The 1,153,433-nt window shown below is 44.6% G+C and overlaps 7 protein-coding genes, 6 non-coding genes and 3 pseudogenes across 18 annotated transcripts; 10 read left to right on the plus strand and 6 right to left on the minus strand.

Annotated features, from left to right (window-relative positions):
• Window positions 1-16,539: 16,539 nt before the first annotated feature.
• On the minus strand, window positions 16,540-506,689 carry Camk1d (calcium/calmodulin dependent protein kinase ID). Of its 3 annotated transcripts, none has more exons than XM_004662370.2 (11): window positions 506,574-506,689; window positions 324,202-324,333; window positions 196,183-196,257; window positions 93,252-93,390; window positions 86,764-86,890; window positions 64,206-64,281; window positions 37,295-37,407; window positions 35,016-35,094; window positions 24,538-24,625; window positions 22,997-23,114; window positions 16,540-20,219 (listed from the first exon to the last, which is right to left on the minus strand). In XM_004662370.2, exons 1-11 carry the CDS (start codon window positions 506,663-506,665, stop codon window positions 20,101-20,103), a joined length of 1,158 nt encoding a protein of 385 aa, XP_004662427.1. In that variant the 5' UTR covers window positions 506,666-506,689; the 3' UTR covers window positions 16,540-20,100. The 3 variants fall into 3 exon arrangements, with proteins under 3 accessions (XP_004662427.1, XP_044990621.1, XP_012805088.1); XM_045134686.1 differs by having other exon boundaries at window positions 22,993-23,114; XM_012949634.2 differs by having other exon boundaries at window positions 20,127-20,219; window positions 23,040-23,114.
• On the plus strand, window positions 428,988-429,095 carry LOC123455169. Its single transcript, XR_006633727.1, has one exon. It is a non-coding gene; the product is annotated as a U6 spliceosomal RNA (small nuclear RNA).
• Window positions 506,690-637,517: 130,828 nt separating the features above from the next.
• Cdc123 (cell division cycle 123) lies at window positions 637,518-705,604 on the minus strand. The gene is made up of 13 exons (XM_004662371.2): window positions 705,455-705,604; window positions 698,194-698,265; window positions 692,514-692,571; window positions 691,155-691,187; window positions 686,783-686,878; window positions 673,057-673,163; window positions 658,668-658,716; window positions 654,259-654,334; window positions 652,327-652,449; window positions 650,441-650,469; window positions 641,567-641,695; window positions 638,924-639,061; window positions 637,518-637,786 (listed from the first exon to the last, which is right to left on the minus strand). The coding sequence occupies exons 1-13, from the start codon at window positions 705,526-705,528 to the stop codon at window positions 637,760-637,762; spliced, it is 1,011 nt and encodes a 336-aa protein (XP_004662428.1). The 5' UTR covers window positions 705,529-705,604; the 3' UTR covers window positions 637,518-637,759.
• A 268-nt stretch (window positions 705,605-705,872) lies between these two features.
• Nudt5 (nudix hydrolase 5) lies at window positions 705,873-729,823 on the plus strand. Of its 2 annotated transcripts, XM_004662372.2 has the most exons (10): window positions 705,873-706,024; window positions 713,595-713,702; window positions 715,585-715,652; window positions 719,777-719,826; window positions 723,017-723,124; window positions 724,829-724,924; window positions 726,712-726,813; window positions 728,146-728,154; window positions 728,282-728,335; window positions 729,584-729,823. In XM_004662372.2, exons 2-10 carry the CDS (start codon window positions 713,640-713,642, stop codon window positions 729,691-729,693), a joined length of 660 nt encoding a protein of 219 aa, XP_004662429.1. In that variant the 5' UTR covers window positions 705,873-706,024; window positions 713,595-713,639; the 3' UTR covers window positions 729,694-729,823. The 2 variants fall into 2 exon arrangements, with proteins under 2 accessions (XP_004662429.1, XP_044991014.1); XM_045135079.1 differs by lacking the exon at window positions 713,595-713,702 and having other exon boundaries at window positions 705,921-706,024.
• LOC123455205 lies at window positions 728,757-728,885 on the minus strand. Its single transcript, XR_006633752.1, has one exon. It is a non-coding gene; the product is annotated as a small nucleolar RNA SNORA19 (small nucleolar RNA).
• Window positions 729,824-733,541: 3,718 nt separating the features above from the next.
• Window positions 733,542-789,812, minus strand: Sec61a2 (SEC61 translocon subunit alpha 2). 2 transcript variants are annotated; one of them, XM_045135381.1, is made up of 12 exons: window positions 789,726-789,812; window positions 785,572-785,639; window positions 784,343-784,408; window positions 756,725-756,803; window positions 753,516-753,647; window positions 753,269-753,378; window positions 746,629-746,782; window positions 745,494-745,654; window positions 744,984-745,181; window positions 742,253-742,444; window positions 741,314-741,390; window positions 733,542-734,672 (listed from the first exon to the last, which is right to left on the minus strand). In XM_045135381.1, exons 1-12 carry the CDS (start codon window positions 789,730-789,732, stop codon window positions 734,486-734,488), a joined length of 1,431 nt encoding a protein of 476 aa, XP_044991316.1. In that variant the 5' UTR covers window positions 789,733-789,812; the 3' UTR covers window positions 733,542-734,485. The 2 variants fall into 2 exon arrangements, with proteins under 2 accessions (XP_044991316.1, XP_044991317.1); XM_045135382.1 differs by having other exon boundaries at window positions 734,555-734,672; window positions 741,283-741,390.
• LOC123455220 lies at window positions 748,750-748,793 on the plus strand (annotated as a pseudogene).
• Window positions 789,813-799,176: 9,364 nt separating the features above from the next.
• On the minus strand, window positions 799,177-849,541 carry Dhtkd1 (dehydrogenase E1 and transketolase domain containing 1). Its single transcript, XM_004662338.2, has 17 exons — window positions 849,354-849,541; window positions 841,913-842,068; window positions 840,052-840,263; window positions 838,779-838,973; window positions 825,901-826,170; window positions 824,787-824,958; window positions 822,705-822,903; window positions 820,148-820,460; window positions 818,065-818,149; window positions 816,210-816,349; window positions 810,273-810,423; window positions 808,426-808,532; window positions 806,691-806,855; window positions 803,286-803,368; window positions 802,679-802,848; window positions 800,287-800,372; window positions 799,177-799,480 (listed from the first exon to the last, which is right to left on the minus strand). Exons 1-17 carry the CDS (start codon window positions 849,508-849,510, stop codon window positions 799,376-799,378), a joined length of 2,766 nt encoding a protein of 921 aa, XP_004662395.2. The 5' UTR covers window positions 849,511-849,541; the 3' UTR covers window positions 799,177-799,375.
• Window positions 826,805-826,894, plus strand: LOC123455224 (annotated as a pseudogene).
• Window positions 843,827-843,932, plus strand: LOC123455167. Its single transcript, XR_006633725.1, has one exon. It is a non-coding gene; the product is annotated as a U6 spliceosomal RNA (small nuclear RNA).
• Window positions 849,542-866,945: 17,404 nt separating the features above from the next.
• On the plus strand, window positions 866,946-1,005,470 carry Upf2 (UPF2 regulator of nonsense mediated mRNA decay). Of its 2 annotated transcripts, none has more exons than XM_004662373.3 (22): window positions 866,946-867,032; window positions 874,958-875,334; window positions 879,471-880,250; window positions 889,976-890,136; window positions 895,261-895,458; window positions 916,073-916,222; window positions 919,390-919,493; window positions 924,105-924,190; window positions 938,393-938,501; window positions 951,879-951,992; window positions 962,696-962,812; window positions 964,958-965,143; window positions 970,982-971,185; window positions 972,569-972,844; window positions 975,616-975,799; window positions 983,310-983,446; window positions 988,491-988,592; window positions 988,852-988,950; window positions 994,757-994,924; window positions 1,001,734-1,001,875; window positions 1,002,621-1,002,741; window positions 1,004,229-1,005,470. In XM_004662373.3, exons 2-22 carry the CDS (start codon window positions 874,976-874,978, stop codon window positions 1,004,236-1,004,238), a joined length of 3,807 nt encoding a protein of 1,268 aa, XP_004662430.1. In that variant the 5' UTR covers window positions 866,946-867,032; window positions 874,958-874,975; the 3' UTR covers window positions 1,004,239-1,005,470. The 2 variants fall into 2 exon arrangements, with proteins under 2 accessions (XP_004662430.1, XP_044990900.1); XM_045134965.1 differs by lacking the exon at window positions 866,946-867,032 and adding an exon at window positions 867,703-867,723.
• LOC123455195 lies at window positions 967,757-967,891 on the plus strand. The gene has a single exon (XR_006633744.1). It is a non-coding gene; the product is annotated as a small nucleolar RNA SNORA70 (small nucleolar RNA).
• On the plus strand, window positions 994,254-994,443 carry LOC123455236. The gene has a single exon (XR_006633778.1). It is a non-coding gene; the product is annotated as a U2 spliceosomal RNA (small nuclear RNA).
• Window positions 1,005,471-1,012,972: 7,502 nt separating the features above from the next.
• On the plus strand, window positions 1,012,973-1,015,395 carry LOC101614794 (annotated as a pseudogene).
• A 57,972-nt stretch (window positions 1,015,396-1,073,367) lies between these two features.
• On the minus strand, window positions 1,073,368-1,115,891 carry Proser2 (proline and serine rich 2). The gene is given in 5 exon segments (XM_045135174.1): window positions 1,073,368-1,073,728; window positions 1,073,730-1,074,291; window positions 1,076,068-1,076,338; window positions 1,092,834-1,093,053; window positions 1,115,790-1,115,891. Coding segments are annotated over 4 exon segments (1,332 nt in total). The 5' UTR covers window positions 1,092,972-1,093,053; window positions 1,115,790-1,115,891.
• Window positions 1,115,892-1,149,276: 33,385 nt separating this feature from the next.
• Window positions 1,149,277-1,149,383, plus strand: LOC123455155. The gene has a single exon (XR_006633714.1). It is a non-coding gene; the product is annotated as a U6 spliceosomal RNA (small nuclear RNA).
• The last annotated feature ends 4,050 nt before the right edge of the window (window positions 1,149,384-1,153,433 follow it).

The following is a 1,153,433-nucleotide window of genomic DNA, read 5'->3' on the forward strand; positions in this document are numbered from 1 at the left end:
CCCCAACTCCCCGAGAAGAAGGATGACGTGCACTTACCTGGCAGGTGTCCATGCTCAGCTTTGACCAAACTTAACGCCTGCAGGTTCTATGGTCCAAGATCTTGGGCTGTTTGCAGCTTTACAGGTGCAGTGGTGACCATGGATGATCACTAAATGGTACAGGGTGGAATCTCTCAGACAAGGTGGCAGGGGGGGAGGCCTCGTCACCCTGAGAAAGAGCCATGTTCCCCAACCCAGCCGGCATCCCTTGTGGTCCCTGGTTCTTACCTTGTCCATGCAAAATAATCTTGGGCTGGATCCGGCCCAGCCCTCCACAGCTGCCTCTCCTGCTAGAGCCATGGAGGAAATGTGCCTTCCATGAAGAGCTATCGTGTCAAGAGCCCACGCAGAGCTGGTTTACCCCACTTGTGCTTTTAGCCCTCACTTGAGCCAGTCTGGGGCAGGGAGAGTGGGGATCCCCTTCCACAGATTGCCTTGGATCTACTGGAGTTTCCTCATGCCAGCAGCAGCTCTGGGGGGCATGGCTCCTCCTCAATTTACTTATATCTGTCCTTCAGAAGGCAAGGGAACTTCAACCCCAAGACCCCATCCCATTGGGCAGAAAATAACAGTGAGGCGGTGTTGTTTGGCTGAGACACCAATCTTTTGCTAATTAGTTACAACTTACAGCACCTGTGTCTTGCTTATCACTCACAAATGCTGGCCTCTACCAGATTCCACACCTGTTGGCTATAGTGAGCAGACTACCCTAGGCTCTAGAAAGATTGGCATTCCCGGGGCAGATGAGCACTTGCCAGGGAACATCACCCTGGTTGTATCATCTTAGACTGGCATCATCTGTGGCTCCTGAGACCTTGCTAGAAACGCAGACCCTCAGGATCCACTTGAGGCCGATTGAATTCATCTGCATTTTAACAAGATGCCCAGTCAATGGTTGCATCTGCAGCTCTGTTTTGCTTTTTCCCTACTAGGTAGGTCACCAGCATCAACCAGCATGCAAACTAGAGGGAGAAAAGGGCTTACAACCCCATGAGGCCTGTTTCACCTAAAGCGCTTTGGGTAGTATCTTACTTACCACCATCAAATAGGTTTATGTTTTCAAGACCATCTCTTTTTTACAATTTATTTTTGTTCATTTTTTATTTATTTGAGAGTGACAGACACAGAGAGAAGGGCAGATAGAGAGAGAGAATGGGCATGCCAAGGCCTCCAGCTGCTGCAAACAAACTCCAGACACGTGCGCCCCCTTGTGCATCTGGCTAACATGGGTCCTGGGGAATCGAGCCTCGAACTGGGGTCCTTAGGCTTCACAGGCAAGCACTTAACCACTAAGCCATCTCTCCAGCCCAAGACCATCTCTCAAGACTCATTCTTAAATACTTGCCCTGTCACCAGGGGAGTGTCTTCAAGGGTCTTGGTTATGTTACAGGGCTGCAGGCCAGTGATAAGGGTCTCCTAATTCCTAGGTATTTTAGTTTTGTTGTAGAGTGGCAAATGTCTCATACATGTATTATTACTACTCAGTTATTACAAGGTCATAGATGAAAATTATTACAAAGATTTTGGGGGAGTGCACTTTCACTATGAGGCCCAGGGTGACCTCAAACTCTTGACCTTCTGCTTCAGCTTCCCGAGGGCTGGGATTACAGGTGTGTCCTTATCACACCAAGCACGGGTGCCACTTTGATAAATGCAAAATGACTTGAAAAGGTTTTGCACTGTGTGGGCTGACATGCTAAGCTCCTTGGAGTGCCTTAGCCATCCATCTGTAGCTTCTATCTCCTTGAGCTTTCAAAACTTTAAGTCTTTTATTAAGCATTTAAAAAGTAAGCATTAGTCTTAACGTTCACCTATCCAGGGAAATAGGATCTTGTGGGGGCCTGTTTGTATGCAGGATTACAGTGATATGTTCATGTAACGTGACTTAGAGGGTTGTAAAGATCCTTGGTAGGAAGGACAGGAAAAGGAGACAGGAATGGAGGAGCCACCTGGAGAGTCCCCACTTTCAGTCTCACAAGTTTCCAACTTGCATTAGGTCACATTCCTAGTTGTAAGCATTCACATCAGCTTGCTTCTTCCACTTAGGTCTGCATAATTCTTTTTAAAAAAACTTAATTACTTTATTTATTTGAGAGCGCTAGGGAGAAAGAGGCAGAGAGAGAGGATGGAAGTGCCAGGGCCTCCAGCCACTGCAAACAAACTCCAGACACGTGCGCTACCTTGTGCATCTGGCTTATATGGGTCCTGGGAATCAAACTGAGGTTCTTTGGCATTGTAGTACCTTAACCACTAAGCCATCTCTCCAATCCCAAGATCTGCATATTTTTGCTTCATAACTTTTTCAGCTAAAACAAGAGTAGAGATAAACTAAACTTGGACTGAGGTTTCCAAATTGTTGTATAACAAACTTTTAAATCAAGATAAAAAAAAACAAAACTGAATCCACAAAGATAAAAACTGTATACTGAGGGAAAGTTTATCTTGCTCTTGTCTTTTTAATTCTTCCTTTGTGAATGTTTTATAGGCTTATCAGCACAATGCTACACATCTATAATTTGCAAATATATAAATATTCATATGCTGGGCACATGTTCAAAAATATTTTCACCATTAGGATGCTTGGTCAAAATTGTTTCGAGATCATTGAAGTATATTAAAGATTTCTTGCTGTCTTTTGTCAACAAATGAATCAGAAAAGTTGTCTTAGTGTCATTATAAAACCAGTGTCCTGCTACCAACATTCTCTGAGCTTGAGTCATCCTTGTTAATGTTCACATTTGCGCTTGTTAATTTAACACCAGACATGGAAAGAAACAGCAGGAAATATGCATTTCAGGACGACTTAAACAATTTCACCTCCTGTTCATCCCAGCTCCTGGCTGGAAACCAAATTTGAAAAAATAAAATAAAATAAAAATAAAAACCTGAAACATGCAAGTTCAATCTGTGAATTTTTTCCACATTACTCAGGATGCAAACAGAGAACACCTGACTTGACAATGCCTTTTCTCAGACAAAGATCAATACCCACGAGGGGGCTGGAACTCAGTGCCATTTACCAAGACATGAGCTGTGTCTGAATGCTTGATGTTAAAAAAGCTGAAAGGTACCTGAAGATCTGTGCGTGTGTGTGTGTGTGTGTGTGTGTGTGTGTGTGTGTGTGTGTGTATACACGTGCACATGCACACATGTGTATTGCTCCTTGTGTACTGTCCACTTTGTTTTGAAACAGTCTCCCACTGGCCTGGAGCTCACTAGTTAGGTGAGATTGGCTGGCCAATGGGCTCAGGAATCTTGCCTGTCTTTGCCTGTTTGTGTAACGGTCCACGGCCACATTTCTGGACATGCCTCAAGCTCAAAGGCACCCTCAGTGGTTGAGGTAGAGGAGGGTACCCTAAGAAATATGGAGATTTGCCTAATGATGAGACAGGACTAGAGAGTGTCTGGTGTCTGGAAATCCCAGACAATGTTGGACTAGAAATCTCCAGGGCATGCTGGCTTGTGATTTCTGTGTGGGGCCCATTAGCAAGCAGTCATGGAATCACTGGGCTGGGAATGGTTTCTTCCTACAGTGACGCCTCTGCAGAGTACGGAGCTTGCTTGATGCATTCTCAAGCTGAGATCTTTGCCCTGTATGTACGGTGGGCTTGAAACTATAGCTTTTCTAACTTTTCCCACAACTCCAGAAAATACTGAAGATCTGAAAGATCTTGAAATGCAAGCGGGTAGGGCAGAATGGAAACTCAGGGACGACAAGTGTGTGCAAGTACATTTCTCCTGCTGTGTCCTCAATACTGGGAGCAAGGCTTGGTCTAAACCAAGTGCCCGGCAAATTGAGGAGGGCAGAGTCTCACCTGGGAAGGCAGAGGGGACAAGTGGAGAGAAGTCAGACTCCAGCCTATTCATTTTGGGCTCGTGGAGGGCCAGGGGGTGAGTTAGAAGTCCAACCACGAGAGGAAGTGAGGAAAGACAAGAAACTCAGGTGTGTTAAGGGCAGGCTCACCTCTACTCAGTCCAGCTGCTCATTTTGCCCTGAACTGGTCCCCAGTGTGACCTTTTCCCATGCTGCCTCTCTGTATGTATTTCATTTAATTATGACAAAGATCAGTGATTTCCCATCTCCATGTGGAGGTCAGAACCCACATGATTTTATTTTTGTACTTTTATTTATTTATTTGAGAGAGAGAGATGTAGATAGAAAGAGAGAATGGGTGCACCAGGGCCTCTAGCCACTGCACATGAACGACAGACATATGTGCCCCCTTATGCATCTGGCTTACGTGGGTCCTAGGGAATCGAACCTGGGTCCTTAGGCATCACAGGCAAATGCCTTAACTGCTAAACCATTTGCCCAGCCCTTCTATATGATCTTTAGAAGGGAACATGTAGATGCCACTTGTTGCAGATGGATTGGAGCCATGTGGCTGAAGTTTGATTTTCTTCTCTAAAGAGTTAAAATCTCGGGCTGAAGAGATGACTTAGCAGTTAAGCACTTGCCTGTGAAGCCTAAGGACCCTGGTTTGAGGCTCAATTCCCCAGGACCCACATTAGCCAGATGCACAAGGGGGCACAGGCATCTGGAGTTCGTGTGCAGTGGCTGGAGGCCCTGGCACACCCATTCTCTCTCTTTGTTTGCCTCTTTCTCTCTCTGTCTGTTGCTCTCAAATAAATAAATAAATGAACAAAAAATTTTAAAAAAGTGTTAAAATAGGGCTGGAGAGATGGCTTAGTGGTTAAGCGCTTGCCTGTGAAGCCTAAGACCCAGGTTCGAGGCTCGATTCCCTAGAACCCACTTTAGCCAGATGCACAAGGGGGCGCACGCGTCTGGAGTTCGTTTGCAGTGGCTGGAAGCCCTGGTGTGCCCATTCTCTCTCTCTCTCTCGCTCTCTCTCTCTCAAATAAATAAATAAAAATAAACAAAAAAAAGTGTTAAAATCTCATCAGGAAGCTTGAAATGACCTCAGGAGAGTTTGCTAAAGCTTTGGAATCTGTGCCGCATTCTTACAGCACATACAAAACTTGAAGACACGGTGTATGTCTTTGAGAACGCCCAGGCACTCCTCAGCGTCAAGTGGCTTGGTTTCTGGGCTGACTTGACCTCACGGCCCACACTCAAACCGTGAACTCACACTTCCAACTCACACGCTCTGTGCTGGCTCACCTTAATTGTCAGATTGATTGGGTTGAGAGGGGCCAGTTGCTAGAGGATCAATATAGCTAACTTCCAGTGCATCTGGGAGAGCTTTATCTGAGAAGGTTAACGGAGAACTGACCTGTGTGCCACCCCGTAAGCTGAGAATAAAATAAAGGATGGAATACAAGGGGAAATGGCATTCGCCATGGGATCTTCCCTTGCACACTCTCCCAACCATGACGAACTGCAACCTCTGAGGCCACGAGAAAATAAACTCTTTCTCCCCTTAAGTTGTCTCCCAGGGTCACAGCCATGAAACTCTGATGAACCCATCTTCTCTCTGGTCAGCAAAGGTGTTACATGGCCAACAGAGAATTAATGGGAATGAGAGAAGTGAGAGAGAAAAAAACCCAGAAATGGTGAAATCAGAGAAGTTGAAGGGAAGATGGAAAAAGAAAAGGGCACAAATGAGGAGAGATGGAGAATGGGTACAATTGAAAAAGATCGACTGCTGCTGGTAGTTGCCATGGCAAGACGAGGGCTTGTGTTCTAGCATCAGATAGATTTGAACCTGGGACCTACCATGCTGAAGTCCGCTAGGGTTGTTTTAGCAGGTACCACAGACATTTTGGGCTACATGAGTACCTAGGCACTTAATTGTCAGCTTGTGATGCTGAGATCTCCTTCTGACGTCTGTGAGAGAGATTTATGTCGCGCTTTTCCCCAGCTGCTGGTGATTTTCTGGCAGTCTCTGTCATTCCTTGCCTTGCTTTAAATTGTGTCCCCCACTATGCATGTTTGTGCGTCCAATTCCTCCTCCTTTAAATAAGGAAACCAGTTACATTGCACCAGGACACACTTGAATGACCCTATTTCCCAATAAGGCAATGTTTGGAGAAATTAAGGGTCTTATAACACACGGTGGGGGGGTGTCTCAATGGAGCCCACAACAGCTCCTTGTTGCCGGTGTGTCTTGTACAAGTCACAACCCTTTGTGCCTCAGTTTCCTCAGCTATAAAATTGGGAAGGACTGCCCAGCATGATGGTGCATGTTTTTAATCCCAGCACTTGGGAGGCAAAGGTAGGAGGATTGCCGTGAGTTCAAGGCCAGCCTGAGACTACATAGTGAATTCTAGGTCAGTCTGGGCTAGAGCAAGACCCTACCTCAAAACAAACAAACAAATACCCCCCTCCAAATAATTGGGAAAGACCTATACAATAGGCTTGCTATTTTCTATGAAGGTTGAAGGAGTTATGTGGAGGATATTTAAGACAGAGGTTGGGAGATGGCTCAGTTAAGCACTTGCCGTACAACCCTGTGGACCTGAGTTTGGATCCACAAAACCTACATAAAATCTGGGTGCAATCTCAGTGCTGGGGAGACAGAATCAAGACGATTCCAAGGGCATGCTACCTACTTAGCTTAGCCAAACTGATAGGCTGGCAGTTCAGTGAGAGACTGTCTTGAAAACAATAAGGAGGGGGGCAGTTGAAGACATCTGACATTGTCCTCTGGTCTCCACATGCGTGTGCGCACACGCATGCACACACACGCATACACAATTAAAAAAGAAAAGCAGTGGATGGCATCCAGAGCGGTGCTTATTGAATCAGTCACTCTCCTCCAAGACAGCTATGTGCAGTGGTTCGAGCATGGATGGCGGAAGCACCTGTGACTGGCGGCCACCCGGGCTGCAATGGCTTCTTCAGTGGCCAGGTATGGCCCTCGCCTGCTTTTATTTGAGAGCAACAGAGAGAGAGAGAGAAAGAGAGAGAATGGGCGCGCCAGGGCCTCCAGCCACTGCACACGAACTCCAGATGCGTGTGCTCCCTTGTGCATCTGGCTAATGTGGGTCCTGGGGAATTGAGCTTTGAACCAGGGTCCTTAGGCATCACAGGCAAGTGCTTAACTACTAAGCCATCTCTCCAGCCCCTCCCCAGGTTTTTGAGCGGAATGTCTCTTTGTCTTTTGCCTCTTACTTGTTTCAAATTTGGGGATTTTACTGATGAGAGCCAATATGTTCCAGAAGGCATGGGAGAAAAGGGTTGATTCGTTCAGACAAGATAGTCCTTGGTGCGGGCTGAAGCAAGGCCCTGGGGGTTGGGCTAGAATAAATTCTAACTCCCAGAGGAAGGCCAGCTATCTCTTAGAGTCCAGATTTGCAAAATTGGATTGTGTGGTATTTGGGGACAGCTAAGGGACTGTCTCTCAGCTCAGGGTGGCACATAGCTAGCGGCCATGTTCCCAGCTTGGCTGCATTCGAAAATCCCCAGGGATCCTGCTTTGAGTGGCATAGAGTTTGGAATCTCCTAAGTGCTCCAAAGGTGACTTGGACATATGGTCAGAGGAGAACCATCAGAAGAGACTCTGGAGTCTGCTGCTACTCTTGGGGTCCCGAGGCCCCGCAGCAGTACCGCCCAGGACCGTGTTGGACACGCAGACGCGCCGAAGCTCTGGAAGCACCAGAGCTGCTCAGCTGTGGCCCGTGTGTTTGCCGCTTGCCAGGGGAGGAATGTGAGTCTAAGCACAGCCAGGGAGGCGGCTCCCCTCTGCCACGGTTCAAGTCCTCCCCGCGGCCTGGCCCTTGTGGGCCTTTGTTCTCCTTGGCCACGGGGCACCAGGTGATCAGCACCTTGAGCCAGGTCAGTGCAAAAGTCAACTGTCACCTCGTGAGCAGGTGGGGGAACAGCTGGCCCTCATGAGAGCAGCCACCACCAGTGCATTCGTCTGCAGACTGAGACTCAGTATCTGAAGTGTGCTTAACTCACTTCATGTGCTGATATAAAAAGCTTGACTCAGCAAGGGACAGAAAGGTCTAGCTAGATTCCATGCATGCAACAAAGTGAATATAGTGCTGGGACTGACGGTCCGTAATCCCAGCAATGTGAGTGGCTGGGGCAGAAAAGCGCCAAGTTCAAGGCCAGCCTGGGCAACTTAGTGAGACCCTGTCTCAAAATAATATAAAAACAGTGTTGGGCGGAGGAGGAAAGGGATGGGTAGAAGGAAAGGGTTATGATCATGGTACATTTGGAGGTTGTCAATAAAAGTTTCTTTTTAAAAAAATAGAGAAAGAATAAAACAGGGTTGGGGATATAACTCAGGAGGAGAGCACTTGCTTAGTATGAATAAGATCCTACAGCCAATCGCTAGTACTTCAGATAAAGAAATTTTAAAAAAGGCAAGTAAATGCTGAAGCAAGAGAAAGGTTGTGGGAAGGGACTAAGAAACCAAGCAGGGTCTGGAGAGATGGCTTAGTGGTTAAGACAGTTGCCTGGGAAATCTAAGGACCCAGGTTCGATTCCCCAGTACCTGCATAAGCCAGATGCACATGGTGGCACATGTGTCTGGTGTTCATTTGTAGTGACTAGAGACTCTGGCATGCCCATTCTCTCTCTGTGTGTCAAATAAATAAATAAAATAAAATATAAAAAAGTATTTAAAAAGAAACTAAGTGGTGGAAAAAGAAAAAAGTGCTGACCTGTAGATTAAGAACTGCCTTTGTCCGTCTTCCAAGGTTCCTCTGGGAAGAGTCCAGACTGCTGGTGCAGACATATTAGGAAGGTAAATGAAGCTATGCTCAGAGCAGCTCCCCAGGGGGCTTGAGACTGCGGTGGTGGTGGGGTGGGGGAGAACACAAGGGTCGGTTACTTGAAAATGAATCAGTAGCTTTGAGGATGAATCAGTAGCTTTTTGCCTGGAGGATGAAGGCAGATGCCAGAGCAACCTGCAGGTCAGGGATGAACTCCGTGTACACAGAACTTTCCAGAATTATTCACCAGACCAAGAAACAAGACTTTAAAAAAAGCACAAAAATGGGCTGGAGAGATGGCGGTTAAGCGTTTGCCTGTGAAGCCTAAGGACCCCCGTTCAAGTCTCGATCCCCAGGAACCACGTTAGCCAGATGCACAAGGGGGCGCACGCGTCTGGAGTTCCTTTGCAGTGGCTGGAGGCCCTGGCGCGCCCATTCTCTCTCTCTCTATCTGCCTCTTTCTCTCTCTGTCACTCTCAAATCAATTTAAAAAAATAAAAGGCACAAAAATAAAACCCAGCAGTGTGAGCATTATTGTCGGCACCTCTGATTCTACACTAGGTCCAGTTTCCATGAAGCCTTCCCGAGAAACAGCTGAACCACAAAACACGAGAGCTGGGTGTACAGGAAGCCACGCTCTGTCTGTGGGTCCTCATTACTCGATACATGTGAGGCCGGGCTGAGCAATGGCAGAAGGTAAATTTCTGTTGGTGATGTATGAGCTTCATCATGGTGATCCTTCAAGACATTCACTGACGTGATCATGTCATCTGTCCCTCAATAATTTTCAGTGGCTCCGTTTTCCTACCAAATAAATCACATATGCCACAGTTTGGAAAATCATGAGAGGCGGGATGGTGGAATGACATGTGATATCAGTGGAAGCTGGGCAGGAAACGCCTCGTATAGAAATGGTTGATCTTGGGTGACTCCCCAAGCTGTTCTGAACTCACGTGGAGCCTTGCAGAGAGACTCATGTGACAGAGGCATGATGCCAAACAAAACGTGCTCAGCACAGCCCGCGGTCAGTAGAGCTGTTCTGGTTCATGACCATACCAAGCCTCCTCGGTTGGCCCACGTTTGGACCTACTGCCTGACAAAATGGACTTTTCTGCCTGTAAGATACATCCCCAGCTTCTGCGCTCTTGCTGTCACTAAATCCTTCCTGCCCCGAGGATGAGTTCCAGGGCATCTTCCCTCACGCGGAGTTAGAGGTAAGAGTCATGTCAGACGCGCTCAGGTTTTCTCACTGCGAAGGACGGCCCCTGAATGTATGCTCCGCACACCTGGACGGGAGCTTGCGACCTGACTGATCCAAATGGCACCGAGGGGGAACCTGAAAGAGGAGATGGATCAGAGAGGACCGCAATTTCTTCAGGCTTCCCAGTTGTCAAGGGACAAGATGAGTCTCCTTGGGTTTCCTGCCAGCAAAGCAAGCCAAGGATGCCCGGCTCTTTTGCCAACATTGTGAGCCCTAACGAGATCTGTAAAGTGCTTTTCTGTGTACCAACCCTGAGGTGATAGCCTTGTGACCGCTAATGTGCTCTGCACCTCTCACAGTCTGCACCAGAGGTCAGGTGAACACACTGGAGTCTGGGCTGGATTTTGAGCTCCTGCCTGGAGCTTTCTCTGCATTGCAAACCTGATCAAAGTTCCTGTTGGTCCACCGCTCAGTCACGACATCATGCTCCAATGCCTGCTGGGCCTACGCCAAGGTGAATGGCTGGACATGCAATGTGTAGTCTATAAATCAGTTTTAACTGCATCCTTCAGCTGGAAGACCTTGCATAGTATACACTTTATTTTATTTTATTTATTTATTTATTTTTGAGGTAGCGTCTCACTCTAGTCCAGGTTGACCTGGAATTCACTATGGAGTCTCAGGGTGGCCTTGAGCTCACAGTGATCCTCCTACCTCTGCCTCCTGAGTGCTGGGATTAAAGGCATGCGCCACCACGCCTGGTGTCTCTCTCTCTGTCTCTCTGTCTCTCTCTCTCTCTCTCTCTCTCTCACACACACACACACATTTTTAATTGTTTTTTCAAGGTAAGATCTCACGTTAGCCCAGGCTGACCTGGAATTTACTATGTAGTCTCAGGGTGGCCTCGAATTCACGGTGATCCTCCTACCTCTGCCTCCCAAGTGCTGGGATTAAAGGCATGTGCCACCATGCCCAGTCACACACACACACAAGTGGAGGCCAGAGAATAAACCTGGGTGTAGTTCCTTAGGAGCACTTTCCAACTTACCACCTTTTCTTTCTTTCTTTTTTTTTTTTTTTGATAGGGTCTTTCACTGGCCTCAGGTTTGCCAATTAAGATAGATTGGATGGCCATCAGCTCCACAGATCTTTCTGTCTGCCTCCCTGGTGCTGGCATTAAAAGTGTGTGTCACCACACCTGGCTTTTAACATGTGGGGCGTGGGGATTGAACTCAAGTCCCATTGCCTACTGGGCAAGCATTTTGCTGACTAAGCTATCTCTCCAGCCCCTCCTAGATCTTTCTGGAATTGGAGGGCAGACCAAATATACACTGACCATCACAGTCTATGGTTCAACTTGCATGGGGATTGAAGACATTCTGGTTTTGGGATCTTTTTCTGTGAGACAGTACTCATGTTACAGCCACAGTCCTTAAGGGCTACAGAGAGCCAGGCGGATCTGGATGGGCACCATTTGTACACGCGTCTTCCCATCAGGCCTGGCCTGACACTGTCAGGTCAGAGGCTCCTATAACTACATGCGGAGGCAATTGTGTGCAGCTGTCACTTATTTTCAAAATCAGCTCCTGAGCATGTTCTGGTCAACAAAAGATTCATAAGAGAATTTGTAAGCTGGGCGTGGTGGCGCACGCCTTTAATCCCTGCACTCAGGAGGCAGAGGTAGCAGGATCGCTGAGAGTTTGAGGCCACCCTGAGACTTTGTAGTGAATTTCAGGTTAGCCTGAGCTAGAGCGTGATTCTACCTCGAAAAATTAAACCAAAAAAAAAAGAGAATTTGTGATATTCATTTATGAAATTCATCTTAAAAAAACAGGAAACTTATGGGCTGGAGAGATGGCTTAGTGGTTAAGCACTTGCCTGTGAAGCCTAAGGACCCCGAATCAAGGCTTGATTCCCCAGGACCCACGTTAGCCAGATGCACAAGGAGGCGCACACATCTGGAGTTCATTTGCAGTGACTAGAGGCCCTGGCATGCCCCTTCTCTCTCTCTCTTTCTCTCTCTCTCTGCCTTTCTCTCTCTGTCACTGTAAAAATAAGTAAATAGGAAACTTAGTATGAATTTCAGTATGCGCTGAGCCTTCTAGGGGTCATGGGAGCTTGGATCGTATAGTTAGAGGTGCTAGCCTGCTGTTTCCAGTGACTGGAGCCAAGCAAAAAAGTTTAACCCTGAACATTTCAAATTCAAGGGCTTAATATCAGCTTTTACAAGGGTCAATTGTTTATTACCTTCCCTTGGACTAGATTTTCAGTTACAGTTGGTGGCCAGGCTTTATATTTAAACATCCTTTAAAAAACAATCAAGGGGCTGAAGAGATGGTTTAGTAGTTAAGACACTTACCTGTGAAGCCTAAGGACCAGGTTCAATTCCCCAGTACTCACATCAGCTGGATGCACAAGGTGCCACATGCATCTGGAGTTCCTTTGTAGTAACTAGATGCCCTGGTGTGCCCATTCTCTATCTGCCTGTCCCTCTCAAGTAAATAAATAAAAATAAAATATTTAAAAAGCTGTCAGCCAACCAAAATCCTTTTGTCCCATAAAATTTCTTTAATGATATTACCTATTCACTCATTTAAAGATCCCTTTGTACTGGTCTAGCTCCTCATTAGGACCAGGGCTAAGAGAAGCAAGAATAAATTTTAAAATGCCTAAGCATCAGACAGTGTGCCCTATACTTCTTTGTGGAATCATAGCTTTAGATAAATATAGGCCTATGCCATTTTCATGTAGCACCAGCTGTGTTGGGCAGTTGCAATTCTACATTTCTTCAGCACACACTCATTTTTTTCTCCCTTCAAAGCTGCTTAACTATTTGAATTGGAAGAACTGTCTGATAGTCACACCTGATTGCTTTATATCTGATGTGCTATGGAACATTAACCTTTCTCTCTCAACCCCTTTCCACAAAAAGAGGAGATAATCCTGCCTCTACGTAATAAAAGGGGCAGCAGCTTGCCTTCTGATTGGCCCAGAATCTTCCATTAGGCACTGAAAACCACAGGCTGAGCTGATGATATGGAAGAATAAGGGTGTGGATGGCTCACTAGAGCTGCCAAGCCACCCTCTATTTAAAGGGATTTCTTGGGACTCAGTGTTGACTTTTCTGCCGAAAACCTCATGAATACCTAATTAGCATTATCTTAGCTTCTGGGCTTGCCTCCAGCCACCTCCTGTGGCTGCAGCGATGGCAGCAAGGGAAAGAAAGGAGCAGCTTTGATCCAGCGGGCAACACAGCCCTCACCTCACCCTCTGCGCCGCTTCCTTCCATTGCTTGTTGAGTAGGTGACTGAAATAGTTAGGGGGACCCCAGGGGTTTTCAGGGTCTCAATCCAGACTCCTTTCTTTAGATCCAAGCTTCAGGACTGGGAAGATAACTTCATTGGTGAGGTGCTTGCCTTTCAAGCAGAAAGAGTGAGTGTGATTTCCAGGGCTCATAGAAATGCCACGAGGGGAGGGCACACCTGTAATTCCATTCTGAGGAGGTGCAAGGAGACAGGCAGGTCCCTGGAGCTTGCTGTCCAACCAGTTTGGCTTAATTGGTGAGCTATAGGTCAATGAGACAGAGACCCTGTCTCAAAAAGAGGTGGATGGGGGCGGGGAAGAGATGGTTTAACGGTTAAGCGCTTGCCTGCGAAGTCTAAGGACACCGATTCGAGGCTCGATTCCCCAGGACCCACGTTAGCCAGATGCATCTGGAGTTTGTTTGCAGTGGCTGAAGGCCCTGGCGCGCCCATTCTCTCTTGCTCTCTCTCTCCCCTTCCTTCTCTCTGTGTCTGTCACTCTCAAATAAGTAAAAATAAACAACATAAAAAAGAAGTGGGTGGTGTACCTGAGGATAAGACCTGAGAATGTCCTCTGCATGCACACTTGTGCATACACTCGTGTGTGCACACACAAATGTGCACCCCACACATAGGAACATGAATACATATGTGTCCCCACACGATACCACACACAGATAAATAACTGGATATGTATGTAGTCAGTGGTAGAGTGCTTTCCTAACATGCACAGAGCCGTATGTTCACCCCTAACACTGCCTCCCCCTCATCCCAAATTCAGAACCTCAAAACAGCAGAGGAGAAAAGACGGGAATGTTGAGAAACTATGCTTATTCGTTGTGAATGAAGCAGACCACATGCATTTGTAGGTGATTAATTCTCTTTATTGGAGGAAAACAAGAAGTCATCAATCTCATTACCATTATGATAGAAATCTTGATATGTGTACATGATTGTCAAGGCAGAGAATCATTTGCTACATAGACCCATGAACAATTTTGCAGTGCCGCAAACCTATGTGGGTTAAACTTCTTGCGGAGTTTATTACATGCACGGAATAAATGCGTAGCTTCCCTTCTTTTGGACAAGCATGTTTTTAATGGGAAAAAAAATGGAACCAGTGACCAGCCTGGCAGTAGTGGGCGGGGTCCTGTCTGAGCTCAGTGCCGAGAGCTGTGTGAAGAACGTGTTCATTGTTAGGGGGACCCGAAAGAAGATCCGTTACATTGACTAGGGGTAGCCACAAAAGCCAATTTAGAAATTACTCAATGTCGATTCTGGGCAGAAAGTACTTTCAATGTCTTCTCACCTGAACGTGGGACTAAGATAAATATTCTTTAAGCGTGGTGCCTGGTCATCCAGCCAAAGATGCCTCTTACTGCCACACAGCATCACATGCACCCCGCAGTGGCCACGCATCCCAGAAGGAAACCAGCAGCCTTCTGTCTGCGGGACAAATATCTAAGATGGTGCCCTCATTCCTCCTTTATTAACTTTATTGACTCTGCCCCAAAGCCTTGTCCTTCAAAGTGCAGGGTACCCAGGAGAGGCTGGGAATCCCAGTCTGTCTAAACTTAAGAGTTTCCTTCCAGAAGCAATTTAACTTGTGTTTGGAGCTTCTGAGTCCCGAGTGATATCTCTATGACTAAAGCCTCACACACCCCTCTCATTTTCTTTTTTCCTGCCCATAAGAAAATAAAATCACCTGTAATTAACGTAATATGGCAAATCATCAGAGGACACAAGAATCATATGACAAGTTTCCCCAGAGACAAAAAGGTTAAAAACAGGGATGGCGAATGCAGAAGCGGCCTTAGTACAAGAAGTGAATGCAACAGTTTGTCCCTTTGGTGTAGAAAGATAGAGACATCGAGAAGCCATTCCACGGTTTGCTTTTGTCCACGAGATCAGACTGGGCGGCCACATGCTGGACGTTTGGTTTCCAAATGCACAGCTCTAGGGTTTGCAGAAGCCAAGTCCCCGAGGCCAAAAGCTGAGTGCGCCTGCTGGAGGTGTCAGGGGAGTCCAGAAAGGCCTGAGTCCCTGCTGACCGCGGAGGCTTTGGCTGCTAAGTGGACCAGGAGGCGGGCCAGGCCAGCGTGCGGGGTGGACGTCACAGCGGGGCTGGGCTCCTATGTGCACATGGACCAGGACGTTCTGAGACCACCAGGAAGGGACCTAGTGAAAGGGCTTTTATCATCTGCTTTGTTCTCTCTTCCTTACAACTAACTTTCTGCACATGAATTTTCTTGGAGTCAGCAGGAAATAAGTCCTTCTTTCAAAAAACTTTTTTTTTTTTTTAACCTCAACATTTTCAATTCCAAAAAAGAAGTGACAAGATGGAATACCTTTTCCAAAGGTCAAGTTCACTTGCAGCCCTGCCTAGGACCAGATATCCCCCATCAAAGAATGGTAGATTACATATAGAAATATACATTTGTTTTGGAAACAAACTGAACAGTGTTTGGTCTGGAATGTGTTTGAGGAAAAGGCAAACTTTGCAGGGTGTGAGGAGACGGGGTGGGGAAATAGTGCTGATTCTGTGGGACATGCAAGGGGGTGCACCAGCTGGATTAGAGGACCCGCATATCACTTGCCAGGAGTGATTACACAAACCTGGGAAGCCAGATTTCTGGTGCTGGAAGGTGGGAGGAGCTGCCCCTTGCTGCCCAGGAACCCTAGCCCTGCGCTTGCACGATCTCAGAAAGCAGCAGCCCTGGGCCCTGAGCAGTGGCTCCAGTGTGACTGCCCCCGTGTGGAGAACCAGCTCTGGCCACGACTGGGGGTGGGCCACCATGCCCTCCAGAGCTCCAAAATACTGGGTCCATCTCCACAGGGATATAGTCTTTTCCTTGTGTTCAAACTTGCTCATAAAACATCAAACCTCAGTGGTGTGATCATGCTCCTGGCATTCCGCGAGAGGTCAGCCCTTTGTTACAAGGGACCAGCTGGTTCTTTTCCTTACGTGTTCCGGGATCTCCTCCTGGGCTCTAAAGGAGTCCCTTCTCTCTTCCACAAGACGTCCAGCCCAATCTGGACATCAAAATGCACAAATCAACAACACAAGTAGGTAAACTGAGTCTGGAGCCTCCTTAGCCAAGATTTTCCAAGAGATAGACCTTTGTCGGCTCAGTCACTGGAACCTTTTTTTTTCTTTTGGTCCCAGACCAGTTTTCCATGTTCCTTAAGTACTATACTCAGAGCTTTCTGGAAAGTGGGGCTTTCAAAGTCACAACTGTCTTGTGATAGGAAGGTGCTTTGTTCCTAAGGTGGCATTTTAGAAATGGCCAGAATCAAGATCAAGGTCAAGAAGACAAAGCCATGCCCTTTCTTGGGCATGTTTGCTGCATAGTTCATTTTTTTTTTTTTTTCAACAAAAAGAGTTCTATAGGGGAAATTATGTTACCTAGGTATTCCCTATGGACTCACAGGCAGTAGGAGGTGATAAAAAAAAACCAGCCATGACTGCTATAAAGGCCGTGTGGAGTCCTGGGAATGCTCCCTCTATAGCTGGCAGCTTCCTTTATGGCATGCCTTGCCCCCCAATGCCAACTGTCTTTGCCCACCTCCAAAACTCAAGAATGACAAGTCGCTGGCCTGTCGGTTGAGTGTAGGTGCCCATTTGCTATTGTTTCCAGGCGAATTCTAGTGCTTTTACTGTTGCATGATGGGTCAATGTCCGGAGGACAGGGAGGGACAGAGTGTGGCAGCAGAGAGGACTCGGGGACACGTGCAGACTTTCATATCCAAGTGAGGAATTAAGCATTGACTTATTTATTGATTTATTTGAGAGAGAAAGGGGGGGGGGAGAGAGAGAGAGAGAATGGATGTGCCAGGGCCTCCAGCCACTGAAACTGACCACCATATGCATGTGCCACCTTGTGCATATGGCTTACGTGGGTCCTGGGGAATTAACCTGGGTCCCTAGGCCTCGCAGGCAAGTGCCTTCACTGCTAAGCCATCTTTCCAGCCCCAGTACCCATTCTCTCTGAGAACCTGCAGAGACCGAATGAGGTGACGAAGGCTTGGTGTTAGGAAAGCAGCTTGAGATAGAGCTTGCGTGTCTACCCTTGGCCTCTGCCCAGCACACTGCATGCGGATATGAAATTCTCAGCTAGTTTCCAGGGGCATTTGACATCAGTGAGGGGCCTAGGGCTTTGCCAACCCCATTTTCTGGGGCTTGAGAAAGGTCTATTCTGTGTTCTCTTCCTGGTTTTATAATGAAAGTGTAGATAACAGCTGCTGAAAGAGAAACTTTTTCCACCCCGAGAGTTCTCTCAGAATGGAAGACTCTCCCACATTGTACTCCTCCTAAAGAAATATGAATGACCTAAGCTAGTGATGCCGTGATAGTGTGAGCTTCCTGATGCCATGTTCAACAGTCTGTGCCTGGGCTGCCATCATTTGTCATCTCCTCCTGGTAGCTCACTGAGACCTTGCCAAAGCCGAGCCAAGCACGGCTGACTGCAAGGAGGGTGCCCATCCTTTCTGGGGCTCAGCGCACCCGTGCTTTGCTTCAAGTGAACAGTTCTATGTCTTCATATGCAGTTCATGGGCCCATCTGTCAATTTTAAGAAAAATTCTCACCGCCAATACAAATTTTGAATTAAATATTGTTTTCTGGATGCAAATGGCTATGTAAAACATATAGCACATGAGCTTGTCAAACTCAGGTCAGTTATTTATTACCCCTTGCAAGTAACTCTTTTCTTCTTTTTCTCATTCCTTCCTTTCTATTTTGAGATGGGGTCTTGCTATGCAGTCCAGGCTACAGGAAACCCAGGATCCTCCTGTCTCTGCCTCTAAAGTGCTGGAATTACAGGCATGCACCACCATGTGCAAACCTATTTTTTTTCTTGTAGTCCAAAAATTTGAGTATTTCCTTGACACTCAGTGGTAAACATTATCTTATACACGTCTCAAAGATTCTGCTGGGCTTTCTTAAATATTGCTTGTCTATTTATGTCATTGTATTTCTAAAGAGCAGGGATAAATGAGTCTCAACATCAGTAATACTTGCTTACTAACTGGGTCTATATGGCCATTTTAGAGACTTTTCCAGGAGCTTTACAGATTTTGACGTGACAGCTAGAATCGTCACCCTGTGTGTCTGTGTGGCAGGATTCCTGCTGAGCCATGGCCTGTGACCAGTGGGACAGGTAGACCAGCTGCCTGACTTCCTGACATCATAGCTGCTCATACAAATCCTGCCCTGTGCCTTTGGGGAGGCCTGGGCTGTCTTCCTGGCAACACGTGTGTGTGTGTGTGTGTGTGTGTGTGTGTGTGTGTGTGTGTGGCAAAGGTGTGGGAGTTATTAAGATGGTTCGTCTAACAGGCTGCTCTATGACTGGCTGAGCACTGGAGAATGGCATGAGACAAGTCAGGACCTTCACTGGGCCATCAGGGAGGCCTGCCAGCATTGCTCCAGTCAGATGGAGCCTCGGGCTTGGGACAGGCCTGAGGGCTGAACCTGGAGCGACCTGCCTGGCTCTCTGAGCTCTGGCTTGGAGAGTGCCTGCCCTGGGCTGCACATTTCACAAGCTTGCTCCCTCTCTTCTGCGTACCTTGTCCCCAGGTGGGTGGATGACATGGGCTGGTTTACACAGGAGATTCCCCAGACTAGGAAATCCTTCAGTTTCTGACAAACTGAAGCACGTGGTGGCCCTCCTCACCACACGGTTTTGATTTTTAGATCCCTCTGATGAAAGGGAAGGCTTCACAGCCAGCTACACCTTGCTGAGCTCTCTCTGTGGAGGCCAGTGTTCTGCTCACTTACTGGGTCACATCTCCCTCTAGCTCAGACAATAAGCCATTGAAAGCTTTTTCTGTCTCTCTTGGAGAATATTTGTGAGCGAACAGGACAAAAATGTGGAGAAACAACTGGTATACCAGAGGCCATTTGAAGTGTATGATCAGAAAGCATTTAGGAATAAACAGAGAGAGGGGGGAGAAGGAGGAAGGGAGGGAGAGAGAGAGAGAGAGAAAGATGGAGATTAGGTTTAAGAGTGCATAGCTGAGATCAGAGTTTCATCCATCATCCCTCATGAGAACTAAGGGCGGCGTATGAGTTCACTTTCAACAAAACCGTGGCTTGTCTCTTTTGCAAGAGAGGCTCCTAACTCCTGGCATAGTGGGTACCTCATTCCCAGAGCAAGGTTTGTCGGTGCAGAGGAGCCTGGGGACTTGGGGGTGAGGAGGAAGGCAGGTGTCTTCATTTCTGCTATGGGTGGTGTGGGGTTTGCATGGGAAGCTGCCAGGGAAGGTTTTGTGTGAGCCCCCCTGCGGAGCCTCTTGGAGAGAAGCCAGCCAGAGCCGCCCTCCCGAGGACGGGCGGGAAAGCAAGGGAACACAAGTAAAGTGCACTCTTAGCCATGGAGACAGAGTCTTGTTCCACTTATGAGAACTTTTAAAAATGCCTTTAAATTCCCCTTGAAGGAAAAAGGATCTCTTAAAGGTTAGCATAAAACTACTGGAAGAGCAAACAATATAAGTCAGATAACTGAGAGATACAGATCCCAAAGACACTTCTCAAAAAGAAAACAAATCCCTAAAGCACAGTATTTACCAATATTTAAATAATCCAGTTGAAACCTTTTTTTTTTTTTCCATGAAAAAATACACCCTAGATGGCTGCCTACACTGAGAAGAATGGGAACGGTGGAACTGGGGGAGAGGACTCAAGGTCTGTTCAGCTAGAGCGTAGCGAGATTCATATGTACAGCACCAGATCCTAGGAATTCAGCTCCCCTTGAGTCAGTACGTTTGGTGAGAAATGAACACTTCAGAATTGCAGTATAAAATATGGCCATAAAAAACTTCTGTCTTCCAGTCCTTTGCAGGCGTACCATGCAGGATGGGGGCTCTGATGCGGGAGCAGCTCGGGCCTGGGACTCCCCTTCCCGGCTGCCCCCTGGGTCCCACCTCCAGTGCTGGTCACTTGCTTCCAGTGTGCACTGTTGTCACAGTGGTGGGCCTGGGTCTCCGCTCAGCTCCGACTCCTGAGACCCCCGACGAAGAAGAAATGAAACTACAGAGCGTGGAAGGAGCCAGGCCTGCAAGAGAAGAGCAGACACAAGGTTCAGAGCAGACTCACTCTCCCCCAGCCCACCAAGAGGGTCAGATGCACTGGCTGTGGGGTATCAAACTTTTACCCAGTGGTTAGACAGGCCTCTACCCCCAAGCTACACCCTCCAGCTCCACACTCTATCCTTACCCATCTGTGGGGAAAAGCTTTGTAATGTGTTCAAATGCTTTCTTTTCACACCCAACTCTCTTTTCTTTTTAATTTTATTTATTTATTTGTTTATATGAGAGAGATAGAGAGAGAAAGAGAAAGAGAGAATATGGGCATGCCAGGGCCTCTCTGCAAATGAACTCCAAATGAGCGCGCCCCCTGTGCATCTGGCTTATGTGGGTCCTGGAGAATTGAACCGGGATCCTTCGGCTTTGCAGGCAAGTGCCTTAACTGCTAAGCCATTTCTCCAGCCTTCTTCTCCTCATTTCATGATAACTGCTTTATGTTTGGAAAGAACATGGTTTGGTTAAGATGCCGTTTTGATCCTGAACACATGAGATCCCATGCACTGAGCACTCATTATGGACTATACATCAGGTACACGTATGAAAAATGTCCACAAGACGTTTATGAAAGAAGAATAAAGAAAGGATCTGATACCCCTTTCGGTCCCTAGTTAGTATTGTACAGAAGCATTTTGTGACATAGGTCACTTTGAAATGGGGATGTTCACATAGTTCTCTGTGAGGCCACTCACCCCTTGTGTGAGAGAGAGTCCTGCCAGGCAGTGCTAAGACGCACAGGCAGATGTGCCGGCCTATGGTTATGGTGAGAGGACCATGTAGGGCCCTAACTGCCTCAGAGGCTGGATTAACCCACTGATAAATTCAGAGTTGAATGATAGTTGGAAATCAGGGCTAGCTGGAGGAAGCAGGACACTGGGGGATGTGCCAGCCTTTTCTCTCTTTCTCTCTGTTTCCTGGCTGCCATGAGGTGAGCAGCTTTGGTCCCGCACACCCTTCCAGCAGGATGTTCCATTTCACCACAGGCTCACAAGCATGGAGCTGCGTGACTGTAGATGGAAATCCTGAGACTGTGAGCCAAAACAAATCTGACTTCTTGGGCTGGAGAGTTGGCTTAGCGGTTAAGCGCTTGCCTGTGAAGCCTAAGGACCCCGGTTCGAGGCTCGGTTCCCAGGTCCCACGTTAGCCAGATGCACAAGGGGGCGCACGCGTCTGGAGTTCGTTTGCAGAGGCTGGAAGCCCTAGCGTGCCCATTCTCTCTCTCTCCCTCTCTCTGTCCTTCTCTCTGTGTCTGTCGCTCTCATATAAATAAAAAATAAAAATTAAAAAAAAAATCTGACTTCTTTTAAGAGGCTTTTCTTCGGGAGTTGTTATAGCCTTGGAAGGCCCCAGTGTGGAGTGTATCAGCCGCTGTGTGGCTTCAGCAATGAGTAGACCCACCCATTTTGTCTGTGTGGACACGGGAGAGCCATACACTAAGTTATCTACATGAGCTCTGCTGGCAGTGCTGTTTCATGGCTCTTTAAAGAAATGGTGGTGTATTTTCTTTGGTCGGTAGCTAGGGAGGGATCTATGCTGACATGTGCATGAGATCTCCAGGGGTGTACAACTGTGTCAAAGAAATTCATGTAGATGAACTGGGAAATTTTAAGGATCAAATGGTTCCTAATGATATACAAATGACTCTCTTGTTTTTTTTTATACATTTTTTGTTTGTTTTTATTTATTTATTTGAGAGTGACAGAGAGAGAAAGAGGGAGAGAGAGAGAGAATGGGTGCGCCAGGACCTCCAGCCACTGCAAACAAACTCCAGAAGAGTGTGCCCCCTTTGTGCATCTGGCTAATGTGGGTCCTGAGGAATCAAGCCTCGAACTAGGATCCTTAAGCTTCACAAGTAAGTACTTAACCACTAAGCCATCTCTCCAGCCCAATGAGTCTTTTCTTTATGTGGTTCTGAGGTTCAAGGTCAGGGCCTTCTAACTTTGTTTCATATTAGGAAAGAGCTCTACCACTGAGTTACCCCGAGCCTTTGCTTTTTTGAGACAGACTTTTGCTAGCCAGGCTGGCCTTGAACTTGTCATCCTTCACCTTTCAAGTGCTGATATTACAAGTGTGTGTCACCACACTGAGCAACTGAATGGGTCACTGACTGTTTTCTAAGCTAAATAGGGAAAAGCATGATGCTCAGTGGTTAGGGAGATGAGCGTTCATAGAGATGATCAAGGCAATTGCTTTGGACTGGAGAAGAGCCACTGGAATGACTTACTATGAGATCAAGATAAATATAAATACAGGCGTGTAGGAGAGAGAAATAACATTTCAGTGTGCTACCTTCAAGGGTCTCTCTCATATTCTATGCAAACACGAGGGGATGATGAGAAACCACGACTTCTGACTTTCATTGCAAAGCTAATGCACTTCATACAAATAAAGTGAAATTATCATCCTTCTCATCAAAGTACCGACATTAGTTATGAGGATCCTGCCATCCCTTCCTCAGTCCACACAGTGATGTACGAGAGGCAAATAGAGCGGAAGGAGACAGGCCAAGAAGTTCCGGGCCCTGTGCTTTACTATGTGGAACATGAGCCCTAGGGTGCTTATCTACAAATGGGAACACCAAGGACAGAGGGTGGGAATTAAATAAATGTGAAGAAGACCCTAGGGGAGTTGTGAGCATTAATTGGGATAAAGCATTGGAAGTCCTGGCTCTGCACAGGAGAGCTCCCTCCTGCCCCCTCCCCTAATCTCAGGTCCCCACCAAACAAGTCTGGGTTTTCTACATACGCACAGTCTTTTTGGCTGGCCAAACTGAGGCTGCTCGAGACACCTGCGTTTGAACTGTCCAGGCTGCTGCCGAGATGAAGCCGCCGCATATGCCTCACCACGGCTGTGGCATTAAATGCTTGCTGAAAATTGAGAAAGGACAAAATATATATATATATATATCCCAGCCAGTCAGAAGAAGCTCTCATTGCTTTGCGGATTCACCTAGTTACCCTAAACACAGTAAACTTTTTAAAATACTTTTAGGGCACATTAGGAAGAAACCTTATATTGCTGCTTCTTCCAAAAATGTGCAAATTTATTTATATCCCTTCATCATCAAAATGTATTTTGGAGAGGTAAAAAATAGTTTGTTTCCAATATCATAAACCTATGGAACAAATATAAAACAATAGTCTACATAATTTAAGAGAAGTGACTTTTAGAATAAAAGCATATTATGATAATATATCTTAACATGTAATGTTTAAAATTAGCATCTGTTTTCACATGAGTGCTCCCTTTTTGGAGAGGGGCTGTACTGGAGGTTGAACCTTGAGCCGAGCTGGAGGAATGCTCTACCACCGAGCCACACCCCTGGCTTTCTTTCTACTTTTTTTCTAGGAAGACTCCTGAGTCTTGGTAGGTTACCTAAGTGGGACTTGAACTTTACTCTGCAGCACAGGAAGCCTTTCTATTCACAATCCTTCTTACTCAGTTCCCAGAGCAGACAGAATTATAGGCTTGGACCACTAGGGCACACCACCTTTGCACTTGGTATTCTCCCTAAGTAAATGGCATTTCCTCTAATCCTAAGGCAGATGAGTGGAATGAATTGTTTCTGAATTGTCTCACTGTTGGCTCTCAAGGCAGGATAGTTAATTCAATTACCAGTGCTGATTAAACACACTGGTAATCAATGAATAGATGTTTGTGAAATCTCTACGGTTTAAAGCCATCAAACTTTTGCCAAAATATATATATATATTGATGAGTTCAACTTAGCTCATGCATTTTCTTTTCTTCATATCACTTTAATAAAAGATGACTATTTAAAATGCCAGCAAAAGCCAGGTGTGGGGGCACATGCCTTTATCCCAGCACTTAAGAGGCAGAAGTAGGAGGATTGCTGCGAGTTCGAGGCTACTGTGAGACTACATAGTGAATTCGAGGTCAGCCTGAGCTAGAATGAGACCCTACCTCAAAAAACCAAAATAAATCAATAAAATAAAATAATAATAATAATCAGTGCTAGCAAAGTGAAGGGAAAGAAAGGTGTACTCCATTACTTAAGGAATCACAAATGGTCAGTGCCTTTGTTGCATGTAGTCCATGTGCTGTCTTTGGAGCACAGAGGGCCAACATTAATCCCCCACACCCGGTCTTCCTCACGCATCTTAATCACGAGTCAGTTAACATGAGCAAAGTTAGCTGCCTGAGGTTCTGGGGATTTCTGCTCAAACCTTGATGACAGTCCTCTTTAGAAATATGACACGCTCAAATTACACAGTGAATTTCATGAGAGTAGTTAAAAGTTCCTGGTCATTCGACAAACTCATGACTTACTCTCCATTTGCTTTTTGCAAAATTCTTCCGGATCTGGGCGCTGACGGACTCGTGAATGTTTTTGTTGAGGGCTGTGTCCCCGGCGATCCTGAAATGCAGGTGAAGAGACTTCTCAGATAGGTTGCAAATGGCATGGGCAATGGGGGTGGGTGGGCGAACCTGTGGCTTTCCCAGGAATCCCCCCTCCTCCGAGAAACTGAGGCTGATTGAGCGGGTGGCTGGTTGCTGCTCTTCTAGGCTGTTTAAGCCTCCTGGATGCCTTCCTCCTAAGTCCACACATACCACCACTACCACCCCAAAATTCTACCCCATCTTCTGCACGCTGCTCCAAGGTCTGCCAACACCCTCATCATCAGCTATTACCTGCCTCCCCTAGATTTCCTCTTCTCACCCCAATTCCTGCAACAGTAGGGCCCATGATGGCAAGGCAAGCCAAATTCACGTTCTTCCTGCTTCCTCCTTGCACCCAGCACATGACCAGCAGGGTCTCACCTCCAAGCTCTCTCATTTGTTCTGTAACTGGTCTGACCACCACAGTGTCCTTAGAGCCAAGGCCCCTGTGCAGAACCTGATCATATCCTGGCCTTCCCGGGTCCCGCCTGGCTCCGTGAGAACATTCTAGTCCCTGGCCTGTGCTCCACCCCTGTGCTTCCGAGAACGCTCTCAGAAATTTGAAGACTGCGTTCATGGCCATGGGCAGTGCTTTACAGTGCTTGCTTGTGGCCGAGCCCTCTGCCATTAGCAGGGAAGAGCTCAGGTTTGCTCTGATCTCTTCTGAGTTCCCCTCATCCTTCTCTCTTCTCTCTCGTCCTCCCTTCCCTCCCTCCTTTTGAGGTCTTACATCTTCTCACCCATCTTACAAAGTCCAGTCTTGGGAATACCCTAGGAGTCATACACAATACAATCCACTCTTTACTCAACATGCTCTTCTCTTCCGCACCATCCCCTTCCCTAAATCCCATCGCTCTATTTTCCCTCGAGGCCAGGAAATCCATGCTCAGCTTTCTTTCAGTCTTTCCCAGGCTTGGGGGCTGCTATTTTCCTTTCCTGGTTTAAGTACCAAATGATTCGATTCTGGGTGAGTATCTGTTGCCTAAGAAAGAATTCATTGAATCTTGGCAAAGTTCTGAAGCCAGTTCCAGAGTTATGGCTCACCCTTGCTGGCCAGAGGGACCAGACCCTGGAGGAAAGTACTCACTTCTCTGGCCTGGACACAGAAAACGGGTTGGCCACTAGACTGTTGTAGCCAGTGGCTTTGGGAGAATGAAAGGAACAAGCCAGGGCTTATTCCAACAGGGACTCATCCACTCAGAAAGGGAAAGATGGACGAGGGACCAGCCATGGGGTCTGAGCCCGGATGGCCTACATTTCGAATATGGTCTGATGGTCCCGGCTAAGAGCAGCTCTCCCTTAGCCTCAGATATACTTCTCTCGCTTCCCAGGAGGGATGAAACCCAGCCAAGATGCTCAGAGATTAAATGAAGGGCGCCACGTTTCCATTTTCAACAGCTGCCAGTTGCACCCCCTGCCCAGGCCCACAGCAGTGAAACAGAAATAGCATGTCTGAGGGGCGAATGGGAAGTAAGAGGAATGGGCAGGTTAGAGGAAGTGACTTGTTTCCTTCAGCACCCAGGGGAGCGATTCCTCCTACGCCATTTTTTATTTATTTTTATATGTATGTGTGTTCATGTGCAGGTGGGTGCACCTGTGTGCTCAGGTGTGCATGGCCAAGTGTGTGCACGCGTACGGAGGCCAGAGGTCAATGTTGGATGATTTCCTATCACTTCACTTTATTATATGGGGACAGAGTCTCTGCCTGAGCCCATAGCTCACCTGTTTGGCTCTACAAGCTAGCCACCAGGTCCTACGGATCTTCCCAGCGCTGGGATTACGGGGGAGGAGCTGGGACTATGGGCCCTCAGGCTTGTGTGGTAAGCACTTTTTACCCTACATCCTTTTTTTTTTAAAATTTTTTTAAATTTTTTAAAAATTATTTATTTATTTATTTGAGAGCGACAGACACAGAGAGAAAGACAGATAGAGGAGAGAGAGAGAATGGGCGCGTCAGGGCTTCCAGCCTCTGCAAACGAACTCCAGACGCGTGCGCCCCCTTGTGCATCTGGCTAACATGGGACCTGGGGAACCAAGCCTTGAACCAGGATCCTTAGGCTTCACAGGCAAGCGCTTAACCGCTAAGCCATCTCTCCAGCCCCCCCTACATCCTTTTTAAAAAAAAATGTATTTATTTGAGAATCAAAAAGAGGGAGAGACAGAGAATGGGCACACCAGGGTCTCCAGCCACTGCAAAGGAATCCCAGATGCATGTGCCCCCTTGTGCATCTGTCTTACGTGGGTCCTGGGGAATTGAACCAGGATCCTTTGGCTTTGCAGGCAAATGTCTTAACCGCTAAGCCACCTCTCTATTCTACCCTACATCATTTTTAATAGCTACATCCTCAGGGAAGAGGCGAGTTCCACTGTGTCAGGGGCAAGCTCTTTACTGTAAAAAACTGGGCCCAAATGTAGGAAGCTGAATAGTGTTGTAGGCCAGAGCTGGGCTCCAAATCAAACAACCTGGGGGTGGTGGGGGGCAGCTCGGGGGACACTCTGGGACTGGTATGCACCTGCCCATCAGCAGCCTGGCCTCGGACCCTGGGTGCAGGGGCTGCTGCTCGGGCCGGCTTGCTGTGGCTTCGTGCTGGGTTGTAGCGGACCTCACTTCCCACAGTTGCAGGCTGCGCTGCAGCTGGGTCAGAGTCTAGTTGGCAGCAGGTGACCCAGCAGCTCTGTTAAGACAGTCTTGAAGGTGTCTGAAGGACGAGGCCACTTCTTCATTGGACCGGAAGTCCAAGGGTGGCAATGCCGTGTACCGTTTAGGCAGTGATGCGTACGCATACAGAGCATTCTCCCAGCGCTTCGCACCCTGCGGCTCATCACGAGAAGAGTCTAAAGTGCTCTGTTCCTTTCTCGGCAGGTTAGCTGATCAGGGCCTGCGCTTTCTAACGTGAGACCTCCTGCAAGCCGAGCGGGTGAGTGAGCCTACTCCATCTCTCCCCTTGCAGCCGAACGCACTTTCGCTCATCTGCCTCTGGGAACTTCGTGAAGTTGTATCTATTCTGGTGATTTCTCTTGTGACTTTCCTCCAGTTTGGGATCTATCTTCCATCTTACCTTATAATCTTTTCGTATTGGCATTTTCCAAATTAGACTCCATACCAGAGTCTAACCATTCATAAACATCCCTATTTATTTACAGCATGCCCTGGCATTAGGGAAATAACTCCATAGATAATACCATCATTTTATTACTTTTATAATTAGAAAAAGTATTTACAGCATGCACTGGCATTAGGGAAATAACTCCATAGATAATACCATCACTTTATTACTTTTATAACTAATGTGACTTATATGCATATGTATTTGTATGCAAATATATATATATATATATATATATATATATATATATATTGGTTTTTCGAGGTAGGGTCTGACTCTGGTCCAGGCTGACCTGGAATTCACTATGTAGTCTTAGGGTGGCCTTGAACTCATGGCGATCCTCCTACCTCTGCCTCCCGAGTGCTGTGATTAAAGGCATGTGTGTGTGCCACCACGCCTGGCACATGTATTGTTTTTTTTTTAATTTATTTATTTATTTTTATTTGAGAGCGACAGACACAGAGAGAAAGACAGATAGAGGGAGAGAGAGAGAATGGGCGCGCCAGGGCTTCCAGCCTCTGCAAACGAACTCCAGACGCGTGCGCCCCCTTGTGCATCTGGCTAACGTGGGACCGGGGGAACCGAGCCTCAAACCGGGTCCTTAGGCTTCACAGGCAAGCGCTTAACCGCTAAGCCTTCTCTCCAGCCCACATGTATTGTTTTTTAAGAAAAAGGTGCAGCCACCTTGGGTCACAACAACACAACACACCCTCCTTAAAGGGGTACCTCAATCAAAAGGGCTGCTGCTGATCATGGTATGCTAAGAAGTTTCCAGAAGCAACTTCAGTCACTCTGGTGCTTAGTATGATGAACTTTAGCATCCGTCATCAACTCTGGAGTATGGGGACTTAAGGCAGAAGAGGACTTTGTGCACACTCACATGGCCCAGGAAAAGCCCTTGGCTTCTGATATAGAGGGATTTCCTTACGGATCTCTAACCACACACAGACTTACAAAGCTGTGAGGAAGCATTTCTCATTCAGAGCTTCCTGGTTTAGCCACTGTGCTAACAGCGGGGATGGCACATATACAAGCATGTCTTACTCTCTTCCACCAATAGATCAAAATCCATCCTTCTTTGCTGCTGGTATGTGGACATGCTGCAGTCTACCTCTATACTTCTGGTACTGTGGGTATTTTTGTGGGTATATGTGCCTGTGTACGTAAGGCCAGGGGTATAGACCTCAGGTATTGCTCCTCAGAAACACTGTCCACATTTTTGGGTCTCTCACTGGCCTGGAGCTCATCAATTAGGCTGGTCAGCAGGCTCCAGGGATCCATTTGTCTCTGCTTCCCCAGCACTGGAATCCTAGGTGTGCACCGTCATAGCTGGACTTTTTTTTTTTAATTTTTTTTGTTCTTTCCTTATTTATTTATTTGAGAGCGACAGACACAGAGAGAAAGACAGATAGAGGGAGAGAGAGAAAGAATGGGTACGCCAGGGCTTCCAGCCACTGCAAATGAACTCCAGATGCGTGTGCCCCCTTGTGCATCTGGCTAACATGGGACTTGGGGAACTGAGCCTCGAACTGGGGTCCATGGGCTTCACAGGCGAGCGCTTAACCGCTAAGCCATCTCTCCAGCCCATAGCTGGACTTTTTATGAGTTCTGGGGACTGAACTCAGGTGCTTGTGAGGCTGGAGCACCACAGACTGAACTCAGGTGCTTGTGAGGCTGGAGCACCACAGACTGAGCTGCGTCCCCAGCCCAGTTCCGCGGTTTTCTATCCACGTTCTCAAGCTGGACTTGGTGACGCCTAGTGTGAATCTTGGGCAGTCCTGTGCCAGACTCTTGGGCTACTTCCCAATTGCCATGGCCAAACAGAGCTAACATGCCTAGGGTCCTGCAGAGGGAGGGGCTCTTTAGAGTTGATTTTATATGTCAACTTGCTAGGGTATATAGCAGCCAGGTACTGGACCATAGGCTAATCTTGCTGTTGCTATGAATGTATTTTTTAGATGACATTAACATCTCAGTAGTTGATTTTAAGTTAAGCACATCATGAAATAGATTTCATCCAATTAGCTAAAGGCTTTGAGAAAAAGAAGAGAGGCTGTCTTTAGAATATTTTTACTTATTTATTTGCAAGCAGAGAGAGAAAGTAAATGAGAAGACAGTCAGAGAGAACAGGTGCACCAGGGCTTCCCGCCACTGCAAACAAACTCCAGGCAGATGCATCTCGACCCTGTGCACCTGGCTTTACGTGGGTACTGGGGAATCGATCCCAGGGTTGTTTGGCTTTTTAGACAAGCACCTTAACTGCTGAGCCATCTCTCTAGCCCAGGACTGTCTTTAGACTCCAGCTGCTACATCAGCTCTTCTCTGGTCTCTGTGCAGATTTTGAATTTACCTGACTCCAAATTCAGGAGCCAATGCTTTAAAGCCCTTAGCACCAGTGAACCCCTCTAACATCACTTCAGTTTGCTCATCACCGAAGCTGGAGACAAACACTCTGAGCCATTTGACCTAGGATCCAAGAGTCCACTCACAAGTGCTGCCAGCCACTCAGGTGAACAGTCTGAAGGTTCCTTCCCAAGAAGAGAGGGAACTGGAAACACCTGGTGAGTGGTGTTGACTGCTTTGCGGAGCAGCCCTTTCCTGTGTGGAAAGGGGGAGCAGGTGTGTTTCCTGAGGGCTCTCCCAGCCCTGAGGAGCTTGGGGGAAGAGGGAGGGAGGAGCAAGTGTGGGATGGCACGATGCTCTGATGTTAACAATCTGCTTCTGCCAGAGTCTCGTTCCTCCACCTTCTGTGGACTCCCAGCTGAGGGCATGTTCTCCTTTGTCCACTGAGCAATTTCGCCTCATGGAGACGAGGGTGTCATCACAAATGCGGGCAGGTGTGGGGTTCTAGAGGTGTGTGCATGATTATCACATCCTGCTGTCTGACTTCCTAGGACTTTTGAAATATACAGTAAAAAAAAAATTACAGAGAAATAAACCTTCTGATTAGGAGGCATTGGGTGGTCTGGCTCCCAAACTCCAAGGAAAACCTTGGACTCTGTGGTAGTTTGAATAGATGGCCCCCAATATATTCAGTGTTTTATTAGTTTGCCGTTTGCATCTGCAGCCACATGGCTGGAGGGGGTGTCACTGGGCGGATCTTAAGGTGTGGTGGGGGGTTTGGGATTTCAATCTAAACATATGCAATGTGTGCCTAGCTGGAGTTCCTGAAGTGTGCTTTGTGGCTTTTGGCTTTTTGCTTGTGCTTCTCTCTCTCTCTTTGCTTGGTCCTGTGAAAGCAGGTAGCTTCTTCTGCCGTTATGGAACTTCCCTTAGATCTGTAAGCTTCAGTAAATCCCTTCCTCCATAACTGTGCCTGGTCTGGACGTTCATCTACACTTATATCTCCTTACCCCCCCCCCACCAACAGCTCTATTGTTTAGCCAGATGGGGGCTTTCTAACAATTCTGGCGAGGCAGGCCTGTAATCCTAGCCACTCAAGAGAACTGAGGGAGGAAGGCTATCTCAAGGCCTACCTGGGCAACTTAGCAATAACTTGTCTCAAAATGAAAAAAAAAAAAAATTATACAAGGGCTGGACATGCTGGAGAGATGGCTCAGCAGTTAAGAGCTCTTCCTATGCAAGAAGGAGAGCCAGCAGGGTCTAATGCAGAAGAGGTGGTAGAAAGACTGTAAGAGCCAAAGGAAGGGTAGGACTCCTTACAACGTGCTCCTCCAGACATAAAATGGCCTGGATAGCCATGACCTCACAGTGCCTGACACTACCTACACAAGACCATCATCATAGAAGGAAAACATCATGGCATCAAAATAAAAGAGAGACTGATTGAGATGGGGAGGGGATATGATGGAGAATGGAATTTCAAAGGGGAAAGTGAGGGGGAGAGAGGTAATTACCATGGGATATTTTTTTTATAATCATGGAAGTTGTTAATAAAAATTTGAAAAAATTAAATTAAATTAAATTAAAAATTAAAAATATTTAAAAAAAGAAGCAGAGCCAGATGAGGCCTGAAGACTTCTTAAGTTAGACCATTCAGCAGTCCTATGGGGAGCAGAGATCAGAGAAATTCCAGGGCTCATGAGAAAAACAGGGTCAGTAAGAGGCTCCAGCTCAGGTATAAGCAGGTGGAGGAGGGGACCCAACATTGCTCTCTGGCTTGGAACACCTCCCCTTCCTGTGATCCAGCCAGGACGTAGCCTTCTCCAGGACAAAGGCTCCACTGGGCATCAGATCTAGCTGGACCCCACCCTGTCCCACTCCAGGTACCTCAGAAAGGCGCTTGGTTTTCAAAAGAGAGAGAGAGAGAGAGAGAGAGAGAGAGAGAGAGAGAGAGGGAGAGAGAGGGAGAGAAAGAAAGAGACTAGATTTCTATCTGCCTTCTTTTCACTTTCTAGGGAGTTAAGATGGGTTAGTGGGCAAGTAAGAGGAGATCGGGGGTCAATCACACTTCTTCTGGAAATATTTTTCCTTCCTTTTATCTTAGGGACAGGAAAGATGGCTTAGCGATTAAGGCACTTGTCTTTGAAGCCTTAGGACCCAGGTTTGATTCTCCAAAAGCCATGTAAGCCAGATGTACAAGGTGGCGCATGCATCTGGAATTCATTTGCAGTGGCTGAAGGCCCTGTCACACCCATTCTTTCTATCTGCCTCTCTCTCTTTCTCAACATCTCTCAAATAAATAAGTAAAGAAAGAAATAAAAGTAGTAGCTAGAGGCCCTGGTATGCCCATTCTCACTCACTCTCTTTCTCTTCCCTCCCCTGTCTCTAATAAATAAATGAATAAAAATAAATCTTTTGTTTGTTTTTCAAGGTAGGGTCTCACTTTAGCTCAGGCTGACCTGGAATTCTCTATGTAGTCTCAGGGTGGCCTCGAACTCATGGTAATCCTCCTACCTCTGCCTCCCGAGTGTAAAAATAAATCTTTAAAAATATATTTGAATAAAATAATCTTTAAAAAAAAAAAGTTTGACAGCCTCAAAGGCCCACTGTATGTGAAGTAAGTAAATATTTTCTCTGTTATCATCACTTATGTGGACTTATTGTCCAGGGTGTTTTACTAAGAAATATCATGATGACACATGAACAAAACTCTACTTTTCCAAAGAAGAATAAGACTAAACACTGCACACTAGTTCCCAGGGTGTTCTTTGCCCCCCACCCCCATCCCCTTGCTTTCTCTCCTTTTAGTAATAAAGGTCATTCATTATGAAGCCAGACAGCTCTGCCTAGAGCCCAGGCTTTGCCTTTAGCTGGTTGTGAAGTCTTGGCCCGGTTCCTATTTCCTTATGTGTGCAATGAAAGGAAAACCTATCCCGTGGAGTTGTTGTAAGGAAAAAAAGGTGAGGATACTTTAAAGCAATCCTCACGGCTCCTGGGACATAATAGACGCACCGCAAATGGAAGGGCAGGGGCGGGTGACACACGGAAACGCTGTGAAACTGGGTCACGGCACTACTTGTAAGCAGGGTCTCTGTGAGAGGTTGACAGCGTGGGAGACACAGGAAGGCAGGAGATGACAGAATAAGGAGCAGTGGCCTCCAGTGTTCCCAAAAGACACTTTCTCCTGAATTGAAGGTTCTGTCCATGCGTGTGTCTGTCTGTTGGGTATCAGACCCAGGGCCTGACACATGATAGGCAAGTAGTCTATCCCTGAGTCAGACCCCAAAGCTCTATTTTCATTATACTGGATGTTCACAGGCCACGTGCACACTTAAGGCCCATGTTCTGTAGGATTAGTTCCCAGCCTGGCACTACGGGGGAGTGGTGGAAACCTTCAAGGGGTCGGGTCTAATGGGAGGTCTTTAGGTCACTGGGGAATACCCTTGAAGGGAATTGGGGGACACTGATCTCTTTCTCTGTGCTTCTTGGTTACCCATTCTACTATGCCCTGATGTACCGCTCATCACAGGCCCCAAAGAAATAGTAGCAGTGGATGATTGAAACCTTCAGAACAGTGAGCCAAACTGAAATACTCTTTCTTTTCTTTTAAGCTGATTTTCTCAGGTATTTTATTATAGTAACAGAAACGTTAACCACTGTATAGTGTAATTGCTCTTGGCACTTGTTTCAAAATAGATCCTCAAAGGGCTTTAATAAAAAGAGCTAGAGGGTCAGAAGAGGTGGCTCAGCAGCGGCAAAGCACTTGCTTGCAAAGCCTGATGGCCCAGGTGTGAGTCCCCAGTACCCATGTGAAGCAAGATGCACAAAATGGTGCGTGCATCTGGAGCATGTCTGTAATGGCAAGAGGCCCTAACGTGCCCGTTCTCCCCACTTCTTCCCTCTTCTCTCTTGCTCTCTCTCTCTCTCTGTGTCCTTGCAAATAAATAAAATATTTCTAGAAATAACTACCCACTTTCTCTTCTAGGCACTGCATAATCCCCATAACTTCCATTATTTTTATATCAGTTCTTAAATTATATATTATTATTGTTGTTGTTATTAACATTTAATTATAAAGTTGAAGATTAGAAAATTCAAGTATTCAATGGGGCTGAGGTGATAGCTCAGTAGGAAAAGTGCTCTCCTGGAAACATAGGGATCTGAGCTTATTCCCCAGAGCCCATGGAAGAGAACTCCAGGTATTAAGGTACACACTTATAATCCCAGTGATGGGGAGGTGGGAATCTCGAGGGGTTACTGGCCAGACAGTCTAGCTTACTTGGAGTGCCTCAGGCCAGGAAGAGCCCCTGCCACACAAAAGGCATGTGGGGAGCAACCCGGGAGGTTGTCCTCTGTCCTCCACAAGCACGGGTGTGCATACATGTGTGTGCACCCGCGCACTCGCAGAATGCCAAATATAAATCCAAAGTCACAGCTGGTTGTCAACGAACCTGTGTTCTAACTTTGTAGGTGGCAGAGCCACAAGATGGCCCGAAACACACAGCTGATAACGGGCGGAATGCCACACAATGTAACGAGCCCCTCTGGAATTGAGGAAACATTAACTGGAAAGAGCTTCTGGAAAAGGAATATATACATATATCTTCAAGTCACTTAACCACTGAGTAACAAGCCTAAGGATGGACACTCTGATCTTAATACTGTGTTAGGCAATTGCCTTCAGTAAAAATGATACCCAGAAACTTTCTATGAACTAAGAAAGCTATGGCTATCTACTGCACACTTGACTTATGAGTACACTCAGAAGGCTGTGTGCTGAGGGCATGAAATGGTTCAAAGCTTGACTTAGGGGAGGAGGCAAACCCATGGTCAGGATCTTTCACAGAAGCGTGGGGAGCCCCACCTCGGTGGGGGGGAGGGGAGGAGCCGGTACCCTCAGTGGGTGATCTCACTTACCACGGGTGCCGAGCTGCCTGCTCACAGGTGTATCTTTTGTTGGGGTCTTTCTCCATCAGGTTCCGAATAAAGTCCTTGGCTGTTCAAAAAGAGCACACAGGGAAGAATCACTATATGGGTCAAGATGCGGCAAAGGGTCCCTCTGTTTCCTCAGGAACACAGTAGCTATCATTAAATACGAGACCAGCTCTCCCATGACCTATTACACTTCAGACACCAGAGCTACCGAGTCTGGAGAAAAGCTGGAGCCACGCTGGGACCCCAAGACCAACTCAGTGAATGGGGAGGTGGTCCAGGCAGGTGGAGCCCCTGGCTTCCAGCTCTAAGACCCTTATCACTGGGTGCAGAAGGAAGAGGAGATCATCTTCATAACTGCATCGACTCGGCTCGCTGCTGCCTCAGGGCTAGAGACCCCACTGGTTCTTCTAAACCCACCGAGGAGCTGCGAAGCCTGCCAGGTCCTGGATGGGTGTGAAAGATGCCTAGTCTTCAGGAATACAATCTGCATCCCGTTTTCTGCACACGTGTGCAGGTGCACTTGTACTGTGTGTGTGCACACGAGGAGGCCAGAGGAGAGCGCTGAGCGGCCGCCTCTATTGCTTTTATCTGTGCTGGTTTCTGGAGCGAGAGAGTCTCTCGCTGAATCCAGAGCTGTCATTTTCTGTCAGACTGGCTGATCAACGAGCCCCAGGGTTTTTCCTATCTCCCCTGGGCCCCCCCACAGGACTGGGGTTGCTGGCACACGTGGCCCTGCTTGGCTTTTTACTTGGGTGCCGGGGATCAAACTCAGACCTTCCCAGGCCTTCCTGCCTGTGTGGCTCTTGCTCACTGAGCCATCTCTCCGGCCCGTGTTTTCCATGTGATCTGTGACCGCCCATGGACCTGAAGCTGCAAAGCAACAGGATGCACCCTGGGGAGTGAAGAGTTCTTGACAGCCGTGGACAGGACAAGGGCCAGAAGCAGGATACCAAGAACGCAAGGGAAAGGGTTGCAGAAACCAAAGGTGGCACTGGTGTCCGCTTGGAAGCTGCTGCATTGCCAGGTGGGGCGGCCTGAGCTTCTGAGGGGTGGCTCTGACTTCTAAACTCCAAAGTACACCATTCCCCCACGGGGCTTATTTCTGCAGCCTACAGAATGGTATCCTGAGCCCAGGTTCGGGGAGACTGAGGAAGAAAGCACAGCTTTTCCAATTACAAGGAAATGCAGGGGGCTGGCGAGATGGCTTAGTGGTTAAGGCGTTTGCCTGCAAAGCCCAAGGATCCGAGTTCAACTCTCCAGGCTCCACGTAAGCCAGATGCACAAGGGGGTGCATGCATCTAGACTTTGTTTGCAGTGGCTGGAGACCCTGACGTGCCCATTCTTCTTTCTCTCTCTCCCTCTCTTTGCCTCTTTCTCTGTCTCAAGTAAATAAATAAAATATATTTTAAAAAAGAATAAGAGGAACTGCATAACAAAACTCTCTACAAAGAGTCCAACAGAGACGACAATTCATCATTTCCCTTCATCCCTTGACTGCTCTCCCTACTTTTTGGCCTTGGTTTTGCTCACAGGAAATATTTCAGGGTGGAATTATAGCTCCCAAGTGACAGTCAGGGTTAAAGTCTCATCTCTCCCGTGTACTAAGTGCACAAAGTGGGTCAGGCTATTCCACCACCTCGGGCCTCAGTTTCCTCACTGTCACATGAAGATAATAACACCCAACTGCAAGGTTCTCCCGAGGACTGAGTGATCACAGGTCCAGCACTTCTAGCTGGCCACGTGTGGTACCCATGGATTATCACTAATAACATTTCACTCCCAGGATACCTGGACCAGGGAACGGTAGCTGAGGGAGTCTCCAGCTCCACTGGGCTCAGGTTAGATGTCACAAGCCTGTCCTTCGAGTCAGGAACTACTACGTAGCTCATGACACTTCTTTGGGAGCAGTAATAGACTGAATGTTGGTATACTTCATGATTCATTGGAATCTGCACTTTCAAGATAATGGAATTACAGGTGGGGCCAGTGGGAAGTGATAGGTACTTCAGTGGGGCTCTCATGATGGGGGTTCTTATTCAGGAGACCCCAAAGAGTCCGTCCTGCCTTCCGCCATGCGAGAATGCACCAGCCTTCAGAAGGACGAGAAATAAACCTATGACGCTTAAGCAGTACAGACGGTGGTATTTTGTAGCCCCAGGGGATGAAGACAGGAGCCACCCCTGGATCATGCTGAGCTCCCAGTGGTCTTGAGCTTTTAAGGTTAGGTGATTAGTTACAACTGCCACCCATGGGAGACTTACCAGAGTCAGAGATGTCGTCCCAGTAGGGGGAGTCGAATTCATATTCGGCTTTGAGGATCTGTTCAAAGAGCTTGGAGTCGTTTTCATCGTAGAAAGGAGGGTAGCCGCAGAGCCTGGAAGACAGGAGAGTGAGAGCTCAGTGCGTGCAGAGCTGCTGCGGCGGGCCTGCCCCTCGCCTCGAAGGAAGACACGCTGTATGCGCTGCAACAAGGAACCACACAGCGTCTTCCAAGTGCGCCACAGAAATGAAATCGTGACTCCTAAGTGGCCAAAGGGTTAAGTCAGTTCCACAATGATCAGAGGAAATACATCCATTGAAGTCCGTCACAACTCCTTGCATTGTATAAACCCGAATCCTAGAAGTCTACCACACACCTGTTATCGACCTTGTCTGGAACGATGTCCCTCGTAGACTGCTTGATAAGCAGAACGCACAAAATACACACTCAATGAGCATTTCAGGACCCCCCCCCCGCACATCTTATTTAAGAAATTATCATAGAAAGAAATGGAAACTTTACAACCTGAGTACCAAGTTGCCATGAGTCATCCTGAACTGCACGTTATCACTCCACCATGCCCCAAGAGGTATCTGAAAGGCTATAGCTTTGTCCATTGCGCATGACAAATTATCCACAGGAGGTGGCACAACTTATAACATTGTAGACTCACAATACCCTGGCCATGGTTCCATGGAACCATTTCAAAGATGGCACTGACTCTGTGTATGTGTGTGTGTGTGTGTGTGTGTGTGTGTGCATGCGTGTGCATGTGTGCACACGCGTGCATCCACGTGTGCATGTGTGTGTAGATGCATGTGTCCTGTAGACCCATATGTGGAGGCCAGAGGAAGACATTGGGTGTCTTCCTTCTAATGTTCTTCCACCTTATTTCCTTGAGAAGTCTCTTGGTGAACCTATATCGGTTGACAGGGAGACCCAGCAATTCTCCCGTCTCCACCTTCTCAGTGCCATTGTTAAGAGGCACGCGTGGCCGTGTCAGGGTTTTTTTTTTTTTTTTTTCCTTTGGTGCTGGGGATCAAATTCAGGTCCTCTTGTTTGTGTAGCAAGTGCTCGTGGCCACTAAACCACCTTCCCAGCTCCAAAGATGACTTTTGAAAGGTCCAGTTAGGATGTGGGCACAGTATCTGGAGGGACCAGGATCAGCTAACAAACGTGGTAGGAGTAGAAACTTTATTTTTTTAAGTATTTTTAAAAATTATTTATTTGAGAGCAATAGATAGACGCAGAGAGAGAGAGAGAGAGAGAGAGAGAGAGAGAGAGAATGGGCACACCAGGGCCTATAGCCACTGCAAACGAACTCCAGATGCATGTGCCACCTTGTGCATCTGGCTTACGTGGGTTCTGGGGAATCGAGCCTTGAACCAGGGTCCTTAGGCTTCATAATGCAAGCGCTTTACCGCTAAGCCATCTCTCCAGCCCAGTAGAAACTTTTATTAAACACACCAAAGGCAATCCAACCCTTAAAAATGTGGATTCTGGAGCTAGGGCTGCAGTTCAGTGGTTGGTAGAATATATCCCTAATAATCAACCAATCAGATAAGCTAAAACTGATAAAACCCAAAAGAGAAAAATAACTCAAGATTTCAAAACATCGTGGCTTCTGCCTCCATCTCAGCTCTCTGTTTTAATGCTTCCCATACTGCCAGTGGACCACTGATTCATTTTAAGGCCAAAAATTTCCTCATCTGAAAATGCAGACAGCCTTGCTAGAAATTTCCCGATAATTTTTTTTGCCTTGGAGCTATCAGCTCTGTGTCTCCCCTCTCCTAGTTTGTTTACTTGGCTGAAATACTTGGGAAATAGCCCGCAGCCTGCCCAGGGCCCATGTAAAGTCAACAGCAGGCCTGTAAGTGACCCCAGGGTAGGGGGTAGCAGCACTTGGTTCTGCAAGATCAAGGACAAAACTATGGTGCCAGCTGGGCTTCTGGGGCCATAAAGTGGCAGCTACAATGGAAGCCTGACCCCAAGCTGAGTCCTGACTATCCCACATGGCTCAGTGTTGTTCCAAACACAGTCACAGCCCAGAGACCAATTTTTTAAAAATTATTTATTTATTTATTTGAGAGCGATAGACACAGAGAGAAAGACAGGTAGAGGGAGAGAGAGAGAATGGGCGCGCCAGGGCCTCCAGCCATTGCAAATGAACTCCAGACGTGTGCACCCCCTTGTGCATCTGGCTAACGTGGGACCTGGGGAACCGAGCCTTGAACCGGGGTCCTTAGACTTCACAGGCAAGCGCTTAACCGCTAAGCCATCTCTCCAGCCCCCAGAGACCAATTTTACAAGAACAATGAACAGGCACCTTCAGACTGTCGGTCTGTGGGGGTTTAGGTTGTCTGCAACCTGGAGCTTCAACACAGCCATTACCCACCTGTTCGTGCAATAGGGCACACACGCCACTGGGGACAAAGGGAAACCCGTGACCACAGTTGCCAAGGCTGGGCGACATTCTGTGGGCTGAGGAGATCCTAATTCATCTACCCTAAGAGACTGTTTTAGGGGCTGAGTTCTTGGGAAATTTCAGTTTTAAAGATCTGCTGCTTTGAGTGAAATGAACAACAACCAGTACCTTCGAAACCACCAGGCACATACTTCACTGCCCAAGGTCACCCTGGGGCCCCTGCAAGATGGACTGGAAATATTCCCAGTAACGAGGATTTGGGCTACATGACATGTGCATGTTAGGAAGAGCCGGTGGAGCAAATGCTAGTTTGTCTTGGAAAGAGCCCACATCTTAGATATGTGAGAGTCCTGTTTGTTAACAACTGAGTGTGTTTTCCTTTATGGTTTGGCTTTCCTTTCGAGGAAAATATGTTGAAAAAGTCCAAGAAAGATTTTTCTATTGCCAATTTTATTAATGCATGCCCCAATTCTCTTCATCTTGACTTCAGTTTTCTTTCCCTATAGCATACTACATTAGTGCAATGTGCTGAGGATCAAAGGGAAGGAAACGGATCTACCTTGGGGTCTGGGTTAAAATTACAAAAGATTTTAAAATAAAGGTAGCAAAAGAAACAGATTTCATAGGTTGCAAAATTTCCCCACACTTGAAGTTGGATGAAAAACCTCTTGGCCAGCCTATTTCATTAGTAGGTTAGTGTGAAAGAGGTCAAAGAAACAACGATGGCTTTGGGCTGTTTGTTTTCATATACCAAAGGTACCGGTGCCATAGGCTGACTGTTAACACTTGTGATTCCTCAGTTCTAGACGAATATTCCTGAAGCAAATTGAAGACTGCACATCCAACCGATTAATAACATACAAGTTATACATCACTGGGTTTATTTAAAAATAATTGAGCCAGCCGGGTGTGGTGGCGCACGCCTTTAATCCCAGCACTTGGGAGGCAGAGGTAGGAGGATCGCTGTGAGTTCGAGGCCACCCTGACAATACATAGTGAATTCCAGGTCAGCCTGAGCTAGAGTGAGACCCTACCTTGAGAAACCAAAAAAATCAAAATAAAAAAAATAATTGAGCAATTCCCTTTTTTTTTTTTTCCAGGCATTAAGAGCTTATGGCTCAGAGTGACCCTGGAATTTCCCCATGTAGCAATGCACCCTATAAACGCAACCCACCTTCATGGGACTCTGTGGAGACCTTGCAGCCATCTCACAGGAGATCCACTCGTCTCGTGCATAGCTCTAGTTACTGTCTTTCATCATAGCATGTGGATGCCGCGCAGCATTACGTCTAGGGCCTTTCCGAGTGTAGCCTCATGAGGGTTCCTTTGGGGACTAGAACTCCACTAAGAACTGTACTGCAGTACTGCAAATCCCCCATGGGCCACGTACCCCAGACGTCTCCCATGAGCCCTTTCAGAGCCACTCTGCGCTGGGTTCTGGAGGATAATCTGTGTGCTCAAGTGAGCAAAGATAGCTGGCCCTGTTGACCACTGTGATGAGACCCACAGCAGAGATGCTAAAGGAGTGGGGATTCAAGGACGTCGTGTCCACTCCTGGGGACCCTCTAATCTGGCTGGTTCCATTCCTGGAGAGATGGCTGCTTCTCTCCTGGGAACAGATTCTTCCAGCTTCTCTCTTTCCAATCCCGGTAGCCCAGGGTCGGGTGGTCCTCCCTGTTGTCCCTCACAACATCCCTGAGTGCAGAGGCCTTACACCATGCTCTTTTATTTTTTTGTTCTCCTCAGGTAGGGTCTCACTCGAGGTCTCACTCAGACTGACTTGGAATTCACTATGTAGTCTCAGGGTTGCCTTGAACTCACGGCGATCCCTCTACCTCTGTCTCCCGCGTGCTGGGATTAAAGGTGTATGCCATCAAGCCCGGATACCATGTTCAATACTTGTATGTGTGTGTGCGTATGAATGTATGTGGGAACATACATTTATGCATGTATGTGTGTGTGCGCATGCATGTGCATACACATATGGAGGTGAGAAATCGGAATCATGGGTCTTTCTCAGACACTTTCCACATTATTAGTTTTTTACAATATAAAATATATTCATTGTTATGGCATTTAAATAATTTAAAACTAAGCATTTTAAAATTTCTCAATTTGAATTTCTAATCGAGTTAATATCACTGATATAATATACATTTTTACTCTTTGAGGTCCTTAGTAACTTTAAAAATTTTTTTTGTTTATTTATTTATTTATATGAGAGAGATCGAGAGTGAAAGAGGCAGAGATAGAGATAGAGAGAATGGGTGCGCCAGGGCTTCCAGCCACTGCAAATGAACTCCATATGCGTGTGCCCCCTTGTGCATCTGGTTAACGTGGGTCCTGGGGAATTCAGCCTTGAACCGGGGTCCTTAGGCTTCACAGGCAAGTGCTTAACTGCTAAGCCATCTCTCCAGCCCTAGTAACTTTTAAGAAAGCAAAGGAGTCTTACCATCAAAAATGCTTAGAACAGCCAGGTGTGGTGGCACACGCCTTTAATCCCAGCACTCGGGAGGCAGAGGTAGAAGGATCACTGTGAGTTTGAGGCCACCATGAGACTACATAATGAATTCCAGGTCAGCCTGGGCTAGTGAGACCCTACCTTGAAAAAAAAAAAAAAGTTTGGAACCATAGCTGAATATGGTGACTCACTTCTGTAATGCCGGCACTTTGGAGGCAGAGGCAGGAAGATTCCTGCAAGTTTGAGACCAGCATGGTGTATGTGGTGAGTTTTAGGCCAGCCAGTACTACATAGCAAGAATCTGCCTCAAACAAAACAAAAACCAGCCAGATGTGGTGGTGCCCACCTTTAATCCCAGCATCTGGGAGGCAGAAGTAGGAGGATCACTGTGAGGTTCAGGCCACCTGCGGCTACATAGTGAATTCTAGGTCAGCCTGGGCTAGAGAGGATCCTACCTCGAAAAAAAAAAAAGCTGGTATCACATTCAAGTTAATTTTTTTCAGTATTATTCCAAATAGTCTTGTGTTTCTTCAACCTATATTATTTCTTCCTTTAAAAAATAATTTTATTAAGGACTCTAATACACGAACATACTGCAAATTGGTTGTATTCTCATTAGGTTGTCTTTTTTTTTTTTATTTGAGAGTGACAGACACAGAGAGAAAGACAGATAGAGGGAGAGAGAGAGAATGGGCGCGCCAGGGCTTCCAGCCTCTGCAAACGAACTCCAGACGCGTGCGCCCCCTTGTGCATCTGGCTAACGTGGGACCTGGGGAACCGAGCCTCGAACCGGGGTCCTTAGGCTTCACAGGCAAGTGCTTAACCGCTACGCCATCTCTCCAGCCCTAGGTTGTCTTTTATCTTCTCTCCCTCCTCCATTCCACTGAGGTCCCTACTCAGTGAGGACATTGGCAATCACCGTGGGGTCATGAACTATCCCCCAGAGCTAGGATCGCAGGTGGGCAATGTTATGACCAGCATTTTACGTCCTGCTAGGGGTCTGAATGAAGATCCCCATGCCTGCATGCGCCATCTGCCAGCGCCCCCTGCCCATCTTCATTGTCAGGAGAGCAAACTAGCCGTGCCGCAAAGCAAGGACTCAGGCCTGATCCACATGACTCCACACTTCGCTGCCAGTGCGTCCCACCATGGGGAGACGCGCTGGGAAAAACCTTCTGCTTCAGCACTAACTTTGAGGTCGCTTGGTCTGTGCCCAGTCTACCACTTCTTCTGGAACAAGAACCCTGGGATAGACCATCCCCCATCACCTTTCTATATTTATTCTTTTTTAAAAAAATATATTTTATTTTTATTTATTTGACAGAGAAAGAGGGAGATAGATAGATAGATAGATAGATAGATACATACATACATACATACATACATGGATGGATGGATGGATGGATGGATGGATGGATAGATAGATAGATAGAGATAGATAGATAGAATGGGCACATGCCAGGGCCTCCAGCCACTGCAAATGAACTCCAGATGTGTGCATCCCCTTGTGCATCTGGCTAACATGGGTCCTGGAGAATCAAACCTGGGCCCTTTGGCTTTGTAGGCAAGCGCCCTCACCATTAAGCCATCCCTCCAGCCCCCCCCCCCCCCCCACCTTTCTAAGCTCATCTCACTCACTCGGAAACTTGTTCACCAAGATGCTTCAAGCTGGTTGCCTGAACACAGCACACGTCTTGTTTTGGACCAGTGAAGAGCTCTGTTTTGTTCCTTTGCTCAGCCCTTCCACATCCTTGAAGGTGCCTCTCTCAGGCCGATGTTTCACACCATGCTTCCACGGCCACGTCCTGCACCGACCTGAGCTCTGCCTTGACTGTAAGCTCTAGGACAGGCCCATGCCTTACCTTTGCCTCTGGATTACAGTGCCTGGGCCAGAACCTGCCCATAACTCATGCATAAATAGTTAGATGTATGGACATGTTGTAAAACAAAGAGGCCTCCCTGGGAGGGCTCGGAAGGAGAAATCAAAGACCTGGGGGTCAGCAGGGAACTGAATACAGGGAGCTCAAGGTGTCCATCTAATCCGAGCCCTTTCTGTATACTCCCCTTGGAGGAGGAGCAGAAATGGCACGAGTCCACATTATTCAGACATTCCAGAAACCAGTGAGCAGGCCTGCCTCGGAGGGCAAATGGCCTGAGTTTGTGGAGGAAACATGGTGTGGTCTGGGTTCCCAGAATGGCGATCTGCGCATGGACCTGTTCCATAAAGAAGAAGGTGTTCCATGGAGAAGGTTTTTCTTTTTCTTTTTTTTTTTTTAAACATAACTGGATATGAAAATTAGCAATGGTCATCTGTGGCTGGTCCAGTAACGAGAAGTTTTTCTTGGAAACTGGAAGGCCTTAATAGCTAACAGCTCCTGTTGAGAGACCCATGAGCTCGGTGTGGTCATTGCCCTACATTAAGTTATTTATTCATTCACATGCTGGTGGACACTTAAATGATTTCCACCTTTTAGCCATCATGAAGGAATAAGGCAGCTGTGAACATCGGAGTTCTGCACTCATTCAGATCCTGACTATAATTCTTTGGGGGACATGGCTGCTTATATGTGTAGTCTAGGTTTAATACTTTTTAAAAATTTATTACAGTCAGAAAGAGGGAGAGAGAGGCAGACAGAGAGAGAGAGAGAGAAAGTGAGAGTGAGAATGGGCACGCCAGGGCTTCCAGCCACTGCAAATGAACTACAAACACATGCGCCCCCTTGTGCATCTGGCTAATGTGGGTCCTGGGGAATTGAACCTGAGTCTTTTGGCTTTGCAGGCAAGTGCCTTAACCACTAAGCCATCTCTCCAGCCCCAAGGTTTAGTTTTTTTTTTTTTTTTTTTGAGGAGTTTCTGTAGTGTTCCCTTAGTGGCTTTACCCTTACATCCTCATCAACGCTTACTACCTTAGCTCTTCTTCATTTTCTCCAGGCACAGAAATGGCTCAGGAGCATGTGAAAAAAATGATCAGTGTCATTTACAATCAGGGAAATGAAAACAAGAACCACAGTGTAAGCCTGTTGATACTAAGTCAGGGTGGCTATAAGTACAGACTTTCAGAAAGGATTTCCACATGAATTTTATAGTCCTTCAAGATCTCCATTTTCAAAAGTGGACATAACACATTTTACTCAGTGCCTGTTTGAATGTCTCTCTTAAAGCTCTATTGAAATTTAAGAGGTGATTAGGTCATGAGGGGTCTGCCCAGATGAGTTGATTACTGCTGTTACCCGAGTGGGCTCCTGATGCCAGGATAACTTCCACCACCATCCTCCTTGGGCTTGTTCACTGGCCCTTGCTGTCCCTTGTTTCTGCCCTCAACCCTGGAAGGATGCAGCACACAGACCCTCTCTAGACACCAGCACCATGTTCATGGACACCTCATCTTCTAGAACCACGAGCCAAACAAACTCATACTGCCTTTGGTTTACTTAGTCTCTGGCAGAAAATGAACTAATATAGAGCCTCAGGCATACCTAGCATTCATTCACCAAGTATGTACTTGTCACCACTATTCACCAGGTATTGGGTTTCATCTGGCGAGTTGATAAGAGCCACTTCCTGCCTTCAACACTGAGGTGGTGTGGGAGGAGAGGGGTGCAAATGAGGATGGTGACATGGACAGTAACAACCACAGAGCTGTCCCCACAACATAGAAAATAGGCATCAAATTCATGGCGCGTGGGGAGAGAAGAGGCAATAAATGTCTGTGTTTTATCTTGGAGGATGGATGGGGCTTTGCAGAGAAACACAAGGGCACAGGCAGGTGTGGATAACCAGGGGTAAGATCAGAGGCATGGAGGAGCATAGGTTAGCTTAGAACTGAAGAGAAGGTCACCGCTGCAGCGGCTGCCACCACAATTGCTGCTGCATGAGATATGTGTGCTACAAAATGAAAGATGGTGTGAATAATAATAACTCATCCCTCCTTTGTTAGGTCTTTAAAAGGCATACGCTTCTTTTAAAAGAAGGAGAGATAGGTAGACAGATAGATAGATCACTGAGTGGAAGTGCCCTCCTGGGGTTGGAGAAAGCTTTACTCTGAAGCCATAGATTGTTACAGGCTGCCCCCCTACAGTGAATTGTTGGGAAGGGAGGCCCATGAGAACCCCCCCAAACAACCCAGGGCATTGCCAATGCACTTGGTTACCCACCAGAAATAGATGGCGTGTTGGATTGAATGTGAATGGATGTCCTCCGTATCCTAAGACATTTCTGACTAAGGTTAAGCTTTCTGCATAAGTTTCTCGCAGCCTGCTGGAGGAGGTGTCCCTGGAGATGGTGTGTTTGGGGGCAGATCTTGAGTCCAGCCCGAAGATGCGCAGACAGCAGTCTGAACTCTAGTGGTGCGTTTCTGCTGCTTGTGGGCATCTGCCTGGTGCAGCTGTCTCTCTCTGCTTGGGTGTGTGGAAGTAGCTTCTTCCACCACTGACAGAACCTCCCCACCCCCACTGCCGGACCCAAAAGCCTAAAATGAATCCCTTCTTCCCATAAACTGGGTCTGGTCGGATGTGCATCCAGCAACATGAAGCTGAATGCAACAGGTGATAAGACCCTACTGCTGAAGACGCCACTGGACACAGAAATCAATCTGGAGCTGATCTAGAAGCCCCTCCCTGCCAGGTAGCACGCACAGGGCAGGAAAGTTCTAGGAGGACTACTGGGGGAGACAAGCCAGCAGCAGTCATAACAAGTAGTAGATCCTGCAAGATACAAAATCACCCTGCCAGGCAGAATGTGCCCATGGGTGCCATAGTTATGTGGGTAGTCAACCGCTCTCTGCTTGGATATGAGGACCACTCAGTGGGAGAGAATTCATGCTTGTACTGAGAATGCAGTCAAATTCCTGTGTATTGGAAGGTCATACACCCTAGAGGGAAGCTTCCACTGTTCCTTGGCTAAATAGAGCCATTGTGCTCATCAAAATCCTTTTAAGTGGATTAATCTGGTCCAGCCATTGTGGACATCAGTGTGGAGGTTCCTAAAACAGCTAAATATTGATCTACCATATGACCCAGCTATAGCACTCCTAGGCATATATCCTAAGGACTCATCTCATTTCCTTAGAAGTATGTGCTCAACCATGTTTATTGCTGATCAATTTATAATAGTTGGGAAATGGAACCAGCCTAGATGTCCCTCAACTGATGAGTGGATAATGAAGATGTGGCACATTTATACAATGGAGTTCCACTCAGCGGTAAAGAAAAATGAAGTTATGAAATTTGCAGAAAAATGGATGGATCTGGAAAGGATTATACTAAGTGAGGTAACCCAGGCCCAGAAAGCCAAGCACCACATATTCTCCCTCATATGTGGATCCTAGCTACAGATGATTGGGCTTCTGCGTGAGAAGGAAAATACTTAGTAGCAGAGGCCAGTAAGTTAAAAAGGAGATATAAAGGGAAGAGAAAGGAAGGGAGGAGGGTACTTAATAGGTGGGTATTGTATATATGTAAGTAGAATGATTGAGATGAGGAGGTAATATGATGGAGAATGGAATTTCCAAGGGGAAAGTGCGGGGGAGGGGGAAGGGAGGGTATTACCATGGGATATTTTTTATAATCATGGAAATTGTTAATAAAAATTGTGAAAAAAATCCTTTTAAGTGTATATGCCTTTTTAAAAATTTTTTTTGTTCATTTTTTATTTATTTATTTGAAAGCAACAGACATAGAGAGAAAGACAGATAGAGGGAGAGAGAGAGAATGGGCGAGCCAGGGCTTCCAGCCTCTGCAAACGAACTCCAGACGCGTGCGCCCCCTTGTGCATCTGGCTAACGTGGGACCTGGGGAACAGAGCCTTGAACCGGGGTACTTAGGCTTCACAGGCAAGCGCTTAACCGCTAAGCCATCTCTCCAGCCCAGTATATGCCTTTGATGAATGCTGACCTCACTGTTTGTCACAGAACCTCCTGTTTACAGATGGCGGCAAATACTGGGAAGACCCAGGACTCATTAGGAAGACAAGAGAAAGCCTAGTGCTTGGCACGGGATGGGTCATCTCTCTCACACCTGCCAGGGCTCAGGGAACATTGCAGAGGAAGTGGCAGAGTGAGTACGAGTGCTGCTTGCACTGCCAGCCAGAGAAACTTCTCTACAGAGAAGGTAACAGATACTGCGGAGACTCAAAGACTCATCAAGGCAGAAAGAAAGAGGCTGTTGAGAGCGCAACACTAAGGAGATTTCTATCATGCCCACCAGGGCTCGGGGCACACTGCAGAAGAGGGGGCAGAAGGAAAGAGCCCCAGGGTGCATAGGCATACTTTGGGGTGCTGTCCTTGGGACATGAACCGACTTGTACATTCGTGACTCGGTGGGGGTCACCCATTCTCCCATCAGGCTAGCATAGTTCTGAGTCCATCAGCATTTTGACATGGAGGACAGAGAGGACAAAGGGAAGGAGACAATAAAACGGAGAATGGACTACCTTGAAGGAGGAGGGTCTTCCAGGGAGGGTGGTCCAGAGAAAGGGGACAAAAGAGGATAATGACAAGAAATAGGATCAAGGTATCATAGGTTCATATATTGAAGTTCTTCATAAAAAAATGTGTGTGCTGTAAAACTGGACCATGGTAAGCCAGGTGTGGTGGCGCACGCCTTTAATCCCAGGACTTGGGAGGCAGAGGTAGGAGGATCGCCATGAGTTTGAGGCCACCCTGAGACTCCATAGTGAATCCCAGGTCAGCCTGGACTAGAGTGAGGCCCTACTTCGAAAAATCAAAAAAAAAAAAAAAAAAGAGTGTACAATGGTGAGGCCATGGAGAGCTGTGTTCCCCATGCTTAGGTGAGCAGTCCCTCCTGCAGGGGACAGGAATCCCTTGCGAGGTACAGACTGACCATCAATGGGGACAATTAGCTTTCCAGAGGGAAGGGCTGGGGTGGAGGCAAAAAGACAAATCAGCAGCAGTTCTACAGGTCAAGGAGAGTCAAGAGAGCCCTGCAGAAGTGACGGGATCCCAGGACAGACTCCACAGGGTCTTGGAGAAAGCACGGAGCCAGGTGCTGTGCTCAGGGTAGGAAGGTGCTGAAGAGCCGCAACTTGGGCGCGGTGGTCACGGCCGGGAAGGACGCAGGATGCGTGGGACTGGGCAGGCTGTCCAGACAGCCCTTCCACTTGGGCCAGGGAGAGCTGGGCCAAGTGTAAGTGTGCGTGCGTGTGTGTGTGTGTGTATGTACGTGTGTGAGAATCTGAGAAAAGGATACCAGCAGGCAGATGGCAATGGAGGCCTGAAACCAGAAATGGGGTCTGGTCTGGATGCTGGGTTGCTACTAAACCGAGAGAGCGGATCAGCTCGCCCTGTGATTCTGCACATGCAGGAAGAACTGAGTGAGGGACAAAGACCTCCCTCAGCACGGGCAGCCCTGCCAGCAGTGAAGTACACTGAACTCTAAGGGAACACAGGGCCTTCTGCCTGGCTGCCCTTGCTACCCGCTCATGCTTGCACCTCGCCTGGGTCAGCTGTCCTTCGTGGACAACGGAACCAAGTTGCATCAGCCTTTCTGCATGGACTCAACACGAGCAGCTCTCCAGGAAGACTCTAGGCCTTCAGGGCCGGATTGGGACTGCTGAGGCGTCCAGCCTTGTGGCCTGAACAGCTACTGGGTTCTCGACTCTCAAGCCTGTAGACAGCTCTTGTTGGACTGTCCAGCTCTATCATGTAAGCTAATACAATGAATCTTCTTCATAGTGCATCCACATTATATCTGGCTAGCTCTATCATGTAAGCTAATATAATGAATCTTCTTCATAATGCATCCACATTATATCAGTTCTGCTCCTCACAGAGATCCTGACTAATGCAGCCACCATGCCTGGCTCTTCTGTCTCTCATTAGTATTCTATAAGACTTCATGGCTGTTTCTTAATCTATTGCTTTTTGATAAATAGACAAAGCTTCATGGTGGTTTGAATGTAAAATGTCCCTTCTAGACTCATGTTTTTGAATAATTAATCTCACGCAGGCATCACTGTTTGGGAAGCCTCTAGAACCTTTAGGAGATTTACCCGTACTAGAGGAAGTGTGTCACTGGGATTGGGTTTAGTGTATAGTACAGCCCCTCTGGCTGTGATCTAGCTCTACTTCTGGAAGATGTGACAATGTGACTGGCTTCTTGTTCCTGCCCTGTGGACTTCCCCTGGAAACTGTAAGCTGAAAAGAAACCCTTTCCTTCTGCAAACTTCTTCTTTGGGTATTTTGTCCTAGAAACTAGAAAGTAAGCGATACACTTTACATGTGATATTTATGCTTGTATGTGTGTGTGTGTGTGTGTGTACGTGTGTATGCAACAGCACCCATCTACTTCCTGACGGGAAAAGCAGCCTGTGCTGGGGTATGATGTCGTGGTAGAGTACCTGCCTACATACAGGAGATTCCGGGTTCGAACCCAGCATAAGGAAAAAGAAAAAGAACACAAAGAAACCCCAGTGCTACTGAGCGCTACAAAATGGTTATTTACCTTGGCAGGGAAAACTGCACCCCCATTTTCCCAAGTGTAGTAATTTGTTAGTTATTTTTGAAGTGAAACCTCCTAATGGCCATTAGCATCTGTTATAAATGACATCCTCCAAGGCAACTGAAATGAACACTGCAAACCTTCAATCAATAGTCTCCAGGCTCCCATTTATCCAGTGCCAGACGCTTTCCTCCATGATCAGTTTCCCTCTTAGATGGCACTCTCCCACCATGTCGGACCACCTCTCTGACCACATAATTCAGGGGAGGCAGCTCCTACTCCCCGTCTGACTGACTCCTCAAGCCAGAGGCTGGAAGTAAGTTTAAAGAGGCAGTCTATAAATCTGGGGGGGGGGGGTGTCTTCACAGTCATGGAATTTTATGGGGTCCAGAAGTCATCACTCCTCATAGAACACTGGGAGACTCATCTCAGAGAGAGGGTCTCAGGACCGCAGATAATGGTAGAACTGTGCATCTGTGTGGGCCGGTCCACAAAGGCCGCTTCATCCAATTCTATAGATAGTTAAGGCACACTGACACTGAGCAAAGTCTTTCCATTTATAGATGAGGAAAATGCACAAGAGCTTGGATGCTTGCTTCTACTGAGCGAGTAGAGGAGAAAGTTTAACTTTTTGTGTATGTCTTTCCTGAGCCGTATCATATTAACTTTTAGGTATCTGGCCAGGTATGCTACCAGATGTACCACACACGTTGTCTTTCTAAATTTGCCTCTGAAGTCACTATCAGGATTTTGGTACATTATAGATTCAGAAACAGAGCTGGAGACAAGGCCATGTGACCTGCCAAAGATGTGAACAGCTCAGGACTCTGCAGCTACAAAATCAATGCCTCGTGTTCTGTAGCCTGACTTACCATTAGATAGGTCAGGGACTAAGGACAGGAGCTTAGGTGCCGGCCTGTGGGAGACACGGATTAGAGAAGGGTAAGCCCCGGTACCTCTGATGATCCAAATTCAAATATGGTCACATCACATTGCCTGGGCTCAGGGTCATGGTGCCCTGAGGGGACGTCAAGGAGATAAAGCCTCCTCTGACAAGACCTTGTGGAATTTGATGGAATGGGGCAGAGCTCCTGGCAAGCCTCATGGGTGAAGAGGAATAAAGTGATACACTTAGTGAATTGGATGTGAATAAAGTGATACACTTAATGAATTTTCTAAGTACCTGTAAAAAGTACTTCTGAGGACATATGCATGCACAGGTGAGTCAACAGACGGATATAGGTAGGTGGGTGTATGGACAGATGGATATGCAGATAGGTTGATAAATAGATAGAAACTTATTTTAAGTACTTTACATTAAACTATTTGAATTGAGGCTGGAGAGATGGCTTAGTGGTTAAGGCACTTGCCTGCAAAGCCAAAGGACACAGGTTTGATTCCCCAGGACTCACATAAGCCAGATGAGCAAGGTGGCGCATGTGTCTGGAGTTCGTTTGCAGCGGCTGGAGGCTTGATGTGCTCATTTCCTCTCAAATAAATAAATAATAACTATTAAAAAACATTTGAAGCCAGGTGTGGTGGTGCACACCTTTAATCCAAGCACTCAGGAGGCAGAGGTAGGAGGATCACTGTGAGTTTGAGGCCATCCTGAGACTCCATGGCGAATTCCAGGTCAGGAAAACCAAAAACAAAACAAACAAACAAACAAAAAAAAAACCCAAAACATTTGAAGCCAGGTGTGGTGGTGCATGCCTTTAATCCCAGTACTTGGGAGGCAGAAGTAGAAGATTCACCGTGAGTTTGAGGCCACCCTGGGACTAAAGAGTGAATTCCAGGTCAGCCTGAGCTAGAGCGAGACCCTACCTTGAAAAACCAAAACCCAAAAACCAAAACCAAAAGCCATTTGAATGCAATAGGCCACACTGACAACAGTAACCTAGACCTCTCTGTGTTAGTCTAACTGGAATAAAAAGTCTCTAAGGACAACGAAATGATCTCCCGAGAAGTTCATGCTGCTCTGAGGGCTGACACCAACTTTACCATCAACGGGTGTGTGACGTGACACCGTGGCATGAGGGCACGTTCCCCAGGGGCTGTGTGCTGAGGGCTTCGTGTCAGGATGGTGCTACTGGGAAGTAGTGGGTCCTTTGGGGAGTGGGGTCTGCTAGGAAGTCTCTACTTATTGAAGATGAACCCTGAGGGGGATTGTGGGGCTCTATTCCCCTCTTCCTTCTGTTCTCTGGCCATGATGTGAGCAGTTTGCGCCATCATGTGCTCTTGCCATTTGGGCCTTGACCAGAGACCCAAATCAATGAATCGACTTGAGCTGAGGAACTTCCCAAACTGTGAGCCAAAATAAACCTATTCTCTCTATTAGCAAGTTATTACAGGTATATCATTATAGTAATAGAGAAAAACTATGTAACACATACAGTTTTCTAAGCTAGTGTTTAGAGGAAAGAAGGGATTCAAATCTTGGCTCCATCAAGTGTGGGGAAATGATTCAACTTATCTGGGTCTCAGTTCATTTTGTGAATGGAGAAAAATGTCTACCTTATAGAGGTGTTACAATATGCTATATAATAATATATAAATATATGAACACATAGCTAGCTAGGTGGGTGGTTATACAGATAGATAGGTAGATGGATAAACAGACAGGTATATGGACATATGTATGCAAAGATGAGTCAATATATGGATATAGATTGATAGGTATATAGACAGATGGACATGCAGATAGGTTGATAGCTAAACAGATGGACATATGGACAGGTAGGTATAAGGAGAGGTTGGTACATGGACAGGCAGTTGTACAGATGAGAGACACACAAATAGGTTGACAGACGGAGAGATACCAAAGATATAACAGTCACAAAGCAATCATTAAATGCCAGTCACCACTCCTTAATCCCATGTTTCCCAACTATCAATGCCATCAAATCCTTCTTAGGCTCCTTCAACCAAAACTATGTTCACTGAAAGGGCCTGCTCAGCATCAGGAACAATAGTCAGAGGGGAGTCGGGGAATTAGTTCTAAGCTCCCATGGATTTTGATGGGATGGGGCACAAGCTAATCATGACAATGAAGCCATGTTTTTAAATGTCATGCACGGTATCGCAGTTATCCATTAGCATCATCAATCCTGGCTTACACTTCTATGCTGCACAGAAAAGAGGGTAGGAGATGTTGCCTTGGGTTCTTACTTTTGTCCCTTTTGCTATGACTGTGGTGATAGAATGTACTAGACATTTTTGATCCCCCCCTTTTGGTGGTACCAAGGGTCAAACCTATTGTGTGCTACACAAATGTGCAAATGCTTTAGCACTGGGCCACACCTCCAGCCCTAAACCTACCTTAAAACTTTGATCTTCATAACATCCAGCCCAGGGTCTCTCAACACTAACAGCAGCTTAGGCTCCCTGAACTCAAAAGAGTTTATGGGAAGGAAAATATTTGTATAAAATTAGCACACCATATATGCCACATAATGCCAGTGTAGGCCTAATCAGTCTCTGAAAAGCAGGAATAATCAAGTCCGTGCACCCTTCTTTTGGACTTGACGAGACACTCAGGGACTAATGGGAGGCCTGGGCAGAAATTCAGCAAATACTTATTAAATAGAAGTGTGAGATCTGTATTAAAGAATAGAAGTTTCATTTACCTTACATTGAATATTACAGACTTTAGAATAATAAAATCAAAGTTTTAAAAGCCAAGTACTTTTTTGTACTTATTTCCAAGGCCTAGTCAGTAGGCAAACAGATTTGAACATATCTTGCTTTACAGACCAGAAGGACCACTGAGACCTGACTGATAATAAAAACTCAACCCAAGAATTCCCGTCAGCATCTAGTTCAGTATGCGTCTTCCCTGACAAACTTAGGAGAGGCAAGCCAAAGAAGGGATGCCTTCCGTATCCAGTCCACGTGCAGGGGTGACGCTGGCAGTTTCTGGGACGAGAACGCAATGGATACATACATGTCCCTATCATCTCCTAAGGGTTGAATAATGACTTGAAAGCTGAGAATTGACAGCAGATCGGGGGAAGAACTGGAGCAGCCAGGAAAGATCACTAAAGGGGAAAAGGAAGCATGTTTCTGAACAGTTAGTGCACGCCTGGAAGCGGAGGCAGGGGCGTTGGGGAGGACAGGAAGGCTGGGTGTGCAAGCACAACACACTTGGAGCTGCTTCTCCATGTGGGGTGAGCGTTGAGATTTTTGCCTTAGCCACGTGGACACCATCTTGAGGAAGTCTGGGACATCAGCAAAGAGACCCTGAGCCTCCCTGAGGCTGGCTAACACAGCCCACTTGCTGCTCGCTGCGAAACTGAGGCATGATGCGGGCAAAGAGGGTTGCGGTGCGGAGAGCGGCCCGCCGCCAGGAATGCTGAGTCAGGAAACACAGCCCAACTTCTGGCATTGAAAACTAGTTCCCGTGAGAAAGGCGGTTCAGATGCGAGCGCCGGGGGTGGGGGGGGTGGGGGGGGGGTGGGGGGGTGGGGGGGTGCTGACCACCGCGTGGCGGTGATTAACTGAGAGCAGCGAGGGAGGACGCTGTGACCTGGGGAGACGTCCAAACTAGAGCTATGCATCCTGACTGGCGGGGTGGCTTCTTTCCCCCTTCCTTCTTTCTCCCTGCCCTTTTGCAGATGTGTGTGTGTGTGTGTGTGTGTGTAACAGACACTCACGCTTGCAGAGCAAGCACTTTACCCACTGGCCCATCATCCCAGTCCTTTTTCTCCTTTCTACCTTCCTTTTCTTCCTCCCTCTCTGTTTCTTCTTCCCTCCCTCCTATCCTCCTTGCCTTACTTCCAGTTCCGATGGCTGGGCAGCCAGACATCTGTGCGGACTGACAATCCTATTTGGGAGACGCTTGGAGTCCTGCATTCCATGGCCTGTGGCCTTTTGCTGCATGTGTCCCCTATCATTGCCCTTCCTGTATGCTCTCGCGACGCACTCTGTAGACTGGCTACAATGTGGCCCCGAGACAGGAAGCGCGGAGGGGCTCACACATGGAGTTACTGGGGAGGGGGTGTCACCTGTTTCCCTCCACTCAGCTCATCCCTGGCGGCAGCTGGTGGAGCTGGGCTCTCCCTCCCTCCCCATCTCACTTTTGTCACCAGCCCTTGCCGTAGCTCATGTCCCTCTCTTTATAATTTGTGCCTTTTTCCCCCTATATTCTATGCCTTTCTCCGGGTTCTAGACTTTCCTGACAATAAATGTTTCAAAAAACAATAAAGTCCTCTTTTGATTTTTCTGCGTGTTCAGGTGCTAAGGAAACTGAAGATCCTGATAATTCAGATAGTAGGCCTTCCCAGCCAATCTCAAGTTTTAGATATCTATCGTTGGAAGCTGAGTCAATGTTTTCAAACCATGGTTCTATCACTATGTTTCTAGTTAAAAAAAAAGTAAGACCTTTCATCGTGCACAGAGAACCCATCCGTCTATATGGTGATCTTGTAGGTGCACCTCGGGGACAGAACCGCTTTCTCATCCTAGACGGGCTCTTTCCTGTCGGAGTCCTGCCCATCCTCCAACAGCAGGTGTCTGTCGCTTGTCCTGTGAAGCATCCTCAGGCGTTTTTTCCTATCTTACCCCAGCAGCCAGCGCAGTGCTGAATTCCCACCTCCTGGCAGCTGGCAAGACCAGACTGCAATTTACGTGTTTACTGCCCGCTGTTTCCAGCAGACAGCAAGGCCAGGGAGGGCACGGATCCAGCTCTACGCTCCATCATATCGCCTGACATGTAATAGGCTCAATAAATGTTAGTGAAGTGAGTGCCTGTCAATCCCCTGCCCTCCATTCTATAGGCTGAATATCCCCAAACATTCAGCTGCTACATACATGACAGTTTCTAGGAGATGATACCGTGAAAGCGGAAGTAGTAAAAGTTTCGTCCATCTGGCACGAAGCTGTGCCAGTTAGGGGGTGTGTGCACAACTCCTTTCCAGATGCTCCATCATGTGGGCTCCCTACCTCGGAGTCTTTTCAAGGCGCTCTCTCAGATATTGGTGGAGAGCTCTCTTCCTCGAGTCCCGAGCGGGCAGGTGTTTCTGCTGCCATCGAAAGGGCAGGGCTCCTCTACCTCGATGGCACTGTTGCTCCAAGTCCCCCTCAGCGCTGGGCTTGCCTTGCACCCATTTATTTATTTATTTATTTTGAGTCAAGCCCAACAGACTGGCCTTTTTTTTTTTTTTAATGAGAAAGCACGAGAGTGAGAGAGAGAGAGAGAGAGAAGAAACAGGGCGAGAGTGGGACAGAAGTGACGCGTCAGGGCCTCTAGCCGTCGTAGTCAAAGTGCAGACATGTGTGCCACTTTGTGCTCATGCGTGGCCTTGCACACGTGTCACCTTGTGCGCCTGTCTTGCATGGGATCTGGGAGTCAAATATGTGTCCTTAGGCGTTGCATGCAAGTGCTTAACCTCTAAGCCATCTCTCCAGGCCCCTTGCACCCAATTTTGAAGCCAGGTGTTTTGAGGGGATGGGGTTAGGCAAGTTGGACAGACAACTAGCCGGGTCCTTCCCTAAGGCAATGAAGAAAGGGTCACGTGTCCACAAACAGCTGAAATGTAGCCATATAGAGACCAAAGCTTCAGGGACGCTCAGCCCATAGATGACACAGCATTCGCGGGACCTGCTCAGCGGACAGGCCTGGTGGCAAATCCTTGCAAAGCTGCCAAACCAAAATGCCATCACTGAGCTAAGCCAGCAGACCTGGGCACCGTGATAAATCAGAGTTGCGTGAGTGCTAAGCCCGAAAGGAAGATGCCAGGACGACAGGAGGAGAAGGGAGGTAGCTGGTAGTGGGTCTTGAAAGCCAAAGAAAGGGGACAGGGGGCGAGAGTGGTGAGCGCCGGCTGCTCTGGGGAGACAAGAGCAAGAGCTGTGTGCTGCGCAGATGCTGCCCTGGGCTGAGAACGGCTGCTCGGAGTCTCCCAGGTGTTACTCTCTCCACTGCCCTGACTGGAGAGCCAAACAGAAACTTGTCATTTTCATCGGCTTCTCATATAGCCATTCTATGGAGGAGAGACCATGCTTGATAGCCGACATACAAACCCAATGATTTGGTTGGGCACAAGTCTCACTGTGATTTAGTAACGGACACTCGTTTTGAGGAGCGGCCCCCCTGTGTGTCGTTGATATGATTCCAGTTACATGGGTTATAAGTCACTGTAGCTTTTTGTTGGAGCAGAAAGAATAAATAGATGTAATTTAGTTTTCTCCCATTTATTTATTTATTTTTGCATTACTATGGATTGAACTGGGAGCCTCATACAAGCTAGGCAGGTGTGCTACCACTGAGCTGTATCTCTAGCCCCCTTTTTGTTTTGTTGTGTTTTGTTTTTTGAGGTAGGATCTCACTGTAGCCCAGGCTGACCTGGAATTCACTATGGAGTCTCATGGTGGCCTCGAACTCACGGTGATCCTCCTACCTCTACCTCGCAAGTGCTGGGATTAAAGGTGTGCGCCACCACGCCCTTCTCTCTAGCCTCCTTTTTACTTTATTTTTTTTTTAACTTGAAACAAGGTCTTAAGTTGCTGAGGTTGGCTTTGAACTCACTCTGTAGCCCAGGAAAGCTATGAATTTATAATCCTGCCTCAGCCTCCTGAGAGACTAGGATTATAGGCCTGTGCCACCATGTTCAGCCTAATTTAGTCACTATATTTCTAAAGCCAAAGTGTAGATTATGGGCTCAGGGCGGCTTAAATGGGTTGATGTCCCTCGCCTTACAAAGTGCCTGAATGTGACCAGAGGAGCGCTGCCTGCTGGCAGCATCTGGGAGTGTCCTTGCTCATGTCCTTGCTCATGTCCACCCCAAGAACAACTGTGGAAATCTGCCAGGCTTGGGCTGAGACCCAGTGCTTACACCTCATCTCTGCCATGGACATCTAGTCCCTTGTTCCTTCCCAGGCATAGATGTATTCCATAAAGAGCCAGCTGTCAACTGCTCAAGGAGACAGGAACTGCCTTGCAGAGGATCAGCCATGGTCTGAGGAAATGGAATTACAGGTGGATCAGCTATTCCCAGCTCCACTCTGTTGCAGAGATAATTAAGCCTCACACACAGGTGTGTCAACATTTATGTGACCTACTTCTAAAAAGCAAACCATGTAAAGGCCAGGGGGAAATGCAGAGGATTGTTGTAGGTATTTTGTCTATGTTGTCTTCTATGCAGAGAGATCAGGGGTCATGGCCAAGTGCACCCCAGCTTGCCCAGCCCACATGTGCCTCTGACCTACCTGCCTGCCCGCTTCCATTTATGAGTGGGAATCTCCCTCAGTGATCTTTTCCTGTTCTCATTTCAGCAGAAAGTCACTGTTTGTCTGAATCATGTTACATCTTTGAGTGCAATTTAAGAGAAATGATCATCAAATAGTTTCCTGGAAGTGGTGAGACTTGGTACCACAAAACCGAGTTTGGTTCATGGGAGGCATTTATGCATCTTGAGAAGGGAACTGTATGTCCTTGGTGTCAGGTTCAGGAGTGACCTAGACCACGGAGGCCACTCTGAGGCAAAGATGGAAGCTTTTATTCAGGAGAAACACAAGCTTCCAGGACTGACTCTCAAGACGGAAGCAGTTGACTTGGGATTACAGAGAGTGGGCTATATAGAGCTCTTCAGTTGGGGGAAGATGAGGAAGGGAAACAGCTAGGGTGTGAGACCAGAACAGTGCCCAGGTGGGAGATAAGGCAGGAAACCTAGACCTGGGGCATTATTAGGCAAGGAAGGGATAATGGCTGGGCCATTCCCTGAGGAATGTGGATGACCCACTTCCTTATGTCTCTGTTGCCAGCCCACTCTGACTCCATTTTGTCCTGACCTAACACTTGGAGCTTGCACTGCCCTCGCCAGGTGAAGCCCCAAAACTAGGCACCAGTACACTGCGTCTTGTGTCTTTCTCATCTGTTTAAGCTGTGCAAGCAAAGGTGCCTTTTGCAAATCCTAATTCCCAAAGGAAGACTCCTGGAAGGTTCAGGAATTTGTTGAAAACCAATTTAATACCAAGAGTGTTTATAGCAATGCATAGCCTTGACAGGTAAACCAATTTCTCCTGCCACATGATGGATAATAAAGAAATGAGTGCAGAGACCTATAGAGAGCCAATTTAGCAAGCACCCACAAGAGCAAAACAAGGGTTGTTTATATGATGTGCAGACAAGAGGAAACCTGATGATGGAGCCCGTCCCAGCCACTTTTTGCTGCAATCTGATATCTCAGTGTGACAGGCTGATCAATTGAAAATAATAGTGCAATCTTCCAAAACCTGGCAGATGATAACCTCTGTTCCATTCCAGTGGACAGGAAGAACAAGGGGCTTGGTGAGATCTCCCTGGGACAGGCCTGCCTGTTGGTGTATGCCTGCCCTGCAACCCGTTCTTCAGACAGCACATGGAGATGTTAGACCAGGCAGAAGCAGCAAGAATCTAAGATTGAGACCCCCTGAGTGCACTTTATTTGAAAAAAAAAAATCCTATTATATTTTACATGTGTGTACAATGTGTGTGTGTGTTAGAATGTGGGTGTGTCCTGGAGCACATGTGGAGGTCAGAGGACAACCCTGACTGTTGATCCTCATCTTCCGTCTTGTTTGAGACAGTGCAGCAGTTCAACAGCTTGTGGGAAGAGAAGGTCTATAGTCTTGAGAGGAAGTTTTAAGGCATGGCAGAGCAGGCAGGCAGTTCACATAGTCCTGCATCATTAGCAGGGCACGAGCCAGCCCTGAACACCTAGTGGACTAACTCATAGACCTCAAGGCCTGCCCCCAGCGACAAGCCTCCTTTCACAAGGTTCCACCTTCCAAAGGCTCTACCATCTGGGGACTGGTAGAGAGAGCCTTTGGAAGGCTTAATCCCAAACACTTGAGGCTATGGGGGGGAGGCAAAGGCATTTTAACCACCATAGACAGAGGATCTTGTTGTCCACTGCCGTCTATGCCAGGCTAGCCAGCCACAGGCCTCCAGGGGGTCTCTCGTCTCGGGGACTGCAGACATTGGCCACTGCACCCAGCTCTGTGTGGGTTCTGAGCGTCTGAACTCAGGTTGTTATGCTTTACAACAAGTGCACTTAGCCACTGAGCTATCTCTCCAGCCCAAGTCCTGCCTTGTAACATTGGTTCAACCTGCTGCTATTTGGCACGGGTCAACCTATGCGACAGGGTTTTCACAGTGTGCAGTACTATGCCACCCTTTCCCGGTGTCTGCACCCCTCCCCTGCTCCCACACTGACTCTCATCTCACCTACAGAATTCGAGAAATAAAGATTGGTTGCTTGAGTCAGTCGCTCCGTGGTACTCTGCAACCAGCCGGAGCACTGAGACATCATCACTCAGTTTTAAATCGCTTACCCAGTACTTCCAAGAAATACCCATTGATAGCGAACCTCCAGCAACTGTGCCAATACCTTCCCTCAGTGTCCAGAGGTCAGGGAAATAATTATACCTAAAAACTCAAAGTGAGTCCTCAGATAGTCCCGCAGACGGCAACTGTAGTATAAAGTTCAGATACAAAGGGCGAAACAACTAGAAACCGGAAAGCCGGGAAAGGGCTCTTTCTCCTCTAGCTTATCAACGCCAGCCTTGGCAGTTGTCAGGAACGGGAATGGCCTGCCATTTACTTCCTTAAGCCTTTTAAGTCAAGCCAAGTCAGTCAGGACTTCTAAACAGATTTTCACTGAGAAAAAAAATGTATTGATCCAGGGGGAATAAGTGACACAGGACTCATGTTACATGTCTGCTTGCCCAGTAACATCCCTACCTAGGCATGGGTGTGTCAAATTGTGTGTGTGTGTGTGTGTGTGTGTGTGTGTGTGAGAGAGAGAGAGAGAGAGAGAGAGAGAGAGAGAGAGAGAGAACAGCCTGTGTTTTACCTGTTTCCATAAATGGGAGCCCCACGGGCCAAACATATGAAAGTAAAGAAAATTCTGCAGCAATCATAAGCGTCCACTGGGGCTGTCACCTAAATCCACACCGAGGGGCACAGCGCAGCCGCCTAATTGAACGCAATTGGACAGAGGCTGGTTGCTTCTCAGATAATGAAGCAAAACCAAAACAGGAGTGGGGTTCCAGAAGGCTAAACAATGTCACGTACCGCCAGAAATTCCTCCAGTCAATCCTGTATGTGTGGGGGGTGGGGGGTACTCTGTTACTATAGAACACTCTCATCCTTGGGGACGATGAGGAGGCGATGGTGGCCTGACAGTAAAAATTCCCCTCATCGCCTCGAGTGTTCATGATTTAAGTTTCTTCTTTAGTACTCAGCTGGTGGGGCCTTGCTGGAAGTGGTGTGTCTCGGGGGGAAGGCCTTGAGACTTCACAGTCCGGCCCCTCACTTACCAGTGATAGCTCTTGTAGTTTGAATGGATGCCCACCCCCCAGCCGCTGCAATACGTCCAGGAGTTTCTTACAGTTTGTAACTTAGATCTGCAGCCACCTACCCGGCTGGAGGAGGTGTCGCTGGGTGGTCCAGCCCTAAGGTGTGGTGGTGGATTTAGAATTCTGGTCTAAAGCACCTGGGTTCCTGAAGTGTGCTGTGCAGTGTGGCTTTGGGGTTTGGGCTTGTGGCTCTTCTCTCTCTGCCTGGACCTGTCAAAGTGGGCCAGCTTCTTCTGCCATGATGGAACTTCCCCTCCATCTTCAGGAAGTATCTCTTCCTCCATAACTGTGCCTGGTCTGGAAGCTCACCTCAGTGACCGGAGGCTGTGTGTTACAGCTCTCTTGCTGCTTCTGCCCTGCCACGCTTTCTCTGCCATGGTGAAGTTCCCATCAAAACGGGAAGCCAGGGCTGGAGAGATGGCTTAGTGATTAAGGTGTTTGCCTACAAAGCCAAAGGACCCAGGTTCAATTCCCCAGAACCCATGTAAGCCAGATGCACAAGGTGGCACATGCATCTGGAGTTCGTTTGCAGTTGCTAGAGTCCCTGGCATGCCCATTCTCTCTGTCTGTCTCTTTTCTCTCTCTTTCTCTGCTTGCAAATAATAAAAATTTTTAAAAACTCCTGGAAGACAAAATAAACATGTTCTTTCCACAAATTGCTCTGGTAAGGTGTTTTGTCCCAGCAATGAGAAGGTAACTACCACAGAGGGACAATTAATTTCTTAACAATTACAGGAACTAGTTTAGCCTAAATCCACCTTAAAAGCATATCACAAGACACACATTTGAAAGTACAACTGCAAAAATAAACAGTAATTGGAAATAGCTTTAGACTAGAGTTAAGCAAAATAAAACCAAACAGTAAGAGCAAAATGATGATCCTCGAGTAAAACAAGCAAAGGTTCAGTCTAGGAACCATCTCCTGGAATGTGGAAATAAGGCCTCAAAGAGGAAATGAGGACTCCAAAGGCTAAATTTGGATCTTTTTATATTTTTCCTGATCATTATTATTATTATTTTTGTAGATGCCCTAGTATTTTTACATTGGCTTCTATCCCCTAAAAGTCAAGATTTTCAATGTTAACTAGAAATTTGAGAAATCAACATCAAAATGAGATACCAATGCCCAATCACCAGGATGGATATTATGTTTTCTTTTTCTTTTTTTTTTTTTTTTAAGTGTTGGAATAAGAAACTGGAACCCTGTGCAGCTGGGAATATAAAATGGTATAATACTATGCAAACTGTTAGTGGTTGATCAAAGGTTAGACATAGAATCATCATATGACACAGATCATCAATTCCATTTCTACACTTACATATCTCCAAGAATTGAAAAACAGGATTGGAACAAAGATTTGTACCTTGTGGTCATGGCAGCGTTGTTCACAATAGCCAAAAGGCAGAACCAACTGATGGATGAGAGGATAGACAAGAGTGCAGGAAATACAGTGGAATGTTAGCCAAGAAGAAGGACTTTAGCAAAAACAATTTGAGCCAGCAAGCAAGCAAGAGGCACTCCAGGGCCTCAGCCACTGCAACTAAACTCCAGACGCTTGTGCCACCTAGTGGGCATGCGCGACCTTGTGCTTGCTTCATCTTTGTGCATCTGGCTTACATGGGATCTGGAGAGTCAAACATGGATCCTTAGGCCTTGCAGGCAAATGCTGTAACTGCTAAGCCATCTCTCCAGCCTGAAGAAGGACTTTTAAAAAAAATTTTTTTTTTTTGGTTTTTCGAGGTAGTGTCTTATTCTAGCCCAGGTTGACCTGGAATTCACTATGGAGTCTCAGGGTGGCCTCGAACTCACAGCGATCCTCCTACCTCAGCCTCCCGAGTGTTGGGATTAAAGGCGTGCGCCACCACGCCTGGCTAAGAAGGACTTTTTAACACATGTTAAAACATGGATAACTCTGAGGACATTGTGCTATGTGAAATAAGCCAGTCACAAAAAGAGCAAATGCTGTGTGATCCTGTTATGTGAGGTTCCCCAAAACAGTCAAATTCCTAAAGGACAGAAAATGTATGGAAGAAAGGGAATGGTAAGGGACTATTATTTAATAGACGTAGGATTTTTCTCTGTATGGGATGATGAAAAAGTTTGGGAAATGGCGGTGATGATTATTCGATACTGATAATGTACTTGATGCTACTGAAATGGCAAAATCTGTGTTATGCATATTTTGCCACAATAAAATAAGGGGGAGGGACATGGCATGGCAGCGATACTTACAAGATATAGGCAATCACCCCGATTGACCAGCAGTCAACAGCTTTGCTGTATGGTTTCTGGGCAAGGACTTCAGGAGCTGCAGAAAGAGAAAGAAAAGACACAAGCCTGACAACTGGAATGCCTGAGGACGTGTGGTGGAAAAATGGAACACTGCAAAGTTGTTAGGAAGGAAGGCCTGAGGCTGGTGCCTTGGACTGCAGTCAACCCCCTTCCTGCCCAAGGCCGTGGGCCCGCCAGTCCTGCTCATGAAAGACAAGACCCACGGAATTGCCAAGCACTCAGTTTTTGGAATCTCCCCTTTGCACACCCCTCCCCTCTTCCCTGTGCCAATTACAGCTGCTGACTGTTGTGTATCTGCTTCTGCTTTTCACTGAAACTATAAATTAGAGGTACACATAGGGTTCCAGTTTGGAGTTTTTCAGGAGTTATCCTGGCTCCGGTCCACCGGTGTGAATAAATCTCTCCTCCACCCAATTTGGTGTTGGGCTAATTTCTGGAGGTAGATCAGATGCAAACATTTCTGTGACCTTTGCATTTTTTAATTCTTGGTTTCCCCTGTTGTCTATTCAGACCGAACCATCTGTGGGTCTAAAAACCGAGTAGAGGCATATGGAGCTCAGTGGTAGGCCACACACTTAGCAGGCTCAAAGTCCTAGGTTCAAGATCGATTCCAAGCACCAAAGATCTATTAATAGATAATGAATGATCCACGTTATTGGTTAGCTCTTTATTTATTTACTTTTTGAGGCAAGCCCCACAGACTTGCTGTTTTTATGTGAGAGAGCGGGAATGGGAGCAAGAGAGAGAGAACTGGTGTGCCAGGGCCTCCACCCCCTGTAATCAAACAGCAGAAGCATGTGCCATCTAGTGCGCATGTGCAGCCTTGCACACTTGCGTCACCTTGCATCTGGCTTATGTGGGACACGGAGAGTCAAACATGGGTCCTTAGGCTTCACAGGGAAAGTGCCTTAACCTCTAAGCCATCTTTCCAGCCGTTAGTTAGCATTTTGTTTGTTTTTTGAGGTAGGGTCTCACTCTAGCCCAGGCTGACCTGGAATTCACTCTGTAGTCTCAGGGTGGCCTCGAACTCATGGCGCTCCTCCTGCCTCTGCCTCCCAAGTGCGGGGATTAAAGGCGTGTGCCACCGCGTCCACCTTCTGTCAGTTAGCTTTTTATCAGTGGAAAAATGGAATGTGTGTATGTCCAGCCCTAATGGATCCGTCACATAGGTGGCTACCTTATGGTCTTGCCGTGTTCGGCACCGTAGCTCGTTTCACAGAGCCGTGCGCAGGCAGCCCTCCAGCTGCGTGCAGGGCGTGGGACCTCACCTGTACTGACTCAAGGCAACATTTCTGGCTCCCATGGGGGGCCTTGGGAAGTGCCATGGAGACATGAAGGCAAAGCACCCTCCTGTTTCGTGGGGCTTACAGGGCCAAGAGCTGAGAGCCGCCGGCTGGCCTCAGGGTCTGCTTGGAGCCTCTCTTCCTCATTTCTTGAGGTTTGGTGAGCGAGCTGTCAGCACTCTCCCTTGCTTATCTACAGTGATGACGGAAAACTGCTGCTTAATCTCCCTTCATCTCCTAAACCACTCTTCCATCAAGAGTCCTCACCGCCGGAGGTGAGGGCTCACCTTGTCCCTCTCGGCATCACTGGCAGTGACTGGATGAATACTTGTGCGGGATAAATCCATATGAGACAGTGACTCTTACTGACAAGTCAAGTCTCCTTTCCCCCTTCCAAACACGTCTGCTGATGATGTATGTCTTCAGTGTACACAGCCCAGGGCAATTAAAAAAGAGATGGGAAATAAAAAATTAATATTGCTGGGGTTGAAGAGATTGCTCAGTAGATAAACTACTTGCCATGCAAGTGTGGAGACTGGAGTTTGGAGCCTCCGCATTTATGTAAATGCTTGGGGGAGCATGGAAGTCTCTCTGTAATCCCGGCATTTGGGAGGCTGGGGGGCCAGCCCATTTAGGGCCTCCCCAGGGCAAGATGGCTAGTTAGACTAATTGAACTGGTAAGCTCTGGGTTCAAGTGAGAGTGCTGGCCTCCGTGTAAATAAGGTGGACAGGGACAGGGACACTCGACATCAGCCTCTGTCTTCTACTTGCACATGCACCCACACATAGCTATGCTCACATACATACATGCTACATACATACATACACACATAAAATACAGCAATATTGCTGATGAGCCCCTTGCGCATGGAATTGTGTGTTCTGTGGTATTTGGATGTATTAACTCACTATTATCCTGATCTTTCTACGATCATCCTATTATCATGACCTTCATTATTGCCAGATTATAGAAGACACCAAGATACCACCAGGTTGAGTCACTTGTCCAAAGTAATCCGGCCAGAGAGTGGCCTGTAGAGCAACTTCCCTTCCAGAGAACCTAACCCCACGAAGTGCCCACCGTCAGCTAGGCCTTATGGTCATTCATAAAAGCTCAGCTCTAATGTTCCCTTAACAAACAGCATGAGCGAGGCCCGAGAGAGAAGGAAACTGAGCCTCAGCGAAAGCAAGTAATCTGTTTAAATCACACAGCCAGGTGTGGAAGAACTGGGGCTTGAAGTCACATCACACTGACCCTTGTTCTGGCTCTTTCTATTAGATCAGACAGTCTGCTAGGGGGAGAGCTTCTTCTGTCTGGAAGAAAAGTCCAGCGGTGAGGGAGATAGCTCCATGGGAAAGTGTTTGCCACAAGACCAGCGGGATCTGAGTTTTGGGTTCACTCCCCAGCACCCCATATGTAAAAAGGCAGGGCAAGGTGGCGCGCGTGCGCCTGTAATGTAATCCGTGCTGGAGAAGCAGAGACGGAAGAGTCCCGCAGCTCATGGGCAGCCAGCTGACTTGGTGAGCTCCAGGCCAGTGAGAGCCCTTGTCTCAAGAAAAGGGTGGAGCCGGGCGTGGTGGCGCACGCCTTTAATCCCGGCACTCGGGAGGCAGAGGTGGGAGGATTGTGAGTTCGAGGCCACCCTGAGACTCCATAGTGAATTCCAGGTCAGCCTGGGATGTCCTCGGACCTGCACACACATATACATCATGTACACACACACACACACACACACACACACACACACACACGCACACGCACACACACACACACACACAAATAAAAGCCCAGCAAATCCATTAAAGAGATCCTCCATTTCATTCTATTCAATATAAATATCTTGTTGAGCAATAATAGGAAGATTCCTACCAAGCCCTGCTGAACATCTGATGGGGACACTGCGGACTCATCCATGGGTCACCCAAATCTAATATTACACTTCAGTCCTAGATAGTCCAAATATCAGAATATTTTTTAGTAAGAGCAAAGGAAATTCACTTGTACATCCTTTCTTTGCTATGTTTGTCCACAGCCCAGTAGCAAAAGGGGACACAGACGCACGACACGAGGTCACTCACCTACTGCAGTAACCCTCGGGGAGCGGGCAGCCAGCTGCCTTCACGTGCCTTCCCCATTAGCAGCTAAGAGCATGTTTCCCAAGCTCCTCTGCTATGGGAACTGGCAAAGGGGAGTCACTTACCACAGCACATGTCTCTCTGATTAGGGAAACTGTCTGAGCGGTCACACAGGCACAGATGGCGTTTGAAGGGACTGCGTCTCTAGGGTGGTCCTTGAGGCCCGGTGAAAAGTTCATCAGGGGCATGCGGGGCACTAGTTCTCTGCCAACTAATTCTCCCGCAGAGCTGACTCAGATGTAAGAGAGTGCAGAACCCAGCTGGCATGTAGATGTCCTGTCCTGTCCTGTCGCAGAAATCCACAGCGAGAGGGACGGCAATCTGGCCACAGCCGCCCAGTGACCCAGGAGTCACGTGGTACTAAAATACAGAGCGAGCACAAGACACAGCACAAACTCATGTCCCGCAGCAAGGGACAATGGCACAGGGAAGAAGGACAGAGAAAAAAAAAAAAGCTATTGGTACTGATGGCAGCTGCTTCCATCGTCTACAAGCAAAGACTGGGCTGATGTCCTGAGCCAAGATGTATGGCAAGATGTAAGGATAAGAGGTCACAGCCCTTGCAAGGCAGGCATCGCACTGGAGAAGAACTCCCACCATCTGCTCTCTTTCTCTCCACCCCCATGGTTGTCTGACACCTTGGACTGTGGACAGGAGAAGTTTTTTTTTTTTTTTTTTTCAAGGTAGGGTTTCACTCTAGCCCAGGCTGACCTGGAACTCAACTATGTAGTCTCAGGGTGGCCTTGAACTCACAATGATCCTCCTACCTCTGCCTCCCGAGTGCTGGGATTAAAGGCGTGCGCCACCACGCCCGGCTTAGGAGAAGTTTTTAAAAACACCCTTCCCCTCACATTGTAGAAACAGGACGGTGCTAGGGGTAGCCACATTTTGCTATCAGTGGCAAAGCCGCCACCATCCTGGGCAGTTATGCAAGGCACTGCCAAGACATGAAAGGCACATGGCTGACTGACATAACTTAAGATATTCAGATGCTGTGCCTGTGTGTATGTGTGCATGCACATGCGTGTTCATGTTCATGCATGAGGAGGTCAGAGAACAATCCCGGGTCTGGTTCCTCCCGCTGTTCACCTTTTTTTTTTTTTTTTTTTTTTTTTTTTTGGTTTTTCGAGGTAGGGTCTCATTCTGGTCCAGGCTGACCTGGAATTAACTGTGTAGTCTCAAGGTGGCCTTGAACTCACGGCGATCCTCCTACCTCTGCCTCCCGAGTGCTGGGATTAAAGGCGTGTGCCACCACTCCTGGCTGTTCACCTTTTCTTTTGAGAAAGTCTCTCATTGGCCTGCAGGTCATCGGTTAGTCTTGACTGGCTGGCCAGTGAGCCCCAGGGATCCGCTTGCCTCTGGCTCCCCAGCACAGGGATCACAAAGCACTACATGGGTTGATGTTTTCAACATGGGAACTCAGGTCCCATGTTTGCAGGGCTCTTTGCTATGATCACATTATTGAAGCTGTGTACTCACTATAATTACTTTCTATGTTACGAGATTCTGCTTAAATGATAAGTGTATCATATGGAACATAGGGTTGGAGAAGCATTCTGATTTGCAATGGGAACATGCATGTTAGGGGAAAGCTCTGAGTTATTAATGAATTATCAGGAAGATGTGTTTGTGGCAAACTGTTCTTGCTCTTCTTGGGGCTGTGTCTTATTGGGCTATACTGACAACAAAACCCAAGGAATTTTTAGCCAACTGGAAGTGAATCAACCATTTACCTCTGGGAAGGTTCTTAATTGGATTCGGAAGCAAATGCGGGGAGAGAAATATAATGAAATAATCCAGATGAGGTGACCCAGGCCTATAATCTCAGCCCTCAAGAAGAAGTTGAGGGATGACTGCTGTGAATCTGCGGCTAGCTTGGGCTACACAGAGTTCCAGGGCAGGCTGGGCTGCAAAGGGAGAGATCCTGTCTGTAATAGCTCAGGTTGCTGGGATGAAGTTCCAAACCAGGCACAGTTATGACAGGAGGGAAGTTTATTGAGTTTAAAGATCCAGGGGAAGTTCCATAGTGGCAGAAGAAGTTGGATCCTCTTACAGGATTAAGGAGAGGAAAAGGGAGAGCAAGTGAGAGAGAGAAAAAAAGGCCAAAAGCAATCATAAGCAAGCACACTTTAGGAGCCCCAGGCAAAGCTCAGGCACTTTGTATATCTTTAGAGTGAAATTCCAAATTCACCCCTATACACATCTTAGAGCTGGACCTTAGGATCTGCCCAGTGACACCTCCCCCATCCAGGCCACTAGAGATCTAACTTACAACCTTTAATAAAATCCTGAATACATTGGGGGTCATTCATTCAAACTACCACACTGTCCAAGAGGGGTGAAGGAAGGAAGGAAGGGGAAAAAAAGGAGAGAAAAGATAGATAAATGGATTTTGGAATGCCAACAACTATTTATTGGGAAGTACTTGTATAAGGGAAAAGCAAGACTGACCAGTTATCTTCTCATGAGCAAATGGTTTCTGTCAGGAATTTGGGGAATAGAGGAGAGAGAACTTTCTGTCTGGGTTACTTCACTCAGTATCACATTTTCTAGTTCTATTCATTTTCCTGCAAATTTCATAATTTCATGTTTTTTTTACAGCTGAATAAAATTCCCTTGTGTATTCATATTATATTTTTATTATCTATTCATAAACTGATGGACATCTAGGTGGGTTCCATTTCCTAGCTATTATGAATAAGGCAGCTACAAACATAGATGTGAAGTTATCTTTTTAATTTTTATTATTTTAATTTTAAAAATATTTTATTTTTATTTATTTATTTGATAGAGAAAAACAGGGAGAAAGAGAGAGAGAGGGAATGGGTGTGCCAGGGCCTCCAGCCACTGCAAACGAACTCTAGACACGTGCTCCCCCTTGTGCATCTGGCTAACATGGGTCCTGGGGAATCAAACCTGGGTCTTATTGCTTTGCAGACAAATGCCTTAACTGCTAAGCCATCCATCCAGCCCCCTTACTTTTATTTTTATTTTTTAGTGTAGAGAGAGAATTGGGGTGTCAGGGCCTCAGCCACTGCAATTGAACATCAGATGCTTGCGCCACCTAGTGGGCATGTGCCACTTTGTGCTTGCCTCACCTTTGTGTGTCTAGCTTATGTGGGATCTGGAGATTCAAACCGGGGTCCTCAGGCTTTGGTGGCAAGCTCCTTAACCACCAAGCAATCTCTCTAGCCTGCAAGTATCTTTACATGAGGATAACCAGTCCTTTCAGTAAAAGCCTAACAGTGCCATAGCTGGGTCATTCAGTAGGAACCTCCATAGAGACTGAAGCAATTTACACTCCCAACAACAGTGAATCCTCTCTAGTATTTGTCAATCATTTGGTTTTTTTTGTTGTTTGTTTGTTTTTTGTTTTTTGAGGTAGGGTCTCACTGTAGCCCAGGCTGATCTGGAATTCACTATGGAGTCTCAGAATGGCCTCAAATTTACGACAATTCTCCTACCTCTGCCTCCCGAGTGCTGGGATTAAAGGTGTGGGCCACCACGCCCGGCCCATTTGTTTTCTTGATGGATGCCATTCTGACTGAAGTGAGACGAATTCAAGTGAGTTTTAATTTGCATTTCCCTGCTAGGCAAAGACATTGAACATTAAAAAAAAAATTAGCCATTTTAATTTCTTCTGTTGAGGACTTCCTGTTAAGTTCTAGAGCCAACTTTTTGATTGGGCTGTTTATTTTCTTGGTATTAATTTTTTGAGTTCTTTGCTTATTCTAGGTATTAACTTACTGTCATCTAGATACCTGGAAAAGAAGGCTGTCACTTAATTTGAATGGCAGTTTCCTTTGCTGTACAGGAAAAAAAAAAAAAAGATTAATAAAGAAACAAACTGGTCTTAATTCTCTGCATGTCGACATTTGTCACTTAGGCCATTCTTGTTTTTTTGTTTGTTTAATGAACAAAAGCAAACAAGAAAACACCTCTTTCTCAATGGGCTTTCAGAATTGCTTCTTTTAGGGCTGGCAGGCGGTGATATACATGTTGTGATATATGTTATATGTTGTTATATGACTGCTGAGAACCTCCTCCATTTCAGATTCAGATGCTACTAATTCAGCTTTCCGTGCTGTTCCTTCTGGAAAGTTGTCTAGCTAACTGTAGTAAATTAACGTTCATCTCGATGTGATATGAACCATGCATCCCAGAGCAGAACATCCCCCAAGCCATCCAAGTTCACCATGTGGTCCTCTAGATGTTTAAGCGCACCTCACGCTCTTTAGAAAATGGTCTAGGATTTAACACAACTGGATTTATTACTGTGAGACTACCAACGTGCATATGGAAAATTCCACTGTGTGGTAAATATCTTCTATAAGCCATGCTATTTTATATTGATTTAGGACACGTATTCCTGGTAGAGGGCAAGGGTCCAGGGATTTGAGGCAGCAAAAAAGAATTTCAGGAACCTTTCATCTTGCTTTTAAAACAATTTAATTGCTGATTTTCCTTCTTGAAGTGGAGGCAAGAAAAAGGTTTAACCAAGTGGAACTGAAAGCTGAGAGAGCAGCTGCCCTGTGAGGGTGGGCACAGAAATCAATCTTCATGTACTCATAAAGTCGAAAAGGAATTTTTCCCTTTCCGGAACATTCCAAGATGTGCCCAAGAGCAGTTTCTGCAAAGCCCTCATCTTATTCGCAGGTTCATGCTTGAGCCGTCAGACTGATCACCTCAGACAGTGATGGACAGGAGGGAGCCATTGGGAAGATCAAAGCAATGGTCCCGAACCAGGTGGGGGGCTGAGATGCATGCCCTCTTTACACAGCCATTTCATCACTGGCTGCCAAAGTGCCTCCCCCGGGCTGTGCCCTGGCTCTATGGCATGAAGAAGCAGACCCTGGCCCTGCCTCAGAGGAAAAGGTGTTCCCCTCCTCTGTCTGCTCTCCTCGCCTCCCCTCTCCTCCTCTCTCCTCCTCCCTCTCCTTTCTATTCTGCTGGGTGCTCCACTCAGATACAAGCCGCAAAAGCCACTGACTGCCAACCACGGCAGCTACCTTCCCAAGAAGAACCGAAAACAGACAAGATCTCCAAGTGCAGAAGAGGGTGTAGCGATAAACTCAAGCCTACTCTGAATACAGTTCTTAAATTACTCGTAATAAAGCTCTGGTGCACCATGCCTGTAACCCTAGCACTTAGGAGGCAGAGGCAGGAGAATCAGAAGTTCAAGGTCATCCTCATCTACATAACAAGTTCAAGGCCCGACTATACCACCTGAGACCTCATTTCAAATAAAAACAAATCCTTATATGCTTTCTGTTTCTGCAGTAAACAGAATAGATTTATAAACTGAGCTCTGTGTCATTACATCCTAGAGAATGTATTATCTGCTCACACCTCAGTTTCCTGTCCTCCAGGTACCTGTAACTTTGTCCTGAAGTGATACTCTGTGGAAGAGAACTTGGAGTCAATGGAAGAGCTGCCTGTGATTCCTCTTTGTAAGGATTATCATGGGACATGTGAGTCCAGAAAGACCAGAAAGACTTTTGGGTTACAAATGTTTTCGGAGTCCTTCAGGAAGGTGTGAGGAGAAACTACTCCTTTACTGGTAGATGAAGGGAAACAGCCCAAGACTACAGAAGTTTTTCAAAGTGTTAGTGACAATGCATATAGAAGAGGTGGCAAGAAGATGTCGTTTATCTTTTTTTTTAATTTCACTTTATTTTTGAGAGGGGGTCATGTGTCCCAGGGAAGGCCTCCAGCTACTATGAAGGCAAGAATGACATTGAGCTTGTGATCTTCCTGCTTCCGCCTCTTGAGAACTTGGATGACAGGCTTATAGGATGTGCCACCACACCTGACTCATGAGTTCTGAGGGTCAAACCAGGGCTCTGTGCACACTGGGTAAGCACTCTACCCACTGAACCAGTGAAGATTTCTTTTAAACAACAGGAAAGATGGCAGTGGCATGTGCAGAGATGATAAATTAAGACTCTGGGTATCAAGGAAAGAAAATTCAGGCAGACATTTCAGGGGAGAATACAGCCTTGGGAAGGACTTTCTCACAACAAGGTGATATTCTTAGTCAGGTTTTCTGCCTTACAAGAGAATTTTCAACAGCAGGGGTTAACAAAAAGTGGAGGCATGCCCTGTGAAGACCTTAATAAACATTTATTGCTTCATATGTTTAGAATATCAGAATCAAGACTGTGGACAAATGAAATACAGCTGAGCGAGGAATGGAAGTGCATGCCTATAGATTCCACTGAGGTAGAAGGATTAAATTAAATTAAAAGTGAGTTTAGGGGCCAGGTGTGGTGGTGCACGCCCTTAATCCCAGCACTCGGGAGGCAGAGGTAGGAAGATTGCCATCAGTTCAAGGCTACCCTGAGACTACAGAGTGAAATCCAGGTCAGCTTGGACTAGAGTGAGACCCTACCTTGAAAAAAAGAAAAAAAGATTGAGCTTAAGGGCTGGAGAGATGGCTCAGCAGTCAAGGTGCTTGCCTGAGAAGCCTATGGACCTATGTTTGACTCTTCAGATCTTGTTAGCCATACACAAAGATAAGGCACATGCAAGGTCTCACATGCCCACTAGGTGGTGCAAGCGTCTGGAATTCAATTTCAGTGGCTGAGGCCCTAGCATGCCAATTCTCTCCCTCTCTGTCTCTCTCTGTCTGTCTCTCTCCTGAAAAATAAATTGAAAAAAGATTGAACTTAACCTGAGCTATATAGAGAGAGGCCCTGTCTGAAAAGGGAGAAGACATCCAAACATACAACCTTTCCTCCACTAGAAACTCAAACCAAAACTAAAGTAAAAAACACAACAACAACAACAACAACAAAAAACTCAGGATTGTTCCTTGCCTGTTGTCTTCTACGTTCCTGAAGTCTCAGAGGAGGGGAAGATTCTCAGGATGGCTCTGGACTCTAAGTTGGTGTGGATTCCTTGGCTGTTTGTCATCCTCGACTTAGAGCTCTAATTTACTAAAAATATACAGCTAAAGGGCTCCCTCGGCTGTCCCTAGAAGCCTCCTGAATTTGACCACAGGCATGAAAAGTCCCCATGAGAACACTTCCCTGGCTTGTCCTGAGAGCAGAGGCTGAGCTGGGATCACTGCTCAAATGCTACTGAGGCCAGAGTGCGGCTGACGGGTGGAGGAGGCGAAGGAATGGGCGGGAGTGGAAAGTGAGGCTGGGGGTGGAGTAAGAGCTTTAAATACGGGAGCACCTTGGGATTCGGTGGGCTCGAGGAAGTCTGAGTCAGGAATTTTATGAGCAACGTGGCAACATGTAACTGCGCTGCAAAAGCTTACAGGTTTTCCAGGTACCTCCCACCCTTTCCCTTTCTTGTTTGACTGGCACGTATGATGAATGCTAGGTTGGAAAGCTTATCTGCTGTTTTGAAATATGACAAGAACTGATGCTTCAAAATGAATAATGACTGCTATAGCCATTCCAATATTTTGTTTTAGTCATCACAGAGGAAAAAAGAGTAAGCTATAAAATGCTGCTATCCGTGGCACCGGATTAAAAACCGAATTTCACCCCAGTTTCATATGTTGAGAAGTCACCAAGAACTCCCAGAAGGATGCAAACTGCCTTCAAACCACTGCATTGAGAATGATTTAGGGGGTTGGAAAGATAGTTTAGTGGTTAAAATGCTTATCTGCAAGGCCAAAGGACCCAGGATTGATTCCTCAGTATCCATGTAATGCCAGATGCACAAAGTGGCATATGCATCTGGAGTTTGTTTGCAGTGGCTAGAGGCCCTAGTGAGCCCATTCTCTATGTCTCTCTATCTCAAGTAAACAAACATGTATATGAATATCTTTTTTTTTTAATAGAGTGATTTAGGGACTGGGGGAGAAGGTTCAGTAGAAAAAGTCTTGCACCTGTGAGTGCCTGAGCTTAGATGGTGTTTCCAGACAAAAAGGCAGACACCATATCACCAGTGTTCGTAGGGTGTGGGGCATGTTGGCATGTGCCTTTAATCCCAGCACTCAGGAGGCAGAGGGAGAATTACCATGAGTTTGAGGCCAGTCTTGGACTGCAGAGTGAGTTCCAGGTCAGCCTGGACTAGAGGGAGACTCTACCTTGAAAAAACAAAGACGCAGGCAAAATCCCTAGTTACTCGTGTCCTTAATCCCAGCGCACAGATGGGGCAAGGGGACAGAGACAAGAGAACCTGCAGGAATCCCACAGGCCCCCTAGCCTGGAAACAGGATGGTGAATGGGAGACCAGCGTGGAAGGAGAGACCAACACCCAAAAGTTGTTCTCTGACTCCATGCACGCCCCATGACCTGTGTGCTCCGTCTCTCACACATATGCAGACGGTGATTTCGGAAGGGATGATCTAGGTCTAGTGTTAGAGCCCACAGGTAAAGTGCTGGCCCAGTATGTGGGAGACGCTGGATTTAATCACCAGCATATGCCGCCAAGAAAGAGTGATTTAATACGATCATACATGCACCGCAGAGCAGAGCTGGGCTTACTGCGTTTACATTCTACGGTCGGCTTTCTGTCTACGTTCACTCCTTCCAGGGCTCATCAAACAGCCCTCATCAGGCGTCCTGTCCTCCTGCAGCGGGGGTGGGGCTGCATAGGTGGAAATATTTGCAGCAGCCTGTTACTGAGTGGCTGCTGAAAGGAAGAGGAAATTATCATCAGGCCATTTGCCTCTGGCTGCTCTGCATGACAAGTTACCAGCTACCTAACCTCTGGTCTCAACAAGGACTGCCCGAGAAGAGGAGGGAGACACGAGGCTTCCCGTCGGGGGATGAGGAGCTAAAGCGAGACACCAGGCAAGAAGCAAAGCGCAGAGCTCCCTCCTTCCCTCTGGAGGAAAGCAGCGTGCCATGCTCCAGGGTGCAGAGGGAAGGTGACAGTCTTGGGCACAGACGAGCTCTCAGGAGAGATGAATGGCGAGGACCCCGGTGCTGGAGAGGGCAGAAGTGAGTGATGCCCATCGACTGAATCCTACTTCTGCCTGTGTGAGTGAAGATGGAAACAAATGGTTGTCTGTATCCTTGGCAGGTGGATATCACCTCTACAGAAAAATGTAAAAATTAAAAAAAACTGCTGTGGGAGGTGCGGTTTGGAAAACAGCTCTGGGGAAGAGTACTTCCCTATCACCATGAGGCCCTGGGTTTGAGTCCTACTAATGGAAAAAAAAAAAAATCACAGGGGATCCATTGCATAGCATGTTTATGTACGACCAAATGAGAGCTAGTGTAAGAGGGTGGCGGGGTCACCTTGAGGACGGTGGTTGTGATGTTAACCTTGTGCCAATTCGCACTTCTGATTTCCAGAAGCTTCCCCCAATCTCATGTTTTACACCAAGTTCCAAAAATGTGGTGATCCCTGAATAAAGGGCATCCATCTAACTGGGTGAGGGCGGGGAGGGATTTTCTGACCATGCTGACCAACTGTTTTGTAGCTTCGTTTAAAGGAGAGCAAGCCCAGACATGTTTAAACTATTTTCGGCAAGTTAAGACAGAAATAGACTAAAGGCGCCTGCCGCGGCTGGGCCAGCAACGCTGAAGTTAAGTTCTGGAAGGAGGCTGGGATGGCTCCTTCCCCGATCACCGCAGGGACTCAAGATCGGCTATAAGCTAAAGCTTTGCTCATGTATTTCTGCTTATAAACAGAACCATGAGCCCACGTGACAAAGCTCTTTCCCTTTTCAAGCCACACCCAGCTGTTAAACAGCTGCTGTTTGCTATGAATGAAATCCTTCAGTGATCATTACTCAGGACTCAAGGGAAAAAAAAAAAAAAACTTTTGCTTTAATCAAAACTATGATACTATATGTAAAGCTACCACGACCATGACCAGCCTCCTCTCTCTGTCTGCAGTGGCATGGGATTCCTGAACCCTCCCTCCACCCCAGCAGGAAAAGAACAACACCGGACCTCTGCTGAGAGACACTTGGCCACCTGATCCACAGACCAAGTTTGAAGTTAAGTGCCTTTCTGAAACCAGGAGACCTAATTCTGATCACAGAATCTGAGCAACCATACCAATGTGTACACTGCAGCGTTATTGGTAAGATGTCCATGCTCTGTAAACACCCCTCTTAACACATCCTCTTGCAGGAAACCTCCTTCCCCCAAACCCAAAATAAGCAAGACGCTTTCCTTCATCATTGTGCCTTTGCGTGGTATTGCAGATCTCCCAATAAAGCTTTGCTGAAGCTTTTTAATTCTAAAAGGGCGATTGTCTCAGCAGCCTCTTATGGAAACAGCCTGCTCTCCCACGGTTCTTCCTATCAAAATTATCTATCAGAAAGTAGAGGAAGGGGCTCCACGGGAGTGGGAGAGTTACAAAAAAAGAGTAGCAGGAGAATATAATCCCAACACATTACATGCATATATGAAAATGTCATAACTAAACCCACCATACATAATTAATATACTAATAAAAGTCAAGAAAACAAAACAAAAAAATCCACAGGCTTTCCTCTACCAAATATGAGCATATTTGTTACTTCTGGTTTATTATTTTATATTTATTTATTTGAGAGAAAGAGAGAGAAATAGGTAGGGAGAGAGAGAGAGAGAGAATGGGCACAACAGGGCCTCCAGCCACCGCAAACAAACTCCAGATGCATGCATCACCTTGTGCATCTGGCTTTACATGGGGCCTGGGGCATTGAACCTGGGTCCCTTGACTTTACAAGCAAGTGTCTTAACCACTAAACCATCTCTCCAGCCATATTTCTGTTTTTTTTTTTTTTTAACCAGTTATAGGATTGAATGGATGAATTCTGTCACTTACTATGTCTAAGTGACTCAAGAGAGTTATTTGGGTATTTTAATTAATGCAACAGAACAGGCCATGCAATTCATTAAATTTCTGAGCTCTGACTTTTGCCTTATCATGGCGCCAACAAGGGGAATGTAGCACTTGACTGAATTCAATGGATTCTGCATCCAGGCCATTATCACGCTGACAGAGACCATATTCCTTTGAGCAATGCACTTATACCCGATGGGTCCATCATTTCTCCTCAGCGATCAGCAAGCGCCTTGTCTCTAAGACAAAGACCCTACTCCTATCTCCCAGGCACCTCAAGCAGCAGATCGTGGCCTGCGCTGGAAGAAGGCGGCTCTGCCCCTGGCTTGTGGCACCCCTGCGATGTTCCTTCTGCCCGAGCCCACCTTCCTTCCTCCGGGAGTTTCCCCTTGGTCATTCCAGCCACTGACGATCCCTCTCACAGCTGTGTTCTCAAGCTGTTTCCGAAATACACTCGTTATGTCACACACACGCCACCAGGTGCACACCGTGCGTTGCACACCTGCCACGTTGTACTGGTATTGGCGGAACCAGGCCCCTGGGCCCCCTGCAGCAGAAACTCACTAACCAGGACTGGAGTGATGCCCGCAACCTTCCCTCAGTGAAGTGCCGTGTCGACACAGGGCACGGCTTCCTTCAAAGTAAAATCCAGGCAGCTGCTGCACATGAAGTTCAACGTGTTTAGATCCCTAGGATCCTAAACTTTTCTCAGATCCCTGCGAGTCTAAGACCATGTGCCTGGTGGGAGGTGGGGGAGAGGGGCTTTTCATGGTCTACAGAGCCCATTTAAATGAAAATAGTAACTCGGTTCAGCTGAATATGATGATGCCAATGGCGTATGGCTCGCAAAGAGCACACAACGCTTCTCGCTTTAGAAGTCTGGTCTCCAGCTGTAAAGGTGCACACTGGTACTGGGGAAGGCAAGGTTTCCCTTGTTCGCCGTCCACACGATTCTTTCTCAATGTGAAGCTGTGGCAGGCTGGGAGCAGAGCGCTCAGGTGCTGTCACTAGACACAGCGAGGGTGTGCAGTGCCTTCCTCCCATGCAGAGTTCAGGCCTGAGCTACGGCACTGTGGGCCGCACATCCAGTGTTAGTGAATCACGTACGTTCGAAAAGTGTGGCGTCATTAGTACAGCACGCATAAAATGAGATTGCACCCGGATCGGTTGATGAGAATATGGTGACCTAGAAAACTTTAATGAAGCCACACTAGGGCTGGAGAGATGGCTTAGCGGTTAAGCGCTTGCCTGTGAAGCCTAAGGACCCCGGTTCGAGGCTCGGTTCCCCAGGTCCCACATTAGCCAGATGCACAAGGGGGCGCACGTGTCTGGAGTTCGTTTGCAGTGGCTGGAAGCCCTGGCGTGCCCATTTTCTCTCTCTCCCTCGATCTGTCTTTCTCTCTCAAATAAATAAATAAAAAATGAACAACAAAAAAAATTTTTTTTTAAAAGCCACACTAAACTCCTCGACTGCAAACTTTTGCATCCTACTGGGTTTGCAGGCTGCTCGGCTTCAGGGAAAAGCGGTCATACCCTTGCAGGCACCGAGGCCAAAGAAATATTGGAATAACCCTTGGCTTCTCTCTTTCTTTTAAACCCTACCTTTAAGCTCTCGGAGAATCTTGACAATGTTGCCTTTGAAATATATTTGGAAACGGACAGCTTCATACCACTTTCACTGCTCCTGACTGGGTCAAGCTGTGCGAATTCTCGCCAGCCCGTGCCAGCATTCTTTACTGGTCTCCCTTCTCCCCCCCTGGCATTCCCACTGCTACTGGTTCACATCCCAGCATATGTCTCAGCTTCCTGTCAGAAACCAGATCAGCCAGTCCCTGAACTCACAGGTTCTGGTGGCCAACTATCACCCCAAAGAAAAGCTAAAATTGCTGCACCAGGGCTTCTCTCGTCGTTTGCTTTTTGTTTGTTGACATATATGTTTATGTTTGTGTGTGTGCATGTGTACACAGGGGCCAGAGACCAACCTCAGGTGTAATCCTCAGTAATTATCCACCCTTTTAACCACAGGGCTAAAAAATACTTTATTTAGTAAGGGCTTTCAGACTATGCCACGCCCCCCTCACACACATACAGCCTTTACCTACACTGTGGCCAGTGATGCACTCACTACTATCTAATACCAAATGAATTTACTTATTGCTTTGCTTAGAGTCATCTACCTCCTTTGAGTCACAGTCCCCCACTGGCCTGGAGCTTGCCAATTAGGTTACACTGCCTAGCCAGTGAAGTCCAGGGGTCCACCTGTCTCCACATTCCCAGAGCTGGGATTACAGGTACAGGCTGCCACAATTAGCCTTTTTTTACATGAGTGCTGGGGATCGAACCAAGGTCCTCATGCTTGCAAGGGAAGCACTCCATTGACTGAGCTATCTCCCCAGTGCCATCGGGCATTATCTTCTATCCATCTCCCCTTTGATCACGCTTTGCTATTTGTTAATAGGCTTCTGCCTTGGGGCCTCTGTCCTAGAGTGCTTAAGAATGTGGTCCTCCAAGTGACACCGTGGCCAGCTCCTTCTTGTCTACATATTCTTTGCCTTCTCAGCCAGGCATGGCGGCACATGTCTGTCATCACAGCACTCAGGGTGATCCAGAGTTTAAGCTGATGGCTAGGGAGACCCACGAGGTCTCCAAAACAATGTAGGCCAATGCCAAAACACTTGATTACCTGATAGAGTTAGAAGGTAAGAGCCTATTGCTGAAGACACCACAGGCTGTGGTCACAGAAGTTCAGAATACCATGCTGGAACCAAAAGAGAAACCAGCTCCCCCATGGTTAGCCCTCATAGTGCGGGAGAACCCTACGGGAGCTGCTGGAAGACAACCGTCACCAACAGCCAGAATAAGCAGGACACCCACAGATGACCAGATGAACCAGCAGGACAAGAAGCACACACTTGTGCACTAGTGGCTCACAGCCTCTACAGGTCACCAGCTGTCCCCTGATTGGACATGAGGGCCACACAGTGGGAGAGAACTCATATCTGGTCCTGGAAACCAAGTCAGAATCCCAAGGTCAGGAAACTCAGACTTCAGAGAGAAGGTCCTACTACTCTTTGGAGAAGAACAGAGGCCTTGAACACCCAAAAGTCTCTCAAATAACTGTGCATATAGCCTTTAACCCAAGCTGCTCTCACTTCTGGTTGGAGAATCTGTTTTGTTTTATAGAAGATGGAGAAAATGGAGGAGAGTTGACATCCATAAATACAACAAAAAGATAGCAGAATGCCCACCATGAGACATACCACCACTACCACATCCGCCAGAGTCCAGGAGAAATTGCTGAGGAAGAGGTGACATGAATATTGCTCTTACTGCTAGCCTGACAACCAGCTCTAGGGAGATGGTGACAGAGACTGTGATCAATCAAAACCCATCAACACAGAAATCCAGAGACTATACAGAATCCAACACTAAACCAGACTGCCAACAGGCCTGTCATGGCTCAGGGAACATTGTGGAAGAAGGGTTGGAAAGACTGTAAGAGACAAAGAATGGGTGGGAATACCCTGAAAAATGGTCCCCTCACTGTCCCACAGGGACTGATTGAGGCATTCACGACCCCACAGTGAATCCCAAACCCCACTGAGGAGGGCCCCAGGGAACTAGGAGAAGGGGTGAGGGGAGAAAAGAGTGTGCGTGTGTGTGTGTGTGTGTGTGTGTGTGTGTGTGTGTGTGTGTGTATGGCTTAAAAAGAGTTTAAACCCATTTTTTCTCTCCAAAGTAAAAAAATAATTACCCCCTTGCCAGCCTCTTAGTACAGGCTGCCAGACTAAGCCCCTATATACACACATGCGCGGGCACGCACGCGCACACACACATACACACACGTGTGCTGCATCTCTGCCATAGCCACTCCTACACTCTAACACAGAATGAACTGACTCAGTGATCTGCTTCTGATCCTCCCCGTTCAAATGTAAGTAGGAAGCAGGAAGGCGAGGATTTCTGCTTCCGGCTTTCTTCCTACTGATTCTTCATTCTGCTCGAGTTTCTCAAACAGAAGGTAGGCACCAAATAAATAGTTAATGAGTGGATGAGTAATAGGGCACTTCATATACATTTAAGAAGTTTTTGAGGGCTGGAGAGATGGCTTAGCGGTTAAGGTGTTTGCCTGCAAAGTCAAAGGATCCTGGTTCGATCCTCCAGGAGCCATGTAAGCCAGATGCACATGGGGGCACATGTGTCTGGAATTCGTTTGCAGTGGCTGGAAGCCCTGGTGTGCCCATTCTCTTTCTCTCTCTGCCCCTTTCTCTCTCTCAATGAATGAATAAAATATATACACATATATTTTAAAAGTCAGGGTGTGGTGGCGCATACCTTAAAAATAAAAGAAGTAGTTTTTGAGATAGGGTTCACTGCGTAAGCCAGGTTGGTTTCAAACTTGCAATCCTGCCTCACCTTCCGAGTGGCGGGTTGACAGATGTGTGCCCCCACGCTTGGCACCCTGCTTTATTAACTGTACTTAGTCACCTCTGTGCCTTACCACCACGCTGTGAACATTACAAGGTCAGAGGCTGGAGCTGATTCCTATTTATATGTGAACGCCAGATACTGCATGTAGGGCATGGCAATAAGTCAATACGTGTATGCTGAAGGGATAGAGGGAGAGGAAAGAAATTGCTGCTATCTGTGAACTTCATGCTTTTATACAATCCGACCCGTATCTGTGCAGAGATAAGTAAGACACAATCCTTGAGTGAATAAAACTCACGGGGGCAGAGACGAAGATTAATGTCAGCCCTGGTGCAATGTGATAACAAAATGACTGGAGCGCTTGGCTATATCTCCTTTTAGAGCAGCCACTTTGAAACACTGCAGACACATGAGATTCACAGCAGCAAACCAAAACAAACATGCAAGTAGTGGCCGCTTAGAAACGCAGGGAAAGTCATTCCATGGGCTCTGCCCATACGCAGAAGAGCAAGAATCAATCTAGCAAGGGCTTGGCTTGCAGAGGCATAAACTCCCTGCCTGTGGTCCGTCCAGGACAGCTACCGACGCAGCCAAGCCCTGAATCCAAAACTTTTAGCATTAGGATACTTATTTTTGCATATCTTGTAATTCTGTGGCAGGGTTCTCAAGTGTGAATGCTGCAGATGACAACAGCATTTCAACGTCACACAAAATAACACGTGTGCGCTCTTGCAACCTGCAGGACACAGATTAGACACCTGTCAGCATGTGACCCAAGACACCTCTGCTTTGTCTGAGGTGGCCCGGGGAGGCTAACAGCTGAGCCAAAAAGGAGAACAGTGAAACACGTATGTCAATAAGGACACTGCCAGGGCATTTGAGGTCCAGCTCAAAAGCCACCTTCCTGGCCTGCCTCAGTGGAGAAAGGGCTTGCTATGCTGAGTTTGGATCCCCAGAACCCACGTAAGATGCAGGGCATGGTGGCTGGTGCCTGTAATCCCGGAACTGGGGAGGCAGAGACAGGGGATCCTTGGCCCTCACTAGCCAGTCTCGCCCAATCTATAAGCTCTAGGCTCAATGAGAGACCCTATCTCTAAGACTGGAGTGACTGAGGAAGTCCTCTGCCATCCATCTCTGGCCTCTACGTGCATGCATATATACGGACACACACACGGGCACCACGCACATGTGCAGAATCAAAAACAGAACCCGACTGCCTGAAGTTCAGCACTTTCATGATGTGGAGAAAGGGGTCTGGGAACTAGGAAGTTTACTAGAAAAAGCAAAGCCTTTCAGACTAAGGGATGACAATTCGCAACATGGTCTAGCAGGCTTTCTCATTTCCCAGTGATTCTGGGGGGCTGGAAAAGACTCCCCATCCCTAGAGCCCCTCCCCTCATCTTCCAAAGAGCTGAGGATATGCTTGTTTTACTCGTTTTCATCTGTTGCTTGGACAGCATGGGAGAAATTGCACACACACACACGCACACGCACACACACATACTGCATACACTTACATTTCTTTTCTAGCATACTCGTACACTTCCTCACTTCCAGTCACAACCGATATTCCACAGACCCCAGATGGGGGTCCATGTGATCCCTACAACCATCAGGTCACTTTCCTAGGGCAGGAGACAGCTGGCTTCCCCCCTCCTTTCTCTCTCTCTCTCTATCAGGGTCTGCAAGGGCCTCTCACACATTCAGAGCAATTCCTCTGTCTTGAGCATATTCATGACTTAGGAAAATGAGTTCCACCTGCAACAGCCCCCCCCCCCAGCCTCAGTTTCTCCTCATTCCACTTGCCATTGTGTGAATTCTCTCCTCCATATTTTTCTCTTTTCCTTTCTTTTATTTTACTCATCATGACCCCCCCCCCCCCCACACACACCTTTGGTTCTTCCCATCTGTGAGTTACTTTGAAAATGAAACAGTTGTGACAGAACAGTTGTGACATGACATGGAAATCAGAGGACTTAAAGAGCCAGGAAGTGAGTCCAAGGCCACTGGCAATTTCCCATAGTGCTCTTGTGCTTCCACACTGACTTAGCTAGAGACCGCTCTCTGCAGCCTGCCCGAAAATGCTGCCTAGTTAGACCCAAATACTCACAAGAACTGTGCTGGCTGTGAAATTCTCTCCTTCCTGGAGCCAGGCTCCCATCCTGTTCTGACTCTCTCTCTCTTCCCTTCCATCCCCCTTTCTCTCTGCCAGTGTCTCTCTCTCTGTCTGTCTGTCTGTCTGTCTTCCTCTCTTCTCAGGTCTCACTATGTTACCCAAATTGGCCTCAAACTCACTGTCCTCCTGCCTCAGCGTGTCTCACGTGCTGGGATTACAGGAGCGAGCCACCACGCCTGGTACACACATCGTTCTCATGAAGAAAGACCATCAGGGTTTGCATGAGAAGAACTCAGCTTTGGGCTCCATGTCCCAACATAACTTCCCCCTCCCTTTATACACACCAGCTTGCTTTTTGCCTGCTCACTCTCGCTCTCCTTCCCTCCCTCCCTTTAGCTTCTGCACAGGGGATCTCTCGTCCCAGAATGCCCTTCCTTCTCTAACTCCCCGGACCCCGGTCCTCTCGACCCAGACCTAATGGCCTCCTCACTGCTCTCTCATCACATGCCCTATTTTCTCCTCAGAACATCATGACATAAAACAATGCTGTCTGTCTGTTTCTTTGCTTGCAGTCTATTGTTCCCACTACCTTGGAAGTCGATGAAGACAGACAGGGTGGCTATTTCATCCACTGCCTTACTCTCCGTGCCCAGAACAGTAGGCACTTCACGTAAGTAAAAAAATATGATAATTTCAACAAAGGTCTCAAAATATGCACAAATGGTTCCTACTGTGGTCTGAGTAAGAGTTGTTGAAAGGCTCACATGGTAAAGGTGTTGTCCTTAGCCTCTGTGCTTCTGGGAAGTGGCAGGACATTTTGGGGTGGGGCCTCTTGAGAGACCCTCCAGTCTTTGCAGGCATACCCTTGAAAGGATATTAGTGCCACAGCCCCTTGCTTTTCCTCTTTATTTGATGTCCCAGCCATGAGGCAAATGCGTTAGCCACACACTGTCACCACAATGTGCCACTTCGCCACATGTCACAAAGTAACAAGGCCAGCCAGTCATGGACTAACACCTCCTGTGAGGCAAAAATAACCTTTCCATTTTATAAGCTGACTGTCTCAGATGTTTGTTATAGTCATGAACAGCTGACTGAAACAGTTCCAGTGGCCTTTGTCCTCTTCCCAAGAGGACAGAAGATGAATCTTAGTAATGACATGTTCAGAGCTGTCAATGGTTTTCTCTGCATTTTTAATGTTAAGCACAGGGAATCTGCAGTTATGATTTTAGGATAAAGTTTTAATAATCCCTGGCTTTGCCAGCACTGATCAAAGTTAGCCAACTCAAGAGAATGGCTTCATGATGGTCACAGCTACATTCCTCATGCCAATTATTTCTCTGTGGCTACAGCTATCTCAATGTCTTTAATGTTTTATTGTGTCTGCACCTTACTGTAATCTGTGATTCACTGTGAGTCATCCAAAAAAACAGATTTACATGCTAATTCGGGTATTAGAACCTGGGAATTTATCCCAACCTGTTCTCAGACTCTAGTTGGGCTTAAAACCAAATCAAATCAAATCAAACTGGATTTTTGGCCAACTGTTAAAAGGCTTCATGGGGGATCACTTGACTGCTAACTTGCTGTAGTATTCTTAATACTTTTATTTTTCCCTCAAGAGCAATGAAGGTAGCTGTGGCCATGTACAAGAGTCAAATGCTTCACAAGGTGGAAGAGGATGACGGAGGACACATCCCATGCACACAGAGATGAGTATACATTAACATGTACACACACACACACACACACACACACACGTGCACACAGACGTTGTTCTTACCGACATAGCCGGGGGTTCCGCACGCTGTGGACATCACATCTCCTTTGCCTTCCATTTTTGACAATCCAAAGTCACTGATCATTATCTTGGATTCCTCATCCTGACTATAGTACAAGAGATTTTCAGGCTAGAAAAAAAAAAAAAGATAAAAAGCCTTACAGATTATAAATCAATCCTGGTGGCATAGGCCTGTCACCATAGCTACCTGGGAGGCTGAGGCAGGAGGATCATGAACTCAAGACCAGCGTGGTCTACAGAGTAAGACCCTGTATCATTACATAAAAGTAACAAGAGGGTTTGGGACATGGCTGAGTTGAAGGGTGCTTATTAAACATGCAGGAGGACCTGGGTTCAACCCTCAGGACTACAAATAAACTAAATCTAGATCTCTTTAAAACTGATTTAATTATGAGAGACTACCAATTTGGAAAATCTACTCCCAATTAAAAACAGCCTTGAATTTTAGACACAGAAGGTGTCTACATGAATAGATGCAATTAAAGCTGTGCTTATTAGTAAACAGGCCATGGAAGGCCCTATAGAGTGTTGGTCATGACTAGATACTCAGTTGATATTACTCCACTACTAGCATTTTTGTCTATTGAAAAGAATGACCATAGTTTTTATATATTTATTTATTCTCATTTATTTATTTATTAGAGACAGAGAGAGGGTGGGAGGGAAAGAGAGAGTGGGAAAATGGGCATGCCAGGGCCTCAAGCCACTGCAAATGAACTCCAGATGCATGTGCCACCATGTGCATCTGGCTTATGTGGGACCTGGAGAATTGAACGTGGGTCCTTAGTCTTCACAGGCAAGTGCCTTAACTGCTAAGCCATCTCTCCAGCCCAAGGATGACCATATTTTGAGGTAATCTAAGAAGCTGATGCCCCAAGGTCTTGTCAACTTAGTTCTTGGCTAAGGGGAGCGAGATTACCAGGAAACAAAATCACTTTTGCAATTGTTCCTTGTTGATCAGCAACCCTTTGTGTTTCCTTTTCCACAATGCAAGGTTCTCTCTTTGCTTTCAGCAACACTCCATCATATCCAGAAGCTCTGGTGGAGGGGTTGTACTTAGTACCTTGCTGAGTCCACAGGCACCTGCTCACACCCTTCCTTGGGCAGCAGAAGGCCAATTTATGTGAATGAAGCCAGAGTTGGAAGATGCAGCTTGCAGTGTTTTTTTTTAATTTTTTTTATTTTAGAGAGAGAGGGACACAGAGAGAATTGGTGTACCAGGGCCTCAGCTGCTGCAATCAATTCCAGACACTTGCACCACCTACTGGGCATTTGCAACATTGCACTTGCCTCACCTTTGTGCATCTGGCTTACGTGGGATCTGAAGAGTTGAACATGGGTCCTTCAGCTTTGCAGGCAAGCACCTTAACTGCTAAAACATCTCTCCAGCCCTGCAGTGGTTTATTACTGGGCCCTCCAAACAGCACAGGGCAGACCTCAAACAGTGCACACCTAGCAAAGGGCTTTCTTCTCCAGCCCAGTCCTACGTTCCTATCTTTGTGCTTTTCTAGGTTTGTTTTGAGACAGGTACCTAGGAGCTCAGGACTGCTCTACAAGTCATGATCCTCCTGATAGGCCCCCGAGATGTGGGCTTATAGGTGTGCACCTGAATGCCCAGCTCTGTCTTCATGGAGATGGCACTGGTGGCTGGGTATAGAAGAAGGACTTCAGAGGCAATGGGGAACTGTGTGCATGGCATTTCTCATGAAATTGGGAATCTCATTGTCCTAGCAAAGAACGGTGAGAGGGGTGCTTATGGATACCAAGGTGACTCAGCCTCTAGTTCATTCTTGCTGTACTGGGCTGAGACCCTGAACATGGAAGAGGAAACTACGTTTTTATTATTTAGTTATTTATTATTTTCTTTTTGAATAACTTAGGTAGATGATGCTGCCCCTGAGAAAGATGATGTCAGGGACATCACCTCTACTCTTGTTTGGGAATGTCCCCCCAGTGAGAACCACTCTGAAGATTCACTGAGTAAAATAAATATTCTAGGCTCTCTTCCACATAATACTTCCAAAAAAAAAAAAAAAGGAGGAGCGTGAAGATAAGGGCACGGAAGCTTACTGTCCCACACCACTTCCCAGTCAGGCATGACATGTTTGGTTTTGTTGGATGTACAGTGACTATACTTGTTTAGAAAAGTGGTTCTTAGCCTGAATCAGAATCACCCAGGCAAGATATTCAATAGTGGGAGACATTTCCTTGCAAAGACCTGAGATGGGAAAATGTGTGTGTGGGGGGGGTGGGGGGGTCTGATGTAAGATCTCTCCCAGGAAGAAACTGTGAGAATTAGCCATGACTGTCTTTGCCCAAATGTTAGCCAGGGTCTTCTGAGCCCTCTTCAAAAGAAGGCCTTGGGCCAGGCATGGTGGCGCACGCCTTTAATCCCAGCACTCGGGAGGCAGAGGTAGGAGGATCGTTGAGAGCTTGAGGCCACCCTAAGACTACATTAGTGAATTCCAGGTCAGCCTGGGTTACAGCGAAACCCTACCTCAAAACAAAAACAAAAACAAAAACAAAACAAACAAACAACAAAAAAGAAGAAGGCCTTGGCCTCCTGTGTTTCTCCTGCCCCAGCCAGACCTGTAAAGCCCAGTAGCTGAGTCACTTTGAAGAAAAACCCTGGCTCCTCAAATCTGATCAACTTCCTTATCCTCCACTTTTGATGTTAAAGAGAAAAGTCATTCAACACTTGTTAAAAATTACAGATGTGGTATGACAAGGTCAAAGGGAGGTTTATAGCCAAGTATTTGAAAAATTATTATAAGAAAAAAAGTTAACTTGGCAAAACCAACTTGTCAACATTTTTGCTCAGGGCATAAACCAGCTTGACATGATTTAAGTCAGTGGGTTAAAATAAAAATAAACTTAAAAAAAAAATTAAACAAGGGCTGGAGAGATGGCTCAGTTGTTAAGCGCTTGCCTGTGAAGCCTAAGTACCCTGGTTCGAGGCTTGATTCTCCAGGACCCACGTTAGCCAAATGCACAAGGCGGCACATGCTTCTGGGGTTTGTTTGTAGTGGCTGGAGGCCCTGGCGCACCCATTCTCTGTCTCTCTCTGTCACTCTCAAATAAATAAATAAAAATTATTTAAATATTTAAAAAATTTTAAGCAAGGTGTGGAAGTTGGATGGGGATCTAATGGGAAGAGGAGGTCTTAGTGGGAGAGGAAAGGAGAAGAGAGAAGGTAAGTGAGGGGAATCCAATGCCTTGTGTATGTGTACGAATCTACCAAAAAGCTTCATCACAAACAATGGTCCCTACATGACTATCAGGTTTTTCCACCAGGATCATTTGGTAGCGAGTCCCTCTGCCTCCTTTCTCCATCATCTCCATGGTCCTGACACCTTTAAATTCCACAATCTAAATGTTGCAATCACTTGTTCAAAACTCATCACGTGTTGGGGAGGGGGTAGGTCACGGATGACCCTAATAATGGCACCAAACTGCCTGTATTTGCTGAATACAAAACTAATAAAAAAAAAATCATCACATGAAAGTAAAAAATCTGTCTTCCTTTTAGCCAATCCACTTATTTTTTTTTTTTTTTTGAGTTAGGGGCTTGCTCTGGCCCAGGCTGACCTGGAATTCACTATGTAGGTTGGCCTTGAACTGACAGTGATCCTTCTATCTCTGCCCCCTGAGTGCTGGGATTAAAGGCGTGTGCCATCACGTCTGGCTCCAATCCACCTTTTGAAGGGGGAATGCACTCTGCTCCTCCTGGATGTCTTAGCTGCTTACTAGCTATTTTTGTAGGAAGTAAGGTAGCCTAATAACCACGTCTCTGCAGCCACAACACTAACTTGCTAAGAAGCACCTTCCTATTGTGTTCTGCTGGCATGCCATCCTAGGCCAGCTGGCCCAGCCTTCCCAAGCTCTCTGAAGAGCCTTGGGGCCCTTAAAAGTAGCTTATGTGGTCATTTGTGGGTGTCCCCATAAAAGTACATGTTCTGACAGCTGGATCCCCAGCTGGTGGCGATTTGGGAATTGAAGCCTCCTGGAGGTGATGTATTGTTGGGGGTGGACTTACGGGTGTTATAACCAGCTTCCTCTTGCCAGTGTTTGGCACACTCTCCTGTTGCTGTTGTCCATCTGATGTTGGCCAGGAGGTGATGGCCACCCTCTGCTCATGCCATCATTTCCCCCTGCTACCATGGAGCTGTCCCTCGAGTCTATAGGCCAAAAATAAACCCCCTTCCCCCACAAGCTGGTCTTGGTGGGGTGTTTTTTGACAGCAATGCGAACCTGACTACAACAACTGCCAATATCTCTTTACTCCCTCGAATAATGATCACTTCAGAAGTGACTGTTTTTCAGTAATCTGTCACTCTTTTTTTCATAGTTGGCCTTTACTTAGATAATGACAGTGATGGTTGGAAGGGCTCGCTGACCTTCCCCGATCCTATCCTCTAGCAGTCCCTCAGGATGAAGCCCCAGGATGAAGCTTCACCTAAAACTCACCAGAAAGGTGGTCTCTGGCCCCCTGCAGCCCCACAGAATCAGGACCTTGCTGGAAGACCCAGCGAACAGAGATTTCACTGGCCTTCTGCACAGTACTGGTGCAGGTTAATGTTTGTGTCTCTGAAGAAAGGTTTTGAGACGGTCCTAACATGGCCCATGGGAAAGAAAACAATGGAAATGGGAAACTGACAAATGGAGATAAAGGGACACATGGAAATAAGAAGAGAAAACCGGAGTCTTCCATAAATGAATTATTTTTATTTTGTAGTGCTGGAGATGGAATCCAGATTCTCGTACACTCTAGGCGAGTGCTCTACCACTGAGCCACACGCCCAGCCCAGCATTCAATGTCTTTGTGAGAGAGAAAATGTCAACACGTTATTCCTTGACACCCAGGACCAGATAAGGAGCAGGAGCTGAAATTCTGCTCAACACATATCTATAATGGCTTCTTTTGATTGATTTAGATTTCCCACAGTCGGGGCAGCATAGCTTCAGGAAGCCCTTGTGTTTTATGATATACATATGTGTGCATGGGGGGAATACATGTGGGTGGGTGTGGGTGTGTGTCTGTGTATGCACATGTGTGTGCATATATGGAGACCAGGGTTTTATTTTTAATATTTTATTTACTTGAGAGAGAGAGAGAGAGAGAATGGGCACGTCAGGGCCTCTAGCCACTGCAAATGAACTCCAGACGTATGTGCCACTTTGTGCATCTGGCTTTATGTGGGTCCTGGGGAATCAAACCTGGGTCCTATGGCTTTGCAGGCAAGTGCGTTAACTGCTAAGCCCCCCTCCAGCCTCAGAGGCCAGATTTTGACATTGAGTATCTGCCTCAATTACTCTGCACTTTATTGCTGAAATAGGGTCTAATTTGACCCCAGAGCTCATGAATTCAGCTAGTCTCGCTAGCCAGCTGACCCCAGGGCCCCAAATCTTCAACACCCACATGCTAAGATGACAGGCAGGCCGCGACCCACAGTCAGTACTTACATAGGTTTCTGTTCTCATGTTTGTAGGGTAAGCACTTTATTCAGTGAGCCATCTCCCCACCACGTTTTATGTCTTGAGTGGCACTCACTCGTCCTGGGGGACGGCTGTCTGTCTTACTGATGCAGTGGGCTGTGGGGCTGGACCTGGAATTCTGTAGCATGAAGCCAGACAATAGCTGGGGGTCAACGATGTTTGTCACCATTTCTCCAGTTCATACGTGTGACAGCTAAACTCTGTTATCCACCTAGATCTGGGTGGATGGGAGTTGGGGAGAACGGAACACTAAGGTGGCCATGACAAGGCTCAGAGCCTTCTGTACTGATGGGTGAAGGGCTGATATGCCCACACCTCATAAAGAAAAGCTAAGCGCTTGTAATCTCATCATTTGGGAGGGTGAGGTGGGGGGGGGGTGTCTGTAAATTCTGAAATGAAACTGGGCTACAGAGTGAAATCCTGTCCCAAACAAACCAACTGGGAGAAAAGCAGCAGAGGGAAAGAAGGAATGAGGAAGGGAGGGAGGAGGGAAGAGGGAGAAATAGGGAAAGAGGGGGAGGAAGAAAGAAAGGAAGAGGGAGAAAGTGGGAAGGAGGGGGAGGGAGGAAGAGGGAAGGAGGGAAGGAAGGAACCTTTAGAACATCAGATATTGCCCCTTTCTTTCAGGAAGTGTTGGGCTAGAGCGAGGCTGGGGCCTGTACTCTGAAGAGCTGCTCTGGGGATGAAGGGTTTCCACGACCTTTCTGCCCTGAGCACAGTGTTCAAATGTACTTGAAGCAATGCACAAGTACCATGTTGGGGCCTTGTGGTTACATCACACAGTTCTGCCTCCTCATCCTCTCCAAGCCTCCCCTGGGCTCTGGGGCACCAACATTTATTGGAACACAAATGGCCACGGTTCATCCCCTCTCTGTACTCAAGTAGACTTGCCTCTCCCTGAGAATCCACCCTGCCCAGCAGGTGCCTTGTGGGTTTTGGAGCGGCTGGAGGGCGTTGCTAGGCGAAGAGCTTACCTTGAGGTCCCGGTGGACGATGCCCATCCTGTGCAGGTAGTATACAGCATCCAAGACCTGGCGGATGAGAGTGCTGGCGTCCTTCTCTGTGTAGAACCCCTTCTCCACTATCCGATCAAAGAGCTCTCCCCCAGATACACTGTTGAAGAAACAAGCCACACATTAAAAACCTGGAGAACCTGCTGAACTACACAGGGAAACCATGAATAAGACCTTTAAGTAGGATAAAAGACCAGAAATTTATTCCAAAACTGAATTTAAAACATGAATCCTTTAATCCCAGCACTTGGGAGGCAGAGGTAGGAGGATCGCCATGAGTTCAAGGCCACCCTGAGATTACATAGTAAATTCCAGGTCAGGGCTAGAGTGAGACCCTACCTCAAAAAAATTTTTAAAAAAAGTTTAAAAAAAAGAATCCAACTTTAGCCCTGGAGTCGCCAGAAGTGATATCCAGAAACTATTCCTATCATGACAACAGGGGAATCCAGAATGCAGCAGTTCCTCCTGATGCTGGCCTCTGCTCTGCTGTGCCTATAGGAAGTCCAAACGACCTTCCTGGATATCAGCCTCTTCAGACACAGGGAGATGACACTGGACTGGACGTCCTTTTGCATGAGACAGTAGCCCACATGACCGGGCAGTGTTGGAGAACAACACACTACGCTCCCAAAACAATGTTGGGGATCTTGACCGAGTTCAGTCCCTAAGACTTTGAGCACATGAGCACCCCATGAATTTTTGGACCTCATTCATTTAATCTGTAGAATGAGAAGATGAATCCAGCTAGTCATTTTCAACAGTGAGCAGGCCCACGTGCTTAGAGGTTATCTGAATCATAAAGACATCTGTGACTTAGAGAAAAAAGAAAAAGAAAAGGCCTTTGTGGCCAGGCATGGTGACACGTGCCTGTAATCCCAGCCTTTGAAATGCACAAGAAGAGATGGAAGGATTGAGAAACAAGCCCAGCCTGGGTGAGGAAGGGAAGAACAGAGGAAGGGCTGTGCTATGCCACATTGCTTTGATTTGGAAGCAATATTTCATTTCAATTTGCTTTGAGTTTTGGATTGCATTTAACAGGCTGGATGGACTCTTGTTAAATTATTTATTGAAATGGGAACTGAGTTGGTAGTGGCCAAAGTGTGGTAGACTCACTCCATAGTCTCTTTCATCCTGCCATTCCATGATGCTCAGAATCTAATGATTCCATGGACCTAGCAGCCCAGAATAGATGCAAACCAACTACCTGCTTTCAAAATTCTAGAGACTATGCATCTCTAAAACAATGCTCACATAATTATGTCATCATAGAAATAAACTGCTGGGATATATTAACACTACAAAAGACATCTTCAAAAAACCATATGGGGGACTGGATAGCTGGCTTAGTGGTTAAGGTGTTTGCCTGCAAAGCCAAAGAGCCTCAGTTCGAGTCCCCAGGATACACATAAGCCAGATGCAGAAGGTGGTGCATACATCTGGAGTTCATTTGCAATGGCTGGAGGCCCTGGTGCACCCATTCTCATTCTCTCTCTCTCTGCCTTTCTCTCTCAAATAAATAAATAAAAATTAAAATATTAAAAAAAAACACGAAGGGCTAGAGAGATGGCTTAGTGGTTAAGGCACTTGCCTGTGAAACCTAAGGACTCATGTTTGACTCTCCAGGTCCCATGTAAGCCAAACACACAATGATGCACACTCACAAGGTCGCACATGCACACAAGGGGGCACACGCATCTGGAGTTTGACTGCAGTGGCTGGAGGCCCTGGTGTGCAAATTCTCTCTCTCTCACTTTCTCACTCTCGCATACAAAAGGCAGTCTGTTGGGCTTGTCTCAAAAGAAAAAACCAACTCCACATGAAACAGATTTATTAGAAATATTAAAATCATAAGCCAGTTTGTAAAGCAGCTTTTTACAGCTTTAATACAATGAAAGAGGTCCTAAGTGATAACACACATATACACAAAGATATGATTCACTTCCGGCAAGTCATGGCAATTAATGTGCAATAACAGATACCTTCTTTGTAGAAAGCTAATGAAGAAAATAAAGTAATTGCAGCTGCAAATGTGCTGTGCATTAATTTTTTCTCGATTACCTGTAGTTATTCCAAGCAGTACCATGTTTGGATAATGAATGTTTCACTTCCAAAACAAACTATCAATCATGGTCTGGAAGGGAAAGGGAAGGCGCCCAGGAGAAAGAAAAAGCAGCTTGAAGAGTGAAAAGAAATGGAAGTGATAAAGATGCCTCTGTCTTTTGTCAGTCTCGTTTCCGAAGTGGCCCTCACTTCCAGAAATCCCAAGTCCCAAGACATCCTGCCCAGGCCACTTACTCCAAATTCTCTCTAGTGTTTGTGTTTCTAGAAGTTTTGCCCAACGAGTTTCAATGTGGGAGACTCTGCAGCACTGGAGGACATAAAATGAGAGGTGAATTGCTGCATGCGTCACCATGCCCAGCTCATTTGGCATTTCCTGAATGTCCAGTACCCACCAGTATGGAGCTTTGCAATTGGTGTTAATCAAGATAACATTAGCTGGGCTAGAGTGGTAGGTGGTCAGTAAAACACCCGCCATGCAATCCCGAGGACCTAAGTCCAAACCACTGTACCCATATAAAAATGGTGGCCATGGGCTGGAGGGATGGCTTAGCGGTTAGGGTGTTTGCCTGCAAACCCATAGGACCCAGGTTCAACTCCCCAGGACCCACGTAAGCCAGATGCACAAGGGGGTGCACACATCTGGAGTTTGTTTGCAGTGGCTGGAGGCCCTGGCGCCCCCAGTCTCTCCCTTCCTCCCTCCCTCTGTCAAATAAAATTTTTTTTTAAAAAATGGTGGCCATGTTGGCATGTCCCTATGTGCCAGGGAGGTAGAAACAGGAGGCTATCTGGGGTTGGAAGGCCTGGCAGTCTAACCTAATTGGTGAGTTCCAGACCAATGAGAGACACTGTCATACCAAAAAAAGGGTGTTCCTGAGTTCCTGAGGCTGATACCAGAGGTTGTCCTCTGGCCTTCACACCCGCACACACATGCACTCCCAAACACATGCACGTGCAGACACAGACCCACGCACGTGCATAAAGAAAAAGGCACCATTAACAGCAAAGAGGACAAGGACCCCCTGGGTGCCCTGCCTTTCCCGGGCTGCCTGTTCCTACCTCCTCTCGTCTGCGAGGGGACCCCAGGCAAGAATGCGCCTCCTCCTGCCACCCACCTCCCAATCTGAGTCCTCCACAACCAAGCCCCGCCTGCTGCCTCCCTCAGAGCTGCTCTGCTTTGCTTCCCACTTTCACGGGGTCATTTCTTCTGCTGCCACGGACTGTGCACGGTATTGGTGGGTTCTGTGGAGTGGAAATAGCTGCGTTGCCACCACGCAGTGAAGGCGGACGCATCAGCTCTAGTGATGGAGCCCTGACAGCGGCGCACGTCAGTTTGCCTCTTTCGCTTCAAATTGTACCTGTGCTCTGTTTTTCTAAACATTACTTAGAAAGAATTTGGTTTCCTTAGAAACCGAGGCTCTGGAGAAATGTTAGAAATTTGACAGTTTAAAAAAGAAAAAAAGGAACAAGGGTGGGAGAGATGGCTTAGTGGTTAAGGCATTTCCCTGTGAAGCCAAAGGACCCAGGTTCGATTCCCCAAGACCCATGCAAGCCAGATGCACATGGGGGCGCACGCGTATGGAGTTTGTTTACAGAAGCTAAAGGCTCTAGAGCACCCATTCTCTCTCCACCTCTCTCTCTCTCAAATAAATAAATAAAATAATAAATATTTTTAAAAGTAACAATAATAATTTTAGAAAATCTCAAGGGTATTTTAGGCTTGTGTTTTATTTTTTATTTTTTTCTATTTATTTACTTGAGAGCGACAGACACACAGAGAGAAGGACAGATAGAGGGAGAGAGAGAGAATGGGTGCGCCAGGGCTTCCAGCCTCTGCAAATGAACTCCAGACACATGCACCCCCTTGTGCATCTGGCTAACGTGGGACCTGGGGAACCGAGCCTCGAACCAGGGTCCTTAGGCTTCACAGGCAAGCATTTAACCGCTAAGCCATCTCTCCAGCCCTATTTTTTTATTTTTTTTAACATTTTTCTTTCACTACTTTATGATGAATATTTAAAGATGCAACAGCACATAAAACCTAGTAAGTCCTCATAAAGTGATGTTCATCATCATTGTTGAGCTGAAGGGATCAGAATGAGTAGCAAGTCCAGTCAATGTCATAGGTGTTAGGCTTGCATTTTAAAAGACTACTATTAAGAAATGAATGCCTCCCTATGCCCATAAAAGCTCCTATGTTGGAGCCTTAAGCCCCAGAGTGATGGCATTTGGAGAATTGCTAGCTTTAGGAGAGTTTGTGAAGACGGTACCCCCATTATGGAATTAGGGCCCTTATGGGAAGAGGCAAGAGGACTAAGAACATGGCTCCATGGGTAAAACACTTGCTGCTCAAGCCAGAGGACCCAATCTTGATACCCAGACCCCACATAAAAAACCCCAAAGTCATGGAGGGTCCTCTGTAATCCCACACACTGACAGCAAGATGAGAGGCGGAGAGAGACAGCTGGATGTCCCAGAAGCTTGAGCAAAGCCTGCAGAGGGAAGGACAGAGAGAAACCCTGCCTGCAACAAGGGGAGACCCTGGGGACTGACATAAAAGTGCTTCTCCCACTGCGTCCATGGCGTGGGTGGGTGGGTGCCCGGGGGTGCACCCCCCCACACACACACACAGAAGGTGGGGAGCTCTCAGTAGACTCTGGCTCTGCTGACATGCTAACCTCCAATTTCCAACCTGCAGAGCTGAGAGAGGATCAGTTTCCTAGTCCACGGTATTTTGTTACACATGCTGAGCTGATGTAGGTACTACAAACTCTCAAAGCCACCGAGAGCGGGCAGGAGAAGTTCGGTGCCCCAGGCTCAGGGCAGGGGAAAGCACGTACGCTCGTGGCAGGGTACAGGTCCCGCTCTTCAGCTGGCAAAGCAGGCAGCAGAGGGCTCTTGGCTGATGAGCTACCTGACAGGGTGCAATGTGGCGCCAACAGCCTTCAGTGGGAGCCGCACGTGCATTGCCTAAAGCTCCACTGAGAAACAGAATCCTCCCATTAAACATGCACCACAGCAGAAGGAGGTTGGGGATGGAGGTGTGCAGGAGACAGGGGAAAAGAAGTAGAGCTGCAGTAAGAGATGGAGAAATAAAGTGAACCGAAGGCAGCCATCTTCATCTATTTTCTATTGCTAATAACACAAGCCAGGCTAGGAAAATCATAGAGAGAGATTTATCTTTGGCTCACGGTTGTGGCCCAAGGACAAGGGGCTGCATCTGTTATAAGCTTCTCCCTGGCAGAGTTGTGAGGTGGGGTCGGGAGTATTATGGAGAGTCAGGGCGTGCACAAGAGACCTGGCCAAACCGGCTTCTGTAGAGCATCCATTCAAGAGACAATCTACTAGCCATTCATTCAGTTAACATGTGAATGGCTTTATCCATTCATGGTAACAGAGCCCTGATCACCTCTTACAGGCCTCACATGGTTTGCCTTTTAATATACCATAATGAGTATTATATCTCAACATGCCTTCAGCAGCAAATGTGCGAAAATGAGCCAGCATCCAAACATTAAGGAAGCAGAAGACGGAAGAGATGGGTGGAAGTTCTCTACTCTTCGGGACTATGACTTTAAGATCTATGTAGAGCAATCTACATTTATACTGAACTTGGGTTTGCTCTGTCTCTGATCTTTCTCGCCCATTATATTACTGATGCCATTGCATTGTATGACAATGTTAACTATGCTAATGTGAAAAAGTATGTCAAAATCTTAGTAAAAAAAAAACATTTTGATTTATTTGAGAGAAAGAGAGAGATATAAAGATGGGCATGCCAGGACCTCATGCCACTTTGTGCAGCTGGTTTTAAATGGGTACTAGGGAATAGAACCCAGACCATCAGGCTTTGCAAGCAAGCTCCTTTAGCTGCTGGGCCATCTCTCTAGGCCCCCAACTTTTTTTTGTTTTTTGTTTTCTGAGGCAGGGTCTCACTTTACCTCAGGCTGACCTGGAATTCTCTATGTAGTCTCAGGGTGGCCTTGAACTCACAGTGAGCCTCCTACCTCTGTCTCCCAAGTGCTGGGATTAAAAGGCATGTGCCACCATGCCTGGCCTCCCAAACTTTTAACTAATGTAAATTCCTTAAAATTGAATAAGTGATTGTCAAGAAACATCTCATTTCAAAGTTATTGGGCTGAGAGAAGCCTAAGCTCCCATGTGCTATGGAATACTGCGACGCAGTGGATCTTTGTCGGCACACCGTGCACTTTTCATAGCATTGTGCAAACCCTGTTCGTTCCCTGCACTTGAACGTCACTCGATTTTAAAGATTTTATTTTATTTACTTGAAAGAGAGAACGAGGGAAGGAGGGATGGATGGAGGGAGGGAAAAAGGGAAAGAGAGAGGGAGAATGGGTATGCCAGGACCTCCAGCCCCTGCAAACGAACACCAGATACGTGCGCCACCTTGTGCCTCTGGCTTATGTGGGTCCTGGGGACTCAAACCTGGTTCATAGGCTTCGTAGGTAAACACATGAACTGCGAAGCCATCTCTCCAGCCCCTCTACCTGATTTTAAAAGATATTATTGTATGTACTCAGAATTTACTGCTCATTATGACGCAGAATGTTTACGTGTCTTCTGTAGTGGTTTGGAGATAGAATGTCCCAACTGGCTTATCGGTTTGAACACGTGGCTGCAGCTGGCGGTGCTGTTTTGGAATGCTGTAGAACATAGTGGAGGTGGAGTCTTGCTGCAGGCAGTGAGTTACTAGGGATGGACCTCGAGGCCTGGTAGACCAGCCCTCCTGTCTGTTCCTTCTCGGCTGCCTGACTGCGGATCCAAAGTAACCAGCCATCTCACAGTCCCACCCACCATGCCTTGCCCCGTGATGGGCTGCATCCCCTTGAACTGCAATCCGAAATAAACCCGTCCTCCGGCCACTTGCTTCTTGTTAGGAATTTGATCCCAGAAATGAAAAAGTAACTAATTATTCTAACAACGCCAACCAGGCGCTCATTAAAAGGAAGCAGTTGTATCAATGCTAGAAAATGGACTCTGCTAATTATTAATGCAGAATTTACTGTAGGATGATGTGAGTCACAGACGGTGAAATGAGGGGGAGAAGACCAAACCAGCCAGGGCTGCTGGTAAGCCACACACTGGCAGTGATGATGCGGTCATAAAGAGAAGTAGCCTGGCACACAGGACCTGAAATAAACAAAGGCTGTCCTGCAACTGGGTAGGGACGGTGGAGAAGGAGATGCGGTGACAGAACAATAAAGGTCTTCCTATGCTCTGATACAGGCTGGGTATAAAGGTGTGTTTTTTTTGACTTCTGATTTATGTATTTAATTGATTAATTTATTAGAAACAGAGAAAAGGACAGACAGTGAGAGAGAGTGAGAGTGGGCCCGCCAGGGCCCCTAGACGCTGCAAACTCTAGATGCATGCGCCACCATGTGCATCTGGCTTACGTGGGACCTGGAAAATTGAGCCTGGGTCCTTAGGCTTCACAGGCAAGGGCCTTAGCTGCTAAGCCATCTCTCCAGCCCACAAGGTGTGTTTTTTTACATTTAGTACTACATGTAAGGTTCTCTTCAAACATCCAGGTTGTTATCAAGAAATTGCTACCAACAAAGCCATTTTCAAGGGACAAATCCCAGGGCCTAGGAGGCAGCTGGATATGTTTTATAACCCAGCTCAGACACAGGAAGTTTCTTTTCTCCGTCTTTTCCTCATCAAGTTCCAACTTGGCAGCGTCTGTTGGCAGGGCAGAACCCTATCCTCCGAAGCTGGCGTCTGGAATCCTTTCTGCACTGGGCTGTGGTCCTCACGTACTCTACTCCTCAGGAGGTCTTCTGTACCTCCAGGGAGATCAAGGCTTCATTTCATGCCCTCTGCCTTCAATGTTTTCTTCCTTCAACAAATTCTACTTTAATAATTTTCAAAAACATTGTATTCTTAGAATTCCATTTCACAGTCTCTTCCAGTCCCTCAATCTGTTCAGAAATTTCCAAAACACAAACAAACGCCTTTCCACCTAATGGACCAGATAATTTTAACTCATTGTGACCCACTATACTCTGATTCTGACTCTTGCCTTCTTAAATATCTGAATGTAGTGGGGTAGAATCGTGCCCCTCTCAAACTGATATGTTGAAGTCCTAATTCCCTAGCCTACCTTAGAATGTGACTTTATTTGGAGATGATCTGTGAAGAGGCAATAAGGTTAGTTAAGGGGTGCATCCTAATTCAACTGGGACAGCACTTCTATCCAAAGAGGAAGATGGGGCTCAGGGGCACAGTAGAACTTGGGCTATCAGAGGAGGCTTCGGGCTTGAGAGCAGAGGACCAGCATGATACAGCAACACAGAAGAGACCATGTGAGGACATAACCAGAGGCCCCAGGCAAAACTCATCCAGCTCATACTCCAATCTGAGACTTCCAGACTCTTGAACTGTGAGAAAATTTTTGTTGTTGAAGGACTTGGCTTATGGTAAAAAAATAAATAAAAAAAAAAAAGTCATGGTAGTTCTAAGTAAACCAATGCACTGTATAAAATGAACAACAATCCACATTTCTGTGATGTATTCTTGTTTTCTATTTAAGAATTGTATGGCTATGTATGGTGACATCCTGTGATCCCGGCACTCAAGATGCTGAGGCAGGAGAATCATATATTCAAGACACACAGAGCTAACTAGCCAGAGTCTATCTTGAAACAATAATAACAAAATAACTTTTTTCTTCAACATGTAGAATGTATTTATTCACAATACCCTGTGTATAATTTATTCATTATGTGGAATATCTTTGAATCTACACTCTCTATATTTATTTTTCCAAGGTTTATTGGAGGAAAGATTCACTATTATTATTACTTTATTTTCAATGCATGATTTATTTAGTTATCGTATTACTGAACATTTGTCAAGTGAGCTTGATAATATGTCCCTTTTGAGAGGCACGCCAATGAGAAGACTGTCACATACAACCAAATAAAGCAGTAGACATGGTATATTGGAACAGAGGGAGTAGTGAAGGGGCTTTGGAAGATGAGGAAGATGACAAAATGATAGCCCCATAAAAAACATGGGATGGGTGGAAGAAGTGAATAAAAAATAACAGGGCTGGGGAGATGGATTAGCAGTTAGTCACTTGGTTGCGAAGCCAAAGAACCCAGGTTCAATTCCCCAGGACCTATGTAAGCCAGATGCAAAAGGTGGCACATGCATCTGGAGTTCATTTGCAGTGGCTAGAGGCCCTGGCATGCCCATTCTTTCTCTCTCTCTTTCTCTCTCTGTCTCTTTATCTCTCAAATAAATAATAGAATACAAAAAAAAATAAGAGAAATGATTATTGATTAAGTGGAATAAAAGCCCAGTGTAGGAAGGCTGGAGAGATGGGTTAGCAGTTAAGTGCTTCCCTGTGAAGCCTAAGGACCCCGGCTCAAGGCTCAATTCCCCAGGACCCACATAAGCCAGATGCACAAGGTGGCACATGCATCTGGAGTTTGTTTGTAGTGGCTGGAGGCCCTAATACACCCATTCTTCTCCCCTCTCTGTCTGTTGCTGTCTGTCACTCTCAAATATATAAATAAACAAACAATTTTAAAAAAAGCCCAGTGTAGAAATTACCACTAAAAGGTGATCTAGGAAAGGGAGATGAAAGTGTACCAGTAACTTTAGAGTAATACAATCCATGAAATAAGTGTTAAAGGGGTACCTTGTATAGGAACAACACTTGGTGTATTATATTAGTCTGTATTCAAGGTGCAACCAAAAATGTCAATTTTCTGACCAAGACTATTAGGGTAATGACTTATCACATTGTCACACTGTTACCACAGCTGGGTATCACAGAAGGGAGAATCATAGGTGATCTGAAAAATATGTTTAAATGACCTTTTGCTACATAGTACTTAAACTTTAGAAAAAAAATAATTTTTCTCCAAGCATGTGTGATTTTTCTATATGTATGTGCATACACACATATGTGTGTGTGTGTGTGTGTACACACACAAACTTAGGTGTTCTGAATGCTAGTCCCAGCTGATGGAGATTTGGGAATTAACGCCTTCAGGGGGCAGTAGAATCTTGGGGGCAGGCTTAAGGCTATTATAGCCTGTTTCCCTATGCCAGTGTTTGGCACACTCTTCTGTTGCTGTTGTCTACCTTATGTTGGCCAGGGGGTGATGTCTGCCCTCTGCACATGCCATCATTTTCCCTGCCATTGTGGAGCTTCCCCTCAAGCCCATAAACCAAAATAAACCCTTTTCCCCAAAAGCTGCTTTTGGTTGGGTGATTTCTGCCAGCAATGCGAACCTGACTGCAATATGAGTTAAGCATTGTATTGACTGAGCTATCTCTCAATCCCCACATGGTGATTGTTCATCAAGAATACTACTGGTTCTGGGAACTGTACTCTTGGACTGGCGGGATGACTCGCTGGTGAAGCAACTACTGAGCAAATGTGAGTGCCTAAGTTCAGCCAGACACTATGATGAGTACCGGCAATCTCAGCCCACCTGCAGGGAGATGCGAGGAGTAGACAGAAGAATTTTCTAGAAGCTCATGGGCCAGTTAGCCTGGCAAACATCATAGTGAGCAATGAGAGACCCTGCTTCAAACAAGGTGTAAGGTGAGGAGTGACACCTGAATTAATCTTCTGACCTCCACACACATGCTTTGGCACACATGTGTCCAAACTCACAAATGTGTGCACACATATACATAGATAGCATAAACATGACAAAAATAAGAATTCTACTCTTGATTAATGCTTTCCATTAAAACACAATTATCTAAGAGAAAGTACAAAAAATTAAACTATGAAAACAAATTCATTAAGGCGCTCTTCTCTCTGTCTCTTTCTCTATCTATATCATCTATATCTATTATCTATATCTATATCTATATATCTATATATATAATGTGTGTGTAGTGAAATCTTGAAGGAAGAAGTGACTCAGGCAGGAGCTGGGAGGTAGGGCAGGATTATGGGGCAAGAGCTGAAGCAAGAATGACAAAGACCTTTTGGCAAATGCCCCTGGTGGGGATGAAGTCAGATCATGAAGGACTTTGCAAAAGAAGCAGAGGAGGTTAGCTATGCTGTATCAAGTGGCAGGAAATGGCAAGCTGCTTGTGCCTCAAGCTGCCCATTTCTGAAAGGGATACTACTGAGGAGGGCACGATGTGAGGCAGGGTCACCATGGGACAGGACCCTCCAGAGGTATGTTGCCGTCTCCAGTGGCCATTATGTTTTCTCCTTTCAAATCTGCTCAGAAGAGAAACTTGGTTCCTCTAAATCCATGTGACTTCATAGTGGCCCTGGTTTTTTCAGCTCTTCAGGATGCAAGTTGCACTGCTTGGAATTGTCAGTACTCATTGACTGTGTTTTCAGTACCGGTGTGGAACCCAGGACCTCCCATGTGCAGACAGGGATCCATCACTGGCCTCTGTCTCCCCTCAGCTGGACATTTCATCATCACTTTCTTCCATCCCTAGTTTCTGTGAGCACCCCTCCATTCCCGGGGCTCTTCCCCTTGAGGTTAGTCAGAACGAGGGTGCATGTAGATAAGCACAGACTAAAGTAACTTTAATTCTGTCTGGGAAACTTGCTTGTGGAGATGGACAAAGACTTTCTACTTTGCATTACTTAGGAGAAAAGGGTTATGAGATGTGCTAAGAAACTAACAGCCTAACCAACATTTCAAGAGAAAATAAGTTAACCTTGCATAACTCAAAGCATCTGTTCACATTCCAAAATAAGATCATTACAAATCATTTTACTTTGTGCCTTTTATTTATATTGAATCCCTGACACATATGAGTTCTCCAGGAGGAGGAAAAGAGAAAGAAAATAAGCAACTATGTGAACAAATAAATAAATGGGAAAATGCCCAAGGGCAGGAAATGCTGTGCAGTTAGGACATGGCGGTGGGTAGCCTGGTGCAAACCCTTGCGGGAGAGATCCAAGTCATTCCCTACGAACAACAGGGAAGACTCGGTAATTATCATGGACGATGAGTCCAGGCAGGACGAGCCTGGCCTAAGACATCAAGGAAAGATAATGAGTGGTCTGGGGTTATGAGAAGACCCCCAAAGAGGCCAGGTGACAAGCATGGAAGCAATGTTTCTACAAGTTCCTACAAGAGCAGGGCCCAGTGTATGTGGACCATGAACTCTACACTGGCTGAAACATCCCCAGAGGGTTTTCAGCCATGGGCAGATGAAGTGGTTTACACATTTTAAAGACCTCTTGGGCCATGATGTTGGGGACAGGCTGCCTGCCGAGGCAAGAACAGAAGCAGGCAGGTCAGCAGGCGAGCAGGTGGAGGGGCTGGTAGCTCGGGTGGAAGAATGCAGGAGTCCCAGCTCAGATATTTGAGCCTCGCATGCCCCACCTCTGTCCAGTGAGCTGGGACTCCTGCGTTCTTCCATCTAAGTACTCAGGAGGCAGAGGTAGGAGGATCACCGTGAGTTCGAGGCCACCTTGAGACTACATAGTGAATTCCAGGTCAGCCTGGGCTAGAGTGAAATCTTACCTCAAAAAAAAAAAAAAAAAAAAAAGTTGGTATGAGATATGCAGGAAGGACAGAATTCCTTCCAGATTTTTGATTTGAGGAATGGGTAGATCGTCCCATCACTGTTTGAAAAGAGGGCTGTAATGGTTGATATGATGTGTTCACCTGACTGGGTTATGGACTGCCCAGGAGCTTGGCTAAGAGTGATTTCTCAGCATGTCTATACAGGCGTTCTTAGACGTGATTACTACTTGACTTGCTATGCTTAGAAAAGTCTACAACCCTCCCCAACATGGGCGGCCATCCTCTGATCTGTTGACGGCCTGGCGAGAACGAGAGGTGGAGGAAAGAGGAATTCACTCTTTATGCTCTTGCCTGGCTGAGAGCTCCGGTTGAAAATCCAACCTCTCTCTGCCTTTGGACTTTCATTTATCCTGCTGCCCCCCCTGGTTCCCAAGCTTTTGCATAAAGATCGAGTTGCATCACTTGTCCTTCCGTCTTTCTGGGTCTTACACATGGCAGCCTGGGGCCATCTCAGCTTCCTTAGTCACACGAGCCTATTGTAATCAATCAGCCATTAAGGAATCAATCAATCAATCAGTCAATATCTCCTTCTGATTTTGTTTCCCTAGGGAACCCTGAAAACCAAAGCCCCTAGTAAAAGTTGAGGTTTGAAGTAGGAATATCTAGGGCAGCTTGACCAGCAGAAATTCCCGTTGCTGAAAACGTTCTTTGGAGACTCCACTCCGAGGTGATCACTAGTGACACATGGCGATTGCGCCTTTGAAATGTGGCGAGTTAGCTGAAGAGATGATTTTCAAATTGTGTGTTTTTTTAAATTAATTAATTAATTTATTTATTTGAGAGCGACAGACACAGAGAGAAAGACAGATAGAGGGAGAGAGAGAGATTGGGCGCGCCAGGGCTTCCAGCCACTGCAAACGAACTCCAGACGCGTGCGCCCCCTTGTGCATCTGGCTAACGTGGGACCTGGGGAACCGAGCCTCGAACCGGGGTCCTTAGGCTTCACAGGCAAGCGCTTAACCGCTAAGCCATCTCTCCAGCCCTCAAATTGTGTTTAACCTTCATTAGTGAACACGGTACGTTACTGGTAACTACCATATCTGATGACACAGATCTAGAGCCCTGAGTAAGCTATGCGGACTGAGATGCCTAGCGGATGCGGAGACCAGGAAGGCAGCTATTGTGATGAGTCCACTGTTATAAGATAGCTATTGACAATCAGGCCAAGAGCAAAAAGAGTAAGTTTCTGAGGAACAGATCAAAGTAGGAGCTCACAATTAGCAAGACATCGTTAGCGGGGGGTCTCAGGTCTTTACAGCTAAGAGGCATTTGGTTCAGGGAATTTTGCAGAAGAAGGGATGGAGAGATTGTTAGAGCCAGAAGTTGGGACATTTTGCACAAAGACATTTCTCCCATCCCCACAATGCATGACCCACAATCCCCATGGGGTTGACCTGCATCCCCAATGAGGAAGGCCTCTTCGGAAAAGGGGGGAGGGAGGAGGGAAAGGATGGTATCAACATGTGTTTACATACAAAAAAATGTCCATATCTAATTAAAAAAAAAAAGAGGCATTTGAGATCCCAGCACTGAGCGAGGGTTATCTAGGTGACATAGAGGCATGTCCCAGTGGTGAGTTGGACAAGACAGAGCTGCCAGACAGGGAAGAAGGAAGGAGGGAAGGGATGTCATAGAGATTATGAAGAGTGCCTGATCAACGCTGCCCCGTGCTGCAGAGACATAAGATGAGGAAGACAGAGACCATGCACTATGTTTGACAAGGTAAAGGCAGAGCCGTTCCTCCTCTGGGTCTCAGGCCTTTGCCAGGAGTCACTGTCTTATGAATGGCTTCTAAATCACAGCACTGGAGTTTTAAGTATGCAGAGAAAGGTATTCAAGACGGAATTCTCTGAGACTCATTTTGTTTCATCTATAAGGAGATGTGATTTCACCCTTTTTCAGGATTGAGACGATGAAAGGAAGATCTCTGGTGGCTTGCTTACCATGCTTTGGAAATGCTAATTCCCTCCTGCTTTTTTTTTTTTTTTTTTTTAAAATTCCCACCGAAGTAAATGGCTGACAGGGCGTCCTTATGGAGGTTGCTTGGGGATTTGCTGTTAGGGCCTGAGGACAGAAGGTATGCTCTGCCTCTCCAGGCCAGGGAGCCTCTGCTTTTCTTCCTGTTCCTCATAGACGAGCTTTCCAAACATTCAGTGAGGATGGAAATCTGTGCAAAATTCTGCTTTTCTCGTGATTTCACGTCTGAGTTCTGTGACTTCTGCACAGACACATGTCTGTACATTTGGGAGATAAGGACGTGTTGGTGAGGGTCAGGTCATCCACCCAATATGCCATGTTCCCCGGAATGCTGTAGGTTAATGAAGTCTTCATTTACCCCAGATGGCAGGTGACAGGGTAGAAGTCAAGCAGCGTGAGCTTTGTGCCAACAGATGGTCGTGAATGCATTAAATTGTAAGACTGAAAAATAATCAAAACTGTTTAACTATTACATATCAGCCTTTCTGCAATTTGTTCCAGTAGAAGGAGTTACCTAGGCTAGGGGATTGGCTATTTTTCTCGTCTCCATGACCAAGTTCCTGACAGGAAGCAATTTAATGTAGGAATGGTTTGTTTGGGCTTGTGGTTTGGGGACACACAGTCTACCACGGAGGGAAGGCATGGGAGCAGGGGTGGCTGGCTTCCATCTCAACAGACAAGCAGCAGAAAGGAGCATGCTGGTTCCTTACTAACATCCCCCTTCCCCTTTTATTCCATCCTGTACCTCCTCCAAGCCTGTGACATGATGCTATCTGTGTTCAGAGTGGGTATTTCCTCATCATCTAGTCCTCCCTGGAAATACTCTCATAGATATACCTAGAGGTGTGTCTAATCATCTTTGATGTGATTGTTTATATATATATATATATTTTAAATTTTGTTTGTTTATTTATTTGAGAGTGACAGAGAGAGAGAGAGAGAGAGAGAGAGAGAGAGAGAGAGAGAGAGAGAGAGAATGGGCGCGCCAGGGCTTCCAGCCACTGCAAACGAACTCCAGACGCGTGCGCCCCCTTGTGCATCTGGCTAACGTGGGACCTGGGGAATCGAGCCTCGAACCGGGGTCCTTAGGCTTCACAGGCAAGCGCTTAACCGCTAAGCCATCTCTCCAGCCCTGGTTTTATAATTTTATTGCAAGAGAGAGACAGAGAATGAATATACAAATGATAAAGGGAATGGATATGCTGGGACCTCTTGCCACCGCAAATGAACTCCAGGCACATGCGCCCCCTGGCATCTGGTTTTACATGGGTTCTGGGGAATCGAACCCAGGCTGTCCTGCTTTGCAAGCAAGTGTCTTTAACCACTGTACCATCTCTGTACCCCCCAGGTGCTTTTAAATCAGATAAACTGGCAAGGAAGATGAACCATCCCAGAGGCACAATGACCCTTCTGTTAGGCTGTCATGTGACAGTAAACTTGCATTACTTTAGTAGATACCCAAAAGAGATAGGAGATCTCTCTGAAAGAGGTGTAGAGGCAGGACCTGGTTCCAGAGAGTATAAAATCAACATCTTCGAGGTGGGGAACTGCCAGCTGGCTGAGTGCACTTGGCCTAGCTGGGATTCGTGGCTCTGTTCCAAACTGATGGAGAACAATCATGCAAGTCACATATGCTCAGAGATTCAGAATCCAGGGAAAACTGATGGGGCCCCAATTTTATGACAAGTCTAAGAGACGCGTTCTAATTTCATTATCCAGTGTTAACTGGAGTTTACTCTGTGCATTTATATTTGTTCTAGTGTTTGTGGCAATGCGGATCTCTACTGAACATCTCATGCATGTGTGCGATGGCACAGGCATTTACATAAACAAAGGAAGGTTTAACAGGGCCTTGAAAAAAGCAAAGATAACCCCAAATCATCTGTTGTTTTTGCTCAGCCAACTGCTTTGCCTGTGTTTAACTTCCACTTATTTTTATCTGCCCATTGTCACTCACCCCTTAAGACTCCAGCTGGGATGTCACGGCTCCTAAAGAGCCCTTCTTGGCTCCCAGGTCAGAGCGCATTCTGTTTCTGCACCCAGTCTTTTTGCATACCACACACTGCTCATGGGCAGTGACCAGCATGTGCGCCTGGGTAAGGCTTGTCCTGCCCTCACTCTATGCCACACCATGAATGCATGAGGGCAGGATTATGCCTGCCTCACTGGTTCCTGTTTGGTTGCTGAACCTAGCATGGTCTGTCACAAAGAGCGAAACAAACTCTGTATTTATATGAATGAAGATGTACGCTGTACAAAACTGCATAGTGAGTGAGGTCCGGGGCTAGCTGGGCATGGCTTCCTTGTGCCACCCTTCAAAGCTCCAATGCACATGCCAGTGAGGTCAAGAAGGGGGAATTACGTAGCCTCCACCTCTGCCAGACTGGTTGCTGGGTCACTCCGTTTTCAATCTCTGTTTCATTCATTTATTCTCAGTAAATGCCTAAGCTTTCCATTGGTTTGCATATTATGCCTAACTAATATCTTCCCTTTGTCTCCTTCATTTAGAGAAGGCATCTCATTCCCTTCAGAATGTTCTAGAGACCCTGGCCCACCCTCTCTAAATGGCTGTCCCATCTGGCCGGTTCTGGCTTTTTATAGGAAGCCTGAGTAGAAAAAGGCGTTGTATCTTCCCTATGAGATAGGTCACATCTAAAAACATCTGAATAACAGAACCCTTTGGCATACTTTTATAGCCATCAGTTTAAAAAACCATGCCAAAAATCCATTTAGAATGATGTGCTAAAGGGCAAATTAGTGATCAGGGCAGTGGGGGCAGAATGACCCCCAGGCTGTGGCTGGCTGGCTGGCAATGTCCTTGTCCAATCCATCCACATGGAAATGGTGGGACAGCGAAGACAGACAAAAGCAGCCCATGGAACAAAAGCATTCGAGTTTATTGTCACCTCAGTATTTGAGTGTGTGTGTGTGTGTGTGTGTGTGTGTGTGTGTGTGTGTGGAGTGTTTTTAATGTATGGGCACACACATGCCACAACCTATGTATGGAAGTTCGAGGACAACCTCAGGGCGTCAGTCCTTACCTTTCATCTTGTTTCAGGCAGGATCTCTCTTCTTGTTCTCGTCATGGTGAAAGCCAGACTACATGGCATTATCTATGGTGTCAGTAGGGGAAATGCGTGGGCTCTACGATGCAGGGACCTTAGATGCCTTTTAGTTCAATCCCTCATCATGCTGGCAGGGAAGGTGAGTGTGAGCTATGGTGTGGCTTGCCAACAGGCATGTCATTCAGCAGGGGTTATGGCTCCTTGGCACTGCCCCAAGGGGCCACTGAACAAGAGGTCTTCCTATCATTCCAGTTACAGCTACAGAAGGAAAATAGGAACAGCAAAACAATGTGACGAGGGCTGGAGAGATGGCTTAGCGGTTAAGGCGTTTGCCTGCAAAGCCAAAGGATCAGGTTCAATTCCCCAGGACCCATGTAAGCCAGATGCATAAGAGGGCACATGCATCTGGAGATCATTTGCAATGACTGGAGGCCCTGGCATGCCCATTCTCTCTCTCTCTCTCTCTCCCCCTGTCTGTAATAATAAATCCATCAGAGAAATATTTTAAAAAACCAATGTGACGAAAGCAGAGGGATAAAGAGGGGTAGAACGGTAGGTTGGCAAGATCACAGTCTCATGACGGAGGAAGGGTGCTGTCAGGAGTTCTCTGCCTGTGCAGACATTTGCCCCTGAAGACATGGTCCCAGGATGGAGATGTTCAGCATGGAAACACACATTCGTAAGTAACTCTGCCAATCTGACTCCCCATCCCCAACTTCACTGCCAACAAGCTTTTCCAGTTATAGTTGTGCAGGCAGGTGGAGACATTGGGCCAAACAGAGAGTGTATCTCTGAGGACAAAACACTGCAAGGTCAGTTAGTTAGGAACAGTCTTATTAGCAAACAGCCAATGGTACCCGACTCCACAAAGCTACTGTGATTATTTTTTTCCCCATGAATCAATTTTGGTTTTAATTAGTTAATTGACATGTATGAAGTCCAATTTCAATGTCCCTGGATTCATGAATGTTAGGCCAGCACTCTGCCACTGAGCTACACCCAAGCCCAATGCATTTTCTTGACAAAAGTTATTCCTTACTTTCTTGTTCTTGGAAAAACAAAAGTTCATGTACATGAACACTTTAAAAAAAACACAAGAGTGAGGTGGTGCATGTGCCTGGAAGTTCATTTGCAGCAGCTAGAGGCCCTGAAGCACCCATTCTCTCTCCCTTCCTCCCTCTCTCTCTCTCTCTCTCTCTCTCTCTCTCTTAAATAAAATAGATAAAATAAACTATTTTTAAAGTAATAATGTTGAGAGTGACTGAAAACTATACCTGATGCTGACCTCTGGCATGTATGCTCACATGCACAAATGGACATGAACACCCACATACAGCACCCACCCACCCAAGCGAACTTCAGTGGTACCGGAACCATTTATGGTATCTCTGATTCTCTTCATCAGATCCATTCTGTACCCAATGTTTTAATTGAGACTGTGGGGTGGGGAGAGGGAGACAGAGGAAGAGAGAAACAGAATTTTAAAAAAAGTATTTTATTTATATAAGAGATACAGAGAAAGAGAAAGAGAGAGAGAGAGAGAGAGAGAGAGAGAGAGAGAGAGAGAGAATGTGAATGAATGGGTGTACCAGGGCCTCCTGCCCCTGCAAATGAACTCCAGATGCATGTGCCATCTTTTGCATCTGGCTTCATGTGGGTACTGGGGAATCAAACCCAGACTGGTTAATGGCACTGCAAGCAAGTGCCGTTAAACACCAAACCACCTCTCCAGCCCTGAGCAGAATGTTTATTGAAACTATGTAAGAGCTTTGGTTTCTATAGATCTCAAGAGGAAAAACAAACAAAGAAACAAACAAGAATATGGTCTTTCTGTTTATCCAGGAAGCACACAGGCTCTCAGCAATTATGGCCACCAAACATTGTGTATAAAGAACTAAGTGCCTCAAGCACCAAACCTGACATTGGGTTTTACATCTTCTTTGCTTCTAGTGGCTTTCTGAAAATTTGCCTTTCTTCTATGCCACACATGCAAACATGACTAGAATTTAAATTCAAAAGTGAAGCAAATAAATACAAAACCCCAAACAACCACAACAAATAAAACAATAAATGGTGACCTTAAAGACCTGGAAGCGATGGGCTGGAGAGATGGCTTAGCGGTTAAGCGCTTGCCTGTGAAGCCTAAGGACCCCGGTTCGAGGCTCGGTTCCCCAGGTCCCACGTTAGCCAGATGCACAAGGGGGCGCACGCGTCTGGAGTTCGTTTGCAGAGGCTGGAAGCCCTGGCGCGCCCATTCTCTCTCTCTCCCTCTATCTGTCTTTCTCCCTGTGTCTGTCACTCTCAAATAAATAAATAAATAAATAAATAAAAAAGACCTGGAAGCGAGCCGGGTGTGGTGGCGCATGCCTTTAATCCTAGCACTCGGGAGGCAGAGGTAGGAAGATCGCTGTGAGTTCAAGGCCACCCTGAGACTACATAGTGAATTCCAGGTCAGTCTGGACCAGAGTGAGACCCTACCTCAAAAAAAAAAAAAAAAAAAAAGAGTGGAAGCATTGGAAGAGATCTTTGCTCATGGAAGTAGTAGAGATGGACAGTATGCTGGTTAACCTTGACTGTCAACTTGATTGGACTGAGAGGCAGAGGAGATCTCCAATGCATGCTTCTGGGTGACAGGGCATTTCCACAGACTGTGAAGACATCAACAAGTGGAAGATGACCACTCTGAAGAGCAGCATTATTCTTATTAGCAAAAACTGGACATAATCCAAATGACCACCCATGGACCAGTGAGCAAAATGTGGAGCACACACACAGAGTACGTGGAACAAATTCACCCACACAAAGGAATGCAGGGCTCCATGCTACGACCCTAGGGGCAGACTGACAACATAATGCTAATGGAAGAAATTAGACCCACGAGAAGCCACAGACTGTTTGCTTCCACGCTGACAAGATGCACGTCTCTGCACACAGAAGCTGACGCTTCCTCAAGGCTGGAGAAGCAGGAATAAAGACGGACTGAAAACTGCTTTGGAGCTTAACCTTGGGGTGATGCAAATGTTCTGGAATTATTGGTGACAGCTTCCAAACATTGTGTAGAGACACTAAAAACCACCAAATTATACATTTTAAAAAAATGAATTGGGGCTGGAGGGATGGCTTAGTGGTTAAGGCATTTGCCTGCAAAGCCAAAGGACCCAGGTTCTATTCCCCAGGACCCACGTGAGCCAGATGCACAAGGGGATGCACATGTCTGGAGTTTGTTTGCAGTGGCTGGAGGCCCTGGTGCACCCATTCTCTCTCTTTCTCTCTCTCTGTATGCTATATGAATAAATCTCATTTGTTCAAAAAAAAAATCACAGAACAAAAAAAAAACAAAAAAATAAAAGCTAGAGAGCTGGAGAGATGGCTCAGCAGTTAAGGTGCTTGCCTGAAAAGTCTAACAAACAGCCTGGGTTTGATTCCCCAGTGCTCATGTAAAGCTAGATACACAAAGTGGTGAATGTGTCTGGAGTTTGCAGCAGTTAGATGTCCTGTCCATTCCCTCTCTCTTTCTCTCTCTCTCTCTCTTATTGCAAATAAATAAATAAAAATATAAAAAAAGAAAAAAGAAAGGACCTGGGCTGGGAAGATGTCTCAGCAGTTAAGGCACTCACTTGCAAAGTCAGGTGGCCTTGGTAATCCTGAGCAGCCACATAGAGCCAGATGCAAAAAGTGGCACATGAACCTAGTGGTTGTTTACAGTTGAACACACACATAAAGTACATTTTAAAAGTACCTTCTTCTCCTTTTCTAGAGTGATTATTTCCAACAGGATGACAAATATGCCCATTAAAGGCATATTCCTATACAAACCTTAGAGGCAGCCCTTTTTTAGGGCTGGGGGGATGGTTTAATGGATGAAGCACTTGCCAGGCAAGGATGAGGACCTGCGTTTGGATCCCCAGCGTCGATGTGAATGCTAGCGGGCATGGAGGCCCACCAGAAACTCCAGCACTAGGGAGCCCAGGGGTAGACTAGTCACACTGGCAAGCTCCGCGCTCTAGTGAGAGACTCTACTTATTGCTTGCATTCTCCTTGCCGCAACAAAATACCTGACGAAAATTAGCTTAAAGGAGGAAGGGCTTGTTCCGCCGCACAGTTCCAGATTGCAGTCCGCCCCGGTGGGGACGGCGTGGTGGCGGGAGCTTGAGGCAGCTGTTCACAGTCAGTCCACACGAGGAAGCAGAGAGCAGCGAGTGCTGCTGCTCAGCCTAGCCTGCTCTCTCCTTTTGTGCAGGTCAGGACCTCAGCCCACGGGACGAGGCCACCCACATGAGTATCCTAATCAAGATACTCCCTCTGGGCTGCAGAAATGGCTTAGAGGCTAAGTGCTTGCCGGTGAAGCCTAAGGACCCTGGTTCGAGGCTCAATTCACCAGGACCCACGTTAGCCAGAGATGCACAAGGGGGTGCACGCATCTGGAGTTCATTTGTAGTGGCTGGAGGCCCTGGTGCACCCATTCTCTCTCTCTCTCTCTCTCTCTCTCTCTCTGCCTCTTACTCTCTCTGTCTGTTGCTCTGAAATAAATCAATAAAAATAAACAAAAAATTTTTTTAAAAAGATACTCCCTTATCCACCGGCATGTCTAGAGACTAATCTAATCCAGATAATCTCTCACAAGTGATTCTTGGTCCTGCCAGCTGACAATCGATGGAAACTATCACACCCTGTCTCAACTGATAAGGTGAAGAGCATCAAGAAAGACACTGGTCATCAACTTTTGGCCTTCACACATGTGCACACGCCCCCCCCCATGTAACCATATACATGAAAACATGCATACATACATGACACATGACACAATTGTACATACATCTGCCAAAAAGACATAGGTTACTGGTGAAACTGGCATTTAATAAATGCCAAGCTTCTCAGTCCATCTACTCTGCATCTGCTCTTTTTTACTTTATTTTTAAAAATATATTTATTTATTTATTTGACAGAGAAAGACGGAGAGAGAGTGAGACACAGAGACAGAGAAAGACAGAGAGAATGGGCACAGCAGGACCTCCAGCCACTGCAAACAACCTCCAAACACATGCACCCCCTTGTGCATCTGGCTAAAATATGTACTGGAGAATCAAACCTGGGTCCTTTGGCTTTGCAGACAAATACCTTAACCACTAAGCCATCCCTCCAGCCCTCTTTTCTCCTTTCTGTTGACACACAAACATGTGGTTATTCTTTCCCTTTGTTTACCTGTCTGTTGCCTTGTACATACACTTACTTAAATAGCAACCCTGTCTCGAACAGTGGTTCTTATTTAAGGAACGACTTGAAGAATTATAAAGCACACAGCTCTTTATCAGAGGTAGTATTCTTAGACGACCTCCAGGAATAAGCCACTTAACAAAGGGAGTTCAACACACTTTCTTTGGGCTTTTGGTTAGTTACATCTCCCAAGGCCTTCTGTGACCTCAAATAACCACTAAATGGCATTTCACTCACTCATATTATGGCTATAAATAGATCCTTTCAGTTCAGAACTTAATTGTGCTAAAATCTCACTAATATGATTAGCTTCAACTTTTGTAAGACAATTTTTAAAAATGAATATGCTATTAGTGTACTGAGAATGTTCTAAGACTGAATTAGGGTGATGGCTGGGCAACCTGGTAAAGTTACTTAAATCACTGACTGCTGCACTGAAAATGAGTAAACTTCATGGTGTATCATTCGTATACCTTGATCAGATGGTTGAAAAGCAAAAATTGTATGTTGACCTTCAGGTAGTCAAGGTGATGGGAGTGTTGGTGGATAAGTGCTCTTAGCTGGTTTCTCTGAAGGCGTGTGGGTGTGAATGTGAGTGTGTATGAATGCATGGATGTGTGTGAAGAAGGGCATGCATGTGTGTATGTGAAAGTGCATACATGTGTGTATGTGTGTGTTGTGCATGAATGTATGTGTGGGCAGGTGTGTATGTGTATGAATGTGCATGCATGTGTGGATATGTGTGTTGTGCATGAATGTGTGGATGTGTGTGTGGATGTGGATGTGTGAATGTGTATGCATGCGTGGATTTGTGTGTGGGGGAATGTGCATGCATGCGTGGATGTCTGTGTGTGTGAATGTGCATGCATGTGTGGATTTGTGTGTGTGAATGTGCATGCATGTGTGGATTTGTGGGGGGGAATGTGCATGCATGCATGGATGTGTATGTATGGATGTGCATGCATGGATGTGTGTGTGGATGTGCATGCATGTATGGATGTGTGTGTGTGTGGGAATGTGCATGCATTCGTGGATGTGTGTGTGTGGATGAGCATGCATGCATGGATGTGTGTGTGTGGAAATATGCATGCATGTGTGGATGTGTGTGTAGATGTAAATGCATGTGTGGATTTGTGGGGGGATGTGCATGCATGTGTGGATGTGTGTGTAGATGTGCATGCATTTGTGAGTGTGCTTGAATGTGTGTATGCATGTGTTGATGTGTGTGGGTATGCATGCACGTGCGGATGTGCATGCACACATGTGTACATGCCTATGGAGGCTGGAGGTTAATGTTGGGTATCTTTCTCAATTGCTCTCCACTTTATTCTTTGAGAAAGGCTCTCACGGAATCTGGAGCTTATTAATTTAGTTAGACTTGCTAGCTAGCAGGCCCTAAAGAATTCTCCTGTATTTTGCCTCTCCAGTGCTGGTAATACAGGCACACACCATCCCACCCATGTTTTACATGATGCTGAGGATCTGAATTCACATACTCACGCTGGCACTGCACGTACTTTATCCACTGAGCCATTTCCCTAGCCCTGAAGGCATTTCTTGTAGCCTGAGAGCTTGCTTGGCCAAAGCCATGTATCCCTTCCTGCAGTCAACCCACATCCAGGTAATGGGATCATATGCATGTCTACCATTCCTTCCTTGTGCCAAGGCAGGAGAAACTCCTAATGGTATACAAGACTGAGGCCTTTGCTGAGATAGGGCTGCAGCTTAACTCCTCCCTCACTCCTGCCATGCTTGCTGATCCTGGCAGCTCTGCTCAAAAACCACCCATACTCAAACCTCTGATTCACAGGCCGTTGCTGTGGAAACAAACGTAAGACAGAAGTTCATTGTATACATATATTCTAAATGGTGAGCATCTTTGTCTTCGGATATAAGAAAACCAGAAAGTTCTCTAAGCAGCAATGCCACAAACTCTGAAGAAAATGAATGATGTTTCACAATGTCAAATTCATTATTCAAAAGTAGAAAGAAATAGTATGGGGTGGCTCAGGGGAATTCCCCCCCCCCCCCCCCGCCTGCCCTGAACCTAGGAGTCAGGACTCTGACTCAGCGTTGTCGGTACATTCCGGGCTCCACCGCCAGAACAGCAAGAGTTATTTACCCACCTGTTCAAATGGATTTGTTAAAGTGAGAGGTCTCCCAGCTTCAACTGGCTGGCTGTCAGGTTCTACAAGCATATGGTCTCTGCTATTCATAAACAGAAAACCCACACTTGAACTCAGAAAGCATTCATTTTCCATGCTTCACACCACTGCACCCTCCACAAGAAGCCCATCCACTGAGGACTCTCAGTGATTCCATGAGTTGGTCACTGATCTGGAGCATTTCAGAACACAGGCCACATAACCAGTCTGTTATACCCAAAGAGGAATCTAGAAAATCTACTTTCTTTGGGGATTTGCTTAAAAGGAAATCCCCCAACTGGGACCAGGGAGATGGCTTTGTCAGTTAAGCGCTTACTGCACAAGTTCTGTGGCCCCCCATTACTGACATAAGAACAAAAAGCTGAGTATGGTGGCGTATGCTTGAAATTCCAGGGCTGGGAGGCAGACATGAGTGGATCTCCAGGCTTGTGTGTGGCCTACCTGGCTGGTTACAGATCAGTGAGAGACCCTGTCTCAAAGAAAGTAGACAGTACCCAAGGAACAACACCCAAGGTTGTCCTCTGGCCTATAGCACACACACATGCACATACATACATACATATACATACATACACACATAAACACACCCCCACACATACACATATACACACACCACATACACACACATATACACACATGCATATACACTACACACACCACACACACACATATACACACACATGACACACATACATGCATACACACATACCCCACACACATATATACACATACACACAAATACATACACACACACATGCACATACATATATACACATACATACATATATGCACACGCACATATACAAACACCACACACACACACACCCATGTCCAAATCTGCTCAGAAACTTCTGGTTAGTTCACCCTTCCTAACTCCTCGTGGTCCATTAGATGAATGGACTAAAGAGATGCAAATTACCCATTACACAATATCCAAGTCAGTGCCCAGTATTAGGGAGGGCTACATCCAACAAAAAGGTCTCCATCTGAATTCCTGGAATGTGCTCCAGGACTACCTTAGCTCACCACTGTGTTCCTTGCACATCTCCACCTCTGAACTGACCTGGTGACACGTGTCGGTCCTGTCTGCCCTCACAGCTCTATCTCCTGGCCCCTGACCTAGTCTCTCACCATGCACATAAGAACATCATAAAGAAAATATTTACAGCAAGCCATCTGCAGCTCAGAGTTTCTCATCCTCAGATTCAGTGGATCTTGGGTCAAAACTATTCAGAGAAGGACTGCAAGCTGCATCTGCACTGAACATGTACAGATTTGCCCCTTTGTCATTCCCTGAACGATACAGCAGAGCAACTTTATTTTCTTTCTTTTTCTTTTTTGGTTTTCATGGTAGGGTTTCACTCTAGCCCAGGCAGACCCAGAATTCACTATAGAGTCTCAGGGTAGCCTTGAATTCACAGCGATCCTCCTCCCTCTGCCTCCCAAGTGCTGGGATTAAAGGTGTGTGCCACCACGCCCAACCTCAGTGGAGCAACTATTTACATAGCACTAGGTGTCATAAGTCATCTAGAAGGTTTAAAGTAGGCAGGAGGAAAAATACATAAATGTAGGCAAGAGAATGTGCTTATTTGCAACTAGCCATTTTAGATAAGGGCCTTGAACCGATAGATGTTGGCTATCAGCTGAAGGCCCTGAATCCATCCCCTGCTGTTATCCAGGGGTGGTCAAGTATACTTACAACACAAGGTCCTCTCCTACCTAGGACTTTGCTTCAAGGTCAAGCCTCTTTGCATGTCTTTCTGCCACCCCAAAGCAAGAGTTTCAGGGAGAGCTGCTCAAACAGAGGGCAGAGGAGAGGTGCTAGGCACAGGCAAAAAAAAAAAAAAAAAAAAAAAAAAAAAAGGCTGGAGAGATGGCTTAGCGGTTAAGCGCTTGCCTGTGAAGCCTAAGGACCCCGGTTCGAGGCTCGGTTCCCCAGGTCCCATGTTAGCCAGATGCATAAGGGGGAGCATGAGTCTGGAGTTTGTTTGCAGAGGCTGGAAGCCCAGGCGCGCCCATTCTCTCTCTCTCCCTCTATCTGTCTTTCTCTCTGTGTCTGTCGCTCTCAAATAAATAAATAAAACATTAAAAAAAAAAAGCACAGGAAGGAATTGGTAAAACCATACCACAAATACTCGGGGGAATTAGCATGAAAGATTGTTCTGCTAACATCCTGGTCATTGCATCATGTTTTTACAAGTGAGGAAACATTTTCATCGTGAATAATAATACCACCTTTCAGTTCATGACTGTCTCAAATATTTCACTTTTCAAAAACATTTATGCACCTATGAATTTCATTTAGCTCTCACAGGTGAATTCTTCCTGGCCTTGCCTTAAGAATAAGGTCATACAGAGAATAAAACTATTTGGTTAGTAAGGAGCTGAACTGCAGTGAATAATCTGCGAGGTTACTGACAGCTGGAGTACTGTATGGTAGTGTCCTCACAAATAGCAAATGGTCAGGACAGATAGCATGGAGCATACAGAAACCTTTCAGACATGACACAATGGCATCCACAATTAACATTTATTTTATTTTATTTTAGAGAGACAGAGAGAATTGGCGCACCAGGGCCTCAGCCACTGCAATTAACTCCAGATGCTTGCGCTGCCTAGTGGGCATGTGCAACCTTGTGCTTGCCTCACCTTTGTGCGTCTGGCTAACGTGGGATCTAGAGAGTCGAACATGGGTCATTAGGCTTTGCAAGCAAGCACCTTAAGCACTAAGCCATCTCTCCAGGTCCGACAATTAACAGTTTGCCTTGATCTTACTAATATTTTATCCTTAGAAATTAGATTATGCATATACTGTATATCTAATATGTATAATATTAGATAACACATCTATCTAATGTAACAATAATGCATATATTATTTATATATAAGTTTGGAACTTTTCAAGTAATGTTAAATTACAAACGGCTTCAAAGCATCATAAAGACACTTTGTAAGTTTGATGTTTGTATAATATTAAGTGTGACTATGAACAATTATTTTAATAGCATACAACTTGCAGAGACTTTTATTATAAATAAGAACTTGGTGTAAAAAAAGCTACATATTGGATTATGCCTTTAAGTCCCATTCCTAGAAAAATATTTATAATTCAGTGGAAAAGATGGTGAACTCAGAGCCTTAGACCACTCAGCTATCCTAACTGCCTGCAAGTGGACAAAATGTTGAGGCAAGAAAGCACTTTTTTTCTGCCTGCCTAAAAAGGAATGCCTGGCACATCCCATTCTTGCCAACATTAGCTTTATTTTAGTCTTTATTCACTTTATAGGCTATGCATACACTGCTTTAATTTGCACTTAATACTAAATTTTAGCATATTAAATGTGTTAGTCATTGTAATGCATCTCAATGACGCCTTACATACCTTCTTCACTAATTACACCAGCTTAAACGTATCTTATTGGAGGGCTGGAGAGATGGCTTAGCGGTTAAGCGCTTGCCTGTGAAGCCTAAGGACCCCGGTTCGAGGCTCGGTTCCCCAGGTCCCATGTTAGCCAGATGCATAAGGGGGAGCATGAGTCTGGAGTTTGTTTGCAGAGGCTGGAAGCCCAGGCGCGCCCATTCTCTCTCTCTCCCTCTATCTGTCTTTCTCTCTGTGTCTGTCGCTCTCAAATAAATAAATAAAAAATTAAAAAAGAATGTTTAAAAGTATCTTATTGGAACCCTTACACTGTTGAGAAATGTAACACAGTCGGTCCAGTCACGGATAAAGTCAATATATTGGTCCATCTAAAACCTAAAAGTAGAACTCCAATGTAGTCCAGCTCTATGGGTCCAAGGTACATAGCTGAAGAAATCCAGAGCCTCAAGCATCAGCGGCGTCGCATTGCACATCTGTCCCTGCGCTGTGCACCACCGCGAGGCGACGAAGCAGCCCGGATGCCTCCCAACAGACGAGTGGAGAAGGGGAATGCGGCACGCATGCGCACGGGCCCAGCCTCAGAACACGTGGAAGTCACGTCCCCGAAAACATAGGGAACAAGAGAGTAGCGCGTTGTGCAAAATAAGCCACACTCCGAAGGACAACTATCACATTTTTTTTTTCTTCTCATACACAGAATCTAAATTTAAAACAAGACAAAGTACGGAGGAATAATTTTAGAAAAGGACATGAACGTGCAGGGTGGGTGAGGGAAAAAGGGGGATTACAGGAGAGTAAATATGACCAAAGCACATCACATGCATGTTTGAAAATGTCACAACAAAACCCGCTATTGCGTACAATTAACATAATAAAAAATTTTAAATACCTATTTTTTTTTTTTTTTTTAATTTTGAGCCAGGGTCTCACTCTGTAGCCTAAACTGGCCTCAAGCTCATGGTGAGCCTCCTGCCCAGTCTCCGAAGTGCTGGGATTACAGGTGTGAGCCGCCGTGCTTTGCTTTCAAAGTTTCTTATTGACAGAGATTATTGTAAGTTCTTGGTTTGGGAAGGTATTTATCCTGACATTTTTTGTAATTTAAAAAACATTTTTCACAGTTTCATATTTGTATTCTAATTATACTCTCCACATTTTTTCATGTATATATGTGTGTTTATTCTACTGGGTAACTATATTTATCCACACATTTCTTTTACTAGGTCTTTTCCCGAGGAGGGGTCTTTTCTCTTTCAAATGTATCTCTCAAATGACTGTGATTTTTCAACTGTAATTAATTAATTACTCCATAACTTATTTTTTAAAATTATGTAAATGTATGGTGCTAGTGCATTAAGTAATAATTAAGAATTCTTTAACCCATCTAGCATTTATTCTTATGTAACTGGGTTATGAGTTCAATAAACTTCAGGTGGTGAAATTTTCTCTGCATATTTTGGGCGCTAAAGCAGCAAATTCTCAGGGTATTGCATATATATTTGTGCTCATCTTGTAGCTTATGCCTCCCTTGAGTTAACAAAAAAAAAGCTAAATAATCTAGGATCTGTTAATAACTCACCAGTATTGAGAATCTTCACCCACTACATTAAACACACAGTACAAAATGCCACAGCATGGGCATGAAGAGGAAGAGTAATTGTAATGGGATAGCCAAAAGTAAGAGACAAGGCAAGACAAGAGAGACTCCAAGAATGGGGAAAAGGATTTAGCATATAACAGGCTCCAGATTCATCGGAGAAGGAAGGAGGGGTTGGGAACCTAAAGGCTTGGGGGTACTACCACATTGTGAAGCTTTGGCGTCAGGAAAGGCTTTGAAGTGAGACTGTTTCATTGATCACAGTAGCTTCTGTTTTTAGGATGATCGTTCTGGTGCAAAAAGCAGGGCAAGGAAAGAAATGAGAGGCATAGAAACCATCAAGGGTCTGCTGCCCGGGCCAGCAGAAAGACAAGTCAGGACCTCTGAAAGAGGAAGCAACCAGGAGGGGACGAGAGCAAGCTATGGAGGAAGGAGAGCTGTCACAACTGCTCAGTAGTTGATGGCATGTGGGGATGTACAAGAGCTTACGTGGGCAGGTCCAGCCTCGTGCACTTGTGACTATTGGCTCTGCAAACAGAAGTCTATAACCACACTTTGCTGGAGTTGGCTAAGGATCGCTCGCTGTTCTTTTGGGTCGTAAGAGATGACGAATCGACCTTGGAGCAGCCTGTAGCTATGGACAGTCTGTTGCCTGGGTGCAGAAAATAAACCAACACACACACACAGCACAAAGCAAAATCCGAAGAAGAAGAAAGGAGTTGGGCAGACAGCTCAAGGTTTCAGCACTCTCTTGGCATGCATAAAGCCCTGTGTTTGATCTCCAACACCAGAGGAAAAATGGAGAGAAACACTGGCCCATCTGTTCCCAAGACACATGCTCATTCAGCGCAAATACCACGCTGCTCTGGCATGACAGTCGGAACAATGATGGTGCTATTCACTGAAAAAGAAAAGTAAGAGGGGCGCCGAGGAGTTGGCTCACTGGATAAAGCACACACCATGCAAATGTGAGTACCCGAGCGAGTTCGAATCTCCAGAGCCCAAATGAAAAAGATGGACGCTCTAGCTGGAGTCTCATCCCAGAGCATGTACGGCGAGATGGGAAGCAGAAAGGGGAGAACCTCCCAGAATCTTAGAGGCCAACTCGACTGGGGAGACATTGCCTCAAACAAGGTGGAAGGCTGGGAACAAGAGCAGCGCTGCCTGACCCCCACGTGAATGCCAACACACACCTAGCGACAGAAGGAGAAGATGGCTGGGAAGGACAGGATAGAACTGGAATTACCTCCTGTGGCTATGCTTGAGAAGATACATACAGCAGGTACCTACACATCAGCACATGAAGTTGACTTTGTTAATCGTTCTTACACAACATTGGGTTTTGTACCGAAATATTTTTTCAAAAACTGTAAAATTCAAATGTTAATTTAGGAAGTATGAGAACACTCGCAATGATGTAAGTTGCTTTGGTGCTTCTAAAAACGCATTACTTTAAAAAAGAAAATCAATGAACCGACAGTGCTGTCCCCGCTAGAACTTGACAGCCACATGTCAAATTGTCCAGTTAAATTATCCAACAACAGTTAGAGATCGGAGTCTCTTGGGTCATCTTTGCTAGTTCCTGTCCCCGGGACACCCAGGGCCAGGCTGGGCTATAACACAGGAGGGGGGGGGGATACGGGGCACCTGGTCTTTCTTACAGGAAACAAACCGGAGCAGCAGTGGCTCCACAAGTCCTGATGTCTCGTGCCCGAATGGAAATTTCTAGATGGAAAGTAGGCACCACTTGTGACTGGCTGTAGATCTGGCTTCCCTCCATATAAGCTCTGAGCCAGTGCTAAGACTCATCAAGAGGGACCCCCGCATTCACCGGCAGAGCGCCACTGAACTGGGAAATTCTCAAGGTGCCTACCTTGGAATTCCAATCAAAATCAGCTTATCCTTTCCCCCTTGCAGTCTGAGCACGCTGCCAGCTATCTTTCAACCCCACAGCAATGGAAGACCTTGAGGGCGAGGAGGGACATTGATAGGTACAGCTTTTTAACTTATGTCTTAAAGAAAAAGATGTCAACCAAACTGATATATAATTCTTGGGATTGTAACCTGCTGGGCAGCCAGCCTCACATCCCTGCCTATTGCCTGCTGGGTTCATAGCAGGGTATTAGAACTGATGACCAGGACCAGTGGTTCAGAGTGGCCTGGTGCCATCAGATGGCTAGCAATGGTTCCCACGGTTCGTGCTGGGAAGACACTCACTGTCACCGGAAGATTAAAAAGACTGGTTTGCTTTGTGCTCCCTGAATCTGAGTAAGATACTTTCCTTTTTAGGACTCATATCTGAAATGCAGGCATGACTTCACCTCTGTCACAAAATCCCCGGGGACTACAGAAGATGGTACATGAAGAGCAATGAGGCACAGAGCAAGCAGCAGCCATAATTAGTCATTATTCTTCATTTAACATACTTTGTTGTTGATGTTAATTATTATTTGGGGAGGGGTTATTTGGTGTGCCCATTTTCTCTCTATATCTGCCTCTTTCTCTCTCAAATATATAAATAAAATATGTTTTATTTTTAAAAAAACTTAGAGCCGGGCATGGTGGCGCATGCCTTTAATCCCAGCACTTGGGAGGCAGAGGTAGGAGGATTGCCATGAGTTCAAGGCCACCCTGAGATGACAGAGTTAATTCCAGGTCAGCCTGGTCCAGAGTGATACCCTACCTCGAAAAACCAAAAACAAACAAACAAACAAAAAAACAAAAAAAAAAACTTAGGGCTGGAGGGATGGCTTAGTGGTTAAGGCATTGGTCTGCAAAGCCACAGGACCCAAGTTCGATTCCCCAGGACCCACGTTAGCCAGATGCACAAGGAGACACATGTGTCTGGAGTTCGTTTGCAGTGGCTGGAGGCCCTGGCATGCCCATTCTCTCTCTCTCCCCTTCCCTCTTTTTCTGTCAAGTAAATACATAAAAATATAAATATTAAAAAATCCCTTAGATACTTTTGTCTCTGCTTCCTAAGTGCTAGGGTTACAGGTATGAGCTGCCTCATTGAGAAATGTAATGTTATTCTCAGGTACCTCATGCTAAGCAAATGCTTGGATCACATCTCCATTTCACAAGTAAACCTTTTCTGATCCAACAAATGCTCACAGAAAGCATGTTGTATGGTAGGCTAAGAGCGGGAAAGCCTTATTTAAAAGCCCCTATCTCGGCTGGAGAGATGGCTTAGCGGTTAAGCGCTTGCCTGTGAAGCCTAAGGACCCCGGTTCGAGGCTCGGTTCCCCAGGTCCCACGTTAGCCAGATGCACAAGGGGGCGCACGCGTCTGGAGTTCGTTTGCAGTGGCTGGAAGCCCTGGCGCGCCCATTCTCTCTCTCTCCCTCTATCTGTCTTTCTCCCTGTGTCTGTCACTCTCAAATAAATAAATAAATAAATAATGAACAAAAAAAAGAAATTAAAAGAAAAGCCCCTATGCACTCAAAAGGAACTACTTCTTATGCCCAGCTGTGTGTCAGCAGACAAACGGAAGGGAAACGTGGTAAGGGAAATGGAAGGAACGAAACCTAAGACAGGGAACCAGAAAGGTTAGCACAAACCCAGGCCATTGCTGCTCTGTGCTTGGTAGAAGCAGGTCATCACTGGGGCTCTGGAATGTGTCTAGTGTCCAAGCCAAAGAAGTTTGTGTCTATAATCCACATGAAGTGATTGCTCAGGGGACGCTCAGAGATCTAGGGCTGAGCTGACTGCTAAGGATCTGACAGCGGTTATGATTTGACCTTCCCACCTTGGAATGTCTGGCCTTTCAAAGCCCTTTAAGTAAAAATGAGCATACATAAAATGACTGTGTACGTGACAGATAATATGAACGGTACGAGAGTCATAAGAAAATGAGCACCGGGGCTGGAGAGATGTCTGAGTGAGTGACGTGCTCACAGCTTGATCCCCAAACCCGAGTACAGCTGGGCATGTGGGCGTATGCTGGAGTTCCCGCAGGGCAAGGCCCAGTCAGGAAGACCCCTGGGGCTCTCTGCGCAGACAGATTAGCCTCCTTGGCAAGCTCCAGGCCAATGAGAGACCTTGTCTCAAAAAAGCATGGGTGGTATTCCTGAAGAAGGACCCTTGAGACTGTCTTCTGGCCTCCATTTGCACGAACACCTATGTTTACAGGCAGCCACATACATGTGCCCCGTTCCCCATCACATACCAAAGAAAATGAATATCCGATTTCTAATCTTTGGGCAAGGAATCAAGTTCAATCCGTGAACCTTCAAACAATATGAACAAAGCAGAGCTGGAGAGATGGCTTAGTGGTTAAACGCTTGCCTGTGAAACCTAAGGAAACCTAAGGACACAGTTTGAGGCTCACGTGGCACATGCATCTGAAGTTAGTTTGCAGTGGCTGGAGGCCCTGGTGTGCCTATTCTCTCCCTCTCTCTTCCTCTCTCTCTCTCCCTCTTTCTCTGTCTGTCACTCTCAAATAAACAAATAAAAATAAAACAAACAATATAAGCATAATGTCTTAAAGAAATACTAGCATGAATTATCATTAGAGACAAACAAATTGGCTTTGTGTAAAAACATAACACAAATGAAATTTACTGAGCAAAGAGCCATGGCTTGGCATTTTAATTCTGATGTTTCTAGAACATGCACCGGTGTTATAATTCTCTCAGGGCTGTAGACACAGTGGAATGGTTAATCATGATGTCAGTGAGGACTGATGATGTGGACTTGGGATCTGATTATTGCCAAGTCTGGTGGAGACCTAATCAATCAATGATGCAGCTCTCTGCCATGAAGTGTAGCCGCTTCCTGCTGCACCTTTGATCGCCTCCCACTCAGTCAGCAAAGCTTGAAACTGGGACATCATTGCTGATCCCCACCCAACATTTACTTGGGTTTTTAATTCTGTCTACTTCCACTCATAAATATTTCCACCCTCTTGCATCTTCACATTCGCCACCACCAATGAAGGTGGCGCCTTCATCTCTCTCTGTTGTTGGGATGGCTCCAGCTGTGCTCCTTACTGACTGGCAAATCCACCCCCCACACTGTCACAGAGCAAAGGTGTAAATGAATCCTCCTCAGGAAACTGCTGCCACCACATGAGAGAGAAGAGCTGACACTGTGGTCCACCCTGGAGGTGCATGGGCCCACGTGAAGGAATATCCAATCCGCAGCAAGGCACTGGCATCGTGGCTTTAAGTGAGTACTATGTGCAGGATCTATGATTGATTCTCTTTTAAAAAGAGATTTCTTTCTATTTATTTATTTATTAGACACACACAGAAAGAGAGAGAGAGAGGGAGAGATAATGGGCGCACCAGGGCCTCCAGCCACTGCAAACAAACTCCAGACACATGCGCCACCATATGCATCTGGCTTACATGGGACCTGGAGAATCAAACCGGATCCTTAGGCTTCGCAGGAAAGCTCCTTAACCGTTAATCCATTTCTCCAGCCCTATGATTGACTTTTTATACCCATTACCTTCTGTGATTTGATTTTAAGGTCTGTACTACTATGAGCCCCGTTCACAAGGAGAGGAAACTGGGAATACCAGGAGTCAGTGACTTGTTGGATGTAAGGACAGAGCAAAGGTCTGAAATGAGGTCCACCAGGTGTCAGTCCTAAGATCGAGGGCCTGGCCATTGCTGTCTCTCAATGGTATTGTCAACTCTGGACACCAGATCAATGCCTGTGACTATTCAGCAATTATAATTCCAGACTCACTATTCGACTCTCCAGCATATTCCTGCCTTAATACTTAGCAGTTTCAACATACGGGGTGAACTTCAAGACCGTGTCTGCACTTGGATCCTTGAACAGAATTCAGCCCACACTCTCTCACCATTCATTCAGGCTCTTCATCATAGCCCAGGCCTTGTCATCACCAGTAACTAATACCTTCTGTGGTCTTACCATAAGGTCCCCTCCTGTTATTCTTATCACGGGTCTTCCAGCCACCCCTGCTTCTCAGACTCCAGTGGCCCTTTAGGCCCACTGGGATCTGCTCTGTTAAATCTCTTCTCAGCTGTTCCTGTTCACTGGAAGTTTTTCCAGCTGTTCCCCTTCCACTGCAATTCCTATCTTCTACACTTCTTTCTCATATGGAACCCAGCACCTTCTAATAACCTACAACACTCACTGATTATGTGTGTTGGTATTATCTGTCTATAGAGGCAGAGTTTTTCTGTTTTGTTGCCATAGCAGCCCCTGGCACTGAGCGTATATTCAATCAAGAGTCAGTGAATATAAAACTCATAGAGAACTTCCCTGTCCCATGTTCCAAAGCTCCGTTGCTGGAGAAACTATTGTTCCCAACTGTGGTGACAGGAAGGCACAGAGAATGAAGTCAGCCGGAATGTTAACAACTATCATCAACCATCTCAACGAGCAGCAGACACTGTAAGCTTCATGGCTGGCCAGCCAGGCCAAATGTGTCAACCGGTGCAATGGTGGAAGTGTCTGTTATGGGGGAAATCAACTGCTCTGTCATTGGACTGGAGGTCTGCTCCACAGGAGGGAATTCATGCCAGGTACTAAAAGCCTAACCAAAAGTCTATGGCTGGGGAGGTCCTAAGCCCTAGGGGGGAAACTACTACTGTTGTCTGGCTCAGTGGATATAGTATGCTTACCAAACTGCCCTCTAAATACTTATGTCTATGTTCATATATTAACACTACTCTCACTTTTGGTTAGAGAAGCTTCTCTTTTCAGATGGTGGTGGCCACTGAGAAGCGTCAAAATTCAAAGAAGAGACATTGGAGTGGTCAGCACTGAGACATCTCTACCATACCCTCCAAGGTTCAGGGACCATTGTGGAAGAGGTGGCGGAAAGAACGTAAGAGTCAAAGAAAGGGAAGGAGTGTTTTACAACAATGTCTTCCAAATACTAAGTGGCCATTTGTAACCTTACAGTGGCTTATCCCACCTACACAAAACCTGCATAATAGGAAGGGAGAAATGATGACATCAAAACAGAACAGGGCTAGATGGAAAGAGGGGTTTGGTGGAGAGGGGCAAAGGAGAGTGCTGGAAGGGGATTAAGACCATGGTGTATTGGGTATATCTAGGGAGGTTGTCAATAAAAGGTTTAAGAAAAGAATATTAATGAGAGAAACAGCCGGGGTGGGGGTTACCTAGGTAGGAACTTCCGCAGAGTGACATGGTGTCTGAGTCACCTTTACATTAGTGGGATGGACTTCCAGAAAAGGCACAGTTACTTTATGGGAGGAAAGGATTTACTGAAGCTTACAAATACAGGGGAAGTTCCGTCAGGTCAGGACAAAATGCAGTTACAGCAGGAGGGTAAAATGAATCATCCATTCCTCAAGAAATTGTCCAGCCATTATCCCTCCCGGCCTAACAAGGCTCTGGGTCTAGATTTCCTGCCCCCTATCTCTCACCTGGTCACTTCTGGTCTCACCCCATGGCTAATGTACAGAACAGAGATCTACCGCCCCTTCCTCGCCTTCCCTTCCTCTCCTTCCCCAGCTGAAGAGCCCATCAAGCCCACCTCTGTGACCCCGACCTGACTGCTCAGCTCTTGAGGGTCAGTCCTGGCAGCTCATGTCCCTGCCGCCCCCCGAATCAAAACTTCCCTCTGCCTCAGAGTGGTCTCCGTGGTTGTGGTCACTCCTGAACCTGACCCTGGTGCCGGGACTTGGACAGGAAGGCTCCCGGCTGCCCCCTCGGACGGCCACACCTCCTTTCCCCTGAGCGGACCGCCGAGCCGCCCTTCGACCTTCTCTGCCTGGTACAGGCTCCCACACCACCTCCACTCGCCTCACTGTTCTTTTCTCTGTCCTTTCCTACCTCCTCTGGGTACAGAGAGAATTGGTGCGTCAGGGCCTCCAGCCACTACAGCCAAACTCTAGCTGTGTGTGCACCACCTTGTGCATATGCACAGCCTGTGTGACTGTATCACCTTGTGCATCGGGCTTACACGGGATCTGCAGAGTCGAACATGGGTCCTTAGGCTTCGCAGGCAAGTGCCTCAACCGTTAAGCTATCTCTCCAGCCCCAATGTACAGTTCTTAACATGGATAATATCAGGCCACTTAAAACATTGCTCTGAGGCCAACTCAACAATGGTGGCCCCATAATGGCTACTTACTCACAGGCAGGGGCTCTGCTAATGGACTGAAATTACAACCAATTCAACCACTTGTGCAGCATCAGTATCCCTGGCCAGGATCTGGACATGTACTCAGGTGGGTTCCCAAAGCAGCTGGGGTTGTCCTGTGACACATTTCTGAAGCAAAGTCATGCTCACCCTCTGTGCAGGAACGAGTCTGGACTGGAAGCCTAGTAGGATAAAACAGCGTTTTTGCCTCACACGCAGACAGCCACTTGACACATTTTCCAGGTTAAGTGGCTGTGATCCATTTGAAACATTCTGTATTTGAAGAGGCTTCTAGCTCCTGGCTGCCTCCTACAAAGATGTCCCAGCAATGTGACCTCATCCACAATCAGTCAGAACGGCAAGGCTCCCTCCCTGCCTGGGCTTTGGGAGATGTGGGTGAGGCTGGGATATTTTCAGACGAGCACTGTGACAATGGAAGTCTGTGCCCAAAAGACATTCTTGTCTCTGTTGTATGCCACCTGTCCTCTGGCTGTCCCCCTGACAATTCCGGTCACTCTAGAAAACATAATGGGCCGGTGTACACTGCACACAGTCACAGCACACAGGTGGCCCAAATAAAGTGCTCAGATATCCATACGTGGTCAGTGAAAACTTATCCTGAAGCAAGATATTAACAGCCGTCATCGTGTAAGCACAGAGCGGTGACATCACAGAACTTCCTAACTTGCCCTAGCTGCTGGCTCTTGGGTCCCCACGATCCACAGGCCATCATTAGCACTAGCTGCCAGCCTGCTACCCATGTGCAGAGGTGAGTTTAGATGTGGGTCACAGGCATGAACTTCCCGGGGCTGCCAAGCTAGGAGCACAGCGCAGAGGACGCTGGGCTCAAATGCATTCCCACCTAGAATCACACTCACGCGTGGGCAATTTTCAAAATGCGCTCTTCAGCTTCGGGTCCGAAATCCCAGTCACAGCGGGTGAGGTCGTGTGCTCGGGGATCTGGGAGATGTGAATGCCAACCCACTTAGACATGTCCCTCATGTCTCCATGTCTCTGCCTCTCAGCCATCCCTCACAGAGCCGGTGCGAAAACTGGATGAATTACATGAATTGGTTATTAGCAAAGCTTTGCACCACATGAAGGAAGTATAAAAATAATGGTGTCAATGATAACGTGTTCTGGTGCCGACTTCTTTAGAATTCTGTTTGGGGACATTCTCTCTTAATTCTGCTGCAGAACTGGATCTAATTAAAGTTGACACTATGTCAGCCTGCTTTCTGTATGGCTGGAGTATTCCCTTTATAACATTAAAATGTCATCAATTCCGGCTTATAAGCTAAGTAAAAACTCTTGATGAACTATTTATTAGCTAGGGGAAAAAAAACCCCAAATGGTATGTGCATAAGGATGGAATGTTGAAAGGTTCTGCCAGAAGAGTTCCTTCACAATGTGTTTATAATGTGTGGGCAGAGGAGAAAAATTAATGTTTATTTTTTCACCTTGACAATTTCAAATGCTGCCTCTAAATCCATTAGACAGAGAGCAAGATTTAATGAAAAACAAATGAAAAGCATTCATTATGTTAAATATATGCATGTTAAATATATGCTATGTCTGATACCAAAATTTTATTCTGTCATGGCTAATAACTGTGGAACAAAACTAGAAATCCTGCACAGCAAATGCTATTTTGAATATTTGAGAATACCAAAAGCATACAGAGTACATGAAAATTGTTTTGCCCTTCAGGGACTGGGGAGATAGCTCAATAGGTAAAGTGTTTGCCTGGCAGCCATAAAAACCTGAGTTTGACCCTTGGTTCCCATATACTATGCCAGGTTGTGGCGGAATACCCCTGTAACCCCAGCAAGGGAGAGGCACTTGCTGGCTTGCCAGTTTATCCCGTTCAGTAAAGCCCCATCAGTGAGAGATCCTGTCTCCAGAAAGAGGTAGACAGTGTTCCTGAGAATGCCATCCAAGTCCTGAAGCCTCTAAACCCACGTGCACACTCAGGTGCCCACACACAGATGGAAACAGGTACACATATGCACAATAAGCACATACTTTTTGACTTTGAATGCATGTGAATTGAAAGTGGTTGTTTAAAAATAGAAATGGTTAATATCATTCTTGAAACATTTTTGAGTAGTGTGATCAGCTAGGAAAACATACCCAATCTTAGCTTCCTTCCCATTCGCTCTCTCAGGAACAAGCACAGACATACCTGGCATCAGTCTTACCGGCTGGGTTCTAAGATGAGAGATGAATGTTGAGAAAAAAAGGTATTAATCAACTTTTCCAGAGGGTACTTACAACTTTAAGAAAACTGTTAAAAGTTATTTGATTAAAAACTCTTCTGGCTAAATATTCCTTTAAAAATCTTTAAAGAACAAGGGTTGATTCATATATATGTGTGTATGTGTGTAAAATATATACTTTGTATATATTGAGACTAGATGTTACACTTTTCAAAATTGCTACTTATAGCTATATTTTGCTTTGAAGAAAGTCCCCTATTTTTGAGTTTAATGTAATGGAGTTGCCAACGCACCCACACATAGAAACATAACATGGCCTTACATCAGTGACACGTCTTATAACTAGCAATGTGTTTTGCTTCCATTTTCTTATGGAACCTTATAGCAACGTGGCAATGAGCCAGAACAGGGGACTGGAGTCTCATTTCACAGACAGAAGTCAGTTCACACAGCTAAGCAAAGCCTCTTGCTTCTGTTGCAAAGTAAGGGACAAATGGGCCAAGTTATAGATTGTGAAGTCTAAATTGATGAAAAATTGTGATGGAAAGAAATGCCCCTTTATTCCTTCCACAATGACAGAAGCTGGAACACGGTCTACCATGTTCTGTCACCTGCTGTGAGGCTAGTGGGAGACCAGAGATGCAAGGCTGCGCTGGGAAGGCTCAGTTTCAAGGCTGACCAGGCATTTCCTTACAAATCAGTCAGGCAGCAGAGTGCCTAGCACTGGGCTCTTCTAGGATCAGTGCTTCCTCTAATAGCCTTTTCAGTTTTTATAAAAGTGCACGTGCACGCACATTCACTTGTGTGAGGGAAGGGACATGCATGCATGTAGACCAGAGGACAATGCTGGGTGTATCCTCAGGAACATTGATTACCTTTTTTTTTTTCAAAAAAATATTTTTTAATTATTTATTTGAGAGAGAGAAGGAGGCAAAGAGAGAGAAAGAAAGAGAGGGAGAGATTGGGCATGCCATGGCCTCTAGCCACAGAAACGAACTCCAGATATATGCTCCCCCTTGTGCATTTGGCTTACATGGGTCCTGGAAAATAGAACTGGGATCTTTTGCAGGCAAACAATTTATAACCAAGCCATCCCTGCAGCCCTGATTACCTCTTTCTGAGTCCAGGTCTTAGATGGCCTGGAGCTTATCAGTGACTGGCTGGCCAGGGAGCCCCAAGAATCCACCCACCTGCCTCCACCTCAACAGCAGTGGGATTACAAGCATGTGGCACTTATACCCAACATTTTTACATAGATTCTAGGAATTAAACTCATGTCCTCATGCTTGCAAGGCAACGACGTTACCAACTGAGCTATCTCTCCAAGGCCACCCCCTCCCTGCCCAAGGCCTTCTCGATGCAAGGGCTTTACAGTGTTTGGGACAACAGCAATGTATTTGCTTGCGTTCTTTGTAGTGGACTTACAAGGTTTTGCTTTTGCCTAGCAATCATGTTCCATACTTACATCAGAAGATGAGTTATAGCTGAACTAAATGTACAGCAAATGAGAATGTGGTGGAGGCAAAAAATGACTCTAAGTGAAGTGTCTGCCTCCCACAGGGATGCCAGAAAGCCACAAGACTCGGGCCCTGAATACAGGGTCCCTTCTCTGTACACGGATGACACCTTCTTTACATTTTTCCAAGAGAAGGCAACCAAAGACAAAAATCCAGAGACACATTTGAAAGCCTGCTAACGGAGCATATGTAAGAATGTAAGAACGTAATGAAAGAGTACAGAGATGGTAATTTAGAGTCTGTGCTCATGGACACGCAGGCTGATTAGCAGGGAGTTGAGCTATTAGAGAAAGAGACACGTTTTTTTCTGAGCTGCAGTTTGCTGCATGAGTTTAGGTAACTGACATTTGTGGTACTTTGTATTTGTTTGCTTATCTATATGCGCCTATGACCATAGGTGCGTTTGACATGTACGTAGAGGGTCTGTCGTTAACTAGCTGCGTGAGGTTAGCAAGGTTGCCCACTCTCCAATCTACAGATCCTCTCCCTGCTATATAAAGAGAGGCAAAATGCCTTTTCTTTTTAGAGTTAAATTCTACAATTCTCTTGTTTAGATGCTTCAAACACAATATATCTTTGTTATTCCAAATGTAGCCTAACTTACCTGTCTCTTTCTAAATGATCATAAATTATCAATTAAAGTGGGGCTCAGAGAGATGGCTGTGATTAAGACCTAAACACACATAAACCCAAGACATGATGCCCATGGGGCTCTGCTCTCTTCATAAACACATTTAGTTTTTATTCTTACTAATTTATATTTTTAGAAAATTAGTGTATATTCATTGTAAAAAATGATGGGTTTCATTATCATATTTTTACTCATATATAATGTACTTTGTATATACTCCTTTTTTTTTAAATTTTTTATTTATTTGTTTGTTTGAGAGCGACAGACACAGAGAGAAAGACAGATAGAGGGAGAGAGAGAGAATGGGCGCGCCAGGGCTTCCAGCCTCTGCAAACGAACTCCAGACGCATGCGCCCCCTTGTGGCTAACGTGGGACCTGGGGAACCGAGCCTCGAACCGGGGTCCTTAGGCTTCACAGGCAAGCGCTTAACCAGTAAGCCATCTCTCCAGCCCTATACTCCTTTTTTTTTTTTGAGGCAAGCCCAACAGACTGGCCTTTTTTTTTTATGTGAGAGAGTGAGATTGAGAGCAAGAATTGGTGTGCCAGGGCCTCCAGCCACTGCAATTGAACTCCAGACACGTGCGCCCCTTTGAGGACATGTGTGGCCTTGCACACTGGCGTCACCTTGTGCACCTGGCTTACGTGGGACCTGGAGAGTAGAACATGAGTCCTTAGGCATTGCAGGCAAGTGCCTTAACCACTAAGTCATCTCTCCAGCCCAAGAAAATTAGTGTGTATTCATTATACAAAACAATGAGTTGGGTTATTACATTTTCACACATATATAATGTACTTTGCATATACTCCTATTATTTTTTTTCAGATAGGCTTTCTCACTTAAACCCCAGGGACATCCTAGTGTGGTAGCTTGAATATGACAGTATCAGTGTATAGCCCCCTAGACTCAGGTGTTTTATTAAAATTGAGTTTGCAAGTTCAGCCCCTAGCAGGCAGCTTCAGGGTGTGTGGATCTGATTCCAGCCAAAGGTGTCGAGAGCAGTTTGAGCTCTGTGGTTTGTGCTTGCTTGTGGTGCTGGTTGTTTGGTGGTCTCTCTCTGTTTGGATCTCTGAAAGGGGGGCCAGCTTCTCCCGCCATTGAGGGAACGTCCCCTGGATCCGTAAGCTGAAATATACCCCTTCCTCCACAAACTGTGTCTGGTCGTATGTTCATCACAGCAGCGTGCAGCTGACTATGACGCCTCGGGAACCACTTGTCTTGCCTCGCTAGTGTTGGGATTACAGGTGCATGCCAAGATGCCCAGCATTTTATGAGGGATCTGGGGATCTACACTGAGATTATCCCTCATGCTTGTGGGACAAGCACTTTACGCTCTGAGTCATCCCCCAGCCCCTATATTTTAACTTTCATTTTTCATGTTTGTTCCAGATCATCCCCAACAAATTTTATGCACATCAGATCTCTGCCTACCCATATGTCTTAGATCTCTGCCGTACTAGTAGAAAGTCCATTAGGACAAGAAGGATTTTGTTTTGTTTTGTGTTTTGTTTTGTTTTTTTTCAAGTTTAAGGCTCCTGGAGTCCCCCTGGTAGGCCACGAGGAAAGAAGCCAACTTTTGCTAAGCAGCAAAGTACTTAGCTAAGTATCCTTCCTAACTCCATTGCAAAGAATCACTGTCCCCAGGGTACAGGTGAAGACAGGGCCCATTTCCATTACTATTAGAGATGACTGGCCTCTAAGACTCCCTATGTCGCCAAGGATGATCTTGAACCTCTGATCTTCCTGAGTGATAGGATGACATGTGTGTATCACCACACTCAGTTTTAGGTAGAGTTGGAGATCAAACCCGGGACTTCATGCATGCCAAGTCAACACTCTACCAGTTGAGCTGAAACCCTAGCCCTTTTACAAACATGCATGTCTTGCCCAAATGCAGCAAGCCTCTTGAGTTAGTGCCTCCATCTTATCTCATGTATATCCCCAACTGAGTGAGCTAACCAGTTCCAGAAGACAGGTGCCCTATTGTTTGGTTCTCAGAACTCACATGGTTCTTGCCTGTCCTTGGCCTGCAATTAAATTCTCAGGTTGAGAAGTCTAAAAGGTGATTGTGCACAAAGCAGGTCTCAGCAGACCTGCCAAGAACAACCACCTTTAAGGAGCGTTGAAAAGTGGTGGATATGAATCCTTGTTGATTCCTTGGAACCATGAAAAAAACAAAAAACCATTCAGTGCAGCACTTTCCATCTCCAAAAAGGCTTGAAAGACTCCTTGTTTCCATGTCTAACCTCTGTGAAGATAAGCAGGGCTTTGTGCCAGTCAGAGGCTTGGGACAATGGAACTGTGTTTGCTGGAGTTGAGGTTAGAGAATTTGTCAATCCCTTATCTGAGATGTCACCTCTGGGTCTCATGACCCCAAGGCAATGATTGAGTTGAAAGATGAGCAGGAATGCCTTGAAGGGACTTGCTGGAAGGGACTGGTCACAGATGTGTCACGGTTCTTGTCACTCAGTACATGTCTCTGTGCTCAGTATCAGACATCCATCCTGGGTTGTGAATGATGCATGCCTGATGCTCACGCCCTCTGTCATACGTGTGCATGGAGACATAACACCTGGAGAAGCGTGCCCGGCACGACAGCCTGGTCTTGCCTCTTCCACTGATGCCGCAAGAGTTCCTCCCAAGGGGCAGGTTACGTTAATTTACATGTGTCCAAACCACCCTGAGATTCTTGTATCATTAATTAAAGAGGCAAAATCCAGCCTGGACGGAAGGCTCGCTGGGTAAAGCACTTGCTGCACAAGCTGAGGTGCCTGAATCTGGGTCCTCAGAGCCTGTATCAAAGCCACCTGCTGTGGTGGACATCTGGAACCCCAGCAAGCCTCTGGCAAGAAGGGAAACGAACACTAGAAAATCTCATGGAAGCCTGTGGGCCAGCCAGCCTGGTGAACATCGTGGTGAGCGGCGAGACTCCCTTCCCTTAACAAGGTAGACACCCAAAGCTGTCTTCTAACCTCTACATGCATGGCAGGCATGCAGCCTCACACACATAAATTTACACACGTGTGTGTACACACACACAAAGCAAAACCCTCCAACTAGTAACTCTGCACTTCTTTATGTAGCTTGAACCCCAAATACACACTCAAATCATGACTCTTAGAACATCTGTCAAACATCACGAATCACAAGTCACAAAACTCACATTCAGATGGTCAGTAACTTGAGGCATCACGGCTCTGTTGTTCACCATTTCCAGATAACGACAGCTGGCTATTGGAAGCATTTTTCTCCAGGGTCTCTCACTATTAAAGAACAAGCCACAGCCCTACCTGGGAGCCAATCGGAAATGCAAATCCACAGCTCCTTTCCTTGCAAACCTAATGATCCAAATATCTGAGGATGGGCCAAGAATCCAGATGACCCTCATGGGTGATAAAATTTTAGACCTGCAGTTCCTCAGACTCTAAGGCTTGTGGGATACCCTGTCTTTTGACACCGTGATACAATGCTGTCAGTTATGAAACAACCAAACAAAAACTCTTAGTATTTTAGATAAGTTGACAATTTTATATTGAGCTGCGTTCAATAGCTCTCTTTAGTCAGCTGTGTTCCATGGCCAGCAGGTTAGACATAATTAACAGGCACACTTTCCAGAGTGCTGGAATCGAGAGGCTGAGCAAGCAATGGCTAGGGCATGGAACTGGTTAAGAGTCCATCCAGAGGTTTCACTTTGGGGTAACTACAGATGAGACTAACGAGATCACTAAACTAACTGCGGTGGCACCTGCCAGTAATCCCGCTACTTAGGAGACTCAGAAAGAGGTGCAAGATCAGCCTGAATAACTTACCAAGTCCTTATCTTAAAATAAAAGTTAATAACGTGAGGGATGCAGCTCAGTACCCTTGGGTACACGCCTTAATGTTGGAAAGCAAAACAGAGAATGAAACCTGTTGGCTGAAGGAGGAGGAGTAATCTGTGTGGGTGTGTGGGGTGGGGGGGGGGTGAGAGAATGCGGATCAAACCCTCCAAGGGGACGGGGTGCAGGTGCGCTCAGTACAACCGGGGCTTCTTACTCCCTCACACCTGGTTGAGCGGCGTCCAGGTTTCTCCATACAGCTTTCTTTCAACAGGATAATGGGGTGTGCGGTGGGACCTTGGGTACTTTCACAAAACAAGGGACCTCTCAGTCTTTCAGTGAAACTTTTAATTAGAAACTCTGGACAAAGCCCAGAGTGGTCACACCCTCTATTTATTTTTAATGAAATGGCAAAATGAAATCAAAGGACTCTAATCCACTGGACTTTGCTGTACTTTGAAAATGAGAAAGCACCCAAGAGAACTGTGAGAAGGAAGGAAGGAACTTCAGCAATCTTTTTTTTTTTAAGGTAGGGTCTCTCTCTAGCCAAGGGTAGCCTGGAATTCACTAAGTAGTCTCAGGCTGGCCTTGAACTCATAGTAATCCTCCTTCCTCTGCCTCCTGAGTTCTGGGATTAAAGGTGTGTGCCACCACCTCGCCAGGCTGACTTTAGCAAATTACATTAAGTCAGCTGGCTCATGGCATGCTTTCCCTCCCTGCTACCATGAAGCTTCCCCTTGGGACCGCCTCTTGCTCTGGCCGGAAGCTCCCAGTGGCCCGAGGAGGGCACCACAGTCAGTGCCTCGTTGCTGGGACACGCATCCAACCAGAAGCAGCTTATGGGAGAAAAGGGGTTTATTTGAGCTTTAAACATTTCAAAGGAACGCCATGAGTGGCAGCCGAAGTTGGCGCCCATTCGTAAATCCAAACAGACAGACACCAGCAAACACCCAGAGCAGAAAGCATGAACTGCCAGAGCTCAGACTGCTCTCTCCACACCTTAGGGCTGGACTCCAAGATCCTGCCCCGGTGACATGCCCCCTGTAGCAGGGATTTGCCTGCCAGGGCCTCAGGTAGAAAGTTTCATCAAAAATGCCTCGGTATGGGGCCATCCATTCAAATACCACAAGGAGCCTCCTAAGGTCTGTGTATTCAGGAAAAAAAAAAAAATTCAAGAAGGGAGAAGAATCATGAGATGAGTCATGTCAGCTTTAAAGAAACAAATCAAAAGGAAACCAGTGATAAAGATGAGTCACGCTGCACTTGTGAGAACTGAAGATCTTGTATCGTCAAAGAATCCAACCCTGCCTCACCCAGCCCCTCACTTCACTCTAGACCCCTCACTTCAGCTTGAGCTCATGGAGACCCACTCACATCGTGACAGTAGGGTCTCCATCCAAATTCCCTCGTCGTTTTTTTTTTTTTTTTTTAAGGGAAAAGCGATTTCTCTCCTGAGTACACATTTAAAAACCTAAGGGAGCCATCTGGTGGCTTGAGTGTCTACTAATTAAAATCCTTCTCATGGGCACAATTTGCATACTGTGGGCAACCATCCACCAAAGCAAATAACATAAAATAAGGCATTGCTGGGCTGGAGAGATGGGTTAGTGGTTAAGCGCTTGCCTGTGAAGCCTAAGGACCCCGGTTCAGGGCTTGATTCCCCAGGACCCATGTTAGCCGGATGCACGAGCGGGCTCATATGTCTGGAGTTCGTTTGCAGTGGCTGGAGGCCCTGGTGTGCCCATTCTCTCTCTCTTTGTCTCTCTCTCTCTCAAATAAATAAATAAACAAAAAAATTTTAAAAAATATAAGGCATTGTTGAAAAAAAGAAACCTTTATTGAATGTAGCGGGGGGGGGGCATTCACATGTTGCATAGAAAGCAAATACAGGGGATCTGGGGAGATGGGTCAGTCTGTAAAGCATTTGCCACACAAGCACACGATCTGAGTAGCCATGTAACGCCAGATGCAGAAGGAAACAGTGGATCCCTGGGTTTGCCGGCCAGTTGGTCTAGCTGAACCAGTGAGTTCTAGGCTCATGAAAGACACTGTCTCAAGAAATGAGGTACAACTGAGGAAGTCAACTGACACTCACCTCTAGTGAACATGGTATATGTACACGTGTAACCGTATATACCTGAACACACACACAGGCAAAAAATAAATCAAATATCACTATTTAGATGCAGTCAAATCAAAACGAAAGGTAAGTGTCCTTAAGAGTGAAGCTGGTGATATTTCCTCCACCTCTGAGAAGGAAACCAAATGACGTCTATGAGAAAGTTGATTTTTAAACCACTGGTCACATCTAGCAGAAGACCGTTAATTCAATAAATATGAAACTAGAAATCAAGCCAAAACACATGAGCCAAGGGCTTGCTGAAATGATGCCAGTGTTCTTCAGAAAACTGTAACTAATGTGCATGTTTAAGAAAATAATTTAATTGCATCTATGGTGGTTTGAATCAGATGTGCCCCATCAACTCATGTGTTCTGAATGCCTGGTCCCCAGCTGATGGCTATTTGGTAGGCAGAGCCTTGCTGGAGGAGGTGTGTCACTGGGAGTGAACCCTGAGGTTCACTTGCCCGTGTTAGCAACTCGCTCTTGGGCTGTTATTTTCCACCTGCTGTGGCAGAGGTGATGTCCAGCCTCTGCTCATGCCATGCTTCCCCAGACATCATGAAGTCTCCCCTTGAGACTGCAAGCCAAAATAAATCCTCTCCTCCCATCAGCTGCTTTTAGTGGGTTGTTTTGTCCCAGCCACGAGAAGGTAACTATTAGCAGCATCCTTCCGTTCACATCTTCATGCCACACTCTCATCGCTAATGGTTTCAGAATGATATATAATTTCTTCAAATGTTGACTTTTTTTTTTTTTTTTGCTGCAGTAGGTCTTTCAGTTTCCTCATGGAGAAAAAGGAACAAGTATTACTTTCACCAGGAAAGAGGAAATATCACTCTCAACACTACAGATAGTTGCCTCAAGTAAAAGGCAGTTCCTTTGCCAACAATAAGCTTTGTAAATTCTTTATTCCCATTTGCCCAGCACCAACTGTGTTACTGAGCATGATTTTTAAATGAGAGAAACCCAGTTCCTTTCAGGAAAGCTAATTATACCAATTTCACTGGCAACCATGAAGAACAAGAAGTTAAAAGCTTTTCATTATTTCCTTTATAGATCACCATTAAAGTGGGACTTGGCTGTTAAAAAAGTATCAGAAAAAAAAAGTATCAGAAAAGTCAGTATAAATGTTGAAGATCAAAGTGAAGTATATACTGGTTCAGAATTATTTCAAAACTAATTGCGTTCTGTTTTGAATATTGGCCAGTATGTATAAAATGAGAAGTTGCCAGTGAATAGATAAGTCCATTACGTGGCCAGATGCAACTGACTGGGAATGGACAGTGTGCCCGCCCACCCTTCCCTTTGCTCCTGCCCCCCCCCCCCCCCCCGTGCCACTGAATCCCAGGAGCAGAGCTGTGGATGACGGCAGTGGCCTGGACTCCAGTGGCAATGAAGTTACACTATCCTACGTGCATACTGAGCTGAGAACTTCAGAAATTTAGCTTGAAAACCATTCAGGAAAATTGCCAAGCATGTCATCTGCATAATCCCCCATTACAAGTTTAATTAAATCGTCCCATCTCACCCAGCGTGGTGGCGCACGCCTTTAATCCCAGCACTCGGGAGGCAGAGGTAGGAGGACTGCTGTGAGTTCGAGGCCACCCTGAGACTACATAGTGAGCTCCAGGTCAGCCTGGGCTAGAGTGAGAACCTACCTCAGAAAACCAAAAAAAAAAAAAAAAAAGTCCCATCTGACCTTTATGATGGTTTAAATGTGAAATCCGCTCCCCACAGCCACATAGGCTCACGTGCTTGAGTACATGGTCTCAAGCAAGGCATTGTTTTGGGAAGCTGTGGAGCCTTTGGGACATGAGTGCCCGCTGGTGGATATAGGGGTGCAGTCATTTTAGCTGGCCCTGGTCCCTGTGATGTGAGCAGTTTTAGCCACATACTTCTGCTGCCATGTCCTCGTTGCCATGGTGATGGCTTGTAACTTACAAGCCATTGGCCAAAATAAATGCTTTCCCCTTTAAGTTGCTTCTCTCATGTATTATGTCACAGTGGTGAGAACAGTAACTAATACAATACACTCTAAGTACGATCTTCATTTTGTGAGGTGACCCATGGGCGTGGAAAACACGAGTTGGAAATGCCCTTGTGAAGTGACGCGCTTACTGTCATGAACAGGGTGGCCCCTTTCCCGCCGCCCTTCGTCTCTATGCCCAACGCTAAGGCTTTGGTAACAAACTGGATCAAAATAAAACACTCAGATGAACAGTAAGCAGGCCCACTGCCAACTATTCTAGCAAAGTCAAGAAACTTGGCAGATCTCCTGCAATAGTTTTCAACTGGGGGTGATTTTGCCCCCCTCTCCTAGGGACATATGGCAGTGCCTGGAGATATTTTTTATTTCATGACGAGTGGATGCCACTGGCATCTGTGGTAGGAGCCAGGATGATGTTCAACATTCTACAACACATCCGACATCCCTCCAGAGCAAACAAAAATTAACCAAGGGCTGGAGAGATGGCTTAGCGGTTAAGCACTTGCCTGTGAAGCTGAAGGACCCTGGTTCGAGGCTCGGTTCCCCAGGACCCATGTTAGCCAGATGCACAAGGGAGCACACACATTTGGAGTTCGTTTGCAGTGGCTGGAAGCCCTGGTGTGCTCATTCTCCACCCGTCCCCCGTCTGTAGCTCCCAAATAAATAAATAAAAAATATTTAAAAAACAATTAACTGAGCTAACTGTCAAGAGTGCCCAGGTTGAGACCCCCTAGTAGAAAGGACGATGACAAAGACTTCAGAAGGCTGATCGGCAGGGATGCCTGAGGGCAACGCCCCTAACCAGAACTTGGAAATAGGTGGTTTGCACAGTGCCGGAAACAAGACAGTCACAGTCACTCGGTAACTACTGAGTTTCTCTAAGTAAGGAAAATGTCATCTCTCCGGGCTAAGTATAATACAAGCTGATTGAAGGGAAAAACATCCATAACTTTTGTTACATTTGGCTTTCAAAAACATAGCAAGCTATGGTGAATCACACTGCACTGCCATTTGTAGGCCAAAACTGGGTTTTCACACAAACGGCCTGAACTCTGTAGTGTGGCAATGCTGCCTAGTCAAAAGGTAAGTCTGTACAGAATCAGTTTGCTGGGCTGCAAAGGAGGGTTTGCTCAACAGTTTGAATATCGTGGACATTCGCACACTAACATATAAATGATTCAACCGGTGGGAGGTGAGCACACGCAACAGAAGTAACCAGGGACAGGAAACAGTAGTAATGCACTGAACAGCGACAAAGAGTAGAATTCATTACATGACCCAAAAGTGGCCAAGTGGACACCTCCTGCCTCCACGTAGGCCACTCTTTGCATTTAGTTCCTAAAGAGCAAAAAGCAGCTGGGCATGGCAAGGCACACCTGTGATCCCAGGCTGGGCAGGGGGTGCACACCTGGTACCCCTGTGTTGGGCAGGGGGTGCACACCTGGTACCCCTGTGTTGGGCAGGGGGTGCATACCTGGTACCCCTGTGTTGGGCAGGGGGTGCACACCTGGTACCCCTGTGTTGGGCAGGGGGTGCACACCTGGTACCCCTGTGTTGGGCAGGGGGTGCACACCTGGTACCCCTGTGTTGGGCAGGGGGTGCATACCTGGGCTCCCCTGCTGAGCCTGCAGAGGCAGGGTCATCAGGAATACAAGGATGTCCTTCACTATAGTGAGTTGGAGACCAGCCTGAGCTGTCTCATAAAAGAAAAGCCTATAAAATTCTGAAAATGCCACCAAAAATTCTGACTAAAAGACCAGGGATAATTACTGAAACAATACGTTTTTAAACATCTATTTTTGTCTACCTATTAACGGAAGTACAGACGAATTTGAAAACCCTTGAGCCAGAAGCATGGAAGTGTCATTGCTGTTCGTGTTTTGCACAGGGGTGCTGGCTTGGGGCCACACTCTGTATGGAAGTAAGGAGCTGTATGCTAACGAGGGACTGCGCATGCGGGGGCAGTTAGCAAGGGACACAGGGAGAGAGGCCAAGTATCCGCACGGTCAGCAGCACCCCCGAGCAATGTCAGAGACGGTGCAGTTCTGCTCCACTGGCCATGGCCCGCCACAGTGAGCTCTGGACGCGACGGGAATGCCCTGGAGATGGGAATTTCAGACTCCCATATAGCTTGAAGATACCCGTCAGTAGTATGCCCCACCCTGGCTCTTGCTTGGCGCCCACCATCCAAGCACTCTTCCGATTACAGTTTACCGTTTCAAGTATTTTTGGCCTTAAGGGAAACACAACACTACTTAGCAAACATGAACCCACTTGACAGTGATACATTTCATTATGAATAAATAGCATTGGCATTCTGTCTCTGTTGATTAATGGGATTCTGTTCTGAGCAAAAAAAAAAAAACAAAAAACACAGGGTTGGTGTGTTAGCAAACTGGCTGAGGTCTAGATGCTGGGCTGGGGCCCGGTTGCTCCTCCCTTCCCACATCTCCCTCTGCCTTCTTGAACATCTGCAATGGAAGGGGTGACAAACACAGAGTTGTGTGACCACCCTTTCTTACTTCTTTTCTCCCTCCTCAGATGTCTGCAAGCTGTAACCCAAGTCTGCGTGATCTCCGTGCTTTTTGTCTTAACCAACAAGCAGCAGGTATCAACTGTGCCAGCACAGAGCATGCAGGCCTCCCCCCCCAGGCTTGTTGTGAAAAGCCGGTGTGCTGGGGGCACCCCTGGAATTCTGAGGTGCAAAGCTAACCCAACGCCACCATCAACTGACCTCACGGTAAAATGCAATTCATGGAAATCCCAAAGTCAAAATAAGACCTAGGTTGAGCCTAAGGGTTCCCTACAAGCTTCCTGCCATTACTTAACAGAGACATTCACGGAAGGTAGTCCAGTTGAGATCCGAAATGGGCACTGCGTTTCCAAGGGTGGGCAAGGGATCGAGTCCCTACAAAGTTGTGTTTCTCAGACAGCTGCACCACTCCCTCCCGCAGAGTGGTCTCTGGGGCCCGCTTCATGCCCGAGTTCGGACCACGAAGCCTGCAGCTAAGCTTGCATCACTCCCATGCTTCGTTCACTCTGTCACCAGGAGAGAAGGACTGGGCACAGGTGCATGAGCCATCAGGTTCCAGTCTGCTCACCAAATAATGCTGCAGCTCGGTCTTCCCCTTGGTTGTGCATGGAATGTTCAGGTTCCCCTTGCCCCCGGGTTTGTATGTTGGAACCCTCCAATGTGGTGGCGTCAGGGGATGGGGCCTCTGGGATGGGGATGTGGGTGAGATGATGTCGTGAGAGCGGGGCTCACCATGGCACTTATGTCCACAGAAGAAGATACAGCACAGCCGTCTGCGGGCCCTCCGTGTGAGAACCGAACACAATGCAGGATGAGAGCCCGCATTAAGGAGAGACCGGCCAACACCTCCAGCTCGGACTTCTAGGCTCCAGGATGGAGTAAAATAGATGTCTGGGGCTGGAGAGATGGCTTAGCGGTTAAGCGCTTGCCTGTGAAGCCTAAGGACCCCGGTTCGAGGCTCGGTTCCCCAGGTCCCACGTTAGCCAGATGCACAAGGGGGCGCACGCGTCTGGAGTTTGTTTGCAGAGGCTGGAAGCCCTGGCGCGTCCATTCTCTCTCTCTCCCTCTATCTATCTTTCTCTCTGTGTCTGTAGCTCTCAAATAAATAAAAAAAAAATTTAAAAAAAAAATAGATGTCTGTTGTTTCAGCCATAAGTTCTTCCTGTGGTGTTTGGCTACGGCTGCTGAAGTCAACATGTGCACTGTTCCCCTGTGTGTCTCTCCACTGTACCTGTAGAGGCGGGCTCTGTTTGATCAATCTGAGTAGTCTGTCTGAAAGCTTGTCTTCCTCTTAGGCGTAGGGCCTCTAGACTTGAAGGCTTGCAGCTTATCACCTGTGAGCCTGCCAAAATGCTCCCTGCAGAGCAGAGCGATGCTTCCAGAAAATAGCATCTCCTATTGGCTCTGAGGGCTCTAGCTAGGACACCGAGGCTGTTCTAGAACAACACTGAGCTTCTTAGGAAAATTCCAAAAAGCATCCTCTATGTGCCTTGTGTCTGCGTGCTTAACGGATCTCTACTGATGAGATGCAAACCAGCAAGCAAGCCCACCGCTGCCCTTGGTGAGCAGCATAAACAAGGCCGAAGAGGAATACTTTGTACATCAAAAGTTGGGTGAGGGCTGGAGAGATGGCTTAGCGGCTAAGGGCTTGCCTGTGAAGCCTAAGAACCCTGGTTTGAGGCTCAATTCCCCAGGACCCACATAAGCCAGATGCACAAGGGGGAGCATGCATCTGGAGTTCATTTGCAGTGGCTGGAGGCCCTGGTGCACACATTCTCTCTCTATCTGCCTCTTTATCTCTCTCTGTTGCTCTTAAATAAATAAAAACAAACAAGCAAAAAAACTTGGGTAGAACTTGATCTAATGGTAAGACACAAAAAGATTTAATTCTGGGCGTGGTAGCACATGCCTCACAGCACTCTGAAACTACATAGTGAATTCCAGGTCAGCTTGGGCTAGAGTGAGACCCTACCTCGGAAAACCAAAAAAAAAAAAAAAAAAAAAAAAGATTTAAAAGTAAGTCTGCCCAAAGAAGTCATATTTTCAGTAAGGTAAGTATACAAACAAAAATTTGGAGGGCCAGGTGTGGCATTACAGACATTGAATCCCAGCACTCAGGAGGCTGAGGATGGAGGATCACCATGAGTTTGAGGCCAGCCTGGGCTACAGAGTGAGTTCCAAGTTCTCAGCCTGGGCTAAAGCGAGACCCTGCCTCAAAAAAAAAAAAAAAAAAAACTTCAGCAGAACTTGTCTTAGACCAAATTATTTTCACGTCATATGAAAGAAATGTTTGATAGTCCTTTCTTCTAATGGTCCCTTTATTCTAGACTTGCACTAATGTCTCTCCAGGAAAATAGGTGAGCGCTAGCCACAGGGTAGATGTGTGGATCCACAAGAACAGCCCAGGGCAGCGCAAGGCCACCAGCTCAAGGCTACCTCCTTCCCTGCCACACACAAACTGGCAACACAATGGCTTTCACTTCCTCGTGTACCAGCAGAGGATAATTTGCATAGCATTACTTTCTATGAAAGCCTGCTCTCGCAGAACCAATCAGCAGCAAGTACTTGGAGGACAATTCAGTCTCCACACTCAGGAAAACATGAATGAATATACAATGCAAAACTTTCCAATAACTCTGGTAGGTATGGAGGAACAGAAAGAGCCGAGCTCTGGCAAAGAGGTTGTGTTCTCATGTGGATCTGTCTTCAAGGGATGCCTCCAGTCCTTGGCTTTGTAGCCCATAGACACCAGGTGTCTCTTCCCTTTAAATACCCAGCATCAGTGTCTCCTTGAGTTTTTCTCCCTCCTCCCTGTAGGTGGCGCCTCTGCTCCAGTCCGCCAAGACCTCCACCCTGGCCATAGCTGCATCTTGAATTCCTCCCAAGCAAGTCCTTAGAAATCACATCACCTTCTGTGACTACAAGGGAAGTTTCTGTGATTTTCCTTTTAGCTGGAAAGTCTTCCTGGAATCACAGGGTCAGAAGACTTTTATTACACTGAAATTAATAGGAAAAGGTTGAGATGGGGGGCAGCCTTTCGTGATTGGGAGTTCTACCTAAAAGGTCTGGGTGGGAGATGGACTCTGACTTCATGATGAAACAGATAACAGATATCCACAAAAATGCATGGTGTGCAAGAAAATAGCCATTTTTACAACATTAATGGCTGGTGGAAACTCTCTTTATGATTGGTCAAATAGGAAATACAACAGAAATCAGCGTGACACATGGTGGATGTTGGTGTCCACTTGGCGGGTGCACGTCCCTGACGGGGTGCTGTTCATCTGTATGTTAGAGGCATCACGATGAGCTTACATGGTTGTTTGGGAAGAACTGTCCTGGTGTTCCCGAGCTCTTCCTCCAGTTGAGTCCTGGATCCCCAAATACTGTGTTTTCACTTGATAAGGCTGCATCTTGCTTTGAGCTTTGTGAGTAGCACTGCTGGTCACAAATTATTCCACCCACCACCCTACACCCTGTGGCCTGTGTCACTGGTATCCCAAACAGCTGTCCAGAGAGCTAATAACTTTTCATATACAAAATTAAGAACTATCATACTCAATTAAAATATTTGCTTGGCTTGCCTGTGAAGCCTAAGAACACCGGTTCGAGGCTCGGTTCCCCAGGTCCCACGTTAGCCAGATGCACAAGGGGGCGCACGCGTCTGGAGTTCGTTTGCAGAGGCTGGAAGCCCTGGCGCGCCCATTCTCTCTCTCTCCCTCTATCTGTCTTTCTCTCTGTGTCTGTCGCTCTCAAATTTAAAAAAAAAAAATATTTGCTTGCGTTTTTATCTCTTCCACTCATATCTGATCTCTTTGTTTTTAAGTATTTTATTTATTTGAGAGAGAGAGAATGAGAACGGGCACGCCAGGACCTCCTGCCACGGTCAGGGATGCACACATCACATTGTGCATCTGGCTTTACATGAGTCCTGGGAAATCGAACCCGGGCCACCAGGCTTTGCAACCAAGCTCCTTTAACCAGTGAGCCTCAGCCTTGAGCTCTTTATTTGTAATCTTTCAATCCTATTATAGTTCTTAGCATGTAATATGTATTCAATAAACATGTACAGAATGAATGAATTAAAGGGGTACAACCAAATTACCGAATGTTGTCAAGAGATTGTCCGAGATATTCTGGTGGAGGTGAAATGATGTTATTTCTGCATAAACCACTGTAATTCCATTTGGTCTTAGCTATCATATCCATCTACAGAAATGTACTTGAATTCTAAGCAGGTAAACTAAAGAGGAATTCCAATGTTTTTGAATCCATTAGTCACAACTGATAACAGTTACTGAGAAACTGTATAATATAGTCTGTTCCAAGCACTTACGCATAGACACAAGTATACCACATTTAGTCCTGATAACAGTCTGTGAGAAATCTTTTACTTTTTAGATAGGGTCTTGCTCTAGGCCAGGCTGACCTGGAATTCACTCTGTAGTCTCAGGCTGACTTCAGACTCACAGTAAACCTCCTGCCTCAGCCTCCTGAGTGCTGGGATTAAAGATATACATCACCACACTCAGCTCCTGTGAAAAGTCATTTTAAGGAACCGAAACTGAGGCACAGAGAAGTCATGAGAAGTGCTCAGAATCACAGTCAGGTGCACAGTTGGGATGCAAACCTGTGCAGTCTCACCCTATAGCTGTTTCTCTGATCCATGTCACCGTACTCCCCTCAGTGCTTTGTGGGTATCTCTAAGTGCAAGCTTTAAGTAGCACCTCCACAATTATCAGGGATCTGGTGGGAGGTGAGGTGGGACGGTCTTATTCAACCGTGTCAGTAAATGACTGTTGACGCGCTCCAGCCCATATACCACCAACCACAAAGGCAAGTTTTGAGCCCTTCAGCTGAGAATTGCTGTTGCTCTTGGAATTTCAAACACTCCTTAAAGGTCCTGCTAACTAGGATTACCGCTGTTGGTTATATAATGCTAGTATGGAGAGGAAAAATAAACCAAACTCAAAAATATCTCAATGTAGCAAAAGTACATTGGGCATACATACAGATATGTGAGTTTACAATAAGTGCCTTTCTCAGAGAAGTGACTCAAAGACTCCCCCTTCATTCCTCCTCAACTGGAAGGTGGAGCCTCTCCATTAATCCAGAGAGAGGAGAGGGGATTTGGGGTGTGGGGGGAGGTTTTGATGAGCCAGGCTTGCAAATAGCACGCTGTGCTTTAGCTCTCTTGCCACTGGCCAAACCCAGCCATGGGCCGGATCTAGCTGCAGCACTAGCCATGGAATGCAGTCGGGCTCTGTGTAGGACAGAAGGAAACGGGCTTGCTGAATAGTTGACCAGCCTTGGCTGCGCATGCTGCTTTAAGAACCCGCAGAAGATGCCGTCAGTGCAAGGGATGCCCAGCCTCTGGTTCTGCGCACTCGGCATCTTGTTCTTTGGTTAAGGGAGACAGAACTATGTGGGCTGGGAAGAAGCTGCTAAAGTGCTTGCTGTGCAGCAGGCGTGAAGACTTGAGTTTGGATCCCCAGCACCACATGGTAGCCTGGCATGGTGGCATGTTCTTATATTCCTAGGGGCAAGGGGATCCCTGGGGCTTGCTGACCAGCCAATCTAGCTGAATGGCTGAGCTCCAGGTTCAAGGAGACACTATGGCTCAAAAGTAAGAAGAAGAGCAATTGAGGAAGTCAATGTCAACCTCTTATCTCCACTTGCGTGAGCACACACATAAACAGTGTGTGTGACCACACACACATGATCATGCATACACATGGGCACATGTAACACATGTGCGAAAAAAAAAAAAAAAAGAAGAGGCTGGAGAGATGGCTCAGCAGTTGCTTGCTTGCAACACCTGATGGTCCAGGCTTGATTCCCTAGTAGCCACATAAAGCCAGATACACAAAGTGATGCACACATCTGGAGTTCCTTTACAGCAGCAGGAGGCCCTGGCATGCCCAAATTCTCTAACACCCCCCACCCCCGGGCACAAGTAAATAAATAAATAAATAAAGAAGTAAGTGAAAATATTTTAACAAATTAATATAGGCGCAAGCTGATAAGTGAGCATCATTTAAAATGCTCTTCCATTAAGTAATAAGAAGAAATTGTGTGTGTATTCAAAATGATGAATTAACAAGCAGATTCCTGGGAGGCAATGGTGCCTGCTGGTTCTTACCTCATGTATGGTTTGATTTGAGGCGCTTCCCTTAATTTCTCTCTATAGACTATTGGCACTCTCATTGTTTTGGAAGTGCCCTAAGTAGTTTTCTACATAAGTGTGTTAGTTATTTTTGTTATTCTTGTGACTAGTACCTGGAAGAAACAACCCGGGGGAAGGAAGGGAGGTTTCATGGTGGGGGAAGCGTGTGGAGGAGGCTCTTGTTCATTTCTCGGTGGACAGGAAGTAGAGCAGGCGACAGGAAAAAGGTGCTGTCAAGGACCCCTGGTGACCTACTTCCTGCAGCTCTGCTGCACCTCCTAAAGTTTCCAGTATCTCCCAAGATAGCCACACTAGCTTCAGACCAATATCCGTGTGTAAGCCTGTGGGGGACAGTTCATAGTAAAGACATAATGGGAAGCATGACAAACTCATGAACAAGGACAAAAATACAAAATAAGGGGGGGGGGAACAGCCCAAGACCATAAAAGACATAATCATCAACAACTAGTAAATACAGTAACCAGGATTTAAAATAAATGTTAACATCTCATGCACTTTCATTTATTTTCCTTTCAGTTTCCTATCAAAAACAATCTTTCCTATGTAATCCTTCTTGCTAAATATACCTACTATTAGCTACCGAACAATTAAAAAATTCAAGTGACAAAGCTGGACAGAAATAATTTTGAAACTCAGTCAATTATAAATTCTAATGTCTCCCCAAGGCATTAGAGTAAATAGCGATCTTCCTGGCTATTACTCTACAGAGGAAAACTGAATGTCACTGTCCTTCCTGTGGAAGATGCTTGCATATGTGAAAACACACAGTTTCTGTGGTCCTCTCCAGCAATGAGCTTCATTTCATATGCTTCCTGCCATTTCTAAGTTGGCAGACTCATATCTTTGGGCTGGGAGTCTCAATGCTATATATTCTTTTATTCCCCAAAGATTTCAGAACACATTCAGTTTTTCATGTTCCTATTCTCACTCCTGTCCCCAGACTCTATTACACTGTAAATGTCTTCTTTCCTATCTGTGTTTCAACAATGACGAGAGGGTGGGCAAAGCTGGTCCCTTCTGTGGCCAACGGCTCCCTTTTCCAAGGGAGGGATGAGGGGGAAAAAAAAAATCTTCCATCAACCTCCATAGCACTCCCAACATTTTCTCAGCCCAGAATTTTCTCAGCTACAATGTATTCCAGCTTTACAAACCCTTAGCATCTTTTTTTTTTTTTTTTAACTTTCCATTTATATAATTGCGGAGGCTCCAGGCTCCACGTGGGCTTTCCCAGAGCCTCCACAATCAGGTTGTCACCCGCCCCCAGATGGGGTGACTCACCCCAGGGGGGAGGGCCTCACCATGAGGAGAGGTGGCTGAGGCCTGTACCAGGGCTGCCACCTTCTCCCCGGAGATGCACGCGCTCCGTCTCCCCCGCTGCCCGCAGCTCTGGCACATCTGCCCTACACAGCACACAAGGCATCAGGCACTATGGACAACGAGATCCACCTCAGCCTCCATTGTTTCACTAGTACCTTATTCACAGCCAACCGGTACACAGTGTCTGATGATGTGACATGCTCAGGTGTGTAACTTCCGTTTCTTCTTTTGATTCTTAGTGACAGGGGAGCAAGGTAAGGCAGACGCTCACCTACACATGTCGCAGTGATGAACATATATATCTATATACATATGGAGTCTATGGAGAGGGACACACCTCAGCTCTGCGGCTCGAGGGTCGCAGGCTAGTAAAAAGGAAACAATTTCCAACTGTTAACGTTCACTGCCTCGGGTTTCAGGTGATGGCTACAAAATCGCAGAGCGTTTCAGAGCCAATCGAGGCACATAGTTTCTAGTCAATGGCCCTGTTCCATGAAGAGCCATGAAGGAAATGCCTCAGATTTGTCCCAGAAGTGATTAGATGGCCAAGCGCTTCTGTCTGCGAGGAAGCTGCGAGAATGGACAAAAGAGGCCATGTAGGGGCCCTGTCCAGGATGGCTCTCCCAAGATTTTTTGGGGGGGAGTAACATTTTAAACTGGCTATGCGGTAGAAATTGCCCCCATCATCTTTCTGTGGGTGTTCACTTTGCTCCAGGACTTAAGATGGGGAAATAAATTCACTAGAAGTCATGGAAATCATAGCCACTGACCAACAATTTCTTCCTGAACACATCTCTCCTAGAGTCAGCAAGGAACACTTTCTGTCCCGTGGGGACATCAAAACTCAAATCACCTTGTTGTACTTAGTTTCGCATCGTTGGGATAAAGCACCCAACCACAAGCAGCTTGTCGGGGGAAAGGGTTTATTTCGGCTGACAGTCTCAAGGGGAAGCTCCATGGTGGCAGGGGAAAGTATGGCATGGGCAGAGGCTGGACATCCCCTCTGCCACAGCAGGCGGACAGTATCAGCAGGAGAGTGAGCTGAGCGCTGGCAAGGGGGAGTTGGATAGAGCACCCCTAAGCCTGCCCTCCCCCCACCAACACACCTCCTCCAGCAAGGCGCCACCTCCCAAATTACCCTCAGCTGGAAAACAAGCATTTCATACACACACGAGTTTACGGGGTGCATGCGATTCAAACCACCACCCACTTTTACAATATGGAGTTTCAAAGCATTTATATCTATATGTAGGATGTGATTCCCCAAAACAAGATATTTAGGGAGTGCTATGGTTTGATTTTAAAGTAGCCTCAAAGGCCTACGTGCTTAAGACTTAGTTCCTGGCCCTTGGCACTATCTGGGGAGGTACCGGAAAGTTTAAGAGGTGGGGCCTAGCTGGAAGAGGCAGGTTAGTAAGGGTGTGCCCCCTGGGGGTATCTTGTCCCCGGCTTTTCCTGTCTCACATTCTGCTTATGTCTAGCATGAAATGAGACGCCTCTGCCACATGCTTCTGCCACCATGAGGTACTGCCTCGCTCAGCATCACGAAGGCCAGGGGCCATGACGTAAGACTTCTGAAACCATGAGCCAAAACAAAACCACATTTTCTTCTTCTAAGCTGTTTTCCTAGATATTTTGTCACAGCACTAAGAAAAATAACACAGGGAAGTTGAGTTAGTCCTGCTTAAGAAACTACAGCAAGAATGAGAAGAGAGAGAAAAGAAAATAACTTTTAAGGGTGGAATAGAGATTCTAGGCTGTCATTTTATTGTAAGACCAAAGGCCTTCCATGTGACATACAACTAGGGTCATTTAAAACAAACCACAACACATCAAACACTAATATCCTAGGTGAAGGATGTCATACCCCCTGAAGAGCCACTGACTAACCATCTAAAAATGGGGAAAAAAGATACCCAGGTGTAGTGGTTTGAATCAGAGCCTCCGGTCCCCCATAACCTCATGTGTTTTGAATGCCCTGTCCTGGCTGGTGGTGATCTGTGAGGTGGAGTCCTGCTGGAGGAGACGTGTCAGTAGGGGCAGATCTTGGGGTTTATTAGCCCTCAACTTGTCAGTGCTAGTTCAGCCCATCGTCTGGCTAATCTGCTCTACTTCCTGTGGCAAAAATGATGCTCAACCTCTGCTCTACCCTCCTGTCCCTGGCCTCTTGAAGCTTCCCCTCAAAACTGTAGGCCAAGTTGGGCATGGTGGTGGGTGTCTTTAATCCCAGCACTCTGAGGGGTGGAGACAGAGGTAGGGGAATTGCTGTGAGCTCACGGCCAGCCTGAGACTACATAGTGAATTCCAGGTTAGCCTGGGCTAGAGACTCTGCCTCAAAAACAAACAAACAAACAAACAAAAACCCCTGTAAGCCAAAACAAACCCTTTCCTCCTAGCAGCTGCTTTGGGCCAAGTGTTTTAGCCCAGTGATGTGAAGGTAATCATGCATCCACCAAGCTTGGGTGCTGCTGCTGTTTTGGGGAGTTGGTATCTGTAAAGGATTCTAGGAAACTGATGCTCTTAGAGAGGACAGGGCCGTGCAAGTTACTTTTAACTGTAGGCAAAGATAAAGATAACTCTTTTTTTTTTTTAAGTTTTTATTTATTTATTTGAGAGCGACAGACACAGAGAGAAAGACAGATAGAGGGAGAGAGAGAGAATGGGCGCGCCAGGGCTGCCAGCCTCTGCAAACGAACTCCAGACGCGTGCGCCCCCTTGTGCATCTGGCTAACGTGGGACCTGGGGAACCGAGCCTCGAACCGGGGTCCTTAGGCTTCACAGGCAAGCGCTTAACCGCCAAGCCATCTCTCCAGCCCAAAGATAACTCTTTTGTTAAAGTCATCCAAAAGCTATAGAAACAGGTAGCGAAATACTTATTACAGAGCTGAACAAAGCACTGCACCCATGCTAATTAATATAAGCATAGTCTTATTAGCCCCTGCTGAGATCCAACCAGCATCAGAAACTGGGTAGCAAGGAGGAGGTGGCGGTACAGGGAGTGTCACTGCCTTCCCCAGGACTGTCGCCTACTCAGACTGCTCTGTGCTGCTCCTCAGCTCTCTACCCACAGCCACCATCCACAGCCTGGATGCCTCACAGGCAAAGAATACAAGCGTATTCCCTCCAGGAATCGAGAACCTCTGGGCACAGGCTAGGAATGCACCTCCGGTGTGGGCCACTGGCCCCGTGCCATGGGTGGCAGAACCCAAGCTGCAGACACACCACTGCTGGGTGAGCCATTAAGTGCCGGGCTAAGATGACTGTCCTGTTTGTGCAATGCCAACGTTCACTGTGCTGTAGAAATGTAGCCTGACTGTTAGAAGGTTAAGCCAAATACAGTGCACACTTCAGCCGCTGCAATGACAAGACTCCCTCGGTAATTTCTATAGCAAAGCATGGGATTTTTTATGTGGGGCTAGGGGCAAGGGGAGAGAAGATCCATTTACTGAGTATCTTTTTGGGCTCAGATTCCTTGCTAAGCACATTCAATCCTTAGGAATCCTCACATTAAAAAAAAAAAGTCTTGACCTGACTTTACAGCTATGGAAACAGGCTGAAAGAGACTCTAGCCAGTCATGATGTAGCTAGTGAGTGCCTGGATGCTGGGCAGATCTGAAAGTCCCTGTTTTTGCGTTGTGCTAAGCTTCCTCTTCCTCAGGACATTCATCTGTCCATTGAGCCACGTCCCCATCCCTTTCTTTGCCTGTGTACTGTATCTAAATTCTTGTTGGAAAAAGGATATGAGATGTCAAATTGGATTTCAGAATCAAAATCAGAGTTACACAGATTAAATGCTACCCTAGCCAAAACAAATAAAAAACACACAAAAACCTCTTAATATTGACACAAAAGCGCATTATTATATGCTGCTTTCTGATTTACTGAAGTCACAGCAAAAGCTTAATTAGCTAAGCCTCCATTCATTGGTACCCTAGATAAATATAATTTTAAAAATAATGGACCATCTAGCCTGGAGTTCACAACAGTGAATGAGAGACTCTGCCTCAAACAAAAAGAGTGAGACTTGGACTGGAGAGATGGCTTAGCAGGTAAGGCATTTGCCTACAAAGCCTAAGGACCCAGGTTTGATTCCCCAGGGCCCACATAAGCCAGATGCACAAGGTGGCACATGCGTCTGGAGTTCCTAGGCAGTGGGCCAGAGGCCCTGGCATGCCCATTTTCTCTCTCTCTCTATGTCTCTCTCTCTCTTTCTACCTCTCTCAAATAAATATTAAATTAAATATTAAAAAAGAATGTGGAGGGGCTGGAGAGATGGCTTATCAGTTAAGGCATTTGCCTGCAAAGCCAAAGGACCCAGGCTTGATTCCTTAAGACCCACGTAAGCCAGATGCACAAGGTGGTACATGTGTCTGGAGTTCATTTGCAGTGGCTGGAGGCCCTGGTGTGCCCATTCTCTCTCTCCCTCTCTCTGCCTCTCTCAAATAAATAAATAAATAAATTTATTTATATTTTTTAAAAAAAATGTTAAAAGAAAGAATGTGGAAGAACTGAATGCTGAATGGTAGCCTGCCCTTGTTTGCAATGCACTTTGTTTGGCTACTGCAGACAAAAGGAGCTAATTGCGTGGGAAAGGTCAGCCATACTGCCAAAGACCAACCTGTTCACCCTAAGCCAGCATAGAGTATACACACATGTTCATGTAATAAATAATACACAAAACAGTATTTTATTACCTTTTCTTTTTTGTTTTTATTTTGTTGTTCACTTTTTTGGAGTTAGGGTTGCACTCTAGCCCAGGTTGACCTGAAATTTACTACGTAATCTCAGAGTGGCCTTGAACTCACTCACCGCCAACCTCTGCCTCACAAGTGCTGGGATTAAAGGCATGAGCCACCAAGCCCGGCTATTATTGCCCTTTCTATGAACAATACAGCACTATTTTCTGTTTTGCTTTATTTTTTTTTAAGCTGGCCATAATCCATTGAACTCATTTCAGTATTCAGTAGCAGGTCAAGAGTGAGGTATGAGGAAACCTAACCAATGGACTGAAACCCAGTAGTCAAGCAATGCAGAAACGACCTGGTTTAGGTTGTGCCTGGTCCCTACTGGGCAGGAATACTAAGCAGGTTGGGATAGCTACCTACTTGCCTAAACAGTATAATTTTTTTCCAGCAGATTTTACCAGGTTTTACTGCATGTTCCTAAAACAAATATTACTATCAAGACTGCTACTGCAAAAGAATAAAAGATTAGTGCAAGAAAAATAAGTGGCATTCAATTCACATTAGACCATAGGAAAAATACTTCCCACGGGAGATGCAAAGATGATTGATCTCAGCTAAATGGCATGAAATAACAATGCTTACCGTCTGAAAATTCCAATGTGCCACCCCACCACCCACTCACAAAGTTTTGCAGAACCCATTTTACTGCCAGCTGTCATTCTATAAGCTGTCAATCATCTAAATACATGCTTCACTTAAGTTGGAATATGTGATGGATCATTCCAGAAAAAAATAGTCTCCCTTCTTTATGAGCATTAGCAAATATGAGACTCTTAAAAATGTGGTCTCTTGTGGGAGGACTGAGTGTGGCAGACGAAGGTCTCAATGTGCCCACATGTCCATCTGTTTTGCCATTTTCACTCAGCGTCTTATTAAAATAATGACTGTGACCATTACAGTGGACTCATTTATAGTCTAGCTATCATGGGACTGCTGGCTGTGGTTAGTTACACTAAGTATCAAAGGCTGGCAACAACAGGGGTGTTTATGCAAGTATAAATCGCTTGTTTTTTAAAAACCTTGGTCTGGTAAGGACCCAACTTAAGATTATATTTAAAAGGCTGACGAAAGTGAGGAGAATGGATTATGGGCATACCTATAGTAAGAGTTAAGTAATCTCTAATCAGTCAAAAAAAAAAGAAAAAAAAAAAAACCTTGGGCTGGAGAGATGGCTTAGCAGTTAAGGCATTTGCCTGCAAAGCCAAAGAACCCAGGTTTGATTCCCTAGGACCCACTAAGCCAGATGCACAAGGTAGTGCATGCATCTGGAGTTCATGTGGAGTGGGTAGAGGCCCTGGTGTGCCCCTTCTCTCTCTCTCTTTCCCTTTCTGTCTCACTCAAGTAAATAAAAACTTAAAAAAGAAAAATTTATCCCTACACAGCTACACTTGTGTTGTGATGAGTAATCTTGATACTCAATTGTGTGTCTGTCTGTGAAAGTATAAAAACTAACATGTGGGGCTGGCCGTGGGGGCGCATACCTTTAATCCCAGCACTAGGGAGGCAGAAGTAGGAGGATCGCCATGAGTTCAAGGCCACCCTGAGATGACATAGTGAAATCCAGGTCAGCCTGGACCTAGAGTGAGACCCTTTCTCAAATAAATTTAAAAAAACTAACATGTGTACACATATTTACACACATTAAAAACATATATGTTTCTAAAAAGCTGGAAGATTATTCAAAGAAAAACATTGGTTTATATTTGGTTCACCATGAAGAGTGAACCAAGTATCAAATCTTGGATGATTCATCTGTGGAATTTATACCTTTGAATACATCAAAGAATTTAGTTTATGACAGATTTATATTGCTTTATGAACTCCGGTGTGTCTTTCAAAGTATTTGAGTCATATGGAAGGTTGTATGGAGCCAGAACCTCTGCATCATTCCAGGTCGGCACAGTGGAAGGGCCTTTCTTTTCACTGTAGTCAGATGAATTAGTTCTGTTTAATTTTCTAGGAGACAAGGAAATGGCAAGAATTCATTCCCTCAACCAGTAATTCTTTGGCTTCCTTGTCAGCTGCTCTGAGCTCTTCTGGAAGCATCCCAGTGGCAATGCGTAAAACAGCAAAACGTCACGCATCTTCCACCTGACCTGACTGCAGCATTGAGTGTACGGGCGGCGCGCAAGACCCCGCTTTGTATTTAAGCGCAAGACCCCGCTTTGTATTTAAGCTCAAGAGACCAAGTGACTGACTAAAACCGCTTCTTACACAGCTACTCGACACATGCCATTTAAAAAAAAGCCAAATGTTGGGCTGGGGAGAGAGTTCTATGAATAAAGCATTTTCCACGCAAGACTGAGTATCAGAGCTTGGTCTCAACCCAATATAAAAGCTGGATGCTGGAGTGAGAGTCTGTGATGTCAGCGCATCCATGGTGAGATGGGAGATAGAGACGGGAGAAGTTCTCAGCGACTTGAGGGCCTGCCAGCCTCGCCAGCACAGCAGTGAACAACAAGGAAAACCCGAGACTCTGCCTCGGAGGATGGAGAATGGCTTAGCAGTTAGAGCTGGCAACCAGCTCGAGCCGAGCGCGGAACATGGAAGCCGGCCTGATCTGGGCATGGATGGCCGGAGAAGCAGCCCTGGCTTCCAGCCAGGCCCTAGATGATAGCCGTGGCTGGGAATATACCTAATTGTATTTCTTCCCGCCGATTTGGGATTCGTCCACGCCGTGATGAAAGATTTCCTTCCTAGTAGGGCACGTATACAGAAAGATAGAAGTGTCTAAATTTATAACAGGCTCCTCAAGTGAATACTGAGAACTAGAATCAAAGTCATCGCAGATGGGTATAGAGAAAACAACGTGAAGTGGGAAGCACAGGGTGGTTATCACAGGTAGCCACTTAAGAAGCCACCCTCCCTTAAAGAGAATTGAACTGGAGGAAAAGAGGCAATTTAGCTGGCCAAGGAGAGTTGCCGTAGGAATGGGCTCCCTTACTCCCTGACTTCTTGTACTCTAAAGACTGCAGAGGCACTGAGAGCAAGGAATCTACAATAGCTAATTATATTTGGTCATGAAACTCTGTGCACAGAGCCCGGTGTGGTGGCACACGCCTTTAATCCCAGCACTCGGGAGGCGGAGGTAGGATTGCTGTGAGTTCAAGGCCACCCTGAGAATTCCAGGTTAGCCTGGGCTAGATTGAGACCCTACCTCGGGAAAAAAAAAAAAAATCTGTGCACAGGTGTTTTGTTTTGGTGAGTGGTCTGTTTGTAAATTCTTATTTATTTATTTATTTATTTGAGAGTGACAGACACATAGAGAGAAAGAGAATGGGCATGCCAGGGCCTCCAGCCACTGCAAATGAACTCCACATGCATGTGCCCCCTTGTGCATCTGGCTAATGTGGCTCCTAGGGAATAGAACCAGGGTCCTTTGGCTTCACAGGCAAGCGCTTAGCCATTAAACCCTGTTTGTAAATTCTTAACAATGAATGACTAAACAGGCTAAAATGAAAACCCTTGGCCACTAAATAATGTAGTGGTGACTAAAAAAATGAAAATGTTAACCTTTTCTTTTCCTTTTTTTAAAGAGACAGAGAGAAGAGATAGAGACACGGAGAGAGAATTGGCACACCAGGGCCTCAGCCACTGAAATCAAATGCCAGATGCTTAGGCCATCTAGTGGGCATATGCAAACTTGCACTTGCCTCATCTTTGTGTGTCTGGCTAATGTGGGATCTGTAGAGTTGAACATAGGTCCTTAGGCTTAGCAGGCAAGTACCTTAACTGCTAAGCCATCTCTCCAACCCCAAAATTTCAACATACATACATATATATATATATATATTTTTTTTTTTTTTTTTGTTTTTTCGAGGTAAGGTATCACTTTAGCCCAGGCTGACCTGGAACTCAATATGCAGTCTCAGGGTGGCCTCGAATTCAAGGCAATCCTCCTACCTCTGCCTCCCAAGTGCTGGGATTAAAGGCATGTGCCACCACACCCCGCTGATGTCAACTTTTAATATCACCAATTTTTCAATAGCATCTAATTCTGGATGTGTGCATTACATATTTGTCAAGCGATTTAAGACAACTTGAAATATACCATTAATCATTTTGGTGGGTTTCATATTTGCAAATTCACCTATGGGCTAAATGTTTCTTGCAGCTTTCACATCAGTATGTATGGTGATTTCATAATCATTCTGGGACGTGAGGAGAGAAGAGAAAATTTCAGTCACTTGATGGACACATTCCCAGCTGAGGCCCAACAAGGACATGCTATAGCTTATTGATTCTCGTGCTATACGCAGGAAGTTCCACTTCCTGCCCTACACTCCTGCCCTATCTCCCAGCTCCTGCTTCTGAGTCACCACCTCCTTTAAGATACACACACACACACACACACACACACACACACACACACACACAGCCTTAATGGATTTGTTTTTATGGTTTAATTTTTTTTTCAATTTAGAGACAGGTCTTTTGCTTTTTCTTTTTTCTTCTTCTTTTTTTTATACCTTTAGTGATTGTGCTATCATACAGTACTGAAGTGCTATCTAGTGTTTCTATGCTTAGGAAGGCGGTGATGTGCCTTCTAGAAAAAAAAAAACAACGTGAGCATTGCATTTATCCAGGCCTGAGTTACAGTACTGTTAGCTATGAGCTCAATGTTAATGAATTAACAACATATATTATATGAGGCATCTTTAAACAGAGACATACATAAAACAAGCCTATGTATTAACACACAAAATTATTAAAATACGTGACCACAGGTCTGAGGAACTTAAGCCTATACTCACCCTGGGAGCATGGTGACTTCCTATACTAAGGACTCTCCATGGACAAGACCACTTTAAAATTTTCTGAGCAACATCAAAGCACCATCTAGAACTTACACAAATGTTACGTTTCTTTGATCTAGGCAGACAGAAATCCTATCAAGTCTGATGATAGAGTAATATTCATAAAGTCCCTAATTTTAGAAAACTTGTCCCAATCAGTATCGCCATTTCAGTAAATGGCAGGCATTCCAAGGTCACACAAGCCTTCCTGTCAAAGAATCACTTCTTGGCAACTAAACTGAATGAACTCTGTGAGATTTCACAGGCCACTGCAAGCTACAAGAGCCATTTCCTGCGGGAGGCCACTTTCCACTGCCAGGAAGGCCTACTGAACTTTCACACCCGAGTCATGACGTGGACACAGGCCCTGGCTTCTGTTTCACTGCCTCGGCTGTGCCTGGCCAAATTCCAGACCAGAGAAATACACAGCAAAAGGACTCGTGCCCAGGGCTGGCACGTGACCTTGGCATTACAAAATGTCTGCGTTCTCCACCTTTGGCAACAACAGCTGAAGCGCAGCCCAGTGTCCGGCTCCTGTTTTTAGTTTGTTTCTCATTTGTCAACATTGTAGTAAGCTTGAAGGTGAAAACTACAGGAACATCTTCTGCTCTTTCAACAAACCCTGGACAAATTCTACACTGGTTCTGGGTCTGTGTCTTGAACATATGAAAAGTGGAATCATTTGGGGAAATTTTAGACATATACATTGAGCATCCCCAGTGAGAAAAATCTAAAATGCCCCAAAACCTGAAGCTTAAGGGAGAGCTGTTAACATAACTTGGCATACCAAATGAAACATTCCACATCAGGCCTTGTGGGACAAGTTGACATCAAAACATAGGTGCTTCAAAAACAGTGTATTAAATTGCTTTTAGCCAGTTGTATACAGTGTAAATGCAGCAGATGAACTGTGTGTTTAGATGTAGGTTTCATACGATAGATATGCAGATATTTCAAAATCCATGAAAAATGCAATATCAGAAACACTTCCGGTCTCACACTTTTCAGATAAGGTATATTCAAATTGTACTTAACTCAATTTTTTTTATGTTTTATTTTTTGTTTTTTCAAGGTAAGGTTTCACTCTAGCTCAGGCTGACCTGGAATTCACTATGCAGTCTCAGGGTGGCCTCAAACTCACGGTGATCCTCCTACCTCTGCCTCCCCAGTGCTGGGATTAAAGGCGTGCACCACCCTGCCCAGCTAACTCAAATTTGATTCCAGAATTTCTTCTAGATTCTACATAAACCATAAACTATAAACATGCCTTTCTTTGGCCTGTATTTTACACTTCCCCTAAGGCAAGATAGTTTTAAAAATTTATCGGATTTAATACTTTTTCATCCTAAGCTCAATGAAAAATAATACAAATGTGACAGCAAATAAATTGCTTGGCTGTGAACATTCTAATCCCCACTGGAAAGCATTCAGGCAGGTTCAGATCCTAGATTAAACAAGACTGCCAAAGTGGAGAAGTGTTGAACCCTGAACTTACATAAAACTGACACATCTTTAGAAAACATTTTCTTCAAAGGTCCCATTTTCCTATGAAAGCAACAATTTGCTAGGACTATCCAGACAGAGTGGGGTACGGCTGCAATCCTAACACTGAGGAGGCGGAGACCAAGGACTGTGAGTTTAAGGGCAGCCTGAGATGCACGGTGAGAGCCTGCCTGAAACAAACGAACCCAAGAGAATATACTATCGCTGCTTGGCTACTGAGTAGAAAGTCCCAAGTTTCCAAATGTAGTGAGGAACATCACGAATCACAAGTAGAACTTAGGTCGTTAATGACATCGTTCAAAGAACAGTTGCTTGCATTAAGACAATTACTGTAATACATGAAAATGAATATATAACTCAAGTAGATGGATATATCTTAAGGCATTCAAACTCTTAACACAATTTTCAAGCAGCATTTTCCAAGCCTTTTTTGAAACCACAGAATGATTACTGAATAATCTGAAACATACTTAAGCTCGATCTGACTCTTCGATAAGTTCTTTTCCCAAAAATAAAATATTCTTTTATTTTTAAAAATATTTCATTTTTATTTATTGATTTGACAGAGAAAGAGGGAGAGAGAGAGAGAGAGAATGGGCGCACCAGGGCCTCCAGCCACTGCAAACAAACTCCAGACACATATGCCCCCTTGTGCATCTGGCTAATGTGGGTCCTGGGGAATTGAACCAGGGTCCTTTGGCTTTGCAGGCAAATGCCTTAACCGCTAAGCCATCCCACCAGCCCTCTTTTATTTTTTAATTGACTATATGGGTACATGTATATCACAGAACTGGTGAATTTCAGAGAGAAGCATGGCTTCAACTGCAAGTAATCTAGAGTTGGATCGGTAGTGGGAGCGGACAGTGGACCCCGGAGTGCCCTGAGCAGCCCCCACACCACTGCCAGCTTGGTTACCATCATGTCCCAGGAGAAGCTGGACCCTGTCACCCTCATCATGACCACGAGCAGTGAGGCCGAGACACAGCAGCTGCCCTGACACCAAGCCCAGTCTCACTTGGAAGATACCTGCCAGTGGGGAAAAGAAGGTCATTGCAAGGGAGGTCTTGGGGGCAGTACAGAGGTTCACCTGTAAGGAATGAACACGGCTTCATCGACAGGAATGAGGCCAAGGAAGATAAAGCTGCACACCAGACTGCCGTAACGAAGCGTCACCCCAGGATGGACAGAATGTGGAGTCGGACGTGGTTGGAGGGAGGCAGCAGATGTTCCAGGCCCTGGTGGAGTTCTGGTTCAAGGCAATAAATATGCAACAGGCCAGAATCATTAAAGACGTCCAGTCGTGTAGGGGTCCTCCACATAATTACCAGCAGAATTACCAAAGTAGTAACAGTGGGAAAAGAAGGACAGGAGAGCGCTCCTGCAGTCCAGGCCACACAACCCTGCAGGCAAAGGCTCCCAGCTTACCACACGAGGGGGCCTGATGGGCCTCGACCACAGGATCCCACCTTCTGTACGGGCAGAAGTGATGGATGGTGTGGACAGCCAGGGTGCAGGAGAGCAAGGTAGGCCGGTGAGACAGAATATTACGGGGCTTATCGACCACGATTCCACAGGGGTCCTCCTTGCCAAAGATAGCCCAGAGAGGATGGCAATGCAGAGAACAAGGAAAATCAGGGAAATGACACCCAAGATCAGAGGCCACCTCGACGTGGGTACCATCACAGTTTCAGCTGCCGAAGCAGACTTCCAGAGAGCCCTCAACCACAAGATGGGAGAGACAAAAGCAGCTCGTCCCCAGCTGGAAATCCTGTCCGCTCCTGAGACTGAGCAGCACGGGCTGAGTCAAGCCGGCTCGCCATCGTTACCAACTAGCAAGAAGAAACAAATATGAAATTTCCCCAGTGAGAATTGAACACAAGGTTGGAGTGTGAAGATTTTAAATGCTTGCTTTTTTGGCTGTTGACCAGGTAAACTAGAACTATCTGTGCAGCATAGGTTTTTTTTTTTTTTTTTTTTTTTGAATTATAACAATGATTATCTTTACCTAAAGATGTCTCTTTTTGGTAATGACAAATGTATTTTATTTTTAAAAGCCTAGTTTTTTTTTAGCACACCTTTAAAGGTTTTTAAATTGTTTCATATCTTGTCAAGTTGAGATTTTTAAGAGCTTCATTTTTAGTCTGTAATAAAAGCTTACAACTTGATTTTTTTTTCAAAAAAAAAAGTCAACAACTTGCAAGCGCCTGTTATTAAAGAGCTTACATAACAGCAAGAACCAAAGAGTAATCTAAATGTGGTCATGAGTACCAGAAAGGAACCAGTGACAGAGGACATGTATACATATGCATGTCTATTTCCTCACTGTACATCCTAACTGTACAATACCACCCGACACTACACTAAAATCACCATCCCACTCTGGGATTTTATGTTAACTATACTGTGTTAGTAACATTTTGTCACTATGACCAAGCACCTGACAGAACAACACAGGGAGGAAAGATGTCTTTAGACTCATACATATGTAAACATATGGACACACACACACACACACACACACACACACACACGCACACCTCTCACACACACACACATTCAGCGTCATGGTCGCTTAGAGGAGAGCACTTGCTAACCTTGCTCCCAACTCACTGCTAGGACAGTCACAGGCGCCCATCTGGCTCATTCAACAACGTTCAATGTGCATGTGCCGAGAGACTCCTTAGACTTCCTTTTGGGGGAATCACTTGTTTACGTCCTTGCTCGTTTTTCTGTTGAGATAGCTTATAATTTTATCATTGATTTGTAAAACCACTTTGCTTAAATTAAAACTAATGCCTGTTCATTTAAGTGTAGTGCAGTATTTTCCTGTCTCCCATTACTTTTAAAATTTCTTTGCAAGGAGAGAGAGAAAGAATGAACATGAGGGCCCTCTAGATGCATGCACCACTTTGTGCATCTGGATTGACATGGGTACTGGGGAATCGAACCCTGGCCATCAGGCTTTGCAAGCAAGTGTCTTTAACTGCTAAGCCAGCTCTCCCATTACTATTTGAATGGCTTTTGGCCATATAAAGTTTTGTCTTTATTTCCATGAAGTCAAACTTACCAATATCATTTTTGTTTCTGAGCTTATATCATGCTTAGAAGGGTTTTTACATTTTGATTTTAGTATTTTATTATTTTACTCTTTTACAATTATATCTTAGAATTTATTTTAAAGGAGAATGTGACAAGATCTAAGTTTTTCCCTAGTTACTACTTTATTTACTAGACAATCTACCTTTCCCACAGTCATGAGATATTTTCATCAATACAGGCCAAACTGCGTGTGCATATACATAAATGTAACCGGACAGGGTCTTTTCAAAATTTCTCCACTGTTCATTTGTTTGCCTCATTATCACTGCACACTAACAGTAGCAGCCAGTTCTTGCTGAAGGAATGGCTCGCGTTCCTTTATCAGATTATTCACGAGCTAGTTCTGTAGTTGGACTGAACAGCTACATCAAAATCTGGCTGATGTGTGTCATCAGACAGGCACTTTATTAATAAAGGTAAATCAAGTGCCAGAGGAGACTGCTTCAGCCATTTGGTTTAAATGATTTTCCCTTAAAAAAAATCATGAACAAAACAGAAGCATGCCAGGTCTGTATCAGCCTTCTTTAAAATCAAAGGTGACATGACTACACCAGACCGGTTGTGAGGTCCAGAGTGACCCTGACAGCAAAGCCAGAGGAGCATCACGCAGCGGGAGAGGAGTCAGTGTTACTGCTGTCACTGTCGTTGGCAACCTCAACATTTCCATCATGGGACATATAAACACTGACTTATGTAAGCGTCCTCCTTCTCTTTAGTTTAGCCACTTTCACATTCTTCTATTTCGTGTGTCAACCCAATTTCTGGAAGACCGTCTACTTCAGCTCTTTTTCTCTCTCAATCATCCTTTTTTTTAAAAAAAAAATACTTTAAAAACATTTATTTGCAAACACAGAGAGGTTGAGAGGGCACAGGGAAAGAGGAGAGAGAGAGAGAGAGAGAGAGAGAGAGAGAGAGAGAGAGAGAGAGAGAGAGAGAGAATGGATATTCCAGGTCTTTTAGCTACTGAAAACAATATCCAGATGCATGCCATTATGTGGGTGCTGGGGAACTGAACCTGCATCGTTAGGCTTTGCAGGCAAGCACCTTAACCGTTGAGCCATCTCTCTAGCCTTTGATAATTCTTTTAAAGTCAGTCTTTAGTGTCTGTGAGAAAGAAAGGGGAAGTATCTAGATACCCTCTTTGCTGTCTTAAGAATCAGAGGTTGAGGCCTGTGCTAGTGTATCAGGAGAACAGGGATTTGGAGATAAGATAACCATTTAAAAGGAAATGATGGCAAATCCAAAATGGAAATCTTTCTAATGCTGCTTATATGCAACAACAGAGCATGGGGAAAAAAAAAAAGAAAGAAAGAAATGCCACAAATATACAAATAAAAGGGAGGTGGGTGCTGTGTGAATAACCCATAAAGGGCCATGAGGCCCAGGGCCCAGTGCTTTGGGGCGTATGCTCACTCCCACCCCCCATGGTGCCTTTGTCTCAATAGACACACTGTATTTTTTTTAAATTATTTTAAATTCAATTTTTATTTATTCATTTGAGAGAGACAGACAGAGAGAGAAAGAGAAAGAGAATGGGCGTGTCAGGGCCTCCAGCCACTGCAAACGAACTCCAGACGTGTGCACCCCTTTGTGCATCTGGCAAACCATGGATCCTGGGGAATTGAGCCTCGAACCAGGGTCCTTAGGCTTCACAGGCAAGCGCTTAACTGCTAAGCCATCTCTGCAGCCCGACACACTTTATTTCTGTTACATTTCTGTGTCTCTGTGATACAACTGCTTGTCTTGGGACCCAAGAACCTGGAAACTTCACTGGGCAGTGAGTACCCTCCAAACCTGGTACCTTCTTAGATCCCCCTAGGAAACAGTAATATTTACCTCTTTTCAGAAAATACTCAGCGTCAGCAATGGACACTGTGTGACATCTACAGGCCAATGTCAGGTGTCTTCATCAGCTGCTAACCACCTCGTGCTTTTGAGACAAGGTTTCTCACTGACCTCAGAACTCACCGATTTGGCTGGGCAATCCTGTGAGCAAACCCTGGGGGTTCACCTACCTCCACCTCCCCGGGGCTAGGTTTACAACGCGTGCTGTTACACCCAGCATTTGGATGTGGGAATTGAGTATCTGGACTCATGTCTTCTTACCAGTGCAGCAAACGCCTTTCTCGTGGACGCATCTTCCCAGCCCTTTTTTTAGTGCATAAAATTTTCTATAAAATGGTGAACCCCTAAGTCAGAATGGGCCATAAAAAATGAGCTCTCCAGGGGCTGGAGAGATGGCTTAGCAGTTAAGGCACTTGCCTGCAAAACCAAAGGACCCAAGTTCGATCTCCCAGGACCCACATAAGCCAGATGCTCAAGGGGCACACGCACCTGGAGTTCACATGCAGTGGCTGAAGGCCCTGGTGTGCCCATTCTCTCCCTCTCCCTGCCCCAACCAAATAAATAAAATAAGTAAAATAAAATTTGAAAAAAAAAGTGAGCACACTTTGTTTCCTGCTTAGTAATAAACTGAATATAAAGCCAGTGCAGGGCTGGAGAGATGGCTTAGAGTGTTTGTCTGCGAGCCCTAACAACCCAGGTTCGATTCCCCAGTAGCCATGTAAACCAGATGCATAAGGTGGCACATGCGTCTGGAGTTTGTTTGCAGTGGCTAGAGGCCCTGGTGTGCCCATTTTTTTTCTCTCTCTCTCAAATAAATAAACAAATAAATAAAATATTTTATAAAAGTCAGTGCAAATTCTTAATTAGAGCCTCTGTTCCAAGTTATTCTTAGTATCTGCTCTTCTGTGAAAAGAACCACTTTCTACGGGTTTTTAGCTGAGTTCTCTATTCAAATGTACTTTAAACGTGGAGTGAGGTTGAGAGGGTGGCAGACTTATGGAGCAGATGTCAAGTTGCCCGAGGGGAACAGGGCTCCCGAAGACAGCGTTTGTGTGGTGAAGAGCAGTGCCCTCACCAATTAACCCAGAGGAAGCTGTGTGGAAAGGGAAGGAGTGGGAAAGAGAATGCAAGCTGGTTGCTAAGGAAACAAACAGAAGGAGCACACGGTCACCCCAAACGTGACTACAGTGGCTCAGCCACTCTTCTTCAGTTTCATCGGGACTCTGGGAAGCAGGGACCCCAGAGGCAGGAGCGCACGCTCCCTCCCCTAAGCTGACGCCAGCCCCATCAGCCTCCAAACACTGCAAAGAATACAACTCGTTATGGGGACACGGCACGCACAGAAAAGCTGAGCGAGGTTTTTGTTGCTTTTTGTTTGTTTGTTTGGTGTGTTTGGTTTTGGTTTTGGAGGTAGGGTCTCCCTCTAACCCAGGCTGACCTGGAATTCACGATGTCGTCTCAGGGCAGCCTCGAACTCACGCGATCCTCCTACCTCTGCCTCCCGAGCGCTGGGATTAAAGGCGTGCGCCACCATGCCTGGTTTAGCTGTATGAGTTTTGAAACTAAAGGAATTTTGGGTCATTATAAGACCTGGCCCCACTCCCTTCTTTGGAGAGCTAAAGAACATGAGGAGTGTTCTCCACACATCAGTCAAGACAAACTGGTAAAATTAAGGTCCTAAATTCTATTGAGTTATTAAAGATTTGAAAAAAATCCTTCTCTTCCTTTTCATTGAATGCGTATGTATATGTGATGTGTGTGCATGTGTGCGCATGTGTGTTAGGGCATGCTGTGTCTGTGCGTGTGTGTGAGGGCCAGAGGTTGACACAAGGCGTCTTCCTCACCGTCTCTCTTCATGTTATCCCTGATGTGCAGTCTCTCCCTTGAACTCAGAGCTCACCAGTTCAGATAGTCTAGCTAGCCAGCTGGTCTGGGGGATGGCCCATCTTTTCCTACCAAGCACTGGGATTACAGAGAGGCCACCATGCCCACCTGGTACTTACGGGTATGCCAGGGGTCTGGAGTCTGGTGCACGAGCTTTCATGACAACCACTTTATCCACTGAGCCACCTCACAAGCCTCATCCTGCTCTACTTTCTTGATTGTCATTTACACACTGACTATTTGTTAATAAGTAAGGACTGGTCTGTATTTACTCTTATTTCAATAAATTATTTTTATTGTTATTTACTATTATTATTATGTTTAGTATTTTCAAGGTAGGGTCTCACTATAGCCCATGCTGACCTGGAACTCACATTGTAATTCTAGGCTGACCTCGAACTCACAGTGATCCTCCTACCTCTGCCACCCAAGTGCTGGGGTTAAAGGCATGTGCACCACCATGCCCAGCTTTTTAATTTTTTTTTTTTTTTTTTTTTTTTTTACCACTGAAGGCAGAGTTATATTCCCAATCTTATTTTTGTTTGTTTGTTTTTCAAGGTAGGGTCTCGATCTAGCCCAGGCTGACCTGGAATTCACTATGTAATCTCAGAATGGCTTTGAACTCATGGCAATCCTCCTACCTATGCCTCCTGAGTACTGGGATTAAAGGCATGTGCCATCATGCCCGGTTCCCCAGATACTCTTTGTTTGTTGTTATTTATTTGAGAGCGACAGAGAAAGAGGCAGAGAGAGAGAATGGGCGCGCCAGGGCCTCCAGCCACTGCAAACCAACTCCAGATGCATGCACCCCATTGTGCATCTGGCTAACGTGGGTCCTTGGGAATCGAGCCTTGAACCAGGGTCCTCAGGCTTCATAGGCAAATGCTTAACCACTAAGCCATCTCTCCAGTCCATCCCTGGATACTCTTAACACTAGATTCAGACATTCATACCAAGTGGAGCTTGGCCACTGGACACCAGAAAGAAAAAAAACCCTAAGTCACCCATTCACCAGGTGGCCAGGACAGACGTCAGCACAAGAAGGAACTAAATAGCCCCTCGAAGGCCAGTTTGGAAAATGCACATGGCCTAATAATCTTATCTAACCTTGAAAGCAGGAGGAGAATCTGAGCACACTCTGGAAGTAGAGCCTGAACCAAGTTAGCATTGCATTTACCTTTATTCCTACTGTCTTGTCCACTGCTTGTAAGCAGAGAATATCTGTTCTCAACGAATCAGCGATGGGCACTGTGGGTCATTCATCAGTTGTATGCATGGCCACTCCCAAGGCCTGCCAACCATAGAAACTGAAACACTGTTCTTGGGCCTATGAGCAAAGTCCCTGAGATACAGTCATCAGGGAATACAGCATCTTGACTTGTTATAATCATAGAGTTCATTAGTGGAAGAGAAATGCCCCAATATTGCAGCCTTAGGGTCTATTAAGATCAACTTCCTCAACATTTATTTATCTTCAGAATTGACAGAGATGGCCTTATATTCCAGCCAATGGCTCTCTGGCTTGTACTGTGGCAAACAATGCTTCTGGTCTGAGTTTGATGCCAACATTTATGGTTTAGCAGCCCCTGAACTGAAAACACACATATGCTATTGGTTTTATTTAGTAATAGATTTTCATGATAAATGTAGTTAGGATTTAGGAGTCATTCATAACCATCCATCAGCTATTACATAGTGTCACAAAATTAGGAGCTCATAAATTCACAGATTTCACAATCATATTCAATGACATCTTTACTACAAATGTAAAAGCCAGGAAAAGAGGCAGGGGGTGGGATTAGAATGAGAACATGAATATATGAGAGAAAAAAATGTGTGGGAGAGAAAGAGAGAGAGAGAGAGAGAGAGAGAGAGAGAGAGAGAGAGAGAGAGAGAAGAGTGAGAGAGGGAGAGAGAGAGAGAAAAGATTTCTGGCACATGATTTTGGGACACAACACAGTGGGTACTATGTTAAAAGGCACTCACTCCAAACACACTATGCATTTTTTTTTCTGCACATGGAATCAATAAATCCAAGAGAACAGCTCATCTTCAATCAACAAAAATTGCTCAGTGAGATAATTAAAGACCCAAGTCATTAAGGGCTCAGTGCGAAGGCTGATATTAAAGATGAATCTTCTGAAAGTATGCCACACAAAGTCTGCTCCTACTCAGAATATGATATGACCTGTCAGCATCTCTCTCAGCCACATCTTTGCTGAGGAGATTTAGGACCTGATTATGCCAGCAAGATGAATTTTTTAAAGGAAACGTATTTTAAATATTTCTATTTATTCACAAACAGAGAGAGGGAGAGAGAAGAACTGAGTGCACCAGGACTTCTTGCCCCTGTAAGTGCCACATGGTGCATCTGGCTTTACATTGGGTACTGGGGAATCAAACCTGGGTCATCAGGCTTTGAAAGCAAGTGTCTTTAACCACTTAGATATCTTTCCAGCCCAGGATGAATTTTTTTGTCACAGTGATAATTGCTTCTCACTTCTGTACAAATAATCAGTGGTAGACAGACCCAGTTGGAGGAAATCAAAGAATTTTCTAGATCTTGAATATGATTTCTTCAATAATTAATCCATGATGCCTTGAGAATAAGCCCAAGTGGGGCCTCTTTGAATTTCATTTAATATAATTTGAAAGAAATTCAAATAGTGAAAATAAAATAAAAATAATTTCTATGTACTCTAAACACCCAACTATTATGCTAGGATAAAAGCCCTATCAGTGTTCTATCAATTCCTCCACGCATTTCTAGTACATGTAGAATCTATGTGCATTCATGCAACTTTGCTTAAAAATCATAAATAAGAGTGTACCGCACGTGATGTTGAGTGAGGCACTCATTCATCGGCATCTTATCTTTGCAATCACCTCATATCAGCACATACCAAGTAACCTTATTCAGGCAAAATACCTTATGTTGATATAAATGTTGGAACACTATGACACAAATGATGTGATGATAAAAAATTACCTTCCAGATATAAATGTCAAAGAACCTTGGAAACAAACTGTTTCCCACCAGGAATAGATGGTAAGACCCTATTGCTGAAGACTCCACATACTTGGGCTGCAAGGTCACTGAGAAACTCTGTTGGAGCTGAGCTGAAAACCTCCTCCATGTAGACCAGCTGGAAGAAAGCTGGAAAAAGCCATGCTTCGTGCAGTTCAATGGGGGAGAAATCACCAGTGAAGATTCTCAACAGTGGACACTACCACCCTTATATTTGACCAGCTAGGCCAAATGAGCCAACGGGTGCAATAGTGTCATGTCTATTATGGGGGAAACTAACCGCCCTCTAATTTGATTGGAGGCTTGTTCCATGGGAGGGAATATATCCCTGATATAACTACATCAAGGGTAGTCATGAACCCTAGGAGTGTAAAATCTGCTGCTGTCTGGCTAAAAGTATATACTATGCTCATCAAACTGCCCAGTAAGCACTTCTCTTAATGTTCATACCCATATATTAATGCTACTCTCACTTTTGGTTAGAGAAGCTTCTCTTTTCAGATGACAGTGACCTTGGGATGACTCAGAAGGCATCATAGTGCTGAGAAGTGACAGAGGAGTGCTCAGCACTGAAATATTTCAATCACACCTTCCAAGGCTCAGGGTCTATTGCAGAAGAGGTGGTGTGGTGGAAAGAATGCAAGAGCCAAAGGAAGGGTAGGACTCCTTACAACATGCTTCTCCAGACACAAAATGGCCTGGGTATCCATGACCTCACAGTGCCTGACACTACCTACACAAGACCATCATAATAGGAGAAAAGATGATGACATCAAAGTAAGAGAGACTGATTGACAGGGGGAGGGGATATGATGGAGAATGGAGTTTCAAAGGGGAAAGGGTGGGGAGGGAGGGAATTACCATGGGATATTGTTCACAATTATGGAAGTTGTCAATAAAAAGTAAATTAAGGGCTGGAGAGATGGCTTAGCGGTTAAGCGCTTGCCTGTGAAGCCTAAGGACCCTGGTTCGAGGCTTGGTTCCCCAGGTCCCATGTTAGCCAGATGCACAAGGGGGCGCACACGTCTGGAGTTCGTTTGCAGAGGCTGGAAGCCCTGGCGCGCCCATTCTCTCTCTCTCTCCCTCTATCTGTCTTTCTCTCTGTGTCTGTCGCTCTCAAATAAATAAATAAATTTTTTTAAAAAAAGTAAATTAAATAAAAATAAAAAACGGAAACAAATTGTGCTAATGGAACTACTCTGCTCCAATTTGCAATTCATACTTGAAGACTCAGCTTACTGGGACTTCAAATCCAGAAGAACTGTGTCTTGCATGTACATGGAGACTGCATCAGCTTACAAGCCACACTTAGAGGGACAGCTGCACGTGAGAGACAACTGGACAGTTATACTCGAAGGACAGCAGGCGAGGCAGAATCTCTCTGATCCTCCTAATCTCCTGGAGAACTTCTCGCAGAGTCTAAACTTCCTCTTACTGTCCCCTCATCTGTTCTGAAAGCCAGACTCAATCCTTCTGAGAGCTGTGGCTGGTCCTTTACCTCCCATGACTTGGTTTCCACTCAAAAGTGGAAACCAGGGCTGGAGAGATGGCTTAGCGGTTAAGCGCTTGCCTGTGAAGCCTAAGGACCCCGGTTCGAGGCTCGGTTCCCCAGGTCCCACGTTAGCCAGATGCACAAGGGGGCGCACGCGTCTGGAGTTTGTTTGCAGAGGCTGGAAGCCCTGGCGCGCCCATTCTCTCTCTCTCCCTCTATCTGTCTTTCTCTCTGTGTCTGTTGCTCTCAAATAAATAAATAAAAAATTAAAAAAATATATTTAAAAAAAAAGTGGAAACCATCTACTCTCTGCCCAGCCCGGGGGATTGAGAACAAGGAAGATAGTAAGTAAGATAGACAGTAAGTAAGTCATCACGGAAAAGGGCGGGTGTGGCCTTTCTGAATAAAAATATGCATGATTCAGTGGCTGGAGAGCTATTTCTGGAAACAGATGGTGAAGAACTTGGACTCTTGTAAAGGGCCTGGCTCCATGTGCTATCAGTTAAACAAGGTGCCCTTCCCAGGAGGGAGGATATTGGACCAAACTTAATAGGGTTGTGATTACTGCATCCTGGCAGCGATTCCAAAGGCAAGAGGGACAGTCACTCAGCAGTGAGTCTTTGTAAAAGACACTGAAGCTACACTCCTGCCTGGTGTACACAAATAATCCCAGCACATGAAGGTCTCCGTCTGGGACTTTAGTGTTAGTAGTGACTATTGTTTTAATGTTGTTGTTGTTGTTTTTTAAGAGACAAGCTTAATTCCTGCAGGGCCCTGAGAGAAAAATTAAGATAGAGTCTCAAAAGCTGAGTATTTCATTTCTGTCTGGAATACTGTACAGTAACTGCCCTAGACAAACATTTTCCTGCTTTATTCAATAAAACATAATCCAAGTCAGTTATGTTTGCAGAGTTTAGTGAGCTTACACCAAATGATTGAAGAAAAAAAAATAGTTCAACCCTCTAGACCTTCTGAATGTATTCATTTTTTTTTCTTCCCATTATCAAATGAGGATGAACAACATATGTTTTACGTAAGACCTTGAACAATCATACACAGTGTGGCTACAGTCATTTGTTCAATCCATATGATAGTATTTGATTCCTCAAATAAGCAATTACTTAAAATATTTTTAGAAGAGGTCATTATTGGAATGCATTTTAGTATTTAGACACATGAATAAATTATTTTCTAATCATTTAGGGATGTCTTTAACTGGCATCCCACATTAGCCTTTTGGGATTAATGACACAAAATAGCAGGTTTTTCAACCAAAGCACTTCACACGAATCAGCAGGAGGCCTGTTGGTTCGAATGACCTCTCAGGTACTCTTTCTGTAGCAGACAGCTTCAGGTTTGCTGAGATGAACTTCCAGACCAGGCACAGTTATGGAGGAAGGGATTTAGTGAAGCTTACAGATCCAGGGGAAGTTCCATAACGGCAGAAGAAGCTGGCCGGCTTTCACAGAGCCAAGCAGAGAGAGAGAAGCACAAGCCAAAAGCCAAAAGCCACACAGCGCAGCACAGCACACTTCAGGAGCTCCAGCTGGGCACACTTTGCATATCTTTAGATTGTAATCTAAAACACACCGCCACACCTTAAGATCTGCCCAGTGACACCGCCTCCAGCCAGGTGGCTGCACATGCAAACTACAAACCAATAAAAAAATGAATATATTGGGGGTCATCTATTCAAACCACCACGCTTTCTGTCTAGCCCAAGAACTTTTCCCTTTTGTTCCTATCCCATTTGACCCTGTAGAGATGTCGTGATATGATATGTTACCAGTCCTCTGCCAACACATTCTCAGGGAGAATGGCAGCTTCTTAAAGTAACAGATATTAGCAAGTATGCACAGCTGCCCGAGTTCCTGAGAACAGGCCTCTCTGACTTGTCTAAGGCAGTCTAAACTGGCTGCTGGGTTCCATGGTCTGCCCAGTCATGTCTGCACACATTGCTTGCTCAGTAAAACATTCCTTATCGTTTATGTTTGATCTGTCTTATGGCTTGTTTCAAAGACCCTAAGGGTCACATCTGCAGGCAGTGCGACCTCATCATTGTTACGGTACTTGTACATCCATGAGCAGTGCAAATGCCACGTCTAGTTGCCTCCAAATGTCGTCAGTTTCATTTGCTTAGTCACTAGGAGTCTTTGGAGGGAGAGTGGAGAGTAAGTAGACATTTCTACCAATAGATTAGTTCATTTTAGAGTGTTCTCCCTAAGATATATAGCTAAATTCTTAAATTTATTTACTTAATAATCACTTATAATGACCTGTTATCTACCAAGTCTTGTGCTAGGCCTTTATGATACAAAAAAAAAAAAAAATCCTAAAACAATGACATTCTTTTCAGGGAGTTTATAGTTAGCAAAGGCAGTCATTTAAACAGAAAATGAGTAAAAGGGCCATGACAAAGCCATATTGTAGGAACAGCAAACAGAAATTTGACTTACTTCTTAGAGGGAAGGAAAAGGTAGGAGCATCAGAGTAAGGAGTATGGTGCACTGGTACTGTAATCCCAGTACTCAGGAAACTGAGGCAAGGGGACCACTATGAATGAATTCAAGGCCACCTGTGCACCTGCACGTACATGAATATGCATGTACACACAGCCACACATACACCTGCACACTCATGAGCATGCATGATCTCACACACACACTCACTCTCACAGAACATAAGCAGAGACGAGGAGCTGGGAGAGACAGGACAGATGGCTTGACAACCCCAGCTGCAAGGGAGCGTGGGAATTTTCTTACTCTGTGATAAAAATGTAATCACCCAGCTGTGGCAGCAATTAGATCAGTCCTGCCCCATGCAGGCCCTTTAACTCTGCGGACAGACCACACAGATCGGCACTGAGTTGTTCTGGGCTGTCAGAGACTCGTGAGACGCGGAGGTGAGTCCCGAGCCCACGGCCCCTGCCCCCGTCTAGCCCACTTTCCATTTATGGCATTTCCAAATGAGTGTCTCAAACATTGTGAGACTTTCCTGCAGTCTTTCTACAGATGGCTAATTACAGCTCATCGATGCAAACATGAGCAAGTTTACACCCGAGAGCCTCACGGTTCCCATAACACCGTCTCTGAGCACTCCTTTGTGGTCTTGATTCCCATGAAGCACAGAGCAGCAGGACACAAGCTGTGTTAGGTGTGATTATTTCCAAGCCCACTTTGCTTGACTGTTGTCCCTTCCTAATCCCATCATGTAAGCTTTATGAGCCCAGTATTTCTTCTCTGTTGTGTCCTCTGATAGCAATACCCAATATATGGTAGGGGCTCTTCAATACCTTGTGCGTGAATATGAAAGAATACGCAAACGAGGTAATGCATCACTACTGGTATAGATGAAATATGTTACAGAGCTTCAGAAAAGAGAAGCTCTCTATGAGACAGTGCCCGGGATCACAAGGACCTGTAGTTCTAGCGTAGAGAGGGCAGTTATAATGTGTAGTGATGGCTTTCCTTGTGGACGGTGCGACTGTGGGACCTGCAGTTCTAGCTTAAAGAGGGCAATTACAGTGCGTAGTGACGGCTTTCCTGGTGAATGGTGCAGGTCCACAGGGAACATCCAGGGGAGCACACACCTTCAGTCGACCGTGAAGAGATGGCCAGATGGAGGTGTCAAGTACAGAGCAGGCTGGGCAACGGCGGAGAACAGGAAGCAGCCTCTATGGTACCGTAGCAGGCTTGCTCTGGTGTGATGAATCCGTAGAAAGAAGAGGGTTTGCATGGAAGAGGAGCAAATGGGGCGCTGTAGAAATTAGGAAGCTAAGCCGGCATGGTGGCGCACGCCTTTAATCCCAGCACTCAGGAGGCAGAGGTAGGAGGACAGCTGTGAGTTCAAGACCATCCTGACACTATATAGTGAATTCCAGGTCTGCCTGGGCTATGAGACCCTACCTCAAAAACAAAAAAAAAGGAAAGAAAAAAGAAGAAGAAGAAGAAGAAGGAGAAGGAGAAGGAGAAGGAGAAGGAGAAGGAGAAGGAGAAGGAGAAGGAGAAGGAGAAGGAGAAGGAGAAGGAGAAGGAGAAGGAGAAGGAGAAGGAGAAGGAGAAGAAGAAGAAGAAGAAGAAGAAGAAGAAGAAGAAGAAGAAGACGACGACAAAATAAAGTAGGAAGAGAAGGGAGGAAACGTAAGGCAGGAATCTACACACTGTACTTTCATGGCATGAAGACACGGGACAGGCTGTAGCAGGGCCTCTTGCTTGATTAAGTTCTCCAACAGAACTGCAGTTTGGGAGCATCTCAAACTAGAGCATCTAACCTGATATACTTTGAGAAGTATTCCTGCACACACACTCCTTTTATAAGCTCCAACATTTCACCTAGTAGGGAATTAGAAGCAACAAAGCCTCTGGCAATATCTTCTGTCTTCTTTTAAATTTTACAAGTTTAAGCCTGCTGACTTTCAGTTCTTACATGAATCCTTAAATCAAATAAGTATCTGAGGAATTTAAAGTGAGAAATGGATGCAATTGGCACTTTTATTGTAAGCCTAATTCTTGTGTTTTATATACTTTTATAGCTTCCCAAAACTATCGGTGGCCAGATATTACTTTTCAACAATTTTACAACGGTTCATAAAACATATTGGATTTGGGACTAAGGGTGCAGCTCAGTGGTAAGGCATTTGCCTAGGAACAAGGACACGGGTGTGGCCCCCATCACAACATCAATAACATAAAATAAATATATGAGATTTACAGCTTGTGCACATGTGACTGGGAGGTGGCTCAGTGGAAAGAGAACTTGTCACACAAGCATGTGTACTTGACTTCTGAAGCCCAGTGCCCACAATAAAAGCCAGATGCTTTTTTTTTTTTTTTTTTTTTTTTTTTTTTTTTTTACAGCCATGCCTACTGGCAAAAACAGAGACACATAGAGGAGAATCTGCCTAAAGCTCAGGACCTGCTAGTCTGGTTGAAACAATGGTGAACATGAAACCCTACATCAAAGGATACGGAAGGCAAAGACTGGCCTGATATCTGTAAGCTATTCTCTGACCTCAACCCATGCATCATGGGATGGGTATGCCCACATCCACACACACATCATAAGTACACACAACACACAGCCATTCACAACGTTTGCCAAAAACTTTTGCAGAACTTCAAGACCTCACTCAATGTGTCACAAAAGATGTTTGCCTTTTGAATTGGATTCAGATAATGTTTAGGAAAGTTCGAGGAAAATGCCTAAGTAAAAAAAAAAAATGTACTAAAACCTGGGAAAAAATATAAAACCTGATACATGATACAAAAGAAAATATATGTCCAAAAGTGTTAGTTCTCAAGAAAGTAAAAGTTGGCCGGCCTTGGTTTCCCACCAGGAATAGATGGTAAGACCCTATTGCTGAAGACTCCACATACTTGGGCTGCAAGGCCACTGAGAAATCCTGCTGAACTGAGCTGATAACCTCCTCCATGTAGACCAGCTGACAGAAAGCTGGAAGAAGTCTTTCTACATGTAGTTCAATGGGAGAAAGAGATACCACCAGTGAAGATACTCAACAGTGGACACTGCAAGCCTTATAATTGGCCATCCAGGCCAAATGAGCCAACGGGTGCAATAGTGGCACGTCTGTCATGGTGGAAATCAACTGTCCTCCAATTGGACTGGAGGCCCGCTCCATGGGGGGGAACACATCCCTGATACTGAAAACTTAAAACAGGGGTAGTCCGGAGCCCTAGGGGTGTAACATCTGACGATGACTGGAAAAATATATATACTATGCTTATCAAACTGCCCAGTAAGCACTTCTCTTAATATTTATACCCTTATGTTAATGCTACTCTCACTTTGGGTAGAGAATCTTCTCTTTTCAGATGGCAGTGACCTTGGGATGACTCAGAAGGTATCATAGTGCTGGAAAGAAGTGACTGGAATATTGAGTAACATCTCGATCACACCTTCCAAGGCTCAGGGTCTAATGCAGAAGAGGTGGCGGAAAGAATGTAAGAGCCAAAGGAAGGGTAGGACTCCTTACAATGTGCTCCCTCCAGACATAAAATGGCCTGGGTACCCATGACCTCACCATGCCTGACACTACCTACACAAGACTATCATAAGAGGAAGAAAAGATTATGACATCAAAGTAAAAGAGAGACTGATTGAGATGGGGAGGGCTTATGATGGAGAGTGGAGTTTCAAAGGGGAAAGTGTGGGGAGGGAGGGTATCACCATGGGGTATTTTTTATAATCATGGAAATTGTTAATAAAATTTTTTTTTAAAGTTGGCTGGGCGTGGTAGTGCACGCCTTTAATCCCAGCACTCTGGAAGCAGATGTAGGACGATTGCCATGAGTTCGAGGCCACCCTGAGACTACATAGTGAATTCCAGGTCAGCCTGAGCTACTGTAAAACCCTACCTCAAAAAAAAAAGAAAGGAAGAAAGAAAGAAAAGTAAACACTAGCAACAAACATCAGAATTCCAAAACATGTGAAGTAAGCAGTGACTGACAGACATGAAGGGGAAATAGCTCTACAATAATAGGAAACGTCAACAACTCCTTTTCAATAACAGAACTAGTAAACCTAAGAACAAAACAAAAAGCAGGGGCCTGGAGCGGTGACTTTGAAGTTAAGCCATTTGCCTACAAAGCCAAATGACCCAGATTCAACTTCCCAGGTCCCATTTAAGCCAGATGCACAAGGTGGCATGTGCATCTGGAGTTCATTTGCAGTAGCTGAAGACCCTGGTACACCCATTCTTTCTCTCACTCTTTCTCTCAAATCAAAATTTAAAAATTAATTAAAAATAGAGGACCTGAGTAACAGTGTGGACCAGCAGAACCTGACAGACATATTTAGGCACATTCCAACCAGCAACAGAAATAGGATATTTTGCCCATTCTCTCCTTCCTCCTTCTCCTTCTCCCTCCTTGCAAATAAATAAATAAAAATGTTGAAAATTTCAGTAAGATTCCCATCTCAACCCAGCCACGATGCTATCATCAAGAGAACAAATCAAAACAAATACTTGAAAGAACACAGAGAAAGACATCATCACACACTGTTGGCGAAAATGTGAACTAGTTCATCTGCTTGAGAACCAGTCCTCAAAAACAATGAAAAAGGAACATTCTCCAAAGTAGACCATATGTTACACCACAAAACATGGGTGAATAAATTAAAAAAACTGTAATCACATAAAGTATCTATTTGCATCACAATGGAAGGAAAACGGAAAATTCATAAAATGTAGGAAGTAAACAAAATACTCAAACAATCAGTGGGTCAAAGAAGAAATCTTTAGGAGAACTGGAAAACTGCTTGAGATAAATGAAAATGAAAACAACATACCAAAATGTATGGGATAGAGCAAAAAGTAAGTTAAAAAGATGCTTATAGGGGTGGGGATGCAAGTTAGAAGTAGGGTACTTGCCTAGTATGTGTGAAGACTTGGGTTCAACCCCCAGCCCTATAAAATTAAGCAGAAATATAGCTGTCAAGGCTTGCATAGAAAATGACAGCTCTCAGAAAGCATAGCTATGTATTGGCAGTTTCACATAGGTGAGCCCAAGATGCTTTGGTCATGATTACATCATACTATTTCGTTCTAACTTTAAGCCCTTTAGGGCTCAATAGAATTTTTAGTAGAAGGAAAACAACCCAACAACAAAGCCTAATCAACAACTATTTGGGTGACAGGCCAGCAGTAGTAGCCAGAGGTACCGACTGAGTTGGTCTGTCAGTATCTTCAGATATTGTTTCCTAGCAAGGTGTCACACAGCTCCCAAATTCCAGTCAAATGGAACCTTCAAAGGACAAATCCCTCCACTGAGTGAATCCTTCATAGATCAACTCAGTTCTCACAAACTGAGTTCCTCATAGGTTTGGCTTCCCCACAGCCTCAGCCCCACACCATAGGGACTTAGCCTCTCACATTCCCAGCCCCTTACCAGCTGGGCTCTTTCTTTCAGGCTCTCTTTGTACCAGTTCTGCGAGGAACACAGCTTACGCCAGTACATCCATCTGCCCAACACTTAATTACCCTCTGTTTAAGGGAGTCACCTCTCAGAGCACTCGGCATAATCCTCGTAAGAATGGTTTTACATATTTAGTGGCTTATAATGTCTCCTCCACAAAGAACTGCTGAAGAGGGTCAGTTATGTCTAATGTGCCAAAACCTCTTTCCCACCCATCCAATACTGAAAAGAAACCACAGGTCTATCAGATTCTTGATTACCTGTCTGGTGAACTAAGGTAAGCTTTAGGTACGTTATATGTGAATATACTCAAGTGTTATATTCAGAAACACGTTTTCTTTTATTATTGTACTTGGTTATTTACAGAAGGCTTTCTATTGTGAGTTGTAATTTGTATGCTAATTAAAAATGTTTCTGGGAACACTATAAATTATGAATGCAATATCCCCATGAAAGCTAGTAGTGGAGACCCTTCCAACAGAGAACAGTTCAAACAAGTTCATGCACAAGCCGACAGAGTAGCTAAACCATATTTTTTCTTGGAAGCTGCATGCATTTTCATGGCTGGGGCTACTGAGTAATCAATTAATACTCTGTAGAGAGTATGTGTCAAATTCTTAGTTTTATAAGCTCAGCAAGTATCTGGTTGAACATATTTGAATCCTATCGCAGAATAAAAGAAATATTAAAATATATGTATCTCATCTAGAATGAGCACCATGAAGCAAATCACAATATTGGTTAAAACGTGCTCATCCATCAATTCACTCATTAATCGAAAAACTGATCTAAGAAAGAAACATCATAACTGTGAATAGAATGACAATGTTCTTGTAAATTCCTGTGATTTTACCCAGTAAGACTTCTATCCTATGTTTTGAAAATATTTCTTTTATTTAATCATAATTAATAGCTTTCCAGTAAACTGAGGAATTCATATCCCTGCAAGATCCCACCCTACCCCAGAAAACATTACCAGACTGGCCAGTGGCATATACTATGCTTCTCATTGGCTTAAGCAAATGACATAATATCTCTGATCAGCTTCTTCATGCAGAATTTATCACAAATATTAAGTGAGAAAGTACACTGTTAATAATTTCCTCTCTATGTAATGTTAACTGAGAAAATATTTATTAAATGCCTACATACTGTGCAGGCAGTATTATAGCAGACAAGCAGAGCAGAGGCCGACATTCCTCAGATTTGACAAGTTCTATGGAGAGAAATAAAATTGGAGGAGGAAGTAAGGAATTAACATGTCTGTGGCAGGAGCTGGTGGAGGGTGAGATTGTATTACAAAGGAGCTGGGGAAATAGTCTAACAAGGGCTGGAGAGTTGGCTTAGTGGTTAAGCGCTTGCCTGTGAAGCCTAAGGACCCCGGTTCGAGGCTTGGTTCCCCAGGTCCCACGTTAGCCAGATGCACAAGGGGGCGCACGCGTCTGGAGTTCGTTTGCAGCCGCTGGAAGCCCTGGCGCGCCCATTCTCTCTCTTTCTCTCTGCCTCTTTCTCTCTCTCTCTGTCGCTCTCAAATAAATAAAAATAATAATAAAGGCATGTGCCACCCGGCCTGGCCAAAAATTTATTAAAAAAAAAAAAAAGAAATAGTCTAACAAAAAGATAGCATCTAGCAGAAATTCAGGCATTTCCTTCATTCCATGAGAGAATTAAGAGGTCCAAAGGGTAGTAGAGAAGTCAGAGATTAGTAACAGGCTCTAAGCTAGGATAGCTTGAGGAACAGGGATCTAGCTCGTCTGGCTGCGACTGAATGAAAGGATCAGAGAGAAGTGGAATAGAGATGGAGGGCACACCAGGGGCCAGGACAGGTAGAGCCCTGGAGGTCACTGTTAAGACAAAGTCAGTGGACAGCGAGACGGGCAGGCAGCGGGAGCTTTCAACGAGAGTGACAAGGTATGGTTAACAAACCAAGGAAACGGTGAAGAGGGGCAAAGTTGGGGGAAGAAAGGCAGCTTTGCTTCATGACAGTGCCTTGGGCCTAGGTAGTAGTTGTGGAGGTGATGCGAACTGGTTGGATTTCACTAGATGTCATGAAGCTGCTGACCAGTGGGTTTGTCATCGGGTTGCGGTGTTGGGTCTAAATGATAATTCCAGGTTTGGGAGCCAAGTCATTGGAAGGATGTAACTTCCATTTGCTAAGGGGAGACAGACAGCAGGACAAGCAGATTCTGTGGGACATTTGAGCTTATTTTGGGTCTGGTGAGTAAGTGGTGCATATTGCACAGCCAAGTGAACCTGCTGAGCAGACATTTGGCTATTCCGGGCTGAAGAGAGAAGTTCAGGAGCTACCCCCATATGAAATGTTAAGTCTTATTGGAAAGTTAATGAAATTTAATAAAAATGTAATATATTTCTTTGTATGTAAAATACTTCCAACACAGGGCTGGAGAGATGGCTTATCGGTTAGGGGCTTGCCTGTGAAGCCTAAGGACCCCGGTTCAAGGCTCGATTCCCCAGGACCCACATTAGCCAGATGCACAAGGGGGTGCATGCATCTAGATTAAGTTTGCAGTGGCTGGAGGCCCTGGTGCGCCCATTCTCTCTCTCTTTCTTTCTGCCTTTCTCTGTCTGTTGCTCTCAAATAAACAAGTTAAAAATAAAAATACTTCTAATACATTTGTTTGAATTGTATCAGCTTATAGCTTATGGCTATATCGATTTGTTTCAAATTCTATATAAGTACTAAGAAATCAAGGACTTTTAAAACTCTTCAAAACCAAAGCAAACAAATAAAACAAAACTTCTGTCCACTGACCCAGGCAAAAGAAAAATATGTGACCTCAGGGGTCAAAGCTATTAAGCCTTGCCAAACCAAACCAAAAATAACTGGACAAAAGTAACCGAACAGGCTGCGTGGTGGCACACACCTTTAGTCCCAGCACTTGGGATTGCTGTGAGTTCAAGGCCGCTTGACAGTACACAGTGAATTCCAGGCCAGCCTGGACTAGAGTGAGATACTACCTCAAAAAACCAAAAGAAATAAATAAATAATTGAACAGCCCACAAAATCCTCAAACCTACCCAAAGAAGATACAAAAGTACTGTATTCTGACACATCAAGTATATTCTATCATTTTTTATTTTTATTTTCCATGCTTTTCTTGTCCTTCCCTTAAAAAAGTCTAGATAATTAATAGAAGAAATGAATGAACAGAGCTATTAATTTGAATTTCTAAAATACCTAACATAAAATATCTTTAAACATGTATAATTATGACTTTAAAATACACTTAATATTTAAAATTATTAAATTTCAACATGTAGAATTCTTTGGAACTAGCAAGAGTTAGTATAGAAAATGCTAATTCACCATGTTCGAGCTGATTTTATGCCAGAGATGCAGGGGCAAATTGAAAAATGTAATACACCATATAAATGAACTCATAGACAAAAATTATAGGATCATCTCAATAGATGAAAAAAAGGCATTTGACAAAATCCAACATCCTTTTGTGGAAAAAATCTTGAAGGAACATATTTCAACATAACAAAGGCTATATGTGACAAACTTATACAACATTATACTCAATGAAGGAAAACTCAAATAAAATGAACAAAAATAGGGACATTCTACATGCCAAAAACTATAAAATATGGCCAAGATTAATATAGCAACTAAAGAGAGAAATTGATCATGTTTAAAAGGTGAAAGATCAATTTTTAATTTGTCAGTTGTTTATAAGTTATATAGAGAGTCAATGTAATCCCAAACAAGATTTCCCCAAGCAGATTATTAAGAGTTGATTATAAAGTTTATATGAAAATGTGAGCAATCTATTTTAAAAATGCCAAAGCTATTTTATGAAAGAAAGAGGACTTAAACTACCTGATTTCAAGACTTACTAAAAAGCTAAAACAAACAAAAAGACATTGAGATATTAAAAAGGGCAGATATACAGATTATTCGACCAAACCAACAAATATAGAAATTAACTCATATATGGTCAAAGTAATTGAGAAAATAAAAGGTTTTGCAACAAACGTTCTAAATATTGCACATTCATATAGAAAAACTACTGTTATTTAATTCATAGTATACATAAAATAACTAGAAATTGATTTTAAAAGGCCCAGATTGAATGGCTAGAACTCTAACATTTCAACAGGAAAAATTTTTGCAAACTTGGGTTGAACAAAGACCTCATATAGGAGACAAAAAGAATATACCATTCAACTAAACGTAGAGGCTGATGCCTATAATCTCAGAACTTGGGAGGATGAGGCAGAAGGATTGCTATGAGTAAGATGTCAGGTTGGGCTACACTGTGAATTCCTGGCCAGTCTTGGCTACAGAGTAAGAGCCTATCTCAAAAATAAAAAGAAAGGGAGGAAGAGAAGAAGAGAGGAAGGAAGGGAAGAAGGGGAATGGCAGGGAAGGGAGGCAGCTAGAAAGAAGTAACAGAGAAACACAGAGTAAGCCATTCCTTACTCAAAAGATATCTTTAAGAATGAGGTGAAAGTTTCTTAGGTATGACAACAAAGCATAAGGAACAGCATTCAAAAGCATGTAATACCTAAATTTAAAACTTGTGCTATAAATTATATAATCAAAAAAGGTAGCCGGGTGTGGTGGTGCATGCCTTTAATCCCTGCACTCTGGAGGTAGAGGTAGGAGGATTTCTGTGAGTTTGAGGCCATCCTAAGACTCCATAGTGAATTCCAGGTCAGCCTGGGCTAGAGTGAGACCCTACCTCAAAGAAACAACAAAAAAAGGTAAAAAGACTTTGTGTAGAGAATGTATAAAGAAGACTTACAACATAAAAATAGACAAGTTAATCAAAGCATGGTGCTGTAGTTAGATACATGTTTCTGGGACAAATATCCAACCAGACACAGCCTTTGGGAGGAAGAGATTTATTTTAGGCCTCCAAAATCCAGGGGAAACTCTATCAATGGCAAAAGAAGTTGCTTATGTCCATAGATCCAGGTAGACAGAACCAACTTCAACAAGAAGAACTAATACCAGCAAACATGAACCACAAGAGCTGAAACTTCTCTCCACACACCTAATAGGGATGGACAAAAACACACCTTAGGACTGGACTCCATGATCTGCCACCCCAGTGACATAACCACTAAGCCGTGATCTGCCTGTTGCAGACTGAGGTAGGAAGTTCCATTTTCATAAAACACCTGAGTCTACAGGGCCATACACCCAAGCTATCACATCCAAACTACCACACATGGAAAAGGTTTTAGATGATATCTCTCCAAAGACAATATACTAGTAGCTAATAAGCACAATACCTAGATATACAATCTACTCCTTGTTTTTTGAAATCCAAATATATGCCACACAAAGGCATACCCATGATTATTCATAATACTTTTATTCCTAATAGCTCCCAAAATGCCTAGCAATAGAAAAATAAGTAAAATGTGGAATCTCTATAACAGAATACTATTAAGCAAAAAAAGAATGAGCCACCTGGGTATGGTGGTGCACAGCTACAACCCCAGTGTTGAGAGGTAGAAACAGGAAAAACCGAATCCTAGGCCAGCTTGCACTATGTGAGTTTGAGTCTATCATGGGCTACATAGCAGTTAGTCAACCAAGAGATGCCACTTCACCCATAAAATAGCTATCATCAATAACAAATGTTGGTAAATATATTAGGTGCTTTAACCTTGCTATGAGTAAATAGCTCCCAGAAGGAACTTATATTAAGAGAGGCCTGTTTGGGCTCACAGTTTGGCGGTACAGTCCACGATATTGGGTAAGGTAGGTTGGCTGGACTACTTTGGTCCAAGGTGGCAGAGCCTGTGATTTGGCTCGTTCATATCTCAGTGGATCAGAAGAAGAGACGTGGCCAGAAGCAGGACATTGCTATACCTGTCAAGACTCGTCTGTAGTAGCCAGCTAGGCCCTATATCACAAAAGTTCCACACTCTACCAAAACAAAACCACCTACTGGGAACCAAGTGCTCAAATACATGTTAAAGAATGGAATATTTCATACCTCTACCATACCAGGAAGGATATAGAGAAACAGGAATCCTCATATATAGCACATGGGATTGTAAAATGGCATAGTGATTTTAGACAAAAACTCAGCAGTTCATCAAACTTTCCACTTAACTCATCAATTTTATACCTAGCTATATACCCAAAGCAAATCAAAACAAAGCCACACACACAAAAATTCAAACAAATATGCCAGGCATTGTTATTAACAATAGCCAAAAAATACATCTAATTATTTAACAACTGATGTGTGAATAAATAAAATAAATGTGGTATAACCACATAAAAGAGTATTTGGCAATAAAAAGGAATAAAGCATCCACATATGCTACGATGTTAATAAGTCCTGTAAACATTAAGTTTATTAGAAGAAGTTAGACACACATAACAACATATTATATGATTCCATTTCTAAGAAGAATCTAAAATAGATTAATCCACTGAGAACAAAAATAATTGGTTGCCAGTAGTTGGGAAAGAAGAAATTGAAAGTAACTGTTAAATGAGTACAGAGCTTCCTTTACAAAGACAATATGTCCTAAAATTAACTTGTGCAGATGGTTGCATAACCTTATGTCAATAATAAAAACATTTATTCATATGCCTTCAATTGAGTTGGTAAATTATATAGCGTGAGCTACATCTCAACAAAGCTATTTTAAGACATGTTTGAGAAAACAACAAAACAATCTGGGAGAATAAAAAAGATACATACACACACACACACATATATATATATATGCACACATACACAAACATGCATACATATGTAAATAATATAAAAAGAACACTTACAACCCAAAAATATGGTGCTAATCCAATACAGATTGGGAAAAAGTTTAGAAAACATGATTTAACAATAATAGCCAAAAAAAGACAGCCAGCTAAAAACCTAAAGCCCAATCAGGGCATAACAAGCTGGTGACCATCATTACTCATCAGAGAAATGCAAATCAAAACTACAATGAGATAATGCTACACATCCCTTGAAGTGTATAGAAGACTGAAAACTCCAACAATTAACAAGAATGTAAAGCAACAGTAATTTACATGCACTGCTGGCATAAAAGAATAAAAGGGTATAACTGCATTAAAAAAAATCAGTTTCTAGTGTGGGGAGAGAGGGTATTACCATGGGATATTTTTTATAATCATGGAAGTTGTTAATAAAAAAAAAATTGAAAAGAAGAAAAAAGTTTCCTAAAAAGTTAAACACAATACCTAGATACAACCTACTCACTCTACTCCTTGTTTTTTTGAAATCCAAATATGTGCCACACAAAGGCATGCCCATGATTATTCATAACACTTTCATTCCTAATAGCTCCCAAAATGCCTAGCAATAGAAAAATAAGTAAAATGTGGGATCTCTATAACAGAAGACTATTCAGCAAAAAACGAATGAGCCATCTGGTGGTACCCAGCTACAACGCCAGTGCTTGAGAGGTAGAAGCAGGATCCTAGACATGAGTTTGAGTCTATCATGGGCTACACAGCAGGAAAATCTCAAAAACACTGAGGCATGCTACTACGTGGATGGTGGATACATATCTGAAAAAGTATGAGTGAAGTAAGGCAGACACAAAAGGATACTTACTAAATGACTCCATTTCTAGAATATTTTAGAACATTCTAAATCATTTGTGGGTTGCGGGTGAGGGAAGGAAGACTGACAAGAGAATAAGAATATTGCTAGGGAAACATAAATTGTGGGTACTTTTGGTATGTGTAGCATTGGGGTGTGTGTGCATGCGTGCATATGTAATATGCATAGTATTGTGTGTGTTGTGTGTGTGTGTGTGTGTGTGTGTGTGTGTGTGTGGTGTTCATGCTCCACGTGCACAAGTGTGGAGGCCAAAGAAGAAATCTGGGTGTCCTCTGTCGCTCTTCCACGTTGTTTCCTTGAGATGAAGTTTCCCATTAAGCCTGGAACTGCCATGTTTTTCAGTCCGACTAGCCCCAGTGATCTCCTGTCTATACCCGCCCCACCAAGATTGGGGTTACAGGCATGCATGGACATGCCTGGCTTCTGATGAGGGTGCTGGGGATTGAAATGGGGCCCTCCCAGAGCCTCATGATTATGTGGCAAATGCTCCTACCCCTTGCTATCTCCCCAGCCCTGGCATGATGACCATGATGGTGGGCTCACAAGCCTGAATACCACATTCACCCCTGGGCTGCCCAGTTTAAGGAAATGTACCGTATTGTGTGTGATTTATGCGTCAACAAACTTTTACAAGACTAATGAGAACCAAAGAAAAACAAATCAATGCAAGTGGACATTTTGTAACTGGCATCTCCAAAGTTCATGCAAACAATGCTCCTGACTGCTCGATGGCACTTTGTGGTTTTTACGAGGTTCAACACTCACTGCAGCTAGGCCAGAGCTCTGTGGCTAATTTACCTATCAAATCTCATCCAGTGCCTCCCAGAGGTCCGCCCCGGCCTCATTCCTCTCTAACTTACTGCAAAGGCTGCAGGAGTGTGGCCCACATTCATGGGGTTGTCTGTAACTGTGAAAGAGAGATGTTATTGAGATAAAACACATGATGGGCGTGGCATAACTGTGCCAACCACATGATCCCCAAGCTTTGATCTAAGGTTGGGTACCTTCCAGACGCTTCCATGCTCTCGTGACAACTCATCTTTACATACATTTCTGCTGGTAAACATACAACCAAGTTGTTTAGAAAAGCAGAACTGAAATCTACTTGGACTTTATCTTGGTAAAAACTGAAGACCATCTGCAAAGACATCCTGATGAAATGATACAGACGTATACAAACAAACTAGCATGGACTGAGGACCCACTTTCTGTGACAGTTTCCCACACATTCCTCGTACTCACTACTCATTATGTCCTCTAAAGCAAATATTATTATCATCTTCATTTTTCCCATTATGGAAATTGATCTTCAATGAGACCTGGCCATTTGCTCAAATTCACCTAGCTACTGGATGGCAGAGCTGTGATTTACATATTAGAGTACTCAAAGTGACATTCAGTATGCTTACACACACACACACACACACACACACACACACACACACACAACTAAAGCAAGTAACTACATAGAATTTCAGAGTCTACTGTTTGTCCTTTCTGCATGGCCAACCAAAAGCACAGCATTAAACACACTGACATGTTATGGAGTGTACACTTATCATCAAAATGTTAGATTCTTATGAAGCCATCAATATTTGAAAATGACTCACATAAAGAGTAGACATAAGACAAAACAAAGTTACATGAGCTTCCAGAGTATCCCTAAATCTGGGGAGAATGATTGCTTTTTCAGAAAAAAAAAAAACAGAAATACGGAAAATCATAAAACTAATGGCAAAACAAGGAAGTAGAGAAAATTTTCCTTGGACAATGTTTCAGTTAACATTGGACCAAGAAATTAAGAAATTGCTTAAGAGCTGGAGAGGTGGCCCAGATGTTACGTGTGCTTCCTACAAAATCATGAGGGCCTGAGAGCACCTGAGTTTGGATCTACAGAACCCATGTAAACACTTGTAGGTGGCCCACATACTGTAACCCCAGTCCTGGTGGGGGGCAGAGCAGGATAATCATTGGGGCTCCCCAACAGCAAGCTTTGGAATCAATAAAGAGACTTCATCACAAGGGAAAACAGGCAGCAGGTGATGGATGGATAAACTTAATCGTCTCCTCTGTTGCTAAGCAGCCCACAGAGTGCCGCAGGCAGTGTTACAGTTCTGCATTAGCACATACACCCATACATACCACCCAACATACAACACACCAAAAAGCCCTGGCCTGATAGTTCCAGTGAAAAATCAGATGCTTCTAGTTTGGACCTTTTAAATTTATTTATGCAGGCTGGAGAGATGGCTCAGTGGTTAAGCGCTTGCCTGTGAAGCCTAAGGACCCCGGTTCGAGGCTCGGTTCCCCAGGTCCCATGTTAGCCAGATGCACAAGGGGGCGCATGCGTCTGGAGTTCGTTTGCAGAGGCTGGCAGCCCTGGCGCGCCCATTCTCTCTCCCTCTATCTGTCTTTCTCTCTGTGTCTGTCACTCTCAAATAAATAAATAAAAAACCTTAAATAAAAGAAATTTATTTACGCAAAAAAGTCATCACCTACTAAAGTATTTAATGATTAAATAAATGCCCAGTGACACTTACTTGCATTTTATCAAGATCTCCATGTAATAGATCATTTGAACCTTCATAAGGAGCACATGAAAACTTGTCAGACTAACCTAACCATCAATTCTTGTGCCTATCTCTGACAACTCAAAGTCTGAAAATCATGAGTAGCTAATAAAAGTAAGCGTATCTATTTTGATCGTCAACAAAAGTCATCTTCAGTCATAAAACTCAATAACGTGGTGGCCTAGAATTTGTGTATTTGGGTCGTGGATACAGAGAACCCTAGAGAAGTTTCCATGCCATAATTCTACGAAATACTGACCTGGGACGTCCTAGCAACATAACAAGAGTAAAGAATTTTGTGAGTGGGAAAGCTAATTTCATCTTAACTTTAAAATATATATATATATGTTCTAGTCACTGCATTCATGGCCTCACAGAGACTGTGGTCGCCGGCACAAGATCAGTACAATTTGGGGCCCATCAACATTCCATCATCGGTGATGGAAGGAGGGCTTGGGGCCTCCCCTGAGAATACGGGCAGCTAACTGTTGCTGGGAGACATTTTCTGCACTGGTGTGGTCACTGGTGGGATCCATGCGCTCTGGCAAATAACCCCCACCATGGTCATGCAGGCAACTATAACTGAATTACGTGGGCCACACCCCCACACAAGAAAAAACAGACAGCAAAGTGGAAGAAAGACTAGTTGAGAAGAAGGGGTTCAGTGGAAGGAAGATATGTAAGGGGGAAAGAGAAGGTAATGGGAGAGGATTTGATCAAAATACACTCTATATACATGTACATATATATGCGTGTATGTACAAAACTATCAGTAAAAGTCTTAAAAAAAAGGAAAAAGCAGGGCTGGGGAAATGGCTTAGCAGTTAAGATGTTTGTCTGCAAAGCCTAAGGACTCCGGTTCGATCCCCCAGGATCCATGTAAGCCAGATGTACAAGAGGGCGCATGTGTCTGGAGTTCCTTTGCAGTGGCCATAGGCCCTGGCATGCCCATTCTCTCTTTCTCTCTCTCTTAAATAAATAATTTTTTTTAAAAAAAAGGAAAAATAGATTTGTACTGATGATTTAATAAGTATTTAAGTGAATTAAATCATGGACCCTCGCCGGATATGGTGGTGTACGCCTTTAATCCCAGCACTGGGGAGGCAGAGGTAGAAGGATCGCCATGAGTTCCAGGCCACCCTGAGACTTCATAGTGAATTCCAGGGCAGCCTGGGCTAGAGCGAGACCCTACCTCGAAACAAAACAAATCAAGGACCCTCAAAAATTAACATGAGGGCTAGGCTAATATCTTATTGGTTAAGGCACTTGTCCACGAAACCTAAGGATCCAGGTTCAATTCCCAAGTACCCACATAAGCCAGATGCACAAGGGGCACATGTTTGTCTGTGGTGGCTACAGGCCCTGGCATGCCATTCTCTCCTGCTTTCTCTCTCTTAAATAAATAATAACATGTTCAATTCATCTCTATCTGAATATCCAAGTTTCTTCCATTCTTTTGGTTGTTAGTGGACCATAGGGATCTAACAGAGGTGGTATGTCACCATCTGAGTCCAGCGACTTTCTTTCCTCATGTTTGCCATGAATCCCCAGTTCAGTTACAAGTGCATGAGTCCGTCAGAGGCGTGGAGAAGGGAAGGGACAGAGCCCAGAGCTGCCATCTGCTTCCCTCCCCCGACACCCCTGGGAATGAAGACAAGGGTGGGCGTCTCTCCTGGAGACCGAGCAAAGCGTCCTTTCTCAGTGAGCCCACTGACGCAGCTGCAGAAGCAACGTCTGGCTCTGGCTCGTGGAAAGCCATGGGGACGCTCTGCAATAGGCGTGTGGGGCCCCACTGTTAGAATTCAGCCAAGCTTAACCACACACAATACCCACTGAGGTTCACAGATGCCCATGGTCCCTTTAGGGGTCCTTGTTCTCCATTGCCCCACAGATGCCGCCATCCCCAGCCTATGGCATTCATTCATTTGGACACTGGAGTCTACAGCGCGGTTTGGTAGTCATCAAACAAGGTACTTACAGCTGCATGACCAAGTACAGGTGATTGGGGCTTTCATAAATATCTTCCAGGGCAACAATGTTTTCATGCTTTATCCTAAAAGAAAGAAAGCACACACAGACAATGGTAAGGATGGGTACACGTGAACTGTTTTTAAAAGGTCATTATAGAAGGGGAAAAAAAAGTTACAAGATGGAATCGTAGCTTCTTGGTGACAACCTAAACTCCCCACCATCAAACTTTCCCGGGTTCCTTTCCCAGTCTCATTCCCTTAGCCCTATTGTTCTGCCTTCTTACAGCTCCGTGCCCTCAAAGGTACCAACATTGGGCAAGTGTTCTTCACACATACCCCATGAGGCAGATCACTCAAAACCCTCTGAAGCCCAGCGTGGTGGCGCACGCCTTTAATCCCAGCACTTGAGAGGCAGAGGTAGGAGGATCACTGTGAGTTCGATGTCACCCTGAGACTCCACAGTGAATTCCAGGTCAGCCTGGGCTAGAATGAGACCTTACCGCGAAAACAACCAAAACCAAAACCAAACAAAAACCCTCTTAAATTGCGAGGCCCAGCCCCAGTGGCTGAACCCCTGGGAAGAATGTAACTTTTCCTGGCTACAGAGATGGCTCAGCAAAGCCTGACAACCCAGGTGTGATTCCCCACCGCGCATGGAAAGCCACACGCATAAAGTGGCACATGTGTCTGAATTTCATATGCAGTAACAGAAGGCCTTGGCACAACCATTCTCATTCTCTCTCTTCCCTTATCCCCCCCCCACATAATTTTTTTTAAAGCTTAAAATAGGGGCTGGATGGAGGCTTAGAGGTTAAGGTGTTTGCCTGCAAAGCCATAGGACCCAGGTTTGATTCTCTAGGACCCACATTAGCCAGATGCACAGAGTGGCACATGCATCTGGAGTTCGTTTGCAGTGGCTGGACGCCCTGGCATACCCATTCTCTCTCTCTCTGTTAAATAAATAAACAAATAAATAAATAAATAAGCTAAAAATATAAATTTAAAAAGGAAGACTGCAACTGTGTAACTGCTCCTTCTGTGGTCTCAGATCAGGATCAGTCCAGAGGCTAGTTTGAGAGTGAGTTGTGTGTATACCCACCCCTCCTGAGAGCCTATATGTGCCAGGGAAGTTTCATGGCCATATTCATGAGCTGAGAGCAGGCAAAGAAACCCAGCCTGACTACCCCACTGCAGTGTACGTTTATCCCGTTATCAAACGTCAGTTCAGTACTGAGGTGAACTAGACTAATGAATTCAAAGTGTGGTTCTCACCAGGCACCCCTGGTTTCTCCTGGGAGCTTAGAAATTCAGATTCTCAGGCCTCACTTGCACAATGGAGAATGGTATCCCTGAGTGCAGAGCTCAGGAATCTGTGTGTATTTTTTTTTAAACCTTAAGGTCTAGGAACATGGCTCAGTTGATAAAGTGCTGTTGCACAAATGTGATGAACTGAAATCAGATCCCAGAACCCACGTAAATGCCAGGCATGACGGTGCATGCCTGTAATCCCAGCGTTTGACACATTAGAGTAGCTGAATCAGCAAGTTCTGGGTTCAGTAAGAGACGTTGTGTCAATAAACAGTGTAGAAAGTGATTGAGGAAAACACCTGATATTGCCCTCCAGCTTCCACATGCACGTGTGCACTCACAAGCACACACACACACACACACTCTATATGTATCCTGTCTTACACACATGCACACACACACCATATATACACACACACACAAAAGATCCTCAGACAACGTATATGCACACAGTCATGCTGGAGGAAGACGGTATTAGCTCAGTGCTTCTCAAACCTCAGTGTACAAATGAAGCCCCTCTGATGGGGGCATGGGGTGGGGTCTGCACCTCTCAGTGGCTCCCAGCTGCAGACACTGCTGCCTGAGGAGCAGAGTCCCAAGGAAAGCAGCCGAGGAGAAGGGAATGGCCGCATTCCTGCTTCGAGAGCTATCCATGAAGCACTGTCTTAGCTCAGAATGAAAGGATCAACATTTATTCAATGCCTTTGAGGGAAGGATCATTTCATTATTCAATGAGCTAATTCACTCTTACTGCAAGTCTCTCACGAGAAATCATTGCTAAACCATTCAAAATCAAGTGCGGAGCACGCAGATTCTTGTGAGCCCCTTGAAAACAGATGCCACACAATTCTGTTTGCTTCTCTGTTTAATAAATATCTGCTACATGGATGATTTTTGAAGGTCATTTTCACAAAAACAGGAAGAAATCACATTATGGATACACTTGGTGAACACTGAGAAAATCTTCCTGGGAACGGACCAGAGTATTACCTTGATTGTGCATGGAAAGACATTAGCTAAACTTGGCCATACTCAAGTTTGATGTCTACAGCTCTTCCTAGTTAATGCAGTTGTTTCCAAGAGGTGAAATAATTGCACTAAATTCTCATTTAAGCCAGGCATGGTGGTGCACGCCTTTAATCCCAGCACTTGAGGGCAGAGGTAGGAGGATCACTGAGAGTTCAAGGCCACCCTAAGTGTACATAGTGAATTCCAAGTCAGCCTGGGCTAGAGTGAGACCCTAACTCAAAACAACGACAACAAAAACGTCTCATTTACCTGCCTCTCGTGCAGAACATCTACTTAATGGTCAGTGGAGGCTACTGCTAGATGGAGTACTAAGCACATGCTACAAGTGAATTCTAGATAAACAACAAATAAATGCCTTTTAGTATAAATATATTCAAAGTACGGCAATATTGTTTGTTTGAAACTTAAATGTAACTGGGCGCCCTATATTTTTATGTACTGTCTATGATCACTCCAGTTGTAGGAGCCACTAAACTCGGCTTAGAGATCGGCACCTGCAGAGTCCTAACTCCTTTTGGTGGTTAAGCCAAGAAGGCTGCTTCAGTCCTACAGTTTGGTCATTAAGTAGATCACAGCAAGACTCACCTGCGAACAAGGCATCTGTCCAGCCCAGATGGCAGACGCTAATAAAATAAGAGGACATTCGCCTTGTCGGGAGCTTGGGATGGAGAGTCCGCCATGTCTTACAGGAGTGCTGACTAGACATTCATTTCTCTACTCCTCGGAGTGCTGCAGAGAGGAACTGCAGATGACAGGGACAACCAAACTGGAAATGGCTAAAATGACACCCCTTGCTCACTACCCCCTGTCAAATAAACAGCGTATCATGGGTCGGGCAATCGTCATTCACCGAGTTTCTGTGAGTCCTCTGGCAGCATACAGAAAAAATGTAAGGATTTGTCCTCAGAATGCTCCTCTGGATGGAGAACGCTGCAGAGCAATCCAAAAAGCATTGAAGGTAAGAGAAAGCAGAACTCTGCACAGGTCGGAATTGGGGCAAAGGTTTCCAGAAAATGCTAGGGTTGAGCTGGGGTGGGTGATGCTTGAGTAAGCTTGCTTGAGACATTTCAAGTAAATCCTAAAATGGCCTCTTAAGAAAAGTGGTTTAATTAACTTGCAACTATTAGAACATAGCAAAAGAAAACATTCTGACATCGCCCATTTGTTTTCATCCACTTTATTAGACCCTCAGATCCCTGATGGTTATGTTCAAACTAAACTGAACATTTTAAATTTTATTGTGCATAGATTATCTGTACAAAAGGATGTGTTGATACCCATACATTTCTAGGGCTAGGGCAAGCTACATCTTGTATGTATGTATGTATGTATGTATATATGTATGTATGTATATATGTATATATATATATATATATATATATATATATATATATACACACACACACACACACACACACACACACACACACACGCTTGTCACATACTGAAGTTATTCTCATTATCTATTTAACAAATATTCGTTGGCCATCCACCGTGTACTAGGCACAACCCTAGGTGTTATGAATTCAGATTAAGACATGAGAAAGATACCTTGGCCACCACGAGTGCATGTGGGTTGTACCTAAGAACCATTCCCAGAAGTCTGTCTTGTATTCACAGAGTAGCCTCCAAATGATTAAAAGCCACTTCTATGAGCCACAGCCATAACTTTTAAAAATATTTTTATTTTATTTTAATTTATTTTACAAAGAGAGGGAGAGAAAGAGGCAGATAGAAAGACAGAGACAGGGCTGAAGAGATGGCTTAGCAGTTAAGGCAGTTGCCTACAAAGCCAAAGGACTTCAGTTCAATTCCTCAGGACCCACGTAAGCCAGATGCACTAGAGGGTGCGTGCATCTGGAGTTCGTGTGCAATGGCTAGAGGCCCTGACGCACCCATTCTTTCTCTCAAATAAATAAATAAAAATAAAAATATTAAAAAAAAAAGAATTAAGAGAGAGAATGGGCGTGCCAGGGCCTCCGGCCACTGCACACGAACTCCAGACACGTCACCGCCATGTGCATCTGGCTTACGTGGATCCTGGGGAATTGAACCTGAGTCCTTTGGCTTTGCAGGCAAGCACCTTAACCGCTAAGCCACTCCTCCAGCCCCCACAAGTTCTTCTTTTACATTGTCTTGCATTTTTCCTCACCATCAATCCATCTCCTCATAATGCAGCTGATATGTCTCTCATCACTCTGTATCACTTACGTGTCCACACTATGGTATTTAGAAGCAAAGGTTAGATCCAGGTGGGAAAACAGCATCAAAAATGGGGAGTTAGGGGATGGGGAGATGGCTTGGTGGAGAAAGCACTTGTCAGGGTTCAGCACCCCTACAAGTGCTGAGCAGGCATAGCAGTTCATCTGCAATCCCAGCAGTTAGGAACTAGAGACGGGGTCCCAGGGATAAGCTGGCTACCTATATAACCCAAACCAGTGAGGTCTGGGCTCTTGGAAAATATACTGGAGTGCAATCACATAAGACACCCAACTTCTGACCTGCACGCATACATGCAAACACACACAACAAATACAGAGTATTAAAAGAGAGCAGAACTACTAACCAATGTGAGCTGGATATCAGGATTTTCAAACACAATATAACATCGGAATCTTTTTTTTCCTCAGTTGTATAACTGTTGCTACATAATAAGCTCTGTCTTGATCAACACTGTCTTCCCTAGCACCAAGAAAGGTCATGGCCCAGAGTATATTTGTTGAATGAATGAAAGAAGGAAAGACAGAAAGGGAGAGAGAGGGAAAGAATGAAACGGAACTTAAGCCCAGAACCAAATCATCAGGCCATGTTGACTGAGCTTTTCCTGAACAAGATTTCACTTCTTACTCAGGCTTGGTCTTCTGGGCTCCCGGCCCTCAACCTCATCTTCGTGGCTCTTGTTTGTTCTGTGCAGCACTGGGGATTGAGCCCACGGGTTTGAGCATGCTCTCAAGCTCCTTACCACTGAGCCACACTGCCAGCCTCCAGCTTTGTTGAACCCAGTCTCCTTGGGAATGTGGTGCTTCAGATGAGCAATGGTACTCTGAATCTTGAATCACCCCGATATTTCATTTATCATCCCTCCCAACTTAGGGCCATCTGTATATCTGGTATGTGCCCATCCTCTTTGTTTTCTTCTGAAGTTCACAATAAAAATTTTAACTAGAGGCCCCAACCAAGACAAGTGACATTGATCAGCTGGCTTTGGTTGCTCTTTAGTTGCAAATCCCAAAGTACTATCATTCACTCCATCTTTTACCATCGATGCATACAAAGACAATGAGATGCTTAACTGAAATGACATTCTTCTGCTCTGTACATCACACGAGACTATTAAAAAGAGAAATGAGATGTTCGGGAAGATTTGTTCTTAGTAAACCCACATTAGCTCCTAGCAACCACTATAGTCTTTACTAAATGATCACAAACCATCTGCTTAATTTTTTTTTATTCCAGAATTTTACTGTGTATTCAAGTCAAGCTTCTCAGTCTATATATCACATATTCTACCACTTTTATATTTTGGAAATGTGACATTGTCTCTGATATTGTTTTTCCGAACATCTCAACTATAATTCTTTTATGTTAAGTGCAACTGCCTCAGTCCCCCCAGGATATAACAAATCTAAATGTATGATGAATAAATTTTATACCTTCCTTTATAAACCCTTCTCACATAGCAGCTTTACTATACCATTTGTTAAGTGTTAACTAGGTGTCAAGACTACACTAGTATTATTACTTTTGTTTGGTGCTAAGCACTAAACCCAGGGCTTCTAGCATGCATTTTTGTCACTCCTTACACCATCAGCCCCCAGGGACTTTCAAATATATTCTTTCATATTAACAATACTCCTATACTTAAAGTGGGTATTATTTTCCCAAGTTTCAAATGTGGGAGGAGGGAGGCTGGTATCTAAGAGGCTAAATATTTCAATGTGATATAACTCATAGCTGGTATTGTTGAGATTTGATCTAAGAATTTTCAGACAACCAACCAATGTTGAAGTTATTGTACATAACGTCATATTAGCTAAGTTGTGAGACTATCCAAGAGTTCACATGAATTCAGAGTTATTCACATAATATGGTAACATCTAAATCAAGTTAATAATTTCATGCCTAGCAATACAATATCTATTCCTGGGGGTACAAGGACCTGTTGACGTGCCCTCAGCATAGAGGATGCCCTCATGCTAGCTGGGTGGATACACTGTGGCTAGTGACATCCCAGTGGGTCAAAGAAAACCAGAGGGGAGGTACCCAGAAATAGAAGGGACAGTTTAGAGTTCAGAGAGAATGACTGCAAAAAGCCTCCAATCAGCCCACACTGTATCTCATCAAGATGGAGACAAAGTGGACAGAGAAAAAAATGTGGAGATGTCAGTTACATGCCAACGGAAGACTAGGTTCTTTCAACTTGCATCGCTAAGTCCCTATTAAGTCAACATCTAGCCTTTCCAAGGCATGGTCAAGGGACCATGCATCCATGAGAAATGTTCCCTGCCAAGCGGCAAAACCCTCTGAAATGTGCATGATTTAAACTAATGTCACTGAAAGCAACCTTAGATGTTGAAAGGAACCTCATTTAATTTTTAAGCATTCATCTACCAGTCCCCACAGCAAACATGAGCTGATCTGTCTATGTGCAGAGGATAAACGCTTTCAATGCAATCTACATTGAGGTCTCCATAATCCCCAGTAATGGACAGAAGAGATAGAAAAAAGGAAGCCAGCGTAGCAGAGGGAGAAAGCTGGCTGGCATGGGAAAACAGCACATGGGTATTGATGCCCACACACGCGGTAACAAACAGCCAAGCAAGAGACCCCCAGAAAGAACCGGGAGAACATTTTTAAGTTAATTTAAGCAAAAAGAAAAGCCAGCAGTGCCGAATGTACAAGTGGACCCCGTCCCCAAGCCTCCAAGCTGGAGGGAATATCAGAACATAAAGGGCAGACACGCTACTGAACACATATGCTTCCACACAATGATAGCACTACCTTCCCTCCAGGGTAAGTTCTCACAGCTCCAGGACTAGTCATCAGGGAAATGCAGATTAAAACTACATTGAGATTCCATCTCACTCCTGTCAGATTGGCCACCATCATGAAAACAAATGATCATAAATGTTGGCGGGGATGTGGAAAAACAGGAACCCTTCTACACTGCTGGTGGGAATGCAATCTGGTCCAACCATTGTGGAAAACAGTGTGAGGTCCCTAAAACAGTTAAAGATTGATCTACCATATGACCCAGCTATAGCACTCCTAGGCATATATCCAAAGGACTCATCTCATTTCCTTAGAAGTACGTGCTCAACAATGGTTATTGCTGATCAATTTATAATAGCTGGGAAATGGAAGCAGCCTAGATGTCCCTCAACTGATGAGTGGATAATGAAGATGTGGCACATTTATACAATGGAGTTCTACTCAGCGTAAAGAAAAATGAAGTTATGAAATTTGCAGAAAAATGGATGGACCTGGAAAGGATTATACTAAGTGAGGTAACCCAGGCCCAGAAAGCCAAGCGCCACATGTTCTCTCTCATATGTGGATCCTAGCTACAGATGATTGGGCTTCTGCGTGAGAAGGAAAATACTTAGTAGCAGAGGCCAGTAAGTTAAAAAGGAGACATAAAGGGAAGAGAAAGGAAGGGAGGAGGGTACTTAATAGACAAATTTTGTATTCTGTACTAAATGATGAAAGTTGCCAGGCATGGTGATGCACATCTTGAATCCCAGCACTCGGGAGGCAGAGGTAGGAGGATCGCTGTGAGTTCGAGGCCACCCTGAGACTACATAGTGGTCAGCCTGGGCTAGAGTGAATCCCTACCTCGGAAAACCAAAATATTAATTAATTAATTAAATGATGAAAGTAAACCTCCACCACTCCTACACACTTTACCCTTTCTCCTCACCACAGAACACAGAAAGTGGCTTGAGTGACTGGTTCATCAAGTCTCCTGAGGGCCACACTACTCCATTTTCATGATGAAAGGTTACTCAGCATGAATAGTGGATACCACAGACATTAGGGCTTTATTCGCTTGTTAAACCCAAGCTTGCTAGACTGTATTTCTGCCCAACTTTACAAAGAGGTGTTTTTTTTAAATATTGATTAAAATTATTAATATTAGGCTCACCAAAATAGATCAATAATCCTGCACACAAAGGCTCACACAACGAATAGTCAAACCATATAAACAAGTGGGGAGTTAAGTTGGTTCTCAGCCCTAAATATGTTTCAGATTTCCTCACTGATAAACAAGCATTCAAATATTTACCCTCATTATCTATGTAAATGTCAACACATTTATACAAATATCCATATAAAATGTACATATGTATATATGTAAATGTACATATAGATCATTGTCTATACAGAGATCTTGTCAATTGAGAATAAAAGCAAGCCACGCTAGGAATGAACAGAATTAAAAATCCAAAGCTAGGCTGGTGTGATAGCTCAGCAGTTATTGGCCCAAGTTTGATGCCCCAGTACCCATGCACAAAATGGCACATGGAGTCTGTTTGCAGCAGCTGGAGGCCCTGGTGTGCCCATTCCCTCTGTATGTCTCTCTTCTGTCTCTCTTTGCTTGCAAATAAATGAATGAATGCATAAGTAAATAATATTTTTTAAAAATCCAAAGCTTCTGTCACTTCTCTTTGCTGCCAGCAGATGGAGACATAACCAATAGGAGACTAAGGAGGAAAGACTGGTAATCAAGCAACATCTTAAACCTGCAGGTCAGTTTTGCCATTGTATTGTTGGTTTTGAAGGATTAAATACCACATGATTAGATCTCGCTACTAAATGAGCTTTTCTTTAATCCCTTCAAATTAAGTAAACAAAGGCTGGATATGCGGCTCAGTTGTTGGAGTGCCTACCATGCCCAAGGCAGGGGGATTGGAGTCCTAGGACCACATATAACTGAGTATGGTGGCACACATCTGTAATGGCAACGTTGTCACGGTACAAGGCTACCACTGACTCCAGAGCGAGTTTGAGGTAAGCCTGGACTTCATGAGACTGTCTCAAAATAAAAAAAGTAAGTAAATAATCACTCGTGCACACAGACCTCACTGTATAAAGAGCTTCCCAGACGTATTTAATACAACACACGGCATGGAAGGTGAGAAGAAGCCAGTCATCTCTTGCATGTTCGTAGGGAAGCACTATGGGAGGAGACACGAAAATGCTGCAGTATCTCCATCTCACCGCATTTTAGTTACATCAGCGTCCGGGGCCTCAGCTTCCATATCCAAGGTCCTTTCCAATGCTACCAATCAATGACTCTGAAATGGCAACAAGGCCAAGCGCATAGAGGTATATATGAGACCCACAACACCTGCTTCCAAGCCAAGAGTTGGTGTTCTCTGGAACTGTCCTATCCTTCCCACACAGGAGCCTGATTACAAAGTCCGGCTCCCACAGATTGCTCTGCAGCATGGGTCATTCTGCCAGCTAGACATGGAATTTCCTGAGACATGAAGTCATTTAAGCGGGAAAGGCCTGCTTTTCCTTCTCACACCATCAGCCTCCACAATGGCCTGATCCTATAAAGAAATGATGAAGTGAGTTGTTCATGTGTAAAACAGCTCTGGAAGATTCAGTAGGGTCTTAAATGTCTTTAGTCCAAAGAGAAATAAGTTAACAATTAAGTGTGAAAAATACAGCATTTAGCACATGTCGCTCGATAAATGGTTATGAAAGAATGAATGGATGAGTGAATGAATGAATGAGCACTTCATTCTGGCCTTCCTAATGCCTTACAGATTATAGGCAAATACTGATAAACTCACAAAAGGTTGAATTGTTTGAGCATGCCAGTGGGTCTCCAGATTTGGTGAAAGTCAGAATTGCCTGAGAAGTTTTAAAATACACTATCACATGGCAGGGGGTGAGGCTCAATGGTAGAACACCAAAACAAAAGCCCAAAGAAATAAAAAATAACAACCTGCTACTGCTGTGCGTATGGCTTGGGTGTGACCTATGCAGGTGATTTTTAAATTTTTTTTTTTATTTGTTTGAGAGTGACAGACACAGAGAGAAAGACAGATAGCGGGAGAGAGAGAGAATGGGCGCGCCAGGGCTTCCAGCCTCTGCAAACGAACTCCAGACGCGTGCGCCCCCTTGTGCATCTGGCTAACGTGGGACCTGGGGAACCGAGCCTCGAACCGGGGTCCTTAGGCTTCACAGGCAAGCGCTTAACTGCTAAGCCATCTCTCCAGCCCTAAATTTTTTTTAATATTTATTTATTTGAGAGGAAGAGAAACAGAGAGAGAGAGAGAGGGAATGGGCATGCCAGGTCCTCTGGCCATTGCAAACAAACTCCAAACACACGTGCCACATGTGTCTAGCTTAAGTGGGTACAGAGGCATGAAACCTGGGTCCTTAGGCTCCACTATGCCATCTCTCCAGCAAGGGTTTTTGTTTGTTTGCTTTTGTTTTGTTTCATTTTTTTTTTTTAAGCCTTCCAAGTGATCCAAAAGTATGGCATATAGTGAGTTGCTAAATTATTAAAAAGGGAACTTTTAGCTACTTGGGAGTTAGTGATTCCACAGTTTTAATGGCCATTTTAAATTTATCCTGGCTGGATACGTTTCCTTGACAATAGATCCGATATTAATGGTAAGATTCAGGTATCTTGAGGACAAAGGTTCAAGACCATGTGGTCAGGACATCACTCTTCTCAGGAGAGAGCATGACAAATGGACACCTTCTGACCAGTTACCTATAACAGTCGCTTACAATATTTCTCAGTGAAGCTTTGAAACGTTTTTTAGGGGATGTTATTTCCTTCTTTGGGTATTGGCTGCCTTTGGCAAAGACTAATATACCTGCCTTGGACGCTTTTAATATGAGAACAGACAGCTGGAGTCTCAGAGAACATCGAGGTGCTTTTCCTCTCAGAATAGAGAGTAGCCCTCGTAACTTAAGAGTTACTGCTCTCGCTGACCTCAGCACGCGGCCCCAAAAGCAGCGTGTTAGTTCCTCTGCTCATGGCAGAGGTAAAATACCCGACAAGAAGCAAGTGGGTTTATTTCAGCTTACACCTGGGAAGGAGATACATTCTCTCTGGTGGAGAAGGCATGGGAGCAGGAACTGAAGGCACATGTAACTATATACATACATATATATGACAACATGTATCAGCACATGTAACTATATATACATATATACATATACATAACACCATATATAGGCACAGATAACTATACACACACATACATATAAAAACCACTATATATAGGCACATGTAACTATATATACATATACATAACACTATATATAGGTACATGTAACTACAGGCATGAATGTTCAGCTGCAACTTGATCACAACTGCTCTAGGCCCCACCATGAAGACTTGACTTCACAGTGCTTCATCCAGCTCTTCACACACACTGTAAGAGAGGGAAACAATGCATGGGGGCCGGGACGGTCACTACACCTTCTATCTCTGCACACACGTGGGGAGCATGGAGACGATGCACGGGGGCCGGGACGGTCACTACATCTCCTATCTCTGCACACACGTGGGGAGCATGGAGACGATGCACGGGGGCCGGGACGGTCACTACACCTTCTATCTCTGCACACACGTGGGGAGCATGGAGACGATGCATGGAGGCCGGGACGGTCACTACACCTTCTATCTCTGCACACACGTGGGGAGCACGGAGATGATGCATGGGGGCCGGGACGGTCACTACACCTTCTATCTCTGCACACACGTGGGGAGCATGGAGATGATGCACGGGGGCCGGGACGGTCACTACACCTTCTATCTCTGCACACACGTGGGGAGCATGGAGATGATGCATGGGGGCCGGGGCGGTCACTACATCTTCTATCTCTGCACACACGTGGGGAGCATGGAGACGATGCATGGGGGCCGGGACGGTCACTACACCTTCTATCTCTGCACACACGTGGGGAGCATGGAGATGATGCATGGGGGCCGGGACGGTCACTACACCTTCTATCTCTGCACACACGTGGGGAGCATGGAGACGATGCATGGGGGCCGGGACGGTCACTACACCTTCTATCTCTGCACACACGTGGGGAGCATGGAGACGATGCATGGGGGCCGGGACGGTCACTACACCTTCTATCTCTGCACACACGTGGGGAGCATGGAGACGATGCATGGAGGCCGGGGCGGTCACTACACCTTCTATCTCTGCACACACGTGGGGAGCATGGAGATGATGCATGGGGGCCGGGACGGTCACTACACCTTCTATCTCTGCACACACGTGGGGAGCATGGAGACGATGCATGGAGGCCGGGACGGTCACTACATCTTCTATCTCTGCACACACGTGGGGAGCATGGAGATGATGCATGGGGGCCGGGACGGTCACTACACCTTCTATCTCTGCACACACGTGGGGAGCATGGAGATGATGCATGGAGGCCGGGACGGTCACTACACCTTCTATCTCTGCACACACGTGGGGAGCATGGAGACGATGCATGGGGGCCGGGACGGTCACTACACCTTCTATCTCTGCACACACGTGGGGAGCATGGAGACGATGCATGGGGGCCGGGACGGTCACTACACCTTCTATCTCTGCACACACGTGGGGAGCATGGAGACGATGCATGGAGGCCGGGGCGGTCACTACATCTTCTATCTCTGCACACACGTGGGGAGCATGGAGACGATGCATGGGGGCCGGGACGGTCACTACACCTTCTATCTCTGCACACACGTGGGGAGCATGGAGATGATGCATGGAGGCCGGGACGGTCACTACACCTTCTATCTCTGCACACACGTGGGGAGCATGGAGACGATGCATGGGGGCCGGGACGGTCACTACACCTTCTATCTCTGCACACACGTGGGGAGCATGGAGACGATGCATGGGGGCCTTGGACAGTCACTATTGCAGTTAAATGTTTGCCTTGCAAGCATGAGGACCTGAATTGTGTCCCCAGTGCTTGTACAAACATGCCAGGTATGGTGACGTGTTCCTGTACACCGAGCACAGGTGAGGTGCCGAGAGGCAGGTCGCTGGAGCTGGCTGGCCAGCCAGTCTAGGCTGCTTGGCAAGCTCCAGGCCAGCAAAATACTTGTCTCCGAAAAGATGGAAGGCACTCCTGTGGATGACAACTGAGGCTGTCCTCTGATGTTCACACATGCACACAAACAGATATACATGTACACCCCCACACACACGTGGGGCCACACATGCAAACACACCACACTCACATGCAAAAAATGCATGGGAATCTTGGGGAAAAAAATAGCATTTTCTTTTTCTTTCCTACCTCTGATGCCCTGTGTTTTCTCTGTGCTAGTGATACACACACTGACCATCCTTTGACAATCCATAGTGACTCTGCCGCAAGGCCCAGCAGAAGGCAGAGCCTTCAGAGCCCCGCAGACCCAGCGGGGCTGGAGAGGAAGGAGGAGGCCTCGGGGCATCTGTCTCCACTCACGGCAGATAGAAAGCATCTGGGGCACAAACAAACGGGATCCTGGGCATCTCCCTCAAGCAGCGGGAAATGGCAACATTTATTTAGAGCGCAGTTAGCAGATCGTAAAGGAAAAAGGTAGGAAGAAGGACAAACAGAGCAAGAGGGACGTCTGCTTTGAACAGCTGTCTAGTTCCTTTGCAGAGCTAGAGGGACTGAACTCACACTGGAGAAGAGTCCGCTGCGTTCTAAGAAAGGCCCCCTGTGCAGAGAGAATGGTACCGACCTGAGGCGGCTCTTGATTTTCACACTTCCATAATTAATGCGGTCTCTTCAGGCATCAGAGAACCCGGCACATCCCAATGGAAGGAAGAAATCTTTCAAGCAATTACATGTTGGGACTTCATGACAGTGTTTGTGATTAGCTGTATGTTTGTTTTCTATGCAGTATCTGTTTTTCTGATCATTGCCATCAGTGTCTCTAATAAGGGCACGTCTGTATCATTTCTTTTTTGTTTATTTTTATTTATTTATTTGAGAGTGACAGACAGAAAGAAAGAGGCAGAGAGACAGAGAGAGAGAATGGGAATGTCGGGGCCTCCAGCCACTGCAAACGAACTCCAGACGCATGCGTCCCCTTGTGCATCTGGCTAATGTGGGTCCTGGGGAATTGAGCCTCAAACCAGGTTCCTTAGGTTTCACAGGCCAGCGCTTAACCACTAAGCCATCTTTCCATCCCAAGTCTGTATCATTTCTTCTCCTCCTCCTCTTTCTTTCTTTCTTTCTTTTAAATTTATTTATTTATTTATTTGAGAGCGACAGACACAGAGAGAAAGACAGATAGAGGGAGAGAGAGAGAGAATAGGAGCGCCAGGGCCTCCAGCCTCTGCAAATGAACTCCAGATGCGTGCGCCCCCTTGTGCATCTGGCTAACGTGGGACCTGGGGAACCAAGCCTCGAACCAGGGTCCTTAGGCTTCACAGGCAAGCGCTTAACCACTAAGCCATCTCTCCAGCCCTTTTTTTGTTTTTTCGAGGTAGGGTCTCACTCCACCCAGGCTGACCTTGAACTCTCAGAAATCCACCTACTTCTGCCTCCTGAGTGCTGGGATTAAAGATGTGCACTACCACACCCAGCTGTATCATTTCTTGAGAAAGCATGAGCAAGTTTCTTCATAACTGAGATTAGAGTCGTGATTAGAAAGAACACGTTTTGCTTTGGCCATGATTTTTCAAAAGGAGAAGCTCATTATAGTTTCAGTTTTATGGCAGATGAGTGTGTGGAGGCACTTCTGAGTTTACAGGTTTAAAATGTGCTGCTAGTAAAAGATGAAAATATTCCAAAGGATGTCAGCTCTCAAGAAGCAACCGAGGGCAAGCTACAGAGATACTGGCAAAACCCTCAGGACACTAAGGATAGACTATGGTTAATCAACTTGCTGCTACTCACCTAGTGTTCTAGAAATTTCACAGTTTCAAATGGAATTCAGAACACAATTGTGCCATAGGGAGAAACTGCCATATGGAATGTCCCTGACAATGACACCAGGGGAACCAGGCAGGAGGAGCGTGACACTCCTCTCCAGTTCAGCATAGCAGCTGACACATCCAGGTGCTGGTCACAGTCTGCAAGCCAAAGACCAAAGGGCTGGGCCAAGCTGAGGTTACAGACAGGCCACTGGGTACATTTTAGGGGACATTGACTTTTACAGCCAGTTTTGTCTTTTTTCTGTGACTATCAAACTTTCATTAAGTTAATGTTTTCTCCATTGAGGCATTTTATTTCCATGTAGTTTCACAAGTCCAGTCAAACCCAGGATTCGTCCTCCTGCATGTTCTCCTCTTCTTCCTTCTTCAAGATCCAGGATGCCAGCTGCGGTCGTCAGCAAATGAAACTGAACTAGCCAAGGAGAGGAGACGATTGCGCCATTTTCTAGGCCTTTGAGCTGCACATCACATCTGAGGTCGATCACTCCACACTTGTTTAATCTCCCCATGAGGGTCGCAACAATTTTCAGTGATTTCAAATTTGCCAGTGTGGCCATACAACAGTGTGGGGCTGGGAAGATGCTCAGTGGTTAAAGACACTTGCTTGCAAAACCTCCGGACTAGGGTTCATCTCCCAGACTATCCACATGAATCATATGCAGAAAAGTGGTACAATATCTTGCATTCATTTGCAGTGGCAAGAGGCCTTGGAGAGGGCACATCACACAAACACAAAATAAAATTTTAAAAAAATTTCATTTACTTGACAGAGAAAGATGGAGAGGGGAAAAGAGAGAGAGAGAAAAAATGGGCACACCAGGGCCTCCATTGAGCATCTGACTAACACAGGTCTTGGGGAAACGAATCTGGGTCTTTTGGCTTTGCAGGGAAACTCCTTAACAGTTAAGCCATTCCTCCAGCCCAAAATTTTAAAAAATGTTAAATAAAATCTTACAATGACTTTGGAGCACCACTTACTAAAGACCTAACTGACATTCGCCTCTCCATTCAGCATTGTGGATGCTCTTGAAAGCGTCAGCCAGGACGTGCATGCACACTGTTATGTCAGGGAAGAAAGATGCAGAAAGAACGTGATCACTTTTGACAATGCTTTTCTATCTTGCTTCTCCCAAGTCCTCTGATTTTTCAAATATTTTAGAAAATGCAAGCAAATGCAGCCTACAGGAGCCCACGTGCAACATATATATCAAATGTGAACATTGTAGAGACAGCAACTGGTGTTCTCACTGATGGAATTTATAATAGATTGATGTTATTAAGCTGACGTCATAAATTCACATTGATAAAATACGATACTTCTTCCCTATTTATGTGTTAGGATTCCACAAAGTTTTTTTTTTTTTTTTTTAATATTCTGCTACCAGGGCTGGATGGTAGAGAGCTCACCTAGCATTGGCAAGGCTATGGGTTTTAATCCCCAGTATCATGAGCAACAACACAATAAAAAACATTTTGCAACTCAAAAATGAAGACAACAGGGACTGGAGACATGGCTCAGTGGTTAAGGGCTTGCCTGCAAAGCCTAAAGATCCAGGTTCTATTCCCTAGTACCCAAGTAAAGCCAGATGCACAAAGTGACACATGCACCTGGAGTTCATTTATAGTGACTAGAGGCCCTGGCACATCCATTCTATGACTCTGTCTCTCTCTTTGTACCTCCCTCCTTGTAAATAAATAAACTATTTTTTCAAAAATTAAGACAGAGCCGGGCATGGTGGTGCACACCTTCAATCCCAGCGCTCAGGAGGCAGAGGTAGGAGGATCGCAGTGAGTTTGAGGCCACCCTGAGACTACATAGTGAATTCCAGGTCAGCCTGAGCTAGAGCAAGACCCTGCCTTGAAAAGACAACAACAAAAAATAAATAAATAAATAAAATAAAATAAAAATTAAGACAAAACCAGAAAGGTAAGGGGCAGAGAAGTGCAGCTGGCACAGTAAACAATCAAATGTGAAATAGAGCTTTCCTCCTCACTCTCCCTAGTGAAGACTATGATTCGATTTTCAAACACGAAGGCAGGTCTTGCCCTCAATATAATGGTCTCCAAAGAGAGGAAAACGCTGCTTCCTCCTCAGTCCTGATCTCAGAGTTTCTTTGCAATCCACTGGATATGGTAAGAATGGGGAGAAGCCCGCAGTGCCAGGGCAGGGAGAGCAGAGGGAGACGAGGAGATACCTACACACGCAGACACACAGATGCAGACGGGACTTTGCTGGCCCTTGCGGCCCGTCTGAGGTCGCACGCTGCGCGGGAGGCTGGGGCAGCCAGACAGCGCTGCTTACTCCACTGCGGACAGAGGACCCGGCAGAACGATGCACCTGGGGAAAGGACGCCAAGCACACTTGAGGGGTAAAGAAACAGAAGGAGGAGGAGGCTGGACCGATAGCTCAGTGGGTAAAGTGCTCGCTGCCCAAGCCTGAGGACCAGCGTTCAGATCCCCAGCACCCACACAGAAGCTGGGCGCAGTGGCACCTGCCTTTACCTCCGGTGCTGGGGAGGTAGAAACAGGAGGACCCACGGGGCGCACGGACGAGCTAGCCTAGCCAAATCAGTGAACTTTAAGTTCAGTGAAAGACCTTGTCTCAAAAACAAAAATACGGGGCTGGAGAGATGGCTTAGTGGTTAAGCGCTTGCCTGTGAAGCCTAAGGACCCTGGTTAAAGACTCGATTCCCCAGGACCCACGTTAGCCAGATGCACAAGGGGCGCACGCGTCTGGAGTTTGTTTGCAGTGGCTGGAGGCCCTGGCGTGCTCATTCTCTCTCTCTCCCTCCCTCCCTCTCTCTCTCTCTCTCTCTTTCTCTCTGTCTCTCGCTCTCTGTCTCTCGCTGTCTGTCACACTCAAATAATAAATAAAAATAAACAAAAATTTTTTTAAAAAATACAGTGGAGAGTAGCTGAGGAAGACACGTGATGTTGGCCTCTAGCCTCCACGCACACACTCATGAGCACATGTAAACACATATGGGCACACACGCACACATGCCACACACACCCAGTTAAGTGGGACAAAGGGCAAAGGGTGAGGAATCGAGCCTCCACTCAAGACTTCTGCAGGATCTTCTGTCCCAGCCAATGTCGTCTCCCTGCTTTTTCCCCTTCTAAAGGTAGGCTGGGGAACGTTGTAAGAGACTTCATTGTCAAGTTCAGCTTTGGCTTTTATGCTAAAAAGAACTGAGAAGCAATATGTAAGTGTCAAAACTCCAGCTGTAAAAAATAAAAAGTAGGGCTGGAGCAATAGCTTAGCGGTTAAGCGCTTGCCTGTGAAGCCTAAGGACCCCGGTTCAAGGCTTGTATTCCCCAGGACCCACTTAAGCCAGATACACAAGGTGGCATATGTATCTGGAGTTCGTATGCAGTGTCTGGAGGCCAAGATGTGCCCATTTTCTCTCTCTCTGTGTCTGTCACTCTCAAATAAATAAATATAAACAAAAATTTTATTTTAAAAGAAAGTAAAGCTAGGGCATTCTGTGTGCAGGAATATTTAACTGAGCAATGCAAATTAGTTCCCTATAAACTGTGCTTGGCATCCAACCCTCTCTCTCCTACTAAGCCATGTCTTCAAGCATGGACCTTTACATTTACTTTACTTTTCCTTTCCCAGGCAGGCAATTCATTTACACTTTCCTCTTTCATCATGAACAAGTGGTGAATGTCAAGTTGACTACAGTGTAAACATCTGGATTTCCTGGAAGAATGAGGCGGACTCAGGTGCTCCTAACAGGCAGTGGTGGAGAAATGGGAGTGCCACCAAATGCCAAGTTCACAACTCCTTTTCAGCAAGCGCTCCTTCCTCTAAAGGCAAGGACGGGTCGTGAGAGAAAGGCCACTGTTCTCTCCGGCTTTCTCTCGGCGGAACACCCCTACATCTTCAGAGTCAGAGTGCCAGTGGTCGCAAGTCTGCGCTGTCTCCGGAAAGGAACACTACGTAGACAGAGAAGACTTCGCCATCACCACCAACAGACGCCGTGAGCGCAGAAAGGGCCACTCACCGGGAGGAACTTCTAACCACGCAGGGACACTCTCAGCCACCCGAGGTCATCAAGGGCTCCTTCAGGATGTAGCCCCTGGCGTTTCATTAGCTGGCCTTCTCCTCCTTCCAGACTTATTATCCACCTGCTCTCTCACCTCTTCTTCCGACCCACACACATGCAGAGCCTTACCATGACTTAGTGTCAAGGTCAAAGCAATGACTACCTCAGTGTGTATGCAGACTTGGCAAAGCATGACCTTAAGAAACACCTAATAGATACCTCCAGTGAGTTGTTGGCCAGGGAGGTCCCTGATGCCCCCAAAACATTATAGGTCATTGCCGAGGCCCTTGGTTTCCCACCAGGAATAGATGGTAAGACCCTATTGCTGAAGACTCCACATACTTGGGCTGCAAGGCCACTGAGAAATCCTGCTGGAACTGAGGTGATAACCTCCTCCATGTAGACCAGCAGACAGAAGGCTGGAAGAAGCCATTTTACATGTAGTTCAATGGGAGAAAGAGATACCACCAGTGAAGATACTCAACAGTGGACACTACAAGCCTTATAATTGGTCAGCCAGCCCAAATAAGCCAACGGGTGCAATAGTGGCACATCTGTCATGGTGGAAACCAACTACCCTCCAACTGGACTAGATGCCTGCTCCATGGGGGGAAACACATCCCTGATACTGAAAACTTAAAACAGGGGCAGTCATGAGCCCTAGGGGTGTAACATCTGCTGATGTCTGGAAAAATGTATATACTATGCTTATCAAACTGCCCAGTAAGCACTTCTCTTAATATTTATACCCTTATGTTAATGCTACTCTCACTTTGGGTAGAGAATCTTCTCTTTTCAGATGGCAGAGACCTTGTGATAACTCAGAAGGTATCATAGTGCTGGAAAGAAATGAATGGAGTACTGAGTAACATCTCAATCACACCTTCCAAGGCTCAGGGTCTAATGCGGAAAAGGTGGCAAAAAGAATGTAAGAGCCAAAGGAAGGGTAGGACTCCTCACAATGTGCTCCCTCCAGACATAAAATGGCCTGGACATCCATGACCTCATAGTGCCTGGCACTACCTACACAAGACCATCATAAGAGGAGGAAAAGATCATGACATCAAAGTAAAAGAGAGACTGATTGAGATGGGGAGGGGGTATGATGGAGAATGGAATTTCAAAGGGGAAAGTGTCGGGGGGAGGGAGGGTATTACCATGGGATATTTTTTATAATCATGAAAAATGTTAATAAAAATTGAGAAAAAAAGAAACACCCAATATACAAACTGGCTAATCATTGTTTTACATCTCTAGGCATAAAGAAAAATTAATCTTTGGAGTTTAGGCAGAATAACATGACAGTCCTCTAGTGGAGTGGCTGTAAAAGCCACATGAGCACCAAGATTCTCCAGGTCTTAGAGGAAAAATATACTTTACCAAATCTGATTCAGTTCTTCTAATACACCATGGCTAGGCAGACTGAACCTGGAAATCACATACTTTTATTATATTTCAAAAAATTTTTATTTTTTTGTTAGAGAGTGACAGAGAGAAAGAGGCAGAGAGAGAATGGGCATGCCAGGGCTTCTAACCACTGCAAACAAACTCCAGATGTGTGCACCCCCTTGGGCATCTGGGTAACGGGGGTCGTGGGGAAGAGAGCCTTGAACCGAAGACCTTAAGTTTCATAGGCAAGCACTTAACCACTAAGCCGTCTCTCAAGCCCAACATACTTTTAAAGTCTCTGGGAATTTAAATGTTTAGGCACATCAAGGAGCCAATATTCTAGTGGATGCCCTACAAACTCTCATCTGGTCAAGATGACAGCAGGTACTGGCATATAATTAGTTTTTTAAATTTTCTATGAAGAATTTTTTTTTATCTTCTTTCCTTTTGTCTATCTCTTTCTTCCTCCTTTTTCCATTTTTTCATTGTTTTTTAAAAATATTTTATTTTTATTTATTTGAGAGAGAGAGAGGATAGGCACACCAGGGCTTACAACCATTGCAAACAAATTCCAGATGCATGTGCCATCTTGTGCATTTGGGTTACATGGGTCCTGGGGAATCAAACTAAGGTCCTTTGGCTTTGCAGGCAAGTGCTTTAACCACTAAGCAATCTCCCCAACCCTCATTTTTTTTTTTTTTTAATAATGCTTGGACTTAAACCTAGGCCTTTGTGCCTACTAGGCATGTATGTGTGTGTTCTATCTCTGAGATGTAATGCCAGACCCAAGAAATAGCTTCTTAATAGTTATAAGTCAAAGCAGTAAGTTAATAAATAACATGTTCTGCCTACTACCAGGCTTAATTTTTTGTTGTTGTTTTGTTTTTGTTTTTCGTGGTAGGGTCTCGCTCTGGCCCGGGCTGACATGGAATTCACTCTGTAGTATCAGGGTGGCCTTGAACTCACAGTGATCCTCCTACCTCTGCCTCCTGAGTGCTGAGATTAAAGACACCACCACGCCTGGCCAGGCTTAAATTTTTAACTCACAGACTCATCACAAGATCATGGCTTGAGTAGTAGACAGCCAACAACACATTTATTTATTTATTTATTTATTTATTTATTTATTTATTTATTTATCTTAAAACAGGGTCTCACTATGTAGCCCAGGCTGGCCTGGGATTTGCTTCACCTGCCTGAGGCTAGGATCATGGGTGTGAACCACCACACCTGGCTCAGCTGAGGCCTCTTGCTTTACCGCTCTTTCTTTATTTTATTTTATTTCAAAGTAGGGACTCACTCTATCCCAGGCTGACCTGGAATTCAGTGTGTATTCTCAGGGTGGCTTCAAGCTCACGGCAATCCTCCTACCTCTGCCCCCGGAGTGCTGGGATTAAAGGAATGCACTGGCTTCTTCTGGCTCTTTAGAATCTTGGCTTGTACATCAAGCTCTATCCACCCCTGCACACAGCTCAGCTCAGGATTCAATAGCACTCTAATCCCCTAGCAGAGTTGTGACCATGGCCAAATGACATATGCCACCACAGCACTGCCAACTCTCAGGAAGAGCCCAGAAAGAATTCTATGTGGGTCCCAGAAGTTCATGTGAAATCCCTTGAGAGTGATTTCTAGGGTCAAAAAAGAGGATGAGCACTAAGTGGGAAGATATTCTTGTCCTGTGTCCTCAATCCCACAGACATGTCACTCCACAGCAAGCAATGCTCTAAACCAGGGTGCCCCTGTCCCAGTGAACATTCTTCTGGAATCCAGAGCAGCTCTTTCCCCAGTAAAAGCTAGTTCCCTCTTCACGTCTATTTAAAGGTAAGTACATATATACATTCTGCATGTTTCCTCTGAGACTTTGGTGCACAGAACACCTTAAAGGGCACTGCTGTGTGCTGGCAGAGAGGGTGCCAACATACCTCCTGAGGACTTTATCAGTCTTCTCATTTGAGAAGTTCTTTATGTGTCCTGGTTCATTTCTGGTAGACTTGATCGCTCATTGAGACACATCCCACCTAGTAACCTGGGTTAGGGTAGGAGAGCTCGCTCTTTTTGTTTAATATATATTTGTAACTGATTTCAGTCATCCCCTTGGAAAGGAGGCACCCACTGGGGAAGTTCAGCGCCCACAAACCCAGCTGTCAGTGTGACTGCTATCCTGTGAATGCTCTTGGGCCCATACAAGGAATGAGTTTCCTCCCGAGTGTAGGCAGGTAGAATGAAGAGGCTGAACACAGCATGGAGAGCAAGCACGGCTTGCTTTGTGAGGAGAGAAAGAGCAATCTTCACCCCTGGTGGTGTGTTTTATGTTCCTAGGCACCCCTTTGTGTTTGGTTATATTTCCTTCTCTAAGTGCTTAAGACCAAGCAGAGAGCCAAAATTATTTGTGGTTTTTGTGGGAGGGGTTGCTGATGGCTCTCCAACGGAGATTGTGGGGACCTGGGAGCCCCACAGCTTCTCCAGCACTGGAGTTGTCCCTTAGGATGACTCAGGGCCGGGTTGGCCATGTGGCTTTTCCCTCCTTCAGGAGGCCAGGAGGACTGATTGCTCCTCAGTTGTGACTCCCCTGTTTCAGACTGCCCGCCGATTTCCTTTCGTTTCCGGGTCTCCATATCCTCCCTGATCAGGAAGATAGTTGACTTACCAGAGGGCCAGTGTGAAAACACGTTAGAAGTGTCCCATCATCTCCAGTGGCCTTGTGACCTGGGAGCAGGGCCAAAATACTGGCTTTTCCAGCTCCCGTGATTTCAGTTGTCTTTGGTGTTTATATAGGTTATTAATACACTTAGAATAAGAAGTTACGCAAGTGACAAAGGTAGAAACTTACCTTAAGAAAGAATATTTGGAGTATGTTTTATTTACTCATTTTTCTGTGTTAACCTTTAGGCTCTGGTTAGACATATTCGCTCTGCTACATTGGGCACTGGTATTAGCTGGAAGTAGATTCAAGAATCTCACGTTCTGTTACCACTGTGTATCTTGTCCCGCTAGTCCATCCTGAACAAAAGAACTCCCATCTGTAAATAACTGGAGATTGGGATTTTCTAAGGGCTGGTTCTGAAGGTCTGGTCTGGCAGCGTAAGTTTTTTGTTTTTTGTTTTTTTCCCACAAAGGGACTGTAACTTCAATTGCTTATTTATTTATTTATTAGATACAGAGGGAGAGAGAGAAAGAGAATAGGCATAACAGGGCCTCTAGCCACTGCAAACAAACTCCAGATGCATGCACCATGATGTGCATCTGGCTAACGTAGGACCTGGAGACTCAAACCTGGATCCTTAGGCTTCACAGGCAAGCAAATTAACCACTAAGCCATCTCTCAAGCCCAGCGTAAGTTTTTAATATGACCTCTTCACATGAACGTATAAGTTCTTTTTCATCTGGAACATAAGTAGCAGGGTTGAGAGAAGAGCAAACCTTGAGAATTATTTCAGTCCCTCCATCATGAGGGCTTGGTATTTTACCATTCGACTATCTGACATCCACAGGTGTCCCTTTGAGTTAAGAACGTTCCCTATGTCATGGGGAGGGTGTACAGTAAGAGGCCTTCCCAGGGTTAGTTTATGCCCTTCAGCATCCTGTCCATCCCTTAGTTACTGAGTCTAGCTCTTTGCTGAGATATGATACTTGTTGGGGGGGGAAGGGAGTTAGTCCCCTAAGTCAATTTAAGACCCCCACAGCCATACCTTTGCTCTTTGGGTAGGTAGTCCCAAGGCAGGGGCCAGAGTCAGGGCATCCTTCAGTTGTTGAAAGGAGTGGCGTGCCTCAGGTTCCCATCTTAGAGGGGTTGAGAGACACATCTGTGCCTCTTTAAGAAGTTGGTACAGAGGTCTTGCCAGTTCTGTGAAATCTGGCACCCCAATCTGTCAAAAGCCTGTAACTCCCAGGAAGACCCTCGTTGTTTTACAGTCTGAGGGAGGGGGAGGGCTAGAATGGGCTGAAACTTCGAGCTGATAGCGGTTTGCTTGTTTTCAAATGACCCGCAGGACCTACGGAGCCAGTGGAAGCAGCGGTTTGCTGGTGGCTCAGAGAAGCTTTAGTAAGGGGAAACAATAAAAATGTGGCTATTTGTATAAAAATCATTCTCACACTATCTTACTGGGGCCTCCATCCTGTTAACAGTGGGGGGGATTGGGGTCCTCGGGTGCTTTCTGGAACTCCAAGCTCTGAGTTTGTATCTACAAACTAGCCAGCGAGTTGGCAACTCCAGATTCAAGAAAATGGCTCTTACAGTTGCACAAGGGGACGCATGCGTCTGGAGTTCACTTACAGTGACTGGAGGCCCTGGTGCGCCCATTCTCTCTATCTATCTGACTCTTTCTCTCTCTCAGTGTCTGTCGCTCTCAAATAAATAAATAAAAATAAACAAAAATTTTTCAAAAAAGAAAATGGCTTTTAAAATACCACATTTTGGGTTGGAGAGAAGGCTTAGTGGTTAAGTGCTTGCCTGCGAAGCCTAAGGACCCCGGTTCGAGGCTCAATTCCCCAGGACCCACATTAGCCAGATGCGCAAGGGGGTGCATGCGTCTGGAGTTCGTTTGCAGTGGCTGGAGGCCCCGGCGCACCCGTTCTCTCTGTCTCTATCTGCCTCTTTATCTCTCTGTCACTTTCAAATAAATAAATTAATTAATTAATTTTAAGATAATAAAATAAATAAATAATAAAATACCACCTTTTGTTCAGATCTCACAAAGGGAGGAAGCTGGGAGGTGAAGGAAGATAAGGCAGGGAGAAGAGAAGCACCACGAAAAAGCCCTGGAGGCCACGCAGCCCAGAAGTCCAGGTAGCAGAAACTAAGCTTAGGGAAAAATATGAGAAGGGATTTAAAAGAAAAAGCGCACTTCCAAGAAAGATCCAAAGTGAGGACAGTAATAAAAGGAAAAAATGCTTTCCCCATCCAAAGACCCAAAAACCATTGTTGCCAGCTCTGGAGAGAGAGAGGAAAAAGTGGCCCACTCTCTCCGTGGATCCAGGGGGACGTAGGATTTGCACCACCCCACCTGGGCACACCTGCACCAGGTGTCTCAGCCAATCGGCCTGGGCTTAGAGGAGCAATCCACCCATACCTGGGCAGGGTACACTCTTGAGAGAGATCTAAACGGGTGAGATGGGCAAACACTGAATCCCAAGACTGACCCAGGTGGGGCAAGCTGAGATAGGTGCGGTGAGGATGTGACATCCTAAGGCCCCTCCCTTTAAGGGCCACCCTGGTCCTGCCTAATTAATGGAATTGCCTACTCTGGCACTCCCCACAAATCCAATATAATAAACTAAGAGGGAATTTTAAAGTAATGGACCATAGCCTGAAATTCTGCTGGATTTTGTATTTCTTTTCTCGTTCAGTCCCTTTTTCGCATAAACTATTATTGAGCTTAGGGTGTATGGGACATGTGGCTAATCATATTGCATTACAATCTGAAAGTCTTGTAGGGGAGGAAATTGTTACCATTTTATTTTACAAAGGAGGAAGCACAGATTCAAGGGCTAGCAACCTGCCCATGGCCTTGATTACTGTCAAGACATAGCTGCATTCGAACCCATGTGGCTCTTTCCTGAGCATACTCCTTTCTGTTGCATCAACTGCTCTGCAGTGAAGTTATAAATACATTTATCCAGGTTTCTTTAAGCAAATTTTCACAGACAAAGGAGAACTTATGCTATTTCTGAAATCATATAGCAACGTAAGTCATAATAAGAGTTTTTCAATTTCTATTTTACTTCTATTTTATTGTGGTCAGAAAGGGCTTATCGAAGCCACATAAGTTAAACATAGAGAAACTATGAACTGATGCAACAAAATAATATTCTAAATGCTCACTGGCATTTCAGAAAATTAAAATTTCAATGTTCAGCAGGAAGGTCTCTTAAATTTAATTATAAGAGTGTCTTATTTTGAAAATCACCTTCCACCCTAAAACTTGAGCTTTTATCCAGTTTCTATTTAAGAAGAAAGACAGGATTTTTTGAAATATTTCCTCCCCTGGAAATGTACTTTCTGTTTAGCGGAAGACACTAAAGGGATGCCTCTAGGCGGGGTGTTTCAGGTACTTCATACAAGAAAGTAGACACATGCGAAAAGTTCTTCAAATACTCTGAAAAGAATTTTAAGCAAAATAGTTCCATAACGACAATAGAGAAATCAGCTTTAATATTTCCTTAGGAACCTCTACAGCAAAGGCACTACTTGTAAATAAGCTGTGTTTTCAAACTCAGATGATATGGTGGGCTCAAGGGATCATGGGCCATCCAACTCCCTCCCTCTGCATTTTTCACTAGACAGGCTACATCACTGTCACCCAACTTGTACTGTGAACAAGAGATACCTTCCCTCCCGGGAGTAAGATTTGGGTACTGACTCAGGCCTTGAACAAGGAAGCAGTGACCTATGACTTACAGAAGCTATTAGCAGCCATCTTACTTCTACATAAAGGGACTAGCTGGAGACAGAGCTGTGTGAACAGAGAACAAAGAGAAGGGCCAAAGCAACAGTCTTGCTCTCAATGCTGTTTCCTTGAATGAAGCCAGATATAAGCTCCCTGGCCCATCTCTGGGCAAGGAGGCACATCAATCAATGAACCTCGTTTGTTGTTTAAGCCAATTTGAGTTTTGTCTTCTGTTGTCTGCAGGTAACTGCATCCTGATTTAAAGACAATTTAACAAGTGAAACTCATTCTCTTTTGCTGTTCCATAAGTATAAGTAAAAAGTTACATTTCGTACTGAGTTTAAGGAAAAAATGGAAATAATAGCTTCAATCATGGATGCTATTGCTATTAATCCTGACTAAAAATAGTAAGGTAAATGGCTGCTCCTGTCAAACAGAAAGCATGGGAAAATGCTAACTGTGCGTCATATATATCATGAAAATACTCAGCCATTTAAAAAATGTAAAAAGAACAAGGAAAGCAGAGGAGGATATGAACTTCGGAGTGATTCCAAAAGATCTGAGGCATTTGGTAAAGATTAGATGCTAAGAAAAATAGCTTTGCAGAAAAAAAAGTAATGGATTCAAACCATTTATAAGGGTTATCTAACCTTTCAACAATTCCACTTGGATTTCTGCATATTAGAAATCTATTCCTAACACAGGAAATTTCTACATGAGCATTTTGACACCAATTTCCACTCTCCTCGGAGATAAAGAAATGATGCTTTTTGTACAGTTTTATGGGAATATTAATGTGAAACTAATATTAACTGGTAATGACTTATAAAAAAATAATGTAGAAAGTCATTTTATCTGTGGAGTTACACAAGCTATGAATCAGCTTGCACTGCTGGTGAGGAAAATGTATAATTTAGTAAACCTCCATGGATTCCAGGTTCTTGGAGTATGAGAAGTTCTACCACCAAGTATTAAGAAGGGTCTAGAACCTGCATGTCACAAGATCCCTGTGGAAAGGAAGATACAAGCTAAGCAGGGGGTAGGCTAGCCACAAAGACTAGCCAACTTCTAAGAAGGAGAAAAATATGGAGGTGTCCAACACCTAGGTCCAATGGTTTGGGCAGAGAAATATTCATTCTAATGACATATCAAGATGCTGAATAATCTGATTCATATAAGGACAGGGATTGAATTTTGGTATCAAAGGCTTTACTAATTTAGCATAATCCTTAGGATTTACTTCTCTTTCACCTTTTTTTTCTCTCTTTTCTTTCTCTCTTTCTCAGTCTTTCTTTTGTTCCTTCATTCATTCTTCTTGACTCACAATTAGGACTTTTATTTATTTACTCAGGTAGTTATAGAGGGAAGGATAATAGATTAGAAAGCTCCCAATCCAAGAATGCACATTCCCAAGGACTGCAATAAAAAGAATGTAGCATAGCTAAAGAATGAAGAATTTGCCCTTATTTCTACAGAAATAAGGAGAAAAAAGTCAAGAAAAAAAAGTTATAAAACCTACCCTCCCCAAGACTACTTTTTTCCCCCCAAGACTACTTTTAAGTCAACATTTGTGTATTTATTTTACACTGGAAAAAAATAAACTTTTTTTCCCCACTGACTATTCCTCTAAACTCTTGGTAATAACTCTAGAACATTCTGCCAATCAGAACTAGAAAAACTTTAAAATAAACTAAAAAGGGTGGGTGGTAAAATTAAATTACAATCATAAAAACATGATTTAATTTATTGTGTCACTTATTACTGGTAGAATTATTTTTAGATCTAGCTTCTGGCTGTATGTAAATTTAATAAGCAGGCTTTTCATGTCCTTGTCTAAGCTAGTTTCTTTCCATACTGGAAAGGATATGTTCCAAGACAGGCCTGTGGAAACTCTTTAGAAATTTCCTTTCAACTTTATACCAGTTCATGTTCGGCAACCGTTGAGTATGGCTACTTAGCCATCAGAGTGCAGTATGATTTAGTTTCTATCTTTCCCACCTAATCTGCAAGGGTAAACACTAATTCCTTCAAGAATCTCGCTTACTGAACACTTCTTGTGTGTCACGCTCGGCAAGTAGGATAATGAAGGACGTGCTACTCTGGGTTCACGGAATCACAGCCTAATCCACGTACCAGCAAATAAAGAAATAATAATACCATGAAAGAGGGTTAGTTCTCAGAGCCCATGAGATTTCCTCTATGCCAAAATGTTGCTGAAAATCCATTATAATGACATGTCTATTATTTCTCCAGATTTAACCAGCTCATTAGTGTGTTTAGAAAAGTGAACGTTTGCCCCTTTATCCTTTACCACTGTGACTCCAAGTAATCTCGGCTTCTTTCTCTTAAGGCCCCATTACCCATCGTTTCAATATGTTGTAGCGCCTGCCACAGACTGTTGATTTCCTTAGCATTATAGATCCAAATGTTTCGATTATTTAAACCTTTACTTGGTTCTTTTTAAATATTTAAATCTTTTTTTAAAAATTTATTTATTTATTTGAGAGGGACAGAGAGAAAGAAGCAGAGAGAGAGATAGAGAGAGAGAAAGAGAGAGAGAGAGGGAATGGGCATGCCAGGGCCTCCAGCCACTGCAGACGAACTCCAGACACATGTGCCCCTTGTGCATCTGGCTAATGTGGGTCCTGGGGAATTGAACCTCAAACTGGGGTCCTTAGGCTTCACAGGCAAGTACTTAACCACTAAGCGATCTCTCCAGCCCTACTTGGTTCTTTTTAAACCATAAGTGTTTACCAAAACTATACTGTAAATCTGGTAATGGCAGTACATGCCTGGAATCCCAGCATTTAGGAGGCTAACACAGGGAGCATTCAGAGTTCAAGGCCACCCTGGGCTTCATGGAAAGCTGATGTTCTAAGAAATAAGACAGAACCTGGGGAGATGCCTCAGCAGTTAAAGGCACTGGCTTGCAAGTCTGCCGATGTGAGCTCGATCTTCCTCAGTGCCCACATAAAGCCAAGCCAGATGCAAAGTGGCACACTTCAGAAATTGTAGAAACATAGTACACATGTCTGTAAACCCAATATGCCTAAGACAAAGGGAGGTGGAGCCAGGAGGATCCAGAAGCCCATCAGGAGCTAGAGAAACTCTTTCTCAAAAGGATGGAAGGTGAGGAGATTGTCATCTGCGCCGTGCTAAGCAAATGCCTACACACAACATGTCATACACACATGTCCACATACACAAAAAATAATTTAAAAATTAAAAACAAAATAAAATCCTTCAGATAACTTCAGTATAGCCTAAAGGGTATCTGTGATTACCAATAAATTCTTCCTTGTGAAAGAAAGAATATACCACCTACGATGTAAATCTGAGTGTAGCAATTCTCAACATTTTTCATGGTCCAACATAATGAGAAAGTGCTCCTTTTGTAGGAAGGTTGAGGTGGGCCCCTTGCAAGACAGTCAGCTGTAACATGACACGCGGCATAGCTCTTACAGCCACTTTGGTCAGGAACATTCTTTGAGAATGTATAAATGCATGAAATGCTCTTTTCACCATGAAAATGTTAGCCTGATTATAGCTCATGAAAGAAAAATGTTTATCCTCTTATCCGTTTCCCTCAAGGTTTCCACAGAGCAAACAATGTACCGCCCGCTTCTGAAATTTTGTAGCTGTTATTTGATCAATGGCTTACAAATAATAAGATCTCAAAATGAGGTGCAATTCCATTGGGCAACGGATATTGAGTGGTTAATGTGCTGAAAGCTCTGGGCTAGCTCACCAAGGGCCTACCAGTGACACAGATAATGTAGTGTGTGTGTGTGTGTGTGTGTGTGTGTGTGTGTGTGTGTGTGTGTGTACGCACGCACACACACACATGCACACACACACACACACAGGGGTCAGAGGACAACCTTAAGTGTTATCTCAGCAATGTCATCCACCTTTTTGTTGAGCTGGGGTCTCTCATTGCCCTGGAACACCCCAATTAGGTTCAGCTAGCTGGCCAGTGAGCTCCTGGAATCCTCCTGGCTCCTACCTCCCCAAGTGCTCAATGACAAGTGGGCCCTGCCATCATGTGAACGTAGCATTTTTACATGAATTTTTGGGGTGACTCAGTCTTCATGCTTGCAAGGCAAGCACTTGCCCTGCTGAGTCATTTCCCCAGCCCCTACAGCTCTCCTTCTGACAGTGTGTGGGTCTTGAACTTGCTGAACATAATCAAGCTGGGCTTCTGTGACTATAATCTCCTTTCTCGTGCCATCTCCCCTGTGGTACAATGAATAATGTACATGGTGCTCTGTGTTACTGGAAGGGGGAGACAAATCGACGGTGAACATGCTTAGACCTGCAGAGGTGCATTCTCCTGAGTGAAGCAACAGAGGATTTTCCCAGGAGTAGACTGACTCTTCTCAGCAAGGGGAATGTGCTGATTTGTAGAATGAAAATATGGACATCTATTGGTTTCTATCATCCACTACAGAGATTTTGCAAAATTTTTTTCACTGTTAGTAAAGTTGCAGAGTTTGAAGTTCTAGATCACTCCTGCAGGAAGATCCATGAGAGAGTTTTTCTGGACAATTTCAGGTATATAGACATCTTGAAGTGAATTCCAGGAGACACACAAATAGAATTTCCAAATAAAGAACATATACCCACTTGTCATTTGATGGTTAAGTAAAAACTCCTTTTCCAAGAAGAGTATAATGAGAAATACCCAAGGGTTTAAACTAAGTGGTAATTAACACGATGGCATGCAAATCAGTGTAACTAAAGAAATAATAAACAGATGGACCCTAATAAACAAAATGTTATAAAGTAAATAAACATTATCTCTCCCTTAAAACAAGTTTTTTAAGCAAATATTTTATTTATTTATTTATTTGAGAGAGAGAGAGAGAATGGGCATGCCAGGGCCTCCAGCCACTGCAAACAAACTCTGAAAGCATGCGGCCCCTTGTTCATCTGGCTTATGTGGGTCCTGGAGAGTCTAACTGGGATCATTTGGCTTTGCAGGCAAATGCCTTAAGTGCTAAGCCATCTCTCCAGCCCCCTTTAAACAAGTTTTCATATGATTGTGTCCTAGAGAAAATGTAGATGACTGTGCTCCTAAGAGTTCCTCTGAGTAGGGACTCTGGGGAAAACACACATGCACACACACACACCCCTATGAAAATGCACGTATACAAAACATTAAAAAGAGAAAGCCCTCTTTTTCTTAACTTGCAAATATAGAGGAAAAAGATTCTCAAGGTGTGTCCGTGTGTGTGTGTGTGTGTGTGTGTGTAAGTCAGAGGACAACCTTAGGGGTTATCCTCAAGAATGTCATTTACCTTTTTGCGAGACCAGGCCTCCCCTTTGCCTGAAGTTCACCAGTTAGGCTAGACTGGCTGACCAGTGAACCCCATGGATCTGTCCCTGACTTCCCCGTGCTGGGATTATGGGAGCATGACACCATGTCCAGCATCTTTCTGTGGCTCTGTGGATCAAACTCAGGTTCTCATGTTTGTGAGTCTGGTACTTTGCCCACTGAGCTCTCCCCAGCCCCCGGGCTTTCCCTTTCTCACAATCAGTGTCCTCAAAAGACAGTGATGGCCTGCTGAAGTAATTTGTTTATACCTTCAGCAACCAGAAAGTGGACACTTTATGTTTCTAGGAATTGGCCAGGGTTAGGACAAAATCAACCAACAGAGATCTGAGGTCTCTCCCCACATGAAGAAAACATTACAGGCTAGGCAGGGCCACTCTGGATTGCAATGAAGAAGAGAAAGAGTAAGAGAGATACCAGGTGGGTGGACGCCTTTCTACCCTACTACCAGAGGGAGGGTGGCAGGGAGCTCTACCTCCCACTTTCCTTGCACATAAATAGATTAAATGATATGAAGTTCGGGGTAGGCAGGGAAGATGTATGACAAATGTTAGCTGGCTCACTCCCTCCTTCAACAAATGTGTACTGAGCTTGAGGTTAGGAAGACAACCAGGAAAACCCTACAGTTGACTGAGGAGACCCCAGACGACTTCAGGCCACTCCTTGGGTGTGTGAAAGGTTAGGGTGGGTTAAGGGCTCAGGGCAGACGTTGAGATGGGGACAGAGGGTGACCAGGATTAATTCAAGAAAGGTGGGGAAGGGGTGAAGGATGAAGGGGATGGAGTCCTCTGGGCAGAGGGACCAGCCTCTGTAAAAGCTCTCAGGTGGTGGAGGGTGAGCTGGTGCATTGGAAGTTGCAGGTGGCACGGAGTGGTTGGGAAGAGTAGGCTGTTGGATATGGAGACATAAAACCAAAACCAAGGGCTGGGTTATGAAATGCAACTGGGCAAGAAATGTTAACTTTAACCAGATGGCAATGAGGAGGCATTAAAAATATCTGAGGAAGGCTCTGGATCTATACACGAGAAAAACAAAAGCCTCTTAGAGGCATCTTGCCTTTCCCCATTCCCAGCTCTTTTAACTGTACTTCTAAACAATCACAAATTTATGCCCCAGGGGACTAGAAAGGGAAGGGGGACCTCCAGCAGGACCTCCTTGAGTTGCCTCTTACCCCAAGAATCTCCTGATCTCCCTCAGGGTTCCCTCTGACATTCTGCTGCCTCCAGTACATACAGACACAGGTTGGGGCTAAGATGAGGTCAGAGGGCTGGGATGGCCTTCCTCTATGCTAAGATTAGAAGCCAGCCTGAGCCTCTGCAGGGCCTGTCTCCCCCCCCCCCCACCGACTTATTTGCATGTCAAACTAGAGAAAGAAGACATTCCTTTCCCTCTTCTGCCATAAGCTTGGTGTTCCCACCTAAGTGGTATGCTTAAGATAGTAGCGCAGCCTCTCAAAGGCCAAAGGAGATGGGATGTTTTATTGCTAATCTGCCAACACACTCTTTAACAAGGTGCATCATTCAAAAAGATTAGTGATGCATGCATGATTTTATTCAAGTCCCCAAATGAGGACACCTTGACATGCTCAGGTTCTGGAGTGCCAACGCCACAACCTGTCCTTGGGCTTTCTCCAGTATTGGCGCTGCCATAGCTGCCCAGCTAAGATGAGCCTCTGAAGGGAAAGTGCCACATGTCCATGTGTTTGCATGAAAGTCATGGGTGCAGAGCCGAGGAAATAGCTCTGTCAGTAAAGCACTTACCTTGCAAGGATGAAGACCTGAGCGTGATCCCCAGAACCCACAAAAAAAAGCCAAACATGGCAGTAGCACCTATAATCGCAGCACCAGGGAAGTGAAGTCAGGTAGATCCCAAAATATTGTCGTCTAGCTACTCTAGCCTAATTGGTAGGCTCCAGGCCAAGGAGAGATCTTGTCCTAAAGAGGTTTATAGCATGCATGAGAATGACACTCAAGGGCTGGAGGAATGGCTTAACAGTTAAGGAGTTTGCCTGCACATCCAAAGGACCCAGCTTTGATTCTCCAGGGCCCACGTTAGCCAGATGCACAAGGGGGCGCACGTCTCTGGAGTTCGTTTGCAGTGGCTGGAGGCCCTGGAGCGCCCATTCTCATTCTCTCTCTCTCTCTCTCTGTCAAATAAATAAATACAAATTAAAAAAAAAAAAGTATGACACTCACAGTTGCCCTCTGGCCTCCACATGCATGCAATTTACATTCACACACACACGTGCACTCACATGCATAACACACATACACACACACACACACACACACACACACACACACACTCATACAAGACATGGGCGTTTTCTTCAACTGACAAGTATTACAGAAAAGACCCATTTCCTCCTAGACTTGAGAACCGCCAATGGCTTTGTAGAAGGTGAAACAGTTCTAGAAATCTATATAATAGACACATGGTAAGGATCTAGGTTTCCAGGTCATCTTTCAAAACAAAGTGTGGGCCTGGGGCTTGGCTGAGCAGCAGAGCTCTTGCACAGCATACATAAGGCCCTGGTCCATCCTTAGAATCAGAAAAGAAAATTAAACAAAACTTGCAGTTATAGTTTTCTGTTGCTTTTATAAATGCCCATTCCATTCTGGCTCAGTGGCTCCTCAGATTTACTGAGCAAGAAAATTTAAGTTTTAGAGAAAAATATCCAGCATTCTGAGAAAATGTGATGCAATCCTAATCTGTGCTGAAAACAGATATCCAACAGAAGGCAGGGTGTTAGAATTAAAAGTTCTAACTCGCAATCACTGTGGAACAATGGGGAAGGCCCCTGGTTCAGAGAAATCTGGGCTTAAATTCCCACGTCAGCATCTGTGGGCTGTGTAATTTGAAAGAAGTTACTTAGTCCCTCCTGGCTTGTGTTTCCACTGGTTTAGAAAAAAATGATGAAATAAATACATGTATGCAAAGATGCACAGATGGATGCACAGGTTTAAAAGATATGCAGAAAGGTGTAACATAGATATGGATGATGCATCCCTCGGGTAGCTCTGGTGAGCATTCAGCCACCTACCATTTGTCAGAGAGCTGGAGTAGCAGTAGTAAAATGAAAGATACCCTTAGCAAAAGCAGCTAGAAAAACCCCAAGGACCCAGAAAGATGAAAACAGTTTTGTGGATAGGCAGGATGAAGATCACTTGACAATAGGCATGCCACAATGTCACTGACTGAGACATGCAAAATGGGTAATGTCACGTGCTATGTTAAATGTACTTACCACAATTAACCCCCGCATCCCAACAAAACACCCCAAAATTTCAGGGATGATTTGGAAAGTGTTAAATATGTACAATACTCAAGATTTTGTCTTAGGACAGGATGGTTTTCTTTCAAGCCTAGTGAATTACTGCTCATTACTTACTGAAATATACATTTTAAGTAGTGAATTGTTACTAATAACACATTTTATGGGGTATCATTTAAATGTGCAAAATGAAGCACTGGGTTTTATCAGGAGAGGGAGAAAAGAATTTTTATGAGACCAAATTCCTTTAATTCTAAAGTCCATTGCTCCTGTTCTTGACTTAGACTTATACTTAGAAATAAAATTGGTTTTCACCACATTGAAATATGTTGGCCTCATTTTTACTGAGTATTGATATTGCAGAACCAAGGACCAAAGATGTGAAGGGCAGCCAGTCTTTGCCGGGCCTGGGAAGGAGTCAGGGTCCTCCCCCTTTGAAGGGTGTGCTTATCCCGCCACCTGCCCCAAATTACATTCCTTGAGACAGAGATCCTTACACTGAACTACAGGCTAAGTAAGACTCTACTTGAAATCCATCACCAATGACGAAGTCTGAGCAGTTCAACACCAACTCAAACGCCTCGCTGGTTGCTCTTCCCTGGGCACTGGTCTTCCTGGCCTCAGTAGACAGGGACTACTTGCTTCGGCTATGCTGAAGTCCCAAGGTGATGACAGCACTTGGTGATGCTGTTTGCCACACAGATTTCAGGTCATTCATGAGCAGCCATGGAGCTGGCTGCCAGGCCCTTGGGATATGAGCCACGGGCCCCTGTGGTGATGTGAATGGAAAATGCCCTCCACAGACTCCCGTGTTGGATATTCTCAATCCCTACTTGGGGATTTTGTGAAAGTTGTGGAGCCTTGCTGGAGGAAGCGTGTCACCGGTGGGGTTCTGAAGTCTGATGGCCCTGCCCCTCTGTGTTCGCTCTCTATTTCCTCCCTGCCAATGTGACAGTGTGACACCAGCTCCCTGCTCCTGCCATGCTCTCCTCACCAGGACGGGCGCCGCCCTCTGAACCATCAGCGGAGTAAGAGCCTTCTCCTTCCACAAGCTGTTTCTGATTGGCTGTTTTGTCTCAGCATTGAGAAAGTAACTGATGCATCCCTGAACCCTCCTCTCCCATCACCAGCTCACGCTGGACAAACTTCCACACAGGGGCAAAATGCATTTCCTGCAGCCCCTTGATCCCGCCACACAGCCAATTTTCCGTATTGCATTTACATGATCTACCTGGATGGTGGTGCACAGTAAGGGAAAATGTGTCAGGCCCTCAAATGAAGATTCACCCTCTTACCTGACATGCCAATATCCTCAAATTCCATTGGGGACAAATATTTTATACATGCAAAAGCCACTGTGAGGACAGCAAAGGGTCTGTGCCCAGCTCTGAATACTTGTCACTACACCTTCAAATAACAATTTGCCTATACTCTCAGACCAGTTCTCTTACTTTATTTTAGCTTGCTTATTCTTGTTTTGATTTTATGACCATGTTTAATTAAAATAACTAATGATGGGCTGGAGAGATGGCTTAGCGGTTAAGCGCTTGCCTGTGAAGCCTAAGGACCCCGGTTCGAGGCTCGGTTCCCCAGGTCCCACGTTAGCCAGATGCACAAGGGGGCGCACGCGTCTGGAGTTCGTTTGCAGAGGCTGGAAGCCCTGGCGCGCCCATTCTCTCTCTCTCTCCCTCTATCTGTCTTTCTCTCTGTGTCTGTCGCTCTCAAATAAATAAATAAATTAATTAAAAAAAATAACTAATGAGAGCTGGGGACAAGGCTGCGCAAGCATGAGGACTTGAGTCTGGACCCTCAGAACTTACGTAATGCTGGACGCAGTGACAAGGGAGTCGGCCCTGCTACAGGGAGATGGAAGGCGGAGGCACAAGCTTCTCTGGAAGCTTGCAGGCCAGTTAGCCTGGTGAATGCATTTCCAAACAAGAGACCCTTCCTCAAACAAGATGAAAGGAGAAGATCAAGCCCCACAGTTGTCCTATGACCTGCACACACACACACTGAGGCATGTGTGTGCCCACTCGAACACACACATACAGAGACAGTGAGAGAGAAAGAGAGACAGAGAGAGATTGAGATTAAAAGAATCATCCAACACTGAGAAGAAATCCTGAGGATGACAGGACCTGTTTCCTTCTTTCAGGGAATTTTCACTCTGTCTGTGCTGGTTTGATTCAGGTGTTCCCCACCTAAGCTTAGGTGTTCTGAATGTAAGGTTCCCAGCTGATGGAGATTTGGAAACTAATGCCTCCTGTGGGCAGTGTATTGTTGGGGGCTGGCTTATGGGTGTTATAGCCAGTTTCCCCCTTGCCAGTGTTTGGCACATTCTCCTGTTGCTATGGTCTACCTTATGTTGGCCAGGGGGTAATGTCCACCCTCTGCTCATGCCATCATTTCCTCCTGTCATCATGGAGTTCCCTTTTAGTCTGTAAACCAAAATAAACCTTTTTGTTCCCCCCATAAAGGCTGCTCTTGGCCAGGTGATTTCTGCCAGCAATGAGAACCTGACTACAACATTATCTTTCCAAGTTTTATACTTTTCTGGTCCTGTCACTTAATTCATTGTCCTTAGTTGTCCCCTCTGAAGACACCCCTTCCTCTCATCTTCAACACAGCATGTACAAAGTTCTGTCCTGTGTAGGGCAGGAAAGGTTCTGATGATAAGTTCACGAGGGAGATACAGAAGGATAAGATGGAGGGCTCCCAGGAAATCTCACTGGGAAAAATTGGGCTTAAGAGCAAGTCATGGGGCAGTTAGCTCTTCTAGTGACAGAAGTGCTACATGGGCAACTAGAGGAAAATGGCCAACATCTGTCCAAGCAACTTGGGGTCTAAGCTACTCAGCAGCAAACAACCTGAGGTAATGCTCACACAAGTGCAATCCACTCAGTAGAAGGGAACCATAGCTGGAACTCGGAAACTAGTCAGAACCATATACAAAAAATGAGCCAGCTCTCCAATATCAAGCTCCCACTAATCATGGGCTACAAGAGGACCTACACCTATAAAACTCTCTCTAAAATAATAATTGTTATCCCATTTATTTGGTGCTGATTTTACTCTCCATTGGAGAATTTGCTTCTCTTTTTCAGATGGACACAGAACCTGAGGAGAGAATCAGTCCATATCACCTCACCAGGGCCAGCTGAAACCATAGAGGAATTGGGGAAATGAGAAAGAGTACTGCTTTCCTGGTGAACCAGCACAAGGGTGAAGGAGATAGACACAGAGAACACTCGACTCCTACCAAACCAGATACCCAGAAACACTGAGGCTCCCAATACCTCATCACTGAAGTAGACCTAAAACAAACCCAACATGGCTCAGGGAAATTCGCAGAAGAAGGGGAGGAAAGGTTATGTTAGAGTCACATGTTGGGACATTATACACAGAGACATTGCCTCTTCCCCATGACTGATGGCTACCCCTACAATGCACAACCCACATTCCCCAACGAGGAGGGTCCCTTCGGAGAGGGAAGGACAGGGAGGAGGCTAACGATGGTACCAACATGGCTGTTTACACACTGTGTATATAACTAATAAAAAGAAAGAAAGAAAGAAAGAAAGAAAGAAAGAAAGAAAGAAAGAAAGAAAGAGCAAGAAGAGTCATGGGAGAGCTGGGGAAATGGCACAATCAGTAAAGAACTTGCCCTTTCAAGTACGAGGACCTGAGTTTATTCCCAGAACCCATGTAAAAAATGCTAGGTATTGACACTATCTACACAAGAGCATAATAATAGGAGGAAAAGATCATGACATCTAAACAAAAGAGAGGCTGCTTGACAGGGGAAGGGGATATGATGGAGAGTGGAGTTTCAAAGGGGAAAGTGGGGGAATGGAGGGAATTACCATGGGATATTGTTTACAATTATGGAACTTGTCAGTAAAAAAAAAAAGTTAACGCCAGGCATAATGGTGTACGCTTGTAATCCCACAATTGGTAGCCAGAGACAGAAGAATTCCTGAAGATCCCTGGCCAGCCAGTCTCATCTAATTTGTGTGTTCCAAGTCAGAGCAAGAAATTTAAAAAAAAAAAATTTAAACCAAATTTCAAAACAAACATGCATATACACCTATCTACACACACGAGCCAAAAAGAAGTCATGAGAAATATATGAGGGTGGAGGGAAAGAGGGAAAAGGGGGAAATGCAAGTCAGATCTCAAGGTAGAAATGTGTCTACCAGGGAAGAGGTTCTGGGGAGAAGGGGCATTAATGTCTCCAGGCTACAAAGGGTTCCACATTTGGGCTGAGAGCTCAGTGGCTGTTATTTTAAGGGTGGAAAATAACTAAAGAGGTCATTTAATCCAAACTCTACCCAAAAGCAAGATAAAAGGTTGTGTGTGTACGCACACATGTGTGTGGATGTGTGTAGCTCATATGACATAGTCTTGCCTCTGCCCACCCATGATCTATTATGAATGCCATCAGACCTGTCACGATCACCTCTTCATTATCATTCATGACACTGGAAAATGCCAACAGACACCACCAGAGACAATGCATGCAGAGAAGCAACTCCAGGGTCTCAGTGCATGTCCCCTCCTTCTGCGCCCAGAACCTCCAGCTTGTTTTAAAAATTTAATTTAATTTATTTATGTGAGAGCGACAGAGAGAGAAAGAGGCAGAGAGAGAGAGAGAGAGAGAGAATGGGTGCACCAGGGCTTCCAGCCACTGCAAACGAACTCCAGACGCGTGCACCCCTTTGTGCATCTGGCTAACGTGGGTCCTGGGGAATCGAGCCTCGAACCTGGGTTCTTAGGCTTCAAAGGCAAGTGCTTAACCGCTAAGCCATCTCTCCAGCCCCAGAACCTCCAGCTTTGATGATACTGCCAATGAACACTGGCTTGAGCCCACAGAAATGGAACACGTGAGGAGATCAGGAAATCTGTATCAAAAAGCAATAGTGCATGACACGTTTATACATGATATTGTAGAGGTTGGAACAAAAGCAGAGGTAGAGAATATGTCCTTGTCTGTAATTATTGTAATCAAGACATTCCTATACAATAAGCCCTTCATATAACAGCCACACTGAGGCCTGTCACCTCATTCCATGACAGTCTCTGTATGGGAACTATACGGGCAGGTCCAGAGGTAAGGAAAAGCCTTTTGCCTGGTTCTTTTATCTGTTTTCCTTTATGTTGGTATGGAAATGTGTTTATTGTCATCATGGGCTTTCAGCACCTTGGAACAAAATGTTTTCACGACATCAAGTGCAAAGTTTATTACAACCGTTATAGTGTCAGGCAACGCATTAAAGTAAATTAAACACAAGAGTACTATTTTCTCTTTCTTCTTGTTTTGTTTTCAACTAGCAAAAACTGAGCATCTAAGAGAAACACCTTATTTCTCTTAAGTGCAGGTAATTATTTCCATTGGCTCCACAGTTGTACAACTCTTTATATAACACCCTGAGTGTAAGGGATTATGAGACCCGGGAAAACACAGGGCTGACTGCCCTTGCAGTTCCAAGGTCAACTGCACTGAACTTTCCTCTTTTCTTTTCTTTTCTTTTCTTTTCTTTTCTTTTCTTTTCTTTTCTTTTCTTTTCTTTTCTTTTCCTTCCTTTCTTCCTTCCATTTCATCTTCCTCTCTTCTCCTTTCCCTTCTTTCCCTCCCTCCCTCTCTCCTCTCCTCCATCCATCTCTCACTTTCTCGATCATGTTATGTTACCCAGACTGGCCCCTAACCCTCCTGGGCTCACAGAGATCTTATACCGTATGTGAGGTTACAGCTATATTGCCATTGCACTTGGTTTAAGAATGATTTTCTGGGCTGGAGAGATGGCTTAGCGGTTAAGCCCTTGTCTGTGAAGCCTAAAGATCCCGGTTCAAGGCTTGATTCCCCAGGACCCACGTTAGCCAGATGCACAAGGGGGCGCACGCGTCTGGAGTTCGTTCACAGTGGTTGGAAGCCCTGGTGCGCCCATTCTCTCTCTCTATCTGCCTCTTTCTCTCTCTGTCTGTCGCTCTCAAATAAATTTTTTTTAAAAAAAGAATGATTTTCTGACCACGAATTTGGCCTTCACTAAGCTCTATGAAGAAGATGCAAGATAGGAGGCTGGGTAGATAGCTCAGTGGGGAAGGCGCTTGCTACACAAGCCTGGGGGCCCGAGTTTGACCCCAAGCACCCCTGTAAAAAGCTGAGCATGGCTGCCTGCCCGGAGCCCAAGTGCTGCAAGTGAGTGGGAACAGGAGGATTGCTGGGGATCCCTGGCCAGTCCACCTAGCTGAGAAACAGCAAGCTCCAGGCTCAGTTCAGACTGCCTCAGGGAAACAAGACAGAGGAGTGATGGAGGAAACCAGACATCCTCCTCTGGCCTCTGCACCTATGTACGTGAGCCATGCACATCTGTACCTACACAAACATGCATTACACACACTAAATAAATAAATAAAATGCAAGATATATAGCATTCTTTCTAGTAGAAATGGGTGTAGGTTTTTAGATACGCAGCTCTGTTTCTACTCAGGACAGAACAGCATCAATTCACAAAAGGGAACAGAAAAGGGATTCCGAATCACGATGAAAGCAGTCACTGGGACCACATGGGAGCTTTCCACAGCACACAGACGGGGCCACACTGTAGCAGAAACGCCCACTTCAGTTCCTCCAACAGAAGCTGCTGGGGGCTGATGCCTCGACGCAGCCCTTCCTTTCACAGCATGTAGTGGGAACAGTGACATTACGTCCCAAATAATCCATGCACAGTCCCTAAATCAGACATATCAAAGGGCCAGGAAGGTGCCAGGGCTCCGGCACTGTCAGATGTGTGTGGAGAAAAGGTGGCTAAGAATTAAAGCACCTCTTCTAATCTCTGGCAATAAGGCAAGACACAGTGAACAGAAGATCCATTCTGAGAGGCTCTGCGGGGCAGGGCAAAGGCTGGGCTGTGAACAAAGGCTTGTGACTGAACAGAGGCTGCCAATAAGTAGCAAAGTGCAGTAATTAACTGTATGGCCTTCAGCCAGGCTGCCTGGAGCGGAATCCTGAGCCTCCCAACCCTACCCATGGGACCGTGGACACATGTCCTGGACTTACCCTCTCTAGGCCTCAGGTTTCTTTCTTTATGCCTTTTTTTTTTTTTTTTTTGAGGCAAGCCTAACAGACTGCTTTTCTTCTTTTTTTTTAAATGATAGCGAGAGAGAGAGAGAGAGAGAGAGAGAGAGAGAATTGGTACACCAGGGCCTTCAGCCACTGTAATCGAATTCCAGGCATACGCCACTTTGTGCGCATGTGTGACTTTGCGCTTGCATTGCCTTGTGTGCCTGGCTTACGTGGGACCTCGAATATGGGACCTTAGGCTTTGTAGGCAAACTCATTAACCACTAAGCAATCTCTCCAGCCCAGTTTTATCTATTAAATGGGAATGATGATAATAGTAGGATCTGTCCCCTGGGGGCTGTTCTTTAGGCCAAATAAATTTGCATATGTAAAGAACCTAGAACACAGTACTTGTTACCACATTAACAAGTGATTCTGCATGGAGAATTCAAAGGAAAAAGACTGGGTATAGAAAGACCCCACAAGAAACAAGCAGCAGAGACAGCCTGCATCTGAATGGCAACCCATTCTCTCTGTTTCTGTCTCTCACTCTCTCTCTCTCTCAAATAGATAAATATAAAAAATGTATTTTTTTGCCAGCCGTGGTGGTGCACGCCTTTAATCCCAGCACTCAGGAGGCAGAGGTAGAAGAATCGCCGTGAGTTCAAGGCCACCCTGAGACTCCATAGAGAATTCCAGGTCAGCCTGGGCTAGAGTGAGACCCTACCTTGAAAACCCAAAAAATTAAAAAAAAATTGTTTTTAATATTTAAAAAAACTACACAATTCCACAATATGCTATTGCTATGATTTGGATAAGTATCCCCACAAGATCCGCCTGTTAAAGGCCTTAGCAGCCATCCCATGGCACCGCTGGCAGGAGATGGAACCTTTAAGAGGCAGAGCCTACTTGAAAGTCTTCTAGTCATATGGGGTCATGCCCTTGAAGGAGATAGTGCGGCCCTGGTCCCTCCTTTTCCTCTCTGTGCTTCAGAGCGGCTATCAGGTGAGAATCTTGCTCTACTGTTTATTCCCATGATGCACTGCCTTACAATAGGCATGAAGGCAGTAGAATCAAGGGCCACGCACTGAAACCTCCGAAACTGTGAGCCCAAATGGACCTTTCTTTCTTATAAGTTTAGTGTGTCTGCATATATATGTGTGTGGTGTTCATGAGTGTGTGTATTCATTCACAGATGTGTGTGTGTGTGTATAAGCATGTGCATGTGTGCGTGCAGGGGCGCACACACGTGTGTGCATATGGGTGTGGAGGCCAGAGGTTGACGTCAAGAAGCTTCCTCAGTTTTCTACATCTTACTGACTGACACAGGGTCTCTCACAGAACCCAGAGCTCATCACTGTGGCTAGTCTAGCTAGCCAGACAGCCCTAGCGATTCCCTGGCTCTGCCTCCCAAGAGCTAGGATTACAAGCATGCACTGTGGATCAGCATTCAGATCCTCATGTTTGTGCTATGAGTGGTTTACCGGCGCAGGAGTCATGTCCCCAGGTCCCATCTTGGGTATACTGATCTTGGACTGAAAACACAGACTAACACAGTTATAGGCCGTACATATGGTAATAATATAAACAAGCATTAACACTGCTTCACTCGTTCACTTGCAGACACTGTGGTAGGAGCTAGCAACATCGTGGTATTCAAGCAGACGCATGGTCTCGGCTCTCACGAGAGACAGACATCACTCCATGAACCCCACCCAGACACCCATATTGAACTTGGAAGGAGTCCTGAGAGAAAGCTGAAGGGAAATGTGTAACAGGACTCTGGCATGGCGCATGTAATGAACGATCACAAATTGTATCTGTCCCCATTCCAACAACCTAGAATCGAAACAGACAAAATGCCACACACAGCTCTCCAGATTAGCATCCGAGGAGAACTGGAGCTGTCTTTGGCCTCAAGATTAGAAGATCCCGGCCAGTCCATGAACCCAGACTTCTGACCAGTACAGGGGCTCATATCTCCCCATCAGGCCAGGCCAATGAGGTCATCTACTCCACTCTTACCTCCTCTCTCTGAGCATCCATCCCTGGGGGGCTACATTCTTACTGGAGACAGTCACCATGCAGTCCCCAAGATGGAATAACAATGGCAACAGCTTCCCACAGACACGCAGGCTTCCACTGACTGTAGGCGGCCCTCTTTGTAGTGATAGGCTAAAATCAGGCCAGTGAGCAAACAGCAGGTGGAGCGGGCCACAGTGCTTCATAAATACCACTTGAGCACTGTTCCCTTTGGTTCAGACTAGAAACACACTGAGCCTCAAGGGGCCCCCAAACAGAACATCATGTTCCTAAAAGAAAAAAAAAAGCATAAACATTTCTGTCCGCCAGGTGCAAAACTCCATTATCTGCAGTTGATCCTGCAGTGCGCACATGGATGTTGACAGCCCTCTGTGGAGGAAATCATCGCTCTGTCTCAAGGAGTTCTCAGATTTGTCCTTATAAACTCCAAGCAAAGCCATTGTTGCCACATGGAAAACCACACCAGAAGAGTCCCACTGAGGTCCCACGACAGAGTCTGCAACTACACTGCCTTTTTCCACTCGACTTTACAAACAGTCCAGCATCATTTATCAACATGTACTATTAACAAGCAGTCATGTAACAGCCAATACATTGCTTAAAATAAAATAAGCTGCTCAGCCTCCTGGGATCATTTTCTCACTTGGAAAAGAAAGGGTTTCAGTGTTTGGTAGGAGACTAAAGTGAAACAAGGTTTTAGAAAAATTAATCTGGCAATAGCCCTTTAAATTGACCCAGCCCCTGAAAATCAGTCCCACATATGGGGATCTTTCTGCAGAAAGAGAAGCCAGCATAAAAGAACACGTGGAGGAAAATATACATATATATCCATGTATTATATTTAGACGCAACACAAAAACAACAAATTTACAAATGCAACCTGAAATTCCATCAGCAGGGAAATGGTGATTAATTGCAGTATAGTCATATTATGGTATACCATGAAGGTATTTATTGTCTAAAAGAAAGGAAATGGTAATTGATTACAATATAACCATGAAGATATTTATTGTTTAAAATAATAAGTTTAAGGTCTGTGGTAGTGAATGGATAGCCCCCAATATGTTCAGAATTTTATTAAATTAAATTTTATTAATTTTATTAAAGTTTGTAAATGTAGATTAGAATTCCAGTCTACAGATGATATGCAGTGTTTGGTTTTGCCTGGAGTTTTTAAGGTGTGTGTGCTTGTTGTTTGGTGGTGGTTTTCCTCTCTGCCTGTACCTCTGAAAACAGACCAGCTTCTTTTGCCATGATGGAACTTTCCCTGCATCTGTAAACCTCAATAAATCCCTTCTCCCTCCCATAAACTGTGTCTGGTTTGGCAGTTCATCCCAGCAATGTGAGGCTGTCTGCTGCAGAACTGGTACCAAGGAGTGGGACAGAAACCTGCGAGATGAATCTGACTATGTGGATTCTGGGCTTTTGGATCTTGTGCATTAGAGGAATGGGAAAAATGGTGCTTGCAACTGGAAATGCCTTCTGGAGCAGTAAGCCACATTTTATGGACTATTCTGATGAAAATTTGAAAATGCTAAGTACAGAGAGAACTGTATTGAGAGGCTTGGCTTATGAACTTGCTAAGGGGCAGGAAAGACTGCAGAGGACTTTGTTTAAACTGAGCTACTGGCATAAGGGCTAGCTACATTCTGATGTCCAGGCCCAGAGAGTTTGATCAAGGTTAAATTTGTAATGGACTCACGTGCTTCGCTAAAGATATGGGACCAAGAGATTTAAGATTTTAATTTAGAAAAACTCAAGCAAGTTAAATTTACTGGTATAGGGATTGGTAAAATTTTTGGTTACTGAAGCTGCTATTGTCAAACATATAGATGGCCCAACTGCTTTACATTAAAACAATGGAAAGGATGCCTGAGAAAAGGCTATGATAGAAATGCAAATTCTTCTGAAAAGAGTTGACTGTAGAGGGAACCTACTGTTCAAGGTCATGATTTATTTTGTCCCCGAATTAAGAACATGGCTGTGTCCTGCAAATCAATAAAAATCAATGAACGATCACAAATTGTATCTGTCCCCATTGATTTTGGAAGCCTGAAAATGCATGGAGTGGTCATGAAGTGCCCATGGTTCCAGGAGCCGCTGCTGAGATGTGGCCTATAGACAGGACATCATGACCCTCATTTAGAGGCTGGAAAAGCCATGGACTGTGGTTTGCATGGAGACCCGAAGATGTTTTAGATATACTAAGACTGTGCAAGAATTCGACAAGATACAATGTGAGATAGTTATGAATCTATTGGGGGCCAGGGGCAGAATGTGGTAGTTTGGATGTATGGCCCCCAATATACTTGGGATTTTTTTAAGTCTGTAATTTAGATCTGTGGCCATCTGGCTGGAGGAGGTGTCAGTAGGCAGATCCCAGCCCTAAGGTGTGGAGTGGATTTGGAATTCCAGCCTAAAGCTATGCAAAGTGCTTGTGCTTTGCCTGGAGTTTTTAAAGTGTGCTTGCTTGCTTTTTGGTGTGTTTGTTTATTTGTTTGTTTGTTTTCTGCTTGGACCTGTGAAAATAGGCCATCATCTGCCATTATGGAACTTCCCCTGCATCTGTAAGCTTCAATAAATCCCTTCTTCCTCCCATAAACTGTATCTGGTTTGGAGGTCCATCCCAGCAATGTGAGGCTGTCTGCCACAAGGTCTTTCACTAACGTACCAGAAAAGACAAAGAGAGTAGAGGAAATTATTCTTATCAAGACAGCTCAATGAGACTGGGAATGGAAGAGAGGATGAATAACATGGAACTGGTCGGAGATTTAATATCTACGCTCAACAGTGGGACGGTGGAAAGAAATGAAAACAAGGCTGCCTTACATCCTGGAACCTCGAGATGGACAGGAACTGAAGCAGCCAGTATCTCTAAAGGTTGGGCTAAGGTCAGAAGGACTGGATCGGTGTCAGTGTCGGTTTCAACGGTGATCAGTTTGATCCAAGTCTCCTACCGAAGCAAGCCTGACAGAGGCCAGAGGCTGCTCTCTAGAGAGTCTCAACTGGCGGGCTCGGGGACAACTGAGAGAAAATTAAAGCACTTCAAAGGAAACAGGTGACTGAACAAAAGTCATTCTCCAATTCAGTCTCTATTCACACCGCAAAATACACATGAATATTGTTTCCCACATGAATGTTTACGCCCAGCTTCATTCATAACTGTCCAAGCCTGGATGTGGCCAGCATGTTCCTCAAAAGGTGAGTCAATGACACACTGTGGCACATTCAGACAGTGTCATATTATTAAGCACTCAAAATAGCCATCAAGCTAGGAAAAGATAAGGGGAACACAAGTACGTCTCACTGAGTGAAAGAAATCGCCCTGGAAAGACTACTTCCTGTATAATTCCAAGTATATGACGCTGTGGGGAAAAAGCCAGGAGGGGAGGGGCGAAGAGGAGGAAAGGGAGGAACAGATGGGGCACAGGGAATTGCTACCATGAGATACTGGAGTAGTGGGTGCGTGCCACTGGGCATCCGTTCACACCCACAGGATGTAGAGCACAGCACGTGAGCCTCCGTGTAAACTATGGACTTTACCCAATAACAATGTACCAACGCTGGCTCGCTAACTGTCACGAAGCATACAACATGTGAATAACAGAAGAAACCGGGAGTGAGGCTATACGGGAACTCTATATACTTTCCATGCAATTCTTTTGAACATCTAAAACCACTTCTAAAGCTACCTTAATCTAAAGTACACATGGGCCCAGACACAATGAACCATGGTGGCTACCTACCACGTACTAGGATGGTTAACATGACAACACCAAACATTTCTGAGCAATTACAAATCTCTGATGTTATTACTCGAGGGGATGAGAATGGCATAGTCACTCAAGAAAACAGACACACACCTGACATTATCTAGCAATCCTACTCCAAGATACGGACCCCAGAAAAGTGAAACATGTCTTCACAAAGACGTGCACACACATATTCATAGAAGCATTAGCAGGTTCAAACTGGAAACACTTCAGTGAGTGGGAAAACACTCTGTGACACACCCCTACCATGGAATACCAGTGCGCTGTGAAGAATCACCACAGAGCCTTGAGTAAAGCTTGCAATCATGCCGAGTAAAAAGCACAAAATAAGGAGCATGCACACTATGGCTCTACTGATAGTATGTTCTGAAACAGGAATAAAAAAAATCACGTGTGGTGATAAAAATCAGATCAGTTGCCTGGGGCAGACAGTAGTGGGGATCACCTTTTCCATACATATTTCTGCACCATCTGACTTGTTATGATGAGTATATAATAACAGAAGAATTTTCCTATTTAAAAATGAACAAAAAAAATCTATGAGGAACCATAGACAGTGATGGCTGGCAGGGGAAAAGGTATTCAATGGAACGGCCACTGGTAAATTACCCATGTTCCTGTAAATAACCCTTTATCCCTTACCCATGCTCTATAAGCAACCCCAATTAAACTTAATGAGTCTCACACACACACACACACACACACACACACAAAAACAGAGAGACAGAAAGTTTGGAGGACTAATTGAGAAGGGGGAGGGAACTGGTGAGATGACAGAGAATACGTGAGGGCCATGGAGAGTGAATATGATAAAAATATATACATTTATGAAAATATCCTGACAAACCCTATTATTTGCATAATTAATTAATATGTGCTAAAAATTAAAAACAAATAAACATAGCACTTGTTTTCTCATTGCCAGTACAAAACGCCCAACCAGAAGCAGCTTATGGAAGAAGATGGTTTTACTTGGCCTTCAGCTCAGGAGGGCAGGGCTCATGGCGGCAGAGAAGGTGCACAGGTTGAACGGAAAGCCATGCCACCCAGCAGACAGGACGCAGAGGGGCCGTGAGATCATCAAGTGGGCTGGACCACATGTCAAGGGTCGCCCCAGAGACCTCCTTCCTCCAGCAAGGCTCCACCCCCTAACAGTTCCACAGCCATTCTGAACAGTGCTACTTTGCTGGGGGTCAAATGTACAAACACATGAGACTATGGGGAGGCAATTCACATTGGACCTGCCACCTCAATCAGTGTGTTTTAAAAACAAATCTCTCCCCCAGTCCCAAGATTCAACTGCTGTACTGCCAAGTCCCTCAGGGAGGCACACACGCTTTGAAGAATACACATGATCTTCTTTGCTTTGTAACCTGGTGTGGCCAAAGCAGGGGGCCAGGCAGGAAGACCTGTGCTCCAGTTCTAACTCCCCTGTTTCCAGATGTATGAACTTAAAATAGTGAAACCTCTGTGAGCCTCGGCTCTTCAAATGCAAAAGAGGAACAACTGGAAGGAATAATGGTTTTTTTAAAAAAGCAGATATGGTGGTGCATGCCTAATAATCCTAGCACTCAGCAGGCTGAGGCAGGAAAGTCAGGAATTCACATAATCTAGGAACATGAAACCCTGTTCTCAAAAGAAAAAAAAATCATCAAAACAACAAATGTAGAAGAAGCGATCAAACTCAATGATCTCTACAGTTCTAATATTATATAAATGCATGATTTCTGCCTAGATAATCTCGCTACTAAAAGTCAATGTTAAGCCGGGCGTGGTGGTGCACACCTTTAATCCCAGCACTTGGGAGGCAGAGGTAGAAGGATCACCATGAGTTCAAGGCCACCCTGAGACTACATAGTGAATTCCAGGTCAGCTTGGACTAGAGTGAAACCCTATCTTAAAAAAACCAAAAAAAAAAAAAAAAGTCAATGTTTTCATGATTTACTATAATTTGACATTTATCCAAACATGACCACATTTCATCATTGCATACCTTTTAAAACCTCAAGTAAAGATGTCTCTGGATTATATTATAATCTGAGAATATAGCATTGCCCTCTCAGAGTCCCATGACCACAGCTAAGCCAGAGAGGAACGATGAATGATATAAATCCACAGTGAAATATGGGCACAAGGAGAGAAAACCTGGGCTGGAGAGATGGCTTAGTGGTTAAGCGCTTGCCTGTGGAGCCTAAGAATCCTGGTTTGAGGCTCGATTCCCCAGGACCCGCGTTAGCCAGGTGCACAAGGGGGCGCACACGTCTGGACTTCGTTTGCAGTAGCTGGAGGCCCTGGTGCGCCCATCCTCTCTCTCTCTATCTGCCTCTTTCTCTCTGTGTCTGTTGCTCTCAAATAAATAAATAAAAGTAAATGAGAAAAAAATAATAAGAAGAAAAGAAAACTTATCAGTCAGGGAGCCTGGGAGCTTATCATGCATAGGCACAATCTTGAACACTTTACCTGGTATGTTTAATTTTTCACAAAAGGAGTATGAGGAAGACATTTAGGTTTAAATGCATTCAAGATAAACGAGAAGCAACTGTGTCTATCAACTCACTCATCTAAGCAGAATTCAGCTGAGATGGCCTTACTCTGATCATGAAGAGGTTCATGTCTCTCAGTCAGGTGAACTCCTCAGTACACAAGGAAAAAAAACAGATAGACGCAATAGCCAAAATGTGTTCACAGCATGAATGGTCCATTGATAGTCGATAGATAAGGATATTCTGCAACATGTAACAATATAGGTGAACCTGGAGGTCATGAGCTAAGCAAGGTCGTCACCGGAAGAATTACGCTCATGTGCGGAGCTAAAACAGTCAAGTTCACAGAAGCAAGGCATGAATGATAGTTGCCAGGGGCTTGAAGCGGGGAGAAACGAAGAGGTACCAATCACAGGGCATAAAGCGTCAGTCAGTCAGGATGCAGTCGCCGGAGAGCCGCTGGACAACGCGGCGCTGACAGCCAACGCAACACGTACCGAAGACGCGGAATGTGTGAGGACGTGGGACTTCAGGGCTCTCGGTGAGTGGAACAGGACACAAAAGTAAAATAAGTTGCATACACACTGACACGTGCACATGTGTGAATATACTCGTGTGGCGAAGATAACGCACTGAGAATGACTTTTTTTTTCTAGAAAGTTGGATTATGATGATTTGTAGCTGTTTTCTAAGTTGCAGGTTAGAATGGATTTTGAATAACATTTGCCACTTTCTCGTCGTAAGACAGTATTTGGGAAGAAAAAAACAAGGAGCATACGAAACGTGTATCATTCATCACAAGTGACCAGAAATAATTGTCCAAGGGCTCAATGGAATATTCTATCTGCAGCTGTCTCTTCTTTTGTTTTAGTGGGTGGTGTGTTTGAATGTGTGAGCCCGTGTGCACATGCATGTGGAAGACAGAAGACAATCTCAGGTACCACCCTCAGGAATGCCACCCACCTCTTTTTGAGTCAGGATATCTCCTTGGCCCGTAGGTAAATAATTAGGCTAGACTAGCTATTCACTGGGCTCCAGGGATTTCCTGTCTTTGTCTGCCTCCCCAACTCTCGGATTACAGGTGCATGCCTCCCTGCCCGATATTTTAGGTGAATTACTGGGGATCAAACTCAGGTGCTCATGCTTGAAAGGCAAGCGTCTACCCACTGAGCTATCACTTCAGACCCTCCAAAGGTTTTTTTCATGATGTGGTTGCCCAGAGTTTGATCCTGAAAACAACTTATTATTCTATTTAAAAAGATTTTGTGTGCCAGTAAATTTGAAAAGGAAAAATTTAAAGTTAGGGAGGGTACTTTCTCACTTTGATTACACATATGATTTTTCTTTGAGGCCTTCACTATTTCTTAATCCTCTCTGGTCTTTTATTTGAAGGGGACCTTGTGGCTCCTGAGTTTTCCCTTCCTTTGGGCCGTTAGGCTTCCTACATATTATTCCTTCTCAAAGTTCCCCTAGGTCCTGCTACTTAGCCTCTTTTTCCTGCCCATGGCTCATTTTGGCCTTCATGGAGATCCTGAAGGTCTAGGCACTTACTCCACTGATGGTACTTGACCATGTGCTTAGCTCAACACAGGGTTTTGTAATTATTTGAACAGCCATCTTTCTTTGAAGGGTGGAAAGTTTTAGTGCCAAGCCAATGGTTTCTAACATAATAGCTGATGTGGCTGGTGGTGTTTAAAAAAAAAAAAAATCAGCTGGGTGTGGTGGTGCACACCTTTAATCCCAGCACTCAGGAGGCAAAGGTAGCAGGATTGCCGTGAGTTCGAGGCCACCCTGGGGCTACATAGTGAATTCCAGGTCAGCCTGGGCCAGAGTGAGACCCTACCTCAAAAAACCAAAAAGAAATCAAAGAATTTGAGACACGTTGCTCTTCCTGCACAACTGACCCTGGAACATTCTTGGTGGGGTTGTTCATAGTTAACTGAGCTATGGTAGTGTTTGGGAGCCCATGGGCAGAGGAGAAGTTTTCCTAGGAGAGTTTGCTAGCACATACTTCTCAACATGGGTTCAGTCAAAACTTAAAAAGAGGTTAGGCTATAAAATCAGCAAGAAAGGCAAAATTACGTATCAGGAAGCCAAATTTTTCAATGAAATTAAATTGCCCATAAAGTACGGTACACATAATATTTAACTCACTTTTTAGAACCATGTAGATCTAATATCACGACATAGACAGCAGACTCAAAATCAAACCTTGCGGCACTTTAATTACTTAAAGGAGCAGTGCATGCTGTTGGATTTGCTTAATTGAAATGTGCATACAATTTAAACCCATAGCTTAATATTTTGTCAGTGATCTGGGTTCCATTTGCACGTGATACCAACATCTGTTGAACATCTGCTATGTACAATGCTGTATGGCAAGTGCTTATATGTATTAATTCAATTCCTATTACCCAGTGAATTAAGTATGAGCACCATGCTCATTTTATGGATGAGGAAGCTAACATAAACAAAAGTCAAGCTCACAGTGCCATGGCTACAGAGTGAAGAAACCCATATGAGAACTGAGGCAGCCAAGTTCCTCTTAACCACACCCTACATTGCTTGTTTTCAGTTTAAAAATATGGCGATTAAAGTAGGAACGGAGGAGGTGGGGCAGCTATAAGTTAATAGTAATGGTGAATGTGAAAGGGTGAAATCGTATAGGTACTGGTGGGGGGGAAATCTTAAAAATATGATGTGGCTGTTAAAGTAACTGAACTGTAATACTGTGTCCAAAACTATCCAGGGGAGTTTCCCCTGGGCACCTTGTTATAAAGGCCAGTCCACATATTTAAAGCATTAATGGGCTGGAGAGAGAGTTTAGCAGTTAAGGCACTTACTTGCCTACAAAGCCAAAGGCCCCTGGGTTGATTCTCCAGGACCCATGTAAGCCAGATGCTCAAGGTAGCACATGTGTCTGTGGTTCATTTGCAGTGGCTGAAAGCCCTGGCATGCCCATTCTTTCTCTCCCCTTCTCCTTCTCTCAAATAAATAAATAAATAAAAATTAAAGCATTAGTAATTTTTCCTGTTAATACAAAACTGAAAACATTCAAAGGAGACAAGCAGAGGTGTTATAGAAAAGCAGTGTGGGGGAAACTGGAGGAGACAGGAGACCTCAGACTGTGCAATGGAAATCTCACATGTTCTGGATGACTTACACGCACACTCCTCTGTGCCTCTGTGTTTTGTTCTGAGTAAAATCACAATATTCCTTACTTTGAAGGTTCAAAGATGAAGTGGGGTGATACATTAAGTCCTGACCACAATACTTAACCTACAGTAAAATGAAATTATCCATTGTCATTGTCAATCATTATTTCACAGCACTAGTGGGGAAAATTTAGAAAATGAGATCCAAGCAGGAAAACAGACTTCATAAAGCTAAATTTTCCTTTTACGGCAATGACCTCTCTATTGTCCTGCCTGGGATTGGAAAGATGCCTTCCTCTATTGCAAAGACCCCAATGGTCTGGGTCTCTTTCATGAGCTAATGACCCCATGGTATAAGGAGGAGCACAAATCCAAACCAAAATAGAAATAACCAAGGAATAAAATAAGTACAATTTAGCCTTCAGCCTCAATTTAGTTCAGGCAAAGTACCCTTAAATATGACTATGCCTTTAATGGTCTTTCACTTTATTTTATTTTTTTTTTATAAGACAGGGCTGTTTTGGGGTTTTTTTTTGTTTTTTTTTTTTTTTTAATTTAATTTATTAGTTTACTTTTCAGTAAATACAGGCAGTTTGGTACCATTGTTTAGACTCATCTGTGATCTACCCCCTCCCACTGGACCCTCCTTGTTGATGTAAATGGGTCGTGCATTGTGGAGTTAGCCCTCAGTTATTGGTATGATAAATGTCTCTGCAAATCATGACCCAACATGTGACTCTGACATTCTTTCTGCCCCTCTGTTTGGATTTTTTTTTTCTTTTTTAGGTAGGGTCTCACTGACCTGGAACTTACTCTGTAGTCCCAGGCTAGCCTTGAACTCACAGTGATCCTCCTACTTCTGCCTCCAGAGTGCTGGGATTAAAGGTGTGCGCCATCACACCTGGCTCAAGAGTGACTGCTAATAAAGTTTAGTGGCAGGTATCAACAAGAAAAAAAAAAAAAAAACTGCCCCACCACAGCTGTACAGGGAATGTGCTCTAATGGGTTCTGAGATTTCAAAATAGAAAAGGTGTGCAGTTTCCAAAGGCACTTCACAAATTTGTAAGATGAAAACGCAATCACGGCTTTCACTAATACTCCTTAATGGATTTTTATAGTCTCGGGTAATGGGAATGGCTGTAACCCGGCCAGTGCTGGCTGGGTGCCATGAACACCCACTGTCCATTTTAGGCAGTGGCGTGTAACCCTGAGATGTCAAGGAAGACGGCAATTGTGGACATAATCCCCAAGCTTGTGTTGGTTCGTTTGCTTGCTTTAAACTTTCTTGGGGCCTTCAGGCAACTGGAAGGATGGCTATAAAGTGAGTACTTGGCAAAAGCAGGGGTTCATTGTCACCAAGTGTGAGGGAAAAGTAAAAGCTCCGCTTCAGTTTCACGTGTGAGTCCTGCCATGGTGAAGGGACGAGGGGATCCACAACTTCTAGTGAGGCGTGGAGAGAAAGGGGGCAATTCCTCCTTTTGAGCAATCACATTCCCTGAGGATAGCCTTCAGAAATGGATCTTGGGGGCTGGAGGGATGGCTTAGCAGTTGAGTTGTTTGCCTGCAAAGCCAAAGGACCTAGGTTTGATTCTCCAGGACCCATGTAAGCTAGATGCATGAGGGTGTGCATGCGTCTGGAGTCCGTTTGCAGTGGCTGGAGGCCCTAGTGTACCCATTCTCATTCTCTTTCTTTCTCTTTCTCTCTCTCTCTCTTTCCCCCTCTTTCTACGTCAAATAAATTTTTTAAACTTTTAAAAATGAAGCCGGGTTTGGTGGCGCATGTCTTTAATCCCAGCACTCGGGAGGCAGAGGTAGGAGGAGTGCATTGAGTTCGAGGCCACCCTGAGACTACAGAGTGAATACCAGGTCAGCCTGAGCAAGAGTGAGGCCCTACCTCAGAAAATAAGTAAATAAATAAGTGGATCTTAGATAGGTTTGTTTTTATGGTGAAAAACTATCATTTGAATGGACTCAGTTTAAATGTCCCCAGTTTTGCCTAGAACATCCAAACCATCCCAGACAGGAGCCAGCGGATGTGTGTCTTTTTCTGTCCATCACACCTGCCCTGGGGGTTGATCTTGGCCTTTTATCCTTGATAGCCACCAGGATCACAAACATGCCGACTTTTTCCGTTTTCATGGAGAATCAGGTATTGGGAGACTTAGGCTCCCACAAAAGGTAGGAGCCCTAGCTGTCCAGGTGTTTCAGACATCTTAGCTCTGGCCCTTCCTAATACAGGTAAAGCAACATTTGCTCCAAGTAGCAGATCAGCCAGCTCGCGAAGAGAGAAGGGTGCCATGTCCAGGGCCTTGAGGGAAGAGTGCCTTCCTCTCTCTAAACAGACCTCCTTCCTCCACTGGGAAGAGCAGCCAGCTGCCTCCTTCCGTGGGCCTGGTACACCTAGGCCCCCATTAAGCCTGCAGTGTTAAAAGCTCACCTGAGATGCACACAGCTCACCGCAGAGATGCGGACAGCAGCGGCCCTTCTGAAGCTATTCTTGTCCTTCAGTGATTTCTCCCCACTGTCCTTGGAGGTGCCTTGTTGCCTCTTCTTCCAGCCCAGAGTTTCTGAAGTAGAAGTTTCTGACAGGAGCATCCCCTGGAGGCCCAAGGAGGAAGGAACAGGAGCTGGCCAAGGAGGACAGTCTTTTCTTGAAAGAGAAGAGCTTTTAACTTTCACAGCTGCTCCACTGAGCATCTTAGATGACTTCACCTGAGAAACGAAGTGCTCAACGACGCGGAGTAGTGAGACATTCTTACCATTGCATCCTCAGAAAAAAGAAGCTCAAGTGACAAGCAATCCGCAGGGAACTGGGGTGCACAGAGGAGAGGAGTCATTCACGGTCAGGCAGAGATACATTAAACAACAGCCTCTCCAGGCAAGCCTCCTCATCAGGAAGCAAGTATGTGTCTCCAGAATAAACACAGCCTTGCAGTGGCTAGAGTCCAGTCCTCGGAATTGGAATCCGGGGGGGGGGGGGGAGCCGTGTTAGAACTTCAAAGCCAGGAGGAGACATTTGTGACTCTAGGATGGCTTGTTACACCCTTCCAGGGATGGACAGGAGGTGTTGATATCAGTGACCGTTGCATTGCATTGCTGTGACCAAGATACTTTAACAACTTAAGCAAGAGGACATGGGCTGGAGAGATGGCTTAGTGGCTAAGGTGCTTGCCTGAGAAGCCTAGGGACCCAGGTTCGATTCCCCATACCCATGTAAGCCAGATACACAAGGTGGTGCACACATCTGGAATTCATTTTGCAGTGGCTGGAGGCCCTGGCCTGCCCATTCTCTCCCTTTTCCCCTCTATCTCCTTCTTTCTCTCTCTCTGTCTCTCAAATAAATAAATAAATAACATGTAAAAAAAATCTTTTTTAAAAGTCTTGAGTTCAAATTCCACCTACCTAAAGCAGGCATGATAGTTCAGGCCTGTAGTCCAGTGTTGGGGAGGTGGATACAAGATGGGCTTACTGGGAAGCTAGTCTAGCCTTATTAGTGAGTTCTAGGTTCAGTGAAAGAACTTCTTTCAAAAAAAGTGGGTAAAGGGAAGCCAGGTGTGGTGGTGCATGCTTTTAATAGCAGCACTCGGGAGGCAGAGGTAGGAGGATCGCTGTGACTTCAAGGCCACCTGAGATTACCCAGTGAATTCCAGGTCAGCCTGAGCTAGAGTTAAACCCTACCTGGAGAAACCAAAAGAAAAGGGGGAAGAACAGTTGAGGAGGACATTATATGAATCCTGACCACACATATATGCCTGCACACATACCATGTGCATATTTACATACGGACATACATACACAGACATACCATAAATATATACACAGGCAAAAAAATAAAATACCCAAAGGTCAAAAGAACGGTGTTTGGAGAGTTCTGGATGGCTGTACATGTGGATATTCCTGGAGGATGGTGAGACAGGAAAGAGTCTGGAATCTCCTAACCCCTTCTATACTTGTCCTCTGTGCCCCTCACCTACATCCTTTGTAGTATTTTTTAAAATATTGTTAGGACTGGAGAGATGGCTTAGCAGTTAAGGTGCTTCACTGCAAAGTCTAAGGACCCATGTTTGACTCTCTAGATCCCACATAAGCCAGATGCACAAAGGGGAGGCAAGTGCAACCCCACACATGCCCACTAGGTGGCACAAGCATCTGGAGTTCTATTGCAGTGGCTGAGGCTCTGACATGCCAATTCTCTCTCTCTCTAAAATAATTTGAAAAATAAAACACTATTTATTTGCAAGCAGAAAGAGAGAGAAATAAAGAGAATGGGTGCACCAAGGACTGGACTCTAGCTGCTGCAAATGAACTCCAGATTCATGTGTCATTTTGTGCATCCAGCTGTACATGGGTACTGGGGGATTGAACTTGTATCGTCCAGGTTGCTAGGCTTTGCAATCAAGTATCTTAGCTGCTAAGCCATCTCTCCAGTGCCCTTCATGATATGTTTTATGATAAAGCAATAGGCATGCTTCCCTGACTTCTGGGAGTCACTCCAAAAGTTAATTTATTCCAATGAGGTGATTGTGGTTTCTCAAAAAAAAATGCATAGGCAAAATAGCCTGGGGCTTGTAATTGGTACTTAAATATTAGGTGGAGCATCCAGAAGACAGGCCTCAATCTACACGATCTACTCCCGTGGGCACAGTCAGAGCTGAACTAGCTTAAAGGACACTCAGCTGGTATCCACTGCTCGTTCTGCTTGCTTACTTGCTTTTGAGGTTACAGAAGTCATCTATGTTCACTATCACTGTGTGAAAATAGAGGAAATAAGGTATTTTGTTTGTCTTGACACATAGATAGTATATTTTCATTCAAGTAGGTCTCCCGGAGAAACCAGATTGAGATCAAAGTTTGCCTTTTGAGCCCTGAGTCAGAGCGTCCATCCAGCTGGTCAAAAGACGCCAGGCTGAGTCACCTTCCACTGCTGAGATTGCCCCCGCCAAGCACACCTGAATGTTGAACCAGCTGGTCAGGACAACCTCTGCCTTGAATGGGGCAGAGACAGAACCAGCAGCTCTTTCTGCTCCAGTCCTTTCTTCTTATCCCACTGTGCTTAGCATTGGGTTTAAGCTTATGCACAGGGAGATAACAGGTGGATCTGAAGCGCAGGTGACAGGACAGGCATTTGCTGCTGAGGAAGGGAAGAAAGAAACATGGGGTTGAGAGCCTGCTCTGAGGGAGAAGTGGAGACAAGTGTCCACATGGGACAGCAAGTACATCTCGCCATGGTTTACCTCAATGATACAGAAAGCTCATGACCTTGAAACACCAACTGGTCTGCTCACCTCTGCCACTGCCACAAAACCTCTGCTTGACCGCTGTCAGGCTGCTACTGTCCTCCTCCCAAAGGGGGACTTGAGCATCCCACCCCAAAGTGGATTTGGTGATGCTTAGATTTGGTGACTATGTTTGCCAGTTTTCCGTTACTGTAACAAACATCTCAGATAGTCAGCTTGTTAAGAGGAAAGGTTTGAGTTTTGAGGTTTCAGTCCATAACCACTTGGCTCACTGATTTGGGTCTATAGCGAGGCAGAATATCCTGGTGTAGAAAACCTTCACAGCCAGGCTGGAAAATGCAAGAGAAGAAGCAATGTCACCATTCTCTAACAGTAGGCCCAAACCTATCACCAGGCCCTGCCTAATAAAACTTCCATCACCTTTCAATGGTTCGACACCGGGGACTGGACCCTTAACACGAGAGTGTCCCTTTGAGAGAACATTCCAGACCAAAACTACAGCCGTGCCTTCAACACAGGTGCTATCTCCACAAGTAGTTGAGTAGATGCTACCACTCAAGACTTCTTCCGTCCCCTGTCCCCACCCTGAGCACCAGCTGTTAAACTTTCACCAGCGTGCCAAACTGCAATCTCCACGTGACCAAAACGGTCCTTACTAGAGCACGAGTGACCGCCTTGTCACCAGATCAGATGGACGCTGTTATTTTCTTGAGCTCTCCATAGTGTCTGAGGGCTCATCGCTGCCTCCCTCTTGAGCTTGCTTTCATGCCTAGAGTCTAGACCCCCTGATGCCTGGAGGTCTTTTCTGAGCATGTCCCCTCTGGATTGTCTAGGCCTGACACGGCGGTGCTCCCTGTGATGAGCTCCGGCTTCACTGCAACGCCTCCTCAGGTCACAGCCTCCTCTACTACTCGATCCCCTGGAGCACCGGGATTGGATGGTGCCCACTGCTGTCACGCACCTGCCCCTGTACCCGTCACAGATGACAATTCCCCTGCACGGCCCCTCTGCCGGAAGATGAGAACCTGGCAGGCTTGGGCTCAGAATTAGAGCAACAATAAGATGAGCAATAATGACCAACAGCTGGGACTGGCACTTTCAGCTGCCAGGCCAGACCCAAGAGCTTCACACAGTGTTCCACTTCCTCCTGACACCAGCCCCATGACTGCCACCAGGAGACAACTGGCACTCGCTCAAGTCTACACAGCCTGGCATGGCCCTGCAGCATCCTGTGCCTTTGAGCATCCCAGAGACTGGGATTCAGTTGAGGACAAAGAAAGCAAAGGGAGGTGTAAAAGGCAGGCATTCTGCAGCCTCTCTCAGTGTAACTTTTGAATCTGTTAAACAAACTAAATAGTCCCTAAAACCAGTATAATTTTTTTTAAATTTTTTATTTATTTATTTGAGAGCGACAGACACAGAGAGAAAGACAGATAGAGGGAGAGAGAGAGAGAGAATGGGCGCGCCAGGGCTTCCAGCCACCAAGGTAACCCAGCAGGATCTGACTCTGTGTGGAGAATTACTGCACTCACATTTTCTTATTCAATATCACTCTAAGGCAGAAACGCGGATTCGGCCAGTACGTTTCCTGAGAGTGGAGCTTTCTTCCTCTGTCTGGGCAATAATAACTCCTTTCCTATAGTATGCCAGTGTGGAATGTCTAGACTTTGTCATTCTCAGATTTTTAATTAGCATAAACAACCCAATGGGAGAATGTCTCCAACCCAATGAGACAAATAAAATTTCCCCCCATTCTTAAATGTTTTACCTACAAGTTGACTTTGTTGACAAGAGAACCCATTCCACGGAGTTACTACTGAGTCTGGTGCACATCCTTTACTGGAGAAGTCGGAGGCCAGAGTTGTCACTGCTAACATGAGTCACTAACAGAGCTCATGAGTTTCTCACTTTAAACGTCCCATGTTTCCTGGAAGATGAGAAATTCACATGATTGCACACTGATTCCACAAGATGTAATGTTGGCAGAAGACCTAGTGATTTTCTAGGGCTGTCCAAAGAAGTATTTGAGAATTGAAAGAGAGAAGAAAAATCCACCTGGAACATACATTTCACCCCAATACACAGGAGACTGAGGCAGGAAAATGTTAAGTTCAAGACCAGCCACACAGTAGTATGAGGCATGTCTAAACTCAGTTGATCAAAGAACTTATTTTCCTAAAGATCACTGTACCACACATCTCTTGAGAAAGACTAATCCAGTGAAGTATTTTTTATTTTACAGAGTACAGTTGAGGTCTAGACCAATAAAAACCACAAGACTAGGTAGGGATAGAACTGAGACTTGAGCCCAAGTGTCTTGGCTGCTGGGTGAGGGATAGGCCTGTAACCACATGGTTTCTAATGTAAAGTAAGAAAGTGGAGAGCTATGCACTGAAGAGCACGCCTTTGATCCCAACACTCAGGAAGCAGAAGTGAAGGAGGATCACCATGAGTTCAAAGCCACTGGGAACTACATTAGTGAATTCCAGGTCAGCCTGGGCTAAAGCGAGATGTTACCTTGAAAAACAAAACTAAAAGAAGAGGAAGAAGAAAATGGAGAAAAGACTCTGTCTCTGTGTGTGTGTGTGTGTGTGTGTGTGTGTGTGTGTGTGTGTGCACGCGCGCGCATGTGTGTGTGTGAAAGTCCCTCTTAACCAGCGCTGGTACTGGGCCCCATGCGGTAGTGTTTGGCTCGATTTCTCCACTTCATCCCCCTGGCTGGCCACACCTTCTAGCATCTGGTGATTCCAGTCCTCTCAGGAGTCCTCTCTGACCCCAGTGGCTCTTCTCTGTCCTCTCCTTTGTGATTCGTGCAAAAGTTCTACAGTGTAATTCCTGCCCAGTCCTTCAGAAGAACCATTCAAAAGAGGAGACAGTCTCAGAAGTGCGTTGGTGGATGGTGAGGGGGGCAGCGGTATGGGAAAGGAGTCCATCGAGGCAGTTAAGCGAGGGGAGCCGTCAGCGCCCACATTGCCTGTGCGGCCTGAAGTCCCACCTCAGCTCTGAGCTGTCCCTGGATGGACTGTTGGAGGCTACTTTCCTCCCTTCCTCTTCTTCTGGCAGGAAGCTCTTGGAAACAGGAGTTACTGGTAAACCAAAAGTAAACAGCCCAGCCTCTCCCTGGAGCCTGGGAGGCTCTCACTCAGAGGAAAAGGAGCTACGGCAGCTGCTCTGATGGCCCACGGGACTTGGCGGAAGATGCCATGGGATGGACGTGATAAATGCCACCAGGCAGCATTTGGCAGTGAGACAGACTGCAAAGGTGGCTGGTGTCCTGACATTTAGGGGCTCCCTTGAAAGAGAGAGGCAAGAGAAAAGACTTGAAGTAGACGTTTTGCTCATGTTTGTTTGGTAGCTATGCAACTTGGAGTTGAAAGCAAGCAGAGTAGCTCTCTGGGTGAGATGTGGCTGATGCGCTCATTCCCATTTGACCGTGGAGCAGGAAGGCTGTGACTCACCGGGATGCCATCGGGAGGGAGCACAGGTCCTCAAAGCCAGGCCCTGCTTGGTCCTCACAGATGCAGCCGTATCTCTAGGTGTCAGAGAGTCTGGGGCTCCAGAAAGCTGTGGGAGGGTAGGCAAAGCTCATCGTGTGCCCAGTCCTGTCGTGCCTGTTTCCCCTTCACGCGCCTGGCTGAGACTGGCCACCAGAATCGGCAGGTAAGGTTTCGCCTATCATATGTGCAAGGTGGCTATGGGAACCACGGGCCCTTCTAGGGTAAGGCTCAGAGCAGAAGGCAAGTCTTGAACTGTGGCTTCCTGATGCTTGTGACCGTGGGAAAACGTTCCACCTTGTGAAGTTGCTCCGGAACGTGAGCTAAGAGCGTATCACATAGACGCTTCTGTTTCAACCCTACCACTTGTGGACCAATGGTCCCCACATCACGCCAAGCACCTTCCCTCGCTGTGACAGACCAAAGATGTACTTTGGCTCGTGGCTTCAGATGTTTCAGTCTCTGGTCACTTGCCAATGTTGTGGCCTATAGTGAAAAGCAGCATCGGGGTGCATACCAAAGCTGCTCACTTCATGACAGCTAGAAAGCAGAGAGGGACAAGGTGCCATGGTCAAGATATAACTCCCAAGGGCGCGCCTCCCCTGGACTCAAGCCCTTCAAGTAGGTCCTATTTCCTGCTTGCATTATGTCCTGGTAGCCCATCAGTGGACTGATTCGCGGGTGAGAGCAAAGCGCTCATGATCCAGTCACTTCTCAATCCCACCTCTCAACAGTGCTGCCCCTGGGAGGCATTTCAAATCCAAGCTGTGACACGCTGTGCACAGAGCACTGGTCAACATGAGCTCTGTCGCCCAAAGGATTCTGGGTTTGGAGTTCAGTGACAGGCCGTGTGATACACCTCGGAGGCAGAGTTAATGTCACCTAATGGTCAAGGAGAGGGGCGCTTGGATCAGGGCACGTGGTGACTTTTTCCCATAGGACTCTCAGGTGTCTGGCTCCAGTCACTACACAACTGATATTCTCACCAACTGAGACAGGGACACGGCCGGAAAAGCCAGTCTAGGTGGGGGATGAGGAATGTGCAACGTGGACATGCTGAGCTTGAGGTAAAAACAAGAAATGGATTGGGAAACATCAAACAAGCACCCAAAGACTTGTGTGAAGTTTAGAAAGGAGAGCAGCACCCCAGCACCTCACTGATCTGAGCTCAGCTGCCCTCGACTCCCCAATTCCCACACAGAAGTCTAGCGCACACAAGCCTCCAGCTACCTGGAAGGCCAAGTGTCCATCACAGAGCCCAGGATGGTACGGGTACTCCAGAAATGTTTCCTCAGGGTTCCAAAACCATATGGCCATCTATAACCTTTTTAACTCAAACTTCGATAAAGGCATTGCCAGTTTGCTAAGAGCTCAACAGATAAAAGGAGCCTAACAGAAGGGGAAGCTGACCAGTGCCCTCTCCTAAGTCAGACGACTCTGTGCGCCACGAGAACGTCAGTCTCTCTTAACGTAATTCCTTTTTTGGGGGGGGGGCGTAGGATCCCACTCTAGTCCAGCCTGATCTGGAACTTATTCTGAAGTCCCAGGCTGACCTTGAACTCACAGTGATTCCCTTAACCTGTGCCTCCCAAATTGTGGGGTTAAAGATGTGTGCCACGACACCTAGCTTTCTTAACATAATTCTTAACAACCTGGAATCTTCTGTTCATGGGTGGAGAATTGTCTACACCTGTTGAAGTTGAAAGCCAGCAACATAAGTGGTTTGGATTCCCTTATATCTGTAGACGACCTATGAACGTGAGGCACACAGAGCTTATGAGCGGCATGACAAGTCACTGACCTTTCCTGGATCATGTGACTGAACATGACTTTGGACAGACCAAGATCTCAGCACATAAAGCAAGAGTTCTTGAGCTAGGGGATGGCCCAGTAGGCAAAGTGCTCGTTCCACAAGCATGAGAACCTGAGTTTGGATCTCTGAAACTCCTGTAAAGCCAAACACGGTAGCATGCGTGTTAGAAATCCTACTGAGCATACATGACACAGGAGGCTGAGACAGAATCCCCAAACGTCCATATCTTAGTTACCCTGGCATCTGAAGCTGCAGAAAATTTTCTTTAAAAAGACCCAACCTCAAACAAGGTGGAAGAGAGTGTCCTGACTTCCACGTGAGCAGTTGTACTGACACACAAAGATTTTTTTTTAAAGTCATTTAATACAAATTTCCCTTATGGTTATACCATTATTTGACAGTGGATATCAAATTGTTTGCTCCCATTTTAGTTTATTTCCAAATTTTAGGCACCATTTTATTCTTTTTTTCTTTAATCATTCTTTTTTAATGTGTGTGTGCGTATATATATATATCTTCTATAGTTACAGAAAACAAACCACGGTATTTCCCTCCCTTCCCCTCCCATCCCTCACTTTTTCCTTCATAACTCTGATCTCTGTCATATCCCCTCTCTCTCTCTATTAGTATCTCTTTTATTTTGATGTCATCATCTTTTTCTTCTATTATGAGGGTCTTGCTGACACACACACGGATTTAAAAATAAAATAAAGGGGTGGAGAGATGGCTCAGAGGTTAAGGTGTTTGCCTACAAAACCTGGATTTAATTCCCCAGTACCCACGTAGAGCCAGATGCACAAAGTGGCACATGCACCTGGAGTTCATTTGCAATGGCTGGAGGCCCTGGTGCACCTATATTCTCTCTCTCTCTCTCTGCTTGCAAATAAATAAAAAATAAAATAAAAACAGGGAGTAGGGGAAGCAGAGAGACCCACTAGGGGTGGGATTTCAAATCACAAGGTAAGTCTCTGGTCTTGAAAGATTCTAAATTCCCACCTCCTATGAAAGGAGCCCTTGCTTGCCATCAAACCTTTCCCTCAGCAGAAATCACTGGTAGAGGATTCTTCACGTTTTCTCCTGCAAGCTGATGACCCCACCCAGGTGGCGCAATGCAAACCAGGCGAACTGACATGAGGATGCACAGTCAGGAGGATGCAGTAGGCGAGAAGAAAGCCACATTCCACAATGGACGTTCTTTTAACTGAGATTCATCACAGACCAGCCAGGCCACAGGCCATCATGAGAGCTGAAGAACCAAGACACTGTAAGGCCCAGCGGATAAGATACCAGCCAAACTGAAGGAAACCAGGTCACAAAACACAAGCGTGGTCTCATTATTTACAGGGCACGGCAGGCTTTGGGTTGTAAGTTCACACCACAAAAGACTGATAAGGGACTTACAGCTCTCTGAGCAAACATCTTGTCTGGTTAAGTAAATTACAGAGAATTTTTTTTCATTATTGGACTTCTTAATTGCTGCAAAGGGAAAATGGCAACAGGTCATTCGACCAGCATGTGCTAATCAAAGGAGTCTGGAATGCCCTTGGAATGCAAACCCATGTTCACTGATCCTTGTGCACTTGGTTAAAACAAACAACATGAGAGTAGGAAATACAGGATTTGTTCTAGGTTTTGCCTTGTCGTTAAGATGTTGGGTCTATTGCTTCCGTACATTGCTTCCGGTCGCCTCTGAGTGAATGAGGTCATAAAGTCCTCATTCATAAGGGAGCTTGCCCAGCATCCCACTGACTAAGCAGTAGACTCTGGTCAAATCTAGTGAGTGTTTTTTTTTTTTTCCTTTTTTTCCCCTCTAGATTATTTACTTTAATAAACTGCTACCCTTCAATATTCTATTCAAAAGCAAGACCACGTGTCACTGACAAGCTTGTTGCCTAATGCATGCCCTCAAGAAGCTTCTAGTTGAGGCTAGCAGCTTCGCTCTCTACTTCCCCACTGGGCTAAGTGTGACTGCTTTAAGCTCCTGCCACCATACCTTTCCTACCATGGTGGCCTGCAACCTGAGACTATAAAGAAATAAGGCCTTCTTCCCTTAAAAAAAAAATCCTTTAGGGGGATGACTTAGTGGCTAAGGCACTTGCCTGAGAAGCGTAAGAAGAACTCGTTTGAACCTCCAGGTCCCACGTAGCCAGATGCAGTGAGGTAAGTGCACAATGTTGCATGTGTGCCACAAGGGGGCACACGCATCTGGAGTTCATTCACAGTGCCTGAAAGGCCCTGGCACCCCCATTCTCTCTCCCCCCCTTTCTCTCTCTGTCTCTCATTCAAAAATAAAATAATTGGGCTGGAGAGATGGTTAAGCTGTTAAGTGCTTGCTTGTGAAGCCTAAGGACCTCTGTTCGAGGCTCAGTTCCCCAGGACCCACGTTAGCCAGATACACAAGGGGGTGCACACGTCTGGAGTTCGTTTGCAGTGGCTGGAGGCCCTGGCGCTCCCATTCTCTCTCTCTCTCTCTGCCTCTTTCTCTCTCTGTTGCTCCCAAATAAATAAAACGAAAAAATTTGAATAAAAATAAATCCCTTAGTTGAATTCTATCATAGATGAGGGAGGGGTTGTCAAGTTCCAGCTCCTCCCTGAGTAGCTATTGGCAGGTAACGATTTGGTGAGGTGGGCCTGGGGGAGGCATGTTCTTCAGTGGTGCATTACCGGTATGTTGCCTATACTCCAGCAAGTAAATGCCACTCTTGCTCAGGCAAGCAGCCCCAATTTAACTCATTTGGGTCACAAAAAAGGCAGGAAAGTATAAAAAGGACTGGTTGGAAGAAGGGATGATTTTGTGGGAATGGCAAGGGGATGAGAGGGTAAAGGGAGATGAAAATGGTCAGAATATATTATATACATGTATTAAATTGTCAAAATCAAAATAAAATTTAAAAAATAAAATAATAAAAAAGAAGCCTCTTGTTGAAAATAGGTATCTCCACACTTTTGCCATTCTTGTCCTCTTGAAAATTTGAAAATGGAGAAGCCCCAAGGTTTCTCCTTGAGCTCTTGGAAGCTGTGTCAAGGCTTGTGGTTGAAGGCCCGGGACCCAAATGACAAGAGCTCATAAGTGCTCAGGACAGCAAAGGACACCTCTTCCCTGGGGGGAGGAAGGTCGGCGTGGTCGGGACCGTTTCTCTCCTCTCCCCTGATCCCGGTCCTGCTCCTGCCAGTCACCGGGTGATAGGTTTGTCATGAAGGGGACAAAAGGAAGGGTGCCCTGAAGGGTGGTGTTGGCAGAGCAGGAGAGGCAGAAGAGGAAGAGGAGGGGGCAGGAGCAGAAGGAGCAGCAACAGCAACTGGAACATCCAGTAGGAGAAGGTTGGGTCTTTGAAGAAGGAAGATCTTTACCTGCGCCTCATCAATATGGTTTCTCCTTTAGGGTGTGGGGATGTTTGCTCCATGGTGCCAAGCACAGCCCCCCCCCCAGGACAAAGTCTCCCTTTATTCTCACATTACCCACTCTGGGCTCTACCTAACCAATAAGAATCCCCAGGCAATGGCATCGGGCCTCACAGAATGGACTACCAGAGCTCTTCCATCAATCCTTAAAGTCACTCAGAAGCAGAGAGTCATGTCTGTTACCCTGATCATAGTTTTTCATCTCAAGAGATCAGTTACTGGTCCAAGCAATCCAAAATAAGACACTAAGTCATCACTACTGCTCACTAAGCTATTAATGCATGGTTGCTAGACCATGGGGAGCCAGGCAACCTTCCAAACACCTCTCACCTTTGGGAATTTATGGGGAAAGGAAAATTCCCTTTCTTCCATTCTATGGACATCTGAGTGTGTGTGCGTATGTGTGCGCACGCATGTGTGCTTGTGAGCATGTGTGTGTGCAGGTACATGTGAAGATATATGTGTGCATGTGGAAGCCACAGGAGAATCTTGGGTGTCATTCTCAGGAACATTATCCACGTTTTTCTTCTCTGAAACAGGGTCTCTCATTGGCCTAGAGCTCAACAATTAGGCTGGATGCACTGGATAATGGGTGCCAAGGATCTTCCCGTCTCCTTCCCAGTTCTGGGGTTGCAGGTGTGTGCCACCATGCCCAGAGTTTTTACATGGGTCCTGGGGATTGAACTGAGGTCTTTGTGCTTGTTAGGTAGGCATGCACTTTACCAGCTGATCTATCTCCCCTGAACATCATGCCGCATCACCAAATAATAAGGGGGGGGGTGTTTCTGTTGATTCCCAAGTAGCTGTCTTCTCGATGTTTTCCTTGTTCAACTCCCATCTCAAAGGCAGAGATTACATCATATCACACATATTGAGATATTTTGGTCTTTGTAAACCTAATAAAAATAGGTTTGCTATATCCAGGCATTATGCGCAGAACAGATAGCATGTCTTTTGCAAGCCTCTCATTTAAAGATGATTTAACTTCAGTTGAATTTTGTTTCCACCTGGTCTCCATTCTGCAGACTCCAGTAACAATCGTGAGCTCTCCAATATACCCAGATACAATACTCACTTCTCTTCTTCCTTTAGGCTTACTTTCATCCCCATAGTCCAGCAATATTTCAAAAAAAAAAAAATGATTCACTGTGTGGTTAGTCTCTGACACGCATTTTGTCTGACTGGAGCCCATTCTAAAACAGCGCCCAGGAACTTAATCTCTCAGGAGGGCATTCTGAATTGGTAGAAAGTACAGTGATTAAAACCATACCCCATTTTCTTTTGAAGATTAGCTTTCTTCCCGAGGTGTATAAAAACATACTGGATCATAGTAAATACTCAATAAATATTAATCTACTCTAGATATAGCATAAACTGATATGTCTTGAGGGCCTTTTATAGACAAAATATCTGCTTCATGCAGCTTTTATTGCACCAGAGAGCAGCTGTAGGGAATGAAACAAGCCCAGGATGCAGCAGGTTCACATAATAGTAGACTTCTGAGCAGATGCACCACCATGATGCTCTGCCGCCAATGCACATGAATAATGGATGCGCCACGGAATATCCTTAACGGTTTTCATTTTCACAGTGGGGACCCAGGTTCAGCTATTGCCCTTATGTGGCAACATTGAAAATCTAGGCATGAATAAGAATATCACATGTTTGTCCTTCACCAAGGAACTAGGACTACAATGCTTGCAGGAGAAGATACTGGTAACTTAGAAATGCATGTGCTTCACAGCATTGTCCATTTTACTGTCAGTTCTTAAAAGATAGAAGGGGCGCATGTTACCCCCTTGTATCACCTAGCAAAGCAATGTATGGGCCTGGTACCAGCAGAAAGGTTACACATTAAATCGAAACAATGGTCTATATAGTCTAAGGATAGAATACATCTTCCAGAGATCTGGTGTAAACACTAAGCTAGAATTAAACATCCTCCATCTTTGGATAGAGGATGAACAGCCAATGGTCGATTGTGGATATGGTCCTATGGGTGGCACTGGAGACCAGGCAAGTAAATAGGACTAGCCAGGAAATGGAATTGTGGGTTGAAGCTAAAATGTTTTCTCCAGGCTCATGTCTTGATCTCTTGCTCCCCAGTTGGTGGAAGTATTCTGAGAGACTGTGGAACCTTCAGGAGGTGGGACTAGGTCACGAGGGGGTCAGCCTTTGAGTTATTAGATCACTTCTTGGTTCCAGCTGCTCTCTACTTCTTGACACACATTCCACCACTCTCTGCAGCTGCTACGCCTACCCCACTGCAATGGCCAGAAAGCCTCTGCCATCGTGAGCTAAAATGAATCTTTCCTCCCTTCAGTTATCTCTGCCAGACTACACACCACAGGATGTCCTGCCTGATCCATCCTCAGTTAGGGAATACCTGGGGCACAGGAGAGAAAGGAATCAGCTAGCGCGTGGCGCTGGGACATGCTGCTCCATGGAAGATGCCTCCCAGACAACCCCCCACCAAGCTGAGGTTCCTCCTGAAAGATGGATGCTCTTGCCTCCTGTCGGCAAATGCATCTGTGGAAGCATTCTGTTGGCCTGGAGGGACAATGACCTTCAGTTCCCAGAGCCATTAGCCAGAGGCCACGCCGGGTGGACTTCAGTTCCTGGCAGCTCAAACTGAAGTCTCCCCAGCGGGGACACTGCGGCTAGGTTCAGTTCTCAAAGGGGTGACAGACATTCCCACAGCACTTGACATTCAGAAAGTCGAAGAGAGCTGGCCCTTTCGAAACAGAAACAGTGCCCTCGCTGCTTTTCAGTAGTGAAGAAACAGTACGTTCCTCGATGACACTCTGAATTCCTCCAGGGCAAGCTGCGTGTATGTGATGTACTTGGTGTTATATATTATAGGGGCTCAATAAATGTCGACTGAGTTAGACCTCAGAATCCACAAATAACAACTCCAGCTCCACACACTGGGCTTGAGAAGGGAACACTCTGCTCTCATTTTCACTGGTGGGGGAAGTTATTATGATCAACTACAAGAAAAAACATAGAAAATGAAAAATATATATAGGTCTACAAAACCCATGGGCAGGTCAGGCAGCCCATGGGCAGAAAGACATCATTGTCAGCTCATGGGGAGTTGAGCTGCCTTGGGGGGAGTGGGCTCCAGAGGCCCTCTTACTGCAGTGCCAGACCTCACCATGGGATTTTGGCATCAAGGTAAGGATTTTGAACTGCCTCCTAAACTTGAGCACCTCCGATCCACAGGCTTCTGATGGAAGCTGTGCCTAGGTATGTGTAGCTCACACCAGCAGCCTTGGAGGCTTTAAGGAAACATCAACAAAAGGCCAGTAGACTGAGGCTGCTCCACGGGGTTGGGTGCCCATGTAAGCAAAGAGCAGCCCAGGGCACATTAGAAAATGAGGTTTTGGTGTAACCAGTCAGAAACCACCATCAAATCTCTGAAGCCAACCAAGTAATGAAGTAATTTATTTTCTTTCTACTCAATTCATGAGTTATTCCTTTAATGTGCAAAAACTCAAAGTTATTTTATATAAAACTCATCTTTTTAATTTATTTTTATTTATTTATTTGACAGAGAAAGGGGGGAGAGAGAATGGGCGCGCCAGGGTCTCCAACCACTGCAAACTAACTCCAGATGCGTGTGCCCCCCCCCTGTGCATCTGGCTAATGTAGGCCCTGGGGAATCGAACCTGGGTCCTTTGGCTTTGCAGGCAATCACTTTAATCACTAAGCCATCCCTCCAGCCCATAAAACTCATCTTTTAATGGATCAATACAAACCATGTCTGTTTTCTAGAATCTTTCTTTTTAAAAAATTTTTAAATTTTCATTTTTACTTATTTGAGAGAGACAGACAGAGAAAAAAGAGGCAGAGAGAGAGAATGGGTCGCCAGCCACTGTAAATGAACTCCAAATGCATGGGCCACCTTGTGCATCTGGCATACATGGGTACTGGAGAATCGAGCCTTGAACCGGGTGGGTCCTTAGGCTTCACAGGCAAATGCTTAACCACCAAGCCATCTCTCCAACACTAGGGTCTTTCTTTTAAGAACAATAACACCCTTCCTCCCCCAACACACCCTTGACAGTGTCTTTTTTGTGTGATAACAGAGACTGAACCCGGGGCCTTGTCCGTGTGTTAGGCGAGTGTTCCGCCAACATGATACATCGTCAGCCATTTATCTTATTTTGTGCTGTTATTTTCAGACAGGGTCTTGCTGAGTTGACCAGACTAGACTTGGAACTGGCTCTTGTAGACCAGTCAGGTTGTGAAGGTGGAATCCTTCGGCCTCTGGCGTAGCTGAGATGACAGACCTGCAGCATCTTGTTGCCTGCCAGCAGACAGAATCCACAGCTCTACATTCCCATCTCCCCACACTGGGGTTTCATGTGCAGCCTCTTCTGCTGGAAGCTTGGTCCGTTCAGGGCACAAAAGGTAGCGTGGGGCAGAGGCTGTACCCATGGTCATGGCCACGGAGCTGAGGCTAATTCAGGGTCATCATGTAACTCACACAGACCAGTACAAAATAAGAGTGCAGCACGCCATTTCCGACAACTCTGATAAAATATTCCTCGTCCACAATCTCTTCTCGACTTTTTTTTTTTTTTTTTGGTATGCATGTACTAAGTGCAGTTTGTATACAGACGTGTGTGCCCCATGCACATGAGCCAGAGGAGGACGTGAATGTCTGCCCAGGCAACCCCAGTGACCTCCCTGCGTCCAGGCCTTTCAATACTGGGTTAGAGGCTTGTACAGCCATACTGAGCTTTTCACATTAGTTCTAAGTGCTGGAGCTCGAAATCGGGTCCTCATGCTTGGCTGCCCAGAAAGCGCTCTCGCCCAATGAACCACCTCCACAGCCTTCACAACCTCTTAACCTCCATCGTGCTTTGGATATAAAGCACCCCCCCCCCCCCCGCCAAAGGATGTTACATTTGAACACTTGGTCCCTAGCAGGTGAGCCTGTTTTGGAAAGCAGAAGAGCCTTCAGAAGGTAGAGGTTTGCTAAAGGAAGTAGGTCGCGGGGGGGGGGGGAGGCAGCCCAGCTCCTCTTCCCCATCCTTCCCCTGTTTTCCATGTCCTCAAAGTATGAGAAGGTGAGGAAGCCTGTGCCTCCCGTGCCATGGTGGACTGTGCTCCTTCAAACAAGAAGCCAAAAGAAACGCTCTGGCCCATCCTGTCAGGTGTTTGGTCACAGTGACAAGAAATGTAAGTAATGCAAGGTCTCATGGCAACTTCTTGATTTAAGATTTAACATCATGCTTCTCTTACGTGGTAGTGTCACTGGGTAGTAAGCAGGCCAGACTTCACCCTGGGAAGGCTGCAGGGTAGTGCGCGGGACGTCCTCTAGGTGGCCCTGGCTGGACTCCCCAGGGTGGCTGCAGAGATCTGAAGGGGAGCTTATGGAACGAAGGGAAGGGTTTATTCCCCACGCAGTAACGTCTTACTAACTCCTCACAACATGATAATCCCTCGTGTCCCTGACACTTCCTCCACCCTCCTGACCTCAACAAAAGGTGAGGCTCGCTACTGGGCGCTCGGTGCCCAGCTCTCTCCGCCGTGCGCCTCAGCTCCTTAAGCCTTCGCCACCTTGTGCTTGGGTACAAGCCCCAGTTGGTTCTGCTTTCTACAGTCGCACCCTGAGCAGCATGCCCTGCTATTTTCCCACATGCCAGCCACAGAGGTGGGCATGGGTATCACAGGGCTGCCGCACCTCGGCCGGCCTCATCCAGAGACCCAGACACCCAGCAGGACCAGACAGACGAGAACCATGGCTTCATCCTTCTGGAAAGACTGTTTGGTTTCTAAGCCAGGAAAGAATGCATCTGAAAACTTCTTAATCCCTAAGCAGTCAAGTAGCCTGTAACCTGAATTAGCCCTTAACTTCTGGGTCAGGCAAATATTTCCACATCTGACAGAAATGCTCAAGTTCATTGACTCCCTGAAAGTCTGCAGTAGGAACGAAGGAAAGGAAATGCAGAGCCCGTGTCATTGGCTCCCTGGTGGGTGTTCCCACAAGCTGTGGGGCCAACTCAGTGATGGCTGAGTGGGGTCGACAGCCTCGACGGGAGGGCATTCACAAGGCAAGAAAAATATGACTTACATCAGCAATGTCCCAAAATGTCACTTTGAAATTAGTTGCCTATAAAAATAGGGATCACACCTATAGACTAAAGCATGTTTGAGCAAAACGAACGTGTTTGTTAAAAAAGAAATCACTACATTTCAAATGTTTGGGGTAGGTTGCTAGGTGGAGGCTGTTTCATGTGATTTTATTATGATTTTTTTCGTCTCCCGCCAAATCTCATTAATGCCAATTTGACATGGCACAGAGTACCTCCCTGCAATAAGAATGCCATCACATTTAACACGACCTCAGCCTTATAATGATGAGTAGACAGCATCACTCCTATGTTTTAATGAGGGAAGAGGACAATGCAAGTCCCCATCTGGTGCAAAACACAAGGGCAGGAGCCGGGACAATGGCTCAGTGGGTAAAGGCTCTTGCAAAGCCTTCCAGCATAAGTTCAATTCCCAAGCCATCCACATACACAGTATGAAAGAAGTGGCTCAAACATCCAGTGTTCATTTGCATCTGCAATGAGCCTTGCACGTCCTCCCTCCCTCATGCAGGTGCAAATAAGTATATTCATAAACAAGTATACTATATTAACATAAATACATATATTTTTAAATATTTTTTTTCAAGGTAGGGCCTCACTCTAGCTCAGGTTGATCTGCAATTCTCTATGGAGTCTCAGGGTGGCCTCGAACTCATGGCAGTCCTCCTACCTCTGCCTCCCAAGTGCTAGGATTAAAGGCATGCGCCACCACACCCAGCCCAGAAATACATATATTTTTAAAAGTAGGGGCAGACATCCAGCATGTGGCCCAAGCTTCGGTGGAGAGAAAAGTCAAGAAGATATTAGGTTAGAGGCCCAGAGAACATGTGAATAAAAGCCAAATAGAAAGAGTTAGATGTTCATGGAAATGCTCCTAGCCAGAAGACAAAGAAAATGTTTGGCCAGTAAAGGACAGTGGTATATTGTTAAGGTAGGAAAACCAAAACAGACCCGAGTGCCTCATGATTTCATTCATTTTTACGTTACATATTTAAGTGCCAGGGGTGGCAAGTACTGTTTTTTGTTTCCTGCAAATGCAGAAATGGCCACCACAGTATTGGTTCTTGTTCAGTAAGCTTCAGTGCAGAAGAAAGAAGACATTTTCACAGTTCATCATATAATTATACTGCGTAGAAAACAATAAAGTCCTCTAAGACAAAGTGTAGTCAGTATGTTAGTTACTTTCTCTTCACTGCGATGGTATACCCGAAGAAACACCTTATAGGAGAACGGGTTTAGGGAGACACAGCCCATCATTCAGGAGGGCACAGGAGGAGCTCTGGCTGCGGCTGCGGAAGCACGAAGGCGCTGGTTATGTCCTGGAGATAGTCAGGAAGGAAAGATCCAGCTAGCAGCAGAGCTGACCTAGAAACCAGCCCCATACTTACTGCGTCCCTCTGTCTGGCAGCTAGGCCCCATGTCCAAAAGGCCCCGCAGCCTCCCAAACACCACCACTAACTAGGATCAAGCATTCAAACACGTGAGCCTATGGGGAAATTCACATTTCAACCGTAACAATAATGGACCAACAGGCCATGACTTGTTTTTGTAAATAAGATTTTATTGGCACTATATCCACACATTTACTTACTCTCCGTGGCTATGTTTTCATTCTAACATTAGAGTTGAGTAACTGGCTGTATGGTCTGCAGAGACTAAAAGAGATTAGATGATTATTACGGTAGAAATTACTGACCTCTGGACTAAAATAGAAAAGGAGCCCTAACTTAGACTGCAGTTTAGGAGGGCTTCCACGAGAAACTGAAACGTAAGAGGGCTCTGAAAGGTGATGCAGAAAGAAGAGAGATTTTTGTTGTTGTTGTTTGTTTATTTATTTATTTGAGAGCAACAGAGAGAAAGAGGCAGAGGCAGAGAGAGGAGAGAGAGAATGGGTACACCAGGGCCCCTAGCCTAGCCACTGCAAATGAACTCCAGACGCGTGCACCCCTTGTGCATCTGGCTAATGTGGGTCCTGGGGAATTGAGCCTCAAACTGGGGTCCTTAGGCTTCACAGGCAAGTGCTTAGCTGATAAACCATCTCTCCGGCCCAAAAGAGAGATTTCAAACAGAGGGAACTGAATGGGAGCAGGCCAGAAGCAGAAAAAGAGCCTGGCATGTTGAGGGGAAAAGGTCCACATAGCTAAGAGGTGGCAGCAGCCCCCGGATTTCCACCTAATGCTAACAGCTGCATCAAGGTTACTAGCCACATGCATAACGGCAATGTTAATTACCAGGCACATAGGTCCATACCTGCCACCTTAATGTCCCCATGTCCCACAAGAAATGAGGAAAAACAGAAACTGGCAAAGGAAAACCGATTTATTTACAGTTCGGTCAAACATAGGAGGGAAAGAATCCAATTCCATTCTACCATGTCTATGGTGATCTTACAGTTTATAGAAAAAACACAAGACAAGGCCAGGAGGGAAGTAGATTTGGCTGTGATGCACTTTAACCTGACCTTTACTGGGGAAGGTGACTCAGAAAACTGGCCTTGAGGCTGCCTCCACCCTTTCAATCCTGTTAAAAGGGACACTTTGTTCTTTAAGTTGGGGTCTGAGGAGAGTGGGAAGACATTCTGTCTTAAAGAGCTTCCAGGCGGGTGTGGTGGCACATGCCTTTAATCCCACCAATTGGGAGGCAGAAGTAGGAGGATCACCATGAGTTCAAGGCCATCCTGAGATTACATAATGAATTCCAGGTCAGCCTGGGCTACAGTGAGACCCTACCTTGAAAAACCAAAAAAAAAAAAAAAGAGCCTTCAGTTTTTTCAGTTTGGGCTACATGAGACTGGTTTCAACACCCTCACCCCAAGCTCCCCATATAATCGGGCGGATGCAAGAACCCATCAAGAGTCTCACAAAACTGTCCTTTGATAGGTTCTGTTCTTTCCTTGTTGCTGTGACCCAATGCCTGACGACAAGTAAGTTAAGGAAGGAAGGCTCTGCTTCGGTCTACAGTTGGGGCTACAGCCCATCACGGCAGAGAAGAACACAGCCGCCCACCCTGGTCCACAGCGAGGAACGCTACCGCGCAGCGCAGCCTGCTCTCCTTCGAATACATGGCCCAGCTCCTGGATGCCGCTGTCCATGGTCAAGGCACATCTTCCCACCTCGAGATAACCTAATCAAGATAATCCCTCACTGGCTTTCTCAGAGGCTAACCTAATCCAGATCATTCCTCCCAGAGTGCCCAGAGGCTAGTTTCTAGGCCCCGTCAAGTTGAAAATCCCTATTAACCATCACATGTGTATAGTGAAGAAGCCTTTTGTATGTCCTCTTTCGGAGATCAGCTTCATAGTCCTGCACACCCATTAAGAACAGAAGTTTGGGGGCTGGAGGGATGGCTTAGTGGTTAAGGTGTTTGCCTGCAAATCCAAAGGACCCAGGTTCGATTCTACAGGACCCACGTAAGCCAGATGCACAAGGAGGCGCATGTGTCTGGAGTTCGTTTGCAATGGCTGGAGGCCCTGATGCACCCATTCTCTTTGTATGTGTGTATCTCTCTCTCTCTCCCCTTGAAATAAATAAATAAATAATAAAAATAAAGGGGTTTTGCAATTGACAAAAGGTGACAATCTCATAGCTAATGGGACAGGCACAAGTGTCCCTCGGGATGTGGACATCGCCTCTGTCCATCCTTTCAGCATGGAATCACTGTGGTAGCCCCAGGGGTCAGAGCAGGCACGGAGTGATCACTGGGGGTCAGGCAGTGTCCTGAGCACTAGACAAACATTCCTTTATTCCTTGTAGTTTCAGTGTTTGGAAATTAGCATGTACTTAACATACTGTGGAGAACATGTCAATGGTCCTGTTAGAGAAATAGTAAAGGGCAGAGTCCCTATCTTCCCCCAGTCTCCCCCCACCCCGCCCCCCGCATATCCCGCTTAGGCCATGTCAGTTCTCTGAAAAGTTGACACACAAGATGGTCTTGAAAAGATAATGCCACTGCTTTAAATAACACTAATTATTGACTTTCAAGAGAAAAATGTCCACGGCTGGTAAATTCTGAGTCTTATTAGTGATTTTAGATCCAAAATCCATATTGGGGAAACACTAGAAAATAAGAACAAAATGTTTATTCATAGGGCTCAACACTATCGTGTTTCAGATACACTGAGGGGCTTCAAACATTTTCTCAGGTATAGGTACAAGTACTGTATTTGATTTTAGTCAAGCAATTACCCAAGAGGTGATCACACATACATTCTTGTGAAAAAGGAAGCGAAGGGCTGAGGAGATGGCTCCGCAGGTGAAATGCTTGCTGCCCAAGCAAGGGGATCCAAGTGTGGATCTCAGCTCCCCCACAACAGCTGGGTGTGACGGGATATGCCTGTCATCCCCATGCTGAGGCCGTGGAGACAGGAGGATCCCAGGGCTGTCTAGCTAGCTACTTCAGCAGAACTGGTGAGCATTAGGCTCCATTCAAGATGCTATCTCAAAATAAAGTGGAGAGTAATTAAGGAAGATACCCAACATTAACCTCTGGCTTCCACACACACATGCCCACACACATACACAACAGGTACACACTGCATATGTGCACGCACACACATACATACACACACATGGCAAAATGAATTTAAAATATTATATAAAGAAAACAAGGGCTGCAGAGATGGCTTAGTGGTTAAGCACTTGCCTGTGAAGCCTAAGGACCCTGGTTCAAGGCTCGATTCCTCAGGACCCACATTAACCAGATGCACAAGGGGGTGCACACATCTGGAGTTCATCTACAGTGGTTGGAGGCCCTGGCACGCCCATTCTCTCTCTCTCTCTCTGTCGCTCTTAAATAAATAAATAAAAATAAAACAAAAAAATTAAAAAAAAAAGAAAACAAATAGGTCTTTGTTGCAGTCGGGTTCGCATTACTGGTAGAAATCATCCAACCAAGAGCAGCTTGTGGGAAAAAGAGGTTTATTTTGACTTACAGGCTCGGGGGAAGCTCCACGATGGCAGGGGGAAACGATGGCATGCGCAGAGGGTGGACATCATGCCCTGGCCAACATAAGGTGGACCACAGCAATAGGAGAGTGTGCCAAACCCTGGCAAGGAGACACTGGCCATATCACCCATAAGCCCACCCCCAACAATACACTGCCTCCAGGAGGCATTCATTCCCAAATCTCCATCAGCTGGGAACCTAGCATTCAGAACACCTAAGTTTATGGGGGCCCCTGAATCAAACCAGCATAGTCTTAAAGCCCTACTGGCCATATGCAGACCTGGCTGCACGATTGAAACTAGAGGGCACCTAAGGAAATGGAGCTGGACTCCTTCCATGGACTCTTTCCCTGTTGGAAGTGCAAGCGTACCCAGTGAGACAAGCCAGGCTGTGTATTCAGAGCTTGCTCTAAGGGGAGTAACCCACTGTCACTTGCGTTTGGCAGAGACTCAAAGGCATGCAGAGGAGCAGAAGGCTTGAGAATGGAGGAAAGCGGAGGCTCACGAGGGCCCTGAGTGGAGGCTGCTGGCTGGGATCGCGGCAGGAGGGCTTAGGGAAGCAAGAGCTACCCTCGACCAGCTAGCGAAGCACATTTCCTTTGTCTCTTTGGTTCTAAGTTGGAAATAAGGACAAGAATTAGAGCAGCCGCCACTTATTGATCAAGTCCTGGAAACATGGTCCAATTGTGACAGGGGTTATTGTTAGACTTTCTGTGCCAGAGGATGCAGGTTTGAGGCTGGAATTTTACTTTTTTTTTTTTTTAATATTTTTTTTTTAATTTTTTTTTTTTTTATTTATTTGAGAGCGACAGACACAGAGAGAAAGACAGATAGAGGGAGAGAGAGAGAGAATGGGCGCGCCAGGGCTTCCAGCCTCTGCAAACGAACTCCAGACGCGTGCGCCCCCTTGTGCATCTGGCTAACGTGGGACCTGGGGAACCGAGCCTCGAACCAGGGTCCTTAGGCTTCACAGGCAAGCGCTTAACCGCTAAGCCATCTCTCCAGCCCCTGGAATTTTACTTTTTATCTGGTCTGGCGGATGGTAAGGCATCTCCCTCCCACCACTGCTCTGAGCAGTACACAGGCACAACAACTCGTCCAGGTTAATTTTACTGAAAATTGGATGAAGACATTTCAGAAAGTAGACAGAAAACAAAATCTCTCCAATTTCAAATACAATGAAATTATAAAACCAACTTCCCAAGGAAAACCAGTGGCAGAAGTATGGCTACATTTATTTATTTGGTCTCAGGGATTATTTCAGTTTCATTATGTAGGTCTGGATAAGCTGACACCACATAGTGCAAGCTGGCTTCAAATTCTGTGTGTGTGTGTGTGTGTGTGTGTGTGTGTGTGTGTGTACATGCACAAGCACACGTGTTCATGTGTGTAAGTGTGTGCATGCTACATCACACATCATGGAGGTCAGAGGACAATCTCTGTGCTGGTCCTCACCTTCCACCTTGCTGGAGGCACAGCCTCCTTTGGTTGCTCCTTGCTGCATTTGCCTGGCTACCTGAAACATGAGCTTCTGTGATCGTCTCCTGTCCCAGATGTAGGGGGTCACAGACACTTGTCACAGCATCCAGCTTTTTTTTGTGGGTTCTCATGCTTGCATTGGAAACACTTTATTGAGTCAGCTCCCTAACCCTGGCTTTGAACTCTTAAAAAAAAAAAAAAAACTATTTTTATTTATTTATTTGAAAGAGGTGGGGGTGGGGGGAGAATGAGTGTGCCAGGGCTCTAGCCACTGGAAATGAACTCCAGATGCATGTGCCACCTTGTGTATCTGGCTTACGTGGGTCCTGGAGAATTGAGCCAGGGTCCTTTGGCTCTGCAGGCAAATGCCTCAACTGCTACCTGGATTCGAACTCTATTTTTTATGTTTATTTATTTATTTGAAAGTGACAGAGAAAGAGGCAGAGAGAGAGAGAGAATGGGCACGCCAGGGCCTCCAGCCACTGCAAACGAACTCCAGACGCATGTAGCCCTCTTGTGCATCTGGATAACATGGGTCCTGGGGAATCAAGCCTCGAACCAGGCTTCTTAGGCTTCACAGGCAAGCGCTTAATTGCTAAGCCATCTCTCCAGCCCTGGATCTGAACTCTTAATCCTCCTGCCTCAGCCTCCCAGTTACTGATATTATAAGCCAGGTGAATGCCATAATGCCCAGGTAATGGATGAAATTTAAATGTGTCACAGTACAGGTAAGGGATAAAATTTAAATGTACCATTATACATAGCTTAACTGTCAACAGCCCTAGTTCATAAGTAGTTAATCAACATGCCTGTAACATGGATGGTTCATTTGCCACCTGACCCAAGGCAAGCCATTTGATCTCTGAATTACCACTGTTCAACTGCAAAATAAATAAAATGAATTACAATCTCTCAAGAACTTTGATGGTGCTAAAATGCTATGGTTCTATCATTCTAATCACTTGGATGACTCTTTTATTCTGCAGAGAGCAACCGTGTCTGCCCAGCTAGTTTATGTAATTCATTATGAGCTGAACTTGAAAAACAAAGTGAATCACAGCCATGTTTTTTGCTAACGTGCATTCATTCAACAATAATTACAGAACAGTAACTGTGAAGAAAATGCTCCCCTAGGAGCATGGGCCATGCTGGCAATGGCGCCGCGGCGCCACAGGTCTGTGCTCAAAGCGAAGATGTGCGTACCACCAGCCGAAGCAAGAGCTGCAATGTCCTTTGTCTGGGAACAACACAGGGAGTGACATTATGTGTATTCTAACTTGGCTCCCTGGAAGTTCCAAAGAGCAAGCTCGGCTCCACATTGTATTTTTTAAAAATATTTAATTTAATTTAATTAATTTATTGGAGAGATAGAGAGATGCAGAGAGAGAGAGGGAGAGAATGGGCACACCAGGGCCTCCAACCACTGCAAATGAACTCCAGATGCGTGCACCCCCTTGTGCATCTGGCTAACATGGGCACTGGGGAATCAATCAGACCTGGATCCTTAGAGTTTGCAGGCAAGTGCCTTAACTGCTAAGCCATCTCTCCAGCCCTCTACATGGTATTTTTTATAGCTTATTATAATTTGAAAGGAATTGTAGTTTACTTTTAAGTTTGATTTGTTCCTCTCTTTTCTCCTCTGCTCAAGGGCTTGGCACATCACTGTTCTGCAGTCAGGTCTCGACTGCAGTGGGCACTTAAAAGGAGCCTTTATGGCAGACTACTGGCAACTCCACATTATATGAGATGTTCTGCCCAGGGAAGCCCCAGTCTCAGAAATTACTAAATAACTGCAATGAAGGGGGACGTTCCCATGAAGTTGATTTTCTTTATAGTCTCTGTTCCTAGGAAGTGGTAAATGCTGGAACTTGCAATTTCTTGCACACAGCCTCCTAAAGCTACCTTCCTCCTGAAGCCGCCTAGGATAGTGGAAAGATCAGGCTGCCTTATCAAAAGATGCTGGTTTTTTGCTTTTTTTTTAATTTTTTTTTTAAATTTATTTATTTGAGAGCAACAGACACACAGAGAAAGACAGAGAGAGAGAGAGAGAGAATGGGCGCGCCAGGGCTTCCAGCCTCTGCAATCGAACTCCAGACACGTGTGCCCCCTTATGCATCTGGCTAACGTGGGACCTGGGGAACCGAACCTCAAACTGGGGTCCTTAGGCTTCACAGGCAAGCGCTTAACCGCTAAGCCATCTCTCCAGCCCAAAAGATGCTGGTTTTTTAACACAGCATGTCTTTCATTGTCACTGGCAAGGAGGAACTCAGAGGACTGTCACCTGCCCCTTCTTGATCCAGAAACTAGGCTAGGCTGAAACCATTCCAAACTGCTTCAAGATTCTCCAGTGCTTTGGAGGAAGGACTGAGACAAGGTCTTCTGCAACCCAGACTGGCCTCACACGCCTGACCATCCTGTCTCCACCTCCAGAGCGCTGGGGTTATAGGCATGCACCAACATGCCTGGTTGCAATTTTCTTCACTTTACCCATGCAATTCTGGCACGTTTTTGTGTATGTTGCACAGTGTTCCTTATTTTAAAATGACCACTTTAGAGTAACAGGCTCTCAAGTTTAATGCACAGTGAAAGTTACTTCATGCCCTGCAGTCAAGAAGGCATTTGGTGTTTGAAATTCCGGATCGAGGAAGTTCGGCTTTCTTCCTTTATTACTTCCTCTGTGGGGTGAAAAAGACAAAAACAAACAAACCAAAAAAAAAAAAAAAGACTAGTCAGCAGGTGCCCAAGGCAGGGACAGAGACCCACGTGCAGGAAGCAGAAGATATTGGAGAACAATGCTCTCTTGGTTTGTCAACTGCAAGGAGGAAAAAAAAAAAAAAAAACAAAAACAAAAACTGTCCAAATATTGACTCAGTATTTACTAAATCTAATGAAGGACTTAGCGATCCCACCTGGTATTGACTCCATTTGTGGCAATTTCCCGAACAAAGAGCAGGCTTTTTTTTTTTTTTGAGGGTAGGGTTTCTTTTTGTTTCCTACAAATTCCCATGGGTGTGCCCTCCATTTACAGGCTATGACTCTCCACCCTGGGGAGGAAGCTGCTTTCCAACTAGGTACAATTGACAGTCCGCAGATGTGCAGAATATGCCCAGCGAGTGTGCTTAACAAGCGCTGCGATTGCTCGTGGACAAACTAGCTCCGGGATTCTCCCTGCCCAGGCACAGCCACACACATCCAGCAGGGCTATTTGTCTTGCAAACTCTAATGAGATACAGAGATAAAGAGCCACCAGGGCCCCAAAGAGCCCTGCTAATTTCCTTTAGTAATAACTTAATGTTTCCCCGCCACGCAGAATATTTACTTTCCTTTATACTGGTGTGCAACCAGCTCGTTCAACAGCACATGGAAGGGAGGTTCTTGACTCACTGTTCATGAAGCAGGCTCTTAGGAGGTGCCAAAAAGCGCTCACTGGGGCCCACAAGGTTAGCTCCACGGCAGGATGGAAACCTGGTGCCCCTCCCCATTCTGTGTCTATCTCGTTTAATTTGGCTGAAGACACGGAGATAAGTCAGTCCTTAAACTTTCCTCGAGTCACTTTGGATTCCAAGACCAGCAAACCTCCCAAGACGGAATGCCCCTACCTCCCCCCCCCCCATTGTGTCTAGAGAGAAAGGCAGAGAGTGAGGCATTAAGATCATCTTATCAGGGAGGAGGGAGGAATGGACCAGTCACATGAGCCCGAGCAGGCCCAGGAGGCAGAAACAGAGGGTCCCAGAACGAACTGGATAACTATACTAGCCATAAAGGCAAGCCCTGGGCTCTGTGAGAGACCCTGCCTCAGTAAATTGGATGGAGAGAAAGGGAGGGCGACACCTGATGGCACCCTCTGGTCCCCACATACATGTGCAGGCACACCAGGACACATATGTATGCCCACGAACATGCATTTGCACATGCACATCTCACACAAACAAATGCAAAAAATAAACACGATTAGCATGTGAAAAAGAGCCAGTTGGCAGACAGGCTGGGTGTGCCTCCTGCTCAAGACTGACTTGCGAGGGAGCATGCTCAGAAACGGCCGTGACGCTCGATGTACAATCCCTAGTCTTTCATGCAGCATTTGCCATGGAGCATCTAGCCTTCTTTCTCTGCTCTCTGGCTCATTTCTTTGCCCAGAAGAGCTCTCAGCCTTTACTCTTGCACTATCTGTGGGTCCCTGGTCGAATTCCTTGTTCCAGAAAACAAGAAGCTGGATATCACAGCCCGTGCTCACCAGACCCAGCTCAGGCCTGTAACTAGATGAGGACAGTCATCCATGGTGGCGAGGCTGTACCCTGGAGCAGAAACGACCACCTTGTAGGAACAGACGGTCCCAGAGAACAACCTCAGGAACGCTGTGCGCCTCGTGGAGACACCGTCTCCCATGGGCCCAGCGCTCACTGACTGAGCTAGACTAGCTGCCTGGTCAACCAGAGGGATGCTCCCATCTCTGCCTGCCTCGTGGTGGGACTAGAGGGGCATACCACCACCATGCCACCATGCCACCATGCCACGCCTACGCACGTCTGTGTGTGCGCATGCACCGACACACAGATTAAAAACAAAACACAGAGTGAATGGGCTATGAATATTACTTCTGGCCCGGGGTGGAGACATGACATTCTAAACTGCTTAAAACATATACAATTACAAAGACAGGGACTGGTTAAAGTCCAACTATTGTCTCTTCCCTTAAAAGTTAATCTAAATAGGTCTGCCAATCATCTAGACAGGAAAATGTCCCTCAAAAAAGTTGAAACTTCAGAAACAAGGTACATATGAAGACTGTTTTTTTAAAAAAAAAGATGGAACAGGGCTAGAGGGATGGCTTAGTAGTTAAGGTGTTTGCCTGCAAAGCCAAAGGGCCCTGGGTCGCGTCTCCAAGACCCACATTAGCCAGATGCACAAAGGGGTGCACACATCTGGAGTTCATTTACAGTGGCTGGAGGCCCTGGTACACCCATTCTCTCTCTCTCCCCCTCTCTCTGGGGGCAATAAATAAAAATAAAATTTTTTTTAAAGATGGAGCAATGACAGTACTGCAATATGTCTATCACACCTTCCAAGGCTCAGGGTCCATTGCAGAAGAGGTGGTAGAAAGAATGTAAGAGCCAAAGGAAGGGTAGGACTCCTTACAACGTGCTCCTCCAGACACAAAATGGCCTGGATATCCATGACCTCACAGTGCCTGACACTACCTACCCAAGACCATCATAATAGGAGGAAACGATGATGACATCAAAATAAAAGAGACTGATTGAGATGGGGAGGGGATATGATGAAGAATGGAGTTTCAAAGGGGAAAGTGGGGGGAGGGAGGGTACTACCATAGGATATTTTTTATAATCATGGGAGTTGCTAATAAAAAGTTGAAAAATAAAAGAATAAATTAATTAAAAATAAAGATGGAGCAATGAGATATAGTTATAGACTCCAGGAGCCCCACCCTCCATGCAGTTGTTTCTAGATTTTCATTGTTGTTAGACCTTCCCTTCTCGCTGAGTTCTAAGTAGAGGAGCACACCCTTCCCTCTCCCCTCTTTTTAGTCTCTTTTCAGACCCAGACCCAAGTCCTAGACTGCCTGCCCTGACCCCGGGCAGCCTCACCCTCTCTTTTGAAGGCATCTCACCAAGAAGCTGTTCACAGACGTTCACTGGTGACCCTGCCTCCTTCCCAGCCAGCTCCCTCAGAAAGCCTGGCCCTCACTGCCTCTCACCTGCTCCCTCCTTCCTGGCCACCAGCCTGTTCTGTTAGTTTGCCTCTCACAGTTCAATAAAACTGTCTTTGAGCTGGGCATGGTGGCACACTCCTTTAATCCCAGCACTCGGGAGGCAGAGATAGGAGGATCGCCATGAGTTCGAGGCCACCCTGAGACTACACAGTGATTTCCAGGTCAGCCTGAGCTAGAGTGAGACCCTACCTTGAAACCCCCCTCCAAAAAAAAAAAAAACTGTTTCTTTCTGAGTTAATTTTCCAGTTCTTCTATTTATGAGACTAAGCAGCAGCTGCTCCTCTCTCCAGTGTGGTAACAAGGAACAAATCTCTCCTCTGCTTTTGACCACTATTTGTCTTTTTAACTGGTATGTTGAGGTGGACAAGCAGGCTGAGGGAGCCCTGGCTTTTCTCTGAAAACTCCAATTAGATTCCTATGTTCCTGCAAACAGGCACATAAATTTAAATCACAAAGAAAGCCGTTGTTCCAAAGTCCTTGAAAGGTAAGTGTGATGGTTTGGGTCAGTTGTTCCTCTACACTCATGTGTTCTGAACGCTTGATCCCCAGCTGATAGCAATTTGAAAATTGAAGCTATGCTGGAAGAGATGTGTCGCTTTGGGTGGGCTTATGGGTGGTATAGCCAGCTGGCTCTTGCCAGTGTTTGGCACACTCTCCTGCTGCTGTTGTCCACCTGATGTTGGCCAGGAGGTGATGTCCAAGCCCTTGCTCATGCCGTGGTTTCCCCTGCCATCGCGGAGCTGCCCCTCAAGTCTGTAAGCAAAATGAACCCTTTCCTCCCACAGGCTGCGCTGGGCCCAGTGCTGTGTCCCAGCAACAGGATGGTAACTGCCACAGTAGGACTGTGACTGTCCTGCAGCACTTCCCTGAAGCCTGAATTTGATTCCCAGCACAACAAATACAAATATCTTCAAGTCATTAATAAGTGAGAAAACCGAGATGGCGCAGTGGCTGAAGGTGCTCACGGCACTTCGGAGCCCCAGGACTGGCTTAAGCTAGGTGAACAGAGCATGTGCGTCTGGACTCCAAGTGTGCTACGGAAACGGGAGGCGGAGTCAGGAGAATCCTGCAGCTCATGGGCAGCTAGTCTGGCCTCTGTAGCAGTGAAAAGATAAGAAAGAACTGCCTCCAACAAGGTGGGCGGAGAGGAGCAACAACCCAAGGGCATCCTCAGACCTCCACACGTTCACGGTGGTACACACATGTACACACACACAATAACAACAGTAATAGTAAGCAGTAAATCTGGGGAAAGGATGTGGCTCAGTGGAAGAGCATTTGCCTGGTATGAGACAAGCCATGGGTTCAATTCCCAACATTACAAAAATCAGTAGATACTTTCTATAGCACAGGCATTCCCTAATTCTTTCTTTGGTTTTATCAATGACAGGATCATCTATCTAGGGGGTGTGTGTGTGTGTAGAGAGAGAAAGAGAGAGAGAGAGAGAGAGAGCCAGGAGTTAAAGCAAATCCAAATATCTCTTTATTTTATTTATTCGAGAGAGAAAGAGGGAGAGGGAAAGAGAGAGACAGAGACAGAGAATGGGCACAACAGGGCCTTCAGCTGCTGCAAACAAACTCCAGATGCATGGGCTATCCTGTGCATCTGGCTTAAGTGGGTCCTGGAGAATCGAACCTGGGTTCTTTGGCTTCGTAGGCAAATGGCTTAACTGCTAAGCCATCTATCTCTTCAACCCAAATCCAAATATCTCTCTCAAGCATTAAAGAAGATATGAGTGAGTTTATTTTTTTTTGTATCTATACTTATTTATCATCTATTTACTTTTTTTTTTGTTGTTTTTATTATTTGAGAGCGACAGAGAGAGAAAGAAGCCAAGAGACAGAGAGAGAGAATGGGCACGCCAGGGCCTCCAGCTGCTGCAAACAAACTCCAGATGCGTGTGCCCCTTGTGCATCTGGCTTACACGGGTCCTAGGGAATCGAGCCTCGAATCAGGGTCCTTAGGCTTTACAGGCAAGCACTTAACCACCAAGCCATCTCTCCAGCCCCATCTATTTACTTTTTGAATGATGATTTTTTTCTACAATGATACATGATATGAATTATTTTGTGACAAGGAGAAAATGAATTTCACAACATCCTTCCTGAGCCATCCTATTTGCACACACCTCTGGAACTTTCAATTCCCTGATTCTCTCAGCTGTGTTTATTAGTCTGGTCCAAAGACCCAGCTCAGGCTGCACATTAGAGAGCCACTTGGGAAGATTTTCGAATATTCACTCACAAACCTTAGTCCCAGAGATTCAAATTCAGCCGTTGTGGATGGGCGCCAGCAGCAGCGGCATCCAGAGTCAGTCACTGTCGACGGATCAGCTGCCCCTGAACAAACGCCAGCAACTGGGAAGTCAGCGGGTCCTGAGCGCCAAAGCCCCCTGACTTTGATACGGGGTGTTATTAGAGGGGCTCCAAACTGCTGCCTGTGCTTGCTTATTTTGAGAGCTGGAGTGTATTTTAGGAAAGTGACTATGGGCTGGCTACTCCTTAGGCGTCACTTATTAATTTTAGGTTATTTACCATCAGAACCTCTCTCAATGTCGCAGACAACTTGTTTTGCCAGAAAAGAAAAGAAAAATCACAAGAATCAGAGCATGAAGCAGGGTGTGGGGGCACATGTATATAATTTAGTCTTCAGGCTTGAGGCAGGAGGACTATGAACCCAATGGCAGCCTGGTCTGTCTACACTTTGGGACTGTTTCAAAAAAACAAAAAGAAAAAAGAAGAAAGAAAGAAAAAAAGAGCACAGGTCTCAATTTGTGACACAGGAAATCCTGAAGTCCAGAGTGCAGAAAATCAAGACCAGGGATGGAGCCAGCCCAGCTAAGAGGTAGCCCCCCGTAAAGGATGGACTGAGTGCCGATCTCTGCTCATAGCAGCCTTGCTGTGACCCCCGTTCCATACAGTCAAATAAGGAGAACTGACTGCCCCGGAACTTAGTTCAGGTCCATGCCTGTCAGTGATGAGGTGGGGAACGGGGCAGGTGAGGGGCTCAGGTTCTTGTCTTCCTTTACTGAGATTGCCTCTCTTCCACAGTTATACCCTTCCCAGGCTTTAGGACTTGTTTTAGGTCTGTCATGCCTCCAACACCTGCCACGGGAGGTGTGCCCACCTGGACATGGGTCCAACGCTGGCAGTGACACCTGGCTGCTGGGGTGTCCGCAGAGACTCCACCGCAGTGCAGCCGGGATCGTGACTTGCGCTGCAGGAAACAACTGCAGGACGCGCAATCAATCGAAGCCAAGCTGGGACTCATTAAGAAAGGCAGGCATGCAAGGAGAGAGACGCAGAGGGTCGGCATTCAGAGACACTCGGCCGGGCATGGTCTGTGATCTAAGCTCTAGAAGGCTTAAGATTGCTATGAGTCCGAGGGCAGTCGTGGCTACAGGGACATCTGTCCTCAGAAAAAGAAAAGATGGAAGGAGGGGATGGGAGGAGGTGGCAAGGAGTAGGAGAGAAGAGGAGAGAAGAAACACGCTTCAGTCTTACACGCACGCACGTGTGTGTGTGTGTGTGTGTGTGTGTGTAATTCAGCGTCTTTCGAAGTTACATTGCTAAAAGATATACTTCACAACTGGGTTCAAAGATTAAACAAGGTTAAACATAAGTTGTTTTTTTTAAGAGCTAGTTCCATTAATCTCCTTCTGTGAAGATGTTACAAGTTCTACTTGGCCTAAAGGTCTTAGAGGTGTCTATCCATCGTCACTTGGCATTATGACGAGCATGCCTGAAAACAGAAGCTGACTCATGACCAGAAGTGAAAGAGAATAGGAGAAAGAGACGATGGTCTTAATGTTCCTGTCAAGGGCATGACCCCAGTGACCTAAGACCTCCCGTTAGGTCCCTCCTCTTCTACCTGAGGCCAAGGACCAAGCCTTTAACACCTGGGTCTTTGAAGGACATTTATCCCAACCACAGCAGGGGACTTGGGGCTTAAAGATGACTCATGAAGTGCTGGAGGGATGGCTTAGCAATTAAGCATTTGCCTGCAAAGCCAAGGACCCAGGTTTGATTCCCCAGGACCCACATTAGCCACATGCACAAGAGGGCACACATGTCTGGAGTTCGTTTGCAGTGGCCGGAGGCCCTGGTGCACCCATTCTCTCTCTCTCTCTCCCTCTTTCTCTGTCAAATAAATAAGTAAAAACAAAAAAGATATTTAAAAACTAAATAAAAGACTATCAAATATCTTTTAAAAAGAAGTTGACCATGGAAGGGCTAGAGATATTGCCCAGGGGTTAAAAGCACTTGCTTGCAAAGCCTGATAGGCCAGGTTCGAGTCCCCAGCATCCACATAAAGCTAGACGTACAAAGTGGTACATGTTTCTGGAGTTCATTTGCAGTGTCAGGAGGCTCTGGTACACTCCCTCCCCCCCACACACACACTCACTCTCATATACACACTTTTTCTCTTTCTCAAAATAAATAATTTTATTTTACAGTTGACTAGTAGAGATGGCTAAACCCTAGAAATAAGATCACAAATTCCTAAGACTCCATCCCAGAAACACACCTGGTTGCCTCTGCAAGCAAATCTGCTTTTCTGTTCTCCCCTTCCATGAGTTCAGCTAAACTAGTACTAGCTCAGTAAAGGGCCTCAGCTTGAGTGGGCTGAAGGCAATGTTTTTTTTAGCTAAGACAGAAGCACTGTAGGTTTGTGTGAGGCTACTGTTAAAAGAAAACAACAGAATCGATTTTAAGAGGTATTTAAAACACTTTTAAATAATTTTGAAGACTTTTACATATTTGGTGGGAGAATGTCACTGTGCTATCAATTAATCCACAGAGGGCCGTGGAGGAATACTTGAGGCTACAGAACCCTCACGAACACTCACGGGGCTGGGAAATGGCTTGGGTAAAACACTTGCCACATAAACATGAGGACCTGAGTTCAGATCCCCAGCACCCACATAAAAATAAATAAATAAAAATAATAAAATAAAATAAAATAAAAGCCAGGCATGGCAGTGCAAACCTGTAATCCCCGTGCAGGGAGGCAGACGAAGGAGGACTCACAGAGCTCTCTGGCTGGCTGGCTAGTCTAGCCAAATCAGTGAGCTCTGCTTTCAGTACGAGACTGTCAACAAATATGAAGTGACGAGCGCATGAGGGAGACACTCAGCATTGACTTCTGGCCTCCACATGTGCCCGCACACACCTGTGCACCCTGCATGCACACACATGCAAAAGTAAAAAGGAACACCCATGGTCTTAAGTACTGAGAGGCAAATGGCAGGCACCACAAACACAGAGACTTAGGCCCCAGGAGCCAGGGATGGGATATGGATCTTCATGAACGCCGCGGGTGATGCTGAAGCCCCCGCCCCCAAGTTGAGGCGATGATGGGCTTAATCGATAGCTACTTCAAAGAAAGAGTGCCTACACTGTGAAGACGGCCTCAGCAAGGGCTCGCCCGCAACCGACCTCTTTGTAGCGGAAGGCAACTCATCTCGACTGAATTTCCAGCTCCCAGTCTGATGACTACTATGGTCAAGACAAAGTCCAAGGCTGAAAGCATTATTAGTTGTCTTTGCAAGGTGTATTTGATTTCCCTAATTTCAGATAGAAACCCTTTCGGATCCAGGAATCGTAACACACTTTGTATCAGAAGGCAATGTGCTACGTTACAAACAAACAAAAAAAAAAGGCCTAGATTTGAAAGAGACTTGGATTTTTTTAAATTTTATTTATTTATTTATTTATTTATTTGAGAGCGACAGACACAGAGAGAAAGACAGATAGAGGGAGAGAGAGAGAATGGGCGCGCCAGGGCTTCCAGCCTCTGCAAACGAACTCCAGACGCGTGCACCCCCTTGTGCATCTGGCTAACGTGGGACCTGGGGAACCGAGCCTCGAACTGGGGTCCTTAGGCTTCACAGGCAAGCGCTTAACCGCTAAGCCATCTCTCCAGCCCAGACTTGGATTTTTTTATCCCAGTTCTGGCAAGCTGTTGGGCCTGTGAGTGTGAGATGTCTTGTCTGTAAAATGGAGACGTCAGACCTGTCCTGGGCTGCTGCAGCCTGAGCGGGACCCTGGACGGCGTCAGGACCCCGCTCCTCCTTCAAGTTCCTGTGCAGGACAACCTGCCTCCTGGGTGAGGGATGGCTTGATGGCTTTTGGGTTTTTTTTTTTCTTCCTAAAGCATCACATTTTGCTCACCCTTAATAATAACTTCAAATGTACTGCCACATTTCCAAGTAAAACCAAAAGACCTAGGATAAGCCTCTTATAAAGAGCTAACCTTTGTTAATGTTTTAATCTCTTATTATTTAGTCTCTACGGCTCGGGCATTGTTTTAAAATGTGCACTCACTAGATATTAAGCAGAATGTATGATATTCAAATTTAGCTTCCTGCTTTCCCACTGTGCAAAGACAAAAAAAAAAAAAAAATAGCTGTTCTCACAGCAAAGGAATCGTTTGAAGCACATAAAAACTGTTCCTGAACGCTGATAGCCATTCTGCCTCATATCGCCCTGATGATGCTAAATTTGGTTAGTGTAATTACATTTAGCCGGTCATGGAAAGGTTTTTAAAACCTCAAGATAAAACTTCCACCTTAACGAAACAGGCCAAAGTGGAGAATGTGTTAAAAGCATGGGGTGTTCAAACTGCTTGAGTGTTGTTAGAAATGTCAGAAATGATCTAAGGGACTTTCCCTCAGCATCCTCTTTACTGTTTCTAAACACATATCTGAGGGGAAATGGAATAAGCTATTTTCGCAATGGCAAGTATCAAACTATGTATTTGCTAAGTCAATTTTTCTTCCATTACATGCCAAGGAAAACTCAGCACACATAAATTGGGCCTGTCACACTAAAAGAATCATCGAAAAGCAGCTCTTCCAATCCCCTCTCCAGGTGAGGCTAGAAAAATTCAAATTATATGGGATGTCCTAAGTTCTCCAGAAAACACATTTTCCTCTAATAAGAAAATGCTCCTATCCAATTAAAATTTCACATATGATTTGTGTGTCCTAGAGTCCATGTTTGGCTCACAGTCCAGCCAATGGCTGGGGGTGGATTGGGTGTTCATCTTACATGGATTCCTAGTTTTCATTGTAAATTAAGGAGATGTCTCTGTGTTAAGATTCTAATTCTTCAAGAACTTTAGAAACAGCATAGTGCCCCAACCCCAAATGCATAGTGACACATACATGTTAACCAATGTCAGCTGTCAAGTCTCTAGGGTAAAGGAACTCCAGTCACTTCTGGCTCTGTTCCCAGAAGCCAATTTCCAGCCCTTGACCTTTCCTGTGTTCTCCTCTGAAACCCTTTTGAAGCACCCCATTTTTTCTTCCAGCAGGTCCCTCAACAAGTGGAATGTGGCATTCCAGGACCCCGGGTTTTCTCTCTCTAGCAGAGCTGTAATCAGTCCTCTCGGACTTCCACTCCATTTTCCAAGTCCAGAGTGAAGCCTGCCCTGGTTAACATGTCCTGTTTGAACAGTAAGGTTTCTGCATTCAAAATAAACTTTGCACTGATACGTGCCGTAAGGTCTCGGGGGAGCTCTCCTATAGGTCGTTCAGCACTTTCAGAGTCACAGGCTTAGAATGCCGAACATCAGGACCCAGGAGACTAGCTGAGCACACGAGCAGGCGCCACGCTACCACCGAAGCTATAACTGTACAAAGAAAAAAAATGCATATTTCGAGTAGCTTCGACCCCTGTTTGCTCACACCACTGTAGGCCACTTTCCCCCAGTAGCTTATGTAGCCCTTTGCAGCACTCGATGGGCTATGGGGGACTGGCTCTCTTCCAGATTCCAGCCGTGTCTCTCCATGTTCTGCGCCACAGCACATGGTATATTCAGCCACAGGGGCTTACGCTTTACCTCAGGTGGGGAATCTCAAGTACTGTGACAGAAGCCTGTCTTACTTGAGGGACCTCATAGGCCTCCCCAATCAACAGCTCAATGTGGATAGCACCTATCTGTGCTACTGAAGTTACAGATCACAACCAGAAATTTTTAAGATCAGGCTTCATCCCATCCTCTTCTGGGCCCTTCTATTTGGGGGGCTCCCCCTATAACTCCTGTGAGGGTTATATTTTCAAGGACATGGGTTTCTTTTGTTTTGCTTAATTGTGTCTTAATTTTTATTTGCTAGAGAAAGCAAGAGAATGGGCGCGCCAGGGCCTCCTGCAGCCACTGCAAACGAACTCCAGATGCATGTGCCACCTGTGCATCTGGCTTACGTGGGTCCTGAGGGAATCGAACCTGGGTCCGTTGGCTTACAGGCAAGTGCCTTAACCGCTAAGCCATCCTTCCTGCCCAAGGACATAGGTTTCTATGGTACCCATTCATTTTGGGTTTAGTTGTGTGTTTACTTCCTCCTGCCTTCCCCTCCCCCAAAACCTTTCCACCCCTATTGTCTGCGCCTCAAGTTCCTCACAAGCAACCAGTCTGACAAGAAGTGCAATGGTGGCACTCAGCCTGGGTGGGTAACCAATAGCTTTCTGATTGGCCAAGAGATCCACTCAGTGGAAAGGAACCCATATCTGGAACTGGGAACCAGCTCAGAATCCTATGGAGACAGAGATTATGCTCCCCAGTGTTAAGGTCTCACTAGCCTTTGACTAAAAGATGGGCAGCATCCATCAAACTCTCCCTAAGTTAATAACACTTATCCAATTTAACCTATAATGACTTTACTCTCCATTGGAGAATCTGTTTTTCTTTTTCAGAAGGCAGCAAGACCCAAGGAGATAAAGCACCCCTCACATCTCAGTCAAGACCCAGGTGAATCCACAGAGGAAGTGGGGAGATGGGCAAGAGTGCAGCTTCCATGGTGAGCCTGACAATCAGCACCAGGGTGAAGGAGACAGACACTGAAGATACTCAACCCACACCAAAGCAGAGATCCAGAGGATCCTAACAGCTCATCACTGAAGTAGACTTGACTTAAAACTCACCCACCACAGCTCAGGGAATTTTGTAGAAGAGGGAGCAGAAAGATTGTAAGAGTCACAAGTTGAGACGTCATGCCCAGAGGCACTGCCTCCCATTCCTGCCATAACTGACTGCTGCTCCCACAATGCATAACCCACAACCCCATTGGGAAACACCTGCAGCCGCTGAGGAGGGCTCCCTGTGGAATGGAGGTGGGCAGGAGGGAAAAGATGGTACCAACATTTGATGTATCCATACAAAGGATGTTCTTAATAAAAAAAAAAAAAATCCATTATTTTGATCCAACTGAGTTGATAGAGCATAGATGTCCAATTCAGGAACACGTTAGTCTAAGGTACTTATAGATCATGTTGGCAAGAAATAGAGCCTTGAGAACTACTGGTGGTCCGAAGAGATGTGGTGCCCACAGTGATGAAAGAATCTGAAACCACTTGTGTATTAGTTACTTTTCTTGTCACTGTGACAGAATGCCTGACAGAGGCAACTTTTGGGAGGACAGGGTTCCTTTGGCTCACGGTTTCAGGGGATACCAGTCCATCATGGTGGGCAAGGCACAGTGACGGGGTGGCTCTGTCCAGCGCGGCTTGAGTCTGTACATGGCTTCTCACATCTTGGACAATCAGGTGGCAGAGAACAGAATAAAAAGTGGAGTTGGGCTGTAGCCACCAGCTGCAGGCCAGCTATCCAAACACCCGAGCCTGTGATGGACATTCCAATCCAAGCCACAGTGCAGGGAGTGTGGACTCCACCCAAAGGCCCAGTAAGGTTCTACACGGTGAACTTTCCTCCACAGGGGAAACAAGAACATTAAATTTCTGCTGATTTAAAAAAATTGCCCATAACTGTGGGCTAACTCCACTGTGCATGACCCGTATACCTCAACAAGGAGGGGCGAAGGGGAGGGGGTAGGTCACGGATGAGCCTAATAATGGTACCAAACTGACTATATTTACTGAATACAAAACTATTTAATAATAAAGTAAAAAAAAAATTGCCCAGGGGCCTGGAGAGTCTGTGGTTAAGGTGCTTGCTTGCAAAGCCTACGGACCCAGTTCAATTCCCCAGTACCCATGTAAAGCCAGATGCACAAGGTGGCACATGCATCTGGAGTTCATATGCAGTGGCTAGAGGCCTTGGCACACCCATTCATTCATTGATTCATTATCCCTCTCTATTTCTCTCTCTCTCTCTCTCTCTCTCTCTCTCTCTCACACACACACACACATACACACACACATAAATAAATAATAAAGTTCCCAAAAGAAGCACAAAATAAAAGGCTTAATGTAATTCCACCTGAGCAGAGGCTGTGACAGGGAAGCCTGTCACTGAAGTCACTGTTTCATTGTTCACACGCGCGTTAGCATATGGCGTGCATGCAAATGTGTAGGCACATTAATATGCGTGGGTGTGCAGGCTGTAAGTTGGCACTGGGGTCTTAATCAAGCGTATTTTATTGAGACAAGGGCTCTCACTTTAATCCAGAGCTCAGTTATTTGGCTAGTCCAGCCAGGCAGCTTTCGCTGGCGCCTCCTTTCCTCCATCTCATGCACTGGTACTACAGAAAGGATGCCACAGCCACGTGGCATTTCCCTGGGGGGTGAACTCAGCGTTTCATTCCAGCACACGTGCTTTTCTGATTGAGCCATTGGGCGAACCTCACTTTCTGGATCTCTGCCTTGTCTTGTGGGAACACGGGGATAGAGACAGAGAAGGCTCAGACTCTACCTGCAGTGGGCGGGAACAATGGCCAAGGACATGCAGCCCCAGATGCCCTGTGACGGCAGAAAGACCTAATCGAACGGAGGGAAGAGTCTCAATGGTCTAGACAGGCCTTCGGTTTTGAGCCCCAGTGACGACAGTTCTGAAAGATGGCTGTGATCTTTCACAGGTATATGAGAGACAGAGAGAACATACTGAGAGAAGAAAAGTTATTTTTGTCGGCCCTGGTGGAAAGAGAGAAACACATCATCAAAGACCGACAGGAGTCACATGCTGATACCAAGATACGGTGGGCCTCGAGTGCTGCGTGAAATAAGCAGATCATAGTCAACAGACAACGGAGAGCCGCTCTTCAATCGAAACAGCAGCACAATCAAAGAGTGCATGACGCACAACTAGTTGACCTTAGTAATACGCAGCGCATCAAAAGATGCGGTTTCTTGGTTTGGGTCTTAAAGGCCAGTCATTTAAGGCCTAATTGCCAATCTGTGGCGTCACTGGGAAGTGGTAGAAACTTTAGGAAGTGGAACTTAGTGAAAGGAAATTAGGTCACTGGAGACATGCTCCCGAAGGGACTACTGGGACCCTGGACCCTTTTCTCCTCTTTCCACTTCCCAGTTGCCATGAGGTGAACAGGTCTCTCCTACCACGTACTCTTACCATGATGCATCTGCCTCAAGTGACAATGGGCTGAAATCTTTGAAACCAGGAACCAGAATAAATCCCGCCCCCCACCCTCCCCGAAGTAGCCCAGGCCGACCTGGAATTCACTATGGAGTCTCAGGGTGTCCTTGAACTCATGGTGATCCTCCTACCTCTGCCTCCCAAGTGCTGGGATTAACAGGCGTGCACCACCACACCCAGCTGAACCAGTTATTTTTATTTAACTTATTTATTTACTTATTTGACAGAGAAAGGGAGAGAAAGAGAGAGAGAGAGAGAGAGAATGGGCACACCAGGGCCTCCAGCCACTGCAGACGAACTCCAGATGTGTACACCTCCTTGTGTATCTGGCTAATGTGGGTCCTGGGGAATCAAACCAGGGTCCTCTGGCTTTTCAGGAAAATGCCTTAACTGTGAAACCATCTCCCGAGCCCTTCTCAGTTATTTTTGACGTGGCACCAGGAAGTGGGCTAACAGAGGTAGTGAATACAAAGTGTTGCGATGGTCAATTTAGGCAGTGAGAGTTTTGTGAAGAAATTCAAAAGCAGGCGTGATAAGAAAGAGACACACAAGACAAAACCCACATAGGGCTCCACAGCTGCGGATGCAGGCGGTGGAAACAGGAGAGGTCTGTGCCTCAGTCACCATATTATTCCCCACTCACATCATGCTTTCCCACCTCCCACTTTGATATTTGATTATTGTTATTGTTATTGTTATTATTATTATTATTATTATTTTGGTTTTTCAAGGTAGGGTCTCCTGCTAGCTCAGGATGACCTGGAATGCACTATGTAGCCTCATGGTGGCCTCGAACTCGTGGTGATCCTCCTACCTCTGCCTCCTGAGTGCTGGGATTAAAGGCGTGCACTGCCACACCCAGCTGATGTTTTATTTTTGGGAAAATAAGGATGATTTTAAAATTATTTTTATTTTGAGAGAAAGAGGCAGAGACAGAGAGAGAGACAGAATGGGTGCACCAGGGCCTCCAGCCACACATGAACTCCAGACACACGTGCCACCTTATGGCATCTGGCTTACGAGGGTCCTGCAGAATTGAACCTGGGTTCTTTGGCTTTGCAGGCAAGCTTCTTAACCACTAAGCCATCCTTCCAGCCTTTGTTGTTGTTGCTGTTTTGGTTTTCTGAGGAAGGGTCTCACTCTAGCCCAGGCTCACCTAGATAGAATTCACTCTGTATTCTTAGGGTGGCCTCAAATTCACAGCAATCTTCCTCCCTCTGCCTCCCGAGTGCTAGGATTAAAGGTGTACGTCACCATATCCGGCTTCCAGCCCATTTTGAATAGGTTGAATTAGTGACTTCACTTGGGTGACATCCCCCATTACGGGGAATTGGGCCTGGGGGTGTCTCTAAGAAGCTCCTGAACAGAAGACTGGAGGCCGTTTCAAATGGGAAGGGGTAGACTAGCCCACCCACACTGGCAGCTTAGCCACAATAGCTGAAAAGAGAGAGGGAGAAAGCAAATATCGATGGACGTGAGAATGAATGAGAAAATTTCCTATTCTGGAATGGCAATGAACAGACCTTGGGACCTACATCGGGGGTATTTTTTTTTTTTTTTTTTTTTGTATGTGTGTGAGGTAGGGTCTCATTCTAGCCCAGGCTGACCTGGGACTTACTATGTAGTCTCAGGATAGCCTCGAACTCATGGTGATCCTCCTACCTCTTCCTCCTGAGTGCTGGGATTAAAGGCATGCACCACCATGCCCGGCTTGTGGTATGGTTTTAAACACTGAGTTTAGTCAGTGGCGAAGAAGGAAGTCAACATGGTCCACAGCATTTCAGTGCTTTGGGCTCTAAAGTCCCTTGTCCGGACCTGGGAGAATCCAAGCTACAGGTCCTGAGCAGAGGAGAGAGTCAGACCTGGGAGAGGGTCGGTAGACGTCACCATCTATCCCAAGGGCTGCAGATGAGATCACAATGCAAGAATTTGAGTCGGACATGACAGGAGAAGCTGCCAAAAGCAGAAAATACAGGGAGTCGGCCAGGGGTCCCAGGTGTGTATTTGGCTGCTCCTCACGGTAGCTGGTGAGATGGCTTCACTGAACTGAATCAAAGTGGCCTGCACCTTGCTCAACTTCCCCTGCCCCAAGCCAGCGGAGGCTAACAAAGGCCTGCCCAGCGCACTCTGAGAAACTGGCATACGTGTCAGAGTGCCTTGAGCCCTTTCCGCAGCCTCTCCATTCCTTGCCCCTTGGGTTAAGCTGTGAAGAGGACTGTGCCACTGGCAAGAAGGTGGCTTCTTTTCCTCTGTTCACTCCAGCTCCAACATATGGCGTGTCAGCCCACTGACCAGCCAAAATACACACGATTAAGCCAACCACTACCATGCACATGTCTACAAAGTTCTAGAAATACAAGTCCAGGTCTCTAGAACTGGTCTCCGACTTATACCGGCCAGATTCTGCCTTAGAAAAAAAAAAAAAAAACTCTACGGAGCGCTGAGGACCTGGTTCAGAGGACAAAGCACTTGTCGCACAAGTATGAGCACCTGGGCCTGGATGCCCGGACCTACGGAAAAGCGGGAGGTGTGAGTGCATCCATTACCCCAGTGCTTACAGTGACATGGAAGACGGAGACAGGAGAATCCCAAGGGCCACAGGCCAGCTGGCTTAGCGACCTCATGAGTGAACACGAGACCCTGCCTCAAAGTGGATATGAGGACCAACACCCGAGATTGCCCTCTGACCTCCGCAAGCACGCCATGGCACCATGTGCCCACACTCACACGTAGTCGCCCCTACACATAGGGACATGTATTTACAAATTATAATAGACACATTAATATCCTAATATGCTGTATACATTTAAAACTTACGCAACATTAAAGGATCAGAGTAAGAGCCGGGTGTGGTGGTGCACGCCTTTAATTCCAGCACTCATGAGGCAGGGATAGGAGGATCGCTGTGAGTTCAAGGCCCGCCTGAGACTACATCGTGAATTTCAGGTCAGCCTGAGCTAGAGTAAGACCCTACCTCAAAAAAAAAAAAAAAAAAAAAAAAAAGGATCAGAGTAAGAAAGCAAAATAAAATTCATTTCATGGGGCTATGGAACTGGCTCTGTTGGTGAAGGGTACATCATAAAAACTTGGGGACATGAGTGTGGATCCCCAGCAGCCACATAAGAGCCAGGCATGGGCCACATTCCTGTCTTCCCAGCACCAGGGAGGTGGAGACAGGAGAGTCCCTGGGATTTTCCCGAGGAGCTAGTCTACCCAAACTGATTAGTTCCAAATTCAGTGTGATTCCCTGTCTCAAAAATAGAGTGGAGAATGTTTGAGGAAGATACCTGATGTCAACCTATGACCTCTACACACACGCACACACACACACATCTGTGCACGTACACCTGCATACACATTATAAAAAGCACCCAACATTGACCTCTGGCCTCCACATGCATGTGATACACATTTGCGCGCGCACACACACACACACACACACACACACACACACACACATTCATATATAGACATGCACACATGAACACCACACATACACATACAAAAAAATTCAACTTATGCAGCAACATCACAAATAACATTTTTTGTTTCACTAGAAGCCCTTTTTTATTTATTACAGTTCTTTTTTTGTTTATTTTTATTTATTTATTTGAGAGTGACAGAGAGAGAAAGAGGCAGAGAGAGAGAAAGAGAGAGAGAATGGGCACACCAGGGCCTCCAGCCACTACAAATGAACTCCAGATGCATGCGCCCCCTTGTGCATCTGGCTAACGTGAGTCCTGGGGAATCGAGCCTCGAACTGGGGTCCTTAGGCTTCACAGGCAAGCTCTTAACTGCTAAGACATCTCTCCTGCCCTAGAAGCCCTTTTTAATAACAGACTTTGAAGTGGCATAATGAACACGCAAACATGTCATCAGTTTTATCCTTGCGGTGTGACTGACCAAAAGCTGCCAGCAGGAGAGATGTCAGCTCCATCATCATAAGGCATGTGCTTGCATTTTCAGTATTATTTTCCTTTTAGGAATCTTTTTAGTGTGTGTGTGTGTGTGTGTGTGTGTGTGTGTGTTTGGTGAATGACACTTTGGGCAAAACTAGGTACTGCAACCCATAAATCCACTTACCTGGCCGCACAGAAACAACCTGTGTCTTCTCGGTGCTGGCGCCAGGTGAGCAACGGCATCCCCAGCTCTCTTCCCACAGTGACTCACAGGCCTGTGACCTCCTGTCTCACCAACCAACCATGGGTCTCAAATGATATATGCAGTTCCCTATTTCTTTCTCTCTCGTCAGGACCAGATTCCGGGTGGGAGTCTAGCACGTTTCTTGTGCGTCCTCCTGGGCCACTTGTCTGTCTACTTTGGCTGAAGACGGCTCCTGTACAGGAGCATCAGGTTGGAGCTATGGCCTGAGAAGCCCTTCCAAATACAGAGACAAGATGAAGAAATCTCCACAGATGGCCAAGTGGAAAGCAAAGCTGACCGGTGTTGGATTTTTAAAAATGTCCCCGGCTGGGAAAGCAGAAGGCAGAAGAGGGAAGAGGTGCGAGCCCCAAGAAGAACAGCAGGACACATGTACTCAGTGTCACCAAAAGGGGCCTGAGCATTTCAACAAGGCTGTTCGTCAACAGGGTCTGATGTTTCAGAGAAACGAAGAGGACTCTATACTATGAAAAGGCTCTGATGTTTGGCAAATCCAAAATTACCTCACTGTTTGTTTATTTATTTATTTATTTATATTTATTTGAGAGCAACAGACAGAGAGACAAAGAGGCAGATAGATAGATACAGAATGGGTGCGCCAGGGCCTCCAGGCACTGCAAACGAACTCCAGACGCATCTGGAACTCCTTGTGCATCTGGCTAACGTGGGTCCTGGGGAATCGAGCCTCGAACAGGGGTCCTTAGGCTTGACAGGCAAGCGCTTAACCGCTAAGCCATCTCTCCAGACCCCTCACTGTTTATTTTTTTAGACAGCAGTTTCAGAATCATGCGTGGGTGGGCCATGCCTCGTTGTTAAGGGACATGTGGATGGGTTGGTAAGTGAAACTATAGGTGGAGAAACAATTCGGAGAAGTTGGGCAGCCAAAACTGGCAGGAGGCGGGAAACAAGAAAAGGCAGAAGAGGAAAAGTACTTGCCGTGGCAGCATGAGGACCCGAGTTTAGATCCCCAGCACCCATGTAAAATGCTGGACATGGGTGCACATGCCTAGAGTCCCGGTGCTGGGTACGTGCTGACAGGAGAGTCCCTAGGGCTCACTGGATAGCTCGAAAAAATAAGGTGGACAACAGCTGAGGAAGACACCCAACAGTGACCTCTGACCTCGACATGCGTGTGTAAACGTGTACATGTGCCAAATATAAAGACATACATAACCCCACGCACATGCATACCACACGCACACACACGCGCACACACACACACGCATGCAAAAAGAGAGGAGAAAAGAGTGTGAGAGAGAACTAGGAGCACACTGAAGTCATCACCGTCTCGGAACTGCTTGGCAGTGTTCTGCGAGTCAGGATTTTGGAGGGTGAACACCAGCATCACGTACCGCCAACCGGACTGAGCCTTTGCTTCATTTGATCCATCTTGGGCTTGGATTCTTGCCACATGCGTACACTGTTGGCCGTAACATGCTATCATAATACCCGGTCTCCTGTCTATGTGTGTGTCTGATGATAAAGACACTTATTCCCATCGTGCTGCCCTCCCTGCTACACTCATGGTCCCCTACCACCTCAGCCAGCTGGCACTCAGGGAGTCACTAATTCAGACAAATATCAAGGAAACAGGCCCCGTTTTCTAGAGCAGGGCTGTAAGTTTGGGCTCCGGTTGATCTCAGGCCCGGTCTCATCTCGGTCACAACCATGTCGTGGTTTTAACCCTAGCCATCAGGCATCCCACTGGACAGAAAGAAAGATATCCAAGTAAACACAATGCTCCTGCCCTTTTCTTTTCTTTTCTTTTCTTTCTTGTAATGTTTTATGAGAGAGAGAGAGAGAGACTTGGTGTGCCAGGACCTCCAGACAGAGCGATCAAACTCCAGACACATGCGCCACCTTGTGTGAAGGTGTGACCTTGTGCACTTTGCATCAGCTTGTGCATCTGGCTTATGTGAGACCTGGAGAGTTGAACATGGGTCCTTAGGCTTTGCAGGCAACCACCTGAATCGCCAAGCCATCTCTCCAGCCCAACTTTTCTTTTTTCTATCAGAGGTTCCGGAACTGTTTCAATCAATTGGACATGGAAACTCACTCCTCTCATTTCTGACCTGCTAGCTCTTGCAATTTCCACTCACTCCTCTCACTTCTGACCCGCTAGCTCCTGCAATTTCCACTCACTCCTCCTCCTCCTCAATGTCTCAGGCAAGGTCAACAACATTGACTGGAATCACTGTCTTCTGACCAGAACTTTCAGACTCACACCTCAAATCATCAATAGTCTCTATTTTCTTTGTTTTGTTTTAGTTTTTGTCTTCAAGACGGGGTCCCGTTCCTATGTATTCCCGGATGACCTCAAACTCACTATGTAGCTAAGAACAATCTTGAACTTCCACTCCTCCTGTCCCTGTTCCCCAAGTTCTGGGATTACGAGCATGTACCATCACGCCTGGTTCATGCATTGCTGGGAGTTCAGGGCTTTGGGCATGGTGGGCAAACCCTCTACCAATGGAGCTACAGCCCCAGCCCAGCATTGTGTATTTCGACACTTCCTTTATTAGGCACTTTCCCCCTTCTGTGCACCTTACAGAAGCAAGGGAGGAACGATTTCTTTGGCTCATGGCTTCAGGGCACACAGTCCATCACGGTGGGAGAAGTGACCGGCAGGGTGGCTCCCTCTGCGGGGGCAGAAGCGTGGGGTGCCATCAGCTTGTCACATCTTGACCAGCCAAAACTCAGAAAGAGCTCAAGCCAGAACCAGAAGGTGGTAGGGACTTCAAAAGTCTACTTTTAAAGGCTGTATCCCAAAGCTTCCTAAGACTCCAAAAACATCACCACCACTTGGGGACCAAGCGTACAAACACGTAAGCCCGTGGGAGACACTCCACATTCAAACCACAACACCCCTCTGACCCACCCATGCGGTACATCACTCGGGGACCTCCCTGAAACTTCCCTATCTCCCTTCCTCCCCTCCCCATGCAAAAGGCCTCAGTGGTTTCCCCAGCGCCCAGAAAATGAAGGATAAACCACTTAGCTTCGCCTCCAACACCTCCTCCTTCATATCTGAATCTTCTCAAACGCTACAGTCAGAGGCATACCTGTTCCCATACCTGCTCTGATGGCTTCAACCACTGAGCTCCTCCCTTGATGCAACCCAGGCAAAACCTAACCATGCTGCGAGGGCACTCCAGTGTTACCCCAGCCCAGGCCCTCTGACCTCTTACAGGACTGGTCAGCCGCTTTGGCACACAGCTTTGCACTGTGGTGGGACCCTCCTGTGTCTGCTCTCGGTGCCCTGCGGTGAGGGCGAGGCTCGATTCACTTCTGCCAATGTGCGTAAGCTATCAGAAGATATACAAATGAAACCTACCAATCCAGCCCGTGATTGTTCCACGTTTGCCCACGTGGCTCTTTACTCAATAAACCTTTGAAGCCATGAGTAAGCATTTTTTTAAACTTAAAATTCTGGAAAAAAGTATAAACGAGAGAATGAAATCTCAAACTGAATAGTCTCAACCGCAGGGCACAACTCTGGCTGCCGTTCAGGCATCCCACCGTGTGCCTGTGTTTTGTATGTGCACGAGGGGCATGTGTGTGTTGGGGGGAGGCCAGAGGACAAGCGTGGGTGTTGGGCCTCATGCGCCATCCACCTCACTTTTTTTTTTTTACTTTTTCTTTGTTTTTATTTTTATTTATTTATTTGAGAGCAAGAGAGAGAGAGAAAGAAATTGGCAGAGAGATAGAGGAAAGTGGGCACTCCAGGGCCTCCAGCCACTGCCAACGAACTCCAGACGCGTGTGCCCCCTTGTGCATCTGGCTAACGTGGGTCCTGGGGAATCAAGCCTCAAACCAGGGTCCTTAGGCTCCACAGGCAAGCGCTTAACAAGCTTAACTTAAGCTATCTCTGCAGCCCTCCACCCTGTTTGTTTTTTTTAATTAATTAATTTATTTATTTGATAGCAACAGAGAAAGAGGGAAAGAGAGAGAGAGAGGGAGGGAGAAAATGGGCACTCCAGGGCCTCCAGCCACTGCAAACGAACTCCAGATGCGTGCGCCCCCTTGTGCATCTGGCTAACGTGGGTCCTGGGGAATCAAGCCTCGAACCAGGGTCCTTAGGCTTCACAGGCAAGTGCTTAACCGCTAAGCCATCTCTCCAGCCCCTCCTTCACCCTGTTTTTGAGGAAGTGTCTCTCACTGGCCTGGAGCACACCAAGTGAGCTAGACTGGCTGACAAAGGGCGCAGGGATCCACCTCTCTCCCCAGCACTGGGAGTACAGAAGGTACCATCATGTCTGTCTGGTTTTTTTTTCCTTACGAGCAGAGAGAGGGGGATGGAGGGAGAAAAAGAGAGAGAAGATAGAGAGAAAACGAGCGAGAATGAATGAAAGAGTGTGCAAGGGCCTCCTGCCACAGCAAACACACTCCAGATGCATGCGCCCTGGGTTTAACTGGCTTTATGTGGGTATTGGAGAATCAAACCTGGGCCACCAGTCTTTGCCGGCAAGTGGCTGTAACTGCTGAGCTGTCTCCCCAGGACCACGTCTTTTGTCTTCAATGTGGGTTCTGAGGGTCAAGTCTGAGGCCTCATGCTCCTGAGGCAAGTACTTTACAACTGAGATTTCTAGGCAGCGCCTGCCCTCTGCATTCTAAAACTGAGTACTCCGGGTCCCAATCTAAGAATAACCAATAAGAACATAGGAAAGTCTGAGCTAATTGTGGTAGGGATTTTTTTTTTTTTAATGTGGCATTAGGGATGGAATCCAGAGCTCGTCCTAGCTAGGAATGCATTTGACCACTAAGTTTTGCTCCCAGCTCCTCGCCTGGAATTTAATTACTGCATCACATCAAATTTTTTTGTTCATATTTTATGCTATTTTCCATCTTTGGAATGCCTACAAATTTACTACTCTCAAAAACATGTTTGGGGGCTGGAGAGATGGCTTAGCGGTTAAGCGCTTGCCTGTGAAGCCTCAGGACCCCGGTTCGAGGCTCGGTTCCCCAGGTCCCACATTAGCCAGATGCACAAGGGGGCACACGCGTCTGGAGTTCGTTTGCAGTAGCTGGAGGCCCTGGCGTGCCCATTCTCTCTCTCTCCCTCTATCTGTCTTTCTCTCTGTGTCTGTCGCTCTCAAATAAATAAATTAAAAAAAAAAACATGTTTGGTAGGATACCCATGTTTATGTTTCCAAATTTTTGACAATTCTATGCACGCAGAAAATAAAGTTTGGGAGGAATTGTTTTTGTTGGATATAGGGCTTTGCTTTGTAGCCTAGGCTGGCCTTGAGACTCTCAGTCCTCTTTGCCTATGTCCCCTAGTGCTGGGATTATAGGCACGTGCCATCAGTGCCCTGGCAGAAATGAACACGTTTTATTTTTGCAGGGAATAGGGATGCATGTTGTCTTCCTCAATCTTCCCTCCTGTGAAACTGATATAATTCAATTTACCAAGCCCACACCATGCACCTGCTGTGTACTGAGGACTTTGCCAGGCCCAAGAAACATATGTGAACCTCGGGTTGGTCATCCCTCCCCTCAGAGAGCTTCAAACCTGGTGGGGAAGAAAGCCAAGTGGGCAGGCATGTCACTCTCTGGGGTGGGAGGGTGTCACAAGGGAGAGAGGGGAGCGCCACACGCTGCCGGCGCACATGGCAAGGACAGCTGGGCCAGGCTGGGGCTCAGCAGGAGCGGTTGTCCATCGGCACTCCTCCTGGGCAGACAGGAACTAAACCCCTGGAGGATTTGGTTAAACCAGACGTGCATGCCATGGCTCTGGAGCAGCGCCCAGCAGACACTGATGCTGCTGGACAGTGCACCAAATCCCCACACTGACCCAGGAGCAGTGGGGAGCAACAGAATCTCAGGCAGAAGAAAGGGTGAGAAGCCAGCTTGGGGGAGTGGAGGCACCGTGACACTGGTGACCTGCACGGTCCTCATGAATCTCAGAGAGGAAGATGAAGAGGAGGATGAAAAGGAAGACTCGACGTGACCTGAGCAGACACCAACAGCACTGGAAGTGCAATGTAGCCTTCCGTCACGGCGCACCCAGCTGCTATAATTAAATACTATCTGCTGGGAGGTTTATAATGAACAAAAGTATATTTCCCACTGGTCTTGACACTCTGCAGCCCAGGGTCACGGTACCAAAAGAGTCAGCATATATATTAGGCCTGCTTTCTGTTTCCTAGCTGGTCCCTTCTAGCCATGTCCTCACATAACACAAGCAGCTAAGTGGCTCTCCGGGGTCTCTTATGGGATCCTCAGTGCCATTTAGCAGATGGAGGCCTCACGACCTCATCACTTCCCAAGGCCCTACCTCATAACACCACCATCTTGGGGATGAGGATAGCCACGCATGAATATGGGGGTGCAAAGATCAACCCACAGTGCCTTTCTAAGTACATTTGAGAGCTCTCCACTTCCATGTAATTAGAAGACAGATCCAAATTATTCAGAGTTGGAGCTATCAAGCATTTTTAAAGAGAGTTATTTCAGGTACTTTTAGCCTCTTGAACCTCTGGCTTCCCTGGTGGCTGCCACATCTGCTTAGGTGATCAGGTAATTACCGGTACTTACTAATTTCAAGAACTGAAATGCTTCCCTTTCCTAGGTAGGTTTTCTAATACTTTCATAAGTATTTTTCATTCTATCATAAGCTCACCATGCAATTGTAGAGAAAAAAAATGACATTTAGCTTGATTTAAATCCTGAGTAAATATTATCAAGATTCTTAATCATCTCCCCTCCAAGTTCTGACTCAGCTGATCTTGCCTAGCTCCTGCGCTTGGACAAGATCAGGTGCTTTCCAATGGGACTGCTGTAGACAAGATCCTCTACAACCCACACACACGTCTTCATTCCAAAACATACTATGAAAGCTAGATGTGGTGGTGTGTGTCCGTAACCCCAGCATTTAGGAAGGAGACTAAGCAGAAAGATCCTGAAAACCAAACCAGCCTGGAATGCACAGTAAGAATGCTCACATACATACACCCCCCCCAATAAAAAGGGAAAAAGGTATCATGCAAAATAAAAACAGTATCTCAGCAGGGACAGGGGAGCATCCTGCTCCAATACTGAGATTTACGTGTAACAACCTGGGTTCAGGAAGCCCATGAGGCCTCCAAAATGATGCAAGCCACTGCCAAAGCATCTGGTTACCCACCAAAACTAGATTGTCGAAATGCTATTCTTTTTTAAAAAGTGCTATTATAGAGTCACAAGACTTGAGAAATCAAATGGGAATAGAGACGGAGAAATCTCCCTGCTAAGTAGCTGCCACAGTGTTTTAAAGTGCTATAGTGGTTGTGGGGGAAGGGGGCCCATCTTGCAAGGTATAAAATCAACCAGTTATACAAGATGTGCCTATGAGTGCAATCGTGGCACCTAAGTTATAGGGGTGACCAACTACTCTATGACTGGGTATGAGACCTGCTCGGTGGTACAAAATTCATGACTGGCACTGAGAACTGAGGCAAAAGCCTGTGGCTCGAAAGGTGACAGACCCTGGATGGAAGCTTCCACTGTTCCCTGGCGCAATGGAGACATTATGCTCAATTGAGATGTATATGTTTGTGCCTTTTCATTAATGCTTTTCTCACTTTGGGTTAGAGAAGCTTCATTTTACAGATGGCAGAAGATGCCTGGGATGCCCAAGACCCATCAAGAAGATGAGAAGAAAGCTGGGCATGGTGGCGCATGCCTTTACTTCCAGCACTTGGGAGGCAGAGGTAGGAGGATCACCGTGAGTTCGAGGCCACCCTGAGACTCCATAGTGAATTCCAGGTCAGCCTGGGCTACAGTAAGACCCTACCTTGAAAAAATAAATAAATAAAAGATGAGAAGAAGAGAATGCCCAGTACTTAGCGCTGGACAAGGTAACCCAGCAGGACTCAAGAAACACTGCAGAAGTGGTGGGAAGGATTTGAGCGCTGCTCTCATTGATAGTCAGAGTAGCTTCTCTATGAGGAGATTCAAAATCCATCAGACCTAAAAATTAAGAGTCTGGTGAGGACTCAACAGCACATGAGATAGCTGCCATGCCCTCCAAGGCTCCGAGGATATTGGGGAAGAGTGAGTGGAAAGAGTGTAAGAGCTGTAGGGTGGGAAGGAGGACTTGGGGGCATGGTCCTCCCAACATGAACCAACTGGTACATTCATGACCCCTCAGTGGTTGCTGGTACCCCCACAAGACTCACACTATCATAATGATATAACATACTAATATAATATTAATACAATATGTATAATAATAATAAAGACTCACACTAATAACGAGCCCATTAACATTTTGATACAGAGAACAGAGGAAGAGAAAAGGAAGGAGGCAATGAAGGATAGGAAGGACATTCTGGAAAGAGAAGGGTTCTCCGTGGAGTGGGGGCAGGGAAGAGGAGACAAGAGAGGCTGACGGGAAGTGAATGCTGTCAAATTACACTATGTTCATATAGTAAAGGAAGAGGTAGAACAAGTGTGAAGGAAGATGAGAGACTTTGCAGGGTGCACGTGACAACAATGCTGTTTTGCAAGTCAGCATTAAGTCGAAACAATCAGAGGCTTGCTGAGCTCTCTGAAGGCTGCCCGCCTGGTGCTGAATCTCTGCTGAGATCCGAGCCAACTTAGCAATGTGCCCGAGGCTGACAGCCACCTTGAGAACGGACCAACAGGCGCCCCTCCATGCACCTCTTTCTCTGGTAGGAGGAAAACAGGGTCAGGGAAGTTTGAAAGGCTTCACCTACCAGGCATTGAACAAGTGTTAAATTGTTAGGAGCCTTCCTTGGGTCTTGTAGCTCTGGCCTGATAGGCTTCTGTCCCGCCATTTTAGGGGGCATCTCGCCCCAAGAGATGGCTCCAGAAACTCAGCTACAAGTCTGTGAACCAGTGAAGAAGCTCTCATCTGTGAGGCTACATTTCAAAGCTCTCTAGTGGATGCCTAAAGCATAATACTAACCCTGTTCAGACCTCTGATAAAATTCATAAATCAGGCACCATAAGAGATCAACAGCTAACAAACTCTAACAGCTACTATAATATGCCACAATAAATAAAATAAATAAAAGACCAAAGCATGCATAAAAATGCCATGACGAGGGCTGGAGAGGTGGCTTTGCAGTTAAGCGCTTGCTTGTGAAGCCTAAGGATCCTGGTTCAAGGCTCAATTCCCCAGGACCCACATAAGTCAGACACACAAGGTGGTGCATGTATCTGGAGTTTGTTTGCAGTGGCTGAAGGCCCTGGCACACCCATTCTCTCTCTCTCTCTCTCTCTCTCTCTCTCTCTCTCTCTCTCTCTCTCTCCATATATATATATACATATACATATACATATACATATATGTATGTATACACACACATATATATACATATATATATATACTATATATGTGTATATATATATATATATACATATATATATATGTATATGCCTCTTTCTCTGTCTGTTGCTCTCAAATAAATAAACAAAAGGTTTTTTTTAAATTCCATAATGAAACTAATTATCTTGTATATTATTTTAACTTTTTTAAAAGATGGGGAAACATTTAAATGGCACATTGATGTTATCTTCTTCAAAATAATTCTGGTTTATGCAAGCAAAAAACAGAGTTTAATGCTGGAAAGGAAACTCAATGTACACACTAAGGGAACTCTCACATACACAGAAGACAGAGGTCTGAATTATATATTCTGGAAACGCCCATTGCCATCTGCACCTGTGGCTCTGCAGCACTATTGTGAAAATGTTCAGGCAAGTCTTCGGAACTGCTTCCATTCAGAAGTCTGCACCTGCTGACTGGCACTGTGGTCCCTATAGAGAGAACACTACTTCTTCTAGATTACTTCTAGAAAAGGAATATCATCTGTCTGAATGTTATACTGACTGACTATTAGTAATTATGGATGTAATAGTTTAATGATTTTTTTCAAAAACTAATTACCTGCTTGAGCTAAAGCACTTGTGTCTGCATAATGAAACTTTATCACTTAAAATTATTATTTTAGAAAGAAAAGACTACAGGCCAGACTTCTCCAAGAGGTCAGGCCAGAGAGAAGTTTACTCATGAATACTGCTCATGGGTCAAACTTAGCTTTCCAGCCAGTGTCCATCGTTAGCTACAGGGTTTTAAGAAGTCAGGCAGAGGACACATGGCAAACAGGTAATAGGTGCACAGGTAGGGAGGAAGAAAACAGAAGCCACACTGTGCCCCCAAACATGCCAATCAAATTCCTGACCACTTTATTGACATCTCTGAGTAAACACTTAACAAAAGCATGCCGCCCTGAATCCGAGGCCACAGAGGCCAATCCGCCTTGAGAACACCGCGGTGTAGCTCCGTGGCACAAGCCCGGCTTGCCTAAGACCACAGTGGCAAGAAGATCTCTGAAATGGCCCTTTGAACAGTTAAACAGAAAGCTACAAAAAATGCTTGCCTCCCAAGTTTGTGCGTGGTGTGTGTGTGTGTGTGTGTGTGTGTGTGTGTGTGTGTTATGCACACATGTGTGTGCACATGCATGTGTATGTGAATAGCCATGTGTAGGAGACCAGAGGATAACTTCAGGAGTCATTCTCAGCAATGCTGTCTATCTCTCTCTTTTTTTAATATTTTGTTTTTTTTTTATTTATTTATTTGAAAGTGATTAAAGAGAAAGAAGCAGATAGAGAGAGAGAGAATGGGCACGCCAGGGCCTCCAGCCACTGCAAACGAATTCCAGATGCATGCGCCCCCTTGTGCATCTGGATAACGTGGGTCCTGGGGAATCAAGCCTCAAACCAGGATCATTAGGCTTCACAGGCAAGTGCTTAACCGCTAAGCCAGCTCTCCAGCCACGTCCATCTCTTTTTGAGACAGGGCCTCTCCTTGGCCAAAAGTTCACCAATGAGGTTAATGGGGCTGGCTAGACAGCGAGCCCCAGTCTCGCCCTCCCCAGGGCTATGGTTACGGGGATCACAGCAGCGCATCACAACACCCTTTACTTTTACATAGGTCCTTGCGATCAAGCTCCCGTCCTCGTGTTTGTGAGGCAAGCATTTTACTAACTAAAGTACTTCCCTAGCTCTTGTCTCCCAAGTGTTTTGTTTGTTTGTTTATTTCTTGATATTGTGTTTGTGAGACAATGTCATGCTATATAGATCAAGGCTGACCTCGACCTCATTGTATTGATGAAGCTAGCCTTGAATTTGGAAAGATCCTCCTAACTCTGTCTTCCAAGTGTAGGAATTATGGGCATGTGCCAACATTCTGGCTTGCCTCTTAGTTTTTAAGGTAGTATAAGATTTACCTGATAGTGTAATTCAACTCCAAGATTCAATGTTCTGCGTTAACTTTGTATGTCTCTGCCCATTAGGGTGAGCCTCCCAATTGCTAATCGTGTGGCTTTATCCAAAGGTATCAGGCATTCATGGCTGGGGAATCAGACATCAATCCTGGAAATGCAATCTAAACTCAACCCAGAAATACACTTTGTTGTTTGTTGTTGTTGTTTTGGTTACTGATCCATTTACTCAGAATAGCTGAGGCTTGAACAAAAAGTTGTTCCTCCAGGTTACTTTTTATACCTACCTAGAAAAATACAATATTCATATGTGAAAGTTGGTCACGATGGAAAGTTCCTTGACTTCTTGAGCAGGCTAGCTTAATCCCCAGAACCATACAATTATCCTAGATGATTCAGTTGCCACTCGTTCCTTATCCCGCCCTGGCCTGCTCGGTGTGGTCACTCAGCATGACTCAGTGTCCCCCAAAATACTCTGCTATCCCTGAGGGCACATGAGGAGGTAGCTGTTTCTCTGTTTCTAAAACATTCCAGAAAGGCATGGAGAGAGCCAAGGAATCAGCAACAGAAAAGTAGGACTTCACATCCAGTAATATTTTCCTTGCCATATCTCCCAGATGATCCTATAATCTGTGGCTAGCTTCTTCGTACAGAACTTCATAAAACTGATGATAGCAGAAAAAAGACCAGTGGACCCCCCCAGTCCCCCCCACACACACACACACCAGGAATGGTAGGAAGCGTCCTACTGTATAATCTAACACAAGCACTGGGCTGACCTTGGATCTCCTTTCTAGTGAGTAACAGATGACTTGGAGGCGGCCTGATGTAGAAACCAGAGCCGCCCGAGCCACCCACACACCACCACGTCACTCCTAAGGAGGAGAAGCCAGAAAGGAGCACATCTAATTGAAATTGCCAGGGGAACTGCTGAAACCAGATTCAACATCCCACCTTGGAATCCCTCCAAGCTACCAGGGTAAGGTTCTTCAGGCCTTGTCAGAATGCCAAGTGCCTTTTAAAGAGGACAGGGTCATCCTCTTGCATTCTTCCGCACAATGCTCCACAAGAGGTGGTGTGCTTATGTGGAAACGTCTGATTAGGAGGCCAGAAACCACTCATGAGGTTCCCTGTGTCTCTGAGTTTTCTCTGTGCCCTGAGACCAACCACTTCACCTCTCTGGGCCTGATCTTTTATCTGAAATCAGGAGAACTGAACCAAGATCTCTGAGCTCTTTTTCTAGCAGTAATGCTCTGTGCCTCCCATTAAGATGAGGAGTTTTTCCATAGGAGCTTTTCAGTAAGAAAAATAGTAAAAGTGGTGTGTTCACAACTCTGTAACCACGGCGCACATCACCGCAGTGCCCCTTCCACTAGCTGGGGCAGCCCCCTTGTCGCTGATGCCACGTCCCACTGGCTTTGGAACATCCCTGTTCCCCCAAAGGGGCCCTGTGCAGGGCAATACCTGGGTGACAGAACTTCTGGGAAGATACCTTTTGCCTGTCCACACAGTCTAGCTAGATGCCGTCTCTAGAGGAAAAACCACATACACAGGAGGCCTTTGCAGAGCCCATCTTATATACCAGGCACTGCTCTTAGGACATGGCATGCATTTCATCTTAAATATCTACAGTCGGGGCTGGGCCTGTAGTTTAGTAGTAGAGTGCCATCTAGCACAGGTAAGGGCCTGGGTTTGATCCCCAGCACCACAAAAACAAAACAAACAAGACACGATAAAAATACTATGCTGTCTATGAGTGGCACATACTATAATCATCGCACTTCCTCACAAGAGACGCCCAGAGTTCAAGTCCCTTGCCCAAGGGCAGACCACTTCTAAACAGTGTTGTCGGTCATGGGACACAAACTTACACAGGGGGGCTCCCAGAGCTTCCCCAGGATGACATCTTACATCTCTATCAGCTGACAAGCTGTGGTAAGAGATTTATCATCACATCATTCATGAACACCGGCTCCAGGTAGCAGACCTTTTCCCTATAGGGTAATATGGAAACGCATGCTACGCTGAATGGTCACACTGGAAAGAGACAGAGGGTCTGAGATGACTTTATGTTCGGCGAGTGATGTTAAGGCCAAGTTCCTCATTGGTCAAATGTGCACAGTAACATCCATTTCATTGACTTATTGTATAGACTGAATAAAACAGTCCTCAACTAATTTCTAAATCAAAACAAAGGGGGGATATGTGCCCTTAACATCACAGGAGATAGGTTACTTGTTGCTCACCATTTTAACACATTAGGTTGGGACAAGAACTTGTATCCTGACTTGAACATTTTCAGCCCTAAATTAATTACTGAATTTTTATTACTTATGATTTCTTATGACTGAGAATCATAAGACTTCAGTTTCCATTATGTTACTGCAAGATTGTTCTAGAATCCAGGAAGACGGGGGGGGGGGGGGTTCTGACAGGTGAGAGCGGGTCTACAGGGAACGGTGCTCGCTTCTCTCCCAGGTTCCTTTGCTCACAGAATTGAGCACTTGGTACCTCAAATTCTCTTTCCTTAAAATGGATAAAGTAATTTCTGCTCCTCACAGAAACATTATGAGCTTATGAATATAATGACATTGGGAATACTTATTTGCCTTAATACTTAACACTTGAAAATGCTAAAATGTTTTTCTTTGCTTCATATTTACCTTTATGTACAAGCAGAGAAAGAGAGACAGAGAGGGGAAAAAATGAGCACGTCAGGGCCTCTTGCCACTGCAAATGAACTCTAGATGCATGCTCCACTTTGTGCTTCTGGCTTGATATGGGGCCATCAGGCTTTTCAAACAAGATCCTTTAATCACTGAGCCCTAAATTTAAAAAAATTTTTTAAATTTATTTGAGAGACAAGGTGGGGCAGATATAGAGAGAATGGGCATGCCAGGACCTCCAGCCACTGCAAATGAACTCCTGATGCATGCACCACTTTGTGCATCTGGCTTATGTGGGTACTGGGGAATTAAACCCCAGCTTTGCCAGAAAGTGCCTTAACTGCCAAGCCATCTCTCCAGCCCTAAAATGTTTTCTTTATATGCCTTATCTTCCTCAGGTACCCAAGATAGCAGGATTTTTATAGCCTATGGGTACACTGATGAAATGAAGCTTTATTCTTCAATAGAAATATATAAGAAAAATAAAGTTTATTTAAAATGTATGTCACATACATAAAGTATATTTTCATGTGTATCTACGTATATATAGAGAGAGATTTAGCACATCAGTTCTATTTCAACAAAAAACAATAGCCCAGATAGCATCCCATAGCGATCACAATGCATCTGGTTTATTTATTTTTTGCATCTGTTTAATATCCTTGCACGTGTTTATACTATCACCTGTCTGTATTATACAGCCATTACTCTTTTCTAAATATTTACCAAAGAAAAATACAAGTGTCTTAAAATGGTTAATAAATACCATGCAACTATTATTTTAGAAAAAGTTCCTTCAATTGTATAGTTTTCTGTCTCTGACTAAAGCCTCTGATCCTAACTTTGAGCTCTGTGGGAGAGTTTACCACACAGCTTTAAACCGAGGAACAGCTATCTAAACCACCAATGATAAGCCTGGGTTTCAAGAATGCAAAATGAAATAAAATGTATTAATCAGATGATATGTAATCGAAAATAATGAGTCATATGTATACGTCACTAAAATAATTTAACTACCCACACAAATAATGTCAAAGCCTTGTAGAGGACAGAGACATGACCTAAAACTAGACAGGAAGCTGACAGCAAACCATCGATATAAAATTTATTCTGTGTCATATGTTTGTAATCCTCAAGTCCTCAGGACTCTGTGCTTAGCCCTCTGTGTAGGGTGATTCTCTAGTGAAACATATCCTGATATTTTTTTAATTTATTTATTCAAGAGTGACAGGGGGAGGAAGAGGCAGAGAGAGAGACAGAGAGAGAATGGGTGCGCTAGGGCCTCCAGCCACTGCAAAGGAACTCCAGATGCGTGCGCCCCCTTGTGCATCTAGCTAACGTGGGTCCTGGGGAATCAAGCCTCAAACCGGGATCCTTAGGCTTGACAGGCAAGCGCTTAACCGCTAAGCCATCTGTCCAGCCCCTATTCTGACAGTTTTTAAGGAATGTTGGGATGCAAGACAGACATGCACACATACACACATATTTTTCTTGGAATCACTGAAATGACACGTGTAAAAATCACTACTTAAGTAAGCTTACAGAAGAAGGGAGAAAATATTTTCCAAGATATACTACGAGAGGAATTTCACCACTTAGTCCACACAAGAGAGAACTCAGCAGGAAATTAAGCACATGTGGCCAGGAAGCTTGTAGAGGGGAATGGGCACGCCAGCAAGCGGCGATGCTTCACACGGTGTGCTGAGACACACTGCTGCGTCCCCACTTGCCACACCCACCGAGAGACACACGCAGGAGGAAAGGCGGCACGGCAGCCAGGCTCCACTTGAGTTGGCTCTGCTGCTGTAGGAGAATCAGCTCCTGACTCCTCTTCCAGAACGCCGCGTGTTGATCAGCAGACTTGCCATCCACTGAGTCCGTTTGTTGCATCTCAAGTATAAATCTGACTGAGCCCAGGGATACCCGGAGAGCTGGCCAGGCAGTACTTCGGTGTGTCTACGATGGTGTTTCTGGAAGATCACCCTCACTGGGCATCACTCAATCCTTTGACGGCCAACCCAAAACAAAGAAGCAGGCCTGGGGCGTGGGCACCCTTAGTTCTCGGGCCTTCAGCCTCAGCCTGGGACTTAAATCGTGGCTTGCTTGGCTCTGAGATCTTTGGGTGTGGACTGAATTACCCTGTTGGTTTTCTGGAGTCCTAAGCTTCTAGAGAGCAGGTGAAACTTCTCATAATTGGCCTTCATAATCGCATGAGCTAACCCCTCCTAATCTCTCCCTGTAAATGTCTATCCACTTGGTTCCCTGGTGTTGCAGTCTGGTTTGCTTTGTTGGCAGAAATCAGCTAAGAGCAGCTTGTGGGAAAACAAGGTTTATTTTGGCTTACAGGTTCTAGGGGAAGCTCCATGATGGCAGGGGAAAACAATGGCATGAGCAGAGGGTGGACATCACCACCTGGCCAACATCAGGTGGACAATAGCAACAGGACAGTGTGCTAAACATTGGCAAGGGGACACTGGCTATAATACCCATAAGCCCGCCCCCAACAATGGCACTGCCTCCAGGAAGCATTAATTTCCAAATCTCCATCAGCTGGGAATCTAGCATTCAGAATGCCTAAATTTATGGGGGATGCCTGAATCAAACCACCACACCAGGACTACTGTCACCAAAGCCAGAGAAAACTACCCCTGAACTCTGCTCCCCAGTCACCACTCAGGCCTGGCATTCCAGCCTCCTAATCTCACAGGGACCGCCCTCACCTCCTGTCTTGCCTCTGGTTCGCAGCTAGATTTGGGAAATTCAGTCTCAGATAACACACACACCCCAAGTCACAGTCACAAAGACCTTGGTGCCACATAATCTCAGAGGAAAGGACGCCTTTGATGAGGACACCTAAGGGGGCCTGTTGAGAGAGGTGCAAGGGACAGGGAAGCAGGACCAGGGGACAGAGACAGTCATACACTCTTCCCTAAAGAAAGGATCCACGTGCAACATGGGGTAGAAGGTTGAAAACTAGAGAACACAGAGTTGGCTGTTGACAAAAGAATTCAGATCCTTTGAATGAAGACAGAAAGGCTGAGTATTAGACATTTCAACGCTCCTTCACACCGGGCTAACGGAGAAAGAACAGGAGAAAGGAATGGCTAGCTGGTCCACATGGGCCTCACACAGTGCAAAGGAAATGGAAGTCACAGGTAGAAGGACATGCTCGTGAGGTAAGACAACCCACTCTGAGACTCCCTCGACTCTCCCCGTCTTGTGGTAAGGTGCACAGCCAGTTCTATTTTCCTGTCACTTAAGGGGTTCTTCAGGCAATGTCCCTGTCATTGATAGGGTAACAATTTGAGGAAGTGGGTATGGGGTTTCCTGGCCAAGCCTGATGACCGAGCTCAGATCTCCGCACCCATGTAAAGCTGGACCTGCAGCCGAAGCACCTGTGATCTCAGCGTACGGGCGTGAGAAGACATGCGCACAGGAGAGCTCAGAGACTTGCAGACCAGCTAAGCTGCAACAAGAGACCTGCCTGAAAACAAGCTGGGAGGGGAGGACCCGCTCTCAAGGTTATTCTCTGACCTCCACATATGTGCCGTGGCACATGGATGCCCACATTTACACAAATATACACCTCCCCCCCCTCTCTCTCTCTCTCTCACACACACACACACACACACACACACAGGTCATGTGTAAAGCCCTACTATGTTCAAAAAGAAATATGTCTCAAATAAAAACATTTTTGTTGGTTTTGGTTTTTTGGAGGTAGGGTCTCACTCTAGCCCAGGCTGACCTGTGTAGTCTCAAGATGGCCTCGAACTCATGAAGATCCTCATGAGTGCTGGAATTAAAGGCATGGGCCACCATACCCAGCTGGAATTAGTGCTTTCATTATTTTCTGTGGACAGAAGCCCATGAAAAAGGCCACCTAGAAGCACAGAACTGTGTCCTCTTGGCTAAACAGCTGCACTGGCATCAGACCAATTTCCTTTCTTCTCATTACCATGCCCAGGTAGTGTGAAATAAGCAATGACTATCACATCATGGTCAAAACCAAGGCTAAGTTTGTCATTGTGGGTGGTTTGATTCAGGTGTCCCCCATAAACTTGGGTGTTCTGAATGCTCGGTTCCCAGCTGATGGAGATTTGGGAATTAACACCTCCTGGAGGCAGTATGTTGTTGGGGCAGGCTTGTTGGTAATACAGCCAATTTCCCCTTGCCAGTGTTTGGCACAGCCTCCCATTACTGTTGTCCACCTGATGTTGGTGAGGAGGTGATGTCCACCCTCTGCTCATGCCATCATTTTCCCTGCCATCATGGAGCTCCCCCTGGAGCCTGTAAGTCAAAATAAACCCTTTTCTCCCACCAGCTGCTCTGGTCAAGTGTTTCTGGCAGCAATTCGAAGCAGACTGCAACAGTCATCTACCTTTCAGGAGGAAGTTCTGCAGAGCTCTCAACACCAGAAAGAACAGAAGGGAAAATATACTAGACAAGACACAATTCTGCATCGGGGTCTCTGGCATGTCCAGGAAGAACACAGTTCCCTCTTCCTTGGGATTTGACACCTCCACAGAACCTGGCTTTGGCATGACCAGTTTTGGGAAGTGTGAAGATTCCAGCACATCTGTGTTCATTCAGGAGATAGACAGACAAACATATATTGGATATCAAAACTTGTCAAAATTCTGACTTCAGGTTTGGGGAGAGAATTCAGTTGGTAAAGTGCTTGCCACATACTCTGATTCCCAGAAGGCATGTAAAGAGAAAGAAAAAAAAAAAAGACATGTAAAAAGAAAAAGGAAAACAAAGTATGGTGGGGTGTACTTCTAATCCCAGCACTGGGAAGCTGCTGGAGACATGTAGACCCATGGGGCGCACTAGCTAGCCAGTCTAGTCTGTTTGGAAAGTCCCAAGCCACTGACAGACATTGTTTCAAAAAAGAGAAATGGCAACTGAAAAACAACACTAAAGATTGTCCTCCAGTCTACAAATGCACACATATGCACATGCATGCATACCTGCATACCCATCTGCACCTACACACATGATCATGCACACACATATATGCAAAATATCACACACACAAAAAGAAAACAATAACCACCATTGAAGAGCTCACCACATTCCTCATGAATTGCATGAATATTTTTGAAATCAAGGGAACTTTCAACAAGGGTTTTCCAGCACAGCCCAGGGTTCTAAGATCATGAGATATATGCCTGGCTTTCTGCTGGCGACCTTGCAGCATTATTTTCCCAACTTCCTGTCTGCATCCTCCATTGGCAAGCCACCTCCCCAGAGACATGTGAATATCCCCTTTGGTTAATTTCCTGTGTCAACTTGATGGGATTTAGAATCACCATGAAAGCACATTTCTGGTCATGTCTGTGAGGGATTTTTCTAGATTAGATTAGGTGAGGTGGGAGGACCCACTGTCAACTATGGATGGTGCTGTCCCAAGAGCTGGGTTCCTGGGCTATATATAATAAAAAAGATACCAGAGTATTCATGCTCCATCTCACTCTACTTCCGCCCTGCTGATGTGATGATGCCGGCTGTCTGCTCCTGCAATGCTTGCCCTGCCATGGTAGACTTCCCCTTAAAACTACAGGCTGAAAACAGAACCTTCCTTTTTTTAATTTTATTTTTCTTTGCGAGCAGGAGAGAGAGGGGAAGAGAATGGGAGCACCAGGGCCTCCAACCACTGCAAACGAACTCCAGACGTGTGTGCCCCCTTGTGCATCTGGCTAACGTGGGTCCTGGGGAATTGAACTGAGGTCCTTTGACTTAGCAGGCAAATGCCTTAACCACTAAGCCATTTCTCCAGCCTAAAACCTTCCTTTCTGTAAGCTACTTCTGGTCAGGTTTTTGTCTTAACAATAGAGAAAGTAACTGATCAGAAACTCTTTTTTTTTTTTTTAATTAGAGAGAGAGAGAGAAAGAGAGAGAGAGAATGGGCACACCAGGGCCTTCAGCTACTGCAAATGAACTCCAGACACATGTGCCCCCTTGTGCATCTGGCTTACGTGGGACCTGGAGAATTGAACTGGGGTACTTAGGCTTCACAGGCAAACACCTTAACTGCTACGCCATCTCTCCAGCCCCAGAAACTCTTCTAAACAGACCAGCCAGGGCCATGGAATGATGCATTGAAGTCTAAGAAATTCAAGGGTCAGCTTTACCAAAGCCTGGTCATTTGCAGTCACCAGAAAAGTGGTTTTATTCACCCCAGTCCATGAACTTGGACGGATGTGTCTGTTTCTCCACTGCTCACAATGAGCTGGCACTTGACCTTGACAGTGATCTCAGTGGATGAGCAGGGCCAGCCTCCCATCGGAACATAGCCATGGCAGTGGGAGCAAGCCAGTGTTAGCGTGCCTACCCTCTCTGCAGCTACTTCATAGCAAAGCAGCACCTTCTTGGTGCTACACAGTCGCTGCTTAAGTCCTGTTAAGTCTGCACTGTCTGGCCCGGGGGAGCCTAAGCCTCTAGCCAGGCCCCTGGAGGGCTGCCTGCCCATGGCTGGGCCAGCTCACTCTCCCTTCACCTCACCCAGTGCACTTCCTGCCAGTCACCTTGTCACAGGCCACAGTGGCTTCAGTGGCTCCAGACCAGCCTCCTGGGTTTTGGCATCTGCTGTCTTTGGCAACCATGAGCCCCTTCCAGTACAGGTGCTTCGCGTCACACTGTGGTGATATGACCAACCTCTTCATTCGTGTCTTCAGGTGACGAGGGACCGCTGTGGCCGCCTCCGCTCCTCACACCAGCTCCCAAGAGCCACGTCTTTGCTTTTGACCCAGCCAGTGGCTTTAACCTGCTTCGCACTGCTGGGGTGATGGACGCACACCAACTTACTACTCATGTGTGAAATCCAGCTTTTCCAAGGGGAAAGCACCGGGGTTTTCTTCCCAAATAAAGCGCTCACCTACAGGAAACATGGAGTAGTGTGCACTTCTGCGTGTGTCCACATCTGTAGGCATCTGCCCGCACTCTTGGACAAAATAAAGAACGGTTTCACGTTCTGGAAATGAAGGCCAAGGGCAGGGATTGAGAGCAAGGATTCTCCAAGCTGAATTGGTTTTCCATTAGAATCACTGGGTGGGAGTCGCAAAGAGGTGCTTTTGTAATTTTCCAATACTCACCACAGCCTTCAGATGACTCAGTTGGATCAGAATGGACACCAGTGTATTATATTTAAATTTTCTTTCTTTTTTTGGCATGTGTGGGGGATGGGATCTCATGCATATGTTTGCATGTGTATCTGGAGCATAGAGGTCAATATCAGGTGGTGTTTTCTTAATCACTCTCCACCATATTCTTTAAGACAGGGTCTCTCACCAAACTTAGAACTCACTGAGCTGGCTGGACTGGCTAGCCAGCAGGTCCTGGGGAATCTGCTTGTCTCTACCACGTCAGGGCTAAGATTGCACGAGGCTCCACACTTGGCAGTTTACGTGGGTACTGGGAACCTGAACTCAGGTCTGCCTGCTGGGGCGGCGAGCAGTTTCCTAAGTGAGCCACCTCCCCAGCCCAGCAGCATGTTCTTCAAAGCTTCCCCAGTCACCTCAATGTGCAGCCAGAGATGAGAGCCAGTGATTCAGAGAGAGCCCCGGGGCCCATCGGCTGATCCTCACTAATGTTCCAACACACGATGATAATGTGAGTCCAAGCAGCTGCTGCCCAGGACCCCTCCCTGAAGAACACAGGAGCCATGCTGCGTCGAGATAGTCTCTCTTTAGTCAGCCTGAACCTTGGTTCCTCAACTCCTAGGCAAAGTGCTGGCTCTGGATCAGTCTGTTTGGCTCCACCCACCACCCTTTCTTTTCCATCTTTGCTATTCCCCTCATTGCCATGCAGGTTGTCTATGCACTGGCCTTCCTGCTCCTGCCAAAGGGCTTTCTGGGGTGCTTTGAGAGCAGATTTGAGCAGTTGATGCTCTCTAAGTAGATAACACCACAGAAACCATAAAGTTAGGCCAGCCAAGGTGTGTAACATTGATGACGTCATATTCCATGCTGCACGAAACACTCCACCCATGGGATGGTAGCTCACCACTGTGTGTGCAGCACCTCGTGAGGAAGCACGGAGCTGCAGGCTACTGAACACCAAAGCCAGGCCAGCAGCTCTCTCTGCTGCATAGCAACAGCCTACCACGACACTCATCGGGGTTCTCCCCTCCCCCCGCCACCCCGGGCTTGGTTTCATATCTACTTATCAAGTTGAAAATTCATTTTGGAACTATTTTCAGAGCAAGTACAAAGGCATCCACCAGGATATATTAGCTGCATTACTTATACCCAGTGAAATAAACAAATCTCTCACCCTGCAATAAACTCAGCATGTAGGAGGACAAGCAGCCTCTCCCGTGGGCCTGCTGGGATGAAAAACAGCTCGCAAATAGACGAATGATCAGGAGAGATGGATGATCTATCTGGTAAACCATCCAGAACGACTTGTTAAAGTGACCAAAGATGTACTTTAATATTTGTTTCATAACATTTTATTACCTAGCAAAGCCCCTCTCACAGTCACGTTCTAGCCGCTTGAGCGTCTCTAGATTAACTCTACCATGCTCAGGTCAAAAGCAGTCACTTGTTCTGGTTGCTCGTCGACTGCTAGTCTCAGCTAATGAGCTCATTATTCAGCCAGTAGCTCACATCACAAGCTTTAGTGTTGTCCTGAAATCCTATCTCTCCCTCAACATCTCCCTGCCTCTTCCAAATCTTTTTTTTTTTAATTTTTTATTTATTTATTTATTTGAGAGCGACAGACACAGAGAGAAAGACAGGTAGAGGGAGAGAGAGAGAATGGGCGCGCCAGGGCTTCCAGCCTCTGCAAACGAACTCCAGACGCGTGCGCCCCCTTGTGCATCTGGCTAACGTGGGACCTGGGGAACCGAGCCTCGAACTGGGGTCCTTAGGCTTCACAGGCAAGCGCTTAACCGCTAAGCCATCTCTCCAGCCCCTCTTCCAAATCTTTACATCTTACCAACAGCCCATGATCACATCCTCAAATCAGCTTTTTTTTTTCCCTATCCCAGACCTATAGCCCTAACTTGTTGCTTCTTCATTTCTCTACCTGACTCAGCCAACGACTTCCCAAGTATTTCCCCATTATGTATGGAATCTTTCCTCCCTTCTAAGCTCTGCCTCGGTGCATGTCATAAAAAGTCAGCAAGACATTGCTTTTTTCATGAAAACGCAATGACGCCTAGTCTTTACAAGATGAAAGTCAAGGTCCATAGCAGAGGGTTCAGGGTCCTCAACTTGAACTCTTTGCCCCTGTCAGAGCAGCACACCAGCCTGCCTTCCATCTCCTACCTTCTTTTTCCACTTGGCCTCCTCCTCTTTCTCGTCTCTCTATTCTGCCTCTTTTTCTTTTTGGAAGTGTGGAGGATCGAATCCAAGGCCATGGACTTGCTCAGCCAGAACTCTACCACTGAGCTGCACCCTCAGCTTCCATTTCCTCACTTCTCTTTGGTGTGTTCCTTCTCCTGTGAATGTCCTTCTGCCTTTCTATCCTGGCAAAAGCAGCTCTGGATATGGATGCCCCGCCTCATGCAACTGGTTCTCAACCTGTCCCTTGGACCCCTGCACATGCTTACATGAGATCATCTACAACTTTACTACATGTGAACCCTTAGATGGAAGAAATGCATCTTAAACTCTGCATAGTAGGGCTGCTTCCTGATGCATGCTAGAAATTTGATAAATACTCATTAAATGAATAGACACCACCTTGACAGCATTCTGAGATTGGTTCCAAACTTCTTTCAGCTGCTTATGATGCAGACTGAATCTTACTCTGCTCGTAAAGTATTTGCAGAAAACTAAAATACTAATAAATCACCATGTATCCTCTGAGAAATCATTTCTTTGTTCTTTACTCCTGAGAGAAGAGTCATGCTCTGAGGCCTTCCAACAACTAATAGTGAGAAATTATCAAAACAAGTTATTTCAAATCCCCAGATCGCTCCAGTTTTAAATACCCCGTCCCTGGATATGATTACCAGTGAGGCACGGGGCAGAGACACTAATTACACCAGAACATCTGCAGAATAAATCATGACTGGTTTCCAGCACCCATACCCATGCCTGTGCCCTGTGCCCTTGTGGATGGAAACTAACCCTAATGATAGAAACTTGATTTTCTCAGTTATTTTACTTCTAAGTCCCAAGGGGAATCACATAAAAATCAAGGCGCCACCTTCTACTCAGCAGCAGACAACCTCTGGGCCCAAAGTAGAACCATTGGAAAGCCCGGAGCCTGTCCAGAATTCCACCTAAAATGTCAATGTCTGCCACACATCTGTGACTTCATGTCACCAGTGAGAAACTTCTCCTCCGAGCACTGATTTCATATTGGAAAATGGGCCATTTAAATCAATGTTTCATTAACATAGTGTTTTCCTGCTTGATGCTAATGTTCTTAATTTGTTTTCCCAGACGCTCTTTCATAGAATCATTTCCTGCAGTCCTCCTCAGGACAGCTTGAAACTCTTTGGATTTCTCACAGACAATCCAGCAAACCTAGAAACCAACCTAACAACCACACAAATAAGTAAGAACCCACGTACTGAAAAAACTACCGAGACCCATTCGCTCTGCGACGCAGATCACAGAGGCAATGGGCTCTCTCCCTTCAAGTCACATGGAAGCCAGAACCATTTGCCCATCACGACCACCTCAGCTGTGCTGGGTTTAGACAGACGTTGGAAGCAATGCATTGTTCTGTGCCCATCTGTTGGCCCAGGAAGAGAGCAGTGAGACATGATTTGGGCAGGAAGAGAGCAGACTCACGTGTGGCCTTTTGCTGTGTGACTCCAGAGGGCTCTTCCCATGCTGCCTTATGTGTAGTGGGTTTCTTGCTACATGCTGGTTCTAAACCCCCAAGGTTTCAAGGATATTCTGAACACTTTTTCTTAACAGCAACTTGAAAACCACCATAGCACACTGGTCAGATACATGCCAAACATGCAACAGCAAGTTCCATGTAAATGCCTGCCCTTCCAAACCTCGTGAGGTATGGCAGAATGACGTGAGGCTAATGACGTGGGAAGTAGGACTAGGCACAATCCTAAAAGATGACTCTTGGGGTGGATCAGGGATCAGGCAGGTCAGAATGGGTTTGTAGAACGGTGCATGACATTAATTGGCAGCGATGAGATTTCAATGGGTTTCTGTTACACAAGGAGAGGAAAAAACAAAAGTCAAAGATGAGGGGAAGTACTTTACCAGCAAGCTATTCAGAACCTCTATGGGTGCCCCATGCCATGGCGAGGGAAGAGAAGGGGATAGAAACACCACCCAGTGTAGACGGAGCCCTGGTGGGTTCAGGCTGTGCCACCATGAGCTACCTCATGAGACTCGGGACATGGGCCGCAATGACAAAGACCATGATGACAACACTCTAATACTCGTAGCAGTGGTGGTGACCAAAGCTGCTGGATGGCTGTCTTTGTGAAGAACTTCACACACACACACACACACACCGGGCAAATGCCCCGTGTATTCTCAGAGCACCACGCAAGGAGGCAGCGTGTGAGCTCCACTTCCCGGGGGAAAGTCGGTGCTCGGGAATAGGCCTGCTGTTCCTCAGCTGTTCTGAATGACAGGGTCTCAGTTCAAAATAATCTGCCTACAGCTGTGCTCTCTTCAAATACGTATCTCCAATGGCTACTGTAACAATGTTGGGCAATATTAGAGGTATGCAAAAAAGTACGTTCAGGGCTGGAGAGATGGCTTAGCAGTTTAAGCGCTTGCCTGTGAAGCCTGAGGACCCTGGTTCGAGGCTCAGTTCCCCAGGACTCACGTTAGCCAGATGCACAAGGGAGCGCATGCGTCTGGAAGCGTTTGCAGTGGCTGGAGGCCCTGGCGCGCCCATTCTCTCTCTCTGCCTCTTTCTCTGTCTGTTGCTCGCAAATAAATAAATAATTTTTTTTTTTAAAAAGTACATTCAGGTCAGGTGTGTTGGTGCACACCTTTAATTCCCAGAACTCGGGAGGCTAAGGCAGGAGGATTGCCATAGTTCCAGGCCAGCTTGAGAACATGTAGTGAATTCCTGGTCAGCCTGAGCTAGAGTGAGACACTACCTTGACAAATAAACAACAACAACAAAACAGTATTGAAGGCACTGTGAATGCCAATTAAGACTTTCAGAGCAGCTTGCTTTCTTTAGGCCAGTGGCTTCTGGGACCCTGGGAAGCCAGCCTCGCGGGCAGATGGTGGCAGAACACGGCATGACAGGAGGAGGGCGTCGGGCCCCGCACTTACTTTCTCAGGACCGCGATCTCATTCTCTATGCTGCTCTCTTTGCCCTTCAGCGCCTTCTTAGGGATGCACTTCACGGCGAAGAGTTTCCCAGTTGCTTTCTCTTCAGCTAAAACCACTTCAGAAAAGGCCCCGCTGTGAACAAAGGAGCAAAAGAAGGCTTAGAGTCAGGACTTCGGGCTTCATGACAGCCACCAAATTCCAGGAGCATCACAACGAGCGTGCGCAGGACTGCCAGTGTGTGTCCCGCGTGGCTCCTTCCCAAATGTTCTTATGCAAGGCGGGCACAGGGACGAGCGTGCCTATATGCAAGGGGATGGTGAACATGAGCATGGACCATCAGACCACAGGAGACTGGCGTGAGTTGGCAAGCTCGCAGAGCCACCTGTCACTGTGTTCCACATTGTGGTACAGTCCCTTTGGAGGGAACAGAAAACCCTCCAGGAAGAGGTTCCCACTGCAGAGAAAGATGGGGTCTGCTAGCATGCACCTTCCCCCTCATGGCCACACAGGCTGGACAGTCACACATACTAACACTCCCCAATTCCTCAGAGACACGTGCACCCAGGAAGGTCCCAGAGTGCCTTGCAAACACTGAATTAACTCCCACAGATAGGTACGGATGTAATTACTGTGTGAGCTGGTGCAACACGTGGTATTGGCCCTGGGGTTAATTAATTGGTAGGGGTAGGCAAGTTTTCATTAAGCAGCTTATTTCCACTTCAACCCAAATAAACAAACAAGGACCAGGCAGTGGGAAAGAACTGCCTGCTTGCAAATATAAACTTAAGTATTCAACAGTAGAGAAACACACTGAAACAAGAATGTGTGAGGCCAGGGCTGGAGAGAGTGCTTAGCGGTTAAGGTGCTTGCCAGAGAAGCCTGAGGACCTAAGTTCGACTCCCCAGAACCCGTGTAAGCCAGGTACACATAGTGGCACATGAGTCTGGAGTTTCTTTGCAGTGGCTAGGGGTCCTGGCATATTCTCTCTCTCTCTCTCTCTGTCTCTGTCTCTGTCTCTCTCTCTCTCTCTCTCTCTCTCTCTCTCTGTGTGTGTGTGTGTGTGTGTGTGTATGCACTCAGGCTGGAGCAGAACTAACATCTTATGGAGCCAGGCTCCTTCAATGACCCTAGGCTTCACAACTCAGGTCTGAGTGCATAGGATGAAAAAGCACCATGATGCTCTGAGTCTTTCTCTTACTCCAGTCTTTCAGGAAGACCTCTGAATTTCCTCAGAGAAACTAAACAGAGCATCCATTCAAATCTCTCATGTGGGCAGAAACCACAAAGGACCCAAAGAAGTCTCCAACACCAAGTCTCACAGACCATATTCTTTGACCACCAGCAAAGAGATGTCTGAGGATTGGCAGGTCCAAAGGTGACAGGAATTCATGTCTACTTGGTACAATTGAAAATGAGTGTTAGGAGCAGTGTTCCTACTAAACATAAGTTTTCAAGAGAGCTATCCTTTCACCTTCACAGTCTGAATCTAGTTATTCAAACCTGAAGAACCACATGGAACCACATGGAAAATTCCAGAACATGGATCTTCTGTCCGAATCTATAAAGCATTAGAAAGCATAAATCTCTTCTCAAAAGACTCTCTGAAGACTCTAGAACACCCATTAGAGATAAATTTACCTACAAACCTATAACAGTTATCACAGAGTAACGTATGGGATCAGCCCCAGTGATACATTGTCACTGTTAGTGGGGCTAGCCCCAGAAAACCGGTTCAAAACCACCATTGGCACTGAGTGCCAGTGGCCTATGCTTCCACTGTCACTCTAAAGCCAGAAACAGACGAGGCTGATTCGCCTCACAGAGGGTATGAGCTGGAAGAAAATCAGAGCACCAGACGCCTCAGCAACCTTCCTCTAGAAAGTGGTGCAGAGGCTGCGTTCAAGAAGGAAAATTAGCGGCCAAAGCGAGACAGGAGATAATTGGTGATTCGGCACCAGGGACGCTACTCGTTCAGTTTCAGTTGCCACTTGAGGCCCTAATGCTGCTGACATCACAGTGGTTTTTTCCTTACTACGAGAGAGTTGCTAAGTCCATTTTCCAGAGGCCCTGAAGCCCCTTGGCAGCAGCAACCACCTTCTGGGTCAAGAGCTGCGATCAAGCTTCACCCAGCAGGTGCCCCCTGCTGTGAGTGCAACCCCCCCCCCCCCCGCTCTTTTCTTTTTCTTTTTTCTTTTTCTTAGAGGGAAAGAGTTAGACAGAGAGAGAGAGACAGAGAGAGAATGGGCATGCCAGGGTCTCAGCCAGTGCAATAGAACACCAGATGCTTGCGCCACCTAGTGGGCATGTGCAACCTTGCGCTAGCCTCACCTGTTGGCATCTGGCTTACTTGGGATCTGGAGTGTCCAACATGGGTCCTTGAGCTTCGCAGGCAAGCACCTTAACTGCGAATCCATCTCTCCAGCTCCCCCACCCCTGCTCTTTTCTTTCCACTAGGGAATCCACACAGACAGCGGCACACTACGGCCTATGCAGAGGAAGCACTCCATTAAAGGGGATGCTCAGGTGGAAGTGTCAGGCACCCACCAGGGAAAAGCGCCTTTTTGCTCTATGCGGCATCTTCTCCCTGGAAGAAAGGTTGAAACGCAAGGCTGGAGCTTGAATCTGAAGATTGGGAAGGAGAGGAAGAGGGGAAAGTGGTACCAGGGTATCAAGGCTTTCTCTACCGTTGTTCCCAGCTGTGAGCAGGGTGGACTATCCAGGACTCCACAGGGAGCAGGGCCATGGAGCACACGTGGGAAAAGGGCTCCCCAAGATAAGAGGCCAGGCTCAGCAAAGGTGTCTATAGAAAGACACAGGCACACTCAGGGCAGATGAGGAAGCCCCCCAGCAACAGCCCGCGGGGTCAAGTCGCAAAGGCAAAGCCACAGTCCCAATCTCTCAGAATCAAAGTCAGCCCGCATTTCCACTTGTAGGTAGATACTCAAAAGAAGAACAAGAACAAGGCCTTGAAGAGAGGGTTTTTGTTTTGTTCTATTTTTTTTTTTCCATGCTAGTAGTGGCATTAAGTGATAGATTAATGATAAACAAAAATGAGCTTTAAGAATGACTATTATTCACACCTCTAAAGAAAATAACTTGTGGTACAATACTGATGAACTTTAGAGACTTGATGCCAGGTCAAAGAAACCAGTCGCAAACAGACAAGCCCTGTGTGATTCTACTTCTGTGAGGTGAGGTCCCTAAAGTAGTCATAGGGACGGAAAGTAGACCAGTGGGGGGGGGGGGGGCAGGAGGGCGGGGAAAGAGAGTGACAGTTTAATGGGACAGAGTTTGCAGTCAGGGAAGATGAAAGGCCCTGGGGCCAGATGGTATGATGGCTGCAGAACAATATGGATGTAGTTAAGGCCCTTGAATTGTGTACCTCGAGTGGTTAAAGAAATAAAGTTTATGGTGTGCCTGTTTTACCACGATAAGCAAATAAAAATAGAAAGGCTGCCGCCTCCACTCAATGGCATTGCTTGAGATGGAGAGGCAGAGGCAGGTAATAAACCTTCTCACTAGCTTCTTCCCCCCCAGAGAAGAAAGGAATCGTGGGAACAAGTGCAGGGCAGCAGGTGGCGCGTGACACCTGAGAGCTCTGAAGAGCTCTGCCAAATATGAACGGGTCCCGTCCTTACAGCAGCCCCACCTAAGAACAGGTCGGGTGAGAAGTCGCTGTCACCTTATGATAGAGACCAGGGTGTCACGATCAGAGTTCAGTTACAGAGGCAGGAAGATGGCAGGAAACCAACCATGTTTCCCAACCCCTCTGAGGGTTTGCTGTGCTGGGCTGCTACGTACCATGCCTAGACTGTCTGAGACCCTAGAACTGAAGGTTAACAACGGCAGAGGGGAGGTCAGACTTTTTCGGGGAGCTACCCTGGCTCCGAAGCATGGAGATCCACTCTCCTTATCATTTACCCAAACAACATGCATACATTTTATCTTTTTTTTTTAATTATTTATTTATTTATTTGAGAGCGACAGACTCAGAGAGAAAGACAGATAGAGGGAGAGAGAGAGAATGGGTGTGCCAGGGCTTCCAGCCTCTGCAAACGAACTCCAGACGCGTGCGCCCCCTAATGCATCTGGCTAACGTGGGACCTGGGGAACCGAGCCTCGAACCGGGGTCCTTTGGCTTCACAGACAAGCGCTTAACCGCTAAGCCATCTCTCCAGCCCTCTTTTTTTTTTAAAAATGCTTTCCAAAGACAAGACTTTCTGGTGGTACAGAATGTAAGATTCGCATAAAGTGTTATTGTTCCCACAATAAACAAAAATCACTTGGAGACACTTCCCCCGTTCAAGAACGCTAATTAAAAACATCAGAAACAAAGCTCATGAATGGTGTGGCCACTTTCAGTGTAATGATACAACTCAGTATGTGTGTTGAGAGCGGGCTGGTGGCTGGGGCAGGAAGGGCCACAGTAAGGAAAATGACCTCAGAGGCAGTAAGCCTTCAGACAGCCCAAGAAACTAAAATCCAAGGAGCAGAAGCAGGGAGCAAGACTGACAGCGTTTTAAAATACAAGCTCAAAGCAGGCTGCACCACATGGGTTCTAGAACACGAGCTGTGGGAACTGCAATCTCCTGCCAGCCACAGTCACACCTGCGCCTGCAGACAGCCACCGGATGGGCAGGCCCGAGCCCTCCTCAGCTGGAAACTGACTGCTTTCTCCTCCGGCCAGCTCATGAGATAGAGGCCGGGCGCCCTGGGCCCCGGGGATTTTGCAAGACTGCTGAACTCAAGGGCAGCTTCCCACTGCTGGTGCTACAGACAGCAGTGTGACATGTGACGCCGGCAAGCTCCTTCTCGAAGCTCTCTCCTTCCTGGCTTTATGATGTGGTTTTCCTCTTCCACCTTTGGGTCCATTTCTTGTCTCCATCTGCTGCTGCTCCCTCAGACATCAGTGGGCCTCCACGTTTTATCTGCACAGCCTTCCTGCTCCTCAGCCTCTCTCCAGGGAAGTCAACTGACTCCATAATTTCAACTCCCTCCTGCTCTTTAACACACCCACAGGTGGCCCCTAACCTTGGTCCATTTCGTTATTGTTGCTGCTGTGGCTGCTGCAATGGTGTTTTGGCAGGTTTTGGCTATGCATCCCTTCTTGGCCTGCCGCTTGATAAGTAGTCCAGGTGGGGCTCGAACTCATGAAAATCCTCCAGCCTCAGCCTCCAGACTGCTGACATTAGCCACTGCACCTAGCTCTTCTGTCTTATCTTAATATTTTATAGATGTTCACATTTCATCCTCCCGATCCTTCCAAGGACGTCTGCCAGGCCAGGCCCCATATCAGCCTCTCCTAAACTCCACAGTCAAGAGTGACAAACCTCGCATTGTCCTGAAATTTTTCTCTTGGATATGCTCAATCTCATTTCCACCAGTGGCCCAGCTAGAAACTTGTCAACTCCTCTCTCTTCTTCATTTCCTTACCAAGCACAAGACTCAAATACTGTCTCGTCTTCCCTTCCCCTCCCCTGATCTTAGCCAAATGCTCCACACTTCACCTCTGCACTATGATCTATCCCTGAAATCATTTTTCTAAAACATAGATCCGATTGTGTCATACCCTCCTGGGCCCTTGGTGGTTCCATGTCTATAAGATCAGGTTCAAAGGCCTCGGTCAATTACTCAGGCATTCAAAACCCTTCGTAACTTGACTCCGATTTTGTGGGCTTATCTACTACTGCGCCCCAACATCCATCCCACACACCTCTCTTCAGTCTACCCAAGCACACACATCTCTTTTCATAACACTGGCATCTGCTCAAGTTTTGCCCACATCCTTTTCGTTGAATGCCATTTCTTTGTCTTTCTACTTAGGAAAGTTACATTTATTTTTTAAGGGCCCAGACGGCGTGTTTCCACCCTCTTGAGGTCTTTCTACAGCGCCTCTCATTTGGGTAGAATGACACCCTGTTTGGCCGTCCATGGATTCTATCTGCATGGCCCACTTCAAGCTGCCATGGTCCTTTATGGGTCTGCATATATGAAAAGGTGTCCCCCATTCTTTTCTGTCTCCATACCTAGCCATACTTGACACAAATGTGTCCCCAAGGCAGTTTTGATGATCATCGCTGCTTGGGGCTCTCCCCTGATTCTGATCTGGCTTTCCACACTTCTTTTCTATAGCTCCACACAATGATCACCATCCTCTAAAGACCTTCCCCTCGGTGTGGAGGAAAACCATCTGCCTCATCCTTCACCTCCTTCTGGCCCACTCCTCTAAGTTTCTGTGTGAGAGAGATCCCCAAGGTTTCTCCTGAGGCATGAAAATTCCTCAGGTCCTTCCTGACATATCTTACATCCTACACTTACCTGCCTGAATGCTTGAGCTACATCTGAGTAAGCCTGAAATCACCATTGTTCCTGGGGAGACAGGAACAAACATCTATTCACTCCAGATAAAGCCTCAACAATAGGCAAAAGTAAGTATTCCAAAAAAGTGGAGAACCTAAATCCAATGTGGTGGTACATGCCTTTAATCCCAGGATGTCAGAGGCAGAAGTAAGAGGATCGCCGTGAATTCGAGGCCACCCTGAGCTTCCATAGTGAATTCCAGGTCAGATGCCCCCCCCCACACCCGCAAAAAAAAAAAAAGAAAAAAAAGTAGAGAATCTGTCCTCTAAACCCAACAGCCATTACCATCTCACTCAGAGTGGAGTTCCTCAAAGTTCCTCAGAAAAGAAAATGCGGGCCCGGAGGGATGACTTAGTGATTAAGATATTTGCCTGCAAGGCCAAAGGGCCCAGGTTCGATTCCTCAGAACTCACATAAGCCAGATGCACAAGGGGCACAAGATGCATCTGGAGTTCATTTGCAGAGGCTAGAGTCCCTGGCACGCCCATTCTCTCTGCTTCTTTCTCTCTGATAAATAAATAAATGTAAATTTTTTTTAAAGAAAAAGAAAAGAAAAGAAAAGAAAAGAAAAGAAAAGAAAAGAAAAGAAAAGAAAAGAAAAGAAAAGACAAGGGGGTAGGCAGGATCATTAGACTCTTTGGAGTCTCTCAGATTCCAACCACTTACTCCCCTTCTGAGGGCTGCTCCTGGCTACGTGTGTTCCTGCCTCAGCGGCTCGGGTCCGGGGAGGCGCAGCAGCGTGCAGCCGGTGCAAGGTTAAATGAAGCAGGACTCCGTGTAGGCAGCTATAGGGAAATGCACTTTGCAGCGATGCAGCTATTTAGAGCTCACGCACACTCCTCTAAGTAAAGCCCAAGACACTAACTGACTCACCAGGCCAGGCTCAGGTAGAATCTTTACTTGGTCTGTCACTGGTGTGCTGCCTGGGGTAAACAGACATTTGTTCATGTCTCCCCATGAAAAGTTAACGTAATACCATTGGTTTTGACTGGTTAAAAGTATTAAGTTTGTGAATTCATGGCATTTCTCCCCCATAAATCTTGAAATTAGTAAAATTGAGTAGAAAAAAAGAAAAGGTGGATTAGACATTAGGAAATAAACAGTTGTGGGAGAAATAAAAATTCCATTGTTCTGAAAACTTTATTTTTCAAATTGTAATTAAACACTTATTTGAATTAAAAAGAAAGCCATTATTCATTTAAAAAAATTTTTCTATCTAAATTAAGTACCTGTGACAAAATACCAGAAAGGTCAGACAAGAAGTTATTCTTGAGATGCTAAATACTTTCTGCACCTGGAGATAAATTGTACAAATTGCAAAATTTGATTCCTTTTCCTTTTTCTTCCACATTTCAAAGAAAATCCCATCACCACCTCAAGGCAGCCCACTTTGATTATAAACCAGGTACCCAGAAGAGAATATGCTTTTCAGAGCTGGAGACATAGCTCGGCAGGTTGTTGGTGCTTGTTTGAAAAGCCTCATGGCACAGGTTCCATTCCCTGGCACCCACGTGAAGCCAGACGCACCAAGCGGCACATGCGTCTGGGGTTCGTCTGCAGTGGCAGGAAGCCCTGGGCACACCCACGCTGTCTCTCTAATAAATAGCAATAGTTTAGAAAAGACAAAGAACAAAAACTGTAGCTTCTACTCTCCCAACATCTTTACATGTGTCCGTGTGCATGCAGATGTGAGCGAGTATAAGGGCATGAGAAGCAGATAGAGTGGCTGAGGGCTGGAGAGATGGTTTAGCGGTTAAGCGCTTGCCTGTGAAGCCTAAGGACCCCGGTTCGAGGCTCGGTTCCCCAGGTCCCACGTTAGCCAGATGCACAAGGGGGCGCACGCATCTGGAATTCGTTTGCAGAGGCTGGAAGCCCTGGCGCGCCCATTCTCTCTCTCTCTCTCTATCTGTCTTTCTCTCTGTGTCTGTCGCTCTCAAATAAATAAATAAATAATTAAAAAAAAAAAAAAGAGTGGCTGAGCCTCTGAGAGGAAAAATGGCAAGAAAATCTGCACTTGCTTCAGATCAAAGGATGGTCTGGATTCTTACCTCTTGCCTAGTTCCCTAGATCTGTTTTTCCTCCCTCTTGGGAGGGAGATCTTTACACTGCGGTTGGACAAGCTTAGACCCCAGAACTTGGCTAGCCTCTTCCTGAACCCTGAGCACCCCATTACAGGTACACACGTGTGCACGTATGTGTGGAAGCCAGAAAACAGTCTTAGGTGCTGTTCCTCAGAATATCATACACCTTCTCTGAGTCAGGCTCTCTCATTGGTCCAGAACTCACCAAGTCAGCTAGACTCGCTCGCCGAGAGCCCAAGGCATCCACCTGTCTTCGTTACCCCAGTGCTAAGATTACAAGCAAGCGCCAACATGACCAGCGTTTTTAAGTGGGTTCTGGGGATCTACCTAAGGTCTCAAGCATATGAGACCAGCACTTTACTGACAGAGGCAGGTCTCAGCTCCCAATTAACTTTAACCTGGAGGTGTTAAGAACAAACAGCAAACAGTCTCTGAAAAGAACAGTGCACAGCTGGCCGCTCCAAGTGCCCATCACTGGGCACAAACTCTTTGCTCATACAAGAACAATTTAACCACAAAATGACAAAACTTTAGCCTCCAATCTACTGTGACTTGAACAGTCTGGGTGTTCCACGATGTTGGTCAAACTGAATTTGCTGAAGAGAGTCCTGAGAAAGACCCCTCTGTGAGCACGAATCCAGAATTCTGAAGCTGTCCTTTTGACTCACGACAGTACACCAAACCAACCATTCAGTAAAATTATATTCATCCCAAATTAGACCCAGAAATAATCAGACGGAGCTGAAATAATCTGCCCTATTAGCTGAGAGTCAGCTATTATTGGCTCATTGCCTTTCTGTGCTTTCAGTCATTCTACATGTGGATCAGATTGATTGTGTTATTAACTTTATTAAAGGCATCGCCTCCAGCCTATTACCATTATCGTTCCCTGCAACTGGGCCTCTGACCATCAATCAGCATGTTCTTTTCCACTTTGCAGACTGGTTTCCTGGTGTCAGGCCAGGACAATATGAAGGACTAGTTTTTTAAAAAAAATGGAAAAAGAAAAACTTAAACAGAAAAAAAAAACAAACAAATTTGGTGAGATTTGGCTTGAGACAGTCTACGAACGAGACCTATTATTCTAGGGCAGAATCCTTTCCTAATGTGGAAAAGCCTGTCTACAAATCCCAGAAGTGCTTTTCCTAAACCCTGAGGATCCAAACAGATAACACCACCCATGAAATAAGATGGTCTCCATGTCTAAGCCGCCATCCTGGCAGCAACCGGGCAATCTGAGACGTGATAACTGTTTCTGCTAGGATCTTTAGGGAAATGCCTTCACTAATTTACACACTGAAAATGACATACTGCAGTGTTAATTTAGCACACTGACCATGAGAAACAAAGCCGTGCCAAAGTAAAAAATACTAATAATAAATTTTATCTCTCTCACATAAATAAATAAAATATTTTTAAAAATACATCAAATTTAGATACATCTATTCATTCAAGTACATCTTCTGAAATCCTCCATTTGGCAATTAAATAGTAAGTCATATGTCAGGTTTATAGAATGGTTAAGCTAAAAGTATTAAAATTGTCTTCCTTAAAATGCTATCATGTGGTAATCCCAGCACTCGAGAGGCAGAGGTAGGAGGATCGCCGTGAATTCAAGGCCACCCCGAGACTCCATAGTGAATTCCAGGTTAGCCTGGGCTAGAGTGAGACCCTACCTCAAAAAAAACAAAAAAAAAAAAAAGGTATCATGTGGGCTGGAGAGATGGCTTAGCAGTTAAGCACTTGCCTATGAAGCCTAAGGACCCCAGTTCAAGACTCAATTCCCCAGGACCCACGTTAGCCAGATGCACAAGGGGTCACATGCGTCTGGAGTTTGTTTGCAGTGGCTGGAAGCCCTGACATGCCCATTCCCTCTCTCTCTCTCTCTCTCTCTCTCTCTCTCTCTCTCTCTCTGTCGCTCTCAAATAAATAAAGAAAAATAAACAAAAAAATAAAATTGTATTATGCCTACTCATTAATTGGGACCAGTACCTCACCAACCAATTCAAATTACAGACAGGTCGTTAACATTAGTGTAGGTGCTGAGAAATGGGGCGACTCTTACTCAAAATAGATTCTCTTTCTCGTTAAGGAGGAGAGTGGGGGTGGGGACAATGGGAGAAAATGAAGGTAACAGGACAAGAATCCAATCAACATAGTGTGATCATATATTAAAATTCTCAGTAAAAATGTTTTTTAAAGCCTCATATTCAAGGAGTTGGGGCGATGGCTCAGAGAGTGCTCACACATGCTATGTTTGTGTGCTATTATTGCATACAAGGATTAGTACTTAAGTCCATGCTCAGCACCCACATATGTAGCTGGGCATGGCCACACGTGCCCGTCATCCCGGCACCGAGTGAGCAGGCAGAGATAGGAAGATCCCTGAGGCGCACTGGTCAGCCAGCCTGACTTCCAAATGAGGAGCTCCAGTCCAGCGAGAGACTCGTAGAGAAATAAGATGGAAAAGTGATAGAGAAGGACACCTGCTGTCTTCCTACAGCCTCCATATGTATGCGCACAGGGTGCGTGCACCTGTACACACATGTGCACACACATACACACACACATACACCCCTTCTTCTACAACTGGTAAATTCCACAACAAGCAATTTCCACAATATCTTCAAAAACCATTAAGAGGCACTCTTTATAAAAATATTTTTATTTATTTATTTGCAAGCAGAGAAAGAAAGACAGGCAGGCAGAGGGAAAGCACAAGTAGGCACCAGGGTCTCTATCCACTGCAAATGAAATCCAGACGCGTGCGGCCCCTTGTGCATCTGGCGTTACCGGGGTACTGAGGAATTGAACCTGGGTCCATAGGCTTTGCAGGCAAGTGCCCTTAAGTACTGAGCCATCACTCCAGCTCAAGAGGCATTCTTAAATACTCATGTAACTTGCCTGATTTCTGCCCAGGCCAATTTTCATTCTCACCATATTCCTGGGTTTGAGCAGAAGCAGGTCTGAGTTATGACAGTAGTTCTAACTAGGTAAAGGCATCAAAATGTGGGCACTCTCACTGCCTGTGACATTTCAGTTTCTGAAGGCTTTTCTGTGATACTAAATCTTTACTGTTAATAGAGTCACTGATCCAAACACAGGAGACAAATAAATTCCAAATGAATGCATACCGCCATCCACAGAACATGCCTCATTTAACAGCACCGCTCTCCTCCTCGCTTCTGACAGGCTCCCACACTTTATCTCTGCCTCCTCATGTCACTTGTCAAAAGATGACATGGAACCAGAAAGAGTGGGTCACTTTTTTTTTTCTTATCACACCAGCAAGGTGGATTCCAAAGGGCCTGGCTTTTGGAGATGGTGGCAAGCTAGAACTTGCAGTTCTCTGAGGATCATGAAGTTTCCCAAAGCCACAGTTTAAAAGGTTACTGAGGGGCTGGAGAGATAGCTTAGCTGTTAAGGTGCTTGTTGGCAAAGCCAAAGGACCTAGGTTCAATTCCCCAGTACCCATGTAAAGCCAGATGCACAATGTGGCTCATGCATCTGGAGATTGTTTGCAGTGGCTAAAGGCCCTGGCATACCAGTTCTCTCTCTCTCTCTCTCTCTCTCTCTCTCTCTCTCTCTCTCTCTCTCTCTCATGTAAATTAGTAAACAAATAAATAATTTTTAAAGACTATTGATACTCAAAAGGCCCACAAAATAGCCCTGTGGCCCATAGAAACTGTCATTGTAAGGGTTTTGTTGGCTGGTGACAGAGGTAATGGCTGAGATGAAGCAGAAACTTCTAAAATGTTCTCACCTTTCCTCATCAACTGTGTGGGCCTCTTAGATGACACTTCTCATAACAATCCTCGCTGGTGTTCTATTTAAGGAAGATTCATCCCTGCAAAGATGGCTCCCCGTGGTGCCCCCTTCTCACTTCTGACAACTGGAAGACATCCATGCCTATCTTCTCTCTCACTGCTACAAAGGTCCAGTGTCCTCTTATGACCAAAAGACTGTCCCTTCGGTAAGGGTCGCTGGGCAACATTGTCAAATGCTGGACATAAACGTAAGCTCAAAACTGGGATGGGTCCAGGTATTCATGTTCGTCTCTCACAAGGCCATCCTTATTCATGGGACTCTCTTGTCTGGCGAGGGGTGCACTGGGGATCGAACCCAGAACCTTGTACATGCTAGGTAAGCACTTTACCACTGAACTACATCCTCAGCCCTTTCTGTTTTTGAATATGGAGATAGAAAGTCACTAAACTGTCCAGAATAGCCTCAAACTCATTCTGTAGCCCAGGCAAGGCTTGATTTGACAATGCTCCTGCCTCCACTTCCCAAGTAGCCAGGATCATGCCCCATGCCACCAGGCAGGCCCAGCTGGGATTCTTATTTATTTCAGGGAGAGAGAGAGGGGAAAGAGAGAGAGAAAGAAGGAGGGAGAAAATGGGCAAGCCAGGGCCTCTAGTCACTGCAAATGAACTCCAGACACATGTGCTACCTTGTGCATCTGGTTTATATGGGTCCTGGGGAATCGAACCTGGGTCCTTGGGCTTTCCAGGCAAGTGCCCTAGCTGCTAAGCCATCTTTCTAGCCAATCCCTAAGCTGGGACTCTTTAACACCCCTGAAAGACTGATTTCCATTCTGGTTCAGAGAAAAGTCTGAACATGAAAGTTGGAAGAAAATTATTTTAAGCTTCCTACTAACCAAACATATATTAATGGACTCTTTAATTTTCTAAGCCCCCTCACTTAAATAAACAGTCCTTATAGGTAAAATAATCATATTAAAGAGAAAACTTGCTAAAACTATGCAAAGAAAACAATATCAACATTCTGTTTTTTAAATTGGTAAAAGTATGAGCTATTCTCAATGGAAATCAACAAGGAACTAATTGAGTACATGACATTCTTAAAAATAAAATAAACATAAAATGGAGAGGGGCAGAGCTGCACATTGCTGTAATCCCAGCATTTAGAAAGCTGACACAGGAGGGTCAGTTTAAGACTAGCCTTGGCTACATAATAATTTCCAGGTCAACCTGAGCTACAGAGCAAAATTCTACTTTAAAAAAATTACACACACACACACACACACACACACACACACACACACACACACGGAGCACTATGCACCTATTTAAAATACTTAAGTAGGGCTTAGTGGTTAAGGCACTTGCCTGTGAAGCCTCAGGATCCAGGTTCGATTCTTCAGTACCCATATAAGCCAAATGCACAAGGTGGTGCATGCATCTGAGGTTCATTTGCAGAGGCAAGAGGCTCTGGCATGCCCATTCTCTATCTGTGTCTTCCTCTCTCTCTTTCTCTCTTTCCTTCTCAAATAAATAAATAAAATATTTAAATAAAATAAAGTAAATTTATGTGAATCCATATAGAATTATCCCCAAGACAACAGTGACAGAGCATTATGTATGTTATGCTCACACTACATCTCTCTCTCTCTCTCTCTCTCTCTCTCTCTCTCTCTCACACACACACACACACACACACACACACACACACATCTGGGGAAAGACATACAAGAAGCCATTAACACTGTTGCCTCTAAAAAAAAAATGTGTGAGAATGGAGTTCATTGGGAGACTCATTTTCTACTATTTGTATGTGTGTATGTGTGCGTGCGTGTGTGCGCACGCGCACGCATGTGTGTATGTGTGTGTGTGTGTGCGTGTACTTAATGTTTACTCATCAAATACACATGTTTTCTCATTAAAAGCTAGTTAATGAAATAGGGAAATGTTCGATGGGGAAAGAGAATAATCAGTAATAACAATCAATGCAAAATGGATATCAGGTTAATTAAAGTCTTGTGTTAGACATGTTAATGGAATCGGCCAACCAGCTATACCACAGTGACAAAACTGTAACAGTGACAAAGCTATTCTACAGCTGAGCTTATCCTCTGTGATGTACTGAGTGCCTATCTCCACAGGGCCCTTAAATTACATGTCAGCTGGACACCTTCTCTAATTCAGCCTTCAGGAGAAAAACGAATTCTTTATAGAGACTTAGAATTCATTCATGGAGAAGGGGACTTTGACATGGGCCTTGAAGTACGAGTGTTTCAACAGGCAAAATTAGCAATGCAGAGAAGACAGAAGCAAGGCAAGAAGGGCGGGTTGATACAAGATGAACGTGTTCCAGGACCAGGGGAAGGAGCCATCTGAACAGGGCAGGTGACAGGCGCCTAAGAGGAGAATCAGCGGGGAGGGTTTGTGGCACAAAGCACGCCCCTTAGCACATACTTCGTGTCTGTGTGAGCGTACGGATGTGTGCTCTGCGTCTGTCTGTGTGCGTGGCTTGTCATCTGCAGGCACAAGCCTGTAAAATCTTGAATAGTTGGCAGAGTAAAGGCCCATTAAAGATGTCCATGTCCCGATACCCAAACTTGTGCAGATACCACCTAAAACAACAAAAGAAGTTTTGCATTTGTGACTAGATAATGGCTCTTCTAGGACAAGAGTGTCCTGAATTTTCCTGGGACAACCATTGCAGTCACAAAAGTCCTGACAAGAAGACAAGAAGGGTCAGACTAGATGTGACAATATAAGCAGACAAGGACACTGCTGGGAAAGAGCCACAGGCTTAAGGAAACACAGAACCCTGGTAACTGGAAAGGCCAGGAATAGAGTCTCCCCTAAAGCTCGGAGAAGCTCAGCCCCAGCCTCATCTTGATTTTAGCCCTGTGGACTCCCTTTGAGACTTCTGAGCAGAGCTAAGTTAGTAAGTTTGTGTAAACTCACTGAGTTGCTAATTTGTTGTGGTAACAGCAGAGAAGTACTGCAAGAGCATAATTATGATTTGCCACCATGAACCACCTGTAGGTTGAAAAAAATGATCAAAATCGGAAAGACACTGATGGGAAATGACCAAGTTCAAACCCAAGGTGGTTGGGAGGAAGGGCCGAAGCCACACTTGGTGGAGGTGTGTTCTTCAACCAGACGGTGCTGGTGCCGAGAGGAGCTGGAGCGAGTGAGCAAAACGAACAGAGCTCATTAATTTGCAAGATCCTCAATGGGTCACGTTTGTCTTCTTTACGCATCCTTTTGAACAGAAGCTGGTAACTTTGGCATGCAGGGAGTTCATGTATGATCAACAATGCAAACAGAATGTGGTCATGACGCATGCTACCCTGTTCATCCTTGTAAGTGCAGAAGTTTGTTCTTTGGTGGCATGAGGAAATCAACCCAGGGTCTTTCACATGCTAGGCAAGTCTTGCTCATTACTGGACTGCAGTTTCTAAGTAAAGAACTGAAATATGGAAAACAATTCCCCCAGAAACATGCTATTGTGCAAAAAATATGAGGCTTCTGTAACCTAGACAGTCACCATCATTATCATCACCCCCACCACCAATCACACGACCGCTGTCACCGTACTATCTTCAGCATCATCCCATGGAACTACGACAATGTCAGCTTCCCCCCAGTTTCTGATGGGGTTTCCCACTTTGACTCCAAGGGTAGAGGCAGAGGTGCCCCTCCCTTCTACTTCCCCTGCATGCTCTGATGGAGTTTTTACTTGAACTTTCTGTTCCACTTCTCAGTGTTTTAGAATTAGGCGCCTGCTACACAGTCATGACACCTTAAAATTCTACATAGTAATGTTTGTTCATTCTTTTCCCAAGTCCAAATACTGAGGAGATGCCAAAGTGACCCTTCCATTTCCCTACCTGCTAATTCCTTCCCTTCCTAAACTGCTTACACATCTCATTATTTGTTTCCTGACTAATGGAGTCAACTTAATCTTCAAGCACAATGGTCGGGTACTCCCGTGTTAGACTTATCCAAGAGGAAAGAAAGTTCACACTCAGCCAGGCTTTACTGCGAGAGTGAAATGCTTTATTTCACAATTCAATCCTGCACGCAGACTGCTCGCCAATTTATTATAAGATGCTGATTATGGACACCATTCCTGGCCTATAATAAGAGTATGTCTGCCTCATGGCTAGCCACAAAAACAAAAGATGATGCCCTCAGACTGGCCATACCTTGCCCATGAAATGAAGGTAAGATTGGAAGCATTGCTCACTGAGCTTTTCTCAGTAGAGAAGGTGGGGATGAACATGGGGCCTCTGCTCCTAATAGCCTCCACCAGTGTCAGAGGATGTGACCCAGGACCACCATGGGCCAATCACCACGGAGGGACCAGGCATTAGGTGCTCAGCCCAGGAGAGCAGAGTTAGGCTCAGTTGAAAAGCTCACAGCAGCTCCTCCATAATGACTTCTCTTCATTAAGGGCTGGCTGTTCTGAGATTTAGGAAGGTTAAAAGGAAGAGAACCCCCAAACAATGTTATTCCATAGGCAAGGTAACTTTGGCGCTTCCAAACACTTGCCTGCCTGAAAGTCTCCAAAGTGGACCCGTTGTTAAGTCACTTGAGAACCCATCAGCAAGCCACCTCTTCCCTTTAAGGGACACAGCAACTGACATACCCTCGGAAGCCAGCACGTGTTCCCTGGGAATGTGCCAAAGGGGCCACGTGAAGCCATTAGCGCTGCTCCACAGGAAGCCCTTAATGGAGCTGGAAACTAGCCATGGTTTAAACATGAGTTAGCTCTGGCCCTGAGAAGATTAACTGCTCTTTCAAGGAAATTGGTACTACAAGCTGCCACAGATTTCTCACAAGACAGGGCCACTTCCCACACTCCCTGGAGGTGCTGAACAGACAGTGGCAATGAGCCTCAGGCTCAATGAGCAGGTCACACATTTTTGAGATGGGGAGAGAGGTGCTCAGGACAGCTAGTTAGCAGACAAGCACTGACCAGTATTGCACACCCGGTGCTGAAGAGAGACAAATGGAACAAACCTGCTGCCCCCAGGTAGCTCCCATGCCAAGGGGAAGGGAGGCAGAGTAAAATCCCATACATATGCCACGTAATACATGTATGCACGCATGTGTACATGTGGTGTGCAGTTATAGATAGGTGGACAAAGCACAGCCCTTTGCTGACAATTGGGGGGAAGAGAGAGAACCATGAGCATGTGTAGCAGAATGTGCTAGAAGAGAAGCAGAGCGTCATAAGCAGGCAGCTCAGGACTGTGGAGGGCATTGGGTGGTGGACAGAACAGGATTTCCAGGTGCTGGCGCCATGTAAGAAGGGAAGAAATGGGGGCTGGAGAGATGGCTTAGCTGTTAAGCACTTGCCTGTGAAGCCTAAGGACCCCAGTTAGAGGCTCGATTCCCCAGGAGCCACGTTAGCCAGATGCACAAGGGGGCGCACGCATCTGGAGTTCGTTTGCAGTGGCTGGAGGCCCTGGTGTGCCCATTCTCTCTCTCTCTCCCTCTCTCCCTCCCTCTCTCTCTCTCTGCCTCTTTCCTTCTTTGTCTGCTTCTCTCAAATAAATAACTAAAAATAAACCAAAATATTATTTTTAAAAAGGGAAGAAATGAGATCCAGGAAAAATCAAACAGAACCACAGAACCCACGGCCATGGCAAAGACATGGCAGGCTCTTTCCAAGAGATGTACAAAGCCACAGGTTTCAGGACACATTTCTCTCTGTGACAGAGAAACCCTTCAGTGAATCCAGCCCAGCATGGTTTACCAAATAACCTAAGTGTCAGTAAATTAATTAAACTTTCTCAGGCTGCCTTACAAAAATGCACTGCTTACCCGGGTGTGGTGGCGCACGGCTGTAATCCCAGCACTTAGGAGGCAGAGGTAGGCCATGAGTTCGAGGCCACCCTGAGAATCCAGAGTGAATTCCATGTCAGCCTGGGCTAGAGTGAGACCCTACCTCAAAAAACAAAAATAAAAATAAATGTACTGCTTGGCTAAACATGAGTCAAATTCTTGATCCTTCTCCTAGGCCTACCTGTACCTTCGTGGTAAAGAGGGATCTAGTTTCCCTTGCTGATCAAGGTCCGCCACCAGCCCCCAGGTATGTCACCACATTGGCTGGCCTTTGTCAAGAATCCTGTTGGGGGTGAGTCAGTAGGAATCTTTCCTTACTCCAGATGTTTCCTGCTCATAGTTTTCCATCCACTGACTCTATTAGATGATCACACACCTCTCACTAGCCCGTGTTGCATTTGCAGAGTTGAGGGCAACCCCTTTCCCCAACGGCTAAGTGGGGGAGGGAGCCCATTTGAAGAGGTTTGAATAAAGCCTTCCTTCTGCCATGTTTCACATGTGTCACTGAATAACATTGTCTCCAACATCCCTAAAAAATAAATCTGGTACTGATTTAAACAAGCTCCTCCCTGCACTATGACAAGACCACTATTCTTGCTGGAATTCTCCCATGAAGAAGCCACCTTGGCAGGTCTCTGCTGTTATCTGAGAGACAAACATCTGCCCTGCCACCTCCCCCTTCAGCTAAGAGCTGGAAGAACACTGGAACCCGCCCCAACCTCTCCTCCTCCGACAGGTGCTCCATGTGCTCCTCCTCCACCTCAGACCACCCGTCCTCCCACCCATGCTTAAAATATGAGCAGGGTACTTTAATTTATTTTATTGGTGAGTCAGATACAATTCACGAGCAGCAGCAAAATATGCAGAAACCAATCGCTGTGCCGCATCCCTCCAGCATGCTCGGGATGCACAGCTAAGGCCTGTCAATCTGTCAATCTCTAGGACACGCGGTTCTGGCATCTTTCCCGAGAGTAAATATCCGAGATGTTGATAGTGGTCTTGTTTGTTTACTTGATTCTTCACAACTACACCGGCATCCCTGAAGAGCAGGTCTCCATGGCTTGAGCACACTGCCATTGTTTGGCAGTGACTTTCTCGCCATGCGCCTCACAGCATTTGAGCAGAGATCAAAGCGTAGATGTTAAAAGGAGAACATGGGAAGCCATGTTGTGACATCGTTCTTCAGCGAAGCATTTGATGCCACATCTAAGCGAGCGATACACAGGAAAATGCCTCAGCCAGCTGCAATTGCATGGGAGACAATCTGGGTCCTTTGAAGAATTCATACCAATTAAGTTGCTAAATAAAAAAATAGAACCAAAATGTTGAGAGGCATTTGGGGGGGGGAAATGGAAGATATACATAAGTTAATTTTCTAAGTAAAATGCAAAACCTCATCTTATTAGAAAACAGAACATGCAAGTCCAAAAATAACATCTTAATGAAGTGTCAGTAGCCTTACCACATCAAGGGCTTTCCACGAAGAGAGCCCCACATGCACAACACAGGGTCACTGTTTGCAGAAACCATGCACAGGCCACAGACTGGCCAGTGAACACAGTCCCCAATGCTTAAAGCTCTCTAGTAATTCATAAACAGCTCATTAAAACCTAAGCAAGATAGCTTGGTTCTCAGCAGGCTGGAGAAAGACAAATTTAGGTGGGAAAGTTAGTGAGTTAAATTACATTTGAAGAACCCTCTCCTATGGAAATTAAAGCAGTTAAATGTTTTATATATATCCATATCTATATCTACATCTTTCTATATACACATATATGTGAGTACTGAAGCATTGTGTGAATTGTATCCAGACATGGTAGCACATGCCTGTACTCCCAGCACTTGAAAGCAGAGGCAGGAGGATTGCTACAAGTTTGAGGCCAGCTTGATCTATATAATGACTTTAAGGCCAGCCAAAACTATATAGTAAGATCATGCCTCAATAAAACAAAAATAAAATAAAAACCTATGAACTTTTAGTAAGAGTGTGTTGCTTTCAGCTCCTCATTGCTGGCAGAAAACACGTGACCAAAAGCAGCTTGTAAGAGAAAAGGGTTTATTTCGGCTTATGAACTCAAAGGGAAGCTCCATGATGGCAGGGGAAAACGTGCAGGAAAAGAGGTTAGATATCACCTCCTGTCCAACATCAGGTGCACAACAGCAGCAGAAGAGTGTGCCAAACGCTGCCAAGGGGAAGCTGGCTATAACACCCATGAGCCCACGCCCAACAACAGACTGCCTCCAGGAGGATCCAATTCCCAAAATGCCAACGGCTGGGAATCTAGCAGTCAGAATACACAAGCTTACAGGAGACACCTGAATCAAACCACCACATTCCCATGGCCACAGGACATTGGATTACCATGTTAGAACCAAAAGGGAAAGCACTATGGGAGTGGCTGGAAGAAAATGGTCACCAACAGTATGAATAAGCAAGGGACCCTGAAGGCTACAACATCAACCTGCTTGACAAGAAGTACACACTTGTGCAATAGTGGCACACGGCCTCTGCAGGTAACCAACTGTTCTATGATTAAACATGAGGCCTGCTCAGTGGGAGAGAACTCACACCTGGTATTGGAAACCAAGTCAGGAAACTCAGACTTTAGAGAGAAGCTCTCACTGCTCTCTGGAGAAGAAGAGTGGGCTTGTACACTAAAAATCTCTCAAAGAACTTTGCATACCCCATTAGCCCCAGCTGCTCTCACTCGGAGTCGGAGAATTGGCTTTATTTACAGTAGGCAGAGAAAATGGAAGAAGGTCGAAATCCATCAATAAGACAAGAGAACGGACTGCCCACCACAAGCCTTGCCACTTCTTCCGCGCATCTGCAGGGCCCAGGAGAACTTGCAGTGAGAGTGGTACCATGAACACTCCTCTTACTGGTAGCCTGACACCCAGCTCCAGGGTGATGGCGGCAAACATGGTGATCAAGCATAACCTATCAAAGCAAAAATCCAGGGCTACAAAGATCTCAGCACCAAACAGACTGCCAACAGGCCCTCCATGGCCTAGGGATCATTGAAGAAGAGTAGATGGGCATACCCCAGAGGCATGGTCCCCCACTATCTCATTGGGTGTTGACTTAGGCCTTCATGACCCCACAGTAAATTCTATATTCTCACAGAAGAGGGCCCCAGGGAAACAAGAACAGGGGAGAGTGAATAAAAGGGTGTAATCTATTAAAAAATAAATTTAAATTGTTTTTTTAAAGAGGAAAAAAACCACCACATTGCTCCCCTGGTCTCCATAAACTAGTTACCATCCATGATGTAAAATGCAAGGCATCCAGTCCAACTTTAAAAGTTCCCATAGCTCTTATCAATCCCAATTCTGCTCAAAAATATGCATAGCCCAAGGTCTCTTATTGAACTACAAAAGATGGCATTGGTCATAACAAAGAAATATTGTACCAATACAAGACTTACAACAAACAGGTCAAACATCAAACACTGTAACTTCAAGTGTGACAACTCTAACCAGTGGCAAGTCTCTGGAGTTCAAATTCCACCCCTCTAGCTAAGCTGCTTACAGTCTGGAAAACTTCATCAGGTGCCAGCAGTTCTCCTTGGCAGCCATCCCATAAGTCCTGGCATCTCCACTGAGTCTTTTCTGCAACCCACGGTTCCTGCACATGGTAACACAAGGCCTCCACACAGGGACTTCCAACAAACCTGCTCACACTGCTCATGGCCATTTCAAAAAAAAAAAAAAGAAAAAGAAAACTGTGTTGCAAATTCAGTGACCCTCTTTTTCCTGCATTTGTTATACTCCATAGTACCAAGTGAGCTACCAACTTGTTAATCCAGGGGAGAAATAAATTTTATTTGAAGAGCAAGACACTCCTTCAGCATTCAGGCACTTACTTCAAAGACTCCACATTCTTCTTGCTGTCCCAACACAGATCAGCTGGCCCATCTCAATAGTTGTAATCTCTCAAACAAGTTCATCTGAACAGGCAACAGTTTTGGTCCAAACATTTCATTTATTTCTGTGCCATATCCATCTGCTCTCACCAGTCCATTTCTACGTAATGCCACTCTGCATGAGTTCTCAGGAAACAGGTAGGCAGAACACAGCAAGCCTCTCATGCAAACTGCTTCTAGCCCAGTCCAGGCAAAACTCTTCTCCTCATAAGGCAAACCTCACAGTCCATAGTTCTTACTGCATCCAGCTCTTCCAGCTCTGACCAGAATGGTCCATCAAGCTGCATTTACAGCACTGCAAGGTATTTTTTGGGCACCAAGTTTTCAAATCCATCCACATTCCCCTGAAAATCAGTTCCAAAAAGTCACCAAATCAGGTTTCTAGCAGCAACATTCCCGCTTCTTAGTACCAATTTACTGTTGCAGTCAGCTTCTCCTTGCTGGCAGAGAACACCAAACCAAAATAAGCTTTTAGGAGAAAAGTGTTTATTTTGTTTTACAAAGCTGAGGGAAAACTCCATGATGGCAAGAGAAAATGTGGCATGCGCAGAGGCTGGACATCACCTCCTGGCCAACATCAGGTGGACAACAGCAGTAAGAAAGCATGCTAGACACTGTCAAGAGGAAGCTGGCTAATACACCCACAACCCTGCTCCCAACATTACACTGCCTCCAAGTGGATCCAAGTCCCAAGTTGCCACCAGCTGATGACCTAGCATTCAGAACTCATAAGTTTATGGGGGACCCCTGATTCAAACCTCCCACAGAGTAGAATCATTAAAATTACAGAATATTATATACTCATACCCATAATAGATAGTTTGTATTATATGATACAGAGTTAGATGGTATGCATATTAGTAACTTTTCACATGGCCATGACAAACTATCTGACAAAAGGAACTTAGGAGTTTATTTGCATCACAGTTTGAGAATATAGTCTAACCTGGCAGGGATGCCATGGTGACAAGAGCATGAGGCAGTGGTCACACTATGTTCACAACCAGGAAACAGAGAGAGACAAAGGCTGGTGCTCAACCCACATTCTCCTTTTGATTTGGTTCAGGACCTTGGCCCATGGAATGGTGCCATCCACATTTAAAGTGAACCATCCCGCCTCAATTTACTCAATCTAGAAACACCCTCATAGATGATTCTAGATCCTATCAAGATGGCAACTAATTTTAGCCAATAGTTTAATTATGATAGTTTATTCAATGGAATGATGAAAATTAAATGATGAGATCTATGTGAATTAGCACAGATACATTTAGACAAATGTGATGAGTGAAAAGGATTTCCAAAACAAAAACTATATTACTGATTTATTTTTATATCAAGATTTAAAAACACACACATTCACAACAAAGCCACATACTGCTGGGCATATAATGTACACCTACGTAGTAAAAGAGCAAAGACACACAGAAGGGCATGCATGGCCATCAGGTAAAGGCTGCCCTGGAGATCTGAGAGGATGCAGTGGTCTGAGGAGATACAGCGGCATGTGACGGTAAGTGTAATTTTAGGGGGAAAAAAAAAACCTAAACTAAATCTGAAGCAAATGTGACAAAATGTTAACTGACATTTGCTCAATATGGGTGGTGGGTACATGGTAGTCTGTTCACTTATTTGTCTATGCTTTTTGGTAAATTTGAAATTTCATGATGTAAAAAAAAAAAATAATGATCAAAGCCATAACAGACCATGGTGCCTTCAGGAAACTGCAGAGTTGGGGGACATAAGGAAGGACTCCCTATGTCTCCATACCCTCAGGACAGTGCCAGTTTGCATACTCCATGCCAACATTATAATGAGCAAACCCCAAGTCAGTGTTGTTACTTAACCTCGCTGAACCTGTGTGTTCATCCATAAAATGGAGATAAGTGACGCCACAAGCCTCATGAGGTTACTGAGAGGATGAAATAAGAAGCTGAAAATCATGCAGTCATTACTCTGTGTGATCAAGTAAATACTAATTTAATGAGGCAACGGGCCCTCCAAAACCATCACAGATATCACAAGAGTGCCTGAGGAAGAAGAACAAAGATTGGCGCAAAACTGAGCACTGAACTACCATAAAGTGGTTATCTTTTAGGAGCAAGAACTTTCTAGAATAAACTCTGATCCATGCAAGTAAGGGTCTTGTCTGCATTGGCACTACACAAAACCAAGAGAGTTAGAATATAGCTAGTGAACTCGGCACATTGGCCAGACAGTTTTAATAACTCCTGGCCTCATTATTTCCTTGAGCTGGTGTCATGGAGGACTTACTGGCATTCCCAGTGCAGCAGAGAAATACCAAGCCACCGCCAGTCAGTGAGGGGGTCCAGAAATGCCAGTCTTGAAAATGTCGTGTAATCCTCTTGGCCAAGTGATCAAGAGCTACCCAGTGAATGAACAAATGGAGAAGGGCATATTGTTTTAAAGCCTAAACAATTAATTAGAATAAAAACAAATCACAGTATCAAATTCAGAAACAGGATCTTAATTATGAATGAAAAAATTAACACTTTGTTTCTATTATTGAAATGTTTGAGTTGTTAATAACCTCCTCAGGAAGTGGACTCTTTTAATTAGAAGTGGGGACCAGGCTGGACAAGCCTCTCCACCACGTATAAGTGGTGGACCAGCTGGAAAAACCTCTCTACCATGTAGACGTGGTGACCGGGCTGGTCAAGCCTCCCCACCATGCAGCATTTGAAATCATCCTCATTGAGAAGAGCTGTATAAGAGATCTGTTAAAAATTAACCATGAGAGCCAGGCATGGTGGCACACACCTTTAATCCCAGCACTCGGGAGGCAGAGGTAGGAGGATCGCCGTGAGTTAGAGGCCACCCTGAGACTACATAGTGAGCTCCAGGTCAGCCTGGGCTAGAGTGAGACCCTACCTTGGAAAACCAATGATATAAAATAAAATATAAAATAAAAGCTGGGCATGGTGGCACATGCTTTTAATCCCAGCACTTGGTAGGCAAAGGTAGGAGGATCGCCATGAGTTTGAGGCCACCCTGAGACTACATAGTGAATTCTAGGTCAGCCTGGGCTTGAATGAGACCCTACCTTGAAAAAAATAAAATAAAACTAGCCATGAGAGAGTTCTCTGATTCATGGAAAATAAATCAATATAATTATAGTAAGAAAACCCACATTACCTGTGTTATGAATTCCCTGGCCTCACCATTCAAAAGTAATTTTCTATATCAACCACCTTGTGAGGAAAACTAGTGAGTGCAATCTTTCAGTTTAGGACCCACTCAGAGAGAGCCTGGTGGGAAACAAAGAAAGGCAAAGTCAAGCAATTTTAGGCCTTGTTCCTCAGTTGTAATTTAGTCTGCACTCAGTACTTTGCACCTGAACACGGACAGTAAGCCTGGAAAGAGGACCTCACCACGCTCTTCTGTGCGAAGGAGGAGGCTCGTTTTAGTTTTACTCAGTGTGGATAAGACCCTGGAGCCGCCCTGCTCCACAGAGGTTCACCATGGTGGATACTGTAATCATTATGTTGTTTGCTAGAAACTTGGTCCTAGCTCACTGCTCAGTCTTCTGAATCCTCAGTTCCACATCCATGAGTTCAAGCAACTATAGATTAGAAGGGTTGTTTTGTTGTTGTTGTTTTTGTTGATGTGCTTTGTTATATTTTGTTTTGAGACAGGGTCTTATGTAGCCTGGGCTGGCCTTGAACTCACTATGCAGGGGAGGCTGGCTTGAGCCCTTGAGCCTACTGCCTCTACTTCTAGATAGATCTAGACTTCGATTGGCACTTTTCTCTAAACAATGCAGCGTAACAATGACTTGCGAGCATTTATATTGCGTTGTATAAGTAATCATGATGTGATTTCAAGTATACAGGAGAAAGTGTGACGGTTGTGTGCAAATGCTACGCTATTTTATATCAGTAACTTGAGTGCCCAGAGTCTGATACCTAGTGATCAACAGCTATATGCCCAGTATGTATTTATGAAGAAAAGGCCTTGAGTGCCATCACCATGCTATGATTATCTCTCCACAAATGACCCAACAAGAACATTGACGGGTACATGTGAAAATGTACGTGGGTCTCTACCCTGCTTTGCTTTCCTCATAAGGGCTTCACACTGGGGGCCAGGAAGTCTGCACTCAAGCTGTCTGAGCCTATGCAATGCCAGTCCTTGGAGCATATCTGACTCCAGCTATAAGGAGGGAACGGTAGGGAAGGCAGTAATACTGCAGTAAGGAAAAGGTCCTGGAGAGTAATAAGCAAAAATAGTTCTTGGCAGAAATTACACAGGAGCCATTGCCTCCTCAGACCCCAAGAACACAGGAAGACTCTCTGAAACCCCTGTCAGTTCTCCCAAGTCCTGTTAAAAAAACACACACACACACACACACAACTGGATTTGGGTAGCTCCCCATTTATAAACGTGCATGTGTATTAGAGGTCTGTTTCCCCAACAGTCAGCCTCCCTCAAAGGAGGAGGCTGAGAACTGCTAGCCCTGGGTGAGCCAGAGTATCATCCTCTAACTCGCCTCCCCAAAAGGAAGAGTGGGCCAAGGAAAGTGGAATGCCTCCCCCAACATCCAGCCACTTGCACCCCTGAGAGAATTGAGTTCAGTGCCTTCCCAAAGAGGAGACTCATGTTGACCTGGAGTTTGGCCGGCCCTAGGCTCCCTGACCTGCGCTTGCCAGTAACAGCTTCACCGCGCTCCTGTCCATGGACGACAACAGCCTTCGGCAGTAGCGGAGAGCAGCGTTCAAAGACCACAGCGTCGGAGCCAGCCAGACTGTGCTCCAGATCCCAACATCGCTCTAAGTGACTGAGCAAGTTACGCAAACAGACTTCACGAACCTGGGCTTCAGTCTCCTAGTATGTCAAATAGGGAAGCTATTCTTTTCCTTAGAACTGCAATTAACACTACGTGCTTACCAATGTCATATCGTAGGTATATGAGCCAGCCTGATACATAGTGGCCGGATGGTTGAATGTCTTTTTAATGAATACTACACTGGCTTTTTTTTTTTTTTTTTTTTTTTTGGTGGCTGCTACAACAGAATACCTCAGGATGTGAAACTTACAAGCAATAGAAATTTACTTGGCTCACAATTCTGGAGCCTGGACTGTCCAAGGATATGGTGTCTACCAAGGGGTTCATGCTACATTCCCTCATAGCATCAAAGCCAAAGGATGGAGAGCATGTGTCAAAGGCCTCATTGTTGTAACAAGACACCCCTCTAGAGCTAACCCACTTGGGGAAAACTAATGCACTCTCTTTAGGATAGCACTATTCCATCCGTGGGGCGTGGGGGGAGGGGTCTCCATGACTTAATCATAGCTTAAAGTCCCTGTCAAGGACAATGCACTGGGAATGAAGAATCCAACACGTGGCCCTTAGGAAGACACGTGTAAACCACAGCAAACAAGTAGAGACTCGTGAATAATGCTTGAGAAACACTGTTACAATCTGTATCAGCTCAGGCACTTTCTTCCATGGCGCTTTCTGAGACAAGGTCTCATGTAGCCCAGGATGGCCTCAAACCAGGTATGTAGCCAAGGATAACCTTGAAGTTCTGGCCTATCTGCTTCCATCTCTCAAGTGTCAGAATCGCGGGTGTGTGCCACCAAGCCCAGTTTCACGTGGGGATGGGGACGGAGGGACTCCAAGGCTGTGTGCATGCTGAGGTGAGCACTCTGCCCACTGATCTAGAGCCACAGTCCCTGTTTACCTACAGGACGGCCTTCCTAGCATAGCAACAACGCACAAAGTTTGGACATTGCCCTGCCTACTAGGGAAAGGACTAATGGGCCCTGTGTGGATCATCTCTAATGACCGTGGGACTCAGAGACTCACTAACAGTCACTCATGATCATGGCCTCCTTCCACACTTTACATTACCCACAGCAAACTAACAGATAACGTAAGTTTCACAATATGGAAATATAAGCTCACAAGAGGTGACACCCTCAGCCCCAGTTTGCTCAGGGCGTTCCCATGATGACTAACTATTGCTCCTATCCCTTTTCACACAGGGGAAAAAAAAAAAAATATATATATATATATAGATATATATATATACACACACACACATACATATACATATCCCAATGAGAACAATGCATGCCACCGTAATTACATATGTGATTAGTACATATTCATAGGTACTTATTATTATTATTATTATTAGCACTTATTCATAGGTAAGGAGACTGCAGTAGAGGGGAATGAGAGACAGTGACCTAAGCATGTCACCTCGATCAGGTGGTTTACCTAACACCGCTGAACACCTGGTACCTGATGTTTAAAATGCTGATCATTATAGCTTCTTTGCAAGGTTAAATGCCAAAGCTGTGCCCTGCAGAATTCTGGGACCAATGTGCCCTACAAGTGAAGTTGGGCTCATGACAATGAAGACAAGGATGTCACCACTTTCCCTCTCCAGAACCACTTCGTTATCTTAAACAACCAACCACCACCTGCCCCCTTTGACAAGATGCTTCCATGTGCACGGCCATAGGTGGTTTCTAAACTCAGGAGGTGGATTTAGCCTCTGTGGGTCTCTTCCAGGTCTACCTTCCTAGGATGTTTCTACTCCAAGATTCACAGGCTACAAATGGGCCACAACCCTCAAAGGGATCAGCCACAGTCACTGAAAAGATCCCTAGTATAGACTTCTTTCGAGAATTCTACCACCACCTCTTTGGCAAGCAGTCTGATGTTTCTTAGATATCCTACATGCATAATGAATAGCGTTCTGAACATGGAATGATAATTGCAATGTGAGAATGAGACACTTTATCCAGAAGGTGATTTGTACATTGATCCCTAGAGCAGTTTTCCAACTAGTATGTGCTAGTTAAATGACAGATATTACTGTCATCATCATAATTATTTAAGTGTAGATATATGTATGAACCAGACAAGCTGGGGAGTTCCTCATAGCTATATGCTAACTAGCCATGTGCTCTTGGCAAATTGTTTAATTTTGTCACAGAAATATCATTATCTATAAAATAAGAAAAATACTATCTACCCAATAGGGTTGTATAAGGGTTTCACAAGTTAGTATATGAATAATGCCTAGAATAGTGCCTGCCACTTTGTTGGATTGACTTTTATTAATAATATCAAATATATGTGTATATATATACATTTTGTATATACATATGTAGATATTATACATCTTGTACATATACACATATATGCATATATGTATACACTATATACAGATACTAAATATATGCACATATATACTATATATGAATATTATGCATATGCACATTTTAATAATAAATACTTTGCTACTAAGTGCTTTAAATGAAGGGAATAGGGAAGTTGCACAACTGGCCAGGATTGAATAAGCCCACTGAAGCCTATTTCTCCCACTAATTACAAGCAAAATTTCTTCATAAAACATAAAAATCAAGTACTTGGCACACTGAAAAACAAACCATATACAATAGGAAAGTCAAACTGTGAAGAGGCACTGGCAGGGATCTTGGATTAAGTTCTTCTTTATCACTTGGCTTTGATCCAGAGGCAAGTCCAGTCATGGACCTGCACAGTGAAAAAAAAAAACCAACACTAAGAGAGAAACTACTTCTGCCAGTATGAACTCTTCCCTGAGGAGACATAAATGTGTCTATCCCATCTCCAGACAGGGCACCAACAGCAGACCAAAAGTATAATTCTACCCAAGGCCAACTTGAGGAACTACTGAATTTAATGGTTGTATTTACAGAGAATGGGTACAGGGTTATTTACAGGAATGTGGGTGAACCCAAAGCAGCCACATCATCAGAAAGTCTCGCCTTAGCATGGATTTTGACCTCCTAATCGTTGCATAGATTTGCATCCCCCCGCCTTCAGGGAACCACCAATACACTATGTTAGCCCCTCCCAAAACCACAAGACCACATACAGCTTGGATGGAATTACACACAGCTTGCTGGGAGAGGAAGGAGAGAGCACAAAGATTCCAGGTGAGGGTCCAGTGGCCTTCCCAGCCTCTCCTGCTATGAGAAAGTGTCACCAGGCTCAATCTGGAGGATCACTCGCTAATAGTCACAGCTATTTCTGAGGAAGATGGCAATGGTTATTTCAAGAAAATGGGCAAAGGAGGATCCTGAGGTCTCACCAATGAAAGGAGGTTCTGATTATTTTTGTTGCCTTTCTCTTCTCTTGTTGTTTTGCCCTACAAGCAGTCCCTAAGTGTGTGTAAGAGATGACAAAACTGAGACATGACCATCTCGCAGATCAGAGAAGTCAAAAAAATGGCCCCAGGATCAAGAGTACAAGGGACATCTGAGAAAGGAGAGTTGGGGAAAGAGGTCCTGTCAATGTGTGTGTATGGATCTCCACCAGCCCTAGGCTCACCCACAAGGTACTCACATGTGAAACACAGTCAAAAAAGCAAAGCTTCCGAGAGTGGATGACAATTTAAAAGAACCTCACGGGCTGGAGAGATGGCTTAGCGGTTAAGCGCTTTCCTGTGAAGCCTAAGGACCCTGGTTCGAGGCTCGATTCCCCAGGACCCACGTTAGCCAGATGCACAAGGGGGTACACGCATCTGGAGTTTGTTTGCAGTGGCTGGAAGCCCTGGCACGTCCATTCTCTCTCTCTCTCTGCCTGTTTCTCTGTCTGTCTGTCACTCTCAAATAAATAAAAATAACCAAAAATTTTTTTAAAAAAAGAACCTCACGAGTCCATATTCACTCTTGAGGATGAAATATGTAAAAATACCTCTGAGGGGGCTGGAGAGATGACTCAGTAGTTAAACGTGCTGGCTTGCAAAGCCTAATTATCAGGGTTCAAATCCCCAGTACCTGTGTAAAGCCAGATGAACAGAGTGGTGTATGCATCTGGAATTCATCTGCAGTGGCAAGAGGCCCTGACATACCAATTCCCCCTCTATCTCTCTCTTCCTTTTTCTCTACTTGCAAATAAATTAGCCAGGCATGGTGGTGCATGCCTTTAATCCCAGTACTCAGGAGGCAGAGGTAGGAGGATTGCCTTGAGTTCAAGGCCACCCTGAGACTACATAGTGAATTCTAGGTCAGCCTGAGCCAGAGTGAAACCCTATCTCGAAAAAACAATAAATAAAAATACTTGTGCAAATGTGCTGACATTTTTACTACTACTTACAAAGACTTGGGGAGAGGAGGGAAAGATATTGTTAAGAATATTTTTCCGATTAGATCTACATAATCAACAAAATCCCCATCCAAGCCTACCACATTTGGAGCTATTTGCAATTCTAATCAGCATATGCAAAGACAAAGATAAAGAGGTCTCAAAAGTTAGCAATAAGGGCTGGAGAGATGGCTTAGAGGTTAAGACTCTTGCCTGCAAAGCCCAAGGACCCAGGTTCGTTCCCCATTACCCACATAAGACAGATGCACAAAGGGGCGCATGCATCTGGAGTTTGTTTGCAATGGCTGGCGGCCTTGGCACGCCATTCTATCTGCCTGCCTTCCCTGCCCCGCCTGCACTTTCTCTCTCAAAATGGATAAATAAAATAAGTTAGCAATAAGAAAGACTCATTTCTGAAACATGGGTAAGAGATATGAACAAACACTCCACCAAAGACATACAGATAAGTTCATGAAAGTATGCTCATTACTAGAAAACTGAGAAGTAAAATAGTGAGCTATTTCTGCATAGATAGATACTAGTATGGCTAAAATTAAATTAAAAAAAAAACTGACACTATCAAGAGCTAGCAAGAACGTAGACCAACTAGCATTATCAAGTGTTGCTGGAAAGAGTATAAAATGGTGCCAGGCATGATGGCACACGCCTTTAATCCCAGTACTCAGGAGGCAGAGGTAGGAGATCACTGTGAGTTCGAGACCAGTCTGAGACCACATAGTGAATTCCAGGTGAGCCTGAGCCAGAGAAAGACCCTATCTCCCCCAAAAAACGAATATAAAATGGTGCAAATGCTTGCTTTGCAAAACAGAGTAGCGGTTTCTGATGCGGTTAAACTTCTACTTACATAGGGCCCAGCAAACCCCACTCACAGGTATTTGCCCAAGACAAGTGAAAGTTTAGGTTCACACAGAAACCCGGATGTAAATGCTAGAACAACTATATTCATGATGGCCCCACATGGAAACAATTCAAAAGCCTTTTAACTGGTGAACAGTCAAACAAAACACTGGCTATCTTCCCATGACAAGACCAAGGATCAGAATATACATAAATTTCAATGACATGGGTAAACTTGAAACGACAAAAAAGAAGCCAGACTCAAAAAGCTGAATGCTGTATGATTCTACTTATGTCACATTTCAGACAAGGCAAAGGGAAGAGAAAGGGTAAGGGAAGGGGATGGAGGAAGGAAAGGTGGCAAAGATTACGGGTGAAGGAAAGATCTGAGCACACAGTGGCTGTATAAAAGATATGGACAAGCCAGGCATGGCGGAACATACCTTTAATCCTATAAAATAATACAGAAATCCTGTCTGGTAAACAGATATGTTATGTGGCTCAGGGTAGGTAACTCTTCCACCTGTGAGGTTGCAAGAACTTATGCTGAATGGGCATAAGTATTCTAACTATAGCCACACGGTGCTTTGTGCTACTTAATATTGCACACATGTGTGGGTGCACACATGCGTGTGTGTGTGTGCGTGTGTGTGTGTGTGTGTGTGTGTGTCTTACATGATGCAAGTACACTAAAGTGTGGTCCAAGGAAGTCCTAAATTATTTCTAAAGATGCATAATAATAATCAGTATACTCAATATAAGTCATGTGTATGAATGCTAGGTTACCTTGTGCTAATAATCCATGACTTGTTAGTTCACTCCCAGCCTCACTGTGAAAACAGACATGATTTAACTGTTATTAGTACTGGCATTAATAAAGCCTTTGGGGGCCGTGGAGTTATCTTAGTCAGTAAAGTGCTTGCCTTGAAGGCAAGAGGATCTGAGTTGGACCCCAATACCCATGTGAAATTATTGGGTGTGATGATGTAGGATTGTAATCACAGCACTGGGGAAATGGGGGCAGGAAGATCCCTGGAGCTTGCTGGCCAGCAAGTCTAGCCTAAATGGTGAGCTCCACGCCTATGGGAACCCTGTTTCTACAAAAAAGTGGCCAGTGTTCCTGAGGAATGATACTGAAATTGTCCTCTGGTTTCCACATTCCTGCTTACACACACACATGCACGCAAGCACATGCACCCACACACATACAAACATACACATGCATAAAAAATAAAAAGAAATAAGCCTTCAAACTACCAAGCTTTCGAATCCATTGTATCACCACCTCATCATAATGCGTCAGGGACGATCCATTCTCTTGACAGCAGGACGGCAAAAGCCTGCGTGGAGAAGGCATTAGTTATAACCCTATTAGAGCCAGACACAGCCCACTGCAGGCAAGTGGACAAAGAGACCTGCAAACACTTCGTGTTTGATGTGGGCCCGGGAGACAAGTGCAGAGCTAGCTCACAGGCACTTTCTGAGCCCTCGCTCCTCTGAATTCTCAGCTCCATCTAAGTTTAAGACGATGCAAGCTTTGGCTGCTGCGGCTGCTGGTGGCGGTGGGGCTGGTCTTGGTGGCAGTCCTGGGGACTGAACTCAGGGCCTCACACATGCTAAGTAGGTGCTCGACCACTGAGGTACACGCCAGCCAATTCAAACACTTTCTTTAATTTGGTGGCTGTGGTGGTTAGCATTAGTTGTTCCCCAACAAACTCATGAGTTTTGAATGCTTGGTCCTCAGTTGATGGCAATTTGGGAGGTGGTACCTTGCTGAAGGAGGCATTAGTTGGGGGCAGCCTTAGGGGTGTTACAACCAGCTCCCCCTTGCCAGAGATCAGCTCACTCTCTGCTGCTGTCTTCCACCTGCTGTGGCAGAGGTGATGCCCACCAGCCTGTGCTAGTGACATGCTTTCCCCTGCCATCGTGAAGCTTCCCTGCAAGACCGTAAGCCAAAATAAGCAACTTTCCCCACCATCAGCTGCTCCTGGTTGGGTGCTTCATACTGGCAAACAGAAGGTGACTTAACCAGGCTTCAAGGAAGGGGAACCTAGGACCTTGCATCTGCTGGACAGCTACTACTGAGCTATACCTCCCACCCACTTTTCATTCCTTTTTTTTTTTTTTTTTTTTTTGGTTTTTCGAGGTAGGGTCTCACTCTAGTCCAGGCTGACCTGGAATTAACTCTATAGTCTCAGGGTAGCCTTGAACTCACAGCGATCCTCTTACCTCTGCCTCCCGAGTGCCGGGATTAAAGGCGTGCATCACCACGCCCGGCTCATTCCATTTTTTTTATTATTATTTTGAAACAGGTTCTCACCAAGTGACCCAAGCTGGCCTTGAACTTGTGATGCTCCTGCTTTAACTTCCCAAGTAGCTGGGTTGCAGGCCAATTAGGTGCTTTTAAAAATGTGTTTGTGCGTGCATGTGCGTGTGCATGCATGTGCGTGCGCATTTATGTGGCAGTGCATGAGGGATTTACACATGCATGAATGTTCATGTTCATGTGCGTGTGGAGGCCAGAACACAACTTCAGGCAATGCTGCTCAGGAGTAGCATTTCTCATCTTCTTTTTGTTTTTAATTTTTGTTTTATTTTTCTTTGAGAGCAACAGACGGAGAGAGAAAGGCACAGAGAGAGAGAGAGAGATAGAATGGACGCACCAGGGCCTCCAGCCACTGCAAACAAATTGCAGACACGTGCGCCCCCTTGTGCATCTGGCTAACGTGGGTCCTGGGGAATGGAGCCTCGAACCAGGGTCCTTAGGCTTCACAGGCAAGCACTTAACCGCTAAGCCATCTCTCCAGCCCTCATCTTCTTTTTGTAAAGACAGGGTCTCTCATTAGCGCAGAGCTCACCAACTGGGCTAAACTTGCCAGCTAGAGAGCCCGAGCAAGCCCGCTGTCTCCACCTGCCCAGAGCTCAGATTAGAAGCTCCGGTCATCACATCTGGCTTTTTATATGAGTTCTAAGTATCAAACTCAGATCCTCCTGTTTTCAAGGCAAGCACTTCACTGACCAAACTATCTCTCAGTCTCAACCAGGCACTTCTTTTTTTTTCTTTTTGGTTTTTCTGAGGTAAGGTCTCACTCTAGCCCAGGCTGACCTGGAATTCTGAAACCCCAGGCTAGCCTCAAACTCACAGCAGTCCTACCTCAGCTTCCCAAGTGTTAGGAGTACAGGATGTGGCTCAATTAGGCCCTTGGCTTCAGGAAAGTCAGTGTGAACCTGCTGCATACCATACGCCCTGATCAGCTACAGGTTTGTCAGTGCAAGCGGGAGGCCCACACACATCCACGAATGCTGTTCATTCTGCAAACACCCACACACTGCACATGCGTGCCCAAGAACACAACAGCTGTCATATAATAATGGCTTTTCCCTGATGCTGCCCAGGCCCAGTGTGATGTGGCCTCATCAAGGTCCCATTATTCCGCTGATTGTCTTAACACATCATTACATCATTTTTATCTTTTCCATTTATTTTCCTTTTTTTTTTTTTTTTTGAGACAGGGTCTTAACTAAGTAGCTCTGCCTAGGCTGGAACTTGCTATATATAAATCATGTTGTCCTTGAATGTATAGCAATCCTCCTGCCTCTTCCTCCCAGTGCTGGGCTTACAGGCATGTGTACTATCTTGTAGAAAATGTTTAAGAAGGCTGCTCTATTGGTCACGAGATGGAAAAATAAAAGGGCAAGCTGGGAATGTGGCTCAGTGATACAACACTTATCTACAGTGCCCGAGGCCCAGGGTTCCATCCCTGGCACATACAGTGAATCAAACAAAATGCTAACTAAACCTAGTCAAAAATAAATAGCTTAGACAACTGCACGAGCTGGAAATGCTTTCTTAGGGGACTGTGACAAAGACAGGTCTCATCAGAATCTCTTCTGAAGCTGGTCTGAGCGATGAACCAAACTCTGGACACTCATGAGGGGACAGTAACACGATCGCACTGTGACCCCTCAGGTGGGTGTGGTCCGTTCCGTCAGGAAGGGAAAACAAGCCAGGCTAAGTTAGGCCACGTGTTTGCATTCAGATGTCCCTGTTGTGAGAACGATGGTCAATATTAGCCCCACGCCGCATGCTTGTCTTTCCTGTTGACTCCTCATGGCATACACGGAAATCACCTGCTGCCGGGCACTTTTTTCCCTAGGAAATAAGCAAGTGGCTCATCTGAATGCCAGTGAGCTTTTGTGCCCACAACCTCTTTCCTTGGTTGAACAAATCACACAGACCATCTGCTTGCAGTGTCACACCCTCCTCCAGGCTCCAGAGGGGCGCCTGGATCCCGCAGCAGAAGCACCCCCAGGCATGGCCTAGGCATCTGAGTTCTAGAAGCCTACCTGCCGCCTGACCCATAAAATAAAGACAAGTTGTGCAGCTGCCCCAGGAGTGGACTCTGAGCCTTCCAGTGTGCACAGGAGTAATTGCCTGGTTGAGACCCCATGATGGGTGAAACCAGAGGCAGCTGAAGGCAATACTGTCTTGTACCCGGAGTTCTCCCAACTGACTCCCAAAGGCATCCCGCTCCATTCACCGGAATCTCAGGGGAACGGTTTCAGAAATATTTTGATGATACATGTCAGTACTTAGTGGTGTGCTTATGCTGAGCCTTTAGACAGAAGAGCATCTGCTTTTATATTACATGCAAACATGACAGGGTATATCAGCTTCTTTTTGTATAATGCTTGATTTGCTTTTCCAGTGGCTTTTTGTGTATGTTTGGGGGTACTTTTTGCATGCACATGTGTGCAGTGTGCATGCATGTCCATATGTGTGTAGGCACATGTGTCAGCATGTGTATGAAGGCCAGAGGTATCTTCCTCAAAATCCTGCCCATCTGTTTTGTTTTATTTTGAGACAGGGTCTCTTACTGAACCCAGAGTTGGATTTGGATAGAAAAGCTATCCAGCAAGCCCCAAGTTATCTCCCTGTCTCCACATCCCCAGTACTGGGATTTTAGGTACACCCCACCCTGCCCACCTCTTATGTAGGTACAAACTACCTAAGAATCCAAACTCAGGTCCCCGTGTTTGTGTGGCACACGTTTTACTGACTGCCATCTCCCCAGCCCTCCAGGTTACTTCTGCACACATGTATAGTTTCATTAGCTTCCAGAGGGCAGAGGGCCGGGATCATGAAACCTATTCCACTAATGACGAAGCTGAGGAGCAAAACACATGTGAGTGAATGCATCATGTAGTGCATTAATGCAGGCAGGGTGCTCCACACACACAGGCTGACCATGTTCTTCCTCACTGCCCCAAAATGCCACTGGCTTGGTGACAGATGTAGACAGTCCATTTTCACAAACTCTGATCCAACTAAAAGCCCAGAACCTTCTGAGAGGCCTTTGGTTTTTCTATATTGCTGCACATGTAAATCTCCCGAAGAGTTAATTTAAATAAAATACCAATGTCGGGCCACCACCCAGTCTGACCCACCTACATGGGAACAAGGGTCAAGGGTGGGATTTTTCTAGCAGTTCCCTCCAAGGAATTCTGATGAGCAGACATCACTGCAAACCTCTAGCCTTCTAGGCCTACTAGGAAAGAATTCTCAGAGCTGACTCGGCACCTGAGTGAGAACCCACTGGGAATGCTCCATTTTCAATACCAACATTCTAGGCCACCTTGCCACACTGACCTTGCCAATAAAGGAAATGCAGGCACATTTACTGCCACAAAGATGCCCTGAGTGCACATTGAAAATCCATACTCTACACAGCATGGCAGGGTCAAGCATGCTATCTAGAATCCGGGTCCTTCGCAAATCCAAACCGTGCCAAGTCCTTTCCCTTTTTCAGTGTGCAAGTCTTACCCAGCACAGGGACAGCTTTTAAGGAAAGAGGACTCAATTACACACGCGCTGCTGAACTGGGCTTTTCTGCTGCCTGTCAGGACCGGCGGCCGCATTCATGTGCATTCATTTACACTGTCTTCCCTGCAGAATGGATGCAGAGGATGCCCTGCATCTACGTGTGTCCCCACTGCATCTTGAAAATGCCACTCCTCTGGTTCATTCAGGGGTGGCCAGAATTAAATTTCCTGTTATTGGTGACTCGTAGGGAGGATTCAACTCCTGGGTGGGAGGAAGGTTCCTGTGTTACTGGCTGGACCACCAGTCGCCTTGGCAAATGGTCTAATTCTGGATGTAGACACGTGCTGCAGTTTGGATCTTAAATGCCCGCCAAAGGGCCAGCAGGGAAAGACTGGTCCCCGGGGGCAATGCTCATGGGAGCTGGGAGACCCTTTAGGAGGGAGTGCCTCGTGGGAGGTCCTTGGGTTGTGTGGGACATGCCTTCAAAGGTGACAGTGAGCCCTTGACCACTTCTTCCTCTCTTTCGTTCCTGGCCATGAGACTTTGTTCCTGGTTACAAGGGCCTGCTCCGTGAGGTGCTCCTGTTGTAAGATGCTCCCTTGCCTCAGGCCCACAACAACGTGACCAACTAGCCACACACCAAAGCCCCCAAACTCTTGGCCAAAATAAATTGCTTCCTAAGTTGATTACCTCAGGTATTTTCTTACAATGAAGGAAAGCTAACTAATCACTACTGTAGATAAAATACATTTAATTCTTAGATAGGCATGTCAATAGAAGAGTATTTTGTGGTGGGTTAAGAGGAAATTATTAAAATGTTAAGGTAGCTTTGGAAATGGTTTCAAAAAGCCTACACGGGCTAGAGGGATGGCTTAGCGGTTCAGGCGTTTCTCTGCAAAGCTAAAGGACCCTGGTTTGATTCCCCAGGACCCACGTAAGCCAGATGCACAAGGAGATGCATGCATCTGGAGTTCGTTTGCAGTAGCTAGAGGCCCTGGTACACCCACCCCCACTCTCTCTCCCTCTCTCTCTCTCCCAAATAAATAAATAAATTTTTTAAAGCCTACACAGCTTCCTAAACCATCTTGCCCTCAGCAGGGCAGCACCGTGTGCTGAGGGCCAGAAGGCACACTGCTGCTGATGGTTTATTTTAATACACTCAGCTTTTAAAACTTGCAAGTGTGTGTGCGTGCGTGTGTGTGTGTGTGTGTGTGTGTGTGTGTGTGTGTGCATGCATGTGTGTGTGCAGGCTTGTGTGGGAGGTGTTTATGTACATTCAGGTACAAACATGAGGAAGCAAGAGGACTTACCTTGGATGTCATACCTCAGGAATGCCATTCACCATTTTTTTTTCAACAGGATCTCACATTGGCCTCGAACTTGCCAATTAGACTAGACTGGGTGGCCAGAGAGCCTAAGGAATCATCTCTGCCTCCCCAGCACTAGGGTTACAAGTGCCACCACACCCAGCATTACAAGGGTAATGAGGACTGAAGTCAGGTCCTCAAGCTAGCAAGGCAAGCATTTTACCAACTGAGCTATCTTCCTGGTCCTTCTTTCAGATTCGCATTTACCCACGTGATTTCTATTTAAAAACCCATAGGAGTGGACACTGCAAGCCTTATAATTGGCTAGCCAGGCCAAATGAGTCAACGGGTGCAATAGTGGCACATCTGTCATGGTGGAAACCAACTGCCCTCCAATTGGACTGGAGGCCCGCTCCATGGGAGGGAATACGTCCCTGATACTGAAAACTTAAAACAGGGGCAGTCATGAGCCCTAGGGGTGTAACGTCAGCTGATGTATTGAAAAATATATATACTATGCTTATCAAAATGCCCAGTAAGTACTTCTCTTAATATTCATACCCTTTTATTAACGCTACTCTCACTTTGGGTAGAAAATCTTCTCTTTTCAGATGGCAATGACCTTGGGATGACTCAGAAGGTATCATAGTGCTAGAAAGAAGTGACTGGAGTACTGAGTAACATCTCGATCACACCTTCCAAGGCTCAGGGTCTAATGCGGAAGAAAGAATGTAAGAGCCAAAGGAAGGGTGGGTCTCCTTACAACATGCTCGTCCTGACACAAAATGGCCTGGATATCCATCACCTCACCGTGCCTGACACTACCTACACAAGACCATCATAAGAGGAGGAAAAGATGATGACATCCAAATAAAAGAGAGACTGATTGAGGTGGGGAGGGGATATGATGGAGAATGGAGTTTCAAAGGGGAAGTGGGGGGAGAAGGAGGGTATTACCATGGGATATATTTTATAATCATGGAAAATGTTAACAAAAATTGAGAATAAATTAAAACCCATAGGCATTTCCTCCCTATGAGAATGAAAGTGAGCTATATCACAGAACCACCATAACAGATCACCCACCCCCCAAATAAGAAATACGCACCCTACTTGAGGCCTCCTTGAGGGAAGTAAGCCAACAGAGGCACACTTTAGATGTGCCCACCCTATTTTTTTTCTTTTCTGCTCTATGGGGGCCGGAGATGGGCATATGCCCTTCTGCCATGATTTGAGCCTAACCACAGGCCTTGAAGCCATGGAGCCAGCCAGCTATGGACTAAACCCTCTGTGACTGTGAGCCCAAACCAATCTTGCCTTTAAGTTGCTTCTGTCAGGTATTGTGTGTCAGGTATTGTGTCAAAGAAGCCTGGACCTCGGCAACTATCAGCAAAGGCAGGTGACAGCCTCTTGCCAAGGCCCCTCCCTGGAGCAGCCACTCAATAGAAAACTGCGCAACTGGCCCAGCGGAGGCTCTATCCAACTCCCCCCGCCCCCCCCCCCCCCCCGGTTGTAGCACAGGCAGCCTCCTTTTGGGGGTGTCTTCTTGCCTCCTTGTCACAAAGGAAACTTTGTGTAAGATAGAAAAAGTCAGAGCCTCTTCCCCACCATCCCTCCTCAAAAGTTCTTCCTGCCCCCAGAATTTTCCAGGCCCAGCCTGAGTCCTTCCTACAAAGGGGAAGGAATGCCACTAGCTATAAAAGAGCAACAGAAAAATGACTGGGGAGAAGTAATGGAGCTTTCCATAAGTGTTAATGTTGCTTAGGAACTTGGTTTCCTTTACTATTCTTAAAGAGAGCCTGAGAAAGAAGGACATTCCATTTTTATTGCTTTGGGCCGAAATGCAGAAATCAAGAGAAACAACTCAGCAAGGCCTCTCCTGACTTGATCAGGGTTACATTCATTGTACGGGGACTCAAGACCCATGTGCAGTTTAGTTATGGATGGTGGGGGTGGGAAATGTTTCACTTTTCTGTCGTTAAGATACATGTATGTATATATTTGTGCACATTTGTCTCACACACACACACACACAGAAACACACACACACACACATATGATGAAATCTAACATTTTAACCTTTTTAAAGTCTACAGTTCAGTGGCACTAAGTAACATCACCATTTTTGTACCACTGATGCAGGGTTGGAATCCTGGGAGGGATTAGATCTCTATAAAGATGCAGGAGACACCCCAGGCCAATAAACTCCAACTTCAGGTCCTTGTTCAAGTTATCAAAGGATTAAAAACACCGACTCCAAGAAGGGTAATTTGTGAATTATGGGGTTTATTTTAGGAGGAATTAGGATTAAAAGAGAAAAGCAAAGCAGAAAAGCCCAAATCAAAACAAATTCTCCCCCTTTCCAGCCAGGCTCCAGAGTAAACGGGGGACAGGAAACAGAGGTGACCCCGTCCCATTGAGCAGAAGAGGAGTGAGGGGCCAAGAGAGGTCAGAAGAGCCAAGAGTACTCACACAACGGGCCCACGCCTTTTTTTTTAAATTTTTATTTATTTATTTATTTGAGAACAATAGACAAAGAGATAAAGAGGCAGAGAGAGAGAGAGCAGAGTGGGCGCGCCAGGGCCTCCAGCCACTGCAAACGAACTCCAGACGCGTGCGCCCCCTTGTGCATCTGGCTAACGTGGGACCTGGGGAACCGAGCCTCGAACCGGGGTCCTTAGGCTTCACAGGCAAGCGTTTAACCGCTAAGCCATCTCTCCAGCCCAGGCCCACACCTTTTTATATGAACCAATTAGAATGAACTGCATCTTCACACTTAGGTTTGTAAGGAAGGGACCTGATTGGTAGTGGACTCAAGAGACCGACTCAGGAAAGACCAGGAAAAGTTGAGGAAAATGCAGGAAGCTTTTCTGAAGTGAGCTTAAGAGGTTGTTGCTTAAAGCCAGCTTGGATGAAACTGAATCCAATGTAAATTTGAGTCTTGCCAGAGCAGATCAGGTGGCATCCATAGTTTTGTGGGCTAATGTCTAACTACGAGGAAAAAAAAAAAAAAAACGCTGTCTTGCTTCTAATCTGTATCACAACAATCTTCATAATCTATGTCCCAAACCTTTTCATCTTCTCAAATGCTGATCCAGAACCACTTAAACAGCAACTGCTCACTTCCCCTTGCTCCATCCCTGAATAGTATCATGCTACTGTCTATGAAAGGTCCATTCTAAATCAGACGCTGTTGTCCTTTCCTGACTTTCACTTAGCATTGCGTCTTTGAAGTTCATCTGTGTTAAAGCAGGTATTAGAATTACCCCCCTTTGCCTGGCTGAATAATAATCCTAATGGGTGCATATACCATACTTCATTTATCCTTTCATCCATCCATGGACATGGGCTATTTCCACCTTTAGCTACTGTAAATAATAATAAGTTTACTTGTGGTGAGAAGTAGTCTTAGGTACCAAAGACATGTAGCACAAAGTTGGAAGGAAATGAGGGTTTCCCAGTGAGAACAAGCAGCTTGTTAGAGATTTGTATTAGGCATCATCTTCCCCATCCATCCATCCTCACAGGCTGTTAAGAATGCCATTGTTGGGGCTGGAGAGATGGCTTAGCGGTTAAGCGCTTGCCTGTGAAGCCTAAGGACCCCGGTTCGAGGCTCGGTTCCCCAGGTCCCACGTTAGCCAGATGCACAAGGGGGCGCACGCGTCTGGAGTTCGTTTGCAGAGGCTGGAAGCCCTGGCGCGCCCATTCTCTTTCTCTCCCTCTATCTGTCTTTCTCTCTGTGTCTGTTGCTCTCAAATAAATAAATAAAAAATTTTTTAAAAAAAAAGAATGCCATTGTTGGGCTGGAGAGATGGCTTAGCGGTTAAGCACTCGCCTGTGAAGCCTAAGGACCCCGGTTCGAGGCTCGGTTCACCAGGTCCCACGTTAGCCAGATGCACAAGGGGGCACACGCGTCTGGAGTTCGTTTGCAGAGGCTGGAAGCCCTGGCGCGCCCATTCTCTCTCTCTCCCTCTATCTGTCTTTCTCTCTATGTCTGTTGCTCTCAAATAAATAAATAAAAAATGAACAAAAAAAATTAAAAAAAAAATGCCATTGTCTCCACCCCACCCAGGCCGTTGAGATAAACCAGCAGGGACTGTGCATCGCCCAAGCGCTCTCGGAGAGTGCAATGTTGGAAGCCAATTGGCTTAACTAGTACACTAAGGTGTGGAGAATGGATGAGACAGCCAAGGCTGACTATACAGGAAAGGGGCAGGTGCAGGACACAATCCTGAGGAGTACCTACATGCAAAGGAAGAGCAGCTCAAAAGAGCCACCGACAGAGACACAACGACATAATGAATTACATGGGAAAAGCAATAGGCAACCCCTAAAAATCAACCAGGAATCGAACCAGGGCACAGTGGAGAGCAAGCCGAATGGATGGGAGGAGCCAGAGTGGTAGTTTTCTAGAAACAGGACCCTCAAGAGAGCTACAAGCTATCATGTGGTCTTTGTGCAAATAGTAAAAGATTCCTTTGCCCAGGGTGTACCTTGGCTGAAGTTTTACAAAACTAAATCAGTCTCTGGGCCTAAACCAACTGTCTTTGTCACCTTCTTGCCATCTCTTCTTGGAAAGAGACGATGGGATTTCCTGATGTCAGTGGGAACCACGAGTAGAGAACTTTCTTAGGTTCAATGTAGCACAAATCAGCCTTCAGCCCTCCTCCATCTGAGTAACCAAAAGTTTAAAAGTCAACAGGGGCTTAATGGTAGCTAGGGTATAGACATTTTCTTGGTAGTGGTGTGACCATGCTCCTGTAATAACCCTAATGTTCACTGGGCCACAAGAACACACACACACACACACACACACACACACACACACAGAGAGAGAGAGAGAGAGAGAGAGAGAGAAAAGACACGTCTGAGAAGAGAAAGGGGGTCACTGAGAGTTAGGGTTATGGGGGAGTGATTATGAACAAAATACATGGTACACATGAATAAAATGTCATGATGGGGGATGGCTTAGCACTTAAGGCGCTTGCCTGCAAAGCCTAAGAACGCACGTTCAAATCTCCAGGTCCCACATAGCCAGATGCAGTGATGCAAGCATGCAATGTCGCACATGTGCACAAGGGGGCGCATGCGTCTGGAGTTCGTTCATGGGCTAAAAGGCCCCAGTGCACCCATTTTCTCTTTCTCTCTCTCTCTCTCTCAAAGATAAAAAAGTCATGATGAAAACCCATTATTGCGTGTAATTAATACACCTAAAAAATGTTTTTAAGTAGAAAATAAATAAACAAAGCAGACTTGGAGGCACAGGACTATAATCCCAGCTTCTGGGAGTCTAAGACAGGAGGAGAGCAAATTCAAGGTCTGCCTGAGCTACAGAGTGATTCCAAGGTCGGCCTTGCAACTTAGTGAGATCCTGCCTCCAAAAAAGTGGGGGGGGGAAGCTGTGAATATAGCTTAATAGTAAATCATTTGCCTTGTATGCATGAGACCCTAGAATAAAGTCCCAGTCCCTCCAGACAAGGGGAGAGGACACCAAGAGCCTTTGGCTATTGCTAGGGCACCTCACTATTGCCTGAACCACCCCTTCACTAAACGCAGATCATCAGAGTTGTGGCAACTCAGATCTTACATAGATACATAGAAACTCTATTTCCAAAGGGCCTGGGACCTAAGGGCTAGTCAAGACTCTCTGTTCCCTACTATGGTTATTAGCTTGGAGGGTATATTTTGCACACAATCCATCAAAATTAAAAAAAAAAAAAAACTAAGAAAACAGAGCTGTGAGAAAAGCCAAGGTAGTAGACCAGAGTGGTGGACATGAACAGTAATGGCAAAGTTTTCAAAACTGTTCAGGAACCCATCCTGGACCACCCTTACATTTTTCTAATGAGGCCTTCGGTATTCTAACAAACAGCCCAATAAATCATTTCCTCTATTAATTAGTGTAGTTAATTTGAAAAATGTTCCCAGGACTGTAATTATGTTGGAGAATATTAAAAGAACACTTTCTTGCTCCCTTCACTGAACACTGGGCTAGGAGGAGATGGAGTCCCCACCACATGCTTCCTGGGTGACGGACAGGCACAAGAGGTCACGCCTAAGCCCCCATGTACAATATGTGAAGAGTCCTTAAGCTGCCAAGCGCAAGCGCTCACTCAGGTATTCTCGTTTCTGATCCCCACAGCAACACAAGAAAGCAATCTAGACAAGCATAAGGCATCCACTATACAACTTTGGAAAAAATGATATGGGACTTGCCATTTTCAAATATCCAGCATGCAATGGAGCCTAGAAAATACCCAGACTCCCTTTCCTTCTTGTATATGGTGCATGGACAAATGACTTCCCAAGTGCCCTTTCTTTGGGAGGAAAATAGAGAATTTTCATATACACGTGATATACAGAACTTTAAGGCTCCTTGGATAGAACCCAGCACCCTAGATCTAGTTGTAACGGTACTTGTGCTAGAACCTGGATCACCACTTTAACCTTGCCATAGAGCAGAACTTCAAGAGAGACTGTTCTAAACATGATCTTCCAGCATATGCCCTCTCCCGCGGAAACCCGCAGCCTAATCCTGCGAGGCTGGCTCAGCAACAAAGGAAACTGGAAACAAAATAAAACATCAGAGGAGGGATTACGTTCAGTTAATCCTGCATCAAATGTATTGATTCATGAAGGGTGGAGTCAACCAAGCTGAGTAAGTGAATTATCTGTCCTATAAAAAAAAAAAATCTCTGCTCACAAGCGCTCCTGCCCACTTCCCACCGCACCCCGCCGCTGACACCCTTTCTCCTGCCTGTCCCCATTCTGCCCTCTCCTCATTCGCTTTCTCCTCCCTTGTTAAAAGCCGCCCAGGCTGCCAGACGGCTGTGACACATGCCAACAGGGGACCTGACACTCAGCTGCAACCCCGTTCCCAGGAGCTGTGTTTGGTTCTCGCATCTCATTGAATGTATTTAAATACATTATATCCAGGCCCCTGGCTACGTAAGGCCGGGAGCAAAGCAAGTGCCCTTCCTGAAAACCCAGTGGCAGAAGGACAAGTGTGTGAATATAGACAGATATTTAGAAACAATGCACACATACCTTTGCACACACACATACATGTACACACAATGCGCATTTGGTCACACACATACATTCATGTGTACATGAACATATACAGGCATATGCATATATACACAGGTTTGCAAATGCACATACACACATGTATTTGTATTTGCACATGCAGTCATGCATGCACTCACACATATACACAAATTAACACACTGGATGGATAACAGCAAACCTTATTCAACCTGGGCCAAGGGAGAAAATGCTAGACTTGGGAAAACACTGGGCTTCACAGTGAAGATGGGCTCCAAAGAGGAAAGAAAATGGCAAAAGCACCAACCTCAGAACTCCACAGAACCCCAGGGCTGGCTGTGGACTCTGTTAAGCACGTGCTCTTGATCCCTCTGGGGCCCAGTGGTCTTCCTCTCCATGCCCAGATCCAGCACTGGGGCAGGACAGATGGCCTCACACCCAAAACACAAGCTTCTAGGGCTAAGAAGCTTAAAACCCCAAGACCTCCTCCCCAGAGGAAAGCCTGGCTCCACTACTTCCTTGACAAGACTTTAGGTGGGTTACTGGGCTTCCATTTTGTCCTCTTTACCATAGAGGTCAAGGTCAGCACCAGCCTTTGGGCTGGGGAGCAGACAGACTAACACCCCCATACACGGCTGTGTGAAGGCTGCTCTCTGATCCTCAGGCCTGCCGCCGACTCAGCTCATTCTGACAAGCAGACCTCCTCGTCTCTTTGCACCCAAATTACACACAGGGAAAATGAGGAGCCAGACGACGTTTCCCACTGTTTCCTGCCCTCATTCACAATCTATTAGTGTCTGCAGGGCCACCTGCGGTGTCATTGAGACACGAAGTTGGGGCTTTCTCCAGCACACCAATAACTTGGGGTGTCCCTGGATCCTTGTCTTATGAATTTGAAGACTCAAATCCATAGACCAGAGAATAAGATTCGGAAAGATTTTATTAGAGCTTAAAACTTCAGCAGGGAGAAGAGAAGGGAGGGGGCTTAAGCTGAGAGCATAAGAGAAGGAAACAAGACGGAGCTCCTGCCAGGGAGACAAGAGGGGATTTGAGAGCCCCACCCCTTGAGACCATGGGGAATGGCTTGTGAGGAAGAGCAGGGTACAGAGTTTTTTTTGTTTTTTGTTTTTTGTTTTGGTTTTTCGAGGTAGGGTCTCACTCTGGTCCAGGCTGACCTGGAACTCACTATGTACTCTCAGGGTGGCCTTGAACTCATGGCAATCCTCCTACCTCTGCCTCCCGAGTGCTGGGATTAAAGGCGTGCGCCACCACACCCGGCTCAGAGTTATTTTTTTATCCCATGGGTAGGTGGCTGTTTTAGGTAGTTTACTTCTCATACCATGAGTGCGGGGTCAGGAAGTTTGGAATTCTCTACGAAGGGACTAGAAGGACTCCCTAATGTGGTAGTGATAAGAAAAGACCAGACCCTTCGGACGGTTCTTGCCAGTACTAAAGTGCAGTGACCTGGATTTTCTCCTATAGGTCCAAGGACAATTCCTGCATTTAGCCGCAGAAAAGCTGTACACTTGGGGTCCATCATCCCTAAATTGCCTAGCCAATTTCTGTCTCCTATCAATTTGAATGTAAAACGTCTCCCAGAAGCCACTGATGTGTTTGGCCATTCGATCCCCAGCTGTTTGGAAAGGCTGTGGGATCTTTAGGGAGGGGGGCCTTGCTGGAGAAAAGTGGGTCGCTGGGAGCAGGCCTGGAGGTGACAGAGTCCAGCCCACTTGCTATTCCATCTCTACTGCTTCCCTGCTTATGCGACACCAGCTTCCTGTTCCTGCTGTGCTTTCCTGTCAGGATGGCCTCTGCTTTCTGGAACCTTCTGCCAAAGTAAACACTCTTCCTTCCATACGCTGCTTCTGGACAGGTATTTTGTCCTAGCATCAAGAAAGTTTGCCATCTCCTTACTTCAGATCAGCCTTTTGCCAACCAGTCTTACCCGTCACTGTAGGAGAACCTTCCCGAAACACTGTGTTTGCCCATCATTGCCCTCCTCTGTCCCAAAGTCTACTGTGTACCCCATTTCCTTGAAGTCCCCCGACACAGTCCTTTGCTCCATAATGGGGCTTGCTCCCTACTCTGCTTCCCCCTACTTGCTCTTTAAAAAAAAACAACCACCACTTTATTTTTACTTTATTTATTTGAGAGCGAGAGAGACAAAGAGGCAGAGAGAGGGAGAGAGAATGGGCATGCCAGGGCCTTCAGCCACTGCAAACAAACTCCAGACGGGTGTGCCTCCTTGTACAACTGGCCTGTGTGGGTCCTGGAGCGTCGAGCCAGGATCCCTTGGCTTTGTGCAAATGTCTTAACCGCTAAGCCATTTCTCCAGCACCACCTTACTTGCTCTTAATTCTCAGCCTTAGCCTGTGTGCTGCACTTATCTGCCTTCCAGCTGCCTATGTAAACCCTTTGCTCAAGCACCCCTCAGCTCTAGCATCGGCTCACCCAGCAGCACGCGTCCATGGCATCGCTGGTATCGCTCGCCTCATCAGCTATGATCCACAGCATTGGTAGTATCATGAGACTTTGGGACAATACACCTTTAAGACATGCCAGTGTGTCTCAACACCAACACCAGGAACATTTGGATGGGGTAACAGTGCAGAGAGGACGAGCGTCCTGTGTGCTGCGGGAGGTTGAGCGGCACTCTTGATCTCTCCCGAGACCCGAGCAGCAGCAACCTCCCCTCCAAAGTGCCTCCAATCATTGCTCTATGCCACTGAGGATGGGGGCAAAACACACTCCCAGGTGAGAGTCCCTGGGCACATTTATGTCAAATGCAACGTGAACTCCAGGAAAACAGAGTCTATACTGATTATGTTTTCTTTGTCCTCCAAGACAGGGCGGCACGTGTGACTGCATGGGATGTGCAGAGCGCACGAGGAAGCAACGGTGCACAGGGCCTGGTGACACTGCACAAGAGCCCCCGTCTGAGGACTTGGGTGCCCACCACCAGGAAAACCCAGGCGCAAGCATATGTAGTCCTCCGGGTCCTTACATCGTAAACAAAAACCAGAATGTCTGAGTCACTGCGCCAGTGAGGAATTTGAGCCAATGCACAGTATTCTGAACATCAAAATGCTCAATAAAAAAATTGGAGAATAAGTAGTTTCTGCCTTGGAGCACGATTTACAGGGAAAAAAAAAAAACAGCATATCTAATATTAACGGAATTGTAGCCACCCACACGGGCTGGACCTAGCACACTTCCACCTTCCTTGTGCGTTCCTTCTTTGCTTTGTGAGCAGAACGGGTTGAGCTGAGAAGCTGCGTGGAGACTGTGTGGGGCCTAAGGCTGGGAGCCAGGTATATGTGTTTGTTTGTTTTTCTCAGGTAAGTGCATGCGTTGTCCAAAGGCTTTGGGGAGTTGCCTCTTAGAGCTTCCATTTCCTGATCTGTAAAATGAAATACTACGCCAGCCACAGCGGGTTCTTGTGGGACCTCACTGAGGTAATCTATGGGAAAGTGTTTACAGAGCAGACATTTAATAGTACTACCATTTCCTCTTCTCTGTGCTAACCAGAGCATTTGATAATGTCATTCCTCATCAACAAAATAAGAGACATGGAGTGCTGCTCTGTATTTAATTGGTAAACTGCTCACAAAAAGAAAAAAAATCTACATCTTGGTGTTTTCTAAAATAAACATTGATTAGATGACAAATTGGCAGCTTGCCCAATCTTTCTAGATAGATAATCCTAGGTAAAAAAAAAGAAGTTCAGAAATATGATTTGCTACCCACTCACAAAGCAAAGAACAAAACTTGTCTTTTCCACTATATATCTAAATACGTTATTTTCCCCATAAAATTCTCAATCACTCAGAAGGCTTAAGACCTGAGCAATGACACCTCCAAGCCCACACAGCCAGGCACCTAACTCCACTAGAGCAGATTCATCCCCGCATTGCTGAACCCCACTGGTCTCTGGCCCTGGTGTGGTCTAAGAACAGGTGAGTCAGGCTAAGTAGGTCTACACAGAGGATAACACAGATCCAGGCAAGAGAAAAAAAGGTAACTTTTGTCAGATTTCCAACCCCTGCACAGAGCCAAAGCTGTACCCTCTCTGAGCATTCCAACAGTCACGGCCTTATTAAATGACCATGGGAATTCCCTCCTCTCATAACTCCTTCTCTTCAAGTAGACCACAGACAGAATCAGTCTGTCCAGAGCATATGATGTGGTAAGGTTCTGGGATTATATACGAAGGTCTTGGAGGGGCACACTGTTAGGAAATAGGCCATTCCCATTAGACTCCCATGACAGTTTCCTCATAATTCATCAGCTAAAGAGCACATAGCCTGCAAATGACTACTTTTCTGTCCTTTATTTACTCTGAGGTCAAAACCATCCCCTTCCTAGCCCATTTTCTTAAAGAAGAGTGACAAAAATCACTCCCTTTTATATTCTTCCAACCAAACCTAGTCACAAAAAACTACAAACAAAACCACAGGAATCCAGGTTTGGGAGGGAGTGACATCAGTCCCAATGTCTCAAGGCCAGATACGTGAAAACACTCATTTCCACTTTCAGCTCTTGGCATGCCGTTCTTTTCGCATCAATTTTTTTTTTTTTTTTCTGAAGCAAGTGGAAGGTAAGAGAATCATGAAATATGCATGTGGCATGGACTGTGGGCAGAGAAGATAGAGCAGTGGGTTCTGAGAGAGTGAGGAAAGAGGTAGAGGCTCCTGGCACTTAGATAAGACCTAGAACCGTCCATCCACATCTTGGCCAAAATTATTGGGCGCCATAAATGACCTTATCAGTTCTGAGTTCTGAGGCTGATAAAAGGACAAGATCCAGAAGAACTGTCCAGGAAGCCTTAATTTAACTGATCCTATTTCCAGTCCTGTTGCATCTATCCCATTAGTCATCAAATGGTATAAATAATTTAAAATCACTAACTTTGATATGAAAGCCCCAAAAAGCAGTAACGCAGAAGCCAAGAAATCAGATTTCAGATATGACCCAAGGGAAGTCATTCCCAGGCTCTGCCTTAATGTAACCACTACTGAAACTGTGTGTGATATACTACGAAACTGGCATAAATCTTTAATTAGATAATGTGAACGTGACGTGGAAGAAAAGGTTCTACCTATAAAGCTGTACAGTTTAACCATGGCTTCTCTTTAGAACTTCAACTGGCTTTATCCCCAAGAATGCAAAGGAATAGGGGGTTCAGTGGAAATGATAACTGTCATGTTGTTTTAGAGCCCTGAGGTCTTCCATCCATCTGCTCATTCTTGACTGTCTTCTTCCCTACCACCATCCTTCTCTCTCTAAATGTTTTTCCAACACTCTCTAAGCAGCTATGGTTTAGATCCTCTCTTAAGACATCCTAGGATGGGAAAGAACTCAACACTTCACCAAGTGTTGCCTTTCTTAGGGATCCAGGTTTTACCTATATTGAGACTGACACATCAGTGAATTCTTATTTTAGCCAAGGAAAGCCTAGAAACCTCTCTTAGCAAAAGTCATCTATTTAAAACCACAGCCTTTACTAGTCTTCCTTTCTGTATTCTACTGTGACACAAATTAAAGTATTTTCATCCTTTCAGAATTGCCCAAATATTTGTTTATTCCTCAACTTCCCAAAGGATGACAAATGTTTAAATGAACAAAACATTCAAGCAAAGTATTCTAGAATTCGGCATTTCCTGGACAGATAATTGTTTGCTGCATTTACTAAAAAAAGGTCTTTCATTTTAAAAAGGTAAATTTTTAGCCAGGCATGCTGGCTCACGCCTTTAATCCCAGCACTAGGGAGGCAGAGGTAGGAGAATCACTATGAGTTCAAGGCTACCCTGAGACTTCAAAGTGAATTGCAGGTCAGCCTGGGCTAGAGTGAAACCCTACCTCGAAAAACCAAAAAAAAGAAAGAAAGAAAAGGTAAATATTTTAACCACAAAGGAACTGGCTCACTGAAAGAGAAGTTTCTTGGATAATTGGAAAAGGCATTATAATTATTTGTACTAATTAGAAATACTCCCTTATAGCATTTACTTCATTCTAAAGAGTTACTAAAATTGCCAGGCATGGTGGTTGTATGCCTTTAAGCCCAGCACTTTGGAGGCAGAGATGGGAGGATCACCATGACCTTGTGGCTACCCTGAGACTACACGGTGATTTCCAGGTCAGCCTGAGCTAGAGTGAGACCCTACCTCAGAAAACCAAAAAATAAAAATTAAAAAGAAGTTACTAAAATTGATATCATCAATTGACGATGGCAGTTAGCAGAAACAATCATTTGCTGGCATCTGAGTTTTTAGGAAATAAGTAAGTAGGATAGAAAGAATGAGATTGTGCATAAGAGAAAGAGAGAGAGGCAGGGAGGAAGAGTGAGTGATTTTCACAGGAGTAAAAGGGATGCACTTGGTTTGGAATTCACCTAAGAAGTAACCAGACACTAAATGCAAATCCACAAATTCCCAGTTTCACTATTTACTTATATTTTAACTTTTGTTTTATCTTTGAGGCAGGGTTTCCCTCGAAGCCAGACTGATCGGGAAGCCTCTCTGCAGTACAGGCTGGCCTTGAATTCATGGTGATCTCCTTTATCTGCCCCATGCCAGGCAGTGTCATTTTCTTTTAATTGGAAGTGTTTTGAATTGTAAACAAGGTTTTCCGTGACACGGAATTCCATGTCAAAGTTATTCGTAGCCCTCTAAGGTCTTACTGGACATTAGAATTTATATCTAGATCTCAAGTTCACAACAATCAGATAATCTTCTCACAATCAACCAAATCAACAAAGATACAAGCCGCAGGAAAATCCAAGGAAGGGATCGTTCTGGACAGGAACAGTTAGGAGGAAGTTAGGCCATAACTCTCCCTACCTTTGGAAGTTTCTAATCCAGCATGGGAGAACGTACACATAATGTCAGTGTTAAACATTAGCATGTATTCAAGCCCAGCACCCCAAAAAACAAAGTAGCATGTATTTCTTAAGAAGACACTAGCTGATAAGGGGAAATGGCTCGAAAATAAGCTGCACGCCAAAAATACACAGAGAGAAGCTGGCTTTGGATTCAACATTTTCCATAGATAATCCGCCACAGATAATCTGGTTCTATAACTAAATTTAAGCTTCTTCGAGTATTTAGCTCCATCAGATGTACTATAAATGGCTGAGATTTTGTCTTGTCAGGAACAACATGACACCTTGTCAGACCTGTGACACCTGACCTTGCTGGGCTCGTCACTGCTCCCCTTGGAGACCATGGCAGGATCTATCTTTCCCCTTCCACAAGCCTTAAAATAAATTGCAGGGCTCAAGTCTAACCCCCATATAATAGAGGATGTAGAGCAGATCTCATCAGGAGCATTATAAAAAAATATTTTTCAAAAATCTTAGACTTCACGATTATATTATTTCTGAGGGTGTAAAAACTCACTATCACAGTGCATAAGTGAGGCTCTGGATTTGCCTGCCAGTACTGCAAAAATGTAAGCAGGTTTATATTATAGGCACTACTCTAGATCAAAAGGTAGGCTTCATCTTTTTTTTTTTATTATTTATTTATTTATTTGATAGTGACAGACACAGAGAGAAAGACAGATAGAGGGAGAGAGAGAGAATGGGCGCGCCAGGGCTTCCAGCCTCTGCAAACGAACTCCAGACGCGTGCGCCCCCTTGTGCATCTGGCTAACGTGGGACCTGGGGAACCGAGCCTCGAACCGGGGTCCTTAGGCTTCACAGGCAAGTGCTTAACCGCTACACCATCTCTCCAGCCCTCGTCTTTTGTTTTTAAGTGTGTGTGAGGTGTGCAGGTGTATGTGTATACATACATGTGGGAACATGCGTGTGTGTAAGTGAAGTGCGTGTGCCGTACGCAGAGGCCAGAGATCACACTGGATGTCTTTCTTGGTTGTTCTCCACCCCACTTGAGACAAGGTCTCTAGAACTAATCAATTTGACTAAACTATCTAGCCAGCAAGATCCAGGGACCCGCCTGTCTATGTGCCCCCAGCGCTGGATCCCAGGTGCATGCCACCATGCCCAGCTTATACATGTGCCCTACAGATCCAAACTCAGGTCTTCAAAGTTCAGCAGCAAGTGCTTTAGCAACAGTGCCATCTCTCCAAACTCATAATGGATCTTCTCTCAAGACAAAGCAAAATTAAGGAGTCCCCGTCTATCTCCTTTTTTTGAAACAGGGGCACCCACTGCCAACCAAGCTAGCCTGAAATTCACTATGTAACCTATAGTACAGATTGACCCTACGCTCTAAGAAATCCTCCTGCCTCAGCTTCTCAATGCTGGCATGAGCCACCAACTCAGCTCCTCGCCCATTTATCTTGGTCGTGATGTCCTTACTTTGTTCCTGCATTCAACTGTCTGATTGTCTTTCCCACGTTCCAGTGGGAAAAATCATACTATCAACTCAGCTTCCAAGATTTAATTCCAAGGGGAAGACCATTGTCAGTAGTCACAGAATATGCCTTAACATAGAGCAGCTCTAAAGAGTCAGACACTTAAAAACAGAAACATACAACACCAAACCCAGCCCTACTACCTGAGACATGATTGCTAAAACCACCCCATACATCCTTTTTATAATAGTTTATTTTTATTTATTTGCTAGCAGAGAGAGACAGAAGAGAAACAAGGAGAATGAATGTGCCAGGGCCTTCAGCCACTGTAAACAGACTCCAGATGCATGTGTCATTTTGTGCAGCTGGCTTTATATAGGTACTGATAAATCGAACTTGGGTCATTAGGCTTTGCAGGCAAGCAGCCTAACCACTAAGCCTCCTCTCCAAACCCCTATAAATACATTTGGGTGCACACTTCTATTCACTGCTTCAAACAGATGATTGACACACTTCCCTCTTTGCCTTCTCAGCATCAATTCCAACACAACTAACACTTTCCTCAACATTCCAAAGATTTGTAGTGACACATTTCAAGGGAAATGTAGGCAACAGCATCTCAATAAATCCAGTGTCACAGAAAGTGCCTTAGAATGGGCCAAGCATGGCCACTGAGATCCCTCATGCAGACCTGCCTATCAAGCTTTCTGTGTTGATCTGTGTCTTCCCAAAATCCATGTATGAAAGTTCTAATGGCCAGAATACGACTTTAGAAGAGTCAGTCTTTACAGATGTAGATCAATTTGAAGTGAACGGATGGGAGGGAGTAACCTACCATGAATAATATTGTTATAAAGAAAAGAAATTGAGACAAATAGGTGGGGACACAGCGTGAGAAAACAAAGGAAGATGACCATATCTACAAGCCAAGGAGAATCTTCTGGAACAGTGTCTCACCACAGCACCCAGAAGGAAACATCTCAGCCAGCACCTTGAACTTGAACTCCCAGGATCTGGAACTTGGAGACAAGACACAGAACCTTTACTGGTAAAATTACAACAACTCTAGCAAACTAACCCACCTTGTGTTCACTCACAAGCCTACATGAAAACATGGCTTACCAATGAGATTGGGAAGTGCAATGGGAAAGATAAGCCCTTATGTGTCCTATAATGGTGTCACAAACACTCCCTTCCTCTCCCATTCCCAGAGTTAGCATGAAAGCTAAGCACGCAATAAGCAATAAGGGCACACAGGCCCTTAGCTTGGCTAGGTGAGACACAGTGAGACAATAATCACTTCCATGTGAGTGTCACTGAGAGCAGTTCAGACAAGAAGCAATGTAGATTTGTGGGAAAGAGGATGGGACCCAAACTCCCTGGGAACTTCTAGCCCTGGCTCTGCCAATGATTGACAAGGTGGTCAGGACCAATCCTGATATCATCTTTTCAGCAGTGAATAATGGGGAGATCAGAACTGCATCCACTCAGTTTTTCTTATCTGTGGTCCGTCCACATATTTCAGGCAGTTGGTGAACTGCTGGAGTTGTCCATAAAGCTGCATCGGGTAGGCAAATAGGAGTAACAATGTGTATGATACACTTCGGGCATATTGAGAGTATCTACTAAGGGGCTGGGAAGATAGCTCGGCAGTTAGAGGTTAGCCATTAGCAGGAGTCCTCTCCATGCTGGGCACTATGTGAAGTGCTTTGTATTACCTCAACGAAGTCTCTGCAATGCTGTGGGGCACAGCACCCCTTTATGTTGCATAATTCAAGCACAACTTGCCCAGTTCCAGCTGGCAAGTGATTGGACTCAGCCTTAGGACGAACCCTATCTTCTTTTGTGTGTGAGTAGCGTGGTGTGGGGGGGAGGGTGGAAGACAGAGAGCAATGTCAGGTGTCTTCTTCAATTGCTCTCCGTCTTATTATTATTGTTTTGAGACAGGGCCTCTCATTCGGTCTGAAGCTCACCTATTTGGTTAGACTAGCTGGTCAGCACGTGCCAGGGATTCTTCTGCCTCTCTACCTCCCCAGCACTGGGATGACAGATGTGTGTCACCGTGCCTAGCTTTTATGCGGATTCAAACTCCGATCTTCAGGCTTCGAATGCGAGCAACTCACCAACTGAGCCATCTTCTCAGCCCCCAGGACCAACTCTGATGTTTCCCTCTCTTGTCTTTAATTCTGATGTCTGATGACATTTTCTGCAACAGAAATTTTGCTGACCCTCTACTTGCCACAACAGAAAAAAACAAAACAAAACAAAAAAAAAACCAGAAACATTCTCTTATCCTTGTATCACCTCAAATGTGTTTTTTAAATGATCCTGACTTTTGAGGGTACAATCATTTTCAAATTTTAAAAAGCTAGTAAAATTAGAGGTTTTCCTAGCAAAGGCACTGTCATCTGGTTTCATTTATGTCCTTGGTTTAGAGAAATCCTTAGCTGCTCTGATGAACTCAATTTAGAATGATCCATACTTTGCTAGAACAATGAAGTCAAATGGTCCCAGTTATTTCTTTCAAGAAAGGGTCTAGCCATGTAGCTGTGGCTGGCTTGTAAGATGCTATGTGGACCAGGCTAGCCTCAACCCTGGGGCAACCCTCCTGCCCCTGCCACGCAAGGGCTCATATTATTAATCCCAATAATTTCTAACACAAGTTGACTTCCATCTTCAGACAGCTACAGAGGCATGACCACCTCCTGTGGTGACTCACAGTTATGTCTGAGTGTGTTTGCTACCAAAAGACTCTGCTGTGAAAGCCTGATGACATCTCAGCTCAGCATTGCTCAAATCCGCAACATGAGTGTGTGACTTTCTTTTGCAATGTTCAGTAAATGAAGCATTCAAGCATGGCCTACCTCCATCACAGTAGGAAAGCAAGACCGGTGGAGAGGAAGGCTGTAGTGTAAGGTAGGCCTTCAAAGCCCACCCTTGACTTTTTCTGTCTGTGCTAATACCTCCTTCCCCCATTTCTATCTTCCCACTACGCTGAGAAAGGTCTTTGATTCTCTTTCCATACCATGGATCCTAACAGCATTGGGTAATAGAGGAATCAAGAAGTAAGATTACCTTAGCAATACCCGGCAGGCAGTTCGCTTTGAAGATAGCTCCCAGGCAGCACTGCTAGTGAATGGTCACACTGTTCTTCAGAGCACTGATCTGCCACTCACACTGGGCAGGGAGGAAAGGCCCTCGAGAGGCTCCTGGCTTCACTCAGTTAAGACTCAACATTAGCAGAGGTAAGGGCTAGTGTATAAGAAGACAGCTGCCCTCACTCAGGAGCCATCAAAAGCTTATCCAGAAGAAACAACGCCCCAACCACAATCACTGGAGACACATCAACTGGCAGTGGCCTACAGGCGTTACCAACACCTTCAGCATCTGGACCGTGAAGTGTGACAGTGTGACTGCCCCATTCATGGCTGCCTCTCAAGTCCTGCAGAGAAGCACATTCCTTTCTCTTGGGCTCAGTGTTGGAACTGGAGTAAGGTCTTTGATCCAAACGTTTCAGTTCCAGAAATGTCTGAGCTCTTGGCAGGAGGGGGCCATCAGCACATGTTCCCTCTGGAGCCGTGTATTAAGTTACTTCTGCATTGCTGTGACAAAAGAACCTGACAGAAACAACTGACGTGAAAGAAGGCCCTTTTGCGTCAAGGGTTTCCACCCACCATGGCAGATAAGCACTGTGGAATTTTGGAGGAAAAGGCATGTAGTGGACGCTCCTTACATCACAGACCAGGAAACAGAGAAGGCAGGCCAAAACCAGGGTTTCATCTTCCAAGGCCAGCCCCCTAGTGACCTGCTTCCTCCTCAAGGTACCACAGCTCCCTCAGCAGAGCGCCCTCTGCCGGTAGCTGGAAAGCCGAGCCTGTGGGGAAACGTCTTTGAGGCAGACCGCGGAGCGAGCTTCCTCTAAGCGGGCACTGCTACAGAGAGCCAAACTCCGGCAGCTTCAGATGACAGCTCAAGGCAAAAGCTTGTACGGGTCAGTGACAGTGAGCAGAACAGAGGTTATGAACAAGCACAGCGATGGACACACTACAGTTGGCATGAATAATGGCGAAGGTGGGGGACTATCCCAGTCATTGATGGCACACAGCCAGCCTGTATGTATGCTTGCCCTCACACTTTCTGGACGCACCGCTGGCTGCTATACGGCGGTGAGAGGTGTCGAGCTTTCATTTTGAGCTCTGTGGAAGACTCACTAAAGACATGGCCACCTTCTTATGTTCCACTCATCCGGGGAATATGGGGAAATCACCGGGGGACATTGAAACACCATCACACATGGGTTCTGCACTGCTATGATTTCAGAGAGCTTAAAGGTTTCCATCCTCAGGAAAAATAATTTTGCTCAGCCACTAATCACCAGGGTACTTAACCTCAGACTTGCCACTGTAAGTGGCACACTATTAAGGTGTTACAGGTCATTTCCACCTTAGAGAGAAGGGTGGTGTGAGAATTTCAGCAGATGATGCTGTGAAGGGAATGGAGCTTGGGAAAGAGGGTTCTGGCATTCGTGGGGGAGAGGACTTGAGTTCTGTCTGACAGAGCTTGAGTTCATCAACAGCTGCCACTCTTTGGGCATCCTAAAATGCCAGTGTTCTTTGAACTGGAACGGAGGGCCATGAATGCCTAAGCTTCCCTTACGACTTAATAAGCCATTCTAGTGAAGCTATTTCCTGGACCTGACATGACACTGGCCACCATGGGACAGATAGAGAGCTTGCAGAGACATATAATATGTTGGCCCCACAGTAACGGTAATGGAGTAAGCAAATACAGTGATGGTTATATTTATGGCAATTCTAAGGTGACTGTTAATATAGTCTCTTAGGAACTGGGAGGGTCACCAGAGAGTCTTGCCTTCCATGCCCTCCTGTCCTTATCTGCACGGCGGTACAGGAGCTGCTAGAGTTCATGGTAGGTGGGTCTATAGTCATGCCACCCTGGATGTGCCTGATCTCATATATGACCTTGGAAGCTAAGCAGAGCGAACTTAGTACTAACCAGGCCTGACCCTGCTTTGTGCTTCAATGGGAAATACATGGGAGATGGAAGGCTGGCTGGGGGTGGGAATTCCAATAACACAGCTATTGAGAAGCTTTCCTCATCGTCCAGCAGGACTCTTCAGTGTTACTACGGCTTGTGAGCACCCATGCCTCCAGATGTGAGCCAAACACGCTAACTGGCTCATTAGGCTAAACTTGGGTAGAACCGTTCCTTTGATCCATCAGTGCCCTACATGAGATTAATAGACCTTTCTTTATGTCTTCCCAGAAAAGCAATACAATATGATCGTACATTAGGTATTTCACCACTACACGTAATTCAGTCCCCTAGACCCCCCACTCTCCATTTCAGATATTGACGTTTGTTGAATACCAAGGGCAAACCTTCTCTTACAGCTTCCTCAGAACTGTTCCAAGCCTAACAGCATCCTTCTGATGACGGAGCCCCTCACAGAATCCACTGAGCTGATTTCTCTCTTCTGGAATGTATGTCACTACAATGGAGAGCAGCAGCTCCCTACAGGCAATGGATGATTAGAAAGGACTTGGGGAGAGCTTTAGAGTCAATCCAATGAAGTAAAACTCAAATACACTCAAACAGTACAAATCTACTCAAGCTTTCCCTGCCCCAGGGCAACTCCGATGTCCTGCTGGCCTGAAGAGAACGGTCGGCAAATTGCATGCCTTGCATACAAGTCGATAAGGCTGTTCAATTTTTTCATTAGAAGCTAGGAATCATGGGGTAGGCTCAATTGATTTAATCCATGTGCTCCTGAAAGGGTTTGCATAAATCAAACGTCTCCAAATAAAAGAGGACAATGGTTCATTAAAACAATCACAGAGCCAGGCGTGATGGCTTTAATCCCAGCACTCAGGAGGCAGAAGTAGGAGGATCGTTGTGAGTTCAAGGCAAGCCTGAATCTAATTCCAGATCACCTTACTTAGGCTACAGCGAGACTCTACCTCAAAAAGCCAAAGAAACGGGGAAGGGGGATCCCAAAACTATGGAGATAGCTCTGAGGATAAAGTGCTTGTCATACAAGTGCGAGTCTGTATGGCGCAGGCGTCTGCGATCCCAGCACGCCCACAGCAAGAAAGAAGGGGGCGACAAGAGAGTCCCTCAGAAGCCTGCAGGCCAGCCAGCCCAGTGAATGCAGCAGCGAATGGGAAACCCATGCTTAAGCAAGGTGAAAGGCAGGAACTAACACCTAACGTTGTCCTCTGACCTCCACCTGTGCCATGGCACAAGCATGCCCACACTCACACACATACTGCCCCTCCCCCCAAAGAAGAATGAAGAAAGAAGGAATCTCAATTTTCTCCTTTTGCAAATTTTTGTGCCAGGAATTTTGTAGAAGTGGGGCCATGTGGCTTAAGTTTCTGACCCATTACTTGATACAAAAAGTTAAACCACCAGAGCCCCCAAATTTTACTGTTCCACTTATTTATTGACCTTTTATTAAATACTGTAATGGAGAAAGTATGGTTTTGGCTGGGCCCCAAACTTTGAGTTTATCTTGCATAGTCAGGGTTGTCCACAGAAACAGAACCAAGGGAGGCAGGAAGAGAGGGAAAGAAGGAGGGAAACTGGTTGACTGATTATTAGGAGTCACATTGTTACAAGAGTCTAGAAAGTTCTAGGGTCTGCAGGAGAGTTTGTAAGCTGGAGACTCAGGAGAGCTATGGGTGAAACTTCCAGTATGAAGATGGTCAGGTCAGAGAATCAGGCAAAGCTGGGTCTTTGGTCAGTGTCCTAGGTCGGAGGCCACCAGGCAGGAAACATCACGTCCTGTTCAGACTCCAGCCTTCTTCTTTTACTCAGGCTTCCAAATGAGTGGGTGGGACATCCCCATGTTAGGGATGGTGATATGCTTTATTCCATGTGCACATTCGGATGTTAATCTGATTCAAAACATCCTTAAAGTCAGGGATGGTGGTACACAGCTGAAATCCTAGCACTCAAGAGGTTAAGGCAGGAAGGTCTCAAGGTTGAGAACACTCTTGAGTTACAAGTTTGAGACCAATCTGGGCTACTCAGTATGACTGTCTCAAAAAAAGGGGAAGAGGCTGGAGAAATGGCTTAGCAGTTAAGGCACTTGCCTACAAAGCTGAAGGACCCAGGTTAGATTCCCTAGGACCTACGTAAGCCAGATGCGCAAGGTAGCCCATGTGTCTGAAGTTCATTTGCAGTGGCTGAAGGCCTTGGAGCACCCATTCTCAAATCCCAGCGCCCACCTCAAAGCTAAGTGTGGTGACATGCATCCATCGTCTCAGCGCTAGGGAGGTGGAGATAGCAGGATCCCTGGCGCTTACCAGCTAGCTAGTCCAGACCCATCAGTGAGATCTAAGTCCAGCAAGAGACCCTCTCTCAAAAACCAAGGTGGAAAGCCAGGTCAAAAACCATGGTGGCGCATGCCTTTAATCCCAGCACTTGGGAGGCAGAGGTAGGAGGATCGCCGTGAGTTCAAGGCCACCCTGAGACTACATAGTGAATTCCAGGTCAGCTTGGGCTAGAGTGAGACCCTACCTCGAAAAACCAAAACTAAAAACAAGGTGGAGAGCAACTAGGGAAGACTCCCAATGTCAACTTCTGGCTTCTACGGGCACATGCATATGTGTGCATGCATGCACACGCACACATGCGCACACACACACACATCAATACACATGTACACACACACCACACATGTGTATAAAAAGAAAGGGGGAAGGAGAGAAAGAGAAAAAGAAGGAAGGAAGGAAGAAAAGAAGTAGGAAAAGGAAAGAAAAGATAAAAGAAGATGGAGTTACCACTCTATTTCTAGACAAGAAGCTACATGACAGATACCTGAGTGGCCAGGGGCACCATGATCTGAAAATCACAGTTCAAGTCTCCCCTTCCTGATGGGAACAGTAAAGGACTTACAGCCCCAACCTAGAGCCTGGGCCTCAATGTCACACTCTATTTGACCAGGCCGCCACTCTCCTTCAGCCAGGGGCATGTTGGGGGCCAGTAGCCTTGGTTGCAACTAGAAGGGCTTTGGCAATGAACCCAGAGGACTCGGGCCTCACAAGTGCTGCTGCACTGCCTGCCCCTCTGCCCCTTTCCTTGTCAGGCAGATGAGAAGCCCTACAACTAACACGAAATCCCTCAAAGCCTAAACGCCCCAGCAGCCCAGCGCCGGCCAGGCATTCCAGAACTCCAAGGACAGCTAGCTGAAAAGCAGTCTCCTGCGCCAGCCCCCCAGCATGGCACCCTCCCCTCACTCCAACTCAATGCAGTCAGCTACTTTGGCCATATTTGCTAAAAATACCCTTTCGCTTCTGTTACACTTACACACTATTTCAGGCCTGTTTGCATTCTTGCTTAGAAATACCAGGATGAGAAGCAGAGGAGACATGTAAAACGTTCTAATCACATTCCTCGCAGAAAAGCTCCTCTCCACCTACTGGGCTCAGCACACAAATCCCAAAAGCAAATCCACCCTGGCTGGTAATTGGTGATATGAAAGAAAAAAAGCCAGGAGGAGGAGGGGTACGAAAGAGACCAATCAAGAGAGAGACTGCGGCCTCCTCCTTGTACCTGCCCTGTGTTGGGGCTGGGAACCCCGAGAACCTCAGAAGCAGCTGCAGCTGCAGCGGACGACAGCCCCGCCCTCCGCGGAAGCTGGGTGACATGTGTCAGAAACTTGGAGGCCATCTACAGAGAGGTCTGGGTGAAGCTTAACTCCACCAAGCTACCCCCCCACCTCCGCCACCCAAAGACACTCTGCCTACATCAGACGCCCAGGGGTAGCCTCACTTCCACCGTTCAGGGTCCTCCGAGTGTATGCCCCCTCCCGTGAGCTAATTTCCCTGCCTGGCTTCCACGGATCATCTTGGAAGAGCAAACGCCCTCAGCTGCCAGCAGCTCTCTGACTTTGTTGGCATTTCCAAGAACTTTGGCTCTTTCCTATAATTATGAGGAGGTTAATGACAATATTCCACGTCTGCTCCTTCCTTGCCTTCCAGCAGGGAAGGAGGTAAAAGAATTAATGGATGACCAATTTTCAAAGTCTTAATTCAGGCCTCTTCCTGTCTCATTCCAGGATCTCCTTTCATTGCCCTTCCTGCCGCCTAAGGCACGGACCACGTGTTTGTCGTTCTCTGGGGGCGAGAGAGGGCCTGGGTCTTGGGGGCCGAAGAGAAGCGCTGAGGGGGCAGGAGAGCACTGGCAGCGGAGAGGTGGTCTGTGCCCAGTACTCGGAGCCCAACTGGTATAGCACTTGTCTTTCTTCCTTGTTGCAAAGCTCATGGATGACAGATGTGGATGGGCAATCAGCTTGGGCTACACCTTCCTACGTCTCAGAACCTCAGCTGGAGACAACACCCTGCTGCCCACATGCAGCCACCAGTTACCAACTATGAAACGTGTTCATTAGCAGAATCAAAATCAGGCCAGGTGTGGTGGTGTGTGCCTTTAATCCCAGCACTTGGGAGGCCAAGGTAGGAGGATCACTGTGAGTTCAAGGCCATCCCGAAACTACAGAGTGAATTCCAGGTCGGCCTTGACTAGAGAAAAAGCATGCCTTGAAAATGCAAAAAAAAAAAGGCATTGAAAAATTAAAATCAGAGTGAGGTGTGGTGGTATATGTCTGTAACCCTAGCACTTGCAAGGCAGAGCCAAGAGGATTAAGAGTTTAAAGCCAGCCTTGACTACATGAAATCCTGCCAGTGAATGAATGAATGAACAAAATTGAGGGCTGTAAATACAGCTCAGTGGTAGAGAGCTAGTAAGTATATGGCACTAGGTTTAATCACCATTATAGCAAAATAAATTTAAAAATAAAACTTCTCTGAAGCTAGGCATGGCAACACACACCTGTAATGCAAGCATTCAGGAGGCAGAGGTAGAAGGATTGCTGTGAGTTCGAGGCCAGCCTGGGACTACGAGAGTGAGTTCCAGGTCTAGCCTGGGCTAGAGTGAGACCCTAACTTGAAAACAATGACAAAAACTTATCTGGAGGCAGAACCAAGAGATTCCTAAATTCAACGCTAAATTGGGCTACATAGAGAGATCCTGTTTCAAAAAGTAAACCACAACAAAAATAAATAAAAACATAAGACCAAATGATGGCTGTCTGAAAATATAGACTTGTGCCTCCAAAAACTGGAATCTGGGGGTTCCACCCAGCTGGCCCTAGGGGTGTGGCTGAGCAGGAAGTGTCTCACTGCAGGAAGGGAAAGCCTAGGCAGCTGGATTCTGTCACTGAGAAGGGAAGCTAAGGGCAAGCACTTCTCTAACTGCAGTCTCTCTTGTGTCCCTGGGCTAGCACACAATCTGGACAGAGAAATGACTGGCCACCCCAAGGCAGGAGGTCTCCTAAACCATAGCGTCCTGGGCCGGTATTCCAGCAAGCCAGCTGCTTGGTGAGTTGAGGTGGCTCAGATCAGCTCTCGGGTTGGGCCAGTGAGTGTGGATTATGCTCCTAACACCAGTGCTAACAGCAGGCAGCCCATCAGGCATGCGCAACAGGCGTGGCGGCGAATGCGTGCACAGGAAAAGCCCAGGCGCATCTGGAAGTTTCCCCGTCCGTCCTCTCCTTTTCCTTTAACCCCTATGGTCCTCCCCTTCTTCAGAAGAGGTAAATGAGTGCTGTGATTGACTCCAGCATGGTTTCAGGGAGCTTTGCGGGAAGCCAAAGGAGCTAATGAGGACCCTTAAGGACAGGGTGGCTCCCCAGACTCAAGAGGGAGCGGGAAGCACGAAGAGCTGGCCTGAGGTCCCCAAGCAGCCCTCACCGGCTACCCAGCTCAGAGGGGATTCCAGGAAATGGCAGGTCCTCCCCACTTAGCTCTGCTTCCCACCTCTTTCCCACAGTGCTGCTCGGTGCACACAGAGAAGCGGGAGGGGCCAGGGCAGGGTGAGGAAAGGACAGGAGCCGAGCTGGCTTTGTGGGTTCACGGCCCTTTCCAGAGCGCTAAGAGGATTAAAGAGGTAATTGTTGCTATAAGATGCTCTATAAATACCGAGAACACTCCCTTGGGGGAAGACGCGTTTCATTACAGTGGAGATTTAGAAATGTGGGAGCCAGTGGGAAAAGCAGAAGATGCACAACAGGGGCATGTTTCTTCCATGCTAAAAAGATGGCCGAGAGGACGTACTCTCAGAGCGTCTCCAGTGACCCACACCACACCCAGGTCCCACTGGAGACTGCTAGTAGCTGACATGCCCATCTAGTGCCATGTGCATCCGACGTGCACTTTTCCAGCACCAGCTCTCTGCCCGACACAGCGCTGGTCAGGGGCCCGGGCCGTGGAGTGCCCTCGGTTAGGTTACTTCGACGTTCGCAGAGTCATGTGGAGTGGGGAGAACTTGCCTCGTACAGCACGTGCCAAGGGAGACATTGCCAATGAACAGGCCCAGCTCCATAGTATTTTGTTTGTCCCTCGAGTATGTGAAGTGAAGTAATTTTAACAATGCATCAAGAGAGAGGAAGAGGGATCAGGCGCCTGGTGTGGACTGAGAGCTCGCCCACTCAGAGGTGCGTGGGAGAGAGAGACAGGACCGAGGAAGGGTCTCTGGATGTGCGTTTACCGCGGCCCCAGCCAGGCACTTTGCTCCTCCGTTGCGAGGCAGGAGCATTTGCAGGGGAGCAGAGAGTGCTGACCGCAGGCGTAATTGCGGGTAACTGGCATGGGGTACTCCACACAGCGCAGGCTGCATGCTAGTGGATGTCACTGGTGGGTTCAGCTCCGTGCAGACAAGGAGCTCCCTGAACCGTGTCCTGTGCCCTGGTGCACTTGCCTGCCTCAGGATGTGGCAAAGAGAAAAGGGCCACTAACCCTGAAACTGAGAAGCCACTGGTCCAGCCTGGGCTGTAAGCAGGCTTCCCTCCGTGGAGGCTCTGCGGAATCAGGGGCGTAGGAAGGTGAGTCTTTGCCCTGCCCCCACAAATGAAACTAAGTGTTCTGCGGTACCCAGACCAACAAACACCAGCGACACCTCGACACGGATGAGAAGCGTAACTCCTCCAGGGGATTCCCGCGCAGGGCACGCTGAGGCTGGTTAGTCACTGGCTTCAGAAAAGATCCTTCGATTTTGCTGAGTCGCTGCTTTTTCCATCCACAGAAGTGAATGCGGCTCACCTCAGAGGGCCCTTGTAAGGACCAAATGAGACAAGTGACATCAAACACTTGGCACAGAGCCCCAGCTGCGGTAGGTACGCAGTGTGCTGTAGCTATTACCATCGATTTCAGTGGAACAGATTTACAAAACAGCGGTGACTCAGAAACGGCCGGGAGAGGACTAGAATCAGGGAAGCGTTGCCAAACAGGGCCTAGGCGAGAACTTAGGAGGAACTGACCCACTCTACCGTACACTACACCACCCGGTGCAGGTTTGGAGTTCAGTTGCCAGGATTTGGGAGTGGCCGATACATGGTACCTAGGATCCAGCTTTCAGGATGCATGGGGATGCCCACAAACTGACTCCCTGAGCATCTTGGAAACCTGGAATCCCAGAAAATAAATGGATAACTCATTTTGCTGTTAAAAGATGGCAACAGGGGCTGGAGAGATGGCTTAGTAGTTAAGGTGCTTCCCTGCAAAGCCTAAGGGCCCAGGGGCCCAGGTTAGAATCTCCAGGTCCCACGTAAGCCAGATGCACATGGTGGCACATGCATCTGGAGTTCGTTTGCAGTGGCTGAAGGCCCTGGTGTGCCCATATTCTCTCTCTCTCATAAATAAATAAAAACAAAATCTTTTAAAAAAATGGTATTAGGCATGAGGAAATGATTCCAAAGACACACAGCTAGAGATAGCAGAGTACAAGTGCCAGTATTTAAATGGGAATATCTACAATGAACAAGGGACAGCTTTAGGAAGTGTGCTCAATTGCTGAAAGGGGTTTTCAGTAAGAAAGGGAGATGTAAAGAGAGACTATCTAGAGTGATAACGTCTGGAATTCAGAGACAAAGAGAACCATGCTGGAAGAATGGCTGGATGATTTCCATCTTGGATTCCCTATCACCTTTCACCTGAAACAACTCCTGCCAAGGTCGTGAGGGCCTCCCAGGGGGCGCTTGTCAATCACATTCTCTTCTTTCTTTTAGTGAACATTCCCACCTCCCTCGACTCTCTAACCCTTGACTTTGAAGACACCAACTGGTGTGCTTTGGACCTGAAGTGCTCCCAGGACCCCAAGCAGGCATTACTGGGAGACAGTAGAACCTTAAAGGACATAGTGAGGCCCCAGACCTTTCCTTTCCTTTCTTTCTTCATGGCCATAAGGTGAGAAATTGTGTTCCCCACTATGGCCATCTGGCACCACCAACAGAGGCGTAAGATAATAGGTCCACCTAATTACACACTAGACCCTCCAAAACTGAGTCAAAATAAGCCTTTTCTCTAAACAAGCTGGTTATGTTGACAGAAAGCCGATTAACACACCCTCTATCCTAGTTCTCATGTTCACACAGAGCCTCCCTCCTCAGTCTCGCTCTTCATTCCTCTTTCCGGGTCTCCGTGACCTCCACAGAGCATCTCGTCCCCTCTAGCCTGTCCACCAAAACCTCATCTTCTTACTCTGAAATGGGCTGTTGTGCCTATGAAAGACCGAGATCCAGGCCAGCCAGCACCTAGTCTTCAGCCTAAAATTTTTTTGAAAAATTTATATTTATTTATTTGAGAGCGACAGACACAGAAAGACAGATAGAAGGAGAGAGAGAGAGAATGGGCGCGCCAGGGCTTCCAGCCACTGCAAACGAACTCCAGACGCGTGCGCCCCCTTGTGCATCTGGCTAACGTGGGACCTGGGTCACCGAGCCTCAAACCGGGGTCCTTAGGCTTCACAGGCAAGCACTTAATTGCTAAGCCATCTCTCCAGCCCCAGCCTAAAATTTTAATATGTCACCTAAAATAAACACAGTAGTGGACAATGGTCTTATATCTTTGTTTTTCTCTCCTCCTTACATTCTTTCAGGAAACCCCACGCCTCTGGTCATAATGACAAGATACCTGTGCAAAACAAGTTAAGGAAGGGATTATCAATTTTGGTTCACAGTTTCAGGGTTTTCAGTCCATTGTGGCCAACAGGGCAGGGTAGAGAAGGCCGGCCCACACTGCGACACTCTGGAGCAGAGTGAAAGAATGCCTACACGAGGGCATCTCTCATTTCCTTTTTTTTTTTTTTTTTCTTCAGTGCCTCCAGCCTACAGGATTGTGCCACCCATATTCCAGGTAGAAATTCCACTCAGTTAATTCTGTCTGGAAGCCTCCTTGAAGATAACACCCAGAGGTGTGCTTCACGAATCTCTGGAGTGCCTATTGATCCAATCAAGATTAACAATCACAAGTCTACTCCTTGTTAACCGGACACCCAAATATATCACCTTAAACCATAAATGTTCAATTCCTGAGATTCCCCCAAAGAACACATGTCATTCCACAATGCATTCCACAGTGCAGCGGTTGGCTCAGCAGCTAAGGGCACTGGCTGTGCAAGAATGGGGACATTAGGGCTAGAGAGATGGCGTAGCGGTTAAGCGCTTGCCTGTGAAGCCTAAGGACCCCAGTTCGAGGCTCGGTTCCCCAGGTCCCACGTTAGCCAGATGCACAAGGGGGCGCACGCATCTGGAGTTCGTTTGCAGAGGCTGGAAGCCCTGGCGCACCCATTCTCTCTCTCCCTCCCTCTGTCTTTCTCTCTGTGTCTGTCGCTCTCAAATAAATTAAAAAAAAAAAAAAAAAAGAATGGGGACATTAAAAACCCAAGCGGAGCCATGCGTGCCTGTAAGCCCAGCACTGAGGGGCATGGAGGAGGAGCACTGGGGCTCCCGGTCAGCCAGTCTGACTGAAACACAGGGGCCTCCAGGTTGAGTGAGAGACCACGTCTCAGGAAAATAAGGTGTGAGAGCGGCAGGAGATTACACCCCATATTCCCTCTGGTCTCTGCAGGCGCACACACGGGGAACTTACAGATACAGACACACACCACAGAAGCCCCACGTCTTCCATCAGCCTCAGGTCAACTCTGAGCATTCAACCACCCATCTTACTGAGTGTTCCATCTGCACCTCCAGATCCAAGTAGGTATGAACGAACCCATGAGCTTTACCATGACATGTGACATCTAACCCGGTCTCGCCAAGACACGAGGCAGAAGCACCCCGGTTGAAGGCTGAGAGCACCCCACATGAGAACTGGCAGTCTATTGAGAAGGAGTTTCCAGGGTCAGACAAGGAGGGCCAAGTAAGAGAAAAATCACAGTGAGTATTCTCAAATCCAGTTCAAAGCAAGGTGGAAAAATAGGTGGGGTTACTTATTTAACATAAAACGATTATCCCAGTTTCATCTGTTACTTTGAAATACACCAAGAAAATATTCACTGTCACTAAAGATCCTGACATAGTAAGAAAAATTCTTGGAAAGACATAAAACCATCTTCTCTGAATAGGACTCCATATTCACCATAATTAGACAGCAGCTTTATTTCATTTTGAGCTCCATTAGCGGCCCTGGTAATTGTCCTAACCCTGCAGATCATCTGAAGGTGTCGTGGCACTCCATCCTCCACCCTCCAGAAGCCCAGAGTCAATGTGCCCTCCTTGGGGGTCTCAGCACCCTCTCCATTTCCCACACATGCCAGGGCATGGGCATCGGATCACCCAAACTAGAGATCTGCAATTTATTCTGGGGTCTCTCTCCTTTCTCTCTTTTTCACCTTCTCTCTCTTTTCTTCCTCCCTTCCTCACCTTTTCTTCTCTCTCTCTCCCTATCTTTTTTCCTTCTCCATCTTTTCTCCTTCTTCCGATTTCTCTCTCCCCATTCCCTCTAATCTCTCCCCGCTTCCTCTGTCTCTCATCCATAATGGTCACCGCCTCTCAGAGGAGCAGCACTCTCCCTGTTACCCTCACACACTCACCTCCCCCAGCCTCAGCGTGGCCCTCAACCTCATCAAGTTAACATTCAAGATGAACCCCCACAAGTCAACTTCACACCCAAATACATCACCTCCTGGAGCTGTCACCCCCTGCATGAAATATGTCCACCATGCTTCTAACTGGGGCAGAAAAGCAGTTCTAGAACACTCCTCTGGAAGTCCACCTCCATGATTATGTCCCTGACGATTCAACCGACATAGCAGGAAAAGAAGGGGAGGGAAGCAACTTCTATACCCATGAACAAATTAATTATAATGTCCAGACTCAGGACCAAGGTGCGGGGGAAGACTTCATACGATTTCAGGAAGAAGTGGACGGAAGGGCTCAGAGGTTCATACACTCATGCTCACAGCAACGCTTGTCCAAAAAGCCAAAAGACAGAAGCAACTCAAGCGCCCACGAATGGACAAATAGCATGGATGAAATGTGGTGCAGACACACCATGAAATCACAGCCCTAAAAAGAAAGAAAATTTGGGGCTGGAGAGATAGCTTCTCAGTTAAGGTGTTTGCCAGCAAAGCCAAAGGACCCAGGTTTGATTCCTCAACACCCATGTAAAGCCAAGATGCTTAAGGTAGTACATCTGAAATAAATAAACAAAATATTAAAAATGAAAGAAAATGTTGACCCATGCTACACTATGGGTCACCCTTGAGGACTTTATGTTAGTGAAATAAACTAATAATAGAAAGACAAATACTTATATGAAGTTCCTAGAGCAGGCAAACTCAGAGAGACAGAAAGTAGAATGTTGTCAGGGGCTAAGGAAAGAAGGAATGAGTGCTCTTATTTCATGGGTACAGAGTTTCAGTTTTGAAAGAGAAAACTGATGGATGGTGATGGTTTCACAATGTAGTGTGTACACATAATGCCACTCAACTATATACTTAAAAATACTTAAGTGGGGGCTGGGGAGATGGCTCAGTGGTTAAGGCACTTGCCTACAAAGTTTAATGACAAGGGTTTGATTCCCCAATGCCCACATAAAGCCAAATGATGGTATATGCATCGAGAGGTTTGTAGAGGCTAGAATCCCTAGTGTGCCCATTCGCTCTCCTTTCTTTCTCTCTCTCTCTCTCTCTCTCTCTCTCTCTCTCTCTCTCTGGATATAAATGAATATTTCTTTAAAATACTTAAAATGGTAAAAATGTATATTATGCATATATTACCACAGTTACAAAACCATGTCAGAGGTATATTGGAGACACAGTGTTTCAGACTAGCTGGTAACTTACTCTCCTTCCTTCTCTTGAAGTGACTTTCCAAAGTCACTATTAGCAGAACCACAAGGCTCCCAATGGACCCAGAACTGCGAGAGAAGCCCAAAGGGACTCAAGTATATAAACAGTTACTATTTAATGCAGATGTTAAGTTCCATTAGCATGTGGAGCTTTGTGAAATGCTAATGCAGGTTTACAAACAGGTTCTGCAGACTGAGTGCCCGCGTGGCATGCATGAGGCTCTGGGCTGCAGCCCCAGCCCCTCCCCCCACGCGCACGCACACAAAAGACAGTCTCCATTCCAGAGTTGCCTTTTAGGTACACATAATTCTGAAAAGGAGGTTCAGAGAATGTTCCCCCACAAAGCAGCATGGGACTTCCAAGCAGTCCCCTGGCTCTCTACCTGGTATTAAGGATGAAAACTGACCTTGATAAATTGCAGAGCTTTCCCCCTTCACTCCTTCCTATGGCTCCTACTGGCTAACCAGCAGAGAAAGCCCCCCAGGAGAGTGTGTGAGGCAGCAGGAAGGGCGGGGCTGAGGGTCACCTCGGCCACCAAGTCTCCCCGCCTGGACTCTGGCTTGAAGCTGCTCTGCTCTCAACAGAGAAGTAGCATTGAACCATTAAGAAATGACTGGGCAGCTATGAAACGCTCAGGCAATATCTTAGACATAATAAAGACCATGTGAGTATGAACTGTTGTTAGTACCATGATGTCCAGGCATCTTCACGGTGTGGCCAGGGACTGTCTAAGTGCCATGTCTACCTCTTGATGTGTGCGTGCCAACCGGGCTAACCCACCTTCACCAATACGCGTCACTGCCCACACTGCCCACACATCCACATTCACCTTCACTTGCTGGACCCTCCATCCAACACACCCTGTTGCACACCACACCTTGTTTAAAGTTGAAAGGCCTTGGGCCTTTAAGATGCCTCATGTTAGGGTTTCTTGAGATTCAAAAGGCAGAGCTACTGTTTTCTCATTTATAAGATGGAGAAATAACCAAGATCGGTCATTTTGTAATAAGTACAGAAATAAAACACAATATAAAAGTAACTGTATTACCTATGTACAGAGAGAAACTTTTCTGAGTGGAAGAATTAGAGGTCATTTTGTATCCCTCTTCGGTCTTTACACAATATGCAAAAAATTGCATATTTCCGCTAAGTCCAAACAGGAAGCCTATAAGGATAAGTGCCACACAGAAAGTCAATGTTTTTCAAAAGCATCATAGAAAATCACTAGGAAAGGCAGGAGGCGTGAAGGCTGGTAACGTTTATGTAACACTGGACGTTCAGAGAGAACCTGACAAACCAAATTATCTGGCCATTTACTGATATATGAACACCTGGAATCTCTTAGATATTTTCTTCTGATCAAAAGAAAAACCTAAAGCAACCAAGCAAAAAACTGTCCCTTTTTTTCCTTTTTTTTTTTTTTTTTTTTGTCATTCATCCATTTATGTATCAGACGAAGCTCTATAAAGAAAATGTTCAATGCCTAGGAAAAATAACCTTAGTAAACCATACAAGAAAAAATGGGGTGTGGGGGGGTCTGCCAAGAATAACAAGGTCCTGAAAGAAAGGGTTATACACAAAGACTTCAAAGAATAATTTAGCACATGCATTTTCCAAATCCCCTGAAAGGGCATTTCAACTAAATTGTTCTCCAAGTGCAATATAATGTTATTTTCTCCAGAAGGTACAAATTTTCAAACTGGGTTCTTAAAACCTTATGAAATAATATAATATAAACACTTTTGCAAAAGCGTTTTATTCTATTAGCCTTTCCTGGAAATAAGGTCTCAGGGTTTCCACATCACAGGCAGTTGTTATGTAGTTATGTGTTTATGAATTAGTGACTCCTGGGAAAGGCGGATTTTTTCAGGCTGGGGCAGAGCATAGAAAGCCAGGTACGAGAACAGAATGCAAATGTTCATTCCCTCTCTCCCTCTCTCTCTCTCTCTCTCTCTCTCTGTCTGATATGCACATGTGGAGGTGGTAATGCCACGCTGCCCACACATCCAAAGGATGGGCCTAGCTCATAGGAAAGAGTTAAGTCCGTGAGTCACTTAAACAGGCTAAAATCCAGATCTTTCCTAAGACTACATGAAAAGGAAAGCATGAGAGAGCCTCTACGTTCTAACTTAGAACACTAGATTTAGTTCAGGAATGTAAAAATGCTGGGTGGCTTTTTCGCTCCCGAAATAGAAATAAGGCCATGTCCCCATTCAGAAGGACCCCTTGAGGCCCAGCAGGCAGCAGAATTCAAGGACCCCAGCAGGCAGGCTCCCTTCCCTAGACAGCACCCCACTCTCACTTCACCCTGCTTCTTTTTTATCAGGGCAGGTACAGGTTTTCCTTCCATCACCATTTCTCTGACAGGAAAGTCACTTCATGCCTATCCCCGCCTTTCCTGGGCATGATGCTATTTGGGCTTCTGGGACAAGATGAGACTCGGCACTGAGAAGAGGCAGTGGAATCATGCATAGGAAACACCCCCAGGTCTCCAACACCTAAATATTTGGTTGCCTGAAGCCACCAAGAAAAACAACCACATGAAGGGAAAGGCAAGGATGACAAAGACAGAGGCTAATTTTTCTCAAACATTCTGGAAATTCTAGCTCAGAAAGGGGAGGGTGTAGTCAAGGATGTGGGTGCAAGCCACACCCAAGGCCCCTGTAAAGCTCAAATGATTCCATGTGTTCCCAGCGCATGGACTGGATTGAGCTAGTGTGGGCAGGAAGACTGTGGAGGGCAAGAAAGACACCCAACTGAGAAATAGCAAGTCCTGGAAAACCCAGGCACAGCTCTCTCTCCATCTCATGCCACCCTGGGAATATCGTCCCTTCCCTACCTTGGTCTCCCTTAATCATTCCAATCTCACCCCTCCTCTGCAGCTCAGAAGCGTCCTCATCCCAACAGAGGCCAAGAATACGACTCTATGCAAAAACTGCCCACTGGTGCTGGAGAGATGGCTTAGTGGTTAAGGCACATACCTGCGAAGCCTAAGGACCCAGGTTCAATTCTCCATGTCCCATGTAAGCCAGATGCACATGGTGACGTATGCATCTGCAGTTCATTTACAGTGGCTAGAGGCCCTGACATGCTTGCTCTCTCTCTCGATCTCTCTCTCCAATAAATAAATAAAAACTTTTTTTAAAAAAGCTGCCCATCAAAAGAGCCCCAGAACACTGCAAGAAGGTTGAAAGGAGGAGGTTGAAAGATTGGAAAAGTCACAGGGTGGGAGACATTGTCCATAGCCCCCCCAAAAAATGACTGAATGCTGCTCTCACAACCTATAAGCCATTCCCCATGATGAATATCAGCAATACCACTGAGGAGGGCCCTCAGTGGAATGGGGGCAGGGAGGAGGGGAATGATGGTACCAACACATGACTTGTCCATACAAAGTTTCTACTTAATAACAAAAAGCCCCAAAGAACTTATTTTATAAGCTTCCTGTAAACCCTATCCTACATATTGGTGGTTTCATGGACTGAGGCTGGCTTCCATAGTTCAGTTGTTCAACAAATGCATATGCCATTCCCACAATGTACTATGCCTGGTACTGTTAAATTGATCTCTTCTGATAATCTCAGAAAATGGGCAATGAGAAAAGAAAAGCCACTTAAGCAGCCCTGGTATAAGTGACTTCATTTTTTAACACAGGGAAAATATTTAAACATGCACTCTGTATGACCACTGATCAAATATATTGTGCCTTTAAAAGCAACCCTGCTGGGCTGGAGAGATGGCTTAGCGATTAAGTGCTTGCCTGTGAAGCCTAAGGACCCCGGTTCGAGGCTCGGTTCCCCAGGTCCCACGTTAGCCAGATGCAAAAGGGGGCGCACACGTCTGGAGTTGGTTTGCAGAGGCTGGAAGCCCTGGCGCGCCCATTCTCTCTCTCTCTCCCTCTATCTGTCTTTCTCTCTGTGTCTGTCGCTCTCAAATTAAAAAAAAAAAAGCGACCCTGCACACGTGGAGTGCCAGGGTTGGGGAGATAGAGACAAGGAGGGTCACTGGAACTTGGCAGCTTGCGAGTGTGGCTGAATCAGTGAGCTTTGGGTTCAACAAGAGCTTCTGTCCCCAAAAGTGAGGTAGAGAATGATCCAGAAAGACACCTAGTGCCAACCTCTGTCCTCTATACACATGCCCACATATACACACGTGCAGGCTCACACACATGAGCAAATACATACACCACATCCACCCACCCACACACACACACACACACACACACACACACACACACACACACAGTTGCTTTTAAGACAAGACTGGCTCAGAACAACCCAAGCGAAATCTTGGCATTTTTAGACAGTTTGCATTATCTGCAATATTTTCTCAGTTCATTGGTCACCGGGGATTATCTGCATCTAGTGGTTTCTCCAGAAAGACCCAGGTGAGCAGGGTTGCTGTTCTTCTTCCTGTCTCCAGAGGAGAAATGATACCACATTACCTTATTCTTCAATTTGATGCCCACCATGTAATCTCTACACCTGACTGGAATCCACAGAAGCCTGACTATTGTATGGGTGGAAGATACAACCAAGTCTATAGCCACCATTCTCTTCTGACTTCCCCATGGTGGCTGTACACCCAGAGAATTAAAGTTTGGTTAGTCCTTACTTGAAATCCAGAACAGCCAGGGAAGGCACATGTTGCAGAATATTAATGTTCTGGTTAAGGGAATTGCCCTGTGAGCCGTAAGGGGTTGTAAATGGTCAAATTCAAAGAACACGAGATATAACAGCATGTACTTTGGGATGAATGGGACCACTCCTTTCTGTCGTTTCTAACATTAGTCACTAATGCTAAACTTGTGAAACTACAGTGCCTGTCTTAGGGGTCAAGCCACAAGGTGAAACGGTGTGCTTACCAGGGGCCCCCAGCTTCCTTAGATGAGTGTGTGAGACGTCCTACTTTCTGCACCTAGAAACGCTCTCCAGGTTGCTACAAAGGGTTCCTGAGCTGAGCGTGGTGTGCTGCAGTTGGGAAGTGGAGGAGTTAGCACATACCTTTGCTAAAAATCCCAGCACTCAGGGGGCTGGGCAGGAGGTTGCAAATGCAAGGCTAGCTTCAGTTACTGGAGAGATTGTGGAACAGAAAACTCGAGGGGAGGAGGAAGGAGGGGCTGAACATCCATTTGTCAAGACCCTGACCGGGTCTCTTGCACACATTATCTCATTTAATTTCTTCTTAGTTACTCCACAATGAATAGAACAAGAGGGGAAAATAGCCAGTGACTGACTTTTAAGAGTGTTTGGAAAGTTGTTTTTGTTTTTGTTTTTTTGAGGTAGGGTTTCACTCTAGCCCAGGCTGACCTGGAATTCATTCTGTATTCTTCTCAGGGTGGCCTCGAACTCACGGCAATCCTCCTACCTCTGCCTCCCAAGTGCTGGGATTAAAGGCGTGCGCCACCACGCCCAGCTTGGAAAGATGTTTTAAGTACGTTTTCAGACCCCAGGTAGGTATTTGTATCACAGCCTTCAAGTTATTTGGCCTCAGGTGAGAGGAAAAACAAAGCACCAGATCGATCTGCCTTTCCAAGCGGAGCTCAGAGCACGTTTCTGTCAGGCCTGCCCACGCGGCTAGCGTGACAGTGGGAACGAGTGGCAGAGCCGCGCCGACCCGCTCCGCAGTGTCCCCAGCCAAGCCGCGTTAAGAACGACTTCAAGTCGGGTGTGTTCATTGGGGCTGATGGCTCGGGTGGCTTCAGGCCATCACGGAGGGGAAAGGATAGTAGCAGGCTCCGTTCACGGCAGCGAGATGCATGGAGCAGGCACCTCGGGTGATTGCAGATCAGGCAGTGGGCGGGGGGGGGGGGGGCAGGCTAGGACGAGGGCTGAACTGTCAGAGGCTCACCCCTCGTCACCTGCTTGGTGACATGGAGGCCCCCCTACTGAGGGTCCCACAGGCCCCCAAACTAGCACCACCAGCCAGAATCAAGCAAACAGACCGTGAGCCTGTAGGGAACATTTCAGATTCAAACCCAGACAAAGGCCTACAGATAGTAGTTGTTGAATGCCAATAAAGAGGGCAGAGCAGACGGGCTGCGTGGCTACTGTCACCCTCCCCTAGCATCTGCAAGGACGCCAGGGTCACCTCTCCGAAGTTCAACGTCTGACCAAGTTCTAATACAGCCCGTCCTCCAAGCTGCTCCAAGTCCTGTGAGCAACCGGGGCTAGGGAAACCCAGTGAGCAGAATCACCTTTGCATTTTCTAGGGTGACAGGGGACCGGGGGGGGGGGGGGGCTCCCTGTGGGCGTTCCTTTACAGTAGGTAGAAAGTAGTTGGAGTAATGATAAAAGGTTTCAGTCTGCATCTTTTTAACCTTTAAGACAATGGGTACAGGTACAGGTACCTGCTTGCAAAGCCTGTCAGGCCTGCTCAATCCCCAAGCACCCATGTGAAGCCAGGTGCAGAGTGGTGCGTCCACCTGAGATCCCAGCCCGCCTAGACAGTGGGGGGCAGAGCCAGGAGGATTTGGAGCTCTGGTGAGAAGGGAGGCAGAGACATACCCTTGCATGCACTTAGTTCCTTTGTGGTGGCAAGAAATCCTGCCTCAAAGAAGGTGGAGTACAGACATCTCAAAAGTTGCCATCTGACCTCCACATGCACATAAATGATTGGGCAAGTATAACAAATCAAATCTGATTTCTGGTGCTTTCCGAACTAAATCACAAATCTAAGAATGCCCAGGAACAGGTGGATCCTGTGTGGCCTGGATGCGTTAGCAGAAGAGTCTCACACGACCGAGTTGTGTTTTGCCTTTTCTCTCTCTTCTGGTGAGCGTACGCATTGGTGCGTGGGGTCGATGATGTGGATGCGGAGGTCAGAGGGTAACTTCAGCTGTTGGTCCTCGCCTCCCGTTTGTTTGAGGCAGGGTCTCCTGTTGTTCCCCGTGTTTGCGAGACTCGCTAGCCTGTGAGCTTCAGGGAGATTCTCCTGCCTCTGCCTCCCTTCTCACCGTAGGCACGTTGGGATCACAGACACCTGCCATGGCGCCCCGCTTCATGTGGGTTCTGGGGTTCTGAACTCAGGAACTCTCGCTTGTGCAACAAGTCCTTTATCAACACTTAGAAATTTGCCCAGCCCCAAGTGTTGTTTCCTGTACTCCCTGAAAATACATAGTTGTGGTTACCTGACGAGCCAGGAAGCCCTGTGGCCACTGCTTCTCATACGACTGATGTAGGTGCTTCATTATTTCCCATGTCGCCAAAATTTCACTGAACCAAAGATGAAGAGAAAAATCTCTCTTTAAAAACTAAGCTTGAGCTGGAGAGATGGCTTATTGGTTAAGGCACTTACTTGCAAAACCAAAGGACCCAGGTTCAATTCCCCAGGACCCAAGTAAGGCAGATGCACAAGGTGGCACATGCACCTGGAGTTCGTTTGCAGTGTCCAGAGGCCCTGGTGCACCCATTCATTGTCTTTCTCTCTCTCTCTCAAACAAAGAAAAAAAAAATAATTCTTTTAAAAAACTAAGTTTATAGTAGAAAGTTTTGCAAATAAACATATGACTTTTCCAGGTGACTCAGAAACTACAGAAATCTGGCAGTAAAAGACCAGAGTAAGACCAAATAATAAAAATACCAAACACAGGCTAGAGATATGGCTTAGCAGTTAAGGCACTTGCCTGCAAAGCCAAAGGACTCAGGTTCAACTCCCCAGGGCCCACATAAGCCAAATGCATGAAGGGGCACATGCATCTGGAGTTTGTTTGCATGTGGCTAGAGGCCCTTGCATGCCCATTCTTTCCCTATTAAAAAAAAAATACTAAACACAGGAAAAATATGCTTTAAACATATACGCTATCTGCTGTGGGAGCATGTCCATGGCATTTTCAGACAATGGCTGTCCTGAGGATACATGGAATGGAATGCCTGTGTTTTACCTGCACATGTGTAGAGGGATTTTCCCCCAGTTTTCTGCACCTCGTGTATCATAATAAAGTTTTAAGTTTCCCTAAATGGAAAAAAAAAAGATAAAACTGTCATAGCAATGTCTTCTCCATCTAGTAACCTGTGGCTGTAGTCACCAAGATAGCATTGTCTCCAACACATCTCCACTGTTGTAACATCCAACTAATGATGATCAAATCAACTTTTTTATTGATCCAACAAAATTCCAGCTTCTCAGCAACACAGCAGAAGTGGGTTACGATACAGTGGCCTTCCAGGCTGTACTTTCGTATTTGAAACTTAACTAAAGTGATAATGATATTAGGGTAAAGTGAAATCCTAACTACCATAGCAAAAGATTAAATGCCAGAATTTATGACACTTTTTTATGCTGTGGGCAAAAATACTGTTCATAGATGCATCACAAACACCAAGAGCTTTGTGTACGCGTACACACACACACACACACACACACACACACACACACACACACACGTAGCCTCCCCTGACCTCAGTGGGGCTCTCTCACCTCAGTCTCAAGGCTACAGCCACATGTGTCTTCTCTCCTTCATTTCTCTCTGATTTGCTTTCTGGTTGCCCATCAAGAACACCAGCTCGGGCTGGAGAGATGGCTTAGCGGTTAAGCGCTTGCCTGTGAAGCCTAAGGACCCCGGTTCGAGGCTCGGTTCCCCAGGTCCCACGTTAGCCAGATGCACTAGGGGGCGCACGCGTCTGGAGTTCGTTTGCAGAGGCTGGAAGCCCTGGCGCGCCCATTCTCTCTCTCTCCCTCTATCTGTCTTTCTCTCTGTGTCTGTCGCTCTCAAATAAATAAATAAAAAATTTAAAAAAAAATTTAAAAAAAATTTAAAAAAAAAGAACACCATCTCTATGAGAGCTTGGACCTGAACATTCCCACTGACAGCACCTAAAATAGCTCCGGGCCTGCTGGCAAGACTCATGAGGATTTGCTTCTTGAATGGCTTGAAGAGACTGGGAAGAGAAAAGGAGTGGACGGCCTCTCACCTTCGGTATGGATCTGACCACCTCCCTTTCCACCACCTGCTCTGGTCTAGTTCAGTGCCAAAGGCCTGCCCTGACAGGGTCACTTTTGTGGTCGGCTGGTTGTATTTTGCATGATTCAAAGGTCAACACAATATGAAAGGAGCCATGCAGGGAAGACATTGCTATACCCATTTGCAGTTGCTCCCTACCCACGCACGTCCTAGAGAAGCTTATGAGGTACTTCCCTCCGGTGCAGCTTGATGCAAATACAAGTAAATTCCGACACACGCTTTCCTATCTCACCTTTCTTACAGAAACACAATTCTCCACCTTGATTTTGACACTGGGGGATGTACCTGGAGATCCTTACATATCAGAACACAGATCTCTACCACTCTCCTTTAGCAACCGCCCAGCATCCCTGCAGACGTGCTCTGCGAGCCTTTATACCAACCCCTCGCTGACTGGTGGACACCTGAGGGCTTGCAGCATCCTGGTGGTGGCGTGCACAGAGCCTCCGTGACGCCCTTGTGCTCATTTCATACCATGTGCAGGTTGATCCTCAGGAAAAAGGACCCAGAACCAAGACCTCTAGGTCAAAAGGTAAATGTTTCTGCAATACAAGCTCACATAGGATTGTTCAAAAACATTGCTAGGTACTATAAAAAGGTGATGATACCTGGGCATTCAGATAAGACATAGGCTTTGCCCATAACCCTGTGGCCTTTGGCCATTTACCTAGGAAACTCCTTATATGGTATCAGCCAGCACCTTTGCAAAGCCCCTCCCCCTGTACCATTGCCTACGTGCTGGAATGAATGTCCCCATTTGCTAATTAGGCATCAGCAAGCAACCTTGTACATCCAATCCCCTTAGGACCCTCAACTGCTTATAAACCCATTTCCCTGACAATAAACCAAGTGCTGTTCACCAAAAAAAAAAAAAAAAAGGTGATGATGCTGTAAATATGTGGGTGTGGTATAAAGCCCTAGAATGTTTTCCCGTTTTAACCCAAAGGGCTCACGTATTAGTTACTTTGGGGTCTCCATGTCAAATGGAAGGAAAGGGTTACATGGGCTCAGTATTTCAGAGGGATTTACCCCCTCATCAGGGAGCAGGCATGATGAGGGCAGGTTTGCCCCTGCTGAAAGGAACTTGTGGCAAAGACTCACTACTTGGCCCTAGTGGTGAGCCACGAGGCAGACAGTACTAGACTGGAACCAGCAGTGACCACAACCTTCCAACGCTGGCCCTGGGAGACCTACTTCCCCCAGCCAGGACCCACCTTCTAAAGACCACCCCAGGCCAGGCATGGGGGTTCAAACCCTGAGCCTGTGAGCAACCTTTCAGATTCAAATCCTAACAACTGCTAGCCTATTTCTTTCCTTTCATAAATAAACTCGTAAAATGTAAATCAACATAGCCTCTGCCAGTGGCGCTCGGCTCACCTTCCCTGTTCCCCTTGCTTTCTCTCAGACTAAAGCGCTGTCCTTCCAGCACATTCTCCAGGGGAGAACAACGCTCTAGAACACACTTCTAGTTAATATGGGTGGAATTTAATTCTTTTAAGAGTATGCAAGGGGCTGGAGAGATGGCTTAGCGGTTAAGGCACATGCCTGTGAAGCCTTAAGGAGTAAGGTTCGATTCTCCAGGTCCCACATAAGCTAGATGCACAATGATGGTACATGCATCTGGAGTTCATCTGCAGTGGCTAGAGGCCATGGTATGCTGATTTTCTCTCTCCCTCTCTCTGTCTCTAATAAATAAATAAATAAAAATAAAAGTCTTTTTTTAAAAAAGAGTATTCAAGAACTCTAAGTCAGCAGCAAACAGTGTTTGCATTACAATATAGAAAATGGCATGAGGACAAGGAATTCCCAAAAGTGGTTTACATCCTTGGGGTTTTTAGTAATTCATGACTTTTTCCATAGTAAGAATCTATTATTAGAAAATGAAGTCTCTTTGCAGAATTAGCAAAAAGATTCTTTGCCACCCCTTCCAGAGAAGGCACTGGGAAAAGAAAGAAAGAAAAATAAATAAATAAACCACCCTCTAAAATGAGATTTGGGATTTTCCGCTTGAGTGCCATGATGACGGCAGGAAGCGCCCAAGCAATGGTCTGCCATCCTGTCTGCACGGATTTGCCAAATACCAACCCTCCTGCACTCAGGCCACTCCTTTGTTTGGCATGGCTTGGCATACCACCTTCAACTTATTTTAAAATCACCTGACAGAGACAATATGATGGTCCGTAGGCAATTTCAAGGACAGTCGCCCTCACTGATAACGCAGGCGACCAAACACGCACACAGAATGCGCTGGCTGCGTCATTCCTAACAGCCCCAAACAGGAGATCAAAACACCCATGAATAATTAGAATGCCATTGTGGTTTGAACCCCAAAAGGGCTCCTGTGTTGAGGGCTTGCTCCCCAGCTGTTGGTAGTATTTGAGGAGGTTCTGGAAATGTTAGGCGATGGGACCCAGCTAGAAAGATGTTGGTCACTGGTGATGTACCCTGGGGCAGCTTGTCCCTGATTCCTTCCTGTTGCTCTGTTTCCTGTCCACCCCGAGATGAAGAACCTCCCGTCATGGTGACATTTTCCCCAAAAGCATGGGACCAAGCCACAAGGGAGTGAACCCCTGTAACTTTAAGCCAAAATAAATTGTGTTTCCTTTCAATGCTCTTGGATGTTTTGGTCATAAAAAGTGACTAATATAAATGGTATATAATATAAATGTATATACTATATAAATACATTTATGTTATATATAAATAATATTAATATTAATATAAAACTAATATAAATGATAATATCAATATGAATCTAATCTTCATATAATGGAACACCATACAGCAACAAGACAAAATGAATGACTTTTTGGTGTGCGTGATGTGCGTTCACATGTGTGAGTGCAGGCGTGTATGTCTACGGTGTGCGTGTGGGGGAGAGAGGACAAGCGCAGATGTCAACCCCACCTCCCACCGAGTTTGAGGCAGGGTCTCTCAGTGTTCGCCGTGTTCACCACCTGGCTACCCTGCAAGCTTTCAGGAGATTCTCCTATCTCCATCTGCAGTCTCGTTGTAGGTGCAACAGGATTCCAGACGCTCGCACTACAGCGTTCGGCTTCACATGGACTCTGGGATCCAAACTCAGGTACTCACGCTTGTGCGGCAAGCAGTTGATCCACTGAGCTGTCTCCCCAGCCCCCGTGAGCGACTCCTACAAGTAGACCTCGCAATACTTAAGTGTGACTCCAAAAAGCAGACAAAATTATTGTACAATGACGTAAGTCAGATGAATGATGACCTCTGGGTGTTGAAAAGGATTTCACGCTAGAAACGCTCTATATCTTGATCTAGGAGGTAGGATGTCCATAGGCTTAAAAAAATGAGTTTTGTGGGGTGGAGAGATGGCTTAGTGGTTAAGGAACTTGCCTGCAAAGTCAAAGGAACCAGGTTCAATTCCCCAGATGTACAAGGCGGCGCATGCGTCTGAAGTTCATTTTCAGTGGCTGGAGGATGCTCCAGTGTGCCCATTCTCACTCTCTCCCTCTCTCCACCTTTCTCTCTGTCACGCACACACATAAAAATAAAATATTTTTAAATGGGTTTGGTGAACTTATTTGTAAATTACAATTCACTGTCCTGTACTGGTCAGCCAGTATTCAAATCAAGAAGTCTCTACTAAGTAAGTAGAACCAGCAGGCTTCCGCTACTGTCTTCAGGTGACAGCAAACCCTTTGCCAGTGATGCATTTCTGTTGAAGAGCACGAGAGAGAATGAGCACTCTCGTACTGCAAAAGAACGGCAGATGTGTGGGCCCCTTTGTGCATCTGGCTTTACTGTGGTTATCAGGGAAGGGACTCCAGGCTGACAGGCTGTGCAAGCAAGTGTATTTAACTGCTGAGCAACCTCCGCAGCCCTATGCTCCATTCTTAATATTAATCATGCTAGTTTAAATCCTATGAAAAAAAAATAAATGCAGCAGCACGGAGAAATGCTGAGTGAAATATGCCAGTCACAGAAGGACAGTTAATATACTTTTTCATTTATTTGAGAGACCTAAAGAAAACAATGGGAGGGGGTTGGAGAGATAGCTTAGCGGTTAAGGCGCTTGCCCGCGAAGCCTAAGGACCCAGGTTCAACTTTCCAGGTCCCACATAAGCCAGACGCACAAAGTGATGCAAGTGTGCAAGGTCGCACATGTGCACAAGGTGACACACGTGTCTGAAGTCCAATGGCAGTAGCCGGAGGCCCTGGTGTGCTAATATTCTACCCCCCCCTTTCTCTCTCTCTTTCTCTCTCTCATAAAAAAATAACAGAAAATAAAGCCAGATGTGGTGGCGCACACCTTTAATCCCAGCACACGGGACACAGAGGTACGAGGATCACTGTGAGTTCAAGGCCAGCCTGAGACTACATAGTGAATTCCACGTCAACCTGAGCTACAGTAAGACCCTATCTCGAAAAACCAAATAATAATAATAATAAAGCGACAGGAGGGAAGAATGAGGTAGTTAGTATTTCCTGGGTAGGAGTTTGTTTGATTAGCTTAAAAAATAGTGCTGGAATGGACGGTGGCAATGACCACAAAGCAATGTACAATGAACGATGTCACTGAACGGTGTACACTTAAAATGGTCACTTTCATGCCACATATATTTTACCACAATTATTTTAAATAGCCAAAAATATGTAACACACTCTTCTGCTCCATTAAACTGAACCAAGGCCATTATCCAGCTCCATCTTTTGCTCTCAGAATGTAGCTGAAAGAAGGCATGGGGTCAGAACACTGTCCACGTCCACATGCTGCGTGCACGCTGGCCTCCTCGTTCTCCAGCTCCACAGCAGCTTCTCTCCGGGCCCCAGACCTGCCCCTCCTGCAGTGAGGGCCGGGCACCTGGACCAGCATCAGAGCCGGGCTGCCTCAGGTGCACAGCGTATGCAATGTTCAGATCCCCGGGACAGGGGGATGGGGGGGGCTGTGCTTAGGCCAGTGATGGTCCAGGATACAGGCAGTCTCCAGAGAAGCCTAAAATCTCTCTAAGTAATGAACCTCCCAGATACTTTAGCCCCTTGCCCTCTTGGATACTTGGCTTTGTGAGCAAATAGTACCTGCCCTATGCAACTTTAAGAAGGAAAGATGCATTTTTAGTTCACAGATCCCAAGGTGTTGCAGTTAGGTTCGCATTGCTGGCAGAAATCACCCGACCAAGAGAAGCTTTTGAGAGAGAAAAAAAAAAGTTTATGTTGGCTTACAAACTTGAGGGGAAGCTCTATGATGGTAGGGGAAAATGATGACATGAGCAGAGGGTGGACATCACTCCCTGGCCAACATCAGGTGGACAATAGCAACAGGAGAGTGTGCCAAACACTGGCATGAGGAAAGATGCTATAATACCCATAAGCCCGCTCCCAACACTACACTGCCCCCAGGAGGCGTTAATTCCCAAGTCTCCATCAGCTGGGAACCTAGCATTCAGAACACCTGAGTTTATGGGGGACACCTGAATCAAATCAGCACACAAGGTTTCCATCCATCATGGCAGGCGGTGCACAACAAAGCAAAGCGGCTCATATCACAGGGCAGGCCAGGAAGCAGAGAAGCAGAGAGAGGAGAGAGGGGAGAAAGAGAAAACGGGCCTGTGCAAGCAGGCTCCTTCCCATTTTCACTTAACTTCATCTGGAATCCCAATTTATGGAAAGGCACCACTCCCAATCATAGCAAGCCTTCACTCAACTAATCCCCCGTAAATGCCATCTCAGATACACCCAGAGGTGTGCTTTACCAATTTCCTAGATGCTCCTCCAGTGAATCAAGTTTAGCACCAAGATCAACCAGCCTTCTTTTCATAGATGCTGATAAAAACTGGGTGGACCCGGGGGGAGATGTGGCTTAGTGGCTCTAGGCACTTACTTGCAAAGCCTGACAGCCTAGGTTTGATTCCCCAGCACCCATGGAAAGCCAGATGCACGAAGTGGCACATGCATCTGGAGTTTGTTTGCAGTGGTAAGAGGCCCTGATGAATCCACTCTCTCTAATAAATTAATTAGTATAAAAACATACTGAATAGACCCAAGACTTATCAAGGTGACAAGAAAAAAACGCAGTGCTTAGGCCTGGGTGAGCCGTCTCTACCACACCCACCAGGGCTCCGGGAACACTGCAGAGGGAACTGCAGGAAGAATCAGCGCTGTCCTCACCACCAGCCAGAAACATGTCTCTGCAGAGAGGGCGGTCAACACTGGGGAGAGCCAAAAGCCATCAAAGCTGAAACTAAGAGGCCATTAAGAGCTCAGCACTAAACGAGGCATCTCTATCATGCCCGCCAAGGCTCAGGGAACACTGTGGAAGGGGGGCAGAAAGGATATAAGAGCCACAGGGTGAGAAGGCGTACTCTGGGGCACTGTCCTCCAGACATGACGAAAATGACGCATTCATGACCTCAGTGATTGCCGATACTTCCACAAGACCTGCACTCTTCTGAGCCCATCAACGAAAGAGAGGGGAGGACAAAAGGAGTGAATGGGACATCAAACCCGAGAAAGGACAACTTGGAAAGAGGTGGGTGCTCAGCGGAATGGGGTGCCAAGAGGGGCAGAAGGGGGTAATGGGACAGAAATATGATCAAATATCATGTGTTGACGTTCTCAAGAAAAATGTTGCAAAACAGATCAAAAAATGCATCCATCTTCCTTTCCCACCTTACCTCCCAACATGTATGCGCGCACACACACACACACACACACACACACACACACATGCACACTTGTCTCTATCTGCCCCAAACACCAACAAATGACTGGCATATTTGCTCATTTAATATTCATGGGAGAAATTTTGTGGACAAATAATTTTAAAAGATTTACCTGTTAAAGAGTGAATGACACAATATTTGTTCACCTCACCAATATTAACGCTTACTTCTCTCAGCCTTCTAAATAAATCAGTCTGTGAAACTATGATAAAGGGAAATAGATGCCCCAGAGGAGGAGAGCCAGAGACAGCACCATGACTCTGCGGCCTCAAGAACAGCACGTCAAAAGAGAACAGTTAGCCAGGTGTGGCGGCACACGCCTTTAATCCCAGTACTTGGGAAATCACGAGGCTGGAGAGGTGGCTTAGCGGTTAAGCGCTTGCCTATGAAGCCTAAGGACCCCAGTTCGAGGCTCGATTCCCCAGGACCTGCATTAGCCAGATGTACAAGGGGACGCACATGTCTGGAGTCCATTTGCAATGGCTGGTGGCCCTGGCGCACCCATTTTCTCTCTCTCTCTGTTTCTCTCTCTCTCTCTCTCTCTCTCTCTCTCTCTCTCTCTTTCCTTCCCTCTTTCTCTCTATGTCAATCACTCTCAAATAAATAAATACACACACAAAAAAATTTTTTTTAAATCAGGGCTGGGGATGTAGCTCAGTGATATAAACCATGCCTAGCATGCACAACTTTCTGGATTTCATCCCCAGCCCTGCAAAATAAATCCAATTAATTAAATATCAAAACCAGAATGACACATTTAAACATATTAATTGTAACAACTTTCAACTCACTAGGTAGTGAAGGTGGCCTTGAACTCGATTCTCTTCCTTGTATCTTCCAAGGGCTGAGATTATAAGTGTGTGGCACCATGCCCGGCAAAGCTATCTTCTTCTACTAACCTGTGAGGTTGTTTGGTTAGTTTTGTCTCCTTGCCCCTCAAGGAGGCAACTGTGGCACTGTGAATGTGGCACCTGACCGGACCTCAGCTGGGGAGATCTGACCACGAACTGAGTAGTGAGGCAGTATGTTATAAATCCTGGCAGTCATGGTGGCAAAGGTGCCAGTCATCTCCTCTGAGGATTCCTAGGGAGTTTCTGCAGAAAGAAATCACATGCGAGCCAAGAACCAAGGTGGAAAGAGGCGTAAGACCTCACTGACATGCATACCTTTGCTAACTTTCCCAGCACTGACAAAGAATGAAGCCTCACAACTTAATTACTTCTTCACAGTGATGCCTTTGATGCTAAAATGAGATCCAAACCAAAAATAATAGGCCTGGTTGCCTGCGTTACTTGCTGCTGCTGCTGACCTTCATGGACACTGGAACCCAGTTCCATCAGCCTTCCAATATGGAGGAAAGACCAGCGGCTCTCCAACAATCCTCCCGACCTCCAGTGTCAGACTGGGACTACTGAGGCGTGCAGCCTCGTAGACTGAGTAATAATGACCAAACTTCCCACACTCCAGCCTTTGGACAGCCCTTGCTGGACTACCCAGCATGTGTCCTGTAAACTACCTACTGAGTCCTTTTATAAACATATATACATATATATTATATTTAATTTAAAACGGCTGGAGAGATAGCTCATTGGATAAAGTGTCTACCTCAAAAACCCAAGAACCTGAGTTCAATTCCCACCATCCACATGAGAAAAAAAAACACATTCCTAAAGATAGCACACACATGCACATGCACACGTCTATGCAAATAAAATAGAGCATTTAAAATTTTACTTTTGAGGCTGGAGAGATGGTTTAGCAGTTAAGGCACTTGCCTGTGAAGCCTTAAACCCCAGGTTCAATTCCCCAGGACCCATGTAAGCCAAGTGCACAAGGTCGCACATGTGCACAAGATGGTACATGCACCTGGAGTTTGATTGCAGTGGCTAGAGGGCCTGGAGTGCCAATTCTCTCTCCCTCTCTCTCTCTCTCTCTCTCTCTCTCTCTCTCTCTCTCTCTCTCTCTGCCATAAATAAAAAATAAAAATTTACTTTGAAAAACACAAAATAATAGTAAAACTAATCATAATAATAATAGTAGTAGTAATCGGATCCAAACAACTGAGTCAAGAAGAGATGAGGCATCTGAGGATAAGTTGAGGAGTTGCCTGTTGAAATACTCTCTTATCATTTCCCAGAGTCCCTTCCTTACATTCATTGCTCTTATTCCCAGGTGGAGCAAGCTGAGGGTGTCCTACAATCTTAGAGGTCGTCACCAAGTTTTCAAAGGAACTTTAAGACATAGCATCTCACATCTGAAGGCATGGAGGGAAGGGGAGACTAAACAGAAATCAATATGGACAGAGCGTTCTAAGTCCAGAAAGCTTGGGAATTACTGGCAAGAGACATTGCTGCAAAAGCTCAGATTATAAGAAGAGAAAGGTTTTAGACCATGTCTACCATGTCTGCTGCAAACATCTGCTTCCTCAAGTAGTCATAGAAAAATAGCTGAGGCCAAGAGCCTGCACTCAATATACATTTAACAGACATAAGCGCTGATATCTACAAATAACAAGGGCCTCTCACACAGAATACCTTGCTTTCACTAGTTGGGAACTCCTTGTTCCTTTCAAAAAAATTATTATTGTTAAAATTAGTAGCTGACATTCACAAAACGCCAAACAACATGTCTATATCTGCTACTGTGACTGCCTCGTTCATTCCCCTCTGAACTGGCTTTCAAAACCTTGTTAGCTTCATCCCAGCAAACAACAGTCAGGCCTGAAGATAAGGAAGGCAATTAAGAGTAATGCTAACAATAAAACTAAATGAGAAATAGAATTCTCTGTGGTTGTCAAGGCATGGTTTATGACTTTCATATTAGGAAGACTAGGAGCTTTTTATTACTGCAGACCGTGCGAAAGCAAAGGTTTCAACGGCTAACGGCAAGTCAGGAAAGGAAAGGCCTTGGGACAGTTTCCAGTCTACGAAAGCAGGTCGTCCGTGCTAGACAGCGCTGCGCAGAGGAGGTCTGTCCATGGTCCAGCCCGCTGTAACTGCCTTCTCCACGCCCATGTTGCAGGCTGCGTCCCTCACAATCTGTACCTGTGGTGTTCACACAGATGCAAGCTAAGGTCAAGGGTCAGCAAGAATGAGCCCCATCATGTCAAAGGAACCAAAAAAAAAAAAAAAAAAGACAGAACCACAGCCAAGTCAAACTACATTCTGGCCATGTGATATTTACACCGGTTCCCAGGTGGCCTCACTGACTGTGGACCTCACATGAATCCTAACCAGTTTGTTCTCCTCCTTGACATCTCAGAAGCAGGGACGTGGAGATCACCATCACCAACCCCAGGCCAATAGCAGAACACAGAGTCCGTGCCTGCAGGAAGGTAACTATATTAGACTGTGAGGCTGGCGAGATGGCTCCAGGGTAGTGCTTAAGAGGACGTCAGTTCAATCCCCAGTACCCACATAAATGCTGGGCGTGGTGGCATGTACTGATAGTCTGGGCATGGGGGAATCCTTAGGACTTACTGGCTAGCCAGTCTAGCAAAATTGGTGAGTTCTAGGGACAATGAGAAGACTTGCCTCCCAAAACGCACACCACACAAGAATAGGTAGAGAGTAATTAAGGAAGACACCAGTGTCAATCTCTGGCCTTTACACGCATGCACACACACATACATACATACACGTAACATGCAAAAACACATGCACACACCACACTCACATTTTAAAAAACATATTGCAGGGCTAGAGAGATGCTCAGTGGTTAAGGCGCTTCCCTGTGAAGCCTAAGGACCCAGATCCAATTTTCCAGGTCCCATGTAAGCCAGATGCACAAGGTGGCACATGCATCTGAAGTTCATTTTTTGTCACAAAGCCAAAATTTTACCATGGGAGAGAAATTTCTTTACATCTGTCTTCCAGAGACCTTGCCAAAACAGATACATTTTTTTTGTTCATTTTATTTATTTATTTATTTGAGAATGACAGAGAAAGAGAGAAAGAGGCAGAGAGAGAGAGAGAGAGAATAGGCACCCCAGGGCCTCCAGCCACTGCAAACGAACTCCAGACGCGTGCACCCCCTTGTGCATCTGGCTAACGTGACCTGGGGAACCGAGCCTCGAACCAGGGTCCTTAGGCTTCACAGGCAAGCGCTTAAACCGCTAAGCCATCTCTCCAGCCCAAGAGATACATTTTAGCATGGAGTTTGTTCTTTCCTACTACTGTGAGCTGATATGTAGAAAATATAAGAAAATGGCTCAAGGTGGAAGTGGAAACATAGAAAGGAACAAAAATGGTAAGGGAGAAGTATGAAAGAAAGCATGAGATGAGGTGGAGGCAAAGATAAACATATATATTTGGCCATTTGAGGCATTTCTAGATGCATTCACATTCTTTATTTGCCACTTTTAGTTTGGGGCATGTGTGCACACGCACGCACACACACATGCAAGCATGATCATTTGAGTGCCGGTGTGTGCGTGCCACGCGCGTGGAGGTCAGAGGACAGCTTCTGTCATGGGTCCTCGCCTTCCTCCTTGCTTGACGCAGGCTCTCTGGCTGTTCACTGCCGGATTCACCTCTCCTGTCCCGGCCTCCCTGCTTGCCACAGGAAGCTGGGATTAGAGAGGCCTGCGCTACAGCCCCCGGTTTGATGTGATTGGAACTCAGGTCCTCATGCTTGCATAGCCAAGGCTGGACTCACCGCCCTTTCTCTTCCTTCCTGACACAGGCACGTCCCACACTTCTGTGTCACTTTCTCACAGAGCTCAACAGTGGCTCAAACTCTGATTTTTTTCCTTGCTAGAATTGAAAACAAAAGTTGGAAAAATATTCCATACATGATCTTCCAGAAACTAAAGAACAGCATCACTAGACATATTTCCAACAGGTGGAAGGTCTAGAGGAAATTTTCAAAGGATGGGGTAAAACCCAGAAAGACCAACAATGAGTAGAAGTTAATAGAATAAAATTCCATATTGCATAACTTTAAAAAATGAAGGCAAATTACTAATAATGACCACTTTAATAACTCTTTGAGCCTTTGATGCATATTTTGACAAGTTTGGCCAATTCTAAAGCTTTTTGTTTGTTTTGCTCTGCTTTGATGATGGATGGTGCCGGGAATTGAACCCATAGCCTTGTGCATGCTAAGCAAGCAATCTACCACTGAACCATGTCCCCGTTCTCATGCTGTAATATGACTTGAAGAATTTTTACTAATGTGATTTTATGCCACCAAGGAAATTTGCTTTTATAACTTTAAAAATAAATTGTAAACCTCCTTTTTGTATACTTTGTGCATAAAAAAAAATCATTCAATACAGTTTCCATTCCATTTTATGTTCTGGAGACCAGTGAAATTGACCTGTTCAGTACTTCAAATTCATTGGGGGTTTCAATTGCCATCTTCAAATACAGAATAGAATATATGTAGAGAAGTGATGTTTAGAGGGCTGGAGAGATGGCCCAGCAGCTAAAAGGTGCCTGCTTGCAAACCCTGACAGCCCAGGTTCAGTTCCCCAGTACCCATGCAAAGCCAGCTGCACAAAGTGGCACATGCACTTTGCAGTTCTGCTTGTAGTGCAGGAGGCCCAGGGGCACACTTTCTCCCTCCATTTCTCTCCTTGCAAATAAATAATAAATAAAACATTTTTTAAAAAAATAAAAGTGATGTTTAGACTACGGGCGAAAATAGCTTGACTTCTGTCATACCAAATGGACCAAACAAAAGAAACCACCAAAAAGAACTAACTTACGCTGGGAACAACAGGAGACAGACATTACCTGGCTCATAGTTACAACATGATCAAAATGTAACTTTATTTTTTTTTTTTAATTTCTCTGAACTTTTATTTTTTTTTATTATTATTTTTTTTAAATTTAATTTATTAGTTTTCTTTTCAGTAAATACAGGCAGTTTGGTACCATTATTTAGGCTCATCTGTGATCTACCCATTTTCAATAATAAGGAGGGTCTAATGGGAGGGGGTAGATCACAAAATGTAACTTTAATAAGGAGTTGGAGAGAATGAATTCTGACTAAGGAATCTACCTGTGTCTCTACATTTACAGACAGCTTGCTGAGCCGGGAGTATGGCTCAGTGTGTAGCAGTAGCCTAGCATAAACAGGGGTCCAGAGTTCAATCCCCTTAGCGCTGCCCTCCCAAAAGAAAAGTAAAAGGGGGGCTGGAGAGATGGCTTAGCAGTTAAAGCGTTTGCTTGCAAAGCCAAAGGACCCGGGTTCAACTCCCTAGGGCCCACGTAAGCCAGATGCACAAGGGGGCGCAGGCATCTGTAGTTCATTTGCAATGGTTGTGGCCCCGCTGTGTCCCTTCTATATCTGCCTCTTTCTGCTTCTCTCATTCTCTCTCTCATAAATAAATGAAGAAAAAAAACTAAGTAAAAGAGAAAGAGAATTTGCTGTGAGAAAGGAAGACAAAAGTCAGGCACTACATTCTTCCTCGTTTTGTTTTCACAAACAAAATCTCCCAAGACTGAGAGGACTCCAGGAAAGGTCAAGTTCAATCCATTCAGAGGTGCAGCAATGCAGTGCAATGTGTTCAGCAGCTCTCACAGCCGTGATGTTAACTTGCAGGGGACAAGGAAGGGTCAAGAAGCAAAAGCAGCCAAGTTCTTGCCACAACCAGCCCCCAATGCCGGCAGACATAGAATAGCAAGTTAGACAATAAGCGGGCACCACGCTGCAGTCACATCTGGTCGGGCTCCGTAATTCACTGAGCAGTGACGGAGCTGCCTGCACACAGAACAGGTCACACAGGCAGAGAACGATGACAAAAGCATGCAGCTCTCTCTCACTGCCTGGCTTCCCGTCAACAAAGGCACCCACAGTCTAGAGCTTTCAGCAAACATGAAACCACAACAAACAACTGGCCAGGTCTCTGGGATGCACGCAGACTTTGGAGCCATAGAAAGCACCTGTCAATAGCGACTTCAAAGCTCATAGTTTTCAAAACAAAGTCCTCACAGAGCCTGGGTATTGGGACTTAGAAGGCCAGCTGTTGGTAGTCATGGGCGGTTAGTGCCCGGTGCCTGTCTTACCCGTTAGTCTCCTCCATGTGAGGGGGGATACGAGTATGGTTGGATAAACATGCAAAGAAAATGGAAACAACGTCTTTACTAGAAGGCAGAAGCTTTGGAGAAATTCCATGGAAAGCTAAAAGCAAACAGAGGGATGATACCTTTCTACAGGATTAAAGTATTATAGTATTATCCAAGGGCACACTTTGCACTTAACATCCAAAGGCAAGTAGATTGCCTTGTGGTGTTATTTTTCATCAAAATTCAATTACTTGTGAGGCAAGGAGGAAAGCTGTAAGATTTCTCTATGGAGAACTCATGATCTCTGGTGAGAATTCTAAGTCTCTGTGTACATCAGGGCAACCTCAACCTAAGTTCCTAATGCACCACCAAAAATGCCAGCACAACTCCTGGGTAACAAGTCAGGGAAGCTAGCAAATTTCTGTTTTCATATTTGAATACCTTTTAAATAATACGTTGAAATGTTCAACTCCTAGACCAGTGGGACAAAGAAAAAAAATACTTATAATAATGACAAGCATGAAAAAGGTATGTCCAAGAACCTTAACTGTTGTAATTCTTCAGAAACAAGGAGCTCTAGAATCTTCCTAAGAAAGGAACTAAATGAAGGGCTAGAAACATGTCTTTTCATTCTTCCGGTTTAGAGGGGACAACGGCTATATGAATAATTTCACTAAGACAAAGAAAAAGATCACCTACCTATTGTGAAGTAAAGGATCAGAGGTTAGCAAAGCATGCCAAAAAAAAAGTCTTAACATGGGGTTCTCCTCTAAGGCTGATGTGCCAATCAGTGGATAAACCCAGAGAAGATGGAGACCAATGCTCAGAGGGAAGGAACAATGACGTGCTAAGCTTGGCTCATAGTGGGGTGCACATAAAAAGTCAACGTGATAGGCTAGGCTGCCACCGTTTGATCACCCTGCTTGCTCTGTAATTCCAACTAACTGGGACACCGAGATGTAAGGAACTGCGAGTTTCAAGTCAGCTTGAGCAATATACCAAGACGTCATTAGCCCGTCCCTGGCATCCAAGGACTTGGATTTTGGAAGGGTTCCCACCGCCCTAACTGCAAAGACTGACTCACTCTGCCTAAAGTACTTACGCAAACTATGTGGTTTGTGCCCAACACTTGCTTTCCCTCTGGGAGTCTGGAATCAGTATTTGCCAGGTAAGGGTGTCTATGTGACCGGTTCTCAATAAAGAGCCTGACATGAAAAGCCAATTATGATTCCAAGCAGATGGCACTGGTGCCATACCAGATGATGCATGTCATACCTATAGGGGGTGTAACACCAAGAGCGAGCCCTATGTGAGTTCAGCGCGGGTACATCATCTGTGACCACGCATCCCTCTGGAGGGGGATAGTAAAGTGGGAAAGGTAACTCTCTGGAGCTTCTGCTCAATTTTTATGTAACAAAAACTGCTCTTATGTTTATTTTTTAAATTTTAATGCATGCATATATTATATGTAAGTGTGTGAGAGACATGCCAAGATATGTCAGGAACACAAGCACAATACAAAAGGCTTCTGTCGGCACATAGAAAATGTGTGCATTCCCTGAGACCTCTGAAAGTCCTCCCTAGCCACAGGGGCCCTACACCCCTTGCCTGCTCAGAAATGCAGACAAGGGTGGCCTGGACCTTGGTGGAACTGCTTCTGACATGAAAGAGCAGGAGTGTCACTGCAAAGGAGGGAGTTGACAATAACCACAGAGATTGATGACCCAGTCACCCTCAAACCTGCTGACCTGGCTGCCCAGAGACAGGCCACTCGGGGGCCAGGGAGGTCAGGAGAAGAGCAGACGGGACAAGTATGTTGACAAGAGGTCCCTGGAGCTGCAGGCGGTTGTGGAAAGATCAGCATCTGCAGAAGGTCTATTGAGGACGGCAGGACTTCTTGCTTAGGATTGCAATGTGCCTTCTGGTCCCCCACTCTCCTGACTCCTCCCAGGCTGCTCCCCTTTTCACAGGGAGTTTGGGTCACACCCGAGGCCAATCTTCTGAACTCATCATTGGCATCCTTCAAGCCTCAAAGCTCCTGGCACAGGCCAGAAGTGACTAAGGCTCCTGGACGGCCACTGAGCATTTGGGAGCACTACTTGGTGAACATAAGGCATACACTTGCAATGGCCACAGTGTCATTTGCTAGGGATGTGAAGAGCTCAAGGACTATTTCAACTTTTCAATTCCAGCTGGAGATATACTAACCTGGTCTTTTAAATCTCTGTAATATTCAGTTACCTGCTGGGAAGTACCATCCCTAAGGCCACATTCTGTGTCAGCAATGAGTCCTCATAGCTAACAGAAAGCATGGCCTAGGATGGGCTGGGGACATGGCTCAGTCAGTAAAGTGCTTGCCACATAAGCATGAGGAACTAAATTTAGACTCCCTAGCACCCATGGCAATGATGACCAGCCTTTCAATTCCAGTGCTTGGAAGATGAGACAAGAGGATGCTCAAGGCAAGCTGGCTAGCTAGACTAACAAAATCAGCAAGCTCTGTGTTAAGTGAAAGACTATCTCAATAAATATCATGGAGGGTGATCAAAGAAGACATCTGACGTTGACCTCTGATGTCCACATGAACACACATGCACCTGTACACACACATGTGAACATACATAGATATGCACACACATAACAAAAAATATAATGGCCTATATCACAATGCCAACTGGATAACTAGCTGTAACCCTGGCGCCTAATACTAAAACAGTGTCCATCCATGGGGCTTCCACCACCCAAGCTCAATGCCAAGGCCCTTAATACAGGCTATAAGAAAGCAGCAAGCCCTGAAAGATTCTTGTGAAGATTCTAGAAGGAAAGCTGAGAGCTGGAGAGATAGCTTAGCAGTTAAGGCACTTGCCTGAGAAGCCTACGGACCCATGCTCGACTCTCCAGATCCCACATAAGCCAGATGCAGAAAGGTGAGGCAAGCACAAGGTCACACGTGCCCACTAGGCAGCACAAGCATCTGGAGTTCAACTTCAGCGGCTGAGGCTCTGGCGTATCAATTCTCTCCCCCTCCCTCAAAATAAAAAAATTAATTAATTAAATTTAATTTAATGTTTTTAAAAGCCCAAAGACAGCCCTTTTCAGTATGTGTTGGGATCTGTCATGGTTTGAATCTGATATGCCCCTCCCCCCACACACAGGCACATGTTTTGAGCACTTGTTCCCTAGTTGGGGGCATTAGTTTGGAGGGCTATGAAACCTTTAGGAGGTAGGAACTAGCTTACATCAATAGTTCACCACGGGAGAGCCTTTAAAGGTTACAGCCCAGTCCCTGGTTCTGACAGCTCTCTGCTTTCTGCTCTATCATGACGTGGCCAGCCATTCTTGACCACACACTCCCGGGGCCATGATGTTCTACACAAGTACATGGGACCTAACAACTAGAGAGCATTTCTGAAACTGTGAGCCCCTTCCTCTCAAGCCGCCTCTGCCATGTGCCGTGGCCACAGCAATGTGAGCGTGGCTAGCTCAGGACCCCAACCACAAGCATGCTCAGGTGAAGGGTCTCCAAACCAAAGCAGCCCAGAAGACACAGAGCTAATGGATGCCAGAGAACAGGGTCCAAGCATGTGGCTGTTCTGTAGGATCATCATTAAAAAAATGTTCTCGGGCTAGAGAGATGGCTCAGTGGCTAAGGCGTTTGCTGAAAAGTCAAAGGACCTTGGTTCAATTCTCCAGGACCCATGTAAGCCAGATGCACAAGGGGCACAGGCATCTGGATTTCATTTGCAGTGGCTGGAGGCCCTGGTGCACCCATTCATTTTCTCTGTCTCTCTCCCCATCTTTCTCTCTTGCTCTCTTAAATAAATAAATATTTAAAACATTAAATTAAATTAAAAAATGCCCATGGCCCTATTTCTCCTCGCTTCCTGGGGTTTTCTTATAGCAAATATAATCCAAACACCATGATCCTGGTCCATCAAATCAGGCACATTCTGAACTGCTCCAAAACCCATGCATTATCAGATTTTGCTCCCCTGACCTCATTTCATGCTTCTTTTATGGGCACAATTAGCCAAGCAAAATGGGAGGAAAGGACTCTTAAGAAAGTTCTGAGTATTGTGTTTGAAAAAGTACTTTAAAAAAAACACAAAAGCCCAGGCTGGGGAGCTGGCTCCGTGAGTAGGAATGCTTGCTGTGCAAGCATGAAGACCTGAGTTTAATCCCCAGCACCCATCGAAGGAGCTGGGCGTGCCTCTACCTGCCACACCGAGGAGAGCGGAGGCAGGAGCATCACCGGAGCTGCGGGTCTGCCAGTTAACCGAAGCTCAGCGTGAGCTCCAGGCTCGGTGAGAGACGCTGTCTCGAGGAAGTGAGACGGTGGAGCAACGCGGCTCTTCCCTGACGTCCTCCCTGGGCCTCTGCATGTGTGAGCGCAGGGCATGCGCGTCTGCACACACATGTGCACACACCAAAAAATACTGAAACATATTGACCCTGTTAAAGAAACCCTGTGGTCTGCTGAAGGGCCCCTTGGAAGTGATGACATTCAAAGGTATGTCACCAGGAGAAGACAGGCACTAAAGGAAGTTAAGTGGGATGCTTTGTAGCTGGGGGAGCCGTGGTCTGAGACCATTCTCCAGGGCCCTTCTGAGGCTGAAGGGATGGAAGCTGACTCGGTACCTGGCACGTGGTTTATTGGTGATGTGACATAATTCAGGCCCCAGCTACCCCTAACCCCCGAGGCATGTAGGCGCGGCTGTGCTTGTACTTGGTTGCTGGTGAGCTATATGAACGTCCTCCAGACCCGCAGAACCTGCACGAGACCCCCGAGGGCGTCTTTGCTCTGTTGCAGCACCCATGGCTGACTCAGCACCATCTCGGAAGCAGCCAGGTGAAGTCTGGCTTTGGGGGCTGGCGGGGGAGGGGTCACGTCTAGACCAGACCTAGTGAGAGCGCAGCACCAGTGACAAATAACCAACCAGTCAGCTGTCAACCACGGAGAGTCATCGGGGCACAGGAGAGGTAAGTGCCAGCACGCCGGCAGGGTTCATTCATTCATTCCCCGCTTCTCACCCTGGAGGGGCAGCAACAGGCCTCAATTTCAAACCAAACCCCAACGGGGCTGCCAGAGACATACAGGCAGCAGAAAAAGTCACCCTTGGGATTATCCACAGCGTCACCGTGAGAGAGCGGAACAGCGCCTCGGAATGCAGCCTCGCGGGATCCCCACCAGCAGCAAGGTCCAACCCATCTCTGCGAGCAAAAGGACCCCCACCCTCCGGTCACCGTCAGCAAAACAAGCCAGAGTTCCCAGAGAAACGTTCCCCCAATCTGCACAGAGACTGTGAAAACGAGGATCCCCCTTCCTTCTTAGTAAAGCGCAACACCAGAACCAAAAGCAGCCAAGGAGACACGGCCAGGCCTCTGAGGCTGCCCTTCCCAAGGTGTGACCTGACTCCAGACCCCACCTCACAGCTAAAGGGGGAGTCACCGTTGGAGTCCTGATGACGTCAGAGGCAGGAGGTAGGAGGTGGCAGAGGTTGCCAAGATGCCCTCAAGTCCTCTGTGGAATGAGGCAGTTGTAAATCTTATGATATTAAAAAACAACAACAACAAAAAGCAAACAAAACTCTTGGCCCCTTGCCATACCTTCTAGCTTTCCCAGGGAGTTTCTTGAGGGAAAGAGCAAAGAGAGAAGAAAGTCAGACTTGGTTACTGGAATGAGAAGAGATCTTCCTGACACAAGCAATGATGGCTGTCCTCAGTTACTTCCCCAGAGAGGAAGGGAACATGTCCTTCAGCACCCCAGACTCCACGCCTGCACCTCAGTGCTCAGCAGGCCCTCAGAAGGGTCCCGGTGGGCTGCACTGAACACAGCTGTATCATGGAGGAAGTGAGGGTAGGTCGCATGTCTACTTGAGTCTCATGGTTGAGTTTGAGACTCACCTCCTCTTCGCTCTTCCACCCAATCCCTCTGTCTCTCTACCTCACCCCTCACCTGAGACACGGCCTCCGGCCCCGTGCAGGCACTCTCCATACACCCCGGTCCCTGCTGGCAACAGGATCATCTCAGTGCAGCAAGGTAGAGCTCCAAGCTGGTCCATTTCACCTCAACCATTGATCAGCACAGCTGTGAATAGCTCCAGGCTCCAAGAGCCATATGTAGAGGTGCCGATGTTTAATTCACTTGCCCGCAAAACTCCCTCTAACATTTTGCTTTATTGTTTTAATTTGTCTTCCTTTCTCAACTTCAATAACAAAGCAATAAGCACAAGGTGGAGGAGGCAATAAATTTTGACAAAATAAGAAAATGAGACTAATCTACCTTGTTGCTTAAAAATAAAAAAAGGGAGTTAAAACTATTTATCACATACTTACACCAAAGCTTCTAGGTTTTGAAAGGCCCCAGAGAGCTGCAACGGCAGCATCGGATACTCAGCCCGAGCTGGCTGGGTCCAGTGCCGGTGGGGAAATGAGTGGTCATGCACGGTCTAGGCAGCTCTCGTGCCTCAGTCTCTTCAGTGCAAAGTCGCCAGCTGTCTTCCTTTTTCTCACTGTTGCGACAAATACCTGACAAAAGCAACTTAAGGGAGGAAGGCTTTCCTCGCGCTTACAGTTCCCGGCAGGGACGGCTTGGCAGAGAGGGCCACCCTAGCTGTGGTGGGAGGGGCATCAGGCAGCTGGTCACATGGCATCTGCACTGCCACTTGGCTCCCTTCTCCTCCTCATGTAGTCCTGGACCCCAACCCATGGCAGAGCCACGAGTCCCTCTGGCAATCTTGTCACCTGACCCAGCTGGAATGAGCTCACTAGGGCTTCTCAGTTGTCCTCAGGAAACCTCCTCGATGGCAAAAATGTCACTGCCTCAACAACAACCACAACAAAACGTCCTGAGCAATATGCGTTGCCTTGGTGTTAGGGTTGACTTTACGTCAGGCCTAACTATGCCGTGTTTCAAGATGTCTCATTAAAGAGAATTCACTGCAATGCTCAAATAACAGCTTATCATGAACAGTATGTTAAGGAGGGAATTGTGGGATGAAAGCAGGGAATCTAAAGTTAGCTTAATGTTAAAAGGGTGACCTACCTGGAATGGGGTGCTTGCCAGTATAATCGTGGTGAACCTGAATTATTTAATAGCAGGATGAGAATGTCCTAATCTGTATTCTCAGTTCTTCCACCAAGGCATTCAAAAATGCCCTTACACAAGATTAAGTATTCTTGTGAGGGAATACGGACTAGAACAGCAGCCTATTTATATATTATTATTTGAGAAGAATCTGACTTTTGTCTCACCCATTCATTTCACTTGTCCAACAAATCTTTATCAAGCATCTGTGATGTAGCCAATGCCAAGCAACCTCAGGGACCAGTGACAAGGACATGGTATTTGCCTTCACATTAGAATCTGGCTGAGTGGTGAAATAAATAAGGAGTTATGATGTGAGGTTAAAAGGTTCAAAGAGCTAAGTACAGGCACCGGGGAAAAATAAGGGAAAGTGGGCCACATTGAGTGTGGAAGCAAGAATGCAGGTCATGGAGGGAATGAAATCAAAGACTCACAGGAGCCAGCCAGAGAGAAAAGATGAAGGGTCAGAGTAGAAAAAAAAAAAAAATGGGTGCACACGAGTGAGAGCTGAGAAAGCCAAACACACCGTTCAGTGTGGCGGAGGAAATGTGGCAGGGTGGGCGGAGGCAAGGAAATCGGGGTGTGGTGATGCATCACGAAAGCAAGTTTGAGTTCCTCTCATCAGTAATGCTTGGGATTCAGATTTTGTATGTTTTTCAGCTCCTGGAATCTTTGTGTACACAAAATGAGGTATCTTGGGGGAATGGCACCCAGGTCTAAACTTTAAATTTATTTATAAGTTGACATAGGCAGAAGGCAGTTTTATACAGTCTCTTTAATGCGGCTGTGTTGGGACTGCTGCCCATCACGTGAGCTCAGGCGTGGGATTTTCCACTTGTACGGTCCTATCAGTGCTCCAAAAGTGTGAGATTTTGGAGCGTTTCAGAATTCAGACCTTTGGATGAAGTCTACTCAGCCTGTAGTTTGCTACCTAAGCTGGCACGTCTTTAAGAGTGAGGGCTCCTGCCAGGCAAGGAGGCGCAAGCCCAGGACGCTAGACATTGAAGTGGGCAACCGTGATGGCCAGCCTGAGCTACAGGGAGAGTCCTGCCTTAGCAAGGGTCTTTCTCCAAAAGGGGGACAGCACATGGGTGCCATAGTCAAGTGCTCACCGAGCATATGGAAGGCCATGATTTTGAACACCAGGACCACCAAGAACAAAAAATGTGACATCCCATCAAGAATCTCAGTAGTGGAGTGTTTACTTGGCAAGGATACATGATCTAGGACTGTTCTAGACAACCTCAGCCGGTGGCCGCTCTACTGGATGGCTTAAGGAGCAGCTGCTGGGGCGAGGAGATGGCTCAGCAGGTGAGAGTACTCAGTGTGCAAACATGAGGCTCTAACCATGACACCTAGAACTCACAGTTTTAAAAAGCCAGACACGGGGCTGGAGAGATGGCTTAGTGGTTAAGCGCTTGCTTGTGAAGCCTAAGGACCCTGGTTCAAGGCTCAATTCTCCCAGGACCCACGTTAGCCAGATGCACAAGGGGGCGCATGCGTCTGGAGTTCGTCTGCAGTGGCTGGAGGCCCTGGCACGCCCATTCTCTCTCTCTATCTTTGCCTCTTTCTCTCTCTGTCGCTCTAAAATAAATAAAATAACAACAAAAAAATTTAAAATAAAATAAAATAAAAAGCCAGACACGGCTTCCCAAATCTGTATCCCTAGCACTATAGAAAATTGAGATAGGGTCTGGAGGAGTGGCTTAGTGGTTAAGATGCTTGCCTGCAAAGCCAAAGGACCCAGGTTTGATTCCCCAGGACCCATGTACGCCAAATGCACAAGGCAGCGCATGCATCTAGAGTTTGTTTGCAGTGGCTGGAGGCCCTGTGCACCCATTCTCTCCCTCTCCCTTCCTCCCTCTCTCTCTCATAAATAAATAAATTATATACACACACACATACATCAAGAAGAGGAGGCTAGGAAGGTAGTTCAGTGGTTATAAGTGCTTATTTGTAAAGTCTGCCAACCCAGCCTGCCTTCGATTCCCAGCCCACCCACGTGAGCCAGACACAAGTGTACAAGCATCTGGTGTTTGCTCACAGCAGCAAGAGGTCCGGGGGACCCATGGTCATACCCATGCACACACATACATGCATGCACACATGTACAAATACCTACTTTTAAATTTAAAAATAATAAAAACAGAAGGAGCACTACAGGAAGTGGGAAGTCTCTGATCCTTTCACGCCAGCCAAGAACCAACATGGTGGGGTGTGGGCTTTGTAAAATCGCTCTGGGCCCATCCTAGAAAACACGCAAAGGAGGAGCCATAGCAGAGCGAAGGGGAAAACCACCGCAGATACAGTGGGGAGATTCAAGAGCAATGACTAGGGCTCTAGCTGTGTGAGAGTGAGACAAGAGAAGAGAGAGGCTAGAAACAGACACATTCAAGAGGCTGAAATCAAAATTTAAGAAGCAGTATCAATCAGACTTGAGAGGGTGATTAGAAATGAGGGGGAAAATAACTGCCAAGAAGGAAGAACTGATTTGTTGACTCAATGTCAGACCTGTGCAACTAGAGGAGACGGTCCGGGCCATCCAGCGTTTGGGGACTTGGTTAGGAAGCCCATTAGACAGAAGGCCAAGGACACAGGGCTTGCTTTGAGGCACACTGGTGTGGTTATCTGGAGATGCTCAGGGAGCCCCTGGATGGAGGAGCTATAGCTCAGGAAGGAAGCCTATGCTGGAAAGGTGGGTCTAAAATTATCACGTACGTGCTGACATTCAAGGGCTCCTTGGATCGGGCAGTGGTGGCTGTGCTGGACAGGGAAGCTCCCCTGGACAGCCGGGCATATGGGCTGCAAGAAGTGGAGACGCTGGAGGATGAAGAAGAGGGAAAGACATTTGTCCTTGAAGGATGCATCCCAACATGCTGAACGGCACTGAACGAGGACAGGCCTCTGAAAGGGAAGACACTGGCCTTCCCTGAACAGAAGCAAACTGAGCAATCCGGACACTAGCAAAGGGCCTTTCTGGTACAAACATCCACCATCCAGGGTGTTTTTCTTGATTTTTGGCACCACAGAAATCAAACCCCAAAATAACAAAATTAGCTGGGCAAAAGCATTCATGGCTGAGGGAATAATGCTGAGGGAAATGTTGCTGGTCTCCAAATCTGAGCCGCTCAGGCCATCACATCCGGCTGGCTCCGATCTGGAGGAAGGCAGGCTGAAGCTTCACAGACATTCCCAGAGGTGTTGTGAGCCTGGGAAACCTGGATCCACAGCCACAAATGACAGCATGCCCAGCGGCAACAGAATTTATCTATCCGGGCTAGAATTTCAAAGGGCCTTTCCTTAAGTAAATGGGCACTCGTTATATTAGATTAGACCCATGTAGAGCACAAGAGGAAATCGTTCAAGTCCTAGAAGTCCAGAGAAGGCAGCATGCTCAGCTTGCTTTCCTCCATACTCTGTAATATTAAAACACCCATGCGTGCACTCGCTTTGGCAGCACATATACTAAAATTGGAACGGTACAGAAAAGATTAGCATGGCCTCATGCAAGGATGACACGCAGATTCGTGACGTGTTCCATATTTTTAACCAGAAGGGGAACGAAGAGAGTTAAAGGAACTGGGGAAAGGGGAACAAAATAAAGGGGGAAGAAGACAAAATAGCATGATTTTCTCATATGCAGAATCTACTTTTAACTAAATAGCTGATTGATAGATGGTTGGGTAAATAAATAAGTGGCAGGAAGATAGATAATATATAAGAGCAAGAAAGACAGAGAGAGATGCAAGCATAAGGACATCTATTAAGGGTAAAAAAGGGAACCAGAAACAAGAGAAAGGAGGGATTAGGAGGATAATGGGAGGGATATGAGCAAGCTATACTATATGTGTATATAAAAATGTCCTAACGATGGGCTGCAGCGATGGCTCTGCAGTTAAGGCACTTAGTTGCCTGCAAAGCCTAACAACCCCGGCTTGATTCCCAGGACCCACATAATGTTGAATGTATAAAGTGGCACGTGCATCTGGAGTTTGTTTGCAGTGGCTAGAGGCCCTGGCACACCCATTCTCTTTCTCTCATTGCAAATAAATATTTTTCAAAAACATCCTGATGAGACCCGTTATTTTGTATGCTAATTAAGATGCAGATTTTAAAAATGTGAATGAGAAACAAAATCAGAAGGAAGCAGCAACATTCACACGTGGCGGGGGGGGGGGGGTGGCAAAGTGGGTGCACGCACGCCACGGCCCACGTGTGGAATACAGTGTACACCTCCCCCCTGCCTGAGACGGGGTCCCTCTTGTTTCTGCCACTGTGAATAGCAGCCTCGCAGGCTTGCAAGGCTCAGGCCTGTCCTGACTGTGCGTCCCCTGGTGGGAGGCACGTTTAGGATTACAGCCACATGGACCTGTTGCATCCAGTGTTACGTGGACGTGGGGGATTCTGAGCTCTGGCGTCAGCAACTTTAACTCTGAAGCCATCTCGCCAGCCCCAAGCAATGCTACCCTATATCTGTGTGAGAACAGAGAAGACGTCCAACAAAACAGTTTCTAAATGGTAAGAGGTCTTCGTGGTGGTGAATCTTCACTGGCCACTTGGCTGGAGCCACCTAGGAGACGGGAGAGTGTGTCCAGTGAGGATGACAGTTGTGTCACACCATGGGCTGGGGCCTGGACTAAGGAGAAAGGGAGGCCAGGAGAAAGGGGCCTGAGCACCAACCAGCATGCTTCTCTCTGTGAAGCCCAAATGCGAAGTCAGTGTTCCCGGCTCCAGACACTACGACCCCTCCCCCATTATAGACTCTATCCCCTCAAACCATGGGCCAGGGTACAACTTCCTCCTGCGAGCTGCTTTTTCCAGTTATTTTGTTACGACAACAAGAAAAGTAACTAACACATTCTTTCACACTTAATAATTAGTTGACAGCTTAAAAAGTTAATCCATGCTTTCTCTATTCAAACACGGGCTCCACGTACCTATATGCAACCCCTCCCAAAACAAGTGATATCTTGTCAACTTTTACAAATAAACCCATTACCTTCCCCGCAGCTTTCCTAAAGAGAGCACGCCCTGGTGAAGTGTTACCCTGAACCCAGCCGGTATTTCCTATTTATCGGTAAGGAGGTCTTCAGGGGAGTTGGCAAGCTTCTCGTCCATGTTCCTTGGCTGTTCCAACAACAAGCTGCAGCTTGAAAGTCCAGCTGTTATTCTCACCCAGGGAGCGAGGTACACCTCCAGTCATAGCTACTGAGTTGTTTTTCAATCCCTGTGTAATTATCCCAGTACCAACACATGCTGAAAAGCAAGACTCTATTCTCTCTCGCCTAGTACAACTAAAGCCTGACCAAGATTTGTCACCAACAGACTTCCCCCAGCACCGCTGGCAGCTGAACTAGAGAATTTTCTTAGGGTAGAACTGCCACAAAGCAATGAAAAATTGCTCCCACATGCTTGGCCTCAAAGGTATGGCATAAAACCACAAGGATGTGACAGGGAACTATTAAAAAGGTATCTAGGGAGCCGGACGTGGTAGCTCACATCTTTAATCCCGGCACTTGGGAGGCAGGAGGACTGCCCTGAGTTCGAGGCCACCCTGAGACGACATAGTGAGTTCCAGGTCAGCCTGAGCTAGAGTGACACCCTACCTCGGAAAAATTTTTTTAAAAAGGAATCTAGGACTGGAGAGGTGGTTTAGCGGTTAAGGTGCATGCCTGTGAAGCCTAAGGACCCAGGTTTGATTCTGCAGGTCCCACATAAGCCATATGCACATGGTGGTGCATCTGGAGTTCGTTTGCTGTGGCTAGAGGCCTTGGCATGCCCAGTTTCTCTCTCTCTATCTCCCTCTTTCTGTCTCTAATTAATGAAAATAAAATCTTTAAAAAAAATAAAAGGGGGGGATCTAGGGGCTAGAGAGAAGGCTTAGCAGTTAAGGCGCTTGCCTGTGAAGTCTAAGAACTTATGTTCAAATCTCCAGGTCCCATGTAGCCAGATGCAGTGATGCAAGCACGCAATGTCACACATGTGCCACAAGAGGGCGGCACATGTGTCAAAGGGGTATAGCTTAGTGTACAGTGTGTTCTTAGCACGCATGAGACCCTGGGTTCAATCCACAGCATACACAAAAACAACAGTCCAGGTAAAATGGCCTGGCAGTACCTGCAGGACAGTGATGGAAGGCAGAAATCAATCTGTGACCCTGTTGGCAAGGAACACCTGGGCTTGTGCTCCATGAACTCCTGAAGAAGCCCTTGGACTTGCTCTGCCCACAAACAGTTCAGTCCTCAGTACTTGTCATCTAAGCTGGGCGATACATTAGTAAACGTCATTTTCCTCCCTGCTCTAAAGCGCTCTGAGCCAAGCACAGGCTGAGCCAAGCTTGAGAGAAAGTGCTGCCTCCCTGGAGTATGCAAGCAGACAGGAATGCCAGTCATCTGACCCAACATACCCCCAGCCTTACACTTCTGCAAGTCAGCTTTGCCGGGAAACCACGAAGTCATTTAGCCCCTATGGCCCCAAGAGGACCATTCACACCCGCAGAAGGGGTATCCCTGGAGAAGGGAAAGGAGGGCGGCCATCCCGGCCAGATGGAGGTCAGAGGCAAGTTTAGGGAACACACACTGCTGTGGCGTAGTGGGAACCCACAGGTACCAGCCACTCTCCTCCTCACCTGGTGGCCAGAGCCCTCCACCTTTGGTCTCCCACATACCAGTATAAACCCAGAGAAAAGATGAAGGTCCTCTATGACTTCAAAACCAGAGACATCTGATGCATGGTGGGAGAAAACTGCAGTTGTTCTCAGGCCGGAGAGTCACTGCGCTTGCTTCTCTGAAACCTTCCATCTCCCTAGATCACATGGGAGCCCTGTACACGGCACAGGCTGTTTAAACCCAAGGACTCAAGAGACAGCTGAGTGGTTAAGGCCTGTGAAGCCTAAGGACTCAGGCTCGATTCTCCAGGTCCCACGTAAAGCCAGATGCACAAGGTGGCACATACGTTGGCCATAAGCTAGAGGCCCCGGCATGCCCATTCTCTCCCTCTCTCACTCAAACAAAACTTGAAGGAGGGCTGGAGAGATGGCTTAGCAGTTAAGCGCTTGCCTGTGAAGCCTAAGGACCCCGGTTCGAGGCTCGGTTCTCCAGGTCCCACGTTAGCCAGATGCACAAGGGGGCACACGCGTCTGGAGTTCATTTGCAGAGGCTGGAAGCCCTGGTGCGCCCATTCTCTCTCTCTCTCCCTCCTTCTGTCTTTCTCTCTGTGTCTGTCGCTCTCAAATAAATAAATAAATAAATAAATTTAAAAAAAAAACTTGAAGGAAAAAAAAAAGAAAACTAACCCAAGTCTCCAAAAAAGTCTGGGTATTGAGTGTTTCTAAATAATGTCCACCAAAAAGCCCCAAGCAAACAAAGGGGTTAGTTAAACCAGTAACCTTTGGTCATCTCAAGATTGTACTAATTCAGGAAATCCACTTCCCACAATGCCTTGCTAGAGTCAGGAAATGTAAATGTGGTCATTTGCAAAATAATATTAAATGGTGTTCATTCATTTAAAGTGGGCCATCCACTGAGGTACTATTTGCAAAGGGCTACTACATCATGCTTCCCACGTCATCTATTACCAAAATGCCATCTTTTCAGAAGTTCCATAGATGTAATTTTTCACTTAACTAAAAAACCTAGCCTATTCAATCTTTATTTCTTCCTAAAAATTTTATAAAATTCAATTTAGTTATTGACATTGCTATGAAAGCAAGACACACCTAGAGTTGTGTCCTGGGGAACAAGCTGTCGGGGTCATGATTTATTCACAAAAGAAAACCTTATACAAACACCCAATACAGATCTTAAAATTGCTCCAGAGCTGAAAAACCACTCTTCCCAATGCCATTTTTCTGCAGCTGAGAAATAATAAGAACTCTATTTTTGCTTTGTGGTGTGTCTGCAAGTGTTTTCTGTTTTGATCTAGGACTGAATCACTTTCTGGCTTCATTCACAATCCACCAAGGCCCCGTGGGGAGTTAGCTGTTTGTTCAAGGCTCTGTGCACTAGGAAGGCCTTGGTTCTGACTCATTGAGCCCTGCATGTTATCCATAAAGCCTGTGGAAAAGTCAGGAAACAGGACTTGGCTCTGGTACCTAGTGGATTTTCCCATTTTTTACAGTAACTTGGAAAATGTTACTATCTGACACTGGAAAATATTACAGCCCAAAGTCAACAGGTATGTGGATGGGGACAACCTGGTTCTATTCTTAGTCTTCCATGTAGTAAGTGGCTCCAGGTAGCCAACATCACCTCATTGGGTTTGGCTTCTCCAGTTTCTCTTTTTACTTTAAAAATAATTAAAACTTAAAATAAACGAGGCACTAGGTAGAGGCAACTATCCATGAGATCATGCCTATCAAATTTTAATAAACTACATGAAAGTCATTGAAGCTTATAAAATCTCCTCTCCCCAAGGTTTCATTTTATAAGGCAGGTTGGCTGCCATTCATTTAAAATGACTGTTTGAAATGGATGATTTCTCAGGTACCATTCTAAGTGTAAGGTCAAAAAGTGACTGAAAACTTCATTTAATCAAGAGAGTCAAGTAAAAATCATCAGGCGGCTGCTATGTCCACGCAGCCTTCAAGAACGCCACACTCAGCTATAGCCTTTCACCTCCAACAGTCCTAAAGAACATGTCTCAACAGGCAAACAGCCATCACTGCCTGTCACCCCCAATGTGGGGGGCTGAAATCTTTGGATGAATACAATTCCCAGGACCTTTGCTCAATTGAGTAATCAAGTGTCTTCTAGTCCTACCTTGATTAATTTTAATAATGTAACACAATTTTGCTTTATACGACAATGTTAGAAAAAAAAGCTATCATGTGAATCAGTGGTGAGTATGCAACGGGATAGACATGTTCATACATGACTAGTAGGAGTGTAAATTAATAAGTACCTTTCTGAGAGCCAGTGATGACACCATGAAAGCCCTTAAATTGTATGGGTACCTTTTAACTTAACCTCTTTCTCAGAATCCATCACAAGAAAATTACCAGGATTGTAGAAAGGAATCTGCAAAAGATTATGTTCAATACACGTGGGGGAAATGGAAATAAACCAAACATTATCAACAAAGGAATGGGTAAATAAGACAAGATATAAGACATCCAAGCACACCTATACTTGACAGCCTAGCTACTTGGGAGACCGAGGCTGGAGAATCACATGTCCAAGACCTGCCTGAGCTACAGAGTAAGTTCAAAGCCAGCCTGGTCAACTTAGTGAGACCCTGCCTCAAAATAAAAAGTAAAAGGAGGGCTGGGCCTTGGTTTCCCACCAGGAATACATTGTATGACCCTACTGCTAAAGACTCCACATACTTGGGCTACAAGGCCACTGAGAAATCCTGCTGGAACTGAGCTGATAACCTCCTCCATGTAGACCAGCTGACAAAAAAGCTGGAAGAAGCCATTCTGCATGCAGTTCAATGGGAGAGAGAGAAATCACCAGTGAAGATACTCAACAGTGGACACTGCAAGCCTTATATTTGGCAAGCCAGGCCAAATGAGCCAACGGGTGTAACACTGGCACATCTGTCATGGTGGAAATTAACTGCCCTTAAATTGGACTGGAGGCCTGCTCCATGGGAGGGAAACACATCCCTTATACTGAAAACCTACAACAGGCATAGTCATGAGCCCTAGGGGTGTAACATCTGCTGCTGTCTGGCTAAATGTATATACTATGCTCATCAAACTGCCCAGTAAGCACTTCTCTTAATGTTCATTCCCTTATACTAATGCTACTCTCACTTTTGGTAGAGAATCTTCTCTTTTCAGATGGCAGCGACCTTGGGATAACTCAGAAGGCACCATGGTGCTGGAAAGAAGTGACCGGAGTGCTCAGTACTACAATGTCTCTAGCACACATTCCAAGGCTCAGGGTCCGTTGCAGAAGAGGTGGCAAAAAGAATGTAAGAGCCAAAGGAAGGGCAGGACTCCTTACAACGTGCTCCCCCCAGACACAAAATGGCCTGGATATCCATGACCTCACAGTGCCTGACACTACCTACACAAGACCATCATAATAGGAGGAAAAGAGCATGACATCAAAATAAGAGAGAGACTGATTGAGATGGGGAGGGGATATGATAGAGAATGGAGTTTCAAAGGGGAAAGAGGGGGGAGGGAGGGCATTACCATGGGATATTTTTTATAATCATGGAAGTTGTTAATAAAAAAATTGAAAAAAGAAAAAAAAAGGAGGGCTGGGGATGTTCAGTGATAAAGAACTTGCCTAGCAGTACAAGGCCCTGAGGAAAAAAAAAAAAAAACAAAAAACAAAAAAAAAACTAACAAATATATGCTTCATGTTAAATCAGGTAAAAAAAAAAAAATCAACTGTGAAAATATCTAGTCTATGCCACCAACTTAGTCAAGTGCTATTTATCCAGAGAGAAAATAGTCATGCAGAATAAGTTAGCAGTTATACAAATCTGCTATTGAATTACTATGAGTTCATCTTCATTGTTGTTCCCAGCACATGGTCACCCTATCGTGTTTATTACCTCTCTAGACGTACATGGCTCTTTTTTTTTTTGTCCATTTTTTATTTATTTATTTGAGAGCGATAGACACAGAGAGAAAGACAGATAGAGGGAGAGAGAGAATGGGCGCGCCAGGGCCTCCAGCCACTGCAAACGAACTCCAGATGCATGCGCCCCCTTGTGCATCTGGCTTACGTGGGTCCTGGGGAATCGAGCTTCAATCCAGGGTCCTGAGGCTTCACAGGCAAGCGCTTAACCGCTAAGCCATCTCTCCAGCCCCGTACATAGCTCTTGATGGCCTGACCCCTTTCTCGTCTGGATATTGGATGGTTCTGAAGGCTGAGCAGCAGATTTTGATCTATCTAACACCTGGGGATGTTTCTTCATTTTTGTTCACTTCATGAGCTGTCAGCCTAGACAGCCCTCTTTGAAAGAAAACACTGGCGCCTGCTCCCTTACCCACAGCCGTACCCCAGGGGCCTTCTACATTCCTCACCCACCAGGACATAGCCAGCTGCAGGCCTGCCCGGCCCGGGAAGTTTGGAATCTGCACCCAGTCCAAAAGCTGCGGGGAGGGAGGAAGGCTTCCAGCCCACCCCAGCATGATCACCAGAAACTGTTCTCTGTGGAGCCACCTGCAAGCCCCTGGGTAAAGGCTAAAGAGAGTCTGGCCACCTCCTGCTGCTGGAGTCCCGCCTTTGTTCTCTTCCTCTGACACTGCTTTCTCTGGCACTGTGGTACCACTAAACATTCTTGGCTCTCTTCAGAGCCATGGCACCAAAGCTGCTCAAACATCCCCCATGGGCAGTGTGCTGGTGGCACGAGTTTTGTGTCTGGGTCTGGGTCTGTGTTCATTTGTTCCCTCTCTCTTCCCAGAATGACTTGAAAGTCATAATCCTCCTGCCTCAGCTTCTCGAGTGCTGGGATGACAGGCATCTGTCACCATGCCCCGCCCCCCCCCCCCACATGCACACATAGAATAGAAGGAAACTCAGGAGATCACATGGCCCATAGCCCTATATTTAGGCAGTAATTCAAATAATAATAATAGCTGATAAAGTTTTTTGAAAATACAGTGAGAAGGTTTTTCCATGGAATGCCCCAGGTGACAAATATTGTTACTGTCCCATCTGACTGATCAAGAGAACTTTCAGGGATTTGTCCAAAGTCTCGCAGTGAAACAAGGACCCAGACCTAAGAAGCGAGACTTTGGAGCCCCCAACCACATTGCACAGGGTTCCCCAACAGCATGTCCAGCACCAGAAAGCTTAGGGAGGTGCCAACACACCACTGGGCCACACCCAGAGAGGCTCATGCCAGGTGCAACACCCGGGACAAGCTGGGAGCCGTGGAGAAGCTGGGGGCCACAGAGCTAATGAGGGTCGCAGAGAAGTGAAGAAATGAGCCGGGGAGCGCAGCAGGAGACACGCAAAGCACAGCTCTAACCATGCTGGAAAAATCTGTCATGCAGGGTGGGGGAGTGTTTCTGGTTCTCTCCACTGCCAAGAACCATTTGCAACTGTCTGTGGGGGGAGGTGGGGGGACTCACTGAGAGCCCTGACAATGGCAGTTCTACGCTGCAGACAAAGCCCTTCTTTCCTGGCTCCCCAGCACACAACCTGTGTGATTCCAGCACCTGCATTCTTGGTGCCCCAGATGTCCTTACTTGCCATGCCCCATTCAGACTGCTCACAAACGAAGGCCTCCCAAAAGGGTGGCAGGTCCTGAGTCATTTTACCCTGACTTCTCAGAATGACGCTATCTATCCTTGCCCAAATTTTCTGTGCAACCAGCAATCAAGACAGGAAAAACAAGCAGTGTCTCACATACAGACAAAATGCTGATTTGTCTATTCTATTAATAATACAAAATCTTGGGGAACGCAAATGGCATTACATGAATAATTCCACAGAAAGCTCAATCCAAGCTGAACATTTCCATCTGAATTGACATTTCCAGAGACCTCTCCATTAATATAGTTAATGCTGATTTATTTTGAAAAGAAACTTGGCCATTTACAGGGACTTCCCCTACATATCCTAAGGGAAAAATGATGTGAATGCTAAAAAAAAAAAAAAAGTCAATGCAGATGATATTCAAAGATATTGGAAAAAAGGTTCTTTATTCTATGATATTGCATAAGTCTTAGCACAAGAATAGTCACAAATTTGGAAGTATTTCTACCCCACAAATGCCTAACTTTTAAAGAAGACAAAATAACCATAATTATAACTGACTTCAAAAAACAGGGAGTGGTTTCTAAGACATAATTTTAGACTAATAATGTAACACACACAAAAACACACACGCACATATATATATAAAATAACCATGACACACACACATAAACAATTTTCAGAAACTATAAATATAGACAAACATCTTTTACCTTCCCGTAGCCCAAGATACCAAAGGTAATGGTTGGGTGATATACTAAGTAACTTTGCTTAGGGAAAGAAAAATCACATACATTTTAAGTAATATTAATATGTATATATATACATACATATATATATATATATATATATATATATATATATATATATATATATTTAAAAGGCTTTAGAGGAATGCATGACCAGTCTTCTACAGAGATAAAAGTCAGTATGCTAAGAGGAATGATCCTCACATTCATAACGGAACCTACGAAAGTGGAGAGAGTTGTCTGTAACAATGGGAAGATCAGAAAGAAGACGGACTATTAAGAAAAACTAAAACAAAGCTAATTACTTTTTCTTCCCATAAAAATTCCAAATACAGAGCTGACAGATGGCTCAGTGGTTAATAAGCACTTGCTGTGAAAGCCCTAACAACTGGAGCTCAGATCGCCGGATGCCACGTGGAAGCCAGACACAAGTGACGCACATCGCTGTGATCCCAAGCACACCGACGGCAGTGGGAGGCAGAGTCAGGAGCAGCACGCAGGCCCGCCAGCACGTGCATGCGGCAGTGGACAGCGAGGCGCCCTGCCTCAAACGGGGTGGAGGGCACCACCGACAGCCGCAGGTTGTCCTCTGGCCTCCACACGTTCATGTAGGCATGCAGGTACACACACGCACACATATACACAGAGAGAGAGGGAGAGAGAAAATGCATGTGAACGCTCTGTGGAACCTTTTGAACATGGACAGAAACTGACTCTCTGATTTATTTCCTCAATTTTGGACTGAATTTGGTCATCAAGAGAGATCTGAACAACCTCAACTAAACCTATGTCTACATAAGAAAGCCAAATGGCAAATTAAGGCAATCAATCATCCAACTGAGCAAGGCCAAAGGCTGGACCACTGTGACTAAGGAGAATTTTCATGGAAACTATTCAAGTTCAAATTAATGTGGAATAGTTGCTGCATTTTCTTCAATGCTGTGCCAAAAAGTATTCCAAAATACCGCCCATCAGAACACTTCGCAGGGTTGACTACAAGTGGACATTTGTGTTACAATTATCCAAGTGTCTAGCTTAAGTAAATCATAAAACATTCAAAAATGAAAAATGCTTGCACACAAAGGCTATCTCCCTCTGAATATGAGATAGGGAGGCCCACTAACTCACCCATCAGGTCAAAAGCTCAGGCCAGGAGCCTGTGGCCAAGGACGCTCCTCAGCTAATTCTAAAAGCCACAGAGGAGAACAAAGATAAAACTGTGTCACACCCAGTACACCTGTGTACACAGGCTGTTGTCTTCTTTGCACTGTGAGTTGACTGAAAGGTACAGGGGTTTTGCAAATCAAGAAGTTTATCACAATTATTTTCAGAAAATAAGCCAGAGAGGGCTTAGACAAAATAAGCACATCTTCTTTCATCAACCTCCTTTCCCCCGACTTTAATTAAAAGAAAGGTTCAAAACAAAAATAGTAAAATGCATACTTCTTAGATTATGGTCCTCAAACTTTTGAATTCTAGAGAGTTGTAAAACGTTCCTCTAAATCCTACGGTCAGATTAGTTATCAATTATTAATTTTGTAAGTATGACCAATGCATCCAAATTAGTGTACCATCACCAGTATTTCATGAAAGAAAGTAGGGGCTGGAAAGATGGCTTAGCGGTTAAGCGCTTGCCTGTGAAGCCTAAGGACCCCGGTTCGAGGCTCAGTTCCCCAGGTCCCACGTTAGCCAGATGCACAAGGGGGCGCATGTGTCTGGAGTTCGTTTGCAGAGGCTGGAAGCCCCGGCGCGCCCATTCTCTCTCTCTCTCCCTCTATCTGTCTTTCTCTCTGTGTCTGTCGCTCTCAAATGAATAAAAAAAATTTAAAAAAAGAAAGTAGGAAAGAAGTCACCAAGGAGAAAAGGATTCCATTAAATACATTTGGATTTCTGAATAACCCACCACATTATTATTCTCATTTTACTTCATACCAGTGAAAACTGTCTGGAAGATGAAGCAGAGGTGAGACAAACAAGTGGTTCTCCATGTGTGTGCATCAGACTGAGCACTGTCAACACCATCAGGAGCCCACAATGTAAATTTTTAAGTTCTTAGCAACTCTGGGGCTAAAGCTGGGAATTTTAAGGTTTAAGAAGAGTTCCATGTGAGAGGTCACTGCAGGAGAAGCTTGAAAACCACTACTATAAAGCACACTATTTCATACCTCAGAATTCCAGAGAACCTGATTAGGCTCAGGCTCCTTATCTCCAAACTCTGAAAATATGGCTGACATAGTTGTTTCCAAAAAAAAGATGGAGCAATGTTGATCTGAACCATAGGGTGACAACGGAACAGAATATTTGAAGCCAGGACTATTCTGAATCCAGGAATTCAAGATTCATAATGACCACCAACTGACTAGTAACCTCTCCTTCAAACATTTTATGACCATTTTCATGATCACTATTATCACCACCACCATACGTTATCACTACCATCACACGGTCATCGCCACCACCATCGCACATCAGCACTGCTCACACCACCACCGTCACCCTCATCACCACCACCATCACACATCAGCACTGCTCACAGCACCACCGTCACCCTCATCACCACCACCATCACACATCGACAGTGCTCACACCACCACCCTCACCTTCATCACCACCACCATCACACATCGACAGTGCTCACACCACCACCCTCACCCTCATCACCCGCACCATCGCACATCGGCAGTGTTCACACCACCATCCTCACCCTCATCACCACGACCATCAAACATCGGCAGTGCTCACACCACCACCCTTACCCTCATCACCCCCACCATCACACATCAGCACTGCTCACACCACCACCCTCACCCTCATCACCACCACCATCGCACATCAGCACTGCTCACACCATCACCCTCACCTTCATCACCACCACCATCACACATCGACAGTGCTCACACCACCAACCTCATCCTCATCACCACCACCATCACACATCGACAGTGTTCACACCACCACCCTCACCCTCATCACCACCACCATCACACATCAGCACTGCTCACACCACCACCCTCACCCTCATCACCACCACCATCACACATCAGCAGTGCTCACACCACCACCCTCACCCTCATCACCACCACCATCACACATCAGCACTGCTCACACCACCACCCTCACCCTCATCACCACCACCATCACACATCGACAGTGCTCACACCACCACTGTCACCCTCATCACCACCACCATCGCACATCGACAGTGCTCACACCACCACCCACACCCTCATCACCACCACCATCACACATCAGCAGTGCTCACACCACCACCCTCACCCTCATCACCACCACCATCGCACATCAGCACTGCTCACACCACAACCCTCACCCTCATCACCACCACCATCACACATCCGCGGGGCTCACATCACCACCGTCACCCTCATCACCACCACAATCACACATCGACAGTGCTCACACCACCACCGGCACCCTCATCACCACCATCATCACACATCGACAGTGCTCACACCACCACCGTCACCCTCATCACCACCACCATCGCACATCGACAGTGCTCACACCACCACCCTCACCATCATCACCACCACCATCACACATCGGCAGTGCTCACACCACCACCCTCACCCTCATCACCACCACCATCGCACATCGACAGTGCTCACACCACCACCCTCACCATCATCACCACCACCATCACACATCGACAGTGCTCACACCACCACCGTCACCCTCCTCACCACCACCATCGCATATCAACGGTGCTCACACCACCACCCTCACCCTCACCACCACCACCATCACACATCGACAGTGCTCACACCACCACCGTCACCCTCATCACCACCACCATCACACATCGACGGTGCTCACACCACCACCCTCACCCTCATCACCACCACCATCGCACATCGGCAGTGTTCACACCACCACCCTCACCCTCATCACCACCACCCTCACCCTCATCACCACCACCATCACACATCGACGGTGCTCACACCACCACCCTCACCCTCATCACCACCACCATCGCACATCGGCAGTGTTCACACCACCACCCTCACCCTCATCACCACCACCATCGCACATCAGCACTGCTCACACCACCACCCTCACCCTCATCACCACCACCATCACACATCAGCAGTGCTCACACCACCACCCTCACCCTCATCACCACCACCATCACACATCAGCACTGCTCACACCATCACCCTCACCCTCATCACCACCACCATCGCACATCAGCACTGCTCACACCACCACCCTCACCATCATCACCACCACCATCACACATCGACAGTGCTCACACCACCACCCTCACCCTCATCACCCCCACCACCACACATCAGCACTTCTCACACCACCACCCTCACCCTCACCACCACCATCACACATCGACAGTGCTCACACCACCACTGTCACCCTCATCACCACCACCATCACACATCGACAGTGCTCACACCACCACCCTCACCCTCATCACCACCACCATCACACATCGACAGTGCTCACACCACCACCCTCACCCTCATCACCACCACCATCACACATCGGCAGTGCTCACACCACCACCCTCACCCTCATCACCACCACCATCACACATCGACAGTGCTCACACCACCACCCTCACCCTCATCACCACCACCATCACACATCGGCAGTGCTCACACCACCACCGTCACCCTCATCACCACCACCATCGCACATCGGCAGTGTTCACACCACCACCCTCACCCTCATCACCACCACCATCGCACATCGGCAGTGCTCACACCACCACCCTCACCCTCATCACCACCACCATCACACATCGACGGTGCTCACACCACCACCCTCACCCTCATCACCACCACCATCACACATCGGCCGTTCTCACACCTCCACCCTCACCCTCATCACCCCCACCATCGCACATCGGCAGTGCTCACACCACCACCCTCACCCTCATCACCACCACCATCACACATCGACGGTGCTCACACCACCACCCTCACCCTCATCACCACCACCATCACACATCGGCCGTTCTCACACCTCCACCCTCACCCTCATCACCCCCACCATCGCACATCGGCAGTGCTCACACCACCACCGTCACCCTCATCACCACCACCATCACACATCGACGGTGCTCACACCACCACCCTCACCCTCATCACCACCACCATCGCACATCGGCCGTTCTCACACCTCCACCCTCACCCTCATCACCCCCACCATCGCACATCGGCAGTGCTCACGCCGTCACCGTCATGCATACATCATCCCCCCATGCTGTGCTACGCTTTGCTATGCTATAGCACTTACACCCCTCACTTCTATAGAATGTTCCATTTGCTCCCACTCACTTCTACTCTCAGGTCCCCAAGCCTAACCCTATGAATATAACCTCCAGATGGGCAAGGACGGAACCATGCGTTAGTTGATCAAGGGCCAGTTGGTAGATGTTGGGGGATGTCATGAACTCTTTCCAGGGACAGGAAGAACCCAAGAGGACCAAATATAGATCAGCAAGTGATTCATCAAAGAGAAAAGGAGGGGGGTTCTGGAAATTTTAGTGTCAAACACCCCCACTCTACCATGGCTTGTTTTGTTAGACTCCTCCTATCATCTGCTACAACTCAGGACTTGTTTCTTTCTTTTTGGGGGGGTGGGGTCTCACTGTAGCTCAGGCTGACCTGGAATTCACTGTGGAGTCTCAGGTTGGCCTCAAACTCATGGCACTCCTCCTACCTCTGCCCCCCAAGTGCTGGGATTAAAGGTGTGCACCACCATGGCCAGCTTGTTTCAGTTTTTTTGTTGTTGTTGTTGTTTTGTTTTTCAAGGTAGGGTCTCACTCTAGCCCAGGCTGACCTGGAATTCACTATGGAGTCTCAGTGTGGCCTCGAACTCACGGCAATCCTCCTACCTCTGCCTCCCGAGTGCTGGGATTAAAGGCGTGCGCCACCACGCCCGGCTCTTGTTTCATTTTTAATAGACACCAATTTCACATTTTTTCTTGAGTGTTTATCGTAGAAGACAGCTGGGGAAATCGTGCAGGTGTTGGCTTCCTCTCAGCAGTGTCAACTGCTGCCAATGCCACCGCCTCACAGTGCAGGTTCGGTTCCAGGCAACACCGGGAAGGAGAGCGGTGAGGAGCGCATAGCCCACTTTGGTACCTCCATGTGGGAAGGGGACATCTGTGCTGTCAAGGGCTCTACTATACAGCCTCTACTCTGCCCAGCCAGTTAATTCCACTGAGACTGCAATTCACTCTAACAAAAGCAAACTCCAAGTAAGAATTAGCCAACAAAAGGTATAAGCTAGTGTTCCACCTTCTGTTTGGGGATAATTATTCTGATTCCAACTTTGAAATATTATCAACAACACGTGCACAAGAAACAAAGTACAATATCTCTATAGACTTGTTGCAGTCAGGTTTGCATTGCTGGTAGAAATCACCCAACTCAGAGCAGCTTGTGGGGAAAAAGAGGTTTATTTTGGCTTATAAGCTCGAGGGGAAGATCCATGATGGCAGAGGAAAATGATGGCATGAGCAGAGGGTGGGCATCACCCCCTGGCCCACATAAGATGGACAATAGCAACAGGAGAGAGTGCCAAACACTGGCAAGGGGACACTGGCTATAACACCCATAAGCCCACCCCCAACAATACACTCCCTCCAGGAGGTATTAATTCCCAAATCTCCATCAGCTGGGAACCTGGCATTCAGAACACCCAGGTTTATGGGGGACACCTGAATCAAACCACCACAAGATTAAAATGCAATTATAATAGATTTCTACTGAGAAAACCATGGTCATGAGGTAGAAACAGGAGGGTCATGAGTTTGAAGACAGCCTCGTCTACATAATGAGTTCAAAACCATCCTGATCTACACAATGAGAGATCCTGTGTCAAAAAACCTAGGGCTGCAACACAAGGCCCCAGGTCCATCCTCAGAACTACAAAACAAAAACCGCCCCCAGTGGGTGGACACAGCAGTGTCTCGCTGAAGGGCCTGAAGGACAGTCCTGCTGTGAACCAGCTCTGCTCTGAAAGTTACCTGCACTTGGGGCCAAAGGCCATGGCTGCAGAATCACTGCACACAGTACCCCATAACTGCTTTTGCAAGCCTGTATAAGATAGGTATTGGAACATGGATTCGTATCATGACCACCCAGTCTAAAGCTCGAAGGCGGAGTCTAAATACATTTTTAATTAAAGCCAGCTCAAGTTCTTGGCATTCTGCCAATGCTCAGATAGGCCTATGAAATTTTTTTTAAAAAGATAAATAAGATATGGAAGACTTGGGCATAGGATAAATTTCATTAGGGCAGTGTGTGTTTAGCTTATAGGAGTCCCTGAGTTCAATCTCAAACAACCTCCCCCTGCCACAAAAAAAGAAACCAAGAGAGCTAACAGTGGTCATTATGTCCTAAAGAGGATCCCTTGATACTCAGCCCTGCTCAACACGCTAATACTTCATGAGCCAACATGCACTGAGGTGACAGTGACATACGGGAAGCCCACGAGACACGCTCACAATTTTGAGCAAGAAATGAAGCCCAGTGGATTTCTGATCACAATGTCGGATTGGAGCTGCACAGGCAGGAGAGTGTACGGTTGTGAGGAACAGTCTAGAAATGTAGCAGGCACACTGGGGACACCACAAGAAAGCATTACACTGCTGCCTTTGGCAATTAGAGCTAATTTTAAAAGAGCACTGAAAAGAATCTACACACTGGCTGGACATAGTCAATAAAAAGGCAGAGTGATGAAAATGTTTCAAGATAAAACTAAGCCTCTGGCTAGGGATATAGCTCATTGGTAGAACACTTGCGTAGCATGTTCAAGAACCTGAATTCAATCTCCAGAGATAGAGAAAATGTTCCCGAGCCTCAACGGGTCTAGAATTTCTGTGCCTTTGGTCATGATAATATGGAATCCATGTTCATTCCAGCTAAGAGAGAACTAATAACTATTGTTAGACACATTATCGTACTGGATGTGAACTCCTTTTGTGAAGCGAACCCAAAATAAGTACGAATACACTTTCCCCAGGGACTGGCCCTCGAGAGAAGTCCTTTTATTTCCTGTGTTGGTTTGGTCTCATGAGACACATTCACTGCACAGATACAGACACAAGTCTCTTTGAGCAGACTCCCTCAGTAAATCAGGAGAGACTGGCTTTTCTTCTAATCTCCTTTGGAGCAGGTAATTGGGTGAACTGCCCAAATCCTTACAATTCTGCCTCTGCCCGCACACTGGCTTGTCCAGACATGTTTACCAACAATATGATCTCAACTTACAAGACACAAAAATATACAGACCCAAGAAAAAGCACATACTCCAGGGAGTAGCATTTCCCATTAACATCTTGTTCAAAACTGTTAGCAAAGTCAATTAATTGAGAAATACTGAGGGCTAGAGAGATGAGAGATGATTTGTTGGTTAAGGCACTTCCCTGCAAAGTCAAAAGACCCAGGTTCAATTTCCCAGGAGCCACATAAGCCAGATGCACAAGGTGGCGCATGGATCTGGAGTTCATTTGCAGTGGCTGGAATCCCTGGTGTGCCCTTTCTCTCTCTCGCTCTCTCTTTTATTTTTAATTTTTTAGAGAGAGTGAGAGACAGAGAGAGAGCAAGTGAGAGAAAGGGTACACCAGGAGCCCAGCCACTGAACTCAAATTCCAGACACTTGCTCCACCTAGAGGGAATGTGCGATCCTGCACTGGCCTCGCCTTTGTGTGTCTGGCTTGTGTGGGATCTAGACAATGGAACATGAGTCCTTAGGCTTTGTAGGCAAGCACCTTAACCACTAATCCATCTCTCCAGCCCCATTCTCTCTCTCTCTCTTCCTTTCTTCTCTTTTCTCCTCTTCTCCCCTCTTTCTCTCCCTCCCTCCTTCTCTCTCTCTCTCTCTCTCTTCTTCTCTCTCAAATAAATAAGTACAAACCAATATTTTAACAAAAAAACAAAAGTGTTGTGGTGCACACCTTTAATCCCAGCATGCAGGAGGCAAAGGTAGGAGGATTGCCTTGAGTTCGAGGCTAGTCTGGTGCTATAGAGTGAGTTCCAGGTCAGCCTGGGCTACAGTGAGACTCTACCCTCCCAAAAATAAATAAAAATAAAAAGAAATACTTACTGGCAATATTGGATACTAGAAAACTTTAATGAGAATTATAGGAAAGTCTTGAGAAAATACTAAAGTATTTATCAAGATTTTTTTCAGGTAAAGTAGACAATGAAATTATAGGATAGCTATACAAAGGAATATTATTTAACCATACAAAGTTCTGGTGCATGCCACGATGTGAAACCTTACATTAGCCATGAAAGATTTCAGACACCAAAGAACAAATTCTGTATGATTATACTTATAAGATCCCTAGAATGAGAAAATTAAGAGCACAGAAAGTATATTAGAAGTTGGCAGGGTTTGTGGGGAAGAGAAAATTGGTAGATATTGCTTGGGTTAATGAAAACATTTTAGAAATGGTGCTGATCGTACAGTATTGTGACTATAATAGGCTATCTTTAAAAAAGAAAAATATTGGGGCTGGAGAGATGGCTCAGCAATTAAAGGTACTTGCTTGAAAAGCCTGGTGGCCCAGGTTCGATTCCCCAGTACCCATGTAAAGCCAGACGCACAAAGTGGTGTGTGCATTTGGAGTTCACTTACAGTGGCAGGAGGCCCTGGTATGCCCATTCTCACTTTCTGGCTGCCTCTTTTTCTCGTCTGTCTCCCTTCCTCAACTAAATAAAAATATTTTTAAAGTATTTCCAATGGCACAAAAGGGATTCCTGATACATCCATCTTTGTGAAACTCCATCCTCCTTTCTTTTCCCCTGATTCTCTAGCCAACACAGGTGTGGGTACATTCTCATGGCCCACGGCCCATTTTCCTACCTATGACCACAAGAGCCAAGCCCACAGTGGCAGGGACCTTGAGGATCTTACTTATTTTACTCCAACACCTCACTTGCAGCCTGACCAGGCAAGGTGCTATTTTGACATTTATAGATGGTAAGCATGGAAGTGGATAAATAGATAATCAAGGAACAAAAATCCCAAGAGGCAAAGGATAGCTCACATCACTTGAAAAGGGCATGACCTGAAAAATCCCAAGCAACAAGGATGCCATGGGACCAGGCGCTGTGTATAACAACTGAGTTGCAGAGCTCCCCAATGCCACCATGGGCCACAATCCCTGACCCTAATCCCCATCTGCACTAGATACAAACAATTCTAGGGAAAAATATCTGAGTGTGTTTATCTTTGGTTCCAATATTCTCAGAGGCAATTGACCATACCACATGCATACCTGGATTCACGGTGTGGATGCCCCAATCATGGCATTCCCAGAGTAGAGTCAGCAAACCATGCGCCACGTGTGTGGACGAAGTGCAGTCTGGTTTTCCCCAGGTTTGGGGACTGGGTAGCACTCAGATGGAGAACACGGAATGATGTGCTCAGCAGCAACCCCAAGTAAAAGAGCGAATCAGATCTCCTCCCAGATTCCACATTCCATCTGCCAGCTCTTCACCATCCCGTCAGCGTCTGCCTGTGAGACAAGAGCGGGCGAAGCCAAAGCAGCCTCCTCCATCCCTGCAAGCGCCGTGCAGAACCTTCCAGAAGAAGGGGTTTCCATGAAAGTATGAAGGCCGGAACTGGACGGCAGGGAGCTAGTCAGATAAGGCAAGGATAGGAAAGAGCTAAGCAAGCACGGCAGGGGAAGAAGGCAGGGAGGGGCAGAGATCACCACCAACAGAAGATGGTGAGAACGTGGAATGTGAGCAGGAAGAAAGCCGGCGGTGATTTGCTGAGGTCTGATAAGCTTCCAATAGACTTCAAGCTAGGGCATGGGCCATGATCTTGTTCAGTTCGGGTGTGCTTGCTTTTCCTGTCTTGTTTTTATTTTTATTTTTATTTATTTATTTATTTATTTATTTTTTGAGACAGGATCTCATGCAGTCCGGGTTGTGCTCCTACCTGCCCTGGAGTTTGAACTCCTGACCTTCCAGCTGCCATTGCAGGTCAGCGCTGATGCCCAGTTCTGCTTATCTATTTCTTCCTGCCTTACTCGATCGCACATGGGGCTTCATGCATGCTACGGAGTAACTCTAGCAAGTGAGCTAAGTCTCTGGCTGTGACATCATTTCATATGCATATGAGATGTCCCTCAACCCTGGCTGCTCCTGCATCTGTAGTCTATCATCCCTGGTCCTGTGTCCCTCAAGCCTCCAGGGACTTTTCTCTCCCTGGTAGCTGGTGCTACCCCCATTTTTCTAACCAAGGTCAGAACAGTCGAACGGGCTGGGTCTCACCAAGGGTTGTGGATTAAGGACCCATGTTCTTTTCATCAGGCTGAAGAAAAGTTGGTGAGACTTCTGGCCAGGACCATAAAGAACAAGAGCGGTGGAAAGATGGTGGTGTTAGAAGAAGACTGTCAAAAATGCACCTTGGGGGCTGAAGAGATGGCCAGGAAGTTAAGATGTTTGCCTGCAAAGCCTAAGAACCCAGGTTCGATTCCCCAGTGCCCATGTAAAGCCAGATGCACAAGGGGCACACACGTCTGGAGTTCGTTTGCAGTGGCTAGAGGCCCTGGTGCACCCATTCTCTCCCTCTCTCTCTCTGTCTCTCTGTCTCTCTCTTTCTCTATCTCCTTCTCTGTATCTCTCTAAAGAAAGCTATTCTTTTAAAAATGCACCTTAGGATTTAGGGAGATAAGAAAATGACTGTAGGCCGAGGGGAAAGAGGATAGAAAAAAGCAAATGGGAGACGCTGAAGTGGCTGGAGAAGTGGGTCCTTTGGAAGAGCAGGAACCTTGCACAAGGATGTTTCCTGAGAAAGAAAGGAAAAGCTGTGGTTTGAAGAGGTGAAATTGTGACAAGTCACTTTGGTTGACCTCAATGTCCCACGCAAAGAGGAAGAGAAATCAGGAAACGAGCAGCAGGGGAAAGACTAAGACAGTCCATGGGAGTGTGGGATGAGCACCGGGAGATCTTTAACGATGCAGCAGTCCGGGTGTAAGTAGTTGCTTTGGGTATTGGTGACATATGTTGGTTCCCAAACTACGTATGGGAGCAATTCCCACAGGTAACATGAAACACGGGTGGTTTGTGACAGCGACAATGGACATGACTGCTCGTAGTCGGTGGTAGCCAAGGACGCAGGGGAGCACACCACAGGCAAGAACTGCCCTCCGCCAAAGTGCAGCTGTCTCCTCCGGGTGAAACATTCCCTAGTGGAGGGGCAGACAAGGCTCCTGAGCTCACAGACTCTGTAAGACACCCAGGGCCTCTCCGCACAGTCCTTTTGGTGGTAAGGCTGCCTGAAGTTGCATGGGGACCTCCAATGATGCAGTTTTCACGAGCCCCTCACCCATGTTGGCCTGGGGACTGTATCCATGATGCAGCTGCCCAGGGTCACCCGTGCTCCTGTACAGTAAACCCTCGCCTAGGCTTTTGTAAACAAACCCAGTCAACTCAATGGCTCACCAAGTTGGACATGGGTGACATCTCTTTGGTCTATCATTGCCCTTTCGATCTGGGGTGAGTAAAAATAGAATTCCAGGGGAAAATACTAAAATAACTACCAACAGGTATCTCACAGAGAAACACAATGTGCCACGTTCTTCAACCACGTAACACCTAAACCCAACGCCACCTGACTTACTCAGACATTCAGTTATATATCCGGCAGAATTCTAGTGCCCTCTCCACATTGGGTACCATTGTCTACACTGGCACAAGCAAGTTGGCTGCTGTCTATCATTCACCCTTTCCTTCGAGGCTTTCAAAATATTTGTAGGTAAGTGAAATTTAAATGCCTTAAAATATATCAATATTTTTGATATTTCAAGGGTTGGTAAATTATTATTACTACGCAGGAGTCCTGTTGGCCCTGATAAGAATTACCTATAATAAACACTTAGCTACATACGCAGATACAACAGCAGAGTGTTTGTTTGTACAGGAGGGTTAAACAATATCACCATGTCATGTTTACACTGTGTGTTTGCCTAGCACACTCCTGTTTCATAGATACTGTCTCCAACGAACCTCACCTCCCCTGGCCCATTCTCACTAGGCTTTTCATATTTATGCAGGTCTCTACTGACGAGGCTTTTCCAGAGCTTTTGACACTCAGGCACTTCCAGTATAAAACAACTACAGATGTGTTAGCTGTTCAGTGTTCAGCTCTAACAGAGTCTAGCTACTTTAAATATATGTGTGTGTGTGTGTGTGTGTGTGTGTGTGTGTGTGTGTGTGTGTATGGCGATTTAGGACTGTGGGCATGAGTCTGAATAAATAGCAGAGTTTTGTTGTTCATTGCCACCTCTGGACTGAAATGAAAAACGGATGCATCAGGGCTGGAGAGATGGCTTAGCGGTTAAGCGCTTGCCTGTGAAGCCTAAGGACCCTGGTTCGAGGCTCGGTTCCCCAGGTCCCACGTTAGCCAGATGCACAAGGGGGCGCACGCGTCTGGAGTTCGTTTGCAGAGGCTGGAAGCCCTGGCGCGCCCATTCTCTCTCTCTCCCTCTATCTGTCTTTCTCTCTGTGTCTGTTGCTCTCAAATAAATAAATAAATAAAACGGATGCATCACCATGTTTGCTACACAGAACATGACACCGAAGCTTAATGAGAGGCTCAACAGGCTTTCAGGATTATATCTGCTCTCGAGACAATATGTCACCCTATTGAGTCCCTCTATCTGACATGAGCAGGCAACTTCAACTCTTTAGCTGTGGAAAATGAGATGCCTGGACCACGGCTGGTTGTAGATGTCCCCAGAGGGAGTACAGAGGACACCTATTGTCAGTATTTCCAAAGGTCCAACAGAAACCACCGTTACCCACATTAAGATGGCGCAGACCAAACCAAAATTTGCTTCAGATGAAAATTCTGTCACCTCACTGGCCACGTGATCCGCACGTTCAGAAGCCCTCACTCGCAAATGGGGCAATCCCTTATCAAAGCAAGTTTTTAAAAAATGAATCCATACTCAGAAATAGTTTTCTTTATTGTAATTTAAAACTTGATTTTTTTTTTTGAGGTATGGTCTCACTCTAGCCCAGGCTGACATGGAATCCACTCTGTAGTCCCAAGCTGGCCTCAAGCTCACAGTGACACTCATGTCTGCCTCCAAAGCGCTGGGATTAAAGGCATGTATGTGCCACCATACCCGGGCCTGAAAGTTAATTTCTGCTATCCCTTCCATGATTCTGTCTTTCATGGAAAAGTCCATGCCATGGGTGTCCCAAGGGCTGAGAATGTAGCTCAGTGGCAGAATACTTGTCTGGAATAAGCAAGGCCCTGGGTTCCATGCCCGGGTAACGCAATCTTAGTAGAGCCCTGTACAATATTGAAGAATAACAAACAGTTTTCTCTCTTAGCTCTTCTACACTTGGTGAAATCTTTGCACCTACTAAAAGGTATGCATACTTACAAGGTATGCCATAGTTTCAAAATAAATCAGATACACTTCAGGATATTAAGGTAAGTGCATTTGCTCAATTAGCAATTTGTTCCTCAACTTCTTGATCTTCAAAAGCTCAGGTAGCCGGGCGTGGTGGTGCACGCCTTTATTCCCAGCAATCGGGAGGCAGAGGTAGAAGGATCGCCGTGAGTTCAAGGCCACCCTGAGACTCCATAGTGAATTCCAGGTCAGCCTGGGCTAGAGTGAACCCTACCTCAAAACACAAAAAAAAAAAAAAAAAAACAAGCTCAGGTAACGAGATGTCTATTTTTTTTCTCATTGATTCTTTTTCTTTTCCTCCAAAAACAAAGGAAATATTTCAACTGTCCCGATGCCATCAACTGACACTAGGCCCCACAAACTTGGAGGAAGGCAATAATGTGATCTGTGACCAGAGTGGTTTACAGAGCCTCCCTGGTCTCATCAGGGGCACGTCAGCCTCATCTGGAGGCCTGTGAGGGGCATCAGTGCAGAGGCTGAGGAAGGGTTGCAGGTACAGCAAGAGAGAACGCTAGGCAGCCTGAGCTGAGCGGCAGGGCCAGCTAACGCCCTCATTTATGACCTTACAGCCTGTCTAGTTCCTTCTAGCCCCTCATGCTAACCACCGTAATCATATCCACCCATCTCTGGTCAAGAGACTCCTCCCCTCAAAAGTTCGTAAAGAAAGCCAGGTGTGGTGGCACATGCCTTTAATCCCAGCACTGAAGAGGCAGAGGTAGGAGGATCTCCATGAGTTCGAGGCCATCCTGAGACTCCATAGTGAATTCCAGGTCAGCCTGGGCTAGAGTGAGACCCTCCTTCGAAAAACCAAAAAAAAAAAAAAAAAGTTTGTAAAGGCAAGGAACGTCCCTTGTTAGGACAGATTTTCTGCGGCTGTCCAGTCTCAGCTAATGGTGGTCGCCATTAAAGAATATTTCACCTCAAGTCCATATCAGTGCCTAATTATTGAACTGGGCCAGAGATCTTTCTCCATTTTATGTAACATCTATGCCATGCCCTGGGCAAAGATGGTGAGCACCCCTTTCATGGCAACACAAAGGCCGCAGTGAGATGCAAGGGGTAAGTCACATCTCTAAATCCACCTGGGGTTCCTATGAACGTAAGTGTCTCCAAAATGTGCCAATTACTTCTTTTGTACCATTGGAGAAATTCTCGGTTGTGAGTCTAGCTGCTACTAAGGAAGAAAGCTGAAGCCATGTGACTGCAGACAAGAAAGGAAGGACGGCTCTGAATAGGAATTAGAACGACTGTGCAGCTTCCAAACTCCACTCCTTCTCTGAGCTGTTTTATCTTCCCACGACACAGGTTTCAGTCGGGCAAGAGGAGTCCTCCTTTGCCCAGCCTGCCATTGCACTGCCCGGAGTCCAAGGGCACAGAGGAAGGAAGTTCATAGCGAGGTTTAAGCGGTTAAGTCAAGGCAGGGTGTGGCGTAGCAGGAGAGCATACGCTTAGCATGCACAAGGCCCTGGCTCAATTTCTAGCACCAGCAAAAAATTTAAAAAAAAAAAAGAAAAAGAAATGGCAGGGCTGGAGGAATGGCTCAGTGCTTAAGGCACATGCCTACAAAATGTAACGACCTGGGTTAAATTCCACAGTACCCATGTAGAGCCAGATGCACAAAGTGGCTCATGTGACTGGAGTTCATTTGTAGTGGCTGGAGGTCATGACGCACCCATTCTGTCTATGGCTCTTCTCCCTCTGCTTTCAAATAAATAATCTGTCTATCACTCTTCTCTCTCTGCTTTCAAATAAATAAATGGCAAAAGCATTTCTTATCATTAGAACACTGCTCTCGAAAATGCACTTGAAAGATATTAATGGATGTCACTTTTAGGAAACAGCTTCCAGATATCTTGTAAAAATAAAACAAAACATTTCTCACTCCCTTCAAATTCTGAGTGAAATTCTGCCTGCGTAGACAGACATTACCTGAAATGAATTCTTAAATACCAAAAGCGCTGACGCCCGTGTGGAAATGTCTTATTGTTTGGTGTCGTTGTTTCATAAACACATGGACAATGCTAAATGGGCTGCTGGTGACCACTGCTCCTAGGAGGGACACAGGACAAGCTTCCTGCAAGGCTCTGGCCACATCAGCGGACCAGCATGCAACCTTGCTTCACGTGAGTTTTTCCTTAAAGACATCTTCGCGGACACATGATGTTCATCCATTCATACTGAACTCACAGCCAATGGCGCCATCACTTGTGTCTGAACAAAGCTTGCACCATACCACGTGGACTTTCTACACAAGCCATGTCATAGGCTTCTTGCACTTAGAACCCTTGATACCCACCTTTCCCCTTTCCACCCACACCCACCCCCACACACACACATACACACACCGCAGAGGCTTCAGGTCTAAGATGAGGCCACATCTTGATAAGTCCCAGTCACAATGGCTGTCATCAAGAGAACAAATGACAAGAGCTGGTGAGGATGTGGGGGAGGGATGCCCTGACTGCCGGCGTGGGTGTGAACTGGTACAAGCACTATGGGAATAAGTGTGCAGGGTCTTCAAAAAATAAAAAAAAGAAAAGAAAAACTAGATCATCTGACCACACAGCTCCTGGGTGTATGTCCAAAGGAATCTCTATCCCACCACAGAGAAGCTTGTACATTCACATAGAAAGGAAACAAAACCAACGTATATGTACATCAATGGATGAATAGATAATGGCAACACGGTTAATATATATATGGTAGAATTTTATTTAGCCATAAAGAAAGGTGAAATTATAGAATTTTGGGGTAAATTGATGAATCTAACATTATTATGTGAAGTGAAATAAGCCAGACTCAAAAAGACAAATACTCCCTGTTCTCTTTCATTTGCAGACCCTAGCTTTAAATTTTTATATATTCATATATGGGTGGATGTGAGTGTGGGCACAGGCCATGAAAGTAGAAGGGGAATGACAAGGATGGAAAAAGATATTTGAGGGAAGGGGAAGCGATCGAGCACGCACGGCATGAAAGTGAGCAGAGGACCGCTGGGGATGGAAGGGACAAGGAGATGGGGAAGGGTGTCAACACAATGCCGTCTATGGGTTTTATTTTTAATCCTTTCTTTATCACGTTTTCCAGGTTTGGACACCCACACTTGGCAAACATCATGGCACCAACTATGTCTGATGCCAATCAAAATGAAAAGAAAATGTAGAAAGGAAAAGTTTAGACTTATTACATCAAGTCGAAAGATCAATAAACCTTAGTCCTCTCCCGGTAAAATTTTATTTCCAGAAGGAGAAATACAAAATATAAATCTGGGCTGGGGAGATGGCACAGCAGGGGAAAACGCCTAGTTCACAGCCTGAGGAGCTGAGTTCAATCCCGGCACCCACAAAAAGAGCCAGGCACGCCTACGCACGCCTGTTACCCCAGTGCTGTATGTACAAGTCTGCACACACGTACAAAATACATGTAAATCATAAAAACTGGGTTGGAAGTAAATTCAACGTGTTCAACTCACTGACCCTGAGCGCCCAGCACCACCAAGCGCTCCGGAGTCTCAGCGGTCTCTCCCATGGGCGTGGGTAGCACTGTGGGAGATCTTGGCACTCACCCCCACACCCCACACCCTGACAAAGGGCGGATTACCGAATACCAGCAGCTCAGATAAAGACCCAAACTTCAAAGTGTGGTTTCCACAGTGCACATTGCTTCAGGCCCCCACAAAGTCAAAAAGTCCTAAGTCGACCACAGCGGGTCAAGAACAGTTGGAGGGAGAGAGAAAAGCTCAGTGAATTCCACACTTCTGAGTGAATTTTGTACTGCGCTTTTAATCTATTGGCAAAATGTATAGTTATGGCATTCAAATATGTAATAGTCATTATTGCAAGGATAACTACGTATGAGGAGTCTTGTGTGTGTGTCTACAGCACATGTGGTGTGTTGTGTGAGCACGCACGTGTGGGTACAGATGTGCACACCTCACGTGCACCTCTGCAGAGGCCAGAGAAAGACACTGGGGCTCCTCCTCTTGCTCATCTGCCTCGTTTCCCTGGTTCAGGGGCTCTCACTAAGCCCGAAGGACACCATTTTGGGAGCCCCAACACTCACCCTGCCCTCAGCCCACTCGGTGTTGGGGTCACAGGCATGCAGAGCCACGCCTGGCTTTGTGGGTCCTGGGGATCAAACATGGGTCCTTGTGCTTACACAGCAAGCATACTTTCCCGTTGAGCCATTCCTTTAGCCCGTACAGTCAGGTTTTCTTGCTTGTTTTTGTTCTTGGGTTCTTTTGTTTTTTTTTGTTTTTGTTTTTGTTTTGAGGTAGGGTCTCTAGCCCAAGCTGACCTGGAATTCACTATGGAGTCTCAGGGTGGCCTCAAACTCAGGGCGATCCTCCTACTTCTGCCTCCTGAGCGCTGGGATTAAAGGTGTGCGCCACCACGCCCGCCTGTTTTTAAAACTATATTTAGACCCTAATAGCCACAGGAAATTTAACTTAAATGTATATACATACTTTTGCAGAGATAAATATGATAACCTAGATTAAAATTCCATGGGAATAGAACAGGAACCTAAAGAAGGTGGGGGAAAAGGTTAGAAGTTCCAGTGGTCAGAGAAAAGCTTATTCTAGTATGTCCTAAATACATAATAATGGGTATCAAATCTATATGGTATTTAGAGACATTTAAATAGTTAGAGTTAAAATAATGATGCCAGTGTTTGACTTAAACATGCCAACATTTGGGGCTGGAGAGATGGCTTAGTGGTTAAGCACTTGCCTGTGAAGCCTAAGGACCCCGGTTTGAGGCTCAATTCCCCAGGACCCACGTTAGCCAGATGCACAAGGGGGCGCACGCATCGGGAGTTCCTTTGTAGTGGCTACAGGCCCTGGCACACCCATTCTCCCTCCCTCCCTCTCTCTCTCTCTGTCTCTCTCTCTCTCTCTCTGACACTGTCAGATATATAAACAACAAAAAAAATTTTAATGAATCCTAAAGATGCCAGTGTTTACAATAAGTTGGAAATGACATCCTTTGCCACGCCTAAGTCAAGATGAAAATCTTCAGCTTTCCACTGGAAGCATGTAAGGGGGAGATGGCTCTTTTAATATTTTTATTATCTATTTATTTATTTATGAGAGAGGGGAAAAGACAGGAAGAGGCAGATAAAAAGAGAGAATGGGTGTGCCAGGGCCTCCGGCCATTGCAAAAGAACTCTGGGCGCATGAGCTGCCTTGTACATCTGGCCTATGTGGGTCTTGGAGAACCAAACCGGGGTCCTTAGGCTTCCCAGGCAAGCACCTTAACCGCTAAGCCATCTCTCCAGCCTAGAGATGGCTTTTACTTAGGGTCTAAGTAAGCAACTGGCAGAGAAGGGCTGTCAGGAAGCCCACTCCCCCACCTCTGTTGTAGCTTCAACAAAGCCAGACATCCGCATTTCCTATGTAGAAATTTCCTAATTTTTAATATGCTGATTCAAAAGAATTTAAATAGGATATAGGCCAAACAAATGCTCCTTCAGACCAACATTTTTTTTTTTCATCTGGCTCTAAGCAAAACCCCCTATGTCAACTTTTCCACATACTTCAAGGAGATCTGTTCACTCAAGTCCTTACCTCGTACTTTCTGTATGCCAGGGCTATAGGCCCAGAGGGACTTGGCGGAAGGGACCTGAAACACTAACCGTCTCCTTAAGGCTGACTGGACAACAGACAAACATTTGCAACACAGTGGGTTAAATTCAGTGTAAAGGTCAGCCCGGGCATAGTGGCCACAGGCCCTTTGCTTGGAATGAGTCAGGAATGGATGGTTCTCTTGCAGAGTCATGGGTAAAGAAGCAAACCTGGTAATTTTCTGTGGTGACCTTGGGAAGGCCCAACAGAACAGGCAGAAGCCGAGGCCACGAGTACCCCAGGATGCCTGAATGAAAGACTGCATACAGCAAGATAAAAACCTGTACTCTCCTCATTTTCAGTTTTCATGTCAAAATCAGGCACATGATGGAAATAAACCATTGAGACAAGATCCAAAAATAATTTTAACTGGGCACCAAATGCTTGTATGAAAAGCCTTATTTTAATCACTTCTGTAAGGCAGCTGAAAGGTACAGACACCAAAACTCAACTTGCGAAGCAATCAGCTTAATCTGCATCTTTGAAAGATTAATTAAAACGGAGATTACGGATGGCTGCAGATGAGCGGGTCCAGCGTGGGGCACAGTTGAGAAGAAAATGGAGAAGTTTTGCAAACACAGCTGCAGGCCAAGCATGGAGATGCGCTGAAACTCTCCTAAGTCTAACATGATCCTGAGCGATGGAGTTTGATTAAAAACTCAAATGTCAGGAACAGCATGTGGTGTGGCTCCAGTACCGCAGGCCAGGCCCTGCTGTGACCGGGACAGCCCGAAGCCTCCGCAGCCTGACCAAATGAGCTGGGCTGCCACAGCTGCAGCTGCACACAAACCGCAGCCTGGGGCTGGGGGCGGGGCTGGCTCAGGGGCAAAGGGCTTTCTGCACACGCCTGGGTACCCGAGTTCGCATCCCCAGCTTGCATATGAAGCAGCAAGAAGCGGTTACAGAGGCAGCAGCATGTCCAGGAAGAAGGCTTGCCAGCCAGCCTGGGGAATCTCAGCAGTGAACCGTGTGAATAGTTGAGAGACCCCACTTCAAACAAGGTGGAAGGCAGGGACCAACACTCAAGAGTTGTTCTCTAACCTTCACACACGTGCTGTGGCATGTGCACACTCACGCACACTCACACGTATCACACACACACAGGGAGGAAGAGAGAGAGAGAGAGAGAGAGAGAGAAAGCCCAGCCTAGCTGCTGGGAAGTAAACAATCAAGGGGCTGTTGATCTTCCCTCAAAGGAGACCTCAAGTGCTTGTTTAATACACTTCAAGGAGCTACTCTGCTCGGGCCCAGATCGGAAGCAGAGATTACTGAAACAGGAAAGAGATCAAACCCAATCCCCACCCCCCAAGATCCCTACTCTGCCCAGGCCTGAAAGAAAAGTTTGCTCCTGTGGTGGTTTGCCCCACTGCCTGCCCATGCCGAGCAAAAGGGAAGTGAAGTTGGAGGTCCTTCTGACAATTCTGGCTGGGGAACCCCGAATTGGAAAATAGGGAGTGAGAAAACCAAAAGCGTCAAGGGCACACACCAGGAAAGTGACGGGTAACCGTCTGAGTTCGTACCGCCGTGCGAGGACGACGACAGAAGCGACAGAAGCGGAGGGGACGGACCCATGCCACACACGCTGCAGCTAGTCTGCGGGGAAGGGGAGGAGCCCAGAGACCAGGCCACGGAGGCTCTGGCCCTCACCCCCACGCCTTCCCTCACCCATGCATCTCTCCCATCGGGCTGTTCCTAAGTGTGTGCTTTATAATAAACCAGTAAGCCAAAGCAAAGCAGGCTGGGGAGGTGGCTCAGTGAGTAAAACGTCTGCTCGTGCAAGCATGAGGACACGCGTTCAAATCCCCAGAGCCCACGGAAAAATACCAGGCCTGTCATTCCAGGACCAGCAGGTGGAGGAAGAGCCAGTGAATCGTGGAACGCACTGGCCAGCCAGCCTAGACAAACCACTGAGCTACAGGGTCAGTGAGAGACCCTGTTTCAAAGAACAAGGTAGGGCTGGAGAGATGGCCTAGCGAGCGGTGAAGGTGCTTGCCTGCAAAGCCCAAGGACCCAGGTGGATTCCCCCGTACCCACGTAAGTCAGAAGTACAGAGTGGCCCACATGTCTGGAGTTCATTTGCAATGGCTGGAGGTCCTGGAGTGCCTATTCCTTTGTTCTCTCTCATAAATAAATAATGTACAAAGTGATTAAAATACCTGACATCTAAGCTGGGTGTGGTGGTGCACGCCTTTAATCCCAGCACTCAGGAGGCAGAGGTAGGAGGATCGCCATGACTTCGAGGCCACCCTGAGACTCCATAGTGAATTCCAGGAGAGCCTGAGCTAGAGTGAGAACCTACCTCAAAAAAAATAAACAAATACCTGACATCAACCTCTGGCCTCTACATATGCCCCCCCACACATACACACACATGCATACCACATACACATTTTTAAAAACATGTTTCCCTGAGCTCTGTGAGCTGTTTCAGCAACCTCTCCAGACACAGTAAGGGTAGATGAGAACCCTGGACTTACAGCTATGGGTGAGAAGTTCTGGTCCCAGCCCAGGACTTGTGACTAATGTCTGAGACTTGCAAATGGGGAGGAAGGGGTCTTGTGGGACTGAGCTCTTTGCCTGTAGAATTTGTACAGACATCACATAATATCATAATGAAGCTCCATAATATCCAGTGGATGTCTGGAGATTGGAGAGTGGCTTAATGTGATGGGAACCTACACACTTTTCAGGTGAGAAGTGATGAGTGTGCCAAATACCGTCCTGCCCATCCCTCCTGACCTTTATGTCTACCCTGCCCTCACCAATATGTCTTGGCATGTTAGTCGTGCCCATCATCCTCCCTCTGAAGCAGGAATCCTCCAGGCTTCAAGGCTGGATTCATGTCCTCACGCCTCCACCAGGTCTCCTCCATGACCCCAGGTAGAATTAAAGCTGCCAGTTCCCAACATGAATAGCACTGATCTCTGCTAGGGAAGGCAGGGGTTGTCTTCTCACAGCTGTGTCTGCGTCCCCACAGGGCCACCTTACTGACGGAGTGTCCTTGGGAAGGAACACTAAAATCTCTGAGCAACCCTCACTGAAACTTTGCAGGTAAATGATGGGAACATATATAGAATACATGTCATGTTGATCTTTCTCTTATGGAATTCACTAGTCTCAAAGTTTTATTAAACCAAATTAGGTTTATAAGGTTTTCTTTTTCCCTACTAAAACTGTAAGTGCCTTGAGTGAAGTAATTTTTGCCTTTTTCAAAGAGCCCGGCACATTGAGGAAGAATGAAGAGAAAATTTATTTCTCAGAAAAAGAAGGAAAATCCCTTTAAAAGTTGACCTTATGAAAGTAGAGAGAAAAATGGTGGGTGCCAGAAGTTGGGGAAAGAGTTGGGCAGAGACAGGTCAAGGACACGAAATTTCCATGGGCAGGAGTAATACCAGGAGGCCTGTTGTACCATACAGTGATGACCGCTAGCTACAACGCACTGTAGTGTGGAAAGCTGCTAGCAGAACAGATTTTAAATATTCTAACCATACATACAAAAAAGGTAAGTACATGTCAGGCATCATGGCACACGCCTTTAATCCAAGCACTTGGGAGGCAGAGGTAGGAAGACTGCTGTGAGTTTGAGGCCAGCTTGGGACTACAGAGTGAGTTCCAGGTCAGCCTGAGCTAGAGTGAGATACCACCTCAAAATAAATTTTTTAAAGGGGGCTGGAGAGATGGCTTAGCGGTTAAGCGCTTGCCTGTGAAGCCTAAGGACCCCGGTTCAAGGCTTGGTTCCCCAGGTCCCACGTTAGCCAGATGCACAAGGGGGCGCACGCGTCTGGAATTCGTTTGCAGAGGCTGGAAGCTCTGGTGCGCCCATTCTCTCTCTCTTCCTCTATCTGTCTTTCTCTCTGTGTCTGTCGCTCTCAAATAAGAAAAAAAAAAAAATTTTTTAAAGGTAAGCATGTGAAATCATTCATATCAGTTGGTTCAATTCAGTCATGCCACACACAATAAACACATACTTCAAAGTAAAAAATATATATATACATACAAATATATACACACATATATATTTGTGTGTAAGTACATATGTGCATGTATGTATGTATGAAGGGAATCCTGACATGCTGTTGAAGGGTGAATTTTGAGGACATTATTCTAAGTGAAATAAGCCAATCATGTATGGGCAAAACCTGTATGGCTCCACGTACAGGAAGTCCCTGGAATATTGGATTCACAGAGACAAAAAGCAGGATTGGAAATGACAAGCTCTTGTTCAATGGGAACAGACTCTTTGGTAAGATCTTAAAGTCCGGGAGGTGGACAGTGATGATGTCCATCCAGCTGTGTGATTGTCTTTGAGGCTGCTGAGTTGGACAAGTAAATGATTGAAATGGTTAATTTTATAACCTAGATATTTTGTCACAATGAAAAAAGAAAATGTGCTGGGCATGGGATGACGCATGTCTTGAATCCCAGCGCTCAGGACGCAGGGGTAGGAGTATCATCATGAGTTCAAGACCACCCTGAGACTACCTAGTAAATTCCAAGTCAGCTGGGCTAGAGTAAGACCCTACCTCAGAAAAAAAAAGAAAAGAAAGAAAGAAGTATTAGATGAGTAGGTGACTTGAATGTATTATTCTTACTACTTATGTTATCCTCAAGTCATCTCACCATTTTAACTTATGAGTACTAGCTATCCCATAAATGCAGTATCCACATCACAAATCATTCTGAAGAGGAGAGTCTATTTTCCATCAGGAATGACTCAATCCCACCTATCCACAGTTATTTACATCTGTGATTACCATGTGCTGTGCCTGGCACTGTGAGGCAGAGGGAATTCACTTGCTGATGCTTTCAGGACGTTTTTTTTAACAAGCCTCATGGATTCAACCAATCAGAGTGTTTTGTTTTTCTTTAAGAAACATCTGAGGAGAGTCACCCTAAAAGGGCAAATTTTATTCATGCCCATTTAAATAGTGACAGGAAAATACTTCAATACACAAAATGGAATGGAAAAAAAAAAAAAGGTTAGCGTGAATGTCCAATGCTGTCTGGAAAATTGGCAAAAAGAATTTTAAATGTTCGAGAGCACCCTGTAAGCCCAGCTGGGGGAGGGGAGAATGGGCTTTCTGCAAAATCCCTGAGTGGGCGTCTAGCTTCTACGCTGCACTGCTTGAAGCTCTCTCTCTGTGTGATGTCAACCTGAGAGTGCTTTCGGAAATGCCTGGAAAGTTCATTGACACAGCAAGACCAACTTCTGCGGGAGAGAGGACACCTACAGCTAGTGCCCAGGGCCCCACCAGGCTTGAATTTAAGATATTTTATTTTACATTGAGAAGTAACCAGAATCCAGGCAAAAACCTGACTCCAGACACACGTCACATCTTTTCCTCCGGTGCCCCCGCGGCCAAACACTGAGGTGCAAATACATCATCCCCAGGCAAAGCTTGACAGAAGACAGTGGCAGGTCAGCAGAGGTGTGGTCAGTCAGCCCCCTGCCTCAGGCCCACTGGCTTCACTGCTGGGCTCTAAGCACATCAGTCCACTGAACACCACTCTTATTTTTTTGTTTGTTTCTTTGTTTTTGTTTTCACTTTTTTTTTTTTTTTTTGAGACAAAGTTTCACTCTGTAGCCCAGACTGGCCTAGAATTGACTCTATAGCCAAGGGATGGCCTCAAACTCTCCTTCCTGGGATGACATCCATGTGCCACCACGGCTGGTTCCTGTTCTTTGACTGCGTTCAGCATTTCCTATTCAGCCACATAGACTCTAAGGCCATTCTGACTGCTCCATGGCAGTGTCTGGACCTGTACTCCAGGATGGGGCACTCACTAGCTGTGTGATCTTGGACAGGCTGTCAGTCCCTCTGGGCTCCACCTTCCTCATGGGTCATTTATACATTACATTGAACATGACAGTGAAAGGAACAGACAGACAGCTACAGCCTTCAGAACTCCTGCATCCTGAGCCCTGTTCCACCCCTCACCCTTAATGCTCCATATAGGTGTTTCTTAAAAAAGAAAAGAAAAGAAAGGAAAGGAAAGGAAAGGAAAGGAAAGGAAAGGAAAGGAAAGGAAAGGAAAGGAAAGGAAAGGAAAGGAAAGGAAAGGAAAGGAAAGGAAAGGAAAGGAAAGGAAAGGAAAGGAAAGGAAAGGAAAGGAAAGGAAAGGAACGGAAAGGAAGGAAGGAAGGAAGGAAGGAAGGAAGGAAGGAAGGAAGGAAGGAAGGAAGGAAGGAAAGAAAGAAAGAGAGAAAGAAAGAAAGACACAAAAATAGCCAGACCTGTAATCTCAGATACTCAGAAGTGGGAAGATTTAAAGTTCAAGTCCAGCCTGGGCAACCCAATTATAACCTGTCTCAAAAAGTAAAAAGAGGGCTGGAGAGATGGCCGAGCTGTTAAGGTACTTGCCTTTGAACCCTAAGGACCCACGTCAGAGCCCATGTAAGCCAGATGCACAAAGGTGAGGCAAACACAAGGTCACACAGCCCACGAGGTGGTGCAAGTGTCTGGAGCATGATGACAGTGGCTGAGGCCCTGGCATGCCAATTCTCTCTCCCTCCTTCTCTCCCTCACTCTCAAGTATAAAATAAAAGAGAGAGCTAGAAAGATGGCACAGTGGAGAAGGCGCTTCCTGCTCAAGCGGGAGTATCTGAGTTCAGCACCTCAGGACCCATGTAAAGCAGGAGACTGTATTGCATGTCTATAATCCTAGCACATTTACGGAAAGACAGAAGGCCGAGACAAGAGAATCTTCTGGAAGCTCACAGGTGAATGCAGCAGTACAAACAGCAAGACCCTGCCTCAAGGTAACAACACCCAAGGTTGTCATCTGACCTCCACATGCACACCATATATGACACATGTGCACCCCACACACACCCCAAAAAGAAAGAACAGGGGTGAGTTGAAATAGAGATCAACAAGAGAGCTCTTGTCTAGGATGTGTACAGTAGACACAAAGCTCCTTCCAGCTCTAGAGTTAGACCCATAAGGAAAATCGCTCCCCCTCTACTGAGGCAGAGACTGAGCCACCTGAGAGTCTGCGAGGCACTTCAAGCAAAGCACTGTCAGTGGGCTGTGAAATCCTGCATTGGCCTGGAACACGAGCATGCCATGAAGCACCAGTGTTCCACATCACTAAGTTGTTCCTCCAGAGTGGCTCGCTGGTCACACACATGACCCAGAATGAAACTGCGCTTGCGACCACCAACCACCCACCTCGCACCGTGGAGGCTGGCACACCCCACAGATAGCATAGATGCCCCCCAAGAAGAGTGGCCTTCTCTTTGAAGTTCAAGGACAGCATCTACTACAAGTGTCCATGCTGAATTTACTCCCTCCCTTGACCTAAATCCAGATGGGAGCCATCAAAAGAAAAGAATGTTAAAAAGAAAAAAAAAAAAAAAAACACTCAGAAGACCACAGGTGATGATCAAAGCTGCAAAATTTTGTTTCCATTTTGTTCTGTCCTCTTCTCCAAAAAGGAAAAGGTCTCAGACACATGCTACCTGACAAAGATACAATGTCAAAAGAGAGTTTCCTTAAAAATAAAACTTTCAAACCCATGGCCATTAACACTCACCCAAAATAACTGGACGATCACCAACCAGAAAAGGGCAAGTTACTAAAACTGGCCCTCCAGCCTCCAAGAGGCTCAGCGGAATTCTTGCTGTGAGCAGGGGAGGAAGCAAAGTCTGGTCACTTTGCTAACGTGCCTAGAGCGGCAGTAACTAGGTCACATGCTCACTTGGGCCCGGATGGGGCCACCTGGCTACCCTGAGCCAGCATCATGTCCCCCACCCCACGCTGTGCACCGGGCAAAGGCTGAGCCCTGCTCTCACACTCAGCATCTCTCCCAAAGGCACCCTCTTCGCTATATAGTCCAAAATGATTCAGTGTCAGACTGTCTCAGGAGTCCTTGCTATGCCAGTGGGTACCTAGAGCAATGAAGAGGAGGAGAAGGAGGAAAAAACATGGGGCTATATCTCAAAATAGCCCTGAGTGCACACCCCACACACCACAACCAACAACCTTGTCCCCAAATCCCTCATTCTATCCCACATGCAAACTACACAGGAACCAGCCACACGTCCCCTGGAGTACAGAGTACTCCAATCAGGAGCTGACATGCATCCCTAGAAACCTGTAAAACTCCCCTTTCTCCTAGAAGGTATCAATGGGCACGCACAAACAAGTGGCCGCCCTCCCTTTTCAGGGTCTGCACAATAAAACCCACCCCATAGGCCGGGAAGGAGCTCCCCTGGACTGTCAGAGGTAGTGTGATCTAAGGGACTTTGATGGCTGGAAGCCTTTCTGCTTACTTAATGACTGTGCTTCCATAATTGAAACCGCAAGCCTCTCATTCAGCCTGGGCTCATCAAGCATGTTCCTCCAGTGACAGGCTTTGCAAACAGGGGCAGTGTGACTCCAGAAGGGCGTGGTCACAGTCACATTCACGTAGCACCTCGTGACTTCCTAAATGGCGTGATGTTTTCTTTTCACAGCAGACAAGCCTCAGCATCACCACATGCTTATCGGGTAATTGTCGGCACCTCTATTCCATGATCACGGAGCTGTCTATGAAGGCCTCAGAGGCCTCCCAGCTATGAGCTTCTAGATGCTGGATAATTTAAAAACCATGGTAAGATGAGAGTGTTCCTGCCTTTGCTTCTAACCTTTGCAATTAACAGAAAGGTAACTCGGTGTGAGCTTCTTAACTGCCTCCAAATGGAGAAGGTAAACAGCCACGCTGTCCAAAGACAAAATGCTTCTTGGGGGAAAGAAGTCATGGCACCGAGCCCAAGGGTTTTACTTGACACCATTGTTTACAGACGTAGGATCTAAACGCCAGAGTCTGGGAGAAAATCTAAAAATGAGAGACCTGTTAAGTTCCAAAGCTGACGTCAGTAAAATTCTACAGTAACAAGGGCTTGGAACTCTCCTCCCAAAATGGAGAGGGGAGAGCCCAGTCCCGCTGTGGCCCAGGCCTGATTTCAGCATGTCCCCCAAGGGTTGACATGATGGGAGCCTCATCTCAGCGCTGCAATGTGAGACTGTGTGTGCTCGGACCTCTTAAGAGGTGGGGCTTACTGAGATGTCCCCAAACTGGCCCCTCCCCTAATTCCAACTTCCTCTTTCCCCAAGTCCCTGCCTTCCATCTTCCAGGAAGTGATGTAGCTAAGATGGTCCTTCTTAAAGACAGTATTATGCTGCTTATAATTTCTGCCCATAAAACTGAACTAAACAAAACTGTGTGGGGTGTGTGTGTGGGGGGGGGGGGTCTTCAGTCAGTGCTGGAAATCAAAGCCAGGGCCTTGCGCATGCTAGCCATGGGCTTATCACTCCTACCCAACCCTTAAGGTTTTTGTTCTTTTGTAACACCCAAACCTCATCTACTTCACTACAGTAATGAAAAGCAACTAATACGAAATAAGTCTCCATAGCGAACAGTAAAGGAGTCACTGGATAAGAACTGTTGAGTAAAGACGTTTCTGGGGAAGATAACAGACATGACCTGAGAACTGGGGCTCCAGGAATCACCGACAGCCACACAAAGAAAAAAGAGGTGCTTGGTCTGGTAAGATACACACAGTAAAGGAAGGAGAGAGACTAAAGAAACAGGGTTTCTTCTCTGGTATCAGGCTCATTTCCTCAAGCATTTTGCAGGTGTAGCAGTCAGCCTCAGGTTGCTGGGATGAACCTCTAGACCAGACACAGTTCATAGGAGGAAGAGAATTTATTCCAGGCTTACAGGTCCAGGGGAGGTTCCATAGTGGCAGAAGAAGCTGGGCCCCTTTCACAGGTCCACACAGAGAGAAAGACCATCACCAGCACCACAAGCTTGCCCGCTCCAGGAATCCCGGGCAGAGCTCCAACACTCTGCAAAGCGTTGGCTGGAAATTCCGGATCTGTCCCCAAACACACCTTGGGGCTGGACCCTAGGATCCACCCACAGTGACACCTCCTCCAGCCAGGTGCCTGGAAATCCAAGAAACTTTCGTCAAACTCCTGAATCTATTGGGGGATAGCCATTCAAACTACCACAGTTAGGTGCAACATGTATTGAAGAATGAATGGCAATTTTCTGACTTGGTTTTTTTAACTTTTTTATGTTTTTATTATTTGAGAAACAGAGAGAGAGAGAGAATAGGGGTACATCAGGGCCTCCTGTCACTGCAAATGAACTCTAGATGCATGTGCCACTTTGTGCATCTGGCTTTATGTGGGTATTGGAGAAATTAACCTGGGCCTTCAGGCTTTATAAGCTAGGCTCTTGAACCACCGAGCAATCTCTCCAGCCCAGGTTAACATTTCTAAATGAATAGACTAGTGTATCACTTATATGCCAACAAAAGATAAAGTGAGGCATGGTGGATTATGTCCTATAACCTAAGTACCCCACAGGAGGAGGCAGGAAGATCACAGGTTCAAGGCCAGCCTAGGATACAAAGCAAGACCTCATCTCAAGAAATAAACGAAACTATTAGGTGTTAGATATATAGATATTATGAGTTAGATATACAGATATATAGCATGTGTGCTGGTGCATTGCCAGAGCACGAAGATGTCACGATTCTGAGAACAGTGATCACAGGAAAGTGAGATATGTCAGCATACACTTGTTTCCTTCATTAATACATGGCTATTACAGAGCCCCTAGCATGATGGGCAAGAAGGAGAAAATTAAAGTCATCTACCATTTCAACAGCTAGAGATGAACAGTGTTGATATCATTGACATATTTTTTTCAATCTCCTCCTGACATTTATAATTACAAATGTTCTTTCATAAAATTAGGATATTGCATGATAACATTTTTTACATTAAACAGTGTTACCATTTCCCATGTCCTGAAATAATATTCTGCATCATGATTTAAAATCAACGATTGTCCCATGACATTCATGCACCATTTCATTTTGTAAGGTCTTTGTTTTGTTTTGTTTCGCTAGGTAGAGTCTCACTCTAGTCCAGGCTGACCTGGAATTCACTATGTAGTCTCAGGGGGGCCTCAACTCACAGTGATCCTCCTACCTCTGCCTCCTAAGTGCTAGGATTAAAGGCGTGCACCACCGTGCCTGGTCATTTTGTAAGTTTTATGTTGTTCTCTGAGCAGTTTCTAACACTTAATTGCCATAGGTAGGACAAAGACAGACATTGCACTTTCATAAAAGCTGTATTGACATACAACTCACCAGTTTTAAAGTACACCATCCAATGATAATAACATATTTAAGAATTAATATATATTGACAGAATAGTACAGTGATCTTCAAAATCAATTTCAGAAGGCTTTCATTATTCTTTTCCCAAAATAATCCATCCATTTCTCTTCAACAATCCCTATACTCCAGTCCTAGGCAATGACTGATCTTTCTGTGTCTGTAGATCAGTCTCTTACAGAGATGAAATCATACAATAGCAGTCTAATGACAAGGGCTGTTTGTTTGTTAGTTTGTTTGTTTGTTTTTCTAACTTGGAGTACTGTCAAGGTTCCTTGAGTGGAGCACACATGAGCACTTCAGTCCCTGTTAGGGACAAATAGTACATCAATATGCAGACGTGGTGTTTACACTCGCCAGTCAATGACTGCTTTAAGTTGTTGCTACTTTTTGATCACTAAGAGTTTGTATTCGAGTTTGTATGTGTTTACACTTTGTCACTTCTTTTGGGTGGATGTGTTTGTTACCTCACTGTGATATAATACCCGAAAGAACAATTTAAAAGAGAAAGGATGTAGTTCAGCTCACACTTTCAGACACAGTCCTGAGTCTTTGGCTCCACTGATTCTGAGCCCATGGAATGGGATAGTAAAGCAGTGAGAGAATGAGACAGGAGGGCTTTTTTACTTCGTGGTGGACGGGAGCAGAGTGAGGGGGTGCTGGGGACCACTATAACCTTCCAGTGACCCACTTCCTCTGATCACGGCTCGCCTCCTAAAGTCTCCATCATCTCTCAAAGCAGTGCCACTAAGTGGGGACCAAGTGTTCAACACACGAGCCTGTAAGAAACCCTTCATACTCAGAAACAGTGGAGTGTGGGAGCAGGTCTGTCAGAACATAACTCTATTTTTTAACTTTATAAGGAACTGCTCACCTGTGTTCCAAAGTTGCTATATAATTTTGCATTCCTACTAAAAGTCTGTGAGGGTTCCAGTTTCTCCACATCTTCAACAACACTTTTTAGTATGTGTCCTTTTATTAGAATCATCCTATAGGCTAAAAATGGTATTTCATTGTGGTTCCTTTTTGGATCCCCATGATCACTAATGATGTTTACCATCTATCCATGTGTTTATTGTCAATACCACGTCTTCTCTGAAGAAATGTCTACTGAGATCCTCTGCCCACCTTTAATTGTATTGTCTTTTAACACTCAGCTACTGTAAGGGGGGACATATTTTTTTATACAAGTCCTTTACCAGATTACCCCAAAACATTTCTCATTCTGTAGATTAAAGTTTTATTATCTTAATAGTATTCTTTGAAGTGCAAGGAATTTTAATTTTGATGAAATACAACATACCTATTTTTGTTGATTATGCTGTGAAGATATAAAATTTATGCCTGTTTTCTTCTAAGCATTTCACAGTTTTAGCTCTTATTTAGATCAAAGATTCATTGAGTTAATTTTTGTTTACGGTATAGAACCATGGTCTAAAATCACCCTTTTGCATTTAATGTCCAGTTACCCTAGCACCATTTATTGAAAAGATTACTCTTTTCCCTATTGTCTTAGAATCCTTCTCAAAATTCAATAGATCAAACTAGATAAAATCACCTAACTACACAGTTCTTTATGCCAGCACCAATATAGCAATCTGGCTGTTCCTTTGTGAGATGTCCTGTGATTTCACCTACCTTGGCCCAGCATTCTAAAATCTAAAGAAAAGCCGTGCCTGCAAGATTTAGATCCTGACCTCTAAGCAATCCGTCTTTGGATTTACAGAACCCTGAGCACCTGGTAACCTTCACACCCTATCAGAATGTGTGACACTCCTTCTCACTCCTTAATCCGGCACACCAGTGTGCACAAAGCACATAGCTGCAATAAGTCTTAACTGGCAGAAAGGAACACGTCTGCCTAAAGAATTACAGCAACTAGCCCTAGGAGGTCAGGGTCCATTGTGATGTTCTGTCAGAGGAAGGGGGAAAGATATACATCCTACATGATGAAGGCCCGCCCACAGTCTGCCTCTCCATTATTCCATGGCGCCTCCTTCCCCCTTTCCCTACTAAGCCCCTTGCCCAAGCCTGGGATCCCTAAAATGCTCTTTTTGGAAGACAGTAACACCTCTTCCCAGTCTTATCAGACTGCTGACCCTGAATAAACCTGGTTTCCTTCCTGCCAGCTCCCAGTTCCAGGCTGTTGGCTTTTCAGCAGTGAACAGTCAAGACTTGGGTCCAAAAATGCCACCTTGTTTTGATCACTGTGGCTGGGTTGTAAGGTTTGAAATCTTTTATGAAGTATGAATCCTCTAACTTCGGTCTTTTTCAATATTGTTTTGGTTATGGGGCTCCCTTGTATTTCCATGTCAATTTTAGGACAAGCTGATTTTTGCAAAAAGTGGGGGGACAGCTGGGAGTTTTGTAAGAATTGTGTAAAATCTGTAAATTAGTTGTGGGGAGTAGGCTACTTAAGAGTACCAGGTCTCCTAGACCATAGGCATGAGAGGTTTCCTATTTAATTATGTCTATGTTTATTTTTACTCTGCGATAATTTGCAAGTTATAATGGTTAAGTCTCATACTTCTAGAGCTATACTTACACTTAATATTTTATTCTTGTTGATGCTATTGTAAATGGAAATATTCTCTTATATCCAAATTTAGGTTATTGTAGCTAAATATATATATTTGTATATATGTATACAATGTTAATTTTTATGTGCTAGCTATATCTCGTGTTGCCTTGATCAAATGGTAACGTAGTAGGTACTTTGGGATTTTCTACAGAAAAGTTTTCCTAACTGCCCTGAGACTAAAACCACCAGTACAATGTTAAACAGAAATGGTGAAAGCAGCATTGTCTTGCACCTGATCTTGGGGAAAAACACTTGTTCTTTCACCATCAAGTATGATGTTAGCTCTGCGAGTAGAATTCTCATATCAACTTGTTTTAAAGGTTTTGATAAAGCTATTTCAGTGCTATCTCCTTTGTGAGAGACCATAAATATGCCCACTTCCCAATGCACAACTTCCTCGGTGTTTAGTTCTCTAAGTAGACTTGAGCATTAGTTTCACTTGTACTGGGTAGGAAAGAGAGTAACATGACTTTTTTAAAAATCCAAGTAATGCTCAAGTTCAGGAAGACTCGAAATGGACATAATTAATAAAATCCAGTGCCTGCGTCTGGTGAAATAAACATTTGTTCACATAAAGTCCAAGCAGTGGTCATTATGTTGAAGTCAGGCTGACATTTCCCGAAACTACCGCCACTCCGGTCACTGCTGAAGGAAGAGAAGACCTGGTTCGGAGCCTGTTCTTCATCCCGGTATCAAGTTCCCTTGCTGAGATGGTCTCTAAGTTTTGTTCCATTGCTCACCAAAATTAATTCTGCCACAAAAGGTTCTTTATGTTAACTAAACACACACACATAGAAAGATCTATTCTAGTTGTAGTTAAATCTATAAACCCAAAGCAGAGATAACAGTTACCTAATTTGATTATTTAAGCAAATTAAATACTTCAGAGAGAAAAGTACATCCTGGAGCCTGAGTTATGCACTTGAGTCCCTAAATCCATTACATTAAAAACACCATCTCGGTTCACTGGGCACATTTAGAGAGGTGACAGGGAATCTCTGGATTGTAAATGACAGGCGCCATAGCCCAGACCTCCGCATTCCTTGCTGTGCCTCCTTAGGTGAGCTGCTTGCTCTTTATGTGACTTGATAAAAGAATAAAAGCTACTTACCTTACAGAGATGCGGTAGAGATTCAAGATTATTTATGAAGTACCTGGAATGTAGTAGTTGCTATGATGGTTTTTTGTCATAATAAGGGCAGGAGTGTTGTTTAGTTAAACACTTCAGGAAATGGTCTCATACATTTAGATTTCTGGTTGTCAAACTCTTGTGGTTAACAATCTTTGCATGCGTGGTAGGGCACTTGACCAGCATGCCCAAAGCCATGGGTTCTATCTCCAGTACCTCCAGAACACATGTTCGTGTGTTTGTGCAGGTGATGCACGTGCATGTGTGCACATATGTTCATGGCACTCGTGTGTGGGGGGATGCATGTGTGCATGCATGGTGTCAATAGGTGGACAACAGGTGTCTAGCTCAGTCACTCTTCCACTTGTCTCTTAGGCAGTGTCTTTCACTGAACATGGATTCAGTGGACTAGCTAGCCAGCAGTGCCCAGGGCTCTCCATCTCTCCAGTGCAGGGATGACAGGTGGGGACCACCATGCCTGGCCTATCGCATGGGTGCTGGGGATCGAAACCCAGATCTTCACACTTCTATGGCAAGCACTTTACCTATTGAGAAATCTCCCCAGCACCCTCAAAAAAAAATTTTTGGTATATGTGTAGTGTGTGTGTGTGTGTGTGTGTGTGTGCGCACACGTGTGTGCTTCCACGTGTGTGACAGTGGATACGCATCTGCCATGGTATGCATGTAGAAACCAGAGGACAACCTTCAGGTGTCAGCCCTCGCCTTCCACCTTGTGTGGATGTGGGATCTCCCATTCTCCTTCCTGTCCACCACTGCATTGGCCAGGCTAGCAAGCCGCCAGGAGATTCTCCTCTCTCTGCCTCCCTTTGAGCATGCTGGGATTACAGAAGCCCGCCATGGCTCCTGGCTTTATGTGGGACCTGGGGAATCTTAACTCACGTCCTCAGTCTTGGGTGGCAAGCACTTTACCCACTGAACCTTCTCCCCACAACCCCATAAAAAATTTTTTAAGTAATATTTCTAAACAGTCTTAGTGTGTTGGAATAGTACGGTAAACAGCTGCACCTTCCATTTCACTTGTAAGCATACACGATCCAATGTAAATTACAAAAGAAGTGTCAGACTAGTTTACAATCCAGTATAAATAAAAGAAGTGTATACCATAAGGACTTCACATTGTAGGGGCCAAGGGAAATTGCTTCTCAGCCCTCTGAAGTGGGCTTCGATAAGCTGACAGAGGTGGAACAGGAGAAAAGGCATACAAACTTACAGCATGCAAGAGAAGAGGATCACAACTCACAAGGAAAAATCAGAGGCATGACTACCCACCTGCTAACATTGTTCACAAACCCATGTATCTCTTGTTGTATAGGGCACAGGGAAAGTAAGGAATGTAGACAGAGTTGAGGGCTTATAAGTGATTACTCTGGGATCGAATGACCCCCAGTCAGCCTCTGTGAGTGAGATCTGAATGAGCCAACCTTTTCTGAAATATGCCAGGAGATGTGGGGGCAGGGAAAAGGGTGGATATGTTTCCTTTTGCTCCTCATCTGAAGGCAGAGAAGGGGAAATCCAGAGCTTTCCTTGTACATCAAATTGCTTAGCCTGCCAAGACGACATACTTGAGGGGTGTCGTTCTCTAAGCCGCAAGAACATGTATTGTCATCATACGATCAGAAGGCCAGGCTGGGCTGCAAACGTAGGAAAGGACTTGGCACACGTTCGAAAGCACAGTTTTCATTTAAAAAGTCAAACTCTTCTCTTATGCAGACACTGTTCCCCTGCTGTCCTTAGCAGAGAAACCAATGAACTAAAAGTCTGTTGTTGTAAGAAACATGTAACTGGCTTCTTTTACAGAAGGCAGCGAAAACTGAGGACAGCCAAAATCTACCAACAAGACAAGAAAAGACAGCTGACTCCCTATCATGAGATGAGCCGCCCCTCACACAGCAGCCAGGGCCCAGGTGAAACCACAGAGGAACCGGCGAGATGAGCAAGGGCGCTGCTTCCATGGCAAGACTGACCACCTGCGCCAGGGAGATGCAGACAGACACTGAGGACACTCAAAATGCTCCAAAGCAGGAATCTGGAAGCTGCTGAGAGCTCAATGTTAAAGACTTCAAGCACACCCGCCACCGCTCAGTGAACTGTGGGGAAGAGAGGGCAGAAAGACTGTACGGGCCAAGGGGGGGAGGGAATATCCAGAGGCATTGCCCCCCACAGTGACTGACTGCTCTCACATCTCAGAACCCACAACCCCATGGAGAATACCAGCAATCCCACAGAGAAGGGCCCCCAGTGGGGTGGGGGTGGGGGGAAGAGAACGATGGTACCAACACATGATGTGTCCGTGTCCGTGCAAAGTTTCTACTTAATAGAAAAGACAGACAGACAGGCTGGGCATAGTGGCGCACACCTTTAACCACAGCACTTGGGAGGCATGGGTAAGAGGAGCACCATGAGTGAGTTCAAGACCACCCTGAGATTACAGAGTGAATTCCAGATCAGCCTGGGTTAGAGTAAGACCCTACCTCGAAAAGCGGCAAAAGAAAAAGAACTATGTAACTGGTCCCTGTCTTCAGTTACTAGCAGAGAGTTCCTAATCCCCTTGTAGCATCCTAAGTGACAGGGTGAGAGTTACATCTTTTGTTACAATGCTTGGCTGGAGTTTTAAATGAGATCTTTACAAGCTCAGCAGTGGTCAGACTCTGCTTGTATGTTAATGAGAGGACAGGGGCTGAGGGTTCCTAGGTAGGTAGCTTCAGGAGGAACCAAGCAAGTAATGTCTTAGATGACTCAGCCCCACCCATCAAGCTCTGGGGCTGGATAGTGTGGTCTTCCTAAAACCCCTAAATGACAGGGTTCTGGGACACCACCGTGACTGCTGAGTGGTGTGTCCCAACTTCTGCTTTGGGGTCCCTGAGTGATCCTCACTGCCCATACCTGCTTGCAGCCTGCTCATTGATGCCCTTTGAAATCTCCTTGGTAATAAACACGAGCCAGTGGTTTTTAAGAGTTCTACCAGCCATCAGAGCAAATTACCAAATCTGAGGAGGGGACCCCAGGACACTCAGGTCCTCACCTGGGGCTTAGAACTGACCTAAGAAGTGGAGGCCGTCTTAGGGAACTCAGCCCCCCGCTGTGGAGTCTGCAATAATCATGACTAGCCAGTGTTGGAAGAGGCTTGTGCAACGCCCAGCTGGTGTGTGTAGAATCTGGGGGTTCGTTGGTGTGAGAACACCCACACATTGGGTTGTCAGAAACATCGTGATTGTACTCAAAATCGGTTGTTTTTTTCCTTATAAAAAGTTTTACTCTTACTTCATATCCCCAAGTCACCCGAAAGACTACATCTATACCCGGAAAATGAATCCCGCCTAGACAATTCCACATTCATCTTTCGACCAATGAAACAGGACCCTGGCGGCAGCTTAGCTGACATCGCGGAAACCGTCCAATCAGCCAGCCTAAAACCTGGAGGACGACCGGGCGCTGCTGCCCAGCACTGCCCACCCCCTTCGGACAGCTCAGCCTATGCCATCCATCCTGAGACACATACGCTGTCTCCTCAGGAAAGCTCGCCAGTGACTTCAAGGCAACATATGCTCCTAGCTGCAAAGACACGTGTGTCACACGGAAGCCCCCTCTGAAAGAGATTAGCACCACGCAGGCAAGCAGGGATGTGTGAGGGTGCAGGACAATTCTGCCCACTTCGTGGCTGTGTTACAAGAAGATCTAAACTCAGATATGCGACTTGTCATTCATTCTGTGACCACAGCCCAGCCACCTCTAGCAAGACGCCAGCGCTGAGCTTTACTGAGCCAAGAGCCCTTTAGCAGACGGTGTGCATTTAGCCAGTATAAAATGTCCATTGTCTGCAAAGAACGACACGTGCACACGGGGCTCTCTCGCGTCATGTCAGCCACCAGTGACCACTATTCAACAACTTAAAATTACCAAGCAGCGGCGCAAAGCAACCCCGTGCTGACCGAGCCGATAAGAGGAGCGCCTCCTGTTCTTGTCTCCAGGAAGGAAAGGACGATGGCCACGCAGCCGTCACGCGCACGGAGCAATGCCGGTGCCACGGCACACGGCCCACGGCACTGGGGCGGGGGGGGGGACCTCAGCCTAAGGAGCACCCAAGGCTGGGGCAGGCGTCATGCGAGGAGCTCGGCATCGGTTAGTTCATCTCATTCTCCCCACGCTCGAGCCAGGGAAGCCCAAGTTCACTACACTGCGTCGGTGGTGCAGTGGTGAGCACGGCCACCTTCCAAACTCACCACGTTATGTCCCTGAATAGGCTGTAGATAAAGTGGCAGAAAAGGAGAAAGATGGAAGCCATCTCACTCTGACCAAGGAGAACCTAAGTGAATTTCTGTCCCCTCAAGAAGTTTAGCGTCCAGACTGGGGAGGTGGCTCATTCTGTAAGATACTTGTCTTGCAAGCATGAGAACCTGAGTTTAATCCACAGTGCACGCGTGTGTGTGTATGTGTGTGTGTCTGTCTGTCTGTCTATCTCACTGGGGAGGCAGAGACAGGTGAACCCCTGGGGCTTGCTGACCAGCCCGCCTAGCCTACTTAGTGAGCTCCAGTGAGAGACCCTATCTCAGAAAAGGCAAGGGACAACATCCAATGTTGTTTTCTGGCCTCCACACACATGCGCACCCATGAACATACAACCACACACATGTGCGTCTGCACAAACACTGCCCCTACACACTGATTCATATATACGTATATACAAAATAATAATAATTTTGTATCTCAAATCCCAGTGTAATTATGGAAAGTGCCCTGAGCACAGAAAAACTTGGAAATTCTGAGCTTAGATCTGTCATTCGTTTGTTTTGTAGCCCTGAGGAAGGCCCTGGCCAACCCGGGCCTCTGTTCTCTCAATCGCATCGAAAAACAAATTAACGTCTCTATCACACCTTCCAAGGATCGGGGTCCATTGTGGGAGAGGTGGTGGAAAGAAAGTAAGATCCGTAGGAAAATATGACTCCTTACAATGCAATCGACCAGACAGAAATTGGCCTCGATATCCATGACCTCACAGTGCCTAGCACTGCCTTCACAAGACCCTTACAATAGGAGGAAAAGATAATGACATCAAATTGAAAGAGAGACTAATGGAGAGAGGGAGGAGATATCATGGAGTGTGGATTTGTGAAGGGGAAAGTGGGGGAGAAGAGGGAATTATCATGGTTTATTGTAAGTATGGAAGCTGTTAATAAAAAAAAAAAAAGTTTAAAAAAAAATTGTTCACAAAGGCCTCTCCAGATTCACCATCCTGTAGCTTGACTAACCACAGTGTTCCTACATCTGCTCAAAGCAAAGAGGGCCATGTGAAGTGCCCCTCTGCTATGCCTGGTTGCCAGAGGAATATCAAACATGACATGGTCCACGGTGAGGCTTGATATTTGTCTAGTTGCCCTGGTTTCCCATTGCTGAGGAAATGCTAACCAAGATTTCCCTTCATGAGATTCAGATTTCCACCCCAACTGCCCGGGTCCTGATGAGACAGCCACCAGGAAGGGGCGGGGGAGCATTAATCCCATGACTTTTTAAATGCTGGGCCTATTGTTAGAGCTCAGTGCACATACGAAACTTACCTCCCTTGCTGTGACTGTTACGAACAGCTGGCTCTTTCCACAATTGCCTCTTTGTCAGGTCTAAGTGTAAAGGAAGGCTCTCAATCAAACCAAAATGAGAGAGATTTATAAAATGCCTTAGCTACTTCACACAGCCAAATACTTCTCATTTTCATCTGAACCTCAAATTATTCATTTTAACCCCAAAAGGATGGATAAGTGACCAACTAGCCAATTATATCATTACTGGACATGTGAGGCTAAAATTAGTTGAGCAACGCTCTTAAGCGTATGTTGACTGGGGTAGCACTGTGGCAAAAATAATTTCGTTTTATAAGGGCAGCAATCACATCAACAGCAGAAGGAATAGAGTGTCATCTGCTTCATAAAAGGGTTTCTCTTGGTCACTTTTCTGTTGTAAAACTGAATAATTATTATATAAAATAAGCTACAAGTATGACTAATGTCATGAAGCATTACAAATCTTCACTCTCGGATTTAAGTTCATTGATCCTCTTAGCTGGAAGCGAGAACAGTTATCTACTAATTGTTCAGCTAGGCCTGCAAAGAAGGATTTCACCTTGATGTTCAATCAGATACCTAGTACCTCCTCTTTGCTGGGCCCCCATCCCACCCATCCCCACTGTCAGCTGCCCAGGCCCAACAATGATTTATCTGTCACCTACACCCATCTCCCCATACTCCACGCAGGCCCTAAGATGCTACAGGGGCATGGCCCATGAATTAGAAGCATCAAAGAAAAGGCCACATACGTGAAGTGTCCCCTCCCTTTTGTCCCATCTCTGTTAAATCATTTAGAAAATATCATGAAAGGGCTCTTCTACTCATTCCTGGAGGTGGGGGGGAATCATGCCTTTTGCATTTTTGTATCTGTAGGATCTATAATATAATAGATGCATGTATACTAAACCACCCATATCACATTGGTGAACCAAATATTAAAGATTTCAGGCTATCAATTATCAGTTGAATTATCAATTATCACAACATCTCAGAACAATAGCTCTTCCTTTTTTAAGTCACTCCAAAGGTCTTACACTCACCCAGCTACTCCGTGGCATATGTGTCTTTGCTTTCCACACCATATTTTGTGGGAAGGGGGAGAGCCAGAGGAGGGTAATGTTTTCCATACACACTGGCCAGGAGGTGAACACGATCCCTGTCCTTGGAAGGAGAATTCGGTTCCGTTGCTTGCGTTCGCAGCAGGAACGCGCTGCCTTGTTTCGGCTAGATGTTTTCCAGCTCTGACTTCAGAAGAGCCGGTAGCTACAGAATGCCTAAGCATCCTTTTTTGTTGTATTTTTTTTCCCCCAAGAGATTAAAGGAAGTTGGAACACCAGAGTTCACAATAACAAAACATCGCCATCGTGTTTCCAGGTATTCACAGGGTGCCCCTTCCCAGGATAAGTAATCCGCAGTGGGAGAAGGGATCATGTTTACTAGGGATTTGGCAGAGATCTTACCTGGGGGGGGAGGGGGCGGCACAAACACTCCTTTATGACGTGATAGGAGTTCTGTAGTACTTCCGATCTTATGTCCAGATGTCTGCCCTCCAGTACGGACTCATGGACTAAACACTGGGGACGTCCACCGAGCGCAGCCAGTCAGCAAAGGTGATGGCTTCCTGCAGCCGGGCCACCACCTCGCCAGCGTCAGACACTCCAGGAGCTCGATCACCTTGGCCAAGAATCGAATGCTGCCCTGTGGATCTGCTTTGGAAGCAAAATCCTGGCACCTGCCCAGCAGGGCCCAAAGAGCCAGGCGCACGCCTGTGCCCACAATGCCCTTCTCACCGATGGCAGATGTCTAAAAGGTATTGATACATGAGTGTGCATAGATTGACAGACACACACATGCATGCATTAATTCACACTTATAGTGAAAAGTTGAAAGCATCACAACTGGCCATGAATTTTTTTTAAAAATGGCCCCAAAATAAATGAGTTCAGCTTGTATTTATTGGGCACCTCTTAAACACCTGACATTAAAGCAAACAAACAAACAAATATGAAAATGGTGCCATTTCCTCAAAAGCTCATTACAGTCTTGTGCCATGTTCACCAGCGCTCATCTTGGGGATTATATCCACAGGCTCAGTCTTGTGCAGGTAAATGCCTGGGCAGCAGAGAGCTATATGCAGCCCTTTGCATGGGCGTTTATGCAACTGAGTGGGTGCAACATTTAGGAAACCTGTTGGGGGGATCTGCACCCAGAACATCTGAGGTCACACTGGACTCCAGATCACTGGCCCACGAGCCTGTAAAGTGGCCCCATGGGCCTGGCCGCACATGTCAGATGCTTGCTCGGGATGAATCACATGCAAAATTGGAATCAAACTGGAACATTAAACAGCTTAGCTCCTGATACCTCTGGATGTTAACTCAACATAAGACACGGTTTTAACTGTTTCTTATTGCTGAAGAAGTAGCCTATGACATCAGGAAAAGGTCACCTTCCACATAAATCACTAGACAGACAGATTTCAAAACATACCCTAAACAGAAACAATGAGTAACTTTACTCATGCTGGCAGATCTTTCTTAACAGACTGGGCCTTCAACATTTTAAATTTTCCTATTGCTTTTCTCCTCCTGTTTTGCAATTATTGAGAATACAATATAAAGAAACTACCTAGCCGGGTGTGGTGGCACACGCCTTAAATCCCAGCATTTGGGAGGCAGAGGCAGGAGGGTTGCCATGAGTTTGAGGCCATCCTGAGACTACATAGTGAATTCCAGGTCAGCCTGGGCTAGGGTGAAACCCTACCTCGAAAAACCAAAAGAAACTACCTGAGGCATGTAATATATGAGTCCTTTATATGCAAGTAACAGTGACTCTTAAGTTAAGAAGTCCTGAACAAAAGTCAACTGGGTTTAATTAAGTTTTGAGTAACACTGACAATACATTATAATATGAAGAGGAATATGCAGTATTTTTGTTGTTGTTGTTGTTTTGAGGTAGGGTCTCACTCTAGCCCAGGCTGACCTGGAATTCACTATGTAGTCTCAGGGTGGCTTCGAACTCACAGCGATCCTCCTACCTCTGTTCCCGAGTACTGGGATTAAAGGTGCGTGTCACCAAGCCCAGCAAAATATGCAATATTTTAAAGAAGGAAGATATTTTTAAATCCTCTCAAACAAGGGCACTGAGCTTAGTATTAAAAACATCAGACCTAGTCGCTCACCTGCCACAAGTGACCAGCTCAACACCAGGTCACGCAGGAAGGACTTGAAATGGAATGTCTCCTCGGCATGTTTTAGTTTTTTCAGAAAAAGCAACCCGGCTCTTCTAGCTTTCTAGGAATCTGACTGAATTTTGTATGATCTTTTGTCAATTATATACAATATGCACTTTTCCCAGTTCCAGAGAATGCAACATTTTGTTGGCCGGAACCCTAACAAGAGGGTCTACAGTGGTGGGTTCGTCAGGAATTTTCTTGTTGTTGTGAGTGTTGTTTTGCAAATGGGTTTAAAATTTCAGAGTTCTCTGGATGTGTTAAACAGTACTGCCTCTAGGGCTGGGGAGATGACCCAATGGGTAAGGTACTTGCCAAGTAAGCGTGAGGACCTGAGTTCAGATCCCAAGCACTCCAGAAAAAGTCGAGCATGGTTCCACATGCCTGTAATCCCAGCACTGGAGAGGCGGAGGCAGAGGAGCCCTCGGGCTTGCTGGCTGGCGCGTCTAGCGGAGATGATGAGCTCCAGGTTTAGTGAGAGATCCTATCTCAAAAACGAAGGTGCAGAGCGACGAAGGAAGATACCTGACACCTACCTCTGGCCTCCACAGGCACACCCACACACCCTACCTATGTAATCATGCATACATACATAAATACACAAACACACACCAAACACACATACACACACACACACAAAAATTTTAATTGCTTTCTTCATTTTACCAGGATAGAAATAGCACAATAGCTAGGCATGGTGGTGCACGTCTTTAATTTTAGCACTTGGGAAGCAGAAGTAGGAGGACCCCTGTGAGTTTGAGGCCAGTCTGAGACTACATAATGAATTCCAGGTCAGCCTGGCTAGAACAAGACCCTACCTCAAAAAAAAAAAAAAAAAAAAAAAAAAAAAAAAGAGAGAGAGAAAGAAAGAAATGGCACAATAACAAAATAAATGTATTCTTGACCTATAACATCACTCTTAAACCCATTTCTCTTTTCAGCACAGGAGTTTTTACCAAACATGCACCAGGTCATAGTTTCCAGGCCCAGCACCCTCCCCTGCAGGCTGAGCTTAACACAACCATCACAGGCCTCCAGTGTCTACACAGAGGCATGGGAAGGACCCTTGGAACCTGCACGACCAGCCAGTCTACAGGACACACCCTGGAAGAGACACGTATTTCCACCTCAGTCAGCAGTGAGCTGATCACAGTCTTCCAGAAATTTCTCTGGACAGAGCTAGATTCAAATCCTTGTCTTGGGACTTACCCATTGTGTGATTTCAGACCAGTCAGTTCTCCTCGCCTGTCACCCAGTACTCCCCCCCGCCACACCCAGTGTGGCAGGCAGATCAGATGACGCATCAGCTAGGCAAGCAGGTCTCGGGATGCACAGTGCCCAGCTGAGATTCAAACACTAGAAGCCACACTTCTCTTCATCAGCTCATCTCCACATTTCCCACCATATCCACCCTGGCAACCTCCTCAGAACACCTAGTACAAGCAGAAAATAGATGTTGGCAGGGGAGAGCTGCGGGATTGCTTTATATTCAGAAAGCTTGGCCCAGGTGCCAAGGACAAGGACAACTTTCACTTCAGAGTCAATGGATGTGGGACATTGACACAAAGAGCTTGTTCAATTTGAGGGAAAGAAAATCAAGCAGGTACTAATGGCAAATGCCCAGAAATGTCTCCCTTCTATCTTCAATTATTACCTCTTCAGGAGAAAAGGAGTGCAGCCTGAGGGGTCATCCCCTGGCTTGAGGCAAATTAGCATGCAGAGGGGAAAAAAAGCCAAGTACACCCTGCTTTGAAGGATTATCTGAAGTCTACAACAAGCCACATCTGGAAGGGTAGAGGTGGATGCCAAAAAGAAAAATAGTGAAATGGTGTTTGCTCAGACCATGGACTTTGTCTATCAAACTAACAGGCGTGCAGAGTAAGTCCAATGTCATTACTATCATCTTCCACGTTACAGAGGAGAGGGCTGCTTGAAGTACTGACCACGCATCCTGAAGCTGTTTTCCTTACAGTTCACCTTTCTCTGCACGTGGGCTTGGGTGGAAGTGAGGCAAAACCCGCAGATTAAAACTTTACCCCAGTTAATCCACTCAGTAAGGAATCCACGCATGGGTAAATAAGTGACAACTTGAAGATGAAATTCAGAGGAAGAAAATATGGGAGAACATTCTCAAGGGCTTATCAGTAACAAAAACATTTAGAAAAGCAGGCTCCCTCAGCAACCGTGGAGGCAATGTCGCTGCTTGGCAGGTTTTCTAAGGCAAAGCAAGCTGTCTGCATCACGTAGTGGACTAAGTATTTGTGGAACTACAGAAGCAGTGAGTGTAAGAAAGTGTCCCTGTCTGCAATGGGGCTTTGGTGGCATCAGAAAAATTTCATCCAGAAGAATAACACAAATGAGGGATGGAGAGATGGCTTAGTGGTCAAGGTGTTTGCCTGCAAAGCCAAAGGACCCAGGTTCAATTCCCCAGAACCCACTTAAGCCAGATGCACAAGGGGGCGCACGTGTCTGGAGTTCGTTTGCAATGGCTGGAAGCCCTGGCATGCCCATTCATATTCTCTCTCTCTCTCTCTCTCTCTCTCTCTCTCTCTCTCTGCCTCTCTCTCAAATAAATAATTAATTACATTTTTAAAAAAGAACAACACAACCTCAATAGTATGAAAAATACAGGTAAGAGAAGGACCACCAGGACCTGTTTATGTCTGGGATACCCAAGGGAAGGGATCAAATAGCTGGTATGGCCCTTCCTTTGCCTGAACCATCTAAGCAACAGAAGTTGGCCACAAGACGGCTGGTCCCAACTGGAAACAAGCCACATTCTTGTTCCTGCGGGCTTCTTCACAGGCCATCGTTATACCAGAGGATGACCACCACACATCACAAGGCACATGCTGCATGCACGTGGAGGGTACCACCCTATAGGCATTCAAAACCTGATAACAGAATGAGTGATTGAGTGCTAGGACCCTGGCTGTTTCCCAGCCTCCAGCCTCCTCGGTGGCATAATCCACACTACCGTGACCCTTCACTTCCAGTCCACCCCCTTTGGGAGTTTCAGGACTTCTTTCCCATCGTTTTCTCCAAACTCATTCAAAGGAAACAAACTCCGCCACGGTGAGCTCTAAATGGCTAGCAATGTCTTACTCTTCAGAAAATACCTGGGGTACAAAGGAATCAATCTTTACAGGTATTTTGGAAGGCACCAGACAGAGGTTTTTCATTAAAAGTAATCACATGATGAAGTCGAACACTGCTTAAAACTTAAGTCTGTATCCTTCATTTTGCATAGTATGCACAAGTCTTATAACTCAACACGTTTTGTTGCAACAAAACCTACCATAAACTGGGAAGAAAAACTGTTATCCCCAAATGAGTGTGAAGAAACAAACACTTATGTGAAAGCTGGAACAATGCTGTTCTAGCAAGAACAAAGCCCCCAGTTCAATACCTACCACTGCATATATACAGGTTGTGGTGGCACATGCCTATAATCCCAGCCCTCAGGAGGATCAGGAGTTCAAAGTCATCCTCCACTACACAGTCATCAAGTTTAAAGCCAGCTTGGAATACATGGTATCTTGCCTAAAATATTCAAAAAGAGGCGGGGGAAGGTTAGAGAGATAGCTTAGCAGTTAAGATGCTTGCCTGTGAAGTATAAGAACCCAGGTTTGGGCTGGAGAGATGGCTTAGCCATTAAGGCGTTTGCCTGCAAAGCCAAAGGACACAGGTTCAACTCCCCAGGACCCACATAAGCTAGATGCACAAGGGGGCGCATGCATCTGGAGTTCATGTTCATTTGCAGTGGCTGGAGGGCCTGAGCACTCATTCCCCATCTGCCTCTTTCTCTCTCCTTCTTTCTCTCTGTGTGTGTGTGTGTGTGTCTCAAATAAATAAATAAAAAATAAAAACCTTTTTCTAAAAAGCCAGGCATAGTGGTGCACATCACTAATCCCAGCACTTGGGGGGCAGAGGTAGAAGGATCACTGTGACTTGGAGGCCACCCTGAGACTACAGAGCGAATTCCAGGTCAGCCTGAGCAAGTGAGACCCTACCTCAAAAAAAAAAAAAATAGAAAATAGAAAAAGAAAAAGAAAAAGAAAAAAAAGACCCCAGATTCGGTTTCCCAGTACTCACATAAGCCAGGTGCACAAGGTGGCGCATGCATCTGAATTTGTTTGCAGTGGCTGGAGGCCCTGGTGTGCCCATTCTCTTTCTCTCCCCACCCCCATAAATAAATAAATAAAAATATTAAAAAACAATAAAATATAGACAAGACACCCTTGGGTGACCCTCATCCTAGGCACCACCGCTCTGAGGTGGCACAGGTGAGTGCTCTTTTGTTTTGCACACAGCTGAGTTGCCAACGCTGCCTCTCTTCCACTCATTTCCCCAACAAACATCCAGTGGGCATTGACTGAGCACATCTAGGCTTCGTGCTGCCTAGGGGTGCCGTGTGCCCCACAAGGGCGCGGGCTCCGCCTGCGGCCGCGGGGCGCTGTCCTCGGCCCTCGGCTCTGCCTGCACTGCGGACCCGGGGACTGACATGAGAAGCAGAGGGGGCAAGGGCACCGTGACACCTGCAGAGTGAGTCCCAAAGGCCACAGGAGTGTGAAAACAATGACCAAGATGGGCCAACCCGACAGAGAAGGGTCTTCGCGAGGAGCTCTGCCCGCAGACAGCGAGCCCCCTCCTGCGCAGCGCAAGAAGGGACTCGGCCAGCGCACACGCGTTGCCTTACACATGTGGGAGACGCGCGGTACCGTGGCTTGGGTGTGGTTGGGGTTTCAGGTAAGTCACCTCACCTCACAGCACCTAGTCTCACGGCCCTCGTAAGAAGGGAGCCGGTCCAGTTAGTCTCCACTGGCGTTACAAACACACTGCCGGGGTTTGAGGAGACAGCTCAGCAGGTCAAGTGCACAAGGTGGCACACGCAAGGATACATGTGAGTAAAAGGAGATAAAATCCATATCTGAGTGTGGCTGACTGTCCTTGTTAGGATGAGACACGGGGATGTGGCTTCTCAGTGTCTTCGTGACAAAAAGTACTGTTCCAACATAGCCCTTTCTTCTGCTGACCTGACGACACCCCAGACCTTAAAGCCAACTTCTCTGTTATCACTTGAATCTGACTATCCACCTAAGACCCATGTGTTAAAGTGGATAAAGATTTGAGTTCGTTCATTTTTATTTTTTATTCATTTGAGAGTAACAGAGATAGAGAGAGAAAGAGGCAGAGAGAGAGAGAGAATGGGCACGCCAGGGCCTCCAGCCGCTGCAAAAATGAACTCCAGATGCATGCGCCCCCTTGTGCATCTGGCTAACGTGGGTCCTGGGGAATCGAGCCTCGAACCAGGGTCCTCAGGCTTTACAGGCAAGCGCTTAACCACTAAGCCATCTCTCCAACCCAAGGACTTGAGTTTGATCCCCCACACCTACGTGGAAAATGGCACCAAGCCTGGGGACACATGCGTACAATCCCGGCACGGGGGAGTGGACACAGGAGGCGCCCTGGGGCTCACTGGCCAGCCAGCCTTGCCTAGGTGGCAAGCACCAAACCAGTGAGACCCTGTTTCAGAGAAAAAGCTGGCCGACAGACACCCAAGGGACACCCGCCAAGGTTGTCCTCTGGCCTCCACACACAAAAGATATGTGCATGCACACCCACACACATGAACATGCAGATACAAAACAGAAGACACTGCCCTCTGATCCCGAGATCGTGTTAATCCCGCAAACCATGTTCTGAGAGGAGTGAGTCGGATTTCTACCACTGTAATCACTACCAGGATAATCAAACATCAAGAGAAAAGCATTGGGCTCCTGTTGTGGAGGTTCAAGTCCAGGGCCAGAGCCCCACTTCTGGGCCTGCCGAGAATCAGCTCATCACTGGGGGGGGGGGGATGCTCACCTAATGGCTAAGACGCAAAAGAGGAAGAAAGGAAGAGCCTGGGGTCCCAAGAGCCCCTTCAGAGGCATGGTCCTGGTGACCCCAAAAACCTCTCACTTCTAAAAGTTCCGCCATCTCCCACCAACAGCAACACACTTTAACACACGGGCCTTAGGTGGATAGTTAGATTCAAGCGATAACAGAGAAGTTGGCTTTAAGGTCTGGGGTGTCTTCAGGTCAGCAGAAGAAAGGGCTATGTTGGAACAGTATTTTTTGTCACGAAGACACTGAGAAGCCACATCCCTGCGTCTCATCCTAACAAGGACAGTCAGCCACACTCAGATATGAATTTTATCTCCTTTTTCTCACATGTATTATTAGCTCTCTGGAAGTCTGTTGAGCAAGGTCTCATCTTGACACCACCTTATGACACACTGTTGACTCTGGGCACATGTTCAGAGGTGATGGTGAGGTCAGAAATGGTGACCATGACACTAACCTAAGGAATGATATCACCACAACTACCAAGCTAACACAAAACACTGACAGACCTAACAGTCACCCACAGCGTTTGATAAAGACTGCCTTCTCTATATCCAGAGGTAACAATGGAGCTATGTATACACTCCCAACCACATCCAGTGGGACAATGCTGAAATACCAGTAATGTTACCAATTAGTAAATACCCACTGCCCCTCCACAACCCATGGTTCCATGCCCATCACTGATCTTTGGGGCATCCATCCCTGGAGGGACTGACTGTCCAGGATCCAGCCGCCAGACAACCTCATTCTTACTGCCTTCTTTATATGGACAGTGATTATGTCATTCCAGAAACTCACGTGTGGGAACTGAATCCATACAGTTATCCATTAATGGTATTTGGCCTCTGGGAGATAATTAGCATTAAATAATGTCAGAGGGGTATATACATATATAGAAGTTTGGGGTATTTTCATTTTTGTTTTTTTTTTTTGTTTGTTTTTCGAGGTACGGTCTCCCTCTAGCCCAGGCTGACCTGGAATTCACTATGTAGTCTCAGGGTGGCCTTGAACTCACGGCGATCCTCTCTTCTCCACCTCCCGAGTGCTGGTTTAAAGGCACGTGCCACCATCCCTGGCTAAAAGTTTTCTTGTGGCTGTGATACATTACCTGAAAAGCAACTTAAGGGAGGAAGCATTTATTTTGGTTTTTTTTTTTATTTTTTTATTTTTTTATTTGAGAGCAACAGACACAGAGAGAAAGAAAGATATAGGGAGAGAGAGAGAATGGGCGCGCCAGGGCTTCCAGCCTCTGCAAACGAACTCCAGACGCGTGCGCCCCCTTGTGCATCTGGCTAACGTGGGACCTGGGGAATCGAGCCTCAAACCGGGGTCCTTAGGCTTCACAGGCAAGCGCTTAACCGCTAAGCCATCTCTCCAGCCCTTATTTTGGTTTTTAACTCAAGGGGACAGTGCATCATAGGGAAGGCAAGGTGACAGGAGTATAAAACAGAAGAGATCAGTGAGTGCTTGTGATCAGCTATCTTCCTCCCTTTTATCCAGTCCGTAACCCCAGCCTGTGGAATAGTACCACCCACAGTTAGGATGGGTCTTCCTACCTCAATCAACCTAATCTAGAAAGTTCTTTAAAGCTATGCCCAGAGATTTCTTTCCAAAGTGATTCTAAATCAAATCAAGTGGGACCCTTATGGCTACAGCAATGTCCTTATATGATTGGTTAAAGATACTTCTGTCTGGCCATGTGATGCCTGACGCCACCTTGGGAATTTACAGAGGGGCCCTGGCCTGTAAGAAGACCCCACCAGATGCCAGGTTCTCAGAAGCCATGCTTTTGGATTCTGAAACTATGAGCTAAAGAAACCTCTTTTCTTATAAATTACACAGTGTATGGTATCCAGTGACAACAAAAGAACATGGAGCAAAACAATATTCTCCCATCGTTTTCAAAATCCCCTTACTGGGATGTCATGTTGCTTTTGTAACTTCCTTTGAAAGTTTCTAAGGTCTAATCATTTAAACCCTGAGACTGAAAACAATGTATTAATGCTTCAATAAAGCCAAGGCAAATCTAGTGTGGAACTCTTGGAGTTGGGCTGGAGAGATGCCTTAGAGATTAAGGCACTTGCCTGCAAAGCCAAAGGACCCAGGACCCATTCCCCAGGACCCACATAAAGCCAGATGCACAAGGTGGTACATGCATATGGACTTCGTTTGCAATGGCTAGAGACCCCGATGCACCCAATCTACATCTGCCTCTCTCTCTCTAATAAATAAATTAAAAAACAAAACAGGGGCTGGAGGGATGGCTTCGTAGGTAAGGCAATTTCCTACAAAGTCAAAGGACCCAGGTTTGATTCCCCAAAACCCCCACACATGCCAGATGCACAAGTGGTGCATGCCTCTGGGGTTTGTTTGCAGTGGCTTAGAGGCCCTGCCATGTCCATTCATATTCTCTCTCTCTCTCTCTCTCTCTCTCTCTCTCTCTCTCTCTCTCTTTCTCTCTCTCTCTGTGTCATAAATAAAAATAAAAATAAAATTTTTTAAAAATTTTTAAATCTTAAAAAAAAAAAAACAGTTTAAGGCCAGATGTGGTGGCACACACCTTTAACCCCAGCACTTGAGAGGCAGAAGTAGGAGGATCACTGTGAATTCTAAGCCAGCCTGAGACTACATAGTGAATTTCAGGTCAGCAAGACCCTGCCTTGAAAAAAAAAAAAACAAAAAACCCACCTTGGGGGTTGTATCAATAATGGCAATGTCAAGGACAATATTATGCCAACTTCTAAGAAAGACCTGTCCAAAGATGATAGCCACATTTCAAAAAGTGAGCAAGATGCTAATGTTTGTAAGAAAGGGTTCTGTTTAAAACTATAATTTTCATAAGATAATAATGCCTTCTGTGTGTCTTAGGCCTGACTGTGTACTCAGAAAACAACATGACTTACTTCATTGAGGGCTTAAAAAAAGAAAGGCTGTAAAGTGAGCAGGTAGGATTCAGGTGTAATTACCCCCGTGTGACAAACAAGGTAATCAAGAGGTGGAGGGGATAAGATCAGGATGCTGAGTCCTGACTGACAGAGCCAGGAGGAAAGCTCGGATCGCCTGCCCCCTACTTTCCCTCCAGGAGAGCCTTACTCTTTTGCAAGTAGGTTATGAAGCCACAGGGAGCCTGAAATGGGCCCAGCTGGAGTATTTCCACTAGGGGAATCAGCGAGGGCTGCAAATCGGAACTTGTGTCCCCGCGAAACTGGCCAGAGCACACACTGTACTGTCTTGCTGAGACACAGCCACAGAAGGTTCTGTCCCCTCAACTCTACCGGCCAGAGGAGGGAGGCAAGGCGGCCGGTCAGACATCCACTGCCTCTCACCTGCCACTTAGCAGCATTTGAACATGAGTCATTTAACCTCTCTGACCCTCCAGTTTTCTTACTTATAAAGTGACGGCAGTAATTGCAGCTCATTTATGAAGCTGTTTGGAGAATTAGAAGGGATTGTGGACATGAAAAACACTTTTCACACTGCAAAATACCACACAGTTGTAGAAAGCAGAATGGCAGTTTCTCACCAAGTTCAGCAAGTGCTGGCCTGGCATGTGTGAAACCCGAAGATTCGATCCTCGGCACTGCAAAACAAATACCAAAATTCAAATAATGCACAGAAGCATACACACGTAATCCCAACACTAGGGAGGTAGAAGTAGGAAGGTCATGAGTTCAAGGTCATCCCCCACTACATACAGAACTCAAAGCAGCCTGGGCTATGTGAGACCCAGTCTCAGAAGACACATGAACTACCGTAGCCCCTGACATCTGCACTTCCGTCATGTGCTCAAGACAACTGCAGACAGGGAGGCCAGGCCCGGGCTGCACTGGGGGCTGAGCACAGTCGTGTTCCTGAGGTGGCTCTCACGGTGAGGGCCCCAGGCTCAGAGTCCCCAGAACTGCCTGAACTGGGATCTGGAGAGTCCTTAGACTTTGCAGGCAAGTGCCGTGACTGCTAAGCCATCTCCAGCCACCGTTCCAGCCTCCAACCCCCTTGCCCTGCCTTCTAAATAAAAACTAAGTGAAGCCAGGCGTGGTGGCGCATGCCTTTAATCCCAGCACTCGGGAGGCAGAGGCAGGAGGATCACCCGTGAGTTCGAGGCCACCTTGAGACTACATAGGGAATTCCAGGTCAGCCTGGGCTAGAGACCCTGCCTCAAAAAAAAAAAAAAAAAAAAAAAAAAAAAAAAAAAGCCTAAGTGACCACAATCTGCTTCTGCATCTTCAAGAAAGAGATGAAGGTAAGGAGGGAGGGAAAGAAAAATGAAACAGGGTCTTGAAGAGACATTTGTACACCGTGTTCATAACAGCACCATTGCAAGTAACCAAGAGATGGAAAAACCTCTGTCCACTGATGAACAATACGCAGGTGTGGCATACTCATGCAATAGAATAATAAGACTTTAAAAGTTCTGATCCCTACTAAGGTGTGGAGGACTTTGAAGATATTCTAAGAGAACAGGCGAGACACATGGGGACAAATCCTGCATGACTCCACTCACAGGAGGCATTGTGAGACGTCAACATCCTCGAGACAGAAAGCAGTGGTTGCTAAGGCTTGGTGAGGCAAGAGAAGTTACTGGTTGTTTTTTATTGTTGTTATTGTTTATTTTTCTTTATTAATTTGAGAGAGACAGGCAGACAGAAATAGTCAGAGAGAGAGAGAGAATGTGTGCACCAGGGCCTTCAGCCACTGCAAACGAACTCCAGATGCATGAGCCACCTCGTGCATCTGGCTTACGAGGATACTGGGGAATCGAGCCTCGAACCGGGGTCCTTAGGCTTCACAGGCAAGTGCTTAACCACTAAGCCATTTCTCCAACCCAAGAAGTTACTGTTTAATGAGTATTGAGGTACAGTTCGAGAAGAGGAAAACATGCTGTAGAGGGATGGTAGTGGTGGCTGCCAAACTGTATGAAAGTCCTTTAAAGTACCTGAAGTATGTATTTAAAAAAATGGCTAAGAGAGCTGGGACAATGGCTCACTGGGTGAGAGCCTGAGTACAGACCCCAGCTAGGCGGATGTAGCAACGCAGCTGGAATCCCACTAGCGTAACCAAATCAGTGAGCTCTGGTTTCAGTGAGAGACCCTTTCAGCAAAGAAAGTGGAGAGCAACTGAGGAAGACACCCAATGTCAAAGTCTGGCCTCCACATGCACACACATGCATGTGTACCCATGAACACACACATCCATGAACCCAAACCCTTACAAACACAGAAACGCATGCCATACTCACGTGCAAAAAAAAAGCCACATGTTTAATCACAATTGTTAAAAATAATATGAAGACTCCTATTTGTGAATGGGACCAAATGTTCCATAGAAAGCAAACATTTTTTTATTACTAGAATCACAGGCTCCATTTGTACACAATACTAATGTAGACAAAATGAACCCAAGGACAATGGTTCTTTTACATTATTGCTAAAGTAAAGCTGTCCCTAACTTTAGACAAAATGTGTTCCAACTGTGGTTACTATGTGAGGCCTATTTTCTTATAGAAGTGAAGTTTTACATGGTAACTGGGGTCCTGCCTCAGGCGCAGAGGAAGCCCTAGAGTCTGTGAGATGGCTGAAGGATTGCATTAACCACTGTGGCCTGACCCTGGAACAGCCCAGCAGGGAGAGAAGCGATCACAGAAGCAGAAACACCCCACCCTTGTGGTTGAGGGCAGCTGGCCCAAGATGCTTCTCACCAGGAAAATGCCCTATGCAGGGTCCTCTGGGACCTCAACAACCCAGTCTGTATGCCATCCCCCAAAGTCAGAAGACCTGAGTTACGGTCTCTTCTCCCTCCCATTTCCTGTTCAAATGCTACCACTTGTAAGTGCTGTAGGAAAAGTGCTTCTTTTAAAACCACTTAAGGCCTGGAGAGATGGTGTAGTGGTTAAGGCACTTGCCTGCAAAGCCAAAGGATCCTGGTTCAATTCTCCAGGTCCCACATAAGCCAGATGCACAAGGAGGCACATGCATCTGGAGTTCGTTTATAGTTGCTAGAGACCCTGGTGCACCCATTCTCTCTCATTCCTCTTTCTCTCTCAAATAAATAAATATATTTTTTTAACAAACATTTAAGGCCTGGAGAGATGACTTAGCAGTTAAGGCACTTGCCTGTGAAGCCTAAAGACCCATGTTTGACTCTCCAGATCCCACATAAGCTAGATGCACAAAGGTGAGGCAAGTGCAAGCTCACACATGCCCACTAGGTGGCACAAGCATCTGGAGTTCAAGGGCAGTGGCTGAGGCCTTGGCATACTAATTCTCATTTTCAATCTCTCTCTCTCTCTCTCTCAAAATAAAAAAAAATTAATAAATTTAAAAAAAAACACTGCCAGACATGGTGACTCAGGGCTGCAATCCCAGCTACTCAAGAGGCTGAGGCAGGTGAATTACAAGTTCAAGGCAAGTCAAGGTAAATTATCAATCCACACCTCAAAATGAAAAGTTAGGCCTCAACTCCGGGTTGGAGGAGAGATTCCATCTCAAGAAAGTAGACAGAGCAGTCATAGAGAAGGACACCGGAGGTCTTCCTTTCCACCCCACATGCACTACACACGTGTATCTGCACATAAACATGCATATGCCACGCGTAGCATACTACACACTACACACCATACCAAACATACTCTATACGCAAGCACACACGTGCAAAAGAAATTAAATGAAAAGTTCTAAAGGGTCTGCAGATATAGATTAGTGGTAGAGTACTTACCTAGCATGTGTCTAGTTTTGAGTGCCACAAAAATAAACAGTAAACAACTGGCAGTTTCTCAACCTATGTTAAGGTGCTTGTATGAGGTTTTAAGGCCAATTTCAGCAGCCACTTTATTTCCAAGGTTAAGGAACTATATTAGCTCATACTTGGGCAGGTATGAGGAGACAGAGGACACTGGCCTGCCGGTCACTGCACTAGATCCCTCTTGTCTTTGAACAGCGGTTCTGCTATCCCAGGTCTTCCAAATCTTCAAAGCTTTGGAGTTTGGCACAACACCGCGGGCCTCGGTGGAGAAGAACAGCATTACGTGGGCATGCAGGCGGAGTGACGCTTGAAAATCTACCGAGGATTTATTCAATAGCATGCCTTCAGGATTCCATTTATAAGCACCAAATCCAATTTATTGCAAAACCAGTTTTGGTGAACGGTGTTGCATTCACGAAAGGCAGGGGCTCATCTTCTCAATCAGTAGAGTATGAACTGTCCTCCCCTTGCCTGCCCTGGTACAGCTTCCAACCAATCGTGACCCCAGACATTGTCACCAAAGAGCTAAAATAGATGCCAAGAGGGAAATACCCAATTTGGAAATCAGTGCCAAAGTGTTACACTTACAGCCTGTGACCTGAGAAAGTCAGAGCTTTTTTTTTTCCCAGTATGAGTATGGGGGGTGGGTGCGAAAGAGAGACGGTGTGTGTGCGTGTGTGTGCAGATGCAGATGTGCTGTGGCGCATGCGCGGCAGTCAGAAGATAATGACAGCGTCGGCCCTCATTCTCCTCCTTGGTTGAGGCAGGCAGGGTCTCTTGTTGCGCACTGCTGCGTAAGCCAGGCTGCTGAGCTCGGGGTGTCCTCCAGCCTCCGCCTCTATCTCACACAAAGAAGGCTGGGACTGCAGAAGCTTGATATACTGTACTTGGCTGTAAATGGTTCTGAGGCCCTTAGGTTGTCACACTTGTACATCATGTGCTTTTACCCTCTGGGCCATGTCTAGTCCAAGAGCTTTTAAAATCATCTCCCAAAGCCCCACAGGGAGATTTTTAAACAAATTCTACAAGTTTTATGGCATAGGCATGTGCATGACGCCATTCCAAAAAGCATCGAAATAAATGCAGCCCATAGAGAGTTGAAAGTATACAGCTAGCTCAGGATGTGGCTCAGTGGTAGGACATGGGCAAGGCCCGGGCCCGTCCCCACAGCACCGTCGTGGATTTTACTACACAGCTCAGGCGGATGGAAGTAAGTGACTAAATCATCACATAAAGATACTATTCTTCAGGGTGAGGGTATCGTCCAGCACAAAACACTTACCTGAGCAAGCACAAGGTCCCCAGCGGTGACAAAGAAAAAGCGTGCTGGCCTGGAGAGGTGCCTGGGCGGTTAGGTGTGCAAAGCAGGAGGGCTTGAGACAGCCTGTGTTTGAATCACCAGGACCCACATAAACAGCCAGACATGGCCACTTGCGCCTGTAACCTCGGGCCCTTAGTGGAGTACAGACGCAAGACTCATAAGAGCTCATGGAAATGTGTGTGTGCGTGCGTGCGTGCGTGTGTGTGTGTGTGTGTGTGTGTGTTTGTGTGTGTGTAGCTCCAGGACCAATAAGAGACTCTGCAAGGCCACACACACATATATACACCACACCCCACACATACACAAAAAAAGAAAAAGTGTGTGTGTGTTATTTACAATATGAAACTCAGCACAAACAAGCAATTCTCCAGGAATCAAGGAAAGGCATTCTGAAGCTGAAGAAAGACCAAGGCTCCACAGAGAGCCGTGTGTGGCAAGATGACTCTTGCACCGCCTGATGAAGACAGGGACTGAGTTTTCAAACCCAGCTCGGGGACGAGGAAGAGGGAAAGAAGCAAAGGTGGTGCTGAGCTGACCAGGGGAAGGGATGTCACTCCAGCTTACCAGCTGGCCTGAAGATGCTGTCAGGCCAAGTCACTTTGGTTAACGCTTGCGCTATACGGACTGGCCACCTCCCGCAGGCAGCAAATGTCCGAGGGCCCCGTGGGGTCTCCATATCCATTCAAAGGGCCTCTGAGGAGGAAGGACTGAGGCGAGAGAGCAGCACATGCCAATCCCAGACTCACGCTCCACGCGGCTTCCATGAGCCCACTTTGCACCTTCATCAGAATTCTTACATTAGGTCTTCCGGTGATCTTGGTTCACAGATGGGGCTCAAAATGAGGCTACTATAGGCAGGAAGCAACAAAACCCAGTAAGACGTGCACTCGCTCCCCAGTAGCCTCGGAGCCTAGGTTCATAGCTGCTCACTGTGCCCCGAGGGACAACGGCATCCTGCACGTTGCCAATAAGGGCTTCCCAAAATCAGTTCCTTACAGACACCAGCATGTTCTTCCGCACTGGTCCCAACCCTGAAGGCAGCTACAGCTTGGAGGTAGGTGATTACTGTTCATTCAATCCCAGCTTTGCTCCAGGTTCCTCCTAGACAACACTGAATCCTTACAGCAATCCCATGAGGTGGCAACCATCTCCATCCCGACACAGAAAGATTATAGAACCTATCAAGAGTCACATAGCTACCAACAGCTGTGCTTGCCAGAATGTTCTATTCCACTGCCTTCCCTAGCCAATATCAGCAAATACACCATCTTGAATGCTTATCTTCAAGCTTTGGTATTAACCAAGAGCAAAATCCCTGCATTTTTTTTTTTTTTTTAGGTCCTGTAAACAAGCAGGAAACCAGCTGATAGCTAAAATCATGGGATGAACGTGGTCTGCTGAAGAATGAGCTGCACCTGTGGTATGGATTTATGAACGTTATCTTTGGTCTGGTTAGAGTCTGAATAATCCATATATTGTATATTAAACCTTTTGTAAAAAGTCAAATTTAATCAAAAGCCAGCCCAAAGGAAAAGTGTTTTCCTGCACCACAGAAGTCAAAAGGGCATAACCAACATGGACTGAGAAGGAAAAACTGATGTTGGCATCTCTCCCGGAGTCCACATGTGCTCCTAGGTTAACTACATATGCACTGTATCAGCCACACCGAGTCACAGAAGAAATCCAGTCAGCTGTCCAGGACACCAGGCTTATGTTAGCCACCTAATGGCTGCTCTTTTTCATTAATTAAGGAATATGAACAGAATGGGCCTTGGGCTCCCTGCTGATCCCTGTGAAATCTGAGCTGTGGGAGCTGGAGGCTTGAGGTCCTGGATCTAATGCCCTCAAGCAAGTTGACCAACAATGTGACAATTCCCCACAGATGTAAAGCTTAAGCCCGCCAGAGGAGAGAAGAGGAGGAGAGGGAGGAGAGAGATTGAAGGGGATTTGAGAAGATTTATTTGGGGAAAGGAAAGATTAGAGGGATTTATGGAGACCCAGCCAAAGACAAACTCAACATGTTAACCCCTAAGAGTGCACAAATGTTCACCTGAAGCTAGCCAAACATAATTATTGTTCTCTAAGCAGACAGACTTGATCCAGCAAGCAGGCTTGAGAGCCAGGCCCCATCAGCCCCTCTGGGACTCAGCCCTCCTCAGAGTACTTCCCAGATCCCACTGAACTCACCCTTAGGGCCACTAGAGTCAGTTATCTTCAGTCAGTCAGCGCACTGGGAACTTTCCTTGTCTTGTGACCCGTCAGAAGCAACTTAATGGAAGAAAGATTTATTTTGGCTTGCGGGCTGCGGGGTGCAGTCTGCCGTGGTGGGGAAGATAAGGGGAGTGCCCGGCACTGGGGTGTGTTCCTGGGGTTCCTCACGTCTCAGGGGATCAGGAAATAGAGAGCTTAGGTCACAAGCATGGCCATGCTAGAATACGCTCCAGCACCCCAATTCTTCCAGCTAGACCCCACTTCCTGAAAATTCCACAACCTCCCTAAACAGCATCACCAGCAGAGGACTGCGCATTCAAGCACATGGCCTGTGAGGGGCACTTTACATCTAAAACATAGTAATCAAGGACACGTTTGGCTTTTTCTCTCCAAATATAAAATGCAGACCAAAGAAGAGGGCTAGAAGTTTATTATTTTCCACTCAATGTTTGCATTTCACATTCCCAGTCAAGTGGGAGACTTACAGGACTATAGACCCACCTGTCAAAATGATCTAGATCTTTCTATTGATTCACTCTAAAAGCACAAAATAGCATTTTCACACTGTTACAGCTTTTCCTGCTGCTAAAATTCCCAGTCTGTCACAGACTCTCCTACTGTGACAGAAGAAAAAAGTCGCTTGTAAGTCCTTTCTAGAACGTCGTCTTACAAGCAGGGGTCTCTCACCTTTGAGCCCAGAGACCCACAGAGAATGAGCTAACCCTATACAGTGATTTCAGAGGATCCCGGAGCACAGGCCACTCCGCCATGCAGGAAGAGCAGAGGCTCAGAAAAATCCCGGGACATTCTGAACAAAACCACTAAAGCAGCCACCATTCACCCAAATCTTAGAGAACTATTCTCACACATTCAATCCACCAGCAACTCCTGCTGGTTCTACCTTCAAAATACATGCCAAATTCAAGCCCTTCTCAGCTCCTCCACGCCACTACCCACTTCCACCGCAACACATCCCTCGCCTGGGTCATGGCAGCAGCGTCCTTAAATTGTCTCCTACCTTGGACCATGATGCCCAACAGTCTTCTGTCAACACAGCAATGCCCAGGGATCATGAAAAACCTACGTCGGACCAACTGACTCCCTATTACCCTGGAGCAAGAGCCAAATTCTTTATCATTATTGTTCTTATTACTTGTGTGCATATGTACATGATATGTGAATACATGTTATGTTCACTGTGTGTGTGTAGGCATGTGTGAATACATGTGTGTGTTCTTGTGCGTGTGGAGACCAGAGGTCAATGCCAGGTGTCTTCTTCAATTGCTTTTCACCTTTAAAAATTTTTTTATTATATTTTATGTTATTTGCAAGCAGAAAGAAGAGAGATGGGCAGAGAAAGAGAGAGCTAGACAGGGAGAGAGAGAGAGAGGACAGAATGGGTAGGCCAGGGCCCCTAGCCACTGCAAAAGAACTTCAGACATACGTGCCACTTTGTGCATCTGGATTTATGTGAAGAATCGAACTCAGGTCCTTAGACAAGCTAGCCAGCAAGCCAGGGAGATTTCCCTGTGTCCACGTCCCCAGTGCTGAGACCACAGACGCACATCACTACTCCCAGCGTTTTCACTGTGTGCCGAGGATTTAAACTCTGGTCTTTAGGCTTGCATAGCAAGAACTTCCCTCAATGAAGCCGTCTCCCAAGCCCCCAAAAGCCCAAATCTGTACTCGGTCCTAAAGCCCCTTCTCTGCTTGGTCCTTCTACCTCCTTTCCTGCCTCCCCTCCAACTTCAACCGCCACCGCCTCCCACCTTGACTGAGTTCCAGCCACGCTGGCCTTGAAGTCTCTGGGTCTCAACAGTATCAGGCATGCTCCTGCCTCAGGTCTTGTCCCTCTTGTTTCCTATGAGTGGAAAATTCTATTTTTAAGAACCTTTCCTCCCCCAGGTCCTTCAGATCTTAAGTGATTAGTGTCCACATAAAACCTTTCTGGAATACCCCGCCTTAAGCTTCCAGCACCCTCACCCGCAACAAATACATTTTCCCTGCTGTATTTTTCCACTGTTTCTCGAGACAGTCTTGCTACGTAGTCCAGGCAGGCCTCACAATCATGATCTTCCTGCATCTTCCTCCTCAGTGCTGGGACTACAGGCATGCACCACCATAGCTTCACACTCCAGTGCATACAGGCCTCTGAGCAAGAGGATGGAGAAATCCAAACTAATAGGAAAAAGTGCAGCTGGGATAGTGTTGCAGTCAGCTTCTCATGGCTGGCAGGAAGCACCCAACCAAAAACAGTTTATGGGAGGGAACGGTTTATTTTGGCTTACAGACTCAAGGGGAAGCTCATGATGGAAGAGGAAAACGTGGCATGGGCAGAGGCTGGACATCACCTCCTAGCCAACACCTCCTTGACAACAGAAGCAGGCGAGTGCCCAACACTGGCAAGGGGAAGCTGGCTATACCCCCATAAGCCCGCCCCCAACCACACACCTCCAACAAGGTTCCATTTCCCAAATTGCCATCAGCCAGAAGTCAAGCATTTGAGACAGTTTATGGGGGACACCTGAATCCAAACTACCACATTCCAACCCTGACCCCCTTAAACTGATACATGACTTAAAGTTGGACTGAATGCATTGCATCTTACAAGCTTTCATAGTTTTTTCAGTCCCAACACTGTTCAAGCATACCATCGTCTAAGGTCTCCTAACTAAGCCAAAATACCAAAATAATAATAATAATTATGGTACAGAATAAGCATTCACACTGCAAAAGATGGCACTGGGCATAGCAAAGGAAGATTGAACCAACATCAAGATTTAAAACAAACAGGGCAAACATCAAACTCTAACTCCAAGTCCCACACTCTAACCAGTGACAAGTCTTCAAGCCCAATAATTGCAACCAGTGACAAGTCTCTGGAGTTCCAATCCTGCTCCTCTAGCTCGGCTACTCACAGTCCTGGAAAACTTCATCCGGAGCCTGCTCCTCAGCAGCCAGCACACAGTCCTTTCACCATCTCCACTGGGTCTCCACTGCACAGTGCCAGTCCCTACAAAGTTCTTTCTTCCCCTCAGAAGCAAAATCTCACAGTCCATCGTTTTTACCGCATTCAGGTCTTTCAACTCTGACCAGAATGGCCCATCAAACTGTATTTACAGCACTGCAAGGTGTCTCTTGGGCCAAGGTTTCAAATCTTTCCCCATTGCTCCCACCAGTCAGTTCCAAAAGGCCAAAAGCTACACAGTCAGGTCGCTAGCAATAATGACCCACTTCTCAGCACCAATTTGCTGTTGCTGGCAGAAAGTACCTAACCAAAAGCAGCTTATGGGAGGAAAGACTGGAGATGTTCCATGGTGGCTGGGGAAAACATGGCATGGGCAGAGGCTGGGCATCACTTCCTGGCCAACATGAGGTAGACAACAGCAGCAGGAGAGTGTGCCAAATACTGGCAAGGGGAAGCCCTGAAGCCCTCCCCCAACAACACACCTCCAACAAGGTTCCAATTCCCAAATTGCCATTAGCTGGAGATCAAGCATTCAGAATACATGAGTTGATGGGGGGAAGGGAGCACCTGAATCAAACCACCACGGATACCCTCACACAGAAGCCTAAGGTTTTCCATCGCCATGTTTCTCTCAGGCATCTTTCAAATGCTTTTCATAGACATGAACATTCTGGATAATCTCAGAGTAACTAGTGTTAGTCAACAGATCAAACATGCAACCTCCCCCCTCCACATAGCTTTGCAAAGACCCCTCCCCCCCAAAAAGAAAAGGTAGAACTATTTCCTACCTAGGGTTTCAGACAAATTAATCATTTGTTTCCTCAACAAGTGTAGTTACTGCACAATTGCAGTAGTAGTATCAGGGTGAGGCAGGTAGGAAAGACAGTGTTTTCCACACAAAAATACTCATTTCTTCTCCTCCTAGAGAAGACCCAGCAGGCACTTAGATAATGAAGGACCCATTGGCACCGCCACTAGGCAGAATACGGCAGTTAGTTGAGCACTTTCACCTACCTCTTGGATGGCTCTACAAACACTCCTCCAAATAGAAAGGAGCTACCCCTCGTCACACCAGGAAAATCCGAAGGAATTACAGCTAGAAATGCCTCCCTGCTACAGGCGAGCTGCTCCGTCTCAGCCTTGTGAGCACGCAGGAAAATCACCTGTCTGTCTTCCCCGCCCTGCCCTTTGATTTGTAGAGACCGAGAAGAGGGAACAGGGCTAAGGTAACAGAGGAAATGGGCCATCAGTCCACAGGCCACACCCCTCAGACCCCAGCCCAGACCCTCCCGATGCAGGGGCATAGCCTCAGCAATGAAAATATACTGGCGAAGCCTCGCTACTGTCCATACTCCAGGGGAAATAAGGTGTGTTCAGGAAATCATTCCGGCTCTACCACAGACATTGCAAAAGTAACATCCACGAGTCTAAGGCACATCCGAGACACCATAATGACCTTTCTTTCCAGTCCATACCCCCTCCAAATGGTGTGGGTGACGTTTCTCCTGCTTCAGAAGGCACTGGAAGTTATCTCCAGCAGAGATGGCTCAAACTACCTAGCAAATGCGCCAACGGAAATGTTTACCATTCCTAATTTGCTGTTACACAACATTTATTCGCTCTCACTGGGTGCCAAGAATCCGAAAACATGTTGTTGATTAATAAACAGTAATTAAGTCTCACCACCTAACTCATTGATGAGGCTAGGTTCTGGGATTCCCTTTTGAAGGAGGCTAAAGTGAAGCACATGGGTTGAAAGGCTACTTCCTGAGGCCTGACTCTCAGATGCACCCCACGAACGTGCTCCTCTCTCCTGTGCGGCCCTGGATTGCTTCAATCTCCTCTTCCAACTCCACGGACCCACTTCTCCAGCACCACACCAACTAAATGCAGTTCTGACCCTCAGCTTCACACAGTAAATGTTTTGCTCTATGAGAGAAGATGCCCACACTGGTTCCAGATAGCCCCACCGAGAAAGGGCCCTCCATGGAATGGGGGCAAGGGAGAGGAAACCTGAGAAGATAATGTGATGGGGAGACAACCAATTTGCAATATGTTCACATATTAAAAATTCCCAATAAAAATGATTATAAAATAGATACCCAGATAAGGCTGCCAAGCATGAGATGACAAAGTCTGGCGACTGAGCCCTGGTTGGTTTTACAATGCTTTAATTCAGAAGCATTTTTAACACTGTGAGCTGGCAGCCTGGTTTCTGGCAGGGCTTTCCTGCCTCGGGATCTTAAAGGCATATGGCGAAGGTGTGGCCAACACCATGACTCCAGCTACAGAGTTCTCAGCGCATGGATTCCAATCACCGCTGGTGCCTCTGACTCCCGCCGGGTCCTCCTTACACACAAGGGCTGAACGGAACACACGGAAGGGCTAGGCCGTAGTTTGCACAGTAAATCCCAGGACAAAGTCACTGCTAGACTTAGACCAAGGTGAAACAGACATCCTCAACTTAGGATCACTTCTAGCAAGTCCAAGGAGGAAAAAAAATGATGCTGATCATTTTAAAGATTTGAAATATCATTGCATGGGAATAGCAGGTTATCCTATAATTGTGTTGTACTTACATTCACACTAAAATTAGCTTTCCTAATCCTGATGTCTTTTTGTTCGTTTTGTTTTGTTTTTGAGTTTGTGGTCCTGGGATACAACCCTGGGCCTTTCACATGCTACAGAGGCACTCGGCCACTGAATTACCCAAGTTAAAATCATCATTATTAAACTACAAAGTAGCTGAAAACCATACAGATCAAGAGCTCCTCCTCTACCTCGCTCTCAGTGCCACCTCCCATCACTTAATACTAGTTCGTGTTGAGTAGGTCACTTAATCTCCCTATTGCCTCAGTTTTCTCATCTGTAAACTGGAGACAGTACTTATCACCTGCACCACAAATTAACTTTGTGAGTTAAGTGAACTACATGCCAGGCACTTAAAATAAATTCCTAGCACTTAATTTATTCTTAAGAATGACATTGTGATTGTGGTTACTATTATGTCATTAATTTTTTTTTTAAACCTTGTTCTTTGTACTTCATTCTTCCAGAAACCCTGCCAGCAACTACAGAGAGGAGTTTCTTTGCAAAGAATTACTTCCAGGCAGAAAGCAACACTTTGGGACCCTGGGAGAGACCCAGAGCTCACTGGAATATGAGCAGAGTCCAAAAAAGCTAGACTTCCAGAAAGCAATCCAGCACCAGAGGGGAAAGCCCCATCTTTCCCAGAGGTGGAGGCCACCCTGGCCATCCCCAGCCCGCATGCTACAACATCAAGAGCCACTGGGCCGAGGCACAGCTCCCTTGGCTCAGCATCCTGGCCACTGCAGAGGAGCAGTGCAGGGGCTCTGCCCAGAAGCAGGAGTCAGCGAGGGGAGACCACGTCTGACTGCCACCAGGCTGTGAACAAAAGGGCCCAGGTAAGTCCCGTAAAAGGGGCAGATTCACACAGGTTGGGATTCCAGTCTCTCCAGCCTCCTCTGTAGCAGCATGGCTCGTCCCTGAGCCACAAGCAGAAGGCACATTTCTAGTCTCCCAACGAGATCTCTGAGTCACAACCTCAAACCTGAATAAACCTAAATGACAATTTTGAAAAGTTTTGACCAAAAGCAACCCATTTACTGGGAACTGCCTTTTTAAAAAAAAATTCTATTCATTATGAACTTTACTGTATGAACAAATTGTGTGTTGGTCATATTCCCAGGGAGTTATACTCTTATATCCCCTCCCCCACCCCTCCTGCACTGAGGACCCTCCTCAGTGGGGTCACTGGTATTCACCACGGGGTCTTGAATGCATCAGTCGGTCTCAGCGAGAGAGGGGGACAATGCTTCAGGATACTCCTTCCCCCTGTGGATCTTACAATCGTTCCTTACCCCCTCTTCCACAACGGAACTCTCCTTCTCTATTAAAAAGCTAAGTCATTTCACATTGACCGACATACCAAGTCAGAATGCACAGATGCAGGACGGAAACACAGCGGTCACCACAGGGCGACACTATTCTAGACCCAGCACACCAGCTGTCCCGGGAATCAGCAGCAGTGTGGCCGGGAATGCCACCTTCACAACTTCTTACTGGGGGGGGGGGGGGACCCACTGCGGATGAGGAGAAAGAAGGAAGAGAAATCATTCACAAGCGTAGTGGACCCTGCGCCTGGCAGACGATCTGGGTTTGGACAGGGGGTTCTGGAAAAGCAAGCCAACCACTGAAACAGGGAGGTGAAAAGGAGGGAGGGAAAGAAAGGAAGGGAGCCAGCAACACACTGACGTCCACAAAACACTCCCTCTCTTCCTCCGTGCTAGGGGCACCTCCCAGATCCCTGCAAAACGTGCGGTTCACGCTGCACGTGTGTGACTGTGCCTACTCTTGACAGATACCGATCAACCACAGAAACGATCATGACGGGGGGCGGGGGGGAGACTTGAACTCCAAGCTCATTTAGCAGTGCCTGAATGTTCTTTCACTATCAGCCTGCCCCTCTAACCTATCTGAAGCGCTCCAAAACAAAACAAAAACCAACTCCTGGGCAGAAAGGGAACCGCACATGTTTAGGGCACCGATGACACAGGCTTCGGATTATTTCTGCTTTCTGGAGATGCAGCCATCGGAAAGAATGGCCATCCTGAGGCAGCGACACGCGCGTGGCCGACCTTAAGTGCAATGGACACTCAGGTGAGGTCCTGCCCACGTGTGACCCTGAAGACTGCGAAATTCTTCCCTCCCCAGATCGTGCGGCCATCCAAAGTCTTGCCTACACCAAGTACGTGCACAGGTCGGTTCCATTAGGAATACATGATGCAAAGACCAGAGAGGATGGATGTCCTCGTAACTACGTCTTCCCTCGACCCAGTGCACCCTCACACACGGTGAGTAAACGCACACAGCCCGCAAACTAGATCCACCATGCTCAGCCCACAGTCACGCGTGGGGAGAAGGAGGTGGGGAGGCGGCGGAGGCAGGGGAAGTGGAAAGTCGCCCGCGCGCGTGGGCTGCTCCCTGCGCGCCCAGCGCTCCCCTCCCCCGCCCAGGAACGGTGCCACCCGCGGGCGCCAGATCCACGCGGTGGGCGGGCAGGGGTCCCCGCGGAGCCGAACCCCGGGGCAATGAGGACGCGGGCGACGGGTCGGTCGGTGCCCCGCGGCGGCGGAGGCAGCAGGAGCCACCTGGCCTGTGCCGGAGGCGCCGCCGCGGCCACTTCCACCCGCGGCTCCCCGGCGCCCACTTACGTTCCGAGGGTCTCCTTGAACTCGAAGATCTTCTTGATGTCCTCGGCTTGCTTCTTCCAGGAGGAGCTGCTCTCTCCGTTCTCCCGGGCCATGGCAGACGAGCGCGGCGCGGCGCTGTGCTGCGCGGCGGGGCGGCCGGGGGCGCGCTGGGGGGGGGGCGGCGGGGCGCGGGCGCCGGCGCCGGCGCGGGGTGCGCGGGGATGCGGGGGGCGCGGGGCCCCGAGGCTGCAGGGCTGTCGCAGAGCTTCCTCTCCTGCAGTTTCCTCTTTCGTTCTCGCCGCCACCGCCGCTCTCTGGCTCTTCTTTCGGTCGGGCTCGGGGTAGACACTTCCTGCCAACTGCCGGGGCCGCTCGCCGGCTCCGGTGCCGCCGCCTGCCAGCCTCACTTTCTGCTACTTTCTTGCCTGTCCCTCCCGCCGCCCGCCCCACGCCGCCACCCACCCCGCCTCCTCCTCCGCGGGCTCCCCGCCCTCGCTCCCCGCCTCCCGCGCCGCCGCCGCCGCCTTCGGGGATGTCCTGCCTTCCTCCCCGGGAGCCCCGTGCCCTGGGCGCGGGGACACGCTCCGCACTGGGCCGCCGCGCGCGCCCTGGAGCTCCGGCGCGGGCAGGTGCGGCGACCCGGCAGGTGCGGGTTGACGGAGCGCGCGGGGGAGCCCTAGCCTTTGGGGAGGCGGGGGGAAGCTGGGTGATGAAGTCGAGGCCGGGGACGCCCGGGCTTTCCCTCCTCGGGCGGGAGGGGGCGCCTGTGCGTGGCGCTCCGAAGCTCGGGGCCAGGTGGGGGGGTGCGCGGCGGGGGAGGGGCGCAGGGGCTGGAGCCCGCCCGCGGGTGGGGGACCGGCGCGGAGGCGGCCGTGGGCGTGGACTGGAGCCGCCCGCCTGGCCCGAGCGGCGCTCCCGGTGCGCGTCAGTCTCCTCCCGACTGCGCGGTTGGAGCTAAATCGCATTGCACCAAAATCGGCCTCATGGCAGTTTCTGGACCCGCCGACCGAGCCCCGGGAGCCTCCGGCACGGGCACGCGCAGCGCCGGCCGGCCACCGCCGCCTTCCGGGGATTATTGAGCGGCCCGTGGAGGCCGGACCGCGCACGGTGGCCGGTCCACTGCCTCGTGCTTGACCGCGCTCGCTTCTGGCTTCTCTTGTCTTTGACGCTGGGTGGCCTCCACCGAAACCCAGGGAATTGGTGGAAACTGCCTTTTCTTACCCACCCACCGTCACTCCCATAGCTGGCTCAGTGAAGGTGCCCAGCTGGTAGGTCTGTGCCTTGAAACCACCTCTCCCACCGACTGGAGAAACTGAAAGAACTCCCTCGGTGTCTGTAGTGAACTTTGACCTGCCCACCAGCACCCGGTGTCCACCTGTCCCAGGGCAGCCCAAGTGCCAGCCAGGTCCTTGATGTTAGTCTCGTGGTCCCATGGACTGGCACAGACTACCTCTTGTAAACATCTTTTATGATTTTTATTATTTGAGACAGGGAGAGAATGGGCGCACCAGGGCCTCTAGCCACTGCAAACAAACTCCAGAAGCATGCGCTATTTTGTGCATCTGGCTTACGTGGGACCTGGAGAATCAAACCTGGGTCCTTAGGCTTCACAGGCAAGCGCCTTAACCGCTAAACCATCTCTCCAGCCCATGACTGTCTCTTGATTTGAAAATTCTACTTTTCTTTCCATGAAGACTTCCACTCCCCTTAAGGCTCCTAAGCTAGGTAAACAGCACTGTCCCTTGATTGGGGACACCTGTCCCATTTTCCCAGGACTGTTCCAATTTCACTGTAAGGGCGGGGGAGGAGGAGAATCTGCTTTCAAAACAGAAGTCTTCATCCAGTACCATCTGCCTGGTTGTGCGTGGCTTGATGCTCTGCTTTCAAGTCCCTTTGGTGACACACACCCCCCAGCCCAAGGAAGTAAGACAAGCTCCCCACTGCTGGACCTGAGTGCTGTTTTCGATCCTTCCAAGACTGTTCACCTAAGGCCCTCCAAGCTGAGAAGAGAGCCTTCCCTTGCTTTGGGAGTGGAGCGGGACAGCTGAGAAATGCGTAGTAAAGTGACTGTGTGATCATCATACACAGCCTTAGATTATAGCCTGCTGCAGAGGGAGCCATCAGGAACCAAACATGAGATTAAATCAGGCGCATGAGAAAAATGATGCAATCAAGGGACGTGAGCAGCGGCAAGCACAAGATATGTGAGGCTGCTTCGGGCGCAACGCAGCAGACCTTCTTAAAGTAAACTTTTTTATAAGTATAGGAGCACATTCTAGGATTTAAAAATCAGTATAATAAAATATACACCAACAACAGTCGCTGGTTGTCAAGAATTATCTACTGTACATAATGGTCTATGCAGTACTTTTAATTTTTGTTCACACCATTACCACGCATGAGTACTGGGTCACGCTATGATGTGGCCACAGCTACAGGTCACTCGGTGATGGGAATTTTTCAGCTCCATTACAATCTTCTGAGACCAACCTCAGAATATCATTATGCCTGCATGACTACACTTGCTTGTGAGACAATATCTACAACTCAGTGTCAAAAGGAAGAGCAAGAACTACTAAGGAATCTCTCTGGAAAGGACATGTCTAAAGGACCTTGCATCGCCTTCAGTAAGAGCTTTACACAAATGTCTGATTTGTGTCAAAGGTTATATCATGTGAATGGTGGGTGACAGACTAGAAATTAGCTAAGATCCCAATTGTCACTCCCAATCTCTCTCTCTCTCTCCCTCTCTCTCTGTCTGTCTCTCTCTCCTCCTCCTCCTCCATCTGTCCCTCTCCCTCTCCTAAAAAAGAAGCAAAGGGTGTGGTGGCACACCTTTAAGCCCAGCACAGTCCATTCCCCAATACTCATGTGAAGCCAGATGCAGAAAGTGGCACACACATCTGGAGTTCCTTTGCAGCAGCTGGAGGCCCTGGCACACCCGTATTCTCATTCTCGTTCTGTCTCTCCCCCTCCCTCCCTCTCCTTGCAGATGAATAAAATATTCTTTTTTTTTTAATTTATTTATTTGAGAGCGACAGACAGAGAGAAAGACAGGTAGAGGGAGAGAGAGAGAATGGGCGTGCCAGGGCTTCCAGCCTCTGCAAACGAACTCCAGACGCGTGCGCCCCCTTGTGCATCTGACTAAAGTGGGACCTGAGGAACCAAGCCTCGAACCGGGGTCCTTAGGCTTCACAGGCAAGCGCTTAACCGCTAAGCCATCTCTCCAGCCCAAAATATTCTTTTTAAATAAGCGGCAATTTCACAGGAACAGCACAGAGAGGAGGGAAGGTATGGGTGAAGTTCCACATGGCTCTGTAGCATGACTCGTCCTTCTCCCTTGCATGATGCACAGTCATTTACACACGGTGACCCATAAACATAAAACTGTTTTGCTTGGTCAGAGAAATGGAGTTGACACTGGCTCACTTGCTTTGTTTTCCAAACTTTTTAATGACATCCATTCGGCATTAGCCAGCTATTCTCATCTGAACAAGATGGCTGAGAACAAAACACACACTTTTAAATCACACCCAGAAGAATGCCAAAGACGGACTGATTCAGGTTTTGTTTATTTTTCACTTGACCCTCACCAGATTCCATATAAAATAAATATAAGCTCTGTTCCCTAAGAAGAGTCCAGCCTTAACTCTAAGTATCCCAGTTCTATTTATTGGAGGGTTGTTGCATATTAAACACTTCTCCAAGATGACTGGCCATCCTTTCCAGCTTGCCACATTTCTCTGGAGGAACAAGTGACGACTGCAAATTTTCTCCATTCCATCCTGAATTCTGCTGTCAATAAACTATTGCCAGTTAGTCAAATGCTGCCTATTCCCCAACAATTCCACTCCAGAGAGCTCTGACAGACATTCCAGGTTACCAAGGCTTAGATTCTGCTATCGTTTGAATGGTTAAGTATCCCCCAAAGGCCCATGTGTTGGCCCCTAGCAAGACATTACTGGGAGATGGTGGAACCTTTAGGAATTGGGACATTTTTAGGTCATGGGTGGGGAGAGCCTTGAAGAGAAATATGGAACACAGGTCTCTTCCTTACTATCCAAGTGTCAGGTAAGTGGATGTTTATTTTTTGTTGTTGTTCATTTTTATTTATTTATTTGAGAGCAACAGACAGAGAGAGGAGGAGGCAGAGAGAGAGGGAGAAAATGGGCATACCAGGGCCTTCAGCCACTGCAAACGAACTCCAGATGCATGCACCCCCTTGTGCATCTGGCTTACATGGGGCCTGGGGAATTGAGCCTCAAACTGGGGTCCTTAGGCTTCACAGGCAAGCGCTTAACCGCTAAGCCATCTCTCCAACCCAAGTGGATGTTTTTGTTCTACCACAAGACTTTTTTAAAATGTTTGTTTGTTTGTTTGTTTGTTTGTTTGTTTGAAAGAGAGATACAGAAATAGGCAGAGAGAGAGGGAGAGGGAGAAAATGAGCACACCAGGACTTCCAGCCACTGCAAATGAACTCCAGATGCAAGCATTCGCTTGTGCATCTGGCTTATGTGGGTCCTTTGGCTTTGCAGGCAAGCACCTTAATCTCTAAGCCGTCTCTCCAGCCCCACAGTGCCTTTTGACATATGTGCCTTGCCACAGGACTAGAGTGATGATGTAAAAATTCCAAAACTATGAGCCAATATAAACTTTTTGCCTTAACAATTTTGTTTTCTAGGGTATTTTTGTTGTTTGCTTTTCTTTTTTGTTGTCATTGGGTGGTTTTCTGTTTAGGGGTTAGCTTTATGAAGGTGTGTGTGTGTGTGTGTGTGTGTGTGTGTGTGTGTGTGTGATGCACTGAGGTGTGAAGCACGTGGCTTCTCACTAAACGGCACTCTCAGCCCCTCAAGTATTTGTTATAGCAACAGAGAAGCTGACTAACACAGGCTCAAAGTCATTGCATTTCCTCAAAGTCCTTAAATTTGTTTAGTTAACACACTCAATGAAAAGGCATTTTAGTTACCCATCATTAAAGGGTTACTCATGTTCTGTCCATAAACTTCTTGTTAGCTCTTCTGGACAGAAGGCCATGATTATGTGGTACAGGATCAGTACTGGGCAAATGGTATGGGGGAAATAAATTTTGTGCTATTTAAGGTAAATGCACAGATTAAATTTGAAAAGTTTGGGTGTGGTGGCACATGCCTTTAATCACAGCACTTGGGAGTCAGATGTAGAAGAATTATCCTGAGTTGGAGGCTAACCTGAGGCTACACAATGAATTCCAGGTCAGCCTGAGTTAGAGTGAGACCTAACTAGGAAAAAAAATTGAAAATTGAAAATTTCTAAATTACTTTTCTAAAGAGGCTACCAAACCCTAAATGATAAGCCAGGAAAGTAAACTAGTACGATAGAAAGAACTAGAAATCCAGACACTAGACCCAAGTTCCATGACTGCCACTAGTTTGTGTATGCACCAGAGTCTGGATGAATTTTCAGTGTTTTTTATTTTTCATATGATGAAAATCTTACCTACAATACCATTATTCTACCTTTGAAAATTTCAGGACTCTTTTTAAAATGTATTAAATATTTTATTGGGGGATGGAGAAATGGCTTAGCACTTAAGGCACTTGCCTGGGAAGTCTAAGGACCCAGGTTTGATTACCAGAGAACCCATGTAAGCCAGATATACATGGTGGCACATGTGACTGGAATTTGTTTACAGTGGATAGAGGCCATGGTATACCCATTTTCTATCTGCATATCTCTCTCTCCCTCTCTCTGTCTCATAAAAAGTAAATAAAAAGAAAATATATAAAAAATATTTTATTGGGCTGAGGTGATAAAGAGCTCATCTACTAAGTTAGACCCCACGTTTAATCCCCAATGTATATGAGTCCAACCCTCTGTTCCTGGCACTGAAAGCAAAAAATTTTAGGTAACCTATACCATACATGAAAAAGTTACTTAAATTTCAACATGGAGTACTTGAGGGAAGAACATTTTCTTATTAAACATTCAGTTTGGGGCTGGAGAGATGGCTTAGCGGCTAAGGCACTTGCCTGCAAAGCCAAAGGACCCAGGTTCGACTCCCCAGGACCCACGTAAGGTAGATGCACAAGGGGTGCACACATCTGGAGTTTGTTTGCAGTGGCTGAAGGCCCTGGTGTGCCCATTCTCTCTCTCTTTCTCTCTGCCTGCCTATTTCTGTATCTCTCAAATAAATAAATAAAAATATTCTTTAAAATTCTGTGTCATCTTCTGTATTAAATGGGCTATGACAGCAATCTGAGGTGAGGGACCTAACCTCTGAAATGCTACAAAATTGTTGGCACCTTAAATGAAGAGACTAAAAACTGCCCCTCTGCAAAGAAGTCTCTCTGTAAGGCAATATGGAAAATCCTCATTTTCCCAGTCTCTACTGGAAGAGGTAAAGACTAAAAGAATCTTCTGCCACAAACAAGGGTCATTAAGAGCCTAGGTGTGTAAAGTTTAGGAAGCGTTGCAAAAGAGAGGGTGGAAAGACTGTAAGAGCCACGGGGTGGAGGGATATCCTGAGACATTGTCCCCTCATCCCACAGAAACTGACTGGCATGTTCATGACCCCACAATGACTAACAACCCCACTGAGGAGGCCCCTCCGTGGAATGGGGGGCAGAGGGAGGACATAAGAGCAGAGCACATTGGGCGTGGTGGCGCACGTCTTTAATCCCAACACTCAGGAGGCGGAGATAGGAGAAGCACTGTGAGTTCGAGGCCAACCTGAAACTACCTAGTGAATTCCAGGTCAGCCTGGACTAGAGTGAGACCCTACCTTGAAAAGAAAAAAGAAAAAAAGAATATAACCTAATGAAAATATGACCAATATACAATTTATTCATGCTGTAAAGTTCATAATAATAATATTTTTTGAAGAAGAGCTTCTCCAAGGAGAAGTCCATCTAGCCTGGAAAATGCCAAAGGTCCACTCCTTATACAAACTCTTTGCAAATAGCTGGTCATGAAAAACTCAGCTACTTCAAAAAGGTAGAATAAACATAAAACCTTTACAAAATTTCTCCAAATACAAAAAAGGGATATAACTCAGTGGTAAATCATTTGCCTAGCATGGTTGAAGCCCTGGGTTGGTCTCCACAACAGGAAAGAGGAGAAGAGGGTGAAGGGAGAGGAGCAATCCATGTATGACTAATATCAAAGCATGTTCTAATAAAACATATCCAGAGAAAGAATCTTTCAGGGAAAAAGTTGAGACACATAAATATATAGAGACTTATTGCAAAAAAAGAGAGAGAGAGAGAGAGAGAGCTGGAGAGATGGCTTAGCGGTTAAGCACTTGCCTGTGAAGCCTAAGGACCCCGGTTCGAGGCTCAAGTCCCCAGGACCCACATTAGCCAGATGCACAGAGGGCGCACACATCTGGAGTTTATTTGCAGTGGCTGGAGGCCTTGGCGCACCCATTCTCCTTCTCTCTCTCTCTCTCTCTCTCTCTCTCTCTCTCTCTCTCTCTCTCTCTGTGTCTGTCTGCCTCTTTCTCTCTCTGTCACTCTCAAATAAAAAAAAAATGAATTTAAAAATTAAAAAAAATAGGCACTACCATAAATTAAACTTAGGGTCTTGGCTCAGTGTCCATTGCAGAAGAGGTGGTGAAAAGAATCTAAGAACCAAAGGAAGGGTAGGACTCCTTACAACGTGCTCCTCCAGACACAAAATGGCCTGGGTATCCATGACCTCACAGTGCCTGATACCACCTACACAAGACCATCATAATAGGAGGTAAAAGATCATGACATCAAAATAAAAGAGAGACTGATTGAAAGGGAAGGGGATATGATGGAGAATGGAATTTCAAAGGAGAAAGTGGGGAAGGGAGGGCATTACCATGGGATATTGTTTACAATCATAGAAGTTGTTAATAAAAAATAATTTTAAAAAAACAGAGTCTTGGGATGCTTGGCAAGTACAGTACCACTGAGCTATTTTATTTTTTGAGATGACATCTTATTAAGTTACCCAGGCGGGCCTTGAACCTGTAATCCTTGTGCTTCAGCCTCCTAAGTAGCTGGGATTACAGGCCTGTGTCATCAGGCTCAGCCTTGTTGCAGATTTTTCAATAGCCATAACTGCTAATAAAAAAAACAGTGATTAGGGCTGGGGATGTAGCTCCTTAGTACAGTATCCCCACCATCAAAAAACACCTGTAGGGATGGAGAGATGGTTTAGCAGTTAAGGAGCTTGCCTGCAAAGCCTAAGGACCCACGTTCGACTCTCCAGATCCCACATAAGCCAGACACACAAAGGTGTTACTCAAATGAAAGGCATGAAGAAAAACCCTGGGAAGCCACTACCAGACAAAGGAGAAATGGTTACGGAGCAGACAAGCAGGGTAACTGTCAAATATAACAGAAAGATCACTTTTTAAGTTAACCTAATTTTTTTTAGTTAGCATACAATGATTTAGGCATCGTTCCTGCTGGCATTTTCAAATGCTGTTTAAGTTGACTCTCATCACCATTAGTTTCCTCCCCTCTGGATCCTCCCCTCTGTTTGTCCTTTCACCCTTCCCTCACCCCTCTTTCTGCTCATCTCTTTATTCTCTCTCTTGGTGATCATTCTACCTTTATGGGATTTGCCCACATTTCCCCCTTACATACATACTTTGGTAGGGATTACAAGCTAGGCTCTGCATATGAGAAAGAAAAATCATTTTAATGTTTTTAATTTATTTATTTGAGAGAGAGAGAGAGATAGATAAGAGAGAGAATGGGCACACCAGGGCCTCCAACTACAGCAAACAAACCCCAGATGCATGCACCACCTTGAACATCTAGCTTACATGGGTCCTGGAGAATCGGATCTGGGTCCTTTGGCTTTGCAAGCAAATGCCTTAACCACTAAACCATCCCTCCAGCGGCAGAAAAATCATTTTTAGCAAATAATGTGTAGAGTTGTCCTGAACCAAAATAAGATGCCTAGCTCTCCAAAGGAAAGTATTTTTATGATCCAAATCATGTTTTGCACTTTCATTTTCCTTTTTGCCAACCCTCAAGAGACTTCAGTGAACACACCCCCTTGGGTATTTTACACAGAGGACATTATCCTGCCTTAGGCCTGAGTGCAGACTCTCCCTGACTCTGTCCCCGATGTGCACTTGGCCGCTCCTACTACTGACATTGAGACACAATCTTGTCAGCTTTGATTAGAATTAAGAGTCTATTCTTAACAACTCAATGACATGCATTTGGCAATAGGCACAAATGTATTTTTGAACTTAAGCACACTGACAATAAATACACTGCCTCTCATATGGGAAACTTGCCCTGAAAATAGAGTCTCCCCTGATTTTTTACCCTGAGTTCAAGTTTACAGAAACAAAATCCTGCTTTCTGCACATGAGTGTGTGTGCACGTGTGTTCAGATGCACATGTGTGCACGTATGCATGGAACCAGAGGGTAACCTCAGCTGCTGTTCCTCAGGCACATCATACACCTTCGCTTGTTGAGATTGCTCACTGGCTGAAGCTCACCAAATAGACTAGGTGGGCTAGCCAGCAAGTCCTGCCTCTACCTCCCTGACACGAGGATTAAAGGCATGCATCACCATGCATCGCCAAAAATTTTTATGTAGGTACTGGGGATTTAACTCAGGTCCTCATGCTTTTGAGGTAAACACTGACCAATCTATCTCTCCAACCCTGAAATAAAAGATTTTTCCATTTACTTTGGAAATTAATAGTATATTCCAAACAGCTGAGGAAAACATAGTTGATGACATGTATAAATAAACATTAAGGGCATGTATCAACAAGATGCTTCCTCCAACAATGTAAAAATAATTTTTAAAAATAAAAAAAAGATGCCAGGCATGGTGGCACATGCCTTTAATCCCAGCACTCAAGAGGCAGAGGTAGGAGGATTGCCATGAGTTTGAGGCCACCCTGAGACTACATAGTGAGTTCCAGGTCAGCCTGAGCTGGAGTGAAACCCTACCTTGAAAAAAAACAATGGAAAAAAATAAAATAAAATAAAATAAAATGGCGCTGAAAAGATGGCTTAGTGGTTAAGGCACATGACTACGAAGCCTAAGGACCCAGGTTTGATTCTCCATGTCCCACAAAAGCCACATACACATGGTGGCACATGCGTCTGGAGGTCGTTTGCAGTGGTTGGAGGCCCTGGCACGACTATTCTCACTTTCTCTCTCTCCCTCTCCCTCTCTCTCTCTCTCTCCCTTTCCCTCTCTATCTCTAATAAATAAATAAATCTAAAAAATTTTTAAATAATAAAAATGGAGAATCTGGAACTGGAGAGATGGCTCAGCAGTGAAGGGTGTTTGCTTACAAGGTCTGATGGCCCAGGTTCAGTTACCTCAGTAGCCACATATATACACAAAGTGGCACATGTATCCGGAGTTCATTTACAGTGGCATGTCCATCCTCCCCCTCTCTCTCTTCTCTATCTGCTTGCAAAAAAGTGAATTAATTCAGTTTAAAAAAAGAAAAGAAAATGGAGAATCTATAGAGGCATTGAAGACTAAAATAAGATGGCTAAAATTTCCAATGGGGGCTAGAGGGATGGATTAGCAGTTAAGGCTCTTTTCTGCAAAGCCTAAGAACTCATGTTTGAATCTCCAGGTCCCATATAGCCAGATGCAGTGACGCAAGTGCGCAATGTTGCATATGTGCCACAAGGGGGCGCACACATCTGGAGTTCGTCTGCAGCAGACTGAAGGTCCAGGTGTGCCAATTCTCTCTCTCTCGCTCTCTCGCTCTCTCGCTCTCTCTCTCTCTCTCTCTCTCTCTCTCTCTCTCTCTCTGACACACACACACACACACAAAAGTAAAAATAATAAAATTTCCAATGGTATATTTTTTAATTATCCAAACCTTTTTTTTTTAAGGTTTTTTTTCAAGGAAGGGTCTCATTCTCACTCAGGCTGACCTGGAATTCACTATGTAGTCCAGGCTGGCCTTGAACTCACGGTGAGCCTCCTACCTCTGCCTCCTGAGTGCTGGGGTTAAAGGTATGCATTGCCATGTCTGACCAAACCTCTTTTTTTTTTTAGTCTCATTTTCTATTTTATGTTTTTAAAGCAGAACCAGACCTAACAACCACTATGGACTTTAAAAAAAAAGTCATTGAAAGTTTTCTCCAAAATCCCATCTCTCCCTATCTTTTTAAAAACCATTTGTGTGTTTGTGCATGTGTATGTGTGTCTGCATATTTGTATGTAAGAGTACAGGCACACAGCACAGTGTGTGAGGTCAAAGGACAACCTGGGTATTAGTCCTAGCCTTCCACATTGTTGAGAGAAGGTCTCTTTCTTGTTTGCTACTGCATTCACCCTGCTAGCTGGGCTGCATATTTTCAGAGATTTTCCCCATCTCATTGTAGGAGCACTGGGATTACAGATATGCACTACTGTGTCTGGTTTTACAGGGGTTCTGGGGATCACAATGCAGAGTCTCACATTTGACTTCATATCAAAAACCTTTACCACTGTATTAGTTACCTTCTCATTACTGGGGCAGAAGGCTTGACCAAAAAAAATTAAAGGAGAAAGGGCTTATTTCAGCTTTACAGTTCCAGGTTACAGTCTACTGTGGCAGGAGCAGGAGGCAGCTGGTCACATGCAGCTCACAGTGAGGAAGCAGAAAGTGACGGATGCCTATACTCAGCCAGCTCTCTCCTTTCACACAGCCCGGGACCCCAGCTCATGGAAGGTTGCCACCCAAAGTTAAGGTGAGTCTTCCCACTTCAATTAACTGAATCGGGATAATACCTCACAGGCATTTCCAGAGGCTAACCTGACTCAGGTAATCCTTCAGTTGACAGTCAATATAAACCATCATCCCCATTGAGCCATCTCTTTTTAAAAATCTTTTCCTATTAAAAAAACTGCAATTATCAGAAGAAGGGAGCATGACTAATATGTTTTTAAGTACTTGAAGTATAAACAAATAACGTTGGGCTGGAGAGATGGCTTAGCTGTTAAGGCGCTTGCCTGTGAAGCCTAAGGACCCATGTTCTGCTCTCCAGATCCCATGTTAGCCAGACACACAAAGGTGAGCTAAGCACAAGGTCACACTGTCCCACTAGGTGGCGCAAGAGTCTGGAATTCGATTGCAGTGGCTGAGGCCCTGGTGCATCAATCTCTACCTCTCCTCTCTGTCTCTCTCACTCTCTCTAAGAACTAAAATAAAGCCGGGCATGGTGGTGCACGCCTTTAATCCCAGCACTTGGGAGGCAGAGGTAGGAGGATCACCACGAGTTCAAGGCCACCCTGAGTTACAGAGTTAATTCCAGGTCAACCTGAGCTACAGTAAGACCCTACCTCTAAACACAAAACAAAAAAAAAGGGAATAAAATAAATAATGTTGAAGGAAGAAAAGATGCCAATCTTAACAAATACTTCCAGGACTTGATAAATAACCCATCACATTATGCAACTGGCATATATATCATAGTATGCCTGAGGACTTAAGGACTATTGTTATTATTGTCATATTTCCCTTTCTCTTTTTGCAAGGTTGAGGACTGAACGAAGGCTCTGTGCATACCTGGCAAGCAGGCATTCTACCACTGAGATACCCCACCCCCAGATCAGGGAGTGCAAAGTCAAGCATCAGTGTGCTGGGCTCAACCATGCCCTTTAGCCTTTCTAGTGCCATAGTTGCCATGCGAGGCACTCGTTGAGCTTGTGTTTTGAAATGGACATGGTGCATAGAAAATGAATAGAGCCCAAGTCTAGCTTGTAAGATGTTCAAAGTCTAAAGGAGGAAGACAAGATGTGTAAATAGCAAGAATAAAATGTGGTTGAGTTTCTATGATGGTCACTGTCCACTGTCAACTTGACTGGATTTGATCACCATGGAAAACACACACATGTCTGTGAGGGTGTTTCTGAAAACGTCTAAGTAGGAAAGGCCTGCTCTGCATGTGGGTGACACCATCGGATAGAGCTGTGTCTCTCAAACCATAAGCCACTATCAATCCTTCCTTCCTTAGATGGCTTTTCCCAGGTATTTTGTCACAGCAACCAGAGAAGTAACCAATCAACATTCTGACGCGGGTTTACATAGAACACGGTGTGAAGGCGCAGGCTGAAGAGGTTTGGCGTCCCAGAGACATCCGAAGGGACTTGGCAAAAAAGACCACTGGTCAAATGGGACTGGAAGATTCGGTCAGAATTTGCCCAGCAGAAAGAGGAGGGTGTACACTTAAAGAAGACAAAGTATGCAAAAATGCCAACCCCAAGAGTGGTGTAACCGTCAGAATAATGAGGATTTGATTCCCAATCCCCAAAGTGCAGCAGCTAACAATGACAAAGATGTGTTTCTCACATCTGCCATAAGTTGTTTAGGGACCGGATGGCAGAGTAGGCACCAAGTTTGAACTTTGCTAGGTACAATCGCAGACGGAAACTCAGTAAAGGTCTTGTACTAGCAATGAAATAGTATGTCCAAAAAAAAGGTAAATAAATAACATGCATCACTTCCACTTACAAGCCACTGGCTGGAACCAGTGGCATAGCCTCAACCACAAAGGAGCCCAAGAGTGCCAACCTGTCCTATATATCCAGAAGGTGAAGAGGCCAAAACACTGTGATCCTTCAGTATCCTCCAGGGACTGGGTCACTGGCCGCCCCTGCCCCCACCCCCAAGATACCAATGTCTAGGGATGCTGCAGTTCCTTATGGCAGAGAACTCACACAACTTTTGAAACCCCCCATTTACCATAAATCACCTCCACATGATTTATCTAACGCAATATAAATGCTATGGAAATAGTTGCCACACAGTACTCTTGAGGGAATATGACAAGGAAGAAAGGCCTGAACGTGTTCTGGATACAGGCAACTTCTGTTACACAGAGTTTTGACCCACAGTTGATTGAATGTGCAGACAGCTGCCTGTATTTGGCAAACAACAACACTTAAAGGTGCCACGTACAGGTCTGTGTTCAGCGAGAGAACCTGGCTTAGTAGCACATGAAGCGGGAGAAAACTTGGTCTGTTGTGCAAAAGCCTCATTTAGACCAAAAAATTTGTTGAAGTCTTTGAGGTTTTGTTTTTCTGTTTAGCTACATGTGTATGTGGCATGCATGCGTGCGTATATGTGTGGTTGTGTGTATGTGGGCACACGTGTGTGTGTGTGTGTGCATGCACACGCACATGCAACAGTGTGCATGTATGTATAAGCCAGAGGTTGATGTCAGGTGTCCTACTTAGTCTCTCCACCTTCTTTTGTGTGTGGAGTATGTGATTTGTATGTGTAGTGTATGTGCATACGTGTGCAAATGTGCACACCCTGTGCACACATATGAGGATGCTAGAGGAAACCGTTGGGTGTTCTCCTCTTTTTGCTTCTCTGTGTGTATCGTCCTCTGCCCCACACAGCCTGAGGTTACACATGTGCACATGGCCGTGACCAGCTGTCTACCTGGGGTGGGGGGGGGACTCCTGTGGTCTCAGGCTCTCTCGGGCCCTCAGCCATCTCTCCAGCCCCTCTCTACCTTTTTTTTTTTTTTTTTTTGAGACAGGATCTTGCTGAGCCTAGAGCTCACTGATTTGGCTAAACAAACTAGCCAGTGAACCCCAGGGATTCCCTGTCGATGTCTCCCCAGCACTCAAATAACAGGCACACTCTGCCATTTTTAAAAAATATTTTTATCTATTTACAAGCAGAGGAGAGAAAGAGAGAAGAGCAACAGAGAGAATGGGCGTGCCAGGGCCTCCAGCCACTGCAAACAAACTCCAGATACATGTGCCACCTTGTGCATCTGGCTTATGTGGGTCCTGGGGAATCGAACCTGGGTCCTTAGGCTTTACAGGTAAGCACCTTAGCCACTGAGTAATCCCTCCAGCCCCACTCTGCCATCTGCATGGTACTAGAGATCTAAACTGAGGTCCTCATACCTGTTCAGCAAGTGCTTGTACCCGCTGAGCCATCTCGCTGGCCCTTGTTGAGTGCTTTAATGAATGCGACAACCAGAGTTGAAAGCATAGCAACATTCCACACCACATTCAGAGATGGTTCTGTCATCCATAAGGACTGTACAACGCTGTGGTTACTCTTCTACCCGTGGTGGGATACAGCCTTAACCTCAATAAACACTGAGCATCTGTGGAGGAACTCAGACTGGTGGCTTCAGAGAAAATCGCTGTGGTGCTGGTTAAGTAGCTACTGTGCATGTCAGCAGTGGATCTCAATGTCTAGTCATTAAGGAATCTTGAAGTCTGGACTGAAGTCATAACCAAATGTCAAACATGGTCTAATTACCATGGTTCTAAATGCAGCCTACTATTGATAGACCCCTGCAGGTGACGCCGCTTGGATCACTTCATGATTTTTAACTTGAGTTTGAAAGAGCCTCACCCTAGAATTGGGGTATTGGTGAGTGGGCTGGCTGGTACCTGGTGCGTAAGTAACTTTGCAGACAGCCTGACGCAGGAAGCAGCAAGTAATTACCAACAAGTAATTGACTCCACCACTGGTCTGGGGAGAGCGGGCTGCCTGCTTGCCTTAGGGCTCCGGCAAAACAACCAGACTAGGTACACCAGAGGTGGTTGGTTGGTTGGTTTGTTTGTTTGAAACATGAGTTAGGTAAAAAAGTCATCTTGCTGTGTCCCAGTATTGGGTGCTCTAAATACAGACTACAAACCGGAACAAGGACTTGTACAGAATAAATAAGTCAGAAACCGTGATGTGCTCTGACATTTAGCCCTCTCCCTGACTTCAGGCATTTTCCTTTTTCAGTCAGGGATAACATATGGAGATGGATGAGATATATCTGCAAAGCACTACGGACTTCTCATAGGAAAGGCAGCAGATAAACATAAGGTATTAAGAGCGTATATCTTTTTTAAAAAAAATAGCTGTCACATCCGGCTCTTTGTTTTTTAATTTTTTTTTTCACTTTTGACCTGCACTACAAAATGAATGATTTTAAGAGGAAAAAAAAAAATCCTGCTAGATTATATCCACCCACAAGACTCCCCGCTAGATTGGTGCGTTTTATCTTATATGTAAATAATCTTGGAATGTTGCAAGATTCTTTTTCCCAGCAGGGGGTTCTCTAAAAGGAAAAAAAAAAAACAACAATTCTCAGTTGGCAAGATGCTGTCAGTACATTATTCCCAATGTGGCTCTAGAGGCATTAACTGGCAAACTTTTTGCAATCCATCACTGGGCTAGCAACATGCCCATGGTCCTGGATTTGATTCCCAGAACTAAGGACCTCACAGAAGCAAAACACGCATTCTATGCTTGGCCCCACCATTTAAAGAGAGAGAGAGAATGACCTGTAGCTTTTGTTAGAAAAAGGAAGAGGAGGACTGTGAGAAAGAGGAAAAAGAAGTAGAGTATGGATGTGATGACATCGGCTAATCATCCCAGCATTAGGAGTCAGAAGCAGGGAGTTGCCGCCAGCGTGAACCCAGCATGGTCAACGTAGCAAGCTCCGGATGAGACAAGCCTGAGCTACATAGAAAGATCTTGTCTTAAAAATGGTGCAGGGCTGGGGATGGTAGCTTAGCTGGTAGAGCGTTTGCCCTGAGTTCAATGCCCAGCACCTCATGAGTCAGACACGACAGCACACACCTGTAACCCCAGCACTCAGGAGGAGGAGGAGGGAATATAAGGAGTTCAATGCAGCCTTGGCTATTTTGGTAGTTCAAGGACAGCCAGGGCTACATGGCACCCTGCCTCAAGAAGGTGGGGAGGGGAGGAGGCAGAGAAAGAGGAAATGAAGAAGATTCTCCAAGTTGGCAAAGTACCAAGACTGGGCCACTGTGCACTTTCAGCTTCTCCAAGTGTCTCTAGGCATGGAGCCAAGGCGAAGGGAAAATACCCATCCAAAATGTTTCAGGGGGGCTGGAGAGATGGCTTAGTGGTTAAGCGCTTGCCTGTGAAGCCTAAGGACCCTGGTTCAAGGCTCGATTCCCCAGGACCCACATTAGCCAGATGTACAAGGGGGCGCATGCATCTGGAGTTCATTTGCAGTGGCTGGAGGCTCTGGCATGCCCATTCTCTCTCTCTCTCTCTCTCTCTCTTTCTCTCTCTCCCTCTCCCTCTCTCTCTCTAGTGAATAAATAAAAATTGAATAAAAAAATCAAAACATTTCAGGGCAGCAACTCAGCTAAGGACTTCTCAGCATTCCGGGCCTGGCTGCCTTTTTTAAAATTTTTTTTATTTTTATTTTTTTTGTCTCCAGGGCTCACCAACTGAGACATGTGTGCAATTTGCACCTCAGCTGGCCACAAACCAGCCTGTAGGATTATTGGATAACTATACCTCTGGCAAGGTAGATCCTCTACCCAATGCACATGGGCCCTTAAACCAACACGGCTGGGGAAGATGTTTAAGTCACCAGCCTGAAGCAGAGCCTTTCTCCTCATTAAATCGGCATGGCAACTCGGCAGAGGGGAGAGCGGTGACTTGGGCTCATGCACTCTGCAGCCTCTTAGCTTCCCCACGCTTCCTCCCTGCAGAGCCCCAGGCTCCCAGATCTTAAACATCTCTCCAGCCCCCTGAAGGTTAATGAAGCGATTTCCCTCTGCACCAGCCAGAAACAACCCTGGAAGTGGGTTTATTTTTACCCCAGGTTGTGTCATCTATCATTACTGAAAAACTAAGAGATGAGTTTTGGCTGAATATCCTGTGAAAAGTCAAGATCTCCTCGCAGAGTTTGGCCCTGCGTCTTCCACAGTCATCTCATGTGCAGTGGCCTCCTCCCTCTCCTGCCAATGTTCCTCATTAGCAAGGACATTTGGATTCAAAACAGGAGACTGCCATTCTTGGTCAGTCACCTAAGGGATCCTTGATGACCTCAGAATGCAATACTTGTGACATCATAGCTTCTTTCACAGAAACAAATTGTGACTCTCTTAGGTGATAGGGTATATTTAATCAAAGAGATTATGAGTTTGGAAACAAACTTCAACATTTTTTGCAGATTTCTTCAGTACATAGACAACTGGAAAAAATTATTGAAGAGTATTTACTCTGGGTTTAAGGACATTTCACTTTTTAAAATTTGTGATTTGAGGGCTGGAGAGATGGCTTAGTGGTTAAGGTGCTTGCCTGCAAAGCCCAAGGACTCATGTTCAACTTTCCAAGTCCCACATAAGCCAACACACAGGGACGCAAGCACACAAGGTCGTACATGTGCACAAAAGGGCACATGCATCTGGAGTTCAACTGCACTGGCCGTGGAGGCCCTGGCAATTCTCTCTCTCTCTCTCTCTCTCTCTCTCTCTCTCACACACACACACACACACACACACACACACATACACATAATCTTGCTTTCTCACATTAAAAAAAATGGGGAGGGCCAGTCTGTTGGGCTTGCCTCAAAGAATTTTTTTTGTGTTATTTTAAAGCAAAGACACAGAGAGAATGGGCATACCAGGGCCTTTTTCCACTGCAAACCAACTCCAGGTGCATGAGCCACTTTGTGCATCTGGCTTTACATGGGTACTGGGGATTCAAACCTGGGCCATCAGGCTAGCAAGCAAGCACCTTAACCACTAGGCCATCTCTCCATCCCAGGATGTTTCACTTTTTGATGATATCTTTTTCCTGATTTGCAAGATGGAAATTATATTGCCTGGTGGTTTGATGATTAGATCTGGAACCAAGAAACATGGCAGTGCAATGCACTCGAAACTCTGTTACCTTCTACCTTACCTTCAAAGTCCTTTCTCCATACAGCTCTTCATCTATGTCCCACTCATTTCATCTTCTTTTCCAGCCGAGCAAACCTCGTTGCCACTTTCTCGAAGCAAATCTAAATGGCTCATAGATGGTTCCTGCGTGTCACCGGCCCAAGCTCTGACCCTTGGATCATTAGTTTGCCTGTTCAGTTTCGAGCTCCCTCCTATTCCATATTTACTTCTCTCTAAGCATCAAACTAGCACCTCCTCTTCTCAAACTCAGAAATACTTGTTTCAAGCTGGCTTTTAACAGATGAGGGAACTGAGGTGTCAGCCCATGCCCAGGGCCACGAGGCTAGACAGAAAATAACACAAACTAGCATGTGGTCCAACCTGAATATAAGCCCACAATGCATAGCTACCTGCTTCCCAGGAAGTCATAGAAATAAGGTTGTTTCAGGGTGCCAGCCTGCCTGGGATCCAGGGAGCTTAGGTTAAAGGTTATTGCTGGGCCCTTGTGCCAGTGTGTATTGGGCGAGATTAGCATTTGAATCACTGGGCTGAATGGAGTGAATTGTTCTCCCCAGAATGGGTAGGTTTCATGAATCCATCCCAAGGATCTCGATAAAACAAAAGGCAATTGCTGGAGTTGGGACACCAATCTTTTGGCCTGGTGAACGTAGACTTGTATCATCCACTCTGTTGGTTCTCCAGCCTTCAGACTAGAATGGCATCATTGGTTCCTGGGTCTGCAGCTCACAGACAGCGGGTCGCAGGGTGTCTCAACTTTAATCATATGAGCCAAGTCCTCATAATGTCTATACATGCACACATAAGTATACACACACACACACACACACACACACACGCATGTGCAAACACACACACATGCTAGTGTTCTGTTTCTCTAACAAGGATGTTGGGCTTTTTATTTTTAAATTTTTTATTTATTTATTTATTTATTTATTTGAGAGCAACAGACAGAGAGAGAAAGAGGCACAGAGAGAGAGAGAGAGAATGGGCGCGCCAGGGCCTCCAGCCACTGCAAACGAACTCCAGACATGTGCACCCCCTTGTGCATCTGGCTAACGTGGGTCCTGGGGAATTGAGCCTCGAACCGGGGTCCTTAGGCTTCACAGGCAAGCACTTAACCGCTAAGCCTTCTCTCCAGCCCGGATGTTGGACTTTTTGGCTTTGTGACAATGACATTGTCATTTCTTTTTCTAAAAAGACCACGCTTGAGAACTGAGAAATTGAGTTACCAGGAACATGACCAAAATTTTTTTTATGTATTTTATTTATTTATTTGAGAGAAAGAGGCAGAGTGTCTGTGTGTGTGTGTGTGTGTGTGTGTGTGTGTGTGTGTGTGTAAGAGAAAGAGAGAGAATGGGCGCGCCAGGGCCTCCAGCCACTGTAAATGAATTCCAGATGCATGTGCCCTCCTTGTGCATCTGGCTTACACGGGTCCTGGAGAATCAAACCGGATCCTCTGGCTTTGCAGACAAACGTCTTAACCACTAAACCATCTCTCCAGCCCTTGACCAAAAATTTTTATAATGTTGCTGAAGACATGTTTGGGCTGCAGGACAGTGGGAAGTTAAACTCGAGCTGAGCTGGAAGCCGCTTCCACATTGGCTAATTGTCATGGTGCTGGGAAGTGCCATGCAGCCTTCTTGGAGAGAAAAGTCATAAGGGACTTAGCCAGCGATGGACCTGCAAGGTCCACAACTGGCCATCCGCATGCAAAATGCAACAGTGGTGTGTCTGTTCTGAGGGAAACCAACGGCTCTCTGATTAGGTTTGAGGCCTTCTCCAGGGAGGGAATTCATGCCTACTACTGAAAGTTAATCAAAAGCCTATGGCTGGGGAGGTCCTAAGCCCTAAGGGGGAAGTGACTTTTATTGTTTAGCTAACGAAATATATTAAGCCTACCAAATAGCCCTCTAAATATTTATATTTATCCCCACAGACTAACGCTATTCTCACTTTTGGTTAGAGATGCTTCCCTTCAGATGATGGGAACTACTGGAGATATTCAAAACTCAGCAAAGTGCTAAGAAGTGGCAGTGGAGTGATTGGCACCAAAACGCCTATCTATCTATCACACCTCCCAAGGCATGAGAGATGGCAGAAAGAATGCAAGAGCCAAAAGAAGAGAAGTGCTTCAGAATACTGTCTTCCAGACATACAGTGGCTGGGGCATTCATGGCTGACAGTGGCTGATGCTACCTACACAACAGCTGCATAGGATGAGGAAAAAAAAAAAAAACAGCATGGGCTGGAGAGATGGCTTAGAGGTTAAGGTGCTTGCCTGCGAAGCCAAAGGACCCAGGTTCAATTCCCCAGGACCCACACACATAAACCAGATGCACAAGGTGGCACATGTGTCTAGAGTTTGTTTGCATTAGCTGAAGGCCCTGGCATATGCAATCTCTCTTTCTCTCAAGTAAAAGAATAAAAAAAAAAAATTTTTTTTTAAAGAAAGCAATGATGCTGGGCATGGTGACACACACCTTTAATCCCAGCACTTGGGAGGCAGAGGTAGGTGGAGCGTCGGGAATTCAAGGCCACCCTGAGACTACGTAGTGAATTCCAGGTCAGCCTGGACTAGAGTGAGACTCTACATACCTTAAAAAGGCAACAATGATATCAAAACAGAAGAAGAACTAGTTGAAAAGAAGGGGTTCAACGGAGGGACATAGGGGAAGGAAGACAAAGGAGGGTGGTTGGAAGGGATTATGATCAGGGTATATGATCAATAAAAAGTTTTTAAATCTTATGTTAAGTAGGTTTGCGGGCTGCATTCAGAGCTATCCTGTGCTGAGGGCTGGACGCACCTTGACTTACACTAAGGCTTTAGGTGGACACCAAGAAGAAGCACCCACGATCTTTGGAGTCTGTATATTACATGTTTCACCCAAAGCTCCTGATAGCAAACCCTAGTTTTTGCACACAATTGCATCGATTACATAAGTACTAAGGTCAAATTCAGAGTGGAGACAGCTTGGAAGAGATCCCAAGCCTGTGTAGGAGAACGGCAGTGAGGACCTGGACCTGCAAGCCTGAGAAGGTTCTGCTGGCTGTTCTACTGCCAACACCAGAAGTGGCCAGTCCTCTCTGACAGATGACCCTGGTGGCTGTGAAGCCCACTGCCCTGTCTCCGTGCCTTCTGCTGAGAAAGAGATGGCAGAAGGAGCCTCCTAAGCCACGGGCACTGACCCCTCACACACTCATCCCCTTCCCGTGTGGTTCATGCTGTTCTCCTGAGAGACTTAAGTCACCAGGCCGTGTGTTGATCAGTTGATCCTGAGTCAAAGAGGCCTGATTCGACACCCGGTTACAACACAGCAATCTGCCACTGTTCTGGAATCCCTGAGCTCTTTCAAGAGCTCATCTGCAAGTGCACACTCAAAGATCCACTTTCTTCTTCATTAAGGGACTAAGACCTGAGGGGTTCACACTAAGTAAACAGCCAGAGAATTAGGGTTCTTATCTCCCACTGCTCACAGCAGAAGGTCAGTATGGGCATTCTCCCCCTGGTGTGTGGTTGACTCAGATCTCTCCTCTCCATGCTTGCCTTGAGGAGGCCGTGGTTCCAGGTTTTCTGGTTTCAAAATAAATTGGCAGAAATCTGAAGTGATGTCAATACCGCCCTCCTGCCCGCAGGCAGCTGGGTCCCAGTGGGAGGTCTCTTAGCAACCAGGCTCAAATCAAATATTTGGGCGTCTGGACACATTCTGATTGGAATGAGATCATGAGCAAAAACTTCTCTCTTTCCCTCAACCCAGCTACTGGGGGCTCTGAAAGGATGCTGAGCCCCTGAACTGCCTCCCTGCGCCGGGTAAGTGTGACTCAGGCAGACACTCAATTAGAGCCGTCCCCACAATGAGGCAGCGCCGCCCCAGACTGGCAGGCCCAAGCTCCAACCTCTATTTCTAGCTTCATTCGTATCCTTAGACATGACACTCAACTTTTTTTTTTTACTGCTGTGCCTGCATAAAGCCCAAAGTTTTAATTTGATCCCATCAGGCATCTGTGCATAGCTCTTTTCTGGAAGTCAGAATGATCACAGGTTCACAGGGGTGTGAGCAGTAAGTGAGTCCAATTCAGAAGAAACCGGAAGGAAGGAAGGAAGGAAGGAAGGAAGGAAGGAAGGAAGGAAGGGAGGGAGGGAGGGAGGGAGGGAGGGAGGGAGGGAGGGAGGGAGGGAGGGAGGGAGGGAGGGAGGGAAGGAGGGAAGGAGGGAAGGAGGGAAGGAGGGAAGGAGGGAGGTTTGATATACACTTTTTCTCCATCTGCCATCTCATCCTTCTGTCCACCTTCCCCACAAGTGACAAATGGCAAATGCCAGTCAAGGCAGTTGCACATCTTTTATTAGCCAACCTCAAATCTTGCCCTCATCCTATTCCCGTGCATACAAGGAAAAAATAGATTGCCCCAAATCTGACTTTTGAAATTGAAATTGATATTCTTAACATACAAGGGGGATGTTATTTAAGTTTGTGTGTGTGATGTGCATGCATGGTCGTAGGTATAAGTGCATAGGTGTGTGTGAGGGGCTGCACGTGTGTGGAGGCCAGAGGTTGAAGTCAGGTGTCATTCTCAATAGATCACCACCTTATTCTTTGAGAAAGGTTCTCTGGCCAGACCTAGAGCTCACCAACTGGGCTAGACTGGCTAGCTAGGGAGCCCCAGGGGATTTCTTGACTGTGCTGCCCCAGTATAGAACATGTGACACCCCACCCAGCATTTAAGTGGGTGCTGGGGATCTGAGCTCACATCCTTATGCTTGCATGGCTAAGGCATCTCTCCAGCCCGATACTGCCTTTTATGTATAAAAAACTGGAGCTTTTTAAGTCCTAGTCTCTTTTTAAAAAGTATCTATTTATTTATAACAGAGAGAAATGGAGAAAGACAGACAGAGAAAGAGAGAGTATGGGTGTGCCAAGGCCTCTTGCCTCTGCAAACAAACTCCAGACACATGGACCACCTTATGTATCTGGCTTACATGGATACTGAGGAATCAAACCTGGGTCCTTAGGCTTCACGGGCAAGTGCCTTAACTGCTAAGACATCTCTCCAGCCAGTACTGAATCTTTTTATCACTAGATCCTAATGCAAAAGCATATTTGGGTTACTTGTTTGTTCTGATTATACACTTACTTTAACTCTCTACCAAAAAATCTAAAGAACAGTGTATAGAATCCAGGTGTGGTGGCACACGCCATTAATCTCAGCACTCGGGAGGCAGAGGGAGGAGGATTCCCGTGAGTTTGAGGCCATCCTGAGAATACACAGTGAATTCCAGGTCAGCCTGAGCTAGAGTGAGACCCTACCTAGAAACCCCCCCTCCAAAAAAAAAAAAAAAAAAAGAATAGTGTATACAACTCGTTGGCACTCCAGCTTCTGAGGCTGAGGTAAATTATCTTTGCTAAATCACCCCTTGGTTTAAAACACACACACACTGTGGTAATGACAGGGCATTTGTTAAAACAACTTCAGTCAGAAAGAATGCAAAAGCTAATACCTAAGATTCAACAGTGGCCTTGAATTCTGTTTTGAACAGCATCCCCTTCCGTGGTTTCCGTTGGAAGTGGCTGCCTATACTATCCTTCGAGGATCCATTTTTGGTTGATTTATAGTCAATGAACATAAATGTTAACCACACTACTTTACCAGAAATAAAATCTTTCACGTTTAAATTTTCAACCACTCTGTCTAATAGATAGGGTTTAATTTATATATCTGTGAGATGAGGAGGCAAATTTGGCCAACACCAGTGTTGCAGTCAGGTTCACATTGCTGGCAGAAAACACCCAACCAAGAGCAGTTTGTGGGGGAAAAAAAAAAAGATTTATTTTGGCTTACAGCCTCAAGGGGAAGTTCCACGATGGCAGGGGGAAACGATGGTATGAGCAGAGGGGGGACATCACCCCCTCCTGGCCAACATCAGACAGACAAAAGCAACGTGAGTGTGCCAAACACTGGCAAGAGGAAACTGGTGATAATGCCCGTAAGCCCACCCCCAGCAATACACTGTCTCCAGAGGTGTTAATTCCCAAGTCTCCATCAGCTGGGAACCCAGCATTCAGAACACCCAAGTTTATGGGGGACACCTGACTCAAACCAGCACAGCCAGCCAGCAGGAACAGAGGGGTTTCAACCCACCTCACCTGGTCCTGCTGCTTTGCCAACAGCAGACTGAGCAATATTGAGATCAAACCTCCAACCAATGATAACTTCCAAAACTGGTTGAAATTGTTTAATTTTCTTAAAAGTGTCGGGTAATGATAAGGAGTAACGAGCCGCCTGCCAAGATCAGTAAGACGGCAGCCGTGCACAAGCTTCCATTGTGAGCAGTTTGGAAATAAGCTATCCTTGCAATCGCCTCATAAAGGCACAAGGACACCACTCCAAAGCCCAGGGCCAACCAAGGGTCAGGATTCAGTTGAACCATTCCCCACTTTAACCCAGGGCCTCAGGGTTAAGGGAGAAGGGGTCATGTACAGTCCACAGGCTTAGAGACAAGCCCCTCTGTTGGGCAGCTCAAGGAGTCTCAAGCCTTGAGTGTAGAGTAAGGTGATTCTGACTGCTCCCCCTCCCTGTGCCTGGCAGACACAGGGCAAAGGGCCCTGGAAGTAGAGGCCACCATTACTGGCATGCGCACATGAATGTTTCCATGCTGATATTGTGTGAGAGCCAAGGCCTCCAAGGAAGCAGGGCAACCAAAACAGGAAGGGCAGGAATCTGGTTTGGATAGGGTTTGAGTATGTCCCATGAGGGGTCACAGGTTCAAAGGTATTAAGAGGGTGGGAACTTAATCTAATTATGACAGTGTTTGGTGGTGTGACCTTTGGGGGTTGATTAGGATCAGATAAGGTTATCAGTATGGAGCCCTTGTGGGAAGAGGGAACCAAAAATAGGTAGCAGAGGTCAATAAGCTAGAAAAAGGCTATAAGGGAGGGAGGAGAAGGAAGGACTTTATGGGACAGTATTGTATATACATAAGCAGAAGAACAGATTACAGCCGGGTATGGTGGCGCACACCTTTAATCCCAGCACTTGGGCAGTAGAGGTAGGAAGATCGCTGAGAGTTCAAGGTCACCCTGAGACTACATAGTGAATTCCAGGTCAGCCTGAACTAGAGTGAGACCCAGCTCAAAATAAAATAAAATAAAATAAAATAAAACAGATCACAGGGAGTGGAATGGCCTAAGTGAGGCCAGGGGAAGAGATTCAGTAAAAGAAGGGTGGGTGGGGAAGTTCTATCAAAATTCAAGATATTTTGAATAAAACATATGAAAGCCTACCTTTTTGGACAAAGGCACATCCAGAAGCCATACATTGCCACTAGAAAATTTTCAGGGCCAAGGATGGGATACCTTCCAGTGAGTTGTTGGTCAGGGAGGTCCCTGTTGCCTCCAAAACATTACAGGCTATTGCCAAGGCCCTTGGTTTCCCACAAGTAACAGATAGTAAAACCCTATTGCTGAAGACTTCACATGTGTGGGAGGCAAGTTCACTGAGAAATCAAGCTGGTGCTGAGCAGAAAACTTCTCTGTAGCCCAGCCAACTGAAAGCTGGAAAAAGTTACATTGCATGTAGCCCTATGGGAGACAGAAGTCATCAGTAGTGAAAAAAGTAGACACCAGAAGACTCAAGTTTGGGCAGACAGACCAAATATCCAAAAGAGTGCAATAGTGGCATGTCTGCTCTGGGGGAATCCAACTGCTCTCTAATTGGGCTGGAGGCCTGCTCTATGTTAGGGAATACATGCCTGGTACTGCAAACCTAATCAAAGTCTATGGCAGGGGAGGTCATGTGCCTTAGGGGTAATAAAGCCTGCTCTTGTCTGGATAAATGCATATATTATTCTCACCAAATTGCCCTGAGAGCACTAAGTTTAATGTTCATATTCATATGTCAATGCTACTGTCACTGCTGGTTAAGAACCTTCTTCTTCAGATGGTGGTGACCACTGGGATGACCCAAAAGGCACCATAATGCTGAGAAGAAGGGACAGAGGAGTGTCTAGCGCTGAAACATGTCTATCACACCCTCCAAGGCTCAGGGTCCATTGTGGAAGCGTTGGCAGGAAGACTGTAAGAGCCAAAGGAAGGGTACCACTCCTTACATACAACTGCCCAGACAGAGATTGGCCTCAATATCCATGACCTCGCAGAGCCTAGCAATACCTACACAAGACTGTCATAATAGGAGAAAAAGACAATGACATCAAAATAAAAGAAAGACTAACGGAGACAGGGAGACGATATGATGGAGAGTGGAGTTGTGAGGGGAAAGTGAGGGAGGGGAGGGAAATACCGTGGTTTGTTGTCTGTTAGTATAGAAATTGTCAATAAATTTTTTTAAGAAAAAAAAGAGGGAGAGAGTCAAGAAGGTGGCTCGGTGGGTTACAGCTAGAGTGTTTTCCATAAGCATGAGGATGTGAGACTACCTGAGTTCCATTCCCCAGGAGCCTTATAAAAACAGCTGGCAATGGCCACATGTGTCTGTAACACAAGTCCTATTAGGAACAGAAAGTGGAAAATAGCTTTCAGAGAGAGACTGGTTCAAGGAACTATAGGATGAGTGATAGAGGAAGGACGTCTGCTATTTCTCTCTATCCTCCAAGGGGGCACAGCCGTGCACATCTGTACGTACCCACACCACGTACACACATATGCACATACCACACCACACATACTACACATGCGAAAAGAAGGAGGAGGAGGAGGAGGGGAAGGTTGGGGGAGGGAAATCAAAAGGCACACATTGTGTTAGTCCAGATTGTCTAGAGGAAGAAAACCAATGCATTGTATTAAAGGGGCTTATGGCAGCCCAACAAGAGCAGTCTGCAGGCTTGACAGGCAAGGAGCCCAGTAGCTGCTCAGTCCAGGTGGCTGGCCTCAGCAGTCCCGATCCAGCATGGCAGTCCTGAAGGCTTCATGGAGGACCACTGGTCTTCAGCTCACGCTCGTCTTCAGTCCACCCTGGAGGGCAGCAAGCGGTACAGGAAGCCAGGTGGGACGAAGGGACTTATTGAAGCTACAGATCCAAGGGAAGTTCCATAATGGAGAAGAAGCTGGCGCCTTGCACAGGTCCATGCCTTTGCTGGCTCATTATAGTAATGAAATTCAGAACAAGACAAGTGAAGATAGGCTCACAAAGACTTCAGAAATGATATTTGTTCATCGCAGACTATAAAACAAATATGTGTAGTACACTCAGAAACAGAAGCTCACTCAAAAATCCTAACAAGTCACTAGAAACTATAGAAAATGTTATTAAAATTTTTTTGTGTGTTTTTTTGAGGTAGGGTCTCACTCTAGCTCAGGCTGAGCTGGAATTCACTATGTAGTCTCAGGCTAGCCTCAAACTCATGGCGATCCTCCTACCTTCACCAGCTGGGGTTAAAGGCGTGCCAAACACTGATTTAACAGTAGATTATCAGAGCTGAAGTGAGAATTGGTGAACTAGAAGCTGAAACAACTGTCACACAACTTTCAGTTTGAGTAGGAAAAAAGGCAAATATAAAAGACGGCTTAAAAGGTCTAATATCAAGGCTGAAAAGGCATCACAAATACTAGACCAATGCTCTGCCATTGAACTACACTTCAAGTCCCACAAACAGAAATCTTAAGCCTTGATTATCCGAGGCCACAGCTGGCTTTCTTTCCACTTCCAGAAGCCCATCTTCCATCCAGACCTGAACATAGCTCTCCTGTGCTTGGAGCAAACCAGCAATCCAGACAAGCTAATGAGCAGTCAAAATGCCTCCACTTCAAGTAGCTCTACGGCCAATCTGAGCTGACAGCAGAGGAACCCACAGGTGTCCCTCTCTGTGTGTGTCTCTCCCCCACCCCCTCCACCCTTTCCTCTATCCTCGCCTCCCCTGCTTCTTCTCTTTCTCTCCTGAACTTTCTAGCTGTTTCCACCTACCTACAAGACTGACTTATGCCCAGGGGAAAGAAGAGCTGCCCAGGCCATCTTCTGTCAGTCCCCGCGCCGCACACTTAGGTTAAGTCTTATTTCTTACGAGAATGAACTCACAGCCATCTCTGTCCTTGTGACCAGTAGCAGATATTTAGAGACCTGGCAGTTGGCTGAAGCCGTGGAAACATCAAAGCTTCCGGAGACAGCTCAGCCATACCTGCCCTTTGGGCCCGAGGATGAGGAGACAGGTGGACGGCGCCAACACTCACATTGGGCATTTCTGTGTTTCCTCCAGAATCCAGCAACCCAGACAGACAACTCACCAGCTCCAGGAGCCTCTGCGATGGCCGGAGAGGTGCTTTGGTTTTTGTTTTGTTTTTTGAGTTGACAGCATGTAAAATATAAATTTTTATACAAAAATCTAGGCCCCCTGATCTGAAAAATCCAGAACATTTAGCAACACAACTGGTTAGCTGTTAACTTATAGCCAAAGAGACCCTGGGGCATAGCCAGCGGCAAGCCAGGAAGTACAGTTAGCTATACTAGAGGCGCAGGGAGGCTCTGTGAGGCCTGAAGCTCATATAATTTAGAATGCGTTTTCTAAGAAAAATAAATTAACATTATAAATACAATATCATTAGGGCCTCTCCAAGGGCTGGAGCAAGTGAAAATTCAGCTACCCACACATTTTTTTCTTTCTTTCTTTCTTATTATTAACAACATATTTTGTATGGATACATCATATGTGGGTACCCTCTTGTCCTTTATCCCTGCCCTCATTCTGCTGGGGAGCCTCCTCAGTGGGGTTGCAGGTATTCCCCATTGGATTGTTTTGGGGGGATGCCTCTGGGCAAGATGTCTCAACCTGTGGCTCTTACAAAGCTTTCTGCTGCCTCTTATGCAAAATTCTCCAGCCGTGGTGGGTTTGTTTTAAGTCTACTTTAGTGATGGGCTATTTTTTATTTATTTTTTAGTTTATTTCCAAGTAGAGGGATATAGTCAGAGAGAGACAGAGACACAGGAAGAGGCATAAGAGCTCACTCGAGCCTCTAGCCACTGCAAAAGAACTCTGGGTGAATGCACCACTTTGTGCATCTGGTCTTATGTGGCTACTGGGGGATTGAACCCAGATCATTAGGCTTTGTAGGCAAGTGCCTTAACTGCTGAGTCATCTCTCCAGCCCACATTTTTTTCATTTTTTTAATCATTATTTTTTAAATTTTTGTCTTAATCTTCTTACAGGTATACATAGATGTTGAGCATCTTCTTTTCCCACTGCCCAGTACTCCTGTGCTGGATTGATTCAGGTGTCCCCCATAAACTTAGGTGTTCTGAAGGCTAGGTTCCCAGCTGATGGAGATTTGGGAATTAATGCCTCCAGGAGGCAGTGTATTGTTGGGGGCAGGCTCATGGGTATTATAGCTAGTTTCCCATTGCCAGTGCTTGGCACACTCTCCTGTTGCTTTTGTCCATCTGATGTTGGCCAGGGGGTGATGTCCAATCTTTGCTCATGCCATCATCTTCCCCTGCCATCAGGGAGCTTCCTCTCAAGTCTGTAAGCCAAAAGAAACCTTTTTTTCCCACAAGCTGCTCTTGATCGGATGTTTTCTGCCAGGAATGTGAACCTGACTGCAACAGCTCCCATCTCCATTTTCTCACACTTCTCCTCCCACTGACCTCTTTTGTTCCTGACACAATTCAACTTCTAATTTTTTTTCCTTTGGTTTTTGAGATAGTGTCTTGTGCTATCCTGGACGGACACAGAATTCACTGCTGTACACTCAGAGTGTCTTCGAGCTCCCAGCAATCTTCCTGCCTTTGCCTCCCAAATGCTGGGACTAGAGGCGTATGCCACAATGGGCATTGTCAACTTCTAATTTTATTTAATATGCACAGGCAAAATTAAGTTTTTTATTATTTACTGATTTTTTATTTTTTTTAATTTTTTTGTTTATTTTTATTTATTTGAGAGAAACAGACAGAGAGAGTAAGAGGCATAGAGAGAGAGAATGAGAATGGGCACACCAGGGCTTCCAGCCACTGTGAACAAACTCCAGATGCGCATGCCCCTTGTGCATCTGGCTAATGTGGGTCCTGGGGAATCCAGCCTCGAACTGGGGTCCTTAGGCTTCACAGGCAAGTGCTTCACCGCTAAGCCATCTCTCCAGCCCCTGATTTTTTTTTTTTTAAAGAGAAAGAGAGAGTGAGAATGAGTATGCCAGGGACTCCAGCCACTGCAAACCAACTCCAGAAGCATGTGAGTCACCTTGTGCATCTGGCTTATGTGGGTCCTGTGGAATCAAACCTGGGTCCTTTGGCTTTGTAAGCAAACACCTTAACCACTAAGCCATCTCTCCAGCCCTATTTATTGATTGGTTTATAAAAAGGTTGTCTTGGGCTGGAGAGATGGCTTAGCAGTTAAGTGCTTGCCTGTGAAGCCTAAGGACCCCGGTTCGAGCCTCAGTTCCCCAGGTCCCACATTAGCCAGATGCACAAGGGGGCACACGCATCTGGAGTTCGTTTGCAGAGGCTGGAAGCCCTGGCACGCCCATTCTCTCTCTCTCCCTCTATCTGTCTTTCTCTCTGTCTGTCGCTCTCAAATAAATAAATAAATAATTTTTTAAAAAAATTAAAAAGGTTGTCTTCTTAGACCCCCTCACCCCTGCCTCAATTCTGCTGAGGGTCTTCTTTGGGGGGGTTATGGGTATTCATTGTGGAGACCAAAGGCCTGTCAGTCTGGGGGGGATACAGTGCCTCAGGCTATTCTAGCCCACTCTGAGCATGTTAGAATCTTCCCACCCCCTCTTCTGAAATGTTTCCTGAGCTTTAGTGAGCAAGATTGGGATCTGATTTAGTATTGATTTCTTTGTAGTCTCTAGGTCTCTGTTTTAATGAGGTTTGAGTGTCCACCGTGTCTGTTGCCATCTTGCTGGAACTGGTTTTCAGGCTGTGAGAGCTGTCACCACTTCCTCTGTAGTGATTTCTGGGCCTGGGGAAAAGGGGTGGAGGTGCCCCATCTCGTGGTAGATAGCTCTCTCTTGACATATTCATGTATCCTGGTTCTCCTCAGTATTCTCTACCTCCTGTAAGTTAGAACAGATTCTCCAATCAAAGGTGAGAGCAGTTTGAATTAAGAGGGATGAGCCTAGTTATTAGAGAGACTTGATGTGTGTCCACTCTTCTTGGAGTAGAGCTCCTCTCTGGAACCCATTGGTTTCCTGTCCTAGGGGATCTGGCTTGGTCCCCAGAGCCAGATATGAGTTCTCCCCATGGAGCGGGTCTCATGTCCAATCTGTGAGCAGTTGGTTACCTGCATCAGCCATGTACCACAAGTGTATACCTCTCGCTCAGCTTGTTGATTTTGTATCTGGAAGGATCTCCTGCTTGTTCAATCTGTTGGCAATCGAAATCCTCCAACATTTCCCATAGCACTTTCCAGCACTATGAAGGCTAGCCAGGAGGGGACTAGATTCCATCTCATTTCCAGCATGATCACTTGATGTTCTGTGGCTGCAGGCTATGGTGTCTTTTTAGCAATAGGGACTTACCTTTTAGCTCTTTCAGGTAACCAAGTGTTTTGGTAGTGGCTACAGACAGAATTTTTATGTGCCTGCAAATGAGAGAAAACATACCATGTCTTTCTGAGGCTGACTTAATTCATTAATATGACTGTTTCCAGTTACACCAATTTTCCCACAGATGGTATAACATCATCCTCTTTTATTGATTTATTTATTAGAGACAGAGAAAGAGAGAATGAGTGTGCAAATGCCCCTAGCCACTGCAAACGAACTCCAGATGCATGCGCCACCTTGTGCATCTGGCCTATGTGGGACCTGGAGAATCGAACCTGAATCCTTAGGATTCACAGGCAAGTGCCTTAACCACTAAGCCACCTCTCCAGCCCAACTTCATTCTTTTTTACGGGCTAAAAAAAAAAACTTCCACTGTATATATGCCACATTTACCTTATTCATTCCTCTGTTGTTAGACAACTAGGTTGGTTCTATAACTTGACTATTGTGAATAATATTGATGTAGGATTTGGGGGTTCAGGAGGAGTCCTCCAGAATTAATGAACCCCAAGTTTTGGGCTCTGTCCTACCTTTAATAAAGAATTAATAAAGATGGTCTCAAGAAGGAAAAATAATGAATTATTAAGTTTATTTAGGGAAATCACAAATTTTAGGATTTATTTGAGGGAGATTGGGGTCTAGGAAGGGGGGATAGGAAACATGCCTTCATATGGACACATTCTATAGTTTATAAGGTTCATTTAAGAGAAATTGAAGTCTTTAGAAAGATGGGGGCAGAGCTTCGAGCACGTGGAAAGTAGAAGTGAGGAGCTTGTGTAGGAGACTTAGGAACCCTTGTAGCAACCACCCCGAGTTTCCCCAGGGAAGAACGTTAAAAGGGCAAATGGTGGTGGCCACTTAAGGAAGAATAGCAGAGAGAAAATATAGTAAAGAGAGTTCCACTCATGGTTACCCCAAGTTTAGAGCAATTGTATAGGTAACAGGCCTGGAGTCAGAGAGTGCACCCACGTGGTAGATCTTAGAGTGTGTGGAGAACATGCATATGGTAGATTCAGAGACCAGAGGACAATCATACATGTTATTAAAATAAGAAGTTACCCTAAACTATAAAGCAGAGGCAAGCAGAAAAACCGTCCAGACCAAGAAACAATATTGTGTCCTCCTCACCCCCACCCAAACAGGCTGGGTGAGAGGGGAAGCCACCCACGTGTTTTCAAACAGAGAGGAGAGGGAATACACACACACACACACACATACACACACACACACACACACACACACACACACACACCATCCACCCACCCGCCCACCCAGGATTGCATCCAGAGCACCTCAGCCTTTATAGCATCAGATTCAGGTATGTTAGGGGAAGACCTGATTGGCTAGTAAATTTGGAGGATGGTGAGCCCACCTGGGCCAGGTGGCACACGGGCAGCAGGGGCGCTGTAAGCCAGTCTCTGTCTCTATCGGACATGAGTTCCACTCTTGTGTCAAGGTGGCATCTCCTAGTTCTCTTTGAGCCTCAATCCCTAACTGAAACCGCCTTAGGAAAAAAATCTATAGTGGTTAAGGTGCTTGCCTGTGAAGCCTAAGGACCCAGGCTTGATTCCCCAGAACCCGTATAAGCCAGATGCACATGGTGGTTCATGCATCTGGAGGTCACTGTGGTATACACACACACACACACACACACACACACACACACACACCTCTAAATCTAGCCACTGCCACTTACTAGCTAGGACAAATGGGCACCACCTACTACCTCTAAGGACGTGGGGAAACCACTAGAGTATCTCTATGCTTTCACTTACTCATGTGTAATATGGTAAAATGCAATTGGCTTCCCAGTCTGATTATAAGGATTTAATGAGATAATATATGATAAATGACTTAATAAAGACTTAAAAAATGACCAATAATAAAAAAAAAAAAAGCTAGCTTTCTCCTATCCTCCTTCAGTGGTGCAATAAAGTTTGAGGTGCAATGTCTCTCTTTCCATACATCTTGATCTTCCATGGAAAAATCCATTGTGGTTTCACCACAGCTATTGTTTCACACCTAGTGTGATTCTTTCAGGCATGTAGGTGCCTGAGGCTGTGACCTATTTCCTGTCCCTTATAACTACCAACCCCTGCGACCATTCCTAGCCCTGATTTCCAGTATCAACTGCAGCCGTGTCCCAGACCTAGAAGGTTCGCCCTTCCTTGAACTGCAATAACTAAATTGATTTCATTTCATTTACAAGGAGTAAAGAGAAGCTGTCCTGCCTCACAACTCCTTTGTCTTTGCTAGGCTAAAAGGGAGCTGAGGGTGTGGCTCAGTGGTAGAGCTCTGGCCCAGACACCCTGGGGCTCACCCCCAGCACCCAGAGAAAACAAAAGCTCACTTACCCTAGAGAGAAAACACCAAGGATTCCTTTTCAGCATGGTGGAAAAAAAGCGAGAGGTGGAATGAATGTCTGTTTAGTCTACAGTCTAATCTCTATTCATTCTGGAATGCCCAAGAGGGTCACTGAGAGTGCCTCAGGTCTGGCCCACAACACTCCAAATGGCTTTGTTTGGGAAGGTAAAAGAGGAAGCCAGCTATGGTGGCGCGTGCCTTTAATCCCAGCACTCAAGAGGCAGAGGCAGAGGTAGGAGGATCACCATGAGTTCGTGGCCACCCTAAGACTACATAGTCAATTCCAGGGCAGCCTGGGGTACAGTGAGACCCTTCCTGTGGGGCGGGGGGGGGGGAGGAGAAGAAGAAATTTATGCCAGGAAAAAAGACATTCCAAATACATGACAGGTCATAGTGCTGTAAATAAAGCAGGAATGAAATGACCTGCAGTCCTTATTGAGCACCTGCTGTATGCTAACACTACCGCCTGTATTACACATTCCAACCGGCTATCCTCTGGGCTCTCTCAACCTAGCTAGAGAACAGAGAACCATGGCAAAGGATCGCAGGAGTTCCGAGGCTGAAATAAGCAGGGGGCTCCCCGAGTAGAGAGAGCCCCACATGGCTCAGGGACCTGGATGGTGAGAGAGAAGCTGCCCTGCGGAAAGTCCACGTGGAGAAGGGTGCGTGCCCAGAAAGAGGAGGAGACGACCAGGCACGCGGCGCGCCCGCCGCGGGGGCCAGAGGCGGTCAGTGGGACCATGGACGAAAAGAAGCGGGGAGCCAACTCAGAGGCGCTCAAGTCTACGCTGAGTTTCGGATTGCCCCGCTCGGTGATAGCGCGTAAGAGACACAGTCAAATTGCATATGGCAGCCCGGAAGGAGAAACAGGACTAAGGTAGCTTTTTTTTTTTTTTAAATTTTTTATTTTTATTTATTTGAGAGAGACAGAGACAGAGAGAAAGACAGATAGAGGGAGAGAGAGAGAATGGGCGCGCCAGGGCTTCCAGCCTCTGCAAACGAACTCCAGACGCGTGCGCCCCCTTGTGCATCTGGCTAACGTGGGTCCTGGGGAACTGAGCCTCGAACCGGGGTCCTTAGGCTTCACAGGCAAGCGCTTAACCGCTAAGCCATCTCTCCAGCCCCTAAGGTAGCTTTTTACAGGGAGTTCGAGACAAAAGTCCAAAAGAGGGAACAAGAAGATGGCATTCTGTCCTTCCTAGCAAATCCATCTCTCCAGGATGTCTGCCAGAGACAGACCCGAGCAGGAGCTTGCTGCTTCTTCCTTAGCTCAGGATCTCTCCTGGAGCCAATCAGGTCTTGGCCTCTCCTAAGGTTCACCCTCATCTTGTCTGAGCCTTCTAAAATAGGCTGCCCCAGTGGCCCAGCCTCTCCTTGTGCCCTGTGATCTGACCTATGTAACAGCATGTAAGTGTGGGTCCCCAATACCCAGCCTGGCACCTCTCTCCACCAATACCCAGCCTGGCACCTCTCTCCACCAATACCCAGCCTGGCACCTCTCTCGACCAATACCCAGCCTGGCACCTCTCTCCACCAATACCCAGCCTGGCACCTCTCTCGACCAATACCCAGCCTGGCACCTCTCTCGACCAATACCCAGCCTGGCACCTCTCTCCACCAATACCCAGCCTGGCACCTCTCTCCACCAATACCCAGCCTGGCACCTCTCTCAACCAGGGCATTTTTCTCCACGCCTTCTATGTCATGCTTTGTACGTGTTTTTTTGTTTGTTTGTGTTTTTTGTTTGGTTGTTTAATCTGAGTCCTTCACTCTTTCTTAACCCTCTCTGGTCTTTTTTTTTTAAAAAAAATAAATGACATACTTCTTTTTCAAAATTTTTTTATCTGAGATTGGGTGGGGGGCGCAGAGAGAGAATGAGCACACTAAGGCCTCCAGCCACTGCAAACAAACTCCAGATGCATGTGCCGCCTTGTGCATCTGGCTTATGTGGAACCTAGAGAATTGAACCTGGGTCCTTAGGCTTCACAGGCAAAAGCCTTAACCGCTAAACCATCTCTCCAGCCTCCTCTCAGGGCTTTCATTTGAAGGGGGAGAGAATTATCATGATCCCTCTTTCTTTTTTTTTATATATATATTTTTTGTTCATTTTTTATTTATTTATTTGAGAGTGACAGACACAGGGAGAAAGACAGATAGAGGGAGAGAGAGAGAATGGGCACACCAGGGCTTCCAGCCTCTGCAAACGAACTCCAGACGCGTGCGCCCCCTTGTGCATCTGGCTAACGTGGGACCTGGGGAACCGAGCCTCGAACTGGGGTCCTTAGGCTTCATAGGCAAGCGCTTAACTGCTAAGCCATCTCTCCAGCCCTGATCCCTCTTTCTTTGCTTCCACCGGGCGACCTGACGGATCTGGGTTTCTTTCATCTAAATAGTAAGGACCTCTCCCCTCTCCCGGGTCGCTCTGGGAGGACTCCAGTTACGTGTCTGCATACTCTTCTGTTATTCAACCTATGTGTTCTAAATATTTTATTTATTTATTTGAGAGAAGGAAAGAGGCAGAGTGAGGTGGGGGGGGGGAAGAATAGCAGCTCCTGTGTTCTGTCTCTTTTTCACTTTATGATATCCCTTTAAACTAAGCACCTATCACTCATATAATTCCTCTTAACTCTGCATCTGCGCGTGTGGAGTGATTCTCTGGGTTTTCTTTCCTACTCGCTTTTCCAGTGACTGAATCTCCCGGCCTCTGTTTTTCTGCTTTCCCCTCTGTTACCCTTCCTTAAGCCCCGAACCCATCACTACTTAATCTCTTCACTGCCTCCCATGTGGGCGCCCAGAGCTGATGGTTTTGCCCCCATTGGGTATGTGAGTCTCTTCCCAGATACCAATTTTCCCTAAATGAACCTCACAGTTCACAAGTTCTTCCTAACTAAACTCAACAATTCATAATTTATCCTTCTCGAGTCCGTTTCTCTCAATTCGTTGCTAAAATAAGGACAAGGACCCCAAAAGTGGGGTTCACAGGTCTGGTAGACCCCCTCCAGACCTCAAGATCCTGCATCTCTCTGTACCTGTCAGTTTACTAAAAGTAAACAGTGCTATTCATTCCCATTTGCCTCTTATACATGGCAGGCATTATACAATTTTGGGTTCTTATTTTTTTTTGGTTTTTTGAGGTAGGGTCTCACTCTGGTCCAGGCTGACCTGGAATTAACTCTGTCTCAGGGTGGCCTTGAACTCATGGCAATCCTCCTACCTCTGCCTCCTGAGTGCTGGGATTAAAGGCGTGCACCACCACGCCCAGCTTCAATTTTGAATTCTTGACAAGAAATCTGGAAGCCAAAAAATAAATAAATAAAACACTACTCATCTACACTCCTATCAGAGGTGACCAGTCAATTTTTTGCATATTTTGGTTCTGTTTTATTACTAATCAAAAATATTTTCAAACGTAGAACCAGTATATATCTCTTTTTACTTAGCACCACATCATGAGACTTTCTCATATCACTGTATGTTCTATGAGAAAACATATCTACTGGCTACATAATATTCCATTTTCCTAATTTACCGTAATATTATTGATGATTACTGTTGACATTTAAGTCACTTCCAATTTTGCATTATTATAAATAATGAAGAAATAAATATCCCAGTATATAAATGTTGGCCTGTGTCTGTGGTAATAGCAAATTGCTCTGATTGGATATTCCCTCCTGAAGTGGGTGGGGGGCTGGGAAGAGCCAGGTCAAGCCTGGGAGAGCTGAAACACCCACAGAGGTCCCCCAACCTCTCCACAAGCTTGTAGGCTGGGAAACAACTGCTGAGGGCAGACTCTGACCCGGGTCATGTAGCAACAGGAAGTCCACAAGTCTGGAAAAGGTTGCAAGGCACCCTCCCTAAGGTTCAACAACTACCTGTGAGAGATCCTCTGGCCTGGCCTGCAAACTGTATGCATGTAGACTTTCTGGGCAGGCAAGCTATGTGCAGGCGGAGCAGGGAGCTCCAGAAACGCAGCTTCCTTCCATCAGTCACCTCTGCTGCTCTGGGCTTTGTAGTGATGCGGCTGCGTTGAGCGCTCTGTGCCCCTGTGATCAACCCCTCCTCCGTAAGTAACCCCAGACCTCCCACTGGTTAATAAGACTGGTTCTGTTGCACCCATGCTTTGGCCTGTCATCTGTGCCCTACCTGGAATGAACAGATGTCACATCTCCCCAGGGGAAAAGTTTTGTCAACAACAGTATCACTGAAATGAATTCCTGAAATGACTTACGAGAATGTATAGAACATTTTTAGGAACTGATATATGTTGACGCACTACTGATTGCTAATTTAGCATTGTGTTCAGGTACGGGCAAAACAAATTCTCATTTTGAGTGATCAGATACAAAATAGTTTCTGAACTTAGAATAGAAGTAAGAAATAAGGGCTGGAGAGGTGGCTTAGCGGTTAAGCGCTTGCCTGTGAAGCCAGAGGATCCCGGTTCGAGGCTTAATTCCCCAGGACCTACATTAGCCACATGCACAAGGGGGCGCACTCATCTGGAGTTCGTTTGTAGTGGCTGGAGGCCCTGGCGTGCCCATTCTCTCTCTCTCTCTCTCTCCCTCTTTCTTTCTCTGTTGTTCTTAAATAAATAAATAAATAAAAATAAACAAAAAAATTTTTAAAAGACATAAGAAATAATACAAACATGCCATTTCAATCTTTACTGGCCCAAAATCACTGATAGAATTTTGTTTTCTTTTTTTTTATCTTTTTTTTTTAATTTTTTTTTATTTATTTCTTTGAGAGCGACAGACACAGAGAGAAAGACAGATAGAGGAAGAGAGAGAGAATGGGCGCTCCAGGGCTTCCAGCCTCTGCAAATGAACTCCAGATGCGTGCGCCCCCTTGTGCATCTGGCTAACGTGGGACCTGGGGAACCGAGCCTCGAACCGGGGTCCTTAGGCTTCACAGGCAAGCGCTTAACCGCTAAGCCATCTCTCCAGCCCAGAATTTTGTTTTCTTAAGCAAGTGATTCTTCTACACTCAGCAGTTGACAATTTACCTTGTTAATTAACTAATGCACTATTTCTAATGAGAAATTCTTGTTATTAGAAGCACGAGAGTGAAATGGTAGTATTTCTATATTCCTGTAGGTCCCTGGACCGGTACAAACTTGATTCCTTTTCATGCCCCTGTTTAGGAGCTATTAAAATGTTGTTAAAAATCCATCCCGTTCTTTGATTTATATAATTAGAAAATACCACATTCTCATTAGGGCATCTGAGCTGTTTATGAAAACCTCTCCTTTTATTGAAAACTACTTGAGTTCAAGGTGGACAAATAAAATCAGTATCATAAAATTCACATGATGAGAATTCTTGTAGGCTTTAAAGATGATTTAAGTTACATTAAACATGCAGGGAGCAAAGCAGATGAAAGTCTCATAGCAGACAAATTTTCAGTGGTGTCAGACTTGAATTCATTGGTTAATTGTTTGAATGAGGGGGGGGAGAGCAGAGTGATAACAAAATTGCTGATAGTGTTTCCTTTTGTAAGAAAAAAGATGTGACTCCCAGCCTTATTTCAGGGAAGCCTTTGAAGCTATCATGGATTTTAAGGCTCAATCTATGTATGTTTCATTATATTACTCTTAAGACTACTGAGGTGGCAGTTAAGTTCTTAAAAACAATAAAATGGGAGCATAAATACAAAATAAAAAAAGAGAGGAGTTACAGGCTGGAGAGGTGCTCAGTGGTTAAGGTGCTTGCCTGCCAAGGCTAATGACCAGAGTTCAATTCCCCGGTACCCACATAAAGCCAGATATGCAACGTGGCACATTCATTTGAATTTCATCTGCAGTTGCTGGAGGCCCTGGCACACCCATTCTGTCTGTATCTCTTCTTTCTATCTCTCTATGCTTGCAAATAAGTAAATAAAAATATTTTAAAATAAAGAAATGGACCAGACGTGGTGGAGCACGCCTTTGATCCCAGCACTTGGAAGGCAGAGGTGGGAGGATCGCCATGAGTTTGAGGCCACCCTGAGACTACATAGTGAATTCCAGGTCACCTTGGGCTAAAGTGAGACACTACCTTGATAAACTAATAAAAGAAGAAGAAGGAAAAAAAAAAAAAAAAGCAATGGGAAATGAGTCACCAGTTACACATTTGGCAGTACATGAAATGGCTTGTTTTCCTGAATACAGACCCCAGCGTATAGCTTCTCAAATGTGGGCCACAATCCCATGTGGGGTCATGTAGTTGAATACAGGGGTTGTGAAAACATTGGAAGCCATCAAAGGTTTCTGAATGGACAATGACCTCAGGTTAATTCAAAATCACATCTGTAGTAAATCCCAGATGTTTCTGCCAGCTTCACTACTACTAGGTGCCCTTTGCATTTGCACGCAATACCAATGCAGAGGGCACAAAGTACCTCGGCTCAGATTCAAGACCATTATATATTACAAGCCAGAATACATACAATATACATTCAGCATACATACAATGCTATCTGCTCTGATAGAGACATAATGGCTCAATTCTAGAAAACAAATTTGGTATTTTCCTACCAACAGCACCTAAGTGTATCTCTGGATTGTAGAGTGTTAGAATGTTTGATTTTCAAAATTGCTATTAAGTGTAAGGTTCAGGGGTGACCGAGGACCACAGGACACTCTGAGGCAGATGGAAGTTTTTATTCCGGTGGTTGGGGTACAGGACATGAGGACTGACTCTCAAGAGCGGAGCAGTCAGCTTGGGGTTACAGGTAGTGGGCTTTATGGGCTCTTCAGTTGGGGGAAGGTGAGGAAGGGAAGGAATTTCTTTGCTGGGACAGTAGATCTCTGTTCTTTACGTTAGCCGTAGGGTGAGGCCAGAAGTGACCCAGTGAGAGATAGGGGGCAGTAAATCTAGACCTGCAGCCTTGTTAGGCTGGGAGGGACAATGGCTGGACAATTTCTCGAGGAATGTGGACGACCCACTTCCTTGTGTCTGTCACCATCCTGCTGTCTTTGGTGACTTTGTTTTGGAGAGCCCATCCTGACCTAACAATCACTATGTGGGAGAAAGATGTTTTGGATTAAAGAAATTAAGTAGAACTGCTATTTATACTTCCCTCTCTGAGGATATGGCATGAGATGGGAGACTGAACAAGTGAAGTGTATAGAATTGGGGGGTTGTACTAAGGCAATTATAGCAAAAATAAACAAATAAATAAATAATTTGACAGTAGGAAACACCAAGTGGAGGTGAGAGACATAGGGTTTGTAGGAGTCTGGGAAGCCACTGGTTCAGTTTGCAGGAAGCTTCCAAGTGTTAGGTCAGGACAAAATGCAGTTACAGCAGGAGGGCGAAGTGAATCATCCACATTCCTCAAGAAATTGTCCAGCCATTATCCCTCCCAGCCTAACAAGGCTGCAGGTCTAGATTTCCTGCCCCCCATCTCTCGCTGGGTCACTTCTGGTCTCACCCTATGGCTAACGTAAAGAACAGAGATCTACTGCCCCAGAAAAGAAATTCCTTCCCTTCCTCACCTTCCCCCAAACTGAAGAGCCCATACAGCCCACTACCTGTAACCCCAAGCTGACTGCTCTGCTCTTGAGAGTCAGTCCTGGCAGCTCATGTTTCTCCCCTCCCGGGAATAAAACCTTCCATCTTTGCCTCATAGTGGTCTCTGTGGTCCTTGGTCACTCCTGAGTCTTACAGTAAGTTTCATTTTTAAAATTTTATTTAGGGCTGGAGAGATGGCTTAGCGGTTAAGCGCTTGCCTGTGAAGCCTAAGGACTCTGGTTCGAGGCTTGATTCCCCAGGACCCATGTTAGCCAGATGCACAAGGGGGCGCACGTGTATGGAGTTCGTTTGCAGTGGCTGGAGGCCCTGGCATGCCCATTCTCTCTCCATCTCTCTGCCTGTCACTCTCAAATAAATAAATAAAAATTTAAAAAATATATTTAAAAAATTATTTATTTATTTGAGACAGAGACAGAGGGTAGGAGAGAGTATGGGAGCACCAGGGCCTCCCACCTCTGAAAACAAACTCCAGATGCATGCATCACTTTGTACATCTGCCTTTATGTGGGTACTGGGGAATTAAACCTGAGCCACAAGGCTTTGCAAGCAAACACCTTTAACTGTTGAGCCATCTCTCCTATCCAACAAGTTTTCATTTTAAAAAAAATGGTTAAGCTTGGAGCTGGAGAGATGGCTTGGTGGTTAAGACACTTGCTGCAAAGCCAAAGGATCCAGGTTCGATTCCCCAGGACCCACATAAGCCAGATGCACAAGGTGGCGCATGTGTCTGGAGTTCATATGCAGAAGATGGAGGCCTTGGCATGCCCATTCTCTTTGTCTCTCTGCCTCTTTCTCTCTGTCAAATAAATAAAAATTAAAAAAATTAAATGGTAAAATTAATTTTGTCTTTGGATTAGGCCAGAATTTCCAACAATTTCTGAAATAGCCCTAACCATATTTCTTCCAGTTTATTCCACATATTTATGTGAAATGGCATTCTAGCATTGACAATTACAAAATTAAAATACTGATCAACTCTGAAAAATGTTAATGCTGCTCTATGCTCTACAGAATCATATATGTAGCCAAGGAAGTTAGGGATATGGCTCAGACACATACCCACATAGCCTATAGCCCCAGCAGAGCGTGGGCACAGGTAGAGGATTGCTGGGGCTCCCAGGTCAGCCGGGCTAACTGAAAGATGGGGAGCTCCAGGCTCAGTCAGAAACTTTTATCAGGAAAATAAGAAAGAAGAGTGATAGAGGATACCCACCACCTTCCTCTGGCCTCCCCACGTACACAGGGTTGTAGTCAGGTTCACATTGCCGGCAGAAAACACCTGACCAAGAGAAGCTGGTGGGGAAAAGAAAGCTTTACTTTGGCTTACAGGCTTGAGCGGAAGCTCCACAATGACAGGGAAGACAATGGCATGGGCAGAGGGTGGACACCACCTCCCCCACCAACATCAAATGCACATCAAAAACAGGATACTGTGCCAAACACTGGCAAGAGAAAGTTGACTATAACACCCATAAGCCCGCCCCCAGCAATACACTGCCTCCAAGACGGTTTACTTCCCAATTTGCCATCAGCTGCGGACATGCCATTCGGAAAGCCTAAGTTAATGGGGGACACCTGAATCAAACCACCACTTTCCACTCCTGGCCCCCATAAACTGATAACCATCCATGCACACCCACTGCCCCCCATCTTTCTTTTATCTGTCTCTCTCTCTGCTTGCAAATAAATAAGTAAAAATATTTCAAAAGAAAATAAGAACATTCATGTCAGTAGGCAAACTGGCTTCATCTTTAATAGATGGAAAAATTATATTTTACCAAAAAGCCTTTTGAAGATATATGTTTTGATTTATTATTAGTGACTATTTTATTTGTACACCTGTTGCATAGTTATATACCTGGGGTCATGTCAAAGTCCCTCAGGGGAAAAAAGGATTACAAGTGGAAAAGGCTAAAGAAACACTGTCCTAGAGCCCAGATACTTTAAAAATCTTTGCTAATTTGAGAAGTACACAATGGATTTGCCAAACTCATTTTAGGGATTATTTTATTACTTGGGAGTCTGAACTTCTTGAAATATATTGTTAGTAATGTTTATTCCTATGAGTTGCCTCTATTTTTCTCTTGTCACAAAGCAATTATTATGCATTTCCATAACACCAGCAAACAAAGCAAAGCAAAGTGGAAAGCACAAGAAGTGGCAATTGTGGAATGTGCTAAAATGTCAAGGTTTGAAAATTAGAGGCGCGAGACCCCACTTTTGAAACAGAGACTTTACTAGCAGCTCAGAGGTGGGGGGGAAGGGGAAAGAGCCAGGGGGATGGGCATGGATTTCAGTGCTGCTAGCTCAGAAAAGACAGCTTGACCTGGGTTAGCAGAGTAGGGTGCCCAAGAGGCGAGAGGAGCAAAAGGGAGAGAGGAAAGGTGCCATGGTAGTGTGAATGTATGTTCCCCATAGACTCGGGTGTTTTATTAAATTCAAGATTACAGCTTCATCCCCCAGCAGGCAGACTCCTGCGACAAGGGGGAATGTCACTGGGGGAAGATCTGAGCTCCAGCCTAAAGGTTTTGAGCTCTGGCTTTGCTTGCCCATGGTGCAGGCTGTTTGGTGGTATCTCTCTGCTTGGATTAATTAGTGGGAGCCAACTTCTTCAGCCATTTGATAGCAATTCCCTTGGGTCTGTAATGTTGAAATAAAACCCTTCCTCCAATAAACTATGTTTGGTTTAGATATTCATCCCAGAAATGTGGAGCTGACTATAACAGATATTTGCTACCAGGAGTGGGGTATGCTGTGCAATGAATCTGACCATATGGATTTTGGCTTGTTTGGAACTTTTGTTCTGGAGGCATTGGGCATATACTTGGTACTTGCAACTGAAGACATGTTTCAGAGTGAGAAGCCACATTTTATGGGCTGTCCTAGTGAGAGTTTGAAAATGCTAAACGAAGAGAAAATTGTATTTGGAGGCTTTGCTTATGAACTTTTAAAAATGAAAGAAAGACCACATAGAATTTTGTTGGAACTGGGATACTGGTATAAAGGCTGGCTGAGTTCTGCTGCCCATGTTCAGGGAGTTTGATCAAGATCAAATTTGAAAGTAATACACTGGCAGAAGATAAAGAACTGAGAGATATAAGATTTAATTTTGGAAAAAGTCTAAAGAAGTTTAAGGTTACTGGCACTGAGACTGGTTGTTAGAGCTGCTAATGTTAGATTGCTACAACTCAGGATGCCTCAAGTACTTCACATTAAAACAATGGAAAGGATGCCTGAGGTGATTCCACCCAGGAAAGTCTAAATGGGACTGTGTCTTGTTTGGATGTTTATCCCAGTAACTGGAGCTGCTACAACATTTGTGTATATTAAAAGGAAAGCAGATGAGATAGAGAAAGAAATACAGAGATCACAGATAGAGAGACAGTGTAGAGAAATACCTTACTTTAGCAAGCGAGCCAAAAGAAAGAGCAAGAGAATGCCACCTGGCCTTTTATGTCCATTCCCTTATGATATGGTGACTTGCCCAGTCAAGGGCTCATGGAGGTGTTCCCAGGAAAGGAGCCAAGTTGGCTAGATCCCCTGTTGTGTTTTGGCTGGGTGGTAAGGGGGACAGGGGAGGAGAGGAAGCCCTGAGATTCTAACATTATGTATGTAGCCCCAGCTGCTCAGGAGGCTGAGGCAGTAGAGTTGCTTAGGCCTAGGAGTTCAAGGCCAACCTGAGCAACACAGAGACACTCTGCTGCAAAGTGAAAGGGGGAAGGAGGGAGAGAGAGAGGAAGGGAAGAAGAGAGGCAGAGGAATGGAGTATGGGGTTCTTAATTACATTTGATTGGCATTGATGATAATCGATGCTTTTAATATGTGTATTGTATTTTGACCAAAACCGGTCAAAGAAGTGGAGCCTAAGGGAAAGTTTTAGGTCTTGGAAAAAAGATGGTGGGACCTCTGCTCTCTTCCTTTTCATCTCTTTTACATCCTGGTCATGAGGTGAGCAGCTTTGCTCCACCACACGTTCCTAGCATGACATACTGCTTTGCTACAGGCCCCAAAGCCACAGAGCCAACCAGTCATAAACTGAAACCTTTAACACTGTGGGCTAAAATAACTCTTTTCAAAGCCAGGTGTTGTGGCACACACTAAATCCCAGCACTTGGGAGGCAGAGAGAGTTCAAGGCCTGTCTGGGACTACAGAGTGAGTTCCAGGTCAGTCTGGGCTAGAGGGAGATCCTGCCTCAAAAAAAATTGTCACTTTGGGTCTGGAAAGATGGTTCAGTGGTTACAGGTGCTTTTTTGGAAAGCTTAATAGCCTGGGTTCAATTCGCTAGTATCAGTTACTTTTTTTATTACTATGATAAAATATCTAACAGAAAGAACTTAAGGGAGGTTTGTTTTGACCTACAGAGGAGCTACAGTCATGGTGCAGGAGGCACAGTGGCAGAAGCAGGAGGAGGCTCGTCATACTGTTCGGAAGTCAGGAAGCAGAGAGTGAACAAGAAGTGAGGGTGGGCTATGAGACCTCAAGGTTCATCCCCCATGATCAACTTCTAGCAAGGCCCCGCTTTCTTTTCTTTTTCTTTTTCTTTTTAATGAGAGAGAGATATAATTGGCATGCCAGAAACTTCAGCCACTGCAACAGAACTCCAGACATGTGTGCCACCTTGTGTGCATATGCAGCCTTCCACGCTTATGTCACCTTGTACACCTGGCTTACATGGAATCTGGTGAGTCAAACATGGGTCCTTAGGCTTCACAGATAAGCACTTTAACCACTAAGCTATGTCTCCAGCCCAAGGCTCCACTTTCTAAAAATTCCACAGTCTTTCCAAACAGGGCCACCAGCTGAGGATCAAGTATACAAACACATAAGCCTATAGGGGACATTTTTACATTCAAACTGCAACAAATTTTGGTTTTGTTTTTCATAGTTTCAGTTATCTGTACTAAGCAATAGTCCAAAATACTAAGTGGAAAATTCCAGAAAGAAATAATTGCTAAATATAAATATTATTTATTATAGTATGCTGTTGCAATTGTTCTATGTTATTATTGTTGTTGTTAATAATCTCTTACATGCCAAATTTACAAATTAAACTCTATCATAGGTCTGTATGAGTAGGAAAATGCAGCAGCATACATAGTGTTTCATATTATCTATAGTTTCAGAAATCCATAGGGGTCTTGCAACACTTCTCTTACAGATAAGAGGTTACTGTATAGAAAACTTCACTGTTCCAGAGATCTTCATGTGCCTTTGTGGTGGTTTGATTCAGGTGTCCCCCATAAACTTAGGTGTTCTGAATGCTGGGTTCCCAGCTAATGGAAATTTGGGAACTAATGCCTCCTGGAGGCAGTGTACTGTTGGGGGCTGGCTTATGGGTGTTATAGCCAGTTTCCCCTTGCCAGTGTTTGGCACACTCTCCTGTTGCTATGGTCCACCTTATGTTGGTCAGGGGGTGATGTCCACCCTCTGCTCATGCCATCGTTTTCCCCTGCCATTATGGAGCTTCCCCTGGAGCCTGTAGGCCAAAATAAACCTTTTCCCCACAAGCTGCTCTCTTGGTGGGGTGATTTCTGCCAGCAATGTGAACCTGACTGCAACAGTTACCCATGATAATAAAGATTATCCATTTCTCTCATTTCTTTTCTCCTAGTCATAACTCATGTAAAAGACAAACGTTCCAAGAAACAGATGTCTAGACTAAATCTAAGAAAGGATCCTGCAATTCTCTGTCTCTTCTTTGGTGGAAAAATAAAATAAAATAAAAAGCATGGCCTGGTTTTTAAAATGGAACACTTATGGAATAGGAAAAGTTAAAACAAAACACTGATGGACTATAAACATAAGCTTGACTCATGTTTTTAAATTGTGAATGTGTGTATTAACCTCAAAGAAACAGACTCCATAGAGAAAGTCAGAGTTATAACCACATGAACTTTCCTTTCCTAAATAGAATCCTTTTGGAATAAGCATAGACTCCATAGAGATGGATCTACTTACCCTCTTTCTAAGGAGTGATGTGTGAGTCACTGGTTTTACTTTGAACTTAATCTGCATGTCTCAAAGTTCTATGAAGAAAGCAGTGGAGCTGAGTGTGGTGGTGCACTCAGGATGCAGAGGCAGGAGGATCACTGTGAGTGAGCATCCTGGAACCAGAGTGAGTTCCAGATCAGCCTGGGCTAGAGTGATATCTTAGCTCTGAAAAACAAAACAAAACAAACAAAAAAGCAACAACAAAGGCAGTGGTAGACAAGGTACAGTCACTGGACATTGATAGATCATGCTGGAACTGAGGTAGAAGTCAGCTCCCTGCCAGTAGCTTCCACAGTGCTGGAAAGCATTACTGGAGCTGCCTGGGGCTCAGCCTCGCCAATAGCATGAACAAGCAGTGGTCCTGCAAGGTACGAAATCAATCAGCAAAGCGAAGTGTATCCACAGGTGCAATGGTGGCACATGGGTGATGGGGATCATCAACTGCTCTCTGACTGGATATGAAGCCAGCTCAGTGGAAGGGAATTCATGCCTGGTACTGAGAACCAAGTCAGAAGCCTATGGCTTGGAAGGTCATAGACCCCAGAAGGAAGCTTCCACTGTTCTTTGGCCAAAAGAAGAGTTATGCCTACCAAAAAGTTTTCTAAATGTCTGTGTTTTTTTTTTTTTTTCCCCTGTAATCCATGCTGTTCTCACTTTTGGTTGGGAATCTTTTTTTTTTTTTTTTTTTTTTTTTTTTTTTTACAGGTGGTGTCAAATACCAGGGAGAACCAAGTTTCATCAGTCTGACAAGAAAAGAAAGCCAACTGCCTACCAAGCAACAAGTCATTTCTGTCATATCTATCTGCCGGGGCCCAGGAGACATTACAGAGGGAGTGTCAGATTAAATAGGAGTGCTTCTCTCTTTGCCAGCCTGAGAACCTCCTCCACGGAGATGGCAGTAGACATTGAGAAGACTCAAGACTCATCAAAACAGAAAATCAGAGGCTGCTGAGAGCTCAGCACTGAAGGACGCTTACAACACCCCCCACGGCTCAGGAAACCTTACAGAAGACAGGCAGGAAGAATGTAAGAGCCACAAAATAGGAAGGTGTACTCTAAGGTGTTGTCCCCCTCACCACCAGAGAGGCTGATTGGTGCATTCGTGACCCCAAAGTGATTACCCATAACCCCACTGAGGGACCCCTCAGTGGAAAGGGGGCAGAGGAGAAGGGACGTAAGAGCAGAGCTGGAGTGGAATATGACCTATCTGAAATATGTTAAGTCAACACCTGTGTGTCACCCCCAGTTTGGAAGCAACTTTAAGGCAAAGTTTCCATCCAAGTGCCAAACATTGCAATTCAACCTACTTGCATTGTAGTCTTTGCCATCATCAAAAGCCACATTGTAACTGAGTCACACCGGTCAACTGAACACAGTTCCAGTGATCCTGGGCTATAGAATCTCCTAGACTCGCCACTCTACTAGCCTAGGGAGACAATCGTGTTGGTTCGTGGACGACTTGTGGCAGTCAGTCAATGCACGCTTCTTGAATGAATAAATGAATGAATGATGATATGTGAGGGGCAGCTGGGGTGGTTGGAATGTGAATGTATGGCCTCATAGACTCAGGTGTTTTATTAAAATTAAACTTGTAGCTTGGGTCTCCAGCTATTTGTCACTGGAGGCAGATCCTGGAGTCCAGCTGAAGGTGGATATGGGGGGTGTATCTAAATTCCAGCCCAGAGGTGTGTGGAGGTAGTGTGAGCTCTAAGGTCATGCCGCCTGCTGGTGTTTGCTTACTGCAGTTTTCCTCTCTGGATGAATGGAAGGAGCCAGCTTCTTCCGCCATTGATGGACCCTCTCCTGGATCCGTAAGCCTGAAATAAACCTGTTCCTCCCTGTGGTACTTCGAATGTATGCCCCCATAGACTCAGGTGTGGTTTATTTGGAGGAAAAGGGGTTGAGGAAGGGTCTCACTCTAGCCCAGGCTGACCTGGAATTCACTATGTCGTCTCAGGATGGCCTCGAACTCACAGTGATCCTTCTGCCTCTGCCTCCCGAGTGCTGGGGTTAAAGGCGTGCGCCACCACGCCTGGCTTTAGACTTGGGTGTTTTATTAAAGCTTTAGCTTGGATCTCCAGCTGCCTGGCTGGAGGAGGTGTCACTGGGGGCAGATCTGAATTCCAGCCCAAAGTGACAAGAGAGCGGCATGAGCCCGGGGGTCCTGCCTGCCGCCGACTACGTGATGTTGCTGGCTGGGGGTGGTTTCTCGCTCTGCCTCGATTTGTGAATGGGAGCCAGCTTCTTCCACCAGAGGGAACTCCTCCCTGCGTCTACAAGCTGAAATAAGCTGTCGGGTTTAGATGTTCGTCCCAGCAACCTGGAGCTGACTCCCACAGCAACTTAGAGCAGGGCTCTAGACTAAGCAGTAAATGTTGTTCCTGTTGTTGATTTTCTGTTGTTGTTTTTGTTGCTGTTATTTGGCTTTGGTTTTGGCTTTAATTTTTATTTTATTTACTTTTTTGTAGCTCAGGCTGGTCTAGAACTTGTGGCACTCCACCAGCCTCAGCCTATCAAGTGCTGAAGTTCTGGGCGTGCGTCACCATACCCAGCTTTAATAGTGCTCTTTATCAGTTTAAATTCATGATCTTAGCAGTTTAGAAATTCTTACTTGCCTTGTCTACACAGGGCCTAACATACTATGTGATTCTTTTTCTGTGTCTGTCAGTTGGTCTGTCTGTCAGTCTGTCTTGAGCTACCCAAAAGAATTTATTTTTAACTGCATGTGATGGACAGTCTGCTTCCTATCCTGGTCTTCTTGGTGCCAAAGAAGCAGCCCCGTCCTTTTCTTAGTAGGTGAGTTAATAAGAATAAGATGAAGGAGAGAGAGGTGGCCTATATATGAAAGTCAATATGCAAAGTAAAAACAAACCTTAGGGGCTGGAGAGATGGCTTAGCGGTTAAGCGCTTGCCTGTGAAGCCTAAGGACCCCGGTTCGAGGCTCAGTTCCCCAGGTCCCACGTTAGCCAGATGCACAAGGGGGCGCACGCGTCTGGAGTTCGTTTGCAGAGGCTGGAAGCCCTGGCGCGCCCATTCTCTCTCTCTCCCTCTATCTGTCTTTCTCTCTGTGTCTGTCGCTCTCAAATAAAAAAAAATAAAAAAAATAAAAACCTTAGGCCAGGAAGGCAGACCACTGGGGCATATATAACAGGAGGGTTTTTTTTTCACATTTTCTCTGGGTTGTATTCTCATATGTTTAATGTTTCTGAGGAATGTCTAAAAAAGAAAGTGGTGGTAGCTAAGCCCCTTCTAATCCTAAAATTATATATAATTCTGGAGGCAGCTGGTCTTTTCCAGAAGTAAGGGAGCCTTGTGAGGGAGGATGAGCCTTTTAAATCAATTAGTAGTAGTTCCTTCCATTCACAGTGCGATGGTCACTACTCTGTATGCACGATAAATATGTGTTCCACACCACCGCACGGCCGGTACGTCCATTACTAACATACTGTGAGTGCATTAGTGAAAAGCTTTGGAGACAAGTCAAACCTAATTAAACAAGGCGGCAGTCTGATCAAAATCTTGGGCCTGCCATTTCATAAAGGCCACGCTGACAAGCAGAAGGCTCCATGCATGATAGAACCTCTGTGAGGACCACTGTATTGAACGGGGTTAAGACGCACCCTTAACAAAATGTGGGGGTCCAAAGCACCAAACATGCAGCAAATCTGGTTTGTCTATCCCGCATTGCTGTTTTGTTTTGCTTTGTTTTGTTTTAAACCCACCTGTATGATCTTTAAAGAAGTGGTTTGCTAACTAAAAATGTAGGAAGACTTCTTCCATTCAGCTGAGGCTACATTGTGATGAATCCCAATCAGGACTTAATGAAACTACATTGTAGATTGAAATCACTTGACTGCCACATGTACCCAACCCTTGGTTACCCACTTGTTATGGCCACTATTTTGTCAGCCCAAATGCACTGTTTTTTTCTGGCGGGGGGGAGGGTGATTAAGGCAAGAGAGCAAGAGTAGGGGTGAGAGATTTGGCACACCTCCAGCCACTGTAGATGAACGCCAGACGCGTGCGCCCCCTAGTGTGCATGTGCGACCTTGCACACTTGTGTCAGCCTGAGTCTGGCTCATGTGGGACCTGGAGTCAAACATGGGTCCTTTTGCTGCGCAGGCAGGCACCTCAACCACTAAGTCATCTCTCCAGCCTTTATAATTGTGATATGTGTGTATGTGAGTGCACGCATCATCATGTTTGGGGTTGAACATGTGTGTGTAGGTGCTTGTGTTTTGGGGGGATGATGCTGCACTTCAGGAGGGTCTTTGAACCCCAAGCCCTAAGTTTGTGTTTATTTTTAACCACATAATTGGATAAAACAAGACTGAGAAGGATAATTATTAAATTATGATGTTTACTGAGGGAAGGGAAATTGATACCCCCACACACACACACACACACATGGTCTGAAAGCCCATGTGATAGAGGCCTGGAAGAAACATGGGAAGGGACTTAAAGAGGAAAGAGAAGAAAATACAGAGAGTTCCCACCATGTGGAAGGCTCAAGGGGAGGGGAGCCTATGTGGAAGTAGGGGTTCAGTGTCGGGGGGGGTAGGCTTACCAAGACCTGGAGGTTCAGGAGAGATGAATGGGCAACAAAGAAACCTTGCCCATCTATCTAAGCGTCTACTCAAAATCTTATTGTGGTGGGCTTTTCCTTCGGGCTTAGATGAGCCTGAGAGGGAGCTGACTGGTCCAAGAAGCAGTCAGCCACGAGGCCACATTTGGGGGCTGAGCTGAACCAACTACAGTGTCAGTATAGGGTTTAATCCTTCCAGGAACACTCCTTCCCAGGTATGGGCTCAGGTTATTCATGGAAAGACAGGTCTAGGGAACACCTTTAGGCAAAAGATAAGAAGTCAGATCCTACAAGGGCAGGCTCAAAGACACTGCTGCTTTTACTGTTGGGGCCCAGTTCCCCTAGCTGCCTCACTTGTGTGTATGTGAGTATGTGGAAGCCAGAGGACAACCTCGGGTGTCGTCCTCAGGAATGCCATCTGCCTTTTCTTAAACCTGTCTGTCACTGGCCTGGAGCTCACCAGTAGTCCAAACTGGTTGGACAACAAGCCCCAGAGAGGCACCTGTCGCCACCTCCCCATCACCAGGATAGGCTCACATCACCATGCCTGGCATTTGTACATGGGCTCTGGGAAACAAATTCAGGTCCTCATGTTTGCAGGGCAAGCACTTCACCAACTGAGCCATCTCCAAGCCCCTGACCCCTTTCTGAGACAGGATCTTGCTTTGTAGCTCAGGCCTGCCTTAATCCCCCTGCCCCTGCCTCCCAAGTGCTGGGAGTACAGGCATGCACCTCACGTCCGGTGTAAAGGCTGGTTTTAACCGTGACATGATCTCTTCCCTGGTTTCCGGGCTCTGACACTTTCATGTGTCCCTTCTTTCTGCCTCCAAACCCCAAGTTGCCATGAACTCACAGTGCAAGTTCGGGTCAGCAATAGTCCAAATAAACCAAGACGGTCACATCAATGATGGGTTCCAGAAGCAAGTGGAGACTTTTACACACTGTTTGACAATTCATACTTGTCCATGAGCAGCAGAGGACCATAGGCAGATGGAGGCAGAAGAGCCTGGTGTAGGAAACAGCTTTTGCTACTACCTAGAGGTGGGCTTTAACCTCAGCTCTAGCGATGATTTAAGTTGGTCCTCTAACCTCAGTTTTCTGTTATCTGTGAAACTGGGAGAATGCATGCAAAAGAGCCAGGCATACTGCCCGGGACACAGAGTAGACAAGAAGAGCTGTTAACAGAAGCCACAAATACTTCCTTACAAGGAGGTGCTACGCTCAGCCCTTTTTATTAAGGGACAGAGAGGGCGCAATTCTCTTCCACCTCCCTGCTGCTAACGTGGGAAGGGAGTAAGGAACGCGCGTCCATGCAACTGACAAGTAATAGCTCCAATATTTAATAGTCCCAAGAGCCAGCCCGCGCATCGGACCTCCCACGTGGCAGCCAGATCTTGAAACCCCACAGCTGTCTCTGGAGAGTTATGTGGTGGTGGGGGGGGGGGGGGAGCACTGGAAACTAGGCCAGGCCAGGTGGATTATCCAAAGCAGAAAGCAAATTTTGGAAGGTGGCCAGAGCTGCTGGTGTAGAATGAGTCCCTGGCTGTGTGCAGAGGAAGCTTGAGGGGCCACCTCATAACTCAGCTCTTCTCCCAGAGCTGCTGATGTAGAACATGAGCCTTCTGGAGATGGGCTGAGTTATGAGGTGGTCCCCACGCTGGCATTCAGGAGCCGACCTCCCCCCTAAGTTCTAGCAGGGCTAACTTTGTGAAGGAACACTGCTCCAAAAGTTCACTTGCCGGCCGTGGTGGCGCACGTCTTTAATCCCGGCACTGAGGAAGATCACCGTGAGTTCGAGACCACCCTGAGGTTACATAGTCAATTCCAGTTCAGCCTACCTTGAAAAACCAAAAATAAATAAATAATAAATAAATAAACAAATCACCATGACACTGACTCCAAAAGGTGCTACGGAGAGTCACTGGGGACTTTCTGATCCGTTCACAACTACTCCAAGGTGAAGCTGAAGCAGAGACCATGAACTTGAGTCCCATGGCCAGTGACCTGCTTGTCTGAGTCACCAGCACAGCCGCAAAAGCTTGTGGCGCCAGGCCTAGAACACAGCGCATGCACAGTAAAGAGCTCCTCTCCCAGGTCCCTTGGCGTCCTTCTTCACCAGGGGATTCTCTGTGTAATTCTGAGTCTTCTTGGATGCCTCAATTCCTCACCACAGCCATCTGACGGCTCCTAGCGGAGGAGGTGGCTCAGTGGTTAAAGTGCTGGCCATGCAAGCAGGAGGGCCTGAGTGAGGAGCCCCAGCACTCACTTAAGAGGCTGGACATGGGCTGGAGAGATGGCTTAGCGGTTAAGCGCTTACCTGTGAAGCCTAAGGACCCCGGTTCGAGGCTCGGTTCCCCAGGTCCCACGTTAGCCAGATGCACAAGGGGGTGCATGCGTCTGGAGTTCGTTTGCAGAGGCTGGAAGCCCTGGCGCGCCCATTCTCTCTCTCTCCCTCTATCTGTCTTTCTCTCTGTGTCTGTCGCTCTCAAATAAATAAATTTAAAAAAAAAAAAAAGGCTGGACATGGTGGCGTGTGCCTGACACCTACCAGGGAGGCCAAGACAGGAGGATCCCTAGGGCTTGCTGGCTAGGTAGTCTAGCTGAATTAGTGAGCTCCAGGTTTGCTGAAAGACCCTGTGTTGCAGTCAGGTGTGCATTGCTGGCAGGAAACATCCGACCAAGGGCAGCTTGTGGAAATAGTTTATTTTGGCTTACAGTCTCAAGGGGAAGCTCCATGATGGCAGGGGAAAATGATGGCACGAGCAGAGGGTGGACATCATCCCCTCGCCAACATCAGACGGACAATAGCAACAAGAGAGTGTGCCAAACACTGGCATGGGGAAACTGGCTATCACACCCATAAGCCAGCCCCCAACGATACACTGCCTCCAGGAGGCGTTAATTCCCAAATCCGCATCAGCTGAGAACCTAGCATTCAGAAACTTACGTTTATGGGGACACCTGAATCAAACCACCACACCCTGTCTCAAAAATTAATGTAGGGCTGGAGAGACGGCTTATCACTTAAGGCGCATGCCTGAGAAGCCTAAGGACCCTGGTTCCATTCTCCAGGTCCCACATAAGCCAGACGCACATGGTGGTGCTTGCGTCTGAAGTTCGTTTGCAGTGGCTAGAGGCCCTGGGCTGATTCTCACTCACGCTCCCCCCCCCCCTCTCTCTCTCACTCTCTGTCTCTAATAAATAAATAAATAAAAATAAAATCTTAAAAAAAAAATAATGTAGGGCCAGGCGTGGAGGCGCATGCCTTTAATCTCAGCACTCAGGAGGCAGAGGTAGGAGGATTGCCGTGAGTTCGAGGCCACCCTGAGACTACATAGTGAATTCCAGGTCAGCCTGAGCTAGAGTGAAACCCTACCTAAAAAAAAAAAATAAAATAAAATAAAAAATAGTGTAGAGAATACTAACCTCTGGCCAACACACACACAGCAGACATGTGCACCCCTCCTGCATGTTTACCCATGTGAACACACACACAAAAATGAGAAAGTAATTTAAAAAAGAAAAGAAAGCCTCCCTGTGATTCAGTTTCCTAATCTTCAAATTGGGCATAGTGATGCTTCTATCTCACATAGTTGCAAGGGTTAGGTAAGTTAGTGCGTATGAAGATTTAGATCGTGCCTTGTGTGTGGAAGGCACTCACAGAAGTACCATGAGGTTGTAATTACCACGCAGCCTGTGCGATCATGGAGTAGGAGCCTCACATGGCTGCAGAGAAGAATTCAAGCATTCAGAAAGGGAAGAAGCCCGTGGTGAAGTAAAACGACGTCAAGGGACCAGCCTGCCAAGGCAGCTGTTTGTTGAGCACTTACTACGTTCCAGGAGTGAAGCTAAGAGTTTCCCATATTTCATCTCCCACTCCTTCTGCTGACAGAGCTTTGGGGAGTTAGTCTTGGGGTAACTATGATCCCCCATCTGTCTATTTGGAAACTGGGGCCCAGGAAGAAGGAATTCACTTCCTGACACTGATCTCAGGCCTTTGGTCTGTCACTCTAGCCTCCTGTCGCCCCCTTTGGTGCTGTGTCCAGAAAATACGACTTCCCTTCTTAAGCAGGATGTTTTCCAGAAAGCCTCATGACAAGCAAAGCATCAACAAACATAATGTGACCCAAGGGAGAAAGACTTAAAATCCACACCCCTAAGGAGCATCCCTCTTTTATTCTGACTCCCCAGGCAACAGCAGGTCCCCATGTTATTCAGGCAGCATCTTCTTGAAGGGGCCCCGTTTGTGCTCTTTTTACTAGAAAATTTTCTGCACACTGATAGTCTGTCTTGTTAGTTCCCGGACCGTGCGCCCTACCATGAGCGGTGCAGGCTGGGTGCTACGCCAAGGGCAACGGTGGAGAGGCTGGCGCAGTGCAGGGCGGGAGCCGGGTGCCCATACTTCTAGCGCCCACGAACACTGGCATCACTTCTGCCTGCGAAGGCAGTTTGGAAAGAAAGGCATGTCCACTGTACATGGGAACATCATCAGGGGACTCACCTTCACTTATTTTCTTTTAAGAGACCAACAAAAGGGGGCGGGGCGATAGCATAGTGACTAAGGCACTTGCCTGAGAAGCCTAAGGGCCCAGGTTCGATTCCCCAGTACCCACTAAGCCAGATGCACAAGGGGGCACACTCATCAGGGGTTCAATTCCAGTGGCTAGAGGCTCTGGCATGCCCATTCTCTATCTGCCTCCTTCTCTCCCTCTCTCACCCAAATAAATAAGAGACAAAAGGGGGCTGGGGATGTAGCTCAGTGCAAAGCACTTGCCCTGCGCACACGAGGCCTTGGGTTCGCTCTCCAGTACCAGAAAAAAAAAGGCGGGGGAGGCCAGGCGTGGTGGCGCACGCCTTTAATCCCAGTACTCGGGAGGCAGAGGTAGGAGGATCACCGTGAGTTCGAGACCACCCTGAGACTCCATAGTGAATTCCAGGTCAGCCTGGGATGGAGTTAGACCCTACCTCAAAAAAACAAACAAACAATAACAACAAAAAAAAGGTGGGGGAGGAGCAGAGGAAGAAGAAAGATTTTAGCAAATCGTGACGCTGGAAAACAAGAGAAGCAGAGGGGTGCATGCAGCTGCTCACAGCGACTTTTAAGCCACCATGCCTGGAAAATTCCAGGGAGAAGTGGAATGGGGTGGAAATGGTCAGGACCATGTGATCATGAAGGAAAAGCCTCCGTACTAGTTACTTGCCACACCGTGACCAAGTACCTGACAGGAAGCAGCGTCAGGGAGCAAGGGTGCGCTCCGGCTTACAGGTCAGGGAAAGCTCTCCCTCGTGGGGGGAAAACACAGCAGTAGGAGCAGGACGCCAGCTGGCCACACTGCATTTGCAGTCAAGAAGCAGAGAGCAGGGCTGGAGAGATAGCTTAGCGGTTAAGCGCTTGCCTGTGAAGCCTAAGGACCTCAGTTCAAGGTTCGATTCCCCAGGACCCACGTTAGCCAGGTGCACAAGGGGGCGCACGTGTCTGGAGTTCGTTTGCAGTGGCTGGAGGCCCTGGTGCACCCATTCTCTCTCTTTCTATCTGCGTCTTTCTCTCTCTGTCACTCTCAAATAAATGAATAAAAATGAACAAATAAAATTAGAAAAAGAAGCAGAGAGCAAAGAGGAGGTGTGTTAGAGCTACAAAACCTCAGGGCTCCCTCCACTCCCCCCGACCCTGTATCCTCCTCCCCCTCTCCAGCAACCCGCCTCCTCCAAGGAGGTCCCACAAATTTCCCAACCATCAGCTGGGAACTAAGTGAACAAACATCATCCTGTGAGGGACATTGTCACATTCATCCCATAACCGCCCCCGCCCCAAGTCTCTGTGGGAGTCTTAATGTTGACAAAGCAGCATGACTCTAGCTAACCAAAGCAAAAGAAAACAAGGTCACAAGCGCAGAGGCTCTATGACCAGCGGCCACAAAGTCAAGACGACAGAATCAGCCTGGTTCACGCAGCCCCCAGAGGTCAGCCCTGGGGCTTCACGTGTGCTGAGCAAGAACTTAGCCAGCTGAACTTCGTCCTCAGCACGTATGTGGACGAGGCTTCAGTGGGCTTCTCCCCAAGGGTCAGCATGCAGCGTGCCAGGGAGGCGTGGGCAGCTGCCAGTCCCTGAAACATCTTCCCCCTTGGGCAGAGGGAGTTACTTCTGTGGACAGGATCTGAGATGGGTCAGGTCAAGTTCTGCATGTGAGCAAGGTCATCACACTGGTCAGCTTCCTCAACGCCCAAGGCTATGTGTTTCGGGGGTTGAGATCCCAAAACTATAGATTCTGAAGGGATTCAAACTTGGAGAATCAAATAGAATATTCTTTTCTTACTTTCCAGTTTTGCTCACTGCCATGGTTGTATGAAAAACAAAACAACAAATCTTTAGATCCTTGAAACAGATTAAAGTTGGAAAACTTTTTACCACTTAACATTTTCAGAACATTTGTCCTGGAAGTCAGTCGGAACTCTTCCTCACAAACAAGACAACTTTCCAGAGGCTAGACAACGAAATCTTCACCTTTGACATCATTTCCTTTTTCTTCTTTGAATAAGGCATTGTCCTTAGATATGCTTTACTAAAATGACAGTTGGTTTTCCCCAGCAGCACACCATAATTCTTTTTTTTTGTTTGTTTGTTTGTTTATTTGGTTTTTTTGAGCTCACTCTAGCCCAGGCTGACCTGGAATTCACTCTGTAGTCTCAGGGTGGCCTCAAATTCATGGTGAGCCTCCTACCTCCTCCCAATGCTCCTGTGCGCCACCACACCCAGCTCATCATAATTCTTTGTACATTAATGGACTATGGGGGGTTGTGGTTTGGTATGTTCGTTTTTCAGTAAGTGATGATGATGATGAAGTACGTACCGACTTCAGCTGGGTTTCGTTTGGACATCTCTTTGTTTGAAACAGGGCCTTTCTATGAAGCCCAGGCTGGTCTCTAACCCTCAACCCTTCTTGAATACAGGATCCTACATGCTAGTTTTACAGCAGGCCTTATCACATCTGTCTTGGATTATTTCTACTGGCAAAATACTGGTTGTACTTTGTTTGTTTGTTTATTTAAAACATACTTTTATTGGGGCTGGAGAGATGGCTCAGCAGTTAAAGGCACTTGATTACAAAATCTGTTGGTGTGGGTTCAATTTCCCACCTCAAGCCTGATGCACAAAGGAGAGCATGTTTCTAGAGTTTGTTTGCAGTGTCAAGAGGCTCTAGCACACCTATTCTCTCTCCCTCTCTCTCTCTCTCTCTCTCTCTCTCTCTCTCTCTCTCTCTCTCTCTCTTTCCCCCTCTCTTTGTCTATCTCTTTCTCTCAAACAAATAAATGATATATCTATAAACTTTTATTATTTATGAGGTAGAGAGAGAGTATGGGTATACTAGGGCTTCTTGCTGTTGCAAACAAACTCCAAACGCACGTACAAGTTGTGCATCTGGCTTTCTATGGGTACTGGGGAATCAAAGCTGGGCCAACCCAGGCCAGCAGGCTATGAACTTTTAACTACTGAGCCATTTCCCCAGCCCCACTGAATGTACTTTGTAATGATATAATTAATGGAGAAAATATTAAAGAAAGTTTGTATTTAAAAATTTATCATCTTGGGCTGGAGAGATGGCTTAGCGGTTACGCGCTTGCCTGTGAAGCCTAAGGACCCCGGTTTGAGGCTCGGTTCCCCAGGACCCACGTTAGCCAGATGCACAAGGGGGCACATGCGTCTGGAGTTCGTTTGCAGTGGCTGGAGGCCCTGGCGCGCCCATTCTCTCTCTCTCTGCCTCTTTCTCTCTCTGTCTGTCGCTCTCAAATAAATAAATATAAACAACAAAAAAAAAGTTTAAAAAAAAATATCATCTTGGGATAGAGAGAGGGCTTAGTGGTTAAGGAGCTTGCCTGCAAAGCCTAAGGACCCAATTTTGATTCCCCAGTACCCACATAAGCCATATGTACAAGGTGGTACATGTTTCTGGAATTTGCAGTGGCTAGAGGCCCTGGTGTGTCCATTCTCTCTCTACCTATCAGCCTCTCCCCTTCAAGTAAATAAAAATTAAAAACATATTTAAAAATATATAAATTTACCATCCCACACTGGTGTGGTGGCACACACCTTCCATCCCAGCACTTAGGAGGCAGTGGTAGGAAGATCACTGTGAGTTTGAGGCCAGCCTGGGGTTTCAGAGTGAGTTCCAGGTCAGCCTAGGCTAGAGTGAGACCCTACCTCAAAAAAAAAAAAAAAAAAAACAAGAAAAATTTATCATCCCAACTTTACCATAGTTCCTGATAGCATCAGCCACAGGTGTTTAGGTAAAAATGAGAAAGTAAGTCTTAACCCTTACCCTCAAGGATCTAAATTCTATATTTGGGAGCCAAGCTAGTCTAATGAATACAGTAAAATAACACATGCCTTAATTAAATTTTCCTTGGAATAGCCTTAATAATAAAACAAACTGGAAGCTTATATGCCTCAAAATTCTAATTAATTTGCTCTTTAAACCGATTCTCCTGAATGCACTGGGGGCTTTGGCTGACTGCTAACACTCACCCATTTATCTACTCAACACTTACTGAACACCTAGTACAGCGAGGCATGCGCACGGCACAATGACTTAGCCGTGGACAAGTAATGGATGCTTGTTTTCACGTGGATTTTTCCAGCCTTCTTTGTAATGGGGTGAAGTAACAATGGGGCGCATAGAGAAGTTATGACAATCAGCTTTTCATTGTTGTAACAAATATGAGAAGCCACTTATTTTGCTTTTACTTATTTGACAGAGAAAGAGGGAGAGAGAGAGAGAGAGAGAGGGAGGATCGGGCACGTCAGGGTCTCCAGCCATGGCAAATGAACTCCAGATGCATGCGCCCCCTTGTGCATCTGGCTAATGTGGGTCTTGGGGAATGGAGCCTTGGTCCTTTGGCTTTGCAGGCAAACGCCTTAACCACTGAGCCATCCCTCCAGCACTGAGAAGCCATTTAAAAGGAGGAACAGGCTCCCATTTTCAGAGGTTTCAGTCCATGGACTCTTGCTTCCATTGTTTGCGGACCATGGTAAGTCAGAACATGACAGAAGCACATGGGAGAGCAAAGGTGCTCACCTCATGGCACACAGGGAACAGACAAATAGGGGCCTGGGCAAAGACAGAAGCTTCTAGACTCTGGTGATCTACTTCCCCCAACAAGGCTATACCTCTGAAAGATTTCATCACTTTCCAATATCACAAATCTATCTTTGGATTAATACAGTTGTCTCACAATGATTGGATCTACCAGTTTGGATCAAGCCTTCAACACGAGCCTTTGAGGGAATACTTATTTCAATTTTTTTTCTTTATTTGAGAGAGAGAGACAGAAAGAAAGAAAAAGGCAGATAGAGAAAGAGAGAACAGGTGTGCCAGGGCCTCCAGCTGCTACAAACTCCAGATGCATGTGCCACCTTGTGCATCTGGCTTATGTGGGTCCTGGGGAATCAAATCTGGGTCCTTTGGCTTTACAAACAAGCACCTTAACCACTAAGCCATCTCTCCAGCACTGAAGAACACTCTTACTCAAACCAAAACAACAATATTGGGATAGATTCTCTTCCCCCCAACTTGAAGTAAACCATTGATCTGGACAATGCCCAGGTGTCTAAAATGAGTCCTTATTCTCAACACTCCCCACATTTCTTGTACAGAAATTCCTTAAAATTGTAAGAAGCAGGTCCTATTTCTATCTTTAAGAAGTTTCAAATAGGAACTAAGGAGATGACTCAGTTGTATGCAGGCCTGCCAGCCCAGGTACAGCTCCCCAGCACCCACAGAAAGCCACATGCAAAGTGGCACATGCATCTGTGATTCCAGCATGCCTACAGCAATAGGAGGAAAACCAGGAGAATGTGGATGATTAGACCGGCGCACACAGAGTGGAGGGCAAAAACAAAACAAGAAGAGATCCTCTGCCTCACGTTGAATGGAGGGCCAAGGCAAACACCGCGAGGCTGTCCTCAGACCTCACATGTGTATACATGCACACACATGCCCATACACACGTACATCATACACATCCATACATACCTACAAATACACACACACATATTTTTTTAAAGTTCCAAGTATCCTGGTTGTGTGTCCAGTAAATGAAACTCCTCTCTGATGATCAAATGTCATTTAAATGAAGCTTGATATGTATCAAGTTTAAGATTCTATAGATCATGTCTTTTCAAAGAGAAATTCATAGTATGAGTTTTCTTTAGGGGTGAGCAATGTCTAGAAGCAGGCACGGGTGGAGGTGGTGGGCTGTCCTGGTAGTGTCTGGTGACCCCAGCCCAGATCCCTCAGTCATCCCGTCCACAACATGGAAACATTATGCTCAGGAGATCTGTGATGACTCACTCCTTTAAAAGTAAATTGATGGGCTGGAGAGATGGCGTAGCGGTTAAGCGCTTGCCTGTGAAGCCTATGGACCCCGGTTCGAGGCTCGGTTCCCCAGGTCCCACGTTAGCCAGATGCACAAGGGGGCGCACACGTCTGGAGTTCGTTTGCAGAGGCTGGAAGCCCTGGAGCGCCCATTCTCTCTCTCTCCCTCTACCTGTCTTTCTCTCTGTGTCTGTCGCTCTCAAATAAATAAATAAAATTAACAAAAAAAAAAAAGTAAATTGATGAGTCACTCTTCTTATCATGTAGTAAATGACATGTGCTGCTTGGAAGCTTTGAAGATAAATTACAGTGCATCCCCTAAGAGACTTTCTCCTGTTGGAGCTTTCATTTGGCTCTCTCAGCTGCATGTTATCAACTCATCACACCTGATATGATTAAGTACCTTCTGTGTACAGGGCATGTGCCAGCATGTTGGCAGACACACAGCCCCCGAACTGGAATAGGGAATGCTGATGCCACCGTAACCAAGTGACATTTGGATAGATTCTGTGAGGGCATGCCAAGTTCTACGGAAGTGTGGAGCAGCAAGTGGTCACCTCGTAAGCAGGTCTAAAAGCTTCAGGGATAATTCTACAGCTGGGGGTGTGGTGGGTTGTGATAACATTTCAGACAGGGAGAACATCATAAGCAAAAAGCAAAGGCGAGAATAGTAGAGGGGAAGCCTCAAGTATCCATCATAACCATGTGCGCCCAGGGACTTAGGAGAGATGAAAGTAACACATGAGGGGCCACAAATTGAAAAGCCCGTGTGTGTGTGTGTGTGTGTGTGTGTGTGTGTGTGTGTGTGTGTTACTGGGTATGTGTTACATATGGAGAAACGTGTACCTACTCATTACACATGCCGCCTAATCACAGGTCATCCTCACAAGAGCAAGATATAGGGAAGAAATACAGCTCTGTTCTTTCTGTTGGGGCAGGATTAGAGACAATAGAAATTAGCCCAGAGGTCGAAGGTCTTTGGAGACCAACACTATTGTTGCCTCTTTGCCCCACAAAAGAAAGTAGAATTGCCTTTGGGAGGACCTTGCTCACTTGGCCCAGCCCTGCCAGCAGAATGCCTTCCTCCCATAGCAGGTCCGTGGAAGCCCTCTGCTTCAGTTTGGATCTGAACCACCCCTCTGTAAAGGACCTGGCTAAAGGTTCAGTTTCCAATTTAGTTCTATTCCCAGAGATGGTGAGAGAGCTTTGAGAAGTGATGCCTTTTGTTGGAGGAGAAATGGCAACAATGCTTTCAACCAGCAGTGAATCCTACAAGTTCTATGGCTGGCCAGCCATGTCAAATGTGCCAACTGGTGCAATGGTGTAATGTCTGCTATGGGGAAAACCAACTGCTCTCTGATTGGATTTGAGGCTCACTCCATGGAAGAGAATTTCTGCCTGGTACTAAAGACATAATCAAAAGTCTATGGCTGGGAAAGTCATAGTCCTAGGAGGGAAACTACCATTGTTTTGCTAAATGGATATATTATGACCACCAAACTGTTCTCTAAATATTTACATCCACATATTAATGTTACTCTCACTTTTGGTTACAGAAACTTCTCTTTTCAGAGGTCAATGACCATTGGGGTGACTTAAAACTCATCAAAGTGGGCTGGAGGGATGGCTTAGTGGCTAAGGCATTTGCTTGCAAAACCAAAGGACCCATGTTTGATTCCCCAGGACTCACATTAACCAGATGCACAAAGAAGCACACACATCTGGAGTTTGTTTGCAGTAGCTGGAGGCCCTTGCATGCCCATTCTCTCCCTCTTTCTCTGTCAAGTATATAAATATATAAAAAAAAATTTAAAAACTCATTGAAGTACTGAAGGGACAATGGATTTTTTTTAGCACTAAATGAGAAATCTCTATCACACCCTCCAAGACTCGGGGTTTATTTCAAAGAGGAAGAGGTGATGGAAAGAATGTGAGAGCCAAAGGAAGGGGGAAACGCTTACAACAGTTCCTTTCAGACACAAAGTGGCCTTGATGGGGCCCAGGAGAAGTTGCAGAGGAAGCAGTAACATGAATGGTGCTCTTACTGCTAGCCTGACAACCAGCTCCAGGGTGATAGTGACAAACACAGCAATCAATCTGAACTCATCAAAGCAGAAATCCAGAGGCAGAAATCCAAAGCAGAAATCAAATTGCCAACAGGCCTGCCATAGTGCAGGGAACATTGCAGAACAAGAGGGAAAGTCTTTAGGAGCCACAGAGTAAGTAAGACACAGTTCCTCTGTTATTCCACAAGGATTGACTGAGGTTTTCATTACCCCACACTGAATACCAATAACCCCAATGAGGAGGGCGCAAGGGAAGCAGGGGCAAGAGGATAAAAGAGTATAACCTGTTATATATAAAATAATTCAAAAAAAAACAGGAATGTGGGGTTAGAAAGATGGCTCAGGGATTAAAGGTGCTTGCTTGCAAAGCCTGATGGCTTGGGTCCAATTCCCCAGTGCCCAAATAAAGCCAAATGCACAAATGACACAGGCATCTGGGGTTCATTTGTAGTGGGAAAGGTGTACTTTCATTCTTTGTCTCTTTCTCTCCTTGCATATAAATAAAATATTTAATATTTTATTTTTATTTATTATTTGACAGAGAAAGAGGGAGAGAGGGAGAGAGAGAATGGGCACACCAGAGCCTCTAGCCACTGCAAATGAACTCCATCCATGTGCGCCCGCTTGTGCATCTGGCTAACATGGGTCCTGGGGAACTGAACCTGGGTCCTTTGGCTTTGCAGGCAAACACCTTAACCGCTAAGCCATCCCTCCAGCCCATAAATACAATATTTAGAAATATGAATGTAGGGCTGAAGAGATGACTTAGTGGTTAAGGCATTTGTCTGCAAAGCCAAAAGATCCTGGTTCAATTCTTCGGGACCCACTTAAGCCAGATGCACAAGGGGGTGCATGCATGTGGAGTTTGTTTCCAGTGGCTGGAGACCCTGGCACACCCATTCTCTCCCTCTTTCTCTCTCTTTACCTCTTTCTCTCTTTCAAATAAATGAATAATATGTATATATGTATTTTTTTTTCTTTTGGTTTTTCCAGGTAGGGTTTCACTGTGGCCCAGGCTGACCTGAAATTCACTATGTAATCTCAAACTCATGGTGACCCTCCTACCTCTGCCTCATGAGTGTTGGGATTAATGACATGCGCCACCACACCCAGCTAATAAAAAATATTTTTTAAAAATAGGAATGTATCCAAAGCAATTGGCCTTGATATTCATGACCTCATAGTGGCTGATATTACTTACACAAGACCTGCATAATAGGAGGGAAGAAACGATGACATCAAAATAAAAAAGAGACTAGAAAGAAGGGAATCAGTGGAGGGTAGATTTGAGAGAGAGAAAAGAGAAGAAGGTAAGAAGGAAATAGGATCAAGATATAGTTATCTATATGTAAGGAGGCTGTCAATAGGAAGGTTTAAAAAAAAAAGTGGTGCCTTGTGAGAGGAAACTAGGTCATTAGGGCTGTGGTCTCTTCCTCATCCTGTTCCTTTTGCATCCATGAGTACTCTGCTTCTCTCTGAACTGCTGCCATGATATACTTCCTCAGCATAGGTCAAAGGGTACCAATCAGACATACACTGAAATCTCCAATACTGTAAGCCAGGGCTGGAGAGATGGCTTAGTGGTTAAGTGCCTGCAAAGCCAAAGGATCTGGGTTCAATTCTCCAGGACCTATGTAAGCCAGATGCAGAAGTGGGATCATGCATCTGGAGTTCGTTTGCAGTGGCTCTTTCTCTCTCTCTCAAATAAGTAAATAAATAAATAAATAATATATTTTTTAAAAACCTGTAAGCCAAAATAATCGGTTCCTCTTTAAAGTTGATTATCTCGGGTACGTAGTTACAGTCACAGAAAGGTGACTAACATACACTGTCAGTATTGAGCTGCCATCAGGGGAGGTTTGATTTTTCAGGCTGGACCTGCCAACCACCCTGTTTGTGCTAGGCGTTCACTTTGGGAATATGACTGAATGCTTACCAGAAGTTTACAAGTGATCCCCACAATCCTTAAGACCTCAATCACATTCACATATTTACTTGTTCAGTAGTCTATGGTCCTTGTAAGGACCTTGAGGGTAGTACTGCATAATAGATTAGTGAGGCCAAACAAGAAATCATCTGGGCCATGAATGTATCTCAGAGGTAGATCACTTGGTATGCACAAGACACACAAAAAAGGAAGGAAATCAGAACAGACTCAAGTTTCATAGGTAGGCCTCTTCCACAAGCAAAAATCTTTCTTGGTTTTATTAACCCCTCTCTAGGGTATTCATAATCACCTTTCTACCTCCTGTCCTGGGAAATGAACACACAGAATTCAAATCCTGCCTGTATTTCTACTTATGAAAATTTAGTCAAATTATTAAGTGAATTCTCAGGCAAGTTTTTCTCCTCTCTGGACTTCATAGGGAGATGCTAGTAGCAAACTCAGATTTTTATTTTAGGCAAGACCATGTGGAATGAATGATTCAGGTAGAAGGACATATGAAATTCAATATGATGTAAAATATTCACCATTATAATATTATTGTTTTTTATGGCTCACTCTCATCGGGCACCAAGTGTTTGGAGTACGGAATGAAGGCAAGGACCCTCTGCATAGTCTCATGAAGCCAAGGAAAGGAAGAGCTTCCTTTGTTTCCAGTTAATGGCTCTGATCTCACATGTAATGCCACCATCTTCGTCCCTGTGGCAGAAGTTCTGAGCCCCGAGCACAGAGCGCCATAAACAAAGGCCTGGCTCTGACCCAACATGTGAATCAGTGAATTAATTCTTGTCATCCATCAACCTTGGGCCTGAAGCAGTGACTTAGTGCTGGTGGCATCAAGAACTTGAAACCATGTGAGGCAGACACCCTGAGGGAGAGAGGAATGGGGAGTCCAGTCTCCTGAAAACAGGAATGGACAACTTACCCATGCTTTCACTCCTGTCTGGCTATCTTAATTTGATCTACTCATCTAGAAAGTGCGATGGGACAAAATGATGAAAGAAAGAAAAGGGAGAAAGAGAGAGAATACAAATGAGAAAAAGGTAAGTTCTTGTCACAGGCTGCGTGCTAAATCTAGATGCTTTCCGCTAACCTTCCTTGCTTCTGTGCATTCATTTCTCAGATACGTAAATGCTCCTCCCCTACATTTCCATCCTAATCCTGCAGACATTTAAAACTGTAAATTGTAACTGTGATGGAAAGAAAAACTTTACTATTTAAATTGCATATACTTAAAATGTGTTTTACAGTAGTATTAAGCATATTCACATTATCTCCTGAACTTTCATCTTACAAAACTGAAGCTATTTACCCTTAAACAATGCATTTTCCCCTCCTCCCTTCCAAAGACTGTTTGCTTATGTGCATCTGTTTGATTGTTTGTTTGTTTTGTTAACAGGACTTTTTATGTAGCCCAGGCTACCCTTGTACTCACTATGTAGCCCAAGCTAATCTAAAATGTTCAATCTTCCTGTCTCAGTCTCCCACAGGTATGTGTTACCATGCCTATCTCTTTCTTTCCTCCTTTCTTGCTTGCTTGCTTGCTTTCTTTTACAACACATGCTAGATTTTTTAAAATTATTATTAAGTGATGCTATTCTACAATTCACCTTTTTTAATGTACATTGAATAACATTTTTTCTCAATTTTTATTAACATTTCCCATGATAATAAAAAATAATCCATGGTAATACCCTCCCTTCCTCCACTTTCCCCTTTGAAACTCCATTCTCCATCATATCCCCTCCCCATCTCAATCAGTCTCTCTTTTATTTTGATGTCATGATCTTTTCCTCCTCTTATGATGGTGTTGTGTAGGTAGTGTCAGGCATGGTGAGGTCATGGATATCCAGGCCATTCTATGTCTGGAGGGAGCACGTTGTACAGAGTCCTACCCTTCCTTTGGCTCTTAGATTCTTTCAGCCACCTTTTCCGCATTAGACCCTGAACCTTGGAAGGTGTGATCGAAATATTACTCAGTACTCCAGTCACTTCTTTCCAGCACCATGATACCTTCTGAGTTGTCCCAAGGTCACTGCCATCTGAAAAGAGAAGATTCTCTACCCAAGGAGAAAGTAGCATTAATATAAGGGTATGAATATTAAGAGAAGTGCTTACTGGGCAGCTTGATAAGCATAGTATATACATTTATCCAGACATCAGCAGACGTTACACCCCTAGGGCTCATGACTATCCCTGTTTTAACTTTCCAGTGTCAGTGATGTATTCACTCCCATGGAGCGGACCTCCAGTCCAATTAGAGGGCAGTTGGTTTCCACCATGATAGACGTGTCACTATTGCACCCGTTGGCTCATTTGACCTGGCTGACCAAATATAAGGCTTGCAGTGTCCACTGTTGAGTATCTTCACTGGTGATTTCTCTCTCTCCCATTGAACTACATGTAGAATGGCTTCTTCTAGCTTTCTGTCAGCTATCTCTTTCTTATTAATTTATTTTATTTTATTTATTTGTTTGAGAGAGAAAGAGAACAGACACAGCAGGTCTTCTAGCCACTGTGAACGAACTCCAGACGCATGCATTACCTTGTGCATTTGCCTTACATGGGAACTGAGGGAACTGAACCTGGGTCCTTAGTCTTCCGAGGCAAGTGTCTTAACTGCTACACCTTCTCTCCAGCTCCCATGCCTATCTCTTTCTGTGGACCTTGAATCGCTATTATTTCTTTCCAAATGTTTTCTTCTTGTTGATTGTGGTGGCACACACTTATAAAAAATTGCTGAAGAGAAAGAGGCAAGAGGATCAGGAGTTCGAGATCAGGCAATTGTTTAACAGTAAGTTCTCCACCTCAGTAGATCACCCACATTTTTTTCTTTTTTTGGTTTTTCAAGTTAGGGTTTACCTCTAGCCCAAGGTGAGCTGGAATTCACTGTGTAGCCTCAGAGTGGCCTCAAACTCTTGGCAATCCTCCTACCTCTGCCAACCAAGTGCTGGGCCTAAAGCCGTGAGCCCCTGCACCCAGCTCTCACCCACATTTTTTTTTTTTTTTTTTTTTTTTTTTTTTTTTTTTTTTGGTTTTTTAAGGTAGGTTCTCACCCTAGCCCAGGCTGAGCTGGAATTCACTATGTAGTCTCAGGGTAGCCTCGAACTCACAGCGATCCTCCTGCCAATGCCTCCTGAGTGCTGGGATTAAAGGCGAGTGCCACCAGGCCCAGCTACACCCACAATTGTTAATTATCACTATTGTCATTTGTTTAGACTCATCTCTGATCAAGTTTTAGAAAAACAAGCATTTCTTTCTGCAGTGAAGCCTTCCTCCTGGAGCCACCAAAATTGGCATTACCATGTAAGTTTGGAATTCAGAAAGAGGAGGAATTTCCTGGTTCTTTCTAACACCCTGCAAGCAGGTTGGTGCCCTCAGGGAGAACCCCGGGGAGGCGTACCCCAAACATCCTCCGCTTACTGGGACTAGCCCACTGGATGAGGGACAACTGGTAACAATGCAAGACAGGACATATTTGTTCTTGGTTGTTCTGGGACTCCACCCCAAGGTCTTGTCCATGCTAGATTAGCACTCTACCACTGAGCTACCCTCCCCCAGCCAAGACTGTATATTTAGCCCCTACATTAGTGGTAGTAGCTACAGATGCTGGGGCAACTAGAGAAACTGAGTCTAATGTGAACTGACTTCAGAACCTTTATCATCATTAATATCATAATGATATTGGCAAAGGTTCTCGGTTATGAAGGGTGGACAGCTTCATGGCAGGGCACATAGGCAAGCAAGCTGAGCAGAAGTTTGATGGGGATCAGTGGGGTGATGTTTGCTGGGAGAGATGACGGTACCATCATCTTCAAGAAGCCAGGCTGTGCAGGACACGGTGTGGCACCTTTAATCCCAGCACTTGGGAGATAGAGGTAGGAGAATCACTGGGAGTTTGAGGCCACCCTGAAACTACATAGTGAATTCCAGGTTAGTCTGCGATCAAGTGAGACCCTACCTCAAAAAGCCAAAACAAAAAATAAAAGAAGAGGGCTGGAGAGATTGCTTAGTGGTTAAGCACTTGCCTGTGAAGCCTAAGGACCCTGGTTCAAGGCTCGATTCCCCAGGATCCACGTTAGCCAGACACACACTGGGGCGCACACATCTGGAGTTCATTTGCAGTGGCTGGAGGCCCTGGTGCGCCCATTCTCTCTCTCTCTCTCTCTCTCTCTGTCTGCCTCTTTCTCTCTCTGTCTGTCACTCTCAAATAAATAAATAAAAATAAAAAATATTTTAAAATAAATAAATAAAAGAAGAACCCAGGTTGGTATAGATAAGAATTTAGACTGAGGGCCAGGGGTGCAGCTCAGTGGTAGAGTACTGGGTTAGCAAGGCTCTGGGATCCATCCCTAGCTCTAAAAAAGAAAAACAAAATTATTCAGATAGGACTTTAGATGGGCTCAAGGCTGGGGAGACCGATCAGTCAGTAACATGCTTGCCTCGCAAACAGGAAGACCTGAATGCGATGCCCAGTTCTCACATAAAAATGCTGGGTGTGGTGGCATGCACCTGTAATTTTGGCACTGGCGAGGCAGAGACTGGCTGGAGCTCGGTGGCCAGATAATCTAGCCTAGTTGGTGAGCTTTGGGCCAATGAGAGACCATGTCCCAAGGGCAGGTGGATGGCGTACCTGAGGAATGACACCAAGGTTGTCCTCTGGTTTCAACTCAAACACACATGCACCTGTACATACATCTGAACATACATACATGCATGCATGCATACATACATACATGCACACCACAAACTTGAAAGAAAGAGAGGAAGGAAAGGAAGGGGGTGATAGAGGAATGCTCAGCGCTGAAACATCTCCATCACACCTTCCAAGGCTCAGGGTCCGTTGCGGAAGAGGAGGTGGAAAGAATGTAAGAGCCAAAGGAAGGGTAGGACTCCTTAATTTTTAAAATATCTGCAGAAGAGCCTGGAAGAGGTAACTACATCAAGAAATAGTACGTAAAATACAAAAGAAAGGACAGGTGTGAATATATAACCTTTAAAAAATACATCTAAAAGGGGAAAACATGAAATGTAAACAGAAGAGAAAAAATATTTTGCATCGAATCTGACAAAGGGTTTTGGTGTATGTGTGGTATATGTGTGTGTGCAAGTGGTATATACATGTGTCTACAGATATGCATGCCCCCTACATACATGTGCAGAGGCTGGAGAAGGACACGGAGTGACCTGCTGGCGCTCTTCTGCATTAATTCCTTGAGGCGGAATCTCTCACTGAACCAGCAGTTCTCTGGTTTTTTTGGCTAGACTGGCTGACCAATGAGTTCCAGTGATATTTTCATCTTTACCCACTCAATGTTGGGGCGACAGGCATGTGCAGCCAGACCCCAGTTTTTTATATGGGTGTTGGGGAATGAACACAGATCCTCAGGCTTATGTGGTAAGTGCCCACATCCAAAATGTCATCCCCTCAGCCTAAGGACCCAGGTTTGAATCCCCAGTACCCAAATAGTCCAGATGCACAAGGTGGCACATGCGTCTAGAGTTCATTTGCAGTGGCTGGAAGCCCTGGTGCACCCATTCTGTCTCCAATAAATGAAATATTTAAAAACATTTTCTTTTTATTTTTTTACTATTGACAACTTCCATAATTATAGACACTAAACCATGATAATTCTCTCCCCTCATTTCCCCCTCACAACTCCACTCTCCATCATAGCCCTTCTCCTTCTCAATCACTCTCTTTTTTGTTTTGATGTCATCACTTTTCCTCCTATCCTGATGGTCTTGTGGAGGTAGTGTCAGGCACTGCAAGGACATGGATATTCAAGTCATGTTGTGTCTGGAAGAGTGCATTATAAGGAATCTTACCTTTCCTTTGGCTCTTACATTCTTTACACCACCTCTTCCACAATGGATACTGAGCCTTGGAAGGTGTGATAGAGATATTTCAGTGCTGAGCACTTGTCTGTCACTTCTTCTCAGCACTATGGTGCCTTTTGAGTCATCCCAGAGGTTACCGCCATCTGAAAATAAAAGATTCTCTACCAAAAGTGAGTAGTATTAATATATGGGTATGAACATTACAATATGTGCTTACTGGGCAGTTTGGTGAGCATAATATATGCATTTAGCCAGATACCAGCAGGCATTACACCCTAGGGCTCATGATTTCCCCCATCATAGGTTTTCAGTATCAGGCATGTATTCCCTCCTGTGGCATGAGCCTCCAGCTCACTTAGAGAGTGGTTGGTTTCTTCCATAACAGACATGCCACTATTGCACCTATTGGCTCATTTGGCCTGGTTGACCCAACTTAAGGCTTGCAGTGTCCACTGTTATTTATCTGATAACTTCCCTTTCTCCCATGGACCTGCATGGAGGATAGCTTTTTCTGGCTTTCTATCAGCTGGTCTATACAGAGGAGGTTTTTAGCTCAGCTCCAGCAGGATTTCTCAGTGACCTTGCAGTCCAAGCATGTGGAGTCTTCAGAAATAAAGTCTTACCATGTATTCCTGGTGGAAAACCAAGAGCCTTGGCAATGGCCTGTAATGTCTGTCTCCCTCTCTCTCTCTTTCTCCCTCCCTCAAATAAATAAGTAAAATATTTTAAAACATTTTTCGAAAGTTGAATCTTAAATTTTCATTTTGCTACTAAATTTAGATAAGAGAAGTTTTAACACTAGCAAAGAAATAGTTAACAGATAGATGGATAATGAAGATACTATATAATCACATGAAATTTATATATCATAAATTGAAATAATCCTCTTCAAAACTTTGGCACAGGGCTTTAGAGATGGCTTAGAGGTTAGGGCACTTGCCTATGAAGCCTAAGGGCTCATGTTCTACTCTCCAGGTCCCATGTAAGATGAGCATGTAATGACGCAAGGGTGCAAGGCCCCACATGGACAGAAGGGAGTGCATGCATCTAGATTCAATTGCAGTGGTTGGAGGCCCTTGAATAACAATTTGCTCATTTTCTCTCTCTCTCTTTCTCTCTCTCTCTCTCTCTCTCTCTCTCTCTCTCTCTCTCTGTCCCTCTTGCTGTCTTGCATTAAAAAAAAAAAAGGCCAGTCTATGCCAGGTGTGGTGGCGCACTCCCTTAACTGCAGCACTTGGGAGGCAGAGGTAGGAGGACCACTGTAAGTTCGAGGCCACCCTGATACTACAGAGTGAATTCTAAGTCAGCCTGGACTAGAGTGAGACCCTGCCTTGAAAAACCAAAATAAACAACAACAACAAAAAAAATCCAGTCTATTGGGTTTGCCTCAACAATAAATAAATAAATAAAAATTGGCGCAAGACATCAAGTCAACAAAATGCCTCTGTGCCACTTAACATTCCCATGGACCTGGGTTCAATCCCTGGCACCAATAAATACACAAGTAACCAAAATAAATCAATAATATATATATATATATATATATATATATATATATATATATATATATATATATATATATATATTGAGACAGGTTTCAAGTCACCTAGGCTGCCCTTGAACTTGCCATGTAGCTAAGAATGACCTTGAACTTCTGACTCTTCTGCCTCTACCTCCCAAATGCTGATTTCAGAGTAGATGAGCCACCACGTCTGGCTTATGCAGTTCTGGGGATCACACCCAGGGCTTTGTGTATGCCAGGCAAACATGTGGCCAACTGAGGTATGTCTCTAGCCCAGCAAGTAATTTCTTGCACATGTGTGCATGTGTACATGTGAACTTGTATATGTATGAACACAGACGTGTGTGGGGTATACATGTATGAGGAGGCCAGAAGTCAAGGCCAGGGGTCTTCCTCAACTGCTCTCCACCTTACTTTTTGGAGACAGCATCTCTCAGTGAAGCCAGAGATCACCTGGGTCTAGTTAAGGTGGCCAGTGAGCCACAGAGACTCTTTTGTCTCTGCCATCCCAGCAATGGGATTACAGGCCTACATGGCTTTTCCATGGTTGCTGGGGATTCGAACTCTGGTCTTTATGATTGTATGTCAAATGCTTTGCTGATACATCTCCCTAGTCCCCCAGTAAGTAGTTCAAAAAAAATGGTCACTCTCTGACACTTTCATTGGCATAGTCAACAACAAGTTGCAAATGGTCTATGGATGGTGATGCTCCCTAGTGAACTTGTAATAAAAAGGAAAGGCAGGCTGGAGAGATGGCTTAGCAGTTAAAGCATTTGCCTACAAAGCCAAAGGACCTAGAACCTCAGTTCGATTCCCCAGGACCCACATAAGCCAGATGCACAAGGTGGCACATGCATCTGGAGTCCATTTGCAGTGACTGGAGGCCCCTGGCACACCCACAGTCTCCTCTCTCTCTCTCTCTCTCTCTCTCTCTCTCTCTCTCTCTCCCTCTTTTTTTAATTTAATTTAATTTAATTTAATTTTTTTTTTGAGGTAGGGTTTCACTCTAGTCCAGGCTGACCTGGAATTCACTATGTAGTTTCAGGGTGGCCTCAAACTCACGGCGATCCTCCTACCTCTGTCTCCCGAGTGCTGGAGTTAAAGGTGTGCTCCACCACGCCTGGCTTCTTTACTTATTTTGAGAGAGAGAGAAAGGCAGATAGAGAGGGATTAAGGATGTGCACCACCAAGCCTGTCCAGATTTTTCTTTATTTTATTTTTGAATTTTTTATAATTAACAACTACTTTGATTGTGGTAATTCCCTCCCTCCCCCTACTTTCCCCTTTGAAACTCCACTCTCCATCATATCCCCTCCCCCTCTCAATCAGTCTCTCTTTTATTTTGATGTCATCATCTTTTGCTCCTATTATGATGGCCTTGTGTAGGTAGTGTCAGGCGCTGTGAGGTCATGGATTTCCAGGCCATTTTGTGTCTTGAGGAGCCTATCTGCCTCTTTCTCTCTCACTCTCCAAATATATACATATATATATATTTGTTTTGTTTTGTTTTTTGAGGTAGGGTCTCACTCTGGCCCAGACTGATGTGGAATTCACTATGGAGTCTCATGGTGACCTCGAACTCACGGCGATCCTCCTACCTCTGCTTCCTAAGTACTGGGATTAAAGGCGTGCGCCACCACACCCGGCTTAATAAATAAAAAATTTTAAGCAAAAAGGAAAATGGAGGGAGGGGGCTTAATAGGATGGTATTGTATACATGTAAGTAGAAGAACAGATTCATGGAGGTGAAAAGACCTAAGTGAGGTCAGGGGAAGAGATTGAGTAAAGGAAAGGTGGAGGGAGGGCTAATCAAAATATAAGAGGATATAAATCAATCATATGGAAACCTACTTTTTGGACAATGAAACACTCAGAATCCACAGATTGTTACTAGAAAAATTTCAGTGTCAGGGATGGGATACCTTCCAATGAGCTGTTGGCCAGGGAGGCCCCTGATGCCCCCAAAACATTACAGGCCACTGCCAAGTCTCTTGGTTCCCCACCAGGAATAAATGATAAGACCCTATTGCTGAAGACTCCACATACTTGGGCTGCAAGATCACTGAGAAATCCTGCTGGAGCTGAGCTGAAAAACCTTCCCCATGTAAACCAGCTGAGAGAAAGCTGGAAAAAGCCACACTGCATGCAGTTCAATAGGAGAGAGAGAAATCACCAGTGAAGATACTCGACAGTGGACACTGCAAGCCTTACATTTGGCCATCCAGGCCAAATGAGCCAATGGGTGCAATAGCGGCATGTCTGTTATGAGGAAAACCAACCATTCTCTAACTGGACGGGAGGCCTGCTCCATGGGAGGGAATACATCCCTGATACTGGAAACCTACAACAGGGGTAGTCATGAGCACTAGGGATATAACATCTTCTGGTGTCTGGCTAAATGCATATGCTATGCTCACCAAACTGCCCAATAAGCACTTCTCCTAATGTACATACCCACATATTGATGCTACTCTCACTTTTGGTTAGAAAACCTTCTCTTTTCAGATGGCAGTAACTCAGAAGGCACCATGGTGCTGAGAAGAAGTGACAGAGGAGTGCTCAGTACTGAAACATCTCAATCACATCTTCCAAGGCTCAGGGTCCATTGCAGAAGAGGTAGTGAAAAGAATGTAAGAGCCAAAGGAAGGGTAGGACTCCTTACAACATGCTCCTCCAGACATAAAATGGCCTGGATATCCATGACCTCACAGTGCCTGACACTACCTACACAAGACTATCGTAATAGGAAGAAAAGATCATGACATCAAAACAAAAGAGAGACTGATTGAGAGGGGAAGGGGATACGATGGAGAATGGAGTTTCAAAGGGGAAAGTGAGGGGACGGAGGGAATTACCATGGAATATTGTTTATAATCATGGGAGTTGTCAATTTTTAAAAAATTAAATTAAATTAAAAAAAAGAATGTCAGAGCCAAAGGAAGGGTAGGACTTCTTACAACATGCTCCTCCAGACACCAAATGGCCTGGATACCCATGACCTCACAGTGCCTGACACTACCTACACAAGACCATCATAATAGGAGGAAAAGATCATGACAGCAAAATGAAAGAGAGGCTGATTGAGGGCGGGGGGATATGATGCAAAGTGGAGGTTCTGATGGGAAAGTGGGGGAGGGTGGGAATTACCATGGGATATTGTTTACAGTTATGGAAGTTGTCAATAAAAATATTTTTTTTTTTAAAAAGGAAAGGGCAGGTGAGATGGCTTAGTGGTTAAGGTGCTTGCCTGCGAAGCCTAAGAACTCCTTCCTGTTCAAGTCCTCCAGATCCCACACATAGCCAGAAGCAACAGTGACACAATCGTGCAATGCCACACATGCCCACAAAGGAGTGCACACATCTGGAGTTCGTTCACCATGGCTGAAAGGCCCTGGCATGCCCATCCTCTCTCTCCCTCTCTCTCTCTCTCTTCCTCTCTCTGTCTCTATCAAACAAACAAAAAAAACCACTAAAAATATTAAATTAAAGATAAAAGAGTCATAATTTCAATCATTCCAGCAGGGAGTGATTAAACATCCTGATGAAGAGCTCAGAAGCTGGAATGAGACCTGGCTTGAAGTCCAGACCAGCCACAGGCTCCTTGGCAACGGCACCCTGAGATTCCTTGCCTACAGAATGATGGTATCACCACCTGCCATGCTAAAATTGCTATGAACATTAGATGTGATGACACATGAAAACACACCGTGCTCAGTTTAGCATGTGATAAACATATCACATGTTAGACATCATTAATCCTGCCACTGGAGGAAACATAATCTAGCCAAGAGAAACTAAAAATATGAAACAGAGGTAGGGAGAATACATAATAAAATATCTATGCTTATTCAACAGGAAAAAATCCAATTGTGAAAAATATACCTGCACTGAAGTTGCAATGAATTCTCTATCTCACATCCCTCTAATAAACTATACATGACTGAAGAGGACCTGGAATATATCAAATGAGCATGATAAAATTTATTAGTGTGATGAGACAATAGATATCTTTTTTATTTTTGTAGTACTCTATACACTTACATTTTCACATACCAAAATAGATTCACATAGCAGAAAATGTCCCTTTTATTAAGTTATCAGGTCTAATTTTTTTATTGAGAAATCAAGAGTCATCCAGGGATGGTGGTGCATGCTGTAACCCCAGCACTCAGGAGACTGAGTAGGAAGGAGGATTGCTGTAAATCCGAGGTAGGGTTACAGAATAGATCCCATCTCAAAGCAAACAATAACAGCAACAAAGGGAGGGAGAGAAGGGAGGAGGGAAAAAGAGAAAGAGCGAGCTAAGGAGATTGCTCAGTGATTAAATACGCTGGCTTGTAAAGCCTTCCTGCTCTTATTCAATTTTCCACCACCCACGTGGAGCTGGGTGCTAAGTGACTCACCTATGTGTGATCCAAACATGCCCATGACATTGGAGATGAAGCCAGGAGAACGGGAAGTCTCAGGCCAGCTAGTTTGATATTCCTACGGCAGCTTGTGCCAGCAAGAGACCCTGCCTCAAAGAAGGTGGAATGCAGCCCCCTCATGGTGGTCCTTTGACCTCCTCATGTGCAGTGTGGCCCACACGGAGAGACAAATTTAAAATAGGAGAGAGAGAGAGAGAGAAGCTCAAGTAAGCCAGATTCCTTCCTTGTTTGTAGTCCTTGACTTGTCCTGACCCCATCACTTCTTTTGTTTTTGTTTTTGCTTTTTTGGTTTTCTGAGGTAGGGTCTCACTCTAGCCCAGGCTGACCTGGAATTCGCTATGGAGTCTCAGGGTGGCCTCGAACTCCACAGCGATCCTCTTACCTCTGCCTCCCAGTGCTGGGATTAAAGGTGTGCGCCACCACGCCCGGCCCCCATCACTTCTTGTTAGTAACTTTGGCTCATGGCTGGCCTCTGAATCCCAACTAAAAGGCGCTATCTTGTCAGATTTTCCAGTGACCACTCTGACCTCGGTCTCCGCTGCTCCTGCCCAGCGGCGTCCGCTCGTCCATGTTTGCACCCACAGGTACAGAAGCCCCAGGAGGTGGAGCGAGCACACCTTCTTCGACCTCACGAGTGAGAAGAGCCGCTTGCACACCTGTGTCCCCAGAGGTGGTTTCCTATATTCCACAGCACTTTTGGCTGTGCCTAATCAAGATAATTAAATAGGGCTTGGAGTCTGACCTCTGTGCCACGCTAGGTGTCAGGTCTCCCGCAGAATACCACGCTGGCTTTGTTTCTCTCATTTGAAGTGTACGGATTGAACAGGGCCTTGCCCACATTGGGCAAATGTAGTACCATTGATTTTTATCCATCCCCAATACCAATGTTTGCTGTGTTTCCTTCAGACACAATCTTGTCATTGTGCCACAAACTCATGGTGATCCTGAGCTGAGATTGCTGGTGAGGTGGCTCACAACGCCAAGTTAAAGTGGTTGGGACCAAAACTGAGTCTAGGGGCTGGAGGTATGGCTTAGCAGTTGAGACGTTTGCCTGTGAAGCATAAGGACCCAGGTTCTATTCCCTAGTACATAAGCCAGATGCACAAAGGGGTGAATGTGCCTGCAATTCTTTTGCACTGGCTGGATGTCCTGATGTGCCCATTCTCATTCTCTCTCTCCCTCTCTCTCTCTAAAGAAAAAAATGGATAAAGTAAAATTTTTTAAAATATCTTGGGCTGGAGGGATGGCTTAGCAGTTAAGGCATTTGCCTGCAAAGCCAAAGGACCCAGGTTCAATTCCCCAGGACCCACGTAAGCCAGATGCACAAAGGGGCGCATGTATCTGGAGTTCGTCTGTAGTGGCTGGAGGCCCTGCTGCACCCATTCTCTCTCTCTCTCTCTGTCCCTGTTTCTAGCAAATAAATAAATAATAAAATTAAAATAAAATATATTAAAAAAACAAATCTAAACTTCAAATTCAGCCTCTGCATACAGAAAAAAATATTATATTAATATTTCAACATAAATAGCTAAGGATGGTTGTGACTAAAACCTTCATATAAACATACCACTCAAAGCCAGCAAGGCCATTCATCTTTGCAGCCAAGGTATAATGAGGTCAACAAACAGCTTCAGCATGATCTTGAGCATCTCTTGTGTCCCAGACGTTACTCTAAGTATTGCAACATCAGTTCTTGCAGTTGAAAGTAAACCAAAACATCACGTATCTCAGCCAGGCTGTAGTTGGTTGGATCTGTTTCACATCACAGATTCCATGGCAGACTGTTCCACACTGAGTTGGCTCTGTTAGCAAGTTCCCCCTTAGGCTAATTCATAATTCCCATCATTATTTATGCCAAGGGAACTTTGATCAACTGTCCCCTCTTGCTAAGAAAATGCATCGCTCCTAGTAGGTGCTCTACTATGGGACTCAATCCAAGCTGAAGGCAGTTTTTCTTAGGGAAATGACAACTTACTAAACAAGTGTTCTGTTTAGGGGCATCCAGTCAAAAACACATGGTTCCTAGCACAAGGGTGAAAGAGACAGACACAGAACAATCAACCCCTACAAAACAAAAAATCAAGAGACACAGAGGCACCCAAGATCTCAACACTGAAGCAGACCTAATATGAACCTAACATGGCTCAGGGAAATTTGTGGAAGAGGAGGCGGAAACAATGTCAGAGCCATACGTTGGGCCATGATACACAGAGCCCATTTTCTCCTACCCAAATCTAAAGGCTAACCCCACATTGCATGACCCATATACCCTAACAAGGAGGGTCCCTGTGGATGGGGGAGGACAGGGAGGAGGCTAATGGTACCAACTTGACTGCAGTCACTGACTACAAAAATAAATAAATAAATAAATAAAAATAAAAATACATGGCTCCCAAGTTCATTAACTCAATGTCTTGGTGCTAGAATTGAGGCTTCTCACTGGTGTTAGGTTGATGCAATGAGGAAGCCAACAGGAGCCAATTAATCGTTCAGGCTTGTGGCAGTCGGTCACAAATTCCATGAAAGGCCCAACTTCCAGCCCATTAATGGCTTTTCACCCTGAGTGTGACCCCTTGGGTACTCTTCAGGCAGCCATGCTCTCTGGGGGGTTCTGACAGAAGTGATTACCCCGCCCTGCTATGAGGAGATGCTCTGCTAAAATGGAAGCAATCAGGGGCCAGGAATGGCTGGGAGAAATGGGCTGAAAGAAGATATTTAAAGTTTTAAATCTCGGGTGGGAGGGATGGCTGAGCGGTTAAGGTGATTGCCTGCAAAACCAAAGGACCCAGGTTCAATTCCCCAGGAACCATGTTAGCCAGATGCACAAGGGGGCACTTGCATATGAAGTTCGTTTGCAGTGGCTGGAGGCCCTGGCATGCCCATTTTCTCTCTCTCTCCTTCTTTCTCTGTCAAATAAATAAATAAAATGTTGAAACTTTTAAACCTTGAAATAATGATGTCCCAAGACAATGAAACAAGTTCAAAAATTTTATGGGAAATAATTTTGAAGTTCTTTCCACTATATAAGCAATACCATGAGAAGGGGCAAAAGACACCGTTGACATACATTTGAGAACCCACCATTAAAAAAAAAAAGTTATTTAAGAAACTACTTTGGTGGGCTGGAGAGATGGCTTAGCAATTAAGCTCTTGCTTATGAAGCCTAAGGACCCTAGTTCAAGGCTCGATTCCCAAGTATCCACATAAGCCAAATGCACAAGGTAGTGCATGTTTCTGGAGTTTCTTTTCAGTGGCTGAGGCCCTGGTGCACCCATTCTCTCTCCCTCTCTCTCTCTCTCTCTCTCTCTCTCTCTGTTGCTCTCAAATAAATAAATAAAAATAAACAAAATTTATTTAACAAAAGAAACTACTTTGGCAAAACAAAAGAGAGGTTAAGAAAGGGATTAAAATAGGATAAGAGAAACAGTATCTGGAGCTGGGGAAGAGAATTTAAGAAAGAGAATAAAGGCCGGGCATGGTGGCTCACACCTTTAATCCGAGCACTCGGAAGGCAGAGGTAGGAGGATCACCGTGAGTTCAAGGCCACCCGGAGACTACAGAGTTAATTCCAGGTCAGCCCGGACCAGAGTGAGACCCTACCTCGAAAAAATGAAAAACCAAAAAAAAAAAGAAAGAAAGAGAATAAAATAGGATAGAAGAATGTTTGAGGCTGGAGAGATGGCTCAGTGTGTAAAATGCTTGCTGTGAAACTCTGAGTACATGAGCTTGGACCCCCAGAACCAAAACACGCGAGAGGCCATTGAGTTTCTGGAATCCCCGTGTATCTCTGGTGAGAAGGAATGCCGAGACAGGAAAGTTTCTCTGGAGAACACTATTGGAGTGGAGCGATGAGTTAGAAGAGACCCTGCTGCAAAAGTTGTCATGGGAGCCCCCCAACACACACTCTGTGGCACACGCACCCATGCTCATGCACAAGCATGCATACAAACATACACACACACACAACAAACTAGGAAAAACAATTAAAGAGGGTGTTTCATCAACATTAGGAGTCCGGGACACTCCAGTGAGCATCTGTCAAGCAGCAAATTCTAGAACCAGAAGATGGAATTTCTGTTGACACTTTGAGAGAGACCCCTCTCACATAGCTCAATGCTCTCTGCAAGCAGCGCTCTTTGTTCAGCTGTCTCCTGTCCAGTTAGAAATCCTCCTCCGCGTCAGCAGGGGCATCTACCTGGGTTGACACCAGCAATTCCTGGGCCCTGGTCTGGTACTTTGCCGTGTGGTTCATCTCTGTTCATGTAGTAGGCACATTCCTACTGGAAGATAAATGAGTGAATTAAATCTTGAGCTTGTTCTGACTTATTTTCAAAGCCAAAAATCAGAGCATAAGACCAGACTGACAAGAAAAAAAAATTTATCTTCCAGAACCAAATGAACAGAATATTTACAATCAGGCAGCCCGTGCCAATTCAGGATGAATGGCTACTGATACTATCCAGAGGTTCCTGGGGAAGAAAGACAACAAAATGAAAGGCTGACGCCCTCACCTGGCGGGCTTCCTGATCATTCCCTGTCCTGTGGACCCCTCGAGCTTACTTCTGGGTGCAACCAGAGGCTCTCCCACATCTGAGCAGGGTAGACAGTCATGGTGCGGGTGCTTCGTCAAGCCCACGGTTGTTAGATATTTGTGTGACGATTGCCTATGACAGCCTGGGGCGGGGGCAGGCTGCAGATGAAGAGTATCTTTGGAAGGTGAGTGGGGATGGGGCATCTAACCTTCATCTCAAGTCGTATATCAAAGGGTTTCTTCCTACCTCCTGAAAGAGTCTACTTAAGTAGAGAGCTGAGCCGGGCCTGGCAGGGCACACTTGTAATCCTAGCACTTGGGTGGTGGAGACAGGAGGATCAGGAATTTTTTTATTGTTTGCTAAATAGAAAGTTTGAGGCCAGCCTGGGATATAAGAGATCCTGCCAAAATAATAATAAGTGGCCGAGCATGGTGGCACACGCCTTTAGTCCCAGCACTCAGGAGGCAGACGTAGGAGGATCACCATGGGTTTGAGGCCACCCTGAGACTACATAGTGAATTCCAGGTCAGCCTGAGTCAGAGTGAGACCCTACCTCAAAATAATAAATAATAAATACTACTACTAATAATAATAGTAATAGTAATAAGAAGTGCCTGAAAAGTACAACTTCCCATCACAATCCAGCTCCATGATTGGCATTTCTTACAGGTTGGCTCCCCCAGAACTAGCCCGCACACCCCTCGGCACATTCTGAGGATGACTCCTAAGGAAGGACCGTTCCAGACATCTGCATTCACAAAATACAGCTGTAGACCCTGCTCTGTCTCCATGGTTCCTCCACATGACTCATTAGTCTTGGCCACCAAGATGCCCTAGTGACAGCTAAGAAACAAAGATAAGGGTTGCAGGCCTCCCTTCCCTCAGAAAGTTGTGTAATATTTGAGGACTTCACTGCAAGAGGGAGATAAGACACTGCCCCACAGAGACTGTTTCATACTTAACAGACATGAGACCCAAATCCAGAGTTTCGGTAGGTGTCTTGCAAATATTTACCTACATGGCAACAGGGCAGTATTAGTCAGAGGTCCATATGACCTCAGGAACACATATCCCTCAGTCCATCCTCTCTTACTATCCAAGTATGGGGAGCCACGCGAGTTGGTAATTTCTCAGTCATCTGGTCACCCAGGATTTGAGCATGAATAGAAAAGACATCAGATTTTCTTATGGGTGTAGCGAATGGCTGTTGCCCACCCTGGAGTTCAGACTCATCCTTCCTCTCTCAGATGAATTGCCACAAGCTCTGCAGATGTTTCTACTTCTGCTGTCAATCTTCCCGCCGGTAATTTAAGAAAACCAAGCATTGTGGTGCTTAAATAAGCCAACAACTACAAAACACAGTAAAGAGGGGACCCAGCACATGACCTTCCCACATGCTCCCCTGTCTTCAGAGACCAACACAGCTAAGAACTTCTCAGAATATGCAATCACCAGCCTCCTCCAGAAACAAGAGGAAGTCTTCAGTCACTAAAACCTCATACAACAATTCAGACTTCTGTCTCCGTGGAAACAGCATCAACAGCTCTGTCAAGTGTCCCACTCAAACCAAGCGCCAGGACTAGAAGTTCTCTGGGTGTTAGACACCCGCCAGGCCTTTCATTAGCGGCCACGCGCACAGCGCCACCTTGTGGTGACTCTCTTCGCTACTTGTGCTTTCTGACTTGGGAGCGCAGAAATTGCAATTGGTATCCATGGAAATGCATTATGGGCTCTTTTTGTTTTTTCAATGAAGGGAAAGCTGGGCCAGAGAGATGGCTTAGCAGTTAAGGCATTTGCTTCGTAAGAAGCCTGAGGACCCAGGTTCGATTCTCCAGGTCCCATGTAAGCCAGATGCACAAGGTGGTTGTAGGCGTCTGGAGTTTGTTTACAGTAGCTAAAGGCCCTGGCCCACCCATTTTTTCTCTCTCTCCCTTTTTCTCTGACTGAAATCACAAGTTTTTTTCATGCACACTGAGTTTTCTTTCCTTCTTGTGAGTAAGCAGTACTGTCTCCGTGAATTTGACATATGAAGGTGCAGGTGATCCAGTTATGTAAGAAAAAAATCCCACTCAACTGTGCCCGCTGCGCCAATGTGGACCAGGCTAGTGCTGGTCTTAAGCAGGGGTCTTAGTGCTCAGTTCAGGCACTGGTGAGATGTGGTGTTAAGTTCTGTATTTTTTGTGATTACGAAGTCACAGTTGGGGTCTGTGGCCAAGGAGTTGTGACAGCTAACAGATCTCCAGACAACTCGGTGTCATTGGTTTACCCGATCCAACCTCGTGACAGACTGACCTGCATCTGGTGTCTTTTCTATTCATGCTCAAATCCTGGGTGGCCAGATGACTGAGAAATTACCAACTCGCGTGGCTCCCCATACTTGGATAGTAAGAGAGGATGGACTGAGGGATATGTGTTCCTGAGGTCATATGGACCTCTGACTAATACTGCCCTGATGCAGAATGGCATTCAATAACTACTTGATTAACTGCATTTAAAAAAAATGGGGCTGGGTGGTGGCTCAGTAGAGGAACTGCTAACCACCCAAGCCAGAGTACCCAGGTTCGAACCCCAGACACCACGTAAAAACCTGGAAGCCACGGTGGGCTTTTGTAACGCCCCCACGCTGACGCTGAAAGGAGGCAGAGGCAGGAGGATTTCCTGGAGGCTGTGGCCAGGACAGAAAAGAACAAGTGAAGAGCAAGAATCCACAGAGAAATGATGCCTCAAACGTGGGGGAAGGTGAGGGGCCACGCAAATATCGTCCTGTGACCTCCACACACTCACTGTGACACGCATGCCTCCTCACCCACACAAACACATGTACCACATGCATGCTCACACAAAATAAAAAGTAAATAAAGGGCTGGAAGGATGGCTCAGCAGTTATGGTGTTTGCCTGCAAAGCCAAAGGACCCAGGTCCGATTCCCCAGGACCCACGTAAGACAGATGCACAAGGGGGTGCAGGTGTCTGGAGTTCGTTTGCAGTGGCTGGAGAACCTAGTGTGCCCATTCTCTCTCTTTCACTCTCTTTCCCTCTCCCTCTTTTTCTCTTTCTCTCTCAAATAAATAAAAAAAAATTTTAAATAAATAAATAAAATTTTAGCACGCAATAATTTTATTTTTTGGTAAAGATAAACAATATTAATGAACATCTAGAAAAAGACTCAAAGTGATAAAACTACAAATGAAACGGGGACAGTAGGACAAATTGCAGGTGATCATAACAAAATATGATGAAAACTTGTATTCCACTAAACTGGATGAAAATTAAATTCCGGGCTGGAGAGATGGCTTAGCGGTTAAGCGCTTGCCTGTGAAGCCTAAGGACCCTGGTTCGAGGCTCGGTTCCCCAGGTCCCACGTTAGCCAGATGCACAAGGGGGCGCACGCGTCTGGAGTTCATTTGCAGAGGCTGGAAGCCCTGGCGCGCCCATTCTCTCTCTCCCTCTATCTGTCTTTCTCTCTGTGTCTGTCGCTCTCAAATAAATAAATAAAAACAAATTTTAAAAAAAGTCAAAAAAAAAATTAAATTCCTAGAGCTGGGCATGGTGCCGCATGCCTTTAACCCCAGCATTGGGGAGGCAGAGGTAGGAGGATCATCATGAGTTCAAGGCCACCCTAAGACTACATAGTGAATTTCAGGTCAGCTTGGACTAGAGTGAAACTCTGCCTCAAAAAAACAAACCAAGGGCTGGAGGGATGGCTAGCAGTTAAGGCGTTTGCCTGCAAAGCCAAAGGACCCAGGTTCGATTCCCCAGGACCCACATTATCCAGATGCACAAGGGGGTGCATGCATCTGGAGTTCGTCTGCAGTGGCTGGAGGCCCTGGCATGCCCATTCTCTCTCTCTCTCTCTCTCTCTCTCTCTCTCTCTGTGTCAAATAAATAAATATTTTTTTAAAAAAATTAAATTCCTAGACACAAATACCTGCCTAATCAATATTAATCAAATTTAAATCAAGAAGCTATAAGCATCTGCTATACTACTCATGGGTATAAAACTGAAAGACTCCAAGTCATCACGGCACACACACACACACACACACACACACACACACGCACACACACAATTTGCAGTTACCGTCTCATTGCTGGGACAAACACTCAACTAGAAGCAACTAATGGGAGAAAAAGGTTTATTTTGGGGTTAAGAGACTTAAGAGTTTGTTGTTGTTGTTTGTTTGTTTTTTTGGTTTTCAAGATAAGGTCTCACTCTCGTCCAGGCTGACCCGGAATTCACTATGGAGTCTCAGGGTGGCCTCAAACTCTCAGCAGTCCTCCTACCTCTGCCTCCCAAGGGCTGGAATTAAAGGTGTGTGCCACCATGCCCAGCAGCAGGCTTACAGTTTTTTTTTTTAAAATTGTTATTTTTTAATTAGCTATGGACATATTTAGTAAGCAAACAACACATGTTGATGCCATCCTTTCCCTCCTCCCAGAAGCCTTCCTCATTGGGGGATGCAGGTTATGCCCATGGGGATTGTGGGTCATGCATTATGGGGGGAGAGGCAATGTCTCTGTGCAAAATGTCCCAACTTGTGGCTCTAACAATCTTTCTGCCCCATCTTCCACAAAATTCCCTGAGCTATGCTTGGGAGCATTTTATCTACTTCAGTGATGGGCACTTAGGAGCCCGTGGATCTCAGACTTGGTAGGTGTTGGGTGTCCTTAGTGTCTATCTCCTTCACCCTTGTGCTGATATCAGGTTCACTAAGGAAGCAGCGCTCTTGCCCTCTCCCCGGTTCCTCTATGGCTTCAGCTGGGGGGGGGGGGGTGCACTGGTTCCTCTATGGCTTCAGCTGGGCCCGGGGGGAGTGCACTGGGTCGCTTATCTCTGAGATCGTTTGTTCAGATTAAGAGTCAGCAAGTATTTACTACCTAGCCAGTGACAGGGGTTAAGCACATAGATTCCCTCCTGAGGCCAGGTTTGTTCAGCTAACAGAGCTGCCAGAGCAGGTTCAGTCCCGAAAGAAATAGCGCAGGCTGTGAATCCATCGGGTCCCATTTCATTCCCAGGGAAAGATGGGGTGGGGGGGACTCCTGAACGTGACTTCAAGGGAGAGGAGGGTGTCTGATGGGCACTGGGGACAGCTGGGAAGCTGGGCTAGGGAAGGCCGCAGACAAGGCCAGTGAGAGATGGAAGCAGGGGGTGGTCAGAGGAAAAAGAGATCAGAGCAGTGTGGCCGGAAGTCAGCCAGCTCACTGATATTTTCTGGAGGAAAGGAGGGAGAAACGGTCAACGCCAGAGCTTTTCTCTTTGCAGCGCTGTGAGGAAGCCAAGGTCTCCTGCATGCTGGGTCCTCTGTCGCAGGGCCACACCTCCCTCACTTCCGTTGGTCTTAGCAGCCAACCCGAAATGTTAGGAAGGAAGGAAAATGATGACAAGGGACGGAGGGTAGTGGAGGACCAGTGATGACAAGGCGTGGGTTTTGGTTTTCTATTTTCTTCATGTCCCGCTCCTCCAAGTTCTGGGGGGGCACGTTCATGAACCATCCAACCCGAGAGGCAGCGAGGCCCTGGCAGTACCCATTTACATACAGATGGAGGGGGAAACTCCTAGGGTGTAAGTAGTTGGTGGGAGGCAGGTTAAAGAAGGAAAAATAGACTTTGGCAATGCCATGGGAAGAGCAGCAGAGCCTTGGAGACAAGCGCAGAGCGGGACTTAAGAAGTCAGTCTGGGGCTGGAGAGATGGCTTAGCGGTTAAGCGCTTGCCTGTGAAGCCTAAAGACCCCGGTTCGAGGCTCGGTTCCCCAGGACCCACGTTAGCCAGATGCACAAGGGGGCGCACGCGTCTGGAGTTCGTTTGCAGAGGCTGGAAGCCCTGGCGTGCCCATTCTCTCTCTCTCCCTCTATCTGTCTTTCTCTCTGTGTCTGTCACTCTCAAATAAATAAATAAATAATTTTTTTAAAAAAAAGAGAGAGAGAATATCCATTTAAAAAAAAAAAAAAGAAGAAGTCAGTCTGTAGGAGACAGTCATGCCAGAACGGGGCGAGTTAGCAGCTGGGAGTAGAGCAAGCCCAGATCCTGTGAGGTAGGGCACCCCTTAACCGATGGCCAGGCCCTGCCTCGGCACTGTCCTCCAGCCCAGTGGTCCCACTGCAAATTCACGGGCACGCCTCCTCAGGCGGACGCAGAGACCAAAGAGGAAGCAGGACTGGCCCCAGCACCCAACCACCCAGTTCCTCCGGGCAGGACCCACCTCCTAAATGTGCTACAACTTTCCAAAGTATCAGCTGGGACCAATTCTTCAAACACACGAGCCTGTGAGAAACACTGACATCCAAACCATAACAGCCACTGTACGTAGAGAATCACCTGGGGGAGCTGTTCACAGCCACATATGATCAGGCCTTATCCAACTGACTCCAGGGGGGTGGGGGCTGGGGGCTCTGGCATGGATGGATTTACACATTCTCCAAGGGAATCTCATGTTCACCTACGCTTGAGGAACAATCCTTGCTATCATTTAATATACAATGCTTTTCAAAATATTGTGACTCCTAACACATTCAAGCTGAGTTCCTTATAATAATTAGACAAGATTTTCAGTAACTTATTTCCCATCCTCTAATTTACTAGTTTCTATTTATCCTTTAAAAAATTTTTTATTTATTTACTTGAGAGAGAGAGAGGGAGGGAGGGAGAGAGAAAGAGAGACAGAGACAATGGGCTCACCTTGGCCTTCGGCCACTGCAAACAACCACCAGATGTGTGTTCCACCTTGTGCATCTGGCTTACATGGGTCCTGGGGAATAGAAACTGGGTCCTTTGGCTTTGCAGCCAAGCACCTTAACTGCTAAGCCATCCCTCCAGTGACTTTTGACAAATGCTTATTTGTCTCTAAGAATCCTCTGTGTCTACTTCTACTTTGGGTAGATATTCCTCAGCTTTGTGCATGAGTAAGGTGTGTTTCTAGTATCCAACACCAGCCTTAAGTCATGCAGCAGGCTCTTACCTGCAGAGAAACTTAGAGAACAGAAACCTAACTTTATGTCAACATGGCTCTTGCTGTTAAAATTGAGTCAGGCTGGCTCTTCAAAATGATACAACAAAATTTGTAGGAAGGGCTGGAGAGATATTTTAGTGGTTAAGGCACTTCCTGCAAAGCCAAAGGACCCAGGTTCGATTCCCCAGGACCCATGTAAGCCAGATGCACAAGGTGGCACCTACATTTAGAGTTCATTTGTTCATTTGCAGCAGCTGGAGGCCCTGGCATGCCCATTCTCTCTCTCTCTCTCTCTCTCTCTCTCTCTCTCTCTCTCTCTCTCATCTCTCAAATAAATAGATAAAAATAAGATAGAAAAAAATAAAAACAAAATTTGTGAAAAAAAATGGATGAACTCAGAGCAGATTATACTCGGTGCACACACACAATCACAGGAAGACAAAAGCCGCACGCTGTCACTCACGTGCAGTTCCTAATATGGAGGAGCCTGCGTTGTTGGCATAGCAGGTGGGCGACTTGAGGCCCAGACAACGGGGATGTAAGGGCTTAGGGGGGAGTGGGAGGGTGGGAGAAAATAAACACAAAACTAAACCCAAAATGAACTAGTACCATAGAAATCTTTCTCCTTGAAGGCAGACTACAAGATAACCCCCAGCAGAAGTATAGGGGGAATGCCTGAAAAGAAGGGTCCTAGAGAGGGTAGGATGAAGCCTGACCTTAAAAACTTTGGTTTTAGCTGGGCATGGTGGTACACACCTTTAATCCCAGTACATGGGAGGCGGAGGTAGAAGGATCACCATGAGTTCAAGACCACCCTCAGATGACATAGTGAATACCAGATCAGCCAGGATTAGAGCGAAATCCTACCTGGAAACCCCCCCCCAAAAAAAGACAAAACAAAAAACAAACCAACCACAACAACAACAAAAATCTTTAGCTTTGACCTGTAACTCACAGTACTACAAATAGGCACTACCCACATTGAGCTGTTGATCAGAGGCCTACGAAGTCCCCCAGAACAAGACAGGCTTCTGTCAAAGCACTTGATTGCCCACCTGAGGTAAAAGGTAAGACCCTGTTGCTGAAGATACCGGATGCTGGCACCGAACATGGAGAGACGTGGCTGGAATACAGAAGAGAGCCAGTCCCTAGCCAGCCTGTCTAGTGCTGGAAAGTGCTACCTGAGCTATGGGGGGAAACTGGCCAACAAAGGTATGAGCAAGCAGGGGTCTAAGCTACTCAGAAGCAACCAGCCTTTCAAGCAATACACACCGGTGTAATGGTGGTACACAGTCTTGATGGGTAACCAATACCTTTCTGATTGACTAAGAGATCCGCTCAGTGGAAAGGAACCTATATCTGGAACTGGGAACCAGGTTGGAACCCTATGGAGACAAAGGTCATGCTCTCCACTGTCAAAATCCCACTAGTCTTTGGCTGAAAGAGGGGCGACATCAAACTCTCCCTAAACTAATAACGCCTATCCAGTTTAACCTGTGCTGACTTCACTCTCCACTGGAGAATCTTTTTCAGAGGGTAGCAAGATCTGAGGAGGTAAACAACCCCTTGCATCTCAGTTGAGGCCCAGGTGAATCCACAGAGGAAGTGGGGAAATGAGCAAGAGTGCTGCTTCCATGGTGAGCCTGACAAGAAGCGCCAGGGTGAAGGAGACGGACCCTGAGGACATCCAACATGTACCAAAGCAGAGATCCAGAGGCTCCTAAGAGCTTGTCACCGAAGTAGACTTAAAACTCACCCACCAAGGCTCAGGGAAGTTTGTGGTAGGGAGGGCAGAAAGATTGTGAGAGTCATAGGTTTGGATGTCATGCCCAGAGGCACAGCCTTCCCCCAATAACTGACGGTTGCTCCCACAACGCATTAACTCAGGAAACTAAACAAACACCCAACCAGTCAGATCTCATGAAACTAAAAACCTTTTGTCCAGCAAACATACCATAAACAACCAACAGACAACCCACAGAATGGGAGAAAATCTTTGCCAACTGTATCTCCAACAGAGGCCTAATATCTAGAATATACAAAGAACTCAAAAAACTAGACAATAAAAATTTCAAACAAAAGGCCGGGTGTGGTGACACACACCTTTAATCCCAGCATTTAGGAGGATTGCCATGAATTCGAGGCCACCCTGAGATTCATAGTAAATTCCAGGTCAGCCTAAGCTAGAATGAGACCCTACCTCAAAAAAATAATAATAACAATAATAATAATAATAAATAAATAAATAAATAAAACAATCTGTTCAAAAAAACAGACCAGAGAACTGAACAGAGAATTCTCATAGGAAGCAATACAAATAGCCACTACTCACTTACAGAAATGTTTAACATCCTTAGCTATCAGGAAAAAGCAAATTAAAACAACTTTGTGATTCTACCTTACTCCAGTCAGGATGGCAATCATCAAAACCTCAAATGAGGGCTGGAGCGATGGCTTAGCAGTTACATTGCTTGCCTGCAAAGCCTGAGAACTCACGTTCAACTTCCCAGATCCGAAGTGAGCCAGACACACAAAGGTCAGGAAAATGCAAGGTTGCATATGCCCACTAGGTGGCACAAGCATCTGGAGTTCGATTGTAGTGGCTGAAGTCCTGGCCCAATTCTCTCTCTGTCTCCCTAAAATAAAATTAAAAAATAAAAAACTCAAATGAGCCAGGCATGGTGGTGCACGCCTTTAATCTCAACACTTGGGAAGCAGAGGTAGGAGGATCGCTGTGAGTTCGAGGCCACCCTGAGAAATCATAGTGAATTCCAGGTCAGTCTGGGCTAGAGTGAGACACTACCTCAAAAAACCAAAAAAAAAAAAAAACCCTCAAATGAGGGCTGGAGAGATGACTTAGCAGATAAGGTGCTTGCCTTGCGGCCCTGGTGTGCCCATTGTCTCTCTCTCTTTCTCAAATAAATAAATAAACAAATAAAAATCAAATGACAACAAATTCTGGCTAGGATGCAGGGAAAAAAGAACCCTAATTCACTGCTAATAGGAGTGAAAACTTGTACAGCCACTATAGAAATCAGTATAGAGACTCCTGCAAAAGATGAAAATAGGTTGGCTTGTGAATCCCAGGACCAGAACTGGGTTACCCCCACAGACAGCAGTTGGCCAGAGAAATCCATGAGGTCCCTAAACAATGTAGGCCTTAGCCAAGCACTTAGTTACCCAACAGAGCTATGGGTTAAGATGCTTACCTGAAAAGCCAAAGGACCTAGGTTCGATTCCCCAGGACTCACGTTAGCCAGATGTACAAGGCGATGCATGCATCTGGAGCTTGTTTGCAGTGGCTGGAGGCCCTAGCATGCCCATTCTCTATGTATCGTCCTCTCTCTCTCCCCTACTTTCTCTCCCTCTCTCTCAAATAAATAAATAAAAATAAAAATATTTTTAAAAAAACTAGAACTCAGGCTCTATATGGAAGACAGGACCTAGAAGGCCATGCTAACTGACTCTAGTCTCTTCCTAGATACCAATTTTCCCTGAATAAACTTCACAATTTTCCCTAAATAAACTGAGTAGCTCACAAGTCTGTTTTTTATCAATACTTTCTTAAATAAGGACAAGGACCCAAAAGTCAAATTTCACAAGTCTGGGGGATCCTTCCTGAGCCTCAAAATATTGCATCATAATGGTTGGGCTTAGTTTAGGGGTTAGAGTGCCAAGACACTCAGCAGTCAATAGAATTCATCAAACCAGTGCTGGAGAGATGGCTTAGTGGTTAAGGCGCTTGCCTGTGAAGCCTAAGGGCCAATGTTCAACTTTCCCGATCCCACATAGGGCAGATGCACGGTGGTGAGCTAAGCACAAGGTCGCACATGCCCACTAGGTGATGCGGCATATGGAGTTCTCTTTTTTCTTTTCTTTTCTTTTTTTTTGGTTTTCAAGGTAGGGTATCATTCTAGCCCAGGCTGACCTGGAATTCACTATGGAGTCTCAGGGTGGCCTCGAACTCACAGTGATCCTCCCACCTCTGTCTCCCAAGTGCTGGGATTAAAGGTGTGCGCCACCACACCCGGCAGCATCTGGAGTTCTATTACAGTGGCTGAGGCCCTGGTGCACCTATTCTCTCTCTCTCTCCTCTCTCTCTCTTTTTCTCAATCTCTCGCTCTCTCTTTCTCTCTTTCTCTGCCTACAAAAAGCAAAACAAAAACAAAGAAACAACAAAAAAGAACTCATGGGGGGAGGATACTTAATATGTTGATATTGTATATATGTAAGTACAATGATTGAGATGGGGAGGTAATATGATGGAGAATGGAATCTCAAAGGGGAAAGTGCGGGGGGAAGGAGGGCATTACCATAGGATATTTTTTTATAATCATGGAAAATGCTAATAAAAATTAAAAAAAAAAAAGAAAGAACTCATCAAGGCAGTGGCTCTCCAGTCCATCGTTTTTGCAACTCGCAAAGAATAGACAAGTCAGAGAGGGCAGAAGGACAACTTAAGGGAGATTTTATTTTATGAAAAACAAAGCAAAACACTCCCATGTTGGGAAGGGCCCAGGCAAGCAATTCACGTACAAATTAGGCATCAAGTCAGGGTGGATTGGATTGCTTACTTTGGATGTCTGTGGGCGGAGTTCACCTTTGGGCATGTAAATTAGGCATCAGGTCAGGGTGGATTGGGTTGGTTATGTTTAATGTATGTGGGGGCTCTTGATAAACAAGGAACAGGGGCATAATTGCGGCTATCAGCTGACATATTGGTGAGTCAGGGCTTTGTGGAATTTATTCCCTGGATTCTGTTCTCTGGACTTATTGTGAATGATATTATTTTGGGGCCTGTAACTCTGATAAACTATCTACAAAGTAGGGATTGCCTTATTCCTAATTCCTATCACTTTTTTGTTGTTGTTGTTGTTTTGTTTTGCTTTATTTTTTTGAGGTAGGGTCTCACTGTAGCCCAGACTGACCTGGAACTCACTTTGTAGTCTCAGGGTGGCCTCGAACTCACGGCGATCTTCCTACCTCTGCCTCCCAAGTGCTGGGTTTAAAGGTGTGCGCCACCACGCCCAGCTCCTAATTCCTATCCCTTCTGCTAAAAGGGGGAAAGTTTAAATTCAGAAGAAATAACTAGTAATAGAAGGGGACCACTGGAAGGGGGAAATGACGAGAAGCAAGGATGGAGACATGAACATGATCGAAGTCCGTGATCATACATATGTGAAAAATGTAGAAATGAAACCCATTATTTTGCATAATGAATGTAGGCTATTAAAATTAATGAAAAAGATCTTAATGTCTCCACTTAACGTTTCCCCTTAAATGAGTCAGATTAATTCACTTCAGTTGCACAGTGACTTGCCAAGGGACTGACCAGTTCTGCTTCTGGCCAGGGGGAGAGGCTGAGTTTGAACGCCCTGCCCTGGGCACCCTTGACCACCTCTGCATCGTGCTGGTCCTCCAACTCAGGACCACTGCTCATGTTTTCACATATGCTCTTACCAGTCTCCCTCAAGTACGCTTTTTGCTTAATGGATTCCTTCTACTAAAGTGATAATGAGTGCCCTTGCATTTTTTGGTCCAATTTCATTTGTATTGAATAGATTAATTGACACTCCGTTTTGAGAAAAACAGTGATGAAGCTGAAAACCACGATTGCAAACCTGGAGCTTCTATGTCGTGGTGGGAAGACAGGCTTTTCTATTGCTCCTTTCCACGCTGGAACGTGACCATAACAGAGACCCCGCGGCTGTTCAGAATGAGAATCAAGAAATTCCAGAATGTTCTCTTGGTTATGAGTCAGAATATCCATTTCTTTTGATTTCTCCATTTCCAGATTCCTGTTGCTTTCAAGTTTGTTTGCTTTTTGTGTGTATTGGGGCAGAGGGCTGGAGCGGGGGGGGGGGGTCTCCCAAAGCAGTCCGGATTGTCTGGAAACTCGATATCCTGCCTCAGCCTCCCCAGTGGGGGGTTTACAGGTGTGTACCACCATGCCCAGCCAACTTAGTGCTTTTTCTAATTGATTTTATTATTCTAGGTGTGTGTGTGTGTGTGTGTGTGTGAGGGCATTATTCCCCCAGGCATATCATGATGCCATGGCAACTTTGTGGCAAAACAGTGCAGTGACAGGTATAAGGACATGGTAATGGAGCTAGTAGATGGAGGAGAGGGTCACACGACCATCACCTGGGTCTCCAGCTGTTCTCTCCTGCTCTCCCCCCAGCTGCAAGTGATCCTGTGAGATGCTAGGTTATGTAGGATGCACAAGCTTAACGAGAGGAGGGACTCCATGGTGCCACCCCCATGGGGTCACTGTCCAGTATATGACGGGACTTTGTGGCGCTGCGGCTACCTTTGAGTCACCAATGTCCCAATAAGTCACCTCTCAACTGTGTTGTGTCAGTGACCCCAATAAATTCACTGGTTCACCAAAGGGCATTTGGAGCAATTGTGCTTTGGTCTTTCATCTGAGCCCCATCTGTGGTATGTTAGATTTCAAGAAAGCTGCCTTTCCTGTGTACTCCTGTTCAGAAGGGGTACCCAGGACCACATAAGGAAATTGACTAAACTTTACTGCCCCAAGGCTTCAATGAAGAGTGAAACCTTGTTGCAGTCAGGCTCACATTGCTGGCAGAAAACACCCCACCAAGAGCAGCTTGTGGGGAAAAAAGAGGGTTGTTTTGTCTCACAGACTCAGGAGGAAGGTCCATGATGGCAGGGGAAAACGATGGCATGAGCAGAGGGTGGACATCACCTCTTCGCCAACATCAGGTGGACAACAGCAACAGAAGAGTGTGCCAAACACTGGCAAGGGGAAGCTGGTTATAACACCCATAAGCCTGCCCCCAGCAATACACTACCTTCAGGAGGCTTTAATTTCCAAATTGCCATCAGTTGGAGACCTAGCATTCAGACCACTTAAGTTTATGGGGGACACATGAATCAAACCACCACATTCTGCCTCTGGCCCCCATAAACTGATAAACATCCATGATGTAAAATGCAATGCATTCAGTCCAACTATAAAAGTCCTCATAGTTTTTAAATTTATTTTATTTATTTATTAGAGAGAGAGAGAGAGAAATAGGTAGGGGGTGGAGGGAATGGGTGCACCAGGGCCTCCAATCACTTCAAATGAACTCCAGATGCATGTGCCCCCTTGTGCATCTGGCTTACATGGGTCCTGGGGAATTGAACATGAATCCTTTGGCTTTGCAGGCAAGTGCCTTAACTGCTAAGCCATCTCCCCAGCCCTAGCTTCTTTTTTTATCCTAATGATGTTCAAACATTTCCATAGTCTTAGATCTTTTAACTGAGCCATAATACCAAAAAAAGAAAAAAAACTCATAATGGCACAGAAGAAATATTCACACTGTAAAAGGTGGCACTGGGCATAGCAAAGAAATACTCAACAACACAAGATTTAAACAGGGCTAACATCAAATTCTTTCACTCCAAGTCCAACAATTCTAGTCAGTAACAAATCTCCAAGACCAATAATTCTAACCAACAAGTCTCTGGACTTCCAATTCTGCCCCTCCAGCTAGGCTATTCACAGTCCTAGAAAACTTCATCGGGGCCGGCAGCTTTCCTTAGCAGACATCTCGTGGTCCCAGCATCTCAACTAGGTCTCCACTGCAACCTGTGATCCCTCCTCATGGCCCCATCAGGTCTCCACGCAGGCATCCAGCAAACCTGCTTGACACTGCCCATGGCCATTTCCAAAACACAAGACTGCACTGCAAACTCAATGACCCTCTCTTTCCTGCTTTGCTTATACTCCATAATACCAGGTGGGGTACCAATTTGTTAATCCAGGGGGGAATAAAGCAGACTTTGAAGAAAAGGACACCCCTTCAGCATTCAGGCCCCTTCAAAAAGAGTCTACATTCTTCCTGTCAGTACAATGCAGTTCAGCTGGCCCAATCTCAAAGGTTGTAATCTCTCAACTGCAGCTGAATGGGCAGCAGTTTCACCTAAAGATTTCATTTTTTCTGTGCCATATCCCTCTGCTCACACCAGTCCATTTCTACACAAAGCAACCCTGCACAAGTTCTCAGGACACGGGCATAAGAGCAAGCTTCTCACACAAACTGCTTCTAGCCCAGTCCAAGCCACACTCTTTCTCACCCTCATAAGCCAAACCTCACAGTCCACAGTTCTTACTGCCTTCAGGTCTTTCAGCTCTGACCAGAATAGTCCATCAAGCTGTACTTACAGCACTGCAAGGCATCTGTTGCAGACAGATTCGTATTGCTGGCAGAAATCACCCAACCACGAGCAGCTTGTGGGAAAAAGAGATTTATTTTGGCTTAGATGCTCAAGGGGAAGCTCCATGATGGCAGGGGGAAATGATGGCATGAGCAGAGGTTGAACATCACCCCCTGGCCACATAAGGTGGACCACAGGAACAGGACAGTATATCAAACACTAGCAAGGGGAAACTGGCTGTAACACCCATAAGCCCGCCCCTGCCGGTCTCTTCCTGGAGCTGAGCGGGACAGTGAGTGTCGATGACCCGGTCCCTCTCCTAGGCACCGGAGAGAACCACACTGAGCCGGGAGACTTGCCGAAGCAGGATTTCACTTTATTGTACCAGGCAGGTGTTTATATAGCGTTGAGAATGAAGGCAGGGATCTCAGGAAAGGATGAGGTGTAAGGGCCAATAGCATATCGCCACTTTTGAAATGATTGGTTCTAAGCGCGCACAGGAACTCTAACTTTTTTGCAGAAGTAGCAGGCCAGAGGCAATTTGGCGCCCTGCTGAGTCCTAGCTGGCCAGAGACAGGTCGCCAAACTTTAGCTGGACTCAGGAAGTTCCACTAGGCCTCGCGTCCGGGCCTCTCAAGGCCCAACACACCCCCAACAATATACTGCCTCCAGGAGGCGTTAATTCCCAAATCTCCATCAGCTGGGAATCTAGCATTCCGAACACCTAAGTTTATGGGAGACACCTTAATCAAACCACCACATTCCTCCCCTAGCCCTCATAAACTAATATCCATACATGATGTAAAATACAATGCATTCAGTGCAACTTTAAAAGTCCCCATAGTTTTTATCAATCCCAGTGATGTTCAAACATCCCCATAATCCAAGATCTTTTAACTGAGTCATAATACCAAAAAATCCCCCCCATCTCATAATGGCACTGAATAAACATTCACACTGCAAAAGATGGTATTGGGCATAGCAAATAGATAGCAGCCAGGATTTAAAACAGGGCAAACATCAAACTCTGTAGCTTCAAATCCAACAACCCTAGCCAGTGACAATCTCCAAGTCCAGTAATTCAAACCAGCAACAAGTCTCTGGAGTTCCAATTCTGCCCCTCCAGCTAGGCTACTCACAGTCCTGGAAAACTTCATCAGGGCCAGAAGCTCTCGTTAGCAGCCATCTCATGGTCCTGGCATCACCACTGGATCTCCATTGCAACCCATGGTTCATCTGCACGGCCCCATTGGGTCTCATGCAGGCATCCAGCAAACCTGCTTCACACTGCCCATGGCCATTTCCGAAACACAAGACCACATTACAAACTCAATGACTATCTTTCCTGCATTGCTTATACTGGGACAACAGGAAGAATGTAGACTCTTTCGAAGGGGCCTGAGTTCTCAAGCAGTGTCCTGTTCTTCCAAGTCTGCTTTATTCCCTTCTGGATTAACAAATTGGCACCCTACCTACTAGAATAGTCCATCAAGCTGTACTTACAGCACTGCAAGGCATCTCTTAGGCCAAGGTTTCAAACCCTTCCACATTCCTCTTGAAAATCAGCTCCAAAAGGCCAAAGCCACACAGTCAGGTGTCTAGCAGCAATCCCACTCCCCAGTACCAATATTACTATTGCAGTCAGGTTCACGTTGCTGGCAGAAATCACCCAACCAAGAGCAGCTTGTGGGAAAAAGAGACTTATTTTGGCTTGTAGGCTCTAGGGGACGCTCCGCGATGGCAGGGAAAACAATGGCATGAGCAGAGGGTGGACATCACCCCCTGGCCTACATAAGGTGGACAACTGGAACAGGAGAGTGTGGGGAAACTGGCTATAACACCCACAAGCCTGCCCCCAACAATACACTGCCTTCAGGAGGCATTAATTCCCAAATCTCCATCATCTGGGAACCTAGCATTCAGACACCTTAGTTTATGGGGAACACCTGAATCAAACCATCACAGCATCTCTTAGGCCAAGGTCTCAAATCCTTCCACATTCCTCCTGCAAAAGCAGTTCCGAAAGGTCAAAGCCACACACTCAGGATTCTAAAGGCAATGACCCCACTCTCTGTTCCAACTTTGCTGTTGCAGTCAGGTTCGCATTGCTGGCAGAAAACACTCGGCCAAGAGCAGCTTGTGGGGAAAAGGGGGTTTATTTTGGCTGATATACTCAATGGGAACCTCCATAATGGCAGGGGAAAATGATGGCATGAGCAGAGGGTGGACATCACCTTCTGACCAACATCAGGTGGACCATAGCAACAGGAGAGTGTGCCAAACACTGGCAAGAGGAAGCTGGTTAAAATACCCATAAGCCCACCCCCAACAATACACTGCCTCCAAGAGGCGTTAATTTCAAATCTCTATCAGCTGGGACCTAGCATTCAGAACACCTAAGTTTATGGAGGACACCTGAGTCAAAGCACTGCCGACCTCCTCCCAGCTCCTTGTGTTTGGTGGGGATGTGGCAATGTAAACCTCATGTCCATAAGGGAGCTTCTGCAGGCACTCCAGAGAACCCTAATGAGATAGAATTTGGGGGTCTTGGCAGAGTCTCCCAGAATTTATGAAGCCCAAGTATTGGGTTCTGTCCTATCTTTAATAAAGAATTAAAAAGATGGACTCCAGGGCTGGAGAGATGGCTTAGCGGTTAAGCGCTTGCCTGTGAAGCCTAAGGACCCCGGGTTCAAGGCTCAATTCCCCAGGACCCACGTTAGCCAGATGCACAAGGGGGCGCACGTGTCTGGAGTTCATTTGCAGTGGCTGGAGGCCCTGGCGTGCCCATTCTCTCTGTCTCTCTCTGCCTCTTTCTCTCTGTGTCTGTCTCTCTTAAATAAATAAACAAAAAATTTTTTAAAAGATGGACTCAAGACAGGTAAATTATGAATTACTAAGCTTGTTGAGAGGGAAATCACAACTTGTGGGGTTTGATTAAAGAGGATTTAGGAGAAACTGAGTTTTTAAAGAGAGATTAGGGTAAAGCTGCTGGCGCATGGAGAGCAGAGTCTAGGAGCCTGTGTAGGGAAACTTAGGAGAAACTTGCATGACCTTTACCACGTGATTTTAGAGACGTTAAAAGGACAAACGGTGAGGTTCCAGCTAAAAGGAGATTGCAGGTATCAAAGCAGAGACTGGGAGACTCAGAGGAGAAATGACTAACGAAGAGAGTTATACTCAGGGTTATCCCGAGTTTTTGTAGAAATTACACAGGTAGCAGACCTGGAATTAGTGAGAGCATCCATGTGGTAGATCAGGAGTGTAAGGAAAATATACACACGGTAGATTCAGACACCAGAGGGAAATCATGCTTGCGATCAAAGTGAGAAGTTACCCCAAACTATACAGCAGTGGCAAGCAGAAAAGTTCCCCCAGACCAAGAAACTGGGTTCTTCAGTTTATTTTTACTTGTTTATTGACACACAGAGAGAGGGGGGTCAGGGCCTTCAGACACTGCAAACAAACTCCAGATGCATGTGCCACCATGTGCAGCTGGCTTATGTGGGTTCTGGCGAGCTGAACCTGGATCCTTAGGCTGTGCAAGCTAGTGCCTTAATTGCTAAATCATCTCTCCAGCCCCCCAAAAACTGTGTTATGCTCTCCCAGGCAGGCTGGGTGAAGGGAAAGCTGGACTTATATGTATTGCTGTGGCCCCAACAAAGAGAGGTAGGCGGGCTGAGGAGAACCAGAAAAGCAGAGCTGTGTGGAGCAAGGTGGAGTGTGATGGGAAGAAGACAGGAGCCTTTACAGGCAAGAGGAAGACTGAGTGGTTTGTCGAGAAGAGTGGATCTTAGAGATATCATATGCCATCTATGTGTGCCAGGCTATGCACATCAGAGGCCGCTGTACACCAGTCTCCATCAGACTTGAGCTCCATTTCCAGCCAAGAGTCCTGTTATGGTGCCAGGGTGAGGTGTCATGTGGAGTGACATCTCCTGGTCCTCTCTTTGTGCCTCAATCTCTAACTAAAACTTCCTTTAAAAGCTAGCTTTTGGGCTGGAGAGATGGCTTAGCGGTTAAGCGCTTGCCTGTGAAGCCTAAGGACCCCGGTTCGAGGCTCGGTTCCCCAGGTCCCACGTTAGCCAGATGCACAAGGGGGCGCACGCGTCTGGAGTTCGTTTGCAGAGGCTGGAAGCCCTGGCGCGCCCATTCCCTCTCTCTTTCCCTCTATCTGTCTTTCTCTCTGTGTCTGTCACTCTCAAATAAATAAATAAATAAATAATTTTTTTAAAAAAGCTAGCTTTCTGGGGCTGGAGAGATGGCTTAGTGGGTTTTCCTGCAAAGCCAAAGGATCCTAGTTCAATTCTCCAGGACCCATGTAAGCCAGATGCACAAGGGGGCACATGCATCTGGAGTTTGTTTGCAGTGGCTAGAACCCTGGCATGCCCATTCTCTCTCTCTCCCTCTTTCTCTCTCTCAAATAAATAAATAAATAAATAAATAAGAAAGCTAGCTTTCTCCCATCCTCCTTCACTAGTAGCTGGCCATAAAATCCAGACCCAGAAAGGGAATGGCTCCACAACATGGAGGCTTGAGTCACCTTGAATCACAAGTGCTCTACCCCGTTCCCTTGCACTGCAGTTCTTTTTGCTGTCCTTCCTAGAACACCTTAAAATCTCTTTCCTCCCCTTATCTGGGGCCCCAAGGCTTCTCTCTGTTGCTTTGGATCCCGTCAGACTTTCCTGGTGTTCCAAAGCTTCCTCCCCCTGGCCTTACATTTGGCCAGTCTCTCCTGGCATTAAATAAAACCTTGAACCTGTGTCAGTCTTCTATTGTGAACCCTGAGCCTGACAGCGTGAATAGATGTGTGCTTGCGCCTCCCCAGGGAAAACGTCCCATGCCACAGTGTAGTGTGTACGGGACGTGTGTGTGCAGATGCATGCACCCGCTCTGCACGCACACAGAGGCCAGGGGACGATGTCCGCGGTCCTCCTCGGTCACTCTTTGCCTGTTTAGCTAAGAGAGAGGCTCCTGTCGAACCTTGAGATCTTCATCTTTTCAGCTAAACTTGCTGACCCAAGGACACCCAGAGACCCTCCTGTTGCCATCCCCCCTCAGTGCTGGGGTTACAGGCATGAGCAGCCATGACCGGTTTTTCACATGGGCGCTGGGGAATCGATCGCAGGACCCTGTGCTTGTGCATAGCTGCTGCGTCATCTCTCCAGTCCCATAGTCACTTAGGGTAAACATATTATCCTGCACTGGTAAGATGAAATAGCCCTTGACCTTGACGTTTATAGTCTGATGGTGAAATAGACACACACACAGATTGTCTAAGAAAGACATGAGGATACATGCATGCAGTAGCCAGATAGCAGTAAATGAAGATGTGTGTTGAGTCACAATATTGATTTTAATTAGGTGCAGGAAATGATATTTTATAAGTTAAAAGTTGGCATAATTAAATGTATTGAGAGTACAAAAAAAAAGGATTCTGGGGGGAACCCTCTCATGTTTTTTAAAAAGCATTTATTATTATTATTTACTTGAGAGTGACAGAGAGAGAAAGAGGTAGATAGAGAGAGAGAGAGAATGGGCACGCCAGGGCTTCCAGCCACTGCAGATGAATTCCAGACACGTGTGCCCCCTTGTGCATCTGCCTAACATGGGTCCTGGGGAATCGAGCCTTGAACCGGGGTCTACTTAGGTTTCACAGGGAAGTGCTTAACCACTAAGCTATCTCTCCAGCCCCCTTCTCATGTTTTATAATGCAATTATCCATCAAATGGTGGCTAGGAGTGATCTATTGGGTGCCATTCAACTTCACAGAGACGTGACAGAAACGGAGAGGGGTCTTGGAGGAATTGTAGCCCAGGCTTTCAGAAATGGTGTTTGTGGATGGAAGAATCAGGGCACATGGGATGCTTTGTGGTTGACTATACTCTGAAATATAGGGTTCTGAAAGAGAGGCCCGTCTGCTGAGCTATGAGAGGCTCTGGCCCCTGCTTCTCACTTGGCCTGCATTGCAGGCCATTGACACGGTGCACAGCTGCTGAGTTCAGGCAGTGTTCCCCAAAGCCACTGCAGCATTGTCTTCTTGATAGGGCGGCTTTTTTTTTTTAAATTAATTAATTATTTATTTATTTGAGAGTGACAGACACAGAGAGAAAGACAGAGAGGAGAGAGAGAGAATGGGCACGCCAGGGCTTCCAGCCTCTGCAAACGAACTCCAGACGCGTGCGCCCCCTGTGCATCTGGCTAACGTGGGACCTGGGGAACCGAGCCTCGAACCGGGGTCCTTAGGCTTCACAGGCAAGCGCTTAACCGCTAAGCCATCTCTCCAGCCCAGCTGGAAGCCCTGGCGTGCCCATTCTCTCTCTCTCTCTCCCTCTATCTGTCTCTCTCTCTCTGTCTGTCACTCTCAAATAATAAAAAAAAAACTATAAAAAAAACCTCTTATTGACAACTTCCATAAGTACAGACAATAAACCATGACAATTCCCTCCCCCATCCCCTTCTCCCCCTCTCAAATCCACCCTCCATCAAGTCCTCTCCCCCTTCCAATCAGTCTCTCTCCTATTTTGCTGTCATCATCTCTTCCTCCGAATATGAAGGTCTGGTGTAGTGGTGCCAGGCACCATGAGGCCGTGGATATCCTGGCCATTTTTTGTCCAGAAGATTGCACTGTAAGCAGCCCTACCCTGCCTTTAGGTCTTATATTCATTTCGCCACCTCTTCCACTATGGACCCTGAGCCTTGGAGGGTGTGGCAGAGATGTCTCACTTAGTGTTGAACACTCCTCTGTCACTTCTCAACCCTGTGGTGACTTTTGAGTCACCCCAGTGGTCACTGCCATCTGAAAAGAAAAGCTTCTCTAACCAAAAGTGAGAGCAGCATAAATAGGGGCATAAACATTTTAAAAAATGCTTACCGAGCAGTTTAGTGGGACTAATATATGCATTTACCCAGACAGCATCAGGCATTACTCTTCCATGGCTCATGACCTCACCAGCCTTAGGCCTTTGACTGGGTTTTTGGTACCAGAGATGTATTCCCTCCAGTGCAACGGGCCTCCATTCCAATTAGAGAGCAGTTGGTTTTCTCTATAACAGACATGCCACTTTTGTACCAGTTGGCACATTTGGCCTGGCTGGTCAGTTGTAAGGCTTTCAGGGTCCACTGCTCTTTACCAATACTGATGACTTCTTTCTTCCAAAGGGCTGCATACAGTGTAGCCCTTTCCAGCTTTCTGTCAGCTGGTCCACAGGGAGGAAGTTTCCAGCTCAGCTCCAGCAGGATTTCCCAGTGACCCTGCAGCCCAAGCATGTGGAGTCTTCAGCAATAGGGTCTTACCATCTAGTTCTGGTGGGCAGCCAAGAGCCTTGGCAATGGCCTGTAATATTTGGGGTGCATCAGGGAACTCCCTGGCCAACAACTCATGAAAGGTCTTGCACCCTGGCACTGAAATTTTTTCCAGTAACAATGTGTAGCTTTTGTGCGCCTTCATCCAAAGAAGTAGGTTTCCATATTGCTATTCATAACATCTTAAATTTTTTATTTTATTTTATTTTTCTTTATTTATTTGAGAGAATGAGAAATGGGCAGGGGGAGGGTGGGGAGGGAGAGAATGGGCGCGCCAGAGCCTCCAGCCACTGCTAACGAACTCCAGACACGTGTGCCCCCTTGTGCATCTGGCTTATGTGGGTCCTGGAGAATCAAGCCTCGAAACATGGTCCTTAGGCTTCACAGGCAAGCGCTTAACCGCTAAGCCATCTCCCCAGCCCTCATCTTAAATTTTGATGAGCCCTCCTCCTACCCTTCCTTTATGCAATCTCTTCCCCTGACATCACTTAGGCCATTCCACCCCCAGTAATCTGTTCATCTACTTACATATATACAATACCTTCTCCTTAAGTCCTCCCCTCTCCTTCCTCCCTAATAGCCCCTTTCTAGCTTCCTTGCCTCTTCTACTGACTTTTACTCTAACTCACATACAAATCTAAACATTTGTAGCCAGCATCCATATATGAGACAGAACATGCAGTGTTTGGCTTTCTGGGCCTAGGTTACCTTACTTAGTATAATCCTTTCCAGATCCATTCATTTGCCTACAAATTAATTTCATTTTTCTTTACTGCTGAACTGAACTCCATTGTATAAGTATATGTGGTGGTATGTTAAGCAGGAGTAAGCCAGTCCTTAAATCTCACATATTCCTTTAGCCACATCACTCCAAAACACTGGGGTATGAGTCATGGTACACTATTGATTCCTTGCCCAGATCTCTCAGCCCAACCCCCAAATAAGAAAGGTTGGGGGAGGCTGGGGTAATGGCTTAGCAGTTAAGGCATTTGCCTGCAAAGTATAAGGACCCAGGCTTGATTCCCCAGGACCCACATAAGCCAGATGCGCAAGGGGGCACATGTGTCAGGAGTTTGTTTGTAGTGGCTGGAGGTCCTGGTGCACCCATTCTCTCTATATATCTGCCTCTTCCTTTCTTTCTCTCAAATAAATAACTAAAATATTTTTTTAAAAAAAGAAAGGTGAGGGGGAGCAGAGAGCAAGAAAAACCACTGATGTTGTGGACAATGCACACACACACTTACACATATTAGAAGTGATTTGCTTTGCTGTGCTATGGGACACCTGAACCTGGAATAAGGAAGTATATATGCCAGGTACACAGAGAAAGAATCTGCGGAAGATGTCATGCAGCAGCTTGAGGGATGACCAAGAATGACTTGTGTCTGTGGAAATCTCTCTGTGCTATCACACAGGAGGACAAACGGAGGCAGAGCCAGGCCAGAAGCACAGAGGGACTCTTCCTAACTGTCATCCTAGGCTCCCAGTGGCCGGGAGACAAGTTGCAGGCATCTCTGCTAGCTTTCCCATGCCTCTAGTTCCTCCCTATCCCATGTGCTCTCCTAGGATGCCCTCTTGTTCAGCCAGACGTGTCGGAAGCGTTCATGTTGAGGACTGAGGACTAGGAGAGGACTGTACATAGCACCATGCAGTTATTCTTATCTGAGAAGAACTGACAGTCAATTATCTAATGTCTGTATATTGCATTGAAGATGAAAAGCACTCCATTAATGTCAAGCAACATTATCGCTTTTAAGGGTGTTTGTTTTCTCCCTCGTAAAAGGCATCCATCTCCATTCAATGAAAGCCTCAGATTCTTTTTTTTCTTTTCCAAATTTTTTATTAACAACTTCCATGATTATAAAAAATATCCTGTGGTAATTCCCTCCCTTCCTCCCCCACCCCTTTGAAACTCCACTCTCCATCATATCCCCTCCCACTCTCAATCATTCTCTCTCTTATTTTGGTGTCATGATCTTTGCCTCCTATTACGATGGTCTTGTGTAGGTAGTGTCAGGCACTGTGAGGTCATGGATATCCAGGCCATTTTGTGTCTGGGGAGAGCACGTTGTAAGGAGTCCTGCCCTTCCTTTGGCTCTTACATTCTTTCTGCCACCTCTTCTGCAATAGACTCTGAGCCTTGGAAGGTGTGATCGAGATATTGCAGTACTGAGCACTCCTGTCACTTCTTTCCAGCACCATGATGCCTTCTGTGTCATCCCAAGGTCACTGCCATCTGAAAAGAGAAGGTTCTCTACCCAAAGTGAGAGTAGCGTTAATATAAGGGTGTGAACATTGAGAGAAGTGCTCACTGACAGCCCCAGATTCTTAACCAGAATTTACCTCTGCTTCTCTGACATACTGGAGAAGCAGAGCTTCATGGACTTGCGTTGGTAATGATAAGACCATTATTATTCTATGGGCTTAAAAAAAACCTTTTCATTGGCAACTTCCATAAATAGAGACAATCAACCGTGATAATTCCCTCTTTCTACTCTCATCTTCCCTCCCAAATCCACCTCCATTGGATCCCTTCTTCTCTCCAATCAGTCTCTCTTGGATTTTGATATCCTCATCTTTTCCCTCTTATGAGGGTTTTGCGTAGGTAGTGTCATTCACTCTCAGGTCATGACCATCAAGGCCACCTTGTGTCTGGAACACAGCAATGTTGGCAGTTCTACCCTTCCTTTGGCTCTTACAAACTTTTCCACCACCTCTTCCACAATGGACCCTGAGTCTTGGAGGGTGTGGTAGAGAGGTCTCATTTACTGTTAACACTCCATTGTCACTTCTTCTCAGCACTATAGTGAGTTTTGAGTCACCCCAGTGGTCAGTGCCATCTGAAAAGAGAAGCTTCTCTAACCAAAAGTGATGGTAGGGCTGGAGAGATGGCTTAGTGGCTAAGCGCTTGCCTATGAAGACTAAGGACCCCGGTTCAAGGCTCAGTTCACCAGCACCCACATAAGCCAGATGCACAAGGTCGTGCATGCATCTGGAATTCATTTGCAGTGGCTGGAGGCCCTGGTGTGCCCATTCTCTCTCTCTCTCTCCCTCTTTCTCTCTCTGTCTGTCACTCTCAAATAAATAAATAAAAATAAACAAAAAAAAATTTTTAAGTGATGGTAACATTAATCCATGGGCATAAATATAAGTTCTTAGAGGGCCATTTGGTGGGCATAATACATGCATTTAGCCAGAAAATAGTAATGGTCTCCCCCTAGAGCTTATGACCTCCCAAGCCACTGGCTTTTGACTAGGTTTTCCATACCAGACATGTATTCCCTTCAGTCCAATCACAGAGCAGTTGTTTTCTCCCATAACAGACATGCCACTATTGTACCAGTTGACACATTTGGCCTGGCTGGCCACTTGTAAGGTCCTTTGATAGTTAACACCATTGGTGACATCTCTCTCTCTCTGTCTCTCAAACTTTTTGTTGTGTATTGTTTATTTCTTTCATGTTATGGGAATGGAACCCAGGGCCTCAGGCATGATAAACATATGCTCTTATCACTGGGTTATGTTTCCAGCTCCCTTAGTTATTGTTATTATTTTTTGAGTTAGCATCTCACTGTGGCCCAGGCTGACCTGGAACACACTCTGTCATTCCAGGATGGCTTCAAATTCACAGCAATTCTCCTACCTCTGCATCCTGAGTGCTAGTGTTGGGGTTAAAGGCATGTACCACCATGCATAGCCTTTAGTTATTTATTTTTTATTTTAGAGAGACAGAGAGAATTGGTGCACTGGGGCCTCAGCCACTGAAATTGAACTTCAGACACTTGTGCCACCTAATGGGCATGTGTGACCTTGTGCTTGCCTCACTTTTTCCTGTCTGGCGTATGTGGGATCTGGAGAGTCAAACATGGGTCCTTAGGCTTTGCAGGCAAGTGCCTTAACTGCTTACCCACCTCTCCATCCCTGCCTTTAGTTATTTTTAAATTTAATTATCTGAAGCAAGAGGACACTACATAGGAACACAGGAAAGAAAGCATACAGGCAAATCTGTGCAGGAATTTAGAGTTGGAGAAATAAATGGATCATAGCAAGGGTTACAATAGATCACTCAAGTACTTCTTTCAAAAATGAGTCAAAAAGGTAGAAGTCAGTATGAGGAATGAAAAAGGCATGTCAGATGGCTGTGTAGCATTGATCTTCTCATTGCTGGAACATCTTAAGGCAGGAAAGGGTTTATTTTAGTTTACATTTCTGAGGGAAAGTTTCAGCATGGCAAGGACGGACCACAGGGCTATCACATCTTGTCACATCGGCTTATAAAAAGCAGCAAGAGGGCTGGAGAGATGGCTTAGTGGTTAAGCACTTGCCAGTGAAGCCTAAGGACCCCAGTTCAAGGCTCGATTCCCCAGGACCCACGTTTGCCAGATGTGCAAGGGGGCGCATGTGTCTGGAGTTCGTTTGCAATGGCTGGAGGCCCTGGCACACCCATTCTCTCTCTCTCTATCTGCCTCTTTCTGTCTGTCTCTGTCGCTCTCAAATAAATAAATAAAAATAATTTAAAAAAAAAGCAGCAAGAGTGAGCCAACCACTCTGGCAAGGGAGGCTGGATTACAAAACCCCAAGGCCACCTTCAGTGACACCTCCCACAGCAAGGCTCTACTTCCCAAAGGCTCTAACCACTAACTGGGGAGTGAGGATGAGGCTTAATCACAAACACATGAGGCTATGGAGACATTTCACATCCAAACCACCACAGGCTGCTTCACATCAAATTTGGGTTGTCATGGAATTATCTTCTTTGAAATCAAAATGAGGATTCCTGAAGCTATGAGCCATAGGAAAGAAAAGACCAAAATCTCAGGATACGAAGTCCTCATTTCTGAATTCTGATTGCAAATCAAAACTCTGCCAAAATTGAATCATGGGAAGAAATGTGGCCAGTAAATGAGCTTTAGTGGCCAGCATTCGAAACAAACTCTAGTTCACCACAGCAAAGGGGAATGCCTTGGGAGAATAGGAGCAAGATACCTTAGAAAGTTCTGAGGAGGCAAAGGTAGGGGCCACAGAGAGGAACCTGAGAAACTTAATGGCCCTGGCAAGTGTCTCTAAGATGATGTGAGCGGAGAGTCCAGCTCCTACACTGGTGCTGCTGGGTCACAGTCAGTGTGAGGAGAAGGGTGGGATTGGCCCGCCTTGGGTTAAGGAACAATAGGAATTGGGTTTGAGCAACATTGGCTTTGGTTTTCAGAAAGTCACAGAAGGAAACAGATGGAAGACATGATGCTCTGGAAGAACTAGGCTTAATTTAATTACTAAGGGTTAATGACCGAATGGTGACCTAAGCCCTAGTCAGGGTGGGACAGAGCACTCCAGTGAAGAGTACCAAGTCTGTGAGCTCTCAGAGGACATTCCCCCCAAGGAAAATGAGAAACTATTATCAGAAAGAAAAAAAAAATGAGAGGACTGGAGAGATCGCCCAGCAATTACAATGCTTCCCTGCAAAGCCTAACGACCTGGGTTTGATTCCTCAGTACTCATGTAAAGCCAGATACAAAGTGGCACATGTATCTGGAGATTTTTGGCAATGGGTAGAGACCCTGGTATGCCCATTCTCTCCCTCCCTCTCTCTCTCTCCCTCCCTCTCTCTCTCCTTGCAAATAAATAAATAAATTTTTTAAGTGAATGCCACAGGGTTGTCTATCCCATTTGTGTGGGCATGGAGAATGAGAATACTGGGTGGAGGTGTTCCAGAGACACCACTTCTTAGATGACCTGAGCATACACTAAGAGGCCTCCAGACATGCTCAGGGCCCCACTTCCCCTTCATCTCTTTCTTGTTCATTCCTACTTGCTGTCACATGCAGTTTAATATCTGCCTGTGTAATTAGGTGTTTCCATTTTGCCTCATTGACTTCTAGTCAACCAAGCAAAGCGTAATTCTTCTTCCCAACCTATGATGTGACACATTAACAAGTAAGATATTAGCTCCTCTGGAGGAAGATTAAAGTCTAATGGAGAGAAGCTTGTGAGCTGGCCAAGTTTATTCTCTTCACTCTACATCAACAATTTCTTCTAATCATTTATTTTTTGTTTTTACCACTTTCTCTGACCATCAACCCTGAAACCTTAGAATCATTTACAACTCAACGTTCATATATATATATATTACATATATAAATTATATATATATGTATAGTACTTTATGTAAGTTATAGCCTTGTATTCCTTCACCTCTTTCCCCATTTCCCTAAGGGCCCTCCTCAGCAGGGTCCTTGGTGATCACTGTGGGGTTGTTAGGGCTTCTATTAGTTTCTGGGCTGGGCTGTACCTCAGGATATTTCTATCCACCCTGTGGCTCTCACAATCTTCCCACCCCTCTTCCACAACAATCCTTGAGCCCTGGGTGCGTTGGCAGATTGTTTTTAGTGTGGAGTCACTGGAGCCTTTGCGTTTCTGTGAGGATGTTTCTGTTCCCCTCCGTGTTTGTGGCTGAGTCCCTGGAGGTGGTTGTCAGGCCAGCACTGGGAGCAGGGCTCATATTGCTGCTTCCTCTGTGGTTGCCCCTGGACTCCGGGGAATGTGGAAAAGGTGGCATGAATGTAGCAGAGGTGGCACATCTCATGGTGAGCAGTTGGCTATCTTTTTCTTGTTGAACTGGAGGATCTTGGATCTTTGCAGTATTCTCTGTCTTCTGTAAAATAAAAGATTCTCCAGCCAAGGGTGAGAACAGATTTGATTAAGGGGGGTATGCATATAATTTTTAGAGATTATCTATATATATGTACATACACACACACACACACACACACACACACACACATATATATATATAATTTATTTATTTGTTTATTTTATACAGAGAAAGAGGCAGAGAAGGAGAGAATGGGCATGCCAGGGCTTTCAGCCACTGCAAACAAATTGAGAGATAGTTTGATGTGGATACACCCACTCAACTTGTCCAGAGAACAAGGGGTGCTTCTCTTGGGGATTGTGAGTTTCCTGCCTGTGTGGTGCTGACTTGGTTCCCGGTACCAGTTATGAGCTCTCTCCCACTGAGCAGGCCTCGCGTCCAATCAGAGGACAGTTGGTCCCCCCATGGGCTGTGTGCACTATTGCGCAAGTGTGTGCTTGTCGTCCACCTGGTAGGTTGTGGTCTTCTGCGTATCTGTACTGCTGATGAACATTGTCACTTAGCAGCTCCCGTAGCACTGGCTTTAAGCCCCTCTCCAGCCCAAGTTCCAGTTTTGATATCATGAACAGGATGGTATCTTCTTGTTCCTTCTTTGGGCTTCTGCCCTCAACTGCCTGTAAAAAGCCCCCTTATTACTGTTTCTCCTTCAATTGCTGAGAAAGGCCCCATCTCTCTCAAAACCTGCAGAAATATTGGAGACTTATAAGACTCCAAAAGCTAATGAAATTTTAGGGCTCTTAGGAAGCTTGCTGCAATGGCTAACGTCATTGTCATCTTGACAGGATTTGGAATCATCTAGGAGCTACATCTCTAAGAATATCTAAAGGTGTTTCTAGAAAACTACACGGAAGAGGGAAGACCACCAGAATCTGAATGGCACCATCCTGTGAACCAGAGGGCTAGAAACCAGCTGGGCATTCAGTTCGCTCTGCTTCCTGACTGTGGCCACGAGGAGATGAGCCACGCCATGTTCACTGCTCCCTGCCTCCCCACTATGATGGACTGTGCCCTCAACATGTGACCCGGGTTCCTTCTTTGCGGTACTTTGTCACAGTAAAAAGACAAGTAACTAATACAGGAAGCTGGTACAAAGAAGTGGGGCCGTCACTCTGATAAGTCAGATCCTGTGGTTCTTGGGCCTTTGGTTCTAGTTTGTGGACCGAATGCAGAAAGGTTTGGAGCTATAAGGCAGAAAAACCATAGAATGTAATCAGTTCAACGGGGCACACTGCTGGGGGGCTGGAAGTACAGAATGCCAATAGGAATGCAGAGGGTGAAGGCTGGGTGCATGGAGTTTCACAGGGGAGCAAAGTTTCCATCAGAAACTGGGCTAGAGCTCATTCACGTCACATTCTGCCTGTGTTCTGTCCGTGTTCTGAAAACCCGAGTAGGCTGAAGTCAAAAGCAGTAGACTAAGTTGTTTGGTAGAGGAAACTCCAAGACAGCATAACTTCCAGGTGGTGACATCGTAACTGCTCATCCTTCTTGTTAAGATTTACAGTGAGATGTGGATTTTGGAGAGGAAAGGAGTGTGAGTCTAAAGTTGCAGGCAAGGCAGGTGAAAAAGCAGCTATAATTATTAAAGAGACGAGTGGAATGAAAGAGAAGCTTCATGATCTTCACTGAGACCATAGGAAGGAGGGCCTGGAGGCAAGACCCCGTTCAGCAAAGACTCCGTCTTGTGAAAATACAAGTTGCTTTGGAAGGAGAGACTCTGGGAGCTGAAGAGATGGCTCAGTGGTTAAGCACTCTTCCTGGGCAAACACGAGGGCCTGAGGGTCTGAAACCTCTAAAGTTTGAATTTCTGGAACCCACACAAACATCTGGACATGGTCATATGTGCCTGTAACCCCAGTCCTGCAAAGTGGAGCAGAGACCAGAGCATTGTCCAGGCTCACGAAAAACAGCAAGCTCTGGTATCAGTAAGAAACTCTCAAAAGAGAATGGGGGTGAGAGTGATGCAGGGGACACAGGACCTTCTGCTCCAGCCACCGCGGGTGAATGGCCCACCTCCCCCATCACAGGTGAGCAATGGGGAACGCAAGGGCACATACACGTGCATAAGCCACACACACACACACACACACACACACACACACACACACACACCCCACATTACAAATATGCAAGCAAAAGCAAAATTAAGATAGAAAAAAAGAAAGAACAGAGTCTGAACTAAGAACACCATTGACAAGATTGCTATTCAAAAGCAGCAGCTTATGAAAACAAGAAAGATAGGGATGGAGAGATGGCTCAGTGGTTAAGGTGCTTGCCCATAAGGCCTAACAACCCGAGTTTGATTCCCCAGTACCCACATTAAAGCAGATGCACAAAAGGACACATGCAGCTGGAGTTCGTTTCAGCTGCTAGAGGTCCTGGCTGCACCCATTTCTCTCTCTCTCTCTCTCTCTCTCTCCCTTTCTCTCTCCCTCTCTCCTCAGCATGCCTGTGCACACCTTTAAACCCAGCACTAAGGAGGCCAAGGCAGGAGGATCTCTGTGAGTTCAAGGCTACATAGTGAATTCTAAGTCAGCCTAGGTGGGACCCTACCTTAACAAACAAAACAAAACAAAATTCAAAAACCCACCAACTTAGAGAAGTTTTTTCACAGGTTCAGCCACCAAGGTACACAGAGGCCACTCCAGCTGTCACAGATGAACTGTCACAGATGGGGACTAGACCACAGCTCAAGTTGGTAGTTGAATTTGATGGCATCATCCATGTGGTTGCCACAAGCACGCAAACTACAAGAGTTACAGGATTGTGGAGGCTTACACCAAGGTTTCCAGAAAGCTGTGGCGGCCTGGCAGTGGATGGCAGTGCCAGGTGACCTGCAAAGAGGCCCTTGGGTGAAGCCCTTCAGATGAATCCCAAACTGCAATGGAAATGCCAGAGTGGTAGAGATGCCAGGATTGTGGGATGTCTGCCAAGGGAAGCCGCAGGAATAGTGGAGCTAGCTCCAGAAAGAGGCTACGAAGTACTGCCCAAGTGAGGGGAACAAGGCAGTTCAAGCCCACTGAAGTCCAGCTGATGCCACCAAGTGCCTCCAATGCAGGATGCAGAGCTGCGGTGCTTGGTGTCTGGCCTGCTGGTTTCAGTCTTTCTTTGGTTCAGGCTTTCCTTGCTAGCCTCACATGCCTCTCTTTTAAGATGGGATGTTTACTCCATTCCATTGTATATGAGAAGTTTGTAAGCCCAAAAAGTATTTATTTGCAGGGGGTAGGGGCAGGCCAAGGCCTCTGGATGCTGTGAAGGAACGCCAAACATATGAACCACTTTGCATCTGGCTTTATGTGGGTGCTGAGGAATTGAACCTGGGCTGATAGGCTTTGCAAGCAAGTGCCTTTAACTGCTGCGCCACCTCTCCAACCCCAGTCTGTAACATAAAAAACAATCTGCAGGAGCTCATGTGGTCTTGAGTCTCAGAAAAGGCTTTGGACTTTTGAACAATGTTATAACTGTTAAGATTTTGGAGCCGGGCGTGGTGGCGCATGCCTTTAATCCCAGCACTCGGGAGGCAGAGGTAGGAGGATCACCGAGAGTTCAAGGCCACCCTGAGACTCCATGGCGAATTCCAGGTCAGCCTGAGCCAGAGTGAGACCCTACCTCGAAAAAGAAAAAAAAAAAAAAAAAGATTTTGGGGACTCTTGCAGACGAACTAAATGTGCTTACCATGCTGAGATACCCATGAGTCTTGAGGACCAGGGATAGGATGCAATGGTTATGAGTCACATCAATGTTTTGGGCATCAACTTGACAAGGGTGAATTTGTGTTGGTTAATCCTGTCAACTTGGCTGGATTTGGAATCACCTCTGAGAAACACCTCTGGGCATGCTAAGGATATCATTATTTTTTAAATGTATTATTGCTGGGTGTGGTGGTGCACACCTTCAATTCCAGCACTCAGGATACAGAAGCAGGAGGATCACTGTGAGTTAAAGGCCACCCTGAGACTACATAGTGAATTCCAGGTCAGCCTGGGCTAAAGCAAAACCCAAACTCAAAAACAAAAGTATTATTAGGGGCTCGAGAGATGGCTTAGCAGTTAAGGTGATTGCCTGCCAAAGCCAAAGGATCCCGGTTCGACTCTCCAGAACCCACATAAGCCAGATGCACAAGGGACACATGCATCTGGAGTTCATTTGCAGTGGCTGGAGGCCCTGGCATGCTCATTCTCTCTCTCTCCAATAAATAAATAAAATACTTTAAAAATGTACTATTAATTCCCTTCATGCTTTACAGCTGGCCAACCATCCCAAATGTAGCAACTGGTGCAATTGTGGCATGTCTGTTATAGGGGAATCAATCGCTCTCTGATTGGATTTGAGGCCTGCTCTACAGGAGGGAATTCCTGCCTGGCACTGAAAACCTAATCAAAAGCCTATGGCTGGCTGGAGAGATGGCCTAGCAGTTAAGCGCTTGCCTGTGAAGCCTAAGAACCCCGGTTCGAGGCTCAGTTCTCCAGGACCCATATTAGCCAGATGCACAAGGGGGCGCACGCGTCTGGAGTTCGTTTGCAGTGGCTGGAAGCCCTGGTGTGCCCATTCTCTCTCTCTCTATCTGCCTCTTTCTGTCTCTGTCACTCTCAAATAAATAAATAAATAATGAACAAAAAAATTAAAAAAAAAAAAAAAGCCTATGGCTGGGGAGCTCATGAGCCCTGTGGGGGAAACTACAGCTCTTGCTTGGCTAAATGGGTATATTATAACCACTAAACTGCCCTTGAAATAGTTATGTTTATGCCCACACATTCATGAACCTGTCTGACTCCATCTTAGAGTTAGGAGCCATTTTATTATTAAATCAAGACAAGTTTCACTTCTGCTTACTATGAAACTTGAGCTTCTGTTAGCTCTAACTGAACCTTGACTACCTGTCTGCGGCTCCCCACCCCTGACCCCTCCTGGAACCTGCGTTGCTCCCCACTCTGACACTGCCCCGCCTCACACTCTCCCTAGATGTCAGGTCAAGTAATTGTGAGCTGATATTTGCTTCTGCATTTTGCTTGCCAAGTTCCCCATTGCAAATCTCTCAGCCTTACAGTTGGTGAGTTCTAAAAGCCTGCCTTCAATTTTGCTCAGGGCTGCTCTCTGCAGCCCCGCCTTAGGCAGGGAGCCACCAGCCTGGCTCCGCTGTGCACAAATAAAAGCTTGCTTCAATTTGGCCATAATTTGTGCTCTGTGGTCTTTATTCTTGTGATTTCTGGATTAACAATATTAGTGTCACTCTCAGTTGTGGTTAGAGAAGCTTCTCTTTTCAGGTGGTAATGAGCACTGGGGTGACTCAAAACTCACAACAGGGCTGAGAAGTGACAGAGGAGTGCTCAGCACAGAGACATCTCTATCACACCTTCCGAGGCTCAGGGTCCTGTGTGGAAGAGGAGGCAGAAAAGAATATAAGACCCAAAGGAAGGGTAGGGCTGCTTAAAATGCAATCTTCTGGACACAAAATGGTCTTGACATTCATGATCTCAGAGTGACTTACACTAACTACACAAAATGTGCACAATAGGAGAAAAAAATTGACACCAACATAGAAGACAGACTAGTTGAAAAGAAGGGATTCAGTGAAGGGAGGATTCAGGAAAGGGGAAGAGGTGGTGGGAAGGAATTATGATCATGGAATATTGTATGGAGGTTGCCAATAAAAAGTTTAAAATGTATTAGCCATTTGTACTTTTTAAAAGTTTATTTATTTGCAAGCAGAGAGATGGAGCGAAGAGAGACAGAGAACGGGCACACCAGGCCTCCAGCCACTGCAAACAAACTCCAGATGCATGCGCCACTTTGTACATCTGGCTTTATGTGGGTACTGGGGAATTGAACCTGAGTTGTTAGGCTTTGCAGGCAAATGCCTTAACCACTGAGTCATCTCTCCAGCCCTAGCCATTGTATTTCTTTTGTGAACTATTAGTTTGTCCATCTGTTGATTGTATTACTTGTTATTTGTTCAGTTTTTTATTTTTTGCTGAGACTGGTGGCACATGCCTTTGTAAGAGAGAATTGGTGTGGCAGAGCCTCAGCCACTGCAATCAAACTCCAGATGCATGCACCACCTGGGTACATGTGTAACCTTACTAGCTTGCATCACCTTGTGCATCGTGTTTATGTGGGACCTAGAGAGTGGAACATGGGTCCTTAGGCTTTGCAGTGGCTTATGGTCCTTAGGCTTTGCAGCAAGTGCTCTAACCACTAAACCATCTCTCCAGTCCTTTTTTTTTTCAAGGCAGGGTCTCACTGTAGTTTAGGGTGACCTTGACTAAACCATCTCTCCAGTCCTTTTTTTTTTTCAAGGCAGGGTCTCACTGTAGTTTAGGGTGACCTTGAATCCACTATGTAGACTTAAGGTGACGTTGAGCTCATGGTGATCCTCCTACCTCTGCCTCCCGAGTGCTGGGATTAAAGCCAAGTGCCACCAAGCCCGGCTCCTCAGTCCTTCTATTTTGAGGCAAGTTCTTATGTAGCCCAGTGTTGCTTTGACCTCCTAACCCAGCTGCTTTCCCATGCTGGGATCAGGGTGCACACCACCGTGTGTGTCTAGTTTGTTTTCTACAAGTGCAAATCCCATATCCAGTGTTTGCAGTATCATTTGTTGATGAGGCTGGGAGACATTAACTCTTGGAACAGAAAATTGCAGAAACCTGTTCATGATATAATAGGGGACACTTGCCAATTTGTTCTTGAGCAAGGTTTCTAATTCATAAAAGTAAGAACAAAGGCTGGAGAGATGGTTTAGCGTTTAAGATGCTTGCCTACAAAGCAAAAGGTCCGAGGTTCAATTCTCCAGGTCCCATGTAAGCCAGATCCACATGGTGGCACATGAATCTGGACCTCGTTTGCAGTAGCTAGAGGCCTGGTGCACCCCTTCTTTCTCTTTCTCCAATAAATAAAAGCAAGAATTTATATCCAAAGCCTCCACTAGAATCTTTCCAGAAAGCTATGTACACTGCAGAGTACTCCGCCATGGATTCTGAGTTTGAGAAGGATAGGCTTTGAACTTAAACATGAGCAGGCTTGAATCCAAACTCTGTTAACATACTGATTATTATCCAAGGCAAATCATCTGAGCTCCAGATGGATCTTCTGTGAAAAGGGGGAAGTTATTTCTTAATTCATATGGCCTGTTCAAAATTAAACAATTTTTCTGGGCATGGTGGCGCACACCTTTAATCCCAGTACTCAGGAGGCAGAGACAGGAGGATCGCTGTGAGTTCGAGGCCACCCTGAGACTACATAGCGAATTCCAGGTCAGCCTGAACCAGAGTGAGACTCTACCTCAAAAAATAAATAAATAAATAAGAAATTCTAGGATAGGGAGGGCTAAATGCTTTATATAGATTTAAATTTGTGTGTGCGTGTGTGTGTGTGTGTGTATTCCTCCTGTGAGTGTGTCGGCATTGAGTGCACATGCATATGGAGGCCAGAGGACAAAAATCAAGACTTATCCTCAGAAACTCACCCACCTCCTTTTTACTTATTTATTATTTATTTACTATGGTTTTTTAAGGTAGGGTTTCACTCTAGCTCAGGCTGACCTGGAATTCGCCATGTAGTCTCAGGATGGCCTCGAACTTACGGAGATCCTCCTACCTCTGCCTGCCTCCCGACTCCTGAGTGCTGGGATTTAAGGCGTGCGCCACCACTCCCGGCCTTTTATCATTTTTATATCACTCCCTAGGTCTCCTGACTGGATGCACTGCTTTTCAGTTCCAAATTTATTGCTTTAATATAATTGTACTTGAAGCATTCCTGATGTTTCTATTGTTTCAACAAAATGCTGACTCCGGTTCTCTTTCTTCCCAGGCCAAGTTCAGTGGCTCTGGAAATACATACGCTGTACTTCAGGTAGGAAGACCTCAGGCTTGGCAGGCAGGGGAAGGGAGGGGGAGACATCAGGCCATCAAGATGGACAGGGTCAATATGGCACAGGGCTTTGACGCTCCTAGGAAATGTCTGTACTTCAATTTAGGAGAAACGGGAAACCTTTGAGGGGCCTTAAGCATTAGAAAATGACTGAACTGTGACCCTGAGTGATTGTCTTAGTGGTGCATCAAATTGAATGAGACATTTTGTAGCTGAACTTCAGAAGAATTCTGGACCAAGTGTGATGAAAAACAGTGTACTGAATAAATCAGTAAGGGAGGTTTTCTTCTGGGGCTTATCAGTGGGCCCGATAAAACTTCCAGAGAGCTTTGAAAGCGTACATTCTTTCCTAACACTTCCCTATCACCTAGGAGACTTGAAGCCAATAATGGTAATACGTACCTGTAATCCCTGCACTGAGGGAAACAGAGGAAAGAGTATGGGTTTGAGGCCAGCCTGGGATTCACAGGGAGACTTTGTCTCAGAAACAAGGCAACACAAAAATGTCAAGAGTTGAGAGGGCTCAGTGGCTAAGGTATGTGCCATGCAGGTCTGAGAACCCGAGTTTGGACCACCAGCACCCATGAAATCTGGGGGTGACAACACAGGCCTGCCATCGCAGTGCTGGGGAGGGGGCGGCAGGCAGTTAGATACCTAGGGCTTCCTGGCTAGCCAGTCTAGCTGAATCAGTGAGCTCCATGTTCAATGAGGGGCCCTATCTAGAAAACGAAAGTGGAGTGCCTTAGAAACACACCCGATGGCAGCCTCTGGCCTCCACATGCGTGCACAGGCTTGTGCACATAGCCCTCTATACTAAAGAACACCCAGCTGAGGGTACAGCTCAGTGAAAACCACCCAACTCGCCACATTAGTAAAAATAAGTCAGGGGCTGGGGAGATGGCTTAGTAGTTAAGGTGTTTGCCTGCAAAGCCAAAGGACCCAGGTTTGATTACCCAGGACCCACGTAAGCCAGATGCATAAGGGGCACATGCGTCTGGAGTTTGTTTGCAATGGCTACAGGCCCTGGTGTGCCCACTCTCTCTTTGTCTGTCTCTCTTCTCTCTCTGCTTACAAATAAAGAAATAAAAATAAAAATAAGTTATAAAAAATTAAAAATATCTGGGCGTGGTGGCACATGCCTTTAATCCCAGCACTCAGGAAGCAGAGGTAGGAGGATTGCCTTGAGTTCGAGGCCACCTGAGACTACATAGTTAATTCCAGGTCAGCCTGGACCAGAGTGAAACCTTACCTTGAAAAAAAGAAAAAAAAAAAGGAAAAAAAATTAAAAATAAATCAACAAGGGCTAGAAAGATGGTTTAGTGGTTAAGGCACATACCTGTGAAGGCTAAGGACCTAGGTTTGATTCTCCAGGTCCCACCTAAGCCAGGTGCACAAAGTGGCACATGTGTCTGGAGTTCGTTTACAGTGGCTAGAGATCCTGGAACAATCCCCGCCCCCCATAAATAAATCAAAATAAACCTTTAAAAAATATAAATCAATTCAGCACCAGAACCAGCCTTCGTGAGTACAGCCTGCTGTCCCGTTGTTTAGTCGCTGCTGTAGAGAGACCTTTGCAGATGGTATTAAGGTCCCTATTGGTGACCTTATGGAGGGAGGGTGTCCTGGTGTGCCTGGCCCAGGCCTGAGGATTTCCATAGAAGAGATTTCACTGAGTAAAGTAGGCGGGGCTCATGCCTTTGACTTCCCGCCAGCTGGGGCTCTTCCCTTCCTGCCAACCCCAAGAATTTCCTCTGGATGGCAGACGTCAATTCCTACCACAAATCCCTTACAACAAGTACACACACGTAACAAGGATATTATATATACACATACATGTATTATGCTTTGGACAAATGGCAAGACGTATCTTGTATTACTGGATGAGAGCCAGAAAATTATCTCGAGGGGTATGAACTACAAAGAAATTAATTACATGAGCACCCATTGTCAGAAAGTGTAAAGCTGGGGGTCTTCACTTTTCCAAAATAAACATACCGGGAAACCCATGACTGCAGAAACCTAGGCTTCTAAACCAATTAGACATGGTTTAAACTCATAGGCCCCTAATCTGACATCTAAAATCACCTGAAATTGCTTGTAAAATTGTTCTGAGATGAGGAAAGTTTATGTCCTTCACCAGATTCCCAAAGATCAATTATACCTCAAACAATAAGAACTGCTGTGGCATCTTTTGAAATTACCATCTTTACACTCAGTTTCTAGTGATTATACATGCTTATGAATGGCTGCTTGGCGTTCCAGCTGCTTGCCTTGTCCCAAAATTGCTGTTTACATTTTGCTTATTTTCTTAGAAGGGCTGTCATGCAGGCCACTCATAATTACAAGAAAACTGGTTAAAGTCTTTTTACTTGATATAAAGTCCATAAATACAGGGTGGAATTAGCCACCTAAGAACTCTACACATTAAACACGAGCATAGGTAGGAAAATCAGTGATGCATAAAATACAACGGAAGACATGTTTAGCTTATTGAGGCTTGAACAAAATGAAATGACAGTCAATTAGAAAATTTCAACATAGTCCTAAAGAGCTAGGCATGGTGGTACAACCCTGTAATCCCAGCACTCAGGAGGCTGAGACAGAAGGATCAAGAGTTCCAGGCCATTCTGGGCTATATGGCAAGGCCTTGTTTTAAAAAAGAAAGAAATTTAAGATTCTATTGCTAAATATCAGATGTGGGCTGAAGAGAGAGCTGGGGAGCTAAAGCACTTGCCTAAATATCAGGTTTTTTGTTTTCTTTTGTTTTGTAAAAACAGGCTCTCATGTCTCCCAGGCTATCCTTGAACTCGGTGGGGAGACAAAGATGATCTTGAACTTGAATTTCTGGTCCCCCTGCCTCTACCAGGCATGTACCGCCATGCCCAATTCATGTGGTGTGGTACTGGGGACCAAATCCAGGGTTTCATGCATGCTAGGAAGGCACTATCAACTGAGCTATAGCCTCAACCACTAGTTTGTTGTTTGAAGAGAGATTTATTTTTTATTTTAGAGAGAGGAAGAGAGAGACACACTCAGAGAATTGGCATGCCAGGGCCTCAGCCACTGTGATCAAATCCAGGCGCTTGCACCACCATAGTGGGCATGTGCGACTTTGCATTTGCCTCACCTTTGTGTGTCTAACTTATGTGGGACCTTGAGAATCAAACATAGGTCCTTTAGGCTTCACAGGCAAGTGCCTTAACCACTAAGCTATCTCTCCAGCCCAAGAGAGACTTTTTTATATACACTTAAAAAGCAGTAAGGACAGTCTAAATTCATATTAAACATTGACATTATCATTGAACAAATTAAGGTTATGGGAAAGTTGCCAAATCAAAATGGACAAAAAACAAAATTAGCTGGGCATGGTGGCCCACACCTTTAATTCCAGCACTTGGGAGACAGATGTAGGAGGATCCTTATGAATTCAAGGCCAACCTGGGACTACAGAGTGAGTTAAAGGTCAGCCTAGTCAAGTGAGACCATACCTCAAAAGAACAGAAAATCAAAATGGAATTATTTGTGTCACTCTTAATCACGACAATGAAAAATAAAGCCAGGAGGCTATGAAGGAAGGGTTTTCACATATAACTGCCTGCTGATAGTAACTAGTCACAAGTACAACCCTGCACCAGAAACACTTCCGTGAGGTCTTCTGCCCAGCAGCTGTCTGTGCAAACTTGGACTAGTGACATCTTATTAATCTTCGTGACCAAAGATTATTATTCCAAAATATAGAATTCTCATTGTGCCTTCACTCTCTTCTCCTGGCCTCCACTTCCCTGACTATGCTGTGTGGTCTCAGTGCAATGTTCTGCTATTCCAGACACGTCTATATCGTTACTCTTGGGAGGCTCTCCCTGATTGCTAGTTCGGTTGACAATTACCATTCATATGAGAACAACTTTTCTGTTATCACATTCAATTCAATTCCTTGGCAGGAACCAACACAGTTAAACATAAAACCATCTTCTGGGTTTTTTTTTTTCTTCTTCTCCCAATTTGCTAGGCTTTTTAAATGATTTTAAATAGTAACATTTGCTAACTCTTCCAAGTTTTGTATCTAGCCCAAACCTCCTCTTTTTTTTTTTTTTTTCTTTCTTTCTTTGAGACAGGGTCTTACTCTGTAGCTCAGATAGGCTAGGAACTCAATAGCCCAGGCTGGCCTCAAGTTTGAGGCAAACCTCCTTCCTCAGCCTCCTAAGTACAGGGATTACAGACGAGGCTACCACACACGGCTCAAACTTCCTTTTGACTTGTACTGTCTCTTTAAATCTTCACTGGGATAAGTCACTGGAATCTTGCATTCGTTCTGTCCAAGACCAAAACCTTGATTTCCTTTCCCAAACTGGTCCTTTCCTGTTCTTAGAAAATTACCTTTTTGTTTGTCAGATTTCCATTCCTGTGACAAAAATAGCTGAGACAGACAACTTTTAAAAAGGTGGGGGAAAAAAAGAAAAAGAAAGAAAAGGTGGGCTGGAGAGATGGCTTAGTGGTTAAGACACTTGCCTACAAAGCCTAATAACCTGAGTTTGAATCCCTAGGATCCATGTAAAGCCAGATGCACAAAGGGGTGCATGCATCTGGAACTTGTTTACAGTGGCTGGCGGGCCTGGCATGCCCATTTTCTCTCTTCTTTAAAATGAACAAATAATTTTTTGTTTGTTTTTTCGAGGTAGTCCAGGCTGACCTGGAATTCACTATGTAGTCTCAGGCTGTCTTTGAACTCATGGCAATCCTACCTCTGCCTCCAAAGTGCTGGGATTAAAGGTGTGCACACTACGCCTGGCTAATAAATATTTTTTTAAAAGGCTTATTCTGGCTCACAATTTAAAGGTTTCAGTCCATGGTTGTTTGGTTCTGTGTTTCTGGGTGTGCAGCTCTTCTGTAGCAGAAGTCCATGGGGGGAGGAACATTATTTACCTATGGTAGTTAAGAAGCAAGAAAAGACAGGCTAAAAAGATGTCTCAGTGGGTAACATGCTTGTCAAGTAAGCATGAGGACCTAGGTTCAGATCCCCAGAGCCCACACAAAAGCTGGATACAGTAACACACTCCCGTAATCCCAGTGGTTGGGGAGCAGCAACAGGAGGATCTCTGAAACTTGCTGACTAGCGAGACTACTGAATCAGTGAGCACTGGGTTCAGTGAGACTGTCTCCAAAAATAAGGTGGAAGGAGGGGCTGAGACAGCTGGTTCAGTTAGTAAGAGCACTTGCTGTGCAAGCACAAGGACTTGAGTTTGGTCTCTGTCATCCACATAAAAAAGCATGGTTGGGGTTGAAGGGATGGCTCAGTGGTTAAAGTGCTTGCCTGCAAAGCCAAAGGACCCAGGTTTGATTCCCCAGGACCCATGTAAGCCAGATGCACAAGACAGCACATGCATCTGGAGTATGCAGTGGCTGGAGGCCTTGGCATGCCCATATTCTCCCTCTTTCTCTCTGTCTCCTTCTCTTGCTCAAATAAATGAAAACAAATAAATTATTTTGCCAGGTGTGGTGGCACACACTTTTAATCCCAGCACTTGGGAGGCAAGGGTGGGAGGATTGTCGTGAGTTCGAGGCCAGCCTAAGATGACATAATGAATTCTAGGTTAGCTCGGGCTAGAGTGAGACCCTACCTCGAAAAACCAAAATAAATAAATAATTTTTTAAAAAAGGCATAACCCCAGTTCTGGAGGGGACAGAGAAAAGAGGTTCTGGGGCTCATTAGTCAATCAGTCTGATTTAAAAGCATTAGCTCCAGGTTCAATGACAGACCCTGTCTCAAGGAGTTAAGGTGGATTTATAGAGACTTATAGAGGATTCCCAAACCCTCTTCTGGTGTCATAAACCAGGCATGGTGGCGCACATCTTTAATCCCAGCACTCGGGAAGCAAAGGTAGGAGGATCACCATGAATTTGAGGCCACCCTGAGTCTCGATAGTGAATTCTAGACCAGTCTGGGCTACAGAGAGACCCTGCCTCAAAAAAAGAAAAAAAAAAAGAAAAAAGAAGAAGAAGAAAAGAAAGGCCATAGGGCACAGTCACATGACGTTAGTGAGCATGAAGCACTTGGTCACCAACATGAGAATGGGCTGAGGCAAAAAAGTAATGACACAGACAATGTAAATCAAAATGAGACTTCTGAGCATAGCTCCCAGCATCTGTTCTTAGCAGGCCCGCATTGCATGACTGCCTGCAGCAGAAATGTAGGTGGATTATGCAACCTTCAAAACCAACAGTGCTTCAGAAGGAAGAATTTCAGAAATCATAATCAATTTCCAAGTCCAAGAACAAATCTGAAACCTCCAAGGAACACACAACACACATGTTTAACCAGGCATGGTAGAGTATGTCTGCATTTCCAATATTCAGGTAGAGGCAGGAGAATCAGTTCAAGACTAGCATGAGCTACATGAGATCATCACAATAATAATAATAATAATATAAACCGAAATAAATAAAAACTTTTTAAGTAGGCAAAAATGATATTGGCATCCAGGCAGCTGTTTCTGGCATATTGTCCTATATTTAGCATCAGGATGATTAGCCATATTAAGTCTACTGAGGAAACAATATACACAGTTTAAAAAGTGAAGAGAAAGGGTTGGGAAGATGGCCCAGTGGTTAAAGGTGCTAGTTTGCAAAGCCTGCCTACCGAGGTTCAATTTCCCAATACCCATGTAAAGCCAGATGTACAAAGTGCCACATATATCTGGAGCTGGTGTTGCAGGAGGTCCTAGGGAGCCCACTCTCTCTCTCTCTCTCTTAAATAAATATTTTTTAAAAGTAAAGGGAGGGGTGAGGAGATGCCTCAGAGGTTAAAGGTACCTGCTTACAAAGCCTGCCAGCCCAGGATGAACTTCCCAGTACCCATGTAAAGCCAGATGTACACATAGCACACGTATCTGGAATTTATTTGCAATAGTAAGAGACCCTGGCATGCCCATTCACATTCTCTCTCTGCTTGAAAATAAATAAAAATATTTATAATAAATGAAAATTGAAAGGGGAAAATAAAAAAAAGTGAAATGACGGTCATATTTTCTTTTTTTCTTTCTCTCTCTCTCTTTCTTTCTTTCTTTTGTTTTTTTAAAGTAGAGTTTCACTCTTGTCTAGGCTGACCTGGAATTCACTATGTAGTCTCAGGATGGCCTTGATCTCACAGTGATCCTCCTACCTCTGCCTCCCAAATGCTGGAATTAAAGGCATGCACCACCACACCCAGTTTTAACTGTCATATTTTCCTCAAGAAAACTAATGCAAAGATTTAATGCCTTTTATCCGAACAAATGTATGGTTTATAATTATCTGACAGATTTTACTCAGGTCTTTTCTGATTATTTTGTTGTCTTCTGTTTCTAAGATTGGGTCTCACTGTAGCCCAGGCTGGCCTTGAACTCACAGTGATCTCCTAACCTCAGCCTCCCAAGTGCTGGGACTTTCGGCATGCAGCACCACATCCAGCTCACCTAGCCTGAGTCATTTTATCTTATATAGTCTAAATGTTACTCATTAGCATCAAATATATGCTAACATGGGGACATGGCTCAGTAGCTAACTGCCCTTGCTTGCAAAGTCTGCCAGCCTGGGGTTCAATTCCCCAGTAAAGCCAGATGCACAAAGTGGCACCTTGTCTGGAGTTTATTTGCAATGGCAAGAGGTCCTAGAGCCCATGCTCACACACACATTCTCTCTCTCTCTACAAATAAATAATTTTAAAAATAAATAAATGGGGCTGGAGAGATGGTTTAGCAGTTAAACTCTTGCCTGTGAAGCCTAAGGACCCCGGTTCGAGGCTCGATTCCCCAGGACCCATGTTAGCCAGATGCACAAGGGGGCGCACGTGTCTAGAGTTTGTTTGCGGTGGCTGGAGGCCCTAGAGAGCCCATTCTCTCTCTCTCTGCCTCTTTCTCTCTGTCTGTCACTCTCAAATAAATAAATAAAAATAAAAAAAAAGAAAATAAGTAAATGGGGCTGGGAAAATTGCTCAGTTAAAGGTTAAAGGTTTAAAAAAAGTTTAAAGGTTAAAGGTTCTTGCAAAGACTGCTGGCCTGGATTGAATCCCGAAGCTGCCCACATACACCAGGCGCCCAAAGCGGCTCAAATGTTTCATGTTTGTTTACAATGGCAAGAGGCCCTGGCACATGCGTGCATGCGCACACACACACACACACACACACACACGTAAACAAATAAAAACAAGTTAAAAAAAATCAATAAACTGGTCAAGTGCCATCTTGATAAAGACAGTTTCCAAAGGTAAATTTAAACCCACTCATGACATGAATTCCCTGTGTCACAGGTCAAGACCTGTGAGCAGTTGCTCCTAAATAAAACTCTAAAAGACACTTCATATTCATATGTCAGTATAAAATACTACAGTTAGATATAACCAAACAATAAAAATAAATGAAAAAAATCTTTTGGGCTGGAGGGATAGCTTAATAGGTATGGCACTGCAAAACCTAAGGACTGAGGTTCAAATCCCCAGAACCTATATAAGGCAGATACACATGGCGGCACATGCATCTGGAGTTCATTTGCAGTGGCTAGTGGCCCTGGTGCTCCCATTCTCTCTCATAAATAAAAATAAAATATTTTTTAAAATCTTAAAAAAAATTCATTATGTATAATTTGTACAGGAAGGGGAAACTGCTCCACTTTTCTCCCTGTTTTCCTAAAGGCAGCACACACACGTGTATCTTCTTGGATGTTCAGCAACATACATGCAATGACTATAATATTCTTTGACAGCACATTAAATAGATAGCTTGGGAAACTGTATGTCTAGATCCTTCAAATTATCTTGGCAGAGAGTAAGTCCTCAGCAAATTAGGTCCTGGAGATAATTAAGGAGATAACGGACTTTTAATAAAAGTGACTCTCTCACCATATTTTAGTGTATTGTTTACAAAGCCAAATTCTAATTAAATCTATGATAGTTTTACTAATATTTATGCTAAGATGTTTGTCATATGCAGAAGATTTCATGGTTGTTTGATAGCTTGGGAAATCTATTCTTGTAGCTATACCCGCAGTGAAATTAAACTCAAAGGAAAATTATATGAACATATAGAAAACTATCTTCCATCATAATATAAGACCCTACTGATACACAGACAAGTGATGATAAAGAAAGAGTCCATTTTCTTACTCATTTTCAGGTCAGCATACAAAGCACTGGGTTTCATCGTGGTATCTTCATACATATGCCATGTTACTTTCTTTATTCTCCATTGTTCCTCTCCTCCACTACCTTTACTTTCTCTTTTCCCCTTTCCCCCCCAGACAGTCCCCTAGTGTACATGTATTACATTACCCTATTTCCCAACTTCACTTCCTCACCTCTCATGAGAAAAGCTAGACTCCATTTCTGTATAATTTTTAAAAATATTTTTATTTATTTAGAAGCCAGGAGAGTCAGTCCCCAGACAGTCAGCATATCTAGTGCCAGAAGGTGCTACATGGGCAACAGGGGAAATGACCAATATCTGTTCAAGCAACTCATGGTCCAACCTACTTAGCAACAAATAACCTGATGTGATGCCCACACAAGTGCAATAGTGGCACACAGCCATGGTGGGGAACCAACTGCTCTTGATTTGGCTAACTGATCCCCTCAGTGGTACAAGACCCATAGCTGGAGCTGGGAAACAAGTCAGAACCATATCCAAACATAAGCCCACTCTCCAATACCAAGCTACCATCAATCATGGGCTACAAGAGGGCCTACACCTATCAAACTCTCTATCAAAAAAGTAAGTGTTATCTCAATTTTACGGGTGCTAACTTACTCTCCGTTGGACAATCTGCTTCTCTTTTTTCAGATAGATGCAGATCCTAAGGAGAGAGCTGCCCCATCATACCTCAAAAGGGTCCCGACTAAAACTAAGGAAAATTGGCAAAACAAGCAAGGGTGCTGTTTTCCTGCCATGAACTGGATACCAGCACAAAGGGGAAGGAGACCAACACAGAGAAAAATCAACTCCTACCAAATCAGAGAGCCAGAGCCTCAGAGGCCCCCAACACCTCAGCACTGAAGCAGACCAACAATGAACCCAACATGGCTCAGGGAAATTTTGAGGAAGAGGGGGCAGAAAGAATGTCAGAGTCACATGTTGGGTCATGATATGCAGAGACATTTATCGTACCAATAACTGTGGGCTAACTCCACAATGCACGACCCATTTACATCAACAAGGAGGGTCCATTGGGAGGGGGTAGGTCATGGATGAGCCTAAACAACGGTACCAAACTGTCTGTATTTGCTGAAATGAAAACTAATAAATTAAAATTTTTTAAAAATATATTTTTATTTATTTGAGAGAGAGAGAGAAAGAGGCAGATAGAGAATAGCACTCAGGGCCTCCAGCCACTGCAATTGAACTCCAGACACATGCACCCCTTGTGCATCTGGCTTACATGGGTTCTGGGGAGTTGAACCTGGGTGCTTTGGCTTTGCAGGCAAACACCTTAATGGCTAAGACATCTCTCTAACCCTTCTATATAAATTTGATCATCTACCTGGCAAGTATAAAAAGGAAAGCAGGATGAGAAGAAATGGTTAAAGGCTCTACTGGCAAAGCCTGTGGCATGGGGTTCATTCCTCTGTACCCATGTAAAGCCAGATGCACAAAGTGACACATGCACCTGGAGTTGGTTTGCAGTGGCAAGAGGCTCTTGTGTGCCTCTGTGCTCATAAATAACTAAATCAAAATATTTTTAAAAGGAAAGCAAAAGGAATATAGATACATCTAACTAGAGTGAGCCAGAGGAAAAGGTATTTCATAGAAAGTTACTTTATTATCAGAACAGTATGCATTCCTATGTTTAAGATCTATTTATTATGTTATTTTTACAAGTACAAAGCCCCCCAAGTTTTTCCAGGTGCATATACAGGAATAGAAAAGCCGCAGATTTTGGACACTGCCCAGCCCAGCCACCAGGGTCACTAGGACACTGCAGCCCGTGAGCCCCTGCTGAAGCAGCCGGGTGTCCCTCTTTCACTGCGTCGTGGGGCAGTGCTCAGTCATCCTCTTGCTGATTTCTCTTCTGTCAAAGGAAACCCAGAGTATGTTGGAATAGTATATTCTAAGTGGATACCTGCTCAGCCAACACTGCTCTTTCTGTCAGAAAGTATAATTTTCCAAAGGCCTCGACAAAAGATGTAGCTGAAAATTATCATGAAATTTTTTTTTTGGTTTTTCGAGGTAGGGTCTCATTCTAGCTCAGGCTGACCTGGAATTCACTCTGTAGCCTCAGGGTGGCCTCGAACTCACTGTAACCCTCCTACCTCTGCCTCCTGAGTGCTGGGATTAAAGGCGTGCACCACCACGCCCAGCTAGAAAAATGTTTGTAAAGCTAATTTGATAAGCTAGTTTATCACACTGGATCCTGGACAATCATCATCAGGCAACTGAATACTTACTTTTCTTTCCTACATTGGTATATTCCACTCTATAGAAATATGTAGGAAATACAAGTCCCTATTGAGTGACACACCAGAGACTGGATCTGTTCAGACCCCTTACACGACCGTACTTTCAAGTTAGAAGTATTATGCGGATTTTTAAAAATGTACATCTAACATAAAAATATTTTTTTTAACTGTGATCAATAAATTATTCCTTCAGCTCACATTTCCTATTGCATTGTAAAAAAAATCTCAGTAATCAAGATGCTTTAATTCATAATCATCAAATAAAAGTCAAGGTGGATCCAGGCGTGGTGGCGCATGCCTTTAATCCCAGCACTCAGGAGGCAGAGGTAGGAGGATCACCATGAGTTCGAGGCCACCCTGAGACTACATAGTGAATTCCAGGTCAGCCTGGACTGGAGTGAGACCCTACCACAAAACAAAACAACAACAACAACAAAAAACCAACAAGGCCCTAAAGGAAGTATTACCAAGCACATTTGAAAATCAAGTTGAGGGCTGGAGGGATGGCTTAGCGGTTAAGGTGTTTGCCTGCAAAGCCAAAGGACCCAGGTTCGATTCCCTAGGACTCATATTAGCCAGATGCACAAGGGGGTGCATGCATCTGGAGTTCATCTGCAGTGGCTGGAGGCCTGGGCACACCCATTCTCTCCCTCTCTCCCCCTTTCTCTGTCAAATAAATACATAAAAATAAAATTTAAAAAAATCAAGTTGAAAAGATGGCCAGCATCCCAAACATGTCTATACGTTACCAGCTTGAGAAAGTCTATCAGCTTGTGAGCATCCTCCCCTGTAGACAGGTCCACAAAGTCCTTGGGTAGGCGGTAGCTTAGGTAGGGGCTGGGCTGCACGGTGGCTTCACTGTTTGTGCAACGGAAAGCTGGAGAATCCTTAAAAGAGCAAACCGGAAAGCCTATCATGTTTTCAGTTCTACTTTCCAAATGAGGAGATCCTAGACAGCAGTCTCAACGCATGCTCCCTCCTGTACTAGAGAAAAGGAAGAAAGCAGGAGTCTGAAGGGAAGGAAGGAACGGCACCGAGAGTTTATATATTCACTCCAACATGAAAACAAGGTCGCTAAGAATACTGGCCCACGGGAGCTGGGTTGTGATCTCATTAGCTCCTCAGTGGGCCTGGGCCTAATGCTGGCCATTTCTCCCTGACCGCAAGCAATCTCACATAGGCTACAATCCTTTGTGGTGAGTATTGTTTTCTATAGATGTGCACTTGGGAAGTACTATCTTTGATTATTGTTTACAAGTCTTCAAATTCATTCCTTCTTAAAAAAATATTTACTTATTTATGAGGGAGAGAGGGGAGGGGAGAGAGAGTGAGAGAAAATAGGTGTTCCAGAACTCCTGCCACTGCACATGAACTCCAGATACATGTGCCACTATGTGTATCTGCCTTTGTTTGGATACTGAGGAATCAAACCCATGTCTCGAGCTTTGCAAGCAAGCACCTTTAACCTTGGGGCCATCTCTCCAGCCCCAAATTCATTCTTTACTACACTTATTTAGACTCTTTCAGATTACATTTACACGTTGCCTTGTGTCAAAAGGAGTCCAGAGAGAGGCGGCCTTGGGTTTGGATTTCCCAGGTGGCAGATGTCTTGGTGAGGATGTCTGGTGCTCAGAAGAGGGTGACAAGCCAAGAACCCGAATGGGTCAGGACTAGGAGGCAGGCCTCGAAGGCCATCACCTGATGTGCTTGTGCGGGCCTTGTTCTAGGGATGAAGGACGAGCTGGCACATGAGATCGGAGACAGATGGTATGCAAGGGAACAAATCAATGCCCAAGCCCGTTTCACAGCGAACAGTGTCACAGAAACAAAGAACGAGGGCGGCACACGGAGCGTAGCAATGAGGACCGGGTGCGGGGCGCTCGCAGAGGCGCGGCATGGGCTCCTGAGGTAGTGGAAACAATGGGGTCAAAGACCTGCGGTAAAGTCAGGCTGTGCAGCTTCTCAGAGCGGGGCAGCGCGAGTCTCTGTGCCTGTGCAGAGCCAAGGCTGGGGGGCAGCCAGGAGCCAGGCTCGGTCCCCACTCTAATCAAGCCCCAAGCTCTAAGGGTTAAAATGCGTAAAGGATTTGGGCTGCAAGTTGTTTCTATGCAATGACTGCATCCCTCATTTAAAACTAACACCTCTGCTAAATACCGTACATTCTTTTCCCCGGTTTTGAAGTTTAACCACTCACTTCTCTAAGACACCAGCAAGGACAGAATTCCTTCACCGGTTAATTTGACACATAGCAGTGTCTGACATTGTGCTAAACCCTACAGCTGTACCAAGGAATACAGGAGAAACAATATCCTTCAGAAGCTTTAGAGACTGGTGCAGGTTGTGGGCGAATCAATCGGCACTTGAAACATACAGCAAGAGCCATAACAGGGCAACTATCGACCCGGTTCACAGCTAGGATGGAGGCCAAGGACGGCTCAGGACAGAGTAAGATGGAACACTGGAAAGGTGACAAAGCAGGAAAGCAGGAGTAGACAGAAAAGGCAAACACGTCCCAGCGGCAAGGGAGCAGCGCAGAGCACGGGAGATGGAACGGCTGGTGGCTCAGGAGGTGAGGTGTCGGCCACACAAACAGGACCCGAGTCCAGACCCCAGGCACCACGGACACGGCAGGCAGTAGTGCCTTTCTGTGATCTCGGAACTCAGGAGGTAGAGACAGGAGGAGGCCTGGAGCTTGCTGGCTAGCTAGTCTAGCTGAATTGGTGAGCTCTGGGTTCAGTGAGAGCCCCAGTCTTACAAAATAAGGTGGGCAACCGAGGAACAGACAGCATGCGGTAGCTAGAAAGATGGAGGGTATGCCATGCCGAGCACAAAGGTAAGCTGGCAGATCATTCAGCAGAGTGACTGCTCATTAGTGGAGTCTCCTTTCTCATGAAGAAAGTGACATAATCTGCTGAGAGGAAGGAAGGGAGGAAGGAGTACTGGGACAGAAGATCTAAGGAGCCTGGAGAAGGTGGGACAGCCCCTGTGGACAATGGAAACAAAAGCTGGCCAGGGAGGGATACTTGTCACCAAGGCAAGACACACTGAAAAAGCCCTGCTCTGCGTTGAGCAGGTGGCCTCGGGTCTCGACCATCGCTCAGCAGCTGAAGTGAGGGCCAGAGAAGCAGGCAAATGAACCGGCCAAAGGTCAAGATTCTCCCAAGTGGGCATGGCAGGCAGTGCGAAGAAAAAGGACTAGCTAAACAAGGCACCGGCTACTCACTGAGTAACTGAGTCGTAACGGAAAACTTTCTGTGTTCACCTCGTGGGCAAGTCGGTGGCAGTAAATCTGTTACACGACATGTTCCTAATGGTCCACTGACCGCCTAACGAGCAACCCATCACTGACTGGATCTAAAAGGTTTCCTGTAGCTTTTTAAAATAGGTCTTACCTGTTCCTGAGCATCTCCTTCATTGAAATCACCTTTTAAGTTTGTCTCAGATAACAGCTCTTCCCAAGTGAACAACAGTGAGTCTGTGACTTCACCAAATGGATTAAAGTCAATGAGCCACACCTTCCCCTGAGCACAGAGAGAAAAAGTTCAGTAGGTATTACATGAAAACAAATTAAGTCATACTCTTTGTAAAAAGTATTCTGAGTAGTATTTTCTCTCAAAGACAACCTTAAAATCTTATAAACTATTTCAAAAGATCATCCCTCAGGATTCACTCCAGGAAAGGGCTGCCTGTCTAAAGGTAAGGGCCACTGTGAATCCAGAGCAAAGGGAACCAGGCAAAGGATCAGGATAAGGACACAGCCGTTTAGATACACCAAGACAAATATGAAAGTGCTGCTCATAGTGTTAATGTAGCATTTGTTTTGTATGAGTAATAGCTCGAAAGCATGTGAAGCAGAGATGAAAAAAGTAACCTTTGAAAGAAATGTCTTGTCTTCTGAGAACACAGGAGGGCAATCTGGTAGACTCAAGCTTCGGGGAGGAACATTCTGAGTACACCCAAGTGGAAAGCAGCCTTGCACTGTGATAACAGTTGGGGAAGGTATGCGATCTTGCCAAGAAATGACAGCCACAGCGTTTGACCATCACAGCATTTGGGACATGGAGTAGACACATATTGAAACTTTTTATCTTTATTCCTCTTGACTTTCTACTGGCATGCTCATATATCCACATTAGTATTAATAATTCATTTTCTTCTGTAACTATGCAGCCATCCTGTCTTGATCAGGTGTGCATGTCACTAGGCATGCCTGTGCAGAGACCGTTTTCCATCTCGATTGAAGTAAAATTTTAGGAATGGTGAGCCACCTTACTAGGACTTCCTTCAAGCATGACAAACATCCAGTCAGTGGCAAGGAACCAGCTCAGGAACTTTTTGCCATATGTCTTGTGGGTAAGGTTCAGTTCTGATTTTATACATTCCCCAGGGTAAATGCTAGACATTTATCTTGCTGCTGGAGTCATTTCCCCACATCAGGATGGCACCAACTTCTATATTCTTGACTCTCTGAGGAAATACTAGCCAGCATCATCATCAACCTTGTTTGGGGAACTATTACTAAGGTGTCTTTGAGACACTGCATGTTATTTTAACAAAATGGGTATTTTCTAATCTCTAAACATTCTCTACTTGAGTTTTAAACATTTTTTAACACTTGTTTATGAGAGAGAGAGGCAGATAAAGAGAGAAGAGTGGGTGCACCAGGGTCTCTAGCCACTGCAAATGAACTCCAAACACATGCACCACCTTGTGCATCTGGCTTTATGTAGGTCCAGCAGAATCTAACCCAAGTCCTTAGACTTTGCAGGCACATGCCTTAACCATTAAGCCATCTCACCACACCTCTACTTGACTTTTTGTTTGTTTGTTTGTTTGAGGTAGGATCTCACTCTAGCCCAGGCTGACCTGGAATTCGCTAAGGAGTCTCAGGGTGGCCTTGAACTTATGGCGATCCTCCTACCTCTGTCTCCTGAGTGCTGGGATTACAGGCATGCACCACCACGCCTGGCTTCTACTTGACTTTTTAATTGTGGTCAAGACAGTTCATAAGAAAAGAAAAGTCAGACTAACCAAATGACCACCTACCAGTGAATCTCGAAGCTGATACTGTAGCAGGCACTGGAACATAAAGACCTGGCATAAGAGAACCTGTCCCTCAATGAGCTCAGCAGAGTTCAAGACACACACCCCAAACCTATCCCCAGCGCATCGACACCTGCCACCCGAGAGCACGCTGCCTGGACAGCGTAGCACAGGGCCTGGGGGCCCAGGAAATGGCCCCCAGAGTAAGTTGGACTTTTTTGTTTTTGAGACAGGTCTCACTATTGCCCAGAGCCCAAGTGATTCCTCTGCTTCAGTCTCCCCAAAAGCTGGAATTAGTGGAACGTGTCAGGTACTGAGCTGTGGAAACGTGGAATTTGAAGGGCAATGATGATGACTTTAGGAGAAGAAGGCATGGGAGGAAAAGCAGAGGGGAACACCACAGGCCATGAAAACTAACAGGACCAAAGCAGTCTTAACAAGTGTGTAAAATACACAGGGCTGCCCTGCAGGAGACTCAGTTAGGGTGACCTTAAAAGCTTCCTGTTCTAAACAAGGTGAAATTCAGGCTAAGATAATCCCTTTCTCACAAGCGTAATTATGAGAAAGAAAAGGGGGTCCTCGGGAGTCAGGAATGAAGAGGAATCTGAACACCAGAGGTAAGAGTACAACTGAACTACGGGAACTGAGGCAGCGCGGAATCCCTACCAGGGTCCAAGGCTTTCATACCCGTAGGTCGGCAGCAGGCTGGGCAAGAGAAAGGGACTTCAGACTAGAAAGGATGGATATCAGAGGGCTGCAACCTCAGTGAATGAAGCATAAAAATAAAAACTTCAGGGCTGGAGAGGTGGTTTAGTAGTTAAGGTGCTTACCTACAAAGCCTAAGGACCCTAATTCAACTCCCCAGAACCCATGTAAGCCAGACATGCTAGGTGACGCACATGCACAAGATGACACATGCACACAAGGTGGCACGTGTGTCTGGAGTTAGACTGCGGTAGCTCGAGACCCTGGTGTGCCAACTCTCTTTCTCTCATATAAAAAAGAAAGAGAGAAAAACTCAAGCATAGTGACTTAGTAGGAGCCAAAGGAGGTGCTCTTCTCTGACTTCATTTTGGGGAACCCGAGAGATGCAAATGAAAAATTATTCAACATTTAAGAATTGGGATTCTCACACATAAAAGCTCAGTAAAAAATGAACTCAAGGGCTAGAGAGATAACTTAGTAGTTAAAGCATTTGCCTACGAAGCCTATGGACCCAAGTTCGATTCCCCAGTACCCACATAAGCCAGATGCACAAGGTGGCACATGTGTCTGGAGTTCATTTGCAGTGGCTGGAGGCCCTAGTGTGCCCATTTCTCTCTCTCTCTCTCTCTCTCTCTCTCTGACTCTTCCCCCCTCTCTTTCTCTCTCTCTAATAAACATATAAATAAAAACTTTTTTTAAAAAAAGTGAACTCAAAGTAAAATGAACATATTGAATTGAAGGATAAAGACTAAAAGAAAACAAGATGAATGACAGTCTGAAAATACAACAGGGACTAAAGTCCAGAGAACTTGGGGGAAAGATTAGCAACCCGAGACATAACAGAAATTACGGGGGGCGGGGGGCTAGGACAACAGGGTAAAAATTTAGAAAAACATAAATTTGGATCCAAATTGCATAGCAAATAGACAAGTGGATAAATGCAAAGAGATCAAAGACTTAGATGTAAAATAAGACACCAAAGAACTGAACAAAAAACACAAGGAGTAGCCGGGTGTGGTGGCGCACACCTTTAATCCCAGCACTCGGAGGCAGAGGTAGGAGGATCACTGTGAGTTCAAGGCCACCCTGAGATTACATAGTGAATTCCAGGTCAGCCTGGGCCAGAGTGAAACCCTACCTGGAAAAACAAACAAACAAGAACTAGGGTAGCTCAGTCCTGTAATACAAGCAAATGGGAGTCAGAGGCAAGAGAATTGCCATAAAATTGAGATTGAGGGTAGCTTGGGCTACAGTGAGTTCTAGGCAGTCTTGGGTATATAACAAGACATGACTCTAAAAACAAAACAAAACCCCCAACAGAATCTAGAAATATTGTATTTATAAGATATTTACATATATACCTAAGCAAAAACTAAAAAGATAAACTCTCAAAATAAATAAATAAACCCAAGCCTGAAATACTGCCATTAATCACAGATAAGATACACTTTAATGCAAAACATATGTAGGATAGATATGGCCCCTACTTAATAATAAGATTTCACTGAGAAAACTGAGACCATCTGTTATGGCCAAGCTTGCATGCCAACTTGATGAGACTGAGCGGCACTAGGAATTCAGTAAAGCACACTTCTGGGAATGTCTGAGGGGACATTCATGACTGCCATGCAAAACCCACCCTGAAGGCAGGCAGCACACTGCAGACGTGCAGAGGCCGCGGGGAAGCAGGCGGAAGCTCGCTAGAACAGCCGCAGCCGCGCGCAGGCAGTGTGCTCTCTCTGCTCCCTCGGCCCCTCTGTCATGAAGCTTGGCCTCTACAAGGCCCACGGTGATGGAGCTAAGTAACCAAAAACTGAAATCTATGAAACTGAATCAAAATAAATTTCTCTTCTTTTATGTTGTTCATGCCAGGTATTTTGTCACTGTTGAAAGGCTGACACAGAAAAATTAGCATTATCTAAAAACACAACTTCAAAATGTATTACATTAAAACTGTCCAAATTTTTTTTTTTTTTTTTTGAGGTAGGGTCTCACTCTAGCCCAGGCTGACCTGGAACTCACTCTGCAATCCCAGGCTGGTCTTGAACTCATGGCAATCCTACCTCAGCTCCCCAAGTGCTGGGATTAAGGGCATGCGCCACCATACCCAGATTAGGAACTTTTTTTTTTTTAGAGAGAGAGAGAGAGACAGACAGACAGAGACGCACGCGCGCGCGCGCGCGCGCGCACACACACACACACACACACACACACACACACACACACACAGAATTGGTGTACCAGGGCCTCGGCCACTGCAGTTGAACTCCAGATGCTTGTGCCACCTAGTGGACATGTGCAACCTTGCGCTTGCCTCACCTTCATGCCTCTGGCTTACATAGGATTTAGAGAGTCGACCATGGGTCTTTAGGCTTCACAAGGAAGCACCTTAACCGCTAAGCCATCTTTCCAGCCCCCAGATTAAGAACTTTTAATATACCTTGCTCAGTATCTAACAAAGCAATAGTCAAATATTAGGAAAAACAGGGTGGTTTTTTTTTTTTTTTTTTTTTTTGCTGTTTTCAATGAAGGAAAGTTTTGCATGGGGAATGTAACTCAGTGGTACAGCACATACATAACATGTGTGAAGCCCTGGACTGAAACAGAAGTGAAGAAGTCTAACCATATACAAAAGCAGACGAATTGTGCAAAAACCCCATTTCCTCTAATTCAGCCTACCCATTATATACTGTGCTTCATTTTGAAGAAAATCTCAAGCACCATTTCCTCTGGAAGACATCTATCGAGTATATCACATGTTACAAATTATACTTTCTTTTTCAAAAACACATATAATAGTTATAAAATGGACCATGTTGCAAAGCCAATTTTGATAATACCAAGACCCAAAGTTAAACATATATTCAGTCCATAAAGTAATGAAATTAAAAATTAATAAGCCACAGCCGAGAACACATACGGGGACCAGAACAGTTAAAAAAAAAAAAAAAGCAAGATAGTCATTCTAAATTCTAGCTCTGTGTTATCCCTGTTGAAGGAGCTCCTGAAAACATGTATCCAGTACAGCACCTGCGAGTTACTGCGTGGTGCAGAGCCACGGCATAAGTAGGAGCTGGACTATCTCGGCACGAAGCGACTGGCCTGGCCACAGTAAGAATGCAGACGCAGCACAGTGCTGCCAAGTCCAGCGCAAGAGCACACAGATGCCCAAGTTAGCTTTCTACAAGGAGAACCACCAGGAATATGTTCAAGGAAGTGTCTAACAAACTCTGATACCGGCATCACTGAGTAAATGCAAATGAGTTTTACAATATGGTTTAAATCTCTTAACAGAAACTGTCAGGATGTTTATACTGGCATGTTTCTCACTTTTAAAAATGTAACTAGGGGCTGGGGAGATAGCTAAGTGGTTAAAGGTACTTGCTGGCAAAGCCTGCTGGCCCAGGTTCAATTCTCCAGCATGCACATAGAGCCAGATGCAAAAAGCAGCACAAGCATCTGGCATTTATTTGTGGGGGCAAGAGATGAGGTGCACCCATTCATACACACATACAATACACACACACATGCAAATAAATGAAAAAAATATATAACTACTTTCAGTTTGGAAAGTTCACAGCAGTCATTATCTATGTGCACATCCAACTTCATTTGAAGACACTTCTCAACTCTTTCACCAGGTTCAATAGCTACATCTCCCTAATCGTCCTCCTCAGTTGTACGTGGACCAGGCCCCTTGCCAGGGACATACTGAGACATATGGCGAGTCCTGGCATTTTTACCTGCTTTAGTTTTGGTATGTGTACACTGTAGGCAGATAATATATATCCCACAGTATTATATGATTGAGATATTGGAATATATGAGAATAAAAACCCTGTGAAAAATGCATGTATAAGACAACAGTCTGTGTGCGGTCATTCTCTCATGGCCTTTGAAACGGGGAGTTAGGGGTTCTGGAAGAGAGTCCTTGTACCCCAAACACTAGGTTCATGCTTGCATTTAACCAAAGAATTTGGCAAACCAAGCTCAGAAGGATAATTATTAAATTACTATATTTATGTAGGGAAGTATAAAACCAAGAGAAGGAAAATGGATACACCCACGTGGTCTGAGAGCCCACATGGTGGGCCTGGAAGAAACATAAAAACAGTGAGAGAGGAAAGAAAAGAAAGTACAAAGAGCTCCTGTCATGTGGAGGGCAGGAGGGGTAACGAGCCTGTGTGGGAGTGGGGGTCGGGCTCAGGAGTGATGAACGGCAACCAGGAGGACTTGCTCTCCCCTTGTGAAGGTATTTATAACCTTACTGTAGCGGGCACACATACACACACACACAAAAAAAAAATTTTAAGAAAAAAGATAACATGCTATCAGGAACAAGAAGAAAAAAGGATCCCTTATACACTGTTAGTAGGAATGTAAATAAGCTAGTCCGGCCACAAGAAAAACAGTATGGAGGTTCCTCCCAAAAGTAAAAAGAAGACCACTGTCCACTAGAACAATCCCACTCCTGGATAGACACCCATAGGAAGTAAAGTCAGGATGGGAAGGAGACATCTCTACTGCAGCATTATTCATAATAGTCTGGAAATGCAAAAGACCTACATGTCAATCAACTGATGACTGGATATGGAAAATGGGATGTACATAAACAATGGAATATTATTCAGCAACAAAAATAATGAAAACCAGTCCTTTGTGGCAATACGGATGAACTGGAGATCCTTATGTAAGTGGCACAGGACAAGTACCACTGATCTGTCATGGGAAACCAAAGCACACTGATGTCCAAGAAGCCAAGAGTGGAATGATAGCTAGCAGAGGCTGGAGAGAAGGTGGGGAGGGAGACGTGGTAAAAGCTGATCAGTGAGTACTGCGTGAACAGACAGGAATAAGAAATTCTGAGGTGCTACTGCAGAGCAGGGAGACTATAGATAATGAAAACCCACTATACACACCAGTGAACTAAAAGAAAGAAATGTGGGTGTTTGCACCACCAAGAAATGATAAATTTTGAGGAGATAGATATGCTTACCCTGAATTGAACATTACACACACACACACACACACACACACACACACACACACACACACACTAATATGTATGTATTGAAACATTGCAAAAATCTATAACTTTTATGTCTTTATGTATCAGTTAAAAACTAACTTTAAGGGCTGAGGAGATGGCTCAGCAGTTAAAGGTGGTTCAGTGCCAAGCCTGCTTGCCTAGGCTTGATTCCCCGGCACTCACATAAAGCCAGACACAAAGAACAGCAAATATCAGTTCATTTGCAGGGTCAAGAGACCCTAGGTATATACATACACACACACATGCACTAATAAATATTTTTTAATTTTATTTATTTGCAATCAGAGACAGATAGCAGAGAGACACAGAGAGAGTGGGCACGCCAGGGTCTCTAAGCCACTGCAAACAAACTCCAGAAGTATGTGCCCTTTGTGTATCTGGCTTACATGGGTCCTAGGGAATGGAACCTGGGTCCTTTGGCTTTGCAGACAAATGACTTAACTGCTAAGCTACTTCTTCAGCCCCCAGTAAAGATATTTTTAAAAAACTAAATTTAAATTAAAAATATGCAAACAGTCAAGAAAAAATTTAAACAATAAGCTGAGGTAGGAGGATTGTCATGAGTTCACTGAGAAGCTAGCCTGGGCTACAGAGTGAGTTCCAGGTCATCCTAAACTAGAGTGAGACCCTGCCTCAAACAAATAAGCAAACAAAAGACACCAAAAATGAATGTAAACAAATCCCCATCTTTGGTCTAAAGACAAAATGATTCAGAACCTGCTAAGAAACTTTTAGTTGACTGAAAAAAAAAAATAGCTACATGTCAAATGATGGATTTCTAGCTAATTCAGTGGCATACTGAAATATTTTAAGAGGCCCAGAACTCTGGCGAAGTGTGAAGTAGGACTTAAGGTGGCCGCTTACCCACCTGTTCAATTAATTACAGCTGTGACACATAATGATTTAAAACCGTTAAGACCTGCAGCTGTGGTTTTCTTGAGACCCTGCCTCAAAAAAAGACATTCAGCTTCCTTATGTCAAGCACACTTAAGAAATATATTTTTTCATTTACTTACTTAAAAGAGAAAGAGAAAAGAGGTAGAGAAAGAAAGAATGGCCACACAGGGGCCTCATGCCACTGCAAACAAACTCCAGACACATTTGCCACTTTCTGCATTGGGCTTTTAGTGAAGAATCCAACCCAGGCCATCAAGCTTTGCAACCAAAAGCCTACATCACTGAGTCATCTCTCCAATCCATTACACACACTTTTAAGGTAGATTCTTAAGCACATTAAATTTTTTTAAATTTACTTATTTGCAAGCAGAAAAAGATAGGAGACAGAGAGAGAGAATGGGTGCACCAGGGCCTCCATCCGCTGCAAAGGAACTCCAGATGCATGCACCACTTTGCAAATGTGGTTAAGCCCACTTTTGAGCAGTGGACTCTTCACATACATGGTTTTCTACCATGTTTGACTATAAGCGCACCCCTGGTTTAAGACTTATCAACTACACTGCTTACTTACCCTACTGTCTCTGTATATGTCAAATACAACTGCAAAGAAGAAAACAATCAGTTACTGATGCACTAGTGTGTTTTTTTAATCTAAGTATCTGTTTGAAAATTTCAGTGTATTTTATTACTAAACACAGTAGAATATAATTAGCCTCAAAAGTTACTGCTTCTAAATCCCCAGACCCAACCAGGAACACTTGAGGTAGGTCATGCTGTAATCCCAGGACTCAGAAGGCCAAGGCAGGAGGACGGCTGCACACTGAGGCTAGCCTGAGCTACACAGTGAGTTCTAGGCCAGCCCTTCAAAAACTGAAAACTTAAGCTAATGAATGAAAACAAATCCAGCCGAGCATGGTGGTGCCCACCTTTAATCCCAACACTTGGGAGGTAGACGTAGGAGGAGGATCTCCATGAGTTACAGTCCACCCTGAAACTACACAGTGAATTCCAGGTCAGCCTGGGCTGGAGCAAGACGCTACCCCCCCAAAAATAAAACAAATATAAAGGGTTTCTGCATTATTTTACTTGTGTAACTTTGCTTCCTTCCTCTTTATCCTCAGATATAGTTAAAAACTTAAATGAGCAGGGCGTGGTGGCACACACCTTTAAACTCAGCACTTGGGAGGCAGAAGTAGAAGGATTGCCATGAGTTCAAGGCCAGCCTGAGACTACATAGTGAATCCCAGGTCAGCCTGGACTAGAGTGAAACCCTACCTTGAAAAACAAACCCTCCCCCAAAAAAACACCTCAAACGATAGGCTGGAGAGATGGCTTAGTGGTCAAGTGCTTGCCTATGAAGCCTAAGGACCCCAGTTCAAGGCTTGATTCCCCAGGACCCATGTTAGCCAGATGCACAAGGGGGCGCACGTGTCTGGAGTTCGTTTGCAGTGGCTAGAGGCCCTGGCGCGTCCATTCTCTCTCTCTCTCTCTCTGCCTCTTTCTCTGTCTGTTGCTCTCAAATAAATAAAAATAAATAAATAAATACATAAAAATAAATTTAAAAAAAAGAGGGCTGGAGAGATGACTCAGCAGTTAAATCGCTTGCTTGTAAAAGCCTGATGGCCCGCATTTGATTCCCCAGTATTCATGTAAAGCCAGATACTAAACGTGGCACAGGCATCTGGAGTTTATTTGCAGTCGCAAGAGGCCCTGGCCCCTCCCTCCCTCTCTCTCTCTCTCTCTCCCTCCCTCCCTCCCTCCCTCTCTCCCTCCCTCTCTCTCTCTCTCTCTCTCTCTCCCCCTTTCTATTCTTTCAAATAAATAAAAAATGTTTTTAAAAAACTCAAACCAGACACCAACATTACCTCAAGCAGTTTGCTACTTTGAACTGGGTACACAGCAAGAATGGTGCTGTCGCTGAGGGAAGGACTAATGAAAGGAGTGGCCGTCACTTATGTGGGGAGTGAACTGAGCAAAATTTGTCAGAAGAATGCACAAAACCTGATTAGGCTACTGGTAAGATTCGTCTTTTTTTAAGCTGAATCTGCCACAGAATCCAGTGTTGGCAGGCAGAAAAAACATAAATCATAGCCATCATTTTAAGCTGCTTGAAATTCACAGTATACTTTCTATTCCTAAAAACAATCTATAAATGTTTACTTCGTAGCTGGTTCTGTCTTTGATCAAACAAGCAGAAGCCAAAAAGGAGAGGTTCTCTGCTGTCCAAAGAATAACCCCAAGAAACACACACTTCCACAAGGACAAGAAAGAGGACAGTCTAGACATTAAAACATAGTGTCCAATTAAATAACATGAAACTAACGCATAAGTCATTAGCAATACCAACTACCAATACACACAGTGTTTACAACACTGTACTTTGAGCTGAGCTTTAAACAATACACCTTGGTACCATGTACTTTACTTCCTTTTACTGCATCAGCAGAAAATACTCACAGTCCTCATCTAAGAATTTATATTGAATGTGCTTCTTGAAGAAGTCTTGTATGCATCTGCAAATTTCTTCCTTTTGTTTAGAAATGTGATCATAATATTGCGTGTAGTCCCTTTGAGAAATACCTGACAAGAAGATATTTTACATGCTATTATTATACAATCCTCTTTAAACATGCCAACATGTAATTTAAACTACTTTTGAGACAACCACTAAAGTAGGTTAAAAGACTAAGCAAGTGAATACTGCATTACAAAGTACCCAGTTGTGACAATTATGTGGATATGTGAATCCTAATGTCCTATGCTGTCACGCATTCTTAACCTCGAAAGTACTTATTTTTACCAAGCACAATGGAAATAATTTAACCACACAAAGGCCTGTTATGTAAAAAGTAACCATTTTAAACCTGCATATATATTCAACTGCTAGTGCTTTCTTTTTTTCTTTTTGAGAAAGTCTCTACAAATTGGCATCCTCTTCCACTTGGGCGCATAAACTTTAAAATATTCCCCACCGTATGTCTGTGGTATTCATGCATTTCACACAGTCATCTACTCTTCTTATTGATCCAAGCTGCTTCGTCACCACAGCCTGAGCTCTCAAACCATGGACAATTAAACACTCCTCTCTTCAAAGTAACTTGATGGTATTATTCCAAATACACTCAAGGAAGTGCTGTATGGCCTCCTCAGTGTGCGCAAGGAGGGAGGGAAAGTCTCCCTGTAGAGCAGGCTTCTGCTTCCTTGAACACGTCATACGGCTCTCTCCTTCAGCACAGACGTGCACGGGCTGTGGTTTGTCCAAGAATATCTCACAGTATGATACATGTGAGTGCCTCAATTTCTTTTAGTTATGGTAAAAAATGTCAACATCACATTCAATGAGCAGTAGTAATTTGATTCTATTCACATTATACTTCTCTTGGTTGACAGTAAATTTTAAGACAAAATTTATTGTGTATGCACAAAAAGAACAAATTGTCCTCAATATTTAATTTAAATAAATAGCAGCTAAAATAGATGACTTTTAATTTACTTATTTTCTCACATGTCAAAAGTGCTATAATAATAAATAGTGGCCCCTCAAAGAAATATAGGCTGAAATTGTCTTTTCATATTTACAATGGATACTTCATTGCTAACAATATAAAAGTTTCAAACAGAACACAAGTGATATTACATTTACTATGAGTTGGGAATGGTAACAACCATCATCTTCATCTCTGGAACCTACACAGGCACAAATAATTGACAGTATCATTTTTCTCTGTGGAAACTGAATGTGAGTTCAAGATCCTTAGTGACCCGAGTGTTCCAGAGAGTCCATACCAACTGGTAGAAGGGCATGTAAAACAAAGCTGATTCTATCATTTCCTAGAAACGAACTTCTGCCCAAGACCTTATCTTTCTTTACTTTCCTTTATTTTTTTCACTGACACATGATAACTACACATATATTTAGAGTGCAATATGGTTTAGTGATACCATATATATACATATATTATGTACACACACACACATATATATTCACTAATGACAACATTAACATATTTAACATAAGGGTTGCAATTTCAGCCATTAAAAAAAAAAAAGGATAAGTCAGGCATGGAGGCACACACCTTTAATTCCAGCACCTGGGAGGCAGAGGTAGAAGATTGTTGTGAGTTCAAGGCTGTGAGACTAAACAGTGAGGCTAGAGGGAGACCCGATGTCAAAAAACCAAATCAGGAAAACAAAACAAAACAAGGAAGGAAGGAAGGAAATCTTGACATTTACAACTGCACAGCTGTCTTCTTTTAAAGACTGTTTTTGGACTGGGATGCAGCTCCATGGTTGAGCACTTACCTGGTAAGCACAAGAAGCTGGGTTTGACTCTCAGGAATACATTTTAAAACAAGTTAAAGATAATTTTCAAAGATGACAAGAACTCACCAATAAGCTTGCTTTCCTTGACGAAACATCGGAATTCGGCCCCAGGAATTAATTCGCACCATTTTCTAAGAACAAGCTGTAGACAAAGGAGTGGGTCTAACACGGGCATGTAAGGAGTCTAAGAGGCCATTTCTGCCAAGACTGTGTTGCTTAAAACTTTTTTTTAAAATTTATTTTAGAGAGAGAGAAAGAAAAGAGGCAGATATATAGAGAATGGGTGCACCAGGGCCTCTAGCCTCAGCAAATAAACTCTAGACATACACACCACCTTGTACATTTGGCTTTAAGTGGGTCCTGGGAAATAGAACCTGGGTTCTTAGGCTTTGCAGCAAGTGCCTTAACCACTAAGTCATCCCTCCAGCCAATAATGTGTTTTTGAAAAACATATTTGTAATTTATTTATTTGAGGGAGAGAAAGAGACAGAGAGAGAATAGGTGCACCAAGGCCTTCAGCCAAGGCAAACAACTCCAGATGCATGTGCCCCCTTGTGCCTCTAGCTTACCTGGGTCCTGAGGAATCAAACCAGAGTCCTTTGGCTTTGTAGGCAAATGCTTTAACCACCAAGCTATCCCTCCAGCCCTTGTTTTTTAAAATTTTTTTAAGAGGCCTCATAAAAAATGATTGACGTGAGATGTAGGAATAGAGCGCTGACCTATTCCAACAAGAAACAGAAACTGTTCTACAATTCTTTAGGACAAAATGCAGCCCTGACAAAGTTTAGGATTTAGATGTAGCTCAGTGGCAGAGCACTTGCCTACCAAGGACAAGGCCTTGGGTTTGGTACCCAGCACTGGGGGCAGAAGGGACATCTTTGTCACTTATTTATCATTTTAAGAGACTTGACATAGTACACAGAACAAACATGACTAGGTCAAATCTGACCATCACTGTGCGATAAGCTGCTCTGTAATCTGTATGCACCTTAAGAACATCAACAGTTAAGCAATGTCAGGGTTAAGGCCCTGGGTTCCACTGAGAGCAGAGTAATTTTAAAAAGCTGTAAAACGGTATATAAACTATTTATGATGGCTCTCTTCCTATTCATCCCATTTAAAAAAACATTAAAAATGGGCCTGGGGCAATGGCTCAACAGTTAAGGCACTTGTCTGCAGAGCCTAACAACCTGAGTTTGATTTCCTAGTACCCAGACGCACAAAGTGGTGCATGTTTCTGGAGTTTGTTTATAGTGACTGAAGGCCCTGGTGTGCCCATTCTTTCTGTCTCTCTTCTATTTCTCTGTGCTTGGAAGTAAATAAATAAACATATTTTTAAAAATTTAAATGTACCAATTTCACTTATTATTATTATGTATCATATGTTTTTATTATTTTTGATATTGTGAGCAAGCTCTTGGAAAGTTTATACCTTACTTTTAAAATGAACCTCATAATTAGAAGAAGAACCTTAACCTAAACTATTGCACAGGCTTATCTATTAAAAGCTAATGCTAGGGTGTGTGCACATGTGTATAATATGACTAGAAATGTGTAAATTTTGTTTGGTGAGTTGTGTAGAGTGTGCACGTGTGTTACTAGTGAGTGAGTGCTCTGTTTCTGACCTGACCCTGCCTTAGGCAGCCTGGTAGCTCTTCGCTCCTGGGATGGCACCACATTAGTGCTGATCTTAATGAAGACACCCGATGGTCAGTCCAGAACTGCTGGATTCAAGCAATCCTGCTGCATCACTCTCCCGAGTTGCTGGGATGTCAGGTATGGACCACTGCGCCCTGTGCCGATACCTGTTTACATGTGCATGTGGAGGCCAAAGGACAGCTTCAAGTATGCCATCTACCTCTTTTTGAGACAGAGTCTCTCACTGGCCTGGAGTTCACCAATTAGGCTACAGTGGCTGGCCAGTGAGCTCCAGGGATCTATGGGTCTCTACTTCCCCAACTCTGGGATTACAAACATGAGCTACCACACCAGACCCTTATGTGGGTACTGAGGGGGTTGAACTCAGGTCTTCATGGTTGGAACTCAAGCAATTTACCAACTGAGCTAATCCCTCAGCCTCAACTATAATAGTTTGTGTTTGTTTATTTTCACACATGTGCATACGAACATGCCAGAGCCTTCTGCTGCTGTGAACACCACCAGACACTTGTGCACTTTCTGCATGTGGATTATGTGGTTGACTTGGGAACTGAAGCCATATGTAAAGGCTTTGCAAGCAAGAGCCTTTGACCAGTGAGCTGTCTTCCCAGCCCTGTAGTAACTGTGCCTTAGTGTTTTGGCACACCAACAGTAATAAGTACCACGTGACAGTTGACTTTAAAGGCACAAAAGGCGGGGTGAAGTGATGGCTTAGTGGCTAAGGCGTTTGCCTACAAAGCCTAAGGGCCCAGGTGTGATTCTCCAGGACCCAAGTAAGCCAGATGCACAAAGTGGCACATGTGTCTAGAGTTCGTTTGCAGTGGCTGGAGGACCTGATACACCCATATTCTTTCTTTCTCTCTCATAAATAAATAAAAATTAAATATTAACAAAGAAGCATTCTTTGACATTTTGTGTTTCTAGCTCAAGTCACAAGACATAGCAAGTTTCATAGGTAGAAGTTTGTTTGTTATGATAGCAGATATGGATTAATTATCTACATATATAAATGTTATAAAAGCCTGTGTAATAACCTGGGAACATATGCAAACTATGGTGATCAGTGAAAACAAAACAAAAGAACTCCACTAACAAATGCTATGTAAAGATCTCAAGTACAAGTGCTCTTACACCTATGAATTATTTGGTGGCCTAGTTTATTATAAATTAATATATACTATATAATCAGAAGATATTCTAGCATATGCATTCAACACAATAAAAATTATTCAATTCAGGACTGGAAAGATGACTCAGAGGCTAAAGGCATTTGCTTGCAAAGCCTGACAGCCAGGGTTCAATTCCCAAGTACCCACGTAAAACCAGAAGTACAAAGTGGTGCATGTGTCTGGAGTTCATCTGCAGCGGTAAGAGACCCTGTCATACCCATTCATATTCTCTTTCTCTCTCTGCTTACAAATAAGTAAATAAATAAATAGTATTTTTAAAAAGATTCAATTCAGTGAGTTAGTGCACAGTATTTTTATCTTTGTGGTGCTGGAGCTAGAACGCAGGACCTCATTCATAACAGACAAGCACTCTACTATTGAACTACATCCCCAATTTTTAGACAAAAAATAATTGAAAGTATATGTGTTTACAAAATTGTCTACAAGCAATGAAAGTAACTTCAAAAATCATGGCATTGAGCTGGGTATGGTGGCACACGCCTTTAGTCCCAGCACTTGGGAGGCAGAGGTAGGAGGATTGCCTTGAGTTCAAGGCCACCATGAGACTAGTGAATTCTAGGTCAGCCTGCGCTAGAGTGACACCCTACCTTGAAAAACAAACAAACAAAAATCATGGTATTGATTCTAATTGGTATTATAAAGCCAAATATGAAAATACTTTATAATTATTAAGCAAAGACAACCATCCTTCAACAAAATTGTCAGAAGTATTGTGTTTTGGCAATGTAAAACAAAAACCAGGAGTGACTGTAAATGACATCCTACCAGAGGTAGCTTAAACATAAGTTGCAACAAATAACAAGCATTTGAAAGGGCAGGAACCTTCCAAATGCAATCACAATAGTTAAAAATTAGCTATAGTCAAGAGCATTGCCCATATCAGGGGTGCTGTGTGTGTACTTTCAAAGCTGGGTTAACTGCAGTTAGCGCTGTTTAAAATTATTGAAGATTCTACTAGAGTTGCTTTACTATCCTTTCATTCTGACTTCTGTAACGTATTTGCAAGATGAGTAAAACAGTTATGATTATTTTTCCCTGGTGTTATGGTCTGAATCTGGAATGTCTCCCACAAGTGCATTTCCAATGTTTGAGTCCCAACTTGCAGAGCTATTCTGAAGGCCATGCAGCCCCTAGGAGAGGGGCCTGGCCAGCAGAAACAGACCGCTACAGATTGAAAGGTTCACCTGTCCTGAGCTGTGGGCACTCCCAGCACGGTGGTCAGAGCTGCTGCTTCTGACACTCTGCCTCCCCCTCATGCAAGGATGGACTGAGATCTCTCTAAAACTGTGACCAAATTAAGCCCTTCCTTAAGCTGTTTCTGTCAGGAGTTTTGTCATAGCAGTAAGGAAAAGAATTACTACCCTTGGTAAATTAGGTTGGGAGAGGAATACAAAAGTGTGTGTTTTATTCAAAACGTGCATTTTTTTCTATGTGTGTGTGTGCACCTATCCTGTATTCTGTAAACAATATTCCTTCATGTGCATGATAAATTTCTTAAATTAAAAAATATAGTGGTTCTATGTTCCCAGAGAAATTAATCCAAAAAACTCATTTAAGAAGATATAGCAACATTCAAAATGTAAAATTAAGATTTTCAATATCATTAAGGGAACAAAAACTGCTTACCTCATATTCTATACAAGGATCTGGAGAATCATCAGTACAATGAATGAATCTTTGGAGAGAAGAGTAGCAATTGACCATGACTTTAAGTGGTATCACTTTATGCATACACATTACTTATAATTAATATGAGAATCAGGTTTCACTATAGGCATCCAGAAACACAAGGCTAATTCAAATTCAGCAAACACTTATTAATCATTATTTAATACTATGCAGTAGCCTAAACACCCCAAAATGTTATCTCATTTAACCCTCAAAGCAATGTTATGAGCTCTTATAATCATAGCTATGGTATAATCTCCATTTTTTGTCAAAAAAACAAAGAAACTAAGACCCCAAAATGTCCAAGTATAGAAATCAGGCTAAGACTATAAACTTAAGATGCCTAACTCCATAATATCAATAGACATAGAATGGCACTGTCATTTTCTATATTCTCATGATATTTACCTTATGGCAGAATCAACAGGTAGTCTGCCTTCCACTAACATTCATTCTGCCATTAAAAGCCAACAAAAGTTAATCACTCCTTCTCTAACATGCCATTTAAAAAATGAGAACAGATTAATGGGGGTGAAGAGGCCTAAGTGACGTCAGGGGAAGAGATTGAGTAAAGGAAAGGTAGAGGGAGGGCTAATCAAAAATCTAAGAGGATATAGATAAGTCATATATGGAAACCTACTTTTTTGGACAATAGAACACACAGGAGCCATAGATTGTTACTAAAAAAATTTCAGTACCAGGGATGGGATACCTGCTGGAACTGAGCTGAAAACCTCCTCCTTGTAGACCAGCTGACAGAAAGCTGGAAAAAACTATGTTGCATGCAGTTCAATGGGAGAGAGAGAAATCACCAGTGGAGATAAGTAACAGTGGACACTGCCAGCCTTAAATTTGGCCAGCCAGGCCAAATGAGCCAATAGGTGCAACTGGCACATCTGTTATGGAGGAAACCAACCGTTCTCTAATTTGACTGGAGGCCCACTCCATGGGAGGGAATACATCCCTGATATTGAAAACCTACAACAGGGGTAGTCATGAGCCCTAGGGGTGTAACATCTGAAGCTGTCTGGCTAAATGTATATGCTATGCTCACCAAACTGCCCAGTAAGCACTTCTCTTAAATGTCCATACCCATATACTAACACTACCCTCACTTTTGGTTAGAGAACCTTCTCTTTTCAGAAGGCAGTGACCTTGGGATGATCCAGAAGGCACCATGATGCTGAGAAGATATGACAGAGGAGTGTTCAGCACTGAAATATCTCTATTACACCTTCCAAGGCTCAGTGTCTGAGGAAGAGGTGGTGGAAAGAATGTAAGAGCCAAAGGAAGGATAAGACTCCTTATAGTGTGCTCCTCCAGGCACAAAATGGCCTGGATATCCATGTCCTCACAGTGCCCGACACTGCCTACACAAGACCATCATAAAAGGAGGAAAAGATCATGACATCAAAATAAAAGAGAGACTGATTAAGGGGGGAGGGGATGTGATGGTGAGTGGAGTTTGAAAGGGGAACGTGGGGTGAGGGAGGGCATTACCATGGGATACTGTTTATAATAATGGAAGTTGTCAATAAAAAAAATGCTTGATGGGCTGGAGAGATGGCTTAGCGGTTAAGCGCTTGCCTGTGAAGCCTAAGGACCCTGGTTCGAGGCTCGGTTCCCCAGGTCCCACGTTAGCCAGATGCACAAGGGGGCGCACGCGTCTGGAGTTCGTTTGCAGAGGCTGGAAGCCCTGGCGCGCCCATTCTCTCTCTCTCCCTCTATCTGTCTTTCTCTCTGTGTCTGTCACTCTCAAATAAATAAATTAAAAGCAAATGCTTGATGGAACAATCAAACTCTCCATTAAGCATATCTCTCTAAAAGTCATGTTTCATGAACAATATCACATATCACTTATTGAATGTCTGTCTATGCCAAACACTGGACGGGCACAAGGAACGCTGAAGCAACGAAGACCTGGGGCTGGGCTAACGGCTCAGTCAGTACAAAGCTTGTCATGAAGTGTGAGGGTCTGAATTTGGTTCCCCAGAATCTACGTAAATATCGAATGGTGGTTCACACCTAGAATCCCAACACTCAGAAGGCAGAGACAGGAGGATCGTTGGAGCAAACTGCCTGGTTACGCTAGCTGAGCTGTTGGGCTCTAGGCTCAGTGAATGACCTTGCTCAATAAATGAGGTGGACAACAACCGAAGGAGGCTCCCAGGTCAGCTTCTGGACCCTCGTGCACATACACAGTGATGGGCATAGATGACTTTTGGGCAGAGGTGACTACCCAGCTCATGAAGGATCCTGCAATCTGCCCTTGGGACAAGGGGGAAGTATGAAAGTCTGTAAGTACATAAGAGAGACCATCACATTTCTGCACTGGAGACATCATTATGGCACATGGTTTGGGACAGTGTAGAGGAAAGGGTGACAACATGAGGCAGAGAGGCCAGCGAGAAGCTTGCTTCAAGAGTCTCAGCAAGTGAGAGGCGCTAAGCGAGGCCGTGGGAGGGCGTGGGAAAGGAGAAGCAATGCACAGAGACAGTGAGGAGCCAAGTCACTTCAGCTTGGTGACTGAAAGGGAGGGAGAAAGAGGGCAGGGAGCCTCCGGGATCACCTGGAGGCCAAAGGGGAGGCTACTTGCTAAGACAGAAGGGAAAGGAGGCGGTTCCAAGTGAGGAAAGAGAAGAAACTGTATGTGGGCCACAGAATTCAAGACATCCAGTGGAAAACCAGTCATAAGCAGGTAGGGAAATATTGAAACCAAAAAGAAGGAAGAGTTAATGGTAAATACTTAGAAGTAATAATCATAGGAGCATAAAATCTGAAATCAAGCTAGCAAAAGCAATCACATCACATGACAGAATCCTGGGAAATATCAAGAATTAAAGACTGAGAAAAAGCAAAGGAGCCAAAGAAAGCTAAATCCATATAGAAGAGACTAGTTAGAAAGTACTCAATGGAGGGGTGCTACAGGAGGTGATTATAATAATGGTATATACTGCTGACATGTAAGGAGGTGGTCAATAAAAAGTTTAAAAAGAGAAGGCTGAAGCCGGGCGTGGTGGTGCACGCCTTTAATCCCAGCACTCGGGAGGCAAAGGTAAGATTGATGTGAGTTCAAGGCCACCCTGAGACAACATAGTGAATGCCAGGTCAGCCTGAGCTAGAGTGAGACCCTAACTCAAAAACAGAGAGAAGGCGGAAAAGAAAGAATGAATGGACCTGGTGTAAGTCAAAGGAAGAAGACTTCCATAAGAAAACTGAGCCCAAGGTCAGAGAAGGGTTCTCCCTACCTCTCACTGCAGGAAGAAGTTCCCTAGATCTCTTTCTCGTAAAATTCAATCTGAGTCCCTCCTAGAAAGGAGTTCTGCTTTACTAGAACTAATACTCCTGGAAGGACTACCTGAACCTGACATTGTGGCCAGTTAGCTCAGCCCCATTGAGAACCAACAAAAACACCCCAATCTGAGTCTCCAGATGGCTTTACTCACTCCTGCCTTCTCATGGGCAGGAGCTCTGTGTACTGTCCCAGAGAGAGAGAGATAGAGAGGGGAGAGAAAGAAAAAAGAGAAAGCCATTAAGAAAGAAAAAGAGAGAGGGAGGACCTACGAAGAAAAGGGAAAGTAATGTTTAGCTAGCTCTTAGCTCTCCTCAGTTATTTTTTTAGTTTAAGACTGACATGAACCAACAGTCTGAAAACATAGGTGAGAGAAAGGAAAAGTGTGAGGTAATTTTTATATGGCATATAACTTGTAATAAACATGTAACTTGTACTCAAAAGCCATGTGTAAAAAGATTATGAATAAAGCACAAATGTTTTTGTTCTCTTTGTAGGTATTGTGGTTTAATGAGATAACCCTCACAAGTTCCACCTAGTCCCTAGTGGGAATTTTAGGAGGTGTAAGGAGGTGTAGCCTAGCAGAGTGAACTTGGGGCAGCCCTTTGAAGGCTACACCTAGTCCAGTTCCTTCCCAGTCATCATGAGGCTAGCAGCTCCTCTACCCTCTCTGACATAACATTCTGCCTCACCAGGAACCACAGCCATGGGACCAAGAGACCTTGGATTAAAACCTCTGAATTGTGAGCTAGACTCGATCTTCCTCCCTTAAGTCATTCTGCTCTGCTATTTGCAGCTACAAACAAGAGAGACCCCGTCTCAAGGTGAAAGGTGAGAACTGGCAGCATGCGTTTATCCTCTGACCTCTGCACTCCATCCTTTCATCTCCAGGATCAGCAGAATGCAAAGCAATGTCCTTGGAGCTCTCTACTATACAGTGTCTAGCACACAGCCTCTATAGAGACAAGTAAAAATATTCTAGGACTGAGGTAATGGTTCAGCGGTTAAAGGTACCTGCTTATGGGCGTGGTGGGGTATGCCTTTGATCCCAGCACTTGGGAGGCAGAGGTAGGAGGATTGCCTTGAATTCGAGGCCACCCTGAGACTACATATTGAATTCCAGGTCAGCCTGGGCTAGAGTGAAAACCCACCTCAGAAAAACCAAAAAGGTACCTGCTTACAAAGCCTGTTGGCATGGGTTCAATTCTCCAATACCTATGTAAAGGCAGATGCAAGAGGTGGTGCGTGCAGCTTAAGTTCATTTGCAGTGGCAACAGGCTCTAGCACACTCATTCTCTCCTCACAAACAAATAAAAACACTTTAAAATATTCTGATTAGATGATCTATATAAAGGATAAAATAAATGTTCCAAAGTACGTTAAGAAAACAGTGAACCACTGGGTACAGTGACTCATGCTTATAATCCCAGCAACTGGGAGGCTGAGGCAGGAGGACTGCCATGAGTTCTAGGCTACCCTACACTACATGAGTTCCAGACCAGCTTGGGCTACAGTGTGAGATTTTGTGTCAAAACATCAAAATAGGGCTGCAGAGATAGCTTAGTGGTTAAAATACTTGCCTGCAAAGCCTAAGGACCTAGGTTCGACTCCCCAGTACCCAGGTACGACATATGTACAAGATGGCGCATGCGTCTGGAGTTTGTCTGCAGTGGTTGGAAGCCCTGGCACACCCATTCTCTCTATCTGCCTTTTCTTCTCTTTTTCTCCACTCTCTCTCAAAGAACTAAATAAATTTTAAAAATCGAAATAAATTAAAACGTAAATCTTTTGAAGAAAAGGGGCTAGGAGATGGCACGGTTGGTAAAGTGCCCTCCATGCAGATCTGGAAACCTGGGTTTGGATCTCCAACACCAACATAAAAGCCATGAAAGGTGGTGCATGCCTCTAAGCCCAGGGCTAGGGTGGTGGGGACAGGCAACTCTCCAGGACTGGCTGGCTAGATAGACTAGGAGAAATGATGAACACCGAGTTCAGTAAGAAGCACTGCCTCAAGCTGGAGAGAGAGCTCGGTGGTTAAGAGCAAGTGTGAAGGCCTGAGGGGCCAGAGAGCAACAGTTCAAACCTCCAGAACCCATACATACATAACACCTGGGCATGGCTATGTACCCACTCCCACAGAAGAGCAGAGACCCAAGAACTGTGGCGCACCCTCAAGCTTCAGAAACAGTAACAAGAGACTCTGGCCCAAAACAAGATCAGGAAGAAATATGAAACCAGGACATTCCAATCCAGCCACTGCAGGAGAGTATAGTAGATAGGGTGCCACAGGGCCACATCTATATGCACAAACCACACACACACATACACACACACACACACATTACACGGGGGGGGGGGGGGGAGGAGGAGGGGGGAGGGACAATCCCGTCTCAAAAAATGCAGAGGAGAGTGACTGACGTAGACATCTGATGTCAGTCGACCTCTGGCCTCCACAAACATACAAGCTTGCAAATCCACACCATAAAAAAAAAAAAAGCCTATGATTTTTTTTTTAAAGGAACCAAGCTAGAGTGAAAGCTCAGTGGTTGAAAGGATTTGTTTGCAAAATCTGATGGCCTGGGCTCAATCCCTATACCTACGTAAAGCCAGATGCACAAACTGCGCATACACCTGGAATCTGTTTGCAGTGGCAAGAGGAAAGGCTGTAGTGCACCCGTTCCCATCCTCATTCTCTCTCTTCTTGCTAATAAACAAATAAATATTTCTTTTAAAAAAAGGAAAGAAAGCAAGGGAGGGAGGTAAAAAAATGGGTTACACAAAGTGGTAACTGGAGTTCGTCTGCACTCACTGGAGGCCTTGGTGCACCCATCCTCTCTGTCTCCTCTCTCTCTCTTTCTGCTTGCAAATAAATAAAAATATTTTTAAATTTGTTACAAATCATGCAGCATTACGAGACCAAAAATTATGTGGTAAAAAATTATTCCTGAGAGGAAAACTGTTTACAACATAGTATGCATTATTATTATTTCCTTTATAAGCTACACCTCGGGGCTATGCAGCCAATGGAGGGTTATTAAAAACCTAAAACTTTAGCTTCCAACCAACCAGTAGTTTATTAGCATGATAAAGCTGAACTAACTGCCTCTATTTTCTTAAGGAAATAGAAAAGGAGAAATGACAAAGCAATTGAATATATCAACTAAGGATACTATCTTGATGATTACAATAGTAATACAACTGTTACTCTTTTGAAATGTGATTGTAACCAGGCAGGTGCTATTTGTATTTTGAATAATGAGGACAGTTTCTTTTCTACATTTTTTTTTTTTTTTTTTTTTTTTAGGTTTTTCAAGGTAGGGTTTCACTCTAGTCCAGGCTGACCTGAAATTCACAATATAGTCTCAGAGTGGTCTCGAACTCACAGTGATCCTCCTACCTCTGCTTCCCCAGTGCTGGGATTAAAGGCGTGTGCCACATACCCGGCCAGTTTCTTTTTAATATATTATTCTATAAAGAATAAGGCAGATTAAATTTCTGTACTCATTTCTTTAAAAAAAAAAAAAACTACAGAGGGCTCAATTCCAAGACATGAGTCTTTATTATAGATTTCAAAAATGCTTTTATAATCTTACAAATACTGACTTCAATCCTTGGTTATTCATATTGTTACATGAAAACAGGTATATTTTAATACATCATTAAATTCTACCATCTCATATTATTCTTTTTAACTTTTTTGTTCATTTTATTTATTTGAAAGAGAGATAGAGAAAAAGAGAGAGAGGCAGACAGAGAATGGGCATTCCAGGGCCTTTAACAGCTGCATACGAACTCCAGACACATGTGCCCCCTTGTGCATCTGGCTTATGTGGGTCCTGGGGAGGTGAACATGGGTTCTTTGGCTTTGCAGGCAAATGCCTTAACCACCAAGCCATCTCTCCAGCCCCCATATTATTCTTAACTTGTTTAACATTCATGGTTTTCTAGGAACTTGCCTAGTCTCAGAGCATGTGTGGTACAGGAGATTAGTGTTCAGAGCTTCTTCTCGCTGAGATGATTGAGCAATATGGCCAGGCATCCTTGCTGGCAGGAGAGGAAGGTGCTGAGGCATCAGTAAGGCCAACACTACCTACCTCTTCAGGAGCTCCATTCAGATAGTGCAAACATGCTATGGAAAAACTCAGATTTGATTTACATTCTGCAGATGGGTTCATTTGAAAAAGAAATTCAGTTCTAGATTTTTCCCCTGGGTTAGTACTCATATTAACTTGCAGGAATCATTTGCTGAAATTTTCAAGAAAGTATCAACAGAGAGTAGTAGTCAAATCAGTCATAAATTTATAGTCTAGGTTGAAAGGAGGCTCCTGTAATGAACTCTCATAATTCTTGGCAGAATAATTGTGTTTCCTCTAGAAAACCATAAAAAATCCAAGTAACAAAAATATTTGTAAGTAACAAATTTTACATGATCTTTCAAGTTAATTAAAAGAATTCTCAGATGTTAGAGTAAAACTTATTTTGAAGACAATAAAAAGAGTATCTCAAAGGTACTCTGGGGCTGGAGATGGCTTAGTGGTGAGGGTGCCTGCCTGCAAAGCCTAAGAAGTCACGTTTGACTCTCTAGGTCCACACGGCCAGATGCGCAGTGACTCAAGCGCACAACGCTGCACATGTGCGCAAGGGGTGCACGCGTCTGGAGTTGGTTCACAGCACGCGGAAGGTCCTGGCATGTCCATTTTCTCTCTCTCTCAAAATAAAAATAATAAAATCATTAAAAAAAAATCTACTCTGATGAAAGCTATTATGAAATGACACTAGCATATTTGTAACATACTTTGAAATTAGCCAGATAATGGGAATCTTGGAGAGCAATGCTGAGGCCCATATGTTAAAATAATTAAATAAAGGAACAAAAATTCCACACCACAGTTGAGGGTAATATGTTTAACTGGTACTAATGACTAAGAGGAGTTGAATCTGCCTTCTCCTCTTATATCACCCAAGCTCCCTCCCAGATCATTCCCTCAACTTAAATAATGCTGAGCTTCCTTCTGGCTCACTGGAAATAGGTGTACTTATGCCCTGAATTTGTCCTGACACCGTTCTGTGAACTTCATAACTATGATCACTAGTTTCTACTATGTTGTTCCAACAATTTTGCACAATGGAAAAGGGTAGATATTAACACCAGTGATAAAGATGTATGTCTTTGAGACTGTAAGACTCAGAAAGCACGGACAATCAGGAAAATAGGTAGAATATGGCTTTATTCCCCAGGACCCACATAAGCCAGATGCACAAGGAGGCGCACACATCTGGAATTCATTTGCAGTGGCTAGAAGCCCTGGCGCACCCACTCTTCTCCCTCCCTCCCTCCCTCCCTCTCTCCCTCCTTCCCTCTCTCTCTTTCTCTCTGCCTCTTTCTCTCTCTGTATGTCCCTCTCAAATAAATAAATAAATAAATAAATAAATAATTTTTTTAAAAAAAGAATACACATATGTATACTGTGATGGTTCATGCTATGATTAAGAAAACTGTTTTGCCAGAAAAAGCTCTGGGGGGGAGGGGACTACTACTGTCATTTGGCTAAATGGATAGACTATGCCAACCAAACTGCCCTCTATGTGTCTCACTTTGGGTTAGAGAATTTTTTTAAAATTTTTTTCCAGATGGCAATGATCACTGGGGTGACTCAAAGTTCCCCAAAGTGCTGAGAAGCGACAGTGAAGTGCTCAGCACCAAGCGAGACGTCTCTGTCTCACCAAGATGTCCAAGATGGCCCAGGGACCACTGTGGAAGAGGCGACAGAAAGAATGCAAGAGCCAGCGGGGAGGACGGTTCACAATACTGTCCAGACACAAAGTGGCCATGGCACTCGCGACCTCACAGTAGCTGATCTACCTACATAAGACCTGAATAATAGGAGGAATGAAAGTAATGACGTCAAAATAGAGGAGAGACTAGTGGGAAAGAGATTTGATGGAGGGGCACAGGGGAAGGGAGATAAAGGAAAGTGGTAAGGGGAGACATTGATATAGTGTATTGTTTGTATTTTTGGAAGTGGTCAATAAACAAGTGAAAAGAAGCCAGGCGTGGTGGCGCATGCCTTTAATACCATCACTCGGGAGGCAGAGGTAGGAGGATGTCCATGAGTTCAAGGGCAACCTGAGACTACATAGTGAATTCCAGGTCAGCCTGGACCAGAGTGAGACCCTACCTCGAAAAAAAAAAAAAAAAGTGAAAAGAAAAATATATGCTGGGACCATAAACCTATGTGTATAAGCTATTTTCAGATAGCTTTTTGTTAAGATCATGACTACAATATAATTTTTTTCCTGTGGTGAAGGTAAGCTTCCAAATAGTATAAACACACAATCTCATTTTTAAAATATTCTATAATCTTACACATATTCTTATTCTATTATATACACTTAGTTAGAAGCATTTTGAAAGAATCTATAACGTTATTATGTGAAAGCACAGAGAACTTTTTTAAAAGGTTATTGGAAGCATATTTTGGTTTTAGTTGCAGTCATCAGTAATTGTTGGACATAGGCAGGGCCCTAAGTTAAAGCAAACCTAAGCTGTCTGACATGAAGACCCCAGGTTATGGAGAGGTCGCAGCAGCCTGAACTGCTGGTCATAACTCAGGGACGTGACTGGCAGGGGAGCTCCTCCCCCCATTCTCGGGAGTTGCAGTAAGCCAGGATCCTCCCCCCATTCTTGGGGATCCCAATGAGCCTGGATCCTGGACAAAATCTCAGACCCCAAGATTGGCAGGAAGTAAGGCCACTCCCTCTCCAAGCATGGGATACCTAGACATCAGATAAGACTTAAGCTTTGCCCATAACCCTGTGACCTTTGCCTAGGAAACTCCTTACATGGTATCAGCCAGCAACCTTTGCACAGCCGATTCCCCTGTACCCTACACCATTGCCTACATGCTAGAATCAATGTCCCCATCTGCTAATTAGGCATCAGCAAGCAACCTTGAACTTCCAATCCCCTTAGGACCCTCAACTGCTTATAAACCCACTTCCCTATTGATTAAAGAGCTGTTCACAGAGCCTATCTCCCAAAAGTCTTTTCGTGCGCGCACAACCTTGATCCCCACAGTTGCCTGGACTCCTTGGGGGACTACGGCCAGACCAAGGACCCAGAAACCCACAAGTAGTATAATCCTGAACCAACTACTGAACAGGCTTAGTTAGGCCTTGGTTTTCTCATTACATAATCAAAGTGTTAGATGAGCACGTTAAACAACACTACCAGACCTAAGGAAATACGCACTTACTCCTTCACAGCTTCTAACAAGGCACCGTGACAAAAGTTCTTCCTGTATTTATGTACTCGGTTTTAAATTACTGAACAGGCTTAGTTAGGCCTTGGTTTTCTCATTACATAATCAAAGTGTTAGATGAACATGTTAAGTAACCTTATCAGACCTAAGGAAATATGTACTTACTCCTTCACAGCTTCCCATAAGGCACCGTGACAAAAGTTCTTCCTGTATTTATGTACTTGTTTTTAAATTATTTTGCATTGCCGAGGATCAAATCCAGAGCACCAAGAATACTAGTCAAGCATTCTACAATTAAGATACACTCCAGCCACAAAACTTCATCCTTAGTAAGTTCAATTACCAAGGGAAATTAATGTCATGATGACACACACATTAGTAATTGGCTTATACACTAACGACTATTAGTATTTCTAGGAAAGAGTTACATGTTAGTGGTGTCTAACTAAACAGCTACAAGCAAAGGACACAAGAGTTGTTCCTACAAACTCCCAATTATTTGTAGTCAAAGAGCATGGCCTTTTGTGGGTAAGCACTCTAAACCCAAGACCTCACATTCACTTGCTAACATCCTTCACAAGTAAAAAAGTGCATGATGGAGAGCAACTGCTAAACACTTTACTATCTACTGAAACCTTAGGTTAACAAAGACAGAAAGAAAGTTGTAGGTGAAATGTGGAAGCTTGAATGGATGTCCCCAAATAGATTCAGGAGTTTTATCCCAGCTTGTAACACTGAGTGAATCCTAGAGTTCAGCCCTAAGGTGTGTTTGGGGTGGACCTGGAATTACAGTCGGAAGATATGCAGAGTGCTGGAGCTCTGCCCGGGGCTTCTAGAGTGGTCTAGCTTGTGGAGCTGGTGGCACTGCTCTCTGCGTGGACCTGTGAAAGGGGCCCAGCTTCTTGTGCCACTATGGAACCTCCCCTGGACCTATAAGCCTGAAATAAATCCTATTCCTCCCATAAACTGTGTCTGGTTTGGAAATTCATCCCAACAACATGAATCTGACTTCAACACCAAGTGCAGGCAACAGATTACTAAAGCTAATTTTAAAAACCATTAGTTTAAAATTAAAAGTGATCTGTAATTTTTTTAGAAAGACAGTACAATAAATACTAAAGGTACATAAAAGTCCATTATCAGGTTAACAGGTACAAAAGCAAATTTTAAATATTTTAATTAATTGATTTATTTATCACAGACAGAGAAAAAAATGGTGTGTCGGGGCCTCTAAGCACTGCAGATAACGCCAGACTCATGCACTACCATGGGCATCTGGCCTACGTGAGTACTGGAGAATCAAACCTGGGTCCCTGGGCTTCTCAGTCAAGTGTCTTAACCAGCTAATACATCTCTCCAGGCCAAATTTTAATCTAAGATATTTTTCAAGATCTGATTACTTAAAGCATTAGAGGCCAATAAGCTTAAAATGGGGGGTGAGGGGAGAAGAAGGCATGACTTTCTTCTAATCAAAGACACTTACCTACAGTGGAAAAGACTACTGCATTAGTACTTTAATGCCCAGTAACGCCCATGTCAGCACAACCATAAGATGCTGACAATAAATGCAAAATACCAGAAGCTCTTTTTTTTTTTCCCTATGTAACCAGAAGATATACCAATAGCAGTTAACTATGCCATTTTTTTTTTAATTTTTCTGGTACCAGGAATTAAACATTGAATGTTAAGTACATACTCTATGACTGAGCTATATTCTAACCCTAAATAAACTTGGAATACAATCACACTCATTGATGGCTACATAATTTTCTTTTCTCTTGTTGACAACATCACCACATGCCCAAGCTGCAGAACTCAGGTCTGACTGTCATGTAGTGAAAATACTAGGCCATTTCAAAAGAGGATCTGAGGGCTAGAGAGATGGCTTAGTGGTTAAGGTGTCTGCCTGCAAAGCCAAAGGATCCAGGTCCAACTCCTCAGGAACCATGCCAGATGCACAAGGTGGCACAGGCATCTGGAGTTTGTTTGTAGCAGCCAGAGGCCCTGTCTTCTGCCTCTTTCTCTCTCTGCCTTTTTCTCAAATAAGTAAATAAAAATAAAATATGAAAAAATAAAAGAGGTCTGAGAGTACTCAGCATTGAAACATTTCTATCATATCTTCCAAGGTTCAGGATTCACTGTGCAAAAGGTGATGGATAGAATGTAAGAACCAAAGGAAGGGTATTCCTTTACAATGCACTCTTTCAGACACAAAATGGCCTGGATATCCATGACCTTGCAGTGCCTGGCACTACCTACACAAGACCCTCAGTAATAGGAGGAAAAGATGACATCCAAGTAGACAAATTGACTGAGAGGGGGAGGAGACAAGATGGAACGTGGAGCTGTGAAGGGGAAAGGGAGGGGAGAGGGAATTGTCATGGTTCATTGTCTATAATTATGGAAGTTGTCAATAATAGAAGAAAATTTTTAAAAAAAGAGGATCTGAGACTGGAATAAAATGAACTGGGATAGTAAACTCAACTGCACAGGCAGGAAAAAGATAGCATGCATGCATATTTTTGTCGTTTTGTTCAGCTGCTAGATTTTGATATATGCTCTATTTTCAAGGTCAGTTTACAGATTAGAGTAACTGAGATAACTGGTTTTTGAAAAGATGGATAGGAACAGAAGTCAAGAAGAGTAACTATTGGTGGTGCATGTCTTTAATCTCAGCACTCAGAAGGCAGAGGCAGGAGGACTGCCATGGGACTGAGACCAGCCTGGACTACAGAGTGAGTTCCAGGCCATCCTGGGCCACAGTGAGACCTTATCTCCTAAAAAAAAAATAAATAAATAAAAATAAAAAATAATAATAATAATAATAACTGTCATCTGACAATGTATCTAAATAACTCTAAAGGGTGGATCTAGACCTCAACACTGGGTTATCTATCCACCTATGATACAACTTCTTGAGTTCTAGAGAGAATGGCAATTCCACTTCCAGAAATTTATCCTAAGGGAAAAAATTACTGATGCATGCAAAGATTTAGTTCAAACATATTCACTGCAGGACTTTATAGAAGGAAAGAGGATTGTTCAGACATATGCTGTTATCCCTATCCAGGGGTATACCATTAAAGTAATAAAAGAAAATGATGATTTAAGTATTTAAAAGGCACAGAAAAATGTGATTACATATTGTTAAGTATAAATGAAGACTAGAGAGAATATGAACTACAGGACTTCACTTGAAAAAAGAACTCCAAGTGAGAGTGGTGGCACATGCCTTTAATCCCAGCACTTGGGAGGCAGAGGTAGGAGGATCACTATGAGTTCAAGGCCAGCCTAGGACTACAGAGTGATTTCCAGATCAGCCTAGGCTACAGTGAAACCCTGTCCTGAAAGGGGGGAGAGGGGAAAAAGAAATCCATACATAGGTAGAAACAGGTATGCTTACATTGTACCTATTACATTGAGAGAATTTTGGAAGTGTATATAGCCAATTATGATGAGATCATGGGTAGTTTCCTGATTCTGCTTAGGAGTAGTTCTCAATTTTGTTTTTCTATAATAAATATATGCATTGGATAACAGGGGATAAAACCACTGAACTGTTTAATAAACAAATATGTACAAAGTCCTACATATTTAGTACATCTATCCACTGATTCATTTTTAGTGTAAAAGATGAAAACAGGTTTGCTATACTAGACCATTTTGGAAACATAAAATAGCTTTATAATATGTAAATGTTTAACAACAGTATCAATAGTAATAAAAGTTTACTTACAGAAAAATCTGTACAAGCACTGAAACTACTCACAATGAGGAAACAAGCTATACTTACGGTTGAATGAAGTCACGAGTGATGAAATCAGAACTCTTGAAGAGCAGAAAGATGTCGCTGAGAGTTTTACACTTCAGAGAGCTATTCATTGCTATCCAGTACGCGTCCTAAACAGGAAGAACATACCGCTTAGTACATGAACCGTGTTATTTGCTAACAATGAAACTTGGGCTTAATATAAATGACATCAATACTGCACAGTACCTCAAGAGTTTAATACTATCAAGTGACAAATTACACTTCTCAACAAAAAGATCATGAGGCCTGCCCACCTGCCCAGTCCTGAGTAAGGACATCCAAGCTGACTGTACTCCCCAGTCCCCGAGCATCCCCTGACCCAGTCTACTCAGTACTACTGGGACAATCCAGGCCAGGAGAAGGGAGCAGGCCCATGGGAACTGACTGCACTACCCAGCCAGTTATCCTGTGCCACCCTAAGTAAGGATACCTGAGCTGTCTGCACTCCTCAATCGTAAGCACTGAGTAGGATGCCCAGGGCCCAGGTGAGTGCTTCCTCTCCATTCGGTCCACAGCACAGCCTGACCCACACACACTCAGACGATCAGACTGGGGACCAGGAGCATTAGGCACTGACCTCACACCCTGGCCTGCACCTCCCTGAGCAGTGAGCTCTGAGCTGGCCGCACTCCCCAGTCCAGACCCACAGAGAGACTGCAGAGCATGGAGGAGCTGGCTTGTTGCAGACCAATTCCATAGCAGGAGTCTACTAGGCATCTGAACTATACCCTTTTGTCCTGCACAGCAGGAGGAAGGAGAAAGTACTCACAAGTAAACACTTCCAAGCATTATCAGGTGAATGGCTGACCCTGTGTGATGGATGAAGCCCAAAAGTTTCTCAGTGTATTACCTGTATATGTCACACTGCTTTCTTTTTGCTGAGTGTAAGTCTTAATAGTCATCTTTTTAAGTTACTATGCTCTTGTTTTTGCTCTTGTATAAGTTCTTACTAAATCCCCAATGTATACTAACATCAGACACACAAAGAAATTATTGTATTTTAATGTATCTTTCACATGTAAGCTTGTTAGTCATTTCCTTAAGTGCCTCTTTTAAAAAAATATTTTTATTTATTTGTTTATTTAGAGAGGCAGATAGAAAGAAAATGGGTGCACCAAGGCCTCCAGCCACTGCAAACAAATTCCAGAGGCATGTGCCAACTTGTGCATCTGGCTTACATGGGTCCTGGGGAAATCGAACCTGGGTCCTTTGGCTTTGCAGGCAAGCACCTTAACCACTAAGCCATCTCTCCAGCCCCTTTATGTGCCTCTTAATAACATCACCATGCTGGGGCTGAGAAGCAGAGGCATTACCCAATAATATATTCTTCCCAGCAGCCTTTCTGGTCTAAGACTGATGTGTCTTTTTGTTTTGTTTTCAAGGTAGAGTCTCACTCTAGCCTGGGCTGACCTGGAATTCACTATGTAGTCTCAGTGTGGCACAAACTCACCAGATCCTCACACCACTGCCTCCTGAGTGCTGGGATTAAAGGCAGGCACACCATGTCCGGCTCTAATGTGTCGTAAATGAACTGGGACCAATTCTCTTTTTCCTATGCTGTCTGACGCATCCAAGACACAGTTCAGACCTGCAGAAAGACTACCACCCCATGCCCACCTGGATCAAGGCTGATTAGATCCCTGAACACAGGCTCCACAAGAGCAACTGATGCTGCATTCTCAGCAAGACAAAAGGACTATCTCCAAATAGACAAACCCCAATGCTAAACAAATAACACAAGAAATTAAGGCAAGATATTCCCACAAAGAATGCCTAGTACCATATAGGTGGATGCCACCAATGAATACTACTTAAAGAAAAGTTCAGACATAGGATTCCAAAATGCAACTACAATATGCTTATTAACAAACTCAATGAGGCCAGGAACAAACAATTGGATAAAAACGAAGAGGAATAATAAAAAGAAAAGAACTTGCTGGGCATAGAGTTCCTCTGCAGCTGCTAAAGGCCCTGGTGTTCCATCTTTTTTTTTTTTCCCTCACTTTATCTGCCTCTTTCTCTCTGTCTTTCAAACACATAAAATAAAATAAAATGTTTTAAGAAATCGAGCATCATTCTTCAAAGAACTAGAAAAATAGTCTCAAAACTCATGTGGAAGCACAAGAGGCTCTGGATAGACATAAATATCCTCAGCAAAAGGAATCCACTGCAATAAAAATAGCATGGTACTGGCCCACAAACAGACATACAGATTAATGGAATAGACTAGAAGATCCAGAAATAAGTTCTAATAACCATAGCCACCTGATCTTTGACAACAAAGCTAAAAACGTATGCTAAGGAAAAAAAACAGCACTTTCATTTTTAAAAAATATTTTACTTTTTATTTATTTGAGAGAAAGACAGAAAATGAGATTGAGAAAAAATGGGCGTGCCAGGGCCTCTTGCCACTGCAGACAAACTCCAGATGCATGCACTACCTTGTGCATCTGGCTTATGTGGGTTACTGGGGAATTGAACCTGGGTCCTTAGGATTTACAGGCAAGTGTCTTAACCGCTAAGCCATTTCTCCAGACCCTATTTTCATTTTTTAACTATTTATTGACAACTTCCATAAATAAGACAGCATTTTCAACATATGGTGCTAGAGAAACTGGATAACCACATGAGGAAGAATGAATCTAGATGTTCTATTTTAGAAGAGAAAATCCTATCCAAAAATCAACTCCAAGCCAGGAGTGATGGCACATGCCTTTAATCCCAGCACTTGGGAGGCAGAGGTAGGATAATCGCCGTGAGTTCAAGGCCACCCTGAGACTACATAGTGAATTCCAGGTCAGCCTGAGCTAGAGTGAGACCCTACCTCGAAAAAAAAAACACACAAAAAAAAATCAACTCCAAATGGACCAAAGACCTCCAAGAGAACGCTCAAAGGTAAAGGCATAGGGAAAAACTTTCTGAACAAGACCCCAGTAACCCAGGGAAATAGATAAACACTCAGCCATTGGGATTTCATGATACTAAAAAGTTACTGCATAGTTAAGCAAACCATCAACAGAGTAAATAGGCAACCTACAGAATAGGAGAAAATCTTTGCCAGCTATACATCTGACTGAAGTTTAATATCTAGAATATACAAAGAACTCAAAAAAACTAAGCAATAAAAAAATTCAAACAACCAGTCAAAAAATGGGGCAGGGAACTAAATAGGGAGTTCTCAAAGGAAGAAATATTAAAGGCCAATAAACACCAAAAATTATGTTCAACATCTTTAGCCATCAGTGAAGTGCATTAAAACTACTTTGAGAGTCCATCTCACTCTGGTCAAAATGACTATTACCAAAAAGTCAAATGACAAAAAATGCTAGCAAGAGTATGTGGAAAGAGGAACCTTCATCCATGGCTGATGGAGGGCAAACTTGTACAGCCACTATAGAATTCAGTATGGACACCTCAGACATTAAAAATAGACCTATGGGGCTGGAGGGATGGCTTATGGAGGAATGGCTTAGCGGTTAAGGTATTTGCCTGCAAAGCCAAAGAACCCAGGTTCAATTCCCCAGGACCCATGTTAGCCAGATGCACAAGGGGCGCACATGTCTGGAGTTTGTTTGCAGTGGCTGGAGTCCTTGGCACGCCTATTCTCTCTCTCTCTCTTTCTCTGTCAAATAAACAAATAAATAAAAGTAAAATATCTAAAAAATAGATCTACAATTTGATCCAGGTATACCACTTTGGGCATATACCTAAAAGACTAGTCTTTACTATAAAAGACACTTGCTAAATGCCCACCAACTCATCAATGATTGGATAATGAAGATGTGGTACATATATACAACGGAATTCTACTCAGCAGTAAGGCATAATGAAATTATGGAATTTTCAGGAGAATTGATGGACCTGAGAAAAAGTCAGACTAAGTATAAAGTTATACAGGTTCAGAAACACAAATGCCACATGTTCTTTCTCATACGTGGATCCTCACATGGAATAGTGTGATTTTTTTATAAGTAGAAGAAAGTACCAGTCACGCTGGTGAGGAAGCTAGAATAAGGCTTGGAGAGTGAAGCCAGGAGCAATGAGAGGAGAGATTACTTGACAGACAAATGGACAAAAAACAGGGAGTGCAAGGGTCTGTGTGGGACTGAGGTAAAGGAGGGAGAGGAGGAAAGAGATACACAAAACTAAGGACACCATCAATCAATTTCATAGAGACCTTCTTCTTGTTGAACTAATTAAAAGATATTAACTCTCTAAGAGAGAGAGAGAGATTTAGTTTGAGCCAAAGCACACTGCAGGATGTGAAAGCTCTACCCTAAAACCATGCACTGTTGCTGATAAATCCCAGTACCAAAACTGAGTTACCTGGGAGCCCCCCCCCACACACACACACAGTGAACTGTTAGGCAGGTAGGCCCATGAGTTCCCCAAAACTATGTGGGTCATTGCTAAAGCACTTGGTTTTCCACCACAGCTAAAGCCTATTCTTGAAGCACACAGTCACAGGTCACTGAGAGATCACATTGGAACTGAGATGGAAGCCAGCCCCCTGCTGGACAGCTCTCACAGTACTAGAAAGCTGTACTTGAGCTGCTAGGGAATAAAGAGCATGAACAAGCAATGGCTACTGCAAGGTACACAATCAACTGGCCAGGCAGGCTGTGCACACAAGTGTAATAGAGGCACACAGGCTATGGGAGTAATAACTGCTCTCTGATTGGATATAAGGCCCACTCAGTGGGAAGGAATTCATACCTTGTACTGATAACCAAGTGAGAAGCCCATGACTTGGAAGATCATAGAGAGTAGAGGGAAGCTTTCACTGTTCTTAGGCTAAAAGGAGAGGTTATGCCCATTAAAGTCTCCTAAATGTCTATGCTTATCTCCTTTTTGATACATGCTGCTCTCACTCTTGGCTAGAGAAGCTGCTTTTTTTACAGATAGTATTGAATATTGGGGAGAACCACGACTCATCAGAATGACAAAAAAGCCGACTAGGCTGGAAAGATGGCTCAGTGGTTAAAAGTGGCTGCTTGCAAAGCCTCCCATCCTGGGTTCTACTTCCCAGGACCCACATAAAGCCAGATGCACAAAGTGGCACGTGCATCTGGAGTTTGTTTGCAGTGGCAAGAGGCCCTAATGCCCCTACTCCTTTCACCTCACAAATAAATAAATAAACATATTTGTTTAGGGCCTGGAGAGATGGCTTAGTGGCTAAGGTACTTGCCTGTAAAGCCAAAGGACCCAGGTTTGATTCCCCAGTACCCACATAAGCCAGATCCACAAGATAGCGTATACATTTGGAGTTCGTTTGCAGCAGCTAGAGGCCCTGGAGTGCCCATTCTCTTTTTATTTCTTTTTTTTTTTTTTTTTTTTTGGTCAAGGTAGGGTCTCACTCTAGCCCAGGCTGACCTGGAATTTACTATGTAGTCTCAGTCTGGCCTTAAACTCATGGTGATCCTCCTACCTCTGCCTCCCCAGTGCTGGGATTAAAGGCATGCATTACCACGACTGGCTTTTCTTTTAATTTCTTTCTTCTACCCCCCTCAAATAAATAAATTGTTTTTAAAATATTTTTTTAAAAGAGGGATAGAGACCCTGCCTCAAAAAAACAAAAAAAGAGCTAGAGAGCCGGGCATGGTGGACCACACCTTTAATCCCAGCACTCTGGAGGCAGAGGTAAGAGGATCATTGCGAGTTCAAGGCTACCCTGGGACTACATAGTGAATTCAGGTCACCCTGGGCTAGAGTGAGAACCTACCCTGAAAAGGAAAAAGAAAAAAGAGGGCTACACAGATGGCTTAGCAGTTAATGCATTTGCCAGCAAAGCCAAAGGACCCAGGTTCAACTCCCAGGACCCACATAAAGCCAGATGCACAAGGTGGCACCTGCGTCTGGAGTTTGTTTACAATGGTTAGAGGCCATGGCATGCCATTCTCTCTTTCTCCTCTCTCTCTTTCTCAAATAAATAAATAACATTAACAAAAAATAAAGCTGACTGCCTGGCACAGGACTAGCCATCGCTATCTCATTTACCAGGGCCCAGGAAGCATGGCACAGGAAGTGGTGCATTAAATGGAAGCGCTGTCTTTACTGCTAACCTAAGCCCCACCTCGAAGGCAATGGCAGTAGACACTGCGGAGACTCAAAATTCATCAAACAGAAAACTGGAGGCTGCTGAGAGCTCAACACTAAAACAGACTTATAATAAGCCCCTCAAGGCTCACGGAACACTGCAGAAAGAGTGCAAGAGCCACAGGGTGGGATGGTGTATTCTGTGGCACTGTCCCCCACAAAGGGACTGGTTGGCGTAGTCATGACCCCACAGTGATTACTGATAACCCCACTGAGGTCCCTCAGTGGAATGACAACGGGGGAGAGGGAATGTCGGAATATAACTCAATAGGCATATGACCAATTTTCCATATGTTCATATAATGTTCTCTGCTTAAAACAAAAGAGCAGGGACTGGAGAGATGGCTTAGTGACTAAGGCACTTGTCTGCAAAGCCTAACAGCTCTGATTCAATTCCCCAGTATCCACATAAAGCCAGATACACAAAGTGGTGCATGCATCTGGAATTCGTTTGCAATGGCTAGAGGCCCTAGAGCACCCATGCTTCCTCCCTCCCTCCCTCTTTCTCTCTCTCTCTCTGCTTGCAAATGAATGAATAAATAAATAAAACATGGCAGACATGTAGAGCCAAGCACTTCCCAATGTTTTTCTTACTGATGATCAAGAAGGGGCAACAACACTTCAGCTGTAAGATTAAGATGCTAAGGGAACAGTCTGACCAGCTTACTCTCCAAGAACAAACACAATCACTCCCCTTCTTCCTATATCACCAGTCTCTTGAACCCGGAAGGCAGGATGTGCAATGTTCTGAACCATCACAGCTAAGCATGGCTGTGCTATGCTGAATATATGAACATAATCTGCAAGAACCGCAGGCACGAAGTTTAGGGACACGATTAAAAGTAAGAGCTGGCAGCACTGAAACATCTCTATCACACCTTCCAAGGCTCAGGGTCATTGTGGAAGGGGTGGCAAAATGTAGGGGCCAAAAGAAGGGTAGGACAACTTACTGTGCACTCTTCCAGACACAAAATGGACTGGATATCCATGACCTCACAGTGCCTGGCACTAACTACACAAGACCATCCTAACAGTAGCAAAAGATGATCACATCAATATAAAAGAGAGACTAACTGAGATGGGGAGGGAATATGATAGAAATTGGAGTTTTGAAAGGGAAAATGTGAGGGGGAATTACCAAGGTTTATTGTCTATAATTATGGAAGTTGTCAATAATTAAAAAAAAATAAGAGCTGAGCATGATGGCACACACCTTTAAACCCAGCACTAGGGAGGCTGAGGTAGAAGGATCGCCATGATTTCGAGGCCAGCCTGAAGCTACAGAGCGAGTTCTTGGTCAGCCTGGGCTAGAGTGAGACCCTACCTTGAAAACAAATAAACAAACAAGCAAAAGGTAGATTAAATTATACTTCTCCTATATATGATCAGAAGGATAATAATAAACTTCTATAAAAAATGAATTATGAGCTGGGCATGGTAACGCACACCTTTAATCTCAGCACTTGGGAGGCAGAGGTAGGAGGATCACTGTGAGTTCAAGGCCACCCTGAGACTACATAGTGAATTCCAGGTTAGCCTGGAATAGACTGAGACCCTACTTTGAAAAAAAAAAAAAAAATTCTGAGCCAGGCATGGTGGCGCACGCCTTTAATCCCAGCACTCAGGAGACAGCGGCAAGAGGATCGCTGTGAGTTTGAGGCCAGCCTAGGACTAAAGAGTAAGTGCCTGGTGAGCCTGGGCTAGAGTGAGACCCTACCTCAGGGCGGGGTAGAGGCAGAACTAATTGTGATGGTTAATTTCTGGTTGTCAACTTAACAGGATTTAGGAACAACATGAAAATAAATATCTGGGCATGTCCAGGAAGGATTTTCTAGAGCAGGTTAATTGGGGTTAAGGACCCACCCTAACTGTGGGCGGCACCATTGCGTGGGTGGGAGTCCAGGGCTAAATAAAAACCCAAGGGGGCTGAGCTGACTCATCTCTCTCTGCTTCCTGACTAGGCCAAATGTGACCAGCTGCCTCATACTCCTGTCTCCATGCCTTACCAGCCATGAGGGACTGTGACTCTGAACTGCAAGCCAAAACAAACCTTTCTTTCTTAAGTGACTTTTGTCAGGTATCTTGTCACAGCAATGAGAAAGTTAAATAGTATTTTAATGCTTGTAGAAAAAAAGATGGCTTAGTGATTAAGGCATTTGCCCACAAAGCCAAAGGACCCAGGTTCAAATCTCCAGGACCCATGTTAGCCAGATGCACAAGGGGGCGCAAGCGTCTGGAGTTTGTTAACAGTGGCCGGAGGTCCTGGTGCGCCCATTCTTTCCCTCCCTCCCTCCCTCTCTCCCCCCCTTTCTCTGTCAAATAAATTAAAAAAAAAATAAATAAATAAAATAAAAATCTATCCAATTAGGAGCTGGGGAAATGGTTCAGTGCTTGCAATCATGAGGCCTGGAGTTTGGACCCTGAGCATCTGTGTGAGCGCTGAGTGAGCATGGCAGCCTGCCTGGAGCCTCAGCTCTTGGCGGGTGGCGACAGGAACTCTCCGAGGCAAGCTGCTAGTCTAGTCAAACTGGCAAGGCCTGCGTTTAAGCGAGAGAGACCTTGCCTCAGTAAAACAAGGGGAGGGTGGCCAGGGAAGACACCAGACATCAACTTCTGGCCTCTTGCACACATGTACCTTAACACAAATGAATGTTGAGTACATACACACTCAACTTAAAAAAAAAAAAAAAAAAAAAAAACACCTACAGAATTACGAAAGAAAACACTGGTGCACAGAAGTCTCTCAATCATCAGTAAATCACCAGCAGTGAGTGATTTAGAGCCACAAGTAATCCATACATCTCAGCAAAGAAGCTCAACTCAGCAACAAAGGATATGAAATACATTGCTCATAAAGATGAAAAGTTGACTGTGAGAAATTAAAAATGAGTTCAAAAACTTCTTCATAGTTAGGCATGGTAGTGTGCACCTTTAATCCTGGCACTGGGGAAGAAGAAGGAGGACTGCTGTGAGTTCAAGGCCAGACCGTGACTAGAGAGTGGATTCCAGCTCAGTCTGGGCTACAGTGAGCCCCTACCTCAAAACAAAACAAAACTGCATGATAGTTTCTTTATAACTACTTCTTTATAATTCATCCCAATTTAAAAAAAAAGGTGATGAACTACTATTAAAGATAGTATATGGAACATTATACTTAACTCTACCGAGACAACAGTATGCATATAGCAAATCGTGTAGCTGTAAACAATACAAGAATTATCCACTCCAGGGAAGACAAAAGGTAGAATAAGAAAACATAAGTAGGGCTGCAGAGTTGGTTTAGCGGTTAAGGAGCACGCTTGTGAAGCCAGGTCCCACATAAGCCAGATGCCCATGGTGGTGCATGTGTCTAGAGTTCATTTGTAGTGGCTAGAAGCTCTGGCATGCCCATTCTCTCTCCCTCCCTCCCTCTCTCTGTCTCTAATAAATAAATAAATAAAAATAAATCTTTTTTAAAAAAGAAAACATAAGTAATCATAGTACGTGTATAGCAGATAATCATAGTGACTAGAAACATTCAATACTTGTAGAGGCAAAAGGTCAAAAACAAAAGCAAAATTTCTACACTTTACATCAATTCTGAGAACTACTTGGAGCCTGATCCCTGGTGACCTAAAATGCCTTACATAAATATTTAGAGTCTAACTCCTAATGACCTATGAGGCCCTATCCAATTGAGCAGTCTCAAGACAACCTGCTCTGTAAAATTTACTGCTTAACAAAAGAATGAGATGTTCACCAATCCTTCCAGATATGGACTCCACACAAAATGCACACAAAATGAGCCCAAGTAACTTCCCCTCAACTGTTGTAAGAGTCTTAACTTCCCTCTCAGCTGCGTAAGTCCCTCTCTAGAAACTCACCCACCACATGTCCTTACTGTATATTGGGATTAATCCTGTCTCTTCATGCCCTTGGTAAATTCTTTTTACCCTTTCAGATATCGTCTTGCATGGCAATACTGATGTAATCAAAGCAGGCATCATTAGAATGAAGAGAGACAGACAGACAGACACAAAGGGACAGAGATCTGAGCGTACCTGTTTCAGAGAAGCCTAAAGCACAGAAATGAAGAAATTTGGCAAATAATTAAAAAATGTACTAAAATATCTGAAAATAGTTGCGGCACAGGGTGTGATGCCCCACGCCTTTGATCCCAACACTCGGGAGGCTGAGGCAGGAGGATCACTGTGAGCTGGAGCCAGCCTGGGCCTCACAGTGAATTCAGGTCAGCCTGGCTAGAGCAAGACCCACCTCGACAACCACCGCCAACAGGAAAAAGCTGCCTCTTGGACGAACAAACCACTGCCACAGGAGCGGTCTCAGGACTTGCTGACTTTTGTAGTACATCTGTGTCTATCTGAAAACCTTAAACTATGCACATGTACAATTTATGCAGTGTGCATCTGAAAACTTTATTTTTTTTCAAATTTGTATTAACAACTTCCATGGTTGCAAAAAATATCCCATGGTAATACTCTCCCTCCCCCCACTTTCCCCTTTGAAACTCCATTCTCCATCATGTCCCCTCCCTTTAAACTATGCACATGTATAATTTATGAAGTATATCTCCGTGTCTATCTGTAAACTATGCACACGTATAATTTATGTAGTATATCTCTGTGTCTATCTGAAACTTTAAACTATGCACATATATAATTACAAAAACAAAGATGAGATTAAGGAGACATTACTCATCTTAAAAGCACAAAGCTTTCTGAGTGTGTCGTGTCATCCACATGCAGGAACGTGTGCATGCAGGAGCGTGTGCATGCAGGAGCGTGTGCATGCAGGAGCGTGTGCATGCAGGAGCAGGAGCATGTACAGGAGGCCAGGGGACAGCCTTGAGTGACATCCTCTGGAACACCATGCAGCTTTTTAAAAAAAAAAATTGTTCCCATCCAGCTCTTTTATACATATATTAAAAAATTATTTATTTGAAAGACAAAGAGAGGGAGACATGTAAAGAGAGAGAATGGGTACACCAGGGCCTCTAACCACTGCAACTGAACTCCAGACACATGTGCCACGAGATGTGCATGCCACCTGTGCGTGCAGTGTTACGTGGGTACCAGGTTTGACCTAGGTCCTTTGGCTTTGCCAGCAAGCACCTTAACTGCTAAGTTCATCATTCAGCTTTTTTAAATGGATTTTCTCAATGTAGGGTCTCACTATAGACCAGGATGACCTGGAATTTACTATGTAGTCTCAGGGTGGCTTTGAACTCAGCCTCCCAAGTGCTGGGACTAAAGGTGTATGCCACCATGCTGGGCTCCCATCCAACATTTTGAGGCAGGGTCTCTCACTGGCCTGGAGCTCACCAATTAGTCAAGACTGGCTGGTCAACAGGCATCAGGGATCCTTCTGTCTCTACCTCCTCAGCACTAGGATTATGGGTATGCCAACATGCCTGGCATTTTTACGCAAGTCTCAGGGATCAAATTTAGATCCTGTATGCTTGTACAGCAGGCGCTTTACCAGCTAAGCTATCTACCCTATCCCAGAGAGGTTTGAAAATATATCTAAGTCTTGACTTTCTAAATTAAGCTTTGCTAGCATGGAATTGCTTTTAACTACAATTTTTTAAAAGAGAAGTAGGGGCTTGAGGGATGGCTTAGTGGTTAAGGCATTTGCCTGCAAAGCCAAAGGACCCTGGTTTGATTCCCCAGGACCCACGTTAGCCAGATGCACAAGGGGCACATGTGTCAAGTTCGTTTGTAGTGGCTAGAAGCCCTACCGCGCCCATTCTCTCTCCTCCTTTCTCTGTCAAATAAATAAATAAATTTAACTAAATAAAATATTTAAAAGAGAAGTAGCAGTTTACAGCACATGCTGCGAAGCCTAAGAACCCAGGTTCAATTCTCTGGGTCCCACATAAGCCAGATGCACATAGTGGCATATGAGACAGAAGCTCGTTTCCAGTGGCAAGAGGCCCTGGCATGCCCATTCTCACTCTCTCTCTCCTTCTCTCTGTCTCTAATAAATAAATAAAAATAAATCTTTTCGTTGTTGCTGTTGTTTGAGGTAGGGTTTCATTCTAGTGCAGGCTGACCTGGAATTCACTATGTAGTCTCACAGTGTCCTCAAGCTCACGGTGATCCTCCTACTTCTGCCTCCCGAGTGCTGGGATTAAAGGCATGCGCCACCATTCCTGGCTTTTTTGGTTTTTCAAGGTAGGGTCTCACTCTAGCCTAGGCTGACCTGGAATTCACTATGTTGTCTCAGGGTGGCCTTGAACTCTAGGCGATCCTCCTATCTCTGCCTCCCAAGTGCTAGGATTAAAGGCGTGTACCAACACATCCTAACAACTTTTTTTTTCCTAACAACTTTTTAAATTAGTTATTATTAATTTTTTGTTGTTTTTTTGAGGTAGTGTCTCACTCTAGCTCAGGCTGACCTGGAATTCACTCTGTATTCTCAGGGTGGCCTCGAACTCATGGCGATCCTCCCACCTCTGCCTCCCGAGTGCTGGAATTAAAGGTGTGCACTACCACAGCCAGCTAAAAGTAAATCTTTTTTCAAAAAAAGAAAGAAGTTGGGCTGGAGAGATGGCTTAGCGGTTAAGCGCTTGCCTGTGAAGCCTAAGGACCTCAGTTCGAGGCTCGATTCCCCAGGACCCATGTTAGCCAGATGCACAAGGGGGCGCATGCGTCTGGAGTTCGTTTGCAGTGGCTGGAGGCCCTGGTGCGCCCATTCTCTCTCTTTTTCTCTCTCTGTCTGTTGCTCTCAAATAAATAAATAATTTTTTTTTTAAAAAAGAAAGAAGTTGCCAGAGGTCTTAAGTTCTACAAAAATCTTGTCTATGAAATGTTAAACTCTAAAAATATAATTTAAGAAAACAGCTGATTTCTTTTTTTTTTTTAATATTTTTTTGTTGTTCATTTTTTATTTATTTATTTGAGAGCGACAGACACAGGGAGAAAGACAGATAGAGGGAGAGAGATAGAATGGGCGCGCCAGGGCTTCCAGCCTCTGCAAACGAACTCCAGACGCGTGCGCCCCCTTGTGCATCTGGCTAACGTGGGACCTGGGGAACCGAGCCTTGAACCGGGGTCCTTAGGCTTCACAGGCAAGCGCTTAACCGCTAAGCCATCTCTCCAGCCCGAAAACAGCTGATTTCTTAAACTGCTCTTTTTTTTCATCCTGTGGTTTGCTTTTTGAGATAGGTTAGGCTAGCCTAGAATATACTATGTAGTCTGGGCTGGCCTCAAACTCATAGTAATCTTTCTGCTTCAGCTGCCAAATGCTGAGGTTGCATGCACAAGCCCACCTCACCTGGATTCCTGTGACATCTTACTTTTTGCAGAGAAAATTTCTGTTCAACATACCAGGTGAAATTTTGAGAAAAGCAGACAATGAACTTAAGAATTTTAGCCCAAACAACACAAGAGGTCAAAACTGCCTTTTGGCAAAATACATAGCACTGCACAGAGCCAGGGACATATATATATCACAAAATCAGAACAAGAAATGACAGTGGAAAATATAATAAATTCCAAAGTATATTTTCTTAGAATTAGAAATATAATTAGACCTTCCATGAGGTTATAAAATGAAATACATAGCAAAACAAAGACTACTAAAATCATAAGATTTACTTAAGTGTTCCTACCCTTGGGGCACTCCAGTTAAGTTTGGGAAAGACACTGCCCCCCAGAGAATTGATAGCCTCCTGGACTTCAGTGTTGAACTCAGGAAACTCTGGTGCCTACAGAGAGAAAGAAGAGATCAGAACAGGCCAATGTCAAACTGCACATGGAAAACACACTCAATAGTTGAAGTTAGTGTTAAAAATAGAATTTGTTGTTGTTGTTGCTTTTTGTTTGTTTTTACAAGGAAGGGTCTCACTCTAGACTAGGCTGACATGGAATTCACCCTGTAGACCCAGGACAGTCTTGAACTCACAGCAATGCTCCTACCTCTGCCTCCCAAGTGCTGGGATTAAAGGCGTGTGCCACCACACTTGGCAAAAACATAATTTAGAATGTAAATTACTATCCAGATTTCTGCATTCAATTGAATAAAAATAATAGCATAGTGATATTTATCAGAAATAAATACAATAACCCACTTTTGAAAGTGCACTTTCTAAAACAACCAAACCCACAAATCTAAAAAGACAGCTGTTACCAGGCAGCTGGGACATGAGGTAAACTTACATAAAAGTCAGGCAGAAGCCGGGCGTGGTGGCGCATGCCTTTAATCCCAGCACTCAGGAGGCAGAGGTAGGAGGACAGCCATGAGCTCGAGGCCACTGTGAGACTACATGGTGAATTCCAGGTCAGCCTGGGCTAGAGTGAGACCCTACCTCAAAAAACAAACAAAAAGGCAGGCAGGGGCACGCTCAGAAGTGTAGGTAGAAGGGTCAGGAGTTCAAGGCCATCCTTGACCGCATAGCAAATAAAAAATAAAATAAAAATAAAATAAAAATAAAAAAAAAAAGGTCATCACGGGCTACACAAAACCCTGTCTGAAAAAAATAAACAAACATGCCAGTGTTTCTTGAGTGAAAACAGACAGATGGAATGTCATCTGAACATAAACTCTTGCTCCCAGAAATAACTCCAGAACATTCGGATCCCCAGCAACCACATAAAATGCCGCTGTGGTGGTGTATGCCTGTCATCCCAGCACTGAGGAGCTTGAGACAGGGAATCACTGGGCCACACTGGCTGGCTAGTCTCGACGAACTGGTGAGCCCTGGGCTCAGCGAGAACCTGCCTCAAGTGAGGTGGAGGTGGATGAGGAAGTCCTCTGGCCTCTACAGGCATGCGTGCATACACACATGCTTCTACACACAGATGCCCTCCTGCAGCTCACATACCCACAAGCACGTATAATCAACAAGTGTTGACCCACATGTGAACATGCATACACATAAGACGCATACCACACATATATGCAGGAAAAACAAAAAGAAAGAACACCGTGCTTAAAGGCCAGAAGCCTTTCCATTTGTGGGAAAAGAGTCTTGGGCACATCCCCAGAAGGCTTGGTGAGAATGTAAAATAAATGATGTGGTAAAATGTATCACAATGGTGCTATTTCTAGACAAATTTAAATGCAAACAAAAATCAAAATTAGGACCTTGGTAAGTTAAAATATCCTTTCCTTTTTGGTTGATTTAAATATGAGCATTTCCATATAAACAAGTAATGTAACAGAAACACTACTGTTAACCAGGAACGTAAGCTTGATTGGCAGTATGCCCTGCTTTGAGCTTTAGGTCACTACCAAAGGAGCTCAAGGGCACGGAAGAGCTTTAAGGAGAGAGACAGACACAAAAATACTAACAAAAACTCCCCACGTACCCATTCAATTCAATTCAACTGAACAGCCTCCAGACAGGGGGTTGCTGCCCCCTGTTGGGCAACTGCAAATTCCTAAAGAATTCAGTAATAAGCTCCATGGGTTGGGAGGAATAGACTAGGTCTAAAACTACATACACATTTCAAAACAGGTCACACGGTTTATGTGGACCCCCAAGATCTAGCCCAGCTATGAAAAAGAAAAAGCTGACAAGATCCTGGGAGCCCTCAGCACACACTGCAGGTGTTGGCCTCCGATCATGGACTTTCTAGTCTGTTGACCTATATGAAATAAATCTCTATTATTTCTAAATTACCCACTCTGGTAATGAGTATGTATGAAATGAAGGTAGAAAGGGGACCCACTTCAGGAGAGGCAGGGAGCAGCAAGGAGACAGCAAGGGGACACAAGGAAGGACAAACTATAACAACATGTGCATGAAAATGTCACAGTGAAACCCATTCGTTTGTATGCTAACCAAAATAGTATTTTTAAAAAATGAAAAATTTTGACTGGAGAGATAGAGGTGGCTCAGCATTTAAAGGCACTTGCTTGCAAAGACTGATGACCCTGGTTCAATTCTCTAGCTCCCACGAAAAGCCAGGTTAACAAAAGGGCGCATATGCCTGGAGATCACTGACAGTGGCAGGAAGCCCATTTTCTTTCTATCTCTCAAATAAATAATATTTTTAAATGAAAAATGAAAAATTTAAAATATTTATATGAAAATGTGTATTTTGTTATAGCATCAGGAAAGACTAGATCATGTATATAACACTATGTGATTAATTTCTGTATCTACCCATCGACAATATCTTATTTTACTTTTTAATTTTCTTTTTTTTTTTTTTTTGAGGTAGGGTCTCACTCTAGCCCAGGCTGACCTGGAATTCACTTTTAGTCTCAAGGTGGCCTTGAACTCAAGGCATTCCTCCTACCTCTGCCTCCTGAGTGCTGGGATTAAAGGCGTGTACCACTATCTATGATATTTTAAATATGAGTTCATAGTGATCACCTTAACCCAAGTCAAAAGCTACTGTTCCTTTTAAGCATTTCTTTTTTTCTTTTTTTTTAGTTATTGAATATTTCAGAATTACACTTTTAATTATGTATATATCCATACAGATATTCCTAATTCCAAGACTGAAAATACAAAATTTTAAGAAATTGGATCATAAAAATTTTGACCAAAGTAAAAGTAACACATTTTCAGCATCCTTTGTTGCTACTTTGAAGTCCCCAACATTATACAGTTAAAATACTGGTTCTTTTAGAAGGTTCTCCCACATTTTTGTTTTTCATGAATATAACATGAGCTCAGAATATAACACCTCAACCCAAGTCTCAACATGACTTGTAAAGTGACTGCTTAGGTTAATATTATCTCTCACAAATCAGCGTTTGACGGTTTAAAACAGTGAAAAGTGCTTTTTCCTAAACATCAGTTATAGACAGAATTGACCATTATGTCTTTCAATACTAGTTCCTTCCCCTGGCTGGAATTGTGAATAAGACAGTTTGATCCAACTTATTTACAGCCAGAACTTTTAAGCATTTCTGAACACCCTCAGTTATAACCGTTCTCTCCATCATGACATCCTTGACACACACCCTGAACCTTAAGTCATCTTTCCCACTGATTACAAATCTTCTAATGGCAGAAATCAAATATCCATCTTTGTTTATTTCATAGTTCCCAATCTAGTGACCTGAATATGACATGTAAATAATGCACTGAGTTGAATGGAATTTTCAAAGCGAGTGACATGCAAGGTATCTAGACCAAAACACACAAAATGCCCATCTGCTAGCATGCCTAACTAAGAAAATATGTCAGTTTTAGGAACCTCCTCTTATTTTCCTTATATTCCCCAAAACACATTTCTTCCATTGAAATAAACAGAAGCATTATTTTATTTTGTTTCACTTGACAGAGTTTATAATTTTAGGGGCTGAGATATGGCTCAGCAGTTAAGGCACTTGCCTGCAAAGTCTAGAGATCTAGGTTCATTTCTCCTGTACCCATATAAATCCAGATGCACAAGGTGGGGTATATGTCTGGAGTTTGTTCGCACTGGCTAGATGCCCTAGCACACCCATTCTCTCTATACATATCTACCTTTCTCTCAATAAATAAATAAAATCTTTTAATGTTTTTTAAAGATTTAATTTTATTGATTTGTGTAAGAGAGAATAGGTACACCAGGGCCTCTAGCCACTGCAAGTGAAATCCAGACGTGTGTGCTACCTTGTGTATCTGGCTAATGTGGGTATTGGGGAATCAAACCTGGGTCCTCAGGCTTCATAGGCAAATGCCTTAACTGCTAAGCCATCTCTCCAGTCCAATAAAATTTTCAAAAACTTTATGATTTTATTCCATATAAATATACCTTAGTATGTAAATACAGGGTTTGGGGGTGTTTGTTTTTTTTACTTTAATTTCCACCAGTCTGGAAACCTTGGAGTTTGTTTGGCTGACTTCATGAAATAAAATCAAAGATCAGCTATACGTTTTTGTAATCAGAGGGAAAAGGAAGAAAGCTGTGTTTGCCTGTTAAACAATTACTCAAGTTGCTTCTCAGAATAATAAGCAATAATCTGCAGATAGCAGGCCAACCATGGTGAGCACATGGACCTAGCCGAGTGGGCACTTTTCTGACCTGCTTTGCTCTTACCGTAAGCGTGGCTGTGTTTTCATCATCCGACCACTACATGGACAAGAAAACAGAAAGAAAACATTACATTTAAATACCATGTTGAAGCCAGCCGTAGTGGCACAAGATCCCAGCACACAGGAGGCAGAGGTAGGAGGATCTTGGTGAGTTCAAGGCCAGCCTGGGACTACACAGTGAATTCCCAAGTCAGCCTGGGCTAGCGTGAGATCCTGCCTTGGAAAAATAAATACCATATTGAGATTACAAAAGCAATGCTCCACCTAAAAATGATACAAAAACAAAAGACTTCTTTCCTTGAACATAAAGTATATATAAAAATATTATCCAGGTACACTAGCATGTTGCCTTTAATCCTAGCCATCAGAAGGCAGAGGTAAGAGGATCACCATGAGTTCAAGGCCAGCCTGGAATTACACAGTGAATTACAGATTAGTCTGAGCTAGAGTGAGACCCTACCTTAAAAGTAAAAAAGAAAGGACTAACATTAGCCAGGAATAGTGGTGCATGCCTTTGATCCCAACACTCAGAAGGCAGAGGTAGAAGAATCACTGTGAGTTTGAGGCCAGCCTGAACTACAGAGTGAGTTCTAAATCCACCTGGATTAGAGTGACACTCTACCTCAAAAAAAAAAAAAAAGATAGATAGGTCAGAAGGTGGACAGATATATAGGTCAGAGTAGACGCTGGAAAAATGGTTCAATAGGTAAAACACCTGAACTTGGATCCCCAGAACCTACATAAAGCCAGACACGGTATCTACATCTGTAACATCAGCATTCTTATAGGGACATAAGAGGCAGAGATGAGAGAATTTACCCATCTCATGAGCTCATGAGCCAGCTAGCCTGGCTAATGGGACAGTGCAAGAAAGACACTGCCTCAAAATGACTTACAAGGGCTGGGGACATGTCCCAGCTGTTAAAGGTGCTGCCTTGCCTGATGACCCTGGCTCTGCTCCCCAGTGCCTTCGTAAAGCCAGAAGCACACAGTGGCACATGTCTATACTGTCTGCAGTGGCAGGAAGGTTTAGGTACATCCATAGCCTGGCCCCCTCCCTTCCTCCCTTTCTCCCCCGCCCCCAAACTATTCTTAAAAAATGAAACAGAAGACAAGGACCAGCTCCCAAAAGTTGTTCTTTGACCTCCACATGTATTCTATTTTTCTTTCTCTCTTTCTCTCTCACACACACAAACACAAAATGTTAAAGTAAAGCTTTTATGTCTTACTCATCTTGATTTATCAAATATAAGATATGTCAAAAACAATATGTGCACATACCACAAACAAAAAAAAAAAACATTTTTAGACTCCATTCAAATTATAATTGCTTCCTGAACATATTATTTTATTTTCTACCAACCTGTATTTCTTCTGCTTCCTCATCACTATCTGGTTGAGAATGTGTTGGTGGATCTTCCCTAAGAAAACAGAAAGCAGAAATTAAAACTGTGTATGGTGACACCCACCTCTAATCCCAGCACTTGGGAGGCACAGGCAGTAGGACTTCCATGAGTTCATGGCCACCCTGAGACCACATAGTCAATTCCAGGTCAGCCAGATGTGTAGCAAAACTCTACCTAAAAAAAAAAAAGCAAGAAAAAGATTTTGATACCATGAAATCATAATTTCAAGTGTAATGAGCTTACTAATAAGAGAGAGAGAGAAGAAAACAGACTCAGAATTGGATAGTAATATTACCTACAATGCTCACTTTTTGAGACAGATGCTAACAAAAATCAATATGTAATTAATGAAAGTACACTGCCAGTCAGAGACAACAGAACAAAAACTTACTGCCTAGAGAATCCCCTATTAAACCAACTTCTTCTCAGAAGCCACCCAAACATGGGAAAGAAACTAACTCCATCTCTAATAACGCTGTAAGAGCCATGTTATATGCTGGCTTCCACGTGGTACACATGCCTTCACACACATGGACATACAGTATATAACACACACATAAAAGGAAGCTGGAGCCAGTCTTACTGAAGATGAGGAGTCCACATGGAGAAAGGGACCAGGTCGCAGACAGCATTAGCTGCCAGATACATGAGGGGATACGGCGTAAGACGATCCAGGGCTGGAAAGATGGCTCAGCAGTTAAGGCACTTTTAAGACAATTCTCCCTCGTCTTGCAGTCTGACCACCAAATGACTATGGCCATGTGACTTTACTAAGACCAACAGAAGACCTGTGAACTGAGAAGGGTCTGAGATTTTACCCTACTTGCAAACTAGGAGGCAGCCTTCTGCCATGGACAATGGTCAGAAAACACGGCATGAGACTCCTGAGAGGCAACGAGGCCTCGATGACAGCCCAGCATAAAGCGCAAGTCCCAGCTTTACGTCAGCCTCGTGCCCGCGTCTCCCAGGACAACATGGAACAGTCCAAGTTCGCGTGACATGACAACTGAGGAACCCTGAACTGAGCGAGTCCTCTCCTGCAAGGGGACGGAATACCTGCTCAGTCTGTAACCCAACGGGAGGCGTCGTCTTGCTCTCTGGAAAGAGATGTTACCTCTTCTTCCTAGGCTGTTTACTATGTACATGTCCTTGAAAACATGGTCAGAAACAAAAGCTGGCAGCACTGGGGAGGCAGAGGTAGGAGGATCACCAGTGAGTTCAAGGCCACCTGAGACTACATAGTAAACTCCAGGTCAGCCTGGGCTAGAGCAAGACCCTACCTCAAAAAAAAAAACAAAAAAAGAAGGAACAAATCAGAATGGCATGTGTCATGGTTTGAATGTAAAATATCACCTCGTGTGTTTGAACACTTGGTCCCCAGGCAGTGCTGACTGGAGGCAGAAGCCTGGCTCTGGCTACTATGTGACCAGCTGGGCCTCCTGCTTCTGCTGCCGTGGCTTCTCTGCAATCATGGAAATATTGCCTCAACATTATAAGCCAGAACAAACCCTTACCTTTCTTAAGTTGCAGACTCGAAGGTATTTGGTCAAAGCAACAAATAGAATAACACAGAGTGGGATTATAGAGCATACTGAAAGATAGTGGGCTATGCTTTCAAAGTTAAGAGAACAGGGCTGGAGCAATCACTTAACAGTTAAGGCACTTGCCTGTGAAACCTAAGGCCCCATGTTTCACTCTGCAGATCCCACATAAGCCAAATGCACAATGTGATGCACATGCACATAAGGTGGCACGTGTATCTGGAGTTCAACTGCAGTGGCTGGAGGCCCTGCCGTGACAATTCTCTCTCTCTCTCTGTCTGTCTCTTTCTCTCATAAAAAAAATAGAGAATAATTTTCTGCCTAGAGAATCCATTATTAAGCCAACTCCTCCTTTGCTTTTGCTTATCAAGTGAGTTAGAATGGACATGTTTCAGACATGCAAAGACTCAAAAACTATTCCTCTTATGTATTCTAGAACACATGGTTCAATGAAACAAGTAAGGGAAATAAAAGAAACAAAAATGTGAGAGCCAAGGAATGAATGAATGAATAAATATATATATATATATATCAACTCAGAGGTCCCAAATTGACAACAGTAAGCCAGGATGTGCAGAACTGCCAACAGTTTAGAAAAACAGCTAAAGGATACATGACTTTTCTATCAGAATATTTACCAACTACCACAGAGAAGTATACAGAAAATTAATCAGAATTTGAAAACACAACTATAAGTTACAGGGCAAGTAAAGACATTTAATAATAAAAAAGTGATCCCAGCATCTGTCTTTAAGCACTATACCATATTTTTCGATGAACATGCTTAATAATGATTACTTAACTTTTTAATATAAAAGCTATCCAATAAAGTTGAAATCATTTATGATCTTTCTTACCATAAAATAATACACTTAAAAGGTATATTTATAATCAGCGTAATCATAGCACTGCATAGAACTTAACATAATACCACTGTGAAGCATAATAAAATTTGTCCACTACAATATCTTCCTATGCATTCTAGAGCACATGAAACAAGTAAGGAACCAAAAGAAACAAAATGTGATAGCTAAGGAATTAAAAAAAAAAATCAACTCAGGGGCTGGAGAAATGGCTTAAAGGTTAAGGCACTTGCCTACAAAGCTAAAGGACCCAGGTTCAATTCCCCAAGACCCACATAAGCCAGATGCACAAGGCAACACATGCATCTGGAGTTCGTCTGCAGTGGCTAGAGACCCTGGTGTGCCCATTCTCTCTCTTTGCTTCCTTCCTCCCTCTCCCCTAAATAAATAAGTAAGTAAATAAATAAATAAAAGTAAAATTTTAAAAATCAACTCAGAAGTCCCAAATTGACAACTGTTTGTTAGTATAAGAGGTAAGGTAACTCGAATGGGTACAACTACAAAGCCTTTACGATTCTACACCTTACATAATGCATCTTACACAGAAAAGACATATAAGAGCAGTTCTGCTGCTCTTCGCCATGAACTCTCTGTGCTCCAGCCATAAACCTCTTGCCTATTTTCTTGCATGTTGGGATCTTCCATGCTTCAGAGCCTTCATAATGCTAGAAGATTCTTCCTTCACACTACTCAACTAACTAACATTTTCCCATCTTTCACATGGCATAGGTTCAAAAGCTATTTCCTTAGGTCTCATCCTGACCTTCTTCTCATAAGCCTCAGCCTTCCAAGCACCTTAACGTCAGTGCCTGTCCCATCTCCTTCACAACACATATCTCAGTTTGCACTTAAATATTTACTTGTGAGTTTGCTTCAATTATTTATACTCATATATTATAACTGGTGACAGCAATTAGCATGTGCTAAGAACACATAATATACCAGGCATTGTGTTTTAAGATATAAACACCTTAGACACTATTGTTTTCTATCCTTGCAACACCTCAGTCAGCTACGTTCTACACTGTCATTTGTCATTTATGGACAAGGAAACTAAAACACCATGAGCTAGAAAATATCAAACATCATTTGAACCTAGGCAGTGTGACCGAACAGGTTCCCTAGGTGACGTGTGCCCCGGGGCACAGCACAGGAGCACACACAGCGCAGGTAGCCATGCTCGGTGCCAAGACTCGCAGGCACATGCACTCACTGAACAGCAACGCGGGCGCTCTTCAGTGTCTACAGAACTAAAACTTTTCTTTTTCAATAATGAGGATTGATTCTAGGGCTTTACACATGCTTGGCAGTTACAAAACTGCTAAGCTACAGACTCAAACCCTACTTTTTAAAAACTATTTCCTTATCTTCTAATTATACCAAGTTAATGAGCTCTACATTAACAACTTTTCTAGTTATTAATGGGCTATCAATGACAAGAAACCTGAAATATAATCTAAAAGGCTACATAAAGTCCACTAAGAAGGTCAAGCTGGGCATGGTCCCATACACCTTTAATCATAGCAATGAAGAAGCTTAAAGAAGAGGATCATGAATCCAAAGCCAGGCTGGGTTACATAGTGAAACCACATCTCAAAATAACTAAGGGCTGGAGGGATGGCTTAGCAGTTGCAGCGTTTGCCTGCAAAGCCAAAGGACCCAAGTTTGATTCCCCAGGACCCACGTGAGCCAGATGCACAAGGGGGCGCATGCATCGGGAGTTCATTTGCAGTGGCTGGAGGCCCTGGTGCGCCCATTCACATTTTCTCTGTCAAATAAATAGCTAAATAAAAATATTTTTTAAAATAACTAAATAGGGCTGGAGAGATGGCTTAGAGGTTAAGCGCTTGCCTGTGAAGCCTAAGGACCCCAGTTCAAGGCTCAATTCTCCAGGACCCATGTTAGCCAGATGCACAAGGGGGCGCACGCATCTGGAGTTCCCTTGCAGTGGCTGGAGGCCCTGGCACGCCCATTCTCTCTCTCTCTGCCTCTTTCTCTGTCTGTCACTTTCAAATAAATAAATAAAAATAAACAAAAAATATTTAAAAAAATAACTAAATAAATAAAGATCAAGACAATGTTACTGAAAACAGACATAACTCAAACAGATGCCTAAGAGTCATTTATCTAACAAACGTTTGTCAAGCAGCTCATAGGTCTCAGTCACTATTCCACAAGCAGGGGTGAACAAAGCTGGCCAGCCTTCTGTTCTCATAAAACTGCAAAATTTAAGGAACAATGCCAAATGGAAATTAGCATCACCACAAGATAAGGGACCATGAATGATGTCCCCACAGTGATAAGTGTTAGGACTCTTTAGAAAGGATGGTGAGGGAGGAACGTTTGGATGACAGGGCTTCTAAGCAGAGATTAAATGAAAATATGAACTCTAATATTTTCTATAATTCTTAGTCTGTACTAAAATACCTTTTTTATCTTATGAATGGGGAAATACCAAAAAGGCTCCTAAGAGGTGGGAGAGTAGCAATGGTTGGTCAGCTGTAGAGAACAAGGTGGTGATGTGGGCTGGAGAAGATGGCTTAGTGATTAAGGCATTTGCCTGCAAAGCCTAAGGACCCCAGTTCAATTTCCCAGGACCCATGTAAGCCAGATGCACAAAGTGGCACATGTGTCTGAAGAGTTCATTTGCAGTGGCTGGAGGCCATGGTGTGCCCATTCTCTCTCTCTCTCTCATAAGTAAATAAATAAATAAATAAAGTATATTAAAAAAAAAAGATGGTGATGTATACCTGTAAACTCCAGCCTGAGGAGGCTGAAGCAGAGCTGGAGGCATGCCTGGACTCCAGGGTAAACCCTTTCTCAAAAATGTTGAACTAAATTATAAACCTAGTAAAGTTTTCTGTTGGAAACTGACATGAACTTTTATGTTAAACACTGAAGGGTCTCAAGGGGCTATAACGTGCATCCGCGCACTGCTCCTTTTCAGAAGGAAGAGGGAGAATCACATTCCTTCTCTAACACAGACATAAAGGAACCACTCCGTCTCACAACTAGATTCAAAGGAAGTAATCAATTTTGAAAATATTCACTGAACATTGACAAGGAATATGGGATAGAGATCAGAACTCAATTTTAGTCAGGGAAAAAAGTTAAAAAAGGAGAGAATGGTATACACAATGTAATGTATTCATTTTATAATGACAAATGTTGAGATTTAATCATTATAAGTGTCTTTATTATAAAATTAATGTTTTTTGTCTGATATACTTTACCTTCCTGAAACCACCAGAGTTCCATCATCAAGTAAATAATCCTTCACATTCTGAGGAAGTGGAAGAATGACACTGAAAAACAAAATACAGACACCAAAAAGGCATCATTTTAAAAGACTAACCACAGCACAGAGGAAAAAAATCCACACTTAATTTCTTAATTATCCACTCCTTTTATTTTATCTTAAATTGCATTTTTGTATATGTGTGCGTGTGTCTGTTTGTCTGTCTGTCTGTCTATGGGCATTCCAGGGCTTCTTGCCACTAGAAATGAACATCGTGAACCACTTTTTAGGGTCTGGCTAACATGGGGAGCTTGAGAACTGTACCTGAGCCAGCAGGCTTTGCAAGCAAATGCCTTCAACCACTGAGCCATCTTCCCAACCCCTCTTTTGATGAAGCAGTCTGTTACAGTTTAATGAGAAATCAAGCTGGAACAGATCTAGAAGCATCCTTCCTGCTGGCTAGCTTTCACAGAGCTACCACGTGCTACTCAGGCTTCTGGGAGACAATAATCATTAACAGTCTAACCCAGCAGAGGACCCTGAAGCTACCCAACTAGAAAGCCAGGCAAGATGTTGCCACCAGCATACAGGGACAGGACCATTGTGTGAGTTACCAGCCGCTACCTAATTGGGCTGGAGGTCTGCTCCACAGGAGGGAAGTCTTACCAGGTACTGAAAACCTGGTCAAAGGCAGATGGTTGGAAAAATCTTGGACCCTAGGAAGAAGCCATTACTGTTTTCTGACTACAAGGATATGTTGTACTCATCAAACTGCTCTCTAAATATTTCTATTTATGTCCATAGATTAGAGCTGCTCTCATGTTCAGTCAGTAAAGCTTCTTTTGTAGACAATAGTAACTAGTAGGGAGACTCGAGACTCATTTAAGTGCAAAGAAGAAGTGACAGTCCAGCACTTATTACTAAATAAGGCGTATTTATCACACCCACTAAGGCATGACAAATATTGCAGAAGAGGTGGTGAAAAGAATGTAAGAGCCAGAGAATAAAGAGGAGTGCTTCAGAACACTGTCTTCTGGATGCAAAGTGGCCACCACATTCATGACCTCAGAATGGTTGTTAATTGCACAATATTGGGTCCATCAACATGTAATCATGGATGATGGAAAAAGGCAAAAAATTAAAAATTAAAAAAGACATCAAAGTAGGATTAAAGAAAACTAGCTGGAAAAGGAGTTATGTGGTAGGGTTATGGGGGAAGGGGAGCAAAAGAAAATAATGGAAAATTTTCTAACAATGATCTATGGCTACTGAGTGTTCTGTTCCATTGTTAGAAAATTTTCAGTGCCAGGGATGGGATACCTCCATTGAGTTGTTGGCCAGGGATGTCCTTGATGCCCCCAAAACATTACAGTCCATTACCGAGGCCCTTGGTTTCCCACCAGGAATAGATGGTAAGGCCCTATTGCTGAAGACTTCACATACTTGGGCTGCAAGGCCACTGAGAAATCCTGCTGGAACTGAGCTGATAACCTCCCCCATGTACACCAGCTGACAGAAAGCTGGAAGAAGCCATTCTACATCTAGTTCAATGGGAGAAAGAGATACCACCAGTGAAGATACTCAACAGTGGACACTGCAAGCCTTGTAATTGGCCAGCCAGCCCAAATGAGCCAACGGGTGCAATAGTGGCAGGTCTGTCATGGTGGAAACCAACTGCCTTCCAATTGGACTGGAGGCCCGCTCCATGGGAGGAAACACATCCCTGATACTGAAAACTTAAAACAGGGGTAGTCATGAGCCCTAGGGTTGTAACATCTGCTGATGTCTGGAAAAATGTATATACTATGCTTATCAAACTTCCCAGGAAGCACTTCTCTTAATATTTATACCTTTATATTAATGCTACTCTCACTTTGGGTAGAGAATCTTCTCTTTTCAGATGGCAGTGACTTTGAGATGACTCAGAAGGTATCATAGTGCTGGAAAGAAGTGACTAGAGTACTGAGTAACATCTCGATCACACCTTCCAAGGCTCAGGGTCTAATGCGGAAGAGGTGCGGAAAGAATGTAAGAGCCAAAGGAAGGGTAGGACTCCTTACAACGTGCTCCCCCCAGACATAAAATGGCCTGGATATTCATGACCTCATAGTGCCTGATACTACCTACACAAGACCATCATAAGAGGTGGAAAAGACCATGACATCAAAATAAAAGAGAGACTGATTGAGATGGGGAGGGGATATGATGAAGAATGGAATTTCAAAGGGGAAAGTGTGTGTGGGGGGGGTATTACCATGGGATACTTTTTATAATCATGGAAAATGTTAATAAAATTGAGGGAAAAAAACTAAACAAAAAAGAAGAAAATAATGGGAGATGATTATGATCAAAATATGTGCATATACAAAAATTATCAATAAAATCTAAAAGAGCCAGACACGGTGACACACACCTTTAATCTCAGCATTTGGGAGGCAGAGGTAGGAGGATCACCGTGAGCTCAAGGCCACCCTGAGAGTACATAGTGAATTCCAGGTCAGCCTGGGCTAGAGTGAGACCCTACCTCAGAAAAACCATAAAAAATAAAAACTAAAATTAAAAATCTAAAAAAAAACTATTCAATTTTCTTTTTAAATATGTTTATTATCTGATTATAAACAAATATTCCAAAAATTTAACTCTTGTGCAGACAATAAATAAAATTACACAAGTGGAGTGAATTTAAGAGTCTCAAAAACATTCTGATCCTACTTAAGAACTTAATTTTTTTTCATATAGACAACTTATCATATTTCTAAATCAATTACACCATTTAAATTGGAACTACAAGGTTAATATGGTATGTATATAGTAATTACCCCCCAAATTAGTCTTAGAGATACTCAGTAAATTTAATAGCAAAAAAAATAATAAAACTCTTAGGCAGAACTGGGGAGATGGCTCAGTGGTTAAGAGTACTTGCTGCTTAATTAAGTATGAGGACCTCTCAAGCTGAAGTCCACCAAGTTCAAGTCCCCAGAACCCATGTTAAAAGCTGAAGGCTAGAGAGATGTCTTAGTAGTTAAGGCACTTGTCTGAGAAATCTAAGGACCATGTTTGACTCCCCAGATCCCACATAAGCCAGATGCACAAGGTGACACATGTACAAGAATGTGCATGTGCACGACGAGGTGGCCCATGCGTCTGGAGCTCAATTGCAGTGACTAGAGGCCCTGACATGCCAATTCATTCTCTCTCTCTCTCTCTCATAATAAATACCTTTCTCCCATAAGCTGCTTTTTGTCTGGTTTTTGTTCCAGCAAGAGGAAGGTTAACTGCAAGTGTATTTCCTCACCCCTGTATTTAATCCTGGCTTTTCTAGAATTAAAGATATCCAACAAGGAAACAATATCATCCCAAAGAACTACAGATGATCTTACCAACACAGAGATTTACTGTCGCCAAACCCTAAGACCAAGAAACACTGGCAAGGTATGAGTTCCTAGATATGTAGGACAATTTTCTTCACCACAATGAGAGCAGACGGAGCCCTCCCTTATGCCAATACATTTCTAAGTCCCCAAATTGATAACAACAGAGTCCATGTCCTTGTTTCTGAGTTACACTAACTTTCAAGTGTTACTCCAAGTGGACTTTCCCTTTAGGTTTCACCATCTCTTGACTGGACTCCAAGCTCTGTTTAGTGTTTGATCCCATTCCAAATCCCCTGCATGCGCTTCCTGTCTGTCAGGTCAGCAAGTCACAGAAAGTGAAATGATAGATTCTACGCAATTCCCATTAATCATCCAGTACTATGGTCATCCTAATGACACTACCTTTTGCCTACACTTTAAGTCAATGATTCCAAGATGATTCAACTAAGAACACAAATCCCATCAGGGGGCAAAGATACAAAAGAGAGAAAGAAAGAAAACAACCCACCAACACTGTGCTGCTATTGTACCAAGCACAGATATGACAAAAGCTGCTAAATACAGGAAAAAAGAAAATAGGCCCGAAAGACCAAGGCCATAAACAAGTCATTGCCAAGGAAGCTTTAATCAGAGCTCATGAGACTGTTAGAGAAAATCACTATGCAGGTGACTATCTTGACAGTAAGAGAATTAAATGACAGAGTATCTATTGCATCAAGTGAATATAACTTTGTGTATACAGACAAGATATTCTGAAAGCAATTTTAGAGGCTAAAACAGGTCTTGAAGAAACCAGTGGCTGGGAAGATGGCTCAGTGTTTAAGAAATAAAGCTTACCTAGCTAATTATTCTTAAGACTGAATCAAAGTCCTAGAACTTGTCAAAAAGAAAACTGTGTATAGATCATCTATGAATCAAAATTAATAAACACCAAATAATAATGCTGAGTTAGAATGTGCTCTTCTAGCATAAAGCTACCAGTGGCCACCATACAACTCCACCTGATTTGACCAGGCTGGAAGAGGTCCAGTGATATCACACAAGAACTAAATACAGAAAAGACAATTTGAAGCCGGGCGTGGTGGCATACACCTTTAATCCCAGCACTCGGAGGAGGCAGAGGTAGGAGGATCGCAGTGAATTCAAGGCCACCCTGAGACCTGGGCTAGAGTGAGATCCTACCTCAAAAAAAAAAAAAAAAAAAAGGACAATCTGAGGCAGCACAGCTTAGTTGTGAACTGTCTAGGAATGCCAGAAAATCCCACCTGTTGGTTTCTTTCTTTTCAACTCCCCAGTTCTATATGAATGACACACATTTTAAGTGAACTAAAAATTGTTTTGATCAATGAGGTTTTTATTAAATTCAAAACGTAACAGGCACCATTTCTGTGTGCTTACCATATGCCAGAGTGAAAAGCATTTTAAATATTTTATCTCATTTAATACCCATAACAATCCTATTATATTTTGATATTTAAGGAAATTAAGTAATTTGCTGAAAATGCAGATGGAACCAGAATTCAAAGCCAGGCAGATGGCTTTCACTTCAGAGGCTTTTTTTTTTTTTTTTTTTTTTTTTGAGGCAGGGCCTCACTTTAGTTTAGCCCAGGCTGACCTGGAACTCACTCAGTAGCTCCAGGCTGGCCTAGAACTCACAGCAATCCTGCTACCTCTGCCTCCTGAGTGCTAGGATTAAAAGCATGCGCCACCACACCCCAGAGTCCAATTCTTAATCTGTGTATGTATATACTGTCTATGCCAAAAGCTACAGAAAATAGCTGTATAGAAACCAAAGGACAGTTTTACGACTTTTCAGTGCAGGGGTGGGGATGGTGGTACATGCCTGTAATCCCAGCACTTGGGAGGCTGAGGTAGGAGGTCAAAGGTTCAAAGATAGTCTGGGCTACATAATGAGACCCTGTTACAGAAAGGGTGGGCAGAAAGAGAGAGAGAAAGAGGAGAAAATTTTCAGTGGTTTTTAGTGCAAAAATGACTGACAAGTTCACAAACAGCATGGGTCATACCAACACACAAGAAACAATCCCAACATCACTTCAGACCCACAGCCCTACTTCTGGTCATGTAAGTTAATGGAAGCCTGGAATGTCAGCCAGGAAAGGTACCTTGCGATAGGAAGCCACTGTTGCTGCTGTAGCTCTTCCTTTTGTTTTGGTAAGATTCTGACCAACTTCAAATGCAGGAACTATCTTCCTTTGTGTTACTATAAATCCCATTAAATGGTGGATAGCCAGGAACAGATTTTATGTTTGAGTAACAAGATAGAAAAGAATTGTTTATGAAGAGCTTGCAAGTGCTCCTGCAAGCCCTCAATATTCTAAACCAGGACGGAATGCAAAGGAAGTGATGGTTGATGTTCAAATAAGTTACAAGCTAGGCCTAAAGGAGAAGTGATCAAAAGACAGAAACACTGAGCCATGGATCCCAGCAGCCTTTCACCTACCTGTTAATGCATAAAAGCTTAATCGTGTTTCAGATGTTCGGAGTGCTTTTTTAAAAAAAATTTATTTATTTATTTCTTTGAGAGAGAAAGAGGCAGAGAGAGATACAATGGGCGCACCAGGGCCTCCAGCCACTGCAAATGAACTCCAGATGCATGTGCCACCCTGTGGCTTATGGGGGTCCTGAGGAATCAAACAGAGGTCCTTTGGCTTTGCAAGAAAGCACCTTCACTGCTAAGCCATCTCTCCAGCCCCTGACTGCTTTTTGAGTAGCTGGAGACAATCTCCTGGCTGCCTTTCTTACATTTTTATTATTATTATTATTTGCCAGGCGTGGTGGCACACACCTTAATCCCACCACTCAGGGGGCAGAGGTAGGAGGATTGCTGTGAGTTTGAGGCCACCCTGAGACTACATAGTGAATTACAAGTCAGCCTGGGCTGCAGAGGGACGCTACCTCGAAAAGCCAAAATAATTTTTTTTTTAATTTACTTGCAAAGAGGGATAGAGAAGAGAGAAAGACAGAGAGAATGGGCACACCAGGACCTCCAGCCACTGCAAACAAACTCCAGATGAATGCACCACCCTGTGCATCTGGCTTTATGTGGGTACTGGGGAAATCAGATCCTGGTGCTTAGGTTTTGCAGGCAAGCGCCTTAACTGCTGAGCCATTCTCCAGCCTCTCTCACATTTCTTTAAATAAGATAAATGATGAAACAGTCACTTGTGCTGATACACAAATCCATATAGAGTCCTGGTTTAGGCCAAAACAATTAGAAAACAAACATTCATTCATTTTCTCCTCTTTCTCTCTCCCCCTCCCTCCCTCCCTCCCTCCCTCCCTCTCTCCCTCTCTCCCTCCCTCCCTCCCTCCCTCCCTCCCTCCCTCTCTCTCTCTCTCTCTTTTTCCAGATAGACTGTTTCCTCTCAGAGCAGACGATCATCCCTACCAGTGTAACTACCTCATGTTTTCCACATACACTATTACAGTGGAGCTCTGCAGTGGACTCGCGGGCTGGCTCTGTGCTGCTGGATCGCTCTGTCACTGCGCAGGGCAGTCCATGGCAAGGCGGTCCAACTAGTTTTCCGGATCGCACTGCGCCTCAGGCAATTCCAAAAAGTACCGCAGGTGGACTCCTAGGCCAACACTAAGTCTACTCACTGCCTACCTAGCCTCCGACCTTTACTGGGTCCTGACCTGCTCTTCTACGCCCCCCGCCCCCAAACACTCCTCGGTCGGCGGTTGGTGCAGGGCGAATTTTGATCTACTTCGTGAGCCTGCCCACGTCAAACACCATTTGGAAGCCGGCATCTCCACCCGGCGTCTCCCATGCAGACCTTCCAAGGCCCGCGTTTGTGTTGTGACGGAGAGAAGATTTGCCCCAAACAGCGCAGGTCCCCGCACTCAGCCCTCCCACCTCACCTCTTGATGGTCACGCTTCGGAAGAGCGGGTACCACGCGGAGAACTGACAGTGCAGCACATGCTCCTTCTTCATGGTCCAGCCGCCGAGCCCCGGGCCGCCGAGCCTCTGCCGGCAGCGCCCGCCCGGAACCCTGAGTGCACTTCCGGAGGCGCCCGCCGAGCTGTTTTCATTCAAGGACTCTTCCGGTCCGTGAAAGCTGGGAGTCGGTAGAAATCACACACACGCACACACACACACACACACACACACACACACACACACGCGCGGACACAAAAACAGTCCGAGTCACAAAAGGGTAACTGCGAAAGTGTACAGAAAGGAAATTTAGGAGACGTACAGCTCCGCTTTCACGCGAAGCGCACCTCGACCCGGAAGGTAATCATCACGCCAGGTCACGGAGGGATTCCTACGGGTGCCGCTAGGAGGACGCGTGCACATCCTCGCTGCTCCACGAGAGGCGCCCGCCGGGTCTCTAAGCCGTGGCCCGGACGGCTGCTGCAACTAGGGCTTCGGGCGCGTCCTTTTCTCCTCTCGTCCCGCTCTTTTCCCCATCCCTCGCTTGGTGCAGGTAAGTGGGCGCGAGCCAATCCCCGCACTGAGTGTGCTTGCGGAGCGGAGGAGGAGGAGGAAGGGCGCGGGCGCATCTGGCGGGCGCAGTGCGGGCAGCGGCGCGCGGGGCAGACCCGGGACGCGAGCGCCGGACCCCGAGCGAGCGGACGCGGCGGCGAGTACCGCCGTAAGGGCTGGAGCGTACCGGCAGGGGCATCGGCAAAGGAGGAAAATGTTCTCTTTTCATTCGGTAGAAGGAAGAAACCCCGCATGTAGGATTCTGGGGCGGGGGGAGGTAAAAGAGGCGAAGTTAATCTGAAAAAGGAGGGGGCGGGGGAGAAGGTGGAAAGTGCCTCCTTTGAGCGTTCTTTATTTAATTCCACCCCGAAAAATTTACCAGAGTGGGAAAACATATTTTTATCGATGTCTCTGTAATGATGGAATCATAAATACTGGAAGAATTGTAATTGACCTTGCAATACCAACTATTCCCCCACAAAGTTGTGTTGTTTCTTAAAGAAGTAGAAATCACCAGCTCACAGACGCATCTTTAAAACGTAGTGGCGCTTCCTTCAGTTCCAAGCCTTAGCTTTGTCCCAGGAACCTATGTCTAAAGGCTCCACATTTCAGGTATCACCAAAGATGGCACTTTTCCTAGCCCACTCTAAGAACCTTTAATTTTAAAACCCCATTCACGGTAGACTTCTTAAGAAAGGTGTTTGTTAGAAATGACAGAATTCTGTCAATATTTCAAGTAGAAGTCTCCCTGGATTATAATTTGTTTCTTTCTAAAATGTTACCGGTTAAGTGGTTAGTTGGGAACATTGCTTTAAAAAGATATATTGTAAAAGCAGAGATAAATGTGTTACATAAAGTTGCAGAGTGAAGATTGATGTAGCTGGGCAGTAGTGATTTGTAAGTACTCCTGATACGTGTTCTGAGGGAAAGAAGCAATATTCCATAAATTCTATTTTTAAAAAATATTTTATTTAGGGCTGGAGAGATGGCTTAGCGGTTAAGCGCTTGCCTGTGAAGCCTAAGGACCCCGGTTCGAGGCTCGGTTCCCCAGGTCCCACGTTAGCCAGATGCACAAGGGGGCGCACGCGTCTGGAGTTCGTTTGCAGAGGCTGGAGGCCCTGGCGCGCCCATTCTCTCTGTCTCCCTCTATCTGTCTTTCTGTGTCTGTCGCTCTCAAATAAATAAATAAATAAATTTAAAAAAAAAAAAGAAAAAAATATATTTTATTTATATATTTCTAAGGAGGGAGGGAAAGAATGGGTGCACCAGGGCTTCTAAAGCCTTTGCAAATGAACTCCAGGTGCATGCTGACTTTGTGCATCTGGCTTTACGTGGGTACTGGGGACTCGAAGCCGGGTTGTTAGGCTTTGCAGGAAAGCGCCTGAACAACTGAGCCATCTGTCCAGCCCGTTTCTTTTTTATTCTGGAGAATGCTTCCAAGGGAGAGCTCAGGCTTACACTGAGCATTGCAGCTGGAGGAAATGTTAACACCATTTGGGGTGCAGTGGGTAAGGTGTTTTGTTAAGGGTAGTAATTAATGTGTGGGAGAAAACAACCATGAATACTATCTATCTGAGAGGAATAACACTTTTTAAAATATTTATTTATTTGAGAGAGTGAGAGAGAGAGAGAGAATGGTTGCACCAAGGCCTCTAGCCACTGCAAACTCCAGATGCATGTGCCACCTTATGCGTGTGGCTTACATGGGTACTGGGGAGTCGAACTTCGGTCCTTACACTTCATAAGCAAACACCTTAACTGCTAAGCCATCTCTCCAGCCCAGGAATAATACTTTTTCAGAGAAAACATTTGGGCATGGTGGTTGAAGCAATTTATAAAGCTTTAATATAGCATTGCAGTTATTGGTAGACAATCAGTGAAATTTCCAAGCTTAAACACATATACTACAGGGAAGGAAACTAATACAGAGGTTTTCATTCAGGCTATATTACTTTTAAAGTGTTTTCAGTAACTTTTTAGCATTATAATAGACCCCTAGTAATGTTATATGTTTAATTAGCATCTAATAATTTGACATTGCAAACAGAAGATGGTGTGTGTTTTCACCAGTATAGCGCAATTAACTACTTATCATTTTTGTCTTTACATAGCTATGTAGTGTTCTTAGAATCAGATGATAGTCATGTTTTAAGTCAGTAGTCAGGAGGTTATAGGGAGGGGATTTATTACATAATTCCAAAGTGTGAAAAAGCACATTTCTCTGAATCCATAGCATGACTTCTAGATTAGTATTTCCAACTATCAGCTGCCTTTATCCACTAGCTATCTTACGAACACACCTGCAAACACTGTACTACTAGCCCTTCCTCCTGATGTTCCAGGCTCTTTAAATTACCTCCTTGGTCCTGGCTTGGATTTACCGTTTCCCTAAAAGCTGTTTTAGGACAAATACTCAGCTGCCATCAGAAAGGAATTAAATGTTTCTTGTTGCTGTTAATTGTCACTGAAAGCCATGTTACCTCCTGCCTGAACTATTGCAACAGGTCCTCTGGAAGTCTCATTACTAACATGGCCATAACCAGTTAACCTTCCCGAGGGTCATTACGGTCAGTTCCTGCTTGCTCAACCAGAATTAAGTGGTAGGATAATAAACTATGTGGTAAATCATTATAAGTCATGAAATACTAGAATCGGATTTTATGCTAGCTTTCTATCTCCCTGCCTACCCACCGTCCATACCTGACAGGAAAGACAAGACCAAAAAAAAACCATGAATTTCATCAGTATCAACTTAACAGTATCAGTATCACCAGTATCAACTCTACATTATCTAAGAATGGTTAATCAGTAGGTAAAAGGGCACTTAAGCCCATTTGATGTAGGTACCAAAGTCTTACCTTAAATGGTATAGTAAAAGAGAATATTTTCTTTTTTTTTTAGTTTTTATTTATTTATTTATTTGAGAGCGACAGACACAGAGAGAAAGACAGATAGAGGGAGAGAGAGAGAATGGGTGCGCCAGGGCTTCCAGCCTCTGCAAACGAACTCCAGACGCATGCGCCCCCTTGTGCATCTGGCTAATGTGGGACCTGGGGAACCGAGCCTCGAACCGGGGTCCTTAGGCTTCACAGGCAAGCGCTTAACCGCTAAGCCATCTCTCCAGCCCAGAATATTTTCTTTTAAAAAGTAAAATTTTAAAGCCAGGCCTGGTGGTGCACACCTTTATCCCAGCACTCAGGAGGCAGAGGTAGGGGGATCACCGTGGGTTTGAGGCCACCCTGAGATTACATAGTGAATTCCAGGTCAGCCTGAGCTCTAGAGTAAAACTCTACCACAAAACAAAAGAAAAAAAGTAAATTTTTAAAGTTGTATCATTGTACCAAAACTATTAAATACAGTTATACTGATTTTTTTTCTTTGTTCCTTACTAAATGGCTTTTGTTACTGGTATTGTTTTGTTACTGGTATTGTTTTGTTTTGGTGTTTCTTTGTTGTTGTTATTTTCAACAGGGTCTCATGTAGCCCATGCTTACCTCAAACTCAATGTAGATGAGATGGACATTAAACTCCTGACCCTCCTACCTCCACATAGGTTGCAAGGGATCTAACCTAGGACTTCTTGTGATAAGCAAGCACTTTAGTAACTGAGCTGTATTCCTAGCCAGCTCAGATGGTTTTTCTATGTAATTTGAATTGTATCCACTTCTTTAGCTAGAATTTAAAGCCAAAAAATAAAGGTCAAAATGAAATAGCATTTTAAACATGCCTAAATTGATGCTTGACTATGTGGGTGTTTGGGTTAAGGGTTTGTGTGTGCCATGGTGAGCATGTGGTGTGGTGTGTGTGTATATGTGCCCATTGCCATAGTGATGTGTGTGCTGAGGATGAGTACTCGCCATGGTGAGCATGTGGTGTGTGTGTACATGTGCCCATTGCCATACTGATGTGGTGTGTGCTGAGGACATGCACGCACCGTGGTGAGCATGTGGTGTGTGTGTGCATGTGCCCATTGCCATAGTGATGTGGTGTGTGCTGAGGACATGCACACGCCGTGGTGAGCATGTGGTGTGTGTGTGCATGTGCCCATTGCCATAGTGATGTGGTGTGTGCTGAGGACATGCACACGCCGTGGTGAGCATGTGGTGTGTGTGTGCATGTGCCCATTGCCATAGTGATGTGGTGTGTGCTGAGGACATGCACACGCCGTGGTGAGCATGTGGTGTGTGTGTGCATGTGCCCATTGCCATAGTGATGTGGTGTGTGCTGAGGACATGCACGCGCCGTGGTGAGCATGTGGTGTGTGTGTGCATGTGCCCATTGCCATAGTGATGTGGTGTGTGCTGAGGACATGCACGCGCCGTGGTGAGCATGTGGTGTGTGTGTGCATGTGCCCATTGCCATAGTGATGTGGTGTGTGCTGAGGACATGCACGCGCCATGGTGAGCATGTGGTGTGTGTGTGCATGTGTCCATTGCCATAGTGATGTGGTGTGTGCTGAGGACATGCACGCGCCGTGGTGAGCATGTGGTGTGATGAGTAAGTGCACAGTCCCTGGTGAGAATGTGGAGAGCAGAGGACAATTGTGCTGACAGTCCTCTCTCTACCTTTACTGAGGCCTCTGTTACCGTTCTTCATTGCATTCACCAGGCTAACTGGTCTGTGAGCTTTTGGGAAATAATTCTGTGTCTGCCTCCCACTGAGCCATCTGCCCAGCCCTCTTTTGAAAGGTTTTTATTGTTTTCTTCACTGCCTCCCATGTGGATATGACTTGCCCCATCTTTAAAACATCTGGGTATTGGCTCAGGATAGTGGCCTGCACCTGTACTCTCAGCATGTGACTGAAGCAGGAGGATTGCCCTGAATTTAAACAGCCTGAGCTACATAAGGATACTCTGTATCCAAACATACACACAGACCTGTGATATCACTGACATACTTTGATCCTCATGATAATTTTACCAAACTGTATGTATGTATGTGTGTATATATGTGGTTGTGGGTTTTTGTTTTTTGTTTGTTTGTTTGTTTGTTTGTTTGTTTGCTTTTTTTGAGTTAAGGTCTCACTCTAGCACAGGCTGACCTGAAAAATCACTCTGGCTTCACACTCACAGAGATCCTCCTACCTCTGCCTCCTGAATGCTGGGCTTAAAGATGTGTACCACCACAACTGGCTGAAGTAATAATTTGGTTGAGTGAAGAGGGCTGTGAGGTATGGAGTACCATCCATATCCCTTTTTTTTTTTTTTTTTTTTCCTGACTGTGCAGGGCTCTAGACTGGGCAGCCATTGAGTAAACAAGAAAGTGCTCACTTTTACCTTACATTACCTGGATCATTATGGCCTTCACATCCATGCAGATTAATGATCCTACTTTCTCTCCCTCTTCACAATGTCGTATTGAATCTTTCATGCTGATGTCATGGGTGCATCTTGTGATAAGCAAGCCCTATGAAGTAGATCTCAACCAGGTGATGTGACAGGTCAAGTATGTCCCCAGATTTGGCAGTATAGAATGCCAGGGCAGAGTACAAACATAAAGTCTCCAGTACACATCTGCCACCTTGTGCATCTGGCTTACATGGGTACTGGGGAATCGAACTTGGGCCCTTAGGCTTCACAGGCAAGTGCCTTAACCACTAAGCCATCTCTCCAGCCTAAAGCCTCCAGTACTTCTGCAAAGAAAATGTGTTAGAGACTGAGCAAGACCCACCACAGAACAACAACAAAAGCTTTGCTCATCTAGATTATGGGCACAATCATCTTGAGCAACGCATGTGGCAGAGACTGCAGGAGAATTCTGCCCTAGGTCCTGGGCATCAGAAGGATATAGGTATATAATAGAACCTGCAGGTATCCGACCACCCAACTCACCATGGGGGCGGCAAAGGGCGCTTCATCAGACTGGAAAGCTGAGGAGGAACTGCATCCTGCCATGATCTGTACTGATTGGAGATCCAGGACCAAAATGGGGATCAGGAGAGTCTGGTTCCTGGAGAATGCAGCCAACATAGCCAAGGGCCTACCATATACTTTTGAAGTCACTTGTCTAACTGCTTTTTTTTTTTCCTTGAGACAGAGTTGACATACAGTAGACCAGGTTGTTCTTGTGTGGCAGTCCTGCCTCTGTCTCCCAAGTGCTGAGATTACAGACATTATTTCTGGTAATTTACACTGTCAAAAGGTTGTTTTGCTATATTCTGGAACTTTACTGTAAATGGGTACTTAAAGTCATTAAACTATAACCTTTAAATTGTTAAAGAGATGGCTCAGCAGTTAAAAGTGCTTATTTGCAATGCCTAATGGCCCAAGTACAATTCCCCAGTACCCACATAAAGCCAGATGCAGAGTGGCACATGTACCTGGATTTCAATTGCAGTGGAAAGAAATCTTAGCAGGCACATTTCTCTCTCTCTCTCTCTCCTTGCAAATAAATAATAAACAAAATTATTTTTCAAAAAATTATTAAAATGGCTGGGCATGGTGGTGCAGACCTTTAATCCAAGCACTCAGGAGGCAGAGGTAAGAGGATCACTGTGAGTTCGAGACAACATAGGGAATTCTAGAACAGCCTGGGCTAGAGCAAGACCCTACCTCAAAAAAAAAAAAAAAAAAACTTACTAAAATGCAGGTGTAGTGGGACATGCATGTAATCCCAGCATTTGGGAAGGAGAGGCAGAAGGATGAAAGCCAGCCTGGGCTAAATGAGACCCTGTCTCAAAATGGGTAAGTGGAAGAGGTATAACTCAGTGCTCAGGCACTTGCCTAGCATGGGTGAAGCCCTAGGGCCAATTCCAAGCACAGCTGAGGCTGGGGAAAGACCTAAGAGTGCAAACTTATTAGTAAGTTGGCATTCCAAGCCTTTTAAAGAGAAAGGAAACAAGTTGGGGAGGTGGCTCAGTAATTCAGTGGACTTGCCTCTTAAAGCGTGAGTGGTCTCTCAGCCCACCACGGTCTTCCCTGTAGAACCCATGTAAGCAACTGGGTGTGGACATTAATCTCATGATTCATTTGTAATCTCAGTCCATGGGAGGTAGAGAGCTGAGAATTTCTGGGGCTCACTGGAAGGAAGAGTAGCTCTGGGCTGAGACCCCTTTTCAAGGTACGCAGATGATTGGTAAGAGACAGGCACCTTATGTTCTCATCTGTCCTCCTCATGCATGTGCATGGGCTGAACCCATCTGCACACCATGCACACACCATACACACACTGCATATGCAAGCACATGCAAAAAAAAAAAACGAGAGGGGGGAGAGTAAGACGTAGAAATTGCTGCCACAACTCTACAAAAGCTTAACTATAAGTCAGTTGTATGCCTTTAATCCTAGAATATTCACTTGGGAGACTGAGCCAGAGGGTTTGGGAATTCAAGGCATCCTGAGGTACACAGCAAGACCCTACCTCAAAAAGAAATTGGAGCTGGGTGTGGTGGCACATGCCTTTAATCCCAGCATTTGGAAGGCAGAGGCAGAAGGATTGCTATGAGTTTGAGGCCACCCTGAGACTACGTAGTATAATTTCAGGTCAGCCTGGACTAGAGCAAGATTCTACCTTGAAAAACAAAACAAAACAAAAAAACCATTGTAGTCTAAGCAAATCTCATTGTCTTGCAGTGTGGTCTTCTCACCTGAGCACTGTGAAGACTGACAGGGTTGGCAATGGAGAACCAAAAATCGCCAGACTCCTCCCAGAATACCAAGCAGTGTGTGCTTTCAGAAGAGGTGAACCTGTTTTTCTCTTTTCTTTCCCACCCCTCATAACACTAAGTTTAAAAGAAATATGTAGTTTATCAATTGTTTTAGATGAATTTTATTTTCATTCTTTTTAGAATTTTATTTATTTGAGAGAGACAGAGTGGGAATACCAGGGAATCTTGACACTACCAACAAACTTCAGATGCATACATTGTTTTTGTGCTTCTGGCTTTACATGGGTCCTGGCTAATCAAACCGGGTCCAGCAGGCTTTATAAACCTTTAATGGGTGAGCCATCTCTCCAGCCCTGTTTTCATTCCTTTTTTTTCGGGGGGGGGGGCAGCTTTTTGAGGTTGGTTCTCACTGTAGCCCAGGCTGACCTGGAACTCACTATGTAGTCTCAGGGTGGCCTTGAACTCACAACTATCCTTCTACCTTTGCCTCCTGAGTGCTGGGATTAAAGGTTTGCGCCACCATGCCAGGCCGGATTTTTGAGGTAAGATTTTGCTCTAGTCCAGGCTGACCTGGAATTCACTATATAGTCTCAGGGTTGTCTTGAACTCACAGCAATCTTCCCACCTGTGCCTCAGAGTTCTGGGATTAAAGGCATGTGGCATCACATCCAGCTGTTTTCACTCTTGAAAACAATATTTAAATGTGTTTCCTATTCCCATTTTGGGCCTCCAGCATTTTGCTCTTGTATGAGAACAGTGGTTTTATCCCTCGTAACTATGTGTATTAGTGAAATTGAGACTAGTTGATTTTGGCTCCTGATAGAAAAAGTCTTAATTCTGGGCTGGAGAGATGGCTTAGCGGTTAAGCGCTTGCCTGTGAAGCCTAAGGACGCCGGTTCGAGGCTCGGTTCCCCAGGTCCCACGTTAGCCAGATGCACAAGGGGGCGCACGCGTCTGGAGTTCGTTTGCAGAGGCTGGAAGCCCTGGCGCGCCCATTCTCTCTCTCTCCCTGTATCTGTCTTTCTCTCTGTGTCTGTCACTCTCAAATAAAATAATAATAATAAAAAAGAATAAAAAAAAAAGAAAGAAAAAGTCTTAATTCTTATTAAATGCTTCCTGGGCATAAAAACATATTATATGGGTTTTAGGACTTTGACATTTGAAATTTAATTATTGTAATTGTTTTTCATCCCGACATACATGTTTAAAAACAGTAAGAACCTAAATTGTGCCAGGTGTGATGATTCACCCTTTATTCCCAGCACTGGAGAGGCTGAGGTAGAAGAATAGCTGTGTTTCAAGACCAGCTGGGGACACAGACTGAGTTCCCAACCAGCTTGGGCTACACTAAAACCCTCAAAAAATATGTAAAAAATAAAGCACTGGGCAGGGTGGCGCACACCTTTAATTCCAGCAATGGGAAGAGTCAGAGGTAGGAGAATCACCATGAGTTTGAGGCCACCTTGAGACTACATAGTGAATTCCAGGTCAGCATGGGCTACAGTGAAACCCTATCTTGAAAGACAGACAGAACAAAAGGAGGGTGGGAAAGGGAAAGGGGAAGGGAGGGAGGGAGGGAGGGAGGGAAGATGGAAAGATTGCTAATCACTGAGTTCTAGGGCATATGTCAATCTCTTGGTGTTCAGGTGAGGTTTTACAGCTTTTATTTTGGTATTCTCAAATTGCTTTGTTTTGAAGTCTCTCTGTGTTGTCTGTGAAAGTTGCTGACATTTACTAGATAGGGCTGTCAAGAAGGGAGAGAGCAGGTAGTAAGAGGGCTACTGCTTCTGATACTTACTCTGAATACTTGCCTGCAGATCTTCAGAAATAAGGCAGATTTGTTGGGGTGGAGGGCATAGAGAAAATCTGAAATAAGAAAAATACTCTTTTAGATTAAAAAAAGAAGACCACTTTGGTTCAAAACTTCCCCAACTTACTATCTGATCTCCTTTTAGTTAATTGCAGAAGGAAAATGGATCAAGCTTGAAAAAACAACTTACATGGATCCTACTGGTAAAACTAGGTAAACCTTGTTTTCTTTTGTAAACTTATTTGTATCTTGGTTCCCCAGATCTCTGTTGATTATCTGCCATAAGTGTTGATATTTTCCTCATTACAAACTCTTATTTCAATAAAGACTAATGAAATTCATATTTCATTGCTGAAATGTTTGGATCATTGATAATCCCTGAGTCAAACTGGATTATAGGGCTGAAGAGATGGCTTAGCTGTTAAGGTGCTTGCCTGTGAAGCCTAAGGACTCATGTTTGACACTCTGGGTCCCACATAAGCCAAACACAAGGTGACGCAAGCATGCAAGGTGACTCATACACACAAGATGGCACACGTGTCTGGAGTTTAATTGCAGTGGCTGGAGGCCCTGGTGTGCCAATTTTTTCTCTCTTTCTGTCTGTCTCAAAAAAAACTGCCGGGCGTGGTGGCACACACCTTTAATCCCAGCACTCAGGAGGCAGAGGTAGGAGGATCGCCGTGAGTTCAAGGCCACCCTGAGACGACAGAGTTAATTCCAGGTCAGCCTGGACCAGAGTGAGACCCTACCTCAAAAAATGAAAAAAAAAAAAAAGAAAAAAAAAACTGGATTGGGCTGAAGGGATGGCTTAGCAGTTAAGGTGCTTGCCTGCAAAGCCAAAGGACCCAAGTTCAATTCCCTAGGACCCATGTAAGCCAGATGCACAAGCTGGCACATGTGTCTAGAGTTTGTTTGCAGTGGCTAGAGGCCTTGGTGTACCCATTCTCTTTTTTTCTCTCTCTGCCTCTTTATCTCTGTCAAATATTTTAGAAAAAAAAAAAACTAGATTATAAATTTGTTAAAGTAAGTAATCAGTAATGTATTTTTAAACTCCGATCTCCCCTATAATGTGTACCTAGAATTTTTGGATCAACCTTAACAACTAAGCAGACAAGGTTAATATGTAAGGTTCATATTGCATCCTACTAGTAAAACCCGCTTTTAATGTCTAAGAAGACCCAAAAAGAAAATAAAAACATTGTTGATTTTGAAGTGAATCTTGAGATATGTAGACCTTGCAAGTAGAAATATAAATTGGAAAAAAAATAGAAATCACATTTTTCACTATGTCTGTCTACGGCCATAGGACACTAACAGGCTGGGAAATGACCAGCAGATAAGAGCACTTGCTGTGCAAGCGTGAGTCACCCACATAAAAATCTGGGTGTGGCCACATGCCTGTCCACCCCTGAGGAAGGCAGAGACAGGAGGATCTCTGGTGATCGTTAAGCCATTCCGACTGGAAACACATCAGCTCCAAGTTCAGTGAGAGATTGAGAGGATAATAGAAGCCAGGCTTAGCACACCCTTGATCCCAGCACTCGAGAGGCAGAAGTAAGAGGATCGCCATGAGTTTAAGGCCACCTGAAACTACATAGGGAATTCCGGGTCAGCCTGGGCTAGAGTGAGACCCTACCTCGGAAAGCCAAAAAGAACAAAGCGTAATAGAGGACAACTGACATTCTCCTCTGCCCTCCACATGAGTATATCGAGCTTGTATGCCTGCACACACACACACACACACGCGATGCTGTAACTGCTAATCTAGTAATTCTCATGCTGGAAAATGGGAAATGATCTATTGTATGGAAGCAGTTTTATACATAAAAAGTATTCACTAAAAATTTTCCCCTTGATGATGATTTTTCCTTTATAATGTAGTTCAAATCACAAAATACAGCACTTCACACTAGTGTAAATGCTAAGTGTTGAGTGAGTGGGAATATGCTTAACATACAATTTATACATGGACAAAAACTTTAAAAATAAAAGAATATTTGTTATTTCACACCAACTTGGCCCCTCCCCTGACTAGTCTTTTCATCCAGCACTAGTAGTCAGAGGTATATGTTGGAGTCATTTGGGTATTTTTCTCCAGATTTCTCATTTCTGGATGACATTCCAGAGTTTACTTAGTAATTTGAGTGGGCTATAAAGTCTCAACCAAACTACCATGTGTGCACTGCCTCCTTACAGCATGTTTATCTCCTTTGCACCCATAAGTTTTTCTCCTGGCTTCTAATGAAGTCTTCTGTAAAGCCATTACCATCTTCTACCACAGTGCTAACTTTGAGGGATGAATCTGTACTTTCCGTACACCATGTTCTATAAATTTACAAAGATATGTTCTCTCTTGCTTCATATAAAAGCACATAAATAAAGGGTGAAGTAGCCAAAGAAGACTTGGTTATACTGTCTTTCCTGGAAGAAGGGAATGGAGAATTAATTTTACTAGTAAGTTCCTATACTGACATCCAAGGTGGTGCTGAAGTCTTGTTGCCCTCCCGCCTCTTGCCCTGGCAGACTAGATAGAAGAGAACCAACAGACTTTTCTAGCCCAAGAGACTAATGAGTGGAAGCAGAAGCAGAATCCTCAAACCAGAAGGGGTTTTCAAGATAATAGACTCATTCCCCAGTTATGCAAAGAAGAAACCTGTCGTCAGGAGGTTACTGCTTTGGGTTTAGCTGGCGGACAAGTCAAGACTAAGACTTGCTCATTCCCCTGCAAATACACATCTCTCAGCATCCCTGTAAGATTGTCGGAGCTGTCCGGGGCATTCTTGTTCTAGTATCTCATAAATGCATTAATATTTTCTTGCTGATAATTCGTGACTCATTGATGCTTATTTATTTCAATTTAACACTATAATGACGTTACTCTTTTTGTTTCCCTTATTCCTAGTGTGTTTGGGATGGGACCGTCAGTGTTTTTCCCAGCACTGTCTTCTTCAGTCTTTAGGACTAACCCTAGGAGGCAGCAGAGAGAGCTATGCTAAAAGGTGTTTTGCCTCTTGCAAACTTTATTACGTGCTTACTGGAAATTGCTTGTTGGTTGGCTTCTTGCTACTAACAGGAATGTTAGGCTGCTGTGACTTGTCATAGTGGTCAGTTTGATTTTCATAAGTTCATTTTGATACTTTACAACTTGAGTTTAATGTTGAAAGATGTCATTTACAGAGGGAATTTTATTGGATTTATTATTTCTTGTTTTAAGCCAGATTAAATATTTGAATTTTTTATATAAAAATGTGGTCTTCTCAACTTTAGGAACAGCCAGGAAAAAAAAAAAAGCAAGCAAACAGGAGTGTTCCTCAGAGTGGGACAGCTTATTAAAATGTAGTATTCATATCCCAAGTCCTAGAACCACCCAAAAACATCCCTTCCGTTGGAAGGGATCCTAAGATTATTTTTCCACTTATGATGGGACCGAGAGAAGGAAGTTTTCCTGATATACCCTTCTCCCACAACTGGATTTTCCACATCACTCTGGCCAATGTTCCTGTAAGAACATGTCGAATAGCAGAGTTGTTAGCAAAACCTGAAGAGCATACAGCCAGAAACAAATTACAATAAGGAATCAAGTCATAAAACGAAGCAAGTATGTGACATCTGCCTCACGTTTTCCTCTACAGACCATCTTTCCCCTTTGGGCAATGCCTCACTCGTGCAAAGTTGGGCTCTTAAAATTTAATAATATCTTGGTTAATAAATAGGAAAATTCTACTTTCTTAAGTTGTGTAGTTTAGCAACATATTTAAAAATGAGTGTAACTTCAGTGGGTCACATTGTGCCCGCTGTCTTTTGTCCTTGAGAAGGGCTTACTTTGCATCACTGCTAATGGCCTCTGCGGCTGTAATACCAGCTGTGCTGCTCACCATAGATTGATGATCCAAACCAAAGCATTGTGAGTGCGCAGTAACTTCACGACTCAGCAGGCTTTCTGCTTAGATGGCAACCAGAGGCTTAGATGTAGGGTAGCTACAGTTCTCTTTGTACTTATATAAACTGTAAGAAAGTGCATGCTGGGCATAGTGGCTCATGCCTGATCCCAGCACTCGGGAGGCCGAGGTAGGAGGATTGCTGTGTGTTGAGGCCAGCCTGGGCTACAGAGTGAGTTCCAGGTTAGCCTAGGCCAGAGTGAGACTCTGCCTCTAGAAAAGAAGGAAAGAAGAAAGGGCATTTGGGTGTTTTTGAGATACAGATCTTTCTTGTTTTGATCCTCTTTGACAGATTTCATTAGTCATTTGCATGCACTGTGTTTATGAAGTTCTGGGTGTATACATAAAACCCAAGAACATTCTTTGGCACTAATGATTGTTTTTTCTCTGCCTGCACAGAACTTGGGAAACAGTGAAACGGACAACCAGAAAGGGACAGACTGCGGATGGTATGATTATGGTAACTTTACAAAGGGGATTAGCGCACGACTGTAGGGGTGCTTCATGTAAGCGGAGACCTCAGCAGGGTGACCTTCCTATCAATAATAATCTATCTGTGCACCTATAGTTTTTGTAATGCTGTGTAACTAAAACTTCTTTGTAAGTAATTTCTGACTCCTGTTCAGCTTAGAACAGTGTTTTTATTTATTTGCAAGTAGAGAGAGATAAAAAGAATAGAAATAATAGAAAGAATAGATATGCTGTTCACCATAGACTGATAAGAATGGACACACCAGGGCCTCCAGCCACTGCAAATGAACTCCAGATGTATGTTCTACTTTGTGTATCTGGCTTTACATGGGTACTGGGATACTGAACCCTGGTCCCTAGGCTCTACAGGCAAGCGCCTTAACCACTGAACCACTCTCCAGCCCACCTGTACTAACCTTAGTAGCCAAACACACATAAGGATAGCTGGAAAGTACATGCTGTGTCTGTGGACGTTAAGACTGCTAGCATTCTTTGTACTCAGTAAGACCCTTTGGCCGGAGTCGTTTCCTGGCTCTGGAGCTTGCGGTTCTGTGAGAGTCCAGGGAGTTCCCTAGTCTCTGCTCCTTCTTGTGGAACTGCAGTGCAGGCATACGTAGTCAGGCCTCGCTGTTTACGTGGGATCCAGAGATTCAAACTTGGGCAGTTTCAGGCCCTAGGCCTTGATGCTTACACAAGAAGTACACTTAACCTCTGATCCATCTCTCCAGCCCTCAGCTCTGTCTTTTTTACTGGCATATTGCTAAAGCCAGGTGTGGTGGCACACACCTTTAATCCCAACACTCAGGAGGCTGATGTAGGAGGATCTCTGTGAGTTTGAGGCCAGCCTCAGTCTACATAGTGAATTCCACCCAGATCAGCCTGGGCTAGAGCAAGACCATATCTTGAACCCTTCCCCCACCAAAAAAAAATTGTTACAATCTTTCTGCTTCTCTCCCTTTTTAAAAAAAAAATATAACAGCTGTTATTAAGCTGGGGAGAAGGCTCAGTGCTAAGACGCTTGCCTGCAAAGCCTGATGACGCAAGTGTGCTTCCCCAGTACCCACATAAAGCCAGATGCACAGTAGCACACGCATCTGGAGTTGCAGCTGCTAGATGCCCTGGCATGCCCATTCTGTCTGTCTGTCTGTCTCTGTCTCACTCTGCTTGCAAAATAAATACTATATGGGGGGAAAAATAGTTGTTACTGGGCTGGGGAAATGACTTAACAGCTAAGGCATTTGCCTGCAAAGCCAAAGGACCATGGTTCAGTTCCCCAGGACCCAGGTAAGCCAGATGCAGAAAGTGGCACATGCATCTGGAGTTCATTTGCAGCAGCTGGAGGCCCTGGCGTGCTCATTCTCTTGTTCTCACATACACACCTGCCTCTCTCTCTCTCTCAAATAAATAAAATAAATAGTTGTTACTGACGTGTTCTCTCACTGAACCCCTTCTCAACTAATCCCCCTTCTGCTTTGGTGTGTGTGTTTCTCACTGAGTTTAACTGGAGCTGCTTGCATGAGCGTGGGTGGAGGCCAATTACCTGAGCACAGCAAGTTACCCACGGTGACACTACTGAAGAAATGTCCCCCCAATCTCTGGCTCAGTACCTCCACACTGGGGGGACCTCAAAGCTCTACCATCCATGATGGAATGTTAATTGGCCCAATCTTGTGTAGGCAGTGATAGTCACTGTGGCCTCATAGATGAAAGAGCAGTGTGACATACAAAAGACTGTTCCACAGAACTCCCTGCTGTCTGCTTACATTCTGTCCACTTCCTCTTCCACAGTGTCCCCTGGAACTTGGAGAGGTTATAGATGCCTATTGCTGAACAGTCAGCAGCATTTATTCTCAGCACTTTGACGAGTTTTGACTCTCCCCAGTAATTGCCACCCAGTACAACAGAATCTTCTCTGACCAAAGCCAAGAGAAGTGCAACTATACTGGCATAAACATAAATATTTAGGTGGGCATGGTGGCGCACACCTTTAATCCCAGCACTTGGGAAGCAGTAGTAGGAGACTCGCCATGAGTTTCAGGCCACCCTGAGACGATATAGTGAATTCCAGGTCAGCCTGGGCTAGAATGAAACCCTCCCTCAAAACAAAAAGGTGGGGGGCACTGGGAAAATAGCTTAGCAGTTAAGGTGTTTGCCTGTGAAGCCTAAAGACCTGGGTTTGGTTCCCCAAGTCCCACATAAGCACAAGGGGATGCATGTGTCTGGAGTTCGTTTGCAGTGGCTGGAGGTCCTGGCATGCCCATTCTCTTTCTTCCTCTGTCTCTCTCAAATAAATAAGTAAAATATTTTTCAATAAAAAGAAACCATAGATATTTAGTGGGTATTTTGATGGGCACAACATATTCATTTAGTCAATCAACAGTATTAGGTTCTCTCCTAGGACCTATAACCTCCCACCCACAGACTTTTGACTAAGTTTTCAGTATCATACATGAATTCCCTCCTATGGAATGTGCCTCAAATTCAAGCAGGAAGCAGTTGGTTACTCCCATAACAGTCATGCCATTACTAATACCAGTGAGCACATTGTGCCTGGCTGGTCAATTATGTAGCCCATTGGGTCCACGGGATGCATGGGACCTTCTGGCAGTGATGCAAGCTCAACAACAGGGAGGAAGCTTCCAGCTCAGTTCAAGCTTTATTTCTCAGTCCTGCAACCAAAGCATGTGGCATCTTCAGCAACAGGGTTTGCCATCTACTTTTTTTCCATCTTATCTTTTGAGACAAGGTCTCACTGAGCCAGGAGCTCAGTGACTCAGCTAGACTAGCCTGCTACAAGCCCCAGGAACCCCTTGTCTCTACCTCCCCAGTGCTGGGATTAGATACACACCACCCTAGATGGCTTTTACACAGGTGCTAGGGATCAAAACTCAGGTCCCCATGCTTGAGCAACAAGCACTTTTAACAACTGAGCCATCTTCCTAGCACTGTGATTATTTTTCTTGAAGTACAATTTTAAATGAGATTAGATTCCAGTGATAACTGCCAGCACTACAAACTTAATTTCTTAATGCTTGCTGGCTAATTCAGCGTGGATTTTGGGTGCTAAGTGTGTTTAAATGTGAGGGTTTCATTTCAAATCTGAAGGTTTTCTTGGCTTGTTCTAAGCTCCTTTCTTAGAGACTTTTTTGCTTTGTTCCTTTTTGGCAGGTGTATCAATCATCCCAGTTCTACAAAGAACTCTTCACTATGAGTGTATTGTTCTGGTGAAACAGTTCCGACCACCGATGGGTGGCTACTGCCTAGAGTTCCCTGCAGGTGAGTAACTCAGCATTCATTGGTTTCAGAGCCCAGCAGCCTGACACAAGGCAAAGCCTGAGAATCACAAGGCTTACATCTTTAGCACCTTTTCATCTACTCATGTGGTTGTAAGTAAATCAAAACCATTTCTATAATGAAGTGCCCTCGAGCCCCCAGCTACATCAGGAATCACCTGAAACCACAGAGATGATATGAGCCTCCCTCTCCTGGCTAACCTACTGACTTGCTGTGGTGTCTCGTCTCTTAGTAATTGCTATTCATTTCTCAACTTATTTCACTTTCTCTCACTACTACCCTTCACCTGATATGAAATTTCCAATAAGTAGGTTATACTCTTAACTCAAAAAACCATGAATGGAGGGCTGGAGAGATGGCTTAGCAGTTAAGTGCTTGCCTGTGAAGCCTAAGGACCCGGGTTCAAGGTTCGATTCCCCAGGACCCACGTTAGCCAGATGCACAAGGGGGCGCACACATCTGGAGTTCATTTGCAGTGGCTGGAGGCCCTGGTGTGCCCATTCTCTCTCTCTGTGTGTCTGTCTCTTTCTCTGTCACTGTCAAATAAATAAAAATAAATTTTTAAAGCCATGACTGGAAAAGACCACTCTATCTGCCATTTATATCTAAACCCCAAAATTTTCTTAATTTCATGTAGACGTTTTGTTTTCAGTCCAGTGTTATAGAAACTATACAGAACTTCAATGCACTGTATTAAGACTTTATTGGATTGCCCCATCTGAGAGATTAAGCCTCATGTATTGATCATGAATGATGGGTTATCTGTACTTATAGCCAAGCTGGTGGAACTAGGGGTAGCTCAGAGGTAGAGCATTTGCCTAGCATGTATGAAGCCCTACATTCCATCTCCAGCACTGGGGTGGGAAAGCCCAGCCCATGGTAATAAGAAATTAACATTGACAGAAACAGAATACCTCATGTTTTACTTTTTTTCTTTTTTCAAAGAGAGAGAAGACGGCAGATAGAGAGAATGGGCACGCCAGGGCCTCCAGCCACTGCAAATGAACTCCAGATGTATGCGCCCCTTTGTGCATCTGACTTACATGGGTCCTGGGGAATCGAGCCTCAAACTGGGGTCCTTAGGCTTTACAGGCAAGCAGTTAACCACTAAACCATCTATTTACAAGAAGAGAGGGAGAAAATGGGTATATTAAATCCACTTGCCACCAGGCTTGGTGGCTCATATCTTTGACCCCAGCACTAGGAAGGCTGAGGTTGGAGGATTGTTTTGAGTTGAAGGCCAGCCAGCCTGGAGCAAGAGTGAGATTCTTCCTGGGGGAAAAAAAGGAAAGAAAGAAAAGAAAAACCATCTAGATCTAAACTAGAGGAATGAATAGTAACTGTCAAAACCTAGTCTGTCAAGGATTTTATTGTTGTGGCTCAGCAGTTAAGGTGACACTTACCTACAAAGCCTAATGACCTGGGTTCCATTCCCAAGTACCCAAATAAAATCAGATGCACAAAGTGGTACATGTATCTGGAGTTCATTTGCAGCACCTAGAGGCCCTGATGTGCCCATTTTCTCTCTCTCTTTCTCCTTGCAAATAATGCATAAAATAATAATACATATAAAAAAGTGCAAGCATTAGTTTTGTTTGTAAGACCACAGTGTAGTGGCTGTTACTCTGTTCCTCAACACCCGCTAGAAAAGGCTTAAAGCAGCCCTGGCTTCCCCATCACCCGCAGGCCTCATCGATGACAGTGAGAGCCCAGAAGCAGCTGCTCTTCGCGAGCTGGAGGAGGAGACTGGCTACAAAGGAGATGTTGCCGAATGTTCTCCAGGTTTGTACTGCTTGAAAACTTAACAATAAGGTCCTGTAAGAAGATTGATTACAGCTGGGCGTGGAGGTGCACGACTGTAGCCCTGGCACTAGGAGGCAGAGGGAGGACGGCGGCTGTGAGTTTAAAGCCAGCCAAGGACTACAGAGTGAGTTCCAGGTCAGCCTGAGCTAGAGTGAGACCTTACTTTAAAGAGAGAAGCCGGGTGTGGTGCTGCACAGACGGCTTTAATCCCAGCATTTGGGAGGTAGAGGTAGGAGGATCACCATGAGTTGGAGGCTACCCTGAGACTACACAGTAAATTCCAGGTCAGCCTAGGCTAGAGTAAGACCCTATTTCAAAAAACTTAAAAAAAAAAAATTATTTAGGGGATCGTTATGGTTGGAATTCAGGTGGCTTTTATTTTCACTAATTCAGTGGACCGAATTCATAGACTGGGCTCCAGCTCTGTAGTGGCACACAGCACCTCACACACTGGCGGCAGGAAGACTACAAGTTTGAGGTTGGCCTCAAGTATAGAGTGGAACCCTATCTCAAACCTCTCTTCAAAAAAGGGTTGGGGGCTGGAGAGATGGCTTAGCAGTTAAGGTGCTTATGACGCCTAAGGACCCATGTTCCACACTCCAGGTCCCACATAAGCCAGACGCACAAGATGACGCAAGCATGCCAGGCTGCACATACGTACTAGGTGGCACACACATCTGAAGTTCGATTGCAGTGTCTGGAGGCTCTGGTCCACCAACTGTCTCTGTGTCATAAAAATAAAAGGGATGGTATGAGAGGCTGGAGAGATTGTCCAGTGGTTAAGGCACTTGCCTGCAATGCCTAACAACCTGGGTTCGATTCCCTAGTCCCCACATAAAGCCAGATACACAAAGTGGTGCATGCATCTGGAATTCTTTTGCAGCAGCTGGAGGTTCTGGTGTGCCCATTCTATCTCTTTCTCTCCCTCTTCTTGCAAATAAATAATATATTTTTTAAAGAGGGAGGGGTATCTGGAGAGATAGCTCAGTGGTTAAAGACACTTACTTGCCAACCCTGATGGCCCAGGTTCATTTCGCTAATGCCTAAATAAAGCCAGGTGCACAATGTGGCATGTGTGTCTGAAATTTGTTTACAGTGGCAAGAGACACTAGCAACCCATACTTTCTCTCTCATGTATATGCCTCTCTGTCTCTTTTTTGGTTTTGCTTTTTTGAAGTAGGATCGCATTGTAGTTCAGGCTGACTTGGAATTCACTATGTAGTCTTGGGGTGGCCTTGAACTCACGGTGCTCCTACCTACCTCTGCCTCCCAAGTGCTGGGATTAAAGGCATGTGCCACCATGCCTGGCTAGATAAAATATTTTTAAAAAGCTGGTGAGGTGGGGAAATTGAACTACATCTACAAGCTTTTTTCTATGAGAAGAATTTGAGTAAGAAGGACTTGAAATTGGAAATTTAAGAAATTTAAGTTCTTTCAGAATCCCCCAGTCTTATTACTCACTTTTTTTGTATGTCACGCCCTTTAATCGTTTATTTCTGCCCCTCCCCCCCCCGCCACCTTGGAACTTATTGGAATAAATTATCCTATCTGGCTTAACCAAATTTCACTCAGAAATTCTGGGGATCTTTTAAGAACTTAGTACTTATGTGCTCTATGGTCCTATAGTATTGCTGACCAGCTATACAAAGCATAATGTTCCTGTGTCAGTTCTGTGTCCCACCGTGTTCCTACATTGAAGTGGTGAAATAGGTGTAAAGGGGCTAAAGTACCTCTTGATTTCTTAAGATAAGTTGTTCTTTTCATAGCTGTGTGTATGGATCCAGGTTTATCAAACTGCACTACACACGTTGTGACAGTAACCATCAATGGTGATGACGCAGAAAACGTAAGGCCTAAGCCAAAACCAGGTGAGTGAGCTACATCTAAGCTGGCTGGGTTGCATTAAATATCTTTTAACTTGCTTGGTTTCCCATGAAAAGAAGCGGTCATCCACACATTCTTCAGTGGGACTCATCTGCTTCCCTAATGTTGGCATTTCCTTTCTAGCATTCTGTTGGCCTTTATGCTTCCTTCCTGCAAGACACATATGCCCACTTACTATGAACCACAACCCTAACTGTAAAGCTTCAAACCCCCCTTGGTGTCTTCAGCCTCCTGTGCCAGACTGGCGGGTGTGATGTCAATAGCTATTGACCACTGGGAAATTAGAAATTGACCATTGGGACCATTTGGAAATCCCTCAAAAAGTTAACATAGGGGTCTAGGGAGATAACACAGCACTTAAAGGTGGCTGGTCCAGGTTCAGTTCCCCAACCACCCATTAAAGCCTGACACAAAAAGTAGTGCAAGTGTCTGGCCATGCATGCACACATACACATGAAAATAAGTTAAAATAAATGGTAAGTTAAATGCAGAATTACAGTGTGATCCAGCATTGCCATTTCTAGATATAAACTAAAAAGAATTGAAAGCAGAGACTCAGATCCTTATGTTGATAGCACCACACACAACTGGAAACAAGCGTCCGTCAGCAGTGGCTAATCAAAACATCGCATACAGATGCAGTGGAGTATCATCCAGCCTTAAAGAATGAAGCCTGCTTCACAGTGAATGAACCATGACAACACTGTGCTGAGTGAACTGAGCAGGACGTAAAAGGGCTGATCCTTGCTGAGGCACCTCGTGGTGACAACCTCATAGAAAGAGAAAGTGAAGGTCACCAGGGATGAGGAGTTGCTGTTCAGGATGCTAAGAGTGATGATGATTGCACAGCATTATGAAAGCTATTTAATACTGCTTAAAGATGGTTAAAATGAGAAATTTTTTAATATACTTGTATTTATTTGAGAGAGTGCATATGGATACACCATGGCCCCTTGCTGCTGAAAACCAACTCTAGACTACTCTCCACTTTGGGCATTGGCATTGAACCCATGCCAGCACGCTTTTCAAGCAAGCACCTTTAGCCACTGAGCGATCTGATTTGCCCCCTAAAATGATAAATCCTGTTATGTACATTTTACTGCAGATATATGTGTAAAGAAACGTGCATTACAGAAAATGGTTTAAAATGTGCTGTCAAATGCTTGGAGATTAATTTTATGCTATTAAAGTGACTTTACCATGATATAAGTTAAGTTAGTAGAGACTTGGATTTCTGTTATATTCGTAGGAAGCCTGTCTGGGACGTCTTCCAAAGTTGTGCCCTTCTAAACTGCTTTCCCTCTGCTTATTTCCAGGGGATGGAGGTACGTTACTCAACTTCCAGTGGCTGGCCAATGACTGCGGTAGTGGTAGCAGCTGCTGACATTTTGGGTGGTTGTGGTAGGCTCCTGTTTGTCAGCTTTGTGTTCACTTGACACTTTGTTTGTTTAGAATTTATAGAAGTCATTTCTTTACCAAAGAATGACCTGCTGAATAGACTTGATGGTAAGCATTTTTAAGATACTACCCAACTTTCTCTCTTTTCTCTGTCCCATCTCTTAGAAATAGAATATTAAATACAATTTCTTTATTTGTCTCATTAAGGTCAGATGCCTAAAAACTTGTGTAAAACTACAGTTGACCACTGCTAGTTTTCTTTTCCAAGTAATGAGTTTGAAAATTTTGAGCAAAACATTCTATGTCAAGAAGTTGTTTTTCTTTTATTATGTAAAACCAAAGAAAACAAGGTGTGGGTTAACAGGTCTCTTTAAATGTCTTTTCTGAAACATTTTCTAAAATTCATTAAATTGAGAGTTATAGTTTATATGTCAGAAGTACTATACTAATACACCTCTAATTCTTTCCATCTTTAATACTTAAAACACAGCACAATAAAGACATACCAAATCCACCCAGACCTACCTGATCCTGTCCGAAGGTGACTGACAGCAATGGCTAAATAAGTCATGCTGCTAATTTACCTCCAAAGATTTGTCTAGCACATCAGAAATATCTTTTCTCTTGATATGAAGAAAAAAGACAATGAAATGTGCACAAGTAAAGAAGTTTTGATCTCAAAAAATTTCCTTCTCTTGCATACTTAACTTTTTTTCTGGTCTTAGAAGCAAAAGATAATCAGTTCACACAGGTTAAGTAACCAATCATTTATTCAGCAAGGAACATTTGAGGTGCAAGAGATCTGTTTGCCACAAAGAGCAGCATCTAGCACTTAAGAAAGTACCTGCCATACAGAGTAGGACAGGAGCCCTGCTTTGAAGGGTCAAACCATCTTTGAGCTTGTTTCCAGGCAAGAGGCTAGGAAAACGGGAAACTCAAAGCAAACAACAACTCTCATGTAGTCAGACAGTCTTCACTAAGCCCTACTGTAACGGGACTGAGACCACCACATCCTTGGTAGTTTCCCTCCAGTGCTGAGCACACAGCTGGCCCTGTGGACTCTCTAGCACTAGGGTAGATACCAGAACCCCTAAACTAGACACTGTATACTGTCTCCTCCCCTGACTATAAATAAAATACTTGGATATGCAAACATACAACTTCGCTGTTGTAACAAGTAATATTATCCCTGATGCTCTTGTCATAGGCTGAAAATTCTGGAATCCATTATTCCTCTAAAGTAATAACTTTGAAGGCAGAAACCCTATCACAGGCATCTAGCAGGGAAAGTGGCATTCAGAAGTAAACACTGGACTGACGTTAGTGCATCTCTAAATTGTTTCTTTGCTTCATTAGCTTTGGTAGCTGAAGAACATCTCACCGTGGATGCCAGAGTCTACTCCTATGCTCTGGCGCTGAAACATGCAAACACGAAGCCATTTGAAGTGCCGTTCCTGAAATTTTAAGGCCAAAGAGGACACTAGCCAAGTTTTGGTAAATGAGACTCCAGGCCTTCATTACTAAGACTTTGTATTTGATGTAGTAGAATGTAGATTTGAAAACAGTTTTTTCATAAAATAAAAGCACAGAATGCAAGTTGGTGGTATGGGACTGTAATTACACACAGGATATAACTTTCATTTAAACTTGCTAAATGCTAGCTAATACTAATGAAAAAAAAAAACATAAATGCAGATATTTACATTTACTCTAGTTTTTGAAAACATCATCTGCTACATTTTTAATCTAATTGGGAAGGTGTGGGGATTTCTTAGGATTACAGACTTGAGTTACAAGTTAGGTCAGCTATTCTTACCCTCAAGCCCCAAAGTAAAAAGTTAGGTAGTTGAGTTGCAAAGAGCTGTTATTGCAGTAGTGTTTCAACAGTTAGAGAGAGAGAGAGAGAGAGAGAGAGAGAGAGAGAGAGAGAGAGAGAGAGAGAGAGAGACCCCCTATAGGGGATTCCTTGGTTTCTCCTAATTGAATGATTTACTACTATATGGAATTTGTTTAGAGGAGGGTGTAAAAAATCAACATAATAGAATTTATAGTAAACATTGAGCCAGGTGTGATGGCACATGCCTGTAATCTCAGCCTCTTGGGAGACTGAAATAGAAGGTTCACAACTTTAAAGGCCATCCTGGTCTACAAAGTGAATCCGTAGCTCAAAAATAATTTTAGAAATACATTTAGTATCCTTACAAGCACCTAATCCCTGAAGATTCACCAATGTAATATTTTCGTAATCAAAAAAGTTCCTCAGGGCTGGAGAGATGGCTTAGCGGTTAAGCGCTTGCCTGCAAAGCCTAAGTACCCTGGTTCGAGGCCCGATTCCCCAGGACCCACGTTAGCTAGATGCACAAGGGGGCGCAGGCATCTGGAATTCGTCTGCAGTGGCTGGAAGCCCTGGCATGCCCATTCTCTCTCTCTCTCTCTGCCTCTTTCTCTGTCTGTAACTCTCAAATAAATAAATAAAAATAAACCAAAAAAAAAATTTTAAAAAAAAAGTTCCTGAGCTAGAGTGATGGCTTAGTAGTTAAGGTGCTTGCCTGTGAAGCCTAAGAATGTTTGTTCAAATCTCCGGGTCCCAAGTATACCCAGTCGCAGAAGTAATAGCAATGTGCAATTTCACACATGCAAGGGAGTGCACATGTCTAGAGTTCATTCACAGTGGCTGAAAGGCCCTGGCATACCCATTCTGTCTGTCTCTGTGTGTGTCTCTCTCAAAATAAAATAATTTTTTTAAGTTCTTACTTTGAATATTTTTATTCATTCACACAGAAAAAGAATGGGCATACCAGGGTCTCCAGCCACTGCAACCTAACTATGGGCAGGTTGTTAGGCATTGCAAGTGAGTGCTTTAACGGCTGAGCCATCTCTCCAGCCCCCAAAATTTGGTTTTTTAAAATATTTTATTATTTATTTGAGAGAGAGAAAATATGAATGGGTGCACCAGGGCCTCTAGCTACTGCAAACAAATTCCAGAAGCATGTGCCACAATGTGCATCTGGCTTATGTGGGTTCTGGAAAACCAAACCTGGGTCCTTAGGCTTCTTAGGCAAGTACCTTAACTTCTAAGCCATCTCTCCAGCCCTAAGTTAATGTTTAATTATACCAAAATGAAAACTCAGGGCCCTTCACTCAAGTGTGCATATACTTTGCAGTCTTGTTTTTTGTGTTTACCTCAGAAAATACTTTTATTTTCTAAAGCCAAACCCATAGATAGACATGGTTTTGGGGGCACTTCCTTGTCAACCCATGTGTAGTCAATAACGTGAACCAATATCTGAAACCCATAACAAACTAAAGTGAAAAATGCAAAAATGGTCTCTGGTGCATGCCATTCTTAAAGCCCATTGACCAAATGTTTCACCAGTATTCCACAGGCACTTTCTTGATCTCCTAAGTGAGTGACCTACAAGTTCTTATGTTGCCTTCTGTAGCTTCCAGCTGCTCCAAGATTTACTGCCTTTTCTATTCTGCAACAGCCTTTACATTAGACTTCAACAAAGATGGAAAGGATTATGGAATTTTCCACAGTGAGTCTTGCTTTCCTATAAATCTGAAAATTAAGATCCAGCTACTTAACACATAGTAGCCTTCCCTAGGCCTCTAACCCTTTAGTATTATAAAAGTCCTGATATTTAATGATAGGAGGGCAGTATAATTCCCCAAAGATCTTACGCTTTTCCAAGTTTTAAAGGGTTCACTCAGTAATTTCCTACATTACTCCCTTCCTGTAAGACATGGACTCTAACAGAAATAAGCCAGTTCTCCCAAAGCCACTTCCAATGGAAATGACCTAATACTGTCTGAAATATACATAAGGTCTGTCATCTCTCTGTCGCTTGCTAAGAGACCATCTTAGAAAAGTCACAGCTCATTGCTAGGACCCATCCCTAGTGCCATTCATTCTGTCTGTACACCTCAGAAAGCTCTACCTTGGAGTTTGATGTTTGAGAACTGGCAGTTTAGATGCTTTCACTCCTCAAAACTGTTTAAATGTATTTGCCTGCATTTTTTAAAAAGCCTTTTTCTGCCTTCTTTGGGGGGAAAAAAAAAAAAAGAACAAAAGCAGTTGCTCTATAACACTGGCCAGTGCCATCAGATATCCTCTAGATAACCTTTGCTCCTATCCTGCTCACTTTATTTTGCACTGTGATGACTCAGCCTTGAATTCCTGAGCTACATAAGACCTACCTCCTGTTATTAGTAAGAAAATGATTGAAGACTCTACTTCTGAAAAATAACATCTTTTTTTTTGTTTTGGTTTTGAGGTAGGGTCTTGTTCTAGCCTAGGGTTGACCTTAAATTTACTGTTTGCATTATTTTTTAATAAAGCATATGCTCGGGCTGGAGAGATGGCTTGGTGGTTAAGCACTTGCCTGTGAAGCCTAAGGGCCCCGGTTCGAGGCTCGATTCCCCAAGACCCACGTTAGCCAGATGCACAAGGGCGCACGCATCTGGAGTTCGTTTGCAGTGGCTGGAGACCCTGGCGCGCCCATTCTCCCTCTCTCTCTGTCACTCTCAAATAAATAAATAAAAATGTATAAAAAAAAATAAAGCATATGCTCTAAAATATTTCCCAAAAAATGTGTAATTTCAACTGGGAGACTAGGGTATGTTTTGAAAAAGTTTTCCTGTCCCTTTTCAAATCTGTCAATTTAAATGAGTGCCCTTTGGGCTGGGGAGATGGCTCAGCAGCAAAACCTACTGACCTGGGTTCAATTCCCCAAAACCCATGTAAAGCCGGATGCACAAAATGACACATCTAGAGTTCATTTGCAGAGGTAATGAATTCTGCCCCTCCTCGCTGCCCTCTCTCTCTGCTCACAAATAAATTTTAAAAATAAAAATAGGGCTGGAAATCCAGGCATGGTAGCACATTCCTTAAATCCTTGCACTCAGGAGGCAAAGGTAGGAGGATTGCTGTGTGTTCAAAACAACCCTGAGACACTAGAGTGAATTCCTACCTCAAAAAAAAAAAAAAAAATTGGGTTGGAGAGATGGCTCAGTGATTGCTTGCAGTGCCTGACAGGCTGGATTCAATTCCCCAGTACCCACATAACACTAGATGCACAAAGTGTTGCATGGTTCATATGCTGTTGCAGGAGGACTTGTCACACTCATACATATACACACTCGCCCTCCTTTCTTGGAAATATATTTTTTTAAATAAAATGAGTGCCCTACAACTGGTTGTTGCCCTTCCATTATTTAAGTATAATTATATTTGATCAAATCCTTTAATGGGCATCTCAGGATGGGCTCTGTATAAATACAGTAAATCTATACAAATAATCTTAACAGAACATTTAATATCATGTTTCTTTATTTTTTTATAACACAACTGAAACAGTTTTATTAAATAAAAGTTTGTTGTTTACTGTTTACACTCATGTTGCTGCTATAAGTACAACAGACATGAACTTCTAGTGTGAATTACTCATTGTCTACCCCCACTGAACTACAGGCATTGCTTGAGAATTGGATCTTTGCTTAGGGATTAAAAAAGAAAGAAAGAAAGGGGGGCGGGGAGAAAAGAATTGGGGCATAGTCTCTTGAAGGAGAATTCACAGGGACTGGCTGGAAGAGGAAAGCATAGCCAATACTGTCCAAAAGCATTGAAGATGCTGTCACTGAGAAAACAGAAATGATAAACAGGGAGCATAATTAGAAGCCGTTGTTTCTAGTGACATAAATACTTCAATGCTTGATTTTGCCCATCTGAGCTGAGAGGCATCTTTGGGAAAAGACAAATTAAAAGTGGATGAGGTTGGTGAGGGAGGGTAGAGAACATGGATACTATGAGTTAAAAAAGTATAAAAATTATCTAAAATATAGATTAGATATAAATGTTCCAGAACTCATTAGATAAGCTCAAAAATACTGGAAAGTGGCAAGTTTTGAACTACATTTATTTTTAAACAAGGGGGTAGTATTCAGTGCTTTGAATGTTGTGTGCAAAGTTAATCCAAGTCACCGTCTCGCTGTCCTGACTATCACAGCAAGGCAGATGCATCAGTTTCCAGCATCACGGGCAACACTAGATGGACATTTTTAATGAATAATGTAAACTTCAGTTTTAAGGCAGCTGGTACTAATGCTGCACACAGGCTTAGCTTGGTGCCCATTTCAGAAATGGGACAGTTAGCACTTGAAAACAAGAAACTGAGGGAAGAAAAGGGGAACCAGCATTATTTGACAAAAAACAATGTCAAAATAATTTCCCTTTCACACAAAGAAATATTTTAACATTTAGAAAAACAAAGCACCCATCCCACCAACTTCAGCCTGTTCCTTGACAAATATTTCAAAATACTGATAAATAATAGTGACTGCGAGCAGAATTCCAGTGCCAGATCCAATGGCCCCAAGGAAGTCGGCTAACACTGACAGCGCACCAATGCACAAGCCACCGAATGCAGCTGCTGTCGGGATGTACCTAAAAGACAAAACCCCTTATCAGGCAATGTAGGAGAAGGGAAAATGCAACAGCTAGAAGCAATGGGAGGTCAAGTTTTACTAGCAATCATTCTCTCTAAAAATAAACTAGTCAAACAGAAACAGTCTGCAATACTGACAGGCTGTACACAGCAGATGACATGTTAACAAGAAACTAAGTAAAGCAATGAGTTTATCTACATATACATATATTGACAGGGCCATTGTAGCCCACACTGGCCTCAAAGTTGGCAATCCTGCTTCAGCCTCCAGATGCTGGGATTGCAGACTTGGGTGTCACACGTGGCAGAAATGTGTCTTCATGGGATGTTTCGTGCATGCATATGTGTGGAGTATGTGTTATGGTGTGTGATGTGTGTCTAAAGTATGCACGTATATGTACAGATACATGCATGTCTGCATGCTTACAGAGGCCAGTGGAGATCGGCGACTTGTGTCCTTGGTTCACTCTTCTGCCTGTCACCTTGAGACAGAGTCTCACTCAACCCAGAGCTGCTGGGTTCACCAACTTTTTTTCAAGGTAGGATCTCTACCCCAAGCTGACCTGGAATTCACTGTGTAGTCAGTCCCGGGCTGACCTCACACTCAGTGATCCTCCTACTTGTGCCTCGTGAGCGCTGGGATTAAAGGCATGAGCCACACCATGCTCAGCTAGTTTTTGCCTTTTTTTTTTTTTTTTTTTTTCCAGTCAGCAAGCCACAGCAATTCTCCAACCTCCAGCCCTGCCCCTCTCCAGGACTGGGGTTACATATCGGTGTACACATGCAGCTACTGCCATGGTGCTTGCACAGCAAGCACTCTTACTATTGTTCCATCTCTCCAGTCCCCAGTTTGGGTTGTGAGACAGGTCTCATGTAGCCCAGGCTGATCTTGAACTCCTCACACTCCTCCTTCCATTTCCCAAATGTCAGAATTACAGGCATGTGCCAACTACACTGGGCTAAAAATGTTTCATTTTTTAAAATTTATTGATTTGCAAGCAGAGAGCAAGAGAGATACAAGAGAGACAGAGAGAGTGGGCACACCAGGGCCTGCAAAACCACTGCAAACTCCAGGTGCCCGAGCACCTTGTGCATTTGGCTTACGTGGGTCCTGGGGAATCGAACCTGGGTCTTTGGCTTTACAGCAAGAGCCTTAATGGCTAAGCCATCTCTCTAGTCCCTGTTTCATATTCTTAAGTAGCCTTAAGTTCCCTCTTGTGGGGTGAAAAGTAAGTTTCAAAACTCTTTCTAAGTGTTAATAAGTTATTTTGACAAATGCTTTACGTTATTTCAACAATAATTCAATCTTAGCTATGTATAACAATCATGTAGAAAACAATGTTTTAATCTTTGGGGGACAGTATCTTATGTAGCCCAAGGTGACTTTGAACTCCTGATCCTCCCTCCTCATCCCCCCAGTGCTGGGATTACAGGCATGTGCCAATACCCACAGCTTTAACATGGGTTTTTATTTTAAAAAGTCAAAGAAAAAGCCAAAATCTGAAAAGATCAAAAAGAAAACGTGGGAAAATGATGTTAACTCCTGAAGCTGGTGGCTCATTACAGCATTCTACAGTGTATGTTCCAAATGAATAGAAAGCTTGTAAAAAAAATACTAGTGCCTTTTCAACCAATTGTGCACACGAAACTGGAAGTCCACATACAAAACAAAGAATGTGGACCCTCCTACAAGTGACACAAAAACTGACTCAGAGTTGGCCACTGACCTTGATGTTTGAGGAGAAAACAAAGTAAAGGCTTGGGCTTGCAATGCTTCCTCACCTGCTACATGGGAAACAGCAAAAGAACACAAAGCCACCAAAGAGGAAAGGGCTAGAGATGTACAGGGGCTAGGTGCCCTGCAGGCCCAAGCATGAGGGCCTGCGGACCTGAGACCTCCCAAGTTAAAATCTCCAGTTCCTTTGTAAACAGCTGGTATGACCACCTACGCCTGTAACCCAAGTCCTGCAGGGTAGCAGAGACCCGGGAATCAGTGCATTCCCCAATCTCCAGAAACAAGAAAGGAACTGCAGCTCAAATCGACCAGACGCGACAGTGATGCCAGGCTGTCACTCCACTCCAGCCACAGGAGGCAAGTATGTGTGGTGCCGCAAGGGTGTGTACAAGTATGTGTGGTGCCACAAGGGTGTGTACATGTGCACACAGCACCACGCAAGCACGTATTTAAATAAAAACTGATGGGCCGGGAAGATGGTCAGTAACCCATTAAAGGCACTTGCTTGCAAATCCAGAAGGCCCAGGTTCAGTTCTCAAGTTGCCCATGTACACCAAATGCAAAAGATCTGGTGTTTGTTGGCAGTGGCAACAGGTCCTACAGTATCATTCATATATTTTGTGTGTGTGTGTGTATGTGTGTTTATGGATGTATGGATGGATGGATAGATATAGAAAGTAAATAAATGTTTCTAAAAATAAATGGGCTTCATCAAACTTAAACATTTATGCAATATAAAGCATCATCAAGAAAATGAAAAGTCAACCTTCAGAATAGGAGAAAATAACTGAAAATCCTACTGAACAAGAAATTAAAAATCATAGTTCTTTCCAGATGTGGTGGCACACGCCTTTAACCCAGTACTTGGGAGGCAGAGGTAGGAGGATTGCTGTGAGTTCGAGGCCATCCTGAGACTCAACATACTGAATTCCAGGTCAGCCTGTGCTAGAGTGAGACCCTACCTCAAAAAACCAAAAAATTAAAATTAAAAAAAAATAGCTCTTAAAACTCACTAATGGAGCTGGAGACATGGCGTGGTAATTAAGTGCACTTCCTGGGCAAGCAGGAAATGGGCCTGAGGTACCCTGACCACACCATCAGATCTCCAGATCCCACTTAAATAGCTGGGTGTGGCTGTGCAGGCCAGTAACTTGAGACTGGCTCAGGGGGGAGAGCAGGGAATTCCCCAGGCTGGAGAGAAGCAACAGCTCCAGCATCAGTAAGATCCCTCGAAAGTGAGAATGGGCAGAGGAGCACCAGCAGGGCGACTGACATCCGCTCTTGCCCACAGGCAAGCACTTGGGTGCTGCAAGGGCACATTCACATGCATATACCACACATGCCACACTGTGTGTCCACTAACAACCAATTAAAAATGAGAAAAGCGGCTGTAGGACCCAGGTTCTGTTTCCCATTACCCACATAAGCCAGATGCACACTGTGGAGCATGCTTCTGGAGTTTATCTGCAGTAGCTCAAGGCCCTGGCATGCCCATTCTCTTTGCTTTTCTCTCTCTCAAATAAATAAAGAAATAAGACATTTTCAGAAAGATTTAAACTGGGTGTGGTGGTGCACACCTTTAATCCCAGCACTTGGGAGGCAGAGGTAGGAGGATTGTTGTGAGTGCAAGGCCAGCCTGAGAACAGTGTGCCAGGTCTGCCTGAACTAGAGTGACACCTTACCTCAAACAAACAAAAAGAGTTTAAATAATCAGAAAAGGGTCTGAGTAGACATGTCTCCATAGGAAATACATAAACAGTCAACAAACACTTTGCTGGAAGGAGGGCTCAGGAAGGTGCCTCTAAGTGTGAGGGCCTGCAATTGACCCCCAGTATGCGTGTAAAATGCCAAATTCTGGAAAGATGTTCAACATGTTTATTTTGGAAAGGCCCCTGAAACCACAATGAAACAGCTAACACTTCATACTCTAGGACAGCTAAAATCCAAAGGCAAAGAGTGGTGCTGGTAGGACATGTGGTAATAAGCCCTCATCTATGGATGTAGGACATAGAATCTATGCAAACTCTTTGAAAAACAGCTTAGCAGCTAGCTGCTACTCAAAATGTTTAAAGAGTTACTGTATGACCCAACATTTCCACTAACAGAAAAATGAAAACATGAATCCATACAAAATTTGTACAGTATGTTCACAACAGCATTAATCTTCACAGCCAAAGAATAAACCCAAAGTTCTATCAACCAGTGAATAAACAAAATAATGCTACACAATGCATTATACAATAACATTACAGGCCATTGCTGAAGCCCTTGGTTTCCCACCAGGAATAAATGGTTAAGACCCTATTGCTGAAGGCTCCATATACTTAGGCTGCAAGGCCACTGAAAAGTCCTGCTGGAACTGAGCTGATAGCTCCTCCATGTAGACCAGCTGACAGAAAGCTAGAAGGAAGCCATTCTGCATACAGTTCAATAGGAGAGAGAGAAATCACCAGTGAAGATACTCAACAGTGGACAATGAAATCCTTATATTTTGCCATCCAGACCAAGTGAGCCAACCAGTGCATAGTGGCATGTCTGTCATGGTAGAAAACCAACTGCCTGTAATTGGACTGGAGGTCTGCTCCATGAGAGGGAATACACCCCTGATACTAAAAACCTACAACAGGGGTAGTCATGAGCCCTAGGGGTATAACGTCTGCAGCTGTCTGGCTAAATGTATATACTATGCTCATCAAACTGCCCAGTAAATACTTCTCTTAATGTTCATACCCATATATTAATGCTATTCTCACTTTTGGTGGAGAATCTTCTCTTTTCAGATGGTAGTGACCTCAGGATGATTCAGAAGGCATCATGGTGCTGGGAAGAAGTGGCAGAAGTGCTCAACACTGATCTCTATCACACCTTCCAAGGCTTAGGGTTCATTGTGGAAGAGGTGACAGAAAGAATGAAATAGCCAAAGGAAGGGTATGACTCCTTACAACATGCTCCTCCAGACACAAAATGGCCTGGATATCCATGACCTCACACTGCCTGACACTACCTACACAAGACCATCATAATATGAGGAAAAGATGATGACATCAAAATAAAAGAGTGAGTGAGAAGGAGAGGGGATATGATGGAAAGTAGAGTTTCAAAGGGGAAAGTGGGGGTAGGGAGAGAATTACCATGGGATTTTTTTTATACTCATGGAAGTTGTTAATAAAAAATAAATAGAATGATTGAGATGGGGAGAGGATATGATGGAGAATGGAATTTCAAAGGGGAAAGTGGGGGGGTGGAGAGAGGGAGGGTATTACCATGGGATTTTTTTATAATCATGGAAAATGTTAATAAAAATTGAGAAAAAAAAAAGAATGCCAAGGAATTTGATTCTGCCACTCGTTTTAGAATGTTCCAAAAAAGTAAAAAGAGGCCACACATGATGGCACATACCTTTAATCCCAGTACTTGGGAGGCAGAGGTACTAGGATCACAGGTAGTTTGAGGCCACCCTGAAACTACATAGTAAATTCCAGATCAGCTTGAGCTAGAGTGAAACCAAAAAAAATAAATAAAAAGAAAAAATTTAAAAGAAAAAATAAATAAATAAATAATTTAAAAAAGAATGAAAGAATGACTTGTTCTATATATGAACAAGCCAAGAAATCATGAAGGAAGCTGTCACAAGATACTACATAGAGTGATAAGTTATAGGAAATATCCAGAATAGACAAATCTATAGAAATAAAGTGAAAGTGGTTACCTGGGCATGGTGTGGGGAGTAAGAGGTATGGTAAAAATTAGGAGTCTTCATGAAGAATGAAAATGTGTTCTGAAATTAGATTATAATATTGCATAGCTATAGACCACTTTAAAAAGCACTGAACTCTAGCCTCCCTGTTTGTTTTTTGCTGTTGTTTTGTTTTTTGTTTTTTGGTTTTTTTTTTTTTTTTTTGAGGCAGAACTTCACTCTGTAGCCCAGGCTGGCCTTGAATTTGCAGCAATCCTTCTTCAGCATCCCAAATAGTGGGATTCCAGGCCTATGTTACCACACCCATCACTTGAACTACATATTTCAAGTGGGTTTTACATATACATGAATTTTATCTCAATACAGCTGTCACCAAAAGCAGAATACCTGATGCACAGAAATAAATTATGATTTCTGAAGGTATAGTGTTAAGTGTTTTTTAAAAGATCACTGGTGCCGGGCGTGGTGGCGCACGCCTTTAATCCCAGCACTCGGGAGGCAGAGGTAGGAGGATCGCCGTGAGTTCAAGGCCACCCTGAGACTACAGAGTTAATTCCAGGTCAGCCTGGACCAGAGTGAGACCCTACCTCGAAAAACCAAAAAAATAAAAAATAAAAAAATAAAAGATCACTGGTGATTTGGGACTAAGAAGATAAGTTAGTTGGCAAAGTCCTGGCCTTATAAGCAATATGGACCGGAAAACGACCCTTAAGAACCCAAATACATGCTCGGTGTGGCACTGTATGCTTATGCACAGTTCCTGTGCTTGGGAAACAGAGACAGGAAGAGCCTGAGACGTACTGGCTGCAGCTAATCTAGCTCAATAGATGAGCATATACATACACATTCACCCCCCACACACCCCTCCATTCACACACACACGTGCACACATACATTTTCTTAAAGAACTCATTGGTTGGATTGTTTCTTTGGCTTTCCACTGGTGGTTTTATGTGCAGCCAGCCAAAACAGAACTACTAATCTACGTAATTTTAATGCTGGGCTGAGGAATGAAAGGAATAGTTTCAATTAAACGATTGCTAATGGGTCAATTTTCATGTGGAGAACAATTAAATTCTAGTTAAAATTCTGGTTCTCTTACAAAGAGTAGAAAACTTTACATTTAAATTTGGACAAATAAAATGATAACTAGTGATGAAGTGAAAGATGTACCAACCTATAAGAGGAAAGGACTCTCATGAGCTTACCTATTAAGCTCATGGACCATGGAGGTGTCCCTGTGACCTCTCATTACCATCTGCTGCTCTTTAAGCTGTTTAGCTACCTGCCAAGAGAAAAACAACTGAAGTCAAATTATTCACACACTCTACTTTCTAGACACTAAAGTACAAGACCCGAGAAGCTGTCACTGTATCACTCCTACTAACTCTAAGGAAATGAGGTCTCAATGCTGCCAGTTACATGTCGGCCACACATTAAATCACTTCTGTGAGCCTCTCATGGATTATCTTCCTGAAGAGAAGTTAATGACAGCGGGGGGGGGGGGGAGGGGGGGGGTTGTTGAGCTTTAAAGGATCACAAATTGTCCTAACTAGGAAGTTTACACCTAAGAATGAATTTTTAGCCTGTTGGGGGTGTGTCTTAGTAAAAATAGATGCACTAACCAAAGCTTAAATTTATAAAAATAAGGGCTGGAGAGATGGCTTAGCGGTTAAGCACTTGCCTGTGAAGCCTAAGGACCCCGGTTCAAGGCTTGATTCCCCAGGACCCACATTAGCCAGATGCACAAGGGGGCGCACGCGTCTGGAGTTCGTTTACAGTGGCCAGAGGTTCTGGCATGCCCATTCTCTCTCTCTCTATCTGCCTCTTTCTCTGCCACTCTCAAATAAATAAATAAAAATAAACAAAAAATTGTATATAAAAAATTATAAAAATAAGTTTGCCAATTGCTATTCTGACACCTAAGAATTATGAAGTCAAAACAACAAAACCACAGGGGTGGGAGGTTGAGACAGGATCTCATTCTAGCCCAGGTAGACTTGGAATTTACCACATATTCTCCTACTGGCCTTGAACTAACTCATGGCAATCCTCCTACCTCTGCCTCTCAAGTACTGGGATTAAAGACATGTGCCACTACACCTGGCTTAAAAAGCAGCAAATTTGAAGATAACCCAGATACTTACATCTTTGGCTGAGGAGCCAGACACCTCTATCCATGTTTTAGAGAAGAATGCACACGACCCCAGCATGAAGATGATATAGACAACTACATGGACAGGATCCTCAAATATGGCACCCATGGACTCAGGTGGAGAAAGGTAGTAACAAAGGCCTCCGACGGGGTAAGAACGAGCAGGACCTCCTCCACTTACATCCTACCAAAGAAGAATACAGGACAAATGGTCAGCTAATCTGGGCCTGAGACTGCTTCTTCCTTCTCTTTTTCCATGTTGCCCAGACTGGCCCCAAACTCCTGGCCTCAGTGACTCTCCTGCTTTAGCTTGCCAGGCATCTAAGGCTGCAAGTGAATTGGATGGAACTTATTTGTATGAGCTCAAATTTCTCAAGAACTATGAGTATTTTAACTTTAAAGCACCTCTAGCCAATGAATCTATCTCCTTCATTCCTTTAAAACTGTACAGTTAATATCTATTTTGTACAAGACATTTTGAATATATTAACAGAAGAATGACTTTTTAAAAATAACACATATATGAAATCTTTTTCTTCCTGAAGACAGAAAGAGGACCCTTGTAATCACGAGCCGTAGGGGTGTAATGTCTACTGTTGTCTAGCTACATGTATATACTATGCTTATCAAATTGCCCAGTAAGCACTTCTGTTAATGTTCACACCCTTATATTAATGCTACTCTCAGTTTTGGTAGAGGGTAGAGAATCTTCTCTTTTCAGATGGCAGTGACCTTGGGATGACTCAGAAGGTATCATGGTGATGGAAGGAAATGACAGCAGTGCTCACTACTGCAATATCTGTATCACACCTTCCAAGGCTCAGGGTCTAATGCGGAAGAGGTGGCTGAAAGAATGTAAGAGCCAAAGGAAGGGCAGGACTCCATACAACATGCTCCCTCCAGACACAAAATGGCCTGAATATCCATGACCTCACAGTGCCTGACACTACCTGCACAAAACCATCATAAGAGGAGGAAAAGATCATGACATAGTAAAAGAGAGACTGATTGAGATGGGGAGGGGTATGATGGAGAATGGAATTTCAAAGGGGAAAGTGGGGAGAGGGAAGGTATTACCATGGGATATTTTTTATAATCATGGAAGTTGTTAATTTAAAAAAGTGTAAAAAAAAAAAAAGAAATAGGACCCTATCTACAACTATTTCAAATTATTTTAGAATCCAGTTTTCTGAATTATGAGAGTATGCAACATTAAGATCCTTAAGAGTCAATGCTGCACTTCACAATGGGAGGCATCTGAGTCAGGAAGGTGCTGACTTGCAAGCATGAAGACCTGAGTTTGACTCCCCATGCCCAGGTAAACAGCTGGGTGTAGACTGACAACGTCTAGCGCTGTAACCCCAGTCCTGTGAAGAGCAGAGACCACAGACTGGCTAGGACTTGCAAAACACTACAAGCTCCAGAATCAGACTCCATCTCAAGGAAGCATGAGGATGAACGATAAAGGGGGACACCAAATTTCCTCCTCATGTATGTATGCACGTGGGGCATGTGTATTTGCATACACTACATACACCATGACACACAAAGTATAAACATACATTAAAAAAAAAAAAGTTGGCTGGGCATGGTGGCTCATACCTTTAATCCTAGAACTTGGGAGGCTGAGATAGGAGGATCGCCTTGAGTTCGAGGCCACCCTAAGACTACACAGTGAATGGGAAGATGGCTCAGCATTTAAGAGTACTTCCTGCTTAAATATGATGGGCTGGAGACCATCAAGTTCAACTCTCTAAAACGGCATCCAAAACGCTGGGTGTGGCCATGCAGTCTGAAACCTCAGTCCATCAAGGGCGGAGCCAAAGAATGGCTGGAGTTCAGAGGTTGAAGAAGTTATACTAAAGAGTATCTTAAAAAACAAAGTCACAATTTATTGGAAAAAAAAAATATTACCCTCCCTTTAATCTTGCCAAACTCAAGCAGTTAATCACAAACCAATCTATCTTCACTGAGGCCATGAAAAGTGGAGGGGAAAAAAAAAAAGTGGAGGGAAAATAGAAAAGATGATTCTAGAATCCATGTATTAAATGACAATTTTTTTCTCTTATAACTTTTTTTTAGCAAATTGATTTTTATAAATAAATAAATATATATATATTACTAAGAATACCAAACAAGTGAGGCAATGTTAACTCACTCCTGAAATTCATGAATTCAGAAGACTGAGGAGGGAGGATTACTGTAGGTCTAAGGCCAACCTAGGCTACACAGAGGGAGGCTACAGAGAGAGACTGTCTCAGCCAGGTGTGGTGGCACATGCTTTAATCCCAGCACTTGGGAGGCAGAGGTAGGAGGATCGTCATGAGTTCAAGGTCAACCTGAGACTACATAGTGAATTTCAGGTCAGCCTGAGTTACAGCAAGACTCTACCTCAAAAAAAAAAAAAAAAAAAAAAAAAAACAGTGAGACTGTCTCAAAAAAATAAAGGCATTACAACACAAAAAACCACTTTTATGAAAGCAACTGTGACATTTAATATTAATAGTCATTCAAATAATATGTGAAAATGCTTCCTAGACAATATTTTAAAACACATGACCAATCTTGGTTATAAAACATTTACCAACTCTCCCAAATAACAAAATGTAAATGAACCTGAAAATGTTGCAACAACTTCTTCAATATCTCAGTAAGTTAAAAATGAAGCCATAAAATGCAAATTACAAACTTTAAATGCATGATAAAAATGAAGAGATACTCACAGCCCACTGTCCTAGTAGGTTTACTAAAAAGTTGCCACTAAATCGAACAGAAAGCATCTGGGAGATAACGTACAAGTTTGAGACTAGGGCAGACTGAAGGATTATGGGAATGTTCGAGGTGTAGAAGAGCTTGATGGGATAGCTACTGTACTGTCCTCGGTACCGGGCAGACTTAATGGGCAAGTCAACACGAAACCCCTAAAAATGAAATCAAGAGTAAGCAAGTCACTATACATAGCCAAAAAAAAAGGGGGAGACCAAAGACAGAAAGCAAGTAACTGCAAGAGTATGAAAATATGAGATAGTAACAAAACTCTCCCTTGTACAGAGACTTTCTATTTCATACCCAGCATTTTCTACCTTCAAACTAGAGTTTAAAGGGTATATTACGTACTTGGCTAGGTCTTGGGACCCTTATTTATTAGACATCATCCTTTCAAACAGCATTTTCCTCTTTAACAACAAAATATATCAACATCCCAGGTACTTTGGTAAAAAGATTAAACTTACCTGAAAATATATAACCACAGCAAATACAAAAACTGTAGCAATGAGGTTCATGAGATTGGGTAGGTTCTGCCGATAAAAAGCCTCCCTTAAGGCTCGGACTTTGTCTGTCCTGGTGGCCAACAAATGAAACAGAGCTATGACTGCACCCTCAAACTCAGTACCTGTGAAAGCAAGACAGAAATAAAACTGCAGATGCTTCTCCCAACATTGTCCCAGAGAGCAAGACAGATCATCTGAACTTCAAGACCACACAATCACCACTGTATGCTTTGCAGCATAGCCATAGGTACAGATTCTAACCATACTGACATCGCTGAGGCAAACTTCAGCATAGATCTTGAGTTTTCTCAAGAGACTATTCTTGATGAAAACATCCCAAGTAAGATCTACCAAAGCAAATATTTCATTCATAAGGATTTTATCTTCTCCTTTACCTCAGGCAAAGGAACTGTATTTAGTATTTCACTCATAAAGATGTCCTCTCCTTTACCTCAGGAAAAGGGAGTGTATTTAAGAAAGAAAGACCACAAAGCAGCAGCAGAGCAGAATCACATCAAAATCAAGCATCAGGCACTCTGCAGGGGGTGCCTGCCTCTAGTTTACTGCTCCAAGGCCATTACTATTTTCTTTCTTAAGACTGGGATCAGAGTTTGACAGAACAGGGGGACAACTGAAAGTGGAGAGGAGTAAGGTGAAAGACAGAATGAAATCTTTCAAAACTTAGATGCTACTACAAAGCCAATTAGAGAAGAAGCAAAAGTATGAATGCTCTCTAAGGATACAGTGAGCAGCAGTCTTCTCACTGGAGAAAACAATCCACTACCTTTAGGTCCCTTCAGGAATGTGCAGTCAGCCAGGTCAAGGACTTTGGCAGCAATGGCTTAAGCAAGGTCAACAAATAAAATTTTAGAAATCTGTTTGCAACCACTAGATCTGTGTATGCGCAGAGGCTGCAATGTATTCTTTTCAGCGTAGCACATATGCACACATCTCTGATTATGAAGTTTTGAACAATTAACATTCACTGTCCCCTGGGGCAGCAAACTGGAACTGCTACAAGCATGTTCTGCTGCATGGACTCATTTTCAGCACACATCCACAAAACTCGTGCATTTGCAGTCACTGTGCAATGTACCTCTGCCAGTGTTTATGGTAGTGGGACTAAAGGCCTTCCAGACAATGGTCTCACAGATGTTGGTGGCAATAAAGAGGGAAATACCAGACCCCAAGCCGTAACCCTTCTGCAGCAGCTCATCTAACAGCAGCACAATCAAACCAGCAACAAACAACTGTGGGGAAAGAAATGCACGTAAGCAGAAGCAAGAAGAAACTCGGGAAGGGGCGATGGGGCACTGTGGACTGTTTCACAGGGTGGGCATTCCCAACAGCAGCCTGACCACTGCACTATCACCACTGTGCTATGGGCAGCTTCTGATCGCCTTACTGTGGTGAGAAGCCCATTCTGAAGACCAGAGGACTAGAAGGATTATATTATAATGCAAATATTTCATCTTCAAAGTACATTTATACCATCTTGATAGTTTCCATAAAGGTTTAAATAGAGCCTATTTGGAAAAAAAAATACACTGAATTATCACAGCTACAGACTTGACAAGAAACTGAAAATATTCCAAATACCTCTACATAAGCAAAAGAGCAAATGAATTATAGAATAAGATACAGTTTTCCATGCCCATGGAGGATAAGAATAAGGACTATGCTGATACATTTACAAAGTACTATGTGTTTTCTCTATTATATAATATGTATATAATAAGACAAAACTGGATCACAATTGGCTACACAAAATTTTAACAGCATAAAAAATGCATTCTATTTTTACTATGACAAAGATTACATTTAAATTTGAGTATAATTAAAAGTTCACCAGGTTCTTAAAGCTGCTTTTTTTTTTTTAATGAAAGCTTACTAACTTAAACTTATGTGCTATTGAACATTTAATTTTCTTCCTGGAAAGGACACTAAAAACATGTATCAATGAAAACCAATTCATACCCTTGCAAATGACTTCATCAGTCATACAGCTCCCTTCTGACTTGAATGCCCTAATCAAGAGGGGGAAAAAAAATCTGCTTCTATGACCCCACCCACTCTCACTCAGGTCCTGTTTTTACAGATTCTCGGACAGGAGCAAAGAAGTCACTTCTATCCCTCCCAGCTCTGAAGCCACACAACCTCATCTACCCGTCCATAAAAAAGTGAGGCCTGAAGCTACAGTGTGCCACTTAAGCATGTTTACCTCACACAGTGTTGTTGGGCTTTTCCTTAACCACTATTTCAGTGAAGAAAGGCCAACTTGTCTACTTATAATCTTATAGCTTGACTTTAAAGCAACTGGATAAAACTTACAAGAGAGATCATGCTCACCTCTCACTTTTTGAGAACCATGTTTATTTTGACAAAATAATGCAAGTTAGGACATAGTACTGGATTTTTTTGGACTAAAATTAGGTAACAAGCAAGTGAGTATTCCCAGTCATAAACACAGCAACATTTCCCCATACAGGGGGATAATGGCTACCCATCAATTATTAGCTACCCAAAATTTATTTTCATGGAGAAGTTCTGATAGATGATCTGTCCAAAGTCACAAGGCAGTTCTAAAACAACCAAGCCTCCCCCTCAGCCCGGTGCTGTGCAGAACAATGTCAGATGACAGAGTGGTCAGGCAAGTCCTGTGAAAACAACTAATTATAAAGAAAGATTACTGAGATCAGAATTCTAGAATTGAAGGACAAAGAGAAAAGATAGTACAAATCATGCATGCCATGAAAAGGGAAGAAAAACCAGAAAGTAGCATGAGCATCTCCATAGATAACCCAGTAAGAACCAAATAGTAACAGAGTAGACATACAGAATGGGGTATATACTATGAACTTCTGGAGCGAGTATTAAAAAAACTACACTTGAGGGCTGGAGAGACAGCACTTGCCTGTAAAGCCTAAGGACCTCAGTTCAAGGCTCCATTCCCCAGGACCCACATAAGCCAGCTGCACAAAGGGGCGCATGCATCTGGAGTTTATTTGCAGTGGCTGGAGGCCCTGGCACATCCATTCTCTATCTGCCTGCCTCTCTGTCTGACACTCTCCCAAAAAAAAAAAAATAAATAAATAAATAAAAACTTGATTTTTCAACTCTGTATGTAGATGTCCACACTGTTTGGTCTGAGAAAACATACTTTCACTATATGCCATGTATACTGAATTTTTTAAAATTTTAATCAAGACCCATTTTAGTGTTGTATGAAAGGAGAGAAGGTTAGCACTCCCCTTGACAAGACCCATTTTAGGTTTCAAAATCCATTAGTGAAAAAACACTATGTGAATGAGACACAAGCAAATAAAGTGAGAAATACCTTCCATAACAGCATGCAAACCATTTTCAAAAACCTATGTTTCTAGGTGAAAACCCACTGATCCAATCATAGCTCTTCAGTGTATCCACACATTTTCAATGTTAGCAATGCCTTGAAAAGACACAAATGGGTGACTGCCCACCAATAATCAAACATGACATGTTTCTTCATTATATTAACAAACAATAGTTACAATAAATATTTATGTAACAATTTTTGTTAACAAATACAGTTATTTATTTCATTCTTAGAAATAACTACTCTTTGACTTACTGAGTACTGAAAAGAAACATTAAAGTAGCTTTAATCCCATTCTATATCAATTTCAATCCATAGTTGTCTCTAAGAGATCAATCCTTACCTAATGTAGAATTGCTCGGCCAAGGTTCCTTGGGAGTCTAAAATTATGTTTAGGAAGGTAATACAGAAATTTTACTGATGTTTTAAGGTCTTGATACCAGTTTTGAATTTTTTTTTTAATCAAGATTGCTTTGGGCTAAGGTTATATAGTTCAGTGGTAGTGTATGTTTACCATTCTCAAGGCCCAGGGTTCAACCCCCAGCACTGAAGACAACAACAAAAATGTGCATTAAGGTACCTGCTGGTAATTCTCAGAACACTTAGGGATGGGAGGAAGAGGACCAGAACAACAGATTTTTGCAACTATGCAAAGGCTATAAAGAAACAAAAGATAAGGCAGGCAGGTCCCTATTTAGGACCTTTGGCATTGCCCGTGGTCTACGAAGGACTGTAAGGACTGAAGGGCTTAGAATCAGACTCCAGGGGCTCCTCTCCTCTACAGCACGCTTCTTCCAACCTGAAATGGCAATAATGTTGCCAAGCCAATGACCTGTAAGTGAAGAAATACAGGCAGGCCAGGCATGGTGGCACATGCCTTCATGCCCAGCACTGGGGCAGCAGAGGTAGGAGGATCACTGTGAGCTCAAGGCTACCTTGGTACTACAGAGTGAGAGTTCCAGGTCAGCCTGGACTAGAGACCCTACAGTGAAAAACCAAAAAGACAGACAGACAGACAGGAAGCATTATCCTCTAAGGAAATACATTTTATACCAAATGACTGAGCTGGAACTCTGCAAGTTACCAAAGACCCAGTAATTTTGTTTTGTTTTACTTTGTTTTGTTTTCTCAAGGTAGGGTGTCATTCTAGCCCAGGCTGCCTTGGAATTCACTATGTATTCTCAGGCTGGCCTCGAAATCACAACAATCTGCCAATCTCTGCCTCCCAAGTGCTGGGATTAAATGTGTGCACTACCACGCCCAACCCCATAATCTTTTAATAACTCTTGCCCTAATCCATAGGCAAAATAGTTCTAGCTCATTAGAAACCATCACTACTGTTAATTATACCAACAAACACCTGACTAATAACAACCTAGCCATCCTTGTTCAGTCATACACACTGAACAACCTTATTTGATTTGCTTCCTATATAAAATTTTTTAAATATTTTTATTTATTTATTTGACAGAGAAAGAGGGAGTGAGAGAGCAAGAGAGAGAGAATGGGTGCGCCAGGGCCTCCAGACACTGCAAACGAACTCTAGACGCATGTGCCCCCTTGTGCATCTGGCTTACATGGGTCCTGGGGAATCGAACCTGGGTCCTCTGGCTTTGCAGGAAAACGCTTAACCGCTAAGACATCTCTCCAGACCCCTATATAAAATTTTTAAGAAAAAAAATTCGTCAACCATATCTACCAGAGATAGCCATATTTACTAGTATACAGAGAGATTGGCATTTGAGATTACTTCAAAAATGTGTTTCTGGGCCAGGAGTGGTAGTGCATGCCTTTAATTCCAGCACTCAGGAGGCAGAGGTAGGAGGATCACTGTGAGTTTGACACCAGCTTGAGACTACATTGTGAATTCTGGGTCAGCCTGGCTACAGTAAGACCCTACCTGGAAAAACAAAAAAAAGTTTTTCTGAGCATGATCTTTTGAACTACTAGAAAAAAAATCCTATATCAATTCAAATTTTTAAAGAATTACTAAGGTGTTTGCAAACTTCCTTTCAAAATGCAATTATTATTCTGTAACATATATAATCCAGTCTTAAAGAGTTTCTTTTGAAAACTTTTAAGAATCACATATACAAAAGTATCCTCTAAACATTACATACTATAAGATAGATACTTAATACAGTCAAAATTAGGTTGGCCTTTAAAAATTTCATTCCAGGCCTAGAAAGATAGATTAGAAGTTAAGGCACTTGCCTGCAAAATCTAAGGACCTGAGTTCAATTCCCTAGTACCCATGTAAACCAGATGCACAAGGTGATGCATGCATCTGGAGTTCATTTGGAGTGGCTAGAGGCCCTGGCGCATCCATTTTTTCTCTCTATCTGTCTCTTTCTCTCTCTCAGTCTCTCTCAAATAAATAAGTATGTATATAAATAAAACTCTTATTTAAAAAAAATTTTTCAATCCAAAATGTTTTGTGTGCCATTAAGAAAAATGATCCTGGGTGCAAAGATGGCTTAATGGTTAAAGAGCATGCCTGTAAAGCCAAAGGACCCAGGTTTTAGTCCCCAGGACCCATGTAAGCCAGATGCACAAGGTGGCACATGCATCTAGAGTTCGTTTACAATGGCTGGAGGCTACTTTCTTTGTATCCGCCTCTCTCTCAAATAATAAATAAAAATAAAATATTTTTTAAAAGGGGCTAGAGAGATTACTTAGTGGTTAAATCGCTTGCCTGTGAAGCCTAAGAACTCATGTTCAAATCTCCAGGTCCCACAAAGCCAGACACACAGTGATGCAAACATACAGTGTTGCATATACGCCCCAAAGGGGTGCATGAATCTGGAGTTCATTCGCAGAGGCTAAAGGCCCTTATGTGACCATTCTCTTCGTCTCTCTCTCTCTCTCTCTCTCTCAAATAAAAAAGAAAAAGAATCCTACCACTCCTGTAATTCCTACCTTCAGTTGGTGGAAAGCAGAGGATTCCAAATTCTAGGTCTATCTGGTCTTCATAGTAAGACCTTGTCTCAAAAACCCAAGGTCTGTGCTGGATGTGGTGGTATAAATCTTTAATTCCAGCACTCAGGAGGCAGAGGTAGGAGGATCACTGCAAGTCTGAAGCCAGTCTGAGACTACATAGTGAATTCTAGATCCACTTGGGCTAGAACAAGACCCTACTTCAAAAAACAAAACAAACAAACAAAAAAGTCTGGCAATGTAATTCAGTGGGAGAGTGTTTACCTAGCACACACAAGGCCCTAGGTTTAATACCCAGCCCCCTACACCCCCTAAAATCTGACAATTAACATCTTACTACTATGGTCTGCTTACTGAAAAGGTACTTGAAACTTACACATAGCTTTTTTTTCTATACTTTTCTGAATATACACTAACTTTCATTTCAATAATAACAATTTTTTGAGGAGGAGGTAGTCTTTAATTGTAAGCTCAAGAGATGCTCCCACTGAAGTCTCCCAGACAGCTGGGATTACAAGTGTACTTCACTGGGTTGGGCCTCCCAACAGACTTTTTGCAGACACTTCAGAAAACAATGCAAATTCAAACACCTGCTACACCAAAACTGCATGTAAACACCACTGTAATGACCTAAGCAACTCTGGCTAAGCTGATGCCCTTGCACAGCAGTAAAAGCACAAAGACTGCCACCTGGCTGGCAGCAACAGTGAGGCACTGCTAACTGTAGGAAAACATCCTGATTTTAGAGCCATCTGAAATGTACATCCAGAACTGATGAAACAGAGCTGATCCATAATTCTTCACATTGTACAACCATGATGTGATTAGAATAAATCTACGTGAATGCAATGCATATATTGCTGCAATAATCAAAATATCATAATCCAAAACATTCAGAAGAAAATGTCAGGGGCTTGAGAGATAGCTAAGTGGTTAAGGTGCTTGCCTGAGAAGCCTAAGGACCCAGGTTCAATTCCCCAGTACCCACGTAAGCCAGATGTTCAAGGTGGCGCATGCATCTGGAGTTTGTTTGCAGTGCCTGGAGGTCTTGGCATGCCCATAGTTTCTGATTCTTTCTCTCTCTCTCAAATAAATAAATAAAATATTTTTTAAAAAAGAAAAGACAGTGTATCTATCACCTAAAGAATTCTTAAACTAGGGCTGGGGAGATGACTCAGCAGTTAAAGGCACTTGCTTGAAAAGCCTGATGACCCCTGTTCAATTCCCCAATACCTAGGAAAAGCCAGACGCACTAAGTGGCATTTATGTCTGGAGTTCCTTTGCAGTGGCAGTAAGCCCTGACATACCCATACTCACTCTGCCTGCCTCTTTCTCTTTGTCTTTCTCTCTCTTTCAAATAAATAAAATAGATTTTTTTAAAAGAACTGTTAAACAAAAGGGAGCAAACTGTGTTATTAGCATATGAAAAGATAGGATTTCTTACCTGTATAATAATAAGAAGACAGATTCCGGCACCCATTTCGGCAGGGTCCCCATACATCCCCGTCATGACATACACAATGGCTTGCCCAATGGTAATGATCATACCAAATACTGACAAAAATTGGGGGGAAAAGGGAGTATATGCTTACAATCACAGATTGAAAAGCAACAAAAACAAAAAAATTATAGGAAGCATCTTTACCACATTTTCAAATACAGAAAAAAACTCTAGTTTTATTATTGCTCACATTTCTGGGCTCCATTGAAAAGAGCTCTATCTTTGGGTGTATCTCCAACTTCAATGATTTTGGCTCCAGCTAACAATTGCATAATCAATCCAGATGTAACAATGGGGGAGATACCTAATTCCATCAAAGTCCCTGGAAAGGAAAGAAGAAAAACCAAAAATTTACTGCACATAAGACTGACGGAGCATCTGAGTCCAAGTGACACTTACTGAAGCACATGCTTAAATGTAACATGTGCACTCCTTAAATTGTGAACAAAACCCTACAATACAACAGATACATAATAGCGTAAACAATCTAAAACTTTAACTCTATAGAGTCTGAAGTAAAAAATGTTGAAGAAATCTTGTTTTTGTTTTGTTTTTTGGTTTTTCGAGGTAGGGTCTCACTCTGGTCCAGGCTGACCTGAAATTAACTATCTAGTCTCAGGGTGGCCTCAAATTCATGGTTATCCTCCTGCCTCTGCCTCCCAAGTGCTGGGATTAAAGGTGTGTGCCACCAAGCCCGGCTGAAGAAATCATTTTTTAAGGAAACCTGGAACTGGGGGTACAATTCAATCAAATAAGGAGAACTATATGAGGCCTGAGTTCAATACCCAGAATTAGAAAGAAAATATTTTAAATTTAAAAAATACAAGAAGGGGCTAAGGATACAGCAAAAAGATAAAGTACAAGCCTAGAATTATGAAGCCCTGGATTTAATCCTATCACACAGAAGATAAGAGGGAGGAAGGGAGACAAACCTTCCAAGAGTTCTGTCTAATTATTATCGTTATTGCTACTCCTCACTCTAGCCCACGCTGGCTTTGAAGTCACCGTGACCCTCCCTACTTCAGCTTCCTGAGTGCCAGGATTACAGGTGCACATCCCAGCTTAAAGACTGTATATGCAAACTAGAAATTACAGACAAGTCCTGTAGTGGTTTGCATAGATGTCTCTGAATAGATACAGGAGTTTTATTAAACCTTCTAAGATTTCCAGCTACCTGGCTGGAGGAGGTGTTATTGTGTGGAGCTGAAGTCCAGTCTAAGATGTGCAAAGTGCCTGAGTTTTGCCTGGGTTCCTGAGGTTTGCCTGCTGGTTTTTTGCTCTTGCTTTTGGTTGTGGGTTTTCTCTTTTTCACCACTATAGAACTTCACCTGGATCTGTAAGCCTCAATAAATCCCTCCTTTCTCCCATAAACTATGTTTGGTCTAGAGATTCATCCCAGCGACATGAGACTGTCTACTACAAGCATCAAAATTACACACCAAGTTAATAAAAACTTGAAGCATATTTTATTAACTCTTCTAATGCAAAATTGAAAAGTGCATAGGATATAATCTAAAATAATGCTAAATATGTAGTGGCACAAACAATGTTCATGACACTAGGATGTGGCTCACCTGGTAGTATGCTTGCCTAGCATGCATGAGGCCTTGGGTCAATCTCCAACAGTGCATGCTGGCACACACTTATAATCCCAGTGCTCAGGAGGTAAAGGCAGAAGGATCAGGAGTTCAAGATCATCATTCAGCCATATAGCATGGTATCATGTAGCCAAGGTTGGCCTTGAACTTGCTATGTAGCAGAGGATGACCCTAAAGTTTTTATTCACCTGCCTTGCTCTCCCAAGTACTAGGATTACAAGCATGTGCCACTACCACTGGCTTGAGGTGTTCTCGTTTGCTGCTCTACTAGTAGCACTTGACACACAGTAAGAACAAGAAAAGACTTGCTAGGGCATGTTGGCACACATCTTTAATCCCAGCACTTGGGAGAAAGAGGTAGGAGGATCACTACTGAGTTCAAGGCCACCCTGAAACTACATAGTGAATTCCAGGTCAGCCTGAGCTAAAGTGAGATCTTACCTCAAAACAACTACAAAACAATAATAATATAAAAAAAACAAGGGCTGGAGGGATGGCGTAGTAGTTAAGGTGTTTGCCTGCAAAGCCAAAGGACCCAGGTTCAATTCCCTTAGACCCACATTAGCCAGATGCACAAGGAGGCGCATGCATTTGGAGTTTGTTTGCAGTGGCTGGACACTCTGGCATGAACATTCTCTCTCTCTCCCTCTTTCTCTGTTAAATGAATAAATAAAATATTTTTTAAAAAATAAAAATGAAAAAAGGCTGGGGAGATGGCTTAGCAGTGAAGGTGCTTGCCTGCAAAGCCAAAGGACCGAGGTTCAACTCCCCAGGACCCACATAAGCCAGATGCACAAGGGGGCGCACATCTGGAGTTCATTTGCAGTGGATGGAGGCCTTGGCATGCCCATTCTCTCTCTGTCTCTCAAATAAATAAAAATAAAATATAAAAAAGACTTGCTAGATGAATAATTAAATGATACCATATCCTTAATGATTTAATAACAAATGGCTACGAAATTAAATAACCCATTTAAGATATTAAATTTTTTAAATTAGTAAAGGAATAAATATGTATCTATACATATGGATGGATATGTACGTATGCTGTATCGTATTTTTAAAATACATAGATTTAAATGCAAATAAATATAAAGTCTAGATGAATATCTGTCAATCTATTAACTTCCCAGGAACTCCTTTTAGGAGCAAGCATCAAAAATAAAAATGGAGCCAGGCATTGTGGCATGCTCCCAGCACTTGGGAGGCAGAGGAAGGAATAACTAAGTTGGAGGCCAGCCCAGAACTAGAGGGAGTTCCAGGTTAGACTGGGGTTAGATCCTACCTCAAAATAAATAAATAAATAAACCAACAAGTAAATGATCCACCTGCCAGCTATTTAAACCGTTTCCTCCCAGCAGGCGGTTGTCATCATCTGAAATGTAAGAGCCCTCATGCCCACCTACCTGGTTAGCCTCACTAAGTTCTCTACCCCAGCTCCCAGAATGCCTCCCAGAATGTCTTACACCTGTGGCCTTCAACTTGAGCTCTCCTCTCCCACTGATCCAACAACTAAACTCCAGTTCAAATGCTTCATCTCCTCCATAACACTGCAGGGTTTTAGTCTGTGAAAGCCCAAGGACAGATTTCTCTATTACCACAATAGACCCATGATGATTTCACTAACTTCATGCTGGCTTTTCATCCTTCTTTTCTCAGTCTCCCCTCACTGTATGAAAAAACACCTGGGCTAGAACGAGACTCTGCCTTTGAAAAAAACAAAGAAAACAGAAACAAAAACATCACAAAACCATCTCTGACCCTGTGTTCAGAGTCTGTGGAGGTGAAAGGAAGCACGTACCTCGGTTGGATGCAAGAATGACTCTCATCCAGTAGAAAGGGTCTGCTGAGTCGGATGACATGATTCCAAACAGCGGGATCTAAAGTAGCACACAAAATAGTTGATGAAATGCAAATGCATTCCAACAATTAAGTTTGCTCTGAATTTATACTATAATCACTTGGGCTGGCAATACTTTTTTCTTAAATACTTCCTGTGGGGACTGGAGAGATGGCTCGGCAGTTAAAGGTGCTTGTGTGCAAAGCCTAATCGATTCTCCAGTACCCACATAAAGCCAGCTGTACAAATGGCACTTACATCTGGCATTCATCTGCAGTGGCAGGAGTGCCCATGCTTGCTCACTCACTCTCTTTCAAATAAATAAAAACATTTTTAAAATACTTCTTGTAATCTATAACAAAAATAAGCATATCTTAAAGGTGCACACCTTTAATCCCAGGACTGGAGGGTGAGGTAGGAGGATTGCTGAGAGTTCCAGGCCAGCCTGAGACTACATAGTGAATTCCAGGTCAGTCTGAGCTAGAACGAGACCATACCTGGAAAAAAACACAGACATGGGCTGGAGAGATGGCTTAGCAGTTAGGGTGCTTGCCTGCAAAGACCAAGGGCCCAGATTCAATCTCTCTCCAGGTGCCATGTAAGCCAGATGAACAAAGGTGAGGCAAACACAAAGTTACACAGGCCCACTAGGTGGCATAAGCGCCTGGAGTTCAAGTACAGTGGCTGAGGCCCTGGCACAACAATTCCCTCTAGCTCGCCCTCACTTTCTCTAAAAGGAAAAAAAAAAAAACCAGGTGTGGTGGTGCACACCTTTAATTGCAGGCAGAGGTAGAAGGATCACTGTGAGTTCAAAGGCTACCTTGAGACTATATAGTGAATTCCAGGTCAACCTGAGCTAGAGTGAGACCCTACCTTGAAAAAAATAAAACGAGACACACACACACACACACACACACACGGGGGGGGGGTCTCTAGGACTTCCGGGTAAAAAGGCAGCATACTAGCCACCCCAAAGCAGCTTAGGGAGGGATACAAGCAGCAACACAACAAAATATATTCTTCTACTGACATGAAAGTGTGTAAGTTATTATCAACCACAGCAAGGAAGCAGGAGAGATCAAGACCTTCCAGACAGGAGGAAACCAGTCAGAATACCGTGGAGGCACCTATGGCCCTGATCTGCACAGGCGGCCACTGGCACAGAGCAGCAGGAGCAGAGAAACAAAGCAAAGAGATTTTCCACTCATATCAGCCTCCTCACAAATTCAAGAAAACGGAAGGGCAAGATACCCTTCAACTCAAGCATCAAATTAACTCAAGATGCAAAAATCTCTACATTATAATACAAGAAACAAAAAAATCATGACAATATAATCCCACAAAAAATTATAAATCCATTAGAAATGCCCTCCAGTGAAACTGCTTTAGATAAGATGCCTGCCAAAGATTTCAAAACACGGATTAGCTGCTGAAGGAGATATAGATGGGAGCAACTGAGCAGCTCCCGTATGACTCCAGGCACCCTGAAGAGACTCCCATCCCCCAACCATCAAGGCCATGAACCTCTGGAGAACCCATCTAACCCTGGCCACACAACAGTGAGAGAGATCAAGGTGGGTACGTAGCACTGGTGAGATTGGAATCCATCCCAAAAGGTAACAGGGCCTACTTACACAAAGCCAGATATGCAGGCCAACACTGGAAGTGCTAATCTCTCTTCCCATGTCAGAGAAGGTTATGATTTACACTTGAATGATATATTCTGGATTGGCTTTACCATTCTCAAATAAGCTGTATTTTTGTATTGACTATTGTTGCTTTTGATGTTTCCTGAATTTTAAGGCCTCTGGCTTTTTCTTCTATCACTATTGGGGGTAGGATCTGACTGCCCCAGGCTGACTTGGACCCCATTTCAGATGAGAAATCTCAACGTTCTAGTTGACTGGATTAACGGTGTGGGGCAACACACACCATTAGGGACTTTGGCTTTATTAGATCATCTGTTTATTTTAATCCCCACACTTGTATTTGATTGCATATGAGTACTGCTCAGTTGAATTTTAGAAGTTGCCAGTAATTTGCTCTACTCAGTCTAATACAATACTTGAAAAGCAGGGAACCTCAACACCTAGGGGCACTTCTGCTGTTTCTCTTAGAGTATAAAAGCTACACCTGGCGCCCAAACTCCTAAAGATATATAAAGTCAGATTTGCACAGCTAGGAACACTGCAGATAATTAGAAAACTCAAACATCAAATTAACTCAAGATGCAAAAATCTCTACATTATAATACAAAAAACAAAAAAAAAAATCATGACAATATAATCCCACAAAAAATTACAAATCCATTAGAAATGATCTCCAGTGAAACTGCTTTGGATAAGATGCCCGCCAAAGATTTCAAAACACTGATTTTATTTATCTATGTTCAAAAGAATCAAATAAGAAAACATTCCCAATGGAATCCCAAGAAAAGATGGCAAACCATCTTAATGAAATAAGGTCATTATAAGACATGAGTAAAGAAATAAAAACAGGACTTCTGGTTAAGATGGCGGCGTAGGTACCACGCCAAAGCAGCCTAGGGGAAAAAAGACTAAAAAACTCAGCAAAATACACACTGTTACTAAAAAGTGAGGTGTACAGGAAACTGAACTGGCAGTGGAGAAGTAGAAGAGATCAAGTACATCCAGAGCCTGCACAGGACAGCAAAAGCAGCCCCAGCAGGACCACCAACTGTGGTGGCGGCACAACACCAGAAAGCCACCAGGCTCGGCTCCAGCCGCAGGAAAAGCCAGGTGAGGGGATTTTCCACTAACACCTGCGCTCTCCGCAACTCAGGAAACATGAAAGGGGCTGGAGAGATGGCTTAGCGGTTAAGCGCTTGCCTGTGAAGCCTAAGGACCCCAGTTTGAGGCTCGGTTCCCCAGGACCCACGTTAGCCAGATGCACAAGGGGGCGCACGTGTCTAGAGTTCGTTTGCAGAGGCTGGAAGCTCTGGCGTGCCCATTCTCTCTCTCTCCCTCTCTCTGTCTTTCTCTCTGTGTCTGTCGCTCTCAAATAAATAAATTTAAAAAAATTTTAAAAAAAGAAACATGAAGGGAAAGCAGTAGTGAACAATGGAGGAGCAGATCACAAGGTAGAAGAACATGTGGAACAGCGAGAAAACCAGAGCAGCTGCAGCTCCCTCCCCGCCCCCACCAACTGTGCCCAGCTCCAGTGAACAGAGCAGCAGTCCCAGGACCCACCCATGCCAACTTAAGCTGACGGGGGACCCAAGCAAGAGCACAGTCCCACAGCAACATCAGCGGCTCCGGCACAAGCAACAGCAACCCCAGCAGCGGTGGATCCAGTAGCAGAGGCTTCAGCGGTGGTGGTGGCGGCTCCAGCAGTGGCAGCTACAGCAGCAGCAGCAGAGGCAGCAGCAGCGGTAGACCCAACAGCAGCAGCTTCAGCAGCAGCGGCGACAGATCCACCAGTGGCAACAGATCCACCAGCAGAAGCTTCAGCAGCAGCAGTAGCGTTTCCAGCAGTGGGGGTGCCGATCTGCAGGGCCACAGTTGCCAGGCTTGGTTGGCCCCACACAAAAAGCCAGTGCCCAGCTCCAGAAATCACATCAGCAGCCCAACCCAGGCAGCAACTTAACTGAGACCAAACTCATCCAAGGTAACTGGGTTTGCACCAGGGAAGGGTCTCACTTGGTCACAAGCTGACTTGGATCCCTCAACAGACCAGAAATCTTAACCTCTTTGTTGATAGAGGTTCTGGTTGTTATAATACCTACTCTTACATAAATACTCAGTGCTGGTTTTGATTGAATGTGTACAGTGTTTAGTTAAATTTTAGAATCTATCTGTATTTTATTCCACTCAGCCTACTTGAATACTCCCATAGCAGGGAAACTCAACCCCTAGAAACACCTTTGTATATACTCTGAGAGGCTTGAGAGCCACACCTAACACCTTAAGCTCCTACCCTGAAGATATATAACATCAAATCAATTGATATAGCTAAGAATACCCAGCTAGCTAGAAAATCCAAGCATTAACTTAATCCAAGATGCAAAAATATATACATTATAACACAAGAAACACTAAAAAGAAAGACGATATAAATCCACCTAAAAGTACTGTTGCATCAGAAATGACCTCCAGTGAGAACGAGTTAGAGGAAATGCCTGAGAAAATTTCAAAAGAATAATTGTAAATATGTTCAAAGAAGTCAAAGAACAAATCAAAGGAAATCAAAGAGGAAATCAAAGACGACACAGGACACCAATTTAATGAAATAAAGAAGGCAATACAAGACATAAATAAGGAATTACTAGCAATGAAGAACACAGTTAATGAAAAAAAAAAAAACTCAGAAGAAAATCTCACCAGTAGAATTGGATGAAGGAGAGGACAGAATATCTAAGCTAGAAGACCAGGTGGCAGATCTAGTACAGTCCAACAAAGAGAAAGACAAACTTATAGAAAAGTATGAGTGGGAATTTCAAGATATTCGGGACACTATGAAAAGATCAAATATAAGAATTCAGGGCAAAGTAGGAGGAGAAGAATTCTACTCCAAAGGCATAGTAGACATCCTCAACAAAATCATAGAAGAAAACTTCCCCCAAATTGGGAAAGAGGTGCCAATGCAGATAAAGGAAGCCTTTAGAACACCAGCCAGACAAAACCTGGAAAGAACCTCTCCTTGCCATTTTATAATAAAACTACCAAACACACAAACCAAAGAAAAAATATTGAAAGCAGTTAGAGAGAAACATCAAGTTACCTACAAAGGCAAGCCCATCAGGATTACAGCAGATTATTCAACACAAACTTTTAAAGCCAGAAGGGCTTGGAGTGATATATTCCAAGTTCTGAAAGATAACAACTGTCAACCAAGGCTACTTTATCCTGCAAAGCTATCCATTCAAATAGATGGAAAAATAAGGAAATTCCATGACAGAATCAGGATAAAGGAGTATTTGAAGACAAAACCAGCTCTACAGAAAATACTTGATAGAATCCTCCATGCTGAACAAAAGGAAAAGCACACATATAAGGAACCTGGAAAAAACAAGCAATACTACAATACTAGTTAACACAAGAGAGCAAAGGTAGAACAGGAAGCACACAAAAAAATGGCGAACATAAATACACACCTTTCAATAATATCTCCTAATATAACAGCCTCAATGCCACAACCAAAAGACATAGATTTGCAGACTGGGTTAAAAAGCAGGATCCTACAATTTGTTGTCTCCAAGAAAGCCACCTTTCTACAAAGAACAGACATTATCTTAGGGTGAAAGGTTGGAAGACAGTGTTTCAAACAAATAGGCCTAGAAAACAAGCAGGTGTTGCTATCCTAATATCTGACAAGGTAGACTTCAGTCCAACGTTAGTCAAGAAAGATAAGGAAGGTCACTTTAAATTGATTAAGGGCACACTCCAACAGGAGGATGTTACAATCCTAAACATATATGCACCTAACATGGGGGCTTCCAAATTCATCAAACAAACACTATTAGAACTAAGGTCACAAATAACATCAAACACAGTGATGGTGGGTGACTTTAACACCCCACTCTCATCAATTGACAGGTCATCCCAGGGAAAAAAATAAACAGAGAAGCATCTGGAATAAATGACATCATAGAAGGAATGGACCTAATGGATATATACAGGACATTTCATCCAAAGGCTGCAGAATATACATTCTTTTCAGCAGCACATGGAACATTCTCTAAAATAGACCATATATTAGGACACAAAGCAAGTCTTAACAAACTCAGGAAAATTGAAATAATTCCATGCATTCTATCTGACCACAATGGAATTAAACTACAAATCAGTAGCAAGAAAGACTATAAAGCATATACAAAATCATGGAAACTAAACAATACACTACTAAATGATGAATGGATCAATGAAGAAATCAAGAAGGAAATCAAAAAATTTATAGTCAAATGATAATGAGAGCACAATATACCAAAATCTCTGAGACACAATGAAGGCAATCCTAAGAGGTAAATTTATAGCATTAAGTGCCTATATTAAGAAATTAGAAAGGTTGCAAGTAAACACCTAATGCTTCACCTTAAAGCCTTGGAAAAAGAAGAACAAGGCAAACCAAAAATCAGTACATGGGAAGAAATAATAAAGATTAGGGCAGAAATTAATGAAATAGAAACAAAAAAAAAAAAAAACCAATCCAAAGAACTAATGAAACAAAGAGTTGGTTCTTTGAAAGGATAAACAAGATTGATAAACCCTTAGCAAATCTGACCAAAAGAAAGAGAGAAGAGACACAAATTTATAAAATCAGAGATGAAAAAGGTAACATCACATCAGATTCCAGAGAAATTCAAAAAATCATAGGGACATACTATAAAAAAAAAAAAAGCAAACCGTTAGAGCTGATAAAAACCTACAACCATGTAGCAGGACACAAAATAAATACACAGAAATCATTCGCCTTCATATATGCTAACAACAAATATACAGATGATGAAATCAGAGATCACTCCCATTCACAATTGCATCAAAAAAATAATAAAGTACCTTGGATTAAACCTAACCAAGGAAGTAAAGAATCTCTACAATGAGAACTTTAAAACACTCAAGCGAGAAATTGCAGAAGACACCAGAAAGTAGAGAAACATCCCTTGTTCCTGGATTGGAAGAATCAATATTTTGAAAATGGCAATCTTACCAAAAGCAATCTACACACTTAATACAATCCCTATCAAAATTCCAAAGACATTCTTCATGGAAATAGAAAATACAATCCAAAAATTCATTTGGAATCACAAAAAAACCTCGAATATCTAAAATAATACTGAGCAACAAAAATAAGGCTGGTGGTTATCACCATACCTGATTTTAACCTATACTACAGAGCCATAGTAACAAAAACAGCGTGATACTGGCACAAAAACAGACATGTAGATCAGTGGAACAGAACAGAGGACGCAGATGTAAGTCCAGGTAGCTATAGCCACCTGATATTCAATAAAAATGCCAAAAATACTCATTGGAGAAAAGACAGCCTCTTCAGCAAATGGTGTTGGGAAAACTGGATATATATCTGTAGAAGGATGAAAATAGACTCTCTCTCCATGCACAAGAATTAAGTCCAAACGGATTAAAGACCTTAACATCAGTCTTGAAACTCTGAAACTGCTAGAGGAAAAAGTAGGGGAAACCCTTCAACATATTGGTCTTGGCAAAGACTTTCTGAATACAACCCCAATTGCTCAAGCAATAAAACCACAGATTAATCACTGGGACCTCATGAAATTACAAAGATTTTGCACCGCAAAGGACACAGTGAAAAAAGCAAAGAGGCAACCTACAGAATGGGAAAAAATCTTCACCAGCTATATATCTGATAGAGGATTAATATCTAGGATATATAAAGAACTCAAAAAGTTATATAATAAGGAATCAAACAAACCAATCAAAAAATGGGCTATGGAGCTAAATAGAGCATTCTCAAAGGAAGAAATACGAATGGCATATAAGCATCTAAAAAAACGTTCCACGTCACTAGCCATCAGGGAAATGCAGATTAAAACTACATTGAGATTCCATCTCACTCCTGTCAGATTGGCCACCATCATGAAAACAAATGGTCATAAATGTTGGCTGGGATGTGGATAAAGAGGAACCCTTCTACACTGCTGGTGGGAATGCAATCTGATCCAGCCATTGTGGAAATCAGTGTGGAGGTTCCTAAAACAGCTAAAGATTGATCTACCATAGGACCCAGATATAGCACTCCTAGGCATATATCCAAAGGACTCATCTCATTTCCTTAGAAGTACATGCTCAACCATGTTTATTGCTGCTCAATTTAAAATAGCTGGAAAATGGAACCAACCTAAAGGTCCCTCAACTGATGAGTGGATAATGAAGATGTGGCACATTTATACAATGGAGTTCTACTCAGCAGTAAAGAAAAATGAAGTTATGAAATTTGCAGAAAAATGGATGGACCTGGAAAGGTTTATACTAAGTGAGGTAACCCAGGTCCAGAAAGCCAAGCGCCTCATGTTCTCTCTCATATGTAGATAGTAGCTACAGATGACTGGGCTTCTGCGTGAGAATGAAAATACTTAGTAGCAGAGGCCATTAAGTTAAAAAGGAGATATAAAGGGAAGAGAAAGGAAGGGAGGAGGGTACTTAATACGTTGATATTGTATATATGTAAATACAATGATTGTGATGTGGAGGTAATTTGATGAAGAATGGAATTTCAAAGGGGAAAGTGTGGGGGGTGGGGAGGGAATTACCATGGGATATTTTTTATAATCATGGAAAATGCTAATAAAAATTTAAAAAATAAAAAAAAAAGAACTCAAAAAGTTAAATAAGGAATCAAACAAGCCAATCAAAAAATGGGCTATGGAGCTAAATAGAGCATTCTCAAAGGAAGAAATACGAATGGCATATAAGCATCTAAAAAAATGTTCTACATCACTAGTCATCTGGGAAATGCAGATTAAAACTACATTGAGATTCCATCTCACTCCTGTCAGATTGGCCACCATCATGAAAACAAATGATCATAAATGTTGGCGGGGATGTGGAAAAAAAGGAACCCTTCTACACTGCTAGTGGGAATGCAATCTGGTCCAGCCATTGTGGAAATCAGTGTGGAGGTTCCTAAAACAGCTAAAGATTGATCTACCATATGACCCAGCTATAGCACTCCCAGGCATATATCCAAAGGACTCATCTCATTTCCTTAGAAGTACATGCTCAACCATGTTTATTGCTGCTCAATTTAAAATAGCTGGGAAATGGAACCAGCCTAGATGTCCCTCAACTGATGAGTAGACAATAAAGATGTGGCACATTTATACAATGGAGTTCTCTCAGTGGTAAAGAAAAATGAAGTTACGAAATTTGCAGAAAAATGGATGGATCGGGAAAGGATTATACTAAGTGAGGTAACCCAGGCCCAGAAAGCCAAGCGCCACATGTTCTCCCTCATATGTGGATCCTAGCTACAGATGATTGGGCTTCTGCGTGAGAATGAAAATACTTAGTAGCAGAGGCCAGTAAGTTAAAAAGGAGATATAAAGGGAAGAGAAAGGAAGGGAGGAGGGTACTTAATAGGTTGGTATTTTATATATGTAACTACAATGATTGAGATGGGGAGGTAATATGATGGAGAACGGAATTTCAAAGGGGAAAGTGGGGGGGGGCGGAGGGGGGTATTACCATGGGATATTTTTTATAATCATGGAAAATGTTAATAAAAATTGTGAAAAAAATTAAATAAATAAATAAAGCCAGGTGTGGTGGCACATACCTTTAATCCCAGCACTTGGGAGGCAGAGGTAGGAGGATCGCTGTGAGCTTGAGGCCACCCTGAGACTACATAGCTCATGTCAGCCTGGACTAGAGTGAGACCCTACCTTGAAAAACCAAAAAATAATAATAATAATAATAATAAATAAAAATTTAAAAATATATTTAAAATAGAAGTAAAAAAAGAAATAAAAACAATGAAAAAATGCCAATCAGAAATACTAGAAATGAAAACCAGAGTAAGTCAATAAAAAAACTGTGAGAAGCTTCACCAGTAGAATGGATCAAGAAGATAACAGAATACCTAAACAAGACCAGGTAGCAGATCTGATACAGTCCAACAAAGAGAAAGAGAAACTAACAGGAAGGCATGAATGGTAGTTTTAAGACATTTGGGACACTATGAAGAGATCAAACATAAGAACTCAGGGCATAGTAGGAAAAGAAATTCACTCCAAAGGCATGACAGGTATTTTCAACAAAACCAAAGAAGAAAACTTCCCAAGTAGGGAAAGTGATGCCAACGCAGATACTGGAAGCCTATAGAATGTCAAACAGACAAAATCAGGAAAGAACCTCTCACCGTCATAGAATAATTTAACTACAAAACACACAAACCAAAGAAAAGAAAATAAAAGCAGTAAGAGAGAAAAATCAAGTTACATACAAAGGCAAGTCCATCAGGATAACAGCAGATTAATCAACATAAACTTTAAAAGCCAAAAGGGCTTGGAATGATGTATTCCAACTTCTGAACAATAACAGCTGTCAACCAAGATTGCTTTATCCTGCAAAGCTATCCATCCAAATAAATGGAGAAGGACAGTCTACAACAAAAGCAGGCTAAAGGAATATATGCAGACTAAACCAGCTCTACGGAAAATACTTGAAAGGATCCTACATGCTGAAGAGAAAGAAAAGCACACATATAAGGAACCTGAGAAAAATAAATCATGCTCAACTACTAGTTAATACAAGAGAGCAAAGGTAAAACCAGAAGAACTACAAACAAGAAAAATGGCAAAAATAAATGTACACCTTCCAATAATAACTCTAAATATCAACAGCCTCAACACCCCATCCAAAAGACACAGGTTTGCAGACTGGGTTAAAAAGCAGGAGCCACTCACAGCGATCCTCCTACTTCTGCCTCCCGAGTGCTGGGATTAAAGGTATGCGCCACCACGCCTGGCTTATAAATAAATTTTTTTCTAAATAAAAATTTTAAAAGAAAGGGGAAAAAAAAAAAGCAGGATCCTTCTGTTTATTGCCTCCAAGAAGTTCACTCTTCCACAAAAGAAGAACAGTATCTTGGGGTAAAAGGATAGATGGAAAACAGTGTTTCAAGCAAATGGGCCTAGAAAACAAACAGGGATCACTATCCTAATATCTGACAGGGTAGACTTCAGAACAACATTAGTTAGGAAAGACAAGGAAGGTCAATTTATATTGATCAAAGAAACACTCCAACAGGAGGACATTCCAACCCTAAACATATATGCACCTAACATGAGGGCTCCCCACTTCAACAAACACTATTAGAACTAAGGTCACAGCTAATGCTAAACATAGCTGTAATGGGTGACTTCAACACCCCACTCTTATCAATTGATAGGTCATCCTGGCAAAAAATAAACAGAGATACATCTGGAATATATGAGATCACAGAGAAAATGGACTTAAGAGATATATACAGGACATTTCATCCAAATGCTGCAGAATACACAAAAAAAACAAGATTGATAAACCCTTAAAAAGTCTGACCAAAACAGAGAAGAGACAAAAATTAATAAAATTAGAGGGGAAAAAGGCACCATTACAAAAGATACCAGAGAAATTCAGAAAATCATAGGAGCATATCTTAACATATACTCTCCTAAGTAAGAAAATCTGAAAGAAATACATGATTTCCTTCATTTATGTGACCTACCAAAATTAAATCAAGATAACACACCTATAACTAGCATGGAGAACAAAACAGTTATAAAAAAAATCTCCCAACTTAAAAAAGCACAGGCCCAGATGGATTCACAGGTGAATTTTACCAGACTTTCATGGAAGAACTAACACCAATGCTTCTCAAACTCTTCCATAAACTAGAAAAGGAAGGAATTCTATCAAACTCCATCTATGAAGCCAGCATCACCCTGATACCAAAACCAGACAAAGACAGAAAAAAAATTACAGACCAATCTCCTTCATGAACACAGATGTAAAAATTCTCAACAAAACATTGATAAACAAAATACAAGAATATACCAGAAAGATCATTCACTCCAACCAAGTAGGCTTTATTCCAGAAAGACAGGGATAGTTCAACATATGCAAATCGATAAATGTAATACACTGTATAATGGACTGATGGACAAAAACAACATGATCATCTCTTAGATGCAGGGAAAGCAGTTGACAAAATCCAACATCCCTATATAGTAAAAAGTCCTACAGAAACTGTGAATAGAAGGAATATATCTCAACATAATAAAGGCTATTTATGACAAACCTACAGGCAACATAATACTAAATGGGAAAAACCTGAAGCTTTTCCACTAAAATCAGGAATGAGACAGGGTGTCCACTGTCCCCACTGTTATTTAATATAGTACTGGAAGTCTTAGCTATAGCAATAAGGCAAGAGGCACTCATAAAATGGATACAAACTGGAAAAGAAGAGGTCAAGTTATCGTTAGTTGTGGATGATATGATTCTATACATAAAGGACCCTAAAGACTCTACCAGCAAACTTACTTATAGTAATGTAGCAGGATACAAAATAAATACACAGAAATCAGTAGCCTTCCTATATGCTAACAACAAACATGCTGAGGATGGTATCAGGGGATCACTCCTATTCACAATTACATCAAAAGAAAATAGCGTGCCTTGGAATAAACCTAACCAAAGAAGTAAAGGCTCTCGACAATGAAAACTTTAAAACACTCAAGACAGAAATTGCAGAAGACACTAGGAAATGGAACATCCCATGTTCTTAGATTGTAAAAACCAATTTCATGAAAACGTCAATCTTACCAAAAGCAATCTACATATTTAATGCAATCCCCATAGAAATTCCAATGGCATTCTTCACAGAAATAGAAAAAACAATCTTAAAATTTATTTGGAAGCACAAAAAAATCTTGACTATCTGAAACAATTTTGAGCAACAAAAACAAGTCTGGTAATAAGACCATACCTGATTTTAACCTATTCTACAGAGCCATAGTTACAAAAACACCTTGGTACTGGCACAAAAGCAGACACATGGATCAATGTAACAGAACAGAGGACCCAGATGTAAGTCCTGGCAGCTACAGCCACCTGCTCTTTGACAAAAATGTCAAAAATACTTATTGGAAAAAAGAGAACCCCTTCAACATATGATGCTGGGAAAACTGACTATGTATCTGTAGAAAACTGAAAATAGATCCTTATCTCTCTCTATGCACAAGAATTGAATTAAGTCTTAGGCTGGGTGTGTTAGCACATGCCTTTAAGCCCAGCACTCAGGAGGCAAAGGTAGGAGGATCGCCATGAGTTCGAGGCCATCCTGAAACTACATAGTTAATTCCAGGTATGCCTGAGAAAGATTTTAAAAGAATGATTGTAAATATGTTCAAAGAAGTTAGAGAACAAATCAAAGGAGTCAAAGAGGAACTTAAAGAGGAAATCAAAGGAATCAAAGAAGATGCAGGACACCAATTTCATGAAATAAAGAAGGCAATACAAGACATAAATAAGGAAATAGAAATAATAAAGGCCAACAAAGAGAAAGACAAACTTATAGAAAAGTATGAGTGGGAATTTCAAGATATTTGGGACACTATGAAAAGATCAAATATTAGAATTCAGGGCATAGTAGAAAGTATCAAGTATTTTCTACAGAAAATACTTGATAGAATCCTCCATGCTGAAGAAAAGGAAAAGCACACATATAAGGAACCTAGAAAAAACAAGCAATACTCAAATACTTGTTAAAAGAGCACAGGTAGAACCGGAACCATAAAATTATCAGTGCCAGAGATATGATGATACCTTCCAGTGAGTTGTTAGCCAGGGAGGTACCTGATACCCCCAAAACATTATAGGCCATTGCTGAGGCTCTTGGTTTCCCACCAGGAATAGATGCTAAGATACTATTGCTAAAGACTCCACACTTGGGCTGCAAGGTCACTGAGAAATCCTACTGAAGCTGAGTTGAAACCCTCCTCCATGTAGACACGCTGACAGAAAACTGGAAAAAGCTACAGTGCATCAATTCATTAGAAGAGAGAGAAGTCACCACTGGAAATAAACAACAGTGGACACTGCAAGCCTTAAGTTTGGCCAGCTAGGCCAAATGAGACAACTGGTGCATTAGTGGCATGTCTGTTATGGGGAAAACCAACCATTCTCTAATTAGACTGGAGGCCCACTCCATGGGAGGGAATCCATGCCTGACACTGGAAACCTATGACATGGGAAGTCATGAGCTCTAGGTATGTAACATCTGCTTGTACCTGGCTCAATGTATATATTATGCTCACCAAACTGCCTGGTAAGTGCTTCTCTTAATGTTAATACCCATATATTAATGCTACTCTCACTTTTGGTTAGAGAAGCTTCTCTTTTCAGACGGCAGTGACTTGGGATGACTCAGAAGGCACCATGGTACTGAGAAGAAGTGACAGAGGAGTGCTCAGCACTGAAACATCTCCATCACATTTTCCATGGCTCAGAGTCCATTGTGGAAGAGGCGGCAGAAAGAATGTAAGAGCCAAAGGAAGAGTAGGACTCCGTACAACACACTCCTCCAGGTACAAAATGGCCCAGATATCCATGACCTCACAGTACCTGACACTACTTACACAAGACCATCACAACAGGAGGAAAAGATGATGCCATCAAAATAAAAGAGAGGGGGAACAGGTATGATGAAAAGTGGAGTAAGTGGGGGAGAGGGAGGGAATTACCATATTTGATTGTCTCTAATTATGGAAGTTGTCAATAAAAAAAAATTCCAGGGGCTGGAGAGATGGCTTGGTGGTTCAGCGCTTGCCTGTGAAGCCTAAGGACCCCAGTTTGAGGCTCGATTCCCCAGGACCCATGTTAGCCAGATGCACAAGGGGGCACATGCATCTGGAGTTTGTTTGCAGTGGCTGGATGCCCTGGCATGCCCATTCTCTCCCTCTCCCTCTCTCTCTCAAATAAATAAAAAAATTAAAAATATTTTTAAACATTTTTTCAGAAAAAAGGTCTCTAATATAAACAACATAAACCATTACTTGGAACATTTCACTAGAGTAAATACTCCTATAAGACTATAAGTCTATAGCTAATGGTGCTATAAACCTATACATAGTTAAGGAGATAAATTATGTTGTTTTTAAATCACAATTTTATGTATTATTTTTGGTTATTAGAGAGAGAATGGGCATACCAGGGCCTCTAGCTACTCAAAGCAAATTCCAGATGCATGGACCACCATGTGTACCTGGTTTATATGAGTTCTGGGGAAGTGAACCTGGGCCCTTAAGTTTTGCAGGTAAGCACCTTAACCACTAAGCAATCACTCTGGCCCCTTAGGTCATAAACTTTTTAAATACTCAAAACAAATTATAGAATTTATCTGCCTACTCACGGAATAATTCTGCAAAGCTAAGAGTACTCATTACCAAGATCACATTCCTGATGGAAGACTGGAGATGAGATATATGGTAGAGTATCATCAACCATTATCACATTCCTGGATGGAAGACTACAGATGATTTATATGGTAGAATATTATCCAGTCAATCAAATCTATGCTTGTGAAACCTGTCATCGTATTGTAACATAAGCACCTCCTCATGTTAAGAATCAGGTATTGGTTCTCAACCTAGGGGGATTTTGCCTTCAAGAGGACACCCGCAATGTCTGAAGAATCTTTGGTGGCCACACGTGGTGGAGGGGGGTACACTACTGGCACTTCTTGGAGACAGGCCAGTGAACAGAACAGTCCTCCATGACAAGGAAGTATCCTGCCTAAAATTCAGTAGAGCCAGTGTTAAGAAACCTGATGCAAAAAACAAAAATACAAAATTGTATAAATAAGGAGTTAGAGAGATGGCTCAGCACTTAAAACACCTTGCTTGTAAAGCCTGACAGCCTGGATCCAAGTCCCCACTACCCACAAAAAGCCAAAATGCACAAAGTGATGCATGTGTCTGGAGTTCATTTACAGTGGCAGGATGTACTGGCATACCCATACTCACTCAGTCTCTGTCTCTCTGAAACAAAAATATTGTTCATGAGCTGGGCATGATGGTTATACTCCTTTAATCCCAGCACTCAGGGGGCAGAGATAGGAAGATCACCATGAGTTGGAGGGCAGCTTGAGACTACATAGTGAATTCCAGGTCAGCCTGGGCTACAGAGAAATCCTAGTGTGCAAAATAAATAAATAATAAAATTATATAAGTAAAATTACAGCAATATGTATAGAAAACAAAACAAAGTAAGTATCTTTCTAAATCCTAAAATAATGATTACCTCTTTTTTCGAGGTAGGGTCTCACTTTAATCCCAAGTGCTAGGATTAAAGGCATGCATCACCATACGTGGATAATAGTAATTATCTTTAGGTAGTAAGATTATGATTGGCTTCTTTTAAATTATTTTCAGGAATTATCAAATCCTGAGAAATAACAACACTTTCCACCTATGAGGGCTTACCTAACATGAACATGGCCCTGACTTCTAGCCTCAGCACTGTAGGACAACTGAACATGGTCCTACAATAAAAAGCAACCTGAAATTAAGGGAGGATCTGTTTTTCATTTCTATAATATATAATTTTTATTTCTGGTTATATAAACAAATGCTAAGAGGAGAAACAAAACTTTCCCATCCACATACCACAATAGATAAAAGAACAGTTAAATGAAAAACAAAAAGTAGAAATTTTCAACTTTGTGATAGTTTTGTAGCATTTATGTCTGGTACAGTTAAAAATCACATTCAGGTCACAAACTTAAAAACAAAAGTACGGCTCCATTATAAAAAATATATACTGTATCCCATTTGAAATGAAAACCCAGGTGGGGCTGCTTTTGGTGTGGATCAGTTGGTTTTTCTGTTCCCAGAGCTTGCCCCTATCTCCAGATAGGACCATTACCCACTGATGTGGTGTGAACCCCACAACTCAGAACCCAAATTCCCACTTTATAGGTTAACACTGCTTTTTAAAGACTGATGATTAAACATGTGAAAATACTTCAGACAGCCACTGTTAAAAAAAAAAAAAAAAAAAACCCACGCACATATACTCCCCGAACAACACAAGCTCCCCCTCCCCAACTTATTTTTACAGGAGAATTATTGTTCAGGTAAGAAATTCTCAGTATTGGCTTTAGCCCCTCCCTCATGCATGCAGAGCCACTGACTTTCAGGGATGTGGCAACATTCAAGGCAAGACCTGTTATCCAGCTCAGCTTTCTCCTGTCCTCCCCATCACCTTGAGCTGGATCAGGAGTTAAGACATCCAAAATGCCTTAAGGGAAGGTTTCTGTTCTTATTGTTTGTCTGTCTTTGGAGACAGGGTACAACTCTGTAGCCTAGGCTGGCCAGCAAGCTGTGACAACCCTCCTCTCCTTGATCACAAGTGCTAGGAATCCAGATGTGAGGTACACTTGTTAATATGTACCTGGGCATAGTAGATTGCTCTAAGTCAGGACCCACCTGGGCAATCTGTTATTTTAAATAACCTAAACCTCTGCAATATCTCGATCACACCTTCTAAGGCTCAGGATCTAATGTGGAAGAGGTGGCAGAAAGAATGTAAGAGCCGAAGGAAGGGTACGACTCCTTATAATGTGCTCCCTCTAGACATACAATGGCCTGGATAACCATGACCTCATGGTGCCTGACACTACCTACACAAGACCATCATAACAGGAGGAAAAGATCATGACATCAAAAGTAAAGGAGAGACTGATTGAGATGGGGAGGGGGTATGATAGAGGATGGAGTTTCAAAGGGGCAAGTGGGGGGAGGGAGGGTATCGTCATGGGGTATTTTTTTTAATCATGGAAGTAGTTCATAAAATTTTTTTTTTAAATGGGCTATGGAAATAAATAGAGTTCTCAAAAGAAGAAATACGAATGGCGTATAAGCATCTAAAAAATGTTCTACATCCCTAGTCATCTGGGAAATGCAAATTAAAACTACGTTGAGATTCCATCTCATTCCTATCAGACTGGCTACCATCATGAAAACAAATGACCATAAATGCTGGCGAGGATGTGGAAAAAGGGGAACCCTTCTACACTGCTGGTGGGAATGCAATCTGGTCCAGCCATTGTGGAAATCAGTGTGGAGGTTCCTACGACAGCTAAAAATTGATCTACCATATGACCCAGCTATAGCACTCCTAGGCATATATCCTAAGGACTCATCTCATTTCCCTAGAAATAATGCTCTACCATGTTTATTGCTGCTCAATTCACAATAGCTGGGAAATGGAACCAGCCTAGATGTCCCTCAACTGATGAGTAGATAATGAAGATATGGCACATTTATACAATTTATACAGCAGTAAAGAAAAATGAAGTTATGAAATTTGCAGGAAAATGGATGGATCTGGAAAGGATTATACTAAGTGAGGTAACCCAGGCCCAGAAAGCCAAGCGTCGCATGTTCTCCCTCATATGTGGATCCTAGCTACAGATGACTGGGCTTCTGTGTGAGAAGGAAAAATCTCAGTAGCAGAGGCCAGTAAGCTAGAAAAGAGATATAAAGGGAAGAGAAAGGAAGGAAGGGGGGTACTTAATAGGATAGTATTGTATATATGTAAGCAGAAGAATAGATTAATGGTGGGTGAAAAGGCCCAAAATGAGGTCTGAGGAAGAAATTGAGTAAAGGAAAGGTAGAGGGACAGCTAATCAAAATCTAAGAGGATATAAATAAAACATATGTAATCCTACTTTTTTGGACAATGGAACACTCAGGAGCTGTAGATTGTTGCTAGAAAATTTTCAGTGCCAGGGATGGGATATCTTCCAGTGAGTTTTTGGCCAGGGAGGTCCCTGATGCCCCCAAAACATTATAGGCCATTGCCAAGGCCCTTGGTTTTCCACCAGGAATAGATGGTAAGACCCTATTGCTGAAGACTCCACATACTTGGGCTGCAAGGCCACTGAGAAATCTTGCTGGAACTGAGCTGGTAACCTCCTCCATCTCCAGCTGGAAGAAGCCATTCTGCATGCAGTTCAACGGGAGAAAGAGAAATCACCAGAGAAGATACTCATCAGTGGACACTGCAAGCCTTATAATTGGCCAGCCAGGCCAAATGAGCCAATGGGTGCAATAGTGGCACATCTGTTATAGGGGAAACCAACTGCCCTCTAATTGGACTGGAGGCCTGCTCCATTGGAGGGAATACATCCCTGATACTGAAAACTTAAAACAGGGGTAGTCATAAGCCCTAGGGGTGTAACGTCTGCTGTTGTCTGGCCAAATGTATTTACTATGCTTAAGAAATTGCCCAGTAAGCACTTCTGTTAATGTTCACACTCTTATATTAATGCTACTCTCACTTTTGGTTGAGAATCTTCTCTTTTCAGATGGCAGTGACCTTGGGACGACTCAGAAGGTATCATGGTGATGGAAAGAAATGACCACAGTGCTCAGTACTGCAGTATCTATATCACACCTTCCAAGGCTCAGGGTCTAATCCAGAAGATATGGCGGAAAGAATGTAAGACCCAAAGGAAGGACAGGACTCCATATAACATGCTCCCTCCAGACACAAAATGGCCTGGATATCCATGGCCTCACAGTGCCTGATACTACCTGCACAAAACCACCATAAGAGGAGGAAACGATCAAGACATCAAAAGTAAAAGAGAGACTGATTGAGATGGGTAGGAGGTATGATGGAGAGTGGAGTTTTTATAATCATGGAAGTTGTTAATAAAAAAATTTTTTAATTTTTAAAAAGAAACTGGCAAGTTGCAATTATATCACTGATTTTTCCTCCTGTGGCATATAACACATACACAGGGCTGGAGAGATGGCTTAGCGGTTAATCACTTGCCTATGAAACCTAAAGACCCTGGTTCAAGGCTCGATTCCCCAGGACCCACGTTAGCCAGATGCACAAGGGGTACAAGCGTCTGGAGTTCGTTTGCAGTGGCTGGAGGTCCTGGTGCACCAATTCCCCACACCCCTGCCTCTTTCTCTCTCTCTCGCTCTCAAGTAAATAAATTAAAATTAAAATTTTTTAAAAAAACATACACATAAGATAGTAAAAGCTATCAAAAAATTTAAAAGCTATGGAAAAGAAACCTGCAAGCTGGCAGTGATGAGTAGTTGTTGTCACTTGATGGGGTACAACTCTGGGCTTGGTTAACTGAGGAGGGAAAACCAACCCCTAAATGCAGTAGCACCACCCTATGGGCCGGTGTCCAGAACTAAATAAAAAGAATGAAGAAAGCAAGCTCAACACCTCCACTCATCCCTCTTGCTTCCCGACTGTAGGCTCTGTGTGACCAGCTGCCACATGGTCCTCCTGCCATGAAGGACTTGTACTCTCTTCAACTGTGACCCAAAATAAATCCTTTCATCTTTAAGTTGCTTTCATCAGCATTTGTTACAACAAGAAGAAAAGCATATGATTCAGGAGCCAAACAATAAAGAGGCTGATTCAAAGCACTTCATAGGAGATCCCAGCACAGTCCTGAGGACACAGCACAGGGCAGTCAGCACAATCCTCAGAATCCCCACTAACATACCCCTGTGGAGAAAGTAAACCACAGATAGCCTTACTTCCCCTGCTCTGGTTAAGGGGGTCTAGAAACTGCAGCTGGGAAGAAAGGGGACTAAAGGGAAATGAGCCATGGGGCTGTGCCTCTAGGGGGTGGCGAGACTGGGGATTAGAGGGCTATCCCAAATTTAAGGACTGAGAAATGACCTGAGGCCTAGAATATAGCCTCCACAGTCAACAAAAAGCAGTGGTTGTACTTATCTCACCTCCCACCATTCCCTCCAGCTACAGAAAACTGGCTAGAACTTGTTTCAGAGTCAGCTGAAAGAAGATCAAGAAATCACCCACACTGGGCAGATCTACTTAAAATGAGAAAGTCAAAAACAAACAGCTTAGCATCTACATTAAACACTGGGTACAAATAAAGTAACATAAAAGGCATAAACAAGTTTATTGCACAAACTGTACAGAAAGGAGAATGTCATTCTTTTGTATTCTAGTGAGACATGAAGGGTTTTTTGTTGGTTTATTTTTGTGGTTCTAGAGATTGAACCTGGGGGCCTCCTGCACGATAGGCAAGCACTCTTATACTCAGCTATATCTCCAGCCCTTTTGTTGTTGGTTGTTGTTTGTTTTTTGTTCGGTTTGGTTTATTTGAGGCAGTCTCACTCTAGCCCAGGCTAACCTGGAACTCTGTTACCCTAGACTGGCTCTCTCCCTACCTCAGCTTCCCCAGTGCTGAGATTAAAGGTGTGCACCTTCCCCATAAACTTCTGTGTTCTGAATGCCAGGTCCTCAGCTGGTGGCAATTTGGGAATTGGATCTTCCTAGAGGTGAGGTATTGTTGGGGGGTGGGCTTATGAGTGTTATAGACAGCTGCCCCTTGCCAACATTTGTCACACTCTCCTGTTGCTATTGTCCATTTGATGTTTGCCACGAGATGATGTCTACCCTTTGCTCATGCCATCATTTTCCTCTACAACCATGGAGCTTCCCCTCCAGTCTGTAAGCTAAAACAAACCCTTTTTTCCACAAGCTGCTCTTCATTGGGTGTCTTCTGCCAGCAGTGTGAACCTGACTGCAGCAACCACCATGCCCAGCTCCTAACCCTCTATTTAATAGTATTTTGACACATGATCTCAACTAAGTTGCCTAGGCTGGCCTAGAATGATGTACTCTGTAGCCCAGGAACTTTTGACCCTCCTGCCTTAGCCTCCAGAGTAGGTGGGGTTAAAGGTTTGTGACATTCTTTTACTGGTGTCATGTCAAATGCCAAACTATTTACCATCTGGAACTTTACAAGCAAGTGTGCGGGGTCCTGTATTAAAGGACTCAGGGTGACCTGGGTGTGGTGGCACATACCTTTTACCCCAGAACTTGGGAGGCAGAGGTAGGAGGATCACCGTGAATTCGAGGCCACCCTAAAAATACAGAGTGAATTCCAGATTAGCCTGGGCTACAGCAAGATCCTACCCTGAAAACCCAAAGAATATATTAAAAAAAAAAAAAAAAAAGACTCAGGGATTTTCAAATGACAGTTCTCTTAAGTCAATTAATAAATTCAAAGCAACCCAAATCATAATCCCAGTGGATTTTCATGTAAAACTGATTCTATCTGAAAATATCAAGGACCTAGGATAGGTGCTTTCTTATAAGTAGCCAAGTTGCTGGGCTTGTACTGATTAGGACTTACTATGAAGTTATAGTTATCAGAACAACACAGTTACTGTAACATGGACACACAGACCAAGACAGCAGAACACAGGAAGAATCATGCTGACAGGATAAAACTGATTTTCAACCAAGATTCCAAGATAATTCACTAGGGAAAGTTTTTTGTTGTTACTGCTGTGTCTTAATTTGCAAGCAGACAGAGGGAATGGGTGTGGCAGGGTCTTTGCCACTTCAAACAAATTCCACATCTACTCACACGTTTGTACATCTTGCTTTACATAGGTACTGGGGAATCAAACTCAGGCCAACCCAGGCCAGCCTATTGTAAGGTCATGAAGATTTTTCTTTATGACCTTAAAATAGGCAAAATGTCCTAGTTAGTCCAGGCATGGTAACACACTCTTGTCATCAGCACTCAGGAGGCTAAGCAGGAAGATTCCAAGTTAAAGACCCCGGGCTGTAGAGATGGCTTGGCGGTTAAGGCACTTGCCTGCTGTGCTGGTTTGATTCAGGTGTCCCCCATAAACTTAGGTGTTCTGAATGCTAGGTTCCCAGCTGATGGAGATTTGGGAATTAACGCCTCCTGGAGGCAGCATATTGTTAGGGGCGGGCTTGTGTATGTTATAGCCAGTTTTCCCCTGCCAGTGTTTGGCAAGCTCTCCTGTTGCTGTTGTCCACCTGATGTAGGTGAGGAAGTGATGTCCACCCTCTGCTCATGCCATCATTTTCCCTGCTATCATGGAGCTTTCCCTTGAACCTGTAAGCCAAAATAAACCCTCTTTTCCCACAATCTACTCTTGGTCAGGTGATTTCTACCAGCAATGAGAACCTGACTGCAACACCTGTGAAGCCTAAGGACCTAGGTTCAATCTCTCTCCAGATCCTACATAAGCCAGACACACAAAGATGAGGCAAGCACAAGTTCTCACATGCCCACTAGGTGGCACAAGTGTCTGGAGTTCGACTTCAGTGGCTGAGGTCCACGAATTCTCTCTCCTTCCCCCTCCCTTCTCTATCGGTAAAAAAAAAAGTTAAGGGCCAGAGAGATGGCTTAGCAGCTAAGGCGTTTGCCTGCAAAGCAAAAGGACCCAGGATCAATTCCCCAGCACCCATATTAGCCAGATGCACACGGTGGCATGTGTCTGGAGTTCGTTTGCAGTGGCTGGAGGCCCTGTAGCTAGAGGCCCTGGCACACCCATTCTCTCTCTCTCTCCCTCTTTCTGTCAAATAAATAAATATTTTTTTAAAAAGTTAAAGGCCTATCTAGGATACACAGCAAGAGTCTCATGAGTAAAAAATAACAGTAATAATTACCATTGAAAATTATGTTTCATGGTGGTGTACATCTTTAATCCCAGCATTCAGGAGGCAGAGGTAAGAGGATCACTGTGAGTTCGAGGCCAGCCTGGGACCACAGAGTGGGCTAGAGTGAGCAAGCACTAAAAAAAGTACTTATAATATCATACAAAGATGAGCACATACTTATGATACAAATAGCAACCCCACTCCTAGGTATGCGCCCTAGATGAAAGCGCTGTCCACGGTAAGACTTCTACACCCGTGCCCACAACAACATTGCTATAGTCAAGATTTGGAAACCAGACACATGTAGGAAAATTATGATATATGACCAAGCACTACTCAAAATTAAGAACTACTAACATAATGACAATAGGAATGAATCTCAAAACCCTATAAAGTCAGATGTTTAAAGCTAATACTGTATGATTCCATTCATAAGAAATTCTAGAAAAAAACAAAGTGACAGAAAGTAGATCAATGCTTGACTAGGACTGGGTCCTGACACTGACTAAGAAAAGTTACAGGAACCATGTAAGGGATAAGAGAAATGTTCTTGTGGGCACATATTTGTCAATTTTTTCAAAATGTACAGTTAAAAAGTGGGTGCAGCCAGTTGGCGCACGCCTTTAATCCCAGCACTTGGGAGGCAGAGGTAGGAGGATCACTATGAGTTTGAAGCAAGCCTGATACTACATAATGAATTCCAGGTCAGCCTGGGCTACAGCTAGACTCAACCTCAAAAAAAATAAAAAAAAAATCAATGGTATATTTTACTTTCTACATATACCTCCATGACATCTGAAAATTTCTTGGTTTTGCTTTGTTTTTTTTGAGAAAGAGGCAGAGAGAGAATGAATGGGCACACTAGGGCCTCCAGCCACTACAAACAAACTCCAAACACGTGTGCCACCTTGTGCATCTGGCTTACGAGGGTCTTGGAGAATCGAACCTGGGTCTTTCAGCTTCGCAAGCAAATGCCTTCTAAGCCATCTCTCCAGCCCTTTTCTTGTTTTGCTTTATCCCAGGCTGACCTGGAATTCCATGAGGTCTCAGGGTGGCCTCATACAGCAATCCTCCACCTCTGCCTCCCAAAGTGCTAAGATTAAAGCCATGTGCCACCATACCTTGTGAAATCTGATTTTTCAGTAAAGGGAAATTTTCAAAATATTAAAACCAGATAGTAAAAACAGAAATAATTGTTCTGTTTTTCCTTGTATGTTCTGTATTAAAAAAACAACTATCCACCATCCAAAACAAAATTAAACCAGTAGTAAAAGCACTTTAATAATCTGTTCATTTCATGGCCCGGATATCCATGACCTCACAGTGTCTGACACTACCTACATAAGACCATCATAACAGGAGGAAAAGATCATGACATCAAAATAAACGAGAGACTGATTGATAGGGGGAGGGGATATGATGGAGAGTAGAGTTTCAAACGGGAAAGTGGGGGGAGGGAGGACATTACCATGGGATATTGTTTACAATCATGGAAGTTATTAGTAATAATAATAATAATAATAATCGGATGCTTCTCACAAAAAAATAATAATAATCTGTTCATTTCATATTCAAAGAAAATATTTAGGCAGGAAAGATGGCTCAACAGTTAAGGTGCTTGCCTGCTAAACCTAGTGACCTGAGTTCGATTCCCCAGTACCCACATGAGCCAGATGCACAGAGTGTCACATGTGTCTGGAGTTCCTTTGCAGTGGCTGGAGGCCCTGGCATGCTCTCATGCTCTTGCTCTCTCTCTCTCAAATAAACAAATAAATAAAATATTTTTGAAGTACCTCTATTAATACAATGTCTGTGTTTTTTTAATATATTTTTTAAATTTATTTGAGAGAGTGTAAATGAGGCAGATGAGAGAGAGACAGAATGGGTACACCAGGGCTTCTAGCCACTGCAAACAAACTACAGATGCATGTGCCACCTTGTACATCTGGCTTACGTGGGTCCTGTGGAGTTGAACCTGGGTCCTTAGGCTTCATAGGCAAGTGTCTTAACAAGCCATCTTTCCAGGCCAATGTCTATGTATTTATATATTAGGTAAAAACTTAATTTAAAAAGAGACACTTTTTTTTCTTTTTTTTTGGTTTTTCGGAGGTAGGGTCTTACTCTAGCCAAGGCTGACTTAGAATTCACTCTGTAGTCTCAGGGTGGTCTTGAACTCACAGCAATCCTCCTACCTCTACCTCCTGAGTGCTGGGATTAAAGGCATGCGCGACCACGCCCAAGAAACAGCCACTTTTAATTTTTTTTTAATTTACTTATTTGAGAGCGACAGACAGAGAGAAAGAGGCGCAGAGAGAGAGAGAGGATGGGCGCGCCAGGGCCTCCAGCCACTGTAAACCAACTCCAGACGTATGCGCCCTCTTGTGCATCTGCCTAACATGGGTCCTGGGGAACTGAGCCTTGAGCCGGGGTCCTTAGGCTTCACAGGCAAGCGCTCAACCACTAAGCCATCTCTCCAGCCCCAAGAGCCACTTTTAAGCTTTATTTTTTATTTTTATTTATTTGCAAGCAGATAGATACAGAGAAGAGAGACAAAAAGAAAAAAGAGAACAGACGTGCCATGGCCTCCAGCCACTGCAAGCAAATGCCAGATGCATCTGGCTTTATGTAGGTACTAGGGAATCAAACCCAGGTCATTAGGTTTTGCAGGCAAGCACCTTATCTGCTGAGCTATCTCTCCAGAACTCTGTATTTTACTAATTTTTAAACAGAGTATATCTTAGAACTCTGAAGATTTGGACAATATTTAAACCATGCTATTTATAATATCACAGGCAAACTAGAAAACATTATATATTTTTTTCAAGTTACTTATTTGTGTTTTATTTTATTGATTTATTTGAGAGAGAGAAGGAGATAGAGAATGGGTGCACCAGGCCTCAGCCACTGCAAACAAACTCCAGATGCATGCACCACCTTGTGCATCTGGCTTACATAGCTACTAAGGAATCGAACTTAGGTCCTTGGGCTTTGCAAGCAAGCACCTTACCTGCTATCTCTCCAGCCCTATTTTTTTTTAAGTACTGTACTTTTTTGTTTGTTTGTTTTTCAAGGCAGGGTCTCACTCTGATCCGGGCTGACCTGGAATTCACTATGTAGTCTCAGGGTGGTCTCGAACTCACAACAATCCTATCTCTGCCTTCCAAGTGCTGAAATTAAAGGCATGCATCACCATGCCCGGCTTTAAGTATTGTACCTTTATTTATTTATTTGAGAGAGAAAATGGGTACCCTAGGGCCTCTTGCCAATGCAAGCAAACACCATGTAATCTGGCTTATGTGGGTTCTAGAGAATTGAACCTAAGTCCTTAGGCTTTACAAGCTATCACCTTAACCACTAAGCCATCTCTCCAGCCCCAAGTTACTTTTTTTAAAATTTTTTATTTATTTTTGATTTATTTATTTGAGAGCAACAGACAGAGACAGAAAGGCAGAGAGAGAGAGAGAGACAATGGGTGTGCCAGGGCCTCCAGCCGCTGCAAAGGAACTCCAGATGCATGAGGCCCCTTGTGCATCCGGCTAACATGGGTCCTGGGGAATCGAGCCCCAAACTGGGGTCCTCAGGCTTCACAGGCAAGTGCTTAACCGCAAAGCCTTCTCTCCAGCCCCCAAGTTACTTTTATATATGGAAATCTGTGTTAAATCAGTAACAAAAAAATGTTTCTCAAGAAAAATATGGGGGCTGGAAAGATGGCTTAGCGATTAAGCACTTGCCTGTGAAGCCTAAGGACCCCGGTTCAAGGCTCGATTTCCCAGGACCCACATTAGCCAGATGCACAGGGCGCGCACACGTCTGGAGTTCATTTGCAGTGGCTAGAGGCCCTGGCGTGCCCATTCTCTCTCTCTATCTCCCTCTTCTCTCTCTGTCTGTTGCTCTCAAATAAATACAGAAATTTTTTAAAAAAAGAAAAATATGGGCAAAGACATTACTAAAAACTAACAGAGCCAGACGTGGCGGCATACACCTTTAAAAACAGCAGTGGGGAGTCTGAGGTAGGAGGATCACTATGAGTTTGAGGGCAGCCTGGAACTACAGAGTAAATTCCAGGTCAGCTTGGGCTGGAGTGAGAACCTACCTGGAGGTGGAGGGTATATCTAACAGGAAGACTGGGGAGATGACTTAGTGGTCAAAGGTGTATGCCTGCAAAGCCTGCCAGCCCAAAGTTCAATTCCCCATTTCTCACATAAAGCCAAATGCACAAAATGGTGCCTGCATCTAGAGTTTGTTTTGTTTGCAGCAGTGAGAAGCCCTGGCACACCAATACTCTCTCAAATAAAAACACACTAATAAGAAGAAATGTTCAAACTTACTAGTAAATCAAAAAAAACAACAACAAGATAATCAAAATAATAATATAGTTTAAACAGAACAGCACTGTTCAGCTAATTGACAGACTTTAGCAGTAGAACACTTGACTAGCATGCACAAGGCCCAAGGTTTGATCTTTAAACTCCAATAATAAAATAAAATACAAAGTCAAATAAAAAATGCTCACTATATTTCAGTGAATTATTTTACCTCAAATAAAGTTTCAAATTTTTACTAATCAAGACCTTAGACCAATAATACAGACAGTATTATGGTTACATACCTGACAACATACTAGGAAAATGAAGAGTGTTATAGCAGTCCATAGTACCTTCTCTCTAAACTGAATCTGTATAACAAAAAACAAAGAATGATCAACCCAAACCAAGACATACCAAATTTAAAGGGAAAATCCACATTAAAGCATTACCAACAGTTCTCACGACAGCATGCTCCTATTATTAATTCTAGCTAAAAGAAACAACTGAACTTCTCAAATTTAAGTCTCCACTTTTTGAAAAGTAATTTAAATACAGCCATATCTTGTATATATTACAAAAAAGTAAATGGAACTCAAGAGGGCATCACGCCAAACACAGATCCAATACACACGTGTCAGGTAATATTACAGCATGCAAACCTAGAAGCCTGTAATAATAAGCAGGCTTATAATTTTATACAGGCAATCCTAGGATATTTCATTAACTATGAAAGACCATAGTTTCTTTGGATGCCTTACATATAACTGGAATGACTATCTTTACCATCTCAAATCATTAAAAATGAAACATGCTTCTAAATAGTATACTTAACAAAGATTTTATCTATCTCTATTTTCTTATTCCTATTAATTTCATGAGAAATTGAAAATACAGAAGAGAATAGCCTGGGAACTGGCCAGTTTGGGATTAACATGGAATTTAAATAGTTTAGTTTGCAAAATGCACAAGAATTGTAGAGTGATTTGAATATAAACTTATAAATACATTTTTGAACAGCAAAATTTCTCAAACGTTAAGTCTCTACTTTTTGAAAAGTAACTTAAATACAGACATGTTTCCTATATTTCATGAATTTGATGTTTCAAATTAGTAAGAATTTATACTTCCAATGAATGAACCAATAAATGGGAGATACATACTTGCATAATTGCCATTCATGTGTGTAAAAATAACTGGTTGTATCAAAACCTACCAGCAGACTGGGCATTCACAGGTCAGTCAGATCATTCACAAGTGCCACACACAACCTGTACCTCAGGAATTAGGAAGCATCATCAAAGACGGAGCATATCTTAACTAACACAAGGGCACTTGTCTTGAAATACTGAAACTTACAGAGTAAAACTTCCGAAAGCATGTGAAACCTGTCTAGAGTTAGTAAGTTTCAGTCACTTTGTGCCTCTTGCAAGTAAGATAGTAACAATTATTTCTTGAATTGCAACCAGAAATAGCTGAGGAAAGGAAATCAAGTCATTCCAATACTTTTTGTATTACTAAGTATTATACTTACTTTCCTTTCGGGTTTCTGAATTTCTGGTAGAACTGCACAGAAAGGTTTGATAACTTCTAAAAATTTGACTGTAAGAAAATAAAAAGTTTTAAAATGTATCTTTTTACAGAACCAAATACAAATTTTCTTTAAAGATCAATTTATCCCTTCCTCTAAAATTAATTAATCACAATAATTTCCACTTCAAATGAGTTATATAAATGTTCAAGAGACAAAACCCAAATGTTTTGAGGGCTATTAAGTAGAAGAAAGTCATCAAATAATTATCTACAGCTTTGCTTCCTCATGTGTAAGTCCAACCCTCTTCTTTTTATTAATGCATATGCATGTGGGGGGAGGGTACATGTGTGGGCACCTGTGGAGGCCAGAGGACAACCACCTATGTCATTCAGGACGATCATCTACTTTACTGTTTCCAGGAAGGGTCTCTCATTGGTTTAGAGCTCACCAAGCAAGCTAAACTGGCTGGCTGGTGAGCCTTAGGGATCCTCCTGCCCCAACCTCCCCAGCACTGGGATTACAAATACTTTACTGAGTGAGCTGTCTCCCAGGCCCCAGTCCTTTTTCTAGAAAAAGTTACTCAGACATCACTATACCAACAATGAGAACAAACATGGGAGGCAGACAATGTACTGTGAAAGAAAACAGAAATATAAACCTGGCACAAGCCTTTAATCCCAGTACTGGGGAGGCAGAGGCAGAAGGATCACCATGAGTTCAAGGCCACTCTGAAACTACAGAGACTATATAGTGAATTCCAGGTCAGCCTGGGCTAGAGTGAAACCCTACTTCAAAAAGAGAGAGAGCAAAAAGAGAGAGAGCGAGAGATAAAAGTAGAATAGGAAAATATGCCTTCTCCATGTAAGTATAGCAGGAAATAGGCTTAATCTGAAAAACTGACTTATGCCACTTAAAAAAGATATCAAAATTCACTATGTGAGAAAAATCAGAGAATGGTCTCTTAATGATAACTTTTTTCTTTTTTAAACATCTTTACTTGAGAAAGAGAGAGAGAGAATATGAATTGGTATGCCAGGGCCTCTTGCCACTACAAAAAAAATTCCAGATGCACATGTGCACCACTTTGTGCACTTGGTTCTAGGTGGGCACTGGGGACTAGAATCCAGGCTGTCAGGCTTTGGAGGTTACAAGCATCTTAACTGCCAAGCCATCTCTCCAGCCCTTAATGATAATTTTTTAAAGTCTACAATCTCTACTTCATTTCAGCACACCATATCTCACTACCAAGTCATCTTCCCAAGTAACCACTGCAAACGTTCAAGAATTGCCTCAGAAAATGACAATTTATTTCATTAGAAAGCACTGCTTGCCCAGACTTTTAATACTTTATTTATTTATTTATTTTGGTTTTCTGAGGTAGGGTCTCACTCTACCTCAGGCTGACCTGGAATTCACTATGTAGTCTCAGGGTGGCCTCGGACTCATGGCCATCCTCCTACCTCTGCCACCTGAGTGCTGGGATTAAAAAGGTGTGGGGGGGGGGGGAGGAAATAAAGGTGTGTGCCACCACACCCGGCTTATTTAATTAATTTATTTATTTATTGAGAGACAGAGACAAATAATGGGCACTCTAGGCCCTCCAGCCACTGGAACTCCAGACACATGCACCACCTTTTGCATCTGCCTTACGTGGATACTGGGGAATCAAACCTGAGTCCTTAGGCTATGCAGGCAAGCACCTTAAATACTAAGCCATCTCTCCCCCAGACTATTTTTATAGTACATAAAAGTAAGGTTGGGCATGGTGGAACATGCCTTTATCCAAGCACCTGGGAGGCTGAGGTAGAAGGATCTCCATAAGTTCAAGGCCAGCCTAAAGCTACAGAGTGAGTTCCAGGTCAGCACCGGTTGGCATGAGACCCTGCCTCAAAAAAAAAGTAAGATAAACCAAGGTTCTATTTAAGGTTGGGCAATCTTCTGACATGTCAAGTCCTGCTAGTGAACTGGACAGTGAGTATGACAACTTTTTAAGCTTCCCCCGAAGAATCTGTAATGTAGAGGAATACGAGCTATAGCTATTTGGTAGCATCTTCATACACACACTGGATTCTGTATATTAGCATCCTGGAATTGCTTTAAAGGTGGCATGAGTAGGAGCTGGAGAGATGGCTTAGCAGTAAAGGGGCATGCCTGCAGAGCCTAAGAACCCCAGTTGAATTCTCCAAGTCCTACTTAAGCCACATGCACATGGCTGCGCATGCATCTGGAGTTCGTTACATCCATTCTCTCTCTCCCCCTCTTTCTCTCTCTAAAATAAATAAATATAAAATCATTAAAGCTAGCATGAGTAATATAAAAGTGGTCTAGAATATCTTTTAGTTTTGTTTACTGTTTTGGGGCTCCAACCCTGAGATCACTGCACACTAGTCAAGCACTTCTACCACTCTACAGCTGAGACGCACCCCCAGCACTATACCATTAATTTCTTTTTTTAAATTTTTTTGTTCATTTTTTATTTATTTATTTGAGAGTGACAGAGAGAGAGAAAGAGACAGAGAGAGAGAGAGATTAAGAACGGGCACGCCAGGGCTTCCAGCCACTGCAAACGAACTCCAGATGAATGCGCCCCCTTGTGCATCTGGCTAACGTGGGCTCTGGGGAACCGAGCCTCGAACCGGGGTCCTTAGGTTTCACAGGCAAGCTCTTAACCACTAAGCCATCTCTCCAGCCCACATTCATTTCTTAATTCTCAAAATAGGACTGGCCAAATAGGATATGGCCAAAGAGTTGAAGACGCTTGCAAAGCCTGACCACTGGGAGTTTGACTCCTCAGTACCCACATAAAGTCAGATGCATAAAGCAGCACATGCATCTGGAGTTCATTTGTAGTGGCTAGAGGCCTGGTGTCCCATTCCTTCTTTCATTCATTCTCTCTCTGTGTTTGCAAATAAACAACAAATATATTTTTAAACAATTCTTTAATATTTTATTTTTATTTATTTATTTAAGAGAGGGGAAGAGGCAGAGTGGCAAAGAGAAAGAGAGAGAATGAGAGAGAATATGGGCGCACGAGGGCTTCCAGCCAGACGCATGCATCACCTTGTGCACTTTATGTGGGTATTGGGGAATCGAACTGAGGTCCTTTGGTGGCAGACAAGGCCTTAACCGCTAAGCCATCTCTCCAGCCCCTTAAACAATTCTTAAGATGATGGCAGCCACTACTGTCTAGTAGTTTCACAGACAAATGTTTGTTACCTAAATACCATTTGGGACTATTTGGAAAGTAAATCTGAACTATGAAAATATTAACCTGCAATGCAAAACAATGATCAGTCACATCAGGGCACTTCCTAGAATCTCTTTATCCTTTTTCCTTCCTCAAGCCAAGCACCTATTCTCCCTTTCTGGGTATTTTATGATTATTTCTGTATTGGCATGAGCATTCAAACAAAACTTGCCTGCCACCTGTCTATGTATCCGTAGGTTGCAGAATCCTACGCCATCACAGGTAAATTCACAGCCAGGGGTTCGGCTAACTTCCTTTCTAATTTCCCCCCAACGTCCACGAGTTGGCCAATGGGTGCGCAGATTAGACACGCGGGCACCCTATCGTCCAACCAAGAGGCGAGCAGCTAGGTAATCTCTAGGCGAAGATGCGTGCGGTCCACCGCGGTCGGGCAGGACCCTCGGCGGATCCCGCCACTCCAGGCCTCACCCTCGCGGCGCACACAGCCCTGCGGCTTCGGTGAACGCTACGGAATGCCTACGGTGGACGGCTGAAGGAACGTGCCCGGCTACCCACGGCATTCTCCTAAACACATGCTATGGCATCGCCTTTTTTTTTTTTTTTTAATTAGGGAGACAGACATCGCAACACACCAAGGAAGGGTGGCGATTCCGGAATACAACTACGGGCTTCCCAGTAGGTTCTAGAAAAATTACAAGTGGCCCCGGCTTTGACCGGGCCCGGGCCCTGACCCCTCCCCGCCCCCGCCAATCCAAGGGTCTCCCCTTCGCCACGCGCGCTCGCCGCCACCCGGGAAGCGCACAGCCGGGGCCTTGGGTCCCCCTGCGCCCGGCAGCGGCGCCGCAAGGCCTCGGCCGGCGGCGGGAGCCCCGGGGACAGGCCCGGCGAGGACCGCGCAGCCCCGGCCCGCGGGCAGCAGCAGCCCCACTGCCCAGGGTGCACTCACTGCCCATGGCGGCGGCTGACGAGGCCCGGCCGGGCACCGCGTCCTAGCGCTGCCTCCGCTGCCCTCGCCGGCTCCGGACACGCCGCGGCCGGCCCCACGCAAGCCCCGCCCCGGGTCACGTGACGCGCGGCGCCGGCCCCGCCCCCAGGCCCGGCTCCTGCCGTTGGCCGGCCGCCGCCGCGTTGCCATGGTCACCGCCGGCCGCCTGGGGGCGGGGCCCGGGGGCGGGGCTTCGTGCCGGCCGTCTCCGGGGTTGGGGGTGTACGCTGGCCGGACCACTGTGAGCCTCCGTAAGGTGGTAGCAGCCCGGGCTTTCTTTTTTCGGAGGTTTCCTAGATCGGGGTACCTGCTGAGGCTGAGCCACCGGAACCAACCTTTGAATTTTGCCCCATCCTGCTGAAATGCCATAGGGATCTGTAAAGATCTGTGACCCGTGGTATAGTTGCAGCTTATGACGCTGCTCCCCCCTGACTACCTTCTCCATCTCCTCCTGCTGTCCAGGAGTTTCCTGAAGCCACTGTTTGGTGATCCTGGGTGGTGTGGCTTCCTCTTGCCATCCACATTCCCTGTGTCCCTTCTTGGGCAGCGTGATGTAGGAAGAGAAAAATGCATTCTTAGAAATCAGTCAGCCCTACATGTTAATGCTTCTCAAATGGCTTTGGACAACTAAGTAGATATGCTAATTCGACTACAATAAATAGCTACAATAACATCCATCTCATAAGAGAATGAAAGTTATATTCAGACGCTGGCACACAGAAGATCCTCAAATTTATCTTCCTTACTCAGATTTTAAACTGCCCTGCTCAAACCAAGACTGCAAAGTCTGCTTTCATATATCAGGACTAATAGCCAAATGCAAAAATGGGGTCTCATGTTCAGACCTATGTCCAAGAAGGGAATAATTTATATGGAAGGAAGGTGAAATTTAAGCTAGGCTTGCTGAGAGGCCTTTACTTGTGATCAGTGGGATCGCTCCAAGCTGAGAGCTAGCATTATCAAAGCACCTGTCATTCAAATGTGGCCACTGATGTGAGTTCTAGCACATCTATTTGGCTTCCCCATGTGGTCTTCACTTCCTTGTGATATAGTAGGCTGCTGCAAAAGGATGCCCTTGGAAGTGACCCTGACTCTTACTGCATTGTATTTGTAGGACAGCCAGGAGAATCCACTTCTTAACCTCAAGGACAGAAAAAAAGCTATTCTCTCCTCCAGAAGAGGGTGCGTCAAAATATTGCTGTGGTCATTGTGAAAAAAGCTATATAACAAAATCTCCCATCCACTGAACTCATCCTCATCTTAGTAGACTTTATTAGTCATTTTCTTTTCTGTTTTTATTGTTGCTGATAATTGAGACAAGAGTTTCATATATCCCAGGCTGGCCTCACACTTGCTATATAGCTGAGGATGACTTTGAACTCCTTATTCTCTGGCCTCTATCTCCCATGGGCTGGTCTAACAGGCTAACTTTCATTTTCATTTTCTTGTTTTGTTGTTGTTTTTATTTTTCAAGGTAGGGTCTCACTGTAGCCCAGGTTGACCTGGAATTCACTGTGTAGTCTCAGGCTGGCCTCTACCTCATAGTGATCCTCCTACCTCACCTCCCAAGTGCTAGAAATGCACCACCATACACAAGCTTAGGTTTTTGTTTTTTTGTTTTTTTTTTGTTTTTTGGTTTTTTTCGAGATAGGGTCTCACTCTAGCCCAGGCTGACCTGGAATTCACTATGGATTCTCAGGGTGGCCTCGAACTCACAGCAATCCCCTACCTCTGCCTCCCAAGTGCTGGGATTAAAGGCGTGCGCCACCACGCCCGGCTTTTTTTTTCTTTTTTGACAATTAGCTTTTTATTAGTCACTGTCATACTTGACTAAACTTCCCTACTACTCAGTAAACTTCAGGGGGAGAGGAGGCTTGCTTAATTTTTTTCATATAATATGCAGCATGGTTGTCTTAAATGCAAGACTGTCAGCTAATCTCATGAATAGAATATTTTTTGAACACAGATGCACTAAATTGAAAACCTAATTGGTAGAAAGTGGACTCTGTAGCCTTACCTCTTTTAACTATTTCTGGGTTATCTACACGTATGTGATGGCTAATCTTGATTGTCAACTTGATTAGATTGAGAAGTACCTACATTAGTAAGGACACCGTGGTGTGTCTGTGAGTCTCCAGAAACATTAATCTGCTTGTGGATTTAAAATTTGAATAGACTATTGAGAGGTGGTAGAACTATGGAGATGAGGTGTGCCTGGAGAAAGTAGTAACATCACCATGGAAAATGTTCTCAGGGTTTACCCTGACCCCTTCCTGGTAATCTTCCAGTCTACCATGAGTGAAGAACCTCCACCAGTCAGAAAATCAGTCTGATTGACACTGTACTTTATCAGACTTAAATAAGAACAATGAGGGCTGAGGACATGGCTCACTCGTTCTAAGTGCTGGCTTGCAAAGCCTGTGAGCCTGGGTTACATTCCCCAGTATGCACATAAAGCCTGATGCACAATGTGGCACAGACATCTGGAATTAATTTGCAGAGGCTCTGGGGTACCGATGCTCTTTTCTATCTTTTTTATTTCTGAGGTAGGGTCTCACTCTAGCCCAGGCTGACCTGGAATTCACTATGTAGTCTCAGGGTGGCCTCGAACTCACAATGATCCTCCTGCCTCTGCCTCCCTAGTCCTGAGATTAAAGGTATACACCATCACACCCAGCGTCTATATCTCTTAAACAAATAAATATTTTTAAAAAGAATATGGAAACCCACTTATTTGGATAATGGTGTACCCAGAAGCCATAGATTGTAACGAGAAAAATTTGAGTGCCATGGTGGGATACCTTTTAGTGAGTTGTTGCCCACAGGACACTCCTGATGCCCCCAAAATATTAGAGGCCATTGCCAAGGCTCTTGGTTTCCCACGAGGAATAGATGGTAAGACCCTAGTGCTGAAGGCTCCACATGCTTGGGATGCAGGTCACTGAGAAATCAAGCTAGAGCTGAGTTGGAAACCTCCTCCCTGTTGATTATCAGAAAGCTAGAAAGAGCTATGCTGTATGCAGCCCTTTGGGAGAACAAAGTCATCAATGGTGTTAAACAGCAGTGGAGCCGGGCGTGGTGGCACATACCTTTAATCCCAGCACTGGGGAGAGACAGGTAGGAGGATTGCTGTGAGTTCGAGGCCAGCCTGAGACTACATGGTGAATTCTAGGTCAGCTTCAGCTAGAGCAAAACCCCACCTTGAAAAACAAAAAATGAAAATAAAAAAAATTTTTTTAAAAAGCAGGGGACTCTGCAAGCCTTAAGATTGGCCAGCAAGGCCAAATGTGCTAACTGGTACAATAGTGGCATGTCTGTTATGGGGGGAAAACCAACTGTTCTCTAATTGGACTGGAAGCCCACTCCATGGGAGTAAATACATGCCTGGTACTGAAACCTAGTCAAAAGCCTATGATGGGGAAGGTCATGAGCCCTAGGGGAGTAACACAGTAACACCTGCTGCTGTCTCACTAAGTGCATATATTATGCTCACTAAACTGCCCTGTAAGCACTTGTTTAAAATGTTTATACCCATATACTAATGCTACTCTCATTTTTGGTTAAAGAGTGAGGTAACCCAGATCCAGAAAGCAAGACATTGCATGTTCTCTCTCATATGTAGATCCTAGCTACAGATGACTGGACTTCCGTGTGAGTAGGAAGAAAACTCAGTTGCAGAGGCCAGTAAGCTAGAAAGGAGATATAAAGGGAATAGAAAGGAAGGGAGGGGTTACCTAATAGAATGGTATTGTATGTATATAAGTAGAAGAATAGATTAATGGGGATTAAAAGGCCCAAAGTGAGGTCAGGGGAAGATACTGAGTAAATGAAAGGTGAAGGGAAGGCTAATCAAAACCTAAGAGGATATAAATAAATCATATGGAAACCTACTTTTTTGGACAATGGAACACTCATGAGCCATATATTGTTAACTTGAACATTTTCAGTACCAGGGATGGGATACCTTCCAGTGAGCTGTTGGCCAGGGAGGTCCCTGATGCCCCCAAACCATTACAGGCCATGGCCGAGGCACTTGGCTTACCACCAGAAATAGATGGTAGACCCTATTGCTGAAGAGTCCACATACTTGGGCTGCAAGGTCACTGAGACATCCTGCTGGAGCTGAGCTGAATACCTCCTCTATGTAGACCAGCTGACAGCTGGAAGAATCCATGCTGCATGCAGTTCAATGAGAGAGAGAAAAATCATCTGTAAGGATACTCAACAGTGGACACTGCAAGCCTTATATTTTGCTAGCCAGGCCAAATGAGCCAATGGGTGCAATAGTGGCACATCTGTCATGGTGGAAACCAACTGCCTTATAATTGGACTGGAGACCTGTTCCTTGGGAGGGAGTACATCCTTGATACTGAAAACCTACAACAGGTATAGCCATGAGCCCTAAGGGTGTAACATCTGCTGCTGTCTGGCTAAATGTATATACTATGCTCACCAGACTGCCCAGTAAGCACTTCTCTTAATGTTCATACCCTTATATTAATGCTACTCTCACTTTTGGTAGAGAACCTTCTCTTTTCAGATGGAAGTGACCTTGGGATGACTCAGAAGGCATCATGGCACTGGGAAGAAGAGACAGAGGTGTGCTCAGCACTGCAGTATCTCTATCACACCTTCTAAGGCTCATGGTCCATTGCAGAAGAGGTGGCAGAAAGAATGAAAGAGCCAAAGTAAGGGTAGGACTCCTTACAACATGTCCCCCAGACACAAAATGGCCTGGATATCCATGACCTCACAGTGCCTGACACTACCTACACAAGGCCTTCATAACAGAAGGAAAAAGAACATGATATCAAAATAAAAGAGAGAGTGATTGAGGCAGGGAGGGGATATGATGGAGAGTGGAGCGTATAAGGGGAAAGTGGAGGGGGAGGACATTAGCATGGGATATTTATTACAATCAAGGAAGTTGTTAATAAAAATAATTTATTTTAAAAAACAAAATAAAATAATGAAAAAAATTATTATTTTGTGAGCAAGACAGAGACAAGAGAAAGTGGCAGAGAGACGGCGGTGGGGGTGTGGGCGGGATGGGTGCTTCAGTGCCTCCTCTCACTGCAAATGAATGCTCCATTCATGAACCACTTTGTGAATCTTGCTTTATGTGGGTACTGGGGAATCAAACCTAGGCCATCAAGCACCTTTAACTACTGAGCCATCTTCCCAGCCCTGAAGACAGGAATCTTAAAATACAGCCACAAATTCAATGTGTAATTGTCACACTGAATTTTATGAAAGGCATTTGGGAACAGGTGGGATATGATAATGTTAAAAAGTGACTTTGAAGACTCAGCAACTGGTGTGGCATCAAATATTAAAAATTTAGGGATTTTCCAGGTCTGGAATCTCCTCTGCACTGAGGAGTTTGTTCTCTCAGCTTTCTTTTCCTCTTACTTTGAAATAAACTTCATTCTTTTTAATAAATAAGAATGAATTGTTATTTCCATAATTTAAGAATTACTTAAGTAACTTAATTTGTACTATATATGTTGATGATTTAAAAATGTTGTCCAAATTTCTCCTGAACATGATTGCTTTAGCCTGCATCCTATGAGAAACTAAGAAGTAAAACAAAATATCCAGGCTGGAGAGATGACTTAGTGGTTAAGGCATTTGCCTACAAAGCCTAAGAACCCAGGTTCAATTCCCCAGGATACTCGTAAGCCAGATGTGCAAGGGGGTACAAGCATCTGGAGTTTGTTTGCAGTGGCTGAAGGCTCTGCTCATTCTCTGTCTCTCTCTCTCTCTCTCTCTCAAATAAATAAAATTAAAATTAAAAATATCCAAATACTTCAAATAAAAATGTAGTAGAAGCTTTGGAATCTCAAGACTCAAAAATATTGATTCTGGGCTGGAGAGATGGCTTAGCGGTTAAGCGCTTGCCTGTGAAGCCTAAGGACCCCGGTTCGAGGCTCGGTTCCCCAGGTCCCACGTTAGCCAGATGCACAAGGGGGTGCACACATCTGGAGTTCGTTTGCAGAGGCTGGAAGCCCTGGCGCGCCCATTCTCTCTCTCCCTCTATCTGTCTTTCTCTCTGTGTCTGGCACTCTCAAATAAATAAATAAATAAAAATTAAAAAAAATATATTGATTCCACAGGCTGGAGAGATGGCTCAGTGGTTAAAGAGTTTGCCTGCAAAGCCTAACAACCAGAGTTCAATTCCCCAGTACCCACACAAAGCCAGATGCACAACATGGTGCATGTGTCTGGAGTTCATTTGCAGTGGCTAGAGGCCCTGGTGTGCCCATTCTCTCTCCCTTTCTTTCTCTCTCAATAAATATATAAAAATAAATCATTTCTTAGAAACAAACTTTATTTATTTATTCTTGGGGCTAGATAAATAGCTCAGTGGCTAAGGGTGCTTGCTTACAAAACCTGACAGTCTAGGTTCAATTTCCCAATTACCCATGTAAAGCCAGATACACAAAGTGGTAAACCTGGCTTTACATGGAGTTTACATCTGGAGTTCTTTTGCAGTGGCTACAGGACCTGACCCATTCTCTCTGACTCTTTTTCTCATTGCAAATAAATTTTAAAACATTTAAAGTTGGACTGGAGAGATGGCTTAGTAGTTAAGGCATTTGCCTGCAAAGCCTAAGGACCCAGGCTCAATTCCCCAGGATCCACATAAGCCAGATATACAGGGTGGCGCATGTATCTGGAGTTTGTTTGCAGTATCTGGAGGCCCTGGCGTGCCTATTCTCTATGTCTGACTTTCCTTATCTCTCTTTCTGTCCCCCCAATAAATAAATAAGTAATTTTTTTTTTTAAATTTAGAAATTTGGGCTGGAGAGTTGGCTTAGTGGTTAAGCGCTTGCCTGTGAAGCCTAAGGACCCAGGTTTGAGGCTTGATTCTCTAGGACCCACGTTAGCCAGATGCACAAGGGGGCATATGCATCTGGAGTTCATTTACAGTGGCTGGAAGCCCTGGCACGCCCATTCTCTCCCTCTCTCTGTCTCTATCTATCTATCTATCTATCTATCTATCTATCTGCCCCTTTCTCTCTGTCTGCCTATTTTTTTTTCTTTTTTTTTTCTGAGGTAGGGTCTCACTCTAGCTCAGGCTGACCTGGAATTCACTATGGAGTCTCAGGGTGGCCTCAAACTCATGGCGATCCTCCTACTTCTGCCTCCCGAGTGCTGGGATTAAAGGCATGCACCACCACACCTGGCTCTGTCTGCCTATTTATGTACCTCTTTCTCAAATTAATAGATAAAAATAAAAAAATAGAACTTAAAAATAATGGATGGCATTTCTGAGGATGATATCTAAGGCTATCTTCTGGTCTCTATACACATGAACACACAAATACATGTACACATCCAAGAAAAGAAAACAGGAAAGCTGAGAAATAATTGTTCTTACAAGACAAAAAATGTTATTTTACAAAGGATGCCATTTCAAGCAAAATTAAAATTTTCATATATATACATATATATGTGTATATATATACATATATATGTGTATATATATACATATATATGTATATATGTATATATGTGTATATATATACACATATATATGTATATATGTATACACATACATATATATGTGTGTGTATACACACACACACACATATATATATATATATATCAAATGGGGTACAAATAACACATTTAAGAGGAATAAAATAAAGCAATACATATTTGATTTGGAATTCTTAAAATGGTCCCTTTCTGCAAAACTCAAAATATGATTGAGACTAAAAAATATAAAATGATAAAAAGACCCATTGATGGCTCATGTTGGTAAAGATATAACAAGAAATACTAGGTTTATAAGGTATAATGATAGCAAGAAATTTAAAGAGATCTAAACAAAAAAAAGATCTTATCTTCCATCTCATTTTATATTTAGACTTTTACAAATCTTAAATTCAAGAAACCAAGAGATTTGAGTAAAATACATTTTTTTTCTAGTTTACAACACTGATAATTTTCTCATTGAACAGTCCTTTGCAAGTTTACTGATTTACACAAATGGCATTAAATTACATGATTTATAAGGCTTGACACAATAAGGAAGCCTTACAGTATACAAAAATAACAGCAGATGGATACTACAGAAATGTTCCTAAAATCATTATACTAAAGCTGTGGCCAGAAGTGCCTATAAGTTAGTTCTGTACTGCATGGCCAGTTGCCGGCAAAGGCGGAAAGGGAGTGGGTGCATTCCAGACCCTCGTATGCCTCCATCAGCTCTCAGAAAAAACTTATAATGCAAGAAGGGTACAAGGTAGAGGCTTCCTAGCATCAGTTCAAGTGAAGCTGCAAACTTGGTGTTGAGTTATACCTCCAGCACAACGTTTAATTTCAGATGGAGTCACTAGGTGACCTCTAAAAAACCCCAAGTGCCTGGCATTGGGAAGGTCCCGCTGACAAAGTGAAAGCACTCTTTACCATAAATAAGCATTTGACTGCACCTAAGACTTTCTGAGGCAAAACTGATTAACTTAAAACTGAAATCTCCTTGTCAGACACCAAAGTTTAAGAACTGTAAAATATCACTGCAGAATAATTTGGTGTGGGGCCTATGGTAAAACAGAGTATATGTCAATTTTAATATCACTAAAACCCTATGATTTTAAAACCCAGTGTTAGATCTTGGTGTAACGGTACACGTCTGTAATCACAGCACTTAGAAGTTAAATAGTTTAAGATCAGCCTGGGCTACATGAGACCCTGTTTCAAAAATACAAAGCATTAAAAAATAAAAATAAAAAACATATCCATGCATGGTAACTCATGTCTTTAATACCAGCACTTGCGAGGCAGAGATAGGAGGATCACCTTGGCCACCCTGAGACTACATATCCAGGTCAGCCTGGGCTACAGCAAGACCTTACCTCAAAAAAAAAAAAAAAAAAAAAAAAAGCCTGGTGTGGTGACGCACATCTTTAATCCCAGCACTTGGGAGGCAGAGGTAGGAGGATCACCATGAGTTTGAGGCCACCCTGAGACTACATAGTAAACTCCAAGTCAGCCTGAGCTAGAGTGAGACACTACCTCGAAAAACCAAAAGAAAAAAAGAAAAAGAAGAAATGTGATTAAATAGAACTTGGGTTAAGGTTAATGGTTAAAACCTGGAGGAATACAAGTCAGGAATGAGCTTATTTTGTTGGTGTCTGGAGAAACATTTTGCATAGTGGCTGGAGAGAACATAGAATGAAAATACTGGTACTCACTTAACTTTCAAAGTGGAACAACTAAGGAAATGACAAGCATCAAACACACCAAGAGGTAGTGTTGAGGTCACCATACCTGCACTACAGCTGAAGAACTTTCCCTGGTCACACACAAACAGTCACAGCGGAGTCGGAAACCACGCGGCTACTGACTGCTCTCCAGCTCATTCAGGTCTAATCAAAACAATACACTGTTGGACTTTTTAAGCTTAATATCTACTCATCTGATTCATGTATTTATAAGCAGTTTCCTTATTTATTCCACCAATAACAGATTAAATTGTTCATATTAATTCCAGAGTTTCACAGGAACATACACGTTCACCTTGAGGGAAAGAGGAGAGAGAAGAGGAGGCAGGCCTTTCTCCCCAGGGCCTCCCGTGGAGGAAGCCCTGTGCTCAGAGGTCATCAGGTAGCGAAGGTCGTGGTGAGGACGTCGTCGTGCTGCCGCAGGTGCACTGAGCCGATTCCCACCGCAGGTGCTGGCAAGGGCGGTCGGCTCACAAGACGAAGCTGTCATCAGCGCACAGAAGAAATCAGAACTGGGGACATGGCTAGGTAAACGTGGACAACGTACTTGCTGGGCAAGCCTGAAGACCTAAGCATGAACCCCAAGAGCCCATATGAAGCTGGACACAGTAGCATGAGCATCTGTATCCCAGAGCGCCTACAGCAAGACGACATGGAGACGTGCCCAAAGGCAGCAAGAAAGCGAGTCCACCAGCAGGGTTTTCTCCTCCTTCAAGTATATACACATTTTTTTCATAATATTACAGGTTGATCAACCTTAACCCAAAATCTGAAATACTCCAAAATCCAAAACTTTTAAACTTTTAGTGTACAAAAAGTTTGAATTTTTAAGCCTTTCAGACTTTGGATTTTAAGGTTCTTCAGTCAATAAACTCTATACAAATATTCCAGATCTAAAAAACTCAAACATCTGAAACACTTCTAGTTCTTAGCATTGCAGATAAAAGGTACTTTGCCTGTAGTGTTTTCTTTTGAAGAAATATTTCTTTCTCTCTCTCTCCACGTCTTCCCTCCTGCCCTCCCCACACGACCACACTATGTTGTCCAGGCTTGTCTCAAATCAGCTTCAAATTCATAACTTCAAGGGAGCCTCTCCGCTTAGCCTCCTAGCACTGTAAGCAGGCACCGCCATGATAGCTCAGAACTAGAATTTTCTATTTCAGTTTCCCTTTAAAGAACAAAGGGAATTGATGATAAAAACCCAGCTATTGCTACCCTAAGAGAAATACCACATACACACATGCACACATGTGCGCACATACATATCATCATAAAAAAGAAGGTTTTACCTTGCAGGCCAGTTGCTTTTCAAACCTTGGATAAATGAAACACCATGGACCCATATTCTGGGGTTCCTCCTGACTCCAAATGACATCTATATGAAAATAAATGTATTCATTACCTCACATATACACATGTACGAAAAAGGGGAGCAGGGGAACAGGGGTGAATAGATAATAGATTGACTTCTGATCACAATTAAATATCTGCTGTTCCAGTGTGACACAGTGGTGTTTCCCCTGACAAGCGCTGAGCTACGTAGGGAAAGAGCAAATATCCATAGTTACTAACAGTTGGGGCTGAGAGGAAAGCTGACACAAAAGGACAGGATGAGAACACAGGGCACTGATAGAACTATTTTGTATCACAATGACATATGAATGGAATTATGTCTTATGTAGTCTTTTAGGCCTAGTTTGGGTTATTAAAATACATTTGTGATTTAGCCAAGTTGTGTATGGCAATTGTTCATCCCTGCGTGGTAGAGTGCTTACTGTTAGCATGTGTGAGGCCCTATGTAGTATTCCAGTACTTTCCCCTATTTTAAAAATATATATTTATGGGCTGGAGAGATGGCTTAGCAGTTTAGTGCTTGCCTGTGAAGCCTAAGGACCTTGGTTCGAGGCTCCATTCCCCAGGACCCATGTTAGCCAGATGCACAAGGGGGCACACGCATCTGGAGTATGTTTGCAGTGGCTGGAGGCCCTGGCGCACCCATTCTCTCTGTCTCTCTATCTGCCTCTTTCTCTCTCTGTCTGTCGCTCTCAAATAAAAAAAATAAAAGTGAACAAAAAAAGAGGAAATGCATATAGTTGATAAATATGTGAAAAAGTGTTCCATACACTTAGCCATCAGGAAAATATAAATAACAAAAATTATTTATTTGTTTGAGAGAGTGAGAGTGGAGAAGAGGCAGAGAGAGAGAGAGAATAGGCACAGCAGGGCCTCCAGCCACTGCAAACAAACTCCAGATGCATGTGCCACCTTGCGCATCTGGCTTACATGGGTCCTGGGGAACCAAACTGAGGTCCTTCAGCTTTGCAGGGAAACACCTTAACCACTAAGCCATCTCTCCAGCCCATCCTGCCTCCATTGTTAATTGTTGAGTAGCAGTAGGGTATGTATGGAAGATTATTCCTGCAGTTGAACTGTATTCGTTCACTCACCAGTTAAGGGCATTTTGATTGTTTCCCACTTGGGGCAATTACAAATAAAGCGGATATAAGCATATTTAATACAGATTTTTCTGTGAGCCTGTTTTCCTTTCTCTTAGATAAATCCCTAGCAGTGGGAATGTTGGGTCAGGTGGTAACTTAAAGTTTAACTTTGTAAGAAATTGTTTTCCAGAATAGTTTCAACTGCTTGCACCAGCAATGAGTAAGGATTTCTGTTGCTTTGCACTTCCAGTTTATTTCTTTGTTTTAATCTTATACATTCTAGCCATTATTTCTTATGAGCTTAATTTCATTTCCCTATCACTAAATAACACTGAGCATCTTTGGGTATGCTTATTTGCCTCTAGTTATTTGAAATAGGAGAAAGACTTTTTTAAAGCTGACTTTCTTTTTCTACAGTTTTAAAGATTGTTTCAATATTCTTGATAGTCCTTTGTCAGATATGTATTTGCAAACATTTTCCCCTAGTTTTTTACTTGTCTTGTCATTTTTTTAATTATTTTATTTTTCAGAGAGAGAGAAAGAGGCAGGAGCGAATGAGCACAATGTGAACAAACTCCAGACACTTGCACACCCTTGTGCACACATGCAACATTGCACTCTTGAATCACTGTGCATCTGGCTACGTGGGACTTGGAGATTAGAACATGGGTTTTTAGGCTTTGCAGGAAAGTACCTTAACTGCTAAGCCATCTCTCCAGCCCATCTCTTCATTTTTATTACAATTATTTTCACAATGTAAAATTTTCCTTTTGATAAAGTCAATTTTTCTTTTATGAAATGTGGCTTTGGTGTCATAAGTAAGAGCTTCTAATCATCCAAGTACACAAAGATTTTCTGCTAATAGTTTTACATTTTGTGCCTAGGCCTACGGTCAATGGAGTTAATTTGTTTGTAAGGTACATATTGCTATCACATATTCTAACCCTAATTATTAAACCTGTTAGTCTTTTGCAAATATACTATATTTCTCACACTCCATAGTAGAGCATTGACAAACCACAAATTCTCAAGAAATGAGTTGCTTTAGCTGGCAGAAAGGGTGACTGAAATGGACACCAGAGGAAACATGGGCACACTGGGTCTAGTGGTACTTTGTTTCCTATCTTCAGACTCCAAGAGATTTGACTTTCTAGTAATTTTCACTGCCATCATCACCTCTTTTCATGTGAAACAGTTCAAATAGGTCTTGGGGACCTGACAAGCAAAGAGGAACAAGCCTTACCTTTAACATGTTTATATTTGCTCATCTCTTGTTGTAATGAATCCAGTGGGAAAGGGCATAGCTCCTCTATTCGAATGATGGCAAAGTCATGCTTCTTGGCCCCCAAAGATTCTCTCTGCTTCAGCAGGGCATAAAAATGCTTGCCACAGCAAAATATGAGGGTCTTAACACTGTTTTTAGGAAAAATGGGCAATGGGGTGGGAGAGAAACAGCCTTGAGAATTGTGTCAGAAGAAAGGAGAGACTAGATTTCAATGCCTCACCGATGGAGCTGGGGCTCTGCTGCTGGTTTCAATCATCTGCTACACCCTAAAATTCTTGAGTAGCATTCACTTTTGCTTGCACACTCTAATTCCTACTCAACTGACTAAAAGCAAGTATATCAGGGTCGGGGCACAGCTTAGTAGTACAGCACTTGACAAAAGCCCTGGATATTCTCTCTTGTTCTCTCTCTCTCTCTCTCTCTCTCTCTCTCTCTCTCTCTCTCACACACACACACACACACACACACACACACACACACACACATATTCACACAAATTATATCAGGATAGAGGACAATTTGTTCACTTACTGAACTTCCCATAATAGGAAAAGTATCAAATTACTTTTTTGGATCTACTGATGAATCGCCAATGACTGCTTTGAATGTTGTTCCTGGCGCCATTTCTTGAAGAGTTGACACAGCTGCCTAAGGGAGAGAAAAGGCCACGTGTGTATTGATGGATGGACATGAGCTGCCGCGTTAAGAGGAATCTTGTAAAGAATGACACCAAAATTCACATGGTATCTTTTGCAAAAATATCAGCTCTAAATATATGTGTATACGTCTGTCTGTACCACAATATATTTTTTTTAAACATAGGGTCTCATGTATCCAGGCTGGCCTCCATTAACTATGTACTCAAGAATGACTCTGAATTTCTGATCTTCCAGCCCGTACCCCCAGAGTATCGGGATGGCAGGCATGTACACCCCATTCAGTTGATGCAGAACTGTAGCTAGAACCCAGGGCTTTGTGCATGCTAGGCAAGCTCTCTACTAATGGGTTACACCCTCAATCTAACACAACATATTTTTAGATTTAAACTTTCACAGCACTTGGGAAATGAAGGCAGGAGGATCAAGAGTTCAAGGTCATTCTCAACTACATAACAAGTTTTAGGCAAGTTAGGTTATATGAGACCTTATCTTTAAAAAAAAAAGAAAGAAAGAAAGAAAGAGAGAATATTGCTGAGTGTGGTGGCACACGCCTTTAATCCTAGCACTTGGGAGGCAGAGGTAGGATGTTCACCATGAAATCAAGGCCACCCCGACACTACATAGCGAATTCCAGGACAGCCTGGGCTAGAGCGAGACCCTACCTTGAAAAACAATATATATGTATTCTTCATTTTGGGGGGTGTGTGCAGTGTGTTTGTGTGTGCAGATGCAGGTACCCAATGCACACATGTGCAGGGGCCAGAGGACATCGGTTGTCCTCCTCTGTCACTCTCCCACCCTGTTTCCCTTGAGGCAGGGTCTCTCACAGGACCTGGACTCACTGCTTTGGTTAGACTAGCCAGTCAGGAAGCTGTCCTGACATCCTCCTCGTATCCTGACATCCTCATATCTCTACTCCCCTGTGCACTAGGGTCCCGAGGATGTGTGGCCACAGCTGGCTTTTTATGTGGATACTGGAGCTGGAACTCAGATCTTCAGGCTGCACAGCAAGTGTGCTTACCCACTGAGCCATCTCTCCAGCCCTTATGTTGTTTTATTGTTGTCCTTTTTTTTTTCTTGAATTTGCAATCCTCATGCCTCAGCATCTTAAGGGATGGAATTACAAATGTGTACCACCAAATCCAGCCTGGATGTGCATATTTCTTGGAAATAAGTTACAATAATTTTGAACTTTCATTTGGTCCCTTTAAGATGGCTGTTTCAAAATATGTGTCCAAAGGGATTGTATTAACTTTTCTTGAACATTCTGTGGTGCTTAGAGGATTGTGAGAAAGTGAGTGAGAGGGAATATGGACACTTACAACTGAATAGTTGTCAGTAGTAGAAACTACTTGAAGTGTGTTTCCTTAACAATGACTCCCAGGGTGGACCAGGACAAGGCAAGTGAAGTATACACCATGCAAAATGCTGACAGACTCTCTCTCTCTCTTTGACGTAGGGTCTCACTATGGCCCAGGCTGACCTGGAATTAACTATGTACTCTCAGGGTGGCCTCGAACTCATGGCGATTCTCCTACCTCTGCCTCCCGAGTGCTGGGATTAAAGGTGTGCACCACTGCGCCCAGCAGGCACTGTCTTGTACCCTCAAAGTGCTGGCTGTGAGAATGAGGCCCTGTGTACTACCCAGGAACTGGCAGATACTGCTAGACACAATGATGAATCGAAACAAGATACTTTCAGTTTTTCCTTCCATCCCAGATATACACTGTATCACCTTTGGGGGCAGCATAAAATATCCCTGAACAGCAAGATTTGTAACGTCCAATCTCATCTCAGCAGGCATATACAAACTAATGCAAGAAAATTGTGTCAATCCCAACTGAAATTCTCAAATGAAACTGCAAGAAAATGGCAGATGGGGAAAATAAATGCTTAGCAGTATCTATTATCTTGAATGCCACTGTTTGTAAACTAGAATATTTTGTGATTTTATGATATATTTGAAAAATGTACTGTTTATTGAACAATTATACAGGTGTGATAGTCAAGTTCTATTATCTATTTGATCAGCTTAGGAATCAAATAAAAGATATCCTGCTTATACGGGTCTGTGAGAATGTTTCCAGGAGAGATTAACTGAGGGAGCAATCCTTCCTCCACAGTGGGCAGCCACTACAGACAAAGAACTACAGATGAAGGAGCTCTGAGAGGACACAGAGCCTTTCACCTGGCTGTCAGTGCTACTTGCTTGTGCATTCACCCAGCTGCCCTAATGCTCCTAACCTTTTCAGACACCAGAACTGGCTTCATCATCCAGTGTAAACCAAAGACCAGCAACTCTCCAGGAACCTCTAGGCCTTCATAGCCAGGCTGGGAACATTGAGGCATACAGCCTTACAGACTGAGCAGCTGCCAGGTTCTCTGACTTTCTAGCTTGTAGACAGCTATCACTGGATGACCCAGCACCAAGTTTGTAAGCAAACCTATAAATCCCCTTTATAATACATGTTTATTATAGATTTTCCATTCCTTTAGAGAACCATGACCAGTATAATAAGAAACAAGAAGAAATACAACCTTCTAAAGAACAACAGCAATAAGCTATAATGTTACAATATTTATGCTTATTAAAATAGGAGTTTACTTTGATAAACCATTAAAGAGAAAAATTAAGATTGCAGATATAGCTCTGTGGTAGAGTGCTTTCCTATTATGCATTAAGCCTTCACTCATCCTCAGAGCTACTACTGGTATAAACTTAGACCATTTGGACTTGAAAACTTTTTCTTATTTATTTATTTATTTATTTGAGAGAGTGAAAGGCAGACAGAGAGAGAGGGAATGGGCACGCCAGAGCCTCCAGCCACTGCAAACAAACTCCAGGATGCATGCACCACCTTGTGCATCTGGCTTACATGGGTCCTAGGGAACTGAACCTGGGTCCTTTGGCTTTGCAGGCAAATGCCTTAACTGCTAAACCATCTCTCCAGCCCCTTCAAAACTTTTTCTAAAGTTAAAATTTGGGCTGAAGTTCAACAGCAGTGGCTGAGTCCCTGGCAAGCCAATTCTCTCTCTTTTTCTCCTTCTGTCTCTCTCTAAAATAAAAATAAATAAAGTTAAAATCTGCATAGATTGAGATACCAGTGTAATAACATATGGTCTTCAGTACAAGTAAAATGGGAAGATATTCTTCCATTATTTTTCAAAGGTTAACAAATTAAAGCAAAGTGAATTCATACTAAAAAGATTTGTGTGATTTAGAACTAAAGTTAGATATAGATAATAAAGAAAAAATGGAATACCAAAATAATCCAAAGGAAAAACCTTAAAAGGCAGGTTTTTCTACTTACAGGATACCTGAGCAACATCTTGGGAGAAGCAACAATGAGGGGTTTTCTGAAGTTCCGGACCATCTGTCTTCTCAGTAGGTGGAAGTATTGCGCAGGGGTGGTTGGGTGCACCACGAACATGTTCACTGTGTCGCCATCCACGCCCTCTTCTGAGCTGTCACACATCTTAGAAACAGAAGGAAAGGACAGGAGTGTTTACATAAACTACTTTAGTCCCAAGGAAAATATGCTAGCCAAAGGGAAACACATGTGCTCTCAGTTAATAAAAGGTTGTTTCTCTCCATTATAGGAAATACTAGAAGGTATTTTTCAGAAAAGGGAGTTCTGAGAGTTCTTTCCGCTGGCTCAGTTCTGCGTTGTCTAATGCAGCTGTTTCTCAACATTGCCGACTGCAAAAAGCATCTGGGGAGGACTTGATTTTGGTTACTGTTGGGTTAAGGTGGAAGAGGAAAGCATGAGAGGAACCTTACTCTCCTATGAAGAAAATGCAGCTACAGGGTTTCTATGCATGCACACACACACTTGTTTTAGGACAAACGCACAATCAAAACAAGTTGAGTTTGCTGTAGTGGCACATGCACGTAATCCCAGCACTGAGGAGGCTGAGGATCAGGATTTTCGGTTCAACTTGGGCTATTTAAAATGAGTAAAATTCACTGGCCTTCCCGTGTTGCTATCAATGCTAGCTGCTGCTATAAGTCATTGAGTGTAAAACCACTGACAGTCAAGATCTAGAGAAATAAACCTCTGACCTAAGTTATAAGTCTCTGGCCTCTAAAGGTTGCAACTATGAGCCTCTAGTTCTCAAGACCCAGAACTATAAGGGTCTGGGTTTGTTAGTCCAGTGCAAGGGCCCTTGGCACTCAAGAGCCCAGAACCAACAACACTGAGGAGGCTGCCCCTTGCTTATGTGTAACTTCCATTTGGACAGAGAAGAGAGAAAGAACTCCAGTCAGTTGACTGGCAAATAAGATTAGCTGGTCCTTAGCTGAGTGTGGTGGTGCACACCTTTAATCCCAGCACTCAGGAGGCAGAGGTAGGAGGATCACCGTGAGTTCGAGGCCACCCTGAGACTACATAATGAATTCCAGATCAGTCTGGGCCAGAGTGAGACCCTAACTCAAAAAAAAAAATTAATTAATTAAAAAGATTAGATTGGTCTTGGTCACTTATCTGTGTGTGCATATGAAGCTTTCACCACTCAGGTTTCCGAGTTCCTTTACTCACGCAGTCTCACACTCGATCCTCGACTTCAACAACCTGTAGCTCAGGCTCTTTGAAGTGATATGACATGATGCCATAAAACTGGGTAACTTACAAGCAACTGAAATGTAGTTCTCATAGTTCTGGAGGTAGCAAACACCAAGATCAAGGTCCCAGTAGGCTTGGTGTCTGGCAAGGGCCATTTCCTGATTTCTACATGATTCCTTGTCACTGTCATTACAACATGGAAAGGGCTAGCTGGCTTCAGCCTCCTGAATGCTATAATTACAAGCATGCATCACCATGCCTGGCTCCAGAAACCATTTTATTTGACATAAAACTGCAATATTGCTAAATCTGAGGCACTATGTTTATAAGAAATATTCACACTGCATTTAGTCTGTCTCACTCAAATACACTGAATTACAGTTAAAGGACACATGACACTATCTATAAGAGCTAGTATGAAATGTCAAAGTACCTAGGAAGCAGGACAACGTTGTTTTTTGGAATGTAGTAGCTTTCAACATACCTGCAAGAACCGCTCTATTCGACAGGATGAGTGGTCAGGCCCAGCCCCATCATAGCCGTGTGGAAGGAGGATGACAATGCCACTCTGCAGGAGCCACTTGGCCTCCCCTGAGAAAGCGTGAGGTAGAAAGGAAGAACTCTATGAGGTGACTTGGAGAGTGACATAAATACTAGGTTACTGCCTGAGCATCTAAAACTGTTTACATCCCATGCATTTTCTAACACAGATTAGTGGGGAAATACATTTGACCAGGTGAAAATCTATGATGTCATGTGCTTAGGATTTAGCAAGAAGACAAAGTCCTATCTTCCCAAACAGTATATGACGCTCTGACTTCATTTTAGACAAAACTCTTAGTAAGAATGGGCAGCCATCCCGTCCTCACAGCACAGCAGACAACGTGGGTCACTGTCCTTAAACAAGAAGGCAGTGGACAGTTACAAATAGTCTCTTGATATGTCAAACTCCAGGTTTCTCAGGCACTTTTCTTCCATTTAAAAAGCTGCAGAGGGCTGGAGAGATTTCTCAGTGGTTAAGGCATTTGCCTTCAAAGCTTAATGACCTAGGTTTAATTCCCCAGGACCCACACAAAGCCAGATGTGCAAAGGGACACATGTATCTGGAGTTATTTGAAACAGCTGGAGGCCTTGGCACATCCATTCTGTCTGTGTCTGTTGCTCTTTCTTTGTTTTTGTTCTTTTGAGGTAGGGTCTCACTCTAGCTCAGGCTGACTTGGAATTAGTCTTAGGGTAGCCTCAAACTCATGGTGACCCTCCTACCTCTGTCTCCCAAGTGCTGGGATTAAATGCATGTGCCACCAGCCCAACTCTAATATTTTTTATTTTTATTTTTTACGATGATTTTTATTTTTATTTGTTTATTTATTACAGACAGAGAGAGGGGGAGAGAGAGAGAGAGAGAGAGAGTAAGAATGGACACACCAGGGCCTCTAGCCATGGCAAACGAACTCCAGATGCATACGCCTGGCTTACGTGGGACCTGGAGAATTGAACCAGAGTCCTTAGCCTTCGTAGGTATGTGCCTTAACCGCTAAGCCATCTCTCTAGTCCTCTAATATTTTTTATATTTTCTTATGTGATAGAAAGAGAAAGTCAGAGAGAGACAGACAGACAGAGAAAATGGATGCACCAAGGCCTCCAGCCACTGCAAACAAACTCCAGACACATGCACCACCTTGTGCATCTGGATTAAATGGGTCCTGGGGAACCGAACCTAGGTCCTTTGGATTCATGGGCAAGCACTTTAACTGCTAAGCCATCTCTCCAGCCCTCTCTTTGTTTCTTTCTCTCTTTCTTACTCTGCTTGCAAAATAAATAAAATATTTTAAGAAATTAAAAAGCCACAGATTTGCCAGGTGTGGTGGTGCACACCTTTAATCCCAGCGCTTGGAGGCTGAGGCAGAAGGAATGCTGTGAGTTCCAGGCCAGAGCTCTAGGCCAGCATGGGCTGGAATGAGACCCTGCCTGAAAACAATAACAACAACAAGCTGCGGATCTGCAAGGGAATCATCATTCTGACCCTGAAGTACCACTGTGTGGGCCCCAAGTGCTGACTAACCGTGCTTCTCAACCCACCCAGTGGACTTGGAAGTCACAACCCCGGAGCTGGCAGGTGGACACACTTCTCAGAAGATGAAGAGAGCTGCCTGGTCACTGCCCACTCGCAGCACCCCTGCTGACAGACTGCACGATTGTCTGATGGCTGCCACATGCCTGAGATTCCTCAGGTTCTGGGGGAGCTGTGGCAAGCAGAACCTCAGAAAGAGCAGCTCTGTCTCCTTCACTTGGGGCCATGCATCCAACACCCAGTCACACACTAACACCAACCTCCAGAGATGAATGTGTCAAAGATGATTTGGGCTCCGTTGAAGAAATCACCAAACTGAGCCTCCCAGAGGGGCAGTAACTTCGGGCTCTCGATGCTCATCCCATATTCGAATCCCAGGACAGCCTCTTCAGACAGAGGGCTGTTGCTGACCTAATTGCAAGGACGAGAACCAAACACTGGAGTGCAAGGGACATCTGAGAAGAGCCAAGGGGAAAGTAGTGTAGTTATACAAACCTCTCCCAGGGAAGAAGGGTGCGAGGGGAGCTCTGATTTCCATCACCACATTCCTTTGGGAAAGGAGACCTACTGCTCACTGGCACTGACACAGTTGTGAAAGGTTAGGACAAAGAGAGGAAAAGAATATAGGTATTAAAGTTTTCTCAAGAATAAGCAATGTACTTCTCAGATGACCCACCTTTGGAGCTAGAGAGTAAAAATGTCACACAAGCTTTTTTAAAACACTGGCATAAATCAAAGATGGTAAAGACTGACCTTTGGTTAGAATCTGTTACTCTAACATCCTACTTGTATGAATAGAAAGAGCCTGATGTTAATATTTTAAAAGCAGAATGCAATTTAATTTCTGAGGACGTTAAAGAGACATGCAACATGCAACCTGATTCTGAGTGGGCTTGAGGAGGCAATGTGTCCGGTCTAATTTCTGACTCTGCTCACTGTGCTGTGGTGGAAGATAATGCCCTTGTTTATACGAGAAAGAAAGACGCTGCAGGGTTTCAAGATGGTGACAAATTTTTATTTATTTTATTTTATTTTTATTATTTTATTTTATTTTATTTATCTTAGATAGAATCGTAATCTGTAGCCCAAACTGGAATTCACTATTTAACCCAGGCTGGCCTCAAACTCACAGAAGTCTTCCTGCTTCAGCCCCCAAGTGCTGGGATTGAAGACATGGGCCCAGCTTGTTTCAGATTTTTAAGGTTATGTCTCCAAGGTTGGAATATAAAATAAAAACTGTTAAGCTATATACATGCAAAGGTCAAATTTTATGAGTTACATCTCATATTAAAAATTAGGGGGGCTGGAGAGATGGCTTAGCAGTTAAGCGCTTGCCTGTGAAGCCTAAGGACCCTGGTTCGAGGCTCGGTTCCCCAGGTCCCACGTTAGCCAGATGCACAAGGGGGCGCACGCGTCTGGAGTTCGTTTGCAGAGGCTGGAAGCCCTGGCGCGCCCATTCTCTCTCTCTCCCTCTATCTGTCTTTCTCTCTGTGTCTGTAGCTCTCAAATAAATAAATAAATAAATAAATATTTTAAAAAAATTAGGAAAAAAAGGCAGGCGTGGTGGCACATACCTTTAATCCCAGCACTCAGGAGGCAGAGGTAGGAGGATCACTGTGAGTTCAAGGCCACCCTGAGACTACTTAGTGAATTCCAGGTCAGCCTGGGCTAGAATGAGACCCTACTGCAGAAAAACCAAAAAACAAACAAACAAAGAAAGAAAAAACCTCAGGAAGAAGTATATTGCTAATGACAGCTATAAAACAAAAATTGTGATTACAGGGCTAGAGGAATAGCTTGGTGTCTGCCTGAAAAGCCACAGGACCCAAGTTAATTCCCCAGGACCCACATTAGCCAAATGCACAAGAGGCTCACACATCTAGAGTTTGTTTGCAGTGAGTGGCTGGAGGCCCTGTCGTGCCCATTCTCTCTTTCTCTCTGTCACTCTTTCTCTGTCAAATAAATAAATAATATTTTTTTTAAGTTTAAAAAAAATTGTGATTACAGACTCTGAACTGTAAATCCAAGGCTCAGAAGTGGGTTGTCCTCCATAGTGAGCTGTTAGCCAGGGAGACCCAGAAGGACCCCAAAATAATGTAGGCCATTGTGTAAACATTTGGATTACCTACCAGAGTTAAAAAGTGAGACACCACAGGCTGAGGTCATAGGACATCAGAACACCATGCTTGGGGGTATAGCTCAGTGGTAGAGCATTTGACTAGAGAACTCCATGCTGGAATGGAAAGGGAAACGGTCCTTCCCGGCTAGCCTTCATAGCGCTGGAGAGCCCAGCTACAGCCACTGAAGGACAATGGTCACCAAGAGCGTGAATAATCAGGGGACCCTGCAGACGGTGAAATAAATCAACCAGCTGGACAAAAGGTACAACCTGTGCACTAGTGGCTCACAGTCTCTGCAGGTCACCAGCTGTGCTCTGACTGGACGTGAGACCTGCTTATCCAGATCTAGTACTGGAAACCAAGTCAGAATCCCATGGCCGGGAAACTCCGACTTCAGAGAAGCTCCCACTGCTCTCTGGAGAAGAGCGGCCTTGCGCACCAAAAACCCTCTCAGATAATTTTGCATACTCCCTTTAACCCAAGCTGCTCTCCCTGTTGGTTGGAGAATCTGTTTTATTTTAAAGATGGCAGAGAAAATGGACGAGAGCCAAGATCCACAGAGAAGACAAAAAGATACTGGACTGCCCACTGCAAGGCGTGCCACCCCACCACATCTGCCGGGCCCAGGGGGAATTGCGGAGGAAGCTGTGACATGAGTATTGTCCTTCCAGCTAGCCTGACAACCAGCTCTACTGTGATGGTGACAGACATGATAATCAATCGAAACCCATCAAAGCAGAAATCCAGAGGCTACAAAGAACTCAACACTAAATCAGACTGCCAACAGGCCTGCCATGGCTCAGGGAATATTGTGGAAGGGGCAGAAAGATTGTTAGAGCCACAGAGTGCATGGAAATACCCTGAGGCACAGTACCCACTATCCCATAGGGACTGATTGAGGCTTCATGACCCCACAGTGAATCCCATAACCCCACGGAGGAGGGTCCCAAGGTAACAGAAGCCAAGGCAATGTGATGAAAGAGTAAAATAATATAACATATATATATTTGTGACTCATGAGCTGGGAAGATGGATCAGAAGTTAAAGACATTTGCTTGCAAAATCTGCTGGCCTAGATTTGATTGCCCAGTATATATGTAAAGCCAGATGTACAAAGTACTACATGCATCTGGGATTCATTTCCGGTGGCAAAAAGACCCTAGAACTCATCATATTCATTCTCTTGCTCTCTCCCCAAATATATATTTTAAAATTGTGATTAAAATGGATAATAACTTAACACATGAAAATAACAACATATCATTTCCTAGCATGGGGGATTATGCCCATTTTATTTTTTCAGATGTCCATTCTGATTTCAATTCTCAGACTAACTTGTATTGCAAATGCAGTTTGGCCCACTTTAGTGAGTAATCTCTGGTTGTCAACCAGACAGGATTTAGAATCAGGATGGAAACAAATCTCTTGGCATGTCTATTATGGATCTTCTAGGTTAACTGAGGTGGGAAGAGCTACCCTAACTTTATGTGATTTCACCCCTATGCCATGGGCTGGTGTGCTGTTTTGTAGAGAGAGAGAGAGGTAGCTAGCTATGTACCAGCATTTACCTCTGCCCACTTTTTCCCTGCTGATGTGATGATGTGACGCCAGCTTCGCCCTCCTGCCATACCTTTCTACCCTTAAGTACATTTCCTCTTGAAACTGTGAGCCAAAAATAAATCCATTCCTTCTTTAAGCTGCCTCTGGTGGGGAATTTTGTTCTTTCAATGAGAAAATAACTGAAGTTCCAGGTGTGGTAGCATATGCCTTTAATCTCAGCATTTGGGAGGCAGAGGAAGAAGGACTGCCATGAGTTCGAGGCCACACTGAGACTACATAGTGAATTCCGAGTCAGCCTGGGCTGGAGTGATAGAGTGAGACTCTACCTTGAACCCCCCCCCCCAAAAAAAAAGGTTGGGAGCTAGAGAAATGGCTTAGAGAAGCCAAAGGACTTAGGTTTAATTTCCCAATACCCACATAAAACCAGTTGCGCAAGATGTCACATGTATCTGGAGTCCGTCTGCAGTGGCTAGAGGCCCTGGTGTGCCTATTCATTCACTGTCATTCTTTCACTCTCTCTCTCTTTCAAATAAATAAATAAATAAAATTTAAGTACATTTGTGGGCTGGGGAGATGTAGATAAAGCTCTGGATATACAAGTATGAAGTCCTGAGTGTTTACATGGGGTTTGGGGATATAAAGCTGTGGTGGACTTCTGTAATCCCAACATGACTATAGTGAGATGGAAGGTGAAAATAGGAGAATTTCCTAGAAGCTCACTAGCCTGGCAAGTAGGGCAGTAAAAAGCAAAAGACCTGCATTGAACAAGGCAAAGGCAACCTTAAGATTTTCTTTTGTACTGGAGACATGGCTCAGGGGTTAAGGCACTCAGTGCCCACATAGAGCCAGATACACAAAGTGGTGCATGCACTTGGAATTTGTTTGCAGCAGCTGGAGGTCCTAGCATACCCATTCTGTCTCTATCTTTCTCTGCTTGCAAATAAATAAAGATTGGATTCCTTTTACTTACTTGAGAGAGAGAGAGACTGACAGATATAGAGACAGAGCAGGCATGCCAGAGCCCCTAGACATTTCAAACAAACTCCAGACACACATGGGTACTGGGAAATTGAACCTGGATCCTTAGGCTTTGCAGGTAAGAGCCTTAACTGCCAAGCCATCTTTCCAGCTCTGCAAATAAATGTAAATAAAAAAATTCCTTTGATTTCAACATATGCACCATGGCACATGTGTGCCTACACTAACACACATAAGTATGCACACACACACATACCAATGAAAAGTGTACTTATTTTTTTTAAAGCGTATTCACTACACCTAACCCAGAACAACCTAGCTCGGCGATGCAGTACTGCAGCACACTGTGGGGTACTGTTTGTCCCCCCTTGTGGACTGTATGACTAACTGGGAGTGTGGCCTCACAATGTGGGAGGAAAATGTACCTCTTATCATTGGCCCATGAAAGCAGCAATATTCAAGATTCAAAGTATGTGTGAGTTGTTTTTTTCTTTTCTTCAAAGCAGGGTCTCTCTCTAGCCCAAGCTGGCCTCGAACTCATAGTGATCCTCCTACCTCTGTCTCCCATGTGCTAGGATTAAAAGCATGCACCACCATGACAGGCTCAAAATTCGAAGTATGGCTAGTAGTGAACGTTTGAGGCTTATCCTGGGCTACATGAGATCCTGCCTCAAAAAAAGGGGGGGGGCTGGAGAGATGATGGCTTAGCAGTGAAGCGCTTGCCTGTGAAGCCTAAGAAACCTGTTTCAGGGCTTGATTCCCCAAGACCCATGTAAGCCAGATGTACAAGGTGGCACATGCATCTGTAGTGCATTTGAAGTGGCTGGAGGCCCTGGTGCACCCATTCTCTCTCTCTTTCTCTCTCTCTCTGTCTGTTGCTCTCAAATAAGAAAGGAAGGAAGGAAGGAAGGAAGGAAGGAAGGAAGGAAGGAAGGAAGGAAGGAAGGAAGGAAGGAAGGGAAAATAAACAGAGCAGGAGCTGAGTATGGTGGCTTACACCTTCAACACTAGCATTGGGAGGCTGAAGTAGTAGGTCACCATCAGTTCCAAGACAGCCTGAGCTACAAAGTGAGTTCTACGTCAGTGTGAGCTAGAATGAGACTTTGACTCAAAAAGCAAACAAAAGATTGAATGTATGAATATTAGAGTTGGGAGAAGGCTCAGTGAGTAAAGTGTTTGCTCTGCAAGCATGAGGACCTGAGCTCAGATGCCAGAACCCACCTAAAGCCAGGCACAGTGATGTAGCACTGGGAAAATATAAACAGGAACAGCCCGGCTCACTGGCTCACTAGTCTAAGTAATCAGTGAGTCCTGGATTCCACGAGAGACCCTGTCTCAGAAAAGTAGAGCAAAAGAGGAATTGAGGAAGATGCCCAATGTTGACTGGCCTCCACATGCACACATGCATGCACACCCAATCGCACATGTACACCCAACACACACACGTGCACGCACACCACACACATGCACACATAAATGAATATCCTATAATTATAATAACTAATACTTGGAACATTCGTATACACTGAAACATCCTACCTCCAGAAAGCCCTTCTGATTGGGATCCATGTGGTTCAGAGGAATATAGGCATCACCAGTCTCCTGACAAACTACCATCGCATGCCTTTGACTGAAAGTTCCACGGCCAACATCTTGACCGCTCAGACGGACATTGAAACCTTCAGGAAGCAAGAAGAAAATAAAATCCTTATGAATAGCCCAAGCAAAACCAAGACAGATATGAGAACCCTCAATTCATTTTGTTTTGAGACAAGGTCTCAGTACAATGTCCACACTAGCCCTGATCTCCTGGGCTCAGCTAATCCTCATCAGCTTTCTGCACAGCTGGGACCACAGGGATGTGCCACCACGCACAACTATCTGGGTTCTCATAGGCTGCCTCTATATCTAGGATAACACACTCTCCTTATTAAAATATAACTTTCCTATATTCAAAGACCTTGAGTTGGGCTTGAGAAAGGGCTCAGTACTTCAAGCACGTGTTTGCAAAGCCTGGCTGCTTGCATTCGGTTCCCTAGTACTCATGTAGTACACAAAAAAGGGGCACATGCTCCTAGAGTTCATTTGCACTGGCGAGAGGCCTTGGTGTACCCATTCTTCTCTTACCCCCACCCTCTTGCAAATAAATAAACAAAGTTTTTAAAAGTTTTCACTCAAGCCGGGTGTGGTGGTGCACACCTTTAATCCCAGCACTTGGGAGGAAGAGGTAGGAGGATCACCATAAGTTCGAGGCCACCCTAAGACTACATACTGAAGTCCAGGTCAGCCTGGACCAGAGTGACACTCTGCCTCAAAAAAATAACAAAAAAAAAAAGTTTTCAGTCAAGGGCCTGGAGAGATGGCTTGGCAGTTAATGCACTTGCCTGCAAAGCCTAAGGACCCAGGTTCAATTCCCTAGGAACAGATGCACAAGGAGGCACATGTATCTGGAGTTCATTTGCAGTGGCTAGGTGCCCTGGTACACCTATTCTCTCCCTCTCTCTCCCCCTCTCCCTCTCTCTCTCTCTCTCTCTCTCTCTCTCTCTCCCCCCCCCGCCTCTTTCTTTCAAATAAATAATTTTTTAAAGTCTTTAGTCACATAGTGAATTCCAGGTCAGCCTGAGCTATAGTGAGACCCTACCTCGAAAAACTTTTAAAAAGTCTTTAGTCAACATGAAATTTATGTGAACACAAACTCATTACTGGGCCTACAATTGTTAGAGAAAAAAAAATGTTTCCAATACATCCAGCAATGAGGCCCATGTTTCCTAAATACACCTGCTCTGTTGTCTGTACTGTGATGAAGGACATAACCACAGCTTAAACTGTGGTTCAGGACTATTATCACGTAACATGTTTTAAGAGAACCACGCTAATCAATGAAAGGGACAGGAGCCAGGCAGGATGGCACACACCTTTAACCCCAGGCAGAGGTGGGAGGAATTACCAGGAGTTCGAGTTCAGCCTGGGACTACAGAGTGAGTTCTAGGTCAATCCAAACTAGAGTGAGAACTTACCCCTTACCTAAAAAAAAAAAAAAAAAAAAAAAAACACAGAAAGGAGGGCTGGACAGATGGCTTTGCAGTTAAGGCACTTGCCTGTGAAGACAAAGGACCAACATTTATTTGATTCTCCAGTACCCACATAAGCCAGATGCACAAGGGGGCACATGCATCTGGAGTCCATTTGCGGTGGCTAGAGGTCCTGGTGCACCCATTCTCCCTCTGTCTGTCTGCTCTCTAACTTTCTTACCCTGCTTGCAAATAATACAAAATAAATTTTAAAAAGGAACAGGAGGTAATTGTAATTCAGAAGATCTCATGTAACAAACGCCATGTAGAACACTCATTTATTTATTTTTTACCGGCTGCGAAGCTCAACAGAAACGTCTTACCTTGAACAAGTAAGGATCCCAAGGCAAGGGTTTCTGCTGTGGCCCAGTCTAAATTTGTGCCGCTCACCACTTTCTCCATTCTGGACTGGAAAATTGACAGCGAGGGAGGAACATTTTAAGAACCCATATCCTTTCCTGTCTTTCCTTTTTCCAGAGCTGAGGGCTAAAGGTTTCACACATAATAGGCAAGTCTTTCAGCACTAAGTTATGTACAGTTTGAAAACAGGCAAAATAAGCTAGGAATCATGTAGCTTTGGTTATCTATGTAGAGGTATAGGGAGAAAGAAGCAGGAAGGAATATTTGGGAAACTATATTTATAATATCCTCTCTTTCTTTTGTGTGTGTGTGTGTGTGTGTGTGTGTGTGTGTGTGTGGTGTACTAAGAGCAGCACTTTTTTTTTTCGGTTTTATTTCAAGGTAGGGTCTCGCTGTAGCCCAAGCTGACCTGGAATTCACTATGTCATCTCAGGGTGGCCTCAAACTCATAGCAATCCTTCTACCTCTGCCTCCTGAGTGCTGGGATTAAAGGTGTGTGCCACCATGCCCAGCTTAAGAGCTCTTTTTTATTAACTGAGAACTTTAAATACATACATACATATATATATATATATATATATATATATATATATACACACACACACACACACACACACATATACACACACACACACATACATACATATATATGTGTGTATATATATGCATATATACATATACCAAAATATATATATATACATACACATATATATATATATATAATTTTTTTTTGGTTTTTTGAGGTAGGGTCTCTAGCTCACGCTTACCTGGAATTCACTATGTAGTCTCAGGGAGGCCTTGAACTCATGATGATCCTCCTATCTCTGCCTCCTAAGTGCTGGGATTAAAGACATGCATCACCATACCTGGCTTTAAATATATTTTTGTTGCTGGGTATGGTGGCATATGCTTTTAATCCCAACACCTGGGAAGTACTTGGGAGTTTTAGAGCAGCTAGAGTGAGACCCTACCTCAAAAAAAAATTCAATTTGGAGGGAATTACCATGGGATATTTTTTTATAATCATGGATAATATTAATAAAAATTAAAAAATTTTAAAAAATAAAACAATAAATTAAAAAAAATTAATTTATTTACTGAGGGAGAGAGGGAGGGAAAGAAAGAGAGTATATGGGTATGAACAGGATCTCCTGCCACTACACATGAACTCCAGATGAATGCACCACTTTGTGCATCTGGTTCCACATGAGTACTGGGGAATCAAAGCTGGACCATCAGGCTTTGCAAGCAAGCACCCTTAAATGCTGAGCCATCTCCCCAGCCCTTCAACGGAAACTTTCCTATGTGCGCATATTACACATTGGTCAGATGTGCAGTGACTAGAAATTGTTTCAATATTGCCATTCTTTTTTTTTTTTTTTTTTTTGGGTTTTAAAGATAGGGTCTCACTCTAGCCCAGGCTGACCTGGAATTTACTATGGAGTCTCAGGGTGGCCTCGAACTCACAGCAATCCTCCTACCTCTGCCTCCCAGGTGCTGGGATTAAAGGCGTGTGCCACCACGCCCTGCTAATATTGCCATTCTTATAATGAAAACTTAACAAAATTAATACTTTAATTTTGGCCATGGTTAATAAAGACCCTTCACTTTGCTTTCTTAGTCATGGTGAAATTTCCACATTGTAGAGTATTTATTAGCCCCTAGGCAAACCAGGATGGTTTGTAGTTAACATAGGTCATGTATAAAATCTTATATGCTTAAGGGTATAAATGATCTCCTTAGGGTATAAATGTTGACTTTAAGTCTTTTCCTTAAGCCACCCTAAACAGTTAGTGTTTTCTGTTCACTAGTTTGAAAAACAGACACTTCTAGATTTGTATAATAAGTATGAATTCCATGTAGATATAATGTGTTAAACAAGCACAAGAAATTCTAGTTGACTCTTAGCACCACAACAACATTAGGATCAGTTGCTACAACCTAATAACACATAACAAATATTTGCCCAATTAGCAATTAATAAGACTAGAGCAACCTCAATTCCCTCATGGGAAAAAATAAGAAGCATTAAGGGGTGATGCGCACCTGAACATACATCTTTAGAAGGTGGCCGTGCACCTGCAGTTCCTTCGGTACCTCCACAGACTTCATGCCAATAAACCTCAGCAGGTCGAGGGGCATGCCTGTATTCCAGGTGGTGATACATGCTTCCGGCTGAACCAGGCCTTGCCATCGGGCCTGCAGGTTAGTGGCAGGAGGGCTGTAGTGGGCCACATTGCTTAGGTGGTCATTTAACTTAGCATAGTAGGAGGCTTTTATCTCAGACACCTCCTCTGGAGTCATAAGACCACTGGCAATGAGGTGTTCTGTATAGGCATCTGGGATGCTCTTTCGGGATCTAATGAAGAGAGAAGAAATTAAAAACAAATCAACTGATACGTAAAATTCTAAGAGGGAAAAGGACAATCATTGTCAAAGGCATCATATGATGGGATCACCATTAAAAGGAGCTGAGGAAGTATTTTAGAACTTGACAGACATGGTGGTTATACATTATTATAGATATATTAAATGCCACTGGATTATCTTCATCAAATTAATGTGGGGGCCTAAGGATGTCGTTCAAGTGGTAGGGGCCTGCATAACATACGCAAAGCCCTGGGTTCAATGCCCTGCACTGCAAAAATATTACATATGCAGTTTTTAAAATATTTAAAAATTTGGGGGCTGGAGAGATGGCTTAGCGGTTAAGCGCTTGCCTGTGAAGCCTAAGGACCCCGGTTCGAGGCTCAGTTCCCAGGTCCCACGTTAGCCAGATGCACAAGGGGGTGCACGCATCTGGAGTTCGTTTGCAGTGGCTGGAAGCCCTGGCGCGCCCATTCTCTCTCTCTCCCTCTATCTGTCTTTCTCTCTGTGTCTGTCGCTCTCAAAATAAATAAATTAAAAAAATTTTTTTTTAATTTTAAAATTTGGGCTGGAGAGATGGCTTAGTGGTTAAGTGCTTGCCTATGAAGCCTAAGGACCCCAGTTCATGGCTCGATTCCCCAGAACCCACATTAGCCAGATGCACAAGAGGGCACATGCATCTGGAGTTCATCTGCAGTGGCTAAGCAGCCCTGGAGCGCCCACTCTCCTCTCTCTCTGCCTCTTTCTCTCTCTTCCTGTCACTCTCAAATAAATAAATAAAAATAAACAACAATAAAATATTTATATTTGTCTGGGCATGATAGCATACACCTTTAATCCCAGCACTCAGAGGGCAAAAGTAGGAGGATTGCCATGAGTTCAAGGCTACCCTGAGACTACATAGTGAATTCTAGGCCAGCCTGGGCTAGAGAAAGACCTTAACAACAAAAAAACCCCAAACACACACACACACACACACACACACACACACACACACACGTATGTATTTATATCTATCTGAGAGATAGAATATGGATATGCCAGGCCTCTGGTCACTATAAAGAAACACCAAATGAATGTGTAATTTTATACGTATGGCTTTACATGGGTACTGGGATTTCAACCCACTTTGCAAGCTGATCTATCTCTCCAGACCTACATATACATTTTAAAAATACTATAGTAGAGCTGGAGAGGTGGCTCAGCAGTTAGGGCACTTGCCAGCAAAGCCTAAGGACCCAGATTTGATTCTCTAATACCCACATAAAGCCAGATGCACAAAGTACACAAAGTCTAGAGTTCCTTTTAGGCCATGGTGTGCCCATTCTCTCTCTCTCAAATGAATAAATAAATTAATAAAATATTTAAAATACTGTAGTAGGGGCTGGAGAGATGGCTTAGCGGTTAAGGCACTTGCCTGCAAAGTCTAAGGACCCTGGTTCAATTCCCTAGTACCCACATAAGTCAAATGCACAAGACAGCACATTTTTCTGAAGTTTGTTTACAGTGGCTAGAGGCTCTGGTATGCCCATTCTCTCTCCCAAATAAATAAAAACAAATAAAATATTAAAAAATAAAATAAAATACTAGGCGGGTGTGGTGGCACATACCACCGAATACCATCAAAAATAAATAAATAAAGATAAAGATAAAATGGGGGTGGTGCTGGAGAAATGACTTAGCGGTTAAGGTACTTGCCTGCAAAGCCAAAGGCCCCTGGTTCAATTCCCAAGACCTATGTATGCCAGATGCACAAGGGTGGGGGGCATGCATTTGGAGTTTGTTTTCAGTGGCTAAAGGCCCTGGTGTGCCTACTCTTTCTGAATGTCTCTCTTCTCTCTCTCTCTCTCCCTCTCTTTCTCTCTCTCTCCCTGTAAGTAAATAAATAAAAATTATTTTTTTAAAAAAAGATAAAAATGGGGGAGCCGGGCATGGTGGTGCATGCCTTTAATCCCAGCACTTGGAAAGCTAAGGCAGGAAGATCACTATGAGTTTGGGGCTAGCCTAAGACTACAGAGTAAGTTCTAGGTCAGCCTGGGCTAGAGTGAGACCCTACCTCAAAAAAAAAATTGGAGAATAAAAAAAGAAAAGAATAGGGCTAGTGGTAAAGCTCTGTGACAGAGTGCTTGTCTAGCATATGCGAGACTCTCAGCTGGATCCCCAGTACCACAAGCATGACAATGATTCAAGCACTATGAGGTAAGTATATATAATAAACAAAGATTTATAACTGTACCTGATGATTTTGTACATAACTGGATTGGTGAAAAAAGGCTCATCCAGCTCATTGTGACCCCACTGCCTATAGCATACTAAATCAATAATTACATCCTTGCGGAATTGGCGTTGATATTCAAAGGCCAATCGTGTGGCCCGGACCACTTCCTCTGGCTTGTCTCCATTGACATGGATGATGGCACATCCCACAAGCTTCCCTGAAGAAGATAACAGTGAAATGAAAAAGGATGGTTAACATGGGACGGCATTACCCATCCTCTAAGACTTACTGCCTATTTGGAAAGACAGCACTTAGACTCAGAGGTAGTTTAGCTTGGTTGTTAAAAACCCAAGCTTTATCTGGGCATGGTGGCTCATGCCTTTAATGCCAGCATTCCAAAGACTGAAGTAGAAAACATGCCATGAGTTCAAGGTCACCCTGGGCTACAGAGTGAATTCCCTATCAGCCTGGGCTACAGTGAGACCCTGCTTCAAGAAAGTAAACAAGGCCAGTTGTAGTGGCATACACCTTTCATCCCAGTACTTAGGGGGCAGAGGTGAGTTTGAGGCCAGCCTGGGACTATACAGTGAGTCCCAGGATAGCCTGGGCTACAATAAGACCCTACCTTAAAACAAACAAACAAACAAAAAAATTAACTCAAGTTTGGAGTCTACCTAACAAAAATTCCAATATTCTGACTTAATGTGTGACCTTGGTAAAGTATAAATATCAGCCTTGTCCTACCTCTCAGTGACACTGTCAAGATTTTATGAGTTAATGCACATGAAGTGTTAATTAATGTCTTACATGACCGTGTACATAATGCTTTACAATCATTTTTGCTACTATTATTGTCTTTCTTACTGAGATAAAGAGGTCATTAAAGCATGCATCCTAGAAAAAGATTTTCTCCAAACAAACATTCTAGAATGTATCCTCCTCCCTCTCTATCAGACTTACCACAAAGAAGTCACAGGCAACCTCAAGGCATTCAGTTCATGCTTGAGGTATAAAATTGCATGATTCAAAAAAAAATTGCATGATTCTACTAGCTAATAGTTCTTATAACTATTGTCTGAAATATGAATGGATGATACAAGTTAAAACAAGTTGACTTCAATTCTTCACAACTTATTTCTGACTAGGCTGTTCTACCAAATTTATTGAGTAAAAATAACCTTTATGAGTAAGACCTTGAACATGGTAAATTTGATTATTATATACTCTAGTGTTATACTAATTGCATTACTTTAATTTATACTAGATTTTTCAACTGACTACTTAAGCCAATTTGAGATTGAAAACTTCTAACTCCATCCTCATCTTATTTCCTTGGATTTAAAAGATCATAGTCAGAGTTGAAGTATATCTCAGTGTCTAAGTGTTTACCTATATGCACAAAGCACTGTGATTGAGTCCTAGCACTACAAAAAATGAATAAATAAGTAAATATAAACAAGCAAGTAATTAAATATCAAATGGAATGCAAAATAAGTGCTAACCTGGCAAGTGTTGGCAATCTTGGACATACCTAATTTAAAATTGTTTTAGGGCTGGAGAGATGGCTTAGCGGTTAAGCGCTTGCCTGTGAAGCCTAAGGACCCCGGTTCGAGGCTCGGTTCCCCAGGTCCCACGTTAGCCAGATGCACAAGGGGGTGCACGCGTCTGGAGTTCATTTGCAGAGGCTGGAAGCCCTGGCGCGCCCATTCTCTCTCTCTCCCTCTATCTGTCTTTCTCTCTGTGTCTGTCGCTCTCAAATAAATAAATAAATAAATAAAATTTAAAAAAAAAAAGAGTTTGCTTAAAATTGTTTTAAAATAGGATAAAGAGCCAGGCCTGGTGGCACACGCCTTTAATCCTAGCACTCAAGAAGCAGAGGTAGGAGGATTGCTGTGAGTTGAAGGCCCCTATGAGACTACATAGTGAATTCTAGATCAGTCTGGGCTAGAGTGAGACACTACCTCAAAAAAACCAAAACACCAAAATAAAAAATAAAATAAAATGAGATAAACAGTAAGACTCATTGTTCTGGACTAGAAGTTTCTCTAGGAATTCCTCGTCTGGATGACTAGGCAAGATCAACTATAGTGTGTTTCATACCAATGTCGCTGCTATATAAGGAAGACCTTCCTCTTTCTGCTGGAGTGGTGTAACCCAGCTGGTTATTAACAATCAAATGGATACTCCCACCAATTCTGAAGTGTGGGAGATTAGAGAGTGTGAAGGTCTCAAGAACGATCCCTTGACCGCAGAAAGAAGCATCACCATGGACCTAAAACATAAGGGATTAATAAATTTAGATTTTCTGGCTGCGATAGCTGTTTTGAAATATTACTATGACTACCAACAACCGCCTTCTAACTACTCCCCTCCCTGAAAATATCCACCTTAGAGGTTACTTTAGAGTATAAGGCTGAACTCGAGAGTAGCTTTCAATGATGTTCCATCAGGCTTTTCCTCTTATAGCTACTACCAGATCGCTGCTCTCCTAAACCTGTATCCCAGTATCCCCCCTACTTCTGCAAACAGTCCAGTATCTACAAGAGCACCAGAGGACTACTGCATGAACAAAGAAACATCAGCTCTGAGAAATCATTTTTTCCCTCCTTGTGCTGGGGATTGAACTCATAACCTTATGCTTGCTAGGTGAACACTCTACTACTGAGCAGCAATTCTCGTCCCAACTCTAGAAAATCTTGCCTGCAAACACCCTACGAGACATGAGGACCAGTGTATAGCATTTCCTCTCCACAGTCACCTTGACCCATAAAAAGATAAAGCAAGTGGCTCCCATCACCTCAGCCTGGTCACCTTGAATATGAGAGTAAAGTGATGACATATACACAAGTGAGACAGAAAAGTCTGTCACACAGAGAAGTGGAAAAAATATTTGAAAATATTAAGCTATTATGAGAGGATACCTAAAATATGCTGTTCTTCTACAATATTCAAAGCCTGCAAGATCAGAATATTATCACAAAATCTGGCATATAAGGTGGTAAAGCGACTTTTCTATCTAAAGTAAAGTAAGTTGTAGATCTTTGGAAATCTCAGGAGGAAAAAAAAATTATTTTTAACTCCAGAATCCTCTTTCCCAACATGTCATCTTAATTTCCACTTGAATGTCTGCAATCTCCTAAAAGATCTTCCAACCCTAACAATTTTCTCCCTGGTTTTCCCAAGTTCTGGCCTCTCTTCCCAAAACCCCAAGCACCTGTAAGCAAATGACTTTGTCCCCAGGCTGAGCAGAGCCGTCTGCAGAGTAGTCACCATCTTGACGAGACTGCTGCCTGCCACGAGTTTTCCCAGCGGCCACAGGGTTCACAGCCTCCAGGTGGGAGGGATTAGGCAGCATTGTCACATGGAGGGGATGGTGGGCACCAAAGTCCAGGTCCACAGAGGAAGTCAGGTGAGACAGGACATCTCCAATGGCTGAGACATTTTCTGGAAATTCACTTAAGCCTCGCATTTTACGAAACATCAGCTATTTGGAATCAACATACCAGAATCAAGTCTTAACACAATGGAGACTCTGGTGAACTTTAAAAATACAATTAAGGGCTGGAAAGGTGGCTTAGCAGTTAAGACACTTGCCTGCAAAGCCAAAGGACCAGGTTCAATTCCCCAGGACACACGTAAGCCAGATGCACAAGGTGGCACATGCAACTGGAGTTCATTTGCAGTGGCTGGAGTCCCTGGCACACCCATTCTCTCTCTCATCCTATCTGCCTCTTTGTCTCTCACTCTCTCAAATAAAGAAGTAAAAATAAATATTTTAAAATACAATTAAAAGGGTTTGGGAGGTAGCCCCATCAGTAATGCGCTTGCTATGCAAGCATGAGGACCTGAGTTCGGACGCCAAGCACTCACATACAAGCTTGGTGTGGCAGCACATGCCTGTAATGTCAATGCTCAGAAGGCAAGGAAGGGAGTTAAAGAGACATCTCCGTGGTTAAGGGTGCTTGTTTACAAAGCCTAGTGGCCCCAGGTTTGACTCCTCAGTGCCCACATAAAGCCAGATGCACAAAGTGATGCATGCATCTGGAATCTGTCTGAGGAGACAAGAGGGTCTGGGATGCCCATACTCACTCTGTCTCCTCAGAAATAAATCAAAAAGGATCCTTAAATTCAAAGTATGATGATTGGGTGTCCATTCTTTGACAGGACATGTGCCTCCTACAAACCTTGTTACAATGTCTGATGTGAGAAAAAAGAAAAAAAAAGAAAATAAATGGGGGCTGAGAGATGGCTCAGAGGTTGAAGGCACTTGTTTGCAAAGCTAGGTTCAGTTCCCCAGGACCCACATAAATCCAGACGCACAGAGTGGCACATGTATCTGAAGTTTGTTTGCAGTGGAAGGAAGCACTGTCCCACCCACACCTACTCTCTCTCTACCTCTTTCTCAAACAAATGAATAAAAAATATTTTTTAGCCAGGTGTGGTGGCGCACGCCTTTAATCCCAGCACTGGGGAGGCAGAGGTAGGAGGACTGCCATGAGTTCGAGGCCACCCTGAAACTACATAGTGAATTCCAGGTCAGCCTGGACTAGAATGAAACCCTACCTCAAAAAATCAAATATATACATATTTTTAATTAAAAAAATAAAAGGTGTAATAAATAAGCCAGAAAGGAACCTACTCCTGACTGGAAATGGCACAGTGATTAAAGGCATGTGCTTGCAAAGCCTACCGGCCTGGGTTCAATTCCACAACACCCATGGAAATCCAGATATACAACACGGTGCATGCATCTGGAGTTCATTTGCAGTAGGAAGAAGTCATGGCATGTTCACACATTATCCCCCCCTCTCTCTTTGCAACTAACTAAATAAAAATATTTTGAAAAAAATATATATTTTATTTTATTAAATCTTTTTGTTGTTTTTTAAGTTTATTTATTTGACAGAGAGAAAGAGGCAGAGAGAGAGAGAGAGAGAGAGAGAGAATGAGCATGCCAGGGCCTCCAGCCACTGCAGACAAACTCCAGATGCATGCGCCCCCTTGTGCATCTGGCTAACATGGGTCCTAGGGAAATGAGCCTCGAACCGGGGTCCTTAGGCTTCACAGGCAAGCACTTAACCACTAAGCAATCTCTCCAGACCTTGAAAAATATTTTTAAAGGTAGCTATTGCTGAAGACTCCACATGCTTGGGCTGTAAGGCCATTGAAAAATCCTGCTGGAACTGAGCTGATAACCTGTTCCATGTAGACCAGCTGACAGAAAGCTGGAAGAAGCCATTCTGCATGCAGTTCAATGGGAGAGAGAGAAATCACCAGTGAAGATACTCAACAGTGGACACTGCAAGCCTTATATGTGGCCAGCCAGGCCAAATGAGTCAACAGGTGCAATAGTGGCACGTCTGTCATGGTGGAAACCAACTGCCCTCTAATTGGACTGGAGGCCCGCTCCATGGGAGGGAATACATCCCTGATACTGAAAACCTAGAACAGGGGTAGTCATGAGGCCTGGGGGTGTAACATCTGCTGCTGTCTGGCTAAATGTATATACTATGCTCATCAAACTGCCCGGTAAGCACTTCTCTTCATGTTCATGCCCATATATTAATGCTACTCTTACTTTTGGTTAGAGAAGCTTCTCTTTTCAGATAGCAGTGATCTTTGCATGACTCAGAAGGCATCATGGTGCTGGGAAGAAGTGACAGGAGTGCTCAGCACTGCAATATCCAAGGCTCAGGGTCCATTGTGGTGAGGTGGTGGAGGGAATGTAAGAGCCAAAGGAAGGGTAGGACTCCTTACAATGTGCTCCTCCCAACACAAAATGGTCTGGATATCCATGATCTCACAGTGCCTCACACTACCTACACAAGACTATCATAATATGAAGAAAAGATGATGAAATAAAAAGAAAAGAGAGACTGATTGAGAGGAGAAGGGGATATGATGAAGAATGGAGTTTTATAGGGGAAAGTGGGAGAAGGGAGGGCATTACCATGAGATATTGTTTATAATCATAGAAGTTGTTAATAAAAAATAAAAATAAACAAACAAATTTTAAAAAGGCACAGGCTGGAGAGATGGCTTAGCCATTAAGTGCTTGCCTATGAAGCCTAAGGACCTGGTTTGAGGCTCAGTTTCCCAGGGCCCTGTTAGCCAGATGCACAAGGGGGCGCACACATCTGGAGTTTGTTTGCAGTGGCTGGAGGCCCTGGTGCACCCATTCTCCGTCCCTCTCTCTCTCTCTCTCTCTGTCGCTCTCAAATAAATAAATAAAAATTTTAAAAAGGCAGAATGCAGAAGGCAGAGATAGGATCTTCAGGGCAAGCTGGCTAGCTAGATTAGCTAAATTGACAAGCTCTGGTGCTGGTGATTAGAGGTAGCAGGATCACCATGAGTTTGAGGCCACCTTGAGACTACATAGTGAATTTCAGGTCAGCCTGGGCTACAAAAAGAACCTACCTTAAAAAAAAAAATATATATATATATATATACATACACACACACACACACACACACACACACACACACACACACGAATGACACCTTGAGCGATTTAGTACTGGAAGTGGCAAGCCAGCTTAAATTATCAGTGCTCTGGGGAGATGTCATTACCCAAGTTGGTAAGCAGTAATGCCCCGTGGATGGCTCCTATCTGCCCATTATACAGCCATCCCATCAATCTAAAGCAGTGACTGGCCCACCACACCAGGGCCAAAGCCTTACTGCCCTCCACCAGATACTTTTCTTTGAAAAACTGATAACTAATCTCTTAACTTGCGACCAAATGAGTGTGAATAATCATGGCAAGCTTGGCCTCTAGAAACACCATCACACATATATATAACTAAGAGGTGTCTACGTTGCCTGGGCTGATCTTGGACTCCCATAAACCACCTATTTCAGCTGCCCAGATGGATGGTACTACTGGTGTACACCACTAGACCCAGCAAATATATTTTCTAATAGTCTTGAGGGATAACATTCTTCCATGAAAGTGTTTCAGCTGCCTAATTTGGGCAGGCCCTTTAATAATTATAATTATTTTTAATCTCCTGACCTAGACACTAGTAATGTTTATACATGCACAATGTTTACAGCTTTACTCAGATCTCTCTGATGTTCTCTGACATAAAAATATTCACTCCTAGGCTGAGGAGATGGCTCAGTGCACTTGCCATGTAAGCTTAAGTACCTGAGTTTGAATCCCCACAGTTCACATAAAGCCAGACAAGATAATACATCTGGGTGGGGCATGGTGGCACATACCCAGCACTTTAATCCCAGCACTTGTGGGGGGGGCACAGGTAGGAGGATCACTGTGAGTTTGAAGCAAGCTTGAGAATTCAGAGTGAGTTACAGGTCAGTCTGGGTCTAGAGTGAGACTCTACCTCAAAAAAAAAAAAAAATGAAAAAAAAGAGAGCTGGAGAGATGGCTTGGTGGTTAAGGTGCTTGCCTGTGAAGCCTAAGGACCCAGGTTTGATTCTCCAAGTCCCACATAGGCCAGATGCACAAGGTGGCACATGCATCTGTAGTTTATGTGCAGTGGCTTGGAGGCCCTGGCATGCCCATTTTCACTCTCTGTCTCAAATAAAAATAAGCAAATAAAAATGGGCCAGGCATAGTGGCACACACCTTTAATCCCAGCACTCAGGAGGCAGAGGTAGGAGGATTGCTGTGAGTTCGAGACCACACTGAGACTACAATTCCAGGTCGGCCTGGACTACAGCAACAACCTAGCTCAAAAAAAGTATTTTTAAAAAAGGGCTGGAGATGGGCTGGAGAGATGGCTTAGCAGTTAAGCACTTGCCTGTGAAGCCTAAGGACCCCGGTTCAAGGCTCGGTTCCCCAGGTCCCACGTTAGCCAGATGCACAAGGGGGCACATGCATCTGGAGTTCGTTAGCAGATGCTGGAAGCCCTGGTGCGCCCATTCTCTCTCTCTCCCTCTATCTGTCTTTCTCTCTGTGTCTCTCGCTCTCAAATAAATAAATAAATAAAAATTTTTTTAAAAAAAGGGCTGGAGAGATGGTTTAGTGGTTAAGGTGCTTGCAAAGCCTAAGGACCCATGTTCAACTCTCAAGATCCCAGGTAAGACAGATGCCCAGTTATACAAGCGTGCAAGGTTCTACATGCACAGGAGGGGGCACACATGTCTGGAGCTTGTCTGCAGTGCCTGAAGGCCCTGGCATGCCAATTCCTTCTCTTTCTCTCTTGCATAAAAAAAAAATGTCCAGTCTGTTTGGCTTGCCTCAAATATAAAATAAAATTAAAAACTCCCAGGCTGGAGAGATGGCTTAGTGGTTAAGTGCTTGCCTGTGAAGCCTAAGGACCCCAGTTCGAGGCTCCATTCCCCAGGACCCATGTTAGCCAGATGCACAAGGGAGCGCATGCATCTGAAGTTCATTTGCACTGGCTGGAGGCCCTGGCATGCCCATTCTCTCTCTCTCTCTCTATCTGCCTCTCTCTGTCGCTCTCAAAAAAATAAAATAATAAAAATAAACAAATTAAAAACTCCTGAATCTGTTTTAAAAAAATTAAAAAAACATAATATATCTGTAATCTCAGCAAACCTACAGCAAGATATAAGGTAGAGATAAGAGAAGAGTCTGTGGAAAGTTGTGGACCAATCCACCCAGCAAATGAAGTGGTAATCATCAAGAGACTCTGCCTCAAATAAGGTAGAAGGTAAGGACAGACACCCAAGGTTGTCCACACGTGCACCTTACTGCCCTCCACCAGATACTTTTCTTGCCCATATATTAATATATAGGCTTGAGTATATAGGCTTGAATGGGAATGCAAACTGCACCTTTCATGTCAGGATAAATTACATGTGAAATCTGATGGATGATCAGAATTGGCAACCTTAAATAAGCTATATCTGGAGCTTGTCATTTGTTGCTTTCTGGTTTGTAGTGCCTTTTTTTCCTCTTCTGTTGTTCATTAAGGAAGGGTCTCACTTAGTGATAAGCTGACTTGGAACCCTCAACAGACCAAAAATCTCAGTCTCCTAGTTGACAGGATTAAGGGTGTGGGGCAACACACACCCTAAGGGACTTTGACTTTGATAGAGGATCTGGATTCATAATACCTACTCCTGCATAAATACTCTCTGCTGGTTTTCATTGAATGTATACATTGTTGATTTCTAGAATCTGCCTGTATTTTCTCCCACTCAGCATACTTGAATACTCTCATAGCAGGCAAACCCAACATCTAGGCTCACTTTGGTAGATACTCTGAGAGTCTTGAGAGCCATACCTAGCACCTTAACCTCCTACCCTTAAGACATATAACATCAAATTGATTGATACATCTAATAATACTGCAGATAATTAGAAAATCCAAGCATTAAATTAATCCAAGATGGAAAAATATATACATTATAACACAAGAAACACAAAAAATCAAGACAATATAAATCCACCAAAAAGTATTAATACATCAAAAATGACCTCCAATGAGACTGATTTAGAGGAAAATGTCTGAGAAAGATTTCAAAAGAACAATCATAAATATGTTCAAAGAAATCAAAGAGGAAATCAAAGAAGTGAAAGAGGAAATCAAAGGAATCAAAGAAGACTCAGGAAACCAATTTAATGAAATAAAGAGGTCAATACAAGACATAAATAAGGAAACAGAAATAATAAAGAAAAACCAGTTAGAATTACTAGCAATGAAAAACACAGTCAATGAAATAAAAAAATTCTGTAGAAAATATCACCAGTAGAATGGATGAAGGAGAGGACAGAATATCTAAACTAGAAGACCAGGTGGCAGATCTAATACAGTCCAACAAAGAAAAAGACAAACTAATAGGAAAATATTAATGGGAATTTCAAGATATTTGAGATACTATGAAAAGATCAAACATAAGAATTCAGGGTATAGTAGAAGGAGAAGAATTTTACACCAAAGGCATAGTAGGCATTTTCAACAAAATCATACAAGAAAACTTCCCCCAAATTGGGAAAGAGATGCCAATGCAGAGACAGGAAGCCTGTAGAATACCAACCAGACAAAACCTGGAAAGAACCTCTCCTTGCCATGTTATAGTTAAACTACCAAACATACAAACCAAAGAAAAAATATTGAAAGCAGTTAGAAAGAAAAATCAAGTTACCTACAAAGGCAATTCCATCAGGATCACAGCAGATATTCAACATAAACTTTAAAAGCCAGAAGGGCTTGGAGTGATGTATTCCAAGTTCTAAAAGATAATAACTGTCAACTAAGGTTACTTTATCCTACAAAGCTATCCATTCAAATAGATGGAGAAATAAGGACATTCCACAATAAAAACATGCTAAAGGAATATTTGAAGACAAAACCAGCTCTACAGAAAACACTTGAAAGAATTCTCCATGCCAAAGAAAAAGAAAAGCACACATATAAGGAACCTGAAAAAAAAAAACAAAAACATACTCAAATACTAGTTAACACAAGAGAGTAAAAGTAAAACTGGAAGAACTAGAAAATACGAAAAATGGCAAAAAATAAATACACACCTTTCAATAATAAACGAATATCAATGGCCTCAGTGCTCCAACAAAAAGACATAGGTTTTCAGACTGGGTTAAGAAGCAGGATCCTTCAATTTGTTGCCTCCAAGAAACTCACCTTTCTACAAAGGATGGATACTAACTTAGGGTGAAAGGTTAGAAAACTGTTTCAAGCATATGGGCCTAGAAAACAAGCAGGGGTTGCTATCCTAATATCTGACAAGGTAGACTTCAGTCCAACATTAGTTAGGAAAGATAAGGAAGGTCAATTTATATTGATTAAAGGCACACTCCAACAGGAGGACATTACAATCCTAAACATATAGGCACTAATATAGGGGCTCCCAATTTCATCAAACAAACACTACTATAACTAAGGTCACAGATAACACCAAACACAGTTGTAGTGGGTGACTTCAACAACCCACTCTTATCAATTGACAGATCATCCTGGCAAAAAATAAACAGAGATATATCTGGATTAAATGAGGTCATAGAACAAATGGACCTAACAGATATATACAGGCCATTTCATCCAAATGTTGCAGAATACACATTCTCTTCCACAGCACATGGAACATTCTCGAAAATACATCATATGTTAGAACACAAAACAAATCTTAGCAAATACAGGAAAATTGAAATAATTCCTTGCACTAGCCAGGTGTGGTGGTACATGCCTTTAATCCTAGTACTCGGGAGGCAGAGGTAGGAGGATTGACATGAGTTCAAGGCCACCCTGAGAGTACAGAGTTAATTCCAGGTCAGCCTGAGCCAGAGTGAGACCCTACATCACAAAACCAAAAAAAGATTCCTTGCACTTTATCTGATCACATGGGATCAAACTACAACTCAATAGCATTAAAAGGTATAAGGCATACACTAAATCATAGAAACTAAATAATACACTACTAAATGGTGAATGGGTCAATGAAGAAATCAAGGACTGGAGAGATGGCTTAGTGGTTAAGGTCTTTGCCTGCAAAGCCAAAGGATCCCAGTTCAACTCTCCAAGACCCATATAAGCCAGCTGCACAAGGGGGCACATGTATCTGGAGTTCTTTGCAGTGGCTGGAGGCCCTGGTGTGCCTATTCTCTCCCTCTCTCTTTCTCTATCTCTCTCTCCTTCTTCTCTTTCTCAAATAATAGATAAAATATATTTTACCAAAAAAAGGAAATAAAAAAATTCATAGAGACAAATGATAATGAGAACACAACATACCAAAACCTCTGGGACACAATGAAGGCAGTCCTAAAAGGGGAATTTATAGCTTTAAGTGCCTATATTAAGGAATTAGAAAGGTCTCAAGTAAACAACCTAATGCTTCACCTTAAAGCCTTAGAAAAAGAAGGACAAGGCAAACCGAAAATCAGTAGACAGGAAGAAATAATAAAGGTTAGGGCAGAAATTAATGAAATTGAAACAAAAAAAAAAATCTAAAGGATCAATGAAACAAAGAGTTGGTTCTTTGAAAGAATAAATAAAATTGATAAACCCTCAGCAAATCTGACCAAAAGAAAGAGAGAAGAGACACAAATTAATAAAATTAGAGATGAAAAAGGTACTATAACAACAGAGACCAGAGAAATTCAAAAAATCATAGGGACATAGTATAAGGACATACACTCCATTAAGTTTGAAAATCTGAAAGAAATGATGGTTTCCTTGATTTATATGACCTACCTAAATTAAATCAAGATGCGATTAACCACTTAAATAGACTTATAGCAAGTATGGAGATCCAAGCAGTTATCAAATATCTCCCAACTAAAAAAAGTCCAGGCCTAGATGGATTCACTGGTAAATTTTACCAGACCTTCGTGGAAAAACTAACACCAATGCTTCTTAAACTTTTCCATAAAATAGAAAAAGAAGGAATCCTACCAAATTCCTTCTACGAAGCCAGCATCTCCCTGATACCAAAACCAGGCAAAGATAGAACAGAAAAAGAAAATTACAGACAAATCTCCCTCATGAACATAGATGCAAAAAAATTTTCAAAAGAATATTGGCAATCAGAATACAAGAATATATCAGAATGATCATTCACCCTGACCAAGTAGGCTTTATCCCAGAGATACAGGGATGGTTTAACATATGCAAATCAATAAATGTAATACATTACATAGATAGACTGAAGGACAAAAATCACATGATCGGAGCTGGGCATGGTGGCTCACGCCTTTAATCCCAGCACTTGGGAGGCAGAGACAGGAGGATCGCTGTGAGTTCGAGGCCACCCTGAGACTCCATAGTGAATTCCAGGTCAGCCTGGGCTAGAGTGAGACCCTACCTCGAAAAACGAAAAAAAAAAAAAAAAAAGTCACAGGATCATCTCATTAGATGCAGAAAAAATATTTGACAAAAACCAACATGCCCTCATGATAAAAGTCCTACAGAGACTGGGAATAGAAGGAACATATTTCAACATAATACAGAATCACTCCCTTTCACAATTATATCAAAAAATAAATAAAGTAACTTGGAATAAACCTAACCAAGGAAGTGAAGGATATCTACAATGAAAACTTCAAAACAATCAAGACAGAAATTGCAGAAAACACTAGGAAATGGAAAGACATCACTTGTTCTTGGATCGGAAGAATCAATATTGTGAAAATGATAATCTTTCTGAAAGCAATCGACACATTTAATGCAATCCCCAACAAAATTCAGAAGGCATTCTTTACAGAAATAGAAAAAACAATCCAAAAATTCACTTGGAAGCACAAAAAGCCTCAAATATCTAAAACAATTTTGAGCAAAAAAAAATAAGGCTGGTGGTATCACCATACCTGATTTTAACCTATAGTACAGAGCCATAGTAACAAAAACAGCATGGTACTGGCACAAAAGCAGACATGTAGACCAATGGAACAGATTAGAGGACCCAGATATAAGTCCAGGTAGCTACAGCCACCTGATCTTCAACAAAAATGCCAAAAATACTATGGAACGAAATAGAGAGTTCTCTAAAGAATAAATATGGATGGCATATCAACATCTAAAAAATGTTCTACATCCTTAATCATCAGGGAAATGCAGATTAAAACTACATTGAGATTCCATCTCATTCCTGTCAGATTGGCTACCATCATGAAAACAAATGACCTTAACTGATGGCGAGGATGTGGAAAAAGAGGAACCCTTCTACACTGTTGGTGGAAATGCAATCTGACCCAGCCATTGTGGAAATCAGTGTGGAGGTTCCTGAGACAGCTAAAAATAAATCTACCCTATGACCCAGCTATAGCACTCCTAGGCATATATCCTAAGGACTTGTCTTACTATCTTAGAGATACTTACTCAACCATGTTTATTGCCACTTTATTAACAATAGCTAGGAAATGGAACCAGCCTAGATGTCCCTCAACTGATGAGTGGATAATGAAGATGTGGCACATTTACACAATGGAACTCTACTCAGCAGTGAAGAAAAATGAAGTTATAAAATTTGTAGGAAAATGGACTGATCTGGAAAGGATTACACTTTGTTTAAGCCGAACATTGCATGCTCTCTCTCATATGTGGATCCTAGCTACAAATGATTGGACTTCTGTGTGAATAGGAAGAAAACTTAGTAGCAGAGGCCAGTAAGCTAGAAAGGAGATATAAATGGAATAGAAAGGGAGGGAGGAGGGGACTTAATAGGATGGTAGTGTACATATGTAAGTAGAATAACAGATTAATGGGGGTGAAAAGGCCTAAATGAGGTCAGGGGAAGTGACTGAGTAAAGAAAGGTGGAGGGTGGGCTAATCAAAATCTAAGAGGATATAAATAAGTCATATGAAAACCTACTCTTTTGGACAATGGATCCCTCAGGAGTCATAGATTGTTACTAGAAAATTTTGAGTGGCAGGGACGGGACATCTTCCAGTGAGTTGTAGGCCAGGGAGGTCCCTGATGCCCCCAGAACATCAGAGGCCATTGCTGGGGCCCTTGTTTTCCCACCAGGGATAGATGGTAAGACCCAGTTGCTGAAGACTCCACATACTTGGGCTGCAAGGCCACTGAGAAATCCTGTTGGAACTGAGCTGAAAATCTCTTCCATGTATGCCAGCTAACAAAGCTGGAAAAAGCCATGCTGCATGCAGTTCAATGGGAGAGAGAGAAATCACCAATGACAATACTCAGCAGTGGACACTGCAAGCCTTATATTTTGCTAGGCAGGCCAAATGAGCCAGCAGGTGCAATTAGTAGTACCTCTGTTATGGGGGAAACCAACTGCCCTATAATTTGACGGGAGGCCCACTCCATGGGAGGGAATACATCCCTGATACTGAAAACCTACAACAGGGGTAGTCATGAGCCCCAGGGGTGTAACGGCTCCTGTTGTGTGGCTTAATGTATATACTATGCTCACCAAAATGCCCAGTAGACACTTCTCTTAATGTTCATACCTAAATATTTATGCTACTCCCACTTTGGTTAGATAACTTTCTCTTTTCAGATGGCAGTGACCTTGGGATGACTCAGAAGGCACCATGGTGCTAAGAAGACATGACAGAGGAGTGCTCAGCACTGTAATATCTCTATCACACCTTCCAAGGCTCAGGGTCCATTGCGGAAGAGGTGGCAGAAAGAATGTAAGTACCAAAGGAAGGGTAGGACTCCTTACAACGTGCTCCCTCCAGACACAAAATGGCCTGGATATCCATGACCTCACAGTGCTTGACACTACCGACACAAGACCATCACAATAGGAGGAAAAGATCATGACATCAGAATAAAAGAGACACTGGCTGAGAGGGGGAGGGGATATGATGGAGAGTGGAGTTTCAAAGGGGAAAGTGCAGGGAGGGAGGGAATTACCATGGGATATTGTTTACAATCATGGAAGTTGTCAATAAAAAGTAATTAAATTAAAAGAAAAGATTTATTTTTAATGGGGCTGGAGGGATGGCTTAGCAATTAAGGCATTTGCCTGCAAAGCCAAAGGACCCCAGTTTGTTTCCCCAGGACCCATATATGCCAGATGCCCAAGGTGGTGCATGCATCTGGAGTTCATCTGCAGTTGCTGGAGGCCTTGTTGTGCCCATTCTCTCTCTGTCTCACTCTCTATCTCTTTCTCTCTCTATGAAATAATAAATAAATAAATATATTTAAAAAATAAGATTTATTTTTATTTATGTATTAGAGACAGAGAGAAGGAGAGAGAGAGAGAGAAAGAGAGAATGCGTGTACCAGGGCCTCTAACCACTGCAAACAAACTCCAGACACATGCACCACCATGTGCATCTGGCTTGCGAGGGACCTGGAAAATCGAACCTGGTTCCTTTTGCTTAGTAGGCATGATGTACCTTAACCACTGAGCCATCTTTCCAGCCCCATGATTTCTTATAAACTAAGAAATTAAATGATAAATGAATTCCTTAAAAACAGAGTTTACCTCTGGTTGCATTTTACTTGTGGGAACGAAATAACCTTTAACTTTCCTGAGAGAAGAAAGAATTCATATGAGACTACAATGGAAAAATCAACCCAAGTTCTACATGTTAACATGAAGGTCTATCCATTCACTAAACTAGCTCCTGAACCAACTGCTCATATGCTTAGTTGGATTCTAAAGAAAATCACCATTTTATTCCATTTTATTCCATTACATTGCTGAGAAGCAGAAAGCAAACTTACCTCTGGAGGTAACTGCAGAAGGCCTGTCAGTAAATTCAGCCTCCCTCTATGGGGCATCCCAATGATGACGTCAGTTATTCCACTGTAGGCTGACATTTTTAACACCTCGTGGAAAAAGCCCATCATGCTTTCAGCCCCTTCGCCTCCATATCGCTTCACGGTGGCAAATTTGGTGGCCAAAAAGTGGTCAAACTCCTATGAAACACACATATTAGCTGCTAGAAGATAGCCAACTGCTTAGGTGCAAAGCAGACGTGTGTGCCTCTGTCGTAAGACCCCACATTGTTATAGTGGCCACACCTGTGCACCTTCACTACATGTCCCAGGAGACATCACAAAACAGGGCACCTTTCCTAAAGATACTGGGCACAGAACAGGTTGTAAAGAAAGAACCTGAGTGGTAGGATCAACTTCCCCAAGAACACCTCGTTAAGTAAGTGTCCTCTACACTAGATGAGGAGTGGTGATCTCTGTGGCCTCCCCCAGTACATCAGGTTTAGCAGAGGCTCTACAGGACTGCTTAAGCGAGGCCTCACACTATCCAGCTGTCCAGATTACTGGGAAGAGGCTTCTTGCCACCTGGACATGCCTGAGTCCTGATCATAGCCCTGGTGGACATCCGGTTCAGTTTTCCAAGCATAGTCTTTTGATTATTTCAGGAAACAAAATGATACATAACATCTGAAGGATTTTGTAATCTTTTTGTTTTTTGGTTTGTCTTTTGAGGTAGGGTCTCACTCTAGCCCAAGCTGGCCTGGAGCTCACTCTGCAGTTCCAGGCCGGCTTGAATTCACAGTGATCTTCCTACCTCTGCCTCCTGAGTGCTGGGATTAAAGGCGTGCAGCCCCACGCCCGGCTTTGCTCATCTTTTATACAATGGGTAGACAAATGGAATAAAGTATTGTGAGGCCAAGGAGAATCTGCAGCTCAACTTTCTTGTGGCGATCTACTCTGTTTCTACATGGAGTGGTGTGTGTTCTATTATCTATTGTTTTAAAGTGATGGAGGACAAATGGGGATAAGTAGAGAGAGTTAATGCTTTACTTTCTTCTCATCATAACTATGCATCTTTGTAGAAAATGAGATGGCCTATTCCACTAATACTAGCTACTGGGTTTTTTGTTTTGTTTTGTTTTGTTTTTTTCCATGGTAGGGCCCAGGCTAACCTGGAATTAAGTTTCAGGGTGGCCTCGCTCCTCCTATCTCTGCCTCCCAAGTGCTGGGATTAAAGACGTGCACCACTACACCCAGCAGCTAGCTGCTCATTTTATACCTGAGATTCTAGCAATAGTTTTGACAAATGTTTTCGCTCTTCTGTGGTAAATATCTCCTTTTTCAGCTCCTCAAACCGTCTGGCAAACCAGTCTTTCTCCTCCTGGCTCTGAAGTTGGGCCGTTTCAATAGATACTGGCCCACAGTAGATGTGGTTCAAATAGGTTAATACTTCCTCAAGAGAAGCTTCTTCCTTGCCCATGTTCAACAATCCTATGAAATGGAATCAAAAGGATCATATCAAAGAACAATCAAGCACTCATCAAATTAACTGTGGAACATACCAAAACAGTGTAAGTTATTAACTTCAGTTGTTATCAATGGTTATTAAGATTTCCCCAGCCAGGTGTGGTGGCACACTCCTTTAATCTCAGCACTTGGGAGGCAGAGGTAAGTTTAAAGCCATCCTGAGAGTACATATTGAATTCCAAGTCAGCCTGGACTAGAGTGAAACCCTATCTCAAAAAAAAACAACAAAAAAAAAAAGATTTTCCCTTTACGGCTGGAGAGATGACTTATTGGTTAAAGGCATTTGCTTGCAAAGCCTGATGGCCTGTATTCAATTCCTGAGTATCCAATGTAAAGCCAGATGCACAAAGAGTTGCATGTGTCTGGAGTTCGTTTACAGTGGCTAGAGGCCCTGGTATACCCATTCTCTCTTCCTCTTTCTCTCTCCTTGCAAAAAAAAAAAAAAAAAGCCGAAGGGCTAGAGACATGGCTCCGTGGTTAAGAGCTTGCCTACAAAGCCAAAAGAACCAAATTCAATTCCCCAGTACCCACGTAAAGCCAGATGCACAAAGTGGAACATGCATACTTGGAGGCCCTGGCCCATCCATTCTCTCTGTCTCTCTTCTCTGCTTGCAAATAAATAAATAAAAGTCTTTCAAAAATGCTAGAGAGGGAGGGAATACTTTCTTCACAAGGACATAACTCTAATGTTTCAAGCCAATTTTAATGATATAGTAACTTCATTCTAAATTTTATACTTGTGGGCTAGGAATTCATCTCAGTGGTACAGAGCTTGCCTAGCATGTACAAGGTCCTGTGTTCTGTCTGTGGCATCACAGTAACAATGTAAATAACACAATATAGGACCCCAAGATCATGATCTGAGCCAGGCCCAATTCTGTCGTTACTGTTTTAGTTCCCAGACAGGGCAAGAAAATGGGATTAAGGAGTGTAGGCTTTGGAATGGAAGTAGATCTACACTTTTACTCTATGTCTGCCACTTAGCAGCTATAATTACTTAAGTTCTCTGAATCTGATTCCCCATCAGTAAAATGAAGATGGCAACTACTTTTTAGGAGAGGTTGTAAAAATGAATCAACATAATATGTGTAAAGTGTGTGGTTCCTAACAAAAGTTCAATATGTTGTGTGTGTGTGGAGGCCACAGGTCAATGTCAAGTACCTTCCCTCAATCATCTTCTACCTTATTTTCTGAGACAATGTCTCTCATTGAACCTGTAGCTTACCAATTTGGATAGACTAGTTAGCTAGTAAGCCCCAGGGATTCTCCTATCTCTATTTCCCCAGTACTGGGATTACAAAAACATGCTTCTCCATCTGGCTTGTGCATAGGTGCCGGGGGTCCAAACTTAGATCTTCATATTTGTGCAGCAAGTACTTCTCCAACTGAGCCATCTCCCTAGCCATTAGTGTGGTTTTGGATACAGAAGAAATATGCCCATGCAGAAGACCATTCTGGAACCTCAAGTGTGCTCCTTCTGAGGGCAACTGAACATGCCCTTCCTTGTCTGCTGTCCTGATAGAAGCCTCCAATCCAGGGCACGTGGCTCTTCAAGAACAAAGCAAGGTGCCTACATCATGAGGTTTCTCTACCCCACCCAGGTACCTCCTTACCTGTGGTAGTGAAGGGTCCCTGCAGAGTCTGCACAAGGGCTTGGATTTCAGGCACAGTGTCCAGCAGGGCTTGTCCAGGGAAGAGGGGATTGATTTGTGCTGCTTTGTGGCCATGCTCACAATATACTGTCACCAACCTGGCAAGGCCATGATCAACTAAATTGGAGAAAACAAACCGTGAGGAGATGTCCACAGACTATAAAAAACAGGCTTTTCATTGCCAAGACCCTTGATTTCCCACCAGGAATAGGTGGTAAGATCCTATTACTGAAGACTCCATATACTTGGGCTGCAAGGTCACTGACAGATCCTGCTGGAGCTGAGCTGAAAACCTCCTCCATGTAGACTAGTTGACAAAAAGCTATAAAAAACTATGATGCATGCAATTTCATGGAGAAAGAGAAATCACCAGTGGAGATACTCAACAGTGGACACTGCAAGCCTTGAATTTGGCCAGCCAGGCCAAATGAGCCAACAGGTGCAATAGTGGCATGTCTGTTATGGGGGAAACCAACTGCTTTCTAATTGGACTGAAGGCCTGCTCTCCAGGGGAGGGAATACATCTCTGATACTAAAAGCATATAACAGGTGCCCTAAGGGTGTAACCTCTGCTGGTGTCTGGCTGAATGTATATACTATGCTCACCAAACTGCCAGGTAAGCACTTCTCTTCATGTTCATACCCCTATATCAATGCTACTCTCACTTTTGGTTAAAGAAGCTTCTCTTTTCAGGTGGCAGTGACCTTGGGATGACGCAGAGGCACCATGGTGCCGAGAAGAATTGACAGAGGATTGTTCAGCACTGAAATACCTCTATCACACCTTCCAAGGCTCAGGGTCCATTGCAGAAGAGGTGACAGAAAGAATGTAAGAGCCAAAGAAAGGGTAGGACTCCTTACAATGTGCTCCACCATACACAAAATGGCCCGGATATCCATGACCTCGCAGTATCTGACACTACCTACACAAGAGCATCATAATAGGAGGGAAAGATGATGACATCAAAATAAAAGAGAAGCTGACTGAGAGGGGGAGGGGATACGATGGAGAGTAGAGTTTCAAAGGGGAAAGTGTGAGGAGGGAGGGAATTATCATGGGTTATTGTCTATAATTATGGAAGTTGTTAATAAAAAAATTAAACACTAAAAAAAAAAAACAGGCTTTTTAAAGAAGACAGTGAAGCCTTAGACATTTAAAGGAAGCAAAGGTAGGAGGATCACTACAAGTTCAAGGCCACCCTGAGACAACATAGTGAATTCCAGGTCAGCCTGGGCTAGAGTGAGACCCTACCTTGAAAAAAAAAAAAAAGAAAAAAGAAAAACCAACTTAATCTGAGCTGGGCGCAGCGGTACATTACATGTCTTTAATCCCAGCACTCAGGAGGCAGAGGTGGGAGGATTGTTGTTTGAGGCCAGCCTGAGACTACAGAGTGAATTCCAGGTTAGTCTGGGCTACAGTGAGACCCGATTTCAAAAAAAAAAAAAAAAAAAACCTAACATAATCCAGACTAACACACATGTTGCCCTAAATTTATCGTTTGATATGTAAAGTCCATGAAATAAAAAAAAATCAAGGGCTAGAGAGATGGCTTAGCAGTTAAGTGCTTGCCTGTGAAGCCTAAGGACCCCGGTTCGAGGCTCAATTCCCCAAGACCCACATTAGCCAGATGCACAAGGGGGGCGCATGCGTCTGGAGTTCATTTGCAGTGGCTGGAGGCCCTGGCACACCCATTCTCTCCCTCTCTCTCTCTCTCTCTCTGTGTCACTTTCAAATAAATAAATAAAAATAAACAATTTAAAAAAATCAAAAACCAGCAACAAAAAAAGAGTTAGAACTGAGCACACAATTGTAAAAATAACTGTACATGTGGGTAAATATTGCAAAAGAATTTCCCAATAGAAAATAATTATCAAGTGCTCGCTTTGGCAGCACATGCACTAAAACTGGAATGGTACAGAGAAGATTAGCATGGCCCCATGCAAGCATGACACACAGATTCATGAAGCATTCCATATTTTTAAAAAATAAAAGAATTATTAAGATACTAAGATTAAACTGAGTGTGCCAGCTCAAATCTGGAATCCCAGTACTCCGGAGGCTGAGGCAGAAGGACAGCTATGAGTTCAAGGCCAGCCTGAGCTACAAAGTAAATCCCAAGTCAACCTGGACTCAAACTGAAGGAGAAACAGGAGTAAGATCGCTTTTTTTTTTTTTTTTTTTTGGTTCTTCGAGGTAGGGTCTCACTCTAGCCCAGGCTGACCTGGAATTCACTATGGAGTCTCAGGATGGCCTCGAACTCATGACCATCCTTCTCCCTCTGCCTCCCCAGTGCTGGGATTAAAGGCATGCATCACCACGCCCGGCTCAAGATCGCTTTGCAGGCAGTTAGTTAGGGACAGAAGCCCAAAGAGGGAACGAAGAGATGCTACTCTACCTGCCCTGGCAGAACTAGAACTCCGCATCTGATCCAGTTTCACCCAACAAGACCAGGAGCAATTCCTAGCAACAGCGCCCCCTACCGCTTCCACGATCTAGCACACCTGGGTGGGCTGGTCCCTCAAGATCCGCCCTTGAGTCCATGAACCAATAAACCCTCTCCTGAATCTGGTTATAAGGCTCAACATAATTGGAGGTCTGATCCACACACAAGAAGCTAACCACTTGGGTAAGACCCTTTTTTTCTTCTTCCAGTGATTGTTTGCACACCAGCGTGTAAGTCTGGTTCCAGCCTGGCTGAGAAGCGGGATGGGCGGGGCCGCTTCTGCAGGGGCATTTTCCACTTGCCTTCTAATGTGTCTTACTTTGGGGTGCTTTCTTGTTTTGTTACCGGTACGATTTTTCTTTATCTCTGAGTCCTTCACTATTTCTTAATCATCTCTGGTCTTTTATGTGAAGGGGATCTTTCAGTCCATATCCTCTGCCTTCCACCCATGTGGCTCCATGTGCCTCCTCCACTGCCCTGTCAGCCCCAGACACTTCCCTGATGGAGAGATTCTCTCCAACTCCCCTCTCCCTTTCCAGCCGGGCAAGGAGGAAAAATCTCCTCTGGCTTGAGTCTTTTCAGCTAGCCTCCTCCCAGGATCTTGATTCCTTCTACAATAAACCTCATAATTTCTCCCTAAATAAAATTAATAATTCATAATTTACTCTTCTCAGAGTCCATTTTCTCAATTCTTTGTTAAAATGTGCAAGAACCCAAAGCTTGGGGTTGACAGACCTGGGGAGGAAGCCTGAACCCCCAAATCCTGCATCATGAGACTCTCCCTGAACAAGGAAAAGATGAGCATCCATTTGCAATTGCAAGAGACCCTGGTACACATATGCATGTATGCATGCACACACACACACACACACACACACACACACAAATAAATAAATAAAGTTTGTTTGTTTTTTAAAGAGAGAACATATTTGAGCCAGATGAGATGGTGCATGCCTTAAATCCTAACACTAAGGAGGTCGAGGTAGGAGAATCACTATATATTCAGAGCTGGTGTGAGCTGCAGAGTAAATTTTAGGTCAGCATGGGCAAGAGGTTACCATGTCTCAAAAGAAACAATACAGGGCTGGAGAGATGGCTTAGCCGTTAAGATGCTGAAGGACCCTGGTTTGATTCCCCATACCCACGTAAGCCAGATGCACATGGTGGCACATGCATCTGCAATTCGTTTGCAGTGGCTAGAGGCCCTGGCTCACTCATTCTCACTCTTTCTCTCAAATAAATAAATAAAAATTTTATATATATATCAAAGGCTGGAGAGATTGCTTAGGGGTTAAGGCGCTTGCTGGCAAAGCCAAAGGACCCAGGTTCAATTTCCCAGTAGCTGGAATTCACAAGGTGGTACATGCATCTGGAGTTGTTTGCAGTGGCTAAAGGTACTTGGTGCTCCCATTCTCCCTCACACACACACTCTCTCTCTCCTTCTATCTGCATTTTTTTCTCTCTCAAATAAATAAGTAAATAAAATATTTTTTTTTAAGGGATGGAGAGATGGCTTGCAAAGTCTGACTGCCTTGGTTTGACTCCCCAGGACCCATGTAGAATAAAGCCAGATGCACAAAGTGGTACATGCATCTGGAGTTTGTGTGCAGTGGCAGGAGCCCCTGCAGCACCAATTCTCTCACTCTGCTTACAAATAAGTTTAAAAAAAAATATTGTTTTTTAAAAAGCAAAACAGACAGGTGTGGTGGTGCACACCTTTAATCCCACCACTTGGGAGGCAGAGGTAGAAGGATCACCATGAATTCCAGGCTACCCTGAGAGTAGATAGTGAATTCCAGGTCAGCCTGAGCTAGAGTGAGAGACCCTACTGTGAAAAACAAAACAACAACAACAACAAAAAGGGTTCTTAACTCTGGCCAGAAAAACACACACACCACCAAAATAGCTGCAATTGAGTACTGATTGTGCATATATGGTGTGGGTGATAGTTCATGAAATTCTAGGCTCTGAGAAAAATGCATGTTCTCCAGAGATAATGACTTTGAGTCAAACTTGGAGGAGAGGCAGTGGCCAAAGGGGTAGTGGACCATGGTGGCCACCGTATATAAAATAAGTTCCAGAGATGTTTGTTATCCATAGCAGCCCAAAGTGATTGGGGTTTTTTGTTTGTTTGTTGGGTTTTTAAAATTATTATTATTTGGTTTTTCGAGGTAGGGTCTGTAGCCCAGGCTGATCTGGAATTCACTATGAAGTCTCAGGGGTGGCCTTGAACTCATGGCGATCCTCCTACCTCTGCCTCCCCAGTGCTGTGATTAAAGGTGTGCACCACCACGCCTGGCTCCAAAGTGATTCTGAACTACTAGCCTAGGTTTTTCCAAGGCAAGCTTAATTCTCAAATGCAAGGCTGCTAATAGAAACTGAGGGAAAACCTCAAAGCAGATCATAATAGCTGTTCACAAAGTTTTAACTCAGCACACAGTAACCTGATCTTAGAAGAAGGCAATGCCAAATTTGGCCTGTGCATGCATCATCCTTTATGACTATACCAGAGTTGGCCAAGAATGGATGTGGACAACTTGCTACAGAATCATCTAGATTTAAGGGTGCAGGGATACATGTTTCAGGGCTAGAGGGTGTACTCAGTGGTAGAGCACTTGCAAGCACTCACAATAACTCCCAGTTTGATCTCCAGAAAACAAAATAAAACAAAACAAAAAAAACAGGAAGAGGTACATATTTCTGAGTCTCATTTCATCTCAGATCTGAACTTGAACCTGGGGGAAATGAAAAGGAGCCAGGGCTGGGAACTGACCATTTAAATGCAGAAATCACTGTTAATGCACAAGAACTTTGAGGAAAGCAAATAAATTCCAGGGAGCTTCAAGCAGTATCTCAGTGGTAGGGAAGGCCCCAGGTCCAATCCCCAATACAAAAAAAAAAAAAAAGAAAAAAAGAAAAAAGAATTCCAGACACACAAATTACAAAGTGAAACAAAATACCTAGCCTTACAAAGTCAGAGTTAACAATCTTAAAAAAAAAAAAAAAAACAAACTAACAATATAGTTAGTTGGCCAAGAAACTTCTAAAGGAACCCCACTACATGCAAAAGAAAGAAATGTCCCCTAAGTTAAACAGCAAAATACTGATTCCAGTGTGTGATGTAAGAGTCAAAGTTCAGGTGTGTAGACGAAAAGGATCTTCAACAATCTAATCTTTGGATCAAAGATCTCAACAATTTCCTGTTAATAATCTGCTTGCATCTATCTTCAATTTTGTGAGGACAAATAAATATAAAATAGATTTTGAGCAAAAATTCAGTACTCAGAATTAGGATGCAACGATTCATTCAAACAAAAACTAAAAATCGAGCCGGGTGTGGTGGCACACTCGGAGGCAGAGGTAGGAGGATTGCCATGAGTTCGAGGCCACCCTGAGACTCCATAATGAATTCCAGGTCAGCCTGGGCTAGAGTGAGACCTTACCTAGAAAGACAAAAAAACAAAACAAAACAAAACAAAAAAAACCAAACAACTGAAAATCGCCCAGCATGGTGGCGCACGCCTTTAATTCCAGCCATCGGGAGGCAGATGTAGGAGGATCGCAGTGAGTTCGAGGCCACCCTGAGACTACGGAGTGAATTCCAGGTCAGCCTGAGCTAGAGTGAACCCTTACCTTAAAATAAAACAAAACAAGCCGGGCGTGGTGGCGCACGCCTTTAATCCCAGCACTCGGGAGGCAGAGGTAGGAGGATCGCCATGAGTTCAAGGCCACCCTGAGACCCCATAGTGAATTCCAGGTCAGCCTGGGCTAGAGTGAGACCCTACCTCGAAAAAAAAAGAAAAAAGAAAAAAGAAAAAAAATAAAAATAAAAACAAACAAAAACCCCTAAAACTCATGTGCGCTAATATATCAAAAGCTCGCAGTAACTTGATTCGAACATTAGCAGTTTTAAACTCGGCAGGTACCGTGAAAGGCTAGCTAGATAGAAGAAACAATAAAAAGAATCACTGTTGGCTGAGACCAGCACATACGAATCGCCTTCTTCCGAGGTAGCACAGACCTGTCCCGGGCACATCCCCATGCACACAGCGGACTTGGAGATGGCCTTGGAAATGTATCCTCCAGTCAACCAGCGAGCTGGAACATGCAAGAACAGACCTGCCTCCCACAGACCCGCCTGGACAAAGAGCTAAATTCTCACAGTTACGAGCGAGGAATAGAAGAGAGGCTCGTCTAAGAAAATGGGGTTCGGGGGACTACCCAAACGTGGAAACAACGGCCAGGTGTCCCCAGCTGCAACACCCACGCCCGCCTCGGTCCCCGCAGCTCGCCTTCCTCCCCCAGGCTGCACCCTCTCTCACAGGTCGGACCCTTGACTCCTAACACCCCTTTCATTAAAAAAAAAAAAAAGTTTTATTTTTATTTATCTATTATATGAGAGAGGCGGGGCGGGGGGGGGAGTGAGGGAAGAGACAGAGATATACAGAGAGAATGGGCGCTCCAGGGAATCCAGCCACTGCAAGTGAACTCCAGACGCTCGCTCCACCCTGTGCAGAAATTGGCTTACGTGGGTCCTGGAGATTCAAACGGGGTCCCCAGGCTTCGCAGGCAACGCCTTAACCGGCAAGCCATCTCTCCAGCCCCAAATGCAAGAGACTTTTTATGGAGGCCGAAGGAGGAGCTTAACTCATCACCTCCACAGAGACCCAGAGAAACTGCGAAGGAGTGACAGGCTGGGCTGCTGTGGGTGACCAAAAACAATGACTGAAGGATCATGCTGAGTGCGTAGCGGCACCAACTTGGAAACTTGCAGATTCGAGAGCAAGCTGGCAAAGAACAAACAAACAGAAAAGCCACTTCCCGGGCTGGAGGTTAAAGGCGCTGGCTTGTAACGCCTGACAGCCTGGGTTCAACTCCAGCACCCCTTTTCAAGAGCGCCCCAGCGCCAGCCGGACGCCGAGGCCCCGGGTACCCGCCTCCACCCGCAGCACCCCGACCTGAGCGACGCGCCAGGCCGCCCCCGGGCTCGCCGCGCGCCGGCTTCCTCGGCCGGTATCCGTAGACGCCCCTCTCCGTCTGGTAGCCGCGCCGGAGGAGAAACGGCGAGGTCCGGCTGAGGGTCTTGCCGGCTGCTGCCACAGTTGGCGAGGCCATGTCCAGCCCGGGCCGGGCGCGGGGGAGACGGCGGAGGGAGCGCCGCGGAGGGACGCCCGGGACGCGAGGCTCGCGCCGGGTCAGGGAGCCCCGCGCGCCACGCCGGAGCCTGGGGCCCCGCCCCGGGACAACGCCCCCGAGCCTCATTGGCTGAGGGGTGGCTTCTCTGATCCAATCACAGGCTGTAAAATAGGAGGCGTGGCCATGGGGCGGGGGGGGGGTGAGGGCAGGAGGAGCAATCCCAAGGCCACCTGGGATTTGGATGATGACCGGGTAGCTTGTGGCCAAACTGTACAGTTTACAGACTCTCCTTAGCATTCATTCTTCAACCCTGCTGGACGCCTCAAAACAGCACTGTGGATTCCTTTACAGAAAGGTCAGAACAAGTGAGACAAAAATAAAAAAGACTTTTGAAAGGAGAAGGAAATTAAATTTCACCTTAGAAAATTTTATTATTTATTTATTTATTTTAGAGAGGAAAAGAGGCAGAGAGAGAGAGAGAGAGAGAGAGAGAGAGAGAGAGAGATAATGGGCGTGACAGGGTTTCCAGCCACTTGCAGCTGGTTTATGTGGGTCCTGAGGAATCGAACCAAGGTCCTTTGGCTTTGCGGGCAATAAAATACGGCACTTAGCCAGGCATGGCACATGCCTTTAATCCCAGCACTCGGGAGGCAGAGGTAGGAGGATCGCTGTAAGTTTGAAGACACCCTGAAACTTCATGGTGAAGTGCAGGTCGGCCTGGGCTACAGTGAGACCCTACCTCGAATAAATAAATTACTAAAATAAGGCCTTTATAAAGTAAGGGGTTTCATTAAGGAATCATGCATTCTTTGTTCTTAATGGTCTGCCACCCCCCTCCCCTCTCCCACTGTCCCCTCCTTTGAGTCCCCTTGTGCTCATGTCGCATGGGTTATATTCCCCTCTCCTCTACCCCTCTCTAAGATCTCTCCTTCCCCTTTCATGTTCTGGTCCTAGTTTCATGACTCACCTCACCCTTACACACATAAATATTCATATATATGAAAATTAAAATATCAGATCCATTATTTCCTCAGAAATATTGAGGGAAGGCCAGTCATAGTGGTGCATGCCTTTAACCCCAGCACCAGAGGCAGAGATAGGAGGACTGCTGTGAGTTTGAGGCCAGCCTGGGTGAGTGTGTGCCACACAGACTGGGCTAGAGTGAGACCCTACCTCAGAAAAAATATAATAAAATAAAATAAATAGAAAGAAATATTGAGGGGGAAAGACAAAAATAGAAAAAATGCAGTAAAACAAAATAAGTCAAAAGAAATTGAGCATGAATGATCACAACAGTACAGAAGTATTTGAGCTATTTAAAAATTACTTATGGGGGACTGGAGAGATGATATAGTGATTAAGGCGCTTGCTGGCAAAGCCAAAGGACTCAAGTTCAATTCCTCAGTACACACAAAGCCAGATGCACAAGGTGGCAGATGCATCTGGAGTTCCATAGCAGTGGTTAGGGGCCCTGGTGTGCCCATTCTTGCGTTCTCTCTCCTCTTTCTTGCAAATAAATAAACAAAATCTTTTTTAAAATGAAAACTTTTCTCTTGGGGGCTGGAGAAATGTCTCAGTGGTTAAAGGCACTTCTTTACAAAGCCTAACAACCTGGGTTTGATTCTCCAATACCCATGTAAAGCCAGATGCACAAAGTAGCACATGCATCTGGAGTTCATTTGCAGTGGCAGGAGGCTCTGACGTGCCCATGGTCATTCTTCCTCTCTCTCTCTCTCTTTTTCTGTCTGCCACTTTCTTTCTGTCAATTCGATAAAAATGTATTTTTAAAAAATTAGTCGGGCATGTTAGCACATGCTTTCAGGAGGCAGAAGTAGGAGGATTGTTGGGAGTTCAAGGCCAGCCTGAGACTACATAGTGAATTCCAGGTCAGCCTGGACTAGAGTGTGACCCTACCTTGAAAAACCAAAACAAATAAAATAAAATTTCTGTTGGCCTGCTTCAGAGTTTCTCACAAAATTTTATTTCATAACTGGCCTTACTGCCTCCAGGAAGGTGGGCAAGAAGCATGAATCCCCATGACTGGCCTCCCTTCTTCTGGATCCATCCCCTGCTCCAGTGGAGTGTGCAGCTACACACACACTTCTTTTTTCAAACTTTTTGTTGACAACTTCCATGAATATGGACAATATACCACTATCATAATACCCTCCCAATACTCCCTGTTTCCCCTGCCAAATCTCCTCTCCAGTGAATCCCTTCTTCCCAACTAGTCTGTTTTCTTTTTGATGCCATAATTTTTTTTCACAGGTCTTCTGTAGGTAGCAGCCACTGTAAGGTCATGAATATTAAAGCAACTTTGTATCTGAATGACAGTATTTATTCATTTACTTAAGAATGTATGACAGGGCTGGAGAGATGGCTTAGGGGTTAAGTGCTTGCCTGTGAAGCCTAAGGACCCCGGTTCGAGGCTCGATTCCCCAGGACCCTGTTAGCCAGATGCACAAGGGGGTGCACATGTCTGGAGTTCGTTTGCAGTGGCTGGAGATCCTGGACTGCCCATTCTCCCTCTCTCTCTCTGCCTCTTTCTCTCTCTGTCACTCTAAAATAAATAAATAATAAAAATAAAATTTAAAGACTATATGACAGAGCCACAGAGAGAGTGAAGCAGACAGAGAGAATATACATATGGGTGTGTCAGAGCCTCCTGCTGCTGTAAATGAATTCCAGATGCATGCACCACTTTGTGCATCTGGCTTTATGGGGTACTGGGGAATCAAACCCCAGCCATCAGGCATTGCAAGCAAGTGCCTTTAACTACTGAGCCATCCCTCCAGCCCTGGATAACAGCATTTTAAGCAGCTCTCCCTTTTCTTTGGCTCTTACATTCTTTCTGCCAAATCATCTGAAATGGTCCCTGAGCCTTGAAGGGTGTGATAGAGCTGTCTCACTCAGTGCTGAACAATTTGCTGCCTCTTCTTCTTAGCCCTTTGGCCATTTTGGAGTCACCCCAGGGATTACCACCATCTGAAAAGAGAAGTTACCTTAACCAAAGCAAGTGTAACATTGGCATATGGGAAGACTGGTGGTCATAATATATCCATTTAGCTAGACAACAGTAATAGTTTCCCCCTTAGAGCTGATGACCCCCTCAGCCATTGGCTTTTTTTAAAAAAATGTTTTGTTCATTTTTATTTATTCATTTGAGAGCAACAGACAGAGAGAGAAAGAGGCAGATAGAGATAGAGAGAGAGAATGGGTGCACCAGGGCCTCCAGCCACTGCAAACGAACTCCAGACGCTTGCGTCCTCTTGTGCATCTGGCTAACGTGGGTCCTGGGGAATCGAGCCTCGAACCGGGGTCCTTAGGCTTCACAGGCAAGCACTTGCATCTCTCCAGCCCAGCCATTGGCTTTTGACTAGGTTTTTAGTACCAGGCATGAACTCCCTCTTGTGGAGCAGGCTTCAAATCCAGTCAGAGAGCAACTACTTTCCCCCAAAACAGATATGCCAACATGGCATCAGTTAGTGCATTTTACCTGGCTGGCCAGATGAAAATCTTTCAGGAAATAAATATTTAAAAAATTAGGGGGAAGGGGCAGGGCTGGAGAGATGGCTTAGCATTTAAGGCGCTTGCCTGTGAAGCCTAAGGACCCAGTTCAATTCCTTAGTACCCATGTAAGCCAGATGCCCAAGGTGGTCCATGCATGTGGAGTTTGTTTGCCATGGCAGGAGGCCCTGGTGCACCATTCCCTCTCTCTCTATCTGCCTCTCTCTCTCTCTCTGTCAAATAAATAACTACTTTTTTTTTAAATTAAGCTTGCAGGGTCCACTGTTATGGATGACTTTTCTCCTCTCACAGGCTGTGTGCTACATAGCTGTTGCCAGCATCCTGAAAGCTGGTCAACAGGAAGGAGGCTTCCAGCTCAGCTCCAGCTTGATTTCTCACTGGTCTGCAGCCCTAGCATGAGCAGTCTTCAGCAGAAGGGTCTTAGCATCAAGTCTGGGTGGGCAACCAAGAGCCTTGGCAATAATCTGCAATGTTTTGAGGGCATTAGGGATCTCCTTGGCCAACAACTCACTGGAAATATACTCCAGACTTCTAAGAATATATCTCCCTTCCTCACTCACTCACTCACTCACTCACTCACTCACTCAACTGCTGGGTGGCAAAGATTCATAAGATTCAGTGCTTTGTGTCCAGCCTACTGGGAGAATGAATGCGACATAGCATATGATAAATGCTATGATGTAGGCACGTGCAGGCGCCCTTTGAGCACAGAGGAGTGGCATCTAGTAGAGGCAGGCAGAAGGAGGCTAGCTGAGCGTGTGATGAGTGATTTGACAAATATGATGTGCAGAGTATACCAAGGAGAAGGAAAAGCCTGAGCCAGCTTCATTTATAATCCACATTATTTGCTTGCTCCATTTAACCGAGATGAGGTTTGGGTTTCTAAAGAGAGAAATGTAAAGATTTCAAAATGTGTCAAAATGGCTTTTCCTCCTTATTAGCTACATATTGGAAGACAAATATATATAAACCAAAAACAAATATATATATATATATATATATATATATATATATATATATATATATATATATATAATTTCAAGGCAGGGTCTCACTCTAGCTCAGGCTGACCTGGAATTCACTATGTAGTCTTAGGGTGGCCTTGAACTCATGGCATTCCTACCTCTGCCTCCTGAGTGCTGGGATTAAAGGCATGCACCAAGGCCTCTAGTCACTGTGATCAAACCCCAGATGCATGCGCCATCTTGTGCACATGTACCACCTTGTGAATGGCTTACATGGACCTTCGAGAGTTGAACCTGGGTCCTTAGACCTAGCAGGCAAACACCTTAAGCCCCAAGATATCTCTCCCATCAGAAAATCAAGTTCTTCTATTGGGGCTCTCACATATAGATGGCTCTATAATGATACATGGAGTTAAAGTCAGGCTAATTGTTATAATTCTATCTTTTCTACTGATTTGCCTTGGAAGGGCACAGCCTGTGTTTTCTAATGACCTATACTGTCATTAAGTTCTAAATGCTTTTTCTTTATTCTAAAGCCTAATATAAAAACTAAAGGGGGGCTGGACAGATGGCTTAGTGGTTAAGGTGTTTGCCCGCAAAGCCAAAGGATCCAGGTTCGATTCCCCAGGACCCATGTAAGCCAGTTTCACAAGGTGTCACATGTGTCTGGAGTTTGTTTACAATGGCTAGAGGACCTAGTGTGACCATTCTCTCTCTGTGTCTACCTGCCTTTCTCTCTACCCCCTTTAAATAAATAAACAAATGACCCAGAAAGCCAAGCGCCACACGTTCTCTATCATATGTGGATCCTAGCTACAGATGATTGGGCTTCTGCGTGAGAATGAAAATACTTAGTAGCAGAGGCCAGTAAGTTAAAAAGGAGACATAAAGGGAAGAGAAAGGAAGGGAGGAGGGTACTTAATAGGTTAATATTGTATATATGTAAGTACAATGATTGAGATGGGGAGGTAATATGATGGAGAATGGAATTTCAAAGGGGAAAGTGTGGGGGAATAAACAAATAAATTACATTAAGAAAATTAAGAAAAGGGGCCAGGCATTGTCATGCACGCCTTTAATCCCAGCACTAGGGAGGCAGAAGTATGAGGATCTCTGTGAGTTAGAGGCCAGCCTGAGATAACATAGTGAGTTTCAGATCAGTCTGGGCTACAGTGAGAGCCTACCAGGAAAAAACCCTGAAGGGAGGCCAGGTATGATGGCGCATGCCTTTAATCCCAGTACTTGGGAGGCAGAGGTAGGAGGATTGCTGTGAGTTCGAGGCCACGCTGAGACTACACAGTGAATTCCAGGTCAGCCTGAGCTAGAGTGAGACCCTACCTCGAAAAGCCAAAAAACCGGGCTGGAGAGATGGCTCAGCAGTTAAGTGCTTGCCTGTGAAGCCTAAGGACCCCAGTTCGAGGCTCGGTTCCCCAGGTCCCATGTTAGCCAGATGCACAAGGGGGCGCACGCATCTGGAGTTCGTTTGCAGAGGCTGGAAGCCCCGGCGTGCCCATTCTCTCTCTCTCTCTCTCTCTCTCTCTATCTGTCTTTCTCTCTGTGTCTGTCGCTCTCAAACAAATTAAAAAAAAAAAAAGTTTAAAAAAAAAAAAGAAAAGCCAAAAAACCAAAACAAAACAAAACAAAAAACCCCAAAGGGGTATAGAAAGAGGCATCAGGGGCTAAGAGCCCTTGCCTCACCAGCATGAGAGCTTGATTCTCCCTCAATTTGATTCCCCAGCCCTCTGCAAAGACCAGAGTCTCTGGGGCTAGCTGGTCAGCCAGTCTGATGGAAAACAGTAGCTCCAGGTTCAGAGAGAGGCTTTGTCTCAAAGAACTACATGGAGAAGCAATAGAGGAAGACACTGACATTCTCCTCTGCTCCCCCACACCTGCTCGAATCAACACATGCACACACTACACCCTCACATGCACAAAGCTAAAGGACGTGTATTCCATCATTGGGTGATAAGTTAAAACTTGGCCTCTCCAGGTATGGTGAAGTAAATCTGTAATCCCAGCTACTCTCTTTTTAAATGTTTTTTTTTTTTTATTTTTATTTATTTATTTGAGGGCGACAGACAGACACAGAAAGAGGCAGATAGAGAATGAGCGCAACAGGGCCTCTAGCCACTGTAAATGAATTCCAGATGCGTGCGCCCCCTTGTGCATCTGGCTTATGTGGATCCTGGGGAATAAAGCCTCGAAGGGGTTGGGCAGATAAGAGAGAGAACTCTCTTTTACTTACTTATTTTTTTGAGGCAGGCCCAATAGACTGGAGATATATATATATGCAAGAGAGAGAGAGAGAGAGGGAGGGAGGGAGGGAGAGAGAGAGAGAGAAAATTGGTATACCAGGCCTCTAGCCACTGTAATTGTACTTCAGATGTGTCACACTACCTTGGGCGACCTTGCACACGCATCACCTTGTGCATCTGGCTTATGTGGGATCTGAAGAGTTGAACCTGGGTCCTTAGGTTTCGCAGGCAAACGTCTTAACTGCTAAGCCATTACTTCAGCCCTAGCTACTCTTAAGGAAGAATTAGGATGGAAAGTTAGAGTTCACTCTGGGAGAATTAACAAGATGCTATCTCAAAATTTTTAGTTTATTTCTTTGCAAGTGTGTGAACATGTATATGGGTGTGCCAGGGTCTCTTGCTGCTAACAACAAAATCCAGACACATGCATCACTTTTTTTTTTTTTTTTTGTTTGTTTTCCGAGGTAGGGTCTCACTCTAGCTCAGACTGACCTGGAATTAGTCTCAGGGTGGCCTCGAACTCATGGTGATCTTCCTCCCTCTGCCTCCTGAGTGCTGGGATTAAAGGGACATTTTCATTTTCAGTTGGATTCCTTCTTCTGTCCCATACCTACCTCCAAATCCCAATTTTCTTTTTCTTCGAGGTAGGGTCTCCATGTGGCTCAGGTTGATCTGGAATTCACTATGGAGTTTTAGGGGGGGCCTCAAACTTATAACAATCCTCCTACCTCTGCCTCCCAAGTGTGACAATATAATTAACTGCTTTAAAAATATGTTTTTATTTATTTGTGTGTGTGTGTGTGTGTGTGTGTGTGTGAGAGAGAGAGGGAGAGAGAGAGAGAGAGAGAGAGAGAGAGAGAGAGAGAGAGAATGGGCACACCAGGGCCTTCAGCCACTGTAAACAAACTCCAGAAGCATACACCACCTTGTGCATCTGGCTTACAGGGGTCCCGGAGTATTGAACCGGGATCCTTTGGCTTTCCAGGCGAACGCCTTAACTGCTAAGCCATCTCTCCAGTCCGCCTTAGTCCTACCCTTATCATGTCCCAGTACAACAGTGTCATTTCTTCCTGTCCTGAGCCAATCAACTCTCTTAGATCACACCATGGGTATAGACTCACTCTGCGCTCATTGTTTTCCTTCTATGGGCCACTTACTGCTTGCTTCTGTGCCCCTAGTCATGTATCTCAGAAGTTTAACTCACCAATAATGTAAAGGGTTCAAGATAAGGGCTGGAGATGGCTTAGCGGTTAAGGCGCTTGCCTGCAAAGCCAAAGGACCAAGGTTTGATTCTCCAGGACCCACATAAGCCAGATGTACAAGGTGGCTCATGCTTCTGGTGTTCATTTCCAGGGGCTGGAGGCTTTGGTGCACCCATTCTCCAAACCCTCCCCCCTGCCTTTTTCTCTCTCTTTCTCAAATATACAAATAACTAAAATATATACAAAAAACAAAAGTATTCAAGATGAGGGCCGGAGAGATGGTTTAGTGGTTAAGGCACTTGCCTGTGAAGCCTGCCTTGGAAAAAAATCTTCACCGCATTTCCCCCTTTTGATGTATTTTGTAGATATTATCAAGAGACATCACCTGTTTTCGTATCATTATAAATGTTAACCCTCTGATATCCCTCAAGGAATATTTGGAATTTCATAGATTTTTTTTCCGCCGGATTTCACTGATTTTTTTTTTTTTTTTTGTTTTGTTTTGTTTTGTTTTTCAAGATAGGGTCTTGCTCTAGCCCAGAATGACCTGGAATTCACTGCCTCCCGAGTGCTGGGATTAAAGGGACATGCCACACTCGACTTTCATGGATTTTTTAATTGCAAGGGAACAAATTTGGCAATCCTACTAAGAACACAAAGGCCGAGCAGAAGACCATGACGAGCTTGGGGGGGGGGGGCGGGGCAGCAAACGGAAGAAGCCAGGATCCTCACCATGTGCCTGGCTCTTTCTGACTTTCAGAGTGTAATTGAGCATAAGCTATTGCAAGAAGCAGATGGTTGCTCCAACCAGGCATAGCAAACACATAAGGAACATGGTTAGAGCTCTCTCTCTCTCTCTCTCTCTCTCTTTTTATTATTTTTAGTTTCAGTGGGACCAGTAGACATCATGATTTCTCCCAGTATCTCATGTCGAATTCCTCAGGCTTCTGCCAGGCATGGGCTCGTTGGCTTCCAAGATCACAACTGGAGCAGGGCTGCCGATCCTCAAGCTTCTGTTGTCAGAGCGACCAGGGCATGGCCATATGCTCCTCCTCAGCAAGGGCAGGTGTCCCCTGGAGCTTGGCCTTGAGGGGGCTCTCTGGGTCCCTGGTAACTTGTCAGCTGTCACAATCAGCTGAGGACACAGTCCTCTTGACTCAGACTCATGTAGGACATACTAGAAGCTAACAAGTGTCTCATTGTCTCCTATGGCCTTCTGACTTGGGAGCAGGACTGAAAATACTGTTTGTGGTTTTTTTCAATATTTTATTTTAATCTATTTCAGAGAGAGAAAGACACAAGGAGAGAGAGAGAGAGAAACAGAAAGAGAGGGTGAGAAAGAATGGCCTCCTGTCACTGCAAACGAACTCCAGATGCACATGCCACCTTATGCATCTTTGGCTTTGCAGGCAAGTGCCTTAACTGCTAAGCCATCTCTCCAGCCCTGTTTGTGTTTTTAACTCTGATGTTTCCAATTGGCTTTGACTACTATATATGGTTAATAATCGCTCAGAGAGGGCTGGAGAGATGGCTTAGTGGCTAAGGTACTTGCCTGCAAAGCCAAAGGACCCAGGTTTGATTCCTCAGGATGTATGTCATCCAGATGCACAAGGTGTCACATGCATCTGGAGTTCATTTGCAGCAGTTGAAGGTCCTGGCGCCCATCGTTCTCTTTCTGTCTATCAGCCTCTCTCTCTCATAAATAAAATAAATAAATACTACTTCAAAATATACTTATCTAAAGCTGGACGTGGTGGCTCATGCCTTTAATACAGCACCCGGGAGGCAGAGGTACTTGGATTGCCATGAGTTTGAGGCCACCCTGACACTACATAGTAAATTCCAGGTTAGCCTGGGCTAGAGTGAAACCCTACCTCAAAAAACCAAAAAGGAAAAAAAGTCACTCAGAGAGACTGTGCATGTCTGATAGTGTTTCTGAGGTCCTCGATGATTTGTCACTTGTCTCATCAGGACGACTGGGCAGAACACAGTCTGATAGCACAGGCCACAGTGCCCGGGGTCTGCATCCTGAATGAAGGCTGTGCGGCAGTTGTCCTTGGACTGCTCTTGGTCACAGCTGAATCCTGAATCTGGTATCAATGGTGGCTCAAAGGGCCAGCCCTGTCTCCAAGCAGGCGCAGGGCACAATGGGGTTTCCTGGGCCAATGCACCAAAAATGTTATGGGAAACTGAGTCACACAGAGCTGGCCCCAGAGATAGAGTGAACAATCAGAAAATTTATTTATGTCAACATAGACTCAGGGGAATAACTTCCAAAGAGTCAAATGTCAGCTATTTTTTTTCTTCTGATTTTGTTTTTCAAGATAGGGTCTTGCTCTAGCCAAGGCTGACCTGGTATTTACTCAGTAGTTTCAGGGTGGCCTTGACCTCATGATGATCCTCCTACCTCTGCCTCCCGAGTGCTGGGATTAAAGGTGTGTGCCACCATGCCTGGCTAAATGTCAGTTTTTGGTGAGGTAGGGTCTCACTCTAGCCCAGGCTGACCTGGAATTCACTATGTAGTCTCAGAGTGGCCTTGAACTAACAGTGATCCTCTTACCTCTGCCTACCAAGTGCTGAGATTAAAGGCATACGCGACCACACCAGCATGTCAACTATTTTTATTGAGCTGTTTCAAAATAAAGAACACACAAAAATAAAATAGAGAACAAACGTATAAAACTTGCTGCAAGTAAGTACACAAAAGTTGATAGCTTAGCTTATTATTATTGATACCGACTTTTAAGGTGAAAAGACTAATGAAAGTGACATCTCTGTTGAGATTAGTCTTTAGTTAACTAGGTGTCAATGGAGTGGCCCTTCCACAGCTTCCATGGAGAAACCCAAGGAAGCATAATGCATATGCTATTGTAACTGCAGTGAAGTACCTTCCAGAAAAAAAACACATGCTAGAAATGACATGGTTTTCTCTTCAATACCTTTAGTAACTAACACAAAAAAAATGGGACAGCTACAGAATATTCTCATGGAAATAACTTTTCCCCCAATATTCCTCAATGGGATAATATCATTCTGAATTATGAACACAACCACTTTATATGTAGACTTCAAACACTTTGAAGGTCTGGGGAGAGATAGCTTAGTCAGTAAAATGCTTGTCTTGCATAAAGAGCTAAGTTCAATCCTCAGAAGTTGTGTTAAAAAAAAAAGCCAGACATGGTGGCCCTTGCTTATAAACCCGGTTCTGGGGAGGTGGAAACGGGCACATTCCTGGGGCACACTGGGCAGCAGGACTAGCCTACTTGGTGAATTCCAGGCCAGTGAGAGTTGCTGCCTCAAAAATAAGGTGGATAGGGCCTAAGGACCAACACTTGAGGCTGTCCTAAGGCCTCCAGACAGGTGTGTGTGCACACTCACGCTATTTGGAAGCAGTGAGAATGTGTCATGCCAAAATTAAATTAAAATAATGAAGTTTGGGATCCAGGTGCTGGGTGATAACAGTGGATAAAGTGCTTGCTATGCATACATGAGTACCTGAGTTCAGATCTCTAGAGGCCACATAAAAGCCAGATGCTAAGCAGGGCACGGTGGCGCACGCCTTTAATCCCAGTACTTGGGAGGCAAGAGGCAGGTGAATCATTGTGAATTTGAGGCCAACCTGTGACTACAGAGAGAGTTCCAGGTCGGCTAGGGCTAGAGGGAGACCCTATCTTGAAACACCACCACTACCAACAAGCCAGATGTTACAGCATTGGCATCTGTAATTTCAGCTCACCTACAGAGAGACTGGAGCCACAGACAGGAGAATCTCCTGGAAGCTCACAAGCCAATTAATATGGCAAACTCAGTAGAGAACAGTGAAAGATCCTGCCTCAAACAAGGTGGGAGGAAAGATCGACACCTTCTCTCACCTCACATGCAAGCTACGGCACATGCACATCCACACTCGAGCACATGTACACACATACCAGAAAGATTAAGTAAATTAGGGTGGAAAGATGGCTCAGTGGTCAAAGGCACTTGCTCACAGCGCCTGGATGGTCTTGGTTGGATTCCCCAGTACCCACGTAAAGCCCAGTGCACAAAGTGGTAGTGCATGTGTCTGCAGTGGCAGGTGGCCCTGGCATGCCCATTCTCTCTCTCTGCTTGCAAATAAATAAAAAAAATATTTTAAAAAGCATTAACTCAATGATAAAGTTAAGGATTGTTAACTTTATGCCTAAAATGAGACACCTGAGCCCCACAGCGGTTACAATGACTTGGCCTCTGCTATTACTAGGTCTCTGTTCCCTAGCCTCATCTCTTTCCTTTGTACTAGTATACATAAGGATATATCAACACATTTGGGTCAACCAGGAAGACTTATTTCTTGTGCATATTAGTCCGCCCAATATATAAAGCCATGCATTTTTTTATTCCATATTCTGATTTGTTAAAAGGGCTTTCTGGGGCTGTTAAAGCACTTGCCTGTAAAACCAAAGGACCCAGGTTCAACTCCCCAGTACCCACATAAGCCAGATGCACAAGGTGGCACATGTGTTTGGAGTTTATTTATTTATTTATTTATTTTATTTATTTGAGAGCGACAGGCACAGAGAGAAAGACAGATAGAGGGAGAGAGAGAGAATGGGGGCGCCAGGGCTTCCAGCCTCTGCAAATGAACTCCAGATGCGTGCGCCCCCTTGTGCATCTGGCTAACGTGGGACCTGGGGAACCGAGCCTTGAACCGTGGTCCTTAGGCTTCACAGGCAAGCGCTTAACCGCTAAGCCATCTCTCCAGCCCTGTTTGGAGTTTATAGTAGAGACCCTGGCATGCTCTTTTTCTATCGCTGTCTAACCCCCACCCTCTGTTTCTCCTAGATAAATAAATAAAAATTTAAAAAGAAGAAAAAAGGGATTTCTGTTTGTGTGGCATTCAGTTGTATAAGGTGAGGAAACATCTGGAATGAGAGTAAATATATAATTAAGGACATCAACTTTGATATTAGTCCTGAGCTGAGATTCTATTCATAGCTGTGTGATCCTAGGCACATTACTTAATTACCCTAAGCCTTAGTGTCCCCCTCTCTAGAAAAAAGATGAAATAGAACTTACAGTAGAATTATTGGATTAATTTCTGATATACACCAAGGTGGGAGCTCCTATTTATCACTCTCTATTCATCCATTCAATTCTGTGTTAAAACATTGAATTACGTGGGCTGGAAAGATGGCTTAGTGATTAAGGCACTTGCTCACAAAGGAAAAGGACCCAGGTTCAATTCCCCAGTACCCACATAAAGCCAAATAAACAAGGTGGCATATGCATCTGGAGTTCGTTTGCAGTGGCTGGAGGCCCCGGCACGCCCATTCTCTCTCTCTCTCTCTCTCTCTCTCTCTCTCTTCCTCTTTCTCAAATCAATAAAATATATTAAAATGTTGAATTAGCTTCCATACAAATGACATAAAGAGATATGGGATTCTATATTTGCTTTGTTAGAGTTGATGGATTGCTTGGAAAATAAACACAAAAACTGTAGAGATAACTAAATGATTTTCTCTAAAAACATTCTTTGCTTTCTCCTCTCGTCTAGTCGTTCATATTCACATTTCAGTGTGCAGGCTCTTCTCCCTTTTCCATAGCACTTACTCCCTTATTAATCTTCCTGTCAAAGCTTTACAGAGTGCAATATCCTGGGACACAAGGATTTTAAAAATGGCTGAGATTGGTATAAACTGGCAGTTCTGCCTCAGCCACCCGAGTGCTAGGATCATAGGCATGTGCCACCATGCCCAGGTGAGATGATGTTTTCCTTTTTTAAAAAAAAAATTAAATTTTTTTGTTTATTTTTATTTATTTGAACAACAGACAGACAGAGAAAGAGGCAGATAGATAGAGAATGGGCATGCCAGGGCCTCCAGCCACTGCAAACAAACTCCAGATGCATGTGCCCCCTTGTGCATCTGGAATATGTGGGTCCTGGGGAATCAAACCTCAAACTGGGGTCCTTAGGCTTCACAGGCAAGTGCTTAACCACTAAGCCATCTTTCCAGCCCTCTTTTAAAAAATTAATTTATTTGAGAGCAACAGAGAGAGAAAGGTGGAGAGGGAGGAGAGAGAGAGAATGGGCACGCCAGGGCCTCCAGCCACTGCAAATGAACTCCAGATGCGTGCGCCCCCTTGTGCATCTGGCTAATGTAGGTCCTGGGGAATTGAGCCTTGAACCAGGGACCTTAGGCTTCACAGGCAAGCACTTAACTGCTAAGCCATCTCTCCAGCCCTGTTTTCCTTTTTTGAAAATTTAATTTGTAGGGTTGGGATGTATCTGAATTGCTAGAGTTGTGCTTAGCATATACAAAGCCCTGTGTTCAATCCCCAACACTGCGTAAACTAGGCAAGGGGGTGCATGCCTGCAATCCTAGCATTTGGGAGGTGAGTTCAAGGTCATCCTTAGGTATACTGTGAATGTGAGGCTAGTTTACATGAGACTATCTCAGAAAAAAAAAATCGCCAGACATGGTGGCACATGCCTTTAATCCCAGCACTCGGAGGCAAAGGTAGGAGGACCTGTGAGTTTGAGGCCACCCTGAGACTACATAGTGAATTCCAGGTCAGTCCAGGCTAAAGCAAGACCCTACTTTGAAAAAAAAAAATCAAAGATGAAGTCCTTCATAATTCCCTAGCCTAATCTATAATTTCTATATGTACCTACTATCATTTTTGCCTTGTCTTCTAATATAATCTGAAAATGCCCCTGCTTCTACTTAAGGCACTATATTCTCTGATCCTCCCAATTGTGCACCTTCATGCTACCTCAGGGATTTTGTTACTACAGTGGTCTTTTTTGTTCTTTCCTATATCACCCTATATCACTCCCACTGGAACATATTCATTAGAACAAGTTCTATTTCTCTTATTTAAAATTAGAGAGGGGGCAGGGAGAGAAGAAAAGAGAGCTGCTTTGTAGCTTAGTGACAGTGCTTGTGAGCATGCCTATGGCACTGGATTTGAAAAAAAAAGGTACTAAGGGATAGAAAATCGAACAAAGCTGAGCGTGGTGGCACACGCCTATAATCCCAGCACTCAGGTGGCAGAAGTAGGTGGATCGCTGTGAGTTCAAGGCCACCCTGAGACTACATAGTGAATGCCGGGTCAGCTTGAGCTAGAGGGAGACCCGACCTCGAAAAACCAAAGAAAACAAAGAAAATCAAACAAAATTCCCCCACCTCACATTCTCTTACAGTGTACTGCTCCTCTGTAGCAGTTGCTTTCCCATTGCTGGGGCAAACCATCTAACCAAAAGCAGTGTATGGGAGGAAAGGGTTTACGTCAGGTGACAGCTTCAAGGGGATCCTTCCCCACGGCAGGGACAGCGCAGCATGCAGGAAGCTGGCTCATGTCGCATATCTAAGTAGTCTAAGTACTCTTCCCACAGTGACACACCTCCTGTAGCAAGGCTCTACCTCCCAAAGGCTCTACCAGCTGCGGTTTGAGTGTGAGGTTTAATCACAAGCACACGAGGCTAAGGGGGACACTTCACATTCAAACGACCATATCCTCTTTTAGTTATTATTTTTGTATTTTTGAGGTAGTGTCTCACTCTAGCCCAGGCTGACCTGGCATTCACTACGTAGTCTCAGGCTGGCCTTGAACTCATAGTGATCCTGCTATCTCTGCCTTCTGAGTGCAGGGATTAAAGGTGTGTGCCACCATGCCTGGCTTCAAACTACCATATCTTCTGATAAAGTTTCCCCAAATATGTGTTTTTTCCCATTTTTCCTTTGTTGTTCATTAAATGATTGACCCAATGGTAGTACTTTGAACAACAAAAAAATTGAATACTGGAAGTTCCAACACTTCGGCTTAAGAGTTTGCTTGCTAATAATAACAAGTAAATAAAACAATAAAAAGAAGGCTGGAGAGATGGCTTACTGGTCAAGAAGCATTTGCCTGCAAAGCCTAAGGACCCAGGTTCAATTCCCCAGTACCTACCCATAAGCAAAAAGTGGTGCATGCCTGTTTGCAGTGGATGTTGGCCCTGGTGTGCCAATTCTCCTTCTCCCTCACTCTCTCTCTCTCTCAAATAAATAATACATAAATATTTTTTAAGAAGTTAAAAAACAATAAAAAGACAAATGGCAAAAGTTGAATAAAAGGGACAGTAGACCTGTCATAAATACTTAAAGTTGACAGCAGTCGGTTTTGTGGAGAAAGGGTGGAGCTCCCCTTGTCAAGCAAGAATCCAGACCAGTTTTTCACCTTTGTTCCTTTGGCTATGCACCAGCCAGAGCCTATTTATATGAACATGCAGGCATGTCATGAAGGTAGACCTGTCACTGTTTGAATAAAAATCAATTTAGGAGTAGTTATGGTCGAGAAATGAATACATTATTTTAAAGTAGACTTGGGTTCGTAAGAAATGACTAGAAAAACATTTTCGTTATTTCAGATTTCATTCGATAATATCGGGACGCCATCACATTCTAATTTAAAAAATTATGTTGGTTGGAATCGACTACTTTTCAAGAACACTAAGAGAAAAGCCTTGATTTCTCTACGCTCTGAGTTAAAAAAAAAAAAGATATTTATGAGAGAGACAAGAGATGAATGGGTGCGCCAGGACCTCCAGCCACTGCAGACGAACTCCAGACACATGCACCACCTTGTGCAGCTGGCTTACGTGGATCCTGGGGAATCGAACCCAGGTCCTTTGGCTTTGCAGGCAAACATCTTAACCGCTAAGCCATCACTCCAGCCTCGAATTGTTACTTTAGTTTGAACACCTGAAACTGTTTCTGGAAAGAGGACATTCAGAGTCTAGACGGATTCCTAATCAATTTTAACTTTCCTAACCAGCCATATTTCTTAGGTTGTCCAACTTTCAACTTTTCAATTTTTAATCTCTTCCTTCGTATTAGTCCAATCAAACTTCCCCTTCTTGGACCTCTTCCCTAAGCTCCGCTAGGAAACTCCGGTGAGAATCACGTGGCCAAAATTGTCCTTGACGGCGTTCCGTAATTCTACTATTTCACCGCCCTTCCTCGCCTCTTTTTAGCCCCGCCTCACCTTAGTCTCGCTGTCCCACCCGCGAAGTTCTTGCGCCTGCGCACTTCAAATTCAGGCGCATTCCCTTTCCTGGCGACCAATCCACTTCCTGCCTCGGGTCCTTGGAACGCTCCTCCCTTGTGCTGGGGACCTTGACTAGCGGGGCCGGTCGTAGCTGTCTCACTTATTGCCTGTGTAAAAACTGTCGTTTGTACGTGGAGATTTTGAACGAGTCCTTGAGCAAATGATACTTGTTGTCGCTTTTGCCGCGGCGTTTTCATTTCAGGGCCGAGAGTCTCATCACTCCGGAGGGCCCGCGATCAGGGTCGTTTCCCATCAGGCGACGTCGCGGACAGCTTCTTCCTTCCCCCCGCCCCCCGCCCCGCCCCCACCCGCAGCCCAGCGGCGCTGGTGAGTGGCGGGCGGGCGGGCGGGCGGAGGGCGGAGGGGGAGCGGAGGGAAGGCGGGCCCACGGCTGCGAGAGAGGTGGGGGGAGGGGAGGGGAGAGCCCGAGCGCTGGAGTTGGTGCTGGGAAACCCGGGGCTCATGTTGACAACAGGCTCGAGGTGAGTCCCGGGGACCGTCCTTGCTCTCCGCTCCGACGATGGGGAAGATCGGGCTCGGGGGGCGGGTACCGGCCTGGACTGTTACTCGCCGAGGGAGCCCACGGGACGGAGACTCGGCACCTCCGCTGTCCGGGGGCGGCGAGCCGTGGACGGACGCGCGGCTCCCACGTCGCTCTCTCAGCCCTGACCCCGAGGTCCTCGTCCGTGAGCGGAGCTCCGCGGCTGGGGAGGCCCCGGCCGGGCCGGGCGGGCCGGGCCCTGGAAGAAGTGCCTGGGCCGGCCTCGGGCACTGCAGGCGGGGAGCCCGCGGTGGCGGGGCCGGGGAGGCTGGGCTCGGTTCTCGGGGAGTCGAGGGGGACGCGGGGGAGGACGAGGAAGTGGGCAGAGCTGCCCGAGCACGTCGGTGGGGAGGTGGTGTGGGGCGAGAAGGTGGGCCGGCCGCGGTGACGGGATGCCGCTGGGGAGTGTCAGGTGTGGGGCGCGAACCGGAGCCGCGGTCTGGGAGGTGTGTGCCCGGGAAGAGGCTTGGGGTGTATTCAGGAACGGTGGGCTGTGAAGGGCGGGGAGGGCTGCGCGGTTGGTTTCCTTTTAACCACACAGGCTGGTTGCTGCTTCGCCTTTGCCCCAAGCCTCCAGTGCTCTCTGGCTAGTACTGTTGAAGTTAGGAGGCGATCCCAGGATGTTTGAGCTGGTGAGCACCGCAGATCCTGAGTACGTGTTTAGTGGGTGCACTCTAGTGACTGGCCCTTCTCTCTCAAAGACCTTAGACCGAGTGATTGACGCTGTAAACGGCGGTGAGACTGCTGGCCTTTCTCATTAATCACAGTTTTTAGATGTTCATTAAAAAAAATAATTCTACAAGTCAACAGGAAAACCAGTTTTTTTCTCCGGTGAGGTTTCTGAAAGTTTTGAATGAGTTTTTCCATCTATAGGCACTTTTTAAAATGAATAAAGTCAGAGACTGGGAGATATTTCTATGCAGGTCTACCGTTAGAATATTTTGAGTTCAAAAACACAAAAGGCAAACCAGCGTTCTAGTACTCTGCAGTATTTTCAGAGCAGTCTAATTGTGATTTCATACACAGACCATATGGTACTTAGAGTTATAGCTTTAATAAGGAAATAGCTCCATCCTCTATCCAGTACACTCAGTTGTATCTATTTTACTAGTAAAACGATTTTATTTTGGAAGTTCAGAATATATTTAGAAAGCCGAATGAAATATACAGTCCAAATGCCAGGCCACTTTTAGGAGCTTGGACAATGGTTTTGAAGCATGGTGCCCTCTTAAGGCATGTCTGATTATAATTGTATTCTTTAAAATTATTTTTAATACTGATTGTATTTTCAGTTACAAAAGTCACTAATTTTTTTGTTTGTTATCAAGGTAGGGGCTCATGGTAGCCCAGGCAGCCTTCGAACTCACAGCAAGTCTCCTAACTCTGCCTCCCAAGTGCTGTAATAAAAGGCATGTGATACCATGCCTGGCTTAAAAAAAAAAATCTCATTTTTTTGTTTTGTTATTTTGATGAAGTATTTAAAGCTTTAGTTTTTACATGAAAAGCTTGGAAACAATGTAGGTGAATTATTTGCCTGTTTCTTAAAGCTTGAATTTACTGAAGGAAGAATTTGGCATTTTATTAACTATAAGTCAGTGCTCAGTTTATTTTATTTCCTTGTGTAATCTTGGGCAGATGACACTGCTTATATATACCACCTTAATGTAAAAATTAAGACTTTGGAGTGGGTAATATTCTCGTGTTTGTTTTAAATACACTTTATTTATTTATTTATTTTACCCAAAACATGTTTATTGGGATCATTTCCCACTCATCTTGATCAGGCTGCCGTTAGTGCTGCTTCCTCCTGAACAAACATCCTTCTGTAAGCCTTGCTTTTCTTCCTGTAGGCTGACGGATGACAGTGGAGTAGCCAACAAACAAAACTACTGTTTGTGCATGGCTATTTTTATTTATGTATTTGAGAGAGAGAAAGAGGCAGGGGGAGAGAGAGAGAATAGGTGCTCCAGGGCTTCTAGCCACTGCAAACAAACTCCAGATGCATGCGCCATCTTGTGCTTCTGGCTTACCAGGGGCCTGGGGAATTGAACTGAGGTCCTTAGGTTTCACAGGCAGGTGCCTTAACTGCTAAGCCATTTCTCCAGCCTTCTAGTCTTTAAGATCTCTCATTTGTGTGTGAAAGAATTAACATTTTAGAGCCTTTTTATGGTTACTATGTTAGAAGTTTAATACCACTATAAGATAGAGAGCACTGTATCCATTTTAGTGATTCATAACTAAAGCAAATTGAGTTCAGTTGCCCAGATTCTGTAGCTAACAGTGTGCAGAATTGGGATGCAAACTTGAAAGTCTGACTTCAAAGCCCATGTACAGTATTTTTACCAGTTGTTTTGCTGCCTCTACTTGAACCTTCAGATTTTTTTTTTTTTTGTTTGAGGTAGGGTCTCACTCTGGCCCAGGCTGACCTAGAATTAGCTATGTAGTCTCAGGGTGGCCTTGAACTCACGGCAATCCTCCTACCTCTGCCTCCCAAGTACTGGGATTGAAGGCATGCACCACCACACCTGGCTGGCCTTCAGATTTTTGTCATAATTTTTGTTCCTTGAAATTTAGTTTTGAGTACTTTGGATGTATACTTCTAATATAAGGATGAAGTGATTCAAAGATTCCATTACCACAGCTTGTCTTAAGAATCTATTTGTCATTCCCTGTAGCAGGTTTAATCTTAATTTGTGATTGATTATTACAGTTTATTCAGGCAGTAGCATTTTCAGCCAATAAACTTAAAATTTGTTGAATAAATGACTACTTTAGAGTTACAAAAGTTTGGGACCCTGTTGAGCTAGTAAATGATGATCTCTTACAGACACATGAGTTTCATTGTAGGGTGATACAGACTGTATTTGTAAACAAGGCAGTAGTTATAAATTCCAGTGCTGTTCTTTTTATTGTCTTAAGAACTGTGGGTCCTTATAATCCTGAAATGTCTCTTGTTGATACTTCCCACTGGAAAATCAAAATTCAATATAAATATTTTTGTACATAATGATTAACAGGCTACAGTTAGATTGGGTTAGTGCCTTAAACATGTTGTCTCCCCATATGTTGAGCTAGAATGCCATTAAGTTAAAAACAGGTAGCAACTGCTTAACCATTATCAGAGATACTTCCTGCTGCGGTTCTTAATTCTATGACTTGTCATAGTCAGTGTCTATGATCAAGTCTTCCGTCTCACAGTTTGGTATGCTCAGGGTTCTTAACTTTGGTTGATACTGTGGGTTCAGATTACAGTGCTACTATCAGCTGTGGTGACATTGGTCAGGTTCCCAGGTTAAGTCTCAGTTTACTCATTTATAAAATAGGGGAAACAATACCCACCTCATAAAGATTTTAGTACTAGCCTATCGTGGTGGCACACACCTTTAATCCCAGCACTCGGGATGCTGAGGTAGGAGGATCACCGTGAGTTTGAGGCTAGCCTGAGACGACATAGTGAATTCCAGGTCAGCCTGGGCTAGAGTGAGACCCTACCTCAGAAACAACAACAAACAAGATTTTAATATTAAATGAGATAAGGTGTAGAAGATGTTTAGTATGGTAGCAGTGAGTATATTGTCTGAAAATTTGCTTGCTCTGAAGATAGGTATGTAATCAAGGAGAGTAAGAAAGTAAAAGGGGAAAGCTGAAGGGAGGTACACACTATGGCCACTAAACTACCATATTCAGGCTGACCTGGAATTCACTATGTTGTCTCAGACTGGCCTGGAACTCACGATGATCCTCCTCCCTCTGTCCCCCCAGTGCTGGGATTAAAGGTGTGTGCCACCACACCCAGCACTTTTTTTTAAGTGCCGAAGTAAATCTTAATTTATTATCAAACATTTTGGTTGTTAACTTGATTTAGATTGCTTTAATTAAAAAAACCTATATTTAAGAATATTTATGAATATGGTTTCTTTAACTTTTAGTAAAGCACTATGAAGTAATTTTGCTCATACATGACTTTTAGATAATTTAGGAATTAAAATATGAAGCACTGTCCAAAAAAATTATGTGAGAAAACCAGTTCTGTTTTTTTTTTTTGAGGTAGGGACTCATTCTAGCCCAGGCTAATCAGGAATTCACTATGTAGTCTCAGGCTGGCCTCGAACTCATGGTGATCCTCCTACCTCTGCCTCCTGAATGCTGGGATTAAAAGTGTGTGCCACCACTCCAGGCGAGATATGTATTTTTTAGAAAAGAAAAGCCCTGAATTTTGTTGGGAAATGAAGTTTTTTGTTGTTGTTGTTTCAGTTCTAATGTTTAGTTGAGCGTATAGAGAACATACAGTGCTATTCAAGTAGAGTTGTCTAGGATGGTGGAAGTGGTCTGTATCTGCAGTGCCCTGTTTGCTGGCCATTAGTCATGTGGGCAATTGAGCATCTGTAATATGGATGGTGCCTGAAACTGAATTTCAAATTTTAATTGATTTTAATTCACATTCAAGTAACCACAAATGACTAGTGCAGTGGTTTTTGAACTGATGGTGCTTTTGTTTCCAGGGACATTGGCATTATCTGAAGTCATATTAGCTGTCAGATCTGAGGAGCACTGGTTGCATCGACTAGATCTGGAAGATAGAGATGTGCTAAATTGCCTAAAGTACAAAAGATAGCTCTCTGGCTCCTCAGAAGAAAGAATTGCCTTGTAGGCTTTGTATTTAGCTCAGTGCTAAAGAACTGGAAAAAAAAATCTTGCTCAAAATGTAATAGTGTTTTCCAAACCCTGGGCTGGTGGCTACACCACTGGCAAATACACAACCGAATCTATAGATTTTATAACCATTGTGTTTATTGACTTGTATAAGGAAGACGTTAAAGGTCTAGTCTAATTTGAGATGGTGAAGTTTTTGATTTTGAAAGTTTGATGTGATTGAAGCAATGAGATAAAATTTGTAAATATTCTATTTGTCCATTTATTTGTAGGAGGCAAGAGAAATGCTTCTGTTGCATAGTGTATAAAATAGTTAAGCAGTATGTAACCAACCATCCCTTCCTCTGCCCTACTTCTTTAAAAAATATATTTTTTATTATGAGAGAGAGAATGAATGGGCACAATAGGGCCTTCAGCCTCTGCAAATGAACTCTAGACATGTGTGCTCCCTTGTGTGCATGTGTGACATTGTGTGTATGTCTGGCTTTCATGGGACCTGGAGATTTGAACAAGAGTCCTTAGGCTTCACAGGCAAGCACCTTCACCGCTGAGCCATCTCTCCAGCCCTGCCCTGCTTTTTGGAGTTGCTTGGGGATTGAACTCAGTTCCTTGCGAGTGCTAAATAAGCATTCTCCCACTGAGCTATATCCCCAGCAAAAGAAAGAAACACACTTATCTCAACTTACTCACTTCACTTCATTTATTTAAACGAGTGTTGAGGATCAAGCCCAGGTCCTCCTAGAGCATGTCTCAGCTTTCTTCCACTGAGCTGCATCTCCCCACTCGATACCTCTCTGTCTCCCTCCCCTTCCCCCACTTTCATATTCACTATATAGCTGAGGCTTGCTTTAACTCTTGGTGATCCTGCCTTGGTCTCCTTAGCACTGCTCTTAACATTTAAAGAATACTCAGGTTAAGCTGGGTGTGGCGGCACATGCGTTTAATCCCAACACTGGAGGCTGAGGTAGGAGGATTGCTGTGAGTTTGAGGCCATTTTGAGACTACCAAGTGAATTTTAGGTCAGCCTGGTCTAGAGTGAGACCTTACCTTGAAAAAACAAAAAACCCAAAACAGAACACAGGTTAAAGGTGATTCATGATGTTTATAGCTACACTGATCAATGGTTTTGTTGTTGATAATGGCTCAGCAGTATGTGCCTGGAAGTTCCTTATGCTATGTGCTTTTATGCTTGTATTTTCCATTGATTAAAAAGCTTAAAAATGGTCTGGGCGTGGTGGCGCACGCCTTTAATCCCAGCACTTGGGAGGCAGAGGTAGTAGGATCACCATGAGTTTGAGGCCACCCTGAGACTACATAGACAATTCCAGGTCAGCTTGAGTTAAAGTGATACCCTACCTCGAACCCCCCCCCCCAAAAAAAAAAAGCTTAAGCCGGGTGTGGTGGCGCACGCCTTTAATCCCAGCACTCAGGAGGCAGAGGTATGAGGATCGCTGAGAGTTCAAGGCCATGCTGAGACTACATAGTGAATTCCAGGTCAGCCTGAGCCAGAGTGAGACCCTACCTCGAAAAACAAAACAAAAAAAAAAAGCTTAAGATGGCTGGCTTAGTGGTTAAGGTGCTTGCCTGCAAAGCCTAAGGGCCCAGGTTCCATTGCCCAGGACCCATATAAGCCAGATGCACAAGGTGGCACATTCATCTGGAGTTTGTTTGCAGTGGCTAGAAGCCTTGCCATGCCCATTCTCTATATAACTCTCTTTCTCTCTCTCTCTCTCTGTCTCCCTCTCTCAAATAAGAAAATATATAAATTTTAAAAAGCTTAAAAAAAAAAAACAGCTGGGGAGATGCTTACTTGTAAAACCTTTTGGTCCAGGTTCCATTTCCCAGTATCCATGTAAAACCAGATGCAAGCAACCAAAACAAACTCAGATGCACAAAGTAGCGCATGCATCTGGTGTTCATTTGCAGTGGCAAAGGCTCTGGTGCTCCCTCTATCGGTTTCTTTTGGAGGGGGGCCTTTTCAAGATAGGGTCTGACTCTAGCCCAGGCTGACTTGGAATTCACTCTGTAGTCTCAGGCTGGCTTTGAACACACAGTGATCCTCTTACCTCTGCCTCCCAAGTGCTGGTATTAAAGGTGTGTACCACCACACCCATTAAATAAAAATACTTAAAAAAAATTTAAATCGGCTGCAGAGGTGGCTTGGTGGTTAAGGCATTTGCCTGCAAAGCTAAAGGATCCCAGTTCAAATCTCTAGGACCCTTGTAAGCCAGATGCACAAGTGGGCACATGCATCTGGAGTTAATGTGCAGTGGCTGGAGGCCCTGGCGTGCCCATTCTCCCCTTCCCTCCCTTTCTCTGCCTCTTTCTCTTTCTCAAATAAATAAATAATTAAAAAAATTAAAAATAATTAGATAATAGTATAACTAATAATGGTAAGACATGGAATTTACCCCAACAATATGTGTGTGTTGGTGGTGGTGCTGGGGATTGAATTTAGGGTTTTGGCATGTACTTGGCAAGCACTTTACCACTGAGCTATGTTCTTAGCTCCCAGTAATTCTTTTTTCCTCCCAAAGGGCTCACTCTAGCCCTGGCTAACCTGGAACTCACTGTTAGCTCCAGATTGCTCTCAAACTCATAGTGATCCTCCTACCTTGGCCTCCCAAGTGCTGGGATTAAAAGAGTGTGCTACCATGCCTGGTCTTCCAATACTTTTTGTAAAAATATTTTTTTTTTAGGGTTGGAGAGATGGCTTAGCAGATAAGGCATTTGCCTGCAAAGCCAAAGGATCCCGGTTTGATTCTTCAGGACCCATGTAAGTCAGATGCACATGGGAGCACATGCATCTGGAGTTCGTTTCCATTGGCTGGAGGCCCTGGTGTGCCCATTCTCTCTCTCTCAAATAAATAGAACATATAAAAGTTTTTTTTTTTTTTAATTTATTTGCAAGCTTCGGGGTGGGAGTAAATGAGCACATCAGGGCCTCTTGACACTGCAAACAAATTTTGTATATCTGGCTTTATGTAGGTACTGGAGAATCAAGCCAGGGCCTGCAGGCTTTGCAAGCAAGCAAATTTAACCACTGAGGTATCTTCCTAGCCCCAGTTAATTTTTGTAAATCACATAAATGCTATTTAGTTTTTTAATTTCCCAGTTGCAAAGTTGTATTACCCTGTTGTGTTTAAAAATCGTATCACATTAATAAATACAAGTCACTGCATTGACAGTACTGACATTATTTTATTGTTCCAGATTGTCCTGGGTCACATAATGCCAGCTGAGCGTAAAAAGTCCACAAGTATGGACGAAAAAGAGTCTTTACTAAGCAATAAGGAAAAAGACTGCAGTGAAAGGCGGCTAGTAAGCAGCAAGGAGAAACCAAAAGATGATCTCAAGGTCACTGCCAAGAAGGAGGTCAGTAAGGTCCCTGAAGACAAAAAGAAGAAACTGGAAGAAGATAAAAGAAAAAAGGATGACAAGGAACGCAAGAAGAAAGAAGAAGAAAAGGTGAAGGCTGAGGAAGAACTAAAGAAGAAAGAGGAAGAAGAAAAGAAAAAGCATGAAGAGGAAGAGAGGAAGAAACAAGAAGAGCAGGCCAGGCGACAGCAGGAAGCAGCAGCTCAGCTGAAGTAAGCAGGGGAATTTAAGTTAGTTAGTGGATTTGAGGCGGGCTTTCACTGTAAGCCCAGGGTGGCCTTGAACTCATTGTGATCCTCCTACCTCAGCCTCCCAAATTCTGGGATTAAAGGCGTGCACTGCTATACCTGGCAGAAAATTTAATTATTGATGTGAAGGAATTAGAAAATGGAATGTTTGAGGAGAAAAAAAAATGATTGAAATAAACTTGAAGGGTTCGACTCTTTGGGAATGTTAGCTTGTTCTACTCACATGGGCCATGGTTACAGTGCTTGTAAGTGTTTAGTTTAACTAATAGTAATAATCTTTAACAGTTTATAAGACCTAAGGAGATCTGGACTTTAATTTTTATTTTTTGTTTGGGTTTTTGGAGGTAGTGTCTCATTGTAGCCTCTGCTGACCTAGAATTCACTGTGTATTTTTGGGGTGGCTTTGAACTCAAAGCAGTCCTCCTACTCTGACTTTTGAGTACTGGGAATAAAGACATGCTCAGTGTTTTAAATTTTACTTTTATTTTTATTTTTTTATTTCTTGAGGTAGGGTCTCACTCTGGTCCAGGCTGATCTGGAATTAACTCTGTAGTCTCAGGGTGGCCTTGAACTCACGGAGATCCTCTTACCTCTGCCTCCCGAGTGCTGGGATTAAAGGCGTGCGCCACCACGCCCAGCATAAAATTTTTTTTTATTATATTTCCTTTTTTTCTTTTTGGTTTTTGAGGTTAGGTCTCACTCTAGCCCAGGCTGACCTGGAATTCACTATGTAATCCCAGGTGGCTTCGAATGGTGATCCTCCTATTTCTGCCTCCTGAGTGCTGGGATTAAAGGCATGCACCACCATGCCCGGTTTAGATTTACTTTTATTGTGAGTGTGTGCACATGTGTGTGCCTTTGGAGGTCAAAGGGTATCAATGAGACAGGGTCTCTTGTTTTGTCACTGAGAAGTTCAGGCTCACTGGCCTTTTGAGCTTTGGGATGCCTCTGACTCTGCCTTCTATTGCTACAGGCATGTTGAAATTAGACAAATGGACAGCTGGGTGTTTGGCTTTTACATGGGTGTGGGGATCTGAACTCTAGTTGGCAGGCTTGGGGAGCACATACCTTTAGACATTGAGCCATCTCCTCAGTCCCCCTTAAATTTTTATTTATTTATTTGAGAGAAGGCGAAAGGCAGATGGAAAATGAGAGGATGTGCACGCCAGGGCCTCTAGCCACTGCATATGAACTCCCAATGCATGTGCCTCCTCCCCCTTGTGTACCTGGCTAACATGCGTCCTGGGAAGTCAAACCTGGGTCCTTTGGCTTTGCAGGCAAGTGCCTTAACTGCTAAGCCCATTATTTTTATTCTTTGAAGGTAGGGTCTCACTGTAGCCCTGGCTGACCAGGAATTTACTATGTAGTCTAAGGCTATCCTTGAACTCACAGTGATCCTCCTACCTCTGTCTCCCAAGCACTGAGATTAAAGGAATATGCCACCATGCCTGGGATTTTTTTTTTTATATTTATTTTCAAGCAGACAAGGAGAATGGGCGCATCAGGGCCTCCAGTTGCACAAAGGGACTCCCAATGCATGTGCCATTGGCTTTTATGTGGGTACTGGGGAGCTGGACTCTGGTCATTAGGCTTTGCAGGCAAGTGCCTTACCCACTGAGCCTTCTCTCCAGTCCTCTCTCCCTACCTCTGCCTCATGAGTGCTGGAACTAAAGGCATGTGCCACCATGCTTGGCTTTTCTTTTTTTAAAACTTTTTTCATGCTATACTTTATTTTCAGCATCTTTCCCATCAAAGTTCATTTCTCTGTCTTTGGGGTCAAGTGCTCTGTAATTGAGCTTTAGAAAGTCTAGCCTTAGATTCCTGCCCCCCTTTGTTTTTTTGAGGTATGGTCTCACTCTAGCTCAGGCTGACCACTATGTAGTGTCAGGGTGCCTTGAACTCACAGGGATCCTCCTACCTCTGCCTCCCAAGTGCTGAGATTAAAGGCATATGCCACCACGCCCAGCTAGGATCTATCTCCCTTTAAAAAAAAAAACAAAACATTTTCTTTGTAATTTTTTTGTTTATTTTTATTTATTTAAATTTGAGAGCCACAAACAGAGAGAAATAGAGGCAGAGAGAGAGGGAGAGAATTGGCGTGCCAGGGCCTCCAGACACTGCAAACAAACTTCAGATGCATGTGCCACCTTGTGCATCTGGCTCATATGGGTCCTGGGGAATCAAGCCTCGAACTGGGGTCCTTAGAGCTTCACAGGCAATTGCTTAACTGCTAAGCCATCTCTCCAGCCCCTAGGATGTTCGGTTTTAATGAAGAACTGAAACTTAAGTCTTGAAGGCAGTAGTAGTGGGCAGTTTTGGAATATTCACAACCATGATTCTTAAGAATTTCTTGGGCCGGGCATGGTGGTGCACGCCTTTAATCCCAGCACTCGGGAGGCAGAGGTAGGAGGATCACCGTGAGTTCAAGGCCACCCTGAGATGACAGAGTTAATTCCAGGTCAGCCTGGACCAGAGTGAGACCCTAACTCAAAAAACCAAAAAAAAAAAAAGAAAAAAAAAAAGAATTTCTTATTTATTTTACTTGTTTTGAAATTTTAATTTAGTGAAAGATACTATTTCTTAATACTTAACCCCTTTAAATGTGCTTTAAACAAAAACAACAAGCCAAACACCAACTTTTAAAAATGTCAAACATAGGCTTTTTATTTATTTGTTAAATCAACACTTACTTTTCCTTAATGAAATGCTTAATTTTACACACATACACACACACACTCAAACACATGGTGTGTGTGTATTTGAGGTAGGGTCTCACTTTAGCCCAGGCTGACCCCAAACTCCGTGATTTTCTTAATTTAGCCTCTGAATGCTGGGATTAAACCACCAACCCTGGTTTAAAAAAATTTTTTTTGGTTGTATTGGGATTGAACTCAGGGCCTTGTGGTTGCTAGGCAAACACTACCATGGAGATGTGTCCCTACCATCCACCTGACATATTTAAAAATTTTTTTTTTTCAAGGTTGGGTCTCACTCTGGTCCAGGCTGACCTGGAATTAACTGTGAGGCCTCGAACTCACGACAATCCTACTTCTGTGTCCCAAGTGTTGGGATCTAAGGCGTGTGCCACCACACCTGGCTTTCACCTGAAATATTTAAAAAATTAAAAAAAAATTTTTTTTATTTATTTATTTGAGAGCGACAGACACAGAGAGAAAGACAGATAGAGGGAGAGAGAGAGAATGGGCACGCCAGGGCTTCCAGCCTCTGCAAACAAATTCCAGACGCGTGCGCCCCCTTGTGCATCTGGTTAACGTGGGACCTGGGGAACCGAGCCTCGAACCGGGGTCCTTAGGCTTCACAGGCAAGCGCTTAACCGCTAAGCCATCTCTCCAGCCCTCACCTGAAATATTTTAAAGCAAAACTTTATTTTACTCATACAGACTTGATTATATATTTAAAATTTTTTAAATACAGAAGATTGAGATGTATAATACAAATTTATAATGAGCTATGTCTTAAGTTGTATTTGATGAGTCCTCTGTTTTTGTGTAGCTGGGAGATATCCAAGAGATACTCAAAGTGTAACTGCTCTGTTGACATTTGTAACTTTTAGTGAAAAAGTGGTAGAATTGATAGGATATTTTAGAATGATTATGTTAGAAAGCTATCTTTTTATAGATTTATATTTTAAAATTACATATTCCTCAAGGAAGTTATGAAAGGCGTGGTGGTGGTGTAGCTCAGTGGTAGAGTACTTACACAGGTCCTAGGTTCCACAGGGTAAAGAAAAGAAGTAATGAAAGGTCTCGTTTTAAATTTAAAATAATTTATTAATTTGCCCAGAGAGAGGGAGGGAGGGAGAGGATGAATGGGTTCACCAGGACCTCTAGCAACTTTGTGCAATTGCCTTTTTATGTGGGTCCTGGTGAATTGAACCCAGGACATTAGGCATTGCAGGCAAGCACCTTAACTGCAAAGCTGTCCCTCCAACATGAAAAATAATAAAAGGATTTTTGCATCTTTTGTTCCTCTTGGATTCTGATACTTAGATCATTTCTCTCATTGGTTTAATCTTACATGATTTATAATTGAAACTTCAAACATATATTTTATTTATTTATGCTTTATCTTTTACTCAGAGAGAAAGAAGAATCCCTTCAGTTGCATCAGGAAGCTTGGGAACGACATCAGTTAAGAAAGGAACTTCGAAGCAAAAACCAAAATGCTCCAGATAACCGACCAGAGGAAAATTTCTTTAGCCGCCTGGATTCTAGCTTGAAGAAAAATACTGCTTTTGTCAAGAAACTAAAAACTATTACAGAACAACAGAGAGACTCCTTGTCCCATGATTTTAATGGCCTGAATTTAAGCAAATATATTGCAGAAGCCGTGGCTTCCATTGTGGAAGCAAAACTGAAAATCTCTGATGTGAACTGTGCTGTGCACCTGTGCTCTCTCTTTCACCAGCGGTATGCTGACTTTGCCCCCTCACTTCTTCAGGTGTGGAAAAAACATTTTGAAGCAAGGAAAGAGGACAAAACACCCAACATTACCAAGCTAAGAACTGATTTGCGTTTCATTGCAGAACTGACAATAGTGGGAATTTTTACAGACAAGGAAGGTCTTTCCTTAATCTATGAACAATTAAAAAGTATTATTAATGCTGATCGAGAATCCCACACTCATGTTTCTGTGGTGATTAGTTTCTGTCGCCATTGTGGAGATGATATTGCTGGACTTGTACCAAGGAAAGTAAAGAGTGCTGCAGAGAAGGTTAATTTGAGTTTTCCTCCTAGTGAGATAATTAGTCCAGAGAAGCAACAGCCTTTCCAGAATCTTTTAAAAGAGTACTTTACGTCTTTGACCAAACACCTGAAAAGGGACCACAGGGAGCTCCAGAATACTGAGAGACAAAACAGGTGATTTTCAAATGTTTCTCAGAATTGAGAATTTATTTTGGAGCTCAAACTTTAAAATGTTTCAAGTCTTCATGCCACTGAAAGAACTTATGGCAAAGGGCTCCTTACAGGTGGTTTCTTAACAGTCCATGAAAATATCAAAGTTAACAGTCATTCTTAAATGTCAGCCTACAATAGGTTTTTATTTCTGACTTGGAAAGAAACCTGGCAAGTAGATGGTGATTTTTGCTATGTGAATATGTTTTCTTCCTGTGATTTAAACAAAACAAACTAATAACAAAAACAAAACTCCCCTAAATATTGAGGAGTAAATTTTCTTTTCATGTCATTTTAACTTGCCTGCTACTATTTTTCTGTTTCATTGTTCTAACAGGTTTGATTTCATTGTTTTGTATTTTAAATTGTTGGCATCTATGTGGCTGTTTGCCCTTTTAAAGCAAATAAGGAATTCATTAGCAGTATCATATCAGTTCAGAATTTTGAGACATAGTACACAAAATTAGCTAGCTGTGAAATTTTTTTTAGATGTAGTTCTAACGTGCATTGATAGGGAAGTGCTTTCTGGGGGCATATATATTTAAAATTCTAAAGGAGCCGGGTGTGGTGGTGCATGCCTTTAATCCCAGTACTTGGGAGGCAGAGGTAGGAGGATGGCTGTGAGTTCGAGGCCACCCTGAGACTACATAGTAAATTTCAGGTCAGCATGAGCTAGAGTGGAAAAACCAAATAATAAATAAATAAAATTCTAAAGCAGTAATTTACTAGTAATTGTTGAAAAGACCTTTCAGTTGTTGTAATATATTGTAGACAGTGAGGTATATCCTGATTTGATCGACTTTCACTGAGGCAGAAAAGATTTAAGAGCAATTGCTTTTGAGTACTTTACAAGTAGTTAAATTGCAGAGCTGGGAATCTAGAATTCCTATTGTTCAGCAGTTAATGAAGGGGAGTGCCTTTTTCTGTTCTAAGAAGTCTGTAGGGAGGGGTTACTGGTTTAAGTAACTGCTGTTGGGAGATGATCGATGTAACCGAAAAGACAGAAGTCATGTAGTTAGGATTGGGTCAAGTAGGTGCAGACCGTGGCTCAGTCCTAATGGGCATGAGTCACTTAGGTGAGAAGGTGACAGTGTTGTTACCAGTGATTGACTTTTGGTGGTGTACTCTTTAGTCCCAAGTACTTTAGAATCTAAGGCAAGAGCATCACTTGAATGCATAAGTTCAAGACCATCCAGGTCAAATAGCATGTTCCTGTCTCAAGAAAAAAAAAAAAGAAAGAAAAGAAAAGTATTGCCAGTTTTGGTTTTTCAAGGTCGGCTCTCACTCTAGCTCAGGTTGACCTGGAATTCACTATGTAGTCTCAGGGTGGCCTTGAACTCACAGTGATCCTCCTACCTCTGCTTCCCAAGTGCTGGGATTAAAGACATGTGCCACCATACTTGGCTCAGAATCCTTTTTGTTTTTTTAATATTTCTATTTATGTATTTTGTAAGGAGAGAGAATATGAGTACAGATGGACATAGCAGGTTCTCTTGTTACTGCAAATGAGCTTCAGATGCATGAGCCACTTTGTACACCTGCCTTTATATGGGAATTGAACCTGGGTCGGCAGGCTTTTTAGGCAAGTGTCTTTCACCACAGAATTCTCTCTCCAGTCTCCAGCTCTTTTATTTATTTATTTCTAAAAATATTTTATTTATTTGAAAGAGGAGAAAGACAGAGACAGAGAGAGAATGGGCATGCCAGAGCCTTCAGCCACTGTAAATGAACCCAGACACATGTTCCACCTTGTATATCTGTCTTACGTTGGTCCTGGGGAATTGAACCTGGGTCCTTTGGCTTTTCAGGCAAACGTCTTAACCATTAAGCCATCTTTCCAGCCTTATTTATTTATTTATTTGAGTCAGGTTCTCAAGCCCAGGATTCTCTTGGAACTCACTCTATAACCCAGGCTGGCCTAGAATTCTCAATAGCCCTCCTACCTTGGCCTGAGTGCTGAGATTACTGATGTCCTGGATAATTGGGCTATGCTGATGGAGAGTTTGTTTGTTTGTTTAGGTAGGATTTCACTGTAGCCCAGGCTGACCTGGAATTCTCTCAGGCTGTTTTCAAACTCACAGTGATCCTCCCTACCTCAGCCTCCCAAGTCCTGGGATTAAAGGTGTGTGCCACCAAGCCCATCAGAGAGTTCTTGATCTATGGATATTATAGAAGTTTACTTACTGAGTATAGATTGACATTAGCATTGTAGAAGTTGTTTATCCCAGCAGACTGTTCAATTCCAGATATAACAATTTTGGGGATGTGACAGTCTTAATCATCCTTGAGAACAGTTTCCTTGAGAATGTCTGTCGCAGTATGTCTCAGTATGACTCAGATTACTTTTTGCCAGTTAGCTTCTGTAGTGAAGATGCAGAGACTTGGGGAGTGAGTTAGTGCAGAATCCCTTTTGGCTTGTTAGTGTCCTTCCTTCTAGAAGGTACATTGCAGTTTACTTTTAAATTTTATTTATTTATTTATTTATTTATTTATTTATTTATTTATTTATTTATTTATGAGAGAGAGAAAGAGAGAGATAGAGAGAAAGAAAGAGGCACACAGAAACAATGGGTATGCTAAGGCCTCTAGCCACTACAAAGTTGAACTCCAGATGCATATACCACCTTGTGCATCTGGTTTACTTATGTGCTGGGAAATCAAACCTGGGTCCATAGGCTTTGCAGAGAAGCTCCTTAACTGCTAAGCTCTCTTTCTAGCCCCACATAAGTGTTTCTTAACATATCTCCTTTTGCAATCATTATCCAGTAATAGTTTTCATGGGAATAAATCATGATAAGTATTTTTGCCAATAAGGTTTTTCTTCAGTGTGAAAATCCTTGAAATTGAAAATTCAAAGCTGGGAGTGATAGTTCACTTCTATAATTTCAGCTCTTAGGAGGCTGAAATAGGAGGATCTCCATGAGTTACACACCTGGCTGGCCTGCAGGTCAGCCTGAGTAAAAGTTGAGATCCTACCTGGAAAAACAAAACAAACAAAAAAATTAGGAAAATGAAAACAAAGTAATGAGGAAGCTTAAGTATGAGATTCATATGTAACTAAATTTTAGTAAACGTTTCAGTATCTTACCCAAATTAAATGCACTACTTTCAGTCTAGGAGTAATAAATGTTGGTCATTTTAATATAACATGGGAGATAACACTATTCTTAAAAGTTGTGAGATCTTACTCTATATGCATTAAAATCTGTACTGAAAATTTCATTCAACTTATCTGTATCACATAGTGAGACCCTGTCTCAACAAAAAAATCGTAATTTCTGCAGTTAATGAATGTACAAAGATAGTGAATCAGAGTTTTCTAATTGTTATTTTCTCATGTTATTTGGCCCTATCACAGGTATTAGTACTGTTTCTTAGGGTTAGGCAAATTCTAATAAATTTGAAACTATAAATGCTTTGTACTTTAAAAATACTCTACATTTTGGTCTGAGGAGATAGCTCAGTTGGTAAAATCTCTTCCTTATAGCCATAAGGATTTGAGTTTGATTCTGAGAACCCATTTTTTTTTAAAGCTAGGGATAAACCTAGCCAGGTGTGGTAGTGCACGCCTTTAATCCCAGCACTTGGGAGGTAAGAGGATCGTCATGAGTTCAAGGCCACCCTGAGAGTACATAGTGAATTCCAGGTCAGCCTGGACTAGAGTGAGACCTTACCTCAGAAAACTGAAACAAGAAAAAGAAAAAAAGAGGGATAAGGCTCTTGAAGCTCACTGTAGAAACTAAAGAGCCTCAATGTTAAGTATTTTCTATTAGCCAAAAAAGAAAAAAAAAATCACAATAAGAATACAGAACATCTGTCTTTAACATTTATCTTTAACCTTGTGCAAACACACAAAACAACATTAGAACACATATCCAAAAACTGGAAATATGATTATGATACAGGTCCAAGAAAAAACTACTAGGTTTCACTTCTCATCAAACTGTCGTAAAAGTCTGGCTTAGAATTACCTTAAATTTTCTTTGAGTCTTATAATTAATTTGATTATGATCTTGTGAAAAGATACTACTATATAATACTAAAGTATAATTGTACCCATCCAAATATTTATTAAACCACCATATCAAAGGTATTTAAACAAATTAATAGAATACCTAAAAGGAAGTCATAATTTAGGGCTCTCATAACATTGTTAGAGCTTTCTTAAATACAAAAGTACAATAACATCTTAATAATGTTTAAATATTACCAAGTTATCAACCAACTTAAAAAGACAGATTCAAATCATTTGAAGAATGAGAGTAAAAACATTAGTTCATTTTAAGCTAATCTATTTAATTTTCAACATCAGTCAATGAAAGTTTAAGAACTCTGGGGAAGACAAGTGTGGTGGCGCACTTCTTTAATCCTAGCACTCAGGAGGCAGAGGTAGGAGGATTGCCGTGAGTTCAAGGCCACCCTGAGACCACATAGTGAATTCCAGGATAGCCTGGGCTAGAGTGAGACCAGAAAGAGGGGGGGGGGGGGAGAAGGGGAGAGAAAGCAAGCAAGCTATATGCAATTCAGTTTTCAGTGTCCTTAAATTTGTATTATAGCAGATATTCTCATTTGTTCACATGTATAGGGATGCTTTTGTGCTGTAGTATCTGAATGAAGATTAGCCTGTGGTCTGCAAAACCTGAAGTGAATGGTAATACTTGTGTAACAGTCTCTTGCTTTCCAGCCTGAGCTAGCCGGGTGGTCACTAATGCCTCTTTACAGAAAAGGCTTGCAGACCTCTGCTATGTCTTGTTCTCAAAAGAATGGTTTTACTTCAACTTTATGTAATAACGTGTTCCTTAAAAGGTGCTAATGATATATTATTATTTTTAGCTTGATTTTGCTTGTATTTTCAGTGTTACATTCCCATTATTACGGTGAGCATAATACATGCATGTAGCCAGACAACAGCAGGTCTTCTGTACGGCTCATGACCTCCCATGCCATGGGCTCTTGATTAGGTTTTCAGTACCTGGCATGTATACCCTCCTGTCATTGATTTTAAAAAGGTTTCTTTCTTGTCCTTTTGGGGCCAGGATCTTAGGTTTATGTACATGCCAGGCTGGGCATGTTCTCAACCTACCATTAAGTTATATTTCCAATCTCCTAATAGTTTTTCTGAAAAACATTAAACTAAAAATTGTGTTTTTTTTTAAATGAGCTTCATAGTTACAAAAACCTTTCATAGCAAGTTTAAGGACCACCAAGGACTACATGAGACCCTGATTAAAAAAAAAATTACAGCCGGGCGTGGTGGCGCACGCCTTTAATCCCAGCACTGGGGAGGCAGAGGTAGGAGGATTGCCGTGAGTTCAAGGCTACCCTGAGTTGACAGAGTTAATTCCAGGTCAGCCTGGACCAGAGTGAGACACTACCTCGAAAAACCAAAAAAAAAAAAAAAAAAAAAAAAAAAAAATTACAAAAACTTTGCCATAGGGGCTGAAGAGATGGCTCAATAGTTAAAGATGCTTGCTTAAAGCCTGATAGCAGGGCTGGAGAGATGGCTTAGCAGTTAAGTCACTTGCCTATGAAGCCCGAGGACACAGGTTCAATTCCCCAGTACCCATGTAAACCAGATGCACAAGGTGGTACATGTATCTGAAGTTCGTTTGCAGTGGCTGGAGGCCCTGGTATGCCTATTCTCCCTGTCTACCTCTTTATGTCTCAAATAAATATTAAAAAAAAAAAACAGGTCTTATAGAAAAACTAAAAGTTAAGCCTCTTATCTTGGGTTCAGTTCCTTAGTACCTATGCACTAAGCACTTAGTACCCATGCACAAAGTACTTGGAGTTCATTTGCAGTGGCAGGAGACCCTAGTACACTCATTTTCACTCACTCACTCACTCATTCTCTCTCTCACACACACAGGTATTTTAAAAATATGCTTAAGTTTGTGTTTTAATTTTACTAGAATTTCTAAGTGACTAGGTATTTTGTATATTCAAACATTTTTGATGGTTATTTTTGTGCTTGGTCATATATGTATACAATGAATTAATTTAATCAGGTATTTAATAAATGGTCACATGAGAGGTCTGATTAAGTTCTTTATTACAGAACTCATTTCCTGTTTTTGGTATTCTGCCCTGCTTACCAAATGCTCCATGTAACATATAGTTAGAAAACCAGTTAAAGTTCATTTTCTGTTGGGATGAAAGTTACCACTTTGCTTCTACCTTTGTGCCGTAAATTCTGTTGTATATCTTAGATTTGTTCTTCAGATGACCAGAATGTTAGAACTTGTTAGAGGAATGAATTTCCAGATTTTTTTATTCTGTGCTATTTTTAGTTTTGTATTTTTTCCCCAAATACTGTGTAATTTTTGTTTTTCAAGGTATGGTCTTATTCTAGCCAAGGTTGACCTGGAACTCTCAGTGATCTTCCTACCTCAGGGATTAAAGGCCCAGAGTTTTGTTTTAATTTTCAAAGTTCATACATAAACTTGCTGAAGAAACATTGTTTTTCCTTATAGTATTACTTTGAAGTAAATACTTAAAAAGGGGAAAGCTTGCCGGGCATGGTGGCACACATCTTTAACCCCATCACTTGGGAGGCAGAGGTAGGAGGATTGCTGTGAGTTCAAGGCCACCCTGAGATGACACAGTGAATTCCAGGTCAGCCTGAGGTCAGCCTGAGCTAGAGACCCTACCTCGAAAAACCAAAAAAAAAAGGAAATCTTTGCTATGCCAATAGTTTTAGGGTTAAAATTTTAATTTATTTATTTGAGAGAGAGAGAGGAAGAGGTAGATAGAGAGAATGGGTGCATCAGGGCTTCCAGCCACTGTGTATGAACTCCAGATGCATGCACCACCTTGTGCATCTGCCTTATGTGGAATCAAACCTGTGTCCTTAGGCTTCACAGGCAAGTGCCTTAACCACTAAGCCATCTCTCTAGCCCAGTTTTAGTTTTTTTTTTTTTTAGAGAAATACTTTCTTTCACGGTTTGTTAAGTGATTTAAATAAAAGGAAATGAGTGTAAAATTCCCATTTATTTTGAACACACGTAGTTATAAATTATTTTTTTTCCTCCTTTCCTCCCTCCTTCTCTCACTCCTCTTTCTCTGTCTGTTCCCTCCCTCCGTGCCTCCCTTCCCCTGTTCCTCCTTTTTTGCTGGAGGTGCCTCGTGCTAGGCAAGTGTTGTACTAGAGCCCCACTTCCAGCTCCAGGTTTCCTGTTTGAGGCACTAATAAGCCATACTTGGGAAAAGGAGAGCGATGATTGGATTTTGTGACTCCATGCATTGATGTGCATGGTGGGAATTGATACTCCTAAAATAAAAAAAAGCCATATTGCTTGTATTGTTACAGCATTTAAACAAATTTATATAGGTGGGGAAGATAAGAATATTTAGAAATGGTTTCTAATAAGCAGGGTAGGCATAGCATTGCTATTTTTGTAACTTTAAAAAAGACATCTCAAAATAAAAACACATTTTCTTTACTAGTTACAAGAAAACCTAAGTGACAAGCAATAAAGTTGTAACTTTTAGCAATAACTTGCAGTTCATCATTGGCTTTTGTCGATTTGAGAGAGAGAGAAATGGTGGAGTTGGGGGGGGGATGGAAAAAGAATTGGCATGCCAGGGCCTCCAGCCACTGCAAACAAACTCCAGGTGCATGTGCCACTTTGTGCATCTGGTTTATGTGGGTCCTGGGGAATCAAACTTTGGTCCTTTGGCTTTGCAGACAAGCGCCTTAATCACTAAGACATCTGTATAGTTCCCCCCCCCCCCTTATTTTTCTTTTTGAGGCAGGGTCTCACTCTAGCCCATGCTGACTTAGCACTTAACTCTGTACTCCCAGGCTGGCCTAGAACTCACAGTGATCCTGTTACCTCTGCCTCCCCAGTGCTGGGATTAAAGGTGTGGGCTATCCTGCATGGCCCATAGTTGGCTTTTTTTTTAAATGGTTTTTTGAAGTAGAGTCTCCCTCTAGCTCCGGCTGACCTGGAATTCACTATGTAGTCTCAGGCTCGCCTCAAACTCATGGCAATCCTCCTACCTCTGCCTTCTGAGGGCTGTGATTAAAGGAGTGTACCAAATTGGCTTTTGAAAATCTATATGAAAGCTAGGTGTGCCTGGTGCTTGGTTGTAATCCCAGCACTTGGGAGAGGGAGGTAGGAGAATAAGGAATCCAAGGCCACCTTGTGTTACTTGAGACCCTGTCTCAACAAACAAAGCCAATATTTACGTTTTGCATTAGAAATTTCAAATCTTACACTAGTACATAAATGTTTAATGTAGAATAAAGGGCATCCCATTTGTAAGTCTCAACTTGTTTTATAATAAGATGGTAGGAATTTTAATTTTATACATTTTGATATTTTCTAGTCATTTCTTATTTGTAATCATGAGTGTTTTTATTGATACTTGTAAAGTTCCTCAGGAAAGCCTTGACTTGAGTAAGTTGGGTTGCTCAGTTAATATTTTTAAAATGGATAAATAACCAATACTTGTACTGTAAATTGAGAATTAGCTGTATAGGAGAGATTTACTTTTTACCTTTTTGATCAAAAGATCAAAAGGTGATCTTTTTTCAAAATCATTTTTACTTGAGAGAGATAGAGAATGGGTACACCAGTGCCTCCAACCACTACAGACGAACTTGAGACACATGGGCCACCTGTGCATCTGGTTTATGTGGGTACTGGGGAGTTGAACTTGGGTCTTTTTTTTTTTTTTGCAGGTAAGTGCCTTAACCACCTAAGCCATCTCTTCAGCTCTAATTCTGTTTTGTTGTTTAAAATTTTTTTAAATTGATTTATTTGCAAGTAGAGAGAGATAGGAGAGACAGAGAATGGATATGCTAGGGCCTCCAGTCATTGCAAACAAACTGGGTGTATGCCCGACTTTATGTGGGTACTAGGGAATTGAACCCCAGTCATTAGGCTTTGCAGGAAGTGCCTTAGCTGCTGAGGCATCTCTCCAGCCCCCCTGATTCTGTTTGTTAACCTGTTTGAAAACTGTTCTTGCAAATTAATTGTGTAGGTGTGTTAAATATTGTGGATTAACTGTATGCCTTAGAGCATGGTATAACAAGGTATTGAATAATTTTAATAATTTTGTACTAAACTGTCAAACATCTCCTTATATAATCTTTGTGGAGATTTAAACATAACTGATTCTTTTTATAGTCTCACTTTTGAAAACTAATGTGTGAGTTATAATAAATATTTTTGGATAACTACGGAAGAGGGATATATTGTAATAACATACTAAATAAACTTTCATTAGGAGAGTGTTAAATGTTACAGTATTTCTGAATGCATGTTTCTTATTCTTTGAGAGAATTTAATTGCTTAGGGTGTTATTATTTTGAGGTAAGGTCTTAACTTGTAGTCCAGGCTGACCTGGAATTCACTATGTACTCTTAGGCTGGCCTTGAACTTACAGTAATCCTTCTACCTTTTCCTCCCGAGTGCTCAGTTTAAAAATGTGTGCCACCATTGGCACATAGGTGATTTTGATTGTAGACATTCTCATTTTTCAGATATATCCTGAAAGAGTGAGGTAATAAAAATAAACCTGTTACAAGTAATATAAAATAAAATTAATGTGAAAAGTCAGCAAATAAGTTGTGCTCGATTTGTGTAATCAGATCAGATTTTATGGAGCATTTTCCATATAGCAACACATAATTTTTGTATGTTTTGATAAGCTTATCAGATTATTTCATCATTTGTTCATAGACGAATTCTACATTCTAAAGGCGAGTTAAGTGAAGATAGACATAAACAGTATGAAGAATTTGCAATGTCTTATCAGAAACTGTTGGCAAATTCTCAGTCCTTAGCAGATCTCTTGGATGAAAATATGCCGGATCTTCCTCAGGATAAACCAACTCCAGAAGGTAAGATGCCCTTAATCATGATTTTCATTTTTTTAAAAATAAGTACTTATTAATGACTTTCTTAGGCTACTTGAAATGCATAGAAATGAATATCCTGGAGAAAAACCATTCACTCATATGATATAAGCTCCTTCTTGTTTTCTTCTTTAGTTATCTTTAGATCCAGCAGGGAGGGAACTCTTAAATTGTGCTTTGGTTATCAAAAGATTTATTTTGTCAGATAGTAAATTCAACCTTAGGATTCAAATATTTCTATATTCTTATTTTAACTTACTTACTTTGAATACTATCTTAAAGTATTATTTATTTATTGTGACTTTTTCAGACAAGGTCTCACTGTTTACTTCTTATTTGGACTTTGCAGTGTATGTTTACAAGCATTGATATCCTACTAAGGTCATTAACTTAAATTTTTTTTATTTATTTGCTTATTTATTTATTTGCAATCAGAGAGAGAACAGAGAGAGAGAGAGAGAGACAGACAGACAGAAACAGAGAGGGGGTGGGCACACCAGAGCTCTAGCCACTGCAAATGAACTCTGGATGCAAGTGCCACCATATTTCTGGCTTTATGTGGGTGCTGGGGAATTGAGCCTGGGTCCTTAGGCTTTGTAGGCAAGTGCCTTAACTGCTGAGCCATCTCTCTAGCCCTTTAAAAATTATTTTTGTTTATTTATTTGTAAGCAGAGAGAGAGAGAGAGGGAGGGAGGGAGGGAGGGAGAGGGAGAGAGGGAGCTCATTGATTTTTGACATAGAAAATTTACCAGGTATTATGCACATGATTATGTATAAAAATAAAACAGCTGTTCACAATATACAATATGTATTTGAGTATCTACAATATAAAAATACATGTTTGAAGTATGAAGGGATGCATTACAATTTTTTGTTATTTATTTTATTTTACTTTTTGAGGTAGGGTCTCACTCTAGTGTAGGCTGACTTGGAACTCACTATAGTTCCATGCTGTCCTCCAACTCAAAACATTCCTCCTATGTCTGCCTCCCAAGTGCTGAGATTAAAGACCAATGCCACCATGCCTAGCATATTTTTTTTTTAAGAGAGAGAGGGAGAGGGAGGGAGGGAGAGAGAATTGGCATGCCAGGGCCTCAGCCATTGAAATTGAATGCCAGACACTTGTGCCACCAAGTGGGCTTATGCGACCTTGCGCTTCCCTCTGCTTTGTACATCTGGCCAATGTGGATCTGGAGAGTAGAACAGTGGTCCTTAGGCTTTACAGGCAAGTGCCTTAACCATCTCTCTAGCCCATGCTTTTTAAAATTTTTATAAATATATATACACATACATACATACATACATACATATAAATTTTTAAATTTTTGTTTATTATATATATTTATATATAATACATACATTTATTTTAAATTTTTATTTATTTTTTTGTTTTTTCAAGGTAGGGTCTCACTCTGGTCCAGGCTGACCTGGAATTAACTGTGTAGCTCAGGGTGGCCTCAAACTCATGGTGATCCTCCTACCTCTGCCTCCTGAGTGCTGGGATTAAAGGCATGTGCCATCACGCCTGGCTCAAATTTTAATATTTTAAAAGAAGTTTCACTATAGATTTTGTGTTTTGATTGATTTTGACTGTTTTTTAAAAACACTCTTACTATATTTGCTACTATATCTTAGGGCCAAAATATTTTCATAATTAGCCTACTTTTGAATTGATTTAATTCATTTGCTTTTTCATTGCTTTCTCCGTAAAGAATTTTTACTTTGATATTTAAACTAATTTTTCCTTTAATTTTAAATGAATTGAAAAGTATTTTTAGGTATTTTCAGAAAAAATCTAGAAGGATCAAAGATTATGCATTTTTATCTATTTACGATTTTTTTTTTCCCCCTAAGCAAGGTCTTACTGCAGCCCAGGCTGACCTTGAGGTCCTAGCTCCAGGCTAGCCTCAGTTCATAGCAATTTTCCTGCCTTAGCCTCCTGAGTGTTGGGAGGAAAGGCATGTTCCTAGCTGCGCTTATTTTATTAATTTTTTAAAAATATTTTTACCCCACTTTGTGCATTTGGCTTATGTAGGTCCTGGAGAATCAACCATGGTCCTTTGGCTCTGCCAGCAAGCACTTTAACTGCTAAGCCATCTCTCCAGCCCCCCCACCCTTTTTTTTAACATATGGTCTCACTTTAGCCCAGGCTGATCATGAATTCACTATGTACTCTTAGGTTGGCCTTGAACTCATGGTGATCCTCCTAACCTCTGACTCCTGAGTGCTGGGATAAAGGCGTGTGCTACCACACCTGGCCTATTAGTTGTTTTTTTTTTTTAATTTTGTTTATATTTATTTATTTATTTGAGAGTAACAGAGAGAGAAAGAGGCAGAGAGAGCGAGAGAGAGAAGAGGAGAGGGGAGGGGAGGAGAAAGGAAAGGAGGGAGGGAGAGAGTGGACGCGCCAGGGCCTCCAGCCATTGCAAATGAACTCCAGACTTGTGTGCCCCCCTTGTGCATCTGGCTAACATGGGTCCTGGGGAATCGAGCCTTGAACCGGGTTTCTTAGGCTTCATAGGCAAGCACTTAACCACTAAGCCATCTCTCCAGCCCTTAGTTCATTTTTAAAAAATATTTATTTATTTGCAAGGAGAGAGAAAGGGAGGGACTGGGAGAGAGGGAGGGAAGAAGAGAGGGAGGGAGAGGGGTAGGGGGAGAGAATGGGTGCATCAGGGCTTCTAGCCATTACAAACAACTTCCAGATGCATGTGCCACTTTGTGCATCTGGCTTTATGTGGGTACTGGGGAATCTAACCCAGGTAGTTAGGCTTTGCACACAAGCATCTTAAATGCTTAGCCATATCTCTAGCCCTGTGTTTATTTTAAATATGGTAAACATTGATAACTATTCCTCTAATCAGTTATATTCTTATAAAATATGAAACTGTTTACTTTCCTTCTGTCTTACCAACATTTTATATCTGTGTTTTAAATTTTTTCATAGTGCTAAAGAGCCAAAGTGATATTTATTTTATTTAGCTTTATCCTGATTAGTACTGAGGTTAATAATCTTTTCATAGTCTCTTAACCTGCTTGGAGATTTTATTGATTTTTGTCTTAAGTTAGAATAGGGATCTCTTTCTGAAACCAGTGTGTTTTTCTGTACCACACAGAACACTGCTGATGCCCGATGTGGGGTTTTCCCTACATTGACCAGTTCTCCGATACTAATTGGGTATCCTAAATTTAATTCAGTTCTGGAAGTACCAAAAAGTAGCATCACCTTTCACAAGTTAAGGGTGAGGTTCTGTAAAACTGTCATGGTTAAAAACTGGTGAGGTTGGGAACCCTGGGGGGACAAATTGAAGGCTTTAGCTGGGGTGTGAGGTGGACAAGCTAATCAAGATAAGAGGAAGTACAGGGCTCTAAGAAGACAAGGCAGTTCTTGAGACCCTTCCCTAGGGAACATTGTCACTTTTCACTAATAGACTTCTTAAGTTTATGTGTAGTTAACCCATGTGTACATATTTCTGCATATGATTGTTACAAACTAAATTGTGGGTAAGAATGGCTTCTAAGAAAGTCTCTGCCTATTCCAGGAAAGAGATCACTCCAGACCACCATGTGGGTGGACCAAGGGAGGAGAATTGATGGACCAAGATTTATAAGTCTAAACACCAGAGGGAGGGGGGGCTGTTGCAGCTTGCCTGGGTCCACTCTCCACTTTGGTGGGTGCACTTTGTGCTTTCACTTTTTTGCCTGCTAAAAATAAATCCTGACTGCATGCTTGCTATACCTGTACTCTGTGTGAATTCTTTTCCTTTGGGACATAAGAGCCCAGACTGTGGCCGTGGTTGGGATTGGAGGGAATGCAGAAGGAGGCATAGTCCCATCCATACAAAACTACTGCCCAGTTATGGTGCAGCTGCAAGTGTGGCTTCCTGTGCTTCTGAATGATAGGCCATATAAGGCAGGGGTTTCAACACATTTGATAAGTTAATAACAAAGCTCACAGAGCTCAGAAAAGCATCTTAGATTTACATATAGGATACAGGTAAACAACCAAATGGAGTCTACACAAGAGGTGGGAAACTTCCTGTACATGGGGGTGTCACCAACTCACCAGTCTTGTTTCAGAGGGCTTCATTTTACCTGTTTGTAAACACACAGTTTCATTATATGTAGGCTAGGCTCATTGTTGCAGTTCTCCTATTCCAGATTTGTTACAGAGCTAGTTCCTACCCTTACATACTAGGTCATTTGTTTTTTTCTGGTGACTGGCCTTATCCTTAAAGCTGTCCCATTTTAATTTATCTTACTAGTATAATTTCAGGCAAATTCACCTATGAGTTACAAAATACTTATCAGGAAATTCCAAAGGTTTTAGGAGCTCTATGGAACTAGAGAACAAAGTCATACATGATTTATTATACTGTGTATCCTGAATAGATAATAACTATTTGGGTTTGTATTGTCATTATGGTCTGCTAGTTTGCCCTTTGCTTTTGTTTGTATGCTTCTTTATAACTTTTGTTACAGTAATTTGATTCTTTTTTATACCATTATTTAGTCTATTTTATTGCATTTATAATTTTAGTTTTGAGAGAAGTACAGAATAAAGTGTATGGGTGGTCTCATGATAATGAAGTAGGAAATTGTTTTCAATGTTCTGAGTTAATTAATGTACAGTTATATGAAAGGGGAGAGAATATTTTTCCACTTTCTCATAGAGCTACACTGTGGTCCAAGGACATAGCTCAGGGTTGAAGTACTTGTTTGGCATGCCTCAGGCCATGGGTTTGGTTCTCAACACACCTCTCCACAAAGAAAAAAGAAAGATTTATATATTTTATTCTTTCTTTACTAGTTGTTAACTAGTGACCTATTATGAACCAAAAATTATGTCACAAGAAAAAATGCTTCTGAATTCATTGCTTAGGGATATGGATATGTTCTGTTCTTATCTAATTCATGGCCTTAATTAAAACATTATTTTGTGACTTGATATTAAAAGTTGTCATATTGTTAATTGAAAAAAAAACTCCAGTCTGTTGAAGTAATCCTGATTCAATAGCTGTAATACTAAAAATAAAAAAAATAACAATGTCATATTTCCAGTGCTGTACCTGAAATGATGTTAATAGCCTATGGTTTATTTTATTGTAGAGCATGGCCCTGGAATTGATATATTTACACCTGGTAAACCTGGAGACTATGACCTAGAAGGTGGCATATGGGAAGATGAAGATGCTCGGAATTTTTATGAGAACCTCATTGATTTGAAAGCATTTGTTCCAGCCATCTTGTTTAAAGACAATGAAAAAAGTTGTCAAAGCAAAGAGTCTAGTAAAGATGATTCCAAAGGTAAATTCTAGCAGAAACAAACTAATATTAAGTGGTATAGAAATCAGGTTCAAAGTGATATGTGTTTTTAAAAATTACTAGTGTTGTACCATGAGCCTTGGATTAGATGAGTGACAGAATAATATGAAATGGAACATTAAAGGGTGATAATTAACTCATTAGTAGGAGAAACCTGGCATAGCATTCAATATCGTGATGTAAGACATTTCTTCTTTCGTTGTAGAAATTAAGAAATTAGAGGACAGACAAAAAGAAACTGAAAAACATAGTAGAAGGTTAACATACTTTTACCAGTCATTGTGGATTGATGACAGTATTATTTTTAGTATCTATAATAAAGTCACATGAGATCTTGGAAGACATGTTTCCCTATTTGGATTGTTGGGGAAACACAAGTTTTCTATAGTATTCTTAGTGATCTTTGCAGTCTAGGTCCAGCCAGCTTTTTGTGAAGAGTAGTTGAGAGAAATTGAAAGCTTTGAAATCATTAATAGATGGGGTGGTTGTAAATGCCAGTTAGACCTTGTTTCTCAGGGTTTTCTTTGTGTAAAAACCTGCTGGGTGCAATGGTACATGCCTTAATTTTAGCATTCAGGAGGCAGGGCTAGGAAGATTGCCATGAGTTTGAGGCCACCCTGAGACTGCATGGTGAATTCCAGATCAGCGTGAGCTAGAGCAAGAGACTACTTAGAAAAAAAACAAAAACAGAAAACAGACAAGAAAAAAAACCCAACCTGGATGTACGTATATATGTGTGTACATACATATATACATGGATCTTTTGGAGCACCAGATGCTTGCACCACTTTTTGTGGCCATCAGGTTTTGCAAACAAGCATCTTTTTACTCACTGAGTCATCTCCTCAGCCCCATGAACATTATTTTCCTCTTAAAATATAAATCTGTTTGGCTAGAGAGATAGCTTAGAGGTTAAGGCGCATGCCTGCAAAGCCTAAGGACCCCAGGTTTGATTCTCCAGGTCCCACGTAAGCCAGATGCACATGGTAGTGCATACATCTGGAGTTTGTTTGCAGTGTCTAGAGGCCCTGGCAAACCCATTCTCTCTGTCTTGTCTCTTTCTCCCTCTTTCCCTCTTTCTCTGTATCTGATAAATAAATAAATTTTTTTTTAAAAGCTTTCAAAAAATATAAATCTAGGGTTGGAGAGATGGCTTAGCAGTTAAGTGCTTGCCTGTGAAGCCTAAGAATCCCGGTTCAAGGCTCGCCTCCCCAGGACCCATGTTAGCCAGATGCACAAGGGTGCGCATGTGTCTGGAGTTCATTTGCAGTGGCTGGAGGTCTTGGCATGCCCATTCTCCCTCCCTCCCTCCCTCCCTCCCCCCCCCCCCCCCCTCTCTCTCTCTCTCTCTCTCTCTCTCTCTCTCTCTGCCTCGTTCTCCCTGTGTCTGTCGCTTTTAAATAAATAGCTAAATAAAAATAAAAAAATTTAAAAAAATATAAACCTTAGCTGGTGTGATGGCATATGTCTTTTTAATTCCAGCACTTGGAAGGCAGAGGTAGGTGGGTTACCATGAGTTTGAGGCTACCCTGAGACTCCATAGTGAATTCTAGGTCAGCTTGAGTTAGTGTGAGACCCTGCCTCGAAAAAGAAAATGTGTGTGTGTATAAATCTTTTTACTTCTCTTTAAAAAATTTAAATAGTTTATTGATTTATAGGCAAGCAGAGAAATGAGGAGGGGGGAGATTGGACATGCCAGGTCCTCCAGCCTCTGTAAATGAACTCCAGATACATGTGCCACTTTCTGCATCTGCTTTATGTGGGTACTGGGGAATTGAACTTGGGAAGTTAGGCTTCACAGGCAAGTGTTATAACAAGTGTCATCTCTCCAACACTCGTTTTCAGCTCTTTTGAAGCAGGGTCTCACTGTAGCACAGGCTAGCCTCAAATGCATGATGATCCTCCTGCCTTAGCCTCCCAAGTTCTGAGATTAAAGGCATGCTTCACCATGCCCAACTGAAAATATCAATTTCTTATTTTGCTTGTGAATAATTTATTTATTAGAGAAAGGGAGAGGGGGAGAAAGAAATGGGCATGACAGGGCCTCCAGCCATTAAGTCACTACAAATGAACTCCAGACACATGCGCCACCTTGTGCATCTGGCTTACGTGGAACCTGGAGAATTGACCTGGGTCCTTAGGCTTCACAGGCAAGTGTCCTACACCATATCTCCACCCCAATATTAATTTATTTTTTCTTTTCTTTGTTTTTTGGTTTTTCAACGTAGGGTTTCACTCTAGTCTAGGCTGACCTGGAATTCAGTCTGTATTCTCAGGGTGGTCTTGAACTCACAGCTATCTTCCTACCTCTGCCTCCCACGTGCTGAGATTAAAGGCGTGTGCCACCATGCCCAGCCAATATCAATTTCTTAAGAGCAGTTTTTCTTTAAAATTATTTTTTAAAAATCTGGGCGTGGTGGCACACGCCTTTAATTCCAGCACGTGGGAGGCAGAGGTAGGAGGATCAGTGTGAATTCGAGGCCCCCCCGAGACTACATAGTTAATTCCAGGAAAGGCTGGATCAGAGTGAGACCCTACCTACCTTGAAAGACAAAATACATGTATATATATTTGAACCACACCAGGACTTCCAGTGTATGTATCTAGCTTTACACAGGTACTGGGAATTCAAACTGGGTTGTCAAGCTTCGCAAACAAGTACCTCCAACTGCTGAGCCATCTCTTCAGCCCCTGTTAAATGCTTTTTTAAAACCAATATAAGGAAACATTGATGATTGACTATGTGATTCATAAGGGCAGTGATCATTTGTCTGCTGTAGCTATCACTTGTAGCTGTGATGTTTAGAAAAATACCTATTTGGACTATAGGGATTCAGTAAATTATATTTGAATGTAAAGATGAATAAGAACATAGTCCATCTCAATCTAGAGGCTATGCTCTAGTCAGAGCTTTCATGCTTACAATCATGTTATAGAGCATTGAGTTTCAAAATGCAAGACATTTCTTCCATTTCACTGTAAAGGAAGATAAAGGAAATTGGGGGCTGAGAAGATAGCTAAGGTGCTAAAACATTTGCTTTGCAAGCATGGGGACTTGAGATTGATCCTCAGTGCCTCACACAAAGTACTGGGTGTGGTGTGGGAAGCATTGACAGGAGGATCCTGGAGCTCATTAGCTAGCTAGTCAATCCTAATTGATGACACCAGGCCAATAAGAGACTCTGTCTTAAAACAAGGTGGATAGCATACCTAAGGAAAACACGTAGTTTATCTTCTGGCTTCCACATGCATGTACACACATGCATGTAACATGCATGCATACTATGGTGGTTTGATTCAGGTGTCCCCTATAAACTTAGGTGTTCTGAATACTAGGTCCTCAGCTGATGGAGATTTGTGATTTAATGCCTTCTGTAGGCAGCTTATTGTTGGGGGCAGGCTTATGGGTATTATAGCCAGTGCCCCCCTTGCCAGTGTTTAGCACACTTTCTTGTTGCTGTTGTCCACCTTATTTTGGGCAGGGGGTGATATCCACCCTCTGCTCATGCCATCATTTTCCCCTGCCATCGTGGAGTGTCTCCTCGAGTCTGTAAGCCAAAATAAATCCTTTTTTTCTCAAAAGCTGCTCTTGGTCAGGTGATTTCTGCCAGCAGTGTGAGCCTGACTGCAACAGTACAGTTGGTCCCGAGAAGTGGCATCATTTTCTGCTAGACACCCGACTGTGTGGCTTTGGCTGTTTGGAGCTGATTTTCAAGAAGAATGAGGAAGGATTTGAAATCGTGGCCTAAGAGACACTTTGCAGTGCTGTAAGTACAGCTTGATGGACTGTTCTAGTCAGAGTGAAAGACCTGGATGCAGTAAGAACTAAGGACTGTGAGGTTTGGCTTATAAGGGTGAGAAAGAGCTTTGCTTGGACTAGGCTAGAAGTAGTTTGTGTGAGAGGCTTCCTGTTATGCCTATTTCCTGAGACCTTGTGCAGGGTTGCATTGTGTAGAAATGGACTGCTGTTAAGTACAGGGATATGGCACAGAAATGAAATCTTTGGGCTGAAATTTCTGCCTGTTCAACTGCAATTATATGAGAGATAACAGCTATTGAGATTGGGCAGTTGACCTGTACTGGGCAATAGGAAGAATGTAGATTCTTTTGAAGGGGCCTGAGTGTTCAAGGACTGTTCTTCAAAGTCTGTTTTATTCCCCCCTGGATTAACAAATTGGCACCCTACCTGGTATTACAGAGTGTAAGAAATGCAGGAAAGAGAGGGTCACTGAGTTTGCAACATGGTCTTATGTTTTGGAAATGGCCATGGGCAGTGTACAGCAGGCTTGCTGGATGCCTGCGTGGAGACCCCATGGACCCGTGAGGATGAACCATGGGTTGCAGTGGAGATGCCGGGACCACAAGACGGCTGCTTAGGACAGCTGCTGGACCCGGATAAAGTTTTCCAGGACTGTGAGTAGCCTATCTGGAAGGGTGGAATTGGAACTACAGAGACTTGTTGCTGGTTAGAGTTATTGAACTTGGAGATTTGACACTGACGAGAGTTGTTGGACTTGGAGCTATAGTTTGATGTTTGCCCTGTGTTGCAGTCATATCAAAATCACCTAAGAGCAGCTTTGGGGGAATAAAAAAGGGTTTATTTTGGCTTATAGACTCAAGGGGATGCTCCACGATGGCAGGGTAAACGATGGCATGAGCAGAGGGTGGACATCACTTCCTGGCCAACATCAGGTGAATGACAAGAACAGGAAAGTGTGCCAAATACTGGCAAGGGGACACTAGCTATAATACTCACAAGCCCGTCCCCAACAATACACTGCCTCCAAGAGGCATTCATTCTCAAATCTCCATCAGCTGGGAACCCAGTATCCAGAATACCTAAGTTTATAGGGGCACCTGAATCAAACTACCACATCACTACTGGCTCCCATAAACTGATATCCATACATGATATAAAACACAATGTATTCAGTCCAACTTAAAAAGGCTTAGGCTGGGTGTGGTGCACATACCTTTAATCCCAGCACTCGGGAGGCAGAGGTAGGAGGATTGCTGTGAGTTGGAGGCCACCCTGAGACTACATAGTGAATTCCAGGTTAGCCTGGGCTAGAGTGAGACTATCTCGAAAAACCAAAAAAAAGATCCCCTCAAGATCCCGTAGTGGCACAGAAAAAACACTTACACTGTAAAAGTTGCATCAAGCATAGCAAAGAAATATTCAACCAATACAAGATTTAAACAGGGTAAACATCAAATTCTGTAGCTCCAAGTCCAACAACTCTAGCCAGTGACAAGTCTCCAGTCTGAAAGTTCTAACCAGCAACAAGTCTCTGGAGTTCCAATTCCATCCCTCCATTTAGGGTTTTTACTCATTTACTCATAGTCCTGGGCCAGCTGTCCTCAGTAGCCGTCTTGTGGTCCTGGCATCTCCACTGGGTCTCCACGGCAACCCGGTTCATCTTCACAGGTCCATTGGGTGTCTCCATGCAGGCATACAGCAAACATGCTGTACACTGCCCATGGCTGTTTCCAAGACATGAGACTGTTGCATACTTAATGATCTTCTCTTTCCTGCATTTCTTATATTCCACAAGACCAGGTAGGGTGCCAGTTTGTTAATCAGGGGGGAATAAAGCAGACTTTGAAGAACAGGATACTCCTTGAGCACTCAGGCCCCTTCAAAAGAGTTTACATTGTTCCTGTTGCCCCAGTGCAGGTCAGCTGGCCCCATCTCAATAGCTGTTATCTCTCATATAATAGCAGCTGAATGGGCAGAAGTTTCAGCCCAAAGATTTCATTTCTGTGCCGTATCCCTCTGCTTACACCATTTAATTTCTATGCAGTGCAACCTTGCACAACTTCTCATGACATGGGCATAATAGCAAGCTTCTCACACAAACTGCTAGCTCAGTCCAAGCAAAGCTCTTTCTCACCCTTACAAGCCAAACCTCACAGTCTTAGTTCTTACTGCATTCAGGTCTTTCAGCTCTGACCAGAATAGTCCATCAAGCTGTACCTACAGCACTGCAAGGTATCTCTTAGACCAAGGTTCCAAATCCTTCCACATTCTTCTTGAAAATCAGCTCCAAACAGCCAAAGCCACGCAGTCAGGTGTCTAGAAGCAAATGACATCACTCCTTGGTACTAACATTACTGTTGCAGTCAGATTTGCACTCCTGGCAGAAATCACTTGACCAAGAGCAGCTTTTGGGAAAAAAGGGTTTATTTTGGCTTACAGACTTGAGTGGATGCTCCACGATAACAGGGAAAATGATGACATGAGCAGAGCGTAGATATCACTTCCTGTCCCAACATCAAGTGGACAACAAGAACAGGAGAGTGTGTTGGACACTGGTAAGGGGGCACTGGCTGTAACACCCATAAGACCGCCCCCAACAATACACTGCCTCCAGGAGGTGTTCATTCCAAAATCTCTATCAGCTGGGAACCTAGCATTCGGAACACCTAAGTTTAGGAGAGACACCTGAGTCAAATTACCGTACCCTGTTTAAAACTTGTATTGGTTGAATATTGCTTTGCTATGCCCAATGCCATCTTTTGCAGTGTGAGTGTTCTGTGCCATTGTGTTTTTTGGGGGGATTTTTGTTTATTATGGCTCAGTTAAAAGACCTTGGATTATGGACATGTTTGAACATCATTGGGATTGATAAAAATAATGGGGACTTTTAAAGTTAGATGAATGCATTGTATTTTATATCATGTATGGTTATTAATGTGTATGGGTGCCAGGGACCGAACGTGAATGGTTTGATTTGGGTGTCCCCATATACTTAGGTGTTCTGAATGCTTTGTCCCAGTTGATGGAGATTTGGGAATGAACGCCTCCTGGAGGGAGTGTATTGTTGGGGGTGGGCTTATGGGTGTTATAGCCAGTTTCCCCTTCAGTTTTTGGCACACTCTCCTGTTGCTCTGTTTCACCTTATGCTGGGCATCGGGGGATGTCCACCCTCTGTTCATGCCATCGTTTTCCCCTGCCATCATGGGTCTTCCCTTTGAGTCTTTAAGCCAAAACAAACCCTTTTCTCCCAAAAGCTGCTATTGGTCAGGTGGTGTCTACAAGCAATGTGAACCTGACTGCAACATATACAAAAATAGATTAAGGGCTGGAGACATGGCTTAGTTGTTCAGCACTTGTCTGTGAAGGCTAAGAACCCCAGTTCGAGGTTGGATTCCCCAGTACCCAAGGGAACCTTAGGCGCAAAGTGGTGCAAGCTTCCGGAATTCGTTTGCAATGGCTGGAGGCCCTGTTGTATCCATTGTTTCTCTCAGTATCTCTCTCTCTCCCCCTCTTTCTCTAACTCTCTCAAATAAAAAAATGGATTAAACAAATCTAGTAGATGGCTTAAGCATGCATTTTAAAACTTTTTATTGGCAACCTCCATAAATTGAAATATACCATGATCATAATTCCCCCCTACCACTGCCATTCCCCCTCCCACTACCTCCCTTCTCCTCCTCCCAAACCCCCCACTGAGCCCTTCTTCTCTCCACCTTGCCTCTCTTCTATTCTCCTCCTCCCAAACCCCACTGAGCCCTTCTTCTCTCCACCTTGCCTCTCTTCTATTCTCCTCCTCCCAAACCCCCACTGAACCCTTCTTCTTTCCACCTTGCCTCTCTTCTATTCTCCTCCTCCCAAACCCCACTGAACCCTTCTTCTCTCCACCTTGCCTCTCTTCTATTCTCCTTCTCCCAAACCCCACTGAACCCTTCTTCTCTCCACCTTGTCTCTCTTCTATTCTCCTCCTCCCAAACCCCCACTGAACCCTTCTTCTCTCCACCTTGCCTCTCTTCTATTCTCCTCCTCCCAAACCCCCACTGAACCCTTCTTCTCTCCACCTTGCCTCTCTTCTATTCTCCTTCTCCCAAACCCCACTGAACCCCTTCTTCTCTCCACCTTGCCTCTCTTCTATTCTCCTTCTCCCAAACCCCACTGAACCCTTCTTCTCTCCACCTTGCCTCTCTTCTATTCTCCTTCTCCCAAACCCCACTGAGCCCTTCTTCTCTCCACCTTGCCTCTCTTCTATTCTCCTTCTCCCAAACCCCACTGAGCCCTTCTTCTCTCCACCTTGCCTCTCTTCTATTCTCCTTCTCCCAAACCCCCACTGAACCCTTCTTCTCTCCACCTTGCCTCTCTTCTATTCTCCTTCTCCCAAACCCCACTGAACCCTTCTTCTCTCCACCTTGCCTCTCTTCTATTCTCCTTCTCCCAAACCCCACTGAACCCTTCTTCTCTCCACCTTGCCTCTCTTCTATTCTCCTCCTCCCAAACCCCCACTGAGCCCTTCTTCTCTCCACCTTGCCTCTCTTCTATTCTCCTCCTCCCAAACCCCACTGAGCCCTTCTTCTCTCCACCTTGCCTCTCTTCTATTCTCCTCCTCCCAAACCCCACTGAACCCTTCTTCTCTCCACCTTGCCTCTCTTCTATTCTCCTTCTCCCAAACCCCACTGAACCCTTCTTCTCTCCACCTTGTCTCTCTTCTATTCTCCTTCTCCCAAACCCCACTGAACCCTTCTTCTCTCCACCTTGCCTCTCTTCTATTCTCCTCCTCCCAAACCCCACTGAACCCCTTCTTCTCTCCACCTTGTCTCTCTTCTATTCTCCTTCTCCCAAACCCCACTGAACCCTTCTTCTCTCCACCTTGCCTCTCTTCTATTCTCCTTCTCCCAAACCCCACTGAACCCCTTCTTCTCTCCACCTTGTCTCTCTTCTATTCTCCTTCTCCCAAACCCCACTGAACCCCTTCTTCTCTCCACCTTGTCTCTCTTCTATTCTCCTTCTCCCAAACCCCACTGAACCCTTCTTCTCTCCACCTTGTCTCTCTTCTATTCTCCTTCTCCCAAACCCCCACTGAACCCTTCTTCTCTCCACCTTGCCTCTCTTCTATTCTCCTTCTCCCAAACCCCCACTGAACCCTTCTTCTCTCCACCTTGCCTCTCTTCTATTCTCCTCCTCCCAAACCCCACTGAACCCCTTCTTCTCTCCACCTTGTCTCTCTTCTATTCTCCTTCTCCCAAACCCCACTGAACCCTTCTTCTCTCCACCTTGCCTCTCTTCTATTCTCCTCCTCCCAAACCCCACTGAACCCTTCTTCTCTCCACCTTGCCTCTCTTCTATTCTCCTTCTCCCAAACCCCACTGAACCCCTTCTTCTCTCCACCTTGTCTCTCTTCTATTCTCCTTCTCCCAAACCCCACTGAACCCTTCTTCTCTCCACCTTGCCTCTCTTCTATTCTCCTCCTCCCAAACCCCCACTGAACCCTTCTTCTCTCCACCTTGCCTCTCTTCTATTCTCCTCCTCCCAAACCCCCACTGAACCCTTCTTCTCTCCACCTTGCCTCTCTTCTATTCTCCTCCTCCCAAACCCCACTGAGCCCTTCTTCTCTCCACCTTGCCTCTCTTCTATTCTCCTTCTCCCAAACCCCACTGAGCCCTTCTTCTCTCCACCTTGTCTCTCTTCTATTCTCCTTCTCCCAAACCCCACTGAACCCCTTCTTCTCTCCACCTTGCCTCTCTTCTATTCTCCTCCTCCCAAACCCCCACTGAACCCTTCTTCTCTCCACCTTGCCTCTCTTCTATTCTCCTCCTCCCAAACCCCACTGAGCCCTTCTTCTCTCCACCTTGCCTCTCTTCTATTCTCCTTCTCCCAAACCCCACTGAGCCCTTCTTCTCTCCACCTTGTCTCTCTTCTATTCTCCTTCTCCCAAACCCCACTGAACCCCTTCTTCTTTCCACCTTGTCTCTCTTCTATTCTCCTTCTCCCAAACCCCACTGAGCCCTTCTTCTCTCCACCTTGCCTCTCTTCTATTCTCCTTCTCCCAAACCCCACTGAACCCTTCTTCTCTCCACCTTGTCTCTCTTCTATTCTCCTTCTCCCAAACCCCACTGAACCCTTCTTCTCTCCACCTTGTCTCTCTTCTATTCTCCTTCTCCCAAACCCCACTGAACCCTTCTTCTCTCCACCTTGCCTCTCTTCTATTCTCCTCCTCCCAAACCCCACTGAACCCTTCTTCTCTCCACCTTGCCTCTCTTCTATTCTCCTTCTCCCAAACCCCACTGAACCCTTCTTCTCTCCACCTTGTCTCTCTTCTATTCTCCTTCTCCCAAACCCCACTGAACCCTTCTTCTCTCCACCTTGTCTCTCTTCTATTCTCCTTCTCCCAAACCCCACTGAACCCTTCTTCTCTCCACCTTGCCTCTCTTCTATTCTCCTTCTCCCAAACCCCACTGAACCCTTCTTCTCTCCACCTTGCCTCTCTTCTATTCTCCTTCTCCCAAACCCCACTGAACCCCTTCTTCTCTCCACCTTGTCTCTCTTCTATTCTCCTCCTCCCAAACCCCACTGAACCCTTCTTCTCTCCACCTTGCCTCTCTTCTATTCTCCTTCTCCCAAACCCCCACTGAACCCTTCTTCTCTCCACCTTGCCTCTCTTCTATTCTCCTCCTCCCAAACCCCACTGAACCCTTCTTCTCTCCACCTTGTCTCTCTTCTATTCTCCTTCTCCCAAACCCCACTGAACCCTTCTTCTCTCCACCTTGCCTCTCTTCTATTCTCCTTCTCCCAAACCCCACTGAGCCCTTCTTCTCTCCACCTTGCCTCTCTTCTATTCTCCTTCTCCCAAACCCCACTGAACCCTTCTTCTCTCCACCTTGCCTCTCTTCTATTCTCCTTCTCCCAAACCCCACTGAACCCCTTCTTCTCTCCACCTTGTCTCTCTTCTATTCTCCTTCTCCAAAACCCCCACTGAGCCCTTCTTCTCTCCACCTTGCCTCTCTTCTATTCTCCTTCTCCCAAACCCCCACTGAACCCTTCTTCTCTCCACCTTGCCTCTCTTCTATTCTCCTTCTCCCAAACCCCCACTGAACCCTTCTTCTCTCCACCTTGCCTCTCTTCTATTCTCCTTCTCCCAAACCCCCACTGAGCCCTTCTTCTCTCCACCTTGTCTCTCTTCTATTCTCCTTCTCCCAAACCCCCACTGAACCCTTCTTCTCTCCACCTTGTCTCTCTTCTATCCTCCTTCTCCCAAACCCCACTGAGCCCTTCTTCTCTCCACCTTGTCTCTCTTCTATTCTCCTTCTCCCAAACCCCACTGAGCCCTTCTTCTCTCCACCTTGCCTCTCTTCTATTCTCCTTCTCCCAAACCCCACTGAGCCCTTCTTCTCTCCACCTTGTCTCTCTTCTATTCTCCTTCTCCCAAACCCCACTGAGCCCCTTCTTCTCTCCACCTTGTCTCTCTTCTATTCTCCTTCTCCCAAACCCCACTGAACCCTTCTTCTCTCCACCTTGCCTCTCTTCTATCCTCCTTCTCCCAAACCCCACTGAGCCCTTCTTCTCTCCACCTTGCCTCTCTTCTATCCTCCTTCTCCCAAACCCCACTGAGCCCCTTCTTCTCTCCACCTTGTCTCTCTTCTATTCTCCTTCTCCCAAACCCCACTGAGCCCTTCTTCTCTCCACCTTGTCTCTCTTCTATTCTCCTTCTCCCAAACCCCACTGAGCCCTTCTTCTCTCCACCTTGCCTCTCTTCTATTCTCCTTCTCCCAAACCCCACTGAGCCCTTCTTCTCTCCACCTTGTCTCTCTTCTATTCTCCTTCTCCCAAACCCCACTGAGCCCCTTCTTCTCTCCACCTTGTCTCTCTTCTATCCTCCTTCTCCCAAACCCCACTGAGCCCTTCTTCTCTCCACCTTGTCTCTCTTCTATTCTCCTTCTCCCAAACCCCACTGAGCCCTTCTTCTCTCCACCTTGCCTCTCTTCTATTCTCCTTCTCCCAAACCCCACTGAGCCCTTCTTCTCTCCACCTTGTCTCTCTTCTATTCTCCTTCTCCCAAACCCCACTGAACCCTTCTTCTCTCCACCTTGTCTCTCTTCTATTCTCCTTCTCCCAAACCCCACTGAACCCTTCTTCTCTCCACCTTGTCTCTCTTCTATTCTCCTTCTCCCAAACCCCACTGAACCCCTTCTTCTTTCCACCTTGTCTCTCTTCTATCCTTCTTCTCCCAAACCCCCACTGAACCCCTTCTTCTCTCCACCTTGTCTCTCTTCTATTCTCCTTCTCACAAACCCCACTGAACCCTTCTTCTTTCCACCTTGTCTCTCTTCTATTCTCCTTCTCCCAAACCCCACTGAACCCTTCTTCTCTCCACCTTGTCTCTCTTCTATTCTCCTTCTCCAAAACCCCCACTGAGCCCTTCTTCTCTCCACCTTGCCTCTCTTCTATTCTCCTTCTCCCAAACCCCCACTGAACCCTTCTTCTCTCCACCTTGTCTCTCTTCTATTCTCCTTCTCCCAAACCCCACTGAGCCCTTCTTCTCTCCACCTTGTCTCTCTTCTATTCTCCTTCTCCCAAACCCCACTGAGCCCTTCTTCTCTCCACCTTGCCTCTCTTCTATTCTCCTTCTCCCAAACCCCACTGAGCCCTTCTTCTCTCCACCTTGTCTCTCTTCTATTCTCCTTCTCCCAAACCCCACTGAGCCCCTTCTTCTCTCCACCTTGTCTCTCTTCTATTCTCCTTCTCCCAAACCCCACTGAACCCTTCTTCTCTCCACCTTGTCTCTCTTCTATTCTCCTTCTCCCAAACCCCACTGAACCCTTCTTCTCTCCACCTTGTCTCTCTTCTATTCTCCTTCTCCCAAACCCCACTGAACCCCTTCTTCTCTCCACCTTGTCTCTCTTCTATTCTCCTTCTCACAAACCCCACTGAACCCTTCTTCTTTCCACCTTGTCTCTCTTCTATTCTCCTTCTCCCAAACCCCACTGAACCCCTTCTTCTCTCCACCTTGTCTCTCTTCTATTCTCCTTCTCCCAAACCCCACTGAACCCCTTCTTCTTTCCACCTTGTCTCTCTTCTATCCTTCTTCTCCCAAACCCCCACTGAACCCCTTCTTCTCTCCACCTTGTCTCTCTTCTATTCTCCTTCTCCCAAACCCCACTGAACCCCTTCTTCTTTCCACCTTGTCTCTCTTCTATTCTCCTCCCAAACCCCACTGAACCCCTTCTTCTTTCCACCTTGTCTCTCTTCTATTCTCCTTCTCCCAAACCCCACTGAACCCCTTCTTCTCTCCACCTTGTCTCTCTTCTATTCTCCTCCTCCCAAACCCCCACTGAGCCCTTCTTCTCTCCACCTTGTCTCTCTTCTATTCTCCTTCTCCCAAACCCCCACTGAGCCCTTCTTCTCTCCACCTTGTCTCTCTTCTATTCTCCTCCTCCCAAACCCCACTGAGCCCTTCTTCTCTCCACCTTGTCTCTCTTCTATTCTCCTTCTCCCAAACCCCACTGAACCCCTTCTTCTCTCCACCTTGTCTCTCTTCTATCCTTCTTCTCCCAAACCCCCACTGAACCCCTTCTTCTCTCCACCTTGTCTCTCTTCTATTCTCCTTCTCCCAAACCCCACTGAGCCCTTCTTCTCTCCACCTTGTCTCTCTTCTATTCTCCTTCTCCCAAACCCCACTGAGCCCTTCTTCTTTCCACCTTGTCTCTCTTCTATTCTCCTTCTCCCAAACCCCACTGAACCCCTTCTTCTTTCCACCTTGTCTCTCTTCTATTCTCCTTCTCCCAAACCCCACTGAGCCCTTCTTCTTTCCACCTTGCCTCTCTTCTATTCTCCTTTCCCAAACCCCACTGAGCCCTTCTTCTCTCCACCTTGTCTCTCTTCTATTCTCCTTCTCCCAAACCCCACTGAACCCCTTCTTCTCTCCACCTTGTCTCTCTTCTATTCTCCTTCTCCCAAACCCCACTGAGCCCTTCTTCTTTCCACCTTGTCTCTCTTCTATTCTCCTTCTCCCAAACCCCACTGAACCCCTTCTTCTCTCCACCTTGTCTCTCTTCTATTCTCCTTCTCCCAAACCCCACTGAACCCTTCTTCTCTCCACCTTGCCTCTCTTCTATTCTCCTTCTCCCAAACCCCACTGAACCCTTCTTCTCTCCACCTTGTCTCTCTTCTATTCTCCTTCTCCCAAACCCCACTGAACCCCTTCTTCTCTCCACCTTGTCTCTCTTCTATTCTCCTTCTCCCAAACCCCACTGAACCCTTCTTCTCTCCACCTTGTCTCTCTTCTATTCTCCTTCTCCCAAACCCCACTGAGCCCTTCTTCTCTCCACCTTGTCTCTCTTCTATTCTCCTTCTTCCAAACCCCCACTGAACCCCTTCTTCTCTCCACCTTGTCTCTCTTCTATTCTCCTTCTCCCAAACCCCACTGAACCCTTCTTCTCTCCACCTTGCCTCTCTTCTATTCTCCTTCTCCCAAACCCCACTGAACCCTTCTTCTCTCCACCTTGTCTCTCTTCTATTCTCCTTCTCCCAAACCCCACTGAGCCCCTTCTTCTCTCCACCTTGTCTCTCTTCTATTCTCCTTCTCCCAAACCCCACTGAGCCCCTTCTTCTCTCCACCTTGCCTCTCTTCTGTTCTCCTTCTCCCAAACCCCCACTGAGCCCCTTCTTCTCTCCACCTTGCCTCTCTTCTATTCTCCTTCTCCCAAACCCCCACTGAGCCCCTTCTTCTTTCCACCTTGTCTCACTTCTATTTTGATGCCGTCATTTTCCCTGCTATTAAAGCTGACATTTTTGAACTTGGGTACTTATTTGCTCATTTAGAGATATCCTGCCTCAGTCTTCTGAGCCCTAATGTTAGCGGAGTGGGCCATCATGACCAGATCTTTTTTGTTGTTTTGCCTTGTGTACATGTGATGTGGTATGGTGTACTGCCATGCCCCAGACACTTGCCTGCGGCGGGAGAGGCGCATGCGTGTAGTGGCTGAAGTAGAATAGTAAGTGTTTTGCTCTATCTCTCTTCCACTGGGTCTTGGTTTGAGCTAGAGTCTTTTTTTTTTTTTTTTATATATCTTGAATTTTTATTTTATTTTATTTTATTTTATTTTTAATTTTTATTAACATTTTCCATGATTATAAAATATATCCCATGGTAATTCCCTCCCTCCCCACCCCCACACTTTCCCGTTTGAAATTCCATTCTCAATCATATTACCTCCCCATTACAAACATTGTAATTACATATATACAATATCAACCTATTAAGTATCCTCCTCCCTTCCTTTCTCCACCCTTTATGTCTCCTTTTCAACTTACTGGCCTCTGCTACTAAGTATTTTCATTCTCACGCAGAAGCCCAGTCATCTGTAGCTAGGATCCCCATATGAGAGAGAACATGTGGCGCTTGGCTTTCTGGGCCTGGGTTACCTGACTTAGTATAATACTTTCCAGGTCCATCCATTTTTCTGCAAATTTCATAACTTCATTTTTCTTTACCGCTGAGTAGAACTCCATTGTATAAATGTACCACATCTTCATTATCCACTCATCTGTTGAGGGACATCTAGGCTGGTTCCATTTCCCAGCTATTATAAATTGAGCAGCAATAAACATGGTTGAGCACGTACTTCTAAGGAAATGAGATGAGTCCTTTGGATATATGCCTAGGAGTGCTATAGCTGGGTCATATGGTAGATCAATCTCTAGCTGCTTTAGGAACCTCCACACTGTTTTCCACAATGGCTGGACTAGATTGCATTCCCACCAGCAGTGCAGAAGGGTTCCTGTTTTTCCACATCCCCGCCAACATTTATGATCATTTGTTTTCATGATGGTGGCCAATCTGACAGGAGTGAGATGGAATCTCAATGTAGTTTTAATCTGCATTTCCCTGATGACTAGTGACGTAGAACATTTTTTTAGGTGCTTATATGCCATTCGTATTTCTTCCTTTGAGAACTCTCTATTTAGCTCCTTAGCCCATTTTTTGATTGGCTTGTTTGATTCCTTATTAGTTAACTTTATGAGTTCTTTGTATATCCTAGATATTAATCCTCTATCAGATATATAGCTGGCGAAGATTTTTTCCCATTCTGTAGGTTGCCTGTTTGCTTTTTTCACTGTGTCCTTTGCAGTGCAAAATCTTTGTAATTTCATTAGGTCCCAGTGGTTAATTTGTGGTTTTATTGCCTGAGCAATTGGGGTTGTATTCAGAAAGTCTTTGCCAAGACCAATATGTTGAAGGGTTTCCCCTACTTTTTCCTCTAGCAGTTTTAAAGTTTCCGGTCTGATGTTAAGGTCTTTAATCCATTTGGACTTAATTCTTGTGCATGGCGAGAGAGAAGACTCTATTTTCATCCTTCTGCAGATATTTATCCAGTTTTCAAAACACCATTTGCTGAAGAGGCTGTCTCTTCTCCAATGAGTATTTTTGGCATTTTTATCGAATATCAGGTGGCTATAGCTACTTGGGCTTACATCTGGGTCCTCTATTCTGTTCCACTGATCTACATGTCTGTTTTTGTGCCAGTACCATGCAGTTTTTGTTACTATGGCTCTGTAGTATAGGTTAAAATCAGGTATGGTGATACCACCAGCCTCTTTTTTGTTGCTCAGTATTATTTTAGATATTCGAGGTTTTTTGTGATTCCAAATGAATTTTTGGATTGTTTTTTCTATTTCCATGAAGAAAGCCTTTGGAATTTTGATAGGGATTGCATTAAATGTGTAGATTGCTTTTGGTAAGATTGCCATTTTCACGATATTGATTCTTCCAAGCCAGGAACAAGGGATGTTTCTCCACTTTCTAGTGTCTTCTGCAATTTCTCGCTTGAGTGTTTTAAAGTTCTCATTGTATAGATTCTTTACTTCCTTGGTTAGGTTTATTCCAAGGTATTTTATTTTTTTTGATGCAATTGTGAATGGGAGTGATTCTCTGATTTCATCCTCTGTGTGTTTGTTGTTAGCATATACGAAGGCTACTGATTTCTGTGTATTTATTTTGTATCCTGCTACATTGCTGTAGGTTTTGATCAGCTCTAACAGCTTGCTAGTAGAGTCTTTAGGGTCCTTTATGTATAGAATCATGTCATCTGCAAATAATGATAACTTGATTTCTTCCTTTCCAATTTGTATCCCTTTAGAGTCTCTTTTTTAAATTTAATTAATTAATTTTAATTTATTTCATTTATTTTGACACACACACAGAGAGAGAGGGAGAGAATGGACACACCAGGGCTTCAGCCGCTGTAAACAAATAGCAGACACATACACTACCTTGTTTAGCTGGCGTAAGTGGGTCCTGGGGAATTGAACCTGGGTCCTTTGGCTTCTCAGGCAAATGCCTCAACCATTAAGCCATCTCTTCAGGCTTTACTAACTTATGTAACGTGTGTAGATGTTGTAGGTGCGCATGTAGGTGGGTACATTAGACTTCACTGGCTGAGTGACCCCAGTCTCATCACGTGAGTACTGGGGTTGAGCTCAGGTCCTCGTGTTTTTGCAGTCAATAAAAAAACCCAATTTATTTATTTGCAAGCACACACCAAGAATATGAATGGGTGAATGAATATGAGGGGTGTGTGTGAATGGGTGCTCCAGGGCCTTTTGCCACTGCAAGCAACCTCTGGATTCTAATGCCACTTTGTGCATCTGGTTTTACATGGGTGCTGTGGGATCAAACCTGGGCTGTCAGGCTTTACAAGTGAGGACCTGTAATTGCTCTGAGCCAACTCTTTACTGACTCTGGACCCTGCACGGCTCTGATGATTCTTGGTTCCCGGCTTCCCTGAGCCACCGGGGTTACGGTGTGCGTGGTGACACACAGCATTTACTGTGGGTTCTGGACATTCCAACTCTTGACAGGCTCAGGCCGCCTCACGCCCTCATGCTTGTGCTTGTGCAGGAAGCACCGTTAACTGCTGAGCTATCTCTCCAGCCCAGGCCCAGTCTTTTGTTAGAAAAAATTTTCAAGGACAGAAGAAAGGCTAGAATAGCAAATTTACATTTACCTATCACCCAGCTGTAACAGATAACCAATTTATTCTACTTTATTCTAGCCATTTTCCTTTGTTATGTCCTATTTTTTAAATATTTTGTTTTTATTTATTTGAGAGAGAGAGAGAAAAGAGGAAGAGAGGAGAGAGGGAGAGAGAAAATGGGTGTGCCAGGGTCTCCAGCCAGTGCAAATGATCTCCAGATACATGTGCCACCTTGTGCATCTGGCTTACGTGGATACTGGGGAATCAAACCTGGGTCCTTAAGCTTCTCAGGGAAATGTCTTAACTGCTAAGGGATCTCTCCAGGTCCTTTCCTATTTTCTTTCAATTCCTTTATTCTCAGGTTTATTATTTTTGTTCTTTTGTTTGTTTGTTTTTTGAGGTAGGGTCTGACTCTAGTTCAGGCTGACCTGGAATTCATCAGGTAATCTCAGGGTGGCCTTGAACTCACAATGATCCTCCTATCTCTGCCTCCCGAGTGCTGGGATTAAGGGCATGCACCACCACGTCTGGCTATTATCAGTTTTTTCTAAACTATATTATTTTACTTGTTTATTTATTTATTTGAGAGGCGAGAGAGAGACAGAGAAAGAGGCAGAGTGAGAATGGGCATGCCAGGGCCTCCAGCCACTGTGAACGAACTCCAGATGCATGTGTTCGTTTGTGCATCTGGCTTATGTGGGTCCTGGCGAGTCAAACATGGGCCCTGGAGAGTCAAATGGGGATCTTTTTACTTTGCAGGCAAACGCCTTAACTGCTAAGTCATCTCTCCAGCCCCTCAGTTTTTTTCTTTATTATTTTTATCTGATTTATGTTATTTATTTATTTGAGCCAGAGGCACAGAGAGAGGGGGAGGGAGGGAAGGAGAGAGGGAATTGGGTGTGCCATTGATCTGGGATACTTTGGCTTTGGCAGGCACACACCTTAACCGCTAAGCCGTCTCTCCAGTCCCAATTTTTAAAAAATTTTTATTTGTGGGGGGGGCATGCCAGAGTCTCTAGCCATTGCAAACACACACCAGACACATGTGCCACCTTGTGCATTTGGCTTATTTGGGCACTGGGGAATCAAATCTGAGTCCTTAGGCTTTGCAGGCAAGCACCTTAACTGCTAAGTCATCTCTCCAACTCTTGATTTATCCTATTTAAATACTACCGCCTGCTCATAACCCAGCCAAGGAAGCAGTTTGAACTCCTCAGCTTGTCGTTTGAGAACTTTCTTAATGTAAGACCACTTCAACCAAATCTTGTTTCCAAAGTCTATAGTGCAGATCATATATCATGGAAGCTGTTTTTATCTGTTATCCTTCCGTCAGTCTATAAGTATCATGTAGAGATAATTTATTTTTTAAAGATTTTGTTCATTTATTTGCAAAGAAAGAGGGAGAGAGAGAATTGGTGTACCTAGGTGTCTTAACTTCTTGCAAACGAACTCCAGCTGTATTACCACTTTGCACGTCTAGCCTAGGAAGTCTGGCTTTACAACCAAGTACCTTTAACATTGAGCCATCTCTCTAGCCTGAAGTTAGGTTCTTTTTTGTTTGTTTGTTTGTGTTGCTTTTTCAGGGTGGCTTTGAACTCGCAGTGACCCTCTTCCCTCTGCCTCCCAAGTGCAGGGGACTAAGGGCTGTGTCACCACGCCTGGCTGGAAGTTAGTTTTGGGTTTTTTTTTGAAATAGGGTTTCACTCTAGCCCAGATTGACCTGGAATTCACTATGTTGTCTCAGGCTGGCCTCAAACTCATGGTGATCCTCCTACCTTTGCCTCCTGAGTGCTGGGATTAAAGGTGTATGCCACCATGCCTGGGCCGAAGTTAGGTTCTTAATGAGCTTAATATGTCTTATAAAATCTGAATAGGGCTGGGTGATGCCTTTAATCCCAGCACTTGGGAGGCTGAGGTAGGAGGATTGCTGTGAGCTTGAGATCACCCTAAAGACTACGTAATGAATTGCATGTTAGTCTGGGCTACAGTGAGACCCTGTCTCAGGAAAAAAAAAAAAATCAACCTGAATATGGGGATGGAGAGATTGCTGTGCTTAAAGACACTTAACTTGCAAAGCCTTCTGGCTCAAGCAGATTTAATTCCCCAGTATCCATGTAAAGCCAGATGCACAAAGTGGCACATGTATCTTGGGTTTGTTTTCAGGGCCAAGAGGTGTAGCATGTGTGTGCACGCGTGTGCGCATGCACACACACATACACACAGTCTCTCTCACTTATTCACTTACTCATACTCTCTCCTTGCAAATAATTAAATAAAATTATTAAAAAATAAAATCTGAACATAGTTTTTACTCAAATTTGGCAAATATATGTGTAGATAGACAAATTGCAAAGATTTTGTGAACCCTTATCTATTTTTTGTAGTAATTTTTTGTTTTCATTTTTCAAGGTAGGGTCTCACTCTAGCCCAGGCTGACCTGGAATTCACTATGTAGTCTCAGGGTGGCCTTGAACTCACAATGATCCTCCTAACTCTGCCTCCCAAGTGCTGGGATTAAAGGCGTGCGCCACCATGCCCAGCTAATTTTTTGTAGTAATAATTAAAAACGATTCTTTGTTTTTTTTTTTTTTTAAGGTAAGGTCTCATTCTAGTCCAGGCTGATCTGGAATTCACTATGTAGTCTCAATCTGGCCTTGAACTCACAGCAATCCTCCTACCTCTGCCTTGCCATTGCTGGGATTAAAGGCATGCACTACCACACCTGGCTAAAAGTGACTTTTAATTCAGATGTATTTATTTGTTTTATATTTTATTTATTTTCACAGTGTGGGTAATAAATCCAGTCTGTAGACCTGTGTGCTAGACAAGTGCTGTACCACTATGCTCCAGATTCTTCTTTGTTTTTAAACAGAGGCAAAAGAACCAAAGGACAATAAGGAGATATCTAGTCCAGACGACTTGGAACTTGAACTGGAGAGTTTAGAGATTAGTGACGACGCCTTGGAGTTGGAAGGCGGAGAGGAGGCTGAAGACCTCACAAAGAAGCTTCTTGATGAGCAAGGTGAGAAGCTGCTTCTTCAGCTTTCAAATTTGATTCTTTACTAAAATGGGGATCTTTTCTCTTTAACCTGTTTTTCATTTACCAGCTTTTCTACTGTTTCATAGCATCGCGGTTGTAGAATTTCGAACAGACTGTCTCTCAATATTACATGACTTCAATGTAGTGATCCATATAAGTTCTAAATATCTTGTCAATATTTCTTAAACTTTTCTTACAGCTTGCTAGCATTGTCCTGAGTATTTTAATTCTGTGGCAGTCTTTAACCTAAATGCATATGACTTTTCTAAAATCTTTTTAAAATTTATTTGCAGGTAGGGAGGGAGGGAGAGAGAATGAATGAATGAATGAAGGAATGAATGGGCACTCTAGGGCCTCTAGCTGTTGCAAACAAACTCCAGATGCATATGCCACCTTGAGCATCTGGCTTTATGTGGTGTAGTAGACAGCTTCTGGTCACTGGGATGAACCATCAGACCAGACACAGTTGTGAAGGAAGGGAATTTATTTGAAGCTTACAGATCCAGGGGAAGTTCCAGAATGGCAGAGGGAGCTGGCTTGTTTTAACAGATCCAAGCAGAGAGAAAAAAAGCAAACAAGCACTCTGCTGGAACTCCAGGCAAAGCTCAAGCAGTTTGCATATCTTTAGACTGTAATTTTAAATTCACCTCACACCTTAGAGCTGAACCCTATGATCTACCCATGGAGACACCTCCTCCAGCCAGGCATCTGGAGATCCAAATTATAAGCTTTTAAGAAACTCTGGACTCAATTGGGGAGCATTAATTTAAACCATCACATTCCACCCCGGCCCCCAGTAGTTTTATAACCATCTCACATTGTATATTGTGTTCATTCAAAGGTCCCCATATTGAGCTGGGCGTGGTGGTGCACGCTTTTAATCCCAGCAGTGGGGTAGCTGAGGTAGGAAGATCACTGTGAGTTCGAGGCCACCCTGAGACTACACAGTGAACTCCAGGTCAACCTGGTCTAGAGTGGAATCCTACCTCAAAAAACAAAACAAAACAAAAAGGTCCCCATAGTCTGTATCAATTTAAGATAGTTTTAAAGTCTCAATTTTCACCTGAGATTTAAGATAGTCTCTTAGCTGTCAGTCCTATAAAGTCAAAATAAGTTATATGCTTTCAATATAGAAAGACACACAGTAAACACTTTTAATTGCTGTAGGGCATAGCCTGGAGAGACTGGAACAATAATCATCAAGTAAACATCTGCAGTTAAAGTCCGATATGATAACCAGTGACTGACAATCTCCGGATTTTGTATTTTCGCCCCTCCAACGGGGCTTGGTAGCCAAGGAAAACTTCCATCCCGACCCAACAGCCTCCATGATAGCCCTTGAATGGTCCTGGTATATTTAAACATCCTTGGGTCTCTGTTGTAAACCACAGTCCATCTGCCAATGGCTTTGCCAGCCTAGTTAGGAAGGTCTTCACACCCTGCCTATACGCCATGTCTCAGCAGTGGCTCCTGAAACTGTGTGTACTTCGTGACCATTCTATACAATTTTTTTATGTTTTCAAAACCAGTACCAGGTGTATAGGACACAGCCATATTTTTAATTCAGGGATGAAATAAATGGTGACTGTGAAAAGTAAGTTCCTCTTCAGGCAACTCTTTTCCAAAAGTTTTCATGTCTCTCATAGTCTTTCCATTGGTAGTTTGGGCATTTTCCTTCCAAATGTTAATTTATTTGTCAAAAGCAGCTTCAGCAATCATTCTCTGTGTCAGTTATTTTTAAATTTGCTTGAGTTTTTCCAACTTAAAATCGTGAATGTCTTAGTCCTATATCTTTAGCCAAGTGTATCAGCCTATTACAAATTTAACCTTGATCAAACTCTCTGGGCCTGAACAGTAGAACACAGCCAGTCCTTGTGCCAGCAACCCAGTTCTAACAAAATTTTCCGAAGTCTTTCCTTCCCCTTAGAAAGTTCATAAGCCAAGCCTCCTGATAAAATTTTCTCAGTATTTAGCATTTTCAGATTCTCATCCGAATAGTCCATAATACTTGGCTTACTGCTCCAGAAGGCATCTTTAGTTTCAAGCAGCATTTTTCTTTTTTCATTTCTCCAACATGCAAGTTCCAAAAGACCAAAGTCTACATGGTTTTCCAAAGTAGGGTCTCACTTTCGCTCAGGCTGACCTGGTATTCACTATGTAGTCTCAGGGTGGCCTCGAACTCACAGTGATCCTCCTACCTCTGCCTTCTGCTGGGATTAAAGGTGTACACCACCACGCCCGGCTTTGGTTTTTATTTTGAGGCTGAGCTCTCCCTTTAGCCCAGGCCAGTGTTGAAGTCATGGTCATCCTCCCTTTCAGCCTCCTGAATACTGAGGTCAAAGGCGTGAGCCACCACCCCCAGCTTTATTTTTAATATTTTTGTTTTTACAATGTGGGGGAATCAAACCCAGTGACTTCCACATGCTAGACAAATGTTCTAGTATTGAACTACCATCCCTATCAACTACTGAGTTTAATAGTTAAGGTTCTTTAATAGAAGGCTCTCTTCTGTCAGTATTTCTTCCTGTCAGCTTCATTGCTTTGTAGGCAGATTATTTTCTTCTATGTCATGAAGAGAGGGTACACATGGCCGAGCCTTCCCCAGGCTTAAATAATACCAGTTAATGACATCAGTGGTTTAAAGAAAAAAAGTTTTTCTCACTATCTATATGTAAATAGAATTCTTTTGCTAGTCCTGTGCTGTGTTTGGCAGCAGCCGTTCCCCACTCCCCTCCCCTGAAAAGAACCATACAGAATAGGGAGGCTAAGTTTAAGGCAAGAGTTAGCGGTATTAATTAGAGAACATTGTGGATACAGTGGCAGGCAGATAAAAATACTGCATTTACTATAAAGCTACATATGTTATGTGAATAGCTTTTTTGTGTGTTTAAGATAAATTGTTGCCTTTTTATAGTTAGTATCTGAAAGATTGTGGTAACTTTGTTTCAGAATTCTGGAGATACCATCTTTGGAGAAATACCTTGTTTTGATTTGATTTTTAGTACTGAGGATTCAATCTAGGGCCTTAGCGCTTTCCATGAGAATAGAAATAACTGTAGAAGTCCATTTCCCAGAAAACCTACAGTTGGATGCTTTTGTTCTTAAGTTCTTTATTTTTTTAACCTATTTAAAAACTAATTTTATATTAGAACAAGAAGATGAAGAAGCCAGCACTGGATCTCATCTCAAGCTCATAGTAGATGCTTTTCTCCAGCAGTTGCCCAACTGTGTCAACCGAGATTTGATTGACAAGGTATTTCATCCTATAATTTTACTCAAGCACACAGACACTGAAGAGCCTTGTGATTTGGAGTGCTGTTGGTGTTCAGATGATTGCAGCTGTAGTGTCATTACTCATCACGTGTTTCCTCGAGATGGAGCCTCTTGGAACACAGAGCTGTGGTTTACATAAGCCCCAGGGATCCCCAGTCTGGGCTCCCCACAGGACTAGAGGGACACGTAGGCCTTGCTATGCCCGGCTATTTATGTGGGTCCTGGAGAATCAAACTAAGGCAGTCTCGTAGATCTCCTCAGGCCCTCCTGCTTGCGGCAAGTGCTCTTTCTTGCAGAGCCGTCTCTCCATCCCTTTTTCTGTTTTATTTTTTTTTGTTTTTTTTTTTCCTTTTGTTTAAAAAATTTGGTAGTAGGGGCTATAGAGATGGTCCAGTGATTAAGGCACTTGCTTGTAAAGTCTGACAGCCTGGGTTCGATTCCCCAGTACCCATGTAAGGCCAAATGCACAGAGTGCCATATGCATCTGGAGTTCGTTTGCAGTGGCTAGAGACCCTGGTGTGCCCATTCTGTCTCCCTTTCTTTCTCTCTGTGCTTGCAAATAAATAATGAGTAGTCAAAAAAATGTTTCAAGAAACTTGTTAATAATTATCTCTGCAACTTTAACAACTATTTTTCTAAGTTTTGAATAAGAATCAGTCTTTTCTTTGGTAACTTGGAATAGAACATTCTTTGTCTGAAAACAGAATGAGAGCAATATCTTGACATTGCTGCTTACCTCCACTCCATATTTTGAGTACACATAAAAGTTGTATGTAGAGAAGGTGCTCATCCAAGTTTATATTAGAGGGCAAGGGATGTAGCTCAGCGGTAGAGTGCTTGCCTAGTATGCAAAAAGCCCTGGGTTTGATTCCTATCATTGCATAAATTGGGAATGATGGTACATCTATAATCCTTGTACTTGGGAAGTGGAGGCAGGGATATTAAGAGTTCAAGGTCATCCTTGACTATATAGGTAGTTTGAAGCTAGCCTGGACTACATGAGACCTGTTCAAAATGAATGAATGAATGAATGAATGGGAAGTATGTTATACATATGCATGTATATGACACACACATATATTAGATGTATTAGACCTATTATAAGTAAAGTCTACATAGTAAATTATGAGTTACTTTATTAGAGCCAGATGAAAAACAGGAGCCCATCATATTCTTTTGGATTCCAGTAACTTCCTTATAAAAAGAATTTCTTCTGTGTATTTTTTTAGTTTAAAATATTTTATTTTTATTTATTTACTTATCTGACAGAGAGAGAAAGAGAGAGAGAGAGAGAGAGAGAGAGAGAGAAAATATGGGTGCAACAGGGCCTCCAGCCACTGCAAACAAACTCCAGATGCGTGCACTCCCTTGTACATCTGGCTAACGTGGGACCTCAGGAATCAAGAATCAAACCTAGGTCCTTTGGCTTTGCAGGCAAATGCCTTAACTGCGAAGCCATCCCTCCAGCCCTGCGTATTTTTTTTTTTAAATATATTTTTAGCTGGGTGTGGTGGCATACACCTTTAATTCCCAGCACTTGGGAGGCAGAGGTCGGAGAATCACTGTTAGTTCAAGGCCAGCCTGGAACTACAGAGTGAATTTTAGGTTAGCCTGAGCTAGAGTGAGAATCTACCTCAAAAATGAAACAAAAAAAAAAATTTAAATACATCTTTAGTTATTTGCCAGAAGAGAGTGAGAGAGTGGGTGTGGGTGTTTTAGGGCCTCTTCTCAGCGTAAGCAAACCGCAGAAGGATGCACTGTGCTGGATCATGCTGTATGGCTGAGATTCCTTGCAGTCCTGAGATCTCCAGTGGTTCCTGGTGCTGGGGTGGGGGAGGGAGGCTGTGGCGAGTGCTTGGAGTTGTTCTGGAGCTGCTCAGTTGGTCCCTGCTGTCTTTTCCTTCAGGAGCTGCTCTTGTCCTTGTGTCCTCCGTCAGGTTTCCTAACCTAGCAAGGCTCATGTGCGGGGAGAGTCCTTTCTTTCACTGTGGTTCTGCTCTTGCAGGCTTAGGCCGTGCATGGCAAGTAGCTCTTCCCAAAGAACTGCCAGAGCCGCAGCTGGGGCTAATTCTGGCTGGTTGTGTGGTTGCTGGAACACTCGGGCTCTCCTGTTTCTCTGCTTGGGTTAATATTTCTGTACACACCTTCACTTTCTGGTAGAAGAGTGTATTGTGCTGTTTTCTGCATTCCCTCCCCCAGGGCTACTTCAGTGTGGCGCCTATGTCACCGTAATGTGAAGTCTGTTACTATTTTTAAATTTATTTTCATTTTATTGTACACCCCCCCCCCCACAAGACAGGGAGAAAGAACTGGCATACCAGGGCCTCGGCTACTGCAATTGAACAGCAGACGCTTGTGCCACTAGTGGGCATGTGCAACTTTGCTCTTGCCTCACTTTTGTGCTTATGTGGGATCTGGAGAGAGATTAAACCTGGGGCCTTAGGCTTTGCAGACAAGCACCTTAACTGGTAAGCCATCTCTCCAGTCCTGTTACTGTTTTGTGATTATCCTTATTATTTATTTATTTATTTGTTTGTTTGTTTTTTCAAGGTAGGGTCTTGTTCTAGCCCAGGCTGACCTGGAATTCACTATGTAGTCTCAGGGTGGCCTCAAACTCACTGCGATCCTCCTACCTCTGCCTCGCTAGTGCTGGGATTAAAGGCATGTGCCATCATGCCCAGCCTGTGACTGTCCTTATTAGCACTGTTAGGTTTCTTGAGTTTTTAAAAAATATTATTTAAAAAAATATTTTATTTATTGAGAGAGAGAGAGAGAGAATATGGATTTGCTATGGCATCTTGCCACTCTAAAGGAATTGCATGTGTGTGGACCACCTTATGCATATGGCATTATGTGGTTACTGCAGAATCTAACCTTGGCTGTCAGGGTTTGCAAGAAAGTGCTTCCCCACCCCCCACCCCCACCCCCCATTTTTTGAGGTAGGTTCTCACTCTAGCTCAGGCTGACCTGGATCTCATTCTGTAGTCTCTGGGTGGCCTCACACTCACAGTGATCCTCCTACGTCTGCCTCCCAAGTGCCAGGATTAAAGACATTAAATGCGTGCTCCACCACGCCCAGCCTTGCAAGCAAGTGCTTTTAACTGCAGAGTCATCTCCAGCTCCCTAAAAAATATTCTTGATGGAACCCATGTGGAATATGGGGATCCCACACACTAGGCAAGCTTTCTATCACTGACCAGTACCACTAGCCTCTTACACTACCACTGACTTGCTTGCTTTTAAAAGAATCAATCCCACTTTCATACTTTATTTATCAGACCTCTCACAGTAGGGCTTTACATTTGCGGTTTTGTTATCAACACAAAGTTGAATGTTTTAAAAGTAAGAAATACATATATTATGCTTTGTGGGTTTTTATTTTTAGTTTGAGATATACTTAGAACACTAGTGTTTTAATTATTTTTGAAATGCTTAAAAACAAGGAAAATTATAGGCATGTTTTTACTTTTAGTAGTCAAATTGAAGTGTTTTTATTTTTTATTTTATTTTATTTTTTTGAGGTAGGGTCTCACTGTAGCCCAGACTGACTTGGAACTCACTCTGTAGTCCCAGACTGGCCTCAAATCCATGGTAATCCTCCTGCCTCTGCCTCCTGAGTGCTGGGATTAAAGGTGTGTGCCACTGTGCCAAGCAAGTGGTTTTTGTGTGTGTGCACATGTGTGTGTGTGCTTGTGGAAGCAGAGTTCAACATTGAGTCTCTGTCTTCACCACACTCTACCTTATTTATTAACATAGGGTCTGTTATTGAACCCACAGCTCACAGATTCAGCTGGTCTAACCAGCCAGCTTCCCCCAGGTCCACTTGTCTCTGCCTTCCAAGGACTGGGATTCAGGCATGCACCATCACACCTGGCGTTTATGTGGGTGATGGGTACCTGAACTTAGGTTTTCACATTTACATGTGGCAAGTGTATTACCCACTGAACCCTCTTGTAGCTTCTTAAAAAAATACTTTATTTATTTGTAAGGAGAGAGAGAGAGAGAGTGTGTGTGTGTGGGGGGGGGGTTAGTGAGAATGAGAATGGGTATGCCAGAGCTTGTAGCTGCTTGCTGCAAATAAACTCCAGATGAATGTGCCACTTGGTACATCTGACTTTATGTGGGTCCTGTGGAATTGAACCGGGGTCAGTAGGCTTTTCAGACAAGTACTTAATCACTGAGCAATCTCTCCAGCTCCTTTTTTAGCCCCCCCCCCCCCCCCCGTAGGGTCTCACTCTAGCCCAGGCTGACTTGGAATTTGTAGTTTCAGGGTGGCCTTGAACTCATGGTGATCCTCCTATCACTGCCTCCCAAGTGCTGGGCTTAAAGGCATGTACCACCGCACCCAGCTTTTTTTTTAGAAAGAGAGAGAAAGGCAGAGAGGAAGAGAAAGAATGGGTGTGTCAGGGCCTCAAGCCGCTGCAAATGAACTCGACATGTGCGCCACCTTGTGCATCTGGCTTATGTGGGTCCTGGGTAATTGAACCTAGGTCCTTAGGCTTTGCAGGCAAGCACCTTAACTGGTGAGCCGTCTCTCCAGCCCTGTGTTTGTTTTATAAAAGAAAAAACAAGTTTGTTCTTTCTCCTTTAGGCAGCAATGGATTTTTGCATGAACATGAACACAAAAGCAAACAGGAAGAAATTGGTACGGGCACTCTTTATAGTTCCTAGACAAAGGTCAGTATTTAAAACTTTGAGTTATTGTAGTTTTATTTTGTAGAGTTGGTTATAAAGTCAAAGCTACTATATCTTTAAAATGATCACTTGTCTTGACTTCATTTACTCAGTAGGCAATATTATTAGCATATTTTCTAAGACTTTCATTAAAGTTTGTTCTTTTTGGCTCTAATGGAAGTATTTCTTGATATTTATATGATATCATAAGAACAGATGTTTATGAATACAAATAACTTAAAAAAATAACTTAGTGGATGTGGTGACTCATGTCTGTAATCCCAGCACACAGGTCAAGGCTGAGACAGGTATACAAAGAGTTTGAAGACGGCTTGGTCTACATATTGTGGCCTTGTCTCCAAAAAAAAAAAAAATCTTTGAAATAAGTTTAGTAATTGCTAGGAATAGGTGGTTTACATGTTTTCTTTTGGAAGAGTTGAAATGAAAAATTTGAAGTTGCTTGTGATATGATTATTTAGAGATGGAATAACCAAACCTGCTTTAGGGATTCACTAGCTAGAAGTGAGCATTACATTAATGAAGATGTAATAGTAGCTCAAGACACACTTATGTAGTGCTTAATTCTGATGCTCTATATTAAACCAAACTAAAATCTACCTGTATTTTTCAGGATTACTCAGACTATTTACCCTAAGAATTTGAAGTAGTTTTATTTATTTGTTTGAGAGAGAGAGAGAGGGAGAGAGAGAGAGAATGAATGGATGGTTGTGTCAGGGTCTCCAGCTACCACGAACAAATGCCAAATACATGCACCACCTTGTGCATCTGACTTATGTGGGTACTGAGAAATTAAAACTTGGGTCCTTTGGCTTTGCAGGCAAGCGCCTTAACTACAAAACCATCTCTCCAGCCCTTATCTTTGTTTTTTGTTTGCTGCTGTTTTCAAGGTAGGGTCTCATACTAGCCCAGGCTGATCTGAAACTCGCTCTAGCTCCACGCTGGCTTTGAACTCATAGCCAATCCCATTTCAGCCTCCTCAGTGCTGGGATAAAGGTGTGTGCCATGATACCTGGCTATTTCTGTGAGGCTGGATTTCTGTTGTTGTTTGCTTTCTGAAGACAACATCTTGATATCAGAACTGGCCCAAAACTCATTAACTTGACCAGTCTAATCTCAAATTTGAGATTCTTCTGCCCCAAGCTTCCCTAGGCTAGATTACAAGTGTGGGCCATCGTGACTGGCTGTTTTCTTTGTTCAGCAGTGAATGCAGAACACTGGTGACACCTTTGATGATAGCATAAAACATAGCTGAGACTGATCTTTTCCCAAAAGAGAAGGGTTCTGAGGGATTCCACTGAATATTTCTAGCAAAATTTTAAGATTGTAGGTGGAGACTAAAGTTCTTGTAAGTAATGGTAAGATTTCTCAGAGAACCAAATTCTTGATTTTTTTTTTTAAATTTTGCTTTCATCTTGTTGCAACATTCATATGAGCATTGGTTTTTTCATTTTAACAGGTTGATGGAAAAGAAATGTTAATACATGAGTAGATAATTAAGTATTGTATAATTGGGCTGGAGAGATGGCTTAGAGGTTAAGGTGCTTGCCTGCAAAGCCCAAGGACCCAGGTTTGATGCTCCAGGACCTACTTAAAATAAGCCAGATGTACAAGGTGGCGCATGCATCTAGAGCTCATTTGCAGTGGCTAAAGGCCCTGGTGCACCCATTCTCTTTCTATCTGCCTCTCTTTCTCTCTCTCAAATAAATAAAATAAAATAAAATATAAAAAAAGAATTGTGTAATTAAAAAGGTCATAATGACTTATATGATTTGTAGGTATTTAAAATCATGTAGTTTATCAGCTGGGTGTGGTGGCGCATGCCTTTAATCCCAGCACTTGGGAGGCAGAGGTAGGAGGATTGCTGTGAGTTCGAGGCCACCCTGAGAGTGAGGCCCTACCTCAAAAAATCAGAATGAATGAATGAATAAATAAATAAATAAATAAAATCATGTAGTTCATTAAATGTAAGGTGCCACAAATTAGGATGTTTCATTTGTTATGTACAAGTAAGAAAAAAATATTGTTAATTTTAAGACTTCCGTTTGATCCATGTTCTACTTTCATGTATATGAAAGGAGAATATATACACCTTAATGAAAATTCAAAAATATTTTCCTTCTTAGTATCTTGGGTTAATTTTTTCATGTGAAAGAGAAGGGGAGAGAGAGAGGGAGGGAGAATTGGCCTGCTGTAGCCTCCATTCTCTGCAGTCAGACTCCACATGCATGTGCTATCTTATGTGCTTGTACAACTTTGCAGGTTTGTGTCACCTTGTGCATCTAGCTTAAGTGGGATCTAAGAGAGTTGAACATGGGTCCCTAGGCCTTGCAGGCAAGTGCCTTACCTGCTAAACCATCTCTGTAACCCTGGGTTTAATTTCTTTTTGTTTTTTGAGGTAGGGTTTCACTCTAGCCCAGGCTGACCTGTGTGTAATTCACTATGGAGTCTCAGGGCAGCCTCGAACTCAAGGTAACCCTCCTACCTCTGCCTCCCGAGTGCTGGGATTAAAGGCATGCGTCACCATGCCCGGCTTTTTTTTTGGTTTAATTTTTTTAAAAATAATTTTAATTTATAGGATGGTATGATTACTTTTGTTTTTCTTTCATCTATTTCCACTTGAATGAGGACATGTGTGGCAACAAATTGTTTAGGCTTTTATTATATAACAGAATAAATCTGTTTACAAGTGAAGAAAACATACAGCATTATTTTAATAGCTTACCTATAAATATCAAGTTCTTTTTTTAAATTTTTTAAATTTTTATTTATTGGAGAGCAAGCGAGTGAGCGAGAGAGAGAGAGAGAGAGAGAGAGAGAGAGAGAGAGAGAGAGAGAGAGAAAGAGAGAGAATGGGCACACCAGGGCCTCCAGCTACTGCAGATGAATTCCAGACATGTGTGCCCCCTTATGCATCTGGCTAACGTGGGTCCTGGGGAATTGAGCCTGGAACTGGGGTCCTTAGGGCTTCATAGACAAGCTTAACCGTTAAGCCATCTCTCCAGCCCTCAGGTTCTTTTTTGATACACCCGTTGAAAAAGAACAAAGTTCTTAAAACCTGTATACTATTATTTATTCTTTTGTAACTGAAAATATTTTCTTGGTTTATGAGTAGAAAGTTATAGCAGTTGTAGTCTGCTAGACTCATGGACTTGAACATACTATGAAATGGCAATTTATAACTGGAGAGTTGAGAAAAAAGTGTAAAGAAATTTAAAAAAGGTATACTTTAAATGTACAGTATTCTTTTTTTTAAAAAAAAATACTTTATTTGCAAGCAAAGAGAGAGGGAGAGAGAGAGAGAGAGAGAATAGGCATACCAGGACCTCTAGCTGCTGTAAATGAATTCCAGATGGCATATTCCACTCTGCTTCTGGCTTTACATGGGAACTGAGGAATTGAACCCAGGTCCTTAGGCTTTGCTGGCATATGCTTTAACCACTAAGCCATTTCTCTAGTCCAAAATGTTCAACATTCTAAAGCCCCTGAGAAATAGACATCACCATGTATATATGTGTATATTCTGAAGTATGTAAATATAATGTAAGTTTATACAGTCAGCTTGATGATATGAAAATATGAATGTTTGTTCTAGTGTTTATTAAATAGTTCAGTAGGAGTTTACTGTATCCTATGTGGTTGATGCTGAGGATGCACATAATGGTAAATAGTAGTGGACATGATTGATTTAGCCCTTGTAATCATGTAGCTTAAAATACCCAGTCAAGATGGGTAAATATCTCCAAATTCTGTTATCAGGGTTAAGCATGGCATGCTTTGAAGCACGAAAAAAGTGATTCAGTGTGGGAAGCCAGAGAAGGCTGGATGAAATATTTAAGTCCTGAGGAGGAAATTAGCTAGATAAAAGATGGGTAAGGACAGAAATATGGAGTATTCTTTGTAGACAGCAGTATGTATAGAGAGAGACAAGAGTCATGGCATGAAACAGTTGAACAATTCAGACTTGAATTCCCTCCCCGGTCTGGAAAACATTGTCCTGTAGACTGTAAGTGGCAGGTCATTTGTACTTCTTCATCTCCAGCACTTAGCGCAGTGCCTGGCATGCAGCAGTTGATAACGTGATATAGCATGGTATTCGTTGCCCTTCCTTAATTTTTTTCAGCTTCAGTTTTAATTCTTAGTTCCTCATGCACAATCATGATATATACATAATGACTTCCTATCCTTTGCGTCTGCTTTCTACTCAATGTGGGTTTCTTTTATTTTTCCTCTGGAAACTGAGCAACAGTAAATATAGATGCTTTTTACAGGCCTCTCAACGTGTCTTAATGCAAGGGCTCAGTTGCGTAGTCTACCTACTGAGTTGTGCTTGCCTTGCTACCAGATTATAGCCCTTCAGAAAAAAGAACTAGGTCTTTTGATTTTGCTCATCCCCAGTGCTATTAAGTAAGATTTTATTTTTAGGAAAGAAAGTAAAGCAGAAAGCTCTTGAGGGGGGAGGAGTCCTGAATGGGGAATCCTCCAAGGTGTACTTTCAAGCATGTACATATATAGCTGGGTATGGTGGCTCATGTATATAATCCCAGAACTTGGAGTCTGAGGCAGGAGGTTAGGGCTCAGTTTGAGCTACATAATAAGTAAGACCCAGTCTGTCTGTCTGTCTGTCTTTCTTTTTTTGTGTTTTTGTTTTTTTAAGGTAGGGTCTTGCTCAAGGTCCTGTCTTTAAAAAACAACAACAACAAACAGAACTGGAGTGATGGCTTAGTTGTTAAAGGCACTTGCTTGAAAAGCTTAGTAGCCGACGTTCAATTTTCCAAGTCCCACGTAAAGCCAGATGCACAAAATGATGCATGCGCCTGGAGTTGGTTTAGAGCAGCAAGAGGCCCTAATGAATCCCTGCCCCTCTCTCTCTTTCTCTCATCTCTGCTTACAAATAAATAAAAATATTAAAAAAAATAGAACTGGAGGACTGTCTTTAGGGGTTAAGGTGCTTGTCTGAGAAGCCTTAAGGACCTAGGTTTGACTCCCCAGAACTCACATAAGCCAGATGCACATGCATCAGGAGTTTGTTTGCAGTGGCTAGAGACCTGGCATGCCCATTCTTTTGTCTCTCCTTTCCTCCTTCCCTCCCTCCCTTCCTCTCTCTCTAAAATAGACAAATAATAATAATAATAATAATAATAATAATATCTTTTTTGATTTTTCGAGGTAGGGTCTCACTGTATCTCAGGCTGACCTAGAATTCACTATGTAGTCTCAGGGTGGCCTTGAACTCATGGCGACCCTCCTACCTCTGCCTCCTGAGTGCTGGGATTAAAGGCGTGTACACCACACCCAGCTCTTCTTTTCTTTTTTAAGTTTGAGGTAGGTCTTGAGCCCAGGCTGACCTGAAATTTATTCTGTAGTCTCAGGGTAGCCTTGAACTCATGGCACTCCATCTACTTCTGCCTCCCAAATGCTGAGACTAAAGGTGTATACTACCACTCCTGGCTAGATTTATCTATCTGTCTATCTGAGAGAGATGGAGAGAGAGAGAGAGAATGAATATGAATGGGTGTGCCAGGCTTCTATCTACTGCAAATGAACTTCAGATGCATGTGCCACCATGTGCTTCTGGCACTGGTTCTGGGGAATTGAACCTGGGTCCTTATGTTTCACAGGCAAGCACCTTAACTGCTAAGGCATCTCTTCAGCCCTGTAGTATGTCTTTTTTTTTTTTCCTTTTCTTTCTTTCTTTTTTTTTTTTTTTTTTTTTGAGGTAGGGTCTCTCTCTGGCCCAGGCTGACCTGGAATTCACTATGTATTCTCAGGGTGGCCTCAAACTCATGGCAATTCACTTACCTCTGCCTCCCGAGTGCTGGGATTATAGGTGTGCGCCGCCACGCCCAGAGTATTTCTTTTTATTGAACCATGTATTTAACCGTTGTATATTTCCCAGCCTTTCCCATTAACAATAAAGCTGTGCTTGTATTTACTTTTTCTCCTCTCGATTATATTAACTAGTGGTTTATCAGTTTTAGGTTTTCTTTTTGTTATTTAAAAAATAGTTTTCTTAATATTTTATTTTTATTTATTTATTTATTTGAGAGAGAGAGTGAATGAGTTTGTGCACCAGGCCTCCGGCTACTGCAAACGTGCTCCAGATGCATGTGCCACCTTGTGCATCTGGCTTACAGGGGCCCTGGGGAATTGAACCTGGATCCTTTGCCTTTGAAGGCAAGTGCCTTAACTGCTAACCCATGTCTCCAGCCCTAGTTTTAGGTTTTTTTCTAACAAAAAAATTCTCACCGTATATACTTATATGTCCTTTTGCTTTTAATTTTTGGCTTGCTTTTATTTCTTTTCTTCCTTTTAGATCCTCCATTTAGTTTATTTTCTAGTATCTTGTATAAGACTTGCTCGTTGAGTGTGGTTTTTGCTATGTTGTAATACTGGTGTGATTGCTCATGTTTTCTAGAAATTATGCGTAGTAATAGTTATCAGGTGCCCATAAGTCTCTCCTACCATTTTGCTTCTTAGTCTCCTCACTCATAAATTCAGATGCGTTTCTCTATTTCTTGCATAAAAGAGATAGCTGAGAGCCCTCTAGGAAGGGTCATTAGAGAAACAAAACAGTTGGGCCTATAGAAGGTAGATTAGAATGTTCTAGATTAAGAGGTAGTAAGGATAGAAATAAACTCTTTGAGCCTTCTGGGCCACAAAGTTGAATTGGACTTCCTTTGAGAGAAGGGACAAAGGAAGTACTTTTTGGTCACCTGTTTACTTATTATTTTGTTTTTTGTTCTTTTGTTTTTTGAGGCACTAGCCCAGATTGAGCAGGAATTCACTCTGCAGTCTCAGTATGGCCTCAGACTCACAGTGATCCTCCCACTTCTGTCTCGCAAGAACTGGGATTAAAGGCATATGGCTTATTTATTTATCTTACTGTTTTTTTGAGGTAGCGTCTTGCTCTAGCCCAGGCTGACCTGGAATTTACTCAATAGTCTCAGGATGGCTTTGAACTCCTCTGCCTCCCAAGTGCTGGGATTAAAGGCATGGACCACCATGCCCGCTGCAGCTTTTTCAAAATAAGTATTTTTTTTTTTGAAATTTATTTATTTGCAAGCAGAAAGAAAGAGAGAAATAATATGAAAATGGGTGCTGCAAGGCCACTTGCTGCTGCAAATGAACTCCAAATGTATGCGCCACTTTGTGCATCTGGCTTTATGTGGGTACTGGAGAGTTGAACCCAGGCTGGCTTTGAAGGGAAATACCTTAACCACTGAGCCATCTCTGCAGGCCTGTCACCTGCTTCTGGCATCTTGTTTCACTAGCCATCCATGTCCATCTAGTCTTTAGACTTCCTGTTCTAAAATGCTCTTCTCTTTCTGACAATTTCCTTCGTCTTCCCTGAGGGACATGACTCTTAATAAATGTCTGTTCTTCACTGCAGCTGGGGTTCCTGAGTTGACCAAAAGCACCCTAACAAAACCAGAATGGATTATTTATTTTGGTTTTTCAAGGTAGGGTCTCACTCTAGCACAGGCTGACCTGGAATTCACTATGTCATCTCAGTGTAGACTTGAGCTCACAGCAATTCTCCTACCTCTGCCTCCCAATGCTGAGTATAAAGGTGTGTGTCACCACATCTGGCCAGAATGGATTATTTAGTAGTTATTTCACTACCTATAATACTGCATAGGTTATATGTAGACAGGTCTAGGTTTTACCTAGTCTGTACAGAACTAAGGATTTTGTTGGCTGGAGTAATGGCTCAACAGTTAAGGGCTTGCACGCAAAGTGTAAGGACCAAGGTTTGATTCCACAGTACCCAGGGAAGGTCAGATGCACAAAGTGATACATGCATCTGGAGTTCATTTACAGAAGCTAGAGGTCCTACTACACCACGCTCTCTGTCTTTCTCTCTACTCGTTGTCTCTCTCTGCTTGCAAATAAATAAAATATTTTTAAGAAAGAACTAAGTATCTAATTTATTTATTTTATTTGAGGCAGGATCCTTGCAATTCACTTTGTATTCTAGGCTGGCTTGGAGCTCAGAGATCCTCCAACCTCAGGGTTCTAAATGCTAGGCTTATAGGTAAGAACCAGCACATCTGGTACACCTAAAGTTATTATTCTTTCCCTTTTGAAATAAGAAAGCGTTAGGGCTGGAAAGATAGCTCAGTGATCAAGGGTACCTGCTGCTTGTGCTTGAGGACCTGCAAAGACCTGAGTTCCAGTCTCAGAACCCACAATAAAAAAAGCTGGGGTTAGGGTGTGGTGCTTTGAATCCCAGCCCTTCAGAGGCCGAGGTAAGAGGACTGTTGTGGGTTTGAGGCCAGCCTGGGACTACAGAGTGAATTCCAGGTTATCCTGGACTAGAGTGAGATCCTACCTTGAAAAAAAAAAATAGAAAAAGAAAAAAAACCCAACCCAGACAGCTGAATATAGCCATGCATACCTATAACTTCAGTCTACAGGTTGGGGGAAGCTGAATGGGAGGAGGTGAAAGAATTGCTGGGTTCACAGACCGAAAAAATAGAACAGCTCTGTTTAGGGAGAGACTCCATCTCAAGGCAGTATGCATATGAGCAATGGGGAAGGACACTGAAGTGCTCCTCTGGTCTCCACACGCATACAGAGAGTGTGTGTGCATCTGTACACATATGTGCATATATGACATACTGCACCACATATTCTGTACACACATGAGCAAAAAGTTTACGAGTTTTATAATGATGTAATTCAGCTATTCACGTGCGTAATTCAGCCATAAATATATGCAACAGTCAGTGTAATGTGTTATTTAAAACATTTTTGTACCTCTAGAAGACTTAATCCTTAGCAGTTCCACTTCTGGCTTACCTGCTTCCTCCACCTCTAAGGAACTACTGGCTTGCTTTTGTCTTTCTGGATTTATCTATTTTAGACATTTCTGATAAATAGCATCATGTCTAACTTAAATCTTACCATAATGATTAAAAAAATTTTTTTGGTTTATTTTTATTTATTTATTTGAGAGCAACAGACAGAAAAAGAGGCAGAGAGAGAGAGAGGGAGAGAGAGAGAGAGAGAGATAGAGAGAGAGAGAATGGGCGCACCAGGGCTTCCAGCCTCTGCAAACGAACTCCAGATGCGTGCGCCCCCTTGTGCATCTGGCTAACGCGGGTCCTGGGGAATCGAGCCTCGAACTGGGGTCCTTAGGCTTCACAAGCAAGCAATTAACCGCCAAGCCATCTCTCCAGCCCCCATAATGATTTTAATATTTACTCATTTCATAGCAAGAATCATTACTTTCTGTGGTGGAATATGCATAGCCACATTTTATTTAAATCCATTCATTAGTTGATTAGTTTGGTTATTAATATTCTTATGGCTATTTATGCAAGTATTTGTATAGAAATTTTTGGTGCTTGGTTATAAATCTAGAGGTAGAATTTCTGAACATATAGTATCTCCGTATTTTGAGTAATTATTACACTTTTTCATTGTGACTGTGCAGTTTACATGTCCTCCAACAATATGTGAAGGATCTAGTTTCTTTTGGGGGTTTTGTTATTATTATTTTGATTTTTTGAGGTAGGGTCTTCCCCGGAATTCACTATGTAGTCTCAGGGTGGCCTCTAACTGACAGCCATCCACTCTGCCTCCCAAGTGTTGGGCTTCCAGGCGTGCATCACCACGCCCAGCTCTCTACATTTGTACTCCTAGTTGTTACTGTCGGATTTCAGATTATGGGCTTTCTACTGGCCGCGCAGTAGAACTTCATTGCTTACTTTCTGTCGTTGTCCTTGAGGTGAGTCCTGCTGTGTTGCTCACGTTAGTCTCAGGCTGTTGGACGCGAGTCCTCCTTCCGTGGCCTTGTCAGTTCTGCGGCAGTAGCCCAGGGCAGCGTGCCTGCTCTCACTGTGGTTTTGGTGCTGTGTGGTCCTAATGGCCAGGAGATGCTGTCTGTTTCTTTGTAGTCTTCTTGGCCCTTTGCGTGTCTTTGGAAAAATATCAGTCTAATTCCTTTTCCCCACCTTGAAGTGGGGATTCATGTAACTCAGGCCGTCCTCAAACTCACTATGTAGCCAAGAATGACCTTGAACTTCTGATTTTCTTGCCTTTTCTCCCCCCCCCACCCCAGTGTTGGGATTATAGGTGTGTACCACCACATTTTACGTGGTGCCTCATGCATGTTAAGCAGGTATTCTACAAACTGATTTATAGTCTCTGCACCTCTTCTACTTTAATTGTATTTGTCTTTTTATTACTGAGCTGTAAGAGTTCTTTCTATATTGTGTATTATGCAAATATTTTCATTCTTTTTGAGTAGCCTTTGTATTCTCTTGGTGGTGTAATGTGCAGGACAAAATATTTTAAAATTTGATGTCTATTTTTATAATTATTAAAAGTATGAAATGAAGTGTTTTCACCTTGTTATATTGTTTGTTCACTACGTAGTAGTGAAAACATCTCAAAGGCCTGTTAATTTGAAGAATCCTATCGGAACAGAATCTGAAATTGTTTTAGATATTTGTGTGCCATCTTTCTTTAAATGTGTATGTGTGTCCACCACCCAGATCAAGGTATAGAATGCTTCCAGCATTTTTGAAGGCTCTTTACCTAAGCCAGACTTTGAATTTAAAATCAAAATTAGGGAAAGTTCCTTAAACTCCCTTTTCCTTAATTTAAATACTGCTGTACTCTGTATTATTATTTTTTTAATCAACTTTCATTTTATTTGGATTTAGCCAGGTATTGATAGGTGGGGTTGAGAGGCGTCAGAATCTCCTTAGATTAATGAAAAATGAATGCACTTCAGATGTGAAATGTCACACTTGATTATTGGATAGGGTTTCTAGCATTTTTGTGAGACCACCTAAATGCATCTCCTCTGTCACTAAATTAGAAAATAAGAAAAAATAGTTTTGTTTTTCCATAAAAACTATTAGCGTGTTATACCACTTGGTGGCACTGTGGTGTTGGGAACACCAGTGTGGAGGATAGGGTGAATTTACAAATACAATGGAGTATTCACAATGGGTCCTATTGAGGTGATTTGCGCATAATGAAGGAATATAGAGTATCTGTAGGATGTTTGGGGGAAGCGTATTCTAGAAAATTCCAGTTTAAGGGAAGAAGTGTCAGGAAGGTACTGAATGAGAAGAGAGCAGGAATTTTAAAAAGCATTGGATCTCTCTAGCTCCTAGTTGATAGCTCCAGTTCTTGTATCCCTGACCCATGCTGTGACACACAGCGGGGAAGCTTTTGAGCCAAGGCTTAGATTGAAAGTCCTGTATTTGAATTTGGCAATTGATTATGAACTGAAAAAGAATATTTGTTACAATAGATATGAACAACAAAAAACCTAGTATTTTAGAGAACATCTTAAATTGGATATTAATATAATCTATTGGTTATGCAAGAAAATTAAGTGCTTGTTTGCTCTAAGGTTTAAAAAACCTAGCACAGTCAGAAAAATTATTATATATTTATGAGACTACTTACAGGAGTGTCTTGTTTTTGTAAAATCAAGGAGTGATGTGACCCACATTATACTCATTTACTATGTGTCAAAAGAGCGGGGGCTAGAGAGATGGTCTGGAGTTCACTTGCAATGGCTGGAGGACTTGGTGCAACCATTCATTCTCATACTCACTTTCAAATAAATAAATAAAAATAAAAGTTTTGTTTTAAAAAGAGCTTAACTTTTAACAAAATAAACCTATGAAGCTTAATGATAAATTTTTTAATTCAGAACATCTTTGAATACATAATATAGTTTTCACTTTTTTATTTTTTATAACATTCATCCTTTTATTAAAAAGAAATATTTATTTATCTTTTTAAGTGAGAGAATGAGCTCACCAGGTCCTCTTGCCACTGTAAACAACTCTAGACACATGTGCCACTTTGTGCATCTGGCTTTATGTGAGTACTGGGGAATTTGAACCCAGACAGGCAAGGTTTGCAAACAAGTACCTTTAACCGCTGAGTCATCTATTCAGCCTTCAGTTTTCACTGTTTAAAAGAAAGTTACAGGGTTGGGGAAGATATATATTCTATATATATTTAATTCTCAATTTTTTATATTTATATTTACTTATTTATTAAAGAGAGAGAAAAAGAGAGAATGAGCACATCAGGGCCTTTGGCCACAGCAAACGAACTCCAGACCAATGAGCTACCATGTACATCTGGCTTACATGGATTCTGGGCAATCAAACCTGTATTCTTAGGCTTCAGTGGCAAGCTTCTTAAGTGCTAAGCCATTTCTCCAGCCTTCAACTTTTGTTCTTAAAATAGTATTTATTTACAAAACTAATTTGCTTAGGCCAGGCATGGTGGCCACACCTTTAAGCACTCCAGAGGCTGAGATAGGAGGATTGCTGTGAGTTTGAGGCCAGTCTATGGCTGGCTACGGAGTAAGTTCCAGGTCAGCCTGGGCTAAAGTGAGACCCTACCTCAAAAAAAAAAAAAAAAAAAAAAAGTAACTGTATAACTTTAGAGAAGCCAATCCTCCAATTTATAATAGGAAAATTCCATAACTCACAAAAAGGTTCTGCTTAAACACAATTAAAAAAAATAAATTAGAAAAGTCAAAGAATAGTTCTTGAGATTTTAGCCATGAATTTAGTTCCCATTTCTCCATTCTTCCCTTGCCATGTCCCTTCTAGTTTCAGGTCAGTCTGTTTATGCTGTGGACTTTCTAGATCTAATTGTGAGACTTTAGCAGTGTAAGACTTCCCCTATACTAGCCCATTTTTGTGCAGTAATCAATAGGGTAGTGATACTGTTGGAGATAATTAAGACCTGTAGCATTGTTTCTGCTCTGAAGAGCTTCAAGCTGTCATAGATTTTGCTCTTGTCTACTTCTTGTGGTTCTTTTTTGTTGTTTGTTTTGTTTTCTTTTTGTGGTAGGGTCTCACTCTAGACCAGGCTGATCTGGAATTCACTATGTAGTCCCAGGGTGACTTTGAACACGTGGTGATCTTCCTACCTTCTCCTCCCAAGTGTAGTTCTTTTTTTTTTTTTTTTTTTTTTTTTTGAGATAGGGTCTCACTCTAGCCCAGGCTGACCTGGAATTCACTATGGAGTCTCAGGGTGGCCTCGAACTCACAGCAATCCTCCTACCTCTGCCTCCCGGGGGCTGGGATTGAAGGTGTGCGCCACCACGCCCGGCTCCAAGTGTAGTTTTTAACGCACATATTCTTTCTCTTTTTCCCTTCTCTCCTCTGTCTTCTCTCTTATCTCAGCCTTTCTCTCCCTCCTGCTGTAACTTGCTGCCGTCAGTGAAGCCACTTTTGTTAGTTCTTCAAGTGCTTTTCATCTCCAGTTTCTGTTCTGCTGAGTGTTGAATCATTGAGTAATCCATTGAATAAATTAATATCTTGGACAGGGATGGAAAATAAATGTAGCTTGTGAATTGATTGCAGTTAGTAATGGTTGCCTGGAATATAGGATTAAATAAACAGGATTCTTAACTGCATCTTTTTTTTTTTTTTTTTCCGAGGTAGGGTCTCACTCTAGCCCAGGCTGACCTGGAATTCACTATGTACTCTCAGGGTGGCCTCGAACTCATGGTGATCCTCCTACCTCTGCCTCCTGAGTGCTGGGATTAAAGGCGTGCGCCACCACGCCCGGCTCTGCATCTATCTACTTTTGATGGGAAACAAGTGTTCTGACAGTGGAAGGGGAGAAGTCATGCATACCACATATTGTAATTGACTGTCTGATGTCATGTCCTATATGAGAAGCTGAATGTTCTGAGATAAATAAAATGTGTAAATCGCAGCATGAATTTTGTGATATTTTAATATCTTACACTTTATTTGGTTATTGGTTACCCTCTATATATTGAGATTTCCAACTAACTTACCCTGGATGAATGAAGGAGATGGTTTGAAAGGATTCTGTTTTGCAGTATTTAAGTTACCTTTAGGTTTCTAGGTATTTACTTAGCAAGTACGTAATTAAAAATTTAAGCTGTCAGAATGCATTTCTTCATTTAGTGATTCATATTTCATCAGAATTATATACCTAGTCAAATTACAGAGCAGCAAATGCCAGGTTGTTAATAAACTTAAACAAGGCTTATCAAATTTCCCTGTTCTTCATGATGGCAATAACGTTGGCATGTCTGAATGATACTAGTTTCTGTAATCGTTTAATATGTGAATATATCTGAGAAAGTTTAAATTTTAAAATGAATGCTTTCTGGTATGTCTTTCCTTTTACACATATCACATGTAACTTTTGCAGGTTGGATTTGCTACCATTTTATGCAAGATTGGTTGCTACATTGCACCCCTGCATGTCTGATGTAGCAGAGGATCTTTGTTCCATGCTGAGGGGGGATTTCAGATTTCATGTATGTATTTAAGCATTTATTTTGTAATATGTTTATATTTTTTGTAAGTTGAGTGAGGATTCTTTACCTGAAGAGCATAATTATTTTCTTGGTAAGCATATTTTTGAAATTTGATAATAGCATTCAGACTATAGAACTCTTAACTTTTTTAAATGTGGATATATGAAACAGAGCTTGAAGTTGATACAATGCCCCATCTGGGAGGGAAGCTATTGATATTATCTTTCCCTCCCATTTTAGGCATTGTACTTAATTGCTTTCATAAATAAAAAAGCATTCTCCAACATGAACACTTGGGCTTCATTTGTGGTCCCAGCAGAAAGAAGGATTGGTCACGAAGAGTTTGGACCTGGTGTTCCATAGGGTGGGTTCCAAGTACGTGAAGCATTAAAAGCTTCTGTAAATGCCGAGATCGTCATCACTTCTGCTGTCGCCCATATGTTGCTGAATGTTGCCCTAAGAATCTTGACCTTGAAGCTGGGTGTGGTGGCTCATGCCTTTAACCCAGCACTTGGGAGGCTGAAGTCAGAGAATTACTATGAATTTGAGGTTAACCTACTTTATAGAGTGCATTCCATGTCAGCCTATACTACAGTGAGACCTTGCCTCAAAAAACACCACCATCACCATCCAAATCAAGCAAAAACAAAAATAAACCAATCATTTTTATATAAACATAGTGCATAATAGTCATATTCCCATTGGGCTATTCTCGTATGTTCTTTCTCCACTTCCATTCTACTGAGGACTCTCCTCAGTGGGGTTATTGGAATTCACTGTGGGATCATGAATACACCAGTCAGTCTCTGGGAGTGGGAAACACTGCCTCAGAGTACACCTTCCCATTATGTTGAAAAAATCCAAACTATTACCTTGGATAGTGCTTTTCTTTTTTGGTAGGTTCTCACTCTAGCCCAGGCAGACCTGGAATTCACTATGTAGTCTCAGGGTGGCCTTGAACTCACAGCGATCCTCCTACCTCTGCCTCCCAAGTGCTGGGATTAAAGGCGTGTGTTACCACTCCCGGTGGAGAAGGGTGTTTTTTAAACAGTGCCTTGGCAAACACCAGGACCTTTTTTATCAGACAGCTTCCCTTCCTTTCCAGCCCTGGGAGTCTGGATAGACTGTGTTAGTGGCTCTTCTAAGCCTAGTTATTCATCTTGTGGAAATGATAAGACTTCAAACAGAGGACTGATGAGGTAAAAATGACATTGCTAGAGGTGACTGACAGTGGACTTTGGTGGAGTTTGAAAACACTTGAAATTTAAGTGCTATGTTAGCCAATGAAAAACTATGTTTACAAAACTTTATAGTAGCTTGTTTGGAATTCCATTGAAACCAGGAGTTGTTTATAGTGCTCAATAAATGATTTATTATTGTCACTATGCACAAATCAGTAGGAGTGCTGAGCCCTGAGAAGAGAACAGACAGTTCCTGAGACCAGGAAATCTTAATCCAGCTGTGGAAACAAGGAGTAAATACGAAAGCAGGAAGGATGTAAGACAGAAGGATTGCTTGCTTTATTGTCAAATGATTTATTGGGAAATGAGTGCTTTTTGGAGTTCAAATGAAAGAGAAATCTCATGCGGGCAAAATGGTCTGTAATTGTGTCTTGTAGTAAATGTTAATTTGTTGTTAGGAGCCTTGTTAAAATTTCTCTGGGCCATCTTTTTGCTGAACTTTGTTTTAGACTTTCACAGGTAATAGTAAGCAAAGTAAGGTTTCTGTATTTAGAGAAGTTTGGAAACACTGAGTTCAGTCAAACTAGTTTTGTTTTGTTCAATTGTCAGAATACTCACAGCTTTAAGAGGGTAATGACCCTCTGCATCTCCCAGAGGGGTCTGAATGTGTAACTCCTGAAAGAACACACTTTGGTAAATGCTGCTGCCTCAGGGACAGGTACATTGTAAGTCATATAATTAATCTGTTGTGCAAACAAGTAGCTGTTTGACTAGTGAACAATATGAATGTGTTATGTGAGTTACATGTACCCACCTTTCACCCAAATCCCAAACTGAGCAAAACCCAAATTGCTAGATTAAGTATAATCAGTACATTTGGTAACAAGTTAAAATTAAGCACGTTCTGTTCAGGCTTTCTCTCTCTCGTCTGAAAACTGGTGCTTTGTCACAGTCACAACAGTGTCAGAATATTAGGAACATATTTTGGGAACAAACCACTGCTTTCAGAGTAGAAAAAAAAGTCACTTGAATAATTATCACTGTCTTCTCCAGGATCTGTTCGCCCTTACCTCCAAGTTGCAGACTCTGCCAACTACTCTATGTTGACTGTAAATGTGTTCAGTTCTCTGTATTCTCAATGACAACAAAATAGCCACAAAAAGTTATGCCTACTTCTCAGCCTCTCCAACACCATACAAATACCATCACCATCTTCACTTCTTTTTTGGAGTCGGGGTCTCATGTATACAGACTGGCCTGGAACTGGCTATATAGCCAGAGATGCTGGGGTTAAGTTGTGAGCCACCACATCTAGTATCTAGTTTATGTTGATGTTGTTTATTTTTGTCCTTTTTACTTGGAATGTTTTTTTTTTTTTTTCGAGGTAGGGTCTCTCTCTAGCCCAGGCTGACCTGGAATTCACTATGTAGTCTCAGGGTGGTCTTGAACTCACAGCAATCCTCCTACCTCTTTACCTCTGCCTCCCGATTGCTGGGATTAAAGGTGTGAGCTACTATGCCCGGCTTTACTTGGATTTTTAAGTATATACATTCTACTCTAAATTTGTCCTTTGTTTTTTTTTATTTTTATTTATTTATTTGAGAGTGACAGAGAGAGAAAGAGGCAGAGAGAGAGAGAGAGAGAGAGAGAGAGAGAATTGGCACCCCAGGGCCTCCAGCCACTGTAAATGAACTCCAGATACGTGCGCCCCCTTGTACATCTGGCTAACATGGGTCCTGGGGAATTGAGCCTTGAACTGGAGTCTTTAGGCTTCACAGGCAAGCGCTTAACTGCTAAGACCTCTCTCCAGCCCTTGTCCTTTGTTTTATAATCAAAGCAGCACCAGGTTTCTGTTAGTTGATATCCTTGCAGATTCTAAACTACTAGACTCTCCTACTTTTATTAGGAAACCTCATTCTGGCTCCTACCACATTAGCATTATAAGTGGCTAAGTTGCTCAAGTGTTCTAAATAGGTCTGTTACATGAGGATAATCATTTTGTCCTTCGAAACAGGATTATTCTTAAGGATTAAGTGAGATGATACACATATCTTTCTTTACACAGCACCTTATGTAAATATCATCATAATAATTACCCCTTTTATACACCTGCTCTTCTGGTTCTTACTTGTAGTTACTATTCTTGGTCTCTTTGGCTTTGTTTTCCTTTTTTTTGGTCTCACTCTGGCCCAGGCTGACCTGGAATTCACTATGTAGTCTCAGAGTGGCCTCGAACTCATGGTGATCCTCCTACCTTTGCCTCCCAAGTGCTGGGATTAGAGGCGTGCACCACCACGCCCAGCTTCCTCTCTTTTTTTTGAAAAAGTATTTTATTTATTTGAGAGAGAGAGATTGAGACGGAGAGGCATATAGAGAATGGGCATGCCAGGGCTTCTAGCCACTGCAAAAGAACTCCAGAGACGTGCCATCTTGTGCATCTATCTGGCTTACATGGATACTGGGGAATTGAACATAGGTCCATAGGCTTTGCAGGCAAATGCTTTAACCACTAAGCCATCACTTCAACCCTATCTTTTGCCTTTTTTTAGAGCTGGGTTTATATATTGGGATTTTACTCTGCTTGCTTTGCTTGCTTGTTTTTTTCCTCCTCCTCCCCCCCCCCGTTTTGGTTTTTCAAGGTAGGGTCTCACTCTGTGTAGCCCAGGCTAACCTGGAATTCACTGTGTAGTTTCAGGGTGACCTTGAACTCATGTTGATCCTCCTACCTCTGCCTTCCAAGTGCTGGGATTAAAGGCGTGCACCACCATGTCTGGCTATTGCTTGCTTTTTGAGACCTGTTTGCCACTATCTCCCATGGCCTCAGAAGATTCTCTATGTATTTGAGGTTGGCCTTGAAATAAGCTTCCTGTTTCTACCTCCCAAGTGCTAGGATTACAGGCATGTGTTACTACACCCTTCTTAACTACATTTCTTGAAGAGGAACTCATTTTATCTGACATAATTTAACATCTATTTCTCAACAACCTGTAGTTCCTAAATGTATTTAAAAACCATGCTCTTTAGTTTCGTCTTAAAAGTATCAAAGAGGCCGGGCATGGTGGCACACACCTTTAGTTCCAGCACTTGGGAAGCAGAGGTAGGAGGGTCACCATGAGTTCGAGACCATCCTGGGACTACAGAATAAGTTTCAGGTCAGCATGGACTAGAGTGAGACCCTACCTTGAAAAAAGGAAAAAAAAAAAAAAAAAAGAATCGAAGTAACTAATTTAGAATGGGCTGGGTAGATAGCACAGTCAGTTAAGTACTGCCATGCAAGCATGGTGACCTGAGTTTGGATCCCCAGCATCCACATGAAAACTGGGCTCAGGGCTGGAGAGATGGCTCAGTGGTAAAGGCACTTAAGGACCAAAGTTCTATTCCCAAGGACCGTAATTAGCCAGTTACATAAGGGAGCACATGCATTTGAAGTTCATTTGCAGTGGCTAGAGGCCCTGGTGTGCCTATTTTCTCTCTCTCTAAATAAATTTAATAAAATAAAATAGTAAAACTGGGCCTGGAAACATGTACTTGTAATTCCAGTGTTGGAGATGCAGAGACAGGAGGGATCCCTGGGGCTTGCTGGCCGGCCAGTGTAGATGAGTTGGTAAGATGCAGGTTCCTGAGAAACCTTATCTCAAGTTAAGGTGGAGAATGATTGAGGAAGATACCTGAGATCAACCTGGGGCCTCCACATGCATTCACACACATGCATATGCATCTGTACACACACGTTCACACAGGGACAGGTACATAACACAACATGTGTACTCATTTCTGCATATATATTTGTTTTTCTATTTTACTTCTTTGAATTTACTTCTGTATTGTTCCAGTAAATTCACAGTATATTTCATTCAACCAACAAAGGCCTCTGACATTCAGGATCTAGTGCTTAACAAATTCTGTTGTCACTACCTTCTAAAACACCTCAAATCTGGCTTCTCTTCATGCGTACTGATTCTGTCTTTCATTGTGCATAGCTTGAGTTATGTTGCAGTCCGGTTCACATTGCTGGTAGAAATCACCCAACAAAGAGCAGCTTCTGGGAAAAAGAGATTTATTTTGGCTTACAGGCTCAAGGGGAAGCTCCACAATGGCAGGGGAAAACGATGGCATGAGCAGAGGGTGGACATCACCCCCTGGCCAACAGAAGGTGGACCACAGCAACAGGAGGGTGTGCCAAACACTGGCAAGGGGAAACTGGCTTTAATACCCATAAGCTGGCCCCCAACAATACACTCCCTCCAGGAGGCGTTAATTCCCAAATCTCCATCAGCTGGGAACGTAGCATTCAGAACACCTAAGTTTATGGGAGACACCTGAATCAAACCACCACAAGTTAAGACAACAACTTCAAAAAAAATTATTTATTTTATTTTTTAATTGACAACTTCCATAATTGTAGATAATATCCCATGGTAATTCCCTTCCTACCCCCACTTTCCCCTTTTAAACTCCACTCTCCATCCTATCCCTTCCCCCTTCAATCAATCTCTCTTTTATTTTGATGTCATCCTATTATGATGGTCTTGTGTAGGTAGTGTCAGGCACTGTGAAATCATGGATATTCAGGCCATTTTGTGTCTGGTGAGGAGTCCTACCCTTCCTTTGGCTCTTACATTCTACCTACCACCTCTTCCGCAATGGACACTGAGCCATGGAAGATGTGATACAGAAGTTTCAGTGCTGAGCACTCCTCTGCCACTTCTTCTTAGCACTATGGTGCCTTCTTTCAGGCCACCTAAGAAGAGATGTTTCTCTCACCAAAAGTAAGTATAGCATTAATAATATGGGTATGAACATTAAGAGAAGTGCTTACTGGGTAGTTTGGTGAGCATAGTATATACATTTAGCCAGACACTAGCAGACGTTACACTCCTAGGGCTCATGACTACCCCTGTTGTAGGTTTTCAGTATCAGGGACATATTCCCTCCCATGGAGCAGGCCTCCAGTCCAATTAGAGAGCAGTTGGTTTCCCCCATAACAGACATGCCACTATTGCACGTGTTGGCTCATTTGACCTGGCTGGCCAGATTTAAGGCTTGCAGTGTCCATTGTTGAGTATCTCCATTGGTGAGTTCTCTCCCATTGAAATGCATTCAACTTAGCTTTTTCCAGTTTCTGTCAGCTGGTCTACATGGAGGAGGTTTTCAACTCAGCTCCAGTAGGATTTCTCAGTGACCTTGCACCCCACGTATGTGGAGTCTTCAGCCATAGGGTTTTACCATCTATTTCTCTTGGGAAACCAAAATCCTCGGCAATGGCCTGTAATGTTTTGGGGGATATCCCCCAGTGACCTCCCTGGCCAACAGCTCACTGGAAGGTATCCCATCCCTGGTACTGAAAATGTTCAAGTTAACAATATATGGCTTCTGAGTGTTCCATTGTCCAAAAAAGTAGGTTTCCATATGACTTGTTTATATCCTTAGATTTTGATTAGCCCTCCCCTACCTCTCCTTTACTCAGTCTCTTCCCCTGACCTCACTCAGGCCTTTTCACCTCCACTAAAGACAACAACTCTTTAACCAGATTTCCCTGTCTCTGTCTTCTGTCTAGGTCTAATTTTTTTGCCACATTCTATTATATTTGCCCCCTTAAGGATCTCAGCTGAGCCAGGTGTGGTGGTGCATGCCTTTAATCCCAGCACTTGGGAGGCAGAGGTAGGAGGATTGTCATGAGTTCAAGGCCACCCTGAGACTACATAGTGTTTTCCAGGTCAGCGTGGGCTAGAGTTAGACCCTACCTGAAAAACCAAAAACCAAAAAAAAATCTTAGCTGAGAAGCAAAGCTCATAAACAAAACTATATGGTAGCAAAAGGAATTCTAGTTAAAACATTGGATTTCCTAATTTTGACAGATCATTAAAACTAATAGAAGTGAGAAGCCAACATTATTATATACTTCATTCAGGTAAGAATTTGAATGAGCACTTTGGCACTATATATTTCAAGATTGCTAAAGGCATTCATTCTTTGCACAATTCTGAGAATGTGTCCTACATAAACAATCCTGAACACCACAGAAAGCTTTATTTACATTAAGAACTGTGTGTGATAGGGAAAAACTGATCATCTAAAAGCCCAACAGGGTTCTACATTAATAGAGCATACAAAAGTAAATGAAAATTGTGAGGCAGGATATATAAGGAAAAGTTCCAAGACTAACCTCAACCCTCATATTCATGCCCAGTAGACCAGTTGCATATCTTACTTTTGAGGTCAGTGGTCCACCTAATTAAAAAATGCATAGACGGGCAAATTAACTTATTCTTGGACTTAGTACTGACTGTAAGTTTAAAGTATGCTAGATTTTCAGAAAAGTTTGTTAAAATGAGTGAATAAGGTTAATGTAGAAGAAAATGAACAGATGGTAGAGCAAAAAGTTACCTGTTTTGACAAGTATGGATTTGGTCCTTTAGGAGCCAACAGGTACTCCCCTCCCCCACAGAGTAGTAGGAAATCATTGGCATAGGAGATGCTTATGATTTATATGTTGTCATGTCTGGAGTTTTTATTAATGAATATTATTTGTTAATGAATGTTTATTTGATTTTATCTATAACAAATGTGTTGGAAGCCACATTTTTTGTTTTTAAAATTATTTATTTGCAAGCAGAGAGAGAGAAGAGAGACAGAGAGAGGAATGGGCACGCCAGGGCCTCTATCCACTGCAAACGAACTCCTGATGCATATGCCCCTTGTGCATCTGGCTTACGTGGGTCCTGGGGAATCAAACCTGGGTCCTTTGGCTTTGCAGGCAAATGCCTTAACTGATAAACTACCTATCCAGCCCAGAAGCAACATTTTTGTTAAGGATGATTGCTTATATAAGTAAAATCTTATAAGAGTAATCATTAGTTAACAATTTACACATTGTTACTCTGCATTTAATTCTGCAGAAGTATTTGGTATATCTTTGATTTTAAAGGTTTATGAAGTGATAGTGAGAAATAATGAGGAATTAGAATGTTAGAGGCTTTTTAAGAAGGGCATTATAGTCCTTTGAAATGCTTTCCTATTTTCCTCTGAACATGAGGGAGTAAAGTTACTGGTCTTTATTCAGAAATTATATTATTATTATAGTTACATTATATTATATTATTTGGGGGCTGGGGAGATAATTCGTAAAGTGTTGCCTTGCAAGCTTAAAAGCCTGAGTTCTATCCCGAGAATCCACATAAACCAGCACAGAGGCAGAGGAAGTAGAGACAGGAGGATCCCTGGACCTCACTAGCCGGCTAGTCCAGCATAATTAGTGAGCTCCAGACCAGTAAGAGATTCTGTCTGTGAAAGTAAAGTGGGTGCCATGCCTGAGAATAACCAAGGTTTCCCCCGGCCTCTGAATATATTTGTATACAGGAGCACACCCACTAGCGCACCCATACGCAGGCATAAAAATTTCTAAACTTTTGAAGGAACTGAAAATTGATCTCAGAAATGGAGAGTAAAATAATGAGTAGAACCTGGAAAGGTTTGGAGGTGGGGTAGAAATGTGGAGAGGCTAGTTGATAGGTATGGGAGGGCAATTGGCGAGCAAGAATAGTTGTGCACTATAGCACAGCAAGTTAACTGTGGTCTCCAACAGTTGAGGAGCTGGTAGGGCTGGGCGTGTAACTCAGGTGTGGAACATACAGTTAGTTAGCGTACTCAAGCTCCTAGTTTCAGTCTATATTAACCCTGCCAGTCTTTTTATCAACACAGGCAGGTTGCACATTATAAACATGTGATATCATGCTATGCCCCAGAAATAACAATTGTGTCAGTTAAAAATAAATATACTTCAAAAGTTTATGAATTTTGTCATTTTGGTTAGCTTGTATTTCCTTAACCTTTGTCATGTTTAAGAATAGAATTAATACAAATACTTGCAATGGATAACATAGTTTGATATGTATTTTGAAGACTAATTCTAATACTTCAATTTTGTATCATATTTTATGGCACCTGTTAAATTAGGTTGTCCATCTAGAATATCCTAAGGAGACTTGAGAAAACAAGTCTGTGTATTTTCCAACTATCAATCTTAAAGATGCAGCTTCAGCATAGAGTATATAGTTTTTGAAATGTTTGCTTTTTCATGTTTTCTTTGACTACTAAGGTGATGGATGCTCACTTTGATTTAAAAAATACATAAAGTAACGAGCTGGGCATGGTGGCGCATGCCTTTAATCCTAGCACTTGGGAGTCAGTGGTAGGAGGATTGCTGTGAGCTTGAGGCCACCCTGAGAGTACATAGTGAATTCCAGGTCAGCCTGGGTTAGAACGAGACTCTTACCTCAAAACAACAACAACAACAACAAAAAACAAAACAAAAAAAAAACCACCAAAAAAAGCCCCCAACCAACCAAACAAACAAAAACCAAAACTAGTTCGATCAGTTATCAGCAAATCCTGTTAACATTTTGCTGTTGTCTTCAGCTTTTTCTCTGGAGTTTCTTATGGATGAATTGTATTGTATGTATTATTGTCTTTTCTTAATCCCATTTAAAGAACCTTTTTGTGTCATTTAAACATACCATTTTGAAGACTGTATAATCTTCTGCCCTACATAATCAGCTGGTTCATACCAAGGGAAGCATGGTTGTTAATACCATCATTATCATTGTCCTGGTTTTTATACTATTTTACCAAGTGGACAGATAGGTTCAGGGAGTTCATGTGACATGTGCAGTATATTATTTCTTCAAAAATGACCATAAGAGTACTAAAGATTTGTTTTTCTACTTTGCATATGTAAAAGCTTAAGTATTTCATTTTTTTGTTCAGTCAGTAAACATATAATGTCCATGCATTAAATATACAAGCATACAAATATTGTAAGTTAGTGCTCTTCATTGAGCCTCTCTTTTTTCAAAGCATTTTTTGTGTATGTATATTAGCTTGCTTAAAATTCACAATAACCACTTTACACAGTAGGAAATTGAGGTGTAGAGAAATAAGTACCAGCTAGTAAATGATACCCAGCAAAAATGGTTCAAAGTCCATATTCCATCTATCCTCAAAATTCATGTTATAAAGTGAATTAAAGTGCTTTTTTTTCATGTGCAGGGCTTGTCAAATATTTATATATAAAAGGTTATTATGAAGGCTATTATTTTCCAGATTACGTGGCTGAAAAATCAAGTTACTCTACATTACTCTGTATAATATTAAAAATAAGAATCTAGCCCAGCATGATGGCACACACCTTTGATCCCAGCACTTGGGAGGCAAAGGTAGGAGGATTGCCATGAGTTCTAGGCCACCCAGAGACTGCATAGTGAGTTCCAGGTCAGCCTGGGCTAGAGTGAAACCCTACCTCAAAAAAAAAAAAAAACACAAAACCATGGGCTGGAGGGATGGCTTAGCGGTTAAGGCGTTTGCCTGCGAAGCCCAAGGACCCAGGTTCGATTCTCCAGGACCCATGTAAGCCAGATGCACAAGGGGGTGCACGTGTCTGTCTGGTGTTCATCTGCAGTGGCTGGAGGCCCTGGCATGCCCATTCTGTCTGTCTCTCTCTGTCCAAAAAAAAAATAAATAAATAAAATAAAATATTAAAAAAAAACAACAAAAAGAAAATCCCATAAAAAAAATCATCATCTCATCATCTAGTTCTATTTTCTATTTATCTAAAATTACAAAACTGTTTTCTTTTTCTTTTTTTTTAATCAAGATGGGGTCTTGCTCTAGCCCAGGCTGACCTGGAACTCACTCTGTAGCCCTAGGCTGGCCTCAAGTTCACAGTCATCCTTCTACCTCAGCCTCTTAAGTGCTGGGATTAAAGGTGTGCACAAAAACTCTTTGGATATGTAAATGATATGACTACAAGTTCTATATTTTAATTTTTGTGAGTTTATGTTTTTGAGTAATTGTTGCTTCTGTGGATGTCTTAAATTGCTATATTGAGTGCTATCAGTTACTTTTCTCATTGCTGTAACAGAACACTGAGCAGAAGCAGCTCATGGAAGAGTTAATTTGGACTGACAGTTTCGCCCCTCATGGCAGGGAAGGCACGGTAGTAGGAGCGTGAGGCAGCGGCTCACGTCACCTCTGTAGTCCATAGTAAGGGAAGCTGGGTGTGGTAGCGCACGCCTTTAATCCCAGCACCCGGGAGGCAGAGCTAGGAGGATCGCGGTGAGTTCAAGGCCACCCTGAGACTACATAGTGAATTCCAGGTCAGCCTGAGCTAAAGTAAGACCCTACCTCGAAAAACCAAGAAAAAGGGAAATGAATGCTGGTGCTTAGCTTACTTTCCTCTTTTCTTTTTTAAAGGTGTGCGTCACCATGCCTAGCTTCCCTTATTATTTTTTTTAAGATTTATTTTTATTTATTTATTTATTAGAGACAGAGAGGGGGAGGAAGGGAGAGAGTAAGTGAAAATGAGCCGAGGGCCTCCAACCACTGCAAATGAACTCCAGATGCATGTGCCACCATGTGATCTGGCTTATGTGGGACCTGGAAAATCGAATCTGAGTCCTTAGGCTTTGCAGGCAAGCTCCTTAACCGCTAAGCTATCTCTCCAGTCTTCCTTCCTCTTTTTTATTCAGTCTGGCTCTTCAGCCCGTGGAGTGGTACTGCACACTTAGTGTGTGTCTTCCCATTTCAGCTAACAATCTAGAAACTCTGTTACAGACATTCCCAGGCATGTGTCTCTCAAGTGATACTGTCAAGTTGACAAGATTAACAATCATTGTGAGCTTCTAGTTGCTCTGTGTGATATTGTTTAAAACATGGTATTGTTTAAAAAAAATTACCAAAAAAGTTGGGTGTGCTATAACCCCAGCATTTGAGAGATCAATGCAGGATAATCGATAAGTTTGGAACCAGTCTGGTCGATAATAGTGGGTTTCAGACCAGCCAGACCTACATAGTGAGACAGTGCCTTAAAGAAACAACAAATTCTGAAAATTTAAAACTTAAATCACTTAACTATGCTTGCTATGAAAAGCAGATACTTAAAAGTTGACATATTTCACTGAACTGTCAGCTGAATTTGTATGATTTAAATAGCTATCATGAAGTCTCTAGCAGCTAGTAAGATTAGACCATTTTTTTTTTTTTTTCCAAACCCAACACATACTTTTGGGTGATAGTTCAATAGAATTATGTTGACAATTGGGTGATTTAAATCTTAGGGTCTGTCTTCAGTGAAGTCACTAAGTTAAGACATTTGTAGCTCTCAAGTTCTTTCTCTCCTACTGAATTAGTATAGTACCAGTGTCATTCCCTTCTCCAATATAATGTGGAAAAAAATGAATGGGTAATGCTCCGGAAAGAGCACTAAACTAATTAAAGTTGGTGCCATTTTATGGTCATTATTTAAAAGACTTCTGTACTGTAGGCTTGGTTTTCTTATGAAAATATAATTCAAAGATTAACTCTAATTACATTTGCATCATTGTTCCTGTTCATACTATACTGTTTTAATTGAATTTTGTTGCATTTTATAGTTCCTTAAATGTGTGCCACAAATCGAGGACTTAACACTTGGAAAGGATTTGAACTTTGATAGATGATAATTACTGATAATAAAACCAGCAGTGAATATATTGCATGCTTCATTGTACTTGATTCACAATAAAAATGTAATGTAATTCATAATTATACTAATAAGCCTGAATAGCATTTGCACTTAAATGAGCTTTTATCATTCATGTATTTGCAAGCAGCATTTCCTAAAGTGTGTTCTTAAAACATTAATTTGATGTGCTGTTTGCTGATAGTCGTTAACATTGTAAAAGGAAGACCTACATTGTTAAATAAGTTTGAGTAATTTTGATTTGAATTGAACAGGTTTCTTTAAGAGTTTTTTTAAGCCTAAAAGAAAAAGTGGTCAAAAGCAGGGTGTGGTGGTGCACGCCTTTAATCCCAGCACTGGGGAGGCAGAGGTAGGAGGATTGCTGTGAATTCGAGGCCACTCTGAGACTACAGAGTGAATTCCAGGTCAGCCTGGGCTAGAGAGAGACCCTACCTCGAAAAACCAAAAAAAAAAAAAGTGATCAAATTGTTTGATTGTGAAACTATTTAATAGCAGAGCACTTTCTACACTGGTATTACATAGACTTCCCCCCCCCAACTTAAAATAATTTGATGATAGCAAGTAATTTACCTAATTTGTTTGAAATATTTGGAGTGAATCCAAACAATAAAATAATGTAATTCTTTTCACAAAGATTCAAAGTGTTATCTAAACAATGTCTTTTTTCTTACTCTGTAGGTACGAAAAAAGGACCAGATCAACATTGAAACAAAGAACAAAACTGTTCGCTTTATTGGAGAACTAACCAAGTTTAAGATGTTCACAAAAAACGATACACTACATTGTTTAAAGGTGAATGCAGAATTATTTTTTTAATGCATAAAAACTTTAATGAACTGAAAAACACTACATCTGTGAAATTCACATACCTACAGAAAAAATAAGCTGTATGTGACAACTATACAATGGCTATTGATCAGCTCCTTCCTTGGCACACTGATATTTAAGTGTCAAGGGTTAAGGTTTCTTCTGGTCTTTAATCTGCTTAGCTTTTGGAGGCGTGTTTGCTGCCACTGCTGCTGATAACCCTGTAATCACTTGTAAGTAAGTTTTCAATTTTGAGATGCACGTCTCAATCACATGCATTAGGTTACTCTGCATTATTTCCTTGAAACCGGCATTTTCAACAGGTGTCAGAGCATCTCATTCCTCCTTAGTGAAGTGCCTGGCCCCATTCTCCAGAGCCTCTGGATCCTTAGAATTCGATGGGACACGCACAGGAGACATCACAAAATCTCCTATTCTTGTCTGGGGCAAATACAAGTGTCAGGAGCAACAAATCCAAAACGGCCTCCCTAAATTGTTTTTAATAAAACAGTCTAAGGTTCTTTTTTCTTAGTTTTTCGAGGTTGGGTTTTACTCTAGCTCAGGGTGACCTGGAATTCACTATGTAGTCTCAGGGTGGCCTTGAATTTGTGGCCATCCTCCTGCCTCTGCCTCCTGAGTGCTGGGATTAAAGGCGTGTGCCACCACACCCGGCTTTAAAGTTTTGTTTTTAAGTGGTAGATGAGATGGAATTAAGTAAATGATTTAAAAAGAGACAACAGTAAAATAGAATATTAAATGTGTGGGCAAAATGGGAAACAAATAGTAAGGTGAGAGATGAAAGAAATTATATTAGTCAGGAAGCAGGACAAAATACATCAAGTATAAGCCATAGAGGGCTGGAGAGATGGCTTAGTGGTTTAGGCGCTTGCATGCAAAGCCTCAGGACTCAAGTTTCACTTCTAGTACCCACATAAGCCAGATGCACAAAATAGCTCATGTGTATAAACACAGGAGAGACTAAAGTAAAAAGATGAAGAAAATATACTAGGTAAATACTAGTCAAACTAGTTTCACCAGACTATTTTCATAGTAGGCTTCAAGCATGGAGCATTATTAGAAATAGAGTAGTTTTCAGTGATGAAGTGTTATTTTCATAGAAATGTATTATGTTCTGGAGTCATTATGCTTCTAATTGCATAGCTTCAAAATAAATATGCATACGCCAAGAAGTAAAGAATAGCAGACAAAACAGTGAGTGTTAACTATACACATTCTGATTCACTTTGATCTAATTGACCATATACTCATCAGTGAGAAATGTTATGACTCTTTCAAATGTGTGTGGATCATTTAGCAAAATTTGACATAAAGAAAGTCTTAGCAAATTTGAGAGGATTTATTATTCAAGTGATGCTTTCTGTCCACAGTGGAATTAAACTAAAAATCAACTAGTAATGGCAACACGTGGTACAGCTGGTGCAGAGAAGATAATTGCTACATTTAAAGTTATTCACTCATTAAATTTGTTTTCTTTTATAACAAATTTTGATTAAGATTTTTTTGAAGTATTGCATAGATATATCACAAGAAATTGATTTTATGGGTTTAAATATAACACCTGAGCTGAACAAAGTATTAAAAGTGCCTTTATTAGCTGGGCGTGGTGGCACGCACCTTCAATCCCAGCACTCGGGAGGCAGAGAGGTAGGAGGATAAGTTCGGGGCCACCCTGAGACCACAGAGTGAATTCCAGGTCAGCTTTGAGCTAGAGCGAGACCCTACCTTGGAAAAAAAAAGAAAAAAAAGTGTGTTTATTTTTTGAGCTTTATACTTAATTGTAACTAGAGAGAGAGAAAGAGGGAGAGACTGAAGAGGGGTGTGCATACCAGTAAGCAAGTGTCTTTACATAATTTCCTAGAATGTTGAAAGTGCTAGTAATCATTATAAATATTCAGGTTATTAAGCTTGCACATTTCTATCAACTGAGGACCAAATATACAAAACATTTAAGTTTATGGAGGACGATTCAAACTACCATAGAATCTATGGTGGTTTAATTCAGGTGTCTTCCATAAACTCAGGTGCTCTGAATGCTATGTCCCCAGCTCATGGCAATTTGGAAATTAAACCCTCCTGGAGGCAGTGTATTGTTGGGGACGGGCCTGTGGGTATTATAGTCAGCTTCCTTTTGCCATTGTTTGGCACTGTCCTGCTGATGTTGTTGTCTGATGTTGTCCAGGAAGTGATGTCCACCCTCTGCTCATGCCATTGTTTCCCCCTGCCATCATGGGCTTCCCCTTGAATCTGCAAGCCAAAATAAACTCTACCCACAAGCTGCTCTTGGTTAAGTGTTTTCTGCCAGTAATGCAAACCTAACTGCAACAGAATCTATTGTAACATACACTTTTCCTCTAATTTTGCTATTTTGGATCTTCTTTTTCCTTGGTAAGATTAGAGAAGTAAGGAGTTGTTATACTGCAAAGAATATTGAGGGAAATCCCAGATAGCAGTAGTTTGAGAGAGACTAGAAAATTTTTTTCTATTTATTTTATTTTTTATTTTAGAGAGAGAATTGGTGATCCAGGGTTTCAGCTACCACAGTCAATGCCTAGTGGGCATGTGCAACCTTGTGCTTGCCTCACCTTTGTGTGTCTGGCTAACATGGGATCTGGAGAGTAGAACATGGGTCCTTAGGCTTTGCACATAAGCCTGAAACTAGAGATTTTTGAATATTGCAATTGTCAGATTTAAATAAATTAGCATACTTTTGTTCACTAATTCATTCTTCTGGTTTGTTTTTTTTTTTTCTATTTTAATTGGCTTTTTGAGGCAGAGTTTTACTCTAGTCCATGCTGAGCCAGAACTCACTCTGTAGCTACAGGCTGGCCCTTGGATTCATGATGATCCTCCTACCTCTGCCTGGGATTAAAGGCATGTGCCACCACAGCCTGAGGTGATGATGATTCTTTTTTTGTGTGTGTTGTTTTTTGTTTCTTGTTTCTTGTTTTTGAGGTAGTGTCTTGCTTTAGGCCAGGCTGACTTGAAGTTCACTGTGTAGTTCCAGGCTGGCTTCCAACTCACAGCTTTCCTCCTACCTTAGCCTTATGTGTGCTGGGATTAAAAGGGTGTGCCACCACGTTTAGCTAATTATTATTATTTTTTAAGCTATTGTAAATGTTTTTTTCCTGATTTTTTTTTTCAGCAAGTTGTGTAGAAAAGTTACTGATATTTTTTTCTGTGCGTATATGTGTATTTTTTAATCTTGCTATTGCTAACAATATTTATCAGATCTAAAGTTTTTCTGGTGGAGTCTTTAGGGTTTTTTAGTTATAGGATCATGTCATGTGCATATAGAAAACTTTGACTTTTCATTTTTATCCTTTTTATTTCTTTCTCTTAATGTTTTAGTGAAGACTCAAAGTACTGCAAGAATAAAAGAGATTGGGTAACCTTGTCTCATTCTTGACTTTAGAGTAAATGCTTTGAGTCCCCTCTCCCCAGTGTAATGTTGGCTATAGATTTGTCCTGTGCCTTTGTTATGTTACGTTATGTTCATTTTGTTCTATTTTCTTTAGGTCTTTTATTATGAAGATATGTGGAACTTTGTTATAGATCTTTTGTGCCTGTTTTGGGATGATCATGTAATTTCTGTCCTTAAGTCTATTTATACGCTGTATTACATTTACTAATTTATATATATTGAACTATCCCTGAAGTGAAACCAACTTGGTCATGATACATAATCTTGTTTTAAAAAAATATTTATTTGCAAGCAGATAGACTGAGAATGAGAATGAATGGGCTCACAAGGCCTCCAGCCATTGCAAACAAACTCCAGATGCAGGTGTCCCCTATTATATAGTACCCATATTAGGTATCTGGCTAATATGGGTACTAGGTTGCACCCAGCTTGCCAGGCTTTGCAGGCAAGTACCTTAATTACTGAGCCATCTCTGTAGCCATGATTTTTTTTTATTTCACTTTATTTATTTATTTGCAAGCAGAGAGAGAGATAGAAGACAGTCAGTCAGCGAGAATGGGTGCATCAGGGCTTCCAGCCACTGCAAACGAACTTGAGATGTATGTGCCCCTTGTGTATCTGGTTTACATGGGTCTTGAGGAATCAAACCTGGGTTCTTTGGCTTCACAGGCAGGTGCTGTAACCACTAAGCCATTGCTCCAGCCCCCATGATCTTTTTTTTTTTTTTTTTTTAATGTTTATTGAGAGAAAGGCAGAGTGGGGTCACCAGGGCCTCCAGCCATTGTAAAAGAACTCCAGGTGCGTGCACCACCATGACCATCATGTGCATCTGGTTTACGTGAGTTCTGGGGAATCCAATATGAGTCCTTAGGCTTTATAGGCAGGTGCCTTAACTGTTAAGCCATCTCTACAGCCATGATGTTGATGTGTTCTTGAATTCAGTTTGTAAGTATTTTGTTGAGAATTTTTGCATCTTAGTTCATCAGGGAAGTTGATAGTCTTTTTCTTCTGTTGCCTAATATTCCCTAATTACCTTCTGACTTTCATTGGAATCTGTTGTGGCTACTGTTTCATTGCTGGGGGAAAGGACCTGACCTAAAGAAGCTGATGGAAAGAGTTTTTTTTATTTGTTATAAAGAGGGAGCAGGCTGTAACACCCCAGCATACCCCCAACAATACACTTCTACATTCCAAATTGCCATCAACTGAGGACTAGATATACAAAGCACATGAGTTTATAGGGTACATCTGATTCAAACTACCACAAAATCTATTGTAATACATACTTTTTTCTCCTAATCTTATTAATTTGGATCTTCATTTTCTTTGGTAAGATTGGATAAGCTTTACCAATTCTATTCTTTCAAAGAACCAACTCTTTTCTTTTAAATAATTTTATTTATTTATTTGCACAGAGAGCGAGAGAATGAGAATGGGCACACTGAGACCTGGTGCCACTGCAAACAGATGCATGCACCACTTTGTGTATCTGGCTTTACGTGGGTGCTAGGGACTCAAACCTAGGCCTTCAGGTTTTGCAAGCAAGTGCCTTTAACCGCTTAGCCATTTCTTTACCCCAAAGAACCAACTCTCAAATGATTGTTTTTTTTTTTAGTGTCCATGTCATTATTTTATTCCCTTATTTTTGTTTCTTGCCATTTACAGTTTTTTGTTTTGCCTTGTTTTTGTTTTTCTTATAACTTGAGGTGCCTTATTAGTTCTTTTTTTAAATTTCAGATCTCTGATTTTTGAACTTTTTTTATGGTTCAAGAAATATTTATTTATTTATTTGAGAGAGAGAGAAAGAATGAAAATGGGCATGCCTGTGCCACTGCAAGCTCCAGATGTATGCTCCACCTTGTACATCTGGCTTAGGTGGGTACTGGGGAATTCAACCTCACACTGGGGTCCTTAGGCTTCACAGGCAAGTGCTTAACTGCTAAGCCACTTTTCCAGCCCTAATTTTATTTTTTTAATTCTTTTATTTTATTTATTTAAAAAAATATTTAGTTATTTATTTGAGAAAGAGAAAGGTGGGGGAGAGAATGGGCACACCAGGGCCTCCTGCCACTGTAAACCAACTCCATACGCATGTGCCTCCTTGTGCATCTTGCTTACGTGGGTCTTGGAGAATCGAACTGGGGTCCTTTGGCTTTGCAGGCAAACACCTTAGCCACTGAGCCATCCCTCCAGCCCTATTTTATTGAGTTATTTTGTTTGTTGGAAGCATGGTCCAGTCTGACTTGGAACTTGTTCTGTAGCCCAGGCTGGTCTCAAACACATGGCTGTTCTCCTGTCTTAGCCTCTCAAGTGCTGGGATCACAGGCGTGAGCCACCACACCTCCTCTTTGATTCTTTTTATTTAAACATTTATAGCTCTAAACTTTCCTTAGTACTGCCATAGCTGTATCCCCTAAGTTTTGTTAAGTTGTACTTTCATTTTTATTTGATTCTGGAATATTTTAATTTCCTCCCTGATTTTCTCATTCACTGATTGCTCTTGTGGATAGTAGCACACATTGTAATCTCAGCATTTTGGATGTTTTGGATGTGGAGACAGTATCAGGAGTTCAAAGCCAGTCTGAGCTATATAAAACTGTCTTTACAAAAACAAACAAAAACACTCAAAAGATCTTTGTTGTAATTTAACTGTTTGGTTTCTTTGATTATTTTTAGTTTTTATGACCATTCTAAAGATTTTGGCATGGTATTAAAGTCTCCCACTGTTATTACATTAGAGCCTCTGTTCTATTTAATTCCTTTATTTGTTTTTTTTTTTTTTTAACTTTTCAGCACATTTTAATTAGATAACATAGTAGCTGCCTCAGTGACTATCAAAATCAGAAACATACTGGTATTTATAGTCAGTATAATTTTATGTTTTATAATTAAAGTCTGATCCACTTAAAAAAATTTTTTTCTTGCTCACAGTGTGAGTTAGGAATGATACCTTGTCTTTTTTTTTTTTTTTAAATTTAATTTATTAGTTTTCTTTTCAGTAAATACAGGCAGTTTGGTACCATTGTTTAGGCTCATCTGTGATCTACCCCCTCCCATTAGACCCTCCTTGTTATTGATAATGGGTCGTGCATTGTGGAGTTAGCCCCCAGTTATTAATATGATAAATGTCTCTGAAAATCATGACCCAACATGTAACTCTGACATTCTTTCCGCCCCCTCTTCCGCAAGATTTCCCTGAGCCATGTTGGGTTCATTTTTGGTCTGCTTCAGTGCTGAGGTGTTGGGGGCCTCTGAGGCTCTGGCTCTCTGATTTGGAAGGAGTTGATTTTTCTCTGCATTGATCTCCTTCCCCTTTGTGCTGGTATCCAGTTCACAGGAAAACATCACCCTTGCTTATTTCGCCAGTTGTCCTTAGTTTCAGTTGGGCCCCTTCTGAGGTATGTTGGGGCAGCTTAATTCCTTTATTTGTAAGCAGAGAGAAAGAATGGGCATCCCAAGGCCTCTAGCCATTACAAACAAATTCCAGATACATGTACCACTTTGTGCATCTGGCTTTACTGAGTACTGGGGAATTGAACCTGGGTTAGAATTTTGCAGGCAAGAGCCTTAACTGCTGAGCCATTTCTCCTTCCATTCCCTGTTCTTTTATACCCACTAGTGTTTGATTTTTTAAAAAAATTTTTGTTCATTTTTATTTATTTATTTGAGAGCGAGAGATAGAGAAAGAGGCAGAGAGAGAATGGGTGCACAGGGCCTCCAGCCACTGCAAAGGAACTCCAGATGCGTGTGCCCCCTTGTGCATCTGGCTAATGTGGGGAATCGAGCCTTGAACCAGGGTCCTTAGGCTTCACAGGCACGTGCTTAACCCCTAAGCCATCTCTCCAGCCCTAGTGTTTGGTTTTTGAAGTAGAGCACTCCAATGTTTACTTCATATATACTTATAGTTATATCTTCTTGATGAATTCTTTCCTTTGTTAGTGCATAGTAGTCTTAAAAAAAAAAAAACTCCTCTAATTTTGGCTGAAGTCTGCTTTATTAGATATCAGAAAAGCTATCTGCTTGATCTTGGTTTTTATTTGCTTGCTTGATTTCTCCCTTTGATACCCAGTCTGGATTTCTTTGCCAGTGAGGTGTTTTTCTTATTTATTTATTATTTAAGAGAGAGGGAGAGAGGAAGAGGCACATAGAGAGAGAAAGAGAGAGAATGGGCACGCCAGGGCTTCCAACCACTGCAAACAAACGCATGTGCCACCTTGTACATCTCATGTGGGTGCTGGGGAGTTAGGCTTTCCAGGCATTTCTCCAGCCTGAGGTTTATTTCTTGAAGGCAACAAGAAGTTGGAGCTAGATGTTTGACTGTAGTTGCTAGTCTTTATCTTTTTATTGGCAAGTGGGGGCTATTTATATTGTTACTATTGAGAGAGGCTTGCTAATTCTTGTAATTTTTAGTTGCTTTCTTGTTTGGTGGATTATAATTTGTTCTTTCTCTCCTTTGGTATTAGAGGTTTGCTATGCTCAACATGATGAATTCTTCCTACCTCTGCCCTTGGAATTCCTTATGTAGTCTCAGGGTGGCCTCGAACTCACAGTGGTCCTCTTATACCTGCCTCCCGAGTGCTAGGATTAAAGGTGTGCCCCACCATGCCCGGCTTCCTTCTCTTTTTTTAATGTTTTGTGCATGCATGGTGTCAGTGCGGTATGTTTGTGTTAGCGTGTGTGTACATGTTGATGCAGTGCCCCCTGGGCTTGCATGCAGCAGCTGAGGGAAACATCAGGTGTTCTGTCTATCACTCACCTTTCTGCTTTTCCTTGCCACAGAGTCTCTTCACTGATTCTCTGGAGCTTGCCATTCGCGAGCCCCAACCATTCTCCACAGCACTGGTGTTCACAGTTTCACCGTATGTGGCAGTGTTGTTGCCAGTTACTTCCTTTCACGATTTGAAATACACTCATGCCTTTGGATTTTAGAGTTGCTGCTGAGACATGTAATGTTATTCTGGTGTGTTTGCTTTGGTGAGTTGGCTTTCTTTTTTTCCTCCCCTCGAGGTAGGATCTCTTTCTAGCCCAGGCTGACTTGGAATTCGCTATGTAGTCTCAGGCTGTCCCTATCTCAGCCTTCTGAGTGTTGGGATTAAAGGCGTGCATCACCACTCCTGGCATAAGTTGCCAATTTTCACAACAGCTTTTAATAGTTTCTTTGGTTTCTTTTTTTATATTTAAAAAAATTTATTATTATTATGTTTTAAAATTTATTTGAGAGTGACAGATGGAGAAACAGGCAGATGGAGAGAGAAAGAGAATAGGCACGCCAGGGCCTCCAGCCACTGCAAATGAACTCTAGACGTGTGCACCCCCTTGTGCATCTGGCTAACATGGGTCCTGGGGAATCAAGCCTCGAATCAGGGTCCTTAGGCTTCACAGGCAAGTGCTTAAATGCTAAGCCATCTCTCCAGCCCTCTTTTTTTAATTTTAATTTTAACTTATTTATTTGAGTGAGAAGGGTAGAGAGAGAGCACAAGCGAGCGAGCGAGAGAGCGTGTGTGCGCACATGCCAGGGTCTTTAGCCAATGTAAATGAACTCCAGACATAAGTGCCACCATGTGCATCTGGCTTATGTCGGTCCTGGGGAATTGAACCTGGTTCCTTAGGCTTTGCAGGCAAGTACCTTAACTGCTTAGCCATCTCTCCAGCCCTGTTTTATATTTTTGATATCTTGACTAAAATGTATCTTGGCAAAAGGTTCTTTTCTGGGCTTGACTCTTCCTGTGTTCTAAATGCTCCCTGTGTTTGAATGTCCATTTCTTTCTGTAGATTTGGGGGCCATTTTCTGCTATAGTTTCTTTGAATTGATTCTTTTAAGCCTTTAGTGGTTTCTTTTTGTTTGTTTGCTTGTTTGGTGGTTTTCTTGAGGTAGGGTCTTGGCTCTAGCCCAGGCTGACCTGCAATTCCCTATATAGTTTCAGGGTGGTCTCGAACTCACAGCAGTCCTCCTACTTTTGCCTCCTGAGTGCTGCGTAGAAATGTGTGTGCCACCATGCCTGGTTTTAAGCCTTTTGTTGGTTTGGTTTGGTTTTTCAAGATTGGTCTTGCTCTAGTTCAGGCTGACCTGGAATTCACTGTATAGTCTCAAGCTGGCCTCGAACTCAAGGCGATCCTCCTGCCTCTGCCTCCCGAGTGCTGGAAATAAAGGCCATGGCACACCCGTTCTCTCTATCTGTCCATCTCCTTTCTCGCACCCTCACAGTTAAATAGAATAAATATATTAAAAAATAAATAGGCATGCACCACTAAGCCTGGCTCTAAGCCTTTAGTTTTTAAAATCATCTCTTTCTATCATATCATTTCTTAGGTTTGGTCTCTTTTTGAAAAACAGTATTTATTTGCATGTGTGCCAAAGTCTTGCAACTGCACAGGTTTTTGTGGGTGGCTAGGGAATTAACCCTGGGCTGGCAGGGTTTGAAAGCAAGTGCCTTAAACTGCTGAATTTTCTCCCTAGGCTCAGGTTTGGTTTCTTGGAGCTATTTCAGAGTTCTGGGATATTGTAGTCATCTAATAATAAATACAGAAATGACTTTGACATACATACATACACACACACACATACACATATATGTATGTCTCTCTGAAAGGAAATAAATATATTGAAGATTTTCACTAAAAATCTCATGGTAACAGGGCTGGGGAGAAGGCACAGTGGACAGTGCTTGTTCTTCAAACCAGAGTACCCAAGTCTAGGTTCCCAGCATTCCTGTAAGCTCAGAAGCTTGCAGACCAGCTAGCCTAGCAAGAACAGCAGTCAACCACAAGAATAGTGAGAGACCTTGCCTTAAAAACAAAGTTGGAGGTAAAGACCAGTACTCAGAAGTTGTCCTCTTACCTCCACATGCATGCTTCGGGACACATGTGCCTGCACTCCCACACACGTGAATACATTCACTCATATCATACACATGCACCAAGGAAAATAAACATAATAGCCGGGCGTGGTGGCGCACGCCTTTAATCCCAGCACTCGGGAGGCAGAGGTAGGTGGATCGCTGTGAGTTCGAGGCCACCCTGAGACTCCATAGTGAATTCCAGGTCAGCCTGGGCTAGAGTGAAACCCTACCTTGAAAAATCAAAAAACCAAAAAAAGGAAAAATAAACATAAAAATTGATGGTGACACAAAGATGCCCAGCACGTTTTAATTTTGGGTCTTGACATGTTATTAATTGTTACATTTTCTTTCTGTCCTAGGATTGATGTGTTGTGTTTGTAGTTTTTCATCATTCTTATTATTTTCAGATGCTTCTGTCAGACTTTTCTCATCATCATATTGAGATGGCCTGCACCCTATTGGAGACTTGTGGACGGTTTCTTTTTAGATCTCCAGAATCACACCTGAGGACCAGTGTACTTTTGGTAAGGGCTTGAGGATGCTGGTAAGAGCTTGCAGTTGTTGATTTTCCTTAGGGATTAAGAGACAGCATCATCTTTAAACTAGAACATCCTGTACATATGAACTGTTGTCCAGGAAAGCTTATTTCCTGCCAGTTGGCTCAAAATATTAAAAGGGAGAATTACGTTTAATCTGTAAACCTTCAAATTATGCAGATGAAAGGTACTCTTGATACTATTAGGTGAGGAACATCTTTATGTTTTTGCTACATGTCAGCCCGTTTACTAACATGTCTTGTAAGCATGTAAAGTATACTCTTAAAAATATAAAATTAAGTTTCAAAATAATAAAATATAAACTAGAAAAATTAATTTGTTCGATATATTACTTTTCTCATTGTGATGACCAGATACTTTGAAAGAAGAAGGAATTGATTTGACTTATGTTTCCAGGGTCCATAGTCTGCCGTGGTGGGGATGACATTGTGGTAGGAACAGGTTGTGGCTGGTCAAATTGTATCCACATTCAGTAAACAGGAGAGTGAAGTAGGGCCAGGTTATTAAACCTTAATGCTTGCTACCAGGTCCTTCTTGCTCTAGCAAGGTTGCACCTCTTAAAGGCTACCCCACCCCAACACCACCAGAATCTGGGAGCCAATATTCACACATAGAACCCTCTAAGGAAGATTTTACATTCAAACCACAACAGAAAAGTTATTTTTGAGCTAATTAGGATGTTGAAGTGGTCATCAAATTTAGTATGTAATATTACATTTATTGATGATGCCTAAGCATTTACTTGTAGATGTTGGGGGAAAAGATCAAGAGAAATGTGTGGAGGGAATATTGCTGTTAGGGTTAAAGAGAGTGCTGGCTGAGGAATTCCTTGGCATGGGCTGCCATTGTATCAGTGCCGGTATTACAGATGTCATGATTGGGTTGTTTTATGTGTGCTATTTTACCATCTAGTTATGAGACTGAATTTATTTCTGTGATATACGTGTGAGGGCCACAAAATCAAGGCTATCTTATTCTAAGACCTCTTTATTCCCAACGTCTGTTCTTAGTGGTAAGACTTAAGCAGAAAAGGAGAAAATCACTAAATATTCTTCAAAGTATGTAAATTAACTGCTTGGCTACTAATCATTATTAGAAAACACTAGTTTAAATGCACTTGGCCTTGAGTCTTATCCAATAAAATATTCAGAGAACTTTGCTACAAATATGACTTGACTTAGACCTCTGCCAGCCTGTACTAACCCTGACTGTAAGCTCAAATGTGTGAGTGACTAAGAATACAAATTAGGGGTGACTGTCCTGTAGATAATTGAGGGCATCTCCCCTCGGAGCCCATGCCATTCAGCACTACACTAGGTACACGTGACACCTTTCTAAAGACAAAACTGAGAAGCACCCATGATCTTGGAACTTGTCTGGGGTGGCTCAGCTGCAGCTTAAAGAGTGACCAAGAAGCACAGATCTCGTCTGCCATCATCTTCTTTACACTTTTCAGCCTCTGTGCTGTTGATATTTCACATCAGATGAGATTTGTTGTGAGGGGACTGTTCTGTGCATTGTGGAAGGGTTTGCTAATTTGAACCTTTTTTTTTTTTTGTTTTTTTTTTTTTTTGGTTTTTTGAAGTAGGGCTTCACTATAGCCCAGGCTGACCTGGAATTCACTATGGAGTCTCAGGGTGGCCTCAAACTCAAGGCGATCCTATCTCTGACTCCCGAGTGTTGAGATTAAAGGCGTGCACCACCATACCTGGCTCTTTTTTCTTTATTATTTTGTGTGTGTGAGAGAGAGAGAGAGAGAGAGAGGGAGGGAGGGAGGGAGAGAGAGTAAGAATGGGTGCGTCCAGGCTTTCAGCCACTGTGGACTCCAAATGCATGCACCCACTTGTGCACATGTATGACATTGTGTGCTTGTGTCATTATGCATCTAGGTTATGTGGGACCTGGAGATTTGAACATGAGTTCTTAGGCTTCACAGGCAAGAGCCTTAACTGCTAAGCCATCTCTCTAGCCCCCCTCCTTTTTAAAATTTACTTTTTGTTGGCATACAGAGATTTAGGTAATAGTCATTCTGGCATTTTCAAATATAATTTATTTTTGTTAATTACCATTCCCCTCTACTGTTTCTCCTCCCCTTTGGACATTTTCTTTCAGGAGCAAATGATGAGAAAGAAACAAGCAATGCATCTTGATGCACGGTATGTAACAATGGTAGAGAATGCATATTACTATTGCAACCCACCTCCAGCTGAAAAGACAGTGAAAAAGAAACGTCCTCCTCTCCAGGAATATGTCCGGAAACTTTTGTACAAGGATCTCTCTAAAGTTACCACGGAGAAGGTAATTAGATCACTTTTATATTAGTGTTAGTACCACACTTATTTAAATGCTAGGAGAGAGTAGTAGAGTCAGGTTCCGTTATGAATGATTTTATTTAAGTCATCTAAGAAAGGATTCACAGGATACTAGATAATATTTAGGGAATGGTGTTTTCTTTCCTTTGTATGATAACTTTTCATCAGATGACTTAGCAGTTAAGGTGCTTACCTGTGAGGCCAGGTTTGATTCCCCAGTACCCACATAAGCCAAATGCACAAGGTGGCGCATGTGGCTGGAGTTCATTTGCAGTGGCTGGAGGCTCTGGTGAGCCCATTCTCTTTTCCTCTTTCCCTCCCTCTTTCTCTCAAATAAGTTTAAAAACATAATTTTGATGCTTATATGTTTGAAATTACCAGTCCAAGGCCAACCTTGTGCATACTAGGCAAGCACTCTGCCTTTGAGCCATATTCCTAGCTGTCTAGTGTTTTGTAATGAGCTTTTGTTGAATTATTTTGTCTTAACCTTCAGTGGTACACAATCCCTTTGAAAGTTTATAATTCTGATTGCTTACTTTCTTCTTGAGTCTCAAGAAGGATCAATTCTTACAAAAGGTTAAGAACCATTGACTTAATTATTATAGTCATCTCGTTCAAAATTTTCCTTTTAAGATGTCGAACAGATCATTTCCTGGTTACCTCTACAAGTTCATGATTAATACAATATAGAACTTTTTTTTTAATTTCTTTCTCTCTCTCTCTCTTGTTCTGTGTATGTGGGTGGTGGTGGTAGTCAGAGATCAGCCTCAGGTGTTGGCCCTCACTTTCCCCTTGTCTCAGGCAGGGCTCTTGTTGACTGGTGTTTGCTGTCCCACAAGCTTCTGGGTATTCTTCTGTGTCCAATTCCACCTCACCGAGGGGAGCCACGCTTACAGTGTTCACCACCCACCCAGCTTCGTGTGCGTTGTGGGGAGCTGAATTCAGGCCCGGGAGCTTCCACAGCACGTGCTTTACCCACTGAGCCATCTGCTGATGCCAGGTGGTAAAGAATGACAGTGTCCCTTTGCAACTGAAATTGTCTTCCAGAGCTAGAGGCGGTAGTTTCTCAAAACAGTTTTAGAATTGGCCAAGAATTTGGGAAGCGCAGGGTGTTTGTGTGGTGGTGAAAGCTTGGGCATTTCCAGTGCACGTGAGAGAAGAGCATATTCAGTGTCTGAAAGTGTGTTGTGCTTATAGACTAGATAGTCATGAAAGGAATTGTTTGCAGTCTGCCAGTGGAATCCATTTTATTTCATAGCAAAAGTGGGAAGAATTTTATTTTAAGGAGAGGTATGCTGATTATCTTGTTATAATAGAAATTTTGAAGTAGTAAAGCTGGTATATGGGACATTTATACTGTGCCAGACACTTTCCTATGCAGTTCACTTTTTTTGTTTGTTTTCTAGGTAGGGTCTCACTCTAGCTCAGGCTGACCTGGAATTCACTATGTAGTCTTAGGGTGGCCTCGAACTCATGGTGGTGATCCTCCTACCTCTGCCACCCAAGTGCTGGGATAAAAGGTGTGTGCCACCATGCCTAGCTAGTTCACATATTTTAACTTGTCGTCTTCTAGTTGTAAACTGTGAAGTGCAGGTGCTTGTATTATCTCCCATTTACACACGAGAAAGCAGGTTGTTGTGCACCAGTGTGCTGTCCTCTTGGTTTTTCAAGATAGCATCTCACTCTAGCCCAGGCTGACCTGGAACTCACTCTGTAGCCCCAGGCTGACCTCCAGCTCACAGCAATCCTCTTACCTCTGCCTCCTGCGTGCTGGGATTAAAGGCATGTATGTGCCCCCATGCCCAGCCTGCCCTCCTTAAGTGATTTAAAACATTTGTAAGTTGGCAAGTAGTGGGTTTCACTGTGGCATTTACTTACGGGCATGTCAGCCTTGTTCTTCCTGAACTCCCTCCTCCCTCATCCCTCGTGTTGCTCCACTTCTGAACCCCGCTTAGCCCCCCTTCTGCTCTCATGTCTCGTGTATTCCATTGCCCTCTTTTTTTTTTATTTTTATTTTTTTGGTTTATTTTTATTTACTTATTTGAGAGCAACAGACAGAGAAAGAGGCACACAGAGAGAGAGAGAGAGAGAGAAAGAGAGAGAGAGAGAACCAGGGCCTCCAGCCACTGCAGATGAATTCCAGATGCGTGCGCCCCCTTGTGCATCTGGCTAACGTGGGACCTGGGGAGTGGAGCCTTGAACTGGGGTCCTTAGGCCTCACAGGCAAGCACTTAACCACTAAGCCATCTCTCCAGCCCCCATTGCCCTCTTTTATTTCCTACTTCTTCCTCTATATGTCTTCCTCCACTCCCGAGTCCTTTCTTTAGATACATATATATGTATGCACACATACCTGTAAAATCTGAATTTCATGCATGATAGAGCACCTGTGATAATTGTCTTTCTGAATCTGGCTTATTTATTTTAGTTAGCATAATGGTCTCTAAATCTATCCATTTTTCTGTGAATGTTATTTCATTTTTCCTTATAGTGTATCTACCACATTAAAAAAACTTTTCTCTGTGCTTCTTTCTCCCTCTCTCATTCTTAAATTTTAAAAAAGTAAGTTTTTTTTTTTCTTTTTTTAAATTAGGGCTGTCTGCAGCCTATTAAGCCAACCAGGTTCCTTCCCTTATGGTGGCCTGATGTGCAATGGCTTCAAACAGCAGCCTCCTGGGTAGTGTATGTAACCAGTTGATTATACAGGATGGCGTAAGGGACCTTGGAGACAGTTTTTTAAAAGGGGAGGAGGTTGCTGGAGGCCTGGCATGGTGGCGCACACCTTTAATCCCAGCACTCAGGAGGCAGAGGTAGGAGGATTGCCATGAGTTCAAGGACACCCTGAAACTGTATACAAAGTGAATTCCAGGTCAGTCTGGGCTAGAACAAGACCTTGCCTTGAAAAACAAAAAGAAAAGGGCTGGAGAGATGGTTTAGTGGTTAAGGCACTTGCTTCCAAAGACTAAGAACTCATGTTCGAATCTCTAGGTCTGATGTAAACCAGACGTGTGGTTACACAAGTATGCAATGTCACACATGTGCACAAGAGGGCGCACCCATCTGGATTTCATTTGCAGTGGCTGAAGGCCCTGGAGTGCCCATTAGCTCTCTCTCTTTCTCTGCCTCTCTCGCTGTCTCAAATAAATAATAAAAAAAAGTAAGTTAAAAAAAATTTAAGCCAAGTGTGCTGTTGCACGCCTTTAATCCTAGCACTCAGGAGGCAGAGGCAGGAGGATTGCCATGAGTTTGAGGCCACCCTGAGACTACATAGTATTCCAGGTCAGCCTGAGCTAGAGTGAAACCCTACCTTGAAAAACAAAGACAAACAAACAAAATTATTTGAGAGAGAGGCAGATGAGAATGGATGTGTGAGAGCCTATAGCCAGTGCAAACAAACTCCAGACACATGTGCCCCCTTGTGTATCTGTCTTACATAGGTACTGGGGAATTGAACCTGGCTCCTTTGGCTTTGTAGGCAAGCACCTTAACCACTAAGCCATCTCTCCAGCCTTGACCATTTGTATTTTATATTGAGAATTTTCTTTTCAGCTCATTGGCCTATATATTGATTTGAATTTTTAAAAAGTATTTATTTATTTGAGAGAGGAAGGGGGGGGGAAGAGGTAGATAGAGAAATTGGGCATGCTAGGGCCTCCAGCTACTGCAAATGAATCCCAGTTGCATTCACCACCTTGTACATCTGGCTTACATGGGTACTAGGGAATTGAATGTTGGTTCTTAGGCTTTGTAGGCAAGTGTCTTAACAGCTAAGCCATCTCTGCATCCCTGAAGATTTTTTTTTTTTTTTGTATGTGTGCATATTTCATTTTTGGACTTTAAAAAATAGATTTTAGCCGGGTGTGGTGGCACATGCTTTTAATCCCCGCACTCAGGAGGAAGAGCTAGGAGGATCCCTGTAAGTTTGAGGCCAACCTGAGACATCAGCCTGGGCTAGAGTGAGACCCTGCCTTGAAAAACAAAACAAAACAAAAAATATTTTAGATATTAATTCCATGTTGAACGTACAGTTAGCAAAGATTCTTTCTACAGGCTGTATCTTCACTGTTGATTATTTCCTTGGCTTTGCAGAAGTCTTTTGATTCATGTAATCCCATTTTTCAGTTCTTCAAATTATTTCCTGTGCTATTTGAGTCCTTCTCAGAAAGTCTTTCCTATGCCTACATCCTGAAATGCTTTGGGTTTTTTTCATCGAACAGTTTCTTCCAACCACTGTTTACATTTTGAAATGATTTTTATGAGCGGAGATAGGGATTCCGTTTTTGTCTTCTATATGTAGATTCTGAGTAGTTTTCTCAGCACCATTTGCTCAAGAGAGGGTTTTCCCTCACTCTTTTTATGACACTTTGTCAAAGATTAGGTGGCTGTAGTTGTATAGGCTTATTTTTTTTAGGCCTTCCTTTTTTTTTGTTTTTGAATTTTCAAGGTAGTTGCTCACAGGCTAAACTCTAGCTCAGGCTGACCTGGAATTCACTATGTAGTCTCAGGGTGGCCTTGAACTCACAGTGATTCTCCTGCTTCTGCCTCTTGAGTACTGGGATTAAAGATGTGCACCACCATTCCTGGCTAGGCCTTTATTGATTGATTGATTTTTTTAGGCCTTCCTTTTTTTTTTTTTTTTTTTTTTGAGGTGGGGTCTCATTCTAGCTCAGACTGACCTGGAATTCACTGTGTAGTCTCAGGGTCACCTCGAACTCACTGTGATCCTCCCACCTCTGTCTCCTAAATGCTGGGATTAAAGGTGTGTGCCACCATGCCTGCCTAAAGCTCTTTTTTTCATTACTTATTTGAGAGAGAGAGAGAGAGAGAATGGGTGTGCCAAGGCTATTCAGCTACTGCAATCAAACTCCAGGCACTTGCGTCACTGTGCATCTGGCTTACCTGAAGATTGAACATGAATTCTTGGGCTTTGCGGGCAAGTGCTTTAACTGCTAAGCCATCTCTCCAGCCCTAAAGCTCTTTTCTTAAATTACCAATTTGGGGAAGGGGGATGAAGTGCCACAGAATTCAGAATTGTCTTTGTTCCATCTTTGAGACAGGATTTTTTGCTGTTAAAAATGAGTCTGACCTGTGAGCAACTTTATGTGGGTGCTGGAGAATTGAACCTGGGCTGTTAAGCTTTGCAAACAAGTGCCTTTAACCACTTAACTATCTCTGCAGCTTTTAGGTCTTTCACTCAGTTCCATTGGTCTGACCTAAGGCTTATTTGTTGATAATTGATAATCTTTTTAAGCAAGCAAAATTGTTTGTATCAAAGAATGCACAAAGGAGAACATTATTATTTTATTTATTTATTTTTATTTATTTAAGAGATGGGGGAGAGGAGAATAAGCATACCAGGGCTTCTAGCCACTGCATACGAGCTCCAGACTCATGTGCCACCATGTGCACCTGGCTTACATGGGACCTGGAGAATCGAACCTGGGTCCTTAGGCTTTGCAGGCATGCATCTTAACCGCTTAAGCCATCTCTCCAGCCCGAGAACATTATTTTTAGTTGGCAGGGTTTGGCTGGTTCTTTCAATGAGTTGACTGTATGACTATATACTAATAGTATGATAAAGGCCAGCAAGCGCTAAGAAATTTGGGGGAAATGAGGAAATTTCTAGGGAAAAATAAGAATAAATTTTGCTGTGATTAATCCTACTTCTCTTATATTTAAAGTGAAGAGACTGATAGAAACTCTCCAAAATATTTCCTATTTCAAAAGTTGTATGTCTCGGTACAATAATAATGAAGTACTTGTAATATTTGTTCAAATCACTATGTGCTTCTTTAATAATTTAAACCAAATTCTCCTCATTTAGGTTTTGAGACAGATGCGAAAATTGCCCTGGCAGGACCAAGAAGTAAAAGACTATGTTATTTGTTGTATGATAAACATCTGGAATGTGAAATATAATAGTATTCATTGTGTAGCCAACCTCTTAGCAGGACTAGTACTCTACCAAGAGGATGTGGGGATCCATGTTGTGGATGGAGTTTTAGAAGACATTCGATTGGGAATGGAGGTAACAAGGGTGTCCTTTGTAGTCATTGTGTTGGAGTTTGTGAAGAATAGAAACAATTTGTAAATCCTGTTATTGAAAAAATTATAATTGAAAAACTGTCCCTATCATTTGCTACTGTTCCCTTGGAGTTAGTTATTTGTTAATAAGCCCTTGTATATTAGATTTCGTACTATAGCCTTAAATAATTACTGGATTATTTTCTGAGTTTTAAAAAAAAACTCTGTTAAACTTATTTTGACAGATTATGCTAAATTTTGATAATTTCTAGGTTACTAATGAGACTTAAGTCATAGAAATGTATAAACTTATAAATTAGAAAAAGTTAATCATTTTATTAAAATTTTGTACAAGTACTTTCCTCTTACTATAAATAAAACTTATGTTACTAGCAACTTTTGCTTCTTACTTCTTAAATTATGAAGAAAATAGGAGGCTGAAAGAGAGAATTATATTGTAACTGTTTAGAAACAATTCATTTAATGGTAGGTCAATTTTGTTTGTTTGAGGTAGGATCTCACTGTAGCCCAGGCTGACCTGGAACTCCCTCTATAGCCCAGGCTGGCCTTGGACTCATAGTGCTCTTCCTGCCTCTGCCTCCCAAGTACTGGGATTAAAGGTGGGCACCACCATGCCCAGCTAACATGTTCTTTTTATTGAACATTTTTATTTTATTTATTTATTTATTGGCTTTTCTGAGGTAGGATCTTATTTTAGCCTAGGCTGAACTAGAACTCACTCTGCGTAACAGGCTGGCCTCAAACTCACAACAGTCCTCCTACCTCTTCCTCCTCCTGTGTGCTGGTATTAAAGGAATGTGCCACCATGCCTGGCCTTATTTTTTAACATATTTTTTATTTATCGAGAGAGAAAGAAGATAATGGGCATGCCAGAGCCTCTAGGTCCAGCAGACAAACTCCAGACACATGTGCCACTCTGGCTTTATGTGTGTACTAGGGAACTATAGTTCAGGCTGTTAGGCTTTGCAAGCACAATGCCTTTAACTACTGAGTCATGCCTCCATCCCTTTTTGGACATTCTTTTGGTGTTTTTTGTTTTGTTTTGTGTTTTGGTTTTTTTTGAGGCAGGGTCCTGGTCTTGCTCTAGCCCAGGCTGACCTGAAATTCACTATGTAGTATGGCCTCAAACTCATACTGATTCTCCTAAGTGCTGGGATTAAAGGCATGCACCACCTCACTGGCTACTTTTGAACATTTTAAAGATAGCCATTTCTGAGGAAGAGTGAAAGGAACTGTATTAAACAAGGCGTAAAGAAATCATTGTTGTTTCTATGTCCATTGAGTAGAACACTGTTAGAATCTACCTTTTCCTCTACATTGCTACTCTTTAATGCAAATCTGAGGGCTGTTTTGTTTTGTTTTTCAGGTTAATCAACCTAAATTTAACCAGAGGCGTATTAGTAGTGCCAAGTTCTTAGGAGAACTTTATAATTACAGAATGGTGGAATCAGCGGTTATTTTCAGAACTCTTTATTCTTTTACTTCATTTGGTGTCAACTCTGATGGTTCTCCAAGTTCACTGGACCCTCCTGAGCATCTTTTCAGAATTAGACTAGTGTGTACTATTTTGGATACCTGTGGCCAGTACTTTGACAGAGGTTCCAGTAAACGAAAACTTGACTGCTTCCTTGTATATTTTCAGGTATATAAACATAATATGCAGTTTGGCATCGTTAATACATTACATTTACTATAAAAATTTTAGCAAATAAATGATATTCCATTCATACAGGATATGTTCACAATTAGGTTACAGTTATTATTTACATAAGAATGCTTTTAGAGATTTTAAAATTTGTCATGGAGACCGGGAGTGGTGGTGCATGCCTTTAATCCTAGCACTTGGGAGGCAGATGTAGGAGGATCACTGTGCATTTGAGGCCAGCCTGAGACTACACAGTGAATTCTGTAGGTCAGCCTGGATCAGTGTGAGACTTTACCCCTCAACGCCAAAAAACAAAACAACAACAACAACAACAAAAAATCTAATTGGGTCTGTATTCTAATTTCTTGCAATATTTGTGATTGGAAATGATTATTAATATTGTTAATTATTTTTTACAGACTACGAATCAAGAATAATAATTTATGGATTACAGTGTTTGAGATAACTAATCTTCTTTTTTTACACAACCCCGTTAGTTTGAATCAAGGTCTCATGTAGCCCATGTTAGCCTTAGGTTTGCAGTGTAGAGAAGGGTGATCTTGAACTCCTAATCCTTCTTCCCTCACCTCTCACGTACTGGAATTGTTTTTTCTAATTATTAATTTAAGAGAGTGATAGACAGAGAGAAAGTGGCAGACCTAGAGTTTGTATGTGTACAGGCATACCAGGGCCTCTTGCCATTGCAAACAAACTCTAGACACATGAGCCATTTTCTGTATCTGGCTTTACGTGGGTACTGGGGCATCTAACCTAGGCCAGCAGGATTTGCAAGCAAGTACCTTTAACCGCTAAGCCATCTCTCTAGCCAAAGGTTCTGGGATTTTTAAGTCATACTCTTATTAATAAACACTTGGGTTGTGCTTTTTATATTTATTTTGATTCTGCAAATGTGGTTTGGAACAGGTACAGTATAAACTAAATTCAATGCAGATGCAGGGATAATTGTACAACTTGTATAGAGTTTGTATCCCAAAAGTTAACTTGTAGGTTGATTGGTTGGATCCTAATAAATATTTCCCATAAAACACAGTATTTTACAAGTACTGATTAAAATCTGCTCAATCAAGTGAATAAGTTGTTGCTGAATAAATCAACAGCATTTGATTCTGTTCAGTTACACTTTCTAGCATTTTCATTTAACTCCCTAGAAGAAAGTAGATTACTATAACTTGAGGCATCGGAAGTACATGCACTTAATGGCTGGTATTGAGTTGGGACTAAATACTCTTGTGCAGTTGAACTTTGTTAACTATCTTATGCCCCTTACCTTCAATTTGTCAATGCCTTGTTTTATGAAGTGTTGGGAAAAGGGATTGCAGACTGAGAGTCAGATTCCACGTTGTATGGAAGGAGTACCTTAAGCTGGAGACTGTATTCAGAATCACCGTTTTGCTCCGAAATGTCTAGCTATCAGTATCTAAAGTAAGACTCTCCTTTATTTATTTTTTTTTAATTTTTTTTTTATTTATTTGAGAGCGACAGACACAGAGAGAAAGACAGATAGAGGGAGAGAGAGAGAATGGGCACGCCAGGGCTTCCAGCCTCTGCAAACGAACTCCAGTCACGTGCGCCCCCTTGTGCATCTGGCTAACGTGGGACCTGGGGAACCGAGCCTCGGGGTCCTTAGGCTTCACAGGCAAGCGCTTAACCGCTAAGCCATCTCTCCAGCCCAAGACTCTCCTTTAGAAGAGAATCCCTTACCTGAATTCTGCCTCTCAGACTGTGAGAAAAGAGCCACGCAGAAAGATTCAGGAGCATAAATTACAAACAAATTAATTTAACAGGAAAATATGGCAGAGATATATGTAGGGACTGGGAGTCCAAAATAAGTGAGGCCTTGAAGGTGAGGTTATTGATTTTTTCCTAGAACATAGAGAATAGGTTCTCTCAGGTGAGGTAGTCCCTAGAATGCAGCGTGTACAGTTAAGTTTTAAGGTAGGTAAAAAAGATCACCTGGAACAGTGGTGAACTTGAATGTGCATGTGTATCACCTGGGGATATTATTAAGATGCAGATTTTGATTCAGTGAATCTCAAACAGGGGCTGTGAGTCACATTTCTAGAAAGTTTCTTTATGAAGCCACACTTTGAATAGCAAGAGACTAGGACAAGTTGGAGAGGAAAAGCAAGGTGCATAGAGAATATCTGTATGCTTAACTTGGGCTGCTGGTCAGTATAGACTTGGGAATTAGAGCAAGAGCAAAATAAAATGAGGGCACCTGGCTAGGAGTAGAGGTGGAAGTGTGTTCTTAGTGCCATACCCAGTAGCTGTTCAGTAAATGTTTGTTACTGATTTGTAGATTTTTACTAAATCATATCTGCAGATACTTTCTTGACCTCTTTTTTTTTTTTAAATCAAAGTATGTAGCCTGGAAAAAAATGAGGAAAATTTCCAGAACTATGACAGTGTGTAAACCCTGTTTGGGTTATTGAAGTAGGGTTTCTGCTTTGTTTCAGAGTACTTGAAAAATGTATTTTATGTATAATTTTACATTGTCTTTTAAAAAATGTATTATAGTCAGAATAAAAAGATTTTGAAAATGACCAAGTGTCTCAAAAGTGATATAGATAGAAGGAAATAATTGGAAGGAAGATTAGTGCTGTAGACCATTAATAAAAATTTTAGGTTTCGTATATAGTGTCTTATCTTTAGTTAAGTTGTAGCTAGGTAATATCACAATACAGTTCATTTAATATGTTTTTGTTACTAATTTTTCATAGCTAAATTTATTTTTCATTTATTATCAGCGTTATGTTTGGTGGAAGAAAAGTTTGGAGGTTTGGACAAAAGACCATCCATTTCCTATTGATATAGATTACATGATCAGTGATACACTAGAACTGCTAAGACCAAAGATCAAACTCTGTAATTCTCTGGAAGAATCCATCAGGCAGGTACAAGACTTGGAACGAGAATTCTTAATAAAACTAGGTAAGCAAATTAATTGCAGAGAGAAAATTAAGGTTAGTTGGGCAGATTGTTTCTGGAATTTGCTTTTTAATGTTACCAGAGTTTTGCAATTTTTAGACTTTTCATTTTTTTATGTTAAGCACTGCATATAGATTTTAAGTGAGACCTGTGTGACCTGGTTGGTTTTACTAAGTAATCTCAAACTGGAATAACAGGCAGGACTTTAAGCGGGTGACAGTGATGAAAACCACAGTCCTGTCAGCCTCTCTTACTTTGGTTGCTAATGAAGGTACTTTTCACTTAAAGCACATTGTGTGTGTATGTGTGTGTATTCATAGTCACTCAATAGGTATTATTTCCTAAGAATGTGAAGGCTTATGAATATACCTATTGTAAATTGAAACTACTTTATGAAATTTAATACCTTATTCACTACCAGAGTTGCCTCTGTTTATGAAGTCTAGAGAAAATGTACCACTAAATCTTATCTGCTTGGCTAGGTGGTTCTTAGGGAAGAGTTAGTTTTTGAATATTCCCCTGTTGGACTTTAGGAACCTCTGCTAGTTTTGTCAATAGATCCAGGTACAAGGTCTAGCCATACCAGTCTAGTTTGTGTGCTAATAGTTCTTAGCCAGTTTTATTATGGTCCTTTCTAAGTGACTATAAGTGTTTTCAGACTACTAAGCCACTTTTAAAATTATTTCTTAGCACTTGGTATATCATGCACCTTTTTTCTTTTTTGAGTGGGAGAGTGTTTCAAGGTAGGGTTTCACTCTGGCCCAGACTGACCTGGAACTCACCATGTAGTATCAGGGTGGCCTTGAACTCATGGCAGTCCTCCTACCTCTGCCTCCCAAGTGCTGTTTTTTTTCTTTTTTCTTTTGGATTTTTTTGAAATAGAGTCTTACTCTAGCCCAGGCTGACCTGGCACTCACTCTGTGGTGCCAGGCTGCCCTTGAATTACAGCAATCCTCCTACCTCTGCCTTCCAAGTGCTGGGATTAAAGGCAGGCACCACCACACGCGCTCAGGTATATCTTTGTCTTCAATTATTTTGATTATTTATTTACTACCTTGCATGTCTCCAGAACCAGTTTTTTTGTGATAAAGGTATAAGTGATGCCCCCTTACACTGTTATATTAAATATTGCATCCATCTCCAGTGGTCAGTCCTCTTTTAGTGAATATACTTGCTGTATTTTTAAAGCTTCTGCTACTGATTGTACAAGTACTTACTTTTCCTACTACCCAATTCATAAAAGCTTAGGTGATCCCCTGGCTTTTGAACCTTAGCCTAAGTTACCTAACTGCTTTTGCCTTTTAGATTTCTAAGAAATTTATCATTTCAAGCAAAATATTGCCAGCTTACTTATTTCACTTACTTTGTATGCTTTGAACTTGTTCAGTCATATCCACGTGCCCAGAAACTTTCCTAAGTGGTATGTTGTGGAGGGGCACAAGTGACAGGAACACTGCTCTGTCCTTTGCTGAGTAGCGGTTAAAGGATTTGGGCTTCATTTTGTTAATTAATTAATTGTTTTTAACTACTGAGAAAGAGGCAGAGAAGAGAGAGGTAGAGAGAATGGACACATCAGGGCCTCTAACCACTGCACATGAACTCCAGACGTGCCACCTTAGGCACCTGGTTTACATGGATTGTAAGGAATTGAACCTGGGTCCTTTGGCTTTATAAGCAAGCACCTCAACCCACTAAGCTATTTCTCCAACCTCAGATTTGAACTTCTTAACAGGGAACTTGGAAAAGGAAAAACAAGTCATCCTTTGTAAAGGAAATTCTAAAGATGTTGGCAGTTTCAGTCAAATTCTGCACCCACGTTGTCCCTGGTTTTAGAATCTAAGTACTAGGAAGAGGATGTATGCAGAAAAACATATTTCAAATAAATTTTCTGTTGAGCCATAAGATGATGGTTTCTTTGTTTCCAAGTGCTTAACAATATATCATCTCACTTTAGTTGTTACAGCATCCAATGCTAAGATTAGAGCTAATGGAAAAATAGTAAAAACATTTCTTTGTGTTCTTAAATAATATAAAATATTATTGCAGATAATACTTATTGCAGTAATTTTGAAAATTACAAGGAAAAAAGTCCCCAATATTTCATATAGAAAGATGATATGTACTCATACTTATTAATTTGAGATAGATGGTGAGAGTGGTAGGTAGGGATGAAGGATGGATGGATGGGCACTCTGGGGCCTCCTGCCACTGCAAACCAACTCCAGGTGCATGCACCACCTTGTGCATCTGGCTTTACATGGGTACTAGTGACTGGAACCCAGGCCATCAGAATTTGCAAGAAAGGGCCTTTAACTGCTGAGCCATTGTACCAGCCCTGTATGCCTATTCTTATTTCATTTTATTTTATTTTTTTGGTTTATTGAGGTAAGGTCTAGCCCAGGCTGGAATTCACTACAAAGTCTGTATACCTATTTTTGACCTGTGTTCTTTTTTTAAAAATCTTTTCATAGTTTTTGGAGTTTTATAATGATTGGTTTTACTGAATTTGTGAATCTTTTCCCTGCTATCACATATTTAAGTCATTGTTTTGTTGTTGTTATTTGTTTTTCGAGGTAGGGTCTCACTCTAGCCCATGCTGACCTGGAATTCACTATGGAGTCTCAGGGTGGCCTTGAACTTACAGCAATCCTCCTACCTCTGCCTCCCGAGTGCTGGGATTAAAGGCATGCGCCACCATGCCCGGCTTTTTTTTTTATTATTATTATTCATTTATTTGCCAACAGATAAAGAGAAAGAGAATGGGCACACCAGGGCCTTTTGTTGCTGCAAATACCAGGTGTATGTGCCACTTTGTGCATCTGGCTTTACATGGGTACTGGGGAATTCAACCTGGGCCAGTGTGCTTTGAAAGCAAGCACCTTTAACCACTGAGCTATCTCCCTAGCCTGGTGTTTTGTTTGTTTGTTTGTTTTGTTTCGACCTGTGCATATTGTGTGTGGTCCGGTTTGTGTATGGTGTGCATCAAGTATCTGCTGATGTGATGGCAGAATGTCAGTTATCCCCTGCTCTCTATCCCTTACTAGTGTGTTTTTCGTGAGATGGAGTCTGGTGGTTTGAATAAATGCCCCCAATTGATTTAGAAGTTTATTAAAAGCTTGCCATTTGGATCTCCAGGCACCTGACTGGAGGATGCGACATTGTGGGAGGTTCCAGCCCTAAGGTGTGGGGATGGATTTGGAGTTCAAGTTTAAAGATAAACAAAGTGCTGAGTTCTGCTTGGAGTTCCTGAAGAGTACTTGCTTATAGTGTCTATGGTGGCTTTTGGCTTGCTTGCGTGCTTGCTCGCTCTCTTTCTGCTTGGTCCTGTGAAAGGTGACCAACTTCTTCCACAATTATGGAATTTCATCTGGATCTATAAGCTTCAGTAAATCTCTTCTTGTTCCCATAAACTGTGTCTGGTCTGGAGGTTCATCCTAGCATCCTGAGGCTGATTGCTAGAGTCTCTTGCTGATTGTAGAGCTTGCCATTTTTTTGTAAGCCTCAGCCATTCTCCATCTCTGCTCCCCATAGGACTGGATTTAAAGGTATGCAGTTTTTAAGTGGGTCTTGAGGGAATTGAATTCAGGTGGTCCCAGGCCCTCATGCTTAATTAATGCAGGAAACACAACCACTGAGCCATTGCTCAGTCTCCAAGTCTTTGTTTTCTAATAGATTGTATTTGCGCTGTAATTATTTGACCCTGTTTGTTTGACTTTTCTATTGCTTCCAGTTTTACATGATTGGAAATAACATCATTTGTGTTGCTTTTTAGTGAGCCACTGACTTCCTTAAGGTAGATAGAATATACTGTTTAAGATAGCTTCTTAAATTATAAACAAATCAAAAATAATAATGAACAGATGATTATGAGTGAATTATAATATGCTAGTATTGCAAAGACCAGAAATGAAAGAGGTAAAAATAAAAAAAAAAGTCATGTGGAGAAAAGCAAAATGGATATTCCATAAGTTCTAAATAAAATTAGTATGAGTTAAAGGTCCGGAAGTAGTTCTAATTAAATATGGAACAATTTATAACACTCAGATCTAGGACTCTTAAAAAGAGGATAAAGTGGGCTGGGAATATAGCTCAGTGGTAGAGTGCCTGCCTGGCATGCTCAGAGTTTGTGATCAATATCCAATATTGCTAAAAACAAGACAAAACAAACAAAATGAGAGGGTGGGGAGGAAGGAAGGCTGAAAGGATGGGTAAAGGAAACAGCTGAACCATATGGGTTCAAATTTATATTTATTTTTAAAAGGTTAAAAATGGATGTATGCTGGGCATGGTGGCGCACGCCTTTAATCCCAGCACTTGGGAGGCAGATGTAGGAGGATCACCGTGAGTTCAAGGCCACCCTGAGACTCCATAGTGAAGTCCAGGTCAGCCTGGGCTAGAGTGAGACCCTACCTCAGAAAAAAAAAAGGATCTAGCTATTTATCAAATATCTGAAGAAGTGCTAATGTTCATAATATTTAAAGTGATACAAAAATAACAAGTTGGGGTGTTGTTTTTCATATAACCTTGTTGTGATGATACACCCTATGATCATAGCACTGAGGAGGCCAAGGCCAACCTGAGTATAAAGGGGACCCTGTCCAAACAAAACAGAAATCTTTCATACAATGAGAAATAATTGCAAGAAAAATTATTTCCATGCCAAGTAGGCAAACTGATGATAAAATAGAGCAGTGCCCCTATGGATAAGTGAGCATGGTGTCTTTAAGTAGGAGAAATCGGTGTTCCTGCTAAGTATGGATATTTGCCAGGATGATGCAGATAATGAAGAGCAAACTAAAGCACTGGCTAAATGTGCAAGACAGGATTCTAAACCATGCTTGTTACGACTTTTCAGTAACTGGGGAAAATGTTTAAACAGAGAACTACAAGTTAAAACAATCTATACAGAGGCATTACAATTACTGTTTCTGTTATGGACAGGCAGACAGAGTGACAAAGCAGTTCATGTTGAAGGATTTTATTTTGTTCCACAAATAGACATTTTAATATTCTGAATTTTGTTGTCTTATCGTTTATATCTTGCTTTCTGTGTCCTTTGTATGTCTTCACATGCATTGTTTACATTGACAGATTCCGTAGCATCTACAGCTTGATTTTTCTTACACAGTTAGCAGATTACAGATTGGCTTTAAAAATTTTTTTTTAATTTATTTATTTTGAGAGAGAGAAAGAAGCAGATAGAAAGAATGTGCATGCCAGGGCTTCCAGCTGCTGCAGACGAACTCCAGACACATCCGCCACCTTGTGCATCTGGCTTATGTGGGTATTGGGGAATAGAGCCTGGGTCCTCTGGCTTTGCAGGCAAGCACCTTAACTGCTAAGCCAGCTCTCTAGCCCATAGATTGTATTCAAATTCTGACCTTCAGGGGAGGGGATTTAATGGAGGGTGGATTTGAGAGGCAGATTAGGAGTAGGGGAGGGAATTATCATGGTTTACTGTCTGTACTTATTCATAAAATGAAAGGATTAATTCACATCATCAGACAAACTGCTTTCTCCTCTAATCTTTTCAGATTCTGCGAATGAATTTGTATTTACTAATCACTTACTGTATATTTGCCAATCTGTGGCCTCTGTTAAAATTCTAGTATGTAGAATCAGATGTAAAGATCTATGTTAGAGTCTCCGTGTGCCCTAGGAACAGGCAGTAGAAAAAAAAAGTAGAATGAAATATTCTGTGATAGTTCTTGCTGATGGTAAAGCCTGTGCTGAGTTGGGAAAGATGATGGGATATTCTGTTGAGAAAGAGGATGGATGAACAAAGTCTCTGTAGGCAGTATGCTTTCTGATAGTAAGAGTCTCTGCCAACTGTAGAAGGCCTGGGAGACATTTTTTCTTACTGCTGTATAGAATTCCATTGTGTAGATCCACCACATCTTAGTTATCCATTCTTCTAGTGACGGACATCTGGGTTGATTCCAGCTCTTAGCTATTATGAATTGAGCCGATACAAACATGGTTGAGCAAATCTCTCTGGCCTGTGGTTTGAAGGTTTTAGGGTAGATGCCCAGTAAGGGAATAACTGGGTCTGTTGGTATCTCTATAGTCAGCTTTTTCAGGAGTCTCCATATTGCTTTCCAAAGTGGTTGTACCATCCAACATTCCCACCAACAGTGGATGAGTGTTCCTACTTCTCCACATCCTCACCAGCATTTATTTTCATTTGATTTTTTGATGTTTGCTATCCTTATTGGGGTAAGGTGGAATCTCATAGTTGTTTTAATTTGCATTTCTCTGATGATTAAGGATGATGAACATTTTCTTAACTGTGTGCTTGCTATTTGTATTTATTCCTCTGTGAACTGCCTGTTCAGCTCTTTGCCCCATTTTGTGAGCAGGGTGTTTGACTTCTTACAGTTTAGATTTATGAGTTCTTTGTAGATTCTAGAGATTAGGCCTCTGTCAGTTGGATAACCCACAAACATTTTCTCCCATTCTGTGGGTAATCTATTGGCTTTGCTTATTGTATGCTTGTCTGTTAAACTCTTCAGCTTCATGTGATCCCATTGGTTGAGTGACTGTTCAGGATCGTGAGCTACTGGTATTTTGTTCAGGAAGTCTTTTTCCATTTCTATATCATGGAAAGTACTTTCTAAATTTTCTTCCAGTAGTATTTGAGTTTCTGGTCTTATATTGAGGTCTTTGATCCATTTGGACTTGGGTGTAGTGCATGGTGAAATGTATGGATCAAGTTTCAGTTTCCTGCATGTGGTTTTCCAGTTTGTCCAGCACCATTTGTTGAAGATGTTATCTTTTTTCCAGCCTGTATTGTTCCTGCCTTTGTCAAATATCAAGTAGCTATAGTTGCATGACCCAAAGTCAGGGTCCTCAAGTCTATTCCCGTGGTCTGTACTCAGATACATTATCTTGAAAGCAGAGAGAGAATAGGTTGAGATTCAAACAGCAATAAAGAACTTGACTGTGCAAGGAGATGTGTGTGGACATGCGTAGATGGAAGCAATCCAGGCCAGGAAGTTCCCTGAGGAACAGAATGCTGTTACTGAAGAAAAATAATTAAGCCACTTTGTGACAAAGTTGTTGTGTCTCTTTGCTCTTTCCTTGTCTTAATGTGCATTCAGATGGATAGCTGAGTGTAATTTCTCAGTTAAAGTGACATTTTATTTCTTTGGAGTCTGAGAGGTTCTTGAAATATTGTGTGTCGAGTGTGGTCCTGGCCCTGTCTTTACCTGAAGCTGAGATTAAGCAGGGTGATTGGTAAGCATTTTATCCTGTAACAAAAGGGAAAGGTGCATGTTACATGCATACACACTATTTTCTTTTATGCCAATGGCTAAGACACGTGAGGTGCTCCTTTATCGTAAGCTTCAGTTCTGAGCACATAGTTTTGACAGTGTTTCTTACAATGGTTGTCACTCGTGATCTTTTACCTTTGATCTGAGAAACTAGCTATTATCAGCTTCGTACTGTAAATGCTACAATATAGGAAACTAGCCTATATCTTTGTAATGTATTTTCACATTTTGTCCGCAAGGCCTGGTAAATGATAAAGAGTCTAAAGATTCTATGACAGAAGGGGAGAATCTTGAAGAGGATGAGGAGGAAGAAGAAGGAGCTGAAACAGAAGAACAGTCTGGAAATGAAAGCGAAGTAAACGAGCCAGAGGAAGAGGTAGTGGCCTTTCTTTATAACATGTGGCTGCATGTGTAGAAGAGGTTTTATTTTTGTTTTTCCAAGGTAGGGTATCATTCTAGCCTAAACAGACCTGGAAGTCACTATGTAGTCTCAGGGTGGCCTTGAACTCATGGTGATCCTCCCACCTCTGCCTCCTGAGTACTGGGATTAAAGGTGTGCACCACCACATCCAGCTAGAAAAGTTTTTTGATTGAACCAAGATTTTAAAAAATACTTATTGGAGAGTTGAGGGGCACACATAGAGAATAGGTGCACCAGGCCCTCTAGCCACTGCAGATGAACTCCAGATGCATGTGCTGCCTTGTGCATCTGGCTTTTATGTGAGTACTGGGGAATTGAACTTGGGTCCTTAAGTTTCACAGGCAAGCACCTTAGCCACTAAGCCATCTCTCCAGCCGGAGCCAAGATTCTTTTATTTTATTTTTATTTATTTGAGAAAGAATGAATGGGTGTGCCAGGGCTACAAATGAAGTCCAGATATGTGTGCCCCCTTTTGCATCTGGCTTTTGTGGGTCCTGGGGAATTGATCCTAGGTCCTTGGGCTTTGCAGGCAGGTGCCTTAACTGCTAAGACATTGTTCTAGTCCTTTTAAAAATCTTGTGTTTTAAGCTGGGCTTTGTATAGGAAGCCTCTTCCACCACCCCCCCCACTCAAGGTATGCTATAGCTCAGGCTGACCTGGAACTTACTATGTAGTCTCAGGCTAGCCTCCAACTCATGGTGATCCTCCTGCCTCTGCCTCCCAAGTGCTGGGATTAAAAGCGTGCACCACCATGTCCAGCTTTTTTTTTGGGGGGGGGGGCTGTTGTTTGTTTGTCTCACAGTAGGCTGGCTTAGAATTCACTGTGTAGTCTCAGGATGGCCTCCAATTCATGGTGATCCTCTTACCTCTGCCTCCCAAGTGCTGGAATTAAAGGTATGTGCCACCACACCTGGCTTTCTTACCTTTCCTTTTTTTGTTGTTTTTCAAGGTAGGGTCAAACTCTTGCTCAAACTGACATGGAATAAACTATGTAGTCTCAGGGTGGCCTCAAACTCATGGCGATCCTCCTACCTCTGCCTCCTGAGTGCTAAGATTAAAGGTGTACGCCACCACACCCAGCTCTCATGCCATTTTTGATCTACTGAAATTTAATTTCAACTATACAGTTTTGATTCTGCCAATTTTTTTATTCCAAATTGGTATAAGTTTAAAAGTCCCATCAAAATAAAAGAGAAGAATGTGTAGGGTTTGCTTTATGATCTTGAGGTGAATTGAGGAGTGGTGAGGAGTATAGAGGAAATAAAGCCGACCAGGAGCTAGTACTAGTTCAGTTGTGTAATGGGTAAGTAGGGATCCACCACACTATTCTTTCTACCTTTATATATGTTTAAATTATAGAATTAAAAATAGTTTAAAAAAACCGAGCATGGTGACACACGCCTTTAATCCCAGCACTCGGAAGACAGAGGTAGGAGGATCGCCGTGAGTTCTAGGCCACCCTGAGACTCCATAGCGAATTTCAGGTCAGCCTGGGCTAGAGTGAGACCCTACCTCAAAAAACAAAAACAAACAAACAAACAAAAGTATAAATCTGTAACACCATGTTTGAGGTAAGCTCTCAAATTTAGTAATTGCTTGTGAACATCTGATATGATTTGACTACACAGTGAGTAGTTTCACTGTTAAAATTAATGATTGTTAACAGCATTATAGTCAATATTGTGTGGCTATTGTATTGGCTAGTATGTGTAGGAAGCAGAAATGAACGTTTACGTATTTATTTGTTACCACTTTCTTTTTCCAACCTCACAATTCCCTTGAAGTAGATTTTAAAAAATGAATAATTAGAGCTGGAATATGTTTCTATAATTGGTTTAAGCATAATATATGAAATTATATTATTTTTAAAATGAAATTATTATAGAAAAATTAGAAAATGTAAATTAAATTGGCTTACTAAGTATCTTTATAACAACAAACGGAAGCAAGAAAACATTTTTCTTTGACATTTAAAAAAATATTTTTATTTATTTATTTGAGAGAGGTTGAGAAAATGGGCACACCAGGGCCTCCAGCCACTGCACACAAACTCCAGAGGCATGCCTCCCTCTGTGCATCTGGCTTATATGGATCTTGGAACCTGGGTCCTATTGTTTGCAAGCAAGTACCTTAATCACCTGGAATTCACTATGTAGTCTCAGGGTGACCTTGAAATAACAGAAATCCTCCTACCTCTGCCTCCCAAGTGCTGGGATTAAAGGTGTGCATCACCACACCTGACTTTCTTTTTAATTTTTTGAGGTAGGTTCTTACTCTGGCCCAGGTTAACCCGGAACTCACTCTGTAGTTCCAGGCTGGCCTTGAACTCACAGTAATTCTTTTATCTCTTCCTCCCTAGTACTGGGATTAAAGGTGTGTATCACCACACTGACTATAACGGGTTTTAAAAAATTTTTATTTGTATGTATTTGTATGTATTTACAGGATATGGTATGATATGTGTGTGTGTATTTATACACACACTGTGTATTAATCAAATTGATAATTATAATTTGTTTCTCCTCAAATAGTCATTTCTGTGTGTTTGGCAGAAATTATGGTATGCTTACACATTAAAATATTATTGTCACTTAAAAACAAACATGAGGGCTGGAGAGATGACTTCATGGTTAAGACACTTGCCTATAAGGCAAAAGGACCCAGGCTTGATTCCCCAGGACCCATTTAAGCCAGATGCACAAGGTGGCACATGTGTCTGGAGTTCACTTGCAGCAGCTGAAAGCCCTGGCATGCCCATATTCTCTCTCTCTTGTCTCTCCCCCTCTCAAATAAATAAATTAAAAATCAAAAAATGTTTAAAACAACAAACAAGGGCTAGAGAGTTAGCTTAGCAGTAAGGCACTTGCCTGTGAAGTCTAAGGACTCATGTTCAAATCTCCAGGTCCCAAGTAAGCCAGATGCAGTGTCACAAGAGTGCAACGTTGCACATGCGCACAAGGGGGCGCATGCCTCTGGAGTTCAGTTGCAGCAGCTGAAGGCCCTGGTGTGTCCATTCTCTCCCTCTCTCTGTGTGTGCCTCTCTCTCTCTCCAAAATAAAAGAGAGGTGGAACTAAAAAACTATGTGATGTGCAGTAAGCAGGACCAGAAAGATAAATATCAGGTTTTCACTCACTTGGGACCTTTAAAAATACATCTCATGGAGCTGGGCATGGTGGCGCATGCCTTTAATCTCAGCACTCAGGAGGCAGAAGTAGAAGGATCACCATGAGTTCGAGGCCATCCTGAGAATTCAGAGTGAATTCTAGGCCAGCTTAGACTAGAGTGAAACCCTACCTCAACAAAAAAAAAAAACCAGCCGGGCATGGTGGTGCACACCTTTAATCCCAGCACTCAGGAGGCAGAGGTAGGAGGATGGCCATGAGTTCGAGGCCACCCTGAGACTCCATGGTGAATTCCAGGTCAGCCTGGGCTAGAGTGAGACCCTACCTCAAAAAACCAAAACAAACAAACAAACAAAAAAAGTGCATCTCATGAAAGAGAGAAGAGTAGAGGTCACTAGAAACTGGGTGTATATATTGGGTATCATACATAACCCATAAGTAGAGTTTTTAAAAGCTTTTATAGAACTGTGTGAGGCTGGGTTGCATTAGATGGATAAGCAGGTGGAGTAGTACAGTGGACTACCTCGTCATCAGTCCCAGCGTTCTGCTCTGTGTTCTGTTTGAGAAAGAATTTAAGTTGATTGGTGTGTGTGTGGGGGGGGTATTGGGTACTGACAGGAGGATGAGGAAAGTAGTTCTGAAACCAGTGTTAGGGTGGCAGAGCTGACACTCTCCTGTTTAACAGAAGTGCATCCTTTGAGCGGCCACTTAACTTTTCCAAGCCTGGGTTTTTTGTTTGCTTTGTCTTTTTAATGTAAAAATATGGGAATAATAAAACTCTTCCACTCTTTGAGTGGGTAGAATAAACATGAAGTGTGTCCCAAGCACCTTTCAAACTGAAGCACTTCGTGTAGTACAGTGTCATGGCCTTCCCCTGCTTAAGGTCATTAAATCTGAACTTTGTAGCATTAAGTGGGTATTAAAGGACTACAGTGAAGGGTAAGAGAGATGTCTTACTGGTTAAATCACTTAACTGTGAAGCCACGGGACCTAAGTTCGCTTCCCCAGCACCCACATAAGCCAGATGCACATGGTGGTGCGCATGGCAGGAATTCATTTGCAGTGTCTAGAGACCATGGTGCGCCAATTTTCTCTCTCTTTCCCTCCCTGTCTAATAAATAAGTAAAATTTAAAAAGAACTGCAGCAAGCTGGGCGTGGTGGCACATGCCTTTAATCCCAGCACTCGGGAGGAAGAGGTAGGAGGATCGCCATGAGTTTGAGGTCACCCTGAGACTCCATAGTGAATTCCAGGTCAGCCTGAGCTACAGTGAGACCCTACCTCAAAAACCAAAAAATAACAACGAGAGAGAGAGAGGGAGAGAGAACTGCAGTGAAAAAATTATTTTCAGGAGGGAAATATAAAACTCAAGAAAGACGTCATAAGATTAGGACAGTGGGGGTCTGGAGGGATGGTTTAGTGGTTAAGGCGCTTGCTTGCAAAGCCAAATAACCCAGGTTTGATTTCCCAGCACCCACGTAAGCCAGATAGATGCATGAGGTGGCACATGTGTCTGGGGCTTGTTTGCAGTGGCTAGTGGCCCTGGTGTACCCATTCTCTCTCTCTGTTTCTTTCTTTGTCAAATCAGTCATATATATATATATATATATATATATATATATATATATATATATATATATATATATGGAGAGAGAAAGAGAGAAATAAACATTTAAAAAAAGATTAGGTCAGTGAATATTCTGCAATATGTTTTTAGCTAATGGTATGTAGGAAATGCTAGCTCACTGCTTTAGCATTGTAAGGAGGCTTTGTAGAGGCTGAAAGTAGACAATAACATACTTTTAAATCTTGAAGCATGTAAAATATAGTGACCCCTTTCAAAAATGTTTTAATCTACTAATCTTAAACAATTTCAGGAGGGTTCTGATGATGATGACGAGGGAGAAGAAGAGGAGGAGGAGAATACAGATTACCTTACAGATTCCAATAAGGAGAATGAAACTGATGAAGAGAATACCGTATGTATGGCTGAAGTTTCTCTTTGAATTTTAGCTCCTGAAGTTTTGCTAAATTTGTGAATATTGAAAAATAGCTCTCTGGGAATTCATTGTCAGTTTATTTTCCTCTTTTCTTTATTAGCAAGTTCTTTTAACACTTAACAAAGTTCTGTACTTGTTCCTTGGTTATGTTGAACACACTACCACTGTAAAAAGACTTCTGTTACATAAAGCATCATAGTTAAGTTTTCTGTACTGATTTTTCTTTTGTTTCAATAAGGAGGTGATGATTAAAGGAGGTGGACTTAAGCATGTTCCTTGTGTAGAAGATGAGGACTTCATTCAAGCTCTGGATAAAATGATGCTTGAAAATCTTCAGGTATTAAATATTGCTCTATTTTGAAGAATTTTTTCAACACAAACATTGCAGCACACAAAATTCTGATGAATGTGAAGGTTTCTGTCATTTGCACAGCTATCTCTACGACACCGTCCCCTCATTTGCATGGCTTGTGACTAACAGTGCATCTTGTGCACCAAACCCTGGCTTGTACAGATCTTTGAGGGACGGTGGGAGGAAACGTAGTAAATATGACTTCGAGCTCAGTAATTTTGTTATGCCAACCTTTGCACTTTCTTGCATCTTTTCAGTAAATTTTGTAAATGACAATGAGGGAGCCTTAGTTAGAAATTATTTTTTATTGACAATTGTTACACATGTATATACTGTGTTTTTAATCACAGTCTACTATTACTTTCTCATGTCCCCTTTACATTGAACCTTTTCTTTTTTCCATTAGTTAGGAATTCTTAAGTTGGTCTATTATGTATAGCTGGGGTGTAAACAGAGAAATATGAGTTAATAGTAAATAAGTGTATCCATAGCATTAATAAGCTAGACTTTTATCCAATGTTCCATCTATCAAGGATGGTTTTTGTTGTTGCTACTGTTTAGTTTAGTTTGGTTGTTTTTATTTTGTGATGTTGGGAATTAAACCCAGAACCTTTATACATGCCAGATAAGCTCTTTACCACCGAATTACAACCCCAATCCTCTTAACTCATTTTTTTAAAGTTTTTGGGTTTTTTTTAACATTTTATTTTTAAAATTTTTTTTGTTCATTTTTATTTATTTATTTGAGAGTGACAGAGACAGAAAGAGGTAGGTGGAGAGAGAGGGAGAGAATGGGCGCACCAGGGCTTCCAGCCACTGCAAACGAACTCCAGATGCTTGCGCCCCCTTGTGCATCTGGCTAACGTGGGTCCTGGGGAATCGAGCCTCAAACCGGGGTTCTTAGGCTTCACAGGCAAGCCACTAAGCCATCTCTCTCCAAGCCCTTACATTTTATTTATTTATTTATTAGAGACAGAGAGAGGGAGAGAGAAAGAGTGAGAATGGGTACACCAGGGCCTCTGGCCACTGCAAACGAACTCCGGATGTATGTGCCACCATGTGCATCTAGCTTACGTGGCACCTGGAGAATCCAACCTGGGTCCTTAGCCATCATGGGCATGTGCCTGAACCACTAATACATCTCTCCAGCCCCCTCTAGCTCTTTTAAAAATGTCAGTAAATTGGGTTAGTTACATTTTTCTGTAATTGAAGGTAAAATATGTTACTTACTTCAGCTCTTTGATAAAACTGTTGAACTGTGTGGTGATTTGACAATACTTTTAAGGGAATGTGGAGTGGGAGGAACAGACCCCATGGAGTGAACTCAGTGGAGAATAGAACGGAGGGAGTGAAAATGTTCAATACAGAAAACTGGCATGGTGGAGCTAGTCTTTAATCCCAGCACTTGGGAGGCAGAGATAGGAGGGTCTCCCATGAGTTCAAGGCCACTGGGAGACTCATAGTAAATTCTAGTTCACCCTGGGCTAGAGTGAGACCCTACCTTGAAAAAAGAAAGAAAACTCTGGAGTAGTTTTTAGTAAGAAAAGAGAAATAGTTAAGTTCATAGGGCACGTCATAGAGTGAGGGCATTTTATCTATCTTTCTTATCTATATCTATCAATCAATCAGGGTACATGTGTCATAGTACACATGTGGAGGTCAGAGAACAACTGACTTTCTTTGAGATAGTATCTCTTGCTACTGTAGACTAGCTTTGGATTCTCTAGCACAGTGTCATTAAAGGTATATTGGGGTCACTGATGCATGTGTCACTTTGCATCTGACTTTATGTGGATGCTGTGTAATTAAACCAGGGCTGGCAGTCTTCGTAAGCAAGTACCTTTAACTTCTGGGCTCTCCAGCCTTATTTTTTAATTTTTATTTTACTTATTTATTTGACAGAGAGAAAGAGGGAGAGAAAGACAAAGAGAGAAAGAGAGGATGGGCCTTCCAGGGCCTCCAGCCAATGCAAACGAACTCCAGACACATACGCCCCTTTGTGCATCTGGCTAATGTGGGCCCTGGGGAATCGAACCTGGGTCCTTTGGCTTTGCAGGCAAATGCCTTAACTGCTAAGCCATCCCTTCAGCCCCCTTGCTTTTTTTTTTTTTTTTTTTTTTTTTTTGACAGAGAAAGAGGGAGAGAATGGGCACGCCAGAGCCTCCAGCCCACTGCAGAAGAACCACCTTGTGCATCTGGCTAACGTAGGTCCTGGGGAAGTGAACCTGGGTCTTTTGGCTTTGCAGGCAAATGCCTTTACTAAGCCATCCCTCCAGCTCCCTAGCCTTGTTCAAACAAACAAACAAACAAAATACTACATGTTGGGGGTGGGTGCGTTAGAACCTCTTACCCAGTGAAAAGACACCAGATGCTTGCACTACTTTTTGTGTGTGGCTTATGTGGGTGGTTTAGGAATTGAACCCATTCTCTCCCCCCCTTTCTCTTTCTGTCTTTGTATCCCCTTGTGGGGTATATGTGTGTGCCTGTCTATTCACAAAGATATCCAAAATTAGGATTACAAAAGAGCAAAATGGGCCAGGTGTGGTGGTGCACACTCTTAATTCCAGCACTCAGGAGGCAGAGGTAGGAGGATCACCGTGAGTTCAAGGTCAGCCTGAACTAGAGTGAGACCCTACCTTGAAAAACACAAAACAAAAAAAAAAAAAAAAAAAAAAAGGAAAATGGGCTGGATAGATGGCTTAGTGGTTAAGGCACTTTCCTGCAAAGCCAAAGGACCCAGGTTCGATTCCCCAGGACCCACTTAAGCCGGAAGCACAAGGTAGCACATGCGTCTGGAGTTCATTTGCAGTGGCTGGAAGCCCTGGGACACTCATATTCATTCATTCATTCTCTCTCCCTCTCCCTCCCTCCCTCCCTCCCTCCCTCCCTCCCTCCCTCCCTCCCTCTCTCTCTCTCTCTCTCTCTCTCTCTCTCTCTCTCTCTCTGCCTGCCTCTTTCTCTCAAATAAATTTAAAAAGAGAGAGAGAAAAAAACAAGTCAGGTGTAGTGGTGCATGTCTTTAATCCCAGCACTCGGGAGGTAGGAGGATTGCCATGAGTTTGAGGCCGCCCTGAGGTTACATAGTGAATTTCAGGTCAGCCTGGGCTAGAGTGAGACCCTACTTCAAAAAACCATAAAAAAGAAAAAGAAAAAAAAAAAAAAAAAAAATATATATATATATATATATATATATACACATACACACACACCAGGCTTTGTGGTGCAGGCCTGGACTCTCAGATACTCAAGAAGCTGATGTAAAAGAATTAAAAATTTAAGTCTACCCGGGCTACAAAGTGGGCTCAAGGCTAGCTGACTGACCTACTAAGTTCAGCCCTGCCTCAGACAAGTAAACAAAGGGCTGAGGCTGCATCACTCAGGGAGAGAACATTTGCCTAACATATGCAAGGCATATGAATGGATAAATGAAGTACATGTGTTTATTATGGAACTATTTGCCTAATAGTAGTTGCTTGTGTAAAAGAAAATCTGGAATGATATACTCCATTGGTAGCAGTTATTTCATCTTATAGTGGGGCAGAGAGAGATAAACTGGAGGGATTAGAATGGATACTTGCTAATACATTTTCTATTTAAATACTGTAGAAAGAATATATTATGTAATCAATAATGAAAGGTACTTTGCAAGTCTAGATCTGTCTAGCCTAATGCTTTGAAGTTTACATAGAAGATCTTTAGAAATCTGATGAACCTTAAGTCAATTCTAATACATTTGAGCTTAAAGAACAAAACCAGTAGAATCTTACACTGTTCTGCTTGATCTGCAAGCTTTAATTTGTGAAGCTGGTATTAAAAAACTCTATTTAAGCTGGGTGTGGTGGTGCATGCTTTTATTCTCAGTACTTGGGAGGCAGAGGTAGGAGAATCGCTGTGGGTTCAAGGCCAGCCTTAGACTACATAGTGAATTCCAGGTCATCTGGGCTACAGGGAGACCCTACCTTAAAAAACAAACAATTTAAATGTTAAAAAATCACCTTCAAGACTCTTCAACATTACTTGCCTAGTTTGGAGGAATCCATCTGCTCATTCATTAGCACATAGATAAGAAGTGTTATGAATGGAGGATTGGCAGCTCTCTAAACACACCATTTTATTTCTGGTCCTTGATTTTATACCTGTTGTTCTTCTTAACTTACTATTATACCCCCCAAATTGCTATTTTACCATCTGGTTGGAATTATTTAAAAGAAGTTTTTAATATTCTCAGGCGTCCCATTTCTACCACAAAATACCTGTACCTACCTACTCTTAGCCAAGCAGATGGTCACCCCATCCTGCATATGTGTGGTAAACACCTGTGATGTATTATAATTCATTTATAGGTCTTACTCAACAAGTTTATGAGCTTTTGGGGGATAGAATATATCTTTTCTAATCTTTTTTATATAAATGTACTATTTATTTATTTGAGAGAGAGAGAGAGAAGCAGGCAGGTAGAGAGAGAGAATGGGTGTGCCAGGGCCTCCAGCCACTGCAAACGAACTCCAGATGCATGTGCTGCCTTGTGCATATGGCTTATGTGGGTCCTGGGGAATCAAACCATAGTCCTTAGGCTTCACAGACAAACACCTTAACTGTTAAGCCATTTTCCCCCTCTTCTCTAATCTTAATATATCCAGGCTTAACACAATAAATCTTCAGTGAAGGTTCATGTAATTAATTGAGTAAAAATTCAGTATAAATTTAAAAATAAGTGATGTTATCATCCAAGAAATTAATGTTAGCTGTTATACATTTCATTCTTTCTTGGCTATTTGTTGAGCACCTGCTGTGTATACAGTGCTTTGGGGGAAAGGGAATGCAGTGGTGAGCCTCTAATGTGGTGGAGTAAGACGATTCAGCTGGTGTGAGACTTTCTGATAATTATGAGGAAAAATGTGTACTATGAGGATGAATAAGAGAGCAAACTACAGCCGGGCGTAGTGGCACATGCCTTTAAATCCCAGCCCTTGGGAGGCAGAGGTAGGAGGATCGCTGTGTGTTCGAGGCCAACCTGAGACTATGTAGTGAATTCCAGGTCAGCCTGAGCTAGAGTGAAACCCTACCTTGAAAAAAAAAAAAGAAAAAAGAGAGCGAGCAAACTGCACTTAGTGACTGAGGTTCTGTAGGACCTCTTGTATTATGTGTTTGAGGGATGCTGGAGCAGTGAACAGAGCCCATATGTAAAGCTTTTAGGTAGTATGTGAAAAAATAGTTCATTTTCATCTGTGTTTCAGAACAAGTCTCTGGCTCTTGTGATTGTTGTGTCTTAAGAAATACCACATTGAATTGCTTCTCGGCCTTATGGCTAAGATCAAGTGTAGTATCTCTTCTTATAGGTTTAATATTTGATACGTCCTCTATCCGAGGACAATATATTAAATGGATTTTGGAGCTAGGAGTTGGAATAGGAGCTTGCTCCGTCCGCTGCTGTCATCAACCTGGTATTGTAGTACCTCCAGGGATGGTGCGTAAGAAAAAGAAATAAAACACCACATTGAGAGCTGGAGAGATGGTTTAATGATTAAGGTGCTTGCTGGTAAAGCCAGGAAATCTGGGTTCAATTCCCCAGTACCTGCCAAAAGCTGGATCCATAAGGTGGTGCATGTGTCTGGAGTTCATTTGCAGTGGCTAGAGATTCTGACACACCTGTTCCTCCTCTGTTTGCTTCTCTGTGTTATGTAAATAAATAAATGAAATGTTTTTTAAGAAGGAAATACCACCTGAATGGTTTTCATCTTATATTGACATACACCTCATCTTGGAATGTTCATATGCTCTTGTCTTTAAGCAACGAGGTGGAGAATCTGTTAAAATGCACCAGCTTGACGTGGCTGTTCCTTTGCATCTCAAGAGTCAGCTGAGGAAAGGGCGCCCCCTGGGGGGCGGAGAAGGGGAGGCCGAGCCCGCAGACACGATGCCATTCGTCATGTTGACAAGAAAAGGCAATAAACAGCAGGTAAGAAACTGCCCGCTGGCACTTACATTGATGGTTATTAAGTATAGGAAGTAACTTTGCTTTGTAGATTCTAAATCATCTTTTTCCTGTAAAAAGAGATGGAAATTTTACAAGTAATAGAAATAATTTTATCCATTATATGTGTGGAAAACACATTGACATTTTATAGAATGGGTTTGTGTTTAATGGAAAGGATGTTTAAGTTTTAAGTTCAGTAGATAGTTACAGAAGGAAGCTTAACTTGTAGAAGAAGAGGAAAAACCAGTATTTTAAGAAAATGCTCAAGTGCCAAATAGATTTGGAAATCCATGTTGTTTGACCCCATCCTTCTGCATTCTTTCACACGCCCTTCCCCTGGTCTTACACACAGTCCCTCAGAACCATTCCCTTCTGATAAGCTTTAGGGACGTACGTGTTCATTTTCAGATGTTTGCCAGCATTACCGGTGTCCACAGGATTCCTGGTCCTGAGGCTGCAGTTGCACACAGTGAAATCTCACGGATCTTAGGTCCTCTGGGAGAAGTGGCAGGCAGACAGTGAGCTGTGCTGTGGCGGAGCTGGAGACTAGCGCTCCTTCACAACTCAGGGACACATACGTCAGTCCTGTTTTTACAGTTGAACATTTCTAATACTGGTAACATGTTCATTTGTAGAGTTCAGTATTCAATATTTTAATTATTATCAGCATTTGCTGTTTTAATGATATGTAAATATAGTTAAATATTAAATAGCATCTTAGAGTAAATTAAATACTCAATTTTACCAAATGAGGTAGCTGCTAGTTATCTCAGACAAGTCGAATACCTGGTTTCCACACGTATTTACATAGTCATTTGATGTATTTGTTTACCTGCTAAATACCAGGCCCTTTCTGCAGAGTACAACAGTAGTTAACCAAGTTCTTCCTCCCTTGGAAGCTTTCATTCTGGTTTTGGGAGGCATACAGTAAAGACCCTCATACTGTCAGGTCTGGGAAATGCTGTGAAGGGGAATGAAACATGGTAAGAGGAGAGAAAAACCCGGGATAGGGAGGGGCATTGAGAGGGAGGCTGCTGCTTTAGAGACGTGATCCGGAAGACCAGGAATGAGGTATCATCTGGGATGGAAGGGAGAGTCTGGCCCCTCCCCACTAGTCAACCTCAATGAGATGATGCCTAAATGAATGTTTATCTCTGCTTTTGTCAGGTAATTTCGTATTTACACAAGGGATCAAAATCCTACATTAGACCATAATTTTGCTGGTATGCAAGGAAAGCTTGATATACCAGTTTAGAATCGTGGCAAAGACTTTACATCATGACTTGTGTTAGTGAAAGCTAACTTTGACTCATACTGCTCACTCTTTCTCCTCATTCTTACTCCCCTCCCCTCCCTTCTCCTCCCATCTCCTCTCTTTCCTCTCTGTGTCTCTATCTCTCTATCTCTATCCCTACCTCTGTCTCTCTGTCCATCTGTCTGTCTCTAGATAAGAGCTGTCACTATGCCTTCAGGAAAGTTCCACCTCCTGTCATAGTTGGCCTCTGGCACTTAACTACTCTGTCTTCTACTCTGTTTCCCATGCTCAGTCTCTAAGGAGAATGAGGGCTGCTTTTGGTTGGGACATTAAATTTAGGGTATTTTTCAAAACGTTTCCCTCCGAGCATCTAGAGCTGCTAATTTACTAATGTCAGCAGGAGTCTCAAAATCTCAGTTTTTGCCTACCTCCCCCCTCCCCCACAGGCCATTTAGGTCTTTGAACTTTATCTTGTTTGTCACATGTTTTGGTCCCCTTCATGCCTCTTTTTGTTAGTGCTCAGATCTTCTGCATGCTTACCCCCAGCCAACAGCTCTTGTAGGCCAAAAACATTTTAAAGCATATACAATGCACAAAACTACTAGACATCTTTTGTGATGTGTATGGTCATGGGCAGCATATGGCAAGCACAAGTAGATATCCCTTGGTTTCCATTACTACACAGCTACTAAATAATGGAATTGCATTGGTATAGTTCTAGAACCCTAGTTTTTTTTTGGGGGGGGGCTTTGTTTTTTTTTGAGGTAGGACCTCACTCTAGCCCCGGCTAACCTGGGATTCACTATGTAGTCTCAGGGTGGCCTTGAACTCAAGGCAATCCTCGTACCTCTGCCTTCCAAGTTCTGGGATTAAAGGCATGTGCCACCACGCCGGCTTGGAACTCTAGTTTTGGTAACTAAAAGGGGCTTTTGAAATACCATTTCTGAAAATCGAACCATATAATTGTCAACAGTTTCCCTCTTACAAAGTCCACATGAAAATTTATGTATCACTATTATCAGCTTGTACACTATATTGGATTCTTACAGGACATGTACACGTTGAGAGTAAATCAATATTCACATTAAGACTGGGTGTGATGGCACATTCCTGGAATTTTGGGGGGCTGAGATAAGAGGGTCATCACAAGTGAAAAGGCCACCTGGGTTACATAGTGAATTCCCAGTCTGACCACACTACGTAGGGAGGTTCTGTCTTAAGACATACTTCCTCCAAAATTCGTTGTACCTTAAAAGTCTCAAAATAAATTTACCTTTAGTAGTCTGCAATTCTAAACCATATGGGTAAAATAGACTTTTGGTTTAGAGTGGGTAGATCTTAAAGTCCTTTCTTAAAATGTTAAATTTAATATTTTAAGAATATATGTTCATTGAACTTTGAAAATACTAGAAACCCTGAAAAAAGAACTTGTAGCTCTTGGTTAGTAAGTAAAGTTTCAAATTATAAACTGTATTTGGAATTATGGAAAATGTTCGGTTTTAAGAACATTATTTGAAGAAACATCACACTATTTGGTGGTATGAAAAATAAAGTGCACTTTGTTCTGCTTTTTATTTATTTGGCTTTTGGGTGTAGGCCTTTGTGGTGCAACGATTTTCCTTCAAGTATACAGTGTGTTGCCTTATAGGACTATTTAGTCCTGAACTACAGTGAAAGTTCTCTTTGAATGCCAGATTTGCATTAAGAAAAAACTTTCTGTTGTAGTCATTAGAGAAAAAAATGCATCAGTGAAGTGAATAGTTGGAAGAGAAAGAAAAAGACAATGCTGTTGATAATTTCTAGGTATAGATATTTAAGAATTAGAATAGTTGAAATGAAGCTTTTTGTTTGCTTGGTTTGGTTTTTCAAGGTAGGGTCTCTAACCAAGGCTGACCTGGAATTCACTGTGTAGTAGTCTCAGGGTAGCCTTGAACTCATAGCAACCTCCTACCTCTGCCTCCCCAAGTGCTGGAATTAAAGTTATGTGCCACCATAGCTGAAGTATTTTTTTTTAAATATTTATTTGTGTGTGTGTGAGAGAGAGAGAGAGAGAAAGAGACAGATAGAGAATGGGCACGCCAGGGCCTGTAGCTACTGCAGATGAACTCCAGACACATGTGCCGCCTTGTGCATCTGGCTTAAGTGGGTCCTGGGGAATTGAACCTGGGTCCTTAGGCTTCACAGGCAAATACCCTAACCACTAAGCCATCTCCAGCCTGAAATGAAATATTTTAAACATTTTAACATAATAAGCATAGTAATGAAGTAAGCATAGATTTATTTTATTTTTTATTATTTGGGTTTTCAAGGTAGGGTCTCACTCTAGTCCAGGCTGACCTGGAATTCACTCTGTTGTCTCAGGGTGGCCTTGAACTCACAGTGATCCTCCTACCTCTGCCTCCCGAGTGCTGGGATTAAAGGTGTGCGCCCCACACCTGGCTGCGTAGCTTATTTTTGAAATGCAAAATAGGGCTGGAGAGATTACTTACTGAGTACCAGGCTTGCCACACAAGCATGAGGACTCATATTTGGATCCCCAAAACCTTGTAAAATCCTGGTTTTGCTGCACGTCTGTAATCCCGGTGCTGGGGATTTTATTGGCTCCTGATCTAGCTGAGTGCTAGTGTGGGCACAAGACACAGTCTTTTGAACACCAAAAAGTAGACAGATAAAGATTACATTACGGCGACTAAGGCAGTACTCTACGTAGCAAAAGCCAAAACAAAACACATTTATAAACTAAATGTACCAGCAATGAACACACATTGTACTTGATACCCACTCCTGGCTGCATATGCATAAAATGATCTGACCATATGCTTATGCAAAATAAATTATTTCCTAGGACACCATATGCCAGTCACTCTTAACTGTTCTCTCATGGCCTTGTTCCCTAGTGAATATTTTCAGAGAAATTTATATAAAAAGAACTGGCATGGCACTTAAGAACTGCAAAAAAACTTGCAATGCAATTCTGTATAAAATATACACAGTAAATTTTATTAGTTTAATGAGGCACGATCTTAAAGGACACACTAAAAATGAAAGCTATATTTTTAAACTTAATATTGGAGACACATCATTGCTTCATAATAAATGTTATACTTTTCTTCCCACTATTCTCTCCTATTTGCATATACTCTGTATTTTACTAATTCGTCTGTTGCTTTTACTGTGTTCCAGGAAGTTTGGTTTGAATGACTTGAATGTTTCTGTCATGTAGTTTACTAAAAAGAAGTCTCTCTCTTCTAATAGGAGCTCAGCAGCTTTGTACTGAGGCATTTGGTGAATTCAGTATCAATAAATTTGACTCTTCATCGTTCTCTACTTAGTCCTATGTGTTTTATTCTTTTTTGGGGGAGGGGTTTAGAAGTAAGGTCTCCCTGTAGCCCAGGCTGACCTAAAACTTGCTCTATAGTCCCCATGCTGGCCTTGAGCTCACATCAGTCCTCCTACCTCTGGCTCACTTCATCATGACATCTGCAGCACCAGCAGACATGAGCTGATCCTGAACCGTGTGTGTGTGTGTGTGTGTGTGTGTGTGTGTGTGTGTGTGTGTGTATGTGTGTTTGTGTGTGTCTGTGTGTGCTTATTTGCATGAATGTGTGCATGTACACAGTTGTCCAGGTTGCTTGATGCTGCAAATGAATGCCTGATGCATGTGCTACTTTGTGTTTGGCTTTACATGGGTGCTGGTAAATCAAACCCAAGCCATCAGTGTTTACAAGTAAACTCCTTTAACCACTGAGCCATTATTGCAGTCAGGTTTGCATTGCTGGTAGAAATCACCCCACCAAGAGCAGCTTGTGGGAAAAGAGGTTTATTTTGGCTTATAGGCTCAAGAGGAAGCTCCATGATGGCAGGGGCAAATGATGGCATGAGCAGAGGGTGGACATCACCCCCTGACCAACATAAGGTGGACAATAGCAGCAGGAGGGTGTGCCAAACACTGGCAAGGGGAAACTGGCTATAACATACATAAGCCCGCCCCAACAGTACACTCCCTCCAAGAAGTGCTAATTCCCAAATCTCTACCAGCTGGGAATCTAGCATTCAGAACACCTAAGTTTATGGGGGATGCCTGAATCAAACCACAGCCATCTTCTCAGCCCCCTTAATGTGTTTTTATTTTGACATGGAGTTAATTTTTCTGTTGCCATAAAAATAAAAAATAGTTATGTGGGTTTATACATAGTAGAATATCTACACTTAATGTTTTCCTTAGTATATTTGAGTTTTGTGTGTTTAGTGTTCTAAATAATATATTCTAAGAGGAACACTTACTAACTGAAGTGCATCATAAAATAGAATGCTAAGAACATCTAAGATAATAATAAAAACAGCCACATTTTTAAGTCATATTCAAATGAATGAGAGCTCACCCAGTATGGTGGTGGTACATACCTTTAATCCCACCACTTGGGAGGCTAAGGTACAAAGATCACTGTGAGTTTGAGGCCAGCCGGGGCTAGTGAAAGTTTCAGCCTAGGCTAGAGTGAGACCCTGCTCCCCCCCAAAAAAAAATAAATGAAAGAAGTGATCAAATGAATGAGACCTTATGTAATGATAAACATTACTAATAATTTCAAGGGTGAAATTATTCTGAAATTTCATTTCAGAAGCACAGGTCAAGCACAGTGAATTCGGATCCTGAACACAGCTCTCTGAATTCTGCTTTTCCACAGGCTTGCCTTTGGTCCAGAGTAATACATGAGGTCTCTCATTATGAGGCTTTCAGGTTATCATACAACTGAGAATTTAAGTTATGAAGCAGACTATTTTATGCTTAGATGGGAGCATAGCCTACTTAACATTTCCCAGGAAGCCATGACTGGTAATTTTGTAGATTGTCATCTAGCCTTGTTTGCCATGTGTCTTCCCGAGCCAAGACCATCTTTCTCAAAACAAAATCTATAACAAGGACCGTGTCTTCCTTGTAACTGGGAACTGGACCTCTGGTCAGTTGCTTAACTCTTTCCCCCGTCAGTGTTGTAGCTGTTTCTAGGAACATTAAGTTTGGGGGTCCTAAAGAAAGATCAGGTCAGTCCTGTACAGCTCAGGAAGAAGGTAGAAATGAAAAGAGCCTTTCTGAGAGTTACCAATATATGTTGGGATCTCCAGAACAAAAGACTGTCTGTCTTCTGTGCTAGATATGTGCTTCCAAATAGAACACATCAGAGAACTGCTGTTTGTTTGTTTCTTTCTTCTTTTTCTTCTTTCATTTTTCAAGGTAGGGTTTCACTCTAGCCCAGGCTGCCCTGGAATTCAGGCTGCCCTTAAACTCATGGCAGTCCTCCTACCACTACCTCATGAGTGCTGGGACTAAAGGTGTGTGCCACCATGCCCGGCTAGAACTGCTGTTTTTGAAGGTCAAACTTGAGGAAATTTTCTTCTACTACTTATCTCAACCTGATGGGTAAACCCAAGTATCTGTCCTAGATGCTGTTATAAATTGAATTTAAGTGAAGGAAAGATATTATTGAATTCCTAGTTTTTAACCAGGCTATCTGTGATTCCTTTGTTACTGTTTTCTCAGTTTAAGATTCTTAATGTGCCCATGTCATCCCAACTTGCCGCAAATCACTGGAACCAGCAACAGGCAGAACAAGAAGAAAGGATGAGGATGAAAAAGCTCACATTAGATATCAATGAACGGCAAGAACAAGAAGATTATCAAGGTATGAATCGCATACGGGTAGAGAAGTGGTGGCGCAGGCCTGTATTCCCCGCACACTGGGGCCGAGGCAGGAGAGTGCTACAAGCCTGGTGGGCGCGGTGCGACCCTGTCTCAAAGCAGAAGTCACTTATTTAAACAGTGCAAGTTGTTGTCAGCCGTGGTGGCGTACTCCTTTCATCCCAGCACTTGGGTGGCTGAGGTAGGAGGATGCTATGAGCTTAAGGCCAGCCTGAGACTACATAGGGAATTCCAGGTCAGCCTGGGCTATAGTGAGAGACTACCTCAAAAACAAAAAAGTGGGGGGGGGGGGGCGGAATTTGATGTTTTTAAAAAAAATATGTTAAATATAGTTATCAAAGCTAATTTTCTTTACCTTCTTCCCCCACTTAGTACTTCATACGTTTTGATTTGTATATAGTGTAAGTAAGCTACCTGAAGGATCTCAGGGCTGGAGAGGTGGCTCTGCAATTAAGACACTTGCTTGCAAAGTCTAAGGACCCAGGTTCAGTTTCCCAGTACTCACACATACGGCAGATGCACAAGGTGGCGCATGCATCGCAGTTCGTTTGCAGTGGCTGGAGGCCCTGGTGTGCCCATTCTCTATCTGCCTTTCTCTTTCAAATAAGTAAATAAATTTTAAAAAATATTAAATTTGATCTCCCTAATGTTCTATTTGCTTTGTAAATTTATAAAAGGCACATAGTTATAAAAGCTAACTGCGCTTCCTTTTTTGTACCTAATTGCAGAAATGTTGCAGTCTCTTGCACAGCGCCCAGCTCCAGCAAACACCAATCGTGAGCGGCGGCCTCGTTATCAACACCCAAAGGGAGCACCTAATGCAGATCTAATCTTTAAGACTGGTGGGAGGTAAGACTGTCTTCACTTGCTCCGTCCTGACAACTTTTTCTGTGATGTCTGTGTGAATAAGTAGGAGAATTTGGGATTTATATGTCTTTTTAAAAGCCTAATTTTAATGAAACCTGCTGTGTTGTTGCTGAAAGTACAAATTAACTAGCTTAGCAGGCAATGGAAAATTAATGTTTTTTTTCTTTTATGCTTTTTTACTTTTAAAAAATGTTTATCCAAAGGTCTTTTTAAAAATTTTATTTTTAAATTTTTTTGTTTATTTTTATTTATTTATTTGAGAATGACAGAGAAAGAGGCAGATAGAGAGAGATAGAGAATGGGCGCACTAGGGCCTCCAGCCACTGCAAACGAACGCCAGATGCATGTGCCTCCATGTGCATCTGGCTAATGTGGGTCCTGGGGAATTGAGCCCCGAACCGGGGTCCTTAGTCTTCACAGGCAAGTGCTTAACTGCTAAGCCATCTCTCCAGCCCCCCAAATCTTTTATTATTACTACTATTAAGTAGAAACTTTGTACAGGCACATCCTGTATTGCTGCAACCGTCATTCCCCTCCCCCCTGCCCCCATTCCACCAAGGGCTCTCCCCGGGGGTTGCAGGTACGCCCCGTGGGGTGTGAGTTCTGAGCTGTGAGAGCAGCACTCAGTCTTTGTGAGATGGGGGCCAATGCTTCTGGATATTCCTTCTCACCCTGTGGCTCTTAACATTCTTTACGCCCCCTTTTCCACAAAATTCCCTGAGCCTTTGTGGCTGTGTTTCAAGTCCACTTTCGGGTCGTACTCTCAGCAGCTTCCAGATTTTTGCTGTGGTGTGTTTTGGGTCTCCATCACCCTGGCGCAGGTGGTCAGGCTCGCCGTGGAAGCAGTGCTCTTGCTCATCTCGCCAGTTCCTTTGTGGCTTCACCTGGGCCCTGGCTGATTGTTCATCTCCTGCTAGGGCGTCAGCTATCTTTCCTTGTCTTCTTGACAGATTTTAGTTGTCCTCTGTTCTTGCTGCCTTCTGAAAAAGAAAAACAGATTTTCCAATAGAGAGTGAGATCAGAATAGGTTAAAAGGAAAAAGAATTGCTAATTAAGAGAGATTTTGATGGGTGTCACCTCTCTTTTGGCTACAATCTAGTGGGGGCTTTTCACTGGAGCCCAGTTTTAGTCTCCATAGGCTTCTGACCTGGTTCCGGTTCCAGACATGGGCTCCTTTCCACTGAGCAGCTCTCTTAGCTAATCAGAAAGCCATTGGTTAGCACCTAGGCTAGGCACCACCACTGCACAGGTGTGAGTCTTGCAGGCTGGCTGCTTTTCTGTAGCAGGTCCCCTTGCTCACTTTGTTGGCCATTTTCCCCAGCAGCTCATTAGCACTTTTCAGCACTGTATGGTCTAACCACCTGGGCACTGGCTTCCTTCTGGATCCCAACCAGGTTGAGGGGTATTTTCTTGCCCAACTTTGCCCTGTAGCTGTAAGGTTTCTAATGTCGCCCTGTTTGTACCTTTAGGAGACGTTGATCCAGCAGCACGTGTCATTTCATTAGGTCCTGTATCTGATGTTGTGGATAGTGGAGCCCTCCAGCAATTGAATGAGAGCAGTGGACACATCTCAGCATGTCGGTCTAGAGAGTTGCGAATCTAAACCTGGGACAGGCTGGGGCCATGTGGCAGAAACACCAGCCTCTGCCAACACCGGAACAAGCGACGCTTCCAGACAAGGCAAGAAAGGCCTTTTGTAATGGAAATCACGTGAGGGTTAATCTTCTCTTGGGAATGGCAGTCAAGAAATAAGATGGTTCACTTGACTACTGAGCACTTACACCAAGAAGAATGTCAATGAGATGGCTGAGCCGGAGAAGAAATGGTTGTGATGGAATGGTATGGGGGAAATGAACTTGAGTATTAAACTTGATTTGAGTTACAGTGTCTCTGAATTGAACATCCCATGTTGGAAGAAGATACATTTGGGGGCTCCAGGACTACAGTAGAAAAGTATAGAGCAAGCAGTGAAATCTTCTAGTAAAAACTTACATGCAGGACAACAAAATGATGAAAGATATCCACATGCCAGATAGTCTACCAGGAAGGATTTTGTTTAGGAATTTGTTTCAAGAGAAGAAGGGATGAGGGAGAAAAACCTGTTTTATCCATCAGAGTCAGTGATAAAATTGCCTGTTAGAGTGAAAGAAAGATGTGATGACTGTTAGTACACAAGGAGCAGTAGGGACACCAAGCCTGGCACCAGCCTGAGAGCAGGGGCACAGTGTCACTGAAAACAGATGTGCCAGTCAGCAGGTCACAGGAAGGAACGAAGGACAACAAGTGGATCAGAATTTTTTGTTGACCTTCATGGGTTTACAGCCTCTGTCTCTAAACAAAATATGGAAACAAGTAGAGTGTTTACTTTGCTTTTGTTTTCCTTTCGTTTTGTTTTGTTTCCCCCACTAAATAGAAATGAGGGTTCTTAGTCTGTTTCTGACAATCTGTTAATTTATTAGGATAGTTGTCTTTCGTTTGCTTTCCAATAGGTATAGTGATTTAGTTCAAAGAAAACATCTGTATGCTACAACTTGATTACATCTTTTTTTCTAGCTATTTTGCATTTTTCTTTTATCATATTTCAGTTTCTGCATGTAGATTTAAATAAAACTTGTAAAGTTGTTACATTTTACATAAAAATGCTGCCCAATCTTCACCAGCTTCAGAAATCTGACCTTTGCCGATGCTGCAATAAAGTGTTGTAATTTGGATTTGGTGTGTTTTAATTTTATTTGGTTAAAGTTTTGGAAAGCTATTGGGTGGACCAGTTAGTATCACTGAGTATCATCTTTGCGCTTCATAAAAGAATATCCTCAGCTAAATGTGGTGGCATGCACCTGAAATTTCAGCACTTAGGAAGGTGAGGCAGGAGGATCGCAATCAGGCCAGCCTGAGCTAAATGCTGATTTAGTTCACCTTGGAAGAAGCAAAGGTTGGTGTAGCTCAGTGGAGCACTTACCTGGTGTATCCAAGACCCTGCCCTGCACCTCTAGCACAGAAACAAGAAAGAGGAAAGAACTAACCTCCTGAGTTTTAGAAAATCCTTTGATTTTCATAACTTTGTCGGTGCCCTCCCCCCATCAGATCTACCCAAAGTGGTTCTTCCTTGAGGACTGATGCGCTGAGGGTGCTGAGCCACCTAGGAACCCGCCTCAAGGGAAGTCCCTGTACTTCCAGCAGTGCCTCGTCGGCCGTTACGTACTGCGCCTGCGCATCACTGCCGTGCCAGGCTTGGCCCCCTTAAAACCAGGTAACCAGGCAGAGGGAAGGTCGTAGACTGTACATGATGTCAATAAGGGCTAAGGAGAAGATGCGAAAACTAAAGAAGATGAACTGAAGAGAAACAGATCTTGGAACCAAAATTGCAAAGCCCAGTAAAGACCTGGAATGTAGTTCAGCACTTGCTACCACACATGAGGCCCTAGGTTTGAACCCCAGCACCACAAGCCACAAAAGCTGTAGTGTGTGTGTGTTGGGTGTGGGGGAGGTGGTTACTAGTAAGCCAGTAGACTATAACCCTAGAACATTCAGATTAGTATTGAAAGATGCAGTCATTTTGCAGAATCTGCATTGATAGCACCACAACTATATTGTGATCAGTAATTACCCGTGTTTTCATTATAGGAAAGAAAGAATCCCAATGAGGTCAACAGTAAAGAGACAGACTCCAGGTTTTCTAACAGTTCCAGTGGTACATAAATCATAACATCCACAATGAAAAAGCTCAAATACTCTAAAAGCAAAGAAAAACATGTATCCTAGGTCCCTTTCTAAAATGTTTTAAATTGTTTGTATGTTCAGGGGTAAGCGCTTGGTTATCTAGAATTCAGTGTTACTGCCAGTGAAAGATACCTGCTGGAATCTTAAAGGAAATGATCATAAGGCTCCCTAAGTATGAAGCCATGCCCAGAAATCATCACTGCTTGAGACAACTAAATATCAGTAGAGTTCTCAAAAATACTGTGGTGGGGCTGGAGAGATGGCTTAGTGGTTAAGCGCTTGCCTGTGAAGCCTAAGGACCCCGGTTCGAGGCTCGGTTCCCCAGGTCCCACATTAGCCAGATGCACAAGGGGGCGCACGCATCTGGAGTTCATTTGCAGTGGCTAGAGGCCCTGGTGTGCCCATTCTCTCTCTCGCTCTCTGCCTCTCTCTCTGTTGCTCTTAAATAAACAAAAATAAAAAACAACAAAAAAAAATACTGTGGTGATTTGATTCAGGTGTCCCCCATAAACTTAGGTGTTTGTTCTATATGGGTCCTAGCTGATGGAGATTTGGGAATTAACTCCCCTTGGAGGCAGTGTACTATTGGGGGTGGGCTTGTGGGTGTTATAGCCAATACCCTCTTGCTAGTGTTTGGCACACTCTCCTGTTCCTGTTGTCCATCTGATGTGGGCCAGGGGAGGATGTCTACCCTTTGCTCATGCCATGGTTTTCCCTGACAGTGGAGCTTCCCCGGGAGCCTGTAAGCCAAAATAAACCTCTTTGTTTTCCCCACAAGCTGCTCTTAGTTGGGTGATTTCTACCAGCAATGCGAACCTGACTGCAATAAATACTCTCCCTGTTCCTCAGCTTTACCTTTATTGTGAACAGCTCCTGTTATCATAACAAAATACCACAGAGTGGGCAGCTTGAGCAATAGAAATGTGTTTCTTCCCATTCTCGAGGCTGGATGTTCAAGATCACAGTGTCAGGAGAGTAGCTTTCTCCTCAGGCCAGCCTCACTGTGTCCTCATACAGCCTTAAAAACAAATTTATTTTTTTGTTTTCTTGAGGTAGGGTCTCTTGTGGTAGTTTAAATGAATGCCACCCCCCTCCCATATATTCAGGATTTTATTACAGTTTGTAATTTATATCTGCAGCCACCTGGGTGGAGGTGGTGTTACTGAGCAGATCCAGCCCTAAGGTGTGGTGGTGATTTGGAATTCCAGTCTAAAGATATGCAAAGTGCCTGTGTTCCTCCTGGATTTCCTGAGGTGCACTGTGCGGTGTGGCTTTTGTTTTTTGGCTTGTGGCTTTTTCTCTCTCTACTTGGTCCTGTGAAAGCAGGTCAGCTGCTTCTGCCATTGTGAAACTTCCCCTGGATCTGTAAGCTTCAATTAATATCCCTTCCTCCATAACTGTGCCTGGTTCATCTCGGAGAACTGAGGCTCTCTGCTACATAAATTGGTACCAGGAGTGGGTTGAGATGATATGACCATGTGGATTCTGGTCTGTTGGAACTTTTGTTTTGGAGGAATGGACATGGACTTGGTGCTTGCAAGTGAAGATGCCTTCTGTAGCAGTAAGCCAGGTATTATTTCATTCTTGTAAGAGTTTGAAAATGCTAAGTGTGCAGAGTATTGAACTGGGAGGCTTTCTAAAGGGAAAGAAAGATGGCAGACGACTTTGTTGGAAGTGAGCTGCTGACATAAGGGCTGGCTGCATTCTGCTGCCAATGCCAGAGAGTTTGATCAAGGTTAAATTTGTAATGGACTGACGTGCTTGGCTAAAGATGCCGGACTGAAAGATTTAAGATTTTAAGTTGGAAAACCTCAAGCAAGTTAAAATTATAGGCACTAAGACTGGTTTTAGGTTACTGAAGCTGCAATGGAGAGGATGCCTGAGGAAAGATTATGATAGAAATGCAAACTCTTTTGGAAAAGAGTAGGCTCTAGAAGGAACCTGCTCTTTGAATTAAGAATATGGCTATGTCCTGAATACCCGGTATTGGTTTCAGAAACACGAAAAATGTGTGGAGTGGCCATGAAGTGCACACAGTTCCAGGAGTTGCCGCAGAGGTGTGGCATACAGGCAGGGCATCATGTCCCTCATAAACAGGCTGGAAGAACCTTTGAAGGTGGACCATGGTTTGCATGGAGACCCAAACGTGTTTTGAATATACCAGGGTTTCCATGGAGGCTGTTGGCTAGGGATGGAAGTTTTCTATTGGCTACTCAGCCCAGCTGGAGGGGCAGAATTGGAAAATCCAGAGATTGTCAGTCACTGGTTATATCAGACTTGAACTGCAGAAGTTTGATGTTTGCCCGAAGGTTGTTGAGCTTGCATTGTTCCTGTCTCTCCCTGTTATGCCTTATAGCCGTTGAAAATGTTTACTCTTTGCCTTTATCTGTTGAAAGTACATACCTTGTTTGATTTCACAGGACTCACAGCTAGGAGACAATCTTAAATCTCCGAAGAGACTTGGGACTTTGGGACTAGCCAAAGTTGTTAAGGATGTGGAAACCTTTAAATATGGACTGAATACAATTTACATGGTTATGAATCTATTGGGGGCCAAGGGTGGAATGTGGTAGTTTAAATGAATGGCCCTCAATATCTTTAGGATTTTATTACAGTTTGCAAATTATATCTGCAGCCACCTGGGTGGAGGAGGTGTCACTGGGCAGATCTTAGGGTCCAGCCCTAAGGTGTGGTGGTAGTTTGAAATTCTAGTCTAAAGGTATGCAAAGTGGGGCTTTAGGGATGGCTTAGTGGATGTGTCTAGAGTTCATTTGCAGTGGCTGGAGACCCTGGCATACCCATTCTCTCTGTCAAATAAATAAATAAAATATTAAAGATATGCAAAGTGCCTGAGTTCTTCCTGGAGTTCCTGAAATGTGCTGTGTGGCTTTTGTTTTTTGGCTTGTGGCTTTCTCTCTCTCTGCTTGGTCCTGTGAAAGCAGGTCAGCTTCTGCCATTGTAGAACTTCCCCTGGATCTGTAAGCTTCAATAAATAACCCCTCCTCCATAACTGCCTGGTCTGGAGGTTCATCTCAGTGAACTGAGGCTGTCTGCTAGTCTCATTGTAGCCCAGGCTGACCTAGAGTTCACTAGTAGTCTCAGGGTGGCCTTAAACTCACAGTGATCCTCCTACCTCTACCTTCTGAGTGCTGGGATTAAAGGCATAGGCTCCCATATATCCTTTTTGTGTGCTTTATCTCTGGTATCTCTTTCACTCTTATTTATTTATTTTTTAGTGACAGGGTCACTTGTTATGTAGCCAAGGATGCCCTTGAATTTATCGTCCCACCTCCACCTCACAAGTGTTGGAATTACAGTTATGCACCACTACACCCAGTTTATGTGCTGCTGGGGATCGAACCCAGGGACTCATGCATGCTAGGTAGGCAAGGACTTTACCAACTGAGGTAAATCCCATATATGTAATAAATTTAAAAATATTGAATTCCAAAATATGTACATAATCATCTACTGCCCTTCTTTATCCCCCTCCCCTGAACCCTCACTTTTTTCTTTTTTCCTGTTATTCCCTCTTCTGTATTGGTGCCTTTTGCTTTCTCTTTGCCCTATTGAGGGGCCCAATATTATACAGGTCTTGTGAAGATAACAGCAATGGCTAGTTTATGTCTGAGAGGAAATGTTCCAAGGGGCTTTCCCCATCCTGTGGCTCTGATGTTCTTTTTGCCATCTCTGCTGCTATAGCCTCTGAACTGTTGGAGGGAGTAAGAGACGTCTCATTTAGTGCTGCACTCCACTGACTCTTTTCAGCCCTTGGACAAGCTTCGAGTCTCCAGCAGTCACTACCATCCGAAGAGATAGCCTTCTCTAACCAAAAGTAAGAGTAGCACTAATGGGTATGCACAGGTGTAATTTGGGCAATTTGGTGAGCATCATTATACATATGGTCAAATAACAATGGTAACTTCTCCACTAGGGTTTGTGACAGCTCCTTAGAAATTAATTCTTCCACTTATTTATTTTTTTTTTTTTCTTTTTCGAGGTAGGGTCTCACTCTAGCCCAGGCTGACCTGGAATTCGCCATGGAGTCTCAGGGTGGCCTTGAACTCTCGGTGATCCTCCTACCTCTGCCTCCCGAGTGCTGGGATTAAAGGCATGCGCCACCACGCCCGGCAATTCTTCCACTTCTTATTAAGGACAGCAGTCCTACCTGAGTTGCTGCAGAGTAAGACTTCCCTGTATGACTTTGGAGGTCACGGTAATGGTGCCACAGTTTGGTCTATAATACCATGTTGTAACGTCTAAGGTTTTCATTTTGTTTTGAGATAGGGTCTCCCTGTGTTGCCCATGCTGACCTTGAACTTCCCATGTGCCATCAAACCTGTCATCTCCTCAGTTTTATATCTTGCACAGGTGCAGAGATGGACTTGGGTAGATTATACCCAAGTGTAAATATCCAAAGCATGCCGACTTGGCTTAGGCATCTGTCCCTGGACCAGAAATGTGAACTATTCAATGGAGGACTGCTTCCTATATTAGCTTATTTCAAAAGTTGAGGTGTGGAGACTGGGGAAATGGCTTATGGTTACAGCTTTTGTCTGTGAATGAAGCCTAAGAACTGGGGTTTGATTCCCCAGGACCCATGTAAGCCAAGGGGGCACATGTGTCTGGAGTTCGTATGTAGTGGCTAGAGGCCCTGGCATACCCATTCTCTCCTCTCTGTCTCTCTCATAAATTAATAAGTAAAATATTTTTTTTTAATCTAGGTGTGAAGTTTTCCACATAGCTTTGTTTCATTTTTAAAGTTTGGTTTTAGAGAGCTCCAAATGTTTTTCATAACTTCTAATCATCCTTTCCCTTAGTGTGACTGGCCCTGAAATTAACATCATACCAGTGTGTTTTCCTAGACCTTAGGACAAAGTAAAATAGAACTGAAATCAATTGAAGTTCTAAAAAGATGAAGCAAGCAATAGATAAATCACATTTTTGGCATTTTAAGTGAAATATTTTAAAATATTTTTAATCTTTAAAGTTCATAGAGCAATAGACATACATCTTTTGAAGGAGTGGCTGAAAATTGCTGGTTAATTATTCAAATGTATATTTCCCCAGGAGTTGTTCTAATTTTATAGTTGAGTATTTCAAAGTCTGTTATGTGTACATGCACTAATTTTTTCTTCTGCTTCATGATATGCTATAAAACATCATCAGGCTGTGTAATTGGTCTGATATTGAGAGTCATAGATTTTTTAAAAAGATTCATGGATTTAAGCATTGACTTGAATACTTGGAGATGGTGAGAAAACAAAGATGCATTTGACAAATGTTTGTTGAATCTCTTTTATATAGGATTCTAAGCATTAGGGACATAGCAAAGGTTGGAGAAGGTTGCTGCCCTCAGGGAACTAACTTTCTAGCAGAGAAACACAAGAAATGTAAGCACTGAAGAGAAAGTAAATTAAGTGACATTATCTGTGACGCTTTCAGCGACACCAGGCCAGTAGGAAGGATTCCTTTGTTGACGCTGTTATGACGGTACTTTGTCCGCACAGTTTCCTTGGCTGGGGTATCCTCCTCTTTCCTGCTGGCTTGCCTTTCACGTGTGGTCCAAAGCTGGGTGTGAAGGCTATGCTTTTAATACCAGCACTGGAGAGGTTCATGCATCACCTCTCCTATAGAACCTAACCATCCTCCCCTTCCCCATTTGATTTCCGGCTCATCGCTGGAGGAGACGGAGAAAGCATAGCCCACATGTAGAAATATGTAACTAGAAATGAGGGACTCCCTGTGGCATATTCAACAGAGGCTTTCATGCCTGGATTAGGGCTTTTAAGGACATCTCCATTCCAAGGACTGGCTCGGTGGTGTCCAATCACCTGCCCTCGCTGGTTTGCAAAGGGACTTAAGCTCGCCGTCAGTATCTCCTTTTTAGTCTGCCTTGACAAATTGAGCTCAGCAATTTGGAACACAGAAGCAACTGTTCAGACTTGTTTCTGGAGTTCACATTAGCTCTGGGTGGCGACATGGGGACTTAGAGCCTGCTGGAGTCGGTGCTGGCCGTGTCTTACTTGGATGGACCCGGAAGGTTTAGAAGCGCATTCTGGTGTCGTGCAGTGTGGCTGTCAGCCTACGAGGTCAACAGACAGAGCTCACGGACACTGGAGTTAGGGATTGCTCGGATCTGCAACATTTTTTCCAGGTGAGGCCTTAGAGACAAGACATTCCTGAAATAGCCCACAATGCACCGGCGGTGCACTGGAAACCACAGTGGGGAAGGGTCATAGCGAAGTGGTCTGTGTTAGAGGCTGGTGTGAGAACGCTCGCTCTCCCCCTCCCCACCAGACCCTCGTCCCAAAGATCTACGTGCGTGCGTGCGTGCGTCTGTTTGCGCCAGGTGCCGGGTGGGACGAGGGCTCAGTGAAGGGCCAGGGCTCAGCACGGAAGCGCCCACGGGGACTCGATTGGTTCTCTTTTCCTGTCTGAAGCGGCTGGCACCACTGAAGTGACCAAATAAGAGACTCTTCGGGAGCAGGATGGACATAAAACCAAAAAGCCAGCATGTAAACTTGAAGAGGGTCAGGACGTGCTGTGTTGCAGCCCTGTTCACATTGTGGTAGCAATCACCCAACTAAGAGCAGCTTGTGGGGAAAAGGTTTATTTTGGCTCACAGGCTCAAGGGGAAGCTACACGATGTCAGGGGAAACGATGGCATGAGCAGAGGGTGGACATCACCCCCCACCCAATATAAGATGGATAGTAGTAACAGGAGAGTGTGCCAAACACTGGCATGGGGAAACTGGCTTTAACACCCATAAGCCCACCCCCAACAATACACTCCCTCCAGGAGATGTTAATCCCCAAATCTCCATCAGCTGGGAACGTAGCATTCAGAACACCTAGGTTTATGGGGGACACCTGAAGCAAACCACCACCACATCCTGGCTAGATGGTCAGATGGCTTGCTTTATCTTGGAGCTATCAAAAAGATAAACATTCTGAAACAGAGCTGCTCATCATATTTGAGGACAGCTCTGAATCCTGGGTTCTCTGGAAGGACATGCAAACAGGAGTGGCTGGAAGTGGGGAAATGATCTGTGCGGTGTGTCAGGAGAGCATTCAGAAGCTCCCAAGGAAAGGGTCATATGTGAGAAATGTGGCCAAGGGCATCATCAGTTGAGTTGTACAACTCATATTGATTCCAGTGTAATTGATTCAGATGAAAAATGACCCTGTGGACAGTGCGTTTTTACAACAAAGGGGGTGGTGTGTTTAAGAAAGGACCAAATGCATTTCTTGCGAGACATGAAGCAGACATTACCTTATAGTGTGGCAGACCTTGAATGGGATGCAGGTCATAAAACCAATGTCCAACAGTGTTACTGTTATTGTGGAGGCCCTGGAGACTGGTATTTAAAAATGCTACAGTGGGGGCTGGAGAGGTGGCTTAGCGCTTAAGTGCTTGCCCATGAAGCCTAAGGACCCTGGTTTGAGGCTTCATTCCCCAGGACCCCAAGTTAGCCAGATGCACAAGGGACACACACGTCTGGAGTTCGTTTGCAGTGGCTGGAGGCCCTGGCACGCCCATTCTTTCTCTGCCTCTCTCTCTCTCTCTCTCTCTCTCTCTCTCTCTGTCATTCTCAAATAAATAACAATGAACAAAAATTTTTTTTAAATGCTACAGTGTGGGCTGAAGAGACGGCTTAGCAGTTAAGTCCTTTGCCTATGAAGCCTAAGGACCCAGGTTCAATTCTCCAGGTCCCACATAAGCCAGATGCACATGGTGTTGCATGCTTCTGGAGTTTATTTGCAGTGGCTGGAGGCCCTGGCGTGCCCATTCTTTCTCTGTCTCTAATAAATAAATAAATAAATATTAAATCAGAAAAAAAAAAAAACACTTGAAAACGCTCCATTGCTGCAAATGTAAGCAGTTGTTTCATGAAGCTTGTGTGCAATGCCTTCAAAACCCAGTGGTACTTGGAGATAGGTTTGGTACATTTATTTGATCTGTCTGCAGTTCTGGACCAGAAAACCATTGCAGTGGGTACATATAGCACACCTGTGCCTTTACAACCGAAGTGTCAAGTCACAAGGAGAAATACCTGGATTCTGAACTTGAGCTTATGACAAAATTAATGAAAACTGGGATAGACTGCCCCCTAGAGAACTGACAGACACACCAAAATCTGAAAGATACGGGCATGTTTTGGAGGCATTAAATGATTACAGGACCGTGTTTATGCCTGGGAAAGAAGTACAGAAGCAGCAGCATTTGTTTGGATTACAAATCCATGTTCCTTCTATGCCACCGAGTACAGTTTTCAAAGCCAAGAAAAGGCCTGAAGGAACATCCCATGAATTTAAGATTAAAGTCAGAAAGGCATCCAAGCCTGTATCTGATTCAAGGGATGTAAGCAATGGGATAGAAAAAAAGGAAAGAAAAAAATCTGAAGGTTGTCCTCTTGGCCAATATACAAGAAAATGATTCCAAAACCTGCTGAGCCACGTTTGGATAAGGAATTAGTTGGATTTGCGTTGTTCTACAGGGAGAACTGAGGGACCCCCACACTCATCCATTCCCACGAGGATTTCATGGGTGCTTTCTAGTGCAAAAGAAACTACCTCGTCGAGCAGTTGCAGGCAGTACGGATTGTCTGACTCTAGAGGAAGAACTATTGGCGGCGAAGAGGAGGTCCTCTTCCAAGAAGAGCACGGAGACCTTGTGAAAGACGAAGGCAGCAAGGAAGAGAGAGAGTCAGTCTGAGGAGCTCCCCTCCGAGATCCCAAACATCCTAGCAGATCAGGACGTGCAGCCCAATCACCCACAGAACTCCATCGCCAGTTACTGGGGTGCTGCAGGCAGACTTGCATGTGCGAAAGTCCCGAGCGTGGGCTCCTGGCCTGACGCTCCATGGAGAGGCGTGGTCTCCTGTGGAATGGGAAGGAGCGACCGCGTCCTGACTGTAGGGCTGAACATTATGGTCGCTGCACTCACTTTGGTACAGTTCAAGCCCTCAAGGAGTTTCCCTCTTACTGTCTTCTTTTCTTTTCTTTTCTTTTCTTTTCTTTTCTTTTCTTTTCTTTTTTCTTTTCTTTTCTTTTCTTTTCTTTTCTTTTCTTTTCTTTTTTATGGTTTTCCAAGGTAGGGTTTCACTCTAGCCCAGACTGACCTGGAATTCACTATGTAGTCTCAGTCTGGCCTTGAACTCACGGCAATCCTCCTACCTCTGCCTCCCGAGTGCTGGGATTAAAGGCATGTGCCACCATGTCTGGCTGACTTTCTTAATAAACCAAAAATTCACAAAAAGGAGATGGTGATACTAGCCTTAACATGTACATGCCCGTGTTATGGATATTGTCATGGAAAGCTATCTTTTAAAACAAAAAGAGAGACTTGATTTTTAAAAATCTTAAGATTTGTAGAATGTGTCTAGGATAGGATATTAAAAGTGATTCCAACCCATGCATGGTGTTAGATATTTTTTTCTAATTATTCTATTAGATCAATTTGCATGATAAGTGGTTACCAGAGCAAACAGATCATGTAGATACCACAAGTATTTGGAGAAATAATGTGTGTTTTGTTACCAAATGCTGGAAAAATTAATTTCAATGCCTTTTAGATTTCTTAAAGTGCAGTATATATAATGCCACTGAAAAACTGTAAGATACTGAGATTTTCTTGGAAGCAGTGTAAAAAATAATACTGACCCTGTACATTGCTCTGTGACTAGACTTCATTATCTTAATATATTCTGTGCATGTACAGGCATATACACACGTGTGTATGTGTGTGCATGATCATGTGACCTATGCAATACACACCGTGGGATGGGCAGCTTTGGAGTGTGTGTCCTGTAATCCTTACTTCAGCAATAGTTGCAGTATTTACAGTGACATTTCTTCTCAGGCTTTTCCTGGGTGCCGTTGCTTGCTATGTATGAAGAGCAATGTCAGACGAGCTGGCGTGTACCTAAAAGGGTGTGCACAACAGTGTTCATGGGCTTTTAGAATGCTTTTCACTTTCAGTCCTTGTAACTCAGCTGCTCAGTACCTAAAGCAAACTCAAATAATACCAATATTATCTCCTGCTAGAAGTAATGTGTCCACGGCACATTGATTGTAACTGTCTCTCAGTTTTCACAGTAAGTCTATTGGAGTCCAGTGAGGATTCCAGAAGTGTTTGTGGTAATTGTTAGTCATGTTTGAATAAGTGTAGTGTGAACAAAGTATTTTATTGCACAGGGCTAACAAACTAGCTGAGGCTACTGCTGTTTTATTACAACATTCCCTCTTGTTTTTATAAAATGTACCAAGATTTAAATTGATAATTTTGTTATACATGTAAAAAAAAAGTTGCTTTTATCACCAGTGTTAGAGTTGCCTTCTATTTCTTTTGTTTGTTTGTTTGAGATAGGGTCTCACTCTAGCTCAGGCTGACCTGGATTTCACTATGTAGTCTCAGGGTGGCCTTGAACTCACGGAGATCCTCCTACCTCTGCCTCCCAAGTGCTGGGATTAAAGGTGTGCACCACCATGCTCAGCTTTGTTTTTAAAAATGATTGGTGGGTTTTAGACTACAAATTGGGGAATTTGCTACCAAAGTGAAAAATAATGTAAAGTGTAATGACGACGGAGTGGTAAAAATGTGGGTTAGTACTTATTTATTCCATTAATTGATTATTTAACTGTTTACAAAGAAAGTTGCTTTTATTTCTTCAGATGACTTTTCTTGTCACAGTATAGCTAAAAGAAGCAGAAAACTTCACTGTCCTGCATCTGGTTGACCAAGTATAAATGAACTTTACAAAAGTGCAAACTAAAAACTGTCACTTCTGTCTACCTCCACCAAAACTTGATTTTCCCCTAGCTAGTAATTTATAGTTGCCTTTCCTGCAGCTGCAATATTTTGAATAACACACCGAGTCTGTGTTGATTTTTGAATACTTGTTTATATCTAGGGGTAATGGAAACTGTAAATCCCATGTAACCTTATTCACTCCAACTATATCATATTCCTTCCTTTCCCCAGAGTCCTTTAACTCTAGCTGAACACCGGCAGCATTTTTTTTTCCCCTTACTTCTTATCTCATTGTCTGGCTTTTTTTTTGGTTGTTTTATTTTTTATTATTATTTTTCTTTTCACAATTTTCATTAACATTTTCCATGATTATAAAAAATATCCCATGGTAATACCCTCCCTCCCCACCAGCACTTTCCCCTTTGAAATTCCATTCTCCATCATATTACCTCCCCGTCTCAATCATTGTATTTACATATATACAATACCAACCTATTAAGTACCCTCCTCCCTTCCTTTCTCTTCCCTTTATATCTCCTTTTTAACTTACTGTCCTCTGCTACTAAGTATTTTCCTTCTCACACAGAAGCCCAGTCGTCTGTAGCTAGGATCCACATATGAGAGAGAACATGTGGCGCTTGGCTTTCTGGGCCTGGGTTACCTCACTTAGTCAAATCCTTTCCAGGTCCATCCAATTTTCTGCAAATTTCATAACTTCATTTTTCTTTATCACTGAGTAGAACTCCATTGTATAAATGTGCCACATCTTCATTATCCACTCATCAGTTGAGGGACATCTAGGCTGGTTCCATTTCCCAACTATTATAAATTGAGCAGCAATAAACATGGTTGAGCACGTACTTCTAAGGAAATGAGATGAGTCCTTAGGATATATGCCTAGGAGTGCTATAGCTGGGTCATATGGTAGATCAATCTTTAGCTGTTTTAGGAACCTCCACACTGATTTCCACAATGGCTGGACCAGATTGCATTCCCACCAGCAGTGTAGAAGGGTTCCTCTTTTTCCACATCCCTGCCAACATTTATGATCCTTTGTTTTCATGATGGTGGCCAATCTGACAGGAGTGAGATGGAATCTCAATGTAGTTTTAATCCCGGCAGCATTTTAGGAACACTTTCTTTAGTATACTTGGAAGAAAATCTATCAAACTGAACTGTCTTTAGATGTAATTATTGTGAATGTTTTATTTTATCATGGTGTTTCACATGGCTCTGATGTTCAGTTTATATTTTTGGAATTGCTTTACTTAGAATTAAAACAGACCAATATTAAATGTATGTATTTTTTAAAGCAAAAAAAAAAAAAATTCTTGAAATACCTTCCACATTCAGAAGAGCCCAGGCTGGCCAAGGTCACCTGCTCACTGCATGTATATTGAATGTCAGCTCCAGAATTTTTTTTTTTTCGAGGTAGGGTCTCACTCTAGCCCAGGCTGACCTGGAATTCACTATGCAGTCTCAGGGTGGCCTCAAACTCATGGCGATCCTCCTACCTCTGCCTCCCGAGTGCTGGGATTAAAGGTGTGCGCCACCACGCCTGGCTCCAGCTCCAGCACTTTGAAGTAGTTACAGACCTCGGGGCCTCCGTTTTCTCCTCGGTAAGATGGAGGTAACAGTAGGATTGTATTGAGATATCAGTGGAATAATGGACCTGAGACTCCGCACAGTGGCCGGGGTGTATATAGAGAAAGGGCTCCAGAAACATCCACTGTGAGGAGTGCTAACTAGTGCTGCCTCTGCATTATGGGCCAGCACAGTGTTGAATGCACAGAGAGCCATGCAGCCGCTGTCCTTGAACGTCCGTCAACCCTTCCAGCGTGCAGAGCCAACGTCAAGTTCAGTCCGACAGCCAAAGCCACATGCATAGCTACAGCAACTGTTCTTTGTTTTCCACAGAACGTGTGAATGGCACTGAGAGTGTCACCCTCTGGGTGAAGCTGAGCTGGGTCAAGTGCTGGTTCCTTGTAGAGAAACAGTGTTCTCATTTCCTGAGAGATCAGTGTGCATGTCAATTCAGAGATAAACCTTTTATTTTCTACTAGGCTTATTTTTGTAACTTCTGTAGGCAATTTTAACGGGTTGGTGGTTACCTAAATATTAAGGAAAAGCACAGGGTGTTTCCAGTTTACCCGTGGCTTCTGTATCCAAAAAGTGGCATGGAAGCTTCCAAACCCTCCAGAGTGTCCAGATAAGAACTGCTGCTGGGGATTGAGGAGAGGCTCAGTTGGTAAAGTACTTGCCACACAAGCATGAGAAGCTGAGTTTAGGTCCCCAACATCTATGGAAATCAGTTATGGTGGCACATGCTCGTATCTTATCACGGGGGCGGCAGAAACAGGCTGGGACTCACTGACCACCTGGTCTAGCTGAGCAGGTGAACTCCAAGTTTAATGAGAAACCCCCCTCTTGGAAAATAAGGTCGCTGGGCGTGGTGGCACACACCTTCAATCCCAGCACTTGGGAGGCAGAGGTAGGAGGAGCATGGTGAGACCACCCTGGGTTAGAGCGAGACCCTACATTGAAAAAATAATAGTAAGGTGGAGAACAGCTTAAGAAGACACTCGACATTAACGCGTCATCTCCACACACATGGGGAGGCACACACACTCGTGCCCACAACACACAGAACCAGTTGTTTGGCACAGTCACCTTGGGGGGTGGTTTCTGAGATACAGTGAATGGCCAGCGTCAGTCCCAGAGCTCCCTCTCAGCTCTGAAACGGAAATCTTCCTCCAAAGGGTCCCCTCCGCCTCTTGCCCAAGCTGGACCCAGACAACCTAGCTTCTGGAGATCCTCCACAAACCTCCTGCCACTGGCACTTCTGCTGCCACTAGCCTGGTCCTCTTTCTGTCCCCTCCCTTCCTGCTGGACAGGTGTGTTGATTTCTCTATCGCCTCTCTCCCTTTACCTCCTCTCTCCTCTCCCTTCCTCCTCCTCCTCCCTGAGCACCAGCTGTCTGCCTCCAGAGTCTTTGCACCCTCCTTCCCCATCCTAACCCACCTGTCCCTCCCTTCCCTTCTCCCCTGGCTCACAGGTTCCCTTCTTGCTGGCGCCTTTAATCATTGTGGAGCCTGCAACCTCAGCTGGCCTCACACAGCTGCGCAGCAGGCGCCCCTTCCCGCCCCACAGTCTTAAAACCACAGCACCATCCACTAGGAGCCCAATAATAAGTACCCTTAATTTTTGACCCACACTGATCTCAGCTTCTTTCTCTGACCCCCAGAATACCTGACAGTCAAGGCTAGCAAAAGCCAGAATGCAGCTTGGAAGAGATGAGAACAGTGGAAAGCCCACAGACTAGGCTCTTTCATAAAGAGTGGACCAGGACAACCCTCAGGGTCATCAAGAGAAGCTGAGATAGTTGACCATGGATGAGAAGTAAGGCGCAAGCAGGTCGTGGTGGCACATGCCCAGCATCTTTAAATTCCCTACTTGGGAGGCTGAGGTAGGATTGGTGTGAGTTTGGGGCCAGCCTGGGCTACAGAGAGTTCCAGGTCAGCTTTGGCTAGAGTGAGACCTTACCTTGAATTAAAGGAAGAAGAAGGAGGAGGAGGAGGAGAAAAAGAAGAAGTCAACAGAAAAAAGGGTAATTGTGTTCCCTGATCAGTTTTGACCACCCATTTGTGTGTCTACCACAAAACGACATAGATGTTTCCAAGCCAGTGAGCTGAGGAGGTGGCTCCACAGCTAAAAGTGCTTGCTTCCACTTCCAATTTTTTTAAAAAAATTTTTTTGGCTTTTTGAGGTAGGGTTTCAGTCTAGCCCAGGCTAGACAGGTACTCACTATGTAGTCTCAGGATAGTCTTGAACTCATGGTGATCCTCTGCCTCCCGAGTGCTGGGATTAAAGGCATGGGCCACCATGAGGTCTCACTCTAGCGCAGGCTGACCTGGAATTTACTATGTAGTTTCAGGGTGACCTTGAACTCTCTGCAATCCTCCTACCTTTGCCTCCCGAGTGATGGGATTAAAGGTGTGCACCACCACGCCTGGCTTGCCTCCAAGTTTGATTCCCTAGCACCCACTTAAAGCCTAACACAAAGTGGTGAATGCCTCAATGCACCTGTGGCAATAGGAGGCCAAGCCAGGAGAATCTGGAAGTTAATGGGCCAGGTAGACTGGCACATAGGTGGATGCCAAAAATCCTGAGAGACTGTCTCAAAAGAGGAGACGGGGCTGGGAAGATGGCTCAGTGGTTAAGGCACTTGCTGCAATGCCTAACAATCCAGGTTTGATTCCTCAGTACCCTTGTAAAGCCAGATGCACAAAGGAGTTTGTTTGCAGCAGTTGGAGGCCCTGGTGTGCCCATTTCTCTGTCTCTCTTTTTTCTCTGCTTGCAAATAAATTTTTATGGTGGGCTGGAGGGATGGCTTAGCAGTTAAGGCATTTGCCTGCAAAGCCAAAGAACCCAGGTTCGACTCCCCAGGACCCATGTTAGCCAGATACACAAGGGAGTGAATGCGTCTGGAGTTCGTTTGCAGTGTCTGGAGGCCCTGGCGCGCCCATTCTCTCTCTCCCTCTTTCTCTAGCAAACAAATAAATAAATAAAAATGAAAAATTTTTTAAATTATGTATATATATATAATTATATATATGTGTGTGTGTGTATATATATATAATAAAATTATATACATGGTGAGAGAAAAACACCCACAGGCTGTCCTCTGATTTGCTGGGACACATATACCATACCCACATGCCATACACGTACAAATAAAAATTGAGACTGTGAGGAACAGTACACATCCTCAGTGATTTATAATGTGATTCAAAGCCACACATGTAATGCACATTCTCAGCCAACACAGGACCCACTACCAGCTTCCCCTTCCCATTGTTCAAGGATAGTAGAAGAGAGCTGCCTGTGGACTCAGGCACGACTGGATCTGAATTTGACCGATCAACGCAAGCTCCAGAGTGAGCTTCTTAACTGGAGCCTCTTTGGCCTCGTGTATTCAGTGAGAGAACTGTCCCCGCGCCGTGCGTGCTAGGCTGAAGAGCCGGTCCTTGTGTGGAGCTTCTGTTCTAGGAAGGCGGTACCCATGAACGAGAATAAGGATGGCAAAATAAAAAATAAAAATAAAATGTAAAATAAAAATAAAAATAAAAATAAGGAGGGCAAAGGTAGAATGGGCACAGCGTCTCATTGCCCAGCCACCTTTGCAGAAGCACTTGTTCTGGGGACTGCTAGGAATGCAGTTGGCAGGTGGCCTCTGGATGCCAGCCCCTGAGATGGTTTCAGCCCTGCCCCCTTGGCCAGAGCCGGCCTGGGAAGTTTCCACATACAGACTGATTAATGCTGGGCTATAGGCCATTCATTCTTGGCCCAGTAGGGGGCCCTTTAAATTCTTCATCAGGCTCATGGTGGTGGCCCTGGCTGAGCGGAGCAGGTGTAAAAAGAATCAGAGAAACCGATGAGCATGGAGTGTCAGGGTAGGTAGGAAAGCCGGGAGAGGAAGAAAGGTGGAGAGGAGACATGAGCGGGGCCCATGTCCCAGAGGCCTTTCTAAGCCCATGCAAGAACTTTAGACTTCTAAGTGTGAGTAATTTTGACCTTGCCCATTTGACCTGCGGTTAGAGCACTGCTGTGCGGGCCGGTGGAGAGCAGGCAGTGGGGGAAAGGAATTAGGAAGACCAGGTGGGAGAGCATGTCGGGCAAGGGCGTGGGCAATGGATGGCGGCGGGAGGTGGTGGGCACAAGGAGGCAGATTCAGGATACATCGTCCAAACAGCGCTCGCAGCTCTTGAAGGATTCGGAGGAGGAGGGCAGAGTAAAGAAGGGCCGCAGGGCTGGAGAGATGGCTTAGCGGTTGAGTGCTTGCCTGTGAAGCCTAAGGACCCCGGTTCGAGGCTCGGTTCCCCAGGTCCCACATTAGCCAGATGCACAAGGGGGCACACGTGTCTGGAGTTCGTTTGCAGAGGCTGGAAGCCCTGGCGCGCCCATTCTCTCTCTCTCCCTTTATCTGTCTTTCTCTCTGTGTCTGTCGCTCTCAAATAAATAAATAAATAATTAAAAAAAAAAAAAAAAAAAAGAAGGGCCGCAGGACTCCACTCCAGACCCGAGCCACAGTGTACCAGGTGGAATGGCTGGGGCACATGAAGGTCCCAGGCGTGGTGCCCGCTGACGGGGGGAGCACCCAGGAACTCCACACTGCTGCCCATGCAGTTTGCTTTCAGAGGCTGCCACTGAAAATGACAATCACCAGATGGTCCTGGTTTCTAGAGACTTCTAAGTATGCCAGTGGGCAATGTGTGTGGTGTTCTGGGAGAGACACAGGAGACCCTGGGTGGGTGGGAGTCCTTCTGTCCTGCACTGCTGCCCTTCTCAGAGTGACCCTCTCAGAGCCCAGGCCCCGCCTGTCCTCTTGGGACGCATGAGGCTTGAGGAGTGAAGAGAATGTCCCCATGCAGCGACCGCGTGAGAAAAGGGCCCGACTGTAAGCTGATGCCTCCGTCTGTTCCGCCTGACCTGGATTTTTCTTTCGTTTAATTTGACTTGCGTTTGTTTACTCAGCACATGTTTTGCATTGTTTTTAAGGGAGCTCAGGAGACACAACCCAAAGAGTCCAAGCTGACCGTGTCTATGTGGGTCACACACCTGGATCAAGCCAGACCCCCAGGCTGCTGGGGTCCTTCTCAGATACCTGAGCCTCACTAGCGCCCAAAGCTCAGTGAGGCAATGCTTTTATTCGCAGATTGTGCATTTGGTACCTAGTGTTGGGTTCAAAAGATTCTCTGCTTTGTTTTCCCCCTAAGTTTTATAGTTTTGCATTCTGTATTTAAGTGACTAAATCTGAATTAATTTTTAATTTAACATTATAGTATGAACATATTGAAAAGTGGTCATATCTCCATTGGATTTTACTCTCTTTTCTTGTTTTCCGAGGTAGGGTCTCACTCTAGCTCAGGCTGACCTGGAATTTACTATGTAGTCTCAGGGTGGCCTTGAACTCACGGCGATCCTCCTACCTCTGCCTCCCAAGTGCTGGGATTAAAGGTATGCGCCACCACGCCCAGCTTAAATATTTTAATTAATTATTTATTTGAGAGAAAAAGAGAAAGAGGCAGATTGGGAGAGAGAGAATGGGTGCACCAGAGCTTCCAGCATTACAAACTACAGATGCATGCACCACCTTGTGCATCTGGTGGGTACTACAGAGTTGAACCTGGGCCCTTAAGCTCACAGGTAAGTGCCTTAACTGCTAAGCCATCTTTTCAGTCCTGCTGCCCCTTGTATTGATGGGTCTTGGTTTTCCCTGCCCTCTGGGGCCTGGTCGCCCAACACTACTTACTGCCAAGGGGGAAGGGAAGAAGCCAGCTCTGGAATTCCTACTGATGGTGGCAGTGAGGCTCCCCAGTTTGTTTGTTTTTTTTTTGTATCAAGTCTGAAGTTTAGATCTAGTCTCCTCCCTCCCCAACTAAACACAGTTCTGAAGGTCAAATCCAGGGCCTGAAACATGCTAGGCGAGCATCTATCACTGAGCTACACCCTAGGTACAGGATTATTTATTTGAGAGAGACAGGAAGAGGTAGAGCGGTTATTAACAGTTATAGAAATGCAACTGATAATCTTACATTGGGCTGATACTGTAACACTGCTGGCCTCTAGCTCTAGTGGTGGTTTTCTGCATCCCTTAGGATTTCCTTCATGCAAGAGAACATCTTGTGTTCAGATCTGAACATCCAGTTTGCTTTCCTGACTGGACTAGCTAGGATCTCTACTGCAGTGATCAGTAGAAGTGGTGGGCACAGACGTCCTTGCTCCGTTCTTGTCTTAGAAAGAAAGATCCCACTTTTATCCTGAAAACCACGTAGCTACCACATGTGGGGCTCAGAGAAATGGGAGGACAGGGGAGGGCATTCCAGGAAGACTGCCCTAAACTGAGCAGAGAGAGGGCAGACGCCCACCGAGGGCAGGAAGTTCATTCTGTGTCCTCACGCTCCAGTAGCCTGACCACAGAAGAAGGTGGACTGGTGTTTCGGACACTAGTGTTGCTGGGCAGTGTGACCTCTAACGGGGAGGCTCTCTTCCCCTTCTGTCTACATGCCAGCTGGCCTCAGGCTCCTTTGCTACCCAGGGTGCATCTCTTTTCCCATCACTCTGAGCTGGACCAGCTAAGGAGCAGGCAAACGGAGGTAGTCCCCATCGATCAAAAGAAGAAAGCCAGGCTCAAGCAGGTGAAACTCCCTCTAGGCTATCTACTGCAGCTGCCGCCACTGACAGACCTGCGGCCCTTCCTGTTCAACAACTCGGGTTTCCTCTGCTCCTTCCTCTGCTAACGCAATCATTCATCTGAGCCGTGCATTTGAATGGCATGAGCAAGCGTGAGCGAAGCACCGGCCAGGCAAGCGTGGCCTGAGATAGAGTGACGCCATCCTTACCCACTAGACCCTCATCCTTTGAGCAGAGTTATGAGTCCCAGGTACACTTCAGGGAGCAATGGGAGCTCTGGGGGAAAAGAGGCATAATCAAAGCGATGTAGACGTTCTGAGAAAGGAAATAGCACTTCTGTGTATGGGTGGAAGGAGGTAGGTAGGGCAAGAGAGAAGTTTCCACGTAGAGGGCATAGTCAGGCTGTGCCCTGAAAGAGGGTTTTGCTGGGTGTGGGTATGCACACCTGCATTTTTGACGTTGAGAGGCAGACAATAGGAGAATTGAGAGTTTGAGGCCAGCCAGGGTTACATAGTAAGATCCTCTAAGAAAAACCCTAAAAAACAAAAATGTGGGCTGCAGCGATGGCTTAGCGGTGAAGACACTTGCATGCAAAGCCTAAGGAAGGACCTGGGTTCAATTCCCCAGTACCCATGTAAGCCAGATGCACATGGTGGCACATATGTCTGGAGTTCATTTGCAGTGGCTGTTGGGCCTGGTGCGCCCATTTTCTCTCTCTCTTTTTCATGTGCCCTCTCTCATGCATAAACAAATAAATAGAAACAAAATATTTGAAAAACATATATGAGGGGCTGGAGAGATGGCTTAGCAGTTAAGATGCTTGCCTGTGAAGCCAAAGGACACAGGTTCAACTCCCCAGTACCCATGTAAAGCCAGATGCACAAGGTGAAATATCTGTCTAGAATTTGTTTGCAATGGCTAGAAGGCCTTGGCACACCCATTCTCTCTCTCTTTTTCAAGGTAGGGTCTTGCTCTAAGTGAGAAGTAGGGTCTCATTCTAGCCCAGGCTGACCTGGAACTCACTCTGTATTCCCAGGCTGGCCTTGAACTCACAATGATCCTCCTACCTCTGCTTCCTGAGTGCTGGGATTAAAAGTGTGCCCAGCCTATTTCTTTTTTTTCTTTTTCTTTTTTGGTTTTTGGAGGTAGGGTTTTACTCTAGCCCAGGCTACGTGGAATTCACTATGTAGTCACACGGTGGCCTTGAACCCATGGCAATCCTCCTACCTCTGCCTCTCAAGTGCTGGGATTAAAGGTGTGCCACTATGCTTGACTCAAAATTCTGCATTTCTGACAAGCTCCCTAATGAAGCTGATACTGTAGGTCCAAGGGTCACATTATTAGGAGCCAGATTGTAGAGTACATCTGATAAGATTTGGCTGGAGAACTGTGGGAGGGAAGAGCTGGAAAAGTAGACAGAAGCCAGATCCAGGTTCAAGAGTTTGAACTGTATTTGGCAAGCAACACACAACCTCTGAAGGTATTTGGGTCATGAAGTGGGCCAAACCTAACTTAGGAAGATTAGCTTGGAAATTGCCCAAAGGAAAGACTGGAGCTAGGGCACCTAGAACAGTGACTTAAAATCCACCCACCCCTATCCATCTCCCCACCGACCATCCACTAGCAGATCCCTAAGGGGGAGGATGAAGAGGACCCTGGCTTTTCATAGGAACTTTAGGGTCTGGTGAGGCCGACGGGCCATGTTCCATTAGTGTCAAGGGTTGTATGAGAGCATAAACATGCATCAGGGGAACCCATGAGCTTGGGACAAAAGAGGCACACGCTAAGTGCTGTGGGTATTGAGAAAAGGAAACAACACATCTGAGGTCACCTGGAACACCCGGGGTGGTCGCGCGGTCTTCAGGAGGAGGGACTCTTCAGAACTTTCAAAGAACAGGGAGAGTTATTTGGGTGAGGAAGAGTCTAGGTAAAGGGGACAGCTTGCACAGAGGCTGGAGGGAGAAACAGACTACAGCAGAAGGTCGCTGTTGGCAGCTTGGGCTTGAAGGAGACAGAGGAAATCGGGTGCAGGGCCAGAGTGGTGTTTTGTTGTTTTTTTTTCAATTATTTATTTATTTATTATTTATTTGAGAGTGACAGACAGAGAGAGAAAGACAGATAGAGGGAGAGAGAGAGAATGGGCGCGCCAGGGCTTCCAGCCTCTGCAGACGAACTCCAGACGCGTGCGCCCCCTTGTGCATCTGGCTAACGTGGGACCTGGGGAACTGAGCCTCGAACCGGGGTCCTTAGGCTTCACAGGCAAGCGCTTAACCGCTAAGCCATCTCTCCAGCCCCAGAGTGGTGTTTTAATCAGGGTGCCCACTCACACTGTAACCGGTTCTGGTTATGTCAGTAATTCTGCACTAGCTCATAGAATTGACCAGAGGGGGCTGGAGAGATGGCTTAGCGGTTAAGCGCTTGCCTGTGAAGCCTAAGGACCCCGGTTCGAGGCTCAGTTCCCCAGGTCCCACGTTAGCCAGATGCACAAGGGGGCGCACGCGTCTGGAGTTCGTCTGCAGAGGCTGGAAGCCCTGGCGCGCCCATTCTCTCTCTCTCCCTCTATCTGTCTTTCTCTCTCTGTCTGTCACTCTCAAATAAATAAATAAAAAATTAAAAAAAAAAAAGAATTGACCAGAGGGTTGGCTAAGCAAGAGCCTGAAGTCCTGTCCTGTCCCCATCTCTCTTGAGTATTTTCTCTAAGAAGGATCAGTATAGTCAGCTAAGGAGAATCCTCACTATCAGAGGCAGTGATAGCAGCAAGCATGTGGGTGACTTATTCATCTCCAGCGCAGTGTGAAGCGCTTCACACAGAGCGTTGCATGGGCCCCTCCCTGTGCAGTACGAGAGCTTTCCCCACCTGAGATAAGGCTGAGAGAGATTTGGCAGCAGGCCTAATTGCCCAGTGCTGGAGACTGAACTGGAGCCCAAGAGAAGCAGGGCATGGTGGTACATGCCTTTAATCCCAGCACTTGGGAGGTAGAGGTAGGAGGATCTCCTTGAGACTACTTAGTGAATTTCAGGTCAGTCTGTCTAGAGTGAGACCCTACCTCAAAATAAATAAATAAATAAATAAAAACATCATCATCAACAACAACAACAAAAAGAAGTTCTGGAGAGATGGGTTAGTGGTTAATGCACTTGCCTGCAAAGCCAAAGACTCAGGTTCAGTTCTCCAGGACCCACATAAGCCAGATGCACAAGTTGGCACATGTATCTGGAGTTTGTTTGCAGCAGCTGGAGAGCCTGGCACACCCATTCTCATTCTCTCCATCCTTCTTTCTCTCTCAAATAAATTAAAAAAAAAAAGATATATTTTTTTTAATTTTTAAATTTTGATTAACATTTTCCATGATTATAAAAAAAAATATCCCATGGTAGTTCCCTCCCTCCCCCCTGACACTTTCCCCTTTGAAATTCCATTCTCCATCATATTACCTCCCCATCTCAATCATTGTACTTACATATATACACTATGAACCTATTAAGTACCCTCCTCCCTTCCTTTCTCTTCCCTTTATGTCTCCTTTTTAACTTACTGGCCTCTGCTACTAAGTATAAACATTTTTTTTTTAAAAAAAAAACATGAGAATGACCAGGAGGCTGCTCAAAGGAGAATGCAGGCAGGGCCAGGCCTCCTAAGGGTCACTACAGTACAGTAGTGCCCAGGAGCTCTGCTGCTACTGTGAAAGCCATCACCTTCACTGAAGGGGGACAGGCAGGCTCTGAGGAAAGGGACTGTGAATGAGGTTCTTGAGGGAGCTGGCAGAGAAGCAGGGCAGGGGCAGCGGAAAGAAGTCGCCATGCTCTGCAGATGCCAGGCCTCAGGCTCCTGGTGTGCAGAGCCAGGAGGGAGCTCAGAGTGTCTGAGCAAGTGCCCAGGCTAGAGCTGGGTGAGCTGCAGATTGGTACTTTATGTCAGGACTGTGTGGACTGCGTTCAGCCCTATGACCTGACAGCCATTTTGGGCTAATTAGCACACCTGGCAAGGTTCAGGGAGACCCCAAAAGAGAAGCATCTTGCATGATGGCTCAGTTAGTATACACACTCGTCAACACATACTCTTTCTGCCTTTCCATCTGCCCCCAAATATGCACGTGTTGGGAGGTGGGACCCCATGAGATTTGGGTCGTGGGAATACAGCCTTCCAAAACGGGCTAATGTCTTCCTTACATGACAGAGTTCTCTGCAAGACTGAATTAATTACTACAAGAGCAGATTTTTATAAAATGAGGCCGGTCCTGGTGCCCATTTCCCTTTCGCTTTCTGTCATGGGTTGGAGCCCCACTATGCCCTCACTATGGACTCTCACTATGCCATGCTCATGGATTTCCCAGCCTCTAGAACCACAAGCCTAAATACACTTTCCTTATAAGCTACCCAACTTCAGGTATTCTGTTATAGGGGGGGAAAGTTATTGGCAAGAGAATAGTTTAACCCTAGAAGTCTGAAACCAGCCTAGGTAAGAAAAAAAAATTAATCTGTATGCATTTCTGACCTCATAGCAGCTGTCATTATAATATAGTATTAGGACCATTAACACATTGTGTGTATGGTAGAAGAGGGCAGGGGAAAACAAAAATCACCAAGGAGACCAAGATCATGGACTCCAATGAGAAGCTTCCACTAGTCTTTGGCCAAAAGACAGGCTACATCCTCAAAGTCTCTCTTAATTAACAATGCTTATCTCATTTAACTTATGCTGACCTCATTCTCCACTGGAGAATCTGTTTTTGTTTTTCAGAAGGCAGGGAGGACTGAGGGGATGAGCCACCCCTCACACATCCGCCAGGGCCCAGGTGAAACCACAGAGGAAGTGGGGAGATGAGCAAGAGAGCTGCTCCCACCGCGAGCCTGACAACCACCACCAGGGTGATGGAGACAGACACTGAGGAGACTCAAAACGCACCAAAGCAGAAATCCAGAAGCTGCTGAGAGCTCAACCCTAAGATAAACTTAAAGCACACCCACCAAGGCTCAGGGAATTTTGTGGGAGAGGAGGAAGCAAGACTGTAAGAGCCACAGAGTGGAAGGGAACATCCAGGGGCATTGATCCTACTACAATGGCTGACTGCTGCTCTCACAACTTGTAACCCGCAATCTCATGGGGAATATCAGCAACCACTGAGGAGAGCCCTCAGCACAATGGGGGCAGGGAGGAGGGAAATGATGGTACTAACACAGGACGTGCCCATACAGTTTCTACTTAATAAAAAAGTCTAATTATAATAATCTAAAGATAGCGAAATACCAGATGCTACAGTTTATTCAAATAATACATTATTAACACCTGAGCATTATTTTCATCACGTTGCATTTTCTTTCCATTTTGATAATGATGAATATATTTTACTATACTATGGAATTTGGTTTTACTTTTAGTCTTCAAATTAGATTTAAATAAAATCGTATTTAATTTTGTTTTGCCTTAAAAAAAAGACATCAAAATAGAAGAGGGATTAGTTGGAAACAAGAAAGGGTTCAGTGAAAAGGAGTAGGAGAAGGGAGATGATGGAAGGTAATGGGAGGGAAGTATGTCAAAATGTATTATTTATGTATGTGAAAATTATCAGTGAAAAAGTTTTCTTAAGCGGTGTTGCACGCCTTTAATCCCAGCACTCAGGAGGCAGAGGTAGGAGGAGTGCTACAAATTAGAGGCCATCCTGACACTACATAGTGAGTTCCAGGTCAGCCTAGGCTGAAGTGAGACCCTTCCTCAAAAAAACCAAAAGAAAAAAAAGTTAAAAGTTTTCTTTGGGCTGGAGAGATAGCTTAGCAATTAAGGCGCTTGCCTGTGAAGCCAAACGACCCATGTTTGACTCCCCAGATCCTACATAAGCCAGACACACAAGGTGATGCGTGTACAAGGCCTCACTTGCACACAAGGTAGAACATGTGTCTGGAGTTCAACTGCAGTGTCTGGAGGCCCTGGGGTGTCCATTCTCTCTCATTCTTATTTTTTTTAAAAAAAGGTGTTTTTTGTTTGTTTGTTTGTTTGTTTGTTTTTGCCAGATGTGGAGGCACACACCTTTAATCCCAGCACTCAGGAGGCCAAAGTAGGAGGATTGCCATGAGTTTGAGGCCACCCTGAGACTAGTACAAAGCGAGTTCCAGGTCAGCCTGAGCCAGAGCAAGACCTTACCTTGAAAAAAAAAAAAAGTTTTCTTTTAAAAAAGGCCTGTGAAAGAAGATTGGTGTGAGGAGGGCTGGAGAGGTGGCTCAGCAGCTAAGGTACTTGCCTGCACAGCCAAAGGACCCAGGTTTGATTCCCCAGGACCCACGTAACCAGATGCAAAAGGTGGTCCATGTGTCTGGAGTTCATTTGCAGTGGCTGGATGCTCTGGTGTGCCCATTCTCTCTTCTCTCTTTCTCTCTCTCTTTCTCTCTCAAATAAGTAAGAAATAAGCCAGAAATCTCTGAGGAGACTGGAGTCCCATAAGGGCTCAGATCATTTTTAAAACTCTCGAAGTTGAGGGTGGTCAGCAGATGAACTGGCTCGAGCCACGAGAAGGAGCTCTCCCCTTGCTGTGTCCTCTCACCATCTTCCTTCAAGGCTCACCCAGCTAGCCTGGGGACACTTGTGCAGTGTCTTCCTCATCTTGTTTTGGTTGTGGTTTTCCAAGGTAGGGTCTCATTCCAGCCTAGGCTGACCTGATTCACCATGTAGTCTCAGGGTGGCCTCGAACTCCCGGTGATCCTCCTACCTCTGCCTCCCGAGTGCTGGGATTAAAGATGTGCACCACCACGCCCGGCTTCTTCCTCTTCTTATAAAGGTATCAGCCTCAGATAGCCTAGGGGAGAGAGGGAGGCCTGTGGACAATCTTCAGTACAGTCACACTGGGGACAGAGACCTCAACACAAAGTGGAGGAATATGCATTCCATCCTATAACAAGACATAAGAAGTCTGTCTAGTACAGCCCCTTATTTTTTTTTCTTTTTTAAACTTTTTTTTTTTTTTTTGAGGTAGGGTCTCACTCTAGCCCAGGCTGATCTGGAATTCACTATGTAGTCTCTGAGCGGCCTCGAGCTCACAGTGATCCTCCTACCTCAGCCTCCTGAATGCTGGAATTAAAGGTGTGTGCTACCACGTCTCACTTTTTAAAAACTTTTTTATTGAGAATTTCCACAAGTCTAGACAATAAACCATGATAATTCCCATTCTGACCCTCATTTCCCCTATCAAATCCACCCTCTGTTGGATCCCTTCTTTCCAGTCAGTGTCTCTTTTATGTTGATGTCATCATCATATTCGCCTGTAATGAAGGTCTTGTGTAGGCAGGGTCAGGCCCCGCAAGGTCAGGAACATCAAGGCCACCTGCTGTCTGGATGATGACATTGTAAGCAGTCCTACTCTTTCTTTCACTCTTATATTCTTTTTGCCACCTCTTCCACGTGGACTCTGAGTTTGGAGGATGTGATAGAGATGTCTCACTTAGTGCTGAACACTCCACTGTCACTTCTCAGTTCTGTGACGACTTTTGAGTCACTCCAGTGGATACTGTCATCTGAAAAGAGAAGCTTCTCTAACCAAAAAATGAGAGCAGCATTAATATATGGACTTAAACATAAACCTAAACATAAAACGCTGTTTAGAGGGCAGTTTGGTGGGCATAACACATTCCTTTAGCCAGACAGCAGCAGCTGGTACTCCCCTAAGGTTTATAACCTCCCTGGCCACAGGGTTTTCATTAGGCTTTCAATCCCAGGCACGCACTGTCCAATCAGAGAGCAGTTGGTTTTCCCCCATAACACACATGCCACTATTGTACCACTTGGCACATTTGGCCTGGCTTGGGTCCACTGCTGTTTAACACCACTGATGCCCTCTCTCTCTCCAAAGACCGCATGCGGCATAGCCCTTTCCAGAATCCTGACAGCTAGTCAACAGAGAGGAGGTTTCCAGCTCAGCTCCCACTTGATTTCTTAGTGGCCTGCAGCCCAAACATGTGGAGTCTTCAGCAATAGGGTCTTACCATCTAGTTCTGGGGGGCAGCTAAGAGCTTTGGCAATGGTCTGCAGTGTTTTGGAGGCATCAGGGACCACCCTGGCCAACATCTCACTGGAAGATCTCCTACCTCTCAGTCCCTTGTTTTAAGCAGTGGGTAAACTAAGTCTTAGTGAGATTAAGGGATATGCTCACGGTCACACGGCTGGCATGGCTTACCTGAAACTAGAAGAATAAAGTATTCTAACCATGTGGTGTGAGTGGTGAGTTCTTCCCTGGGCATGCCCTTCCCTAGACATGCCCTCAGGAGCAAGTTTGTCTCCCTGAGAGCAGAGGGGAGCAGGCTCACCATGGGACCTAAAACATTTAGTTGAGACCTCAAGAAGACTTCCTGCCTGAGAAAGATGTGAGTCTCTGGAATGTGTGGAGGTGGCAGTTGTGGGGTTTCTTCCTTTGAAAATGGTATGTAATGGAGTTCTATTCAGTGGTAAGGAAAAATGAAATTATGAAATTTGTAGGGAAATGGATAGGCCTAGAAATGATTATATTTAGTGAGGTAACCCAGGCCAGAAAGCCAAGCTCCACATGTTCTCTCTCATGTGGATCCTAGCTACAAATGTTTGGATATATATAGATGTGTGTGTGTGTGTGTGTGTATATATATATATGGAACAAGAGATTACTGGGGGGTGGAAAGGCCTAAGTGAGGTCAGGGGAAGAGAATGAGTAAAGGAAGGGGCAGAGGGCTAGTCAAAATCTAAGAGGGTATGAATAAGTCATATGGAAACCTACTTTTTTGGACAATGGTATACCCAGAAGCCACAGATTGTTACTAGAAAAATTTCGGTACTAGGGATGGGATAACTTTCAGTGAGTTATTGGCTAGGGGGCATCCCTGATGCCCCCCAAATTACAGACCATTACTAAGGCTCTTGGTTTCCTACCAGAAATAGATGGTAAGATCCTACTGCTGAAGACTCCACATGCTTAGGCTGCAAGGTCACTGAGAAATCCTGTTGGGGCTGAGCTGAAAACCTTCTCTGTGTAGACCAGCTGACAGAAAGCTGGAAAAAGCTATGCTGCAGTTCAGTAGGGGAGAGAGAAATCATCAGCAGAGATAAATAACAGTGGACACTGCCAGCCTTAAATTTGGCCAGCCAGGCCCAATGAGCCAATGGCTGCAATAGTGGCATGTCTGTTATGGAGGAAACCAACCACTCTCTAATTAGACTGGAGGTCTGCTCCATGGGAGGAAACACATGCCTGTCTGATACTGAAAACCTATGACAGGGGAGGTCATGAGCCTAGTTGTGTAACGCCTGCTGCTGTCTGGCTAAATGCACATGTTATGCTCATCAAACTGTCCAGTAAGCACTTCTTGTAATGTTCATACCCATATATTAATGCTACTCTCACTTTTGGTCAGAGAAGCATCTCTTTTCAGATGGCAGTGACCTTGGAATGACTCAGAAGGCACCATGGTGCTGAGAAGAAGTGACAGAGGAGTGCTCAGCACTGAAACATCTCTATCACATTTTCCAAGGCTCAGGGTCCATTGCGGAAGAGGTGGCAGAAAGAATGTAAGAGCCAAAGGAAAGGTAGGACCCCTTAAAATGCACTCTTCCAGACACAAAATGGCCTGGATATCCTTGACCTTGCACTGCCTGACACTACCTACACAAGAGCATCGCAATAGGAGGAAAAGATGATGACATCAAAATAAAAGAGAGACTGAGAGGGAGGGGGAGGGGATATGATGGAGAGTGGAGTTGCCAAGGGGAAAGTGGGGGGGGGGGGTAGGGAATTACCATGGCTTATTGGCTATAAGTATAAAAGTTGTCAATAATAAAGGAAAGAACAAAAGGAAAAGAAAATGGCTGAGAGGTTGGAAATCAACGTCACAACTGCTCAGGGATTCTTCCAGACTTAGGTTTCTGTGCTGATCATTGGGAAGCTACTGAACTGCAACCTCTTGGGTGCAGAGTCTTGCCATGAGGAAATAGGTAAGCGAAAAATTTATCCCTGCGCTCTGTCTTTGGCTCAGTAGCTTGACCTTGGGGGTGAGGGCAGGAACTGTTTACCTTGGTTGGGTAATGCAGATAAGTGGCCCTCTCTGTATTTGCAGACAGGGGCCCAAAGTTTTGGTGAGCAAGGTCAGGCCTAGGAGCTGCAGGGAGCCTCAGTGGGGGGTCAAGGTCTGCCCCAGTGAGGCTGTTCCCACGGCTGGGGTGGGGAGGAGGAGGGTGGAGCCCAGGTATGGCTGGGTCCCCACTGCAGGGAGCATTTCTACTCACAAGGACTTCTTCACAACACACTCTTAGCCAAAAGTTTGGACTGTTTTGCTTTTTAGAACCTGTGTTTATTAACATTTCTTTTTAATTGATTAACTAAAATTTATTTGAGGGGCTGGAGAGATGGCTTAGCGGTTAAGCGCTTGCCTGTGAATCCTAAGGACCCCAGTTCGAGGCTCGGTTCCCCAGGTCCCACGTTAGCCAGATGCACAAGGGGGTGCACGCGTCTGGAGTTCGTTTGCAGAGGCTGGAAGCCCTGGCGCGCCCATTCTCTCTCTCTCCCTCTATCTGTCTTTCTCTCTGTGTCTGTCGCTCTCAAATTAAAACAAAAAAAAAAATTATTTGAGAGAGAGAGAATGGGCACAGCAGGGCCTCCAGGCGCTGCAAATGAACTCCAGATGCATACACTACCTTGTGCATCTGGCTTATGTGGGTCCTGGGGAATTGAACCTGGGTTCCTAGGCTTCTCAGGTAAGTGCCTTAACCGCTAAGCCATCTCTCCAGCCCTTACTTATGTTTCTGAAATAAAAAATAAATAAAAATAAAGCCAAGAAAAAAAATTATCCCTCTCAGAGCTTCAAATTCCACTTTTAGTAAAACAAGTTCTCCTAAGACCTTCCTTGCTGGGGTAATAATAGTTGATGACATCTTTTTTATTTACTTTTATTTATTCATTTTTATTTAATTTTTTTTTTTTTATTTGAGAGAAAAAGAGAGAAAGAAGCAGATGAAGAGAGAATGGGTGTGCCAGGGCATTCAGCCACTGCAAACCAACTCCAGACATATGAACCCTCTTGTCCATCTGGCTTATGTGGGTCCTGGGAATCGAAGCTGGGTCCTTTGGCTTTGCAGGCAAGTGCCTTAACCACTAAGCCATCTCTCCAGCCCTGTTGACCTCTTAAACACAGTCACACCCAACAAGAATCAGGAGAATGTAGTATTTGGAGAAGCCACATCAAGCTATAGCAATGATCAGTTGTTCCTTCTTATAGCCTTGTTAACCACCTTTGTTCAGTATTTTCTGGCTCAGGGTGATAAAGCCATTGCTCTCCCTCAGAAAACGGGGAAGAAAGTCAAGAAGGACTCACAGGGCAGCTTTGGGGCCCCACACCCCCTGGCTATTCTGTATAGCTGAGAGAAATAACGTCCATTCTTTAAGATTTTTTTTTTTTTTTTTTCAAAATGAAAATCTGTGCCCTGGGAGCTTGCATTTTGAGTTGAGGGAAGCGAAGCTCTACCAGCCAACCACTCCTGCAAGGAAGCTTGCCACTTTCCTGCTGCTGGGTCAAGCAGCACCACACAGCCGAAGCTGGGACGGGCGGGGGTGTGGCTGGCAGTGCCATCTTTGAGGGTGGGGGCAGGGAGGAGAGGGGAGGAGGGGGTCTACTGTGTCCTGTGACAATAGGACCTGGGTTTGGCGTCGGCTCGATTTCAAACATGACTCCTGGTTGAAGCCGGTTCACTTGCAGAATGTGGTCAGTGGGCACAAAGGCCCTCATTCCACAGTGGACTCTGAAATGACGGCAGAACGGCTGTTCAGAAGGGCCTTTCTTCCTCCTGATGGTGCAGAATCTGCTCCCTCTCTTTGGGTTGCCTTGTGAACTTGGGGTGTGAGGGGGTGTTTTAGGACTGGGTGAGGCCTTGGGGGCACATGAGTGAAGTGGGTCTTAGGTGCAAGGGTGGAGAATGTAACTCCTCCTAATTAGCACCTTTGTTTTTGATGCTTTGTCATTATTATTTTTTTTTTATAATTAACAACTTCCATGATTGTCAACAATATCCCATGGTAATTCCCTCCCTCCCTGCACTTTCCCCTTTGCAACTGCACTCTCCATCATATCCCCTCCCCCTCTCAGTCAGTCTCTCTTCTATTTTGATATCATGATCTTTTCCTCCTATTAGGATGGTCTTGTGTAGGTAGTGTCAGGCACTGTGAGGTCATGGATATCCAGGCCATTTTGTGTCTGGAGGAGCACGTTGTAAGGAGTCCTACCCTTCCTTTGGCTCTTACATTCTTTCTGCCACCTCTTCTGCAATGGACCCTAAGCCTTGATGCTTTGTTTTAATACAGATTCTCACTTTGTGGCTCTGGCTGGCCTAAAGCTCATGACTTTCTCTTTCTTTCTTTCTTTCTTTCTCTTTCTTTCCTTCTTTCTTTCTTTCTTTCTTTCTTTCTTTCTTTCTTTCTTTCTTTCTTTCTTTCTTTCTTTCTTTCTTTCTTTCTTTCTTTCTTTCTTTCTTTCTTTCTTTCTTTCTTTTAGGATTACAGGCAGGGCTGGGCCACCACCCCTGGCTTTAAACTCTTGAACGACTGTCCTAGCCAGGTGAGGACGGGAGAGTGAATGGTGCCGTTTGACTTTGGGTATGTCCGTGCAGCCTAAATAACTTGGGCACTGCCCATTACCTGGCCCAGACATCTGCATCCCACCGGGCAGTGGCAGGCTCCAGCGGGGGTGAGTGCGGTGGTCTCTGGTGGCTGGAGTGTGCCCGGTCTCCGTAACTTGCCGTGTCTGTGTCTTCAGGACAGGGACTCCACGCCTAACCTTCAGATAACCGTTCTTCCGTGGGGACGACAATGGAGCCACTTCTCCACCCATCGTGAGAATACAGTTAGGTAATTTACACAGAGCCCTTAACAACGCACCTGGAACAGACATGCAGCACGTGCTCACTGCTGGTGACTGTCAGCAGCACCTGCCACTCGCTCCGTCACCCCCGTCCACCCTGCGGTGGGGTCGTGATGAAGTCGGGGTTGTGGGTTTTCCTTGGCAGTAGACACGGGGAGTCTGTGTTGAAGAGGCCTTGCCAGACTGGGGACTTGATTTCTTATTTACCGTACGAGAGCTCCATCTGTCCTAAATGATCACCATGGCCTGAGTAAGTGGACTCCCTGGCTGCTTCCTTAGCAAACACAGGCCATTGGTGGGGTCTGACCACTTCCCCAGAGGCCCACGGGCATCCCAAGGTGAACGGGCCTTCCTGAAAGGCTGCTTGCTCTCACTTCAGAAAAGCCCAGGTGGAATGCTGGCTCGCCTTCCCCAAGATGCCCAAAGAGAATACAGACAAGTGGCTGCAAGAACGCCAGCGTACACAAGACACACCCTTGGCCGTCTCCTTCTTGGCCCTGGACGTGAAGCAGGGCTAGAGGTTTCAAATTCCCGAGGCGAGAGCCACCTGCTATTTCTGACCTGACCTGTAAGTGACCTTGGGTGGCTGCGGTCATCTCATCTATGAACCTGGGGAGCCTGCAGCCCCTTGGGGCTGAGGCCTGAGGGGGACTAAAAGGCACCTGGGGAGCAGCAGATAGGAGATGAAAGTCTTACACAGGAAGGAGAGAAACAGGCTGATCATTGATGGTTTGAACTTCCAGCCAGGGCCCAGCATGATCTTTGGGGGGGCTCCACCCCCCTCCCCCACTTGCTGGAGAATGCAGTGCCCCTGGCCAGGGGCCTCAGGATGGAATGTTCTAGGTGTGTAGTAACTGTTACAAATACTTGCTCAATGATGTCAGAGATCAGGGCTGGCAAGGGCCCAGAGTCACAGAGGTGAAGAGTGAGTTTTCCAGCCTTGGCTTCCCTCCCCTCTCTTCCCTCTGTTGCTCTTCTCTTTTTCTTTTTTGTTGTTTTTTTTCGAGGTAGGGTCTCACTCTAGCCCAGGCTGACCTGCAATTCACTATGGAGTCTCAGGGTGGCCTCGAACTCACGGCGATCCTCCTACCTCTGCCTCCCAAGTGCTGGGATTAAAGGCGTGCGCCACCACGCCCGGCTGCTCTTTTCAGGTTTGTGTTTCAGACAGGGTCTTGCTATGTTGTTCAGGCTGACCTCAAATTCTTGATTCTCCTGCCTCAGCCTGCCCAGGAACTGGGATTACAAGTGCGAACCACCATGTCCAGCTTCTTTTCCCTCTCCCTCATCCTGACCCTTGTCCCTCGGCACGGGGTGTATCTGCACGACAAGGCACAGAACCAAGCGCTTCCTGCCTCACCTTCCCTTTCCTTCTCTTTATCCACCAGGGACAGAGCCTTGACCTTGGTCTTCAGAAACTGTGATCACAAATCCCTGGGGTTACCTGGTGATGTGCAGGGGGTAAATAAAGCCATAGGATAACATACTTCACCTTTCTGGAATGTCCGTTTCAACAAAGGGTGTTACAATAAACATAAACAAAAGGAAGGAAAATAAACAAGCCTGCCATAGAGAAGAAAGAAGAGACATGAGTGAAAATACAATAAAGGCTTCTCTTTCTGCACAAGAGTTAAATTTGTTTCTTGAAGACTGAGAAGAGCAATCACTTCAGACAGACTGTACAACCATCCTGGGACCTCATGACAACCATGCGTTCATTTAGAAAAAAAAATATCTATGGGGGCTGGAGAGATGGTTTGGTGGTTAACGTGCTTGCCTGCAAAGCCAAAGGGCCCAGGTTTGATTCCCCAGGACCCACGTAAGCCAGATGCACAAGGTGGCGCACGCATCTGGAGTTTGTTTGCAGTGGCTGAAGGCCCTGACACACCCAATTCTCAATTTCTCTCAATAAATAAATAAAATAAATTAAAAAAATTTTTTAAGTTTAAATATGTTTCTTTATGGGCTGGGAGATGGCTCTGTAGTTAAAAGCACTTGCTTCTTGAGCATGAAGCCTTTTCAGGAAAAGCTGGGCTTGTCAACGCATGTCTATAACCCCGTGTGCAGGGAGGACAGAGGACAGAGATCAGTGGATCTCTGGGGCTCACTGACAGCAGCTCAGGTTGAGAAAAGAAATATGCAGATGGCAATGGGTGGACACCCCATGTTCTCCTCTGCCCTCCGCACCCATCTCCACACACCGCATCTCACACACACACACACATTTATTCATTCATTCTTTTTTCAGAGCTGGCAGTCATCCTCAGGGCCTCTCAACAGCCAGGCAGGCACTCTACCACTGAGCTACATTCCAGCTTTAGGTACTTTATTATCTTGACAGATTGATAGAGTCTGCTGCTATATAAGATTTATATGAGTTCCCAATTATTTAAGTAATATTTTTGAAATTAAAGCTAGAACTTTAATCAATATGAACCCAGGTTACCCATTCTGAGTCTCACACAGCCAAGGACGTTCATGGGCACCTTCCTCCCATACCTATACGTGCCAGGCATCATGACCTCCGGTGTCCTGCCCCACGCCCTAGAAACAGCCCCTTAATTCATATGCATGAAGTTTGGAGAATGCACAGCTAATGTTCAGCAAGGCCCTGCTGCATGCCTTTTTGTACTCATCAGCCCCATTACACAGGCACAATTATGTTCAATTTTATAGATGGGAAACCAAGACACAGGGAACTCACTGAAATTCTGACTCCACAGCCCGTGTATTTAATACTGGCTCTCCTGCCCCTCCCAGACCACAGAGCTATGAGCCACGCATCTCCACCCTCAGCTCAGCCAAAGCTATCCGAATGCCCAGGGTGAAGGCCAAACGTCCCTTTCCCCCATGCACAGAAACACTCCAGACTGACATGATTGAAAAAGAACCTGAGGATTCAGCTGCCAGCTTTCCAGGCTGGCCTCTGACCACAGCAGCTCACTGGTGGTGGGCGGTGCCCAGGCGAGGGCTCCCCTGCCTGCGGGCACTGTGGGCTCTGGGCTGCTCTTGCCTCCAAATCTACGGACAATGCTACCCTGAAAAGACACCCTGGCCAAAGGAGGTTTTGGTCTCCCAGGGACACCCTTCCTCTCTCACTCCCTCACTCACCTGACCCACATCTAACAGTGGATGGGTGCAAGTCCTCACGGTGCAGAGAAAGCGCTCAGCTTTACCCCTAGTAGCACTGCAGAAGGCCAAGGGCTGACCCTCAGAGGATGCACAGAGGATGTCCACTAGACAACAGATACAGTGTGGAATGTCAGAAGATATTCCTAAGTGGCCAAGGACATAGACCCTGGTCTAGCTTGGCTCGGGTTCAGTGGACACGTCTGAACCAGGAAAGTTGGCTCCAGCTTAGACCTAAATGCATTAGGGCCAGGAAAAGAGACACTCCTGCTAATTCTAAGCAGCTACCGGATGCTACTTGGGCTGCAGATTTGCCCAGATCTCTTCCTTTCACCGAGCATTACAGCTGTTGGGCTTTTGCCTAAGCTGGCTGGAGACATGTGGCCAGTTCCGGTGGGTGGAACTGTAAACGGAAGCGCGGTGCATGAATTCTCTTCATCTTACTTTTAAAAGGAAGTGGTGTATCTTTCCTCTTGGCTGGGATGTGGATACGAGTTTAGGATGACCGAGCAAACAGTCGAAGGGTCCTCACAGAGCTCCAGGGCTAGCTTCCGACCCGTTTGAATTCTAGGACACATACAGAGACTTCCATCATGTTTAAGTCAACATTATTTGGGTCCATGTCACTGTAGGCAAGCTGATATCACACTAGTGCATCTCAAAGCTCAGACAGGCTCCCCAAGACCGCCTGCACCCCCGCCACCTCACCCCATGGGCATCACGGTTTTGTAACCATCCCTGTGTGTATGAAACACCAGATTGTACCGGCTTTGCCTATTCTAGACTCATCTTTCCAGGATCACAGGAGTAAATCTCAGTGTGGATTTGTAGGAAAACGGAAGAGAAAGTCATTCTGGTCAGTCAAGCCTTGACCCCTTGTAGGCAGTATTTTTTGTTTGTTTTTCAAGGTAGAGTCTCGCTCTAGCCCAGGCTGACCTGGAATTCACTGTGTAATCCCAGACTGGCCTTGAACTCACAGTGATCCTCCTACCTCTGCCTCCTGAGTTGCTGGGACTCAAGGCGTGCGCCACCACACCTGCAGCAGGATTATTTGATCGGTGCTTCTAGAAAGGGAACAACAACAACAAAAAAGGTTTTTGTTGGTGAAAACATCTGCTAGAAGATGTGAGTAGGAGGAAAGACCACGCAGTGGTTGGCACGCTTCCGGTACCAAGCTGAGTGGCCCAGTATCAAATTCTCCACTTGTGATAACAGAAACAAGAGTGGTAGCCCTGTAAAAGGCCCTGTCGTGTGATCAGGAGACTGGGGAAATTTTGTTTTTTATTTAAGTTTATGGCAGATTGTGTTTTCCAAGGAGCACCACCATTTTGATTTGCTGTCTAATGTAGTTTACTTTAAGAGGAAAAACAAAAGCAGGGAGACCCCCTTGGCTGCTGTCGACGTTAAGAACTCCTCGGTGGGTGTCTGAATCCTGAGTGGTGGTCAGGAACAGTCCTGGGACCAGCTCACATTCACAGCCCTGGGCAACTTCCACCAGTCCTCGTTTGCAATGAACTTGGCTTTCTAGTTCCTGGCTTCTTCCGTACTGGGGACAAGCTGATCTTTTGGGACCACTCAGTAGAGAGATGAGTGTGTCTTACTATCTCCAAGGACGAGGGCATGGGCGGAACAGGCTGGCCTCCCTTGGACTTCATGCACGTTTCCACTGCTTTCCACAGAGTCTGTGCTTTCTTTACCTTCTCTGTCTTCATCTCAGCAACTTCAAACACACTCCATGGTTAAAACAGATCTCTTGGGTTGGAGAGATGGTTTAGCGGTTAAGGCGTTTGCCTGCAAAGCCAGAGGACCCAGGTTTGATTCCCTAGGACCCACGTAAGCCAGATGCACAAGGTGGTACATATGTCTAGAGTTCATTTGCAGTGGCTGGAAGGCCTGGCGTGGCCATTCTCTCTCTCTCTCTCTCTCTCTCTCTCTCTGCCTCTCTCAAATAAGTAAATAAAATATTAAAAAAAAAAAAACAGATATCTTTCTGTCTCTTGTTCTAAGTCATCTTTCCTAGAGAAGCTTTTCCCAATGATTTTCTACACATCTGACCTGGTATATATTTTCTGCAAGAACACTCTATACAGGGGTCAAAACTTGGAAGCTGGCCCAGCTGGTCTCAGTGGGTCATAGTTGCCATGCAAGCATGGGGACCTGAATTTGGACCCCTAGAAACCCACATAAAAGCCTGGTGAGTGTTGTAGTCAGGTTCACCTTGCTGGCAGAGATCACCCAGCCAAGAGCAGATTGTGGGGAAACAAAGAAGCTTCTTTTGGCTTACAGGCTCGAGGGGAAGCTCCATGATGGCAGGAAAAATGACGGCATGAGCAGAGGGTGGACATCACCTCCTGAACAACACCAGGTGGACAACAGGAGAGTGTGCCCAACACTGGTAAGGGGACACTGGCTATAAAACCCATAAGCCCACCCCCAACAATACACTGTCTCCAAGAGGTGTTGATTCCCAAATCTCCATCATCTGGGAACCCAGCATTCAGAACACCTAAGTTTATGTGGGCACCTGAATCAAGTTACCACAGAGTGGCAGGGTGGGTGTAATTGTAATTGAGAGGTAGAAACAGGAGGACCCTGGGGCTTGCTGGCTGAGTCAATGAGCTCCAGGGTCAGGGAGAGCGCTTAAGGCGGAGAGTGAGTTAGGAAGACACTCAGCATTGACCTCTGCCCTCCATACACATATGCACACTGTGCATGTGCGCCCACGCACCGCACACAGGACACTCACAGACACACAACACGTGTGTATGCATGCAAAAAAAATTTTAAATCCTGGAAGTTCATGTTGATTTATCACCACCATCCAGTCCACTTTTTTCTTTTTGGGACAGGGTCTCACTCTAGCCCAAGCTGACCTGGAACTCACTCTGTAGCTCAGGCTGGCCTCAAACTCACAGTAATCCTCCTGCCTTAGTCTTCTGAGTGCTGAGATTACAGGTGTGAGCCACCACACTTGGCGGCTTCCCATAATGAGATATATATATATATATATATATATATATATATATATATATATATATATATAAAATATAAATATATATATTAATATGTATATATTTGAGAGGCAGATAGAGGGAGAATGGGTGCACCAGGGCCTCCAGCCAAACTCTAGACACATGTGCCACCTTATGCAGCTGGTTTAACGTGGGTCCTGGGGAATTGAATTGGGGTCCTTTGGCTTTGCAAGCTAGTGTCTTAAATGCTAAGCCATCTCTCCAGCCCCATAATGCCCTTCTTCATAGGATTTGGACACTCAGAGAAAGAGATAGTCTTGGAAGAATAATGCTGGGCTGGGGAGAAGGATCGGTGGCTGGAAGTGCTTGCTTGCAGATAATAGGAAGGGCTGGGGAGACAGCTGACCGCACAAAGCATTCGTGCACAAGTGTGAGGGTTTTGGATCCCCAGAGCCCCCCTAAATCTGGACACTGTAACCCTCATCCATGGTCCCACCCCTCCTACAGTGAGGTGAAAAGTAGGGAGACAGTAGCGTCCTGAAAATCCATGGCCCAGCTTGCCCGATGAATGCAGTGGTCTACCAGAGACCCTGCCTCAAACAGAGCGGAAGGCGAGGACCAACACATGCCTGTTGTGGCAAGCCTTCGCCCACGCTCACACGTGCCCATGCACACACACAAATAAAAATAAGAATGGTATTTACTCGAGACTATTAGGACATCGCATGGGGCCACGCATGCTATAGAAATCGACAGACATATGCAAAGAGGTCGAAGCAGGGAAAAGTCTGTGGAGACTGAATGCGGAGGGCTACAGCAGACATTTGAAACCAGCGCCCTGGGCTACAGCGCCTAATAATATGAGTGGCGTCACTTTGAGGCTGAGCACACAGCTCCCAGGAAGACCTTGAGGAAGTGTCCTTCATTTTCAGCTCACGCGCGCGCACGTGTGTGGAGAACGTGTGGTGTATGCACGAGCGTGCACAGAGGTAGGTGCCTCGTACCTAAACCAGAGGCGAACATCAGGTGACCTCCTCTATGGCACTCCCATGTGTCTCCTTGAGACCGAGTCGCACTGAATCTGGGACTGCTGTTTCTGTTTGTTTGTTTTGTTTTCAGTCGGGCTGGCCGACCAGTGAGCCTCAGCAATTCTCCCATCTGTGTTCCCCACAGGACTGGGGTGATAAGCATGTGTAGTCATGCCCCGTTTTTTACGTGGGTGCGAAGGATCAAACTCAGATGGTCTCAGGCCCTCTTGCTTGGGTGACAAACACGCTAATCCACTGAACCATTTCTTTTTTTAATTTAATTTTTATGTATTTATTTATTTGACAGAGAAAGAGGGAGGGAGAGAGAGAGAAAAAGAGAGAATGGGCGTGCCAGGGCCTCCAGCCACTGCAAACAAACCCCAGACGCGTGTGTCCCTTTGTGCATATGGCTAACGTGGGTGCTGGGGAACAGAACCAGAGTCCTTTGGCTTTGCAGGCAAATGCCTTAACCACTAAGCCATCCCTCCATCCCCAGGAGCACTTTTTATATGAGGTTGTAGAGACCTTTGTTCACACTTGGGGTTCTTGAAGGATTTTGTGATGGTAGCTGTTGGGGCAACTGTGTCTAAATACCCTTATTTTGTAGCTCCAAGCTTTATTTGCTTTTGTTGTTGTTAGGTTTGACACAAACAATTCCATTTTGAGTTTGACCACTTTTGGCATTGTTTTCACATCAAATGGAGGATCTGGAGCAGAAATGCATTGCGTTTGGTTGTCATATCTCTCCACAGCCCTCAATCTGGGAGTATTCCCCAGTCTTTTATTGACTTAGGTTCTTAAGTCTTTTTTTTTGCCGATGTTTTTAGAGAAAGCAAGTGAATGAGAGAGAGAGAAAGAGGGAGGGAGAATGGCGTGCCAGGGCCTCAGCCACTGCAGTCGAACTCTAGATGCTTGCGTCACCTAGTGGGCATGTGTGACCTTGCGCTTGCCTCACCTTTGTGCATCTGGCTTATGTGGGATCTGGAGAGTTGAACATGGGTCCTTGGGCTTTGCAGGCAGGTGCCTTAACTGCTAAGCCATCTCTCCAGCCCTGGGTTCTTAACTCTTGAGTATTGCAGGCTTGGCTGTTCATATGATGTCTCAGCTTGGGTTCTCTGATGTTTCCTCAGGCTTTGCTGTAGGTGTTGGTTTGTGGGGTGATGCTGCTCTCTCACAGAGTGACCTCCATCTGTCCTACCCCTCGCGTAACTCCAGTTGCTTCAAAGAGTGAGCTAGAGTTACTTTTCCTTTGTAATTAGTGAGTATTTTGTGGGATGGTACTTTTGAAACTATGTAAACATCCCCTTACTCATCAAATAAGTAATTATAGTTAATAATTAATGATAACTATAATTATGAATATAACTATGACTGTAAAGAATGTAATTAATGTGCATTTGGCTTCACATTCGTTCCTATTTTACTTAATGGGTTGTAATAGGCTACAACCAATTTATTTTCATTATATTATTTATTTATGTATTTATTATTTTATGCTCAAGTGATGCTAGGTTTGGTCAGCGGGAGCCCATTCAAGCTAGTTTCTGGGCTACTGGAATGTCTCCATTGAATCTGTCCTTACTGTCTGGAACTGAGTGTGTTCTAGGCTTGCTTGTGGTTTTCCTGCCAAATTCTGGAGTCGCATCTTCTCTCAGGAGCCACACTTCTGTGGAGTGGAGAGTGAAAGGAGTCAGATGTCAGTGTCTGGGGGATGTGTGCCATGGGTACTGGGCTGTGACTGCATCACTCCCTAGGTGACTGGGCGAGGGGACATACGTCTGTACACACGGACTTGCAGAGATACATGCTTCTGTTTGTATTATTTATCCGTTGGCACAGATTGAAGCTGGAGCTCATGTCTCTCCAATTTCAGCCCCTTAACAAAGGATTCTCCCTGGGTTTCTTCTTTCCACGCTCGGAAGCTTTTTCCAGATAGGAGAAGACAGCTGCCATTGTGCTTCCCATCCTGACTTACCCAGTCACTCCCTATGTAGGGAACTAACCTCCTTCCTCCTGCCTCTGTGAGAATACCGTGCACACCCTCCTCTATCATGTCAGGCCTTCCCAGTAGCCTCCGCCAAGCTGGACCATCACTGCCCATGACGCAGACTTTCCTCAGGCAGGGCCCTGGCACCTCCCACTTGCCCTTCACCCCACAGGGGCCGTCTATCTGTCACAGACTGACTTTTGCCTCCCCCAGCCCTTCTTGTGGCCCATGGGCTGACTTGTTAGGGAAGAGGGCAGAGAAGGGGCCCATGAGTGTGTTTAATGTCATGGAATATTCTAGTCGGTGGTGCCTGTGGCTCTTAAAACGTAGAAACCCAAGCTATGGCCTGGGTGGGATCCCTCCCTCAGCCAGGCCCCTGTGTGCGCACTGATAGAGCCAGGGTGAAGTGGGTCCTTCCTTCCCCCCATGCCTCAGTGCTGATTTCAGGGCATATGGTGGCCCCTGGATGGCTCACATTGTCCTGCTTCTCCACTTTCTGTGGCCAGGGAATTTCCCATGTCTCCCACCCCCACCCCTGGTTATCCCTGCTTTCCAAAAGCCAGCAACGCTGGCCTTTCCCAACTCAGGCACCCACAGCCCCGGGTAGCCTGCCTCCCAGGCCCGCTGGGCTCCACGCTCAGCCTCTGCTTCGGCAAGCAGTGGGCAGTGAGGCCAGCTATTTTGGGATTTCCCTTCATACCCGCTGAGAGGCTGGGGTAGTTCTCTTTCCTAGAGGAGAAGGATATACTGGAAAAGGCTCAGGAAGCCCTGGCTCAGATAACCAGGGAGTGTCACTCCCATGGGGCCTCCAAGATCGCGCGGGTGGGGCCCCATTTTCCAAGAGACTAAACTTCACAGGTTGGGGTTCTCCACTTGCTTGGGCCACTTTCAAAGCCTGGACACTCTGTAGTCACAATTTAGTGCCCTTTGTTGAAGCTCCAGGTCCCTTGCCCCGGGCCTGCCTCGGACCTAGTGCAGGACTCCCAGCGTGGAGGAAGGCAAGAGCTCCATGTGAGGGACAGAAGCTCAGTGTCATGGCAAAGAGTGAGACCAAACGGGTGCGTATGTCAGCTCCAACCATTCCGGAGGTTGCCTGAGTCCTCTGTACCTTGATTTCCTGGACAGTCCTAGATGTGAGGATTATAAATAAGGTGGAGGCGCAGTGGAACACGTGGACTTACGTTATGTCTGTATTCTCTATCTGGTGATGTCGACTGAAGCTGGGCTCATATGAATTTCTCCAATATGAGGTTTGGTATCAGTTTGCGTGGCCTATGCAAGGCTTTAACCTCCAGCACTGCCCCTCCCCCAAAAGATGACAGATAAAGAGAGACTGAGTGACAGTCATAACACTTGGACGTGCTCTTTCTCCATTCTTCTACTTTTTTTTGGCATGTGTATGTGTGTGTGGTGTGTGCATGTTCATACGTGTGTGGGCACATGTGTATGTGGGTGCACATGGGCATGTATGGTGGCCAGAGGTTGACATTAAGTGTCTCCTTCAATTGCCCTCCACCTTACTTGAACCTAGAGCGGAAGGCTTCATGACGACTCCAGCTGATAAGCCCTAGGGATTCTCCTATCTCTGCCTTCCCAGTACTGATGCAGGATTTTTAAGTTCAGGGAGGGGTTGAATTCCATAAAAATACAGGAGGTCTCAGGCCTGTGGACCCCAACTTTTTGAGTTCTTCTCAAATTAGCAAAGAACTGAAAATAAAAAGAGAACTCTGGAAAGGGTAAATTATGAATTTTAAGGTTTATTTTAGGGAGAATTATGATCCAGGGGAAGGCTAGCTGAAAGACTCAAGCCAGAGGGGTTTCTCCTCCTTGCCCTGGTAGAAAAGGGGAGAGGAGATGGAGAGACTCGCCTGCACAGAGAAACCCACTCCCGGGCTGGGCACAGAAGCCTCTGGAGAAGACACACTCATGCACACCCATACCCACACATACACAAACACATATGCACACACACACACACTTACACATACCCACTCCCCACACATACACACACATGTACACACACCCCATACACTCATACACACGAATACACATACAAATGCACTTCCACACATACACATGCACACGCATACACATACACACTCCCCCCACATACACACACACATGCATAAATGCATGCACACATACCACAACCTCCTACATACACATGCACACACACAAACACACACCCCAAACCCTCCCCCACATATGCACATTAACATGTGCACACATATACACACACTCACACCCATACACATGCACACACACAAACACACCCACACAAACATACATACACACCACAAACACACACACATGTGCACAGTCACACACACACGGGCACACACACGCATACCCCACACACACACGTAGAAAGCAAAGCGTGATGGCAGAAGACCCTCACCTTGAACTCACAGAGGGCAGGGGAGACTAAGAGTAAGATAGTGAAGGACTCGGGCCTTAAAGCGAGACCACACGCTAGCAGAGCCAAGAGTGCGTGGAGGAAACATCAGGAAAACGCCCAGGCCAATGAGAAACACAGCCCCTTGCCAGCCAGCTTGGGAGGGGAAGAGCTGCCCAAATCAAGGAGATTCAGGTGCCAGGGGAATAAAACGGGATCAAGAGAATTACCCACACATGCCAGGCCCATTAACACGGGTCGGCATCCCAAGAGGATGAGCCTTGTCACCAGACTCCGGTGTGCAAGTAGTGACCCGATTGGCTGGAGGACCCAACAGGCTGACCCTCGGCCAGCCCACCCTGGCCTGCTGAGCTGGGCAAGAAGCAGGCAGCTGCTGCCAGGGAGCGTGGCTTGCAGCCATCTTGGATGAGACTGGGTCAGACCAGGGTTCTAGTCCTGTCAGGGTGGGCAGGGTGACATCCATGTTCTCTGTGGGCCTTTGTCCCTGGCTGACTGCCTACTAAAAAGCTATCTTTCATTAGCTGAGCGTGGTGGTGCACGCCTTTAATCCCAGCACTCCGGAGGCAGAGGTAGGAGGATCTCTGAGTTCAAAGCCGCCCTGAGACTACAGAGTGAATTCCAGGTTAGCCTGGGCTGGGGTGAGAGCCTACCTCGAAAAACCAAAAGGACAAAACAAAACAAAATAAAAAAAACAATGATCTTTCTCTTGTTCCTCCTTCAGCACTGGGATTATAGACACACCCAGCATTTTATGTGTGTTTTGAGAAACCACATTCAGGTCCTCAAGATTGTGCAGCAATCGTTTAACCCACTGGACCATCATCCCAGCACCCATTGATCATTTTTAAAACATATATATATATGTTTTATATATATATATATATATTTATATATATATAAAAGGAAGATAGAGAGTGAGAATGAATGGGCGCGCCAGGGCCTCCAGCCACTGCAAACAAACTCCAGACACATGCAACCCCCTTGTGCATCTGGCTTGTGGGTCCTGGGGAACTGAACCTCGGTCCTTAGGCTTTGCAGGCAAGTGCCTTAGCTGCTAAGCCATCTCTCCAGCCCCCCCATTAGTCTTTTTATTTATACAACATGGAGAGTTGTAGGGAGGTTTTTTTTTTTTTACAAATTTAGTGCTGCCATAACCCATAATCACCCTGAGACCCCATGGTCACTTTTCCTTTGTTCAAAGTTGAAGATTGTTTGGGACCGTCTTTTGCCTCCTTTAGCCAAGGCCTGGAAGCTTCACGAAGGTCTCCCAGGCTGCTTTGCCAGGCAGTGGTTTGGCTTCAACCTCCACAGGCGAGTGTGTTCACACGTCAGCAGCTGGAAGCGAGCCTGCAGTTCTGGCCCTGAGCTGCCTCCCGGCCTGTCCCCAAGGGAAGGGCCTGTTGCAACCTATCTTCATGGGGACAAAAGGAGGTTAGGAAGGCTGGGTCTGATTTGGGTTTTGGGGGTCCAGGATGGTTGCTGGCCAGGACAGTGAGTGACAGGCCACAGACTGCAGACTCTGGGGCGATGTCACCCAGGAGTCTTTGGGTAGAGGCTGAGGAATTCTAGGAAATCATGAAGTGGGGAATTTTGACCCCTTCTGGTCCTTCCCTTCTCCTCCCTATGTTAGAAGCCTGTGTGCCAAGCCACTCAAATTCCATGGGCTTTTCTTTCCTTCCTTCCTAGCTAGCTGTGTGAGTTACAGACACTACCAGCTTGTTGGGAAAAGACAGGGTGTCTGCCCAGCTCGGCTCCTCCCTGAGAAGTGAGTCTCCCCTGGCACCAACCAATCCTTCCCTTTCTCATTCCAGCTTCCCAGAATGTGCTGCCACCTTTTCCTTCCTCCTCCATGCCAGTTCTGTCGCATCCTCACTGGCCTCTTTGTTCAATAGCCACCCATGCCAACCTCCACAGCTTCGTTAGCCCAAGCGCTGGGGACCCAGGGGTCACAACTGTCCTTCTTACTCTTTGCCGGGGAATCAACTCCACAGCATCCTTTCGTGGTGACTGGCAAGACCCCAGCTGCTCTCAATAAGCCCTGGTGGTGGGCTCAAGCTGGCCGGGTTGGTGGGAAAACTTTCAGGAATTTTTGTTTGTTTGTCAAGGCAGGGTCTCACTCTAGCCCAAGCTGACCTGGAATTCACTCTGTAGTCTCAGGGTGGCCTCGAACTCACAGCGATCCTCCAACCTAACCTCTGCCTGCCAAGTGCTGGGATTAAAGGTGCGTGCCACCACGCCTGGCACCTTTCAGCAATTTTATAAGCTGTTTGTTAAACACAGCCATCACTTTCAATGATGTGAATTTACAACTAAATAATTTGAAGTAAGATATAATTAGTACTCTAAATTTATCACTTCCCAATCGTTGCAGTCAGGTTCGCACTGCTGACAGGAAACAGCCGACCAAGAGCAGCGTGTGGGACAAAAATGGTTTATTTTGGCTTGTAGACTCGAGGGGAAGCTCCATGATGGCAGGGAAAACGATGACATGAGCAGAGGGTGGACATCGCCTCCTTGACAACACCAAGTAGACAATAGTAACAGGAAAGTGCCAAACACTGGCAAGAGGAAGCTGGTTATAACACCCATTTCCCAGACTCCCAACAATACACTCCCTCCAGGGGGCTTTAATTCCCAAATTGCCATCAGCTGGGGACATGGCATTCCGGACACTGTGGAGGACACCTGAGTCAATCCACCGCACCAGTTATGTCCCTATTTTCTATTTCCTGATGCTATGAATGTCTGCTTTTGCCTATACCGCAGAAATAACACACCGTGGTTTGCTACCACATGTCTCTCCCCAACTCAGTTCAGCGCTGGAAATTGGACCAAGGTAGGCAGGAGCATTGACATCACTGCAATCAGCAAATGTTATACATTACTGTATTTTAGGTGAGGTTATTTGTTAGAAAGTGATATAAAATAGAAAATGTTAGCAATGTAGATTAAACTTAAATGTGCATTGTGCCTGCAGGCACTATCCTATAAATAACATTAAAAAAAAATTCATGGGCTGGAGAGATAGCTTAGCGGTTAAGCACTTGCCTGTGAAGCCTAAGGACCCCGGTTCGTGGCTCGGTTCCCCAGGTCCCACGTTAGCCAGATGCACAAGGGGGCGCACGCGTCTGGAGTTTGTTTGCAGAGGCTGGAAGAGCTAGCGCGCCCATTCTCTCTCTCTCTATCTGTCTTTCTCTCTGTGTCTGTCACTCTCAAATAAATAAATAAATAAATTAAAAATTAAAAAAAAATTCAGGAAATATTTTTCTAGCATTTGAAAACTCATTACCTGGTTGCTCATGTTATTAACAAATGTTTCAAATATAGACTACAGGAGCCAAAAGAGATTTTTTAAAATTCAATTTAATTATTTTGGTTGAGGTAAGGTCTCACTCTAGTCCAGGATGACTTGGGATTCACTATGTAGTTTCAGGGTGGCCTCAAACTACAGCAATCCTCCTACCTCTGCCTCTAAGTGCTGGGATTAAAGGCCTGTGCCGTCGTGCCTGGCTTTCCAAAAGAGATTTCACTTAATAAATATGATTTATAGAAAGGTGAGGAATAGTTTACAAGAAGATCACATATCAGTTTAAGGACAATAAAAAGGTAGCCAGTTAGTATGCAAAACAATTTGTTAAATGATGGCTGAATGAGTTTAAAGCAAATTGTTTGAAAATCAACTGGGCATATGGAATTCACAGTGTAAAGTACTGCATATTTTAAAATTATTTATAAGTTGCATATGTTTCTATAGTACTTATTCATACCATCTTTGGTTTTGTGCATCCCTTTCCCTCCCCTTCCTTCCTTTTCCCTGTCTTCTCTTAGAGCTTTCTAGCCCCTGAATTCCATCCTTCCACTTACCTGTCTGCTACCCCATCCCCTAATCCCTCTCACTTCTCCCCTCTCCAAGCCTCATCCCCGCTTCCTGACCAGTATTACTACCACAGCAACACAAATCCAACTGTTCCCAATTAAAATCTGCACATCAGAGAGCACCTTGTGGTCCTTGTCTTTCTGAGCCTGGGTCACCTCACTGAGTGTAAATCTTTCCGGATCCATCCATTTCCCCGAGACTCTCATAATTTCATGCATTTTGTAGCTGAATAGAACTCTACTGTATGTATGCGCCACATCTTCGTTATCCAGTTATCAGCTGATGAACATCTGGACTGATGCCATTTCCCAGATCTTGTGAATAGAGCAGCAACAAACATGGCTGAGCAAGTCTCTCTATAGTAGTGTCTTTAGGCTACATGCCTAGGAATGGAATTGCTGGGTTATATGGTAGTTCTAGTTTTAGGTTTTTGAGATACCTCCACACTGATTTTTACAATGGCTGTACAAACACACTCCCACCAGTGGGGAATTAGGACTCTGCTTTCCCTACACCATCACCAGCATTTGTTGTCATTTGAATTAAAAAAAATTATTTATTTGCAAAGAGACAGAGACAAAGAGAAAGAGAAAGGGTACTCCAGGGCCTCTAGCCACAGCAAATGATCTCCAGACACATGTGCCACTTTGTGCATCTGGCTTTATGGGGTTCCTGGGGAGCTGAATCTGAGTTCTTAGTCTTCACAGGCAAGTTCCTTAACTGCTAAGCTAGCTCTCCAGCCCATCATTGGGATTTTTGATGACAGCCATTCTGATTGGTGTGAGGTGACTTATAAAATGGTTTTAATTTGCATGTCCCTGATGACTAAAGATGTTGAACTTAAAAAAAAAAAAAAAGGAATGTTTACTGGCCAGTTGTATTTCTTCCTTTGAGAACTCTCTGTTAATTTGTTCAGTTCCCTGTCCCAGTTTTTGACTAGGTCCTTCCTTCCTTCCTTCCTTCCTTCCTTCCTTCCTTCCTTCCTTCCTTCCTTCCTTCCTTCTTACCTTCCTCTCTCTCTCTTTCTTTCTTTCTTCCTCTCTCTCTCTCTTATTTATTTCTCTTATTTATTATTCTTTAAAGTTTACAGGTTTTATTAATGTGGTGGTTTGATTCAGGTGTCCCCCATAAACTTCCCAGCTGATGGAGATTTGGGAATTAACACCTCCAGGAGGCAGTGTGTTGTTGGGGGGCGCTATGGGTGTTATAGCCAGTTTCTCCTTGCCAGTGTTTGGCACACTCTCCTGTTGCTATTGTCCACCTTATGTTGGCAAGGATGTGATGCCCACCCTCTGCTCATGCCATCATTTCCCCCTGCCATCGTGGAGCTTCCCCTTGAGCCTGTAAGCCAAAATGAACCTCTTTTTTTTTTTTCCCCCACAAGCTGCTCTTGGTTGGGTGATTTCTACCAGCAATGTGAACCTGACTGCAACAATTAGATTATAGATAGTAGTTAAGAGAAGGAAGGAAGAGGGAGCTCATGCCTAAAGGCACGAGTGAAGTTCACAGAAATGGGGACACCCAGAGTTTAAGAAAAGGAAGGAAACTGGGCATGGTGACACCTTTAATCCCAGCACTGAGGAGACAGAGGTAGGAGGATCGCCATGAGTTCAAGGCTAGCCTAAGACTACATAGTGAATTCCAGGTCAGCCTGGACTAGAGCGAGATTCTACCTCAAAAACCAGAGAGAGAGAGAGAGAAGGAAGAAAGGAAGGAAGGAAGGAAGGAAGGAAGGAAGGAAGGAAGGAAGGAAGGAAGGAAGGAAGAGAGAATACACAGAGCTCCTGCTCATGAGAAGGCAGGAGCAGAGCAGAACACACTTCATATTTTTATTGCATAGTGTTTTGAGTTCTTTGTATATTCTAGATATTCTTTCAGATGTATAGCTGGCAAAATTTTTCTCCCGTTCTGTAGGCTATTTATTGACTTTGTTGATGGTTTGCTTATCTGTGTAATATCTATTTAGTTTCAAGAAAACCCATTGGTTGAGTGTTTGCCTTATTTCCTGGGCTACTAGAGTCTTATTGAGAAAGTCTTTCCCTATGTCTATATCTTGGAGCATTCTCCCTACTTTTTCCTCTGGTGCCTTTCTAGTTGAAGGTCTTATATTGAGGTCCTTAATCCATTTGGAGTTTATTTTGTGCAGAGCGATAGAAGAGAGTCTAGATTCATTCTTCTACGTGGTTTTCTAGCCCCAGTCATTGAAAATGATGTCTTTTTGCCAGTGAATGTTTTTGGTCCCTTTGTTAAATGTCATGTGTTTTTGGCCTCTTTGTCAAAAATCAGGTGACTGTAGTTACTTGAACTTGTGCCTGGATCTTCCATTCCAATGATCTCTGTGTCAGTTTTTGTGCGAGTACCATGCTGTTTTTATTACTATGGCTTTGTAGTATATCTTCGAATCAGGTAGAGTGGTAGCACCAGCAGTTTTCTTCTTGCTGAGGACATTTCTGGCTATCCAAGGCTTTTTGTGCTTCTATATGAATTTTGTTTTCGAGGTAGGGTCTCACTGTGGTCCAGGCTGACCTGGAATTAACTATGGAGTCTCAGGGTGGCCTCAAACTCATGACGATCCTCCTACCTCTGCCTCCTGAGTGCTGGGATTAAAGGCATGCTCTACCACGCCCGGCTTCTATATGAATTTTAAGATAATTTTTTTTTCTGGGCTGGGGAGATGGCGCAGTGGTTAAGGCACTTGCCTGCAAAGCCTAATGATCTGAGTTCAGTTTCCCAGGACACACATAAAGCTAGGTGTACAAGGTAGCACATGCATCTGGAGTTCATTTGCAGAGGCTAGAGGCCCTAGTGTGCCTATTCACTCTGCTTGCAAGTAAATAAATAATAATATTATTTGTTTATTTATTCATTTATTTTTTTTTTGAGGTGGGGTCTCACTGTAGCCCAGGCTGACCTGGAATTCACTATGTAGTCTCAGGGGGGCCTTGAACTCACAGCGATCCTCTTATCTCAGTCTCCCAAGTGTTGGGATTAAAGGTATGTCGCACGACACCCAGCCAAAAAGCATTTAAAAAAGATTATTATTTTTTTCTGTGAAGAATGGTGCTGAAATTTTGATTTGAATTGCATTAAATGTATATGTTGCTTTTGGTAAGATGGCCATTTTAATTCTTCCAACCCATTAGCATGTAAGATCTTTCTTTTTTTTTTTTTTTTTTTCGAGGTAGGGTCTCACTCTGGTCCAGGCTGACCTGGAATTAACTCTGTAGTCTCAGGGTGGCTTTGAACTCACAGCAATCCTCCTACCTCTGCCTCCCGAGTGCTGGGATTAAAGGTGTGTGCCATCACGCCCAGCTTTGATTGGGAGATTTGCCCATTTCTTCCATATTTTCCAGTTTGGTAGAATATAAGTTTTGAAATATAACCTTGTTATTCTCTCAATTTCATTGTTATCTGTTGTAATATCTCCATTTTCATCACTAATCTTACTGATTAGGGTCATCTCTCTTTCTTTTGGTTAATTTGGCTAGGGATTTATTCATCTTTGTTTCATCAAATAGTTTCCTTCATTTCCAATTTACTCATTTCTGCACTGATCTTAATTATTTCTTTCTGTCTGGTACTTTTTTGGGGTTTAGATTGTTCCTGTTTTTGCAAAGCCCTTGTGCATCTGGCTTTATGAGGGTACTGGGGGATTGAACCTGGTCCTTTGGATTTTCTGGCAAGCACCTTAACCACTAAGCCATCTCTTTAGCTGTAGAATACCTGTTTCCATCCTTTCACTCTAAGGTGGTATCTATCTTGAATGGAAAGGTGGGTTTCCTATTGAATTTATCTTGTTTTCTGATCCATCCTGTTAATCTGTGCTATTTATTGGGGTGAGTCTATTGATTTTTTATTTCATTTTAATTTTTTTTTTTTTTTGAGGTAGGGTCTTGCTCTGGCCCAGGCTGTCTTGAATTCACTCTGTGTAGTCTCACAGTGGCCTTGAACTCATGGCAATCCTCCTACCTCTGCCTTCCAAGTGCTGGGATTAAAGGTGTGTGCTACCATGCCTGACAAGTCTATTTACTTTTATTTTTAAATATATTTATTTATTTTTAAGCAGAGAGAGAAGAAAGGCAGAGATAATGAGCATGCCAGGGCCTTCAGCCTCTGCAAACAAACTCCAGATGCATGTGCCACCTTGGGCATCTGGTTTTACACAGGTACTAGGAAATCAAACTCCAGTCATTGGGCTTTGCAGGCCTTAACAAGTGAGCCTTCTCTCCAGCCCTGTTGAGTCTATTTATATTCAAAGTTATTATTGAAAGATATGAGTTAATCCCTGTCATGTTGATAGTTTTGTAAATATTGCCATGTTCTTAATCTTCAATTGTTTTAACAACTGTTCTAGTTTTGATTATTTTTTCTCCTATAGCCTCTTGAGTATATTTGTTTTTCTCTTCAGTGCAAAGTATTCCATCTAGTATTCTTGTTAAAAAACTTTATTTATGAGAGAGAGAGAGAGTTGGTGTGCTTGGGCCTCCAAGCCACTGCAATTGAACTCCAGATGTGTGCGCCATCTTGTGTACACGTGTCACCTTGTACGTCTGGCTTATGTGGGTTCTGGGGAGCCAAACCTGGGTCCTTAGGCTTTGCAGGCAAGTGCCTTAACTGCTAAGTCATCTCTCTAGCTCCCAGTATTCTTTTCTAAAAAATATTTTTATTTATTTATTTGCAAGGAGAAAGAAAAAGAGAGAGAGGAGAGAGAGAGAGAGATTGAGAGAGAGAGAGAAAAACAATTGTGTGGCAGGGCTGCAGACTCCATATGTGTGCACCACTTTGTGCAGTCAGCCTTTATGTGAATGCTGGGGAACTGAACCAAGGTTGTAAGGCTTTGTAAGCAAGCACTTTAACCACTGAGCCATCTCTCCAGCCCTCCATCCGGTATTCTCTGTAGGACTAGCTTAGCATTTATATAGCCAGCTTTTATCATGGAAAGCTTTTCTTTCTCCTTCTATTGTAAGGGACAATTTTTCTGGGTATAGTAGTTTTGAGTTGATAGCTGTGATCTTATGATATTTGAAATACTGAATTCTATGCCCTTCTGGATTTTAGAGTTTTCACTGAAAAACCTGATGGGCTTACCTTTATAAGTAGTGAGCCATTTCTCTTTTGCCACTTTTATTTCTCTCCTCATTTTAACTATAATATGATATAGGGAATTTCTTTTCTAAGCCTGTTTAGCTGGTGTTTGGTATGTCTCTTGTACCTAGGTGGACTTCAATTTTGTAAGATTTGGAAATAAAAATATATATATATATTTATTTGCAAGGAAAGAGAGAGAGAGAGAATGGGCACACCAGGGCCTCTAGCAGCTGCAAACAAATTCCAGATGCATATGCCACCTTGTGCTTCTGGTTTTATGTGTGTACTGGGGAGTCAAACTCAGGTCATTAGGCTTTGCAGGCAAGTGCCTCAGCCACTGAGCCATCTCTTCAGCCTAGAAATTTTTCTTCTATGATTTTATTAAGCATATTTTCTATGCCATTGATCTGAAGTTTGAGTCCTTGTATGTTCATGATCCAAACATTTGGTCATTTTAAGGTGTTCATATTTCTGCCATGTACTGCTCAAACTTTCTTTTTGATCTTGTCATTGATTTTGGCCTTCTGATGTATTTCTTCTGCTTTTGTTCTCAAGACCTGATATTGTCTCCTCCACTATTGATATGGATGGCTTTCCTGTGTGCTCTTGAGACATTTCATTTTTTATTTGTTTGGTTTTTCTTCAGCATCTCATTTAAAAAAAATATTTTGCGGGGGGGGGGTGCACGCCTTTAATCCCAGCATTCAGGAGGCAGAGGTAGGATTGCTGTGAGTTCGAGGCCACCCTGAGACTCCATAGTGAATTCCAGGTTAGCCTGGGTTAGAGTGAGACCCTACCTTGAAAAACCAAAAAATATATTTATTTATTTATTTACTTACTTGAGAAAGAAAGAGAGGAGAGAGAGAGAGTGAATGGGCACACCAGGGACTCCAGCTACTACAATTAAACTCCAGATGCATGTGGCCCCTTGTGCATCTGGCTTACATGGGTCCTAGAGAGTCAAACTGGGATCCTTTGGCTTTGCAAGCAAACACCTTAGCCACTAAGCTATCTCTCCAGGCCTCTATCTCTTTATTGAGTCCATTTTCAGTTCTTGGTTTGACTTTTTCAGTTAATTTAATTGATAGTTTGTGTCCTCTTTGAATTCATGTTATTAATTTTTTTTGTTGTTGTGTTTTTGAGGTAGGGTTTCACTCTAGCTCAGGCTAACCTGGAATTCACTATGTAGTCTCAGGGTGGCCTTGAGCTCATGGTGATCCTTCTAGCTCTGGCTCCCAAGTGCTGGGGTTAAAGGCATGTGCCACCATGCCTGGCTTGATTTGTTTTAGTTGATTTTCTTGCTTCTTTCTTTCTTGATTTCATTCAGCCATTTGTTCATGTCATCTTTCTTTCTTTCTTTCTTTCTTTCTTTTTTCTTTCCTTGTTCTTTTGAACTAGGGTCTCACTCTAGCCCAAACCGACCTGGAACTCATTCTGTAACCTGGGCCTCAAACTCACAGTGATCCTCCTACCTCAGTCTCCTGGGTGCTGGGATGAATGGTATGCACCGCCACACCTGGCTCCAGGTCCTCTTTAAGTTTGTCCTGTATGTTTATCATAATCACGTCTTGGAGTTTGTCCGGAGATTCCTCTAAAGGTATTCTCATTGGAGGCTTTAGCTGAGGGCCAGCTAGGCATTCTTGGTGGGGACAACATGTCTTGGTTTCTTGTGCAACTTGTTTTGCTTTGGGGTTTGCCCATCTGGAGAGATAAGCTCTTTGTCTTGCCAAGAAGTTAACCACTGTGGCTTCACTGGGGACCACAGGGTGGGCTGCGGTTGGGCCTTCTGCAGTAACAGACACGTCCAGACTGCAAACTCAGTGGGCCTGGGCCTGGACTGCTCCAGGGAGTCTGCTCCGTGATGGTGGGTGTGGCAAGGGTCTGTGCTGAGTGGCCTGGTCCTCCTGGCTCCAGGTAAGTGGCCTATGCATGTCTGGGTTGGGTGCAGGGGGAGGGAGTGTTCAATCACAAGCTCACCTGGCAGCCTGTGCCAAACAGTCAGGTGCTTCTGGCTCCAGGAGGGAGCCTACTCTTGTCTGAGTTGGGCAGAGGGGGAGCTAATCTCAAGCACATGGAGGCCTATGCCAAGAGGCCTCCTAGTTACTTTTATTTATTTTAACATTTTATGTATTTATTTGAGAGAGAGGGAGAGAGAAAGAGAAAGAGATAGAGAGAGAATGGACACACCAGGGTCTCCAGCCATTGCAGATAAACTCCAGACACATGTGCCCCTTGTGCATCTGGCTTATGTGGGTCCTGGGGAATCAAACCTGATTCCTTTGTCTTTGCAGGGAAACACCTAATTGCTAAGCCATTTTACTGGCCTATTTATTTATTTATTTGCAAGTAGAGAGAGAGGGAGAGAGAGAATGGGTGCGCCAGGGTCCCCAGCCACTGCAAAGAACTCCAGATGTGTGTGCTACTTTGTGTATCAGGCTTTACATGGGTACTGGGGAGTCAAACCCAGGTTGTTGGGCTTTTTAGCACCTTAGCTGCTGAGCCATCTCTCTAGCCCTACCCTTAGTTTTTTTTAGACAGGTTGCTCATTGGCCTAGAGCTTGACAATTAGGCTCCACTGATGTTCCTGAGCCTCAAGGATTTGCCTGTTTCTGTCTGTCCAGCATTAGGATTATAGGTGTGAGCCACCGTACTCAGCTTTTTAAAAACATGGTTTCTGTGATGAAACTCAAGTCTGCATGCTTGCAAGTAACTAACTGAGCCATCTCCCCAGCCCCTGTCTTCATTTGCACTGGACATACTCTACTTCCTACCCCCACGGAGCCCCTTTTACCCGAGTGTTCTTCAGCAGTACAGCAAGGAGTGTGATTTTTTTTTTTCTCAAGACCCCATTTCAAACAATCTGATGAGGGCCTTCTTGCAATGATGCTTCCGAAGGCAGTGCCCCCACGCAGGAGGCACACCCACTAAACTTCCTGTGTCAGAAGAGGATCAGCTAGTGTGGCCAGTATCTGGGGTTCCACCTCCCATTAAGGATCATTAGCCTAGCCCACAGGCACCCCTCCCGGCCTTGTCACCCACCATTTGCCTGGACCAGCTTTGAGACTTGGGCAGACAGAGCACCAGCTTCGAAAATGCCACTCTCGAGGGCACAGGACTTGGGGCCCCAAATGCCAAACAAACAAACAAACAAACAAACAAACAAACAAACAAACAAACAGAGCTTCCTGGTCTCTGCTGCAGAAGTCATAGCTCAGTGCTCCAAACGCCTGCCCGTGTGGGCTGAGTGGGAGAGGAGGCTATTCGAGGTAGCGCGCTGCCAATGGTGAGCAGTGTAACGCGTGCGCACGGCAACAGGCAGCAAAGATCGCAAGGGCCGTAGCGCAGCACAGCAGGCATGAGCAATATGGGTAACAGCCTAGTATCGCGCAGCGGAGCACAGTGCCGGGCGGCCACGGTGCAGCTCAGCACGGCACAGGACAGACAGAATAGAATGTGCGCAAGCATGGTCCAGCCTAGCGAAGCACAGCTTAGCACAACAGGTCTGGCGTGGCATAGTACCAGAGGGGTCGTGTGCCTTAACAGGTGTACCATGGGATAGTGTAGTAAGCGCAGTATTATTCTCTTTGCCTTTCTTCTTTCTCCCCCAAATAGTTAGCCATTTTTCACCTTCTCTGATTGCAAACAGGGATGTTGAAACCATCAGGTTGAGGTCACAGAGCGCCCGTGGTGGGGTGACATGAGACCTGGGTTTCCACATTCCTGACTCCTAATGACCTGTGAAATCACTGGCCCGCCACTCCTGCGCCCCACCTTCTCTCTGCTTTGGGATTTCACCTGTGTCTTTGGCTCCCTCCTCTCCTCACATCACTCTTCTCGCTCGTCCCCCCCCAACCACCCCCCCCCCCCGGTCTCTGCCACGGGGGTGCCGGCTCGAGAGTAAGGCCCTGCTCTCTTGCGTGTAGGACGCGGTGTCCCCAGTGTGCAGAATGGCAGTGGATGGTCGTGGAATGTCTGATAGACTGTACTGGAGAGTCGGAGTGGGCAGAGACTGTTGCTCTTCTGCGCAGCCCTGCCTCCCTCGGCAGTAGTTACCCAATCGCAAAGGGTTCTCCCAGCCCCCACATATTTTTCTATTTATTTATTTATCTATCTATTTATTTATTTATTTATATCAGAGGGAGAGAAAGAGGCAGACAGAGAGAGAGAGGGAGAGAGACAAGAGAAGGGAAGGGAGAATGGGCACATCAGAGCCTCTAGCCATTGCAAATGAACTCCAGGAGCATGCGCCACCTTATCTATTTATCTTATGTGGGTACTGGGGAACCAAGCCTAGGTCCTTAGGCTTCGCAGGCAAGCACCTGAACTGCTAAGCCATCTCTCCAGCCTCCCTTCACCCACTTTCCCCTCCTGACTTGCTCTGGGTCTTTGCATGGTCTCTGTTCTCTACCCGAGCACACTCTACTTGCCCTTTTAGCTCCACAATTCCCAGTTGCTCTTCAGGTCACAGCTTGGCCATTCTCCCTGGCCTTCCTCCCGCGGCCCCATATTTCCCTCCTTAGAGCACCCGAATGCTCAGCTCAACACTGTCCCCTGAGTCCCCAGGACAGCAGGGCTCCATGGCTGGTAGGATGTGTCCATCAAAGGCTAGACACAGCTAATACCTAACCTTTAGATTCTCTCAGGAGAGACCCAGAGGTCACCTAAGAGGGACACAGAAAGTGTGGCCTGCCTGACTAGTAGGAGATTCCCCAACCAATCACGTCGGTGACAGTGTCATGTTCAGCTCCACCAAAATGACCCCCCTTGCCCGTTTCCTCTGTCTGTGTTTCTGCGTGCAGCTCTCTCTGTCTCACACGAGACATATTCCTGTTAAGTGAAGAGAGTCATGAGCTCTCATTGTAAGACTTCTGAGTTGTTCGTATTTGCAGTGTTCATACAGCCAGTCAATGTAAGAGCCATGGATCGAGCACCTATTACGTGCCGGGTGCTCCGCTCGTCACCAGGGCTGTGAGAGGGGTGTTCATCTAGCACCCATTCTGCACCGTAGAGTGCTTTTTCCACGGTGCATCCTGGAAGAGGGGTCTCCTTTTCGTCGTTGGCTGTCCCTGTGTGTTGGAGTCACAATGAGGGCTTCTTGAAATTCAGACTCCAGCCGGGTGTGGTGGCGCATGCCTTTAATCCCAGCTCTCAGGAGGCGGAGGTAGGAGGATCATCGTGAGTTCTAGGCCACCCTGAGACTGTAGAGTGAATTCCAGGTCAGCCTGGGCTAGAGTGAGACCCTACCTTGAACTATTCCCCCTCCAAAAAAAAACCCCACTACTCAGACTCCTGGGTCTCATCTCCAGTTTCCCATGCATTGGGTTTGAGCGAGTCTGACAGTTTGCCTCTCTAAACAATTCCCTGCTGATATCAAGTACCACACTGAAGACCCTGAGCTCAGACTATGCTGGTCACCGTCTTTGCGAGCTCGACACAACGTATGCTCTTATTGTCTTTCAGAACTGTCCCCCTGTGTAAATGACTGAGGTCCAGTGACAAGTCAAGGGCTCCGGTTGGAAAGCTGTCTTGGGCTAGAGCCCCTGGAGGCAGAGTGACCGTTTCTGGTGCCGCTGGAGCCCTGGGGAGGTGGACACAAGAAGTCCAGCGGAGAAAGCTGTGCAGAACCGAGTAGTCATTTCTGGGAGATAAGGTGACAGGGTCTCTCTGTCCCTTCCGAGCAGAGTGCTCTCTTGGGGAAGGATGGACTGCAAACGAATGGCTGGGGAGGTGGAGGGCAGGCACGGGACAGGGGATGCCTCAAGGGAAAGAAAGCAGGGCCATCCCAGAGGGCCTCCTACCCCACAGTGTGTGGAGTTTGGGGTCTGGCCCTTATCGCCCATCTTGGAGGCTCAGCTGAAGGGTCTACACCTTTCCAGAAGGAAAGGCAGGCCTCGCTTCCCTCCCAGGCAAGTCCCACACCCAGAGTGGGCTGTGTGGGGGGCGCATCTGAGGGCCAGTGCCCTCCAGCCCAGTGACTGTGAGACACGCTCTTCCTTTTCACCAGCCCCAGGCAGCTCAATCCCCCAGTGTTCTGGCTGGGCTGGACTGGGCTGGGCTGGGCTGACGTGGCCTCTCAGAGGTGGCCCAGAAGGGAAGTGCAGGAAGAGGCCAGCTCTGGGAAGGAGCCCTTGGTCCTCCACAGCAGGGAGAAGAGACATGAGGTGTGAGCTCAGATGGAGGGCTTCTTCCAAGGTTGGGTTTCCGAGCAGGAAGCCAGCCCCACCCAGGCCCAGAGAAGGAAAATAAATCCTGGACACGTATTTTTAGAAAGTGGGCAAACCCTGTTGCTCATGCAGGCTGCCATGGACCTGAAATCTAAAAGCCGGAAGGAAGCCAGGGCCCTGCAGGCTGCGCATCCGAAGGGGTCCTCCGTGCAATGCCAGAGGGCGAGCTGTGGATGCAGAGACCACTCTTGCCTTAGGTCTTCAGTTCTGGGAGGGGATTGCTGGCTACCTTTGTGTCTCTGGCAATGACTATAGTCCTGGAGGTGTGTGACCCAGACATGTGCGGAGCTCGGCCCCATGTGACCTCACCCAGACCTAGAGATGACCTTGAGAGGGAAGGGTGGCTCCTGTGGGTCACCCCACTTTTTCAGATGAAGACACAGAGGCTTGGAGGGTAAGTGCCCCCAGTGAGCCCTTGCAGGTGGGAATTATTGCAAGTCAGGCGAGCCAGCGACAGCGCCCGCTCCACTTGAACTGCAGGGTCTCAGCAGTGATCCCAGAGGACAGTTCCCATCCCACGCGCGTGCCTCCACTGGGGTGGTAGTCCTTGTGATCAATTGTGCCAGAAGAGGGACACTTCCCCACTCCATCTCCTGACCCTAACCCTCTGGAGTAACGGCAGTGACGGCTGAGGTCCCTGATCCCTCCACCCCCCACCAGCCTCAGGGATGCCCGTGCGCTTTGCACAGTATCCCTGCACATAGGGCAACTCCAAGCGCCAGAGCCAAGTCCTCAGGGCAGGGAGGGAGGCTGAGGGAGCCACAGGCTTTGGAATGGGTCGCACACACCGACCCCCCCCCCCCCATACACACACTGCTCCAGGCCAGGCTCTGAGGAGACCCAGCCTTCACCTGCCTTTCCTATTTATGCTGACAAGCTCCCAGTGCTCAAGTAGTGGGACCATAACTCCAGATCAGGAGTGAGTCTCCCAGAGGACAGGAAGTGACTCCCTGGGAGGACACAAGTCTGCAGGAGAAACTGGAAGGGGAGCACACACCCTCAAACTGGAAGGGGAGCACACACCCTCTGGTGACTGGCCGTGCCCAAGACAAAAGAAGGCAGCGAGGCCATAGCCCTGGTCCGGCTTGTGGAATCAACAAGGTGCTAGAAGCAGGGCATCTGCAGCCCAGGGGAGCAGGGCAGTGGCCCCAAGAGGCCCTGGTGAAGAGAAGGCCGTGAGCGGCTGCTGTGGCCTCACCCGAGAGATGGTCACAGAGCTAAAGAGGGCCGTATTTACCACGCGATGCTGAACGAAGGGGCACTATCCTGTTCCGTATTTCCTTTCTTATTTATTTTTACTTTAAAAACATTTTTATTGATTGATTGATTTGAATTTTATTTTCATTTATTTATTTGAGATGGAGAGAGGGAGAGAGAGAGAATAAGTGTGCCAGGGCCTCCAGCCACTGCTAACAAAGTCCAGACACGGCTTCACCTTGTGTATCTGGCTTACATGGGTCCTGGGGAATCGAACCTGGGCCTTTGTCTTTGCAGGCAAGCGCCTTCACTGCTAAGCCATCTCTCCAGCCCTCTTTATTTGAGAGAGAGAGAGTGAAGGAGAGAAAGAGGCAAATAGAAAGAAGGGCATGTTGGGACCTCCAGCCACTGCAGATGAATTCCAGACACATGCGTCACCTTGTGCATCTGGCTTACATGGGTCCTGGGGATTTGAACCAGGGTTCTTTGGCTTTGCATGCAAATGCCTTAACCCCTAAGCCATCTCTCCAGCCCCCCCCATTCAGTATTTCTTATATTTTATTTTTATTTATTTGAGAGAGATAGAGAGAGAGGAGGGGGAGAGAATATGCACACCAGGGCCTCTGGCTGCTGCAAATGAACTCCTGATGCATGCAACACTTTGTGCATCTGGCTTACATGGGTTCTGGGGAATCAAACCTGGGTCCTTAGGTTTTGTAGGCAGGTGCCTTAACTGCTAAGCCATTTCTCCACCCCCCCCCCAATTTGGTATTTCTTATCTTACCTCTCAAGCTTCAAAACTTAAGGGGACAGGTTTTAAATAAAGCTTGGTGGGCTGGAGAGATGGTTTAGCGGTTAAGCGCTTGCCTGTGAAGCCTAAGGACCCTGGTTCGAGGCTCAATTCCCCAGGACCCACGTTAGCCAGATGCACAAGGGGGCACACGCAGCTGGAATTCGTCTACAGTGGCTGGAGGCCCTGAACGCCCATTCTCTCTCTCTCTCGCTGCCTCTTTCTCTGTCTGTCGCTCTCAAATAAATAAATAAAAATAAAATTTTAAATAAAGCTTGGTGATGCACATCTGTAGTCCATTTGTGTCAACGTCAGCTACATACTGAGACCCTATCTCAAAAAGCAAAAATGAAAACGAGTTTCAAACTTTTCTTCACTTCCAGTGACTGTTTTATATTACAATCTTTTACTTATATATTTTGAGAGAGAGAGAGGGAGAGGGAGAGAATGGGTACACCAGGGCCTTCAGCTGCTGCAGACAAACTCCAGATGTGTTCGCCCCCTTGTGTGCATGTGCGACATTGCATGCTTGCATCAGTGTGTGTCTGGCTATGTGGGACCTAGAAAGCTGAACATGAGTCCTTAGGCTTTTCAGGCAAGTGCCTTAACTGCTAAGCCAGCTCTCCAGCTCATTATAAACATTTAAATTCTCCCTCGCCCCACCCCAGCGTTGGGAATTGGACTCAGGACCTTGAGTATGCTAGATAAATTCTCTTCCACTGAGCTACATCCCTAGCTCAACATTTTGGTTCTATCATTTATCCTGGAAGAATGAACTGAGAAGATGCGTATGGTGGCACACACTTTTGATCCCAGGACTCTAGAAGCTAAGACAGGAGAGTTGAGTTTGAGGACATTGCCTTAAAAAGAAACAAAAGAGTGAACTGAGAAAGAAAGGCCCTTACAAGAAAGTTTCAACAACATGTGGATTATGAATCCAAAATAACACGGCTAAGTATTCTTTTAGCTCTGAGTATAGAAGGCAAGACAGAGGCAGGAGGTGCTTCAGCTAATGTGGCATCCCAGACTTAGCAAGAGCTTCCTTACATCGTCTCACTGGAAATTTCTCAACAGGCAGAGCCATCGTCCCCAAACTCAAACACTTACACATCAAGCAAATGGGCAAGATACAGAGATCCAGTTGATCTGACTTCATGGACCAGGAAAGTGTACAACAGAACCATCTGGAAGCTGAAGACAGCCTTATAAATTTGCTGTCATAACAACCTACAGCAAGCAACTTGATGTCACTTGTGTGAGGCTTATGTCATTCCACAAAGGCCATTGAGACCCGGAGGCATCATTACTAACAAGATCAGGCCTCTAGGTGTATGTTGCAACATTCGAGGGCAGTGTAGTCATATAATAAGCAACATGATGACTGTATGACCAGAGACGCCAAGAGCTGAAATCAACTCAGTCACCTAGCATAGTGTGTGTGTGTGTGTGTGTGTGTATGTCTGCCTGGCACACAGGTTCTTTGTTCATTCAACCCCACCCCTTGAAGGCATTTCCAGAATTTAGGTTAGTGCCCTTGACAGCTTCATACGCAAATACTCTGGTTCAAGTTTATGAAGTGTGACGTGTTTGTCAGTGACTAAGTTTCACTACACTCAGCTTCCAACTGTGAGTTTCTACCCATGGCTAGGGTAGGACAGTCACAGTCTCTACCTCCACAGCTGGCAAAGCAAGGGGTGGCCTGGGAGCATTGGTGCCCTGAACCTAGAAGTGGCTGGCACTCCGGCTCTAACACCCAGAAAAGGGGCTTGGGGTCTTCAGAAATTCTGTGGGCTTTACTTTCCAAATGCAAATGAACCTCAGAAGGTCCCAGTAAGAAAATAGCTGGTTTCAATTTCAAAGGATTCACAACCTACATTAAACACGATGGGGACCCTTCCTAGCCTGCCTTGCTCTTGATCATAGTATACTCCAAAGTGGGGATCCAGGGAAGACCAGCACAGGAGACAAGGAAGAAGCTGAGAGGTGGACGGCACCCCAATGGAGACTAGGTGGGCTGTCCAGACTTGTCCAGGCTTTGCTGGTGACTCCACAGTTTGTAAAGGAATCCCTTCCTGCTCCCAGGCCTTGTCCAAGGCTGCCCACCACTTCTGAGGTAGTGATTGGCCTTTCTTATGATTTTTTTTTTTTTGTTTTGCTTTCAAAGCAAAGCCTCATGTAGCCCAGACTGTCCTTGCTGTAGCTGTGGAGAACATCTGATCAATTCTCCTGCCTCCATGTCCCAAGGGCTGACCACATGCATCATCATGCTTGGCATGGAAGTTTGGCTGTCTTTTTCTAAATACAGACATCTTTAAAAATTCTTTGGCTGAAACACAGAAAAACTGACTCTATGTGGTGAGGATGGGATGGCCTTAGGCCTCTCTTCAGAGGCAGGATTCCTGTCCTCCAGGGCTTTCATGCCCTGAGAAAACTGGTGATTCTGGAGGGCAAGGGCGTGGGGGAGGGAGGCCCGCAGGCTGAGCAGGATTGCTGGCTGGGAGTCCATTTCAAACTCCTTTTCAAAGAGTTACGACTTTCCCAGGACACAGCAGTTTCCAGCTCTGTCTTTTCTCAGATATTTGAAAGCAGGGCTTGTCTAACTAGTAGATTAGAAAAGGATATGGGGATACTTTAAAGCAGAAGGGGGAAATAAAAGCTTTGTTGGGAAGAGAAGACACAAAACCTGTTTGGTCACTTGTCACTTCGTTGAGAACACAAACCTCTTACAGGTGAACACTCCCCAGCTCCTCCCCTTCCTCTTTCCATCCAGCAGCCTTGGCTGGGGACCAGGACAGAGACAAGAAGAGACTTAGAAAAGCAAGGCTACTGCTCATCCAGAGCGCCACTGTTGGATGACAGAAATTTAAGAACACAGGGAGAAGTTTAGGGCAAAAAAAAAAAAAAAAAAAAGTTTATTAATCTTGCCATGTCACAGTGATAAGAAAATACATACGACAAGAAACAATACCTTCATTGTGCACAAGCCACCATTAGGAAAATACCAGTGCAGCAGACACTTTAAAAAAATGACATACTTATCTTCTCTCTCTTCCTCTTTGATGAACATTAAAGAGCTGATTTCACCTGTGTGAAAAGCTGCCACTGAATCCTCTGAAAGCCAGGGCTCTGGGGGTGTAAAAGAGTGCATTTCTGAGGGTTTGTTTTTCTTTTTAAAATTGCGTGTGTGTTAGAGAGAGAGAATGGGCCTGCAGGGCCTCATGCCACCGCATATGAAATCCAGACACATGTGCCACTTTGTGCATCTGGCCCTACACGGGTACGAGGGAATTGGACCCAGGGCAACAGACTTTTCAATAAAGCATCTTTAACAGCTGAGTCATCTCTCCAGCCCAGTTTATTGAATAAGATCAATACTAAGTGTTACATAGGCCTCATCCACTAAGCTCTGAAAACTGGTTCTGAATGGGATTCTCTAGTGTTCCCCACCGGAAGTGTGAGCAAAGAATCCTCCCATCAGAAATGAGCTTTGCAGCCCAGCCCATGGGCCCTCCTTGGTGGCTGAGGACTCTGAGATTCGCCTGTGCCTGGCAGTGTGTGGCGGGGACCTCGGTGTTCCTGAATGGGTGGAATTCCACAACCTGGCTCTTTCCTGTGCACTTTTCCCCTCAAGCAGCACTACTGGAGAATGTGGCCTTAGGGAGGAGAAAACAATAATCAATTCTGGCCATTTTGTGAAGATGAACATGCATACCAGGCCGCAAACATCACACCCCAAGGATAAAGAAGAAAGAATGGGAGCAAGTGGGCTTCTCTCAGGATGGCAAAGTAGGACCATTTCCAGATGAGGCTCTAGTGTGGACATCTGTGTGTGTTTGTAAATGTAAAGGAGAACTGTTTGATGATGTTTTAAATGATTAGCATGTCAAGATGTTTTTCCCACAAATGGAGAGTGATGTACAAATATCACCTGAAAAGAACCTGTGCTTTTCAGACTCATCTTTCCTTTTCATTTCAATCTTGCTCTGAAAAATATGGTCCTTCAAATTACCTGGAACCAGACGGCCTTTGAGAGTGTCACAGCACATAGTTATGGCAAAGAAACGAGTGCCCTTCAGCAAACAGATATCCACACTGACAGGTTAGGTCATTAGCAGGATAGTCCAGCTGTTTTTATGAAACTAGGAATTTGGGTACAAAAAAACAGCTAGAGTGACAGTCAATAAAATTATGAATAAATAGAAATTATGAATAAATAGGAGGAAAAGATATAATTCTTTAAAATAATTGAGAATATCATGTAATAACAAAGTTGCTTATATGTAAGATAAAACTCAAGTTGTTTTTCAAAAGTGTCATTATGAGAATATACTAACATATAGTCAAACTCACTCCATTTACAATAAAATAATGGGAGAAGATAAGAAGAAATGATCTTGATATACAGAGGGTATGTGTAACATTAGCTGGATGAAGATCTTCAAAAATTAAATACTGTACAGCATCTCACTTTGTAAAAAGCAAGCAATCATGAATCCTTTAGGCAAATACAACATGAAAAGGAGTAAGATTAAGTACTTTTTTGTTTGTTTGTTTTTTCGAGGTAAGGTCTCACGCTAGCCCAGGCTGACCTGGAATTCACTATGTAGTCTCAGGGTGGCCTCGAACTCATAGCGATCCTCCTCCCTCTGCCTCCTGAGTACTGGGATTAAAGGCGTGAGCCACCACACCCTGCTCAGAGTCAGTACGTTTTAAAGCATAAGACAAAAGCCTCTGTTTAAATTAAGAGCATCAAGAATTTATGAGACTAGTTCATGAAAACAAAAGCAAGATGAGATGTGGTTATAAGGGGAAAAAAAACACATAATCGTACATTTTATATAAGGAAGGTGGAATACTGTGAAAATGGCCTTCAACAGTACGCTTGAGTTTGAATCTTAGTAATACTCAACAGGAAAGAAACAGGCTTTGTTGTAGTGCTGGCTGGAACTCAAGCAAGAAGGGCATGACTCAGGAGAGCCCTTCCCTACCTATTTTTAGAGGTATAAGACTCTAGCCTTAAGTAGCTTTGATAATAACGTTCGTGGCTGCAGCTCATATGAGACATTGTTTGGGAGAAAACCAGTTCTCTTCATGCTTGTAACCTAGTTTGCTGTTTTCTCCCTTTCAAATTAATCCCAAATTGTTGCTCACGGAACACAACCAGCCAGGGACTTTTGAGGGTCTTGTTTCCTTCTGGGAACACACAAAACTAGTTAGGTGACAAGGTAAGGAAAAAATTTTTAAATTTCTTTAAATTTAAAAAAATGGTCTTCAGTAAAAATAGGAACTATCTTTCCTTTTTGGAAGCAGGAAATGTTACTTTAATTGGGAACAGAAAAACATATTGTTAAGGAAAAGAAAATAGTCTGAATTCATCCAAACATTAGATATGTGTCCTTTGAAGACTTCCACATTAGGAAGTAACGATTTTTTTTGTGCCATCCATTACAATGCTTGAGGGGTCTATCATGAGAAAAGTGTTCATATCCGTGGCTATATGCTTATGTAATAAAGAATGCCTTCAGATCTGCAGTTGATACAACACACAATGATTGTATATGCTAACATGTTATGTACATAAACTGCTACACAATAGAGTCATACATGTAGATCCCAGGAACAGAGATTTTGGGGGAGACTTGCTTTCCCAAAATGATCTCCCGTTCTGCTCTTTAGAGTTTAGCTTCTTTAGACTGTAAAGACTTCATTTGCATTTTCATTTAAGAAAGCGGGTCAACCTGAATTATATGGAGAAACAAACGTAAACCCTGCTGCAAAGCACCATCTTTTACCTTTTTTTTTTTCTTTTTTTCTGAGGTAGGGTCTCACTCTGGCCCAGGCTGATCTGGAATTCACTATGGAGTGTCAGGGTGGCCTCGAACTCATGGCCATCCTCCTACCTCTGCCTCCCCAGTGCTGGGATTAAAGACGTGCGCCACCACGCCCGGCTCATCTTTTAGCTTTTAAAACCAAACAAATGAAGTCATATGAGGACACTGTAAATATTCAACAAGCATTTCTTTCTTTCTTTATTATTATTTTTCTAAGAAGTTAAGGAGAAATCCTAAACATTAGAGCTAATCTGGCTTCTATGTCCTGCACGTGAGAGAAAAGGCTGGGCGAGAGAGACTCCCTCCGCCCCAATCGAAAGCCATGTGGCACCTGCAGTCACGGAAACCCACAGGTCACGAAGGTGATCGACTTTAAAAAGGGGAAGGTGACCGCTCGGGGCGGGGGGCCTTGGTTCTCGCCTAGCCCGCCCAGGCCGGTGTCCGGGGCTCCACCCCGCGCTGCGCAGCTCCGTGCGGCCGTGCGCGGCTTTGCAGGGCGTCGGGGCGCTCGCGTTTCCCGGGGCCCGCGGCCCCCCGCGCGCTCACAGCGGCTCCTTGAGCAGCCCGAGCTTGCGCAGGGCCTCGCGCCGCGCCGCCTCCGACGAGCCCCGGCCCGAGAACTGCACGGTGACGCCCTGCGCGCGGAAGCCCGCCGCCCGGGGCAGCGAGCCGGCGCGCGGGCGGGCGTCGCGGGCGCCGTCGGGCCGCGGCTCGTACAGGCTGCGGCTGGCGTTCTGGCGCGCCAGCTTGCCGGGCTCGGGCCGGAACGTCAGGGTCTTGCCGGTGGGCGCGAAGGGGCTGGCCTCGCTCCGCAGGGCCTCGTGCGCGCTCGCGAAGCCGTTGGCCGGCGGCTGCTCGGTCTGCACGGCCCGGCACTGCGACGCCGGGGCCAGCGCTCCCGCCCGGGGACCCGGCCGGCTCGGGGCGCGCGCGGCGGCGGCGGCGGCGGGGGGGCTCGGGGGCGCCGGCCCGGGGCTCGGGCTCGGGCGCCAGGAAGGACGCGCCGTTGATGTTGGCCAGGACCTGCGCCTTGCGCTCCTGCACGTTGACGGCCGCCCTGGAGATGGTCTTGTTGAAGTCCTTGCCCGCGCTGTTGGTCACGCTGATGTTGCTGGGGAAGCGGTGCACCTTGGGCGCGGGTCGGTGCCACGGGACGTGGTCCCCGGTTCGAGAGGCCAAGGCAGCCGGCGTCCTCCATTCCCCGGGCCTGCCCTCCCTGGACGGGGAGGTGGGGGAGAGGGCTTCGCTGCCTGCCAACTTCTCGGATATCTTCTGAGCAATCACGAGAGGCGTGGGCACGGAGCGGGGCAGCTTGGGGTGCTCTGCTGGAAGAGCGGGCGGTGGCAGCTCCTTCCTGGGGGTGCTGGGCACGGAGGGCGGCGGGGTGAGCGCCTCGGGGACCCTGGAGTCTGGTCGCGGTGGAGTCAAGGTGGCTTGTTTCCCGCCTTCGAGGACAGGTCCAGTCCCTGAAAAGCGACGCACAAGACATCATCAGCTTCTGCCCTACCTGGAGCCAGGTGCGCGGTATTCCTGTCTACTGAATGTAGATCGGCCTTAAAAGCACGCCCATCCCTGATCGCCCAGGGAGCGAGCAGGCAGTTCATAATTCTCAGGACATAGGCTGAGAACAAACGGATCCTGACATGAAGGTGAAGGTCTGCAACTTAGAAATGGGCCTCACCGAGGAAGCAACCTGGAAAGGTGTCCTTTTTGAGGCTGTGCCAAGAGGTAAGCAATGACTACCAGCCAGAGGACCTTACAGAGAGGGCACCGAGGCTGCACAGCTGCGTGGCACATAGCTCTAACAGAACTACACAGAAGGAGGTCACGGTGGTGCCACCGTCCCCTGGCACTGGCATTCAGCAGGGACACTCAGCCTCCCGTTCTCTCAGCATTCACCAACCATGGGTCGCTGACCCTTCTCTGCATCCGCTCGGGCTACCCATCTTATCTTCAGAATCTCAGACAAGGCCTAACTCGGCAAGCGCCTAAAAGTGCTACGAACACAGGAAGTTAGAGAGGGGTGGGCACAAGCGGCACATTTCCAAAACCTATTTCCTCTGGCATGATTATGCGACCTGATCTTTTAAAAGAACCAGCTGGTTCAAATTACTTTAGGAACTACACTTCTTCGAAGTAGAAGTGTAATAAAAATGCAAAATTCAGTTGTCTCTTCTCTGCAGGGTTGGCTGCAAACTCTGCTTTATTTTTGCATGGAATTCATGACAGGATGTCGACTCCTGAGTAACACACCGCCTTGATTAGGAAGAACATGTACATCACCCAGGCATGGTGACGCTCACTCAGAATCCCAGCATTTGAGAGGCAGGCAACAGGATTGCCAATTTGAGTCCATCCTGGGCTAGTTAGCAAGTTCCAGGCTACATAGTGAAAACCTGCCTAAAAAACACAAACAAAAAAAAACACATTCCCAGAGGCTCTGACAAGTTGTAGTACTTTACAGCTACCAGAGCCCAAGTATTTTCCCTCAGATTTTCTTTATCCATTCAATTCTATGCCCCTACTTTTTTTTCCCACTCTAGCTCAAGGCTGACCTGGAATTCACTATGTTGTCTCAGGCTGGCCTCGAACTCAGTGATCCTCCTACCTGTGGGATTAAAAGTGTATGCCACCACATCTGGCTATCCTTGTTTGTTTTTCCTAGCCTTTCCAATTAGGAAAAATAAGCTGCATGAATTCTCTCCCTGGCCATTTCCCTCCAGTACGATCCCATGACTCAATGGACAAAAGCATACCTCTCCTTTGATGCTACCCGGTACTGGGCGAGTGCGCAGAATGCATGACAACGTGAACTGTTCTCTTTGCTTTTCTGATCCAGCTGCTTCCATTCAAACACTTTTACCTTGAAAAGTCATGTGCTAGAAATGGAATATAATCTTGTATTGTATACAAGTGCCTTGTATCTTTTCTTTGTGGGCTACAATTGCTGCCTGGAAGCGACTTCCAGTTTGCTTTCTTTACACACGCACACACCCCCCCACACAAAGATAAACTCTATATGCTCCGCTGCTCTCATTTCTTTTCTTTTTTGCTCCCAGCTGGTCTCATTCTTCATTCTAGTGCTTGCAGATGTTCCCTTGCTGGACCGTCTAAAAGGCCGCTTCTTCCTTTAGGAAGCCGAGAGGCTGCAACAACTTCTATACTGATAAACACAAGCAAATGCAGAAGCAGTGCCAATATGTCTTGGGCACACCACCAAACCAAGCCAAAGGTCTGGGCACCTGTGTGTTACTGCTCACCTTCTACCTGAGGCACATCTGAAAGGCCCTCAGCTTCCCCGGCTGTTGGTCCTGGCTGTACTAAATCGATGACATCTTCAGGCTCAGAGTGACTGGAAGGGCTCTCTTCCAGAGACTGTGGAGAGTGGCAATGAATGCCACTATCACACAGGGCTGGCTCATCGAAATCATCTTCCAGGGAATCAAGAGTCTCTTCAAAGAAGAGGATGACATCCTTTTCCTCATGTGTGAGGTGCTTCAGGCTCTCATCGTCCTGAAAGATAGATTTGGGGATTGGGAATGGAAGAGAGAAACAAACAGTGATGTTATGGAAGAGAAAAAGCCACAACTAGAGTCAATACCTAGACCAGGGTAGAATTTCCTATAGTCTTGAAGGTCCCTAACATTTGGGTCACCTTGCTGAAAAACTGTTTAAGTTCATCACTATTTTAACTGCATTAAAAAGAAGTACAGGGGCTGGAGAGATTGCTTAGCGGTTAAGCACTTGCCTGTGAAGCCTAAAGACCCTGGTTCGAGGCTTGATTCCCCAGGACCCACATTAGCCAGATGCACAAGGGGGTGCACATGTCTGGAGTTCGTTTGCAAGTGGCTGGAGGCCCTGGCACGCCCATTTTCTCCCTCTCTCTCACTCTGCCTTTCTCTCTGTGTCTGTCGCTCTCAAATAAATAAATAATGAACAACAACAACAAAGTACAGGGCTGGGCTGGAGAGATGGTTTAGCAGTTAAACACTTGCCTGTGAAGCCTAAGGACCCTGGTTTGAGGCTTGATTCCCCAGGACCCACATTAGCCAGATGCACAAGGGGGCACACGCATCTGGAGTTTGTTTGCAGTGGCTGGAAGCCCTGGTACGCCCATTCTCTTTCTCTCTCTCTGCCTCTTTCCCTCTCTGTCTGTCGCTCTAAAATAAATACATAAAAATTTTTAAAAAGTGCAGGGCTGGAGAGATGGTTTAGTGGTTAAGGCATATGCCTGCGAAGCCTAAGGAGCCAGGTTCGATTCTCCAGGTCCCAAGTAAGCCAGATGCACAAGGTGGCGCATGCGTTTGGAGTTTGTTTGCAATGGCTGGAGGCCCTTGCATTCTCTCTCTCTCTCCCTCTCTCTGTCTCAAATAAATAACCAAAATAGATAAAATGTTTAAAACAATATTTAACAAAAAGGGCTGGAGAGATGGCTTAGCAGTAAAGATAGTTTGCCTGCGAAGCCAAAGGACCCATGTGAGCCAGATACACAAGGTGGTGCATGCATTTGGAGTACATTTACAGCAGCTGAAGGCCCTAGCATGCCCATGTGCTCTCTCCCATTCTCTCAAATAAATAAATAAATATTTAAAAAATACACTAGGCTGGAGAGATGGCTCTGCAGTTAAGACACTTGCCTCCAAAACCTAGTGACCTGGGTTTGATTCCCCAGTACCCACATAGAGCCAGATGCACAAAGTGGTACATGCATCTGGAGTTCAGAATAAAACACATGCCTTTAATCCCAGCATCTGGGAGGCAGAGATAGGAGGATCACTGTGAGGTCAACCTGAGACTACATAGTTAATTCCAGATCAGCCTGGGCCAGACTGAGACCCTATCTCAAAAAACCAAAAAGAAAAAAAAAAAAAAAAGCCAGGCGTGGTGGCGCACACCTTTAATCCCAGCACTCGGGAGGCAGAGGTAGGAGGATCACTGTGAGTTCGAGGCCACCCTGAGACTCCATAGCGAATTCCAGGAGAGCCTGAGCTAGAGTGAGACCCTACCTCGAGAAACAAGATAAACAAACAAAAAACCAAGAAAACCCAACACTCAGTGCTGGGCAAGGTATGAGGTCAGCCTGGAACTACAGAGCGAATTCCTGGTCAGCCTGGATTTAGAGTGAGACCCTACCTCGAAAAAAGAAAAAGTCTTTGGGCTGGAGAGATTTCTCAGCAGTTAAGGTGCTTGCCTGCAAAACCTAATGACACGGATTCAATTCCCAAGTACCTAGGTAAAGCCAGATACACAAATTGTATCTAGAGTCCATTTGCAGTGGCTAGAGGCCCTGCCCCATTCTTTGTTTCTCTGCTTGCAAATGAAATATTTTTTAAGTATGCTGTCAGAAAGGCAAAGAAAAGAGAAGTTCTGAGCCAGAGAGATGGCTGAATGGTGAAAGGCAATTGCTTACAACGTCTGACGGCCTGGATTTGATTTCCCAGGACCCACATAACGCTAGATGCACAAAGTGGCACGTGCAGGTAGAGTTTGTTTGCCGTGACAAGAGATTCTGGTGTGCCTATTCTCTCAATCTCTCTCTCTTTTTCCTTACAAATGAATAAATAAAATATTTTTTAAAAAATAGAAGTTCTTAGAGCTGATCATGAGCTCTCTGGTCTGTGGGCTGTAGTGGATCTACACAGCAGAGCATGTCTCCACCAAGAACTCCTCAGAAATGCTGCTTTCAACTTACTGCTGCTAGACATATTGCGGTGTCCATATTAACAAGGGGGCTTCTGGTTAAACAAACACTGGATTGAACTCACATATTTATTGCCTCTTTCCAGAAATGCCTTATTCTTTAAACAAATTTTTTCATTTTTATTTATTTATTTGACAGAGAGAAAGAGGCAGTGAGAGAGAGAGAGAGAGAGAATGCGCGCGAATGGGTGTGCCAGGGCCTCCAGCCATTGCAAATAAGCTCCAGATGCATGCACAACCTTGTACATCTGGCTAACATGGGTCCTGGGGAATCGAGCCTTGAGCTGGGGTCCTTAGGCTTCACAGTCAAGCACTTAACTGCTAAGCCATCTCTCCCTTATTTACTTCATAAGTGGGCACAAGTCACAAAGACAAAAGTCTTCAGCAAAGAGACGAGGATCTTAAAGGAAGGGGAGTCAGAAGCAGAAGTCCAGGCGGAAGACCCAAGGAAACTCACGGCCTGGGTGGAGCTCAGGTACTGACTGGGAGGCTGTGCGCTTCAAGAGCCACAGCAAAACGGACATGGACCAGAGCAGGCTGGCTGGAGTGTCTTTCAGAAGCAATTAGCTTAGTGGCACATGTATCTGGAGTTCATTTGCAGTGGTTAGAGGCCCTGGTGTGCTGCTCATTCTCTCTCTCTCTGTCCCTGTTTTCATTGTTCACATGTGAATGTGCATGCCACAGCACTTGTGCGGAGGTTCAAGGACAACTTTCAGAGGTTGGTCCCTGCTTCTTATCTTCTTTCGAGACAGAATCTCAATCTCCCTTTCTCTCTCCCTCTCACTTTCTCCCTCCCTCTTTTTCTCCTTTTTTCTCTCTCAGCCTCCCATCTTGCATTCAGTATGTTGGGATTACACACTTTTATATTTGAATGGCAGAGGAAAGAAGACTATTTGGGGGTTGAATTTGAGGTCTCAGGCTTGAGTGGCAAGTGCTCTATCCACGAAGCCATCTTCCCAGCCTCCTAAATGAATGTTTGCTTTCTTTCTTTCTTTCTTTCTTTCTTTCTTTCTTTCTTTCTTTCTTTCTTTCTTTCTTTCTTTCTTTCTCTCTCCCTCTCTCTCTCTCTCTCTCTCTCTCTCTCTCTCTCTCTTTCTTTCTTTCTTTCTTTCTTTCTTTCTTTCTTTCTTTCTCCTGCCCCCAACCTCTGCTGAGTTAGGGTAACTCTAGCCAAGGCTGACCTGGAACTCACCTTGTATTCCCAGGTTGGTCTTGAACTCCTACCTGTGCCTCCCGAGTGCTGGGATTAAAGGTATGTGCCACCATGCCAGGCCTTAAATATTTATTCTTAAAGAAAGTAAAATAAGCTGGGCTTGATGGTGCATGCCTTCAATCTTAGCACTCGGGAGGCAGAGGTAGGAGGATCGCTGTGAGTTTGAGGACACCCTGAGACTACATAGTGAATTCCAGGACAGCCTGGGCTAGAGTGAGACCCTACCTCAAAAAACAAAACAAAACAAAAAGTCTGCAGTAGTGGCCATGATGCTGAGTTGATAGTGAGGAACTATCTAGAAAACAGGGGTAGCAAATGAATCCAAACAGCTGGTAGATCAACCAGTAGCAGTGCCTTGCGGGGGAAACTTGAAGGGGGCTGAAGAGCTCTAAAGGCCGCCACCAAGGGTTCCCCCAAGGTAGCAAGACGGCAGTATCTGTAATAAAGACCGTAAATACGGTTTTTTAAATTTTTTTCAGATAGGCTCTCAAGAGCTGAAAGTACGGGAATAGTGGTGATAGGAACAGAGAGGATATGGACTTGAGACTTGAAAAGCCTGTGCCACTCTCGTGTCTGGCTTGACATGGGCACTGTGGAATTGAACCCAGACCAGCAAGCTTTACAAACAAGCACCTTTTTTTTTTTTCCTTTCCTTTGAGGTAGGGTCTCAGTCTAGCTCAGGCTGACCTGGAATTTACTATATAGTCTCAGGGTGGTCTCAAACTCACAGCAACCCTCAAGCAAGCACCTTTAACTGCTGAGCTATCTCCCCAGCCTTTTTTTTTTTCCCGAGGTAGGGGTTCACTCTAGCTCAGGCTGACTTGGAATTCACTGTATAGTTTCAGGGTGGCCTTGAACTAGTGGTGATCCTACCTCTGCCTTCCGAGTGCTGGAATTAAAGGTGTGCACCATCATGCCTGGCTGCTGCTGCTTCTTTTTTTAAATGTGTTTTGAGACAAGGCCTTGAACTCACTATGTTGCTCAGGCTGGCCTCAAATTCATGATCCTCCTTCCTGTCTCCAACTGCTGATTTTAGGCAGGTACTACCATGCCCGGCTCTGCCATGTCTTAGTTGTTGGGAATAGCACTATGTTGAAAACGAGGAAGTGCATGTCTCTTTGGCATACTGATCTCATTTTCTTAGGATGTACACCCAGGAGTGAATGAAACTGTTGGACCATATAGCAGATCTCTACTTCATTTTTTTTCTAGAAAACTCACTACTGTTTTTCATAATGGCTGTACATTACATATCCACTTAACAGTGTGCGGTTTTCTCTATATCCTCACAAGCACATTATCTTTAGTATTTTCACATTCTTACTGGGGTGGTACCCCATTATGCTCTTGATTTGCATCTCCCTAATGATTAATGATGTTGAACATTTCTTCATAAATCTGTTGGTTATGTGAACATTTTTTAAGAAATGTCAATTTAGGTCTACTGTCCATTTTGTAGTTGGGCTTTCTTTGTTTGTTTGTTTTGGTTGGTTGGTTGGTTTTTCAAGGTAGGATCTTACTCTAGCTCAGGCTGACCTGGAATTCACTATGTAGTCTCAGGCTAGCCTTGGACTCATGGTGATCCTCCTAGCTCTGCCTCCCAAGTGCTGGGATTAAAGGCGTGCGCCACCACGCCCGGCTAAAAACCCATTTTGAGTCGACTTTTGAACTGGCAATGAAATGGGTCCATTTCATTCTTCTGCATGTAGACAATCCAGTTTCCCAGCACCATTTACTGGAAAGTCGGCACCTTCTCCAATGTGGATGCTTTTAGCATCTTGGTTGCAAGGCAGCCAGCTGTAGCTGCATGAGTTTACTTCTAGGCTCTCTACTGTGTCCCACGGCTCTGTGTGTCTGTATTTATGCTCACGCTATGCTGCGTGTGCGAACGTGTGTGGGTGTGCATGTGCACGTGTGTGCGTGTGTAGTGTTGACGACTGAGTCAGCGCCTTGCACATTCTAAGGAAAGACTATGTCTTTGAGCTACAGCCCCCAGTCCTGCCATTCTTGTTTGATTATAAGTACAACTTTGTAGTATATATTTTTAAAATTATTTTTGTTTATTTATTTATTTATTTGAGAGCAACAGACAGAGAGAGAGAAAGAGGGAGATAGAGAGAGAGAGAGAGAGACAGAATGGGTATGCCAGGGCCTCCAGCCATTGCAAACGAACTCCAGACACATGTGCCCCCTTGTGCATCTGGCTAACGTGGGTCCTGGGGAATGGAGCCTCGAATCAGGGTCCTTAGGCTTCACAGGTAAGCGCTTAACTGCTAAGCCATTTCTCCAGCCCAACTTTGTAGTATATTTTGAAGCCAAGTAGTATAATGTCTTCTGTTCTATGCTTTACTTTTTTTTTTTTAAGGCAGTTTCACTCTTACTTATGCAGGTTGACCTGAAACTCGGTCTGCAGCACCAGACTGGCCTCAAACTCACAGCTAATCCTCCTCCCTCAGCCTCCCAAGCACTGGGATTAAAGGTGTACACCAACATGACCAGCTTGCTCTATGTGTTTTGCTCAATCTAGCTTTGGCTATGTTTTTTTCTTGTGGTTCCACATGCATTTTGTTTATTTACTTACTTAGGGCTTTTCGAGGTAGGGTCTCACTCTAGCCCAGGCTGACCTGGAATTCATGGCAATCCTCCTACCTCTCTGCCTCCCAAGAGCTGGGGTTAAAGGCGTGTGCCACCATGCCAAACTTTTTTTTATAGTTTTATGAGAAAATTATTAGTACTTTGATAGGGATTCTGGTAAATCTTTAAATGGATTTGGGTAGACTGGACCCTAGGATGGGATGAAAATGTTCCAAAACTGGTGGTGGTGGTACATCTGTAAATTCACTTGACGCTGTTGAATGGGACACTTCTGAGGGTGAGTATTATGGAGTGTGAATTACCTTTTGCTTGAAGTTAAAAGCAAAGCAGTAGAGTATACTCTCACAGAACCATGAGGCCCCCAGAGGCCCCCTTGCTGGGCTTGCTGGTTTGAAAGCAGAGTGTGAGAATTTAGTAATTCAGGCAATGAGAACAAATGAACATGGCAGCTTTCTTGGGAAAGAGTTAGGAAAAAAACACAAGTTTGTCCTTATTAATTTGGAAGGCAGTAAGCTAATAGCATAATTTAAAAAAAAATCCCTTTCCATAAATGGTAATTTAATATGCCAACTTGATCATGGAGTAAAAGGGAGCCCTTTAATGCTATAAATCTCCACTGGGCATGGTGAGTGTGGTAGTTTGAATGTATGTATGTATGTCTCCCAATGGATTCCGGTGTTTTATTAAAGCTTGTCTCCAGCTGCTTGGGAGGTGTCACTGGGGGCAGATCCTCGGGTCCATCCCTAAAGTACCACTTGGGGCTGATCAGAATTCCAGCCTAAAGGTATGCAGAGCAGTCAGGGCTCCGCCAGGGGCGCCCCCTGATTATTGCAGTTTCCTGCTGTTTTGCTGCCCATGTGTGCTTGCTTGTGCTGGCTGCTTGGGTGTCTGTCTGCTTGGATTCATGAATGAGAGTCAGCTTCTTCTGTCATTGGATGGAACTTCCCCTGGATCTGTAAGCTTGAAATAAACCCCTTTCTCCTCATGTCTGTAACAGCGAGGCACACCAGTAACACCAGTGCTGAGGGCTATAGACACAGGAGGATCACAGTGTTGCGGGGAAGGGGAGTTTGCTCTCTGGTCAGCCATTCTAAAACAGGGAGCTCCAGGTTCAGTAAGAGACTACCTGAGGGCAGTAGGGTGGATGAGTGATAGAGAATAGCCAGATGTTGTCCTTTGGCTTCTGCATGTATGTGCACGTACACACTCATGTTCACATACCCCAGAGTCTACAGACCCATCACAATAAGAACAAAAGCACAAATCCTTAGATGCTAAAAGAACTGTCCAGAAAACTATGCCACAGTTTTCCTAGACTACCATGCTTGACTTCAGGTAATGTTGACAAGTTCCCTAGGGAAATACTGCTTCAAGAATTTGTGCTGGGCGTGGTGGCGCACGCCTTTTATCCCAGCACTCAGGAGGCAGAGGTAGGAGGATTGCTGTGAGTTCGAGGCCACCCTGAGACTACATAGAATTCCAGGACAGCCTGAGCTAGAGTGAGACCCTATCTTGAAAAACCAAACAAAACAAAACCAAATTTATAAAACTTGCCTCTTCCCTAATATGCATGTTATGATTTTGAAGAAGTAATTTCTAAACTAGTTTTCAAACCAGAATATTCAAAACACTGACTATACCAAGTGACGAGCATGTGTGCCGTAGAAGCCTCTCACGGGGAGAACAGGGCTGTCGCCGCCTTTGGTTCACTCCTGCGAGGCGCAGAAGCGAGGCCCCTCCAGCCCCGTTCAAGCAGAGGCGCACCCAGCTGAAAACACAGATGGCAGCAGGAAATACCACGTGAGACATCTTCTACAATTAACACAGGCCAGCACTTTTTCTTAAAGGTTGAAGCAGGCCAGATGCAGTGGTCATGCCCTTTAATCTCAGCACTAGGAAGGCTGAGATAGAAGAATCACTGTGAGTCTGAGGCTAGCCTGGGCTACAGTGAGAACTTAGCTAAAAAAAAAAAAGGCTATGGTAAACTTTTTTTTTTTTTTTTTTTTTTTGGAGGTAGGGTCTCGCTCTATAGCCCAGGCTGACCTGTAATTCACTATGTAGTCTCTGGATGGCCTCAAACTCATAGAGATCCACCTACCTCTGCCTCCCAAGTGCTGGGATTAAAGGCAATAATCCAGATATATTCATATTTGGGCAGACTTAAGACAAAAGCTGTGGGAGAAAGACAAAGAGAAGACAGAACCCAAATCTTTGTATGGTTGAACTACAGAAAGACCTAAAAACGTTTAAAATACACACATTAAAATACCCCTATGTTGGGCTAGAGGGATGGCTTAGCAGTTAAGGCATTTGCCTGCAAAGCCAAAGGATCCAGGTTTGATTCCCCAAGACCCACGTTAGCCAGATGCACAAGGGGGCGCTTGCATCTGGCGTTCGTTTGCAGTGGCTGGAGGCCCTGGTGTGCCCATTCTGTCTCTCTCTCGCCCCCTTTTTCTCTGTCAAATAAATAAAAATAAAATACCCCTATGTTAAAAAACTGACTCTGCCCCCATAATTATGTTCTTGGGTTTTGCTTTCTTTTCTACAAAGACAGTGGAACTGCAGACAGAAACAACTGTGATGGCTTCTTGTGTAGGATTCAAAAAGGAGCCGAAAAGACACGCACACACACAGGTCACGGCCGTAACGATGACTACGGCCTGGCACGGCACGGTGCCGGTAACCCCAGCACTTAGAGGGCTCAGGCAGGTGGGCATCATGTGTTTGAGGCCTGCCTGGGCTATGCAGTGGGACCCTGTCTCAAACAAAACAGTCAGACAAATAAAGAAGCAAGATAACTTGCAAAGAGCCAAGCACCAGAACGCCTCGGGACTGTGTCCCCAGCAGGCAACCAAAGATGCCTGCTCCGGCCGAGTCTGGGTTGACGCTCGTGGTCTTACAGGAACCAATGTGACCTCCCTGACATTTGCGCCGTGCTTGGCTGCTTTGACAACGGAAGCTGATGGGAGACCCCAGGGCCAAAATGGAATAAAGGCAGAGACTCGATGCGGGGCTTAGACACTGCGCTGACCTTGGTGACCCGAGCAGCTCAACGTACAGGGCGCATTTCCACTGCACAACCAGGCCTTAATTATGCTTCTTTCTAACCAGACACTTGTAATTTTTCACTGTGGCTAACTTCAACCTGTACTTCTGGCAGGAAAGGGACATAAACACACTGGCGAGGACTGAGGTCTGTGTACAGTTTGGGGTACAGGGGTAGAGAGGAATGACTTCAAAGCAGCTCAGCTGTGCTCCCCAGAGTCTTCAAGTTCTTCCCACAAGCAGTGCGGCCTTAGCATGTCTCCCTTTTCCCTCTTTTCTCGATCTGTACCTCTTACAGATCACCTTGAGCATGTGGCATGACAGATGCTCCAAGACCCTCCCAGTCACACTGTCCTAGCTCTATGCATCTGCCTGGACATTATCTCAAATAAAGCCGAATTTTATTCAGCTCTTATATACAGTAGGCACTTACTAATGCTTGGTGAATTACACAGAAGCTATTTAGCTATGTCTTCATGGATCTGTTTTGTCTAGTAGTTTCTGGGTAGATGTGGGTAAGAAGCCAGCACCAGGTCTTTATCTCCTTCCTCACTCTTCTGGTGGCTTCTTATTGCAACCCAGAGCAAATTCCTAGGAGTGTACGTGGGCTTGAGCATAACCTCTCCCTGCTTGCTCTACGGCCTCATTCTGTGACTACGGGGCGAGGAAGGGCAGCTCAGGAGCCGACGCCTGTGCCGTTCTGTGACGTTAGGACACAACACTCACTAGCTTCGGGGACGAGGAAGTTCAAGACTGGTCACTGAACATCAAATCTCGAAACTTTGCCAGTGAGTTTGGATCACTGCTCCTGTCACATTATGGGCAGTGGGACTCGTAAGTATGACTGGTATGCCTCCGGTTCTCAAAGGAGCAGCCATAGTGGAGAGCTCAGTTCCTCAGGAATTAAGGGTGAGTGTGCAGGGCTGTCTACACTGCCCGACTGGACAGTCGGCACTGGGGTGCGGAGGAAGCCCTGGTGTGCCTGTGGGCAGAATAGCTCCAGCCACACATTCAGAGTAAGAATGCAAGAGAGTGGTAGGAGATGGTGTTCTTCCCCTGTAGGGCCAGGCTGTTTCATGAAATGGCACGAGAACTGAGACACGTGCATCAGAAGGTGAACAACAGGCAGGCTAACATCCCAAGTTTCCTTTGGTGGCACTATAGGGCTGGCATTTGTGAGGGTCTTTAAAGTCTTTTGAACCTTCCAGTGAGTTCCCCACCTACACCACCAACTTCATAAAGAAGTGCTAGCCTGTATTTGGATGAAAGCTGTTGCTCTTCAAGTTCACAGGGCAAAACCAGACATATATTCTAGAATTTGGCCAAAAGGTTCCAATTCTAGCTTTCTAGAAAATGTTCAGAGGAGCCGGGCATGGGGGCATACACCTTTAATCCTAGCACTGGGGAGGCAGATGTAGGAGGATTGCCGTGGGGGACACCCTGAGGCTATATAGTGAATTCCAGGTCAGTGTGGGCTGTTGTGAGATCCTATCTCGAAAAACCAACCCCCCCCAAAAAAAAATAGTTCAGAGGAAACAATCCCTACAAGAAACACAAGAAGAAACCTCCAAATATCTCTTGAGAGATAAACTCCACATTGCCTTCTATGTAGGGCGTAAGTTATAATAGTGACTATAGAGAGTACCTCCCTTTGACCAGCTTATCTTAAGTGATGAGAGAAATAGCTCAAAATTACTGAAATGCCAACAAGCATGGACAATGGGTGGCAGAATGGAGAGGAGTTTTGTTCATCCAAGAAGCCCGAGGGACACTGGGAGAAAAGAAGCTCTTGGCTTTGAGGCACTGGTTTGGTCCTGGGAGATCGTCTTTACCACAGCCCTTGAGAGAGGACTGTCCCCCACGCAGCCAGTGGGAAGTGATGAGCTTTCACAGTGCGACAAAGGCAGCCGAGTTTGGCTGAGAGCTGCGAATGTCTTCAGCACTTCCCATTTCTTACTGTTCAGAGCTCATGTCAGGAAACTGACGGATTAGTAAAGAAGAAGGTAACTTTAAAATATGTAAGGACTTGCTTTGGAATCTACATATATTTCATACATACATATAATTTATATTGTACATATCCTGGCAATGCTCCTCTGATCCCTACATTGAACTCAATCCATAGTCAAACCTATGTGGGTGCTAAAATAACCCCACCCCACCTCCATGGGCAATGAAGAGGTGAAGTCTGGTCTCATTTTGCCGGTTTAACCCCACAGTGGGCATGCATGCATGATCTCTATAGTTTCTCAGTTCTAAAACCCAGTGTTATTTTTCTCCGCCCCTCCCCCCTCTTTTCGTCATAATGCCAGGGCTCAAATTCAGGGTCTCATGTGTGCTGGGCAAGCACTGCACCACTGAAGTACATGTCCAGCCCTAATATCCCTGATATTAGTAAAAAAAAAAAAAAAATGTTCACAAAGAGTATAATGAATAAACTAATTAGTTCTCTGTGACCTTCAAGCCAAAATTGTATATGTATCCTTTCCAACAAAAGCTTTTGCCTCTGCGTATGACACATTAAGACTCAAAACCAAATTGACAAGGTAGCAGAGACCTTAATAGCCATCTGTTTGTGCCTAATTTATTATATCCACTTACTTAAATATTAAAGACATCTGACAAATATCTCCTTCCTTTTTTTTTTTTTTTAAGGTAAGAAGGGTTTATTTTAACTCAAGAGTTTCAGGTTACAGTCAATCATGGCTGGGAAGGCATGGTGGCAGGAACTTGAGGCAGCTGGTTACATTCAGTGCACAGTGAGGAGGCAGAGTGTGATCAATGCTGCCCAGCCAGCTCTCTCCTTTTTATATAGTCCAGGACCCCAGCCCATAAATTTTTGGATTGTTTTTTCTATTTCTGCGAAGAATGCCATTGGAATTTTGATGGGGATTGCATTAAATGTGTAGATTGCTACTGGGAGATTGCCATTTTCACAATATTAATTTTTAAAATCCAAAAACAAGGGATGTTTTTCCATTTTCTAGTGTCTTCTGCAATTTCTTGCTTGAGTATTTTAAAGTTTTCATCTTAGAGATCCTTCACTTCATTGGTTAGGTTTATTCCAAGGTACTTTATTTATTTATTTATTTATTTATTTATTTATTTATTTATTTATTTATTTATTATGCAATTGTGAATGGGAGTGATTCTCTGATTTCATCCTCTGTGTGTTTGTTGTTAGCATATAGGAAGGTTACTGATTCCTGTGTATTTATTTTGTATCCTGTTACATGGCTATAGTCTTTTTTTTTTTTAAGTTTTTTTTCAAGGTAGGGCCTCACTCTAGCCCAGACTGACCTGGATCTCACTCTGTATTCTCAGGCTGGACTTGAACTCATGGCATTCCTCCTACTGTTGCCTCCTAAGTGCTGGTATGAAAGCCATAATGTCTTTTAGTACATATTAGTTGTACAAAATAATAGGTTTCATTGTGGCCTTTTCATAATGAATATGACATACATTAATCATAGTCATTATCTCATTAAAATAGTCATGTAGGGGCTGGAGGGATGGCTCAGTGGTTAAGGTGTTTGCCTGCAAAGCTTAAGGACCCAGGCTCAATTCTTCAAACCACCAGATGCACAAAGTGGCACATGTATCTAGAGTTCATTTGCAGTGGCTAGAGGCCTTGGCATGCCCATTCTCTCTATCTGCCCCAATTCTCTCTCATATACAAATAAATAAATAAATATTTTGAAAAATAGTCATGTAGGGATGAAGAGATGGGTTAGTGGTTAAGTTGCTTGCCTGCAAAGCCAAAGGACACAGGTTCAATTCCAGGACCCACATAAGCCAGATGCACAAGGTGGTGCATGCATCTGGAGTTCAGTTGCAGTGGTTGGGGTTCCTGGTACATCCATTCTCTCTTTTTCTCTTTATCTGCCTTTTTCTCTCCTACTCTTTATCAAATAAATAAATGAAAATTAAAAAAAATTAAAAATAGTCATGTAAAAATTATTTATTTTAATTAACTGTGTCTTTTCTTTTTTTTTTTTAGGCAGGGTCTCACTCTGTAGCCCAAGCTGGCATCAAACCTCAAATTAGTGTCAATCTTACTTCTGCCTCAGCCTCCCAAGTACTAGGACTAGCAAACACTTTCAAGTTCATCTTTTCACCATATAACCAAAATAATCTGGTAGTACTGTACATGAGTTAGCCATACTGAAGTTTTTTAAATTATTTATTTATGTATTTATGACAGAGAAAGACAGCGAAAGTGAGAGAGAGAGAGAGAGAGAGAGAGAGAGAGAGAGGCGCCTTACTGTAAACAAGCCCCAGACGCCTGGGCCACTTTGTACATCTGGCTTTCTGTGGGTGTTAGGGAATCAAACCCAGACCGCCAGGCTATGCAAGCAAGCGTCTCAACCACTGAGCCACCTCTGCAGCCCCCATACTAAGTTTTTCTAAAGCCAACATTGCTGTCATGTATACATTTAATTTTGTGTTTGTTTGTTTATTTACGAGAGAGAGAGAGAGAGAGAGAGAGAGGAAGGCAGCGAGCGAGTGAGCATGTGCCTACCAGGGCCTCTTATCACTGGAGAGGAACTCACTCCCGATGCATCTGGCTTTCGTGGGTATTGGCCAATCAAACCCTGACCGGGAGACTTTGCAAGCAAGCTGATGGCAAAGCCTGAGCCCTCCCCCAGCCCTCATACCAAGTGTTCAGATGTTCTTCTACGTCACATCGGGTCTAAGTAGACTTTGGAGAGTATATACTATATTAATCACTAGAATGTTAATCCATGGCTCTTTTGCATGTTCTTATGCCTTTTAATATGTTCTTTGTATTTTTTGACAACTGAAAATTAGCTGGGAGGACTACAAAATATCCCCCTTTTAACTTTGAAATTAAAGACTCTGAAGCCAGGCATAGTGGTGGACACCTGTTATTTCAGGATTTGGGAAGCTGAGGCAGGAGTACTGCAAAAGTAAGGATAGCTCGGGCTATCTAGCAAGACCCTGTCTTGCATTTTTTGTGGGGGGGGAGGGGGAGAAATGGCACGCCAGGGCTTCCAGTCACTGGAATGGAACTCCAGATGTGTGTGCCGTCTTGTGTGCATGCGCGACCTTGTGCTCTTGTGTCGCCTTGTGCATCTGGCTTACTTGGGATCTGGAGAGGCCAACATGAGTCCTTAGGCTTCACAGGCAAGTGCCTTAACTGCTAAGCCAGCAAGACCCTATCTTACAAAACAAAACAAAACAAAACAAAACAAAACAAAACAAAACAAAACAAAACAAAACAAAACAAAACAAAACCACACAAACCCTTAGAGACTAAATTTCACACGCCATAAAAGATTGGACTCTGAGAGGCAGGGCTTTGCAGAAGACTTGGTCTTCGTCTCAAGGTGAGCTGGCTTTATACTGTGCCCGGGTTTCCTCTTTAAGTCATTTGACCTCAGAGGCGGCAGTGTTTGGCCAGGGTTGTCATTGTCACGGCCTGCACGTGTAGTTCTTTCTGGGGCTCAGCCCTAAGTTATTGTCTGTGGCCATAGATTTCTCTACTACTACGGAAAATTTAAGATGATTAAAAATAAAGTGCCATAGCCGGGTGTGGTGGCGCACACCTTTAATCCCAGCACTCGGGAGGCAGAGGTAGGAGGATCGCCGAGAGTTCGAGGCCACCCTGAGACTACATAGTGAATTCCAGGTCAGCCTGAGCCAGAGTGAGACCCTACCTCGAAAAAGCAAAATAAATAAATAAATAAAATAAATAAATAAATAAAATAAAATAAAGTGCCAGTTCACAAATAAGTACACTAAACTATTAAAAAGAATTTTGTGGTCTGGAGAGATGGCTGAGCAGTTAAGGCACGTGCCTGCAAAGCCAAAGGACCCAGGTTCAATTCCCCAGTACCCACGTAAGCCAGATGCACAAAGTGGTGCATTTGTCTAGAGTTTGTTTCTAGTGGCTGGAGGCTCTGGCATGTTCATTCTCTCTCTCTCTTCCTCACTTTCTCTTCGTCTTTCAAATAAATAAATAGTAAAAATAATAAAAAAATAAAAGGAGAATATTATGGGCTGGAGAGGTGGCTTAACAGTTAAGGCACTTGCCAACAAAGCCAAAGGACCTACACCTGATTCCCCAGTACCCATATATAGCCAGATGCAAAAGGTGGGGCACACATCCAGAGTTTGCTTATAATGGCTAGAGGCCCTGGTGCACCCTTTCTCTGTCTGCCTCTTTCTCTTTCTCAAATAAATAAATAAAATATTTTTAAAGTAATTTTGTGGGCTGGAGAGATGGCTTAGTGGTTAAGGCATTTTCTTATAACACGTATGGACCCAGGTTTGATTCCCCAGTACCCACATAAGTCAGATGCACAAAGTGACATGCATTTGGAGTTTATCTGGAGTGGCTAGAGGCCCTGACATGCCTAGTCTCTGTGTGCCTCTTTTTCTTTCTCTCTCAAATAAATAGATATAATAAAATAAAAAGAATTTCATAAGCTATTCCTTAAAGGAGAGAAAGGATGTAGCAAGAATCAACCGACCAAAGTCTTAAAGAAGGTTGGGGAGATGGCTCAGTGATTAAAGGTGCTTGCTTGCAAACCTAGTGGCCCAGGTTCAATTCCTCAGTACCCATGTACATGCATCTGAAGTTCATTTGCAGTGGCAAAAGGCCCTGGCATGCCTCTCTTTCCCTCTCTTTGCCAGCAAATAAAAAAAATTAAGTCTTAAATAAAACCATCACTTGGTGCTGGTCATGGTGGTGCACACCTTTAATCGTAGCACTCGAGAGGCTGAGGTAAGAGGCTCACTGTGACTTTGAGGTCAGCCTGGGAGTGCACAGTGAATGCCAGGTCAGCCTGGGCTAAAGAGAGCCTACCTCAAAAAAAGAAAAGACACAGGAAAACAATCACTTGGGAACCAAAGAGATGGCTCAGTTGGTAAAGTGCTTGCTGTACAAAGCAAGAAAACCTAAGCTTGAAGCTCCAACACCCATGTACATGCCAGGTGGGCTGGCAGCACTCTGGACCTAGAGACAGAGGATCCCCCAAGCTGGCTAGCTATACCAGCCTAATCACTGAGCTCTATTGTTTTTCTATTACCCTTTATTTTTAGAGAAAGGGGGGGGGGAAGGGAGGGAGGGAGGAAGAGAGAGAGAGAGAGAGAGGAGATAAAGCATTAGCACACCAGGGCCTCAGCCACTGCATTCGAACTTCAGATGCTTGCATCATCTAGTGGGCATGTGCAACCTTGCATTTGCATCACCTTTGTGCATCTGGCTTACATGGGATCTGGAGAGTAGAACATGGGTCCTCAGGTTTCATAGGCAAGCGCCTTAACCACTAAGCCATCTCTCTAGCCCTTTACACACATGCATACATGTACATCCACACTTGTATGAACATACACACACACACACGCATGCAGACATTAACAGAAAGAGAGAGAGGGAAAAAGGCAGGAGAGACGGAAGAAGGAAGGAAGGAGGGAACAATCACTCACCAAAGTGAAACTTCTGGAGCGAGAGCTGCTGCTTCGACTCTCCAGACTGCCACCTCTGCTCAAGTCATTGAGCTTGCAGCTGGGTGACATGTCAGAGTCCATCTCCAAAGAGTCTGATTTCTGGTGGTTTACAGGCATCCCCACAGAAATTTCAATTACTAGCTGGATCACCGGAAGTGGGAGAGAAGCCAGGATCCCATTCTGAGGCAAAGGAGGTCTTCTAGAGATATCAAGAAAAGAATCACAGTGGTTAAGAAGTCTGGATAGGAAAGTACCTTATTCCTCAGAAAGTGAAAGGTTGGTCTCATGGATTGACAGAATTAATACTGAGCTGGCGCATGCCATTAATCCCAGCACTCGGGAGGCAGAGGTAAGAAGATCACCCTGAGTTTGAGGCCACCCTGAGAATACTTAGTGAATTCCAGGTCAGCCTGGGCTACAGTGAGACCCTATTTCAACCATCCCCCACACAAAAAAATAATATTGTGAAAATGACTAGTCTACAGCAACCTACAGATTCAATGAAACCCTCATCAGAATTCAATCACCATTCTTTACAAGGCAAAACAAAATGCAATTAGAAAAAGGCCTCAGACAGCCAAAACAATCCTTACTGGGGGAAAAAAAAATAGAGCAATGGGGCTGCAGAGATGGCTCAGTGGTTAAAGTCTCTTGCTTACAAAAGCTGACAGGTCAGATTCAACTTCCAATATCCACATAAGCCAGATGCACAAAGTGGTGCGTGTGTCTGGAGTTCATCTGCAGTGGTGGGAGGCTCTGGCTTACTCATATGTTCTCTCTCTTGCTTTCTATTACACAAATAAATAAATAAGTAGAAGCTGAGTGGTTTGTTTTTTTTTTAAAGTAATGCTAGAAATAATCACAGTACTTGACTTCAAGTTCTATTTCAGAGCCATAGTCACAGAACCAGCATAACACTGGTACAAACAGACGTGTGGGCTAATGCAACAGAATAGAAGATATAGACATAAACCCACGCAGCTATGGCTAATGATTTTTGACAAAGATTCCAAAAATACACAGTTGAGAACAGACAGCATCTTCAACAAAGGATGCTAGGGAAACTCGAAATACACTTACAGAAGAATGAAACTTAAATCCTTCTCTCTCGCCCTGCACAAAAACCAACCCCAAGTGGGTCAAAGGCCTCAACCTAAGACCCAAAACTCTGAAACTGTTAGAGGAAAAAAAGAAACTGGGAAAACACTTCAAAATATAGGCACAGATTAGGACTTTCTGAATAAGACTGTTGCTCAAGAAATAGGCCAACAATCAACAACAAGACTCATGAGCTTACTCAACTTCTGTTCAGCAAATCAAACTGTTAACTGAGTGAAGAGACAGCATTCAGAAAGCAGAAAAAAAAAGAAAAAAAAAATCTCTGCCAGCTATATGTCTGATAACAAATTGGTATCTAGGCTGTATACAGAACTCAAAAAACTAAACAAGAAAACAACAACCCAGTCCAAAAATGGCCTATGGAACCAGAGAAGTCTCAAAAGAAGAAACACAAATGTACAATAAATATCTCTAAGTATCCAGCGTCCTTCTCCATCAGGGCAACGCAAATTTAACACTACTGTGCAGTTCTATTTCACCACAGTCAAAGTGACTATCATCAAGAAAACAAATTGACGGCTTAGTGGTTAAGGCGCTTGTCTGCAAAGCCAAAGGATCCAGGCTTTTTTAAAATTTGTTTTTTAGAGAGAGTGACCCCAAGAATTGTTACACTAGGGCCTCAAACTCCAAATGCTTGTGCCACCTAGTGTGCACGTGTGCCTGGCACCTGTGTCACCTTTGTGCGTCTAGCTGACATGGGATCTGGTGAGAGATCAAACCTGGGTCCTTAGACTTTGCAGGCAAGCACCTTAACTGGTATGTCATCTCTCCAGGCTGTTTTTTTTTTTTTTTTTTTTTTTTGAGAGATCAAGAGGAAGAAAGAGAGGGCTGGAGAGATGGCTTAGCGGTTAAGCGCTTGCCTGTGAAGCCTAAGGACCCCGGTTCGAGGCTCGGTTCCCCAGGTCCCACGTTAGCCAGATGCACAAGGGGGCACATACGTCTGGAGTTCGTTTGCAGAGGCTGGAAGCCCTGGCGTGCCCATTCTCCCTCTCTCCCTCTATCTGTCTTTCTCTCTGTGTCTGTCGCTCTCAAATAAATAAATAAATAAAATTAAAAAAAAAAAAGAGGAAGAAAGAGAGAGAAAGAGAAAGAGAGGATCCAGGTTTGATTCCCCAGTAGCCACGTAAGCCAGATGCACAAGGTGGCACATGCGTCTGGAGTTTGTTTGCACTGGCTGAAGGCCCTGGCACTCCCAAACTGTCTCTCTCTCTATCTGCCTCTCTCTGAAATAAATAGATTAAAAAAAAAAAAAAAGAGCCAGGTATAGTGGGGCATGTCTTCTTTAATCCCAGCACTTGGGAGGCAGAGGTAGGAGGATCACTATGAGTTCAAGGCCAGCCTGAGACTACATAGTGAATTCCAGGTCAGCCTGGGCCAAAGTGAGACCCTACCTTGAAATCCCCCCAAAAATCTAAAAACATATCTACCGTGACGCAGCTGTGCTACTCTTGGGCAAGGGCTCCGCATCCCACCACAGCGGGCGTGGCACCCCGTGTTCACTGCTGCCCCACTCACAGCAGCAAGCCTGGGTGCCCATCACCAGAGGAATGGATCATGCAAACGTGCTACAAACACACAAAAGAATTTTATTCAGCTGTAAAGTGTCGTTATGAAATTTGTAGGAAAATGGAGAGAACTGAAACGTATTATATTTAAATGAGGGAATCCAGGCTCAAGAAGACAGATACTGCGCGTTCTCTCCCATTGGTGTTTATGTATGCATATTTGTGTGGGAACTAGAAAGGGGTCCATGAAGGGGAAAAAGGCTTTACGGGAAGGGAGTGAAGGGGGTGACAGAGTACATAGGATACAAAAGTGGAAGGGGAATAACCAGGGTGAAAGAGTATGTGGGGACCGGAGGGCAGGGAGATGGGCGGGGCAGCATGCTGGGGGAGGATCCAGCCAACCAAAACAAAGTATATTTGAAAATGCCTTAAGGAAACCTTACAGGAAGCGGGGAGGGTGGCCTTACTGGACTCATCTGCGCTCACAGGCCCTATCATTAAGGTAAAGGGAATTAGGAAACTGAATCAACTTAGTTGTGGATACTGGTTTCTATGTCTCCTTTATATCACTACCCATTCACAGGACATTGAGTAATTTTTATGAAGAGTTGGGAGTACTAAAAATTGCACCCGGGCTGGGAATTTGGTAAGATTCCTGGCACCTTCTTTTGTAACGAGTGTATGCGCCTTCGTTCTCTTGTACAACTACCCCCCAGGTTATCTCTGGCTCTTCTGCCTCAGCCACTAAGCAGGGTCTCTCTCCAACTCACTAAAGGTCAGAGTTAGGGAAAGAGGGCAAGCTCTAAGACATTACTGATGGGAGCTTGTCATCTCCAAGGCTGAAGGCCTTTTCAAAGCCTGATGCTGCTGCAACTTCTATAGAAAATGGGAAATTCCCTAGTGAAATTAGGCATTTCCAGTCTGTATTGCTTTCCAGAGCAAAGTTATCACTAGGCACGGTGCCACATGCCTTTAATCCCACTACTCAGGAGGCAGAGGTTGGGGGATTGCTGTGAGTTTGAAACTAGCCCAGGACTACATACTGAATTCCTGGTCAACTTGGGCTAGAGTGAGACCCACCTCCAAAAAAACAAAAAACTAAAACAAGAAATAAGCAAACATATGAAAGCACCAAGTTATCAAAACTGTCCCCTCGTAGCTCCTTAGTTTCATGCTGTCCTCCGACCTTGACCAACTGAGTCCATCAAACATTCTACGAGACCAAAAAGGACTAACGGGAACAAGGCTCCTGCTGATTAATATTTAACAGACATGCTATTTGTGGAGAAAGTCCAAGAGATGTGGACAACTTCAGGGCACTGTCTCATTTTAGACCTCAAAAATTACTGGGAAGCCAGGAATGGTGGCACATGCCTTTAATACCAGCACTCGGGAGGCAGAGGTAGGAGGATCGCCATGAGTTTGAGGCCATCCTGAGATGACAGTGAATTCCAGGTCAGCTTGTGCTAGAGTGAGACCCTACATCGGGGGAAAAAAAAAAGAGTTGCTATGAAAATCTTATAGGAATCCTCCAGGTGTTTATCAAGACTGACTCAAAGAATGATCCCTCACCCCGTTTTCTCTTCACTGACTCAGACCAGGTCAAGTGGCATTTTGAGAGCAAGGTTAAGGAGCCAGAAGATTCTGAACTTTTGTCAATTTTCATTATTCCAAATAACATGAAAAACAAAGGGTTGGCCAGAGGTGGTGGCACATGCCTTTAATCCCAGCACTTGGGAGGCAGAGATAGGAGGATTGCTGTGAGTTCAAGGCCACCCTGAGACCACATAGTGAACTACAGGTCAGCCTGGGCTAGAGTGACACCCAACATCAAAAACACCAAAATAAAAGGTGACATATACAGCCCTTGGGAGACTGGAGCAGGAGAACCACAAATTCAAAGCCAGCCCAAGCTATATAATAAGACCTTATCTCAAACAACAACAAAAACCAAGCATGGAGATAAAAACCTATAATCTTAGCACTTGGGAGGTGGAGGCAGGAGAATCAGGAGCTCGAGGCCAGCCCGGGCTATATGAGACCCTATTTCAAAAACAAACAAACAGGGCTGGAGAAATGGCTTAGCAGTTAAAGCACTTGCCTGCAAAGCCTAAGGACCCAAGTTCGATTCTCCAGGTCCCATGTAAGCCAGATGCACAAGGTGGCGCATGCGTCTGGAGTTCGCTAGCAGCGGCTGAAGGCCCTGGAGCGCCCATTCTCTCTCTCTCTCTTTCTCTCTCCCCCTCTCTCTGTCTCAAATTTTAAAAAGTCAAAAAGTTTTAAAATTTACCTGTCCATGGTGAAACTCAAGTATATTCAGTTCACAAATCAAATGTCTAACATGCAGTATAAACACACACTGTGGAACCTTCCAAGTGCGCTGGCAACTATGTTTGGTGTGAAGTTGGGCAAGGGGAGATGCTGAATTACTGTTGTAATCCCTGGAGTCAGGCCAAGGTGGCACAGGCTAGGCATTGAAGGCGGGCGAAGGCTTCATTCTTCCTGTCCTGTGGATCCCACCCCCTGACTCGGTCCAACTCTGGCCTGCCCTGAGTGATTCACAGCTCCGCGGAAGGCGAGGGCTGCAGGGCGCCAGTCTTCCCCACCCCCACCGGCAAGGTGAGGCGCGGGTGGGCAGGGCTGATTCACTGGCACAAGGTGGAACTCCTCAGGCTGTGGGAAGTTTCTGGAAGTGTGCCCAGGTCTGGGCAGTGAAGGCAGCGTGTGGAGGAGCCCTCACAGTGTGACTGGCGGGCAGTGACTTACCACATTTTTCCAGCGGATACCTTTTTCATGTGCTGCTATAATTTTAAAAGCTGCAAAACTATAATATTTAGATTTCTGTAAGCTGTTCTCTTGAAAGAGTATAAGACAGCTAACCAGGATTTTCCACAAGGTTGGGATGGAAAGACAGAAATTTAAAAAAATCTTCATTTCTCATCCTTCGTAGCCAGAGATGTCAATCTTTGATCTCTCAAGGAATAAAGAATTTGAGGTCCCCAGGAGCTAAAAATATACAATTCCACGGGCGATCCAAGGGGAAGAGCCAGCTCACTGAAAGGGAGGGCAGAGAGACAACGTCCTGCAGCCCCGAGGAAAGGAGCACGCTGAGACAGGAAGCAGACGGGGTGGGCAGTACTGACCATGGCAGTGCCTCCACAAGTCGTGACCACTTTGAAACGCTCACTCTCCTTGTCCATTCCAGGTCACTCTCTGGGTGTACGAACAGTGTGCATAATAATAAGCGGGGCTAGGGTCAGCCTCAGGCAGCCCCTGCGTGAAGAAACTGACTCCTGCCGGGGGGAGCGAGCTTACTTAAAAACTTCACCACGCACACATCTGCAAGCCCAGAAACATGGCTCGTCTGTCGCACTTCACCATGCATTTCTCATTCTTTATTGGAAACATTTATTTTTTTTTTTTTCTCCTGGTAAAATCTAATTTATCCTTTGAGCAAAGAGGATGAGGACCAGGTGCCCATAGACCATGGTCTTGGTCGTGCACAAGCCTGGCATAGCTTGTCGGTACAGCAACCATCCGAGGGGAATGTCCTGGGGCAGCTGCTGGGCTGTGGTCCTGAGGCGAGTGAGTGTGCTGGAGCCTGCAGAGAAATGCATCTCCTTCCTCCCCTGGACTTTCCAGAAAGAGCCAGCATGGCCTAGAGGGTGTCCACACGGTCACCCTTTCACTATCTCCCTTGTCGACATCAAGTCGCCTCCGTCAGGTACACAGAGCCACTCTGCCTTTCCGCTGTTCCCCTGAAACCGAATCTGCGGCATCCCAAGGCTGACCCATGCTCGCCAAAGGCCCAAAGCTATGGAGACACTCTCGCCTCCTCCCTCTCCCCGCCACCCACACGCAGCCACCCACAGGCCCTGCAGAGCCTCCCCTGACTTCACCTATCCGTTTCCCTCCTGGCTCCCTCCCTAGTGTGGGGGCACCGTAGCCCGGGCCTCGGTCGCTGCCAGCCTGCCCACGGCATCTCTTGTTCTCACGGGTCCCCATCCTTTTGTTTTTGCTTGTACGTATGTTTGTGTGCAATGTGGTGGTGGCAATGGTGGTGGTGGTGGGGTGTGTGTGTGTGTGTAGTGTATTCACATGCACATGCTCATTCAGCACCCCATGTGCATGCCTGCTGCGGCTGAACAGAACACTGGGTGGCCTGTTCCATTACTTTTCCTCTTGCTCTTGTTTTGAGCAGGAGTCTCTTACTGAGACCAGAATTGACTTTTTTTTTTTTCTTAATACAACCCTGGGCCACTCACTACTCTTTGTTTTTGCTCCCCTTTGTGGGACTGGGGTTACAGTCGCGTGTGACTGTTTCCGGCCCCTCATGATTATGCAGGAAGCACACTTAACCACTAAGCTGTCTCTCCGGCCTCCTCCTCCTTTATCGTTTTTACTGTATTCCTCCAGTGGATTGATCTGGATATGCCACTCTGATGCCACCTTCAACCCACTCCCAGTAAACTTCAAAATCAGGCAGGATGGAGAAGACTTGGAGACCACAGCTAAAAGTTTTCTCTAATCAGCATTTACAGCACCCCACACGCAACAACCGCACAACGTCCAGTCCTTCGGCTGTGATAAGGACTCAGAGGGCTGAGACAGAGGGATTGAGAACCTGATGTCATCCTGGGCTACACGGTCAGATCCTGTCTCAAAACCAACCAACCAGCCAGCCTTCTTTCACGTTAACAAAGATACGTATTAGAACCGGTGACATACTAGGCCACGGAGCCAGTCTCAGCAAATTTCACATGACTGATATAAAAACAAACAAACACAACTCTTACTACAATTAAATTACAAATAATAATGATAACTTGAAGAATTAATATATATGGCCATTAGGAATGTTTGGTTCTAAGTAACTCTCAGAAACAGCATCAGAAATCAGAAAATCATTAAGACGAAATGGTAACAGAAATGTTACATAGCCAGGCCTGTGGGGCCCAGCTAATGCTTGTCACATCAGAAAAGAAGGCTAAAATGTAATGGACCAAGAGTCAACTTAAGTCAGAAAAAAAAAAAAATGCAGTAACTAGTGTAGGAAAGACAACAGTAAGATTGAACTGAGGCACCCTGAGGATAATGTGTGGCTGTGATGGGATCCGCGCTGCTCTTTGAATGTCGTCCTCCATTCACAGGAAATTTGAGCTTCCTCCCAAGAGCTAGGAAGATAATCCTAGCAAAGAAAGAACTTGAAAACTACAGCTTAAATATGATTTAACAAATGACTTTTAATAAGATGTGTTGTCTAGAGCCACACCACCCTGAATGTGCCAAATCTTGTCTAAAAAGATATGTTTCTTTTGACCTTAAGGACATTAAAAATCGAAGTGGGAACTGTTCCTGAATCACCACAGCAGATCATCATGAGTAGGTTTTTCATACGATCACACAGTGGTTGAAAATAAAGACCAGTTAACACAGAACAGCCGTTGTGGGCTTTAGCGCTAGTGGCCTTTGATGACATCTGTCCATGTGCCCAGGCACTCTGCTCCGACTTTACACAAAAATGGAAGCCCTGCTTTTATCATTCCCATCTGGTTGTGTTAAATCCTGCACATATGTAAGTAACGTGTGTTTAAAAAAAAACAAACGAGTCTTGTAATAAGCTATGGATGATGGCAAATCTTTCATTAAATCAATTTATGAGTTAAAAAGGAAACTGAATTCCAACATTCTTTTTCATTAATTAACTTAATTATAGTTTTAAAAAGTTTCTCACACTATTTCCTTAAAAATCATTTCTAGACTACTTCCACAAAGCAATTTTACGCTAGTTGTCACAACCTCTGGTTAGCACTCACAAGGGATCTCAGCTAGCCTGCGCGGTTAAGGCCTAGTCTAGTGTCGCACACGAAGGCCAGAGTGTGAATCCTCCCGCCTGCATTAAACTGAAGCTGCCCATATAGACAGCTACACACAAAGCCAACCGCACAGAAAGGTAGAAGTTGTTATTCCTGGTGCTCATTGACTAAGCATTTCTTTTACAACCTTGGTTAAAAATAAAACAGTACAAGCCGGCGCACGCCTTTAATCCCAGCACTCGGGAGGCAGAGGTAGGAGGATCGCTGTGGATCACCGTGCGTTCAAGGCCAGCCTGGGACTATGCAGTAAATGCCAGGTCAGCCTGGGCTGGAGCAAGACCCTACTTCAAAAAAAATTAAAAAAAAAAATCAAAATATAAATCAATAAAATGAAATCCAACAGCACAACTTTCGATACTGAATGGGTAAATATTTAAACGGGCTTTCTAAGACCTTGGGTTACTCCTGACACCACGGGCCTGCCACCCTGACAGGTCCTTTACTTAGGCACACTGCCAAGGAACCTGTCTGTAGGGTCAAAGGCTTGCGAGGGTCTCTCAGTGCGGCCTGACCTACCTCCTCCACCTTCCTTTCCACACCACAATCCCCCTCATCCAGCCCAGGTCCCCACAGTGAGCTACTCACCCGTGAGCCTCCACAGCCTTGCCCACCTCCTAAGCCCAGCTCAACACCCCACCAGGCCTTCCTATTGCCATCGCCCTCTCTCTCCACCCTCAGCCCTGATACCCTGGCTCTACCCTGTGAACTCTGTGGGGCCATCTTCTGTCACTCTGACACAACTGATCACGTCGGGTTTATGCAAGCGAGCCTCTCTCTCAATTACATTATACATTTCTTATAGGCCGATTCTTTTTATTTGCATATTGCCACAACATTTTGGATGACACTTGCCACAAGTTATAAGGAATATTCATTACGTAACCAAAAGTTTCTTTTGTGTTGGTGTGCATGTGTGTGGAGGACAGAGGGTGACAACGGGTGCTGTCCGTAATCACTCCCTGCCTTCTTTTTTTAAAAATATATTTCATTGAGCCGGGCGTGGTGGCGCACGCCTTTAATCCCAGCACTCAGGAGGCAGAGGTAGGAGGGTTGCTGTGAGTTTGAGGCCACCCCGAGACTACATAGTTAATTCTAGGTCAGCCTGAGCCAGAGTGAGACCCTACCTTGAACCCCCCCCAAATAATAATAATAAAAAAATATATTTTATTAACTTATTTATTTGAGAGAGAGAACAAGGCAGAGAGAGAGAAGGAGAGAATGGGCACGCCAGGGCCTCCAGCTGCTGCAAACAAACTCTAGATGCATGCGCCCCCTTGTGTATCTGGCTTACATGGGTCCTGGGGAATTGAGCCAGGGTCCTTTGGCTTTGCAGGCAAACACCTTAAATGCTAAGCCATCTCTGCAACCCCATCCCCACCTTATTTTTGAGACAGGGTCTCTCACTAAATCTGGAGCTCACCAATTCAGGCTAGACTGGCTAGCCAGCAAGCCCTCTCGCTCTGCCTCCCCAGGGTACCTCTATGCTCAGCCTTTTATGTGGGTGCTACACATCCACTTTACTGATTGAGCCATCTGTCCAGCTCCCAAAACTCATGTTTTAAAACTCTAAAGCCTATTTTATCTTATTTTTGTAAATTAGAGTATCCTAAAAATAGATCACTTTATGATTTTTTGGGGGAAGGGGGTTGAGGTAGGGTCTTGCTGTAGCCCAGGCTGACCTGGAATTCACTATGTAGTCTCAGGGTAGCCTTGAACTCAAGGTGATCCTTCTGCCTCTGCCTCCAAAGTGCTGGGATTAAAAGTGTGCACCACCATGCCTGACCAAAGAACAAACCGTTTATTAAGAAAATATATTTTTTAATTTATTTGCAAGGAGAGAGAATATATGGGTGTGTTAGGGCCTCCAGCCACTCACTGCAGACAACCTCCAGGTGGCTTTACGTGGGCTTTAATTGGGCTTTGCAGGCAAGCACCTTTTTTCTTTTGGTTTTTGTCTCACTCTAGCTCAGGTTGACCTGGAATTCACTATGTAGTCTTAGGGTGGCCTTGAACTCACGATGATCCTCCTACCTCTGCCTCCCGAGTGCTGGGATTAAAGGTGTGCGCCACCACAGCTGGCGGCAAGCACCTTTTTAATGGCTGACCCATTTCTCCAGCCCCATCTTTCTTTCTTTCTTTCTTTCTTTTCTTTTTTTTTTTTTTTTGTTAAGCAGGTTCACTCACTCGGGCTGACCTTGAACACATCCTGTAGCTCAGGCAGGTCTTGAACCTGTGACCTTCCTATTTTAGCCTCCTAGTACCTGAGATTACAGACCTTTATAAGCAGGGTCAGCTGTTTTCCCTACTTCTGAAAGGTCTTACTTAACAACTGAGGATCTTAAATTCTAATTGGCACTCAAAGGTATTAAATACAATAAGTATTTTTAAAGGACTGGTAATTTTACCTCTGGAAGCATGGTCATGCTTTCGTTTGGATTAACAACAAAACAAAACTTTCTGCGCTGGAAAGATGGCTAAGCAGTTAAGGTGCTTGCCTGCAAAGCCTAACAACCCAGGATCAATTACCAGTACACACACAAATCCAGGTGCACAAAGTGGCGCATGCATTTGGAGTTCGTTTGCAGTGAGTAGAGGCCCTGGCATTCCCATTCTCTCCTTCTTTCTCTCTCTCTCCCTGTAAATAAATAAAAATAAAATAAAAATTTCTAAGCAATGTAGAACAACAAAGATGAAGGGCTGGGAAGATAGCACAGCAGTTAAAGGTACTTGCTTGCAAAGCCTACTGGCCCAGGTTCAATCCCCAGTTACCCTTGTAAAGTTGGATGGACAATCATTTGCTGTTGCGAGACCCTAGGAAATAAATTAAAAATTTAAAAAAAACACAAAGATGACTTCAATCTGTCACTGTTAATAATAATTTCAACTATTAATAGGATACAGTAATTTATTTACGGCCATCTGCCAGTCAAGGTGACGGATCCGCCTACACAATTAACTAAAGCAAACACGTTCATGAGGTAGGCTCAAGTCCTCGGGGGCAGAGATCTGTCATCACCACTGCGCAGATGGAAATCAGGATTTCCTAAAGCAAAAATCTCACCTGAAGACAGTCAGTTGTGATGACCACGCAGAAGGGAACAGAATGAGTAGAGGAAACCGCATGTAGGAAAACACTTCCATCCTGTGAAATCTTTGCAAAGACTCATACTGCAAGCTTTACCTCACATCTTTGAGACAGGGTCTTGTGTAGCCCAGCTGAAGATGACCTTGAGTTTTTGATCTCCTGTCTCCACCTCCCTAGTGCTGGGATGACAGGTGTACCCCACTACGTGTGGTTCTCTGCAGTTCTGGGGACCCAATTTTGTGTATGCTAGACAGCCACTCTGTATCCCCGGCCCCTCAGCTCATTTTTTAAAGTTGCCTATTATATTTTTAGAATGTTCGGCAAAGTTTTTAGAAATAGAAGAAAATTCCAGTTTTAGTGATTTTTTAAAATTTATTTTTATTTTATTTATTTTTTGTTTTTTGGAGGTAGGGTCTCTCTCACTCTAGCCCAGGCTGATCTGGAATTCACTATGTAATCTCAGGGTGAACTCACAGTGATCCTATCTCTGCCTCCCGAGTGCTGGTATTAATGGCATGCACCACCATGCCTGGCTTTTAGGGCTTTATTTTTATTAGAAACAGAGATAGGGGTGTGGGAAAGAGAGAGTGAGAATACGTGTGCCAGAGCCTCTAGCCACTGCAAATGAGCTCCAGATGCATGTGCCACCATGTGTGTCTGGCTTACTTGGGACCTGAAGAATTGAACTTGGGTCCTTAGGCTCTGCAGGCATGCGCCTTGACCGCTAAGCCAGCTCTCCAGCCCAGTTGTAGCAATCCTTTTGAGAAGTAATTCTGTTTGTGCTTTATTGGCTCAGTAAAAAGCACTGCACACCGCTACGCACTGCTCCGGTGCAATAAAACGCAGTACTTCTGGGTGGCACCTCACTGTTTCCATCACTGCTCCACAATGCCTTTTGTTCCTGAGAAGCTTAAAACTCGCAGCTTCATTTTTCTCTCATCCTCACAAGGAACAGAGCTGACTTAGCTGAAGTTTGTTTACCACTGGTATTTATAACACCTGGTTAGACTGGAAGTGGCGATCTGATTTACATCTTATCTCAAAAGAACAGATTTAAATTCAAACCAGAGGGAAGCAAAACTCATTGTAAGACCTCCTCCTGGGTCAATCCACTACTGTCAACTCCCTCCCTCCCTCCCTCCCTCCCTTCCTTCCTTCCTTTCTTTCTTTCCTTCTTTCTTTTTTTTGGTGGTGCTGGGGGTAGAACCCAGAGCTTTATGCATGCTAGGGAAGGGCTCTACCACTGAACTACACAGCCCTTGCATGGAATTGTTTTTTCTTGGTTTTTGTTTTTTTGAGGTTGGGTTTCACTCTAGTCCAGGCTGACTTGGAATTCACTATGTAGTCTCAGGGTGGCCTTGAACTCACAGCAATCCTCCTACCTCTACCTTCCAAGTGCTGGAATTAAAGGCGTGTGCTGCACTTGGCTCAAAAAAATTTTAAATATTTTTATTTATTTATTTGAGAGAGACTGGGCATGCCAGGGCCTCCAGCTGCTGCAAAGGAAGTCGAGACTCATGTGCCACCTAGTACAGCTGGCTTTACATGGGTATTGAGGAACCTGGGTCCTTTGGCTCTGCAGGCAAGCACCTGAACCGCTAAGCCATCTCTCCAGCCCCGCTGGCTCAGAATTTTAAAATATTATTTAAATATTTATTTATTTGCAAGCAGAAAGAGGAGAAAGAGAGAATGGGTGTGCCAGAGCCTCCCACCACTGCAAACAAACTCCAGATGCATGTGTCACCCTCTGGGTACTAAAGAATTGAACCCAGGTCATCAGGATCTGCAAGCAAGCACCTTAACTGCTGAACCATTTCTCCAGTCCCCCTTGCGTGCAGTTTTAAACTGTATCTTTCAAAACTTCTTTGCTGGCTCTTTTTTAGGGAAGGGGAGGGGAGGACGGACAGAGCATCCTCCCAGCCTCTGCCTGTCCTGAGAACCCAGCAACCTCCCTCTTTAAACAAGGGGTTCTTAGCACGTTGTGAAGGAAAGAAGAAAATCAAATGTTTTAGGAAAGAGCTAGATGACTTCAATTGACAAGATACTGCTATTTTCAGAGTTCAAGCGTTGCCTATCACTCTCTCTGGGAGAACACAAAGCACCTTGAAGTAGTTCAAGAATTTGATAATCACTCAAGTAATGCAATGCTGAGCACGCAGGCTTGTAACCTGACCACCACCCTGGACAATGAGCACACCACCAACATTCTACAGAGAGGGCACTCCACCGAGGCATACAAGAATTAAATACATGCCATGCTTTGTTCTTTTCTATGGGGCATGGAGGTTGAACATGCTAGGCAAGTGCTCAGCCCTAACTCTGAATTTCTCCGTGAACTTTCAAAGTCAGTGGTTAAATTCTTGTGTGGGTAAGAAGGGAAGGCCTAACAACTCACACGCAGGTGCCATCTGTGTAAGTGAAACGTAGTTGAATATCGGTAATTTTCGACAATTAACCTAATGGTTTTATAATTAAATTGGTGTTAACATTGTAAAAAGTGTGGAGTATGCTTTGCCATGAAATCTTAAGTGCATTATTTTTTGTTTATTTTTTCCTCTTTTAAAAATATCTATTTATGAGAGAGAGGAAAAATATGGGCATGCCAGGGTCTCTTGCCACTGCACACAAACTCCAGATATGTGCTCCACTTTGTGCATGTGGCTTTACTTGGGTACTGGAAATCAAAACCAGGGACATCAGGCTCTGCAAGCAAGTGCCTTTAGCCACTGAGCAATCTCTCCTACACCCTAAGTGTTTTCATAAAAATATATATTATTTTATTTTGGGGGCAAGATTCCATGCATTCCAGGCTGGCCTCAAACTCACTATATAGCTGAGGGTGACCTTGAACCTCTGATCTTCCTGCCTCCACTTCCCAAGTGCTAGGATTAATTGCATGCCTGATTTTATGTGGGGCTGGGGATTAAACCCAAGCCTCTATGCATGCTAGGCAAGCACTCTACCAACTGAACTACATCCGCAACCCCTTATTTGTTTAGTTTTATTTCATTTATTTATTCAAGAGGAGGGGGGAATGGGCATGCCAGGGCCTCCCACAACTACAAATGAACTCCAGATGCATGCACCACCTTGTGCATCTGGGTTACATGGGTACTGGGGAATCAAACCTGGGTCCTTAGGCTTCACAGGCAAACTTTATCCACTAAGCCATCTCGCCAGTCCCTTACTTTATCTCATTTTTGGGATAGGGTTTCACCATATAGCCCAGGCTGACCTAGAGTTCATGATCCTCCTGTCTCAGCTTTCCCAAGGCTGTAACTGGTTACTGATGTCTGCCAGCACACTCAGTGCTGAGCGTAGTTTTATCATATGTTGACATCGTAACAAGCTTTTCTACAGAAAGTATCTACAACCAAAATGGGAGTCGATGTGGGGGGATGAACACAGAGCGTACTGACCCACATCCATTTTTTCCTTTTTTTAAGTAGAGAGAATGGGCATGCCAGGGCCTCCACCACTGCAAACTCCAGGCACATACACCACCTTGCGCATCTGGCTTATGTGGGTCCTGGGGAATCAAACTTTAGCCCTTGGGCTTCACAGGCAAGCACCTTAACCACTAAGCCATCTCTCCAGCCCCTGACCCACACCCATTTTAAAGCCATTTGATTCTTACAGAGAAGCTGTTTGCACCAGTGGGAGCTGTTCACTGCCTACCTGTGAACAAGGAGGACAACTTATCTGTAACAGACAGGAAGGAAGCAAGTTCAAGGCTCTCGTGACGGTTAAGCTAGTTCCACAGAGCTGCTTTTAACTGTCTACTCCAGCACAGTACTTTTAACTTTTTTTTTTAGCACCAAAAACATGACTTGATATTTTTCAGGTGCCTTCCCCACTTGTATAATCTCATCTGTATATCTTTGTATTTCCTCATTCTTGAACATTCTGTGCAAAAGTCCACTGCACAGTAAAGCAAGATCTGTTATCACACCACCACTCCTAAGCCTTTGAATGGCTTAGTGACCCAAGTTAAAGGTGAGGATCTCTGAGCAAGAGGAGCAAAGCCCAGTTCTTCCATGTCAGCTCGGTTTCCCACTGCCTTCCCTGGCCTGGCAGCCCACTTCCAATATGACTGCCTCCAGAAGGTGTTCCGACATCTCTGATCGTAAGAACACCTCTCTCCTCTGAACCCAGAAGACTGTGGATGGTTATCAAACCTTACTTATAACAATACATATATTCTTTATTAAAATTTATTTTTTATTAACATTCAAAGAATTAGGTTTCATTATGATTTTTATTTTATTTACTTATTTATTTGAGAGCAACAGAGAGAAAGAGGCAGAGAGAGAGAGAATGGGCACGCTGGGGCCTCTAGCCACTGCAAATGAACTCCAGATGTATGCGGTCCCTGGCTAACGTGGGTCCTGGGGAATCGAGCCTCGAACTGGGGTCCTTAGGCTTCACAGGCAAGCACTTAACCGCTAAGCCATCTCTCCAGCCTTCATTATGTTTTTTTTATTTGTTTATTTTTAATTATTTTTATTTATTCATTTGAGAGTGAAAGACAGAGAGAGGAAGAGGGAGATAGAGAGAATGGGTGCGCCAGGGCCTCCAGCCACTGCAAACAAATTCCAGACGTGTGCATCCCCTTGTGCATCTGGCTAACGTGGGTCCTGGGAAATCGAGCCTCAAACCGGGGTTCTTAGACTTCACAGGCAAGCGCTTAACCGCTAGGCCATCTCTCCAGCCCTCATTATGTTTTTTAAAAAATATTTTTATTTATTTACTTGAGAGTATGGGCATGTCAGGACCTCTTGCTGCTGCAGACAAACTCCAGATATAGGTGCCACTTTGTGCATCTGGCTTTATGTAGGTACTGCGAAACTGAACCCAGGCCATCAGGTTTTGCAAGCAAGTGCCTTTAACCACTGCACAATATCCTCAGCCTTATTATTATTATTATCATTTTAGATTTTTGATTTTTTTGAGGTAGGATCTCACTCCAGCCCAGGCTGACCTGGGATTCACTATGGAGTCTCAGGGCCTTGCACTCATAACAATCCACCTACTTTGGCTTCCTGAGTGCTGGGATTAAAGGCATTTGCCACTATGACTGGCCACATTATGAGAACTAAGAATTTTTAAGTCTTCTGTTTCAAGGTCTATGAAGGCCTGGAGAGGTCACTAACCTATCCCAAACTTCACAGACCTGGAAACCATGTTCCAGAAGGTAAAGTGCTGAACCCCAGAGTCACATGGCTATCTGGTGATGAAGTTTGAGGCAGAGTCCCTGACTCCAAGTAGAATGTGTTCTCTTTCTCTATGGGCTGGAGTGAAACTCCACCTCAAAAAAATAAAAAAATATGCTCCACTAACCTGTCAGTTTTTAAATTAAAATGTATTCTGTAGCTAGGTGTGGTGGTGCATGCCTTTAATCCCAGCACTGGGAAGACAGAGGTAGGAGGATCACTGTGAGTTCAAGGCCACCCTGAGACCACATAGTGAATTCCAGATCAGCCTGGGCTAGAGCAAGACCCTACCTTGAAAAACCAAAAAACAAAAATGTATTGTGGGGCTGGAGAGATGGCTTAGCAGTTAAGGTACATGCCTGCGAAGCCTAAGGACCTAGGTTTGATTACCCAGGTCCCATGTAAGCCAGATGCACATGGTGGCACATGCATCTGGAGTACGTTTGTAGTGGCTAGAGGCCTTGGGGTGCCCATTCTCACTCTCTCTTCCCTCCACCCCTCTCTCTGTCTCAAATAAATAAATAAAAACAAATGTTTAAAAAAATATATATTCTGTGGGTATCTGCTTGCCCAGTGACTACTTCAGGGCTCAGAACATGGTAGATGGCAGAATACTTTACAGAGATTGCTGAATAAACTGATGAACACTCCAGAGCTTTAGATCATTAAATTGGGCAGATTAGCCGGGCGTGGTGGCACACGCCTTTAATCCCAGCATACGGGAGGCAGAGGTAGGAGGATCGCCATGAGTTCAAGGCCACCCTAAGACTACAGAGTGAATTCCAGGTCAGCCTGGGCTACAGTGAGATCCTACATTGAAAAAACAAACAAACAAAAATTAGGCAGATTAAATATTCCCAAGAACTAGTCAGGCTACTGGCTTCTAAGAGAGCAGTCAAGGAGATATAAGGAATGAGATGCGTGAGGCAAACCCTTTGTAAATGACGCTCGCATGGTTGGTCTGGATGATACAAACGTGACTATGGAAGGGAACCGCTGGGGCTGTGGATTTAGCTCAGTGGATGAATGCTTGCCTAGCAAGTGCAAGGCTCTGGGTTCGGTCCTCAGCACCAGAAAAACCAACCAAATGAAACAACATCAACAAAAAGCAGAACTTGGGCTGGAGAGATGGCTTAGCGGTTAAGCGCTTGCCTGTGAAGCCTAAGGACCCCGGTTCGAGGCTCGGTTCCCCAGGTCCCACGTTAGCCAGAGGCACAAGGGGGCGCACGCGTCTGGAGTTCGTTTGCAGAGGCTGGAAGCCCTGGCGCGCCCATTCTCTCTCTCTCCCTCTATCTGTCTTTCTCTCTGTGTCTGTCACTCTCAAATAAATAAATAAATAATGAGCAAAAAAAAATTTAAAAAAAAAAAAAAAAAAGCAGAACTTTTATAATTTGGACATGAAGTGCCCAAAAAGGTTCAGGTGTTGGGGTCTTGGTCGGTAGCTGGTGGGAGGTTCTGGAAACGTTAGGAGGCAGAACCCAGCTAGAGGAAGTACACAACTGTGGGCAGGTCCCTGAGGACATCTTGTCCCTGGCCACTTTCTGTCTCTCTCTGCTTCCCGAAGTTGGCCACAGGGTAAAATTCCTCTATCACAGGCTCCTGCTGCCATGACACCATGACCAGCATGCGACCAAGCAGCAATGGGCAGAAGCTTCGGAACCCATGGGCCAAACTCACCTTTCCTCCTCATCTGGCTCTCTCGGGTGTCTGGGTTACAGTCATACAAAGGTCGAGGCCCTAGTAGACATTTCTCTAAGGACGCACACAGCAGTTCCTGCCCTCATCTGGAGCGGACACTTTCCAAGAGCCCCAGTGGACACATGAACTGCATAGAGAACAGAAGCCTATGCACAGGACGTTTGTCCACACACATCCTGTGACACGGTTCCAAGGGTTAGTTAGGTTCAGTAAGAGACTGATGATAACAAAATAGAACAATTACAACCGGAACTGTAATAAACATAAGACTGTGTTTCTTACTCTCTCACCTTCAAGTTTCTTCATTCCTCACTGCACTACAGTAGCACTTTCAGACCGTGGTTGGTTGAGAACAAAGGAGACTGAAGGAAACAAAGCTACGGATGAGTGGGACACTGTAAAGGCCGAGAAGAGTGTGCTCGGCATGGTCAGCCAGTAGGGAAATAGCAATGAAAACCACAATGAGGTACTACGGTACACACCCCTTAGGATGACCAGAGCCCAAGCAATAATGAAAGGGAACTTTCCAGTAACAACTACTGGCAAGGACTCTGAGGAAAGGAAACCTTCATTCATCGCTAGTGGGAATGTCGAATGTGGGGGAGCTTCTGTGAAAAACAGGTCTTTCACTAGTTGAGTGAAGAATTACCAAGACCCTTGAATTCTGCTCTTAGATACAGACTGCAAAGAATTGAAAACAGATATTTAAACCAAAAAGTTATACACAACTTTCCATAGCAGCACTGATCCCAACACTCGAAAGGTGGAAAGAACCCAATGGTCATCTACTAATGAACAGAATGTGACATATAATGCAATGCATGTTATATATCCATAGAAAGGAATGAAGAATTGATGAAGATAAATGTACAACGTGAGTTTAACTTGACAATAGCAATAAAGGTCACGTGTTTTAAGATTCCATGTGTATGAATGTCCACAGCAGGAGAATCCAGAGACAGCAGATTAGCAGCTGCCAGGGACTAGGGGAGTGACTGCTTAATGGGTAAGGGTGATAGAAAAGTTCTAGAACTAGACAGGTTAGTAATGGTAGCAAACACTTATCGTCATTTTTTTCATGCACTTTAAAATAGTAAAATGGAAGTCATTAGGTATTTTGCTACAATAAAAATGAGAACCAGGGCTGGAAAGATGACTTAGCAGTTAAGGCACTTGCCTACAAAGCCAAAGGACCCAGGTTCGATTCCCCAGCACTACGTAAACCAGATGCACAAGGTGGCACATGTGTCTGGAGTTTGTTTGTTTGCCATAGTTGGAGGGCCTGGCATGCCCATTCTCTTTTTCTCTCTCTCTCAAATAAATAAATAAAATATTTTTTAAAATGTGCAGTCTTCCTAGAATTAGTCTTTGAATTATCTAATAAGACAGGCATTCGTAAGTGCTGGCTATCTCTAAATAAGGCAGGATGGAGGCTGGGGAGATGGCTCAGCGGTTAAAGGTACTTGCTTGCAAAGCCTGCCAGCCTATTAATTACCCAGCACCCATGTAAAGCTGAAAGTGCTCATGCATCTGTGACCCGGAGGTGCCTTCAACAAAGGGAGGTGGAGCCAGGAGAATCAAAAGCTCCTGGGCCAGCTAGTTTGCAGCAGTAAGAGACCCTGTCTTAAAGAAGGTGGAGTTCAGGCACCTTGACGTTGTCCTCTGACCTTCACATGCATGCTGTGGCATCTGCACCTCCCCCCCATAAATAAATAAGTAAATGAAAAACAAAGGTGGGGACGTTAGACTCCACACAGTCACTTATCACTTATCCTGACTGCACAGACAATCAATGAAGCACCAGCGTTCACAGGGTCCTGACAGATTTCAAGAATGGTGGGCTGGAGAGATGGCGTAGCGGTTAAGCGCTTGCCGGTGAAGCCTAAGGACCCCGGTTCGAGGCTCGGTTCCCCAGGTCCCACGTTAGCCAGATGCACAAGGGGGCGCATGTGTCTGGAGTTCGTTTGCAGAGGCTGGAAACCCTGGCGCACCCATTCTCTCTCTCTCCCTCTATCTGTCTTTCTCTCTGTCTGTCGCTCTCAAATAAATAAATAAATAATTAAAAAAAAACTTAAAAAAAAAAAGAATGGTGCTGTTAGCCGAACCTGGTAGCGCACGCCTTTAATCCCAGCACTCGGGAGGCAGAGGTAGGAGGATCGCCGGGAGTTCAAGGCAACCCTGAGACTACACAGTGAATTCCAAGTCAGCCTGGGCTAGAGCAAGACTCTACCTCGAAGAGAAATAAAAAAGAAAGAAAGGAAAAGAATGTGGCTGTTATTAAAAGAGGGGGACAAAGGCATTACTGAGATGCGGCTTCACCATGGTTCTTCAAAGACAGGCTGTCATCGGGAATGTCACTACACTGCCACCACGGGTCCAGAGAGCAGTCCCAGCATGGCCACAGACTCATTTAGCTTAGGATGGGACAGAGGTGTCAGGCTCTTCCTCAGACGGAAGCCACCACCCCACCCCCGGGGAAGCACAGTGGGAACTGAAACAAGATGCTGCACTTGAGGACCACAGGAAGAGCTCACGTTCTGGGATGCTCCTAGGATTCCCCTGGCACCTACCAAGTGGCCTGGGTGCCACTGGCCGCCGGCCCGTAACAACGCAGATAAGATGCGCTTCAATTTTCTGTTACACAGGATTGCCGGGGGCCTTGCTCCACTCCGCTCAAACCCTTCAGGTTTCAAGGTTCCACTCTACCTCTCCGTTACCTGAGCTGATCTTCCAATCAACACAAGGTGCCAACTATAGACTTCTGAGGTGTCTTGAGAACTTTGGAACCAGGTGTCTGGTCAGGCACTGACGAAGAAAGGCTTGCCAAGTCTGGTTTTAATCAGTTTGGGCCATATGGCTCCTATCTAGAAATGTCCACTGAGCAGCCAAGGCTCAGCACACTGTCGTCAATCTACAAGTACGTGCAGGAGCTAATGAACACCCGGGGCAGGCCTGCATTCAAACCAGGTGAAGCCCCTCTGTGATGAAGACTTAGGTCAAAGAGAATCAAATTTTCTCAAAAGCATTTTTTTCTTTTTTCTTTTCTAGCTTTCACTCAAGGATCACTTGGTTTTGAATTTCTGGTTTCTGTTAGTGGAGAAAATAGATTACTTTTAAGTTATCAGTATCTCAGATTTGCCAAGAGAAGCTCCTCGGAAGAGCTGTGGCAAGGAATCTATCCAGTCCCTTAAAAATGGCTATTACTAGTCTGGGCAAGAAAATACACAGGATTCCACACATACACTGTCAAGCCTGGCAAGAAAGATTTTAGACAACTTCCACCCTTCCCACCCAATCCCGAGTAAATAGGGCATTTGTTTGTATTTCCACTTTGGCTGCACCAACGAAAATACCCTCCTCCACCTAGAAAAACAATCTGGAACATTCAGGCATGGAGCTGTGCGGGCAAAGTATTAGTGGATACCGGAGCCCCAGTAGATAGCGCTTAAAAAATAAAGTGAAAATTATTTTTAATAAAGGTTTCTCTGGTCAGCACTTTCCTCAAGTTTACACTTAGTCATGGTTTGTTTCTGGATCTTTCAGGAATAAAGCTCTTTTTTTTCCTTTTGGTTGTTTTCCATTGAAAGTGGAGCCGGACAGGACTTGAAAGTTTTGCTCTCTTTAGGGGTAAACACACGCGCACACTCATTTTCCTTTGCTCGCTTAGGTTTTCTGCTTTGCCAATGAGGAAAATACGGGACCAGTGAGGCTAAGGCAGAGTTAAAAGCTTTCTGAAGCTCGTCCTGCGGTTAGGAGGGGGAAAGCTAGATGCTTAAATTTAGACTCGGTAGAACAATACTGGGAAACTTTTCAAAGCCTCGGAGAAACCCCGGGGTCCACTTTTTCACTGCCTTTGTTAAACGGTATCCCATTAAGTCACATTTTCTTCTTTTTAATCCCTCCCGCCCTGGTTCTCTGGGTGACCCTACACATTTCCCGCGTGACTCAGTTATCTGCCGGGGACCACGGGGAGGTTTTGCGCAGGACCCCGGGCGAGCAGGTGGCTCCGGCCGCCCCCAAGGTTAGACCCGTCTCCGCAGAGCTGGGGACCGCGGTCCCTCGCCGGGGCCCCGGGACCGAAGCCTGGGGGGGGGTGTCAGGGACGGTCTGAGATGTCGGGTGCTCAAAGTAGACGCCGTGCCGCCAGCCTCTGCGCCCTCTCCCGCAGAAAAACTCCAGGGTCGGACGGCCACGCGTGCCGCCCCGGCACCCCAGAAGTCTCCCGCGGGAGACGCCCAGCTCCCCGGTGTGAGGGGCGGCGGGTGGCCCGCGGAGGTGCGGTGCGCGCGGGGGCGGGGACCCGGCGCGGAGGAAGGGGACAGCTGCCGCCCACCGTGCGCCCGAGCCCGCGGCGACTGCGCACGCCCCCGCGTCCCGGGCGGCCCCACCACCCCAGGGACGCTTCCAGCTGCTCCAAACTTGTCCCGGGAGACACTCACCGAGCAGGAGTCCCCTCCTGGGGACGGCAGGTGCCCACGCGGACTGCGACGCGCAGCGCTCCTCCGGCCAGCCAGCCAGCCTGCCTGCGCGCCCCGCGACCGTCCAGGGCGGCCCGGCGGCTCGGCTCCCGCGCGCGCCCCTCCCTGCCCGCCGCGCGCTCCTCCCCGCGCTCGCTCCCGCGCGCGCCCCTCCCTGACCGTGCGCGCGCACGCCCCGCCCTGCCTATGCGCGCGCCCCTCCCTGCGCGCGCCCCTCCTCGGCCATGCGCGCACCCCTCGCCGCCCGCCACGCGCGCTCCTCCTTGCCCAGGCGCGCTCCCCAGCCGCGCTAGCTCCCGCGCGCACCCCTGTGAACCCTGCGCGCTGAGGGCTCCAGGACTTGAATCTTCCAGACCCACTCCACACGTTCCCCAGGACATTTAAAAAGACGGCTCTGCAGCCCCTAGCTCCCTAGCTGTACCTGTGGCCTTCTTTTAGGGAATTTTCTCCCCTCTAATTATATATGTATTTGAGAGAGAGAGAGAGAGAGAGAGAGAGGGAGAGAGAGAGAGAGAGACAGACAGACAGACAGACAGAGAACGATGCAGACAGAGGAGAGAGAGAATGGGCACGCCAGGGCCTCCAGCCACTGCAAACGAACTCCAGACGCGTGTGCCACTTTGTGCATCTGGCTTACATAGGTCCTGAGAAAACGAACCAAGGTCCTTTGGCTTTGAAGGCAAGTGCTTTAACTGCAAAGTCATCTCTCCAGCCCTTTTTCTGGGAATCAATGTGAAGTATTCCCAGTTTTCATCTTCCAGTTACCCACCGGTTTTGCGAAGGAGAGGGGACATCTCCATTGACCCCATCAGTACCTTTGAGACTTGGTGTTTGCTCTTTGGAGGCAGTGTCTTATCACATAGCCCAGGCTGGCCTCAAACTCTAATCTGCCTACCAGTGCTGGGATTACAGGCATCCAACAACACACTGGACTACAGAGAAAAATTGGATTTAATAATAAAGACTGATTCATTTATTTTTAAATTTAATTTTTAAAACAACCCTCTGGTTTCTTTTCCCCATGTATTTTATATTTTAAAATTTATATTTGTTTATTTATTTATTTATTTATTTGAGAGAGATAGAGAAAGGGAGAGAGAGAGGGAGAGAGAGAGAGAGAGAGAGAGAGAGAGAGAGAGAGAAAGAGGATGTGTATGCCAGGGCTTCTAGCCACTGCAAACGAACTCCAGATGCATGTGCCACCTTGTGCATCTGCCTTACATAGGTCCTGGGAAATTGAACCTGGTCCTTTGGCTTAGCAGGCAAGCTTCTTAACTGCTAAGTGATCTCTCCAGCCCTTCCTTCCTTCCTTCCCTTTCTTTTTTTTCCATTTCCTTTTCCTTCTCTTTTTGATGTAAACCCAACAGACTGGCTTTTTTTTTTTTGTTTTAAATGAGAGAGAGGGAGAAAATTGGCATGCCAGAGCCTCAGCCACTGAAATCGAAATCCAGACATGCGGGCCCCTTTGTGCGCACGTGTGAGCTTGTCACTTTGTATGTCCGTCCTGGAGACCTGGAGAGTTGAACATGAGTCCTTAGGCTTCACAGACAAGCACCTTAACTGCTAAGCCGTCTCTCCAGCCCCCTGATTTCATTTTTGATGGACATGTAAAATTGTACATTGGGGGTACCTATGTGATCCTTTCATACTGTATACATTGTGCCGTGTTCAAATCAGGATGAGTTTAGCCACCCTTTTAAACAGATAGAATTTGGTGTGAAGCAGTCAAAAATCCTAACTTTTTTGAGACCATGGCTGCTTATTGTCATTTCACACAGGGGCAACGCTGAGGCTGAGAGAGCTAAGGAACCTCCTCTAGTTTTGCTTGTTGCTATGTCTTCACTCTATCACTGGCAATATCTACTCAAGTTAATAGCTGGTTGTGGGGGCGGCTTTGTAAGTAGGTGGAAGTTAATGTTACCAGTGTTTCCACACCATGTAACAATTTGCCAGGGAGGGGAAAGCAGGAGGTGTGGGATTTCATTAATTGTAGGGCTTGTCACATGCTTGGATGACAACCATCACAACAAACCTGTGTTCCAAAAATGTCTGTGTTTATCCCCATTTCACAGAAACTCAAGGAAGGAAGCGGCTGATTACACAGAATGGCTGAGTCACAGGCTGTCCTGGGCTGAGCCCAATCCCTTAGTCCTTCGGTCATGCCTTTGCCTTTCCCAGGAAGAGGGACCTGATTAAAGGTCCCTCTTTTCTCTAATAACACATTAGCCTGTCCTTAACTCCCTGCATCTTTCATTAATGTTTACAAAGCACTTTAATCTGCCCAACATGCTAGCTAATTAGGCAAGTATTATTATCCCCTTCTTTCTGAACCAAATCCAGAGAGAATCAAATCTGATAGTCCCTAATCCTTGGTGAATAAAAGAACCAAGCTTTCTGGTTCTGTGTTTTTCCTCTCTTAAAATTTTCTCCCAAGTATTCATAGGGGAAGTAATTTATTAAGAGTTAAATAATAGTAAGTATGATAGAACGTAATATATAGGTAACCCTTGTCATTAGGGAATTTGGACCATGAAAAAAAAAAAGATATTTTGATAAGTGCCTCCAAGAATTTTTTTCCTTTATCACTGTTATTTATGTAATTATTACTTGGTTTTTCGAGGTAGAGACTCACTCTAGCCAGGCTGATCTGGAATTCACTATATCGTCTCAGGCTGGCCTTGAACTCACAGTGATCCTCCTACCTCTGCCTTCCCAGTGCTGATATTAAAGGCATGAGCCACCATGCCTGGCGTAGTTTTTGTTTTTTTTTTTTTTGAAGCAGGGTCTCATTCTAGCCCAGGCTGCCGTGGAAGTCGCTCTGCAGCCCAGGCAGGGCTCCAACACACAGTGTTGCTCCTGCCTCAGCTCCCGCATGCTGGGCTCAAAGGCGAACACCAACATGCCCAGGACATTGTTTTAAAGCTTCTTTGGTGTGTCTTTTCTTGGAAGTGAAGTAAAAAGGAAGAATTTAAAGATGATGGAATTGGGAAGGAAAGAAAAAGACAAAGAAATAGGTGGAGGTGGGAGGAAATAAACAGGGAAGCAAACGAGACTGAGAAGTAAATTGCCACCAGGAGGCATTAGGGGAAATGAGGCCACCCTGCTAGCACACCCCAAATCGCCGTGGGAATTAGTCAGGCGCCTTTTCCTGGGCGTTGGTACAGACTGAGTGAGGGGCCAGCTTCACTACAGAGCACAGGCTGCTTCCAGGCCTCTGCTGCACCCCATGTCAAGGCTCTTTTATGCCAACGGCCACACAAAGTGGGTCTATATGGTAAGAAAGGACATAAAGTGAGGTGGATTAAAAAATGGTTTAGAGACAACTTTGAAGGTAGTTTTTCAGAGCCAGTTGTGATGGCTCATACCTTTAATCCCAGCACTCAGGAGGCAAAAGTGAGTTTCAAGTCAGTCTGGGATTAGAGTGAGCTCCTGGTCTGTCTGGGCTAGAGTGTGACCCTGCCTCAGGGGGAAAAAAAAAATTATTTGTAAAAGTACTTACTACCCAGGAAAGCAAAAATAAATAAATAACCAAACCTCTGGAAAGTCTTTGTATGTAATACTCTTACTACCTTTTTTTTTTCTTAACAAGTTCCATGATTATAAAAAATATCCCATGGTAATGCCCTCCCTTCCCCCAAATGCTGTCTTTTGTTTTGTTCATTTTAAGAAAGGGTCTTGGGCTGGATAGGTAGCTTAATAGTTAAGGCACTTGCCTGTGAAGCCTAAGGACCAGATTCAATTTCCCAGTACCCACACAAGCCAGATGCACAAGGTGGCATATACATCTGGAGTTTGTTTGCAGTGTCTGGAGACCCTGGTCTATCCATATTCTCTCTCTCTCAAAAATAAATAAATTTGAAAAAAGGGTCTTAATACCAGCACTTGGGAGGCAGAGATCAGAGGATCACTGTATGTTGGAGGCCAGCCTGGGACCACAGAGTGAGTTCCAGGTCAGCCTAGGCTAGAGTGAGAGCCTACCTTGAGAAAGAAGGAAGAAAGAGAGAGAGAAAGGGGGGGGAGGAAGGAAGGGAGGAAAGAAGGAAGGAAGGAAGGAAGGAAGGAAGGAAGGAAGGAAGGAAGGAAGGAAGGAAGGAAGGAAGGAGGGAAGGAAGGAAGGAAAAAAGAGTCATACTATGTAGCCCAGGAGGGCCTTGAACTTTTGACCCTGCTGTCTCAGCTTCCGGAGTGCTGGGATGACCGGCGTGCCTGTTTCTCTTTTTGGCAGTCTTGGGGGTCAAACCTACAGCCTCTCATGTGCTGAGGCAAGTGCTGTGCCTGTGAATTACCCAACCCTTGATACTGATTTAAAGCTGCTTTAAAACTCAAGAAGGTTGTAAAATTTCATTTTGAATTTGCCCCACCCCGCCCCCTGCCCCACAGTGGTGGAGATTGAACCCAGAACCACATGCATGCTGGGCAGGGCTCTACCTCGAGCCCCAGACTCCACTTGAGTTTTTCATGTGTCTTCTGAAGTTGAGCTTGGCTGAGAAATGCTGATGATCTGTGGTGTCATTTAGATCTCAAATGTCCTCCCAGGGTTCCTGTGTTAGCCTATGGTACTTTTGGAAGGTGGCGAAACTCTTAGGAAGTGGGGATCGGTAGAAGCAAGAGAGGTTGGTATTGGTGTGCCCTTGGACTGTCAAGATGTATCTTGTCAGCAAAGCATTGGACAATGAAAAAAGTCTATATGGAAAAAGTAGAAGGAAATATATCAAAAAAGTACAAATTACTCTTTCTGGCTGTGATTATGTGTAATTCTTATTGTATATGTTCCAGATTTTCTGTTGCAACTCTATGCTTTCTATTTATTTATTCATGAGAGATAGAGAAATAGGGAGAGAGAGGGAGAAAGAGAGAGAGCATGGATGTACCACAGCCTCTGGCACTGCAAATGAGCTCCAGACGCATGCGCCACCTGTGCATCTTGCTTTATGTGGGTCCTGGGGAATCGAACCTGAGTCCTTAGCAGGCAAGTGCCTTAAGCACTAAGCCATCTCTTCAGCCTGTTACTCTATATAGTGAACAAAACCTTGATATATTCAGTGTTTTTAGATGAGTTAATAAATGGTAACATTCATAGTATAGAATCTAGCTTATACCAAACATTCAGGAAATAGTTGATGGAAGGAAGAGGAGATATATTTTAAATTAATTTGTTGGTAAAGGTTTAGTCAGTAAAAAAATATTCTCCTATAGATAGGGAAATTATGGCGTGGAGATTTTTTTTTTTTTTTTTTTTTTTTTGGCAGCAAGTTTAGAAAAAGCCTAGAAAATGATGATGTGGTTTCTCACACATAGCAAACTGCTACCCTGTATGAATTCTAGGCCATTATTTTGAAGGAGAAGCAGAGGAAAACAGTAAGGCGCATTTAAATAGATAAATAAGCTAAATAAATAAGTAGTTAATTTTATGTTTAGCAATGTTGAGGATGAAACCCAGAGCTGCGTGCATGCTAGGCAAGTGCTTAACACTGACCCACAACTCCAGCCTCTCATTCTAAGGGTGATTTTTTTGTACTAATTTTTTAATATTTATTTATCCATGAGGGACAGAAAGTAAGTGAGAGAAAGAGAGAGAATGGGTACATGAGCCTCCAGCCACTGCAAAGAAACTCCAGATACATGTGCTAGTATGAGAGTCTGCCTTACATGGGTTCTGGGGATCCAATCTGGGACATTAGGCTTTGCAGGCAAGCACCTGAACTTCGCAGCCAAGTCTTTAGGCCAAATTGTACTAATTTTTAAAATTCCATACAACTTAAACAGAAAAACACACTTCATGGAGCCTAACGTAGAGCTGCAAGCTTTAAGGCTTGGCAGAGTTTGGCAGTGACGCCATCCAGTTCTGAGCTTGTCTTGGGTGTGAAAACTCTATTACTCTTTCAATCTCATTGCTTGTTATGGGTCTGTTTAACTTATTTATATCTTCTTCATTTACTTTTGGGAGGTAAAATGTGTCTAGGACTTTATCATTTTTTCTAGATTTTTCAGCTATTTGGAATATAATTTTTAAAGTATTTCCTAACGATCTTCTGAATTTTGTTGGAATCTGTTGTGGTGTACCTTCACACTGCTAGGATAAAGCACTTGGCCAAAAGAAGCTGATGGGAGATTTTTTTTTTTTTAAATTTTGGTATACAGTCTTGAGGGTAAGCTTTGTGATGGCAGAGGACATGTCATGAGCAGAGGATGGACATCATCTCTGTCACAGCAGGTGGAAGATGACAGTAGGAGTGAGCTGAATTCTGGAAAGGGGGAGCTGGGTATAACACCCCAAAACCTGCTCCCAACAATGCACCTCCTCTGGCAAGTGTCTACCTCCCAAATGGCCACCAGCTGCAGACCAAGTATACAAAACATGAATTTATGGGGAACACCTGACTCCAGCCACCACGTTTTACCCCTGGCCCCCATAAACTGATGGCTATTCTCGGTGTAAAGTGCAACATATTCAATCCAACTTTAAGAGACCCCGTAATTTTATATCAACCCCAACACTGCTCAAAGATCCCCATAGTCCAGGGTCTCTTAACGGTGAACCTGTAAAGCCAAAAACATACAATGGTACAGAATAAACATTCATAGTGCAAAAGTGGCATTTTGAGAAAAGATTGAACCAATACAAGATCTAAAACAAACAGGGCAAGCATCAAATGCTGTAGCTCCAAGTCTGATATCTGTAACCAGTGACAAAATCTCTGAGGTTCCAGTTCTGCACCTTCAGGTGGGCTGCTTACAGCCAGGGAAACAATCCTCCCCCAGCCCGTGGCTCTCCTTGGCAGTTGTCTCATCGTTTATTCTCATGGCTCTGTTGTGTCAAACCCAACCTCATATTACCCAGTGGCCATTTCCAAAGAATAAACTGCATTGCAAATCCAACCACCCACTTTTTCCTGAATTTGCTTTACTCCCATAGTTCCAGGTATGCTACCAAATTTGTTACTCTAGTGGGAAATAAAGCCAACTTTGAAGAACAGGAAAACTCCTCCAGCATTCTGGCACCCTACTTTCAAAAGAGCTTCTTTTCAAAAGAGTTCTTCCTGCTGTCCCAACGCAGAACAGCTGGCCCCGTCTCAATGGTGGTAAACCATCAGACAATTGTGACTGAAAGCAGATTTGGTCTTCAGCCTGAAGAAATATAATTTCTTTGTGTGCCATCTGCTTCTGCCCACGCCAGTCCATTGCTTCTAAATTCAATCCTGCTCAAGTTTTCAGAACACTGGCAGAATGCAGTAAGCCTCTCAAACAAAGTGCTCATAGCCTAGTTTGGACAAAGCTCTTTCTTTCCCTCATAAGCCAAGATTCAAGTCCACAGTTCTTTCAAATTCTGACCGGAATAGTCCATTGAGCTCTGCTTAGGGCCCTGCAAGGCGTCTCTTAGACCAATTCAAGTCTTTCTATATTCCTCCTTCAAGTCAGTTCTGAGAGATCATAAGCCACACAGTTGGGTTTCTAGTAGCAACAATCCCACTGGTCTGGTGCCAATTTTCTGTTGTAGTTACCTTCTTGTTGCTGGGACATAGTACCAGACCGAAAGCAGCTGATGGGAGGAAAGTTTTCATTTTGGCTTACAGTCTTGAGGGGAAGCTTCATGATGGCAGAAGAAAGCATGCCATGAGCAGAGGCTGGCCATCACCTCTGTCACAGTAAGTGAAGAACAGTAGGAGAGTGAGCCAGATTCTGGCAAGAGGGAGCTGGATATAGCATTCTTAAGCCTGTCCCCAACAACACACCTCCTCCAGCAAGGCTCCACTTGCCAAATTGCCATTGGCTGGGGACCAAGCATGCAAATCACATGAGTTTATGGACACATCTGACTCAAACCATCCCAGCTTATTTGGTTTTAGTTAAGGTTTTTTGTTTTTAATTTTTATTTATTTGCAAGCAGAGAGAGGGAGATAGAAAGACAGACAGAGAGAGAGAAAATGGGCATACCAGGGCCTCTAGCCACTGCAAATGAATTCCATATGTGTGTGCCCCTTGTGCATCTGGCTTCTGTAGGACCTGGGAAATTGAACCTGGGTCCTCTGGCTTCGCAGGAAAATGCCTTAACTGTTAAGCCATCTCTCCAGACCTAGTTAAATTTTTTTAAAAAAATATTTTATTGACACTTTTCATATATCCATATTGTATGTATTCTGATCATAATCCCCTTCCATAATTCTAGCTTTAGTTTTCTTTTTAATTAATTAATTATGTATTTGTAGGGAGAGAGAAAGAATGGGTGTGCCAGGGACTGTTGCCATTGCAATCAAACTCCAGATGCATGTGCCACTTTGTCATCTGGATTTATGTGGGTACTAGGAAATCAAACCTGGTGTGGAAAGCTTTGGAAGCAAGTACACTAACCACTAAGCAATATACTCAGCCCTAGATATATATGTATATGCCAGCAGAGAGGGGCAGTGGTATGGGCATGCCAGGGCCTTTTGCTACTGCTAGTGAACTCCAGATACATGTGTGCATTTTTGTATCTGGCTTTACAGCACTGTTGGGGGAATGAAACCCAGTCTGACAGGCTTTGCAAGCTAGTGTCTTTAATTACCAATCCATCTCCCTAGACTACTAGTTTAGATTTTTAACACAGGCTCTCACTAGCCTTGAATGTTCAGGCATGCACCATACCTGTGGCTATTCAGGCTAAGTTATTTATTTATTCATTTGAGAGAGAGAATGAATGCGCCAGGGCCTCCAGCTGCTGCAAATGAACTCCAGACTCATGAGCCACCTTGTGCATCTGGCTTACGTGGATACTGAGGAATAAAACCTGGGTTCTTAGGCTGTGCAGGAAAGCACCTTAACCACTGAGCCATCTCTCCAACCCCTGATAGAGACTTTTAAAGGAGTGCAACAGGCAGTTTTATTGGCAAAGTATCACTTAACCTTCTTTATCTTGCTATCAAACATTTAACAATGCCTGCATTTCCCTTGAGAGAGCTGGGAATGCGTTTTGTTTTCAGCAGATTTGAATATAGGTTGAAACTGGTCCAGGTGAGTGCAAGGTAAGAGCAGGGACCCAGTCTCCACTTACTTGTTTTTGGCTATAGACGAACATGGTGTGGTCTTGGAAAGGAAAGATGAGTACAGGAAGTGGAATAACTAATATTCATAATTTGTGTCACCTTTCTGCAAAGTTGGATTCTCATTATCTTACTTCAGTTAAGATAGTTCATAGTTCCAGATTTCTGAGTAGCACTGCCATTTCCCCAGACACGACATTAGTTGCTGTCTGATCTGACCCTGAACTTATGGATATTAATTTTCATTTCTTAGATTCTGAGTCAACTCTTCCTCCATATTTCCAGACCCGATAACTCTGTTCTTTCTCTTCAGGGCCCCATAGACTATGACCTGGCTCCCACACACTAGATCTTAATTTTATTTTCAAGTTGCAGAGAAGAGGATAATGGATCTTCTTACTGACAATTGTTTGTGATGCTTAAACTATGTTTCGATTTCTAAAATCGTAAATGAGATTCAGTAAACAAACTCTTCCTACAAATAATCACAACAGGAAAACTGAAACACAAAGTGCCCTTATTTTTTATTTTAATTTTTTTTTTTGGTCATTATTTATTTATTTATTTGAGAGCAACAGACACAGAGAGAAAGACAGATAGAGGGAGAGAGAGAGAATGGGTGCGCCAGGGCTTCCAGCCTCTGCAAACGAACTCCAGACACGTGCGCCCCCTTGTGCATCTGGCTAACGTGGGACCTGGGGAACCGAGCCTCGAACCGGGGTCCTTAGGCTTCACAGGCAAGCGCTTAACCGCTAAGCCATCTCTCCAGCCCCAAAGTGCCCTTATTAAGTGGCACGTTCCTGTTGTCCTAAAACTAAGAGAGTGCCAAACCTAAGGACCAATACCAAGCACTCTTACGTTCTAAATTCCAGAAGTCATGAGGGAGGGCTGGTGCTGGGGCTCTGTGACAGAATGTTTGTGTAGCACGTGTGAGTCCCTGGGTACAATCCCCTACGGTGCACATCCACACATGACCCCACCCCCGCACACACACAGAGTCCCCGAGCTTAGCACATCCTCTCAAGGGCTCATAGCCAGCAAATATAAACTACCCCTGGCAGCGACTGCATCCTGAATCCCACCTTCATTTCCGTAGCTCTTCAAGGCTGAATGATATCCTATTGTGTATAACAGCGCAATTTATAGACTATGTGTTAGTTGATCTGTGATGGACGCTTGGAGTGTTTCTATCTTTTAGCTGTTGTGAATAGTGCGGTTATAAACCTGGTTATATGCATAACTTTAAAGTCCATGCTTTCTATGGCTTTCAGTACCCTACCAGAAGTAGAATTGCTGACTCATAGGGCGATTCCATGTTTAACTTTTTGAAGAATCACCCTACAGTTTTCCTACTCTCATTTCTTTCCACTATCTTACATTCCCACCAGCAACATGAAAAGCTAAGTTTTACACAACACAACCTTGCTGATATTTGTTGTTTTCCTTTAAACACTAATTAAGACTGAATCTAAAATATAGAACTGAGACTAGTATAATAAAATATTAGAAAAATATGCTCACTGATGTATTGCTATCTGTGGGAAAGGGGGACTTGATGGAAAATCACTGGAGACAGATATCAAAGCAATAAAACTATTTCATTTTTATAGCCATTTTTATAGTTGATTTTAGAGCCCTGGGTAACCCAGTTACAAACATAATGTGATAACTAACAGGGAATTTCCTCCTTGACTTTTTTTATAAAGTTCTTACTATAAGAATGGTTCACAAGAGTATGTAGCAAGCCAGATATATTTATTACTTTTATTTACCATTTTATCTCCATTTATTTCCTCAACTCGCCGCCTTTGACTCCCATAACTATTCCAAAGTTTTATATTTTTAGGTCTCATTCTGATTTTCATTATTTGGCAGTTTAGATCATCTACTCAGTATGAATATTTTTTCCAAAGTTGTATCTCCAGCACAGAACCCAGATAGCTATCTCTTTTGGGGCAGACATTCATCACCTGGCCTCAAATATTACCTCCATGACTGAAAAGTCTCCACTGCTGAGCATGGTTTCCTTCTTTGAAAAAATTTATATATATACAGTTAAACTTCTTTTATCCCTTTATCCCTGCTCTTGTTACCCTGGAGGCCCTCCTCAGTGGGGTTATGATATTCACTGTGGGGTCACAAAGGTCTCATTTAGTTCCTGTCGGGGGTGTGTGGGGGGGGGGAGGGCCCATGCCTTGGATATTCCTACCCACTCTGTGGCTCTTACAGTCTTTCTGGCCCTTCTTTGCAATGTTCTCTGAGCCATGGTAGGCCTGATGGCAGTCTGATTTTGTGTTGAGTTCTCTGTAGCCTCTGAATTTCTGCCTTAATAGTTTTTTTTTTTAAGTAAAAAAACTTTATTTATTTGAAAGCAAAGAGAGATAGAGAGAAGAGAGACAGACACAGAGTGTGTCTGTCACAATCACCTTGGAGCTGGTTGTCCGGCTAGCAGTAAAAGCAGTATTCATGTCATCACTTCCTTTGCCATTTCCCTGGGCCCTGGCAGATGTAGCAGAGGTGGCCCATGTGGTGGTGGATAGTCAGCTATCTTCTTGTCTTATCAATGGATCTCGGTTCTCCTCCACTTTCTCTGTCATCTATAAACTAAAGCAGATTCTCCAACCAAGAGTGAGAGCAGCTTGGGCTTAAGGGGGTATCCAAAGTTATTAGAGAGATTTTTGGGGGTGTATGTGTGCAAACTCACTCTTCTCCATAGAGCAGTGAGAGCTTCTCTCTGAAGTTAAGGTTCCTGACCATGGGATTCTGACTTGGTTTTCAATACCAAGTATGAGTTCTCTGCCACTGAGCAGGCCTCATATCCAATCAGAAAATGGTTGTTACCTGTAGAAGCCGCGCGCCACTATGGCACAAGTGTGTACATCTTGTCTGACTGGTTGCTTTAGTGATCTGCAGGGTCCCTTGTTTACTTGTGCTATTGGCAACCACTGAGCTCCAGTAGTTCCCATAGGGTTTTCCAGCACCATGAGGGTTAGCCAGGAGGTAGCTAGTTTCCCTTTCAGTTCCAGCATGAAATTCCAATGTCCTGTGACTGAGACCTTCATGAGACCTGCCTCATGTTAAAAAAAAAAAAAAGTATTGCTGAAGACACCATATGCAGCTGTCACGTGAAATGGAACAGCATGGCTGGAAGCCAGGAGAGTCAGTCCCCAGACAGTCAGCGTGCCTAGTGCCAGAAGGTGCTACATGGGCGACTAGGGGAAATGACCAATATTTGTCAAAGCAACTCATGGTCCAACCTACTTAGCAACAAATAACCTGTTGTGATGCCCACACAAGTGCAATAGTGGCACACAGCCATGGTGGGGCACCAACTGTTCTTGGTTTGGCTAACTTATCTCCTCTGTGGTACAAGACCCATAGCTGGAGCTAGGAAACAATTCAGAACCATATCCAAACATAAGCCCACTCTCCAATATCAAGCTACCATCAATCATGGGCTACAAGAGGGCCCACACCTATTAAACTCTCTATTAAAAAAGTAAGGGTTATCTCATTTGTCCTGGTGCTAACTTGCTCTCCATTGGAGAATCTTCTTCTCTTTTTCAGATAGATGCAGATCCTAAGGAGAGAGCCACTCCATCATACCTCAAAAGGGCCCCGCTGAAACTTAGTAAAATTGGCCAAACAAGCAAGGGCGCTCTTTTCTTGATGAACCAGATACCAGCACAAAGGGGAAGGAGACCAACACAGAGAAAAATCAACTCCTACCAAATCAGAGAGCCAGAGCCTCAGAGGCCCCCGACACCTCATCACTGAAGCAGACCAAAAACGAACCCAACATGGCTCAGGGAAATTTTGCAGAAGAGGGGTTGGAAAGAATGTGAGAACCATATGTTGGGTCATGATATGCAGAAACATTTATCGTACCAATAACAGTGGGCTAACTCCACCATGCACAACCCATATACCTCAACAAGGAGGGGACAATGGGGAGGGGGTATGACCTGGATGAGCCTAATAATGGTACCAAACTGCCTGCATTTGCTAAATACAAAACTAATAAAAATAAATAAACAAAAAAAGTGAGCATTTGGGGCTGGAGAGATGGTTTAGAGGTTAAGGCAGTTGCTTGCAAAGCCAAAGGATACAGGTTCAATTCTCCAGGACCTATCTACATAAGCCAGATGCACAAGGTGACACATGCATCTGGAGTTCATTTGTTGTGGCTGAAGTTCCTGGTGTGTCCATTCTCTGTGTGTCTTCCTCTCTTCCTCTCTCTCTCTCTCCTTCTCTTTCTCTCTCAAATAAATAAATAAAATATTTTAACAAGTTAGTTTTTTTTTTTAATGAGTATTTGGATCTTGTAAAAGGGTCTAGAGAGGGATAGGAAAGGGAAGAGCAACCTAGATAAGTGATAAAAGTCAATGGCTTCTAGAGATTGGATTTTAAGTATTCTCTGTGCGGTGGGACATACTGCAGACTTTAAGAGAATCATGATGTGTGACATTCAATTTGAGGTGCTTACAAATCATGTGGTGATTCTCTCTGCTACAGTGAGGGCTTCAGTAACACTAGCCTGTTGTCAGCAGTTCTTGGGGTAAAAAAGGAGGTGTCAGATCACGTCCTTTCCAGAAGAGCAAGCAGAGTAATATAAATTGGGAGTAATGATTGGGAAGACTGCAGCGATAAGAAAGTGGACTCCCTTGCTTTTGAATAGACTGGAGAAATAGGGAAGGGTGTACTGCATTCCATTATGACTATTTAATTCACCCCCCTCCAGTGCTGGAGGATTGAACCTAGGACCTTAAGCATGATAGGCAAGTATATACATTTAGACTTTTGATGGGCATAACCTCTCCATTTAGCAAAACAAAACAATAGTGGAAAAGTTCCTCTAGGGTCTATGATTTCCAAGCCATAGGCATAGCGGGCATGAATTCCCTCCTACTGAGCAGGTGTCATATCCAATCAGAGAGCAGCTGATTACCCCCATAAGTATGTGCCATTATTGTCTGGTTGGGCGATTTTCTCACTTCCAGGATCCACTGCTTGCTCACACTGTTGAGGACTTTCTTCCTCCAGCAGCTCGCGTGGCACTTGCAAGCACCACCACAGCTATTCAGCGGGGAGTTGGCTCCATCTTGATTTCTCAGCGTCCTGCCCCCACAGCCTGTGGTGACATCAGCACTTGGGTCTTACAGTCTAGCTCTGGTGGGCAGCTAAACACTTTGGTAATGGTCTGCATTATTTGGGACCTCCCTAACCAACAGCTCACTGTGAGGGGTTACCCAGTTCTGGCACTGAAATTTACCAGCAACAGCTTATGGTTTTAGGGTAACACTTTCTCCACCCTAGCAGGGTACTTCCACTAAAACTATCCCCATCCCTATTTTTAAAAGATTTACTTGTTTTTTTGTTTATTTTTATTTATTTATTTGAGAGCGACAGCCAGAGAGAGAAAGGGGGGGGGGGAGAGACAGAGAGAGAGGGTGTGCCAGGGCTTCTAGCCACTGTAAAAGAACTCCAAACATGTGCACTCCCTTGTGCATCTGGTTAATGTGGGTACTGGGGAATTGAGCCTTGAACCAGGGTCCTTAGGCTTCACAGGCAAGCGCTTAACCGCTAAGCCATCTCTCCAGCCCCAGATTTACATATTTTAATTCACTAAGAAGGAAGTAGGTTTCCTGAGTACTTGGGTTTTGTGTATCCACCTTTCCTCTGTCCCTCAGCTCTCCCTCCCCTAGGCCCTTCTACCCTGCTTCATACCATCCTATAGTTTCCAAAAGTCATTCACACATGGCTAATTCTCACAACAGTCTTGGGAGGTATTACGATTCCCATTTTACCAAGGAGGAAGCCAAGGGTTGAGGGTCCAATCACTTCCTCAAACTAATGTAACGAGTGGCAGATCAATCACCCTAAGGCTACTACCGTTTGCTGTTACTCCAGAGCTGTTGTGATGGTCATTGTTCACCATCAGTTTCACTGGATTTGAAATCTCAGGAGACACACTTTTGGACCTGTCTGTGGAGGCATTTCCAGAGAGGTCTAACTGAGGAGGGACACTCTCCGTGAACGTGGGAGGCACCATCCCATGGGTTGGACTGGATAAAAAGGGATAAAGAACCGGGCGTGGTGGTGCACGCCTTTACTCCCAGCACTGGGGAGGCAGAGGTAGGAGGATCACTGTGAGTTCGAGGCCACCCTGAGACTACATGGTGAATTCCAGTCAGCCTGAGCTAGACCAAGATCCTACCTCAAAAAAAAAAAGAAAAAAAAAGGGGGGGGGGATAAAGGGGAAGCCAGCTGAGCACCAGCATGCATCTTTCTCATTGTCCCTGTGGCCACAGTGTGACCAGCCCCCTCATGCTCCTGCCTCTGTGACTTTCTTGCAATGAAGGACTGACTCTCTCAAACTGGAAGCCAAAATAAACCCTTCCTTCCTCAAGTTGCTTTTGTCAGGCACTTTGTCACAGCAAAATGAAGAGTGACTAATATATTCCCCTTCACTGCTGTGGTTGTCTGGCACAGCAATATTTTTGCACGTATTTTCTTTCTATCAAGCCAATTAAGGTATTAGCACTTATATTGTTGACTATTTTCAAGACTATTAAATTAGTACTGGGAACATGCACAACCTTTATGAGTGATGAAGGAATAGCAATAACCATTAGAAATGTGGAAATCTCATTACAAATGCGGAAATTTCACCTTATTAAATATTCATCTGAGTAGTGACAGCTGAGGAGAGATGAACAGGGACGGCCACAGGGGATAACAGGAAATAGAAGCCGTGTCTCGCAGCTAAAGCTTGAGCAGCACATAAAAATCCGCTAGGATTTTGGTGGAAAGCATCAAAACATTTTTTTTCTCCCAAGTGATCAATAAAAAAATAATGAAGTACAAAGCACAAAGCATTGTTATGTGTTTTGAAAAGATCCCATGCTTTCTCCTATCAAAAATACATTTAAGAGGGCTGGGGAGATGGCTTAGCTATTATGGTGCCTGCCTGCGAAGCCTAAGGACCCATGTTCAACGATCCAGGTTCCACGCATCTGGAGTTTGATTGCAGAGGTGTGCCAGTTCTCTCTCTCTCTCTGTCATAAAAAAAAGGCCCGTCTGTTGGACTTGCCTCAAAAAAAAAAAAAAAAAATCTGAAACAGAATAATATCATAAGTACAGTTCACATAGACGAAGCCCCATCTTGTCCCAGGACAGACAAAAGCCCTTTATTCAAGCAAAATCCCAGAAGCACCAGAGACCATGCACTGGAATTCCAGCCACACACAAGTCATCAGGTCCTAGGTTCGCGTTTTTGTAAAAGTGGCCCAAAACACAAGCTGCTTCCCAATCCAACTCTCTCTGCCAACAGAGATGGGCCGTCCTTGTAAGCCACAGGGATGTGCAAGCAGTGTTTGAGGACGGCACGGATAATTGATATGCAGACAGAATTCCAGAAAGGCCTTCAGTTTTGTTTTCCATTATTCGACTTTCAAGTTTGCTAAATATAGAATTAACTCATTTAACTTCCACGGAGTCTCCCTTTTCCTTCCTCTCCTAGAAAGAAGCCTTTATAAGACTCCAAGATGAGAGTTGGAGAGATGGCTTAGCGGTTAAGTGCTTGCTTGTGAAGCCTAAGGACCCCGGTTCGAGGCTCGGTTCCCCAGGTCCCACGTTAGCCAGATGCACAAGGGGGCGCACGCATCTGGAGTTCGTTTGCAGAGGCTGGAAGCCCTGGCGCGCCCATTCTCTCTCTCTCCCTCTATCTGTCTTTCTCTCTGTGCCTGTCGCTCTCAAAGATTCCAAGATGAGCAGGCCTGGCGAGGTTCATTAGTTGAAGAGAGGCTGAGCAATTGAGACCCGACCTGAGCTCAGTGGAGTGCACAAGGTAGAGGGAGTCGTCTCTTACTGAATGGATGGCAGATCAAAGGACAGGTCATTGCCAGGTAACTTTATATTTAAATGTTTGAAACACTGAAAACTTATTTCTTAAATGTATTTGCTAAATTGTGAGCTCTTTTTTTTTTAATTTTATTTATTTATTTGAGAGCGACAGACACAGAGAGAAAGACAGATAGAGGGGGAGAGAGAGAATGGGCACGCCAGGGCTTCCAGCCTCTGCAAACCAACTCCAGACGTGTGCGCCCCCTTGTGCATCTGGCTAACGTGGGACCTGGGGAACCGAGCCTCGAACCGGGGTCCTTAGGCTTCACAGGCAAGCGTTAACCACTAAGTCATCTCTCCAGCCCTTGTGAGCTCTTTTGATGTGCTAAGAAAATTCAGGGGCTGGGGATAGCTCAATTGTAGAATTCTTGTTTCATATTTTTATTTTATTTCATGCATTTGCTAGGTTATGACACTTTATGTGTTAAGAAAATTCAGGGGATAGAGGTTTCTCAGGTGGAGAATGTTTGTCTAGTATCCATGAGGTTCTGAGTTTGAACTTCAGCAACATAAAACACACCACGCAGGCGCGCGTGCGCACGCATACCCACCCACACCCACCCAGGACTTTACCGGCATATGGAATATGTGGAGAGTTCATCATAGCCCTCTAGTGCCTTTCACTCCAAGAATTTGAGATTTATGTCTGGAAAAAAAAAAGAATAAAAAATTTTTAGAATACAAATAGCTTTGAAAACGTCCTTTTTTTCTGTTAGGATAGCTAATATAACCCTGGGCCTATAGTAGTTTCCATTCATGAGTCTCAAAATATTTCTCAGACTTACTCAGTTAGCTAGATGACATTCTATATCCTATTTTCAGGGGGAGAAAATGAGGCTCCATGATGAGAACCAGGAGAAAGGTTTGGCTTTTAACCTCAATCTGGCTTTCTTCAACCAAAGGCCTTCCATTTGTAAGGACATTGTCTGACAGGTAGGGTTGTTATGAAAACTGTTTTGTTAAAATAAAATAGTAATAGAATAGGGGCTGGAGAGATGGACGAGTGGTTAAGGTGCATGTCTGCAAAGCCTAAGGACCCAGGTTTGATTCTCCAGGTCCCACGTTAGCCAGACGCACAAAGGGGCGCATGCGTCGGGAGTTCGTTGGCAGTGGCTGGAGGCCCTGATGCACCCATTCATTCTCTCTATCGCCCTCTGTCTCTCTCTCTCTCTCTGTCTCAAATAAATAAATAAATAAATAAATATCTTTAAAAACAGATAGTAATAGAATAATATAGTAGTATCTTTTGACAAAATAATTTTCAGATCATTAAAAAAAAAAGGCCGTCCATGTTAGATTGTGACAAAAAGGAATAAAAACATACATCTGAATACATGGGCTTCATCCTCTTGCCTGGCAAAGAGATGTGTATAGGGTAGCACTGGCTGGATATCTTTAAATAAGTGGAAAAGTATCTTGTAACTGAAACAGGAGGACCGGAATGTGCCAAGGCAGTGTGACATTTCAGCACCAGCCTGCGGCTGACCACGCTTGCCCGGGATCACGGTCCCTGGTGGCGTTCTCTGCTGTCCCACAGGCCTTCCATTTCACCTGCGCTTGCCTTCCAGGATCAGCTCACGCTCTGCTCGAGAGCGGGAGCCTTCTTGGCAGCCCTTGCCGGATGATTCCATGGTGACCCACTTCTCTTGAGTCACTGGGAGAGAGCTGGTGATGTGGGGAGGGTGAGAGGGCAGCCCCGGCTCCTTCAATATGCTGGAGCAGCTGCAGAATCTCGGAAGGGTAGGCGAGGGACAGGGAAATGATCTACCCTGCTCTCAAGTTTATGTTCGCTTACAAAGAGAAGAAGGAGGCTGGAGAAACTAAGTCAGGGCTTGAGACCTATGTTTGTAAAAAGTGGGGCATGTCAGTGTACCCCTGTAATAAATAACCAGACTTGCTTGGCTGGAGAGATGCCTTAGCCATTAAGGTGCTTGCCTGCAAAACCAAAGGACCCAGGTTCAATTCCCCAGGACCCACATAAGCCAGATGCATAAGGGGGCACACACATCTGGAGTTCATTTGCAGTGGCTGGAGACCCTGGCATGCCCATTCTCTCTGTCTGTCTGTCTCTCTCCCTGACTATTTCTCTATCTCAGAAAAATACAGAAAAATTTAAAAATTTTTAAAATGTGCTCAACTTGGGCTGGAGAGATGGCTTAGTGGTTAAGCACTTGCCTGTGAAGCCTAAGGACCCCCGTTTGAGGCTTGATTCCCCAGGACCCACATAAGCCAGATGCACAAGATGGTGCAGGCATCTGAAGTTCGTTTGCAGTGGCTGGAGGCCCTGGTGTGCCCATTCTCTCTCTCTCTGCCTCTTTCTCTCTCTGTCTGTCACTTTCAAATAAATAAATTAAAATAAACAACATTTTTTTTAAATGCTCAACTTGAGCTGGGCATGGTGGCACACGCCTTTAATCCCAGCACCCAGGAGGCAGAGGTAGGAGGATCGCTGTGAGTTCAAGGCCACCCTGAGACTGCATAGAGAATTCCAGGTCAGCCTGAAATAGAGCAAGAACCTACCTCAAAAAACAAAAACAAAAACAAAACAAACAAGAAAAACCTCAACTTCCGCCGGGCCTCTCTAGATCTGGGTTTCTGTAGCTGACCCCTGCATGTCAGGCCCGCTCTAATCTTGGTTTTCTGTGCTTTCTACCTCCAGGCCTTTCGTGAACTGGTCTTATCTTGGGCTGGTAAAAATCTCACTGGTCTTTGAAGTTCAGCTGAACCCTACCCCATGTGCAGGGTTCTGAGCGGTGGCAGCGTTGTCTCAGTACCCTTGCTGGCATCCCCAGGGCATCAGAAGCTCTTTGATGGTTGTAAAGCCAGGGGCCATGTTCTCATTCTTCCTAGCACCTAGATTATAGGATGGGCTCTCTGAGGAACAAATGAAACTTAATTGAAGGGTGTGTGAGAGTTTGAAGACTTTGCTACCTGCAACAAGCACCTTGCTGTTTGAGAGAACAGTTGAAGCAGGAAGGCTGTGCTCACCTTCCTTTCCCTTTCTTCCCTGGGGCAGGTGATACAGCCTTCCTCGCCCTTCTTTTCCAAAGTGACAGATGCCTCCTCTACACCTGTAGGGAATGTCACCCACCGATGCCAAGAAGCTGAATGCACAGGCCTTGCTGACACAGGCCTGGTTTATTACCATTAAATCGGACTCTTGTCCTTCAATCATACTTCTGCATGGCTGTGCTTACGCAACACAGGGTTCAGCGGGGCTTGGAGACCAAGCGCATCAGTAACGCCAGCGCTCGGAGGCAGAGGCAGGAAGATCCCCGCGCTACACCGTGAGTGAGCTTCCCGTCACCCGTGGCTCTGGGGCGTGACTCTTAAAAGAAAACTATAGATTTCCTTGTTTCTTTGGGTCTTCATTTCTAAGGTTCTGGTGTAAAAAAAAACAACAAACATATTGAATTTTGTTATATTTTTCCTTCACTAATTTTTTTTTTAAATTTTTTATTTATTTATTTGAGAGCGACAGACACAGAGAGAAAGACAGGTAGAGGGAGAGAGAGAGAATGGGCGCGCCAGGGCTTCCAGCCTCTGCAAATGAACTCCAGACGCGTGCGCACCCTTGTGCATCTGGCTAACGTGGGACCTGGGGAACCGAGCCTCGAACCGGGGTCCTTAGGCTTCACAGGCAAGCACTTAACCGCTAAGCCATCTCTCCAGCCCCCTTCACTAATTTTATCTTTTGTTAGAGAAGTCTCATCCAAATCCTTGGGGTGGGGGAGGAATGAAATAACTTTTGCTGGGGCCAACATGGCAATGTAGAAAGTTAGTGGTGAAAGGCAGAGAAGAGCGGGAAGGAGATTATTGTCATTACCTTCTCATGGCTGGGACAAAACTCTTGACTAGAAGCAGCTAGTGGGAAGAAAGTATTAATTTTGGATTATAGTTTGAGCTTCATGATGGCAGGGAAAAGCTAGTAAAGCAGAGGCTGGACATCACCTCCTGGAAAACATTAGGTGGATGTTTAATTCAAACACCACATCCTATTCCTGGCTCCCATAAACTGATGACCACCTACCATAGAAAATGAAATTCATTCAACTTTAAAAATCCCCATAGTGGGCCGGAGAGATGGCTTAGCGGTTAAGCACTTGCCTGTGAAGCCTAAGGATCCCGGTTCGAGGCTCGGTTCCCCAGGACCCACGTTAGCCAGATGCACAAGGTGGTGCACGCGTCTGGAGTTCGTTTGCAGTGGCTGGAGGCCCTGGTGTGCCCATTCTCTCTCTCTGTGTCACTCTTAAATAAATAAATAAAAATTAACAAAAAACTAAAAAAAAAATCCCCATAGTTTTCATTAATCCCAACAGTGTTCAAAATCCCCATAGTCCAAGGTCTATTAACTGTGAACCTCTAAAACCAAAATCACATAATGGCACTGAGTAAACATTCACACTGCCTAGCAAGGGAAGATTGAACCAATGCAAGACCTAAAACAACCAGGGCAAACAGCAAAGCCTGCAGCCCTAAGTCTGATATCCGGAACCAGAGATGAAGTCTTGGTTCCCATTCTGTCCTCCATCTGGGATGCCCAGAGCCCAGGGAAAACTCCATCCCAAGCCAGGAACTCTCTTTGGTAGCCTTACCATAGTCCTGGTATCTCCAAAACATCCTTGGGTCTACATAGAAAACCATGGTTCATCCATGCCATGGCTCCACCAGGCTGCCACACAGAGATGCCAACAAGGCTGCCTTACATCACCCAGTGGCCAATTCCAAAAAACAAACCATGTTTCAAACCCAATGACCCTTTCTTTTCTGAATTTGTTGTTCTCTGGTAGCACTGAGTAACAGATGGGATACCAAATTTATTAATCTAGGGAGGGATAAAACTGACTCTGAAGAGCAGAAAAACTCCTTCAACATTGAGGTCCTTTCCTTTTTTTTTTTTTTTTTTTTTTTTGAGGTAAGGTTTCACTTTAGCCCAGGCTGACCTGGAGACTCTGTAGTCTCAGGGTGGCTTCGAACTTGTGGTGATTCTCCTACCTCTGCCTCCCGAGTGCTGGGATTAAAGGCGTGCGCCACCACGCCCAGCTGAAAATTTCATTTCTTTTTATGCCACAGCCATCTGCTCACACCAGTCTGTTTCTATGCAATGCAACCCTGCACAAGTTCTCAGGACACGGGAAGAGTGCAGTAAGCCTCTCATACAAACTGCTTCCAACCATCTGGACAAAGCCTTTTCTTCCCTTTGTAAACCAAACTTTATAGTCTACAGTTCTTTCTGAATCTATATCTTACAACTCTGACCATAATGGCCCACCAAACTCTGCTTACAGAGCTGAAGAGATGGCTTAGCAGTTAAGGCGCTTGCCTGCAAAGCCAAAGGACCCAGGTTCGATTCCCCATGACCCATGGAAGCCAGATGCACAAGGCGGCACATACGTCTGAAGTTCGTTTGCAGTGGCTGGAGGCCCTGGTACACCCATTATCTCTCTCTGTGTCTCCCTTTCTCTCTCTCTCTCTCTCAAATGAATGAAAAAATATTTAAAGAAAACTCTGCTTATAGTACTGCAAGGTGTCTCTAGACCAAGGTTTCAAATCCTTCCACATTTTCCTGCAAATTGGTTCCTAAAGACCAAAAGCCACACAGCCAGGTTTCCAACAGCAAAGACCCCATTCTTGGTAACAACTTTACTGTTGCAGTTACTTTCTCATTGCTGGAACAAAGCACAAGACCAGAAGAAGCTAATGGGAGGAAAGTATTTATTCTGACTCACAGTCTTGAGGGTAAGCTACATGATGGCAGGGGAAAGTATGGCATGAGCAGAGGCTGGACATCACCTCCTGGCCAACATCAGGAGGACAATAGCAGCAGGAGAGGAAGTCAGATTCTTAGTACGGGGAAGCTGGCTATAACACCCATAATCCCACCCCTAACAACACATTCCCTCCAGCAGGCTCCGTCTGCCCGATTGCCAACAGCTGGGAACCAAGCATTCAAAACACATGGGTTTATGGGGAACATCTGATTCAAACCAGCACAGTAATTAAGGGAAGACAATTTTTCAGCAAGAATCATGGCTGGGAGAAACCATGGGCAATATAAATTGAGGCGGGCAGTACACACCTTTAATCCCAGTACTTGGGAGGACAGAGATAAAAGGATCTCTGTGAGTTCAAGGTCAGCCTGATTACTGAGTGAATTTCAGGTCAGCTTGGGCTAGAGCCAGACTCTACCTTGAAAAACAAAACAAAGAAAGAAAGAAAGAAAGAAAGAAAGAAAGAAAGAAAGAAAGAAAGAAAGAAAGAGAGAGAGAAAGAAAGAAAATTGAAATTGAATCATTGCTATATAACAATACTACTCCTTAAGAAGGTCACTGGAATTTCAGGGAACACCCCAATGGGCCAGAGCGTTTGCGTCTTGGAGAAGATAACATAGCAAATGGCTACTGCAGACAGAGCACAAGGCCAGTGTCCCAGGCTGTTTTCTCTTGTTGTAATGGATCACCTCAAGCTGGGAGACACATAAAGAAATGAAATTTATTCAGCTCACCGTCTGGGAACTTCAAGAGCATGACACTGGCTTCTGCTCCGTGTCTGGTGAGGGCCTCGGGCTCTGTCACAACACGGCAGAGTTGTCACAGATGAGAAATAGGAGGCATGACAGCTCAGGTCGTGTTTGATCTCTGTAAAAAATGTGCTAAACGGGCGTGGTGGCGCACACCTTTAATCCCAGCACTTGGGAGGCAGAGGTAGGAGGATTGCCATGAGTTCAAGGCCACCCTTAGACTACATAGTTGCTGCGCTCCTTCCCGGGCAGACAGGTAATGCTGAGGGAAGGACCAGGCCTGCTGGTTCCTCCCTGGGGGTTGAGGAGGAAGATGAGCATTGGACGACTCAGAAACCTCTCCTGGCCACCGGAGAAAAACCACACTGAGTTGGGAGTCTTTTAGGAACTCACAGAAAAAACTCACTTTATTACTCTGAGCAGTTGCCTATATCATGTTGGGGACGAAGGCAGGGATTTTAGGATGGGGAGGTGGGGAGAGGTAAGAGCCAATAGTAAACTGTGATTATTGAAATGGTTATTACAATTGCCACGCGGAGGTGGCAGGCCAGAAGCCATTAGGTGTCTTGCTGAGTCCTAGCTGGCCAGAGACAGGTCGCCAGACTTTAGCTAGACTCAGGAAGCTCCGCTAGGCCTCACGCCTGGGCCTTTCAGAGCCCAACACATAGAGAATTCCAGGTCAGCCTGAACTAGAGTGAGATCTTACCTTGAAAAACAAAACAAACAAACAAAAAAAAAGTGCTAATTCCATCATGGGTTCCCACCCTCATGACCTGATATAATCCTAAGTGTCTCCCCAAAGCCCTACATCCAATTTTTAAAAATATATTAATTTGAAGCCGGGTGTGGTGATGCATGCCTTTAATCCCAGCACTCAGGAGGCAGAGGTAGGAGGATCACTGTGAGTTCAAGGCCACCCTGAGACTACACAGTAAATTTCCATGTCAGCCTGGGCTAGAGTGAGACCCTACCTCGTGAAAAGCCAAGTATATCTATGTCTATTTAATAATATATATTTCGAGGATTAAATTTACAGCGCTTGGACATTTGAGGCATGCATTCAAATGCTAGAAGCCCTTATTCCTGAGACAGCTCGAGCGTCATTTTAGGTGAGTATAGAAAACAAAACGTCAATGCCTCCAGGGCGACAGTGATCAATGAGTGCCGTCCTGGCCGGTCAGAGGCGAGGCACTGCTGCCCCCCACCCCCCCGCCCGGTGGTGTGGAGGTGGATGTCAGAGGACCACTGTGGGCGTCAGTCCTGTCCTTCCGTGCACCACCGTTGGCCTCTGTTCATGCCAGGCTTTCTGGGGCTTTCCTCTCTCCATCTCCCATCTCACCGTAGGCATGCCCAGGTCATGCTACTGTGTCTGGCCGTCCACAGATTCGGGGGATCCAAACTCGGGTATTCATGCTTGCACCTGTGCAGCACGTACTTTTACCCCCTGCGGAATCTCTTTAGCCCCCAAGGAGACATCTCAGGGATACCTTATCCTCCAGCTCAGATAGATTAACCTCTCTCATCTTTTAAGGATTTCCAGAAAAGGAGATCTTAGGACACACGCCGTGCTTTCGTGGAGAATAGAAGGCATCGGAATATTTCCTTGTTGGGTTAATCAAAGATAAGCAGCCACATCCCACAGCTGCCTGGAAACTGAGGAGGGGCTGCCTCGCGGAGGGGGTACAGACCGGTGTCCAGTCCTGCCCTGCGGGCACAGGGTAGCATCATGGCCATTGCAAGAAAGTACTGATGCATATAATTGACCTTGTACTTTCTGGACTCCGAGAAGAGCCCAGTGCCCAGGGGGGTGGGTGAGGACTGGCGGCGGGGGGGTGGGGTGGGGGGGTGGGAGGGGTGGGGACGAGAGCCTTCCCTCCAACACCAGTGACTAAAGTCAGATAGGTGGGAAAGGAAGGACTGAAAGACCTGGTTTTGCTCCTCAGAGTGGGGCCTCCGCGTGACGCAACTTCATGAATACAGGCACTATGTGGGAGAAGAGAGTGATGAATAGGCAGCGCCAGCCCTGACTAGGGGCCATTCTTCTGGGCAGGCATGCAGCCCAGGTGATGAAATGGCCCGGGGAGCCCGAGGGATGCCTTAGCCGGGGACCAGCTGCTAGCTGCGGCTTTCTGTGCTCCCCAGGATTCGGCCAGGAGAAAGCGGGACATATTTGTGCTGTTTCTTTTAAAAAATCCTTTTCTTATTTTTAGCTTTAATTGATTTTATTTCAGAACAAAATAGCCTCTTATGATTTGAATGGCATTATTTTAAAAAGGGTTCATCTATACAGGTTGGTTGATATTCTTGGTTGATAGTGGAATGTATTTACAATATGTTATTTCACCATTGTTTTTATTTTTATTTATTTATTTATTTATGTTTTGGTTTTTTGAAGTAGGGTCTTATTCTAGCTCAGGCTGACCTGGGATTCACTATGTAGTCTCAGGGTGGCCTCGAACTCACAGCGATCTTCCTACCTCTGCCTCCCGAGTGCTGGGATTAAAGGCGTGCGCCCCCACGCCCGGCTCATTGTTATTATTTTTAATGTGTGTTTTGTTATTATTAACAACATGTTTCATATGGATACATCATGTGCTGGTACCCTCTTTTCCCTCATCCCTGCCCCATGCTCCTCAGTGGGGTGCAGGTATTCCCCATGGGTTGTAGTTTATGCGTTGTGGAAGTGGCAGTCAGTTATTTTCGGGGATATTTTTCTGTGACAAGGTCTCATGTAACCTAGGCTGGCCACAAAAGCACCATGTAGATAAGCATGGCTTTGGATTCCTGATCTTCCTGCCTCTACCTCCTGAGTGCTTGGAAGACTTTAGTTTTGATTTCGACGGTGGCGGCCCATCCCTTCTTTAATTATGGAATGCTTTCATTTATAGCCAGTGGCACTGGTTGGCAGCTGTTGATGGAAGGCTGGTCTTTGCCAGGATCTCTAGCTTCTCATAAAAACCAGCAGGCCAAAGGTGGGTAATTCAAAGTTCCCAGTTAGAAACCCAGACCTATCTGCCTGCTCTTTTCCTTTTTCTCTCCTCTCCTTTCTTTTTCTTCTCCTTCCCCTCCTCTTCCTCTTCCTCCTTCTTCTTTTTAAAATATTTTACTTATTTATTTATAAACGAGTGAGAGAGAGACAATGGGCACACCAGCGCCTCTAGCCACTGCAAACTCCAGATGCATGTGCCACTTTGTGCATCAGGCTTTATGTGGGTACTGGGGAATTGAACCTGGGGCATCAAACTTTGCAAGCAAGTGCCTTAACTGCTGGGCTATCTGTTCAGCCCATCCTCTTCCTCCTTCTCTCTCTTTCTTTCCTTAAAGCCTTTAGTAGATGTTATGTAAAAATCTTACAGGTACACATGGAAAAGACAGGCATGATTGTCATTGACTGAAGACAATCTGATCAGAAAACTTTGATGCCTGTCAGCTAAGGTTACAGCTGATGTTCTGGAGGCATGATGCATCCAGGGTGGAAAGAGATGAATAATTTGTGTTCCTCCTCTTCTTCCTTCTTCTTTCCCTCAACAGGATCCATACCCACCTTCTCATAGTCCTTCTCTAAGGCAGCCATGTCCTCAAGGTCCTCAGAAAAATTTCGTCCTCCAACACCTCACCCATGTACCAATGAGTGCTTGTCACACGTCAGATCAAACTTGTGGCCGAGGCAAGCCCAGGCCTCAGCAGAAGCCGTGGTGCCATTCATGATGCTCATGCCCACAACCCACTCAGTATTCGTCGGCCAAGTCTCCTCCAGGTATCACGGTGGGAAGTTTGTGATTAATGTCAACTCCGAAGCCAGTGGGGCCCCAATCCATGTGGGACATGGGGATGTGGATGCCACGCCCCCTGATAAAGCAAAGAAACTTTGCCCTAATCTGAGAGGTCAGCCTTGAAATTTACATCTACCTAAAGGCTTCCGGAAGGACTTCCACTAGAAAATTCTACCTCCAGGAGTGCCATCTCTGAACAAGATAAAGGGGAAGCAGAGCGAGGGACAGGATTTCAGTAGGGGAGTCAACCGCCTTAGAAGTCAGCTACTGTAACAGGTTGAACTGTTTCCCCCCATTTCAAGTGGTGCAGTTCAAGGCCTAGTACTCCAGAGAGAGAGACTGTGTGTGGAGCGAGGATCTTTCAAAAAGTAAGTAAGCTAAGCCGGGCGTGGTGGCGCACGCCTTTAATCCCAGCACTCGGGAGGCAGAGGTAGGAGGATCGCTGTGAGTTCGAGGCCACCCTGAGACTACACAGTGAATTCCAGGTCAGCCTGAGCTAGAGTGAGACCCCTACCTTGAAAAACCAAAAAAAGCAAGCTAAATTGAGTTATTAGAGTAGATTCTAGTCCAATAAAACTGGCATCCTTGTAAGAAGAGCTTGGGACGCAGATGTGCAGACGGACAACCATGTGACGGCAGAACAGGTGTGGAGAGAGGCTTCAGAAGCCAACCTGGATCTTGGACTTCGAGTCTCCATAACTGGAAGGTAATGTGTTGTTCTAAGTAGTCAGTTTGTGGCATATTGTTCTGGCATACTAGGCAGACCGATGCAAGGCTGTTGAGACACGTATACAGGTGTCCTGGGCCAGAGGCAAAGAGCAGACACTGCAGAGGTGCCGTGACATGGCAAGCCTGGAGGCAGACTGCTCTCGATGAGGGGAAAGGACTTAGAAGGGCAGAGAACTGAGGATGGTTGTGAGGAAGACAGGACTGTAGCAAAGGTGCTAAGCTGGTCTCAGGCCTTTCTTCACTTCACTTCCCCTCATCCACCTACTGGCTCCATCCTTTCATAGATACCTAACTTGCTTCTCCCCAGCTAAGCTCTTGGTTGCCCAGAATCAGATTCTATGTCTCAAAAGTAGAGGCAACTGTTAAGATGTGCATGTGCAATGTTTCCCAGAGGCTCGTGGGTCTAAACACTGGGTGGGTGACTGGTGGCGCTGTTTGGAAAGGGTGTGGAAACTTTAGGAGATGGAGTTGCGCCGGAGGAAGTGGGTCACTGAGAATGGGCCTTGAAGTTTTCCGGCCCAAGTCCCACTTCCTATTCACCTCCCTCCCCCCATTTTTTTTTTTTTTTTTTTGGCTGCCAGTGCAGTATGATCAGCAGACCTCCATCTCCTACTGCCTTGCCTTCCCTGCTGTGTGGGACCTGTGGCCTGGAACCATAAGCCAAAATAAACCCTTTTCTTCCTAAAGCTGCTTCCTGGCAGATTTGGCCACAGCAAAAAGAGGTTAATATAGCAACTTATTAGAGGACTGCAGAAGATGGAAGTTCTTTCTTCATCTTTCTCTTCTTCTCCATCTGCCCCTCCTTCTGTCCTTCCCCAACTCCGTCTCTCGTGCGGTGCTGGTGGTTGGACCCAGGGCCTGGTTCAAGCTAGGCAAGTGCTCTACCGCTGGCTGTAATCCCAGCCTGAAGACAGACAGACGCTTTGCTCCTCTCTACTGATGGATCCCCGTGATGGTGGCAGAGAAGGAATTTAGGGTACAGGTCCTCCTAGGTAACCTCTAGACTATGTCCGTTGTGGGCTGCATGCTCCTTTTAGTGTTCAGAGAAAAAGGTTCACGTTCTCAGTAAGTATTGCCCCAATTGAAGACAGAGCAGATTTGATAGGCCAAAAACGGCTGGAGAGATGGCTTAGTTGTTAAGGTGCTTGCCTGCAGGTTCCACGCCCTAGTACCCCACACAAGCCAGATGCACAAGGGGGCACATGCGTCTGGAGTTCCTTCATTTGCAGTGGCTAGAGCCCCTAGAGCACCCATGCTTTTTTGTTTGCCTCTCTCACTGTCTCTCTCTCTCTCTCTCAATAAAAATATTAAAAGTAGGGCTGGAGAGATGGCTTAGCGGTTAAGCGCTTGCCTGTGAAGCCTAAGGACCCCAGTTCGAGGCTTGGTTCCCCAGGTCCCACGTTAGCCAGATGCACAAGGGGGCGCACGCGTCTGGAGTTCGTTTGCAGAGGCTGGAAGCCCTGGCGCGCCCATTCTCTCTCTCTCCCTCTATCTGTTTTTCTCTGTGTGTCTGTCGCTCTCAAGTAAATTTAAAAAAATATATTAAAAGTAAAATAAAAGGGGCTGGAGGGATTGCTTAGTGGTTAAGACACTTGCCTGCAAAGCCAGAGGACCTAGGTTTGATTCTCCAGGACCCACGTAAGCCAGATGCACAAGGTGGTACATGCGTCTGGAGTTCGTTTGCAGTGGCTGAAGGCCCTGGCGCGCCCATTCTCTCTATCTATCTCTTTGTCATAAATAACTAAATAAAATAAAAGACCAAAAACACTATGTGATGCCTATGCCAGAAGGAGGCCTGTGTCTGGTGTAGGCTTAGATGTTGGCTTTTGTCTTCTTGGTCTGGGGACCCTTAACCTACATCAGCAACAGCAGCACACCTAACTTAAAGGTGGGTCAGTGGTGAGTGTTCCACTGTTGAGAGGATTTCATGCTCTGATAAGAGAGTTTTCGTGAGGCTGCATCTTGGATTTTCTGTGTGCAAACCTGGGGGGTGGGGTGGTGGTGTGTGCTACCCACTCTTGCCTAGCAGGAAGATTTGAGCTTGAAAAAAAGGCTCATGTTCTCAGTAAGCATTGGGTAGCTGGCTAGCTCTAATTTAAGGGGAAACAATGACCTGTGGTTTCCATCCCCACCCCCTTTAACTTTTGAGGCTGGAAGGGACTGCTTACTGGACTTTTATGAAAAATACTCATTTGGCTTATTAACTTGCTGTAATTTTATTTTAATAACAGGTCTATAATCGGTAGAAATTCCTGAAACCCTGTAAAGAATGCCTTCCCGTTTCACTATAATTTTGATAATTATAGCTAGCAGCAGCTAATTTAGTTGGCCTCATTAGAAGGAACTGAAACTTATCTTTTCGGTCATGTTGTTGATAACTCATGCTGTAATAGTTAATGTTTTGGTGAAATTGTCATCAAAGCCAGTTAAACATCTGTTTTCTTCTTCAGAACTGGACAGAGCTGAGATGTTTTAGCCCTCAGAGTAATATCACTGCCATACTGTGGTGTGGCTCAGTGATGTTACCTGTGGCTAAATGATCATGTGATTTGGGATCAGGTGACTACTTTGTATAATTACCTATCTTTGTCATCCGATCTGCTTCAAGTTTTCTCCCACGTAAAGTGTCTGGATATCAGACATTGGGCTTGTTAGAAAATGTCTACAACTACATCAAACACCCTCTGAGTGACAGGAGTCTCTGGGAAGTAAGGGTGCAGCGGATGTTACGGACTGAATGTTTGTGCCCCTCCTAAGTTCATGTGTTTAAATTCCAACTCCTAACATAATGGTTTTAAGAGGGGCCTTTGGGATGTCTTTAGGTCACTGGGTAGAACATCCAATGAGATAGTGCCCCTGTAGGAAGAGAGACGAGGGACTGGGAAGACCGGAGATGGCTCAGCTGTTAGAGGCACTTGCTTGCAAGCCTGCCGACCTGAATTCAGTCCTCTTCGGCACCCATATAAAGTTGGACACAAATACTGCACTTGTCTGCAATCCCAGTGCACCCGCAGCAAGGAGAGGCAGAGCTGGGAGAATCTGGGAGCTCTAGAGGGGACAGACTGGAGCGTCAGTGGCCAAACAAGGGTGACACTGTCTGAAAAGAAGATAGGAGAGGAGAGGAGAGGAGAAATACCCAAAGCTGCCCTTTCACTTCCACCCACACACCCTGGCATGCATGTACCTAAACAAACACACACACACACACACACACACAAATAACACTTAAAAATAAAAAATAGATAAACAGACGTGAAAGCCTGTTCTCCTCCCTGCTGTCAGCCATGTGAGGACGCAGGTAATAAAATGAATGTACGTAAACTGAGGAGAAAGCCCAGTAGATATGGGCTGTGTTAGCCCCTTGATCTTGGACTTCCAGTGTCTGAAACTTCCAGATATGTCTATTGTTTGTACAGCCTATGGTATCTGTTATGCAGCCTGAGCCAGACGGCGGACGTTCGCGAATGCCTCTCCAGCACGCACGACTGCCTTTCCATCCATCTCGATGCATGCTTGAGGATCCTGAGGCATGTGTTCCTGCCCAGCCTCCGATGGTAGCTTGAGCTCAGCAGTGCCAGTTAGCACATTGCATTCATTCCCTTACACATGCAGTTGATCTACAGGTGAGCAATAGACCCAAGTAGGTCCCATCAGGATGCTTTCAAAATCTCCAGCTCATAACTCTGCTTGTCTTTTTTCTTATTTTCAGACAGGACCTTATGGAGCCCGGACTGAAATTGAACTCTTTAGGTAGCTGAAAATGACTTTGAACTGATGATTCTTCCTGTCTCCGCCTCCTGAATGCTAGGATTACAGGCATGCAGCATCACATGGGTTTATGTGGTGCTGAGAATCAAGCCATGGCACTCAGGCATGACACTCTACCAACTGAGAGAGCCATGTCCCCAGTCTGCTAGCTGAGGACTGTGGGATAAAGACACGTGTTCTTTCTCTTGACATGGAAGGGTGCCCAAATAGCCTGGATCTGTTCACCATCACCTTTCCATCATTACAGAGTCAGCCTTACAATGGGCTGGTTCCAAGGAAGGTTGAGCAGGGAGAAGGAACATAAATAGTACCTTTGTGATATCTCTACCCACTGGATTCCTCTGTTCACCCCTCCTGAAAATGGATTGGGAAATTCACTGACTGCCCCACACCGTCACTGGCACTGATCTCAGAAGGCTCTGCCTTGCTTTGTTCCTGCATTGCTCACACATTTGGTCTTCCCTTTTTTTTATTTTCACTAGTGAAATACTTTTACATAGTGGGGAATGGAAAAATAGTTTATAAGTAGTATGTTCTATTTCATGTTTCTGTAAACTTTTTAAAAATTTTTTATTTATTTATTTGAGAGAGGGAAAGAGGCTGGGGGAGGGGGTAGAGAGAGAGATAATGGGCACACCAGGACCTCCAGCCACTGCAAGTGAACTCTAGATGCATGTGCCACCTTGTGTATCTGGCTTACACGGGTCCTGGGGAATTGAACCGAGGTCTTTGACTTTGGAGGCAAGCACCTTAACCACTCAGCCATCTCTCTAGCCTGTGAGGTTTTTTTTTTTTTTTTTTTTTGGTAAATATGTTTTATTTATTAGAGAGACAGAGAGAACCAGGGCTTCCGACCACTGCAAAGAACTTCTAGATGCACAAGCCACTTTGCACATCTGGCTTTATGTGCGTACTGAGGAATTGAACCCAGGCTGTTAGGCTCTGCAAGAAAGTGCCTTTAACCTCTGAGCCATCTCTCCAGCCCTGTTTGAGTTGTTTTTGTGAGACAGGGTCTCATCTATCCCAAAGTTGCTATGGATGGCCTTGAACTCCTGATCTTCCTCTATCTCACAAGTGGTAGGAGGTGTGTTCCACCATGCGTGGTTTTATGCAGTGCTAGTGATGAAACCCAGGTCTTTGTAATGCGTGCTAGGCTAGCGCTCTACCAAGTAAGCTGTATCCCCAGTGCAGCTTATTGCTTGAGTCTGAGCAACAGAGAGCAGCCACTGATGCATAGTCTGCCCTGTATGTGGTAATGCCCCCTTCTCAGGAGAAGAAACTCTTCAAGTGACAAAACATTGCAGACGCCAACTAAACTATCTGAACTCATGTGCCAAATATTCTCATAGAAAATATTAACATCTCATGAGTGATATCTTTGTCTACAAAGAAAATAAACTCTGGAGGGAATCTGAATATATTAGATAGTGACTTTTTTGGATGTGGAGTCAATGTGCAATATCAATTGCATTTCTTGACAGGAGGCTCAGATTTTAAAAAGATAAGACTGGAGAATTGGCTTAGCAGTCAAGGCACTTGCCTGCAAAGGCTAAGGACCCATGCTCAATTCTCCAGATCCCACGTAAGTCAGATGCACAAAGGTGATGCAAGGGCAAGGTCGCACCTGCACACGAGCTGGTACAGCATCTGGAGTTTGATTGCAGTGGCTGGAGGCTTTGTCATGCTGATTCTCTCTCTCTTCTCTCACACATTCTCTTTCATAAAAATAGAAAGTGCTCAATTCAGCAGCACATATACTAAAATTGGAACAATACAGAGAAGATTAGCATTGCCTCTGCGCAAGGATGGCACCTTTTTGGATAAAATGGTAAAATTCCTTTACAAAGCTATTAAAGAAACCCTGAGTAAATAGAAATGACACGATTATAAAAAGCAAGACTTGGGCTGAAGAGATGGCTTAGCAGTTAAGGCAATTGCCTGCAAAGCCTAAAGACCCAGGTTTGATTCCCCAGTACCCACATAAGTCAGATGCACAAAGGGGGTGGCACATGTGTCTGGAATTCGTTTGCAGCAGCTGGAGGCCCTGACGTGTCCATTCTCTCTCTCTCTTAAAATAAATAAATAAATAAAAAAGCAAGACTCAAAATAAAGTGGTCAGTTCTTATTCAGCTAGTCTATAGGGTTAATATAATTTCTTTTAAAGTTTTTTTCCACCCCCCCAAAAAAAAACAGTTTGAATAACGCGAATGTCCACCAAAATGAAGAATACGTGAATAAATTATGGTACAATTATTCTAAGGAATATGAGGTAGTTATCAAAAATTCCCTTAGAGGGAACACCTGAACCACAAGACGCTAGAGAGGATATGATGAAGACTAACCTTAATCTTCTACAGCTTCCCCCCCCCGCCTCTCTCTCTCCCTTCCTCCCTCCCTCTCTCACTCTCTTTCTCTCTCTCTCTTTCTTCTCTCTAGCTCTTGTATGTTAGTTATCTTTTCCCTCTTTTTCTTAGTGGGAACTGACCTGTAACTCCCAGTACCAGCATGTGGTTATCATCCACAATGAGCTTTTGATCAGAGAGACCTACAAGGTTTCCTAACAGAAAGACAGATTTCTGTCAGAGTACTTGATGACCCACCAAAGGTTAGTGGTAAGACCCTACTGCTGAAGACACCTTATATGGTTAACACGTAAAATGGAATGGCATGGCTGGAAGTTGGAAGAGAGCCAGTCCCCAGGCAGTCAGAGTGTCTAGTGCCAGAAGGTGCTACATGGGTGACTGGGGGAAAATGACCAAAATCTGTCCAAGCAACTCATGGTCCAACCTACTTAGCAGCAAATAACCTGTTGTGATGCCCACACAAGTGCAATAGTGGCACACAGCCATGGTGGGGAACCAACTGCTCTTGATTTGGCTAACTGATCCCCTCAGTGGCAAGGGACCCATAGCTGGAGCTGGGAAACAAGTCAGAACCATATTCAAACATAAGCCCACTCTCCAATATCAAGCTACCATTAATCATGGGCTACAAGAGGGCCTACACCTATTAAATTCTCTATTAAAAAAAAAAAAGTAAGGGTTATCTCATTTGACCTGGTGCTAACTTACTCTCCGTTGGAGAATCTGCTTCTCTTTTTCAGATAGATGTAGGTCCTAGGGAGAGGGCCACCCCATCATACCTCGAAAGGATCCCTGCTGAAACTAAGAAAAATTGGCAAAATAAACAAGGGTGCTGTTTTCCTGGTGAACCGGATACCAGCCCAAGGGGGAAAGAGATCAACACAGAGAAAAATTAACTCCTACCAAATCAGAGAGCCAGAGCCCCAGAGGCCCCCAACACCTCATCACTGAAGCAGATCAAAAATGAGCCCAACATGGCTCAGGGAAATTTTGTGGAAGAAGGGGCGGGAAGAATATCAGAGCCACACGTTGGGTCATGATTCACAGAGACATTTCCTCCTACCCATAATTGAGGGCTAACTCTACAATGCACGACCCATGTACCTCAACAAGGAGGGGACAGGGGGAGGGGGTAGGTGACGGATGAGCCTAATAATAGTACCAAACTGACTATATTTGCTGAATACAAAACTAATTAATTAAAAAAAAAATATGTGGTGGGGGCCTGGAGAGATGGCTTAGCAGTTAAGATGTTTGCAAAGTCAAAGCACTCAGGTTCAATTTCCCAGTATTCATATAAGGCAGGTACATAAGGTGGCTCATGCATCAGAAGTTTGTTTGCAGTGGCTGGAGGACCTAGTGCACACATCCCATAGCTCTCTGCCTCTCTCTCTCAAATAAATAAATAAAATATTTTAAAACTATGTGGGGGCTTGGAGGGATGATTCAGCAGTTAAAGGCACTTGCTTCTGAAGCCTGCTGGTCCAAGTTCAGCCGCCCAGTATCCACACAAAGCCAGGTGCACAAAGTGGCAGATACGCAGTGGCAAGGGGCTCTGGTTTGTCCATTCTCTCTCTCCTTGCAAATCAACTTAGAAAATAATATTTTAAAAAAATCACGTGGGCTTAGAAGTGGTTGCTAGGGACAGAGCACTTGCCTTGTACACAAGATCCCATGGGATATACCTCCAGCACAAGGAAAGTGTTTACACACACACACACACACACACACACACACACACGGAGGGACGGACAGATGGCTTAGAGGTTAAGGCACTTGCTTGCAAAGCTAAAAGACCCAGGTCCAATTCCCCAGTGCCCACGTGGAGGCAGATGTAAGGGTAGTGCATGTGTCTAGAGTTAATTTACAGTGACTAGACGCCTTGGCATGCCCATTCGCTCTCTCTCTGCTCTTTCTCTCTCTGATAAATATCACAAAATAAGAAAAAAAAAAAGAGCAATCCTTTTTAGACAGATATTTATTTATTTTTAGACAGAACTAAACTAACTCAGGCTGACCTGGAATTTACTATGTAGTCTCAGGTTGGCCTCAAACTCACAGCCATCTTCCAACCTCTGCCTGCTGGGATTAAAAGGCTGTGCCACCATACCCGGCTGATCTTCCCGCTTCCACCTCCCAAATGCTGGGATGTCAGGTATCTGTTACCAGCCATCTGAGTGCTGGGGAATGAACCCAGGGTCTCCTGCATGCTAAACGAGCTCTCTGCCAACTCCTGTTCTAAAGTTTTAACAGGTATTTATTTTGAAATTGAACAAGATGAATCTCAAGGTGAAAAGAGGAGGAAAAGTTTCAAGAATAATCCAGATCTATGTTTTGAACAGAGGAATGAAGGGATCTGGTCCCGAGAAGACTTTCCAGAGAGCTGTAGTCAGTGTTGGTGGTGAACATGATATATGAGAGTGATATATGATATATGAGAGTGACTAAATGCACTACTACAACAGGATAAAGGGTCCTGGATCAGAAAACCTGATGTGTATAAATAGACACATGCGCACACATTCGAGTGCCAAAAAAAAAAAAAAAAAAAAAAGAAAAGAAAAGAAAAAGGAAATAGAGAGGTAAAAGATAAAATACCATCCTGAGCTAACAGGTCCTAGCTTCACATAACTCATACAAAAAAATCAATCCTGGGTGGATCAATAACTTCTTTTGTCAAAAAGGAAAACACTATAACTCTTAGAAAAAAAACAGATTTTTAATTTTTTTTTAAATAATTCATTTATTTATTTGAGAAAGAGGCAAACAGAGAGAGAGAGAATGGGTGCTTCAGGGCCTCCAGCCACTGCAAACAAACTCTAGATGCATGAACCACCTTGTGCATCTGTCTTCTATGGGTATAGGGCTATTGAACCTGGGTCCTCAGGCTTCACAGGCAAGCACCTTAGCCACTAAACCATCTGTCCAACACCAGATTTATAAAAATATAACTTTTTCTGGGCATGGTGGCACACTCCTTTAATCCCAGCACTTGGGGGACAGAGGTAGGACACAAGAGATCAAAAGTTCAAGGCCAGCACGGGGAACACATCAAACTTCTGCCTCGGTGACACACTCCTCGCAAGGCGGGGTCTACTGTGACATGGCCCTCCAAGCTTGGGATCCGGGCTGCTGGCTTCAGCAGCCCTGACACCAGTACAAAACACAGACCCGAATGGGGACACACAGGCACACTGCATTTTGTCTTTCTTCCCCAGTGTCCCCTTCCACAGGGTAAAGGCCACTTCCCACTAAGTGACTGGGAGAGTTCATCCATACAGCAGCCGTCTGGGGAGCAGCCTTGCTTGACAGTCTTGTTTGAGATGACTGGGATTGATCTAACGCGAGAGGCCGTGCTGGGTTCAGCCCTCTGTGACTGTCGAATTCCCCATTCATACCCCAGTTTGTGGTTGCTTCTCTGTGTGCTGGTTTAGTCGAATTTCAAAACGAATACCAAACACACATATTCCAAGAGTTCACATGTAAATGCTCACTTGTCCTAGCTGAAACCTCCTCCACGTTCCAAA

The sequence above is a fragment of the Jaculus jaculus genome, chromosome 15 (assembly GCF_020740685.1).
Source record: "Jaculus jaculus isolate mJacJac1 chromosome 15, mJacJac1.mat.Y.cur, whole genome shotgun sequence".
Lineage (NCBI taxonomy): Eukaryota > Metazoa > Chordata > Mammalia > Rodentia > Dipodidae > Jaculus > Jaculus jaculus.

What these genes read in the sequence shown, in the direction of transcription:
- Camk1d (XM_004662370.2), bottom strand. Translation starts at nt 506,665, where the DNA reads ATGGCCCGGGAGAACGGAGAGAGCAGCTCCTCCTGGAAGAAGCAAGCC. An exon ending in GAGATCGCGGTCCTGAGAAA is followed by an intron (nt 196,258 to 324,201) that starts GTAAGTGCGGGG and finishes TCTTTCTTTTAG; the next exon opens with GATAAAGCATGAAAACATTG. An exon ending in CTGTACTTGGTCATGCAGCT is followed by an intron (nt 93,391 to 196,182) that starts GTAAGTACCTTG and finishes TTTCTTCAACAG; the next exon opens with TGTATCTGGGGGAGAGCTCT.
- Cdc123 (XM_004662371.2), bottom strand. Translation starts at nt 705,528, where the DNA reads ATGAAGAAGGAGCATGTGCTGCACTGTCAGTTCTCCGCGTGGTACCCG. An exon ending in AGGAAGCAGAAGAAATACAG is followed by an intron (nt 691,188 to 692,513) that starts GTTGGTAGAAAA and finishes TTGTCCATGTAG; the next exon opens with TGGTCGGATGATGAAAACAC. An exon ending in TTAACTGGAGTGCCCCAAGG is followed by an intron (nt 673,164 to 686,782) that starts GTAGGAACACTT and finishes CTTCCTGTTTAG; the next exon opens with GACGCGTACTGGATAGCAAT.
- Nudt5 (XM_004662372.2), top strand. Translation starts at nt 713,640, where the DNA reads ATGGAGAACCAAAAATCGCCAGACTCCTCCCAGAATACCAAGCAGTGT. An exon ending in AGTGTGTGCTTTCAGAAGAG is followed by an intron (nt 713,703 to 715,584) that starts GTGAACCTGTTT and finishes ATCTCCTTTTAG; the next exon opens with TTAATTGCAGAAGGAAAATG. An exon ending in TGTTGCCGAATGTTCTCCAG is followed by an intron (nt 724,925 to 726,711) that starts GTTTGTACTGCT and finishes TTCTTTTCATAG; the next exon opens with CTGTGTGTATGGATCCAGGT.
- Sec61a2 (XM_045135381.1), bottom strand. An exon ending in GTCTTCTTATTATTATACAG is followed by an intron (nt 746,783 to 753,268) that starts GTAAGAAATCCT and finishes CTTTCCCCACAG; the next exon opens with TTGTTTGTTGCTGGTTTGAT. An exon ending in TACCATAAACACTGGCAGAG is followed by an intron (nt 745,655 to 746,628) that starts GTACATTGCACA and finishes TTGCTTTCACAG; the next exon opens with GTACTGAGTTTGAGGGTGCA.
- Dhtkd1 (XM_004662338.2), bottom strand. Translation starts at nt 849,510, where the DNA reads ATGGCCTCGCCAACTGTGGCAGCAGCCGGCAAGACCCTCAGCCGGACC. An exon ending in GGGACCCTTCACTACCACAG is followed by an intron (nt 840,264 to 841,912) that starts GTAAGGAGGTAC and finishes TCCATTTCATAG; the next exon opens with GATTGTTGAACATGGGCAAG. An exon ending in GGGATCCTTACTTGTTCAAG is followed by an intron (nt 816,350 to 818,064) that starts GTAAGACGTTTC and finishes TGCTTCCTGAAG; the next exon opens with GTTTCAATGTCCGTCTGAGC.
- Upf2 (XM_045134965.1), top strand. An exon ending in ACCGAGATTTGATTGACAAG is followed by an intron (nt 919,494 to 924,104) that starts GTATTTCATCCT and finishes TTTCTCCTTTAG; the next exon opens with GCAGCAATGGATTTTTGCAT. An exon ending in TGATGCTTGAAAATCTTCAG is followed by an intron (nt 988,951 to 994,756) that starts GTATTAAATATT and finishes CTTGTCTTTAAG; the next exon opens with CAACGAGGTGGAGAATCTGT.